Source organism: Zalophus californianus, chromosome X (assembly GCF_009762305.2).
Source record: "Zalophus californianus isolate mZalCal1 chromosome X, mZalCal1.pri.v2, whole genome shotgun sequence".
Taxonomy (NCBI): Eukaryota; Metazoa; Chordata; class Mammalia; order Carnivora; family Otariidae; genus Zalophus; species Zalophus californianus.
The window spans coordinates 25767823-26915240 of NC_045612.1; the positions used below are offsets into that span (position 1 = coordinate 25767823).

The following is a 1147418-nucleotide window of genomic DNA, read 5'->3' on the forward strand; positions in this document are numbered from 1 at the left end:
ACCATGTACAATTCTCTCATCCCTAAGGGATCTTGAAGAATGCTGAGCCCTTTGTTGCTGTCCCTTCTACCCCCGGAGGTGCTGGCTCCTCTTGCCTACCACAGGAACTTTTTCCATATCGCACACCTGCCAATATGCTAGCTGCAGATGCTCCCACAGGAACTGCTCTTATTAGAGCCACTTCTTCTGATTCTGCTTTTGCTAGTGGAAGTGGAAGGAGATAAATGATAAGTGGTATATTAATTGTGGAAATGGGAATGGGAGTTTGAAGGCACTGCTCCTGTGAAGGTCTAGTAGCAGGTATGAAGTGAAGAAATGGGTGAGAATGTGGAGTAGAGGAGGATATTGCTATGATCCTCCATTTTCTCCATACAGAATTTTGCCTCTCCCACTTTGGAGATCCCACAGAATCCAAAAGGCTTCTTCCTACATCCTCTGCACTCTCCTGTTCAGAGAAATACCCATATCACTCTTCCATCACCACCACCTGCCTAAGTGCCTGTAAGGCAGCAATACTAGGTCCACCCCTTCCATCAGTCATGGTAGTAGCTGCTACAAGGCCTGATTCTTTCTCCTCTTTCTCCGGCACCATTTGAACTCTTTCTCTATTGCACCAGCACTAAATTTAGACCCAGCAGGAAAAATATCTGTACATGCTCATCTTTCCAAATGCACAGGAGACATTAGGATCTACAGGATATCATAGTATCTCCTCTCTTCCCCCTCCAAATAGTTAAGTGTTTGTTCCCCCTGACAACCCTCTTTTATTCATGTATTCCTATCCCAGGTAACCAAGGCCTTCACTGTTAGTCATGTCTCTGAGAGAAGAGAAATTTCCAGTATGACAGGATCATTTTTGTTGTCCACCCCCTCATCTCACTATACCCATACCAAGAAGGTGTCCAGATCTTTGTTCCCCCCTTATACCAGGGGAGATTTATGCTGCCAGCCTGTATTTGGTTTTCTATAATCCTGATCATTTTTTTCTATTTTTTAATTTAAATTCAATTAACATATAGTGTATTATTAGTTTCAGAGGTAGAGGTCAGTGATTCATCAGTCTTACATAATACCCAGTGCTCATTATATCACGTGTCCTCCTTAATGTCCATCACCCAATTACCCCATCTTCCCCCTGCCCCAACCACCCTCAGTTTGCTTCCTAAGATTAAGAGTCTCCTATGGTTTGTCTTCCTCTCTCATTATCTTGACCCAATTTTGCTAAGGGAGAGAGGAATGACTTAGAGAACAGAGTGAATGAAGGGAGAATACTGTTTATGATACCTAAGCACTCCTTATTCCCTGCCAGAACCCCAGGGAGAAGGTAGGGCCCCAGAGGGGAATGGCTGCCTGGTGCATGTAGGGAAATGGACCCTAGGCATTAGGGCTTCCAGCATTGGCAGATGCCTCCAAACCCCACTGGCCCTGGAAAATTAAATATGCCCACCTTCAAGGGACCATCTGGACTTGGTCAGTAAGGGTAGCATGGAATGAAGGCCCCACAAAAACCTCTCCCCCTCCCATTCTTGGGTAATTCTCATTATGAGAGGGGCCCTCTCATAATGAACAAGACTGCACTTTCCTTCACCTCACTGGGATAGAAGGAAGACGCAGATTTAAGCTGCCACCTCGGACCAACCTGCCCCAACATATTACACAGAAGACACAGCAGGCAAGTGCACACTCTTATTACTAAATAGGATCAGAAAAACCCTGGCAGAGATTGAGCTTGGTGAGCTGGGCACATCTGATGGGGGAAACTACAACATCTTTTGCTCAGACTGAGGCTGATCTACCTTCCCACCCCCTGGGCTCCACCCTGGCTCCCTCCTTACTTGTAGCAGCTGCCTCAGAAGAGCAGAGAGCCTTGAGAAGAGTACACCAAGCAGAAGAGAAGGGGACCAGGGACATCCTCAAGAGTGCTTGTCCCAGTCCAGTATTATTTTTAATCCAATCCAAGAGAAGAATGATGTCTGCTCTTGGAATCTATCTTGTTCTTCATCCACTCTTGACTGGAAGGGGGCTTGGGATGAAGGTAGCCAAGACTGAGGGTTCAAATGTGTAGCCAACACTCCCTTAAGTATTGTCTTTAAGTCACCCAGTAGTCTTTCAGGCAACCAGGAAAATAGGTTTTCCCTCTCAAAGGAAGAAACCAGACTTTCAGAAATGTCCTGCCTTTACTTTGTGATGCTACTTTCCCAATCTTTGCCACTGTTCATTTGTTTCACCTAGGAGCAATGAGATGAGCAGTCTGGTAAATCTTCTCATGAAAGTCTCTGATGTTGCTCCCAGAACTGCAAAAATATCTATGTTATTTCAATTGGGTTTACCCAAAGACCATATTATACACAAGTCAAAGAAGTCACTTCTGATCTCAAAGTAGGCTCTCTCTTATCATCTAAGCAAACTCACCAAAAAGTTGTGATGTGTGCACTAAATATGAACATATGGCTCTAGGTCCTAACATACATTAGGTAATCAATAAGTACTTGTTTAATGAATTAAATGTAATCCATCAAATTTGCTATCATAGAATTTAACACTGCAACACCCCCCAACTCCTCCAAATTAATCCCAACAGAGAAATTACATTCTAAAAAAATTGTTTTGCCCTCCCTGCCCCGCTACTGAGTGCCAGAGCATCTCTTCTTCCCTGACTTCCTCTCACTCTTCTCAGTTCCAGCCAATGGGGGGATCTCAACGAGGTGCAAGTCAGCTGGAATCAAGGTGTGATTTCTTTAGACTCTTGGGAAATCTAATGGGACGGGTTCAGCTTTTTCAGCAACAAACAAGTTCTGTGAGGCTCAGAGACACAAAAACAGGCCCTCATCTATAAAACTTAAACAAGAAGCAAACATGAACACTGTCATTTACAAAGGAACAATAGCATTTTGAAGGAAGAGCGGTGCTCCTAAAATTCAATATAGTTAAAACTCAAAAAACACATGGTTGTTCCTAGCCAGCAACATAACATTCTCAGGAAAAGGAGGTTAATAAGAAAACAGAAAAGAGTGAAAAAAGGAAAAGGCTTCTTGACTTCAGCCTCTCCAGGGTGTCAACCAATCAGCCTCAGCTATCCAGAATCCACCACCTGTGAACTTAAATGCAATTAAGAGAAATCCCCTATTTAAAATGTGTGATGCTCAAAAAGTAGTCTATCCTTGTTAAAATAAATATATAAAATAAAAACATAGATACATCTATGCTTGTGTGTGTTTGTAATCAGAATGATAAAAAGTGATTATTGGGTAATGGGATAATGGACGATTTTATTTAATTTTCTGTACCATAATTTTGGTTTTCAAATTTTCTGTGAAGTAAATGAGCTACTTTTTTATCAGAAGGGGGTCTTATGAAATTGGTTTTTCTTTGGAGTGTTTCCATTCTTACTTACCTTCCTAAAATTAGTGAGTTTGTCCTGGGTCCCGGCCTCTACTCTCACCTGCCACACAGACTTTCTTGCATTTATAGCAGGACTTGCACCATGAAAAATTCATGGCTTTACACCATGGGCAGTCCCAATTCTTGGGACTGCATACTGAGGCAGGCTTCCCCTGTTTTGGGAATCCGAGGCTTTTTTCCCTTTTGGTTGCTTGGCCTTCTGCCCCGGAGGTTGCTGTTTCTTAGGGCTTTTTCTCACACCACTGCTCTTGCTGCTTCCCAGTGGGGATGTCCCCAGGGGCCTCTCTGGATTTTCTTGGCTGTGGCTCTTGCTGTTCTCCAGGGGGTACTTCTCCTGGGGCATCAGTGGACATTCCTTCTGGCTGGAGCGTCTGTCTCCCAGGGGCGCTGTCCCCTGAGGTCTCTCCAGATCTTTCTGGCTGTGGCTCCCTATGTCCTCCAGGGAAGTCATTCCCTGGGGACACACAGGACCTTCCTCTTGGCTGTGGCTTCTGCTGTTCCCCAGGGGACATCCCCCCTGGAGGGTCTCAGAATATTCCTCCTGGTCACAGCACCTCTGGTCACACAGTGGTGCCATCTGCTCCTGGGCCCCCACTGCAGCCCATGTGCCAGGTGGGTAGACCCCCAGAGGTGGTATCTAAGGAGGGACTGCTGCTGCTGGTGCGTCTGCTTCCACAACTACTGCGTGTGGTGCAAGTGTCGAGTATGGGAATCCTATTGGGAATGATGCAGAGAATGGGAATGGATGTGACACCTGCACTGGCCGACAGGGTTGCAGGGCCCAGCAGTTTGGAGGTGCCTGCACATAAAGCACAGCTGCTGGAGCTGCCACTGGAGCCGCCCAGCTGGAGCTGCTGCTGAAGCTGCCATCTGGGCCTCTGAACGGTGCATGGGCTGTGCCCCTGTAGCCATCATCTTGCCCTGCTCATCCACATCGTCTGGCCATGCAGTGGCCCCATGCTGTTCTGCTCCCGACTCAGACGTGACCTCCTGAGGAGGTCGGTCAGCCCGGGCCGACTTCTCTGCCTGGAGCAGTCCCCCGCGCAACACATTTCTCTCATCCAACACCTGCTGCAGAGCAGCCCACGAGCATTGAAGCTGCGCAGCCACCTCCTTGCGCTCCCCACGCAGCCGCTGCAGCTCAGAGGCCAGGGCCCAGGAAGCCGTCTCGCGCGCCTTCACCTGCTCCTGCAGCCGCCGGAGGCGGTGCGCCTGCTGCTCCCGCTGCCTCACAGCCACACGCACGCTCAAGGCCAGCGCGCTCCAGGCACAGGCTCTCTTAATGGTGCGCGGCACCTGAGGGTCGGCCACGACGGTCTGAAGCTGGTCCTCCACCTCATTCCAGGGCCGTGAGCGGAAGGCCACGTAGAAATCTGGGCCGCCGCCGTTCATGAGGACTTCATTGTTGATGAACCTGATCACCTCCGTGTGGCGGAACCCGCTGGCGTGGTCCCCAAAGTCAACCGCCATGGCTGCTGCGGCCTAGTTAACCGACCGCCTCACAGGCGATGATACGGCCCCTGCTGCCACCAGTAAAGTCCACCGCTCACCTCCCCACTCAGTCCTACTAAAGTCCCTTTCCAGTCCGGCCCTCCTCCTTGGCTTCTTTTCTCCGTCACTCCCAAGTTTTTCCAAAAAAAAGAAGAAAGAAGGAAGGAAGGAAGGAAGGAAGGAAGGAAGGAAGGAAGGAAGGAAGGAAGGAAGGAAGGAAGGAAGGAAAGAAAGAAAGAAGAAAAAAGAAAGAAGGAAAGAAAGGAAAGAAAGGAAAGAAAGAAAGAAAGAAGAAAAAGGAAAAGAAAGAAAAGCAGATTCTCTCACCACACCAACCCCCAGTGCACGAAAGGCGACGATGGCTTGATGCGTCACAGACAAGAGCTCTGAGCCACGCATGCCACCACAAGGTGTGCTGGGACTCACCTCCTGGGCCAAGCACTGCCTGGAAGGCGAACCAGGTGGATGGCTTCGCTGGGTAGTACAATGAGCCCAAACAGGGACGGGGCACATCAGATTCCTTGGAGATAATAATAGTTGTCACTCATGCACGTAAGGTCACACACTCTCAGTCAAAAAGAAAGGGTAGGTCAGAGAAGGTCAGAGAACTTCTGGGGGAGGGAGGGAAGAGAGTCGAGGTGGAGGCTGGGGTTGCAGGACCCCATGTTTGGGGAGATAAATAGGGTGCAAGCCAGGGGTCTATCAAAACCTAGAAAAGGGGCAGGACAATGTTGAGAGTGAAGGCTGTGGTAGTGCTACTGCTGTGGGAAAGGGAACGAAGCTGCACGTTGGGGCAGCAGTGGGAACCAGGTGAAGAAGAGCAGGAATATACCACCCCCAAAATATGCCACTTGGGCACATTACTTTGAGTTGAAGTTACTTAAGAAACAGCTGATATAAGCAGGACACTTTAACCCTCCTTTGTGCCCCTGAAAGGAAGAAATAAATCACCCATGTGAAGTGAACCCACTCTATACCCAAAGAGTAAAAGGCACCTTTACCACCAGAAATAGGTAAGGAATTTAGGGCTGAGAAGGCTACATAAAATACCATATTATTTCTTCTCTAATTTACAACCCCAAACCCAAACCTCTTTGTTTTGTCAATTCTTTACCTTTTTTTTTTTTTTTTTTTGTCTTGAAGTTATAAAAGCTGCCTGCTTTGGTCACTTTTTTGAGTCTTATATTTATATGGGATTCCTGTATGTATGAAATTAAATTTGTTTTTCTCCTGTAAATTTGTCTTATGTTAATTTAATTATTAGACCAGCCAAAGAACCTAGAAGGGAAGAAGGCAAAAGTTTCCCACCTCTACAGTTTTGGCACCTGACCTGGAACCCTCCACTAGATATTGTTCAGTCTTGGGCTGCTGCAGCTAAGAGATCCTGGGATCTGAAAAGAGTCCACAGAAGGTAAGAATTCTTACCACATAAGTCTCCTGGATCTCTGCTCACAGGGTCTGGTGGAAATGAGTGAGAGGCCTTTTGTTTTTCTAAATTGAGTTAGCAGGAGAATATATTTGTGTGATCAAGTTCCTTGGATATAGTGACTCTGATAAATATTTATTATGAGTACTCTTGTTTTCTTTTTTTTTTAAGATTTTATTTATTTATTTGACAGAGAGAGAGAGCGAGCACAAGCAGGGGGGTGCAGGCAGCAGAAGGAGAGGGAGAAGCAGGCTCCCCACTGAGCAGAGAGCCCGATGCGGGGCTCAATCCCAGGACCCCGGGATTACGGCCTGAGCCAAAGGCAGACACAACTGACTGAGCCACCTAGGCGCCCCTAGTACTCTTGTTTTTTATTGATTTTTTTCCTCCCAGAGATGGTCACTATTTTCTTTTGTCTCTGTCCTTTGTGTCATTTGTCATAAGGAGGGAAACCATAGGGTAGAATGCTTCACAAACTGGTGAGTTCACAGTTCTCACCAGACTGGCATCTGTTTAGACAAACTTGGCTGTGGATCCTTTATGTAAAAACCAGATGAGGTTTTCTTTTCATCTTGTTCTGTCCTGAGAGTATGGCATTGTGACCAGTGAGAATATTCTCTCTGGTTTCTGCCAGCCAGAAGGTACAAGTACTGGCTTGCATCTGGTAGCCAGCCAAATGGGCTGGGAATCCCAACATATGAAGTCACAGGCAACATTCTGTTTGTCCAACTGTACCAGCTGTCAGGGGAGTTTGTCATAAGTTGTCCCAGTTCATAAGGGGCCTTTGTTGTCTAAACCAATGTTGTCTTGTTAGTGCTGGAAAAGTATAATTATAATAGCACCTGCTCAGTGGCACAGATTAGTGGGTCTGTGACTGGAGGCATCTCACATTCTCATGAGAAACTGGAGACACCATTTTTACTAGTGGTGACAACAAAGGTTTTTGTTTTCTTAGGCTAACTCTGGGAGTGAACCCTCTGGATCTTGTGAGCACTGCATCTTTTGCACTCTTTTGGGATGCCTCTGATGTTCATGGTTAAGCTATAAAAAGTCTTACTGGTTTGAGTCTCTATTGAGATTAATATAAGATCCTACTTGTCAATGCCAAACAATAAATCCTTTGAATTAGAAAACCTTCTATATTTGAAAAAAAATTAAAGAGCTCTCAACCTAAACAACTGCCTTGTTGGTATCTATGGAAATACCAAATTAGAAAGTGGATACAGAGGAGTATAATTACTAGCTTTAGAGATTCCCTTAACAAGATTAAAGAACAGAAATTAGACTTAGAACGAAAGTTAAAGTCCACATCCAACATAAATTCCTCTTTTTAAAATCCAGCTCTGTCACTAAATTATACACCTGAATCTAATATTACGCTGTATGTTAACTAACTGGAAACTTAAAAAAATAAAATAATAAAATCCAACCCTGCCTCCTCAGCAAATTCCTTTAGCTCCTAAAACTTCTCCAGCTTCCCCAGAAAATCCCTTAAACATCCAGCTGCCTGTTTTAATCTCCCTTTCCCTACAAGATTTACCACAAGCACTCTGGCCTGATCTCCAGGTCTAGGGTACACATGTTACTCATGCTGGAAGCCAGGAAGTGAATTTAGCAGAAGCACAAAGCTAGGTGGTAGGATTAACTTTGCCCTGTCCCTTACTTACAATTCCTCCTGCTCTCCAGAGCTCTGTAATCCAGCTCATTTGTATTTCCGTTGGGTGCAGTGGAACAAATCATATTTAAATAGGAAAGAACAGATTGGATTTCTGTTGACAGATCCAAAGGTCAGAAAAGTTTTCCTCTTTTGCAATGGATTAGGCCAAGAAAGAAAGGGATGAAATAAGGTAAGAAGCAACAGTGAGAAATATAGGTATGGTCCAGTCATCTTGGGAAAGCGTCTCCTTCAGCTGTCATCTGCTTCAATTCCTAGAAATCTTTATTTTTAGGTCATCAGTTGATGTGCAGATCTAGTCAGGATTTGGTGCTTTCTGTAGAGGTGACACATGGATCCAAGGGTCTATTCTTTGGAGTTTGGCAGCACAAGGGTTGGTTAACAGTACTTAATAAGGGTCTTTCTAACAGGGTTGAAGAGAGTCTTTCTGTAGATGTCTTTTCCAATAGATGAAATCTCTGTATTGCAAGGTATGATGCTTAAGATCTTTATCTTCCAGGAACACACTGTGGAAAGATTGTTCTACTAAAGCATGGTTATTTCCAACAGAAGCAATTAGGCCTTTGCAATATTTAAGCATATCTCCTTTCACCATTTATGGATTGAAAGAAGCAGGAGCCAAGTACATGGGCCATCCTGTGAGAGTTTATGAGTTCCAAAAGGGGTTGACCTGAAATTTAGAACCACTAATGGCAGTGCTTTTGGCCAGGGTATTTGAAGGATCTCTACAAATTTTGCCTAATAATGCTGTTAGTGCATTCAGTTAGCCCTGAGGATTGAAGGCAGTAAGCAGAGTAGGAGTGTTGAACACTGGCCAAACAGCACAGACCTGTTAAAGTGAGTTCCCTGGTCACTATAGGGTTCAAGGGGGATTCCCCAGGTAGGTATGATCTTTTCTGGTAGGATTTTAGCCACAAAAGTAGCAGTCCAATAAGAAAACATATAAGCTAAGGGGAAGGGGAAGCTAAATAAAATCCATCTGCCAAATCTTGAATGGTCCATTGGGCAATTTGAAGGGTCCAGGAGCAGTTGCAGACAGCTTTTCCTGAATTACATTTCAGGCAGGTGGGACAAGCGAAGTAGGCACTCTGTGACCTTATTAATATTTAGCCATTAGTATTGGCTTATAAAGGTTTTTGTTTTATTAGTAGACTAATGATTCATTGCATGTGTACTAGTCAGTAATGGGAACTTTAGAGTCTCTGGCAGCACTGGATTATTATATGGCCCAACCCAGAGTTTTCTTTTTGTATTGAACCAACACTTAGTAGATTTCCAATATTGTTTTATCCTTTCCTGGGGCCAATTGTTGGACATCTCTAGTCAATTTTTCAGGATTATTATTTGGGAGAACATACATCCCTTTGGACCAAGACAGAGGTTTAGTTGTTTCTTCCTTTGAGAGCAGAATACTTTGCAGAAATAATCAAGGTGACAAAGCCATTAGCCTCAAGGGAATCAAGTTTGGAATGTGCAGGGACCTTGATACTGGCAAAAGTGTCTGCAAGAGTATGGCATCTAATTATTTCTGGATATAAAGGCCATTTTTAATTTTGTCCCCGCTGGAAGTGAGGAAGCCTTGCTGTTTCCATAACATTCTAAAGTCATGAGCTATTCCAACATACCTACTGTTAGTATAAATATTTGCGGTTTTGCCCTTGGCTTAAAGTGCAGGTCTGATCAAGAATATACAATTCAGTCTGTTGGGACAATTTAACCAAGGGCAAAGGTGTTGCCTCAATGACTTCAAAAGGAGTTGCAATAGCATACCGAGCATTATATTTATCATTTTCACCTTTTAAATAAGAACCATCAGTAAACCACAGAGAGTTAATGTTATACAAAGCAGTTTTCCATAAGTCATCATGGGGAGTCAGGAGGTGATCTGTGAGAGTCAGTCATGAGGAATATTGCCCATAGAGAAGGGAAGATAGGTGGCAGGGTTAAGATTATTACAGTGAGAAAAAGAGAATTTGGAATCCAATTTGGACAGTAGCCAGCTCGCCTGGGAAAACCTTGTAATTAGCACTTAGTTTTGGGAAGTTCAGGATGCCATGAAGCCTATTTGGATCTAAATACAACCCTTGTTCTGAAATCAGGTGCCACAAATATTGAACCTGAGTCTGAGCAAATTGCAGTTTCTCCTTAGAGATTCTATGTCCCTTTAAGGCCAAAAGTTTTAACAGGTAGATGTTGCCTTCCTGCAAAGAGGCCTGAGAAGGGGAGGAGAGAAGCAAGTGGTCTACATATTATAATAAAGTAGAGCTTCCAGATAGCTTTATATCATCTAAATCCACTTTTAAGATTTGAGAGTAGGAAGGATTTTTAGTAAAACCCTGGGGCATTACTATCTAGGTACACTGCTTTCCTTCCCAAGTAAAGGCAAAGAATTATTTATTGACTGGCCTTATCCACAGGGAAATCAATCACTGAAAAATCTGATGGAGGAAATAAGATATTGAAACATCATATGATTTACCTGGTTGACTATTTTGGTTGCTATCAAATTCTAGAATCATCTCCCCCTTTCAGGAGAAAAATTCCAGCATGATATTTCTCCAAGGAATCTCAGCCTAATAAATGAACAGGGGTGGAAGGACTAAGAAGAAAAGTATGAGTATCTCTTAGATGGCCTAAATGAAAGAGAATAGGTTTATAGATAGAAACCTGTTTATGTTTATTAAATATCCTCACTCTTTGAACTATTTCAGCACTTTGACATAAGGGGCTCTTTAATAACAGTAGGGTCAAGCACCAAGAGGGTAGCTCCAGTGTTGATAAGAATTCTCTAAGCCTGGTAAGAGGAAGGATTGGGAAAAGCCCTGTAGTTCCTCAGAATTGTATACCTGGGCATTTGGAGAGCATTGGAAAGGCTGGTTTAAGGGCTGAACGCACCTGGAATGCTTACACTTGGAACAATTTTTCTTCCAGTGTCTTGTTTTTTTGCAATAGTGGCAGAGGCCAGGAGGTGTTTGGTTTTGTTTAGGGGCTTCCACTTGTTAGATCTGGAAGTCAAGGATTTTACTGGTCTTCCTCTTATTTGAATCCTCTAGGGTATAGGTGAGCTGATTTGCTAAAAACTGAATCTGGAGTAAATAGTTTCCCATTCCATCCTACTCCTTTTAACTACAAGAGAAAGATCCCAGTTCAGCTCTTTAATGAACACAGAGTTGAAGGCTACCTGAGTGGATTCAGCATCCATAAGGAGGCCAGAATTTTCCTTAAAAATGATTTGGAGGTGACTGCAATAGTTTTGCACAGGTTCACTGGGTTCCTGAATGGTAGCAATTGCCCAGTCTGATCATATAAAAAAAGGCAATGGGTTGGCCTCTCATTTAAAGTTCTAGAGATTTGTTCGGGATCATCCCACTTAGCTGTTTCCATCCAATGTTGGGCTAGGCCTTCACCAACAAGCATGTGAGCTAGCTGGTACAAAGCTGAGGAACGTGTTTGGTAAGTCTGGATGACTATATTAAATTCCTTGGCAAATTTATGGGGATCTTGAATAACTCCAGGAAAATCTTTGACTATGGCTTGTAGTTCAACCTTAGTCCAGGGGATGTGGGAAATTAGGGACTTAGCATTAAGACCCTCAGAAGGTCTAATTTTAAAGATATAGTTTCTAATGGGTTCAGAAGAGGAAGGAGCAAGGAGAAGTTCAGAGAAAAAGGGAAGTTCATTGAGAGAATTAGAATAAGGAAGTAGAAGGTAAAAGGAGGTACGTATGGGGAGAAAGAGACCTACCTGTGAAGCTTTTTTGTCTTCTTTCAGTTGTTCACCTGTTAATTTAGAAATGGTAATTTGTGAAGAGGTGATTTTAGAGTCCTGAATACACTTGGGAGCCTCAAGATACCAATTGAAATAGGGGTCCCATTCAGTTTCTTTTATTTCAGAGCTGTGGTTCTAAGAAAAGCAAGTTTGGGGAGATCAAAAGCACCCCATAATAGCCATTGAAGTTCTAAATTATTTTTGGTTAAATTGATCCAATTAGTTAAAAATGCACATGAGGGGGGACCATAGTTTTTTTTTAAGATTTATTCATTTATTTTAGAGAGGGAGAAAGAGCAGGACAGAGGGGCAGAGGGAGAGGGAAATAAAATCTTAAGCAGTCTCTGCACTAAGCACAGAGCCTGACTCAGGGCTCAATCTCATGACCCTGAAATCACGATCTGAGCCAAAACCAAGAGTCGGACACTTAACTGACTGTGCCACCCAGAAGACCCAGGACCATAGTTTTTAAACATAAAACTGGCTGGGGTAATAGAAGGATGTCCCTCCTGAGAGAATTTAGCAGATGGGGACCCCATTACTCAAAACCAAAGGATCAGGAAACAGAAGAGTACTGAGCAAGAAGGACAATGCCTTCATAAATACAACAAAAACAAAAACAGATCCTGAGTAAAGTCAGAGGAGCTGAACCAAAAGGAGGAAGTTCATATCCAAGAGGAGACTTACTTAACTGAAAGGAAGAAGATGACTCACGGAAGCAGAGAGCACAAGGGGCTCAAGTGGGTACTTCACATGGTTCCAGAGGTCATTAGTTTCTAATGGGTTTGTCTCCTTTGGGTCCCTTACTGGTCACCATGGTCACCAGAGGGCACGTATTGAATGGAGCACTGGGTGTTATATGCAAACAATGAATCATGGAACACTACATCAAAAACTAATGATGTAATGTATGGTGATTAACATAATATAATAAAATTAAATTTAAAAAAAAGAAAACAAAAGATCCAGCTATTTTACCAGCAATTTAGTGTATTCAGGAATAGCAGAAGAATTGCAATTCAGGACAAGCAAACTATGGCAAACCATTGGAAAGTCTGGACAATAGAGGAGAGAAGCTAGCTTTTATAGAAGAAAGGAAGAAGCTGGGAGGGGCTGTTTTGCTGAGTTCACATTGGCTGGGCTGTTGCTGGTCAAAGAGAAATTCTTCCTCCTGCTGGAGTATGGAAAGTAAGCTTCTTTCTCTTGGGGGAATGTGAGGTATGATGCTCTAGAAATAATTCCAAGTCCACCTAATTTACCAACCCCAAATCTCCCCTCTTCATCTCAACATGTGTAGATATTATCAAAGATTAGGACTTTAGAAACAGAACTGTCCTGTACTTAAGAAAAAGATAGAAAATTTTAAGTAGGAATTACCCTAAAATTCTGATAATAGAGAAATGTACCACAAAACTCCTAGGAGAAAACATACATTTTTTTCTCCATCCCTTGAAGATGTAAATCTTAACATGTCTTTGAAATGTAAACACCCTAGGAGATAAAACACTGCCCACAATCACCTGAGACTGAAGAAAAAAGGGAAGAAAGAAGCCTTCTAATACACAAACTTCTTTAAAGGCTCCTTGGCCCAAACACTAGTCCACAGCCTTCATAAGATAATTTATCAAAGACAAATGGAAATCTTGAGTCTTCTCCACAAATATTAGTAAAAACATTTAGCCATCTGAGCAGGTACACAATTTACTCCAATTGCAGAAACACAATTTGAATCCAACTGTTATTTATAAACTAGTGAGTTCTGTATTACTGTACCTGATTCATGACCAAAATTTTAGAATGAAAGTTATAAGGTCTCTGTATGTTTATGTAAGTCTATAAATGTGTGTCATGTATATGTGATATTTTCTTACATCAAGATGGTATTGTCAAAATTAATTTTTTAAAGGCTCCACTTAATTGGCTTAAAGAAAAATAAATGCTTATCAAAATAAATATTTCTAGGCTCTCAGAAATATATTTGAAACTAACTGAAATGTTTTTCAAGTTCACATGATTTGGAATAATCTTCAGTAAATAAAAACTAGTATAATTTTATTGGTTTAATTTAAAAAAGAATGTCTTCAGAGTTATCAGTATTAAATATAATGCAGACATACAACATTTATTCTACCTGGGCTTATTAGTCAAATAAGCTCATGTTATCTCTATTACAAAATTTTTCAGCAAAAATAGTAACTTAAGATGATGGCTAGCTGCTTTAAAGTCTCATGAAATTTTCATGAACAATCTAAATATGATTATTTAAAACAAGTGATTTAAATAGATGTAAATGAGGTAAAAGTTTATAAGTAAAGTTTTCAAAAATAATTATATTGTATAATATGTCTACTTTATTTAAGTCCTTTCCAAATTCTTTTTTGGTAACTTTAAACCTTAAAGTTTGGATAAATTAGGTTAAATGATGGAAATTCATTGACTAGATCATTTCAAAATGAGATAAAATACTGAAACATTAGTTACTAAACATAGGTTTAACCCCTTTTGGCTTCTTATTACGGATAAACTAAAGATATTTGGATCTGTCAGTAAACATGTCCAGTGCCACATTGAAAGATTGTGCTATAAAAAAAAGATATGCTTCTAGAAATCATGAAAAATATTCATAAATTTGCCAATCTAAAGAATGTTGGTATAACAGATAGTTCACAATTGCTCACTTGTCAGCTTTTACTAGAAATTATTTCTTTTTTAATTTATTTTTTATTATGTTATGTTAATCACCATATATTACATCATTAGTTTTTGATGTAGTGTTCCATGATTCATTGTTTGCGTATAACACCCAGTGCTCCATTCATACGTGCCCTCTTTAATACCCATCAACAGGCTAACCCATCCCCCCAATGCCCTCCCCTCTAAAACCATCAGTTTGTTTCTCAGAGTCCATAGTCTCTCATGGTTCATCTCCCCCTCCGATTTCCCCCACTTTCATTCTTCCCTTCCTGCTATCCTCTTCTTTTTTTTTTTAACATATAATGTATTATTTGTTTCAGAGGTACAGGTCTGTGATTCAACAGTCTTACACAATTCACAGCACTCACCCTAGCACATACCCTCCCCAATGTCTATCACCCAGCCACCCCATCCCTCCCACCCCCCACCACTCCAGCAAACCTCAGTTTGTTTCCTGAGATTAAGAATTCCTCATATCAGTGAGGTCATATAATACATGTCTTTCTCTGATGGGCTTATTTCGCTCAGCATAATACCCTCCAGTTCCATCCGTGTTGTTGCAAATGGTAAGATTTCATTCCTTCTGATGGCTGCATAATATTCCATTGTGCATATATACCACATCTTCTTTATCCACTCATCTGTCGATGGACTTCTTGGCTCTTTCCATAGTTTGGCTATTGTGGACATTGCTGCTATAAACATCGGGGTGCACGTACCACTTCGGATCCCTACATTTTTCTCCGTGGGGTCAATACCCAGTAGTGAAATTCCTGGGTCGTATGGTGGTAGCTCTATTTTCAACTGTTTGAGGAACCTCCATACTGTTTTCCAGAGTGGCTGCACCAGCTTGCATTCCCACCAACAGTGTAGGAGGGTTCCCCTTTCTCTGCACCCCTGCCAAAATCTGTCGTTTCCTGACTTGTTAATTTTAGCCATTCTGACTGGTGTGAGGTGGTATCTCATTGAGGTTTTGATTTGGATTACCCTGATGTCGAGCAATGTTGAGCACTTTTTCATGTATCTGTTGGCAATTTGGATGTCTTCTCTGGAAAAATGTCTGTTCATGTCTTCTGCCCATTTCTTGATTGGATCATTTGTTCTTTTGGGTGTTGAGTTTGATAAGTTCTTTATAGATTTTGGATACTAGCCCTTTATCTGATATGTCATTTGCAAATATCTTCTCCCATTCTGTCAAATGTCTTTTGGTTTTGTTGACTGTTTCCTTTGCTCTGCAAAAACTTTTTATCTTGATGAAGTCCCAAAAGTTCATTTTTGCCCTTGCTTGCCTTGCCTTTGGCGATATGTCTAGGGAGAAGTTGCTGTGGCTGAGGTTGAAGAGGTTGCTGCCTGTGTTCTCCTTTAGGATGTTGATGGACTCCTGTCTCACATTTAGGTCTTTCAACCGTTCTGAGTCTATTTTTGTGTGTGGTGTAATGAAATGGTCCAGTTCCATTCTTCTGCATGTGGCTGTCCAATTTTCCCAACACCATTTGTTGAAGAGACTGTCTTTTTTCCACTGGACATTCTCTCCTGCTTTGTGGAAGTTTAGTTGACCATAAAGTTGAGGGTCCATTTCTGGGCTCTCTCTCTGTTCCATTGATCTGTGTGTCTGTGTTTTTGCCAGTACCATACTGTCTTGATGATTACAGCTTTGTAATAGAGTTTGATGTCCAGAATTGTGATGCCACCAGCTTTGCTTTTCTTTTTCAACATTCCTCTGGCAATTTGGGGTCTTTTCTGGTTCCATACAAGTTTTAGGATTATTGGTTCCATTTTTTTGAAAAAAGTAGATGGTATGTGATAGGGATTGCATTGAATGTGTAGATTGCTCTAGGTATCATTGACATCTTCACAATATTTGTTCTTCCAATCCATGAGCATGGAACGTTTTTCCATTTCTTTGTGTCTCCCTCAATTTCTTTCATGAGTATTCTATAGTTTTCTGAGTACAGATTCTTTGCCTCTTTGGTTAGATTTATACCTAGGTATCTTATGGTTTTGGGTGCAATTGTAAATGGGATCGACTCATTAATTTATCTTTCTTGTGTCTTGTTGTTGGTGTATAGGAATGCCACTGATTTCTGTGCATTGATTTTATATCCTGCCACTTTACTGAATTCCTGTATCAGTTCTAGCAGTTTTGGGGTGGAGTCTTTTTGGTTTACCACATAAAGTATCATATCATCTAAAAAAGAGTGAGAGTTTGACTTCTTCTTTGCCAATTTGGATGCCTTTTATTTCTTTTTGTTGTCTGATAGCTGTGGCTAGGACTTCTAATACTATGTTGAATAGCAGTGGTGAGAGTGGACATCCCTGCCGTGTTCCTGACCTTAGGGGGAAAAGCTCTCAGTTTTTCCCAATTGAGAATGATATTCGTTGTAGGTTTTTCATAGATGGCTTTTATGATATTGAGGTATGTACGCTCTATCCCTATACTCTGAAGACTTTTGATCAAGAAAGGATGCTGTACTTTGTCAAATGCTTTTTCTGCATCTATTGAGAGGATCATGTGGTTCTTGTTCTTTCTTTTATTAATGTACTGTATCACATTGATTGATTTGTGGATGTTGAACCAACCTTGCAGCCCAGGGATAAATCCCACTTGGTCGTGGTGAATAATCCTTTTAATGTACTGTTGGATCCTATTGGCTAGTATTTTGGTGAGAATTTTTGCATCCATGTTCATCAAGGATATTGGTCTATAATTCTCCTTTTTGATGTGGTCTTTGGTTTGGGGATGAAGGTAATGGTGGCCTCATAAAATGAGTTTGGAAGTTTTCCTTCCATTTCTATTTTTTGGAACAGTTTCAGAAGAATAAGTATTAATTCTTCTATAAAGGTTTGGTAGAATTCCCTTGGGAAGCCATCTGGCACTCGGCTCTTGTTTGTTGGGAAATTTTTGATTACTGCTTCAATTTCCTTAGTGGTTATGGGTCTGTTCATGTTTTCTATTTCTTCCTGGTTCAGTTTTGATAGTTTATACATCTCTATGATGGATCCATTTCTTCCAGATTATGTAATTTGCTGCCATATAGTTGCTCATAATATGTTCTTATAATTGTTTGTATTTCTTTGGTGTTGGTTGTGATCTCTCCTCTTTCATTCATGATTTTATTAATTTGGGTCCTTTCTCCTTCTTTTTAATAAGTCTGGCCAGGGGTTTATCAATCTTGTTCATTCTTTCAAAGAACCAGCCCCTAGTTTCGTTGATCTGTTCTACTGTTCTTTTGGTTTCTATTTCATTGATTTCTGCTCTGATCTTTATTATTTCTCTTCTCCTGCTGGGTTTAGGCTTTATTAGCTGTTCTTTCTCCAGCTCCTTTAGGTGTAGGGTTAAGTTGTGTATTTGAGACCTTTCTTGTTCCTTGAGAAAGACTTGTATTGCTATATACTTGCCTCTTAGGACCACCTTTGGTGCATCCCAAAGATTTTGAACACTTGTGTTTTCATTTTCATTTGTTTCCATGAATTTTTTTAATTCCTCTTTAATTTCCTGGTTGACCCATTCATTCTTTAGTAGGATGCTATTTAGCCTCCAGGTATTTGAGTTCTTTCTGACTTTCCTCTTGTGATTGAGTTCTAGTTTCAAAGCACTGTGGTCCGAAAATATGCAGGGAATGATCTTAATCTTTTGATACTGGTTGAGAACTGATTTGTGACCCAGGATGTGATCTCTTCTGGAGAATGTTCCATGGGCACTAGAGAAGAATGTGTATTCTATTGCTTTGGGATGGAATGTTCTGAATATATCTGTGAAGTCCATTTGGTCAGTGTGTCATTTAAAGTCTTTATTTCCTTGTTGATCTTTTGCTTAGATGATCTGTCCATTTCAGTGAGGGAGGTGTTAAAGTCCCCCACTATTATTGTATTGTTGTTGATGTGTTCCTTTGCTATGGTTATTAATTGGCTTATATAATTGGCTGCTCCCATGTTATGGGGCATAGATATTTACAATTATTAGATCTTATTGGATAGACCCTTTAAGTAGGATACAGTGTCCTTCCTCATCTCTTATTGTAGTCTTTGGTTTACAATCTAATTTGTCTGATACAAGAATTGCCACCCCAGCTTTCTTTTGGTGTCCATCAGCATGGTAAATTGTTTTCCACCCCCTCACTTTCAATCTGGGTGTCTTTGGGTCTAAAATGAGTCTCTAGCAGACAGCATATCGATGGGTCTTGTTTTTTTATGCAATCTGATAGCCTGTGTCTTTTGATTGGGGCATTTAGCCCATTTATATTCAGGGTAACTAGTGACAGATATGAATCTAGTGCCATTGTATTGCCTGTAAGGGGACTGTTAGTATATATTGTCTGTGTTCCTTTCTGGTCTATGTTACTTTTAGGCTCTCTTTGCTTTGAGGACACCTTTCAGTATTTCTTGTAGGGCTGGTTTCGTGTTTGCAAATTCCTTTAGTTTTTGTTTGTACTGGAAGCTTTTTATCTCTCCTTCTATTTTCAGTGACAGACTAGCTGGATATAGTATTCTTGGCTGCATATTTTTCTCGTTTAGTGCTCTGAATATGTCATGCCAGTCCTTTCTGGCCTGCCAGGTCTCTGTGGATAGGTGTGTTGCCAATCTAATGTTTCTACCATTGTAGGTTACAGACCTCTTCTCCCGAGCTGCTTTCAGGATTTTCTCTTTGTCTCTGAGACTCCTAAGTTTTACTATTAGATGTCGGGGTGTTGACCTATTTTTATTGATTTTGTGGAGGGTTCTCTGTGCCTCCTGGATTTTGATGCCTGTGTCCTTCCCCAAATTACAGAAGCTCTCTGCCATAATTTGCTTCAATATACCTTCTGCCCCTCTCTCTCTTTTTTCTTCTTCTGGGATCCCAATTATTCTAATATTGTTTCGTCTTATGGTATCACTTATCTCTTGAATTCTGCCCTCATGATCCAGTAGTTGTTTATCTCTGTTTTTCTCAACTCCTTTACTTTCCATCATTTGGTCTTCTATATCACTAATTCTCTCTTCTGCCTCATTTATCCTAGCAGTTAGAGCCTCCATTTTTTATTGCACCTCATTAATAGCCTTTTCGATTTCGACTTGGTTAGATTTTAGTTCTTTTATTTCTCCAGAAAGGGCTTCTCTAATATCTTTCATGCTTTTTTCAAGCCCAGCTAGTATCTTTAAAATCATCATTCTGAACTCTAGTTCCAACATCTTACTAATGTCCATATTGATTAGGTCCCTGGCAGTCGGTACTCCCTCCTGTTCTTTTTTTTTTTTGAGGTGTTTTTTTCTGTCTTGTCATTTTGTCCAGAGGAGAATAGATGAATGAGAGAACAAAATGCTAACAGGGTAACAACGACCTCAGAAAAATATACACTAAACAAATCAGAAGAGACCTGAAACCGGGGGAAAAGAAAGGGAAAGAAAGAAAAAAGAATAAAAAAGAAAAAGAAAAAGATAAAAATAAACAAACAAACCAACGAATAAACAAACAAAAAAACAGAATATGATCAAAAATGATCAGGCTGGTGCATAGATCAGTGCCACATCCTAGATTTGGGCATATTTCGGTCTGTTATAAGAAATTGCCTCCCAAAATTTTAAAGAAAGAAAGACTTATATATGAACAAAAATAAGGGTAAATACAATGAAGGGATGGAATATGACTGTAAAGATAAAAATTGTAAAAGATTTTATTAAAGGAATTGATAAGATAAGAAGATGGTTCAAAAAAGAAAGAAGAGAAATTTAAAAAAAAAAGAAAAGAAAAAGGGAGAGAATGTGATCAGGCAGTAGAGTAGAACAAAGCCATACACTAGAGACTTAGGGTGTATTTTGGCCTGTTAGAAGAAACTGTATCCCAAAATTTTAAAGAGAGAACAACTTATATATATATATATATATATATATATATATATATATATATATATATATATATATATATATACCAAAAATACAGTTAACTACTATGAAGGATAGAATATGACTCTAAAAATGAAAAATAAAAAAGATTTTTAAAAAGGGGATTGATAAGATGTTGGTTGAAACAGGGAAAAAGAAAAAGAAAAAGAAAGTTAAAAAAATTAACTTTGAAAGCCTAAAGAATCATGGGAAATAAGCCATGAATTCTATGTGCAGTATTCCCCTAGTGCTGGAGTTCTGCTGTTCTCATTGATTGGTAAATTTGGTCTTGGCTGGCGGTTCTTGCTGATCTTCTGGGGGAGGGGCCTGTTGCCGTGGTTCTGAAATGTCTTTGCTGGAGGCGGAAGTGGCCCGCCCTTGTCAGGTCCAGGCTAAGTAATCTGCCTGAGTTTGCTCTTGGGAGCTTTTGTTCCCTGCAAGCTTTCTGTACAGCTTTGGAGGATGAGAGTGAAAATAGCGGCCTCCCAATCTCCGCCCCAGAGGAGCCGAGAACTCAGGGCCCTACTCCTCAGTGCGCCCCGAGAGAAAAGCAGTCAATCACTCCCGTCTCCCCGGTCTCCACCTGCACTCCATGCTCATCTGGCCTGTACCCGATCATTTCTATCTCTGGCACATGACCCCGTTTGGAGTCTCCAAACCCAGCAGATTCTTGTGGTGTACTCCCGCACCATTCTCCTGAGGGAGGAAGGGGAGTCTCCCCGGATCTGCCACTTGTTGGGTCCCTGCTGGAAGAGCAGTGGCCTGACTGTGCCACGGATCACCATTTATGGCAACCCCGAGCTGAGAGCCCACTCCTCAGTTCCATCTCTGCAGCCGGCTTCCCTGTTCTGATACCTGGGAGCTCTGCTGCACTCAGGCAGCCCTGGTCTTTCTGTGACCCCGAGGGTCCCGAGACCACACTGTCCCAGCAAGGGTTCCACCCCCCGCTTAGCTACTGGAGCGACGTCTCTCAGTGGAGCAGACTTCTAAAAGTTCTGATTTTGTGCTCCACTGCTCTATCACTTGCCAGTAGCAGTTGACAGAAGCCCCCTCCCCTGCCATCTATTTTCCTGAATATCGCCTCAGATTCACTTCTCTGCACATCCTACCTTCCAGAAAGTGGTCAATTTTCTGTTCAGAGAGTTGCTGCTATTCTTTTCTTCGATCTCCTGTTGAGTTCGTGGGTGTTCAGAATGGTTTGATCCCTATCTAGCTGAATTCCTGGGACCAGACAAAATTTAGGTCTCCTACTCCTCTGCCATCTTGCTCCTCCTCTCAACCTAGAAATTAAAGTTTCTAAGGGTTAACAATTGTAATTAATTTAATAATTAGTTAAGTAATGAGTTAATTTAATAAGTGTACTTAAAACTCCCAGAAATAGTAAGGGAAACATCTCTATGCAAAAAAGTAGGATATGTTTTTGACTAAGAAACTGTATGAGGTATGGAGATGTGTTTTGTTAAAGGAAAAGTAGTAATTTTGTGTAAAGTAGAAAATCTGGTTATTTCTGAATATCAAGGAGAATAAAGAACAAACTAAATGGGTATAGAAAGTTGAGAAGGGAGAAGGAAAAACATCTTTCCTTGTGTAGTCAAGCAGGCTAAAATTGAATACATTTATTTAAGGGCTTTAAAAAATAAGTTTTAATAAAAATTGTATACTTATGCTTATGTAAAACTAAAACTTAATATTCTTTCATCTGCTAAAAGGACAAAATTTTCTTAGACTACTGACCTGCCCCTGATAAGAGATTATGAAAGGTTTTTCTTTACCTTTTAAGTAATCTGATTAGAAAACAAAGATTCTGTGTTTTATTAAAATAATTTACTGTGTTTCATGCTGTCTTCATCAGTTCTTTCATTATTTAAAACAATCTTCTCAGTGTTAAAAGAGCTAAGTTTTGCTTACAACTATGTAACCTTTTGTATCTGCCTTTAAATTGTCACTTTGGTTAAATGTCTTGTTTCACAGTAATCTGTGATCCTATCTATTTAAGTATTTTAAAACCTTTAAATATTTTTTTAAAGGTTTTATTTATTTATTTGACAGAGAGAGAGAGAGCACAAGTAGGGAGAGGGAGAAACAGGCTCCCTGTGAAGCAGAGAGCTGGATGTGGGGCTTGATCCCAGGACCTTGTGATCAAGACCCGAGCCAAAGGCAGACACTTAACTGACTGAGCCACCCAGGCACCCCAAAACCTTTTAATATTTTTGATAAACTTCCCCGAAATCAAATTCTAAATGAAGTTAATGTAGGAAAGATATTAGGGTTTGAAGCTGACGGCCAAGAAAGAATTCTTGAGATGTCTTTGGTGCAAAAAGTTAATTTTATTAAAGCAAAAGGGGACAGAACCCGTGGGCAGAAAGAGCAGCACTGGGATCATGCGGAATGGCCCATTATATACTTTTAAGTTGGGAAGGGGTAGGGATAGCAAAAGTTTCTAAGGAATTTTGGAAGCAAGTTTTCCAGGACCTTGAGGGGGCTAGCTATTGTTGGGAAAAGGTTATTTATTACCATCTAATAAAACCTTAGTCATGAGACCCTTCAGATGTATATCATTAGGCCATATGCTGGGGGATGATTGCCAACACATATCTTAGGGGGTTTAGAGATAAAGGAAATTTCTAAAGGAAATTTTATATGTTAAAGTAGGCTTACAAGATCTTGGAGTGGGGGGTGGGGCGGGTTCAGGCTAGGATTGCCTTTTGCCCTTAGCAAAATTTCAACATGGAGGCAGTTGAGTCCCTAGAAGAAGGTCACTCTGACTGTTTCAAGGACTTGTCAATGGGCTGTAGGTAATAAGAAAATTTAATAATTTTTCTTCTGCCTTTGGTCCCCACATCAAAGTCATTTTGATTGGAACGAACTTGGAGATTTCCAAAGCGTCCATGGAACATCTTAAAGTTTTGTTCTCTCTCCTTCTAGTAAAAGAGATGTTAAACATTAGTGTTGTGTATGTTAAATTACATGGGAAGCATTGTCAAATAAGACATGAAATTTAACCTTCTTAGGTTATATTCGTATGGATATGGGTTTTTAATGGAAGTGTTACAGAAATTGTATAAGATTCCTAAAACTGATATGTAGCATTATCAGTCATAATTCCAATTATTAATATTCCATATTAAAATGTGTGTAACAGAAATAACCAAATTTCCTTGTCAATTTCATTATACTGAACTCTTATCAGACTTTTAATCATGGCCATTTTAAGTTCTTTACCATTTATACACAGTTGCTGTTTAACTTTGATGCTTTTGCAAAAATGTACCTGCAAAAGTATTTCATCTTCAAGGAGACCCATGAAAGGTACTCTAACAAGTACATGTTTGATAACTTTCAGACCATACCACTAAACCGAGTAAGAATTTACAGATCTCTCATGAAGAACATAACAGCTTCATTAAACTGCTAATAAAAGATCAAGACAAAAAGAATTAATTATATGGGACTGAATGAACTGATGAAGATGATTATATAATTTAAATGACTTTTTGAAACATTTTTGGTTATTTAATGTTTTGTTTTTCTAGATTTAAGGAAGCTATTTTCTCTTTTCTCTTAAACTATGAGCAGTTTGGTAAAGTATACCTTTGTGAACAAAGATAAAACAATTATTTTTTTTCCTTACCTGATCTCACCAGAATTCATAAACTCCTAGTTGAGTATTCTTATTTTTGTGGTAGTATAGTTACTTGCATAGTTCTGTAAGAATCTGTTCTTCTTGTAACATAATTGGAAACATTGGTAATATGACCAAGGCTTGACTGGAATGTCATATTTTAAAAAGATGTACATAGACTCAGATATGACCAGAAGGCTTTAAGGAACCAAGGTTGTCTTTCAGGAGAAAATAAAGCCCCTTGGAAAAACAGCCTAGTAACTTGTTCACAAGGTTCTGGACAAACTTACCAGGTGAGTAAGGAGTTTCTTCATGCAGACTCAGGAATCTTAGGATATTTTGGGAACCTCAATAAGAGAGGAACTAATCCAAATGTGTAGGTATTGCAGGTCAAGTCTGATGTTGAGCCCTTGGCTTGGCTTCCTAGGCTCAAGAAGCTTTTAAAAGTTAAATCTGAGGGTTTTTTATGAAAAGTTCCAGTGAAACAGACTTAAAAGAGCCTATATGGTTAATCACTATTCTTGCTGTACTTATGAAAATAATCAGGCCAAGTTTAATGAAACTAGACTTATTTTACAAACAAATTAGTCTTACTTTGATTATCTCTGAGAGAAATGGAGGTGACTGTAGAGAAAAAATTTATTTCAGTAAAATCTATAACACACTCTTGTGGATATCAGATTCTATTCTTATTCATTGTCTTTGAGGTTTTATCTACCTATAAACTGGACTAGACTATCCTGAATTTTTCCAGTTTTCTCCAATATTTGATCACAACTCTCCAAACTAACATTTCTAGTTTTTCTCCCACCTTTCTGACTTGAAATGATTGAGAACTAAAACTGCCCTTTTCCTGAAGCCATGCAAAATAAAACTGGACAACTTGATATAAACTTCAGAGAAATTATACCAGTTCATGTATGGACAATCTTCATGTCTGTTTGTCTGGGCCACTCAGAAAGATCACCAGAGACATTCAAACTGCAAACTAGGAAAATATGTAAAGATTTCCACTGCTTGCCTCCCTTCACTCCATCAAAATATGCTTTGAGCTAGACATCTAGAATTTTTTTGACTGGCTGCCCTCAGGACTCAGACTGCCTCCTGAAATGAAACACAGTTGTTTAACTGAACTGACCAATTTTCAAGACTAAAAGACTAGTTCAGTTAAATGGAGTGATCTACCAACTCAACTTCTGATTTGTGAAATTTCTTGCAAGTTTCAAGGGCAGGATTAAAGAAGACCAGAATATGCCACCCCAAAATATGCCATTTTGGAATATTGATTATTTTGAAATAAAGTTACTTAAGAAAAAGCTGGAACAAAAAGGACACTGTAATCCTTTGTCTCCCTGAAAGGAGGAAATAAATCTCCCATGTGAAAGGTACCCTTCCTGAAACAGAAGGGTAGAAGGCATCCTTATCACCAGAAATAAAGAATTTAGGGCTGAGAAGGTTGTATAAACAAACTTTGTTACTTCTTCACTAATTTACTACTCCCAAAATAAACCTTCTTGTATCAATTCCTCACATATTTATTGTTTCTTTATTTAAAAGGTATAAAAGCTGGCTGCTATGGGCACTTCTTTGAGTCTCATATTTTTATGGCGTTCCAGGATATATGAAATTAAATTTTTCTCCTATTAGCCTATCTTATGTCAATTTAACTATTAGGCCAGCCACAAACCTAGAAGTAAAGAAGGGAAAAAGTTTCTACCCCTACACAGGCTCAGTTGTGTACCCTATACATGAGTAAAGGGAGAACCTGACAGCTATGGGAGATTACAAGGCTCAAGCCACTGGGGAAGGTTGGTGAAAGGCACTAGAAAGAGAACCACTGTGATAGTTGAGTGGATAAGGAGGAAAGGGAAGCCAGCCCAAGATGTTCTGGAAAAATAGGGAACTATCAAGGGCAGGAGGTTATAGTGAGGATGACTGACCTGATTCTGTGAACAAGAAGGAAAGACATTTCTGATTTAAGCATTCCAAACTGGAGTATTCTGATGGATGATAAGACAATGTTTATGAATATGTATGGGAAAAGTGAACTGTGAATGTTGAATCTCAGATGTTCCTGGGGGCTTCCAGAGGACACCACAAGCCATGTAGAGTGGTTTACAATTATGGAGTGGAGGAAAGGGAGCTGCCCTTTGCTCAGCTCCTTCTCTTACCTCTCAATTGCCAAAATGTCCTTGAGCTTCCTGCATAGTTCCTGCCTCACTTCCTCTCACAATAAACATTAAAGTTTGTCTTCTCAACATTAAAGTTAACTCCTTCACCTATGATTTAGATCCCAGCCTCTCCTATCTCTTCAGGAAGTTCAGTCCAGTCATGGTCTCTCCACTCTTTACTCTATTTCAGCCTCTTCCTCTCTACTTGCTCCTTCCGCATCATGGAATGAGTATGTTCAAGCTTTTTCTATGCTGTATAATGTTCTTGTCTACATTTCCTGTACCTTAATTTCCACCCATAAAACTACATTAAGTATTCTAAGGGCACCACCAGTAACTCTCTCTCCTCTCTTAATCCAAGTTTCTTCTAACTTGAAATGTCTGTGGCCTTTGACTATGTTGACCACTCCCTTTTTGAAATTCATCCTCCCTTTTCTTCTAGAACACCAAACTCTCTCAATTTTTCTCCTCTCTTTATGGCTGCTCCTTCTTAGTTTCCTTTTGCTGCCTGCTACATTTCCATTCATTCCTAAATACTGGCATGTCCCTGAGTCTTGTCTTCAGACCCCCTTTTTTTTTCCAGGCACTTCCCTCATTTCAGATACTCTTTCTCTCTGATCCTGTCTATTCTCGTGTTCTCAACTACCATTATTAATTGTGAAAGAGTCACACAACTTTCAAGTCCTTCTCTGTGTCCTACTAAGCTTCAGGTTCACCTAAACAACAACTTCCTAGAAAGCTTTACCTGGGCACCTTATTCTCTACAAGTCCTAAAGTCATCAACACTACTTTGGATGAATGAATTGCCAACTTTCTTAACATTTCTAAGGATCTGCTTCCTCAAAGAGTTGCTGCAAAGGTGAAATAAGAATATATATAGAGATATGTATTCATATATATATTCTTATATATATGTATATGTATTCATATATATGTAATTGTCCCTTTCAATAGATCATCCTCATTAGTATTAAAGAAGTCTTCATGCAGAAGGTGGGACTTTATCTGGAAAGTGTGATTTGGACAACAGGTAGAATTTAGATGAAGATAGTGAGGGGGGAAACGAACCTGAAATTGACAAAAGATATTTCTATTTTATTTACTAATGAACTGCTTGGCCAAGATTTGTTCCAGGTCACCCTGTTCTGCCATATCCAGTTGAATTATATTGCTCAATTCATATGACAACTGCCTCTTGTGCTTTCATTCTACTATGTTTTTAGAAGCTGTCATCTGGTCCCCCACCTACCTGCCTTCTACATTTCAGCTATTTCCATGGATGCTCTTTGCTAGAGCTACACATCTAATACCACCAAGGAGGCACCATGTGTGTACTGGCATTTGTGATATTTGCATGATCTATGTTGCCTTCTGAGTGCTGAAGGCATCATCTGCCTCTGATCAGAAACAAAACATATTCTGTATATACAAGTTAAAACAGTAGGGTTGTTGAAGCATTAAGACTACACTTGGAATATACAGAAAAATTAAAATTCATATTAAGGGGATAATTATGAGGGTAAATGATTTTGTATATAATAATCATCTCTTCTTAAGCCAGCAACAGAAAAATAAAAAGAAAATGGACAATTCTGGCATGACCTTAAAATATCAAAAAGCCACATTTGATGTGTTTATCTAGTTCTTTATATAGATAACCAGATAGACAACGTATTTCCCCCCAAATAAAAACTTTTTCATGCTTGGACCAGTTCAACTTGCCAAGCATTGAGTAAATATATAAGTAGCAGCACTGTTTTTACTAGCTACATAAAAAAATCATTCACGTGTAAGAGGAGCAATTATCATTATTACCAGCTCTAATTTTCAAATTGGCACTAATCATTGTTGCATATTAAGTAAAGGTAGAAGTGATTCCATTTAAACTAAAAGTAAAGTTGTTCACTGATGATATTTTCAACAGTCATTTGCATATTTATGTTATAAACAATAATAATGGTGCCAATAAAAAGTTTCTCTTCTGGGCTTTTTATACAGTAATAAATAATAGATAACTTTTTAGTACTTACTATGTGCTACATGCTTTGCATACTTCATGTGCTTTATTTTATGCAATCAGCATCACAACCATGTAAGTTAAAAAACAGTATTACCTCCATTTTTTAAATAAGTAAATTGGGGCTTAAGAAAGCTAAATAACTTTTGCAAGAGCCCACAGCTAGTGTGTGGGGAAGCCAGAATTAATACCTTGATTGTTTCAGCACAAAACCCATGCTCCTAATGTTACACATACTGCCTGCAATGACATATTTCTCCAGAACTCTGAGACCCAAACTAATAAAATCAATGTACGATATATGTGATAATACATGTGCAAAAGTCATATTAAAAAAGAAAATTTATTTCACTCCACAAAGAAGAACAAAGCTTGCCTATAACCTATTAGTTAGCCCAAAAGCATTTTTTAAATGAGTCAAATGAAGAGGAATGAACAATTTGAAACATAGGAAAGCAGGAATCAGAAAGTACACATTGGAATGTCCATCAAAACCTGTCCAATGTAAAAGGTTTTCTAACCAATGGATAGTAACATTCCAGCCCCCTTGTCAGTCTATCACTGTAGTGGAGACAGAGGCATCAGACCACAAAACTTCAATGACAAAATTCTATGAAAATCATCCAACTAATTCCAGTTGTTTTCCTTACATGTTCATCAATCATCTGATAATATTTGGACTTCCAGTATAAGTCTGGAGGAAAGTCCATGATCATCAACCTATGTGTGCAATCTGCTTGACAGTTATGCTTATCACTGTAAACAAATAAACCAGCACTAAGATTTTAGACATTGATCCCTTTTGAATTAAACTAGTGTGTAAATAAGTCTCTGAGAAATTGGTAACATTTGGTTACCTAACCAAATTAAGCATCTGATCTACAGAACTGCAAAGCATATCCTGGAATGGGGTGTCCCCACAAAGTTATATCCATCCTAGGTGACAACTCTATGTCATGACTCATGCAGCCACAGGCTCACTTGATGTAAACTGATCAAGATAATCACTATAATTTCAGGGAGAATCATATATATGGAACCATTTTTAAGGTTTTTCATGTCTGAAATCCCTAGGAAACAATTGAAATTACAAATAGTTGTGTCCAATATGACAACATAGGAAGACCCAGAACTTACCTCCTTTCACAGACACTGTGAACTGATGGCTGATTGAACAGCTTCTGCACAACAAGTAATAGAGGTACCACATGGAGAAAAGTAACAAAAAGAGAGACACAGTAATGATTAGAAACCCAGCCCCCAAGGCAATGACCTCTACTAGGAAAGGATATCACTGATGGACTTGCATGCAGACTCTTCCAACCTGGGGCACCAGAAAAAAACAAAGCAAAACAGCGATTTAAAAAGCAACTAGACTGTAACTGAAGGAAATCCATTTACTAACCCTAGAGTGTGTGCAAACAGTTGGGGAGCTACTAGAACTCTCTAAGGTCAAAGGTGCAGGCAAATACCATTCTTTATGTTCTCCCTTCACCTTGACAGCACAGATAGGAGCTGGGACCACTCTGGCTCTACTGGGGACACCACTGTGAGCCCCAAGTCTTTAGCTCATAGCAGTTCCAGCTGTCTCACCTAAGGTGGCCTTCTACCATGCCCACTCCAGCCCACCCCAGCTCCGACAGTCCCGAGATGTCCCCAGTGTAACATGCCCCAGGACCCCCAAGTCCCATGCACAGCCCAGCTGTCCCATCAGGACTACCCCAGCACAACATGTACCAGGACACCCTTGGTCCATGCCCACTCTAACTTTAGCCATTCTGCCAGGTGACCTGGGTGCAGCACAGTTCAGGACATGCCCAGCCCACTCCCACTCCAGCTTCAGTCATTTCACCAGGGCTGCCCCAGTGTGGTATGCCCCAGGATAACCCCCCTACCCCACATCTCATGCCTGCTCCAGTTCCAGCCAACCAGTTAAAGTCACCAGCACATGCAATCTAACACAAAAGATGTTCTTACACAAGTCCATTCCTTCAAAACCAAGAGAGGTAGCTGTTCTGCTTAGTTTATAGAAACAAACACAGAAAGTCAAACAAAATGAGGTGACAGAAAAATATGTTCCAACAAAAGAAAAAAATGAAACCCCAGAAAAAAAACCCTAATGAAATGGGGATAAGTAATTTACCCCATAAAGAGGTCAATGTAATGATAAACATAGAGCAACACAGTGAGAAACTTAACAAAGAGAAAATATAATAAAGACCAAACAGAAGTCACAGAGTTGGAGAATAGAATAACTGAACTGAGGGTAGCTGGAGGGGAGGTGGTTGAGGGGAAGGGATAATTGGGTTATGGGCATTAAGGAGAGCATCTGATGTAATGAGCACTGGGTGTTAAATGCAACTGATGAATCACTAAATTCTACCTCTGAAACTAATTTAAAAAAAAAAGAATAACTGAACTGAAAAATACAGTAGAGAGAATCACCAGCTCATTGGATGATACAGAAGAATGAATCAGTGATCTGGAAGGTGGAGTAGTGGAAATCACACAAAACAGCAAAAAGAAAAAAAAAAGAATTTTAAAAAATGAGAATGGACCTTTAGGACAACATCAAGCACACTAACATTTGTGTTATAGATGTCCCAGAAAGAAAAGAGAAAGAGAAATGAGCAGAGAACATATTTGAAGTAATAATGGCTGAAAATTTCCCTACCCTGGGAAAAGAAACAGATGTCCAGGTCCGGAAAGCACAGAGAGTCCCAAACAAGATGAGCACAAAGAAATCCACACAAAGACATATTGTAACTAAAGTTAAAGATAAAGAGATGATCTTAAAGGCAGCAAGAGAAAAACAAATAGTCACATACAAGGGAAACCCCATAAGACTATCAGCTGATTTTTCAGCAAAAACTTTGCAGGTCAGAAAGGAGTGGCAGGATATATTCAAAGTGCTTGAAGAGAAAAACTTACAACCAAGAATACTCTACCTGGCAAGATTATCATTCACAATTGGAAGAAAAATAGAGTTTCCCAGACAAGCAAAAGAGTTCGTCACCACTATGCTGACATTACAAGAAATGCTAACGGGTTTTCTTTTAAGGGTAAAAGTAAGGCCACAACTAGAAGTGAGAGAATATATGAAAGAAAAAAAATCTCACTGGTAAAGGCAAAGATAATAAAGGCAGTAAATCAGCCACTTTAAAAGTTAGTATGAAGGCAAAAAGGCAAAAATAGTGAAATCAACTCGAACTTCAATAAGTAGTTAAGGGAAATGCAAAATAAAAAGATGTAAAATAAGGTGTCAAAAACATAAAGCATGGTGGGATGATGAGTAAAAATGTAGTGCTAAAGCATGTAATGCTTTTAAATGTAAAACAATGCATCTGAACTTAGGCAACTATCAGCTTAAAATAGACTGCTATTTATATAGATCAATATATGTGAACCTTGGAGTAAACTTAAACTAAAATTCCACAGTAGATACACAAAAATAAAGAGAAAGGAACCCGAACATAACATTAAATAAAACCATCAAGCCAAAAAGAAAGGAAGAAAGGGATAGAGAATTACAATAGAGAAAGAAAGGGATAGAGAATTACAAAAACAACCAGAAAACAATCATCAAAAAGGCAATAAGTACATGCCTATCAGTAATCACTTTAAGAGTAAATGGAATAAATACTCTAATCAAAAACCATGAGGTCAGTGAATGGATAAAAAAAAAAGTCCTATTTATATGCTGCCTATAAGAGACTCACTTCAGATCTCAAGATACACATATACTGAAAGGAAGGGTATGGAAAAAGATATTCCACACAAATGGAAACAAAAAGAAAGCTGGTGTAGCAATAATCATATCAGACAAGATAGACTTTAAAAAAAGACTATAAGAAAAGACAAAGAAAGACATTACATCATGATAAAGGCATCAATCCAAAAAGAAGATATAACATTCATAAATATTTATGCACACAACATAGGAACACCTAAATATATAAAGCAAATATTAATAGACATAAAGGGATAAATTGACAGTAATATAATAGCAGTAGAAAATTTTAATATCTCACTAACATCAATGCATAGATGATCCAGAGAGGAAATCAATAAGGAAATATTGGCCTTAAATGACACATTAGACCCAATAGCCAAACTATGGAAAGAGCCAAGATGTCCATCAACAGATGAATGGATAAAGAAGATGTGGTATATATGCACAATGGAATATTATACAGCCATCAAAAAATGAAATCTTGCCATTTGCAATGATGTGCATGGAACTGGAGGGTATTATGCTAAGCGAAATAAACCAATCAGAGAAAGACAAGTATCATATGATCTCACTGATATGAGGAATTCTTAATCTCAGGAAACAAACTGAGGGTTGCTGGAGTGGTGGGGGATGAGAGGGATGGGGTGGCTGGATGATAGACATTGGGGAGGGTATGTGCTATGGTGAGCGCTGCGAATTGTGTAAGACTGATAAATCACAGACCTGTACCTCTGAAACAAATAATACATTATATGTTAGGGAAAAAAAAGATAGTAGGAAGGGAAAAATAAGGGGGGTAAATCGGAGGGGGAGATGAACCATGAGAGACTATGGACTCTGAGAAACAAACTGAGGGTTTTGGAGGGGAAAGGGTGGGGGGATGGGTTAGCCCGGTGATGGGTATCAAGGAGGGCATGTATTGAATGGAGCACTGGGTGTTATATGTAAACAATGAATCATGGAACACTACATAAAAACTAATGATGTAATGTATGATGACTAACATAACATAATAAAATAAAATTTTTAAAAAATGACACATTAGACCAGAGTGATTTAATAGATATAGATAGAACATTTCATTTTAAAACTACAAAATACACATTCTTTTCAAGTGCACATGGAACATTCTCCAGGATAGATCACATGTTAAATCACAAAACAAGTCTCAGTAAACTCAAGAATATTGAAATCACTTCAAAGCTTCACTCAAGCATTTTTTCTGACCACAATAGTATGAAACTGGAAATCAGTTACAAGAAAAAAACTGGAAAAACACAAACACATGGAGACTAAACAACATGCTACTAAGCAACCAATGAGCCAATGAACAAATTTGAGGAAATTAAAAAGTACCTTGAGACAAATGAAAATGCAAACACAACTTCTGAAAGTCTATGGGACACAGCAATAGCAGTTTTAAGAGGGAAGTTTATAGTAATATAGGTCTACCTCAAGAAACAGGAAGAATCCCCCCCAATACAATCTAACTGTATACCCAAAAGAACTATAAAAAAAACAAAGACCAAAGTTAGTAGAAGGAAGAGAATAATAAAGATCAAGCAGAAATAAATGAAATCAAGACTTTAAAAAATAGAAAAGATCAATGAAAATAAAAGCTGGTTTTTTGAAAACATAAAATCAAAAAAACCTCTCACCAGACTTATGAAGAAAAAAGAGGACCCAAATAAATAAAATCAGAAATGAAAGGGAAGTTACAACCAATACCACAGAAATACAAAAGATCTTAAGAGACTACTGCAGACAATTATCTGCCAACATATTGGGCAACATAGAAGTGGATAAATTCCTAGAAAGACACAACCTTCCAAGACTGAATCATGAAGAAAAAGAAAATCTGAATAGGCTGATCACAAGCAATGAAATTGAATTAGTAATTTTCAAACTCCCAAAAAATCTAAAGTCCAGGACCAGATAGCTACATAGATGAATTATACCATTTAATGAAGGGTTAATACCTATACTTTTCAAACTATTTCAAAAAAATTGAAGAGGAAGGAATGCTTCCAAACTCATTTTATGAGACTAGCATTACCCTGATAACAAAACCAGATGAAAACACTACAAAAAAGAAAATTATAGGTCAATATTCCTGATGAACACAGAATATTAGTAAACCAAATCCAACAATACATTAAAAGGATCATACGGCATGATCAAGTAGAACTTATTCCATGGATTCAAGGCTGGTTCAATATCCACAAATCAATCAACATTATATACCACATTAACAAAAGAAAGGATAAAATCATATGATCAGCTCAATAGAGGCAAAAAAAAGCATTAGAAAATTCAACATCTTTTCATGATAAAAATTGTCAACAAAGTGGATATGGAGGGAACATATCTCAACATAATAATAGCCATATATGACAAACCTAGAGTTAGCATGATACTCCATGGTGAAAAGTACAAAGCTTTTCCTCTGAGATCAGAAACAAGACAAGGATGTCCACTCTCATCATTTTTATTCAACATATTATCGGAAGTCTTAGCCACAGCAATTAGGCAAGAAAAGGAAATAAAAGGCATCCAAAAATGGAAAGAAAGTTAAACCGTCACTATTTGCAGATGACATGATACTATATATAGAAAACCCTAAGACTCGACCAAAAACTATTAGAATAATGAATTAAGTAAAGTTGCAGGATATAAAATTAACATAAAGAAATTGGTTGCATTTTATACACTAATGAGCTATCAAAAAGAGAAACTAAGAAAAAAATCCCATGTACAATTTACATTAAAAAAATAAAATACCTAGGAATAAATTTAACCAAGGAGGTGAAAGACCTGTATTCTGAAAACATAAGACACTGATGAAAGAAATTCAGGATAACACAAATAAATGGAAAGATACACCACATTCACAGACTGGAAGAATTAATATTGTTAAAATGACCATACTACCCAAAGCAATCTAAAATTCAATACAATCCCTATCAAAATACCAGTGACGTTTTTCACAGAACTAGAACAAATCCTAAAATGTGTATGGAACCACAAAAGATCCTGAATAGCCAAAGCAATCTTGAGAAAGAATAACAAAGCAGAAGGCATCACACTCCCAGATTTCAAACTTTTCTACAAGCTATAGTAATAAACACAGCATGATACAGGCAGAAAAATAGACATATAAATCAATGATACAGAATATAGATGTCAGAATTAAACTTACATTTATGTGGTCAATCTATGAGAAAGGCGACAAGAATATAAGAATATAAAATGTGGAAGACAATCTTTTCAATAAATGGTGTTGGAAAAACTGGACAACTTGCAAAAGAATGAAACTAGACCACTTTCTTCTTCATACACAAAAATAACTTCACAATAGGTTAAAGACTTGAATGTCGGACCTGAAACCATGAAGTTCCTAAAAGAAAATATAAGCAGGAAGCTCTTTGATATTGGTCTTAGCAATATTTTTTTGGACCAGTTTCTTCAGACAAGGGCAACAAAAGCTAAAATAAACAAATGGGATTACATCAAACTAAAAAGCTTTTGCACAGAAAAAAAAATCAAAGCGGAAAAGCAACCTACTGAATGGGAGAAGCTTTTGCAAATGATATATCCAATAAGGAGTTAATATCCAAAATATAGAGAGAACTTATACAACTTAATATAAAAAACACAAATAACCTAGATAGACATTTTTCCAAAGAAGACATACAGCTAGTCAACAGATATATGAAAAGATGCTCAACATCACTAATCATCAGGAGAATGCCAATCAAAACCACAATGAGGTATTACCCCATACCTGTAAGATTGTCTATTATCAAAAAGACACAAAATAATAAATGTTGGCAAGGATTTGGAGAAATGGGAGCCTTGGTAGAGTTGGTGGGAATTAAAATTGGTGCTGCCACTGTGGAAAACAGTATGGATGTTCCTCAAAAAATTAAAAAATAGAACTACCATATGATTCAGCAATTCCACCTCTGGGTATTCATCTGAAGAAAATGAAAACACCAATCCAAAGAGATATATGCACCCCTATATTTATTGAAGCATTATTTACAATAGCCAAGATATGGAAGCAACCTAAGTATCCACTGATAGATGAATGAATAAAGAAGATGTATGTGTGTGTGTTTGTGTGTGTGTGTGTGTGTATACACACACACACATATATATATATCACTCAGCCATAAAAAGGAATGAAATCTTGCCACTTGTGACGATATGAATGGACCTAGAGGGTATCATGCTAAGTTAAATAACTCAGACAGAGAAAAGCAAATACTGTATGATTTTGCTTATATGTGAAATCTTAACAAAAAAATGAACATACAATAAAGAAATAGACCCATAGATACAGGAAACAAACTGGTGGTTACCAGATGGGGTAGAGGTTGGGAGGCAGGTGAAATAGGCAAAGGGAATTAAGAAGTACAAAATTCCAGTTATAAAACAAGTAAGTCATGGGGATGTAATGTACAGTGTAGGGAATATAGTCAATAATATTGTAAATAACTTTGTATAGTGACATGGTAACTAGACTTCTCATGGGGATCATTTCATAATATAGAAAAATATTAAATCACTATGATGTATACCTAAAACTAATAGGATACTGTGTGTCAATTATACTTCAATTTAAAAATTAACTAAAATGTAAAAGAAATTACAAATAGTACCATTTATTTAAAAAATGTTTAATTATATGTTATAGTAACTGCCAAAATTCCACTAAAGCAACACTCTTCCCTGATGTTCTACTTCAAATATTGGCCTTCTATAGCTAATGAGAATTAGCAATTAATTTTAGATGGCTCTAATAGGATACTATTGCTTTTGATCCACCTATTTAGGTAAGCATTTTTCATATTTATAGTGGCAAGCTTAGTGTATTATATTTTCTAGAAAAATTATTTATTACTCTACTCCTGTGGTCTTGCTTCTGTTGTTTTCTTCTCAATATTCTTTGTCAGAGAGTTTAAAATATTGCATTACCTTTCTAAGATTGCATTTTAATTTGACAGGAAAATTAGGATACAGTCATATTTTCCCATCCCTGCTCTTATAGTTGTATGTCAAATAAAGCCATGAGTGATAGTAATCCATTTGGTATCAATCCAGACAACATTACAAATGGTCCAATGGATGAGAGTTATGATAAAAACATAAGAAATGCCTTTTATATGTATCCATTTCACAGGTTAATGATGCCACCACAAACAACCTTCCTTTTATTAATAAATACCATGGATCTTCAAGTCACAAAATTATCTAAAAATTTTAATTTTTTTCAATCTGTATTATGTCTTAGAAGTTAGAAATTCTAGTGCTCTTTTCCCTGTTCTATATATATAAAAAAGAAGGAAACATCCTTCTATTAATCCTAAATATTGCCTTCTTAGCTTCTCACTAAATGCTCAATTTCCTGCATTCTGGGCCCTATAACCCACCACTGTATCATAACTGATTTTGTTAAGGTCACAAATAGCTTCCTAATTGTAAGATCCAAGGGAGATTTTTTAACTTTACTTTACTGAACCTCTTTACTGTACTTAGTAATGACAATAACTCCTTCTTCCCTGAAGTTTCTCACTCTAGTGAATTAATTTAACTACCCTCTAGTGTAGTTAATTTAGTATATATCCAGCCATTTTTTTCTTTCATGGTTTCCTATTCTTGCATTTTCTCAGTAAATATTGATGTTTCCCAGAGTCTGTATTATTTCTCTTATCTTCTCACTTTACATTTTTCCACAGATGATAAAATTAAAGCTCAAGTGTTCAAATATTGCCTATCTATTGCCTATGTACTCATAACTCCTACATCTATATCTCTAAACTAAATCACTCATTCAGGCTTAAGACTTGTACTAAACTGCATGCTAAATGTCTTACAGAAATCTCAACACCACAATTGAATTCATCTCTAAGTTCCATAGTACATATTCTTCCTCTATAATTATTTGGCATCTGTTATCATCTACTAAATCATGAAAACCAGAAATTTTAAAGTCATCTGGACTCCTTTCTCTCCTTCCCTCCCCCTATATCCAATTGGTGACTATGTCCTCCTTAATATTCCTTGGGTCTGTCATCACTTTAACATCCACACTACCTTTACCCAAGGCAACCATCCTCATTTGCCTAGACTAATACAATGGCTTCCTAACTGTTCTCCCAACCTCTTATATATTCCCCTTCAAATTTATCTACCAAAAAAGTTCCAGGCCAAACTACTTAAAATTACATATTTTACATATTACATTATATTACATATAAGCACCATGTTTAAAAACCATTCAATGACTATATTTCTTATACAGTAATATCCAAACTCCTAAATATGTTATTTAAGCTTTTCATAATTGTCCCTATTGGCCTTGTTAATCTCATTTTTCATCCATTTCTCTAGCAAATGCTACATTCAACCAATGCTGAACTGTTTGTCATCCTTCACACATCTTCTTGTTTCTCATGCATTTCCTTTGTCTTTTTTATTTAAATTCAATTAGCCAACATATAGAACATAATTAGTTTCAGATATAGAGTTCAGTAATTCATCAGTTGCATATAACACCCAGTTGCCCCATCCCCCCACCCACCATCCCTCCAGCAACCCTCAGTTTCTTTCCCAAAGAGTCTCTCATGGTTTGTCTCCCTCTCTGATTTCTTCCCATTCCATTTTCCCCTCCCTTCCTGTATGATCCTCTGCCCTGTTTCTTCTATTCTTCATATGAGTGAAACTATATGATAATTGTCTTTGTCTGATTGACTTATTTTGCTCAGCATAATACCCTCCAGTTCCATCCATGTGGATGTAAATGGTAAGATTTCATCCTTTCTGATGTCTAATATTCCATTGTGTATGTATACCACATCTGCTTTATCCATTCATCTGTCAATGGACATCTTGGTTCTTTCCATAGTTTGGCTATTGTGGACGTTGCTGCTATAAACATTCGAATGCAGGTACCCCCTTGGATCACTACACTTGTATCTTTGGGGTAAATACCTAATAGTGTAATTGCTAGTTCATAGGGTAGCTCTATTTTTAACTTCTTGAACTTCCATACTGTTTTCCAGAGTGGCTGTACCAGGATGCATTCCCACCAACAGGGTAAGAGGGTTCCCCTTTTTCTGCATCCTCACCAACATCTGTTGCTTCCTGACTTGTTAATTTTAGCCATTCTGACTGGAGTGAGGTGGTATCTCATTGTGATTTTGATTTGTATTTCTCTGATGCCAAGTTATGTGAAGCATTTTTTCATGTGTCTGTTGGCCATTTGTATGTCTTCTTTGGAAAAAATGTCTGTTCATGTCTTCTGCCCATTTCTTGACTGGATTATTTGGTTTTGGGTGTTGAGTTTGATAAGATGTTTATAGATCTTGGATACCAGCCCTTTATCTGATATGTCATTTGGAAATATTTTCTCCCATTATGAAAGTTGCCTTTTAATTTTGTTGATTGTTTCCTTCACTGAGCAGAAGCTTTTATCTTGATGAAGTCCCAATAGTTCATTTTTATTTTTGTTTACCTTGCCTTTAGAGATGTGTCTTGGAAGAAGTTGCTGTGGCCAAGGTTAAAGAGTTACTGCCTGTGTTCTCCTCTAGGATTTTGATGGATTCCTGTCTCACTTTTGGGTCTTTCATCCATTTTGAGTTTATCTTTGTGTATGGTATAAGAAAATGGTTCAGTTTCATTCTTCTACATGTGGCTGTCCAATTTTCCCAGCACCATTTATTGAAAAGACTGTCTTTTTTCCATTGGATATTCTTTCCTGCTTTGTCAAAGATAAGTTGACTGTAGAGTTGAGGGTCCATTTCTGGGTTTTCTATTCTGTTTCATTGATCTATGTGTCTGTTTTTGTGCCAATACTATACTGTCTTAGTGATTACAGCTTTGTAATAGAGCTTGAAATCTGGAATTGCAATGACCCCAGCTTTGGGTTTCTTTTTCAACATTCCTCTGGCTATTTGGGGTCTTTTTCTGGTCCATACAAATTTTAGGTTTATTTGTTCCAGCTCTGTGAAAAAGTGTTGATAGTATTTTGTTAGGGACTGCATTGAATGTGTTGATTGCTCTGGGTAGCATAGCCATTTTTTTTTAAAGATTTTATTTATTTATTTGACACACAGAGAGAAAGAGAGCCAGAGAGACAAGTGGGGGAAAGAGCAGAGGGAGAGGGAGAAGCAGACTCCCCACTGAGCAAGGAGCCTGATGCGGGGCTCAATCCCAGGACCCTGAGATCACGACCTGAGCCGAAGGCAGCCGCTTAACTGATTGAACCACCCAGGCGCCCCTAGCATAGCTGTTTTTAACAGTATTTATTCTCCCAGTCCATGAGCATGGAATACTTTTCCATTTCTTTGTGTCTTCCTCAATTTCTTTCTTAAGTGTTCTATAGTTTTTAGAGTACAAATCCTTTACCTCTTTGGTTAGGTTTATTCCTAGGTAACTTATGGTATTTGGTGCAATTGTAAATGGGATCAATTCCTTAATTTCTCTTTCTTCCATCTCATTGTTAGTGTATAGAAATGCAAGATTTCTGTGAATTGATTTTTATATACTGCCACGTTGCTGAATTCCTTTGTTTCTGCTGTCAAGAATTTTCTGCCTATTTCCAAACACTCTTCACCTGGTTGACTTCTAATCATATTTTAGTATTCAAAATAGGTATTACCTTATCCAGAAAGCATTCCCTGACATCCCCACCTTGGGCTTTTTCCTACTATCCTATAAACTACTTTATTTTATTCATCTTTTTATCTCTATCATCTAACACAGTACCTGTTATACAGTGCATGTCTATTGAATAAAGGGATCCAAAAGGTAACTCCTAACTATTAAATATGGAGATTTAATGAACATCTCTAAACTTATCCTTTCCCTTACAATGCATAACCTTCAGCTTTCATCTTCTTAGACTAAAGAAACCTACTCTTTATACTCTACTCTTAAAGATTTTGCTTGTCAATCATCCTGATTACTTGTTACTTGTATTTAGAAATTTTCCAGTTCAAACATATCTTCTGGATGTGGGGGTAAATCTTTAAATTTCATACAAAGTAGAATATTGTATTTTTATGTTTAATATCTACCATGATTATGCTCATTATTTTCTTGAACTTTTGGTGACAGCAGCATACTAAATTGATGCCTTTAGGACATTCATGCTTTCAGCAAATATTTAATAAATGTCTGTTTTGTGCTAGGAGCTGATGATTCACCACAACAAAAAATAGCAAATAAAAACAAGGTCCCTACTCTCATGCAGTTTGCATCTTGTTTTGAGGATAGGAGAAGCCAACACAGACAACAAACAAATAAATAAGGAATGAATAATAAAATATGCATAGCAAGTGCTATAAAGAAAATAAAATGGGTAGATGTGATAAAGCACCCTTGGGTGCCCAGAGAGGCTACTTTAAGCACACTCACGGCTCTTGTCTATAGATGTAAATGGTAAACTAGGATCCCGTTAGCCTGTGAATATAATTTGGGTTATTCCCTTCAAATGCATGCTGTGTACCACACTCTCATCAGTGTCCTGCTCACTCACCTTTAAAAGTCATACCTACTTTCTTTAATCAGTATGACACATCTTCCAATTCATTTGCGTCAGGGAAATGTTAAAAGTGATTCCACAGAGTCCGTGGTTGAATTCACCTGCTCACTTTACAGAAAGTTAGAATGATTTTACAGAGAATGACTTTTTCTGTTTTACAACCTCCAACTTAGCATTTCACTACCTAAAAGACTATAATGTTAACTGCAAATTTGCCAAATGTATTGTAGACTTACTCTTCCACATAATTTTATTCGACAAACATTTAGCAAACATTATATTATAAATTCATGAAAAACAAGATTAGTCTCAGCACTTATCCCTGTGAGACATCCCAGTTTCCACTTGTTACCCAGAGAAGTACATGGCTGGTATCAGTATGTCTACCCAGAGAAGTACATGGCTAACATAATACCAGTACATGGCTAATGTAAGTATTGAGCTCATGTGCTCAGTAACCCCCTTCAAAGTGATAAAACTTTTGTTTCTTTGTGGAAAAATACCCCTCCAAAACCCAACTGCTAGTGTTGGTGATAGAAATAAAGAGAAAGAGAAAATGAGAAGATCTAAGAAAGTGATGGTTCTCCACCAGCAAAATAGAACTTTTACATGGGAAATTAGAGTGATTATAGTGGTATTTGCAATATTGAGAAATTCCGAAAGTCTCTGGATATGTCTTCTGTGAACATTAAAAGTCTACAGTAGTATTTTCTAAAATTGCCTGATCATCAGAATCACAAGGATCACATGCAAAAGATACAGATTACCAGGCTCCTTTCTCTGGATATTATGATTCATGAAGTAAACTGAGGGCGAGGAATCTGTATTTTTAACAATTGTACCAGGTGACTGGGATATACTGGTCTATATTACTTTCCTAATAGGATGAAGAACTTGTGAAAATGGATTGTAGAGGTTTTCACAAATAATAGGTGCTTAATAAGTGTTTTCATCCTCTCTATTTCTTCCTTATTTTTATGCCCTTCTATGAAATTGTGATATTTAAGGAGGTTTATATATCTCACTTCTAGAGCTCTGCTTCCTATGTGAAATGGGAGTCAAGTTCTTACATATTATTATGGTAATCTCCCACATTATTACCATATAATCCCAACACTTTTATTCACCCAAATACCATATTACCAACATGTCAAGCCTTCTTGGTAGCTGAACTTTATTTAAGCTTTTTTTTTTTTTATTCAGAGAGAGAGAGAGTGAGTACAAGCAGGGGGAGTGGCAGGCAGAGGGAGAAGCAGGCTCCCTACTGAGCAAGGAGGCTGATGTGGGATTCAATCCCAGGACCTTAAGATCATGACCTGAGCTGAAGGCAGCCGCTTAACCACCTGAGCCACCCAAGCATTCCTAAGCTTTGTGTTTAGGCCATTTGTCAGTATTATTCTACATTCGTCATGTTTTCCATTTAAGTGGCTTTCAATTCTCAATATTTTTCTTAGGCTTAAAATAAGGATGATTTTATCCAATTTGTCATGCTTTAGGAAGAACAGATTGTATTACTATGACAGTATTTTAATCAGGACCATCATAGAACTAATTAGGGGAAAAGGTAAAATTTGAAGTTTTCTTAATTCTTAGTCCAATACTCTTTCCATCACACTTCACTGCCTCTCAGTATGCACTAATGTAAACAATTATAAATGCTCATTTCAGAACAATAAACAAATTGTTGGCTATTACTTATCCTAGAACATCTTTATTCTGCTGAATCTATAAACCATTTGTACGCAAACTGAATAATATTTGGAGTAAATGTTAATTTAATTCTTGAATTATCAAATAGAATTATTGGCATCATTATTAATTTCTAGCCCTTTTACCCTTTTACATAGCAGAACTAGATATGTCAGGTTTCACTGTGAAGGGAAAAAACATTCTAAGATGCATTCACTTCTGTTGACCTAAGTTTCTCAGAAATGATATTATTAGGAAATCTTCCAGTAACACATAGATTTTTAAATGTGCTGCATCACCTAATATGACAGAAGTTTATGGGCTAATTATAAGTTATCTTTGAACTTATATTTTTCCTTATATTGTTAGTTTCTCATCCATATGTCCTGTTTTCCCAAACTAGATGATTAGCTCTCAGAGAGCAGAAACTATATGGTAAATCTTTTTTACCCAGAATGTAGTAAATTGTCATTAAGTGCATGCTATTTGGTTGATCATTTTCTCAGAGTATCACAAGGCACAACAGGACCTCCTGGAAGCATCTAACTGATTTGGACCCCTTATTAAAACTAGGTGAATGATTAAACCATAGTTTTCACAAACTGGCAGCCCTCAAGCTGAACCTAGTCTTCATGGAATAGTTGTCAGCAGATTTTTAAAACAATCTCAATAGTTCTACATCCACACCTCTCTGACATTTGTTATATGCCTGTCATAAAGTGGCCACTAATGCCATTCTCCTCATGAAAATCTCTAGAGAAAAAGACTTTAAATATATAAATCATTACTCAAATAATCAAGAGTTTGCTTGGTAACCAACTCAAACTTCTCTACTTTTATTTTCTTGCCTCTTTTCCACTTGTCAGTTATCAGACTAAACAAAATCTTTCACATAATAAATTTTATATTGAAAGACTGTGACCAAGTTACCCCTTAGCCATCCATTCTCAAGGAGAAATAAACCTAATTCATTTCACTTATTTTTACAAATCTATTTTTTAAATCTTTCATTCTATCTCACTGATTCCAAACTTACCCTCTCCTATCCCTGCCACCACCAGGGATTAGAGCCAAATGTAAACAGACCATGTTAATTCCCTTACTTTAAACCATTTCTGGCTTCCTGTTGACTAGAAGATGCATTTGAATCCCATTACCATGGCCTACAGGCCCTGAGTATCCAACTTCTATCAAATTCTTCCACATAAATTCTTGCTGCTTCCTGTTTTGCATTCTATGCTTCAGCAACTTTATACTTGTGTTTCTCACTGTTTACTTATATGCCTTTGCTCCAAATGCCCTCCCTACTTGGAGTACCCTTCCCAAGTCATCTCCACCAATTTCTTACTCATTCTTTAAGGTTCCAGCTTCCCACTGTTATTCCCATTCTCCACTGATTTCCACAGTGAGGTGTGCAACACCTGAGGGGGTACACAGATGATGTATTGGAGGTGGAAAATACTAGAACTTTCATGTGTATGTAGCCTTATCTCATCTTTTTATTGTTGACATTTTTGTGGTATCTGTAATAAAAATATTTATAAAATATACACATGTACATCTAAACTAACATACCCATACATGCATAGAGGCTAAATATTTTTATGAATGAAATACATTGCTAGTAAAATTTTAAGTCTACTGCTTTCCTCTTTTCACTTTTGATGATTTCTCTAAATGACAGTGTCCACTCCTATAGCATCAATTAACATGTAAATAATGATGATTCCCACATCTATATTGTGAGCCCAAACTTCACTTCTAACCTTCACATTTAAATTTCCAACCAGCTACTGAATATTTCCAAATAGGTGTTCTGGAGTTATTTCAAAATCAATCTGTCTTAAGTTCAAACTAACTTTTTGTTCCTTCCTTATTTCCCCAATCTGTTGTTCCTCAGTTTTCTACTTTTGTTAACTACAAAATTTTCTGGGTGAGAAACCTGGAAGCCTTTCTTGACTCCTCCTTCATTTCTTGCAAATACATTTTCTAATTTATACCCCCATGATGATATCTTTATTTCAAGCCTTCAATTTTATTACAACTGAACTGTTGGAAGCCTCCTAACTAGTTTCTCTACCTCCAGTTTTATTTCCCTTCAGTTCCTCCTTCAGCCTACTGTCAGAGGCAATCCTTATGGATTGCAAATGAGATTATGTCATTTTTCCTTCTTAAGACTTTGTCAGCCACCACTGACTTCTCAATAAAATGCATGATCTCTTAGCATGGCCTGGCAGGCATAGAAGGCCCTTAATGACGATGGGGCTTTGGCTGTCTCTCCAAAGTCATTTTTTCACCCTCTCACAAGATATAGATAAGGGCTTGCTGTTTTCCAAGTGTGCCATGCTCTCTCATTGCTCAGTGCATTTACTTAATCATTTGTTTTGTCTAGAATGCCCTTCCCTTAGAGTCCCTTGCAAAACTCAATTCATATGGCCAATTCAATTCAATTGAATTCAAATTCAAATTTCTCCTCTAGGAATTCTTTGCTGATAACAATTCCTTCCAAGATTGGTTTTGTCCATCAACTGTTAACAAAGAAACAATTAATTGTTAACAAAGAAACAATTATTAATTGCTAATTAACAATTAATCTTGTTAATCTTAGGTGCTTCCAAAACTCCAGGTGCACAGTTCTATTATGTGTAGAGTGTGAATAAAGATTATTTTTGAATGAATGAGTGGTTTGAAGCTATTTTCTGAAAAATCTCCACATTACCCATATATGATTAAAAATTCAAAGGAAAAAGTTTATTTTTATTAGATCTGAACTAGTTCAGAAAATGGTGGAAAGATGACCTCTTCAATATAACAGATTCTGAGAAATTTAGAGCTATAAGGGAACTATAGCAGCTGATTAGTCTCACTCCCATTTTACTGGTGAGAAAACTAAGACTCAGAGTTTTCATACTTGTTTAAGCTATATAAGAAATAAGCAGCAAAGCTGGAAATTAAAACAATCTCTCCTGTCTCTCTTTTCAGTGTGTATTTTCCTAACTACACTAGAAGTTCTTAACACTTTTTGTGCCATAGATCCCTATGACAATCTGGTAAAGCTTATGAACCTCTTCTCAAAACAATATTTTTAAATAAATAAAATATATAGGACTACAAAGAAACTAAATATATTGAAATAAAATTATCAAACTTTTTTGAAAATTGCGATACAGTAAAACAAATGTTCATTAAAGCATTAAGTAATAAGATCTATTGACAGGTTTAACAATTATTCTAATTTTGAAGTAGTGATGACCATAATTGATGTTTTGAGATAGCTGCAAGAACTATAATGTGACTTCTATTGATGAAAAAGTCCTAGCTATTGCTAATACAACTGTGCAGGGTTTTTGTTTGTTTTTTAACCTACATTGATCGTTGAAGGAAGTGCTAATCTTCAGTAACAAAGTAGTAGAAATAAAGAAGTAATAATTTTCTGATGAACATTCATGGACCAGACACTTGAAACTACACAAGATAAAAATGTATAGATCTAAACACACATACATACACACATATGCACACACATGCACATGGGTATAAATCTAGAGAAATCTGAATAGGATCAGTATATTGCAAGATGTTTGCCATTGGGAGAAATTAGATAAAGGATACATAGAACCTCCCTATATTTTACAAATACATGTGTATCTACAATTACCTTAACAAAAATCTGAGTTAAAATATTCAAACTCCAAGAACCCTTACACTATCAAAATCTTGTTGAAGTATTCCCCAAAGTGTTCTTGAAGATGTGTTCTAAGGCATATGAAAAGGGACTGAGAATTCAAGAAACATTTTTTTAAAAGCTCTAACTCAAATTTGTCTAAGAATATTTGCACCCCCCCAAAAAACTTATCTTTGTGGAATACTTAGTATCTCAAGTGGACTTGCATTCCACAAACTCCAATTTGAAAAGTGCTGCCTTCTTCATCACAGGATCATGTCATCCCTTATCACAACAGCCCATGGAAAGCATTCAAGATAACATTTGAATTAGAATATTGCAGCAGACTGTTACCACTCTTCTTTCATCATTGTTTTTGAGCAACATGGTTTACTTTGGGGTGGTGCCTGTTTGGAAGGATAAGGCAACCAGGTGGAAGGGCTATGTGGGTGTACTATAACACTTTCACACTCATTATTTTCCTTTTCAATTCAGTGAGCTGTACTGAGTTGAAAACAAATCTGTCAACAACCAAAGCGAAAGAAAAAATAAAAATGTTCAGAGCAAAAGAAGAATCAATTTAAGGGAACATAGCAAAAAATAAAAAATAAAAATATACTCACCATAAGATATGTACAGAATTCTCTTCACAGACTTATATACATAAATTCACATTTGAAGAAATTAAGGCATGGTCTTTTGCATTTTCTTAGAGAAGGTACTCCTAGGTTGAGTTTTGTTCAGCGTATCAGTCCTTCTGAACTTTTTTCCCCCAAGATTTCTGAGGGATTACTACTTTGGAATGACTGTAAGTTGCATTCAACTTAATGTAGTACAGTAGTAAAAAAAGCACTCAGCTTGGAAACATGCAATGAGGATTTTAACACAACTATGCCAGTCACTGTGTGACTGTAGGGCAGTCATTTTGCCTCCCTTGAGCTTCTATATGTGCTTTGTTGCCTATATTGACAAGTGAAAGAGAATAAAGTTTAGACTAGCTGATCTCAAAGGAACCTTTTAGCTATATAGAAGAATTCTTGTCCTTGATCTCCTATACAAAACATGTATTATGATCAAATTGAAAGTATAAGTGCTGACATTTAATGAATATTACTATGCAATAACTATTTTCTGTGCTTTACATACATTATTTATTTTTTATTATTTATTTATTTATTATATTACTTGAATCCTCACTAAACCCTGTGAGATAAATATTACTATTATTCCTGTTTTATAGATGAAAAAAACTGAGACATAGAGAGGCCAAGTAACTTGCCCAATGTCATGCAGCTAATGAGTGGAAAAGCAGGAATTTGAACTTAGGTAGTCTGACCTCAGAAACCCTGAGTTTAGCCAAGGTATTGAAGGGGAGCAGAATTTGCCACCCCAAAATATGGCTCTTTGGCATAAGGATTATTTCAAGCTGGTTATTTTTTTAATTGAAGTATACTCAACGTACAATGTTTTATTAGTTTCAGTTATACAACACAGTGATTTGACAATTGTATACATTACTCAATGCTTAACATGATAAGTATAGTCACCATCTGTCATCATACAACATTATTACATTATTGACTATATTCTCTATGCTATACTTCCAAATTACACAAGCTGGTTATTTTTAAGAAACAGCAGACAACAGGAGAAGCTTTGAAAACTGAGTGGAAGTGGGCGCCTGGGTGGCTCAGTCATTAAGTGTCTCCCTTCGGCTCAGGTCATGATCCCAGAGACCTGGGATCGAGCCCCACATCAGGCTCCCTGCTCAACGGGAAGCCTGCGTCTCTCTCTCCCATTCCCCGTACTTGTGTTCCAGCTCTATCTCTCTCTCTCTGTCAAATAAATAAATAAAATCTTTAAAAAAAATCTTAAGAAAACTGAGTAAAAGTTACCCTTTTGTAAGGGACATTTACATTTATAAGGGAAAAAAATCTCCATTTGTAAGGGTGTCTCTCTTCTGTGAAAGATGACTCTAAATTTCTAGATATACTTATCAATGGAGAAGACAATGACCTAAATCTGCATAACACTTGTTTATTGTGCGTTTCCTGATAGCCTCCTATAACTGGCCCTCCCACCCTCCAACACCTTCTTTTGTCTGCAGATAGAGATGGTATTTAAAGTGATAGCTTGGGGACGCCTGGGTGGCTCAGTTGGTTAAGCATCTGCTTTCAGCTCAGGTCATGATCCCAGGGTCCTGGAATTGAGTCCTGCATTGGGCTCCTTGCTTAGCAGGGAGCCTTCTTCTCCCTCTGCCTGCTGCTCCCCCTGCTTGTGCTTTCTCCCTCTCCCTCTGACAAATAAATAAATAAAATATTTAAAAATAAATAAATAAAAAATAAAGTGATAGCTTGGGCCATTTGGGGGTGTTTCTCAGTTTTTCTGGGTATCTTCCAGGCATATAGGAGATATGCATCCTATTAAACTTTTTTCTGTCTTTTAGAATAGGGGGTCTCAGCCAAGAACCTTAGAAGGCTAAAGGGAAAATTATTTTCCTTCCCTAAAGTATGAAAGAAAACTGAAGAAATATATACACATGCAGAGAGAAGATGGACCAAAAAAAAAAAAAAAAAGAAAGAAAGAAAATGCTCTAATCATCCAATTTCAGTAGTTGCGTACTTCATATGTATGTCAAGACCTTAAGTGGTATTACACATATAGAACAATGTGAAGCACTCCGGAAGCTGTTTTGCTGTTCTGAAAGTTATCCAATAAAAAAAAGACACTACTAAAGAATAAAACTTTAGTTGCCCCAAATCCTTATTCCCTGGACTTATTTCTGCTCTCAAAAAATAGATCAATGTGTTGTTGCAACAGCTTATGGATAAAATGTTTTTCTTTTGGTACATTCTTTTTGGCACATATAAAATAAAGTGTGTGTACTTTGCAGATAAAGAATGCTAGCCTGTATGCACAGAAGAAATCTTAATAGTTTCCAATTTATCAATGAACAGTTGTATAACAAAAAATTTGGTTGGCCATTGTCCTTAGTACCTGGGAAGTAACTTCTAAATTCTTGGAATTTCCCAAGTGATAAGAGTATCTTTGTTATTCATAGTAGGCTGTGATAGATTATGCTAATAAGGTGACTAATGGTGAGCTCCTATATAGTTTAAACCGACTGAGATGACCTAGGTCAGGAGATGGCCAAGACAGAAAAACCAACTATGTGATTAGATGTTTAAGGCTTTAAGTCCTGTGACCTCTGGGGAGGGAAGGGAGGCTGAAGGTTGAGCACCATCACATAGCCGGTGATTCAATTAATCATGCCGATATAATGAAATTGCAGTAAACAGTCTGGACACTGAAGCTTAGGTGAGCTTCCTTGGTTAACAATACTCTGTGTATACTGTTACATATAAATGTGCCAGGAAGATGATGCATCTTGACTCCACTGGGAAAGGACACTAGAAGCTTCATATTTGGCAGCCTCCCAGACATTGCCATCTACATCTCTGCTTTTGGCTGGCCTTGAGTTTTACACTTTTTGCTATTATAAAACTATAATTGTAAGTGGCACTTTCTTGAGTTTTGTGAGTCATTTTAGTGAATTTATTGAACTTGATGGAGGTAGTGGGAAGTCCTGAAATTATGGCCAGTTGATCAGAACTTCTCATGCCTGTGGACCCCCAAACAGGTGGCTGATGTCTGAAGTGAGGACAGTCTGAGGAGGATTGTGCCTTTAACTTATGAAGTTTGAAGTTTGACCTAATTCCCAATAGTTAGCGTCAAGACTCATTGCAATGATCTAGTAAAAACTTAGAGTATAATATCAGAAATATTTAAAAGAAGCTGACCACTGGAAATTTCTATAATGCATCAGGATTATACAAACAACTCTTCATATAATATACTTAAAAATTTTTTCAATAGCGTAAATCATAACAATGTTGAACTCTAAAATAATACTTTTATAGTTAGTCATTAAACCAAACTCATAATCTATGAACTCATGCATTTCAGTGCACTCAAAGCTAAATTTCTTGGTGTAAACCAAGACATTCACTATTTCTTTTTCTTTACTAAATGTCAGCATTGGGCAGGTAATTTTCAAGCAAAATTTTATTTTTCTTTCACTGAGTCTAAATCCAAACTTTAATCTTTCAACTCTATCCTTCAAACTCACCTTTCAGTGACATCAACATGGTTAGAAAAGTCTTATTGCATAATACGAAGGTAATATTGATGAATTTTCAGTAACATCACAGTTCTATGACTATGTCCAGTGATATGGAAACTTGTTATGAATACAAAAGAAAGGCATTTTGTTTGCTGACTATAATGGATTAATTTATATCCAGGTTAAAGAAAACACATCTCATTAAGTGAAAAAAAGCTAGGGTGAAATAAGGAATGTAGTAAATAAGGAATTAATTGAACTCATCCCCAACATTTGGAGGGTGGGTCAATTGGTTTAGTATTTCTGAAGGAAACTGTGACTGTCCAAACTGATTTTCTAAGTGAAGGACTATTGACCATTACTGCTTAGTTCAGTTTTCCAATCCTCATGACAAAGAGCAGTTTTAGACCCAATGCTTCATTTTATCTTTTCAATAAGTGCTTATTGATTACTCTTTATGTACCCAGCACTATGTTAGGCACAAAGAAAATAGAGATTAAAAAAACTCATTTCCTGCCCTAAGGAGCTCTTGTCCAATGGGAAAAACAATCAAGGGAGCAATGTGGTAAATTCTGTACGTTATACCAGTCTATTGGAGCAGAGCAGAAGGAGCACTTATCTCTTGCTGGAAGTATCAGAAAAGGTTTCACAGAGGAGATGGATTGCTTGGGCCAAGACTTCAAGCTGTAGTTTGAAAATAAATCAAGGCAAGGAAGGGGAGTTGTAGACATAGAATAGAGACCTGGAGGCAGGGTGACTACATATCCTGCTTTTGTCAGGACTGAGAGGACACAGTGCTAAAACCAAGAAAGTCCAAGGCAAACCAAGATGAGTTGGTCATATTTTAAGGAAATTGTATTCCTTTAGTAGGTGAGGACCAACATTTTTAAAAAGAAAAAAATGCATTGCAAGGTTCAGTATTATTTAATGACATGTTTGTTTCAGGAATGTGGGGTGTGTGTGTGTGTGTGTGTGTGTGTGCGTGCACATGTGCATAAGTAAAACCCAAATCCAGGAATTTTTTTCAGATTTTTTTTCAATAATTTTTAAACACTTTTGAACAACTACCTGTTCAGAGAATAAGCAGGGACCTATTTTCCCAAGTGAGCACATCTTGCAAGCAAGATAAGCTTTTTGTGCATAAAATCCATGTAGTAAAGAAGCTCTGATCCCAGAGGGGGCCCCACACTTGATTTAATGTTCTGCTGTCACAATAATGAAATTCTGAATACTTTTGTGTGTACATGGAGTACAGGCATGAGGAAAGGAGATATGCCCAGTGGCAGCATGCACACTACCACCACATAAGCACTGATCTTGGCTGCCTGAGACCCACTTGCTAGCTTAGGGTAGTCTGGGGCTCTTCAGGGCCCTGAAGAAGTGACTAGGCCCAAGACCAAGGCCCAGATAGGGAGCTATATTGGTGGCAGCAGCAGTAGAAGTAGCAGTGATGGTGACAGTGGCTGTGGTCTGGGGAAAAGAAAGGGTTCCTCAAGGGGGCAATACTGGACCTGCAGTGGGAGGTCAGCTTGCCCATCCATCCTGGTATACTGTCCTTATAGCATCTGCACAAACATTAAATCCCTCAGTAGGAAGTGCAAGTGTGCAGGCAGTAACTTTGTCAGTGAATTATTACAAAGTAAAAGCATATAATGGACATTGCAATAAAACATACCAAGGAATTATTAGAATTCTTTAAAGAGTTTGGAATTTCTGGATTTGAAAATAGCTGCAACATTGCAAAGCAAATATCTACAGGCTTAGTAACAGAAATTAAATTTAAAGAACATTATTTTCATTTGAAGCATTACACAAATCAATTATTAAAAGGGGAAAATTTTTTAAATTATTTTCCTCATAATTGAAGATAAAGCAATAGAATGCATAAACAGGCATTTTGAATTAGATACAAATCACGAGGTAGAGTTAAGATAGCAGAGTAGCAGGAGGACCTTATGCTTCCCTTGTCCCTCGAACACTAGATAATTATCAAATCATTCTGAACACCCAGGAAATCGATCTAAGGATTAAGAGTAAAAACTGCACAACTAGAGGGAGAAAAGAGGCCACCCCACGGAAGGCAGGAGGTGCAGTGATATGATTTGGGGGAAAAAAGAATCATGGGTGCAACAGAGGTGAGGGAACCCTGATCATGGAAAGAGGAGAGAGAGAAAAAGAAAGAGAGAGAGAGATAAAGCAGCATACAGGGGATTGCACAAGAAAGACAGTTCCCCAAAACCATTGACTGGGAAAACAAGAGGGGCTGATTATCACAAGTTTTTACAAGCAGTGGAGCTGAAAGTCTGAAGTTTTAGAAGTCCATGCCATTGCCAGGGTCGAGCCTGGTGGGTGTAGTGCAATTCCCGTGGAGAAGAAGGACAGAGGCCCAGAATGGACAGGGTGCTCTGAGGATCCCCTGGATCACACTCCGAGAGAAAACTCCCCTTCTTGGGGTGTATATGGGAGAGGTGGCACTACCTCTCAGGGGACAAAAGAACCAGTAAGCACCACTGAGCTGTCCCATTCATTAGCAGATGACCAGAAATGCCTGCTGAGGGCAGCTAAACTGGATGCTGGCTTTTTGTTATGCCTTAACATAATCCAAGCTCCTGCATAGTTGTGGGACTGCTTTTCTGCGATGAACTGGTACCAGTCACAGTGTGGTGAGATACCCCCAGAGAATGAGTACAGGTTGGAGCCACACCAAGTCCCTAAAATTTGGAGTTTTGAAACCCAGCTTCATACCTGAGATAAAAACACAGGAGCACTGCATGACCACCAAGCAGGTGGTCAGTATGGACACAGACAGGATGAAGGCAGGGATCTGACAGAAGCCTGGGACAAATGAGACGAGATTGTTCAATCTTCTGTGAGGGCTTCCTGAACAGCAGCAGGTGTGAACTCCCTTCTCCAGGAAGAGAGCAAGTCAACACCATTTTTCACCCTTCCCATTAGCATGACCAGACTTCAGTGAGGAGCACAGTGCACACAGAGGATGTTTGAGTCACATACAAGTGGCCCCACCCACCTGCACTCTGCAGGTGCCTTTTTTAATATAGCAAGTGTGATTAAGAGCCAGAGCAGCAGCAGGCCCCTCCACCAGAAGACCAGCACAAATCCCCTGCATACATCAGGTCTACTTACCATAAAGTGCTGCAAAGCTTTAGTTCTAATGGAAATAGAACCAGACACAGAATATCCTAACATAAAAAAGACAAAGAGACCTAGACAAAATGCCAAGACAGAGGAATTCATCCCAAAAAAGGGAACAAGAAGAGGTCATAGCCAAAGAGCAATCAAAATAGATATAGGTAATATGCTTGAACCAAAATTTAAAACAACAATCATAAGGATACTAGCTGGGATTGAGAAAAGCATAGAAGAAACCAGAGAGACACTTACTATAGAAATAAAAGGCCTAAAATTTAGTCAGGCCAAAATAAAAATTCTAAAACTGAGATGCAAAACTGACTGTATGTAATGAGAACAAGGACGGAAGAAGTATAGGAATGAATAAGTAATAAAGAAGATAAAACTATGGAAAATAATGAAACTGAAAAGAAGCGAGAAAGAAAAAATATTTGGATCACGAATGTAGATTTAGGGAATTCAGCAACTCCATAAAGCATAATAACATTCATATCATAGGAGTCCCAGAAGAAGAAGAGAGGAAAAAGGAGACAGAAGGTTTATTTCAGCAAATTATACTTGAAAACTTCCCTAATCAAGGGAAAGAAGCAGACATCCATAATCCAGAAAGCACAGAGAACTCACATCAATATCAACAAAAGCAGGCCAAAACCAGGTAAAATTTGCAAAATACAGAGATAAAGAATCCTGAAAGCAACTAGGAAAAGAAATCCCTAACCTACAAGAGAAGACAAATCAGGTTAGCTGCAGATCTATCCACAGAAACCTGGCAGGCCAGAAGAAAGTGATGATGATGTATTCAATATGCTGAATGGGAAAAATATATAGCCAAGAATACTTTATCTAGGAAGGCTGTCATTTAGAATAGAAGAGAGATAAAGAGTTTCCTAAACAACAAAAACTAAAGGAGTTTGTGACCACTAAACCAGCCCTACAAGAAATATTAAAGGGGACTCTTTGAGTGGTAAAGAAAGATCAAAAGTAACAAAGACTAGAAAGGAACAGAAAAAATCTCCAGAGATAACAACTTACAGGTAATACAATGACACTAAATTCATATCTATCAATAACCACACTGAATGTAAATGGACTAAGTGCTTTAATCAAAAGATATAAGGTAACAGAATGGATAAAAAAAAAACAAGGCACATCTATATGCTGCTTACAAAAAACTCAGTTTAGAACTAAAGACACATCCAGATTGAAATTGAGGGGACACAGAACCATCTATCATGCTAAAGGACATCAAAAGAAACCCAGAGTAGCCACACTTATATCAGAAAAACTAGATTTTAAACCAGCAACTGTAACAAGAGATGAATAAGGCCACTATATCAAAATCAAGGGGTTTTTCCAATAAGATCTAATAATTGTAAATATTTATGCTTAGGAGCAACCAAATATATAAATCAATTAAGAACAAACATAAAGAAACACATTGATAACAATACAATAATAGTAGGGGACATTAACACCCCACCGACAGTAATGGGCAGATCATCTAAGCAGAAAATCAACAAGGAAACAATGGCTTTGAATGACACACTGGACCAGATGGACTTAACAGATATATTCAGAACATTTCATCCTAAAACAGCAGAATATACATTCTTTTCAAGTGCACATAGGACATTCTTCACAATAAATCACATACTGGTCACAAGTCAGGCCCCAACAAATACAAAAAAGATTGAGATAATGCCATGCATATTTTCAGACCACAACGTTATGAAACTTGAAGTCAACCATATGAAAATATTTAGAAAGATCACGAATACATGGAGGTTAAAGTACATCCTACTGAAGAATGAATGGGTTAACGAGGAAATTAAAGAAGAAATTTAAAAAATACATGGAAGCAAATGAAAATGAAAACACGACAGTCCAGATCCTTTGGGATGCAGCAAAGACAGTCATAAGACGGAAGTATATAGCAATAGAGGCCTATCTCAAGAAGCAAGAAAAGTCTTAAATACACACTCTAACCTTACACCTAAAAGAGCTAGGAAAGAAACAGTAAATAAAGCCTAAAACCAGAAGAAGGGAAATAATAAAGATTAGAACAGAAATGAATGATATGAACATACCTACATGATAAACAAACAAAAAAACCCAGTAGAATAGATCAATGAAACTAGGTGCTTGCTCTTTGAAAGAATTAATAAAATTGATAAACCAAGAGCCAGACTTATCAAAAAGAAAAGAGAAAAGACCCAAATAAAATCAGCAATGAGAGAGGAGAGATCACAACCAACACCACATAAATACAAACAATTATAAGAATATTATGAAAAATTATATGCCAACAAATTGGGCAATCTGGAAGAAATGGATAAATTCCTAGAAACATACAAACTATCAAAACTGAAACAGGAAGAAATGGAAAATTTGAACAGTCCCATAACCAGCAAAGAAATTGAAACAGTAATCAAAACTCTTCCAACCAACAAAAGTCCAGGGCAAATTGGCTTCCCAAGGGAATTCTACCAGACATTTAAAGAAGAGTTAATACCTCTTCTTCCCAAACTGTTTCCAAAAATAGAAATGGAAGGAAAATTTCCAAACTCATTCTACAAGACCTGTATTACCTTGATTCCAAAACCAAAGACCCCACTGAAAAGAATTATAGGCCAATATCCCTGATGAATATGGATGCACAAATTCTCAGTAAAATAGTGGTGAATCAAGTGGGATTTATCCCTACAAGACTACAAGCATGGTTCGATATGCACAAATTAATCAGTGTCATACACCACATTAATAAAAGAAAGGATAAGAACCATATGATCCTCTCAATGGATGCAGAAAAAGCATTTGACAAAGTACAGCATCCATTCTTGATAAAAACTGTCAACAAAGTAGGGATAAAGAGAACACACCTCAACATCATAAAGGCCATGTAAGAAAGACCCACAGCTAATATCATCTTCAATGGGGAGAAATTGAGTTTTTCCTCTATAGTCAGGAACAATACAGGAATGTTCACTCGCACCATTGTCGTTTAACATAGTCCTGGAAGTCTTATTCTTAACAATCAGACAACAAAAAGAAGTAAAATCATCTAAGTTGGCAAAGAAAAATTCAAACTTTCATTATTCACAGAAGACATGATATCCGATGTAGAAAACCCAAAAGACTCAACCAAAAAATTGCTAGAACTGATACACAAATTCAACAAAGTTGCAGGATGTACATTAATGTACAGAAATTTTTTGCATATCTATACACCAAAAATGAAGCAGCAGAAAGAGAAACCAAGGAATTAACCCCATTTACAATTGCACCAAAAACCCATTAGATACCTAGGAATAAACCTAACCAAAGAGATAAAGGATCTGTACTCTGAAAACCATAGAACACTTGTGAAAGAAATTGAAGATGACACAAAGAAATGGAAAAATATTCCATGCTCATGTATTGGAAGAACAAATATTGTTAAAATGTCTATACTACCCAAAGCAATCTATATATTTAATGTAATCCCTATTAAAACACCACCAGCATTTTTCACAGAACTAGAACAAACAATCCCAATATTTGTATAAAACCACAAAATATCCCAAACAGCCAAAGCAATCTTGAAAAAAAAAAAGCAAAGCTGGAGTCATCACAATTCCAGACTTCAAGCTATAAAGCTGTAGTCATCAAGACAGTATGGTACTGGCACAAAAATAGACATATAGATCAATGGGAAATAATAGCAAACCCAGAAATGAACTTACAAGTATATGGCCAACTTATCTTTAACAAACCAGGAAAGAATATCCAATGGGAAAAAGACAGTCTCTTCAACAAATGGCGTTGGGAAACCTGGACAAGCAAAAGAATGAAACTGGACCACTTTCTTACACCATACACAAAAATAAATTCAAAATGGATGAAAGACCTAAATGTGAGACAGGAATCCACCAGAATCCTAGAAGAGAATAGAGGCTGCAACCTCTTTGACCTCAGCTGTAGCACTTCTTACTAGACACATCTCTAGAGGCAGGGGAAACAATAGCAAAAATGAACTATCGGGATTTCATCAAGATAAAGATTCTGAACAGCAAAGGAAACCATCAACAAAACTAAAAGGCAACCTATGAATGGGAGAAGATATTTGCAAATGACATATCAGTTAAAGGCTGGTATCCAACATCTACAAAGAACTTATCAAACTCAACACCCAAAAAACAAATAATCCAGTTAAGAAATGGGCAGAAGACATGAATAGACATTTTTCCAAAGATGACACCAAGATGGTCAATAGACACATAAAAGATATTCAACCTCAGTCATCATCAGGGAAATACAAATAAAAACTACTATGAGATTCCACTCACATGGTCAGAATGGCTAAAATTAAAAACACAGGAAATGACAGATGTTGGCAAGGATGTGGAGAAAGGGGAACACTCTTACACTGTTGGTGGGAATGCGAACTGGTGCAGCCACTGAGGAAAACAGTATGGAGGTTCCACAAAAAGTTAAAAATAGAACCATCCTATGACCCAGCAATTGCACTACTAGGTATTTACTCGAAGGATACAAAAATACTGTTTTGAAGGGACACATCCACCCTGATGTTTATAGCAGCATTATCAACTATAGCAAAATTATGGAAAGAGTCAAATTTCCATAGACTGATGAACTGATAAAGAAAATGTGGTGTATATATATACAATAGAATATTACTCAGCCATCTAAAAGAATGAAATCTTGCCATTTCCAATGATGTGGATAGAGTTAGAATGTATTATGCTATGCAAAACAAGTCAGTCAGAGAAAGACAAATACCATATGATTTCACTCATATGTGGAATTTAAGAAAAAAAACAGATGAACATAGGGGAAGGGGGAAGAAAAGAGAGGGAGGGAAACCATTAGAATCTCTTAACTGTAGAGAACAAACTGAGGGTTGATGGAGGGGAAGTGGGCAGGGGATGGGCTAAATGGGTGATGAGTAATAAGGAAGACACTTGTGTTGAGCCCTGGGTGTTATATGTAAGTGATGAATCACTAAATTCTACTCCTGAAACCAATATTACACTATATGTTAACTAATTTGAATAAATAATAATTTGAAAAAAATAGTTACAAATTATGAAAACGCTTTCAGTTTCTTCAACAACCTTAGCGAGTTACAGAAAATGTCAGGAACTATTAAAATGCCATGATATAAATTTACATTTAAAATTAAATTCAGACTTACATGAAACTGATTTGTATGAAGAGTTAAATCTTTTTAGAAAAATTGTTCTGCAAAAAAAATATCATTTTAAATGTGCTAAAATGTGTATTTAGAACTAATTTATTAAAAATTATCCCAATGTTGTCATTGCCTAGATAATACTCATAACAGTTGCATCATGAGAAAGATCCTTCTCAGATTTAAAAATTAGTGAAACTCATTTGCAATTTTCCATTTGCCAAGAGCAACTGGGAAAATAAAGTGGCTGAAAGTATATATTTTAATGCTCTTAATGACCTAATAAATGAATTTACAGGAAAGTGAGCCAGAGAAATATTTTGATGGATCAGGATATCACATTAATAAAATATTATCATTTATTGTATTATATGAAATAATGATACAAAAAATTTTTTTTCTGCAATTTGCAAGGTTATGCTATCAATCATGTGTTGCTATTGCCCCATTACAGTTTTTTTAAAAACATTTTTTAATTTAAATTCAATTAATTAACATATAATGTATTATTGGTTTCAAAGGTACAGGCCTGTGTTTCATCAGTCTTATATAAAACCCAGTGCTCATTACATCACATGCCCTCCTTAATGTCCATCACCCAGTTACATCATCTCTCCACTCTCTCCCTTCCAGCAACCCTCAGTTTGTTTCCTATGATTAAGAGTCTCCTGTGATTTGTTTCCCTCTCTGGTTTCATCTTGTTTTATTTTTTCCTCGCTTCCCCTATGATCCTCTGCTTTGTTACTTAAATTCCACATATCAGTGAGATCATATGATAATTGTCTTTCTCTGATTGACTTATTTCACTTAGCAAAATACCCTCTGGTTCCATCCACGTGATTGCAGATGGCAAGATTTATTTTTTGATGGCTGCATAATATTCCATTATATATATATATATATATATATATGTATATGTATATATATATATGTATATGTATATGTATATTCATCTGTCAGTGCACATCTGGGCTTTTTCCATAGCTTGGCTATTGTGGACATTGCTGATATAAACATTAGGGTGCAGGTGCCCCTTCAGATCACTACATTTGTATCTTTGAGGTAAATACCCAGTAGTGCAATTACTGGGTATTAGGGTAGCTCTATTTTAAGGAAAAATGTTTCATAGTTTAGTACCTTTACACTTTTTTCTTGCTTTTGAATAAGGGACCCCACATTTTCATTTGCACTAAACCCAGCAAATTGTGTAGCCCACATTTATTACAAGTATTACCATAGATAAGGAGAAACAAAGAGAATCTTCTCCAAATATATTTTTATTTTAATAAATACTACAGTAAACAAATGAAGCTATGGTATTATAGAAATTATTGCTTTTGTCTACTCAAGATATTTTCCCCGCCCTGTTTCTTGTAAAATGAGTGAACGTGTGACCCAGGCTGAAACCATTATGGTAACCCAATTGTATGACCCCAGTGATTGGCACAGGATGAACATGTCATCCTTTCATGCAAGCAAAGGCCTTCCTTAGGATTTTTCAGTTGTAGGTAGTGGTGAAATGTCTCTCTTACCTCTAGTCAAGGAACTGTGAAGATATCAAAAAATTACGAGGATATGACTCTAGAGGTGTCAGAAGCTATTTTTTCTGTCAAGTATAGAAGCCTGGTAAGAAGAAACTAATTCTTCAAGAAGCCAAAGGGAGAAAGGGACAGGAAAAAAAAAAAGACCCATAGCACTGCGACCCTATTTTATATATCTGAGATTCCTAGAGCTGTCCTGTCCTTGTAGTTTGTTTTTTTCTTTCTTTCTGGATTCAGAGAATTATCCTATATACTTTCAATACATTCATTTTCCTCCTAAGCTAGTTGGAGTTAGATTTCTATCTCTTGCAACCAAAATAAACCTGACTAGTAGATGGATGACAACGTTAAATAATCAAAAGTATAATGCTAATCTTTGTAAAGTATTTGTAGTGTGTAAAATACATACAGTAACTCATTTGACCATATCAATTCTGTGAGCAAGGTAAGATAAGTATTATTATAGGTGTGTCTTCCATACATTAGATGGAAAACTTCATAAAGAAAAAAATGTATCTTTTTTCAAATTTTGTAACTACTGAGAAGCCAAGTATATTTTAGAAATAATAAAACTGAGATTTGGGTGATACTATTGACCCAAGTTTACACAGTGGTAAGTGGCTGCTCAACTACTGGTTCCCCTTGACATCCAGTATTTTCTATTTTATGATTGGCTCTGTATTTGGCATTGGAGACACAAAGGTGAACAAGATCCTAGTCCCTACTCTCAAAGAACTCAGAGTCTGGTGCAATGGTTCACAAAGAAGTACTCCTTATTTCTTGGTATGTTCTTTTCCATTTTGTTGAAATGATGAGTCTGGTGGTAGGTTTGTACTAACTACATTTACCAAAAGGTTTCATAGTACATGTGATATATATATATATATATATATATATACACATATATATGTATATATATATGTAATCATATTTTCATTTTTATCAAATGGTAAGATAATTTCCTGGATAAAAATGACCTCCCTCCGTGGGAAATCTGCTACATCCAGTACAGTACTAAAACCTGGCATGTGATGGACACTTAATTAACTCTCTGTATTGTTGCACTCCCCACCCCCACCTCCATTTAGTCTTATTTAGAGGTGGTATATTAGGGTACTTAAAAGATTGGGATTTTGAGGGATGCCTGGGTGGTTCAGTCTCTTAAGCATCTGCCTTTGGCTCAGATCATGATGCCAGGGCCCATGTGGAGCCCTTTGTGGAGCCCCATGTGGAGCCTTGTACCAGGCTCCAACTCAGGGAATCTGCTTCTCCTTCTTCCTCCCCCCATCCGCCAGCTCATGCTCTCTCTCTCTTTCTCTCTCTCTCACACACATAAATAAATAAAATCTTTTTTAAAAAAAAGATTGGGATCTTGAGACAAAAAGGATTTGGTCAAGTTTCTGTTCTGCTACTTATGAGCTTTATTACTACTAGAAAGTTTCATAATTTTTTTGCGCTTTACTTTCCTTATCTGTAGCATGGGGATAACAGTACTCATCTCACAGGATTTGGTGTAAGGACTAAATATAGTGTTGCAATATAAAGCACTTAGCCTATATTTTGCAGTGTAATAAATTTTAAATTTTGGGTTTTTCCTAATCCAAAGTTGAAACACAGTACAAGAAATACCAGCAAGTGATTAAATAATCAAAACAGTGTGATCTGTAATAAATAAAAGGCATGAACAATGCTATAGTAGTGCACCGTCATAATTAAATAAATGAGAAAGGTGTACAGACAGCATTTTTTGTGACTTTACCACTTAGTATCCTTAATTATGTTTTGACATTACTATTGATATCACAACCACATTATTTGCAAGCACCTAGTTTATGAAACTTGCATGGTTCATATATTATCAAAATTAAAATAAATTACAAAGTAAACTGTTAATTCTATAGTTGAGCTTAATAAGGAACACCCACTGAAATCTCCTTTTTCTTCCCTATTTACCGTCTTTTGAGGATAACACTATCCAAATTTCTTTTGGGGATTAATATTATTTAAGTCTGAACGTGAATTTAGAAGTATTCAATGGATTAATCTAAGTATCTTGTTAATTTGTAGTAATTGCCTGAACTTTTTTCTATTCTAGTTTTTAGGAGATTTGAATAACAAAGTAACATGCATTGATTAAATTTCTAAATTGACAAAGGCTATTAATTTGGGAAGCATACATTTTATGCAAAATATGTTGTCACACATCCTACTTATGTCAGTGTAGGATGAGCCAGTATGGCGATCAAGATGCATACCTATCAGATACCAGCTTCAGCCCTATGATATTTTTTTTTTTTTTTGGAGAGAAAGAATTGCTTTCAGATACTCTTCATAAACATTTTGAATAGTTGTTCAGTTATAGTGCATTTATTTAATGTCTGCAAATACTGTATATATTTTGGTTTGCCAAAGACTTCTTTTGTTTCATAACATTTCTTTAGAATAAATCAGGGGTCTGCAAACTGCAGCCCATTGACCAAATCCAGCCTGCAATCTATTTTGTGAATAAAGGTTTTTTGGAACACATCCACCCACTCCCAAATGTTTATGTATTGGCTGCTTCTTTGGCTTTATAATGACAACAGAGTTGTGACAGAGACAGGAGGGCCCTTTACAGAAAATGTTTGCTGACCTCTGGTTGAAATAATTCAAACCATTACATCATTTCTCTAATATCATGAATCTGTCCCTTTCCGCTGGAAGCTTCACTAAGCCAAATTTGACTTGGGGGCTCCTTTTTTTTCATTTTTTATTGTTATGTTAATCACCATACATTACATCATTAGTTTTTGATGTAGTGTTCCATGATTCATTGTTTGTGCATAATACCCAGTGCTCCACGCAGAATGTGCCCTCTTTAATACCCATCACCAGGCTAACCCATCCCCCCACCCCCCTCCCCTCTAGAACCCTCAGTTTGTTTTTCAGAGTCCATCGTCTCTCATGGTTCGTCTCCTTGGGGGCTCCTTTCAACTATGGTAGCATAGTTTCACTTTTTTTTTTCTCAGCCAAATTTGTTTAGATTTAGTATAGACCCATTGGTCACATCTAATAGCCGTATATTCATTCCATGCCTAACTGTTCTATTTGAGGTTTCCTATACTTCTTTTAAACAATTTTAGGAGTCTCCTTTTAATCCTTACTATTCTAAACTTCTCATACATGACAATTATGATCATCCCACGAAGAAGGAAGTCCTCTCTCATTGCTTGACTCTGATATATGATAAAATCCTACTTCTCATACCGATGGGTGCTCTTCTCTAGCTCTTTTTCCTCTCACTCTCTGTGAATGTTCTCCTTGGCCCTCTTCTAGTTTCATGCTATGTATATTCATAAAAAATTTCATTTATTCTCATCGTTTTAATCACATATATGACTGTTGACTCCAAAAAAGACCAGTAACAAAAATCTGTTGGTCAAACAAAGGTGAATATATTACTTGCTGTAATAAGGGGAAATACTACTTTGACAGGGTTTTAGTAGTATCTTAGAAGAGGAAAGTCAAAGGCAGATGTATATAAAGTTTGAGGGCTTGATTTAAGGTACCTCTTTCAAAGCAGGGATCTGATTAGAACTGGACAAAATTTGTGATATAGATTTTTAAATGTATGGATTGGTGAATACAGCAAGGCAAGAGTTTTAAAGTAAGTCTTGTTGATAATCATTTGATAAACTGAGCAATTTTCCCACTGAGTGATCTGAGGATGGGTATATTTACCCTGATGAGTAACCTCTCATCTTGAGAAGAGCAGCTACTTGAGCCAGCTTACTGTTTAGATAGATAACTTCTCAGAAAGTTCCTGAAACAAAGTTATTTGCAACTTTATCTTTTTAGGCAAGAATTTCCCAGAATAGTAAAATTAATACTAACATCCTTACTTTTGATCCTTTTAAACAGTATGCCTGCAGGCAATTTGTTTTCACTTCTATTCCAGTAACTATCAAACATCATCTACAAAATGGTCCATTTACTCTGGTTCCCAACTATACGAGCTCTTATTCCTAGTTTCCTTTCTTTTTCACCTATTTCACCCATCTCCCCACCCTCTGCCCTCTGGCAACCACCGGTTTATTCTCTCATAATTGTTTTATTCTTTTGTATTTGAGTCTGTTTTGAGGGGGTGGAGTTGTTCATTTGTTTTGTTTTTTAGATTTCACATATAAGTGAAATCATATGGTATTTCTTTTTCATCTGACTTATTTTACTTAGCACAATACCCTCTAAATCCAGCCATGTTGTCACAAATGGCAAGATCTCATTCTTTTCTTATAACTAAGCAATATTCCATTGTGTGTGTGTGTGTGTGTGTGTGTGCGTGTGTGTGTATCAAAACTTTTTATCCATTCATCTATCAATGAACATTGCATTGCTTCCATATTTTGGCTACTGCAAATAATACTGCAATAAACATGGGGTAATATATCTTTTTCAAATTAGTGTTTTCATTTTCTTTGGGTAAATACTAGTAGTGGGATTACTAAATCATATGGCATTTTTATTTTTCATTTTTTAAAGAAAAAAAATACTCCATACTGTTTTCCACAGTAGTTGTACCAATTAACATTCCCACTAACAGTGCATAAGGGTTCCTTTTTTCTCCACATCTTCACCAACACTTGTTATTTCATGTCTTTTTGATTCTAGACATTCTGACTGGTGCAAGGTGATATCTCATCATGGTTTTGATTTGCATTTCTCTAATAATGAGTGATCTTTTCATATGTCTATTGGCTATCTGTATGTCTTCTTTGGAAAAATGTCTGTTCATGTCTTCTACCTATTCTTAATTGGATAATTTGTTTTTGGGGTGTTAAGTTTGATCATTTCTTTATGTGTTTTGGAAACTAACCCTTTATTGGATATGTCATTTGCAAATATCTTCTCCCATTCCATAGGTTACCTCTTAATTTTGTTGATTGTTTTCTTTACTGAGCAGAAGTTTTTATATTTTGATGAAGTCCCAATAGTTTGTTTTTTCTCTTGTTTTCATTGCCTCAGGAGACCTATCTAGAAAAAAAGTTGCTCCAGCCAATGTCAGAGAAGTTACTATCTATGTTCTCTTCTGGGATTTTTATGGTTTCATAAAAAAATGGTCCTTAATTTAGGTCCTTAATCCATTTTTAGTTTATTTTTCTGTGTGTGGTACAAGAAAGTGGTCCAGTTTCATTCTTTTGAATGTTGTTGTCCAGTTTTCCCAACACCATTTGTTGAGGAGACTGTCTTTTTCCCATTACATATTCTTTCTTTGTTTGTTGAAGATTAATTGACCATATAATTGTAGATTTATTTCTGGGCTCTCTATTCTGTTCTATTGATCTGTGTATGTTTTTGTGCCAGTAACATACTGTTTTGATTACCATAGCTTTGTATTTTATCTTGAAATCTGGGATTGTGATACCTCCAGTTTTGTTATTTTTTTCTCAAGATTGCTTTGTCAATTCAGGGTCTTTTATGGTTCCATGGAAATGTTAGGATTATTTGTTCTAGTTCTGTGAAAAATACTATCAGCATTTTAATAGGGACTACATTGAATCTGCAGATTTCTTTGGACAGTATGGACATTTTAATAATATTAATTCTTCCAATCCATGAACATGTTATATCTTTCCATTTGTTTGTGTTGCCTTCCATTTCTTTAATCAGTGTCTTATAGTTTTCAGAGTACAGGGCTTTCTTTTTTAAAGAAATATTTATTTCTTTCTTTCACAGAGAGATAGAGCATGAGAGAGAAAGATCACATGCAGGGGGGAGGGGTAGAGGGAGAAGCAGGCTCACCACTGAGCAGGGAGCCTAATGAGGGACTTCATCCCAGGACCATGGGATCATGACCTGAGCCAAAGGCAGATGCTTAACCAACTGAGCTACCCAGGCACCGGAGTACAAGGCTTTCACTTCTTTAGTTGAATTTATTCCTAGGTATTTTATGATTTTTGGTGCAATTGTAAATGGGATTATTTTCTTAATTTCTCTTTCTGCTACTTCATTATTAGCATATATAAATGCAACCAATTTCTGTATAATTTTGTATCCTGCAACTTTATTGAATCCATTTATTAGTTCTAATAGTTTTTCTGGTGGGGTCTTTTGGGTTTTCTAAAAATAGTATCATGTCATTTATGTCATCTGTAAATAGTGACAGTTTTACTTCTTCCTTACCAATTGCAATTCTTTTTATTTATTTTTAATTGTTTTATTTATTTTTTTGTCTGATGGCTGCAGCTAAGACTTCCAGTATTATGTTGAATAAAAGTGGTAAGAGTGGATATCCTTGTTGTTCTTGATCTTAAAGGAAAAGCTTTCAGTTTTTCACCATTGAATATAGTGTTAGTTGTGTTTTTTTTCATATAGGGCCTTTCTTATGTTAAAGTAAGTAAGTCCCTCTAAATACACTTTGTAGACAGTTTTTACCATAAATGGATGTTGAATTTTGTTAAATATTTTTTTCTGAATCTAATTAAATGATTATTCTTTTATCATTCATATGGTTAATGGGATGTATCACATTGATTGATTTGAGGGTATTGAACCTTCTTGCATCCCTGGAATAAATCCCACTTGATTTATTTTGTTGAGAATTTTTGCATCTATGTTCATTAGATATAGTGGTCTATAGTTTTCTTTTTTTGTAGTGTCTGTCTGGTTTTGGTATCAGGGTAATGCTGGCCTCATAGAACATATTTGGCAGTTTTCTTTCTTTTTCTATTTTTTGGAATATTTTGAGAAGAATAGGTGTTAACTCTTCTTTAAATGTTATTTAAAAAGTCATTAATAAGACAAAATACATTTATTTATAGTACTGTACCTTAAACAATCCACATAGAAATGGACCCACACAGTTCAGACCTGTTTCTCAAGGGTCAACTGCATAAGGAAAATCTCCATTTGCAAGGGTGTTTCCCTCTCTATAACAGGAAGAAAATAGATTTAATCTCTAGAAACTCTTAGCAATGACCTCAGTCTGTATAACAATTATACCTTTATTTACTCTGCTTTTCCTGATAACCCTCTATAACTGGATTCCCCATCTCCAAACATTTTATTTTGTCTTTAGCTGGAGATGGTGGCAGCTCAGGTTGTTTCAGGGACTTACTCAGTTTTCCTGTGTATCTTCCACTTATACATGAGGTATACATGCTATTAAACCTCTATTTCTATTTCTCCTTAATATTTTATTACATGGGGGGCTCAGCCAAGAGCTAAGAAGGGTAGCAGGGAAATTATTTTTCCTTCCCTACAACTTTCAGCATTCAACTAATCATTATGTACTACCTACTTTATGAATCTCTTTGATGAAATTCTACAAAAAGTGATGACACTGGCCTAAAGAAGAAGTAGTTGTGCAGAGTTACATAGCATGAGACCAGAAGATGGCCAAGGAGAACATTCACAGAGAGTGAGAAGAGAAATATGAGCTAGGGAATGCTATGGAGAGGTAGGAGAAATAAGATATTACTGTGTGTCAGAGCCAGGGAATGAGAAAAGACTTCTTTTGTGGTGGGGCAATCATAATTGTCATGAATGAAAGGTTTAAGATAATAAGAATTAAAAAGAGAGTAAGTATTTAGATTAAACCATGTAAGAGTTAATTTTTAGCTTGAGGTTTAGGATTATACAACTTCCAGAATTGCAATATAGAAAGAAAAGGTTAAATTACAAGACAAATGATGGGAGAGAGAGATCTGGAAACCATTGGTAAAAATGAAAGTAAAATTTACAATGCTATGAAATATCTTAATTCAAATCTACAACCAATTAGAAGTTAGAGGTCCATATCATTCAATTTCAGATGCAATCAGTGTTGAATAATATTTAGGTTAATAACCAAATACCCCAAGTAGGAAGTAGAATGAGTATTAGTTGAATTGAAATAATAAACCTTCACCATATTTGGGAAGCATTCAGGAGTAAAGGCAATGTGTTGTTGCTCTGTCTTAACTTACTCCAGAGGATAGAAACTATAGAAACTAGCAAGCTAACAGAGCTTCACTCAACAACATCAAATCTTTTCCTCCCACTGTCATTCTGATCATTGATAGTTTGATATTTGGGGAAATGTTGATTCCAGTTACATTTCGGCAATGAATTCCCCATTGTAACAAATAGACCTAAGCTATTTCAGCAATTCTGTGAATGTCAGGTTCTTCTGGTACATATCAGCAGCCTCTAGTGATTAGAATAAATGGAGGAGGATCAAACTCAACACCCAAAAACCAAAAACTCCAGTCAAGAAATAGACAGAAGACATGAACAGACATTTCTCCAAAGAGGACATACAAATGGCCAACAGACAGATGAAAAAATGTTCAACATCACTCGAAATCAGGGAAATCCAAATCAAAACCACAATGAGATACCCCCTCACATGGTCAGAATGACTAAAATTAACAAATCAATAAACAACAGATGTTGGCAAGGATGTGGAGAAAGGGGAACCCTCTTACACTGTTGATGGGAATGCAAACTGGTATAGCCACTCTGGAAAGTAGTATGGAGGTTCTTCAAAAGGTTAAAAATAGAGCTACCCTACAACCCAGCAATTTCACTATTAGGTATTTATCCAAAGGATACAAACATAGTGATTTGAAGGGGCATCTGAACCCCAATGTTTATAGCACATCCACAATAGCCAAACTATGTAAAGAGCTCAGATGTCCATCGACAGATGAATAGATAAAAAAGAGGTGGTAGATATACACAATGGAATATTACTCAGCCATCGAAAAGAATTAAATCTTGCCATTTGCAATGACGTGGATGGAACTAGAAGGTATGCTAAGTGAAATAAGTCAGTCAGAGAAAAACAAATACCATATGATTTCACTCATATGTGGAATTTAAGAAACAAAACAGATGAACATAGGGGAAGGGAAGGAAAAATAAAATAAGATGATAATAGAGAGGGAGGCAAACCAGTAAGAAATGCTGAACTCTAGGAAACAAACTGAGGGTTACTGGAGGGGAGGTAGGTGGGGGAAAGGGGTAATTGGGTGATGGACATTAAGAAGGGCACTTGATGTAATGAGCACTGGGTATTATATGCAACTGATGAATCACTAAATTCTACCCTGGTAATTAGTAATACAGTATATGTTAACTAAATTGAATTTAAATAAAGAATTTTAAAAAAAGAAAAGAAATGGAAGCTACCTATCCTCAACCCTGAATCCTGCTACCAGGAGAAAGCAATTCTCAGACCAAATTCCACCTAAGGTACTAATATTTCTTGGCAACACATTTATCAATTTTTAAAAAGTTCTTTTCTCTGTCTCAGATCTACCTTGCATGAAAGGCTCACTCTGAAACAAATGCAGTTACATTCTTCCACCCTAAATGGCAGGATGTGGAAGCCTTGTAGTCGTAGCAAGTGGTAAAATTTTCAAGGAAGAGCAGATACAAGGTCAATAAGCTACAGATGTGAAGCACTGTGCCCAGAACATAGTTTTGGGCTTGCCAATTTTCATCTCATTCATATAAAGGAGGTTAGTCTTCTTGCACTATTCCTAACCAATCAAATATCTTAGTACTGATATGTTTTTTAATCAAAATTATTTTTAACATTTCTTGTACAAATCAATCCTAAGGTGATGGTTTCATTTAAGATACTTCACCTGTTAATTAGCTAGCCTCCAAGTGTTGCTTTAGATAAAGACACTTCATATGGTAATTAGTCCCCCCTAGGAATTTAATTAGAATTACTTTTTTTCTCTTGCTCATCACACTGCTTATACAGTCCTATTTTAAAGTAAACACTCAGACAATATAACTCAGCAACTCCTGCAGTCCTATATATGTATAAGCATCAACAAAGCCCTTCCCACCCTCCATAACCTCGTTGCCAGAATGTGGGAGAACTACCTTTTATAGAGAAGTGGGATAAACCCAGCTTTACTCTCGGCTCTGCTCTTAATGTATAATTGAGTATTTATGTCCATTGTCCCCACTACAATTCTAAGTACAGTACTATTATCTTTTTCTCTGAATTACCACAGCACTTTTGGATCTCTTATAAGATCCTTAAGGCAAGGTCCACTCTGTCTTGATTACTGCTCTATTCATGGCTCATAGAAAAGTTTCTGATGAATGAATGTATCAATGAATGAACACATTAATGAATAAGCTGAGTGATCCCAGACTATTACTGAATCACCCTGAGCCTCTGAAGTTTCCTTATATAGAGAAAAGGAATAGTAATAGTACTTACTTTATACTACTAATTTGATATCTTTAATTCAAGTGCACTTTACATAATGTTACCATATTAATTTTCTTGAAACACTATTTTATACAACACTACACTGGCTGCACTTACCACAATACTGTGCATAATTATCTCTTTTCTTGTCTGATTTTCCCATTGGATTGTGAACCTGTTGAAGGCTGAGACTTCACATTTTAAATTGTATCCCTAGATCTAACACTGTGAAAAGCACATAGGAAGTCTCGATTAAAGTTTGTTGAATGACTAAATCTGCCTGAGCCATTGAGCTTTTTTTAAAACGAAACTAAGCACAATTGCTCTCAAATATCAGAGTACCAAATTTAACGTTATTCTTATTTCCAAAGTTTGCCCACTCTGAAGATTTCCACTCTATTATTAAATTGTATCATGTTAGAAGTCAGCTTTTCATATGAAATGAATTCCTCAGAGTAAGTTAACTGAGTCAGTTGATTTGTGGCTATGTGTACAAAGGCAAATGAAATAGAAAGTTGAGTAATTGTTCTGTCAATTTAGTCAATATTGACAGCCATTCTAAAGTACCCACACAGTTTACTTTTTACTTAAACAGTACAAATAATTGTCTCAAATTTAAAAGAATGACCCTGAAAATCTGTTCCCCACATAACATAAAACTGGTTTCTGTGAGATGGAAAATTAGAACTCATACAAAGATACTCTGAGGCAGAGGGTTGGAAACGGTCTCTTCTGCACTGACTCTCAGAAGTGACGCAGAGAGCCGCTGGAGAAAAAAAGCCCCAAAAAACTGATTCCCACTGAGCCCATCCCCCGCCACAGGGGGGCAGGGCAACTCTGCCCAAACAGGGTAGCCTAAGTAACAGCACAGCAGGCCCCTCCCGCAGAAGACAGGCTGGGAAAAAAAGAGGCCAGCAACCCTAAGGGCCCAAGAAAACAGGTGCATCTTGCTTGGGTTCTGGTCAATAATTTGGACTCTATACATTCCCTCAAATACCCATCAACAGAATGACTAGGAGGAGGAACCCCCAAAATAAAAAAGACTCAGAGATTATGACTTATGCTGTAGATTTACAAATGGATGCAGATATAACCAAGATGTCAGAGATGGAATTCAGGCTAGCAATTGTGAAGACAATAGCTAGAATGGAGAAATCAATTAATGGCAACATAAAGTCTCTAAGGGCAGAAATGAAAGCTGAATTGGCAGAACTAAAAAATGCTATCAATGAGATCCAATCTAATCTAGATAATCTAACAGCTAAGGTAAGTGAGGCAGAAGAATGAATAAGCGACCTGGAAGACAATATAATAGATAAAAAGGGAAAAGAGGAGGCCAGGGAAAAACAACACAGAATCCATGAAAATGGAATCAGAGAAATAAGTGACACCATGAAGCATTCCAATGTCAGAATAATTGGAATCCCAGAGGAAGTGGAGAGAGAGAGAGGACTAGAAGATGTATTTGAGCAAATCATAGCTGAGAACTTCCCTAACTGGTGAATGAAACAAACATTTGCGTCCTAGAAGCAGAGAGGACCCCTCCCAAGATCAAGGAAAATAGGTCAACACTCCAGCATGTAATAGTAAAACTCGCAAATCAGAACCAAGGAAACCATCTTAAGGGCAGTTAGGGGGAAGAGATTCCTTACATACAGAGGGAGGAACATCAGAATAACGTCAGACCTATCCACAGAGACCTGGCAAGCCGGAAAGGCCTGGCAAGACATATTCAGGGTACTAAACGAGAAGAACATGCAGCCAAGAATACTTTATCTGGCAAGGCTGTCACTTAGAATGGATGGAGAGATGCAGAGCTTCCAAGACCGGCAGAAACTGAAAGAATATGTGACCACTAAGCGGCCCTGCAAGAAATATTAAGGGGGGTTCTGTAAAAGGAGAAAGACCCCAAAAGTGATATAGAACAGAAACTTACAGGGACAATCTATAAAAACAACGCCTTCACAGGCAACATGATGACAATTAATTCATATCTTTCAATAATCACTCTCAACATCAATGGCCTAAATGCTTCCATAAAATGGCACAGGGCTGAAGATTGGATAAAAAGACAGGACCCATCCATATGCTGCTTACAAGAGACTCATTTTGAACCTAAAGATACATCCAGACTGAAAGTGAAGGGATGGAGATCCATCTTCCATGCCAGCGGACCTCAAAAGAAAGCTGGGGTAACAATTCTTATATCAGAGAAATTAGATTTTAAACTAAAGTCTGTAGTTAGAGACACAGAAGGACACTATATTATTCTTAAAAGGCCTATTCAAGAAGAAGATCTAACAATTGTAAATATCTATGCCCCCAACATCAGAGCAACCATCTACATAAGCCAACTGTTAACCAAAATAAAGACTCATATTGATAACAGTACATTAATTGTAGGAGACCTCAATACTCCACTCTCAGCAATGGACACATCATCTAAGCAGAAAATCAACAAGGAAACAAGAGCTTTGAATGATACACTGGACCAGATGGACCTCATAGATATATACAGAACATTCCACCCTAAAACAACAGAATATTCATTCTTCTCGAGCGCACATGGAACTTTCTCCAGAATAGACCACATACTGGGTCACAAATCAGGTCTCAACAGATACCAAAAGACTGAGATTATTTCCTGCATATTCTCAAAACACAATGCTTTAAAACTGGAACTCAGTCACAAGATAATTTTGGCAGAAATTCAAAAACTTGGAAGCTAAAGACCACTCTGCTCAAGAATGTTAGGGTCAACCAGGAAATCAAAGAAGAACCTAAACAATTCATGGATATCAATGAGAACGAAAACACATCGGTCTAAAACCTATGGGATACTGCAAAGGTGGTCCTACGGGGGAAATACATAGCCATCCAAGCCTCACTCAAAAAAATAGAAAAATCCCAAATTCACCAACTAACTCCACACCTTAAAGAATTAGAGAAAAAGCAACAAATGATGCCTAAGCCACTCATTAGAAGAGAAATAATTAAAATTAGAGCAGAGATCAATGAATTAGAAACCGGAAACACAGTAGATCAGATCAATGAAACTAGAAGCTGGTTCCTTGAAAGAATTAATAAGATCGATAAACCACTGGCCAGACTTATGCAAAAGAAAAGAGAAAGGACCCAAATTAATAAAATTATGAATGAAAGGGGAGAGCTCATGACTAACACCAAGGAAATAGAAACAATTATTAGAAATTATTATCAACAACTATATGCCAATAAACTGAGCAATCTGGATGAAATGGAAGCCTTCCTGGAAACCTATAAGCTGCTAAGACTGAAACAGGAAGAAATTGACAACCTGAATAGGCCAAGAACCAGCAACGAGATTGAAGCAGTGATCAAAAACCTCCCAAAAAACAAGAGTTCTGATGCATTCCCTGGGGAATTCTACCAAAAATTCAAAGAAGAAATCATACCTATTCTCCTGAAGCTGATTCAAAAAATAGAAACAGAAGGAAAACTTCCAAACTCATTCTATGAGGCCAGCATTACCTTAATCCCCAAACCAGGCAAAGACCCCATCAAAAAGGAGAATTTCAGACCGATATCGTGATGAATATGCATTCCAAAATCCTCAACAATATCCTAGCTAATAGGATCCAACAATACATTAAAAGGATCATCCACCACAACCAAATGGGATTTATCCCTGGGATGCAAGGGTGGTTCAACATTCGAAAATCAATCAATGTGATAGAAGACATTAATAAAAGGAGGGAGAAGAACCATATGATCCTCTCAATTGATGCAGAAAAAGCATTTGACAAAATACAACATCCTTTCCTGATTAAAACTCTTCAGAGTATAGGGATAGAGGGAACGTTCCTCAAGTTCATAAAATCCATCTATGAAAAACCCACAGCGAATATCATCCTCAATGGGGAAAAGCTGAGAGCCTTTCCCTTAAGATCAGGAACACGTCAAGGATGCCTACTCTTGCCACTATTGTTCAAAATAGTACTAGAAGTCCTAGCAACAGCAATCAGACAACAAAAAGAAATAAAATGTATTCAAATTGGCAAAGAAGAAGTCAAACTGTCTATCTTCACAGATGACATGATACTTTATGTGGAAAACCCAAAAGACTCCACCCCCAAATTACTAGAACTCATACAGCAATTCAGTAATGTGGCAGGATACAAAATCAATGCACAGAAATCAGTTGCTTTCTTATACACTAACAACGTAACTGTAGAAAGAGAAATTAGAGAAATGATTCCATTTACAATAGCACCAAAAACCATAAGATACCTCGGAATAAACCTAACCAAAGAGGTAAAGGATCTATACTGTAGGAACTACAGAACACTCATGAAAGAAGTTGAAGAAGACACAAAAAGATGGAAAAATATTCCATGCTCATGAATGGGAAGAATAAACATTGTTAAAATGTCTATGCTACCCAGAGTAATCTATACCTTCAATGCCATCCCAATCAAAATTCCAATGACATTTTTCAAAGTGCTGGAACAAACAATCCTAAAATTTGTATGGAATCAGAAAAGACCCCGAATCACCAAGGAAATGTTGAAAAAGAAAAACAAAGCTGGGGACATCACGTTGCCCGATTTCAAGCTATATTACAAAGCTGTGATCACCAAGATAGCATGATACTGGCGCAAAAACAGACATATAGACCAATGGAACAGAATAGAGAACCCAGATGTGGGCCCTCAACTCTATGGTCAAATAATCTTTGACAAAGGAGGAAAAAACATGCAATGGAAAAAAGACAGTCTCTTCAATAAATGGTGCTGGGAAAATTGGACAGCCATATGCAGAACAATGAAACTCAACCATTCTCTAACACCACACACAAAGATAAACTCAAAATGGATGAAAGACCTCAATGTGAGACAGGAATCCATCAAAATCCTAGAGGAGAGCATAGGCAATAACCTCTTTGAAATCGGCCACAGCAACTTCTTTCAAGATAAATCTCCAAAAGCTAGTGAGACAAAAGCAAAAATGAACTTTTGGGACTTCATCAAGATAAAAAGCTTCTGCACAGCAAAGGAAACGGTCAACAAAACAAAGAGGTAACCCACAGAATGGGAGAAGATATTTGCAAATGACACTACAGTTAACGGGCTGGTATCCAAGATCTATAAAGAACTTCTCAAGCTCAACACCCAAAAACCAAATAATCCAGTTCAAAAAATGGGCAGAAGATATGAAAAGTCACTTCTCTGAAGAAGACATACAAATGGCTAACAGACACATGAAAAATGTTCATCATCATTAGCCATCAGGGAAATTCAAATCAAAACCACCACACTGAGATACCACCTTACACCAGTCAGAATGGCAAAAATGGACAGGGAAAGAAACAACAAATGTTGGAGAGGTTGTGGAGAAAGGGAAACCCTCTTACACTGTTGGTAGGAATGCAAGTTGGTACAGCCACTTTGGAAAACAGTGTGGAGGTGCCTCAAAAAGTTAAAAATAGAGCTACCCTATGACACAGCAATTGCACTCCTGGGTATTTACCCCAAAGACACAGACGTAATGAAAAGAAGGGCCATATGCACCCCAATGTTCATAGCAGCAATGTCTGCAATAGCCAAACTGCAGAAAGAGCTGAGATGCTTTTCAACAGATGAATGGATAAAGAAGATGTGGTCCATACATACAATGAAATATTAGCCATCAGAAAGGATGAATACCCAACTTTTACTCAACATGGATGGGACTGGAGGAGATTATGCTAAGTGAAATAAATCAAGCAGAGAAAGTCAATTATCATATGGTTTCACTTATTTGTGGAACATCAGGGATAGCATGGAGGACATCAGGAGAAGGAAGGGAAAAATGAAAGGGGGGAAATCGGAGGGGGAGACGAACCATGAGAGACTATGGACTCTGAGAAACAAACAGGATTTTAGAGGGGAGGGAGGAGGGGGATTGGTTAGCCCGGTGATGGGTATTAAGGAGGGCACATACTGCATGGAGCACTGGGTGTTATACGAAAACAATGGATCTTGCATCAGTACATCAAAAACTAATGATGTATTGTATGATGACTAACATAACATAATAAAATTAAAAAAAAACCTGAAATTTAAATTCCACTGGGATAATCTCAAGTTCCTTCTGCAACAGTACTGCCCAGGCCCAGCAGTCTCACAAATATACTCTTCCCCCCTCTTCATTGAGTTTCCTGTCAAGTCTTCAAATCCTACAGCCCTAGCTGACCCTGGGCCAAAACCACCCAACTAACCTGCTCCCTGATCCTTGACTAACAGAAATGACAAGATAATAAATGTTTATTGTTTAAAAGCTCTAAGTTTTATGGCAATCTGTTATACAATGGTAGACAGCCAGCATGCAGATAAAGGAAATATTATTGGATGCAAATGGGCAGATTTCTGTAAAGTAGATCTTTAAGAAAAAGCACAACATTTAAAAATGTTATTCTCTGAGCTGCTGGCTGGCTCAGTCAGCAGATCATGCAACTCCTGATCTTGGGGTTGTGAATTTGGGCCCCATGTTGGTTGTGGAGATTAATTAAAAATAAAATCTTCAAAAGAAGAAAGAAAGAAAGAAGAAAGAAAGAAAGGAAGAAAGGAAGAAAGGAAGAAAGGAAGAAAGGAAGAAAGGAAGAAAGGAAGAAAGAAAAGAAAGAAAGAAAGAAAGAAAGAAAGAAAGAAAGAAAGAAAGAAAGAAAGAAAGAAAGAAAGAAAGAAAGAAAGAAAGAAAGAAAGAAAGAAATTAAAAATAAAATAAAAATTTTATTCTCATTTTAAATCATTATTATGACCAAATCGGAACTGACATCTAGTCTCCCATAATGTAATTCTGTGGAGTCATTAAATGAATCAACAAAACTAGCTTTGAAATGACAATTTTGTGCCTGATGCATGTGCCAGTGTGGTATATCTATGTGTGTTTGTATACACTATAATAATTATAATATTGAAACAGTCTCACTAAATTTTCTCTGTGGAATATTGTTAGTGCCACACACAATGCCTGGCACAAATTATGAACACATTTTATGATGTTACATTGAATTTAGTGGAAGTTGATAATAATGCTGACACTTATCAAGAATTTAAAAATTTGTATTTTATGCTTGCTGGGGAGAAACATGGCATAGGTCAGTGATTCTCAAATTTCTATATACAGCAGAATCTATTAAAAAGCTTGTTTAGAATTCGTATTATCAAAAAAAAAAAAAAAAAGAATTCATAGTCTCAAACCCCAGGCCCAGGGATTTGTTTTGATATGTTGGAGGGAGCCACATGATTTGTATTTTTAACAAGAACCTTTAGGTGATTCTGATATAGATGGTCAGTATGTAATATTGTATCTTGGACATGTACTTAAGTGTAGCTCAGATGTTAGCAAAGTCCCCTTTAATATCCAAACAAAATGCCTCAAGCTCCCATATTCACTACTGTGGAAATTTGTTACCATACCCCAGCCTCCAATATTTCCAATGGTTTCTTAAATATAATACCAAAAACACAGAAAACCAAAGAAAAAATAGACAAATTGGGCTTCACCAAATTTAAAAATGTTTGAGAAAATGAAAAGACAACCCACAAAATAGGACACAGATTTGCAAATCATATATTTGATAAGGGTCTAGAATCCAGAATTCTTACAAATCAACAACAGAGAGACAAATACCCCAATTTAAAATGGGCAAAAGATCTGAATAGACATTTCTCCAAAGAAGATATACTAAGTGGTCAATAAGCACATGAAATAATATTCAACATCATTAGTCATAAGGGAAATGCAAACCAAAACCACAATATCACTTCACACCCACTAAGATGGCTATAATCAAAAAGATAGACAAAAACAAGTGTTGGTGAGGAAGTAAAGAAATTGGAATCCTCATATAGTGCTGGTAGTAATGTAAAATGGTACATACACTTTGCAAAACAGTTTCAGGTTTTCCCAATAATTTAAACATAGAAGTACTATATGACCCAGAAATTCCACTCCTGGAGCATACATGAAATAATTGAAAACAGATGTTCAAACAAAAACTTGTAAACAAATGTCCATAACAGCACTCACAATAGCCAAAAGGTGGAAACAACCCAAATGTCCATCAACAGGTAAGTGGATAAACACAAGGTGGTATATCCATACAATGGAACATTATTCAGTCATGAAAACAAATGAAGTAATGATTGATGCTACATCATGAATTGAAACATTATACTAAATGAAAGAATCCAGACACAGACACCTCTACATTGTGGGATTCCAGTCCAGAATAGGAGAATTTATAGCAGCAGAAAGTAGATTTGTAGCAGGGGTTGGGGGATATGGGAATGAGGAGAGACTACTAATGGATATAGAGTTCTTCCTTGGAGTGATGAAAATGTTCTGGAATTACATAATGGTGATCAATGCATAATTTTGTGAGTACAGTAAAAAAACACTGAATTGTACACTTTAAAATAATAATTTTTATAATATGTGAATTATATCCCAATAAAACTTTTTATTTAAAACTTTTCTTTTAGGGGCCCCTGGGTGGCTCACTTGGTTAAGTGTCTGTCTTCAGCTCAGGTCATGATCCCAGGATTCTCGGATCAAGCCCCGTGTTGGGCTCCCTGCTCAGTGAGGAGCCTGATTCTCTCTCTCCCTCTCTCTCTGCCTGCTGCTCTGCCTACTTGAGCTCTCTCTCTCTTTCTGTCAAATAAATAAATAAAATCTTTTTTAAAAACTTTTCATTTAATAAAGTTCCATTTTAGTTGGGCATTCCACATGAAAATTAATAAAACATTTCAAGGATTGAAATGAGTATTTTACACCATAAGGCACATCATTGCAGTTATGTTTTGAGAGAAAGCATTTGCTAATATGAGAGTTAGTAACAAAGCTTTCTCCTTCCACATTTTATCAGGTATCATTTAGTTGGGAACAAAAATATTTGACCAGCAGTGATATAAATAGCAATATTTAATTATGTTTCATAACTAGAAATCTGGAATCAATCTGTCTCAGAGCTGGTTATGGACTTCAGTGATATCACAGTACTACTTCTAGGTTGATATCACTTCAATTCACTTGGCCATTCTGTTGTAATCAAAAGATTGTTGCCACAGCTCCAAATACCACATCCTTACACCAATATCTGAAAAATGGCAAAAGGCAAAAAGGAATTTTTTCTTACTCAGTTCTCACCTTTTTTTTAGAGATAATAACTTTTCTCAGGAAACCCCCATCAGACTTCTTTTACTTGCAAGAATTAGGTAACATGCCTACACCTCGACCAATCACCAGCAAGCAAAGGGTAACTTAAAAAACCATGATTCATTCCCTGGGGCTGGGAATGAATTTAGGGTTCTGAGTTGGCAAATAAGTGGAAAATGCCTGCCATAAGGCAGGCAAAATACTTTGCCACATTATCATTGGTCTCAGAAGGGCACAATAATTTTTTAAAGATTTTTTATTTATTGAGACACAGAGATATAGAGAGAGAGAGCATGAGCAGAGGGAGAGGCAGAGGGTGAGGGAGAAGCAGGATCCCTGCTGAGCCAGGAGCCTGATGTGGGGTTTGATCCCAGGACCCCGGGATCATGACCCGGGCCAAAGGCAGATGCTTAACCATCTGAGCCACCCAGGGACCCCAGAAGGGTACAATAATTCTTAATAACTCTGAATATATTACTGACTTCCTGCCACTTTACAAGAAATTCCATGTTGTCCGAGAAAAAAAAACAAAACACAGTTTCTAGAGATTAAATCCTATTCTCTTCCTGTTATAGAGAGGGAGACACCCTTGCAAATGGAGATTTTCCTTATGCAGTTGACCCTTGAGAAACAGGTTTGAACTGTGTGGATCCATTTATATGTGGATTGTTTAAAGTATAGTACTATAAATGTATTTTGCCTTCCTAATGACTTTCTTAATAACATTTAAAGAAGAGTTAACACCTATTCTTTTCAAAATTTCCAAAAAATAGAAAATATGTTCTATGAGGCCAGCATTACCCTGATACAAAACACATACAAAGTTGCTCTACACAGAGGACCCAAGTGTCTGAGGAATAAAACTGATTTCTTTCCATAAAAATGCCTATACTGATTTTCCCTGATTTTTCTAATTTTTATTGATCTCTCCTTCCTATGATTTCCTTCAACATGAATAACCTCTACCAAGGGGTAAATCCAAATGTTGCGGGAACTGAACTTATATACAATTTGAGGAACTAGCTTTAAGAAAATTAAGTTCAAAAGTGAACATTTGTTTAGAACTAGGAAATAAATCACAACATATTACACCTTTCAGGTGACTGACAAATACCACAAACATTGCAAAAATCAAGAAAAATAACACAGTTTATTACTTATTTGCCTGACATATTCATTTTTTGGATGCATAGTCTTGATCATATCTTCATATGACTAATATTTTATAAATTTTATTTCCTAGAGAGGGAGTAGAAATTTGGTCTTTCTTTTACACAGTTGATCCAACTTGGTGGCTTTTCTACTATTATTAATAAATATGCATAAAGCATGTGACTTCATACAGATGTATTCACTGTTTATAATAATGCTATAGATTAAGTGCCCTATAACCAGAAATTGTGATGAATTATATTTCATATAATTTCCATCAAAAATGAAAAGAGACATATTATCCTTTTATAATCAAATTATCAAGAATATTCCTGATAGGAAAGAACATTTGACTAGACTCTGGTGAAAACTAAATATTCTGCTAATAATTTTATATATTTAATGTTGGGAAGACTTGCTTATCCTTTATTTCCTTCATATTTCCGGTGCCAGGAGCTACAGGTCATTTTCATACCACAACACACCTCCAACTTTGCATCTTTATGTTGTAGGCACAGGAGGTGATAGGAGTATTCCTGCAAGCCAGTCTTATCCTGGGGCAGCCAGTAATAACGATAAATAAAAGTAACTGTGAACCACATAGATAAATCCTCCTAAAGCCAAACTAAATACTTTCCAACTCAACTTCCCCTTAGCCAGATCCTTAATGTGCCTGCAGCTACTCCAATCCCAATCTATACAAGGCAAAGGAGGGTGGGGAAAAAAGGTGAAACGTGGGAATGGCTTTGGAACTGGGTAATGGGCAGAGACTCAAAGAATTTTGACATGCATGCTAGAAAAAGCCTAGACTGCACTGAAGAGACTATTGGTAGAAATATGGACATTAAGGGCAGTTCTAGCGAGGACTCAGAAGGAAAAGAGGAGAGCTGTACATAACACTTCTATAATCTTAGAGATATACATATAGCATCATGAACAGAATGTTGGTAGAAATGTGAATGGTGAATGTTAAAGGTACTTCTATTGAATCAGGTAGAAATGAGGAACATGCTATTGGAAACTCAAGGAAAGGTGATCCTTGTTATAGAATGGTAAAGAACTTGGACAAATTGTATTCTAGTGTTTTGTGGAAAGTATAATTTGTAAGTGATGAACTTGGATATTTAGCTGAGGAGATTCATACACAAAGTGTTGAAGGCCTGGCTTGGTTTCTTCTTGATACTTACAGTAAGTTGTGAGAAAAGGGAGAAAATTTGAAGAAAAGATTATTAAGCAAAAAGGAACCCAAATCTGAAGATTTAGAAAATTCTCAGCCTATCCATATTGCAAAAAATGAGAAAGCATGTTATGAAGAAAACATCAAGGGTATGGCAGAACAGCTATTTGCTAAAGAGATTATACTGTATTACTTAAGGATTCAATCAATCAACCATTTCAGAAGGAAGTGGATATTGAGATGGAGTTATACCAGTAGAAATGCTGCCAGCTTGGCCTGAAGGGGGCTGGGATGGGATGAAATGAAAGAAGGCTGTCAGATTTCTGGGATTCTGCAGGATGGTCCAATAGAGCTATCTGCCTGCAAATGAGTTTTATCTTTCAAGTAAAGGGAAGAATTACCCTGAAAGCCGTTCAGAGGTCAGCAGGGCTGCTACTGCTATCGTGGGCACAGGGAGCACAAGCCTGGGGACAGAGCCTTCTCCTCCTCCGTTCCAGAGGAGCCGGGCAAACACCCAGAACTGAGGAGGCAAAGCTACCTCCCAGAGCCAAGGGAGTGTGACTGCCACACCGCTGGACCAGGAGGTAGAGCATCAAAGCCAAAGAAGATCATTCTTGAGCCTTAAAATCTAATGGCATTTACCTGCTAGGTTTTGGACTTGATGGTAACCCATAATCCTTTTCTTGTTTTCAATTTCTTCCTTTTGGAATGGGAATGTCTATTCTATCCTTGTCCCATTGATGTATTCTGGAAGCAGATAACTTTTCTGGTTTCATAGGCTCACAGTTGGAGAGGACTTAGCCTCAGAATGCATGAAACTTGGAGTTTCACCCGTATCTGATTTAGATGAGATTTAGATAAGACTTTGGAATTAGAGTCGATGTTGGAATAGGTTAAGACTTTTGTGGCTGTTGGGATGGGGTGAGTCTAATTTGTATGCGGTAAGGACATGAATTTGGGGGGCTAGGGGGCAGAGTATTATGGACTGAATTGTGTCTCCCCTAAATTCCTATGTTGAAGTCCTAACCCCCCAGTAGCTGAGAATGTGACTGTATTTGGAGATAAAGTCTTAAAGAAGTTATTAAATAAAAATGAAGTTATATGGTTGGTATATATGATTGGTATCTTTATAAAAAGAAGAGATTAGGACAAAGACACATACTATATGAAAACACAGGAAGAAGATGGCTATCTACAAGTGGAGAGGCCTCAGAAGAAACCAAACCTGCTGTCAGCTTGATCTCAGACTTCTATCTTCCAGAATTGTGAGAAAATAAATTTCTGTGGTTTAAGTCATCAGTCTGTGGTACTTTGTTATGGCAACCCTAGCAAACTATCCCCCTAAGGCCTTGCAAAGGACCCATTCCAATAAGGGTCTCTGAAGCTGAAGTTTTATTAACTTTATCATATACAATCTCTGTACCTCACAATTTATCACTTAATTTCACTCTATCTTATATTATTCATTAACTATTCTATCCAGTGCTCGCTTCGGCAGCACATATACATTAACTATTCTATCCAATTCTATTGTAAATGCCTCGAGGACACTGACAGTTTTCTGAGTTTTCAATATCCACCCTATGCTTGTCTTGCCCCTCTTATGTCCCAAGATAAGACTGAACACAGGAGACACTTAACAATTAACTTTTATTGATTTACTCATCACACCTACATGTAATCTCACCTGGAGTTCTTAAAGGATTATTGAAGAGAGAGCATTTACCATCTCCCTAAGATTAACTTCTTCTCTGAAGTTATGGTAATTGTAGTACAGATTTTTCACATAATACTTTTGTTAAAAGCCAGTGTAATTTTAGTATACCGGTAAATACTATCATAGGCTGAAATTATGATATATAAAATGCTAAATACCAGGTATCTATTAATAACTAAAAATAAGAAAACTAATTTATATCTAGGACACAAATAAATGTCATAAAAAGAGAACTTCGGTAAGTGGCCAGATGAGGGTGGAGAATCATTAGCTTCATGTTTGTTGAAGCCACGGCCTACTCAAATTAATAAATTGTTAATACAGTTTCCCAAGAGTGTTATGTCCCTCTCCACCCCTCTTGGAATCATAATCTGAAAAGTGTCTTTATATATTCAAAATCCTAGTTTCATTTTTTCATATTTTACAATTCTGATGAATGCATGTAAATAAAAATTGAATTTAGAAAGTAAACTAATGCCTGTTTAAATCTAAAAGGAACTACAAACATCCTAAATTCTGTCCATTTGTAATATATTGCTCCAAATTCTGTTCTCGTTATTGATGGACTCTTAAAATTGGTTTGATTTCTATTTGCTCTTCTTAAAAATTACTGTTAATTTAATTATTTTCCTGATTAATAATGTAATAGGCTTTACTCTCATAATTCATTAAAAGAAAACACCCAGGGCTAGAAAACACAATTATTATTATTTTCATAATGATTTACTTGGTTCTACTGATTGTTTCCTAGGTGTTGTCTTGAAAATGGAGTTTAGGATATTTAAATCCATACTCAAACTTCTGACTTTTCAAGGCAATCCCCAGACAGACTTTCTTATCAATTAATCAATAAAATCCCACAACTGAGGAAGCAGTCCTTCTCTTCTTAAATGGAACCTTTGTTTTACCTGTCAAATGTATGGAAAAATACTAGATGTGGCCCTGGTGAAAGAGTAATAAAACCCCAGCAGGTCTCATCCAGGAGGAGGAATAAAAAATTAAATAGGTCTTATATTATCTAAGGTTTCACAATGTAAGGAAAAATTATAACTAAATATTATAATGTAAGAAAAAAGCTGTTAAACTGGATTTTCAAAAATCATAAAGTAGAATGAAATGTACAATGAAGATATTTTAGTCAAGAGGAAGCAGAATATTTAAAGCTATCTGTGTAAACTTTACAGTCATGGGTCAATGTTTTGTATGTAATAAAATATCAGAGTTCGTGGGCATCTTGACAAAATGGTTATAGTACTACATGTTGCTTGCTTATTTAACCTACAACATATAACTGTTGATGGTTTCAGCTAATAACCCTATAAAGTAAAAAGTCTTGCTTCTCTTTAACCTCCATACTGAAAGCTAAAAATGTGTTTTATAAAAGGCTTCTGTCTTGATTATCAACACCATTATATAAAAGGGTAGGTAATGAATGTATTTTCTAAGTTGGGTTCCATGATATGAAGTGCTGAAATAATAAATCATACTTCCATTGACTCATAAGACAAATAAAATAGATAGATATTCTAATTGTCCAACCATAGTTTGGTTATTGACTAGCGTTCCATTAATTAAATATGCATTCTGACTTTAAAAATAATTAATGCTTATTATAGAAAATTGAGAAAACAGAAACATTTAAAACTAATACTCTATACACAGCTGTATCTCATTTTTTCTCATACATTGCATATCTTATGCATTTTCCCATGTACTTTATAATTCTTTGTAAACATCATTTTCAGAGTTTTATTTTAATGGTAACTTACAATAATGGGCTAAATAAAAGGTTACACTTAAAAATATATTAGACATATTTAAAACTAAATATACTCTGTCAAGAAAGAATATATGTAAGCAGAGACTGTTATTTGTTGTTTATTGGACAATACTACATTTTTTAAGAATTATCTTTTTTAGTGGTTCATTTACTTGCTTTCTCATTTAAAAATGAATAACCACGTCTGAATAAATATGTCTAAAACACATAAAGAAAACATGTCATTAATACTTCCTCACAAGAACTTTTAATTTGGACTTCCCCTAATTGATAATTGTAGCTTCTGGTTAAATTGATGTAAACATACATTAATTCAAATACTCAGCCACATAACTTTTTAGCACCCTAAATTATGTCTTCCTTAATTAAGGAATTCATTAAGCTAAGGTTTAAGGTAGTATATATTCTCAGTATTTCCTTGAACTTAGGTCAGTCACTTGGTTAGGCAACATCTATTCTGAGATTTTCCAGACCATTTTTTTAAATGTTATTAAAAGACTGTAACAAATTAGTGAACAGTCTGCCCATGAACCTGTCCAAAGTCTTTACCAATAATTAAGAAAAACATTCTACTTTGCTCTTGTTGTGGTTTCCTTAGAATAGAGAATAGTCAGAATCTTGAGATTATTTTTAACAAATCCATTTCTAAAGAAAGAGAAAGAACAGGTGGCTTAAAGAAAGAATTTTAACTTATGAAAGTGACTAAATCTTTCTAAATCCATAAATAGTATCCAGTCCTCCAGTTGTTCAATTCTTAAAATTTAAGTGCTTTTGGCTATAAAAATATTGCATCTAATAATTTTGAAGTATGCTTTCAGTAATGCATTTTTTATTTAAAAATGTCTTAACACTGAGAATGTCATCGTGAATTATGGAACTTTTCTATATTTAATTTTATTTGGTGCCATGGGCTATGAGGAAAAGATTTTAGTGAACTAAGGGCTAATAATAACTTCACTTTAACCTTAATTATTTTTCTTTATTTCTTTGTTCTTTTTTTATTAGCTAATCATAATTGAGTGCCCTTTAAATCAGGACACCAATGACACTTTGTTTCCAATTAACAGTAAAAACCTTCTTTGATCCTTTGACTTTTTTATGAGATGAATTTATATTTTCCAGACTAACATGCATGACAACATAATTCTCTATACTCATTAATACTCAACTTTGCTGCTTTAATGAGAGAAACCAGGAGAAATGTAATGTCATCTGCTTATCTGAAGCATTAGTAACTTTTGCTAATATAAAGAGCTCAGGTCATGATCCTGGGGCCCTGGGATCAAGCCTTCATCCATCAGGTTCCCTGCTCAGCGGGGAGCCTGCTAGCCTGCTTCTCCCTCTCCCTCTGCCCTTCCCCTTAGCCCATGCTCTCTCTCTTTCTCAAAATAAATTGATCATATATAACATGGCAACATATTTAAGTTGATATATAGAGCTGCCTATGCCAGGATTTCTGAAAGTGTGACACACTTGGTCATGTGTATCAGATTCATCTGTGGTACTTGTTTAAAATGCAGAATCCTGGATCCCTGTCCCAAACTAATTGAATCAAAATCTCTGGGAGTGGGAGCCATATTATATGAATTTTCAACAAGCTCCCTAAATGATGTGAAAGTACACTAAAGTTTGATAATCTCTATCCTAGAAGTAATAGCTCATCTCAACAATGAGGTACTGTTTATTTTCACAATAAACATAAGAACCATAATAGAGGATGCAGTTGCATGGCAAAGCTCAAAATTAAGGACTCAATTGTCCCTAAAGAACACAGCACTGAGGGTAAACACCGCCCATTATGCCTCTTGTAACTTTGATCAGTGCATCTTGAATGTGGTTGATTCTCAGAATTTCCTGGCAAGATTTTAAAAGCACAGATTCTAAGGCTCCACATTTCACCTACTGAATCAGAATCTCTGGGGACAGGATCTGGGAATCTAATTTTTTAAACTCCAGGAGATTTTGATGATCAACTACGTTTAGAAACCACTGGTCTAGACTACATGGTAGGTCAAGTGTTTCATTCTGAACTAGTTTTCCTCTCTACCTAGAAGCTCATCTTTCTAGGCCACTGAATCTGCCATAGAATGAAACTGGTATTTTTTTGTTTTGTTTTGTTTTTTGGGAAATTGATGAAAATGCTGGTCACTATGACATCTTGTGGAATCTAGTTCATGGGCGCAGCAATGTATCATTAGCTCTACTGACACTGATTTCTGCTAACTGCATTGTGCAAATAAACTGTGGCCCATTGGTTTGACTAAACATTAACAGCAAATATGAGTGAGCTACTGTGAGTAGCTTATATGTGCATAAAACAAAAGGATTGAAAATTTAAAACTAATTTGATTAAATTTATTTCCCACCCAATTGAAAGTTAGGATTGAATCTCATGAACCTTAATTATAATAAAATGTTCTATGATTCTTTTTCTTGATAAATGAAATTATATGAAAACTGGCAATTCCTTCAAATTAGGGAAATACAAAAATGGTTACACAAGAAGACTTTTAGTAAATATGCTTAACCACTGTCTGGTTCTTTACAGTTTTGTTTCTATCTTTTTTTTTTTTTTAAGTAGGCTCCACACCCAGTGTGGAGCCCAACATGGGGCTTGAACTCATGACCTTGAGCTGAGGGGTGCCTGGGTTGCTCAGTTGGTTAGATGTCCACCTTCTGCTCAGGTCATGATCCCAGGGTCCTGGGATTGAGGCTCATGTCAGGCTCTCTGCTCAGCAGGGAGTCTACTTCTTCCTCTGTCCCTCCCCCCGTTCATACACTTGCTCTCTCAAATAAATAAATTTTAAAAATTATTTAAAAAAAAAGAAGACCTGAGCTGAGACCAAGAGTCAGACCCTTAACCAAATGAACCACCCAGGTACCCCTTTACAGTTTTCAAAAATCTTTCACATGCATTGTTTTATTTGACCCTCAGAGAAATTGGGTGAGATAGGGATGTCTACTATTAGCTTTCCCATTTTACAGATGTGCAAGTTAAGTTCTAGATATTAAGTCCTTTATGTGTAAAGTCCCCTAGAGCTAGTACAATCATAGAACCTGGCCCAGAAACCAAGTCTTCTATCTCTTAATGTTTTCCCCCACTATATGATGCTACCTCCTTTATTAAACCCCACTCAAGGAGGCAAAAACTGGACAGATAGCTATTTTCTCTTTTAGGGAAGAAAAATATGTCTTTAATTGTAGTTTTTTTCTGAATTCCTCCTTCACTGAATGCTGCCTTATTAGAACAAACCCCTTGCAGATAACTCAGTCACCTAAGCTACAAATCAAAGTATGTAGAAGTTCCACACTGGTGCATTCATAGTATTAAAAAGACAATAACCTTTATTGATAAACAGAGTTTCAAACCACTAATACATTACTTCATAAAAACATAAAAACAAAGAATGCTGTGCAATACTCCAGATATTCCCATTAATGGGCAGCTAACAAAAAGAAAGCAAACCATCATGACTGTATTTGCACACAATTATAAGGAGGAAAAATATCAGCAATTAGATAGCTATTTTAAGGATAAAAGAAGATTGTAAAGATGTTATTAAATAAGGACCCGAAAAGGTAGGTCATACTGGCCTCATCAAGACATTATCAGGTTACTGACAAAAACAAATAAACAAAAAAAATGGGGGCATTTTGAAAAAGAACCTATGTCAGAACAATGATGTAGAATGAAAGTAATTTGTTTTTACTTCTGAAGATAGCCCTTTATACTGACTGCTTTGTGACAATTTTCAGTGACAGTGAATACTCAAATACAGATCAACCTTTCAAGCCCAACAGGAAACCTCTTGATATCATGTGAAGTAGCACATTGGTAAGAATTAAAAAAGTTTGTTTGATTCAAATCAAGGACTTGTACTGGACCTTAAAAAAAATCATTTTAGGTGCTAAAGAACAAGCCCTTTACCTCATCCTGTAACAGTCATCTCTTAGCTCACTAGAGGTTTCAAAATAGAGGAGTCAGATCTTAACAAAAAAAGTATAAAAGGTTTTTGGAACCTTATCAGCAAACGTTTTCTTGATCAAATCTTACTTTATCCAAACCAGAGTTTTGTAGAGTATTTATGTGTGCCTAGAGGGTAATAAGTACTCTAAACACAATGAATAAAATAAAATATATCTGGCCATATTCTCTCCTGTGCCTAAGTCTCTCCCTGGAAAGTGAGCAGGGTGGTTAAGGAGGTGCATTAATGTTTTTAGGCTACTTACTGCATAACTGCAAGAAGGGGTTAGAACCTTAGTGGGCTCCCTAAGCCTCTAACTAACTCCTAAAAAGAGACTTACTGGGAATATTAACCTCCAAATTACATAAAAAGCTTGATCGAGTGCTGAAGGTACAAGGGAAATATTATTGTAGATATGGAGGGGATAGAGTCAGCATGACATATCTTACCTAGCTGGAAAAAAATGCTCCAGAAACTGCAGTGGGCCATGTTTCCCAAAGGAAAAAACAAGAGTTAAGCTACCCAGAATAAATGGGTGTTTTTATTTTCTCACACAGGAAGAATTATTTAATAGCCCAGATAAGTGTGGTTCTCCATTGCTGTCATATGATTATATAAAGAAAAATAAAATATAATAAGGATACTAAATACTGATCTGGGCAGGTGTGTGTGTGCACACAAGTGTGTGTTTGTTTATGCTTAAGGGAGAAGTATTCTCCTAATCATATAGATATAGATAGATACACACATACACGTATCCTCCTAGATCAGTATTTGGTATCCAGTATTTGGTATTCTTGTATTTTATAGTTTCTTATGTTCTTTTATATTTATGGTATAGTCATCTAATTGTTTTAAATGGAAATATGTTTTTTAAGTGACTTTTATTGTTGTTCTTTTGCTTTTTCTTATTGAAACAGCAAAATGTCTTCCATTTAGAAAATCAAGCAGGGAAAAGAAAAATAATAACTCCCCAAAGCCTGCAACTTAGATACAACCACTATTAACATTTAGTGTCCTTCCATTCAATTTTTCAGTATAAATAGAAATATTTTATGCTAAAAATGCAAGTTCTGGGGCACCTGGGTGGCTCAGTAGGTTAAGCTTCAGACTCTTGGTTTTGGCTCAGGTTGTGATCTCATGGGTCATGAGATCAAGCCCCGTGTCTGGCTCAGCACAGAGTCTGCTGGAGATTCTTTCCCTCTGCCCTCTCCCTATTCTCTTTCTCTCTCTTTCTCTGTCTCTCTCTCTCTCTCAAATAAATAAGCCTTTTTAAAAAATGCAAGTCTTGATACTGAGTAATTGATAATTAAATCATTTCCTTCTACCTTGTTAAATCAAATAGCTTTATATGTTAGCCCTCCCTCACATACAAAGATCGTATCTCGTCTTTGACTTATATGGAAATCTGTTCATAAATGTTGAAGTGAACACTCACATATTTATCATCCTATTATTTTAAATCTAGAGTGTGTATTTAATCTGACATTCAAAGGTTTCTAAAATTTTATCAATTAATAGATGGATGATTTCTAAGAGAGAGCCATCTTATCTGAAATATGATAGTGCTTATCATAGTGTCTTTCAAAAGAGTTAGGATTCAGTGTTTGCCCTGGACTGAACTTTGAATTAGAATTTTATTGTCTATCTTTTAAAAATTGAGTCTTTATTTTAAAAAGGGAAAAGAAGGAAGGAAGGAAAGAAGGAAGGGGAGAGCAGTATTTTTTATTTACTTCTAACATGAAGAAATCCTTATTATTTAAAATTTATAATAATATCTATGTGGTAAAACATACCCTAACTGATTTAGTACATAAAAAGATTGTGGAAGGAGCGCCTGGGTGGCTCAGTCGGTTAAGCGTCTGCCTTTGGCTCAGGTCGTGATCCCGGGGTCCTGGGATCGAGCCCCACATTGGGCTCCCTGTTCAGCGGGAAGCCTGCTTCTCCCTCTCCCACTCCCCCTGCTTGTGTTCCCTCTCTCGCTGCCTCTCTCTCTGTCAAATTAAAAAAAAAAAATCTCAAAAAGATTGTGGGAACTAGGCATGACACATCAAAGCAGTGGGGCATCTGACTAAAATTTGAAAAAGATATACCTGAGTGGAAATGACTAAATATTTTAAATTCAAAGTAGAAAAATAACTAAGGAATTGGTACGCAGTGGGAAAAAATACACTAAAAGCATCGGTATGCATGCATTAATATTTTTTTATTTACTAGGTAAAAAAATAAATTCTATGGAATCTATTCTTCCACTGAGGCATGAAGATATTATATAGGGTAGTAACAAATGAATCAATGAAAGAGTAAGCCATTTAGCATTTTGCAATTCTCTTTATTCATTCATCGCATTTCCCACATGAATATGCCACAAACCTCAGAACCAGAATCTACAAAATTACAACCTACAGTAACACTTCCAGAAAAGTGCTATGTGCTAGGACTTTGTGTAGCAAATATGTTTATCTTTGAGATTTGGGAATATTTAAAATGCATTATGCTTATAAAGTATCCTATTTGAGATACCTACATTGAAAATACTGTTTTAAGACAATACTTGCACTACACTTTACTTTCTTCAGCTATAGGCCACACTCTTCCCCATAGAATTTGGTAGAGTTTTTCCTGGCAAAGAATTTCTCACTGCCTTCATATTTCAGATACTGGTTTACAGGAAATTCATACACCCTAGGAAAGTTCTGGGAAAGGGTAGTACACATTTTGTTCAAACCTTTTTTTAATTAAATATGTGTACATAATATATAGGAAGTTAATTGTGTTGCATATATAACACTGCTCCAAGTTGCAAGGTGTTTCAGGGATATGGAGTGCAGCTAACGAAAACATTTATAAAATAAAAAATGTCAGAACTTATCCAGATTCTATTTTGGAGTCTTTGCATAGGGAAGCAAATGAAAACATTTAGATAAATCAATAGTCACAAATTCTAACACTGTTTCACCATGTGTCAGTAACACAAAATAAGAGATCTTTAGAAACTCCCGATGTAGATAAAACTCAGCAATACAGAATCAGGAAGATCGGAAGAGGTTAGGGTGCCTAAACCCAGGCTCCTAAAAAAAAAAAAATGTATATATACTTGTCTCAGATAGATTTTGCGCTATCATTCTCATCAGAAGGATTAACACCTCATTCACCTGGAAATCCCTAATTCAGAATTTCTGATGATCAAAATGGATTTAGAACTGAAGTTTGCCATGGTAATGGTTGCAAAAGAAAGATTTTATGGAATTAAGGGTTTGAGTCAGATAGCAAAACAAATGTTCAATTTGATAAGCGAGCACACTTTTCAAACCCTCTTTAAAAATCACTTTAACTGTTTTTATTTCCCTCATCATAACAGCACTAATGGAAAACTTGGGAAAAAATACAAAAGCAGAAAGAGAAAAACTCAAAATTCCCAATAATCCAGTAAGTCAGAGATACCCACAACTAATATTTTAGATAGCAGAGGTTAGCAAACTTTTCCGTAAAGGTCTAGATAATATATATTTTAGTTTTTGTGAGCCCCATAAGTTTTCTGTCACTTTTTTGTTTTGTTTCATTTTGTTTTTCACAACCCTTTTAAAATGTAAAAACCATTCTTAGCTCAAAGGTCACACAAAAACAAATCCTAGACTGGACTTGGCCCATGGGCTATAGTTCTCCAATCCCTTTTTAGTGTATATCACTGTCATTTCTTTTTTAAAGATTATTATTTTCTATATAAAATATCTTAAATAGTAAAAAATAACATATTATTAATATTTTTACATTACGATTTTCAGTATTAAACTTTGCTATATTTTAATTCTTCCTTCAAAAAAACTCAATATTACAGATACATCTAAAGTTTCACTCCCTTCCCTACAACCAACTTCTAGAGGTTTCATTATTCTGAAATTGTGTATATATTATTCCTGCACTTGATTTTCAGGCTTTTGATATTTATATATGTACTCATAATATTTTTGTGTGATTTTTGAATTTACATAAAATAATGTTATCAGATGTGCCTTGTGTTTTACATTCAACATTACGTTTTTGAAATGTCTCCAAGTGTTTTCCTCCTACTTAAGTCCCCTTGATAATGTTATGTGCATATGTGTAAGTTATTATAAGTCAGTTTAACCTATTTTAGAGAGTTTGTATTTGGCAGTGCTCTGTTAACAATTAGTCTGTATTACTGAATGCGTTAACCTCACACCTTACATATCATAATTTAGAGCTGAGGGGACTCAGAGACTATCTAGTCCAAATCCCTCATACTGCAAATGAGTAAACAAACCCAATGAGAATAACTAGCATGTCCAAGATCACACAGTAAGTTCGTATCATATTCAGAACTAGAACATGGTTTTCGTGTTTGTCAGTTTGTAAAATTAATAAAGCTTTTAAAACTCATGTGCTCCCGGGCCATACTAATCTTGCATCATAATCAAGGCACAATAACAATAACGAAGTATTTCTCTGGCCTTGCTAGCACTTGTAGAATTGCTGGAACTCCTGCTCCCTTCAACTTGTCCCAATTCAGTGAGTCCCTGAAGAACATACCACATGAATTTGAACATGTGCATTGCTTGATTATTACATGGTTTCAACCATGTTCCTTTCAGATACCCTCCAGATCATAATCCTCTAGGAGGTAATCTTGAATATGTTCTGCCATTTTCTTTCTCTGGTTCCTACGTGCCATTACAAGTGTTCAAATGAATAATATCCTCTTTGTTTTCTTCTTTATGCCCTCTGCAGACTGGTGTGGTAGTTGTCCAGCGTGCTGTGCACATTTTGTATTCTAATAGTGACCACAAATGAAGAACATGTCTATCACATTACTTGCTCTAAGTCCTACAGAGATTTAGTGAAACAGAATTTTAAGAATTTATTGCAGCTCTTCTCCTTAGGACTCTGTAGAAGAATATGAGGACTAGACAATGGGACAAATAAAAGTGACAAAATCACTCTGCCCATGTGAAACTGTGGTCCCTTGAACAAGGCTTATTTGCTCCAATTTTCTTTGTGCTAATAATGAGCCCCATCCCCACTCCCAATCCAGGATGCTTCCTGATGCTTCATGAAAACAGTTTCCTTACAAATCAATTCCACCAACCCTTCAGATAATGCCCAGAGAGTGCAGCTCCTAGGATGATCAGTTTATTTCTCAAACTAAGATTTCTTGATATACTACATTTAAAGAAAAATTTTTTTACATTTTAAAATTATATGAAAAAAATAAATAAAATTATATGAAAGAATTTTTTATTAATTTATTCCAGCCTTCCCTATATCCTTTTTATTCTGGTATTAAAGATTTATAAGAGCACATTACCTCTAATGCAAACACTACATACTTTTTTGTCCCTCCAGCTTTTTTGAGATGTAATTGACATATGACATAGTATAAGTTTAAGGTGTACAATGTGATGATTTAATATATGTAAATTTGGTGAAATATTTACCACAATAAGGTTAGTTAACATATCTTTCACTTCAATTAATTGCCATTTTGTTGTTGCTGTTGTTGTTATGGTAAGAACATTAAAGCTTTACCTCCATAGCAACTTTCAAGTATATCAATACAGTATTAACTATAGTCACCATGATACACATTAAATCCCTGGAATTTATTCATCTTATACTTGGAAATATGTGCCCTTTGACCAGCATCTCCCCATTTCCCCCACCCAACAGCCTCTGGCAATCACCATTTTGCTCTCTTTTTCTATGAGTTCTGTGTTTTTAGTTCCACATATAAGATCATACAGTATTTGTCTTTCTCTGACTTATTTCACTTAGCATAATGCCATCAAGACCCATCCATGTTGTTGCAAATGGCAGGGTTTCCTTATTTTTTATGGCTGAATAATATTCAATTATATACATACATAACATATATAATATATAATGTAATATATATATATATATATATATCATGTTTTCTTTATCCATCCATCCATCAGTGAACACTCAGGTTGTTTCCATGTAGGTTATTATGATAATGCTGCAATGAACATGAAAGTGCTGATATCTCTCCAACACAGTGATTTCATTTCCTTCAGATATATATCCAGAAGTAGAATTTCAAATCATATGGTAGTTATATTTTTAGCTTTTTGAGGAAACTAAAATGATGTGTTCCATAGTGGCTGTACGAATTTACATTCCTACCATCAGCAAGTACTATATTCTTAATCCATAGGAAACACCATGTGAGATTTCAGTATTCAACTACTATTACTATGAAGGAAAATTTAACTATTTATTGTTAATTTTTTTTCCTTCTTTTCTTAATAATTAGTCAGGGTTAATGTAGTAGGCATATTAATGGTCCACATCTTAATACCTGGAACCTGTGTATATGCTACCTTACACGGCATGAGAGACTGCAGATTTGATTAAGGGTAAGAACCTTGAGATGGAAGATTATCCTGGATTATCTAGGTAGGCCCAGTGTAATCACAAGCGTCCTTAAAACTATAGAGTCTTTGCAGGATATAGTGAGAAGGAGATATGACTATTGAAGAACTGTCAGCTAGATGTGACATTGCTTATTTTAAAGATGGAAAAGGAGCCATGAGCCAAAGAATGCAAGCAACTTCCAGAAGTTGGAAAAGGCAAGGAAATGAATTCTCACCTAGAGTTTCCAAAAAGGAATGTAGTCCTGCTGATACCTTGAGCTTATCCCAGTGAGATCTGTGTTGGACTTCTGATCCATATAAGATAACAAATTTATATTGTTTAAGCCACTACACAAACTTGCTATGACATCTGTTATAGCAACAACAGTGAACCAATCCAGTTAACCATCCATTTACAGACTATGTTTATTTATTACCTGTTTTGTTCCCAAAAGGCTAAAGTAGCATAGAAGGATGCATACCATAAAACAAAGCAGTATGAATTAAATATAGGCACAAAAGAGGTAAAAGACTAATTAAGAATAGCAACACAAAATGAAACCTAAGAACGAGGTTAATACAAAAACACATACCATAAATACATGTATTACAGATGAGCTCTAGCTTTCTAGTTGCCAATGCAAAGACGGAAATCCTATCAGTTCCATAATTCAAGCTATCATAGTATTCATTTTATAACAATGGACCATATGCTCAAAAGTTCAATTTCACTAGAAACTTGGATCAGATGAGAAGTTTTCCTGAGAGAGTTTATAATATATTATGCAATGATAGTGTCCCCACCAAACTCCATATAATAGACACAAGTCTGACTATGCTAAATTATACCATTAGTGCTATATTTTGATGAATACAATTTGGCCTACAATTTGCCCAAATCAATGTAACAATGATGTAAGTTACAAATCTTCACAAACTTTCTTTCTAATACTTGAATCAATTGGAATTCTAGTGCCTAAAATCAAGGAATTTTAGGTCTCAATGACCTTGATTATCATCTTGTTTGACTCCACACCTCTACAGAGATATAGGATGGGGAGTCTCATATCTAGAATCACACCACAAATTACTGTCAGAGTTAGGAATAGAATACAGGTGTTTCCACGTTTGTTGGTTCCTCCCAAATCCCTCTGTAAACTTCTTTAAAAGACAAGGTACAGTTTCTTCAAAATGAAGGCATAGCTTCCTTGTTTTGACATATTCTGCATCATAATTCCAAAGGGTACATTTTCCTCCTCTAATCCAAGCACCACATTCTTGATACATAGACAACTCACAGATATTACCTTTGGCTCTTTCAAAACTGGCAGAATTAACCGGTTAATGTATTCTGTTCTTTTAGTAGACTTAGTTTCTTTCAATAGCTAGAGTCCTTTCTTCTCCACAGAACAGAATTTCATTCACTCTGTATACTCTTAAAAGTAGAAAATTGAGTGTACTGCAGGTCGAAGAAACTCTTAGTAGAGGGGAAAAAAGAAAGATGGGTCAACACTAAAGAAACATTAGCTACTTATAATTCATTGAGAAAAATGCCTTTTAGGTCAGAATCAGTGTTGCTTCATTTAGTCACACAGTTCTGTCTCAAATCTTCCTGGTAAAATAGTGGCAGTAACAGCTTCAACCAGAATTCAGAACGATCTTTTGATCTTATCTCATGCATTATCTCCCATCTGAATACATAGATCCTTTTAAAAACAACAAGAGCTTAACACATGGTAGAGAGAAATGAGTGACAGAACAATAAAAAATTTAAAGGACTGCTATTAATTTATATTACTGGATGTCATGGCTTTGTTTTGATTATGGTATTTGATGGATAAAAATTTATCATTTCTATTGAATATTTAAATTCTGGTTGTACATAGTCTATTTCAATACTGTAATCCATTGAGATCTTTAAATGCTGGAAATTGATAAATGAAAGTTAGGTATCAGTTATTATCTTTTAAAATATGGAACTACATTTTCATACTTAGGGCATTTCTATTCTTTCTAACTAAAACAATGTGTTCCATTGTTTAACATTCTAAAATCAGAAATATTACATCAGCCATGCAGATAAAACACTAGACTTTATAATAAAATTTAAGGGTGCCTGGGTGGCTCAGTTGGTTAAACAACTGCCTTCGGCTCAGGTCATGATCCTGGAGTCCCGGGATCGAGTCCCGCATCAGGCTCCCTGCTCGGCGGGGAGTCTGCTTCTCCCTCTGACCCTCCCCCCTCTCATGTGCTCTCTCTCTCTCCCATTCTCTCTCTCTCAAATAAATAAATAAATAAAAATCTTATAATGAAATTTAAAAAAAAGAAGTAGTTACCAAAGAGCTGTAGGGATGAATGCACACAGAAGGGGCAGAATATGCCAGATCAGAACTGACAGATTACTAAGAATAAAATTGAGCAATAGCAATAAGACAATATTCTTTTTCAATAGTCTTTTCAAGTCATATTTGTACTTATAGACTCTGACATGTTTTACATATATACTTAGTCAATTTCTAAGCATGTGTCAAATACCAAAAAACATAGAAACTAGAGTCCAATTTAGGGTGAGGTGACTGCCACAAACCACATCAAATAAACCCTTGGAAGAGTAGGACACTTGGCAAAGTTTACAGATACCCCAGCCACAATGTCTTTTCAGAAGGAAAAAACACCTGTGGATTCTCTCTAGCTACCTTGCCTGGGCCCAAACAACTAGACTTCTGGAGGATATCCTATCTTGTTTCTTAAGAAATAACTAAAGTGCTCTTCCATTGTCTTTAGTTTCTTGGCCAAAGGTCCTCAGGAGGTCATCTTACCTTCTGCACTTAACAAATGTAAAACATGAGAAGAGTCAAAAGCAACATATACTCTTATGCAAAGTAAATAGCACAATGCTTACAGGCTGCGTAGTAAAGAACTTCCATTTAAAACTCTAGTCTTGAAACTGATATATAAGACAGTGCTCAGAAATACTCTGCCTTGTACACTGCTTCCTACTTTCAAATAATGTTAAGGAATTAAGTTTGAAACTTGCCTGGCCCCAAATCCTTGACTAGCCTTAGAAAATCTGAATATTTCTTATTATGGAACTTCTCATTTCCACTGATTGTGGAAACATCTGGTCTATTTCAACACAAAAGCCTAGAGGTGAAAATGACAACGATTTATTTTTTCTTGCCTCATTCCTAGAATAATCCGTTATTTCATAGTTTTACAAACCATGTATATTATGGTCTATCTCTTCCTGTTTGGGCCCAAACAACTAGACTTTATGCCCTGCTGGCATTGTGCCTAGTAGAAGTGGTAAAAAAAAAGCAATGTCATTTTTTCTTTCCAATTAATAAGAAGGTAACAATTTATTTTTAGGAGCACAGAAAATAGAGTTTAGGAGCACAGTTATTTAAGTTGTGAATAATACCAAGAAAAAAAAGCATTAGCTGGAAAAGCCTAAGAAATTAGGATGGAGATATATTAAATCATGCAGATGAAAGAAATTTTAGTCAGACATATTAATTATTCAAAACATAGTTTTGTGTTCTTAAGAGAAATTCATGCCTGAGAAGGAAAAGTTGATATGGTAAAATATTATGGTAATGTTTAATTGTAAATATTATATTACTAAATACTCTTACTAGTGGACTTTCTATCTCTTTTTTTTAAAGATTTTATTTTATTTATTTGAGAGAGAGAGTGAGAGAGAGAGCACAAGAGGGGGTAGGGTCAGAGGGAGGAGCAGACTCCCCGCTGAGCGGGGAGCCCGATGTGGGACTCGATCCCGGGACTCCGGGATCGTGACCTGAGCCGAAGGCAGTCGCCTAACCAACTGAGCCACTTTCTATCTCTTAATCTGGACTAGTTAGCCACCTAATGTAAACTAGAGCACAGATTGCCAATTTGTTCCTTTTTATAAGATGTTTGGTAACCAGAAAGAAAATCTCTTTTCCCTTGTCACAGGCTACACCACTTCATAGCCACTGAGCAAATGCATGTACACAGGGGAGTGTGGAGGGCTCAAAACATAGTGTCCTCTTGTCTAGGAGAGAAACAACACTTCTCTTAACAAATGGGCCACAAATGCCATCTCCATATACACAATATGGCATGTATTGTCTTTGAATTGTATTCATGACTTTGAGATTGCCAGAACCCTTACCATCTTTATTCTTCCTACCCTCTCCTCTTCTACATAGAGTATATATTCATTTAGCTCCGAATTCTCAATTCCTGATATCACAGAAGGTGTTAATCTTTCCTCTAAGGGTCAGAATGAGTTCTGGTAAATCATAAAACTGATGTTCTGGGAAGAATTGTTGTAATTGCTGTTCTAACAGAGTTCTTTGTGTCTTTGTATCTATGGAGGGAAGGAAAATCTTTCCCTTTACTAATTGTCTTTCCTTCTCCTTAGAGTGCCAATTTCATTTAGTAGAACTATTTCAAAACTGTTCTTTAGAAAGTGATTTCTGTCATTCTTTATAATATCTAATTCTTATGGGACTCATTTTATAGTCCAGCTTTCTATCTGTATGATACACAAACAACATTTTCTCTTCTCCATTTTCACATCTACTTTTGCTTTAATCTCCATCCCTTTATCAATTGTTACCTTTAGGTCTATCAGAAAATCACTTTAAATTTGATAAATAAAAACTTATTTTAAAAAGTGTTCGGTTCTCAGAGCTAGGAGAATACCAAGAAAGTGACTGACAGAACCCACCCAACATGGCCTTGAGGCACCTTAGCCCTAATAAACCAGTAGAGCCCCCAGCTCAACATTTTAGTTGAGTTTACCATCAGAATCAATTATCTCTTTAGCTCCTCTGCAGCTGCTCAGGTTCATGGAGCAGTCTGCTCAGGTTGCCATAACACAATACCACAGATTGGATGGCTTATACAACAGAAATATATTTTCTTACACTCTAGAGGATGGAAGTCCAAGATTAAGGTGTCAGCAGGGTTGATTCCTGCTGAGAGTTCTCTTCCTGGCTTGTAGGAGACCACCTTCTTGCTGTATCGTCATATGGCCTTTTCTCTGCATAGAGAGAGAAAGATATTCAGTGTCTATCCCCCTTCTTAAAAGACCACCAGTCCTATCAGATTAGGGTCCCATCCTTATGACCTCACTTAACCATAATTACCTCCTTGAAGGCCTATAGCCAAATATAGTCACAATGGGGTTTAAGGCTTCAAAATGGGAATTTTAAGGAGATAAATTTCAGTCCATAACAGTACTATTCTACTCTATCCTTGAATCTCATCCCTCCCCCTCTCCACAGTATTCAGTTCTCATCCCTCCCTCTCTCCACAGTATAACTTACTGTGACATGATTTTTGAGTGATTGTATTTGACTTTTCATCTTGTTGTCTTGGTATGCCTAGCTCCTGGCTCCTTTGCCTCCATGGTTCAGGTACCACTTCTGTAGATCGGATTGTGTAGTTAGACTATTCAGTGACTTGCCTCCCCAGGAATTTCCTTAGTAGAGAGATTTTTCTAAGAAATGATAGACTGATTTTCATTTAATGCTAATGTCCTAGTTGAATTCCCTTAGAGATTAGTGAACTTCACCCATTATCTATTTCCCACACACCTACCCACTCCCACACAGACACATGGTCTGCTCCTCCCTGTCCTGGCCACAGTCAATTGCTGTAACACTAAACTCGAGTAAGTAAGCCCTGCCATGTCCTGCCTGACTTTTTTGAATCCCACATAAACATCAAACAAACCATATACCTTACAGTTCCATTTATTTATTTGTTTTTAATAATAATCAAAGTCTCACTGCCATTCAGTGGTGACCCATAAAAATTACAAGTTCAGGTTTTTGGAAAGATGAAGTTATTTTTTTAAGATTTTATTTATTTATTTTTGGGAGAGAGAGAGAGAGAGAATGAGCAAGCACAAGTGGGGGGGAGGGGCAGAGGGAGAAGCAGACTCTCCGTTGAGCAGGGTGCCTGATGTGGGACTTGATCCCAGGACCCTGGGATCACGACCTGAGCTGAAGGCAGACACTTAACCAACTGAGCCACCCAGGTGCCCAGGACAAAGTTATTTTTAACATTGAAACCAAATGTGACAAGCTGAAGTCAATCACTGACAACACTATCATGAAATTTATTTAAATTAATTCTTTTTTATGTCTTTTATTAAATTTTAATATATCATCGTGCCGCTTTCCATCAATTATATTTTCTTTAAATTGAGCCATATATACATCAGCTGATACATCTCCACACTCTAAACTTATATAACAAAATAAGTGTCCCCATGGTTTTGTGATATAGTTTCTCCCATAATAGTTTTTGGATTCTTTTCACTATCAAGTTTTATGGAAATTCCAAGTAAATGGCTTAGATTCTTGAGAGTGGGGTAGGTAAAGGAGAAAAAGTATTTCTAGTGGGAAAAAGACTCCTCTGAAGAACTTTGTACACTAGTGAATCCCAAAGAGAGAATTGAAATTGATGTCTCTGGGGCAAAACAGCTCATATAGCCATAGGCAAAATTCTACCTACCTATCTGAACACATCTAGCTGATGAGAGACTATGTTGCCTGAGATTCTTCTGTATTCCCAAATGTGCTTAACTTAGATTTCTATAGCCTTTGTGCTTTCAGTGGAAATGCTCCAGGAAGAATTGCAGTGATTTAAAAATAGATACATGCCATACTTTTCTTTCCATATTTCAGGGCAATTGACTGCCTATTATTTCAGAAGTTTGAATTCCAAAATATCTTAAACCTGCACTGAAAATAAACAAACAAAAATCTATGAGTTCTGTGCGTTCATTGTTAATGTACAGCTCTTGAAACCCAGAATTTCATGTGTCTGTCACAAAATCTAGAAAAAACATTGGTGTTTGATGCTTCAGTGTCTAAATGACTGCCTAATGCTGAATGATGAATAAAATTTATCTTCAGAATTATTGTTTCTTTATAACTCATTATTTCTTTAAATGAAAAGATTTTCAAAATATGTATACATTACAAGAAGATTGCTATGCCAAACCATTTTGTACGGATTTTTTTTCTTTTTAATGTTTTCCACATTGATTACAAAAATAATGTATACTCAATTTGTAAACTTTGTAAAAATGTATAAAGAAAGAGAAATGGTTTTTTCATAACCTACTATCTTGAGATGATCACATAGTTGAAATGTATTACATGATTTTTGTATTATTTTAATTAAGATTATACTATAAGTATTTTCTTATATTATTAAAAAGGTTTTTAATATAATATTAAATGGCTATGTAATATTCTACCATATAGACATTCCATATTTTTTTCTTATTAGAGAGAGAGAGAGAGGAGCAGAAGGAGAGGGAAAGAGAGAATCTTAAGCAGGCTCCCAGCCCAGCATGGAGCCCAATACAGGGCTCGATCTCATTACCCTGAGATCATGACCTGAGCCCAAATCAAGAGTCAGACACTTAACCGACTCAGCCACTCAGGTGCCCCAACATTCCATAAATTTTTAAACATTCCTCTAATGTGGTGGATTTAGGTTGCTTTTAATTTCTCATTTTTATAAACAATAATATGATAAACATCTTGATACTTAAATTTCTGTACAGTTTCTTCATTATTTCCTCAGGTTAAATTTCTAAATGTGGAACAATTGGATGGATAAAAATTATTTTTAAAAATCAAGACAACTTGGTGGGGGGGCGCCTGGGTGGCTTAATCAGTTGGGCATCTGCCTTTGGCTCAGGTCATGATCTCGAGGTTCTGGGATTGAGCCCCGCGTTGGGCTCCCTGTTCAGCAGGGAGTCTGCCCTTCTGCCTGTTTGTGCCTCTCTCTCAAATAAATAAATAAAATCTTAAAAAAAAACTCAAGACAACTTGGGGCTCCTGGGTGGCTCAGTCAGTTAAGCATCTGCCTTCAGCTCAGGTTATGATCCCAAGGAAGGTCCTGGGATGGAGCCCTACATCAGGCTCCCTGCTCAGCGGGAGTCTGCTTTTCTCTCACTCATGAAAACACATTAAAATTCTGAAAATTAAAAAGCAAAACTTAATTTTGCTCATAAGTAAATTTCAATGAGAATGTCTTTGTTTGTTTCAAATAGAAGTTTAAAATTTAGATGACAACACATGCAGTTTGAGCCACCAAATGACTTTTGATGGTCACAAGTGCTGAAAACTCTGACTCACACAATTATGTATAATAACACATTAAATCACTCAGCTTTGTCAGATGAAAGTGAACGTGTCAAAAGAGCCTCAGAATTCTCCAAGATTCTTCCAATTAATGTCCTAGTATGTCTTTTGTTCTCCAATGAATAAAGCTATCTTTTGTCAGAATTTACTTTGTTGATGAGGTCCATTTTACTAAGGGAGCATTTATAAATCGATGCTTCAACTTCAACACCTTCTGAGAAGGAACTTTAAAAGAAGCCAGGAATGGTTTTAGGTATGCTCTAATTTCTGCCTGTAGAAAAGTTGATCAAGAGTAGCATAGACATTTTAACAATCTTTGTTCTTCTGATCCATGAGCATGGAATGTTTTTCCATCTTTTTGTGTCTTCTTCAATTTCTTTCATGAGTGTTCTGTAGTTCCTAGAGTATAGATCCTTTACTTCTTTGGTTAGGTTTATTCCGTTGTCTTATGGTTTTTGGTGACACAGATGTAGTGAAAAGAAGGGCCATATGCACCCCAGTGTTCATAGCAGCAATGTCCACAATAGCCAAACTGTGGAAAGAGCTGAGGTGCCATTCCACAGATGAATGGATAAAGAAGATGTGGTCCATATATACAATGGAATATTACTCAGCCATCAGAAAGGATGAATACTCAACTTTTACATCCACATGGATGGGACTGGAGGAGATTATGCTAAGTGAAATAAGTCAAGCAGAGAAAGTCAATTATCATATGGTGTCACTTATTTGTGGAACATAAGGAATAGCATGGAGGACATAAGGAGAAGGAAGGGAAAAATGGGGGGGGCAATTGGAGGGAGAGATGAACCATGCGAGACTATGGACTCTGAGAACAAACTGAGGGTTCTAGAGGGGAGGGGGTGGGGGGGTGGGCTAGCCCAGTGATGGGTATTAAGGAGGGCACATACTGCATGGAGCACTGGGTGTTATATGAAAACAATGAATCGTGGAACACTACATCAAAAACTGACTAACAAAACATAATAAAATTAAATTAAAAAAAAAGTTGATGAAGCTTTTCTACCCAGCAGAAGGAGTTTCCCCAAGTTTACAAAGTTTGAAGATTTGCCTGTTTGTAATCCCCTCTTACAGAATAGCAAGCTTGGCAAAAAAAAAAAAAAAAAAAAAAGCAACACTAAGACTTGTAAATTTTTTTTCCATGGCAACCATAATGGCAATTGCAGGACCTTGAATGAGATTTCTCTTAATCCTATGGTCAAAAATCATCAAATAAGCCAAACTATCATTCTATAACTGAGAAATAAATAAACAAACAAAGAAGTAAATAAATAAATTTAATTTCTTCACATATTTCAACCAAGCATGTTAGGACTTGTTTTTTAGGAAACTAGCAAAATCCTATGTAGTAAAAATTTCAAATTCTGTTTGCATTTCTCCACAAAGCCTCTTGAGAAAAAAAAAGTGATTTAAGGTTTAGGCTTTCAGGAAGTTGACAAATTCTACAATACCATAGGTCTAGCAAAAAAAAAAAAAAAAAGACAGAAGGAGGAAAATCTCATAAGGCTAGTCTATGGGGGCACCACAAAAATGCCAATTTAGCCTATACATGACCATGGATATAGAGTCTGGACTTGCTGTAGAGTGAATGTTTGTCCCCCTCCAAAATTCCTATGTTGAAATCTAATCTCAAATGTGATGGTATTTGGAGGTGGGGCCACTGGGAGCTGATTAGGTCATGAGAGCAGACCCCTCCTGAATGGGATTAGTGCCCTTATAAAAGACACTCCAGAGATCTTCCTTGCCGCTTCTGCCATGTGAGGGAGCAGTGAGATGTCCATCTATGAACCAGGTAGCAGGCTGTCACCAGACACCAAACCTTACTAGACACAGAATCTGCCTGCACCTTGATCCTGGAATTCCCAGCCTCTAGAGTTGTGAGAAATAAATTTCTGTTGCTTATAAACCACCAAGTCTATAGTATTCTGGAAAACCTGATGTATGGTCAAGGCTTGCAGATATTCCAGCTATATAAAAGACTACCAAGATATTTTTTCCCCTATTGAAGTTTTGCTTGGCAAATAACTTTTCATTTTAAAGACATCAACAACATTTGAGTCTCTAAAATGGGCTCCTAAAACAGGGATTCTTTTATGGCATTAGAATGCTTATAACATAAAAATACCAGATGCAGTCTACACTGAGAGATGTGAGTGGTGCTATCCAGTTCCAGTTCTTACTGGAAGCAAACATTTTAGCTGCCTATTTCTTCATGTCATATTTTGAAATATTAGGAGAAAAATTATCAATTACAGAGTTCATGGATTTGACAGAAACACTGCCTGTATTTTCTTTATTTTCTCTAACTCACAACCCAGTTCAGCCTTTTTCAGAGCACATGGCTTTACCAAATCCCACGAAGTATATGTGGCTTCTTTTGGCTGGCAGAAAGTACTAGAAAAGCTTTTGTGTTGAAGCAAATTCAAGTCTTGGTTATTTCCTTGTCTTTTCAAATTGAGCTATCTTTTAAAAAATCTACACTGTTGGTTTCAAGTTTCCACAGACAAAATTTTTGATATATAGGAAACATGGCTTTGAGTCACATCATATTCAGTAATGAAAGTGAAACCAAAGCATACCTTAAGTATTGTAATACGTTATTTTAACTATTTTAGCATTTTCCAACTTAGGCTTAGGGAGATGTAAACAACAATATGTCCTTTATTGTAAACTAAGTTTTCTTTAATTTGAACCAATGTTAAATTATTTGAGAAGTCAGAGCATTGTAATATTACCTAATAGTGACATTTCATTCCACCCCACAGTTAATAACAAAATTTGGTTAAATATTTCAACACAATTTTAAAAATTAAGGGAAAAAAATATGTACCCACACATACAAGTACTCATATCTATAGACACACACATATTTTATACCATGTCACACTTAGTAAGATTATTTGAAAACAATTTTTTCACACAGTTTCCAAAGTAATGGGGAAAACATTGAAGTTATATAGATATATTTACACATATATGTTTCTATATGCACATGTGTATATATTTATGTGTGTGCATATGCATACAATTTGTCCTGTTAACAATTAACAATAACTGCTATACATCTTTTTCTTTAATTTTATTTTATTATGTTATGTTAGTCACCATACAATAGATCAGTAGTTTTTGATGTAGTGATCCACAATTCATTGTTTTTGTGTAACACCCAGTGCTCCATGCAGTATGTGCCCTCCTTAATACCCATCACCGGGCTAACCCCCCTCCCCTCTAGAACCCTCAGTTTGTTTCTCAGAGTCCATAGTCTCGCATGGTTCATCTCTCCCTCCAATTCCCCCCCTTCGCTTTTCCCTTCCTTCTCCTTATGTCCTCCATGCTATTCCTTATGTTCCACAAACAAGTGACACCATATGATAATTGACTTTCTCTGCTTGACTTATTTCCCTTAGCATTATCTCCTCCAGTCCCATCCATGTGGATATAAAAGTTGAGTATTCATCCTTTCTGATGGCTGAGTAATATTCCATTGTATATATGGACCACATCTTCTTTATCCATTCATCTGTAGAAGGGCATCTCGGCTCTTTCCACAGTTTGGCTATTGTGGATATTGCTGCTATGAACATTGGGGTGCTTATGGCCCTTCTTTTCACTACATCTGTGTCTTTGGGGTAAATACCCAGGAGTGCAATTGCTGGGTCATAGGGTAGCTCTATTTTTAATTTTTTGAGGAACCTCCACAGTGTTTTCCAAAGTGGCTGTACCAACTTGTATTCCCACCAACAGTGTAAGAGGGTTCCCCTTTCTCTACAACCTCTCCAACATTTGTTGTTTCTTACTTTGTCAATTTTTGTCATTCTAAATGGTGTAAGGTGGTATCTCAGTGTGGTTTTGATTTGAATTTCCCTGATGGCTAATGATGATGAACATTTTTTCATATGTCTGTTAGCCATTTGTTTATCTTCTTCGGAGAAGTGTCTGTTCATGTCTTCTGCCCATTTTTGATTTCATTATTTGTTTTTTGGGTGTTGAGTTTGAGAAATTCTTTATAGATCTTGGATACCAGCCCTTTACTGTAGTGTCATTTGCAAATATCTAACTACTATACATCTTAATAGCTTCTGTGAGCATGAGTATATAACAGAGATCACGGAATATGGGTATTCATAATGAGGACTTAGTCTCACTACTTAAATGGAGTTATACTCAGTAGACTATAAATTCAGAGAATGAGTAATCCTTTCTACAAATATTTCCATCAAAAATAAAGTGATTTTCAAAAGGTACAGATGTGCTCCTTCAGTTTTTATTGGCTGGAACTGTGTTACTTTAAAAGTGTCACTGTTTTTGTATTCTATCATGTCCAGCAATGAAAGAAAATCAATGTATACTTGACATTGTCATGTTTTCTCACATTGGAAGTTTTCTAACTTAAGCTAGGTTCATTGTACACAAAAGCAATCATCCATGATTATAATAGCCGGATACATTTTCCCTTATTCTGAATAAGGGAAATAATTCTAGATGTCATAATGTGACAATAATAAGGATCATATACTGATGGTGCTCGTTTAGCATGCCATGCCACCTATATTAATCAGAATAGGGTAGGTTGTTGTTGCAGTAACAAACAACCATATTTTAATAGCCTAACACAGAAAATGTGTAGCTCTCATTCCCACAAAATCCAGTATGGATCAGGGCAACTCTCCAGGATAGTTTTCCTCCATGTCGTGGTAATTCCTACAATAATTTGACTAGCCTCCTGCAATAATTTGACTCAACCATTTTAACAGAGATTTCCACAAGTGCCACAGAAAAGAAGTGAGAGCTGGAGAATTGCTCACTATATCGTAAATGTTTCAGTCCAGAAGTCACATGTACCATTGTCTGCTTAGCCATTTGACCAGAAATGGGAACATGACCCCACCTACACATGAGGGATCTGGGAAGTATAGTCTTACAATTAGAGGAACAGGACTGGATATTGGTGAGTATTAATAATGTCCACTGTACCATTCTAGACTACCTTAGAATGAAGCAATACCTTAATAATATTCTTCAAAGAAGTAGGAAGAAAACCAAAGACACTATAAGGATCTTTTGGACCCTAGTTAAAGACTCTTGATTTACTTTCTAAAAGTTAGAAATCCAACTTTCACTCAACTTATTCTAGTAAGAAGCAGAATTATTTAATAGATTTAACTTGAATTTTGTGCTCAATTCTCAACTCCACCATTTACTAACCACATGAGCATGTGTTCTTAGACAAATGATTTAATATCTTTAATCCCTGATTTTCTCATCCTTGGAAGGAGGATGATAATGCCCAGCTTCCATGGTACTTTTGAAGAGTAAGTGAGATAATATGGAAAATGAACTAGCACTGCCTCTGGCACATACCAGATTCTTAATAAATACTAATTCCTTTCTCTATCTCCTCTTCCTTCTTCCCTTCATCTTTCTAAATATTTGCATTTTGCAAAGAAAAGAAAGAGCTTTTGTGGTTATGAGATTGAATTCTGAAAATACAGAGTTTGCATCTTAGCTGTCACTCACTAGTGTGTAATCTTGGAAAATTGCTTAAGTCTCTGAGTTTCAATGTCCTCATCTATAAAATAAGGGTCAATATAGTACCTACCTCATAGAATTTTTAGAAGGACTGAATTATATAGTGTACATAGAATATTTAACAGATTTCTCAATAAATGTTAACAATCATTATTATTATCATTATCATTATTAACAATGAAGGGTACAGATTTATGTCAGAAGTTTGGCCTGTTTAAACCAAGCTATAGAAAATGTATTATAAATAGTTACTCAAAATATAACATATAGACCAGCAGAAATGGCATAATTTAGGAGTTTTTTAGAAATGTAGACTCTCAGGCCCTGCTCCAACTTTACAAAATCAGAATCTATAGTTTAAAAAGATTCTCAGGTGATTCTTGCACACAGTGAAGTTTGAGAAGCACCTCCCTAATATATGGAGTGGCTGAGTGTTTTCATGTGATGTGCATATTATCAGAGTGGTGACAAATAGGACATCCAGGAAGATAGCACAATGTTTTGAAAGGGACATTTGATTGGGAATCAGAAAATCAACATTTAAATTCCAACTCCTCCACTGACAAGATGATTGACCTTATGCAAATCATTCAATTCATTCTAGTTTTTTTTTCCTCATTTACAAAATGAAAGATTTAAACTCTACTTGTGGTTCTTAACCAGGAAGGCATACCAGAATTAATAGAGGAGTTACTACAAAATATCTGACAAGCCTGGGATACATGAAGATTCTGATTCATTAGGTCTATCTTGCATCAAAACGAGGGGCAGCTGCTTTTATTATGGAAATCTCCAGAGGTGGGAGGAGTAGTAATTGGAGAACATTTGTAAGACAGCCTCAGAAAAGAGCAGAGAGTAGGAACCTGGAAGCCAATATGTATCATGCAACAGACTTTAACAAGTACTCTGGTACAGGACAAAATCCCATGAATAGGGCAGGCTGAAGAGCTACTATGCTCAATGTTCTTGTGGGAATAAAAGAAATGATATGGGGAAAGTGATGAGCATAGAACCTGGCACAGAATAGATTCTAAATAAACTCCTTTTCTTTCCTATTTCCCTCCTTAAGGAAACTCCTAATTCATTTCAGAGGAATCTAACCAATTTCCACATGGCACACCCTACTCCAACCCTTTTAGGTACAACAAACTGGATATTCTTAAAAACAAAACCACCTAGTAAGTAATTTGGGCAAATAAAACAGAACAATAAACTTAATGTCTCACTTTATTAAACAATAGACTACGCCTCCAGACTAGTCATATAATTTGAGGGAGCCAGTGCAAAATGAAAATGTAGGGACTCATTTTTTTAAAAGTATTAAGAATTTCAAGGCAGTGACAGCAGAACATTAAATCAAATGTAGGTCCCTTCTGCACACTGGGGCCTGTGTGAATGCACAGGTCAGATGCCTTGCAAGACTAAAGGAACCCTGGACTTGAAGTCTGAAGGCCTGGAAAATATGCTAGATTGGCAACTTTCTTGCTGGTTGATCTGAATCTTTGGGCCTTAATTTCCATATCTGTAAAAGCAGCTCTGATATTTTATGGCTCCATGGAAGGCCTTGGAATTTCCTGGAAAATAGGTTGCTTAATTTTTTTATTTCTTTGAGTAATGTTTAAATGGCATTGAGCCCATGAAACCAATTCATTCAGGATTTTGTTTCCCCCTCTGACCTGTCTTTTATGTAATTTATGTTACTCATCGGTCACTACAGGGCTAATATATTTAATAAAAAATACTTTTTTCCAATATCTGAGTGTGAAGAGTCCAGATTTTCAGAGAAAAGGGATTATTGGGAATAGCCATGAAAGCAGTGGCAGTCTCTAGTGCTCCACTGGAAGAAAGCTACAGATTTGTATGGAAAAATAGTAAAGATAAACACCAAGGTCTAATGATAATATGCATGCATTATTTGGACTCCTCTCAATTATCTGAAATATTTGGTCTTACTAATAGCTTTGTTCCCATTATATTCAGTTCGCCATAGAGTAAAACAATGACTACTTCAAAAATACAAGGCTACTTGAATGTTCATCCTCCTCCTTGTTATCAAGACTTTCATTTCATATACTAGTCAAAGAGGAGAATTTGGAAAAGCACCAAGGAGACAGAAGCTTAGCACATGTGACCAAGATTAACTCAAAATTACTAGAAGGGAGACAGGAAAAAAAAAAGTTAATCCATACCCCCTTGCAAGGCATTTTTTAAAAAATGAGCAAAAAGCTTGATTAAAAAAAAACCTCCAAGTCAAAAAGACTATTTGAACAAAAGCAACACTTAACAAGATGAAACAGAATACCCCAGGCAGAACAAAAATGGTATCCACTGGAAAGCTAACGTTCCCCAAAGAAGGAAACTCCCCAGAAATTCAGAGCAAAGATAAAGGCATAAAGGATCAAAGTGCACATTAAGAATATTAAATTCTACTAAATGAACAAAGTGCTTGATTCATAAACAAGCACAGTAAGGAAGCTCTCTACTGAGTATTGTATTCTGCCAGAAAATGTAGGCAATGAGTACATTCAAACAGGCATGCATGGCCATGCAGAGATCAACACCTTACCATAACATTGTCTTTGGTGTTCATGGCATGGGACCACATTATGAATGAAATAGTCTCACAATGGGGTTGCTATGGACTCAGTTGTGTCCCCCTCCACAAATTCATCTGTTAAAGCCCTAATCCCCGATGTGATGGTATTTGGAGGCGGGGCCTTTGGAGGCTATTAGGTTTAGATGACATCATGAGGATGGAGCCCCCAAGATGTTACTGTAAGACCAGACTTCTTTTTCTCTCTGCCTTGTGAAGGAACAGCAAGAAGGTGCCATGGGCAAGCTGGAAGAAGGTTATCACCAGATACCTATACTACCAGCACCTTGATGGTGGGATTCCCAGCCTGCAGAACTGTGAGAAATAAATGTTTGTGGTTTAACCCACCCAGTCTATGGTAGTTGTTATAGCAGCCTGAGGTGATGAAGCCAAGGGTTCTTTCCATACTCTCAGAAGTAACATTTACCCTCTACTCTGTGAAATCAGGAAACATCTAGAGAGAGCTAACCTAATCTGCTTTGTATTGTTTTTAGAAGTTTTGCTGAATATCATTACATTTTATGTTTGCTTCAATTTATGAAATGTTTATTGACTACCTAGTATTTAAACAAATTCTTGGCATTGTATTAATGATTAAGAGTGAAGGAAATTGTTATCTGCACCCAGGCTGTCTGTATTTCAAAAACCAACATTGGAGAATGCAAACCATTCATCTCAAAAGAATGATTTCCTAATGGTGGGATTGCTCACACTGAAAAGCAATAGGTAGGCACATGGGAGGCTTTTCGCCAAACTTGTAAAATCATCTTGGGTAAGTAGGCACTTTCTCTGCCTGTGGAAAGGGTGATGTCCAGTTCTTTAACCTGTGACATCTTTAAACCACAATATACACAGCTTATGGTATGGTATAGTGGTTGTTTAGTTCATTCATTCATTCATTCATTCTTTCATTTATGTAGTCATTCATTTGAGAAATAAGAGCCATACACTGTGTTACACACTGGAAATACAATGGTAAACAACATTGATATAGTCCTTTGCCTTTGAATTAATTTTTTATTATTGCTGTTATTTTTAAAGTTTGTATAAATTCTAATTAGTTAACACATAATGTAATATTAGTTTCAGGAGTAGAATTTAGTGATTCATCACTTACATATAACACCCAGTGTTCATCACAACAAGTGCCCTCCTTAATGCCCATCACCCATTTATAACCCATCTCCCATCCACCTCCCTCCATCAACCCTCAGTTTGTTCTCTATTGTTAAGAGTCTCTCTTATGGATTGCCTCCCTCTTTTTTTTTTCTTTCCCTTAATGTTCATCTGTTTTGTTTCCTAAGTTCCACATATGAGTGAAATCATAGGGTATTTGTCTTTCTCTGATTTACCTCAATTAGCATAATACCCTCTAGTTCCATCCACGTTGTTGCAAATGGCAAGATTTCATTCTTTTTGATGGCTGAGTAATATCCATTGATTATATATACAACATCTTCTATAGCCATTCATCAGTTGATGGACATCTGGGCTCTTTCCATAATTTGCCTATTGTGATAATGCTGCTATAAACATCAGGGTGCATGTGCCCCTTCAAATCAGTATTTTAATATCCTTTGAGTAAGTACCTAGTCGTGTATTTGCTGGGTCATAAGCTAGTTTTATTTTTAACTTTCTGAGGAACTTCCATAATCTTTCCTAGAGTAGCTGCACCAGTTTGCATTCCCACCAATAGTGTAAGAGTGTTCCCATTCTCTGCACCCTTGCCAACATCTGTTGTTTCCTGTGTTTTTTATTTTAGCAGTTCTGACGGGTATGAAGTGGTATCTCATGGTAGTTTTTTTTTTTTTTTTCCTCATGGTAGTTTTTATCTGTATTTCCCTGATGATGAGTGAGGTTGAGCATCTTTTCACATGTCTTTTATCCACCTGAATGTCTTCTTTGGAAAAATGTCTATTCATATCTTCTGTCCATTTCTTAACTGGATTATTTGTTTTTTGGGTGTTGAATTTGATAAGTTCTTTACCGATTTTTGGATATGAACACTTTATCAGATTTGTCATTTAGTTTTGTTGATTGTTTCCTTCACTGAGAAGCTTTTTATCTTGATGATGTCCCAATAGTTCATTTTTACTATTGTTTCCCTCACCTCCAGAGACGTGTCTAGTAAGAAGTTGCTATAGCCAAGGTCAAAGGGGTTGCTGCCTGTGTTCTCTAGGATTTTGATGGTTTCCTGGTCTTTCATCCATTTTGAATTTGCTTTTGTGTATGGTGTAAGAAAGTGGTCCAGTTTCATTCTTCTGCATGTTGCTGTCCAGGTTTCCCCGCACCATTTGTTGAACAGACTATCTTCTTTCCACTGGACATTCTTTCCTGCTTTGTCAAGGATTAGTTGATCATAGAGTTGTGGGTCCATTTCTGGGTTTTCTATTCTGTTCCATTGATTTATGTGTCTGTTTTTGTACCGGTACCATACTGTCTTGATGATTACAGCTTTGTAATAGAGCTTGAAGTCAGGAATTGTGATGCCTCCAGCTTTGTTTTTCTTTTTCCAGATTGCTTTGGCTATTCAGGGTCTTTTGTGGTTCCATACAAATATTAGGATTGTTTGTGCTAGCTCTGGGAAAAATGCTGGTGGTATTTTGATAGGGATTGCATTAAATGTGTAGACTGCTTTGGGTAATGCAGACATTTTAACAATACTTTTTCTTCCAATCCATGAGCATAGGATGTTTTTCCATTTATTTATGTCATCTTCCATTACTTTCATCAGAGTTTTATAGGTTTCAGAATACATCTTTTACCTCTTTGGTTAGGTTTATTCCTAGGTATCTTACAGATTTTGGTGCAATTGTAAATGGGATTGATTCCTTTGGTTTCTCTTTCTGCTACTTCATTTTTGGTGTATAGATGTGCAACAAATTTCTGTACATTGATTTTATATCCTGCAACTTTACTGAATTTGTGTATCTGTTCCAGCAATTTTTTGGTGGGGTCTTTTTTGTTTTCAACATGGAGTATCATGTTGTCTGCAAATAGTGAAATTTTGACTTTTTCCTTGACAATTTGGATGTCTTTTATTTCTTTTTGTTGTCTGATTGCTGACTAGGACTTCCAGTACTATGTTAAATAACAATGGTAAGAGTGGACATCCCTGTACTGAGGAAAAGCTCTTAGTTTTTTCCCCACTGAGGATGACATTAGCTCTGGCTCTTTCTTAGATGATCTTTATGATGTTGAGGTATGTTCCCTCTATCCCTACTTTGTTGAGGATTTTTATCAAAAATGGATGCTGTACTTTGTCAAATGCTTTTTCTACATCCTTTGAGAGGATAATACGGTTCTTATCCTTTTATTAATGTGGTGTATCATGATTTATTTGCAAATATTGAACCACACTTGCAGCCCAAGAATAAATCCCACTTGATCATGGTGAATGGTTCTTTTAGTGTACTGTCAGATTCAATTTGCTATTATTTCGTTGAGAATTTTTACTTCATTTTGTTCATCAGGGCCATTGGCCTGTAATTCTCCATTTTAGCAGGGTCTCTGTGTGGTTTTGGAACCAAGGCAATGCTGGCCTTGTAGAAAGAGTTTAGAAGTTTTCCTTCCATTTCTATTTTTTGGAACAGTTTGAGATGAATAGGCATTAACACTTCTTTAAATGTTTGGTAGAATTCCCCTGGGAAGCCATCTGGCCCTGGACTTTTGTTGGTTGGGAGAGTTTTGATTACTATTTCAATTTCTTTGCTGGTTATGGGGCTGTTCAAATTTTCTATTTCTTCCTGTTTCAGTGTTTGTAGTTTATATGTTTCTAAGAATTTATCCATTTCTTCCAGATTGCCCAATTTGTTGGCATATAATTTTTCATAATATTCTCTTATAATTGTTTGTATTTATGTGGTGTTGGTTGTGATCTCTCCTCTCTCATTGGTGATTTTATTTGGGTCCTTTCTCTTTTCTTTTTGGTAAGTCTGGCTCTTGGTTTATCAATTTTATTAATTCTTTCAAAGAACAAGTGCCTAGTTTCATTGATCTACTGGGTTTTTTTTGTTTGTTTATCATGTAGGTATGTTCATATCATTCATTTCTGTTCTAATCTTTATTACTTCCCTTCTTCTTCTGGTTTTTGGCTTTATTTGCTGTTCCTTTTCTAGATCCTTTAGGTGTAAGTTTAGATTGTGTATTTGAGACTTTTCTTGCTTCTTGAGGTAGACCTCTATTGCTATATACTTCCATCTTATGACTGCCTTTGCTGCATCCCAGAGGTTCTGGACTGTCGTGTTTTCATTTTCATTTGTTTCCATGTATTTTTTAAATTTCTTCTTTAATTTCCTGGTTAACCTAGTCATTCTTCAGTAGGATGTCCTTTAACCCTAATATATTTGTGGTCTTTCTAAATATTTTCATATGGTTGACTCTAAGTTTCATAGCACTGTGGTCTGAAAATATGCATGGCATGATCTCAATCTTTTTGTATTTGTTGAGGCCTGATTTGTGGCCCAGTATGTGATCTACTGTGAAGAATGTCCCATGTGCACTAAAAGGAATGTGTATTCTACTGCTTTAAGATGAAATGTTCTGAATATATCTGTTAAGTCCATCTGGTCCAGTGTGTCATTCAAGCCATTGTTTCCTTGTTGATTTTCTGCTTAGATGATCTGCCCATTGCTGTCAGTGGGGTGTTAATGTCTCCTACTGTTATTGTATTATTATCAAGAATTTCTTTACATTTGTTATTAGTTGTTTTATATATTTGGGTGCCCCAGAGTTGGTGGCATAGATATTTACAATTGTTAGACATTCTTGTTGGATAGACCCCTTTATTATGATATAGTGCCTTTCATCATCTCTTGTTACAGTCTTTGGTTTAAAATCTAGTTTGTCCAGGGGCACCTGGATGGCTCAGTTGGTTAAGGGTCTGACTCTTGATCTTGGCTCAGGTCATGATCTCACGGTTGCAAGATCAAGCCCTACATCGGGCTCCATGCTGGGAGTGGAGCCTGCTTAAGACTCTCTCTCCCTCCCTGACCTCTACAAAAAATAAATAAATAAAATAAAATAAAATCTAATTTGTCTGATGTAAGTATGTCTACTCTGGCTTTCTTTGACATCCATTGTATGATCAATGGTTCTCCATCACCTCACTTTCAATCCACAGATTCCTTTAAGCCTATAATGAGTCTCTTGTAGGCAGCATATAGATGGGTCTTTTTTTTTTTTTTTATCCATTCTGATACTCTATGTTTTTTGATTGGAGCATTTAGTCCATTTACATTCAGAGTGATTATTGATAAATATGAATTTTGTGCCCTTGAATTACCTGTAAAGTCATTGTTTCTGGAGATTTTCTCTGTTCCTTTCTAATTTTTGTCACTTTTGATCTTTCTTTCCCACTCAAAGTTGTCCCCTTTAATATTTCTTGCAGTGTTGGTTTCATGGTCACGTGTTCCTTTAGTTTTTGTTTGTCTGGGAAACTTTCTATCTCTCTTCTATTCTGAGTGACAGCCTTGCTGGGTAGAGTATTCTTGGCTACATAATTTTCACATTCAGCACATTGAATATGTTATGCCACTCACTTCTGGCCTGCCAAGTTTCTGTGAATAGATCTGCTGCTAACCTTATTTGTCTTGCCTTATAAGTTAAGGATTTCTTTTCCCTTTCTGCTTTTAGTATTTTTTCTTTCTCTCTGTATTTTGCAAATTTTATTACAGTATGTCTTGGTGTGGGCCTACTTTTGTTGATTTTGATGGAAGTTTTCTGTGCCTCCTGGATTTGGATGTCTGTTTCCTTCCCCAAATTAGGGATGTTTTCAGCTATAATTTGCTCAAATAAACCCTCTGCCCCTTTTTCCCTCTCTTCTTCTTCTGGAACTCTATGATATGAATGCTATTATGCTTTATGGAGTTGCTAAGTTCTCTAAATCTACATTCATGATCTAATATTTTTCTTTCCCTCTTCTTTTCAACCTCATTATTCTCCATAATTTTATCTTCAAATCATGTATTTATTCCTCAGTTTCTTCTGTTCTTGTGGTCATTATATCCAGTTCGTTTTGCACGTTGGTTAAAGCATTTTTTATTTCAGCCCGACTAATTTTTAGGTCTTTTATCTCTGTGGTAAGGGACTCCTTGGTGTCTTCTATACTTTTCTCAAGCCCAGCTAGTATCCTTATGATTGTTCTTTTAAATTCTGGATCAGGCACATTGCTCATATCTGTCGATTAAAGCGCTGGGCATGACCTTTCCTTGTTCTTTCTTTTGGGATCAATTATCCATTTTGGCATTTTGTCTAGGTTTCTGTGCTCTTCTGTGTGTTAGGAAAGCCTATTATGTTTCCTGCTCCTGAGAGTAATGGCTTTATTAAGAAGAGGCCATATTCTTTCCAGGGCCTGGTGCTTCAGGAAGTGTTTCTGGTGGTATGCCATGTGCACTCTGCTGCTGTGTTTTGGCTGCTCTTTCCCTCAGGTCAGTCCTCTGCAGAGTTTCTCCTTGCCTGCAGTGGGGAGTGTTTTGACCTTGTGGTGTGTGGTGAGTTTTACTAGGTGTGCTCTGCTCTGCTTGTTAAAAGAAGTCAGATCCTATTTCCCCTAGGCCTGAAACTTTGCAGCACTCTATCATCAGTAGACTTGGTGCATACTGGGGGGTAGAGGTGGTATGCTGGTCTTCTGGGAGAAGGGCTCACTATTCTGGTTCTCAGGCATACTTGTCCTAGTAAAGAAGCACCTGCAGAATGCAGGGAGTCAGGGCTTGGTGTAAGTGGCTGAGGACCCCACTGTTGGCTCTGCTATGTCTACTGAAGATGGTCTGTGTCAATGGGCAGGGGAGAAAAATGGCGGCAGCTCTATCCCTCATCCCAGAGAGGGGAGTTTGCTCCCACTGCTGTTTGGGAAGTCCTCACAGAAGAACAATCTCCCCCTTTATGTGTCCCAGGCATCCCTCAGATGCCTGCATTCACCTTGTCTGTGTCTGGGCTGTCTGCCTATCCTGTAGCACAGTGCACCTGTGTTTTATCTCAGGCATGTGGCTGAGTTTTAAAAGTCCAAACTTTAGGGATCCAGCCTGGTGCAGACCCTCACTGGTCCTCTGGGGCAAGGTCTCACTGTGCTGGAGCAGATGCTGGTTTGTCCCAGAGGGGTAGTTGCATCAGCGCATCAGGGCTTGGAGTTTAGAATAAAATGCAGCAAAAAGCCACTGTCCAGGTTAGCTGCCTTCAGCAGGTGTCTGCCCCTGTGCTAAGGAATGAGGTAGCACTATGGTGTCCACCAGCTCTCTTGTCCCCTGAGAGACAAGGCCACCTCTCCCAGATGCACTTCAAGAAGAGGGACAGTCTCCCATTGCATCCCAAGGCATCCTCAGATCATGCTGTCTACTCCCAGCCCTAAGCACCCCCTCATCACAGGAGCACCATGGCACCTGCTAGGCTCCACACTTACCACAGCCTGGACTTCTAAAACTCCAGTGTTTGAGCTCCACTGGTTGTCAAAACTCAAACCCTTCTTGTTTTCCCAGTCAATGGTTTTGGTGAAGTGTTTTCTTTTGCCATCCCCTACATGCTGCTCTCTCTCTCTCTCCTTTCTTTGTGACTAGGGCTCCCTCCCCTCTGCAGCACCCATGATCCTTTTCTCCCTTAAATCACATTTCCACATCTCCTACCTTCCACAATGTGACATCTTGTCTCCCTCTAGTTGTGCAGTTTGTTCTCTCAGTCCTCAGATCAATGTCTTGGGTATTCAAAATGATCTGATATTTATCAACCTGTGTTTGAGGGACAAGGAAAGCATAGGGTCCTCCTGCTACTCCACCAACTAACATGAATTTCTAAGATATTACTTGGAACACACAGCAATGGCTATTTCTGTCTGCATATATATTATAGGCAAAGGTATTTTTATAGCCTGGTTGTAAAATAATTTAAATCACAGTGGAGACATGCTTAGTTTTCTTGTGAAGAGGAAGAATTAATGAAAAAAAATCTACAAGGATGTATTGTGAATTAGAAAGCAATCTTCTGCAATGAATTACTTTTTGAATGAGCAACTTTGGAGAATGTTCACATCAATATGGTTTATTGGGTTCTGTGAATTTGGAAAAGAAAGTTGACTAGAATATGTTAGAAAAATGAGGGCAGTACTTCCCCATTTTTGATAAACTTTAAAATACAATTCTCTTTACTTAAAGATGAACAAAGGGACAGGTATTTTTCAGGTCATTCAGCATTTAAACAGATCAATCTCACTAAAAATCATTGAGGTTCAACATATTAAATCTTAAAGCAAGGATATTGTTGAATACAGAGTTTACAGTAACAGATCTGAAGAAACACATTAAGACTACTCCTTTGACATATCACTTTTAGTAGATGCCCTTTACAGAAGACCACTTAACTCTGCCCATTTAACAATCCATTCCTTGCCTTCTGTTTTTGAAAGTGCATTGATGTTTGCCCTTCTTATTTCTATAAGCAGTGTCATAAAGCTTAATTTCAATCACAAGTTTCAGCAGATCAGAAAATATGTACCCTTCCATTCTTGTGATGAAAAGAAATATATTTTTCTAGCAGAGAAAGGGGTAATGAGGGCAAGATTTAGTGTTCATGATTATGAGTGATTTCTTGGTTAATCAACTTAACTATTTTTAAAACGTGTTTTTGGCTATATGTTGCAGACATAATTAATGATGGTATAAAGCATATTTTTGTGTTTCTGTTAATTTTAGATAAAATTTTATCATTGGTTAATTAGCATTAACAAAATGAGTGTTATTCATTTAACCAAAATTTATATCGATTTCAAGCATAATGACATCTTTTGTTTTATTTAAATAATATAAATGGGTCATTCTAGGTTCGCCTAAGTGGCTCAGTCGGTTGGGTATCTAACTCTTGATTTCGGCTCAGGTCATGATCTCAGGGTTGTGAGATTGAGTCCCACATGGGGCTCCACACTCAACAGGGGTCTGCTTGAGATTCTCTCTCTCCTTCTGCCCCTTCCCCCCAAGTGCACATGCTCTCTCTCAAAAAATAAATAAATCTTTAAAATAAATAAATGTATCATTCCCACCCCCCCAACAACCACAGGTCTATTCTCTGTACTTAAGAGTCTAGTTTTTTGGGGTCTCTCTTTTTCTAAGACATACAAATGGCTAACAGACACATGAAAAAATGTTCAACATCATTAGCCATCAGGGAAATTCAAATCAAAACCACATTGAGATACCACCTTACACCAGTTAGAATGACAACAATTAACAAGGCAGGAAATAACAGATGCTGGAGAGGATGTGGAGAAAGGGGACCCTCTTACACTGTTGATGGGAATGCAAGCTGGTACAACCACTGTGGAAAACAGTATGGAGTTTCCTCAAAAAGTTAAAAATAGAGCTACCCTATGACCCAGCAATTGTACTGTTGGGTATTTACCCCAAAGATATAGATGTAGTGAAAAGAAGGGCCATATGCACCCCAATGTTCATAGCAGCAATGTCTGCAATAGCCAAACCATGGAAGGAGCCAAGATGCCCTTCAACAGACAAATGGATAAAGAAGATGTGGTCCATATATACAATAGAATATTACTCAGCCATCAGAAAGGATGAATACCCACCATTTGCATTGACATGGATGGAACTGGAGGGGATTATGCTAAGTGAAATAAGTCAAGCAGAGAAAGACAGTTATATGGTTTCACTTATTTGTGGAACATAAGGAATAGCATGGAGGACATTAGGGGAAGGAAGGGAAAACTGAAGGGGGGGAAATCAGAGAGGGAGACGAACCATGAGAGACTATGGACTCTGGAAAACAATATGAGGGTTTCAGAGGGGAGGGGTGGGGGAGGGGGTGGCCCAATGATGGGTATTGGGGAAGGCATGTGTTGTAAATAGCACTGGGTGTTATACACAAATAATGAATTACTGAAGACTATATCAAAAACTAATGATGTACTGTATGGTGACTAACACAACATAAAAAAATTAAAAATAAATTAAAAATAAAACAAAATAAAATAAAGGTATCATTCTTTTATCAATGTTCATTATCTTTCATACCATTTATTTTTCTTTTTCAGTACAAACTGAAAATGTACTTAAGGAATGAACAAATTCAAATTAAAGTTGTACACCCTTTGTATTAGTTTCTTACAGCTGCTGTAACAAATTACTACAAACTTGGTGACTTAAGACAACACACATTTGTTCTCTTATGTTTTGGGAGACTAGAATTGTGAAAACAGTTCTGCTGGACCTAAATGAAGGTGCTGGCAGATCCATGCTCCTTCCAGAGGCTCTAGGGGACAATCTATTCATTGCCTTTTCTGGTTTCTGATAGTTGCCCATATTCCTTGGCTTATAGCCACATAACTCCAATCTCTCCTTCTACAGTCACAATGCCTTCTCCTCTCCTGTGTGTCAAATTTTCCTCTGCCTCCCTCTTATAATGATACACAAGATTACACTTAGGCTGTACCCAAATAATCCAGGATAGTCTCCCCATCTCAATATTCTTAATGGAAGCATGCCTTCAACGTCCTTTTTTTTTGATATCATATAAGGAACATTCATAGGTTCCAGGGGTTAAGACATGGATATCTTTTGGGGACCATCATTCAGCCAAACTCCTCCTGAAATACATTCAGGGCCGTATTATGACTTCCACGGGCCATCGACGCTTTTGCCTTTGTGGTCCCTTCCTCCAAAAAGAAATTAAAAATTATATTTTACTGCATGATATAAAGATAAATATTTATATATTCATTGTTATTATTAATATATATGCATTATTATTATATTCATTTTTTTCTTCTGATGTCAAAAGAAATTAAAATGAAAACTTTGCTGTGGACCTCTAAAAGTGTCATGGGCCCTAGGCACTATACCTAATGGAAAAGTCAGCACTGTATATAGACAACACATAAGGTCTCTGGATCTCAGCAGCTGATAAAATGTTAAAAGTACACAAGCTCAGGAAAGATTTTTAATATATACATAGATTTCTTAATTGCACTTGGGTATTCAAAATTCACAGGATTTCTGCTCCAGTTTAGATAGGTGCTCCATTTTCTAAGTTCTATCATTTTTCTATCATGTAATCTTTGAAAAAGGAAAGAAAATATTTTTAAGAAGGTCTATTTCTTCCATACCTCACTGACAGAAAAATAATGTGGATGATCTTTTAAAAAGTGATAAAAAATGGTTTCATTCTATGTCATCTCACTACAGATTCTGCATATAACAATACACAGATCACTGTGTATGTTTTCTTTTAAATTTTTAAAGGTTGACTATAAGAGAGAAATAACACTAATAACATTGAACTAAGTCACACAGCTTCAATGTGACCTGGTTGGATGTCACCCAATTTACGCCTTGTCCAAATTAGTTTTCTCAACAATAATGTTGTTCTACTGTCAAATGGTTCATAATTGTAAACACAGTTCATTTGTGGTTTGCAGAAATACATTTCCTTTGGCAATATAGGAAGAGTGAGAAATCATACAAATTTTTATTTTCAGTGTGTAATGAAAGATTATGTTAATCAAAGAAATCACAGCTTGGGTACCTAACAGCAAATCAAAGTTTGTTTTTTTCTCCTTTAGTAGGAAAATGCTATTATTATTGTGCACTGCTTTTCAACTGGGAATTCAATAACCGTATATTTTCTAATATGCAAACTTTGTTTCAGAAACTCAGTTCATTAATTTTATTTATTTTATTTTTTGGAGAGGGAGAGGGATAGGCAGAGGAAGAAGGATTGAAAGAATTCCAAGCAGGCTCCATGCCCAGTGTGAGCCTGACACTGGGCTGGATCCCACAACCCTGAGATCATGACCTGAGCTGAAATCAAGAGTCGGATGCTTAACTGGGCTACCCAGGTGCCCCCAGTTCATTAGTTTTAATAAACTCTTCTGATTTCATGATGCAACAGATATTTTATATTACATATTATTACCTCCAGGACAGTTTTAGCTACATCTAAAGTAAAATGTGCTGTCGCTATATCTATTCACTGCTTTCTTTGGGAGAACAGAATGAGTAATTATATATGAAAAGAATAAATGAGGGGCACCTGGGTGGCTCAGTCGGTTAAGTGTCTGACTGTTGATTTCAGCTCAGGTCATGATCTCAGGGTCGTGAGATCAAGCCCCCACCCAGCTCCATGCTGGGCATGGAACTTGCTTAAGATTCTCTCTCTCCCTTTCCGTCTGTCCCTCCCTTTGTGTGTGCATTCTCTTTCTCTCACTCTCTCTCTCTAAAAAAAAAAAAAAAAAACAACAGTTTGATACCCTTGTGGATAAAGCTATTACTTTTACTTTGCTATGAAGTAACAGACTTAAACAGTAACCCCAGTCAGTTTCAAAAATATAGGGAAGATGCAAAGAGGATTTGGACAGAGAAATTTAATAAGTCATAACAAATCTGTTGTTTCTAATGAAAGGGAAACCAATCAAAGACCATGTCCTACTGAGGAGGGGATAGTAGTGCCACATTATATTCAAAGAACAACATTAAAACATAAAGGAGCTATAGGCTTTCATTGAAAGCACTGTGTGCTCTGCATTGCTGTTTTAAAGATGGAGGTATCTCTATTACTACATGATGCCAGGGGTAAAATAATAATAATAATACATGTATGGACATTTATAAAAAATACTCTTTGGCTCATTCCCCCACACACACTGGCCAAATTCACAAATCACCATAGAATCTAGGAATTGGAAATAATTCCACTTGTAAGAGTTTCCAAGCACAGTTTATGAGCAGTGCCGTTTCCCCCTATGCTACACCTGGTAGGTAGACACGCAGTCTCTGCATAACCCTGCCAGTAATGAGCAGTAATGAGCAGCATGAAAAGTAGTCCATTATTGTACAGTAATAGTTTTGAGATTTTGTTGTTTTACCAGGCTGTCTGTACTTCCATTTATTAGGCCTAGTTGGCTTTTTGAAAAGGACAGAATTAGACTTAATCTGTTCTCCACCTGACACTATTTTAAGGTAGCAATTATGTTCTTTCTCTTCTTTTGGCTAATCACTGCAGATTCTGTTAACCATTCTTCATATAGAATATTTTCATAGAATGAACACGCAACTCTTAATTTACTACCTAATTTATTATGGGCCAAAGATCACACAATGAACCTTGTAAGTTATATGTAAGAAAGAGACCTGTTTCCTATCTGCAGCTTCCCCTTAATTCTGAAGTTATTATCTATTCTTTTCCTGAAACAAAGTTCATTAGAAAAACACCTTCCTCTGATATTTCACTATGCCTGTTCTTAAGCAATCTAAAAAGAAAATGTCTTTACCAAAATTGTTGCTTGATGCAGAGGCATTTGAATTTGTTGTATGTGATCATGTATCCATGCAGTTAAAAGGCTTTCCTCCTCATGTGTCAGCGTAGCACGCTTTCTTTTGATTGTTGATTAGCTTGGCCTTGTGCGTACCCTGTCAGTTTTATCCACATACTGGCATTAGTCACAGTCCTTAGGATGTCATAAGCATGTATTTTTGTTTTCATTGTGTGAATATTGGTCAAGTCCAGGTGGGGAGAAGGCTTGAAAGTTAAGCATTCTAACGTTAAGGATAGCCTGTATTTTACCCTCTTCCATCTCTCTCATATACACATTAACACTGAAACAACCTGAGGCCAACATTCTATTCAGAAACCTGAAGCCATTTAATCTTGTCTTCAGTTTTTTCATCACATATGGGCTCTCAAACTCTCAAGCCTCTATTGCCTTGAACTTCCTCCTTCCTCCCAGTCTTCCAATGGGATTAAGTTTCCCTTCTCCATCCTTCCAAATCTTCCTCCTTTACAGTGCTTTCCACTATCCCAATCTGTTTCATGATAAACAACCTACCTCTTCTTCACTTCATGAAGCAAAACCTTTGCTCTCTCTCAAGGACAAGGAAGCTTCCTCCAAGAAATCCCCTGGAGGGAAAGCTACTCGTCACCATGCTTTGGGTTAGTGGAGAAAAGCGGGTGTTCCCAGGAATAAGTACTAGCTAGCTCTCCTTTACTGCTTTCAAAACTTTATTTCTCCACCCTCCTATTAAAATATCTTGCCCTTCAAGATGGCCTTACCATTATCTAACCCACTTCACTTCTGTAATCTACAGATTTCCCAGTCAGTTTTCTACTATTTAGTTCTTAGAACCCCAATCAGGTTATAGATGTTTTCTCTGGAATAGAAAATAGTTATATCTGAAACCTAGGATGAAATAAACAAAAATTTATAAGACCAAGGTCAGAGTCTATTGCCACCTGCTTCTGCCTCTCCTCATATCTAGAGTATATTCACTCACTGTCTTCATTTCTGTTTCTTTGCCTTCGTTTGGCAAACTCTCATAGACCACATTTGGCCTTTTGCCCTACCACTGCAAGTGAACTGTTCTCACCAAGGTTCTCAGTGTCTCCTGGTTGACAAATCCAGTGGATACATTTATTTGACATACAAGTCAAAGACTGTAGGCCATTCTTAAATGATCTTTTACTTTGGCTCCCATGACACTACTGTTCTCTAGGTTTTCCTCCTATCTCTTGTACCTCTCTCTGACCATCCCTTACATGTTGATGTTCCTCCAAATTCTGTCCTAGGATCTCTTCTGGTTTTTACTGTATACCCCCTCTTTTGGAAACAGAATCTCTTTCTTTTTATCTTGCCCCCTTTACCAACACTACCCTGATTCTGGACTTGTCTACTTCTGTCTTGTCCTTCAAGTTTCAGCCCTAGAATTCTTTCTTCTGACAGGCCTTCCTAGATTCATTTCCTTTCTAACTCTTAGAACCTGCCACACTTCTTGTTTTTAGAATATGTATCCATTAAATCTTACCTTTATTTTTTCTTAACTTTTTAAAAAAGATCTTATTTATTTGAGAGAGAGAGCACATGGGCAGAGGGGCATAGGGAGAGGGAGAAGCAGGCTCCTATTGAGCAGGGAGCCCAACTCAGGGCTTGATCCCAGGTCCCAGGACCCTAGGATCATGACCTGAGCTAAAGGCAGACGCTTAACTGACTGAGCCACCCAGGCGCCCCTGTCTTAACTTTTTTTTTTTAAGATTTTTTAAAATTTATTCATTTGAGAGAGTGAGAGAGAGCACCAGTGGTGGGGAGCAGAGACAGAGGGAGAAGCAGACTCCCAGCTGAGCAGGGAGTCTAACGTGGGGCTTGATCCCAGGACCACGGGATCAGGACCTGAGCTGAAGGCAGATGCTTAACTGACTGAGCCACCCAGGTCTCATTAAGGCCTACAGTATATTGTCTGTGGTTTGTTTCTTGTTTATTAAAGGTTTAAAAGGGGTCATCCTCGCTGAATGCTTCTGTTGCTAAGATTTCCTCAATCAGTTCTATGTTGTTAGTAAATATAAAGTTCAAAGCAATATTTCCTGTTTAGTGCTTTCTCCTTCTTTCCGTGTGAGGTACTAAATTGTCATCAACATTAAGACAAGAATGTATAAATGTTTCTACTTTTAGAAAAAATAATTCTAAAATATGTATATAGGTGAAGTTCTTATCCCTACGATGTCTTGCCCATGTAAGAATTGAGGTATTTTAAAACAGATATTTACCATACTCTTACTATTTGGGTAGTGTATATATGCTTTTAAAATCACATTATTTTTTGTCCTTCTTTAATCTTATAGAAAGTTCTTACCACATTCTATACTAAGAGTCTTGGATTTTCATGTGGGTGCCCATTTTGATGAATGGTCATTCCACAATCCTTATTTTTTATTCCCATCAATTATAGTCTAATTATGAATCACATTTATGGTTAGCAGCATTCTAAGATGGCCTTGAAGATTCCCTCCCTTTGGTATACAGAACTTGTATAAGCCTTTTAAATACGATTACACCTATGAATATGATGAGATATCACTCCTGTGAGTAGGTTACTAATCAGTTTTCAATTTGTTTTTTTTAAAGATTTTATTTATTTATTTCAGAGAGAGAGAGAGTGCATAAGAGAGAGAGGGAGAGAGAGAGCACGAGTCAGGAAGAAGGGCAGAGGGAAAGGGAGAAGAGAGAGCTGAGCAGGGAGCCTGATGCGGGGCTCAATTCCAGGACCCTGGGATCATGACCTGAGCTGAAGGCAGACCCTCAACTGACTAAGCCACCCAGGCACCCCCAGTTTTGACTTTGAATTAATCAAAAGATAGTGGGCCTGGTATAATCAGATAAGCTCTTTATTTATTTATTTTTAAAGATTTTATTTATTTATTTGACAGAGAGAGACACAGCGAGAGAAGGAATACAAGCAGGGAGAGTGGGAGAAGGAGAAGCAGGCTTCTCGCTGAGCAGGGAGCCCAAGGCGGGGCTCGATCCCAGGACCCTGGGATCATGACCTGAGCCAAAGGCAGACGCCTAATGACTGAGCCACCCAGGTGCCCCCAGGTGAGCTCTTTAAAAGAAGTGTCAGACACTTCTGTTGACCTACAAGAAAGCAAGCATCCATGTTGTGAATTGCCTATGAAGATCACATGACAAGGAAATGTGGCAGCCTTGAGAGGCTAAAAGAGGTCCCCAGCCAAAAACCATTAAGAAAATGGGGACTTCAGGCATACAACTGAAGGAACTAAATTCCACCAATAGCCAGTGAGTTTTATTTCAGTCCCCAGGAAATTCACTTTCTATACTCTTCTGAGCTTCCCACTACTACAGTTTAACAGTATCTTCCAAATTTCCCTGGAGATAAGAACCACATAGGTGCTTGATAATAACAAACAAACAAAAAAAAAACTCCCACAAATTCCCAAGCCCCACCCACACTCACTGAATCTTCAGGAGGAGAGGCTTGATTATCTGTTTTTGTTTTGTTTTGTTTTTTATTGAGAGAGAGAGAATGGTAGAGAGAGAGCATGAGAGGGAAGAAGGTCAGAGGGAGAAGCAGACTCCTCGCTGAGCAGGGAGCCCGATGCGGGACTCGATCCTGGGACTCCAGGATCGTGACCTGAGCCGAAGGCAGTCGCTTAACCAACTGAGCCACCCAGGCGCCCTCGATTATCTGTTTTACAAATAATTCCTTCTAGTAAATCTTATCCAGGAAATATGGAAAATGCTGGTTTATACCATGGTCCAGAAAATCAGTTTATCTTGACACCAGCTATGGAACCACCTGATAAACCACTGTATCCTTTTAATGCTTCCAAAATCATGATGTTCAACTGGAAAAAAATGAAAATTGCACCTGTGTCCCCACCCCCTCCATTTCCTACCCTGAATTGAAAAATTACTGGAGATTTATGATTGTTTACTTCTGGTAATAACATATTTTCCAATGTTTCATACTATATTTGGATCTCCTCCTCTTCATCCTATTGGTGAGGAAAGTATTCCCAACTTTATAGGGATGGCTGAACATACAACATCCAACACTGGACAGATGTAACTAACAGCAGTTTATTAATCACATATACTCACAGTCTATGGGAGGAGGACACCATATGCTACGCAGAGCCACATAAAATGCGGTGGGGATTTTACTCAGGAACCCAGTGAAGAACCAGGAGCTGTAAGAAACAGGCTTTGTAGTATCAGGAAGGTGGGGGTGATTCCTGGTGCGCTCAGGAGGATATGATTGATTTGTTTGAATAATTCCACAGGCTAATGGAGAACTGAAATGTGCTACTCAGGGATAAGCAGGAACCATGCCTGGTTTCCTTGATAAGGATGGTTGTTAGACTAGGAGACTTTATCCGTGGGAGCAGAGTGAGGAGGAAAACTTGTGCTATTTGAGAACCTCCTGGTTTCATCAGATACCCAGGCAGCACATAATTTGGGGCCTTAATTTTAGGCTTACACCACACTCTAGCTCTGAGGAACAGTGGCAGGCAAGACCCTCAGTATATCCTAAATATGTGTACTTGGAAGATAGTTTATGCCCCTTTAGCCATGCTGGAGTGAATCTTTAATGTATATTTACATGTAGTCATTTTTTGTTTGTAATGTTTATAACAATAAAAAATCATGTTTCTGGATTCCCACTGAATGCATGTCATGCATTTATTTCCTGTTAAAATATCAAATTTTCCAAATTATTAATGGAGGAGAGTTATTAAACTATGTTATCATGTAGTTAGTTTAAGTCTGCTTTCAAAGTAATCCATTTCAATTTTACTTAAAATATCTTACAGAATGGAAACACTGAGAAAAACATAATGCTTTAAATCAAATAAATTTGTGACTTCTTCTTACTTCTTGGAGATTGTTAAAAGACATATTTGTCCAAATAGAGTTATCCCTGGCTCCAACTTCAGAAACAAAGAGCAGAAAACCCTTAGGGCTAGTGTTTCATTCTTCTAATAAGAAAAAAGTAGACAATTCTTTTTATACGAAAAAAAATTTAGTCATAAATTTTCTTTTTATTTTCTATATCACTTGGAAAGCTTTTTCAAACTGGACATATATACCCTCTTCTTTTCCTCCCTTTCTGTTCCACCATGTGATGTTGCCCCTGTGTTTCCTCCCCTATACACAGCTTACAAAGAAGAAAAATAAAGCTGTATCTGTCTGAACTCAGGGGAGACCATTATTATTTGGATATGTATTCCTATCCATAGTACCTTTACTGACTGGCTGGGAGTAATGATCATAATTGCAATAAAAACAACTAAACGAAAAAACCCTAACTCTAGCAAGCTAAACTTGCAAACTCAACTTATGCAGTAATCACAAACATCACGTGTGTCAATGTAATAGTTGCAAATGTGAAACATGATCTAGTTTAAACAATAATTAATCAGATACGGGCAATGGTTCAGAAATGTACTGCTTCTATTTTAAAGATGTTAAAATTTATTACTGTATTAGCTTTGTGTTTTTAAAAATTTTTGGACACTGGGTGTAGGCCCGGAGGAATTTTGAAAATCAAAACTGACAATACATATTTAACTATCATAAACCACTCAGCAATTATGCTTAGCTGCTATAGTCTCATCCAATAACTCCACAATCTAGGAACTTCTGTGCATATTGAGATTCCTATGGAAGTTATAGCATTAATGAAATTGAGTTTTAAATTTCCCTGGGCTCAACATAGACATTAAGAATATAAATGTAAATTAACAGAGAAGAACTAGCAGCTATGAATACTAACACTCAAATCACATTCATTTTCATTTAAATTTTACACAGACATCAGGGAAACAATTTCTCCTCCTTCCCTCCAAAGAAATTATATTAATAATTTTGGCAGCCTTCCTGTGAAGGAACAATGTGCAACATCTTTACATTACTTAGAAAACAGGCATATTGAAAACTAGCAGTTGATAGATCATGTTTGCTTTGCTTGTGGGGCAATTTTAGACACTGAACCTAAATAGGCTACTCCTGAGTTTAAGGAGATTCTAAGGTTTAAATGTATGTGTTTACTATACTTACTAATCAATAACTGGTTAATGATATATAGTAAGTACTACCAAGCATAATAAAAGGAAGTATAACTTAAATAGTTAAAACAAAAAAATTGTGCGTAATGATATAACTAGTAACTCCTCCCCCATTTTCCTAGAAGATTCTGCCATGACCAGAGGGTTGTGTGTCTTTTACATAGCTTGACTTGTCCTTCTTTCTTCCTCTTTTCTGTCAGACTTGATGAACAAAAAGAAAGGGGGAAAGAGTAACAAACTACTAACTGTTTAGTGGTTGCTTTACTTGGCATTTGGTAAAGGAATGAGACTCCTGTAGGTGGAAAGACAAGTATAAGTACAAGAAGAGTGAGAGAGGAAAGAGAACACCTTACTGGAGAGATGTCAAAACATACTATAAAACAATATTAATATAGCATGATATTAGTTCAGAGAAAGTCATTCAAATCATTGGAATAGAATTGAGAACTTTAAAAAAAAGATGTATAAAAGTATGTTAATTTAATTTATAATAAAATTGATTGAAGATCGTTCACATATAATGTTATATTAGTTTCGGATGCAAAACATAGTGATTTGACAATTTTATACATTATGCAGTGCTCACCATGTTAAGTGTAGTTACCATCTGTCACCATACAATGTTTTTACAATATGATTTATAGTGAACTTTAGATAACTTAGAAAAAGATGGACATGTTATAAAAGGTTTTGGGACAAATGGCCAATCAAATTGAGAAGAAAAAAATAGGCTGTACCCTTAATAGGAACCATCAACAAAAATAAACTTTAGAGTTATGATTTTTAAAACGTATCAAAGATAATAGAATAAAAGAATGTATACTTTTTAAACGGTACATGGTAAAGTCTTTTTAAGCAAAATGCAAAACTCAGACTCCACGAAGGAAACAACTGACAGACTTGGCAAAATCAAGTGATAGACTGAGAGAAGATATCAGCAATATATATAACAAAAGAGTGATATCTAGAATACATCAGAATTCCAACAAATCCATGAGAAAAAGAAAATAATCTGTTACAAAAATCAGAAAATGACTAAAGAAACTTTAAAAACAAAAACCATATTAAAAAGTTCTACCTTACAAGTGATCAAGCAAATGTATATTAAAACATCTGCGAGATATTTTTGTCCATCAAATTTAAAATGGTTGATGATGACAGGGCACCTGGGCAGGGCAGTCGGTTAAGCTTCTGACTCGGTTTCAGCTCAGGTCGTGATCTCAGGGTCGTGAGATCTAGCCCTATGTTGGGCTCCAGGCTCCATGCTCAACAGTATCTGCTTGAGATTCTCTCTCTCTTTCTTCCTGCACCCCTCCTACTCATTCTCTCTCTCAAATAAATAAATATATCTTTAAAAAATAAATAAATAAAATAGATGATGATGTGCAATGTTGTTGAATGTAAGGGAAATGGACACTTTCAGACACTCCTGCTAAAGCCTGTTTGAAGGGATTTTTGGCAATATCAGTCTTTAATCCATTAAATCCACTCTAAGAATCTCATCTAAGGAATTTCTCAAAGAATTACACAAAGATTTATAAAGAAAAAAAGAGAATGAATTCATGAATGTTTATTGCAGCATTATTTGTAAAAGGAAATAATTGGAAATAACCTGGGTGTCCATCAGTAGAAAATGGTTAAATAAACTATAGTTCATCCACAAAATGGAATACTATGCAGCTGTTTAAAAAATGAGGTAGAGGGGCACCTGGATGGCTCAGTCAGTTAAGTGTCTGCCTTCAGCTCAGGTCATGATCCCAGGGTCCTGAGATTGAGCTCCACGTTGGGGTCCCTACTGAGTGGGGAGCGGGCTTCTCTCTCTCCCTCTGCCGTCCCCCTGCTTGTGCTCTCTCTCTCTCTCTCAAATAAATAAATAAAATCATTTTTAAAAAATGAGGTAGGGGCGCCTGGGTGGTTCAGTTGGTTAAGCGACTGCCTTCAGCTCAGGTCATGATCCCAGGGTCCTGGGATTGAGCCCCACATTGGGCTCCCTGCTCAGTGGGAAGTCTGCTTCTCCCTCTCCCACTCCCCCTGCTTGTGTTCCGTCTTTCACTGTGTCTCTCTCTGTCAAATAAATAAATAAAATCTTTAATAAATAAATAAATAAATAAAATGAGGTAGATCTACAGGTACTGACCTTGCTATATTTTTAAGTAGAAAAAGCAAGTTTCAGAATCCTGCATATAATATGATCTAATTAAGTAAGGGAAATGCATATAGCATATTTATATACATAATTGTGTAGAACTAGGACTAAAGAAATGCATACCAAATTGCTGACAGTGTGAAAGTAAGAGCAAGACTAAGGAGAGCTATAGCAGAGTGGTTAAGAGCATAGACTCTGGGGTCACAGAATTTAGTGACTCTGCTACTTATTAGCTATGTGACCTTGGCAAGTTTCTTAACTTCTCTGTGCCTCAGTTTCCTTCTCTACAAAATGGTGGTGTTATTACTGCTTAGCTCGAAGACTTGTTGTGAGGATTAAATGAGGCAATGTAAGTAAAGCATTCCAGACAAAGCCTGGCACATGGTATAAGCTTACTGTGTAAGAGTTTGCTATTTTTTTAAGAGGGAGAGAGAGAGAGTGGGGAGGAGGGGCAGAGGGAGAGGGAGAGAGAGAATCTCAAGCAGACTCCATGAGGAACACTGAGCCTGACGTGGGGCTCAATCCCACGACACTGAGATCATGACCTAAGCCAAAATCAAGAGTCAGATGCTTAAGCGACCAGCCACCCAGGTGCCCCAAGAGTTTGCTATTATTATATTCCTTAAATATTTTGCAGGGAGAATGCATTCATGGATTTCATATGTAGCAAAAAAGAAACAAGAAAGAGAAACTAAAATGAGAATGGGACAGAAATGTTTCTAAATGAAGAAGAAAAAAGGAAAAAATTATATCATCTACACTGTCATTTTAAGTACACCACAACCCAAATTTGTAATAAGTCATATCTTAAATTGTGCCTATGGTCCAAAGAAAAGCTTGACCACAATATTTTGCAGCTCCCCTAAAAGATGAACAGTCTAGGGGCGCCTGGGTGGCTGAGTTAATTAAGCGTCTGCCTTCAGCTCAGGTCGTGATCTCAGGGTCCTGGGATCGAGCCCCACATCGGGCTCCTTGCTTGGTGGGAAGTCTGCTTCTCCCTTTCCCTCTGCCTCTCCCCTCTGCTCGTGCTCTCACTTGCTCTCTCACTCTCTCTCTCTCAATAAAATCTAAAAAAAAAAAAAAAAGATGAACAGTCTATTTCTCTGGTTCCGATTTTCTTTGAAAGATAGAATACAGCAGAAGTAACATTGTATGTGTTCTGAAACCCAGGCTTTTCCAGGCCTTGTAGCTTCTATCTTTGCCAACGTCGCGGAATGCTGCCCTGACACCAGCATATAAGGCAGCTGGTGTAGCCCTCCTGGAGGATGAGAGACCGCATGGAAAAGAAGGAACACCTGAAGCACCCAGATGACACCCAGCGCCTATTGCCAGATGCATGAGTGGGGCCACCTCCTACCTTTCAGCCCAGATAACCTTCCAGCTGAATGAAGCTGCATGAATGTGCCGAGGAAAAACCAGGAGAGAACATGTGTAGTTAATCCATAAAATCATGAAAAATGATAAACTGCTGTTGTTTTAAGCCACTAAGTTTTAAGGCTTTTTAGGGCTTAAGTTTCATTGTCATACAACAATAGTTAACTGATACAGAGGATATGAGATCTGATGGAGAAAGGCCACATGGAAAGAGAGACCCAGATGCCTTAGTAGTTCCAACCACCCTAGCTGAGTCATTAGACATGGGAGTGAGGCCATGTGGGATGAACCCAGTCTTAGGGGACCTGTCAACTGAATGCAGCTACTTGAGTGATCCCTGACAAGACCAGCAGAAAAAAATTCCCATCTAATTCACAAAATTGTGAAAAATGGTAAAATGTTTTAAGCTATGAACTTTTGGGGTAATTTGTAGATAATTGGTACCACATCCAAGAAGCCTAATTTACTAAATACATAGGAAGAATCTCTTTTAATTGAGTCCCATGTTGGGCTCTGGGCTGGGCATGAAGCTTGCTTGGGATTCTTTTTCTCCCTCTCCCTCTGCCCCTCCCAGCCCCCCATCCCTGTTTGCATGCTCTCTCTCTCTCTAAAAAAAAAAAAAAAAAAGAAAGGAAAAATCTATTTTAAACACAATATTACCTCTTAGGCATTCCCATGGCATGGACTAAGTAAAGATGGTACTAAATCAAGGCACCATATTTTAAGAAAATTTCCTGTATAAGGTAGGAAGCTTGAATTCTAATTAAACTTGATCAATAGAACATATTACTTTTTCTCTTAATTCTTCTCATTATTTTAATCCTTTGTTTTAGTTATAAAGTTGCTAAATTCAAAACTTTTCCTCAGTTCTTTCTTTTAAAAAAAAGATTTTATTTATTTATTGGAGGGGGGAGTGAACCAGCGGGGGGGGGGAGGGGCAGAGGGAGAGGGAGAAGCAGGCTCTCTGCTGAGCAGGGAGCCCGATGACAACGTGGGACTCCATCCCATGAACCCAGGACCCTGAGTTCATGACCTGAGCTGAAGGCAGACACTTAATCAACTGAGCCACCCAGGTGCCCCTGCCAGTTATTTCTAAAGGACCTACTATATATAACCAAGATATGTAGAAGGACATGCTCCTGCCCTCAAAGAAATAAAAGGACAACGGGAGAAATAGGTGTCTAAATAAATAACTGTAATACAAAGGAGAATGGGATAAGGACAAGAGAGGACAAGTGCTTTAGCAACTCAAAGGAAAGAGCATTTCAGGATGGAAGTTCAGAGAGCACTTCTCGAAAAAAAGGAGTAATGGATAAGAGTCTGATAAATATGAATAGACAGCTAGAAATGGAGAAGAAAAGCCCTCCTGGGCAGATGTAGGAGTGTTTTAAACTAATTTTTAGCCTTTATTCACAATAGTATTTGAAAGAAAGGATTGACTGTCCCACTATAACCAAGCGTCCCTCTGATGGCCTATGGAATAAACTATACACACTCTTAAGACAGAGATGTAGTAGCCTGAAGCATCTAGAAATTCAACCAAGATGTCAGGTATCCTAGAAAATTGATGAATCTACTTTGTGGTGATAGGTGAGTCTTGCCTCTGCTCATCCTGTGATTGGAATTCCTTTGGTGATGAAAGAAAGTGTCCTAGAGGAGGCTGCCTTATTAAAATGATTATTACTGAAAAAGTATGTTTATAGCGTATCTTGAGATAAATTGAATCATACCTTTAAAATGAAAGGCAAGAGTAGGTATAAGACTTATAAGGAAGATTAGTTATATTTTTATATTTTAATAATAGCTTTCTGATCACAAATTATTATGTATTTATTATAGAAAATAAAATACAAAATATAAAAAAGAAAATTAAAACCACTAACAAGCCCATGAATCACTATTAACATTATAATTTATTTTTCCTGGTGCTTTCACCATGCATCTATTTGTCAATATTTTAGTTTTAGTCAATTCATGGAAACACGAAATTATATGCTTTTGTAATCTCCCATTTTCCTGTTTAAAAATATGTTGGCGATCAGTTCAGTTTTAAACAAGTTGAATTTGGAGTAATTATGAGATAATAAGAAAGAGATATTCAGCAAACTGTTAGAGATGGATTCCAGGAGGAATGTTGGGACAAGACTATGATCTGGAAGTTATCAAACTAGAAGTAATTACTGAAACCTGGAAATGGGATGAGATCATCCATACCTTTTCCAAGTGTGAGTTACTGGGTTAAGAAAGGAACTGATTTGCTTGGAATAGAATAGATAATTTCAAAATACATCACAAAGCAGTTCTAAGTGATCATTCTGGATTGCAATATAAAAATCAATTTCTTATTGTGAATCTAAGGATTGAGACTTTAGAAAGAGTAAAAGACACTGATAAGAAGGAAAGCACAGCCAGTTTTTAGAAAAGAAGATCAATGGTTGGCATTGGTCTCTGGACCCTTTTACTAAACTCTTCAAAATTTTTGAAGACTCCAAAATGCTATTGTCTTTGTGGGTTATCTCCATTGATATTTATGTAGCAGAAGTTAAAACACACAGGAATTAAATAGTTATGTATCGATGCACTTAAAGTAATAGTAATAAACTCAATACATGTTAACATAAATAAAATTTTTATGAAAAAGTACTACATTTTCCCAAAGAATTTTTGAGAAGAGTTACAGTGTTATCTTTAATTCCTGGCTTAAGAGAACACAGCTAAATTCTCCTGCTTTTGCATTCAATTAATTGATGTACATTTGTAAGAGAATGTGAATGAAAGGCAAACAATATCTTCGTATTATTATGAAAATAATTTTGGCTACACAGATACCCTAAAATTCTCTAAGGAAATCCCAGGGTCTCTGGATCACAGAAAGGTCAAGAAGAATAAGGATATAAAAAGGTTTATAATTTGAGTGTCAGCAAATACGAAGACTTGATTGAGATCCACTGAACTGTAAATCAAATCATATCACATCTTCCTGGACTTCCCACTATCCTTAGGGCAAAATTGAAAATCTTTATCAAGGTCCTTAAACCCTTGTGTGATTTTGCTCTTTTCTGCCTGTCCCACCTCATCTTATGTCACTCCTCCTCCCCACCTCCCTTCCACTTCTTTTTATTTTTTAAGATTGATTGATTGATTTGAAAGAGAGAGAGAAAGACAGAGAGAACAAGCAGGGTGGGGGGCAGAGGGAGAGAGAATCTCAAGCAGACTCTCCACTGAGCACCGACCCTAATCCCATGATGTTGAGATTATGACCAGGGCCAAAATCAGGAGTCTGGAGTTTAACTGACTGAGCCAGACAAGGGCCCCTCCTTCCACTTCTTACACTCACTATACTCCAGAGGCCCAGGCTGTCCTTGCATTCCTTGACGTTGCCAAGATATTTCTCACATCAAATACTGTAGATCCTTTTCTCTGTGCCTGGAATGCTAACCACTACACATTCTCTAGGCCTCTGATTAGTAGCCACTTCCTCAGGGAAGCCTATCTAACCACTCCAACCTCAATCTAAATTACATCTTCTCTGCTGCTGCCTTGTCAATAGTGTTCTTTTCCTTCAGAGCATTCATCAGTTTAGAACTAAGTATCTCATTGTGGGATCGGTTATGTCAGTCTCCTACCAGTGGACCATAATCTACGCAAAAACAGGAACAAGTGTGTTTTGTTTACCACTCTGTTCCCCAGTATTTAGCACTGAATGGGCACATACTAGGTATTCTATAAATCTTTGCTTAATCAAAGTATGAATGAGAGAATGAAGACATATTTGGGAGCCTGTTTCCTTAGTCTGAAAAGAAATTATTCATGTTTATTGTGTTGCATGGAAAATAATAACATTCTAGTTCCCAATTTTCATATAAAATATGAAATCTGTTTCATTTAAAATCTGTTTATGATAGACTATCCTAATAATTGTTAGCATCTAATAGCAATTGTTAATATATGTGGCTATAAAAGTCTTCTATGGCTGTTATTAAGCATGCGTTTTAGAAGCACTAAATGCTTTAGTTATTTCAATACAAATTAATAGTTACCTGTAAGTCAATCATGATAATAATTCACTTAAAAGGTTATTATGATAAGGTCACAAAGTTAGAGAGAAGTTCAAGTGCATTTAAATGCCAACAGAACAATCCTAATTGTTCTATACTCTTTTCTTTTCAAATTCTCTTTCTGGAGTGTAATTTCATCTCTCAAACAGAAATCATGGTACATTTTGAAATCAATATTTCCCCTTTTCAACAACTGTGATAGTTAAAAAGTGCCAAAAAGTAATGTTCTTATAGGTAAAAAGTGCCAAAAAGTAATATTCTTAAAAGTATTTCCAATAAGCAGACAAACACTAGCATAAAGCCAGTTTTCAAATCTGCAAGGGAAGGCACTACGTTATCTTTATGAGGGTAGCAATTATTGTTATTGCCATATTTTTATGCATATGTATATCAAATATAAGTGAATTTCATATAAATTAAAGACTGAGGTGTCATTCTTTTCATTGTCTGTAATTTTAAATTTAACAATTATTTGACTCCATTATAGCAATAATGCAAATTAATTGCTACTGTACCCTATTGAGAAGTATTGGTTTTGAAGGTTATGATTAATCTGTATTAGGGATACATTTTATTTTGAGAGTAAGGTGCAGCAACACTGATGGAGCCTTTCCAATGAGGGATATTCTGTATGAATGTACACTTCTGTGAGCAAGGCTTGCTATGTGGAATACAAAGTGACTCGCTGAAGCCCAAAGGGGAAAAAAAGTATTTTGCTTCTTCTTGGAACTCTAGTCAGAAAAATGGATCTTCCGGATTTATTTGGATACCAAATAGAAATAGGTAAAGAGGAGACTTTGATTGGCTTGTCAGTTGTTCTCTTGAGGCTTACTTGGGTGTGTGAAAAAATAACGTGCCTGACTCTGTTCTGAACAGATGGATGCAGAATCCTGGCCACCAACTGTTCATATCCAGGCTCAAGTGAACTTCCTCCAATGTGGCCACTCTCCCTAGAGGGGCCCACAACCAGCCAGAAATGGGCACGCCCTAGCAGCAAGCTGGTGATTGCAATTTTACAGCTCTGTTTATGGAAAGTGTTTGGGTATAAAATCATTAAGCTACCTCTGCTGCTTCCAATCATTGTAGCCAAAAGTTAAGGTGCCAGCACCATTCATAATCTCTGGTAGCTGATCTCTGGATGACATTGTTATCAGTTGCAATAGGAAATAATGGTGCACCACAGTATGTATTGAAAGTGTGCCTTTGAAAACATCTTCCCATTAGACAAGCAACCAAACAAAACTCCTTCATTTCAGATAGTTCACAATGATTTTCTTTATGTAATTGTTATTGACTTTAGTCTTCTAATATTATTGTACTTACCCTCTTACTTATGAGGGTACTTAGAAACAAGATTGAAATAAGTGATATTCTCCATTATGCATTATTTGCAGAGAGTGAAACCTATGGATTAAACAAATACATTTAAAAAAATCAAGGCCAGAACATCTAAATATTGTTCTCTAGTACTGAATTGTTCTAGGTACATGGTAATGGCCACTCAATATACGCTTGTCCATTAGTGAATTGTTCACAAACCTTTGAACATCTCTTAGCTTATGTCTCAATTCCTTTGCCTATTCCCAGTGTGCTGGCACAGTTCCTGGAACATAGTAGATGCTCCATAATCATTTGCTGGATTGAATTTATATAATTACATTAGTCCTGGGAATAAATGCATAAAGGTGTATACGTACATGTGTGTGGTCTTTGTTGATGAAAAGGCATAGCTCTTTTAAAATTCCTAGCAAATTATTTGGATAATATCATCTAGGCAACTGGGTAACTGTCCTGTACAGACTGCATGCTCCATTACAATTGGTTATATTTTCCTTCACATTGGGCATTCTGAAACTGGCAATTTAGTGTGCCTTCTTCCTGATATCCACATTTGAAATAGAAATTCTTGCTCCCATGAGCAAAACAACTTGAAAATTCTGCAACTTCCTGCCACTTAAATGTGTCTAGGGAATCCTTAAAGTTGAATAAATGCTTTAGGAAATCTACCTACAGTATCAGGTTGTGGACTTCCAGAAGCAGTAAATCAGTTCTTTGGAAAGGAAGAAAAGTTGACAGAGCCCTCTGTACTTTGGAATTAGAAATGGAAACAATGTTTTTGAAGGAACTAAAGGGAGGCAGCTGCAGAACAAATGAATTAAGGACTCCAGGGAGCTGTGGAAGACCGGTAAGAAAAATGAGAGGAAAGAATGTGAGAGAAAATACAAAGAGGAGACAGCAGAGGAGAGAATTAAAAAAAAATGATTAAAAGGACTGTCGAATTAAAAGGACTTGTCGAGAGAAACAAACTGAATTTCCTTTTATGAAATCCCTAGTTAATTAACTGCCCTTTCTTTCCTGGGTCTTCCAAAAGAGTAACAAAAGAGACAGCAAGTGTGAGAGTGAGATGATCCTAGTTTTAAATCCTACATTCTATTTCCATGGCTGTTATGGTTTGTCCACCTCTGATTCTGTCAGAATTTCCTTTTCATTTATGAGTTTTTTCCTTAATCATTGGTTACAGAATTTCCTTAGACTTGGAGTGTTTTGAGTCACTGGAGAAGTGACTGGCCAGATGTTTCTTTTTCCTCCTTCTAGAACTCTTAGCTGGGAATTGGAGGTATCCTGAAAGTCTTTCCCTTCCACAGTTCAGGATTCTGGTAGTTCCTAACGAAGAATCTTTCTTTTATTTAGGATTTTTATATATGTTTTATACGTATACATGTTTTTGTTTTTTACAGAGGAGGGTAGTGGGTTTTAGGAAGGTTCGTTTACATATTCGGGGCAAGACAGGTTTTACAGCCATGCCTTCTCCCGTTGCTTTTTCAACAGCCCAAGAGAGAGATGGTTCTGGAAGCAGTTGCTATCCCCCCAGAGTCGAGTTGTCATCGTTTGTTTCTTTGTTGGCAGAGAGGTGGGGTGGGGGTGGGGTGATGAACGGCAGGGATCCAAAGGATTCCTGCCCAAAGCTGAAGGCGGTGTTGGAAAAGGGACGAAGGGAAAAAACAGCTCTTGATTCCCAGATTCTTTCCCCGAGTGTTCAGCTCGGTATATTTTATTTCCTCTCCTCGGTAGTGTGCCGGGCTTACAATGCACCCTCTTTGCAAATACCTGTATTAAAACCCAGGAGGATGGGAACACACGGTTCCGAGATCTCCCCCTGGCGTCACCCTATACTACCTCTCTTTCGGAAACCGAACCCGGTCCCCCCTTCTCAGGAGCGCAGAGACCCCACAGCCCGGAAGCTGTCCTCGCGCAGCTGCCACCACCCAGAGTGGAGAACAGCTGGAAGCTTTGGTGCGCGCCCACCGCGCCGCGAGCAACTCTTCCCGGTAATTAGCGCCAGCCAAGGCTCCAAATGTGCCTTATTGCAACCCCTAGCGGGCTCTCAACTCGCAATAGCTTCTCGCTTTCCAGTCCCTGCTCTTGTGGAGAAAAATTACAAACGTGAGTGCACACATACACATTCACACACGCCCTTCTTTCTTCACTCAAGAAAACCATCAGTAAACGTCTTTCTCCCAAAGAAGGTTCGACTCTGCCCGCTGTCTTTTCTTTACCTAAAGGTTATCATTACCCGCGAACACACGCGGGGCTCTCTTTGCTGCTCTGCGCGCCCCCTACCTGCCTACGGCGGGGGTGGCGCTGGGGGCGGGGGGAAGGGGTCTGGGAGTACGCAAGACTCCTGTTTCTCCAGTTAGTGCAGCTCCCCTGGCTCGGCATTTGGTATCTCCCACGGTCTCGCTCTCGCTGGGAAGCCGGGAAGAAGGCGACTGTGGGCGTCGCCGCCGCCCTTCCCGGAACCGGAGCCAAACTCCAATAGGGCGCCAACGCCTCCCTCTTAAGCCTCACATCTGGCCCAGCCATGCAGATGTTGGCGGCCGGAGAGTTCCTCCACGCGAGGCACCCCAAGTCCTGAGCATGCCCAGTAGGACTACTAAGGCTCCCGAAGCGAGTTTCTGGACATGTAGATTCCGCTTTTCCGCTTTTTAGAGGAAGCTGAAGAGGGTGGGAAAGGAGGGATCCAGGGCTTGGGGCAGCGCGCCGGGTTCGCCCGGGTACGTGCCCCTCCTGCCCGGCGGGATGAGGGGCGGAGCCGGTTGAGGAGTCCAGGGACCAGGGCGGCCTGGCAGGGCAGGAGCTGGACCGCTGCCCCCCCTCCCCCGGCCCCCAGAGGACTTTGTCAGTGCTGAGCTGACGCGCCGCCAGGAGGCTGCGGGTGGCCGGCCTTGGCGCGCTGGGGTCACACTGTCAGCTGGTGGCAGTCAGCGGTGCTTTCACACAGACGGACGCGAGAGAGCTTGCGGGTCACTTACGCACGGCACTCACGGGCTTGGCTTTTCTGGAAGGCGGGGGAGAGGGGAAAAGGAGGAACCCAAACAATTTCTCTCGCTCGCCCGCTTTCTTTTTCTTTTTTTTTGCCGAAGTTATACTGGCAAGAGACTTCACATTCTAAGTCAGTGCTGAGGCTTTACACAGCGCAGCAGTGATCACGCTCCTTTGTGTGTGTGTGTGCGTGTGTGTGTGTGTGTGTGTGTGTGTGGTATGTACGCGCGTTTGTGTATGTCATGACTATGAAACACTGTCCCAGGTTGATCTTGGGGATGATAAACACTCCTCCGAAACACCTACCTCACCTAACCGTCAGGGGTAAAAAAAAAAAAAAAAAAAAAAAAAAAGCTAGTCATGAGAGTCCCCTGGCCAGGAACTCATTGTGGTACAAAATCTAAATTTTGTTGATCCATATTTCTTTCCCCTGCTCCCATCTCCAGCTTTTTCCTTCTTTCTCTCCATCTTCTAATACCCTGATCTTTCTCATCTCGACTTCCTTTCCTCTGCCCGTTACCTGCTCCCTCAGCCCTCCTCCTCCTCCTCCTGCTCCTCCTTCCTCCCCCCATCTCAGCTGCGGCTAAAACCTGGAGTCTTGGGGAAAAGGGAAAAAAAAAAAAAAAAAAAAAAAAAAAAAACCTCGGCTGTAGAGCTGTCAAACCGGGCATGCTCAGTAGACAGGGCAGGTTTTTTGGTCTCGAGTAGCGGAGAAACATTTTTTGCACCACCGTTACCAGCCTTAGAGCGCGGCGGCGGCGGCCACGGCAACATCAGCACAGCCATCAGCCGTGCAGACGCCCCGCACCCGGGAGCGCGGCCGGCTCCAGCTTAGCCCGGAGTTCACCTCCGAGTGCCCCGGGGGCTGAGCTCACCCCTTCTGCTTGCACACACACGCACACTCTCTTTCACGGACACACAGGCGTATACACACTCTCTCACACACACACGACCCTGGGCGCAAGCACCCTCCTGGCAAGGATCGTCCGCTGGCGCAGCAATAGCCAGGTTCGGTCCCTGCCTCCGGCGGCTGCCGGCTGGAAGCACCGCCGCCGCCAGCCAGAGGAGAGCGATGCGGGGGCCCAAGCGGCAGCTCGAACAGTAATGTGGATTTACAGTCGTTTCCCGCAGGAACCGGCTGAGACGCCTGAAGTCTCGGGCACCGGCGGCGCCCGGCGGGGCTGAGCACCTGGCGAGGGGGCGGGGAACCGCACCTGGGGACGCCACCGAAACTTGCGCCTGGACTAGGTAGGTGCGTTTCTCCCGGCCCTCATCTCCTTCCCTCTGGCTCGCGCCCCCCCCCCCCCCAAGGACTCGGGCGAACTTCGCCCCGAGGCTGCAGGCGACGGATGGCGGCTCTGGGCTGTGAACCGCGGGCTGCGTCCGCTCTGGGAGTCCTGCCCGAGGTGGCAGAACCTTCGCTCCTTCTTCTCTGGGTCTCCGCCGGACCCGGGGCTCTGGACCACCCGGGCGAGGTGGGAGGTCGGCCTCGTTCGCAGTTCAAGCTTCCAGTGGGCCCTGGGGGCGCTCCTTCGGGGGCTCGCTGGGCTTCAGAGGCGACACTTTTGCCAACCAACTCCTTCGGTTGTAAAAGGGGGGCCCTCGCCTCGGCTCTCGCGCAGAGCCGGGGCGCTCTAACAAGTGGACCTGGACGCTGGGAAAGGGGGGGCTCGGTCCGAGAAGAGACAGGGGCGCCTCTCCTCTCCCTCCCACCTGGAGCGTTCGCCCCGGGCTAGGCCACTTGGGTCCCGCTAGTGCCCTCTTTCCGAGAGAAGATGTCCAGGGGCTAGGACGCACTTTAGTACCTGTTTGCTTCTGAATTTCTCTTTGAACCTTACTCGGGGAGCCCAGATTTGGGGCGGGGAGAACGCTAGAACCTTCTTCTAACCTACGCCGTTTGGGACCCCACCCGATGCGTCCTCCCTATACCCCAATCTTTGTCAAAAGAGACAGTCATTACGCAGTAGTCGGTGTTCTGGGAGCCGTCGGTTTTGGGTTAAACCACGCGCTCAGCTGCGCGGGTTTGTGTGGGGTTTTTTTGCGTTTCATCCTGAGACGTGGTCCCGGGAATCTAGTAGCGGCCAGTACATCTGCGGAGCGCCAAGTACCCTCTAGGCATCCCTGGAGAAAGGTAACCTCACTTTCTTCCACTCCACAACGGGCAGATTGACAATTCAGTTTTAGGATGCTTTTCCTAGAGGTGGAGAAGGGAGACTGTTAGCGCGACTTGGTGAGTGGATGTGTTTGCAGTCAGGAGTGTATTTAAACATTTCAGCAAACCCAGTGCAGCCAGTTGTTTACAATTGCGGAGACAGACGATCTCACTCCACTAGTAGATGTTGTCTCGACATCTATTTCGCCACCAGGAGAGTAGGGGCGGGGGCGAGGGCTGCTTTGCAGCTCGTGCTTGCCGTCGGCAGCTTCGGGTTTAGCAGATCTGCATCACTGCTACTGGCGATTTGCTAATATGTACAGAAAAACTCCACATTTTCAATATGAAGCCGTTGGTCAGGAGCCGCCTGAACTTTCCCGGTTTTTCCCCCCCCTGTGAATGTTAATCCCGAGTTGTATTTGAGGTGGCCCAAAGAAATACGAAAAGAAGTTTCTGATGCTATGGAAGGGCAATTAGTAGCCCTTACTACAATTAGTAGTAAACCCCTTCGGTTTTAGAAACCAAAAGGAAACGAAATACCTCAGTGGACTCTTAATAGGTACTGTTTGATTAACATTTAATTGATCGCCTTTGTGGTAAGGGTCACAAATAGCTTCCTTGAATTTTAGATTGTTGTTCTATGATTACAACTAACAAACCAGGTACACTATACTATGAGAATCAGTCCCTAATCTTAACCTGTTTGGGGAATACATGGCAAATGTCTGCTCTATTATCTTTTGGCTGAAATATCCTGGTTCATCTCCTTAGTCCAGAGACTTTCAGTTTGGAGCCTAGGGTACTTAAGTGCTGCCAAGAATGAGTACAGTCTAAGAAGGAAAGGGTTTTTTTTATTATTATTAAAAGGAGATCCACAGCTTTACGTTGTGCTCCATGATTACCCTGCATTTGCTTGTTTGCTCAACACCCCCTCTTTGCTTTTCATATGTGCAATGTGGGGGAAAATGAATTTTTATAAGACAGAGTATGCCCCTTAAAGTAAATATCTGGAAAAACAGAATCCTAGTTTTGCCATTTTGGTCGAAGTTTATAAGACTTTTTTGGGTGATGTGTTAACTAATTTACTATTGTGAAGGTTTTTTTTTTTTTAAAGGTAGTTCAAAGCTTTCAAGTATGCCCAAGTAATGTTGGAAGCTTTTAATGATAATAAAAGTCACAAAATACATTTGAAGAGGGGTTCAGCTAATTTCCAAAATGAATCCATGCTTTAAATGTTAGTTCAAAGTTCTCAGATTGTCCCCCAGAATGTTTTTGATAAACAGGTGTCTCTGGAAAACAACTCTACAAAGAGATTTTTACATTTGCATAATAAAACTAACAGAATCTAGTCTGTAGAACAATGCCAGACACAGTAGAAAAATGAATATTTTTAACACATGAATTAGTATTTACCATTAGTTCTAGGTCCCAGTTATGAACATAATATGTAATGAGGCTGAAGGAAAGAAGACTTTGTAGAATCATTGTGCTGTAAGGGTGATTAAGCGAGACTCCAAATACTCAAACATACAGGAGTGTTAAAAAGTAAAATCAGGTTATATGTAATTACGGTCTCATTCAAAGGCCTAATTCAGAGTCCAAGTCCAAATACCCTAGAAGTCTCATTGTTCCAATTCAGCTATCATACGTGTAAATAACACTGACATAATCATAGTTTCCTTTATAGTCATTGTACCTTTCTGATGCTTTTAATACAAAGATTCTTGCTGAAGCAGAACAGCTCAGTATTTGTTTATTCTGTACAATATTACTTTAAATCATCAAACTGCAAAATATTCTTTTGACACATTGCCTCTGAACTTTATTTTCCATGACAATCTTAAAAACTTGGAAGTGTTAAGAGGGTTCAGTATTAATTAACATAAATTTTTTTCTATTCTGATAGAGATAGCCATTAGAATCCATGTAATTTTTGCTTGAAGCTTGCTTTTCCCAAATGTCCATTAGTTTCAGTTTTTAGTTATCAAGTGCTTAATGTAGATTATAGTTAATAAATCCCCTAAGGTTTCCCAAACTATTTATTTATTTATTTATTTACCCACTTACTGACTGACTTGAGGTCAAAAGAAGACCAGTACTTTGCATACTCATAATTTTTAATGAAAACAAATTTTTTATAGTACTCACACATTTTTTCTCTCCCTCACTCATGTACACACACACACACACACGCACACACAATCTCTAAAGAATGCCATGCATCATACATAAAACATGTATAATAATTTTATTAAAATTCTATATATTTTTTAAAATTCCTGTCACTTTACCCTCAAAAGTAGTAATCCATGCACACTTAAAAAGAAAAGAAGCTTCCCTTCATTTATCATTTGGAATAAAGGTTTGAACTGGATTACTAACAGAACTACAGGCAAATTAAATGATGAAGAATATTGTAAGAAAGAGTATTTAGCAATTCTGATCAACAGCATATATCCATAGCTGGGAATGTAGGTGCTGATTATAAAAAATTAAGAAGAATCAAATTTCAGAACTGTTTCCATATACACTAAGTGTTTTAAATCATCTGCAGTTTCTGTGTATTAGGTTAAACCGCTATTTTGAATGTAGATTACTATTATTTTTCCTTCCCCTAAAAGGTGAAACATTCTGAATTCTGGCTTAATATATTATTTCTATTTCCTTCTGTTATCCTGGCTTAATATATTATTTCTATTTCTGTTTTCCATTGATTTTTTTTTAGAACTGAGGAAAGTAAATATCAAATAGAACCAGCTAGGACCGTGCTTAGTTTGAGCAGGTGAATGCTAGAAAAGGTTTCACACAGCTTTTGATTATTCCTAATAACCTTGATGGTCCAACCATAGGTTCTCTTCAGTATATGGTATTCTGTTATGACAGTTATATGATGTATAGAGATTTTGTAGTTTGCTAGATGCATGGTGGTGCAATTTAGCAAGACCAACAAAATTGCTCACATTTGGAATCCATGAAAAATAAGGCTGAGGAAATTGGAATTTGATGGCATAAACTGAAAATTATTGTATAACAATATTTATATCAATTGGACTGCTAACATTTTTGTGTATAATCAAAGCAAACTAGTTTTAATTGGAGATAGTAAATGTTTTTACAGTTGATTTTGGATCCCTAATATTTAAAAAATAATAATTTAGAGTTTGATAAATAAAGCCTGTTAAATTCTTATGTAACTTTAGGACTCATTTCTAGACCTGGAATTATAATCTTGGATAATTTACAATTTTTTTTAAAAAATCTGACTTTTACTTCCTGTCCAAGCTCTCTACTTTAGGTAAACAATAGCATATGGTGAAACATGCATATATGCCAACTAACCACTACCTCTTGGATGATGTTTTCAATGTGATGTAATGATTCTGAAATATTGGGTTCTCCATTCCCACCCTACTCTAACTGTGTGAGTGGAGAAGTTAATTGGAAAATGGACATAGGAAAATGTGTTAAATAATCTCTTTTTATACTGGTAGCTCACCCCCTGTGAAGCTCTTATTCTGAGCCTTCATACTTGTGTTTATGGTAGGTATGTGCCAAGATTAGTATTTTTTTTCTGGGTGCTTATAACATGTCTCTATGGCTCTATCTCAAATATGTGAGTGAAAAGTTCCGTCAAACATCCAGCTGTTTGGGGTGATGCAAACAAACATCTGGTTGGTTGAGAGAATTTTTTACTCAGTCCCTGAATGTTTGGAGTCATTTAACAGGCTGATGAATCTTAATATCTATGCCAAAAAAAGAAAGCAAAAATAAAATGAAACACTTCAAAATAACGTAGAGTACCTTAAACACTTTCGGAGTACTATAAAATACACAATGAACTATATGCCATCCTGAATCTACAGCCTTCTATGAAATGTGTAAGATATTGCTTGCATCCCTTAACAATTACAAAAACAGAAACACACTGGCCTTTTCAACAAGCCAGGAAATTAAAAACTTTAACTTCAATTCTACCTCCCCCCTACGCCCCCGCTACTGATTCATCAGTTTAAAGAAATCAACTTAAAGAGTTTGATATGTTGGCTTCTTACAATTTTCTGCACCTCATTTTCCACCGATTCTTCCACTGCCATGGAAACTAGACGGGACAGACAGCTGGGAGTCACTAATTCAGGGTGGGAACCTGCTTGTTAATTTAATTTCATGCCAGCCTGTTGGTCCCTGAAAGTAACCGTAAAAGGCTGGGGAATTGAATTTGTGAGCAATAAATGATTAAGCAGAACAAAAATCAGTGCCATCTCTATCATTTTCCTGAAAATCTTACTGCTTACCCTGTTTGTCCCCTACTCAAGCAGTTCTTTCAAACTAATCACAGAAATAGAGGCTTGATTCGTGCATTCCTGTTGGTATTTATGTGTGCTACAGAGCGTTTTTGTTCTATGATATTCATAGCTGTAAAATAGTTTCATAATAGCTATTATATTGAAAAAATATGTTCTTTCAAATTATGATTTTGTAGACTTTGAAGAAGCCTAGTTAGCGATCATAGTAAAGTTAAATATAAATGATGCTTGAATTTTCCAGTAGTATTGGTTATTTTTCCTTTCCAAATATAAAAACAATTTTATTAAAATATCTATGCCCCATTTTTTTATTACAGAGACCAAATGGATTTGAAAACATTTATTTGAAATCTGTAAAACACTCATTTTACCCGTCACCATAAAGCATACTGATTGTTTTAATTTTAATTGACTAAGTTGTCCGTTGATAAGTAGTCAGCAATGAGGAAATTGCCTTTTAATGTTTCTCGTATTCTGTGGTAACATTTTTGTGGCTGATTATCACTTACAAAATTGAATTTTGGAATCACAAACTCTAATATGAGCTGAATTGCAATCCATGTTAAGCCTTTTGCAATATTATCAGCTATGGGTCCTGATAAACTAATATTTTTCCTGTGAATTTATGGCTGTAAACAAATTTCTATATTATGGCTAAGAAAGAGTGATTCCCAAAAAGGATTTTGGTGATGAAAAAAGAAGGAAGATCTATATTTATATGTCACCAGGTATTTTGACTAGAATTTCAAAATATAAATATCCCAGACAGAATTATTAATGATAGAATAGAGTAGTGATTTAAAAATGTAGGAAAAATAATATTTACATTTTTACAGTTTAGGGAATATTGATGATATTGATATCCATTTGTGAGGTATTGAATTGCATATATTTTGTTAATTGGTTTATTTTTGTTACTTAAGCTATATTGGTATGATATGAAAATATCTGAGTAAAACATGAAAAATTCAGTCAATCATCATTGTCGAAGATGTAGATTTCCTAGTATCTGTCTGTGTCCTTCTTCTGTATCATGTCCATTTGTTCTGGCCTTTCAGCAGATGCTTGGCGTTTGGATGTACAATGTAAAATAGCAGTCATCTGGATGGTTCCAAATATCTGATCAATGAATTTTGGCTATTCATCCAAATAATGATCTGGTGTTATAACCTCAGTTTCCCTTTTGAAATTACTGTATATTTACTTTTCAGTTATTTTCCTATTTAGATGTAAGGTACTGTGAATATTCAAGATGCTGATGCAGTTGTATATATAAAACTTGGAGTAGAATCCCTATATGGTTATATCAAAGGAAATCCATTTTCATTTTAATGTTTGGAATCATAGTTAAATGTTTTTAGTTGCCTGTATGAATGAGGATTTTTAAAGCAGCCAAAGTAAAAGTACCTTACATACTTCAGGGAAAATCTGATCATTGGCTAAGGTCAAGGAGAAAATTTCCCAGTTGCATGGGTTTGTATAATTGGTGGATTCTAAGTGTTTATATTACTTCTCATGGCTCTATCTGGTTTAGACACCTGTCAAAGAGAAGGTGCCAGATTAGATGGTCAGTTGGTTTATTAGATATTATAATCTCTGTGTCCCAGCTGTATATAGGCATTTTAAGAAAACTCTTCAGTTGTTCAGAGAAATTAGAAAAAGATTCTGCAGATGGCCTATCTCAATAATCCAGGTTTTTTCAGGTACATTTAAAATTAAATGTCCTAAGAGATGATTAATTCTGGGAAGTTATTGATAATGAACTCATCTTATGCTACACATCCTTTGCACCTATGATGATGCCTTATTAAATGTGTCTCAATCTTGCTAATTACCACCTGTGTTTAAATATAGAGGTGTATAAATACACTACAACCACAGGGTGACTGGAAGCCTTCTAAATCTGAAATGTTCCTAGCTAACTCAATTCCTATCAACAACGCATTTCTGATCAAAGTTTCGAATTTATACTCTGTGCATTACCTCCCTTTAGCATTAATGATTTTCTTTTTTAAAAGCTGCTCTGCTTAATTGCAAGCTTTTGAGTGATATTGATGTGTGATCTCCTGCTCTATTAACTATCCCCAAAATATGTTTGTGTTTATATGTGTGGGGATGGAATTTTTTTCCAAAAGAATATTTATTAAAAAGTATATGTACATTTTTGACATGAATTTCACAAGCATCATTTACAGAAACATACATCATTTATTTGCTTAATCTATGCTTGAAATGAATATATCTTTGTGACTGTGACTCATTATATGTTTAGAGCTTTAAGCAATGTAGGGAAGCATTGACATTATTACTATGCAAGTCAAATAAGAGACTCCTTTTGGAAAGATAGTATTAATTTCACTAATGAGATCTAGTGACCTCTAAAGAAGGCTGTGCAGTTGATTGGCCAATTGATACCTATAGCTTAGATTTGAAGAAGACTCTTGTGCTTTGAAATAACAATAAAATCATTCTCATTTCTTACTCCTTCCCTTTCTCTTTTCTTTCTTTCTAAGAATTGAGGTAGTGTATAGGTTTATGACAAAGGAAGCTCTGGGATACTCACTAAAGTATTGGCAGCGATTAATTTTTTTATTCTTTTTCTAAATCTGACTATTTCTTTATGTGTATCCTAGAGAATTCTAAGTGTAATGGGAAATATTATTCTTTGTATTGTTTTTGGCTCATACATTCTCTCAATGATCTTAGGTAGAAGCTAAAATAATACACTGATTTCCTGGGTTTTTATTCTTTATTACAGATATAAGCTGTGCACATATCCATATGTTGTTGGTGCATTTGTGATTTATCTTTCATGTTTAGTGTAATAAAATGTCAACACTTAGGTGTGACACCATTTATTTTTGGTTTCAAACCCATGAAGTGTTAACACAAGGGTGCTACATTTTTTTTCATTGTTTTGTTCTTTTCCCGTATTTGAGATATTGCCTTAATGAAGCATTGGACAACTTGTGAAAGTGAGGTAATTTTAATGTAAACAATTAGAATTTAGTGCAACGGAAATATTTTAAGGGTAATTCAACAGAGAATAGAGAAAATTTTAGCAATATATTTCTGTAAAACATGGAATAAAACATGTTTGAGAAAATGTGTAAAACAAGAATAGATGTAATGAGAGAATACTAGTCCCAGATATTTAGCAAAATACCTGGGACTTCTTTGTTGTTGAAAAGGCAGAAAAAGAATCAACTTTACACAGACTTCTGGGGCAATGTGTGTTGAAGTCTCAAGTCTTTTCCACGAAGACTTTCTAGGTCTCATGGACTGTTCTCTTCTTTTCCTGAAGACTTCAGTATTACACAGGTTTGATTATACATCATAAAACAATCTTCATGAAGAAAAAACATTGTTAATTTCTTCATTCATTCACCAAAACTTTTTAAAAATACCTCTGTTTACCCAGTGATACAAGGACACCTTTAAAGCTTAGATTCTAATGGAGGAGACAGACCTATGTGCATATTGTTATCATGTAACAGATGCTCTAGAAGAGGAATAATTAGAATGTTCTGGAAGCTCAAAGGTAGATATAGTTTTATAAATGTGTCATTTGAATTGGCTTTTTTTAAAAGATTTTATTTATTTGACAGAGAGATAGAGAGAGCAGGAACACAAGTGGGGGGGTGGGAGAGGGAGAAGCAGGCTTCCCCCCTGAGCAGGGAGCCCAATGTGGGGCTCAATCCCAGGACCCTGGGATCATGACCTGAGCGGAAGGCAGATGCTTAACGACTGGGCCACCCAGGCACTCCTTGAATTGGCTTTTAAAGAACAGCTGAGAATTTTTTAGTCAAGAGAATATGGGGAAACACATTTCACATGGGAAGGGATTGTGAAAGGGCCCAAGGCTAAATTAGCAAGGGAGAATACCAACCCAGGATAGTAGAGTTTCATTTTATTTCCTATCCAGGTGGGGGAATGGAGGTCAGGGCTAATGTCTTGTTTTATATCTATGTGCCTGACACACAGAAGGTGCTTAGTATATATTTGTGGGGTAAATGAATGTATTAAGATTTTCCTGTACAGAGAGATATACTGGAGAATGGTCGTTTTTCTGCCATTTATCCAAAATCAGGCAATGTACTATGTTGTAGCAGAGTCTCTGAAATTAGATGAGGGGCTTTAAAGTGGGGGGGGGGGTCACAAATTTTGGGTTTTAGAAAGACGACAGCTGTATAAAGAATGGATTGAAGTGGATTAAGAGTAGTAACAGTGAGACAATGAGAGACTGTGTTGCAACTCTGAGCAATTATGAGGATATGACCGAAGGCAGTGATAGTAAAGATGGGCGGTGGGGAATTCGAGAGCCACTCATAAGGTAGCCTACTGGGACTTGGAAAGTAAAAACATTTAGAGGGTGAGGGAGAGGGAGGAGTGACTTGGTGACTTTGGCTTGGGAAATTAGGTAATACCATTGAGCAATATAGGGAACATAGAAGAAAAAGTCAGTTTTGGTGAGGATAATGAGGTCAGGTTTGAATTTATTTAAGGTAAGACACCATCTTGACGCCCAGATGGAGATGGTTTGTAACAGATGGAAATTACAGATCTGAAGATGAGGTCTGGAGGTAGATACTTGTGTGTCGTTGGTCAGTGTAGTAGTTGAAATCATAGGAATAGGAAGGGGAGTTCACCTAGGGAGAGCATATAGAGTAAGAAGAGAAGCAAGGATGAAATCTTGAGAAACACTCAACTTAAGAGGTTGGTGAAATAAGAGAAACCTTCAAGAGAAAGGAAGTCAGATTAAGGTCAGAGAGGTAAGAGGCAAACCAGAAAATAGTGAAATAGAAGTTAAGGGAGGAAAGGATTTTATAAATGCCATCTAGACAAATGCATGAAAAGATTATTCACACAAGGAAATAAAAATGGCCAATAAATGTGAAAAAGTTCATTCTCCAATAATCTAAATGCAAATTACAAACAAAAACAAGGGGTTTTTTTGTTGGTTTTGTAAGATAATGCTCAGTGCACTTGCTCAAGTACCATACCTTAGAGTCCTTGATTCATCTTTTTTCACACCTGACATCTAATCAATGAACAAATGCTGTTGACTATACCTTCAGACTATATCCTGTCTGAAACATTTTGTCTTCTTTCATCATTAACACCTTAGACCAAACCACCATCGTCTCTCACCTAGAATACTGAAATAGCCTCCTAATTATGCCCCTATATACATTTTTGCCCCTCTATAATTTCCCACATAGCAGCTGGGATGATCCTTTTATTTGTTTTTTTAAAAGATTTTATTTATTTATTTGAGAGAGAGAGTGAGCAAGAGAGAGAGCGAGAGCAAGCATGGGGTGGGGGGAGAGGGAGAGGGAGAAGTAGGCTCCCCCTGTTCCCAGGAGCCCTGGAGCCTGGGAGCCCCCGATGCAGGGCTTGATCCCAGGACCCTGGGATCATGACCTGAGCCAAAGGCAGATGCTTAACCGACTGAGCCACCCAGGTGCCCCCAGGGTGATCCTTTTAAAACGTAAATAAGATCTTGTGATTTTCCTGCTCTTTGCCCTCCAATGGCTGCCTTCTTCTCATGCTTAAAATAAAATTTAAAAAATAATTTCAAAGTCTTTACCATGGCCTACAAGGCCCTACATGATTTGGTCTCTATTGGGCCTCGCATCTTACTATTTTCCCTACCAAACCTTGTCATAACATTCTAGCTACACTGTCCTCCATTTTGTTCCTTAAACATGCCATGCATTTTTGTTTCTCAGGGCCTTTGCACTTGCCATTTCCACTGCCTGAAATGAATTTTCTCCAAGATTTCTATAAGCTTACTTTCCTGCTTCATTGAGATCTTTGATCAAACATTAATCATAGAGGCCTTCCTTGGCCATCCTATGTAATGAGTCCTGTCATGATTCTTCATTTTCTATGCTTTTATACGCTTCTATTTTTCCTCATATTTCTCATCACTACCTGGTATCACACTGTACTTTTGTTTATTTATAACTTGTCAAATCTACTAGCATATTAGCTCTATGAGGGCATGGACTTTGTGTCTGTTTCCTTCACTACTGCATCCATATCACCTGGCACAGTGCCTGGTACATAGTAGGTATTTAGTAAGTACTGGTTGAATAAATGCATGAATATAAGGACATGATGAAATGTTTGTTGGTCTAGATTTGGCAGTTTGAAGCAAAAGCCTTAAAAATGCTCAGAGCCGGGCGCCTGAGTGGCTCAGATGGTTAAGCGTCTGCCTTCGGCTCAGGTCATGATCCCAGGGTCCTGGGATCGAGTCCCACATCGGGCTCCCTGCTCCTTGGGAGCCTGCTTCTCCCTCTGCTTCTCTCTCTCTCTCATGAATAAATAAATAAAATCTTTAAAAAAAAAAAAAAAAAAAAAATGCTCAGAGCCGTTTGACCCAATAATTCTACTTCTGGGAATTTTTCCTAAAGAAATAATGCAAAGTGCAGAAAAAGCTTTATTTGCAAAGATTTTTACCAGAAATTATTTGTAATAGTGGAAAAAATGAAGGAAACTAAATGTTCAACAAGGGACTTGCTAAGTGATTTATGGTACATCTAGACAATGTAATACTTTATGGCCATTAAAGATGATGTTTACAAATATTTTATGATAAAAGGAAAATGTTTATGTTATGCTATCAAGTGATAAAGCAGTATTCAAAATTAAATTTACCCACTATGTAAGAAAGAAAAAAAAAAAGACTGGAAAACCATGCACAAAGTGCTAAAAGTGGTTATGTCTGTTTGGGGGAGGTGGGTATTAGGTGATTTTTTTTCCTTTATACCTTCAGTATTTCCCAGATTTTCTACAGTAGGTCTGTATAACTTTCATTGCAGAAAAATACATTTATGGATGTCCGGGTGGTTCAGTCGGTTAAGTGTCTGCCTTCAGCTCAGGTCATGATCCCAGGGTCCTCCATGAGCCCAGGGTCCTGGGATCGAGTCCACATCCGGCTCCCTGCTCAGAGGGGAGCCTGCTTCCCCCTCTGCCTGCCGCTCCCCCTGCTTGTGCTCTCTCTCTGACAAATAAATAAAACCTTTTTAAAAAGAAAAGTACATTTACAAAACAAAGAGGAAACAAAAAACACAAAAATAAATATTGCACCTTAGAAGTGAGGTTTAGGTAATAAATAACAAAGAGGGTAAACCTGTTCTCCTTGAGAGATGGTGTTAGAGGGAGAGAAATATACCAGTTGTAATTGGGACCAACTGTTCTCTGGCTGCTTTGTTTTGAAGAGATATACAGACAGGGAAAATAATTGAAATCCACTGATCCAATCTAGTCTTTAGTCATTGAAGAACCAAGGAGGGCTGAGTTTACTCTGTCAGGATTTGAACAGGATGTTCAAGGGAGATTAGGCAAGTTAAGACTTCTTCATATTGCTGTGGAGAGCACTAGCAATTTGCTTCATGTAAAACAGGAGTGATTACTCACTATATTTCTTCATGTCATGTAGTAAAAACAATTAAGTGAAGTTAGACTATAGATTGCTTGGCTATTCAGCCACAGTCACCTCTAATGGAAAAGAAGAAAAATAGCATTGACAAGTTTTGGCAGGTCTCATCATTAGAAATGCCCATATTGCCAGAAAAAAAAGCTGCAGCCAATAATGTAAACCTAGAAGTTCTCTAGGGCCTGAGGAAGAAAGTGACAATACAGAGTGTTGCAGCATTAATTGTCTGAGAGTACTGATCATTGTAATGGGGGAAACCGTCTCTGTTATTAACACAATTATTTTCTACAAGGTCTTTGAGTAAACGTCCCATTAGAAAAATAGCATTAGGGCTTTCAGAGTGTGTGTAGCAATATGTAAAGATATACTCATTAGTAAAATAAAGTGTGACCTATATGCAGCCCAAAGTCCCTTGAAAATAGAAAGTGTTAATAAGTTGTTATAGTTATAATTAGTATATAATTGAGTAATTATTGAAAACAAGTAAAAAATGGCCCATTTCCTAAACAAATAGGAATTACACTTTTTAAATGCATCTGAGAAAGATATCTATCCATACACACATATATGCACATTTTGATTATGCATATCCATGTATATATATATATATGTATGTATTTTTTTAACCAGACTCTTAGACCATTCTTCTGTTCGTTCACCTTCAATTTATGCATTTCATCTCCACAGCCAATCTCAGATTATGGTTTCATTGAAGGATGTAGAATATTATTCTCTATGTAGGACCAAACAAGAGTCAGTGGCACTAATTAAAGTGTGGGTTAGATGTACTCTTAATGAGATGTTCAGATTTGGCTTTAGGACTCTGCTTGCAGGCTCTAGCTTATCTCCAAAACCAATAGTCAGTAGTGTGACATGCATTTCTAACATTTGTGGCTTCTGCTGTTTTTGCCTCTGGTGTGCATTATTTGGTTGCATTCAGTGATGGTCCTGTCAAACATTCTAACTTTTTTTTTCCTAAAGGGTACCTAGCCCACATGCAGTATTAAGACAGTCAGCAATTTCTTTTTTGGAAATGAATTCTTGAGTGAAATAAAGAGGTGAAAGTGGAGGGAGTGGTACATGTTTGAACTGGTAAGTGATGGCAAATAACCTGGGGTATCTCATATAGATCCATGTATGAACTGGCCTTCTCTAGTCATAAATGGGAAGGATATCTTCCTAAAGCCTCCAGTTTGAAGGCAGTTGAGAAGTGAGCAGAGAAGAACTAAATCATTTAAAAGCCCTCTTGCTTCCCAGTTCTCTGTGTATCTCACCAAGGCAAAATGCTGCATATAGGGCAGTTTATTTTTTAAAGCATTTTTTGCTAACCTCCTTACAGAATCAGCCTGATGGGTATGAAGCCAATTTCTACAGACTTGCTCTGGTATATGTGGCAGAAGAGCCAGAAATACTTTTTTGTAGTCTAGATCTAAGTACTTTCTGAAATGTCTTCCCTTGAAAGATTCTAACTTAGCACTATTATGGAACCACATGAACGCTTAAGCAGAACTATGCCTTTCTTGAGCAACATTAACAGTGATAAAAAATGCACATTAGGCAGTTAGATTGCAACTAATCAAGAGCACTACTTCAGTCTATTATGAATGATTTATATATAGCATATTGGATATGGAGATCATTAGTAATAATATAATACTCTATTATTATCATTACAAGGTCACATTGATGATCTTTGTCAAAGGTGACAATAATGTTATTGACCTACATTTAAAAAAATTTTTAAATTGTTTGCCCTTATTACTGAGATTTTGCCTCAATATAAAAAGAATAAGTTTTGGGATTACTTGATTTATAAATTGGGGCCGTAAGGTTAATTGAGTGCCAATCATAAAATATTGGAATACTAAAGTTTAAAGTTTTTGTTTTCCTTTTCCTTTTGTTTTAATTCACCACACTGCCTTTTCTAAAATGGATTTTTGAAGCTTTTTTTTTAAATTTAAAGTCCAATTAGTTAACATGCAATGTAATATTAGTTTCAGGTATACACTATAGTGATTCAACACTTCCATACAACACCCGGTGCTCATCACAAGTGCCCTCCTTCACTCCCACCCCATATTTCCTCCATCCCCCCACCCACCTAAAATGGCTTTTTGTAGAATTTAAAACATAGCTATTTTATGTACGAGTAATATTTGTTCATTATAGAAAAATTAGAAAATATAGACACAGAAAGATGAAAATCATATATATTTTACATACATATATGTCTTTTTAAAAGCTGGACTCATGTAAGTACTTTATAATGTGCTTTTTTTCATTTATCAATATATTGTTAACATTTCTGTTTCAATAAAATATGTATACACACATACACACATGTGTGTATATGTAGAGAAACATGTATCTCTCAAGTTGGGTGAAATAGTAGGGATTATTATAGGACATATTTTCTGCCCTACTGCCCAGTACCAAGTGTGACCCACGGAGACATATAGTTAATTTTATAACTGTCATGAAGGAAGTCATGTGGGACATTGGAAAAATGACTGAGCTGAAAGTGATGGGACCTGGATTCTAGTCCTGGCTCTGCCACTAACCACACATGTGACTCCGTGCAAAGCCATTTAACCTCTCAGCCTGTTTCCTCAGGGTTGTTTTGAGGATTAAATGAAATGTGTATATGAATGTTTCTGGTAAACTATAAAGGACTATTTTACTATAAGAAATTTAAATTACCATAAATTATTTACATTGGTGAAAACTTGAAATTGTGGGTATTTCGTCTCAAAATGAGTGGTATATTGAGCAATAATTGAATATTGTTAAGTTGGGACAGTCTTTATGGGTGAGAATTCCATAGCCCTCTAGGTATACTCATTGTTAATTAAATTCTTTATTAGCAACATAGTTAATATGATTGAAGTTTCAAGCAGACCTTTTAAGAGACTGACCCCATTATTCCTTGTGAATTGCAAAATGAAGTCTTACATTCACAACACCCATGCTTCCTCCCACTCCAACCCCTCATGTGTCTCTTCCTTTCCCTCATAGAAGGACTGCTTTGGACCTGCTTGTACATATGTTTGAAGGATAATTTGGCCTAATTTGTTTACAGGAATTACAAGGGTGACCTTTATTCAGCTGTCTCCTTTTTGATTCCCATAACTTCTGGATCTATCAAGGTATGTGCATTCTACACTGAAATTTACTTGGGGAATTGAACACTTTGTTGTATAATGTGAAAGGAACGGAATGTTTCACTGCTATAATCAGTTATATTCATTGAGTATCATGTAAATTAAATGCATTATTTTAAACCTTTAAAAACCTATTTGGCCATGGTATAGATAAGTTTGTGTCTGTATGCCATAATTGTTAGAGAGTCTTTGCAAAATCAAATATGCAAGCTGTCCTACATATTTGAATGATCCTGTGACCTTTTCTATATACAGCTGCTAAAACCAAGAGACTCCTTGACTAATGGGAATATCTGCAAAGTACAAGGGAACAGCAGTGGCCAATGAGGATGTTTGTAGAACCATTTAGTAGTTCTTACTGATTGAAAATAAGCATGGCATTTCTCCGTATCAATGGAAAAAATTTCATTCAGAGAATTTTACTGACAAAATAAATATTTGCCTCCTAAAATGAATGTTTTAATTTTTTAGGAAAGTCTCAAGTAAAATATCTGTATTGACATGGTATTGCATTCATTTATTTACCCTTCCATCCTTCCTTTCATCCATCCCTCTACCTGTCTATACACTCAGTAAATATTTATTGCACAACTACTGGGCAAAAGTTATTGTGACTTTTCTTTTGGTAAATGTGCCAAAGTAGATAGAATTCGCCTGGAATACTGATAAAGCAATTGCTCCTCTATTCAGTCCACTGGTAGATGGAATATGCGAGAAAATGTGGCAAGGTGGGGAGACTTTTAGATTAATCAAAATCTACAGTTACCTGAAAGACTTCCCTCATTGGCTTTCGTTCTTATTAAAAATATTGGTCAATATTCAGTACTTAGTAAGAAATAAAGAATATTAATTTTTTTCCTTTGGTACCTATATTTGGTAGTGCTACACATTATTATTCAAATATGAATTCTCATCCCAACTTGTAAAAAAGTCAAAAGGATGATCTGAATTTGTGATAAGTCTTTGGAATCACTTGATACTTTGTCTAAAGTATGTAAAACAATGAGATTACATAAAAAATGAAATCCTTAAAGTCTTGGAATTTGCATTGTCAATTGAAAAATACAGTACAAACCTTACGTTAAGGTTTTTTTTTTTAATTGGGTTCCAGTTAATTGAGATTAATCTGTAATGGGAATTTTAAATGGATTTGTCCGTTTTTACTATGCATGTAGTTCCATTTGCCATTCTTCTTGAGGTACTGCCTTTAGGGAATACTATTGTCAAAAATTTTGATCACTATAGGAAAAAAATGTATCAGAAAATAAAATGACAGAATTAAAAAAGAAACTCACTGAGGAAGGAAGTTGAGATTTTTGCATTTTGTATCATTTGTGAAAATAATGCTCTTAATTTGGGAATTGTGAGTCTGCCAGTTGTGTAATATTAACTGAGAGGTATTTTTTCATACTTATAAAGGCTTAAGTGTGTGAAAAATGATAGTCTTCCTAACCTTAGGTGAATGACTAGATCAGAATGGAGGAAAAATGCCTAAAAGGCCAAAAGAATGCACACTTACAAAAATAATTGGCACTAAATATTTAAAAGGTTCAGAGAGCAGCCAGTTTTCCTCCCTTAGAGAGACAACATGGTATACTAGAAAAGCCTTTGCCCATTAATCAGGAAATCTAGGCTCTGCTCCCGGTCTTATACTGCTGATATGGTCCTCCTTGGGTCACTTTTCCACTCTGAGCCTTGGTTTTCTCATATCTGTAATAAAAACTTTGGATAGCTCTAACTTTCTTCCTCCTCAGTCTATGATTTTGGGAAAGTTAAGGACCCTTCTCAAGTGTGCAAAAACACATACCAGCTCTTAAAAAGATGGCTGCTTGTTTAAGTGTTTTAGTGCATCCGTAATAGGGCATTTATGTTTTATGTTAAAGTAACTGTGGCTCCCAACACCACTGCCCCCCCACCATCACATACACACCAGTACTGGCATTATAATAAATAGAGTCAAGTAGAATTTTAGTTAGTAGTCCTTTTTTCCTCCTTGATAAACATGCTTAACTTTGGGATACTGATGTGTTGCCCCTAAGTCTCTTGAAATTCAGCAAAACTTTATGTTTTCTCCTTCTTGCAAGGTGGTCATTCAAGGTCAGGCATCTTTCTGTAACTTGGAACCAGCCAAGTGCATAACCCGATGAGTTCAGACTCCAGTGCTTTCAATCTGGCACCCTTCATGAGCATTGAGCTCATAGTAAAGCCCTTAAAAGATATTCTTCTTCATCTGCATATCACAGCAGTAACAACCTAGGCATAGGACAGTGCCTGGGAGCAAATAACCACTTGGAGTTAATGATCTGAGGGGCAGCTGAAGGACCATTGACTCTTCCTAGTCAGCTCTTCATCCCTATAAAATGCCTGTTCCTGAGATGGCAAGCCTTCAATAATTTTTCTGTCTCACATCAGATGGAGTAGTGGCCATAAATAATAGCGTTTACTACATAGTAATGAGATGTGGTGATGCAATAAAATATCAACAATTCTAGTACCATACAAAGATGGCTATTCTGATCAAACCAAAAGAAAGAGTGGTAAATAAAGTTCATGAATCATAATATTTTAGAAGTGACTTTCCCTTTATTGATTTGAAATGAAATATAAGAATTCATATGGTTTAGGGGAGCAGTTCCCTTTTCTTTTTTGCTCCTTATTCCACTGATGAATGATCCATAGTCGAAATAATTAAAAAACACCTCTGACATCTATTTTAAATGGATTTTTAAAATAGTGTATGTTCAGCTTCCCTTTCCTTTTTTGGCACTAGATTCAGCTTTCGAGATATGTATAGCTTTGAACTAAGTAACAAATACAATTCTACAAATGTTTTTTTTCCCCCCAGAAGAAGCATCTTTCACTTATTTATTACTGTGACAAACAAAAATTTCTACAGTGTGCCAAGCATGGTACTAGGTGCTGGGGAAACAAAAACCGATAAGGGTCATAGTCCCCAACCACAAGCTCATGGTAGAGAGGTGAGGCCTGACTTATACACAGAAAAATAAAATAATTGCTTGTAGGTATGGAATGCATATGAATTTATTTGTTCATGGCATTCGTATTATATATTTTAATTAAAAATATTCACATATCAGAACCTACTCAATAGGGCAGTGAGATATATAATCTCAAATAGCTCCCGACTCAGAAAGTCTTTAAGAATCACTGGTCATGGTAGGCAGAATGGCCCCCCAAAGATGTCCATGTCCTAATCCCTGGAACCTGTGAATCGGTTGCATCACATGACAAAGGGGAATGAAGACTGCAGATAGAATTAAGGTTGCCATTCAGCTGACCTCAAAATAGGAAGATTATCCTGGTTAACTGGGTGAACTCATTGTAATCACAAGGGGCCTTAAAAGTGTAAGAGGGAGGCAGAAGTGCGAACCAGAGAGAGGGCAGCTTGAGAAGATGTCGGCCGACATTGCTGGCTTTGAAGACAGTGGCCACAAGGTAAGGAATGGGGGTGACCTCTTGAAGCTGGAAAGGATAAGGAAAAGGATTATCCCCCACAGCCTCTAGAAGGGAATGTAGCCCTGCAAGCACTTTCACTGTAGTCCATCAAGACCCATTTCAGACTTCTGACTTCCAGAACTGTAAGATAAATCTGGATTATTTTATACCACCAAGTCTGTGGTAGTTTATTATAGTGGCAATAGAAAACTAGTACACTGAGGTTTATTCAATACAGAAAATCTGCAGCAGAGTCTCTAGTCAGCAGTCATGATTGCTAAAAAGCATAGTTTATTCTGATCAGGGAATATTTGTCTAGTGACCATTTTTTTTCCTGGATATGCATTATCAGGACCCACCTTTAGAAGTATAACCATTTTGAGATCCCTAAAATCCCACTGACTGTCTCAAGGAGAATATAGCCTTCCTTCTCTCTCCTTCTATGGACCACTTAAGTCCCTTTATTTCATCCCCTTGTCCCTCATCCCTCTGCCTTGATGTCTAGGATGCAAGGTTTGTGGATAGGTGACAAGTAGAAAATTACCTTTCTTTCATGGAACACCTACAGCAGCAAGAAAGATATAGGCACTACTATCCTAATAAATTATCCCGACATGGGTTTTGTGACAAGCATAAAGTTGGGAATTGAATATAGTATGGAACAGGAGTCTCAAGCTAGTGGCCTACTTCTCAGGATCAGTCTTCAGATATGTTTTGTTTGCAACCCAGAACTCTTCTTTTCCTCTCTCTCCTCCTCCCTTCCTTTTTTTTTTAATGTTTATATCTTGAGTGTACCCTCTTCTGTTCCCTAATGTCTGCCACCTCCTTTCGTCTTATTTCTTGCTTACCTAACTCATGTGTTATGAGCCTGGGCCTTATGCTGTAGAGGTTAAGTACATATGCTTTGGGGTTTAAGTAGATAAGGTGATCCAATTCTGCCACATATTTGCTGTACAACTTGGGCAAGTAGATTAAATATAATCTTTCTAAAGTTTAGTCTCTTCATCTTTAAAATGGGGGTTATAACACTTATCATGATGAGCATTGAGTCATGTATAGAATTGTTGTATCATTATATTGTACACCCGAAACTAAAACACCACTGTATGCTAATTATGCTTAAATTAAATAAAATAAAATGAGGATAATAATTATACCTTATACCGCATAAACTTGTGAGGTTTAAGATGGCACTTTGCACGATGATTGCCTATAACATAGTACATGCTCATAAAGATCAGCTATCACTCTCACTACTGTTACTGCCACTGTGAGAGCATGAAGAGAAGCTAATCAATTGCATCTAATAGAGGGATGAGAAGCAGACATTTGAAAAGGCTTCATGTAGAAGGTGATGCTAGTAATGTTGGAGCCATCCTAAAAGTGTTGACTGATAGGAGATAGGGAAGAGCAATTTGGCATTATCTGGTGAACAAATGGCAAGGATGGGCAGATGTTCTAAGCAAAAGAAGCAGGGGCAAAGAAACATCCAATAGTCCTTGTCCCTTGGAGGAGCTGCATTCTTTCTATATAGGTAAAGGGTGATGTGGAAGGTAAGCATGAGAAAAGATGAGGTTGGAGAGGTAGGCTGGGGATAGATCAAGAGGGACTTCTATGTCCCAAGGAGTATCTCCTTTCTCTTGTTGGTCAGTGGTTTTGTAAAGCTACTTGTGAAATTTGAAGTTTGGTCTACTACCTACTGAGCCTCTGTCTTGCATGAGAGCAATGCTGGAAACAAATTCACTTAGGAACACAGTTTAAAAACCGTTTCTATAGGCATGAAGGAACTAGGGAAGGACACTAATAATCACATTTGTGATATGAAGGGTTCACTCAGATGATAGTATAAAGGATGGCTTGGAGGATGCAATATTGAAGGCCAGGGAACAAATTAAGAGACTGTTGCCATAGGCCAGATAAGAGATGATGAGGGCCAGGTGGCAGTTGACAGTGGGAATAATCATAAAGGGATAGATTTGAACAATGATTCTCAAACTTGAATGTATATCAGAATCACTTGGAGGGCTTGTTAAGTTGCAAATTGCTAGACCTTTCCCCTGAGTTTCTGTTTCAGTCGGTCTGGGGTGGGGCCCAAGAATTTGCATTTCTTTTTTTCCCAAGATTTTATTTATTTATTTATTGAGAGAGAGAGCACGAGTAGAGGGGACAGGCAGAGGGAGAGGGAGAAAGAATCCCAAGCAGACTCCTCTCTGAGCACAGAGCCCGACGTGGGGCTCTATCCCAGAACCCCAAGATCATGACCTAAGCCAGGATCAAGAGTTGAACACTTAACTGACTGAGCCCCCCAGGTGCTTGAAGAATTTGCATTTCTAACAAGTTTCCAGGGGTTGCTGATGCCACTGGTCCAGGGATTACACTTTGAGAACCATGAGATTTGACATATGCTAATAGGCATGGGTCACTCATTAGATATAAGAAGTGAGAGAAAAGTTTCTGGCTTGGGAGACTGGGTAGATGGTAATACCTCTCAGTATTACTAAGATCAAGTTGAAACTGAGTTGAAAAAAATTTTTCATGACCCTAGGGTCAGCTAAAAATCTTTAAACATGATTTCTAATCAGACCCTGGGCCCTTTTCTGGATATCTTGACTCTGTTCTTTTGTAACGGTTTCTCCCACCTCACTCCACCCCTACTCCTACCCCAACTCCATTCATTTGCTTTGGTGCCATTTACCTTCAGGGAGTAAAAGTACAGGTTTTGGCCTTGGTGGGGGGAAATGGGGGGCGTAGGTGAGGATAATAATTTCCATTTTATACCTGTTGAGTTTGAGGAGTATATGAAACATTTAAATGAGAGAATCTCAAAAAAAATAACAAGCTTTAGTTTTTGTTTGTTCTTAATTTAAGAAAAGTTTATCTCCTTATTTCAGTTTGGTCATCATCTTCTTATTATGCAAAATCGGAATAGTCAAGATACAGGTCCAGATGTAGTTAGATTGGGCTTTTGGTGTATGTGCAGTCAATCCTTTAAGGATTTCTGAGTGTTAAATTTTCTCATAGCTGACAATCATCCTTTTTATAGTATAGATCAGTGAATCCCAAACATGTTCATTTTAAAATTCCCCTTGAACATTCCAGTGACCTAGCTTTCTCTACTGCTTCACCAAAAAGAAAAATCAAAGTATGGCAGAATATCCGTGCTGTTAAGTAGGGGAGAGTAAGAGAGTATCATGTAGGTTGCCCGTTTTTCCTTTATTTTCTTTCCTTTTTTTGTGTGTGGCCTATTTCAGTAATGGTCAGATTTTATACCAAAGCTATAAGCCATCTCTCTAAGTTTGAGAGTAGACAAAGATCTTACAACAGGATAAAATATCCTACATGCAATGGTGAGATGAGGAATAAAACAGGGCCTATTAGATTTTAGAGGAGCAGAAGTGGATACTAAGCAAGAAGAATTAAACAGATAGACTTGATTTTGTTGCAAGGGGGCAGTTGTACAGGTAAGCTGAACTTTTCTGGCATATGGTATATCCTTACAGATTAGATGATGGATTGATAGATCAATAGACTGACAGATCAATAATCGATACATTGATAGATCGATGGATAGATATGGATACTCCATTAACTTGTCAGCTTATACTTCCATGAAACTGTAGAATCATCCTTAATGTGTGGGCAGAAATGTGATACGATGGTCAATTATAGCCATTTACTGCCATAAACTTCCTTGAAAAGATACATTTAACTGTGCCATCATTCTCTTTTGGAGTCTACTCATCTTAGTGACTGATTACATACTTGTATTTTGTGGGTAGGACAACCATTCATACACCTCCATGTGCAAGACCCATAATGAACCTTAACTTGTAGATTGCATTCATTTTCTTCTGGCATTTAGCTCTGATCTTTTAAAGAAAATGGAAGCATTGCTCAGTTGGTACTTATTCCTCTACCTCAGGGGGGGAAAAAACAGAAAAACAACCATAAAACTGAAAACAAGGCTGTAGGCTTTTGCTAAGTGTTTATAGATAAGCCATAATTGGAAATGCATACATATTTGCCGACAAGAAGTCCCACATTAGATGTTTAGGAAATGGGTTCAGAGTTAATAGAAATGGCTCTTGTGGTTTCTGAAAATCTCTCTGAGCAGATGTTCTTTAGGGGTGTTATTTCAGCCCCATGATATTCCTACCCTGACAGCTGAATGCAGCAGAAGTGTCTTTTGGGTGAGGCAAAGTCCAGCCCTCCATTTCACCTTAGTAAATTTGAAATCACTATTTCTTCAGCTTAACACACTTCCAAAGTATATTGAGAATCACTTTATATTCTTTTTTTCAAAAGCTAAAGAAAAATAAAAAAAAAAACAATGACAAAAATTCTGAAATAAGTACAAAGCAGTAATGTACTCCCATGCCGTGTGGCACATTATCTGAAGTAGCCAGGGTCTTTTCTATAGGATAGACATTGAATTGGTGACCTTCACATATTGTCCTATTTTTGCTAGATGTCTGACAAATGTCAGATGAAACTATTCAACTTACATGATTTTAAATGGCTGTTTGCCAAGAACACACCAGCTACCTATTTTATCGCAGACTTATATATACTACTGCATGCGAACCTCAATTTTGAAAGCTAAATTTTAACTGACATGGCTGGCTATCACCTGGTGTGATAGATGACTGATTTTGTTCTCCTCTTATTTGCAACATTCTCACCTGGTTAAATCGGATGGGTATAATTCATTGTGTATGATGTAAAGCTTTAATGATAAATTAACATAAACAGTACAAGTTTTCAGTGCCCTTTTTAGTTTTATTTAATTTTACACCCTGCTTTGTTCAAAAGCACCTTGATTGATGCTTGAATATTTTGTATACTGTGTATGAACACAAAATAAAAGATGCACTTATGGGCATGCCCTGATCCAAGCTTACACCTACATACTGTATGATGTGAGTACCATCTATGAGTACTAATTTGCACCAAGTTTATAGCTTTAATCACAAGCGAGCACACAACGTTACTATTCATTTTACTGTTCACAATAGTGTGAGGAGGCAGAGGAAGGAGCTCAAAGAAGATTGGTAATTCTAAGAAAGGTTGATTTCCAGTTAAGTACATTTTCGTAAGTCATTTTGTCATTTGGTAAACACACAATGATTATTCCTTCAGACAGATGAAATATTCATTAGGAGGAGAAGTGAGGAAATCACATTACTATTAAAGTAGCAAGGGAGTGGGAGACCTGTCAAGAACATTCTGACCCCAGAAAAAAGAAATCAGAATTGCCACAGAGAGGGACCACAGAATGCAAACTTTTTAAAAGGTTATTTCCATAAAGTCTGAGGAAATCTTGGCCTCCATTAAGATTTTTGTCCCGAGAGCCTAAACTGTAAGTATGGTATCTGCTTTGTCTGCAGAATAAAAAAGGAGATCTTTGCTTAATCATTATCCTGGGAGCTGAACATCCTGCTACATTTGAATAAAAATGCCTACTTCATTACTGATGGGAACAGAGAGTTCCGTGTACCAAATGATTTACAGTAGAGCTTACTGACAAGGGCTACCTTTTAAATGAACAGGCTGTTTAAAGAATACTAGTTGTTAATGTGTTTACTATGGGGGGGGAATCGGAGGGGGAGGCGAACCATGAGAGACTATGGACTCTGAGAAACAAACTGAGGGTTCTAGAGGGGAGGGAGGTGGGGGGATGGGCTAGCCTGGCGATGGGTATTAAGGAGGGCACGTTCTGCATGGAGCACTGGGTGTTATATGCAAACAATGAATCATGGAACACTACATCAAAAACTAATGATGTAATGTATGGTGATTAACATAACATAATAATAAAAAAAAGGGAGTCATGCTGACAATAATGCCCACAAATTCTAAGAAATTTACCAAATGAATGCTGTCTTTTAAAAAGCAGTTCTATTATACCTTTAGGTAAAATGGGAAAGGATGACGTAGAAAATAGAACTCTGATGTGTCGACAGTATCATCAGTTTTTTTCCTCTAGTGAAATCTCTTAAAAATGATGAGAAACATAGAGTTATGAAATAGCTGAGCTGCAGAGGACCTTGAGAAATCATTTGCTCTAGGCTTCTGCTTTCAAGAATATGAATGTCTACACAAAGGGTAAGGGAGTCATGTCGTCAGGCCTGAGTGTAGAACTCTTTATTTTAGCAAATATATATAGCATTTATGTGTCAGGCACTGTTCTTAAGTGCTTCATAAATAATAACTGGACAAATCTGTCACAGCACTGATTTTTCCCTCCTTTCTTTTTCTTTCTCCTTATTTTTTCTCTCTATATCTTTTCCTGTTCCCTTTTGCCACTACTTGTTTCTTAGTTTTGCCACTGGCCCTCCTTAGCACTGCTCCAGGCTTGTCAGGGCCCTTCAGTATACTGAGACTACTGAAGTCTAGTGTAAGCCTTTTTTTTCTCATTGCTTTTAAGAATGTCGTAGAATTTAAATTAGATTTCTTATTGAAATCAAAATAGATTATTTTACCATTTTGCCTTCATCTCTGACTTGTCATTTTATCATGGAAGGAAATAAAACTGGCCTAGAAAAAATTTGATATCCGCATAGCATTGATAGTTATTTCTGGTGTTTTACGATCATTTATGTTTTTTTTTTTAATGATAATACTTTTGGATAAGACTAGAATTCGAATGGGGATTGCATATAGACCATTCCTCAAATAATAATTTCCCATTTAAAATTTCCAGTTTACCAAACCACATGAGGATCTTCTCTTTTTTTTCCTCATTCTTGACATTTGGCAAAAGAAGGTGAATATGCTTTCTTCGCTTTATATTTTCTCTTCTCATTCTTGAGTTTGTGTTTTTTATTTTATAAATGTTGAAGGTCTTTATAAATGACTTCTCACCTTGTTCTTTCACTTTTCTGTCTAGGACAGATAATCCCATGTGACTGACATACTTATATTTTAAATAACAATAGAAAATTTGGTTTTTAGCTTCCTTTTTAAAAAAATTATACAGTTTTCTATGTGTTGCTAATTGACATGTGCATGTATATGGGAGAGAGATCTAGCAAGTTATGAACAATTGCTTTATGCCAAGAACTGTTCTATTCATTTTAAACCTGTTATCTCACTTAATCCCCATGATAACTTTATGAAGCCTGTTCTATTATCATCTCCAATTGTGAAGTTTAGAAGACTGAGGCCAGGAGAGGTTAAGTAATTTGGCTAAGGTCACTAAGTGGCATGGCCATTATTCAAATAAGGCTTGGGCTACTATTTTCTTATATCTCTATTTGTTATTAAATCCATTAAAAGAGGAATCCTGTTTTATTTTTACTCTGACTTGTTTTTATTGTTTGGGTGCCCCAATTTAGGAATTCCTAAGTTAAAGCATCTGAATCTTGGACTGGACATTTGGATATGGCAGCAGAATTACAGACACCCGCACAGAGAGTGTTCTTATTATGGAATACTTCAACTAAAGGACCCTAACATGACCCCTCTAAAGAATGATTCTAGTATGTATAGTTGAAAATATAATCTTGAAATGTTTGCAGTAGCCGGGGCGCCTGGGTGGCTCAGTGGGTTAAGTGTCTGACTCTTCATTTTGGCTCAGGGCATGATCTCAGGTTTGTGAGATTAAGCCCGGTGTCAGGGGGGTGCTGGGTGTAGAGCCTGCCTCAGATTCTCTCTCTCTCTCTCTCCCTCTCCCTCTGCTCCCCCCAAAATGTTTGCAGTAGCCAAGATTGATCAATCAATCAATAGATAAGGTAAATCAGAGAAACCTGATTTTCTGGTATCCCCTCATCCTGTGCCTATCCATATTGCCATTCTGAGAAGAACTTATCTTCTCTTTGTCTGATATCAATGTTGTTCATTTCCTATGAATCTTCCTTGAGAAAATAAACTGGAGATTTCTTCCTGGATTATTTTCTGTTTTCTATATTCAAACTGTGTATATATTTAAGATCCATTACTTGTTTTCCTCCCTCTACCTTTTCATACTTGGGGATTTCATCTACATTTATAACTTTAACTGGTATTTCTTACATAAATCAAGTTTAAAACCTATTTCTTTCACTATAGTCCCATACCTCCAACTTCTTGCCACATGTGTATCCTTGGATATTCTGCTGATGTCTGAAATTCATCATGTTTCTAAAGGTAAGCACATCTTCTTTTCAAGGTTGGATCCCCTGTTCACCTTCTCAGTTTCTGTCAGTGATACCATCATTTTTCCAGCTACTCAGGCTTAAAACCTTGAGTTTTCCTTGCTCTCTTCTTGTACTATGCATTCCATATATAATCTGTCATTATGTCCGTTCAGTGCTTCATAATGTCTTTCACGTCCCTCCTTTTTTTTTCTTTTTTTGGTATCACTGCTATGAGCTTTACCTCTAGTTTAGACAGTTTAATATCTTGCTCATTAATTCCGTCCTAAAGCTTAGTGTATTTCCTTGCCCACAGCAGGAACTTGGTGTATTTTGGTCTGTGATTGATTGAGGAGCAGGTTACCTCCTACTTCGAGCAGCAATGAGCGAATCACTTTTGGAACCAGATTTTTTGGAGTCCATCTTTTCCTGCATGTGTGTAGTATCCCTTTTGTAGCCAGGTGTATATATTTTATTAGGGTTGATATTATATATATGTCTTTCATGAGCTACTAGGAGGGAAAGGACTTAAATTGATCCTGAATTAATGACTTCCAATGTTTAGAAGGACAATCAGTGCATTTTATCCATTGAGACTGAGATAATAAGCTTCATGATGATGTAGGCTGGATAATCTTTATTTACTGCTAGATCCCAGCACCTAGCTCTGTACATAGCATGGAGTAGGTATTTCTAAATATGTGTTGGATGAATTAATATATAAATGCAATGATGGTGATAACTATGTTGTCCCAAAACAGGAGAACAAAAGTCTCCTGATGACTTGTCTCATTTCCTCTAATATATTAGACTGAGGGGATTATACCCAACATACTGAGATTTTTCCCCATAGTCCTATATTTAAGACAATAATTGAATCTTTAAGTAAAATTTATGTCCACGCTAAATTATGCTTCTTGTGGGATATCATGGCATGATTCTACTTGGGCACCACAAATTATATTGATAGGGTGAAATGTGTTTTCATGTCTGTTTGTAAAATGTGGAATACTATTGAATTACTTTAAGTGTCATGTTTGAGATGAGTTTAGGCTGGTTTCTTTGCATTTGACACATTTCAGTCTGTCATCCTGTCCTTAGAGATGTTGGAAATTAAATGGGGATACTTAAATAATTTAATTTATCAGTTTGCTTACAGCTGTGTGGTTTATCAAGCCAGATGTCGGTAGCCTCACTTTCTTGCAGCTCAGATGCTTCCAGACATAAATTAAAATTGTTACTGCATGTCGGGGATTAGCATGTAAAAAAGAAAGAAACTTCTTTCAGATATCCAGTCTCAACGTAGTCTCTGCTGGGCATTGCCTTTTTTTTTTTTTTAGTCATTGGCTAATTTTGAAAAAAAAGAAGGAAAGAGTATAAGCCATTCATAAAACAAGCTCAATTATATTTCTAGGGAAATCCAGTTCCCTGTGAAGATGATGACATAACTCACTTCTTTATAACACAAAGTCTATAATAGAAATGTCATTCTAGTTTCACACCTCCCCCTCCCCAGAAGCCATTTTCTGTTGTTATTTAAATGCAATAGATTTACTAAAGTTTTTATGGCTATATTGTCAACATTTCTAGTTTCTCTTTTAAAAATTGGTCTAGACAATGTTTTAGCAGGGTGTTTCTCCTAGCAAGCAAGTAAGCATCTGAGTGCATCTCCCCCCACACAAATAGAAAATAGTCTCTGTATAATTTAAAGGAGGTGTTGTAGGAGATGACTCCAGCTGATAGGAACAATGAAGGATCTCTCCCAACTCTGCCCGCATTCACTGTGGAACCTTGGGTAAGTCAGTTGGTCTATCTAGGTTTACATCTTCTTATATAAATGAGGAGTTAGGGCTGAATCATCTCTGTTTCCTCACATGCTCTAGAATTCTTTAAGATGTTTTTAAGTCTCAGGCAGACTTTATTTCAACTCTTTTTGCATTATTAAATTCTTTCCATCTTTTAAGACCCATGAAATATTCCAAGCTGCATGACTCTTAAGTTGACTTTCCCATTTTTTGAATTCCTACAACATTTATATAGTCAGAATGCAGAGTTTTGCATGTTTGGATAGTCATACTCTCTTTTCTTGTGCATTAAAATGATCTCCACAACTACCAAGGGTCTTGAATATAGGAACAATGTCTTATACTTCTCTTTCCTTCATTAAATCTATTACATTATGGATTACATAAAATTATTAAATGATTTAGATGAAATGTGAATTGCTTATCACCTGGATTGAAAGAATTTCGAGTGTGAACAAAGAGAGACTCTTTTCATGAAATTCTGATCCATTTGGTAGCTAAAAAAGAGTATAGAGGCCTCCTGTGAAATTATTGCCCTAAAGCCCTTGTACTGAAGTAATATTCCAGTCAAAAAGAATTTTTTCTGGGTCTTTAGATCTGGGGAATCCATTTGTGAGAAACAAGTCCCCATTTGGCAGGAAAGAGCTATTTTGGTCATTTTTCTTTTCTGGACCTCTAATATCAATTTTCTAATCCAATCCAGCCAACATAAATTGAGCACACACTATGTGTCATGTACTGTGATATACACTGTGATAGGACAGGATTTTTGCCCTTGAAGTGTTCACAGTGTAGAAGTTGGGGTGTAATTAACACAAAAAGAAACAAACAAAACCCCCTACCGTATAATATAATAAGAAGAGTAATTGAGGTACATATGAAGTGATAATGGAACAAGAGACCAGGAAGCTTCTAACTGTATCTCATGTTTTATGTCTAGGAATGTACTACAGAAAGATGACATTTATTTGGGGTTTAGAAAATGACCAGGAACTTGGCTGTTAGGAAAGGTAGGAAAGCGAATCTAAGGTGGATATATTAAACTAAGTAAAAGCATAAAGGCATGCAATCTATGGTGCGTCTGAGGGAACATCTGGTATGGCTAAATTACCGGATGTTTAGGGAGAACATCTCAGAAGAAAGGACTGGAGTAGCAGGCCAGCTTCCTGGCTTATTACTGATTATCCAGGTTCATTTAATTCCCTAGAGGATATATATCCTTGAGCATTTTCTAAAAGTGATGAAGGCCATGGGGTGGAGGGAGACAGTATACAAGAGGAACTTGTTCCTTTCTGCCAGCAATTTTTCAGAGTCAACTTCTTCAATTGTCCTATGTATTCAAGACTGTAGGTTTTTTGTTTTGTTTGGTTTTGTTTTTTTTTTTTTTTGCTGTTTCTCTTGCATGCATATTAGGAATGATGAGATTGTCTTAATTCATTTTAGGACTAATTAAAATAGAAAAAACCCCGAGTAAGCATCTGAAATTGAAATCTTACAACTCATACATAGCAGTAGGCAGCAACACAGACAGCTGACACTACATTGCACCCAGCCTTCAATATAGGAAACTTCTTTAAAAAAAAAAAAGATTTTATTTATTTATTTGACAGAGAGAGACACAGCGAGAGAGGGAACACAAGCAGGGGGAGTGGGAGAGGGAGAAACAGGCTTCCCGCTGAGCAGGGAGCCCAACGTGGGGCTCCATCCCAGGACCCTGGAACCATGACCTGACCTGAAAGCAGACGCTTAACGACTGAGCCACCCAGGCACACCCCCTTCGATATAAGAAACTTCTTGAGCAAGTTTGGAATGCGGACCTTGCTTTCTTGTGTAACTTTTTCAAGTCTTAGTGGTCGCTGCTGTTCCCTCAGGCAACCAGGGAATTTGTGTTTACCTTCTTCCTTTGTGTCTACTCCCTGGAAAACATAAAGCCAATCCAGAAAAGGATCTGACAAACTTAGTAATTTGGCACCCTGAGCCACTTAAGGCCCTGTGGGATGGTCTCCCAGTGCTGTTTGCATTTTCACAAGGGGAGAAAGGCCTTGCTGAAAAGAGGCTTTAGAATTTCCTGGTAGCTACTACCTCAGCATTGAGAACAAGTCACTGATAACACTTCATGGCCCTTTATCTTGTCCAATAATATTAAGCTACTTGAAGTCTGATATTTCTCGCAACTGAAATGAGAATATAGAGCTAGATTTTTATAATAAAAATGGAATGAAGGATTGGATTCTCCAGGCTATTTCTCCCATTTACTGTTTCCCTTTAAAATAGTGAATAAACAATATTTTAGCTAGAGAGAAGAAGAGAGTGAGAACAAAAGAAAATAAAAATATCAAAAGAAGAAATGACTTTTCTGGCTTCTCTTACATATTGCTGAGTTTAAGAAACTGATTTTTGACTGGCAAGGAGAGTGTTAAGGTTTTGAATAGAAACATAGCTATTAAAAGAACTGTATTTTACATGAGCAAATTAGCATGGGCTCAGAGTGTTTAGTTTTGAGATAAAACTAAATCTATTAAAAATTGAGCGCCTGGGTGGCTCAGTTGGTTAAGCTACTGCCTTTGGCTCAGGTCGTGATCCCGGAGTCCTGGAATCGAGTCCTGTATCGGGCTCCCTGCTTGTCAGGGACTCTGCTTCTCCCTCTGACCCTACCCTTCTTGTGCTCTCTCTCTCAAATAAATAAATAAAATAAAATCTTTAAAAAAAAACTAAATCTATTAAAAATTATCTGAGGGTCAGATTATTTCTCTGTTCCTTTAAAAGCAAAGTCATAGGCTGACTGAGAAGCAAATTAAGAAAGAGGAAAATAATTCTGATTTATACCAGCCATGTGTGGCCACCATAACCAGTTTGTTAGTCAGTTCATTGTAATTAGATTTCTGAATTATTTTTTCATCCTACATTATTGCCATCTTTAAAAGGAATGTGGTCATTTTTCAAGCTTCTCGCATTGATAAGTAGGTACACAAATTCCACTGTTTTTCATGTGTGTCTAATTTTTGCCACTCTGCTGAAAAATATGTGACAAAACAGAAGTCAGTATATTGCGTTTTACTTCCTCAGTAGAAAACAGTTTCAGCAGGAGATACAGTATAATACCTAGTGCTCACAAGTAGAAACTATTTATTTCAGCCAGCCACTATGTCTGTGGTGTACTTGGCTGGGCACTAAGCACTGAGAGAGAAGCAAAGCAAAAGATGCATCTTCTTCCCTCAAAGTGCTTATCCTCTAGGATGAGAAATATGATCTGTACAAATGCAGGGTATATTGATTTCCTATGGCTCTGTAACAAATGATCACAAACTGAGGGGCTTAAAACAATACTAATTATCTCAATCTCCGTAAGTCAGAAGTCTGAGCATGACTTCGAAGATTTCTCTGCTCAGAGTCTCACAAGGCTCCAGTCAAGGTGTCAAGGTGTTGGCTGAGCTTGTTCTCATCTGGAGGCTAGACTGGGGAAAGATCCATTTTCAACTCCCTTAGGTTGTTGGCAGAATTAATTTCTTTGCCCCTGTAGAGTTCAGGGCAGTTTGGTTCTTCAAAGCCAGCCATGGTAGGAAAGAGAGTCTCTGCCGCTTCAAATCTCTAACTTCAGAGGTGGCCTTAACCCTCTTTACAAAAGAGCCCTCTTGACTATATCAGACCAACCCAAGATAATCTCTCTTTTGATTAAGCTAAGACCAACTGATATAGGGGCCCTAATTACACCTGAAAAAATCCCTTTGCCTTTTCTGTATCTTATTGATTAGAGAAGCAAGTGATAGACTGGGAGAGGGAATTGCATAAGAGTGTGACTTACTGGATGTTACCCTAAGATGTGTTGGCCACATACAGCAAACACTAAATATAAGCATTAACAACAAAAGTACCTTGGTAAAGACAACAAATCTAAGTGGAAAGTATGCACAGGGACTGAGGGGACAGAGAAAAAGGGTGATCCCTGCTTAGGGGTAGCTCATTTATTCAGCAGAAGTTTACTCTGCACTTACCATGTACCAGGCCTTGTGTTAAGCTCTGAGACTGAAGTAAATACTGAATGGCAAGTACCTTAGGTTATTCTTGAAGACCTACAAGTTTAATTCTAGAAGATTCCAGAATCCTATTAGATGTATTTATCTGAAAAAAGAGATACTAAAGAAATAGATGATAATAAATATGTTTACTTATAGCCATGGGTTCCTTATATCTTGCTGTGGAGGTGCAATACAGACACACGCACACAGGCATACACACACATATACACAGAGGGTAGAAAATTGTAATGATCAAGCCAGGTTTGAAGATCTCACTATTGAGTCAATTCGGGTAATGCACCTGGTGAGCAAAGAAGCTTCTCATATCAGTCAGTGCATTTAACATATTAGAGTTTATTTGAATCTTTTTTCTATTTATTACCTTATTGGATCTGAACACCAGCCCTATCACATACACAAAGCAAAGTCACACTCCCACTTTACCGAGGAATTCCTTAGATTAGATAAGCAGGACAGTGGAAAACAAAGGCCAATCCAGGGTTTTCTATATGATACTTATGACTTGACAGCAAGGAAGTAGGATGGAGGAAAAAAAAAATATAGAAAACAAAAGTAGCCAGCTTCTCCTGTTCTAACTTGTAATGTGAGATTTCCCTTCTTATTCTGTGTTCAGTGAACCCCTTTTTTTTTTGCCTTGTTTGTTTTTAAGCCCCAAATCATAAGCCTGGAGTTCTTTATGGAGTCAGAGTATTTATACTCAGGAATTTATGAAAATAAAAGTCATTGTCCCTGAAAAGTACCCTTGGACTCACCTAGAGGGACCACTTCCTAGGAATAGGCTCTACTGACAGTCCAAACAAGCTTACCATTTTCACAATGACTGTAATGATGTGAACATTGGCCCATTGGGAATGAGAATGAAATCACCAAATCATTTCATATAGGCTGTTGTACAACTGATAATTATGATAATAAATTTCAGGATGCTGCTATCTGCTTGTTCAAATCCACTTTGGGATGTTTGCAGTTCACCCAATTTTACCGCAGATTTTGTGTTCTTACTACTATTCAGGCTACTTTAAGCCAAATGTTTAGTCAGTTTTTCATTTTGTATCCTTACTGTCTACATTCAGGCTTTACATAGTGTACTCTAGAGATACTGCTTGGTGACCTAAAGCTGCTACATCCTGTCAATGGGAGAGTGTGTTGCGCACTAAATGCTGAGAAGAATGGGCATTTGCTTCCTATAGGTATCTCATAAGTTAATTGCAAAGGGCCTCTTAGGACTCCATTGCAATATTTGTTGTCTGCAGGTGAAACGAAGATTAAACAACAATATCATATCTGACTGAAGCTAACAACCTCAAACCAAACTAGTTGTGGGGATTTGATTATAGCAAAATGGAATTTAGGATTCCATAGTCATTTAAATACTCCCTAATATGCAATTTTATCTGTCTTCAATTATTTGTATCTCATTTCGCAGACACATGAAGATATATCAACCCTCACATCCAACCATTGTTGGTAGCCTGTTTCTCCAAAAATCTCTTTAGAAGATTAAATGTAAAGTTTTCTACTATCTCAATATTTAATATGTTATAGCATAAACATAGTGAACCTTTCATTTTTACACTATAAGTACATTAGACTAGTAATTTCAGTCCTTGAATTTTAATTGCTGACTTTGTTACTAACTAGCTGTGTGACATTGAGAAAGTCACATTACTTCTCTAGGTCTTGGTTTTCTAGTTTATTTGCCAAGGCTATGGTGATGAAAAATCAAGATAGTGTACACAAAAAATACTGTAAAGAAAACAAAGTGCAGTGGACAGAGTAGTTATTAATAATAACAGCAAACGTTGGTAACTTGGTTGGCACTGCTATTTAAATTCATCATATCATAAAACTTGTGTAAATGATGTTCACTCCCTCATGTGCATATGGGCATTCTTAAAGTAGCTTTGTTTCATTTGAGCTTCAATGCTGTTTTTCTAATGAAGTTATGATGTTTTACAGTTATCAGGTGTAAATGAAAAGGGCCAAGTTTTTCAAAGATCCCTAACAATATCTTTTTTTACATAAGACATTATGTGTTATTAGAGTCTACTCCCTAATAAGTAGCATACAAAATGAGAAATAGATATTGATTTGTTCTGCCTGCAATGCTATTATGCATCCATTTGCATTTTTGAAACATGCTCTATCTCAATATATATCACATGTGCAAAACTTGAGTGCCATCAGCACCAAATCATTTGAGTTATTCTTTACTAAAATTATTTTTTCCTCTAATGGCAAAAATTATGGCTCTTGAAACACTCAGAAAGTAACTCAAGCCAACCATGATGGCTTAAAAATGTGATTACTTTATTAGTTTATGGCAGTGATAAAATATATGGCATACAAGGAGAAGACAAAATGTTTTCCAAAAGAAGTGTCCATGTAATTTTCACTACCTGAGTTCTCTGTTGAAGCAAAGGTAAGGAGTTAGTATAGTGCACTTCCTGAATTGTGGGCCTAGTGGTGCCAGTCTTTAAAAAGTTGAACAGAAAAGGAGCTCAGTTTTTGTCTTCCTACTGTCATTAAAAACATCTCTGCTTCTCTTCCCCCTACCTGTACCCATAGGAGCATCACCACATCAAGGAACATTACCTGTCATTGTGTGCCTTTATGATGCAGGTGCCCCAGTTTTTCTTTTCCACTCTTTATTTCATGTAGTGTAGTAAAGTAATAGGCTTCCTATGGCGAGGACAGCTTATAAATGAAATAATGCCTCAGATCTACATTCACATTTCTCTATGTTAGTGTCTAATGATTTTGTTTTGAGCCATGGGTATATTGGCTATTAATAGAGCCAGAGAATATGGCAAAAATCCAGCTTCCTCCACATTTCTATTTAATATGCAAAACCAATCCTTCTCCATCCTGTTCTTTCCCGCCTTCTCCTCCTGTGTCTCTTCCATCCTCATAATGGTGTTAAGAATTGGTATAATTTCATTAACTAGAGGTTATGCAAATTAATATAGAAGGTTTCTTTTGATGGCCTAGATAATGTGAATGAGAATCACTTTCTCACTGTAAACTAATCTGTAATGACAGACATTCAATGTCATTTGTGTCACTGACAGCTTTTTATGCTAGCTTTAGCAACCCTTGTCCTCCTGAATCAAGTTTGTTTTCTAGTCATAAATATGATATTCAGTCATGAATACCTTTTTGGTAGAAGTTGAATGGAGAAGGTGGTGGTATTAGAAGGAAGCCATACTCCCTTTCCAGAAACTTCCTATACTTAGGCACAATGCAGGTTGACCCCACTCTATTATGTCTTCAGTGATAGAACAGTGCCTACAACTATGGCATACTTATATAAATTAACATTGATTTAGTGAAGAATGAAAGGCACACAGGAAAGGAGCTTTTCCCTCTTATTTACTTAGTTGAAGTATAATTCGAAAGGTTGTTATCACACCTTAGGTGCATTCTTAGCCCAATGGAAGAAGTCGGTGAAGCAAGTTTACAAGTGTTCATAGAGTGTCTGCTATGTGCTAGGTACTCTGTTAGGTACTCTGCCAGGTATAAAGCAATAATTTGACATTTCAAGTGTTCACTTTATGTTCTTTAGATTTTAAGTGCAATACAAATTGAGAGAAGAGAAACTCAGTGCAGACTGTAGTACTTATGGATGCTATTGTAGAGGAACTGAGGAAAATCTACAATCTGGAGAGATTGAGGAATGAAAATATTCCATTTGGGCAGAATGACATAATCAAAGGCTCAGCCTTTATTTCATAGGCAAGATAAAATTATTTGAGGATTTTAAGGAGGGATGTGACATGATAAAATGGTATTATGGGAGGGATAGAAAGTGGCTTGAGTGGTAGGGGTTTGTCATTTAGAAGGATATCACAGTAAGCTATGTCTGTACATAAACAGCCAGTTTCAGGCTTTGTGTACACGTGACTGAAATCAGTCAAAGAACTAGTTGTTTTGAAATTTACTGACTTGGAACTGTTGTGAAAACAACCAGTTTGATTGAATTCAGTTGTTTCTCTCCAAATCAGCTCATTATTATAGAGGCACTATGTGTTAATTACACTCAGAAAAAAATCACTTACACTTGTTGTTTCATGGCTTACAGGCAAACCAGCTTGTAGATTACCTAAAAATTTGGCTTTTCAGCTGGAAGTTTCAGTGTTGTGTCGATACAGCCTTTTAAGAGTTGCATAGATATTGGCAGGCAGTACTAAGATATGTTAGAATTACTAGGTGTTAGGAAACAGATTTAAGTTATCACCCATAGCAAAATAAATCTTTGAGCAAAGAAGTGACAAAAATCCATATGGTATACTTATTAAATTATTTTCAGTGGTATAGAATTTACTAACTTTAAAATTTACAGAAGGGAGGATGGAGGAGAAAAAAAGGGACCAAAAGGCACTTTATTTTATATATAATATTTAAAATAACACATAATGAAGAATATGCTATTGTTAGGAAATGGGCTTTTCTGAAAAGAAGGAACTCATTTGTCAAGACTATATTCCAAAGGGTTAGTAACAGGCTAAACATTAAGCAGAGGTCATGAATATTTTTTAAACACTTATTTTCTCATATCTGAATGTCATTTCAAACTTAACTTTTCCTGAAGGAACACCAACTGCTCTATCCTTAATGATGTCCTGGGGCATCTTTATTTTTGCTTCTCATAGCCAACCTAAAATATAATAGCTATATCAGTATCTCTAGAACATTAGCTACTGAGGCTTTCTAGGTAGCTATTATGATGGCATTGTCAATGCCAAGTAAGTCACCCGGTTGTGACAACCTGTGGCCAGGGTTACTCACTGGCTAAATGACACCCACCCTAGGGAATGTAGGGCAGTATGAAGCTTCTTTGAGAAAGGAAGCACTTTTCTGTGGCACTTCTTGCACAACAACCACATACTGCCATTACTGATTTGTTTCCTGCTTCCGATTTATAGCTGTATCAGTAATACAACATCCAGAGAGACCAGAGGCAGGGATATCATTTAAGAGGCCATTGGTACAGCCTAAGAAAGTGGTAATCTAAATTAAAATAGTGGCAGTGGGAGTAGTAAGAGATTGACATATGGTAGAGGCATTATGACAGTTGAATTTTCAAACTTTGGTAACTCTGGGAAGATGGAATGTTAAGAGTGAGATGGAAGGTCAGAATCATCCCAAAGTTACAATTTTGAGCAACTGGGAGTATGTGGGTACTGTTAAGTGAAATGGGGCATTCAGGAGGTAGAGTAGGTTTGTGATGAGGAAAGAGATTCCATTCTGGATATGTTCTCTTTGAGGTGCCCAAGAGGATGATAGTCAATTGATTGTTGGGATTGTGAAATTGGGGCTTAGATAAGAGAGTGGGGCTGGAGATGCAGGTAAGGGAATCATCAGTTTATTCAGAATTTAGGTGTTAATTGAAGGTGTGGCAATGGATACAATTGCCCAGGAGAGAACATAGAGAGCAAACAAACAAAACAAAATGGACTGAGGGAAAGACTTGAGGTGTGGAGAGAGGAAGAGTAGCCAATGAAAGAGTTAGTGAAGGAGCAGTCAGAGAGATAAAATGAAAACCAGGATAATGTAGTGTTTTGGAGCCTAAAGGAAAAGAGGGAATCAAAAGGTGTGAGGGTGGTCAGCACTATGAAATGTTGCAGAAAAGTTGAAGAGGCTGAAGGTTGAAAAAAGGCACTTGGCACACTGGTGATCTTTATTTAAGGGGTAATTTCAGTGGAGTGGAAAGAGCAGATACCAGGTTGCAATGAGTTAGTAAGGAAGTGGAAGAAGGAAATAGATGCTAGGTCACACATTGTCAGTGATAGGAACTATTGTGATAAAGTCAAAAAAATATGACTTAAGTTTATGGATTTCAATTCTGACAGTGCACAAGGGCTTCATTAGGTGGTATCCCCAGTTCATTTGCTTATCCCCCATGAATCCAGGGTAGCACTGTGAAATTCTGTCAATAGCTAATAGAGTTTTCACAGCCAAAACAGGGAGCAACAGAGGCGAAGTCAAAGAAGTCATCCTCTTACTTATTCCTTTTCTCAGTTCCTCAGGGTCTCATAGTACCTGGCACAGAGTAGGCTCTGAATTAACTGTTAGTTGAATGGAATTGAATCCTTTGAGAATCTCTCTCTTGACACACTGATTGCCTTAGGGAAAAACAACCAAATAAAAGCTTTTCCACTGGCCAGGGTCCATACATGCTACCATGTCTTTTGGGAAAGGAGAAGTTGACATTTTAATTCTTCAGTGCCAGCGTTTGGTACTGGGCTTATGGTAAAATGTCCCCAGTTTCTTTGTTTTTCAAAGCAATTTTAATAACTAGGAACATCATGTTTATTAGCAAATGATCTTAACAGAAAGTCCCTCACCTTGATAAACATGCACATACACACACTGCCTCAAAGTCTGTTGTAAAATGAAGGATTTTCTGTGTGGAACTAAGAATGATTTAGTTTTTTTTTTTCATTAAACATTTGTCATGATGTCACAGACAGAACATTGCTGACATTCTTTCATCTGATTGGTTTATCATTCTGACTTAAGCATCTGCATCAAATCTCCTTAGCCTAGTATGACTAGAACTCCTGTTAAGATACAAATTCTAAACATTTGTAGTACATAAATTTCCTACCATCAGTGTTTTTGCATGTTTTTGTATAATATTAAGATTTTTCATATCAGGTTTTATATACAAGGAAGAACTTTCTGAGAGACCTGTTGAACACTGAAAAGTGATGGAGAGAAAAAGAAAAACTAAGGAAATTACTCTCTAAAAGTCTACTAATGATTTAAATAAGTATCTCTCTCATAATGGGGTGTTGATGTTTATGGTCAGACAAGGTTGACGGCCATGGTAATAGGACTTCATAAGGACTTTGCTAACTCCTAATTTGAAATGATTATTTAGTCACCTCGAGTTGTTTTGGATTAAGATGGAGTATAAACAGATAAATTTTATTACTTAGGATGCTCCTGACTACAACTTGAAAAAAAAAAAAAAACACAACTTGGAGTGACTTTAACAATAGAGATTTATTATCTCACATAACAAAAACTCTTAAGGTAGAGTTGGTCACTTCTGTGGCCTAAAGACATCATTTTATGTCTTGCTCCTCCATCAAAAGTATGTAAGGTACCTTGTTCTTCCTAATAGCAATATGGCTGCAACAGTGTCAGGCATCACATCCTCACACAATGCAGAAAGGGGCAGAAAAAAAGAATCATTTGTTTCTGTAACTCTTTAGTGCTGAGAAATCTTTCTCACCCTTTTACACCAAGAAACCTTTCCCTCACACTGCATTGGCCAAAATTGGGTCACATGACTCTTCCTTAGCCAAAGAGAATGGAATTATCATAATCTACTTACATTAATCAAGACTGACACTCTGTGACTGAGTCTGGGTTTGGGTCTGGGCCTGCAGTTTCAGCTGGAACTAGGGCTAGCACTGTGGATATAGACTTCTTAGAACAGCTCTATGGAGATCCGACTCACATACAAAAAAAACTCATATATTTAATGTGTACAATTCAGTGGCTTTTGGTCTGTTCACAGAACTGGGCAATCATCACCACAGCCAACTTCAGAACATGTTCATCACCCCTAAAAGAAATCCCATACCATTTATGTAGTTATACTCTATATTCCCTTTGTCCCTAGCCCCCATCAGCCACTAATCTACTTTCTGTCTATATGGATTTGCCTATTCTGGATATTTCATATAAATGGAATCATACATTATGTGGCCTATTATGACAGGCTCCTTTCACTTAGCAAAACATTTTCAAATTCATTCATGTTGTAGCATGGATCAGCACTTCCTTCCTTTTTATGGCTTTAGAGTATTCTCTTTTATGGATACAGCACATTTTGTTTATATGTATATGAGCTGATGGACATTTGGGTTGTTTCTACCTTTTGACTATCATGAAAATGATGCTATGAACATTCGTTTACAAGTATTTGTGTGAACATATGTTTTTACTTCTTTTACATATATACCTAGTAGTGGAATTGCTAGGTCATATAATAACCCTGTGCTTAACTTTTTGAGGAACTGCCAAACTCTCTCCCACAATGGTTGAATGATTTGTTCCAATTTCTCCACATTCTCTACAATACTTGTAATTATATCTTTTTTATTATAATTATCCTAGTGGGTATGAAGTGGCATTTCATTGTAATTTTGTAGTCTTTCTTGAAGCATATGGACAAGTGGAAGAGAAAGGATGCCTGAACAAATCTGGGATCATATTAGTATAAAAGGAGAGAGAATTGGCTGTTATAGGACAATAACAGATTCTGATCACAAATAAATAAAAAATGGTTCTTATTTAAACGATTTCAATAGCCATATCCATTTTACTTCAACTTTACTTTTGCTATATGTTTTTGACTCAGAATTTCTCAGTTACTGACCAGAGAAAGCAAATATATCTGGGTATAATCATCAATTCTATAATTAAAATATGGCATGAAAAATATAACTCTTCAAATTCGTTTGGGCTGATGTATTAATTACCCCGGCAGATGATATGGATGATACAATAGATGATCAGTGTTATAGCATCAGTTCTCAGAAGACCATACTATTTGTCAGGCCCATTTATCCCTGGGCTAGAAGTTGGGTTTGGTGAAAAATGACAAAGAGTACATTTTTCTTCAGAAACATGATTATGCACATAAGAAGATTTATTTGGGAGATGGGTGTGTGAGTCCTGTAAATCCACAGGCCAAAGTTCTATTCAGTCTGAGAATTTCAAGGGGGCTGGCAAAAGAAGTTAAAGGCCTCAAAACCAAAAGAGAGTCTGCAGCTTCTTTCTTATGATTAGCAATCATGTGACCATAGTGTTTTGTGTGGACCTCCCAGGTCATTGTACCCAGTATCTTTTTTGACTGAATTCAGTTTCCTACTGGTTAGTTGTGCTCATATTGGATTTCAAAATCTTACCTCTTCATGTGCTCATGAACTATTTCTGCCTTTGCTCTCCCACACACAGCTTGGGTCTCTGGAAGCTGACTCTAACTCTCCTTTTTGAGTGATCAAATACTGCTATTTACTTATCCAACAACCATTTCCTCTTCCTTCATTGTTAACATAATATCAATATTTTTTCCAGGTATGCTCATCACACTTGATATTTTATAAATTAAAGAGAACTTAGAAGTCATTTAGTCATTTTCTTACTGTGGGAACTGCATTCAAGTCCATACCCTCCAGTTGGGCCTGGCACCTCAACCACTAACCTCCATTAGTACTGATAGCCACAAACATACAGTGATTCCTAGATATGGGTCTGAGCTTCGGTGATTTTGCCAACAAATACCATATGGGCCCTTGTTCTGTCTTGGGAACCTATTAAGTCAGAATCTTTAGGAGTGGAACCCCAAACTGGTACTTTACAGGCTCCTAAGAATGATTAAAATATGCATCTACTTCTGAGAGCTGCTGACTAGTGTAACTTCCCCAAAAATTGCTTTAAGAAGTATGGATGTCAATGCCATAAAGGGTTGTACTTGGGTACTACCCTCAGTTTTTCTGGTTGTTGTCATGTAGACAACCATGACCATTTATCCCTGCTCTGAAATGCTCCTTGGTACCTCTATAAAGACCATCTTGACTGGGAAGGACCATAATTGATTCAATTTGGTATTTTCCATGATTTTTAAAAATATATTTATTATCTGTGTCAAGATGTAGGTAAGAGCACATCCAAAAAATATTTCTTCCTCTCCATAAATTTGATGGAGAGGATTTATTTTTGGTTTAGGGATGTGTGTCTTAGAAAGTTTGATTTCTTTACATTGGTGTCATGTATGCTATATACATTTGGCTTAAAAGATGGGTTTTAGGAATCCTGAGGCACACTGACTCTTCTGCTCTTTTACCCTTTGTCATCTTGTGAGTTTGTTCAAATGATGACACTTTTTCCCCTGATTTAGTGGGATTATTGCTCAGATATGTGTTCAAGTGAAGTGTTCCAGGGAACCTATTTAGGCATTTCCAGGTTTTCTTCCATGAATTATATCTAAATTAACTCTGAGTAACATATGATTGTATTTTTATACCTCGGTTTTGGACTCCTTTCACTTTAGATGTGCATTCCAAACACGACCATTGGTGTTGAATTCATAATGCAAAGCTGTTTGGAAATCATGGCATGTCAGTTTGTTCACACCAAATAGACTTGTTGGGAGGTGAGCCGTACTCGGAAATTGCTCCCAGAGAAACCAATCATCATCAAGTTTTATTACATGTGCATGGTGTAAAGTGCTTCAAAATCTATAAAAGCAACAAAAAACCTGGTATCAGTCGATGGATACAAAAGCATATGTAATATATGTGTCTATTTGCAAACAGCCTTGTGCTGAGCACTTGGATTGTGACCTGATACTGACATTTATATTTGTAAGCTGTATTGTATATTGGGGTGATTGCTATAACAAGCTAGTTAAACAGGAGCAGAAAATTGTCCCAGAGCTTCTAATATAAGGCAAACAGCCTATGTCTACATGTATGACTATGGAATCATTTTCTAAGTGATTAAGTAAAAAATGATCAGCTAGACCAGCGGTTCTCAACTCTGGCTGCATATTAGGATCACCTAGGGAGATTTGAAAAAAAAAATAATGACACCCGGCCTCGCACAGATTCTGACTTAATTGGTCTGGAGTGGGGCCCAGGTGTCAGTATTTTTTAAGCCCCTCCAGGTGATTCTAACGTGCAACCAAAGTTGAGAATTCCTGGACTTGACTATATGCCTTGTGAGGATAGACCAGTGCCTAACACGTAGCAGTTCAATAAATATTTGTTTCATGCAAAGTTACCAGCAGTAGAGTTGGTAGAAAGCTAAATATTTAGATTCAGTTTTTCTGACATTCAAATAGCAACATTTGCTGAATGTTTAGAGTCATCGGAGAGCTGTGGATGTTTACAAAGAATGTGATCTCACAAAAGCCCTCATTAGGAGGGTTTCTTAACTAACGGCCCATAATGCCTGTGTCTGGCCTAAGATACAAGTGTTAAGAAAAAAATGCACAGGTCCTGACCTCAAGGCCCTGACCTCAAGGTAATCTGCAAAAACTCTACTAATTTCCTATGTTCTCCTTTCTGTGTGGTCTCCTTCCTACTCTTAACTCCCTTAAGAAATGTGGACAAATACTACCGTCAGGTGGGTCTGCTTTTTCTTTTCATTATAATATGAAGAGGAAGATGAAAATATGTTGAATAAACAGAGCAAGAGACCCCTGTAGAAGTTTCAAGATCGTTTCCAAGTCTGTTAGTGCAGTCAAGTCCGGGTTAAACCCATGCTGTACTTTCTACTTTGAGATGTAGTTTACTCTTAATTGAATCTCAAACTTTTCCAAACAAACATTTCAAGCTAGTTTCCATCTCTTACTCTTTGTCATAACTTAGATGACTTCAGAGTCTTAAGCCAAACACCAGGGTTATGACTCCAATTTAAATATGTAAATTTAAGAAATGTAATACCAGTGCCCTTTCTTTTTAGTGTAGATTGGCTCCAAACACTGGCATAGCTGGGATTCAATAATTACTTTGGCCTATAGTAAATCTAGTTGGCTAGTGAATCAGGTAACATTTAACTAATTGTATTTTCTTTTAATTCCATGTTTGCAATTGAGTTATGTATGAAGCAGTAAAAATATCCCACTATTCTTTGAAAATGGTATTATATTTTATCACACGGTGTCTTAGGCATACTAATGTTTAAGAAGATGATGTGAGGATTAAACTGCAGCTTTCGTTTATGAACAACATACCTCTCCACAGTAGTGGACACAACATACATGTGAAAATGACAGCTGATCTATTAAGTGTGGGGACTGATGTTTTGTGTAAAAGATTTCTGTGTCACTGCTGGGAGACGTGCATGTGCATTATTCATCTCTGCTCAGGCACTACATTCAAATCCTTTCCGAGAGTGTTCCCTTTTGAAGCACTTTCATGCTGAATTGCTATCTCTGAATTTGTACCGTACGTTTAACACCCAATTTGACTTTTCACAGAATCACAGTAGCCAAGTAGGGTAGAAACCAAGGGTCAAATAGAGCTTAATCTGAAAATCCCAGCTTTATGTAGATACAGTTGGTATAAGAGGACTCCGGTGAGGAAGTGCTCTTCGAAAATGAAAGCTCTACAAATGTTAGGTGGGATTATTGTACTCAAGTATGCTTGGTATGAAAACCCCCTCGGTTTTGCTGATTAGACTTTCACTAATTACCCATCAAGAAAAAGGGGAAAAAAAAGAAATAACTTTCAATCTGTTTTAGTAGTCTCACCTGAGGAATTTAACCAGTTAGGCTTTTTTTTAACACTCAGGAGATTAATTCAGTTTATATCTAAAAGAGGAAAAGACCTTTTTCTTCAAAGACTGACTAGTGTAGAAAGGCCTATAATTAATGCAGTAAGTGATATTATGGAAATTGCGTTTGAATAGAGTCCCCCTCCCCCTCAGTCATTCACCCCAAGGGCATTCTAACAGTTGAAACTCAGGGAGAAAATTCTGCTTGTTTTACCTTGTGTGTCTTAAAACAGAACACTTGGTGGCAGTCCTCCTTAAGTGCCAAATTTCCTTGATTTAGCTCTTTCTTGGGGGAAACAAAAGAGTTTCCCTCAAGCTTTTCTTGGGCTCCTGACAGATTCTTTTCTCCTTTATGTGGTAACTGAATTACTAAGACATTTCCTCCAGTGAGGAAACAGCAGTTGTGGGAGTCTAGCCTTATGATTGCTTTTTCATTTGAGACTCAGCTTGCTTAGGAAGGAATTGTTTTCTTGGGGTTTTAAGACACACCTCCATTCTTTGTATTATCACTGATTTAATTGCTCTCTCTGCCTTCTCCCTTCTTCCTTCTCTCTTTTTTGAAGCAGCTCTTTCAGCAAGTGTGACTTGGATTTAGGCTTGTCCTGTCGTCCTTTTCAATAGCATCTACCAGCCTCTTGACCACACAACACATCTTGTATCCAGAAGGTATTCTTGGGTGGAAATAATGTTGGTCTTCTTCACAATATCATAGTTAGCACAAACTGTGGTTCTGTATGTTCCTAGAACTGTATGGCTGTCGCTCTCAGAAATTTCCTTATGGAACAATGGCTCCTAAATTATACTGCAAAGCTTTCTCTAAAGATCATGAAAGGAGAATCTAAATGCACGTGTTATTTTTGACAAATGAACAAAACCCATCATTTTTCTATAATTCATGTCCTTTCCTTTCATTGCAATTAAGTAGTATTCCATACGTGTGACTTTTTTTCTCTTTAACCACCCACATCTGCACTATGTGGGGAGGAAAAATAATTTTTCCTGTACTCTTTTAGGTTCTTGGCTGAGATACTCCTTTGCTAAAAGACAGATTAGCAGGAGAAAAACAAGCAGAAGGTTAATAACATGTTTACTTCCTGTATGTGTGGGAGGTACCCAGGAAAACTGAGTTACTCCCAGAAATGGTCCAAGCCAACACCTTAAAAATTATCTCTAGCTAAAGAGAAAAGATGTTGGGGGGTGGTGAGGAGCCAGTTATGGGAAGCTATCAGGAAAAGCACAGTAAACAAGGGTAAGGTTGTTATACAGTTCTAAGTCATTGCCTTCTCCACTGATTTAGAAGATTTAGAATCATCTTTCTCTTCTTGGTACAGAGAGGGAGACACCCTTACAAATGGAGATTTCCCTTACAAATCTAAAAGTCTCTTATAAAAGGCTAAACTCTACTCAGTTTTCAGAGCTTTTCGTATGTCAGCTGTTTCTTAAAAATAATCAGCCTAAAATAATCTTTATGGCAAAGAGGCATATTTTGGGGTGGTATAGTCTGCTTCCCTTCAATTGGTCAAATCATCTTTTGCCTTCTTTATTTTTTAAAGACTTATTTATTTATTTGAAAGAAAGCCAGAGAGCACATGCACGAGGTTTGGGGGTGCAAAAGGAGAGGGAGAGAGAAACTCAAGCAGACTCCATGCTGAGTGCAGAGCCTGACCCAGGGCTTGATCTCACAATCCTGAGCTCAAACCTGAGCCAAAACCAAGAGTTGATCACTTTAATATCTTCTGATATGTTTTGTACAGTGCTTGGACATGAGAGCCAAGATGATATTCTGTATGACAAAGTTCAGTCTCTGTTAGCTAAGGTTGTTGTGAGGTTTCTGTATATTCACTTCATCCAGGGTTTCTCCACAAAGGCACTATTGGCATTTGGGGTTGGGTAATTTTTTGTTGTCAGGGAATTGTCCTGCACATTGTAGGATGTTTAGCAGCATCCCTGGCCTCTACCCACTACGTGCCAGTAGCATACCCCTCCCAACAGTGACAGAAATATCTCCAGATATTGTCAAATGTCTCCACAGTGGGGTGAAATTGGGACAAAATTGCCCCCAGTTGAGAAGTCCTGGGTTAGAATATCTGGCGTCTGGCCTTTCATTAAAAAGGTACAATCAGTTATGAATATAAACTGTATATATAGTGCCAGTTATACTATGTGTTTGTATCACCCTCATGACCTTCAATATATTTCCTATATTTGGAGAGTTAAAAATAGCCTCATCTGTTTTCTATGATTGTGACATGATTATCCAAGTAATTTATAATATCCTTCCCTAAGCCCCATTTTCAAGCGTTTTCTCTTACAAAGCAATAATCCATAATATACCACAAACAGTTCATCTGTGTCATTTCTGCATTGGTCTCTGATCTGTGTGTTATGCTGACTTCCCATTATTTTTAAAGCAGTGATGCTAAAACTATTTTGGATAAATACTTTCATTGCTTTGTAATTTTGCTGGAAAGATTAAAGACACTTTATTTTAATATTTGGGGGGGATTTCTTTTTTACTAAGGATTTTTAGCCTGCACTGCTTAAGATACCATGTTCTAGTGATTTATTTTTTAAGTTTACCGTTTCAACATAACTGCTGCTATAAGCCTGAGATGCATCATACATTTTCAGGACCTGTCGGCCCACTAGAATTTCCATTTTTCCCCAGAAATTCCTAGGAATTTTATACAGACAGATTTCCTATTTAAAGATAACTTTGATTTTGTATAAACCTCACTGTGCCATTTAAGTAATAAATATTGGTGCATGAACTGGTTTGACTTTCTGCTGAGAACTGCTAAAAGCCTTTTAATAGAAAACAATAGGGAATGTCAAATATTGAATCACGATCTCACTGAAGCAATTTTTCTTAGAAAGACTTTCATCACACAGAAGTTTTATCCTTGCTCAAATTTTGCCAGAAATTATGTCTGGTTAAAATCTATTGTGATGCTTTGTGCAGCTTGTTTACCCATGTTTTTATGAATAAAAAGCATGCTTTTAATATGCTGCTACATTTTAACTTAATTTTTATCTATAGATATATTTATTTTTTTAAGATTTTATTTACTTATTTGACAGAGAGAGACACAGTGAGAGAGGGAACACAAGCAGGAGGAGTGGGAGAGGGAGAAGCAGGCTTCCTGAGGAGCAGGGATCCCGACGCGGGGCTCGATCCCAGGACCCTGGGATCATGACCTGAGCTGAAGGCAGATGCTTAACACTGAGCCACCCAGGTGCCCCTATAGATATAGTTAGAGACAAAATGAGATTATGACTTCATTTTAGGTTAGGCATTCACTAGGAGATGTGGTATAATAGCCACATGCATGTTTAATAGTGTGTGACTGGTTGCTTGGAAGCAAATAATCTAGGATTCCCCCGGATGAACTACTTATTTTCACTCTGTCTTCTTTCCAGTCTTTGCCCTCTAACCCAGGTCAGCTGTCTCACAACAGAGACCATGTGAAAGGAATGTAGATTTGGCAAAGTTGTCACCACTATAGAAAATTAGCAGTAGCTATAAACTACTAGGTTTATTTATTTTGGTATTTTTCAACTACAATATGCTCTCTGTGCATCCTCACTTAATTTTTATAACTCCTATAGATCTATTTAGAACAGTTGAGAAGGGGAAATAAAAGTGAAAACCAAACAATAACTCAGATTACCCATTCTGGCCTCATGTAAACACAGTCTTCATGTGGGAAATGTGAAAAGTCTCTTTCCACAGCTAACCACCATTTTAGACATTTCCTTATCTCCCTTTCTCCCTCCCTCTTTGCCTTCCTTCCATTTCTTAATAGAAACGTTTAGCTGGTGATGGTCTTCATTATTCATGCTACAAACATGTGTTCAATGCTGAAATAATAGTCTCAGTAAGCTAAAAAAATAAGAATGTTGCCCGTGTTGGACCATAGAGGAGGTGGGTCCTAAGCCACCTAAAAGATGTAAGTTGTGGATAGATTGCATTTTATATTCCCTCATTGCATACTTCTACCCTAATTTAGTGCCTCACCTATGGAAGGTACTTAATTTTATTTTTTTCTTTGATCAGGGTATCCTTACGGCCAAAGTAAAAAGTGATCCTGTTTTCTTCTACTTTTAGTTTCTTCGAAGATCATAGTTATTTCCTTTTCCAAGAAGGGGGACAGAAGATGCTTTATATAGCATTACTGTATGATATCTTAAATATGCTCAATTCCGGGTACTTGAAGTATTAGAATTATCCTTTGTTGCATGGAAGTTATTTTTTCTTAATAAATATATTGGTTAATTCATTTACTGCCTACAGATTAATTGAGCACTAAATATTTACCATACTCTGTGCTAGGTTCTGAAGATATAAGTAGATGTCATTCTTGTCCTCAGGAACTAACAATCTGGTTGATGAGAAGAGGACACAAATAACCACGGTTCTGGTGGGAAAAGGGCTATAATATAGATATGTACAGTGTGCTGTGGCAAATAGAGGATGTTAATTTCATTAATGGAGACCGAGTGGGCTATAGAGGGAGATGGTAACAATTGAGCTGGTCTTAAAAATTGATGGGAGTTTACCAGTTAAAGAAGGAAGAGTGTATGCTGAGGGCAGGGTGGAGTGGTATCCATTCCATGCTACTAGAGGAGCATGAGCTAAGGCATGGAAGCGTATGACTTATTTGACATGTATATCATGTGTTCCAGGGTGGCTGGAGCATAACTTGCTTTGGGACAACTTAAAGTACGTAATACTAGAAAGATAGAACCTTGAATGCCAATTATGAATTTATACTTTATTTTGTAGGCAGAGAGAGCCATTAAAGTGTCTTTAAAAAGTTTTTTTTAAGATTTTATTTGTCAGAGAGAGAGGGAGAGAGCACAAGCAGGGGGAGCAGCAGGCAGAGGGAGAGGGAGAAGCAGACTCCCCACTGAGCAGGGAGCCAAATGTGGGGTTCCATCTCAGGACCCTGGGATCATGACCTGAGCTGAACGCAGGTGCTTAACCAACTGAGCCACCCAAGTGTCCCTTTAAAGTGTTTTAAGCTGGATTCTGACATGATCTGGTTTCCATTTTGTGGAAAGAATTTTGGTAACAATATTGAGGGTGAATTAGAGGGAGAGGATATAGGATGTGAAGGAACCAGTTAGGACTTTACTACAATTATCCAGGTGTGAGAGATGAGTGCTGGAATTAGGACAGGGCAGTGTAAAGGGAAAGGAAGAAATATTTTGCGGGTGTAATAGACAGAACTTAGTAACCAATTGTATATGGGGCATAAGGAACAATAGAGAAGAATGACTGCAAGTCTTCGGCTACCACCTAGGGGAATGCCAGAAGAGAAGGAGGGGCAGATTTGACTAGGAAAAGTGATGTGGGACGTATCTGTTATAAGATTACTGTAGAACATTAGGCATTCTGAACTATGAAACTGGAGTTCAAGAGAGAATTCAGAACCAGAGACATAGATTTGAGCATCATCAGTATATATGGGAAAGTTAAAACCATGATCTGTGAAATTGCTCAGTGTGAGCATGTAGAATGAAAATAGGGAAAAAGACATAACTCAGGGGGAAGACTGGTTTTAAGAAGCTGGAAGAGAAAGAGAAGCAAAGGGACCAAGTAATTGGGCTAGAGATGTAGTAGTTAGACTAGAGGAGAACTAGCATATAGTACTTGTTGAGGAACTCAAAGACAAGAATGAGAACAGAAAGGATGAGAAGAGAGCAATTAAAAAACAGGGAAAGACTGAGAGAGATATTGAGAGATGGAGAGAGATTGAGAAAGTAATTCCATGTTGGAGAGAGAGCAAGAGAATAAACAAGAGAGAAAAAGATTGAAAAAGAGTGAATGAGATAGAGACAGATACTTAGAGTTAGAGATAAATTTTGAGAGGGAAAATAATAGAGCAGAATTTCAGAAGAGGCAGTATAAGGGAGGTGGAGGTTAAAAGCACAAATGAGGGAAGATTATTAGAAAATTAGGAGGACATTTCTTCCTTTGGTGCAGATGAGAAAGGAATAAGAATAGATGAAAATGCATTTGGAAGGAATAGGTAAAGCAAGTTGAGAGTTCAGACCCTGATGACTTTTGACTTCTCTAAGAATAAGAGAAAATGCCTTCCATGACCAAGAGAGCGAGTTGGCCTGAGTGAAGTAGGGCAGAGTAAAAGCATCAGTGCTAAATTTTTAAGGACCAACTGCTGTAAAACAAACAAACCTTCACGGATCTGTAGTGGAACCAATCAGCAAGAAGATGTAGGTTTTTCTCTTGCTCTCAGCTGTTAGCAGGAAGGGAGAAACAAAACGAATGAGGGCTGGATGCAGGGTTGTGAACAGTGCTTCAGATGTGGTAGTGGGGTGTAGGGGATCTGTGATCACTGATGAGGGTCAGGTAGGCAGGTGAGGGTAGTCACGAAGGGACTGATGGACTGGGAACTTGGACACAATGTGACTGGAGGTTTCATTGAGATTAAAGAACAGATTTAGTGGGAGTGAAGAAGTGTATTTTAAGCCTAATTATAAGGTTAGAGTCTTGCAGATTTAAATAGTCTATTCTGGCTCAACTAATTTTTATAACTAAAAGTAATGTTGGGTAAAACATGAAAAGAATCTTTAAACTCCCATGAAGCATGTGCCTGTGATTAGAGCTGTGAAAGCTCATAGGAGTAAGACCAGAAAAACTGAAGCTGGAAATGAAATGCTCTGTGTTTGTGTGTGTGTGTGTGTGTGTGTGCGTGCACACACGCACACCCGCCCATGTGTCTCGTGTTTGTGTGTGTGTGTGTGTGTATGAGCTTAGGCATGAAGATACATGAGTTGTTTGACATGTGTGCTAGAGCATAAGTTGCGTTGGGACAAATTAAAGTGTATAATACTAGAAAAATATACACACATTTATACACATTGTTATACATATATTAATATTATTCTATATAGTATACATCTTATATATCTACATATATTTTTTTCTTTCATCCTATTTGAAACAAGAAAAGCTGAAAAAATTTGATGAATCTCTGTTTAAGCAAAAAGGGAAGGATTGCACCTGAGAGGGGCTAATGGAAATTATTAGGGTCTATGATAAGATTCTTGGTAGGTGGGCTTAGAATTCAAAGTGACTTTAATATATTGAAGAAATGATTAGAAATCAGCCAAATTCAATGAGGGCATGTTATGGAGTAACATGGGAGGCAAAGAAAGAAAGAAACAAAGAAACAAATAAACAAACAAACAAACAAACAAAAAAGAAAAAACATGGATGAAGAAGGCCTGGCCTGCTAACCAAAAACCATTTAACTTTTTTGTATGCCTCACTAAATATGTGTTGCATTACCTTAAAAGATGACTAAGTTTTCCCTGTGAATAGGAAAAAACTGCCAATTAATTCTACCCTTCACTCTGTGTCCTGATTCTATCTCTCTCTACCAAAATTCTCTCCACAGAATGGGAACCGATCATGCCAGAATCCTGCTTAAAACACTTTTAATGGCTCTTTGCCTATAAAATAAAGTCTAAAATCCCCTATCCAGTTGGTCCCTACTTATGGTTGGTTCTACATCAGAAATACCTTCTTGAGTTGATCTTTATACCTCTGTGTTGACATATTGACCTTGTGTTTGCCCAAAATTCACATAGATTGCCTGGTAAATTTTACTGATTATGCCAATTAAAAGGTAACACACTGGGTATAAAAGCTCTTTCTGAAAAGGGACAATGTTCTAGTTAGTTCTCCTATGATAATGTCCTTAATCAATATGTTTTCTATGATTAAGAAAGTTAGGAAGCAACTTGTAAAGATTTAACTTGGTCCTATGCCAGTGAACTCAAGCTGGATCAAACCAAACTTGAGTTCTCAGCTCTAAGAGGGCATTTGTTCTGTGTTTTCAGCTTGATTTCCCTCAGTTGAAGTGAAATGGATGAAGAATTTTAATTTGTCTTTTTGTCTTTTTTGCATTCAAACATAAAAAGTCATTGGGTGTTAGTTGAAATTTTATGAAGTGACAGTCTTGTTAATAAAGATAAATGAGATGGCTTGTTTTATTAATATTAATGTTGCACATAATGTAGCTTTGCTAAATAAATATAGGGTTATAATTTGTAAAATTTGCAAACTAGGAATCTATAGCAATTGTAGAGCTTAAGACCAAATTGTAATTTTCAGGTGCATTTCAGTAGTTGGTAAATTTAAAAAAATTGAAGTCACTTGGATTTGTTTGAAATATTTGGGAGGCAACCCGGTTATAGCCTTCATGATTTCCAGTATTTGCAATGTTGTCTTCATTATCATATAACAGTGAGGACTAATGCAAAGCATAAAGTGATCTGGTAATTGAGAAGCAGAATCTTCCATGGTCTACATGGTGAATCCCATCACTATAAACTCCATGGGGGAGCCATGTAGTTTGGCTGCAGTGAAATGCATGTAGTCTCAAAGAAGCAATCAGGCCCACTTTTCCTATGGGCAATGGGGATTAAATTAATAGTTGGGGGAGGGATGGAAAAAGGAAAAGGAGAAAGCCTTAGACATGTCTTTATTTCACTCACTCATTCATTCATTCATTAAATATTTATGAGTACCTATTATGTGCTAGGTTCTATGCTAGGTACTGTGAATAAGGCAGATAAAGTCCTTGGTCCTATGGATATTTATCACTTTACTTCTCAGATGTGGTACTCATGTGCTCCTGGGGAACATGTTGTAAGTTGTTTGGAGAATTTGGCTGAGTCTTTCAGGTCCAAGTCTTAACTTACTTAAAATGATTAAAATGATGTTGAGGTAGAGAGAAGAGAGGGGAACTGTACCTAAACAGGGCTGATGTGGAGAGTTCAGTTCTCTCCTCACCTCTTTCCCTCTTGACTGCCTTTCTCACTTTCACAATGGATTAGCAAATGGGATGTGTTCTATAGGCAGTACAAGACTCCATTTCGAGTTTTTCATGATCATTTTGGAAAGTGACAGGAATTAGGAGGCTACTCTTGGCAGGACAGGAGGTGGGGGTGACATTTATTCTGAACCATTTTTTTCTCTTTAGCTTTATGGTGTAACTGTATGATTTCAAGTGTCACTGTATTACTCAGTGCTTAAATTTCATAATATCAGAATAAGCATTAAAGTATAAGAGAGGAACAATGTAAAAATTGAGTTACATCTTTAGATTTACTAGAAGGTTCGTTTTCCTAATGTATACTTATAAATGACTCAGGATCACTGACATTGCTAATGAATTGGACCAAATGTTATCATCAGAATGATCCTCAGACTTTGTGTACATTTGGACTTAGTAATACACCATTCTGTACTTCACAGGGAACAAAAACATTTCAAAACCAATATGTTTGGGGGAATTTAGTTACTGCTTGCTTTCTTAAATAAAATGATTTGCATTATGACTCAAAATTACTCTGTGTCAGTGAGACATTAGAAATATCTATGAAAAATAAAAATCTAGAAATTATCCAAACATTTCTAAAACATCCAGCTGTTTATTTTCATGGTCTAGGAAAATTAACCTCTAGATTGACTATTTCTCCCAAAATCCAGAAATAATATTTTAAATAATGTAAAGGGAGAAGAAGTAAATGCTATGTTAGTCTCTTTCCCAAGAAGAATTGTGGCTTTTTTTTCTATTTTTTTTCTTCATGGGATCATCATGGTATTGGAAAAATTCTTGTTTCACAATCTAAACTTATGTGCCTATGCTTTGTGTAGGAAACAGTTAAATTTCTCTTTGACAGAATTTCTAATTTTTTAATACCCCATTGTTAGTATGTAGGGCTTTTGGCGATAGGTACTTTAAAGGAAAGTTACAAAGGGTTGCAATACTTTTACCTAGCAGCTAACATTAGTTTCCATGGCTGAAGACATGTAAGCTATTGTCAGTCTTGACAGTATGGAAATAAGATCAGCTTTGCTCAAGAAAGTTTTCATTTGGGTTAATAATATTAGAGTAGAATCCCAGCTGCGTCTACATCAGGAAATCTTTTATGCTCTGATATCATTACACATTCAAGAATAACAACCGTTCCTTTAAATAAAATTAAAGGGATTCAATTTGAGGCTGAATAAAAATATATTGGAAAACTGTATATAGTGGAGATATATACTCTTGCTCTGTTGAGAACCCATTTATCTCTGACTCTGAGACTAATCATATTATTAATAGTCATACACACTCTGGGCAACTTGGAAAACAATCAGTTTCTTCAGTTCCAGAAGGACTCTCTCAGATATCTTCTCTTGCCTGAAAAACCCTCAGTTTGACTCCATCTCTTTATGAGATTATTATTTCTCTACATTTTTTGCTTTTGCTTGTGTATCTACCCCATGATGATGCTTCATACTTGAATTGTCTTTATTGTTCATATTCTTTTATCTCATTTTTTCTCCTTGGTGGAACCTGTCAAGTATTACTGATCAACAGATGTTCCCTCGGTGTGCCAGTTCAAGGCCCTACATTTTGTTTCCAAAGAATCTTGCATACCGCTGATCTGGTGAATCCAAACCCCCACTGCTCTTTCCTTTGGATAAGTTTGTTCATGACTGTATAAGCAGTATACACCTATACCAATATACTTAAGATCAATTGTATTTTCAGGTGGCAGTTCAGATCCATGTTAGAAAGACCTGAAGCTGTATGGTTATAGCCATACTAGAATGAGGTGTCTAATAATGTGGATGTCAGACTCTAGAATTGCAGTCCAGATTTGATGTCCATGCCAAGGCAAAGAGGCTATGTTGTACAGCAGTGGGGTTTTACAGCTTTTTTTCTTAAAGAAGTACAACCATCTTTTTAAGTAAAATCCTATGTAGAACCTCAGTACCTATAATTAAGAAAATGAAGCTGCCCAGATTAGAGAAAGAACTGAGGCCCTCTCTCTCATCTTCTCTGCTTTCTGCTTGGCCTCCTCATCATCCTATACCATGACCCTCAAAGAATTTCTTTGGAGACCTAAGGCTCGGAGGAATGAGACTGAAGACCACTAGAGTAATAATAAAGTGTTTTTCTTAAATCGTTGATCATTGACTTTGAAATGTTCTTTTTAAAATTTTTTACATTCCGAAATTGGAGTGTTGGCTATTTTGTAAAGTCATATCAGTTCACATAAAAATAATTAGTCCTACCATCCAACTGGAATCAGGAAGAATTAAAAACCTGCCCATCTTTACCATCTTATCAAAAGGTTAAGTAAACATAAAAATTAATGAAGTTTCAAGGGATTTGAAAGCTAGTTTCCACACCTGGCCCCCCATATCGACTGCACTAACAAGAGGGGAACTAATATTTGTTGAGCATCTACTACCTGCCAAGTGCCCTATCATGTGTATTATATTCTCTTTCCCACAACAACCCTGGGAGATAGAAATTATTCCTATTTTATAACCAATGAAAATTTGGCTCGTAGAGATTTAAAAAACTAAGGTCACAGGTCACACAGCTAGGAAGTGGAGAACCTGGATTTTGAACCATAATCTGGCTAGCTTAAATGCTCATTCCCTTTCCCCAATATTAGGCTACCTTCCCAATTATACAATGAGGGGAAGCAGGAAGATCATGAAAAGTAAATGCAAGAGAGTTCTGAAAATCTGTGTAGAGATGCCTTTGACCACAAATGCAGTCTTTTTCATTTACTACCCATGTACTACTGTGTTTGTACCTCTTCTGTTTATTTGTAATATATTTAGTATATTCTTCCTTCTAAACCCATCTTCTCCCATGCCTCTCTCCTCCTTTCTCCTTTCCCTTCTCTCTTCACTGCCACCTTTATAGTCGCAGTCTTTTTTTTTTAACTAAGAGGTTTTTAAATTTATTTTATTTTTTAAACATTTATCTATTTATTAGAGAGGCAGGGGAAGAAGGGCGGAGGGTGATGGAGAGGGGAGAAGCAGACTCCCCCCTGAGCATGGAGCCTGATGGGGGGCTCAGTGCAGGGTTCAGCATGGGGCTCGAGATCATGACCTGAGCTGAAACTGAAAGTTGGCCACTTAACCAACTGAGCCACCCAGGCACCCCTACAGTTGCACAGTCTTAAGGGGGCTGGATCCTCCTCTTTTCTAGTCAAGGTTCTTTTGGTTGCAAAAAATGGAAACTCCCTTATGATAAAGTGGGAAGGTTATCAAAAGAATATAGAGATCTCACAGAATGCAATGGCAGGGTATGGCTATTATATTAAAAGTTAAGTGGTTCTTTCCACCTCTCTGTGAGTGCATACTTTTTCTTATGTCTGCTTCTTTCTCATGGCTTCTCTCTGAGCATCTACTTTCTTCCCACACAGCTCTGCTTCCCTTAATTGACTTCCTATTTTCAGTCTTCTTGAGCATTTCTCAATATGGATGTCCAGGCCCTAATTCTGCATGAGCTTTCAGACGTAGTACCTGGATCTTTCATCTACATCTCTAGGCCTAAGTTTCTGATGGTATAGGATTGGCTTGGCCCAACTCAAGATAGAAACCTTTTTGTATTAGGTGTTCTACTCTGGTCCAATTGGCTGAATTGGTATGGCAGGGCACAGGTTCAAATATGGTTCCTTCAGTAGAGGCTATAAGTAGGGTCTGAACTCCAAGACATGTCAAGTATCCTTTCCTTTACACTGGACTTTGCTTCCAAGTGTACTTTCCTCCCTGTTCCCTAATTACTCTAGACTAGGAGAGGAGAGACCCCTGTGACTAGCAAGATGTTCTCCTACAAAAGAGGTCAGATTGTTCAATTTAGGACTTATAGTGGGAAATATGTTCAACTCAATAAGGCCTGGGCATCCCGTAGTGTAGCAGAAGGCTCAGAAACCTTTGTAGGAAAATAAATGGAAAAAAATTTTTCCTGGGTGTTTGTTTTTGCATGGAGTCAATCCTTACAAAACTACTTTTCAAATTAGAATGAACAACATGAGAAGCCTTTACCATTGGACACAGTTGCTTTAGACATGGGTGAAAGAGATGAGTGTCATCCACTTTGTCTAAAGTTTTGTTACTTGGGTAAAGAGTAGGCAACATGTTTCTATGAATAAGATGTATTGGATGCTTTGTTTGTGATGGGTTTGTCCATACTTGAAAGAGAAGTATCTGTGATGCTGCTGCCATTTAATTCCTGATAATATATTACAAAATCATTCAAAGAACATTCTCAAATTACAAGGCAGTCCTTTTATACTGTGTGTGTGTGTGTGTGTGTGTGTGTGTGTGTGTGTGTGTGTGTGTGTGTGTTGAGGATGGAGATTTGCAGTGTGAGCTGGGAGTAATGCTTGTGTTATAAGCTAATGAGGTTATATCAAACTTTGGCTCTAGGAGTTACAATTTGAGTAGATGATAAGAGTCCTGATATATAAAGACTTGGTTAAGATAATTCTAGGGTGTGTGAGTCTAGTCTTGATGTATCATGTTGTGAGGTTGCAACTCTAATTGTCCAAAAAGCCTAAAAAGGTTTTTTTTTCTTTTTTGATACTCCTTAGGCATCTTTCATTATGAAAATTTAACCATGGAAGTGTTAAAATGCAAAGTTCAACTGAGTAAATTTCAAAGATCTTATTGGCTTTATTCAGTGGTTCATGGATTGGGCAGCATCCCATCTAGCAGATAGAAAGGAGCTCTGAGAAAGTGTACAAAATGAAAGACATATATAAAATAGGCAGAAGGGAGCAGGGCAAGGAAGTTATACCAGCAGAAAGTGGATTGGTTGTGGCAGGGATCTATCAGGTAGATTACCTGACTAGTGCTGACCACGTAATTCCAGATTGACTGGTTTAAGATTCCATTCCTGAGAGAGGCTGAAGCTGTTCTTAGGTATTAAGTCTCTGTTTGGTGATGTGGGGCTTAGCATGAGTGACTCCACTTTGAGCCTCTTGTCTCTCTTTTAATAGATGTAAAGAAGATGGTTATAATCAATACGTTCTCAAACCCGGAAACATATCACTTTCAGACTTGAGGGGTTTTTTCCTGAAAAAGCTTTGCTTCTAGATACCCCCTCTTGCCTTCCCCACAGTGTCAGCTGGTTTAATGGTGCCTACCGTGCGCTAGACACTCTGTGGTTGTTCAAGATTTTCTACCTCAGGACCTTCCTATATATGATGATTACCCTAAACTTCATGGATGATGACTTCACACTTCAGGGAGGCCCTCCCCAACCATCCCAACCAACCAACTATCTAAAACAGACCTCCTCATCCCCTCTCTTCTCTCACTTTATACTCTGTTTTATTTTCTACATTTTATTTATCACAATCCGCAATTATTTTATTTGTTTTATGCTTTCTTGAATGTCTTCCCCACCAGACTGTAAGCTCTGAGAGGGTGAGGACTATATATATGTCAGTCACCATTGGTATCCCCACTGCTTTCTACAGTGCCTAGCACATAAAAGGTGCTCAATAAGTATTTGAGGGATAGATGAATGAAGAAAGCATTAGAACACTATCATCCATGATTACAAATGATCCACCTAAGCCACTGTTTCATTTTAGAAAACATTTAGGAAACCTATTGTCACAGTGGTTGTGTCTCTTATGTTCAGCTGGTTAGCGTTAGTGTTATCCACGGAGAACGGGATGAGGGATTTGAGCAAATCCTACTACATGGAAAGTCCCCATACATAACTTTCAAAAACAATATTTATCAAAGTTTAATATACATATAGAAAAGCACCCTTATTATAAGTGTTCAGGCTGATGAGTTTTTCATACACTGAACATACATGTGTAGCCAACGTGCAGATCAAGAACCAAAATATCTTTGATAACCTGGATGCTCCCCTCATGCCTGCTTCCAGTCACTATTCCTTCAAGGTTAACTACCTTCTAACAGTATACCTTAGTTTTGCCCATTGTTACTTTATATAAATGGAATCACAGTTTGGACTCCTTTCAATATTATGTTTGTGAGGTTCATCCATCAGCCATACTGTTGCATGTCTACCAATGTTTTTAAACAAGTGGAAATGAATCCCAAGACACCATGAGAGGTCAAGGTAAAGGGAGAAGGAAGTTAGTCATTTAGAATGAAGACTGAAGATTTATGTGCTGAAGCAAGCCATGTTCTATTAAATTCATTTTGCCTTCTTTGCTTCCTCTAGCCTTGCTTCCCAAATCTTAAACATGTAGCTTACAAATATCTGCCCTTGGGAAAAATACTTACTGATCCACTGAAAATCCATCTCTGCTACAGCAAAAAAATAAAAATAAAAAAAAATCTTTTGAGCTCATGCTTTCTCTCGGAGGTGTGTCGGTAATATCATTTCTTTATATGAGGGGCAGCATTTAGTCATTGATTCTTAATGCATATGTCCTGAAGGTGTTTATTAAACTGAGTTTAGGGACATTGTTCTCTACATCTCAGTGCAGGAGGTTATAAGAAGACCTACAGAGGGAGGGGTGATGGAAAACCTGATTAAGTTTCTGGACTTTACACAGGGACAGATAAAAATAGGATACTCTGTGTGATTTAAAATTGGCAAGGACAGGCCTTCAGTATGAGGAAATTTCTTTGAGTTATTAATCATGAATTATATGTTTTTGTGACAGTGAAAGGTAGAAGCTTTAATTAAGCACACCTTAATAAACTTCCCTTAGAAAATCTCCTTTTAAAAATAAATGTGGCATCAGATAATCTATGGAAGATGTGGAGTAACTCTTCTAGAGTCCTATATAATGAGGAAGCACTCCCTGACAGAGAAGGTTGCCAAGCACTTGCACAAATTACTAAGGAAGGCTGGGGAATGGATGGCCATCTGTTCAGCATGGTTCTCATGCAAGTGTGCCTGGAGCCAGGGGGTTGGTTGACATGATCTTAGAAGGAAAAGACCTTTCGTTTTTCATTTGATAATTATCAGGGTTCTTCAAGCCTAAAAAATCCCTTAAAACTTAAGGGATGAAGTAAGTGTTCCTTTGGTTCATGTAGTGTGTCTGTCTCTCTCTCAAGCATTTTCAGATTTAATGCCAGAGATGATTTGGAGGCAAAAGACACCGTTTATATTACTCCTTCCACTCTTAGTACCGCACATTAAAAAAAAGAAAAAAATATTGTGCAATATTGTGCTGTTGCTTGGGTAAAGAGCTATTATTTACTGTTCCTCCATTTTAAAATGTTGTTACTGCTTTTTCAAGTGGTCAAAATGACACTTTTAAAACCCACAGTTTTGTGTGACCTGCATATTGAACCAGCCCAGACACCACTTGAAAGGTCTTTGCAGGCTGCTATGGCTCCATACACAATAATAATCAATACCACTTAGACTACTTTTTGGGTACATACAAGGTGCCAGGAACTGGTTGGCACTTTACGTATATTATCTCATTTAATTTCTCAGTGATCCGGCAAGGTGGGTATCATTATCACTCCACCTATAAATGAGGGAAATATTTTTTGGCCAAGTCCAAGAACTAGCCCTCAGTCACATAGCTAGTTTTTTTCAACCATTGAATTACGCACTCCCATCTGTCTGACTGCAAGGCCCACATTTCTTTTCTATATTATGCTTTCCTAATACTTTGAGAACCTGGCCTATTTAAAATAAGACTGAAACACAACTTCTGATTTGGATATATTTTCAGGTTCAACTGATTTGTTTCCTAGTCATTTTTAACATATTGGTGAGATTGGGCTTTAGAATCAGATAGTCCTACATTTAACCCTGCCTTTTCCACTTGTCACTTACGTGACCTGTAGCATGTGACCCTTCAGGTTCCTCTTCTGTGAACTAGATCAAATAATAGAATCAACCTCATAAAACTGTTTTAAGGATTAAAGAATATGATGCAAGTGAAAGCATACATCAAAATAATAAAGAGCACATAGTAAATGTTCAAGAAATATTAATAACAAAGATGCTAGGAATGGTTTTTGAACTCATAGGACCTTGACAGTCTCTCTTGTCCTGTTCAATATTTAACTTGGTTGCCTCCTTCAGAAGCCTTTCCTATTTCATTAGGGCCAGAAAATGTTTCCTACCATTCAGAGTTTAGGTTTACCAATTAAATGGAGGCTGTCAACAAAAGAATCTTGATTTTCAAACTTAGATTTTTTAGCAGCCTGACTTCCCATCCTTAAGGTCCAAAGAATAACCACAAGAATATAAACTAGCTTCAATCAAATGAATCATATGTGTCCTAGAATCTCAAATCTTTAAAATATTGTAACAGCAGAATTCTTCCCCGTTTACCTAGCCTTGTGGCTGTCCTATATGCCAAACCAAAGATTGGGTCACATGGTCTTACAGAGATTTTTTTTTCAGATTTATAATCTGATTTATAGGATAAGATCTATGGAGGTCTTTACTTATACATTAAATTATATGCATTATACACAAAATTAAATGCATTTACTTACACATTTTATGAATCACTTTTAGGAATTCCAGAGTTGAACTCTCCCAAAGATCAGGGACATGTGCCACTCCACATCCTTCTTTTGAGTAAAAGCCTATCAGCAGGGTTTTTTTAATATCCTTGAAAAGCACCTAGGTAGAAGGTAATTAACATCTATTGCAATGTTAATAACTTCATTCCAGAATTTTCGTTGGTTTCTGTTGTATAGCTTCACTGTAAAGCTCTTATTAATGCAATGATAAACTTACAGAAACACATGCTTTATTTAATTTTTGGTGTCGGTAAAAGTGATGCATATTCAGAGGGGGGGAAAGTTAATTAGCCCCAGGGTTTGATAGACATCATTTAGTAGTCGTCCAGTTAATCTAAAATCCTACATATAACCAATTACCACTGTAATGAGAACTTTAATTTTTAAATTTCCTATCCAATTTCTTTCAATCATTGCTGCAAAACATTTGAAAGCCAACAATGCAGAAGTTGCTTTATAGGCCTGTGTTAGAAATGGTCAGATCCCCAGAGAGCTAAAATACAGTTCGCAGATGTGGAATGATCTTCTTTTCACTCTGAGCATTATATAATTTAGACTTTGAAAAAAAAGTTGTACAAAGGAAGAAACCAAGCAACTTTTAGTGATAAAAACACTGTGCAACCATGTTCGTAGAATATCCACCCAAGGCCATTTTTCCTCCTGATCTTTCGAAAGAAACTGTACTATCTGAACTGAATCTCAATAAAGCATGTTGAAAGCACTGGGTGTAAGATTTCTTGTTGAATTCTGCAGGTCTCTGTGTGGCTTTTGCTGTTCAGGGCCTTTTCTGCTTCTTTTCTCCTCTCCACTTTCCTCTTCTACCTCTTCTTAAAGAGATTGCCCTATAAGCTAAGGGTGATTCATTTCTACTAGTGGTGAAAGGCATTTTCATCCACTACTCTGAGGTTGTATTAATCTGCTAGGTCTTCATAAATTTCATTGTGAAGGGACTTAATTTGTTTCCATTATGAGAACTTTTCAGTACATTCAGTTATCATAATCAAAAAGCACTTAACTGCATGTGTGCTATGCCAAGAGAATTACAGTGACACATTTTCTGCCCTCTGAGTGTTCAAGTTTAAGAGTAAGTGCCAGGTTTTGTGGATCACTATGCAGAAGGACAAGATGATGCACGATCTTGGTGAGCAAACTTGGGCTCAGGTTGTCAGGCCAAACCACAGGATCTTTGTCACAACTGGGAATTTCAGGGGAGCTGGGGAGTGATATGAGAAGTCTGGCCATGATAGGGACATAAATAGAAGCCTGGTTAGTTTGTGTAGATTGGAGAACTGCATCCAGAGGATCAAGCGCAGCAAGAGGGTGCAGGCAGAAGTGGAGTCCAAGCATGTGAGCAAGTTGGTCAGGATTCCTGTCAGGCAAGAAGAAACAGGTGATAGAGTTTTAGCCCAGATTCAAAACAGATAGGCATGTCCATTTAGTAATACAGCCATGTGGGAATCTGTTTTCCTTCCCTTGCCCAGGTTTTAAACATTTCTGATGTATTTGGTTGAGGAATACTGGTTTCGGCTGCTTCCTCAGGTGAGGCAGGCTGCTACAGACGATGGGTATGGCAATACAGACTGGGATCCTGGAGTGGGCTCTTGTAATTTTACCTTTGTGACTATATTAATATGAATAAACATTCATTTGAAGGTCAAATGATATCTGGTGTCTCAGGGTTGCAGTATATCTGGACTTCTTAAGATTCTTTCTTGGCAGTGAAATACACAATATAAGCTGACTCCCATCAAAGCAGCTTTTAACATTTAGAACTGAGGAAACCAATTGACATCTGAATAGAACTTTTTTCCCCCTTCCCTCTCTTAGTCCGTAAGGGCAATAGACTTCCCAGAAAGAGATCATAGATTGTAGTAAATTCCAGGTGATCAGTCAGTCTGTTCAGTGGCAAGTACCAAATTAGTCCGTTTTTTTTATTCAATTTTTATTTATTTTTAATTTTTCTTGAGGAAAGGTAGCCACCCCTTTAGCTGCGGGATTTTACCTTGACCTCTAGTCATCATTTAGTTTGATGCACATAGGCCATTACACTGATTTCAGCTCGGACAATGATACTACTTTTACATAGTGTCACTGTGATTTAATAAACGGATACTAATGCCCTTTGTGGAATAAAGACAAACATAAGGCCTTGGATGAGTGAGAAGAGAAGAGGCAAGGACGTTAAGGGATGCTTAACAAGCTGTTAATTACTCTTGATGGCATTATGCCACCGTGCATGTATTAAGGACAATGTTGATGCCTGGAGCATTGAGCCACAGAGTATCACTTGGATCCGTGAGGGCAGGGATGAGGTAGTGGGGGAGACCATTCTAAAGAACTCTGGGGCAATCAGTTCAAGAAAGTTAGGGCTCCACTTGAGTTTGACAATAAGTTCTCAGTGATACCTGAAGAATTAAACTGTCTCCTGGGTTCCTAAGAAAAAGAAAGGGAGAAATGGGAGAGAAATGCACCCACTATTTGTGCATTTGATCTTCATAATGACATTATCAGTAAGATATTTATTATCATCTTTGTTTTACAGTTGAATAACCTGAAGCTCAGAGAAGTTAAGTAACTCACTTAAGCATTGTGGTTAAGAATTGGGGCTCTGGAGGCAGAGGAAGCTGAGTTTGAATTTTGGCTTCCACTAATTTGTAGCAGTAAGAACTTGGGACAGATAAACTTTTTGTGCTTTGGTGTCACCATCTATGAAAGAAAGATAATAATAGTACTTATAATCAAAGGAGTTTTGTGGGTATTTAATGGCAAAATGTGTATAAATCATTTAGCACTGTCCTATGTTCCTAGTAAGTGCTCAAAAATGCTATCTATTTATAGTCCTCCTCCTCATCATCATCATTACCACCATCACCACCACCACCTAAACATGTCAGGCCCCAAAGCTCATGCTATTTCTGGAACATCATAGTGTCTCCAAGTGCCAGTAAGAGTGGTGGTAAGAAGGGCCAGGGAAAGTTAATATGTATAAGTAGAAAATGAAAAGATAAGGCAGTGAGGGGAAAAAAGGAAGGGCAAAATTTAAAAAGGATAAAAGGAACTCTATAATAAGAGGTATCGTCAGTAGAAGGCCACTGCTAGCAATTTTCTCAGATGCCACACGCAGTGTGGTCTACACTAGAACGACTCTTCCTTTCTGAACCCCTAAGGTCACTAGATTGTAAAGAAAAAACCTCATATGATCAATCGATCAATGAGCTTGATCGACAGGCCTTCATTACGCTCTGTTTCAAAATACATCTAATAGATCTGGTCCTCACCCTAACTCAGAGGAGGTTAAAAACTAATTCTAAAGCCATGCACATGCAATGAAAAATAATGGTCAATACATGTTTATCTGTCTTTAATAACTGAATTGAGGCAGTTCCATGACCTGTGGGATACAAGAAATGATTCTTAATTAATTAATTAAATATATTGAATTCCCAAAGCCGTGGATTATCAGTGTGCCAAAATTACTTAAATTGTGCAAAAACTGTATGAAACTATTATGGAACACTTGAACTCAATTGCAAATCATTGCATGAACTTTGATATTGCTTCATATGAATGTTCATTGCAGCAGCACTCAACAAAGTAACCAACTATGTGCAGCCCTTGGAAGAAGAATAACTCTACCATGTCTAGATGTATAGGAAAGCTAACTTGTAAGCCAGATGGAGCTAAATTAGCCTGATGAATTCATCTTCCCTGTGATTGATGGTTTGACCTTTGTTTTATTATAAAAGTGAGAATAAATAGGATCTTTTTTACTTGTTCCTCTAGTAATTGATCACCATTTGTACTAATTCATTCTCAGGTTCTACCCCATTTTCTAAGGGGGAGCCAGATGCCTTCCACCTGAGAAATTCCTGGTTCTAAGCTTGAGTTACTTTCATGAGTATTGAAGTTCAACACACAAAACTGTGGGATGATAGCTGATGAAGATTTAACCCCTTTTGGCCAGGTGGGACTTTTAAGTTCTGGGTAGAAATTTCCCACATTCTGAGATTTGGACTTTTGACCGATAGTGGGGCAGCTGATAATTTAATCAAAGCAGTGTTCCCTTTATACACTAGGTGGTAGGAGCTCTTTAATATAAATGTGAGGGAGTGCTATAAAAGTACGTTTAGACCAATGCATCACTAAACCTGTCATTTTATAGAAAGAATGCATGAAAATGTGAACCCATGAAATAATAAGACAGAACCTATGAAGACAGAAATCCTTTGTGTTAAGCATGGCAGTCTAGGTTTTAATAATAGTAAAACAAGATTATTGTTCCTTTACATAATGCCATTTTTAAGAAATTCCAGTAGTAAATTAAACAAAATGGAGTGAATTAGTAAAATAATTTATTCTTGTTTTGCTGTTTGAAAGCTTACTTTCTGTAGATCTCTGTTAAAATGCCATTTTATTAGTGGGGACTTAACTACACTAGCATTCCCTAATCCCTGGATGTTGCTTTGTTTTCTCCACAACACCTGTTGCATTCTGACATACTTCATATTTTACTTGCTTATTTATTGTATGTCTACCTAACCCCTCTCCCCGGAATAAAAGCTTTATGGACAGGGACTTTGTTTCATTCACTATTGCATTCCTAGTATCCAGAACAGTGGCTGGTACATAATGGGCATTCAGTGCATGTTTATTGAATGAATGGATGAATGACCATAAACAAATGAAGGTAAAGTCTCAATAACTTGAAAGTTGAACTTAAAATTATCTTTTTAGAAAAGATAAATTCAATTAAGGTATGATCAAAGTAAACATTTTATAGTATACACGTTCTAATTTTATTTTTCTATAATCATAAAAACATAACACTCGATGGTATCTAAAGTAATTAATTTTTAAGTAATTATGCCAAATCTGTTAGCTGTTCTCATATCATTAATCAAAATAATGAACCTTGTTATTGATAACATTATGATTTCCTGGCATTTTACTCTTTGATTTCAGTTTTTATTTGTGTTTTGAGCAGTTGTGTAGTATCTTAGGAAAAAAGGATAAAAAGGTGATAACATTAGACAACTGAATTTGTAGCATGTGTGTGTTATTAGTTTTTAAATATTCAAGCTGCCTCTGCAAGTATACCTTTAAAATTTTGCTTGTGTTGTGGTAAAGAGAATCTTATACTGAGCATTTGAAGACTTGGTTTGAGTTTTCTTGGCTTTGCTACTTATCAGCAAGATGACTTTGGCAAAGCACTGAATATTTCCAAGCCTCAAATCCCTTATATTTAAACTTGATTTAAAAATTTTTACCCTGCCTTTTCATAGGATTATTGAGATATATCCAAAATTCTCTGTGAAATGTGAAGTCCTATTCAACTATAAGGAGTTATATGATGCTAATAAATAATTTCATTTGTCAAATGATTTTGCCTTTAGACTTAGAGGTTGCTTTTTTTAAAACAAAATGTGCAGTATTCTCAGTGTGATTCCTTAGAATGAAATAAAATTGAGTTGAGGAATATGTCAGTGTTAGGAACAAAAAAGATGTTTGCAGACCAGGCATACTTTGCTAAGGAAGTGGTCACCAGTGCCAGCTTCTTCAGAGAGGGGTAAAGAAAAGTGAAAGTTAAAAAGCCATTGGACTTGTCTTTGAGAGATCAGTGGTTTCAGTATTGTGGCACTGGAAACTAAATTTCAGAGAATCAAAGAAAAAGCGGAAATAGAGAAGTAAATATGAAACACTTTATTATGTGGTTTGATGGCATACGAAATCTGGGACTTGCTGATGAGCCTGGAACAACTTTGGCACTGGATGATTGAGATGGAGAGGGAGCTTCTAAGCCAGCAGGCAGCAGGGTAGTCTGGAGTGAGAAGTCAAGTCACTATTTTCTGAAATGCCATATGTGTGATGGTGAACCTCTCTAAGGCTCGGTGGGGAAGGAAAATAGCCCGGAGAGGAGCTAAAGTCAGAGGCCTAAGAAACTGGGTCTGTGGTCCAAACAGAAAGAAATAAGGTAATTAGCCAAGAAGCTATGGAAACTTAGGTGGATTCTTGGAATGTAGCTGGTGGCATCATAAAGTTTTAAGATCCACAGCATGTGGTAAGCTGTTGCTTTTATGTGAACCTACTGTATTTTGCATGTGTATGGGTATTTCTTTTCAAATTGCTGAACCAGGGGAGGTGGGCAGCAGGGATGAAGAGAAGTTTCAGTTTTGTCCAGTCTTGATTATAGAAATTGTTTTTCTAGTGGCAAAGGGCTAGGATACATGATAACAATAACCTTTGAAAAGTATCCCAGGTTTCCTGTTGAATATTCAGCATAGACGGACCTTACTTAAGTTTCTCTTCCATAGGACAGAATCTCTCAAGTACTTTGTTTCTGATACCCTCATGTAGGACTTTGGATATGCTCAGGCTGCCATAACAAAATATCATAAACTGGGTGACTTATACAACAGAAATTTATTTTCTCATAGTCCTGGAGGCTAGAAATTCAAGATCAAGTTCTGGCCAATTCAGTTTCTGGTAAGAACTCTCTTGACTTGCCTTTTCACTGTGTCCTCACTTGACCTCTTCACCCTGTGCATGTGGAGAAAGCTAGCTCTCTGGTGTGTCTTCTTATAAGGACACCAGTCCTATCGGATCAGACCCCACTTTTAAGACCTCATTTAACCTTAATTACTTCCTTAGTGGCTTCATCTCCAAATACAGCCACACCGGAGGTTAGGGCTTCTACATAAAAATTTGGGGGAGGGGTCACAAACATTCAGTCCATAACAAACCCCAACACCATCCTATAGTAAAGTTTATAATAACTGACTTTTTTGTCAGTTAAAAACTGAACACTTTTTTGGGTATGCCAGGTACTGTGATAGGTACTTTAAATAAATAATCTCATTGTAGTTGTCAAATATTTTGGTGATTTATCACTTATTTGGTATTCATATCACCATCCCATGAGGGTCAGTAAGAGGAGCTCTTTTCCTTGTAATCATTTAAGATCCAGGCTCTTTCCATCTTGTGGCTCTGGTCTCCTCTCAGTCCTAGGAGTCTACTCATTTAGCCAGTGGATGATTAAAGAGAGTCAGTATTGCATAAGGGAGGTTTTTACGGCCCATGCCTGAAAGTGGCACATGACCAATTAAACATTAGCAAGAATTCAATCACATGGTTAAACCTAACAGCTAAGAAATACAGTCTTCTTGTGTGTTGAGGAAGGGGTGAACAAAGAAATACTAATATTGGTGAGCTGTAGTAGTCTCTAGCACTCTCACTGAATCTTCACAGTAATGCAACGAGATAGGTACCATCATTGTCCTGATTTAACCCATGAAGAAAGGGTGAGTAGTTTCCTCAAAGTAACACAACTAGTTATTTGGAGTTGACCTCAGTGTAGCTTCAGAGGTTTGCTTTTAGCCACCTGTGTTGTCCTTTGTGAACTCAGGATAAGAGTATTATTTTATTACTGTAGTGAACGTTTGACACTTTTGAACCATCCCTCAAAGAGGTTTTAGTAAAACACTTATGTTTGGGTAAGTAATAGAGCAAATACTTTGTTTAGTTTTACTTTGTTTTGTTGCTAAAGGAAAGAAGGAAACAAGAAAGAAAAGAAAGGAAATGAAGGAAGGAGGGAGGGAGAACAAACAAAAATCACAAGTCTTTTGCGGAGATGTTGGATGCTCTTTGATTATATTTAATCTTATGTGTACTTGTTAATACTAGCTTATTCACCAGGGATACTTTTAATGTGTTTAGGGTATGATTGTGATATCAAAGTACATGGGGTCCTTGTCCCCACATAACTACCTCTTCACAAAGGAGGTTGTACTGTCCAGAGAGACTGTGTAGACTCAATTTAGAATTTGAATCCATTTGTCCACATTGAGCACAAGTTGAAAGGTCAAGGACTAGGATACTGCTTCCCATAGAGCTAGGGAATTCCTGAAGTGGCGGTGGGGAGGGATAGGAGATTCCCTCTTTCCTTTTATCTAAGTGAATAAAGTGCTGAACATAAATTACAGTAGGCTGCCACTTGTTTTTTGGGTCTGGGTTGACCATATAGCCACCTGGATTTGGCTTCCCTTCCACTGTACTACATTAAATGGTGCACTGGTTGCTTTGCAATATTCAACAAACATCTATTTTTTTCCCCTACTCTTCTATTGTAGTTGAGAGTTCATTTTCTTTTGATAGAGTACAATGCTATCCTAATTCTAGATAAGTTGCACTAACAAACTATAGAATATGAAATTCTAAGCTTTTGAAAGTTATTTTCCTACCATTCAGATGGTATGTTTCCTAAAATGCCAACATATCTCAAAGACAATTTAATTCAGCCTTCTTGAAGCACAAGAAGGAAGTATTTTTCTAGCAAAGCTGTTCTCCTACCATATTAAATGAAATTCTTCAATACAGTAATAGTCCTGGTAGCTTTTGAAGGTGGAAGGAGATAAACTGTTTAGACAGAGTGTGAAAAAGCTTAAATGCTTCCTTCCTATATTAAGGAGAGTAGCACTCTGGGATGGTTTCATCTTAAAATAAATTTGTGTTCTGTGGTTGTCGGTAAAGGGATAGGGAAGTACAGTGGACTGACCTGTTCCATTATTAGCAGCCAAGACTATTGCCTGTGCATATATATGTGGTCAAATGAGAGTTCATATACAATGATATTCCAACATTAGGCTTTCATCCTGTGCTGTTGATAGTAACAATAATATAGATCAGGCCTAGTTTACCAGTTCTGAAACACCCTATAATCTGAGAAAGCATTGAAATCAGACTTGTAGAACTGAATTAGAGATGTATGGGTATTAAAATACTCCATCCAACCCATTTCCACATGTACCATCTGTTGTTTCCAGATGTACTGCTTCCTAGAGGCGGTATTCATGGGCATGGTATTATAACAGCAACAAATCGGCATTCCTAGTTCTGGGACTTAATTCCCAGAAATACAAGTTTTCATTGGCTGCACTTCAGGGAATTAGACTCCTCCGTGGCTAGGGACATGCCATTACAACCATGGTAACGGAAATAGACCAATTCAGAGCTTATAAGGCATCAGGGAGCCTTCAAGTTGGGAGCACTACAAAGTTTCTCTTATGTGCCTGTAACTCAAGGTAAGTTGGGCAATGCTATTAATGCTTCCCCCTTTGGTGATTAGATATGCCTAGCTCATTGTAGATAAGGTGTTGGAGGTATCTCTTCTATGTTAAGTTTGATAAGGGAAGTCATAAAATGCTCCAAAGGCTCTAGAGTATATGTTTAAAGCCTCATACATAGTCCAGCACCTTAATCTGGTGCTGTCTGTAAAGCAATGGGCTATCACCTCCCTCAAGACCACTGCTTGCCTCATTAATACCACTGGAACAAATTATCACTTCACAGCCCAGAAATCTTCTATAGCAGTTGTGGTGATTGATGTAACAAGGCTAAAAAATAATGATGAAATGCATGTTCCAGAAGACAGATTCAAATGGCAGGAGCTTCAAAGGCAATTAAATGTGACACAGAAGGAGTCTTCCTGGAATAAAGTATTTTCAAATAAATGGTAAGATAAGTGTGATAATCTCCTAGACTCACATTACACATAAATTAGTTTGCTATGAATAATTATTTCTGAAGGCTTGGTGTGCATTGAAGTAAAAGTTTAGAAACAGCCAGTGTGAACCATTTAAAAAATAATTTTTTTTTTTTTTGGTTTAAGGTGGGCCAAAAAACAATGCTTTGGGGCTGGCCTCTATGCTTATGATGGGATTTATTTATTTGTGGCCATAGGATTTGAATGACATCTTTTGATATGCTTTAAAATTTCCTGTTGGTTGGAAAGTAAAGAATCTGACTATAGATGTCAAGTTTAACTGCCTTCCTCCAAAGTGAGTCAAACGGTTCTCATGATGTATTGATTCTATACCACTAAGTTACTAACTAAGCTGTGGGAGGAACCTGCCTACTCAAGAGAGTGCAGCTGTACATTAGATGGGTGCATCAAGGTCGCCGTGAAGGGGAAATTTAAGACATGGAAGTAACTAGAACAGCTGTGCAGTGTTCAAGTGCTCTGGCATCTAAAGCCTTGCAAAAGGTACACCTCAAACTGTCATTTTGGGTCTGTAAGTGCTACTCTCTTGTTTTCTTGAAATTCGAACATAGGACGGGTAAGAGAAGTATTGGCTTAGATGTAGCAAGAGGATTTTACAGGGTTTCTCGATTGAAAGGTTAGTTAATCGTAAGACTAGATTTCTAGAGAGTTTTAAGAATAAATTTTAAATAGTAGTTTTTAAAAATAATGTTTGAATTACGTGTAAAATGATCTGAGGCTGTATTGGATATTTGTTTAAAGTTATTTCCTCACTAATCTATTATTAGCTAAACCTGATGAGGGCATTTGTTGATTTCTTGGTAGGATCAAAGGAACACATTTATTTAGGGTAGAATATGTATCAATCTCACCCTGGATTATCCAGATATGAGTCAATGCAATCCAACAACCATTTACTGCATGTTAATAATCAGTTTGACTTTTTTTTTTATAGTATCTTGGCCGCCCTTTTCAGTAACATGACCGAATGATTCAGAAATTTGTTTCTAATTGTACAGACCATCATTTACAGTTACTTACTCTGAAGGGTTTGAAGTGTCCTTTTAAAATACAAGTTAAGGACTATTTTGACCTAGTTCTTAAAACATGTAATGCTTTTATGCCAGGACACTGGTTAATATGTAGACCACAGTTAGAAATATTCACCAACTGTCAAAAGAGGCTGAGAAGTTATTTCCACTCTAAGATGTCTGCAATTCACTAGTTAGACAAAGAGACACATACATGAATCAAGTGACTTGTATTTTTTTTTAATGGGCTTTAAAAAATTGTATTAACCTCTTAAAAACCTTGAGTTTGGACTTGGGAAATTCTGCCTTTTACTTACCTGGCTTGTTAATTGGTTGTATATACTGAAAATACATACTTATGGATCATGGATGGCAGAAAACACATATGACTAATATGACAGCTGCTTGAAATAGAAAAAGCAATAAAATGACTTTGTACTTTTATGGCACATTTATAGACTGGTAATAAAGCTCCTTCCTAATCTCATTCTCTCATCACAGCACCCAAGTGATTTGTGTAATTATTATTTTATCTATCTTTTTAAACAATGGAAAAGCCAGAAGATGAACCTAATGACCCAGTATTCATTTTTTATTGTTACCATCCTTCAACTACATGCACACATAGTCATTTTTAAGAAAACCCTGTGGTTTTTTTTTTTGGTCCTATCCAAAAAGTATGTCACTAAATTTTCATATCTTGTGACAACTAGCAAATAATAGCTAGAGTGGGTTTTTTTGTTGTTTTTTTCTTTACACTGTGATTTTAAACAACATTGAGACTTGGTGGCTTATATGGGGTAGTTGAATTAAAGCACATAGATAAGCCTTTTTAACTGAATACTTGGAACCACCCAATTCCAAATTTGTCATGTAATATTTTAAGAAAGGAAATATATTTACATGCACTGAGTGTCTGCTCTGGGCCAAACACTGTCATATATGTAAACTTATTTAACAGAAACTTCCCAACAACATTGCGCGGTAGTTATTTTTAACCCTATTTTTATGGAGGAAGAAACCCAACCTCAGAGATGTTCTGTAGCTTCTCCAGTGACACACCAGCTACTCAGTGGCAGAGCCAATATTCAAATGTGCATCTGCCTCGTTCTAACTACTACATTATACAGCTTTTAAATAAATGTGGAGAATATGTTTGATAATAATGGCTAAATCGAAATACATTGGAGTAAATCTGTGTAATACTGTTCATCAAGGTAAAATTGTGTGTCTAGTTTATTAAATTGCTTTATCCGAGACACTAGAATAAATTAAATACATGAGTGGTATCAGAATTTATAGAATTATGTGTATTGGATTAATGCTGTTTTATAAATTATAATGGTTTACATCTCAGGACAGTCTACACAATATTTAATGGAAAAAATAAAGTTATTTGCACCCACACATTCATAAAATTATGGTTTTTTAAAGCTAGAATTTCTATTTTCATATATAAAATAAGCCAATTATTGAAATTGAAAAATGATATTACTTCAGATTTGAACTATCTATTGCTTGGTGTGAGGACTGCTAAAGATATTCTGGTACAAATTACTATTTAAAAAGAGGGCTTAAATTAAATACATTCAGCTGTATAATATACTTTTTTCTTTAGGGTATAATATAATCAATTATTTCACTGTGATTTAACATTGACATATATCTGTGAAGAAAAAAACCTAATTACTATGAAAAACAATTATATGATTCTACATGTGTAGAAATTTTGCAGTATAATTGCATTCCAGTTATTTTTTCTACTAATCATTTATGAGTATTTAAGGCTTTTAATTTTTTTCACTTTCAATCTAAATGATACTTTCTTTTGCAGAATTACAGAAATAATAAGTTCACCCTAAAAATGACTCTATTATTTATTAGAAATAGTTACTATACCAGAAAGTATGGCAAAATAAATTCCTATTTCTTCACCAAATCAAGTGCTCAGTACCTATGATAACCTTTTGAGTCCATATGACCTTGTAGTTCTGTACCCTCTGTGAGCCCGTTGGTTTCTTGTCTACAGAATGGAATAATAACTACTTCTCTGGGTTGCTATGATAATTACATGATATAACATATGAAAAGGGTAGTGAATAGTGCCTGGTGATGAGTAGCTATCAAATTGCTATTAAATCAATTAATGTATTGTGCATATAATTCAGCATTTTGAAATATGATTTAGGAACATCTTATAATCTGATGTAGAAATTGATTTTAAAAATGAATTCAATCTCAATTACAGTGCAGCTACTTATCGGATCCCTTTGATAGATTCCCCAATATTGATCAAAATTATATAAACCTCTTAAGAGCGTGCCTCCTTTGCCACATCCTACCTTACACCCTTCCTTTTGTGTTACACTAATTTCTCTCTCAAAGCAGAGCATTTTGATATAGCTGTGTTTGACATGACCCTTTTGAGAGGCATATTGACATAACCACATCCAAATAATCCTATCAAATATAAAATCAGTTTTTTCTTCTTCTAAGGATTGTTTATCTTATGACACATTTCTGAACCTAGTTCTGTCTCTACCTCCCAGACAGCATGATTCCTTCTCTTCCTGCTTTACTCATATTTGAATTGATTTTTTTTATTAAATGTATTGCTTTTATAGTCATAAAAACCATAACTATTTTAAAAATTCATACAATCAAGTTAATCTCCAAGGGAGAGGTGATTTTGTCCCCCAAAACCATTATTATGAAAGAGTGCTACCTCATAATTTATGAGCACCATTGTGGAGATTGTCAAAGGAATTGTTCTCATAGCTCATCCCCAGTGTCATACGGGGTTAGCAAAATCAAGAAACCTACCAAAAACAAGCAACCACTTAAAATATATTTTCTGTAGGAAAACAGGACAAATTCCACAATTATAGTGCTGTCTGTATATCACTAGAGATTAAAAGCATGACTGTTGTAACTTAAAGAGATCAGATAATTTGACCATTCAGCTAACAAAATGAATTACGACAGATACTCTTGTGAGAAAAGCATATGTTAATAAACATGGGGCTCCTAGTTTTATATCGTGTGGATGCCAGGTGGTGCCTAACCCCAGCCTCACCCTTTATCCCATTTCTGAGCTTGTTGTCATCTCACATACTGCTTGGTTTAAAACAATCCGAATATTTAAACACTTTATTGTTTAAACCTTGTTACATTATCAAAGTATCAGGTACCTCTTCTTTTCTTTTCTGTATACTTGTCTCCTCTCTCTACCAAAACACCAAGTGGTAGATAGTTGTGCTACAGGACAGAATTTTATGTCTGTATGTGTGCACATTGGTGGACAAGGATGGAGTGGAGAATGATGTATGCAGTTGGTATAAGAGGCTGGGCATTATCTTCCTTGATTTTTCATTTTGATTCCCTGCTTTGATGTCATGAGACAAGTAAAAATTCTACAGTTGTATAACAAAAGGATTTTAAGATATTTCTAAATAGTAAAGAATATCTATTTGAAAAATGGGCTTTCAAACTAAAAATTAATCCCTATTCAAAGATGTCTCAGAAAATGCAGTAGAAAGACCAGAACATCTGCAAAAGATACAGTTTACTCATGCCATTATGGGAAAGATGTGACAGATTTGAAGAGATATTTGTGTTAAAAAATAGGCTCTATTTTTGCAAATAACCTAACTGACTATAGATCAATAGTAATAGACAAAGATTTGAGTGAGTAGATTGATGATAGAAAGCATCAATATGGAACAAGCTGGTGATATACTTTATAAGGCAGTGTTGGCCGTTGCATATCCTATACAACAGACATATGTTAAAATATTGTCAATAATTATGCATTTATTGAGCATCCATGAGCAATGTGTTTTTATAATATAATGGATGCAGACATTTTAATTCCTCCCTGTAGATGGCTTTCACTCTAGAGGGGACCATATGATATGTTGACATACAACTGATTGTAAAGAAAAATAGTCTTAAATATTGCTTAGACAGATACTTAAATATTGTTAGTGCATAGATCTGATATAATCTAGGTTAATCCAGAAAAGTTCTCTGAACCAAGTGAAACTTAAGATCAAATTTCTAGGAAAGGGTTTGGTTACTTTGTCTTATTTTTAAATCAGAGGTATTGAAGATTGCTCAAGGAACCCTGTGATTTATATTATTTTCTAAGTCTAGAAAGGAAGAGTTCTGTCACAAGAAAAAGTCCATGAAGAAAGACTGACAGAGGCTTTGGTTGGATATGGTACATGCTGATTTTCTGGTAGCAGATTGTCATCAACTGGTATGCTATAATGACTATTACACACCACTCACACAATTAGAAGATAGCAACCATTCATTTCCATTTTGATCATCTTCATTTTTTTCTAGGATATTTGTAGCTTATAAAATAGGATAACCTGATTAAATTTAGTCCCTTGAATCACAAGGAATTCTAGATTATTTCCTTTTTAATTCTGGGAGAACTTAAGCCATCTGTTGCCTTGAAGCAGAGAGATTTAGTAATCAGGCACAGCAGTAAGAAGATATTTGTCTAGGGATGCTATTAATTAACAAACTTGGAAAGCATTCTGCATTTCTTACCTTAAAGTCAAAGTACCCCTAACAAGTATATTGGACAATTAGATGAGAAAACCTGTCTTGGGTCAGATGCTCTTTATGTTCTGCTTTGGATAGTGCAGAAGAAAATATGAATAGAATGTGTTGGATCCAGTACCATGGGGGGAAAAAAGCAGCAAATAACAAGAATTATTAATTGTGAGATCCCAAATAAGAAAATCCCAATATTTCTAACCTTATGATATTTATGATTATTATGATAATCTATTACAATATTTTTATGTAATCTTTTTCACTTAAAAGTAAGTCTCCTGATGTTCCTTCTAATTAACTCCTAAATTTAAATTGGAAAATTTGAGCAACAAATTTCTAGGGAACTAGAAAACATGTTTTTTGTTTCTGTTTAAATCAACTTTATTTAAGTGTAATTACCATACAATAAAATGTACCCTAATTTTAGTGCGTACATTGATGAGTTTTGACAAATACATACAGATATACCCATAGAATCACCACCACTACTCAAGACTTAGGATGTTTTCATCACCACTTAAGATTGATCCTCTTTTGCCCCTTTCTAGTCAATTCTCCCTGTCCCCAGTCTCAGAGAATCACTGATCTGCTTTCTGTCACTATAAATTAGATTTGTCTTTTCCAGAATTTGATATTAGTGGTATCATACACTATTTTGTTTATGACTTCTTTCCACTTTGAAGGAGGGTTTGTTGTTTGTTTTTTTTCCATCTTTATTAAGATATAATTGACAAATAATTGTTTACATTTAAGGTGTGCAACTTGATGTTTTGATATATAGATATATTGTGAAATAATTGCCACAAGCTGCTTATCATATCCATCACCTCATATAGTCACCGTTTTATTTTATTTTTTGTGGTGAGAAAACTTAAGATCTACCCTCTAAGCAAATTTCAAGTATAAAATACAATATTTTTAACTATATTCACATTACTGTCCACTAGGTTTCTGGAATTTATTCATCTTTTATAACTGAAACTTTGTACCCTGTGACCAATATTACCCATTTCCTCTTTCCCCTAGCTTCTGTTCAACCACCATTCCACTTTCTGCTTCCATGAGTTTGACTATTTGAGATTCCACATGTAAAAGTGAGATTATTCAGTATTTATCTATTTGTGTCTGGCTTATTTCACCTAGCTGAAGCTCCTCCAGATTCATCCATCTTGTTGCAAATGGCAGGAATTTCTTCTGTTTTTTTAAGGCAGAATGACATTCCATTATGTGTGTGTGTACGTATACATACATATATACTCATTTTCTTTATCCATTCATCTATCAACAAACACTTAGATTGTTTCCATATCTTGAAATAATGTTAATAATGCTGCAATGAATGTGGGAGTGCAGATATCTCTTTGTGATTCTGATTTCTTTACTTTGGATTTATACTCAGAAGTGGGATTACTGGATCATAAGGTAGTTCTGTTTTTACTATTTTGAAGAGCCCCCATACTATTTTCCATAATGGCTGCACCAATTTACATTCCCACCAGCAGTACACAAGGGTTCCCTTTTTTCCACATCCTCTCCAGCACTTGTTATCTCCTGTCTTTTTGATAATAGCCATCCTAACAGATGTGAGGTGATATCTCCTTATAGTTTTCCTGATGACTAGTGATGTTGAGCACCTTTTCATACCTGTTGGCCATTTTTATGTCTTTGGAGACATTCAGGTCCTTTTCCCATTTTTCAGTCAGGTTGTTTTGTGTGTTTGGTTTGGTTTGGTTTTGGTTTTGGCTTTTTGCTATTGAGTTGTGTGAGTTCCTCATATATTTTGGATTAACTCTTTATTGGATAGATGGTTTGCACATATTTTCTCCCATCCCATAGTTTGCCTTTTCATTTTGTTGCACTTAAGTCCTCACATGCCTCCAGGGTACATAAGTAAGTTGAGAATATTCAATCTAGACTTTAAGCAGACCTGTGTTTGAATCCCAGCTCTTCCATTGACTATCATTTTACTTTTGGCAAGTTATTTAACCACCCTAAATCATTGCTTCCTCAATTCAGAGTTAATGAGAGTGCTTTATGGATATGATTATTGCTAGGATTGAATGAGATAATGTATGTAAAGTGCTTTTTACCACAGTGACTGCCACATAGAAGGTTCCCACAAACGTTGGTCCTTTTCTTCTTTTCTTTGGTCCCCCTAGCAATTAGCTTTATTCTCCAGTAAACTTTTATACCTCCTGTCCTTCCCCAGTCCAAACTATCCTATATACTACAATCATAGCAATCTCCTAAAAATAACTTATAGATCTTGCTGTGCCCTGCCAGTCTCCAATGGCACCCTATTACCTACCTACTGGCTAAAGTTTTAACTTCTTAGCCCAATATTCAAGGCCCTCCACAGTCTGACCCTAGCTATTTCCTCCCTATTGCTCTACATGAACTTTTTACTCAAGCTCAATTAGTAGACACTATTGTTTCTCTAATAGGTTGGAGGACTTGTTTAAGGATAGGGAGGTTTGGTATTGTGGGGAAGGCTGATGGGGGGATGATGGAGGTGCTGATAGCATTTCAGACAGAGGAGGGTAGGATCAGAGAAAACAACATTTGTTTTTCCCTCTATTTCCCTTGCATTAAAATAGCCTTCCATGAAATAGCTCCAGATTATCTTAGTTAGGAGTGTTTCTTTAAAAGACCCATGACTCTGCAAGATACCCTAGAAATGAAGACTATAGTGACCTTTTCCTCAATGAGTTTATCACAAATAGAGGAAGTAGACATGAAAACAAATAATTTTTAAAATTGTAGTGATGGGATACTGCTTTTCTAGGTGTATGTATGTGTGTGTATGTCTATTCTGTGAAAACATAGAGGGAAGAATAACAAATTGATACAGGTAATCATTCATTAAGAAGGTAACATTTGAGTGTGAACTTGAGGTATGTAAAATTTCAAGGTGAACATTGAGCATTGAGTAATGCTAAGACAGGGAGGACATTTGAGACATAGGGAACAGAAGATGCAGAAGGATAGAGATGTGAAAGAGTTTGACGTGTTCAGGGAAACAAAGTCTAATGAGGCTTCAGCATGAGACTGGGGTGGGGAGGAGTGGAAAACAATGAGAAATGAGGCTCTGGGGTTAGATTGGAGCCAGTTTGTGGACTACATTACAACAATAACCAAATTATAATTTATTGAACACCTACTGTGTGCTAGGCACTGTGTAAAATCCTGTATATTAATTGCCTTTTTAAAAGATTTCTATCAACCATATGAGGTATAAGAAATATTGTTATCCCCATTTTATAGATAAGGAAACTGAAACAGAAATTAAGTGATTGTCCAAGGTCACCGATTGGAAATGGCAGAGCCAGGACTCAAACCTATGTCCGTGTGACCACAGAATCCACAAACAGGAACAAATAAGGTAATGATGGTAGTGACGTGTATATAGAGCAGAGGGTGTAGACTCCGAGGCATCCTCTTAGGTAGAAAGTGTTAGTGTGGCTTGGTGATAGATTTGGTGTTGAGGGATGAAGTAGAGTGAAGCATGGAGAATGACTCTAAGGTTTCTAACTTGGGGACATATGGTTTGGGGGATATGGTAAACCCATTAGCAGGGATGAGGAATTTAGGAGGGAGAGGAGTGATAGGGGGCATTATGACTTCATAAACTTCAAGATCTTCCAGTGGACTGAAGGTAGTCACTAGACAGTTTTAAATACACATCGAGAGGCCAGGACTGGACATAATAGATCTGGAACCATCAGGATAATGGCAATAATAGGAGATTTAATCATGGATAAAATTTCTCAGGGGGAGTGTGTAAAGGTTAAAAAAGAAGAGCACCAAGGATGGAATGCCTCCTTCCTTTGAATTTTTTTTAAACATTTTCCTTGCTAAAATAGCATAAGCTTCCTAGTGTTATGTAGGAGGATTTTGTTTTTGTTGTTTTGTTTTGTTTTGTTTTAACCTTTCTGATGTCTTTTGGACTATCAGCTATTTGAGAAGGGAAACCTCCCTGGTTAATTTCTACAAGCTAACTGCTAACCAGCGTTTAGCAGAGATTCTTGTGCATAGTGTGAATTCATTATATTGGATTGTCCTGGAACATGGGATGGTGTTACGGGTGGGCCTCTGAGAAACCAGGAAAGAGGGATTTTTGGGGCTGTCAACTAGGAGCCAGAGAGAGAGCCATGCAGGGGGAGCAGCAGTGGCAAGAAGTTATCTACTGCTACTGTCTTACCAAGGCTTGGGCTATTTCCCTCATTCAAAGGTGGAAGTATTCTCAGGTATGGCATTTGATAGAACTTAGTGGAGGCAGAGGAAGTCCTTCACCTAGAGCTTTCACATTCTAAAGAAAATTTCCCGATTGTAGTAAATGACAAACCGAATTTTTATTTATTTTCAAATTTAAGAATAATGCATCACAATGCAACTGTTTAAATGAACTATTCTCTGATTATTCTGGGATTGTAGAAGACACAGGGCACCAAATAAAGCCGACAATTGTTATTTCATTGTTGCTAAAAGACAAAATCGATACTTGATTACTCTGAATTAGTATATCCAGCCATGCAGATCTTTAACCTCAGATTAACTAAATGTAAAACCATGACCCAACCTACAACATAACATTTAGAAATAGAGAATTAACTGATGCAGAGCTTATTTATAAAGTGTGGAGTTGCATTGATGCCAAGCTAGTTTTCTATCAGACTGTCTAAAATAGTTGCAGAATTATAGCCAGCAGAATTTTTACTAATTGGCCTTTCTGTGATCCTTCCCCTTTTCCCTATCTTTACTCTCCATTTTGTAACACAGCTCACAAAGATCTTCCTACCCCCAGTGGTACTTTTGCATCATAGTAAAGGTTGTTCCTTTTGTTCATATTCCAAATAGTTTTACAAATTGCCATTTCTCATGTCTCGAAATATTCATTAAATCATTCAAAATGTAGCAGTTATGCATTGCACACCTGCTGTGTGTCAGGTAGTATAGTGGCATACTAGGCCTTGGAGCTGTTGTGGCTAGGAAAACTGTCAAGGCGCGTATCTGTACATCGCCAGAACTGGGGGAGCAGGTTGGAAAAGGACTCCGCCTGAAAGGAAAGGCAACACGAATCTCCCTGGAGTAGATAAATGCAGTTGTTTGCAGCAGCCGTCCAGTGACGCGCGTGAAGGTGCAGTTGTTGAGATGGGGGTGTGTCTAAATGGCAGACAGGGAAATGTCCCCCGGAAGGCATCCATCTCAAAGGGAATTCATGGGAGATACCCTGCAGTATCACTAATTTCAGCCTGTGCTTCAGGAGATGTCACAGTGATGGAAACTTTTTCTGTCTGAGGAAATTTTGAAATAGGTGAGTTAGAGATCTGTGATTTCTCCATGTGTTCAAGGGACAGAGACTATGTGCAGTGGCTTTCAATCCTTAGAAAAGCAGTGTCTAATTTAGTGTAGAATGTTTTGGGTTCCACCACAGTGAACGTAAAACTATGTACTGAACTCTCTAGTTCCCCTTTCTTAGATTCTGTGTGCCCCAAATTGCCTTTGTATTGCCAAAAATAACTTCATCTATTTGTCCTGTGCTCACAAATGTGGCCACATGTGCAATCTTAATTCAAACTAAGGCCCATTGGGAAATGCCCCTAGGAAAATATCAATCTTCACATAAAATGTAGGGAAATGAACAAATGTGGTGAATGTCTTGGAAATTGAGCCAACAGGATTATTTTTATAGATTTGGTGTGGAAGATAAATAATATAGCTTCTTTATCATTGCTACTGACAGAGAAATTGAATTAGTTAAGATTAGTCTATAGTTGTTGCTAGAAAGCAACTATTACTTCTTTAAACACATTGTTGTGTTTGGGTCTTCAACAACTAAAATAAAAACTTTCAGAAAGGCTTTTCCTTTTCTTTTTTTTCTTTCTAGTTATTTGATCCTTGAGGTAGCTGTAGATTAAGTCATCCAATTATGAATATTCTGTTTGCTGATATTAAGTACTGGGTTAGTAATGTAAAACTTTTTTTAATGTGAGGAAATTGGTTGTTTCCTTTAGTAGGTCAGGAGATATGGTTGGGGATGGAGGGAGTTGGACCTTCAAATGGAAGAAGACACTCTTACTAATGAAGAGGAGACTCCAGCTATACAGTGACAGATGGATCTAAGGAGGTCCGAAACTTTGTGAAGGACATTTGACAATATATTAAATGAAAAGATGGAGTTAGAGATAGATCTCAGTTTTCCTAGGTTTTTATAATCAGTGATGTGCTACATGTGAATCCCCCACCTTTCACAGAGTTGTTCATCTTAAGGAAAAGTTTTGGAAATAATTGGGAAAGAGGAATTGAACTCAGATTTGTACACCTCCTACAGTGTGCCAGGAACTGTGGTGAGATTTTTCTGAATGTTATCGCATCCATTTTCCACAAAAACATTGGGAAGAAGTATTAAGCCCTTTTCACAGATGAAAGGATGCCCAACCTTAAAAAGGAAGTAACTTACTCAAAGGACAAAGCTGGTAATTGCCAGATTCAAGATTCAAACTCAGGTGACTCCACAGCCTACTTTTTCTTTGCACTGCAGACTTAATGGTGACATGAATAAACTGCCTTTGTTAAAACTGCCAATTTATTTATATTTTTAAAATGTGTGTCATAACCAAGCTTCTGACTCTAGTTAAATTTTAATTTTACATTAAGCAAGCAAGGCTGACCTCCCTAATTGTGGAAATCAGATGGTTGAGTTATGGAAAGATGTTTCAGTGAACCACTTTATATGGTACCTCATTTTGCTGTCAGGTTTAGGAGAGCAATCCCCCTTAATTAATATCATGGTTGGGGGCTATTTGATTATTTTCTGCTTTCTGTCAAAATCTAAAGGGTTATAATGAAAACAGAGCCCTAAAAATGTGAACAAAATCACACTTTGGGTCAAAGAGAACTCCAAACACTACCCAGCTTGGGAGCCAAGGTACCTGGTTATGTACCACGCTACCATTAAGACCTATGGTGTTAGCTCCAAATGAGAACAAAATGGGACTAGAAATGTTTACAGCTTTCATGATGAATTTCTAATATTGAAACCAAATTAACTCAGGGTACCATTTTATAGTATCTATGTCAAAAAGAAAATTACTAGAGCTGGGAGAATTTAGGAAAAGCCAATAAGAACTGAAAAATCTTTATAATTGGATTTTTAAAATTAAGAGTACATAAATTCAACATAAACACCTACCTTTGCATTATAGTTGTAAAATTTTTGATTACAAAGGAAAATACATTTTAATGTCAAGTCTGCTACCTCAGTGAGAATAATTGAGAGTCAAAATGTGGGATTTAAAAATAATTTCAAATTACAATTATTTTTATCATGGACATTTGTTAATATGTTTCTTATACTTCAGCAGGATTTATTTCAGCAGAATTTTCCTTACTATTTTGGCTTGAGTTTCCATCTCCAGGACATAATCTTGCAAGATCACCTCTCACACTTATCTCTTGGTGGCTGGATACTGAGACACAGGACATTATGAACTTGATCTGACAACTTAATAAGATGTAATAAGACCTGAAATAGGGGCAGTGCCCTCTCAACTGAGAAGTTCTGGATAGGCACAGAATCTTTTCAAGGATATGTCTAACTAAATTCCATTTAAGACTTCCCTTTAAAGCATTAAATGTCTTTTCCTGTTTCAAACTAGAATGTGATCAGTTGGAATATTGGCGAGGAACAGGTCATTAGCGAAAACTCCAATGAAGACAATTGGCTTTGGGTTTGATTTTCCTGTTTTTGTGGTTAGCTTAGCACCAGATGGTGCCCTAGTGAGTTCTGTATAAATAATACAATCATAGGGTTGAGTGATTCTCTACCAGTCACGGACTCAAGCAGAAAATAGCACTTGTCTTTCCACACAAGCCCATGTAGATTCTTTTATTGCTGAATTGTTCTTATGAAGCTCTAACCTTAAATTGTTGTTATTGTTGGTGGGTTTTTTTTCTATTTCTTTATTGGGCAAGCAAGCAGCCAAATCCTCACTGTGACCCAGAGGGAAAGGCTACTGATTTGAGGCTCTTTAGCTCATATATCCATCCATGGCAGAAAGGAGGAGAGGCAAAGAAGCAAAATCTCTGTACTCCCTCTGTTGTTCCTGAAAGGGAAGCGTGGCCCGAACACTCCCTTGACAGTTGGTGCACATTAGGGGGTAATGGAACTGGCTTTGCTTACAGAAGCCCTGTGGCAACCCCTTACAGGCTTTCAAGGTCCAGCTCAATTGCCAACTTCAGCCCATGATGCTCAGTGATCTTTCCTCTTTCTCTGAGTTTATATGACAGTTATGGTTTGCACCTCAAGATCTAGCTCTTCATTATGTACTGTTTGGTATTATACTTGCCCTGCACCTCTGCCTTTGGATGTAAGTCTTGTCTCACCTATGGGATTCTAAGCTCAAATCTACTTTCTTACAATCTGAACTACTTAAGACAGAATTGGGCATTTAATAACTGTTGTTGACTGATAACACATGTGTGGGTCACAGCTCCCATACATTGGAGCACAGTTTTAATGGTTAGTACCCCATTCAGGGAACAGAGTTCATTCATTATGGCACAAAGGATTCTAGTTTCTTAAGAGAGATAAAGAAAAAATGAAAAGCCTCCCCCGTTCTTCCTTTTCTCTTTATTGTCCAGAAAATTTGACCCATATAGTAGCAAACCACAGAAGAGGTGATGAAGCACATTAGGGGAAAATAAGCAGAATCACTAAGAACCTTTTTTCTTTTGAAAGCTTCCTGTATTTTAACTTTGGAAGCACAAATAACCATATAATGTATCCAGCCTTCACATAGACCTGCAATAAAATTGACCCATTCAAGTGTCTTTCTGAGCAAGTTTGGGGCACCATTTCCAAGTGATTGTTACTTCCTATGTATTAGATGTTTTGTGTGACCTCACATAAAGTCATTAGGCTATTCAGATCAGGCTATTTAAGCCAGTAATTTATTAAATATATTCAAATGACTCATTTCATATATTTTCCAAAATATTTTATGGTGTGCAGCAGAGTTCTCAAAGTGTGTCCTGTGGAATATTAGTATTCCATGAGTTATAAATAGATGCTCCTTGAAAACAAATTGGTTGTTTGGTTGTTAAGAGAAATGTTACATTCTCTATTTGCCTCTTGGAGCATCACATTGCATATTAAAGGCCTCAAGGAGTCCTGCAGCAAAAAGATTTGTTTAATTTGTTTAACTTGGCATTTAGCAAACGTATTTGACCTTAAGAATAGAAATAATATTTAGTGAGTATTCTGTGTCAGGTATACATTAGGTTACCAAATTTTTGCAATAAGACTCTAAATTAGGTATTATTATCTATATTTAGAGATGGGGAACTTAGGTTCCACTATGTTTTTTTAAAAAAGATTTTATTTATTTGAGAGATAGCATGAGAGAGAAAGAGATCATGAGTAGGGGAGAGGGGTAGAGGGAAAATCAGGCTCCCCACTGAGCAGGGAACCTGATGCAGGGCTCTATCCCAGGACCCTGGGATCATGAGCTGAGCTGAAGGCAGACACTTAACTGACAGAGCCACCCAGGCACCCAGGTTCCACTATGTTAAAGGGTTTGTTCCATGTCATACAGTGACAGAATCTCATATAGAGAGTTCTCACATTGACTCTGTCACCAATTTTGAACAAGTATGTCAATCTTAATTTCCTTATCTGTGAGTCACATTAAAATAATAATATTGGTTTGGGGCGCCTGGGTGGCTCAGTTGGTTAAAGGACTGCCTTCGGCTCAGGTCATGATCCTGGAGTCATGGGATCGAGTCCCACATCGGGCTCCCTGCTCAGCGGGGAGTCTGCTTCTCCCTCTGACCCTCCCCCTTCTCATGTGCTCTCTCTCTCTTATTCTCTCTCTCTTGAATAAATAAATAAAATCTTTAAAAAAATAAAAAATAAAATAATAATATTGCTTTGAAGATGAAAGGAGTTGAATTTATATTACCATATTTTGAAGAAAAAAGCACCACACAAGTAGCATTTGTACCTTACAAAAATAGAAGGAGGAGGAAGAGGGCAACAATTAGTCTCAGGAAACAACATGTTCACTCATAATGTATAATGCTAACTGCTAGACTTTTAAGAGCAAAAGCAAACAAACAAACAAAATAGTTGTAGCTGCCCTGAGTGCTCACCAGAACACATACATTGTCATTTGTAAGTACTGTGTATTTCAGGTTTAGTCAGACTCTCGGACTCCTAGATTGATCAAATTGGGTAGTATGGCATTAAGGCCCCCAGTGGCCCTGTTGAGAAATATTAAGACTAGAAATACGTTATGAATAGATATTGCGGCTTTGATCCTTAACTGCAACTTTCCTTGCTTCTATGGCTATAAGCCAGAAGCTGAGCTTCTTTCAATTTATTTTTGTGTCATTCATTAAAGAGGCATTACATAAACCACTTGTGGTTCTGCCTCTTCACTCTACCAGGTCCACCAGATGGTATCTGATTCTTAGGATTCCGTTGTCTCAACTTGTCAAATTCACCATATGAAGCAAACCCATTTGTGCTTGCCCCTTGCAAGCTTAGTTTTGAGTGATTTTGATGTAGATACATTTTCCCCTTGATTTTTTAGTCTTTATAACATTGTTCTATGGGTAAATCCATAAAGAAATAAATAACACAGTATTTAATGTAATACACAGTTCCATTTCTCTCTAAACTTATTCTACTTACTAACCTGAATGTGGCAATGGGTCTATGACAAAGAGGAAGAAGACTACTAATTAGACGTCCACTTTGCCAAATTGGATACTGATTTCCTCGTTACCTAAGTTGAACCGAATCCCGTTTTCAGTCTAGAAGTAATTACCAAGGCAGTGCACAACTGAACTGGGGCAGACTTCATTTTGCATTCTGCCTCCCTGAACTATCATTAGCTGATATCATAAATATTGATATATAGTATAATACTCCACCAAGTTTATTAAAAGAATAATTTAGAAGTCCATAGTGGTTTTATCATCCAGGGTTCTACCATTCTCAAAAGTGTGATGAGTGTTTCCGTGGTTTTCCTACATTTTGTATTTATGAGTTGTTTATGGCTCTGACATTATTTTATGCCAGAATTCATTAACCTTTAAAAAGTTTCTGATATGCTTAGGCACTCTTGTCACCTCTGGTTTCTAGACACACAGAATGCATCCTAAAAAGAGGAGGTAGAACTGATGGCATTCAGATTCACTGGAAGCTGCTTTCTTCAGCCACTTGGTCTCTGAGGTGTATGCTGCATGTACTGGAGAGGGCAGAACTGCCTTTGATGTGATGACATGACAGTTCCTTTGTTAGAGCCCCAAATTACAAGCTTCATTCTCCGAGAACTGTGATTTCTGGAAAGGTGCACATCCATATCTTTACTGCAAAGAACAGAAGAGAAATAATACCACTCTTTAAAGAATGGTTTCAAAATATTAAAAAGGGTAATTACCACGGAATCTCTGCATAGCCTTAACGAGCTCGTATTCTAACGAAATTCAAAGCATTGCTCTGAAGGCAACTCCATGAGCAAGTGAATGCTACTGTCTAGGGTCTGCTCAATACAGCTTATGGGACTGAAAGGGAGGGACAGTAAAAAACAAACGGACACACATAAAAACAAACACCTCTTCCACTTCTTTCTAAACCCCCTGGTCTTTATGCAGCTCAACAGATGAAGCAAGTATCAGAAGTACTTCCTAACACGTGTTAAACAGCGAGCCTTCTGCTGCTAAGCAGTGACTTAGGAAGGACTGAGGCTGAAGTTAGGTCTTTTTTTTTTTACATTGATTCTGGCCTGAAATAAATGTTCGTGTCCTTGAAATAATTTGCTGGTGGTGGTTTGTTCATTATTTTCTTTATATATTAAATAGAAAGTCCTTTGGTCTCCTTCAAGTTCTGGATGGGCTAATTAGCCATTTTGTAAACCAATATAGTACAGTATTTCATCTGGATAAATTAATTTACAGTCTTGCATTGAAATGTAATTAAAATGTTGTTGCAACTAGTTTTTAGTCCCTAATCAGCAATTGCTGTTACTCTGTACATGAATTGGATGGTAAATTTCATTACCTTGTTTTCCTGGGCAAAAGATAGTGTCTAATCAGAGTCTCTGATCCACAGAGCTGCAGAACAAACCCTTGACTTGAGCTTGCTAAGCAAAAGTTGTTTATGCCCTGTTTTAAAGATATAGGGATGAAGATGCTCCTTTTTGTTCTGATAATGTATTTTTCATTTCCTTGACGTTGTCTATATGCTTGATAATACCTGCCTTATGAACTTGAAAAAAAGGCTATTTTTTACTACAGTTTAAGCCAATATTCACTTATTTTGTTCTTCCTTCATAAATGCCAAGTACAAGTGCAATCAGTTCATCAGTTCGTCTGCCAATGCTATTGAAAAGTAAATTTCGACATTGAAGCTTATCCATTCACTCCATTTATTCTATCACTCAACAAACATTTATGTGTGACTACACTGTTCAAGGTAGTCTGCTAAATAGACCTTATGGTGTTTTTTCTTTTTGCAAACATAACAAAACAATTTAAGTTTAAAATTTGACAGTAGTCAAATTAAAATTTTAAAATATCAGATTTTTAGCAGAATGAGGCCAAATTGGTGACAGTATTTATCAGTAAGCATATTGTATCTTCACAACTTTAATACTTAGTACCTAATTATGTAAAGAGCAAAGTATTTGCTGAATTGGTGACTTTTTTGGAAATTTAAATTGCTTGACTAGTAGCCCTTTAAGAAAACACTGACAGACTTTTCTATAATGGTCTGTGCAATCATGTGATTCCACATTGCTAAGCTTTTTTTCTTGGGAAGGCACATTACCTCAGGATCAAAATAAGAAATACTGTACTATGTGTTACAAACCTCAATTTTAACACATTTAGTAAATTCAGTTTAATGAATTAAAAATCAGTGGGGCTTTTGGGTTGCAGAAGATTATTTAGAATTTTTGGTAACACCTTAGGTGAGAGTTTTTAAAATGCCAGTGTTGCTTTTCAACATTGCTTGAATTTGTAGAAATGAGGTTTTGTGATTGTTTCTACAAACACACACACACACACACACACACACACACACACACACACACCAATTGATACCACAGTTGAAAAAAGAAGGTTGGGTCTACGGGCACCTGGCTGGCTTAGTCAGTGGAGCATGTGACTCTTGATCTTGGGGTTGTGAGTTCAAGTCCCACATTGGGTGTAGAGATTACTTAAAAATAAATTCTTTTATTTTAAAAAGAAGGTTGGATCTAGTCAGAACTAGTAGACACAACATAGTTAATGAATCCATTTGTCTAATTCAAAGTATACCTTCCCGATTGGTAGGGATAGGCCAGCAAATTATCCTGAAAGGGGTAAATTCAGAGCAGAAAACAGCCTCTCACTGAAAGGTGTTCTCAGGCTTCAGATCACAACTCTCACTCAGTACCAGAAACCCAGTCTTCAGTACGTAGGTCCAGATGCATAGCCAGCTTTCTAACATGAGGGTAGTAGGGTGGTGGTGGTTGGTGAGTGTGGAGGCTAGCCACGCCTGGAGCTCAGGGCTGCACTTTTCTGTGGTGGCTGAGCACACAAAACAGGACACCACTCTTTGACCAGCTTCTCTGTGTCCTGCCAGCCTCTTGTTTTCAAATTGCTATCTCTAACATCTTTTCACCAAAGATTTAATCATCCTTCTGCCAATATTTTATCATTAAAATAATTGAAAAAACAGCCCCCATGAAGCATGTGCTTGCTGGAGGGATTTTTTTTTCCCATCACTCTGCTGTTCTGGGAGTTATCTAGAGAAGTTGCCCTCACTAGATAGATGCTCTACTCCAGGTGTCATAGGCCATTAGGGCTATTTATTAGGTTCAGTTAATCAAGTAGCATAGACTCCCAAGGGTAGGAGGAAACCTTATGATCACTGAGGCCAGTATTCCTCTGATGTTTGGATCTCCTCTTTTAAAGAGTCTCACAACAAAATAAGTCAATCAGAGAAAGACATGTATCATATGACCTCACTGATATGAGGAATTCTTAATCTCAGGATACAAACTGAGGGTTGCTGGAGTGGTGGGGGGTGGGAGGGACGGGGTGGCTGGGTGATAGACATTGGGGAGGGTATGTGCTATGGTGAGCACTATGAATTGTGTGAGACTGTCGAATCACAGACCTGTACCTCTGAAACAAATAATATATCGTATGCTAAAAAAAAAAGAGAGAAGATAGCAGGAGGGGAAGAATGAAGGGGGGGAAATCAGAGGGGGAGACGAACCATGAGAGACTATGGACTCTGAAAAACAAACTGAGGGTTCTAGAGGGGAGAGGGGTGGGGGGATGGGTTAGCCTGGTGATGGGTATTAAAGAGGGCACGTAGTGCATGGAGCACTGGGTGTTATACGCAAACAATGAATCATGGAACACTACGTCAAAAACTAATGATGTAATGTATGGTGATTAACATAACATAATTAAAAAAAATCTGTTAAACAGTCTCACAAGTAACTGCCTCCTGAGATAGCTTTATTCAGTGTTTCTACAGGAGTGTTTTCTTTAATGCCAGTCCCAAGAGGTACTTTACAAAAAGAAGTGCTCCATAGTCAGATAAGTTTGAGAAGCAATAGTTACTTACCATGTAGGTTCTGAGTATATTCCTACAGAAAATAGACTTTTTAAAATTAACCTGGAGTTTCCCTCAGCTGATTTTGTCATGAAACCTCTTTCTCCCACATAACACGTTTTAATATCCCATTCCACAGAAAACTCTTCAGTATATGTCTTTTCAGATAATACATATTTATTAAAACAACTTAAAATTGTACTATTTGGACTCCTATCAAGTTGACCTTTGACTCCTTGAGTCTTCTTCTTAATACAAATTGCTGTTTAGCCACATCTTCTTCATGTTTTACTGTGCTTGCTTTTTGTTTTTTTTTTTAAGATTTTATTTATTTATTTGAGAGAGAGAGAGAGCATGAGAGGGGAGAGGTCAGAGGGAGAAGCAGACTCCCCACTGAGCATGGAGCCCGATGTGGGACTTGATCCTGGAACTCCGGGATCATGACCTGAGCCGAAGGCAGTCGCTTAACCAACTGAGCCACCCAGGCGTCCCACTGTGCTTGCTATTTGAACTCAGGTGTTGGTCTTCTTTTTTTGACATTTCATCTTATTGAATCGAGCTCACTACTCCAGCTTCCCTTTTAGGATCCCAGTTATGTCACACTGCATGTTCATCAACACTCAGATCTGTGCCATCCACTGATGTCAGGATCATACCCTCTACATCTTTATTCAGTTTGTTGATTAGAAATGATAAACAGGACTGGGCAAGGTTGAGATCATTCCATAAACCATCACCCTGTGGTTCTGATCAGTAATTTCCCTAATTAGCAAAAAATCCTTCAGAAGAGAGGTTCCTCCTTTTTATAATTTTTTTATTATGTTAGTCATCATTAGTTTTTGATGTAGTGGTCCGTGATTCATTGTTTGCATATAATACTGAGTGCTCATCACAACACGTGCCCTCCTTAGTACCCATCACTGGGCTCACCCATCCCCCTACCCACCTCCCCTCTAAAACCCTCAGTTTGATTCCCGGAGTCCATAGTCTCTCATGATTTGTCTCCCCCTCTGATTTCACCCCCTTCACTTTTCCCTTCCTTCTCCTAATGTCCTCCATGCTATTCCTTATGTTCCACAAATAAGTGACACCATATGATGATTGACTGTCTCTGCTTGACTTATTTCACTTAGCATAATCTCCTCCAGTCCCATCCCTGTTGATATGAAAGTTGGGTATTCATCCTTTCTGATGGCTGAGTAATAGTCCCTTGTATATATGGACCACATCTTCTTTATCCATTCATCTGTTGAAGGGCATCTCGGCTCTTTCCACGGTTTGGCTATTGTGGACATTGCTACTATGAACTTTGGGGTGCATATGGCCCTTCTTTTCACTACATCTGTGTCTTTGGGGTAAATACACAATAGTGCAATTGCTGGGTCATAGGATAGAAGAGAGGTTCCTAATAGCTGGTGCCTCTAGTCTTTGCCGTTTGTAAACCTATTTTCTCCTACGTGTAGCTCCTTGAATTTTTTCCGATGCAAAACTGGTAATAATTTTGTTTCTAAATATAGTGGCTCATTAACTCTTCATAAAATTGATGAAACCTCTTTTGAAGAGGTAATTTTGATCAAAATCCCACTTTATATTTTGCAGAAAATATTTTTGGGATGCCTTATAACACCCGTGGTGTCTTTCTGGTGCCTTAATAATTTAGTTTGTGTGGTTTTTGGTATATCTGTATTGTAATTTCTATCTGGAGGAATAGTCTCTTGAAATTGTATACACTAATTAGTGTAGTTTGTAAAATAATGGATACTCTTCAATGTGTGGGAGGTAAGGCTTTCAAATGCACCATTTTAATATAATTGCTGTTTAAACATCATTTCACTTAAAAGACATGTGTTCATTAATTTTTCTTATAACTGCATGTTTGGGGTGATCTATTGTTAATTAATCTCCACACAAAGCAGAAAAAATCCAATGTATTTCCTAAACTTTCCCCAAACATCGTATTTTCCCCCGACACATCCTATTTTTAACATAGTTTATTTGTACTTATGTGCGTATATTTGCAAAGGTTTAGTCCCAACTCTTTATTTCCACTAAATAGATTCCTGGAGAAAAATTTTTACTTTGCAAATCACTGGGGTAGCATTACTGAGATTTTGAATTTGCTTTTTTATATCAGAGCATCATTAGATTTTCATTGTTAAGGTCAATTTAGAAAGGAGTATGTCAGAGTCGGAGAAAAGTCAAGTTCTGAGACTGTAAAGACATGAGTTCATAATGCCACTTTCTAGCTGAGATGCCCTAAATAAGTTACTTAGTGTGTCTACACCTCAGTCCCTCATTTGTAAAATGGAGATGAGGATGATGATGGATTACATACCTCACAGGATTGCTTTGAAGATTACAGGAGGAACATTCAGATAAAGCACTTATTACATTGCCTCACACACACTGAGAAATGGATAAATGATTATCAATCTCTTAAGTTTCATCTATAAGCAAAACCTTTAAAATGTCCAGGAAAAGTTGGCATGTTGTACGTAAAACTTTTATTTGCATAGAGCTCTGGCAATCAAAATGGTTGTATTTCTCAAAAGTCTTCAAGTCTCATGATGACTATGGGCTATGGGTTACATTATCTGACTCATAGTCGTACAACATAGCAGTATATTTGGAATTCAGACTGTTCCAGACAATCTGTTTTATATAGCCACCATCCAGTAGGACCCAAGACATATCTCTGTCATGGCACTTAGCAGAGTGCACTGAAATGTAGATTGTAAGTAGGATAACAGGGTCTACTGCCCTTGCATGGCTCAGACAGGGCCCAGGCAGTCTGAAGGGAGAACAAAAAAAATAGACCCTTTACATTGCACATCTGACTATTCTAAATTGTTAAAGTGGAAATAGGCCTCTTTAAGATCATTTAGGTTTAGGACGTGGTTCTGGATATTTTATTTCTCTATCAAAGCCAGCTAATTTGATTAAAATTCTATTTTTCATTTCTTAGGAACAGCCTAAATTACAAAAATAGAGCAGGTGGTACTGTGGCTTGGAGTAAAATGTCTTTGGGTGGAGTACACCACTATGTAATATTAAAAGAGCAATGAGATTTAATGACCACCAATCCCATGTAAAGACCCAGAAGAAGAGGCCAATCAGCAGCCCAAGTTCTCTGGAGAGAAGGACCCAGAGAACAAATCTAATGATTTGTTAGATATCTAGATGATATCAGGCAGTCAGCAGGGTCTCAAGGATGCTTGGGCAATTTCTTTTTTGTGCGAGGATGCCCTACTGAGGGGACATGAGTTTGGTCTGAAATCATAGCCTGCACTCCACTCACTGTGGGCCCTTTGTAATTCTACCTGAACATGGCACCTTGGTGGAATTCTTCCAGCCAGAGGGGGTGTTTTGTTCTATTTTGCACAGAGGTACCTCACAAAGAGTACAGACCTGACAACCAGTCACCACTCAGCCTTTGTTTCTATTCCTATATGCCTTCTGACTGTACCTTGAAGGGACAAAACCCTTTCATACAGAATTGTCATATGGTAGGGGCTGAGAAGGCATCACCTGGTCCCTCTCAGAACAATACTCTTGGTTCCTGTGATATTGTGATTATTAATAAAAATATATATTTAGTCATTCAGGTGACCAGGGCTTTCAAATGCAGCATTTTAATGTAATTGCTGTTTAAACATCATTTCATTTAAAAGACATGTATTCATTAATTTTTCTTATAACTACATGTCTGGGGTGGTCCCTTGTTAATCAATCTCCACACAAAGCAAAAAAAAAAAAAAAGAAAGAAAGAAAAAATCCAATTATTTCACAAACTTGTCCCAAACATCCTATTTTTAATGTAGCTTATTTATATTTATGTGAGTATATTTGCAAAAGTTTAGCCCCAACTATATTTCCACTAAATTGAATCTTATAACTTTTCAGATAACCAGAAATATATTTCTCATCTATTTGGTTTTCATCCTCGATTTCCCTAGCTCACAGCTCCCAAAATCCTTGGAATTTCCTCAATATTGAGAGTGATAATGGTGTCTTTTGTATGTTAATGAATGACCTTCAGAAAACCCTAAGGGTGGTGTCTGGTTGCCAGGGGAACCTACTATGTGATTAGAGGGTTGAAACTTTCAGTACCCCCACCCCCAACCTCCAGAAAGGGGAAAGGGGCTTAAGGCTGAATCAATTGCCAGTGGCCAATGATTTAATCAATTGTGACTATGTATGGAGTCCTCCATAAAAACCCAAAAGGACAGGGTTCAGAGAGCTTCCAGGTTGGTACATGAGTGAAGGTTCTAGGAGAGTAGTGCGCCTGGAGGACTTGGAAGCTCCTCACCCTTTTCCCTTCCCCTGCCCCATGCATCTCTTCTGTCTGGCTGTTCCTGAGTTATATCCTTTTATGATAAACCAATGATCTAGTAAGGAAAATGTTTCTCTTGAGTTCTGTGAGGCACTCTAGCAAATTAACTGAACCTGAGGAGGAGGTCTTGGGAACCTCTAATTTATAGCCAGTTGGTCAGAAGTATAGGTATAACAACCTGGGCTTGTGAATGGTGTCTGAAGGGTGGGGGGGGCAGTCCTATGGGACTGAGCCCTCGACCTGTGGAATCTGATGCTATCTCTGGATAGATAGCGTCGGGATTGAGCTGAATTATAGGACACTGAGCTGGTGTCCCTAGAATTGCTTGTTGGTGTGCAGATGTCCCCACCCTGCCCCAGGTTGGGAATTGAACCTCGCAATAGCAGAAGAGTTCCACAATATCTCTGGAAACAATACAAGGATCCACTTAGTGATATAATAGAAAGAACTGAGACTTTGTAGTAAGAAATAAGAAAGCCCAGGATTTTAATCCTAATTTCAACACTTACTGGCTCTGTGACCTTGATGAAGTTAATGAAAAATATGGGATATACATCATCAGATTGACTCTGTAATATTTTAAATGGTCACATATGCTGTGGATTTTCTTAGATTTGAATGAAACTTGGTTTATGAGCAGAAAGAAATGAATGACTTTTGAGACTAAGAAATGACTCTTCACTATTTTAAAGCAAAATAGTCATCCTGCCTACAATATTTACCCGAGGTAAAAATCTCCTCTGGTCCTTGTGGACTGATAGAATATATGTATGATTCTTAAAATTGTGTGAATTCTCAAATCAGAGAACCATCTCTACTCTAATGAATGCCTCTAGGATTTAGAGGAAGTGACTCTTCTTCCTGTAATCTGGCCCACTTGGGTTTGAGCTGTAGAGGGGAAATGCCCCACACCACTACAGCTTGAAATTTGAGAGCAGCAAACCAGATCACAGAAGTCAGTCATTGTAATAATCCACTTTGCCAGCCTTACAAGTATTTCAGAAATTGCTATGTGGCTTACAAGAATCCTATTCTGCTAACAAAGTTTTTTTTCTTTAATTTCCCAAGTAAAAAGCTCTATGGTGAAGGGCTCATTGCATATAGAATACACTTCTCAGCAATAATATTCCAAGGTTGTTATATACACAGGCATGGGAAAAACCAGCCGGAGGTTCTAGGTAGCTTTCATTGATAGAATTTGCAGTGTATATAGATTCTGCAATTGCTACTCAGGAATAAGTTGTTTAGCAGGAATCCTGTAGTGTAACCTAAGAAATACATAAATACAAAATTAAACTCCAGTAATACCCTTATAACTCTTACTAGTTCCAGTAATATGGGAAGAAGTTCTCCAGAAAATGATTTCCTTTCATATAAATACTTTGAGTGAACAACACTGAATCGTAGAGAATATTCTGTGTATTGTTTACTGGTCACTTTTATAATTTGATCTGTGGTTCACATATTTAATTCTGTTCCATATCTATACCTTGTTATTTTCTGGTGGTACTTGGGCCAGAATCCACATTAATTTTTGGTTTCTCAGGTCCACAAATTCCTATTTCTCTAGAGCACTTTATTTTCATATTACACATAGAATTAAGCTCTATCTAAAAATTGGTTTTTCTAGCATCTGTGTTCCTTGAAATCACATCTGCTGTTGGATTTCACTTTCCTGAATAATATTGTCTTTCATTTGACTCCTTTTAATGTGTTTTTGGTTTTTTATTCTTGCTTTCATTGACTACATTTTTGGGAGAAATGTTAAATTAGTTCTGCAACTCTCTTTGGCTTCTATAAAGTCTCCAAAGCTTTAACAGCAGAGTGGTATCGGGAAAAATAATGATCTTATAATGCATAAAACTCTTAATCAAGTTTAATATGACCTTTCCTTTTCCTTTTCTTGATTGAATAGCTTCCTTCTGTTGGGATCCTTAGATTGACAAGCTAGTTAAGCAAGAAATGTGTTTGTTTGGTAGATTGTTTGAGTTGTCACATTCTAGAGAGTTTTGCTTTGATGTGTGCTTTGATTAAAAGAAATTTATATACAAGAGAGTGGGGCATAATTTTGGCAGTTGGTAGGGACTACTGGGAAATTTTTTTTCTACTTTCATGTGGATATCTTTCTATTCAAAATATCACATTGGCAGATACTGGTGTAAATCTACTCCTAGCAAAAAAAAAAAAAAAAAAAGTTTTAACCATCCATTTTCTTAATTACCACAAAATCATCCACTTCTCCCCTAAAAATATTCTTCATGGTTTAAATTATAGCTCCACAGCAGATGCAAAGGAAACACTTTCTCTTCTGTATTATTTTGGTTTAGATGTTTGGTTCCCTAGCTTATAGATTGGATCTCATGAAACTCTATTGTGAATGAACATTGGACTACCCCTTCTGATCCCTAAATGGCCTTCTTGAAGGCAGGTTTCTGGCTACCTGTCATTGTAGGCCCCCATGGATCAATTCTCCTGACACCCTGGTGTCATTTGCTTGACCCACTCAACCTACCTGGTCTCCTCTTAGTTGACTGTACTACAGTTTAAAGTTTCCAAACTTCACTGAGCCCTCAGTATTTCTTTTATAAGACAATCTTTTTATCCCTCCACAGTAAACTTCTTTTTCCATTCCACTCAATAACTGTCTTCTAACCATGTCTTCCTCCCTCCCAGTAGATGATTAGGCCTAATTTCACCAAGAAACTATAGGTTATCAAACATGAGCCCCCTCAACTTTCCTCATCTCTGTCTTCAAAATATTGTCAAGCATCTTTTTCTCTTTCCCTCTTATTTTTGAGTAACAAGCCTGTTTTGCCAATATTTTTTCATCTGTCCTTTCACTTTCTACTTTCTTGCTGCAAATCCTATAATTCAGGCTGTCATCATTTGTCATCTTCTAACTATCATTGTCTCCAGTCCTGTCCCCCAACCTGCCAATCCAGTCTCCACAGTATAGCAAAAGTGATTTTCTATTCTAATCACGTCACTCCCTTGTTTCCAATTCTTCATTGCCTTAAGTTAAAATCTAAAATATTTAACACAGTGAGCAAAGTCCTTCCTAATCTGTCTCATTATAATCCCACTTTCCATCATTCCCTTTGCTGCAGTCATGGTCACTGCTTCCTGAACATACCATGTAATTTTATATCTTTGTGCTTTGCCATGCAGCTATCTCTGTTCCCTTTACCTAGAATGTCCATGTGAAGTCTTTCCCAGTTCACCCGCAAGGCAGCATTAATTCCTGTATATTTCCATGGTCCTCTTTGCATACTTTATTACAGTGTCTCCACATAGCCTTGCAATTATATGTTTATGTGCCTTTCTATCCTGAATCGCCTGGTGAGCTTTGTGTCTTAATCATCTTTTTTTTTATTCAAGTTTCTAGCATGGTGCCTGACATGCAGTGGGCACTCCACAAGTTGTTGAATGAGTGAAAAAAAAGAATGACAAGTAAGTAGCACAGGTTTAATTTTGGATAGTTAAGCATAACTTGAAGCCTCAAACTCCAGACACTTGAAAAGATGGAGGCATTCCAACAAAATTGGAAAAATTCAAAGAGGATGATGACATGGATAGTGGTGGCAGAGATAATTACTGAATCTAAAACCATACACTTGCCAAAACTTTTGTGTGGTAGTGGGAGCTTAGGGGGGAGGCAGGGATAGACCAAGAAGTAGGGAGGCAAATGAGTGGTTGACAATGATAGGTCCCTTCTCCATCCCAAAGCCTTGCCACACATACCCTTATGTATTTTATCTGGCTCTTCTCATGATCCTCTTACACAAATATGGGAAGTCAGTATTTTCCATTTTTCTCCAGTACTTTCTCAAAGGGATCTTGACTGCATTCCTGAATGTCCTTCCTTATGCTTCTCCACGGCAGAAACATCAAAGGGAAGATGATTCAACTTACTCCCTTCTTAAAACTACTACCATCTTCACACTCCTCCCATTTGGCTTTATCCCAGACAGCATGCCAAATATTTTTATATAGTTCTGTCTGTAAAGGCTCTAAATAGATTTATTTGTGCATTAAGGGTCATGACATAAGTTTAAATTATGAGCTTCTAAACCAAATTTGTTGAAAGATTGCCCCATTTATTCATTTATTCATTAATTCAACCATGAGATTATGAGTGCCTACTGTGTGCCAAACCACAGAGTACTCAGGAAAATGTTCATCATGCTTTCCAGGGATGGTATAGTCTCATATACTAATTGGAATGGTGTACTCCTTCTGCTTTGTAAAAATTTTTGTTTAATTATTTGAGAGAGAGAAAGAGAGCACAAGCGGGGGGAGGAGCAGAGGGGGAGGGAAAGGGAGAGAGAGAATCTCTCAAGCATACTCCCGCTTTGCATTCAGCACAGAGTCCTGCACAGGGCTATCTGTCAACCCCAAGATCATGACCTGATCCGAAACCAAATGTCCCTGGCTCAACCTGCTGAACCTCCCAGGTGCCCCTCCTGCTTTTTAATTTTTAAGTAGTTTTTTGGAGTTTAATTACTAGTCATGTATAAGGATAATGTATAACTCTATAATCATGTATAACTCTTACACCCAACATCTTTTTTTTAGTTTTATTTTATTTTATTATGTTATGTTAGTCACCATACAATACATCATTAGTTTTTGATGTAGTGATCCACGATTCATTGTTTGCGTATAACACCCAGTGCTCCATGCAGTACGTGCCCTCCTTAATACCCATCACTGGCCTAACCCATCCCCCACCCCCTCCCCTCTAAAACCCTCAGTTTGTTTCTCGGAGTCTATAGTCTCTCATGGTTCATCTCCCCCTCCAATTCCCCCCTTTTCATTTTTCCCTTCCTTCTCCTAATGTCCTCCATGCTATTCCTTATGTTCCACAAATAAGTGAAACCATATGATAATTGACTTTCTCTGCTTAACTTATTTCACTTAGCATAATCTCCTCCAGTCCCATCCATGTGGATGCGAAAGTTGGGTATTCATCCTTTCTGATGGCTGAGTAATATTCCATTGTATATATGGACCACATCTTCTTTATCCATTCATCTGTTGAAGGGCATTTCAGCTCATTCCACAGTTTGGCTGTTGCAGACATTGCTGCTATGAACATTGGGGTGCCCTTCTTTTCACTCTATCTGTGTTTTGGGGGTAAATATCCAGTAGTGCAATTGCTGGGTCATAGGGTAGCTCTATTTTTAATTTTTTGAGGCACCTCCACACTGTTTTCCAACGTGGCTGTACCAACTTGCATTTCCACCAACCGTATAAGAGGGTTCCCCTTTGTCCACAACCTCTCCGACATTTGTTGTTTCTTGCCTTGTCCATTTTTGCCATTCTGACTGGTATAAGGTGGTATCTCAGTGTGGTTTTGATTTGAATTTCCCTGATGGCTAATGATGATGAACATTTTTTCATGTGTCTGTTAGCCATTTGTATGTCTTCTTTGGAGAAGTGTCTGTTCATGTCTTCTGCCCGTTTTTTGACTTGATTATTTGTTTTTTGGGTGTTGAGTTTGAGCAGTTCTTTATAGATCTTGGAAATCAGCACTTTGTTTGTAGTGTCATTTGCAAATATCTCCTCCCATTCTGTGGGTTGCCTCTTTGTTTTGTTGACTGTTTCCTTTGCTGTGCAGAAGCTTTTTATCTTGATGAAGTCCCAAAAGTTCATTTTTGCTTTTGCTTCACTAGCCTTTGGAGATGTATCTTGAAAGAAGTTGCTGTGGCCGATGTCGAAGAGGTTACTGCCTATGTTCTCCTCTAGGATTTTGAAGGATTCCTGTCTCACATTGAGGTCTTTCATCCATTTTGAGTTTATCTTTGTGTATGGTGTCAGAGAATGGTTGAGTTACACCCAACAATCTTAAAACAATCTGATTGCAGATGATTCCAGGAAAATTTTGACAAAACAGGTTCTTAAAGATAATTGGTTTTACCATTCAGTTTGGTAATACCTTAACAGAGGGTTCTTTAACTGTGATGTTGACCTTGAAAATTAATGAACCTTCTCTGGAGATCTTTATAAGAGATCAACATCCCTTTAAAATGTTATAGACAGTCATAAACTTGTATCTGCTGATTTTCTGAGGTCCTTTGAACCCTAAGATCCTGTGATTAGAATCCATGCTTGATATCACAAATTCTAGTACAAACTTCTCTTCAGCTCTCTGATCTCATTTTTAACATTCTATTTAGAAAAATATACTAAAGTTAAGCAGTCTTTGGGCTAATTTCGAAAACAGTCAGTCCTCTTTAGATGGGGAAAGAACTATTATATCAATATTTTCCTGTATATAGATATTTTTGAAGTTATGATTTGGCATGTGATATATCATTTCTTATTGTAATGACTTGTGACATTGACATTTAGATTAAGTGGATTTGATATTAGGAAAAGCTTGACTAGTGTCATTGTTATACCCATTTTCCTTCAAGAGGTTAATTTTTCCTCTTTCTTCATTATATTCCTGCAATTTTTCTGACCTCTTTGTTGTTTTTTAAAATAATCTTTAAAAAATTAATAAACTATTCTTAGAACATTTTTAAGTTTACAAAAAAATTAAGCAGATAGTACAGAAATTTGCTATTACTACACCCCCCCAACTCCCTCCAGCACAGATTTTTCCCTTATTAACATCTGGCATTATTATGGTACATTTGTTACAATTAATTAACTGATAATTGATTCATTATTACTAACTAAAGTCCATCATTTATTTAGATTTCCTTACTTTTTACCTGTCCCTTTTCTGTTCCAGGATCCCATCCAGGTTACCACATTACAGTGAATTGTAATGTCTCTCTAGGCTCTTCTTAGCTGTGACAGTTTCTCAGACCTTTTTTGTGGGGGGTGACTTTGGCAGTTCTGAGTATAGATCAGGTATTATGTAAAATGACCTTCTTCTGGAATGTGTCTTAATGTTTTTTTTTCATGATTAGACTGAGGTTATGGATTTTTGGGAGGAAGGCCAGAAGCAAATAAAATACCACTTTCTTCACAAAATATCAAGGATACATATTATCAACAAGATTTACTGTTGATATTGGCCTTGGACTGCCTGACTGAGTGTTTGTTAGGCTTCACTGTAAATTTATTCTTTTTCTCTCTTTCTATAGTGTACTCTTTGTAAGGAAATCATCATGTGCAGCCCACACTTAATGAGTGGGAATTAGACTCCACCTCCTTGAAGGCAGAATATCTACATTACATTATTTGGAATACTGCACAGGCTATTTGTCTCTTCTCCCCCATTTATATTTATTCAATCATTCATTTATATCCATATGGACTCATGGATATTGATTTTATACTTTGAGTTATAATCCAGTCCTATAGTTTGTTGCTCATATTGTTCCAATTTTGGCCATTCGGGTATCTTTCACTTGGTTCTTGTGTCCCTTTAACATATCCCCATTAATGTAGGGTATTTTTTCTAGCATTTACTTAGTGTTTGGAACAGCAAGATACTCCTTTTTTTATTTCAATTTTATTTTGCATATTTGCTTCTTTGCTTTTAATATCAGTGATCATTGTAGACACTGTTAGAAGACCACAGATGACCAGAAAAACCTGATTAATGGCTTAGAAAAGTAGGGTGACTTCATGCCTTTATTAGTCTTTTATCTATGACTTCAGATTGTAGTTAACAAGAACTCTTCTTGTGCTTTATATTGATTTTTCCCCAAATTTAACTGAACTCTATATTAGAAAACTGGAATTGTGAATGACTTTCATAGATTTGTAAAACCTTGGTGGGATTTTAGATTCACTGAATCAACCTTTGTCTTTTGAAGAAAGTAGTTGATATGTTTGTGCCCAGACATCATAGGTATTAGTTACAATTCTATATAAAATATTGAAAATATGATATATTGTTTGTATAATTGAAAAGCCATGTAGATTATGTCTGGATAGTAACTTAAAGGGAGACAGTGGACACTGAATATGATAAATAAGATGATGATTTTAAGAAAAAAACATATCAGTTTACATTTATTGCCTGTGTATACAGATATTGTCACTTATACATGAGTGACATTACAGGTGTTCATGATACTACAATCGTGTCTTGTAAGGCCTGTCAGCATTTTCATAATAAACCTACTTTTCAAGGGCATATAACATCTCTAAAATTTCATTTAGGATTTAAATTTGCCAAACACAATTGCAGACTATGAATTTTTTTTTGGAAAATTTAATCAGAATCATTGTTTTTGCCCCAGTGCTTTGACCTGCGTGATAACTACTTTCTTCCTTCTTGTGTCATGATAAATGGTTTCTCTCTCATCTGAGAATGATGACTGTTGAATGAGAACATTGCCTTAAATTCTCTGAGTTTGATGGGTAGTGCATAATATCACAACTCTTTGATTCTATAGCAGGCAACTTCCAGGAGAGAATATGTTTTCTAAATGGCAATAAGTGTTTCTGCTTTTTTTTAATGGCCTATTAATGTAGTCCCTATGGGTTGTGCTGTACTTCTCTGTTGATGTATCAGCAATAACCAGTTAGAAATTATACTTATGAAAAAGGAGTTTATTGGCAATACTTAAATATCTTCAAATTCTAAGAACAATTTTAAGAAGAAAAATATGAGGCCTATATTTTCTTCAAAACTACCAAATTTCTGGAGAAACAAATTAAGATTTGAATAAATGGAGAGATATACCATGTTCTTGGCTAGGATGTCTGAATATTTAAAATATATAAGTTTTCCCAACTGGTTTATAGGTTTACAGGTACAGGAAATTCAAAATTAATTTATAGGTTTCATATAAATTCAACAAAAATTTCTGTTCACTTTTTAGACAATGATTCTGAAGTTTATTTTTGAAGAATAATCAGATTTTAATAGTTAAAATATGTTTTAAAAACATCAGTAAGAGATACTAAAATGTGTCAGTTAAAGTAATTACTAATGTGATAAGGTTGTATGAATGGAGAGGTGATAAAAATGAACCAGATATCCTTGAAAAAATAATATTTTATTATAAAAAAGCATTATAAGCAATGGGAAAAAGAATTATTCAATAAATAATTCTTAGAAAATTGGCTATCTGGGAGGTGAGGTGATTTACCATAAAATCTCAAGTTAGAATTTCACTTCCCACTATAAGCCTAAATACATTTTTGAAACATTTAAGAGTTAAATGTTTTAAGCATTTTAAGATAACAAAGTTGACTATTCAGCTGATTTTATGATGAGAAGAAATCACAGAAGAAAGGATTATGGATTTAAATCTCTAACAACCAATATTTTTTCTTAAAAAACATAATTAAAGAATGAAAAGGCAAATCAAAATTCTAGAAAATAATATGTGCAATGTACATAATGATGGCCTAATATCTGTAATATGTAAATATCTCTTATAAATCAATAAGAAAAGGGCACATGGGTGGTGCAGTTGGTTAAGCATCAGACTCCTGGTTTTGGCTCAGGTCATGATCTCAGAGATCTCAGAGATCTAGCCCAGCATTGGACTCAGTACTCAGTGCAGAGTCTGCTTAAGACTCTCTCTCCCTCTGCCCCCTGCTCCAGTGTGCACTCTCTCTCTCAAATAAATAAAATCTTAAAAAAAAATAAGATAAAGATGAACACTCCTGTAGGAAAATGGCAGAAATGTGACTAGGAAATGAAAAGAAGTAGACAATAAACATTTGGAAAATGCAAGTAGAAATTAAAGCAGATTCTTTTTCTGCCCATTATATTCACAGAGATCAGAAATAATATTAAGTTCTTGTGAATGTGCTGTGAGACAGGCATTCTTGTAGGCTTCTAGAGGAGTGTAAATTAGTATAATCTTTCTGGAAAACAAATGGCAACATATACAAAGAGCCTTAAAAAACTATCAAGTTCTGGGGCTCAGTCAGTTAAACATCTGCTTTCTGCTCAGGTCATGATCTCAGGGTCCTGGGATCAAGTCGTCAGGCATTGGGCTCCCTGCTCAGTGGGGAGTCTGCTTCTCCCTCTGCCCCTCCCCCTGCTCGTGTGCGCTCTCCCTGTGTCTCTCTCTCTCTCTCTCTCTCTCTCTCTCTCGCAAAAATAAATAAATAAATAAAATTTTCCAAAAAAAAAAAAAAACTATCAGGTTTTAACCCAGGAATCTTGTATCTAGCAAACAACCAAGAGAAGATAATCTGGATATGGACAAATATATGCAGGGATAATCATTTTATCATTATTACTAATGATGAACGACTGGAACAAATCTAAATACTAACAAGATGGAAGGAAACATTAAATTATGGTACATGTATTAGAGTAATGTATAGGCATTTACAATCATGTTATGTACATGATTTGAGTTGTCATTTGAGTAGGTAACTTTTTTATCCTGTACATTTCATTTCTGAACCTGATCAAATTTAAAGGTTGCTATTTGAATCAAGGAAATTTTTACAGCATTTCCAAAACTCCAGAAAATTGCTATTCACTGGTTTACATGTTGGATCTTTTGGCCTGGGTCAGGATGAAGCTCTTTTGCTCTTTCGTGGGTATCAAATTACACTTTAGATTTGCTTAGATGACATAACTCTGAAAAGACCTCAGAACCTATGTCCCAGTAAAGAACTCAGGTTTTCTTCCCCAGTAGGCATGTCAAAAGGTTGACCATTCACTTTTTTACAACTGTCTTCTCTTTACTGCTAGGTCATTTCTCTCTCCTTGTTCACCCATATTTCTACCTGTTCCTGTGCTGTCTCTCTACTATGATGGGGGGATGTACCATGTAGGTCCCTCAAACAACCCTCTGCTGTTCAAAATGACTGTGTTTTGGGTTAAGACACTTACTCCATCATAAAACAGAATGATGAGCATGAGATATGGGGTCACACAGACCCCAGCTCTGCTACCAGTTAGTGGACTTTGGGCGAATGACTTAACCTCTCTAAGGCTTAGTTGTTATGGATTAAAAGATAAAATGTACATAAAATGAATTGGTTCATTGAGATACAGTAGGCAATTAAATTGGTAGTTATTGTTATTACTATTATGTATTAGGGACTGCAGGAGACCATTGAATTTCTAAAGAAAATACTGATGCTTTAGGAAAACTTTATTATTATTAGCAGCTAATGCTACCAAAAGGACAGAGTATCAGCTGAACTGCCATTCTAAATTATAAAGGAAAGAAATAGCTCTCAGGAAATGTTCTAAGCAAGTGGCACTTAGAGACCATGCCTCATCTATCTCTCTATCCCCAGCACCTAGCACAGTTCCCAGTAGGTAGTAGTGCTCAGTAAGGATTTGTTGAATAGAGATGGATGGAAGGATGGCTGACTGGCTGGCTGGCTGAGGTGTGACAAATACAAAGCCCCTGGTAGCCAGGGAGTAATGTCAAGAAACCTAATGCATGTGTATCTGGTGAAGAGAGATATGGAGGAAGAGAAGGGAGGGCTGAGACAAAGGGAGATGGAAGGGTATGAAAAGATACCTCTCAGTGCCTTTTGGTATCTTTTAAAATACAAGAATTTTGTATCTTCTAAAATACAAGGGTTTGGGGGGGCTTTCAGAAAGGTTGGTACTGTCATGGATTACACACACACACACACCCCTTAATTATAGGAAGTCCTATCAGGATTTTCAGTGGATTTTTCCACAATCATGACCAGGCTAGAGAAGCCCAGGTAGGACATGTTCAGTCTCAGGGGGTAGAGGACTAGGGACTGATAGATATGGTGTTAATCAGACTTGACCGGTGAGGATAACCAAATAGACTCCAGACCCCAGGAATTCAGGAATAAAAATGGGACTGCAAAGGAGGATTAAGCATTCACTGGGATTTGAGTATGACAATTATTTATGCTTTGTAAGTAGACCAAGAAGTAGATGCATTTGTTCATTGGGAAACTGAATCTTTGTGAAAAGCCCCCAAGAGATGTTGGGCTTTATGAAAGAGGAAAAGTACACATACTCAGTTGGTTTGAAAAGAGAACAGAATGAGGAGGATTTCAAAGACAAAGGTGGTGTTCACCACCATTCCTTCAGTCAACAAACATTCTTGGCAAGCTTATCCTGTGCCAGATAATGTTGTAAGCACCAGGGATGCAATAGTAAGATCTGCCAAGTTCCTGCTTTCATGGAACTTGCCTTCTAATGGGAAGACAAACAGGTAAGTGAACTGATACAAATATAATGTGTTAGGTGGGGATAAATTTATAAGGAAAAGAAACCAAGACAAGTGCCTAAAGAATAGTGTAGTGCAGCTGAAGTGTTATTTTAACTGATGGTCAAGGGTCTTCTCTCTGAGGAAGGGACACTTGACCAGAGACAGAAAGGAAGTGCTGGAGCCAGCCATATAAAACCTAGCAGGGGAGTGGAGCGGCATTCCAAACAGATTGGTTAATAAGTGAATATGCCCTGAGGTAGTATCAAGCTTGGAGTATTAGAAGAACAGAAAGCAAGCCAGTAAGGTTAGAGTTTAGTGATATGAGGGAGACAGGGGCAGTTTGTTATAGGGCCCTATAGGCCATGGTGGAAAATTCATTTTATTCTGAGTTTGACTGAAAGCCATTGGAGGCTTTTGAGCAGTGGAGTTAGGTGATCTGATTTATGTTTTAGAAAGATTACACTGGTTGCTGGGTAGAAAGAAATTTTAGGGAGGCAAGAATTGAAACAATGAGGGCGCCTGGGTGGCTCAGTTGGTTAAGCGACTGCCTTCGGCTCAGGTCATGATCCTGGAGTCCCGGGATCGAGTCCTGCATCGGGCTCCCTGCTTGGTGGGGAGTCTGCTTCTCCCTCTGACCCTCTTCCTTCTCGTGCTTTCTATCTCTCATTCTCTCTCTCTCTCAAATAAATAAATAAAATCTTTTAAAAAAAAAGAATTGAAACAATGAGACTAATTCAAAAGTTTTGTCATAGTCTGGGTGCAGGCTGATGGTGGTGTGGCCAAGAATGGGAGTGGTGAAGGTGGTGAGGCATGACTAGATTCAGAAGATATTTTGAAGTTAGACCTGGTATAACTTGATAATATCCCACCTGGCTGTGGGACAGGAGGAAGAAATTTTCTTGGTCCAAGCTTCTAGCTGGACTAAGAATTAAATTGAGACAGATCAACAGGAGAAAATCAAAAGTTCATTTCATACATAGTGGGAATCCACACAAACAGGAAATTTCAAGACAGGCAACATGAGACATATGACATTCTGAGCTAGAGGGGTAGGTTTCTGAGGATACAAAGGGGAGGAAGACCATTAGCTGGAAAGTGAGAGATGTTTGGAAAACAAAAGTTGCCATGTTATGCAGATGAGTTTCTTAGGTAAAGAGGAATCTCTGTCCATAGCTCTCTTCCTGGTACAGGCTCTCCTTTCCAATGTAAGTCTGGGCAGTTGAGGGAGGAGTTAAGAGCTTTTCCTGAATCTGCTGGGGTTTGATTGCTTATTAATGCACAGTAATCTTCATGCCAAAGTGGCCCATCTTGGGGTGGCCTGCCCTTGGCCCTTACAGTTTGGAAAGAGGAACCAGGTTTTTGGTCTGAGTAACTGGGTAAGTAGTAATAGCATTTATAGAGGTGGGGTTATAAGGGAAGGGAAAGTTGGGGAGGGAAATCAAGGGACAGATTTTGAACATGTTAAATTTGCGATGCCTATACTGTAACCAAGTGGTGATTAGGAGTATGCAGTTGGATTCATGAGTATGAAGTTCAGGATGTGATCAGGATTGAAGTTTTAATCTGAAGAGTGGATATGTACTATTTAAACTGTGGGACTAGATGAGATAATCTAGGGGATGAGTGTAAATAGAGAAGAGATCCAACAAATATGCATTCCATAGAAATTGTCCTCACCAAGATTTATTCCGTCAACAGATATTTCTGAGTGCTTCTTATATGTTAGGCACTGTTCTAAGCTCTGGGGATATAGGGGAGAACCAGACAGCTAAAGCTACGGTCCTTAGAGATCTTAGAATGAAAAGCTACGTGGCTAAAAAGAGGATCAGGACAAAAATGTTGCCCAGAAAGATAGATTGAAACATTGAGCTTTACAAAGAATAAAACAAACCTAACAACTGTTAAATCAGAGTGCTCCAGTTAAGCCAGAAGACAGAGAAAATGAGTATTCAGGATATGTGTGGGGGATCGGGGAGCAGGAGAGGATCAGAGTCAGGGACACCCTCAGCAGTAGGTTAAATATCTCTGGAGAACATAGAGGTAGAGCCGAAGCCTTGGATAGAAATTTTTGAGCCTATTGGGAAAATGTCTTTCACACAGAGTAGATGTGGATTGGAAGTACATTCACATTGTGGCAGAAAAGACACCCTGGAGTCACAAGTAGAGAAAAGATCAGAAAAGACAGTAAGTGGTTATGAGCTCTGGTTCCAAAGTCAGACAGACATGGCTTTATATTTGCCACCTTTAGCTATGTGACTTAGGTGACATACTCTTTCTGAGTCCCAGTTTTCCCATCTGCGAAACAGGGAAGAAAAGTACCGAACTCATATGCTAGGTGTGAGGATTAAAATGATGATGGATGGAAAATACCTAATAAGATGCTTTGTTGTAATAAACACTGAATAAATGTTAGCTTATAATAATACTGATTCTGATGATAATAAAGTTTGACAGTCTTCTATAGCTGGGCTAGTATTGATCTCCATCAGGCTGGTATTTCCTCCCAACAAACTGAGGACAGAAATGGGGTTCATGAGGCTCATAGGTAAGCCATGTGGATGCTTGGTAAATATGCCCGTTTTTATACTTTTGTGAATATTTGTTCTCAATTTTACATCTCATCCTCTCTAGAGCAGTGCTTCTTAAACTTGAATGTACGCAGGAATCACCAGGGGATCTTGCTAACAATGCAGATCCTCATTCAGTAGGTCTGGGGTTCTAGGAGCTTCCATGTGATGCTGATGCTGGTGCTGCTTTCAATAAACCAAAGTCGGAGTAGCATTGAGCTAGGAAACTTATCTGGGCTCTAGACCTCATAGCAGAGCTGGGGCAATCAATGATCTGAGTCGCAAAGAAGTGAGGCATGCCAGCCATGATTACACCTGCTTCTCATCTCGGCCTCAAGTGGTTCTCTTATGTTAACACCAGTGTAAAGAGAGGATTTGGGGGTGGCAAATGGAGTTATAAAAACATGAATGCTGCACGTGATCCCTTACAGCCTCCATGTTGCCCTGAAACAGATGTGAGTGCACAGCTGTCTACTACAAAGAGAGCTTCTGAAGAAAGTCTCCATGGAACAATATATCTTACTTTTATCATTCTCCTCTTTATGATGTTTTCTTTTCTCAATCCCATGAAAGATCACATAATGGGATTTTACTATAGCCTGTTTGAATGAATAGGACAATGGAGAAATAATGTCAAGAAAGTGTTCCCACAACTAAGAGTTTATGTGAGAAATGTTTGTGGCAGAACATAAGCAACCATTAGAAATGAAATTTGAGCAAGATGAAAAATAATTCAATATAAATTGCATATTGTTTATCAGAAATACTTGTAGTATACAGAAAGATTTTCATTATGATTATTGAGATAAAAATGTGGCTTTCAAATACGTTGTTCCAATATGACCAGCATATTTTATTGCAAAAATGGTCCTTCCTCAAGAAAGGCCTCTGATAAATAGAGATTGAAATAGTGTATTCAGATGCTACTGAATATCCTCAGATATCTTGCTTTTCAGCAAGTAAACCAGAAATTGTTGGTGATAGTGTTCCTGGTTTGTTGGCCTTTTTAATGTGATCCACCCTTTTAATGAATGAAACATTGAGTTTTATTCTGTTAAAAGGCATTTATTATCTTTGTATATTGTTCAGTCTTTCTTTGTTGTTTACGATCATTTAGTTTTTTATTTTTAACTCACAGTCCTTTATTTTTTTCTGTACCTAATTGATTGGTATGAGAGGCGGTATAGTGAGGTGTTTAAGAGCATGGGCCTTAGGAAAGATTTGAATCCTGCCTGGCACTTATTATCGGTGTGACTTTGGAGAACTAACTTAAGCTCCTGGTATTAGTTTTTTCATCTGTAAAATGGGAATAATAATAGCCCTTAATTTATGGAATTGTTGTGGGTAATATGTGAGTTAATATATTTAAAACAGCTGAAACTAATGACCAGCGTTTCTGTGAACCCTTACCAAGCATTCAAAATATTTTGGATGATGTTACTAATGACGTTACACGATAAACCATTTCACGACAATGCTCATGTTTTATCTCCTCAGCTGGACTACAAACACATTTCAAGTAGGGAGGCAATATCTTTTATTTTCTGTTTATTTCCTTCAGTACATTATTATTTCTGTACGCTTGCCATCATCACTATAGATTTGGTTTGCAGATGCAGCTAACAAGAAGTGCATTATAAATTAAAAAATGGAAAGAGCAATTAAGAAACACTGCCATCCATAAGCAGTGGGTAATGAGGTGGGGTAAATGGAAAGCACATATTTTCTCACTAATAATTAATACTAATTATAACAAAACTATTTATCAAGTACCCATTTTACTCTGTTTAGACACTTTATGTCATCTCTTTTGTTCTTCGCAATAATTCTATGAATTGGAACACTGAAACTCATAGAGGGTTAGTAACAAGTTTCAGGTTATTCAATCAGGATTCAAACTGATTACTCTCTAATTGCAAATACTTTGTTGGCTCATCTCTTTTTTAACAATCTGAAATGTGATTCTTGGTTAAAACAGCTGAATTGAGTTCACAGGACAGTTCTGCTTCTCACTAACCATGTGACAACTTGGAATTCAGAACCCATGCTTGTACAGAAAGACTCTAAATCTAAATCTAAAGCTCCTTTGTAAAAGGCTTCATCCTCTGCCACTTCCCTGCCAGGCTGCTGCTCCTGTCTCTAGAACCACATGAGTTGATCATTTCCTCCAAAGTCCCTAGTTACTGCCAACCCAAGGCTGCACATCATCCGTGATCATGCCCCAGGATTTGTCCTCCTTTTCTTCATTGGTATAAGTTATGATAATGCATTTCTGATTTTCCATTCAGTGAGAATAATCCAAATATGAAAACATTGTATTTCTCCATCTGTTTCAACACTTGGGCTATCACATTTTAATTAGTAAGTACTACTCTGAGGCAGTTGTGCAGAACAGAAAGCGAATGATCAATATTGCTGGTTCAAGACTAGATGTACTATAATGAGCATCTTGGACATAAACAGGATTACTTTGGTTGATTTATAGTCTTGGTATCAGCAGATTATTAAACCATTGATAATCTCCTAGTTCTGCTTTGCCTGGGGTCAATAGTTTCAAGGGATTTTCCCTTCTCTCCTGATCACTTCTGTTCCTTAATGGGAGTGCGTGATGATGGGTGGAGGAGTTAGTCCAATGGTAAGGGTAGAGATGGTGGTAGATCAGAGACTAGGAGAACTGTGAATGTATTTTTTATTCCCAAGAGTCCTTAATATGAGAATATATTTTGCTTTATATTGATTCTGCCACCTGAATAATATGTATCTTTAAAGTTTTGATTACAGATCCTTCATCATTTTCTTTTCTCCCAATTTGAGTATCATTTGCAAACTAGGAAATGTTTGCAATATCCTCATCCAAATAATTACATTCATATAAAAAATCTGTTAATGAAACATTAGAGCTAAGGGCTTAATTGCTGAAAAATCAACTCTCAGAGCTAGAAAATTCAGTTTAGGTTCCATGGCAACAAGATCTATTATTAACTGTATAAATGTTATCTAATAACATTTTGAAATTAACATGCTAGTTTAGGTACTTGCAGGACTATACATAAGGTAAGGTGCTGTTTAAAAATAAAATAGTCTGTTTAAATAGTTTCTCTGGATGAAAATTATAGAAAACTTCCCATTCCTTCCAATTATTTTATTCCTTATCAAATTTTATGCTTGTTTCTCTATCAGTTAATGAGAAAATGCCTCATTTCTTTTGAAATATGACAGCATTTAATGTCCATGAGTCATATTTCTGTCTCACTTTTTTCTAAAGAAAAATCTAGTTGAAAAGGAAAATGCAAACACAAACTTAATGAAGTAGGAAAGCTGCTATAGGATGTCTCCTGAGGAGGGAATCTAGGAGAACAGATTGTCCTTTGAAAGAAAGAGTTCTAGACATGAGAAAATATTTGTGAAATGTTTAAGCGTGATAAGGGTGACAAAGGCATCTGAAGTTGAGAAAAAGATATTACATACTTATTTGCTACAAGAAGGTGAAAAACAGCCCAGGCTAATAAAAATGAGCGTAGGAAGGTGGCAAGAGTTTTTAGAATAAGCACATCATTAATATCAAGGCAAAAATGATTGAAAGTTGAAACTACTGAACGTATGAGAACTTGCAGTAAGCATATTGAAAGATTCAGGAGTAGGAAGCTCTGCTGGGATTTTCTTATTCAGACAATGCCCATGCTACAGGTGGCAAAACAGGGGCCAGGGCCAGGCTGCAATTTTCCCAATGGCACACAGTACAATAGTAGCAGCCTCCGCACACAGAAAAATGCCAGGCTCCACCCTCCAGAGAGAAAACTTACAGTATGAGAGAATCCTTCGTGATGATGGTATTCAAACACTGGAAGAAGCATTTATTTGAAACCTGCTCATTATTCATCACTGTGTTGGTTAACACAGGGGATCTAAGCCAAAAGGACATGGTATTTGCCCATGAGAAGCTTTTTATCAATTTGGGAAGACAAGATCTAACATATTTACATTAAGATCTAGAGAACAAGTCCAAGTTCAGGTAAAACATAAGAATCTAAAAAGCATGGTACAAACTATATACGTGTTGGCTGGAGCCGTTAATTCTAGGTAAAGGTAGATAGTTCTGGGGTGAGGTGACTCTAAAATATGATGGAGCTTTGGCTGCTCATGCTATATTGAAAAGATGGAAAATTTACCTTAAGAGGAGTAGATATTTAGGTTAATAATAAGGAATAACTTTCATAAATTAAAAAATATAAGGTCTTTTTATAGTACTTTTTGGGACAGAGAAGTCAAATGAATTATAATACACTTTTTGCTCTTCTTCATGTTATGGTTTAGTGTTAGATACAAAGTATTTTTTTAACTTCATTTATTTAAGTATTCTCTACACTCAACATGGGGCTGGAACTCACAACCCCAAGATCAAGAGTCACACGCTCCTCCAACTGAGCCAGCCAGACGACCCAGATACAAGGTATTTTTGAGGTGTAAGATATAAATAAGGAAGTTGATTAAGTACTAAAGGAAAATAAACAAGAAATCAAGTAAGCATTATAGAACGCTCTCAGAGAAGGGGGACTCTGAGGATTAGTGACAACATGGTGATATGGAAATACTGTAAGCTATGGAGTCATATAGATTGGGTTCCAATGCAGGCTTTGATGCTTATCAGGTGTGTGGCTTTGCTGAGCCTCTGTTTTCTTTATCTGTAAAACTAGGGATGTAATACCTAACTTGTAAGGATCCTGTTAAGATTGTCAATAATGGATGCAAGGGTATGGGGTTTCTTTTCATGGTAGTGGAAATTTTAAAAAATTGATTGTGGTGATGGTTACACAACACTGAATATACTAAAATCCACTGAATTGTATACTTGAAATAGGTGAATTGTAAGATATATATAACTGTAAGATATGTATATATATCATGTACATGCTATCAAAAAAAGTTAAACATAAATTTACCCTATGATTGAACAATTCTACTCCTGGATATATATACAAGAATAATAAAAACATATATATACACACAAAAACTTATATTTTAATGTTCATAACAATATTTTATTCCTAATAGCCAAAAAGCAGAGACAAGACCCAAATGTCCATCAACTGGTAATGGATTAGGAAAATGTAATATAGCCATACAGTGGATAAATTATTCAGCCCTAAAAAGGAATGAAGCTCTGACACATGCTACAACATGGATGAATATCAAAAACATTATGCTAAGTGAAAGAATCCAGAGGTAAAAGACCACATATTGTATGATTCCATTCATACATAATTTTCTGAAAAGGCAAATCTATAGAGACAGATAATAAATTAGTAGTTGCCAGGGACTAGAAGTGGGAATGGGGAGTGACTGCAGATGGGCACAAAGAGACACTTCTGAGGTGATGTAAATATTCCAAAATTGGTTTGTGGTGGTGATTGCACAACTCAGTAAGTTAACTAAAAATCACTGATTTGTACATCCTAAATAGGTGTGTTTTATGGTGTGTAGATTATATCTCAGCAAAACTGTAACAGATTCAAAGTGTCAAGTAATATATGCTCAATAAATGGTAGCTTTTATCATTGTTGAAGCACTCAGGAAAGGCCTTCTAAAGGAAGGGGACCTTTAATAATGGGTGATAGGTAGGGTTGGCTGGAGGATGGGGAAGGGAAGAAGGAAGGAGAGGGAAATAGTAATGAGCAGGAGCCTGAGTGAGAAACAGGCCTGGTGTAATTAGTGTTGCTTTAGATCTGACTAGAGGATGGAGTTTATTTGAGGCAATATTGGTAGTTAAGGAACTGCTGGAATCAGACCTGAGACTGAAAAAGGACTGGTGGCAGGCACATGGCTGACACATAACATTGATGAGTAGGTAGAAATGATGATTAGGTAGAGGCCCCAGGTGATAGAGATAGTTTTATCAGTGGGCAGTTGCCGATCCAAAACCTTTAGAGGCTGAGTTAGGAAGAGCTCAGGTGATAGGATGTGATCTGTGTGGGGTAGTGTGGTGTGGTGGGGTATGACAGGTGCCTAAGCAGTTACTTATATGGGATCAGTTTTGTGTCTGAACAAGTAAGTTAGAAGGGGCAGCCCAGAGTGACTGGCTTGGCAGCGCGTCAAGTAAAGATAGTGTTGTGGAGACCTGTAGGTAAAGAAAAAAATGGTGATCCAGCTGGCTGTCTTTTCTCTGGCTGCTCGTGGAATCATGTAAGCACTGACTAAGTTGCCTTCCAGTCTTATGAGTGATTTAAGTAAGCAGCCCTGTCAACATTATGCCCTCCAGCTTTGCAACACGTTCAGTGAGGTCGCTGGGGGAGAACTCTGAATGTCTTCTTGAAGTTGTCTAGAATTTTAAAGATTTCCCAACCAACTTGAAGCAAATTCTTGCAGTGCTTAATCTAAGTGATGTGATAAGATCATGACCTTTTCAGAAATGCCTTTGATGTCAATCCTAATTCTGCTAAATTTTACCTGACAGGGTAAGAATGAAACATTATAAAGCCAGTTTGTCAAGCATTTCAGTAATCTGTTGTGGCAATAATCTGCTACAACTCAGGTCTGCAGTGATGGGGCCTGGTGAGTGATGTTCTTTGACTTAGAAGGAACTTATTAAGTGTTTGGCTGTTGATTAATGAAGTAAAAATGCACTAGGTAGACCTTGAAGTGATAAACTGAACAGGAACCTTGGCAGCCATTAGTCCCACCTGCCCACTATCCATACTGTGATTTATTTTGAAAATGATGACTGCTCGTTTTCTTACCCACACACCTACAGTGACTCAGAAAACCAGTGTGGACAATCAACAGATACAGAAATGAAAAATATTACAGGTGGCTCATTCTGAGTTTTAATTGTCATTATAAAAGTGGAAAAAAAATGTACCCGTGAAGGAGTAGAGTTGTGAAAGCAGATTTTTCCTCAAATGGCCTTTCTGATGTGTAAATTAAAAAATTACGCTATCATTTTTGATAATATAAACATAAAAGAGCAAAGAAATTGAAATCGAATTTTTGTTTTTTCAGGTATATTTTATGATTGGCCATAACCGCAGAGTAATTATGTTATATATTTTTAGTTGATCATTTATTAAGGTTTATAATGCTTTTCATCTCTTCTTCATCGATGTATCCCGTTTTCCCAGAGACCATAGGCACTGTAGTTCACAAACTGAAGAAATGGGATTATTTCTGTCTTTGTTTCTTTTCTTAATATTTTCGTGAGCCATCAGCTTTCTTTCTGTTAAAATTTCCCTCCATGTCCACATAGATAATATCGAGTGCTTTAGAGGATTGGCAACATATAGCAAACTAATTTTCCTGCCCTCTGCCTTGTGCCTCAGTGTGATGCCCCAGGTTTGATCTGAAATATTTGATACTTAATATAGACTAGTAGCTCATGAATCCCTATTGAGGCTTGTTTACCAGGATTAACTTTTTTTTGTTGTTGTCCAGGTTAGACTTTAGCTTGTCATTCCAGACTGTAGTCTTTGAAGCTTCTTTTTAGAGATATCTGTCAATGTGATCATAAGGCAAATAACCAAAAACCTCCTCCTTTATCATAAAAAGACCTTACATAGCACTATGAATGTAACATAACATTCAGAAAGTTCAAAACCAAGTGAGCTAAAAAACCAAAGTAACATGAAAGAGTTCATCAGATCTGGAAAGTTTGCCAGTGTTGCCTTGCAGTTTCTTTCCCGGACTTCTAAAGGTCTTTTGTTCGTTACAGCCCCTCAAAGCTTTGAATACTACAGCCCCAAAACTTGCTTCATGACATTCCCTGTGTGGGCAGTTCATTAGCAAGAATTATGATTTCTTAAAAATGAAGTCAGAAGTTCTTAGTCTGGTAACACAAAGCAACTCTTCATGTCTTGGTGTCCAACAAGTAGTCGTATAAATTACAAGTAATAGATGGGAATTCCTGCATGGCTGCCACTGATATAGATAAATCTATGCCATATTACTCCTGCTTTTATTGTCTCTTAAAACATCATCAGATTGATTTTAGAGTAGCAAGGATATAAAATAAATATACAAGATACCTTTCCAATAAAAGAGCAGAAAACCAGCCTTCTTTGTGCCTGAGAATTGTAGTGTCAAAATGGAATGACATTTCTGAGGAACTACTTGTTTCAGCACAAAAAATGTATATCTGTCTCCTACTTGACTCTAAAAAATACAGAGCCAGTTTGTTGTAGAAGAAAAATCACAGGACCAGGAGAGAGAAATACCAGCGTTTTAGTCCCGCTTCTCACTAACAAGCTGTATGACCTTTAACAAGTCACTAAAGTTCTCTGCACCTTAGTTTCCACCTCTGTAAAATTATATGGTTAAATTAGATGACCTTCAAGATTCCTTTTGGTTTAAATATCTTATAGTCTAAGATGATGAATGCACGTAATACCATATGTACCATATTTGTAATTATGTACCTTATTTGTATGAACTGACAGCAATATATGACTGCAGAGGTAGCAACTTTTTTTAAAAAGATTTTATTTATTTATGAGAGAGAGAGAGAGAGAGAGAGAGAGAAGGAGTGCAGGGAAGAGCAGAGAGAGAGGGGCAAGCAGACTCCCTGCTGAGCACAGAGTGCGATGTGGGGCTCAGTCTCAGGACCCTGAGATCATGACCTGAGCTGAAACCAAGAGTCGGATGTTTAACGGACTGAGCCACCCAGCTGCTCCCAGAGCTACTAACTTTGTGAAGATAAAAAGAGAGAATGTAGGGTGCCTGGGTAGCTCAGTCAGATAAGTGTCTGCCTTTGGCTCGAGTCATCATTCCAGGGTCCTGGGATTGAGCCCTGCTTGGGCTTCCTGCTCAGTGGAGAGCCTGCTTCTCCCTCTCCCTCTCCCTCTCCCCCCAACTTGTGTTCTATCTCTCGCTCTCTATCTCAAATAAATTAATAAGAGCTTTAAAAAAAAAAAACAAAAGACAAAAGAGAGAAAGTGACTACTGATGGTCATAATAATATAACTAAATAAAAGAGGGTGCCTGGGTGGCTCAGTTGGTTGGGCGACTGCCTTCGGCTCAGGTCGTGATCCTGGAGTCCCAGGATCGAGTCCCACATCGGGCTCCCTGCTCAGCGGGGGGGCGGCATCTGCTTCTCCCTCTGACCCTCTTTCCTCTCGTGCTCTATATCTCTCATTCTCTCTCTCTCAAATAAATAAAATCTTAAAAAACAAACAACAAAAAAAAGAGAGAGAATGTGACTACTGATGGTAATAATAATATAACTAAATAATAATAATAACTAAAACTTCAGTATTATTAATTCAGTCAACAAATAATCATTGAACTACTAGGTGCCATGTCAAGAGGTAGGTGTAAAGGTAAAATGAAATATTCCCTTTCCTTTCACATATAATAGTGAAGGGCATGGTTCTCTAATATAAAACAAAGTTTTGATTAACTGGATGCTTAGGGAAGGGGATGCTAATTGAGGCTTTTAAAAAATTAAATAGCACAGCTATCTTTTATTTCAGTCTTTGTGGTTGGAACATTTTATAAAACTGTAGTCCATTTTACTACTTTAATAAGTACAGTTTAGTGAACATAATTGAATTTTACTTTAGAATTTGGAATTTTTTTTTAGGGCCTCAAGTTCATCATTCTGAAATTAGTTCTTATTTTACGAGAAAAGTAGGAGATTTTAATTAATTTATATTGGGCCAGACCACTTCTTGGGAGTCAAGTTTGTTTTTCTTTAAGATATCTGCTTGCCTAGTCACCATGTTTCTTTTTCTCATAAAAGTTGAATATAGAACATGAAATAAAATGCTTCATTAGTTGGACTTCAGTTAATTAAGGTTTTACTGTACATAAAATTCTAATTAGTAGCATAGGGATCTGGTTGCTTTTTTGGGGAGTAGTATGCTCAGTTTTCAGTGCCACATTTGGTTAGGAACATGGGCTGAATACATGATGGTGTCCAGAAGAAATCAACCGGAAAGGTGAAGGTAATTGACATATAACATTGTGTAAGTTTAAGGTGTATTATGCAAAACGGATAAAGGAAGTTAAAGTATGTGGAGTGAAGAAAAAAAAAGCAGATGTATCTATGTCTATATAAAGAGCTTTCTTGTGAAAGAGTGAGTAGAATCTCTTTTGGAAGGGATCTGAAAGGTTGTCTAGTTGCATACTTCCTCCTCTCTCTCTCTCTCTCTCTATATATATATATATATGTATATACATATGTGTATGTATGTGTATATATATATATATATATATATATGGATAATATAATGCTTTAATCCCTTCTACAGCATTGCATTAGGTGACTGAGAACATCTGGAGAACTTGAGAAGCAGTCTATTCCACCCATGACTGCCCCCTTTAGCTCTTCTTCATACTGAGCTCAAGCACGTACAACCACTGGTTTGAGCCATACAAAGTACATCTAATTCCTTTCCATACCATAACCCCTCAGATATTTGAAAAACAGTTAAGCATGTCCTCTGATTGGGTCTCATTTTTATTCCCCTGAATCTTAACAAGTAGACCTCACTCTCCAGAAGGTGGAGCTAGCACCAAAAACACTCCCCTGCTTAAAACCTGGTGTTGGCTCTGTTACCTACAAGACGCTATACAAGTTCCTTGTTATGGCATTTAAGGCTCTGCCCACCTTTGGCTTTAATTCTTATTATTTCTCCCATTGCAGGCTATACTCCAACCTCCCTGGGCCTTTTGCTGTTTCTTGAACAAGTTATTTTGTCTCCATTCATACCTTTGCTGATGAATGCTTTCTTTCTTCTGAAATAGCCTTCTTTCTTTCTGGAACCAGTGAACTTATTATAAGAACTTGTTCAAGGAAGGCCCAGGTCAAATGTCCTCTCTTTTGTCAAATCTTCATACACTCGTCTTCATACCCACTTCTTTCCCTCAGAAAACTGATCCCTAATACGTTCTTATACTCCTAACCCATGCCTCTTTTAAATCTTTTGTATCATTTTATCATTTGCCCAGCTAGAATGTGAACTTTTGAGGTTAAATACCGTGTCTTGTTCATATTTCTTTCCCCTAGATTAACATATTTGGAAAAAAATAATGTATAAATGATATGTAAACTTCATTCATCAATTTCATGGGATGTTACCCAATTTTACCTTTCTGAAATGTGATTCATTCAATCCATAAATTCATTTGTTAGATTTCCATCATATGCCTTTCTTAGCCTTTGTCTTTCCAGGCTGAAGATGCCTATAATACTTTTTGTTCCCTATTCCATTCATTTTTTTCTGGATCTTTTTCATATCTGTCATGGAGCAGAACACTGAACAGGCCTAATCGGGGTTGGTGGGGAGGCATTTTGGCAATTGATAGCATAATCATCCTGGGTGAAAATCCTGAATACTGTTAGACTACCATTACCATTCTTTTCACTCTAGCTTGCCTCCCCCAGGACAGCTCCTCATTTTCACTGAATCACATAGCAGTTGTGATCATTTCCAAGTCAGTGGCATATTATTAGTTTGTCTTTCTTTGCTCAGTAACACAAATCAGAGAGTGTCTTTTTTTAAATGATGTGCATTTTAGTGTATGGTACTAGAATGTTAGTTCTTACTCTTCCCTTGCACATACATCTTCCAAAGCACTGCAGGTCAATTCTGAGTCAACTTTTCACAGAAAAGTACAGGATACTTTAAAACCAACTTTTACTTTCTAAAAAATGGAGACAAAGGTTGAGGAGGAAAAGTATAAAGTATTGAATGGGAGGCCTGAAGTCAGTTTCTTTAGGTAAAAGTTTGAAAGCAAAAACAACCTCCTTCTGAAACAAAAACCACACAGAATGAGAAACAACCACCTAGAGAAACCATTTCAAACTCTAGCAGTATTAAGAAAGCTGTGGCCTGCTATGTAGCACAGACATGATAGATGTTTTCCTGCCTCACCAATAGTCTTTGAATAAGCATACCTTTTGATGACTGACCAAACTTTAGTTACTGAAAGCCTAGGTAAGTAATATAGTAGATCAAGTGGAACCCAAGAAGTAAGGAACAGCAATAAATGCTTTCTAAAACAGAGGGGAACGATAAGGAAGACTTTGATTAGATAAACTACATGTTTCCCCCTCCCTGTGAACAAATAGCATTTCTTCCCTGAGAGTCTCTGGCAAAATGTCCCTTACTTGGAAGGCTCCAATGTAATAAACTGAAATCTATTTGAACACCCATGTTATTTTGGGAATAAGTGTTCTATAATGCTTGGGAAGCTACTCATGTCACAGGATTTTTGATGAGATTGGATTTTTCCCCAGACCCTTTGACTTGGAGTCTAAGGAAAATTAACCCTTTGGGGGTGTTGAGGCAAGAATGATCTGTTAACATTTGCTGTGCATTTCTGCAAACCAATGTACTGTTATGGTGAGAAGTGAACAGTGATTCTCTGACCTGCTGTTTCTATTTCTGAGACAAATTATATTTGGAAGTCACTGAAAATGAAATACTTATGCCTTAAATCCTACATCTATAAATACTATATGTTTGGGCCTTTCACTTTTTCCTATGCCAGGTATTTCTGCCTTTTAAATAAATGACATATTTAGACTCTTGAATCAAAAGCTAGAAGGCGCCATTCTAATTTGAAGAAATTCTGCTTGAGGAAATTTCATAGCAGGAAGTCCCAGGCTCACTCCTCTTCTGTGGTCTGATAGGGCTTCTGACCTTCTCTCCCAAGCATTTAATTTTGGCTACGAGTTCCTTTTTGGCTTGATCTGGCATTTGCTATGCTAGGAGGCAGCTCTTTAAAGAAGGATTGTGTGAGATTCTACCACATTGAACTAATGTTTTAAAATTGGACCTAAGTTTAAACAAACCAACCAAATACCAAACAAGAGAACATCTAAAGCAATTAGAACTGGAAATAAAAGTATGTTTGCCTGGGGTGCCTGGGTGGCTCAGTTGGTTAAGCGACTGCCTTCGGCTCAGGTCGTGATCCCGGAGTCCTGGGATGGAGTCCCACATCAGGCTCCCAGCTCCACGGGGAGTCTGCTTCTCCCTCTGACCCTTTCCCCTCTCATGCTGTTTCTCTCTCTCTCTCTCTCTCTCTCAAATAAATAAAATCTTTAAAAAAAATATGTTTGCCCGAATCACCAAACTTAAAGTTCTTTGCATTGTCTGGACTGAATATATATGTAGCATGGCAATATTTCATTCAGTTTAATTCACTAAGTCAAATAATGACTTCTTTTCATGTTTTTTTATTGACTTTGAAAAAAACCTAAAGTATTCTTTAAAAATTAACACAATTGAGATAGAATTATAGTATATTTTCAATCTGAAAGTGATTTTAGAGACCATTTAATCTGACTGCCTTCTTTCTCAGATTATAAAATTGTGGGGAAAAAATCGAAGAAAATGGACTAATGCAGGTTTTATATAATCTTGGTATTCTCTCAGTTCAGTGATCATTCCAATACTGCAAAATGTTCCCTCTGCAGTCAACTCACTGGGGATTGCAACTTGAAGAGAACAATAATGAAGGACGATAAAAAACTGCCACTAATTTTTTACTTCCCTTTATTAGCATAAGTAGCTAGGCTCTGAATCAGGTTTATTGCAGGAGGGACTCTGGGCTAGAAGCCAGTAGGAGATGGAACTGGGGAAGGTAGTCACAGACCGTCTGAGTTTCAGAGAAAAGTTGACCCCCCAAAAATTTATCCATGGAATACCCATAATCCTGTAGCAACCCTGTGTTCCTTAGTTCCCAGCTCCCTACTAGTTTGCCCTCTTTAAGGCACAGACTCAGGCTTAGAAGAATCCTTATATGTAAGTCATCTATTCCTGTTTTGTGTCCTTTGCACAACTTCCTTGTCAACTGGCCATTAAACACATGCAGGAATGATACATCTTCATGACATTCAACTATCCTAGTCTTTCTCTTCTCCACACACTCTATTTGGTCTGTGGCCTTTTTAAGAGAAGGGGCCCATAGTTGAATACAGCACTCTACTTATAGTCCCAAATCACATTAAAAAATGGTATCTTTTTTCTTTCAAGGGTCTACATTTCCATTTACACAGCCTATGCTCATGTCAACCACATCATCCTGCCAACTCACCATGCTTACAGTCAACTAAAATCTCTTAGTCTGTATACATATGCTATTTTAAAGCTAATTCACCCACGATGTACTTAATGTAGTAGAGAGATTTTTTAATGCAAATGTAGGATTTTATATATCTGTCTATGAAATTATAATATGTTATATTTGGCTCATAGTTACATCCTGGCATGAATTTGGGGCATCCTGATTGTATCATTCAACAGGTTAGCTATTCTGACTAGTTCTGTGTCCTCTAAAAATGACTTCACCTCTGGAATGGATAAAAATGTTAAATAAGATGAGGGAAGGGAGATAACTTGAGACAAATAAACCAAATGAAACCTTGGGATGGTTGTTCATTCATTTATGTATCAACTTAATTGCACCATCATATATTGTTTAAACTCATCCAATAGTGTATCACAAAAGACTTTGCAAAGTGCTTTGTTGAACATGAAACACTTAAATCTACCCATTTCCTTGTCTTATCAATTTAGTCAGACTGCTCAAAAGGAAAGTGAAGTTAGCCTGTCAAGATATATTCAGAGTATGCCTCTGCTGACCACAGTACTAGCTGCGTTCTACTCTCAGTGCTAAGTCCATACTCTCAGAAATCTTTCACGAGGGCCAAGAAACATAAGTGTTTTTAATACTACCTCCTCATGAATCCTGGGCTTCAATTTATTCTTACTAATGATTCTGTTATTCTTTCTAGTCAAAAAATAAATCTCTTTGACAGAAAAGACAGATGCAAAATAGGGGTTATCTACTTACTGATTTTAGGATTTGTTTGACAAGTATCATCATTACACAACTGACTCTAGAGGGTTCATATTCACTCATTTTTAATCTTGCCCTAGATGTACATATAAAAGCCTCCACTCCTGCATTTTTTGGTCTCTACATCTTTCACAAGTTGTATTAGTTTTAGCTCAATCAGACCCTATTCTTGATCCTGTGTTATTATTTATGTCTTTTAGCATCATAGTTTTAAAAAAATCTGTCAAAAAGTTCCCAACTGTGGCCATATCTTAATCTTATGTAAATTCCCCCTTTGTTTCCAGCCAATATTACTAGGTTAATGATGATGGAAGGTTATGAAGATGTCAGTGACAACAACAGTATTATAAGAGCTAATCGCTATTAAGCACTTACTATGTGTCAGGCACTCTTCTGTCTTCATCCATTCAGGCTATTCTAACAAATTACCAAAGACTGGGTGGCTTCTAAATAACAGAAATATATCTCTCACAGTTCTGGAGGCCAGGAAGTCCAAAATTAAGGTATCAGCAAATTCAGGTTCTGGTGAGGCCCTGCTTCACGTGGTGGTGAAAGGGGCAAGAGGGCTCTCTGGGGTCTCTTTAATATGTGCACTGGTCCCATTCAGGAGGGCTCCACCCTCAGAACCTAGTCACCTTCCAAAGGCGCCCCACCTCCCAACATTGCCACATTGGAGGTTAGGATTTCAACAAAGGAGTTTTGGGAAAACACATTCAGTCCATAACATACTCAGAGTGCTTTTCTGATGTTAACTCTTAATCTTTACACCAACCCTTTGAGATAGATTGTGTAGATCAATATCTCCATTTCACATATGAGTATATGAAGGCATGGAGAGGTTAAACTAGTTCACTCCAAATCCCATGGTGAATAAGTCTCAGAGCTGAAAGCCCTGCATTCTGATTTCATAGCATGGGATCCAAACCCTTACTCTATTGCTTGAGAACACAGGTCAGACACTGAAAGGTTGAATCGTTAGGGGAGTCATGATGCAGTCTCAGAACATCTTCTAGGCAAAATTGTGGCTTATTTTATATACTAATACCATATTCGTTTTTGGCATGCCCCATCTCTTCTGCACATTTAACTACCTTTACTGTTTCTTGTTGCCAACCTCTGAGTTTCCTCTACTTGTAAGCTATCCTTAGCTCTTCAGCTAAAGTCCTTTGTTACCCATGTACTGTAGCCAGGCACACTGTTAAACCTGGAGTGTATGTGAAATCTTTGTGGGATTAAATTAAGTGGCAAACTTCGGAATTCATTGTTGAAAAATGAGTTGTGTTCTCCTAGAGGAGGTATGTGAGCACATACGCATTCAGGAGCTCGAATGCTTTCCCAAATAAACTGTGAGCAGTGAGGGTAAACACGATACCTGGTATATAGAAGAACTCAGTGACTGTCTACTAAATGAATAAATGAATGAGGCAGAGAGAATTTCCCTGGATGAAGATCAATATCAGTTGTCCCCATGCCTTATTTCTACAAAATATATACTCTTTTGAACCATTAACTAATTGATGCAGTGTGCTAGTCACAGTAATTATGCCAGCAGTTTACAATACTATTTCATTACAAGTTCAATTAAAAACATGAGTGTGGATCTGTATGGGAGGAGTGTGTGTGTGTGTGTGTGTGTGTGTGTGTGTGTGTGTGTGTGTGTGTGTGTGTAATTTCCAAAGAGAGATAAGGATATGATGGCTTTTTGTTTGGGTAAACAAATCAACTCCTGTTGTCTTTCAGCTAGGTGAATAGAGTTTATTATCTTAGGATCTGGGTAAATCTTGAGGTGCAAATTGACTCAGACCTATTCAAATTTAATATCAGACTTTAGACAAATCCTTTCATAACAAAAAATAAATGGAGAACATATGATGGCTTAGGTCTTTTATATATAATTATATGGTTCCCAGAGGGGAGTTATAATTGAATTATAAGCTGCCTCATGAGTATTCTAGCTGGTGTTTAGAGAACCGCGAAGCAGAGCTGAGCAATTTTTTTTCACCAGCTAGAATGTGAACAAGACACCCTATAATTCAATTATAACTAGCCTCCAGGAACCATATAATTATATTATAAAGTAGTTTGGGCAAACTGGGAAACTGAATGTTTTTCAACACATTGTATATGTTTAAATGATAATGTGATAATTTTACTTTACCTCTTAACTTTCCTAATCACACAAGTATGGGGAAACTTTTTGTGACCTTATTCCCATGTACTTTTCACAACTTTCTGAATAAATTATCATCCTAGGAAGTCCTTAGTTTATTTTCCCTTGATTTTAGGACTATCTGTACATACCTAGGCATCACTTAAACTCTTTGGCCTTCAGTTATTTCAACTATAAATGATAAGATTTCATTTGGATGACATGTAAAATGCTTTCTAACACTAACACTTCCTGAGTCTTGTATTAGTCTGGATTATTCAGAGAAGGAAAACCAAGAGGAGGATCGATCTATCTATCTATCTATCTATCTATCTATCTATCTATGATGTGTGTGTATATGTGTGTGTATATATACATATATACATATATTTGTATATATAGGATGTATATCATCTATCTATCTATCTATCTATAAATATAGAGAGATTTATTTTAAGGAATTGGCTCACATGATTTTGGGGACTGGCAAACCCCAAATCTGCAGGGTAAACTGGCAGCCTGGAGACTTCGGGAAGAGGTAGTGTTGCAGCCTGAGTCTGAAGGCAGTCTGGAAGCAGAATACCTTGTCTCCCAGGGAATCTCATTCTTTTCTCTTAAGGCTTTCAACTGACTGGATGAGGCCTACTCATATTATGGAAGGTAATCTGCTTTACTCAAAGTCTGCTGATTTAAATGTTAATCATATCCAAAAAAATTACTTTCACAACAACATCTAGGCCGGTGTTTTACCAATACATGAGTACCATGGCCTAGCCAAGTTTACACATAAAATGAACCATTGCAAGTCTGTATAACAAGAGAATTTGTACTATTCAGGGTCTGCTTCTCTAGATTGTAGATTATCTTTTGGGGACATAAATGTAAATTCGGAAGGTCAAACTTTAGCTCTGAATGTTTGGTACAGTTCAACATTGTCATGGGTACAGTATATGAAGAAAGCAGATGTTTTTATTTGTAGCAAACTCATCCTAAGAAATATTCTTTCAGGAAGGGAAAATGACATGTTTAAATCTATTTCCTATTGAAGACTTTCTCAGAATTTCCATTCTGTAAATAACTGATGGAACAGTAACTCTCCATAGAAAACCCACTGTATCCACTTTTCCACCATCTTACCATCTTCTGGAGGTTTCCTCTGAGCAACTAATAGTTGTGGTGGCTGTATTACTTTTTAAAATTTGGACTAGTTTTTTGGGGTGCCTGGGTGGCTCAGTTGGTTGAGCAGACATCTGCCTTCGGCTTGGGTCATGGTCTCAGGGTCCTGGGATCGAGCCCCGCATCGGGCTCCCTGCTCAGTGCAGAGCCTGCTTCTCCCTCTCCCTCTCCCCCTGCTTGTTCTCTCTCTCTCTCTGTCAATTAAATAAATAAAAAATCTTTTTAAAAAATTAAAAAAATTTGGACTAGTTTTTATTAAAAAGTAATGCATACACATGAATGTACATGTACATGAATGCTCATTGCAGCACTATTCAGCCCAGATGTCCATCAACTGGTGAATGAATAAACAAAATGTGGTATATACATACAGTGGAATGTTATTCGGCCATAAAAGTGAATGGAGTTCTGATTCATGTTACAGTAATGATGAACATTGACAACATTATCCTAAGTGCAGTAAGACAATCACAAAAGGCCATATACTATATGATTCCATTTATATGAAGTATCATGAATAGGTAAATCCGCAGAATAGAAAGTAGACTGGCAACTCTCAGGGACTGAGGGCAAGAGTGGGAAATGGGGAGTGACCACTAATGGGTACAGGGTTTCTTTTTGAGATGATGAAAATGCTTTAAAATCAATTGTGATGATTGCACAACTCTGACTAGACTCAAAACCATTGAATTATACACATTAAATAGTTAACTTGTATGGTATGTGAAGTGTATCAGTAAGGCTGTCAAAAAGTAAAATACACATGGGAGAAGATTCAGACAACATTGAAGACTATATGTTGGAATGTTAAAGTCTCTCACTTGTACCCCAATCTGTATTCATCCCCCACTCCTTACCAGTAACCACGGTTAATGTGTGTTCCAAACACTGTTTTGTCCCTTGATTTTTCACTCAGTGATGTTTTAAAACTTTCTGTATCAGATATATATATATCTTTGACATTCTTTTGAACAGCTGTCTAATACTCTTTCATGTGGATGCATCAGAATCTATTTAAACATTTCCCTTCTGAGGAATTCCTAGTTCTTTCCAGTGCTTGTGACAATGCTGTGTAGACATTCTTCCATATCTGTTCACAAGACAGTGCACAAATACATCTGTAGGATAAATTCTAACACAGGAAATTTTTGAGTCAAAAGGAATTGCATTTTAGATTTTGATAGGTATTGATTGCTACATTGCCCTGTACAATAGCTGGACCAATTTAGTCCCATTGACAGTGCTTGAGAGTGCTTGTTCCTCCAAATTAACACTAGATATTATCAAACTCGTTAATCTTTTTCAATATGATGATGGGTAAAAAAAAATTTCTCATGTCAGTTGTGAACAAAGTCGAACATCTTCTATCTTCTATATATTTTTTCCTTTGAATTTTCTGTGTATTGTTCACATTTCTATTGGGTTATTGGGTTTTTTTTATTATTGATTTGGAAGAGCTCTCAAACATTAAGGAAATTAGTCCCTTGTCTGTCATAAATGCTGCCAAGATTCCACACTTTTTCATTTGTCTTTATCTTGTGTTTATGGCATTTTTTGGATGGATACTTAAAGTGTTCTTTTTGTTGGTTTCAAATAGATTAGAATGTACAATGGAAAATATAGTACAAACTGAAATCACACTTTTATGTGACTTATTTTTTTTAATCAGGCCATGAAGTCCCTTCCGGAGGAAACCCCGAAGTTACCAGTGGTGTCAGTACTCTACTTTACAGAACTTTATCCTCACGGATATCAGATATCCCTTAATTCTCATCCTGAAGTTTGCTTTTAGATAAGGGTATTTTTTTGTTGTTTATTTTTTAATTGGTCACAGCTTGATCAATAAAAACATGGTAACATTGAACAGATTTCAGATCTTTTTTCCTTTGCCAGGGCTTTCTCACTTCACTCAATACAACAGCTGCCACAGTGCTTACATTATTTGCTAATTTAACTCCATTACTCCTTTCCCATATACCACATCAGAGTCTTTACAACATGCGATTTTAACACAGAGACAAAAAGACACATAAAATGGTTTAAAGTAAAAAATGCCATTAAAGATATGAAAGACCTGACAATAGGGTATTAACTATTAGGACTGCTTTCCTTTTCTCTTCCCTTCCAACCTCCTTCCCTCTCTTCTCTCCCTCATTTCTATTTTAGTTTTTTCATTTTTTGTTTCCTTCCTTTCTTCCTTCTTTCTTCCTTCCTACCTCCCTCCTTTGTTATAAAAGCAATACACTCTCACAGTACAACACGTGCGTATAGACAGATACAGACATAGAGCTATCATTATAAACGGGGTGTATAAAGTAAAACCTCCCTCACTCCCCCACCTCAACTTGCCATTTACATGCCCCAGAAAGTACAAGTTTTTTTAATGTGTTGGCTTTTGAAATTTTCTATGGGAATACAAATGGGTGTGCATGCGTGTGCATGTGTGTGTGTGTCAGTGCACACGTGCAATTTAATATATTATCTTGCAAGAATATATGCATACAAATGAGTGTGATTCCCATGGAAATAATCATCTCAGGCTATACACTGATTCCATGGCTATCACTGCTAAAAATTTCCTTAGAGTTTCTTTCTGGCTATTACTTTTAGACCCTGGGAATTATCATAAAATGTTCTTACTTGTTGGGGCACCTGGGTAGCACAGTTGGTTAAGCGTCTGACTCTTGATTTCAGCTGAGGTCATGATCTCAGGTTCGTGAGATGGAGCCCCACCACGGACTCTGTGCTCAGGGGAGTCTGAGATTCTCTCTCCCTCTGCCCACCCCCCCACCACGCTTGCTCACACACTCTTTCTCTCTCTCAAGTAAATCTTTAAAAAATGGAATTTGTTTTCTTTGAAGGTAGATTTCATTTTTGGGGAACAACCAAATGCTATTTGGAGTCAGGTCTTTTCAATGTAGGTATTTTAAATATCTAGTATGACCTTTGATCAAAAACTCTAGAGTAGTAAAGCTGAGTTTTTAAAGCAGCTTATAAACAAACACTAAAGATAATCATCAATGAAGAATTCCAAAAATGTTTTGAATAATGACAACATTGTATGTTTATGGCATCACAAGGTGACAGAATCAGTGAAGGGGCCAAGGTTCATTTGGCTGTATGAATTTTGCTGTTCTGATTTTTGGATGTCAGAGTTCTGCTTACAAAATTTGCCTTAGTTCCCCTCCTTAAGAGCCTAAGGAGCCTCATTCTAGGTCAGCAGTTTGGTACATCCTGAACAAGACTTCGCTTCTGACAGTAGCCCTGAGGGGTATAATGACAATCTCAGAGGCGAGGTGAGAGCTCCCTGGATATTTTTGGTGGTCTTTACTAACCCATTGTATAATGGCTCTTTCTCTCTTTTTTTAAGATTTTATTTATTTGAGAGAGAGAGAGAGAGAGAGAGAGAGAGTGAGAGCACAAACAGGGCAGAGGAAAAGGGAGAAGCAGACTCCCTGCCCAGCAGGGAACCCAACACCGGGCTCAATCCCAGGACCCTGAGATCATGACCTGAGCCAAATGCGAACGCTTAACGAACTGAATGACTCTTTCTTTCCAAAAAAAAAAAATATATATATATATATATTTAAAAAATGTTTGATTACTGTCTTTCAGGAACAGATATGTTGTTTGAGTTCAGCTGAATTCATTTATTATCTCTTAAGCAAGGTAGACATTCTTATGACATTCTCTATCTTTTATAATGAGACACTTTTTTTTTAACTTTTTAAAAGCTGTCACTTAATGAAATCATCATCATGCTCTAATGTTCAAGAAGTCCTTGCTTAAGGACAGCTTGTATTTTCATTGGCTTTGATGGCCAGTATGGTAGCTTAGAACTTAAACTAATGAAGTATATAATAATGGTCTATAGTAATCTGACCTAGTTTGGGTAAGAATTGTGGCACAAATGATTTTTGATTGAAGTATAGTTGACACAATGTTACATTAGTTTCAGGTATACAACACAGGATTAGATAAACAAATGACTTTCTTTTTCATTCTGTAACATGTGTAAATGCTAAATGCAACAAAACTAGGAAAAGCATTGCACTGTGATTATAAAGAGGATTTGTGGTACTAAGTGTGGGACATGAAAGAAAGTAATTATAAAAGCCATTCATGAGAAGTGAGTCTTGGTTTCTAAGTATGATAGGGTAGACAGGAGGAGGCCAGTGATTTGGACTCTTAAGAGTCCTGATTTTCAAAAGGAACAACAGTGCTCTAGATTAACTGCATATTTCCTTCAACATTTTTTTCAGATTAAGTGTGAAATGGCAACACTTTGTTGATTAACTATTTTAAATATATAACTGTTCAAGTTTACAATGAAGCCCTTTATCAGGCAGCCCCAGTTCTTGTTAAATAAGGACAGCCATATTCCTATTCATCGGTTTGTCCCTTTTTGAAATGTGGCTTGTCACTGCAACTGAATGGGTAAAAATGTGGGTGAAAGTGTCTTCAAAAGGTTTTATTGAATTTATGTTGACACAATGTCATTCCTTTATTTCAAGAGCATGTGTTGAATACCCACTATGTGCTAGTCACTGTGATACTGGGAATATATAAACCAAGAAGATAGCATCTTCCCTTGAGGAACTCATAGGCTGAGGTTAGAGGTTGGAATAGGAGTAGATCTAAGGTTAGAGGTTGGAATAGGAGTAGATCTGATAATCAGGACAATAAAGTATAAAAGGTGCTGGGAAAGAAGTATGTTTATGGTGTTGATTGACTATACTAAAGGCTTTCTCAATCTTCTCTTCCATTATAAAAGTAAGTAAAAGGCAAACCTGAATTCAAATTTCAGCCCTGTCACTTGACTAGCTGCAAAACCTGGTACAAGTTCTCCAAATTCCGTGAGCCTATATTTTCTCTTTGTCTAACTGAGATAATACTAATAATTACCTTACAGAATTTGGGCGAGCTTTTTAATTTATATATATAGTATGACTAGTCTTTTGTAAACAGTCACTAAATGGCAGCTAGGATCATGAGTATTTATACATAATTTGCTTATATGGATTGCATGATGTGTGACTGAAGTTTTTTCCTTTTCAGAAACAAGATTTTTCCAATTTAAAAAGTGACAAACGTTAGAAAACAAAATGACTGTATTTCCCCAATGCCTTACAAATATTTGTAGATCACACCAAACATGCTTTTATGGTTACACATTTTGTATCTGTCCAGCATGACATGCATATTATGCTTGCCTTAACACAATAATTTCATTTGTCACTCAATTTCTTTCTCACACATTTTTCCCCATATTTCCCTTGTAGGGGTCATGCCAAGAAAGGCTGTGCACAGAAGAATGTTAGCCTCCCTTCCCCCACATGTCTCCTTTCTATTCTCTGCTTTCTTGTCAAATTGAAGACTTAAAATTGGACTTACTTTAGGACATAAAAAGCCAGCACTGAATAAAGAAACAAAAATACTTGACCATGACTTATGGCAGAAACTTACATGTGCTGTTTTCTTCTCTCTGTCCTTTATGTTGCTGGTTTCAGGCTTTTTCCACTTAATGTTGAAATATTCAGTCACTGGGGAAAAAATCAGCCAAATTGGATCACCATTTATAGATGGATTTTTTTGTTTGTTTTTTAAAGATTTTATTTACTTATTTGAGAGAGAGAATGAGAGAGAGAGAGCACATGAGAAGGGGGAGGGGCAGAGGGAGAAGCAGACTCCCTGCTGAGCAGGGAGCCCGATGCGGGACTCGATCCCAGGACTCCAGGATCATGACCTGAGCTGAAGGCAGTTACTTAACCAACTGAGCCACCCAGGTGCCCCAAGACAGATTTTTTTTAACTGACTGCACTTCTGGAGCTTTTTGACATTATGATATGTTGTTGCAGACTTAAATGTATCTTTCAAACAAGAGATAATACTTGTTTTCGAGCAAGAGTGTCAACTTAATCACTTTTTTTTGGTTAACTGACTATTAAGCTTAAATTCATTTTTAGTTTATTACTAGTTAAAAGCCCAATAAGTAATTTTACTTCCTTAGTAAATTCAATAAAAACATGGAGAGCACATTGCATATGTGTAAATTAAGAACTACATGCCAGCTATTGTGGTACATACTGAAGAAGCTGATAAGATGTTACCTCCTTCCTCCATCTTGGAGAAGGGTCACAGTATAAACAGAAACTTACTATAGAAATCTGATGTGTGCTATGATAGAAATATGAACAGATGATAGGGTAATTACCTTTCATTCACTTAAGTTTTTCTTGAGCACCTATTATATGTCAGTTACTATGGAAAGCATTAGGTATTTAGCAGTGAAATAGACCTAGTCTCTGCCTTTATGGAATCTAAAGTTGAGACAGATAAGAAATAGCTGTAAAATTAAAATTGTGATAAGTGGAAAGGGTAATTGTCAAATGCTATGAGAAAATATATCAGGGGCCTTAATCCCAGTCTGGTGGGGAGGGAGGTCTTCTTTAAGTGACATTTAAGTTGAAAGTTGAAGGAAGGGCAGTAGTGACCATTGCAAAGAAAGTGGGACAAGAATTTGTTGCATTAGAATAGTAGTTCTCAAGTAGGGGTGATTTTGCTTCCCCTCCCAGGAGACATTTGCATATTCCTGGAGACATATTTGATTGTCACAACTTGGGAGGAGGTGCTATTAGCATCTAGTGGGCAAAGGCCAGGGATGCTGCTAAACATCTTACAATGCACAGGCACCCTCCGCCAATATAGAATTATCCAGCCCCAAATGTCAATAGTGCTGAAGTTGAGAAACGCTGAATTAGATCCTGGAAGAAGAGAGAAAGATCAGTTTACTTGGGAAAAGTACAGAAATAATACAAAAGAAACCAGAGTTTAGTTCACCAAACTTCATTGACACTCATTGTGTACGAGGTGTGGGGGTAGGAGACATCATTCCTATTCTTAATGGGCTTACTCTAGTAGGGAAAAACCTAGGTAAACTCTAGAAATAATACAAGTGATAGAAATAATCATACTGTACTAAGGAAGCATTGAGAAGGGATACCTGTCATATCTGGAAAAGGTCAGGAAAAACTTCCCCACAGATAGGATACCTGAATAGATTTTAAATTGTGAGTAGGAATTAATCTTTCTGAAATTCTGGAATCATTGATGGAAGAAAGTTGGAAATGGACTGTAGAAAGTTAGAAATGGACTAGGGAAATGAAGACTTGGGAACACAAGACAAAGGTATGACATTCCATATCTAGCAAGCAGGCTCGTGGTGGTGGGCCCTGGAACAAAAGTACAAATGGGGACTCAGACCTGCAGCCTGACCCCCTTCACTGTCATCCCTATTTCTGCACAGACCATTTGGGCAAGGAACTGTAGGGTACAACATGGTAGGGATGGAGGGGGATGGCAGGCTTGGTGTGGGCATGGCTCCCTGGCTCTGCAAAATGCCCCTTCTGTGAGCAGGGGAGTGTCTAGGTAAGAGCCAAATCAGGGTCTTCTAATGTGGAGTCCAGGGCAGGGGTGTCAGTAGCCCCAATCCAGAAAGTGGAGGTTAGGGGTTTGGAGTCCAGTGAGTAGTTAAAAGGGCACAGAGAACACAAGATTAGTTTTTTTGTTTGTTTGTTTTTCAACACAAGATTAGTTTTAGGTAATGGATATACTCTGGATTTAGGATAGCTTCAGGATAGTAAACATGAGACACTCCTAGCAGGGACATCTTATTCCTGAGACTCCAACCTCTGAAACACTTGTCTCAACCAGAAACTTCTTGTATTATCTCCTGCTAGTGAAGGAACCAATGTAAAAGTTTAAGCACATAAGAGGGTATTTCTTCAAGTTAATTCAAAATTTGAGTTAGTATCTAATGTTCATCCTTCTTAAATGTTCTTTTTTTTTTGCTGTACAGGATTATAGCTAGAGATTTAGTTGATTTTATCTTGGCCCTTGGGCTTAGGCTGTGACTAAATTCTGGTATTAGTTTAATTACCTCATTGTAGAACTATGAGATTTTTAAAGCAAAAGAGGTCCTTAGAACTCATATAGTCTGATGGGCTTCAAGATTTTATGTGTTATTTTTTTAAGCATCAGAAACTGGTGGTTTCTGAGTGGTTAAGAGGATGGATAGTGGTTAAGAGGATGGATAGTAGAGCCAGCCTTCCTGGGTTCAAATTCTGCATCTTTTATTTACTAACTTCCAGAACATGGGCAAGTTACTTTCTCTTTGTCTCCGTTCTCTTCTGAAAAATCACAGTCATGTGAAGATTAAATCAGCTAATGCATAAAAAGTATTTAGAACACTGCTTGGCACAAAGAACGTATCATTTAAATACTTAATACTTTTCCAAAAAGTAATTTTTATCAAATCCAAACTTTTACAGCAGGCAAAAGAAGAGCTGCTCTGGTTGAAGCCACATAGGAAAGCTAGTCAAAGAATATGGATATTTTTACATGTTGGCTCTCATATCCACCAACTGCGAAGACCGTGGGCACCTTCCCCAAAGAGGGCTTTGTCAGCCATAGATTAGATACCTGATTTTGGAGTCATCACTTAACTTCATTTAATCTCAGTTAAGTTAGAGTATAGTAAATTAGAATATAGTAAATTTTCAATCAATATTAGCTATTTTTTCTTCCCTAAGATTTTCACAGTCATCTTCTACTGTTTTTTTTTTAAATAATAGTCTTAGTAACTGTTATGTCAACATACTACCTTAAAATTTTCTTAATTAAATTTTGTGCCACTTTTGGAAAATATGTAAGGAGGAACAACCATTATCTCTGCTTCTGTTTTTTGTTAGCAAAGCCCGAAACATTTGTCTTCTGCTCTTAAAAGTATTTGGTGCTGGTGAGTAGGGACGTGGGAGTTAATATTATCTGTTTAATTTGAGGGATCTGTCCATTGGATTGCAGTTTTTTTTATATTTTAATAATATTAATCTTCATGTACATAATGAACTAAATGTTCCTTTCACATTATTATTATTATTGTGTCTTTAAAGGAGATGAGGCGTCTGGTTGCTTCCTTTGATTTGGTGTTGTTAGATATTTGGCTGTTGTGGTGTAGGAGTTGAGCTTGCTCCTGCAAGAAGGCAAACAAAGTTTTGGTGACTTGGGTTGGGCTCTCTCCAGTATAAAGTGTCTTCAATTAAAATCAAATGCATTAAATTTGTCTGCTGCATCCAATTACTCTGGTAATTGAAAAGGACAGCATTCCAGTTTAATTATGTGTTCTCATTTCTGCATTTCTTCTAATTTATGGAACTATAAAAAGTAAAGCAATGCAAAAAACAACCATTTGAAGAGCCATTTGGTACTGTTCCTCTTTGACCTTGTCCATTTGAGATTTCCAGATTTTCTGTGATTTTGGTCTCTCTCCCTAAGCATGGTTTGTTAGCTTCACTGGTTATTTTCAACAGCACATTAAATGTCCGCTGGGACCCTGTTTTCTGGCTGACATTTGATATTGTTTCTGCTGTCACTTTTAAGATTCTGTACTTCTCCAGCTGTTGGGTTCTGGAGTAATCTGCCTGTGTTGCTTACATCAGAATTGTTTAGAAATTACAAGGAAACATGAATGGGGATGTGATTGCATCAGTATTTCTAGTGAGCACTTTACTTCCTGTAGTTAGTAAATAATAATAATAATCATTATCATCATCATCATCATCATCATCATCAAAAGAGTAAGGCCAAGGAGGGGGAAGAGGAAGACACCATCAAGAAAGTGAAATGACACCCCATAAAATGGGAGAAAATGCTTGTAAACCATATATCTCATAAGGGACTTGTATCCAGAATATATGAGGAACTCATAAGTCCATAATATAAAAATAAATAACCCAATTAAAAAATGGGTGGACATCAGCAAGGTGGTGGAATGGAAGGTATCAACATGCATGTGCTGCCCCCCTCAGCAATAATGATATGATAGCCATCCAAAGACATAAATGCCTTTCTTAGAGCTTTGAACTCCAGGTAGGAGATTGTGAAACCCCAGTGGAGCACAAGACTGAGGAGGGCCATTTTGAGAAGTTAGGCCTCTGCCCAGGTGGCAGATTTCCCAACCATGGTCCCTAGAAACAGCTCTGTCTCCTTATAGACTCAGCAATAGCCCTCTTTGGATTTGGTCCTGCCAGGAGCACCATTTGCCAAAGAACCTGGCAGGAGTCATGCATGCCCGTGCCCCAGATAACAGGCCTGTTGAACTCAGTCCTGGCTGTGGACCATGAAGTGACTGTGACCAGGCTCTGGCCCCTCTTATCCTCCAGTTCTTCCTGCCCAGGAATTGGGCAGGAGATGTGCCTGACTGTGCCTCTGAAACAGTCCTTCCAACGTTGGTCCTACTGCAGATCCTGAAATGGCCCTGTAACTCAGTCAGTCCCTCTCAGCCATAGATGGGCAGCACTCCTGCCTACCCATGGGACCAGGTGGGACACAAACCCATCCATGTCCCTGAAGCAACATCAGTCCAACTGCAGATCCTGAACTGGCCCTGTGACTCAGCTCAAGCCCTTCTCAGCCATGAGCTAGGAACACCCCTGCCCATCCAGGAACATGCTGAGAAATCTGCGTGTCTGTTCCTGTGGAGCCCACCAACCTTGGTTCAACTATGGACCTTGAAGCAGCTATAACCTGGCTCTAGCGCTTTGCAGTTGTGGTTCAGGAATGGTTCTCTTTCCCAGGGACCTGGAGGGAGCTTTGCCTGTCTGTATCCCCTGAGGTGGGACTGCTGACATCTGTCCAACTACAGATCCTTAAGCCACTCTGTGACACAACTTCTCCCTACACAGCCACATTCTGTGGGCAGTCCCACCCACTCAGGAACCTGATGGGAAGCATTTCAGTCTGTGCCCCTGGAGGCCAGCCTATAATCCGTGGTCCCAACTGTGGACCATGAACTAGCCCTGTTCCTGGGATCCAGCCCCTCTTGGCTGTGGTCCAGGGCCAATCCCACCTGCTCAGGGATCTGCCCCACCGACCTGTTAGGAGTTTTCCCAGGGACCTGGAGGGAGCCACACTGTTTGCATACCTGGTAACAGGCCCACCATCTGCAAACACTGAAGAGAACCTTTGTCACATTTCTAGCCCTACTGGCCAAGGTCCTGGAGTCAGTCCCATCCACCCAGGGATCAGACAGAATCCACCCCCCCCTGAGACTAGGGTGACAGGCCTGCCAACCACATATTCCACTGTGGACCCAATAGCAGCCACACAGTCTAACTCTTAATAGCTTGCCCCCAATCCCAGAGACAATACCATTAGACTAGGGACTCTTTAGGAGATGGATATTACCAGCCGTAACCACTCTTTAAAGACTGGAAGAGGTATTTGCTCCTTCAAACACACCAACACCAATGCAAAGCTACACATATCATGAAGAACCAGGCAAACATGATACCACCAAAGGAAATTAATAAAGATTCAGTAACCAACCCCAAAGAAGTGGAGATCTGTGAATTGCCTGACATTCAGATAATCCTCCTAAAGAAACTATGAGATTCAAGAGAAGACAGACTAACAACTAAAAAAAAAAAAAATCAGAAAAACTATAAATTAGAATATGTTTAATAAAGAAACAAACCATAAAAAAGCAGAACAAAAATCCTGGAGCTGAAGAATACAATGACAGAACAGAAAAATTCAATGGCTTCAGCAGCAGACTTGAAGGAAGAATCACCAAACTCCAAGAGAGGCCACTTGAAATTAGCCAGTTAAAGGAACAAAAAGGAGAATGAATGAAAATCCACACTTATATGGTCAACTAAGTTTTGACAAAGATACCTTGAGGAAAGGATAAATGGTGTTGGGAAAACTGGATATCCACATGCAAAAGAATGAAATTGGACCCTTAATACCTGATACACAAAAATTAACTTGAAATGGATTAAAGACTTAAATACAAGACCTGAAACCATAAAACTTCTTGAAGAAATATAGGGAAAAAACTTCTTGATATTGCTCTTAGCAATGACTTTTTGAATATATAATGTTTTGGGATATGATACCAAAAGCATAGGTAATGCTTTGGGATATGATACCAAAAGCAAAGGCAACAAAAGAAAAAATAAACATGTGGGACTACATCAAAACTAAGAAGCTTTTTATAGCAAAGGTAACAATTGACAGAATTCAAAGGCAACCCAGGGAATGGGAGAAAATATCTGCAAATTGTATATCTGATGAAGGGTTAATATCTAAAACATATAAGCATTTCCTACAATTAAATAGCAAAAATCCCCCAAATAACCCAATTTCTAAAATGGGCAAAGGACCTGAATGGACATTTTTCCAAGACACACAAATGGCCAATAGTATGAAAAGGTATTCAACATCAGTAATCATCGGGGAAATGCAAATCAAAACAACAGTGAGATACCACTTCACACCTGTTAGGATGGCTATTATCAAATAGACAAGAGATACCAATTATTAACAAAAGTGTGGAGAAAAGTGTTGGTGGGAATGTAAATTGGTGTAGCCATTATGGAAAACACTATGGAGTTTTCTCAAAAAATTTAAAATAAAACTATAATATCCAGCAATCCCACTTCTGGATATTTATCTGAAGAAAATGAAAACACAAATTCAAAAAGACATACGCATCCTCATGCTCATTGTAGCATTATTTACAGTTGCTAAGACACAAAAACTACCCAGGTGACCTCCAATGGATGACTGGACAAGGAAAATATGGTATATGTATATACACAACAGAATATTTTTCAGCCATAAAAAAGAATGAAATCTTGTTATTTGCAACACCATGGATGGATTTTGAGGGCATTATGCTAAGTGAAATAAGTTAGACAAAGGAAGACACCTACTGTATGATCTCATTTAGATGGAGGTGAAGGGTAGGGGGTGGGCAAAATGGGTGAAGGGGTCAAAAGGCGCATACTTCCAGTTAAAAAAGTAGTCATGGAGATATAATGCACATCATTACTGAAATTAATAACACTGCATTGAATATTTGAAAGTTGCTAAGAGAATAAATTGTAAAAGTTTTCATCACAAGAAAATAAATTTTCATAACTACATATGGTGATGGATGTTAACTAGACCTGTGGTGATCGTTTTGCAATATATACAGATAGTGAATCATGTTGCACATCTGAAACTAATATGTTGGATGTCATTTACCTCAGTAAAAATACATAATAAAATATAAGTAGATATTTTCCTTCATAATTTAAAAGAGATGCTTTCATTTACTTTTATATTCAATGATGAATATTTAAAATGATTTTATTCTACACACATATCTTGGACAACAAGATCTTCTGTAACGAGATGGAATGATGGGTAGGAAGGTACACAGGAGTTTTGATGAAAAAAAAACCCAAACAACACACCCGAAAAATATGTCCAGTTTAGTATTTATAGCAGCATTATTCGTAATAACCAAAAAGTAGAAATCTACAAATGTTCATCATGTGATGAATGGATAAGCAAAATGTAAAATATCATTACAAGGGAATATTATTCATCCATAAAAAAGAACGAAGTTCTGATCCCTGCTACAACATGGATAAACCTTGAAAACATGATGCCAAGTGAAAAAGCCATACACAAAAAGCCACATATTATATGATTCCATTTATATTAAATGCCCTGCATAGCCCAATCCATAGATTAGTAGTTGCCACTGGGGGGAGAGGGGAACTGGGAGTGACTGTTAATGAGTATGGGGTTTCTTTTCACAATGATGGAAATACTTTGGATTTAGATAGTAGTGATGGTTTCACAATTGTGTGGTTATACTAAAAACCATTGAATTATACACTTTAAAAGGGTGAATTCTATAATATGTGAGTTAGATCCAATAAAGCTATTATTTTTTTTTTTAAGGAGGAGAATAATGGCCAACACCAGGCACTTATTAGATTCTAGGCATTAAGCTAAGTACTTTTCCACCCATGGTCATATTTAATGTTCACAACAGCTGTATATGCATAGGTACTATATTATTTCCTCCATTTTACAGATGTGAAAATTGAAACTTAGTAATATTACTCAAGTTACTTTGTAATTTGCCCAAGGTTCCAGAGTCTAAAAACCCAAGACTGGAATTTAGAATCTAGATAGCCATCCTCTACTCTTTGAGTTATACATGTTCTTCCTGCCTACATTTTTTTGGGGAGAGAGAGAGCACGTAGCAGTGGTGGGGAGCAGAGGGAGAGAAACTCAAGCAGACTCCGTGCTCAGCGAGGAGCCCAGTGCAGGGCTTGATCTAAAGACCCTCAGCCGAATGAGCAACCCAGGCACCCCTCTTCCTATATTTTTTATATTAGCTTTCTGATATTAACATTCCATGTAATTTGCCAATGTAAATGAACTACCCATTCAGATTTTTTTTAGTATATTTGCAGTTATATGCAACCATCACAATAGTCAATTTTAGGACTTTCTTATTATAAACAACCCCTCTTTCCCAGCCCTAGGCAACACTAGTCTGTCACTGTGGTGACAGATTGATAATGACACCTATAGCCACTTGCATCATTGTGCTATCTATTAAAATTGTGTTAGTCAATTATGAGAATTATGAGGTGGTAGGATTCCTTTAAAAAATGGCTTGGAAACCTCCATTGTTAGGAGGAAGAATAACAATATAATACTCCTGAAGGCAAAGGAGAGACATTACAGGTGTTGATTTGCCTGTTTCTGGAATTCTGTGAATTGTTTTACTGAAGAGCTGGGTCTGCTCAATAAATAAATAAATAAGTAAGTAAAATAAAAAGAAGAAGAAAAAATCTTGATTGATAAAAGCATATTTTGCTTCTGAGAGAGAATGCAGAAATTGTCAGGAACTTTCTTTGCCTTTGAAATTGGCACCATGCCCTTTAGCTAAATGGTTTTGCTAAGTGGCTTTGCTAGAAACCTTTCCTACCCTCCTTATCCTGAAGCTACTGCTTTTCTTCCTGACCCTCTTGACTTCAGTTCGAGTATATGTCTTCGAGTTAACAAGTAATCTGGGGGAGTGTCAAAAGGTAACTAGCATCCCCTGGGTTACAATTAACCTAAAAATTAAAAGGTGGAGTTTAAAATCCTCATTAAGTATAACAAAAACATAAAAGGGAGTTTCTGAATTGGAGTTGGATTTAGAAAGTCACCCTCAAATTAATGAAACTGACTGTACTTGACTATGAACCAGGCTAGGTATTTGAGAGAGGATATATATTTGAGAAAGGATATATAGTATAGTTTAGTGGCAATTAGTGGTTTAGGCAAAAGGAGTAGAAAAAAAAATCTAGGAGGTTTTTTTCTGTGATCCTACTCACAGTGTAAATGCTAATGCCCTTCAGTTTTAATTGCCACTAATTTCTGAAATATGTAAGTGTTATATTATTTGATTTAAAAATTAAATTCTCATTTAACCTGGCCGGATATTTGGCAACATCATGTTTCCCTAAGAAATTTTGTTGATTTATTTTTAAAGGTAGCATAATAAAAACAGCTGGTGTCTCTAGAAATGATTGATAGTGAATTCTTACGGCTTACTAATAAATTCTAATTAATATGTATTATTCATAATGGATGCCCATATCTTAACTGTAAGCTAAAAGTGGGAAACAACATTTTAGTTCTTACTATATAAACCTTAAGTACCCATTTTGTGCTTGATATATTCAAAGCATGGTGAATGCTTAAAATATTTAATAATTCAGATATGCCAATGTTGATTTTTAAATACTTCTAAAAATTGGTTCTAAAAGCAATGAGGTTTTGGGTAGCTCAGTTGGTTAAGTGTCCAGCTCTTGGTTTCAGCTCAGGTCAGGATTTCTGGGTCGTGAGATGGAGCCCCACATTGGGCTCCACACTTTGCGTGGAGTCTGCTTGACTCTCTCTCTCCCTCTCCCTTTGCCTCTCCCCACTGCTCGTGCGCTCTCTCTCTAAAATAAATAAATAAAATCTTTAAAAAAAAAGCAATAAGGTTCTTACTCTAAAATAGCATTTAGAATCCCATTTTATGGAAATCAGTTTGTGATCTCTAGAAGCAGAAGTGTATAAATATTGTAATCATCTGCTGAACAGAAAACAATGGGGAAGGATTAAAACACATCACTGCTTTTATGGAATATTCAAAACTGAATTCCACTGCCGTACATGCCCTTTCTTCACACATTTCTATTAAATGGTCCTTCAGTAGTAATAAGCCTCATTTACTTATTTAAATGTATTCCTCTTCCCCCATCCCCTAACGCGAACACACACACACACACACACACACACACACACACACACACACACACACACGAGCAAATATACTGTGGGTTCCATTGTATTAAACTTCTCAAGTTGCTTGGCTTTTAGGGAAGTTCATTTGGGGACATGGAAAGATTTAGAAGTGAAATGAAGATGACCCCAACTGACCCAAAGTCAGCAGGACATGTCCCTTGAGTTTAGAAATGCATATGGCCTTGCCAGATTCTTTGTAACCGGTGACATACATTTCTGCAGCAGTTGGTTGGGATTAAGCTTTCCTCTGTATCCATGGTACAGAGAAAAGATAAGGGCCCATTTGAAGATGAAACCCCCATCTTTGTCTCATTAGTGCTGGGCATTAACCAATGGATATGGAATTATAAAGAAGAGAACAAGGAACAAAGGGCAACTAGGAATTTTTTGGCTGACAGAGAAATAGTGTAGGTACCTAGGGCATTTTCTTCTTCGTTATGAATGTCTCTGAAAGCTTACACACTTGAGTTCTTTGGAGAGCCATTTAAGATCTCTCATGTGTAAGGTTACTACTGGATTCAAACAGATTGTGGGTTTCTTGGCTGAGGTCAGAGAAAGATTTTTAGTTGGTGTGAGTACATGAGCAAGCTTGACTCTTTTAAAATACATGCTGTGTACAGATAAAAATCATACCTAAAAAGGGTAGTGCTTTGTACTTATTTCCTTCATCTTTCAATACATCTGTAAAAAGTGAACAGATTTGGTTATTTAGTAGACATCATCTCAATTTAGTTCATATCACCAGAAATGAATTGGCAATATTTAGAATTTGCTTTTTCTGTTTTTATTACTAATCTTTCAATATTTTGTTTTTTCCAAACTACCTCCACATCAGGAGTGCAGTGTAGGAATTTGTTGCTCTGCTTCTTCAAGAGGGAAGAAAAAAGGTTCTTCAAGAGAAAAAAAAATTCTAGTGTTTGTAAATGAAAATGGTATATTAATGCATATGGAGGGGGTCTTTTAATTAAAATTAAATTGAAATTAATAGGTGAAACTGTTTTTGGCTTCAGCTGAATGAGCCATTGATGTGCTTTAAACTCTTCCAATAAACAAATAATTTTGTTGGGGAGAAAGAAATTTCTTATGCCCTTCAGAGTCCTTCTAGCTGGACTAAGAATCAAATTGACATGAGATAGGTTAAGAGGATAAACTCAAATTTAATTTTTTATGTAAGGGAATCTATATAGGTATGAAATTCCATACACTGTCAGGCAATATGAAGCTCATGTGACATCCTAGGCTAAGGAGAGGGGTAGGGGTCAGGGGCTACAAAGAGGAGGAAAACCTTTAACAGTAGGGTGAGAGGAGGTGTTTGGAAAACAAAAGGTTACTCTGTTATGCAAATAAGTTTTTTAGGTAAAGAGGAATCTGTTAATATTTCTCTTAATGGTACAGGCTCTTCTTTCCACTGTAACTTTAGGCACTTGGGGAAGAAGCAGAGATTTTCCTGAATCTACTGGGTTTTGATTGCTTTTAACTCAAAATAATTTTCATGCCAAAGTGGCCCATCTTGAGGCAGCTTGCCTTTGGCCCCTACGATTTGATGGTAGAAGATCTGGAGCTGACTGGTGACAATAATTTACTATCTTATCTGTTGGGAAGTGACTATTTTCTACTTGCACTGAATTCACAATGATGGTCAGAATTTCTATTGAGAGGGTTATGCTCATGAACTCAGTAAACTGGTTTTCTTCCCATATTTTATTTGGTTAGTTTATGCAGGTCATTTTCATGATTACTACCTGGCATAATGATTAAGAAATGTGGCTTTTCTGAATCCTGAATGTGGATTTCATAATGTCCCTGGTATTTAATATTGATCAGCTAAAGCCACAAGTAGTAAGGCACCCAGGAAGAAATGAAAAATGAAAAACAAACACTGTTCCAACTTTCTCCATGGATATATACATAGGAATGGAATGTCTTAATCTAGAATCTAGTTTACTTACAACCAGCCACAAAACAAAAACTCTCCCTAGCTTTGGGATTAAGTTGAATATCATAACTTTTAGGTATATTTCAGAAAGTAATTAAAAAACCCCTAATCATTAAGAAATGAATCACTAATAGAACACTAGCACTAGTGTTAATGTAATAAAAAAAATCATCATATCTTTTAATAAATTTGAAATTATTCACCAAGTTACAAGATGTCTTAGTATGCTTAAGCTTCCATTCCCCAGATGGTTTTTTTTTTCCATTTAATAGAGAAGAAAATCCTTGTATAAGGAGTTGGATTTAATGGAAAGATGTGAATATTTTCTAGGCTGATAATACACTACAACCTAGAATTTATATAGTCTCTGTGGTGGTCAGTGATGAAAACTTAGGTTAAAGAGATGTATTTCTGTTTTAATTTAGGTTTATTGAGGAAGGTTCCATATGGTATGATTTTATAATTTTTATGTTTTTTATTATTTTTTATTTTATAATTTTTAAGTCTGTAATTTGATAGGCACCTACTCATCTCTAAAGATGAAAGTCAAAAACCTGTTCCTAAGCTTTCTACCCAAATGTGGTTTTCTTATCTGTAATACCTTAATTTGTAGAATGTGCTGACCAACCTGTTGTTTAACTCTAGGTCTGAATCTTACATTTGACCCCTGTCATCCCTCCAGATATGTTTCAAGTGTCAGCGTCTAGTCAGGGTTTTGAACTTTGTTACTTAGTGATAGCCTCTTATAATTGGTCAGTCACATTTCTTTTAACAGGCCCACTTGATATATAGTATAAAAGAAGAGGGATTTCCCAGCAGTGCCCTCTCCAAGATATCTCTGTATTTTTCTTTTCTTTTTTCCCCAAATAGCTCCCACCTACCCCACTATGGTGCCTGAAATTCCCTCTTTAGAGTTAAGGCATTATTGCCCTAGGAGTCCCAGACTAACTTGCAGTTACCTGTAGTGGCATATTTTGATTTATCCGGGTCATTTTCAGATTTCTCATTTGAGAGTAGAGTCCTAAAGGGAAGGTTAAGTTGTAGCTTGGCTCAGGGGTGAGAGGAACAAATCTGAATATCATACAATTGTCCATTCTGCTATTAAGTCAGAAGACTGTAAAATTACTGGTGTTACCTACTAAGATAAACAAGGGGAGAGATACAGAAATAGGAAAAGAGGACTTAGAAGGAAAAGCAGATCTACAAAGACCAACATTATCTTCTTTGCCCAAGCCTGATTCAAAAGTCTAGAGGTAACTCAGCTCATTACTGGCCTTCACTTCAAGGTATATTGATGGTTTTAAACTTAAACTGTATCTAATTCTGTGATGAAGAGATATCAATGAACAACCTCAGCTTTCAAGTATTTTTTTTCTCTAAGAACACTGAAGTCATACTTAAAGCTGTTGAACAGAAAGTGCCCATTAATTGAAGTGTGGGGTATGTCCAGATATAAGAGGTTTTTTTTATCTTGTGAAAAGTGCAATAATAATGTAATCTTTAAAATTCATTAAAGACACACATTCTACTTGACCTGCTATATTTATGTAGGCTTTGCCAGCATTTACCCATGTGGTTATATCCTCTTCAATTTTTTTCTTCTACTTTGCCTCCCTTTTTCCTCCTTACTACTTACACATGCTTCCTTCAGCTCTTCTGGACATTGCCAAGCTAAAGTAATATATAATCCCCTAAGTGGTACCATTGAGTGGTACCATTTGAGGGATGTCTTGCTTGCTAAAGAGTATCTTCTGCTCTGTCCTGCACTGGTGCCTGAAATTTCCAACATTTTGGTTATGGTTTGTGGCTAAAGCACTAGCCCCCCCACCCAAAAAAAAAAAAAAAAAAAAACACAAAAAACTCCGTAAGGATAGTGTATATGTCCAAATCAAGTACATTCACATTTATTCCTTAGAAGGCAGAGAGAAGATAAAATGTTCCATTTACTTAGGACTTTCGTAACCTAGCACGTTAAAGTCAGGAAGGATCTTTGAGGTCACCTCCAGTTTTTAATTAAAGTTGGATTTTTTGGTTTCCTTTATGTTTTGTTTTAGAATCCTTTCATTCAATGAGATTTGATAATAATAGTTCAATGAGTAAAATAGATGAATAAGAGAACATTAGGGCTCACCTCCTCTGCTCATTATCAGTTTTTTTTTAAATGATTTTGTTTATTTATTTGACAGAGAGAGACACAGCGAGAAGGAACACAAGCAGGGGGAGTGAGAGAGGGAGAAGCAGGCTTCCCGCGGAGCAGGGAGCCCGATGCGGGGCCCGATGAGGGGCTCGATCCCAGGACCCTGGGATCATGACCCGAGCAGAAGGCAGATGCTTAACAACTGAGCCACCCAGGTGCCCCTGCTCATTATCAGTTTTATGTAAGCTTAGTGGTTCTATGGAGTTTAAAATGAACCCAGTCCCAGAGACATTCTGTGGAGACAGTGTTACTAGAAACCAAATCTTCTGATTCCTAATCTAAGGCTCTTTCCATCCATTGAACAAGTCCCAGTAATTACTTTATTCTTTAAATCACCCAAATTTCTTCTACTCCGTGGAAACATTCTTAATTAACATGCTACATAATAATATTGCAGTAGTACTAAAGAGAGAAATGACAGCTGTAGGGAAAATAATCCCAAGGGGAAGGAAGAAGGGTGATTCTGAAACAAATCTTACTGGCAGGGTCTACAGTGTCTAAGAGAATCTCTGAAATACATAGCTGACTATGGAGATTGGGTAAGGGTGTTGTATTATTGGTATTTTTATTGCTTTAATGACTCCCCAGTTGACATTAAGGCAATATCCAAGTAAAGTGGCCTTTAATAGAAAGCGGAAGGAACTGTAGGTCCAATTCTCCCAACTCCAGAAGATTACTTTCTAAAAACAAATAACAATATCTGGTGGAAACCAGTTTACTGAGGTCATGAGCCTAAATTTTATTGCATAGCTCCAAATGATGAATAGTGTCAATTTTTTTCCTTCACGTCAGACTTTTAACATGAAAGAAAGGAATTTTATATATGGCAAAAATAGATGTAATCAGTGAATACAAGTAGATAGTTATTGGGCAGTGAAACACTGGATCCAAATAGAATCGTATTAATCAGGATATGCTGTACTAATTAAGATGACAGTGGATATCATAACCTACATCTAGTGATGTCTTAAAAGATTGTAATTGATGAGATTTGCCCATATTAAGCATATGAATGGTTTTTTGCAATGGATGGACCTTAGCAATTTTCCAGTTTGTGGGAACTGCAATCTGAGTGTTACAGAGGTGCTGACCAGGACACAGAGAAATAAATATCACATCCTGACATTTTACAGTCCTAACTTCCATAGAGTTCCACTTGTTTGGTTTTTGTTGTCTTAAGTTTCTAGAGCTCTTCAGAGATACTTCTCTTTCTGGAAGACGTACAGGCAGGTGACGATATATGTTTTGTTGGGGCCTGAGGTTTATATAATTTGGGGTCCCCTCTTTAAAAAAAGAATACAAGATCACAAATGCAAAATTTGGTACGAAAGTGAATATTTAGAAGGCCTATGCAAGTGAGGTGCCCTGAGGCTTAAGCTTCAAGGTAAATCCACTTGTGCATGCAGAACACACCACTAAATAATTTAGTAGTTGATCAGTGAAGGAGAGGGAAATTTTTCAAAGGCCACAACTCTTTGATATTGGAAGGGTTTTTGATATGTTAATGACATGTATAAATACAAGTGACAAGATTGCAATCATTTGGTCAAAGAAAGACAGAATTATAATGCACAGTTTGATAAGATGAGATCTAAATTGGATCAATTAAACTTTGATGGTGCTGAGACAATCTGGTATGTCTTTATGCAGTGCATCTTGAGGAATTTAGTTACAATTATTTTAAATCACTGATAGTACATTTTATACCAATAAAATAGGAATTACCAAGAAATACATTCAATCTGATCAAGGTTAATAAGAAAAGGCTCAACATTTTCATAAATGCCCTCTTAAACAGATGTTCTTGTGTAACATGTAAAATGAAATCTAGGATTAAAGTAATGATTCATTTTTTAATTTGTGATATAAACTGCAGTTTAATCTAGAATCACTATATTTTTAGGCATCTGATTCTATTGTATGGGTTGTTCACTAAATAATAACATCTAGTTATCTTCAGCCTCTCTAAGAAGCTTTGTGCACATATTTTTTTAATGAGGTTTAGGTTTAACTATGTTTTTTAATTCACTGGAAGCTTAATTTAAGATTTATCTATATAATTATTAGCAGGAAAATTAGAATATATACTGATGGTTACTAGTGGTGGATGAACATGATTGACTCATGCTTTTGGGACCAGCCATATAGGCTAGGGAAGCATTTGGCTCCCTGAATGGTACCATTTGAAGATGGTACCACAAGATCTACTTGCAAGAATGTCTCTCTCTGTATCCTGCAATGGTACCTGAAATTCTCACCATTTTGATTATGATTTGGGGTTAAAATGCTGGCCTGAAAACACAAATCATCAGAAAAATTAAACTTGCCAGATGAAAAAAAACTCACCTGATATCTATTCATGTCAAATATAAAACTAGGAAGAGCTTGGCTATAAATACAGTAAATGGTGTATAGTCCAGAGGAAGATAATGAGTGTTATTGAAATATATTCATAGGTACACAACTTGAATTTAGGGATAGTGTAAGTGTGACAAATTGGCTCATTGCTGAAGAGACCTTAGTTCTACTCCTTCCTGACCTGGTTATTAGGTATGACTTCAGGAGTCATTTGAATGCTGTAAGTTGTCCCTCACTGTAACATGTAGTAATTGGTCCTCTCCAGTGACAAAAATTCCTTTTATTTAAATACATGTCGAGAATCAACTTTTTTTTAGCTTGGTGTTCTGGAATACTAATACAGAATTCTTTAAATTGAGGTCGATAAGCCACTTGCCACTGACGATCCTAGCAGTTATCATTTGCTGATGTTCTACCAAATTCATATTCGCTTTTTCCCTTTTCTACTATTGACTTTTGGTGTTGAGGCCTCGGTCAATTATAATGGTTTTATGAGATGAAAAAATAAGTTGAAAAGGACAATTTTATAGGCTGATTTTATTTTGTTTATTTTTTGTAAGATTTATTTATTTATTAGAGAGAGTGTGTGTGTGTGCACTCTTACAGACACAGTGGGGAGGAGCAGAGAATCTCAAGGAGATTCTGTGCTAAGCACGGAGCCAGACCCAGGGCTCAATCCCAAGACCCCAAGACCACGACCAGAGCCGAAACCAAGAGTCAGACAGCTACCCGAGGGCGCCATGCAGGTGCTCCTAAAGGCTGATTTTAAATACTAACTTGAAAATTGCTGGCTGTAGACATGTAGTCACAATTCAAAACAGGTGTGAATGTCCATGTGACCACGATATCTATTGCATATAGTTGGATATGGCCCTCAGAGGAAACCACAGCAGAGTATCAGTTTAAATAGCAGAGTGTGCCATTTGCTCATAATAGTCGTCATAAACAACAGAGTGATTTTATAAAGCAAATACATTATGTAGCACTACTTACGGATCAGGCACTGTTTTGAGCTGTAATATTTACTGATTTAATCTTTACACTATTATTATCTCCATTTTATAGATGATCAAATTGAGACACAGAGATGCTAAGTAAACCTGCCTAAGCTTACAGAGCTTGGAGTGGCAGATGGGAGGATTGAACTGTCTGACTCCAGAGTCATACTGAGTAAAGTAGGTATAGTAAGGAACACAAAAATGTCAAAGGGCATAGAAACATGTCTGTAAGTAGCCAAGCAAAACTATTTCACACCTAGAAAAATATATTCTAAAGCACATATAGTTATTAGGAGCCACTTACAGCAATAATCTGCAAGAGTGGCTAACATGAGACAAAGAGGAAATGGCTGGAGAGATGTGAAAAATGGGACCACGAGGCTCTGTTTTTTTACTGACTCTGTCTTGCTGCCTTTGTATAATGCTTACACCTCTTGCAGAAGTACACCCATGAATGCGGCATTCCACAGGCCAATTTGAAACAGATAAAGTTTTTTGCCACTTGATTCTGTTGGAATGCCACGTGGAATGCAGGGTACCTTATTTAAAAAGCCTGGGAAAATGTAGTGCACACTACTGAGAACATTCTAAGAGCCTAGAGAGACTAATTTATGAGGAAAGATTAAAAGGATTAATTATATACAGCTTGGCTAAGTAATGACTAATGATGAACATGAAAACTGTCTATTTGTATCTGAAGAACAAACACGCCAAGGAGAGAAGGGATTTACTTCGTTAGGCACAAATAATGAAACTAGAAACATGGGTTGAAATTACAGAAATGATAATTTTGTCACAATAGTATATGAAACTTCTTGACAGGTGGTATCTACCAGTCTGTAAAATAGATTCAGGAAATAAAGCAAAAAAAAGGGGCCCAGTATGATCTTTAAGAATATCAGCAGGGTTTTCAGGAAGGTGCCATGATGTATATTAAGAAGTATAGTCTAGGTCAAATCCTCTGGTCTTACAGGATGATGACTCTTAGAGTTGGGAAGGTCACTTCCCATCCTCCTCATAACAGTGTTCTAGTGCAAATTAAGGCTGTTATGTTTTACTCAATTTGCCCAGTGGCGTGTCCAGTGGTTTTTGTGCCTGGTTCTCAGGATAGGTGTTGCAACATGAAGAGAGGGGACGCCAGTGAGAACCAAAACCTGTTCTCCTGTGGGAGGAAATGTTTCAAGCAGACACCAGGTGCCAGAGCCCAAGAGAGTACATTATAAATTGGGCATTTTATTTAACATAGTAGGTGTTAATTCATTATTTACAAAATGAACAAATGGATCGATGAACAAACCTTACTGAATTGGAGTATCCTTATCTATAAAATATAGTTAGCAAAAAGTACATACCCGTTAGCCAAATTAAAGAAATGAACTAATGTATGTGAAGCCTGACAAAAAGCATATATTCAGTAAATGGTGGCTATCATCCTCTGATGCTCAGTGAACTGGTATAGAGTGATACTTAAGATCTTCCCTTAACTCTTCCCTGCCCTTGTACCCCTGATTATGCCTACCGTGTCAGGAGGGTGTTGACAGGGGTCATAGTACTTAAACTCCTTGGAGGAAGTCAGGACTACAAAATGAGCCACCACTGAAGCGTTCACCTTTGGATTCAAATTAAGTCATTCTGCCCAGAGTGGAAGCCTGATGGTGCCGCTGAAAAGAAAAATAAATTGTCATGTCTCCAGTGTTGTTCTGGTAAAAGAAATTAAGATTATTTTATACCATAGGTTGCGCTAGTGTTTTCCTATCCTTTTGATTCTTTGTCACTAGAAATCACCCATGTTAAATAAGCTGAAAGTCCCAAATGGCCAATGGAATATTCTCAGAAACAATGTCATTTTGGTGAGTAATGCACTACAGGTATCTCCTGCTTTTTGAAAGTTCCTGTTACACCACTTCGTTTTTGTGAATGACCTGCATGAGTACCTGTTTTCACTAACTGAAAGAAATACGGAGAGGATTTTTGCTTTTGTGGAAAAAGGCAAAAAGCAAAAACAGCATTCAGCATTGGTTTTGCAGCTAGCTGTTATAAAGGCAGCCTGCACCTTGAGCAGTGAGAACAGCCCCGCCAACCTCCTTCCCCAGGAACTATTCTGAGCATCTCAGCCTCAAGCCACCATAGCTTTGAACTGTGTCTGTGAACATCTGTGCTTTATCTGGATTTATTTTGTGTATCCTTTAGCAAGATGTATCCTAAGGTATCAGAAAAGTGGAAGAGAGCTTATTTTTCAGGTCTGGGAATGCTCAAAAATTTTTCCATATAAATTAATGGTAATTGCTTCTTCATGTTACACCATTTGGCTTATGAAAGGTTTCATAGGAATGTTCTTTCAGATAGCGAGGGAATCCCATACATTTCAATACAAATGTATTATGTCCTAACCTCTCCCCAACACCCGGTACTATAGCTGAAATCTATGTAGTCTTTGTCTTTATGTTTCTCTTTTACAATTCTTTGTACATTTTGACACCTTAACTCAACAAGCATTTCAAACTTAAATGTGTTTTTAATTCTCAGATGTTTAAAATCAACACAAGTATGTTGCAAAACCACGATGCTTTATTTAGGGTGAAAAATCATTCTTTTTAAAGATACAGTGGTTGAGCTTTCAACAAATGCATCCTTAAAATGAATATAACAAAAGCAACACCAGGCATAAATTATATTCAAAGATAAATCAGGTGGAAATAGAAAATTTTGACTAAGTGCCAACTGCTACATAATGTTGCTAAGACTTAAAGAATACATTTACATTTACTTAGTGAAGACTAAAGGCATCTCTGTATGCGAAATGTCAATTAATAAGGACCTGCCGTTTTAGAGTGAGCATGCATTTTTAATTGTTTCTGTGGAATTTTAATAATGATTCAATTGTCCTTGTAACCCGATTACTAGCCCTCAGTCTCTAGAGTTGACTGAGAGGTGATACCATAATATAGTTTCTGCAATATTTTTTTATAAACTTATCCATTGAGAGTGACATGCTATTGTTCCTAATGGAGCGCCATAATGGGAGGACAGCACACCTTCTCTGTTCACAAGGGATAGGCCCTGGGACCTTCTTGACTCCCTATATCCTCAAATATCACTCTTGCATATAATTTCCTTCATAAAATGCAGTAAAGTATAACTGGAAAATTTAACATACCCTTTTCAGACCATTAATGATTCTATAAATACAAGACTAAAGTTCATTTACAAAGCCATCCTCCAAGAACTAGCACTTTCTTTTCACTGCCAGTATTAGCACTAGCACTTGTTTTTCTTTTCAGGTCCATTTTTCACATAGAAATACAGTTACCTTTTCTCATTATAGTAGAATTGCTGCATATACCCCAATACATACAGAAGGGCATAGAGTTTTGGATACCGGGCAGTTGGCCAGCTCACTCACTAGCTATAGTATACAGGCCTCTCAACACCAAAGATCCAGATTCATGTGTCAGCAACATTACAGTTAACTACAGGTCATGGACCCATGGAGTCACTTCATGAAGAGTTGAAATTGCAAATGTTAAATCCATAAATTCCAGGGATCTACTATATTTACCAGCTTAATGAGCTTGGAACTTTTTTTCACTGGCTATAGCAGAGTATCAAAAGCATCTGAGTCTTAATCGTGCTATTATCAACCCTACAAAGAAATCTAGAAAAATGTTTTATGTCATAGGTTAGGTGTTGGACGCCAACACTGGCCTTTATGCTGCTACCCATGCTTAGTTTTTGGTACTCCCAAATGTAAGATACCATTTCTAGCAAATTTCATTTATTTTACTATTAAGAATGTAGAGAGCATTCTATTTGTCTGAAAATTAGGTGCTAAATAGGAGTATGTATAAGCACTTACGACCTGCAATATCCAAACACTGTGCTGGCCAAGAGAGTGAATAAAAACATTAACATGGACGCTTTCATTGGGTGGTTACTCATCTTGTGTGTCATTGGGTAATCCCTTTACACTCATTATCTCATTATTCCTAATGATGAGCCTATGAGGAATTTTCTTTGCCCTTAAGGAGTCTGTAATCTATTTGAAGTGATTAGTCAGAAATATTGCATCTGAATGATTCCTTAGGGTGGCCTGACAGGTATGAGGGGTTTTACCCCCAAAATATATTAGAAGTCCAACATCCAATTTTCCAAGTCAACTGCTTTTTTTCTCCCCCACAAGCCAACTAATCTAGAATTTCTGTTAATTCAAGTAGGTATCTCTGAAGTATATACACCTTGTATATCTAATTTTTTAAAGATTTTATTTATTTGAGATAGAGTGAGAGAGAGCATGAGTGGGGGGGCAGAGGGAGAGGGAGTATATCTAATTTTTAAGAATTTATTGAGAATATTAATAGTAAGACATTATAGTGAACACTTAGTCTTCATTGGACCAATCTGCTTTTGTGCTTTTTATTCCAAAAATTTCCATTGCATATAACAGGATCTTTACTTCCTATTAAAATAGATTCTACAGCCTATTGGACTTGTGGTAGTTTGTGAGACACTATAATTCTGTCCGTGATCTTTGATCAAAATATCAATTTTTTCCATGAGAGTTGCAGGCATGAGACAGTTCCAACATTGTTCCTTTAGAGCAGGCTCAACTTACTGAGTTAGAATTTGTTGATCAGTGCAGATTGACGCCAACTTTTGCAAATGACAAGTTTTGGTCTCCCGCCTGCTCTGGTGTAGAGTTAACTAAGAAGAGTGTAACAGAGAAAATCCTGCAAAACCAAACAGATTGCAGAAGTCTAGCATCTCGGATGGTATGTAGATTTGTTGCTTTTCCTGGAGGGCTCTTCTTATCTGTGAAGCAATAAAGGCAGATAAATAAAGTCTCCTGAGTAATATATTGTCTAGGGAGTTAAGAGCTCTGGCTTCTAGTCCAGGCCTTGACACAGACTTTGTGCCTTCTAGCAAGTTACTTTATTTCTGGGGACCACAGTTTCTGCAGCTATAAAATGGGATGATCATCTCACAGTGCTGTTGTAAGGGTAAATGCAAAAAAAAAAAAAGTGTTCCTTTCAGAAGAAAGGCACAATGTACATTCAAAGTAGTGTTCTTAAATATGCATGTATGTGGTTTTTCATTGTTGACATGTATAATGAAAACTATTTGTCATTTTATTTAACTGTTGCAGCCCAACAAGAGGTACAGATGAATAAAATTTGGTTATGAACAAAGGAAGAATCTTGTGTAGATGAGCTGAGTAAATTTTTCTTCTGCAATGTATGCAGTTTATGATTGTTATAGTCAGGAAGAGGATATGAAAAAAGAAAGCAAATCTGCAGTTATTCAGCACCAATCTGTATAAGGTAAAATGTTCTATAGCAAACCCATGGTTCAAGAGAAGGAATTGAGGCTTCCGATGTTTTACCAACCCTTTGTTCCCTGTCTCTTACTACTTATTGCCAGAGGCTGCTTTTTCCACTCCAAAAACTTCATAGCTGGCCCTGAGGAGGCTTAGCAGGCTCTATTGTCACAGCTTTGTCTTCTTTATTGATTTTGAAATGCAGTGAGGATGACATGATTATCTGTAGAACTATCCCTCCCCTGGATGACATAATATACATTGAGTTTTAGGGTTTTCAAAAAATATATTTCAAGTCAGTAAGTCTTTACCTAGTACCTACCATGTACCCAGACTAGTATTAGATACTGTGAGCCACTGATGGAAAATAACCAACGTAGTCTTGACACCAAATAGTTTATGTGCTGAGATATAACATTTTTATGCATGACATTCATACCATCTTCCCTTTGAACCAGTAAGCTCACTGAGGCCATGAGCCTTGTCTGGTTCATTTGGGGGCCTTCCATAGTCACTTTTTGGGAGAGAGAATCCTTCATACTATGGGACAGCCCCACACCATTGCATGACAAATATCCCTGGTTTCTCTAACTAAATGCCAGTAGCATCTCTCTGTCACTGTAGCAACCAAAAGCACCCCTCCACACACACATTTTCAAACTTGGGGCATCTGTCCCCCCAGTTGAGAGTCACTTTTTATAGTTTCATAGATATTACTTATACATGATAAGAGCTCTGTTAATATTTTCTGGAGGGATGAATTCATGAAACGTAACAATTGGAGAAGAATACAGCAGAGCATAAAATCACATGCAAGAAGCTTTGGAACAGTAAACTTGTATATTAGGGCTCTGGGAAGTGAGACTCTATTATGTTGGCCATATGAATTATCTTGGGCTGTGTCTTAAAGCATAGGTAGGCCTTCAAAACTGGGAAAGCAACAGCCCCTGTAAATAAGAGTCACAAAATTAAATAAGCACAGTTGTTGAAAGGAGCTGTGCTGATTGGGTTGGAAGATTGTTCGGGGGGATAGTATAAGGAATGTTTGGATATGTAGGAGTGGAGCAGACTGTAGACAGCTGAAAAGTCTGGACTTGATCCTGTAACCAACAGTTTGCTCCCAAAGGCTTTTGTACAAGGCTATAAGATGGAAGTCTTATTTTATGAAGATGAATTTCGTTATTTAGATGTGAGTTGGATTTAAGAAAGCCCATACTGGAGACTGGTGACAAGTTAGGAAGTTATTGCCATAATCTAGTAGGAGAATATGTAGTTTATTCTTTTTTGTTTGTTTGTTTTCCCATCCACATTTTTCTTATATTGTTTCTTCATCTTTTTTAGGTAGTGGAATATTATTTTGAAACCAAAACTCATTAATGTTTTCTTTCACTTCTCCTTACCCTTCCAGTACCAATGGAACATATTCTGTACTTTTGTAATTTTAAAACATCTGCTTAGTTTTATCTTCTAGCCCTGATTTTACAATTTTTAAAAAAAAGATTTTATTTATTTATTTGACAGAGACAGCGAGAAAGGGAACACAAGCAGGGGGAGTGGTAGAGGGAGAAGCAGGCTTCCCGCTGAGCAGGGCGTCTGATGTGGGGCTCGATCCCAGGACCCTGGGATCATGACCTGAGCCGAAGGCAGATGCTTAGCAACTGAGCCACCCAGGCGCCCCCTGATTTTACCAATTTTAAAAACCTGAAACTTAAAGTACTAGAAGATGGAAACAAGAAGCAACTCAGTGATCTATCTGCTCTGCTCCTAGGAGAAATGGGAGAATAAGAGGAAACCTTTAAATCTGGAGGTTCTTCAATATCAATGGATGAAGTTCACAGAGTAGCAATGCTTTCTAGTTTCTGAAAAGAAAAACTTGATGAATTTGATTTTATTAACTCATGTTTTTCTTTGCAGATTCTTTTATTTATTTGTCAATAGTTTAAAATTTCAGTTGGAATTGGGTTAGAAGAGGGGAATGATGTATGTCCTTCTCAAATCAATTATTTACTTAAGATAGCCAGAAAAGGGGCAATATAGTTAGTATAGCAATACAATATGGCAATAATCCATTAATTTGTATTAATTCATAAAAATGATTCAAATTAATATACTAATACAAGTTTCCTAGGTTGGTTATTTAAACCTTTAAAGGAATACATTTCCAAAACATATTTTTACTCAAGCATCCATTTATATACAAGCAATCAATACACTAGTTTCAAATTATTTTTATCTACTCATTAAATGTCTTAAGAGACCATTACTAGTAACACTTAGGAGTTAGCAAGAATCATGGTTTGCAAATGAAAGTGATGAAACTATTGCATTAATTAAAGTATTTTAGAATTTAGACCTTTTAAAAAAATTCACAGTTTTCTCACACCCCCAAGATTTTATTCTCTGTATAATATATGTGTTAACATATAACATTAAGCAAAACAACTGTTAAACTTAGGTAGAGATAAATGAACTTTAGGCATCTGTCATATATAGTTTGAAAGAGCATTCTGGGGAATAGAACAGATAATATTGAACATTTTTTCATGAACAGATAGTTAAGAAAGTATGGAATATAATAAAATCTTAGATGATATAGGAAGCTATTCTGGTGACTCAAAACTAGGGAAAGTAGAGTTGTGGCTTTTTACCTTGATAATTAAATTTCCTTTGACATCTTTTTTTGAACTGAGTTATTTTGGTAGGCCAACAAAGAACAGCTAGAGTAGATACATATATGGGGCAAAGAAAACAATAGTTAAGAATGAGAAATGTATTTTTCCCATAAGAGTCCAACTGGGCTTCCTGGGTTTCCAAACGTTAACCTTCTTTTTGAGTTTTTCAGGATTTAAGTTTGATGCTTAGCCAATGGTGATTCTGTGATTTGGAAAAAAAAGGCCTCATGCTGCCTGTGAACTCTTTCAAACATTAATTTGATTAACCAAATGATATGTGACATAATTATATTTAAAATGCCTTAAAGTACATATTAGTTAAAAAGTAGAAGATACACTGCAGATAGTCACTGATCAACTTCAATCACTTAGAGAATACAAATAACACAGGTTGCATCCTCAGGCAGATCTCTTTCTTTCAGTTGTGCCAGTAAGTGGACCAAAATGATCATCTCCAATTTTATTCTAAATATCTACCATGGCCAAAGTCCCCCTGCTTGGTAAACTTGGTCCTAAATTCTGATCATTGCCTGACCATGATGAACTGGGTGGAACCATGTGTCAAGTGCAAGGACCCTTTTTGCCATAGCCATGGGCAGGCACCAGGGATGTGGAGCACGGCCTGTAGTGAACTTGAGCCTGTGTTCCCTAAGAGAGGATTCATTGGGGTTTCTTACTGCACTAGCTGTATGAGTTCCAAAAAATAAATAAGTAAATAAATAAAAAGAGGAGAGCAGTGTAATATATTATACCTTCAAGGTTTACTAAGTTATCTTAAGCATAGGAGGAGCATATGGACTTTGTAAGCAGACCACACTAAATTCCAATCCTAGGTTTGATAAACATGTGCTTTGTCATGTGACCACAGGCAAGTTGCCATATCACTCTGAGTCTGGGTTCCTCATCTGTAAAATGGCCAAAAGCATGCCTACTACCTGCTAGGATGTTTTGACTTTAAAGTGAGGTGAGGCATGAGAAGAGATGGGGTATCTTCTTCTTTCTTTCCAATGAAAGAGTTGGTATCATATAAACTGGTTCCAATATAAACTGGTTCCAAGCAAGAGGGATTAATACCTGTTGAAGTTTAGCCTGAGGATAAATAAGAACTATTCTTTTTTTTTTTTTTTTAATAAAAACTGTTCTTAACATCTGGCTTATGAATAAATTTAAGGAAAATCAAGTAGGACAGATCAGGATAAAAGTAAGACTTCAAGGGACTGGAGACAGAGAGCTCTCCAGAAGAAGGATAAAAGAACTACCTGTAAGTTCAGTGTTGAGCCGTCTGAAGACCTACCCGAAGCCAAGTGCCTTCATTAGTCAGTGTGCATTGAGGCGGAATCAGCAGTGCCCAGGGTATCCACAGAGCAGAAATGCAGACGATTTCATGGCCAACATGTATGAAAAGGAAGACTATGCCAGGAAAACAAGATGTGTGATGTCTTTTATCTAAAGCCGACAGGCTACAAAGCCTTTTTGCATCCATTAAGTCAATTAATTCTCACCACAAATCTATGAGGTAGGCATGACAGTTATTTCTATCTCTCTCTTTAAAACTTCTTTTTCATAGACTAGTATAGAAACAGGTTTTGGAGAAGCAGGAAAAGAAGAGGATAAAAGGATCAAGCCAGGCCCACCCCTAACATTTACCAGGCCTCAGAGTATGAGTACATATATATGGAGTTTGGCTAACCATATCAATGAAAATTTAAAAGCTATATTTTAAACTGACATACTTTTAAATAAAATATATTTGACAAATATACCTTTTTAGTGACCTAGAGGGCCAGGTTCAAATTTAAAACACTTGGACACCTCTAAGTGTCCTAACATACACACAGTTGACATCCCAGCCAATGTATAAACTCCAACCACATCTTGCAAACAGCTACTCTTGACCCTGTTGGACTGGGGGATGTGTACAGAGAAGTCACGTCTGCCTTTAGGGGTAAGGACTTGGGGAAGAAACCCTTACAAATCTTGGAAATGGGTTCCAGATCTTTGGGTGGGGAATTTCAGGATCTTGGGCACCAGAGTGTGGTCTCTGCCTCTGTTCCCTCCTCCCCCTCCCTCTCTCCTTCTCCCTCTATCATCTATCTGTAAAATTTTAGGTAATTATTGTGTAAGATATTTGACTTCTAAAGCCAAATGTCATTAAAACAACCTAGCAACAATTTGTAAGACATTTTGGAATTTTCCCGCAGCTCACAATTTTTAGGCTTCTTTGCTTTCTCTTCTAAATACTGCAATTTGGGGGGGACGGTGTAGCATTAAGTTGCATTAATATATATTTATATCAGTTTCTCTGACCATTAAATCATTTGCTGTTTTATAGAACTTAGTATTTTTGGAGTTAATATTTGGAAATCTTTAGTGGCATGTGAAGTCAACATAGCTGTTAAATGCCAACTTTAATTCCTCAATATGAAACTTTTCATTCTGCTTCAGTTTATCTTGGGTTTTCAATGCCAGGCTGATGGCTGATTCCTAAACTGGAGAGAAGTTTTTAGGAACATTGGATGAAATAGTTTTTATTCTCCTCTATTTTTTTTTTATTAATGATGAAATATGTTGAATGTACAGGGATTTCATATAGCGGATCCTCATATGCCTATTACTCTGACTCAGCTTAAATCTAATATGTTACCATATTTTCTTTAGATTTATCTTCAGGAATTAAAACATTACAGACAAAATTAAAACTTATTTACCGCCCACCCCATCTTCCCTTCTCCTCAAATACAGCTCTTAGATGTAACCAGTATCCTGAATTTGATATCTATCATTCCTATATATACTTTGGGTTTTTTTTACAGTATTCATATAGGTTTCTATTAAATACATATCCTTCTTCAATGTTCTTTTGTCTCTTGTTTCTGTGATTTAACTATGCTGTTATGTGAGGTGCTGTTTCATTTTGTTAATTTATATTAGATGTGGTCTATTAGATGAATATACTAATCCTTCTCTGGTAATGGACACTTAGACTGTTTCCCAAATTTAATTTTACAAACTGTGCTGCCAGTAAACATTTTGTGAGTACTTTTTGTGTGTATGTGTGAAAGAGTATGTTAGAGTATACACCTAGAAGTGGAATTTCTGAGTCAAAGGACATGAATATTCTCAATATCCTCCTTTACTAGATGTTGCCAAATTGCTCTCCAAAGTGCACGAGAGAGACTCCCACCATCAGTACATGAAATTGCTAATTGTCTATATATTTATCACATTTGTTCTTGTTAAATTTTTGCCAGTCTGCATACATATGAGTCCTCACTGATTTAATTTATGTGCCACTGATTGATTGTGAGGCACAGGGCTTTTTCATTTACATTCAGGTTTACTTGTCTGAGAATGGCCTGGTGATATCATTTGTTCACTCTTCTGCTTTTTGTTTAGTTGTAGTTTTATAAAAAAAATAAATCCTGAATACTAATCTCTGTAGTTCTGATCTTTGCAGTTGTCTCCAAGTTTGTGACCTGTGGTTTCAATTTGCTTCTTGTGTCTTTGATTGATTGGCATTGCATCAAATTTATAGGTTAATTTGAGTACAATTCATATTTTTATGATATTGAGTCTTCCAATTCATGAACATATTTTATTTCTCCATTTGTTATAATCTTTTATGTCCTTCAGTAATTTTTGCAGCTTACTCTATAAAGGTTTTGCTCAGCTTCTGTTAGTTTTATTCTCAGGTTCTTTTTAGCTTTGGTTAATACTATAAATAAGATCTTAATTCTTTTTCTATTGAATTATCTAATTGGTTATTACTTGTATAGGGGTTTGCTATTGATTTTAATATATCAATTTTGTTTCCAGAAGCCTTGCCAAAATTTCTTGTTATTTCTGATAGTTTGTACTTACTCTTGGATTTTTCTGTGTAGACAGTTCTGTCATTTGCAAATAATAGTTTTATCTTATCCTTTCCATTTTTATACCTGCTTTATTTTCCTTGTTTAATTGTATTGTCTAGGACCTTCATTAAAATGTTAAATAGAAGTGGTGAGAATGGGTATCTTTGTCCTGACTTTTATGAGAATACTTATGTTTAAGTTAAAAGATAATCTTCCAAGAAGTCAAGGAACTACTGATGTATTCCTAATTTGCCATATAAAAATAGGTTTTTAAACATGAAAAATGCTGATTTTTGTTAAATGCTATTTCTGCATCTATTCAGGTCACATATGTGTTTGTTGTTTTATTTTGTTAATTTGGTTAATTACACTGATTAATTCTTCCAGTGTTGAACCAGCCCTTTATTTCTTGGATAAACTCAGTTTGGCCATGATATATTCTCTTTTTTACACATTCCTGGATTTGATTCACTGTTTTTTTAAGGGATTTTGCATGAGTAAGATTAGTCTGGAATTCTCCTTTCTCAAATTTCCCTTGTCAGATTTTTGTGTTGTGGTTATACAGGCCACAGTGAATGAGTTGGACAGCATTTGCTCTAAAATAGTTGTTTATATACAGAAGTTATGTATTTCTTGAAAGTCTGATAAATTTTGCTTTTGAAATTGTGTGAGCCTGTTGTATCTTGAAGTGGGAGACTTTTGATTACACATTCCATTTGTTTAACAGTTATTGTTTCATTTTCGTTTTTAATTTTTTAGGTCCTCCTTAGACTGTTTTGGTTTTTTATATTTTCCTAGAAAATAGTCTTATCTAATTTTTCTGTTTATCAGTTTTGCCAAAGGTTTGTTTATTTCATAAGTTTTTTTAAATGATCCAGCTTTCCACTTTTTTGTTCCTTTCTCTGCTTTCTATTTTCTATTGTAATAATTCCAGTGCTTATTTTTATTTTCCTTCCTTTTAACTTTCTCTAAGTTCAGTCTGATGTTATTTTTCTAACTTCTTGAAATATTTTACTCACTTTTTTTTTCAGCTTTCTGGTTAGTTAGTAAAGGCATTGAATGCTGTCTGTTCACCTCATTGTGTACCTTTAGGTGCCTCCCACAAATGTTGCTATGTAGTACTTTTGCTGTCTCTAATTTCTAAATACATATATTTTGAATTTCTATTGTGATTTCATTTTTAACTCATTTAATATTTAACAGTGCTTTTAAAGTTTCCATACATCTAGGGGCTGAGGACTGTCATTTTAGTGTTGATTTCTTAGTGCAAATCGTTGTGTTTTAGGGCTCTCGCTAATTCTGTCCTTGGGGCAGTGAGTACTTAGCTCAGGGCTGGAGTGTGAGCCTGTGCCTTGTTCTTTTCCCTCTAGGTAAGCCGTTGATTATAAGTCTATAACCCTGTTCAGGAAGCCTTTGCTATTCACCTTGCCTGCCTCAGAGTACTTATCCCTGACACCCCTCTGGAACTGAAGTCTTGGGTAGCATTACATACTTCTGGGCTCAGAACCTAGCACATCATTTGTTTCACACTGCTTTGCAGTTTCTCTTCTGTTCCCAGTCCAAGGAGATGTTAATCTTGTCTTTGAACACAGCTATGGTTCTTCGTCTTTTTTTTTTTTACTTTTCTCTTTTTATGAATAATCTATCATTTCTATGTATTTAGAGTAGAGGTATTTTGACTTTCAGTATCTTTCATAGTGTTAAAGCATTTACTCGTCTGTAAAGATGAAGAACTGACATAACATCCTCACTTCCCACTTCTCACCATCCAATTACACTATATGTACTTAGGGTCTAAATTTTTTATTTTGACTAAGCACCTCTCTTCATACAATTTTGAAAATTTCTCTTTGCTTTATGGTCATGCAGAACAATACTTTTATAGGAACATTGCTCTTTTTTTTTGGATCCTTCAGAAGTGATAATTCCTAAATAAAATAACACTTTTGCATTGTGTTGAATATTCTCAATGTAACTTTTTAAAAGTCTTAAATTTTCATATAAAACTGAAGGTTGTGTTGCCTGTTGAGAACCAGCTCTCTCGAGTAACAGGGAATCATAAGGCCAAACAGAATTGATTGGGAATTGGCAGGACTCTGCATTCTCAGGGCTTATCAGGAGATTGAGTGGAAGCTAATCACTTCACTGCAAAAATAGCTAGAAATGTAAAGCTTCCTCTTGCACTTGGTAAAGCATATTGATAGTACTTAGATGATAATAATAAAGCTAACTAAGTGCATTATTCCAAGTATACTTGGATGGATAGTAAGAATATAGGTCTTGGTTTAAGGGAGGTATTAAAGAATGTATGTCCTCTATCAGCAGTGTTCATGACTGAGAGTAGGGGCTACATGCTTTAAAACAATTTTTAATAATTTTTTTAAGTCAGCTCTGTCCCCAGTGTGGGGCTTGAACTCATGCCCCTGAGATCAAGAGTCACATGCTCTACTGACTGAGCCAGCCAGGTGCCCCAAGTGGCTACATGTTTTATACAGAGCTAGCCAGGAGCATTATTTATACCATGACCCACCCACTGAATTTTTTTAGATCCTTATTCATGAGGCACAAGCTACTCAGTAAAATTGTACGCATGTCATCATCTGTCATCATCCAACGTTACTCTTCTGGAGCATTATCCTCTCCAGGATGATGAACGACCATAAGACTCTGGTCAATCTTCTAAATACAATGTCAGTACATGTTCAGGTCTAAAATTTAGCCAAATAGGGAATTCCACAGCCTGATGCTTGTGGCTTTCAGAACTGATGTGACCCAAAGCTTAGTAGACCACCTTGTTCTTTGAATACTGTAAATTATTTCTATTCTTTCAGTATGTAGAATATGTGATTTATAATAATTCTACATTAAAATGGATGATAACTGAACACAAGAAAGAAAGAAAGGTTATAAAATTAAGTTGTGTTGCTTGGGGATTCCATATATACACACTTAATGTATATATACACACATATATATACACATTTAATGTAGACCTACGTTTCTCAAATATAGAAATCAGTTGTACTTTAATTCATACCTCAGAGGAATAAATGGTCTGTTTTAGTAGGAACTGCCTTTCTCTAAATTAATTAGGCCCCTTGATGTTTGGGATGCTAAACAGAAATTTTTTAAAATAATTTTGTAGTCATGGAAATTCTCTTAAAAAGTTTCATTATATATCATATTTGAGACTGGAGCTTTTAGAGCACTGGGCTATTATTCGAGTTCCCAAAACCAAGGATCAAACTCTGTTTACAGTAATAATTTTACTACTTGGTCCTCACATCACAATGCTAGCTGAATCTCTGAGGAGTTAACTTAAAAGTAGATCATATATTTTATACATTTTGATCTGGAAGGTTTCATGTTGTTTTCAGCCTAATTTTATTGAATCCTGAGTACCATTTCTATTTGTGTCTTATTTCTCTTGTAGTTTTAGTTTCTTTGAAAAATCTATATGGGTCTTTCAGCTATTGGGTGTAGAGTCACTACACTCTAAAGCAAGGCCTTTTTTCTTGTGGAGAAACTTATATGACCTGTGGGGGTGAAGCACATATTAATAATATCTGAATGTTGGGGGGGGCCTTGCTGTTTTACACAAGGAGTTAGCAACATTTGTTTCTTGCCAACTAGGCACTCAACAAATAATATGCTGAGTGAACGAATGGCCATAAATTCTTCTAGAACTTGCTACAACTTCTTTAACTTTTTAGTGCCATATCTGTCATTATCAAAGGTAAAAAGGAAAATATTTTCTGCCATGTACAAGTGTCAAGGGACAACTCAGCAGGGGTTGGCAAATTAAGACCCTCAGCCAAATATAGCCTGCCTCCTGTTTTTGTATGATATATGAGCTAAAAATTATTTTTACATTTTTGAATGGTTCAAACAGAAAATCAAAAGAAGGATAATATTTTGTGACATGTGAAAATTATATGAAATTCCAGTTTCTGTGCCCACAAACAAAGCTTTATTGAAACATAGCGATGTTCATTTATTTACATATTGCTTTTGCACTATAAGGGATGAGCTGTGTATTTAAGGCAGATTCTATATAAACTGCAAAGCCTAAAAAATTTACTGTCTGGCTCTTTAAAGAAAAAAAACAAAACAAAACAAAACTGTTCGCCAACCCCTGACTTAGAGGATTGATGAAATGGTTTCCATAAAGAAATCCACTAGGGGAAAAACAGCACAAAAGTGTTACGACTATTTCATTTCTAAATCTGTTGCTATTATTTCTGAGCTGTTTGCTTGCAGGCCTTATAATGGTAACAGGTGCTAATGCACAAGAATAGAACAATAACTCCTACCATAATTGTCCACGTTCATAGAAAACTGCAGGTATAGCTGCAGCCAGATGTTTAAAGAATGGGAACTGAAATGAAAATGTGGAAGTCTTTACTGGGGGAAAAAAAGGATAAATGATATAGGAATTGTACCTAAGACCTGCTAAGAAGCACAGGCAAAAGAATTAGTCTTTAATTCAGGTGTATAATCGCTGGGATGGATTTTTAATTGACAACCTCACAGAAATTTTATAAGACCATAAAATGGTTTTCTCTTCTAAGGCAAAAACCTTAATTTTCGTGAAGTTTACATAACATTAACCCGTTCAGGTGAAGTTATGTTTGATTTTATTAATAATGAGTCATTTAGAAAAATCTGGCAGTTTATTTACAATTCTAATATAAAGCCTTGGTGAGATGTTTATATCCCTATGGGGTAAGTGTATAGGGTTTTAATTCAGTGGCAGCAGGAGGAAAAAGAATGAGGTATCAAATTTGGAATAATATAAGGAAAATTGAGCAAATTTTAGGACTACAGCCATATTTTAGGGCTAAAAGCTTACAACAGGCTATCTTAAAACAGTACAAATGGAAGTGAAGTTTAACTAATGAAGTTCATTTAATTAATGTAGACAATAAAACCAGATATTTCACTCCTCGAATGGGATTACATTTTGGCAGTTATCTAGTTAATTTGATTCATGGGGATTTGTAAATTAGATCATTCAGAGTCTGTAGTGAAATGGTGATTTGAATGCAGCCCAGTGGTCTCTAGAGAAATAATCAATTCTTTGGAATTCATCTGAAGAATTAAGTTTTATCCTAATTACTCACCTGGAGAATTAACTTGAATTTTCAATCATTTGACTTGGTAAAAAATAAACCTGGGCCTTCCATTTAGAAAAATGCTCCATGGAACAACTTTTGAAAAATTTGAGTCCAGTAACGACAGGCCCAAAGCCTACGTTCTTGATCAATAAATAAATAAATAAATAAATAAATAAATAAATAAATTATATTGCTTCATGGAGTTAGATCTATTCACTTGTTTATTTAATAAATATTTATGAAATCCTGTATACCAAGAACTTGTGTAACCACTGGGAATACAGAAGTAAACATGTGGATGAGACAAATAGGTTCTCTGCCTTCTTGGAGCTCATGTTCTTGTCAGGCAAGAAAGATAACTGTTTTTTTTTTTTAATTTTCTTATTGTTATGTTAATCACCATATATTACCTCCTTAGTTTTTGGTGCAGTGTTCCATGATTCATTGTTTGTTCATAACACCCAGTGCTCCATGCAGAACGTGCCCTCCTCAATACCCATCACCAGGCTAACCCATCCCCCTACCCCCCTCCCCTCTAGAACCCTCAGTTTGTTTTTCAGAGTCCATCATCTCTCATGGTTCGTCTCCCCTCTGACATACTCCCCTTTTCTTCCTCTCCTGTTATCTTCTTCTTTTTCTTTTTCTTAAAATATGTTGTGTTATTTGTTTCAGAAGTACAGATCTGTGATTCAACAGTCTTGCACAATTCACAGCGCTCACCGTAGCACATACCCTCCCCAATGTCTATCACCCAGCCACCCCATCCCTCCCACCCCCAACCACTCCAGTAACACTCAGTTTCTTTCCTGAGGTTAAGAATTCCTCATATCAGTGAGGTCATGTGATACATGTCTTTCTCTGATTGACTTATTTCACTCAGCATAACACCCTCCAGTTCCATCCACGTCGTTGCAAATGGCAAGATCTCATTCCTTTTGATGGCTGCATAATATTCCATTGTGTATATATACCACATCTTCTTTATCCATTCATCTGTCGATGGGCATCTTGGCTCTTTCCACAGTTTGGCTATGGTGGACATTGCTGCTATAAACATTGGGGTACACGTACCCCTTCGGGTCCCTACATTTGTAGAGAGATAACTATGTTTAAAAAGATAATTTCAAAGGTAAGGTAGTTCGGTCGAGACTGAGATAGAGACTGAGATAGGAGGCAGTACTCTAGTGGGTGTGGTCAGGGAAGTCCTCCCCTAGGAGGAAGTTTGGAGCCAAAACCTGAATGGCAAGAAGGACCCAGTCAGGGGGAATAGAGAAGATCCACCCAAAGATGTGAAAATAACCTAAGTGTGGAGGCAGATTTCATTCTGTAGAGTATTTGGTTTCATTCAACAGTGAAGCCCAACCCATCTTTTTTTTTTCCTTTTTAATGAATACTAATGAAATACCTTTGAAGGATGATTATGACATGGACTTACTACTATCATTCGTTTTGTTATACTTAACATTTTATAACTCAGAAGTTAAATGTTTTTATGCACATCATTCCAGTGTGAGCCTCATGTGGTGTGGGTACTAACAATCACCCTATTTCATAGAAAAGAAGACTTGGGGTACAGGAAGTTCAAGTAGCTTACTCAAAGCCACTCAGATGAGAGTTTCTTGATTGTGGAGGTAGGGCCTTGAAGCCAGACTTTTTGTTCCAAATTCCCAAATTGCTCATTTTATTACACCATTTCCACCTTAAGCTACACTTGTAATCATGAGAGTCTGAGTACTAACTAATATCCACAGCAGACAACATATTTCTGTCTGATAAAGATTGCTACTATGCGTTACTTTAAGAAAAGTGATCAGAACAAAATTTTCCATCTGGAGCTTCATGATGGCTTATGATCAAAATAAAGGATATGATTGATTTTATATACCATCACATATAGTATATAATGTGATATATCACATTTTGGCTCCCTTTTTTCAAAATAACTCAACCTGGGTAAATAACATTGTTACGGGTTTATTTTTAAAAGGAGAATTGTTCTTTGGACATCAAATCAGTCATAGTGTAAATTTGCAATCTGGTGGGGATTGGTTTGGTTTATTTTTTGTTCTGTTTTTGTTTTTGAGCTGCCCTGACACTAATGCTAAAATGCCCATCTGCTCTGGTCGGGCTTGTGGGGGTATTCATTGACTTGATGTCCATAGTAAAGTAGTGTACATCGTCTTATGTGCAAAACACATTTGGCTAAGGTTGACAGGATTTTCATTTTCCATTCACAGATGTAAAGCATTTTCAATATAACACAAGCCTCAGCATAACAAAGTCAGCAATTTATGAGAGGCACACACCTCTGCTTACCTTTCATTTGTGAAAGGCTGATGGGAAACATCTCTACTGCTTGTTCAATCTGTTAATTGTATGTTTTCATCCAAGCTGAACTGACAAGCTGAGATCTGTCCACTCATTAGTCTGTAGGGATGTGCTTGTCAATAAACTGCTTTACATGTGACCTATAACTCAAGTAATTCTTAATAAAACAACATTCGAAAGGTTATCTACACTTTACCATTACATTTGTGGCACACTCTAAAGAATAGGATATAAACTTCAAAGATTGCAGTTTCGTCATCCCTAAGGTTTAGAATTTAGTTAATTTGAGATTGGTTACCATGAATTTTGAGGAAGGAATTAGGAAATTTACCACTGAAAATATTATGCTTTTAATTTTTAAATTACTCAAACTTTTACAAGGAATTGGGAGAAGTTTGGATAAGTAACATAGTGAGTTTCAGACATTTTTCTCCCCAAATAAGACCTGAAAAAATTGTTTCAAAATCCAAAGTGTAGAATCTTTGAACTAGAAGCATAGTGGACTATGAGCCCCTTGAGAGGAGTATCGCAACTGCTTAGCTCTGCGTCTAGTGTATAAAAGGTGTTTAGTAAACAATTGGTGAATAAATCACCAGTCTAACTTACTAATTATACTATTTTTGAATCTGAGGCCCAAAGAAGTGAAATGACTTTTACATGGTCACACAGCAGTTTAATGGTAGAAGAGGAGAGAGAACTCTGGTCTCTTGAATTCCAGTGTGCTCACCACTCTTTCATCTATGATACTATGTTTCTTCTAGTTTATTTACTTTGTTTCCTCAATCCTAATTTCCAGTGACTTATATTGAGTAGGTGAATGGCTATGTAGGCTAAGTCCCAATATAAGGCTGCACTCTCAAAACAGAAAGCTTAGATACTCGATCAAAGCATATGTATGGAGCTTGTAAGGGTAATAATGATTCCTCCATAAAGGGGTCAGTTTTTATTTGCTGTGCCTACCATAGGTTGAATCTCAGCAGTGACAGCTGAAACTAATGTGCAGCACAGGTTTTTCTCATTAAAGAGGTGTTGGGCAACATTGGGAGCAAGAACAGTTTCTGAATAAATGATCAAGTTGAATTGCTTGCTCTGATATATTACATATATGCTCCTATGATATATTGCATAATCCTTTGGGAAGTGTTATCTTATTGATGCGCCGGAGGGAAGGTTTCACTAAGCATTGCCAGATAAAACACAAGATGCCCAGCTGAATTTCAACTTCAGATAAACAATTAATATTTCTTTTTCATATAAAAGTATCCCAAATGGGATTTATTTGCTAAATCTGGCAATCTGAGATTATCAGTCATGCAAAAACACCCAAGGATGTCTCTATTTGCTTTTTGACAGCCTGCTCTTCATTGCTTGGTTTTAATAGTTGTAGTGATTGCTTTGCTCACCATCCTATTTACAGTGTGTTTAGTAAATCTTCAGAACATTACTTCGGGCCAGTTCCTAGAGTGCTGGCGATTTACATGACCTGTTAACAGATTAGCTATCCAGGCATAATGGAAACCCTTCCCCAGAGCCCTGTGCGAGCTGGGGCAAAACCCCGGAAACTATTTTGTAACCTACGTAAACACATACCCCCTTTTAAGAAATATAAAAATGTGTCTCCCTGAACTCCACTGAGAATATTTTCTATAGATTCTTTTAGAAACTATTTTATGTTTTCTATTTTACAAATATAAAATATTATGATAGCAAGTAGGCTTTTTCAAATTACACTCCATATAACATTGCTCTAGAGATTTTGAAATCCACCTCTAGAGAACAAGGCCCCCAGTAGAGAATCAATGCTCTCTGTGAGAGGGTAAAACCAATCAGTGAAAAGTCAAGTATTCTCTCAAGCTCTACTCAAAATTTTTGGGGTGCTTGGGTGGCTCAGTTGGTTGAGTGACTGCCTTCAGCTCAGGTCATGATCCTGGAGCCCCAGGATCAAGCCCTGCATCAGGCTCCCCGTTCAGCGGGGAGTCTGCTTCTCCCTCTGACCCACTCCCCTCTCATGCTCTCTCTCTCTCTCAAATAAATAAAATCTTTAAAAAAAAATCTAAAAAAATTTGTTTTGTTTTATTTTTTGCTAAGTCAGTGTTACTCAAAGAGTAACTTCAACAAAGGTTAAATAATAATTATGTAATTATTCTAGTGTGTATTAGAAAATAATGGTTTCCATTCTGTTATAGAGATAGAAAGCTTCAGTTTGGAAACCACTGGTCCATATAAAAGCAAAGAAATAGTTTGTCTTTTGTTTGTTTTTTTGTTTGTTTGAATAGTTTGTCTTTTAAAAAATTCTATTACCTTCCAGTTTCTCCTCCTATATTGATCAGCTGTTTGGGCCTTTTGTAGGTAAGCAGAAGACTGCTGCAGTTAAAGATGGCAAGCCACGTACATACCTGAAAAGCCTTTTATTGTTAACACCTGTAACATTATAATACTTTGCATTTGTTCTCACTTTTCAACACAGGGATACAAATGATATTATTCCCATTTTGCAGATGAAGAGACTAAAACTCTGACTGAAGACATGCCTGGTTAAACTATTGATCGGATCATAATCTATATTATAAACCATAGCTTGTTTTTATTTCTATTAAATTAGTTTTAAAAATTACATTATTGCACATTTCTGTGCTTCAAGTGTCTATTGATATATGAGCTATTAGATTTAAAGGAGGAAGTTTTTATGAGAAGATTAGTATCTAGGCAATTATAACACTAGGAAAGAAGCTTAGAGCCATGTATTAATTCTCCTCATAGATGTTTGTTTTATTTTCACCCAAATGATAGGTTTAGCATCATGCAAAGATATATGTAATAGTAGTGTTTTGTATTGTCTCATTCACTTGTGGGTTAAGTTTGCTGAGCTGCTCTAGCAGTCCCAGGGTTCACACACTTAATCTGGTTAGGCTGTTGCCTGCCGATTAACTAGGACTTACTGATTTTTTTCAAGTTGGAGAGCACTGTGACTCAGAAATCTTTACCCTCTGATTTAATCAACCTAAAATAAATACCAAACTTAAACTGATTTCTGAGTTTATCACATAATATCACTCAAGCGCGGACCATCATTTATCATTGTGGCATATCCTGGCCTGCTAAATAAAGGAAAACACAAATTACCTAGTGCAATTTTTTGGTGGAAAGGTATGAAAACACCATTTTGTTAATTAATTAGACATCTAATATTAGTTCTTCATGCTAACAAAAGTCAGAAATGAATAATCAGGATCTTTAGTGGTTTCTGTAATATGAATTATGTATTTTAAGGTTATTTCAGATTAAAGTATTAAGCACTGATTACTATTAAAATTAAATACTAAGATATCAGGCTTAAAGTGCGTAGTCTGTCTTATAACAAAATTTCTACAGCATTAAAATTTAGATAAAATGTCTAAAATCCTACCCTAAAGCAGTCATTATATAGTTACTCTTCATTTATGATTGCCCGCCCTCATTTTCCTAGACGTTTTGATTTTTGAGACAGTCAGTTTCGTCTTTTCTGTTTATCATCATAGAACATTAAAAGTTATCAGCCTCTTTAGAGAGGAGGACAGTGGGGTGTAGGAAGATTAAGTAACTTCATAAAGGACTTTTCTAAAACTTTCCTCAGCCAGCACTAGACAGGAATTGTAAATATTGAACATTTTGGGGCTCTGTTTTCCTGATGAAAAAAATCATTCATGAAAATGTGAAATATTGCTTGTTAACTAAGTAGCCAATCTACACAGTGCCCAACTTTTAGGTACTTTGAAGATATCTGGTTGATTATTTTCACTGGTAAATCAGATGCTTGACAATTGTGTTGACCTAGCCATCTTCTATATATTTACATAAAGCTAAAATACCATATTAGTCAATCAGCTAGATACTATATGACCTCAACTAATATCCATGAATTGTTTTGATCTCATGCACACCCATCTTAGGTCTTGTGCTATATCAGTGTTTTTGTGTTTCCTTCCTTTATTTGATTTTTGGGATAACAAAGTACATTTCACATTAAATATAGTTCTCATGTGATTTAGAGTGTTTTCTTACAAATCCAATTATTATACTATTCTGTGAATATCGAAGTCACTTCCAATTGACTATAATGAGATTATCAAGATATATATCAAAGATAATACTTTAATTAAAGTATCATCTAAAAAACTAGCTCTGGGTATGATGATATGATTAAATTGTTACAATTATATGATGATTTTATTTTAAAGTACAGTTGTAAATATATTAAATTTGAAAATTTAATGCTTAAAAATTGTAAGGAGCCAATTCATTTCTACATAGGTAGTCTTATTTTAATATTTGAAAGTGGACAGGAAACTGTTCTTACTTTCTATCACTGGAATGTGAGATCATTTTTCTTCTAAAGTTTTCATGAACACGTACAATAAACCTTAGATTCTATTAGCGGAACATTTATCAAAATACGTTTTCTAGAGATGCTCCTTAAACAACACATGCACATGTACACACACAGCAGCAGCAGCAACAACAATCAAGTTTATCATTTAATATGATGGAGAGATGCTGCATACTTAATATGCTTTTATCTTAGAGATTCCCAACGTATCTTAGTTTACTAGAAACTCCAAAAAGTTCTGCAATGAAGAAACCTGTTTATTTAACCCAGTGTTTCCTAAACTCATTTGACCATAGAATTACTTTTGTGGATGTGTATAATAATTATTAGCTCCTGAAGAATGGATATTATGGGGAACATACTTTGGCTAATGCTGGCCTCGTCTAATTTCTTTCATTATTCTTTTGGACTAAATTTTGAACAGCAACTTAGTTTCCTGGAAAGAGCGTAGAGCTAAGAGGCGGGAAACTTTTCATTACCATATTCCTAGCACCTAGCACAATTTCTGAAAAGGGACACGTCTCCTCTGTTGTTACAAGCTTGCTGTAGTATCTGGGACTAGTCTTTGAATATTTGATTCTTAAATATTTTTGTCTTAAAAAAAGAAAGATCACTTGCCCTATATACTTAATAGATGTTCAGAAAATAATGAAAATTAAAATAATTTGAAAGTAAAAGTACAATATAAAAAGGTTATGTTCTTTTTTATGCAGAAATATTCAGGGGAGAAAATATCATGATATCTGGAATTTACTTAAAATACTCCAGCTAAAAAAAATAAATGAAGCATGTTTAGCAAATAGGTGATAGGTACGTGGGTGTTTATTATATATTATCTATTTTTATATATGTTTCAAAATTTTCAGAATAAAAAGTCTTAAAAATTCAAAAAATGGTATGCTCTTTGTACACAAAGCTGCAATTACTAATTCAGACATGTTTGCATGATTTTATAGAATGAAGTATAAGATTGCAGAGAAGCATGCCTATTTTGTCATCTTGTTCTCCCTGTAACCGAGGGCAGACATTTGTTGAACTGTCAAGTCTGGTTAGGGTGGTCACATCAGATTTTTCCAACTGACTGAAATTAGATTTGAACTTAAAATCTTATACTCATTATGATCATGCTCTAGCACAGTAATTCCCAAAGTGTGTTCCTTGAACCAGCAGTGTGGACAAAGCCTGGGAACATGCTGGAAACTCAAATCCACAGGTCCTATCCCAGACTTAACTGAATCAGAAGCGCTGGGGGTGGAGTCTAGAGATCTGTGTTGTAACAAGCCCCCCCCCCCCAGTGATTCTGATGCATGCTCAGGTTTTAAAATTACTACCGTAACCTATTGTGTTGATCTATATAGACTGAAGTGCAATATGAAAACTCCATTTTTATCATTGGCATTGTGTGAATTCTCTCTTAACTCTAAACAGAAAAAAGTTAACAGGGATTATGTCATGGGTTGACTTAATATGCTGCTTCTCTATCTTTAGGGCACTGTTTACACAGGTTGAGTAGATTGAGTGAGGAGCTAGGAATGTGTCTACCATTTTAATTACCTGAGAGCCTTGCTGCATGCCACAGTGTCCCATCCACACAAGGCATGCTTATGGGATGAGAACCTTTCATTCTGCAGGTATATTTAGACCCATCATTCAAGTTGTTGTTGATGGCTTATTATCTTGGTTTTGTGACAAGGATATTATCTAGCAGGGTCTGCTTATCTGTGGATAGTAGATAGCAGCCTATCTCCATCCCTGCAGCATATATAAAAGCACACAAGTTACTGGATCCTAGAGTTTGGGCTCAGTTGCTATTTAACTATGAACTGGTCACTGAAGTGGAAACATTACTTTCAGTTTTGGTAAAAAGCAAAAGGGACCCATAGTCATCAGGCTGAGGCTTCCAGAAGTTATAAAGTGGTCCAAACTGTTCTCCTTGAGGCTTTCTGGTAGAGGTGGCTAACGTTTTATATCTTGAAAATAAAATTCTAGGTCAGGCGTCTTCAGAGGAATTTGTAGAGCTTTGCATTCCACTATTAACTTGTTGAATTAGAGAGGAGGATAATTATTTCGATATGGGGGAAATTGATGAGGAAATGGAAATTTGGGAACTTTTCTCTAATTGTGTAGTTGGCATGATATATGTATTCTAAATGCAAAGCAATGTAACCCTCTTTTCTTACAGTTTTTAATAAGGAAGCCCATTTTGTTGGTCATATTTCACTTTTTATGGTAACACTTGGCAAAAGTTCTTCCCTAATGTTCATGGAAACTAAAGGACTCAGGCATAGCACCACAGGAAATTTCCTGAAACCGTCTCCTTACTTTTGTTGCCCCATCAAAAAATTGCAGAAGCTTTTGGCTTCATAGAGACCATGGCCATTTCTAATCATGACAGCGGCAGTGTGAGATTTACTGGCACTTTCTTGCTGGCAAATTGAGGGCATGTTCTCACTTTGTACACTGAATTAGAATTGCAATAGGTTTTACCATTTACAGTGTTTCCTTCTCTGCCTACTTTTAATTTATTCAATTCTAGAGCAATGAGGACTGTGAAAAATTTCCAGTCCCATTTAACAAATCTCTTGGGTCAGTCAGGAGTTAAGTCAATTTATGAAGAAGTGAGTTATGGAAACCAGAGTGTCTTTTAATTAGTCAATAGAATTACTTGGGCTTGTAAAGGAAGGACCCAATTTTTTTGGTCTTTATCTTGCAGTTACTACAATAGAGTCTAGTAAGAAGGAAAAAATGAGGGAGTAAGTCTTATGGAAGTGGTCCATTTTCTTCTTTTGCTTGATTTTCATCTAAATCTGTAGGAAATGTTTTTAACCAAAACCCATTTGGAAAGGAATTAATATTGTGAGTCAAATGTACAGCAATAAATATTGAAGCCATTTTTTAGCTTTATTGAGATATAATTGACAAATAACACTGTATGTATGTAAGGTGTACATTTGATTTGGTACACACTGGAAATTGATTACCACAATCAAGCTAATTAACACATCTATCACCTTACATAGTTACCTTTATTGTGTGTGGTGAGAATACTTAAGATTTACTCTTAGCAAATTTCAAGTACACAATAGAGTATTGTTAACAGTCATCACCATACTGTACATTTACATCTCCAGAATTTATTTATCTTGTAACTGAAAGTTTGTATTCTTTGACCAACATCTCCCCCATTTCCCTCAACCCCCAGCCCCTAGCCACCACCATTCTTTTGATACTGGGGACTCTGGCAGGAAACCAGGCTTTTAGTCTAGGACAGGTTAAAGGCAAGTTTTTGATTTATGGTGCTCAGGAGAGTCAGGGGTACCAAGACACTTTTGTGCTTTGGCTTAAGCAGGAAAGGACCCTCAGTCACTCAGGAGAAGAGCAAGTGACTTAGAGGACAGGTCTGACTGACAGCCTTTATGTACATAATTCAAGAACTATTTTGTTGGCCCTAGAAGGCATTCTCCATTTATAGAATTAAAAGAAATTCACCAAGTTCCAAACTTGATTGAACAAATATTGAGCACTTTGCTCTCTGAAGGAGACAATGTATAGCAATTATAATATAAAGTAATAAGTTTAATGGTAGTGCAAGAATAGGGTGCTATAGGAGCCCTATGTAATTTGTGAGAAGCGCTATGTAATTTAAGCCCTTGTTCATTCATCAAAGGAATATTTACTGGATACCTACTATGTTCCAGGCACTAGGTGCTGAGAATGCAGTGGTGAATTAAAAAGATTTAGCTCCTGCCTTCCAGCGGCATATAGTATAGGAGGGAAGAAAATTAAACAGCTATATTCCACAGGTGTGATCAATTTAGTCATTCCAGGGTCATAGATACTTTCATGATAGGCAATGGAACCTCATCTTTTGACCTGAAGTGTGTGTGTGTGTGTGTGTGTGTGTGTGTGTGTGTGTGTGTAAAATCTCTCTAGACAGAGATATAAGTAAAGGTAGAGGTAGGGGTAGAAATAGATATATGCACATGAAGTTAGGGTAAGTAATACTTATTGCCATAACAACTCTCAAATCACAGTGGTTAAACATAATGAAAGTTATTATTTTTTTTCTTTTGCTTACTTCATAGTCCAGTGTGCATTGGTGGGATAGGAGTTTAGGGATTCCACCCTATACACCCATGTCTCTCATTTTGGTACATAGCCTTTTCCTGCAGTGCATCCTTGTATGGACATATCTTAACACCCTAACTAGGTTTCTAGCCTCCTTTAGAATCTTACCTCTTAGTTTCCCGTGCCTATCATATGCTTGTTGAAGATAATTTTCTAGAGATGTGTAAATTATTAAATAATGGAGTGGATTCAAAGTCAGTTGAATCATAGATGGTGAAAGCAGGGAAAATAACTTGGAGATCATTTAGCTCCAACTACCTCATTTTACAGATGAGGAAAGTGAGCTCTACAAAACAGTTCTGAGACTATTCATTTCTCTCAGTGAGTCTCACCTGACATAGTCAGCCAAGTCGAAGCCCTATGTTCTATGGAAAGCGTATCGTGAAACCAGAGGGGGTGATAAAATATAGTTAACTATGGTGTGCCCTGCTTCCCATTACTTTGCAAGGCAGGCTAGAGGGGTGTTTTAGCTAGCACACAGTTTCTAGTCCTTGGACCCCCCTTGTCATCCCATAAATTTATAGGTATAAGGATTCTTTTAAACATATAGCAGAATTTGAAAAGAACTGAAGTTAGACGAAAAAATAATGAAAACAAGGTCATCATATATGTACTTACAGGATGACTGAAGTACACTCTTAGGATACTGGGCATGCCCTTGGCAGGCTTGTTGTAGGCAAAAATCCCTCTGGAATTTAATCAAGATTCTAGTTTGAATTGAAATAAGTTGGGGATGGGGAAGTGAGCTCATTCAACTACAGTAAATTTAATTCCAGAGAAGTCAGTTTTTGGTTGTGATGAGAAGTCTTTGGAAGCAGCAAAAACTAAAACAGGAGCCTCAATCCCAGAGTCAGCTGCTGGAGATGAATTTGGGAAGTGTTTTAGTTCAGAATATACAGGCATGCTTCATTTTATTGTGCTCCACAGATACTGAAAGTTCATGACAACCCTACACTGAGCAAATCTACAGGCGCCATTTTCCCCACACCATTTGCCTACTTTGTGTCTCTGTGTCACATTTTGGTACTTCTTGCAATATTTCAAACTTTTTCATTATTTTTTAAAGGTTTTATTTATCTTTTTGAGAGAGAAAGAGAGTGAGCAAGCATGTGGGTATGAGCAGAGGGGGAGGGAGAGGGACAAGCAGACTGTGCTGAGTGCAGAATCTGTCCTGGGGCTCTATCACAGGACCCTGAGATCATGACCTGAGCTGAAACAAAGAGTCAGATGGATGCTCAACTGACTGAGCCACCCAGGTGCCCCCAAACTTTTTCATTATTATTATATTTGTTTCAGTGATCTCTGATCAGTGATCCTTGATGTTACTATTGTTAACTGTTTTGGGGGTGCATGAACCATGCCCATATAAGACATTAAACTTAATTGATAAATGTTCTGTGTTCTGACTGCTATGCCTATGGGTTGTTGCCCTGCCTTTCTCCCTCTCCTGGGGCCTCTCTGTTCCCTGAGGCACAACAATATTGAAATTAGGCCAATTAACAACTCTACAGTGACCTCTGTTTAAGTGAAAGGAAGAGTCCCAGGTCTCTCACTTTAAAACAAAAGCTAAGTCATTAAGCTTAGTGAGGAAGGTGTGTTGAAAGCCAAGACAGGCTGAAAGCTAGCCTCTTGTGCCAAACAGCTAAGTTGTGAAGGAAAAGGAAAGTTCTTGAAGGAAATTAAAAGTGCTACTTCAGTGAACACACAAATGATAAGAAAGCAAAACAGCCTTATTGCTGATACGGAGAAAGTTTGAGTGGTCTGGATAGTAGATCAAACCAGCCACGACATTCCCTGAAGCCAAAGCCTGATCCAGAGCAAGGCCTTAACTCCTTTCAACTCTGTGAAGGCTGAGAGAGGCGAGGAAGCTGCAAAAGAAAAGTTGGAAGCTGGCAGTGGTTGTTTCATGAGGTGTAAGGAAAGAAGCCATCCCCATAACAAAGAATGCAAAGGGGAAGCAGCAAGTTCTGATGTAGAAGCTGCAGCAAGTCATCCAGGAGATCTGGCTAAGATCATCAGTGAAGGTGGCTACACTAAACAGCAGATTTTCAATGTAGACAAAACAGCCTTCTGTTGGAAGAAGATGCCATCTAGGACTTCAATAGCTAGAGAGGAAAAGTCAGTGCCTGCCTCCAAAGCTTCAAAGGACAGGCTGACACTTGTTAGAAGCAAATGCAGGTGGTGACTTTAAATTGAAGCCAGTGCTCTTTGACCATTCTGAAAATTCTAGTGCCCTTAAGAATTATGCTACATCTACTCTGTGCTCTATAAATGGAACAACAAAGCCTGGATGACAGCACAGCTGTTTACAACACAGTTAATTGAATATTGTAAGATGCACTGCTCAGAAAAAAAATTCTTCCACAATATAACTGCTCATTGACAATGCACCTGGTCACCCAAGAGCTCTGATGGAGATGGACAATGAGATTCATGTTGTTTTCATGCCTCCTAACACAATGTCCATTTTGTAGCTCATGGATCAGAGAGGAATTTTAACTATCAAGTCTCATTTAAGAAATACATTTCCTAACGCTCTAGCTGCCATAGTGATTCCTCTGATGGATCTGGGCAAAGTAAATTGAAAACCTTCTGGAAGGGATTCACCATTCTAGATACCATGATTCATGGGAAGTGGTCAAACTATCAACACGAACAGGAGTTTGGAAGATGTTGATTCCAACCCTCAGGGGTAACTTTGAAGTGTTGGAGACTTCAGTGGAGGAAGTCACTGCAGATGGCATGGAAATAGCAAGAGAACTAGAATTAGAAGTGGAGCCTGAAGATAGGACTGAATTGCTACAATCTCATGACAAAACTTGAACTGATGAGGAGTTGCTTCTTATGGATGAACAAAGAAAGTGGTTTCTTGAGATGGAATCTACTCCAGGCGAAGATGCCAGGAAGATTATTGAAATGACAACCAAGGATTCTGAATATTACATCAACTTAGTTGATAAAGCAGCATCCGGGTTTGAGAGGATTGGCTCCAATTTTGAAAGTTCTACTGTGGGTAAAATGCAACCAAACAGCATTGCGTGCTACAGAGAAATCATTCATGAAAGGAAGTGTCAACGGATGAAGCAAACTTCACTATTGTCTCATTTTAAGAAATTACCACCACCCCAATTTTCAGGAACCACCACATTGATCAGTCAGCAGTCATCAACCACGAGGCAAGACCCTCTATCGGCAAAAAGATTATGACTCACTGAAAGCTCAGATGATGGTTAGCATTTTTTAGCAATAAAGTATTTTTTAATTAAAGTACATACATTGTTTTTTTAGACATAATGTTATTGCATACTTAATAGACTACATTATAGTGTAAACATAACTTTTATATGCACTGGGAAGCCAGAAAATTCATTTGACTTGCTTTATTGTGAAATTTGCTTTATTGTGGTGGTCTGGAACCGAACCCTCAATATCTCCAAAGTATGCCTGTATCCCTCAAGGGGCTGGGCTTGCTGGGCAGAAAAAAAAAAAACAAAAAAACAAAAAAACAGAACATTTGGTTGCAACAAATATAACATGTACATGGTCATTTCTCATTTTATGTGCAAAAGCAGACTCAAATAGTGTTTAGAATTTTTCATACAGTTTATTACTTGGTTTTAAAAAAAACAAAGAGGGGTGACTGGGTGGCTCAGTTAGTTAAGCACCGTACTCTTGATTTCAGCTCAGGTCATGATCTCAGGGTCGTGAGATCGAGTCCAGTGTCGGGCTCCACGCTGAGTGGGGACCCTGCTTGTGATTCTCTCTGTCCCTCTCCCTGTGCCCCTCCTCCCATGCTCACGCTCTTTCTCTCTCTCTAAAAAAAATAAAAAGACTTATTATTTTGATATTAAGGCAAACAACTTCTGTTCACGCCAGAATCTCACCTGAGTACATTAACATATCTCTTCTCATATTTGTAACATTTGCGTTTTGGGAATATGATGTTTTTAAAAGAATTCTGGAAATATAAATCCCACAAAACAAAGTAACTTTCCTTTGTTCATTTACTAGTCTTTGTATCCTGACATAAACAAGAAGCCCCAGTGTTCAGAGACTTCTGTTATTCTCAACCATGAATTTCAGATGAACTTTCAAGTTTCAACATCTTCCTTGCTCTAGGTCAGATAGTGTTTTCAATTATTAAAACCATAATCTTGAAGACAAGCATAATTTTTGTAGCTTACTTGTAAATTTGTAATTTTAATGACTTAGTTTATGCTGAACATGAATAATGAACTATCACCTATTAAACCTGGAGAGCAACAGAAGTTACTAATATGATTTACAATATGCTGCAAAATGAGATTCATTATTATCTTGCATTTTTAGATTTGCAGTAGAGTAGTGTAAACACGTACTTGCTTTAATTAAGGAAAGAGCAAGTGTTTTTTTTATGGCTGTATTTTATATAGAAAATAGTTATCCAAGAACCAGAAAGCTGGTACTTGGTAAAAAGAATTCTCTGCATTTACTGAATTCTACCAGAAAATCTGTTCATCCTTTTGAAAGACAATAAGGCATGTCTAAAAGCTTATCTACACGTTCCTGATGGCTCCTTTCAGTTCTTGCCAGCTCACCCTGTCTTTAAAGCAAGGTCAGTGGGGAGGGCCTTTACTCAGGGGAGAGAGAATTTGAAGTATCCATGTTACTTTTCTTTTCTTTTCTTTTCTTAAATTACCTTTGTAGAAGAAGACATTTATTAGTGGGCCTTGACAGATTTTTGAGACTTACAGAATCACAGGTGGAGGGATAATAGGCTAACTTTAGATCATGTTCAGACTTCTCAACTAGCATTACTTCAGCAACCCCCTCCCCACAGCCCCGTAAACCTGGCCCACCATTCTGTGTCTGTCTCTTTCTGCTAACATTAACATCGGCTTCTGTTGATGTTTTGTTTAAAAATGGGTTTTAGAAGGCTGCTATTTCATACGGAGTTGAGTCTTTTTCGAGTCCACTTTTATTAGCTAGTCAAGTTCTATTCCTCTGTCCTCCATGGAAGATCGTTTCCCTTGCTTGTTGAAATTTAACCAGCTGGTCAAGCCCAGGTTTTCCTTACTGCTCTCCATGAAGTCCTTGTCAACTAATCTAGTTAATGATCATCTCCACACAATTTGAATACCCCTCGTACTTCCAATGTATCTGTGCTTGGATATCTCATATGGCAGCAATGTTCTTCTCTATGGATCTTACATAAAATGTGTGATGTAAAATGTATAACCTCTTAATACAAACAAGATTTACATTTTTATATGAACGCACATACTAGAAACAGAGTTTCTACAATTAAGTTTTCTTCTAGGGAAGATATTACTGAGTTTAGAGATGCTGCTACTGCTCCCAAATTTTGGCCAGGGGGTGCTTTCAGAGAAAAATTCCATCTCATTTCTTCATGTTACATTGTGTTCTTGACCCCAAATGAAATAATCTAGCTTGATAACTCATTTCATTTGACAGACTTCCTTCCAACTTATTGTTTTAGATACTTCTAAAATTTAAATTGAACCTCAAAGATAGAGTATTTCCACTAGGGAATAGGATGAGTGTGTTTCAGGTTTAGAACACAATCAGTAAAGAAGAGTTCCAGAAATGTTTGGAGCAGTGTAAGTAAATGTGGGCCTCCCCAAGGTGACTATTTTGAACAAGACAGCTCTCATTTGTTTGTATAAATCCTGGTCTTTTGTTAAAAATAAATCCATGATTGCTCTGTTCTCAGGAGGCATATACTAAAGTGTGTGTCTAAGTCTTACTGCCTCAACCAGAAGGTAACCTCATGCTTCAGTGAGGCATTTCACCTCAGGAAATTTACCTAAGTTCTGTGTCTCACTTTTCCTCTAAGTCACGTGGTTATAATAAGGCCTGTCTCATAGGACGCTATGAAGACAAAATGAGAATACATAGAAAGCAGTTACACATCAAGCCTGTCATGCAGTAAATACTCAGTATATGTCAGCTGCTATTGTTATTATTATTATTGGTTCTTTGGAAATCCTTGTTTACATATACTCTCTTTTTTCAAATCCTGTGGTCGGATTTTATATTTTGGACCTTAGTCATGTTATATTAAGTCACCATTTACAGCACTCCTGCTAAAATATCTGTTTCTGAATTTACTCCTTTTCTTGAGACCTCTTAGTGGCTTCCTATTTACCTCTGTTCCAACATCAAACCCCTTGAAGCCAGTTTCCATGCTTAAAGCCTATTATCCTCATTGAAGTCAGAGACTAGACTTCTTTATGGTATCTAGTTCATGTAAATTATGTTAATAAATAACGATAATACCATAATGAGCTACACTGAAGGACTAGAAGACCTGAAAGGCACTTAGGAGAAAAAACTGGTAGGAAATCTATTTTTTTTTTCTAAAATTAAACTCTCCAGTTTGAGGCCACATGGTGATTGGCCATAATGCAGGATCACATGTGAAGCAATTGAAAAACTCACCTCTTCTAAAATGAACATGGACAACTGATGCTGTTAATAAACAAACTCAGGGATCACTGCCTTGACCTTGTACACAGATGAAAACAGAGTGGTTTAGGAGATGGAGGCTTTCCACGGTGGTTTAAAAAATGGTCAGAGGTTGTTCTACTTGAACAACCTTACTATCCATGTTGAAAATGGGACAAGGGAGCAATCAGATCTAAAGTAGAAAATTACAGCCCAATTTGTGTTCAGGTCTCCTCTGTGTCTCCTTTTGGTGTCCAGAGCCACTGCCTCACACCCTGCACTAAATGTACCAGAGAATGTGAGACTTTGGCATTTGACAGAGCACATTGTCAAAGTTCTTATCGTTCCCTTGACCTAAATTAATGGAAGCATTCATGACGAGAGCACACCAGTAATGTTAAAGCACATTAAACTCAGACCTTTTGTCTCTGCAGAATAATGTTCTGTTTTGAGATTTCTCATTACACAAAGTAATGAAACTGCCAAATCACTATGTACATCTGTGTTTGTTGATACTTGACATTTGGTTTTAAAGTGAGATTTAAGAGGACCCTTATTTAATCTGGGTTGGACTCTCCTATGATCCAATTTATTTGCTGCCATTTGGATTTCATTTCAATGTTGAGCATCCAGTTGCCCCAACATAAAATTAAAAGGCCCTCTTCCTTTAATTAATTATACTTACCACATTCAGCACCATTATTCAGCTCATTCACCTTGAAGAGTTGGAACTAACCCTATGGCAGGGCCATAGACGAATGGCACTCTCAGCTAAAGCTGAGCTTTGGAAAGGTTTTGGAAAACAGTTGTAATTGCTGTTGGCTCACATTCAAACTCCTTAATCTAGCATTTGAGGCCTTCCATAATCTGGCCTCAATTTGCTTCATCCTTTCATAAAATCCCTTGCACAGTCCTTGTGTAAGGTAGCTGCTTAATAAATCAGTTATGTTCTTCCTTCTCCCCAGCTTTCCTTGTTATACTTTAGTCAAACTGGTATCTTCCTGTTTCTCTGCTTTTCAAACCACCCATCCTTTAGAGTCCACTGAAATCCCACCGTTTCTTAAAAGTTTTCCTTAAAGTATAGTCTCCATTGTTCTTTCTCTTGTTTTTTTAATTTCTTTGGGGCTAGGTGCTCAATGCTGGTGGCTAGTTGATGAATGTTTCACATAGGTAGATCTTTTCGACAAGATTATAATGACTAAGTGGGTGCAAGGATTGCATCTCGTTCACTTGTCTGTCCTCTAAAGTGCCCAGCACAGTGCTAAGCTTATAAACAATACTTACTTAATGATCTATGATGGAGTAATGGATTGGCCTGCTGTACCTTTTAATTGTTTATCTGATGAGTATATATATTGCTTCCATTGAGTATACATTGCCTATGAGGGGGATTATGAGAAGTTAGAATTTCATGGTGAATGACATATGGGGTTGAATTTCATTTGAAAGTGCAATTATATTATTCTGAAAGGATAAAAGTGGGGTTTTTTTGTTTATTTTGTTTTTGTTGTTGTTGTTGTTATTTGCATTTTAGCTGTAATGGAATCAGTAAATCCCCTCCTGATTTAACATGGAATCTGTTGGTAAGCGGCTGTTAGGTTTCTAATCCTGAAATGCAGAAAATAAAATTGGACATTCAACTGGAATATCTATTTTTAGGAGTGCTTTATTAGACATATGTTTTCATAGGGACTACTCAGAACCCAACTACATCTGTAAGATAGTTGCTAACATAGGGCAGCCTGAATAAATTAGGTTTTTGTGTCACTAAAATATTTTCAGGGACTTAAGAGTATTTGCAAAAAGCTAGGTCAAAAAGTTAATATGGAGACGGATTAAAGAATTTGCAAGATCAGGCACCTATTAGATGATTATAGGACTTCAGGATTATAATGTGGATTTTCTAAAGAATATGCATAATTCTCAGATTCTACTATTAAAAGTCCACTTACTAGTTTAAAATAAAAACCTTCTATAGGTAGTTTCTCCAGAAAAGCATTTCATACATTTTCTTTATTATTTCATTTAGCTTTAGAAGCATAAAAATACAGATATTTCAGCTTATGTGTTTTTTTTTTTCTTTTTAAGGAAGAACAGTGTTCTGGTTTTTTTTTTCCTTTCAAATAAGTAACAACTCTGTCTGTGAAAGGTTGTTTGTGATGTTTCTACAAAAACATTAGGCATTTTAAAGAAAAATGAAATTCAGAAACTCAGGTCAGCAAATTGGAAGTATTAGGGAAAAATTTTTCAAAAAGAATTTAAATACTGGTACCAGTACTACATGTTTTCCTTTTGTGGTTAATGCTCAAATGCTTCCTTTTAAAATTCACATATATACTATTTTGCTGATAATAACAACACTCTGTACTCCCCTTCTTTAAAGCATGTGATTTATTGTTCTAGCAGAGGGACTGAGTTGCTGATGCATTCATACACTCCCCTTAGTGAAAAATGCCATGCATATGTTTAGCAGCTGACAGAAGTGAGGGGTTTAGGATGTTGCCAAGAAATAGAAAACCACTAAATGTCCCAATCCTGTATTGTTGGCCTAAATAGAAGCATCACTGTGCCATGAAGAGTTCTGAACTTGGACTTAGGAAACAAGTGTTCTAACTCGATGAGTTTCTGGAAATTCATGCATTAATTCATTAAATTAATATTTATTGAGCTAAGGACAAAGCACTGGGCTAGGTATTGGGGCTATAAGAGAGTAAAATAGGCAAGATCCCTGCCCTGATGAAACTTACAGCCTAAAGACGGACATTATTAAAATAATCATACCTATAAACTGTTAAACTGTACCTGTGATAAGTATGTGGAAAGAAAGAATGCTATATAGGTGCATATAATAGGGGAACTTAAGTCGGAAGGTGAAAACAGACTTCCCTGAGGAAGTGTGTTAAATGGTAAAGAGAAATGGTTTAATGCCTGAAGTCACAAACTGGGCAAAGGTAGGGAGGGAAGATCATTTCAGACACAGGAAAAGCATGTGCAAAGGCCCAGTGGTGTGAGGAGGTTTGGCAAATTGAAAGGACTGAAAGCAAGTTAGAGTGGTTAGAGCGAAGGGAGTGAGGATGCAGGTAGTATAAGATGAGGCTGCAGAGGTCAGCAGAAGCTAGGTAGTATAGGGCCTTTTAGGTCATATTAAAGAGTTTGCTATTTATCCTAAGATCAATGGGAGGCCTCTGAAGTGTTTAGGCAGAGATAAGATGTGCTCAGATGTGCATTTTGAAAACATCACTGACTAGGGCATGAGGAGCAAATCGGAATGGGGCCAGAGGAAAAGCAGGGAGACCACTTAGGGAGGCTGTTGCAATAGTCCAGGGGAATGATGATGGCAGCTTGGACTGGGGTGGTGGCAGTGGAGAGAAGTGGAAAAATTCAACAGGGCAGATATAAAATTGGAAGAGCTTAGACTGATTCTAGGGATGATGAAGAGGAGGCTGTCCAGGAAGACTTGTAGATTTAAGGCTTGTATAACTTGGTAGATGGTATGTCATTCCTTGAAATGAGGAACACTACAGAAGAACTGTGATTGGTTTTGGGGAACCAGTAGGGTAACAAAAACCATGCATTTTTTTATCAGATATATCGAGTTTGAGTCATTTAATCTGTTTGGGCCTCAATTTTCTAATCTATAAGATAAGGGCAATGAATCATTGAGGTCTCCTTTGCAGAGGTCGGCAAAATTTTTTCTGTAAAGGGCCAGAGAGTATGTTTGGTTTTGTGGAACTTGCTGTCTCTGTTGCAACCACTCCACTCAGCTCTTGTACCTGGATTAAAGTTACCAGCATAACAGTCCTTAGGCCATGTGAACACAAACCTGCCAACTGATTTGATCAGCTGCAGTAAATAATCAGTCAATTCAATGATGAACTGATGGTATCATGATTTAATGAGTCAATTCAGTAAAATTAGGAAATGTGGTAGACTTGAACAGATCTAACGGTATGTGTGTATTATAAATTTAACAGACCCTGCTGTGTGACAATCAGGCGAGTATGGATTACCCACCAATGCAAAAACTAAGCAAAGCAAATCAGAACAATCATCGTGAAATCGGGGATAAACTAGGCACTTACACTCTGGGTAGAAGTTATGCTTTTGCTGATATTGCTTCCTGTTCCAGTCATGGGTGTTGCCACTGCCTCTGTCTTGGAGCCTCAGTGTAGCTAGTGGGGACAGCCTAGCAATGGAGATGTTGTGTGAGTGTGTGTATGTGTGTGTGTGTGCGCACACACCCACACGTGCACAAGCGCAAATGCACACACACACGCACACACTTAGGAAATACTGTATTGTAATCTGCTTTTTTAACTTAATGAATGTTTTGGAAATTTGTTAATTTTATAAACCTTTTGTTCCAAATATGCTTATTCTTAACTTTGTGGACTGTCTCTATTTCTCATTTGACTTTGTCCTAGGCACCCAATATTTTTCTGAAACAGTGTCCTCTCATTCTCAATTGGTATATATTTTGTCCATTGGCACAGCTCAATAAACATTTGTGTAGGAGGGATAGAAGTATCATATAATGTACTCTTAAGGTTCAGTAATTTTAGGTTTTGAATAATATACTATTGTTGATGAAATGTTTTTCTGCTTCTCACCATTAATAAGGATGATCAAGGGTTAACCATGTTTGAACATGACTTATACACTAGGTATGCAAAATGAGGCCTCTGAGTATATGGACTATGGCAATTGGGTGAATAATGGACTATCTCAGGAAAAAGTGAAAATTTTAATCGAATCATACCCATAATTCATCCTTATGAAACACTAGTTCATTTCCATTCTTTACAGCTTGTTATGAATGAATATAAGAAAGCTAAGCCTAAAGCCAAAGATATTTTTCATAAAATTCTTTCAATTTGAGACAGGTAGGTTGACATTTCCATGATTTATTTAATGAGATACTTTCTCTTTCATGCTATATTATTGTTATTTAATATTTATTGAATGCTCTACACTGAGATGGTTGGAGGGGGAAAAGAAGGGTGTTTGTCAAGTCTTAGTTTACACCAATAATGAGCAAAAGTTTTGCTGTAGCACTGAGTCAAAGCCACTAGCTCTACCCATCATGACTAGAATGTGACCAGCAATAAGGTAGCCCAAACTAAAGTGACCAAAATCTGAAAGCCAGGCAGACGGAGAGGGGCTAGACAGAGCATTGCAAAGATCCAGGAAGGCCTTGGTGGTAGGGAATAAACCAAAGGAAGTCTAGACATGTAGGTAATTATCCTCAGGGAATATGAGTGATAAAATAAAATATCTAATAAGCAGGTTGAACATACATCAGAGAAGGCCAAAAGCAGATGTTTAGTACTCTGCTAGTCACTAAATGTCAGTCTTGGCTCTACTGGAAAATGAAGGGACCTGAGATTTGCAGCCAAGTTTCCATTCCACAGAAGGACTGGAGTGAAGGCACGGCCTACACCTGGGGGAACTGTAGTTTTAGGCAAGGGAGTTACAGTGAAGCAAGGCAAAACATGTGGTTCCTGGAACTAGGATCAAAGATGGGTCTTAATTATAATGGAGCAATTCTGAAATACCAAGAGTTCACAGGGTGAGAGCAAGTCCAGCAGCAAAGCTGGTTTGATGCCAGACATTTGAGTCACCTAGAGCTTTTTTTTTTTTTTTTAATTCTTCCACTTGTTTAATTCACAGTTACTCCCAGATTCAGGGATGGGGAGGGAATGGGGAGCCTTGAACGTTAACATGAGGTCTTAGTGACACTGGCTCCTTATATGAGGAGAATATGGGGTCAAGACACATATATACTATCATTGTCAGATTCGAATGATAAATGGTATAAATTCCCTTTTTTCATCAATCATATGACTGAAAATTATGGTAGAAATAGTCACAAGAACCACTTTGCTACATAAATTTGAATTCTCTCTCTCTTAAACACACACACATACACACACTCTTTCACATGCACTTTCATAAATCTGTCCATCCACAAGAAGAAAATGGAGCTGGCCTTAAGTGTACATAGCCTTCCCTATGGGGAGATGTGCTCTCTCCCAAACGTAGCCATCTCTTGCCTTGACTGACCTGAAATCCCTCTACTGCCCACTCCTTTGGGAAGAAAAAAAGGTGGTCGCTGCATGGTTGCTTTGAAGGAAATATATTCCAGACATTTCAGGGAAGACATAGAAAGGGATTAAGAAGTGGTGCTTTGTCCGGGGATCGTCTGGTACAAAATCCCTCAGTAGGGGTGAAACAATCTTTGCCTCTCTCCCACCTCACCTTTCATACCTTCTCCCCAATATGTCAAGTCTATCAAATTATGTTCAAACTCTTCAGCCCCAAAATAAAAGTCCCAGTCATATAGCTTCAATCTACCTTTTTAGCCTTATCACTCCCTCCTCTCCTATACTTTAGACAAACGAACCTACTCAGTATTCTGTGAATGACATCAGCATCTTCCCACCACCATGCATGGGCTCATACACTTCCCTCTGCCTAGAAACCTTTCTGTGGGATTCCACGTTTGCCTCTTGCAACCACCTACATTCTATGTATCTACATCACGGTTCTTCCACGTAACTGTGTGACTGTGAGCAAGTTATTTCACCTTCTCCAAACCTTGGTTTCCACACATAGAAATTGAAAAGAATAGCCCCTTCCTTGAAAGGGGATTGTGAGAATTGAATGAGATAATGAATAAAAAGCACATAGCACAGTGCCTGATACATAGATGTTCGCTCATTCTCTCACTTGCTCACACTCTTCTTCTCCCCCCTTTCTATATATGTTTTATGATTGTATCTTATACCCTCTATCTTTCACGAAATCCCTGCTTGATTTTTTAAAAGATTTTATTTATTTATTTGAGAGAGAGAGAAAGAAAACACAGGCAAGTGAGGGGAGGAACAGAGGGGGAGAGAGAGACTCTTAACCAGATACCACGCTGAGCTCAGAGCCCAACCTATTTCAACATTCATTTTCATTTCTAGAAATTCTTTTATAGTTCACTATCACTCAGTGATAATAGATAATTGTGATATTGTGATGTATAAAAGAAATATATATTTGGTCTTTGTCCACTGTTACTGGCACAAGGCTCCTAAAACCCTTGGAATTTCCTAAGTTGCTGAGAGCAATAAAATTGTCTCTGGTTCTGTTAATGAGGTGACTTTTGGACCATATCCAAGTATGGGGCTGATTGCCACTGGAGCCAACCATGTGACGGGAGAGTTGGAACTTTCAGTCCCACCCCCTGATCTTCAGGGAAGGGGAGGGGGCTGGAGATTCAGTTAAAATGCAAATGGCTGGGGAGCCTGGGTGGCTCAGTCATTAAGCACCTGCCTTCAGCTCAGGTCATGATTCCGGGGTCCTAGGGTCGAGCCCCGCATCGGGCTCCCTGCTCCACGGGGAGCCTGCTTCTCCCTCTCCCACTCCCCCTGCTTGTATTCCCTTTGTCCTGTCTCTCTGTCAAATAAATCAATAAAATCTTTAAAAAAAATAAAAAGATTGGGTTCAGAGAACTTTCGGTTTGGTGAACATGTGGAGATTTGGGGAGAGTGGCACACCTGGAGAAGGCATGGAAGCTCTGCTCCGTTTCCCACATACCTTTAAGATGCATCTCTTCCATCTGGCTGTTCCTGAGTTATACTCTTTATAATAAACCAGTGATCTAGTAAGTAAAATGTTTCTCTGAGTTCTGTGAGCTGCTCTAACAAATTAATTGAACTTGAGGAAGGGGTTGTTGGAACCTTGTCAATCAGGAAGAAGTCTAGGTAACAACCTGGACTTCAAGTGGTGTCTAAAGTGGGAATGGGACTGAACCTTTCACCTGTGGACTCTCATGCCATCGCTGGGTAGATAGTGTCAGAATTGCTTTGGTGTCCTAAGAATTGTTTCCTGGCGTGGGGAACTCTCCCTGCTACATGGGAATTGATACCAGAATCAATTTAATAATCGTGATAGCAGCAACCACTTTTTTGAGCCCTTATTTCATGCCAGGCACTATATTAAGTACTTCACATGCATTATCACATTCAGTCCCTACCACAGTTCTGTGGGGGAGGCACATTTCCTCTCTCTCCAGGCACCAAATTCTCTGTGTTTATGGGGAAGGTTAAAAATGAATTTATTCTTGTCTGTAGCCTCAGTGACTAGCATTGTGGCTGTCATGTTATAGGTACTCAGTGGAAGATTACTGGTTGAGTGAGTGAATGCTGTTTCCTTGCTGCTCAAAGCTTCTTCCAACCATGATGTGTTACCTAGGCTTGAACACCTGAGCTCATTCCTAGCTCCACCCACATTAAATTGTATCTTTCCAACATTAGATACCCTCAGGGTTTTTATTTCTGCTGGACAGTTGATAAATTAATTCTGATAGGATGATAGCAGCAGATAATTACTGTGAGTATGTTAATGTGTCACCCCTCCTACATAGCTTATTTGCATTTTAATGGAGCAATTCTGGAGATAATCCCTTAAAGCAAAGGAATGAATCTTGAGGGTGAGAAAGCCAGATTCAGTGCCAAGCTGCAGTTGTGGGGGTGGGGAGAAAGGTGGTGATGTACATATTTCAGAAGTGACACCATATAGATAGCTGCCTGCTTCACCTCTGTGTTGTGCCAGCTTTGCTGGATAATTTTTAAAAGCCAGAATTATGATCTATTGCTGTCTTTCCTTAATTTTATATTAGATTTGTTGATTCTCTAGAGCAAAACCTCAAAGCCCTTTTGGGCAAAGACAAATGGCTAAGCCTAATAAGATGCATGGTGCTGTGAAATTAGATTAATTAACTAGGATTTGAGTCGAAGTTGTTTTCAAGATAAAATTTGTCCAAAATGTATTCGTGTGAAATGTTCGTTTGCAATGCCTACAGTAAGCCACATTGAATGTAATTTTTCTCTTGATACTGGGAAGGGGAGCATGTAGTCAGCCATCAAAAAAGAGGAGAAAAAAATATCTCACTCTATACCTTTCTCTTATCCCAAAGGTCTGTTTAACTCACCATGTATATTCTATTTTGGTCAATTATATCCCTAAGAGGTCTATAAGAAGTACATTACCACAGATTTTTTTTTTAAGTTTTAGTAATTTCACCTAAAACATATGCACATAGTCAGCTTTTATACATACATAAATGATTCATTTTGAGGTTGATGGAGATAGATTATTTTCAAATAACAAGATAATGTCATTTACCACAGAGGATTAATGAAATCTCTGCCAAATGGCTTACTGACCTAGTGTAAATGTTTAAGGTGCCCATTTATTCCCAGGTATCCCATGATGTTGGGTTTTAAACTTTTTTTTCTATAGAAGACTTCTTTTAGAAACTGCTTCCATTTGGTTTATTGATCTATTTCCCTTTTCTTACAACAATACTGTACTTTCTGGATTACTGTCATTTTGTAATTAGTTTTAAAATCAAGTAGCGTAATTCCTTCAACATTGTTCTTGTTCAGGATTATTTTGGCTATTCTGAATCCTGTGTTTTTCTACGTGAATTTTAGAATCAGCTTGTCAGTTTCTGCCAAAGAAAGCCCTCTGTTACTTTGATTGGGAAGTTTGGGGAAAATCAACATCTTACTGATATGTATCCACAAACATATTTCTCCTTTTATTTATAGCTTGTTTAATTTCTCTCAGTAATGTTTCATAGTTTTAAGCATAGAGGTCTTGCACATTTTTGTTAAATTTTTTTCTTAAATATTTTGTGTTTTTTGATGCTACAGTAATTGGCATTTTAATTTTAATTTTCTAGTTGTTGCTAGTATATAGAAATACAACAGATTTTCATACAGTGATCACGAATCCTGTGACCTTCATAAATTCACTTACTAGTTTCTAGTAGCTAATTTGTAAGCACCTTAGGATTCTCTGTGTAGACAGTCATGTCATTTACAAATTTAGTTTTATTTCCTTCTTTAAAATCTGAATCCTTTTTATTTCTTTTGCTTACCTTATTGTGTGGGCTGGGTTCTCTAGTACAATATTGGCTAGAAGTGGTAAAACCAGACATATTTTCCTTGTTCCTGATCCTAGGAGAAAAATTTTTAGTCTTTCACTATTAAGTATGATGTTAACTATTTTTTTATTATAGATGCACTTTATAGGTTGAAGTTCCTTTTTATTCATAGTTTGCTAAAAGCATTTTTAAATCATTAATGGGTATTAAGTTTTGTCAAATATTTTTCTGCACTCATTAAGGTGATCATATGAATTTTATCTTTTATTCTTTCAATAGCCTAACATTGGTTAATACTTGAATATTGTACCAACCTTGCATCCCTGGGATAAATCTTATGTAGTATGATTTATTATCACTCTTCATATATTGCTTAATTTCATTTGATAATTTTGTGTTCATGATTTTGTGTTTATGTTTATAATGCATAATGTATACTTTTTTTTCTTGTAAGGTACTTGTCAATTCTGTGTATCAGAATTATACTGGCCTAGTAAAATGAGTTGGTAATATTTCCTCTTCTGTTTTCTGAAATAGCTTGTTTAAGATGGTCATTTTTTATTTTTAAAATGTTTGACAAAATTCACCAGTAAAACTATCTGTGTCAAAAGTTCTTTTTTGGAATTGGTTTAAAAACTACAAGTTCAGGGGCGCCTGGGTGGCACGGTCTGTTGAAAGTCTGACTCTTCGTTTCAGCCCAGGTCTTGATTTCAAGGCTGTAATCTCAGGGTCATGAGATCGAGCCCTGTGTTGGGCTCTGAGATCAGTGCAAGGCCTGCTTGGGAGACTCTCTCTCCCTCTCCCACTGCCCACCCCCCCCGCCACGCTCTTTCTCTCTCTCTCAAATAAATAAATAAATCTTAAAAAAAAAAACGCAGAAAACTACAAGTTCAATGTCCTTGATAGATATGGGGATAATTAGGTTTTCTATAGCTTTTGGGGTAAGTTTTGCCAGTTTTTAAAGGAATTTGCCCATGTCATCTGTGATATTGAATTTATTGCTATAAAGTTGTCCCAAAAATTCCCTTCTTCTCTTTAATGTCTATAGGATCTGTAGTGATGTCCCCACCTTTCATTTTGATTTGTACTCCACCTTATTTGGTGGTGGTTAGAAATAGTTCAATCCCAGGTAATGTATAATTACAAATGTCCTTCTTTAGCCAATGCTTCTTAATCTCTAGGCACTTGTTTCTTTTTCTTCCATAATCCACCACCCACTCTTCCCAAACTACTGTATTAACCCAGAAAATCCATTTTATTTTTCTGTATAAACTACTGCTAGTTTATTCCAGAGAATTTTTAATCAATAAGAAACAATAGATGATCTTGAGCCAATCAAACCTGATTCCAAAAATAGCTACTATCTTTGAACGTTGATAACCTATAGTAGTTTTCAGATTGTTTGAAGAACAGTAAAAATCTGGTGTTAGTGTAAATGCTTTAATTAATCACCCAGAGGTCATGTTCTAGAGGTGTTCTTCTAAAATCCTAGGATGTGAAACATAAAAGTAGTTAGGAAACAAAACAGATGAACATAGGGGAAAAGAAAGAGAGGCAAACCATAAAACAGACTCTTAACTATAGAGAACAAACTGAGGGTTGCTGGAAGGGAGGTGGGTGGGGGGATGGGTTAAATAAGTGATGGGGATTAAGGAGGGCACTTGTAATGAGCACTGGGTATTATATGTAAGTGATAAATCACTAAATTGAACTCCTGAAACTTAATATTGCACTATATGTTAACTAACTGGAATTTAAATAAAAACTTAAAACAAAGAAGTAGTTAGGGAGTATAAAATCTTAGCTGAAAATTAGGTAAGTGTCTTTGAAGACAGACTCATTCCATCTTTTAAAATTAAAAGGTAGGTGAAGGGGATTAAGAGGCACAAACTCCCAGTTATAAAATAAATAAGTCATAGAGATGGAAAGTATAGCATAGGGAATATAGTCAATAACGTAGTAATGTTGTATGGTAACAGATGGTGACTACATCCACTACGTTATTGTGGTGAGCACTGAGTAATGTATAGAATTGTCAGATTACTGCATTGTACACCTAAAGCTAATATAATATTGTATGTCAACTGTACTTCAATATTAAAAAAAGAAAAAAGATACACACCCATAATGCAGAGCATGTGGACAATATATATTATCCATAGTTCCAGCATCATAACTGCTGTCACTTTTATGCATTTTCATTTGGTCTTTTTTAGGTGTTTCTGTTTGGTCTTTTTATTCACTGATTTGTTTTAGTTATAAACAATAAAGTATATTTATTTTTCCTTCACTTAACATTATATCATAAGCATGTTTTCAAGTCTCTACATAGTTTTCTTTGCCTTCACTTTTAATGATGGTATAAGAATAAATCAGGTGGCTATACAAAAACACAATATTTTCCTACTTTGACCTGTTGGATTTTTTGCCCAGTATTTTGATTCTCTAAACACTACTAAAATTGAATTATCTTCACATATATAACTTTTCCTAATATTTTGCATTTTTTAATTAAAATAGTTGCATAGAGGTGAGATTATTATCAGGTGTTAAATAAGAAAGCCACAGGAGGTTTTTTTTTTTAATTTGTTAACTACAGAGACTTTGTGATCATGAACTTCTTATTGGATTTCCTTACATGTTGAAGATGATGACTAATATTGTTATCATGGGATCTCAACTTGGCATACTAAAAACAATTCTTGAATGCAAAAAGTAAGGCATAATGTAGCAGAAACATAGGAACACTTTAACCCTTTCAAGATTATGTATTTATTGGGAACCCAGGTCTAGGGGAAGGATGTGGTGGGGAGGGGTATGCAGTTAATCCCACTGAAGAGTCAGAAGACATGTAGCAGCTTAAAAGTCCCACTGCTGAGAGATCTGAGACCCATTCACTGGGAAGGCCCTTGTTTCATAGAAAAGCTGTTTAAATATTCTCTGTAACAATTCAAAGCTGCAAACAATATGATTGCTTCTGACATTGTTGGGCATTATATTGCCTCGTATTCAGAGAGAAGCATGGAAGTACTTCATATGAGATTGCCTCAAAGACAGTTTTGTTCGATCAAGTAAACCCTAGGACAGCGGCCTCCATGCTTGCAAAAGTCAAGGAAGCTTTCAAATTCTTTCTCAGCATAAGGTTTAAGTAGTATATGAAAGTGACAATGCCATTTCATTTCTTAATTAAGAGGAGAAAGATCACCCTGACCATCATGCGCAGAAAGATTCACGAAAAAATTCAGAAGTATATGCTATGGATACCATTAGGTTAGCCATTCCCAAAGAAATTTCACACCTTAGTATTTCATTTTCACTGACTGAAAGAGAATCAGGGCAAGGGGAATATCAGAAAGACAATATGAAAGAACTTCTTATTTAACATATATCTGATTTTGAGTAGAGCTATTGTTAGTATTATTATTTAAAATATAATAGTGATCACCTCTCCTTGTATTTTCCCCTATGTGTCAGCTTGTATACCACTCTTTCTAACTTACATGTTGACTGGTGGTTAGAGACTGTATAATTTTAACTATCAGATACCCACCCCCCCAGCACTGTAGCTCAGTACACTGGATGTGCCACATTTAATTTTCAATGCTTTTTTTAAAATGATGTTTGAGTTGTGATGTTGTATAGAAATGTCAGGGCTACTGACTGTCAACCTCATTATGCTGTGCTCCAGTGACTGCTTCCCAAACATTCATTACATTACACAGAGACCATGTCTACTGTTTTTAGGTTTTTTTCCCCTTAAACTATGAACTTTAAATGGTTTTAAAAATTAAATGCAGCTAATTAGTGTTTATAATATTTTCTTAATTAAACACAATGAGAAGTCTAGGCTACGTTTTATATGAAACACTCACAGCATTGCCAAAAGATAGCCCACACCCAGTTCATTTTCTGTGACAAGTAGTTCATAAATGATTACGACTCATGCCACATTTGTCAACCTATGTGTATTCTGATGTCAAGATACCTTAGAGATATAAATGACTACTTATCTCTAAGCATAGTGGATGTCACCCATGTGTTAGTCACACTTGCTCATGAGTAAATGCTTTAAGGTGACACTGCATCAAAGAAAGTTATAGTGGGCCTAGAGGTTGATTCAGAGATGTGTGCCTTGATGGTAGTGTTTTTATAAATTGAGCATGATTGAAGAAGCAGATGCCCTGCTTAATCAAATAATATGAATTGTACCACTTCCAAGGAATAAGAATTTAGTAAACTATATTAAATGTAAAATGATAATGAATGGAGTAAAGTCATTTTTTGAATATTTAGAAGGCATTTCCAGTTTATGCTGTTCTTCAGGGTCATCATTAGAATTATCTTTTATGGTACTGGCAGAAGCCCCAATCGATAGAGTTTTCTTGCTGACAGAATGCCAGAACACAGAGTGTTGACTGTAATTCACATGCTTTGTTGAAGACAAAAGGATCAGAGTCATTTACTGTGGGCATTTTTAACCTTAGATTTTTGAAACAAACACCAAATGAGACTCAGTGAAAAAAAAATCTAGAAAGACCAATTCTTTTTCAGTAATTTGAGGCCAGTAGCTTTTCCACGACTTGTATAACATTGACAGAGGGGGAAAATAGCCCTAGCTTTGTATCATGGAATCCTATTAGAAGAATTTTATATAAGCACATGGATACTACAATTCACAGGAAATCCCAAATCTTAACTTACTCAACAGTGTTCATTCATATGTTGAAGCAACCCATAATATAACATGGAGTCCGTCTGAGGCTGTGAAGGGGAAGAAATTTATCATTATTAGTTTCTATCTGGGGATGCTCAATTCTTCTCACTTAATATTAAATCTACAGAAGACATTCCATGAGGATTTAGGCTAGTCCTTTCTCTGCCTTGAGGCTCAAACAATCAGGTCCTGCTAGAATTCAGCCCTATAAAATCGGTTGTTGCTGGGGTACTTTGACTTAAGAAACACAAGGAAAGCACTTCCCAGTGACAAGATATCTTCCTCAGTGGTCTACTCTGGGGCCTAAATATCAAAACTAAAAATTAATACCTTTAGTGAAAGATGGGGAATTTCCAAATAACCTCTGTAAATTTTAACTTCTTCTGGGAGGGATAACCTATTTAGTTCTGATTAGTCATTAATCACTTTGAATAAGTTGTTGGCGGGTAGACATCTGGCAAAGACCTGAGAGAAAAGGATATATAGACATATCAAGTAACCTTTGATGAAGGAGAGGAAAGAGGGATAGATTTGGAGTAGGGATGAAGGGAAAGTGCTACAGGAGGGTCTTTTATTCAGTCTAGGAGCAGCAAAAAGCCACTGGGATTCTGAAGAAGTGAGGGGAAGGGATTTTTTCCTGTGCCTGTGTATGCGCACAAGCACACCCACACTGACATGCTAGAGAGAGAAGGCAGTGATTTTAGAGAAAAACTACCTACTGATTGTAATCTATGGGAATTGGTAAGTAATTATTGAAGAGCATTGTTATTCTTTAATTTTTATTATTGGAAATGCCTTCCTTTTCTTGATGTGATTTTATTTGTCTGTCAAATCTTCATATCACTCTTGTGTACACTGTCCCTTTGTCAAGATTTCCTGCCATTTTAAGTAATCTGATTCAGTGAGGACCTATTATGGTTGTTCAAGTTTTGGTTGGTGACTTTCTCAAACAAATCTATTTATTCATGATTCATGAAATGAGATGTATCCATATATGTGTGTATTTCAGACAGTATGTTAGGCATTTTATTTGCTTCTGAGATACACAGAACTAAGTAAGCTATTAAATCTCTCTCAGCCTCTGTTTCCTCACTTATGATAGGAAAGATAAGATGATGATGATACTAATGACAATACTGATGGCAGCCAACGATGAGGAAGTGGGTGCTTATTGTGTGCCCCACACAAGAATAGGAACTTCACATGTATTATTTTAAAATAGTTTGTGATATTCTTTTCATTATATTAGAATGTGTTCATTTTAAGAAAACACAAGACAATAAAAGAAAACAATAAAAGTTTGCCTTTAGCGCCATCATCTGATAATCAACCTAAGAATTCTACCATCTAACCATTGCTGATACCTTGATGATGTATATATTTTCAAATTTGTTGCTACAAAATACATCCAACATAGTTTTCTTAATTCTCACATCAACATTGCAAAGTAGATATTGTTATTCTAATTTTATAGCTGAGCAAACATGAAATTAAGTAAATGGAAAAGCTGGTAATAGAACCCAGGTCTGTCTGACTCAAAAGCTTGCTTCAATATGCTACTTCTCATTTTTCTGTAATAGAGGTATTCAAGGATGCCTACGCCTCCCTTTGGCCATCCAAACATCTGCACTTGCAAAGAACTCCAAAATATTTTATTTCTTCCCTTATACAAACTACCTTCCCAGTAAGCAGTCATCTGCATGTAAGACAAGGTTTACCAAATGAGAAAGATTGACCATACCAGTTGGAGGACCAAGTCATCCAAAATGACAGTGATGACCCTGGTCTCACCTAGTGAATGCCTCCATTTAAACATAAGGTCTTCTTTCTAAATTGGTATTTTCCCTGAGAGTTTTTATTGAAGTAGTAACAAAGGTTCTTGTAGCAGATAAAGTAAAAATTTCCTGTTCTTAAAAATCTACAGACATGTCTCCTTCAAACACCCTGTGGTGCCCTGCTCTGCTCTCTAGCATCTCCCTTCCCTGGTAGAGAAGAAACAGACTCACTTGCAACAAGGATTAGATCCTTTGCACCCCAAACTAGGGTCTACTTGGGGATTTTACAACCCTCCCAAGGCACAAAGATATTATTCTGTATTGGAGTGCTTAGCTGATTCTGTCCTGTAAAGGCATACCTAGTTTTATTGTGCTTTGCTTTGTTGTGCTTTGTAGATATTGTGGGTTTGTTTTTTATTTATTTATTTTTTTTACAAATCGAAGGTTTGTGGCAACGCTTTGTCAAGGAGTCTATCAGGTGCCATTTTTCCAACAGCATTTGCTTACTTTTTGTCTCTGTGTCACATTTTGGTAATTCTCGCAGTATTTCAAACTTTTTCATTATTAATGTATTTGGTTTTTTTTAAGATTTTATTTATTTGACAGAAAAAGAGAGACAGCGAGAGAAGGAACACAAGCAGGGAGAGTGGGAGAGGGAGAAGTAGGTTTCCCGCGGAGTAGGAAGCCTGATGCGGGGCTCAATCCCAGGACCCTGGGATCATGACCTGAGCCAAAGGCAGATGCTTAACTAGCCACCCAGGTGCCCCATTATTAATGATCTGTGATCAGCGATTATGACTTGCTGAAAGCTCAGATGATGATTAGCATTTTTTTGCAATATTCTTAAGAAAAATATGTACATAATGCTATTGACATAATGTTATTGCACATTTAATAGACTCCAGGATTGTGTCAGCATAACTTTTATATGCTCTGGGAAACCAAAAAATTCATTTGATTCATTTTACTATGATATTTGCTTTATTGTGGTGGTCTGGGACTGAACCTTCAGTATCTGCAAAGTATACCTGTACTTTTAGTATACTTAGCTGCTTCCTGGATTAACTTTCATTTTCTTTTTTCTTCTTGGGGGGTTATTTTTTACTCTCTGAAATTATAAATCCTTGATCTCCAGCCCAGGGATAAACCTAAGACCCAATTGTATCCCCACTTTCCCTGGCTGATGGGGAATCCAGATGACAATCTAGAGTCATTCGCTACAGTGGATAATCTGGATTGTTTGTACCCACAAATGGGTCAAGCATATTGCATTCAATGTTCCATCAAGTCATGCCAAGTCCATGCTCTCATGGGGTTAGATTTCAAAAGAAAGGGCTAGGAGGTTGTGCATTTCCTGGCATGGGGTATACCTCTTAGTGAAATGAAGACACTTTGCAGACCAAAAGCTGGCATGAAACATACTTTTGATTTCATCAGCAAGCATGCCATATGTCACAAAATTCTCCTGCTTCCTCCCTGTTATTTCATCTGAGTGCCTCTTTCCTGCACATGGATCTCAGTTGCAGTTAAGTAAAATGGATAGTACAGTTAATTGATGTAACTAACTTGAATTCAATTGGCCTGAGTTAGTTATTTGCTAAATTAATAGTATTCTGAGTTGGATAGTCTTTATGGGAGGCAACAAGTTATAGTGAAAAGAGTACCAGACTAGGAGTCATGGGTTCTCATCCAGTGTTCTCATCCAGCATTTGCTACTGCCTCATCAGGTTTTGCAAAAATTTGAGGCTCTGTTTTCTTATCTGAAAGTGAGAATAATAATGTCTTCCTGGTGTGCTATGTCAGAGGGGTGTAAGCATGTAAACTGTAATATTTTATATGAAATTTAGAAGGTTGAAAATGTCTGAAATGCTTTGCAATGTGTGAGATACTATTAATATGTACCTTCTAATGAAGGGACAGATAGCTACACATCTAGATGGGCATGGATAGGAAGAGCAGAAAGGAAAGTAAAAATTTCAAGTTCTCCACATAAAACTTGTCATTCCTATTTTTCTGATGGAAAAGTAATACATCCTCAATGTAGAGAATAGGGAAAATAAAGAAATAAAAGTTATTTATAATCACACAACACGGAGATAATTGCCATTAGTTATTTTGATGTATTTCCTTTCAGTTTTTCAATTTTTTTCAAATAATTGGTAATAAACCTCTATGATGAGTCCTGTTTTTCTGATTAAAAATCAATAGAAGTTAATTATAGAGAATTTAATAGAAAGTTAAAGTTCTATGTAATCACCCCCTCTTCCCATGAAATTAGTTTTAACAACATTTCATTATTTATTTCAGTTTTGTATCTTATTTTTTCATTTAACATCATATTCTAGTGTTTTCACAAATCATTATATTCTCCAAAACTATTTTAGCTTTTTATTATCTAAAATTTTAAACATAAACTGAAGTAGAGAGCATAATTGAATGAACCCAACACTTAGCTATCACATAACTTCAGTAATTTTCTTTTTTTTTTAAGATTTTTTATTTATTAGAGAGAGAGAGAGAGAGCACGAGCTGGGGGGAGGGACAGAAGGAGAGGGAGAAGCAGACTCCCTGCTGAGCAGGGAACCTGATGTGGGACTGGATCCCAGGACCCTGGGATCATGACCTGAGCCAAGGGCAGACGGTTAACCGACTGAGCCACCCAGGCACCCTTATTTCCAACTCATGGACAATCTTGCTTCATCTAAACCCCAACCAATTCCCTCTCTTACCTTCCTAGATTTTTTGAAGTAAGCCCAAGATATCCTATAATTTCATCCATAAGATGTCAGTATTTGATTATGAGATATGAAGACTCTAATTTAACTATAATACCCTATTGCACCTTAAAAATAAACAGTAAATCTTTAGTGTCATTAGATAGGCTGTACATGTCCAAATTTCCCAGACTATTTCATAAATGTATATATAGTTTTTTTCATTTGTTTGCTCAGATGAGACTACTAATAAGAGGTACATATTACCGGGGCACCTGGGTGGCTCAGTCAGTTAAGCAGCTGGCCCTTGATTTCGGCTCAGGTCATGATCTCAGGGTCCTAGGATCGAGCCCCGCATCGGGCTCCATGCTCAACAGGGAGTCTGCTTGAGGTTCTCTCTCTACCTCTCTTTCTGCCTCTCCCCACGCCTTCTTGTTCTCTGTCTCTCTCTAAAATAAATAAATACATATTTTATAAAAGGGGGTACATGTTACAATTTATAGCTATATCTCTTAAGTCTCTTTTAATCCCTACATTTCCCTTTCCTCTTTTGGTTTTTTTTCTCTTGCAATTTATTTGTTGAAGAAACTGGGTAATTTTTTCCTGTAGAGTTTCGCATGCTCTTGATTTCTCTCTTTGTATCCCTGTTACATTACTTGATATGTTTCTCTGTCTCTAATATTTTTTATAAACAGGATATTAGATCTAGAATAGAAATATAATGCAAGACATATTTTTTTTAATTCTGGAGAGTCACATTAAAAAAGAAAAAAACGAATAGGTGAAATTAATTTTATTAATATATTTTACTTAACCCAGTATATCCTAATATTATAGTTCATTTATTTGACTGAGAGAGAGAGCGAGCACAAGCAGGGGGAGCTGCAGGCAGAGGGAGAAGGAGAAGCAGGTTCCCTGCTGAACAGGGAGCCCGATGCAGGACTCGATCCCAGGACCCTGGGACCATGACCTGAGCCGAAGGCAGATGCTTAACTGACAGAGCCACCCAGGTGCCCCGAATATATAATCAATATAAAATTATTAATGAGACCTTTTACATTGTTTTTCTTGTATTAAGTCTTTGAAGTATTAAGCAAACCCCCGCAAATCCCTAATATATAGGATTTCTATAAAGTCTGCCATTATATGATCACTAGTGGGCAGGATTTCTGGCTATAGACTGTGAGGATCTACAAATCCACTTCCTAAAAAACAACTATAAACCAGAAAGCTTGACAAGTTGACAAAAACAGCCCTTTAAGTACTCTGGAAATCAACCAAAGACCTATAACAATCTAAGAAGCACTTATACTTGAATAAACTATTGGACTTTGGGTAACAAAAGTGGAAATCTCTGGTGTTTTGGCCTGGGGCTGCTCATGCTCTACCACCCCCTCTCCCAAAGACTGGTTAGTGCCCGTTTGCACTACCATGGTTGAAGATGGGTCACTTGATGTGAACAGGTGCATGACTCCCACGTCCAGTGACAGTGTTTGTAGAAGTGACAGTCTTGGTGGGGTTTGGCCTGTGTGGAGGGCCAAGGTTCTGCTAACCTGAATAGTGAAAAGTATATTCCTGTCTGAGACTATGCATGTGTGCAGCAGACAGTGAAGATTTGAGAGGGCTCAAGCTAACCACATGTACAGGACAGATACAGAAAGGCCCAATGGAAAATAAAAGTTGTGGCAAACTTGAAAATGATGTGAACTTTAAATGTGCTCCCTTTCCCACACACAGATCCATTGTAGAAGATAAAACACTTACAGGCTTGAGGTGGTTAAGCACCCCCTCTGTGCATCATTGACCACAGAGTTACAGGGACACAGAGTTCACCCTTAGGAAAGCAGGCTTAAAAAAAGAATATAACAGGGCACCTGGGTGGCTCAGTTGGTTAAGCTCAGGACCTTCAGCTTAGATCATGATCCTGGAGTCCTGGGATAGAGACCCGCATCGAGCTCTCTGCTCAGCAGGGAATCTGCTTCTCCCTCTCCCTCTGCCGCTTCCCCTGCTTGTGCTCTCTCTCTCTCTCTCTCAAATAAATAAATAATTTTTTTAAAAAAGGCAGTAACTTAAAAAAATAATATAACAAAAATGTAACCAAATAAATCAGCAGGCACACATCATTGGGCAACGTGTTTCACAGATTTAGCCCAGGCAGGTTACTCAAATAAAAAATGAAAAAAATCAGCAACAATAACTTTCAGGGGAAAAATCAGAATCCAGAGTTGCTCTAATATATTATCCATCCAGAATGCCCAGTTTTCAACAGAAAGTTATGAAATATGCAAAAATAGGAGAACATGACCTATTCTCAGTGAAAAGAAAAAAAAAATCCGTCCTATAAACTCTGAGTGTCTCCAGATGTTGCAATTAGCAGACACATCTTCAAAGCAGCCATTATAAGTATATTCAAAGAAGTAAAGGAAAGTGTAAAGACTTAATGGAAAGTATGACAAAAATGAACAAACTAGTGATTTTCAAGAAGGAAGTAGAAATTATAAAAAGAACCACATGGAAATTTTATGATTGAAAAATACAGTAATTGAAATGACAAATTCACTAGAGGGACTCAATAGCAGATTTAAGATGGCAAAACAAACAGTTAACTCAAAGACCGGTCTGTACAAATTGTCCAATCTGAAGAATAGACAGCAAACAGATAAAAGTAAAATGAACAGAGATACTTGAGGCAACATCAAGAATACCAGCATATTCATAATATTAATCCCAGTAGGAGAGGTGAAAAAGCAAGAGCCGGAACATTCTTAACAAAGATATTCACAAATTTAACACAACGTGTCAAAAGGATTATATTTGGAAATGAACTGGACATGAAATACTAATATGTGCTAAAGCATGAGTGAATGAGAGCCACACGCAAAAGGCCACATATCGTATGGTTTCATTTACAGAAAATGTCCAGAATAGGCAAATGTATAGAGACAGAAAGTGTATTAGTAGTTTCCAAGGGCTGGAGGGAGGTTGAATTGGGAGTGACTGCTTCATGGATGTGGGCATTATTTTTAGGGTGATGGAAATGTTTTAAAACTGGATGGTAGTGATAGTTTCACAACTCTATAAATGTACCCCCACATCATTGAATTTTATACTTAAAATGATTGATATGTATGTTATATAAATTATACCTCAATTAACCTGTTTAAAAAAGAAATAGTAAACCAACAATAAAAACAAAACAAAAAGATCAGTAACATTGACAACTCCCTGAGTAATATTTCTCCAAACAATAGATAACCTAGCATTGATACATTTACAGTTGCAAAAGTCAGTAATTAATAATTACAACTATACAAGTTGTTTTACAGTTTACATGGTGCTTTCATATGTATTATTGGACTCATCTGCCAGCACTCTTAAGAAGGAAGGGCAGTTAGCCTTAATATTATGCAGAAGGAAAAGAGGTTAGCTCATTTATCCAGTGTCATACAGTCAATGACACAAGATGGGCCCAAACTCAGACTTCCTGACTCCAAGTTCAGTACCCTTCCTAGTACATTATGCCAAACTGACTCTCTGTGGTGGCAATCCAATTGTAATTACATTGTATTACTCCCTGTAGGTGAATATGGAAAATTAGATTTTAAAAGAGGGAATCACAAAGGTTAAAATTACAGTTTAATCCGTGCTCTGTTCTTACTGAGTATTTGTTGATAAGGGGGCTGAGAAAGTCTAGTAAAGTTCTTGCCTGTGACCTGGCATGGTGTAGAGATCTGTATCAAACTGATCACACATGACCCAGCAATACCAAGTCAATTCTTGCTCTCTCATCTGGAGTGTCTAGTAAATGCAAAATGTGGTAGGCAGGGGAATTGTGTTGCACACTGACACCTTTTAAGTAAAAGGACCAGAATCTGTGACCCTCATATAGCAAAGAGATTAAGAGTATAGACTCTTGAGCTGGAATTTTTGGATTTGACGTCTATCTCCACTAGCTGTGTGATCTGAGCAAAATTACTTAACCTTTTTCTGCCTGTTTTTTTTTCCTACAAAGTAAGGAAACCATATCTCATTATGAAATTTTTGAGGATTAAAAGCGATCATGGATATAAATTGCTTTAAAAAGTGTCTGGATCTTTTTTCTAGTCCTTTTAATAAGCATTATTATTTAAGCAATCTGACAACTTAAACTTCTACTAGAGCCTTTCCTCTGGTACTTGTTTTTGTTTTTTAAAACTGTCAATCATATTATTTTCATGGGCTACCATAACAGCCTTGTGAAATTCATAGGATTAATGATATTAGGTATTTTCCCACTTTATAGTAAGAAAATGGTGCCACACTACTTTGTCATAGCGCTGGGTGTAGAACCTACATTTCCAGGCTCCTTCTAATATAGGCTGCTGCCTTTGGCATACTATAGTCCCCCGTTATCCCCGGTTTCACTTTCTGTGGTTTCAGTTACACAGGGTGAACTGAGGTTTGGAAGCAGATGATCCTCCTTCTGAACATATCTCAGAAAGTCAATAGTAGCCTAACGCTGTCCCAAGGCCTATGCCATTCCCTTCACTTCATCTCCTCACGTAGGCACTTTATCATCTCCCATCTTTACAAGAAGGGTGAGTGCACTACAATGAGATATTTTGAGAGAGAGAGAGAAAGAGACCACATCCCCCTTTTATTATATTGTTATAATTGTTCTACTTTATTAGTGGTTATTGTTGTTAGTCTCTCATTGTGCCTAATTTAGACTTTAAATGAAACTTTATCATAGGTATGTATGTATAAGAAAAAACACAGTCTATACAGGGTTTGGTACTATCCCTGGTTTCAGGCATTCACTGGGGATCTTGAAATGTATACCCTGCAGAACAGGTGGGACTATTGTAGTTAACATTTGCCTAGAAGAGAAAATACTTGGTGCAAACCCCCACAATCATTATTAACCCCTGCATCCACCTCTATAATTAAGTTGCTAAAGGGTCTATATCTTCGTAGAGTATGTAATGTTAATTTGATTAGCTCCACTTCCATCTACTATTTAACATAATTGAAAATGAGGTTCAAGTTAGTAAGCAGTGAAAATGCTTCTGCTTCCAATTGTTAAAAGTGAAATTTGAGAGAGTTACTGAAAATGTACAAATTTCACTGAACTAATGCAGAATATGGATGGCAATAGAGAGCTGTGATTAATAATTGCTATCTGCAAGCTATGGGGGAGAGTGACATCTCTGGTTGTTCAATACCATATTTAAAGCCTATTACTTCTCAAGATACTATATTAAATTTGATGCTACATTTTAGACAAGTATGTTAATGCTAAAATTACCACAAAATTTACAAAATCCCAATGGATTTCATTGTAAGAAAAATGAATTGAATATCATTGTTTACTTGGTGAAATCAGCTATTGTTCTTCTCCAAAGAGTAAAAAAAAGCTTTTATACATTGAGTTACCTTCAATTTTCTTGAAGATTATTCCTGTATTAAGTGTTTAGCTGATTTACATAACCCACCACAAAGGATATTGAAAAGTTATAAGAAAGATAATTTGAAATTACTTTAGGAAGTTGTTGGAGTTCCAAAAGAGATGGTGTGATGGAGGTAGATGTCACTGCAATTCAGATGTAGTATTATTTTCAAATTACTAAGGTTTAGAGGTGAGCATAGTAGTTAAAAAATTAAAATTAATTATTTAATTAATTTTAAAAAATCTCTGCCTCAACTGGAAATAGCAACTAGAGATTCTGGGCCCTCATTTGGCATGCATTAAGCTGTTGCCATTTATCTATTGAAATACTCAACATGGGCACCTGAGTGGCTCAGTCTTTTAAGTGTTTAACTCTTGACTTCGGCTCAGGTTATGCTGTAAGGGTTGTGAGATTGAGGCCCACGTCGGACTCTGCACTGGGCATGGAGCCTGCTTAAGAGTCTCTCCTCCTCCCCCTCTCTCCCCCCCTCCCTCAAACAAAAGCCAAAACAAAACAAAACAAAAAAGAAATACTCAAAAAATCTTCAAAATCATGATATTTATAGTTTCAGTCCCCCAGAACTTTGTCCACACTCATGTGTGTTTGTGTGTGTGTGGTGTATGGGAAAGTTATGGAATCCAGATTCTCTAAGCAGAATAGAGAATACTAAATGAGAGAAAATATCCCAAATGACTGGTCTAGAGTTCTGGATTTTGATTTTTCTTTTAAAACTATTTTCCAAATTGGAGTTTATTTGTAGAATCTGGTGACAGCACCAATTTTTCCATTCATAATTCTCTCTCTCCACTTGTCTCAAGTGATCTAGCGTCAGTGTCCATAAAAATGTCCAAAAATAAAGATACAAGTAGCCAGAAAAAAACAGCATCTACAGAGAGAGATGTGAGATTAATTAATCATCACTCTTTAGTTGTGGAATTAAGAGGCTTCCATTTTTCTCTTTCAAAATGGCCTAAAGAGTCTGCCCACGCACCATGAGGACATCCATTGCAGCTGTTCTCACAACTGAGTCAAATCCGTTTTGGAGGACTATTTTTCCAGGAGGGACCTCTCGGCCTTCCATTGTAAGATTTAAAAATTGCTAGTAGAACAGTTAGCTTAAACAAGCATATGTGAACCAATGCAGTAAACAGAATTTCATTTCAACTCTTGAGTGTTATCTCTTTGATATAATAGGGTATGTATGTAGCACAAAAGCAGTCGACTTTGAAAGTCATCCTTTCCTGGATGAGAAGCCCCATATGCAGTACATAAAATTCTCAGCCTATCTCCTGAAAAATGCTGATTTATTTCTCTTTTTATTTACTAAAATATTATGGTTGTGTCCATGAAACAGACACCAAAATAACTGGCCAATTCCACAACAAAATGGAACTAGGCTTTAGGCTTTATTTACCTATCTGGCCTCTCATCACATACAAATAGATGGGTTTTTATATATATTGTATATATATAGCTATATGTAAAGATATATATAGTCAAACTACAATTATTTTGTGAATAACTAAATGGAGTCAATCAAACAGCTGCCAAGCAATTAGATACTAACAAATTGTTTTCAGAAAAACTCTTGGTTTTACTAAGTTTATCATAATTTTCTAAAACAACTGCTTTATGTCCAGCTAGTGATCATGTTTTCCTTTTAGTATAAAGTTCAGTCATCTAAAAAGGACCCAAAAAAGGGCAAACAACAAACTATGAAAGATAGTTTCAGCAAGTGTTATGGATAAAGGGTTAATTTATTTGTTATATACTACCAATATAGTTTAATTGCAAAAAAAAAACCACACTCAGGTCCCCAGTAGGTAAATGCACAAAAGCCATAAATAGTTCATAAGAGAGGCAATAGACCTAGCAAACACATGCCAAAAAAATTACTCAGCCTTACTAATAATCCAGGAACTTCAAACTAAAAGAAGATACCTTTAATTTACTTATTTCAAATAGACATTAAAAAATAATACTCAAGGTTGGCAAGGGTACAATGAGAGGAGAGTGTTCCCACACATTGCTAATGGCAGTGTAAATCATTACAATCCCCCAAAGCCACAAATATGTTCAAACCTTTTGGCTTATTTATTCAACTTCTTGGAATTTACCCTAAGGAAATAATAAAAAATATTGAAGACGTGCATGTTATCTTCAAATGACTCCAGTTAGAATATTTATAAATGGGGAGAGATAATGTAAAGACCCAACAATAGGGGAATGGGTAAGCAAATTATAGTACATCCACTTTACATTGCTATTAAAAATGACAGTTACATGGGCGCCTGGGTGTCTCAGTCACTGAGCGTCTGCCTTTGGCTCAGGTCATGATCCCAGGGTCCTGGGATCCAGCCCCGCATCAGGCTCCCTGCTCGGCAGGGAGTCTGCTTCTCCCTCTCCCACTCCCCCTGCTTGTGTTCCCTCTCTCTCTGTGTCTCTCTCTGTCAAATAAATAAAATCTTTTTTAAAAAATGATGGTTACAGAAATTTTGTAGAAAAATGCAAAAATATCTAGACTGAAGGAAGCAACATGTAAAAATGCATTTGTGTATTATGACTGGAAGGAAATGGACCAGAATGACAGCAGTCACTCAGAAGCTTGTAGGATAAATGGGGCCGATTTCTCTCTCAACCTTGGAAAAAGTCAAGCGATTATCTTGCTTTTACAGCTTTGTTTGTTCCCCACAACAATTCACTATTTAAGTGTTCCCTTAAGAAGAACAAAGGAAGGTGGGAGGAGAATCAGCCAAAAGTTCAATGTTCCATTTAAGGGCTTCCTAAGTTCAGTCTTTTCTTTTTATTTAATTGAAGTGTTATTGACATACAATATTATATTAGTTTCAGGTGTACAATATAGTGATTTGACATTTATATACATTATGCAGTGTTTACCATGTTAAGTGTAGTTACCATCTGTCACCATACAATGTTATTACAATATGATTGACTATATCCCCTATGCTGTACTTTATATCCCCATGACATATTTATTTTATAACTGGAAGCTTGTACTTCTTAATCCCCTTCCCCTATTTCACCTATCTTCCCATTCCCCTTCCCTCTGGCAACCACCAGTTCTCTGTATTTGTGAGTCTGTTTCTGTTTTGTTTTGCCTGTTTTGTTTTTTAGATTCCACATATAAGTGAATTCATATGGCATTTGTCTTTTTTGGTCTGACTTATTTCACTTAGTATAATACCCTCTAGTTCCATCCATGTCGTCATGAATAACAAGATTTTATTCTTTTTATGGCTGATTTATTTGAGAGAGAGAGAGAGAGAGAGAGTGAGTGAGAGTGTGTGTGTGTGTGTGTGTGTGTGTGTGTGTGTGTGCACGCATGGGCACTCATGCTTGCTTCCATGTCTTGGCTATTGTAGATAATGCTGCAATAAACAGAGGAGCCTATATCTTTTTGAATTAGTGTTTTTGTTTTCTTTGGGTAAATACCCAGAAGCATGATTACTGGATCATACTATATTTCTGTTGTTAGTTTTTTTGAGGAACCTCCATGCTGTTTTCCATAGTGGCTGTACCAATTTACATTCTCCTCAACAATGCGTGTGCTCCCCTTTCTCCACATCTTCACCAACATCTTTTATTAGTCTGGTGTTTTGTGAATGAGTCAACCTGCATTAATGTAAAAGGTCCTCACTGAAGAAAAATTATTACAATAATCCCAAGAAGTACTATCCCCCTTTGCTAGCTATTCTCCAGTTGCTAGGTGGCCTCACTTCCTCTGTCTGCTGTGTTCTGAAAAAGGCCTGTTCTCCTAGAGCGATGTCCAATATACTCTTTACTTTTTTTCTGGAGTAGAGTATGTCTTTTTGGTGAAGGCTGCAACCCATAAACAGTTGCTATGAGTAGGACAGGCCTGTTTTCCATTTTGAGAGGGTGTATATATGATTAATAATAATAAATGGGAAGAAAATAACAGGATAGAGGAACAGGAAGGGAAGTTATCCCCAGTGCATATACACAGATCAATGGATTCAAAAGTAATATTTTAGTTAAACTACCCTATAATAGATTGGAATGTGTGTGAAGGGTTGGGAAGAGGGAAAGAAAAGGAACAGAAGAGAGAGGAGGAGAGAGGGACTGGTAAATAATGTAGACTTGACTTAGAATAAACCCACCATTTTTTCTATTTTTTTTAACTTTATTTAAATTCCAGTTAGTTAACATAGAGTATAATATTAGTTTTGGGTATACAAATATAGCGATTCAACAACTCCATACATCACCCAGTGCTTGTCACAACAAATGCACTCCTTAATGGGTCCCCTCTTTCTCCCATCTCCCCACCCGCACTTCTTTGGTAACCATCAGTTTGTTCTCTATATTTAAGAATCTGTTTCTTGGGGCGCCTGGGTGGCTCAGTCAGTTAAGCATCTGCCTTCAGCTCAGGTCATGGTCTCAGAGTTGTGGGATCGAGCCCCAAGTTGGGCTCTGTGCTCAGCAGAGTCTGCTTGAGGTTTTTTCCCTCTCCCTCTGCTCCTCCCTTGCTTTCTCTCTCTCTCAAATAAATAAAATCTTAAAAAAAAAGAGAATTTGTTTTACTGGTTTATCTCTTTCTTCATTTGCTCATTTGTTTTGTTTCTTAAATTCTACATAAGAGTGAAATCAAATGGACTTGGTCTTTCTCTGACTGACTGATTTCACTTAGCATAAACCCACCAATTTTTTGATCAATCAATCTAAGCTTCCCTTCAATTTCATATACAATCATGAGATTTTAGAGCTAGAAGAGCTCTTTGAGATAATCTAATCTCCTTGTTACATTTAGAAAAACTAGAGGCCCTAAGAGAGGGGAGGTGATATACCTTAGGCCACTGTGCCAAGTATCTTCTGAATGACAATGTGGAGTAGTGATTAAGAGTGTGGCCTTTGGAGCAGATTGTATGAATTGAAATCTCGGTTCTACAATTTACTAGTTATGTGACCTTGGTCTAGTCACTTAACTGCTCTGTTCCTTGATTTTCTTTATCTATAAAATGTACCTACTTCATCAGACACAATGAGAATTAAAGGAGTTAATGTGTGAAAAGCACTTAGAACAGTGTCTGGTGGGCCGACCCGCCACCTGAGTTAGCTACTACTGTTGTTAAGTTGCTGATTCTGCCATTCCAAGGCCAATGATTTTCACATACCAAGTTGTCTCTTCATAGCCTTATGGTGACTAAAGAAATAAACATATGCCTCCCTAGGTCTTTTCCAAAGTCACCTTGGAGTTTATCTTAGTAGCAAAAAGCAAGTTGAAAACAGGTAAACCACGGGTAGTGACATTTGAAGTTATACTGTGTGACCTATCTGAATGTATCTTCTGCAGTAGAGAAGACAATTGACTTTGATTTTCATGGTTTCATAATAGCAGCATGTATTTTACCCACATAGTTCCTTTTTGTAAAGTTTATCATTATCAAAATAATAGAGAAATAAGAAAAACTGCTTTGCTGTGAATAGCATTATGTGTACATTTGGTTTTTCTATGAGTTGACAGTGTGATCGTCATGTCTAAATAACATTTGCTTACCAGTGGACCTCCAGGATACCATGATGGGCACTGAATGAATAAGTCAATAAAGCAAATATGAGCCTGTCTTTAACCTTAGAGTATTTAGAACAGCATCTTCTCAGAATTATTGTGCTTTCAAACTTTGTGAGGCTTAAAGTATTAGTCATTCTCTTAGTGTTGTCCTATTTTTTTTATTTCCAAAAAGTGAACCATTTGTGAGTGAAGCCAAGCTCTGCTTAACAGGACTTTGGTAAATATCACAGTTTCCTAGCTCTAGGCACAGAGCTATGCGTCTCCAAATCATGTGCCTAAAGAGAGCTGGAATGTGTCTTCTGCTATCTGGGTCCACTGACACAAACATTAAGACAGGAAGTTGTGGTTGAGGGTCAGGGAGCAGGGAAGGATTATTTTCTCTTGGTTTATATCAATTTGTTTTAAAGGAAGATTGCTTCCAAGAACCCTCAATAACCTTGAATAGATGTGACATTAGTAGCTGATTCATAGCTGTGAATAGCTGTGATTAGAACTTCAAGAACAGTTCAAAATGGCTATAGGAATATTCCTCTCCCTCTCTCTCCCTTCCCCCCGCCACAGGAGTTTTCATGTTGCAAATAAACATACTGAGGGGAAAGAGAATGTCTGCATTTTCATACATAAAAATAAGGGTGATTTTAACATCATAAATCAGTTGCCAGAACACAACATTAGGCATTAGAAGTGAGATGTTTTTCATTTTTAAATTTAACTTGTTAGGTTTGAATGGTGTTAAGATAAGTGTAAATTCATAACTGAGACTTAAGAAGGAATGCTATTTTGACCATACCTCTGCTATGTTAATCCCAATCAGACTGAACCAAACTTGACTGAAAGAGCAAGTGAGAGATGGGAGAGAAAATAAAAAATATATATGTCTATATTGTAACAGAAAGCATTTTATTAAATTATTTTTAATTATAAGGTCCTTGATTGATATTTTTGGGGTTTTTTTAAAGATTTTATTTATTTATTTGACACAGATAGAGAAACAGTGCGAGAGGGAACACAAGCAGGGGGAGTGTGAGAGGGAGAAGCAGTCTTCCTCCTGAGCAGGGAGCCTGATACAGGGCAGGCTCGCTCGATCCCGGGACTCTGAGATCATGACCTGAGCAGAAGGCAGACGCTTGATGACTGAGCCACCCAGGCACCCCTCTTGATTGATACTTTTGCATCATCAGTGTCCTTATGTGAAAAATAGCTTTCCACCCCTACTTGGTAAACTTTCATTCTCTAATGAACAAAAACTATATGTACTGGCTGAAATGAAACTAGATTAATTGTATTGATGCCTCCTTTTCTGGGTGGAAGTCCAGTTCTCTGCTGCAAAGATACATTTCTGGAAGTCTGCTATTGATATGTTTCTCAGTTTGCACTATTTGTAGCAAAGTCGGGGTCTAAAATCCAGCCAGCTGTCCATCTTATGAAGCACATGGTATGGGAAGCTAAGGAGAAAGAGATTAAAATTGGCCATATCACATAGATGCTCAGTAGATTTTCAGTGGTTGTGGTGATGGCATTGGTGATGAGCAAACAAGCTGAATCAAGTACAGCCTTTTCCAATATCCTCATCCTTGGTGCTTAAACATTGCTTTGTCTTTCTTTATGAGTCCTTTCATTCTGCTTGGTAGCAGAGTTGTTTATCACTAGCATTGGACTGTGAATTCTTGGGGGTGGAGACAATGACCTTGGGGGGTGGAGACAATGACCTATTCATTTCCCCATTCTCTCTAGCCCCTCTTGTGAAAACTGGGCAACAGTGTATTCAGTTCATTAAGCAGGTATTGATCAAGAGTCTACTACATGCCAGACATTGTGCTTGTTTGGGGGATATAACAATGAATAGAAAAGATAAAAACACTTCATGGAGCTTACATTTTTATGGGGAGAGACAGATGACAGACAATAAACATATAAGCAAAATATATAGTATGTCATTTGGTGGTAAGTGCTATGAAAGACAGGAAGGAGGATGAGACGTGACCTTTTTTTGGTGGTTTACAACAGGACATTGCAAAGGCCCTGAGGTGGAAACATGACTGATTTTCAGAAATTGCGAGAAGGTTGGTACACCTAAAGTGCATGAGATAGGTGGAAATATGGGGGGATGAGATTAGAGAGGTTAAGGTAGAGAGGTGAACCTTGTAGGGACCTTGTTGGTCATTGTACGGATTTTGGCTTTTATTTTGAAGGAAATGAGACACCATTGCTGCTTCGGAGCAAAGGAGAGACATGACATGACTTAGATTTTAAAAGCTTCATTCTGGCTGTAGTGTGGGGAATGTGCTATAATGAGAGCAGTGGTGGAAGCAGCACGTCAGTTAGGCTGTTGGAATAATCCAGGTGGGGGATGATGGCTTGAACCAGTGAGGTGGGAGTGGGGAAGTGGAGAGCTGTCATCAGATTCTGGATATATTTCAAAGGTAGCACCAACAGAATTTACTGATGGATTACATGTGAAAGACAGGAATCAATGTGTGTGGCCTGAGCAAATGGAAGAATGGAGCTGCCACTTACCAAGATGGGGGAGACCATGAGAGGAGCAGGTTTGGGAAGCCATGGGAATTGGGACATTGGTTTTGAACATAGTAAGTTTGAGAAGCCAGGTAGAGATATTGAGTGGGCAGCAGGATATTCACGTCTGTGGCTCAGGGGAGAGATTATGCTGGAGCTATAAATTGGGGAGTGTATAGACAGCGTGTCTCATGAGATGGCATGAGATTAGATTGTTGCCAAATCATCAGTGTATGTTCACTTACAATATTCAATTTGCTTTCTCTCCAACTATGCTCATCTCTTGTATTAAGTCGTACCAAACTGCTGTTTCCGTAGACCATTTATGGAATTTGTAGGTTAGGTGTTAAATAGTTTCTACTGTGTGTGTGCCTAAAGTAGTGTTAAGTGGTATGGGGGCTGTAAAGAAGCATAAGATTCAGATTCTGCCTTCAAGGTCCTTAACATTCGGTTAGGGAAGTAACAATTCGATTCATGAAACTGTTCCTACTACAAAGGATTAGGTACCATTGAATGCCTATCAGTCAATACATAAACTTTATTGAGTGATTTCTGTATTCTGTATGTTTGCTATTCATACGATAGGAATTCCAAAAAGTGAGATTATGCACATGATTTAGGAACCACTATCCAGATGTCTGTAGATTTCTTTGAAAATACCTGTGGCGAAGAGCTTAAGAAAAATAAAGGAATCCATTTCACTGCAAAATAAAATCATAAAGTTATTTAGGTTTGAACTAGGTTTTTTAACATTGCACAAAAAAGGACCAAGTTGCAAAGTTGCAGCATTTGATGCAAATAATGACAAAATAATGTAAGGAATGAAAATAAGTACATTTTTACAGGGCTTTAAGCTTTTCGGAGGACTTGGATATCTCAAATAGCATTTGATGTTCTCAAACATGTCTGTGGTAAGGCAGATAATGCCTCTCCTTGTCCTAAGAGCCTTAGTGACTTCGAGCTCAGCATTCTGTGGGGGAAAGCAGGGTTCTTTCAGTGATTTATCATGAAGTTTTAAAATTTCTATTTCTAAACCCAATTTAGATCCTGCTGTTCCTATACCAGTATACTCACCAGAAGTGTTGTTTACATCCTCTCGGAACTATGAAGAACAAAAATTTACCGCCACCTAACTCATTAAAAATTCTCTGCAAGCCTGAGGCTCAAAAGCCAAAATATGGACACAAAGAGCTCAGTCCCCCTCAAGGACACTTTATTTCATGAGCCTCCCTCACTCAGAATTCTTCTCTCCTTCAAACCCCGTTCTTAAATGCAGTATTAAACCAGAGGCAAGACTGTGTTTTTGCTAAATGTAGTTCTCTTACCAGTTTTCATTTCAAATGTGGGATGTGCTAGGTTAGCATTTGTACTCCTGGCCACTTTCAAATCTTAGAATGTTTTTTAATCTAACCACTGATATTATCATTAAGAACACGCACACACCTTAGAAAACGTTGTCCTTTATTTGCATTCCAATACAAATATTTTTGAAGACTGTCTCTCTTCTACCTCAAGTATTTTCTGATGCTGCAACCTCCAGTTTAATCCTAAATGCTTGCCAGTGTGTGCATGTAACACAGTGTTATTATTGCCTCAGGCTAGCTTCATGTCATCTAGTTTGTCTTTTGCTTCACTCCTTTGATAGTATTATCAGAACCAATTGTGAATCTGCCAGATGCGTTTCCTCTCAAAAGGACAAATCTAAGAAGGCTGTGTTTTTCCCTCTCTTCCAGGACTGCTTACATTAAAGGAGTTCCTCTTCCTTGTTTCATTGAATTGAGCTTGCTTAATCAGACATGGAGCAAACGGACTGCAAACCCTACCAGCCTCTCTCAAAAGTCAAGCATGAAATGGATCTAGCTTATACCAGTTCTTCTGATGAAAGTGAAGATGGACGAAAACCAAGACAGTCGTACAACTCCAGAGAAACTCTGCATGAGTACAACCAAGAACTGAGGATGAATTACAATAGCCAGAGCAGGAAGAGGAAAGAAGTGGAGAAATCTACTCAAGGTGTGTTTTTACTGGATTTTTAAAACTAATATTATTTCTCAGTAGAGAATGCTTGTGTGTGTAAACTTAGGTTTCAAAAACAAATTTGCTGATGTTAACTGGTTAATAATGTGCACTGCTTAAATACGCTTAGTGAATCTGTTCATATGCCAATCCAGCTGAGGTTGTAGGTTACATGTGCTTTTTACAGATTATGCATGAATTTAGATGCAACAATCCTCTTATCAGAGCATTGAAAATTTGTCTAATCCTACAAATAGCCATTTACAGACTGAAGGATAAATAATTTATAGTAAGATGAAAAGTAAACAGCTAAGTGCTTTTCAAGCCATTGCCTATGTGGGATGAAATTCTCAAATAAATATTTGGCTTCTAAAAGAGCTTTAGAAAGGTTAGTGGAGACCACCAAACAAGGTCTGGAAAGTCTGTCATCAGAATGTGGACACTTCGTGCAACTCAGTCCTGGGGGAAAATAAGAATTCGTTGGAACCCTTCCTACCATGGCTGTAATGTAGAGCAGATCCTTTGGACAGCCTTGGTTTCTCAATTATGGATTGACAAGACAGTGTTTAATACATAGAAAACAGGTAGATAGAAATATGATTGCCTTATTCTTTTCGATTGATAGTTAAGCAGTGGTAGATACTCAACTACACAGAAGAAAAGATACTGACTAGTACAGGTTAATATATTCTTTTAAAGAGTACATCAATGCTGAAATGAAAAAAAAATATGATTTGATTATCTAGATCAGTGGTTCTAACCTTAGGGGCCCTGAAGCAGCAACAGCAGCATCACCCATAGGACTTGCTAGTGATGCAGATTCTCAGGCTCCACCCCAGACCTACTGAATCAGAAACCCTCGGGGGGACCCAGCAATCTGTAGTTTAACAAGCCCTCCAGGGGATTCTGATGGCAACTCAAGTTTGAGGACCACTATTCTACCCTTTTTTTAAAAGATTTTATTTATTTATTTATGTATTTATTTATTTAAGAGAGAGGTCACAAGCAGAGGAAGCAGCAGAGAGAGAGGGAGAAGCAGGCTCCCCACTGAGCAGGGAGCCCCACGTGGGGCTCCATCCCAGGACTCCGGGATCATGACCTAAGCTGAAGGCAGGCACTTAACTGACTGAGCCACCCAGGTGCCCCTGCTCCATCCCTTTGAAATCACTTTTACTCAGAGAGCCTCAAATATCACTTCTAGTTGGGTGACTTCTAAATATTTATCTTCAGCTCCATCATTTTCCCCAAATTTAGCCCTACATTTTCAGTTACCTGCTAGACATTTTCGAAGGAATGGACACCTCCACTGGCAGCTCTAAATCGATAGATCTAAAATGGCAGCAATCATCTTAACATCTCTAATTGCACTCCTTTTCTTTCTGTCACAAGATCTGTTCATGAAGCTCCCATTCTCCCCAGCCCTCCATGTACACTTTCTGTACCTAATCAGTTGCCCCTTCCAGCAGATTTAACTTCTACTTGTCTCAAATCCATCTTCTTTCCATTAGGATTATCACTGCTCTCATTTTCTTTTACCTCAACTGTTTTTGCTTCCTAACTGATCTCCTTGGACCTCACCTCATCCCTTCAGGCCTTCAGCCATGCTGCCTCCTTTCTGTTGGAATGCCCTTCTCTGCCATCTCCATTTCACCATATTTAACTGTCTTCAAGGCCTGGTCTCCCAGCATCTTCGCCACAGAGCCTTTGTTGTACTGTCACCCCCTTTGTACCCATTTCTGATTTTTATTATTTTGGTGTATACTTTTCTAGATTGTACACTCAGTGAAGATGGGGATCATGATTTATTTACTGATCTCTATTTTTCTATAATATTTGCATATAATCTGTGTTCTATAGTTTTTAATTTAAGGAATAAGTTGCTATCAAGCAAAACATAAGTACTTATCATGAATTGAAAACTGCTTTTGAAATACTAAATTGGCACAGGTTATTTTTTTTTTTTAAGAGTAAGTCCATGCTGAGATGAAAAAAAAATCATTTGATTATCTAGATCAGTGGTTGCCAGAGTGTGAGGCCTAGACTAGCAGCAACAGCATCACCCATGAACTTGTTAGAAGTGCAAATTCTTGGGCATTGCCCTGGACCATGTAAAACAGAGTTATTATAAATGAAAACTACTGTATCCTAATTAGTATTAATATTAGTATCTTACATTAGAGAAATTTTAAATTGAGCCAAAGATTTTATATATTCATACTAACATTTAAATATACTTTAAATGTTTATGATACTAACTATTGACACATTTTTTACCTCTTATCATTATTGGTAAAAGTTTTGTATCTGTCTTTTCAAGTAATTCATTTTAATCTTTCCTATTTGTTCTGCTAATGACTGTGTATTTGTTATAAAATAATTTTATTCATCTATTTTTGGCTCTTTTATGCTTTGAGAAATGTGTAGTTCCCATTAGAATATTTTTCTATACGTTTGTCTTTACAGAATATGAACTTACAATTGTGAGTTGTGGGTTATGGGAATGAAGTGTAGAGTGCTTGACCTCATATGTTGTGAGTTTAAATAAGAATGCACTTCTAGGGATGCCTGGGTGGCTCAGTCGGTTAAGCGGCTGCCTTCGGCCCAGGTCATGATCCCAGGGTCCTGGGATCTAGTCCCACATTGGGCTCCTTGCTCAGCAGGGAGCCTGCTTCTCCCTTTCTCTCCCTCTGCTTGTGCTCTCTCTGTCAAATAAATAAAATCTTAAAAAAAAAAATTAAAAAAAAAAAAGAATGCACTTCTAGGGGCACCTGGGTGGCTCAGTCGTTAAGCGTCTGCCTTCTCTGCCTTCAGCTCAGGTCATGATCCCAGGGTCCTGGGATCGAGCCCCGCATTGGACTCTCTGCTCTGTGGGAAGCCTGCTTCTCCCTCTCCCACTCCCCCTGCTTGTGTTCCCTCTCTCACTCTCTCTCTGTCAAATGGATAAATAAAATCTTTAAAAAAAAAAGAATGCACTTCTAGTGACAGTTTGTTCTAACAAGCAATTTTGTACTGAGTCAGTGTAAAGAGCCTAGCCAGCCTCATATTTCGTCTCTGCATTGTGATCAAAATGAATTTTGAGAATATGGAAGTTTATCTTCTATGATGCCATCCTAACTTTTTTCAATGACCTATTAGTACTCGATAAGCTTTTACTTAGCCCTCACGATGTGTCAAGCCCTGAGTCAGTGCTAGGGATGGAGATGACTCAGTTTCTGCTTGTAGAAAATTCATAGTGTGGTGGAGAAAATAGATATCAAGCAAATCATCGCAATTGAACGTACTAAGTACTTTTATAGATAAATAAAGGGAATATGGAAATACACAGGGAATTGGGGTCCATAGAAAGGTAATATTTGATCTAGGTCTTAAAATTTGAATACAATCTTACTTGGAAAAGGACATTCCAAGAGGATAGATTAGCAGGCACAAAAGCATAAAGCTGTGAAAAGGCCTGGGATGGTGAAAATTTCAGTATGGCTAAGAGTAAGGTACATTGGAGCTGGATCACAAAAAGTATTGCATGACCAATTTAGGAGTTCTTTTTTTCCTTTATGCATTAAAAACCACAGCTTTTAAGTAATGGAGAATTTCATGTTGAATATGATTTTTAGGATGAGAAGTATAGAAGAACATTGTAGATATACAAGCAGCAGTATAACAGATTGATTGCAGGTGGGAAAAATTGGATGCAGGGAGACAATCTAGGAAGCTACTGAACTAGGCCAGGCTAAGAATGGCAATGATGGTATAAACTCTGGCTGTATCAGAAGAGGTAAAGAGACATAGTGCAGAGATATCAGTGTGGAGGAATTGATAGGAGTTGGTAATTGATTAGTTGTTGAGGTTGAAAGAGATAACAGAGTCAAGGATGCCTCAATTTCAAGTTTGGGACACTGGGAGGATTATGCTGCATTTACTAAGAGAAGGAAAATAGGAGGAAGGGTGGGTTTGGAAGGGAAGAGAATGAATTTATTTCTGGACACGTTACGTGTAAGATGCTTGGGTGACATCCAGGTGAATTTTCCTATCAGGCACTTGGAAATGCATGTCTAGAGTTCAGGAACGATCTGGACTGTTGATATAAGTAGATTTGAGTTCATCAGTATCTTACAGCTAATGCCTGGGGTTGGATGATATTACCCAGGGAGAATGTGTAGAGTGAGACTAGAAAAAGGCCAAGGACAAAAACCTGAATCTATCATCTGTGAACTTACATAAATACATTTTCAACCTATTTAAATTTTTAGCTAGCACCATCCTTTGGTGCACTGACTTATATATACTCAAGTATGAAAATCCAGGAGGTGAAAGTCCAGAAACTTGGGATCTTATCGGTCACTGACTCGCTGATCTTAATGACATCTAGGAGGGAAAATAAGTACCTCTTTGGGGGAGAAATGAATTATCCCTCATTAGGTAAAACCATGGACCCAATTATCTTTTTTGGTGAGGTCTGGCATCTACTTTGTTGTTTTATTCCATGTATTACTACCTATGAGCAAAAGAAAATATTAATAATTTTCACATATTTATATGAGTGGTAGTACTTTGCATTAACCTAGCTAAACTTGAGCCTGACTCATTATTTTTAAAGAATAAAATTCTCAGAAAATCATTGAGTTTTAAGTCAGGAAAGAAGAAAGCAAATATAATCGGGCACCTGCCATAGTGGCAGACACTCTGCTAGATGCCTTTCAGGCTTACTAGCCGTGCTGCCTTAAGCAAGTTACTTCGGCTCTCTCAGCCTGTTTTTCATCTGCAGAATTCATCATCATCATCAACACCATAATCACAATGATAAAAATAAAAGTAATAATAAAAATAAATCTTGATGAGTACCTGCTCTATTTTGGGACTCTGCTAGGTGCTCTACATTTGCTCCTCAAACACCTTATGAAGTATGACATATTATTTCCAGTTTACAGATAAGGTAACTGAGGGTGGCGAGAAATAACTGGTCAGTTTCTGCAGCTAAAAACTGGTAAGAGTTGGACTGGAAATCAAGTCCTTGGCTCTAAAGTTCCCATCAGTCACTACACTAAACTACTCCCATACCTACCTCATGAGGTTATGATAAGTATCAATTGTGATCATACATGTGAAAATGTTTAGGAGCTCAATAAATGTTAATTTCCCTTCATTTCCTTCCCTGACAACTTGCCAGCCTCTTTTTGTTTCAGTCACCAAGGGTTTACAAAGAGATTTAACAAGCTTTTCATTCTGATGATCTTTGGAAAAGGGCAGATGATGTGCTATCTAATTTATAATGAAATATTCCTGAATCTGTTTGTTTCATTTTTGGGGGAAGCTATTGTGCCATCCAATTCAGGGCTTGCTTTGGGGAAATAGTAATAAGAGGAAATGCTTGATCCCATCTGAAAATATCTTTAAATTTTTACTTTTATTTGCCAAGAAAGCAGCACCCACTCCCCAGGTACACACAGAGTGCTGGATTCTAAAACTGATTTTCTTATCTTCGAAAAGCTTTCGAATTAAGGGGTGGACACTAATCTAATATTATTCACAGTTCTTTACTAACAGGATAAATGAGCCCAGGCAAACTTATTTTGGATGATTTTTGGCAGGTCTGATAGCAGGGGTAGATCTCCTGGAGGTACAGAGGCTAGCAGTTTTTCCCAAGTAGCCTCAGTTCCAAGGGAGGCATCAATCAACTAAAAAAATTAGTATAAGCCAAATGAAAATACAAATATATGAATGTATGAACCAAGGATAATAATTTTAGTTATGAGAAATACCCTATAATTTTTATAATAGAAAAGATTAGTTTTGAATGTAGCCATTTTACCGATCAGTAATTATGAATGTGAAGTCACCCATGCATGAAAAGGAGGTACGGGGAGGACCTGTTACAAATCCCACAAGTTTACAGACTTCTGAGATACTACAGCCGACACAAACATTTTCTCTCTGCTTTCTTGACCTGCTCTTTTGTGGCTTCTCTTTCTCCTAATGTGGTTTTTGTTTGGTTGGTTTTTTTCCTCTTACAACCTAAGCTTAAATCTCACATTATCGCCATCTGGTGGAAAAAATTTAGAACTGCCGATTTGTATTTACCAAGATTACATGGAAACAAACCTCGTCATCCATGCATCCATGCATCCATCTGTCCATCTATCCATTTTTTTCATTTACTCCTCAAGCGTTCATTTAGTGTCAACTACGTTTCAGGTACTTTGGTAGATGGATGAGGTTCATCTTGAAGTAAATGGACACAAGTGACTATTATTTACCCCCTCCTTGCCCTAGGCTAATATTGCCACTTCATTCCACAGAAGCTGCTTAAACACCACTGCCACTTGTGGGTTCAAGGAACAGACAAAAGCCCAAATTTGAGAAGCACATTTCTCGATTCTTATTTCAAGCACTTAGCAGTAGTATAAACTATTATTTGCTTAACATCTAAAGATTTTCGGTAACAGTTCCTATGAAAATCTTAAAAGAACTTTTAATCTCAGGATCTGTATTTACATGGTAAACATCACAGATGGCAGGTATAATAGAAGGTGGCAAGGCCTGTAAAATGAAAATTTTACCAGCATTTGATCATCTGTAATGAATTTAGTGCTGTGAGTATGTTGTTCCTCTAGCTGTCACAAGTTTCCAGCATAAAAATCTACAGCTGCCCAGAATGAACCTAGACTCTGAGAGAAAACTAAGTTATTTAGCAGTACCTCCAGTTGGTTCATGTCTTTTAGTATCATTTGGTCATGAAAACCTATTCGATAAACATTTACTTACACAGTGTCTAAATGTGTGATGGAATGTCCATGGCATTTGCGCCACTGCTCCCTCTAACCTGCCCCTGGCACACGGCCCTGATCAAATCATGGTGTTCTTTCTTGTTGAGCCCAGCAACAACCTCACATTCCCGTCAACACAGCATTCCATGCAAGCGTTGTCAATCAGTTGTCAACTGTAATTGAGATGAACCTCCTTGAGATGAAACATTGAGATGAAACCTAATCCTTATCAGTGCTCTGCTTGGCTGTGCCAAGTTTTGTGTTAAACTCTCAAGATTAATAGATGAATAAGAAACCGTTTCGAAGAATTCAGAGTATGGTGGGAAGGCAAATATAAACCAGCAACAGTGATGCAAGGTGACTGGTGTTACAATAGTGCTATATGTGAAGTACCATGGGAGTCTAGAAGCTAGAACCACATCCTTGGCTTGGAGATGATGACAATGGTTATAAGAGAAAAATCTAATGTTTATTAAGCACCAGGCACCAAATAAGGCACTTTAGATGGATTATGTTATTCAGTCGTCCTAATGATGCTATGAGGTTGGAATCATTATCCCTGTTTGCAGATGAGGAAAGCGAGGCACAGAGATGCTAAGTAACTTGCCTAATATTACAGAGGTAGTAAGTAATAAGAATGGGATTGAAACCCAGATGGTCTGACATTAGAGCCCACTGCCATAACTACCACACACAGATAGACAGCTCAAAATTCAGATCTCACTTTTGAGGAAATGAAGTCACTGTGTGTGTGTGTGTGTGTGTGTGTGTGTGTGTGTGGTGTGTGTGTGGTGTGTGTTTGGAGTCATCTATAAATAGATGGTTCTGGAAGCAGTGAGAGTGGAAGAGATAATCCAGGAAGAATACGTACAGTTCAAAATAAAGAGAGCCAAATGTGATACCCTGAGGAACAATTGCATTTAAAATAGTGGGCCGAAGAAAAGAGGTGGTCTTCAGATGTCAGAGAAAGATCAAAAGGAAGGGGTATCACATAAGCCAAGGGAGGGGACTTTCCAGCAGAAGATGTGACTAATATTCTCAAACACTTCAGAATCAACAAGTAGAATGAAAGTTGACAAAAGGCAGTAAAACAGGCTGTTTAGAAGGTCATTGCTGACTTTAGACCAGATTCTCCACCTTGGCTGGCATTAAAATCACCTGGGGAGTTTATGAATCCCAGTGCTAAGACTGGTCCTTAGACCAATTAAACCAGAATTTCCACAGATGAGACCCAGGCATTTAAAGAAATTCCTCAGGAGATTCCAGTGTGCATCCAAGGCAGGGATTCACTTCCTTGGAGCAAACAATTTCAGTAATCTTAGAGAAAGATCCCAGATCATAAGGATTTGAGGAGCGAATGCAATTGAATGTGATGACTGGAATAAGGCTCTATTGGAGAATGTTTTAGGATCTCAGGTGGAGGGAAAGGTTTTGAAAGGATTCAGTGCCTCCTCTGAGACAGGAAGTAAGTTCTGAAGTGGAGTGGCAAGAGTTGAATGAAGTTCTATGCTGTAATGATCTCAGTTTTCTTGGATGGGGATAAGGGTTATCTGCTGAAAGTGTGGATCGAGTCAGGAGTTTCAGATGAGTAACAAGAGAGGTTTTTGACAAATACATCTGGAAGTCCGGAGAGGTGGGAGTGAAGATGGAGATGTGAGGAAAGAAAGAAAGAGAGAGAGAGAGAGAGAGAGAGAGAGAGAGAGAGAGAGAGAGAGAGAAAGAAATATTGTTTTTTATTTAGTCCTTACCATAACTCTTTAGAGAGAGAGAGAGAGAGAGAGAGAGAGAGAGAGAGAGAGAGAGAGAAAGAAATATTGTTTTTTATTTAGTCCTTACCATAACTCTTTGATGTAGAGATAATCGTCATGACCCTTCAATTATAGTAAATAGATGTACAATATAAATCTACGATTTTTTCGGACTAAAGCCTATATTCTTTTCACAACACTGGTAGGTATGGCTCTAGTCAGTGATGTCCACACTGTGCAATGAATATTCATTCTCACTTGGAAAAATGGTTTCCAAACAGTATTGAGTGCCATACTGAAGTTGGAAATTCTATATTTTTGGGATGCCACTCTATGACAGATTTAAGGGAGATAGGATGTATACCTGATGAGTTGAAGTTTCTTCTTCTAAGGAAAAGGGAATTCCAGACTCTCTGTATTGTTACCAGTGATCTTTCTGAAACACAAATCAGATCAACCCATTCTTCTGAATATCCTGTAGTGTCTCCCAGTGCTCAGAGTAATGGTTTTTCACAGCAAGGGGTACCAGAGGAGACACTACCAAATGCTTTAAGAATCTGATCAAAGCTCTGAATCTTCCGTTCAGAAGAAAATGAAGATATTGTATATCTGCCATACATTTCAAGGAGTTCAGGAAGCCCTTGAAGTCCTTTTGCATCCATAGATCATGAGTTAGGATTCTCTGCTAAGGGAATTTCATCTCTACTTAGTTAATGCAACTTAAATCTTCCAAGATTTAGCGCTAAAAGGAGCTACAAAGGAGAAGCTGTTGGGGGTGGGAGCCAGCCAAGTAGTAAACTCAGCCCCTGAATTTCACCTTCCCTTGGCATTATGTCACCTTGATTTACTACCATCATCATTAACTAGGAAGGTTTCCACCCAGTGCTAAATCCACAGATGGTCTGGATTTTGTTTCTAACAAGGGAGGCAATCTTTCCTTTTATCGACATTTATACAACACACCCTGACACACAAATGATATTTTTAAGTTATGCTGATGTGTACAGAGATATATTGTACAGGTAAGTTAGAAATGTGATTTTGGAGAATGGAAGGGAGCCAGAAAGGTGGAAAAATGGAGGAAGGGTATTTACAGTGGTGAGTATAGAGCTTACACCTGCAAGCATCCTTCTGAACATCATCATTTCTGTAAAGCTCCCCTTTTCCTCTTTATCAGTTAGCTCCGAGTATGGGTAGCCATAGTCACATACAATTTGCCACTTCCTAAATACCAATTCATTACCAAATGGGTAGTATTCACCTAGTAGAACTAAATTTGATGGAAAGACTTGTCACTATAGATTCTTAAACTAATTTTATGAAACAGTACACAGTTACCACTAACTACATACATATTACACGAGTGCGGTTTTACCTTTGATTGTCTCGCTCTTGCTGTTGAACATTCTTTATCCAGGCATAGGCAGGTCAGTTTCTCTATTCTTTTGCCTTGATGCTTCTGAGGCGACGTAGCCTTTTGCTCTCAGTCTGAAAATATCTGTTGCCTCTGCACATCCATTTCATTTCTGCTGTCTGTCCCTGAGCCCACTTTGCCTAATACTATGTTTAACCCTCTAATGCTGCTTCTTACATCTCTGTTAAAGCCTACACTATAGTAGGGAGAATGATAACAGTGTTCTCTTCTTAACTCTTTGCTCAGTGGAATTGTGTACTTTCCTTTGAGGATCTGCATAATTTCAGAAGGAAAGGACTGGCTTCCTGGCAAGGTGTCACATAGATGGGCCATGCCCTGGGAAACAAAGCAACTCTCCTCTTTCAGATACATAATTTGGTTCCTCTCTGTGAATTGCTTCAGCTCCAGGGCAGGATCAAAGGGGATAGATAACCCTGGGATTGTGGTGACTGGGGACCAAAAAAAAAGCTTTGTTCTTTTCCTTTTAACTCTTTACGGCCCATATACCAAATGGTTAACACAAAGGCCAGACAAGGGTCGTCAGATAATTTAAATGACAAACGGGAGAGGCGAGATGGCTGAGGCCCAGAGGCTATTGAAGATTCTGTTCAATAGATAACAGGGAAACTGAGGCATCTTGGAGGGTTTCAGTTCAGAGAGCTGATTGGGACTATGTCCGTGTTCCATGCTGATTCTCTTTTATTACAAAGATTTGAGCAAGACTTAGAATTGGCATTTCCAGATGTAGCTTTTTATTCATGTGAACAGTCAAAAGCAGTTTTAAGTATCTGCAGAGGCATGACGCTGAGGTATGCCCCCATGTCCTGTCAGGAAACTGTCCTGTCAGAAAACTGTTACTCTGGGTTTTTTTGGTCATCTGTGAGGCAGAACTAGCTCCATATACAAATAAGTTCTATTTATTTTCAGCACTTTTCTTTCTCATTATAATTCTGAAAGGGTCTAGAGGTGACAGAAGATAAATCTTGAATCCCCTGGAACCTTGGAAATATTCTCATTTGAAGCCGTTGTATGAAAAGCTGAGGATTCTGCTGCCCTGTCAGTCTAAACTGAACCATATGCAGGGCTATTTTGGTGCCAGTCGTTCCTGTAACACATGAAGTAGTTAATTTTATGACTCTTGAGTCCTTAACTGTTTGAGCAAATGACCCTTTGTGTCTTTTATGTCACGTAAGAAAGCAGTTAGAAATGAGCTCAAAGGCAAGAAAAAATTAATAAGGACACGCCCAAACCTTTCATAGAATTTAAAGGTTTGAGTTAAGATTCATTTCTCCAGCTTCAGCTGAGACATTTACAAGGCTTCACTAGTAAAGTCCAATTATGTCTCCTCATTAATGGTTCAAGCCCAGAGTTTCAAGAACACTTTTAAAAAAATTACCACATTGACATACAACCAGGCTAAATGCTAACATGTCTTAAATGAATCAATAAATATGGTCCCAAATCACCTTCACTAATTGGAAGAAAAGTAATCTGTGGTTTTGAAAAATGGGAGAGTCACAAGAAATGCAGAATTGTATAGTATGCTTTATATGTGTACATATTCATGTTTATGTCATATGTTTGGTGCTGATCATCGTTTATATATAATATGTAATTCGTCATTTTATACTTATAGGTATAACTTGTAATTACATAGGATTTAAAGAAACAATGAGGTGGATCAGTATTCAATTCAGTTGCTCTTTTTTCTATTAATTGCGATTTCTTTTTTTTCTTTTTTTTTTAAGCAAGACATAGTTGTATATAATAACGGAGAGGCAAGACAGAAAGAAAGCTATACGGAGCAGCATCTAAAATTGAGATGCGGACACTTCTGCCTCCTCTTCTGTAGCTTCTCACCCCAAATGCTCGAAGCCCCATGTATGCTCGCAAGTGTTAGTGGCTGGCAAGCTCTGTGTTTCTCAGTTGCTTCCCTCAGACTACCTTTTGCATAGATAGCAATAAAGCTGATTTCTGAAGCATCCTTGCTGTAGCACGCAGCCAGGGCCATCGGTCAGCATGTTCTTTGCAGTCTGCACTATGATGGGCAGGGCCAGTGTGTCTGGTCTATGGATCGTGGAACATCTCTGATCAATTTGATTTAAAAATACAGTTGGGCTGGCTATGCCATCTTTCTGCCATCACGCTTTGGGGATTAACTTTAGAGCCTGGAACGATATTTGGCACATAATAGGTGTTCAATGAATATTTATTGAACAAGTGAATTTACTAAATGTATAGCACTTAGCATTCTCTGTTACGTTAAATTTGTAAGAGGCTCAAATTTGAATATTGACCACCTTGATTGCTGTATATCTTTTTCACTTTTCAGGGAAATGTATTTGATAAGTTTAGTGTATGATGTTTTGTCTGAATGGTTTGTAGTCCTTGCCATACCATAAAAAACAAGCTTAGATAAAATGGTTATGCAATTGAAGTGTAAGTTCAAAACCTTTTGCAGTTAACAATTAGTCCAAAATTCATTGACAGAAAGCTTTCTAAAATGTATGAGTGCCCTTTTTTTTCCATGCTGTAGTTTGTAGAGTTGAATTTAGATGTGGAATTGGTTTAAGACTTCATGTGTATGCAGGAGGGTATTATTCTGATCAGTTACTTCCACTGTGATTGTACTAGACTTTAGATGTAGAAGCCATTGAATAGGGGCCTCAGTGTAGAAATAAAGAACCTGAAAGCTTGGAGATGGGTTTGTATTGTTGATATTTGTCTCATTCTTATCAGTGCCCACTGCCCGTGGTGAGGGGAAAGGGAGGTACTCCAATTAAATGAGGGGCCCTGTTATTTAGATTTTTATTAACTGTTATATTGCACTAATAAGATGATCTAAAATACATATTTGCAAAAAATGTATATTTGCAACTCTTATTGGCACATATGTACATATTATGGGATTGAAATTTACATTTTAATATAAAGTTTGGAGCCTATGTCATTAGAATTCTGCCTTCATAAGAACACCGTGAAGGGCTGTCCTCCTGGGATTTGTAATCTGGCGTGAAGTCCAGATTCAGCAAGAGTGCCATCAGAAAGTTACCTTTGCAACATACTAGACTGACTCTCATAAATCATTCTCTTGGTAAAACACTTGAACTTTTGCTAAAATAATGCTTAAAAAAAAAACAGAAGCTGTAAAAAGAACACAATTAAGCAGTTTTTATTACTCAGGCTCGGAACCAAAGTTCAAAGCACTTAAAATTGAATCACAAGTCTGCCAAGGACCTTCAGAGGACATGCCTTCAGGCAGGACCACACTAAGCTTACCCCTCTGCAAATTACATCAAATTTGATTTTATTCCAGACCTATCACCAAGCTTTGGTGAGACTATGGTATGTTGATTTTTCCCTCGCTGTGTTAGCATAGCGATTCTAATTTTTCCTCTATATACTTTTAAGTCTCACCGGAGACTCCGTAATCAATGTTTTCCAGAGGAAGCTTTCAATAGTATTTGTTGATCGTTGATTTTGAAGGCATCAGGAAATTTCTACCTTTTTCTGGTGTTTGACAGTGTTTACTGCTAAGTGTGTTTTACCAAAATTCCATAGGTAGCACTTGAAGCCCTTTTCACCTTGTCCTGTTTTTGGAGCTCATGGAGTATAACCAGAGATCATTAACCAGTAACCGGGCACTTTCACACAGTGAGGCATTTTGCACATTGTGGGCCACACATTTAACAAATATTTATAAATTGAATTAAAAAGTTGAGTATCACTGGGGCATCTGCGTGGTGCAGTCAGTTAAGTGCCCAACTCTTGGTTTCAGCTCAGGTCATGATCTCAAGGTTGTAAGATCGAGCCCTGTGTAGTGCTCCTCACTCAGCACAGAGTCTGCTTAAGACTCTCTCTTTCCTTCTGCCTCTCCCCCCCCAAATTAATAAATAAATCTTAAAAATAACAGGTTGAGTATCATTGTTTTGATGTATTTGTTGATGAATTATTCAGGGTGGTATAATAGAAAGAATACTGACCTAATAGCAATTGGAGTTCAAATTGCTCTTTTGCTTAATACCTAGCACAGTGTTATCACACAGTAAGTGCTTAGTAAATATTTCCTGGAAGAATGAATGGATTGAGTTGGATGAATGAAGTCTTGGGCACCTGCCTCGAACATGACTGTCCTCTGAGGCCACTGTTTCTGTGGCACTACTCTGGCTATCCCACCCTCCGCAAACGTCTGTCCCCACTGCAGCACTAGACACTCCCCACCCTCATGCTAAATCCCAACAAACCTCAAAAAAAAAAAAAAAAAAAACTTGCTCTTTTGTGGTGCATGCGACACAGCCATGCCACTTTACTACTCTTACGGGTATGGTCCTCCATTTCTTTCATGGTTTTGGACCCGATAAAATTCTACCAGTTGAGTCCAAACATCGGTATAACCCTGGGTTCCTTTGTACCAGCTTCCATTTGTGGCTAAAGCATTGTAACAAACTTGCTTTTCCCTTCTCTTCATCTGGCTAGGTCCTTCTCAGTCTTTCAGTCTCCATCTAGACACTGCCTGGTCTGGAACACCTCCCTTGATTCTGTGCAGTCTTGATTGGATGCCCTTCCCATGTGCTCCTACAACACTCTGCACATACTCCTACCATAGCACCCATTGTCCTTACTTGTAATTGACAACAGTCAGTTGTTTCCTTGTTTGTTTCTCCAACTAAACTGTAAACTTCTTGAGGGCAGGGACTGTGTCATTTTTGTTCTTATAAACTCTGCCACATAGTAAGTGCTCAAACAATATTTTGTTTTCTTTTAATAAGATGAGTTTTTACCGGGCTTTTCTTCCTCTTATGTAAAATGAAGCTAATAGTGCTTTACAGTGGTATAGAGGATCAATTGAGATTGTATACATAAATCATTCTGAAAACTGCCAGGACACAAATATTATTCCCAATTGTCAAACCCTTTCATAGTGCCTTCACCTCACAGAATGCCAATTACAGCTATTTTCAGAGAGTGATTTCTTGCCCATTCTTAGGATCTGGGAAATTGTGTCACTGGAAATAACATGAAAATGAATGAAGTGGAACTTTGTGCATGGGAATAAGGGAGCATGCTATGTCCACATTAGCTAGTCTGATTTCATTGAAGATTCTAAGTTCCCGTGCACTTTGTCTTATAGCTTAACTATGGAGAGGACCAATAGTGGAAACAGGCTTAACAAACTTTTTAGCCCTATCATCGTGACTATAGTTTGTAAGACCTTCAACTGAACTGCTGTGAAACACAGAGAATGGGCTTAGGTTCAATTCTTCTCCAGAATGTCTCAGCTAAAAATGATATGATTAATGCCAGATAATAAAAATTTTAAATCCTGAAAGATTATTGATGAAAATCAAATCCCTGACATCCATCTTTTTCAGTATTGTAGTCATGCACATTAACTAATTGGATTAGAAGAATCTTAGTCTGCCCTAATCTGCCAAAAGCATAGTAGCTTTTGTTATACTGTAGGTCTGAAAACTCTATCCAAAGTAGATTAGCATTAGAACATGTACTCTCTCTAATACTTGTTGATGGCCTTGACCTCAAGGTTGGGGTTTTCGTGACCCTTCAACAGCAGATGAGTCTTATCCTGTCAGATCCTTCATCACCTTCTATTGACTTTGCCACAAACCCATTTGAAAGGTTTTGTGATCCAATCTCATTCCAGTTACTGTCATTGCATACCCATATTTATTCAGAATTCTGTACATACTAATGGGTCTTTTATGTTGGGAATGCTCGAGAACTGTTAAAAAAATTGAACAAATTCATCTGTTCACTTTCCTTCGTTGGTAGACTATAGGTGATACATGCTATTGATGTTGTAGCTTGAATAAATGGAAACATTGCTGTTTAGTTTATTATCCTGATGGCTGTCCTAACTAAGCACCCACTGGATTATCTTGCAATTTAGTCTACTCAGAGAATGGGAGAGTTTCTAATCTTCTAGGGTATTTTTTTTTCTTCCTTGAAAGGTTATGATAACTAGAATTGGTAGCTCATAAAAAGCCCAAATCAATATTGCCATTGACTTAATCCACATAAGAGGCTTAACTTCATAGGTGACTTCTGAACAGCTGGAACAAAACAAAAATCAGTCTCTGGTGAGTTCCCAAGTTTAAAATAAAGTTGAAAGCTGTTGCAGAAAAATGCTTCTAGACTAACAAAGACAGCAGGGTGGGACCTTGTAAACAATTATATTTCAGCAAATAAATCCTCATGCTTTCCCATTTTCAATAAGAGCTAATATTTATTATGTGTCAGATACTGTGCTAAGCATGATCTCATTTAACCTTTAAAACAACCTGATGACATTTAGATACATTTATAATCCCTAGTTTATAGGTGATAAAATTGAGACTTAACAGAAAAAGGTTTAACTTTTCTAAGATGACACATCTAGTAAGTAGCCCAGTTGACACTTGAACATATGTGTTCTAGACACCAAAGGTCGTGCTCTTAATTGATGCACGATATATATTAAATGACATCCATCAGATATAGTAGTTGATGTTCAAATGGGTCTATAATAGAAGATGATCCTCCCTACCTACCATAGAAATATCTGGATGATTTTCCTAAGTATAGGAAAATACCCTGAGCTTTCTGCACTTTAATGTCAGGAATTCACTGTGATTAGCATCAGACATCAGACCAATAACATTTGCGAGGTGACCATGCATCACTAAAGTATATATTGTGGCCATGGGACTGTGTGTGTGTGTGTGTGTGTGTGTGTGTGTGTGTGTGTGTGTGTGTATTTTGTCAGGATTTTGTCAGGATAGCTGTCAGGATGAAGATCAAATTCTTGACCATACTCTTTCTAACATTATGTACTAACTACCTACATTAACTGAACCAGAGGTAATTTACTCATTTACTCATTGATAACCAATTTATTCCAAGGCCTTTAGTTTAACAGCCTTTCTTGTTTTGAAATTTATACCATCTGACTTTTGTTTTCTCCTTCCTTCTACCTAATTAAAGTGGTGCACCAGGGCACCTGGGTGGCTCAGTTGGTTAAGTGTCTGACTCTTGATTTTGGCTCAGGTCATGATCTCAGGGTCCTGTGATCGAGCCCCACTTCGGGCTCCGTGCTTAGCGGGGAGACTGAGATTCTCTCTCTCCTTCTCCCTCTGCTACCCCACCCTGCTTGTGCTCTCTTTCTGTTTCTCTCTCAAAAAAATAATAATAAAAATAAAGTGGTCTATTAATCTTCAGTCAGTTTATTGACAGGCATTTTCCAGGGTCTTATTGTTGCATCATGGTTTTCTTCATTTCATTCTCTACTAATATGTACAAGAAAGCCAACATTTAGGTTAACAATTTTTCTACTATCTAAGCCTTAGAGTTCATTGACATTCTTAGCAAATACCCTTGTCAAGATTACCAAGGCCTCCACATTGCTAAATTCAGTGGTCTTTTCTTAGTTCCCATCTTGACCTTTCAGTAGCATTAGACTTGGTTGATCACTCCTTCTTCTTCTCTTGATTTTCAGAATAATCATATTTTTCTGAGTCTCCTCCTGTGCCATGGACCAGTCCTTCTGAGTCATCCTACGATCCTCCTCATTTTCCCAACCGTGAAACATTGAAGGCCCTGAGAACCTCTTCTCTTACCTTTGACACAATTTTTCTCTCAGTCATATCATCCTGTCTTGTGTTGTTAATACCATTTATATGACCAAAACATTTTCAACTCCAGTTTGGACCTCTCCCGTAAAATACAGATTAATATATTCAGTTGGCTATTTTTCATCTCCATTTAAATGGCTGATATGTATCTCAAACTTAACATATCTGTACCAAATACAGATATGTTCTCCACCTCACATTCTCTCATCCCACCTTTTTATTCCAGCTGTTGCTGTAGCTACCAGTTGTGTGCATGTGTACGCTACCAGTACCTCTTCTCAGCTGCACGAGATAGCTCTCATTTTCTGCCTGTTCTGTTACTTTTGTGTGGAATGCCTGTAGCAGCCACTCAACCATTCTGAAGCAGGTGCAAAGCTGGAAGTGTGAGAGAGTTAATATACCATGGACAACTGCTTGACCTATAAGAGAAAGCCAGTCGTGAATGCCTCCCACCCCTGAGTTCAAGCAATCCTTCAGGCATTTTATAAGCTCCTCAGAGGGTCCCCAGTAAGATTAAGCTTCAGTTGCCCATAGCTATGACCAGCTCAAAAACTCACCCTTGGATTGACTTCCTTTACTTCTCTATTTCACTTTTACTGGACCTCCATTCCTGTTATGGAATCACTTCCAAAAATTCAGTCTCTGCACACAGTCCCTTGTTTCAGCTTCTGCTTCTTAGGAAACCTGACTGAGAAAATATTCAAAAGAAAACTCCTGATTCTTCCTCCAAAACTTGCTTCTCCTTTAATCTTCTCCATTTTAGATGACAACTCTTCTTTCCAAGTCCTCTTATCAGAAACCTTGGTGTGATCTCTCACCTCATCCATTTTATCAACAAACCTTGTCATCTCTACCTTCAAAATATATTCAGAGTCTGACTAATTCTTCCCACTTCCTCCGCTACTACACTGGTCCAGGCCACTATCATTTCTCATACTGATTTTTGCAGTAGTCTTCTAACCTATCCCCCTGCTTCTGCCCTTGCACCCCTACAGTTTATTCTCAATATAGTAGCTAGAATGATACTTTTTTTAGAGAGGGAGAGAGAGAGAGAAAGAGAAAGAGGGGAGGGGCAGAGGGGGAGGGAGAGAGAGAATCCCAAGGAGGCTCCATGCTCAGCATGGAGCCCAACGTTGGGGGGCTCAATCTCACAACCCTGAGATCATGACCTGAGCTAGAATCAAGAGCCAGACACTTAACCAACTGAACCACCTAGGCGCCCCTAGGATGATACCTTTTTTTAAAGATTTATTTACTTATTTGATAAAGAGAGAGCATGAGCAGGGAGAGGGGCAGAGGGAGAGGGAGAGAGAGAGAGAACACTCAAGCAGACTCTCCACTGAGTGCAGAGCCCGACTTGGGGCTTGATCCCAGGACCCTGAGATCATGATCTGAGCCAAAATCAAGAGTCAGATGCTCAACTGACTAGGCTGCCCAGGCACCCCTAGAATGATACTTTTAAAAGTGGGTGATGGGCATTAAGGAAGGCATGTGGTATGATGAGCACTGGGTGTTATACACAACTGATAAATTATTGAATACTACATCTGAAACTAATGATGTACTATATGTTGGCTAATTGAATTTAAATAAATAAAAAAGGAGGGGGAAAAAACCCCTAAGACAGATTATGCCCACCACCTCTCCCCAGTCAGAACCTGCAATGGCTCCCTATCTTACTCAGGATACAGGAGTCTACATAATGTGGTCTTCATTTATATTTGTGAGCTTATCCCCTACTAGTGACTCCTTCATTCTCTTGCTAAAACCACATTGCTTCTATGTTTCTCAAACAGTACACGCATATTTCTGTCCCAGGGCCTTTGCAATTGCTATTCTGTCTGCCCAGGATATTCTTCCCCTTGAAATCTACCAGGCTTGTTTTCTCACCTGATTCAGGCTCTTTACTCAAATGTCACTTTCTCAATGAGCTATTGAAAATTATGATCCTTCTCCCCAAACTTTTTTTTTTTGCTTTTTTTCTTCTATAGTACTTATCACTTAGATGACTATAAAACTTATTGTGCACACTGAGACTTTTTTTTTTTTTAGAGAGAGAGAGAGAGGGAATGAGTAGGGCAGTAGAGGGGCAAAGGGAGAGGGAGAGAGAGAATCATAAGCAGGCTCCATGCCCAGTGCTGAGCCCAACGTGAGGCTCTATCTCACTACCCTGTGATTATGACCTGAGCCAAACCAGGAGTCGGACGCTTAACCAACTGAGCCACCCAGGTGCCCCCCAAACTGAGATGTTTTTGAGCATGAAAGAGTGCACTAAGAATAATCACACTAGGACCACAGATAAAAACCAGGACTGTCTGAGACAATGGAGACATTATGGTCATCATACTTAATACCATTCAACATATTGTCTTCCTTACTTTTATTTATATTTTATATATTTATGTATACTTACTATATGTATTATATATACTTACTATACTATAATGTTCATGTATTTATACTTATTAGTATTTTTTTGTTTTACTCATTTATTTTCTGTCTTCCCCATGAGAATTAAGTTCTATGAGAGCAGGAAGTTTTGTCCATTTTGTTCTTTGCTGCATCCCAATACTTAGAACAGTGCCTAGAACATATTAGGCATCTGATAAATGTTTATTGAATTAATGCAAACCCACTAGAATAGTGTCTGGCACATAATTAGCTCTCAATGAATATTAGTTATTGTTATGAATACTTACTATCATCAGATAGAAGTGATTGTTTTTAGTTCTGAGAATGGTGCTTCTTGGGTGGCATTATTCTATTTTATTTACTCCTCAGTAATATTTTCATGTGCTACTTGTATAGAGATGCTTGCAGCTGCCAAATAATTTTTTTTGAAATTGTCTTCTCTCCTCCAGTTTTTTGACTTAAGATACCTAGTATTTTGGTGACTTAGGATAGTTTGTGATTCATGACATAACTGGTGAATTGTTCTTTTCTACATCAGCTAGATAAAAAAATTAGCTGGTAAAACCTTGCATGAAGTTTGTGTTTTAATACATTGGATTAACGTATTTAAAGTCCAATTGTGAACATTTTTTTTAAAATGCTTGAACTTCTAATTGTAATAACAAGTAGCACATCTCTTGTATACTTTATCCAGTTGGAGAGTATGGCTAAAAATATCTTAGAAGAGTGATTTTGAGTTCTTTCAGTAGAATTCTAGAAATGCAAATTCAGATAATTGTAATGATCAATCATTTACTGGTATGTTAATTTCTTAATGCATTCAATTTATCAGCAGCAGGTTTTTCCTAATTCTAAAGAAGCAACGCTTAATTCTCTTTTTACTGATTAATTGTAGAGAATTATACTTCTGGCAGTTGACAAAGGGACTTACATGGCTTGCTTCAATACCATTCAAGACATAGGTAAATAATGAAGGTAAACAATTCATGAGAAGTGGAAACATAATTAACAGCAGTCTTATGAATGTTTGTCTCCTCTTGTAAAATCCTGGTAAGCTATGGCTTGAGCTTCCAGTTTTCTTTGGATGAGAAGTACTTGTAGCTAATCAATGTATAATCCCAAATGCTCCTTAAACATTTAAAAATTGACAGTAGCCAATTAGATAATTCAATTGGACAAGTATTTATGGAGCAGTTACTACTCAAAGAATTTCCTTTTGGTCACAGACACAAATTAAATACAGCAGCATCGCTTTGTAAAGCTGATGTTTGGAAGCATAACTGGTAGCTTTTTTATTTTGGCTTTTGTCTTACTGAGCCTTTATATTTCAAGGCATAGGCTTTTCTCTACAGTACGTCTGTGGCCTTATAATCATGGGCTGTGTTATAACAGGATTGTGCTTTATTGAGATAGAATGGATGCATTGAAAGTTCACATGATAAGTTCTTTTATTTTAATACCGAATTCCATGCTGAGAAGCCTTGTCTTCCAAACTTTTGTGCAGATAGTGTCCCTTATTCCCATTTGCCCCCTTTTCTATTGCCTCTACTATATTGTCTACTAGAAAGATCACATCACTGGGTCAAGACTTATTCTTTCAATTTTGCTTCATTCACTCACTGAATGACCTTAGGTCTTCTTTTAACTGCCTTTACTAGTATATTAATAGTCACCTGGGGTCTTGTGGCACAGTTAATCAAAGTCCTAAAAATAATTTGAAATGTGCAGCCCTCCCTTCTGCCTCTGGAGAGAATCTTTGAACCAAAGAAGAAAAGTAAAATGGAAAGGGAGATTTGCTAAGATAATCAACAATATCTCTGTGTGATGATTTCTTTTTTGGCACTGGCCTGTCTGATCCTTCTTAGTCTCCTAAAACTGAAATACTCATTTCTGAGATTCTTCTTTATAATTCTTCATTTGAAGAACAGACCTTAGAAAATGACAAGACTGACATCTATTTGAAATAAAAATAATAAAACTGGTGATATTTCTTTATGATGCCTATGTTGAGGTACAAGAGTACAGAAACGACTTCCAATATATGCTAATCATATAATATAGGGCTTGATCTGCATGTAGATATGGCTCAAAAGAAGTGATTGAACTCCAGCAATATCTAAGTTGTAATAAGAAGTCAGGTAAGAATTTAATTCTCCTCTAAATTACATTGTCATCTCTTTTTCTCCACTGTTTTTTACCTCTCTGTTCAGTGCCATTACCAGTATTTAGTGACTTCTTGTTAATAGACTTGTACTTTATTTAGTTAATTACAGCCTTATCAATATAAGGTACATTTTGAACTATTTAGTGAGCCCAGTGTGTGGGGGGAGGGTAGTATTTTCGAGACGGACTTTGGTGTTTTTTAAGTACACACCTTTACACTGGGGAGGAGTTCATAATTTTTGTGATTTCTTTTGGCAATGTGGTGGATACATTAGAAGAGTAAAAGACACATCGAAAATTTACCAGTTAGGAAAACATTGCAAAATTCAAAGAGAAAGAAATGATGAGGGGCCTAACTTGGGCACTGAATGTTTGAATAAAGACAAGGAGACCTACATGAGACAAATTAGAATTGGCAGGATTTAGTGGCTGTTGGGATGTGGGTGATGAAGGAAAGAAGGGAGTGAAGGTTTCCATCTTTGGTAAGTTAGTGAAGAAGGTTTCTAGCAATCAAGGTAGGGAAGCTAGAAATGTGGAATTTTAGAAAAAAAAATATTCTCCTCTAGACATAACTTTGCAGGGGCATAGGTTGTCAAGGTAAAAAATACCTAATATTAAGTTAGATATGTAAACTTGGATATTGGTGCTAGAAAATGGATTTGGGAGTTGTTGATGCAAAACTGATATGTGAGATTGGATGTGATCACATAGGAAGAGCATGTGTAGTGTAGAACATAGAAAAAAGAAGGTAAGGGGAAAAATCATGGTGCACACCAACATTTAACATTGGCAGGAAAAGGAGTCCAGAAAACCTGCTGAGTAGTTAAGAGAACTAGATGGAGAATCAAGACAAAGTCAAGAAAGAAGGAAAGAATCTAGAAAGAGGGGATAACAATATCATATATAAAGAAAGGTCTAGTAAAGACTCTGAAATCTTTACCAGATTTGGCAATTAGGTGTCAATTGCTGACATCTAAGAGAGTTTTTAATGTAATAATGGAGGCAGAAGACAGATTCCAGTGGGCTGAGGAATGAGTGGAAAGAAGTGAAGATGTTAAGTATAGACTTTTAATATTCTTGACTGAGAAGGGATGGGATAACCAAGGACAGGGGCAACAGGTTCTGGGAAAGAATTTTTGTTGTCTTATTTGTTTTATGGATAGAAAATAAATTGCATATGTAAGTTGGCTTAGCCCTGTACTTCCCATAGTAGCAATGAATAAAGTATGAATGGATGAATGCTTGTAGAATGAGGGAAGTAGACTGATGAAGAAAGAAAATTTTAAATGATAAGAAAAAGAGGTAGTATCTGATGGGGCAAGGCCCTGGAAAAAGCCTAAAGGGCTATGATCCAGAATACAGATGGAAGGTTTAGTCTCTGCAACATGAGAGAAGGAGGGATAATTGAAGGTGTTCATGGTGTCTCATAACATAGCTCTAATGAATCAAATATTATCAGTAGAGTCTCAAAATCTTTTTAGTGGTCTTTATATTTAAGCTTCATTTTCTTTTATGTACACAGTGAGAAATACAGCCAGCAAAGCCTCGGGAGCGTCTCCTACAGTCCTAGCCACCCTGATAGAGAAGAATTCTGTTCTGTAGGCTTCAGTTCTAAAATACTGAGAAGGACTCTGATTATCCCTGCTTGGTCCAGTGGCCCACTCCTGGATCCATCAGTCACGACCAGGAGTGGGATCTGTAAAATGTACCTTGATGGATAAAACTCAGGTCAGGTTTTGACACATGAACTGATTAACTCTGGCAATTCATTGCACCAGTCCACCCGTATTTATTGAGTGCTTATAGTGTGCCAGCTTTTGTTGTAGCTGTCGGTGACATAGTGGTGAAAACACAGACATGGTTCTTAGCTTGGGGAGGTTATGCTTCAGTAAAGGGAGATGGATAATAAATAAACAAAATGTTTCTGGTTATTGATATAGTCTCTGAAGAAAGTAAAATAGGTTTATAATAGAGAGTAACTGGTGGTGGAGTCTACTGCAGGGAAATCTGAATGGCCGACACCTAGATCACAAGAAGAAGCCAGCTATTTGAAGAGTCTAGTGAAGAGCATTTAGGCAGAGGGAAGAAGGAGTGCAAAAGCCCTGAGTAGGGAATGAACTTGGCATATTTAATCAATAGAAAGAAGGTCACTGTGGCTGGATCTTCATGAGTAAAGGGGATAGTAGTGTGAGATGAGGTCAGAGAAGTGGGCAAGATCCAGATCACCATAGGACCTTGTAGGCCACAATAAGAAATGTCGTGTGGGGTTGGTCCAGTTAAACCAAATGGCAATTCTTGTAACCATTTGGATGGAGGACAGTATTCCTAGGAAAGGGATACTAAGCACAGTAACATGAGTTTCTCTATCAGCCCATGTGCAGAAACAGTGGAAAACAAGGTAAAACCTCTTCCAGAATTGACAGGACGGGTCAAGTGGAAAGATGAAGGGGAAGGGAAAGGTAGTGTTGCTGAGAGACTAGTTGAAATGACTGATCCTGGATTCATGATCACCATAGGAAAGGGCTGAAGTTAGGAGGGGGCTGTCATGGACTTTGTCAAAGCTGAAGAGTAGATTTTATGGCCACGAGAAAATCCAATAGGTAGAAGTGTAGGACATCATTTTCAGAGTGAGACCTCCTAGTCAAAGGTGTTATAATGCCCTTTCTCATTCAGGTGAGTATTTGTTTTTATATATTGAATTATATTCAGCCCAAGTCCGTGAATACCTAGTTTCCAGAAACTTGCTGATATGGGTTCAAACTACCCTCTCCCCCCCCCGTTTTAAATTGTGATCTTTTCCATTATTAAACATTGGCTTTTTTCCCAGGGATGGCACTGAAAAAGAAAATCAATGACATATCTAGCCAGCCGCCTTGGACTGAATGGGCATTCAAATAGACATCAAGGGCCAAGTACAGATGGTGATTTATTGTGCATACAACTTCTACAGAATGCCTTCATTTGAGCATTGATGTATATACAATTACTTACCAGAATGCTGCAGTTTTACAATTTAGCCAGGAATCTGTGGAGAGATTATGTTCACTAAGAAATCCACAAATGTAGCTTCCATATTTTTCAGTAATTCTACAAACTCTCAGTAGTCTTCTGCATGAAGAAAAGAGATTTCAGAAATAGTCCTTCCATTTTACCATATTTCTCACTATTTGCCAGCCCCATGCACTTCCCATTTTGGAACCAATTCAGATTTATTAAACGAAATTTCCCTCTTGACATGTAAGTAGATGGAGTTGCTAGAGGCAAATCATTTACTGTGGCTATTGTGAAACCCAAAATTGCAGTAGTCATCTACACATATCACAGCCTTGCTCATTGTAAAGATCGGTTTTAGGCAGTGTTTATGTGATACTGAAACAACCAATTGAAAGTTGAACGATTTAAGTAAACCAGATACTTGACATCTCACAGGGAGAAAAAAAAAAAACAATGAGGGCACGCCTAAATTCCTTTTTCTTATTGAAAATGGGTTGAATTACCAGTATGTCCTTATAATTTGAACCTCAGTTGAAATCATAAAGGTATTATTACCTTTAGGAGGATAACTTCCAAATTTTGTTTTTTCTCTCTCATTGCTGTGCTATTTTGGGGATGGCAGTCCAAACATTTTTATAATATGGAGAATGGGTTGTTTATAACCAGAATTAAATTATGATTTTCTTTGCACGAACATATATGGAGTTATAGCACAATGTATTTTCTTTAATATTTTGGCTAGGTTTCAGTGAAAAAAATGTTAATCATTTTAATAGAAACACTTCAGACAACTCTTTAATGCAAACAATACATGGTCAAGATTAATAGAAGCTATAAATAAAAAGAAGCTGTAATAGTATTGATAAAAATCAGCTCAGCAAATGAAAATAAGGAAGTTCAATAACAAATAATTTATTGCAATGACATAGCCCATTGAGTTGTTATATGAGGCAATATGAGGAATAGCCCTTCGAATTATTTATGTCCTTTATAGTACAATCAGCATCTTGGATGGTAAGCTACCAGAAGGGATAAACAAACTTACTACGTATGGTGCTGAACCTAGTACCACCCCCAGATTGAATGTGAATATGCATTTGATGCTGCATGATGGTGCTTCTCCTAATGTGACTGTGCCCATCATTACTGACTAACTTTCCAGTTCTCATTAGTATCTTTTTATCTGTATTTCCTCTGTCCTTTCTCAGGGATTTTCTCCATTTGAATCTTAGGTGAGTTTCATAATGGAAAAGCTCATGGTCTGTGTCTTTTAATTCAGGGAGAAGCACTGACATGAGCATCATGTATTTGCTGAGCATTGCAATAGGCACTCTTGGAGCAATAAAAATAAAATAAAATCTATGGATGCTATTTTCCATGTATAGAGTCTAGACAGGAAGGATAAAAATATACCTGTGGAGGAGTTTAAAGGCATGTAAATATAACTTGCCAGAATACAAAAACAAATAATAAAAGTTCCATTTTATTTTTAATTGGATCCATCCATTTATGATAACAATAATTCTATAGATAGATAATCATTGTTTTATTGATTCCATACTACTATATGATTTGTATATTTTGTATACTATATGATTGTATATATGATTGTATAATGAGTCAATAAATTGGTGAGTGTTTTCAGCGGCTGTTGCCAGTTTTTATGGTGAGGTGTCATGGATAAGTGCTAAATAGTTATAGAACGTGTTAAGAGTTGTGACTTGCCACTAAAGATCTATTTATTAAGAGCGCCTCTCCCCCATGATTAACCATATTTTGGTTTTGCGCCAAAGACAGCGTCATCATTATTAGCACTCTCAGTCAGTATCTATTATGCATCTGCTTTGTATTACATTCCAGAAATATATAGAGAAGCAGAATACCAATTAGGTGCTAGGCACTGTACTATGTGCCACAAGAAACAAACATAGACTCTGCCTTCATTGAACTTATTATGGTCTACTAGGGGAAAGAGACAGGACACAGTGCTGTGAAGGTAACCAACAGGTATATTGTTCGAAGATAACAGGATAAGGCTAGGGGTCTACTTAATATGTTCAGGGAAGGCATATCTGAAGAAACCATCTTTAAACTGAGGTAAGAAGGATAAGAAAAAACCAAGTATGTTAGGAACCAGGGACAGAGCCCTCCAAGCTGGGGGAACAGCATATGCAAAGTCTTTAATGTGTGAAAGAGTTCAGTATGTTTCAGTAACTTTAAAGAGACCAGTGTGTTTGTAGTGCAGAGAGGAAGAGGGAGGGTGGTACTTGATGAGGCTTGGCAGATAGGAAGAGACCTAGACCTAGGGCTCTGTAGACCATGCTAAAGATTTTAGTCTTTCTCTTAAGGGTAATGAATGGGGAGATACTGATGAGTTTTAATCAGGGGTAGGAGTAGGCTTTACGTATTTAAAAGATAACTTTGCAGGGGCGCCTGGGTAGCTCATTTGGTTAACCGTCTGCCTTTGGCTCAGGTCATGATCTCGGGGTCCTGGGATCCAGCCCCGCGTCGGGCTCCCTGCTCAGCAGGGAGTCTGCATCTCCCTCTCCCTTGGTCCTTCCCCCCTGCTCGTGCTCTCTCTCTCTCTCCCTTTCTCTCAAATAAATTTTAAAAAATCCTTAAAAATTAAAAAAATAAAAGATAACTTTGGGGGCGCCTGGGTGACTCAGTCAGTTAAGCAATGGACTTTCGGTTTCAGCTCAGGTCATGATCTCCGGGTCTTGAGATGGAGCCCTGTGTTGGGCTCCCTGCTTAGCAGGCAGTCTGCTTCTCTCCCTCTCCCTCTGTGCCTCCCCCTCCCCCTTTCTCTAAAATAAATAAATAAATCTTAAAAAAATGACTTTGGCTGTTGTTTGGATAATGAATGGGGAATATGAAAAAGAATAGGAGAGATCAATTGCAAAGTTATTGCAGAGGTCCATGCAAGAGGTGCAGCTAGAGGGAAGTGGACTAAATCTAGATATATTTGGAGACAAAACCTATGAGACTTGCTGTTCTGGGTTATATTTGAGTGAGGAGGGAGGGGGAAGAATCAAGAATGAATCAGGTTTCTGGCTGGAGTGACTAATGTGGGGAAGACTAAGAAACAAATGGGTTTTAGGCTATAAATCAAAAATTCTGTTTCAAACATTTTCATTTTGAGAATAGAAATCAGTAGTTTCATTTACCAGCCAATGATGTATCAATTTCAGAAGTTTCTACCATAAAAATAATTGATGAGTGGTTTGACAGTCATACTTTAATTAATTCAGCAAACGTGTTGAGTCTCTGCGGTGTGGCAGGTATTGTGCGAAGCACTAGGAATAACAAAATAATCATAGTCACTGCTGGTAAGGAGTTTATTATAACCTACTGAGGAGACTGAAAAAACCTGGATAACTTAAAATCCAGTGTGATAAGAACAGTAAGAGGAACATCTAACTCAAATAGGAGGTTGGAAGGCTCAGGGAAGGATTCCTGGAAGATAAGACATCTGAGTTCAGTTCAAAAGTAATACCTAGACTAGCCAGGCACAGAGGAGCAAAAGGCGTTCCAGACTATCTTGATTAGAAAAAAAAATAGTATCTATAATGGACTTAAGATAAATCTGAAAAGGAACATTTTCATATTTTTCTGACCACAGAGTATTTTTATTGCTGTGCAGTATGATAATCAAATATGTCCATAATGTCAGAATTATAGAAGTGAAAGAGCTATTAGAAATCATCTAGTACAGATGATCCATGACTTACGATGGCTTAACTTACGATATTTTGCCTTTAAGATGGCGTGAAAGCAATATGCATTCAGTAGAGACCGTGCTTGGAATTTTGAATTTTTGATTTTTTCCCAGTGATATGCAGTCCGATACACTCTCATGATGCTGGGCAGTGGCAGCCACAGTTGCCAATCAGCCACGAGATCATGAGGGTCAACAGGTGATACACTCACAACCATTCTGCACCCAAGCCATCATTTTGTTTTTCACTTCTGGTGCAGTATTTGATAAATTACACGAGATAGTCAACACTTCAGGATAAACTAGGCTTTGTGTTGGATGAATTTGCCCAACTATAGGCTAACGTAAGTGTTCTGAGCAGGTTTAAGTTAAGCTAGGCTAAGCTATGATGTTTGGCAGGCTAGGTATATTAAAGGCATTTTTTCTTGACTTACAGTATTTTCAATTTAAGATGGTTTTATTGGTATGTGACCCCATTGTAAGTCAAGGAAGATCTGTATAGGCACCTAGTTTTACAGATGGGGAGTTAGACTCAGAGAGAAGTGACCTCTCCAAATAATTCCACTGTTACTTTTTTGTTTTCGAATACATAAGTAAACTGTGAATGCACAGTCTAAGATTATTTTGTATTTATCTTTAAATAAAATATTTTTTTGAGAGAGAGAGAGAGAGAAAGAGAGAGCACGAGCAGTGGGGAGGGGCAGAGGGAGAAGCAGACTCCCCCAGAGCAGGGAGCCTGACACAGGCCTCGATCTCAAGACCCTGAGGTCAGGACCTGAGCTGAAGGCAGACACTTAACCGATTGAGCCACCCAGGTGCCCCTGTGAATGCACAGTCTAGATGGTGCCCCAAAGCATTAATTTAATCTTCTGAATTGCCTGCCTCTTATAAGAGAGTATTTTATTCCCAGAGAGATTGAGTCACACCATGATTCTGCTGTTATTATTCCCCCCCAATTCACAATGTAATAACGTGAGGTAGTCCTTCAGTAAGTGGTATCTGCAGGGGCGCCTGGGTGGCTCAGTCAGTTAAGTGTCTGACTCTTGATTTCGGCTCAGGTTATGACCTCAGGGTCCTGGGATGGAGCCCCCCATGGGGCTCCATGCTCAGTAGGAAGTCCGCTTCAGGTTCTCTCTCTCCCTCTGCCTCTGCCCCTTCCCCCACCTTCTCTCTCTCTCTCTCTCTCTCTCTCTCTCTCTCTCTAAAATAAATAAATCTTTAAAAAAAATAAGTGGTATCTGCAGTTCAACAGACTATTTAACATTATAAGGCAACATTTAGTGTATAATCCTTCAAAAGAATAGTTGTGGTCGCGTTTTCTTATCTCCTAAACCATTTATAACTTTCCATTTTCTTCCGCTGGACATACCAGTGTTTTAGGGCAAAGATGAAAGAGCTGAATATTCAAAGTTCACTTATATTTGGTTGTCTCATAGCTCTCTGCTCCTGTCTTTGCCAGACTGACTCTCTCTTCAGCTACACCACTGATTTCCTACCTGTTCTGCCACTGTTATTTCTAGTATTGTGCACGGTAGAAAAAGCAGCTCCTCACAAACCATATACACCAGTGTCCCCTTATCTGCAGTTTCGTTTTCCATGGTTTCAGTTACCTGTCATCAACTGTGGTCAAGAAGCAGGTGATCCTCCTGCCAAACCATTAGAAGGTCAGTAGTAGCCTGGCCTACATCATTCCCTACATCTCTACATCTCTTCAGCTAGGCATTTGTCATCTCGCATCATTACAAAAAGAAGGGTGAGTAAGGACAATAAGATATTTTGAGAGAAAGTGAAAAAGAGAGAGAGGGAGGGAGACCACATGCACTTAAATTTTATTACAGTGTATTGTTATAATTGTTCTATTTTCTTATTGTTCTTTACTGTGCCTAATTTACAAATTAAACTTTATCGTAGGTATTTATGTGTAGGAAAAACAATATATATAGGGTTTGGTACTATCTGCAGTTTCAGGCCTCCATTGGGGTCTTGGAATGTATCCCCCATGGATAAGGGGGTCTACTGTAGTCAGTGAGCAAAAAGAATACAAAAGCAGAGAACAACAGCATTTCCCTTTCCTTCCCCTCCCTGCAATGACAAATACGGTAAATGAGCTGAAACCTTTAGCAAAGAGAGCAAATTATGCCACAGTAATAGCAGTGCCTTCAAAATCAAAGGAAAGAATTGTATAGTAGAGCTTCACTTAGACAAGTTAAAAAGAAGCTCATCTGAAATGTTTGAATATATTAGTAAGAATCACAATTTTATTACTCTCAAATACAGTCACACGCTCTTATGTAATGCAAGTCCACGCAATTTCTTCAAGGGATGATTTTGGCAATATCTGAGAAAAACAAAAGGGAAATCACCTTAAATCTCCATCAATAAGGACTGGTTAAAAAATCCTTTCTTCCATGTAATGTAATACAATGCAGCCATTAAATAGTATGTAGGCAGATACATCTCCAAGATGCATATTGTTAAAGAAAATAAAATATAGAATTGTCTATGTCAAAAACTTTCATAGTTCATTTGAAATATATTATACATACACACATATATGCAAATACACACACATTACACTTTGATCCACGTAGATAAAGGCATACACGTACGCAAACACGTGTGTGTGTGTGCATAGAAGATACACAAATATTCTTAATTGTTACCTCTAGTAGCACTTAGGAAGAGTCATAGAAGGAGGTATCACTTTTCATGTTATACTTTTTATACTTTTAGAAATGTTTACCATGTGCAAGTATTCTTTTTTTATAAAAAAATGTATGAGATAATGTGAAAATATTACTGTGAGAAATATATTGTGCAAAATAGTATACATAGTGCTGTGGAGCTATTTAAAAATTATGGAGTAAAATATGCCACGGTGATTTCAAAATGCAGAGGAACTTAAATTGGGTAAATACAGTGTGGCCAATTAGAGATTCTTTGGTGTCCTTTTTTAAGGAGCAGATAAGAGTGATTACCAATTATTGGAATGTAAATGCATGTCTTTAAAATGCTTTGTAAAAGCTTGTTTTAAATAGCTTAAGCTTTTCCTCTCTAAATTTTAATTTTGCAATTAATTTCGTTTACATGCATTTTTCACTAATAGTAAATTTCTAACAAAGCCTTTTGGAATTTTAACAAATTCTGGATTTGTAGAACATTAATGAGGATTTTAAACACCTTTTCAATATCAACAGTAGATAATATCTCATCCCTCTTTTAAAATACTCTTTGAAATACTGAAGTAAATATTGTCTATAAGTTGAGAAATCACTCAAGATTGTTCTTAGCACCTTCATGAGTCTTTAGATTTATTTATCCTCTTTGAAGTCATGGACATGTTCTGTTGGGTGAACCAAATGCTCACAACTTTGGGTTGTTGAAAGAGGATTTTCACAGCTGGTGGATTGTGTGTTCCTTTCTCTCTTTGGCTATTGGGTTTGGACTTTTCACTGCTTATTAACACCTTCATGAAAGTGCAGCTGACTGAAAAGAAAAAAAAAATGGTGAGGTACAGACTGGTTAATAATGCTGCCCCCAGGGTAAAAATCTCCGAGGAGGACTGCATGAAAACCAGAGGCTAATTTTCTGTCATACTACCACATAGATAATCAAGAGTTGGAACTAGGAGTTGGAGGATTTGGTTTTAAAATTACTCTTGGGATTATTTTTAAATAGAATTTATGATTGATTTGAAGGTGAATTCACCAAGTGTAGTGACTTTATTATGGAGCCCATACAGAGGCACCTCTTGGGATTTTTTTTTACTCCAGCACTGATTGTGATCTTAAACCTAAGTATGCAGAGATGCCCGAAATTTAATTAAAGTAAAAAATTTTTAAATTTATTTTTCTGTTTGGAATTATATGCAAGTTTAGGGAAAAACCCACCTGAATTGTGATGATTTATTTCACTTTAATCTCTAGGGACTTTCATTTCCATATTAATAAGAATACCTACACTGATTCTTATGCTCCAGAGTAAACATAGTAACTGTGACTCATGCTGAAGGTCATATTTGGAATCTCATATTTCCCTCGAGTTTTAGTTACACACATTCTTTCTGGGATTCTTTCTTGCATTTGCAAATCCTATCCATCCCACAAGGCCTAACTCAAGTCTCCTTTTTTTGATAAAGTCTTCTTCCTGACTTCAGCATATATTGCTCACTGCCTTCTGCGAACCCTTACGGTTTTTACTGTCTGACATTCACAGTCTTGCAGTTGACTATTTACTGGCTTAAGCATTGGTTGTAAAATCCTGTCTCCCCAATGAAATAGTAAGTTTGTAAGGGTCAGGACTGCAAATACTTTTAATTGTATTGATGTAAAGGGCTTTTGAATTTCTTACAATACCTAACGTAGAGTACCTAGTAGGTGCCCAGAAATACTGGCTTTTTGTAGTCCATTTTTGGGCTGTAAACAAGTTACACTTAAAATTCCTTCTATCTCACTATTGCCACTGCCTCAATTAGTTCCATCCCTTACTATATCATTTTTTTTATAAGGCAGGACAAAATATTGCCCCTGATATTGAACTCTAGTTTGGCTTATCTGCTGGCAGCAGGCTTTCCCGTAGCGCATTGTGAGCGTTTACAAAGCTAGTATAGCTAATCTGTTACAGAGCTATCTTGCCCTTTTGGTCTGATTTATTTTCATGGGGCTGCAATATTCTCTGGATGACTGTGGAAGCTCAGAATTCAACTTTTGCAAGCATCAGTGACCAGGTAGTAACTCTGTGGAACCAGAAATTACGACGTGTTCACAAGTGACCATCTACACTTAAAGGCCAAGCACTTCCTGTGGTGATGAAGGGCCTTGGGCAAGAGTGAGAGGAAGGGGGGCACGGTGATGCATTTTCTCTCCCCTTTACCTTTATCTACACTACCAGTCCCAGCAGGCGTCATGCTACCTGAGATCCAACACCTTTGAAGTAATATTTTAATATAGCACGTAATAATTTCTCTCTTTTCTCCAGCGTAGGCCATAGAAAATATTTGCCTCCCTCCTCTGCTTGGCTCTTTAAGGAATTGCCTTCTATCTGCCAGAAAATGAACTTGAGAGACTATGAAATTTGAGAGACTTCCATGGAATCTTCTGTGGCGACTCTGCAGTCATTCCTGCCAAGGAAATAACTCCAGAGGAATCAGGGACAATGTTTAAGGCTCGCAAGAGGCATCCTCGCCTGCTCTTAGGCGTTTTCTGCTGTTTCAGCCTTGTGGTTCCTTTCCCTGAAAAGAACAGGTGTGCCTGACAGCAGGTGTGTTTGTTCTACTTTTCCTATGGCAGCTGTCACTCCCCAGGTAACTCCCTTCTCCAGGTGGTGAATTCTTACAGCCCGTCATCTTCTTTCCTGGCTACCATTACTTTAAAAAAAGGCTTGGCTGTCAGTCCTCCTTCATTGGACTTTAGATGCTGTCGAAATGTTATTGTCATTGATATTTTTGCTTTTGTATTTTAGGTTGATTTTTTTTTAAAGGGAAAATATGTCTTCAGATGGATTCCATTTACAATTCAGACAAACTTAACATTTTCCTTTCAAAAGCCTCCATGAACGTCTGCCGCCCTTTTTTGACTTGGATTTGAGTTTTGAAGGCTTCTTCTGTGATGGCTTTGGCTTTCTCCATTTTTGCATTTTCCAGTAGATCTTGGGGTCCGTCCTCAATCAAGGCACCTGCTGCTGGGACTGCCAGTCACCACATGCTTGGCTTTCATCCTTCCTTGTTTCTATTCATAGCCTGTACTTCTCGTAACTCTAAAGGACTATTTGATGCCCCCACATTGTTTAATATCTACATGATTAAAGCAGCTGAGAGAATTAGCACATGTCCTAAGCCTAAGGAAGAATCCAGTCCAGGAAAAACTGTAGGCCCAGATCATTTTTAATAAGCTCTGCTGCTCAGATTTACCTATATTCCTCTGTTGGGCTCCCTTGGGCATTTTGTAGTTAGTTGAGGGTTACCTTTAAAAGGATACTTTCAGGCATGTTTCAGCTCTTAGTATAATAACATTTATTGAGCTCTCACGGTGTATAGGACCCTTACAGTGGTTCCATGGTGAGATACAAAAGAAGTCAGCATACCTTTCTAATACTTAAGGAATCAAGTGTTCTGGAACTTAAGATGGACTGACAGAGACAAAATGCACACAGATAAAAGACTTAGGTGCTTTTTGAAGGCATCAGATGAGTAAGTGAGACATAAGTACCAATTGGGTATGGGAGGGGCGTATAAAATGAATATGTTGTCACAATTGGAAGGAGGTAGGCATCTTTAGTGAGAGCCTCAGAGGAATGAATGGTGTGTGAGAACTTTTCTCTGAGGGTTCTCAGGGACTTCAACAAAGGAGTGAACAATGCAGAAAACAAGCTTGTCTTCCCATAGAGTTATATGACAATAATCATAGTAACTGTTGCTATTTGTTGAATTTTTACTCTCTGTCAATGTAAAATGAGTGGAAGAATAAGGGAACAAGAAAGTATAAGCTTTAAAGAAGTACATTCTTTTTATTTTTTATTTTTTTAAGTAGGCGCCACACCCAGCACGGAGCCCAATGTGGGGCTTAAACTCATGACCCTAAGATCAAGACCTGAGCTGAGATCAGGAGTCAGACAGTGAACCCACTCAGCCACCCAGGCGCCCCTAAAGAAATACATTCTTGAAGTGTCAAGTGTATGACCATGGGTTTAAGTCTAGCTAGGGAAGTGGGTAAAGTGGGTATGTGTGAGTTTGTGTGTGTGTGTGTGTGTGAGAGAGAGACAGGGAAAAAGAGAGATGGGGAGGGACAGAGAAGACAGAAATAGAGAAACTTGGAGAATACGGCTAGGTCTGGGAACTAGAGGTTACAGTGTATAGTAGGTCCACCCTTATCCATGGTTTTGCTTTCCATGGTTTCAGTTAACTGCGGTCAACTACGGCCCAGAAAAATGTACTCCTTCTGACGAAATCATCAGAAGGTCAGTAGTAGCCTAACAGTATGTCACAGTGCCTACATCTTTCCCCTCATGTCATTTCATCACAGAGGCATTTTATCATCTCACATCCTCATTATAAGAAGGGTAAATACAATACAATATTTTGAGAGAGCATATTCACGCAACTTTTGTTATATTATTATAATTGTTCTTCTTCATTTTTACTCGTTGTTAATCTCTAACTGTGCCTAATTTATAAACTAAACTCTATCACAGGTATGTATGTACAATAAAACACATAGTTATATAGGGTTCAGTACTATGTTTTCAGGCACCCACTGGGGGTCTTGGAATGTATCCACCATGGATAAGGGGGAAACACTCTAGGTGAATAGTAAGTTAAGTGAGGAAAGGAGTGCAATAAGAGAGAGCTTGTGTTCAAAGAGAAGGATTCATAGTTCTAGATCTGGAATTAAATTCTCTACCTTCTGAATGGATTTTTCAGTGAAACCTTGGACTTATTTTGCTCGTGCATAATAAAATAGAACATTTAAATTTGAAAGTGGAGTTTTCACAGAAAATAAAGTGCTTCTTTAATGTGCTAAATTCTTGACTTCTAGAGTATGGCCAATTTTTCCACATATTTGTAATCCATGGTAATTCTAGGGCATAGCCTATTGGCAATTAGAATGCCGAGGCCATGTCAGAAAACTAAGTAGGTAGAGATTTACAGTGAATTATTTAAGAGACTCACATCATCACATTAGCACATGGCTTAGCTGTATTATGACAGTGGAAAACCTGGCATAAGAGCCTTCTAGAGCACCAAGTAATATGCCTGAGGTCCCTTTCCTGCAGGCGAATTCTCTAGTGGCAGTTATCACAATTTATGCCAGAGGCTTATTTTTATGCAGACATAATCTCTGGCAGAAATTTCACAGCCTCTGTTGACAGAACTGACAACGTATATAGGCCCAGGCTACTAGACAACACCAGCAATCAGTTAGTAGCAAACAAATATTAATTATGTCTTGAACATGTGCCTAGCACCAAGCCAGAAACAAGGGGGATATAAAAAAAAGAAGAGTCATACACAAACCCCTCAAATACTTAACAGTCTAGTTTGAGCAACAGGGCTGACAACTTAAAGAAACTAAAATAGTGACAAGGCTATATTTAATCAAATGCCATGTTAGAGGGTGGTGAGTATTTTAGGATGTTAGAAAAGGGAGAGGTCAATTAGAGCAATAGATTAGGGAAATCTTCATTAAGGAATTGGAAATGGTCCCATAACTCAAAAGGTAGGTAGAATTTAAAGAGACAGAGTGAAAACAAAACAAAACAAAACCAAACAGGAGATCTGTTTACCTTGATAATAAGTCAAAAGAAGGAAGAGAAGAAACCTGGTATTTTCATACCTTCTTCTCGAGGAGATAAGCATGATTGGCTTGGAAGACATGTCTGAGATCAGTACAAAATAAGTTAGGTAGGGCCATATTATCAAAGGACCTTGACAACCAGGTCAAATATTTTGAATTCAATATACTGAGAAATGAAGACCATTGATTGTTGTAGGGTGGGAATATAGAATGATCATTAAGGGAGCCTTTTAAGAAGATGAACATGATACTGATATACAGGACGGTTTAGAGAAGGTAGGGAATGGTATTCAAATGTTACCATAGCTATAGAAGATATTTGACTTCAGTCTCACTTTTCAAAGAAGTAATGCAGGCCATTCCCAACCAAGTCTTAGATTCCATTGTTAGAGAGACTATGCACTTGCCTCAGTGGAGAAAATCTCTAGCTGTCAGTTTTGATTCAGTTTCTACAAATGTTCTTTTAGGAATTACCATTATTTTTTATTAGAAAAACCTCTCAGATTTTCTCCATCTGAAACTGATGGAATAGTTTGGCAACCTCTATTGTAGGAAAAGTGGGGCATATAAAAAGGTGGTGTTTTCTTTTGGGAGAAACAATGTGTTTTAAAAGGAAATGATAAGCAAACCAGAATAATTTAGGTGGGTGACCTAAAACCCAGAATGTAGCTGAAAAGAGAAGGGCAACTAAGTGCCATCACAAATAACGAAAAGCTAGAATAAGAAGATGGGCAATGCAGAGAACTCAGGATATGAACCAGATTTTACCAGAACTATACATTAAGTGTTGAGACAATTCCTTACTTCAGTTTTGATTCATATACTTGGGTATTTCCCTGTCCAACTTTGTAAGTATAAACCTGGTTAGATTTATATCATCATCAAAGGAAAACTGGTTGCTAGATTTGAAAGAAGGAAATGTTTTTCTTTAAAAGAAAATTTGGAGGTGAGGACACAGGGCAGCTACTTCTCCAATGAAAACCTTTTTAAAGATAATTGATATCAAGAGTGGGTTAATTAAATGACACTGTAAGGAAAAAGAAAGTCAAGTATATCTTTACTTATTTGTCTTTTGCCTTCCTCAGTTCTTTCCCTAGAGCATGATCTCTTTTCTTTAGAACAATGGTTCTCAACCCTGGCTGTACATTAGGATATCTATGGGAACTTTCAAAAAGTCTGCTGCTAAGACTTTAGATTAATTCAAGTTTGGGATCAATCCAAAGCTTTCCAAGGGATTCTTATTGGTAGCCAGAGTTGAGAAACACTATATTAGATTAGCACCAGCATCTTTCCCTCCTCCCTCCTTTATATAGTCCTTTAAGGCATAACACTTTTTGCAAGAGACATATATTTTAACAAAACTAAAAACTAATGTTACATTTAAGACTGAAAACTTAATGTTTTCATTAATTTTTCAGTCTTCAGGGCAGATCCTTGGTTTGTTCACTTTTATATCATTCACTGGGCTTTGATCAGTAAAGTTTATTATATTAATATTAGGGGGAGGTATAAGTAGTAACCAGGATTAGAAGTAGGACCTAGGACAAGTGAGTTTCTATGTAAGGGGTTAGGGGAAAGGAGAATCCAGAGTGTAGGATACAGTAGTGGTGGCTGTAGCGGGAAAGTCTTGGCTAGGTCCTGTGGATATAAAAATCAACTTTAGAGCTATAGTCTATTGCTAGATCTTTTAGCTATTTGTAATGTGACTTTAGGTAAGTTGCTTATTACTAGACGTCTCTGATCTTTGTAAAGTGAGGAAAATAGTTCCAGCCCCATCTGCTTTACAAGGTTGATGGGAGATTCAATTGAAATTTATAGTTATGAGTGTTCATTTGAGAGTATTTTTAAATATAATATGCTAGATATATGTAAAATTGTTATTACAATTCATAAAGCCAGTGAATAGACTTTTTGTCAGGATGAAAAGCCTAGAAGAATGAAAAAGAACACTATAAGGGCCTTTAACCCTCAAATCCAGTAGGAGTGTGAGGAAGAGATTGCCTTTGAAAGCCTTCATCTGTCAAAGGTTGCATTTTCATAAACCTGAAAGATTATATTCATGGTGAACATTGCATAATTTTGGCAGACTTCAGTAATACAATGGAAATAATCCTGGAGAAGAAACTTGATAGGAATTCAAGTTCCAGATACAGTATTAACTGTCTTTATGAACTTGGACAATAGACACATACATGTACTTGGATTTGTTCATTTGTTAAAGGGAAGGAATCAAGGCATTACCATTTGTTGAAATCATATGTATACATATGAGCTATGTGTGTGTATATATATATATATATATATATATATATACACACACACATATGATTTCATGTAAATATATGAAATCAGCATATATTTATTAAATACTTATTATGTATCAGGAAATATTTTTAGGGCTGTGAATAGAGCAGTAAAAAAACCTCACAAAAACAAATATTCCCTACTGTCATGAAACTTATTTTCTAGTAGGAGTTGGTCATAATATAATTCCAGGTACCAAGAATTGTTGTTGAAAAATAATAAAGCAGGGTAGGGACACAGAGTAATGAATTAAGACCAAAAGAGTGGATGTTTTCTATGTGTCAAGATCCACTGTAGGTACTTCCCATGTGTTAATTTCATGGAATCTTTGCAAGTATCCTATGCAAGAAATATTATTTTCTTCATTTTGAGGAGAAGGAAACTAAGGCTCAGAGAACTTAAGAAACTTGCCCAAGGTTATATAGTGGCTGCATAATAACGTTAGGCTTGGAACTCAAATCCTGAGTTTAAATCCCATGGTCTTTCTACTACATGTGGCCAGCCCTTATGTAATTTAGTCTATGTTCCTATATTCCTTTCTGCAAAGTAAGAATATTGGACTTTATCAGAAATTTAAATCTGGTGTGCCATGCATTATATATGTCTTATGTGTTTGAAGAGAGTAAGATTTTTAAAAGTGAATTACTTATCAATATTTAAAAGTAAGAGATTTCATATACAATTATTGATTTCCAAATTGTCTTAAAGCGTGGGAAACCTGGCACCCCAGACCTCCATTCTCTCATGTCAATACCAGCTGAAGCTGAGCAGTCACACTTCTTTTAGACAGAACAGGTACTCTGGTTCTCCATGGTCCTCACCAATCCATGAGGCCATCCCTGACCCACTCCACTCATTTATATTACCTACCTGGGCCATGCAGGTATTTAAATTTGCAACTCACTAGACCACATAGCATGAAAAGCCCCCTCCAATTTCAAAGTTATGATCCAATGCTGAAAATTCAGTCTTAACCTTTGTATTTTCCTTTTAGCTTTTAACTATTCGTTTAACAGCCTTAGCTATATTTCAGTGAGTTTTCTTCTTTTGTTTGTTCTTTGCTTTGCTTATTTTTTATGGTTTAGCAACCATGTAAATGATCATCAAAACTGCACACTAACTCTTTTATTTTTCCATTTTAAAATATGATCCAGTGAGTCTTTATGCAGGAAAAAAACGTGAAAAATGCTAAACATGTTAAAAGCCTCAAGTATGCATATAAAATATAAACAGCATGATTAACAAGTAATTCATAATGGTAGTTAAATTCTGCCAATGTGGAAGCATGCAAGCCAGTTTAGAAGTCCATGTTTTAGTTATGTCTATAATTCACTATAGCCTTTAAAATCCAAATAATTCATTAAGCTAATATTGGCTAGGAGTGAAAATCCAGTGATAATACTGAAGGGGGTGCAGGAAAAGATCTCTTTCATGAAAAGCATTCAAAGTATAATTATTCTTAAGCACAGCATTATTAAAATGTATTTCTATAATATAAAAGTTTTTATTAGTATTCTGTGATATAAGGTGCACCATTGCAGCATTATGTTAAGTTCTTTCTCTGTATTTGTAAGTTTTATAGCATTTCTTTTATAGTGGTAAACAATGGGATCTCTGCTAGGCTTAGAGTGAATTACAGTTGTTTAATGCTGTGGGTACAAGTTGTTTTGTCAGCTCACAGGCCTAATTGTCTGTCTGTGTGGTTGTCCTCGAGCTGCCCTGAGGCACAGTGGCCTCTACGGCCAGGATATCCAGCTTGTTTGGTGGTTCATACTCTGTAGTTACTTGTTTGAATTCACACAGGTGGAGTAGGAGCCCACTTATATAGTGCTAGGTGATGGGTGACATGGAGTCCCCTTCCCTCGTCCCAGCCTCAAATGGCTCCCTATATAGCTTAACACAGTGCCTGGGATTCCCAGCCTTGAAAAGTCATTTCTTTGGGTAGAGTTATCGTTCCCTTCTGGAAAGCAGAACCACTTGGAAGAGGTTAAGCCATTGTCCCAAATACAAGTGGTAATGGCTTCATTAACAGCATGAAATTGTTCGTTGGTTGGCATGCCAACGTGTCATGGACTGTAGAGTCAAGTCTCTGGGGGAACAGGATACAGAACAGGAAACTCTGGGGGGGGGTTGAAATATTTGCATCTAAATAGAAGGTATTCACCAGGAAGGTCATGCCTGAGATGAAGCTTTTTGGTAGAGAGCCTTGAATAGTACATACTTGGTTAGGGGGAAAGAGGTGGAGATAAAGGAAAAGGATAGTAAAAATGGGGAAGTAAAAATAAGGTTAAATTTCACCTACTTCCTGCCACTCCCTCCCTGGGTTTAACCCTCATATTACTGTTGATTATAAATTAAAAAGATGGTAAACCTTTAATTAGTATGCATGCTTGAAGAATGGGGCACTATAACTGAAAGCTTTTGTTAATTTAGATTGAAATATACTGTAAAATAAAGATACCAAGGAAGTTGCAAATTGCTGTGAAGGGGCAGATAAGAGAGCAAAAGCCAATTTAAAAATTAAATAAGAAAATGGAAAGAAGAATAAATAACAAAGAAGAATATTGATGTCCTTATTTAATTTTTTAATTGACTTTTTCACATTATCCGTCTACCTCTCCACCCCCAGTAATTTGGAAACATACTGTTATCTACATTTTACAATATTGTATTAGTTTTCTATTGCTGTAGTAAATTACCACAAACTTAGTGGCTTAAAACAACACGAATTTGTTATCTTACAGCTCTGGAAGTCTCTTTTATTTCCTCTTTTGCTCACTCTTCTACTTCTAATGCCCCTTGTGATTATATTAGATGCATTCAGATAATCCCAAATAGGTCAGATGATTAACAACCTCAATTCCATTCATGATCTTAATTCCGCTTTGCCATGGAACCTAACATATTCACAGGTTCTGGGGATTAAGACATGGACATCTTTGGGAGGCCATCACATATTCTGCCTACCACAAATATAATAAACATAAATTATTACACTATGATTAAGACATTATATTTGTCACAATAATATAAATGGGTTGACATTATTCCCAGACAAAAACGCAGATTTACAAATTTTAGAAAAGTACACCTTAAAGAGAGAAATATTAAACAAAATGATGAAAATGTTTCAAAACAAAGGAATGGACAAAGATATGCATGAAATTCTCAATAGAGAATAGAGTGAGAATGCCAATATCGGATAAAGTGACATTTAAGGCCAAAACATTAAAATAGAACCTACATGTATTCATTCATTCAACAAATAAAACTTACTGTGTGTAACTATTTGGAATAATACATGAAGCATTTAATAAAACTACAATGACAGTTGTAGAATAGAACTCTCAGAATTTGAAAAATAAGTAGGCAAAAAAGTAACAAGACAATAGATTTTTTCCTCCAAGTTTTTATTTAAATTCCAGCTAGTTAAAATAGAGTGCAATATTAGTTTCAGGTGTAGAATTTAGTGATTCATCACTTCCATATAACACCTTGTGCCAAGACAATAGATTTGAATATATAGTTAAGAAGCTTGATCTAATATTTTGACAAATACTTAGAATTATATACTCTAATGCAAAAGAATACACATTCATATCTTTTGCTCTGGACCATTTACAAAAATTGATCCAGTACTTTGCACCCCCCACACACATTAATAAATTCCCAAGTGGAGAACTGATAAGTCACATTATCTGATGAGAATGTCATAAAGTTAGAAATCAACAATAAAAATACGACACAAAGTAAACAAAAAAAAATCTTGGAACCAGGGTGCTGGGGTGGCTCAGTCGGTTGAGTGTCTGTCCAACTCTCAGTTTCGGTTCAGGTCAAGATCTCGTGGGTTGTGGAATCAAACCTCGAGTAGGCCTCTGTGCTCAGCAGGGAGTTTACTTGGAGATTCTCGCCCTCTGCCCTTCCCCCCTCTCAAATAATGAATTAAAAAAAAAATCTTGGAAACATAAATTACCTTTTAAAAAAGATTTTATTTATTTATTTGAGAGAGAGAGAGAGAGAAAGAGAGAGGGAAAGAATCTCAAGTGGACTTAGCACTGAGCACAGAGCCTGAAGCGGGGCTTGATCTCACAACCCTGAGATCATGACCTGAGCCAAAACCAAGAGTCAGACGCTCAACTGACTGAGCCACCCGGGCACCCGCATAAAATACTTATGTAAATAGTTTTTTGGATCAAAGAAGGAAGCTAACAAATTTAAAATTATTTTAAAATAAACAAAAATGAGATAACTTCATAAAAAGCCTAGAGATGTGGCTAAGAACAACACAAAGGAAGACTTACGGCATTAAAGGAGTTTAAAGAAATATTGAAAAAAATCATCCAACTCAGGGAAACAGAAAAAGAAAAAATACATGTATCACATGAAAGTAGGCAGACAAAACTAATAAAGATGTTAGTCAAAACTAATTACAGAATTTAAATATGGACTTAAAGCCAAAAGTTGGTCCCCCAGAAAGATGTATAGAAGAGGAGTTCTTGGTTCTACACTTAAACATATACTAATAAAGTTCCTGAACTCCAAGGATAAAGAAAATCTTGCAGGCTTCCTGGCAGAAAGATGTTGTTATCTACAAAGAAAAACAATAGTAAGAGTGCTGTTGGTTTTCTCATCCATATCATGGAAGCTAGAAGATAATGGAATAGCATCTAGAAATTTCCAAGAGAAAAGGACTACAATCCAAGCATCTTACCACCCAATCAGGAAATTGTTCACCTGTTTTGAGTCAAAGAAAGATGTTTGAGGACATGCAAGAATTCAGAAAGCATATCACTCTCATACACCACTGAAAAAAGTTTGAGAAAAAACTCAAACCAAACAATAAATGAATCAGAACCAAGACCTCAAGATGACAGAAGATAAATAAGAGGGGAAATAACGATAAGCAATGAACCTGGGTCTCTGGAAAAATAATTAAATGAAAATGCAGATGCTTAGTACAAAGTTCCAAACTAGAATTCTTTAAATAGAAAGAATATTTTATAATGGAAATGTAATAATACTCCAAAATGGAGTGTCCAAAAGAATTATAATGCAATATATGTATGTATGTGGATATATATATAATATACATATATAATTTTAAATTGTCAAGTAGCCAGCATTTTAAAAATTAAAAAATAGAGGAAACTAATTTAATAATATATTTTCTTTAACTCAGTATATCTAAAATATTATTTCATTGTGTAATCAATATAAAAATTATTGAGATTTTTTACTTTTTTTCATGTTAAGTCTTTTTTTTCTTAAGATTTTATTTATTTCACAGAGAGAGATAGCAAGAGCAGGAACAAAGCAGGGGGAGTGGGAGAGAGAGAAGCAGGCTTCCCACTGAGCAGGGAGCCCAATGCGGGCACGATCCCAGAACCCTGGGAGCATGACCTGAGCCGAAGGCAGACGCTTAACGACTGAGCCACCCAGGTGCCCCTTATGTTAAGTCTTAAAGTCTTAAAAATCTCACATGTATTTTATACTTGTAGTGCATCCCAATTGGAACTAGTCACATTTGAAGTGCTCAGTAGTCACGTGTGGCTAGTGGCTACCATGGTGGACAATGGAAACCCATAACTCAAAATACTAAGCCATCTCAGCAGAAACAAAGGACTTAGGGGTGAGAAGAAGGGGAGAAAATCTCATGAGGTCAGGAAGATAGGGGAGAAGGATGTTGAATGCAATATTGTTTGTAGGGTTAACAGTAACAAGAACTTGGATGTCTAACAACAGGACATTTATTAAATAATTAATGGCACATTCATAATATCAAATATTCTCAGATAATGAGCGAACAAGTTAGAGCATAGCCTATCCTCAAGGAAAATCCATGTTATGTCTTGAAGTAAAATGAAGAAGTGTAGTATAATGCATAAGATATCCCATTTTCATAAAAATAAGTCTCTTTATGTGTGTCTATATATTTGTGTATATTTTTATGTAAGGAAAGATTCTCACTCTACAATGAGTATCAGTTGCCTTAATGGGAGTGAGGAGGCAGAGAAGGAGTTATTAATTCATAATTGTCTTTATGAACATCTGTATTGTTCGAATTGTTATAATGAGGGATTTGGGGGACAATTTTTAAACCATCTTACATAGTATGAACAAGAGTTAGAAAGAAAGAGAAATAAACAACAATAGCTCTTGGTGAGTGAACAGGACTTCGATGGAGTCAGATAAAGCCTGAGTTGAGAGCATTATTAAGTCATTAACAAAAGGAGTGTGGGATTAACGAACAATAGAAGTGAAGTATTCTAAAAAATAATTCTGTTATATAGAAGGCCATTCCTAAGTCCAGCATGAATCTATGGCCTTACCACCTTGAACATGCCCGATCTCATCTAAGTCAAGCATGAGACCCAGAACCCATAAAGGAAAAAAAACCTGACAGATTTGACAACATAAAAATTGAACACCCATAAACAATATTAAGAGAGAAGCAATGGGCTGAGAGAGAACACTTAGGACATATAAAATGCAGTGATATAGCACCTTCTATATACAAATGAAAGAATAGCATATTACCAATAAACATATGAAAACACATTCAAGTCAAAGGAATATAAATATATATAAATAAAATACAAATAAAAATGAAATCACATTTTCACCTTCTAATTTGACAAAAGGAACAGAAAGATGTTTGATGGCATCTACTGTTGGCAAGGACATAAGGAAGCTGGCACTTGGTGGGAATGTGAATTAGAACAATCTCTTGCAGCATTATTTGGCAGAATCCAACAAAGCTTAAAAGGCACATCCACTGTGACCTAACAATCAGACTTTCAGGAATTTATCTTACAAAAGAATAACAAGAATGCTGTATAAGGATGGTTGTTGAACTTTGCTTGTAATAGTAAATACTTGGAAACAAGCTAAATGTGTGGGCCTGGTTAAATAAATTATGATGTCTTCAGACAGTAGAATTCCTTACAGTATTAAATATTATATGTAATATATCCCATCCAGTTCATACTTGTGTGTTTTTGTGTGTTTTCAACATTTTTCAAATAATACATAAAAACAATAAAAATACAATACAATTTCAGTCTATATAATGCTTAGAGAATGAGGAATTCAAGTTAATCCATATTTTTGGTTGATTCAGAATTAACCATAATTACATTTATAGAGCCACAATTCAAACCTAGGTCTCTCTGGCACCAAGTTTTTTCACTACAGAAAAACCCCTGGTAGCCTCCCTTATTGTTTAAATACCTAAAATGAAATTGTACATTTTTTATTCACTTCTTCTTCCTCATAGTGGAAGTCTACCTGGAAAATGTCATTTGGTTGAAAATTTTGGTCTGTTGAGTTCTAACAGTTAATGTTTTATGTATTTACCCCCACCCCCCACCCAGTATAAGAAATAGATCATCACCACTACCTTTTTGGCTCCCCTGTGTGATCCTTCCAGATCTCAACTCTCGCCCCTTCTCCTCTACTAGGTAATCATTTATCATTCACTTACTTTTCTTTAGAGTTTTACCATGTACATATACATCCCTAAATAATATATTATTTAGTTTTGCATGTTATCAAACCTTTATAAATGTAGTCATATGTATTTTTCTGGGACTTGCTTTTTTTGTACTCGGTATTACATTAGTGACATTCATCTGTGTTAATGTGTATAGATCTACTTCATTTATTTCCAAGGTTATATATTATTTCTTTGTATGACTATACCACAATTTCTCTGTCATGTAATCTTCCATTGAAGAATTTCATGGGACAGCCTTAAGTAAATTACAATATCATGGATGCCATTAACTACTGAGTACCTGCAAGCATAGCCTCTGTTATCTGTCTGCTCAGTTTAGTAGTAGAGGAAACAGAAAAACTGAAGAACTACTACAAGGCATTTAAATAATAAGTATAAAACTAAAAGTCTAAATAGAAGACTGGAAGTATTGGGAAGGGCCAGATTAACTGGCTAGAGCAAAGCTTTGAAAAGAGAGGATTTAAACTGAGCCTGTAAAAAATTATTAGAACTTTCAACAAGTAGATATAGAGAGGTTGAAATTTCTATGCAAAATAATCACTTAAGCACAAAAGTGGGAATGTAAGGTTAATATTCAAATAATGAATAGCATGAGTGTGGCTGGAGTGTAGGTTTTTGAAGGTCTGGCTTACCCAGGTTAGTCAGGAACATAATTTAGAATCAGACAGATCTGTGATCAAATTCTAGCTCCATTTTTTTTTATTGGCCGTGTTACTTAACTTGACAGGCGACTTGACCCTATTCTCTCATCTGTAAAATAAAATTAATAATGCCTACCTCTCTGAGTCATTGTAATGATTATACCTCTAAATGGGAAATATATACAAAGCTCTTAGTGCAGTATCTGGCACAAAATAGGCACTTACTGAATGTCAGTTCCCTTCTTTCCTTGAAATTGACTTGAATAAGGCCTCTTACACTTTAAGGAATTGAATGGATAGGCAACAGAGAGCAAATTTTTCTTGGAATTTCTCTTCAGTCTCAGAGACCCATCATGACACTTTGCTTCTGTTGGGAAACCAGCTGCTCTCTGACTCAACTTTTTAGCATTTTCATTGAATTGTTCTTTTTCTAATTTGTATATACAAATATCAATTCCCATACTTTCAGAGACAGCCCAAACTAGGATATGAAACTCAGGCCAAGGAGTCTGGATAGAAAGAAGGAAGAATGTAGACAAGGTTTCTGTTTGGTTAACCTGAGTTGAAAAACCAGCATTAAGAATAGGTTTTGATAGTAGGAAGGGAAAAATGAAGGGGAGGAAATCGGAGGGGGAGACAAACCATGAGAGACTATGGACTCTGAGAAACAAACTGAGGGTTCTAGAGGGGAGGGGGTGGGAGGATGGGTTAGCCCGGTGATGGGTATTAAGGAGGGCACGTTCTGCATGGAGCACTGGGTGTTATACGCAAACAATGAATCATGGAACACTACATCAATCATAAATAAATAAATAAAAAGATATATACAAGCAAAAAAAAAAAAAAGGAAAAAAATAGGTTTTGAAATTGAGTCCAAATCCAATGAGCTAGGTGTTTCCTTTCTATTTCATTACTGGAGGCAGAGCTGATGTCAGAGTGTGGAGACCTTTGAGCCTATACATTACCTGGCTAACGTGGAAGAGCACTGAGCAAGTCATGGCCAAGCAACTTTTATTTGATGAGGGTGAGAAAGCCAGACAAGCCAATGAATATACTAGGAAGAAGCAGAGTGTGCATGAGTTAAACAGGTGTGTCCGGAGTTGAATCATATCAGCAAAATAGAGACTGACCAATCAGCAAGGGCAAGCACATAACCAGGGCATATTGGAGTTAAAGATTAAAAATCTGTAAGAGGAATATATCACAATTCAATTAAATAGATAGTTATCAAGCACTGATTATGGACCAGGCTATTCTCTTAGTCCTGGGGATATACAGGTGATATACCAAAGGACAATTTAAAATCCAAGTCAAAAACCAAGAAGTCTGTGTGGGATTAAGGAATGGGGTACAAACATCCATTAGCAGAGACTTGACCATGAAGGTATTTTTCAAATCCAACTCTAGGCTATTTCCTCTGATTTGTTTAGTAGTCAGGACTGATTGCAATAATGGAAACCCAACTCCAACTAGTTTAACAGGAATAAAATATTTTTGGCTCATATAACCAATCAACAAGATGGACATGGTCTTAGGAAAGCTGGAACACAGGTTGGAACCATGGACTTGAATACTGTCAAGATTCCTTAAGCCTAGTGCATGTCAGCTTCATTATGTACAAGATGGAAATCTGGTTGCTGCTGACTACTCTGGACTATCAACCTTACAGCCTGCCTAGCTGACTAAAAGGGAAAGAATCCTCCTCTGTCTACTTGCAGTAAACATTTAAAACATAAAGAAAACCCGAGGATAGATCTGAATTGGCCTGGCCTATGTCCTACACCAATGTCTGGATCAATCTCTGTGGACAGGGAGGGTGTGGGGTACTGGCCTAGACTGATCGGATGTCATCCTTTGAAAATCACTGTGGCTAATACTTCAGTCCAAAGGTAGGAGCTTCTTTTGAGATCAAAAGTCTAGAATGGGAATAAAGAAACGATCTCTTTAAATTAGTAAGATTACAGTATAGACCTGGCCACTGAGGGAATCACTGTGAACCAGTCATTCAGATATGTGTCAGTTCCACTGGGCAGGAACACAGATGGTCTAAAGATATTCAGGTAGGGATAGGTATTTGGAAACACTAGGCTGAAATGGAAAATACATGAACAATTGTGATAGTAGCAGGTAGGGAGAGGCAGTTCTGAACCAGCTGAAAGCCTTCAGTTATTCTCTGTTGCCTATAGAATACATTCTAAAATACTTACTAGTTAAGGTCCTTCACAATCTTCCTTTCCAATATTATCTTCCTTTTCACCCTCTATATGAGTTCTCTGATCCAGCCAGAGTAGTGGATCCACTGAGCAAAGAACCCTGTGCTGAAGTTACCCTCAGTCCCCATTTCTATCTGTGTGCTTAGGCCGCTGTCTTTACTGAGAATGCTTTCCCAATGCACTCCTTTATTCACCAAACATATATTGATGCTTCTATGTTTTAAAAAGTTGTTTGGGATACTGGCTAGGATGATCAAGAGAGACATGGTCCCTGCCTTCAAGGAATTTACATTCTGACAGTGTTGGACAATCATTACATAACTATATAAATAATCCTAAAATTAAAATTATGATAAGTGCTATGGAGGAAAAAAAAAAGACCTAGTCTCATCTGGAGGGCTAAGGATTGAGCTAAAATCAGACAGATAAGAAGGAATTAACCAGGTAAAGATATGGGAGGGGGCAGGAAGGAAAAGGGAGGGAACCATGTGTACAAATGTCGTGAGGTGAAAAGGAGGATGCCACATTTGAAATACTAGAAGAAGTACAGTGTTGCTCGAGCAAGGGAGTAAGAGGCCAGAGTAGGAGGAGATAGGGAGCCAGATCATCTAGGACTTTGTTTGGCATATTAAGGATTTTGGTATTTTTCCTAAATATAGGTGGAAAATATTTTAAGGGCATGATGTGATTAGTTTTATCACACCTTTGGTGGCTATGCAGAGACTAAATTAGAGGGGGACAGGATTAGAAGCAAGGAGACCACTTAGGTTATTGCAGTCATCTAGGCCAGAGATTACTGCAAGTGGAAAAGGGAAGAACTAGATAGATTCAAGGTATAATTATGAGTTAAAAATGGTAGGATTTGGTGTGTTGAATATGCGCAGGTGAATCCTAGGTTTCTGGCTTGTGCAAATGAGTGGATGATGGTTGCATTCACTGAAAGGTGATGCCAAGAAGAGGATCAGATTTGGAGACAATGATAATCATATTAGTTTTGGACCTTTTCTTCTATTTGAGGTGCTTTTCACACATCTAAGTTAGATGGCAGATGAACAGTTGGATAGAAAAGTCTGGATCACAGTATCAGAGTCTAAACTCTTCCCTCTGCTCATTCAAACCCTACCCATTCATTAAATCCTAGCTTAATCTACCGCCACCAGGAGATGTCACTGAGCTAGTTTTCCCATTCTGAGCTTCCCCTACTGGTGCTTATTGCCTGGACTACTCCTTAGGCTCCAGTTATATACTGTGCCGTGTGTTTGTGAATCTGTCTTGTTTCCATAATTAGAAATTTGGTTTTTTTTTTTTAAGTAGGCTCCACGTCCAGTGTGGAGCCCAACGCAGGGCTTGAACTCACGATGCTGAGATCAAGAGTCAGACGCTTAACCAACTAAGCCACCCAGGCGCCCCAGAAATTTAGCTTTTTGAAATTTGGGACCATGTTAGATTAGGCTATCCCTCACTACCACCACCAGTTATACATGGAGTAAGAGTTCATTTTACCCATAACAAAGTGAATGCATATCCTTTCTGCCAGTAAGTAGTAGTTAGAAACAAAATGTGTTAAATACCGATGACTGGGATTTGAATTTTGACTTCACTTCTCACTAGCAGTGGTGGCCATAGTCAAGTGGCTTAACTGCTTCAGAGTCCCAGTTTCCTTAGTAGCTGATATAGAATAATATTAATACCTGCCTCTAAGAGTTACTGTGAGGATTAAATGCATAATGTATGGGAAGTATGCAGCATAGTTTATGTCACATAGTAAGCATTAGAATAATAACTATTATCATATTATTATTATTATTGTAGGGATCAGAAGGTACCATAATTTACTATGATATCCAGCAGCTAGGGAAAGGTGACAAATGAGTGAAAACAAATTTTGGTAAAACACATGCCTGCTGTGCCATGCTTATTTCTATAGTAGGAGTTCTTGTCATTCTCTAGTTCTGAGATCAGCCATCAATTTGTCTTCTTTATCTCTGGCTGGACTTTGGCCTCTGGTTTTAGAGACATTCTAGTGGAGCCAGTTTGTTTCTTGTGTTTTACAAAGCATAAATTGGAGTGTGGCTGAAAATCACAACGTAGGAGTTGTGTGCACATGTGGATATATTACATACACTGGTACTATTCATCATTTTTACTAAGAAGACCCATTTCTCATGGTGTGGGACACGTATTGGTCATTATGTTACTGACAAGTAAGAAGAAATCATTCATTTTCGAGGAGAGAAGCATATTAACTCCTCAAACTAGTAAGGGGTACTTTTAGTAAATTGCTTCATCCGGTTGCTTTAATTGTGCCCTTGTCACCCCACACGAATATATCTGAACACTAAGTAGCTTTCTGTCACCTTGCTAAAAGAAGTAGGATATTTCTTTTTTAAACATGAAAAGCCTTGGGAGAGGGTGTGGACTTTTTTTCTTTATTTGCATTAAATAAATATTTATTTATGGAATCACACTGGGAAGTATATAGTAGATGTAAGTTGCTACTTCTACTTATAAAAATCCAGTATATCTTTTAAATAACTAGTAGCAGTAAGAACAAAACTTACAATAAATGTTCTTCCAACTTTTATATACCTTACCTATGAGTCCGATTTTATACTTATTCTACTAACTCTTATTGTTAAGGGCTTTTTTTATTGAAATGTGGCCTTGGAATCTAGTGGTATTTTTAATATACTGGTAGATAATATGTATTTCAATTTCATATGTGAATAATTAGAATTCAAAATGGACTTTCCAGTTAGTTTTCTTTTCACACCTCTCCTAAGGCCCATTTGAATTTTATGTAGGTTAAGAAATAAAACTGATTTCCTAGATGAATGAATGTTATCTTTCTATAATTTTAGCCTAATGCTAAAATTAACTGTTCAGAAATGGACTATTTTAAATAACCCTGCCCAGACTTGAAATTCTTAGAGCAAATATTATTTGGCATTTATGTAGGATACCCTATTCAGAATGGACTTTTATTTATTGATTATATATCATGAAGCAAAACAGTGATATGCTTATAATTTTATAGATTAAATTGTGGAGTAATTCAATTTTTCTTTTCCTCCCTCCTAGCAAGACCCAGTCACTGAAGGCTGCCCTCCCCCTCCTCCCCCACCCTCAAGATTATTTTCAGCTCCCAAGTATTTAGCCAGAAATCTTCTGGGAAGCAAAGTGAATGCATACACATATCTAAGGGCCAAATACAGCATATTTTAGCATAGCTTCCCAGGGTCCTCAACTTCCCTAGTGGAGGATGCACAGGAGACATCATTTTCACATAGTAAATTTCACTTGTTACAAGAAACTAAATTCCTGGGTATTACTGCTTTCATATACTCAAGCTTTAAGGGAGGCTGTGGCAGGACCCTGAATTAATACCCAGATGAAATACACAGATAATAATACACAAATTAATATACAGATGAAAATCTGTGTGATTCTGGTGCTGAGTTTGCTCTGACCTCCATTATTACAAATTTATTTCAACTAGAATATGAGCTCCATGATGGGAGGGATCTTTGTTTTGTTCATTGCTTTTTCTCTGGTACTTGAAACAGTGCCTGCCACATTATAAATGTATATAAGCTCATAAATATTTGCTTAAAAGATGAGTTTCTTTTTATTCCGGATTAAAACTCAGAGCTCTAGAATTTCGACTGCTTTGTAGATTTCAGAAAAATTCTTAAAATTTGGTTGTGTGTAGATGAATGATTCTGGAGTCCTTACATATAGGAACAGTAAGCAGCAGGGGATATAATTTGAAACAAGTAAGGCCCAGTTCCTTAGCCTGGCATATAAGACCCTTTGCAAATTGGCTCCTCTACCCATATACCTGTAGTGTAGACACAGGGAATTATTTGCTATTCTTTGAATTCACCATTCCCTTGCATGTATCTTTCCCTTTTAACACAGAGCTTCTCTCTGCCAGAAATGTTTTTACCACCTTTTTAAGACGGTGAAAGGCATATTTACCACCAGAGGCATATTCATTCTTTAAGATGCAGTGCAAAGTATCATCTGTTCTCCGAAGACATTCTCATCTTCTGGGCTGGATGAATCCCTCACTTCCCTTGGAATCCATCATCCTTTATGTACAAATCTGTCATGGCACTTACCTCCTTGTCTTGTCATCATTTCGATGTGTGCCCTAGATTGTCAGTCCTTCCAAGGCAGAGAATAGGTCTTCTTTTTCCCCTTTTTCTCATCTGCCTGGATCCTACCTAATGCATATCACACAGTAGGTGCTTAATAAGTGCTAATTGAGTCACTTCTAAACTGAGTGTGTGAAAAGTAAGGGTGGAAGTATTTTATTAAAAATGATACTATGTGGAGAGGAGGAGCAAGATGGCGGAGGAGTAGACCTAAATTCCGTCTGGTCCCAGGAATTCAGCTGGATAGGGATCAAACCATTCTGAACACCTACGAACTCAACAGGAGATCGAAGAAAAGAATAGCAGCAACTCTGAACAGAAAAGCGACCACTTTCTGGAAGGTAGGACTTGCGGAGAAGTGAATCCGAGGCGATATTCGGGAGGATAGACAGCGGGGGAGGGGGCCTCCGTCAGCCGCTTCTGGCAAGTGATAGAGCAGCAGAGCACAAAATCGGAACTTTTAGAAGTTGGCTCCGCTCAGGGATGTCGCTCCAGTGGCTAAGGAGGGGTGGAACCCTCACAGGACAGTGTGGTCTCAGGACCCTCGGGGTCACAGAAAGACCGGGGGTGCCTGAGTGCAGCAGAGCTCCCCGGTATCGGAGCAGGGAAGCCGGCTGCAGAGATGGAGCTGAGGCGCGGGCTCTCAGCTCGGGGTTGCCATAAACTGTGATCCGTGGCCCAGTCGGGCCACTGCTCCTCCAGCAGGGACCCAACAAGCAGCAGAGCGGGGGAGACCCCTTCCTCCCCTGGGAGGAGCGGCGCAGGAGTGCACCGCAGGGATCTGCTGGGTTTGGAGACTCCACACAGGGTCGGGTGCCAGAGATAGAAACGCTCGGTCACAGGCCGGGTGAGCACAGAGTGCAGCCAGAGACTGGGGAGACAGGAGTGATTGACTGCTTTTCTCTGGGGGTACACTGAGAAGGGGGGGCCCCTGAGTTCTCGGCTCCTCCGGGGCGGAGATTGGGAGGCCACCATTTTCACTCTCGTCCTCAAAAGCTGTACGGAAAGCTTGCAGGGAACAAAAGCTCCCAAGAGCAAACCCAGGCAGATTACTTAGCCCGGCCCCCCGCAAGAGTGGGGCAATTCCACCTCCGGCAAAGACATTTGGGAACCACGGCAACAGGCCCCTCCCCCAGAAGATCAGCAAGAACTGCCAGCCAAGACCACGTTTACCAATCAGTGAGAACGGCAGAACTCCAGCGCTAGGGGAATACTGCACATAGAATTCATGGCTTTTCCCCCCCGATTCTTTACTCTTTCAAAGTTAATTTTTTTCTTTTCTTTTTTTTCTTTTTCTTTTTTTAAATTTTTCTTTTTCCCTTTTTCAACCAACATCTTATCAATCCCTTTTTTAAAAATCTTTTTTATTTTTCATTTTTAGAGTCATATTCTATCCCTTCATAGTAGTTAACCTTATTTTTGGTGTATATATATAAGTTGTTCTCCATTAAAAATTTTTAAGATATGGTTTCTTCTAACAGACCAAAATATACCCTAAATCTCTAGTGTATGGCTTTGTTCTAGTCTCCTGCCTGATTACATTTTCTCCCTTTTTTTTTAATTTCTCTTCTCTTTTTTCAACCAACTTCTTATCTTACCAATTCCTTTTATAAAATCTTTTATAATTTTCATCTTTACAGTCATATTCCATCCCTTCATCGTATTTACCCTTATTTTTGTTTATATATAAGCTTTTCTTTCTTTAAAGTCTTGGGAGGCAGTTTCTTAGACCAAAATACGCCCAAAATCTAGTGTGGGGCATTGATCTGTTCACCAGCCTGATCATATTTGATCATATTCTTTTTTTTTTAATCTTTTTCTTTTTTTCCTTTTTTTTTTCTTTCCCTTTCTTTTCCCCTTGTTTCAGGTCTCTTCTGATTTGTTTAGTGTATATTTTTCTGGGGTCGTTGTTACCCTGTTAGCATTTTGTTCTCTCATTCATCTATTCTCCTCTGGACAAAATGACAAGATGGAAAAAATCACCTCAAAAAAAAGAACAAGAGGCAGTACTGACTGCCAGGGACCTAATCAATACGGACATTAGTAAGATGTTGGAACTAGAGTTCAGAATGACAATTATGAAAATACTAGCTGGGCTTGAGAAAAGCATGGAAGATATTAGAGAAACCCTTTCTGGAGAAATAAAAGAACAAAAATCTAACCAAGTCGAAATCAAAAAGGCTATTCATGAGGTGCAATCAAAAATGGGAGCACTAACTGCTAGGATAAATGAGGCAGAAGAGAGAATCAGCGATATAGAAGACCAAATGATGGAAAATAAAGAAGCTGAGAAAAAGAGATAAACAACTACTGGATCACGAGGGCAGAATTCAAGACATAAGAGATACCATAAGACAAAACAACATTAGAATAATTGGGATCCCAGAAGAAGAAGAAAGAGAGGGGCAGAAGGTATATTGGAGCAAATTATAGCAGAGAACTTCCCTAATTTGGGGAAGGACACAGGTATCAAAATCCAGGAGGCACAGAGAACCCCCGTCAAAAACAATAAAAATAGGTCAACACCCTAACATAATAGTAAAACTTATGAGTCTCAGAGACAAAGAGAAAATCCTGAAAGCAGCTCGGGAGAAGAGATCTGTAATGTACAATGGTAGAAACATTAGATTGGCAACAGAGCTATCCACAGAGACCTGGCAGGCCAGAAAGGACTGGCGTGATGTATTCAGAGCACTAAATGAGAAAAATATGCAGCCGATAATACTATGTCCAGCTAGGCTGTCATTGAAAATAGAAGGAGAGATAAAAAGCTTCCAGGACAAACAAAAACTAAAGGAATTTTCAAACACGATGCAAGCCCTACAAGAAATATTGAAAGGGGTCCTCTAAGCAAAGAGAGAGACTAAAAGTAACACAGACCAGAAAGGAACACAGACAATATACAGTAATAGTCACCTTACAGGCAATACAATGGCACTAAATTCATATCTTTCAATAGTTACCCTGAATGTAAATGTGCTAAGTGCCCCCAATCAAAAGACACAGGGTATCAAATTGGATAAAAAAACAAGACCCATCGATATGCTGTCTGCAAGAGACTCATTTTAGACCCAAAGACACCCCCAGATTGAAAGTGAGGGGGGTGGAAAACCATTTACCATGCTAATGGACACCAAAAGAAAGCTGGGGTGGCAATCCTTATATCAGACAAATTAGATTTTAAACCAAAGACTATAATAAGAGATGAGGAAGGACACTATATCCTACTTAAAGGGTCTATCCAACAAGAAGATCTAACAATTGTAAATATGCCCCAATATGGGAGCAGCCAATTATATAAGGTAATTAATAACAAAATCAAAAAACACATCGACAACAATACAATAACAGTAGGGGACTTTAACACTCCCCTCATTGAAATGGACAGATTAAGCAAAAGATCAAGAAGGAAATAAAGGCTTTAAATGACACACTGGACCTGATGGACTTCACAGATATATTCAGAACATTTCATCCCAAAGCAATAGAATACACATTCTTCTCTAGTACCCATGGAACATTCTCCAGAATAGATCACATCCTGGGTCACAAATCAGGTCTCAACTGGTACAAAAAGATTGGGATCATTCCCTGCATATTTTCGGACCACAATGCTTTGAAACTAGAATTCAATCACAAGAGGAAAGTTGGAAAGAACTCAACTACATGGAGGCTAAAGAGCATCCTACTAATGAAGGAATGGGTCTACCAGGAAATTAAAGAAGAATTTAAAAAATTCACGGAAACAAGTGAAAATGAAAACACAACTGTTCAAAATCTGGGATGCAGCAAAGGCGGTGTAAAAGGAAAGTATATAGCAATACAAGCCTTTCTCAAGAAACAAGAATGGTCTCAAATACACAACCTAACCCTACACCTAAAGGAGCTGGAGAAAGGACAGCAAATAAAGCTTAAACCCAGCAGGAGAAGAGAAATAATAAAGATCAGAGCAGAAATCAATGAAATAGAAACCAAAAGAACAGTAGAACAGATCAACGAAACTAGGAGCTGGTTCTTTGAAAGAATTAATAAGATTGATAAACCCCTCGCCAGACTTATCAAAAACAAAAAAGAAAGGACCCAAATAAATAAAATCATGAATGAAAGAGGAGAGATCACAACCAACACCAAAGAAATACAAACAATTATAAGAACATATTATGAGCAACTATATGCCAGCAAATTAGATAATCTGGAAGAAATGGATGCATTCCTAGAGATGTATAAACTGCCAAAACTGAACCAGGAAGAAATAGAAAACCTGAACAGATCTATAACCACTAAGGAAATTGAAGCAGTAATCAAAAATCTCCCAACAAACAAAAGCCCAGGGCCAGATGGCTTCCCAGGGGAATTCTACCAAACATTTAAAGAAGAATTTATACCTATTCTTCTGAAACTGTTCCAAAAAATAGAAATGGAAGGAAAACTTCCAAACTCGTTTTATGAGGTCACCATTACCTTGATTCCCAAACCAGACAAAGACCCCATCAAAAAGGAGAATTACAGACCAATATCCTTGGTGAACATGGATGCAAAAATTCTCACCAAAATACTAGCCAATAGGATCCAACAGTACATTAAAAGGATTATTCACCACGACCAAGTGGGATTTATCCCTGGGCTGCAAGTTTGGTTCAACATCCGCAAATCAACCAATGCGATACAATACATTAATAAAAGAAAGAACAAGAACCATATGATCCTCTCCATAGATGCAGAAAAAGCATTTGACAAAGTACAGCATCCTTTCTTGATCAAAACTCTTCAAAGTATAGGGATAGAGGGTACATACATACCTCAATATCATAAAAGCCATCTATGAAAAACCCACAGTGAATATCATTCTCAATGGGGAAAAACTGAGAGCTTTCCCCCTAAGGTCGGGAACATGGCAGGGATGTCCACTATTGCCACTGTTATTCAACATAGTACTAGAAGTCCTAGCCACAGCAATCAGACAACAAAAAGAAATAACGTATATCCGAATCAGCAAAGAAGTAGTCAAACTCTCACTCTTTGCAGATGATATGATACATTATGTAGACTCCACCCCAAAACTGCTAGAACTCTTACAGGAATTCAATAAAGTGGCAGGATATAAAATCAATGCACAGAAATCAGTGGCATTCCTATACACCAACAACAAGGCAGAGGACAGAGAAATTATGGAGTCGATCCCATTTACAACTGCACCCAAAACCATAAGATATCTAGGAATAAATCTAACCAAAGAAGCAAAGGATCTGTGCTCAGAAAACTATAAAATACTCATGAAAGAGATTGAGGAAGACACAAAGAAATGGGAAAACATTCCATGCTCATGGATCAGAAGAACAAATATTGTGAAGATGTCAATGCTACCTAGAGCAATCTACACATTTAAGGCAATCCCTATCAAAATTCTTTTTCAAAGAAATGGAACAAATAATCCTAAAATTTCTATGGAACCAGAAAAGACCCCGAATAGCCAGAGGAATGTTGAAAAAGAAAAGCAAAGCTGGAGGCATCACAATTCCAGACTTCAAGCTCTATTACAAAGCTCTAATCATCAAGACAGTATGGTACTGGCACAAAAACAGATGCATAGATCAATGGAACAGAATAGAGAGCCCAGAAATGGACCCTCAACTCTATGGTCAACTAGTCTTCGACAAAGCAGGAAAGAATATCCAATGGAAAAAAGACAGTCTCTTCAGGAAATGGTGTTGGGAAAATTGGACAGCCACATGTAGAAGAATGAAACTGGACCATTTCCTTACACCACACACAAAAATAGACTCCAAATGGTTGAAAGACCTAAATGTGAGACAGGAATCCACCAAAATCGTAAAGGAGAACACAGGCAGCAACCTCTTTGACCTCAGCCGCAGCAACTTCTTCCTGGAAACATTGCCAAAGGCAAGGGAAGCAAGGGCAAAAATGAACTATTGGGACTTCATCAAGATAAAAAGCTCTTGCACCGCAAAAGAAACAGTCAACAAAACCAAAAGACAACTGACAGAATGGGAGAAGATATTTGCAAATGTCATATCAGATAAAGGGCTAGTATCTATAAAGAACTTATCAAACTCAACACCCAAAGAACAAATAATCCAATCAAGAAATGAGCAGAAGACATGAACAGACATTTTTCCAAAGAAGACATCCAAATGGCCAACAGACACATGAAAAAGTGCTTAACATCACTCGACGTCAGAGAAATCCGAATCAGAACCTCAATGAGATACCACCTCACACCAGTCAGAATGGCTAAAATTAACAAGTCAGGAAATGACAGATGTTGGTGGGGATGCAGAGAAAGGGGAACCCTCCTACACTGTTGGTGGGAATGCAAGCTGGTGCAGCCACTCTGGAAAACAGTATGGAGGTTCCTCAAAAAGTTGAAAATAGAGCTAACCATACAACCCAGCAATTGCACTACTGGGTATTTACCACAAAGATACAAATATAGGGATCCGAAGGGGTATGTGCACCCCGATTTTTATAGCAGCAATGTCCACAATAGCCAAACTATGGAAAAAGCCAAGATGTCTATCGACAGATGAATGGATAAAGAAGAAGTGGTATATATATACAATGGAATATTATGCAGCCATCAAAAGGAATGAAATCTTGCTATTTGCAACGACATGGATAGAACTGGAGGGTATTATGCTGAGCGAAATAAGTGAATCAGAGAAAGACATGTATCATATGACCTCACTGATATGAGGAATTCTTAATCTCAGGAAATAAACTGAGGGTTGCTGGAGTGGTGGGGGGTGGGAGGAATTGGGTGGCTGGGTGATAGACACTGGGGTGGGTATGTGCTATGGTGAGTGCTGTGAATTGTATAAGACTGTTGAGTCACAGACCTGTACCTCTGAAATAAATAATACATTATATGCTAAAAAAAAGAAGATAGTAGGAAGGGTTAAATGAAGGGGGGCAGTCGGAGGGGGAGATGAACCATGAGAGACTATGGACTCTGAGAAACAAACTGAGGGTTCTAGAGGGGAGGGGGTTGGGGGATGGGTTAGCCTGGTAATGGGTATTAAGGAGGGCATGTTCTGTGTGGAGCACTGGGTGTTATGCACAAACAATGAATCATGGAACACTATATCAAGAACTAATGATGTAATGTATGGTGATTAACATAACATAATAAGATTTAAAAAAATGATACTATGTAGGATCTCTGGGTGGCTCAGTCGGTTGAGCGTCTGCCTTTGACTTGGGTATGATCCCGGAGTCCCACGATCAAGTCCCTCATCAGGCTCCCTGCTCATCAGGGAATCTGCTTCTCCCTCTGCCACTCACCCTGCTCTCATGCTCTCTCACTCTCTCTCTCAAATAAATGAATAAAATCTTTTTAAAAAATGATACTGTGTAATTTGGCATGGGTTTGGAAAGAGCAAGTATACTAAACCTAGCTTAGATTTATCAGATTTGCTAGCACAGGACTGCGCTTTGAGGCAGCAGCTGAAAAAAAGGAACATTTGAAAAAGAAAGAGACAATAAATAAATGGTGGGAGGGGTCTAGATAAGGAAGTGAAAGTATGGAAATTAAAATATTGGATGCTGGGTATGGAATGGGAGAGGCTAAAGGACAAATAAATGGACAGAAGGAACTGACTTACCTTAGAATCATGTGTAGGACAAACCTTGGAACTAGTGAAAGCCAGTAACTGTGTCCAAAGTGAATGTCCAGCCAAACAGATGTTTTGTCAATGTAACATCACATCTCTGTTTGGCTGGGTTTTTTTGGAGTACTTCGTCCTCCAAGATGATTTGGGGATTGAGTGGAGACAACTGTTCAGGCATTGTGTAGACTCATATTGCATCGGTCTTGTATACCATTAATGTCCTTGAGCAGTCCTCATAGATTGTTTGACCTGCAAATCTTTCTAAAATCTGTAAAATGAGCATGATTGTATTCATGTATATAAATTGTCCATTGTTTCTTAAGTGCCTGAAATGTTCATTTTCTTGTTCAGGTTAACTGTTTTGAGCAGTGTGAATAAGGAATTGGGCCGTATAAGTTTCCAATTCAAAAGCACTAATGCTATTGTTGCTGTTTGTATTTGCTTTCTAGCTTTAAGAGGTTTTGAAAGACGCATTTTGTGGAACTCGCCTGCAGTATTAGCACTAAATGATAGCTAAAGAGATGCATGCTTTTATCTAATTTCATACCTCCTTGATAAATTTAAAATAAACTCTTCCTCAACATTTAATCAGAAACTGTAGAATATTTTCAACTCAGTCTTTCTCTGAATGCTGTGATACATGTAAAATTCTTTGTGTAGATCACAGATTTAGGCTCAGTCTGTTTAGCCTGAGATGATAATGCTACCTTGTAAACAGGAAATGCCCCCAATTTTGATCTGATTGTCTCCTCTGGCTGGGGGATAATGTGCTGAATTAATACTCCAACACACAGTTCCCAATGAATAATATTCATCTCATCTTTGTTAATGTTAAATAATTTCAAAATTCTCCTCAAGGCAGCTGCTGTGAGCTAGGGAGCTAAACACAGGAGAGGCCAACGTTTTCTTTTATTTGTCCACCTGTAGACACAGATGTTGTTTGTGTTGTCTGGAAACACAGAATGTGCTCTAAAATATCACTGTTATTTTCAGTGAGTCAAAGTGACATGATGCTGGTGAAGTGAATCCATAAGAATTAGTGCCAAGTGGAATAATACTTCAAAAGGAGGTATAAAAATACATTAAATTCATACAAGAACAATGAGCTAATATATGCACAGTTTAAGGGTCTGTTTTTTTATACTGTCAGTGACAAAGGAAATGACCATTGTCTCCTAGCTTCCATATCCCTCAAAGTATTTTGGCGGCTGGCTGTGAAAATCCAGATGGAAACAGCAGTGAGCTGAATGAGACCTGGGAGGCGAGAAGCAGGAAGTTCTTGCACCAGCCACACACACATTGCACAAATGAGAACTAGACTGTGAATTTGAATGTGCTACTTATAACTTCATATGCTGTATAAGGTGATTAGGATTCTGTTAAAATTGTTCTGAGTTCACTTTTCCAGTTGGTATCTGTGTGGACTTGGACTTTACTTAATCTTTCTTTGAGCCTCAGTTGCTTTTTTTTTTTTTTAAATAGGGATAATAATAACCTTTCTTGGGGTGCCTGGGTGGCACAGTTGGTTAAGTGACTAACTCCTGGATTCGGCTCAGGTCATGATCTCAGGGTCGTGTGATTGAGCCCCACACTGGGCTCCGCACTCAGTGCGGAGTCTGCTTGAGATTCTCTCTCTCCCTCTGTGCCCCCCGCCACTTGCTTTCTCTCTCTCTCTCAAATAAATAAATCTTCAAAACATAATTGCCTTTCTCACAAGGCATACTTTGAGGATTAAATCAAATAATGTATGTTTCGGGGCCTGGCACATAGAAGATACTAAATTCTTGTTTGGATGTACTTTCTCTCTCTTTTTTTTTTAATGTGTAAAACTGCATGTTCCTTGGTAGCCTGACCTCCATCCACTTGTGCCCTAGAACTGGACAATGTGTGCTTTGAAATTAGAACTAGTAATCCAAGTGGTTTAGTCTAAAACCTTGTATTTTGTCAGTTATGAGTGAATTTACTGGTAATTGAGGTAGATTAATTTCCCAGTTTCCACAGTAAATAGAGAATGACCTTTCTTTCTAAGTATAAGTTTGTACTGGTAGGACTATAATGTAATCACACTCTCAAAAATAATTCTATCATTTCAGATCAACTGTACTTCAGAACGAGGTCAATAGTGGCCCAGAATACTAGAGTGTTTGACTACTATGCTACTGTCTCTATATAATAACACATGCAGCCATTGACTGTGTGTGTGTGTGTGTGTGTATGCTACTAAAGAGCTTTTGTAGAAATTAGTGGTAAACAAAGGGAACATCACTAACCTCTCATTGTTGAGAGGTAGATTTTGAGAGTTTAAAGAGTAGGGCTACATTTGCACTTAGTTAACCAGAACCTCTCATATTAGTCTTCTTTAAAACAAATGACATGCTTTTGGTCAGAATGATTAGCCAGGATCATGAGAGAAATCTGTAGCTATAGAATAAAACAAAGGCAAGTAGCTTGCTAGGTAGGAATGGCAAATGTGTGTCACTGGTATGGAGACTACCTGCTTTGTCATGGTACTTTATTGCTCAGTCCAGATTGGCCCAGGAATCCTTCCTGCCACATTAGGATCAAACCTAATTTGTTGATCATGTGTACATCAGCTTATAATGATCTAAGCATTTTGGAATTTCAGTGTCCAGAATTGAAGCCCTTGTGATTCCACTGGGGTGAAGGCAAAAGGGCAGACAAGAGGAATTCATCTGTCATTTCCCTCATTCGTGGCAGTTTCTGAACACAGATTGATATTTTAGTATTATCAATCACGTTACTTTGTTCCATTGTTCCCAGTGTTCAACTGGGACATTTAAATTAAGCAAGCAGAAAACATTCTTGTTTCCTACTTCTATGTTCTAAAAACTTGTTTATCAAGGTATGATATACCATAAACTGTGCATATTTGTAGTGTGCAATTTGGCAAATTTTGATAACTGTATAGACCCATGAAAATATCACGACCATCATTATAGTGAACATATCTATCACCTCCCAAAGCTTCCTCTTGCCCCTTTATAATGCTTTTCTCTCTACCACTCTCCATCTACCCCACTCCCAGGCACCCACTGATCTGCTTTCTGTCACTAGAGATTAGTTTGCATTTTACACAAATGGTTTACATATCATGGCTCAACTTACGATCTTTCCATTTATGATGGTGTGAATGCAATATGCATTCAATAGAAACGGTACTTGGAATTTTGAATTTCGATCTTTTCCCAGACTACTGATACAGGATACAAAACTCTCTCATGATCATGAGCCAGAGCTCCCAGGCAGCTGTGCAATCATGAGGGTCAACAAGTAGTACACTGACAACCATTCTGCACCCATACAACCATTCTGTTTTTCACTTTTGGTACAGTACTCAATAAATTACATGAGATATTCAGTACTTTACTATAAAATAGACTTTGTGTGAGATGATTTCGCCCAACTGTAGGCTCCTGTAAGTGTTCTGAGCACACTGAAGTTAGGCTAGGCTAAGCTATGATGTTCATTCGGTTAGGTGTATTACATGCATTTTTGACTTCCAGTATTTTCAACTCATGATGGGTTTATCAGAATGTGCTCAGTGCCCATGGATTATGAGATTTTTTTCACTCTGGCTGTTGAGAACCGGGACTGTTTCCAGCCCTTTTTAAGATTCAAAGTTGTTTCCTTTAATCCTTTCAGGTGGTTCATTGTCCAGTCTCAGGTGGTTTTCTTCCAGGCCTGTGCCATTCAGGACTCCAGTGACTAACGGGGGCTTGGAGTGGGGGAGCTCTGCAGGTCTCTGGAGTTCTCTTTCTATGCAGCTCTCCTGTTTGGTACTCTGTACTGCAAACTCTAGCTGTCTTGGCTTTCCTGGACTACCAGGTCCATCTCCTCAACTTAGAGAAGCTGCTGGGATCCACCTATGTTCTCCCTTCCTGTTTTGAGGCCTGGAAACTCTTTGCAGACAGTAAACTGAGGCAACCATAGGGCTCATCTCATGCATTTCCCTTATCTCAGGAATCACTCTCCTTTGTTTGCCAACGTCTAAAACACGGTCATTTCCTATATTTTATCAGGTTTTTGTTGTTATTGTTTCAGGTAGGAGAATAAATTTGGTCCCCCAATAAATTTGGTTCTATCTTGACTAGAAGTCAAGAATTTAATGTTTTAAGGCTTTAAATTCTCTAGAATTTAGCATTTTCCCATAAATAGAATTCATATTCAGAAGTCCATGATGAGTGTCCTAAGAGTTCTTTCCATAACCTTTGCCCATTTGGAGAGTTTCTTCTTTTATATTCCTGAAAAACACATTTCATGAAAACAGTCTTTTCGAGGAGCCACCTACTCACTCCAGGACACTCTCCAGATCTGCCAAGATGGTAATTTCTATCTGGTAAATGGGATGAAACTGATGGATGAGAAGGATGAAAGAAGTTACCATCCAAGCTAGCTGAAAGATCGTCTTTACCAAGGCTTTTAGACTGGTTCTAAGAAGCTTCCCAGTTCTATACCCTGGGGTATATTTTGAAGAATTTTAATAGGGAGTCATTTCCCAATTCATTAAGCCAAACAATATAGTGAGGGCAGCTTCCTTTGTGATACCATTTCAGTCAGAAGACAATAGAGAGAATGTGTTCTCCATTAGTCTGATATTGCTATAAATTGTTTTTCCTGAATCCACAGCCAGTGGGCTGCTGTCTCTCTCTTCTTGGCAAATTTGTGGAGCATCTATCATTTGAAATGCATAGCTGATTTACCAAAATAGCAATTTTTCAATTTGCATCAGTAGGCATTGTTTTATGGTAAGCAAAACTATCTCATATGCATTGGAATTGTATTCACAAATTTAATCCTTTCAAGAGTGCTTCCCTATTAACTACTGATTTTAAAACTTCGGTATTTAATTATCAATCCTTGACTAGAATTATTCTAGGGCCTGAGGGGATGACAAAACTATGTTGTATTTATGTAGTCCTTAATAAATCATACAACGCTTTGTGGAAATGATCTTATTTGATTTTGAAAGATACTAAAAGTTTAGAAAACACCATAGGATCTGGAGGTCTGATTTAGCAGGTAATACAGATGATACACATGTAGGGAAAAAGAAATATACAGTCAGGTATAAAAATATATAGTAAAGATTAGAAATGCGGTGGATGAGGGTAAGATTACTGGGAGAGGGGAGGGGAAAGTTGGAGAATTCTTTGTGAAGGTACCGACCCAAGGCTGGATATTAGGAATCAGATTAGTGAAAAACCAGAGCGGGGGGAGGTACTGCAGGAGGTCAGCACAATATGTCCAGAGATACAGAGGCAAAGGAAATCGGGGCACTTTGAAAGATGGTAAGGAGAACCCCCTAAAAAAGCAGAATGTAGTTTATTCGGTAGTTTTTTGTTGTTGTTGTTTTTTAAATAAACAATGACTCCTGTGCACAGTTCTATCTTGGTATCTTTACTCATTCATCACAAAATAAATGCTTACAGATTAGTGTAGAATGTTACAGAAGTCACATTGTTTGCTTTTCTAAGTATGCTTTGAAGCACTCACAAGTGTTTTTTGTGGTTCCTTAACTCTTTAGCTCACTCATCTCGCTTCTGTAAGTGGACTTGTGCCGCAGATTAATGCCATTTAAAATTCACATGCACACACACATTAAACAAACAGCTTCACATGCTTCGTGAACATAATCAAAATGCAAAAGTATACCTGGAAGACCACAGTGGTCAATAAGAATTCAGGCTCCAAAGTGTTATGAACAGTCAGAAAATTGGAACAACAAAGGTAAGAAATGAGAAATTTTTAGGGCCATTGAGCACCATGCATTTTCAGTATTCAGTAGCCCTGAAAATTTCTCATTTAGGCCGGGAAGTTTCTGTCTCATTCGAAATGTTGAAATAAAGGGAACATGCACAGGCTCTCATTGATCTAAATTTCTTTTGAAGTCCAGGACCTCCCACCATCTTTTCTAGTCCCTGATTATTTTTCCAGACTCTTGTTGCGAAGGCAGTAGAGCAAGCCTCACATTTTTCATTGTGGGGGAAGCTGCCGTGTATTAGTGTCAGAGCAAGTTCGCCCATCTTCTGTGAGTACACTCTAACTGGGCCCTGCACTGACGTGAATATTGGTTCAAGAACATAGGCAGAAGTTGTTGCTTTCCATATCAAATGTCCTGCCTTCTCAGATTGCTGAAGGATGTTCTCCTATCTCTCTAAAGATGATTGGAGTCCCTTTGGATTTCTTCCAGGTTCCTACCTCATCTCCCTTCCTTTTGACTTTCTGTTACAATTCTGTATCCTTCTCTAGTTTGAGCCATTTTTAAAGATTTCCAACTTGATGTGCTCCTGAGAGCATCCTTTTTGGCATTAACATCGTCTGTTAACTGTTTTCTGGGTTGGCTCCTAGCCAGTATTGGTCACAAAGCATGAACATTTCTACTTCAGGCTTTTAACTCTGCCCAGATTTTTTGCTGTGCTTGTCACTGTACTGACAGATGGAGAAATCTTGAAAATTAAATAAGGCATAATTGGTAGGTCCTGAGTACTGAGATAATGGGTACATTTGAAACCGTGAGGGGGGAGATTAGGCTTAGGAAGCTTTGCTGTTTTCTTTAAGTCCTCTGATAACCACAGGCTCCAGATGTACATGTGGGAGCGCTCTGTCTTTCTCTGCTGTGCCCCAGAAAAGACTGATAAGCCCTCAGCAGAAAAATAAAGGTCATGTCTGGGTGGTGTGCCTTTATTACTTTGTTGTCATTTGTACCTTTAACAAAGCTCTCTGTGGAACTTGCCAAAGGACATGACATGGTCCTATTAACTCACTCTGCTCAGTGCCTAGTACAGTACTGTGCATGCGATAAAGCTTTTTCATGAAGTAAGTGAGGAAGAAATTAAATTGGGCTAATTTTCCAAGACTAAGAGAAATCAGAGAAGTCTATTTTGTTTTGTTTTCTTGACTTGAAATTGAGTGGGTGTTCAGTGGAGCTGTATTTAAGTAAACTTACATGAACTGATTGACAATTTTGATAGGATTTTATTTTCAAACCCACTACACTGAGAAACACAAAGTGGTACCCAGTAGTGAAAATTATTTGTGTCCTTTCTGGCGTTGCTCACTTCTTGCCCTTCCTTCCTTCCTTCCTTCCTTCACTCCTTCTTTCCTTCCTTCCTTCCTTCTCTTATTTAAGATTATAATAACTCATTATATTTTTCCCTAGAGCCAGTAATGAATTATTAGTGATACTATTTAATTGTGTGACTTTTTATTCATTATGCTATAGAGTACTGTTTGCAATAGCCATGTTTATAAACTGACAATTTTATATTTGATAAATAATTATTTACTCACTTGATTTTTTTTACATTATGTATTTTACATACTCTATCACTAATCTTGCAACTCACAGTGGATACCTAAGCTGTATCAGGACTTTAATATTGCAAGACTCGTAATCATGACACAAGATCTTATTTAGGTAACATGTATAATTATCCTTCACAATAGAACTGTGAATAATACCTTGATTTATAAAACCACTAATTCTTTCCCCATTTGTAAATATTAACCCTTCCACATTTTGCCATAACAGGGTCAAGTTATAATTACAGAATTTTAGAACAAGGGAGTTACCCAGAGATTGATTTCCAGGTGGACCTGAATATTTTACAAGTGAGGAAACTAGGGCCCCAAGATGTTAAGTGACTTATCCAAAAACAACATGGCTAATTAAAAACACCTGCTTTTGCGTCGTCCATAAGGCTTCTTATGAGTCACAGTAATTAAAGCTAATAATTTTATCCCCTTCCCTCTTCCTTACTTTGGAAATGGACTACACTCTTTAGAAATTATATCACAAATCACTCACATCATGGGTAAGATTAATCATGCTTTTTGACCTCCAATTATTTATTTGGAGTGTGATGCCTTAAAGCTCCCTTTCTAGAAGAAGTTTGGATGGGTGGAATTTTAAGGAAAATAAAGTCTTGAGCTTATCAAACTCAAAAATGGCATTTCTAGAAAAATGCTGGTATAGATAACTATGACTTTCCCTTTCACATTTTGATAAATGGCTTCTCCAGGCTGAACACCTGAAGATCAATCCCTAGATTCAGAGAAAAAATTCAGTAGTTCATTTTACTGGGCACTTCATAGCATTTTAAAAAATATATTCATTTATTAGCATTAATAGTGGCTTAAAGTGAGCCTTTGTGCCAGATCCGCTCAACTTAGTCTCATGATCCCCCAACTACAGAATGTTCCCTTTGATGCTGAAAGTTCATCAGTGATCAGCATCATTCTTTGTTTCCCTCCTAAATTAGCTTTCAACTGTTATATTCCCAGGAAAAACGTGCTCCCTAGAGAATCACTGAGAAATCATGCATCAGTTAGCCTTGATGGCTTGTTGGCTTAGACAAAAGGCAAGACAGCATTTTGACTACATTTTCATTCATGTTACATGCACTTTCTTCCACGAGGAGGAAAAGAGTAGGGCCTGCTTCTAACTCGAGACCTGTGGCCCCATCTATGAAAATCGACTGATTCTTCAGTCTCCTCACTGTCCTATTTCTTGGTGGTATAAAATCCACTAAAAAAAATTGATAGAGGTATAATTCAAGTACAGTAAACTACACACACTTAAAGTGTACAACTGATAAACTTCAGCATGCATACACATGTGAAACTACTGTCACAATCAAGAGAACAAACATGTAGATCATCCCAAATGTTTCCTTGTGCGCCTTTGTCCTATACTTCCCCCTCACTCTCTCCCTCGGGCAACTGCTAATCTATTCTTTGTCACTGTAGATGGGTTTGCATTTTCTAGAATTTTATTGAAAGGGAAACATACATATAGACATGCTGTTTGTCTTCTTTCCCACAGCATAATTATTTTGAGGTCCATGCATCTTGCCATGTATCAATAGTTCATTCATTTTTAGGACTGAGTAGTATTCTATACATCCTGTGTGTATAGATCTACCACAGGTAGTTTATCCTTTCAGCTTTTTTTTTTTAAGATTTTATTTATTTATTTGAGAAAGATAGCAAGAGAGAGAGAGAGCAGGAGCAGAGGGGAAAGGGAGAAGCAGTCTCCCAGCTGAGCAGGGAGCCTGATGTGGGGCTTGATCCCAGGACGCTGGGATCATGACCTGAGCTGAAGGCAGATGCTTAACAAACTGAGCCACCGAGGCGCCCCTCCTTTCAGTTCTTTATGGACACTTGGGTTGTATCTTCTTTTTAGCTATTGTAAATAAAGCTTATGAACAATCTTGTATATAATTTTGTTTGGACAAAAGTTTTCATTTCTTTAGGATAGGTATCCAGGAGTGCATTGCTCTCCTGTTAAGGATTGCTTTACCTTTTCAGGAAACTGGCAAATCGCTTGCCAAAGTGGTTGTACCATTTTACTTTCTCACTAGTAGTGTATATGGTTGCTCCACATCCTTGTCAACACTTGGTGTGGTCAGAAGTTTTTTAGCCATTATGGTTAGGACTGTAGTGGTATCTCATTGCAGTTTTAGTTTACATTTGCCCAATGACTAATGATGTGGAGCATCTTTTCAATTGCTTATTGGTTATCTGTATACCTTTTTTTGTGAGGCATTTATTCAAATCTTTTGCCCCCTTTAAAAATTGGATTTCAACTGCATTGATTTGCTCAGATTTTGTCTCTTACAAGACTGCAAAATAGGTTTTCCTTGTAATAAAATTTAAATACATGTTTGTGAAGCCCCAAGTACTTCATTCACTTGGCGACATCTGTATCTGTTTATTCCTGAATTGTAATTTCTCATGGTACCAGTCTATCCATTTAAATCTTAGATATCCTAAGATTGTACTTTCATTTCTCTTATGGTTAGCTTTTTGGTTAAGAGTAGACCTATAATAAATCCAATTGAACTTCATCTTCTCTAGGGAATATGTAGTATTTTAGGTAACAAGGCTAAAAACAACCGCTTAAGGTGCATTGTAAGTGCTTTATAGAAAAAACATCCTATGGGAATTTTGAACACCACTAAGACTTTTGTGTATTTAAGGAAATAATTCACGGTGGTAATGTTGATTTCAAGAAAGGGAAGTGTTCACATCACTTACTGTAAGTAAGGGAAACTTTTTCTTTTCTTTCTCTCCTTTTATTTTTTTTAGACATTAAAAAGCAACTGATAGCTTACTTGGATTGTTACTTTTTCTAATTATGTATCACCAAGGGAAGTGTACTTTTATCTGGTTGTATTTAATTAGAGAATTTGTGGTTTAATCTTTGTATTCAGATCAGACTATGGTTCCAATAGAAATCTTATGTAATTTTTTGATCATATTACACCACATTTCCTTAGAAGGGAACAAATCCATGTTCAGATTTCTTTTTGAATGGGAAATAAATCTCTTTAATGAAAAGGCATTCTTCTTACACTTGCCAGTGATCTTTATTTTTTAACCGTATCTAGTATTTTATTATACAGAATGTGAAATTGGCTGTGTATTTATTTTTATTTGCTCATCCTTTTCCAGTGAATGTCTTTACCATGACTCAGATGCTCATATTGTAATCTTTGGAAAATAACATCTCAGTGCCATTGTATGAGTGAAAATAAATGCAAGTCTGTGCTTGTGAAAGTAAATTTCCTAATTAGTGCCCTGAATCCATGGAAAATAAATGGGGACACTTCATAGCAATTCAATTCAAATGCTTTCTTTCTTGCATCTCCAAATAGAATCACAGCTGGTTGCTGCAGAATCCTTGGTAATGCCCCAGTAAGGTTGCTCTCTCACTTCACCCCCTTTCCTGGCTCCCACTGACTTCAGGAAATATCCAGGGATGGAGTTTTCAAGGTGCAGTCCCAGGCTTTATTTGGGAACTTGTTAGAAATGCAGATTCTCCAGCCTTCCTCCAGACCTGCTGAATCAGAAACTGAAACTGGAGGGCAGGCACAGCAATCTGTGTTTTAAACAAGCCTTCCAGGTGATTCTGAAGCATCCTGAAGTTTGGGAAGCATTGGTCTAGGGGAGGGAAGGAAGTTGTGAATGCAGGCCTATATAAAATTCCTTTCCTGCAGCTTCAAGCTGACAGGTTCACGATCAGGTTGCTGTAGCAACAATTGCACAGTAGGATTGGATAATGAAACACTGTGAAATTAAGAGGCATGAATATTAATTGGTCAAAATATTCTAGATCACTAAGATTTATACTGGGCAAAATGGATTTTTACTTTTAGCCTTATGTTAAGGAGAAGCACAGTTTCCTGAGGTTATATGTTTGACAGGTGGGAACCATGCCTATTTTTAAAACATTACTCCTTTGGAATTTAGACAAATTTTTGTAGAAAAACAGAATTACTCTTAGAGACATGCAGCACAGAAATCATCAGTAATGTGCTTAGCGGTGACTTATAACCCTGAAAAAAATTAATTTATAATTGAATTATCCTAATACATTATAGTAGCCTTCTCTGCCCACAGTATCTGTTTCGTAGAGCACAGTGCTGAGCACCTAATGGCTATTAAATAAGCATTAAGATTTGATTCATTAAACCCTTTTTTGGCAATTATATGTTACAAAAACAGCTATTTTTAAAACACATATTCATATTCTGCACTCTTCTTTCTAGTGTATGGTCTATCTAAATTCTAGCACTTTCTGTATTCAAAGAATTAAATTCATTTTAGGGTTTGCATTTTATTGATATGTGCTAAGGATTAGATGCACTCAGTTAAGCTTCTTCCTGGCCAAATGACATACCCTGTCTCTGATGTCAGTCTGAGAAAATCCTATATAGTGTAAAACATCCCTGGATTACCTTATCTAAGTATTACATGGACATTTCAGATGATATATCTTGGCATGTGGTCATTTTTCATTAACTTATTAGGGACTGTTAAAGCATCTTTTCCCCTTTTTGACACCTTGCCATAATTGAATGCAAAATTGACTGTAAGACTGAATGCCTGATATTCATGCAGTAAGTGGATGGGGTTTCGCCGGTGTCTAGCGGAAACCATGCCCAGATGGGTGTTTTAGGAAAAAGGGATCTGTTGCTACCTGACATGGGCAGTAGATAAATGATACCCACTCTCTGGACCTTATTTTCCTCAACTGTAAAAAGAGGGGATTCATTACAGCATCTCTAAGATCCTAAGCATTATAGAGATCTAAGACTTGGGGGAAAGGGTGGGGGGAATCCCAACCGTGAAGCCCTGCTGAGGTGTAATACACAATTGAATATTTTTTATGTATTTTTTGAAAGAATGAATGAAACAGAATAATTAGCCTCAGGTAGGCCTCAAACTCCTTTGGAGACAATGGGAAATAATGACATTTAGCACTCATAGTTTCAGCGGTCAGGCTAATGTGTTTTGGGAAACATACTTTAGGGAAGTGTGTTTAAATATGTAATGTTTTTCCCCAGATTTTTCACATTGAATTTTTTATTCTTAACCTTAATGTGTATGAAATACTTAGGAAAGCCAATAATTTTAGTATTTTAAGCATAGATGTGCTCTACAGATCATATATATTCTTCCTAGAAGAGAAATATCTTTTAAAGGACAGCTTTCTACACTCTATACTCCTCTGTACTCACTTATTTCATTACATTTTGTGTAACCTAAAATTGTAGCTATAAAGCTATTTTGGGCATGCTTTTTCCAGAGCCTTGTAAGAATCAACAGGAGCATAATTTTAAGACACAGAAGTGCAAAATAAGCACAGAATCCTAGCTACCATAAATAAAAAGGCCAGAATTCTAAGTTTGCAAAAACACGTAATTATTAGCAAGGGGGGAGGAGGGGAATAAAGACAAAAAGTAGAACTTTATTGGTCTTTCTTCCTATTTCTTAACTTTTTCTCTGAACTTCGTTTCTTCTCAGAGATGGAATTCTGTGAAACTCCTCACACTCTGTGCTCTGGCTACCAGACAGACATGCACAGTGTTTCTCGGCATGGCTACCAGCTAGAAATGGGCTCTGATGTGGACACGGAGACGGAAGGTGCGGCCTCACCTGACCACGCTCTGAGAATGTGGATACGGGGGATGAAATCAGAACACAGTTCCTGTTTGTCCAGCCGGGCAAACTCTGCACTGTCTTTGACGGACACAGACCATGAAAGGAAGTCGGATGGGGAGAATGGTAATAGAACTATCTATACTGTTTAAGTAAAACCCAGAGAAAATGCAGTTTTTAGCCTTTGATTTGTTTTTCTTCCCTATGTCTGCTTATCTTCCATGTACTGTGCAGCTTAGAAATGCAGGTTAGTGGGTTCCCATGGACAAGGTATGTACCCAAGTATCTGACAAATAAACACATTTATTTATAATGATAGATAAAATGCTTTTTATTTCTGGTGATCCGCCAAGGGGAATAATCTCATGTCGTCAGCGATACTGTGCATGTCGTATTTATTACTCACCTTTTATTTTCATCTTTATTTTCCAGTGTACTACTAGTGGTGTTTATTATAGAAAGTACTCATTTCATGTATTTTGGCTTTATATCAATATATGAACAATGAGATGAATGACTGTATAGCAAGCATGTTCTGTATGTGCTTTCTATTTTAATTCAGATTAACCTGTCAAGTGTACAGACAGATTCAAATTAACCAGGTTAGACTGACACAATTAAAAAAAACCCCAGAAGGTAAATTAACTTCAGCCATTTGCCAGACAGTAAGTAATAATACAGTATCATTAAATTGTAATTATATATTCTTTTCTTACAACTTTTAGAAACAGAAAAGTCTTGTCTTTTTCATTTGTTGGGAAGAGGTTTATTTATTTTACTTCTGTTCCTCTGTCCCTACTCTTACGGAATCCTTTCATAAAAAGCACATTAATACTTATTAAACACATTAATCTGGGCTCTTCATCATTTTGTTTGTCTAAACTTCATAGGGCACCATTACCGTGACCACAGGCCTGTTCTGTTAGCAGTGACTAATTAGTATTTTCTCAGGTGGCAGAGAGGTAACCAACCGTCCTATACCTACAGCTTTCTCTATTCTGTCCTCCTCTGCCTGGTTCAGCCCATAGGGGACACTGACCACAATGATACAATCAGGAATGACCATTTGCCCACTAGTTAAAATATCATTTCCTTAATGATAGACCATAACATTTTGTAATATCACCAAGTATCCTTGGGGTCTTGATTTTGTTTTAGTTTATTTTCATGTATGTATGTATGTATATACTGCTGGCTTTGGCCAAGAGCGAGGAGGGGGATTACAGAAATGAGAAGGGAACATAGATGATCTATGAATGCATAGTCATGTAAGTGAAAGAGCATTAGGATGGAAGTTATGAGACCTTGGACTGGTCTCTAAAGTTTTCTGGGCTTCAGCTGTGAAACAGAAAAACCAATGACCAAATTTATGTGAAAAGGGGTGTTAGATGATCTCCTGCATCACCGAGACTTCTTGTTGTCCTTCATGTCACTCCTGACATATGAAGTTATATAGCCAGTTCACTGCATCGAAACATTAAAATAAAAGAAATTTCTCCATGGATTTCCACCGTTCTTCCACTTCCGTAAGACCCTAGGTGTATGGGGTTTCTTTTGAGGTAATGAAGTAATTCTGGAATTATATATTGGTGATGGTTACAGAACTCTGTGAAAGTACTAAAAACTACTGAATTATACATTTTAAGAAGGTGAACATTATGATATGTGAATCATATTTCATTGAATCTGTTACTGAAAAAATACTACCGGATGAAGGATATGGGCTAAAGATTGAAGAATCCCAGCTGAGTTGGGTAAGGATTAATTCGTAAAATGTTTGATATTACAGGTTTTAAATTCTCTCCTGTTTGTTGTGACATGGAGGCTCCAGCTGGGTCTACTCAAGGTAAGTGTTTCCAAATATTTGACCACTGATTATTTTTGCCTCATCCCATCCCTGACACCCACCCCACAAAGTGGAACCCTGTCCCCCTGACAAACAACACACAGGGCTGGTTATTTAACCTGTCAAAGATTAGTTCATTGGCTGCTTATTGGTTTGCTTTCCTCTGGAAAACTTCGTGTGTGTATGTTGGTAGTGAAGAGGAGGTGAGGCAGGAGCTGGGGACAAGGACAAGACAAGATCTAAGGTGGGATAGGGAAACATTATTTAGCATGGAGGTGAAGATTTTAAATCAAGTTGAGTTGGGTTTGGCCTCATGATTTCCTACATTATCTATGATTTTTTGCTTGGCTTTAGTCATTAATTTAATCCAGATATTGTCATAACTTTACAACACCTAGCAAATGGCTTTGGTCTTTTCCTTCAGATGCTCCGGCTTGGGTTTAGAATCCCACTATATCCATGTCATCAATTATAAATAACACCTTCAATGAAAGAAATGTTGTTCATCCCTCCCTGTAAACCTCTATTTATACTGTATCAGTTTTTCAGTGAGGGGATATTGGTGTCCTTTTTACTTTTGTCTTCATTGCGCCCATTAGGTTTTGCCTCTTTTTGCGAGGCATACTGAAAGCAATATTTATAAATGATTTTGATGAAATCAAAATCAGATCTTCACATCTGACCACAGGGCAGTGACTCAAAATTGGAAGGTGGCCAGGGGAAGAGATCAGAGGAAAGATATATCAGAATGAGCTTTATCAAAATGCACATTATCCTCCCCTACCCCACCATGAGAACTGCTTACTGGGTGAGCCACTATATTGTATTACTGAGTCTTATTCCTTGGATGTATTAGGGACTTTCAAGAATGAAACTATTCAGTTTCATTTGGCCCGCAGTCTAATCAACTATCTATCTACCTTGATCATGAAATACTATTTACTGAGACAGGGTTGGAAGATGCAAGAGTAAAGGACACGCATCCTATCTTTTCCTTGTAGGTTTATTTTCCTTATGGTTTGTTTTAGGAACTGGATAGGGTATCACAAAATTGGGCTGGGCTGCCAAGGAAAACCAATGATCCAGTCTGCTAAAAACTTATCCTTACTGCAAGACTCTATTGGCCCAATATGTACCTCCAAGAATGATGTCAACTTTTGAGAGGCAGTGGAGCATAGTGATTATAAGTTTGGACTGTGGAGCCAGACAACCTAAGTTTAAATCCCAGCTGTGTGACCTTGGGAAAGTCATATGAAGTTTCTGTGCCTGAATTTCATCATCTGTAAAATAAGGATAATGTTAATGTCTACCATGAGGGTTTTGTGACGATTTAATAAATTAATGTATATAAAGATTTAGAATAGTATTTGTAACACATAAGTACAATTTGAATGTTCACTATTATTATTGATCAGCACTTCACATTTCCAAACACACTTTTGGTATCTTTATCTGGTATCATCCTCACGATCACTCTGCGAAGTAGATTCTCTTATTATCCAGATTTTACATAGGAGGAAGAGTTAAAACAGAAATTCAGAAACCAGCTAATGAACTGCAACTGATTATTTTCCAAATAGCCATTCCTTTCCTTCCTTAACTCACATATAATGTGAACTTAAACAACTTTTCCCTTCTCGGTGAGAGTTCTATACATCTTACTCTGACTCCTACTACTAATTTTCAATAAAGAGTATACAGTTTAGAGTCTTAATTTATGACCTATAGTATGATTTCACCAATTTGATTCTATAAATTTTCAATCAGTGATAACCAGGCTTGAGCAGTCTTCAACATTTCCCTAGGTTCTCACAGAGAAGTTTTGAGTTAAGATGAGAGTATAAATGCTTTTTCTAAAAGCATATTAATTTGAAGAAATAGTTATTTTCAATGAATTGAACTTGATGTTTGTGTGCAAATGTTGCTATTTATTTCCCATTGATCTCATCCATTCATGGAAGGAGGCCTACCAGGGCATCTTTTTCATTAATCTGACTTTGTATATACTATATTTTAAAAGAGTAAAATGGCATAAAATTTTTAAGATTTATATATTTTACTGTCTCAGACTCCATGCCATCCCATCCCTGTGCCTCAGTTAGTGCCAGTGACACTTTCTTTTAGTTCTGTCTTCCTATACATTCTGATTTTGAGATGATTGATGAGGCAATAGGCACAATATCATAGACCAGCTCAGGATGATTTAAGCCTCACTCCTGTAAATGTGGGAGAAAAGTGGAGATAGGGGAAATTGTTAATTTGGTTGAGTTATTCAACTGAGAAAGATTCTGAACATGATTTCAAGGATGCTTTCAATTCTGTCCATCCTAGATTATGACTTGGATTTCCTACTTACATTTCCAAAATCATGTCTAGAAGGACTTGTTTCTTTCATTTCATTAATTGGTTAAGCTTTTCAAAATATTTATTTTTTCTCATTTTCATAAACTCTGTTTGGTTACCCTTAATTGAATTTAAGTCTCCGACATGCTATAACCTATGAAGGATTAAAATAAATAACCATCCATTTTAGCACTGAAACGCTTGGACTGAGCTGCCTGAAGCACAGGGGACGGGAGGGAGAACATTGGGTAACAGAAGGGAATCCAGATTTCTTAGCTTTCATAGGGCAATCAGAACACTAATGGAGTTTTGTTTCCATCCCCTCAAATTTGTCCTAAGTAAACCCTTTGTTGTCTATTGATGCTTAATGATCTGTTTAGGAAAAATGCAGACTTACTCAAGTTAGCTTCATCCTGAAGCCTGTGAGCAGGACACATTGATATCAACCATACCTCTTCATTCATTTTACCCCTTCACCATTCCCATTTCACCTTACTACCAACATTGCTCTGAGGAAAAAAATAAAACTGAGAGGCAATATATTTTTGTAGCTCTTCTCCGATCTTACAAGGATAGAAATGCTGGTGGGTCAAACCTCTGGTCCTCTAATACACAACTCTGCCTCTGACAGGCAATCCAATGGGTATTTCTTAGAAGGATTCAGCAGTCCTACTTGAGGCTCAACCTCAGCGATTAGGGTACCCCTCATAATTACATCTGAATCTACCCCAGACTGGCAGAAAAAAACGATATGGGCGGCTAAATTTGGGTAATCAATTTCCAAGAATAGGTTTTTCACATATGGCCTAAATGCAATAGTTGGATTATAAAAAGTAAAAATGAAATTGCGTATCAAGAAGCTAAACGGAGAGAAACAGAGAAAAAGCATTCTGAACCTGTAACTAATAAAGTATACAGATGGTCCCCGACTTACGATGGTTTGACTCACATGCTTTTGACTTTATGGTGTGAGAAAGTAATACTCATTCAGTATTAACTCTACTTTGAATTTGAATTTTGATCTTTGCCCGGAGTAGCGATATGCAGTATAATCCTCTCCTGATGCTGGGCAGTGGCAGGCACAGCCCCCAGTCAGCCACGTGATCACAAAGGGTAAACAGCCAATACACTTACACCCATTATGCACCCATACAACCATTCTGTTTTTTTTTCACTTTCAGTACAGTAGTCAATAAATTACATGAGTTATTAAACACTTTATTATAAAATAGGCTTTGTTTGAGATGATTCTGCCGAACAGTAGGCTAATGTGAGTGTTCTGAGCAAGTTTAAGGTAGGCTAAGCTATGGTGTTCAGAAGGTCAGGTGTATTACATGCATTTTCAATTTATAGTATTTTCAACTTACGATGGGTTTATCAGGCCATAACCTCATTGTAAGTCGAGGAAGATTTGTAAATTGTGAAGGAATTATTTATAGCTATATTCTTGTTTATAGTGATATTTCTGTACAAGCCATATTTATTGAGTGCTTACTTGCTGCTAAGCTCTGTACTGGAGACTGGGGATATATAAAAGATGACCAGTATACAATCCCCAATCTCAAAGAACATATAGTCTAGTGGGGGGATGGATGTCCTATTAGTTAGGGTTATTCATTATTATTTATTACTGTTATTGCAGGGAACAGAAACCAACTTGAGATAGCTTACACAAAAAAACACATTTATTTAAAAGGGCATGAGAATGCTTCATGGGACCAGGACAAGAGAGTGGCTAGACAGCAGGAAGGAATTAAGATCAGAAGAATTGCCTGGACTTTGCCTCTTGCTTCTGAATCCAGTTCCCTCGGTCCTGCCTCTGCAGGTTGACTTTTCTCAATCTCCATTTTCAAGACACACCCGAAACCTCATACAATTCCTCAGTTTATATTTCTTCTGTTCAGAAAAGAGGTTGAAATTAACCTATATTTTTCAGTGCCATTTCTAAATTCCAAGGAGACAGAATAATTTTCCCAGCTTAAGTCAGATATCTAACACTGGTTCCATCAGCTACACCCAGAGAGTGAGGTCAGTAATACAAATGTTGCTTTGTGGGAACCCAGCCACTGGGTTCTTGGAGCAATTCTCAATGCAGGACAGTCAGAGCCAAGTGGGCACATACACCCAAAGAGTTCTACTAGAAAGGAGAAGGAGCTAATTTTAATATAATCCAGTTAGTACTGTGATAAAGATATGTGCAGCTTGCTATGAGAACGCAAGTGATCTCAAACCATTTATTACAATAAAAATGGTTATATTAATGCAATCTAAATAAACTGTGCTCTCTATAGAGTGTGTGGTTAAGAACATGGTCTATGGTATAAGGTAGACCTAGGTTTGTGCCCTGGTTCATCCATTTACCTGCTGTGTGTCCTTGAATAGGTACCTAAAACTCTCCAAGCCTCAGTTTCCTTGTCTGTCAAGTGGAGATATTACCTATGCGGTTTTTGTGTGTGTGAGGATTAAATTGAGAAAATGAATATATTGCTCTTCACAATATACCTGTCATATGTTAAACGCACAGTCAGTGTTAATTGGGGTGGTTTTCTATCATTCAGCAAGAAGGTATTATGCACATATTGTGGGGTGGGTGCTACTAGGTGAAGGCTCTCTTGGCAAGCATTAGCCAGACCTACCATGTGACTTCTGAAACATCCATTGTCCCAGGAAACTCTAGCCTAGCAGGGTCCAGCCTATTTGCTCCTCATTTCCATCTGGGTAAAATGCCATGCACTTGTCTTACCTTCAATAATACGTCATTTCAGTAGCCAACAATCTTGTTCTGCCAAGTATAGAAGACTATAAGCAGAGATTCAATGAAGTACTTCAGACCTGGCTGAAGGTACACTTGTACCATTGTTTTCCTGTTGTCACTGTAGTAGTCCCTTAAGGTAGAGCTGGGATTTCAACTACCCAGAAGCCCTGTTGATTTCCACGATTGTTGGGCAGCTGAGCTCCCTATATGCTTCTCAGGAACTTTACAGGTGAGGGATTATCTGATATAATCCCATAATAGCCAAAAAATCCATTAGCACTGCTCCCTGTTGTTTCTGTACTGCATACCACAGAAACCTGGTAACGTACCATGTGCTACCAATAAACACCATACCATCACAGCCATGCATATGGTGTTCTCAGACCCTAAATTGCTTCATCGGAACAGCAGGAGTTGTGAAAAAATAGCTAGCCTAACACCTGGGTTTCTTGAATGACATGTAATAGTTATACCCAAATGAGGAGTCATTCCTTCTGATATTTGACCATGTGGGGCCATTCATGTACATTTAATGGAGGGAATTTGTTTGTTTGTTTTACATTTCTTTCTTTGCTTTTTTGTTTTCCCCTGGTTATGTAAGTTATACAGGACACTTCCATAGCAGTGATAACAGTTCCTCGGGAACCATCTGAATGTCAAAGGAAGTATGTGAAACAATGCAATGACTTGGTAATAGCTTTGGCAGGAGCCCTGCCATATAACTGACATCCTAATGGCTCTGTTGGACCCATTAGGCATGTATAAGACAGTGCAGTTGACTTTGTAATGGCTCCTTTGGAGATGTTACACGATCAGAGGAAGTGTGTAAGTCATTGAGATTACTTTATGTGTGCATGAGACACTTCTGTGGTGACTGTGATACTCTTACAATTGGAAACAATTTTGATGTTACTGAAATTCAAGCCATTATAAAGTTAGATATAACAAGCTCATATTTTCTTTTTTGTAGGTTATTTTAACTGTATTTTTTGTAGTTTTGAAGTTATATCAGCTGATGGTTTAAAAATTAAAACAGTAAAAACAGGTTTAAAGTGAAAAATCCTTCTCCTTCTTACACTTCAGGTGCCACTCTTGAGAGGTAGTCAGTGTTAACAGTGTATTATGTATCATTCCCCAAATGTCCTGTGCATGTACAAATGGGAGAACATACTATAGAAAGTCTAATAATTTCTTCTAATTAATATTCTATATTGGACATTCTCTGATATTTGTAATATATAGATCTGTCTCTCTCTTTTTAATGGTTGTGTAGTCTGTTTCTGTATCATTTTTTTATTTAGTCAGTTCCCTTATTTGTGGACATGTAGATTTCCAACGCTTTGTTATTAAAAACAGTGCTGCACTTAACATCTTTGTACACATCTTTTTGCACACCTATTGGATAATTTCATAGAAGTAGAAATGATGGGTCAAGGATATGTACATTGAGCATTTTTTATAGATATTACTAAATTTCCCCTTTAAACAGCCAATTTATCTTCCTACTAATGCACCTGTTTTCCCATATCCTTATCAACACTGACGATGATGAAAAAGATTTTTTTTAATTTTTATTATTATTATTTTTTAAAGATTTTATTTATTTGACAGAGACACACAGAGAGAGAGAACACAGCAGGGGGAGTGGGAGAGGGAGAAGCAGGCTTACCGCCGAGCAGGGAGCCAGATGTGGGGCTCGATCCCAGGACCCTGGGACCATGACCTGAGCCGAAGGCAGATGCTTAACGACTGAGCTACCCAGGTGCCCTGAAAAAGACTTCTAATACCCAATCTGCTAGATGAAATATGGTATCTTTTTGTGCTATTACTTTGCATTTTATTTATGAGGGATCTTGGGCATCTTTTTATATGTTAATAGACCATTTGCATTTCTTTGGTTCTGAATTGTCTCTTGACATCGTTCACCCATTTTTCTATTTGAATTTTTATATTTCTTACTATTTTTCAAGAACACTTCATATATTAAGGTTAAAAATCCTTGGTGTCACATATTATGCATGTTTCTTAGTTTGTCATTTGCCTTTTGAAATAGATTCACAGGATGTCTGTGTGTGTGTGTGTGTGTGTGTGTGTGTGTGTGTAGATGTAGAGCTTTATTTTTTTAAGTGGTCAAATTCAATCATCTGTACTTTGTGACTTGTGGAAGTATATGTAGAAAGATGGATAGATGATAGGCAGATATATAGTTATCAACAACATTATAATGTCCCCAATTCTAAAAGCAAACTGCTTGAAAATTTATTTTAACTTTGAACTAGAATCTAAGTATCTACATACAAATAATAAATCTAAATGTCTGGTATGTATACGTGTGGTATGCATCATGGATATATTTACATGAAATCAAACTTGAATGTAAAAGAAGTTAAATATAGTATGAACAATGTAGACATTAAAATAAAATAGAATTATTTATTAGTCTTTGTAATTGATCTTGATATATTGTTTAACCACTTACTTCTTTAGTACATTAAATAATATGAAAGAAGCCAAAATGAATTAATGTGCTTACAGAATTAGCTTATCAATAGATTTTTAAAATTTTTTGAGTAGGCTCAAAGCCCAAAGTGGGTCTTGAACTCACGAAACTGAGATCAAGACCTGAGCTGATATCAAGAGTTGGGCACTTAACCAACTGAGCCACCCAGGTGCCCCAATAGATTTTTTTAAGAGGTTAGAAAATGTAACAAAAAATATGGTTCAGCATATACTCACTAGGAATAAATGACAGTACAGACGTACCTTGTTTTATTGTGCTTCACAGATAATGTGTTTGGTACAAATTGAAGGTTTGTGGCAACTCTACTTTGAGCAAGTCTGTCGGCACCATTTTTTCCAGCAGCATTGCTTACTTTGTAACTCTGTGCCACATTTTGGTGCAAAATTTCAGACTTTTTGATTATTATTATTATATTGGTGATAGTGATCTGTAATCAGCGACCTTTGATGTTACTATTGTAATTGTTTGGGGGCACCACAAACCATGCCCATATAAGATGGTGAAATTAATCGATAAATGTTGTGTCTTCTCACTGCTCCACCAACTGGCCAGTCCTCCATCTCTCTCCCTCTCTTCCAGCCACCCTATTCCCAAGACACAACAGTACTGAAATTAGCACAATTAAAAACATACAACAGCCTCTAAGTGTTCAAATGATAGGAAGATTATCACGTTTCTCATTTAAATCAAAAGCAAGAAATGATTAAACTTAGTGAACAAGGCATATTGAAAGCCAAGATAGGCTGAAAGCTAAGCCTATTATGCCAAACAGTTAGCCAAGTTGTGAATATAAAGGAAAAGTTCTTGAAAGAAATTAAAAGTGCTACTCCAGTGAACACATAAATGATAAGAAAGCAAAACAGCCCTATAGCTGATAGGGAGAAAGTTTTAATGGTCTAGATAGACGATCAAACCAGCCACAACATTCCCTTAAGCCAAAGTCTAATGCAGAGCAAGGCCCTAACTCTCTTCAATTCTATGAAGGCTGAGAGAAGTGAGGAAGCTGAAGAAAAAAAGTTTGGAGCTAGCAAAAGTTGGTTCTTGAGGTAAGAAAAGAAGCCATCTCCATAGCATAAGAGTGCAAGAGGAAGCAGCCAGGACTGATGGAGAAGCTGCAGCAAGTCATCCAGAAGATCTGACTAAAATCATCAATGAAGACGGCTACATTAAACAGCAGATATTCAATGTAGACAAAACAACCTTCTATTGCAAGAAGATGCCATCTAGGACTTTCATAGCTAGAGAGAAGTCAGTGCCTACCTTCAGAGCTTCAAAGAACAGGCTAACTCTTATTAGATCTGAATTCAGCTTGTGACTTTAAGTTGAAGCCAATGCTCCTTGTTAACTCTACCTAATTTTTGGTAGAGTTATTAACATTTATATAACATATAACATATATTAACATTTCTAGTATTTCACAATTATAAAAATGTTAGAATAGACATCTTTGTGATCAAAGCTATGGTCTGGTTCTACTTCCTTACAGATTTCTACAGAGAAAATAACTGGGTTCAATAATGTTTACATTAAGGCCCATGATAACATATTATGAAATTATTTCTGAATTCATAGCCCCCCATTAGCAAAGCATGAAAACAGCAGTTTCATTGCTCTCTCACTTACATTCAGTGATTTACTTTTAAATATTTCTTGCCAATTTTTCAAAAGGTAAAAAAATGAAACTATGTATTTAAAATTACATGGCCCTTATTGATTCTGGAATTGAACCTTTTATCATCTCCTTTTTTTCTAATGACATTTCCTCATTTGTTAGTTGAACTGATTTTTCCAATTATATATTATTTAAAATCTAGAACTAATGAATAAATCTGAAAGTCATTTCATGGGGGGACAATAAAATACATAATCAAGGAAAAGGGAGAAGATAAAAAAATAAGCCTGTCATAATAACTCAGAAAAAGAGGAAATTGAACAATTCCTAGGAAACTACTTTGTGCTCCTCTTTGAAGATACACTTGAAAATCTGGGTGGAGTGGATGATTTTATAGGAAAAATATAAATGCCCAAAACTGGCCTTAGGAGATAGAGAAAATCAAAATTTTCTGATTTATATGATAGAAACAAAATTACCAAAGAACTACCCAAACCAAAAAAAGTAGCAGAATTAGTTTCATAGGCAAAACCTGCCAATCTTTTAAGGAATGTATCATTTCAATGCTCCTTAAATATTTCCAGAGCATAACAAAAGTGAAAGCTTCCAAAATCTTTGAAAATTTTTTGGAAGCAAGAAAAGCTTTGAGATCTAAAGCAGAAAAAGAAATCCCAAAATATAGCTACAAACCAATTATACTTATGAATATTGATGCAAGCTTCTTAAATAAAATACTGACAAAGTCCAGCAATGGAGTAAAAGAATAATACACTATAACTGAGTACAGTTCACTAGGAATGCAAGGATGGTTCACTATTAAGAAATCTGTTACTCTAATTTACTCTATGAATAGATAAACCATATGAAAAATTGCTTAGATGCTAAAAAGGCATTTAATAAAATCGAGAGTTGTATTTATTTTTTTAAAGATTTTATTTATTTATTTGTCAGAGAGAGAGACAGAAAATAAGTACACAAGCAGGGGGAGCAGCAGGCTCCCCACTGAGCAAGGACCCCGATGTGGGACTTGTTCCCAGGGTCCTGGGATCATGACCTGAGCTGAAGGCAGATGCTTTAACCAACTGAGCTACCCAGGCATCCCCAGAGTTGTATTTAATAAACACATACTATTTACTCTCTGCAGACACTGTTCTAAGTATTTTACAGATATTAATGAGTTTAATTCTCACAACAACTCCATGACTTAGGTAGTAATAATATCTGCATTTCCATATGTAGAAATTGAGGCATAATGAAGATAAGTGAAGTCATTTTGCTAGTAAGTGGCAAAGCCAGGCTTCAAACCCAGGCAGTCTGATTCTAAACCCTTGCATTCAACCACTCTACTATACTGCTGCTCATCAATTTTTGATAGAGATTCTTATTTAAATATACCTATATATTTATATAAATCTAATTTCTTAGATATAATTCTATTATATATGCTATTATAATTAATTATTACATTATAATGATATATTATGTAATTAAAATTATATGCTGCATTATAATTACAAACAATTATAATAGCATATATGATATGATTATATATAATTACACGTAAATAAACATAATTATTTATAATTAAAAATATATATAATTCTGTAGCATGATGTCATGTTAAATCATTAAACCCAATTTTATTTTAAGTGAGGAAGCACTAGAAGGATTTCCATTTGAGTCAAGAGCAAAACGAGGATGTTCACTTTCACCAACTACTTTAGACAAGTTATGAAGGTTGCAACTGTCACCATTATTCATATATACAATGGAATATTACTCAGCCATCAGAAAGGATGAATACCCAACTTTTACATCCACATGGATGGGACTGGAGGAGATCTTGCTAAGTGAAATAAGTCAAGCAGAGAAAGTCAATTATCATATGGTTTCACTTATTTCTGGAACCTAAGGAATAGCATGGAGGACATTAGGAGAAGGAAGCAAAAAATGAGGGGGGGGAATCGGAGGGAGAGATGAACCATGAGAGACAATGGACTCTGAGAAACAAGCCGAGGGTTTTAGAGGGGAGGGGAGAGGGTGGATGGATTAGCCCAGTGATGGGTATTAAGGAGGACATGTACTGAAGGGAGCACTTGGTGTTATACGAAAACAATGGATCATGGAACACGACATCAAAAACTAATGATGTAATGTATGGTGACTAACATAACATAATAATAAAAAAAGAAAACAGAAATATGAGGAATAAAATTAGAAGCAATGAAGTAAATTATTTGCAGATAACATAATGTATGTTTACAAAAATCCAAGAAAAGCAAACAATAAATTAATACAAACAATAAAAATTCAAATTAATAGTTTTTCTCTGTATAAACCACAACCAATTAGAAAATATAGTTGAATAAATTATTAGTTTAACTTACAATGCAATGGTGACAATCAAAATACCTAGGAACTAACAAGTAAAAAGTACACACATGCACACACACATGCACACATACGCTGCAATGCTATTGAGGAACATAGAAGGATACATATATAAATGGAAAGCTATGCCCTGTCCTTGGATGGTAAGTCTCAGCATCATAAAATTCTCCCCAAATTAATCTGTAATTCTAACATGCCTTCAATAGAAGTATTGGCCTTGTAAAAACACTGACTTACTGGCTCTGATGTTCAAATGGAAAAAAAAAAAAACCCAAACATGTGAGAACACTTTGAAAATACTTGGGAAAAAAACATAATGTTGTGATAGTAAGTTTGCTAGTTATTAAAATGTATTTAAGTTCATTTTAATTATACTAGTGTAGTGCTAGTATATGAATAAACAAAGTGTTAGAATGGAAGAGGAAACCCAGAAATTGACCCAAATATAGATGGTGGGGAGATGAACCATGAGAAACTATGGACTCTGAGAAACAAACTGAGGGTTCTAGAGGGGAGGGGGGTAGGGGGATGGGTTAGCCTGGTGATGGGTATTAAAGAGGGCACGTACTGAATGGAGCACTGGGTGTTATACGCAAACAATGAATCATGGAACACTACATCAAAAACTAATGATGTAATGTATGGTGATTAACATAACATAATAAAAAAAAGAAAAAAGGTGTCAGGACAATTAGGTAGCTATCTACAAAACAATAATATTGATTCTCTACCTCACTCCCTACACCAAAATAAATTTTAGATGAATTAAAATTTAAATATGCAAGTAATTACTAGAAGGAAATATGGGAGAATTTTTTTCCTGACCTTGGAGTAGAGGAAGCTTTTCTAGATATAGGACATGAAAACAAGCTGTAAACAAAAATGTTGCCATGTTTTATTTGTAGCATCCAGAGACAAAGGGTTAATTTCCTCTTATGTAAAAAGTACTTACAGTCAATAAGAAAAAAGCCCCAACAATACAATGAAAAACAATTGATATAGAGTCCATAGAAAAGGAAATGAGAATGGTTCTTGAAACATATGAAAAATGTTAACCTCACTCCTAAAAGAAATGCATAATAGAACCATAACTTATCATTTATCACCTCTCACATTGGTAATAATAACCAATTAGTAATATGCTTTGTTGATAAATGTGTATGAAATATTGATTATAGGAATATAAATAGAGTCTCTATGAAAGGAAATTTGACGAAATCTAGCAAAAAGTCTACCTCCTTTTACTCAGTGGTTTTACTTTGCAGAATTTATCCTATAGATATTGGATGAGTATGCAGTGATATGTGTGAGGATGTTTACAGTAGCATTGTTCAAAATACAAAAAAATTGAGGATATCGATGAAAATGTTCATCAGTAGGGGGCTCCTTGAGTAATTTATGGTACAGTCATGCCGTGGAATATTCTTCAGCCTTATAAAGAAGGAGATATACATGATGGGAAGAGAAGTAGAATGGTTTAGGAAGAATTGCATAGGGCCATTTCAACTCTATTGACACAATATTTGTTATTTATTTATTTATTTATAACATTTTATTTCTTTTTTTATTAAATTTTTTATTGTTATGTTAGTCGCCATACATTACATCATTAGTTTTTGATGTAGTGTTCCATGATTCATTGTTTGTGCATAACACCCAGTGCTCCACACACAATGTGCCCTCTTTAATACCCATCACCAGGCTAACCCATCCCCCACCCTCCTCCCCTCTAGAACCCTCAGTTTGTTTTTTAGAGTCCATCGTCTCTCAAGGTTCGTCACCCCCTCCGACTTACTCCCCTTCATTCTTCCCCTCCTGCTATCTTCTTTTTCTTTTTTCTTAACATACGTTGCATTATTTGTTTCAGAAGTACAGATCTGTGATTCAACAGTCTTGCACAATTCACAGCGCTCACCATAGCACATATAACATTTTATTTCTTAAACTAAGTAGTAGGGGTACATGGGTGTTTAAAGGATTGTTCTTTGTACACTTTTCTAGATATTTGAAATATTTTTAATAAATTTAACATGAACAAAATGAGACAACTCTGTGTGTATTGAAGGAGAATAATCTTCAACATATATCATTAAACAAAAGCCACAGGGTTTGAGTCATTGTGTATACTAGTGGCTTTTGTGTTTGTGACTCAGAGTAAGAAATACTTTTTATATTGTGACCCAGTTCATAATGAATGTATAAATAAAAATAAAAATTAGCAACAAAAATTTCACAAGATAATACCTACCCTTACTATGAACAACACACTCTGACATTTTTTATTCCATTTTATTTCATGTCTTTTGTAGTGTTAATTGTGATCAAGTAAATTTATTTCATAACCCATTAATAGGTCACAACCTCCAACTTAAAAACTGATGTCTAGTACACACTACACTTGATATATAGTTTTTAATGGAGCTGCATATATATATATATATATATATATATATATATATATGCTTGTATATACATAGAATTTCCTGGGAGTACTCACAATAAATGGATAATTCTGATTACATTTATGGAGGGGAACTAAGTGACTATGAGGCAGGGGCTGGAGAGAGATTTGTTTTCCTACACGTTCTTTTGTACCTTTAGAACTTTGTACTATGTGTTATTAGAATTTTTAATTTCATGTAATTAAAAACTAAATAAAATGAAAATGATATCAGAGAGGAATGAATCCAACTCACTTGCTTTCTAGACTATATTTTAAAATAACTAATAATTGCCACTTACAGAACTCTTTCCAATGTTTTAAAAGAAATTAAAAAAAAAAAAACCTCCTTCCCTATAAGCATAGGATTATAAAATATTCCCTTTATGGCAATCCCCAGATTTAGCTCTTGATTTATTTCTTTAACACAGCCTTTTTTGGTGTGTGTTCTTTCTAAAAACAAAGTGAGAAATCTATTAGACTTTGGTGTGTGTTCTTTCTAAAAACAAAGTGAGAAATCTATTAGAGGGTAATATTTTGGTCTTTACATTACTATTAAGTCACCTGCTCTTTCTGATTGTCAACATGAAATTAGAGCTCTATATGTGGAAGAGACGTACTCTGGTTTTTTTGAAAAAGCTGTGTTTGGAGATCAAGTTTCTGTCTTACACAGGAAGCAAGGCATGGAAGCATTGTTATCCAGTGGACCAGCAGTTTTGTTTCAAAGTTGTTGGGCAAAAGTAACAGTTCCAAAACAAAAAGACAGCTGCAAATTCCAAACCTTTCATGTAATATATACCATGCTATTTTCCTTTGAAATCAAAAACATGTATTTGCCATTTAACAATTTCTACAGTGTACACATAATTGTGTTTCCATGAACGAATGGCTATTATGCTAAGTGGTTGATTTTAAATAGCATTTCCTTATTCACCAAAGTCCGTATTTTTGACATTTTGTTTTCAATTTTATTTTTATTTTTCTATTAGTTTCAGAGGTAGAATTTAGTGATTCATCAGTTGCCTATAACACCCAGTGCTCATTCCATCAAGTACAATCCTTCGTGCCTATCACCCAGTTATCCATTCCCCCAGCCACCTCCCCTCCAGCAACCCTCAGTTTGTTCCCTAGAGTTGGGTCTCTTATGGTGTGCATCCCTCTCTTATGGCCACCATCATCTGAAAATTTGCACTTAAAGAATTCCCATTCATTTTGATGTTTGTAAGTGTAAAACTAGTTTATTTAAGATAACTCGTCCTTTATTTTCATTGTTCCTTGGCAAGTTTATATTTGCTGAAATAATTCTGCAGCCAGATTGATTGTGTGGCCTGCACAAGTCTTCTGTGCAAACGTTTAATAACTTTTACTGTGAGAAAACTGGCAGTCTTGTGAAAACTTTATCTTCAACCCGTGCTTCATAACCTGGGTTACCACTGCTAAACAAGGACCAAAACAAAATAAGTATGAAACTGGGGAGTATCCTACTCCCTGCCAAATTTGTGAGTTCTCTCTGCTTTCTTCACATGGCTTCTTGGGCTACCATGCTCTTCATTTTACTCTTACTTCGGTGGTCCCTTCTCTATCTTACTTGCTGATTCTTCCTCTTCTCTCTGACCTTTTAATGTTGTAGAAGACCCAGGGTTCAGTCTTTGTCCTACAATCTTCATTTACACTCACTCACTCAGTGATCTCAGACCGTTCTTGAGGCTTAAAACACTATCAAATACACTGATGAGTTCCAAATTCATATCTCAGCCAAGACTTCTCTTCCAACATCCAACTTAAACTACCTACTTGATAATTTCACTTTGCTATCTAATGCGCATCTTAAATTTTACTTGTCCAAAACTGAACTCCTAATCTTCCCTCTACCCCAGTCTTGCTCCACTTGCAGACTTGCCTATCCCAGTTGATGGAAACTCCATCCTGCCGCTTGCTTGGGACCAAAATCTTGGAGTCATCCTGAGAGCTCTCTTGCTCTCATACCTTAAATCTACTCCATCAGCAAACACTGTTCCTTTACTACTAACTCCAGTGTTACCACCTTCATCCAAGCCACCATCATCTGTCCTCTGGGTTATTCAGCAGCCTCTAACAGTTCTCTCTGCTTCCCAGAGTGATCCTTTTAAAATGGAAGTCGACTCTGCTAAAACTATTGCAAGGGCTTCTCATTTCAGAGTAAAATATTTACAGTGGTCTAAAATGCCCTCCATGATCTAGCTTTCTCTCTTATCTCGCTTCCTTCTACATTTCCCATTGCTAGCTGTGTTCTAGCCACACTGGCATCTTTGTCAGTCTCCAAAAAATGAAACCAGAACAAAACCCTAACAGCACACATCTGCCTTAAGGACTTTGTTCTAGCTGATTCTTATGCTGGGAACTCTCTTCCTCCAGGTATCACATATTTAACTCTCACATATCCTCAAACCTTTGTTCAGCTGTCTCCTCCTCAGTGGGACCTAATCTGACCCATAACTATAGAATAGTGCAACATTCACCCCCAACCCTAAAGTCCCAGTACCTTTTACCTGGCTCTACCTTTTCTTTTCTTTTCTTTTCTTTTTTGTAGCATATATCATCTTCTATATAATTTACCTAGGTATCGTGATTATTGTTTATTCTGTTTCCCCCATCAGAATTGTAAGTTCCACAAGGGCTGGGATCCTTGTCTGTTTTGTTCACTGAACTCTTTAAAGCTCATAGAATAGTTCTCCACGGTTAGTAGGTATTCATCAAATGTTTCTGAATGATTAAACAAAGATATGTAATTCTTGGTGTATACATTTTGGCTGTGCCTTTACACAGAACTGAATAACCATTTTTAATTTATTTGAACTATTATTTTTTTGCACAGTGGAATTTTTAGGGCTTTGTCTATATGTGTAAACCAATTTGGTTTCTGAATGAGTTGGTCAATCAGCTCAATAAAGTCAGTAGTTTTGAAACTCCTACATTAATAGTTGAATCAGTCAGACCTATTTTCTGGTTTCCTAAATTCATTTAGTTTCAGTTTGTGATAGCCATACTGGCTTTTATAGGTAGAATATTCAAATGAATTTGTGCATGGAAAAATAGCTGCAACTGATATGCCAAATCAATGCATCTAGACATAACCATATTCAATCTCAATTAGACTACAAGTCAAATGAGTATTGTAGGAGAACTTTATAGTCAGCATAGTTGGTTTTAAGGCTAAGAAATAAATACCAATTGATGGAGTGTCCATAAACAAATAAATAAATAAAGTACATACATGTTTCTTTTTGAGTGATTTATGAAAAAAAACAAGTCAATCAAAATTTTCAAGTTGGTTGATTCCTTTAAGACATTGCCTAAATTGATATGTTGTCTGACTGAATTGCCTGGTCATTCCGGTGGAAACTATTGAACCTTTTGTTTATGAAGACACAACCATCTTTTAGCAAATAATGCATCAATTGATTTTTTAAAAAGCATTCCAATTAGAATTGATCAATCGACCCAGTCAAAATTGTCAAGAAATATGAGTCTATAGGACAGTCAAGTCTAAAGTAAAACTAGGATAAGAAAGTATAAGATGTTAAAGTAAGATGTTGCTAATCCCATGTTATGTCAGTGTTTTGAGGAAATGTCTGTAAAAGTTGAAAATGAGTGGGAAATAGAAGCTCAAACATTTTAGCTTTGAATGAGTCATAATACCATCAACTCATGACATTTTCACCGGTCCTCCTATTCTTACTTGTGTCAAAACAATGCCACAGCTGATATTGAGGGACCTCAGGAAGGCAAAACAAGACAGACTAGAACAGAACCACCACAAAAAAAGAAAGGAAAGAAAGGAAACAGGTAATAGTAACTCCATGAATTAAGTACTCGATATATTTTTTGATTTGCCCTCAACATATGGGCAGAAATTATTTTAACCTTTGGCTGCTTTTGTTTTAGTCCTGGACCTATAGGATACCTTCTGTTGATTCGTGTGACTTGTGTGGGGAGCAATAAAGATTTGGAAAGGAATTTTATCTTTTCCCTCAAGTATGATTTTGTCCCTAAGGTCTGTCATATGTACATCAAGCTGATACTGTCATTTTTCTCAGCTTCAGCCACAAGGTTTATCAAGATGTTTCTGTTTTACTTCTGGTTTCTAAGCAGCTGCCTAGAACTAGAGTCCTTTGGAACTTTTTTTTTTTATCACATTCTCCTAAGAACCATAATTTTATAAAAAGAAATTAGCCCAAGGTAAATCTCAGCAGGAAAGTGGTTTTCTCTGATAATAGTTTGCCTCCAACATAGATGCTGGTCTTTACTCACAGGAACTAGAGAGAATAATTTGGACATTTTTTCTTGTACCTTATACCTTGGGCCTGTGAGACTTAAAGAAATATCTTGCTTTCTAAGAAGTTAGTTTTCAGTTGTTCCAGATTGAATTAGTATAAATAAAATAGAAAGAAGAGCCCTAGCAAATCAATACTGCATTGGTAGTAAACTGGAAAATACTGACAAATTATCCTTTTAGGCCTTAGTGAGGTTTAATCTAAACATCGTTTTCTCCTGACAGTATGAGAGAGAAGAGGGTAATTTATTACACAGTCCTGATATGGATGAGAAAAGACTGCTGCTTGTTCTTCACTGTTCTGGCTCTTTCCCTCTCCATGCCAGTTCAATTTTTGTTTTGCTCCAGAAAATCATTCTCCTAATATGTTTATAGGTCTTGTAACTTGAATGTATAGTGCTGCTGCCTTATCATGGTACATTGAAGTACTTGCTAGCTTGTATAAGGATGTAGAATTTTTTACTGCTCTGTTGGAGACTCAGGTTTCTGTTATTACATTCATGAAGCATTTTCCTAAAGCATTGTATGCAAATCATTTCCTAGTTTTACCTGCTGCATAAGATAAAGTAATCTTAGAAAATCTGGTCACATTATAATCCAAATAATTACCATTCCCCAAATTTATGATTTTCATAACTGGTTATTTTTGCTTTTTGCATTTATTTAAGGTGGGCCCTATTTCTAGTGCAATTAAAACCTACTACCCATTAGCAGGAAAGAGGAAATTTGTGGGGTTTTTTTTAAGTATTTATTTATTTATTTATTTATTTATTAAAGATTTTTATTTATTTATTGAGAGAGAGAGAGAATGGTAGAGAGAGAGCATGAGAGGGAAGAAGGTCAGAGGGAGAGGCAGACTCCCTGCTGAGCAGGGAGCCCCTTGCAGGACTCAATCCTGGGACTCCAGGATCATGACCTGAGCTGAAGGCAGTCGCTTAACCAACTGAGCCACCCAGACACCCAGAAATTTGTGGTTTTTGAAGGAAAAAATAGTGTTCTTTCTTTCTAATTTCTTACAGTATTTAATTGTTTCATCATGTAACTCTTACTCTCTGTGATAGGTGTGAAGTACAAATATGCAAAATGTGTGGCAGAAAAATTAGGTCAGCAATTTGTTCGTCTTTTTCTGTTAAATAAATTAGTCGTGTTAAATGTCACATTTTCCAACATGGATATGATAAAATAACATTTTTAATTAACCCAAGAGGGATATGGATGTAAGAAAACCAAGTACTTTCTCGAGGCAGGATCATTTCTCAAAGTACTGCATTATGAACAATATTTAAATTACTGGTTATATTTATCCCACATATTTTCCACAACTTAAAGTCTTATTATATTAACATTACACCTCAATGGTTATTATGAGAGCACTAAAGAAATGAACCTCAAACTTTTTACACATTTTGGGGACTGAATATACATTTAAATAGTAGTAAATGCTTTCCTACATAATGTGCGCCATACCAAATTAAAGCCTTCATATGTTTAATTACTCATCTAGACTCCAGAAATATTTAAATTCCCATTTGCCTCTAGCCAAAAAATTAAACAATTAAGTTAGAAATGGTGAACTTATTTACAAAAGGAGGAATTCTAGTAAGAAACTCAGTTAAATTTAGTTTTGTTGGTTCAGAAGGGAAATAAATTTCTTCTAGAAAACATTTTCTAAATGTATTATGGATATATGATTGGACTATCAAATATAAATGTTGCAATCTCAATCTACCATAGACCAAGCCATTGTGACAAGATCTCCGTTATATAATTAGCAGCATGCTGCATATGCCAGTGAATAAAAAAGAGAAAAGGATCATTTTGGTGCCTTAAACATAATTAACTACAACGTTTGAATTTGCTTTATTTCAGATATTGTCTGAAACATTATTACCATTTTGTGAGAATTTTTAAATTATTAAACATTTAAAAATATCCTTTGGTAGCATGGCACCCATTATAGGAGAGATTTGGGGTGTGGGGGGGAGATATGATTAAAAATAAATGTGGTCACAGGCCTTCTACTTAGCAGCTTGCTTCCTTAGACCTAATGGTGCTGATAAAAGTAATTCTGATGGCATTATTAGCCTATCTTTATACTACTAGGCCAATTGACCAGAATAAAATCAATATTTTTTTCCAATTGTCAGGACAGCCAATCACCACAGGTTTGATTGGATCACAGCGTGGTCAATCCAATTCATTAGTTAAGATTACTGAAATAAACCACACTTGGAAAAACTCAAATGCAGGTTCATGGGCAAGTGCCAAGTAGTGGAACAGTTCTATAAGAGCAAGCTCATCAAATGATTTCTGCAAGTCGTTATGTCCAGAATTGACTCCATGAATAAAGCCATTTGAAGGGTCTGGAAGAAAGAAGTAGAAAAAAAAACTGCTTTTTAAAATTTAAAGTGAAGGGGCGCTTGGGTGGCTCAGATGGTTAAACGTCTGCCTTTGGCTCAGGTCGTGATCCCAGGGTCCTGGGATCAAGCCCCATATCGGGGTTCCTGCCTGGCGGGGAACCTGCTTCTCCCTCTCCCTCAACTGTTCCCCCTGCTTGTGCTCTCTCGCTCTCTCTGTCAAATAAATAAATAAAATCTTTTTAAAAATAATATAAAATTTAAAGTGAAAAGATCTGTTAACATTTATTAAAGTCTGTTCAACACTAGAATTTATTTATTCAAGTAAGCATTTGTCAAGCACCCACTGTGTGCAAAGGACTGGGAACCCAGAAAGGAACAATTAGACATTTTCCCTGATCTTGAGAAGTTCACCGTCATTTGGCAGGATTGGGGAATAAACAAACAGATAAATAATTATGGTGTGATGTAGTAAGTTTTATAAGAAAGATGTATACTAAATGCATACAATGAAAGCATAAAGAATGAAATAACAAACTGGGGGAGTCTGGGAATGCTTCACATAGAAGGTGATATTTGAGGTATGAATACAACCCTCCCAAGCAGAAAAGAAAAGGAAGGACATTTCAGGCAGAGGAAAAAAAATGTGCATGAACACAGAGGCATTAAGGGGCATGGCATATTCTAGAAATGGCAAGAAATTGAATCTGGTTATGTGATAGCATGCTAACAGAGATGGATAAAATATGATACATGAAGATAATTTGGGATCAGTTTGCAAGAGCCTCATAAGCTATGCTGAAGAGTTTAGATATTTTTTTCCTGAAAATGTGGAGCCACCAATTTCATTGTCAATGTGATAAGATTTGTACTTTAGAAAAGACAACTCATGTAATTACAGAATAAGGATTGGAAATCATTCACTAATTCAACAATTTATTGAACACTTACTATTTGTTCAGCGAGTGGTGGAGATAAAAAGCCCCTACCTAGAAAACTCAGACTGATAGAAAAACAGATACACAAACAATGAAAATTCAATATAATATGTCCTGTGTTATAACTGTGCCCCAAATACAATTAGAACATAGAGGAAAGAGTGCCTAAGTTATCCAGAGGAAGTCAGATAAAGTATGTGACAGTTGAGTTAAGACTTAAAGGATAAGTAGAAATTTGTCACCTGGGCAGAAAAGAAAGACATTTTGGCATTAAGGAAAATGTAGAGGTAACTCACATTTTTTAAATGGCAGAGTAAAGACCCTGCTCTTTCTCTTCTCTGAAATTACTCAGATACAACAAAGAGAATGGGAAAAAGGAATAACTTTATGTCTGAACTACATGAATGAATAAATGCTGCCAAGTGCAGTAATGATCAAGGAGTGTAGGAAGATGTCTAGCTAGGGAGGACTAGTTTTCAGACAAAGCAGAGCATACTTCCCCATATAATCAGCTCACATCATGCAATAAACCAACAATCCTTTATTTAGAAAAAGGGGAATAGGATCTAGAGACTGTTGGTGGAAGCTTCCATGGGCCAAAGGGAGTTCAAGTCTTAACCAAGAAGCACATACATAAATCATCTTCGCAGTAATCATTTTGAGGAATGATAGAGGAGAGAGATTGAATTTTGAGTAGCCCTACAGCTTCCAATTTTCATTGACTGGAAATAAATAAAAGCAAAAACATCTCTGTCTGTCTGTGTCTTTGTCTCTTTCTCTGTCTCTCTCTGTGTCTCTGTCTCTGTCTCCCTCTCTCTCTCTCTCTCTCTCTCTCTCTCTCTCTCTCTCTCTCTCTCTCTCACACACACACACACACACACACACACACCATGTCCAAAGGAGCTTCACTCTAATCCAGGGAGAATTCCTGTTAGTCAGGAACAATGCATTTGACTGTCTCCTACACGAACCTACTACTAATAGGTGGTCTAGGAAGAACTAACCTCATTCAAAGATGAGTGGTACTCCAAATGGAATGAGAGCATACTCTATACAAAGGAACTACAAGAAAAATAAAGAAATAAGTAGGAAAAACAAACGGCAGATAAGTACTCACCAGAGAAATGTTGTCCCCAAGCAGTAAAAAGTAGGAGCAAAACATATTGCCATCGAAAGACACAGTATATAAATTAGAGAGCTCAAAGGAGAGTGATAAAGTTATAATGAAACAACATAAAGGAATAAAATATGAAACAGAGCTAAGAAAAACAAAGGAGAAAAAAATTAGTCATGAAAATGAAGCAAACGTTGGAGGCAGCACAAAGAACAGATACTGCCCAAGATACAGTAAGACACATGAATAACAGAACAAAGAGAAGCAAGGAAAATTAATGGAGTAAACAATTAGCTTTAAAGAAATAGAAAATCTATATAAGATGGGCACAGGAGATCCAATTGAAGAATCTAAGTGCAAAGGTTATTCCGAAAAAGAGAACCAAACAGAAGAAACAAAAAAATATGCAAAGATATAATTCAAGAAACATTCTAGAAATTAAATAAGACTTGAATTTATAGGTTGAAAAGCATAACGTATCCCAGGAAAAGGGTTGAAAGGTTGATCAACATTGAGACACACCCAGGTAAAATAACTGGACTTCAAGAATCTTATGCACATCCAGGCAGAACAATTAAGTATATAGAAGGCTGCCCTGAGACTACTTGACAATAACCTTTAGCATTAAGAGACCATGAATCAGTGCCTACAAAGTCCTCAGGGTAAAAAATAGAACTCATTAAACGTGAGGCAAGCAAGGTGCCTAGGGCACAAAATTTAAGGTAGCACTCAATCTCGGGTGCCAACACTACACTTACACAAAAGAGTGAGTGCCTTTTTAAATTCTGTGCCCTAGGAGCCTCACTTGCCTCTTCCTGTTACCAGCCCTTGGATACTGGCTACAAAAATACAGGATATTTTAGAAATATAAATATATATATATAGAGAGAGAAAAAGAATATTTTATAAATTTATAACTACAAAGATAACTATTAGTAGGACCAGTAAAACTAAAAGTAGAATACAAAACTTCCACATTATCAGAAGAAATGTGCATACATAATATATACAACAGAGAAAATATACATCATGTCAATTAAAAGAAAAGAAGCAATAAAATATATAGAAAAATAAAATATGACATAAAGCAAAAAAACCATATTAATAATTGTTAATGGGCAGAGACAGTTTTTCCTCAATACCTGTTTTACCCTTCTTACTTAATAATGAACCCACAAATGTCAGCTGGGTTTCTGGCCACCAGAATAGACAAAGTTCAATCTTCCAGACCAATCTACATCTAGATTTGGTCATGTGACTAGCCAACGGAATATCAGAAGAAAGGATATGTACAACTTCTGGGAAATAGTTTTAAAGATAACGGTCTCTCCTTCTCCTCTTTTCTCCCTTCCATTGGCTGAAATACTTATGTTATGAATGGTGGTATCACAGTCATTAGGGGCCACAGAGGGAAACTATGTGTTGAGGATGGCAGCACAATAAAATGGAAAGAAACTTAGTAATGATTTAATGACTATGACGCTGCCATATCAACCCTAAACTACCAATCCATATATTTTCATGAGAGAGAAATAAACTTCTACCTTGTTTAAGAGAGAGTTTTCTTTTACTTAGGGTTGAACTTAATCCTAATTAATCTACTCAAGCACTACAAGAAGGAAATTCTCAGAATGCATCACAAAGCATACCAGGCATGTAGTAGGCTGAATTCTAAGATGACCACTATGATCTCCACTCTGATGTTACTCCTGTAATTAGGTTGGTTACATGGCAAAAGCGATTTTGTGAATGTAATTAAGGTTAGTAATCAGTTGACTTTAAGATTGAGAGATTGCTTGGGTGGGTCTAACCTAACTGTATGAGTCCTTTAAAAGGATAGAGTAGCTGGTAGCAGAAAGGAAAGTCAGAGAGATTTGCAGAGTGAGAGGGATTCGATGTGAAGCAGGTTCTCTGTTGCTGTCTCTGAAGCCATGGGACAAAGACTTGAGACTGGACTCTGGGAGCTGAGAGTAGTACCTGGTGGCAGAGAGCAATAAAAGTGGGGGACCTCAGTCCTACACCCACAAGAAACTGAATTCTGCCAACAGAAGTGAGCCGAAATGAGGCCCCTGAGCTCCAGGAGAGAATGCCTACACCTTGGTTTCAGCCTTTTAGTTTCCTTTGTCCTATTGTCTCCATTTTGCAGACCTTCAACCATAAAGCCATCTTGCCTTTTCTAATTGTCTCTCTTTTTTTTTTTTTTTTGCAGTCTCTGAAGCCTAAAGCTTTATATCTTATATCTACAAGGCTTTATGCATTGTACCTTTGGAATTCCAGCCATATCCCTTACCAGTCTTTTTAACATGACCACCAACCTAGTCCAGGCCTTTATCACTTTGTGACTGAATGACTCTAACAACATCATAGTGAACTTCCCCAACACACATTCTCTCCCTCTCCCATCCCATGGCCTATCCCATATTAAACTCATGCTGTTTAACTCTACTTTTTATCACATTTCTTTATTCTAAAATCTTTGACTTCCCAAATTCTCTTATAGGACATTTAAGCTTCCCTTTCTGGCATTTAAAATAATTCATAATCTGACTCCTCGTAATCTCTCCAGCTTAATCTCTCCAATGTGAAAATTCTATTATAGTCATGTCTCTCACTTCTAGACTTCACTTAGGTTGTTCTGCTAGGAATAGGATGGAATCTTTTCTTTACTTGGTCATATCTTCTCCCTTCTTCAAAGTGTATCTCATATATGGAGTCATCAGGAGTCTCTTGCTATGTATTCCAGTCCACACTGACTTCCTTTTCTTAACTCCTGCAGTACTCATCTTTTGTACTATCTCTAATTGTTTTAACTCTTTGCTATCTATACTTTCATTGTTCTTTTTATGTGCATGTATACATTTATTTTCCTATCTCCCTAGCTGGTCTATAAGTTTCTTGAGAACAAGAGAATGCCTTGTATTTCTTTTTTCAGTCCCACTGTACTTAGCACAGTGCTTTGTCTAATGTGAACATGCAGTCTAAATTGTTATTCATTGGTTTCAGGCAGTGAAGCTAGTTAGTAATGTATTTGTTAGTCAAAAGGACCTGTATTGTTGCCTCTTTGAATCAGACAATAACTGCCTCATCTGCCTGTTCTGTAAATACATATCCTTAGTTCTTTGCTAACCTAAATATATTATATAAGTCATACTTTTGGGTCCCTACTTTGGTTTTTTTTTCCCTATTCCCCACTTGCTTCCATACTGATTTGATTGGAAACTGAGAGTGGCACCTTCGATTTTGCTGTGTTAATTTTTTTTAAACTTTTTATTTATTTATTCATGAGAGACAGAGAGAGAGAGAGAGAGAGAGGCAGAGGGAGAAGCAGGCTCCCAAGGAGCAGGGAGCCTGATGCAGGACTCGATCCCAGGACCCTGGGATCATGACCTGAGCCGAAGGCAGATGCTTAACCATCTGAGCCACCCAGGTGCCCTTGCTGTGTTAATTTTAATACATTTCTGCAATCATTCTACATTCTGTATTACTAGGTGGTAGTGGTTTTGCACTTGAACTGAAATGATAAAGTGATAGGCAGGTATTGAAGGGTACTGTCACAGGATGGATATACTTTTCCAAATAAACTATGCTTTTTCTTACGGTTTTTAGGAAGATTCATTCTCCTCACAACCTATGCATTTTGTATTTTTCTTTATAGTGTTTTCAGAACCTGTGCACACACACACACCTGAGTATATATATCACTTAGTACACTTTGAGAGCGACATGACCCAACTCAATCTGGCCTAAGGACAAGATGAATGTTTAACTACAGGTGTATATTGGCTTCAGGTATGGCTTGATCAGGGCTCAATTTATGTCACCAAATCCAATTTATCTCTATCTGTTGGTTCAGGTCTACTCTCTAGTTGTTAGCTACATTGTCAGTCTATGTAACAGTGGCAGAAACTCATCTAGTGGGGGAAGAAAACTTTCCTTTTTCCCAGAAACCTTAGGAAGTGTCTAAGTCCTTCTTATTCCCTTTGGTTTGGTCATTTGCCTCGCGTTGAACCAATCACCGTGGCCTGAGGAATAGATTGGCTGATTTTTTAGGCCCATTGAAGGCCTACCTGTGGAGCTGAGAATGGAGTCAACCTCACTCCTTGAAACATGAGAGTTGGAGAAGGATAGTTTATTTAAAAAAAAAAACTTAAAATACAATTTTATTTTTTAAAGAATGTTGAAAAATACTGACTAGCAAAAACAATAGCTCACCACCATAGTCTAGACTAGTGGTTGTTTTTTTTCTGACCTGTGTTTACTACTCAGATTGCTTCTGAGCCTCTTGTTTTTGAAAAAAATACTGTTCTGCTTTTTTTAAACAACTTTATTGAGATATAGTTCACTTGCCATGCAATTTAGTGCTCTTCTGTACATTAACAGCTATTTGCAAATATAACCACAGTCAATTTTAGAACAATTTCATCACCTCGAAAAGAAACCCCCTTATCCTTTAGCAATCACCCCACCACTTCCATATCTCCCAGCTCTAAAAATCCACTAATCTTCTTGCTGTCTCTATAGATTTGCCTGTTCTAGACATTTCACACAAAAGGAATCATATACTATTTGGCATTTTGTGTCTGGCTTCTTTCACTTTGTATGTTTTCAAAGTTCATCCACAGCATAACATACATCAGCATTTCATACTTTTTAATTGCCAAATAATGGTTCATTGTAGGGGTATGACACATTTTGTTTATCCATCCACCAGTTGATGGACATTTGGGTTGTTTTCACTTTTGCCCTTCTGTTTTCATAGAGAGTTTTCTTTTTTATTTATGTTTCTATTGTTCATCTTGCTGATTTTTAAAACCATTTTAGAGATTCATATGCCTCTATATATCATTTTTCCCAGTTGAGAGTTATTTGTTCTCCTGAGACTCAGATAAATCTGGTTTTCTCTCAGATGCTAATAATCTTCTGGTCATATCTGTGGTCATGAGTAAAGCTTTTCTCTACTCTCTGTGAGATGCAGAGGTAGCTCCTAAAGCAGTAACTTTCAAACTTTTTTGGCAGTGATCCAAATAAGAAATTCATTTTTCATTGCAACCCAGTAAACACATAATACATGTATATATATTAAAGTTTCACAACACAGTTTATAAAACACTACATACGATGTACTATGATATCTTATTCTATTCTGTTCTAGTCTATCCTACCCTACTTTACCCTATCCTACCATATTCTTTTCTCTTGTTTTCAGTGTACCTTTCACGACCCATACATTACTTTCACAACCCACTAATGATTTGCTACCTGAAGTTTCAAAAACACGAACCAGAAAGATCCTTTCTCATCTTTCTGAGGTGATGGTTAAAAAATGATCTTTTATTTTCTGATACCCATCAAACATTGATGGATAATAGAAAACCCCTATGCTGACACCTCTGTTCTCAACCTACTGACCTTGAGAAGCAAAAGAGTAATTATTGGCATAATTTATTATGCTGGGGACAGCTAGAGTAACTATGCTATGTATATTATCCTCTTCTCTTAGGAATTAACTACCCTGTTATGACCCATAATATTTTTTTGTACCAAGAATCTAATATTTACCATTTAAATGCTTTACCACGACAAACTCTTTATGGGCCTTCCTGTCTGTACTTTAAAAGATGCCTTAAGGTGACAAAATGTCTCTGGAGTGACAAGTCCAAAGGAAGCAGAAGCAAAATGCTCCCTGTGGAAACTAGAATAACCTGAAAGACTGTTCAGGCTCATTTCTCATATAACCTGCTTTACTAAATTTGGCTTTAACAGTTTAGCTTCTAGAAGGAAGGGTAATTGCCAGTCAGAATGGAAATGGCAGTGAGTAAAATTTGTCTCTAGGACACAATATGATAATATATAATAGCGACCTATTTTTTAAAAATACTATAAGTCCCCCCGACCTTACATTATGCTACTCATGCTTCCTAAATGAAAGGACACTCTTACTCTTCCTATGATGTCTTTATTGCTGACTTTACTCCCTTCCCCACTCACACCTCCCCCCAAACACATATAAGATGGAAAACTCCTCCAAAGTACCTCCTACCTCCTATGCACACATCTTCCTTTCCCCTTGTCTTTATTTTCCATGCTCCCAGAGCCTTTTCCACCTTGAACTTGTGACTACCCTTTCCAAAAGACCCCAAAATGTAAAATTGACAGGAAACACAATCTGGGTTAGAGGGAGGGGCAGAAACTTCAACTTCTTTTTTTTTTCCTCTTTACTTGTCACCATGATCCTTCAGAGAACTTAATTTTTGATTGCAAAATTAAAATCAAGAGGTAACCACACACAGTGAAGGACTCCAGGAATCCCAAAAAGCAAGAGAGTAAAGATATTCAATCTCTCCAGCTTGTTACACATTCCTCATTTTCCTTAATCAAACTCTTACCTTTTTTAAATCTATATTTCCAGCATGGTTCATCATAACAGCTCCATCAAGCATTCAATTTTAGTCCTTTTTTGTATGGAGTTATTTCCGTGGATGGAGAATTGCACGCCAAACAGCACATTTAAGTCATGCCCACTAATGGTTAGGAAAGATGGTTTTGTATATATACTTTACAAATGGCAGATAATGTCCCAACCAGGTAAGAAAAGACAGAAAAGTCATAGGTGAAAGTTTAGTATATGTTTCTATGATGAAGGCTTATCCTGACTTCAGTTAAGAACTCTGACTCATAAAGGTAAATACAAGAAGGTCTGGATACCAGTTATCAAATGTAAAATATATGAAAGTCTCACAGATGTATAAAATAGCAAATACACCTTCATTTATTCGTGGGCAATAATGACTTCAATTAAGCCAGAACATCTCAAAATAACAATAATGAAAATTACACAGGTTAGAAGACTATAAAGTGGACTTGAATAAATGGTTTCATTTTTCCTTAGAGATGTTGGTTATTATTCAGTCTTCAAGTATAAAATATTCTTTACATGTCTATTTGCAAAAAAGATCATTTTTAACCCAATTCAATTTTACATTTTTCTATTATCCTACCAGGCAGGGTTCAATGCAGTATAGTTGGACTTGTGTTATCTTTTATTGAATAAATTTATCCTACTTGTCCAGAGTTAATGCATTTTTCTACTTTGAAAGTCATTATTTAAACTTAAATGTGTTTTCCATTATTTTGCCTAACAACAGTTTAGAGAATCTATTTCATTGAAGTATGGCATTAGATTTTGAGATTCTTTCCCCAAATAGTATTTACAAAACATATTTTCTGTTGTTCTATTATGAGAGTTTTTTTATAATTGACATTTAAAGTTTTTTGGACCATGAGAATACTACTACATATAGTAGATTTATACTCCTCCTTATTTTTGTTTTGCATGGAAAAATCTCCTCTTTTGACCGAAAAAAATATCCTCTTAATGATAGAGAACAAACTGAGGGTTGATGGAGGGAGGTGGGTGGGGGATGGGCTAGATGGGTGATGGATATTAAGGAAGGCACTTGTGATGAGCACTGGCTGTTGTATGTAAGGGATGAATCACTGACTTCTACTCCAAAAACCAATATTGCACTGTATGGTAACTACCTAAAATTTTAATTAAAAAAAAATTTCATGAAGGGATGTTAAAAAAAAAAAAAGAAAAAATATCCACCTGAAATAATCTGCCTCTATTTTTTGGCGGAGAACCCATCTGAAACCCTAACTTCATAGTTCCTGACCTTCTTCCAGCCAATGTTCATTGCCTCCACTCTGCTTCATCAAGTCACTTCCACCTCTTCACTCCAACTAAAGCACCTCTGGTGTATCATTAAGAGCTCTAGGTCCCTTGCTCCTCTCTAGCTTCCTATCTACTCTTCAGTCCTTTTAATGCTTTCATTCTTACTAATCCTTAAACTTTTTAGCCATGAACTAATTGACATCCTTGTGTCTCACCATCTCACCAGTCCTCAACCTTGGATCATTCTCACTTGATGTTTTCTTTCTTCCTCCCATTATGCTTCTCATTGCCAAAGACAATCATACCTGATTGATGGGTGCCACTGCAAATTCATACTATCCAGCTTTAGCCAAGCCCTGAAGACTACCCCATCTTTATTTTTGTGCCAGAGTCAGCTCCCTTTCTAAGAATGCCATTCTTACTGTTCTAATGAATGCCATTTTCTCTGGACTACTTACTTTTCCCACACTCTGTCAGGCAACAGAAAATGTTGCTTCCTACCTCAGAGAGAAAATAGAGGCCATCAGTCATGTTCCCTCCAACTTCCTACCACCCTACCTTCAACATACCTATATTTATACTCAGTCTTATAAGAAGTTTCATGGTCAGAAGTAGCCATCCCCCTTTTCAATGCCAACTCTGATTGTGTGTCTTCAATGCCATATGTTCCTCACTTCCTCTGGAGCTGAAACTGTTAGTTCTCTCTCACTTGCATTATTAATGTCTCCATTGTCTTGTAAATACTTCCTCCTTTACCATTCAGTCCTCAGTCTTCCTGGATTGGTCCTTAATTTTTTCAGGTCTTTACTTAAATATGACCTACTCTGGGAGTGTTTACCTGACTACATTATCTAAAATTACAACTTCAGAGACCTTACCCATGCATATGCTCCCTATCCCCTTCTCTGTTTTAATTTTCCCTTTAGCTCTTGACACCATCTAATATACTTTAAGTTATTCATCTTATTTCACTGCTTTTCCCACTAGAAGATAAACTCCACAGGGCAGGGATTTTTGCTTGAATTCTTATTAGCTATAATAATGTTTGGCACATAATAGGAATGGGATAAGTAATTAAAGAATAAAATGAATAAACAAACTAATTTGACTTCTCTTTCCACTACTCTATTACAGTCATGAAGATCATCACTGACATTTTGACCAGATCTTCATACTAGTTCTCATCCTACTTGAACTTTCAGTAGAAGTTAGTACTGTTGTCCACTTGTTCCCTTGGGAAAAATGATTTCTCCAGGTTCTCCAAAGTTTTTAGACGCCTTCACAGATACCTCTTTATCCTTCCACCCTTTAAAATTGTCAATGTTCCCCAAAGATCTGTCCTTGGACCTTATCTATTTTATGCTCTTTTTTTCTGAGAAATACCTTTCATATCCATGTCTTTAAACACCACCAGTGGCTTCCCAGTCTACATTTCTAGTCCTCCACTTTGCTCCAAAACTATTTCTGACTCCTATTGGGCATCTATAAGATGGTCCACATGGTCTTCAAACTCAGTACAACCAACATCAGTTCCTCACCTTCTCTTCTTCATGAATGCCTTGTTTTAATGAATGCCATCAACATCTGTCCAGTCTCCCAAAGTATGTACATTTTGAATTTATTCTAGCCTCCTTCTTCTTCCCTACTTCCAATTCCGCTCCACGTTCTAACAACTGTACTTCCTTTATCCCATGTCCAACACTTCGGGCTTGGTTCAAGCCTTATAATTTTTCATGTGATGTAACAAATTGATTTTTTTTTTAACCTTCAGGCCTGCCTTTATCCAATTCAGCTTTTACACTATCACCAGAAATACCTTTGTCAGTGCATATTTTCCCATGCTAGTCTCCTCTTGAACCATTCAGTGACCATCCATTAAACTGTGAGAGAAGCTCTTGTATTCCATAAAGTCAAGCCTCAACCTACCTCTCCAACCTCTGAAATTCTACAAGCCTATTCATATATTCCCTTTTCTTTCAAGTACACCAAGCAGTTTCACAACTCTACACATATAGTTCCTTTTACCTACAGTGATACTTTCTTCCCCCTAAATCTGGCCAACTGCTAAGCAATAGTCAAAAGCCAGGCCAAAAAAAACAAAAACAAAAGCCAGGTCAGGGGACACCTGGGTGGCTCAGTCGGTTAAGTGTCTGACTCTTGATTTCGGCTCAGGTCATGATCTCGGGGTCATGAGATCGAGCCCTGTGTTAGTCTCCATGCTGGGTGTAGAGCCTGCCTAAGATTCTCTCTCTCTCTCTCTCTCTCTCTCTCTCTCTCTCTCTCAAATAAATAAATAAATAAAATCTTTAAAAAGAAAAAAAAGCCAGGTCAGCTGCCAGTTCCTCTGTAAACCTTGTCCAAATCTCACAAAGAAAGTTACCTTGCTCTCTGATCTTCTAGCATTCTATACCCTACATCTCTATTAAAAACATGTTTACATTGTGTTTTAGAAATTTGTTTAGCCTTTTGTCTCTCACTGGATTGTGAGCCTCCAGCTCCCAAGTAATTAGGATGGTCTAGCTGAGGAGATAAAATATAGACTTAAAAGATTAAATAGTGTTAAGTTATGATATGATGATCATCATGTGAGGAAAAGAGGCTAAGGGCAGAAAAATAGAAGCAATCAGGATTGGTTTGGGAGGCCTGCACAGAGGAAGTAGATTTTGAAGATTGAATGGATTTTGGACAAATCAAGAGGCAAAGACCCAGTACTTCACTTGAGGATTATGCTCTGAGCCAATCTGAGAAGATTGGACTAGAACAAAAAGGTGAAGGAGAAGAGTAATGAAATACATACTGGACAGGGAGATTTGAACCTCATTGTGGGTTGTCTGAATGTCATGAATTTATTATTGCGTAGTGTATGTATTCATAGGCACATGCATGCCACTTAGATACAAGACATACATTTATCTGTCATTGGTTGTTTTCCTTCCCATTCTCATTCCGGGTCTGAACCAAAAGTTTTCTGAAGTCCTCAGAGAATCTGATTATCCTCTTGCATTATCCTATTTATTCAAAGCTGTCCTCCTGGAGTCTACTCTGTTCATTTTGATCAGTCTCTGATCTCAGGGGCCAAATTATACATCATACTGATTAGGGAAGGAAAGCAGAAAGGAGAAGGTCCTAAATGGGATAAAATGTGGATCACAGAGATCGTTTGCTTGATGTGGCAACAATTTTCATCTGATAAGGTGAAGAGGCAGTAAAAGCAGCAGTGCATATGGTTCTGCATTTTGAACAGCAAATTGTAGCCATAGCATTAAATGTCCCTCTTACTCTCCGGTTGTCTCTTTATTCAGAAGTCTAAGTTAATTAAACTTGGCTCTCCTAGTGTTTGAATGCCAATTCTAAATGCCTGCGGTGAGAAAATCACAACCTATAAAATCAGTCAGAATGCACATTCTAGAAGAGTCATCACAACTGATAGTGATATTTCCTAACATCCTTCTGTCCTAGCATTCCTGCTTTTTGTTCTCTACTGTTTTTTCTAGTTATTATCTGTTGAGATTAGTGGTTTGCCCTTTGCTTTCTGGCATGGCACATTGTACAAATGCTTTGTGGTGGGACTTTAATTTTTCATGATGACACTCTCCTGCCTTTGCCCATGGGAAAAATAAAATTGAGTCATTCTTCCTCTGGCCTTCTTCAACTACATATCCTGTCAGGATGATGTTTATCTCAACTTGCCTATTGATGATTACATTGATTGTATCGTATTCTAGTATGCAGCTCTGTTCTTCTGGCTTTTTAGTTTTGTAGGGTTTGCTTCCTTTGAAAGGATGCCCATGTGAACTTAAAAAGCCACCGATCTCCTGATACTAAGGAACGGAACTTTGCTTGGGTTATCAGCCACTACTGGGTTGAGCCACTGCTGTATTAGGTGTAACTCAAAGAGGAAATTATGTGACTGGCAGAAGACATAAAGCTGTGTAATAATGAGCCACATTGTAGCCAGGCTCTCTTGTAATAACTCCTGGGTTTTTATTTTAAGTCACTGCAAATGAGTGCAGGAAAATGTAACAGATTTGGGGGAAGACAAGTAGGATTAGACTTACTACTTTCCACAGGGACAGCTAGACTACCAACTTCTTTTAATCACTGGTTTTTAAAGGATTTTCTGAAAGTGGAGTGGGTTTTTAAATATTGGATCATTTGTTGATTTTTTTATTCTTTTTTATGTCCTGTTAAACACAGGTTTGGGGTATGAATCTTGACTTAGCTACCTACTAGATACCTACACCTTGGGCCAAATTTGTAACCTCTTAAAGCTACAACATCCTTATCTATGGCCACTTCACAGGAGTAATGTGAGGACTTTGTAAGATAAGAGATGTAAATGCATAGGATAGTGCCTAACAAACAAAGTGATTTATAAAGCTCAAGTGTATACATTTGTCAGTGATTAAGCAGGAGGGAGTTGGTAGACAAAATAGTTGATTGAGCAGATTCTTTTGTCTTTCACTGGTTAGTTTGGCATCAGACAGATTGTAGAACAAAGTAATTGTATTAGTTTTCTATTGCTGTGTAACAAATGAGCACAAATCTAAGGACTTAAAACAACAGTCATTGTCTCATAGTTGTTTTGAGTCAGGAATCTGGGCACACCCACTGGATCCTCTGTTCAGGGTCTCACCAGGATGAAATCACAATGTTATCTGGGACTGAGGTCGCATCTGAGGATCCTCTTCTGAGCTTATGTCGTTGTTGGCAGAATTTAATTCCTGTGGTTTAGGACCAAATTTCCCATTTTCTTGCTGGCTGTCAGCCAGGGGTCACTGTCAGCTACTAGGCTACTTTGTAGTCCCTTGCCTCATGACCCCTTCCATAGGCCCACTCACAGCATGGCAGCTTCTTCAGAGTCAGCATCTGGCAGAGAGAAAGAGGGAGAGCGAGGGAGAGAGAGAGAAATGCTCTTTAGCTGGTAAAATGGGTCTTATATGTATAAACAATAATATAATTAGGGGAGTAGTAGTTCATCACCTTTGCTATATTCTATTGGTTAGAAGCAAGTCACAGGCCATGAACATGGGGACACTCTAGGGTCTATGGGCCACGGTATTCAAAGAAATAATAGATAATTCCCTGGCCCAAAACCTAAGAGAAATAATGGGTGCATCCCTGAATAATCTGCTTGGTGAGAAATAATATCAAATACTTTTCATTTGTTTTTCCTGAGTGTATGACTTTTGAAACTAATGTTTTGGAGATTATTGCAGTAGCATTTTCCTTAAAAATATATCAGTTACACAATTATATGCTTATTGTAAAATGAAGTAAACCACACAAAAGTATAAAACTGAAAAGTCCTTTATTCTTGACCCCCACCCTGTCCCAAACCATTCCCCTACCCAGAGGTACTCAATGATAATAGTTTGGTGGGTATCCTTTTGTAATTTTGTAAAACCTACATCATAGCGGGGCACCTGGGTGGCTCAGTCAGTTGAGTGTCTGACTCTTGGTTTCGGCTCAGGTCATGTTCTCGCGGTTGTGAGATTGAGCCCCATGTCGGGCTCTGCGCTGAGCGGGGTGTGTGCTTGGGATTCTTTCTCTCCTTCTCCCTCTGCCCCTACCCTGCTCGCATTCTCTCTCTCTCTCTCTCTCTCTCTCTCTCTCAAATAAATAAATCTTTAAGAAAAAAAGACCTACATGGGATCATGCTATATGTGTTCTATGGCCTGCTTTTCCTGTTTTCTAACACTGTGCGTTGGAGAGCTTTCTATGTCAGTATAGAAAGATCTGCCTCTGTGACTTGATATTCCTTTATATGCATGGACAATTAGGTCATTTCCAATTTTTTCTTTTATGAACAACACCACAGTGAATTCCATGTACATATGTATTTGTGTACCTGTAGAATTGTCCTGTAGGAACAGACTCCCTAGAAGTGGAATTGGTGAGTCAAAGAATAAACACATTTAATATTTTGATAGAAAATAAATGAGAGAATCTAACATTTATATACCGCTAAAATGTCCCCCAAAAGACTATATACGTTTACAATCCTACCAACAGTGTGTATGTGAGAGTGCCCATTCTTCTTCACTGAATGGTCTTTTCCAAAATCAGCAATGTGTGGCTTTAAGCAACTCGATATGAAGAGCAATAGAAGTCGGTGAGCAGGGGGATGAGTAGGAGTTGAGAAAACACTAGAAGCCGCGGGCAAGGGCAGTGCCCATTTGGTGGCCATAGAAAACTTAGGTAGAGTAATAGTTTTGAAAATGACTTCCAAGGCTGTATTAAATCAAGAGATGCTGTCTCTCGTGGCATATAAAATTAGAGTACTCATTCTAATCCAGCCCACATTATGTCCACATACCTACCATGTATGGAAAGGGAAGGGGAGGGAAAAAGAGTGAGAATGGCTCATTTAGTGAGTGAACATTTGGGGAGTATAAAAAATGCCATGGAATGTTGGTAATGCATGTTATTAACTCAACAGCTCTAAGAGTCCTTCTTCAAAGCTATTTCCAAATCACCTATGATTACATGATTAGAGACCTCTTAAAACAAGTAAAATAGTTCTGTAAACTAGGTTATCTATCAGAGTACTAAAAAGCCTGCTGAGAGCTATCATGTAAAAGTGTCACAATGCGTACCCCCCAAAAAAGAAGTACAATTGCCTTGATAATATATAATAATGCAGGGAGATATATTGTAGGATAATATTGCTGGGGCTACATGGAGATTTTTTTAATCTGCTTATTACAAAGCCTACTCAGAATCTCAAGGCTCATTCCAAACCACTGTGGTTGGTTGAGACCTGCATTTCTTGTTCAGTCTTCTGAAAGTAAATATGAATGCCACAGAAAGATTCAATTTTATCCAATTTCTGACAGCTACATTCTGATAACTACTCCCATTTAGTTTTTCTGTATTGAATGAGAATATATATAGGAGGAATACAACAAGCGAATAAACCTTCTTTGTCCGTGCTTTCTGCTTTGCATGTGTACACTTTGGGTTAATAATGTCTACAATTTGTGGCTTGACCATGCAAAGTGGTAATCTTGGTTTAATCCAATTGGTTTAATCACCCTGAATTACACAGCCAATACAGAAGTTATACTACACTGCCAATGCTGAAAGGTACTGATTAACAGGGCAGCATTGGCAAATAGTGTTTTGAAAGATTTGAAGATATTTTGTGTGCAATAATTTTTAAAGAAATAATTAAACAAGATTTATACCATTTCTTAAGTTTAGAAATAAGTGATTATTTCAAATATATCCTAACTTCCAAAAATATATTATGGTAAAACCCTTGTTTTGTACTATGTGCTAAAAAAGAAAAACCGTCAATGTGTTTAGGAAAATGCCACTTACCATATCCAGCTCTTGATTGATGATAGATGTCAGCATATTAAAGACTTTGAGAAATCCTATAAAAGAGAAACCTGTAGAGACGTGTTTAACACAAAGTTCCCAAAGTTTATTTGTATTGAGAACTTTCTTCTCATACAACACTCACTAATATTCCCATATGTTAGGAAATGCTGATTTAATAGATATTACTAGTATTAGCATAATTTAGCTGTAAACTATTTATTTCAACATTTAGCATGCTAGTTTCTAGTCCTTCCTTTTGATTCATTTGATGAAAATTTTACTTCCCTTGGGTGCCTGGGTGGCTCAGATGGTTAAGCGTCTGCCTTCAGCTCAGGTCATGATCCCAGAGTCCTGGGATCGAGTCCCGCATCGGGCTCCCTGCTCCTTGGGAGCCTGCTTCTCCCTCTGCCTCTCTCTCTGTCTCTCTCTCTCTGTCTCTCATGAATAAATAAATAAAATCTTTAAAAAAAAAAGAAAATTTTACTTCCCTTTATAAATACAAGTACATCTTAAAATATTAAGGTGATATATTTGGCTAGCAAATTGATGGCGGCTTTTGTTTATAAAACTCATCATAAAAGGCTTATTAATTAAGATTTTTGAATTATCCATGCAATGGGGAAGAAGCTGATTCTGGATAACCACACCCCTCATTTCAAAAGATTATTTGACTCATGTTTAGTAAAAAATGCAGCCCTCAGAAGATGGTATTTGATAAGCCCTCATCTTTGAATTAATTTATTTTTCCTGTTATCATTGTAGATTTTGCTTGTGAAAGATAATCTAAGGGCATCTCAGGAATTAGATAAAGGAGTGCTGGGTCACCTTCATCCAAACGATGAACTGATAACTGTGATTGAAAATTGTAGTCAACTTAAAACAAAACAAAATAAAAAGGAAATTACTGTCAAATGGAAGTGTAGCTTTGGAAGCTGAACCCTTATAAATTGTATTGACAGGGGACCTGCACCTGAGCCACAGTGAATCACTTCACTTGGATTATATTTAATGGCAATTGGAAATATCCTTGTTCCTTATGCTTTTATTGTATGGCACTTTTTTTTTTTTGGTGGTTCATCTCAGAAAGTCAAGTTTATTGGGAAATAAATTTTCAGTGTTTCATATGTTGTCTTTAAAGAAACAGTGGTCACCACCTGCCGCTTGACACCCACTGATGTTGTTTTTCTTCCCAATCAAAAGAAGCAGGTCAGCAATTTCCTAGCAGGACGGAAGTAATAAAGGTTACTTTTTTCCCTGCGCTATATCATGGGCAAGGCTTACACATAGTATGATTTGGGCGTATTTCTTCCTAACTTCCCGCCAACTACCTCACTCCCCACAAGAAGAAACAACTGCTTACATAATTGTCAAGAGACTGGGAATTCCATATTATCCTCTCCTTTGGGTCTAAATAAATTATGTATTTTCTGTGAAGGCTACATTTTGACTAAGTGAGTTCTTTGTACAAAACTTTTACCACATCAAAGCATTTGTGTAACTGGAACATTCTCTTCCCCTCCCTCCTCCACAGGTCCACTCACCCATCTTCTTCCCTGCCTACCAGATTTCTGTGCATCTTTTAGATTTCAACTTAGGTGCCACTTTCTCCAGGACACTTCCCTACCCACTCACATACACACCTAATCACACCCTGTAATTTCCCCACCTTGTCAAATAAAAATAAGAGTGTTAAGACCCAGGGGTTTAAAAATAAGACAAAATGAAATTTTTAATTTTTAGACTAATTCAATGTGTTTCTTTTATTTTTAATACCCCTCCACGGAGTCAGTGGTTCTCCAGCTGTAATGGGCCTACTAGCCTGTAGTGCTTATTATACATGTCAATTTCTAGACTCAGCCCCAGAGATTTTGTATTACGTGGCCTGTGATGGGCCCATGAATCTGCAGTTTTAACAAGCTGCATAGGTGGGTCCAGTGCAGGTGGTCATGGACCTCATTTTGAAAAACAGTGGGAAGTCAGAAGTGATAGAGAGACTGCAATATAAATTTATTAAAATAAGCACCATCTGCATCAAGCCAATTGTGGAGACTTCCCTAAAAATACAGCACCAAATGGCAGACAGTGTATTTTCAAGGGACCAAGTGAGGAACATATTTTACCTCCAGCACAACGTTTATTCATGTTTGCCAAAGTTCCACAGTCAGTGACATATAATTTTTCAACATGAACTATTACTTCTGTGGCAGGGCCTGTGCTTAAAAGCCTTAGCTATCATTAGCTATCAGAGCACATATAGTCTTTTACTGGAAGCACTCAAAACATAGTACAAAATGATCACCCCTCCTTCTCCATCACCACCACCCCATTCAACCACATAGTTCATCACAACTCAGAGACTACTGCTCAGAGCACCAAAGGGAATGTTGCAGAAGGAGAATTTTCTCTTAATGATCCAATGTAGATTATAGACTGTAGCCCATGAATTCATAAGAACTGGGGAATAATGTGGGTCATGATGTGCCTATTTGCCTGGCAACAGATTCTAGAATTGAGTAATTGGATACCTTGGACATGATAACCTGGACTACACCCTTACAGTATTTTGTGTGCTGTAAATAGTAAAGTATTTCTATATCTGTATGCCCTTGAAAATTGCTTTTGACTTGACTGGAAGATCCAGTGCCATACACTAGGTGCAGCAGGAAAGGAGAGGCTTTGCCTATGTCAAAGTAAAGATTCCACAGAACCCTGAACTAGAGGAAAATAAGCCCATCCCATAAACTATGCATCTAGAGAGCAAGGTAAGGAAAGCCACTTGTGCATAATGTGGCTCCCCTGTGAACAGAACAAGGAAGGTGGAAAGTTGATAAAGTTCTTGATTCCACTCTGGCTGCTAATGGTAATGAATCATTGAATGCATTTGTTCTTTGCATTTCTGTGGCATCCGGGAGGAGAGGAAAGAAAAACATAAAACCCCAAGGAAGTTAAACAAGAACACAAAATGAAGAAAACACACTACAGAAGCTAGGTATTTCAGTGAATGGTGCTACAAGCCTCAAGTGGTGCTGCTTGGAGGTAGGAAAACCCAGCTGAGATCTGCGTCATGACTTACGTGGATTTATAACGAAGAAACAGAATCATGTGTGGACCCCTCCTCTAAAACAAAACTAATTTTTGCTGAAAGAAAAATGCAAAGGTTTTCCGAATTTCCTCGCAAAGTTCTGCTGCAGTATTTTATAAACTCTGTGAAAAATAAATTGGTTGGTTTCCACTCAGGTTCATGCATTGTTCAAATTAGCTGAAGAACCATTAAGAAGGGTTCCGAGGTGGGGAGCTCTGAAGTGGGGGAGGTTGTTATGGGGGTAAGAGAAGTGGAGAGGCAACAGGAACTGGTTGTAGTTAGTTAATATGCTCCTAGACTCTGAATGAAGTGGCAAACGGCACATTCATTAGACTCCCAGGTACTGAAGGTGTTGCAAATAACAGTAAGAACAAGGGGTTCCAGATGAATAGAATGTTGGCCAAAACTGCTCAGGAATTCATGAAAACAGCATAGGTCTAGAAAAGCAGAAGATAATTCATCTTGGATAAAAACACTATCTCATCATGCATGAGAGTAAAAGCATGCTTCATGGAAATAAGTTTTATTTGTTTATTATAGATAATAGAAACACTTGGCTATGCAATCCTACTATGGCTAGTATGCCAATAGTAAGACCTAGTATATGATCACTTCTTGCTACTGCTTGCATTTGAGCTTGAACACCCTGCATGACAGGATTTGAGGCTTCCACTACTACGAGTATGTTCATGCTTTTTTTAAATTTTTTAAGGCTTATTTATTTATTTTAGAGAGAGAAAGAGAAGTGTGAGCAGGGGAAGGGGCAGAAGGAGAGGGAGAGAGGCAGACTCCCTGCTGAGTGCAGAGCCTGAGGATGTGGGGTTTTATCCCATGACCCTGAGATCATGACCTGAGCTGAGACTAAAACACTCAACTGACTGAGCCAACCAGGCACCCCTGAGTATGTTCATGCTTGATGAAAAGACCCAAGGTTTGACAGAAGAGGTGAGAGTGTGCAGGAAATGGTGTTGTTTGATCTAAGGTAACCTGAATAGAATGACTGGCAGTAATGGTGTCAAAGAATTCTGTGCAGTTTAATGGACTCAAGGAAAAAAAAAAATTTTGGTTTCTTTTTTCAGGAACATAGTCCCCTTGTATTCTGATCTTCAGACTAGAAATCCTTGGTAATTAGTTTGACCATAAAGTCAGGGTCCTATGGACCAAATTGTATCCCTCAAAATTCCTATGTTGAAGCCCTAACCCCCAATGTCATGGTATTTGGAGATGAGACCTGTGGGAGGTAACTTGGTTTAGATGAGGTCGTAAGGGTGGGGCCCTCATGATGGGATTAGTGCCCTTGTAAGAGGAGACACAGAGAGTTTGCTCTCCCTCTCTTATGTGAGGACACAGCAAGAAGGTGGCCATTTGCAAGCCAGGAAGAGAGCCTTCACCAGAACTCAACACTCTTATCTTAGATTTCCAATTTCCAGAACTGTGAGAAAAAAATTCCTATTGGTAAGCCACCCAGTATATGGTATTTTGTTAGGGTAGCCTGAGCTGACTAAGGTACAGTGTGGTTGTCATTCAACTTCTAACTTGGTTTCTTTCTCAGGTAGCCATCAGCAAAGGAATATGCTGCTCATGAGCAAAGAATGGGTGATATTTGTACATCAGCCTTAATTATCTCAAACCCATGAGATTATTCCATTTTCACAGTCATTCAGCAGAACCCTGAGAAATTCTGTCTGGCCTAGGGTTTTTTTTTTTTTCTTTTTCGTTCATTTGTTTATTGATCACAAATATTCATCAAGCACATACTCCATATCAGAAGGTACTGTAGGCATTGGGTCAAAGTACTATGGAGCTCTAAGCAGCAGACTTCGAGCATGGAAATCCCAAGGGGTGATGAAGAGATATCAGAAGAAACATGGAAAACTGAGGGAGAGGGAAGGTAAACACCTATGCCATGATTTTATCTACACCCAGCTCTGATAACACGACAAGTAAGAGATTAAATGCTGCGAATTTTGGACTATTTCTGGGAACCAAATTGAGTTTCTAGAGGCCAACTGTTCAATGGCAAATATAACTCACTATTGAAAAACAGACCACAAATAAGCCAACTTAGAGCGATTATACACGAAAAACAAAGTTATTCAGCATGTTCTTGATAGGTCCTGGAGGCTTTATTTACAGATCTTCCAGAGTTTATGTAATCCCCAGCAGGCCCTCTGTTTCCATCAAAATGGTGCTGGCATTATTTGTCTTCCCATTCAGTAAGTGGACCACGGTTTGAGAGCATCTGAGGTAATAAAGACATAGTAGGTCTTGACCACAGGTAAAAGGACCAGTAGGTAGCATGTTGATTCCATGTTTGTCAAATCCTCTCTAAATTCATTCCCTGTTTTTCATCATTCTCAGAAAGAGGCAGCCAGATTACTCACCTGCTAGCCAAGGTGGGTCACAACCTGTGCTCTACACATGGAGCTTTTGAGAAGCCACAGGTTACCAGGAATGATGCAGAAGCAATTGTTCATGATTGGTACTCCTCTGGGCTGAGTTTTGTCCATTCTTTTCTACTAATGGGGAACACATGTTGTGTACCAAGGAAGTCGTTTTGCCTTTGCAGGAGTCCTTGCTTTCATTTACAGAATACAAGCCCCTTAAATGTCGTAGCTGGGTTTAGTTTTAATTTAAACTCTACTGCTTATCTGTTTTCCTTTTTCTTTCTTAAACCAAAAGGACAGAAGATGGTGTGTTTATTTAAGTGTATATTTTCCACTGAGGTAGAAAGGCATAGGGGAAATACTTTTACCACCCAACTGAGGGTACTGTTTAGAGACAGCTAACTATTTTCTGAGTATTTTTGTTGCTTGTCATTGTACCAGAAGTATCCAGTTACATGGAAAGGTTTTATTCTTCTAAGCCCTCAGGTGTAAACTCTCTAGAAGTAATTTTAGGCATAGGAATATGTTATCCATGAGACTATGGCCCTATTTTGATCAACAAAAAAGGAGTAAATCGCCTTGAAATAAGCACAGTGAATCACATTCTAACTTCATTTCTGTTCTGTTAGAGAAATTGAACTGAAATATAAATGTAAAATGGTGTATTAACTTTGCTGTAACATATTAATGTCTAAGTGTGTGTGTGTGTGTGTGTGTGTGTGTGTGTGTGTGTGTGTGTGTGTGTAAATACCTGGAGAGAGAGAGGTCTTCAGGCTCATCTTTCCTTTTCTTTTCTTTCTTTCTTTTTTTTTTTTCAGAATCTATTAGTATTGAGCATGTAGAGCTTTACTTTTGAGGTGGTCAGATAGGCAGTTCAGTACTGATTACGATTAGCAAATATTTTAAGCAGGATCCAATTCATTGAAGGAAAACAGATCAGCAGCTTTTTGGAACATAAGACATTTCAGAGATGTTGTGCTATGTGTGTTGGCAGGTTTGTGTGGTTTTAAAACTATAGGCAGTCCCTTCTCTCTTTTGCACATTTCTCTGCAAACATGCACTGGAGGAGTTAATCTTAAATTGTTTTGAAAATTTATCACCTAACATAATGTGTATACATAAAGATACCCGAGCAGTCATTCTGTGAGTTAAATAAATGTCTGAATTTTTTCCATGCTTCTACTGTCTTTATTACTAAGTCTCATTATAAAATGAATAGCTAAGTCTCAGAGTTAGGTAACGATTAGTCTTGAAATTTAATAAATACTGTATAATCATATTATGCTCTCAAAATATTTGGTATGAACCAGATCAGTCTTGAGACTCTCCCAAGAGCGTTTAGTTGATGGGAGAGCCATAAAGGTGGCTTTTGCCTGTAAGGGAATCTCATGTCATACGTTCAGTGACATCATTATCATAAGGTTATTGTGTAGCACTTTGCATTTATCTAATGATGGGCATCCGAGAAAAGAAGTACATTTTAAAAGTAGTGTCTGGTGGTCGATATTATTATCTTCTTTTGAAAGATGGAAGAACAGAGGTCCAGAGAGGTCAAGCTACATGTCCAACTTATAAGAAGTCATTGCCAGAGATTGAATTCTCAAGGCTCCAATCCTGTACTCTATCCACTCCTGTCACTCAGCTGTGAGGCCATCAAGGATTTACTATAAGCAGAACTAAAAACAGCAGGACCTCCTCCACTTATGATGTACCAAAGAGATAAGGTCCAATCACTTGACAGAATGGATCGAGGCTGATTGCATCTGAAGGACATGGGCCAGGTGATTTAAAAGGACTTTTTTTTTTTCTGTCCATGCCTAAAATGACCATTGAAGTACTTCACTTAGAAAAGATGTTATAAAGATAATGTTTCATTAATTTCCCTCTTCTGAATATGGTACCCTTTTTTGACTAGTTGATAAACGTTCTCATTGGCTGAACAGAGCTGATGCTATTGCTTCTGTCTAATCAGCAACTTTGTTTCACCCTTTTGTACACTGAGTCACTCCATTTTCTGTCCCTAATCTTTTCTCTACAAACACATACACTGACTTTATTTTTTCTCCTTAGCCTTTTCAACATACCAAAAAAGTACAGAAAATGTAACATTTATGTGCCCACAACCAATATTACACCTGTATCTATAGCTTGCCACATTTGTTTCATAGTGCTTTTTTGTTAAAGAAACAAAGTGTTGAACACCTATGTAAAGTTCCACCCCATCCTTTCCTTCTCATAGTTAGCCACTCTCCTGAAATTGAATTTGGTTCATATCATTTCATGTATGTTTTCATAATTTTACTATATATGTAAGTACCCATCACTAATACTTATAAAACTGTTTTGCCCCTAAGATTTGCATAAATATTGTACATGTTTCACAAATGGATTTTTTTCAGACAGTTTTTATTTTGGGGATTTGTCCATGTTGATAAAGATAGATTTGGATAATTAACTGCTGTGCAATATTCCATTTTGTGAATAAACCACAGTTAAACTATCCATTTCCTCTGCTGATGGACATTGAAATAAACTATTTTTTTTTTACCATTATGATTGGGGCTTCAACGAACTTCCTTACGCTTATCTCCTAGAATTCACATATAAAAGTTTTCTAAGATAGATACCTAGAGGTGGAAGTGGGTTTTCATCTTCAAATTTACTAGGTAGTTTAGGGTTACCTTCCAAAGTAATTTCATCTGCTTTCACTCCTATCAGAGATACATAGCTATTCCTGTTTCCTCCTATCCTCACTAAAACTTGCTACTATTAGACATACTAATTTTTTTCAGTCTAATGGATGAAATAGAATCTCATTATTGGTGGAGTTGAGTATCTTTTCATAGTTATTGGTCGTTGGTTTCTTCCTCTGTGAATTGTCTCATTTTGTCTTTTCCTGGTTTTCTTTTGAGCAGTTAATGTTTTTCTTATTGACTTGTAGGAATTCTTTATATATTCTGGATACTGATCCATTTTCAGTTTATATACATTGGAAATATCTCCTCTTGGTCTGTGGCTTGTCTTCTCACTTTGTTTAGGGCTTCTAATCTTTTCCAACCTTCTTCTTTTATTTCAGTTTTCAAATGGAAAACAAATAAATGATAGGAAACTTAGATTCATATCCTATTAATCCTATTATTAGACAAAGATATCTTCTGTAAGTACAATTCTTTTGGTCTTTCTTCTGAACTCAGTAAAAATCTAGCACAAATTCCATAAAAAGATCATTGCATCTTTATGATTACAGAGCAAAATAAGATTAATTTTGGATTGTACTGATGTGGTGCACATTTATTTCTTTTCTTCTTGGTCTTTCTGCTTCAGCACAAAAGCTAATTGGTTATACATTTACCAGGCCCACCTGTCCAGTTGAAGGAAGTATCTCTCTATCTAGCTAGAGAACTGCTCTTCCTCACAAGTTATATGGGCTGGTATGCCTGGGGGACATGGCTGAAGTCTCTCAGCTCATGTTTTATCCTGTTTGATTTCATTTTCTTTAAGTGTGAGCAATGTATCTTTTGTTTGTGAATAAGATTAGGGAGCATGTTTTTCCAGTACACATCTGTAAAATAAAAAATGTTTGGCAGTGCATTTTTGTTTTTTTTACATCTAACTAGATAGCAGTTAACGTCCATTTCCACAATGTTGCAAAATTATTTGTACCTGTTGTCTTCCTCTCTAACCTATAATTAAAATAATGCTGTGTTTAAATTTTTTTTCCATTGTCATCATCCTTATGAGTTTCAGCAATTCCTTTTTGTTAAGCCATAGATCCAGTAGATGTTTTAGATAGGGAAGAGGCCATGACACATTCACTCACATGTGATTGTTTAAGGTTCCTCGATGGATGTAATATGATATGTTTAGAGGCAGTGTGTATATGGCTTGAACATAACCCATTTTACACCTCACCGATTTTTACCAAGCAGAGAACATGTCTGCCTTTGTTTGCTACACTGATAGAGCCATGTTCACCTCTTTAGACATAATTGCCTTCAAGTAGAGGAAGTTGTTTTTTCCAATTCTATTTTATAGAAGTCTGCCACTGAACAAACTGATCAAGACATGAGAGAATAAAATCTGTGTGTCATAGTTGAATGGCAAAACCTAAGCCTCAAACCCAAATCTAGATTATACCAAGTTGAGGCAGGTGAGCAGCTCAGGAACATAACCTGATTAGCATCACAAGTCATGGGATTAATAAACTGGCATCTCTAGAGGAAGGGTACAAATTGAGATAGAGATCAAGGATCCAAAACAAATACTGTGAGAGTGACAAAGAACAAAATTCAGAAAGCCAAAGCAATAGGAGTAAAGCAAGGATAATGTAATAGCAAACTAGGAGCTACTGTACAGACTCTGTTTTCTTAAGCAAGCCATTTTATCTCTCTGAACCTCAATTTCATCATCTTTAAACATGAGGATTTGATTATTGACAAGGACTCTTCCAGCTTTAGCATGTTTTAATTCCAATTCTAGGATGTAAGAAAACACAGAGGACTAATGTTAATCCAGATACCAGACAAGTGTCTATGTTTATGAGAGGGGCATATCAACAGGCAGGCAAATAAGATGGTGGTGTAGAATATTTAGGCGGACATACTGCATTTTGAATCTTTATAAATTTTCTAGAGCTTGAATATACTAGGGGTACAAGGAAAATATCTTCCTTCTAAAAAAGGATTAAGACTTTATTATGCTTATATAGTGAGAAAAGTAATGGTCAGACTGATAAAGAACAATCTAGAGAAGAGTGGGAGAAGGAGGGGAAAGGTAGGAGGAAAATAGAAAATTTTGGAGGTAAGGGTTATAAGAGAGCTGGAAGAGAGGCTCAGACACTAGCAATGGAAGAGAGCTGAATAGGACCTGGAGACCAAAGACAAATGGTACTTTAAAGGGAGGGAGTGCTTATTTTCCTGCATAATCACAAATATATTTGTCATTCATGCATGTATGTACTCTTCTTTTTTTATATTTAATTTTATTATGTTATGTTAGTCCCCATACAGTACATCATTAGTTCTTGATGTAGTGTTCCATGATTCATTGTTTGCGTATAACACCCAGTGCTCCAGGCAATACGTGCCTTCCTTAATACCCACCATCAGGCTAACCCATTTCTACAGAAACTACCGATGTGGCCATAGGAAGTGATACGACATATTTTAGACAACAGTTCTTAGTATGACAGTATATTGAACACACTTTAACGGCATGACATGGAATTGTAATTTTAAAATGTTCATTTTCTCAGCCCCTAAGCCAATATCGCTAAGCCACCTGTGGTCCATGGAAAATTATTTTATTGGCAAAGATATCGTGTGCCTTTCAGGAGTCCACACTCTATATTTTAAACACGGTTTTGCTCCTGCAAACACATCCTTGTGCATGCCACAGCTGTGCCTCTCTCCTGTGTCCTTGAAGTAACTTTTCACAAGCGGGTAAGTAAGATGATTCCCCTAAGGAGTGATATTCCAATGATCATTTCTCACTTGTGGATCCCCATTTTTGCTGTTACTTCTTTAATTTTAATAATTCTCATTATTCATTACCTTGAATCATTTATGAAGGTAACTCTATGTAAACTCTTAGTGACCAGACCAACTGAAAACAAATCAGTGACCTCTTAGAAGCTAATGTGGCGAATGTGTCCTATTGTTTCCCATAGGATGGGAAATATTAACACTTAGGGTAAGAGGTTAATAAAAACTTGAGTCAAATGTTGTAATGAATTCATTCATAGAGCAGAAATGTATTTTAACATTTTGTAATATATATAAAACATTTATAAATATCAACTAATGTATATTTAATGAACATAGGAAGGATTCTACTGCCTAATATCCAAACATTATATTTCACAGTTATGATCTGCTCACTGGGCAACATTTCACAGATGAGAGGTCATGGCTGTGAAAACAATTTTTAGAAGCATAGGCCCCAAATGTACATTTTATAGCATTTTAGCAAATCAGATTACTGTATTTACCCATGATCATCTCTGTCCCTTAATTTTGAGAAAGAAGTAGACTTTATTGTCATTTTAGTCAGAAGATATTTACTGAGCACTTCCTGTGTGCTGTGGAGTCTGAAAGGACACACAGGAATTCACTAGATCACAAAATGGGACTGACCTTTTCAGGCAGTGGGAATCCCATGTGCAAAAAAGCCAGAGCCATGAGAACATGGAATTACTGGAGAAACTAAGGCTAGCATGATTTACCCAGAGCAAAAGGTACCTGTAAGAAAGTGAGGTGAGAGAGGTGAACTTTACCAGCAGCCTTCTGTGGCATGTGTGGGATTTGGGCTTCATTCTAAAAGCCGTGGGGAGCATGTAAGTGACATGACTGTATTTGCATTTCAGAAAGCTAAATCTAACAGCAGCTTGAAATAAAGACTGAGAGAGGGATGGTTAAATCTGGACACAAGGAAACCAATTAAGAGGTTATATCATTGATCCAAATGAGAAAGAATGGTTGGGACTAAAGTTGTGGAAGAGGAAACAAAGCCACCGAAGAAGTAACATGGAGGGAGTGAGCCTGGGCTGTGGAGTCTGTCAGAAATAACTTTTAATTCCTGTGATAGTATTTACTATCTCTGTGGCTTTTTGTGTTTTTTCTTTTGTTTTGTTTTTTAAGATTTTATTTATTTATTTGACAGAGAGAGTCACAGCGAGAGAGGGAACACAAGCAGGGGGAGTGGCAGAGGGAGAAGCAGGCTTCCTGCGGAGCAGGGAGCCCGATGCGGGGCTCGATCCCAGGACCCTGGCTGGGATCATGACCCGAGCCAAAGGCAGACGCGTAACGACTGAGCCACCCTCTCTGTGGCTTTTTGAAGGTTATTGACTTCTTTGAGATTACAGTGATGTGGCACAGTGCCTGGTGTGAGTGCTCAGTAAGTGGCTAATATTATTTTACCATTTGGATGGTGTGGTCTACAGGACTTGGTGACCAGTTGTATGTAAGGGTTGAGAGAAAGAACACAATCTATAATGGCCCCCAAATTTTCCCTTCAGATAAAATTGTCAGTGGCAGGCAAAGCCCTGAGAAGTTGAAGAGTGGCATAAAGGGCTGTTTTTCAATAATAAGAGAAAACCTGTGCATTCCTATGTGTACATTTATATTTGGGGATGTGGTTTCAAAATAGAAACAGTGGCTGGTGGCTGTGGGGCAGAGAACTGGAGAGAAAAAGAAAAGCTAAGCAAGACAGATGAGACATCCAGAGGTAAAGAAGTTAGTCTTCATAGCGTTTAACTGAAAGCTAATGGATGGTTTTAAGGAGGCAAGTAATGTAGTAAAAATATGAGGAAACATTGTGAGTCTTAGAATCATAGAATTCTAGAGCTGAAATGGATTATAGAGTTCATCCAGTTCAATTGCCAAACCTATGCCTCCAAGAACCAGCTAAGCACATAAGCATTTCTGCACAAAAGCTACCTGTGCTTCATCCAATTCAATATCTTCTGGGCAGCCTTTTTGGAAAGGATGATGGTGATTTTTCCATAAAATGCTTCTCTAGACCTAGGGGGACCATTTGGTAACCACTCATAGATCTAGCATTGAAAAGTGTAGGTAAAAAACCTCTTGAGCTGATTCAGCCTATGTTTAGAAGTTCATATTTCTCTCTTATAAACCTACAAATTTAACCTATAATATGTACCTTCCCTTTTAGCTGTTGGCTCCTGATAATTTCCACCTATCAGTACAGGGCATATAATTTCTATTGGACTTTCTTTCAGCTATTTAATTTTTTTGCTATTTGCCATAAAGAAGATGTGCTTTGATGGCCAAAATGCATGTAACCAAGTTTTGGGTTTTTTTTTTTCCTATTACATCTGATAATGACAAATAATAATAACAATAATAAACAGTAACAACAATGTGTTTGTGACATATTTCATATCCACCAGGCACTGTTTTAAGTGCTTTACATATATGGATTCCTGTAATTCTTATATGTGATAGACGCCCTTATATTCCCATTTTACAAGAGAGGAAACCAAAACCAGAGAGCTTAAGTAGTTTGTCCAAGGTCACACAACTAGTAAATTGCAGAGCCTGTATTCAAACACAGGTAGTGGCAGTCTGACTCCAGAACTCAGGCTCTTAACCCCTCATTGTACTGGCCAATAAATATGTTTTGCTGGCTAAGAAACAGATGCTATATTGAACATTATACAGCAGTGGTCTCTTTAGGTATAATTAATTATAACTCCCTTAAGAGTATTTATTTCTCTCATTTTGCCTCTCCTAAAATCTTCATCCAGGCACTTATTTCTGTTTTGACAATTGCCTTAAGATGCATATGTTTGCATTTGTTCTCATTTTGTTTAAGTTCCTGATTATGAATATATGCCCAGGGCAATAGCAAGGGTTACACAAAAAATAAAGGGAGAGGGGATGGATGGATGGATAAATAAATAAATAAGACCTCCCCCCACTTCTTGGATCTCAAGGGGCTCTAGGATGTGATAAAGCAAAACACTGTTAAAAATTCATACAAGTAACTTGTGTTGTATATTATGCATGGCAACTAAACTTTTTAGTGTCTTGGCAAAGCCCTGGGGCAGTAGAGAGGTATCTCAGAGCAGAGAAAGTGCATTTGAAATGGTAATGAGAAGTGAACCGTGTGACAAAGTGCTAGTCCGTAAAATATTTCTCTGAGACAAACATATATTTTGGAGAGGGTGGAAAGTCATTGACTGCTGCCGTACCATGACCTAGTTTAATATTTTCATTTTTGCCCCTACACTATGCTTAGATGACTTTAGAGAGGGCACAATTTTCAGAGTACAATCAATACCAATCCTTTGGAAGCTTGATGCTAACATGTTGTGTTGTTAGTTCTCAGGATGGCAACATGGGGTTTCCTTGTTTTAAGCCAGCAGCAGATCCTATATTAAAGTACTTCCAAGGTTTAGAATCCTTGAAATACTACTCTGTTTTACAGAAAATTCCAAAGTTCTTCTTCATCATGACTTAATAGACAGTAAACTTGCTTTTTCTCTGGACCGTTGAATAAACAGTGAATGAATTCCTTATATAACACATTTTTGTTGGTACAAAGTTCATTTAAAGTCTCAGCCTTCTGGTTGCTGATGAATAAAATATGATAATGAGAAAGAAGCAGCTTCCAAGTTTGCAAGAGTCATTGAGTACCATTTCTCATCACACACACATCGGCTTCAGTATTCCATACAGCCTGTGGGATCCCAGTACAATGTGCTGCCTTAAATAAGCTGAAAATTCCAGATGCTCTAGGTTTTTGTTCAGAAACTTTGGGGTAGGAGATTAGGAAAGAGAGGCTGTCTGGGGAAGCTCTCAGTCCCTGCCCCTAAGAAGAAATTTAAGGGAGGAGGGGAGGTAGGCTGCAGTGGGTTTTGAAAACCACAGACACTATCTCCAGAGAATGAGCACTCAGAGCACAGAGGATAAAGTTGTGTAAATGTTGTGTTTAGAACAAGGAAAAAAGGCAAGGGGCACACAAATCTTCAAAAACTTGTCCTTTGCTAAGGCAAAGACAAGTATGGGCTGGCCCCGCACTAAATCATCATAGCCTGTTACCCTCGGGAGCTCCAAAAGAAAACACCAAAAACTTGGAACACAAACAAGCAAAATCAGGATTGAGCTCCAGTGGCTTTTGACATATATGTGATGCTCTTTGGTTCCTTTGAGAAGGCTTCTGGAGTTCAGTATCCTGACTTTGTAACAAGCCTTGTGTGTGTCTAAGAAGAGGAAGTGGTCATGAATAGGCTCGACAGCCTGTTTAGAAAGTGCCGTGAATTTTTTCTTCCATTATTCAAGGACCATAGTCTTTCCGCAGTCTGGAAACAGATGAGGTCACATGACCGTCAATACTCAGACTTCTCCCTGGCATCCCCATAAACACTCACAGGTGTTCCTGCAATTTGCAGGATCACAGCTTCTCACTACCTGAGTCTTTCCAATGATTTCTGGGCTCACCACTCCCCCGCCGGCCCCAAGTATCTCGCATGCTCAAAACCAGTCCTTTCACAGTTTTCTGCTCTGGCCTTCCTATGGCCATTGCCACAGCTAATGGTATACTCTTTACATAGACCGTTTCCCTTTCAGCGCTCACCCTGAAAGTGAGGTGTTGCCTACCCCTTCAGTGTACCTCACTGCATCACCTGGGCCATACTCTGTTCTGTGTAGAAAGGAGCAAACTGCCCCTGTCCCCTCTTCTGTGTCCATTTTTGTCACCTGGCCCCAGAAGCAGCACTACGGATGCTCAGTCCCTCATGAACACAGTTCCTTTGGTTTTTGTCTGTAGCCCTTATTAGTAACAGACAGGTTCGTGGAGCCAGACCGAGAAAACATACTATGTCAGACCATCGTGGGTTCTCTTTCTCTGGCCCCCAGATATAGCCCTCACCACAGATTTCCACAGGACACCTGTACCCAAAGATGTCCCCCGACCCATCCAAATAGCCAATGCATTAAACTCCCCTGGGAGTTATTATATACCCCATACTCACTCTCAGTTTATGCTGAGCCTGGACCACCCAACTACCTAACGGGGAATTCCCAGTGCTTGGAGGCTTACTATATTTGAGGTACTGGGGCCAAATGCCTTTTTCCAGGTTTTAAGTGCTATCTGAAGAAACACTAGGAATGAGTATTTAAGAGAAGGTTTGGGGGTTTTGTTTCTTTTTTTCTTTAGAGGTGCGGTAGAGGTAGGTGGTAGAGGTAGATACTGTTTGTGATGAATATTGCCCACAGACTGTAACATAATAAACTATGTAACAGCTACCATACCACTTCGGGGCCAGACAGGCCCAACTTTTAAGTTCAGGGAGGGAGAACACTTAGAGGAAACAGTAACGATGTCCAACTGAAAGATTTTCCCCTTCCTTTTGAATTTCTCACCCACTAGCTTTTGTTGCCTTGGACCTTTTTAAAGTAGAGGCCACTCGTCTTGTATATTATGCCCCTGAGACTAGGAATATGCTGGTTTGAAGAATGTAATGTCTTAGAGGACACAGACTGTGTCTCCTGTGTATCTTTCCATCATCTGGCATGCGTGTACTCTCAATGAATATTAAACAAAAAGGTGTGACCCTCTTAACCATAAGAGATGATACCTCGTTTTGAGAGGATGTGCCCCTGGGAATAAAGAATGCTTCCTTCATTTTCCATGGCTGTCAAACTGGCATCTTTCATCAACACTAAATTTCCTTTTAAGTAGTGGAATGCCTTACACAGTTTTAACAGGAAATCTCTCAGCACCTCTAGCTATTTGTTGAAAAGAAAACAACTCTTTTTTTTTTTTCCAGATACATCTTACAGAAAACCATTTCCCAAATAAAATACAAAAACGTAGTATCATATTTAGAGGGAAAGAAATAAGCCCCTGAATCATAGTGCCAGTTTCATGTTTTCCTTAATGTTGCAAAGGTGATTATTTTTGCCATAATCTTCTTCTGGCTGTTAGCCCAGGATGGCAAGCTGCATAGTGCCTTGTTAAATAAAAGAGAGGGGAGACTTTCTTGAGGCCATTTTTTCAGAGGATTTGTACATATGTATTTGGGAAGAGTGTGGATAGAATTCTCAGGACAAAAATTTCCCATCGACTACTTTCATAATAATTCATGAAAAAATGGAAGTCTATCACTTGTTATTAATTCAAGCCCAGGAAATATGCTCTTATCATCAGTATTGTTTCCAAACAACACATAAGTATCATGGCATTTTCCAAACCACCAAATAGCTTACACTCATGGTGCATTCTGTGGCTCCTTCCCTTCCTTCCTCCCATCCTTCCTCCCATCCTTCCTCCCTTCCTTCCTCCCTTCCTTCCTCCCATCCTTCCTCCCATCCTTCCTCCCAGCCTTCCTCCCATCCTTCCTCCCTTCCTTCCTCCCTTCCTTCTTTGCTTTCTTGCTTTCTTTTATTTTTATTTGGGAGTCTGTGTTGGTTCAAAAAGGAGAGGAGTGGGAACATAAAGAATGGGTTATTGCCTTGCCTCAGCCTCCGTGATAATCATTCTTTATATTTTGGAGGTCTATTCAAATGTGTACAGTTCAAAAAAAAAAAAAAAACAGTTTGTTTGAAAAGGGGCTAATTGGCATGAACTGCCGTTGCTGTCATGTGAAGTCCTGCCGACAAGGCTGAGGTTGGCAGAGAAACAAATAAAAGCAACTGATAAATGTCAGAAGTGAGTTGTAGTAAAATATACTGTTTGTTTAATGTTGATAAAAGGACAGGTGGAAAGTACATCAAATCCTCTTCTCAGAGAGTTCTCAACTCATAAATTGCAAATACTCACGAGAAATTAAATTTATGTCTTATTTAGTCATGGCTAAAACAATACAATAGCAAGTGTCCTAGGAGTAGAGCATATAGCAGGCCCCGCTACTATTCTGTGTTTGCTTCTACCAGATCCAAGAATTATGAAAAGTTATTTTTCAAAAAGATGATAATTCTCGCATATCCTTTAGCCCTTGTAATATCAGAGCAGAGGGACACTGACATTCCAGAAAATAACCCTAGGGTAAGATAACTTATTGTTTGAAATCAAAATATTGTTGGAAAAAATGTGTGTAAATGGTTGTTAATCAAAGCCTGTTTTTAAATCGACTTGATTTCTATTCAAATTTCCGAGATCTATTACCTTCCACTCTGATTACTCTTAAATTGGCCATGACTCTTAATGTTTTATCATAAGTTTTAATTTCCTGCTCTCTTTATGTCATCTGACAATACTAGCACTAGAGCTCTTTCTATTTTAAAGGTCACCTTCTTTTGAAATACACACATATAAGGAAAAGGATGGACTTGTGATGTGAATAATAACTTACCTGTTTTTGCTTGTTCTTTGAGTCTATGTTAACTATATTGACTTTTCCAAAAGAAGGCAGATCTGTGAACAGCTAACTCACAGCAAAAATATTTTAAATTACATGTTAATTTCTTTTACTGCAGTCATATGAAGTTCTGACTCAGCATTACAACCATGCTCTTCTTGGGGTAATAAGGGCACACGTGCTGCTTATCTGATTGACACTTCTTTCAGAAGCAGGAGATAGTTTTATTGACTTTAGTGTAAATCCCATAGTCAGGGCTTCCTTCATCTAAAAAATAATAATGTGAACCTTGGCTGTTGGGAAGGTCACAGACTTTGGATCTGAGCCAAAGATCTGTTTTATCTGGTGCTCCCAAGCAAAATTTTCATATAAGAACTCATCAGATTCACTTCACAGCAAAATAAATGCATTTTTACTCCATCCCAGGTGTAGGGTGAGAGGCGCCTATGTTGTAGGGAGCTGCTTGGGCAGTATTTACACTTCAGTATTGAGTCCCTGTAAACTCAGCTAGAAAAGCAAAAGTCATCCAGGTGGGTTTGATAAACATCAGAAAAACCCACCTGAAAGTTTGAGCAAATTCACTTCTTTTGCTTTGCTTTACTCTCGTAAAGAATCTGTGATTTGGAGAGAAGTGACACGTTTTTGTTGTTGGAAACATTTGTCATTGTTATTGTTTGAGATACTTACACTAATGTAAGAAACAACCAAGGGATGTGGCAGTGGGCAAACAATGTGACCTTCACAGATACGGATGTCACCAAGAAAACTTAGAATCCAAACTTTTGATGTCAAGTGACTTTTTAAATTTTTATTTTTTTTCTGACTTTTGAGGAAATAGTCATTGTAGAAAATTCGGAATGCACAGAGCAGTAAATCTTGAAAGTATAGAAAAGTACAAAAATGCAAGGGGAAAATTGTTTATTCTCCTACAAACCAGAAGGAACAACTATCAACATTATGGCTTATCTTCTTGCAGGTTTTTCATTTTTTATTTAATGTGAATAATATTATTTATGTAGTGTTATATCTTGTCTTTTGTTTAACACCAGTCACGTGTAAGTTATAATACCTGTAAATGACTTTTTGGGAAATCATTTTAATGGCTCTATTGTGTTCCATAATTTACTTAAATATTCCCCTGATGCTGGATATTTAGAGTGCCCTTAATTTTTAAGCATTCTAAATAATTCTACATTGACTACTTTTTTGCTTGCATCTTTGCCTGCATTTCAGATTATCTCCCTAGGAGAGCTTCCAGCAATAAAATAATAGGTCAAACAGAATGAACATTTTTAAGATTTCTATTATGGTTTCAAATTCATTTCCAGAAAACCTTAGCTCATTTGTGTTACAACCAAAAGTGTTTGAAAGGATCCCTCTTATTACTCGTTTTCCCAGCCCTGAGTTTTAATATTTTTTTAATCTTTGCTAATTTTGATACAGGGTGGTTTTGTGTTTTAATTATCATTTCTGCCTTTGATTAATTTTCAAACTAATGTAAATTTGTTGACAGACCTGAAGGCCAGATCCTGCACCGCCTCCTCAGGAGATGAGATGTTTTATTTACAGTAAGAATTGCCTGTTGAGTATTGATGCATATTTGAAGTGATATAAAAAGTATATCGTGCACACATATTTTATATCAGTTAAATGCAAAGAATAGTTAATTGGGGATTAGAAAAGTGCAAAAGGAAAAACACTTGTATAATTAATGCTTGATTCTTTCTTCTGTTCTTTCTTTGTTCATTCATTTTTTTCATTTGAAGAGTTTATTTGAGCAAAAATCTGTTGGAAGGAGGCAGTGCCCAACTGGGAGTGGTTAGGAGTCCTCCCCTTTTTGAAATTTTTAATCATGGATATTATAACCCATAGACTTAAAAGTAAAAAGGTGCAGCAATAGAAAACCCGATTTGTTTGCATCTTTTTGGATTGATATTTTCTGCCCAGTTTTCTACCTAAAAAAGGAGATAAAGCTAGCTCATGTATGAAAAACTCTTCATTTTCCACTTGTAGAATATAATTCAATCCAAAATCCATCTATAGGATAATAATTTCCTTACTTCCCTGTGTCTCATCACCATCCTCTTTCATCATTTTTACTTCAGTGGAAGTAACGTGTGTAATGGGGAAGAAATCTCTGCCCTTCTATTAAATTTTACTTTTTGTAAGGCAAACATTAGGATGTGAGCTTAGTTTACTTCTAGAAAGCCTCAAGTAGGAAAAACTGCTGCCCTTAAGAAGAACAGAACTCTGACCGTAGTGTATGTAAGGTCAGAAGTACTATTGCACATTACTGATAGTGCACATTAAATGGGTTGTATTTTTAAATTTCGAAGTTATATTCTCCTGTTGTTTTCTTTTGCTATTGCTGTTGTTTTATCCGGGCCTGATAAAAACAACCTGGCCATGGTTTCCAGCATGGACTTTGAAGCTGAACAAACTCTTTTCATTTCAGGCTGCCTGTGCTAAGGCCTGTATGTGGCTCTCCCTCTTATACCCACTGGTTTGGTTCTGCCTTCCGTCAGGTGGCTGTTAACCACACTTCGTGTTATGTCTTTTGTGGCTCTACGGGAAGTGCATGAAAAATATGTGTACAGTGGATATACCATCTACAGAAAAGGGATGCTGACAGGTACAGAGAGCCTCAGGTCTAAATCATTTGCCTCATTTACCTTCAATCAGCTGAGCTAAAGAAGCATCAATTTTCTCTTGAAAATTTTTGACTAAAAGGCAAATTCCTCTAAATATCTTATTAAAATATTGATAACTGTTTTTATCCCTACATTTTGTGCAATTAGGTATGAATGAAATAAATATGAAGGAATGAAGAGACAAAAAGATAGGGGGGAGGTCCTGTAATGGAGATCTGATTAAATAAATTAGGATATTTCTCTAGAGTAGAACCATTGTGCAGCATTAACCATAATGCTTTGGAAGACTAATGACATGAGACATTTTTCATGATATGTTAAGTAGAAAAAAGCTGATTATAAAACAGTGTCTATGTAATGATCATAATTTCTCAGAAAACATAATTATATATGTTTTAAATTAGCCAGAAAAATGTCCACTAAATTGTTTATGATGGTTCCCCCTGGGTGATGATTGTATGAAACCTATAATAGTTTTGTAAGTTTAAAATATTATTTTCAGGGAAAGGAAGAAAAATAAACTCTATAAGGATAGTATATGTACATACTAGTCTTTTGGGCTCACAGATTTTTTAAAAAACTATTTTTTAGTGTTTCACACTTTTGTCTTTTAATTTTCCCCTTTGCCAGCACAAGGAATTAAGAAATGTTATTGAGTAATGACATATCAAAGTACCAAGAAGAAAAAAAAATTGTTAAAGCAAAGTTTCTTTTGCTCAAATCTTCTTATTTTACATTGATTTAGAATGGTAGGGGAAAAATAATAAATAATAAATTTCAACCCAAGATTTCCTGCACAAATTGGCAAGCATATTTATTTGTTTCTAAATCATTTCTTTATAAATTGCAGGTAAATTTCCATTTTTACCAATAGCTATTGCCCTTTAGTACCAAACCTAATATATAGGTCTCTGCCATATTATAAAAATGATGGTGAAATGTGAAGACAAGCAAAAGAAAACCAGCATAATGTAACAGTGTAGGTTTTAGGCTCAAAATGGTTCTTGGTTTATTCAGTCCTTGACTCTACTAAGCCTTTGGCAAAGGACAAAAGTTGTTACAAAGGAACACTTTCCCACAATCCGGTTAGGATGCAGACATGAGTATAAACTCTTTATGGTTAACTACCATGCATTACTTTCCTATTCCTTCATTGGTGCAATGAAATGCTGGAAAAAGAAGGCAGCGTAAGACATTAGCAGGGTTATAGGTAAAAGTTGTTTTAGGGTCAACTTGTTACCGATTCTGGAATGTAGATTCTTTTCTGCTTCTGTTGCCCATGATAAATGTGTAGTTGCTCTGGGCTCATTCAGCTACAACAGAAGATTATAGAAAAACAGTATGAAGCTCAAATGTTTCAGTCCTTCATTCAGTCAGTAAACACTTCTTGAGAAAGTACAGTGCTGACACTCTAGAGGTTACACAGGAGAATAAGATAGGAACTCATTCCCATGAAGCTTGTTCTGGTAGAAGAGATAACCATACACAAACAGAACTTACTTTATGTGTTTAGAAAATGAGAAGTCCTATGAGAAAGGAACAAAGAAGGTTATGTTCATCTGGTGGAAGCTTGGAGGTAAATCAGGAAAGGATTTGTGGAGAAGTTGCATTTCAGTTATGACCTAAAGTACAGGGAGCACTTTGGCACAAGTAGATGGATGCAGTGGACACATGTAATAATAATAAGACCTTTAGGGACGCCTGGGTGGCTCAGTTGGTTAAGCGACTGCCTTCAGCTCAGGTCATGATCCTGGGGTCCTGGGATCGAGTCCCACATCGGGCTCCCTGCTCAGTGGGGAGTCTGCTTCTCCCTCTCCTGCTCCCCCTGCTTGTGCACTCTCTCTCTATGTCAAATTAAAAAATAAATAAAATCTTTAAAAAAATAAGCCCTTTAGGGGCGCCAGGGTGGCTCAGTCAGTTAAGCTGCTGCCTTCAGCTCAGGTCATGATCCCAGGGTCCTGGGATCGAGACCCGCATTGGGCTCCCTGCTCAGCGGAGAGCCTGCTTCTCCCTCTCCCTCTGCCTGCCACTCTGCCTACTTGTGCTCTCTCTCCACCTCTCTGTCAAAAAACAAAAACCTTAAAAAAATTTTTAAAAAAATAAGCCCTTTAAACAGTTTCTGGTGTATAATAAGGATTAGTTCCATTTGCTAAGGTAAAAGGCTTAGTTGCTGTAACAAAATGACCCAACAACAACAACAAAATATTGTACTTTCATGGAACAGCCTTAACAGTCCCGGGTGGATGAGCAGACACCTTGGCTGTACACAGTCATGCAGGGACCCGGATTCCTCACTTCATGTTATTCCATCATGCCCTAGGGCCATTGTTATCATCTGGGTGGTTGAAACAGCTCCTACCACCTCCTAATTCCAGCAGGTAGGAAGGGGAAAGAGTGGAGGAAACACTTGCAATGGGTTAAGGTTTCCACTGGTGAGCAAAGTCACCTAGCTAAACTGGGGCCAGAAAATGTGGTCTCTAGCTAAGTGGTCATGTGATTTCTATAATTCTGTTACCAAGGAAGAAAGGGAAAACAGATTTTGGTGGATAGCTGTTATTACTACTGCACAGTACTGACCATCACCATGCCATCAACGTACCCTAGTAATCTGAGGTATCTAGTCCATCTCCCTCAGCAGTGCATTTTCTACTATACAAGTGGCTTAAGCCCAACATATTCTTGTCACCATTCCTATGGAATAGAATCCAAACCATTCCCAAGGCCTAGCTCAAGCTCTCACTGAGTAAACTTCCCTCCCTGCTTAAATAAAGCTTGTATCTTTGCCCCTAAGTATCCCAGGCTGTGAAGAAATGGGTTATAGAGTAACAAAACCAGTGCATCCACCTGCACTGAATTTCCTGTGTTTTTGATTAATGCATTTCACAGTACAGTGGCAAGGGAAAATTGATTGAAATGTTTTATTCTATACTAAATTCTTCCCTTTTGCCTTTTAAAAAAACATTTACTGAAAAAAATCTTCAGGTTCATTTTGAAATTTCAAATAATAGTTCTCTTTTTGTGAAATATTTTGCAGTAAATTAAATGGGTAATAATGAATGCTGTGGGGAGTTTTTAGCTTTCATAATATATACTTTTCTAACTGTTCTATTTTTCATGGTCATCTTGGATAAGAAGAGGCACATCATCTTATTTAAGCTTGGGAATTATACCAAATGCGGATTTTGAGTGCTGTGCAGAAATGTCTATTTTTAATCAACATTTCATTCTATATCCTGTCAACATAGTGATTTATTTGTGACTCAGAAATGGCAGGACAAGCCACCTGTCTGTAGTGATCACTTGTCTCATGGAACCTTAATTGTAATGCTAATTCAGTCTTGGAGTTAGACAGTCAACTAAATGATAAGTACAAGATATTGATAAATGACAAGTAAGGAAAACATTTAGTAAGTCATTGGTAAATCTGTTTTATCTTATTGTGTTGAGAAATATGAAAATTAGGAGAAAGAAATAAGAGCATATTTATGAAATTTTATAAAGTAACTACTGTATCCCAGATATTGTTCTAGATGTTGTAGAGGGTTATATAAATAGGAAGAGTGAACTCAGCCTTTGGTTGATCTTTGCCTCTACTGAATAGAAGGCAACAGATATTTTCAAAAGGGGAAGTGATACTGACAAGGCAGTTTATCAAGTATAGGTTACATCAGAAGACAAAAACTGGCCTGTAGGGCAGGAGATGTGGCTTTCAGGATATTAACCAACTGGATATGTGACCCTCAGAAGGTTTCTCCTTCTCTCTAGTCCATAGTTTCCCCACCTGCTATATGAGGGGTTTGTATTAAATAGACTATGATCCCAAAGAGATTATGTGATTGACTTATGTAGCTATATAATATAAAGGGTCTACTTATATTGAGAGAATGCAGAACATTGAGGGAAAACAATACAAGTGTGAGAAGTTCACATTCCCTGTGATGATGATGTTTAATGGACAAAGATTATATAAGATTTTCAAGTGATTACTTTCAATGACCTTCAAGGACCCTTCTAACGCTGGGGCTTCATGATTATTGGTAGGCAAAAAGTGAGATCTCTTTTATTCTCTTGAAAACCCCTAGAAGATCTAAATTAGGTATTATTTTCACATTTATATCTGTACTCATCAGATGAATTGGAGAGAATACAAATGGAATGAATAAAAAATGAAGGTCTATGTGTCTTTGTAGGGATGGGGGAGGTTTCTTTGACTTTGGTTAAGATAAAAAACTTTAATTTACATAACCATAAGGAAAACATGAAAATAATGTATAACTTACTGAAAAGTATAAGTAAAAGCCAAGTCAAGAAAGAGAAATATGTTGTCTGATACAGGGAAGAATTGGAATGAAAATGATAGGCTGCATGTCAGAAAAGTGGAATCGGGACAGAACACTAGGACAAAAAATCCATTGACTGATATATGAAAAAAGAAAGGGGCTGGAATATTGTAAATTCAGATGGCCCAGTATCATTTAGATTAATTAAAAACAAACTTGGAGCTTGAGAATTTCATGATGCTTGTGCATGAGAGAGGGCTAAGGTTAGCAATAACTTTAAAAAGTGAAGTTTCTTACAATTATAGAGGCCAGAAACATTTCCCCCCTACTCTCTCAAGCATTATGTTTTCTTGCCTGTTTCCTGAAGGAAGAGTCTGTATTGGTAAAGTTTCAGTGATACCACTCTGTAATAAAGGAAGAATTATAGCTTAAGGCTCTAGGTGTGAAATCATTGAGACCACATTATGTAGTGTCAATTCTAGATTCTAGTCCACACTGCCAGTGATGCGGATGACAGACACATCAATGACTTTTGCCAAATTACTAAACCTATCTATAAAAGTTTACTCATATAACCAAAGGGACTACCATCTCATTATAGTTGGATATCTTAAGAGTTAAATAGGGGGGAAATCACTTTGAGATTTTAAGGTGCTATAAAAATTCACCAATTTCCTGTACCTTCTTTGCTGTCCTATTTTACTTTTTAAGTAAGCTCTATGCCCAACATGGGGCTTGAACTCACAACCCTGAGATCAAGAGTCACATACTCTACCAACCGAGCGAGCCAGGTGACCCATATTTTTTTTAAGTGACTTGGTTCATAAGACTGTGTAATGAAAATATTTTGAAGTTTAGGATTGGTTGAAGCACCTGGAAGTTTTAAAATTCAGATGAATTTCTCTGATTATCTTCATGTAAGACCTTTTGCTGTTAATAATAAGAATAATCCATAGCCTGACTAATCTAAGAGTAGCCACTGAAATTTGTGGTTGGACTGTTTGGACTGTTTAAAATTTGTTGGATTATATTAAATTTATAGTCTCCCCAGAATCATGTCATCATTACCTTATTTTGTCTGGAACTGGCCAGGGTGCATACCCTTGTAATAACCTTACTCTGGGATTACTGTACTTGCTCTTAGGCAAATTGCTTAGTTCTTCTTTAGTGTTTAAAGTATTGTCACACAACCTGACAGCTTTCTGCAGTGGACTGACCTGAGCCAATTACATCATGTGGAAGTTTTACTTTTGTTTTTCATAAATAATGGTAGCTTCTGATGAGGTCTCCAGATGATTGAGGGTTACTCTCCAAAACCTCACTATTAGAGTATAATAAAAGCAACTCTCAAATCAAATGTTGCCATACACACATTTATTATTGAAACCTTTATTAGCAATTCAGCATATAAAAACAGTTCATTCAACCTGTTCTGTAAGCTCAAAGAAATTCCAGTTCACTATCCCTACAAATGCTCTAGAGATTCAGAGACAACTTCCCTAAGAGAGATCTGAAATAGTGTATGGGCTAATCCTGTCATATAATAAGTGTTCCTAAAAGTAAGAAGGTGTAGGTAACCAGGGTATTAAATTTAGAGATCGTGTATTGTTGTTTTGTTGCTCTGTTGAGAAATGACAATGGTGAGAGTGAGGGCGATGATAGAAAGATTAACTGTAAAAGTAGCAAACACATTACTGTATCATATTTTCATCCCCAAAAGACAAATTTCACAAGGGCAGGAACTTTGTTTATTTACCGTTCACTCTATCTTCAGCACTGAGAATTGTGCCTGGACCATAGTAGGCGTTTTGTAAGTTTTTGTTGAATGAACCAATGAACAACAGTAACAGCAAACAATTTGAGTAACTGATGGGTCAGGCACTGTTCTAAGCTCTTTCCATGCATTATTACATTTACTCACCACATAAACCTGAGAAAAGCAAATTAAATAGAGTAAAACTTTTACTGATATAAATGTTCAGAAAATGAAGTATATTAATTAATTGAATTTTCTGGTTAACAGAGCATTACATGTCAATTCCTTTTTTATTTTAACCCTTTTAATTGCAAAATTAAAAAAAAAATCGGTGACTTTCCTGCCTCAGTAAATTGAATCTAGAGGACATTCTTGAATTTTTGGTGAGCTGATTGAAGAGTTTCTCAGGGCCCAGGAGAAGCTCCAAGCATGTCTTGTTTTATGCAGAATCATAAATGGAGAAAGTATAATACATTGGATTAAATGCATACATAATTTCATAACATTCTCTAGAAGCTATTTTTTCTTTTTTCTCTCTTGGAGGTGTGGGTGGAATTGTGTGGGTAAAGCTTTACTATAATCTTGTTTTTCTCTGCTGGTTCTCTCATTCACTCTTACATACATCCTGGAGAGGCGGTAGAGCATGGTGGAGGAAGCAGAGGTGTTGGAGTATGAGAAGACTATTACAATCCTAGCTCTGTCATTTAACTGCTTTGTGATTGAGGCAAGTTTCTTAACATCTCAGAACCTTGTTTCCTCTTCTACAAAATAAGTTTGTTGTGAAGATTGAATAAGATAGTGTATACTAAGCTCCTCTCACATAGCTGCTGCTGCTTCTGTGATAATCTCATGCAATCTGAAGGCAACTTCAAAAACAACTTGCTTTAGAAACACATAAAGCACAGGTAAGAGACTATTCTTTGAAAATTGGTAAATCTTGTATGCAATGTATCAAATGATTAATTAGAAAAGTACTTTTCCATTTAGAACTAATGACAGTGATAAAATACTAATCCCAAATAACTAAGATAATTTTAAAAGTTTTACAGCAAATGGTCCATTTAATAAATCCAGTATAGTAAAATGTATTAATTCTGAAACTATAATTATTTATGATTATGAGTGCAGTGGCTAAGCTACATGCCATTGCTTTGTTTAAGTTGTGAATTGATAAGCAAATTCAGACTTTTGAAGTAAGGTGGCAGAAAGCAGAAAATACTTGAGAGAAACCAAAGTATTTTCAAACACTTTATAAGCACTCATTTACATATAAATAACTGATATGCAAATTGTGAGTCATTCTTCTATATTTCCAAAAGCAGGTGCCTACGGATATTTCTTTAGCCTATATTGAACTATTATATGTACTTTAAGTATGGTGTATGTACACATAAACACATATATACATACATGCATATATTAAGCATTTAAAAATGTATTAATGAATTATAACTGACATATAATATTATATGACTTTCAGGTGTACAACATAAGGATTCAACAATTCTATACACTACTCAATTCTTACCATGATAAATGTAGTCTCCATCTGTCACCATACAATGTTATTGCAATATTATTAACTATATTACATATGCTATACTTTTCATCTTCATGACTTATTTATTTTATAACTGGAAGTTTGTACCTCTTAATCCCCTTCATCTATTTCACCTATCCCCCCACCCACCTCCCTCTGACAACTTCTGCATTTAAGAATCTGTTTGTATTTTTGTTTGTTTATTCATTTGCTTTGCTTTTAATATTCCACATATAAGTGAAATCATATGGTATTTGTCTTTTTCTGTCTGACCTATCATACTTTCTAGGCCCATCCATGCTGTCATAAATGGCAATATCTCATCCTTTTTTATGGCTACATAATATTCATGTGTGTGTGTGTGTGTGTGTGTGTGTGTGTGTATGTGTGTACCACATCTTCTTTAGCCATTGATCTATCAATGGCTCTTCCATATCTTGGCTATTTTAAGTAATGCTGCAATAAACATATGGGCATATGGGTGCATATGTCTTTTCAAATTAGTGTTTTTGTTTTCTTTGTATTTCTTTCTTCTACCCATCAGGGTCTTCCAGCTGGACTAAGAATTAAATTTCCATGAGACAGATTAATAGAAAAAAAAGCAAAGTTTTATTACCAACACACAGAGGCCCAATAATGAAATTGAAACTTAAGGAAATGACCAAGGCAGACAGTTTTTATACATTTTAGACAAAGAGACAATAAATTTGTGAAGAATTGACAGGATAAAGAAAATAGATGTTTGAGAGTATTAATTAGTAAGGAATTCTAAGTGGAATTTCTGCTGAGGTAGTAGATTAGTAAAAGAGTAGTAACAAGGTTTGTTTCTACAGCTTCCTCAGTTCCTACATGCCTATCTCTGATAATAAGGATGTCTTTGTCTTTTTAATTCTTAGTACAGGAAGGGTATTTTTCATATGGGAGATTTGTTTCCTGCTTTCAGTGGGACAGAGATGGTATGAGTGCCCTTGCATTTACTCATTCTTAAGTAACTTTTATTTAAAATAATCATGGGGCACCTGGGTGGCTTAGTGGGTTAAGTGTCCGACTCTTGATTTTAGCTCAGGTCATGATTTCAGGTTCATGAGATGGAGCCCCAAATCAGGCTCTGCACTGGGTGTGGAGCCTGCTTAAGATTCTCTCTCCCTCTTCCTTTGCCCCTCCCCCCTCAAAAGTTAAATAAAATAAAAAGTAAAATAATCAGTATGTCAAAGTGGCACACTTTGGGGCAGCTTGCCTTTGATCCCTACAGGGTAAATACCCAGTAATGGAATTACTGGATTGTATGGTATTTCTATGTTTAATTTTTTGAAGAACCTCCATATTGTTTTCCACAGTGGTTGTGCCAATTTACATTCCCAGCAACAGTGCATGAGGGTTTCCTTTTCCCCACATCCTCACCAACAACTGTTGTTCCTGTTTTTTGATACTGGCCGTTCTGACTGGTATGAGGTGGTATCTCATTATGGTTTTTATTTACATTTTCCTGATGATGAGTGATGTTGAGCATCTTTTCATGTGTCTGTTGGCTATGTGGATGTCTTCTTTGGAAAAACATCTATTCAGGTCCTCTGTCCATTTTTTAATTGTACTGTTTGGCTGTTTTTGGTATTGAGTTGTAGAAGTTCTTTATGTATTTTGGATTTGGATTTTTAATGAACTGTAATTCTTAAGAGTTTTTTACAAAGTGGTCTGAAAGAGAGTTTACATATTTTGTTGTATTTTATCAACACCGGCTTTATCATGTCCTTTCTTTCTTGTGATACTGATGTAATTACCATTTTATGCCCAAAGATTGATTTTATCTTTATGACAGCTGTATGATTTTCATCTTTGTAATCATCTCTTGATATATTCACAAATAGAATAATTTCCAAAACATTCAGAAAGAAACAGAAGGATGTTGAGTTCGTTTTCAAAAGTCAGGCACAATTCTTTTTCATTAACATAGCTTTACAATATTTTAAGATACTTTTACTGTAAATTTTCAAAAGTATGTAACTCCTAAGTAAACCAGTTTTCTTTAAAATTTGAAACATACCATTTTTCATACAGAGGAATCCTTCTCACAGCTATTTTACTTCCTTTTGTTTCATACCAGTGTTTTCACTCTGTCTACTGCTCAAATAACTCTCTGCCAAGTCTCTTCAGATTGTTGCATTGAACAATTCTGTTTCATTGAACAATTCACATTGTCTTAAATCAGTTTTATTTCCCTAAGTACAGTATTTAGATAAAATTTTCTTTATTCACCTAAAGTACTTCTTTTTTAATTAACAGAGAATCTTTTATTATTGAAAATTACCTCTAAAGTATAAAATGCAGTGTACATACTGATGGTATTTTAAAGAAAAAAATCTATTTAGCTTCTGACCATAATTTTTCTGGCAACTATTTCAGAAGACAATAGTCATTTAAAATTTAATATTGTCTGGTGTTTTGCAAATTCCCAGTTAGAACATTATAATTTACTGTATAATGAAATCACTGTTGGAATAAAAAATCTCTGGCTTTTAGCAGAGTAACTCAGTTGTGTCTTGGTTTCAGGAAAGTTTCTTTAATGCATTGTTTCGTGCCACCAAATTGAAAATTGTCTTTATGAACATTGATGAACGCTATAAGTTACATTATTTTGTTTTATTTATTTATTTGCAGCTGGGCTACAGCATATAATTTGATGGAGGATAAGTAGAGTCTTTTATTTTATGCACATGGCCTCCTTGGATTGGATAAATAAGCCTTTCTAAAACCCTGAGCTGATTCTGACAGACCCAAGATATTGACGTGGTAGCCTGCCAGCCATCTACAGTCATGCATAGCCTCTTGAACTCCTCATTAGGAAATAATGAGGAGATGGTCCTAAATACATCCAATTGATTATGCATTACTACTGATGATTACGTTCCCTTTCAGTACTGGTTAGGTCAACTCTAGTGTTTTAATTAATAGTTTGTAGCATTTGCTGATGGAAACATTAGATATATGCCATCAAGACAGAAATAACTTTTTTGCTTGATTTAGTGAAAGTGTTAAATCCTGGTAAGACTTGGTTACCACAATATTAGCATTAGAGTTTACTTGCAGGGTCAGCTCACACCCATGGGATTCAGTTAAATAAATTGGTCAGGAACTGGAGTCATTTCTGGCCGCCGGTGCCAATTACATGCTGCCTATCCTCCATTCTTTCTCATGCCTGCTTGTGTCGGCCCTACTATATCAGTCAAGGTCTTATCAGGAAGACAAATGAAGATTAAAACAGAGAGATTTAATATTGGAACTTGGTTGCACAGGTCATGAAGGAACTGAAAAGCTGAATATGGGACATTGAGGCCACCCAAGTAGAAGCAACAGCGGGAAGCGTGGATCTGAGGGCAAACAGACCCAAAACAAGCACAGCTGTGGTGGGCTTTGGGGAAGAAAATGAGAACGGAACAAAAATTTGAAAATAACTTTGAAACTCTGGAGGAGTGAATAAGCTATGTGAATAATAATAATAATGATAACAACAATAATTTTATTAGTGGTGATGATGATAATGTTCATGCTAATAGCAGCTAACACTGTGGAGCACTATGTGTTGGGCATTGTTCCAAGCACGTTAAACATTAGGTCTATTTTATCCAACAATATTCTGATGAGTTATGCACTATGCTTATCTCCATTGTATGGGTGAGACTGAGGTACAGAAAGGTCATTTAGCTTGTCCAAGGTCACATAGCCAAGACCCAGGCAGCCTGACTCCAGAAATGGGGCTCTCTACAACTACTGTCCAAAAATACGCTATGCTGTTTCTCTCATGGCCATTCCATTCTCCATAGCCATCTACACAGTTGACCGGGTCTTAAGTTCATTTGATGGCACTATACCAACTCTGGTTAAAAAAAAAAATGACAAAACCTTTTGCATGAGATGCAGCTTTAATTAAAACATGTCCTTTTTAGTAACAGGTAACACATGCATGGAGTACAAATGCAATGGTATTTTTGAACCAAATGAAATCGCTGCTTTTCTATGTCAAAAACAGTTCAGTACTGGCAATTTCTTATAGTTAGACCTAATGCAGAGAGGGTATCCAGTAAAGATAAATATCTCCCTCCCTCAACCCCCACCCCCAGTTTCTCTGAAATCAACCACTCCGCCCAGTTTCTTAGGTATCTTTTCAGTGATATTATGAAAATATACAATCACATGCAGTTATGTTTCCTCTTTGAGCCCAAATAGAAGCACACTATACTTGCTGCTCCAAACCTTGTGTTTTGTCATTTATCAGAGTATCTTAAAGATCATTATTTTAAAGCAGCTGCTGAGTTTCCAGTTGCACCAATGTACTATAAGGCATTTACCAATACTGCTTTGAGTTAGTGTCATTTAAGCTAGTTTTATTTATTTGCTATTACAAAAACACTAGTTTTATTTTACACATGTAAAGTACTAGAAGTAACAGTTTTTATCCCAAATTATCTGGGTATTTTTAATTTTGATAAATATTGACAATATTTGTCAGATGGTCAAATTGCCATCAATAGAAGCTGGACTAATTTGAATTTACATTAACAATGTATGAGAATGCCTATTTCCTCAAACACTTGCAAACACAGGGTATGATCAAATACCTTGAATTCTGCCCTCTGATAGACTCAAAATCCAATATTACTGTATTTTCATTTTGCATTTCTCTTATTATGAAAGAAAAGGAATTTTTCATGTTTAAGAGCCATTAACATTTCACTTTCTATAAGCTATTCATATTGTTTGCCACATTGGATTGTTAGTTTTTTATTATTGATTTGTAGGTACTTTTTGTATATTAAGGAAATTATTTATTTGGGACTTGATTTATGAATACTTTTTCTAGTTTGTTGTTTGTCTTTTATCATTTTAATGGCATGTGTATGTTTATGTGTGTGTAATTTTTTTTTAAGATTTTATTTATTTATTTGACAGAGAGAGACAGGGAGAGAGGGAACACAAGCAGGGGGAGTGGGAGAGGGAGAAGCAGGCTTCCAGCTGTTCAGGGAGCCCGATGTGGGGCTCGATCCCAGGACCCCGGGATCATGACCTGAGCCGAAGGCAGACGCCTAACGACTGAGCCACCCAGGTGCCCCAAGTGTGTAACTGTTTTTGAAAATGTTCTATATGCTTTAAAAAATACCCTTAGGGGCAAAAGCAGACTATACCTCCTATTCAAGAAATCTAAAGGAAAGAAACTATGTTATTAAGAGTTTCAAAATTGGCTGGCTCGGGGTGCCTGGCTGGCTCAGTCAGAGGAGCAGGCAACTTGACCTTGGCAACTCAAACCCTCATGAGTTTGAGCCCCACTTTGGGTGTAGAGATTAAAATAAATGAACTTTAAAAAAAAAATGGCTGGCTCATCTTGGAGAGAATTGGGAAATTTCTAGTGGTTTGTTTTATTTTAATCAAAACTATTATATCCTTTATTTCAAAATTTCTATCCTGGATTTTTAATTCAAAAATGATTATGTATAGGAGTGCCTAGGTGGCTCTGTCGGTTGAACAACAAACTCTTGGTCATGATCTCAGAGTCCTGGGATCGAGCCCCATGTTGGGCTCTGTGCTCAGCTGAGAGTCTGCTTAGGATTCTCTTTCCCTCTCCCTCTTCCCCTCCCCCCACTGGAGCTCGCTTGCATGCACGTGCATATATTCTCTCTCTCTCTCTCAAATAAATAAATAAATCTAAAAAATGATTACATATAAGCTTTCATTGCATGCTTGGGAAACTGTCAGATAAAATGTATAGGAACATTTTTTCTTGATACCACAGTGTATTCATATGAAAGTAAAAATAGAATAAGATGAAACAAGAAAGGCTTTCAGCATTTTTCTGTTGTGATCCTTGTTTCTGATTTGTGGAAACAAATTGGAAGTCTTTCTCCAAAATGATTTATAAAAACTTTGAAATTTTATGATATTGATGCTATCATTAATTCTACTGACGAAGTCATGACATTAGGTAAATATTACAGTCATGTGTATCTATATGACTGTAAAATAAAACCTTAATATTTAGCAATGCTTGAGACCACCTGTTTCTTTTCACTCTTGCCAAACATGACTATTTAAAAAAATCATTGATAATGATACATTATATGCTATCTTGTTTTAGCTGCTTTTAATTTTTGAAATATTATCTTGAACCTTTATTATTATATCCTAAGCCTATATGATAACTGTTAACAAATGATTTAAATGTCAATTAGTTATTAGCACAAACAATTTCCTTTTCTAAAGCTTTTTCTTAGTGCCATGCTAAATTTCGGTCTGGTTTACATCCCTGATGTCACAAATATCTCCTAACCATTCATTCCTTTATACATTCAATATAGTAACCAACATGATTTTATTGAGCACTTCATATATAGGCACTGTGTTAAGGGCTGGAGATACAGCACCACGGAGGAGCTTATGTTCTGGCTCCTTTAGTGAAGTTGCCTTCTTTATCATCATCACACTCCACCTCTGCTATGTAGTTCTGACTCTATTCCTCTCTCTCACCCCCATTTTTTTTTTATTATGTTCAGTTAGCCACTGTATAATACATCTCTCACCTCTTTTTACTCTATCAGCCTCTGAAAACCTACTCCTTTTACCATGTAACTCATTTCATTTGAATTTCTACCTCATCAAATCCAAACTCTTCTTTCAGGCTTTCAAAGTTAGAAATATCATCTGTTGTTTCCTTTTGTATCTATGATGCTATTTTCCATGACTCCCCACATCCTTGCTTTTGTACTAATCTCCACTGCACAGCACACTTCAGAATCACTCTTCTCATTACTCATGTTTTTCTTCTTACCTTATCTGTTTTCTCCATCCTTAAAGGCTAGCATGTAGCTGAGTGAGAAATGCATACAGTGTCATATCTGGATTCCTGTCCCAGATCTTACCAGTTCTTAAAAACTATGTAACCTTGAGCAAGTTAAATGACATGAGGCAGCTAGCATATTTCCTGGCACAAGGAAGATACTAAATTTTCTTTCCCCACCCTCAGTCCACATGGTTTTCCATGGAGACTTCTCTAAATATACACTCTCTCCTCTGGACTGCAAATACTCCCTATGTCACACAAACCAATACTATCTTGTGGTGGTGGTGTTTGTCATTCTTTTCTCCCTAACTAGATTATAAACATCTTTAAGTGAAACTTTACTCCTTGTGTATCCATTACCCCCCTCCCCAAAGTACCCATTATAATGCTAAAGATACCAGGTTCTCAGTAAATAATTGGTGGTTGGTTTGTCTATATTTGAAAACAGGATAGCAGTGTCAAACTTTCTTCTATTGATAAAATAGAATTCTAGGTACACATATAGTTTGAGGACCTAGTATTTCTTTTTTCATTTTGTCATAATCCCTGCCGACGTCTTACAGATGATTGGATACAAAAATTTAACAAGAACCATTTTATGACTCACAAAAATCTTTGTTGTTAGAAGTCACTTTTCAATACCTCTTAATTGGTATTAGGATTGTAAGGGGAAATGGAATCAGACTGTAGTGATTTAAAGTATCACAGGATAGAGGAACCAGGAAATCAACATATTTAATTATAGATTTTGAATGACTTCAGAGGAAACTCAGTTTTTTTCAAGGGATTAAGCCAGGAACTGGGCCCTTATTACAGGAGGCCACTTGGGTCTCCATTTAGCTAGTTTCTGGCACATTCATTGACAGGAATAATTTAATGATTGTGAATAATCACCAAGTGTAGGAAATAAGGTCCTCTTTGAATCATAAAGCTTTTAAACATGAAAAATATTATGCATTTGTTTGAGAATGGTGAAATGTGTGAACTAATTTTATATTGTCCTCCCAATTATGAATGTGTTATTTCTGGCAAGCCAGTCTCTTTAAAATTGCATATGCTTAGTTCTTTGCCAGGGAGGTGAGAGAAAACCATTGTCAGCCTCTTTATACCCAGCTGGGGCCAGGTGTTGTTCATTAACATGTAAATAGTGCAATTACTGCCAATTAAGATTTTTAAAAACATTAAAGTCTATGGGAACACAGTTATATCACCTATAAAATTTTAAAAAATATATGCATCTTAGTGCTTTACGTTCCTACAAGGTATATAATATTACTTGTACTCTTAATTACGCAGTGCAAGTTGCTATTTCTTTGCAGGGTGTCACTGTATGTGGTTAGAATGGAAAGTAACAGTACATTGATTGAGTTAATGATTATAGCCAAATATTGAGATTTTGTTATGGGTTATATTGATTGTCAGGTTATAGTGTTTCATCCTTAAAATATACTTATTGAACTCCTACTGTGTATAAGAACCTGTGTTGGGTGCAAAGTATTCAGAGATGAACACGGGAGACATGGCCTCTGCCCCAGGGAGCTTATGGTCTAGTTGGGCTCCACACAGAAACACACAATAAGCATACAAATAAACACACAAATAGGTCAATATTGTTATAAGCACTCATTTAAAATGAGAGGGTGCCATCAGAAAACATGATGGGGTATAGCAGAGATAGAGATTTGGGTGGAGCTAGGAATCTCTCTGTGAATAAGCAACATTTTAACTGAAACCCAAAGGAAGAGCAGGTGATATCCTAGTGAAAGGAATGGGGAAGGGGGCATGGATGCAAGAGAGAACAGTGCTTAGGACCCACTTCAAGATAGTGATTGCCTCTGTGGGGGTGGGGAGGGAGCAGAGTAGAATTTAGGAGAGGTAAGAATGGGACTTCAAGAGCTAACTATAATGTTTTCATTCTTTACTAAGAGACATGAAGCAACTATGATAAAAGGTTAATGTTTGTTAATTTCCCATGGTGGATTTATGGATGTTTGTTATATTACTCTCAGTACTTTGCTATGTGATTAAAATATTTGATCACTGAAAGAAAAAAAGCAAATGAGAAGCAAGAACATGGAGTTGAAAATGTTTTTCAGTAGCGTAAACTGGGCTTAATTTGTTAGAAGACAGACTTAAAACTTTCAATATATCATTGCCTAAATCTAGTCTTTAGAAAAGTACTCTTTATTTTACTTGAGGGTATTCAAAATCCTTAGCTGCTCCTGACACTTAATAGCAAACCCTATTATCCAGTGATGACATAAATGCTATGATATCAAGAGATGTAATATGACAACAGATACATCCTTTTGCTGCACCCTACTTTAAGTTGCAGTAATTTGTTTTTACAGTAATAAGGCCACTTGGGGCTAAAACAGTGGGACTTAAAAAGACACCTACACAGCTAACTTTTCCAGGTAACCAAATCCCTTTATTAAGAACAACTAAATAAGCCCATCCCACATCAAATGCTAGTATCACTGAACTAGGTTAGTTATCATGTTAACACTTTAATTATGTTTCCAGGGAAAAATAAGTCATGCCACCCTCTCTGAAAACTGCAATCAAGTAAATAAGGGGCCCTTGAAAGAAAGTTTTTGAATTGCAGTATTTTAAACCCTCTGCTTTATCAAGGTGATTTTAAACCTGGATTGACAAATCTCTAGGAATACCTGGTGACTGGAAAGTCAGGAAGAAAAAGGATCCTATAAATTATCTTGGGCAGCGCCCAAAAGCTAGGTGATATGGAAAACCACCCAGAGAATCATCCACAAGAGGTTGCCCTTGTTTTTCTATTCTCCTGGCTGAAGACAGGGAGCCAGACCCATCCAGTTCAGTCACATTAGCACTAAATTTCAGTTCAACAAATATTTGAATCATTAGCATATACAAGGCACTTCATGGGCTACAAAATTGAGTAAGATACAACCTGAATACACAAAGAGTTTGCTGTCTGCATGTGGAGATGAAATATAAATTCTAGTCTGTTTTGGAGTAGGAATAATAATGGGAGTGGGGGACATGATAAGGTGGCTGGGGATAGGAAATGACTATATTTCTTTCAACTCCTAGATAAAATGATTCAAATTAGACTGATGCCCTTATTCTTAACACATTCTCATAGAGACAAACTAGTGGAAATTGAGAAATATTCATTGTAATTAAATGGCTGTTTTAAATACCAAGGGGAAATTAGTTATATATAATTATCTTTCATAATCCAGGAAGCCTTTTTTTCTGTAAAAAAAGTCCAATTATAACAATGAATGTCAAGGTCCCTTAAGTGTAAATCTTACAGTTGATTCTTAAATAGCTAAGGTTGTATTTAGCACTCCAGAAAATACAGGTTGGTACGTTATATAGAAATTTTATTCTGTCTTATAAACTCTATCCTTCTTATATTTAGTATAATAATGAGCTTGCCCCAGCAGAGCACAATACTCTTGGAATCTAATGTTCAACGCTGGTCCCAAGATGGTGGTACTCAAGGTACTTGTTTTAGAAAGAAGAAAACAGAAATATTATCCTGTGTTCTAAAGTTGAGAAGTCCTGATTTTATAAATTGACTTGGATAGAAAAATGCATAAAATATGTGAAGGTCAGAGGGGTCTCTTATCTGTTCCAAAATAGTGATCCCTGGTGGAAAAGCAATGTAGTACCTATTGCCACGTGTTGAAAAATGAAAATGTGTTATACCACCGTTAATAAGCAGGACCTGCTGAACTGAATAAGCACAGATGTACTTCAAATTAATATTTAATCCAATACCAAAAGCACTTAAAGGAGTTAGGGATATGAGTTCCTTGTAAGAAATGCCTTCTTTCGCACAGAGAGCAATTATGGAACCACAAGATAACACAAATAAGATTGTCATATTCTCCTTAGGCTTAAATAGTAAGTCTGGAGGTAAAAGTATTGTTGGCTCTTTTTTGAATTTTCTAAATATTTTTTTAAAAAGAAAAAGAATTATTTTTGAATGGCATGGCATGGGTCAAAAGTAAAGCTAATAAAGTGACTTTGATTGAGAGACTATCTCAGTCCTTGAGAGTAGATGAGAATGACTTTAAATTAACATCATTAGAATATTATTAGAATAAAATAGAACCAGGTAACCCTTATTAATCTTTAAAAAGAAAGTGCCTACAATTAAGTTACAATTCCTATTCCTTCCTATTGCTTTTTGAGGGCATCTTTAAAAGCAAATCCCCAAAAGAAGTTTGAGTCCAGAGCCATCTCATAACTTTTATTTTAAACTCGCTTTTTTCCAACTTTTGGTCTGGGAAGGATTTTAGAGTGACATTACATGCTGAGTATTCAGAAACTATCATCTAGGTTAAAGTGACATTTCATTTCCTAAGTTTGTTTTTTTTTAATTATCTCTAAAACAAATGACTGAAACTACTAATTCAATAGGTTTAAAGCAAAGACATTTTACAAGTATAATAAGTATCAGCTGGAACCACTGTATGACAAAAAAGAAAAAGCAATATTACACTTAACTGTCATGTTTCACTCTAAAATGTTAACTCCTTCTGAAGGATAGTTAGCTGTTATATGATCAAAACAGTATGTAGATGTTGTATTGAGGTGATTATTTTTAGGTGATGGGTTAGGCTTATACATTATGACAACTAGAAGCTATCTACATCTTTTAGTTTGAGAGGAGATAAAAAACATTCCTTCCCAATTTTTCACTCAACAAATATTGAAATGTACTAATTTATCCATTCAGTATATGTTTGTTGAGCACCTATTATAGCCAGATGCTAGAGATAGAACACTGAACAATGATGCTTATGGAGCTTATATTCCAGTGGGGCAAAGAGGGAAATCAAATAAAGAAAAAATATTGAATTAATGTTATAAGCACTATGAAGGAAATATACAAGATGTGATGAGGCAAGGGCAGAGGGTGGGGACAATTTTTCAAACATAGGCAAAGGACTTGTGGTGGGAAAAGATGACCCCATCTAGGGACAACAAGAAGACCAATGTGCCAAAAATGGGGCAGACCAGGGAAGAACAGCTCAACAGGAAACTCTAAACAGCAGCCAGGTCACAGAAGGCCTTGGAGGCCAAGATAATGAGACTGAATGTGTTCCTAAATGTAGGAGAAAGCCACTGGAGGGATTTAATAAGCAAGGGAGCAGAATTTCCATTTGTTCTTTAAAGTTTACTCTAGGCCTGATTATCGAACAAGAAATAGATAAAGTGGGTAAGATTGGAAGTGGGGAACCAGGAAGGAGACCATTGCAGTTATTCGGGTGAGAGATGATGGTAGCTTGGAATAGGGAACAAAGAGAGGTGGGGAGATGTGAGATATATTTCTGAGGGAAGCCAATGGTGATGAATTGGATGTAGGAGGTAGGCAAGAAGGAGAAATCTGAGATGATTCCATTTTGTTGCTTGAGCAGTTGGACACCTTGTGGTGTCACCTAGGTAACATGAGGAAAGGAGTGTGGTGAGAGTGAGGGAATCAAGAGTTGAATTTTAAGCATATTAAATGCAGGTCTATGAGATATTCAAAGTATATACTGAATTTCAGTTGGATGTACAAATCTAGACTCCAGAACTCTGGAGTTAGTCTTCAGCTAACTGGGAGGAGTCAGCACACAGCGGCATTTGCAGTTTTCATAGCTCTTGATAGTCCCTGGACACTTACTCCTTTTATTCTGGACTGTATGCAAAATATCAGCACTGCCTCCATGGTAATTCATCCTACTTGATGTTCTCTTGTGACCTTGACTCGAGAGAATGTGCCACAGGATGAATGAGTTTTGTTAGGATACAGAGGGTTAAAAAAAAAAAACTGGATTGTATAGTTTTATTTAAGAATGCAGATTTGGGTGGAATTTCAACAGTCAAACGGGAGGAGCCACTTGGGAAGAAAAGAGGCAGCTGTAAAGGAAATAGGGTTTAAGGAAAGAGGGAAGAAAGGCCTCCTTTTTGTGTTATTTCATGACTTTGTATAGGACCGAAACTACTACTAAACATTTATCTGTAAATTATTCTGAGTTCCTTTTTACTAATAAAGATTGCAAACTTTAGTGAGCACTTACTATACACCCGGTACCATTCTAAGTACATGAACTAATTCATTTAGTTCTCTCCAGAAGCTGTGGGGTATTTGTTATTTGACCACTTTTACAGATTAGGGAACAGACATGGAGAGGTTCAGGAATGCCTAAATTAATGGCATTAGGTGCATTAAGTAATTAATGGCATTAATGGGCATTAAGTGATGTGCTGGGATTTGAACTTTGGTAGTCAGTTTCAGAACTCCTGGTCTCACCACTACCCCATACCTTTAAGTTTGCATGTAATATAAAGTGTGATTGAAAAATGGCATTTTTGTCTCTCTAATAACTTTCGAATGCCATTGACATCTTAATATTTATTATTTTTTATTCTGTAAGCTTCACATGTTTTACAGCATGGAAAATAATTGTGATGATGGTTCTGGAACATTAAGATATCTGCTTCTCGGTCTACATATTCTGTGATTTTTATTTTATTTTTGTTTTCGTCTCATATTTCTTAGCTCTTGCCCTTTAAAAACAGTGACAAGAGCAGTATTTACTGGTCATTACAGAAACCACTACCCAATTCTGCAACACTGTTATATTGACCATGATTTATTGATGAAAGCTGCCATCTCAAACTCTTCATCCATATTTCCTCCCATGGGGAGAAGACTATAAAATTATATCCTTGCCTGGCACAGTTAATTCCAGAAACTTCTCTCTAACTGCTGTTGCGGTGAACAACTTCAGCAGCTGTTCCAGATCCAGAGCTATTTTACCCCATAGAGAAAAATTAAGTATGCTAATTGGCTAACCTATGTATTATAATATTTATTTATTTAATGATAGTTATAAGTTAGTTTAGCCATATGTTAAAGCACATGTTTAGAAACCAGCCTATTTTCAAACTAACATTTAGGAAGTGCTCAAGTATCAAGAAAAGCTTGATTGACTGTAATTTATAAACAAAACAAAAATGATGTTTTACCGAGTTTAAAATAATATTAATGACTTGCCATTTTTTAACCTCAAAATACTTCAAACTCATTGAAACTTTGTTATAATCAATTGATTTTCAACTTACTAACTTGAAAGCATTTTGCCTTTTTAAAACAATTTTTTTAAAAATCCTAAAGAAACCTTTTTTTCCCCTTGATGCCTGAGTCCCATCTGTCATTATGCATATGGGCTTGCCCTTTTACTTTTACAAATGGTCTATTTCTCTTTTGACAAATATGTTCAGATTTTCATGGAAAATATGAAACAATGCTTTGCTCTTATTCTGTGGCTGAGAAATGGCATAAACTTATGATTCTAAAGTGTTGATTACTGAGAAACTTATAGATGGATCTTTCCAAAAAGAACCAAAAAATGTTTCTCTCTTCTGATTATGGTCAACTGTATTCCAGTTGAAGGTGGGTTCAGAGGTAATTCCTGTGTCACTGGCATGTTTTTCTAATGCACTGACCAAGGTATAGGCACAAATGACCTACAGTTAATGGAAGCTTACAGGCTATAAAGACTCTGGAAATCCGCCTACAGAGTGCCTAGCATACAATTTTTATTTGGTGTTTAGTAGGAAAAGAAAATGCAAATTCTTTCAAAGAAAAAAAATGTATCAGGAAAAGTGTTGGGGAAAGGAGGGAGTATGGGATTGGGTGGGGGGTATAAATTAGATTACTTGAGTTATTGAAATGATTCAGGGAGGCAAGTTTCTAGAACTCCCAGTTTCCCTCTGAGATAATTCAGTCCTCCCAAAGATAGGTCAGGTGTTTCCCAGAGAGAGGAAATATTGTACTATATGAAAGAAATAAAATCCTTGCCTGGATCCATCCTTCATAGAGAGGTTAACATCTCCCTGAAGGCTCTCTATCACCTCTGGAGACAGTGTGGTGTGTCTGGGGAGTGTATCTTTCAAACACATACACACACAATCTCTCTCTCAACACACACACACACACATACACACACAAACCACTAAAATAAGAGAAATAATGACTCTACTTATTGCCAGCTTCTGACTGAAATGTGCCAATTCCATTGCTCTCATAATGGAGAAATTAATATATCCTGTCAAGACCACATGATATGAATAGTGAAATGCTGTGAAGTGACTGCATGTAGAAGAGTCGGGAAATCCACTTTGATCTACATTTTTGATGTTTGATAATTGCACTTATTATCAGGTCCTTTATGCTCTTTTTCTTTGACATGAGATCCATTATCAGTGACAGCATGAGTGTGAGTATGGGTTTGATTTGAAAGACTACTTAAGATGAGGTAATGGAAAAGATTTTTTTTTTTGGTCCATGCATATTAAGAGAATGGAAGAAAATTAAGTTTCTTCATACAATACCTCACTTGAATTATTTCTCTTTTCTGTGTAGTATTGTTTCGGCACCTTATGAAGTTACTTCTTTTTTAAGAATTTGTTCCCTAATGAAATATTTTGTATATACATAGACTGCTATTTGCTTTGATGTTTTCATTCTACAAGAAAGCATTCAGTGAACAGTTTAAAGAAACGCTGGTCACAAAGAGTTGGACAGGTCTCATAGCCAACCTTTGCTTCTTGAGAAATCATTATAAGTAGAATGCATAGGCATATGTGGATAGGAAAGGACTAGAAACAGAACACAAACTCCTATTTATAGCAAGACAGATAATTGGTAAATTCATTATTTAGGATTTTTTCTGTATCTGTTAATTTATTTTAAATAACACTAGTTACCTTGATGCAAGTCATTATTGGTAATTAATATGTGATAATGTATTTGAACGTTTCTGCTTGCCTAAATTTCACAACAAGGGCCAAGGCTAATTTAGCACTTTAATGCAGAATTTTACACATTAACAAATTAGTATTCATCACAGTGAAGCCTAAGTAAAATGCTGATTCATTCATTTACTTATTATTATCTCTGTTATAGGCATTACCTACTGGTTGGTCTTTTGCTGTCAATATGTATAATATGATATAAACAGTACATAGTTGTATAGTAAAATTATAAAATTCTTTCAACCAAAATTAAATGCTATTCTTATACTTCTGTTTATGTAGGGACTGAAAAATTTTCTCTTCTTCCCTCCTAGGTTCTTCCTTTGATCCAATAATTAAATTGATATAATAAGACAGATTAACGAGAAAAACAAAAAGAAATTTACTAACATGTATACCTCCTGCATCATTGGGAGAGACCCAGGAAAACTCAGTAACTCCCCTAATGGCCCAAGCTAACACTTTAAATACCATCTCCAGCTAATGACAAAAATGTTCTGGGTAGTGGGGAGCCAGTTATGGGAGGCTATCAGGAAAGGCACAGTAAACAAGGGTATGATTGTTATGTAGACTTAAGTCATTGCCTTCTCCAAAAGGGTTTGTAGAGATTGAGTCATCCCCCTCTTTCTGGTACAGCAAAGGAGACACCCTTACAAATGGGAATTTCCCTTATAATAAATGTAAATGTTTCTTACAAAAGGGTAACTTCTACTTGGTTTTTAGACCTTCTCTGGTGTCCACCTTTTTTGTTTAAATAACCAGCTCAAAATAATCTTCATGCAAAAGAAGCATATTTTGGGGTGGCAAGTTCTGTTCTCCTTAAAGCTTATTTTTTCCATCCAATTTCACAAAATAGTAGAAAAGCTTACATCATTATCAGAACTCCTTTGGCTTCACACAGCCAAAACCCAATGCTGTTGTTTGAATATGTTCTCTAGGGACAAAAGGGAACCTGTTGGGAATTGATGACCCTCCAATACCTTTTTGATAGAGGTTGACCCTGGTACTAAACAATAAATATCAGTCTACATTAAGAGTTATCACTAAAGGCAGGGTCTGAAGTCAAAGGATTAAAAGAAAATTACTAAATTGGAAAGGAGCCAAAAGCAAACTTGATCTAAAATCTGCCTATAGCCAATAACATCAAGACAAGATTTATTAAAAGGGTAACCTTTCGCTAAGTTTGTAAAATTCTTTCACTGAATTAATTCCATGTGGTGAAAGTACACACAAAATGTTTGTAGAGAGACATTAATTGTTGGTAAGATTACGCTTCCCAGACATTTTCACAGAATATTAACTTTGATGCTTGATCAATATTTTAGCTGATGACCTCAGATATTTCAGTTCCAACTAATATGCATCTGCTTTTGTATAGGAGTGTTAACAATTAGCACTGTAATGAAATGCTGTATAATACTTTGAAATTGAGAGTTGTGTTGGGTGGGCAGTAACATTTTCATTTAAATGATAGAGTAGTGTATTGAATGAAATTACTAATGTTTTCATGAACACTAAGGGGAAGGTATATAATCTCTGCGATTATGTAACTTTTAACCTCTTTTGACTTATGACTTCGGTGTCACATTTTCATATTGAGTTATGTTATTTATAAAAGCATAGAAAGTAGTCACTCTCTCATATATTTGCATTGAGTTGTTAGGCCATGTTCATTCTTTTGCTTTGTCTTTTTGGCTTGCTTTCTCCATTATCATGGATAGAGTAAAGAAAAATTCAACTGAGTAAATTTGAAGATCTAATTGGCTTTATTAAGCAATTCCTGAATTGGGCAGCATCCCATCTAGCAAATAGAAAGGAGTTCCAAAGAGTTGTACAAAATGGAAGGTTTTTATAGGAAGGAGGGTGAAGGAAGGAAGTTACTAGCAAAAGAAAGAATTGTTTCAGGAAAAGTCACTTTCTCTAAGAGGGGAAAAGCAGGGGTTCTTATGCAGATGACCTCATCTTCCTTTGGGGGATGAAGAGGACCCATGTGACAGATTATCTCATTGGTGTTGAACTGAAAATTTCTGACCGGCTGGTTAAAACCACATTTCTGGAAGAGATTGAAACTGCAATTAGATTTAATATTAAGCCCCAGTTTGGTGACTTGGCTTAGCATAAGTGACACCATTTGGGGCTTATGGTTTTCTTTTTGACAATTGAAAGGAGAAGGGCAGACATTCTGAAATAATTTGCTTTGTCCATATAAACAGTGGCTCAGATGAAAAATTAGCAAGTTGTCAGACCATAATATTGCATTCCATATTAAAACTCAATTACAGGAGCATCAAACTTCCATTGAGTTTTCATTTCTACTTTGTAATGTGTGTGTGTGTGTGTGTGTGTGTGTGTGTGTGTGTGTGTGTGTGTGTGTCTTTTAAGCTCTTTCATTTGGATAAAGTTAACTTCCAGAAATCTTCAATTTGTGGGTAGAGTTCACTTAAGAATTTCATGAGTGTTTGAGAAAATAATTTGAATGTTGACTGATGGTCCACTAAATCCTTTGAAGTTGACCACACAGTTCTCCCACATACCATAAACCTAAATCGGTGTGGGTAGGTATGAAATGAGGTAATCTACAGAAAAAAATATTTATTTTCTAAAAGGACTTATTACAAATTCATTTTACATCATGTGGTTAAAATATAATTTTAACAGATAACCCATTATGTACATTTGCCAGAGCATGTATGTTGTCTATGGAAGAGATATATCTGAACACACAATGGTAGAAGCAGATACCCTTTATTAATTTGTCTTCCTGTACAAATATCAACTGCTTCCCACTTTGAAAATGTGAGTTAAGACAGAGAACACAGTGCAGCTTTTTTCCTGCTTCCAAATAAGACAGTAGCATAGTGAATATTATGCTTTACATTTAACATTCTTACAATGTACATTTTCTAGCTTTACCTGGAAATGCCCCAATACATTTGTATATATGTAGATTATTTTTATATTCAAGAGTAATATTATTCCGTTACACTGATAATAAAATATATGATCCACATATAGTTCCTACTTGAGACAAATGTATTTCCAGTATGAAGCTATTATAAGATGTTCCAAATAGTCATGGACTATTCAAAACTAGAGTAAACACTATTAAAAAACAAAATTCAACTGAGTAAATTTGAAGATCTAATTGGTTTTATTCAATGATTCATGAATCAAGCAGCATCTCATTGAGCAAGTAGGAAAGAGCTCTGAAGAGCTATAAAAAAAATGAGAGATTTTTACAGGCAGAAGCTGGCAGGGACAGGGAAAGAGTGGATTACCACTCTACTGCTGACCAGAAAATCCCAGACTGATAGTTAAGATTACATTCATAATCTAAGATTATGGTTAAGATTACATTCCTGGGGGAGGTTGAAACTGCATTTAGGTTGGGTATTAATTTTCAGTTTGGTGACATGGGGCTTAGCACAGGTAACTCCGTTTTGGGCCTGTCGTTTCTTTTTTAACAATTCTCCCCTTTTGATGAGACTCTCAGCTTAACTGAGAGATGTAATCAAAATTTAAGACATTAGTGCCACTATCAGGTACCACTCTGTAGTTCTCACAGCTTTTATTGATCTTCTGTGTGATATTCACAAGTCATAATGGTTTTTGCTGAATCTCTGCGGTAGTCATAGGTCACGACTTCAGGCTCATAATTTTTAAGTCAATCACTCCTTTCATTTCTTTTCTGAGATTCCAGTTTTAGGGAGATCACTTACTTGGTGGTTAGCAGCTGCAGACATGCATTTAAAGCTTTTGAGAGGATACAATGCACCAGGGAGATTATTGTGATTATTATAAGTAGAATAATTATCAATGTCTGGAGTACCATTTGGAGCCATAGTCCCCAAGATCCAAACCAATCAAAATCAAATAAGTCAAAGAAAAACCCTGCAAAGGACTCACCTTCTTAAGCCAAATGGCTTGTTCAGCAATCTATAAATGAGTTTCAACTTCCCCAGAAGTGTTAATCCAGGGGCAGCAGGTGGTATTGGCCACAGCACAAACACTTTCTTACTCAGCTAAAAGGTAATCAAAGACTGTCCTATTATCAAGAATAATTTTGACCAGGGAATCTAAAGATTTTTGTTGGGAAGCTATTGTTTTAGTACTGGATTCTGCAATATTTTGAAGAGTTAAGGAGAGGTTCCTGATTATATTTGCATTTAAATTTACTCCAAACTGGGAGAGTTGGACCTGCCAATGAAGCAGATCCTGATTCATAAATGCTTCCTGGTAGTTCCCATTTAAATCTGTGGCTCAAGACTAGAAAGGTGACCACCATGGAGGCCAGTAAAATTTCAAGGGTCTGTAGAGTATGCTGGCTGTTTTTATCCAGGCTATCCTTACCTTGTGTCTCTTTCTTTGCATATAGCCTGAACATGAGGGTCCCCAGGTTTGGGTTTGTTAACCAAAGACAGGGAAACAGACCAGGGGGTCTCTAACATCATGGACAGATTGAAGTTCTTGATGACAAATCCAGCAGTCTGAAAGGTTACCTCACTTAACAATTACATGAGAGACAGTTGATGGCATTATCTTTCTAGACCAATGCCAGAGTAAAGGAAGGAAAGAGAAGAAGAAAGAGTTGCATGTTTAAGTGAAGTACACAAAGTCTTGACCCAGTGTTTTGGGAAAAGCAGTCTACCTTGATGTCAGCTACTTCTCTTCCTAGTCAGTTTGATTTAGAGGTCTCCAACATTTGCACAGGACCAGATTTCAAGTAAAGCTTTTTTTCAGCTTTAAGATGTGTATCCAAGGTTCAAGTCCCTGAAGTTTGGCTGCCATCTGGTGGTGAGGAGGACCTGGTCTAGTCCCTTCCAAGCAGATTCAAGGGCAGTCTTTGTTCTTAGTGATTCCAAATCAAAGTATAGAAGAAAAATTGGAAACATTAATTTGGAGAATGGTAGCCAGATATTTGAGGAAATTAGAATTCAGGATCTAGTCCAATTTATAGGTATACACCTCAAAGACAAGTAACATGATTAGGTTTTAGTATTTACAAAGGTACAGACATAATTTTTCTTTTTCCCAAGTATGATCACAGTAAAACGAATTTGTTTGCTTTGGACTTGGCCCCATTATTTACCTAAGTGCAGCAAGGATAGTAACTCACCATATAAGCTCTGTTTTAAGACTACTTTGTTGGAACCTTATAAGCAAGATACCAGATCTATTTTTCCAAGGGACTCTATTGGCTCTGTAAAGTCAACCTCAGTTCCTTAAAACTGGTTATATCTGAGTCTATGCCAATCTCTCAAATATGATATTCCAGTCAAACCTTTGGTGATGTAACCAGTGTTTCTACTTGTGTCCTGTTAACAAGGAGAACAGATTCTTGCTGGATGTAGATAAATAATTATTTTTCCATGAAAAGAATACTCAAGAGTCCAAATTATGGGGGGATCAGGTAGAGAGAAAAAACTAAATGTTTCATTATTGTTTACAAAGGTATACTTTACCAAATTGTTGTAAGTTATAGAGAAGTGAAGAGAAAAAGTTTCCTCAAATCTGGAAAAACAAAACATTAAGGAATCACCATTGTTTTAAAGAAGTCATTAAAATTATAGGAGCACCTGGGTGGCTCAGTCGGTTAGGTGTCTGACTCTTGATTTTGGCTCAGGTCATGATCTCAGGATCCTGGGATCGAGCCCCATGTCAGGCTCTACACTCAGTGGGGAGTCTGCTTGAGGATGCTCTCTCTCTCTCTCCCTCTGACCCTCCCCCTGCTTGCACACTCACTCTCTCCAAAATAAATAAATCAATCTTTAAAAATATTATAATCCTCCCTCTCAGTTTATTCAGTCCCATGTTACTAATTCTTGTTCTGCTTGAATCCAGTTTTTCCATTAGTTCTGGAAATTCTTACCCAGTTTAGTTTTATGATCTTAAAGTTATCAGAACCCAGTACATGTCAAAAGTCTTTTTCTTGAATCTCCTTGAAGATGAAGTCTTTTGTAGGAACACTTTTACAATGCATTAGAGTAGTAAAACAATAACTGTCTGTAAATAAAAAAAGACTTAAAAATGCCCATTGTTAAAAATATGATGAGAGTTTATTGTAATGGAATTGACAAGGATATTTGTTTTTTTCTATAACATACATTTTAAGATAATAACTGGAATTATGACTGACATCACATATGAGATTTTTAGGAATTTTATACAATTTCTGGAACACTTATATTAATAACATATGCATACAAGGATATACATAGAGGCTTAGCATTACTTATTTGACAATGTTTCCCATGTAATTTAACATGTCAGATACACCTAATTATTTTAACATCTTCCTTTTTATAAGAAGAGAGAACAAATCAATTGAGATGTTCTAGGATACCTCTGAAAAATCCCAAAGTTAGTTCAAGGTCAAAAACACTTCGTTTAGCATTTGATTGGGGGAAGTTTGTCAAAAATATTAAAAGGTTTTAAAACACTTAGTCAAATAGGATCATAGCTCACTGTGAAACAGCACTTAATTATTCCTTTAACCATGGTGACAGTTAAAGACTTTGTAGGCAAATACAGAAAGTTATATGGTTGTAAAATTTTGTTATTAAGAGTAGATCAATAATCTAAGAAAACTTGTCCTTTTAGCACATGAAAGAAAATTAAGAATTAGCTTTATGTAAGTATACTATTGATACTAAAGCTTATTTTTAAAAACCCTTATTACAAATTTATTCAATCTTATCCAGCTTGACCATACATTAAATTCCTTAACCAAGTTTTTTTTTTTTTACAAACTTTCTACAATTTCATTCTTTGTTTTTCCACTTTCACATTCTGAAATAACCAACCTTTCTTTAGGCCAAAATTACTTTCTTTTCCCTCAGAAAAAAATGCATTTCAATTCCTCATACCTTCTTTTACTGAAAACACATACCCTAATTTTATCATATATGGGAATGTTTCCCTTATTATTTCTAGTAGTTTTGGTTGCATATATTACAATTCTTAATCCTTAAAAACCTTAATTTCTAGTGAAAATAAGTAAATCATTGCAAACTGTCTTTCACATTAACATTCTGTAGTTTGGCCAATTTATAAATATTTTTAATAATTTTTAGAAGCATACACTTTCTCATAGTAAATTTTTCAGTGTGGCACAAATCATGTTCACTAGTAGATGCAAATATCTTTAATTCCTCTGTAAAAGGAAGCAAAAAGTAGATCACCTGTATTCAGTAATTTACATTTTGGTATTTTATCTTATTTGGAAATGTTCTGTATATTCAGTGACTTTAGCTCATCATTTAACTTAGCAAAACTTTAAGGTTTTAGGTTACCAGAGATTTGGGGAAACTATTTAAAAGGTTTTTATTATACTTACATCTACTTAATTTACTTGTTTTTGACAATTATGTTTATATTACCTACAAAAACTTTCTTAGACATTAAATGTCGGTCATCTTCCTAAGTTATTTATCTGGCTGACAAGTTTTGTGACTGGTAACATGAACCTATTCGATTAGTAAACCAAGGTAGAATGAAAGTTTTATATTTAATGCTGACAACTCTAAAGACTTGCCAATTTTAATTAAACTAACAAATTTTAAATTGGCTTTAATACCAAATATTTTCCCACATCACATGAACCTGAAATTCATTTGGTTGAGTTTCTAATATATAAGCACTTATTTTTCTTTAAGCCAATTAAATAGAACTCTTTAGCCAATTAATTTTGGCAATAACATCTGGAGGTAGAAAAATGCCACACAAGTACAAGACACACATATATAGACACACATGAACATATAGACAGAGAAGAGACCTTATAGCTTTCATTCTAAACTTTTAACCCTGAGATGGGTAAAGACATTTTTGTGGATAAGACATTTAAGTTGTTTATTATTATTATTTTTTATCATTCACCTAAGCTTCAAGTAACCTTTCCTTCTGATAAGAATTACCTCCCTGAAGTTAATACTTTATAGAGATGCCCTAGATTTGTATCTCAAAGGCACAGGGATAGAATGTCAAGTTCCTCCAAGAGGACTTTGTTTCCTGAGGCCACAATTTGTACAATACTTACAAGGCTTTTGAAATAAATAGAGGAAGTTTTAGGATTGGTAAAAAGCAATGGGTGGACTTTGAACTGCCTCAAGAGCTGTATAGTTAGTTTCTTTTTTTTTTCTTTTTTTATTATGTTATGTTAATCACCATACATTACATCATTGGTTTTTGATGTAGTGTTCCATGATTCATTGTTTGCGTATAACACCTAGTGCTCCATTCAGTATGTGCCCTCTTTAATACCCATCACCAGGCTAACCCATCCCCCCACCCCCCTCCCCTCGAGAACCCTCAGTTTGTTTCTCAGAGTCCATATTCCCTCATGGTTTATCTCCCCCTCTGATGTCCCCCCCTTCATTCTTCCATTCCTGCTATCTTCTTCTTTTTTTAACATATAATGTATTATTTGTTTCAGAGGTACAGGTCTGTGATTCAACAGTCTTAGAGCTGTATAGTTAGTTTTACAAAGATCTTTGGGACGCCTGGGTGGCTTAGTCATTAAGCATCTGCCTTCAGCTCAGGTCATGATCCCAGGGTCCTGGGATTGAGCCCCGCATCAGGCTCCCTGCTCCACGGGAAGCCTGCTTCTCCCTCTCCCACTCCCCCTGCTTGTGTTCCCTCCTTGCTGTGTCTCTCTGTGTCAAATAAATAAATGAATAAATGAATAAATAAATAAATAAATAAATAAATAAATAAATAAAATAAAAAGATCTTTAAGACAAGGACAGTTGCTCTCAATTCCTCAAAGAATTGGGTTGCAGCCTAAATGACATCATAGGTTCATCTACCCGTCCAACTACATTGTCCTAAATTTACCATTTTTTTTAAGGGTGAAGATTTCCAACTAAAGTGGAAATCAAAAGATTGGTATGGTTTGGATTTAGAGCTGTTTGTTTTAGTAAATCCTTCCAGAGATGCTTTAGAAAGCTTTATCCCCCCCTCTGGGTACGTAGTTTTATTTCAACTTAGGAATGAAGACCTAAAAAAATCCTATCAGGCTCTAAATACCAGCTACCAATTTGTGACCACAGAGCTACTTAAAAATTCTTTAAAATATCTTGTCAGTTTTCAGCTGGGACAAATAGTAAATATTTCTGGCAGAATTAAATAACCCCCTAGACTTAAGAGGCATTCCCAAAAAGGGTACAAAAGATGTTTTACTTTCCTCTCTTTATCGGGTACTACAGACAGAGATTTGGGAAAGCTGACTCTGGTAAGAATACTCACCCTTAGATGGCTTCTGCCAGTTTTTCCAGGGTCCCATTTGCAGGCTTCAAGTGGGGTTTAAAGTAGAGGGTGTATCTTCGGTATCTAACAGAATTTGACAAGGTTTTTCACTACCTTTCATTTTATTTTCCCCTTAGCTATTTAAGAAAATAATGTAAGAGTTGACCAGAAAATCTCTTGAGTCTCTTCATCAGCTCTGGGAGGGTCTCATATGGGAACCATCCTTCAAAGGTAGATATGGTGGGTGTAAGGCCACTAATGTAGCAAATTTTGTTTATGATTGCATAGCCTTTTCAGAGTGGAAGGATAATTCAGGATTACTAGAATGAGTACTCAAATAAAGGAGGATAGAGGGAAGCAAAAGAAGTTATGTTAGTCTTAGAGTCATTTGTTTTAGGTATCTCTTATGTCCTTAATTATTAGTCTTTTGCATTGACTCTTTTAATGAAGCTATTTTGGAATTCTTGAAGCCTTTTGAAATCTTCTGCATACCAATTAAAGTAAGTGTCCCATTCCCATTTGTTTTATTCAGAAACCCTTACTTTCTTTTTTTTTTAATTTTTAATTGTTATGTTAATCACCATACATTACATCACTAGTTTTTGATGTAGTGTTCCATGATTCATTGTTTGCGTATAACACCCAGTGCTCCATTCAATACATGCCCTCTTTAATACCCATCACTGAGCTAACCAATCCCCCCTCCCCTCTCCCCTCTAAATCCCTGTTTGTTTCTCAGAGTCCATAGTCTCTCATGGTTCGTCTCCCCCTCCGATTTCCTCCCCTTCATTCTTCCCCTCCTGCTATCTTCTTTTTTTTTTTCTTAACATATATTGCATTATTTGTTTCAGAGGTACAGGTCTGTGATTCAACAGTCTTGCACAATTCACAGCGCTCACCATAGCACATACCCTCCCCAATGTCTATCACCCAGCCACTCCATCCCTCCCATGCCCCCACTCCAGCAACCCTCAGTTTGCAGAAACCCTTACTTTCAAATGCGTCTAACTGGAACACTTCCAATAGTGGCCATTGTAATTGTACATTGTTTTGAGTAGGATTTTGCCATTTTTGTAGATATTTATAGCTTCCAGGACCAAGTTCTTAGACATAAAATAAGCAGATGTGCCAGAAGGGGGCATGCTTAACCCTTTGGAACTTAAAGATCCTATTTTAAAATCTATCATCTATCTATCTATCTATCTATCTATCTATCTATCTATCTATCATCTATTTTGGGGTCTCTCAGAGCTAAACTAGTACCAAAAAAGGCTATGTTGCTGAGTCAAGAATTGTGTGATGTTTTATAGTGTGCCTTGTTGCAGGGAAGTTTTCTTGAGGTTGGCAAGTGCCCTAGTGTCAATCGAACCCATTCCATGGCCAGCTTATCTTAATATTGGAGTCTGAGTTATGTGGGCAACATTATAACAACTTTTGCATGCTCAATCCATGCCTGCCAATTTTGCAACTTTTTTTGCTTCCAGGATTTCCATTAGCAATAGCCTTTACTTAAATTTTTGTTTAACCAAGGCCTTGTACTAGACCCATTCCAGCTTATATCTGACCCATTCTGTTTCTGGGTCCAGTTCAGTTCTTAAGTCAGATCTCGTCCAATTCCAGCCAGGAACCATCAACAGTTCCCATCATGGAATCTGGGGATTGGGAAAAGGATTGAAACAGCAGAGCTCAACAAATAAGGACTATGGACTGTAGGCGCCACATAAATGGGGAACTGTGAAGTGCCACTAACAGTTCCCATATTGATCTTGTGACAGAATCAAATGCTGGGGTTTACAGTCAATTTGGGAACTGGAACACCAATTATATCAGGAGCTAGACACGAAGAAAGAACTCAGAACTGAGAGGAACTTATTTATAGCCCTCAGAAATGGCGAGAAAGACAGAGAACTCAAAGAGTTTGTGGGGTACCATGCCTCTGTTTGTCATTGTCCCCGAATGCCATCAGAAGTCTACTTTGGATCTCACTCTGGGTTCACTTTGGTTTTTGCCACCAAATCTGTTTAAAAATTTTTTGAAGATCTAGTTTGGAATTATTCAGTGCACAATTCACAGCACTCACCATAGCACATACCCTCCATGAATTGGGCAGCATCCCATCTAGCAGATAGAAAGGAGCTCTGAAGAGCTATTAAAAATGGGAATTTGATAGGCAGAAGGGAGCAGGGACAAGGAAAAAGCAGATTGCCTCACCCCTGCTGACCAGGAAATTCCAGACTGACCAGTTAAGATTACATTGCTGGGGAAGTTTGAAACTGTAATGAGGTTAGGTATTAAGTTTTGGTTTGGTGACTTGGGGCTTAGCACAAGTGACTCCATTTTTAGTCTGTTGCTTCTTTTTTAACACTATTGAATAAAGCACAGTTTTTGGGAATAATCTGAAATTTCACCTATGTGGATTTTAATTACAGAGAATGACAAGATAGAATTATTATCTAGAAATACTGTATTGCAAATCTGGGCCTCTTGGGGATATAACTATCATGTTCCACTACTTTGTACTTCAAATCCATTCTATTTTTTAAGATATTATTTACTTATTTATTTTAAAGAGAGAGAGAGTACGTGTGAGCAGGAGGTAGGCAGAGGGGGATGGAAAGGGAGAGAATCTCAAGCCAACTCCACACTGACCATGGACACCCTCAAGGCTTGATCTCATAACCCTGAGATCATGACCTGAGTCAAAACCAAGAGTATGTTGCTTAACCAACTGAGCCACCCAGGCACCCCACGTCCATTCTATTTTTTACAGCATCAAGAGTTATTTGATCATCAGGGGTCTGCCTTGCCTTAACCAAACCCTTATAAAAGGCTGATATATAAAACCAGTAGGTCAACTAATTAATTTAAAATATGAAACATAGCTTTCAAGCTGTTTAAAATATTTTTGTCAGTGGTCTGAGCATTAATTTCCTGTTGGGAAACTACATGGGAAGTCAAAAGATAACCAGGTTTCTAAACAACAATGGATATGAGAAAGAAAAAAATTTGTTTAGAAGATCAAATTCTTGGGGCACCTGGTGGGTCAGTTGATTGAGTGTCTGACTCTTGGTTTTGGCCCAGGTTATGATCTCGGGGTCCTGGGATAGAGCCCCGAGTCAGGCTTTGTGTTCAGCTTAAGATTATGTCTGCTTTGTGTCTGCTTAAGATTCTCTCTCCTTCTCCCTTTGCCCCTCCCCACCTCAAATAAATAAATAATCTTAAAAAAAAGAAGATCAAATGCTTAATATCCTGCTATAAGATATATGATAGTCTAATACCAGATACTTAGGTTCTTGAATCAGGGGACTCCCTTAATTTGGCAAAAGGGGTAAGGGAGGGACAATGATAAATTCTATAATTCCCCTTTTCTATCTCGTGTTTCTGATAGCACATTCTTTCTTCAGATAAACTACTATAACTCTCAGCATGTCAATTTAATCTCATCTGGCTATTCCTGAAATAATTGACCACTCAGTCATGGATTATTGTTTAGGATGGATTTCTTTTACAAATAATTGATCTCATTCATTACATTTTTGTCCGAATTCCCTTCTCGATTTATGGCGTTTACTTTTAAATTTGGGAAGGTACCTTATTTTCATGTGCATATTGCTTCCAATTCTCAGCCTTGAACCATTGCCACATCCAGGACCTCATCAATAGGTGAATAACCAAAGAATAGAAATATATGTAGCTATGTAATGAAGATTCTTAATTGCAAGTAACAGAAACATAAACAAAACCATGAGAAACTGAACTTATTGTAAGAATATAAGATTATATCAGAAAACCCAAGGACAGAAATCATTATAAGGCCTTATGAGGGACTAGGACCAGGAATTAGAAAGAAGTCAGTAACTCCCATGGTCTCAATCTCTCCATGTATTTATCTCTGCCCATTTGTTTTCTTCTCTCTGTAGATGACCTTTGTTTGTTTATTTCTGTACATGGCTGGAAAGGGCCACACCCCTGATTTTTAATAGACATGACATCTCAATTTAAAAATCTGACAGAGACTGACTAAGGCTCTGTTCCAATTCTAAAATCCTGAAAGAGATAATCCAATTAGTAAATCTTGGATTGGAGGCACACTGCCAGAACATTTAACTGTCAAAATATTAGGGGAAGAATTACATAAGTGCCATGGGGGCCTTATTTCTGTGAGTGTTGGACAGTTTTTAGAAAAAGGAGAAGGTGAACTAAGCAAATACCCACAGATTGATTGTTATATGTGAAGAGGCTAATGAGAATTAGGTATTTCTTTGACTTGGATTTCCTTACCTTTTATTTCAAATATTGTGATTTTCACTTTAGACTTCCATTTGTCTTTTCATGTTTTCTTTTTCTCTGGTGAGATTTTCTTTCTATTTATTATGACCATATCTTTCTTCATATCTATGAACATAGTTACAATAAATACTTTGAAATACCTTGTCTGCCAATTCCAACATCTGTATTATCTTGGAGTGAGTCTCGGTAACATTGTCTCTTCTCTTGAGAATGGGTCACATTTTTGTATTCTATCATATATTGAATAATTTTGGTTTGTATCTTGGACATTGTGATTGTTACATTGTGGAGACTCTGGATTCTATTATATTCCTCTAAAGAATATTGATTTTTTTTTCTTTTTATTTTAGCAAGCAGCTCAATTGTTTTGACTCAAACAGCAAACTCTGCCTCTTGGGTTGCAACTCCAATCTCAATTCAGTTCTATTATTCTTAATTGGAGTCTGCCTCACACATGGGTGCTTTCAGGCTCAGCTGGAGATTTAGGCAGAGTTTATGCTCAGTGTGGGCTTCAACCTTTCCAGCTCCTCTTGGGGATTCCCTGTCGAATCTCCTGTGGCTGTAATTGCCTAAACTCCGTCCTCTGGTTTTCTGAGAAAATTCTGAGAATTTTCTGTCAAGGTTTTTGTTACTTTGTGTAGCTTGGATAGCTTTCTACTTTCAGGTCCAAAGAAATCCCACAAAAACTTGAAACTCACTCATGACTTCTCATCTTCCAAGTGTTGATTCTCCTCCAGAATTTACTTGCTTTTGCTTACACTCCAGTGCCTATAGGTCATTGATATTTGTATTGGATTTTGTCCCAGTGGTTGTTATCTGCAAGGGGGAAGGGTATGGCAGAAGTTTATTCAACTATATTCTTCACTTATTAGACAAATCCCACTGCTCTTTGTATGATACATTAAATTTTTTTGTTTTTAAATGAAAGTCACACAAGCTTACTGTAAAAAAAAACAATGTAATAAAAATAGCATGTATATAATGCTTAATATGTGCTAGGCCCTGTTCTAAGTACTTTATGTATAATAGCTAGTTCATGAAATCAAGTACTGTAAAATTATATAAAGTACATTTAAAAGTTCTATTTCTCCTGGGGCACCTGGGTGGCTCAGTTGGTTGAGCCTCTGACTCTTAGTTCTGGCTCAGGTCATGATCTCCGTGCTGAGCAGGGAGTCTTCTTGAGGATTCCCTCCCTCTGCCCCCCCCATACACACACACTGGTATGCTCGATCTCTCTCTCTCGAATAAATAAATCTTTAAAAAATTTCTACCTCCTCATCATTCTATTCCCTGAGAGATGAGTGTCCTTCCTGATATTTTTTACAGAAATGAGATTATACTGTATATCATTTTTTCTATGATACGCTTTTTTCACACAATATATCCTGGGTATCTTCCCAAGTCATTTTAAATCTTGAATTATCTAAAATAAATTGGCTATCACAACAACAGTTACTACTACTGCAACCTATACACACAAACACGCATACGCTTACAGGCTGTGTACTTTCATAAAGAAAGTTGCATGGTCATTTTTATGAATGAATTTTTATGGTTAGGGTAGCTTTACCTAACTAATTTCTTTTCCTCCTCCTTGAGGTGGTTAAACCATGCTCATGCCCAGTGTCAGGGTATCGAGATCTAGACTGTACTCTGTAGTTAACTGTACTTTACAATTAATTAACTGTCCTTATTTTATTCCACATAATTATTATGAGCATAAAAATGAAATAACATATATATACATGAAAAATACTTTAAAAAGCTTAACTTGCTATATGAATCCAAATAATACCAATTCAACCTATATTTCTTGAGTGACTACTGCATATAAGAGTCAATGCTAATTGCTGGGGGTTATAAGAATGAATGAGATACAATCCCTGTCCTCAAGATGATACAATCCAGTTTTGAAAATGGGCATATGAATACAGTTAAACTATGTATCAATTTAGAAATACAGTTAATGCTATGATACAGATTTTTTAAATGTGTTATAGGAGTGGCAATGGGAGGGCAATTGATTCTGACAGAGAGGATCAGAGAAGATGTCTCAGAGATGATAAAATGTGAGTTGGACTATGAATGATAAAAAGAATTTTAGGTATGGGACAGAAGAAAGAATGGATTCTAAGATGAAGGAACAGCATAGGTGCAAGCATTAAAGTATTTTTTTTTTTTCTTAGAATGCCAAGAAATTTATTGTGGTTGAAGCAAAGGGTATGGAATATGACCATGGGATAGTGGGAGGTAAGGATTAAAAATAGAATGAGACCAGTAGAGTGATTCACATTTAGATTATGAAAGACCTTATACCTGTCATTCTAAGGATCTGCATAGAGTATGATAGCTAATGGATGGATTTTGACCAGAGGAATAGCATTGTACAGTAGGAAAGACGATGCCACCTTCTGTTATAAACTAGCCTAAAAACGTACAATGGCTCAAAAATAGCTATTTCTTGTTCACCTAAATTCAACTTGAGAATTCTTGACTGCTAGGCAGTTCTCCAAGATTTCACCCAGGTCCCAGGCTCTTTCCATCCTATGGCTCCACTGTCTTTTACACATGGCTTGAAAAGTTGCCATTGTTTGTGTACATTAAACTAGGGGAAGGGAGAAGAGCAAAAATGGGAGTTTTTTATGGACCAGACCTGAGAGTGTGGTACTCAAAACTTCTATTTTCTAGACTCAGTCATATGTCTAGACCTAGCAAGAAAGCCTGGAAAATATGTTTAGGAAGTATATTCTGGTTGCAGTGTTGATGGATTCAGGTAGGGCTACTAAAGGCAGGAAGAACAGATAAGAGGTTGTTGTAATAGTTCAAGTGAGACATAGTGAGACCCCTAAGGCATTTGCTGCAGGGGTAAAAGGGATACATTGCAGAGGTAGGATTTGGTGACTGAGATTTTGGGGATGGGGAGGTTGTTGACACAATCAACTAAATGAACAGTAAATTTCTCTATTTCATACTGATAATGCTTATCCAAAAGTAGAAAGTTGCTTTCTTAAACTCATAATTATTGAGCACTTAATTGATCAAACCCTTTACTGAGAACTATAGTAAAATAAGAAGAAATATTTTATAAAGCCCTTTTGCTCAAGGAGTTTTTAATCTTTAATAACACCCAAAGAACAACTTGAGAATTTTATATATATCCACAACACAAATTAATTCACCACAACCTGAACCCAGAGTGCTAGAGATATTCAGGAGGGGAGTTGTGATCCGGAGTACATGGGATCAGATTTTATTTCTTCATTTAACAAGTTATGTATTAAGTGTATGGTGTGCTTGATAATTGTATTCTCTGGCTCATAAAAGGTCAATTAATATCTGTTGAATGAAATATTAGCTGTTTAATTAGACAAATAAAGCACAACCCTTGCTTTTGAGGGACTTATTGGAAATAAGTAATAGGATCAATAGAATTAACATACAGGTAAACAAACTAGTGTGATAAAGTGTAACAAGTGCAATGATAGAATGGTCTAGTTAGGGCACAAGGAAACTGTTTAGGAAGATGTTTATAAAGGAGGAAGCCCTTGAACTTGTCTTGGAATAAGAGGACACAAACCAAAGATGAAAGGTGGAGGAAGAAAGGTCTTTTCAATGCAAAGAGAAAGAAATGGCAAGTGAGTGGGTGAGATGTGTAGTGTTCCCTGAGGGTAAGGACTAGGTTATGTTAATATCTCTTGCCTACCATAGTACTTAACCCTTTGCAGGTGCTGAGAAATGTTGGATTCTATCCCTAGGACTATTCTCATAGTCCTTTCTAGTGTGTCTAGTTTACTTCTCTCCAACTTCAGACATTTAACTAATTAACAGAGGTGGTAAAATAATGATTTTTCCATCAGTAGTTGAAAGCTCTGCTTGTCCCTGCTGGGGAACTCACTTTGCATTCCCCTAAGGCTACAAAGTCATTTGCAGGTGTATGTGGTTGCTTTAAATCACAATTGCAAACCTTCACTGATAGAAGCCATCTGAGTCCCAATTTCTGTTCAAGTGAGATGCCTAACTGAAATAATAGTATCACCAAATACCATCTTGAATTGAAAATCAGATTGAGGCAACAAATAAAGTTTTGTGTGATGTGAATCACCAGTGGTTTGAGTATCTCTTCTGGAGCAGAACTGTATTTCTTAAAAGCTAACAACCATATTTTCTTAGTGAAATTTACTATTTGAAATGTTTAAGTACACTTTGGTCCTTGAAGGGTAATAATTTTAACCTGAAATATTTCAGAATAAGATAATAATTTAAGAAATGAACACTTGGGCAGAGTTTGAAAATATAATTTTATTTCATTGGAATTTTTGTATTTATCATTTGTATATTTATGCATAAATAAGTATCTATTATAATTTAGACTCTGTAGTTTAATTTTCCATGAACTCAATCCCTAATCCACACTGATAATCTTTTAAAACTAGGGATATCTAATCCTCTTCGGTGTTTTCCTGCTAATAAATACCTTACATTACAATATATGGGTAGGGTGAATATTTGAGGCGGGACAGACTCAAGTTTAGTTTCCAGGTTTGCCACTTACTAACAGGGTGGCCTTTCTGAGACTTTATTTCTTCATCTGTGTCTTAATCCATCTGGGGTACTGTAACAGAATACCATAGACTGGGTGGCTTACAAACAACAAAAGAACAAACACTTTTTCTCAGTTTTGGAGGCTGGGAAGCCAAGATCAAGGTGCCAGCAGATCCAGTGTTTGGTGAGAACCCCCTTCCTTGGTTCATATAGGCTGTCTTTCCGGTGTGTTTCCTCATGGTGGATAGGATGAGAGAACTCTCTGGAGTCTTTTTTAAGGGCACTAATTCCATTATGAGGGCTGTATTCTTTTTTTTTTAAGATTTTATTTATTTTATTTGAGAGAGAGAGAGAGAGCAAGAGAGGGAACAGAAGCAGGGGGAGTGGGAGAGGGAGAAGCAGGCTTCCCACTGAGCAGGGAGCTCGATTCGGGCTCCATCCCAGGACCCTGGGATCATGACCTGAGCCAAAGGTAGACACTTCACTGACTGAGCCACCCAGGTGCCCCAAGGGCTGTATCCTTAAAGCCTAATCACCTCCTTAATACTATCACACTGGAGACTAGGTTTTAACTGACGAATTTTAGATGGATACAAACATTCCGTCTATGGCAGTCTGTGAAATGTGAATAGTAACAACTACCTTCTTGTAGGATTTTTGTGAGAATTAGAGATTATATTGTGGAAATTACCAAGTATGAGGTCTTTAAAGATTGGAAACTTCTACTGCCACCAGTGGTGTTGGCAGCATCTTTCAAGTAAAGTCATACTTCCTGGGGGAGAGGGGGCAGGGAATTGTGTTTGGAACTGTTCTCTGCATATTACAATTTGAAAACTTCTTCCCTTTGCACCAATATTATGTGCAACTCCAATGTATATGAAAAGTAAAAGTGAAAACAAGGACCCCAAAGCTCCAACCTCCAACCTCCATCCTAGTCCCTAAGACATGTTCCTGAAACACAGTGAAAACCATTCCTTCAGTGGAACACATTTAAAAGTACTGCGGAAACATAAAACATGACATTGAAAACAATAACAAGATGGCTAGGAAAGCACTCTATGAGTTTCTTGGAGATCCCTATATGATCTAAATATTTATTCTATGGTCACTATGATAAAATCATTGCAGTAGAGATATGTGAGAAAAGTGTGCACTATGCCTACTGACCTATCATTTTTTTAAATTCCAGTATAGCTAACATACCATGTTGTATTAGTTTCAGGTGTATAACATAGTGATTCAACAATTCTATACATTACTCGGTGCTCATCATGATAAGTGTGCTCTGAATCCCCTTCACCTATTTCACCCATCCCCTCCACCAACCTTCCCTCTGTAACCACCACTTTGTTCTCTATAGTTGAGAGTCTGTTTTTTGTTTTATCTCTTTTTTTTCCTTTGATCATTTGTTTTGTTTCTTAAATTCCACATATGAGTGAAATTATATGGATATTTATCTTTCTCTGACTATTTCACTTTAGCATTTCAAGATCCATCCATGTTGTTGCAAATAGCAAGATTTCATTTTTTTTAAAGATTTATTTATTTGAGAAAGAGGGGAAGGGAGGGGTAGAGGAAGACAGAGAGAATCTCTGGCAGACTCCCCACTAAGTGGAGCCTGACACAGGGCTTGATCTCACGACCCTGAGATCATGACCTGAAGCAAAATCAAGAGTCGGTTGCTTAACCAACTGAGCCACCCAGGCACCTCTCATTCTTTTTTTATGACTGAGTAATATTTCATTGTATATATATACCACATCTTCTTTATCCATTCATCTATCAATGAACACTTGGGTTGCTTTCATAATTTACCTATTGTAAATAATGCTGCAATAAACATAGGGGTGCTTACATATTTTCAAATTAGTGTTTTCATATTCTTTAAGTAAATACACAGTAATGGAATTGCTGGATCATAGGGTAATTCTATTTTTAATTTTTTGAGGAACCTCCATATTGTTTTCCAACAATGGCTACATCAGTTTGCATCCCTACCAACAGTGTACCAGGTTTTTTTCTTTTCTCCACATCCTTTCCAACACTTGTTGTTTCTTGTGTTTTTTATTTTTATTATTCTGACAGGTGTGAGGTGATATCTCATTACGGTTTTGATTTGCATTTCCCTGATGAGTGATGTTGAGCAATCTTTTCATGTGTCTGTAGGCCATCTGTGTGACTTTTTTGGAGAATTGTGTTTTCATGTCTTCTGCCCATTTTTTAATTGGATTATTTGGGTTTTTTGGTGTTTCTGACCTATCATTTTAAAAAGAGACCAATAGAAATGGATGTCCTTTGACTAGAGAAGTATAAACTTTTCATGGTTTCCTATCTTTGCTGAAGTTTTGCAGATGAGGTTAGATACAATAATTATTAGAGAAAGGGACTAATTCCCTCAGAGAATGCAAAGCCACAACTAGACCAAATAACTTTAAAACGTGAATAAGAACAACAACCCTTCCTCAAGATACTTTGTTACAATCCATTTGAAAATTACCGTAAAATATTGGTTGTTAGAATAAGACTGTTTATAGCCATCTTCCAGAAAGGTGTTTTAATAAGTCTGTAGGTTTTCAGTATCCTCAGTGATCCATAGTGTCCCCAATATGAATGGCACACCCTGGAATGGAGCACTCTTGTGTAGTGTGAAATGAATATCATTATACAGTGACCCTGATGGTATCCATATTTTTAAATGAAGATGAATTGTTTGGGTAATTAAAAATGGCAACTAATTAAAAATACAATTTTCACTCAATTTTTTCACAGACTCTTTAGGAAATGAGTTCAAGTAATGCAGTAAAGCCACATAGATTCTCGAATTTCAAGGGCTTCTCTGTAGGAAGATAAAATAACAGAAATTCAGCTGTCAACAAAATTATAAGCAGATTAGGTGCTATCTATGAATTTAAATGTAAAATTTGTAATAATCTTCCTGGAGGTGATTGAGTTGAATATAATTTACTCACATTGACAAATGAAATTCCTTCTTTCACTTTTTTTATGGTTTTAAATATATTGGAAATATAAATGCATCCCCTTGACTCTTAAGCTGAATTTCTGAATTTCTGAATTTCAGAATATTGAAAAACCAAGGCAACATTTATTTCAGTCCTCAAAAGCAAATTTTTAACGAAAGTCCCACTTACTCGAACAAAAACATTTTGCAGTTGAAGAGAATGATTAAATAATCCTGGTAGTAAAACTCTGTTTTGTGAAATGAATCCACTGGGTAATGAAAACCAAGCCAATATAACAGGGGTCAGCAAACTATGGCCCCTGGGCCAAATCTGGCCCACCGCCTGTTTTCATAAATGAAGTTTTATTGGAACAGAGCCACATATTCATTTACATATTGTCTATGGTTCCTTAGGTGCTAGACAGTAGAGTTGAATAATGAGACAGAGACCATATGACCAGCAAAGGCTAAAATATTTAGTATCTGGTCCTTCACAGAAAAAGTTTACAGACTCATACAATATTAAATTGTTTCAGTTAAATATTAAATTATAATTTAATATTAAAATATATTAAAATATCTCAATATTAAATTACATAGAATTATAATTTAATACTAAAGTATTTTAGTATTAAATTACATGGAATTTCAATATTTAATTATATGGTTGTATGAGCAAATTCATAAATATAAGAAAGAATATTCCACACCACTTTACTTTAAATGTTAATTGTTATCAGGAAAGGTATTGGAAATTAAACTGAATACTTTAAGCTCCCTGTTGTGCAGCTGTAGTGAACCCAGACATAAGATCACTGAAAGGCATCAAGCACCAACATGATATCAAGCTATCCCATAGAGGGAGCTGTTGTGATAGTCATAATTTGAGGGAGCTATGGAAGGTTCATCATCAAGAAGACTGGGGAAAGCACTAATGGGAGGGATGGTTCTCAGACTTTATTTGCAGAACCCTTTCTTCAAACAAAATTTCAAGGGGAAGGAATCCCAAGATATGAAAAAAAGGTGAAGGTGACGATGAAGCTGGGGAGGATGACCTCTAAAGTTCTGCTTGAATGGATCCCTCTCTCTCTGTTTTTCTCCTCTGTGCAGAGGAGCTTTGTATTTTCAAATTAGCAGCGTATCACTGAAAATGAATCAGAAAGCTTACTGAAAGAAATGGAGTATTTGTATGTCCATCCTATCTAATTTCCAGCATGTCCTGATACGTTTCTTATGCTCTGTTGCCATCTCCCCCTTATTTTGTCTTTTATTTTCCTGTTATGAAATATTTGTGACAAATAAAAAAAGTTGAGTTTAATATTTACTCATCAAATTTTGTAAAACTTTAACTCAATAAATGTGCACATAAACAGGGAAGTATTTTTGGTATGCTGTTCAGCCAGTAGTCATAGAAAAGTTTATTACTTCTTTGAAGGAAATAGTACTTTTTACATTCTGTTGTTTGGCTAAACCAGTACTCTCACAACAGTCAATAATAGCTATAATGGATATAACTTATTGAGTACTAACCATGTGCCAGGTACTATTCTCAATACTTCCTGTGGATTAATGCATTAATCTTTACGAAATTCCTAGGACATAGAATCTATTATTATATTCACTTTACATTGAAGAAACTAAAGCACAAAGTAGTTAGTAACTTACTCAGGCCTCCCCAGCTAGTGAGTAGCAGAACTGGGATTAAGGCTTTGAACTCAGTCTGACTATAGCCTTCTCTCTTTCATTCTCTCATAATCATTGCTTTTAAATTTTTATCTTTTACTGTCCTCTATTGAATTGATTTTATTTTATTCTTTTTCTCCCTCTACTAGCAATTATTCATTTTAGTTCTAGTACATTAGAAGATTACTTTAAATTTTTATCATCTTTATTTGGCTTGAAGTCTAAAATTAATAAGTTTCTCTGCCCTCTTCCTAAACAATAAATGGAGCTTAGAATGCTTTCATATGGAACATCCTCTCTTCACTTACATCTAATTATTATCAATTATTTTGGTTCCATTTTTTCTTAACACACAAAATTATAATATTTTCCACATTCGGTGCTCATTTAGATTTACCCATGTATTTATCAATTACTTTACTCACCATTCCTTTTTACAGGTCAGTCCTTCCTTTTAGATTCAGTTTTATGCGTACTTAAGTGCATCCTCTCATAGTTCTTTCATCAAGAGTCTGTTGGTGGTAAATTCTCCATCCTTGTAGAAAATTGTCTTCATTTCACCCTCAGTGTTGACTAACAAATTCGCTAGATGTGGAATGCAATATTGACATTTTTCTCTAAGCATTTTGAAAATATTGCCCCATGAACTGTCAGAACCCTTCCTGATACAAGGAATATACCAAGAATATTCAAAATAACAGCACAAATGACAACGATATGTATTTTTCTCTCATAACATGCAATCCAGACCTAGGCAGAACCAGGGTTGATCAGTTGAGCAGCTCAATATATCAGAGCTCTGGATCAGCTTCTCTCTGACTCTTTTGGCTTTTATGTGACAGTTGCTAAATGGCTAACAGCTCCAAAATCATGTCCTAATGATGACAATTATCCAAAGTCTTGAAAAAAGAACAGATTTTTCCTTACATATCTCTCTGTATATATCAGATAGAATAATCTTTGTCAGAAACCTCTTTCAGACTTCATCTCATCCAGAACTGGGTGACATGCCCACCTTCTAATCTAGTCACTGGCAAAGGTGAATGTAATATTCTAGTTGTTTGAACTAGTAATGGCCCTCAGGGTGGGGCACATCTTTCATACCTGGACAACTAAGGGTTCTGTTAGCAATGTGAAAGAGGTTAATGGCTATTGGATAGGCAATCAACAGTGCTTGCCACACATTATCTTACAGCTCCTGTGCTATAATTGAGAAATTTGCTGTCAGTCTAATTAATTATAGTTTCATTATAGGTAATCTCTTTCTATTTAGCATTTTAAGTCTCTCTTTCTCTTTGATGTTTTGCTAATTCACATCATTCAGGAAGCAGGTGCCAAGATGGGATTAGATGGGCAAGTTTTCTGGAAGACTCTTTGAAGGATAAAAGAGAGGGAACAGGAGAAGACAGGGAGGATCTTCAGGTTCTGACATCTATGGGGGAGAGAAAAATGAGGAGAAGTTTCAGACTACTATGTGGATCCAAGAAAGTTTTGGCCAGGCTGGTGGAGAGTCCTAGAACCAAAATTACCATTAAAACACTTCCCCATCTTACAGGAATGGACTATATTACTACCCAAACCATGTTCAGCCATTGGGTGGAAGTAGACCATAGTCTGGCCTTAAGGTGGACCTAGTACTGGATTCAGAAAGGCAGGGATTGGGGCTGTTGGTCAACTATGCACCCGTAACAGGTCCAGGTGGTGTATTTTCATGGCTGCCTCAGATGTTCTTAATGTGTGGATTTAATTTATTTATCCTGCTTGGGAGTTGTGTTCCCTGAATCTGAGAATTTTCTCACAATCTCATTTTTGATTCTTTATAATCAATCTTAGAAAATTCTGTCATTATCATTTCTTCCTATTTTCTTTATTTTCTGCTTCTAGAATTTTTATTAGATATGTATTGTGTTATGTCATTCTACCTTCCATGACCCTTACCCCATCTTTTAGATTTTTCACCTCTTCACTTGTCTACACTACATTCTGTGTAATTTCTTCAGATATGCATTCAAATTCATTAGTTCTTGCTTTATTTGTGCCTTACTTGCAATTTAAGTTGCTCTTTGTGTTTTATTTTCCATTGAGTTTTGCATTTTGATTTTATATTTTTAAGTTTTAGAATTCTTATTCTTTTTAAAGTCTACATGATCTTTTTTTTTTACAAATAGTGTTCTATTATTATGTTTACATTCTGTTTGGCCATTTTAAATATGCTTTTTTATGGTCTCTAAACAATGGCACTATTACCTGATATTCTCAGGGATCTAATCTTATAGTTTGTTGAGTGTATCGGCTTTTGTTTAAAGTGGACTATTTCCTCATATAATTTTTAACTTTGGATTGTCATCTTGTTTGCTGTTGCCTCCACCAAGGCGTCCAGATACTTCCATACTAATGTCTCATATTGGTAGTTGCTAAACCACACAGAAAGTGTAAACTCAACCCTAATTCATTGCATGATCTATGTCCATACTTACGAATTCTCAGGAATGACTTTTTTATTGTTTTTACCCAGAGCCCAATCCAGAACAGACAGGATTCTTTTTTGTCCTCTTGTGCCAATGGGCAGATTTTTTTCTAGTATACCCTTTTCTCAAGTGTCACATTCTGAAGGTCCATATATAGGCAACATAGGCAGGTCTCAGTTGCAACTTCCTGCCTTGGGATAACTCAAATCCTTTTGTCTTGCTTCTTTCACCTTAGCCTTAAAAGCCCATGTTCTTTTATCACCCACTTACAAAGGAGCTGCTGTGTCAAATTCTGGGCATGCCATTCTTATTTAGAATTCCCACCTTGGTTTTGGCTTCTGGGTTTTTTTTGTTTAACTTCTGAGTGCCATTCTTCAGTTAAAAAGATGAATGATATATTCACCTAGCATTTTTAGGTGCTTTGTAGTGTAAAATGTTTTAGGTTTTCTAGTCTACCATCATTTCCAGAAGCTGAATTCTTTGTTCCTACTCTATACTGTCTCTCTCTAGGTTGATTTCCAAGCATCAAACTTTGCTTGCCATCAGTATACCTTTTCTTTATAGTTTAAGAAATCATGATATTAGAAAAAAATCTTGGTATCTCTGACTTCAGAGAAAACTGTAGTGCTTCTGGGGGGCAGCTACAAGAGGTCACAGATATGCTAGGCATCGAGATGCTGGAAAATGTTTTGACCAAGCTTACCATTGTGTCACTGGAAGAAAAGCAGATGTCTTTTTTAAGGAGTACTAGAAAGTCAGTTGCTTTTTTTTTTTTTTTTAGCATAGGCCATTGTTTCAAGGAATTCGCTCTAAATGTTAACCTGTTTTCTATCATCTCCTAAGAAACGGTGAGGAAATAACCTTCTGTGACCCAGCTGGTTAGTTGTGCAGGTTATAAAGTTTTATTTTGTCAATAAAGAGTTACTTTTCTTTTTCATTTTTTTTAAAGGGGGGGTTGGCAGAGGGAGAGGGAGAGAATCTCAAGTGGACTCAGCACAGAGCTGGACATGGGGGCTTAATCCCACAATGCTGAGATCATGACCTGAGTTGAAATCAGGAATTGGACGTTTAACCGACTGAGCCACCCAGGTGCCCCAAGAGTTACTTTTCTTAAGAAGGTTTGTGTTCTTGAGTCCTGTAAAACTGGATGAAAGGCAGTCAGCTGCTAGATTATTATCACAGATCCAAGGTCCCATCTAGTGGCAAATGTTCATGTAAACTCGTGTCCCTATAATTCGCAAAAATAAAAATAAGTTCATTTTTTATGTAATTGACAGAGAATGACATAGATCAAGCTTTCCAACATCAACTTTTTGGTCAAAATATTCTTTACAGTACATTGTAATATTCTTTTAGAGCTTCTATAAAGGAGATTTCAAATGGCTATCTACCAAATAGCTATTCTAAATTAGAGATTTGCTTTTAAAAGTGTTTACATTTAAGAGACAATTTTTGAGTTAATTTAATATAACAAAGTCTCATAATTTTAAAACTTATTTTCATATTGACAGAGCTAAGCTGAAACTTACCCTGAGATATGCCATCGAAAGGGTACTATGAAGATTGTAGACAGTTTGTTTCACCTGCTTAAGAACATAAACTATTTTACACATGTTAAAAGCAATAATAAGAATACAATTGGCATGGGGCGCCTGGGTGGCTCAGTCCTTAAGCGTCTGCCTTCAGCTCTGGTCATGATCCCAGAGTCCTGGGATGGAGCCCCGCACTGGGCTCCCTGCTCAGCGGGAAGCCTGCTTCTCCCTCTCCCTCTGCCCCTGCTTGTGTTCCCTCTCTTTCTGTGTCTTTCTCTGTCAAATAAATAAATAAATAAATCTTAAAAAAAAGAATACAATCGGCATTTTTATTGTTTTTGTTTACATTGGTGACCATAAGGTCTTCTATAGGACATGAGTAGTAGTAACATTCATGCAGTGCACTTGAAGGTAATTATCACACGCTTATATTTTAAATATGATTTGGATTTTACAATTAATAAAATCTGACTTTCTGAATTAGGCTGAATTAATAGAGTTTAAAAATATTTCTAGTCATTATCTTAAATGTAAATATTTTATATGCTGAGGGAAAGCACAGTTTTCTTTCTCTTAAGCTGTTTCCTTTAAGGAATCTGCATTTTCATGACTCACACCTTTGGATTCCATTTTAACTTACAATTCCAAATTGAGCTGTTCGTGTCTCTTCTCTATTTCAAGCAATTTTTTGCCCCATTCATTTTGAAGATGTGGTCAGAGACAGGGGGTGAGTGGATAATATTCAATCCAAACAACATGACTACACATAATTTAAAGCATTCACTGCATTTTAAACTGACATTTAAGGATTGCTCTGGACTAATTTATCCTGCCCTCTTCAGCCTACATATTTCTTCTGTGCATAATTCCTTCTTGAAGTTAATGGGAATTTGGCATGTGGCAGGAGTACATGTTTCATGAAATGGGAATCTGGGACCTGTCATTTAATAAGAAATCTGCTTCTACCTTAATTGGCCTGTCTCCCTATTGTCTTTCACTATGCAGTCGCAACATAGGCAGGCCTTCCATTCCAAAGTGAAATGCAACTATTTTAAAATGCAAGGTACATGTGGATTACCATGAGCAAGAAGCAAGTAGTATGCTCTATTTAGACTGAAGATGGAAGGATTTTGAAATGTTATGCTTACCAGACATAACATAAAAGTAAAAATTTCTATGTGCTACCTTATGACCATTTTCATTATAGCGTATATTTTTTTATTTTATTATGTTATGTTAATCACCATACGTTAGTTTTTGATGTAGTGTTCCATGATTCATTGTTTGCGTATAACACCCAGTGCTCCGTTCAGTACGTGCCTTCTTTAATACCCATCACCAGGCTAACCCATCCCCCCAGCCTTCTCCCCTCTAGAACCCTCAGTTTGTTTCTCAGAGTCCATAGTCTCTCATGGTTCATCTCCCCCTCGGATTTCCCCCCCTTCATTTTCCTGTCCTGCTATCTTCTTCTTTTTTTTTTTTAACATATAATGTATTATTTATTTCAGAGGTACAGGTCTGTGATTCAACCGTCTGACACAATTCACAATAGCATGTATTTTTACTTACCCATACCAGTAAATCCTGGAAAACATCTTAATTATACAATGAGCTTTAGGACTAGGGCTTTAAATCAAAGAGAAAGTAATGGGTTTTTTTAAGTTGTTCTTCAGTACTATGCACACTACACTGGAGTTTAGCCTTCACCTTAATACCTACATTTTCTACATTTCCATTATACAGATAAATACTTCTCATAGGTAAAGTGAAATAATTTTTATCATCTAAAACATTTTCAAATGGTTGTTAATAATTTGATAAACACATTGACTAAACTATAGTATCCATGCAAGGGAATACTATGCAGCTTAAAAGAAAAAATGACAAGGAAGATTTCTATGCTGTGTGATGTGAAGCAATCATAAGATGTATTTTTAAGTGAAAAAAACCAAGGTGTAAAAACGTGTATGTGGTATACTATATTTTGCATATGGAAAGGGGGCAAATAATAGTATATATTCATATGTTGTATATTGGCAAGAAAAATACTGGAAAGATGAATAAGAAACTAGGTAAAAAATGGTTACTTACAAGGGTTGGAGGAGGAATGGGGTGGAGGGGGAAAGAAGAGAAAATGAAGCTTTTCAGTGTGTATCTCTATATACAGGTTTGGGATTTTTTAAATTTTTATTTAAATTCATTTAGTTAACATATAGGGTATTATTGTTTTCAGGGGCTGAATTTAGTGATTCATCAGTTGCATATAACACCCAGTGCTCATTACACCAAGTGCCCTCCTTAATGCCCACCACCCAATTACCCCATCTCTCTACCTACCTCCCCTCCAGCAACCCTCAGTTCGTTTCCTAGAGTTCAGTGTCTCTTAGGGTTTGCCTTGCCTCCCTCTCAATTTTCATCTTATTTTATTTTTCCTGGTTTGTTTTTAGTTTTGAAGTGTGAATTTAATGGAATACAGAGAAAAGGAATTTACCGATACATAAAAGACTGTTTTACCCTCTGATTCCCCGAGAATACATAAGTTCACATGGTGGACCTAGATTTTTCTCTTGAGTCTACTATTAACTAACTATATGACCTTAAGCAAATCCCTTAACTCGTGTGGACTTCAATACTGTAAAATAAGGAAGTTAAAATAGACAGTCACCAAGGCCCTTTCCAGTTCTAACATTCCATTACATGAACTGGGTGACCGCATAGTATGGGCATATATAAGTCAACGTTTTATTTTAATTCTAGTATAGTTAGCATACAGTGTTATATTAGTTTCAAGTGTACAATATAGTGATTCAATTAAGTCAGCTTCTTAAGGACTAGAATTTTATCTGATTGATAAGAGTATTTATTGCTACTCTAGGGCTTTCTGTTTTGGCTAATTGTTTTCTCCAAATAAAATAATAGTTAAAATGGGTTTTCTTACTCAGGCAGTAGGTGCACATTAGATATAAATTACCCGTTGAAAACCTGTATTTACTGCTGTGCTAAAGAGAATTTCCTTATCTTTGGGCAAAAACTTTATACAAATATTTTAAAGATATCATAAGTGTACTAAAACAGATGAACTTAAAACTAAGTTTAATTGCTAATCAGTATTTTGATAAGCTTCTGAGTCTTTATTAAATATGTGTTCCTGTTTGATATCCATTCTGTTTAAGCTTCAATTATTTAATTACAGGTCTTGATATGAAACTAATCATGCATATATCTATACGAAGCTTGCATACTGACAGGATAAAATCATTAAATAGTCATTACTGTAAACTGACGTTGGCCTGAAATTTTTGCAGTTAACGGGGGAGTTGATGCTTGATGAACAATCCAATTAAAACTGGCAACAAAAGACCTAAAATGTCAGCCAAATTGCTTTTTAATAGTCAATGCAGCCGTCACAAAACATAAACATTAAAGTCCCCATAGAAGCATAAAGCTTCATGGTGAAACAATTCTAGAAAATGAATAATAATTACAGCATCTTGAGGATTCTTTTAATAGATGTGCACTCATTAAAAATATTTTGTTGGTTAGAATCAGATGACGAAGTATGTTTTCCTGAATACTTCCTTATATTTGTTATTGTCATGGCTTTATTTTATACTAGGTAAGTATAATTTCTATTATTATCAAAAAAAGTTATTTAAAAAGGATTTTAATAACCTCGAAGACAAGGTTCTGAAAAGAAGAAGAAAAATATACATGACCAGCTAACATCTCAAAATATAAAACAACAACGATTCCTAAGTTACCCTAAAGTTTAAATGAAAAGGCAGGGAAGCCAATTGTGATCTCCACAAGTAACCTGAAAGCAATTGCTAACATTTAGACTCTTGAGGCTCTGAGTGTGCAATACTGGACATGTGAATGGATTAATCGCCAAGATGTTTCCTACTATCCAGCAGTTTGATCTTTAGTTGAAGATACAAATTCAGATATTTTCCTGAACTTTTTACCTTTGGTTTAAATGTTTCACACATGGAGGCCAAGGGGTTAGAATGCTATGAAAGATTGTCTTGTATTTTAAGAATAATCCAACTTCACGGGCGCCTGGGTGGCTCAGTTGGTTAAGCGACTGCCTTCAGCTCAGGTCATGATCCTGGAGTCCCGGGATCGAGTCCCACATCGGGCTCCCTGCTCAGCAGGGAGTCTGCTTCTCCCTCTGACCCTCTTCCCTCTCGTGCTCTCTATCTCTCATTCTCTCTCTCTCAAATAAATAAATAAAAATCTTAAAAAAATATTAAAAATAAAAAAGAATAATCCAACTTCACCCTCTGCCATTACTGCCATGTTTTTTCAAAAACAAAGAAAGAAGTTGTGAGGTTTTTGTCTTTGTGGAATTATAGCACAGGAGAAAACATCAAGTAGCTCCTCTGGGAAATGTTCAAAACATCACAGTTTTCATAATATATTCATTTATTTTCCCAATAAACATTTGCTGAACACTTCTTATGTGTCAACTGAGTGTTGACCACTCTGGGAATCTGGAGATGAGTAAGATTTGGATACCTTCCTAAGCTTCCTATTTAATTGAAGGTTGAACATGTAAATAGTCAACTGTAATACAAGGAAGAACTGTGTGAAGAATTCAAACCGAGAAAATAAAAAAAAATACTTCTCTCCCAGATTCACATGTGAGCCTACCGTACATTTTTTGAAAATATTTTGTAGCATAGATATACTCAGTAGAGCACTCAAACAGATGGTGTCCTAATACATTTATGTATTAGAATAACTGTCAATTAAATATTGCCTTCCTCTACAATCATAGTATAATTTTATGTGTTATGAAGGGTAAATTGATGTTCTTACTTCTCCAGCTGTGGTTCCTCTATTTTATCTGTTGAGGAAGTTAGTGGTGTGTTTTCAGAACGACAATTAAAAAAAAAATCTCTCAAAGGAGTGATATAGACACATTGGGACTTCAAACTCTATTAGCTGAAACAGTGAGGAGAAAACCTATAGGAATATAAATGAAACTTTAATGGCACCATATCACAAAATATTAAAATGACCCAACTATCAATAAAAAATTCCTTATCTGTTATTTTTTTCTTAATACAGTGATGACTAAAATATGGAGGGAAAATTTTAACACGTAGGCTGTATCTCTAAACCATCATCTCAGCCTATGGGAAAATAAAAATGCCTTGGTCTGTATCATGCACATAATCAGATAAAAGGATGTCAGCAATTTGATTAAGTGTTGGCTTCAGCAGACCAAATCAGCCAGCTCTTTTGCTAATGTATGGACCACAGAATAATAAATATAAAGATAATTTTCCACACCTAAAGTAGTCTTTTAATATTCACATATTTAAAAAAAATGCAGCTTTCAGTGTGAAAAAGAGTAGATAGATACATACCTACATAGACATTCTTGTGACCTCATGTGTATTGCTTTCTGTATGTTTTGCATTTGTCAATGTCCATTCAAACTAAAAAATATGTCGCACATATTTAGCAAAGAATTGGGTGCCTATTATTACCGAGGCATTGTGTTGGACACTGTGGATGCAAAGATGAGCAAGATAGAGACTTCAGTCTCAAGCACCTCACTGCCTAGGTAAGGAAGCTTACACAAAGAAATAATTCTAATGTTGTGAGATTTCTGATAACTGTAATAAAGTATGTGAGAACACAGAAAAAGAAATGGATAAAGCCATCACAGAGGGGATAACATTGCCTAGAAGATTTGTGTTTGCCTAGAAGACTTGGGTTCATCCTTTAAGACCCAGCTTCACTGAGGAAGGTGGGAGTCAATGGCATCTAAGCAAAAAGCACGTACAATGCCTTAGAGACATGGAAGTGCATGGCCTATGTGAAGCAGAGGGATGGGAAATAAAGCTGCCGCCATTTATATGCCCCACTAAGAATTTCATACTCTATCTTATTGGCAATGAATAACCACTGCATTAATTGTAATTAAGAGAACAGCTGTGGCTTCACTCATTCTGATTATTCATTGATAATATATAAATTAAATAAGTTGTTAATAAATTCCAGAAATATCAGATATTCTTTTTTTTATAAGAATCCAATGCTTAACTTTCAAGGTGTTATCTATAGTCAGTGTTTTCTACATTCCCCTGATATATTTAAGTCAGGTAAAGATTTTCTAAGATGATTTATTTATAAAGCAGGATTAGCATTTTCCCCCATAAAAACAGAATAAAACCAGTATTGTGCCTATATAGAAGCCCTAAATTTTTAAATATAATATTCAAGTAGAACTCTTAAAAGAGGTCAAACAATGAAGTTACCCTACATAATTCATAACTAACTCAAGGATGGCCAGAAAATATATTTTTAGTATCCCAATTATTTTAATGTTAAAACCAATAACATGGAGATTTGGTCATTATAAATTACTTTTGAGCAAGTTAATAATTTAGTAGACGACCATGGTATGTAGATCAATGACTTCCCATTTATTTTTCTCACCATTTCACAGTTAGAAATACATTTTACATCATAATAGACAAAACTGAAACAAAAGTTTCATGAAATAATTCTTACCTTTACAAAATAAATTCTTAACTTCACTGAAAAGTGAAATCATAGAGCTGATGCTCCATGATGTATTCTATTCGATTTCATTTTTTAGATGCTAGTCAAAATCAGTTTCATGACCCATCATTTGGTCATAGCCAGAAGTTTGAAAAACATTGTTATAAATAGAATAGTTCAAAGACTTGGGTTCTTTTTCTAGTTTCTCTTCACCACTTACCATCTCTGTGACCTTGGTAATGTCTTCTGACTTCTCCACTTCTTGATATACAAAGTGAGGATGATGCCTTTGTGTCTATCTCGCAGACTCCTGTTATAAGGAGCAAATGAGATATTTCAAAGTGCTTTGCAAACCATAAAACGCTATATAGGTATAGAGAAGTGATATCCATAAAATGAAACTATACTTCATTGTTATGTATTTCATGTGACTGGTGAACCTTTTAATTTTTCAAATTCATTCCTGAAAAATAATTTCCTTGAGGGTATCTAGTCACACCAGATATATCTGAAAATAAGGTTGACAAAGTGTTTCCCGTTCTGACTAAGAGATAGCAGTGACACTAGTTCAAGTACAGTTTACATTTTTGGCCTCTCAGAAGAGAACCTGAAACAGATCACCACCCTTTAAACTGGGAAGATGCTTGTTAAAATAATGGGAGGAACGCATGGCTTCATATTGTGTAATTTGCTTATATGACACATCTTTTATGATACATGGTGCCGCTGCTAAAGTTAGCCTTTGGCAAAGATATGTCATAAACACGTTTGCAGAGTTCTAATAGGAAGAAATCTATAACAGTGAAGAGGGAGACAGGCAAGCCATTCATTTGAAAAAGCAATGTTTAGTAAAATATTTTTATGAACTGCCTGTGTTCAGTTCTTGCCTCACCAAAAATGACCTGAAATTTAATATAATTTGATGATCAGTTGTCCAGTTTACTCCATTCTTCCAGCAAGCATTTATTGAGCACTGACTGTGTGTCACACTGCAGGTGCTATAGGAGTCATGAAAAAGAAGGAGTCATGAAAAAGAAGAAGCCATGGGCACTGCCTTTCAAAGAATTTCTGTTCTGTTAGGCAAGGTAAAACAAGTATTTAGATACGAGGCACAATGTTAAGCTGTTTTGGTTGTGTGAAGAAGCGACTTGCTCAGACTAGCTCAGGTGATAAGGATTTATCGTAAACGTGCCTCTCCAAAGATTGAAAATGAATCCAGCTCTAGAAACCTCAGCCGTACAAGTTTGTGAATCTTCAGCCTAGGGTTCTGCTTTTCATATGATGCAGTGACTGGCCTCATGTCTGCTATTTTATGTGACCATCTACTTCTCTTCCTGCCACCACGTAGCTTCATATGTCTTAGGAGGTGCCGAGAGCATAAGAGGAATACAGTGCTGTAGGAGATCAGAAGAGAAAAATATTGCTTCTTTATTTAGATTTCAAGGAGTGCTTAATTTTTGAAAGGAATAGCATTGGTATTGGACCTCAGAGAAACAGTGAGATGTAGACAGAGTGTGGGATGAAAAGGCATTCAGAGTGGAAAGTCAAGTATGAAAATAAAGATTCAATGATGGAAAGCACCAGTTGTGTCTTTTGAACAGCCAATGTTGCAATTTGGCTGGAGAAAATGAAATATAGAAAGGTAAACTGGGGCAAAATCATGCCCTTTTAACCTCCCAAATGTATAGTTTTAAACTTTGTAATTGAATTCTAATTTAATCAACATATATGTACATATTAAACATATCATAACATACAATATCATATATTATATAATAACATTTAACACAGAATTTTTTTAATTTAATTTAATTTAATTTTGTTATGTTATGTTAGTCACCATACAGTACATCATCAGTTTTGTTTGTTTGTTTCTGTTTGTTTTTTTTATTTTTTTATTATGTTATGTTAATCACCATACATTACATCATTAGTTTTTGATGTAGTGTTCCATGATTCATTGTTTGCATATAACACCCAGTGCTATGTAACAATTATGATACTGATATTATGTATGCATTATATATACGTATAATTAATTTTGCAATTTCAGAAACAGTTCAAACAAAGCATTCTTCCGAAATATCTTCCAGTGGCCTTTGCTTTGGTTTATTTTACATAACTGGAACACATTTGTCACTCCATTGACAAGATTATCTAGTGAGGTGCATGGCATTAGGCATCACATGGATTGATAGCATAAGAAATTTCCTGTCTTTAGAATTCATCGTTTAGTTGAGGGACAAGACAAAGAAGCACAAACAGACATAAAGGTCCCAGAGGCAGATGCCTCTGTCACTGACTGCTTACATCATCCCTAACCACTGTACACAGGTACTACAGTCCAACCCCCTTGTTAACTTTCTTGCCCTCGTATCTTTTCTCGGGTCCCTTACTCCCCAATCTGCCCTACAGCAGCATGAAGAGACACCTAAATGGTTCTCAAATCGAAGTAACTAGTCCTCGGTTTAAAGGCCACCCTCATAGACATCTGACTACGTTCATTCCTCTCCAAGGTGGCAGACTTGTTTGTCATTGGAAAATACTGTCTTGAGGATCTCAGAGTCTTAATAAAAGGCAGAAGAGCAAAAAGGAATCACTGATAAACTTTGATTGCTTTTGATAAAATAACATGGATAAGAGCTTAAAACATAAATTCCTTGATAAATGTTGGGCCAAAGCTTAACCAAACTCTGCAAATAACAGTTATGTGTTAAGTAGTCAAGATGCCAGCAAAAGACTTTTTTTTCTTACTAATTCTCCAGGAAACAGGCTAACTAATCCAAGGTGACATAATTACAGTAAGACTCAACAAAGCCTCAGTCTGATCCAGGATAGAAAGGTATCTTCTTGCTTCTTTTGAATGCCCTCCAGAAAGAGAAGGCCACATCCAAAATATTCCAAACTAATTCCAAACCCAAGAGATATCTCTGTGCCTATTACCTGATTCAACTACTGATATAGCAGTTATAATTTTGTAAAGCACACATAGAAATGACTCTAGAAAGACATGTCTTCACATGAAACCTGGAATATCTGTGGAATGATTCTATGTAGATTAATGATGTGGCAGTTAGTAGTGGCAGCTCTGCTGAGAATAGCAGGCAGCCTTCTAGGGAGACAGAGAACTTCATGTCTCATTATTTTTTTCAACTGACTCTAAGCTTTTTGAAGCTGTGTGTGTGTGTGTGTGTGTGTTTGCATGATAATGAAATTAAGCTTTTTTATGCAATCTAAAGATTTAACATGTAATTTTGCTTTATTGAACTTCTTTCCAGAATCCTGGATTAAAAATATTTACAAGGTAGGAAAGCAAGATACTGCTAGTTCAGTATAGAACATTATAATAGATTCGTGGTGGAAAATAATTTGATATACTAAGAAAATAGTTCTAAAAATAAATAGACTCAGCGCCTGAAAAATGTAACTAAAGCTAGGGTCAGGTAATGTGCTTTAATTGTATACATGTCTGTCCTCCATGCCCTGGCCCCCACCCCACCCCACTGAGCTTCTGAGAGCAGGGACATTCACTTTCACCATTATTCTTGGGTATAAAACATGCCTAACACTTAATAAGTACTCTATACAAGCTTATTTAGAGAATAACCAGTTTAGGGTTGGGAAGGTAGTACATTAGCATTAGCGGGCCTATTGTTTTCTGTCCCATCTCTCATTCCATTGTTTGCCTCTGCCACCTTGCCATTCCCACACATTGTTCACTAAGCCGTCAACAAACTGATCTCTTTCAATTGGGCCTTTTCCCATACCTTTGCTGTGAAACCTTATAGACTAGTCTGTTCTCTCTTTTTTAACTCTGCCACCATTCATTATTCCCTGCCCTTTCAGTCAGTTGTGTTTATATGTATGTGCTTCACCTTACCCCCCTATCAGTTGTATGACCTTCTTCTCTGATGACCACCATTGTTTCTTGTGAGTTTTCAGGTTAATACATATGTTCGAGGAAGGGGAAAGAGGGTTGAATGGCAGATCGATGTCTGCAATCTTTGCAATGAGGTTAGTCAATAAAGAGTACACACAAATGTGTTTTTTGCTCTTCTTAGTCCACACTGTAGTTTATTTTCTGAAAGACATATGATGCTGACCATTTGGTATAAAGGTAGAAAGCGGTTATGACAGCAAGTAAAGGCATCCTCATCACAAGTGCTACCCTTGCTAGACCATGTGATCGTGGGCAAGTAACAAATTTTCCATGCTTCATTTTCCTTGTCTTAAATTTTAACGTATTTATGGATTGTACTAGTAACTATATCCTCACAATAGCTTACAACATCTTATAATGGGAATGGTATATTAACAGAATGATATTTGTACCTCTCTGAGAACTGAGAGTAATTAAATACAGTAGAAAACCATTTATTCAGAATGTCTAAGACCTGATCTGCTCTAGATTAATTATTATCAGTGTTTAGATATTTTAATTCCAAATGAGAAGATAATTGTTAAAGGAATGCTAGTTCATAAAGTGTGCCATTTAGTGTGGTATGTAAAGCATAGTGAGAAAAAAGTTTAAAATCATCCATGTGTGAGAAAGTACAAAACATAATATGGAATGTAAGATATGATAGAAAATAAACCAGTTTTTAAAACACATGTCTTAGGAAATACTTATTTACTGGTAATATAGTATCCCGATCAACTGAAGCATAGGTTGGTGCTAGGTACTAAATTGTGTCTCCCCCAAATTCATATTGTTGAAGCCCTAACCCCCAGTGTGATGGGATTTGGAGATGGGCCTTTGGGTGATAATTAGGTTTAGATGAGGTCATGAGGGCAGAGCCCTCGTAATGTGATTAGTACTCTTATAAAAAGAGACATCAGAGAGCTTGTTCCTTCACTCTCTCCCTGTCACGTGAGGATACAGTGAAAAGGTGAACGCTGCAAGTGAGGAAGAAAGACTTCACCAGAAACCAACCGTGCTGGCCCCTTGATCTGGGGCTTCTCGCCTCTAGAACTGTGAGAAAAAAATTTTGTTGTTGTTTCAGCCACTCAGTCTATATGGCATTCTGTTATGGAAACCTGATCTAATAAAGATAGTTTGCTATGTGTCATTTTATTACCTCCAGATTTTGGTGAGTAGTAAGTAAATTTTTTTCTTTTATCATCATTTAATAAAGCCTCAAATTTCCAAATGCAATCACTTTTCTCTTCTCAGTGTGTAAATTAAAGAATAGGCTGTATGTGTTAACAGAATTCAGTGCATTAAAACTATGCTTACCCATTAAAGCATAAATGACCAAGAACATCATAATTCTTTTACTACCAGCAAGATTCATGATGATAATCATGTAATCATCTAATTTGCCCACCCTCTTCATAATGCTTGGATTTGGCTACACATTGATGTCACTAACCTACATTATCACACTATCAGTCACCATATGAGGTAAAATAAAGATGCAATTAGTGAAGGAATGGATGACTTTCCTATTGTGGCAAAAGAACACATAACATAAAATTTGCCATTATAACCACTTTTAAGTGTGCAATGGAACTATATACACATTGTTGTGCAAGAGCTCTCTAGAAATTTTCCATCTCACAAAACCAAAACTCCTTCCCACTGAATAACAGTTCCCCAATTTCCCCTTCCCTCAGCCCCTGATCATTTACCTCCTAAGAGTTTGATTATATACCTCACATAAGTAGAACTACATGGTATTTTTGTGACTGGCTTATTTCATATGTAATATCCTCAAGGTTCAATCCATGTTGCAGCATTTGACAGGACTTTCTTATTTATTAAGGCTGAATAATGTTCCATAGTATGTATATACCATGTTTTCCTTTTCGGTTCATCCATCATTGGACATTTACATTGCTTCCAACTTGGGCTAGTGTGACTAATTCTTCCATGAACATGGATGTGCAAATATATCTTCAAGGTCCTGTTTTCAGTTACTTTGGATATATACCCAGAATTGGGATTGCCAGTTATATGGTAATTCTATTTTCTAATGTTTTTGAAGAATCTTTATACTTGTTTTCCATAGGATCTGCAACATTTTACATTTCTACCAGCGATGCACAAAGTTCCGATTTCTCTGCATCCTCACCAAGTCTTATTTTCTGGGTTGTTTTTTTTATAGTGGCCATCCTAATAATATGTGTCAGGAATATGTCATTGTGGTTTTGATTTGCATTTTCATGAGGATGTTGATGCATCTTTTCAATATGCTTATTGGTATTTTGTGTATCTTCTTTGGAGAAATGTCACCTCAAGTCCTTTGCCTACTTTTTAAATCAGGTTATCTTTTGTTATTGTTGAGTTTTAAGAGTTCTTTATATATTCTAGATAGAAACCCCTCATCAGATATATTGTTTGAAAATATTTTCTCCCATTCTGTAGTTCGCCTTTCCACTCTGTGCCTTGTTTCCTTTGCTGCATGTATTGAGTAATCATTTAAAAAGTTATTTTAGAAAATCACTGTTGTTCAGATAGACACTTGTATTCATTATATTCCTGTATAAAGAAACTTCTGTTGCAGTGTTTAGATCATTGGGGGTTGTTTTCGTTTGTTTGTTTTTACATTTTCAGGTCTTTCAAATGGAGGTGTTATATAAATTACATTGGAATGTTTGTGTTATGAACAATTTAGTAATTGGTGCAAAACAAGTTACAAAAATCTATAAAATGTAAAATAACATTTAATTCACTTTAAAAGAAAAGAGATGTAATACCCCTAGGGATTTTAGACTTCAGATTTTGGCATATCCATGAAGTATTACACTATGGATTTATATAATAGAGCCAACCATTAGAGCTGTTTTTTTGAGGAACACTTGTAGTAGCTACTTGGACTATCATAACCTTAGCCATCCTTGTCATTATCCATTGCTGTAACTAGCATGTCTTTATAAAAGGAAAACCCCCATCCATGACTCATAGTTTCAGGAAATCCATGTTATTTTAATAACATTTATTTGAAACCAGTTTGATAATCTCTGTGAGTAGACAGATGGTCAGCATGAATGCAAATTGTATAAAATGAGAATTTATTTTATAGCCATAGTATTTCTTTAGTAAATATGGTTAGGTTTTAATGTGCAGATAGAAAAATAGTGTAAATAAATTGCTCAGTTGTCTTTTTAAAGAAAGCCCATTAAGCAATCTCTTCTAATATTTTCAGGATCAACTTGGGATAAAATGATATACCAACTAAGTTAAAGACTATTAATAAGTATCACATAAATTTATATAAGTACTACTGAAATGAGGATATTTGCTACCGAGAATTAAAAGGAAGCATTTAACGACACATGCATGAGCATATTGAATTGCATTTACAAATAAAGTAACCCATTACATGGATGTTATTATAAGTTGTTACATAGCTGATTCAGCCCCAGAATTTTATCTTCAGTGTTTGTAATAAATAGGGTTGACAAGTGTGATAGAAGCACTGTTGGTGTGGTTTGCTTTGAATCCCAGGAGAGACAGCTGAGTGGCAGCAAACAGTCAATTCAATGCCATAGGACCCAAGGCACTGGGCTAAGTTCTTCACTTCTTCATCTCTAAAATGGGCACAATGTATGACCTTAAAACATCACATTTTCTTCCAAAAAGTAGAAAATATTCATCTCCTTAGAATATTTTCAAAATCCCACTTTCTTAATATTTTTCAGATAGTCCAGTTTCATAGCATACTAATTATGTGAGCAAGAAGGTACAGTAACAGAATAGAGAGATCCAAGAATAGTAACACTAAGAAGCAGTAAATGAAGCTGATAATATGTTCACAATGAGTGTGTATCAGCAAATGTTTTGTTTCCGTGGCACCAATACAATTGATTAAAACTCTTCTAAGTCAGTTATTTCTTTTGGATTATAAAAAGTCCCTAATCTGATATGGTGTGTTTTAATGACAAATCCATGGCCATAGTCTCTGTAACAAGACATTGTGTAAATGATTTCAGTCAGAAGGTCAGAAGAGGTCTTAACATCTGAGTAGCCTTTCCCCATCTTGGACCTGCTACTCCTAAAAGAGAAAAAGGATGTGTTTTCCTTTTCATCTTACTTCACAGGTACATATCTTAACAAGACATAGAAAAAGAACTACAGTAGTTCCTCTTTATCTGCAGTTTTAGCCAGCCTTGTCAATCACGGTCCAGAAGCAGATGATCTTCTTTCTGACATATTGTCAGGAGGTCAGTAGTAGTCTAATGCTACGTCACAATGCCCACATCACTCACCTCACTACCTCTCATCACACAGGCATTTTATCAGCTCACGTCATCACACGATGAAGAGTGAGTACAGTACAATAAGATATTTTGAGAGAGACCACATTCCCGTAATTTTTATTATAGTATACTGTTATAATTGCTCTGTTTTATGGTTATTGTTGTTAATCTCTTACTGTGTCTAATTTATAACCTAAGTTTTATCATAGGCATGTATGTATAGGAAAAACATAGTATATATAGGGTTCAGTACTACCCATGGTTTCAGGCATCCATCGGGGGTCTTGGAATGTATCCTCCATGAGTAAGGGGCGGGGGGAATACTGTAGGAGCAGGAACAGCACTGAATTCTTTGAAAGACAGCTGTCTTCTAATCTAAATTCATGAGAACAATTATGATAATGATTATATTGGTAACTAATATTAACTGAGTTTATAACATCTACCAGGCAATCTGCTAAGTACTTAGCATACAACCCTGGTCTGATATCCATGCTCTTTACATATACTATACTAGAGTATCATTAATATGCAATGCTTTAATAAATATATTTGGATATAGTATAAGGCAAGTCATCTACCACAAATTAGGTTGACACATAGTTACATAATTGTTCAAATATCATTAGCTTATAATGTGGATGTTGATCCTAGTGCCAATATGACAAAGTTCCTGTGTATTTATTTAACATGAATGCTATGCCTATGGAACACCATACTTCTAAGTAGCAGACATCATTTGTTCAGTGACATTTTGGTATATACTATTTTAATATGTCTCTGAATATTCCTGACACTTTATCCAGCTATCTATGCTCCTTCCCTCGTGGGATTTTATGTACTTTAAGGGAATTCTTTGAAAGGCAGTTTTGCTTGCAGCTTTGCCCAGTGAATAAAGTATCAGATAATATTTGTGAAGGTCTTTGAGAGATGCAGATGAAAGGTGCTTCCTAAATACAAAGCACTAATGTTGTATTCATGAAAATGGTTTTTCTTCATATCCTTTGCTTGAATGTTAAAGTCCCAAGGTGTTACTGCAATAAGTACTTTAGAAATGCATGTATACCCCCAAATCATTTAGTATAGGGGAAAATGCAAGTGAATGCACTCAGAGCACTTAAATAAAAATCATGAAATAGAGTCTGTTATCTGAAGCAAAAGGGACTGAGAGCATAATAAGAAAGCTAATCAATAGGAAGGGTTTGTTGTGGCTTGGAGGAACAGGAAAGGAGTCAACTGTTCTTATATTGACTCATGACTTCAATAATAGCTTCTTAGAACCTTTTTGAAGAAAATAAGAAACGTGTGAAAATTGTAAAATGTTTTTTAACTATAATGGAGATGTTTTAAATAATCAAATATGTTAGAATCAGATAGGTTTTCTCATAAGTTACTTACTAGATGGTACCTGAATTTTAGAAATTTTGCTGAGTTCAATAATTAATCATTCATTTAATAATATTACTTGGTGGTTACTATGTGCCAGACACTCTCTAGTAAGTGCTTTATACACATGACATCATTTAACTCTCACAAAAACATTAAGAGATATACAGATAAGGAAACAGAGGTTTGAAAAGGTTTGATTGCTCACTATCAAACTGATAGTACATAGCGGAGCTGTTATTTAAACGCAGACTGATCTGATCCTAATGTCTGTAACTTAACTACTGTGTCATTTGGAAATGTCACGATGTACTCGCAGATTTCAACAAGTCACACAGAGATGAGTTCCTCTAAACAAGTAAATTGGTAGTCGAGAAAATACTCTACTTGACTCATGTTATTGAATATAAACAACTGAAACCAAGACACTCTTCTCTTTATCTTCTACTTCTGAGTACAACGTGTTCCATAACAATTAGATTTAATCCCTTCTCTACTTTGGCTTCTCCATCATTTTTTTTGGAAAGTTACAAGTGATAATAATATATCTCTATACCTTGACCTGCAACTGACTTTTAATGACCACTGCTAGAAGGCCTCATGGTAGACTATGGCCAGACTTGCCCAAGGAAGTCCTGTAAGGGAGAGTACGTGGGCAACACCTAGGCCCTGTATTGTGTGTACACATAAGGGAAAATTTGCCCTAGTGCTGCCATGGCAAGAATTTGGAGATTGAGGAGCTGGACATGAAGCCTGCATGATAGGACTTCTTGAGTAACAGAATTATGCTTTACATAAGCTGTTTCCAAATGCTAATGAGGCTGGGAGTACAAAAGACCACAGTCTCATAGTAATATGTTCTTTCACCCTGTTAGACACCTCACTCTGTGCAGGCTACCAGCACGACCAAATCAAGGCTTGCCTTTGTGGAGTACAAGGAATGCAGAATGGAGCCATGTATACACATGCCTGCATTCTCATTTTATTTGTGTCCTTTGCAGTGCTTATTTGCAGTTGGTGAGTAAATCAAAGTGAAAGCAAACTCGAATCAAGTCCAGGTTGTCATCACACCCATCAAAGAACCCAGATCGCACTCTTCAGTTGGGTCTGGTGTAGACCCCAAGTATTAATACACAGGAACGAGCTTCCATGCACTCGTTCACTGATTTCAAGCACTACAAGAGGTCTCTTTGAAAACTGCTTCTTAAAAGCATGTGTGTTTAATCCTCTGTCCCTCTCAGCAGGTCTTTTATCATACATAAAATGTTCTCCCTGAGAATCATTTGAAACAAGTTATTTAAATGACCTTAACTAAGAATTAGGTTGCTTAAGATACTTTGTTAAAGAGTTATCAGTCACTACCTATGAAATATTTTCTTAATTTCTGGGATTACCATTTATATTTATTATTATAGTCTCATTCATAGTTTCTTCAACATATGTTCTCATTTTTTCTTCTGTTTATGCCGGCTGACTGTCTTCCCCTTGAGACAAGCTTATTTTTTTAGTTTTCCTAAGGCATCTATACATGGTGGGGTGGGGAGGAACCTGTCTGAATCCACCACTTGTTCAATCTACTCTAACATTATATTAGTAGATTCCACTAATTTGCTCATTTTGATGGACATTTTACTTGATTCACTAGCAAACACGTCTCTATCAATATATCAGTATATTTCCTAATTGAGCTGCCTTCTCATGACTTCATTAGCCATCTTCCAGTTAATGAAGTCTCAAGTGCAATCTATACGTAATTTGAGGCTACATGTGAAAAGACATAATTACAAAAGAATTTGTCAGGTAACTTTTTTGTATTCTGGGTGATGTTCCTCCAGAATCTTGCATTTTGTTTGGGGAACCATAAAGACCTAGTTAAATTGGAGGGAGTCCAGGGAGATAAGCAGTAATGTAATTGAGGGAATGAATCAGATTTTGAAGGAAAAATCAAATGAGTTAAATATGCATAGCTTAGCATAAGCAAAGTTTATAAGGCAGGCTTAGTAATATATCTTAATGTTGGCACCTCTCCAACAAACAAATCTATTTAGCCATCTCACTAAAATAACATGTGGAAAAACAAGAAAATGAAAATTTGTAATAAGGAGGGAATTAATCAATGAACATTTTAGGCAGATAGCTTCAGATACAAGCTGTGCCCACACAATGCCAAAACAACTGGTAAGAATGGGAGGAATTCAATCAAATAATATATTTGACATCATAAAACATTCTCTCACACGGTAGTTGTTGTAATTGTTTTTTTTTAATAAAATAAACTTCATTGAATTCCAGCTAAAACTTTGAATGTATTCCAATTAATTAAATTCACGAATAAACAAAATTTTAAACTTGTATTGACTAAAATTATGGGCTCAGTGTTTGGGAGATATAAAGATGATTCAGACCTAGATCCTGATATAAGACAAGGAGATGCATAGCTTGATTGCAAGCTGGGAAATAAAACTTACTCTCTCTTTTCTACATAGCTATCACGTCCCAGTTCATACCTCTTAGGAGACTCCCTCAATAACCCAAAGATCAGGCAAAAAGTCTGATGGCAGCCAGTAGTATTCTACCATCAGCCATCAAGATCACAATTCTCAATTTTTTTGGCTCCAACATATTTGAATAACATGTACATGTGTATAACACTCCTGTGAGAATACCAAGATTTTTGTTCCCAATCCCCACCCTGCCCCATTTTCTTTTTCTTTGGTTGGGGGGGAGGAATAAACAAATTTTTCATCATCCCCATGGTATGCATATAATCATTTTACCAGGAAGTGGGTGTAGGAACTAGTGATTAAAATGGTTTGGGGGGGGTGCCTGGGTGGCTCAGTCAGTGAAGCGTCTGCCTTCAGCTCAGGTCATGATCCCGGGGTCCTGGGATGGAGCCCCACATTGGGCTCCCTGCTCAGCGGGGAGCCTGCTTCTCACTCTCCTGCTGCCTGCACCTCCCCCTGCTTGTACTCACACTCTCTCTCTCTCTGTCAAATAAAAAAATAAATAAAATCTTTAAAAAAATAATAAAATAAAATAAAATGGTTTATGGGATCACAGTTGATGGCCAAACTCTGGTATGTTTGGATCCTAGAGCTGAGAGCTGCTGAACTCGGTCAAAACATGGGTGAAATGTGAGAATTGTCTGGTCTTGTGGATACTGCTGTAACAGGGCTGTCTCTCCCCCACTGCCCCAGGTGTGGGCTATGTACCTGTTCATTCCCCAGGTACAGATGCTAGAACTCATCTCTACCACCTCACTGGGTGTCCACAGGTCTCCTTTGTTCCTAAAGTTGTGCTGGGGGAGAAGAACTACAGGGTGTGTGGAACCTTTCTCACCAAATAGCCAGACAGTATTGCTTAGATGATGGTATTAATAATCAGTACTTTTTCTTCAGTCTTTATTTGAAATAGTTTGGGATGGTGGGGCTAAAACCTCCCCAAGCTTTCCCTAGTCCTCCGTGCTTTGTTTTTATCTTGTAGGATTGTTTTGTCTTTTATATCTTGTTTTTTATTACTCTTAATGTAGCTTGCCCTCATTATTTAACATATGGTAGTATGGAAAGATTTTTCTTTGAGAATTAGACACAGTCATAATGTTTTCTTGATTTGTGTTCCAAACATTCAGAGTTTCATTTTCATAAATAACATTAAAATGATTTTCATCCATTGCTTTTTGAATAAATACAGGGTGACCATTTGTAATAGTCTAATAAAAAAAAAAACCAAAGCTCTCAAAGTGAAAACTTTGTAAAATTCCAGAATATCTGTTATTAGCTAATTTATTAAATGATTCACTGTCAATTAATTCATAACCCTCCATTACCTACTTGCAAATAAATAATGAACTTGGGGATTGAAAATAATTGAAATACCTACATATGACTTTAGTTTGAGGATAAAGTAAATATGAACTTTTAAGGATCATTACTTTTTTATATTTTCTTTTTGATATACTTCACTGCCTAATAATGGAAGCCACAGCATCATTGTCAGCATAAGATAAATCAGGGCAATTATCTATTTCTTGTTTCCTGGTACATAATGGATAATAGAGTTTCCTTCAAGACCACAGTGAAAAAGGCTTTGGCCAACCACTAATTTCAATTGTTAATTAATACCATATATTAATATTTAGAATTTGACATTTAAAAATCCAAATCGTACTGTAAAGTAGAGCTCTTTACCATTCTATTTAGAAAAATGAATAGGTAACAAATGCATTGACTTCACTTTTCCTTTTTTTGTAACATTGCCAAACTGCTCTGAAAATATAAGCAAAGATGTATCCATCCTGTATTTTCACAACCAAGAAAATTAGGTAGTTTGAACATTTACTTCAATAATTTAAGGAAAACAACATTTAGCCACAGTCTTTTCTTTTTTTTTCCCCCTTGATTGTGAAGTCCTAGTTTATTTGTCTTAATCTATGTCAGAGAGTTGATTGAGTTAACAAACCAGCCACTTATTGGCAGAAATATTGACTATTATTCGTAAGATTGGCTAATTGCACTATGTAAAGCCAATACAGTGCACAGCACAGTTGGATTCCCCCTATAACAGGAAGAAATGGGTCGGGGGAGGGCTGCCTTGTAGATATTTGACCCGTTGTTATGCTTGTACAACACACAGGAGAACAGGAAAAGAAATTAATGAGACCTAGAAAATAGGAAGTTTAAACTTGCTGGTGGTAGACCAGCACATCCTTTGAAGATAAGCATCAGTTTATGGAGAGACTGAAGTGTAAATACGAGTTTCAGCACAAACATGTCAAAGGATTGTAGGTGCTTCAGTGTTGACCTTTATTTCCAGTGGTTGTAACAAAGGTCAACCTGACAAAAATTAATAGGGCGTACTCTCTTACTTGCTGTCTTGGTAAGAAAACCAAAGTCCTCAAAGGATATGCTTGATATGCTTTACAGTCTCAAAGATAGTACGTAGCATCGCAGGGTTCTGGAACCATGCATAGTTCAGTCATCTAGAACCAGACTGAAACCATGTAAACTGGAAAACATTATTTATTGTTGGCCTTCCTCCAGATCTTCTGTGACTCTTCTCCTGCCGTCACGTGCTTTAAATGCCAATTCTCTGTTTCTCTCTCCTGCTGTCCTTTTCTCTTATCTGTGTCTCGCTCAGACACATGCCCATACATACACACAACTATCTATTAAACATTAGCTATTTAATAGACTTTATTTACATTCTCAATCTAATGGTTTATTTAACTAATGAATCTGCTTTTATTGAAGGCTGCAAGTACATTAATATTAAAGCCATATTATTTGAGCCAGGAAAGTGATAAGGTGTACCTATTTACTCAATTTTCTTCTGAAAACCAATTTTCTTACCTTAATACTCTTTGAGCCTCTAATAATAATTATAAGGTTGAGAACAGAAACATCCACAGCCAGATACACTTAAGACTAATTTGGTGATCACCAAGCACTATCAAGTTAATGGATATTAGCCATAACATGCGAATTTAAAAACCACCTCCTCACAGGTTGTGAAAGCTCCTTGTGGCAAGTAAAGTACTATAAAGTAGCAATATACATTTAGAATTAGTAGTAATCGTTAATATTAATAATAAACCTCTCCTTTTTATTTTAAACCATTTTCTTTTTATCCCCTCTCCTGCCTAGGAGGGAGAACAGCTCAGAAAAGCAACCCAGGGAACCAAAGGCTTATAATTGGCCTCGGGAGACTTGACTTAAGTAGTTATGGCAATAACCCTTTGTGCCCTGATGTTCTTTGCTCATGTAGATTACCAAGGCCTTCATAAGCATTAATTAATATTACCTCATAAGAGTTCAGAGAGGCTGTTAAATACTAATACTAGCCCATAATCCTTCATCAAAAATCTTTGGGGTCCTTTTGTTTCAAAATTTAGAATTTTCCAGATTTTACACAGGTAATGCCATGCATATATTGTATGGGGTGTGGGCCAGCATCCTTTAATAATATATCAATATTTCTGCAGCTAAATGTATAAAAATTCTCTAAATGAAATAAAGACCATAAATACCCTTATTTCAGTTTAGATCAGGTTTTGCTACCAAATGAATGAGAAAAAAAAAAAACTCGGTTTTCAGGAATTTCTTGATTCCAGAGCTGCAGATGAGGTATTGTCCCGCCATCTTCTCTTTGGCCAATGAGTTAATGAAACACAGACTTAAGGCCAGGAAGGGCAGACATGTTTTCTGACTCCCTGTGACCTTTTTCTACAGCTCTGAGAATATAGGTGCTCCTCTTGGTAACATACACTGCATAGTAACTTTGGGGAAAAAAACAGATTTTGGAGGTTATTGTCCTAGTATCAGTACAGAAAAGTTTGATTGGTTAAGTACATGGATCTGGGGAAAACTAGGCATGTGTCTACTTTGGTTACATTTTTCAGAAAGGAATTATCCATTAGCATTGCTGTATTAATGACAGTATTTATTTTTAACACTTAACAGAAAATTATTTTGCTTGTACAGTCAGTTCTGCTACAACGCTTGTTTTGAAAATATCAATTTGTTCTCATGCTTTTGGTATCTTTGAGAACAATTTGAACATAAGACAAATTTCATGTCTGCATACATGTGATTCCATCTGTTAAAAATACTAGGGGAAGGCAGAAAACTGCGCCCAGCAGAATGAACCATGTAGGAATATACAAAATACACATGTGCATATACCTGAAACATCCACCAGCTGTCTTAGTTCACCGCCCTGTGTTAGGAAGCTTGCCCATCCACATCTGGGGTTAGATCTTTCTGTGTGACTCGGACAACCCTCCTTCCATCACTCCACAGTAACTCATAAGTTGCAACCCATCTGACACTCACTTTCACAAGCAAACTTCAGGTCTTGTGCCCCAAACCCCCTTTCCCCATTAAGTCCTTTTCCAGTGCGTGATTTTGCATAGGGCAGTGAATGTTAGAAATGCAACTGTCGCCTTATAGCCCAATGGACTGTGTTAATGAAGCATAAGGGGCACAACACCCTAATGGACCCTTCAATAAATTCCCACACAGTGTTTCTGAGTAGAGGTATTCTAATTTCTGGTGAAAAGTTTCTCGAGCTAAAAAAAGACAAAACAAAAAACCCAACTAGGCATGACCACTTTCTTTTCCCGCTTCCGTTTTGGAGACAATGGCAATGTTGTTCCTGAAGGCATATACCTCTGTTAACAGTTCTGCCTCTCCTAAAATGCCCTAGATATACAATCTGGAGGAATTTTCCTCCCCTGGAGATTTTTATTACCAAGTTATTTTAAGACCTCAAACCTGAAACTGGATCCTACCCAAGTATATTATGTGAATTAGACCTTCCATCTGAAATCTTAATTTACTTTCATAAAACTTTATAAGTATGTCCAGATATCCACATTTGCATAATCACTACACCCCCCGCCTTCCCTTACGTCTCTCTCTTGGGCACAGAAATGCATGGCTGCCAGATACATTTGGAAGTGAATGCATGTGACTCTTCACCCCTTGGAACTGGTGTTCTAGAGCTCCTGACACTGAACCCTAATGTATTTTTCATTAGTGTTTAATGTTGGGAAATCCCATTTCATGGAGCCCAGGGATTAAATTACTTCATTTGGAAGAGATCAAGTGCATTCCACATCTTTTTCCTGAGGTGAAAAAAAGAATGAAGCTGAGATCATTTGCATTTCATAAGGGCTTAAGGTCTGGATGTATTCCACTCAATTCAACAATCCAATATTGTAAAAGCTTTTAAAGACAATATTAACAAGTAGGGAAACCTGGCATATTTAAAATGTGAAAATAAAAATATATAATAAAATAGATATAAATCAACACACACACACACACACACACACACACAATCAAAATAACTATACAGAGCAGTTCTACCTGCAGCAGAAATGATATAATGTTACAATAATACCATGATTGTACTTTTCAATGAAGTAGAATTTTTATCATTTTCATAATAAGGAAGTTGCAAAGATTTTGAGGAAATCCAAAAAGCAATAAATCCAGATGATAATGAGTGATTCTTCTTTTGAACAATTGTACTGAATAGACACTTTCTGTCTTTTGAACAACTATACTGACACAAACACCTACTGATTAAGCTAATAGATGTCACATGTCATTTGGAGGTGTTCTGGACACAACACCTAAACTAGATTCCTTTTCTTCTTCTAACTCTGGACTCCCACCCTTTGTTTCCCTTGCTTGCATCATTAAGTTCGTGGATTTAGGTGGCAAGTCTGTAGAGCGTGTCACTGCTGCTCTTTTCATGTCTTAGAGGGACGTGATTTTAAGCACCTTTTTGGGGTATCATTGTCCTTCCCCATGGCTGTGGGAGAGATTTCACTAGGACCTCCAAGGGGGAAACCTACTGCTTTGTGAACTGTCAAATAGATACCCAGTGACCACATCAGAATGAAAGAGCCCAGGGGACGCTGAGAGTGGTTCTCTAGGTCCCATGGGGGAGTGAAATAAAAGCTCTTAGGGATTTTACTCTGTACCTAGCACTGTGCTCATGTGACATGCAAGAAAATAGAATATGATCTTGCTCTAAGAAATATACAGTCCATTTTGATAGATAAGACAAAAACATGGGATAACAAGGGAATACTATAATATTACAAACTCAGGGGCCAAAGTTATGATAAAAATAGTAAATGGTAAAGTCAGAGAAGACAGTCATATTTATTTTCCAAAATAGCATATGGAAAAAAAAGTGCTGGGCTGGCTGGGAATCATCAGACATAGGCAGACAAATTCATACAAGTTGAATGACTTTGAACAAGTCACTCTACCTCTCTGAGTCTTGGGTTTCTCGTCTGTAAAATGGAGAGGGGAGGAAGGAGAGCTGAACTAGGTGATCCCTATGGTCATTTCCAGTCTGAAAGTTTCATCCTTCTACTGCATTTAATAAATGAGTAGTCACTGACGTGTGACATATGTCCAAGAACATTTAATTAAATCTAATTGCTAAGAGAAAGATTATCTCCATTTTACAAATGAAGAGTTAATGTTTCCAAATGGCAGAGGCAGAATTCAAACCCAGGTTTGCCGTTACCCCCAAATTCTATGCTCTTTCCACGATGCTGCACTGCATACTATTACACCAAACCACCTTCCTTTTCGACGCTTAAAGAGATAAGAGCTAAGGAGGGAAGCAGACATATAAACAAATAACCACAATGGAAGTGAAAAATCCAGAAGATGTGGAGGATTCTGTGTCTCTAAATCTTAAGGAGGTAAAGAGAGCTTGTATTACAAAGGTCTACAATGTAGTGAGTGGAGCATTGGCCAGAGAGTCAGGAGATGCGGGTTCTAGTTTGGGCCCTGCCCAGTGTCCCTGGCAAGCTGTTCTCTGGACATCAGTTTTCTCATCTGCAAAATGAAAGGATTTTCAAGGTCTTTTGGGTTCCAGCATTGGGTGCTTTACTGAGTCCAAAGATGGAAAGCATGCTTCTAGTTATGGTTATGAATATGAGCCCTGAGGTTTAAAAAAATTAATGAGATGTTAAGTGCTTGTGATGATATTTTTAGTGGATATGGGACTTGGGCTGGGCCTGGAATAATGGGTTGATTTCGAAAATTCATGAAGCATTTTAGTTCCTTTTAAATATCCAAGGGTAGCTGATTATCTAAAGGAATATTTTGTATTAAAATGAATGATCACTACTCCTTTCCCTATCTATCTTTTGTACAACTTCCTTTTTCATATAGCAACTTTATTTAAAGGGAGAGCCATCTATAGGAGAAAATATAGCCAAGAATTTGTCATGCTCTTGGGGCACCGGTATCATTTGAAAATATGAAAACCATGCCAGTGTCTTCGAAATTCAAGTTGGAGGTAGAGGGATGGAAAGAAGTTATTTTTTTCCCTGTGATCAGCCACTGCAAAGTGAGTCTCAGCACAAACCAGCTGAGCCCTTTTGCTAGGCATGGAAAGCCTCTGGCATTTTTCTGCTTTTTAACTCTCAGTCATTTGGGAGGTGGGACAAAGCCATGCTGTCTACAAAGTTTATCCAGAACGTGCTGGTGTTACAAGAGATCACTTGACATCTATTATGTTTCTCCTGTGGAAGAGAGGTGGCTATCAGCTACAATAGTGATTCCTTTTCAAAGGGGTTTAATTGGGGCATTTCTCATGGGCCAAATTCTAACTCGCTGTCTATACATGTGCCTGCCAGGAAAACAGTGGAAAAACACCAAACAATAGCGACAACAGAAGTCTGAGGACCGCTGTCCCAGGCTGCCCCCACAGCAAACAGGCAGAGAAAAAAATGGTTTCCCTTCCACCAAAGCTGCCGCTAATATGGTAGAGCTCCTACAAAGGTGTGGCGGGTGGGGGAGGGGCGCAGACTGTGTGTTGCATGGCCATGGAAATATATATAATAACCTGAACAAACTCCTTTTCCAAGCAGCACTCTTAGTTGGGGGCGGGGCGGGGGGCGGTGCTGGCAAAGAGATAAGTTTTGCGCAGTTGAATTCCATACTCAGGGAGCTGTTTTTCTGGAGTATGGATTTGCTCCTGTGTAGGCAGGCTAGCATCCTTTCCTGAGGTAAGCCAGAAGGTGGCCTTATACTTTTATTTGAAGTGTCGAATGATTTTTCTTGCAACAAATTTGTGCCTTTCACTGGTATTTTCCGAATTGAGATTTTTGCAACTGATGGAAATCTGCTCACTTCTGTTCTGTAACTTAGTGTCTTGTTTATGATTTATTTGTTCGGTAGCAGAAACTATGACAAATTGTGTGATGCAGCCTCATTTACTTTTTAGCTGCTATAGCCCTGAAGAATTTACATGTAAATGCAACTGTGAATGTTTTACATTTCATAAGCGTGCTGCACATGTTTTTGTAAGTTAAGTGACATTTTTACAGATAGACTGAACTTAAAGCTCTGCCCCGACCCCACAGGTTATATTCTTCTGAAATCCTCAGTCTGACAAGCTGTGTTTTCCTGACTGCCAAGTGGGAGAGTAAGTCTCTATTTGGTGTTTTTCTTCTCTCCTCTTTAGACATGCAGAGCAGCCCACACAACCAGTTCACCTTCAGACCCCTCCCACCACCGCCGCCGCCTCCGCATGCGTGCACCTGTGCCAGGAAACCACCCCCTGCAGCCGACTCTCTTCAGAGGAGATCAATGACTACCCGCAGCCAGCCTAGCCCAGCTGCTCCTGCTCCCCCAACCAGTACACAGGATTCGGTTCATCTGCATAACAGCTGGGTCTTGAATAGCAACATACCATTGGAGACCAGGTACTTGAGCTATTATTGATCCCAATAACTTAAATATTGGCAGAGGATGAGTCCACCAAGTTCAGAAACTCATTTCACCGTAGACATCTGCAGAGACGCATGAATGCACACGGAGATGCACACCCAGATGCCTGGGCAGAAGGCAGACCCCTCTGCGGGCACAGGAACGCACACAGGCTCACACATCTAGACTCGGGCACACTCACTGACACAGACCAAAGCAGATTCACGTGGAAAGATGAAACCACAGATGCATAAACACCCCACAGGCAGCCACCCACCAAAGCATATGAAACGAAGCAATTATCTAAACTATCAACGTGTCCTCCGTGTAAAAGGCACTCACCCCTTGTTTTAGGAAACTGCAACATTACGGGAAAATCCAAACACAATTGGAGGAACAGTGACAATTTGGATTTTATTGTAAGATTCTTTCAAAAAGTAAGTTGCCTTCAAACATTTTTAAAAAGGATTTGCTTCATAGATCGGAGGTCCGTGTGTACTTTTAAAAAAAACTCAATTCTGCCTCTAGGGTGCTGTTTGGTCTTTTGACAAAAAAGTTTGCCTCTATTTTTCTGGCACTTCACATATTTAGGTTTTAAGATTCACTCTTTAAATCTTTTTCATGGGATTAAAGTTACAGTTCTAGGTCTCTGGGTCATAATAGACTTTAGCACTAGAGGCGATTAAATGAGAAATTATTCATCATTTCTAGACACTCCCTCTTAAATTAAAAATTACAACTTCCTATTAACATAGACATTACCTAATAAAACATATGGTTTTGTTATCTTTTAAATTCAAGGACTTCCCCTTGCCTTCTATATGCCTTAGATCTACTACCAAAGCTTTTTCTGAACACATTTGTATGCAAACAATGGGTATAATATATCACTTGATAAGCAATGTGTGCTGTCAACTCTGATCAATTTCCATCCCAATATCTGGGAATTGGAATGGAAAGGGGAGGACTAATAAATGCACATTATAAGACTGCTTGTTTTTTTCATAGCAGATTAAGTTATATGCCAGCCATGGCATCAGTGTATATGTCACCACCAACAAACTGAGAGCATTATGGCTCAAATCCAGGAAACTCTATATCATCCATCACTACTAGATTAAATAGATTCATAAACTGATATTTCTGTTATCTCCCAAGAGAAAATATAGCAGTCAGTTCTGATGGTGAAGATAACCCAATTAGAACTGTACCAGTGATAGTGTTTGTGTATCGTTTCTTTTTTTTTTTTAATGAAAGAGGGAGGTGACTGAGGTGAGAGTAGCAGAGAACAATGTGTATCTTCAAGGAGTTTTTGCGAATGTTGGTGATTTACTCACTCCTTTTTAAAATTTATTTACTCAAAAAAATTATTTACTCACTCTTTTAATTCTTTTGTGGGGCTTGGTGATAGAGAGCTAAGGAAACAGTGGGGCAATCTGGTTATCTAGTGATCATGACAAGCAAAACACACTCCTTCCCTCTAAGAAGCCCAATAACAGAAAATCTGGAAGGAGGGTGGGGAATGGGGCTCAGGCAAAAGGAAGGAGAAAACTATTCTTATTTGAAGTGTACATCTAGGTGTGTTTGTACAAACTGCACCCACGGACCTTCTGTATCCATGCAAGGAATGTATTAATTGGTCTCAGCTTCGTAAGACGCAGAGAAGAATGTAAGTTTTCATGTGAGATTGTGCGGAGAGTACCTTTTTAGTACGTTTGGGAATATATTCAGTATCACAAAGATGAATTTTTTTAATATTTTATTTATTTATTTGACAGAGAGAGAGAGACAGCGAGAGAAGGAACACAGCAGGGGGAGTGGGAGAGGGAGAAGCAGGCTTCCCGCGGAGCAGGGAGCCCGATGCAGGGCTCGAACCCAGGACCCTGGGATCATGACCTGAGCCAAAGGCAGATGCTTAACGACTGAGCCACCCAGGCGCCCCACAAAGATGAATTTTTTAAAAACCTAGAAACCTCGTCAGCTTGATAAGCTAGGATTTCCCAAATATATATCCTTTGAAATGTTTGCTTCACATGTATTCAGTAAAAGGTAACTCTGGGGGCGTCCTGGCACATCGTCATGAGCCTCAGCTTCCTCATCTGTAAAAGTGAATGTGGAAATACCTGTCTCAACACGTTGTACAGATGATCGAGCTAGTGTGGCAGAAAGTGCCTCATACATTGCAAAGCGTTATACAACTCAAAGGTAATACTGCTATAAAAGATAAAAATTTAAAAAAATACTATTATCCTTACTAAGTGGTCACCTGCCTCTGCTTAAATAGCTCCAAAATAGGTGATTGATTTATCCCGAAGCCATTCTATTCCATCTCAAGCAACTACCAGAGGATTCTTATTGAACCCAAATCTCCCACCTCTTAACTCTGCCCATTTCTCCCAGATCTGCTTATGTGATCTCACAGAATAAATAAAATCCCTCACACACCTGACAGCCCTTCAATCTTCCTGATCCTGTTCTTCTTTGACCTGCATGTTTCCCCAGTTCCTTCCCCGTTTCCTCACATCAGCTGGTTTCAAATCCTCCATCCTGGTCTCTTTCTTTAGAACACAGTTCTAAACTACTGACTGCACTGCTCTTGAAGTGTCTTAGCCAAGGCTGAATGCAGGTGGGGGGTTTTATTAGGCTCCCTGGTCGCAGGGAGTAGAGTTCATTCAGGTTGCCTCAAATAACTGAGAACATCTTTTCAAGATAAAGTAGTCCCCCCCACCCCCGCTTATTGGTGGTTTTGCTTTCTGTAGTTTCAATTACCCGCTGTCAACTGTGGTCTAGAAACAGATGATCGTCCTTCTGACTTATCATCAGAAGGTCAGTAGTAGCCTGATCCTGTGTCACAAGGCCTAGGTCATTCCCCCACTTTATCTCATCAGATAGGCATTTTATCATCCCCCATCATCACAAGAAGAAGGGTGAGTACATACGGTAAGGTATCTTGAGAAAGAGACCACATTCACGTAACATTTACTATAATATATTGTTATAATTGTTCTATTTTACAATCAGTTATTGTTGTTAGTCTCTTACTGTGCCTGATTTATAAATTAAACTTTATCATAGTTATGTATAGGAAAACATAGTATATATAGCGTTTAGTACTATTCCTGGTTTCAGGTATCCACTGGGGATTTTGGAATGTGTCTCCCTCAGATAAGGGGAGACAACTGTATTCTCTCAGTAAGGTGAGGCCGGAGGAGAGAAAGGGCCATGTGATTAAAAAAAAAAAAAAAAAAAAAAAACAAGCCTACCCTTCAGCAAGAGTTGGGAACAGAGCTGATGTACCTTAGATGGAACTCTCAGCAATCACCATGATTGACTCATTCCAAAATCTGTGCTATGACTGACAATTGGTTGTCTCCTTTGTTCTTTTTTTTAAAGATTTTATTTATTTGTGAGAGAGAGAGCACAATCAGGGAGGTGGGGGCAGAGGGAGAGGGAGAAGCAGGCTCCCCAGTGAACAGGGAGACCAATGTAGGGCTTGATCCCTGGGATCATGACCTGAGCAGAAGGCAGATGCTTAACCAACTGAGCCACCCAGGCGCCCGCGTCTCCTTTGTTCTGACTAAATATTTCCATTAATGTTGTCTACTCCAATATAAGCTTTTTTGGTGGCTACATAACACTACTGATATACATTGAGAACACTTAGTAACTGAACTTTTAAAACGTCTTAAGTTCTGAGGCTAAGCCACCTTTCTTTTATTCTAAAATTATATAGTTGGAGACTTTTTTTAAAGATTTTAGTTATTTGACAGAGAGAATGAGAGGGAGAGAGTGACAAGCTTGGTGAGGGGCAGAGGGAGAAGCAGCCTCTCCCCTGAGCAGGGAGCCTGACACGGGGCTCGATCCCGGGACTCCAGGATCATGACCTGAGCAGAAGGCAGACGCTTAACCAACTGAGCCACCCAGGCACCCCTGTAGTTGGAGGTTTTTAACTCTGTGTTTGGGATGGGGGGTACGGGTGGAAATATGTTTAGAGCCTTGATTTGGCTTAATTTGATTTCACCTTGTTAACCTGTGGAGATGTAGTTGAATTTCAAATTCTGCTATACAAAGTATTTGCATTGCATTGCTCCCATAACTACGTCACCTGTACTTTTGTTAGCTATGCTCTCCTCATTTCTTTTTTTTATTATTATTTGTAAGTCATTAATAAAAATGCTATGTAGGACAAGATCAAGGCTGGAGCTCTGTGGCACGCCACTAGAATCCTTCCTGTGGGTTGACACTTGTCCATCAGGCAACATTCTTTTACTAGAATACCACCCACGTTTCTCCATCTTGTTTGCAGGCATATCATGAGAGACCTTGTCAAATGCCTTGCTGATACCCAGATACAGTATGCCTACATTTTTACTGATCTGCCAATCCTATAGCCATGTAAAAATAGGTGAAATGAGATTTGTTTAACATGACTGGTTCTTAGAGAATTTGTGCTGCCTTCTCATGGTTACTATCTTTTTTTAAAAGTGCTTACAAATCATCCGTTTAGTAACATGTTCTAGAATTGTGCAGTCAACATAATATCCCTTGTTCTAGTCTAAGGATCCCATGTACTTCCAGTTCCTTTTAAAAACCAAAACCAGTATGCTGTCTCCACTCCTCTGACACATATCACCACACCGCGGTCCTGAAACTTTAGCAACTATGAAATCTGTGAGACTTGTCACCACTCTGGGACAGAATTTTAATTCATTTAGAACAGTTGAGTGCCTTCTTATGAATGCTTTGACTATCTTAGGCTTCAATTTCTGGTTACAGATGTTTACTTTACCCTTTTCCGTCTCTGTTCATTCTTTTCCACAATGAAAGTGAGTCATTGAGAAGGCCTCCCTGATCTCGGTTATCCAATAGCATTGCATGAGTTGTACATCTATCCTATCCATGATCTTCTTGTTCTAAACCTGTATCTAAAAAAAAATTTATGTCGTCTTCAGCAGGTTTTTTTTCAAGTTTCAGGCTCATTTGGGGTATAAACCTTCTTGGCATTATTTTTATCACACCCTCTTAAATTTATTTATCCTTGATTTTCATCTCTTTCTTTTGTTCCGTGTTCCTTAGAAATGTAAACTGAATGGAAAGCACCCAGTATAGGCATGCTGGCTGGTTTCAGTAGGCAACAAACCTTTCCAACTCTTAATCCATCTCCTTGTTTTTTAAATGTCTCAGGGCATGAAATCACACCATCTTCACTTTAGAGAACTGCTTTCCTAAAGTCTAGGATTTTGCTTCATAATGTACTTATGGACTCTAAGCTACAATGGTTGTTTTCTCAAAAGGTTCCTATCACCTTAACTGGCCAGTTTCTCCTTTCTAGTCGGTGAGAAAAGCCAGTCTTATTTTCTCTACCTTTTCAGAAGTAGAGTTTCAACAAGGGAGGTTAAAGACCTTTCATATATTTGCCTTTAGTTAAATGATACATCTAGCAGATGTCTTTGGAGGTTAAATCACTCATGTTCGCTACACTTTACTCTTAGGACACTTTTGCGATCTATGTTGGAAATGAGCATCCATTTCTTCCACTTGGGCAAGAGGCTTATTGGAGATTCCCTGATCCACCATCTATTAGCTGTATGAATTAACACTGCCAAGCCTCAGTCTTCTCATCTGGAAAATAAGGATGATAGTAGCAACATATTCATAAGGCTGTTGTGAGGATTAAAGGAATTAATATCTGCAATGTATTTAGAGCAGCCAGGCACATAGTAAGCACTTTGGTGAATGTTAAAATAATAATAACAACAGTAATACACAAGAAACAACTCTACTTCTGTCCCTATTTTTGTCTTCATCTAATTAAAGATGTTTCTACCCTTATGTTCATGCTTTCCCCAGGTAAACACAACACCATTTCGCTTCCTCTCTTAGTATACTTTTAAATAGAACATACTCTTTTGCCACTGTCTTCATCCAGTTGGGCTGCTGTAACAAAAACGCCATAGACTGGGTTTTTTAAACAGTAAGCATTTATTTCTCACAGTTCTGGAGGCTGGAAACTCTGAGATCAAGGCACTGGCAAATCTGGCATCTGGTGAGAGCCCACTTCCTAGTTCGTAGACAACTATCTTCTGTGTCCTCACATGGCAGAAAAAGCAAGGGAGCTCCCTGGGGTTTTCCATTCATAAGGTCCCATTAGAGAGATCTCTACCCTCATGACCTAACCACCTCCTAAAGGCTCCACCTCCAAATACCAACACACTGGAGATTAAGTTTCAACATGTGGGTCTTGGGGGGATACATTCAATTCTAGCAACCACCAAATTCCAAACATTAGAATCATTCCCTCCCTTAGGTTGTGATGGCCCATGTCCATGAGGCTTTGTAAGACTGCCCTGTGATAGATCTTCAGAACAGCTTTCAAATTGTTACCTGCCTTGTGTCATTCATAGAAATAATTCCCGCACTACCCAGTATATTCAGAATTATGTCCTGCCCTGAGCCCTCCCTTATTCAGAGATTAGCCTTTCCAGCTCCACCTCTAAGACTTTTCTTGGATTATCTTTTTTTGTGGTGGGGTGAGAGGAGCGTTTTTTGCAACTGGGAAAGATGAGCACATCGCCAAGATGGAGATGGAGAGTCTGGGTGATATGCATAAGCGTATGTGCTCAATTAACGCTGGACTAAGCTACTTCGTATAGTTGTGACTTGGGACACATTACTTAACTTCCATGGGCCTCAGTTCCCCATCTGTTCTGTGGAGAAAATGACAGATCATCCCTTGTGTGGTTGTTTTGAGAGCTGTGTAAGATAATCCCTGTAAAATGTCTGCTCAGAGCTGGGCACATAGAAAATGTACAATAAACAGTATTTTCAATATAAGAGCATGGCACTGACATGCTGGCAAAGAGAAGAATTCAGAGTTATGACAGTTCCAAGGTCAGAAGTAGCAAACCCTGGTCGGATTTTGAACCCAGGCTGTAGGGCCAGGGTCTTTACATTCAACCACTTTCTGTAGTAAAGAAGGCAAAGTGAAATAAATAACAATACCATAGTGCTTTATTAAATTTGAGTAATTCCAAGGTAGGAACACTTGGAGGTGGTAGATCTAACCCTGAGGAAGTGTTGAGGTAGGAAAATAGGAAAGTAGAAATTTTCCTGAGAAAATGGCCTGAAAGTAATTTACTACTAATAATAAATAAAATTAATAATAAAATCATGAGGCAGCAGTAGGTAAAAAATGGAGGAAAAGGCATTCTGGGAAGAGTGTATTACACTCAAAGGCATGCATGGTGACCAGTCATCCATTCAGTAATATTAGGCATTATCCTTTCTATTCTTCCCCTCCCTCTTTCTCCATTTGCCATTTATTTTTTTTTGAAGATTTAATTAATTATTTGAAAGAGAGAGTGCTCATGTGCAAGTACAAGTGGGGGGAGGGGCAAAGGAAGAATACCTCAAGTAGACTCCCCGCTGAGCGCAGAGCCTAACTGCAGGGCTCCACCCCACAACCCTGAGATCATGACCTGAGCCAAAAATACGCGTCAGACCCTTAACTGACTGAGCTACCCAGGCACCCCCTCCATTTGCCATTTAAACCCTTTACTAGGTTTTCTGGTTTGAGAACCAATATATTCCTTTTAATACTAATAAGAGATAATCATTCTGGAACCAAAGTCCATACTTTTTAAGCTATGATCCAGAAATCAAAATTTCATTCTGAAATTCCTGCTGTTAAATTGCCATATTCTCCTTCCTTATCCGGACACTCATCCTTGGATGTTCTTCAGTTTGCAGATCTTTTATTCTGGTTCTTCTCCAGAAAGTCTCTCTTCCCCTGCCTGTGGGATGAGCCTCAATCCCAAAGCGGTTCTATACCTTTAGTGGTACAGTGTTGTGCCTTCCTCATGAAAGTTGGAAGAGCAGTTAAGAGTTTTGATTGTAGAAACCAACAGATGTGGGTTTGAGTTTCAATTCTGCTCCTTATTACCTGTCTATATTTGGGCAAATTATTGCACCTTTCTGAACCTTAGTTTCCTGACCTTAAACCTGAGTTAATAACACTCATTTTCATAAGGTTGTGACAAGGATTATTTTAGACCTCACATGTGATTTGCACTCATTTTAGTTTCCTCCCTCTTTCTGTTCTTCCTCTGCGGCATATTCCTCCTTTCTCCATTCCTTTGGCACTGGCTTTTGTTCCATTCTAGCTTCTCAGAATTCCGACTTAGCCACTTTCCTTTCTGTATTGCTCTCTCTATTCTGTCCACACATTCTGTATATGAGTAGATTGCTCTGCCTTTAACACAAGGTTAAATGGAGTAGTACTCATTTCTATCAGGAACTCAAACATAACCCATTCCCCACAGAAAACTGGGACAGTTCTCTTAGCTTCTTGACCTCTTCATCCAGATTTACTTTGAAATGGAATTATGGTCATTTTTGGAAAATTGTTTCCCTTATTTACTCTCTTCACTGTTCCTCAATTCAAACTCCTAACTCAAGGTTTACTTGATACTCTACTCATGGGGAATTTTTGGCCAAGTATTGGCTCTAGACCTTAACTTGAACCAGCCCTCAGAAATGAAGACAGACATTAACCATGATCTATTCACCGTAATGAGCCCTACTTAAAGATTTTGCTGTGATATTTAATACTATTGAGGACTTGGATTTGATATTAACATAACTGCTTCAACTCACAAAGACAAATTGGAATTGTGTGGGGGAGTCATGCCTGGCCAGAAGAGGGGGTAGCAAGTATTTTCATTGACTTTTAGCATATTTTGACAGATGGCTGTAGCTTGGTATGAGGCTAACTGCCCTTGCTGACTTTAGGCCAGTGTGAGAGTCAACAGGGTTATTCTGACAAAAGAAGAGCCAGGGCCATTGATGGAGGAGATGTTGGCAAAGAATGGAAAGAGAAATGAAATCTATATGACCCATGTTCGTGACCAGACTTCTAGAGCTAGTGTCTATCTTGGGGAAATAAGAAGAAATACTCATTAGTAGTGATGGCAGTAATTTAAGTCTCTATGGAATAATACTCTAAATATTAACCCATAAGTGTAAGTTCTCCAGTGGTAGTTATATTTCTTTGTTACATAGTACTGCTAAAATACACCTAACATTTATAAGTAGGATTTTTTCTTTAGTACATTTGCAATGGAAAAATAGATTTAGAGACAAAATTTTTTTCTTTCAATAATGACTAGAGGAAAAAAAAAGCTCAGAATGTACATATTCAGTGCTTAGATCCAACAATATCTCATGCTTTAATCCTTTAACAGCACTGGGGTTAGCAAAATCTATCTTCAGCCACAGATTTAAAGATTCTTTTTAAGACAGGAAAGACTTCGTAGAACTAATCTATGCCCTGTAAATCCTGTTTACTACAGATGAGCAGGAATCAACCAAGCTTTTCAGCCTACACCAAATGATGGATATGGAATATGTTGAATTTACATGAAGGAGAATTCTGGAGCCTTAAAAATATATTTTACATATTGAGAGTAAAAATAGATCTATAATAGTCTATTGTGCTTAGGCAGTGAAGAGCAGTATTTTGGAGATTATCATGATACAGTCTCTAATCACTGGTGGTTTTGATTTGACTATTTTTAGTTTCACTTTCAAAGTATAAGCCATAGGCAAACATAATGTGTTTCATTTTATAAGGAAAGGAAATTTCACCATAGGTGAGATGAAATCTGGTGTTAATATGGAGAAGATTTTTTTTTTTAGCAATTCAAATGTGAATCTAAACAGATGTTTTAGGGGAATTTTAAAAAATGAGTTGATTGGTGAAATATGTGAGTGTAGCAAACCAAAATTAAATTTTATTCTTTTAAAGATTTTATTTATTTATTTGAGAGAGAAAGAGGCAGAGGGAGAGGGAGAAGCAGTCTGCCCAATGAGCAGGGAGTCTGATGCAGGGCTTGATCCCAGGACCCTAGGATCATGACGGGAGCCAAAGGCAGATGCCCAACCAGCTGAGCCACCCAGGTGCCCCGAAAATTAAATTTTAGAGGAATCTCTGTACCAAACTTTTTGCCTCCCATCCATCTATATACTTACCTATCCTGGGTTGTATATTTAAAGTAGAAATATCTGGTTTTGATCAAGAGAGAAACTAGTTCTTAACTTCATTGACTACAAAGTTACTTATCCAGTTAATCGTAATAAATATTTTCATTGTCATGTCAAGTTAATAGACACTTGTCTATTTCACTAGAAGTATGAAATGTATTTGAATTAGCAAGGAATGATTTTCCTGTCAGTTATTCTCCTTATTTTCTACAGAGGTGTGTGTGTGTGTGTGTGTGTGTGTATCAAAGACATTCTACTAAACATCTCCTTTTGGGAGAATCCAGCTGGTTCTTTATTAATTCCACAACATAAAAATGTTTGTAGCTTTAAAAGCAAAAGATAAGATCAGGTTAAGTCTTGAGGTCTTTGAAATGTCTCTGTAAGAATTGTGAAAGTGTGGTACTGACTATTCCGTTTAAAGAACAAGAAAACTCAAAAAGATTTGCCCCCTTTGATGAACAGATAAGCAAATAAACAGTAACATCTGCTTCTCCATTCTGTTAATCTTTTTTGGTGTGATATCTGAGGATATAAGAATGTATATAATGTGAATATTTTAAATGAAAAACAGTTCAGTATAAATACTATGATAAATTAATTCTAGCATAAATAAGTTTTTGCAAATTTTGACAAATATTTGTTGAGTGCCCACCATGGATCAACCAGTGTCCTAGTTGCTGGGGCTACAACAGAGAACAAAACAGACAAAATCTCTGCCTTTATGGAGCTTACATTTTAGTGGGGGAGCCAGTCTTTATCCTCGAATTTAACTATATCGAGGCTAATAATATTGCAGGACTAGGGGTCTATAGATGTAGTATGGGAGAAGGAGGAGAGGAATCAAAGATACCTCTTAGAAGCCTTTTTTTACCTACCTTCACTTCCCTATAGCACCTTTTATAGACTTTTCCCTTATCTGTGGGCTAGCATTCTGTGCATATGTCTATAAAGACCTTATTCCATTGTATATTTATACTCTCCAAATATTTTATTTACTTGTCTTTACTCTCTGTTGCAACTTGAGTGAAAGACTATGTCTTCTTTTTTTGCTTTGATTCCTCAATGCTTAGCTCATATTGTTTAACAAAATTTTTGTAAGGTATATGGACAGACAGAGTAACTGAGCAGGGAATTACAGATGGAGTAGATTCCTGAAATCAGAAATAGTATTTGGTAGAAGCAGACAATGAATTTTGTTTGGGAAATATTGAAACATCCATGTGGGACATCCATATTGGAAATGCTCAATATCCAATAAATAGTTGAAAATAAGGATCTGGGTCCCAGGAGAGAAAGAAAGAGAAAGTTTTTCTCCTATCACCTACCAAATGCTTGCTATGTGCTGAACATTGCGTCAAGCCATTATCACATTTATTCTTAACTTATATTTTTTTAAAAACTGAGGCTTAGAGAAGTTGAACAATATGTTGCAAGGGCAGTAGTTAGTATGTAATGGAGCTAGTTCACTCCTGTGTCTGTCTGATTCCAGAGCTCATGATTGACATGAATAATGAAGAATTTCATAAGTCGACATAATAATTGAATTTCCATGAATGATGGAGGAAATACTGAAAAACCTAGACAGAGTTTAGTGCAAGAAGAAGACCATAAACCAAACCATCAGAACACTTACATCTTAGGAGTTCATGAAGGAAAACAAGCCAGCATAGGTGATTGAGGAGTAATCATGAGAGAGAAGACACAACAGAAAAATTTCAAGATCATCATCACGGTTTTCAGATGCTTCAGAGGAGTCAACTAGAATATGGATGAGAAGAAACCGTTCATTCTGTCAACTACAGACTTGTTGACTTTGAAGCAGCCGGTTTCAGTAGAGTGATGAGATTTAAGCTAGACTGAAGTGGGTTGGAAGAATAGGTAAGTGGTAAGAAAATGGAAGTGGAAGGTAAACTACTCTTCTGAAATAAAATAGTAGATTGAGAGGAAGCTGAATTAGAACAAAACTTTCATATAAATTGGAAGGAGGAAAAAACAGAGGGGGGACTCCATTTAGTGTGGATGTAGACAGTAGTTACTAGGAGAGCAGCGTAGTTGACAGAAAGAAACCAACAGACCAAGCTGGAGATCAAGTTTCCTTACTGATAACAGATACAGAAACTTGCAGGAATGGGCACATAATGCCGAAGACCACCTCATGACCCCGCACAGTGGTACAGACTTCCCAGGTTGCTAGGTTTCAACAAGGGCATACAGCTGATGATGTCACCACCTCTGGGGAATCATAAATTCCTTAGGAGGAAAAAGTTTGCTTTTCCTATTCTTATACTAGAGCATGGCATTATACCCTTGCACCCTTATTTAAAGTTGGCTCAAATATAAGTCTTATTTCCAAAGGCAAGCAGCTAAGATTGGCCAACCCAAGATTAGAATTTAGACTTCCTGTCTCCATCTGGCACACACAAAACACTAGGCAGTCCCCTGTTGCTGATGAAGATACTTAATAGTGACATATGTACACACAGGGCTTTCATTGACATTATAAAAGCTAACTTACGATTATTTCCAACTCAACTATCAAAATATCAAGTATAACATAAAAACACAGATACCATTGATTTTTTCCTTTTGTGGCATAATATTACCCTCCCAAGTAAACTGACTTTCTTCTGGAAGAAAATATTCACAATCTGCTATTTCCCCTACCTTTCGACTAAAATAACTGTTCTTCTTTAAAATCTATAACAGTCTTATTCTTCCACATTTTGTCACTTACTATACTGAATAGTATTTTATGGTAACATGACTGGTTGCTTTTTAGTAGATGTACTTGCAACTAAATGCTTTTTCTTATTTGCTATCTTCAAAAGACTCAGACTTTAGACAATATATATTGTATATATGTGTGTGTATGTCTGTGTGCAAATGTGGTCATATGTGCTTATGTATGTGTGTAGGTATAAGTTTCTGTTGTTCAGAGTCCTTTCGCTGGTTATTTCATTTTAAACTCTAAACAACCCTGGGAAGGCAGGCATAACAAATAATGCCCAATTTAAAAATAAGGAAACTAAGTTGTGGGAAATTTTACTAATGTGTCCATGTGGCAGTTTAGAGCAAGAGTTGGAACTAAAATTCAAGTCTCCATGCAGCCAAGCCGGTATTCTTTGCACTCCAACAGTTTGTCTCTGGAATGTAAAGAATCCCAAGTTATCCCTTTTTGTCTTTCAGTGAATATTTATAGTTCAGCTAAATTTCCCCGCCTGGAGACGTAATCTACATTTTATTCTATTTATATTAAAATCTTGATGAGCCTAAATGCCCAGAAAACTGGGGGTTCTAGTTAATTGGATTTGGTAGATAGCTTAAGGTTAAATAGAACTTTTAAAAAATTGCCATTCTTGTTGAAAATCATTCTTAAATATGAATCTACTTTCCGTTTTAATCCAAATGATCCTAATTTAATCTATTATAATTGAAAATCTTACGTTAAGTCAGGGTTGTCATTCTGAACATGATTTTTTATTGTACAGCACTTTGGATGTAGAAAATATTGTAGAGTGAACAAAATGTCTCATGGTCCCATGATATCCTTTGTGAATTTTGGTTGGCCTCTCGTGAGTAGTTAAAAAAACGCTGGATTTAGAATTGAAAATCTTGAGTCCAAGTCCATTTCTGCCACTAAATAGTTGTGTGACCTTGATAATGTCTCTTTCTTCCTCTCCAACCTCATTTTGCACAACAGTCAGGTGAGGGAATAAAGCTAAATGGTATTTGATGTCCTTTAGGCCTTTACTTTCTCTGTTTTTCCGTAGCTTGCCTTCTTGTCATTTGCTCCTCCACTGAAACAATCCTGCTCAGGTTAGCTTTCCAGTTAGTTGGATTCTAATGAATTGCAAGATTACAGATTCTAAGTGAGGTCCCCTAACAAGTCAGATAAATTGAAGTTAAGCAGTCATGATTCCTTCAAAAATTCCAGTAGCCAAGAGGAAATGAGGAAGACACTGTGCATCCCTGTCTGTCAGGGGGTAATGGTAATGGCAAACAAACATAGTTAGGAAATCAATCATAGGCCAGTACAAGACTAGTCTGTGAACATGTTTTACTGATACACATAGGTGCTCAATAAAAGTTTATTAAATACATGAATTTAAGAACAAAACCCTTTATAAAGACAGGATTCAAGATATAACACCTTATAAAGAAGTCTACCTTGCCTTGGGTCATATTGTGAAGCCCCCGATGTTTCAATATTTTCTTTCAATTTGTCATTATCTGTCTAATTAAGAAATAAATATAACTTTATTTTATGTTTCTTATTCAAAGATAAAAATACAACCTGGATTGGGTTTAAGTTCCAACCAGCCATTACTATACTCATCCTGTGAATCCATGATGATATTTTTTTCTGAGTACTAACAATGATGCAGAGAGAAAATAAGTTTAGATTCAATATTATATTTGCCAAATAGTGATGTATATTTAGAGGTCAGAGAAGTGAGTGAAATCATTATACTCTTGAAGTTGACCTGACCTTGTTTATCTCCTTGTGCTGTCCCTGAATAATTAAAGCAAACCAATGGGTTTCTTCTTTGCACTCTTGAATCCACGCTGCAGGGACAAGGGAAAGAATATTTCCCTGGAAGGAAGGCCTGGTTTCCACAGATTCTCCTGTGTTCAAGTGGAATTATAGTTTCTGAGCTTTAGAGCATGGCAGAAAGCTAAATTTGACTGTTTCTTAGGTGACCTAACCTGAGGGGGGTTAATGTTGTTTCAATTGCTATGATTATTGTATATTCTGCATGTTTTAATCAGTATTTCAGGATTTGGATTTATGTCTTGTGACAGTTCTTGAGAGGTACAATTTGAACAGCAATTTTAAAAATTGAAAGTAGAAAATGTTTTCTATTTTCCATATCTTACAAAGATTTCCTTGTTTGGTCAGCAGGGGTAAAGTTGGAGGTAATTATGAGTGACTTGTATGTGCTCTCTGGCCCCAAGGTTCAGGGTATTTGTTTGGATAATAGACCAATCCCAAGTGCACATAGCCTCAAGGGAGGAACAGCTGTGAGCTTGGGAGGACGATATGATCATGAGTGACTGGCAAGAAAATCTTTTTCCTGAGAGTCTTATAAAGAATGACAGATTCCTTCCCATAGGGATGCTGAATACTTCAAAACTGCATGCTCCAATCAGAGGAATAGTTTTAGACCTTTTCTCAACCTCACTGTGGCATTTCAGGCTGTATGATTCTTTGTTGTGGGGGCTGTCCCATGCATAATAGAATGTTTATCAGCATCCCTAGGCTCTTACCCACTAGATGCCAAGAGCACCCTCCCCCAATCGTGACAACCAACCACGTCTCCAGACAATGCCAAATGTCCCTTGTGGGCCAATTCATCCCCAATTGAGAAACGCCATTTTAGACTAATGGTGAGGCAAAATCTTTTGTTTCCTTCCTACTCACTTTACTCAACCCCTCTTCAGATTCTAGCAGTTTCTTTTGTTCCCTTCCCATCTTCCCTCTTCATATTCCTTTCTTCCGAAGGCTTTGTTAGTGGGTTTAGATAATTCTCAGGTTTATAGTATAATTTGTGTTGGAAACCACTGCTATAAGTTGAATGTTTGGATCTCCCTAAAATGCGTATATTGAAAACCAAGATGATGGTATTAGGTGGGGCCTCTGGGAGGTGATTAGGTCCTGAGGGTAGAGCCCTCATGAATGGGGTTAGTGCCCTCATGAAAGAGACCTCTGATTGCTCCCTAACCCCTCCCGCCCACTAGATTCCCACAGCAGACTGGGGAACAGTCTGTAACCCAGAAAAGGCCCTTCACCAGAATCCTACTGTGCTGGCACCCTAATCTTGGACTTCCAGCTTCCAGAACTGTAATTTCTGTTGTTTATAAACCAACTGAAGTTGATGGTATTTTGTTATAGCAGCTCTAGTGGACTAAGACAACCGCTAAACTAAATCCATTTAGCTCTAAGATCTCCCCACCCCCATCAATTGGTTTCCTTTTCATATAGTGGTAACTCCTTATATAATTTTATCCCCAATTTACTTGTCATATCCTGCATTTCTATGTGAGAGTCTTAAGCAAGAGGAATGTATTTTTGACACATTGAATGTGTATCAGTTTGTATATATACTTAATTGGTCTGTTTTCTGGGAATACAAAAAGCTGGGGAAAAAGCAGCATATCACTGCTGACTATTTGAATCAGATCTAGACAAAGGAGCCCCGGGTGACCTCCAAAGCCACTAACAAATGATCCTCTACCCTGGCATATATAGCCATATCTATCTATCTATCTATCTATCTATCTATCAAATTTCCTTTCTTGTTCTATTCCTTTTTCTTCTGCACTCTTCATTTTCCCTTTGTTCACTCTTTGTTCTCTCTCTCCTGAGTTTACTTTAGATCTACACTACTCTTGGGCATTTCATAGCTCTTCTGATATTGTTCTGTGCTGAAAAGCTTACAGGGCCACAGGAGCCTGAAAGAAAATGGCACATTTGGGAAACCACACATGAGAGGAGGACCAGAGCTTAGGGGGTATTGGAGACAATGGCAGTGGGGAGGTGGGGAGGCCTGTGGAGACCAGATCATGCAGGACCTTATAAAGTAGTACACCTTCATTCCCAAAATAGGAAAAACACAAAAAAGAAAAGTAACTACAAATTCCGCTACCCAAAGATAGTTAGTGTTAAGATTTCCGTGCTTTCTTCTAGATCAGATCTCTGTAGAGTAGGAATTTAGAGTTGGAGTTGTTTTCATTTTTGTGTGGGAGGGGACAGCACCCCGCTGTGCTTGTACTGGGTATATGATTTCTGTTTTTTTTCCCTCAACATGGAAAATTGTTTATTGCCTTAGAAATTATTTGGTTAATGGAAACAGAAATGCTTTAAAACTAAATCAAGTAAAGAGGAGGTTTTAAAAAATGATACAGGATAATCTCCCAGGGAAACAAAAGGACAGTGAGTCCAGCCATGCCTAAAGAGAGATAGAATTCTCTTCATTGTCCTTTTGCTTTCTGGAGCCACATGATGTCTCATTACTGTTTCTTTCTGCACATATTCTCTCTTCTCAGGCTTCATTTTAGATGGGATTTGTTTATCTGTTCCCTTGTCATGTTGTAACTCCAGCTCTGGCTCAACATGACCTTGCGTCTTGACTTCCTTAGATGACTGGGTTTCTGTGTCTAGATTTCTGAGAGAGGGAGAGAATACGATTGTCTCCAAGGTTGGCTATACAATTCTGTTGCAGTTAACTCTGGCTACAAGCAATGTGGGGTGGGATTGGGACAGTCATGGATAAGTGTGCTCTGTCCAGGCTCTGCTGAGAGACAATGATCAGCCTAATATGCTTATGTGGTTGAAATTCTTAATATGACATCATAATATTCCATGGAACGAATGTACTAAGCTCCTTCCATATTTGAGTCTGGTCTGTCAGTGGATGAGTAAGGAGACTGAGGATCCTGGGTGGGAAAGTTCTAGGTGAGAAGAGTGGAAGTATCAGACATCACCTTTGCTCACACTTCGCATGAGCCAGAACTCACATGACCATACCTAATGGAAACTGTTGCTGGGAAATGTAGTCCGTGTGTCCAGGAAATAAGGAGAACATGGATCCTGGTGAGGAACAGATAGCTTCTGCCTCGGGCCACTTCTTTGATTTTGAGGTTGATATTTCACAAGACAGCCTTGCCTTTTGTCAGTCTGTCCCTCAGAAAAATGTTAGACTGGATAGGTTAGATGACTGATTTGAGTGACATTTCTTACTTTATGGCATTATAAAGCATTTTTGCCTTTACTGTACATGTATGAGAAAGACTTACAAACCATTGAAAGTTAATGTAAGGCAAATGTTGATCAACACCCTTCAAAAGGTGCATTAGAATGATAATCTGTATTTTCAACCTGAAGAGCTTAGTGGGAAATGCTTATGTTCTCTCCTTATTATACTCCTTTGAAATACTCTTTCTTTAAAATCAGGTGTCCTTGCTAATAGATTACAATTCAATTAAAATAAATCATACAGAAACGTATGCCATGTCGACTGGCTCATAAAATAAATGAGGAAAATGCATATCTATAGAAAATGAAGATGAATAAAAAAGTAATCAAGGCATAGAATACTCTACCCACTACCCACTTCTCTAAAAAGAAAAATAAATAAATAAGCCAAGTAACCAGTGAAACCAATTCTACAAAACCAGCAGGTTGCTCTGATAAGTAAAATTGGGAATAGACTTTGAGTTTTTGTAAAGAGAAAAATAATTTAAATTTTTTCCAAAATCAAGAATCTTTTTTAAATCCTAGGAAATTTGGGGTCTGGTTTAATTTAAAACATGTACCCATAAATTTTGCCTTGGTCACATGTCTATTCCCATTTAAAATGGTCCCTGTTGGGAGATGAACTACTGAAAACTCTGGAGTGACATTCCACTATTCCTTCATGGAAATGATGTATACAATCATAAGAAGATTGAAAATCTCACCCACCAATAGCTTTTTAAGTTTTTTTGAGTTTGAAGAGAGATTACAGCTTTCACAGCATACCTTAGGAACTAAATTACTATTAAGTACAAAGAAAATGAAAAATTGGTAAGCTTACTTATCTGGGTAAATAATTTTTATGTATTGGCCTGAGCCTTTTCATACAGGAACATTTACATTAATAGAAAATATTAATTTGATATTTACCCCTCAACTGGTGTAGGGTTTTTTAATAAAAATTTTTTAAATTAAAGTTACATCTACAGAGCATGGATCTAACTTGGAAAACGAGAATGAGAGTGTGTCTTAAAGGGCATTATTATAAAGTAGAGGATGATTATTTATTTTAATTTATTTTGGGGTCTACTAAAGCAACTTGATCAAACAGAATATGTAATATTTTCTTTCTCCAGCCTTTATATATCTATGTCAGAACACCTAGCTCCAACTTACCTCTGAATATCCTGTTACAGAAATCTTTAATTTATATAGGAAAGTCCAATACACTATTACATAAAAGATGTTCTGATGTCTCTCATATTCTAAAAAGGGAGACATGACAGTTAGCTCACTGTGTACCCTCCTGATATCATTTTGTCATTTCTGTAATTTTAAGACTTGAAACAAATATTTCCATAAAAACACCTTTAGTGGAATACTAAACTTATATATATTCACTTTGAGGAGAAAATGCCAAATGATCATGTGAATTAAGATTTTGTTACATTAGTGATTAACATTATGAGTGATATCAGTGATGTCATGAGTTAATATGTGCACAGTGGTTAAGTAAATGGGTTTTATTGTTCATGCATGAATTTAAAAATATTTATTGAGCACCTACTGTTTGTTAGGCACCATTCTAGATGCAGAGGATACAGCAGTGAATAAGACAGACATTCCTACTGTCATGTAGCTTACGTCTAGTAATCAACAAAACTGAAGTAGATTCCCACCTCTGTCACTTACCAGCTGTGTGACCTTGGGAAATTTATTTAACTTTAATAGCGGGATTCTCAGCCTCCTAAGCTGTAAAATATGCATAATATCACCTTCCTTTATAGGGTTATTGTGAGGATTCAGTGAGAAAGAAGCACAAAGTATTTTAGCAGAGTGCCTAGCACATAGATGTGGTTTAGTGTATGGTCGTTGCTGTTGCCATTATTATTAGCAGCAATTATTTTTAATTATTAGTATTTTTTATTAATAATTCTTTCACTACCCAAATGTCTTACAAAAAGAGATGAAATATGAATCAACTATTTCTTTGATTTGTTCCTTTTAGATTATGTGAAAACAAAATGAAAGCTTATAGTTGTCCCTTTACATTCAACAAACCAAGAGATATTTGCTCACAAGTGAAATTTATCTTAGGGTTCCCAAGCCTCATTCATTTTGCACAGTGAATCAAGAGGCTTTTAGAAGAAGCAAAAGCGTCATACAAATCAATATATATTCATTGAGTACCTTTGAAGTATGAGACAACACACATAGAAATTAAGACTTAGTCCTGCTCTCAAGGAATATACAATACAGGCAGGATGGATATTCTGATTAAAAGAAGAGTGGGAATAATAGTCACAAAAAGATTTTTAAAAGAACTCTCCTGTTAGCTACTAACTACCCCACTTGCAAAATTACAATATCAGTCTAGACCATAGAGCATTACCATTCAAGGATAAACTGTAGAACTAATGCTTAAACCTAGAAAAATTAAGGCTTAGATAGGTATCCTGAAACTCTTTAAAAAGAAAAAGAATCTTAAAAATTATAAACAATGTGGAGAGGGTATAGATTTTTTTTATAAACACTTAGTATGTAATGTTTGGAGGGGATATATGGGCAGGGGTGGCTTAAAATTTGGAAGAAAGAACCTTTGAGCAAATAAAATTAAACCCTCCCTTATGTAACTGTTAGGAGAGAAATACAATTTGTTACCCCAGGAGGTTGTCCAAGCTGGTAATTCCATTGAGGCTCAAGAAGAGTTTGGATAAATACTCTTTGGGGGAGTATTTATCCTAAAAAGGAGCATCAGGAATGGGCTACAAAAGACAAACTAGAGATGTTGAGGTTGATAATCTTGACTAGTAACCATACTTTTCTGCAAAATAACACTAGGTGTTCTTGTCAGAGAAGAAAATGGGGCTGACCCAGCATGGCATGTTTTAAAATTTTTCTCATGTTTTTGGAGGCATAAGAATAAATACCTATGAATAGACATTTCTCCAACGGTGATATAAAAATATCCAACAAGCCTATGAAAAGATACTTAGCATCACCAGTCATCAGAGGAATGCAAACCAAAACCACAATGAGATGTCACTTCACACCCATTAGGATGGCTACCATCAAAAAAAAAAAATAGAAAGTAACAGGTGTTAGCAAAGATGTAGAGAAAATGGAGCCCCTCTGCACTATTAGTGGGATTGTAAAATGGTGCAACCGCTATGGAAAATGGTATGGCGATCCCTCAAAAAATTACAAATAGAGGTGTTGTATGATCCAACAAACCCACTTTTGGGCATATACTCAAAAGAATTGAAAAAGGATCTAAGGACATATTTGCACACCCATGTTCGTAGCAGCATTATTCACAAGAGCAAAAAGCAGAAGCAGCCCAAATGTGCATGGATAGATGAACGAGTGAAGAAAATGTGGTATATACATGTAACAGAATATTATTCAGCCTTGAAAAGGAAGGATATCCTGTCCTTTGCTACACATGAGGTACCTTCAGGACATTATGCTAAGCGAAATAAAACTACAAAAAGACAAATACTGTATGATTCCACATATATGAAGTATTTAAACTAGTCCAATTCGTAAAAAGAGAAAGCAAAGTGGTGGTTCCCAGGGGCTAAGGGAAGGGGGAAAAGGAAATTGTTTAATGGGTATAGAATTTCATATTTACAAGATAAAAATTTCTGGAGATCTGTTTCACAACAGTGTGAATAAATGCTACTGAACTGTACCCTTAAAAATAGTTAGGATGGGGGCATCTTGTTGGCTCAGTCGGTAGAACATGCAACTCTTGATCTCAAAGTTGTGTGTTCAAGCCCCACAGTGGGCGTGGAACGCACTTAAAATACAAAATAAAAATAAATAGGATGATAAGTTTTATATTTTGTAGTTTTTTATCGCAATAAAAATGCATTTAATAATTTTCTTAAAACGAGAAAATGTCTAAATGCCACAATTCTATCTGAATGTGATTTGGCCGTAATAACTTGACTCAAGGCTTTTTCATTGCAGTCTTCTGTTTTATTTTATTTTCTTAAATCACCCTCAGCTGTGAACTGGAAATAAGTTGAATTCCTTCTTCTGGTTATAAAAATGAGTCAAATGCTTATAGCTAAGGGAATACAGGTTTAGATATTCGTCTCATAAGCATGTTTAGAAGATGTAAAAGAAAAACTTCATTGGATATTTATGCATCTGTTTTTAGAAAGCTGTAGATTTCTGTCTATTTCCTATAGAATTTTAAGTGCCACATTAAATCACATTATTTAGTGCTAACAGATACCCTCAGAATTATGTAGCATGAGGGGTTTGAGAAGAGAGAGTACATTTTCCCCTTTTTTATAGATGATTTTAAAATCCTTACAGGAGCATTTATTGTATTCCCACTTACCACCACTGGGTCTCATCAGTCTTGAAGATATTTTTTTTCAATTTCCTTATATGCCCATTTCCTTTTGGCAATATCTTACTTTTCCTTTTTAAATTTGAGCTTGAATATTAAAACAGATGCAAAGGAGAGTACTACTTACACATAAACTCTTGAACTGCATTTTTATCATTTGCTCTGTGCAAAAAACCCAATTGTATGAAATTGATAGCAACATTTTAGTATATCTTCAGGTCCCCAGGGAAAAGCAATGTGCTTAGACAGATGATTTGATTTTATGAGCACATAGCTGAAGTCTAGTGCTGCGCATTTGTCTTTATGCTCCTACTTTTTTCAGGAACTATGAAAACACATTTAGGCAGTAGTTTCACTTTCCAACAATGGACTGCAAAGCCTTTGACAATACATAGCATTTGCAGCGCTGTTTTTCATGATCCACATCAAAGTATAGATCACTTGAGCATAGAATCTTAATCTCAGCTTGTTAATAGGAAAACAGGAACCTTAGTATATGAACTCATTTTATTATCTACCCTCACTGAGGACTGTGATTTGGATTCCACTCAAATATGAATTAGTTTAAATGTTGCTCTGCTGCGACTGCTGAATTTATTCATTATGCTGTAATATTTTACTTATGAAACTGCATTTGGAAATCCTTTAGTGTATATCACGATGAAATTACAGTGCTCAGGGATATTGATTATTGCTTGTAATTGCCATCATAATAGCCAACAATTCTGTCTTTGTCTTTATTCTCCCCCTTAATGATATACCAAACCAAATCAATATCCAACATATGGGGCCACTTACATTGTTTTGAAAATCCGATTGTTCTCCTTCATAAATATGCAAAGGATTGAAGATTTTATCTCCAATCACTGGGCAAAAAGCACCCCATACTGCTGGGTTTCCCTTTTATCCCACAGGAACATATCAGGGTGTCCCTGTCAGGACTGGTTATACCTAAGTGACATTTTGTCACACCCAGAGTAACCGCCAGGTGGTGCTAAGGAGATGGGGAGGCTGCTCTACTCTGCCGTCTGTAAAGCGCTATATGTCTTGCTCACTAGTAAATTAGATAGCTGGGGGGGCAGGGAAACATAGGCTGGGAGCGCTAACCAGATGGTAAAGAAGAAATTCACCTCCTTATAAATGGAAGAGACCGTTTCAGGGACTAAAGAGGAAGTACCTGGGTGGCTCAGTTGGTTAAGCATCTGCCTTTGGCTCAGATCATGATCCTAGGATCCCGGGATCAAGCCCCATGTCAGGCTCCCTGCTCAGTGGAGAGCCTGCTTCTCCATCTCCCCCCTGCTTGTGTTCCCTCACTCTCTCTCTCTCTCTCTCTCTCTCTCTCTCTCTCTCTCTCAAATAAATAAATAAATAAATAAATAAATAGGAAGTATAATTAAATGGAAGGAGCATAATGCTGCAAGTCACTCTTTTGGTATATTTATCCTTATTTCTGCTATATACTCTTTCTCCATTCTGGGGATACGCCAGGTACTTTTAGAAGCAGCAATAACTCCCTTGCCTCCTTAACAACTAAAGGGTAGCTTCATTGTAATGCTTCCCCATTCATCCAAAATAGTTAAGATGGTCTTTAAAACTTACTATAAGAACATGTGACATTCAGAACAGACAAGTATTATGTAGCACTGTTTGAAGGGATTATATTTGTTTAGCCTGGATCAGTTAATGCAGGAGCTTAGAACCTGGTGGTAGTTCGGTGAAGACTGGTTGGCAGGTCGCCTAGGGCAGAGGAAATACATTCTTTTGGAAGTCCCTGATTCCAAGTTCATTTATACCATTAAGTACCTATGTTACTTTTAGGGAGTCCATTTCATTTTTCTGGGCCTCAGTTTCCCTAACTGCAAAATCAGGGTTTTGGACAATTAGATGATTACTGAGATCTCTTCTTCCAACTCTGTGATTCTTTAGCCATCATTTTCATGTTCGTCATTGTTCCCAAGGGAAACAGGGTAATTGTGGCTCAGTTCAGTATTACCCACATGCTTCTTCTGTGCCCTAACAGGTCTGCATTCAAATCTTAATGTATCCACGACCTGCCTCATCCTAGCAGAGTGCACCGTAATGTCGTGGTTTAGAGCAATGGCTCTGGAGCCTGCCTGCTTGTGTTTGAAACTCAGCTTCACCACTTACTAGCTGTGGGGACCATGGACAACTTGACCTCTCTGTGCATTGGTTTTCTCATCTGTAAATGGAAATATTTATTTTAATGGGGTTGTTGTGAAGATTAAATGATATAAGAGTTTATTAATTACTTAGAACAGTGCCCGGCACAAGTGAGCACTTATCATTATTATGATAACTACCATTACCACCACTTTATTCCTGCTAAAAACCTCTTTTGGTCTCTGTTTCATCATCTGTAAGATTAGAATAATAGTTTAAACCTCACAGATGTATGAGGATCAAAATATTGCACATAAAGTGCCTGGTGCCTAGACTTTCTAGGTGCTCAATAAATCATGTTCACATAAACAGAACCAACTATGCATATGGTTGGTGTTAAACAGTGCATTTTTTCCATTCACCCCACCTCCCTTCTTTTTGATACTTGTTACAAAGGCAATACAAACTCAAGGCAGAAAACTTCAAAAAAATACCCAAAGGTAACACAACTTACTATTTTTACATGAGCATATATATTTTTTTATTTTAAAAATTGTATCTTGGGGCACCTGGGTGGCTCAGTCAGTTATGCATCTGCCTTTGGCTCAGGTCATGATCTCAGGGTCCTGGAATCAAGTCCCGCATTGGGCTCTCTGCTCAACGGGGAGTCTGCTTCTCCCTTTCCCTCTGTGCACATGCTCTCTCTCTTTCAAATAAATAAATGAAATCTTTAAAAAAAATTGTATCCTATTGCCCATACTGTTTTGAAGCCTACCTTTCTTCACTTGGTGATATCTTTAAACACTTCTTAGTGAATAGATCTTCTTTTACAGTACAATTTGTAATGGTTGTAGAGTATTCTACTATGTGTTGTAAAATAATGTACTTAATGAAGTACCTATTATTGAGCACTTGGGTGTTTATTTTGTGCTATTACAAGTAACACTGCAATGAATGACTTGTTCTATACATTGTCAGACACATAATTTCCTAAGGATAAATTCCTGTAAGCATAATTATTTGGCAAAGAATATGCATATTTAAAGTCTTCTGATACTAATGACAAGTCGTCCTCCAGAAAGGCCTGTGAATGTGTACTACTCTCAGCAGTCCTGCCCTTTAAATAACCTTTACCCTCATGATACTAATGCAAAATTCTCTAATGTGGAGATTTTTCATTAACTGGCAGATTAAACAGTTGTTTTTTCCTCTAAACATCTATGCTTTTGTTCTTTAAAAGTGGAAGTTGGAAATCAGACTTAAAATGGTCTTAATGATTTATACGTTTGGTCCTATGTGACAAGGTGATGTTGGCTTTCTATTTAGCGGAGGGGTTTCATGTTGTAGTACATTAAAATGTAGCACCAGAATGTGTTCTACTTAGCAGTGCATTTTACTGCTCCAGGCAGCACAGAGAGAGGTTAAGATTAAGGATTTTGGAGCCAGAGTGACCTGGATTCCTATTCTGGCTCTGTCATTCATGTACTAGGAGGATGTAGGCAAGTTTTTTTAAACCTCTTTAGGCCTCCATTTCCTTAAATGCACAATGAGGATAATAATATAGCCTATTTCATATGAGCAAAGACTAGCTGAGATTATGTGTTTAACACAATGCATGGCACATAGCACTCAGTAAGTGTAAAGTATATGCACCAAAACATACTTTAATGTATTTGTTTTTGGCAGCTCCTTCCATGTCCATAAATCAGTACTGTTTATGAAATATCCATATTGCAGTAGTCATGAGCAGTCAGTAATCATCCTATAGTAATTCAGACATGACAGTAGCGTGAAGTTCTAGAACAGGCAAAACTAATCCATGGTAGAAAAAATGCTAAATAGTGGTTACCTGGGGGAAGTAGAGTAGGGATTTACTTAGAAAGGCAGGAGGAAGCTTCCTGGGGTGATGGGAATGTTCTGTATCTTGTTAAGGGTTTATGTTACACAGATGATTGCATTTGTCAAATCTGAGCAAATGTATACTTAAAATTTGTGCATTTCATCATGTATACTTTTTTTATTGAAACATACATATAACATTATGTAAATTTCAAGTGTACAGCATGTTGATTTGATACATTTATATATTGCAACATGATTGCCATTGTAGCATTAGTTAACACCTTTATGATGTCACATAATTATCATTTCTTCTTTGTGGTGGGAATAATTAAAATCTCTATTAGCGAGCTTGATGATGATAATACAATACAGTTGTCTATAATGTACATTAGATCTTCAGGACTTACTTCTCTACTAGTTGCAAGTTTATACCCTTAAACATCTTTCCTATTCTCTGACCTCTCAGCCCCTGGTTACCACCTTTCTGTTCTCTGTTTTTATGGGTTCTTGGATGGACCTTGAGGACATTATGCTAAGTGAGATAAGTCAGAAAGAGAAAGACAAATACAGTATGATACCACTTATATGTGGAATCTAAAAGAGTTCAACTCATATAAATTTTACATTTAAAAATCTGTAAAAAAATATTGAACTCTAGATAATATGCAAGTTAAAAGGGAAGGGAAGTATACTGATGTGTGCAATTTACTTTGAAATGCTTGAAAACTAAGATGGACTGATGGATGAAGACAGGAATGGAGAGATGGATAAATATGTGATAAAGTTAATATAGTCGTATGTTATCTGTAGCATCTACTTGGTAAGTATATGTGTGTTTGCATAAAATCCTTTCAACTTGGCTGTATGTTTGACAATTTTTATAATAGAATATTGCTTGAAAATATGTCTGTGAAAGCTAATCACTAACTAAATATACTGGTTTCTAGACCATTCAGATTTCAAAAATGCCTGATGATACTTCTCATTTGTTTTTGAATCAACTCTTGAGTATCATATTTAATGAAAAGGAGCAGGATAACGAGTAACATCAAACGTGAATGTCAACACTTAAGAGTCTGAGAAATTCACTAGCCAGCAAGTCAGGGAACAGAGGATCTCTTTCTGCCTCCTAAAGGTCTAAATGAGAAAACAAAAGGAGACCACCAGAGGCAATTTGGAATTAAGTCTTAGGTATATGAAAATTTTGAGACTCTGCCAGTTTTCCTGAGCTCTGTCAGTGTGATTGTTGGAAATGAGTGGAGTTTGTGTTTTTGTAACAATTGGCTTTGTTTTTTTTTATTTAAATTCAATTAGCCAGGCTAGTTAGGCTTTGGTTTTTATAGCTCTACTGTCTGTTTCCTTTTTGCAGGCATTTCCTGTTTAAACATGGGTCTGGTTCCTCGGCTATCTTCAGTGCGGCCAGTCAGAACTACCCGCTGACGTCCAATACTGTGTACTCGCCCCCTCCCAGGCCACTTCCTCGAAGCACCTTTTCCAGACCTGCCTTTACCTTTAACAAACCTTACAGGTGCTGCAACTGGAAGTGCACGGCCTTGAGCGCCACTGCAATCACAGTGACTTTGGCCTTGTTGCTAGCCTACGTGATTGGTAAGCCCTTTTTTCCATGCCTGTTTTCTTCTTAATCAAAGTCTTTTTTTTGTCAACAATTCTATTTTTTTATTTTATTATGTTATGTTAGTCACCATACAATACATCATTAGTTTTTGATGTGGTGTTGTTTTGCTTGTGGTGGAGGTTGGGGGAGGGGAAGATTCTCTCTTAACTCTGGGACCTAAAATTTGAACCAAGGCTTAGTATTATAAATAACAAATGGATTTCTAATCAAGGGGTTTTTTTTGTTTTTTGTTTTTTTGCACTTCCTACCCTTAAATACTGCTGAGGAGAGTAAGGAATGCTCTTTGAGAAGAAATATTTATACTAACACAGTCTTATTGATTGCAATTACTGTAGTTAACCATTTTCCCTTCAATTAAAAGGTTGTTATGGTTTTCTCACTAGAAGTCATAAGTACCAATCTACAATAGCTTCTTAAATTATAGTTAAACAATGATACTGCTACCAGATTTTCAGGTAGCAATTTCATTAAAGTGGTAGTTATTTATAAGGAAGCTATCAGAAAATCCAGTGTATAATTTCTCCCCAAGAATTAGGTTTTACACTGGGATTTAAAAAATAATGTATTCTTATTTTTCAGCTGTGGAATTATATGGATACTATGGGGAGGTAAAGGAGAAAACAGTTGTGAAGCACTCTTTCAACACGTTTAAGAAAAATATTGTTCTAGAGTCACTCTGATTAAAGTCACCCTCACTTGATAGCAAATTGTATTGATTTTTCTGGATGGCATTTTATTTTGACTGAACATTAATTTCCTTGCTTGAGTGGTTCTGCAGTCTAAAATGTAAATTAACTTAAGAAACGTGTACTTAGTGGAAGCACTATTCCTAGAATGAATGGAATATCATGGTAGGAAAAAAAATTCTATCCAGGTATGGCACTAGTAACTTCTTTTCAGGTTTAACCCTGTTTCATAATTGAAGCAGAATTACCCATGAGGATACAATGAATATGATTCTGAGAAGGAGATTAAAACGGATTTAGACTTTCTTATAATTATAAATAATAAGGGAAGTTTGGTGTATTCTGATTTATTCAAAATGTGAACAATAAGAAATTTCCCATAACTGGTTTTATGGGAGTCATAGAACAGGGGCTGCTGAGTTAATAGATTTATTTTGTAGGGAAGTCACTGATAATGTCAACAGTATAGGATCATAGCCTATATTGATGTTCATAATTATCTCTTTTATATGTTTATCGTACAATCTGAATACACTTGAACAATGCTTCTATTAAATGTGGATAACATTACCTACAATATCAAAAATGTGTCTTTTATCTCAGACATTTTAGGATAACCCAACATGTATGTTTATTTGGTTTGTAATAACCTGTAATGATAAATAATGCTGAAGGAATGAAGGTAGGGGATGAGAAAGTACTGTAATACAAACACAGTTTTAATATGAATCATTCAAAACAGGGAGTAATTCGAGAAGTTTAAATACATTAGAGGCCCTTTTAAATGTTCTTGTTCAATTATGAGACAAACTCTTATCTTATGGGTTATCTTCTATTAACTGTTACTATGTAGAGAGATAATGTTTTAGATATAAGACTTAACCCCTGGTATAAACAAATCCAGATAACAGCAAGCTCTTTATTAATAGGTTTAGATGGTGTCCAAGCCTATATCCATTTAAATTTATTATAATGGCCACTCTGGTATCAAAACTTGTATTATATACTCTGAGACTTGTTTATTTAGTTTATATATTTATTCATTTCATAAGTGAAAATAGAACATTTCAGTCATTTCAAAGTCTGCCCTTTTATAAGGTGAACAATAGAATATGATTTCGACATGACAGTAAGGTAATATAGTGCGGTCATTATGAACATGGATTTTCAGACCTCTGCCCCTTATTAGGCATGGTACCTTGGGCAAATTATTTAACCTTTAAAGGCCTCCATTTCCTCATCTGTTAAATGGGCCTAAAACAGTACCTATAACATCGAGTTGTTATGAGAATTAAATGAGTTAATATAACTAAAGAACTTGGAATAGTACCCAAAAAATAGTAAGTATACTATAAATGTTAAATATTATTATTGTTGTTATCATCATTCTCCTTATAACTGTTATTCACTATTAAAACTCAGTGGTTCTCAGAATTAACCATTTTGTTCACGGCTGTATCCGAGCACCAAGATCAGTGCCTGGCACATAACAATCCTATCAGGAAACTTTGTTGACAAAAATGACTAAAGCTAAGCATTTTACTCGTTAGCTCATTTAATTCTCACAACAATCCTTAAGGGCAGGTCTCAGTATTATATGTGGTATAGAAATGAGTAAACTGAGGCACAGCAAAGAGAAGAGGTCCCATAAGGGTCATATTGAGATTAAGAGGTCGCATCCCTGAGAAGTGGGGATCCTGAGCTTTAAGCCAGAGTGGACTGACTCCAGAGCCCATGCTCTTCAGCACTAGGTCTTGCTGCCCCTCTAACACTCCAGTAAACTCTGCAGCTCACGGACTCCTTGGTTTACTAAATAAATCCACCAGACAATTTTTTTCTTACTAAATTACAAAATAAATTACATTTACCAGGTCATCTACTGCAACCGTGTGTGCAGCTAAGCTGTGTTGATTGGTGAGAGATATCCACTGAAATCATTTATTGTGTGATTTTTTTAGATGTAGAAATATCAGGCTAAATGCTGTAGCACAGTGGGTTGAAATGGGTTCAAAATGAGAGGTTAATGGCTAACACCGTAACTTTTTCCCAAGTTCTGTCATGAACTGAACATTGTGTGACTTTGGATAAGCCCGTTAAAATCCCTTCCTCAATTTACCCCATCTGTGCTGTATTGCTAACCACCTCAGGAGGGTAGAATAAGAATTCATCAGTAGGCATGTGGGTGAAAGATGTCACATAAGAACTGTAACATACAAGATGATTTTCAAATGGCTTGCTGCGGTTGAAGTAAAAAAGTATTACATTTCAAAATATGAAACTGTTTCACTCTCCACTCTTGCTGAGTCTGTAAGAGTCATCGTTTTTTTTTTTCCAACCCCCCTTTGCAGTTGCTGTATAACCCAAGTAAGATCTTACACTGAAACTATTTATTTACTGCTTCTGTTTCCCGTGCAAATTCCTTTCTGCTCTTTCATTTTCCTCTCTGAGCCATTATACATAACCTTTAGATACTAATGGTTGTGTGCTGTGCTGCCCTCAGTGCACTGGGGGAAATCACATCGATATCAATGGGACATCAGTAGACGTTCTGTGCATTACAGCTCTGTAAGTGGTCATTGGAAAACTGTGGAAATTCAGCACGTGAAAAGACAGAGCTAGGTCGTTCAGGCAACCAGCCCCATCCCCACCATGTCTTTTGGGTCAGCAAGAGAGTAATTCCTTTAAATAAGTTTTGAGGCCATAAAATTTGGTGAAGAGAGGCATGGAAAGATACTGATTATGTAAAGACATCATGGAATGGCTATTGTCATCCCTTCCCCATAAATCTGTACTATTTTCCATGTGAATCAAAAAATATGTCCTTATGCTTCATCCTCTCTGATGTTTTGGCATCAGTGATGTATCAGTGCCAGTCAGAAGCACATTTGCTTGAATTTACAAATAAGCCATATGAAGTAGTAGTCAGGAAGACAGACGACCATATGCAAGGCATCGAGAGAAGGCGAGGCTAAGGTACTTCATCAGTGGTTGTGAAGGGCATAAATGCAGCTTCTCTTGTAATCTTTGATGTTTTGATCAAGTTTCTCCACAGTCAGCACTTTCTATAAGAGGCAGTAGAAACTCACAGGAGTACATTGTGCCTGGGGTCAAATGGGCTGCTGTGCTGAATGAGTTGGAGGAGAGTAGGGATTTCTGGCTCTCAAAACCAATACCATCAGTTAATGACATGGATGTTCCTTTTCCTTCGCCATGAAATTAGAAGCGATTCATACCACCCTCAGGGTATGTAGGGAGTGTCCAAACTCTATAGATGAAATAATTTAAGTCCACAATTCTTGCCATGACATGCTATATAGCCCACATGTGGAATCTTGACCAGAATGGGTATTAATACAGAATTAGGGGAGAGAGAATATTGAGCCCAGTACTCTGATCAAAAGTTTAGAGATGAAACTATTCAAGAGGGCAAAGGGCTTACTTCACTTTGCTCTCTGCACCAAAATTGATAACATTGATTTAGCATTTTCTTGTGCCTCCTTTACCCTGATCCAAATTGCCCTGCTTTCTGAGGCCGTTACTACAGCGGAGTAAGAAATGCTGGAGGAGATAGAATGAGAGGAATGGAATGTGTTCATTTTGCCTTCTTCACAAAGAAAGTGTAACTACCTCACAATACAGTGAAGAAATAAAACCGAATACGGCAAATTTTGATTTCAGAAAATTCAACAACTTAGATTTTCTTTTAATGTAAAGAATAGAAACGGAGGGTTTTCCCCCATTAAATCTCAATACACAATGCCCGTTGACACAGTTTACTAAATGTAGATAAACATGTTTAGCAAAAGCCATCTCAGTCACTTTCTAGCAATTTCATTAATGCCTCTGTGCCTCAGTTGCCTAGTCTATAAAATGGGAATGTTGATAATACCTTCCCCATGGATTTTCTTTTTAATTAAATGAAATGAAGCATGTAAAACGTCTAGGACATTGCTTAGCAGGTCTAAATCAAGATTAATGATTATTATCAGTGAAACAGAATTATTATTAGGATTATTAATTTGAGCCAAGGTAAGCATAATGAGCATATAATTTATCCTAACATGAACTACTTTTATTTCCCTTCTTGCCAAAGTCATCTAAAACAATTTTTTCAGAGCTGGAATGTCTGTTTCACAAGAATCATCTAATGGGTTTGTTGTTTCCTTCTGCCTAACCTAAAATATTTGTAACCTTACATTTATTTTAGCAATTTTCCTTTTCCTTGGTGTTTTGACCCTTCAAATGGTTTTGTATTTCTATCTGGAGGCCATATCTGTGTTGAAACACATTTTCCTTAAAAGACGTTAGAGCTTATAACAATCAAGAAATGACTCAGCATAAAATGCTAAAAAGCATTTTACTTTATCCTTATAGATTATTATCAGTCCTTTTGGTGTCCTGTTTAATACTTTACTTCTTCCAGTTCACTCTCCTGAACCCATTCATGATAACGACAACAGTTTCTGCATTAGCATTGGCTTTGCCTCCTACCCATGAATCTACTAACTTTCTAGCAATCTCTCTAAGAAGGGATCTGGGAAATGGTGGTATAACTTCAGTCTAATTATAAATCTTCCATCCATGCATTTATCAGAACTCTTCTGATTTTTTAAAAAAATATATTTTCATCTGACACCCCCTTTTGGTGTAATATGTCCCATAAGTTTTACCCCACTATGTTAAGTGGCACTCTTACCTGTCATAAATAAAAGTATAAATTCAATCCAAATCAAACATACTAAAATGACAGGAAGAACCTGTATCACCTACAACTAACTTGCAGAACTGCAGTTAGCACATATTGCTCAAAATGAAGGCATTTTAATGAAAGGCAAATATTTTACTTTTTTTTTTTCTTGGAACTCTAGCATGCTGTGGATTTAAAACATAGAGTAAGAGAGATAATTTCTTGGGTGAATGAGTAGTGAGTACTAAACATATGTCTTGCATCAAGAGATTATTTGTTTAAAAGGGGGGGGGAGCACCTGGCTGGCTCAGCATGTGGAACATGAAACTATTGATCTCGGGGTTGTAGGTTCGAGACCCACAATGGGTGTAGAGATTACTTAAAAATAAAATCTTAAAAAAAGAGATTATTTTGTTGTCTCAAGGCGAGGCAGTCACCCTACTAAGTACTTCCTATACAGCACTTTCTTAGCCTAGGCAGAGAAATTAAAATGAGGCATTGTGAAATAGATAAAGATCCACCAGAAGGCATAATAAAAGTGGACTGGACAGCATGTTAGTAATTTTGGAGCTTTACATGCTTAAGAAATTTTAGAATAGCAAGAGTCAATCTTTCAAATTCTGAAAAAAAAAATCTCTCTCAAGAAACCTCTGATTTCAAAGTAAATAATGTGAACTCTATTGCATAAAGGAAATTTCATTCTTGTTTAACTTACTTTCTCCTCATCCAAATTATATATATATATATATAATACATATATATTATATGTTAGGGGAATATTTTTAGACCCACATTGCATAAGTTGTTAAGCTATACTTACTCTGAAGTGAGTAAGAATATACTAAATTAGAGCAATGGCTTTGAAACAGATGGCAGGTTAACCCATTTTAAACTTCAGAAATATGGCTGAATTCTCATATAGAACAGCCAGAGTGTGGAAGGCCAATCTCAGCAACAGAATATCTGATTCATCACAGTCAAAACTAAGAGGTGGCATCTTATAAGGTGGAGATGCGTTCTTTTGGGGCTTAGCAATATTCACGTTACAGAGAGGTGAAAAAGTACAATATGTTTTGTTAAATATAAGTATATTGGAAAACCCAAGAAAGCACAAATGGAAGACATGGGAGAGTGGCAGGAAATGAAGGTAGTAAGCAGGAGCAGATTACAAAAGGCATTTTAAGCCATGTTAAAGAGCTTGTAATTTATTCTGAGAGCAAATGGGGTGTTTTTATGGTTTTTCATGAAAGCAGGAAAATTATTTGCTCAGATTTACATTTAGAAAAATCACCTGATGGCAATGTGGAAGTTGAAATTGGCAGGCAGGACGATGGGGGTTGTGAAATTGAAGAATTGAAAGGATGAAGACAAATTAGGAGACTATCATAGTAATCCGGGTGAGTGAGAGTGAGAGCATAAACTTCTGGGACTGGAGAAGGAGAAGATGGAGTCAAGAAGTATTTAGAGGATAAAACACACTTGACTTAGTGACTGTTTAGATGAGGCAGGAGAGAGAAGAGTTGTTTGGCTTACAGACTGGGTAGGTGGTGATGCTCTTAGCCATGATAGCATGTTAGAAGAAAGAGGTTTAAGGGTGAAAATAGACACCCAGGTCAAGATACCTCATACATTGTTAGATAGCTGGTACTGAATGTTTAGAGGTGTCTACCCATGAGAACACCAAAATCATGGGATTAGAACAAGCAAAACAGTGTGAAGGCTAGAACTAAGGTGAACACTAATATTCAAGAAGGCCAAGCACAAAAGGATCTGGTAGGCAGACTGGGAAGGAGCAACTAAAGAGGTTGGAGAAAAACTTAAATGGTGGTGATAGAACAGAAGTCCTCAGTGTGTGGTCTGGGGACCACTAGGGACCCCAAGACTGGTTTGAGGGTCCACAGAGTAAAACTGTGTTCATAACAGCATGAAGACATTATTTACCTGAGCCATTTTTGTGGTTTTGTAAAATACACTTATTTATCACAAGATAAATATTTGTAAAAAGTTATCAGTCAGTTTCTAATACAGTCAGTATTGATTAGATATAACCTACATCAACTAAGTCTCTTTGGTGTGCTGAGTAACTTTTAAGAGCATAAAGAGGTTCTGAGACTAAAATGTAAAGGGCTGAGGTAGGGAAACCAAACACCTAATGTTTCAAGAAGAGCAATTAAATGAAATAAGGGCTAGTTATTGTTTGCACCAAGGTAGAAGCTGGCAGGTGAAGTGCAGCAAGAGGACAAAGGGATAAGGAAATTACAGTTTTTGAAGTGATCAGCCAAAGGATCAAACTTCGTAGGCAGGAAGAGAGGAGATGGAAGCTAACGCCGTGCTAAACAAGATGTTGGTCCAAATGTCTAGACACCTTGATGATATATGGCTGTGAGTAAGTTTAATAGCTAAAATGAGATGATCGGAGGGTAGTGCATCAGAATTTTAGATTTCTGACTCACAAAAATGTGCAAAAAATGTGAATTCCCTTATATATTTTAGACCAAGTCAAGAAACATATATGAGGAACTCCTTCCAGATGAAATTTGCTCAGGGAAGACTAGATTCTTGGCTAGGTATAATCTCACAAGGTCCCTGGTCAGACTCATAAGCCCACCAAAGTATGGATAATGTTTAAATAAGAGCTCTGCATTATGTTGGATCCCCCAAGATAGGCAAGTCCATATGGAATTCCAGATCACAGTATGGCTCCTCAAGAGCTCCTTCCTTGGGGTTTCTATTGATCTTTTTATGGGATAATAATGAACAAATTAAGAGGGTCCAAGATGACCCACCATAATTTTCTGCTGATAAAAACCTCATCATAGAATTGCCAATCTAGTGAAATGTAGGCCTTATATAACACATTATAGTTAACTTCTAGAGTAACTGCTTACCGTGAGAGTTTCTAAGGAAGGGCCTCACAAATGTCTTATCATCAGGTTGAACTGGCAATAGGAAATCCTTAAATAGAAGAAAAGACATGGGATATGTGCTTTGTAAAAAACAAAAAAGCAACTCTTGATTCCATTTCTTTTATATTAAATGAGTTTCGTCTCCTAATTAAATTTGTAGGAAACCGAAGGCTATCATAATGTGCATGGAACACCAGAAGAGCTTGCTGAGCTCTTAGCTAAACTAGTGGCTGTGGCCAGAACTGAATGCAAATGTGATTTTGACAGCAAGCAATATGTACTGTTCTACCACCTAGTACAGAAGTGGCAGATTTTGCTTTTTGATATTCAAAGATTTCACCAAATCAGCCAGCCCCATTGTTTACGTTGTAGACAACCTTGTTTCAACTTTAGTTCAGTTTTGGCCTTTGTTCACTGAAGGAAGCATCTAGATTCCCTTTGATCTTGAATTTTATCGTAATTAGACATAAATATTAAATATGGCACACAATGATCCTGCATAGTGTCCTTTGTGTATACCATATCTCCAGATACTTTGCAGAATTAACTAATAAAATTATGGAGTTAGATGAAAATAATATTAGAGATGGTAAATACAAGATTTTGGATTTTACTCATAACAAACAACCAAGCTAATACCAGTTGTACAGTGCATGAAAGAGATATCAGCTGTCAAGAAATTAAGAACAAGTATACTGTGCTGTGAAAGAAAGTGGAAATTTTTGAAATGGAGTCATTTTGTTAAAGATCATTTGCTGCCTCCAGACACAGAATCCAAATGAATCCAAATCCTCTGAAGTTATCAGATCATTAAGTGGTTTCCCCACCAGCTCGTAGAGAGCTGAGATATTTTTACTATCTTTGACCTTGGTGGTAAATCTAACCTCAGTCAGTCCATAAGTAGTTGAAGGGTCAGATGGATTTTGAACCGAAGTGAACTATTTGGTTTTTTTGGAGGTTAAAATCTTTATGCCAGTGGGAAAATGTGGTAAAGCACTGCACATGCTCAGTGCAACTCCAGGCTATAATGCTCAAGGATTATCATAGAGGTCATTGCAGAGATGGCACTAGTTAAGATTTACCAACATAGAAGGCTGTGGGAGTATTTGAAAGCCAGCTGGTACAAATAGAACCTTTCTTTGTCTGCCTAAAACACAGCCTGCTCAAGATTGAACAAAACCCAAACAAGCAATTTAGTATCTTTGGTTTCTGTTCCTGACTGCTGTATATTTTTAGTTTAATTTCCCTAACCAAATACTGCCCTTGGATTAGCTGGCATTACTCTCCTTGATGATAAGCACCAATCTAGTTTTTTAAATCAGTGAAGTATAAAATGTAGAGATAAGAACCCATTAGCGGGAGGGGCAGAGAAATTAAATTTTAAAAATAAGAGATTCAATGGGCAATCAAGAGTAAATACATAAATATACTTCCCCCCAAAATGATAAAATGAGTTTATGGAATCCAGTAATAGGTATGTCTTTTGACCCAAACAAAACAGACTTAATTATTAGTATACATAGTCGACTGGTGAATGTAGTCCTATTTTTATAGGAAATTACAGTGCATGTGTCTTTTGTGACTTCAGTAGGTAGAAAAGAAACAAAAATATTTAGATTTCTCAGTGACTATCTCAGAAGCATTCCTGCTAATGAGGCCAAGGTCATGAGCTCAGTCACTTTTTCCATCTTTTAGCTCTGTTCTGTTTCATTGCCAAAGCCTACATTCTCAATCTCCTGTTTTGTTCCATCCCCCAAATCAGGAATCTAGTTTTGCCTCTACTCCCTAATAAAACCTGACCTCAGAAATGAATCTGATGAACTACACAGGTTTTTCTTGGACACATAGAATTTGTTAAACGTTGTCAACTAATTTAAAAACTTGTCTAAAGAAAGATTTTACGTAAAATCTCTGGTTTACATAAAATTTCTAGTCTCTCTTGAAAAATAGAAATTTCTGGCATACTGAAGCCTGCATTCACCCATTTGCCCACGCATTTATTGAGTAGCTATGTGCCAGGCACTATTCTAGTCTTTTGTGTGGCAAAAAATGACAATCATTGACTAGAGCTAAATAGGGACTCCTCCAAGAGGACCATGAACTCTCCAGTACATCAGAATACCCATCCTTCCCTCTTCAGTCTTTCATATTACCTGCCTTCCTTCCAGGCAGGTATTTAAGCTTGCAACCCGTATAATAAGATAATTCACACTGAAGTAAGAATGGCTGTGACAAAGAAAATATATTATATCTCCCTAAGATTTATTTGCATTTTAACAGAGAAGACAGAGTTGGAAGCCAAGAATGGCAAATATCTGATATTAATGTCATCACTTCCCTATCCCAGAACCATAGAAGATACAAGTAATCAAATGCAACATATGTTCTTTCCTGCTGAGTCTAGATTGTGTAGTCAGAGTTTACTCAGAAGTTGAAATATATTTGCCATCACTACTTTGACTAAAGAAATGAGATAATCATTATGAATTTATTATCATTAGAGGTTCAGGAGGAAGAATTATGTAGGGCCAGAAAACACACCTGAAAACACAACACAATCACAACACAATTAGTAAATCTGCCCTGTTCACAGCTACACATGATAGCCCTGAGCGTGGCCAACTATCTCATATGTACGTAGAATTGAACATAAAGAACACTGGGCAGGTAAAATTATAACACATCCGCACTATTTAGAGATTCATTTCAAATGAATGTCCTATCAGTACTGGATACACAATGTCCAAGTCTATCTACATATATATTCTATAACTATAAGAATAGATATTAATAAATGAGTTCTGAGTTTCTGTAGAATAATACTGATCCCTTAAATCTAATTCTATCTACCTCGTCCTCCAAAAAGAAATGCAAATCAACAAATAGAGCAAATAAAACCACCCATGAGCCAGTTCAATAGCATATGTAGGAGATTGAGAATTCTACACACTTCAAATTACACATAAGGAGAGAAATAAACACCTAAAAGAAGCAGAACTAGCTCTATAGCCCCTACCAGAGCCCAGAGTCAGACAAAGGCTAAATAGAGAAAAAGATAGGAGAGCTGAAGCTTAGCGGTGGCAGAATTAATAAAATAAAATTCCCATTAACAAGATGTCCCACTTTTGGTAGACAGCTACTGAGAACAGATCTCAGACCTGGCATTTGAGAACACTGGCTACTGAAAATAAAAATGTGGAATGTGCTTTAAAGCATAGAGAACTAGAGTTGGTAACTTGGCAACCACAACTTCCGAAGGCATAGGGCAACTGACTTGGAAAGAATGTCCCTTGAAGCCTTGATGGTGAAAGGAAAGAAGGAAGCAAGAGGTAGAATTTCAGGATCCTGCAGAAATAAAAGTGAGTCACAAAATTAAGGGTTATACCAAACCCCCTATCCAAAAAGCACTGTTGATTTTTAAAACTGCATTTTATCAAAGGTCAAAAATTATAAGGGAAATGGTATCTTATTATAAAATAAAATTTATCAAAACAAAAAAAATAAAATTGCACTTTAATACAAACTAAGAAACATAGTAACCTGGTAAATCACCCAAACTCCTGACTCCTATAGGCATACTACTGTTATTGCTGACCTAGGAAAATATTTCAGAATGAACATAAAAAGGCAGACAATATACACACAAGGTTTTCTATAAGAAGAAAAAATAAGAATCCTGTCAGCTGACAAAGAACCTCTCCAAATAACCACCCCAAAGCAGAAGAAAATGGCAACAAAATACATTAATTTTCAGTATCCTTAAACAGATATTTGAAGATATGAAAAAAACACTCAAATGATAAATTTTAAAACTCAGAACAGAAATGTGCAAAAGGAAGATGCAAAATCAGAGTTGACTGAACTCGGGAAATAAATTTCAGAAAAAGACAAAAATCATCTTGAAAAAGAAGACTATATGGAATGGTGACCAAGAGAGAAAAGATCTGAAAATATCATGAGATGCAATGATGGAAGGCACTAGAATAGTGACGACTGTGACATAGAAAGTGATTGTTACAGGAGACATATAACTGTCATTCCCAATGAAGAAAAACTAAACAATGAAAGAGAACTAATATTTAAAACTATAATCAAAGAACACTTTTGAGAAATAAAAAGACCTGACTGCAAATATTTAATGGAAAAACCAAAAGTACCCAGGCAATCTGATTCAAAACAGCCAACACCAAGTCTTATCTTAGGAAAAATAAGTAGCCTTTAATGATAAAAAATAATAATCTCCTGGGCCTTGGAGCAGGATAAGTCATTTACAGAGGAGAGAAAGAAAGAAAAGTCAGGTTTGGCATCCGACATCTTGACAACAGACAAAGCAAAGTAAGAACAGAGCAACGTTTTCAAATAACTCAAAAAAGGGAGTATGGGCCAAGGATTCTATTCAAACACGTAGTCTTTAATTAGTAACGGTATAGAAAAACAGTTGTAAACAGGCCAGAATTTCGGGAATCCTGTACTCACCAGCCATACTAGATTTGGAGTCAGCAAACCTTTTCTGTGAAGGATCAAGCAGTAAATACTTCAAGCTCTGCAGGCCCTAACCGTGTCTTGTCACAGTATTCAACTTAGCACCAGAAGCAGCCATAGACACGATGTCAATGAATGAGTGTGACAGCATTCCAATAAAATTCTGTGGATAACTGAAATTTGAATTTGATGAAATTTTCACATATCCTGAAATACTGGTATCCTTTCAGTCTTTTTTTCAACTATTAAAAATGTAAAAGCCATTCTTAGCTTGCGGGCCATACGGAAAGAAGCAGTGTGCCAGATTAGACTAAGGGTTCAAGTTTGTTGATTTATGATTTAGAGAACAAGCACTGTCCAACTGAGATGATGAGGAATCTTTGGCAAAAGGACTGATGGTGAAAATTAGATCTATTTAATTGTGGATTTAAGATTATAACAAAGGTGGGGACAAAGATGGAAAAATGGTATGGAAAAATAATATGTAAATGTTACCTGTTTTGATAAAGTAATAGAATTCAGCTAAAACAGAGGAGAAAAGAAAAGGGAAAAGTCAAATAAGCTCATTGTTTGTCACATAGAGGGTCAAGATGCAATTTCAAGCTGTCAAACCACATGGTAGGTCAAGCAAGCACAGGGGAATAAGGGCATTATAAAAGGTAATAGCATAAAGGTAATCAATAGAACAAAAATATAAACCTTCTTAAATACCAAAAGAAAAATTTAAAAACCAAGGAAAACAAACGACATGAAGAAATACTATAAAATTAACGTAATACTGTGACATATAAATGATATGGTACAGTTGTGTCATATCAATAAATGTAAATGGGTTTAACTCACGTATTACAAGGAAATGATTTTCAAAATAGATCACAAAGCAAAACCTAATTCTCTGCTGTTTACAAGAGACACACCTGAAATCAAAGGAGTCAGAAATGGCTAAAAATTAAAGAATTTACCAGGTAAATGGAAGCAGTAAGAAAGCAAGTCTTATAATCTTCATTTCAGGCGAAGTAGAACTCAAGCCAAAAACCATAAAATGCAACAGAGAACATACACTATGAAATGCCATGACTATCTCTGCATAAATAACCCAATAACTGATTTTATAAAGCAGAAACCACAAGAGATGCAAGGAGAAATAAACAAAAAGAACTGGTAATAGGAAATTTTCTCCTACCACTCTCAGGTCACATGGACAGAAACTTAGTAAGTATAAAGAAGACAAAAAAAAAGCAAAATCTTATGGCTATGTATTGAACTTAACATCCTGACAGGGAATATACCTTATTCACAAGCACGCACAGAACATTCACAGAATTTGATCTTATATTAGGTCCCAATAGGAACCTCAGTGAGTTTCATAAAATAAAAATAATACAGACATTCCCAGATCACAGTGAAATGAAACTAGAAATTAATAAGAAAATTTTAAAAACAGAAAAGCTTATTCACCTGGAAATTTTTTTAATTAAAAAAAACTTGTGTAAATGGGGAAATACAACCGAAAATTACAAAATTTCTAAGAAATATTGATGAACACACCACGTGTCAAAATGTATGGGATACAATTAAACCATTTATGAGGAAAATTTGTATCCGTAAAAATGAAAATAAAGCTTAAAAAGCAATAAAATTGAAAGCACAAGAAAGGAAATAATAAAGATAAAGCACAAATTAATGGGGTAGAAAACAGCAAAATAATAGAAAAATAAAGTGTTGTTAAAAATCAATAGGCAGACCACAAGCCACCTTAAATCAAGATAGAGAATATAGTCCGTGATACTGTAACAGCGTTGTATGGTGACAGATGGGAGCTAGACTTGGGGTAAGCATGACATAAGGATGTAGAGGCCTCACTATGTTGAACACCTAAAACTAATGTAATGTTGTGCCCACTCTACTCAAAAATTTTTTTCTAAAAAAGAAGTGGGGGAAAACATACAAAATAAGAAATGAGAGGAATTTCATTAAAACAGAGGAAAGTTAAAAAAAAAATTGGTAAGCGGCTTAAAAAAAACAATAAAATAAGAGGCACCTGGCTGGCTCAGTCAGTAGAACGTGTGACTCTTGCTCTCAGGGTTGTGAGTTCAAGCCCCATGTTGGGCATGGAGCCTACTTAAAAATAAAATAAAATGTTAAAAAAAAAAAGGTAAGTGGCTCCTCTGCCTGGATCTCCTTCACAGGGTTTGTGTAGGATTCGGTAGACCCACCAGCAATGTGCAAATGTGCCCACGTCCCTGTGGACCTACCAGCCCAGTGTGTTGCAAGCTTGTGAAACTTTGTCAGTGAGATAGGTTAGAAAGGGTTATCTCAGTGGAGTTTTATTTTATATCATGAATAAAGCTGAACATCTTTTCATATGTTTAAAGATCTTTTTGTGAACTGTATACAGTTCATGTCTTTTGTCCATTTTTCTATTGGGTTTGGTTTTTCTTTTTTTTTTTTTGTCCTCTTTGACTCAAATTTTAAGAGTTCTTTATGTATTAGGAAGATTCATCCTTTTGAATACATAACTGTACACCCTCAGAAGGACATATTCTAGGACAAAAACTTTTAATTTTACTTAGTAGGTTTCGTTCTGGTAGTGGTCTTGATGTAGAAATTCTAATACTATTTTGTGTGTCTTGTACGATAAGCAATTGAGTAAACATTGATGTTATTGAGAACAGAGTTCACTGTGAAAAAGGAAATAAAAATGTGTAATGGGGGAAGGGAAGAACTCTGTGATATTGGATTAGTATTAGGGATGTAAATATGAACTCATTCTTTTAAAAATATACAGATATACAGATATATATGTGGGGGGGTATACATATGTGTGTATATACATACACACATGTTAGCAAAGCAGGTAATAAAATATTAAAGTTTTGTTCAATGTGTACATATCCCCGCTTTGTCCCCTTAAAAGACTTAAAAACAATGACACCTCAGTAGTAATGAGCGTATTTTATGCCCAAACTGAGGTTTCTAAATACATTTTCTATTTAAAACTTTTTGCAGAAATAGCTGTTTCTAGGTGTGTGGCAGAGAAAGTAAGGGCAAAGTAAGCCTGAAACATATCGTGGTCAAAAGCAAGACGTGTCAAAATGACACAGAAACTAATTTGAAGGGGCTCCCACTGGCCAAATTTGAGCTTCAAAAAGAATGATGATGGTAATGGATTCAACATTGAACAACAACAAAAGAATCTGTGAGTCTCTAGTAATACTTAAAAATAAGTGGGCACATAATTTCTAGAAATGGACATGATTTGTACTTTAACTCATAAAAGTCCCTTTACTCATAGTCATAATATCTTTCAAATTAGGTATTGTTATTTTCCATTTACATATGAGAGAACTGATGCTCCGAGAGGTCTAGCAGTTTGTCCCAAACCACACAGTGAGTTCGTGGGAGAGCCATCAGTCTTCAGGTCTAACTTTTCAAAAAGAGCCTGTGCCCTCACTTATACAAATGGCATCTAAAAATGAGCTCATATAATAGATACAGTTGTATAATTTCCTTCATGAATATATTTATTATTTAATATTTTTATACAACATTATTTTTTTTAAAGATTTTATTTATTTATTTGAGAGAGAGAATGAGATAGAGAGAGCACGAGAGGGAAGAGGGTCAGAGGGAGAAGCAGACCCCCTGCTGAGCAGGGAGCCCGATGCGGGACTCGATCCCGGGACTCCAGGATCATGACCTGAGCCGAAGGCAGTCGCTTAACCAACTGAGCCACCCAGGCGCCCTTATACAACATTATTTTAATGACAACATTATCTATTATATAGATTATAGTTATTGATTTAATCAATCCCTATTTGCTGGACATTTAAATACTTTCCAATTTCTTAATAATATATGCAACATCATGTTGAATATGGTTATTTTCAAATCCATTCAGATCCTTTTCTTAGTTTAAATTTTTTAAACATGGAATTGCTGGATCAAAATGTTTAAAAACATTTCCAACACCTTAGATATACATTACCACTCTGTCCAAATATTTTGCAACAATTTATACTCCTAGCAGCAGTATGCAAGAGTGCTCATTTCCCTGAACCCTTGAAAACTTCTGATATCATCATTTATTTAAAAAAAAAAAGGAAAGTAAAAAAAAAAAAGCCATTTTGATTGGCAAGGTTATATTTCAGTGTTTTAGCTTACATTTTTAAATTACCACTAGGGTTGAACATTTTAAAATGTCACTGCTAACTTGCATTTCTTCTTTTGTGAATTGCCTATTGATGTTTTTTGCCCATGTTTCTACTAGAGTGTTCAGCTGATGTTTATTGATTTATCAAAATTTTCATATATTAAAGATTTTTAACATAAACTGCATATCTTAACAATGAATAAAGAAAGAATCAAAATTACAATTTTAAACCATGAGGGAAAAGTAAAAACTGAGAGACTGCTATATTCTCTTCCCACATCTCCTGATATCCTGGCAAGACATTTCAGGAAATAGTAAGAAAAATTTTAGACCTATTTTCAGGGGTTATATGAGGCTCAGTAAGCTTCCCACAGTCTACATTTCCTTTAAAACAAAACTTGAATCTATTTCAAAGATAGAAAATAAGGCTTTGGGCAACAAAGTGATCAGGTTTAACACAAATGCTAAAAAGGTTGGGATAAAAAAAAAAGAGAGAAGAGATTGTAAAACCGATAGAAAAAACATTGCATATATATGACTTCAGTTACATATGACCTACTAATCCAATAAAATAGTGTCCATATAAAAAGATAATTCTGATGTTCACATATTTTGAATTGATGGAGGGTGGTTATAGAGCTTCTTGTTCTTTTCTATGCACTTACCTAAGATGGATAGACAAAATTAATTTCAATAATCACTGTGTGGGCAAAGAGCAGAGTTTTCCTCTATGCAAAAGCAACTGATTGGCATAAAAATTTAACCTATAACTTTGGCCTCATTAGCCCAGTATTGCACCTAAATTACTACAGTACTAAATGTCGTTGGATGGGAGAAATGGATCCCATCTTCTCTTGGTCCTGAATAAGAGGGAAGCTAGTCTCTGTGTGTCCTGGGGCAAGCACTTCCTCTCTTTAAACTTTAGTTTCCTCTTCTGTAAAATGAGGAGACTGAACCAAATGGTTGATCTGTGGTCTCTCCTTTTCTGAAATAAGATTTTAATTTTAGAACACTTTTTCGATTCACAGAAAAAATGCAAAGATAGTACAGAGAATTCCCATATACTCCTCATCTGGTTTCTCCTATTAACTTCCTGTATATCACCATGGCACATTTGTCACAACTAAGAAACCAACATTGCTAATTGCTCTTCATTGAACTTGACACTAGATCTGGATTTTACCAGTTCTACCCCAATGTCCTTTTTCTGTTCCAGGATCCCATCCAGGACAGGATATTACAGTCAGTGTCGTGTTTCCCTAGCCTCCTCTGGTATGTGACAGGCTCCTGTCCTAGATGACCTTAACAGATTTGAGTAGCACTGGTCAGCTTTTTTGCAGATTGGCCCTCGATTTCAGTGGTGCTGATATTCTCGTGTTGAGACAGGGGTTACGGAGGAAGACTACAGAAGGGCCATTATCATCACATGGTATCAGGGATACATGCTGATGAGGTTAAACTTGGTCACGTGGCTGAGTTAGTGCTTGTCAGGTTTCTCCACATAAAGTTACTTCCTCCCTCTTTTCCAAACTCTACTAGTCTGTGGTCTTGTTGAACTCTAACATATCATGATTTTATTATGTTCCAGACAGATCCCCTTCCCTGCACAGATCAATTTACTGGAGTTGATCCATCACCCAGGAATGCATACTTCACTGGGTAGCTCAGCTGAAAATTTCCTTGGGACCCATTTCATACAAAACACAGCTCTGTGAGAACACTCAGTTATGTTTCATAAAATGAGACTCTAACCACCTTCTGCTAATCTTTGTAGAAAGTACACTCTACTTAAAGTAGAGTGATGACAACTTTACAATTCTTAAGGATGCTCTCATTTCTGGAAACCTTTTACAAAGGGAACCCAAAATCTACATCTTCCAAACCTCAGTGATCATGATGATGGAGGAAAGGAAATGAGCAACTTTGGGGAATGTTGGTGGGGAAAGGAGAGAAATGAATGTCTGTTCTAAATTAAGTCCAGGGTTTGGAATTAGGAAATTTCATGAGTTTTTGTTTTGTTTTGTTTTCATTTTATTCTGCTGTGCAGTGGTGTAAGGATGGCTGCTGAAGTTCTCTTAGAGACCTCAGTCCCTCTACATCGTTCTCACCAGAAAAAGGCAAACCTCTTCTAGGGCAGGAAAGCAGAGGGTGCAGTGGGCAAATGACCTGCCTTTCTCTACTTCCAAGATGGTCTTGGAAAGGCTAGCTTGAGGGGAGAATTAACCAGGCGTAATAATAATGACTAACTTTTATTGAGCATTTATTATGTGCCAGGCATTTTTCTGGGTACCTTACATGTACTGACCTACCTATGAGGTCCTCACAAGAACCCTATGGGGAAGGGCCTATTATCATGAGAATTTAATGATAAGAATACTGAGACAAGGGGATTAAGTAACTTGCCCAAGGTCAGTCTGCCAACTGTAGCAGAGCTGGGATTTGAAACAAGACACCTTCCCTCCAGAGTCCTTTCCCTTAACTGCCACATGACAACTGCCTCCCTTTAGACAGTCTATAAGCTCCAGGAGGGCAAGGGTTTTTCTAACCAAGCAGTTACTGTTGTATTCTCAGAACTTGTGCCAGTGTGTAATACATGGTAATCAGCCGACAAATAATTATTGCATGAAAGGAAGGGAAGCCTTGAAGATCCTGGTAATGAATCAAGCCCAAACATCGGTGATTTTTCCAGAAGTCCACTGTTCTGATGCCACCTCAGGAAACCCAGAACAAACTGGGCCATTATAATCTCTTCCACTTTATTCTCTGTTTTCTCCCCCATCTGATCAAATCGTGTAAGGCAGGTTTAGTTTTCTACCACTCATCTGTCTTCCATCTTCTCGTTTATATCTCCTGACTCCCCAACCTCATACAAGCCCTGCTCTTTAATGCTAACTGTGAATAATCAGGTAATGGAAATTTGAGTCTTAAAATCTCAACATCTAAAACTTTGCAGAAGAACACATACCATGTATCTGTGGCTATGATGACATGATGAAAAATCAGAAAAGTGAATTTTAAAGCATCACCTACCATGGGTTGATGACATAAACAATGAATATATTTCCATTTTTATAATTTAAATACATACAGGGTTGGGGCACCTGGGTGGCTCAGTCAGTTAAGTGTCTGCCTTCGGCTCAGGTCATGATCCCAGGGTCCTGGGATCGAGCCCCGCATCGGGCTCCCTGCTCAGCGGGGAGTCTGCTTCTCCCTCTCACTCTACCTGTCGCTCTGCCTACTTGTACTCTCTGTCTGTCAAATAAATAAATAAAATCTTTTTTAAAAATACAGGGCAAATGGTAAGAGGAGGAGAGAGCTTTGGTATAGGTCTATTTCTCATTCTCCATATGCACCAGTTTTATCTGGATCTTTTAAAAGAATATGGATATTATTACAAATAAGTACTCAAGCCAGCCATCAATAATGATGAAGTAATAGGCAATAATTTGGACCATAGTGCAAGGGAGAATTTGCTGAGCAGAAAATGAAGTAAAATGGAAAGAAAAAGAAAATTTTAAAGAAGAATGAAGAAGTGCTGATTCATGGCTACATGGATATTTTTGCTGCATTATTCACTAAATGATTCTTTTTGAAAAGAATTTATCCTGTCATTATGCCTCTGATTCCTCCTGACTCCACAAAGCAAATAATAATACAAAAATAAGTAAGACTTGAGTTATGGAGAACACTTATTTGTGCTGTGACTTGAGCTGAAAACACTAAATAATTGTGTCTGTCTGATAAGGAATACACAGATGGGCCTGTTATGCAACTGCAAATGGAGATCATATATTACACCTGTGATAAGGTACCCAAACAGACATGTTATTTATAAATATTGCTTCAGCCTGGGAATAGAAAATATAAAATACATAGTAAATGAAAGTTTTAAGATAATATAATATAGAAGTGGGATATTCAAATGATTTATTACCTTGATAGGATCTTCTCTAGCCGCGATCCTGGATATAAAACTAGGACCGTACTAAAGCCAAAAAGGAAAAAAAAAATGTCTGCGGCAATACAGAATAATTCATTTCATTTAGGAAAGGAAAGGTAGGTGTTCAAACATGTGGCTCAACAAGAAAGGTGTCCTTGGTGTCTCTGGTTTAACACCTCAATCTTTACTTCATTTGGCATTGAATTTTACTGTTTTACCATGGCAAACTTGCAAAATGAGGTATGTAAACTGGATCAAGGAAGATGACTTTTTTTTTTTTTTTGCTTCATTTGTTTAGTGAAGTCCTTTCTTTCAAAGGAAGTCTTACCCAGCCCCAACAGGACAGCTTTTCAGGCTTTCAAAAATGTTTGAGAGGGATCTCAAAGCCATATTGACTCCATTCAAATTACTTTGAAAAGGAAATGTTAAGTATGCTTTATCTATGTCCATGAGGTAGTACAAGCACAAATAATATTTTTAGTAGAAAATGTGTACGTATAACCCTAGGAAAAAAAGAGAGAAAACGTGAATGAAACCTGCCAAAGCAAAAGTAAGGTGCCATAAACAAACATGCATTGCTTACTTTATTTAGTTCTTGAAAAATGCTTCTCTGAAAATGAATGGTTTTCCATCTTGCATGTAATCTGGTTATTACCTGGATAAAACCAAGATCTGAAGGTAATTTATCAAAGGGCTATAGTTCACTCATATACCAATTTGATGTTTAATATAATGAAAATGGAATTTATTTTAAGATAGAAAGGTAACCTGGTTTCTGTAATGTTAGCAGTCACTGCATTTAATTCAAGTAGCATTTATTTCTGCAGTGATGTTCCTTATTGTGGAAGCATCTAGCTTCACACGATGTCCACTGAACTATTGGTCTTGTGAGATGGCTTCCCATAGGAGTCAACTTGAAAGCCTGAAGTAATCAGAGGTCACCATCTGGGCAACGTACTTGGCATATTTTTCGGGAAGGGAACTGTTCAACATACAAGTAGATCTGTAGCCCTGACAAGCTTTAGAAGTAAAGTGCAAAAGCAGTAGCACTCCCTAGCCTGAAGGAACATGAAGCAAGATATGTGAGGGAACCAGTGGGGGAAAAATGGCTGACAGAAAGGAAAAACAAATTATCTTGGAAAATATCACATGCTTTTATCTTGGCATGATTTGAAACTTACAACATCATCTATTATGGGCAGGATTTTGTTTGTGAGACAGATTTCAAACTTTCTAAATAGGTTTATTTGGTAGAATTAGAAAGTAACACCAAAAAATTCTTGCAACAGATAGATACACCATCCTTAGCTGAATATGTGTACATTTCGAGATACAAGATGAATTCCTTAAAAGCAAACTTAAAGTGCAGTTTCAAGGTTTACTTGTGTATTTAGAATCAAAGCCCAATTTATCTTGTTATTAAATGGGTTTTAATATTATCTAGAAGAGAGTGGACACAAAATACCAAAAGATACAGAATAATATGAGAGGTTTCATATGTCCTGACAATACCATTATAAAGGTATTACAATAGATTTAACTGCCAAAAGAGAGTTCTTCCAACCACCCAAACTTTTCTTGTTCAGATATTTTGAGGATAATTTTTGAGACCAGTAGATTTCAAACTATGTCTTTGGAGTTTTGGGACAACTCTTTTGGACCCCCAATCCCTTTCAATCAAGAGTTCTGTTTTGTATGTTTCGGTGTTATTCCTATTTAATTGCTGAATTGCTCTGCTGCTTTAAGTTGTTCTGAAAAGCTTTATTTTAGACAGAAAATTGTAACACAAGAGAATGAACAAAACAATGCATCTATTCATTCAGCTTTAAAAAAAAAAAAAGGTTTGTTCATGGGACACCTAGGTGGTGCAATTGGTAAAGCGTCCATCTCTTGGTTTCAGCTCAGGTCCTGATCTCACCATCCTGAGATCAAGCCCCCAGTCAGGCTGCTCAGAGTCTGCTTGAGATTCTCTCTCTCCCCCTCCCTCTGCCCCTCCTCACCATGCACTCTCTCTCCTCTCCTCTCCAAAATAAATAAATAAATCTTTAAAAAAAATAAAAAAGTTTTGTTGAGCACTAGTATTTTTTTATTATATAACAATACATGAATACATTATCATTGTAAAAGATTCTAACGTTACTATGAAAATGTTGAAGTTCCAGCTCCCCACTCTAAAGATCAATGGTTTGGGGTATAATCCTTCCAGTTCTCTTAGTATGAGTTTACATATAAAGAGATACATTTTTTTTTACTTAAATAGAATCATCGGATATGCATTGCTCTGCAATGTTTTTTATACAAACCTTAGAGATCTTTTCATGTGAATACATGTAGGTCAACCAGGTGTGCTGATGTTTAACAACCAGCTCTCTGTGCAAAACAAATGATTTGCACGGTTTGCTGGTCCTGGAGTGTTTATAAACCCACCATGGGTGATTTCAACTACCAACGTGAAGTCACTGCAGGTGGAATTGGGAAGACATGTGCACAGTTGGCTCTTGTAAACCAGTATAAGCTGGCTATAGCACACCACTGAATCAGTTCTTTTTTCTTTTTAGGCTTTTTATTTTGAAATAAATTTAGACTTACAGAAAAGTGGGTAGATGTAGCTCTGAGTTTCTGTGTACCTGTCACTCAGCTGCCAATATTAACATCTTGCATAACCATAGTACAATTATTAAAAGTAAGAGATTAACATTGGTATGATGCTATTAACTCAGAGTTTAATACTGATTTCTCCAGTTTTTCCTTTTTTTTTTTTTTTCTGTTCCAGGATCCTATCTAGGATCCCACACTGCATTTAATTGTCATGTCTCCTTAGCTTCCTCCAATCTGACAGTCTCTTGAGATCAGTCCTTTTAATTCTTACATAAGATTTCATAGTATGGGTATAGCACTCTCTGAGATGGCTATATTGCTGGTTCTACTTTTTCACTATATTAGCAAAGCCATTATGTTAACAATGCTGAGGTGCATTTCCTTGTACATACCCCTTCATGCACATATGTGATTATTTCTTTAGTAGATTCCTGGAAGTTGAATTCCTTGGCCAAGGAACATTCCCAATTTAAATTTTGATCGCTATCACAAAATTGCTTTCTAAAGCTCCTTTACCACTCTATAGTCCCACCAGCGGTATATAAGTAGAGTAACTCCTGACTACGAGGCACCAAGTTTGGTACCACAGATAGAAAAATTAAGAAGACATGGACCCTGCCCTTTGAATACTTTCATAATAATGGGTCAGACATATCAATAGATACCTTCAATATAACGTGAAAAGTCCTATGATAGGGTGCTAAAAGAGAAACATCCTATCTCTTTGTGAAATGTTCTAGAGAGGCAAGATCAGCACTGGCCAATACAAATACAAAGCAAACCACATATGTAATTTAAAATTTCATAGTAGCCACGTTCAAAATGTGAAAAGAAACAGTTGGGATTAATTAAATTTTTTATTTAATTGAATATATATCTAAAATATTGTCATTTCAAGATGTAGTTAATATAAAAATATATCATTGGATATATTCTATTTTTTCTTTCATACCAAGTCTTCAACTCTGACTAGCCGCACTTCAGTTGCTTGGTAGACACATGTGGCAAGTGGCCACCATGTTGGACAGTACAGACCTAGGTCATTAAGCACCCATTTCCTACTTCTACTTCTGAAGCATTCCTATAGTCTCTCTCAGAGGGGAATATTTTTGCCCTTTGAAGGGAAATGGAACGAGGGAGGAGCATCAGTTATAGATATTAATAGATACCATCAGTCTTACTTAAGAGGAAAAGACCAACATCCGAACAGAGTGCAGAGAAGTAACTGCAAAGAGACTTGGAGCTTTCAGCCTAGAGAAATGTGCAAGTTAAGAAGAGCTTATTCTCCTAAAGTTAGCTTGCCTTGATATCCAAGGTGCTTGATTGAGTTTGGCGATTAGGCATGGTGAGATACTCCATTTGTTACCTTTCTAATACATTTATAATTTCAGAGCGTAGCTTTGTTCAGTTGGATAAACCAAGACGGATAATAATCATAAAATGTACAGGACTCAACTCTAAGGAATATTTGTTAGGAGAGCATTAGGGACTGCCATTCTTAATAAACTGAAAAGACATTATTCCTAGAATATCTGAATAGGCATACACATTCTTTCTGTCCATTGAATTTCAGTGAAGTGTGGCAATATGGGACTGGTACTCCTGGAGAGATCTGGGTCATGTCAGTCTTTACTCATTGAGGATGTATATTTTTATATATGTCTTTCGGAAAAATAACTTTGACTTTGGGGCCAGGAGTACTTATATTAGACCTACTATAACCAGCATTGCTCATTTGGAGCTGTTATGTTCCAGTATGCGTGATTTTAGTTTTATTACTGTCCCTCTTTTTTTGTCTTTTATTTATTTATTTAATTTTATTAACATATAATGTATTATTTGTTTCGGGGGTACAGGTCTGTGATTCATCAGTCTTACACAATTCACAGCGCTCACCATACCACATACCCTCCCCAATGTCCATTACCCAGCCACCCCATCCCTCCCACCCCCCTCCACTCCAGCAACCCTCAGTTTGTTTCCTGAGTTTTGTTACTTTCTATTCACTTGTAAGGTTTGTGAGTGACCAGTTTGTGAAGTTGGTTAGAGCATAGAGGTAGCACAATCATGGGTACAATCCTTCAGTTTAAAAATTTTCCTACCACTCTTCTTCCTGACTGAGTTCCACTCATACTGGGCTCCTTAGTGTTCCTCCCCTCACACATTCCACACAAGACTTAAGGGTTTTGTGTAATTGCTATTCCTTCCTCCTGGAAGGTTCTTCAACTAAATATTCATATGGCTTCACTTCATTCAAAACTTGGTTCAAATATTACCTCCTCTGAGAAGCCTTCCCTGACTAGTCTTACTTATTTTTCTTCTTCAGAGCACTTATAACTCCTGACATTATTTCATTTATTTGCTTCTTTGTTTCCACACAGCTCTATTAATTATAGCATATATTTATTCATTATCTGCATGTCTTAACCCACCACCCTCTCATATGAGTTCTGGGAAGGTAGAGAATTTTTTTTTTTAAATTTAATTCACTGCTATAAACTTAGAAAAACAGTGCCTGGTACAAGTAGGCACTCAAAAATATTTGTTGAGGGGCGCCTGGGTGGCTCAGCCATTAAGCATCTTTCTTTGGCTCAGGTCATGGTCCCAGGGTCCTAGGATCAAGCCCCATATTGGGCTCCCTGCTCAGCGGGAAGCCTGCTTCTCCCTCTCCCACTCCCCCTGCTTGTGTTCCTTCTCTCGCTGTGTCTCTCTCTGTCAAATAAATAAATAAAATCTTTAAAAAATATATTTGTTGAGTCAATCTATGAATATAATTTAATACTGTCTGTTCATTACCAGCTATACCCTTAATCCTAGCAGTTGGCTTATAATGTTTATACTTGGGTTTGGGGGACTTGCCTCAAAATATGGCTATAAATACATAGCATAGATTTGGATGGGGATCCACTAGAAGCTAAGGACTCTGTATCTTCACCCTGCGTCCAAGGCTCGTACGCAATCAGTGTGTCCTAGTGAGGCTATGTTTGTTGTTTATTTCCGATTGCCTATTGGTCAGCGAGTACTATGGTGTCCTGGCTGTTAAATATTTTTGTTGCCTGTGCCTGTATTCCCAGTGTTCCCAACGTGCCCAGCGTATACTTTGAAGATATTTGTTGAATGAATTAATAAATACATCCCCATGGAAAGTACTGATATAGCTTTCTAGTGATGTATTGGTATGTCCCAAAGGTCAACATAATTTAATTTTATTGGTCTTAATATGAACAAAATATTATTTATTTCTAATAGAACTCAAAGACTGGAGTTATTTAATTACCTTAGTCTACCCTGCACATACTTTTTGAGTTACTTTCTCTAATCAGCAGAGGGAGGTTCGGTTTGGAGGAGAGGAAAGACCATGTAGTCTTGCTTTGGTCTACAGCAAGTAAGTTAACTTGCATTATGTACTCATATAAATATACATTATAAATAGCTTATTGCCTGGAAAAGATAAACTCAAAAAATTACAAGCTTCACCACCCTCAAAGGGTGTTCTACTAAATGTGCCCACACCTCTTTATCCGTCTTGATTGGCTGGAAGCAGTCCAATTCATTTGATGGTGAAAAAATAATCCTTGCCTTATTATTGTGAAGTGATTCTCAGCACATCCATCTTTTTCTGTCATTTTTGAGTGCCCTCAGGAAACTGGCTTAACTTAAAGTGTATAAAATATCCCCCTTGATCTTCAAAATGAAAACTACTATGCCTTTTGTTCCTTATGGCCAATCTAATTTCACAAAAGTAACTGAACCAAGGGAATTCAACACATTTTTAATATGGCTTCTAACATCCATCATATTCACATTATTTGGGGAACAGAGTAGACCAAATTTTCTAAAAAAAAGAAAAAAAAACTAATAAGCCTCTTTAAATGGAGTATGTTAAACCAACCATACTTTGAGTCCTTTGCCATACTGTACCTGACTCAGAACCACTATCATTTGAGTTTCAGTGGTTTCCAATAATTGCAAGAGAAATTCATTAGGCAGCACTGGCCCTAATCCAAAGAAAAGGGTAGAAACCAATTAAATGCTTCAAAGTTTTAAGGATAAATTAGGAGGTAGATGTTAGAAATCTCTAGCTCCAACTAAAAGTGGATGAATGATTTTTAAATAGGCTATCTGGCTAGCTTTCCTGTTCTCGGTTGCAAATCCATATACTGTATATGAGTATTAGACGTACAAATTAGCCCTTTTCACTCTGCCTAGGAACATAAAGGAAAATGTTAGATGGATTATGAACAGATCCACTTTTTTCTTCCTTTCGGTCAGATTTGGTTGATGTTTAAAATTGCAATGAGAAAACAGATAAAAGGATTTCCACAGCTTCTGTCCTAGTTACTGTTTTCTTCCAACATTATCTGCCCTCGGTGACCTCATTCACTCTCACAATGTCAGCTGTTGCCTCTGTGCATATATGATTCCCCAGTCTCATTCTAGCCTTAATACTTCACCAGAACTTCAAACCTCCAAAGCTCCTGGGTTGAGCATGACTATCTGGATAGCCCATTGGTGGGTGGAACCCAGCACCTCCAAAGATGAATTCATTATATTTCTCCCATCACCACACCCTGCCCCAAACCAACTAGTCATCAGCCAACAACTAGTTCAACTAGTCATCATTCAACAAACGCATCTCCAGCACCAGTTATCTGTAGCTAGTGCTGGGCTAAGTACAGAATCCCTTAACTCTATTAATCGTTCCCCTATGGTTTCAGTTACTCAGGCTCAAAACCTAACCCTTGAATTCCTCCCTTTCCCTCATTTTTTTTTCTATTCTTGCCCCCAGCACATTCACATGTGTGCATGAGCATGCAGGTGCATACACATGCATGCGCACACACAACTAGTTGCCAAACCCTGAGACGACATTTATGCAATTTCTCTTTAAGGAATCTCCTTCTTTGCATTCCCACTATCACTGCCCATTATTTCTCACCTAGCCTATTGCAGTGCCATCCCAATTTGTGTTCTTGCCAAATCTTTAGTCCTCCATTTCATCTTTCTCTACACTAGTACTGGATTTATCTTTCCACAAAGGGTGCTCTGATGATATCATTTCTTTACCTAGAAACCATCAGTGCTCCCCATTGCTATCAAATTAATCTTCCTAAAGAAAACTGATCATAACACTCATTTGCTCAGAAAATAGCAATGCCTCCCTACTGCCTAATAAACTGAATCCAAATATCTAAGTGTGGCATTCAACGTCCTCCACAATATGGCCCTAATCCTCCCTTTGAGCCTTAACTTCCACTACCATTTATACCTAACTATACTCCAGCCAACCCCAGCAATTTCCTTTGCCTCAAATGCATGCTGTGCTTTGCAATGTCATATTTTGTTCAGCCTGCCCCCTCACCCTACCCATTGCCATCACCTGTCAAAGCCCTACACATTTTTTGAGGTTCATCTCTAATCCTACCTCATTAAAACATCGCTAATCAGCCAAGCCAATTTTAATCTGTTGTTCTTTAAACCACTTTTTTTAGGTTTTTATTTTAATGTCAGTTAGTTAACATACAGTGTAATATTAGTTTCAGGTGTTCAATTTAGTGATGCAACACTTCCACACAGTACCCTGTGATCATCACAAGTGCCCTCCTTAATCCCCATCACCTGTTTGGAACCCCCCACTTCCTCTCTGGTAACCATCAGTTTGTTCTCTTGAGTTTAGAGTCTGTTTCTTGGTTTACCTCCCTTTTTCCCCTTTGCTCATTTATTTTATTTCTTAAATTCCATGTACAAGTGAAATCATATGGTATTTGCTTTCTCTGACTTATTTGCTCAGCATTATACTCTCTAGCTCTATCCATGTCTTTGTGAATGGCAATATTTCATTCTTTTTTATGGCTAAGTAATATTCCATGATGTGTGTGTGTGTATATATATATATATATATATGTATCTATATATCACATCTCCTTTATCCATTCATCAGTCGATGGACACTTGGGCTATTTCCATAATTTGGCTATTGTTGATAATGCTGTTTTAAACATGGGGTTGCATGTATCCCTTTGAATTAGTGTTTTTGTATTCTTTGGGTAAATAACCCAGTACTGCAATTGTTGGATTGTAGGGTTCTAGTTTTAACTTGCTGAGGAAACTCCATGCTGTTTTCCAGAGTGGCTTCCCCAGTTTGCATTCCCACCAACGGTGTGAGAGGGTTCCCCTTTCTCCACATCCCCGCCAACACCTGTTGTTTCTTCTGTTGTTGATTTTAGCCATGCTGACAGGTGTGAGGTGATATTTTATTCCTGGGTTGCAAGGGTGGTTCAATATTCACAAATCAATCCAACATGATACACCACATTAATAAAAGGATAAGAACCATATAACCATTTCATTAGATGCAGAAAAAGCATCTGACAAAGTACAACCTCCATTCATGATAAAAACCCTTAACAAAGTAGGTTTAGAGGGAACATGCCTCAACCTAATAAAGGCCATATATGGAAACCCACAGCTAATATCATCCTCAGTGAGGAGAAACAGAGCTTTTCCTCTACAGTCAGGAAGAAGACAAGGATGTCCACTCTCACCACTATTATTTAACATAGTACTACTGAAAGTTCTAGCCACACCAATCAGAAAATAAACCACTTCTTTTATTTTTAAAAAGTATTTTGTAAGCATTATTTTATTTGAAACTAGAGAATAAATTATTTATTTTAAAACAAAAATTCCTCTTCCCCCAGATGGCAAACATCATCGTCCATGTTCATTATAAAAAATATTGACAATACATAAATCCTAAAGAAGAAAATTAAAATCCTCCATAAGCCCCCATGTTGTGAACATGTTGCGATATATCCTCCCAGCCCTTTCTCTTTCCAGACATCAACATGTCTACACACACACACACACACACACACATTATAGATCATACTATTCATACTGTTAATGGCCTGATGTTTTTCATTTGATGCATCATAATTATTCCCATGCCAGTTCATAGTCTTCTGTAACATGATTTAATAACATTGTAATCTTGTATTATTTATAATATCATCAGTTATTTCATTAATCTCCTTTTGATGAATATTTAGATTGATCATAACTTTCTACTAGTTTTTAAATGTTACAATGAATAGCCTTGTAGTTTGTACACATTCATAATTAACTCATAGATATGAAATTGTGGGCTAAAAGGGTAAGCCAAATTTTAAGGGTTTTTTGATAAATGGTGCCACATTACTCTCCGCAATGGTGGGTTGGTTTTTTTTAATACTCTCATGAAGAGTATATGAGAATGCCCATTGCACTCTGATCAACACAGCTATTTTTAACCCTCTGATAGCAATTGAACCTGTATTGTGTCAATTATTCTGCATTATATTATAGTTATTTTGTACCTGTATTACTTCCAACTCCTACCCTGATAAGCATCTATATTTTAACAACTGCAACAGCTATCATAGGACCTTATGCATACTAGGCACTCAGGAAACTGGCTTAGCAAAGGCCTCCCATGTTATCGCGATAGCCTGTCCACCATTACTCTGCAGTTTCCATATACAAAGTAGAGTTCCACGACCAAGGGAAACGGGAAAGGAAGGGATAACAGTGTTGAGGAGCAGTGTCTAATACCATTGTGGTTGTCTCACTAATGCCCCAACATCTATCACTGGGATAGCTATAGCCTCAACATTTTAACAATAGCTACTTAGAAAAGTAGTTACATGTATGATGTAGGTATAAACTCCAAGAAGCTGCTTGGCCTAACTAAAAGAAATCTGGTCATGGCATTTTTAGGTGGAAAGGGACAGCTGGTTTAGAGACCTTCTCAGCAAGTCTGGAATAGGTTCATGTATGGCTTGTTTTCTTGCAGCAGTACATTTGTTCGGCCTGACTTGGCAGTTGCAACCAGTTGAAGGACAGCTCTATGAAAATGGAGTTAGCAAAGGGAACAGAGGGACCGAATCCATGGATACTACTTACTCTCCAATTGGAGGAAAAGTTTCCGATAAATCAGAGAAAAAAGGTACAGTGATCAAAATGATTGATTTATTGATTATTGATTACTTTTCTTCTAATTTGGTCATTAGAACCAAAGCTGGGATGGTTTCACTTCACATTAAATTTCATGATCACTCGAAAGAAGTACTCTCCGTGGACAGAATAAATACATGTAAATGTCTTATGAAAGCAAATTTTCCTTTCTCTAGTGCCTTGAGTATAAACCAATTAAACTTTTCAAATATGTAGGCAATTTTGAAAATAGATAAATATTTACAGGATGGAGGTTTCAATACAATGGAAATTGCATTTCGCATATAACTACCCTGAAGCAACATGGGATTTTGATTAAGTTCTCTGTGTCCAAGCCCAGCATTTATATATAACATTTTACAAAGGGTATATGGAAATTTCTTCTGTTTAGAATAAGAAAAAGCCTTTTATGCTTAATATAAGGGTGAATGTTTATGTCAAAGTGGGGGAACATGAGTTTTTTTCTAGTTGGGGAACATGAATTCTTCACAGTTGGAGAAAAGAAAAAAGTACTCTGAGTACTGAATTGTTAAATTTAACTAACATAAGCTTGAGATACCTGACTTATTTACAATAAATGTCACATACCAGCACTCCCAACATCTTATTCACTTTGAGTGATCTTAGTCTCAATATACAAGTATTGAAAATAGCTGAAAGTTTCTATTATGATTTCTCTTGAAATAGGAGTCAGCACACAGGGCCTCAAACAATGTAAAATTTCAGGATGTCAGTTCCAAAAGCAGAAATTAGAAACAGAACATAGAGCCAGCACAATCCTAAATATTTTTAGGAGATCACATACAAACAGATGAATGAATGAATGAATGACCCAAAGAAACCCTACCCTCAAGAAACTTAACATTTTATAGGGGTGATAAGACAGTCTTATTTTGGCTGATGAGTTACAAACAAAATTATTTGGTTTTGTAGTTGCTTGAGTCACTAATCTTCACTTGTGTTTTTAGTGTCTTTTGGGGGTTATTTGTAGGGTTTGCTGTTTTGTTTTTGTTTGTCTTTGAAAATGTAATTCTCCTTTGGTCTACACTTCAGTGAAAATTCATGCTTAGGTTTCAGGAAAACATTATGATTTGTCCCAGTTTTTGATTCACGGTGCAGCTTGCTTTACGTCCCCGTTTAGAAATACTGTCTTGAGCCTGGGCTGACCTTTCCCAGCAATTCCATTTTTGCTGCTGAGAGGGGCTGAGGGTCAGAGATGACAGAGGAAAGGGTCTGAGTACACTTGGACTCAAGGCTTCTCTCCTTTATCTTCTTTCCTACTCTTTGATTCCTTTACATGTGCAAGTGCAAGGGCCACCATTTGGTGCCTAGGGGGTTTCTTGCCATTCACACTTGAAATCATGAGCAATCTGTTTGTGGAAAATGAAACACACAGGACAGAAGGTCATCACATAGTTGTTACCAGAGCGTACTCATTTGTTTACTCTAATTCAGACATCTCTAATTCCCTTCCACAAAGTACAGTTGACCCTTGAACACCATGGGCTTGAATTGCCCAGGTCCTCTTCTCTACAGATTTTTTTCAATAAATACAGCACAGGACTGGAAATGTATTTTCTCCTCCTTATGATTTTCTTAATACCATTTCTTTCCTCTAACTTACTTTATTGTAGGAAAACAGTATATATAACATGTAACATAAGAAATCTGTGTCAATCAACTGTTTATGTTATTGGTAAAGCTTCTGGCCTAACAGTCAACTATTAGTAGTTGAGTTTTGGGGGAGTCATAAGTTATACAAGGATTATTTGACTGCATGGGGTTGAGAGGGAGGGGATGGATGCCCTTAACCCCAATGTTGTCCAAGGGTTAGCTGGAGTTTGCTGATGATGACTGAAATTTATTGCATAATTAACCATGTGCCAAGAATAGCTCTGGACATTTCACATGTATTATATCATGAAGGTAACATTATAGACCTCATTTTCCAAAAAAAAAAAAAAAAAAAAACAGAGACACAAAGAGGTTAAGTAACTTGCCCAAGGTCACAGAGCTAGAAACTGGTGGTCTGATTTTGGAGCCTTATCTCCACCCTGTACTGAAATCCACACACAAAACGTATATGAAAACCACAAAAGACACTTTACCCAATGAAAGGAAAGCCCCAGAGTCTATTCATGATGGCTTTTAGAGAAATGCTATCCAGCTATATTTTAATGTGTTGTAATGAGTTTCATAAATGAAAAACTGTTATTAAATTTCTGTTCAATTATAACAAACAGGCCAAACCGATTTCAATTCAATACTTTATTAAGAAACATTAAGGGTTGGTGCCATATATAGCAAGTTGTTATCTTAAACTGACTTTCTGTGGCAGTCTGAACCAAACCTTAACTGTAACTGCACATCATGGTTCTGCTGTATTAGGTCTTTACTGCGTATCACTCAGTGAGTGAAAACATAGCTCCTGTTTTAAAATGCCATGTGTATACTAAACCAAACCTTGCGGAAGATGTAATATACCTAGAAGGATATTTTCAACCGGTCAGCTGTATTCTGTTATGATTTTCTAGACATCACACACCCCATAAATACAGTTGTAGAAGCTTGTCTTAATGATGCTATGTGCATTAAAATATAAAACTAAAAACCAGATAATCCTTTTTTACACTGTTTTCCTCACTCTCCTGGAGGGCTGGGCATTGTAGTGCTGTGGTTAAGATCCTGGACTCTGGAGTCAGACAGATCTGGCTTTGAACACTGACTGTGTCATTTCCTGGCTCTCCAACCTCAGGCAATGAATTGGTACAACCTTGCTGAACTAATACCTTCATCTGCAACACAAAGATGATAATAATAGTACCTGTCTCATAAGTTGGTTGTGAGGAACAAGTGAGATAATAGTTGTAAAACTCAGTGCGAGGCACATGGTTAAATTTAGCCGTAATTATTATTGGACCAAATGATCAGAAAATTACCTTGAGTTTATTGACATCCCATTAGGTACTGTAGATCCCGCTTCAAACTGCTATCAGCTTTTCCACAATTGATGGCCTTCTTGGGATTTAGATGTTTTCTCTTTTTAAAGTTTGAGCTCTCTTTACTGAACAATTTAACATCTATTATTTTGTAATCACCATCACCTTCATCGTCAAAGTGATGGATAAATAGAATGGCACTGTAAAAAAAATCAGATTCTTCTGGAATTGGTTCCCCATTAACAGTAGTTATATATATCTGCTTCTCCTTAGGAGATTAAAGAATTTTCTCGCAACTTAGTTTTCCAAAGAAAGAAAACCGAATAATTGATTATAGACATTTAGCATGCTAAATTTTATTTCTGAAATGTACTTGAATAATTTGAATTTAATTTCAAAAAGCAGACATAAGTCACAATCACATATTGGAATCTATCAGGAAAGCCAGCTGTTGGTTGTTCCGTAAACATTTATAGAATTGAAAGCATTATACTAAAACAGCCCCTACTACCTTAGAAGCTTACCAACTAGTCATAACCCTTTTCTTTAATAAATATTATGTAACAACTACTTTAAACAGAGCAGAGAAGAGAATAAAGTAAAAGAGAATAAAGTAAAAGTAGTCCCAGACCTGAGTCACATAACATCCATAAACGGAACTAAAAATAATTACAATATAATTTATCAACTAATATGGAATGTTAAAATCTTAAACATTATCAAATCCAGTGTCTTTTTTTAAAGATGAAGAAACTGAGGGCCAGAAGGGTCAAGAACACAGAGAGAGATCTGAACTAGATCAGAGGACATTTGATGGCACCTCTTCTGTTTTCTCATCTATTATTGAAATAATGTAACAGAGACTAAACATATGAATTGCTAAAGACATTTTCTAAGGAAGTATCAAGGACAAAAACTGAATAGGTAGGGAAATTGATTTTATTCAGGCTATTGCAATAGGGAAAGCATTCTAGATCGGAAGATCAGAGTGTCTGAGCAAAGTGGATTTTGCCTTAGACTTTTCTAGGAGGAGTGGATAAGGAACGTGTGGGATGATTTACAGTTGGGATTATCTTGTACTCAGGGGAAGTCTCAGTCAGTCAGCTGAGCAGGAAATGTCTATGTCTGCATCTGGCTAGTTAAAGGAGAACAAATAGTTCTAATCTCAGCTAATTATTTATGAGACAAAGAACAAGCAATTGGAGGGTCTGTATCTGGTCTTTCATTAGGCTCCAGCAAAAGGGGAAGAGTCCGTCTTTGGCCTTGTTATAGGCCAACAAAGGAGTCTTCTGCATTTCTTATGGGAGCATGAGAAAGGGTAGACAGAGCACCATGTCTAGGAAGTCAGAGGGGAGAGGGTTTTTAATGGGGTTATTTTTGTGTTTTGCTTGTTGGCTTTGCAGTAAAGCCAATTCCTAAAACATAAAAGAGTGAGAGGGTTTTGGAAGACAAAAAGTTGGGAAGGTTTCTTAATCAGCAGTTTTCCAGGAGCATAGGGCTCAGGTAAAGTCCAACATTGTCAGCCGTTATCTGAATAAGGAAGTTTATCAGGTAGTCGAAGGTACTGAATTCCTGCAGTTTGGATGCCAAAATAGAGCACGGGAACAAAAAGGGGGGGATGGGGACACAGAGCTAAAGGATACTCAAGTCAGCTTTTATCTCCTTTATAATTTTTGCAAAAGTCTGGGCTTGGGGGAAAGCGGCATTTCTCTTAAATTCATTCTAGAAGATCGGTCTCCACAAAGCTGAAGGGGGAAAAAAAGGTATTTTCTAGTTCAATGTCTGCTGAATATATGACCATAGAAACAACATATAGCTGATTGATATGACACAGCATACAACCTGTCATGAAGATGCTTTAGCCCAGACCAAGCAATGACTAGAGCTTCACCTCTCTGGGCTCCAGTTTCTTATCTGAAAAAGGAGGGAGTTGGCTTTGTTCAGGCTGAAAAATAATTTTTCCTCTGATCTTCTAGGTTCTTGGCTGAGGCACCCACCTACCCCTGCTGAATTAAAAAAAAAAAAAAAAAACAGATTAACAGGAAGGAGAAAAACAAGTTTAATAACATGTACGCACCCTGCATACACAGGAGAGACCCAGGAAAGCGGAGTAACTCCTGGAATGGCCCAGGCCACCACCTTAAATACCACCTCCAGCTAAAGACAGATGTTGAGGGTGGGGAGAGCCAGTTATAGGAGGCTGTCAGGCAAAGCACAGTGAGCTAGAGTATGGCTGGTAGGCAGATTTAAGTCCTCTCCTTCTCCATTGATGAGTTTCTAGAGATTTAGGCACATCTTCCGGGTACAGAGAGGTTGACACCCTTACACATGTTGATTTCCCTTATAAATGTAAATGTCCCCTTACAAAAGGGGAACCTCTACATGGTTTTTCTCTGTCTGCTGTTTCTTCAAGATGATCCTTCTGCCAAAGAATCATATTGTGAGGTGCAAATTCTGCTCTCCTCCAGCTTTAAAACTTTTAGGGAGTGGAAGAAGGATAGTGGGCAGGGAAACACATTTTGCAATTTATATCTTACCCAGAAAGCACAAATGAAAAACAGATAAAAGCCACATCTCTCCAGATAAAATGGGAGGGGGGTCAGATTCCTGCCACACTTACCCCTGCCTTCCCCTTTCCTTTCTTTGCCCTCCATTCTCCTCCCAGCTGCTAAAGCTTTGACAAACAAGGGGTGATACTCCATGGGACTGGCTTATCTCTAAGGACCCCTCCAGCTGTGTACATTATGAGTCACTGAATTCGAATTCTGCAGTTAAGGAAGAACAATTAGCCATTCCAAATAAAAGTGGACCTGTTTTTGCAAAAGGCATGTACACTCCTGGAAAATGGTTGAAATGTCTGTCTGTAAAATGTGTAAGCCACTTTGCCATCTAAATTACTTGCAGAGAATTCTGTTGTAATTCAAATAATTAATTCCCAGTTTCCTGCCTTATAAGTTTGGATTTTTGACATGTATGTAACAATAACAGTATGCACTTAGGGAGCATTTACAATTTCAAAATACTTTAATGTCTTTTATTCACATAACAGTTTTATGCTGTAGCAGCTATTGTTACCCTTGTTTTACACTTGAAAAGGAAAACACAAGAAGGTTAAGAGACTTGGCTTGCCTAATGACCATAGCTACAGGCACAGCTGAAAGGAGGATCTAGTCTTTCCTTAGCGTTAGCTCAAGACCCTTCTTTGAGCCTCTTCTTTCTTCTTTTAAAACTTCTTTTCTCAAGGCCAGTTGTTTAAGTAACAGCTGTCTTGATTAAAAATCTGCATTCATATGGTCAAATGTATATCTTTTCCGTAAGAGTATTTTGCAAATCTTATATTTCCCTCCAAAGACCTGAGTTCAGCAAGACTCTCTCTCCTCCTCAAAGCAGAACACACACACCTTGGGAATGGAAAGTTAACAGCCCAAATGTACCTTTCATGAACTTTCATTGTAGATGTAGCTAGAGAGGTGTGTGTGTGTGTGTGTGTGTGTGTGTGTTGCTTGTTTTTTGGCCTTGTTGTTGAGGTGTTTTGTTTTATCTGCGGCATATTTGTTATATTGGAGGCAATTTATTCAATGACAATTGCAGACCATAAATAAAAGCTTGAATTTCGGATTTACTTGTAGTTTCACTGACCTTTACTTCACAGACCCAGCCAGTAGGTAAAGATTCATTTTGTGGTACAAAAGTAAAGAACTGCACCAACCCCACCCAGGTAATCACTGTGCGTTCAGATGGAACATAGTCCTGCAGTATAATTCTGTGGTTCTTCAATATTGGTTCATAGGACATGTGGATATTAAAATGCACTCAGCTGCCCTTTGAGTCAACCCATAGTTTCAGTATCTTTTACTTAAAGGATATTAGAGCCCAGGACATTGTGGTAGAATTGGGAATAATTCATATAAGCACAACAAACCACATGAATAAAGTAGTAGTAATGCACTAACAAAGACAACAATGTTGGGAGCATAACATTATTATTTTTAAAGATTGATGGCAAATTACAGTAAATGTTTCCTATAATGCTATATAGATGTTTCTCTAATACATGGTTTCAGGGGGCCCAGCTAGAGTGTTGCAGCTTGTTTTCCACTATATTAAATCACTTTATCAATATACTTCAGTTTTAACAAAAGCTTTTCTAAAGCATACTGGAGACCTGACTTCTAAAACAGATTTATGGAAAGGGTTCACTATGCTAAAAGGCAAACTTATTTACGGTATAAAAAATTCATGTTAAATGTTCTTGGTCATATATGTTTAATGTTTCCTTCTTGTTTCATTTTAATCCTCATTTTACTTTTTTTTGTTTATTTAACTAAATAACAGCTTTCCTGTGGAATGTATCTACCTCGTGGTCCCTCTAGCCTAATAGTATACATCTGACAGGGGCACTAAGTGGTATGCTATGGAATGGCATATTGATCCTCCTGGAATAGTCCTTCTAAAGCTAGGGGATCTTCCCAGAATATCTTTATACTGTCATAGTTTTTTAAATTTTTTTAAAATTTTATTTATTGGAGAGAGAGAGGCAGAGATAGCAAGAGAGAGCATGAGCAGGGAGGAGAGGGAGATGCAGGCTCCCCAATGAGCAGGGAGCCCAACATGGGGCTCGATCCCAAGACCCCAGGATCACAACCTGAGCCAAAGGTAGACGCTTAACTAACTGAGCCATCCAGGTGCCCCTACCATCATAGTTTTTTGAGAGAAACAGTGCATTGTAGAAATTTACCAGCCATGTGTGTTCCTAATTCTGCTGAGCATCTGTTTATATCTTTCTGCCTATATTATTTTTGGAGGAAGTTCAAACATTTACTAGCTTTTGCATGAAGTCAAAGGTGATTCTAGTATGTAAAATTTGTTTTTGAAAACAAAATCTTAGAGTTCCTGGATTTAATGCACAAGTCTGCATTTCCCTTTGCATAAATTTGGCGATCCCGTAGATAATAATCACATACCCTTTCTTGGCCTTCACCTTTCTAATACCATGAGCCTTTGGTTTTACTTCTGAACTCTTCTTGTAACTGTATTTTCCCTTAGTCATTTTACTTGCCTTTTCCTGTGCCCATTATATATCCCACCAAAGGTATCTTGACCAGAACTGTACATAGATACCATATTCCCATTACCAGTGGCTCAGAGAGCAGGAAGAATAAAAGCAAAAAGTTAGACTGTAGGAGAAATGATTCTTGACTACCCCAACCTCTCCATGAAAATAATAGCAAGGGAAGAAAAATGAAATCTTCGTATTTACAAGCATAGAAGTTCATGATTTTTAGTGCTATGTGAGTCAAGATGCTACTTTAACTGTACTAAGTACTATGGAACGCTCACAAATGAAGCAGAAGACATAGCTTTTGCCCTTGAGAAGCATCCTGTTCAACAGGAGAGCTGGAGGAAACACACATACATGCACACACAATGCAAAATAACACGCAACCAACTGGTGTACAGAAACAGAAATAGGATGGTTAGGTTATTAAGGGGATTAAAAGACAAAAGATGAAAAGATGATTGTTTATCACAGAAGTAGTTTGAGCTGGGCCTTGAGAAACCAGAAAAATCAATCCAAGTTGACCTTAAAGAGCACATATTTAGGAGAATGGACTAATAGAGTAGTGGGGGGAAATGCAGATGGTAATAGCCTAAGTGGTAAATGGATAATGAAGCAATAGAGGCAGCAGATGGAGACAGCTTGGCAAGGAAAGGAAGGAGATAAATAGTATGATAACTAGATGAAAGGGCAGTTGGGTCATTTTAGTTTTTTAGGTTTTGTTTTTTTTTTAAGAGAGACTTGTGCTTATTTGAAGACAAAGAATAAGAAACCAGTAGAAAGGGAGACATTGAGGATGCCAGTAAGAAAAGAGGGAGTGAAGGGACCAAAGTCCGGACAGGAGAAAAGATGAGGGAGGAGCTTCAGAGAGAAACTGGGACACGGAATTTTATGGCACACTGAGTATGAGAGAGGCATTTTGATATTACGGAAATGAGAGAGGTAGGAGCTCCAAAAGAGGACCCAGTAAGTGTTCCGTAGATGCTACTACCTATTCCAATTTCATATTACTATTGTTGTTATTATTGGTTTTTTAAAAGATTTTATTTATTTATTTGAGACAGAGAGAGAGTGTGAGCGAGAGAGAGCATGAGCGGGGGTGAGCAGCAGAGACAGAGGGAGAAGCAGACTCCTCGCTGAGCAGGGAACCCGATGTGGGGCTCAGTCCCAGGACCCTGGGATCATGACCTGAGCCAAAGGCAGATGCTTCACCAACTGAGCCACCCAGGAGCCCCAGTATTATTATTACTATGTGTAGTGAGTCTTGCTTGTGAGAAGAAGTTTTAATTTGATATTATTGAAGATTTTCCAGGTTCCTTAAAGATAGAAATTGAAGGTGATAGCAAATACAACAACCCATGAGAACTGGTGCCTCTGCAGGCTGCTGCTTTTTCCTGGAACAAGAAGTGGTATAACCCCCTTATGACTCTCAACTATGGGGTAGGTGGGTCATAATGTAATTGCCTTTATTAAATGCCCAGTAAGTAGACATCAAGATTTTAGACAGCCATGACTGCCCTGTCCTCTGGGAACTTACATTCTAAGATACAAAAGGGGGTGCTGGATAAATTGAGCCATGACCAGCCCTCCTGCCACCATTCCAAAGTCCAGAAGGATGTGATGATGATAATCTACATATAACTAATGTCTAACATTTTATAAAAATATAGAAAATAAGGCACCCCTACTGTGTGCTACCAATTACATGTTCCAAAATACTGACCAGGAGACAGTTCAGCTTCTAGGTAGATGACCATCTAAAACCACTTGGAAACACATCAAAACTCTTATGACAGGTCATGATAGTTTGTGTGTGTGTGTGTGTGTGCAGGCTCTGCATGCCAATTTAGAGCTTAGAACCATATCTTTTGGAACAGCTTTGTTAATTTACATACTATATAATTCACCAATTTAAAGTGTACAATTTGGCAATTCTTGGCATATTCAGAGTTGTGTAGCCATCATCACTATTTAATTCTAGAATATTTTCATTACACCGAAAAGAAACCTTATAGGCATTGGCAGTTACCCCATATCCCTACTTCTCCCCAGCCCCTGGCAACCACTAATCTATTTCCTGTCTTTATAGATTTGCCTATGTGTACATTTTATATAAATGGAATCATATAATGTGTATTCTTTTGTATCTGGCTTCTTTCAGTTAACATAATGTTTTCAGAGTTTGTCCATGTTGTGGCATGTATGGATACTTCATTCCTTTTTATGGTTGAATAATATTCCACTGTGTGAGTATACCATATTTTGTTTATCCACTCATCAATTGATGGACCTTTTGTGGATTTTCACTTTTTTTGGCTATTATAAATAATGCTGCTATAAGCATTCATGTACAAGTTTTTGTGAGAACACCTGTTTTCAGTTTTTTTGAAAGGCCAGGGGCAAAAGGGTGCCAATTTCTCCACATTTGTCAACACTTGTTATTGTCTATCATTCTTATTTTAGCTCTCCTAGCAGGTATGAAGTGGTATCTCATTGTGGTTTTAACTTGCATGTCCTTGATGACTAATGATGTTGAGCCTCTTTTCCTGTGTTATTGGCCATTTGTATTTCTTCTTTGGAGAAATGTCTATTCGGATCCTTTGCCCATTTTTCAATTGGTTTGTTTGTATTTTTATTGGTGAGTTTGTAAGTCTTCTTAATGTATTCTAGATACAAGCTTCTTTTCCAATATATGATTTGCAAATATTTTCTCCCATTCTGTAGGCAGTCTCTTTACTTTCTTGATGGTGTCCTTTGAGGCACAAAAGTTTAATTTTGACAAAGTCAGATATATCTATTTTTTCTTTTGTTGTATGTGCTTTTGATATCATATCTAAGAAACTCTTGCCAAACTCCAGGTCACAAAGATTTATGCCTGTGTGTTCATCTGAGAATTTTATAGGTTTAGTTCTTAAATGTAGATATTTGGTCCATTTTGAGTTAATTTTTGTATATGGTATGAGGGATTGGTTCAACTTCGCTCTTTTGTTTGTGGGTATCTACTTGTCCACCACCACTAGTTGAATTTCTTTCCCTCATTGAATTGTCTTGGTGCCCTTGCTGAAGTTTGGCTGACCACAAATGTGATGTTTTATTCCTTAACTCCCAATTCTACTCCATTGATCTATCTATGGTAATACCAGTACAATTACTGTAGCTTTGTAATAAGTTTTGAAATCAGGAAGTGTGAGGCCTCCAGTGTTTTCCATTTTTTTTTAAGACTGCTTTAGTTATTATGGATTCCTTGAATTTCCAGATGAATTTTAGCTCAGCTTGTGTATTTCTGGAAAATAGGAGTTAGAATTTTGATAGGGATTGCATTGAATCTGCAGATCAGTTTAGGAAGTATTGCCATTTTAATAATAGTAAATCTTGTAATCCGTGAATATGGACGTTTCCATTTATTTAGGCCTTCTTTAATTTCTTTCAGTGATGTTTTGTATTTCTCAGTGTACAAGTCTTGTAACTTTTTTAAAAAAGATTTATTTATTTTAGAGGGAGAGAAAGTGTGCAAGCCAGCATGAGCTGGGGGCAGGGAGGGGCAGAGGGAGAAGGAAAGAATCTTCAAGCAGACTCCCCACTGAACATGGAGCCCAATCTGGGGCTCCATCCCAGGACCCTGAGATCATGACCTGAGCTGAAACCAAAACTTGGACACTCACACAACTTACCACTCAGGCACCCTAACTTGCAGCTTTTTTTGTTAAATTTATCCCTAAGTTTTTTTATTCTTTTTGATGATATTATAAGTGGAAATCATTTCTTTAATTCCCTTTTTTGACTTTTCATTGCATGGTCCATATTTATTCATTAACCTTTGAATATGTTTGTTTTTTTTTTTTTTTTGCTAGTGGCAATATTATATTCTTTTAAGGAAATCTTTTATACCATGTTGACCCATGACTCTGAGTCAATGTTTAAATATGCAAAAATGTGATGATAAATTTGAGTTTTATATCGATTCAAGTTTTCACCAAAGAAATTCAGAGACTGACTACTTCATGTACCATTGGTAATAATCCACAGACTGAGATTCTACAAACATAATTTGTGTTTTACTGTGTGAGATTGTATATCAAGTCAGGAGAGCCTGAAATTTGGAAACTAATGTTTGTGAATACTATTTAGTGGTCATTATAACACACCAGAAGAACTGTGAAATTTAAAAAAAAAATTTAGGAAAGTGGAAATCCTTATGACAGAACTTAAATACTTCTAAAAATCAGAGAATTGAGTCTTTTAAACAATAATATGTTCAACAAACAGATATACAGGGTCAAAATGCAATTCAAAATTAGTCTTTTAATTAATGGTGAGATTTTAACAAGACCATTTCACTTCTGTCTGAGACGTATATAATACTAGATGAGCTACTGTACTGGAATCTGAGGTGTTTCAGTGTCTGGACATAATTGTTTACACTTACACTTACACACACTAATGTATTTCTCAAGTGTAATATTTGCTAATGGACTTTTCCACACAATCACCTATCTATTATCAGTGTCAGGAAGGCAGGGGTATTTTATTTCTAAACATATTTTATTCACAGTTAATTTCCAAAGGTCTCTGTGTGGAGATGTTTCAGTTCTTCCTCCCACTAAACCTTGTACTGAAATGTCAAAGTAAATGATCAACATTCTTAAGAAAATCATCAAAATTACCATTTTATTAATTCATCCAAACAATATTTACCAAGTGCCTACTATGTACAAGGTTCATTCTTCCTTTTCTTTCTCCTGCATACTCCTGGGTTATAGAACTGAAATAAAAAGCATGTGTAATACACAATCTGGAAGATCTCTCCGTGAAGAACTGAGAGTTGAATACATATTTTTCTTCAACAGTTCATGTAAAGAAAATTATACATGGCTACTTAGATGGGAAGGGTAGGATAGGTTCTCACTGTCCCCTTTATATCTCTTGGCAGCTTTTGATCACAGGGATTAGGGGTTCATTTTACCTCCCCATTTTTTCCAAGCACTGATACTCTAAATTTCATAATGATCTGTTAACTGTGAAACAATCATTATGTTTGAAGGAACACAAGGAAGATGGTACTTAAGCCATGAGACACACACTAGGACTAATCCAGGTGAAAGACCACACCGAAGGTATTTGTTAATATCTTTTGAGGATTTTGAACGTGCTGTAGGATGATGTGAAGGGCAAAGTCATGTTTCTTTTTCATCCCTTTGGACAATCCCTTCAGTTAATAAAGCCGGTTATCTTCTTAGCTTAGATACATTTTATGGAACTTGCAAATCCCTTAAAAGACTGCTAAGACTGCTGTTACAGACAATACCACAGCCTTTAACCTGGTCATTGTTACACGAGGACCTGATATTAGAATCTTTTTAATGACTGCATGTCAGTATCTTCTACACATGTTTCACTGAGTTTTGTGCAGGATCATTAAATCCAGTCTAGCTACATTAGTAGAAAAAATAAATACATGTATATGTCCAGCCTAGAGTTACTTACCCCTGTCTTACAAGGACAATGTTGTTAATAATTATGGTCTTAGTATTCAGGTATGTGTCTGAGTCTAGAGATTATGAATCCTTGGTTTAGTCGATACAGCCACTGCGCACAGTGTCTGTCACCAACTCCAGGCCTCTGTATTTACCTTCCAGGTAGCTTGACCTTTTCCTTTTGAACTAAACAACCGTCAGTTAGCTTGCCATCCTTCCACACGGCCTATCTGCCATAGGTTTTTACCACTCAGCAGTTGATGCCTGTGTTGCAAGCCATAAAGAGAGTGTTTAGCTCAAACTAAATTGGGGGATATTGGTGGGACTGTGATAACAACAGTACTGCACAGTTTGATCGGATCCGGGGCTGTCTGCTCTTCCTCTTACATTTCTGCAAGGGAGTCTCCACTACTGGAGAACACACTCTTCCTGGACCTTCCAATAGGGCTGTAACGGTCTGAGTGATTAAATGACAATTAAACATTCATGTTACAGAATCCGGACCTTCGTGCTGTATTTGAGCCCTGCTGCTGACACTTTGCAAGTGAGGGCTCAGAGTCCATGTTAAGTTTGGACAAAATGATTCCACTTCCTTATCCTGGCGCAGAATGTCTTCCTGAAATCACATTCCGTATAGTTTTTCTTCAGGTCATTTTCTTCTCTTTAGTTTTCCCCTTTGAGCTACATTAAGAAAAAAATGAAATAGTAAATTAACTAAGAGCCACTACATTGTAACCCGTAACAAATTTTGAGAGAAGATAAAATGGAGCAGGGTATTTAGTGATGTAGATTGCTAGCAGGGAGACATCCCCCTTTCTGATGCACTCAGCACTAAAGGTTAGAGGCTGAGAAATTTTCCATCTGCAAGCTGTGAGAATTTCTCTTTAATACCAAATTGCAGCAACTCGCTTGCTAGGCTATTTTTATTTAAATTATAGTCCACATGTTCATTCATGTTGTCATGTCTCTTCATCTATCTTGTTTTAACTGTGATGCAGGCTCCCAGAGGGTAAGACCATCTTTTAAAATCTTTTTTCTAAATCACTTAGTATAGATGCTTCAGATATTTACTAATGCTAGTAACCAGGAAGCTCCAACAACACAACTTCACAAGTTTCTTTTGATTTAGTGAATAACATTTAAGTAGCCTCATTATGCAGTATATGATGCTATAAAGTGCAGAAGGAAGACATGGTGTAGCATTTGGTAAGGCTCGTATATAAAGGTTAATGTCCATCAGCCAGTTTTGCCCTGATTTTTTAAAATGACAGTGTCTGCATTCATTAAAGGCTGTTTGTAACCCCTTTAAAATAGTGTTTGTTGAACCTAATTTTAAATTATTTTCTATTTATAATAGTGTTTGAACAACCAAATGATGCATTTTAAGAAGTGATAAGAGCCCCTGATGAGGATGGCGATTGAACAAACTGAACATTAAGTTGAGAACGGAAGTATCCGCATAAACACGGTCTGTTAATTGTCCTCTCTTTGAAGACATCTGTCAGCTCTAGGACCCTAAGAGTTAAATGCATAATCAACCCTTTGGGGACAAGACCGTTCTGTCTCACATGGGAAAAAGTAACTTTCAGCAAAAAATAAGGTCCTCAGTTGGTCATTTATCATCTCAAAGGGCATATTTTATTATAAATGTCAATTCCACAAAATTATGTGTCCTGTAATACATAATTATGTTCAAAATTGCATTTGAAATCTATTATTAACAGTTAACAGTGAACATTCTTAAAATAGTTATTACTCTTAGCCTTAACACAAAAAGCAATAATGGAGGTATTTTAGGGAGTTAAAAGCTAGAAGGCATTGGCCTCTGAATAAAGCCACTGCAGGTGTGTTTCTTAATGGGCTGTTAATTTTATAGCAAGTGAACACAAAGGACAGAGACCATGTGTGTTTTTAAACTGTGTTTGGTGTGGAGAAAGAGTTGATGGCTGAAAAATATAAAGGCAGTATGAAATGAGACCAAATTGAATTTTCCCATTTGAAGTGTGATCCTTGTGGTTAAAACCAAGGCAAAATGATTCTCGCCCCTCCTCTTCTATCCCTTCCCTCCCCGCCACCACTTAAGAGAATTCCACAGAAACATATAATAAACTAGCACATCAGAAATAATTAGAAAATATGGTGATAAATAATAAAGATGTGCTTGTCCAAACTCGACATCCTCTCACACTAACCGGCTCCTTCCAAGTTTCTTGTTTTTGCTACTGGTATTGTCTGAGTCACCCGAACTCAACGAACATGGGGCCAGTTTTGACCCTTCCTTAGCCTCCATACCTAGCATCCCAGTGTCCTAAAAACCTTGCTTTTCAATACGTAGGCTGTGGACCATGCAACATGGGCATTACTTGGGAACTTGTGAGAAATATCCGACCTCAGACCTACTGAATCATAATTTGCATGTTAGCAAGACGTCCTTCCTTAAGCACATTCAAGTTTGAGAAGCACTGCACTAGAATCTTCCTTTACATTGTCTTCTTTCTTCTTTTTTTTTCTTCCTGAGAAAATAACTTTTATTATTATAAATCAGTCTCTTTATATTTTAAATATATTTTTTTTTTAATTTTTTATTGTTATGTTAATCACCATATATTACATCATTAGTTTTTGGTGCAGTGTTCCATGATTCATTGTTTGTTCATAACACCCAGTGCTCCATGCAGAACGTGCCCTCCTCAATACCCATCACCAGGCTAACCCATCCCCCTACCCCATATATCTTTTGTAAAATATATGTCTTCAGATTTTACTTTTTAATTCAGTGATGACTCTTGCCTTTTAACATAAACATTTAGTTCATTGCTCTTTATTTTATTATAATTTATCTTCCATCTTCTTCACGTTTTCTAATTGATCCATCCAGCCTGTGCCTTCCCTTTCTTGCTTTAGTTTAGATAAATTATTTTTATCTCAGTATTATTTTCTCTATGCTAGCTTGAAAAATAGATTTTTATTTTTTAGTATTTATGCTTGAAAGTACAGGATTTTTAAAATTTATAATAATCTGAAGTTCATTGATATTTGTATCATTCTTTAGGATAACCCAGTTTTATACTTCCTCAATAATATGTGATTTTTTTTAACTTTATTGAGAAAAAATTGACAAGTACAATTGTATATATTTAAAGTATACAACGTGCTGATTTCATATACCTATACAATGTAGAAATGATTAAAAAGGTCAAGATAATTAACACATCCATCACCTCACATAGTTAACATTTTCGTATGGTAAGAATGCTTAAGATCTACTCTCAACAACATTCAAGTATATAATACTGTATTATTAACTATAGTCACCTTGCTCTACATTAGATTGTCAGAGCTCCGCTTATAACTAAAAATTTGTACCCTTTGACCTACATCACCTCATTTCCCCCTCCCTCCAGCCCTGGCAGCCAATCTAGTTTCTGTTTCCATGAAATTGGCTTTTATTCTTTTATGGATTCCACACATAAGCGATATCATGCAGCATTTGTCTTTCTCTCTCTGGCTTAGTTTACTTAGCATAGTGCCCTCCAGATTCATCCATGTTGTTGCAAATGGCAGAATTTCCTTTTTTTTAGCAGCTGAATAATATTTCATTGCCTGTGTGTGTACATATATATACACACAATGGAGTATTTTATATATATGTATTGTATATTGTGTGTATATATATAATATACACATCACATTCTCTTTATCCACTCTTCCATTAAAGGATATTTAGGTTCTTTCCATATCTTGGCTATTGTGAGTATTGCTGCGGTGAATGTGGTGTGGATATCCCTTCAGGATTTTGATTTCAGTTCCTTTGGATATATACCCAGAGTGGGATTGCTGGATCATATGGTAGTTCTATTTTTTGAGGACCCACCATACTGTTTTCCAAAACAACTGTACCATTTTGCATACCCAACAGTGTGTAAGGGCATAATAGTTCCCTTTTCTCCACATCCTTACAACATTTGTTATTTCTTATCTTTTTGATAATAGCCAACCTAACAGGGTATGAGGTGATAGCTCATTATGGGTTTGATTTGCATTTCCCCCAGTGATTAGAGATGTTGAGCACCTTTTCATATACCTATTGGCCATTAGTATGTCTTTTTTGAAAAAATGTTCAAGTCCTTTGCCCATTTTTAAATTGGACTATTTGCTTTTTTACTATTGAGTTGTATGAATTCTTTATATATTCTGGATATTCAATCCTTATCAGGTATATGGTTTGCAAATAATTTTCTCCCATTCTGTAGGTTGCCTTTTCAATTTATTGATTGTTTCTTTTGCTGTGCAGAGCCCTCTAGTTTGATGTAGTCCCACTTGTTTATTTTACAGTTGACTGGAATGGACTTATCCCATGTGAACTGTTGAGCCCACTGTAAATTTAGATCTTTATGTCATTACACCTGAATTATTGCTCCATAATTCTCTATCATCTCTGTTTCCCTGCTCTAAATCATTCTACCTTCCACCTCAAGATTAGTCTTTCTAATGTATCCAAATATTTCCCCTCTTCTTAAAAACCTTTAATGGCTTTCCATCCTTGATAAACCCTCAGGACTGGCACTCTAGGCCCTATGATGCCATCCTTTCCCTCTAGCCCTATCTCCAACTGCTCCTCTCTGTAGGCACATACTCTACACCATAGCTTTAGAAGTTTCTCTCCTCTTTGTTTTGGTACAGAGTTCCTTCCCTGTGGAACATTCTCAACAGCTCTGTTGAAATCTTCTCCCCCCTTTAAGGCCCCTCTTCAGTACTACTTCCCATAAATACGCTTTTCTCGTTCATTCACTCATTGAATAAATATGTATGGAGCATAGACTGTTTGCTTACATTCTTCTAGTTACTGGGTATAAAGCAAGGAACAAAACAGCCACAGCTTCATGGAGCTTATATTCTACTGGGAGAAAATAGGCAATAGACAAGTAAAACATGTGGTTCCTTAGGGGGTGATAAGTACTAAGAAGAAAAATAAAGGATGTTAAAAGGCATAGAGACAGCTAAGAATGAGGAGTATCCTCCAACCAAATGCCCTTTACTCCTTTGAATACCCAGAGCACTTATTTTCCTTTACAACATGGTTACTTGTACATGTATCCTGTTTCCTCTCATGTATTCAAAGCTCCTTGAGCGCAAGAACTGCATCTTGTTCATCGCTGTATCTCCTGTAGCTACCCAGACCACGCTCACTAAATAGTGGTTAAAATGAATCAAATGATGGAAATAAATGCAATAGTAGTTCAAGACAAGGAAGAGACTGGTACAGTGGTTGGTTGGGGAAGTATCCTTGGAAGATATTTGATTTGGGTAAAGCCTTGAAATACAGGTAGGGTAGGGAGGAAAAAAGAGCTTAGGAAGTCATTTTGATGTATTTGTGCTGAAAAACTAAAAACCACTGCTTTATACGTTAAGATTAATATCATGTGCAATTTTCTTTACCTTTAAAACCAGTGTTTCAGAAGGGACGGGCGATAGACACTGGAGAAGTTGACATTGGTGCACAGGTCATGCAGACCATTCCGCCCGGCTTATTCTGGCGTTTCCAGATTACTATCCACCATCCTATATACCTGAAATTCAATATTTCTTTAGCCAAGGACTCTCTGCTGGGAATTTATGGCAGAAGAAACATTCCACCTACACACACGCAGGTATTTAATGTTATAGGTATTTCTTGACCCTTTTAGAGGGCGGTGGGATGAATAGTTCAGGGTTTGTGACTTGCAAGGTATGTGGGGGTCAAATGTAAAGGCAGACGATGTTTGTAATGGGCAAATATCCAAAATAATTACACTCAAATGAATGAAAAGGAAATGACATTGAGAAATAAGCAATAACATTTAGCAGAACAAATTCAGAAAAGAAAGTTTAGGAAAATACTCTTGAAACTTGAATTCTGTTTCCTGGAACAGGATTATTGTGTGCTTTCCCCACCCCCTCATCTTACTTAGCTTTTGGGCCCACACCCCGCCTTAGCTGGCTCCATATGGCCTTGACCCCTTGTCCCACTGAAGAATGCAAAGCAATAAAGGAAATTAGTCCAAAAGAGAGGTTTTATCTTATAGGTAGAAAATTTTTCTTGTTATTGTTAATAATAACTTAAATATGTAAAACCTCTATGGTTTACAAAGCCCTTCTATAAATATTAGCCACCTGACTTGTCTCATTTTTTTTCCTTATCTCTTCCTTGCATGAACCGATTTGGGGTCCTCTTCCATCTAAGAAGTAGTAGCATAAGGAATCATAACCATCAGGGGATTGCTTTTTTTTCAACAGATATGACTGTAATCCAAACCTTACCTTCTGGATGGGAATTCAAATGTGACTCTTAAAAAAAATGTCCAAGGAAATGTGTGCTATGTGCTTGTCCACCGATTAAGGGAAAAGAGGGGGTTCTTTGAATATTTAAATATGCTACCACAAAGGTAGTAAATTATGATGAACGTTCTCAAATTTTTGACTGTTTACTTGTTTTAAGAACTGTAAAACTCTTGAATTTGTAGAGAAGATCATGGTCACATTTTTGAGGGGAATGTGTGGTTCCAAATATCTTTTATCTGATACTTTAGTAAAATATCAAGATTCTCTTGCCTAATACTAAATAAGATTTTTTTCCTATTTCTTGATTTACTTCTTTTTAGACAATTATTTTTAATATTCCAAAACTGAAAGGTTTATGGCATTTATAAATATAGTGGGTTTTTTTTTTCAGAATCAGTAATATACTTTTGTTTTTAAGTATACTTAAGAAGGAATAACTTCTTCTTTCACTTTGCCTCCCTCAGAGAAGTATGAAGTATGAAATAGGGCAATTGAAGTTAAAGTTGTTCGTTAGTCTAGAAGTAAAAGTAGTGGCTCATATTTGTGTGTGTATTTGTTCCAGTTTGATTTTGTAAAATTGATGGATGGAAAACAACTGGTCAAGCAGGACTCTAAGGGCTCTGATGATACCCAACACTCCCCTCGGAACCTGATCTTAACCTCACTGCAGGAGACCGGTTTCATAGAGTATATGGACCAAGGACCTTGGTATCTGGCATTTTACAATGATGGAAAAAAGATGGAGCAAGTATTCGTGTTAACCACAGCAATCGGTAAGCTGCCTTGACAATTATTTTGAATTAACAGCAGAGTTCTAGAAAGAGATCAGTGGTTAAAGTGATACAGATGTTGTTTAAACTCATTGCTCGTTCTGCCTTAAAGTCCTTATTCAAGATAGGTCACTATGAGAAAGGCTTATATTGTTATCATTAATGTTGTTTAAATGCTGATTAAGATTTTTTTAATGCTCCATTATTTGCTGCTATTGTAGGATAGTTGCCATGTACCTTTTTTTGTTTTCAAAAGGAATAATCACCTGGATAATCATATTACCAGGGCTGCATTGATGAACAACTTCAAGGAAGTAGGGAGTAAGCAAGAGAATCTCTGTTAATTTAAAAGCTATTAGAAAAGAAAAGGCAGTGTAAGACTGTTGAATCACAGACCTGTTCCTCTGAAACAAATAATACACTATATGTTAAAAAAAAAAAAAGAAGATAGTAGGAAGGGAAAAATGAAGGGAGGAGAAATCAGAGGGGGAGACGAACCATGAGAGACTGGACTCTGAGAAACAAACTGAGGGTTCTAGAGGGGAGGGGGTGGGGGGATGGGTTAGCCTGGTGATGGGTATTAAAGAGGGCACGTATTGAATGGAGCACTGGGTGTTATATGCAAACAATGAATCATGGAACACTGCATCAAAAACTAACGATGTAATGTATGGTGATTAACATAACATAATAAAAAAAAGGAAAAGAAAAGGCAGATAAATGCCTCTTGAAGTGGAAAAACTAGCATCAGTCCAGTTCTTCTTTAGCACAGCTGGTTCTAGAACCGTTGTGCCTTCAAAATACAACCTAAGAGTATTTAGAGAAGAGTCTTAGGGACAATAACTTGGGTCACTCAGAGCCCTTTCTTGTAGAATTTTTAGCCCTGAGGGGAAACCTTTCATAGATACAGTATTTTATTGTGTGAATTTTCCTAAAACACATGTCTTTTAAAAGAAGGGAAAATATTTTACAGCTGTCAGTTTTCTATACAACTTTCACCACTTTATCCTTTAGCTAACCTGTTCAACCATATGTTTGGAAAGATGTGTTGACTGTTAATAGATATACCATCTGCTCTTTGTAACAATCATGTTCTATTTTTACTTGATGCTGAAGACCTTGAGTCAGTAGAAAATGGTATTCCAGCCATAAGAGTATCAAAAACTTTCCTCTAAAGTAATCAGAAAGGCTATAAAAATGCACTGATGATTTTTTCCCCTGGAGAAAAACTCCACTGATTTTACATCCTCAAAAGACAACATTATTTGTTAAATTAGAAAAAAAGTATTTTAAGTCATGACACTATTTTGCAACGTTCACAGACTCAATGGAGCAGATTTAATAGATCTAGCTTTCATGATATTTTTCTGTCAAGGCCCAGTTTTGATAATGCAGATGCCAATGAGTTATGAGAGGTTGAGTTTCTCCTCAGACATCAAGCAGTTAGAAGATCTAAAATATTTGTGAAGATGTTCTCACTTCCTGTTATCCTTACCACTAAGTTCAAGTTAAAACACTAACCCAACTATTAACCTTTCAAAAATCAATAGACCCAGAAACATGCTTGAAGTTTTTTTTTCCCTCCCTTACTTCCTCCCAAAAAGAAGCTAACCTTTGAGATAGAATTCTTATTATCCAGATACCAAGCTGTCAGTATCATATGCAACAAAGTATTTGCTTTTTCCTTATGCTAGTCAGGTTTTTTTTAACTTCTCCTGAAGCAACAGAAACACTTCTCCTGCAATTCCACTTAAAGAGAATCCAAGTAAATTTCTGGAAAAAAAAAATCAAAGGTATTAAGTTATTTACTCTAAATTCTCCCCATTAATTTTTTTATGTTTTTTTATAATTTATCCTAATTATAGTAAAAAGAGGCTAATATATTTGATTAAGCAATTTAAGCTTAGTATGAATTTAACTATGCTAAAATGCTGTTCATTCTCTTTAATGATAATGTTAGAATCAGTTGATTGATCTTAACTATATTTGGTCTGCTACTAATAAGGGTCAAGATAGTATTAACAACCAACATTTATTGAATGACTAATATATGTTAGCCGCTAGCCTATGTTAATATATATTATTTTCCAGTAGTATAGACAGAGTTGCCAATATCCCCTAATCTCAACCAACCTGCTCTGTAACATGACAATATATACCATTTATGGAGTGCCATTCTGCCCCCAAGCATGGTACCAGACACTTTACATTCAGTTATCTTGTTTGATTCTCATCACAACCCTGATAGCATAGGTGTAGTGATATTTATGTAATAAATAAGGAAATGGAGGCTTGGAATGAGTAAATAATCTGATAGACTCTCACAGCCAGCAAGTGGCAAAATTGAGATTTGAGACACCCAGTATGTCTGATTTCAAAGCCCATGCCCTTTATACCAAAATTATTCCATCAGACTATTCATTACCTTTAGTTCCTCCCATAACAAAACCTGCCAGAAACAAAACCCCTCATCAGTGCAGATGCAGATACCAAGGGGCTTTAGACTCTGGAAGAACAGAGTTTTATGCATAGAACTTTAAAATCCTTCACAAGTCTAATGAACTATGGTCAAGGAAGTGATTCTGAAGTAAGATTAAAAAGACAGAAGGCAAAATTTCACGGAGGCCAATGTAAATAGAAAAACACATTCTTTTTCACCTCTGGTTACTGACGTGCTCCTGCTATAACCATCCTCCTCCCAGTGTATCTGGTGGAGGTGGCAGCTTCCAGAACCTCCCTATATTGCCTTCTCTTCTCGCTTGTATTGCTGGTGTTAAGCTCCGTGCAGCAGTGTGGGCCCAGGGACAGATCTTAGATAAGTCAATAAGATGGAGGGATTTTTATTTATTTTGATAGTGAACTTTATTAAACATTTTTTCTACAATAGCTACATTTCCACAGGGCTGCTTCCATAAAGTTGTCAATAGGAGCTGGTGTGAAATTAAATTCAACTATATTTACCTTCGGAAGCGTCCTCTAGGGCCTCCTATTAACCATCCAGGGCAGGGGAAATCCAAATGTAGATCTAAAAAGTGCCACTATTGCTTGGTACAAGAAAGATGGATTAAGTAGAAAATAGAGAAATGGTTGTTCCATCTTTGAATGAAAAAAACCTCTTTGTGCCTTTTTATAATGACCATTTAAATAAATTAATGATTTTATGAAAATAACTAATGTTTTAATAAGTTAAAAATGGGTAGCTCTTTGTCAAATGCTCCATTCCTGCCAGATCAATTGTAGTTCAGCAAATGCCACATATAAATTTCTTTTCCAGTTCAGTTTTCAAACACAAGGATCAAAGAACAGATTATCATAAACCTGCAAAGAGCCATCTGATGTATTCACACGGGGGGGGTGGGGGGCGGGGGGGGAGAAGAAAAATCTCCTCTGCGTGATAATAGGGTGGCTCTCCACACAGCCACTGGATTCATTCTCAGCTTTCTAAGCATTCCCCAAATAAACTAGATACCACCTTCTTCCTCTTGCTTTTATTCTACCCAAGGTGGAACTCCAAGTCTAGATCAGAAGTTGTCTAACTATGGAAGTACTATCTGAAGTGTTGGTTCACGATGCTTTAAGGCGGTGAGCATCTGCAGGGTCACCTGAGGTTTTTGTTAGAATGTGGATCACTAGGCTGCATCCTTCAGATGCAGTATATCTGGAATGAAGCCTAGGCATCTGCATTTTAAGTGCCTCCGGTGATCCTCCTGATACTGGTGGTCAAAAGGCCACAATTGAGAAATGCTATTTCCCGACCCTCATTATAAATTCCCATAGTTGAGTAGAAGATGCCAAGACCACTTCCTAGAATATCTCCTTCTAATTGGAAATAGCTTATGCAAGTGAAACTAGACCAAGTAGATAATTTGGATTGAAAAGGAAAAACTGGTACATATGAGAAGTATGAGTTTAATGGGCCAGAGCATAAAACTCTGAATCCAAGAATGCTAAGTATGGAAAATTTCCAGAAGGAGTAATGAGAAGATGATTTAAAAAAGAAAACTGAAAGAAGAAAGCACACATACCATAATAGTTCATGGACTTGGAATTTGATTTTATTATACTCAATACAATTTTAAACTAGAAATAATTTTTGTCATTGTCAGAGCCTGACTTTTGTATAACTTCATACCTTTTCAGCCAAGTTACTTACCACAAGACTTATCAAAGTTCTGTCTCACTGCACATCTTTGTGTCACCAGAACTACCTGTGGGCACCTTCAAAGCCTTCTCGATTCCCCTGAAACCTATTCTTCTCTAAGAATGGATTGAAGGGAAATTAGTGGCAGAGAACTGATAAGCATTTACAGTCAAGAAAGCATTTCTCAACAAAATACTGAGGTTCTAATGCTTTTAGTGGTGTTGAATTTAATATGAACACTTACTTTAAAAGCCTTCCATTGTCACTTATTAATGAAAATGAAATACTGATTATCATATTTAAGCTGTCAAGATGGTAGATTAAACATTTTAAGATGCTAGAGAAGAAATTTTTTATTTGTTACAACCTAAATTTGAAAAATAAACAGTAGACTGAGTCTTTTGGGTTGCAATTTTAAGCCCATTTTGCTTTTGATAAATGTCCTATAATCCTAGGACATTTTTAGCTTTGCCGTGAATGTCTCGTAAGAATACAAGTCATCCAGACCCTTTATGCACTTTAGAGATGAGGTTGGTTTTTAGTTTCACTCCTGAATAGCCAATTCAGCCATTCCAGGGCCCTTTTAATAATTTGGTACTGCATGTGACATCTTACAAAAATCTCTGGCATCTGATTTTAAATAGTAAGTGCTCCAAGACAGCACAGGGCAAGATTGTTACAAGCCCAGAGTTCTTACAATTAAAAAAAAATTAAGGACACTACAGCCTGGAAGTTTGCTCATTTTTTTCCTTTTTCTCTCTATTCCTAGAAATAATGGATGACTGTTCAACCAATTGCAATGGAAATGGAGAGTGTATCTCGGGCCATTGTCATTGTTTTCCAGGATTCCTTGGGCCTGACTGTGCGAGAGGTAATGTTGCTCTGTTATTCCAGTTGGCTTAGGGAAATACATGTTATTTGAGAACTCAGGATCAGTAGCAATAGGAGGAGGAGGAGAAGGGGCAGTAGTAGCGACGACAAGAGCAGCAGTATCCACCCCATCGCCACCACCACCACAACCAAAGTTGAGCACTTACCCTGCCAGACAGTGTTCTAAACACTCTGTTACCTCTTCGGATTCATACTTCCTGCGATAGCCCAGTGAGGTAGAGCTACTGTTATCCCAGTTTATTGGGCAAAGAAGCATCCTCGAAGAGGTGAACTAGTCAGGGTTACCTGACAGGTAGAATTTGTACCTAGTCGTCTGTAACTGCTTATACACACACCCATGTAAACTCAAAGGGACAGGCAGTCTCCGAACCAGTAAGTAGGCTTTAAAATTAAATACTGGCAAGTCAGAAGTTGAACTTGGCAAACTTCACTGTTTTCTAGACTTGCCCATAGTTTAATTCTTAAAAAGCTTTAGGTAAAGTCACACCGTGTTTCCCCATAGGCTTACTGTTATTACCGTAGAGATGCTTTCTGCTCTTTTTTGGTATATTCTCACAGTTCTCAGTCTGCTAATGCTTTAATCTCAGGTTTCCCAAGCACTCAGTTTCTTTAGATTAAATTCTGCTCAGCTGAGAATTCTATAGCACTTGCTGCTTCCCAGGAGCATGACAGATTTTGCAAATATGGGAATTAGGAATAAAGATGATGGCTGGTATTAAAAATTGAATAAGACAAAAGATGCAGGCCCTGCCCTCAAGGAGCCCATAGTTTTAATAGGGAGCCAACAATGACAAAGCAGAGTAAGTATTCTAATAAAGGTCTGCACGCGGTGGCATGGGAGTAAACATCTGTCCAGCATAAATCTATTTAAATGTACGACTTTTTAAAGATAGCATTTTATAATATGAATAACTCCCCTATTTATCAGTTTTTACATTTTTCTGGTTTTCTTTCTCAAAGTAGCATACATCTGTTTGAGGAAGAAAAGCCATTAGAGAAAAAAACCTAGCTTGAAATGATGATAATAATAATAATAATAATAGTTGTTTAAAAGTATGGTGGGATCAAAAGCAAATACTTGGCATAAATTTATATTTTTATCACTTATGCTTACTCCACTCCCATAAAAGGAAAATTCTATTTGTAATCACAAACAAGTACCTATTTAATAAAGGCTAAGACAGAAATAGTACAAATTTTTGCCTGAAATATTATACAAGAATCAACAGAGAATTGCCCCTTTGGAGATTTTAAAAGCATTCTGAGAACACTACAAGTTCATTTGCCAACCTTCAGATTCGTGCCCTGTGCTGTGTGGCGGGAATGGAGAATACGAGAAAGGACACTGTGTCTGCCGAAATGGCTGGAAGGGGCCAGAGTGCGACGTTCCAGAAGAGCAGTGCATTGACCCAACATGCTTCGGTCACGGCACCTGCATCATGGGAGTCTGCATCTGTGTGCCAGGCTACAAAGGAGAAATATGCGAAGAAGGTCAGAGCCCCATTTTCATCTCTTGCTTCAGGCTTTTCTCTCTCTGAACTGTCCAAGTGTCATTGTGTGCTTCTAGTAGAGAGGCAAGTCGTCTTTGCAAGCAGTAAATGTTCAATATGTCTTTAGTACAAGGAGCAGAGGGCTGGAGTCAGGGGAGTTCATGTCTCTTCTGACAGTCTCTAATATTAACACAAGACTCTGTCTGTGACACTCTCAGAGTGGTAAGGGAAAATGGTGCTTCCCCCCTCATTTCTAACACTGTTTTATAACTTGGGAATTTCCATGTTGATGATATTAGGTGTTCATTCATATACTTTCGTTATTACACAGTACATTAGGCTACATCTTACTTTAAAGCACATGATAAAAATAATAATATATGCACATTTGGAACCATTTCGTTGAATGTTTTCCTTGGGAGCGATTTGTAATTACCATTATTATCATTGCTTTATATTATTTATTTTTACATACCTCATGCTGAAACTTGACCTCCGTGCCTAAGGAAGCCAACTTACCATTAATGAGTGTCAAGGCAGTGCCTTTATATTACAATTCACCCCAAAGGAAACTTTATGCACACACGCACAAACATCGTTTGAAATGGCAATAGTTTTCTCATTTAAAGAGACACATTGGAAAATAAGTTTACTAGTAATCAGACCTTTTTCATGCCACATTCCTCAAATAAGACTGATTTCAGAAATAATATTAAACCATTACCATGGGAGATAGTCTCATCACAAATGTTGTTCAGGAAAGAGGCTGCTGAAAATGCACTATAATTGCTTTTTAAAGATGGCTCATTAAGACTATTACACAGCATTCTAAAGGGTTTAATCTCATTCTGCTCCAAGAGTTTAGCTTTCCATCTCCCGCTAGCAATGGTAGACTTTTGGTGTGAAGACTGTATCTGTTCCAGTGCATGGCCCTGGGCCTAGAAAGGGCACCAGAGTACTTCTGGAAATTGTTTTTATGGTGATCCAACCACAATCATTATATTTAAGCTGTAAATTCGGAGGTTATGTGGACATATGCATGTTCACCAAAACGTGCTGTGTCTCACATCTACAGTTGGCCATGAAAATGTTTGACCTAATTAATTTAGAGCCTTCTAATTAAAATTTGGGAGCAGCTGAAAAACGGCTTAGCTTACATTTGCCTTCTAGGGATCACTAAGAAAATCTGTAGAATAACCAAGATAGCAAGGAAGAATGCTCATCATTTTTAACAGTGTGAACTTGTCAAATACAGTAGAAAAGAATGTTTAAGTCAGACGTCACAGACTGGAAACTCACAGGCTGAATTGGGCTTATGGATGCATTTTGTTTTGTTCACACAGTGGTGATGGTGGTAATGTTTTTGTTGTTGTTGTTTTTAATGCAGTCTACTTGCCAAAATTTAAAAATAGAGAAGTGTCCTGTAAAAACCTCTCTTTTGGGTCTCTTGAACAACTGGAAAATCTGATAACCCTGGGGCCATGTTCCTACGTGGTGATGATCACCTGGAACCAAGAAGCAGCACTTTTTATAAACTGGATACTTCTCCCAGGTCACTCCCAACACACTGGCTTCTTCTATCCCGTTCATCTCAATCATGTAGGCTGCCTGCTGGCCCATTCAGCCCTATGACTTCGTACCTCTGATTTAAGCGACTTACATACTCATTGAAAGTGGCCTTTTAATAAAATAAACTATACTGAGTTAAATCTTATTTTACTTGTTAAAGTTGTGTTTTAATATAATAAAATAGCCTCCTTTTAAAACATTATTCCGTACTTTTAGACTTTCCCTCTCACTCCAAATAATGAACGAAATCAAACTAGATGTACCTTTTAGTATTTATTTGCTGATTAGCTCAGGTAGTAAGGCATTGTGCTGATGACCTTGAGATTTAGGGTTAATTATAATGGCAATAGCACTAATTATAATAATGCTTAGTTAGGCTTACCCTGTTCCATGACTGTAGGCCACACCCAAGACAAGAGCAGTCTTGCAAATGAAGGTGGGTTTTTATCCGTCTGTCTCCATGGCTGGAAAAGTTGTTCAAAGCATACATCCTCATTATGGGGAGTTATTTTAGTCTCATCTTATTTGTATTGGGAGAGTAGAATTTTGGAAATCAACCTTGTTGTTTCCCATGGAATGGTCACTCAGTTAAAAACACAAAACTATTTTCCCCAAGGCAAACACAGGGATCTACTCCTAAGAGTTTATACCTTTGTTAGAACATGTCCAAATATTTCCAAACTCACAGAATCAGAGACAAATAGAAGTACATCTGTGATATTCTAAAACATTGAAAACTATGTCACAGCATCCTGATGGAAGGAGAAGGCATAAAAAAAACTTTAATAATTTTTCAAATTAAGTTTACAAATGTTACATTTTCAGTGCTTCCAAGAAATTAGTGAAAGATTATAATAAATTCATAATATTGTATGATTTCACGTAACAGTGGTCAGCTCACTTATACTTAGTAATCTAAGCTTAAAAAAGACATGTACGTTTTAATATTTTATATATTTATAAACATTTTTATATTTGTAGACATATTTTTATATGTAGTATATTTTATATATTTATTTATTTTATATTCTCTGTGTAATTATTATGTATACCTTCTCTAGTCACATCAACTGAAAGCCATTTCTCAGAGCTATGATTCCAATCTCAAAAAAGACAAGGAAGGACTCCCCAAAAATTCTTGGGCTTTTTTGCAAAGCTGAAGAATTCCTATCGAAGGCCCACAGTGGGGCACCCACCCATTTGTGTGGGAGTACTGCACACTGCTCACAGTTTTATACAACAGATGTGTGGTTTCCTTCGTCTTCTAATTTTACAAACTTTATGATACCCTCCCATATTTTTAAGTGTTAATAATCTTCTGGTTTGAATCCAGGCTTTGCATGAGACATTTTATTACCTAATTAAATCAGTATTAAAGACATAGTAGGAAATCAGTGTGCGTATCTCAGTTTCACTATACTAAGGTACACAGGCCACACCTGTTCACTTTTAACCTTTTTCCTCCTTTTTGGTGCCTTCAGAGGACTGCTTAGACCCGATGTGTTCCAGCCATGGCATCTGTGTAAAAGGAGAATGTCACTGTTCTACTGGTTGGGGAGGAGTCAACTGTGAAACCCCACTTCCTATATGTCAAGAGCAGTGCTCAGGACATGGAACTTTTCTTCTGGACACTGGAGTGTGCAGCTGTGATCCCAAGTGGACAGGATCTGACTGCTCAACAGGTACATTGGAGTTACCTCTTTCTCCTGCTTCCTCCACTCCCAAATCCTCACTGGTCTTTGCCTTAAGGGTGGTACTTCTCAAAGTCTGATCTGAATGCCTTCATGGTCATAAGGGGCTTCCAAGTATTTCCTAGGTTAGTATTTGACTGGGTTTTCGTAAGCAACATACTACTGGGCTTGTAATTATATCTTTTGTTGCTGTCAGTCTGGACTTGAACCTCTGCCCTCATTCTGCATTCTCCTGCAGTCATTTCACCCTTTCCCATGTCTCCTAGTGTCGGTTCTCTATAGGTTATTTCAAATCAGTATCCGCCCCCCCCAAACTCAAATAATCCTTCATTTCCAGTCATCTGCTGGGTATTTCCGCTGGGTGTTCCATCACTTAAAAATGGAACTTAGCTCAGGAACTCTATTTATACCTTGCCATATTGCCGCCCAATTACTATTCCCACAACTTGGCTTTCCTTTTCCTATTCCCTACCTTAAAATCAGTGATAGATCTCCACTGTCTAGAGATAAAGTTCAAATATCCTCGCCTGTTATGAAAAGCCCACCAGAAACTATTCCAAAGCCCTGTTTCTAGTCTGTCTTCTACTTCTGCTTCCTGCATAAATCCCTCCTTCTGCAAAAGGACTCATAGGCTCTGCTCACTCCCAGTACATCACACGTTCACACTTTTCTCTATGCCCTTTCCTCAGCATGGAGTGCTGGTACCTTTCCACCTCTGAAAATCCAACCCATCCACCAAGATCAACTACAGTTTTAGCTATTCTATAAAACCCCTCCTGATCACATCAAGAGGATCCTCTGAAATCCTACCATACTCATTGCTAGAGTAAAATCGGCATTGTGATGTAGCCATTTGCATACATGATTTGTTTTTCCACCACCTAAACTAAAAATAATGGGTCATTCTTTATACTTTTTTTCTTATCCTTAGGCCATGTGCTCATTAAATGAGTAGAATTAATAAATAAGAACTCCTACAGAACCTCTGCTTATGAATTTTGTTGAGGATATAAAATGCCATGTGCTAAACAGGAAAGATTAGAAGCTCTGTGAGACTTCTTATACCACTGAATTCGTTTATGAACCAAAAAGTCTGCAGTCTTATGCTGTAAAGAAACAAGAAAATCCCTCTGTTAAGAGCATTAATTCAGTTTAATTTTGTTGCCTCACGTAGAAATAATATGGGAGAGAGGATTGCATTTTACAGTTTCAGAAATGTATAAAATGATAAAGACAATGTAATAATAACTAAAATGTGGACCTTAAAAATTATTCATTTATTTACTGAGCAGATGTATGTGTGCCTGCTATGTGCTTGGCATGGTGCTTGGTGCTGGGGATATTGTGGCAAACAAGATGGATGTGGTTCTTGCAGAAGAGAAGCTTATAGTCTAGTGGAAGAGACACATAGAATAAGCTAGAAGATGGTTAGAGATAGAAGGTAGCTGGGTATTGTGGCTCTAACCTGATTACTGATTTATTTGCTAAATGTTATTGAACCCCTTCCAGCCTTTCATGTGTCAGATATAGTACGTCTAGAGCTTCAAGTTTAAAACAAGAATGTTAACATCTGTATCATTACTAAAGCACACACTCACATAATTATTCTGTAATAGGCACTATTCTAAGTGTTGTACATATATTTTTTAATCTTCATAATAACCCTGTGAGGTAAGTCCTATAATTGTGCCCACTTTACAAATGAGGAACCTGAGGGGCACCCAGGTGGCTCAATCATTAAGTGTCTGCCTTCGGCTCAGGTCATGATCCCAGGGTCCTGGGATCGAGCCCCACATCGGGCTCCCAGCTCAGTGGGAAGACTGCTTCTCCCTCTCTCACTCCCCCTGCTTGTGTTCCTGCTCTCGCTGTGTCTCTCTCTCTGTCAAATAAATAAATAAAATCTTAAAAAAAAATGAGGAAGCGAGACACAGAGAGGTTAAATAACATGTCCAAAGTCAACTGTATAATAGGTATCAGAGTCTAAACTTGGACTAAGGTATTCTGGCTTCATATTCCATACATTTAACCATTGCACTGTACTATCCTCTCCCCTAGTAGCCCATCACCTAATTCACCATATAAAAGAGGTCTTATCATTGGACTATGTGCAGGGTCAGGTGCCGCAGGGCACAAAGAGGGAGCCGTGGGGTATTTCCATGAGAAGAGGCCCTATAGTCAGGCAAGGCTTTGAAGAAGTCAGCACTTGAATCAACATTAGAAAAATGTACATGTTTATCATGTGGAAAAGAGGGGCAAGAACATTCCAGGCAGAAGGAGTAACTTAAAGAAATAGAGATGTGAATTCAAATGACACAATTGAGGATTTGCAAGTCTTTGGGTAGAGCTGCAGCCTAGGAGTCCAGAGGAGACATGGGCAGGAGCTGGAACATGGGGAGTTTTATTTGCACAACATGTTAAGGGATTTGCATTTCCCCTTGACACAATAAGAAGCCACTGAGTGGCTTATAATAAGCTGCATGTTGGATAGACCACTCTGACAGCAACTGAGAGGACTGATTGAGATACATGATGTGGGGACATAAGGGACAAGTGCAGTGTGATTATTAGAGTAGCCCAGAAGTGGAGTGCTGGGGAGGGCCTGGGCTAAAACTGCAGCTGTGAGAATAGTGAGGTGGAGACAGACCAGAGAGCAGTTACCATGGCAGATGAGGGACAGAGAGGAGCCAGGGATAAGTATCCTGGGTGGCTAGGTAAAAGGAAGCACCACCAGCTGAGACCAAAAAAGCCCTGGCAGAAAAACAGGTGTGGGCAGAGACAGGACCTGTTGAGGTCAGTTGTGGATGTGCTGAGTTAGAGGTGTCTGCAGAAGACCCGGGTGGGGATGTCCAGTGAGGGATTGATAGTCAAGAATGGAACTAATGGGAGAATCCTGAACTGGACACAAGTATTTGTGATATAGTTCAGACCTTAGGAATGCACATTATTGTTCAAGAAGATGCAGAAAATGTGAATGAAGAAAGACTCTAGAGAACACCAATATGTAATATCTTTACCATAAGAAGGCTCTTAACATTTAGTCAAAAACTTGCCTCTTTATATATGACTTAAACATTTATTGATTAAATAGTGATTCTGTATCATACCTTTTCTCCCTAAGGCCACTCACATCCATATGTGTCCTTCCTGATGCCTCAGAATTGGACAAAACCTTTGGCAATATACCAGTCACCAGTTGTGCAAATTCAAATATTTGTATTGCCAACAAATCAACATGAAATTCACTGTGCTGAGAGTTTCTCTTTCCCCAGTTCACCCCTTCCACCTAATACACAAAGACATGCACCAATCCTGTCAGCAGAAATCACTCAGAAGGAGAAGAAAGGGCTGATTATTAACATGCCTCTACGCTTGCCCCTCCCCCCTTCCAGATGAACTACCCTAAACCCTACCCCGCTCCTCCCTCACCTCAAATCACCCTTACCCACCCAAACAAATCAAATGATCAGGAAAAGTGGTAGTCCATATAAGATTAGGTGTGGAAGAAAGTGTAGAGATACCTGCTTCAGTGTTTCATAGATGTGGTGGTTTCTAGTCCCTCTGCCTCAGCATCTCTAGAGATTCTAATGCTTGGAGGCACAGAGACATTAAATGGTTTGCCCATAGGTGAAAGCCGAACAATGGTCTAACTTCCTCACTTAATTGTTCATTTGCCAAACATTTATTGGGCCCCTATTATTTCCCTGTCAGCATGTGAGGTGATGAAACATATCCATAGCTGGGGAGACAATTGTGAACAAAGATTTAAAATGTCTCTCACTAAGTGCTCTAAAAGAGAGAGAAATGCAATGCGCAAGGTGTATTTTGCATTACCTGAAGGTCTAAGAAGTGCTTACAAAAGACTTCACAGATCATGAAGGGGCCTGTATACCACACGTAGGAGTTTGGACTTGAGCCTGAGGACAATGGGAAAGCCATTGAAGGGGTTTAAAGAGGTTAATTTGATGACCATGTTTGTATTTTGTTTTATTTTTTTAAAGATTTTATTTATTTATTCGAGAGGGAGAGCGAGAAAGAGAGCATGAGTGGGGGGAGAGGCAGAGGGAGAGGGAGAAGCAGACTCCCCTCTGAGCAGGGAGCTTGATGTGGGGCTCCGTCCCAGGACCCCGAGATCATGACCTGAGCTGAAGGCAGACGCTTAACCGACTGAGTCACCCAGGCGCCCCGACCATGTTTGTATTTTCAAACAATAACTCTGAAGGTAGTTCGGAGAATATATTAAAAAGTGATGAAAACTTGATATAAGGGAATTTAAGCACAGATAGAGGCGAAAGGATGGATATGAGAGAAGCTAGGAAACAGGACTTGGTTACTGGAAACATGTAAGGGGAGGCAGGAATTTTCACTAACTCTGTGATGTCTACAGTGGGAGACTGGATGAATGGTTACACTGCTAACAGAGAAGTGAATTATCTATGAAACAAGTTTTCATCGGGCACCTACTATGTGCCATGTGCTGGGATCTTGGGATCCATCAGTGAGGAGAACAAAGATTCCTGCGCTACTGGGGCTTGCCATCTGGCAGGGTGAGACAAGCAGTAAACGATGAACAGTGGAGGCGCCCTGCTGGCTCAGTCAGAAGAACATGTGACTCTTGATCTCAGGGTTGTGAGTTCGAGCCCCACGTGGGATGGAGAGATTACTTAAATAAACAAGACTAGAAAAAAAACCAACAATGAACGTGGTTCAAGTTTTTGAAACATGAGGAACCTGAGGGCCAGAGAGGTTAAATAACTCATCTAAGACCCAACAGCCTAGCTGGTTGCAAATCTGCAAATAGAAACCAGTTCTGCTGATTTCATTCCATGTCTGGCATTCTTTTCAGCCCTCCATCCTCACCCCTGCCAAAGGAAGAAGGAAGAGTTAGATAAGAGCTGGGACTCCAGGGAATAGATGAGCTTACAGAAAAGGGAAAGTTCAAGGAGATGAAGGGCATCAAATATCAAGTGCACAAATGATACATTTTTGTCCAGAGATCCTGGATGAAAGCCACATTCATCCATTCTGGACCCAATAGAAAAAGAACACTTAGAAGCATCTCTTGCTCAAAGAAGCAAAAGGGTGGATAGGTATGACCTAAAACTCAGCAGCCTCTCACGCAAAAGCCTTCCTAATAAAACTACCAAATTGAAAAATAGGGGAAGGAAATGCCTTCCGAATCTCTAGTGTCACAGTAGGAATAGTCCTTCTGTGATTTTTAAGCTCCATAAAGGTTGTTCCCACAGAGCATATTTAACCATCAAGATGATCTCACTGTGCAGACTTTTAATTGAGTGTGCTCAGTACAGGAAGCAATTTAACATCTGATTCTTATAATGGATCATGTCATTTCAAAGGTGGATATGCTCTTTGCCATTGATCATTTTCTTCCTCTAAGCACATGAAGCTTAGCTGTTAGCATGTTAACTGGGCTGCTCTGATACCAAGAGGACTGCAGTGAACGCTTTACTAATGATTTTCAGTCTGTTTTGCAGGTACATTGAGTGTTGTTAGCAGCACTGAACTGATACTTGATACTTGATACAGGTTTCTCTCACCTGAGGGTCTCATGGTACTTCACAAAGGTTAACTCATTAGTCTTTTAAAAAACCTCAAGAGGAATACATTCGAAGCTTGTTGTAACATGGTTGAGATTTGGGTATACCCCAGGTCAAATCACGCTCCCTTAAAATGGAACTCCTTGCCATGAAATCTCAGTAATACATTTAACCTATGCTAAAGATATTGGCCCTAACCTCTACTATTGTCATTTTAAAATGCACCTACTATATTTCTTTCACAAAATCTGGCTTCTCCTGGTCACATAGTCTTTGAGGGGGAACATAAAAGCAGAGTTCAGAGCTTTGTAATCCTCTCTCCCTGATGAAACTTCCTCTGAACCACCCCATATATTGTTACTCATAGATAAGTGGCTGCAAAATTCATAGAAGGTAAGCATTCACGTAGAGAGGACAACTCTTGCTCTTCTCTACTGTGATCCTCTCTCATTATACTGTATCTTAGAAGTAGATTAATCAGCTAAAGAGAGATGGAACATTCAGCCCTGAGGTATTTCTGAACATTCTATTTGCTATATGGCAGAAACCATATGAGGTACTATCATTGTGTACCCCATCCGAGGGGTACACATCTTCAGGAACTGAAGGTCCCATAAGGCTTTGTTGTAAGGATATTTGTTTTCAGGCTAGCCTATGACATGTGGCCATCTTGTCCATCAGAGAGATGACAGTATATGTGTGTGTGTGTGTGTATTCACAGCTCAATGACCTTGAATGACTCGCTTAACTTCTTGGAGTCTCAGCTGCCTCATTTGTGAAATGGTAGGTTAGCCAAATGGCTCTTGAGGCCCCTTCTAACATTGAGATCTATGATTCTTGATCCTGTATATTGAGCTTTTGACACTGATTATGAATGGTTCATGGATACAGTCCATAAACTCTTAACTCCATATTGTTTATGGTGAGAAAATATTAATTAAATAGTTTTGTTTTCATTATAAAGACATCCATGCTTTGATATATAGACCATGTTGTTTGAGAATTTACCTCTATTTATAGAGGTACACATACACACACACATATGTGTGTATATATATATATATCTTCATTATAACAATGTCTCATTATGTTTTTAAGTGTTGCCTAATGGATGGTGATATGCATCTACTAATAAAACAGATAATTAGAGGAGGAAGTTGTAAGAGGCTCATATAATTATTTTTGCCAGGGAAACTTTCCTTGATTATACAAGTACCATATGCTTTAAAATCATTATTAGTTTTCCCCTTTATTGAAAGTGTCAATAATCAAAAGATTTTCATCTGACTATACATGTCTACCACATACAATGTATCACTTTCTTGCAATTTCCAGGTATTGATCAGATCATTTGAAATGATTAGTGTGTACACTGTATTTTTCCTACAGACATTACAGGAACAGCAGGGTCATAAATGCCATTTGATAAAGAAGCTTTGTTCAAAATGTAATGCACATGCTATGGGCACAACTATGTAGCCATTCATCGTGCCAGTGAAGAGAAAAATCTACTCATATATAAAACAGCTAGACTTTAGCATCTTCAGTAGAAAAGAGATAATTAATGTAACCAGATAGGAGCCTAGCATTACAGGTGCTTTTCCCTATTCGGTTTTGGACACACACCTGAATTTCTTAGGAACAATAGCTAAGCTCTCAGAAGAAATGTTTCTGTTAGTTAGCAAACAACGTTAGCATATCATAATGCTACAAATTCCCTGTACTTAAAGAAAAGCTCAAATGTAGACAGCTAGCCACTGAAACATGATTGGAGGTTTTATAGTGCTTTTTAGCCTCCAAGGACAAAAAGCTTGTGACTAATCCCTATATAGGCTTCATTAACTTGCTATTCAAAGGATGACAATCTCTGATCAAATTTATTTTAAAGTAAATCTTTTTCTATTCTGTAAAAGAATAAAGAATAAACCTTCAGGTGGCTCTGATTTGATTGATTTAATCAAAAAAGAACCCTGCTTGATACAGTGGATACACTATTAACACTACAGTGAGGTCAAAACATTGACTTTAGATTATTGAATCAGTAAGTGAAGTTCATTGGTGGCACTAGAAATACAACCCAAAACCATCCTTAGGAGAATTACAAGTCAAATTAAGTGTGTAAGACTAAATCCACAGGTATATCTTTGGGAGGTAGGTAGGAAGTGGAAAAAATCACACTATTTTCATGATTTCCTAGCAACACGTCCCACTCTGAGATGGTTTTTCACCCCCTAAGCTTTTTTTTTGTCTCAAGTGAAAATAAAATGGAACCCCAAAATATTCTCCTATTCAAAATCCCTTATCTTTATAAAAGAGAATTCGTTTAATGACCATTAGATTGTATATGTATAGTCAGGTGATTCAAAGCACATCAAATATCAAATGTTTTCAAAATACGTCCTTTTACATTTTGTTCTGAGACAATGAAAACCACACCTGTAATGCCAGCATTAGCAGGCAGCCATGCAAAATCCCGTGGAACTTTTGACAATTTGACAAGTTTGAACGGAGAGGTAAATTTGCAACTGCCTCTCTGTAAATCCGAGCTAACTAGCGACTGTTCTAGGACATTAAAGCTTTAAAATTGTTTTTCAAACCGGAGACATATATTTAAATAAGGTGGCAATTGTGAGGCAAGAAAATGTAAGTAAGCATGAGTGTGAGGAGGTGTGCTTATTTACATGGTTAAAGTACAGTTCCTGTTAGGAATTCATTTGTACACATCAATAGCAGCATCTCAAGAAAACAGGGAAATTTTGTATTTCACTTGAAATGCATTCCTCTCATTCACTCAAACTCTTATTCTGAATCCTGGGTTCATTTGCTATTTGGCATTTTTCTCGGTTGTTATTTACCTACATGAAGTGAACACAGACCCAGCAAAGGGTCTATTTAAAAGGTGTATTTGGCCCTAGAGGTGAGATCCTATAGGGAGCTGGGTGCCCACCTGCACAGAGTGATCTGCTGCCTGGCAGTCCTCTGCCAGGGCCAAAGGAGGTGGAAAGGTGTTATAGTGGAGACGGCTGTGAGAGATTAAGGGAAGCCAGAATGCAGTTGTGCAAAACTGGTGGCCAGGACATGAAGAACGGATCAAAATACATCCCAATTCCATATGTCAAAATCAGATGATTGGAGATTCTGAAGAGCGTCCCATATATCTTCCCCCACCAATAAATGGACTGATACCTTCATTCCTAAAACACAAATATCCTACACTTATTTGATGGTTTTAATTTTTTCTCCAAATGCTTATATACTCATTTTCTTCATTTCAACATTATGGACATAATATGGGGTCATTATTCGATGTTGGATTGCACATTGATCTGTGATGATACAAAATGACTTCAAAATACCTGAAGGACTATTCCAGATCTTCTGAGTCATTGGAGAGAAGGAGAAGAGGGATGGGAAGGACAGAGATTAGTCCTTCATGAAAGAGTAAGGACAATACATTTTCACATTAGGTGGGGTGCATAGAAATTCTGAATGGGGTCTTGCATCTGCTATAAAAAATTTGACCAAATTCCCAGTAACCTAGCAAAAGGGTTTCTGGTACTCTCATACTGTCCAGGTGTAAGTAGAGTAAGAAATAGTGTCATTTTATAGTTGAAGGAACTAATTTGCTTTGAGACACAGGACAACTTACTTTATTTTGTATGCTTCAGAGTTGAGGCTGACAATAGAATTCACAGCCCAATGCTTTGTCCTAAAGATCACTGTGGATTATTTTTTTTTTTAAATCTTGCTTGTGATTTGCTGAGTTTCTTGAATGTAAAGACCTTGTCTTTCATTAATCATAGAAAGTGTTTTAGTCATTATTTCTGTAAGTCTTGTTTCCCACATTCTCTATTACCTCCTTTTGGAAGTTCCATTAGACCACCCCACTCTGGCTTCTATGTCATTTACTTCTTTTTCCTATTTTCCATGTCTTTGTTTCTTTGTTATATAGATAATTTCTTCAAATTTGTCTTCTAGCTCACTAAATATCTCTTCAGCTCTGTTTATTATGATGTCTACCCCTTCCACTGAATTTTTAATTTCAGTGATTACTTTTTATTTCTAAAATTTTAACTTGGTTTTTTTTTCAAATATTCCTCATTGATTTTTGATAATTTCTTACTCTTTAATCCTGTTTCTGGTTACTCCCTTTTCTTTCAACATATGAAACAAGAGTTATTTTATATGCTGAGAAGTGTACCATGTCAAGTTTTGTGGGTCTGGGTCTATGGTTTGTTGTTTCTATCAATTCTTGCGTATGATGGCTTGCTTTCTTGTTTCTATTATGTTTTATTGTGTGTTCAAATATGTTGAAATTCTAAGTCCCGTGCAAAACAAGTATTCCTCTGGGGAGGATTTACGTTTGTTTCTGTCAGGAACCCATCTCCTACAGATCAAGGTAATTTATTTTTTAAGATTTTATTTACTTATTTGACAGCAAGAGCAGGAACAGAAGCAGGGGAGTGGGAGAGGGAGAAGCAGGCTTCCCGCCAAGCAGGGAGCCCGATGTGGGACTCCATCCCAGGACCCTGGGATCATGACCTGAGCCGAAGGCAGATGCTTAACGACTGAGCCACCCAGGCGCCCCAGATCAGGGTAATTTAAATTAAAAATCTCAGGTCACAGTTTTTTTGACCATACAGATAGTATAAATTCAGGCCCACGCCCTCATGAAACTTTTGACTAGTGGCCATGAAATCTAGGAGGAAGCTTGTTACTTAATATCTTCAGACCTAAGCCTGAGACAGATCATTTTCTTCTAGTGTGTCTTTGCAAGCACATTGTCTTCTAGATGGGTTTCAAATATGGGTTTCAAACCAGCATCAGTCCAAAGTTTAGCTAATAATCTGTTCCCCACTCTGGACCCTCACCAAAACTCAACATACAGCAGATGCCTCTGGTGTCCTGGCAGAGCTGACTTTCAGTGTAATCTTAGGCAAATCAGCCACTCTGGGTCTCAATTTACACATCTGCAAAATGTGTTTTTCGGCTAAGTGCACATTTTATTCTATTTTTTAGTAATTTCCATTTTTTTACTTTAAATGGAGAAAAAAAATTTTAAGTTCCAGTTAAATCAAGAATTCTTTCTGCTGAAGTATGGGTAAACACATTAGAGTCCAACAAACTTAAAAGAGTTCATTCCATGCTAACGAAATGGTTCAGTTAATGTATATTAGAAGAACATTCTGAGAAGTATTGTTCAAAAGATATTTCTGAAAACATAGCAGTCAAATCAACAGCAAAGTCAAGAATAAACAGTTTCAACAATCAAAGAGTTTCCCACACTTCTCTGCTAGGTCCATTTATTTTAAAATTTTATTCTGCATGTCAAGCATCGAGCATTTAAAGTACTCTAAATACACTGCCTACTTTCTTTTCCAACACGCTCCTCTTTGTTCATTTATTTGTTGACAGACTTACTGGCATAATCATGGAATGTTTTTGCTAGATCAGATCTTAGAGAATACTTAGTCCTGCCCCCTCCTTTTATAGAAAAGAAAACTGAGGCCCAGAAAGTTCAAATGAGTTGTGCTGGGTCATGCAGCTAAATTAGGCCCATGGTTAATATGAGAGACAAGTCTTGGGATTTCCGGTTTAGACCTTTTGTTCAATTTACCATTCAGAGAAGCCTGTTCAAATCCAGATATCACCTTTCCATTGTCAGCACTTGCACTGAATATCTAGAAAATTGGCAATGTGCATATATAGGGCAGCATCCCAGCATCTCTTCTTGACTGTCAGAAAATTATGAAAATTCTCAGAGTTTCAGGACAGAAAAAATTCAGACAGAAATGAACTCAAATCCCAGCTCAGCTTCTAAGTTACTGTGAGACCTCAAGTAAGTTACTTGGTTTTTCTGAGCTTCTCCTGTAAAATGGGGAAATAATTCTTATTCTGTAGGGTAGTTATAAGGGTTAAATGAGATAATATATGTGAAACACCTAATGTAGTGCTTCTCCCATCATAGACATTAAATTATAATAATAAATGGTAGCTATTATTGTCATTATATTTCAATTCTCATTGTAAAGACACATTTCAAAGACAAATCTTTTGTAAGTAGAAGATAAATCAGTAGCTGTCTCAAGGAAATTCATTTTCAGATACTGTAAAGCTGAATTAGTATAAAAGAGTATGGAAATTCTCTCTACTCCAAAATCATTGCATGCTTTTGTTCCTACCTAAATGGTGGTGTTTCCTCTGTTTGTAGGATAGATGTTTTACTGAAAAGTTGGCTAAAAAATAGTTGTTCTGTCTTTTCACTCCCTTTACTTTAAGTTCTGCTATTCATTATAAAATCACAGTCAAGGAAAATTTATATTCCTGGTATGTCAGATAAGATTAGAGTTCAGCAACAGGAAATACCTCCTTCAAAAAAAAGAGTGGCTTAAACAAGATATAAGTGTGATTTTCTCTCACACAAAAGAAATCTAGAGGTAAGCACCCCAAAGCTTGTGTGATGACTCCAGAAAGAAAGCTTCTTTTCACTCCCACCTCTACTATCCCCAGGATGGACCCTTATTCTCATAGTATGCAATGGCAGCCAGTTTTCCAGCTACCACATCTTTGTTCCAGGTACTAGAACCCAGACTAGGGAGTGGGGAGAGGCCTTGTCCTCTCTCTCTTTTTTTTAAAGATTTTATTTATTTATTTATTTATTTGACACAGAGAGTACAAGCAGGGGGAGGGGCAGAGGGAGAGGGACAAGCAGACTCCCCACTGAGCGTGGGGCTCCACGTGGGGCTCGATCCCAGGATCTTCATGGCCTGAGCTGAAGTCAGATGCTTACCTGAGCCACCCAGGCACCTCTGTCCCCTCTCTTTAAAGGAGACTTCATTGAAGCAACTGCTGGAAACATTCATTTATATCTCATTAACCAGTAACTAAGCCAAATGACCACACCTGGATGCAAAGGAAGCTGAGGACTGTGATTTTATTTAAGAAAGCTATGTGCACAAGTAAATAACATCAAATTTCACTGTAGCTTTCTAGCTCCTGACCAGCACAACAGAGCAACATGAGCAGTTCTGTGATTCACTGAGTCCCCAACAGAAAGACAAAGCCATGGCTCAACAGAAATAAAACTTTTCTTTGTATTAAGAGCAGTGAAATACTTCACCTATGGATTTTCTTCAAGATTTGTTATGGAAAATGAATTAAAGTATCTCCTCATTAGTTTTTATATTTACTTCATGTTGAGGGTGCCTGGGTGGCTTAGTCGGTTAAGCATCTGCCTTCAGCTCAGGTCGTGATCCCAGGTCCTGAGATTAAGTCCCACATCAGGCTCCCTGCCTAACGGGGAGTCTGCTTCTCCCTCTACACCCAACCCCCCGCTCATGATCTCTCTCTCTCTCTCACTCTCAAAGAAATAAATAATAAATAAAATCTTTATATTTACTTCATGTTGAAATGATAATACTTTGGTTATATTGGGTTAAATAAATATAAAAATTATTATTATTTATTTAAAAGAATTTCACCTGTATTTTTAAACATTTTAGTGTAGCTACTAGAAAATTTAAAATTTTTCATGTGACTTGCATTGGAGGCTCACATTCTATTTCTATTGGACAGCACTACTCTAGCATATGGCAGTATTAAGTTTAGCCTACAAAATATAACCAAATGTATCTTCCAAATTAAACTGATCCTATTCTGATACCAAGGTACCTGAACAAATAAACTTATAGTATAAGATTGTTGGCAAAGTTAGTTATGTAGAGGTTTACCAAAAATGATGATTTTGGTTTTAGTATAATTGACGAAGAATCCTTCTTGGCAATAGTAAGACAACAATGGTAACCATTACTAAACCCACCTCTAATGTATGACAATAAAACTATAATAAGGAAGCATAAAAGAATGCTTATATCTATATTTCCTAAGACAGGAGAAGCAATGATTCATTAATAGAGTTCTATGAAATATGATAAAGAATACAAATGTGGGACAATAGTAGAATAATTAAATGCCTAATGATAACCTACTTCTTGTGTAGAACATGAGCCCGTGAAACCCAGGCTTTCAATCTCTCAAGAAGGAAACCAACATATTTTCCAGATAAAATATCTAATAAAGTAGTAGGTTTATAACTTGGATGGAGTAAAGAGGTTTTATGTAATCAAATGAATTAGAACACTCTGGGCCCAGTCAGAAAACCTATAGAGATAATAAACAAACTGGCAGAGATTATAGAGTTTGTTATTCAGAGTGATTCTTGGATGGTTCTTAGGCCATGAAATCTTCCTCAGATGTTTTATTTAGTTTGATTGTTTACAAAATCATGTGTGCTATATTAAGGAGAATTACTAGGATGGAGTTAGGTTCCTCAGGGTCACCAGGTTATCAGGCACCAAGGCATCTGAGCTGCCATGACCTTGTCGTCCATATTCGTACCTTGCATAACTGCCACAGAGCCTGGTCTCTTTATGGGGTGGAACAACCGAACTCAGATCTTTCCATAAGGTCATATTAAATCTGAGTTTTTACTTAGCAATAAGCTTTTCATAAACAGAACTTGACTTTGATAAAAATCTAAATCACTTCTTTTTATTTATGAAGGTCACCATATTAACTTGGCCAGAGTTATTTGTTTTTCTTTAACATTCTTGTCAAACCAGATACCAGGACAGTAGAGACAGAATATCCATTTTAATTATCATCAATCCATTCATAATAGGAGCTGACCTTCACTTGAGGCACATGAGGGAAGGGTTGAAATGGTCCTTGGGAATCAGTGGACTGATAAATTGCAAAAGCCTCTCTCAGTCCACCTCAGCCCTCTCGGCCTCCTTACATTGTTAGTCCACAACCTAATGCAAACAAACTCCTGAACAGCCATACCAAGGGTTAAAATAGTGAAGAAATTATTAATTTCTTACTTTTTCACGATATCCATCTTAAGCATCACAGTGAGAAAAGAGAAGCTAATCCTAGTCATGAATCCTATACAGCAAATAAAAATCTGTAACATTGGCCTCCAGGCTAGATACAAAGTTTCTTGTAGATTTATCCCACATCTTACCCTTCAATACCAGCAGGTTTGGTGCATAAATACATTTTTTATGTGTGAGGAAATTTCCTTTTGGGTTAATACATCTCTCTCTCAAAATATATCTCTCTCTAGAAGATTAGTTCATGGCGAAGCAAACCACATAGTCCCTGAAGACTTCTGGTAGAAAGCAATAGGTTCCACCACCATCCTAGAATTCAGCTCCTGAGATATGATTTAACTCTACCATAAGGAGCAGAGAACGGATAAAAGTTTAAAGATGATTTTAAAAGGATCATATATCTAGGCAAACTGTGTGCACCTTGACAGGAGATATACAAGGGTAAAGGCAAATTATTTCCAGATTGCCAAAGAACTGAATCAAAGAGAAGATAGTCCAGTTACATAAGTCAGATAGTCAATAACAGTTCACCCTACCTCTGCCAAGTTTCACAGTTAATTGTTTCTTAGCTAAGTGGAGAGGAAAAGAGGCAAAACTCTCAGATATGGGAAGATATCTGTGTTAAAAACAGGTCTCATGAAATGCTAAAACCAACCCAAAAAGGCGATGCAACAACAGGGTCTCTACCTATGGAATTCCAGCCCGGGATGTTCCAGGAAAATTTTAGTCATCAAAGAAACCATTGGTGACATTAAGGAATCTATTTTATACAAATAAATACACCTGATGTAATTAAATAGTAAATCATCTGCTGAAGTATCTACCACCATTGGACTAGCTCACCCTAATCTAGCAGACAAAACCTCTGGCTGCAATTTGCAAACCCCTATTTCTAAGAATGTATTAGGCATACCTTTTCTGGCCCAGATAACCTGTACCATGGTGGAGCTAACTGATGACTATAATGATGAGTATGGTAAAAATGATGATGTTACATTTATTGAGCTCTTACTATATACCTGCTTTACACATATTATCCATTTAATCTTCATGACAAGTCAGTACTTCCAAAATATTTTCTATATAGCTGTTTTCTGCAAGATGTTATAGACCAAAAAAAAAAGTCTGTGGTGAAAAAATAAAAGGAGAAATACTACATGTGTTAAAAGCTCCCTCTTGGAAATTCACAAAGTACATTCTCATATTACAGATTCTAAAAAAATCCTTGCATAAGGAAAGCTGTCTACCAGAGCTTCCCCCAAAATTTTTATCAGGAAACTCAGGTTTTGCTTAACATTTCTTCATATCCTATGGAGCTAACAGTGTTCTTTGGAACATACTTTGGGAAAAGTTGCTATAAAATGGTATTGCCATTTTATAGATAAGGAAATGCAAACTTAGAGAAATTCAGCAGATCCATCTATTCCCAAAACCCATACTCACCATGAACTATAATAACTCAGATAATCACTATCATGGTATTCTCTGTTATGTTCAAGGTGGTTTATGTATATTGTCTCTCACCCTTGTAACAATCTTGCAGGAAAAGCACTGTGATCCCCATTTTATAAATTAGATCCAATGACTTACCCAAACCCTGCCAAACAAAGAAGCTTATCCAGGATTGTTAGCAGGGATGTAGAGTTGGCTGGTTCTGGTCATGTGGTCTTAAGCAAATTACCTAACTTCTTGAAGCTTCAATGTCCACATCTGTAAAATGGGTAGAATACCTCTGGCACAAAACAATTATTCAGTAAACTGTATTACACAGTCAGTAATAAGTTTAATCAAGCCAATAGACTGTAAAATAAATACATAGTGAGGCTTAACATGAGAAGTATAGTTCATGAATTTATTCATTGCCTCTAAGGTAGATAAGAAATTGATATCAGTCAAGTTTTTAGGCATCATTAGAGAGGGCAATTGAGGGCTAGAAAGTAGCAGGCAGCCAAGTAAACCCCGTGCCCTGTGAGGGAAGATAGAAATTCTGTAAAAGTCATACTTTCAGATTCAATCAAAAAGGTTCAGCACAGTGTAGAGAAAAGAGTAGTTTGGAGTCAGACAGATCTGAATGTGATGCCACCTTCCCCCTAATTGGCCACATGACCTTAAGCAGCTCATTTAAGCTCTCTGAGCCACAATAGCCACCTGAAAAGATGGAATTAGCACTGCCTTGCAAGGTTGCAGTGAAGATTAAATGAGACAATGTACAGAAAGATTCTAGCACTGAACCTGGCATTCATTACATGGTAGCTTTGGCCCCTAGGGCTTTGACTTCTCCCTTCTAGAGCAGCATGCTTTAACCCACAAAAGGGAAATGTCTCAATGAATGGGCATTGGCCTGGTCCCAGAAATGAATGTGCCTGGTGCCCTCTAAAACTTTAAGGGTGGTCTGGGGTGGAAACTGATATTAATTACAGTCTTTTAAACTATTAATCCCAAAGTGTCTTTAATCGCCACAAGAGTGACATGTGTCACTGTGAAAGAGGAATCCTGAGAGAATAAAGTAATCAAAAAAATTTAAAAAGCAATGGGGAAGGAAGATTTCCCAACTTTGGCAGCTGATTTACATCTATTAAGCTGATATAACCAGGTGCAAAAAAATCCTTGGGCAAAATTTGAATATCGCTATTTTTCCCCCTGAAAATTTCAAGCAAGATATAAATTGTGTGCATGTTTATGCAAATATCTTATAGATGTGTTATAGATACAGTTGGGGAGGGCATTTCCCCCATTCTATGCAGAAGCTAGTGAAATAATTCTGGAGTATGCTCTAATGACTGCCTAAATAAAAGTGCATGTAGCATTTAATCTCCAAGCATGCACTTAAACCAGAAAGTCACACACTTGCACAGTCAAACACAATATCACATGCAAGTTACACAAATGTACAAACATGCATACACCTACACAGTCATGCACACGTGTACACTCATGCACATAAACAATCCTTACAGGTACACACACATATACTCAGATTCTTGCACACTCACAGTCTCCCATACACAAAGCATGCACTCAACCACATGCTTGCTGACTCATGCACACCTATGCACACTTGCACACGTTCACATACTCACATGTTGCTGTTCTTACACACATACACACCAAAAGTTTGTATCCATTTAGAAAGTATAGCGTCATTAGTTTGAATAAGAAGAAAATTATTCCATAATAATACCCTCCCATAATAATATCCTACTTGAAGCTTATTGTGTATGCCCATTTAACATTTAAGATTTTATTTACTTAAGTTATATTCTGCATCAGAGACCGTAGAGAATTTGAAAGGCTATAAATTGTATTCAGGCCTTTTTAAAAGTTAACTCTCTCTCATTCTGTCTCCAAATACAGAACATCTTTAAAACTGAAATGCTTGGGGAAAAAATGTAAAATTTTGTAATAGTTGTAAATTGGTATGTGCACTGTAGAGTAATTTAAAATCATTAGAATGATGCATTTTTTAAAGTAAGTGCCTCACAAGAAAATGAGTGAAGCAATATCACAGTATATTAATGGAGCTCAAGACATCTTAAATTGATTTTGAAATTAAACATCAAAAACTGCAACTTGAAAAAAATAATTAGGGTAAACCATTATATAGCAATCAAAAAAAAACCTCTTGAAATTTAGGAAATTGCAGATTAAGGGTGTCAGTCATCCTGATTTGGCAAGGGCAAGGATTGTCAATGAACAGAAAACATATGCCTACTTAAAATATTCCTGAAAACTGAACTGTGCCCAAGGTTTGCTACTCTCTTTTGGTTTCTGATGTTGGGCTTTCTTTTGCTTGTATTACATATCAGCATGAGAGTTTCGTTCAGCAGTGGGCTTGCAAACCTTTTATCAGTGGAAGATTTGACCCTGTGAGCTTTTTGCAAAGGAAGCTGGTGACACTAAACTGGAGGAAAGGGTCAGGCTATTCATCTTCTCTTTTCCCACCCCTAAAATTAGATTGAACTGTACGAAATTGCTGATACTCCATCTATAAAGACATTTTCATGTGACTCAACCTAATATTTTCAATATAACCAGATCTGGGAGGAAAAGTTGTAATTATCTGGGAAATGGCCTCCTTGTTCAAATCCCAGAAGGTAGAGTGAAAATAAAAGTGACCTAAAAATCATTTCTGAGGCATGTAGCTAGTTATTTAATTACTATTAGCTCATTCATTGAAAAAATGGGAATAAAACCAACCTGTCACATGTAACTCAAAAGTTAGTAGAAGAAAATTAAACAGCCAGTATATTTTTAAATAGTGCAGATTATGGTACAAATAAGCTGAAGTGCATCCTCACTTGCCTGGCTCTTTCTCTTATTCAGACTATTCTCAGGTGTAAGCTAGCTTCCACAGAGGCTTTCTCCATTTTTCGTATCAGGGCAGAATACTTATCAATTTGAAATATCTCCATACCGAAAGTATTTATCTTCAGCCACCCCTGCAGGAGAGGATTTAAATCTTTTTCAACATTATGTGGATTTCTCTATTATATAAACTGAACCCAGTCTCTGCTAATACAGGTGCCTGTCGTTTTACTCTATTTCCTTCTTCTTCTCCTATCTCCTTGGGTTTCTGATGACTTTTTGTCAAATGGAGTAATAAGATGCAACCTGCCCCCTCCTTCTAGATACTCCTTCTATTATTTATTCTTCATGGACATACTGGTGATATTTTGTACTTAGATTGTGAACTTAATCACTTCTAATAATTATTTCTATAAGACAAGTGGAATGATTTCAGGCCTGGAAAGAACTTTACTCAGGTTCTCTGTAAGGCAACAGGCAAAATTAAGCACGTACTATGCACTGGATCCTATGTTTTATGGGACCAGGACATACAAACAAAATGGTAATCCAGACAGACAGCATTTCTAGACAGAAATTTGGCAAGTGTGCAGTGCTATTCACAGTAATTACTCAAAATAAGAAGAAATCAGCACAACTTAAATGTGCAGTAGGATCTGAATGGATAAATAAATTAGGATGCATTTTGGGATATTATATTGCCATTGAATTGTTTACAAAGAATTTTTCATTTATATTAGAAAGTTTTAAGATGTAGGAAGTCCAAAAGCAAGCTAAAAAAAAAAAATGTGTATCTAGGGGCACCTGGCTCTCTCATTTAAGTGTCTGACTCTTGATTTTGGCTCAGGTTATGATCTGTGAGACTGAGTTGAGCCCCGTGTTGGGCTCTATGCTGGGTATGGAACCCGCTTAAGATTCTTTCTCTTCCAGGGCCCCTGGTGGCTCAGTCAGTTAAGCGGCTGCCTTCAGCTCAGGTCATGATCCCAGGGTCCTGGGATCGAGCTCCACATTGGGCTCTCTGCTCAGTGGGGAGCCTGCTTCTCCCTCTCCCTTTCCCTGCTGCTCCCCCAGTTTGTGCATGCTCACACGTGTGCACTCTCTCTGTCAAATAAATAAAATCTTAAAAAAAAAAAGATTCTTTCTCTCTCTCTCCCTCTGCCCCAAGCCCCTCTAAAAGAAATGTGTGTCTAATATCTAAACAAAGTACCTAAAGTACATAATAGAAGGAAAGATGCCAAAATATTGTCAGTGCTTTTTGCTAGCTTGAAGGATACTTTTCCCTTCTTTATTTCTCTCTGTATTAGGGACTCAGGGACTTGGGATTATAGAAAGCAACATAATTTAAAATCCTGGCAAAAAGATCCTTGAGGACAAGTTAAGGCCCTTATTCACTCAGAGAAGAATTCCTAAAAGACTTCAAGTACTTGAAAAGTTTTTCAGACAGGGCATGGTGACCAAGTCTTCTCCAAAACAATTAAAAAAAAAAAGAATAAAGACATACATAAAATATAGCAAGAGAAGTCAGGTTTTGGCTATACTGCAGTTTCAGTAGGGGAGGGGATAGTTTAAAAATCAGAATTGCTTATGATAACAAACCATGGCATTTTCTTTTTAGGAAGTATGAACAGCAATTTTTCATCTGTTTATTAAGATTCAAGAACAATTCAGGCACTCTCCTGAAGGTAGAAGCGTTAACTGATTGCATTCTTGAAGTTACGTTAATCCCTTTGCCCTCAGAGCACTTGGTACATCTCTGGCCTCTCAACATCATATCCTTTACTATGGGCCATTCTGAAAATCTGTTCAGACCTGTCTTGATAGTCTTTAGGAAATCAAATGGAAAAGATCCTCGATTCACTAGTAACCAGAGTAATATAATTCAAAAAGCGATTTCTTTTCTCACTCCTCATATTGGCATCTTGGTCAAGAGTGTAGGGAAACAAGTATTCTCTTGCTCTGTTTGTTGGTGTGTTAATTGGTACAACCTTTTTGTCAGTATCTGTCAAATTTAAAATACACAGAGCCTTCATCCCAGTAATTCCATTTTGAAGAAATACCCTAGAGAAATGCTGGTACGTGTGTACAAAGAGACATTGCTGATAATAGAAAAAGGTTTAGAAACCATCCAAATATCTGTTTGTAAAGGATTGAAGTATAGAACATCCAGACTACGGTATGCTATATAACAAAGGAACGAGTTCATTCTAAATAGATTTCACAGTATGTCTTGAAACTATTTCCCAGTTCATGAAAAATATATACAGTATTATACCATTTGGGTTAAAAATATACCTACAGAACAGTCATGTATCTATATACATCTATGTTAATTTCATGCATAGAAAGATGTCCAGAAAGAATTTTTAGCAAAGAGTTATTGGTGGCTACCCTCTTAAGAAGGCACTATGACTGGTTGTTCAAGATAGATGATTGTTTAATCTGCAGGCAGAAGTTTTACAATGAGAATGTATTCCCTTAATTAAAGACAAAGGTAAGTAAAAATTAGGAAACAGGTATATAATATAGAAATGAAGACAAGTACTTAAAATAGATGTTTGTGGCATCTGACAAGGACAAAAACTGGGAAAATTAGGCTAGAAAGGATGGTGGCAACATGGGTTTTAGATAGAAAACATGGAAAAAATCATGTTTATAAAAGCAAAAAAAATCTTAAGATAAATAACACAAAATGTGCAGAACTGTAAAGAGAACTATAAAACTCTACTGAGTAATGAGTGAAGACTTGCCCTACTAGGTTTCAAAATGTTATAAAATGTAAGTAAATAAAACAAGTTGGTACCGATGCTTGAAAGGACACATCATGGAACAGGATAGAGTCTAGAAAGCAACTGAGTACACATAAGAATTTGGAGTATGATACATCAGTAAGGATAAGATAGATAAACCAATAAATTCCAAAATGTTAGGTCCCAGACCAAATGGCCTGAAGGTCTGACCACACCTCTCTGAATAAGTAGGAAAATGATGGGTGGAATGAGAAAGTCACAGAATTCCCCAGAGCAGAAGTGGGTTTGAATGCTACTGGTTTAAATGTACTCATTTTTCATAGTTTTTAGGTTCTCTAATTTTTTTCCTGGGGCACCTGCCTGGCTTGGTCAGTGGACCGTGTGCCTCTTAATCTCGGGGTTGTGAGTTCAAGCCCCATGTTGGGTGTAGAGTTTACTTAAAAATAAAATCTTGCAAAAGAGAAAAGATTTTACTTTCCTGTGATGATGCAGGAACGGGGAGGGGAAGTTCAGAAGGACCAATATGTTTGTGAATGGAATCCAGGTATTATTTCCCCTTGATATTTAACTCTCGCTTTCATTTCATTAACAGCCTCTCACCTCTTCTGGAGAACCTATAAAGAAGGTCGTCTTATCCAGGAATCTCAGTATTTCTTACAGACTCTAAAAGAACTCTGGGAGATGCTGGGGGTGGGGAACTAACTGGCGAAATAGTTTCCTTTCTGGGAAAAAAAATTTTTAAAAATCGTCGTCATAACAGGAAGAAAAGCTTAATTCATGCCGCTGAGGAATTTAAAGTAAAAATCATAGGGCAGCAAGATGGAAACCCCTAGGTTTTTGGAACCAGTCCAAGCTGAACCAGAAGGGCCTAATGCAGTCATTCATTGATTTGAGAGATAGGATATGTCAAAGGTATTAGAGTTACAACGAGGCAACCTACAAGGCAAAGGCTAGCCTGCCAATCTTTACTTGATCGTTTGCTGCTTGATATTACTGGCAAGAGGGTCAGAAATATTACCTCTTCCCTGCCCCCTTTCCTCTTTGTGTTATATCTAGTCAATTCTCAATTCCCCTCTGCTTCAGCTCCAGTCACCTCAAAAATAAACCTTCTCCGGAAAGCTTACCTTTACTACACATATATCATTGTCCTTGGGCTTGGCACTGTTCAATCTAGTCAGGTGTGAAAATTAGGGAGGGATGATTAGAAATCCCTTAGTATCCTTTTGTCTCAAGCCACCCTTGTTATTCTTATTAGTGACACCTATTCAGTGACACCTCTCAAGGCATATGGCAAGATACTAAGCCCCTTAGTTTCTACTTAAAAGAAAGAAACCTAATTAACAACATCAGTAGTAATGACACTCAAAACTTTGGTGTGATCACAAAAAAGTCTAAAAATTGTAAAAACAGCCTAAGATTAATGACCAAACTTCATATACTGGGGAGTCTCTGAGGACTCTTCTAAAAACCACTTTTCCTTGTTAGATTTTATTTTCTTAGCACCAGAGCCACAAGGGGGGGGCGGTTCTCAATATGGTAGAGTCTCCCTTCTTCAGATAGAAACATCTTGGGCAAGTAGTTTTCTCCTTTTTTGAATTCCTACATAAGATCTTCCACCAATTCATTCTGTGGATGTTTACCATATACTCTTTGCCAGGCACTGTGCTTACATGATGCAGATGCAATGGTGAAAGAGTCCAAACTGAATCCCTCCCTTCATAGAACTCACACTTCAGGTGGGTTCATAGAAATCATGTGTTCCATTTCTATTTACAGCCCCCTCATGAAGAATAAGGAAGAATAAGGACTCTTCCCCTGTTAAATATGTTTCTTAAAGCTCTACAAGGGGAGAGACTCTGCAGCATTATTTCTTAAACTTCAGTGTGCATCAGAAATAACCCAGAGTGCTTATTGAGCATACAGATTTCTGCTCCCCTCCCTGAAATTCTAATATGGGAAGTCTGGGATGGGAATCAGGTATCAGCATGTTTAACAAGTTTTCCAGATGATTGCGATGCAGGTGACTACAAGGATAACACATTGAGAACACTGCCTCCACCCTTGTTTATAGCTAATTAGTAATTCACCGATTTCAATTTAAGGCAATTAACTTTTTTTCAGTCTTTTCTTGACGCAGGAACAGATGCTCAGCATCTTCTTCATATAAGAAGTCTAGACACAGCCCAGAATTGATCATTTTTGTGGTTGATTTGGGGCTTTTGGCCATGTTAATAGCCAGTTGCTATGCCATCAATCAGAACAGAAATGTGGTCGTTTCAACCATTAAGATGGCCAACCAAATAGCTGAGCTGATGATGCCATGGTAACATTTAGACATGTCCAAAGTCTGGCAAGTCACAGCAAAGACAGTTTTTTAATTCTTTCCTAATCATGGTGACAAAAATTAAAGAAAAATACTCTAAGTAATTTTCATTGAAGAGATTTAATTTCATGATCCACCAATGGCTGGTTCAGATCCGAGTGTTGGCAACTAATGACTGTAGGAAACGTTTGTGTCCTCACCCCTAAAGGAACGTAACAATACCAACTTATTTGAAGATGAAATGACATAACATATAAAAATGCTTATTACATGGCTCTGGTTGGTGTTCAGTAAATCTCTTTTTCCTACCCAATGACCCAGACCTCGTAGAAGTTAATCTATATTAAAAGGTCATTAAGCAGTTGTGATTGTAGTATATATGACCCTATTACAAACCAAAATACAAAGAGAGACTAAGAGAAAACACTGAGGCAATTCATGAATTATCATTCTTTTTTCAATTTATTTCCTAGAAGTTGTTAGTTTTATGTAAGAGGCTTTGGCTGAAAATAATGCTACCTTACCTTTGTGTGGCATTGGACTTCTCGAAGCTCTTTCCCCGTCATTATTTTACTTGATACTCAAAATAACCTTCTGAGGAAATGGAATTATTACCATTTGACAAATGAGGAAACCAAGGCCCAGAGAAAATAAGTGATTTGCCCACATCCACCCAGTTCATGGAGTGCCTAAAGTAAATACTGTTTCTTGAGTGAATGCAGTTCTTCCTTTATAAGCTATTTAATAACTGAGATCATGCTTGAGTGTCAATGAAGTATGCTTGAAGTTCAACAGCCTTCCGACTCACAGTTTGAAGCCAAGACACTTGCATGCAGAAACCCCTCTGATCTAGGCATAAAATGTTACCTTAACCAACGTTTACTCAGCTGCTTTGCTTGTCCTTCTATGCCCAGAGCTACACATTTTTTAAAAAGCATAAATCTTTGTATTATCATCAAAACACATTGCTTTCTTCTTCCTTTTGTGGAAAAAGCAGGACTTCAGAATGCTGTAGAGAAGATGGGTTACTGCCTGACATTAAATCTTGGGCCTATTCCTAGCAAAGAGACCCTATTTTGCTCTTGGAAATACCTTTATCATAACTTCCCAGATAGGGGCATTTTGCCCAGTGCACTAAGTAAACCAGGACACACACAAAAGAAACATACCTGCTCCATGCCCAGATTTTATAGATTTAGATCTTGAACCATTTGGCTTTGACCATCCCACACCTCAATTCTTGTTTTTTTTTCTTTCAACTTCTTTAATTATGATGTTTAAACCCCTTCTATATGTGTACCTTCTGCAAAATCCCCTCCAGCTTGAGGCTTTCTCAATTCCCCCCAGTCTCTATCTTTGGTTCTGCCTTGTAGTTAATTGTTCAGTACTTCTAGACTGCTATCTAGGTAACCTCCCTTCTAGCTTAAATAGACTCTGGCTCCTTTCCTCCCATGTGCTAGCCCATGCATGGCCAACCCCATGTCAGTCCAGTCTTGTTTTATGTACATGACCTAGAAGTAGAAGAATTGGAGATTGTTTTCATGGTCCAGCAAGCATAGCATGGAGCTTCTTGGAAGGCAGATATATTAACTTCTTCGGTGCAATGATCTGTACTGTGGCTAATTTTTTAGATTACCTTGAGGTTCCACACACCAGGCTGTCAAGAAAGAATCTTATATGAGGACTGCAGTCTTTACAATTATCATAGGGGCAAACAGGGCCACCCCTAACATTTGTGCCAACATTTATGGAGCTTAGGACAGGAATACAAATGGAAACCACCGGCCTGTGTCCAGACCCTCTTCTCTTCCCAGCCCCAACTCTGTTCCACACCATGAGGGGCATCATACAGATGTACCTGACCGTACCAGCCAAGCTCTATCCACATACCATGCTCTTCCACCCCCAGGAAACAACTGTCCTTTGGCCATCTCTCCAGGCTAGGAGCTGCATATATAGGCAACACATTCCATACCAGGCAGAGTGCCACATAGCACATCCATACTGGGCAGAGTCCCACATACCTCACATAGTCCCACATGGCTCAGGCCATAAACAGGGCATCTCAGGCTCCCAGGGAGTGCTCTAAAGGGGGTTGGAGATGCATATTGCAGGTGGGCCTCTACCACTGGCCTGGTGAACTTCTTGCCCAAGGAGAGGAGTATGGCTGCAGGTTGGCCACATGGGGCCATTTAAAATGGGCTCAAAGGAGACCCTAGCTACACAGGTCTAAGAGTGAAATAACATAGTATCTTGGAGTTTTTAGTACTAAGGCCCAACCATCTAGTGCTATAGAAAATACACTGGGGAAAAGATTCTTGTGATATTATCAGGTGAGATATTATCAGGCAGTGAAAGAAATGAAACTGAGGAGGAGATGGGCAGATTTAAAGGTTACAAGAATAATTTGAAACATGAAAGACTTTATGACCACCTGACCTATGGTATAGTTGGATCTCCCGTTCCCCACTGTCTCTTCATTCTGTGCCTAGATTCTATCTGAATTTTCAAGGATACTTTTGTTTAATGGTTTGTTGAAACTAGGGTACCACTCAGTTCTTCCTTGTCTTATTTTCAGAATAAGGTTGGCATATACAGACATTAAAATCAAGTACACTGGGATCAGCAGGTGTCTCTTTCCTGGATTTTCTCAACTCATTTCTTGCCCTGGTAATTTCTTTTTTTTTTTTCTCATAAAGCCTCAGGCCTGGGCAGCAAGGAAAGTTTAAGGTGATGTACATGACTTGAGACATTATGATAATGGATCAGAAAGTGCTTTGTAAAGGGTAAAGTTCTATACAAATGTCAGCTGTTGATCATCTCAGCAGGCAGCATCTTTCAGTAGCAGCCTTATTTCAAATAATACCTCTCGCACAACACCAAAAGAGAACTTGGAGCTAGGGTGTTCAGTCAGCTTTATAGAACATAGAAGGTAAAGGAAGGTAACATCCAGTCAATAGGATAGAATATGGATTTTCTTTTCTTTTCTTTCCTACTCTGGAAAGAAAATGCATTAGTGGGCTAGTAAATTGATTTACTAACCTCTAGTATGATCAGCTGGCATGATCAGCCGCATAGGTATTATATGTGAAAAGTCTGTGCATTCATATGTGAACACAAAATTGATGTGGGAATGTGCTTTGGTAGGCAGGTAGGTAGGTAGATAATAGATGGAAAAATAGCTGGTTGAGTAGTGGAATAGATGGACAGTAGGGAGAGGCAGGAAGGGAGAACGGGAAGGAACCAAGAACACTCAGATGACAGCTCCTCTTCTCTCTACCTTCCCAACTTGGGGGACATATAGGCCTGGAACAAAAATACCTTTATTGTGTGTATCATTTTGTAATCAGGTGTCATTTCAAGTGCATAACACGATAGGAAATCTCTTCTCTCTTGGGGATTTGCTGTTGGGTGAAAAACGCTGGCATGCTTTTTAATCACCACAGTTGGGGATAGATGACACTGCTAGAAGGAGGAGAATTCAGGGTTTAATTCCTAGAAAAACATTGTCACATATGTTTGCAGTACAGAATATTGATTCAGTCTTGTAGATGTCAATGTTTTTATTCTACCTAACCTACCTGAAGGCTTCTCCTCTTGGTCAGGGCAACTTTTCGCAGTATAGATTCTTAATTGGGAGTAATTATGAGAATGGATGTGGTGAAGTGTGTCTAGCTTGAAAAAGCTCCCCCCAGGTGGTTGTGCCCCCCCAGCACACATATGCACACCTTGACATCACTGTTCTACCCATTTTTATTCTATGCCTAAACAAGCATCCCCGAAATATATATACACTTTGATTTTTCTGTCTTGATTAAAAACTGTTCTTCATAAAAACTAGTGATACCGAATGGCCTTTCTCATATTCAAAACAATCATTTTCCTTCCAGCCACAATTCAATAAAAGAATTTTTGTTTTCTGAACAAATCATATTTTAAAATTCAACAAGGATGAAAACTTACAGGCATATTATATTAAAACATTTACTCTTGCATGCAAGGCAAGTTGCTTAGTGGTAAGAGGCAGCTGTGGAGCTCACAATGAATCTAAAAATGTGTACCTCCTTTAGAAATTAGTTTCTAAACCATGCTGTGCACTTGAGACTTAGCATTCATTATGGGTAACATTGTGTGCACCTAATACATTGTGACATTTAAAGTCACAATATTCCTGAGGATTTTCTGTATCACAGTGGGAGAACCAAAATCTAGTGAGTAGAACAAGAGACAAAGACTAGATCATTCTGTGATCTGTTCTCAATCTAGTTTCTATTTTATCTCATGACCCTGAAAGAGATTATTGGCCTTATTATCTTTAATATAAAGATACTCTGTTTGTCTGCTTTCTGTGTATATTGGGGCAGTGATTTTTAATTGTGTTCACTAAATCCTGAAGTTCCTTAAATGTGCCTTAGTATCTTCCAAAGAAGCAAGGGGAAGTGAAGTTGGTTTTGATCTCTTCACCATTTTGTGTCTGTTCTCTTATATAAACAGGGGTTCTAAGTAAGATTTCACATAAACAAAGGGTGTTGTGGGAGACATATTTGTGTTCACCACGAATTCTGATTGTTTTCTCCTATGCGGCCCAGGGCCCCTTTGCAGTTTCATGGGACCATATGATTCTTCGTGTTCTTTTATCCTGCTTTGGAAGAGCATAAAAGCCTTGTAGTGATGGTAGTGTTTTATTTTTTTTTATTATGTTATGTTAATCACCATACATTACATCATTAGTTTTTGATGTAGTGATTCATGATTGATTATTTGCGTGTAATACCCAGTGCTCCATGCAGAACGTGCCCTCTTTAATACCCATCACCAGGCTAACCCATCCCCCCACCGTCCTCCCCTCTAGAACCCTCAGTTTGTTTCTCAGAGTCCATAGTCTCTCATGGTTCATCTCCCCCTCCGATTTCCCCCCCTCATTCTTCCCCTCCTGCTATCTTCTTCTTCTTCTTTTTTTTTTTTAACATATAATGTATTATTTGTTTCAGAGGTACAGGTCTGTGATTCAACAGTCTTGCACAGTTCACAGCGCTCACCGTAGCACATACCCTCCCCAATATCTATCCCCCAGCCACCCCATCCCTCCCACCCCCCACCACTCCAGCAACCCTCAGTTTGTTTCCTGAGATTAAGAATTCCTCATATCAGTGAGGTCATATGACACATGTCTTTCTCTGATTGACTTATTTCGCTCCGCATAACACTCTCCAGTTCCATCCACGTCGTTGCAAATGGGAAGATTTCATTCCTTTTGATGGCTAAAGAAGATGTGGTATATATATACAATGGAATATTATGCAGCTCTCAAAAGGATGGTAGTGTTTTAAATGGTGATCAGAGCATCGCTTTCTGAATTACATTCCATATGTAGCATGAATGAGACGTGAGCTTCTGTTGTTTCAAGCCACTGAGATCTGGGGGCTCATTTGTTACCTAATCTAACCTATACTGACTAGTGCAAATGTCTTTTCAAGGCCACTGCCATAATAGAAAGAGTAAAATGCCAGGAGTCCTATCTAGTTCCAACTCTGCTACTAGCCAGTCATGTGGCTTCAGTCAAGCTAGCTCATTTCTTAAGCCTCAGTTTCCTCTTGTTTAAAAAGGTAGAAATAAGTAAGCTGCATGCTTCACAGAATGTTTAGGAGATGTGAAAGAGTACTTATTTGATTATCACATTATTTTATAAACTATAATCAGTGTAAATGTTTGCAAATCAATATAATGCTGAAAATTTCTTGAAAGCGGAGGACAAAAGACCAAATTCCTAAATGTTTTCTCCCAAGTGCCTAAGTACCTCCCTGGTAGAAAATATCTCATGTGAAGGCAGTAGCATCCCTTTTACAAGTGACTAGTATTCATAAATCTGGCTGATTCATTTTACTAAGGATCCACCAAGAAATAATATTTCCTGTTGAGATTTGACTGCACACAGGAAGAAATGCAAGACACGTTATAATCAAAGAATTTAGGTGTCAGTGAACTTTACAAAGCTTGTTAAAGACCAAAAAACTAAGGTAGAATTCATAGCTTTTCCGTATTATAGCACTTGATTACTATAAAATCAATTCCAAAGGCAGCAAAATTTGGACATTTGAAATGCATGTTCCTCTTACAGTGACTTCATATGTTCAAGTCAAGTAAAGAGTGAATACCTGTTACCTAAACTGTACAAATTTGTATGCCATGGATGGTATTTTCCTTCATTTCAGAGCTATTAGCTCCTATTATTGCACTAGAGGCAGAATCGTGATATTTTGAGCTTATATACTGTCAGCTTTCTGAAGGGGTTTAGATGGACATTAAGGAGGGAATGTGATGTAATGAGCACTGGGTGTTATATAAGACTGATGAAGCACTGACCTCTACCTCTGAAACTAATAATACATTATGGATTAATTAATTGAATTTAAATAAAAAATTTTTTAATTTTTTTAAAATTTTGAAAAATGAAGGAGTTTAGAGCAATATAATCAAACTGCTGTAGGATTTTGAACAAATCATTCTGGGCCTCTGTTTCCCAATTACCAAAACAAAAATAGCTATCTATCTCTTCTCTAGAGGGGTGGTTATGTGCCTGTTAACTTGGGCTAGTGAATTAGAAAGCATTGTGAGCAATTGTGAGAAAGCCCCCACTTAGAAATTGATTATAGGCAATATCAATTATTATCTTCTGATCACCCACAGAGAACACAACATGGCACTCACCAGCATTATCTTTATTCCCTAGACTGCCCTTGAGGGATTCCTTGGTAAAAATCTATATGTGAATTTTTAATACCCTCCTCATATGGTGACTGCATATTTACAGCCATAGCCATACATTTTCTGTCCCTTCATGCTTCCTCGGCTTTAGGCATCAATCTTATATTCAAGGGTCATAATCCTTAGGGACAATGTTGCTCTTTCCTGTACTCTAGCTAAATTAGTTCTCCCAGTCTCAACACTTTGTCCTCCTGCACCATAGGTTTCCACGACACTTAACTCCAGTGAGGGCAACCAAGGGTTACATGAGAGGAGACAGAGGCAAGTCTGGGTTATATCTTTTGATGAATTTCATTTCCCCACTCCAAGTCCACTAGCAATGATGAAACACAGTTCCTTTGGTATTGCCACAGTTTCAATTAAGCATGTTAAAAGTCTTGTTGGCTGCAGTTTGAACCCCTGGCAACACTTGTCTGACAATTTCACTTGTAGCATGCCCTGCTCAAAACCAAATGCTTTAGATACATGTGAGAGAAGAAATAACAGCACTGGTTCAAGAATCTGCAAATCCATCTCCTCTAAAAGCTTAATTTTTTAAAAAGCTGATCTTGGCTTGGGAGACTTTTATTTCTTCAATGACTATGTCAGTCTAATTTTCCACCCTATCAGATTAGGCTTTTATTCATTTATTGTAAACGATTTCCCACAATATCCTTATTTGATCTGCCAAGTTGTACGATCTATGGGCCTTAGGGGGAAAGGGGGAAATGGGGAAGGCAACTTCTACTATTCAGAAACCCCTCGTGTGTTGGCCACAGCATAATTGCATTTCTGCTTTACACCTATATCATGGTTGGGTAAACAAAGTTATACCCAATGGTGAATGAGTAATCCTTTTCAGTAGTATCAATTTCCAGAGCTTTGGCCCCATGAAATGAAATATCTGTTAGTATGTTTACCATTACCAGTCCAACTCATAAGATTGTATTGATTAGATTTTTGCACTGCAAAAATACCATTTTAAACCAGAGTGAAATCAATATGGGTGTGTATTTTTTATATACAAATTGGATTTAGCTCAAAAAGAATATTCTTCGTTGGAGCAGAAATAAATCTGGAAAGAAAATCTGATAAAGCATCCTAAAAAAAAAAAAAAAAAGTTTACCCTTCCTGGTGCTTTAGTCCTTTCCCCTGACTATTAATCTGAGCTCAGTCCTTGCTGTCTGAGCGGAGATTTCTTTTCTGCTTAAAGCAGATCAATGTTTGCACAAATTAGGACTTGAGATATCATCAGCGTGCAAATGCCTTCTTTAGATTTAAATGACACAATAGCGGTCCATTCAGCTCTTTGGGAAGCAGCACATACTGAAGTACAAAACAGCCAGTGAGGCTCCCGATGGCAGTGCGCTTACTGTAAAGCACAGAAGCTCTTTTTCTTGGAGCACTTAACGCTTCAGAAACATCCCACCAGATGGGGTAGGATTATTTCCAGAAAGCAATTAAGGCAGTTACTGGAGCGATGGTAAGGCATCACTGTGAGTAAGCAAATAGCAAAGTTGCAACCCCTCAACTTGTACTAGTTTTCATTTGATCTGGTTAAAGCTGAAGTTCAGAGATAATGAATATGGCTTTGGAAAGCTGAAGAGTGATGTCTATTAACTCTGAATGTGGACTTCCCATGCATGAGGAAGACTGTAGCTTATTCCCAAAATAATTTTATAAGCACTCAACTAAAACTAAAGACAGTGTTCCCCGGTTCCCTTATAATACTGACAAGAGCACATTTCTAATAAAAACCCAGAGCACCTGTCCCTGGGCTCCTCTCCCAGGAAGTGCTCATGAATGTTAGTTGACTGACACTTTTCACTGTGTCACCTGATGGACACATAACACTTCATCTTCCCCATACCTGCCACTCCCATAGTCTTCCCATCGCAGGAAATGAAATTCCATTCTTTCAAAACCATCGAGGTCATCATTATCCCTCACATCCACATCCAGTCGACTCATCAGCAAATCTTAATTGGTTCCATGCTCAAAATGTATACAGAAGCTGGCCACTTCTCACCACCTACACAGCTCCTTCCTGGTCCCAGGCCACCATCTTCTGTTGCCTGGATAATTGCAATGGCCTCCTAACTGGTCTCCCTGTGTCCACCTTATCCCCCTAAAGAATGATCATTTGTAAATCAGATCATGTCATTCTTCTGCTGAGAACCTTCCATTGTCTTCCTATTTCGCTCAGAGTGAAAGCTGACTTTCCTGCCCATGGTCTACAAGGCCCTCCGCAGTCTGTTCCCGCCCACTCCCATGACCACTTCCCCACCATCTACTACTACTCTCTTCCCCTTTCATCCACTCTGCTCCAACTACATATTTTGGATTCTGGCCTTCTTACTGTTCCTCAACACTCTGGGCCTGGTCTCACTTCAGGACCTTCCTACTTGGTGTTCCTTTTGTCTTTCCGCCAGTATGAGGCTCTCTCACTCACTTCAGGTATCTGTTCAACTGATACAATGTTAATAATTGATACATTATTAGAGAAATCACCCTATGTAAAATGGCAACTCCTCACCCTCCATCTCTCTGGATCAGTCAAACACTGTTTTAATTTTCATCATAGCAGTTATCACCACCTGAAATATCCCGTACTCATTTATTTATTATCTGGCACACCCACACTCCCTCCCCCACACATACACATCAGTATAAGCTCCACAAGGTAGAAATTATCTGTTTTGATCTCTGCTGTATCTCCAGTGCCTGGAACAGTAGTACCTGGCACATCATAAGTTCCCAACCAATTATTTGTTGTCCAGTAAATCTAGCAAAGTACCAAACTGCCCACCACTGTGTCTCATTCCCTGTTGCTTCCTTCTTCCTTCTCCTCCACCTCTTCCCCTTCTCTTCTCTTCTTCATCACATCTATGACTCATTGAGAACATGTTGCTGGGTCCTGTTGCAGATATTATTCTATCTCTTTTAATTATGACAAGAGCTCTATAAGGTATATATTACCCTCATGTTAAAAAACAAAGAAATTAAAGCCCAAAAAGTAATTTGCTTAAGATGACTCAATAATATATCAGAGCTATGATCTAAACCCTAGTCTTTCTGATTCCAAAACTCATGCTCATTCTGTTTGAGTGACTTCTTCAGCTTATCTTCTGGTCCTCTTTTTCCCTCTGCTCTTCTCCCTGTAGCAACTGGAACATTAATAAAATCACCAAACCGGTGGTTCTAAAATATTAGAATGCATGAAAATTACCTAGAATATTGTTAAAAGGCAAATTCCGCACCCCCCCCCACATTTTGATTCAGTAGATCTAGAGTGAGGCCCAAGAATCTACATATTTCACTGGATCCCCAGCAGGTGACTTGTGGGCCATACTTTGCTAAAGCCATATAATCCAAACACACGAGGTTTAGGGTGACGATTACATAGTCTTGCTGCAACGGTGCCATAGAAATTATTTTTCAGAAGAAAAGCATCACTTTGCTTCATTTAGAAACTTGGAGGAAGTCGAATTGTCATTTCATTACTGAAAATAACTTGGAGTGGTTTATAAGTTCCAGGCTTTAATATACATTGCCACAATAAGAATTCAACTTTTCAAGTCAGAAGTAACACAAGATGAGAAAAAAATCTGCTTGGTTTGATATATGATGACAAAAATATATATGCTAATTAAAAGCCTCTCACTTAATAGGAACTATGCATTTATTAATGATGCATGACATTGGCATTCCAGTGGAACAGTAGATCATGTTCCATATTATCCAATGCAGTGTATTACAGTAAATACCCCAAGGATTAATAATGTTTCATTATGGGAAAATCAAGTTTAAAATCATTGTTAGGTTACTGGACAAGTGACATCAGTCCTCAGAGGCTGGAAATACAGACAACACTGAGCAAAGCAAACATTACCAAAGATGAAATTGGCAAAGCCAAAACCAGAAGGGTATTTGTAAGTGTTATCTAGCTGTGCTGTCAATATTGGAAAAAGATACTAGAGATTCAAAAATGGAATTTGCTCCCAAAGTTCACCAACAATTCTCTTGCCTCTTGACTCCATATAGAACAGAAGGTCTCATAGATCACATCTGGAGTTATTTGAGGAATAGACCAATGGAGAAAAAAGTTGTTTTATGTGTGATTTTTAAGGTAAAATTTTCTGTTGGACCTAAGAAAGGACAAAGCTGTTCTTAGACACATAAAACCACCTGGTCAAAAGTAGTAAAATTCACCTCTTTTATTATCTTTACTGAAAGAAAAGCCCATCTAGTATGGTGAAAAGTGGTATTGAACTTGAGAGAACACTTTGAAAACTCGTACTCTAGATATTAAAGGCCAATTTTCCAAAATGCGGCCTCCTTTTTGGTTGAACTCAAATTGGATTTTTTCAAGAAAATTAGGAGTCTGACACTTTGACTTCATAAGGTTTCCTGGGGCTCTGTTCTCAGGACTTCTTTTTTTTCTGTGAACTCCATGTAGGGGAAACCTACCATCTGTCCTAAATGGGTTATCCTATTTGTCCTGGGTCTAGAGGTGTCCTTCAGAAATAGAAAGAACATAAAGGGGATGGACAGGAAGGGAAATAATATGTGCCAGTTGGTGTACTAAACACTTTCATAAATATCATCAAATTCAAGCGGCCCCTTTTAAGTAGATGTTTTTATCTCATTTGACAGATTTGGAAGCTAAGGTTAAATTAAAGTATTTCCCCAAGTCCACATGGCTAGTAGATGGCAGATCCAGGATTCCAATCTAAGTGTGTCAATCGTGAAAGCTCATGCTATTTCTATGTATCAAGATTATGTTAGTGTATTAAGTTGCCGAAGTGTTTTTCATATTTACACCATATTTTCAATGTTCCTATAAGTTAGGGTGGGTGATTGCATACTCCTTTTTGCAAAGGAAGACAAAGACTCAACCCAAACCATACATCCAGGTTCACGTGGCTAATTAGCATATCTGGGGCTCCCAGTTGGGTCTCTCGATTCTACCTCACACATCAATGACTTTGTATTTAAAGATGAGTTTCTGCCCCAACAACTTCAAACTGATAATCTGAGGTGTTTTTATTTAAAAAAGTGAAGAACTGTATCCCTTGAAGGAATGGAAATTTTGGGAAAAAGCAATGTGATTCTGCTTGAGGAAGCCAATGCTTTTAAGGCATCTCCTACATAGAGAAATATTAAAAATATGGGATTGAACCTACTACACATTAGTACTCTTTTATATCATTGTTAGCTTCTGAAATAAAAATATAATTAAGAGATAATGTCAAGGGAATAGAAGGTTGTCTAAGTAGAAGAATTTCCTATGACAGCTCTGCAATCCAAATGTCAAGGCAGAGCAAAGTGCCTCCATTTTTGAGGAGGAGCTACTGATTTTGAGATGGCACCATATTACTGTCTTTTTTCCATTATGCTGAATAATTTATGTAGATTAAATAAATTTACAACAGAAGTTAGTGCAAAGGTGTGAGAATAACTGAGGAATGTAGTCAAATTAAAGGGTGAAATGTTATTGTGATAATGTAATGATTTTATTAAAGTGTCATTTGCATGTATTATAGAGCAAATAGCTTAAATGAAAAAAAATTGGACATTTTTATTAGAATCACATCCCAATTTAATGCTGGCTGGGGTAAGTATGATATAGAAGTTAGCATTTTTCTGCTTTACTCACCTCTGGTCTCTCAAAGTAAGTAATGGAATATCTTGATAAAGCTTCCATTTTATTGTGATGTACGCTTATACTTATTATATAGCAATGAACTATCTGGATTTAGGCTGTACTTTAAGACAATTCCCTTTATTGTCTAGCCAATCAGACTTGCTTAGGATATAAACTCCTACCAACTGATGTAGGTCATCCAAACTACTGTTGAATTCAGTCCTGTGTAGGGATTAAAAGTATGGGGTCTAGAGTCAGACTGTGGGTTCAAATTCCTGCTGTATTGCCTCATAGCTATATATGACCTTAGGCAAATTGCTAAGCCTCAAATCCCTGCCTCTATAGAGTAGGGTTAATAATGGTACCTCCATCATAAAGCTGTTGTGAGGACTAAGGAAAAGAATTCATTTAAATCACTTAGCACAATGCCTAGCATCTAAAATTCCCAGTAAATGTTAGCAATGGCTGTTACTGTCATTATCATTAGTATTGCTTAGTGCCAGGGATCTGTAGGTTGAGAATACACTATGTGTTCTTGATAACTACAGTGGGATCACTATTTGTTTAAATAACAAAAGAAATATATTCTCTCACAGTTCTGGAGTTTAGAAACCTACAATAAAAGTATCAACAGAGAAGCACTCCTCGCCTCCTCCAGCTTCTGGGGACTTTCAGTCTCCATCTCTATGTGGCCATTTCCTCTTCTCTTCTCCTTTTCAGTCTCTTGTAAGGACATTTGTCATTGGATTTAGAGCCACCATGTTAATCCAGGATGATCTCATCTCCAGATCCTTAATTACATCTGCGAAGGCCCTTTTTCAAGATAAGGTCACATTCACAGGTTCCAGGGGTTACGACAAGGGCATATCATTTCAACCCTCCACACTCAGTAAAACATCTTTAGTTTCATTTCCTCTGTCTTATCACCTCTTAGATTGATACATCCAGGAAGAGGGTTTGTCTTCCTCTTTTTGGGCTGCAGTAGCAAAATCCCACAGACTGGGTAGCTTACAAACAGCAGATATTTCTTTCTTACGTTTCTGGAGGCTGAGAAGTCCACAAAAAGACACTGGCAGATTCAGTGTCTGGTGAGGGACCTGCTTTCTGGTTCATAGACTGTGTCTTCTCTCTGCGTCCTCAAATAGCAGAAGGAACAAGCTAGCCCTCTAAGTCCTCTTTCAGGACCCTAATCCCATACAGGCAGGCTCCACCCTCATAACCTAATCACCTCCCAAAGATGCTACCTCCAAATACCATCACATTGGGGATTAGGGTTTTAACATATGAATTTGAGGGGCACACAGTCAATCTATATAGCTGGGTTGTGTCATTTTATCTCAGACTTTACCATGTCAAAGACATGATCTCTCCTTTATACATAGCACCCTCATTCTGCCTAGGATTCCCCCCCCACCACCCCACCCCACTCTTCTTTACCCAGAGCAGTACCTCAGACTCGACTTATTTTTTCCCTTTAACTTCCCAATAATTTTATTATCATTTATTTTTTTAAAAGATGTATTTATTTATTTATTTATTTGAGAGTGGGGAGGGGTAGAGGTAGAGAGAATCCAGAAGCAGGCTCCCTGCTGAGCACAGAGCCTGACGCAGGGCTCAATCCCAGGACCCTGAGATCATGTCCTGAGCTGAAACCAAGAATGGAACCCTTACCCAACTGAGCACCCAGGTGCCTCTATTATCATTTATTTTAACAATGTTTTGTTAGTGCATTCTCCTAAAAATCTGGTAAGAAAAATAATAGAGGTATTATAATTAAAATCTGTGAGAAAACTGACACACTGGCCGAGTTCTTTTCACTAGACCAGTCAGTGGTTTTGAACTCCATTTTTTGGCAATAGACTCTTCCAGTTAAATCTTCTCCAATTAAAACCCCAATAAATAAAACATAACATTGGAGTTGCTCATGTGGACAGGGAGGTATCTGAATTATAATGGGATAATACCTTAGTTGTTAAGATTTCAGGCACTGTGAGCCATCTATCCCTTGACTCCAGAATCAATATATTTAACCCATTTCTAATGATGCTGAACAGATAGGACCTTCTCAACCTAAAATCTGTAATTATGTGCTAGCTCTTTAAAGTTCTGATTAATGATTCCGAGTGATAAGCAAACTAGAGAACATTATTGTGATTTGTTGAGAAGAGTAAGATTTTCAGGTTGGAGAATATTCAACTTTGGATTTATTCTGACACCTCAGAAGTTTACTAAGTTATAGTCTCAGTGGTTTTTTTTCATCACTAAAAGGTTACTGAATTTCTCTCTCTCTCTCTCTCTGTGTGTGTGTGTGTGTGTGTGTGTGTGTGTGTTCATTTAAGGGAGAATAGAGGAGAACTTATATTTCCCTAGTTCTAATACAAATGGTCTGTCATTCCAATTTCTCTTGCAAATACCTTAAAATCCCCTGCTCCACTGGGCCTTCCTGGCAAAACTCAAACAATGAATGATGACAGTTGTTACCCTTTTTCCTGTCTGTACCCAGCAACCAAACTCTCTTGAAGAAAAATTGTAGTTTGGGTAGATTGGTACCAAGAAAAATTCCTGGTCACCAGTCTCTCCTGGGCCCTCAACACTGCCCAACAATATTACCATGTTCTTCAGGTTACCTCATTCTGTCATCCCCATAATTAGTTTTTTCAGAATTTCTCTACTTTTCTCAAACTTCCAACTTCCCCACTGTCCATCCATTCTTAATGGATGGCCTTGCCTCTTGCTTCATGGAAAAAATAACCATCACATGAGAACTCCCTCAGTTTTCTAGCATCAGATCTGAAAAAAATCAGATTGTGTCTGCGCCCATGCGCTCTTTCCTCCTCCTGCTGTAAGGCAGGAAGTGTCCTGTCAAAGGTCAGTCCTTCCACTTGACCTCTAGATCCCACCCCTCTTCCGCTTTCTCTCACATGTAAGTTTAACTCCAAACTATCTACTAGATCTTTCTCGAGAGCTCTTAAACACAATCTTGTCTCTCTCACTTGAAAAAAAAATTTTTTAAATCTCACATTCTCGACTACCTAATCATCTCTTGCCCCCTTTAATGATTCAGCTTCATTTCTCCACTTTCTTACCTTCCATTCATCTTTTCTTTTCACTTTGAAACCATCACGAGCTTACAGAAAAGTTTAAGTACAATAGAAAGAATTTTCCCCTGAAACATTGAAGAATAAGTTGTTGACCCATTTCCCATAAATCCTTTATTGCATATTTCCTAAAAAGAAGGGTATTTTTCTTTTTTTTTTAAAGATTTTATTTACTTATTATAGAGTGAGAGAGAGAGGGCGCATGCACGAGCGGGGGGAGGGAGGGGCAGAGGGAGAGGGACAAGCAGACTTCCCACTGAGCAAGGAACCCAACACAGAACTCAATCCCAGGACCCTGAGATCATGACCTGAGCCAAAGGCAGGTGCTTAACCGAATGAGCCACCCAGGCACCCCTGTATTTTTCTACATAACCACAAGACACAAACTAAAATCAGGAAATTAACATTCATACATTACTATCATCTAATGCTCAGAAGCCATTCATGTTTTACAGTTATCCCAATAATGTCCCTTATAGCAAAAGAATCTGGCTCAAAATCAAGCATTGCATTTTAGATGTCATGGCCCTTCATTCTCCCTTAGCTTGGAACAGTGCCTCAGTCTTTCTTTGACTTTCATGACTGAGGTTCGTGAAGATTGTACACCACTTATTTTGGAGAATGATTCTCAATTTTAGGTTTTCTGATAAGTAGATTTAGGTTATGCATCATAGACAAGAAAACAACAGAATTAATGCTGTGTTCTTCTCATTGTATCTCATCAGATGGTGTTCATTATTGATTTGTCTCACTACTGGTGAAATTAACTTTGAACGCTTAATGAAGATGGTATCTGCAAGGCTTTTCTCCACTGTATTCTCTCTCTCTCCACTTGTAATTAACAAATCTTGGGGCGGGAAGGTACTTTGAAGCTATGTAAATATTCTGTTACTCCTCAAACTTTCAATTTATTCATTCGTTTATTTATATCTGTGTGAACTCATGCTTTCCCAATAACTCAGATTATATTTGTTACTATTTCTGTTTGATACTCAGATTCTTTTGTTTGGGCCAGTGATAGCCCCTTCAAACTGGCTTTTGTGTCCTTTTGACATGTCATCATCATTCTTTGAGAACTTCCTTACTTTCTGGCACAGTAAGATGTTCCAGTCTCATTTAGTACTTTTCCTGTTCTATCCCTGGAATCAGGCTTTCTCCAAGGAGCCTGATTCCTTTTGGTGTAATGGTATTTAGAAGTCAAGTTCTGTGTGTTTGTTGCTATTAGGATGTTGCTATTCACAGGCCCTCACAGTGAACAGGGCTAGGGAATATACACATACATTTACATGCATAATGTACTCATTTATATCTATATTAACTGATCTATCTATAGAAAATAATAGGTTTCTATTAATATCTCCAGTTCCACTCCAACACCACAGTGTTCATTCTAGTTTTCATACTTATAACTCTCTTCTCTGACAGAGCTTTTTAATTTCCTTATCCTTAATACATGTACCCTAGTCACTCATCAGTCAATTCCATTTGGCTTCTACCCCTCATCACTCCACCAAAACCTGTCAACAAGTTATCCATGATCATTGTTTCACTAAATATGTTGAACACCTTTTAAATCTTCATCTTACTAGACTTTCAGTAGCACTTGGCAGAGCTAACTGCTCCATATATATATAGAAAACTCTTCAGTCAATTTCTTTGATACTACATGTTTCTGATTTTCTTCTTATATCTATGGCATATCACTTTCACTCTCTTTTGCTGGATCTTTCACTTCTACTTGACTTTTAAATGTTAACGTTCATCAGTCTTTGGCCCCACTCATTTCTCATCTTAGGCTACATGCACTCCCTTGGCTTTAGTTACCAATTTTATTAGTGACTCACAAATTTTGTCTCTAGCCCTGACTTCTCTTAACTCCAGACCAAGAGATCCATCCATCTGCCACCTGACATCTTTACTTGGATTCCTCAGCGGCACCTCAGGTTAACATGTCTAAAGCTGAACTCATGATCTTCCCCCTTAAACCTGCTCTTCCTTCGTTATTCCATATATGGATAAAAATAGCATAACTACCCACACAGTTGTCCATGCCAAACCTCGACACCACTCGTAGCACCTCCATATCCTTTGCCCCTCTCTTATCTAATCAGTCACCAAGTCTTGTTGCTTCTACCTCTTAAAAATATTTTGAATACATCCATTTCTCTCTGTCTTCATTGCATTCACTCTAGCCCTAGCAACCATTCTCTCTCACCTGGAATCCCGTAATAGCCACCTAAATGATCTTGAATCTCTTCTTCCTTCCCCCCCATTCTCTATATTGCATCAAAGAGAACTTTTAAACACACATCTGATTTTTTCACTCTCTTACTACCTTTTAATATTTTTCCATTTCTACTACAATAAAGTCCAAAATTTTTAGTAAAGTTTAAAAGGTCCTGAATTCTCTGACCTCTATTTCTCCAGGCTCATCTCATACCATTCTATTCCTCTTTTTTTCTGTGCTTCAGACACATATCCATTTCATCGCCCTTATCACCACACACATAAACCCGCACATCCTATCGGTTTCAATGTAAATACCAATGCCTGAATGAGATCAGAAACTTGACACCCTCGAATTAAATTAGGTCACCCTGTTATATTCTCTCATTGCACTTTGTATTGTCCCTCCATAGTAGTTATCACATTTCATAGCTACATAGTTCTTTGAATATTCATGTAGTAGATTTTATGCTCATGAAGGCAGAAGCCATATCTGTTTTATTTCCACCAGTTAGCACAATGTTTAACTCACAGTGCGCAGTCAGCAAATATGAGATGGATGAATAGCTGAAAAGTTTAAAGGAAGTAAAATAGGAAGGAATGCTAATCCTCACAATGACAAATATTTGGGTAAAAGATAAACATTTCAGTCAAACATTTAGATATATCCAAATGGTCACATACTTTAGGTGTATATACATATAAACAATTATTTTTCTCTTTTAAGTCAGGCATAAGAGCCAATCTGATTGGGTGACTTCTAATCATTTCACTTTGTGTCATTCAGAAACCACTTTGATTTGGAAACCTTTTTTTTTTTTTAACTCAGTTGCTCAAAAATGAAACTGGATTGTATCCTGGACACAGCAGGAAGGTAATTTAAAGAACCCATGAACATTGTTGAAATTATCATGCAAACTTATTAAATGCAATGTATATTTAAATTGAAAAAACTTTCTTTATTAAACCTAGATAGATGAATTTTTACAGCTTCCAGCACTAAAATATATTAGATTTGAGAGTCAGGTTAGATTAATTTCTAATCTTTATGGAAATCATTTTTATTAAAAAGTGGAAAGTTAAGAATTTGACAGTTACAGGGCTTGGATAACTCTAAAAGGGTCATCATTTAAATATGCAGGGAAAGTAAAATCAGAGTGGTTTCATGATAAAGATGATTTGTTTATTTTATATGCTCATTTTTAAAACCTGTTTTAATATTTAGGCTTGTTAAGTAAAATCTGAAATGTGGTTGAATATATTAAAACCTAAATAAAACTTTTGACTTCCATTTCTGTTTATAAGAGCCAACCAAATAAATCTCAGCCTGGACTTAGATGCTAAAATGAAAAAGATTAAGGAGATATTTTCACTTATAATGTAAGTGATCAAAATATTTAACTTTTATTTGAGAATACATTCTATAATTTTCAAGTTAGCCAGTATTTTCTACTTTTATCAAAGAATATTTCACATAATTGTAATTTAATAGCTGATCATTTCCATTTCATACTGTTTCAATTTAAAGGACACTTTGTGTGTTGGGGTTGATTCACTCAGAGGTGCATAAAAACGTTATTTTCCCCAGGAAATGGCTGACAAGAGAGTGGGAGGAAGCTGCCTCTCTCCTTTGAATTTGGATTGCTCTTGGTGCTCTTAAAAGTTGGAAACCAAATGTCAGAGGAATACAACAATTTCCTTCTCCAAAAGAGCAAGGGCATTTGTCTAGTATGTTTATTAGCAGTTTGCAAGTGGCTGGGAGGTGGTAACTGATGAGAACTGACTTTTGAAGTCTTCGCAAAAGTTAACTATCCTCACAATCTAGGCCTTTCAAACCAATGATTGTATAGAACGATGTCTTCACTAAATGAAGATAAGAATGAAAAATAGAGATTCACGTATTTACTTTTGAGTATCCATCAGAGAAATTTAGAAAAGGAGTTTACCAAGCACATATGAGAAAAGGCCATCCTGTTCATAGCCACTAATTTCATCTTATTGCATTGATTTAGTGGTATTCTCAGCCAAATGCCTAAGAATTAACACTGTCCCTTTTCCTGCCTTCTTTTTGTATTCACAACAGCACCTAGCATGGAGCTTTCAATGTGTAGCTTAGTAAATATCTATCATTCTGCATCTTTCGCCAGCATTTTAAATTCAACAAATCCAAAACCAAACACAACTCCCATCCCAATCTATCACTATCTTTTCCAGACCTCCTGATTTCCCACAATGGTGCCAATGTTTTCCTAATCACCCAGCCTGAAAATTGCAGTCAGACACTTTTATGTTTATCAGTAATTTATTTATTCAACATATATTAAGGTCTTATCATGCCCTGAGCTCTATGTGGCACTTAATAAATGTTTACTAAATGAATTAATGAAATAATTCCACATGTATTTATTGAGTGCTTCTCATGTGTTGAGGAATATAAGAGAGAAAAAAGATTGAGACCCAGATGCTGCCTTCATCACCTTATAATAGGGTAGAGAGAATAATACATATGTATAAAAAGCTACAGTAACAGATTAGATGCAGTAACAGCTTTAAGAGATGTGTAAACAAAGCTCTGTAGGAGCACAAAAGAAGGTAATACCATCCCTGCCTTGGAGCATCATGGACAGTGGCCTGTTACCTGAAGAAATTGTCATTCAAGCTGCAAGTTGAAGGATCATCTGGGAAGATAGAGGTGGTAGGCTGTGTGAGAGGGAAGGAAGAAGAATAGGAACACGTGATGTAGCTCCAGATGCATGAAAAAGGATTCAGGACAGGGCTGGTGGTCAAATTTGTCTGGAGCAAAAGATGCAGAGAGCGAAATAACGAAAGCTTAAGTGAGAAAGGTAACAATTGCGGTTTGGTTGGGAAGAGTTTAGGTTTCTAGGCTAAGGATTTTGGACATTAGTGTGCTTTGAGAAACTGAAATATTTTTACATACAATGTGTGACCAGAGCTGTGCTTTGTCCAGAGAAGAGAAACCAAGATGTTAAAAGTGAACAAACCATGGAATGGCTTGTAATATGTAATATGATGAATACTTGAAGAACTCAGGGATGTTTAGAGGAGGAACAACTTTGAGATCAAATAGCTATTTTTGATTATCCAAGAGACTGGCCAGTGGAAAAGAGAGTATGTCAATTTTTGGTAGATCAAAAGGGCAGAAATAAAACAAATTGGTGAAAGAAGAAGACAGCAGATTTCAGTTCAAATCAACAAATTACTTTCTAATATGGCTGAATAAAAATAGAATTGGAATTGACTGGTTTTGTGAAGCAATAGCTAAACTTTGGGGAAAATATCCGAAAAGTAGGAGGCTTGTATGTCAAAGTGAGGGGTTGAACCAAATGAATTTTACACTTCTCCCAATTCCTAAGATTCTAGCTTATAGTTGGTTGTGGGATGTTTAAAGAGAGAACAGAGCTTTGGAGAAACCAATAGCAAGACTTCTGTGAGACTCAAGACACAAGATGATAAAGGCCCTGGTATGTGTATTGGAAACAGACATAATCATATTGGCTAACACTTACATAGCATTTATTATATACCCAGTACTGTTGTAAGCACTTTAAACATACTGACTCACTTGAACCTTAAACCCCCATTTTATAGATCGGAAACCAAAGCACAGAAAGATTTAGTGACTTGCCCACAGTTGCATAGTTAATCCATGGCTGAGCTAGCATTCCAGCCCAAGAAATCGGGCTTCAGAGTTCAGACTCCTAACTACCATGCTATACTGCCTCTCCAGAGAGAGAGAAATAGAACTGGAATTGAAAACAGAAGAAAGGGACACCTGGGTGGCTCAGTCGGTTAAGTGGCTGCCTTCAGCTCAGGTCACGATCCCAGGGTCCTGGGATCGAGTCCCACATTGGGCTCCCTGCTCAGCAGGAAGCCTGCTTCTCCCTCTGCCTGCTGCTCCCCCTGCTTGTGCTCTCTCTGACAAGTAAATAAATAAATAAAAATCTTAAAAAAAAAAAAAAAGAAAGAAAGAAAACAGAGGCAAGACCTGGCTAGCACATAAGGGAGAAAGAAGATGAAAACATGCTAAGGTTCCTAGTTTGGAAAACCAGGAACATTATCATGGTATTAACAAAAATAGTGAATCAGGGTAAGAAACTGGATTATGAGTAGAAATTAAACGGTAGGTTATACACATATTGAGTTTATGGTGCTGGTGGACTAGCCAGGGAGAACTATGTAGCATGATATTTGTGAAATTGAAAGTAAGTCAAGGACTTTAGACTTTGTCTAAATACAGCTAAATTAATATACTACCTACATATAGCTTTCCTGCAGTATAGTGCAACCTCACTGGAAAGTTGGTATTGTGGGACCAGGATAGACATGAAGTCAACTTCTTTATTCCATTATTAATCCTTAGAAGAGTGGATATGGCAGCTTTTAGGACACATATAAAACATTTCTCTTAGAGTTCAAATGACACTAATCACCATAGAACCTTTTAAACATTTTAGTGATGGCCATAGAGTAAAATTATAAATTTAAAAAAAACCAATGTATTAAGTGGCACTAACCTTTGTATTCAGATGATGTATAAGGACATTTATACGTCTTTGTCTTCCTCATGCAGAGGATTTTGTTGACTCTGGATTCTTTACATTCCCTTTCTCCTTGTCATATTTATTTATAGGGGTAAAAATAAACTGTAGGTACATGGTCTGCTGGACAATGATGGCAGCTTTGTAAATATGTATGCAGCCCTTCCCAGGTCTTTGACAGAAAGCTGCTTTCCATGCCTCTGGAATGCCTTGAATGCTCCTTCTGCATGAAGGATGCAGGAGCCTACCACAGTTGCACAGGTGGCCTTATAACTACTAGCATTGTCTCTCTGGTGGACTGCAATTAGACTTCATTTCATAAAGCCAGAGAGCCCTTCACAAGAGTGCTGAATGGGGAAAAAACCCAACTCTCTAAGCCCTTTCAAATTCAGAATAAATTGGTCCATCTGCATGAAGTGTCCTTCCACCAGACAGCTTTGGCTTCACCATTGAAGTATGCTTTCCCATGTGATTGGGGGCTTGGATGTGTCTCTGAAGATCTCTCGGTCCATTGTTGGTAGAGCTTCAGGAACATGGACCTTTCTATGCTAAACTGGGAGTCTTACTGCCTTAGCAAAACGCCATGCAGGAGTTTTAGATGTGCATCAAGGGAATAAATGAAATTCATTCGGAGGACAAAAGAGGTAATGCCCAAAATTCTTTCAAGAAGGGAAAACAGGTCTAATATCAGTCAGAGAAAGGAGAGAAAATTCTCCCTAGTGCAATTTTAACATTCTGTCAAATTGTGCCAAAGAGTGCAAAACTTTATAAAGAACAGCTTTCTAACTCTCCAATAAATACTTCTTAAGCAGACATTCTGTAATAATTGTCCCAATAGTTGTTGTATATAGTTTCATAAGTGAGAACACTGTTTTATTGAGGCCAGTGATGTGAGTTTGGTACCCTGATGAGCCAGTTGGACCTACCCTTTTAGGTGGTCACAGACTGCAAATAGGTAGCAAAGATGATAAGAAAGTCTTAGGAAAAAGATGTGGATAGAGCACACAAGCTTTCCCACAGCTGAACACTCAGTCCAGAGCACATGGCCTACTACTAATGTTCCCAAAGTTCTTATTTTCTCCTTAAGGGTAATGTTTTACCCTGACAACCTGGTACCTACTGGGTCAAGTGAAAAGCATTTGTGAGACAAAGTATCTAGATTTCAACATTCTTTGGCAACTGGGAATACTATAGGATAGGCGAGTGCTTTGGGTTCATAATCAAAAGACTGAGACACAGTCTTACATTCCATAGCCATGGATGAGTAGAGGTTCACTCCAGCCTCAATGCTTCCAGCCTCTGATCACTGAGATAGGCAAAATATGACCTCTAGACTTACAAGAGAATATTTTATTTGGCCAAAAAGGAAACAGGATTTATTCTAGGGAAAAGAGTCTAGATATTGAAAAAAAGGCCAGCTATTTTATTGAATTCAAAAGTTGTAAGCCAGGCATGATTTCTTTGCCTTATCAGCATTTTCAGATTTACCAAAGAACAGTTCACCATTTAATAAAGGAAATCCAGAGCCATGTGGTAACCATAATCTATGAAACATTAAGCTGGAAGTCAATTCTACTCTTGATCTTCGAATACCAGATTCTTTCACATTTTTGTTCTTATCTATCAAGAATTTGAGAATCATCTCAAGATTTTTATAGGCTGGAGTGTGTTATTGTTGTTGTTGTTTTTACTGCTGCTTGTATGTTGCTATTTGTACAGAACGAGCTAGCTGACATTTTGTAATCTCTTCTTCAATCAGATTCTTGTTTGAATGTAAGATAGTGTTAAGATTACTAACATATATTGAAGCCCATTGTAATGCTGGGGCTGAAGGACAAGTGTCATGTGTATGTGCTAGGTTTTCTGTAACTAAAGAAACGTTCACTATTACACATCAAACACAAAAAAAATGTAATCTGTAGCCCAAGATAAAACCAAGTCTTTGTCATAGCAAGGTACTTGTAAAGATCACATGGACGTGCTATTGAATTTACTCTGCAATAAAATAAATGCACTATCAACTAATATTTTTCCAATTGCTTTTCAGAGAAATAGAGACCAAAGAGGTGTGTGTGCACGTGTGTGTGCATGCCTGCATTCGTGAGCATGTGTTCTATTAAGAGTTATTTATACTAGTCCCTCTCTCAAGTAGAATGTCTACCCCTGAGGAATGAAAGGAGCTGAAAGCTGTAAAATAAAAATGATTCAAATATTTGAAAAAACAATACCAAGTACACAAACTTTTGTTCTTGATAATATTTCTTTTTTGTGGTTGATTCACTGCTAGATTTTAGTGAAGAACCTGGTATACACCGTAAAAACTTTTAAGCCCTTAAGCTGTGTGACTTTGCACTGCCCACACTTACCAAGTCAACTTACTTTTTTTCCCCTTACTCTTATTTCCCATGTTGATGACACAAGACAGTGAGACAATCTTCTTAATTTCCCCCAAAAAACATTGTATTATAATCTAACAAAGAGAAAGGTTTCTATCTATTCAGAATCATTCATTCCCAATTCTTGATTTTCCTTATGCTCCCAGCCTGATTTCCTTTGATCTTTAACTGATTCTATGAGATGCTGGACAAGGAGACACATAATAATTTCTTAATTTTTATGAATTTTTATATCAAAGGTGTCCTTTCTTTGTTTAGAATGTCACACTGTATTATTGAAAATATTACATAAGTGTATAAAATGTATATTTTAGAACCTGTAGATGTCCAGGTTTAATATTTTGGGGTCCCCAATATTATCATTGTCTAATATTGGGTACAGCCAAAGTGCGAAGAATAACAGAATTTACTTTACTGGGAACTTTTGTCTAAAAAGTAAATCTCAGACAAATGGTTCTGAGGGAGGCTGTGAAGGATTTACTGTTTAATCAAATTGTTCTTTGTCAGCATGCAACAAAGAAGTGCTCCAGTTGTATCCTCATCCAATTTATACAAGTGTTGTTCATTGTCGACATGCATAAAGAAACTTATTAAAAATGAAATGTCTCAATAGGACTTTAAAGTGTCTGCCTGTATTTTTCATGTTCTTTTCCAATACATTTGCACAGAAGAATGTTTATATTTTAGCATTCTTTTGTCATATTTTGTAGCCTGTAATGTTAATGTATTTTCAACCAGATAGAAAATATTACACATAGAATAGAACTACTCATGAGACAAATATGTTAGAGCAAATATTATTTCTATCATGTTTATAAATTATACAATTGCCAGCATCTGTTTTCTGTTAGTCCTTGTCCCACGCCTACCCCACTGCTGATTAGAAAAAGATTGGGATTGAAATACATCTTCGAATTGGTCCAGAAACTCCATTTGGAACTGGATGCAATTGCAGGGATGTTGATGCAGTTCAAAATGAGGAATGCTTATTGTTTAAGATCTGCTTCTCCATTTGTAGTAATTTATTTCTTAGAGGATTCCTGCACTCATGAGGATATTGCTTCCCACCTGGATACTTGCGGTGCTGAAACTATAAATCAGATTAGTGGTTGTGGCTTATATCCATGGAGGGCTTTGTGTTGAGGAGTGCAAGAGTTAGGGTAAGTCATATCTCCACTTATTTATTCAATAGAGCAGTCCCTAAAGAAAGTTGTTTCTCACTGATTCTTTATATTCTTTTGTAAATTATTATTAAATATTTCAGGGGTATAAAATAACATAATGAACAGCTGTAAACCCACAACTTCGCTTTAAAAATTAACAAATACAAATGAAGTCCCTGTGTGTCCTTTTGTGGTCCCATTCCTCTTTCTTCCCTGCAGGGGAAATGACAGTCCTAAATTTAATCATCCTTGTACATATTCTTACACTTTTACAAATACATGCATACCTATAAAAATAAGTTTTCTCCAGGTGTTTAAATTTCATATGAATAATTTGCTTTCTTCTTTCATCATTATGTTTAAAATGTTTATCCATATTGAGGCATGTACTTCTACTCCATTCAGATTAGCTTCTGTGTTTTTTACACTGTAGGAAGGGAGCAAAATTTATCCATTTTCCGATTGATACACATTTAGGTTAGGACACACACACACACATCAATGAATTTGTTTCTTCAAAATGTTCTTGGGTATTCTTAGTCTTTTCTGTTCCATATAGATTTTAGGATCAGGTTTTCAAACTCTATGAAAAATGTTGTTGGGATATTGACTGAAATTACATTGAACTTACAGAACTGATAAAGGAAAATTGACATCCTAGGGATATTGAGGCTTGTGGGCCATGAGCACAAGATATCTCTTCATTGATTGAATCTTTGTATATCTTCTTCAATTCAAAAAGTTTAAACATCTTTTTTTGTATTTTATTTTACTTTTTTAAGTTTTTATTTTAATGCCAATTAGTTAACATACAGTGTTGTATTAGTTTCAGGCGTATAATATATTCAGCAATTCCATACAACACCCAGTGCTCATCACAAATACACTCCTTAATCCCCATCACCTATTTCTCCCAATTCCCCCGCCCCCTCCCCTCTGGTAACCATCAATTTGTTCTCTACAGTTAAGAGTCTGTTTCTTTGTCTCTCTCTCTCTCTCTTTTTTCCCCTTTGCTTGTTTGTTTTGTTTCTTAAAGTCCACATATGAATGAAATCATATGGTATTTGTCTTTCTCTGACTTATTTCACTTAGCACAATACTCTCTAGCTCTATCCATGTCATTGCAAATGGCAAGATTTCATTCTTTTTCATAGCTAAATAATATTCCATTGTGTGCGTGTGTGCACACGCGCACATGTGTGTGTGCGTGTGTGTGTGTACCACATCTTCTTTATCCATTCATCAATCAGTGGTCATGTGGGCTGCTTCCATATCTTGGCTAGTGTAAATAATGCCACTATAAACATAGGAGTACATGTATCCCTTTGAATTAATGTTTTTGTATTCTTTGGGTAAATATGCAGTAGTATGATTGCTGGATAGTAGGCTAGCTGTATTTTTAACTTTTTGAGGAACCTTCATACTGTTTTCCATAGTAGCTGTGCTAGTTTGCATTCCCACCAACAGGGCAAGAGGGTTTCCCTTTCTCTACATCTTCACCAACACCTGTTGTTTCTTGTGTTGTTGATTTTAGCCATTCTGACAATTGTGAGGTGATATTTTATTTTTGGGTTGCAAGAGTCCAACAGATTTCTGTATGGTGGTTTTCTATCCTGGAACTTTGCTGAAATCGTGTATCAGTTCTAGCAATTTTTTGGTGGAGTCTTTTGGGTTTTCTTATGTAGAGTATCATGTCATCTGCAAATAGTGAAAGTTTTACTTCTTCCTTGCCAATTTGGGTGCCTTTTATTTCTTTTTGTTGTCTGCTGTGGCTAGGACTTCCAGTAGTTTGTTAAGTAAGTTAGAGTGGTTAGAGTGGACATCCCTGTCTTGTTCCTGACCTTAGGGGAAAAGCTCTCAGTTTTTTCCCACTGAGGACAATGTTAGCTCTGCGTTTTTCATATATGGTCTCTACTATGTTGAGGTATGTTTCCTCGAAACCTACTTTCTTGTGGTTTTTTATCATGAGTGGATGTTGTACTTTATCAAATGCTTTTTCTGCATCTATTGAAATGATCATATGGTTCTTATCCTTTCTCTTATTGATGTGCTGTATCACATTGGTTGATTTGTGAATATTGAACCACCCTTGCAACCCAGTAATAAATCTCACTTGATCATGGTGAATGATTTTTTTAATGTATTGTTGAATTTGGTTTGCAAATATCTTGTTGAGGATTTTTGCATCTATGTTTATCATGGATATTGGCCTACAGGTCTCTTTTTTGTGATGTCTTTATCTGGTTTTGGTATCAGGATAATGCTGGCCTCATAGAGTATATTTGGAAGTTTTCCTTCCTTTTCTATTTTTTGGAATAGTTTGAGAAGTGTAGGTGTTAACTCTTCTTTAAATGTTTGGTAGAATTCACCTGTGAAGCCATCTGGCCCTGGACTTTTGTTTGTTGGGAGTTTTTTGATTACTGATACAATATCTTTGCTGGTTATCAGTTTGTTCAAATTCTCTATTTCTTCTTGATTCAGTTTTTGTAGTTCATATATTTCTAGGAATTTATCCATTTTTTCTAGGTTGTCCAATTAGTTGGCATACAGTTTTTTGTACTGTACAATTCTCTTACAATTGTACTTTTGTGATACTAGTTGTTATTTCCCCTTTCTCGTTTGTGATTTTATTTATGTGAGTCCTTTCTCTTTTTTTCTTGATAAGTCTGGCTAGGGTTTATCAATTTTATTAGTTTGTTCAAAGAACCAGTTCCTGGTTTCATAGATCTGTTCTACTGTTTTGTTTTTTTTTTTAGTTTTTATATCATTTATTTCTGCTCTAATTTTTATTTATCTCCTTCCTTCTGCCGGTTTTAGCTTACTTTTCTAGCTTCTTTAGGTGTAAGGTTAGGTTGTGTATTTGAGATTTTTCTTGCTTTTTGAGGTAGGCTATTTTGCTATAAACTTCCCTTTTAGAACCATTTTTGCTGCTTCCCAAAGGTTTCAGACGGTTATGTGTTCAATTTCATTAGTTTCCATGTACTTCTTTATTTCTTCTTTTATTTCCTGGTTGACCCATTCATTGTTTAGTAGCATGTTATTTAACCTCCATGTATTTGTGGTCTTTCCAGATTTTTTTTTCTTGTGGCTGACTTCTAGTTTCATAGCATTGTAATCAGAACAAATGCGTGGTATATGACTTCAATCTTCTTGAATTTGTTGAGGCTGGTTTTGTGGGCTAATATGTGATCTATTCTGGAGACTGTTCCATGTGCACTTGAAAAGAATGTGTATTCTGCTCTTTTGGGATGGAATGTTCTGAATATATTTATTAAGTCCATCTGTGCCTATCATTCAAAGCCATTGTTTCCTTGTTGATTTTCTGCTTAGAAGTTTTGTCCATTAATATAGGTGGGGTGTTTAAAGTCCCCTACTATTATTGTATTATTATTGATTAGTTCCTTTATGTTCATTACTAACTGTTTTATGTATTTGGGTGCTCCTATCTTGGGTGCATATACGTTTACAACTGTTGTATCTTCTTTTTGGATTATCCCCTTTATTATTATATAATGTCCTTCTTTGACTCTTGTTAAAGTCTTTGTTTGAAAGTCTGTTTTGTCTGATATAAATATTGCTACTCTCACTTTCTTTTGACATCCATTTGCATGATAAATGTTTCTCCATCTCCACACTTTTAATCTGCAGGTGTCTTTATATCTAAAATGAGTCTTCTAGGCGGCATATAGATGGATCTTTTTTTATCCATTCCATCACCCTGTGTATTTTGATTGGAGGGTTTAGTCCATTTACGTTCAAAATAATTTTTTAAAGATTTTTATTTACTTATTTGAGATAGAGTGAGAGAGAGAGAGAGAGAGAAAGTGCACAAGCCAGGGGGAGAGGCAGAGGAAGAGGGAGAAGCAAACCCCTTGCTGGGTAGGAAGCCCAATGCGGGGCTCTATCCAAGGACCCTGGGATCATGACCTGAGCCAAAGTCGGATGCTTAACCAACTGAGCCACCCAGGTGCCCCTTAAAGTAATTATTGATAGATATGTATTTACTGGCATTTTATTACTTGTTTTGTGGTTGTTTCTGAAGATTTTCTCTGATCCTTTCTTGTCTTTCTCTCTTTCATGTTTTGCTGGTTTTCTTTAGTGATGTATCTGGATTTATTTCTCTTTCTTCTTTGTATGTTTATTAGTGGTTTTTGATATTTGGTTACCATTAGGTTTGTATACAACCTTGTATACATACAGCAGTCTGCATTAAGTTGATGGTCATTTAAGTTTGAACCCAGTCTTCTCTCCTCCCCATGTTTTAGGTATGTGTTATGTTTTATAACCTTTTTGTGAGTTCCTTGACTGATTTTTTACAGAAATATTCATTTTCACTCATTTTGTGTTGTCTACCTTTATACTATCACTTTGGTCTCTCCTTTCCACTCAAAGAGTCCCCTTTAGTATTTCTTGCAGGGCTGATTTACTGTTTATGAATTCCTTTAGTTTTTGTTTGTCTAGTAAACTCTTTATCTCTCCTTCTATTCTGAATGATTGCTGCATAGAATATTCTTGGCTCTGGATTTTTCCCATTCAGCACATTGACTATATGATGCCACTTTCCTCTGACTTGCTAAGTTTCTGTTGAGAAATCTTCTGCTAGCCTTATGGGTTTTCCCTTGTAAGTTACTGACTTCTTTTGTCTGGGTGCTTTTAAGATTTTTTCTTTATCACTATTTTTGCAAATTTAATTATAATATGTCTTGGTGTGGGTCTGCTTTTGTTGATTTTGATGGGAGTTTTCTGTGCTTCCTGGATCTGGATATCTGGTTCCTTCCCCAGATTAAGGAGGTTTTCAGCTATTATTTCTTCAAATAAATTTCCTGCCCTCTCTTCTCTCTTCTTCTTCTAGGACTCCTACAATAAGAATGCTATTATGTTTTGATGGAGTCACTGGTTTCCCCAAGTCTATTCTCATTTTATGTAATTATTTTTCTCTCTTTTGTTCAGCTTGATTACTTTCCATTACTCTGTCTTCTAGGTCACTAATTCATTCCTCTATTTCTTCCACCCTGCTGCATTCCATCAGGTGTGTTTCTCAGTTCATTTATTGAGCTTGTTACCTCTACTATGTGTTAAGGTCGCACTCGTGTCTTCATCCTTTCTCAAGTCCAATGAGTATCCTTATGATCATTGCTTTAAATTCTCTATCAGACGTGTTACATATATCTGTTTCACTAAATCTCTGGCTGTGGCCTTGTCCTGCTCTTTCATTTGGGATAAATATCTCTGTCTTCTCATTTTATTTGACTCTGTGTCTGTTTCTGTGTGTTAAGAAAGTCAGCTATGTTTTCTGCTCTTGAAAGTAGTGACTTTATGAAGAGGAGGTCCTGGAGTGCCCTGCAGTGCAGCATCCCCTGTTTACCAGAACGTGATACTTCAGGAGAGTATCCTATGTGTGTTGCTTAGGCCCTGTTGTTGTGCCCAAGTCACTTTTCCTTTCAGTGCACTCATCTGCCCTGACTCTCTGGCTGTTGTGGGCTATGCTTACTCTCTGTGGTGCTACTGGGACCCAGGCAAGCCAGCTCTGAGTGGGGATGCCCCCTGGGGAGCTTGGGAGCAGGTTGGTGATGTTAGCAAAATTTGCATTGGGCCACTAGTACTATGCCAGATCCCCTAAAATGCTGCAGGGCTAGGGGCTGTGTGCCAGGGTGGCAGAGGGCACAGTGCAATGGCTGGGCGTGACATGAGGCAGCAGCTATGCACCTGGCATGTGAGCATGGTGTACATGGGTACCTGGGCATATATGGCTGGGCGCTGCCCTGCAGCTGCACTGGGTGCTCACTCAGCTCTAATGAAATTTGCCCTGAGCCAATGCTACCAGTGTCTGTGCTGCCCCACCTCCCAGAGGTGACCCTGTTTATGCTGGGTTATGGGAGAGGAAAATGGCACCTGCCAACTCCCTCATTTTCAATGAAGGCCCCCAACACTCTGAAATCAGTTTGAATAGATCTGTCTCCCATTTGCCTCTGACAATGTGTAAACTGCCATTTTTATGTTGCCTCTTTGCACAGCCTGCTGTCTCTTTAAGGGCAGTGACCCAGCTATTACTCACCCTCATGGCTCACCCAGTGCTGAGTCTGCTGACTTAAAGTTCCAGGCTCCCAAGTCCCACTGGTTATACAAACTCGGTTTTCTAAGCCAAATGTTAAGAAGATTAGTCTTCCCCATGTGAAATCCCTAGTGTGAGGGCCTGTTTCTCTGCCCTTTCCTCCCCATGCAGCTCCATCCCTCCTGCGGGCAGCCTCCCTCCACCTTTCTGACCTTCCAACCTTTCAGATGCAACTTCTTCTCTATATTTAGTTATGGTGTTTGTTCCGCCAGTCTTCGAATCACTTTCTGGTTTATTGACTTGGATGTGGATGATATCTAGTTGTAAACAGTTCAATGAGTTCAGGGTCTTCATACTCTGCTGTCTTCCCAAGCTCCTAAAAAAGTTCTAAAAATCTTACATAAAAGAACGTTGAACTTTTTTTGCTAGATTTATTATTGTGAGATTTTTTAAGTGCGTATTCTAATTTGGCTTCCATATATAAACATGATGTTGATCTTTTTTTCTGTTGATCTTGTATCCAGCAACTTTGCTGTCCTCTTCTATTTCTCATAGTTTACCTATACATTCCATTTTTGTCTCTTCCTTTTCAGGTATTACATATTATATATTTTTGGTTGCCTTATCACACTAGCCAACATCTCTAGTACAACATTGAATTAGAAGCATTAATTGTAGTACTTCTGACTTTAAGAGGACTATCTCTATTATTTTATTACTAGGTGTGATGATTACTTTAGGATTTTGGTAAATCATTTTTATAATATCCAGTAAGTCCCCTTCTAGTCCTGTTTTGCTGAAAGATTCTATCATGAGTAGGAACTGAATTTTATATAATGTTCTTTCTGTATTTAAGATAATTTTTCTTTAATCCATTATGAAATGAACTTAAAGTGAAGTGGATTAATTCAATGATGAATTACATAACTACATTTTCACAAGTTAAACCATTGTAGCGTTCATGCCTACTTGGTTGTAATTTCCTTTTTTTAAAAGATTGTATTTATTTATTTGAGAGGGAGAAAAAGAGAGTGTGTGCACAAGGTGGGGGAGGGGCAGTGGGAGAGGGAGAAGCAGACTCCCAACTGAGCATGGAGCCTGACTTGGGGCTCCATCCCAAGACCCTGAGATCATGACCTGAGCCAAGGTCAGATGCTTAACCAACTGAGCCACCAAGGCGCCCTGGTTATAATTTCTGTATTTGTGTATATGTATGTGCATGTGTGCTGGTTTGCTTTCCAGATCTTTTATTGGAGATTTTTGCAGCCATGTTTATAAGTGAGATTGGCCTATAGAAAAGTCCCTTTTTTTCTTTTCCTATTTTGGAACTAGATTATCGTAGTCTCGCAAAATCATTCAGGAAGGCTTCTCTCTTTTCCTTTTGTCTGGTATAGCTTAAAGTATAAAATTATCTGTTTTATATTTTAATCTTTGATGTTCATTTGTATCATTTCTTTTCTTATTTTCCTTGCTCTCTCTTACCAGAGGGTTCTTTACTTTATTATTCATGTCAAAGGCACAGATTTTGGTTTTGTTGATCTTCTCTAGTCCTTCATTGTTTCTGGTTTCATTAACTTCTGCTCTTACCTTTTTTTTGTTTGTTTGTTTCCTTCCTTCTACTTATATACAGTCTTTTTTCTAACTTTATGAGTTGGACACTTTGTTCATTAATTTTCAGTTGTTCTTTTCTATTAAATATATGTAAGGCTGTAAATTTCCTTTAAGTAACTGTCTAAGCTGTATCACACAAGTTTTTATAAATAGTATTTTCATTGTTATTCAGTTCCTGATTTCCAATATAATTTTTATGTCATCCATGAATTATTATGAAGTGTGTTTTTAAAGAACACTTTTCTGTGGTGTTTTTTGTTTGTTTGTTTGTTTTTGCTTTTTGCTCATTGATTTCTAATTTTAGTGCATTTTGCTGAAACATTGTGATCTGTAGGATGTAAAATATTTGCCGTTTATTGAGCCTTGCCTTGGGAACTACTATTTGTCAGTTTTATAGGTATTCTCTATGTGCTTGAAAAGAATATATATCATATAGCCCATATATGTCCAGTATATTAAAGTTGTTAACTGTACTATTCAAATTTTCTACTTCCTCACTAATTTTTTATCTTCTTATTAGTGATGTGAAATTTTCATCTTGTCTTATTATCAGTCTATCAGCTTTTGCTTTATCTATATGGAAGTTATATTTCCTTATTCAGTCTGGATTTTTACATCTCCCTGATGAATTATTCCTTTTACCATTACATAATGACTCTCTTTATCCATAATAATGCTTTATACCTTGAAATCTATTTTGTCTGATAATGTTATAGCTACACCAAACTTCTCTTGGATGGCACTTTTCTAGAATGCTTTTTCCTTTTATTACCAAATTTATATTAGTATATTTCAGCACATCTCTTATTAACAGAAAGAACATAACTAGATTTTCTTTTCCGCTGAGTTCCAGAGTCTCTCTCTTTTAAATTTCAAGTTCAGTTTGTTTTTATTTACTGGGGTTACTGACATGTTTGGATTTACAGCCCAGAATCTTCTTTTGTGTCTCCTATTTATAATATTTATTTTTTCTTTGTCTTTCCCCCTTTTCTGCTTTTTCTTTGATTGAGTTATCTTCACTCTTTTTCAACCTTGCAAGTTGTAAATTTCTGTATATTTCTGTTCTTTTGGTCATACAACTGATTTCTTAACATTTTATTAAAATATAACACATTTACAGAAAAGTACAAAAGTCGTAAGTGTACAGCTTAGTGAATTATCTAAGTATAAAACACCTGTTAACTGCCACCCAAGTCAAAATGTAGGATACTGTACCCAGAAGTCTCCTTTGTGGCCCTCCCCAATTATTACCTCCTCCTTCCTTCCTCCCCAACATAACTATCCTGCCTTCTAATATCTGCCTGCTTTCCAAAAATTGTATTAATGGAATCTTACAGTATGTATGATTTTGCAACTCATATCTTTCACTCAACATTATTTTTGGAGGAATTCATCTATATTATGGCACATAGCTGTAGATCATCCATTTTCATTTTGACATACTATTTGTTTTTGCAAATTACCTACCACAATTATATCTTCTATTGTTGATGCATATTTAAAGCATTTCCATTTTTTGGCTAGCACATATAATTCTATGAACACTTTTATACATATCCTTCAATGAACATTTGCTTGTTTGCACTTCTGTTGAGTATATACTAAGAAGTGGAATTGCTGAACCACAAGGTACACATATATCAAACTTTAGCAGATAATGTCAAAGAGTTTTCCAAAGTGGTTGTACCAATTTATATAGTCACCTGTAGTATATGAGACTTTTTATTACTTCACATTGTCACCAACACTTATTACTGTCAGTCTTATAGATTTTAACCATTCTTGTGGGTGTGCAATGGTATTTCATTGTTATGTTATTTTGTATCTCCCTGATAAGTGATGATGCTAAGCATGTTTCCATATGGTTTTGTAGACTTGGATATCATCTTTTATAAAGTACCTCTTCAGATCTCTTGCCCATTTTTCTTTTTTTTTAAAGATTTATTTACCTGTGAGAGAGAGAGACAGACAGACAGACAAAGACAGAAAGAGACAGAGTGGAGGGAGGGGCAGAGGGAGAGGGAAAGGTGGAGAATCTCAAGCAGATTCTGTGCTGAGCACAGAGCCCGATATGGGGCTCAGTCTTACGACTCTGAGATCAGGACCTGAGCCAAAACCAAGAGTCAGATGCTTAATCAGCTGAGCCACCCAGGCATCCCAAGATCTCTTGCCCATTCTTCTATTGAATTATGTATCTTATTATTGATTTGAAGAAATTCTTTGTATACTCTGGATACAAGCTCTTTTCCATTTATGTGCTGTGAATATATTCTACCACTTATAGCATGTTTTTTCTTTGCTTTTTGATTTGAAGACAATCTAATTATGATACAACCCAATGTATTATTTTTTGCCCTTATGGTTAGCATTTGTGTGTACTGTTTAAGAGATTTTTTTTAGCCTGAGATCATGAAATCTTTTTCTTACGTTGTGTTCTAGAAGTTTTGATAGTTTATGTTCACTACATTGTATGTGGAATTAATTTTATATATAGGGTGACAGTTTTTCTTCTAGTGGATATTCCGTTGCCCAGAACCACTTAAAACAGCAGCTATCTCACAGTTGCCTGCAGTGCCTTCTTAACCATAAATCAAGTATCCTTATAAGTTTTAAGACTCTATTCACTCTCATTGGTCTATTTGCCATTGTGTTAATACCCACTGTCGAAATTAACATAACTTTACAGTAAGTCTTGCTGTTGGCTAGAGTACATCTTCTCACTTTATTCTGCTTCTTTCTTTAGCTGGTTAATATTTACACACATGCACAAACACACACACACATACAAAAACTGCCAAGGTATTGATTGAGGTTGCATTGAATCTACAGAATAATTTGGGGAAAATTGACATCTGTAATTTTGTTTTTCAGGTAATGAGTTTGGCATAGCTTTCCATTTATCCATGTCTTCTCTAATTTTTCTCATAAAGCTTTATAGTTTTCATCATAAGTCTTGCAAATATTTTTTTAAGTTTATTACTAGGTGTATGATGTTTTGATGATGTTATACATGGTTTAAATATTTCTCGTTGTTGATATAAAGAGAACTTTTTATATATTAGCCTAATATCTAGAGAACTTGCTAAATTCACATATTCTAATGATTTATCTATATAGAGTCTTTTTATAGTGTGTATATGCACAATCATACTATCTTTGAATAATGATGGTATTATTTATTCCTTTTCAATATAAATTTTTTTCTTTTTCTTATATCATTGCACTGGCTAGGACCTCTAAAATTATGGTGTATAGAAGTGATGATCATAGGCATCTTTTCTCAGTTCTCAAAAATAGAAAAACTATTTCAACATCTCACTATTAAATATGATGTTTGCTGTAGGGTTTTTTGTAGCTAATCTTTATCAGATTAATGTTCTTCTTAGTTTTAGTTTGCTATAAGCCTTTATCATGAATAGATGTTTAGTATTTTACTAAGAACTTATATATATTTAGATGATCATATGATTTTTTTCTTTTATTCCATATATGTGATGAATTACATTGATTGATTTTCAGATATAAACATAATCATGTATTCCTAGAATAAGCACAAATTGGTCATTACATTATTTCATGTTATGTAATGGTAGATTTGTTGTTTATGTTTTGTTTAAGATTTTTGCATTCATATTCATGAGTGAAATTGACCTGTATTTTTTCCTATAATATTCTTGTCAGGATTTTATATCAAGGTTATGCTGGCCTCATAACTCACACTGTGGTGTTTCCTCTTTTTCTATTCTTTGAAAAAGATTATTCAGGATGTGGTTTTTCTTCCTTAAAAGTTTGGCATATTTACAAGTGAAGTCGTCTAAGACTGTGATTTTCTTTTTGGGAATATTTTTCATTTGTGGATTTAGGTTCTTTATAGAAACCATTCAGTTTCCTTTTATGTGTATGTGTTCATTATTGTAAATTGTGTTTACTAGGAATTTGTCCATTTCATTGAAATTTTCAAATGTATTGACAAAAAGTTGTTTGTAATGTTCTTTTATGATGTTTTATGTATGTACATTCAATAGCAATGTCATCTTTTTCATTAAATATATTAGTTATTTGGATATTCTGTATTTTCTTCTTCATCAGTTCCCATCAGAAGTTTATCAGTTTTATTGGGCTATGCAAATTGTCAAGCATTGGCTTTCTTGATTCTTTCTATCATATGTTTGTTCCTATTTAATTAATTTCAGCTTTTATAATTATTATTTTCTTTCTTCTACCCTTTTTGAGTTTACTTTGCTTTTCTTTTTTCTAATTTCTTGGAATGGATGCATGTGTCATTGTTTTTAGCTGGTTTTCCTTTATACCTTATAAGTTTTCCTATATACATGGATTTAGTTATACCAGTTTTGATACGTTCACTGTATTTTTATTCATTTAAAGTATTTTCTACTTTCCATGATGATTTTCTTTTTGTCCCATAGCTTTTTAGAGGTAGATTTTGTAACTTCCAAACTTATATGGATTTTATAGTTACCTTTTGTTTATCTTTGTATTTCAAGTTTAAGTCCACAGTAAGCAGACAACATGCTATAAATAATTTCAATACTTGAGATACATTGAGACTTGCTTTATAGCCCAGCATATGGTCAATATTTGTAAATGTTCCATGTGAACTTGAAAATTATGTGCATTTTGTATTATTTATTATAGTTCTCTATATGTGTCAATTAGATCAAATTTGATAATCATGTTACTCAAGTATTTCATATCCTTTCTGATTTGTTGTCTGCTTGTTCTATCATCAGTTAATGAGAAAGGGGGGCATAAAGTCTCTATGTTGTAAATTTGTCTTTTTCTCTTTTGTTCCTTCAATTTTGCTTCATATATTTGGCTTGATATTTTCTTCAGTATTAGACATTTCTTAGCTATTATGTAGTCAAATATTTTTCTTTCAGCACCCGTGAGACTGACAAAAGCTCTACCCAGCTTCTGAGTCTTCTAGCTGGCTGTTAGAGGCAAAGCATCCATAAATGTCAAAAATCAACTCTCTGGGTTTTCTTTTTCTCTTAGAATGTGGCCCAGTAACTCTTTACTCTTTGGTGAACTCCAGTAATGTCCAACAATTTTTAAATATATTTTGTCTAAATTTTCCAGTTTCCATCAGGACAGAATAGTAAAAATTACTGAGGTCACAATTACTAGAAACAATTCCACCTTTAAATTTTTATATGCATATTTGACACAATATCTTACTTAACTCCTGAAAAGTTTTAGAAATATTTCATTCAGGACACTCTATTGCACATATTATTATTAGGTAGTATTTTGTTTAATATTGTTTTCTAACTCCCAGATTTATTACTATTAATGATATTATTATTATCATTATAGTTAATGCTTCCTTGCCATCTCTCTGGGCTAGTGGATAGAGTTTATTAGTCCCCATCTCACTAAGACTGCATCCCTTCAAGGGTCCTTACTTTCTGCAGGGATTTCAGTCTAACTCCCTATCTTAATGGGCCAAAAATCTCATCCCTTTTTCCTCTGTGGACATAGATACCCAAGCCCCTAGTCATTACTGGGTATGATAACCACTCAGAGCTGCCAGAAGGTTGACTTATATGCTTATTTCTTTGGCTGTTAGCATCATCTTTGCTTCTGGCATTTGATAATTCTGTTTCTTGTGAGCCAAGACATGCAATTTTAAAAATTATTACATTATATTCAACAGTTCTAAGGTTTATATTGGGGTGCTTTAAGGATAAGCTAGTCTGCCATTTTGCTGATACTGTTCATCTAGTCCTGTTACTTTTCAGGAAATCACCAGAATGATGGAAATATTTTTCTGTGCCTAAATTTTATAGTTGTATAAAGCAATATACACAAAAATTTGCCTCTGATTGTTTCTGTTAGCTCTGACTTGATTGACTTTGACCCGTTTAGCTCCCTGATCTTAGAAAGGCCCTTTCAGTTCAGCCTTGGGGAAGGCTATTAAGGGAGCATAATTATAACCTCAGATTCATGACAAGAACAGAAATTAGAAATCCAGATTATCAATTATAGATTCAGAACCAAGATATAGAGAGTAGGTGTTATTTCAAGATCAACCTACTTGAACTACCATTTATTAGGCAAAGCCCCCCTTTTTTGTATTTTCTTGGTTCTATACTTTTCTTACTATCTGTTGACCCCACACACAGTTTTCCATTCACTCTTCTGCCCATTCAAATCTGACTTTACAACTGCTACCTTATCAATACAGCTATTGCTAAAGCCACCAACAATTTCTGTATTGATAAATTCAATGGACACTTCTCCGCCCAAATCTCACTTGACCTCTCAGTAATGTTATACTGCTAGCTACTCTCTTCTTCTTGAAAAATGGTCTTCTTCTGGAGTTAGTTAGACCACAATCTCCTGGATTTCCTCCTATCACTCACTGCCTCTCCTTCCCAGTCTCCTTTTGATGGTTCCTCCTTTTTTAGTTTTGTTTTGTTTTGTTTTGTTTTTTTAAGTAATCTCTACACTGAACGTGAGGCTCAAACTCAGGACTCTGAGATTAAGAGTCACATGCTCTTCTGACTGAGCCAGTCAGGTACCCCAATGCTTCCTGTTTTTAATACCTCGTCTTTAAATAATGGGATACCTCAGGGCTTATTCCAAGGGTTGTCTATCCTCTCTCCTTAGGGATGTCATCTAGCCTCATGCCTTTAAATACCACCTATGTGCTAATGATTGCCAATTTCGCATCTCCAGCCCTGGCCTGTTAAATTCATTTGGCTGTCTACACATTATCTCAAGGTTAATGTTTGATCTTCTACCCTTATTCTTCCCTTAGCCTTTCCCATTTCATTAATGGCAGCAGTATCCACCCACTTGTTTAAGCCAAAACTCTCATTTTTCCCCTTCCTTCATATCCAGTCTTGAGGAACTCCTATTGGTTCTACCTCCAAAACATGTCTCAGATCTGTCCAGTGATCCTGTGAGATATAAGTATTATTACTTCCGTTGTGTAGTTACACAAGCAGAAATTAAGAGAGCATGTTAGTAATTTTCCTAAGGGTACACAGCTTTTATGCAGAGGAATCCTTATTTCATATCCACTGTTCTTTCTATCATACCTTGACCCACAGAGAATACTTGTGAATGAATTAGTGAACAAATTGATTTAGATAGTAATAAAATCTATACCCATGGCTTTATCAGAAGAATATTCTCACCCACTGAAAAATAACTCTGCTATCTGTACAGTAGAAACTTTTGTTACATAGAAAGAGCCTTGTTACAGGTAATACAGGGTAATACTGATATCATCACATGTCAATACTTCTAAATATATAAAACCAGTTTCAAAATTTGAGATTATGAAACATAGATGACTTGGCTCCAGAACACTCTGTTTCTTTCAAGAGTATATGGCCAATTGTACCCAAAACCTATTGCATTATTCCTTTTGTGTTCTTTCTATAGGCTTTTATCCCCCATTTCTTCCTCCAGCAAGGGTATTCAGTCAAGAAAAAGGTTTGCCAAACTTTTACTTTAGCTTCTCTACTGTCATAACCTTATTAATATTCAGCATGTCTCAACAAAAAGTCAAGGGGACAGAGGAGAGAACCTCGGCAGAGCCAGTATACAACTTGATTATATTGGCCAAATAATGAATGACATTTCAAGATAAGACTGTATTTTAATCAACCAGGATTCATTTTAAATGCCTAGAGCAAATGCAGATATTGTTTGTATGTTCAGGGAAACCAGTTGATTACCATAATTGGCAGCTTTACCTTTTGCATATTATAAATTTTATTAGAAAGCTATCTTTCCAATTGTAGAACCTCTCTTCCTGAATGAAGTTAGAGCACCATTTTACTATGTGTGTGTGTTTTCCCCAATGATTGCTTACAGCATCATAAAATCCTTATAACATTATTTGTGATCTTAATGAACTTTTAGTGAAACTCACTTGACATTTGTTTGGCACTGACTTCATTTCTAAGCCTTGAATGCCATTATCATTTTATGGACTTTTCAAAATCAATTTGACTTAAGGTTTATTTTATACTTAGAGACTTAACTATCTTTTTTATAGAGTTCCTTGCAAATTCACTGAAATGCTAGAGGTCTTTGTGACATTTGGTTTATATATTTAAAATATAAATATAGAGTGGGATTTTTGGTAATTCTAATGTCTTTTGGAAAGAATAGACTCTGGTTTTAATAAAATATGTAAATATATCTTCTTTGAATTTCCCACAGAGCTCTGTACCATGGAGTGTGGTAGCCATGGAGTCTGCTCAAAAGGAATTTGCCAGTGTGAAGAAGGCTGGGTAGGACCAACATGTGAAGAACGCTCCTGTCATTCTCACTGTGCCGAGCATGGCCAGTGCAAAGATGGAAAATGTGAGTGTAGCCCTGGATGGGAGGGCGACCACTGCACAATTGGTAAGTACCGCCATACTTTGAACAAAGTACATTGGATTAATTGAAGAAGAAAAAGCATGTTAGTGATCAATCACCAGGCTTTTCATAGAATCTGAGGTTGGAGGAGAGAAAAGGGCGAAGGGTTAGCCATAAGTTTGAAAGTTTGGTTAACTGGCAGTATTCCTCTTTTGTTGATAGTATCTTCTTTCTTGTGTCATTTCTTTGCTCATTACTTCAGTATTCCTTATATTTTCTGTTTTCTGGTGCATTGAGTTACCCAAATGAAAGATGATACATTGGAATAAAGTGTCATTAGTTAATAAGAGAAGTGCTTTTGTTGTGAACATAACATTCACTGCCCATTTTTCCTTTTGAAAAGTATAGGTTGTTTCACTTGAAAGCACTTAGAGGCAATTTCATTAAACGGGACTACTTTAACAGAGGCCATTCGATATCATTAGGAGCTGTCTTTAAAGTATATGAGGAAGGCACTCCTGACCTACCATCAATAGAACATCTGTGTTGAATTGTTTATCGGGTAGTATAAAGAGTTCGTAACTGAGGCATCTACCCTCTCCCACCCCTTGTCACGACTTTCACTAATTTTGAGGATGCTGCCTGGGAGAACCATCTGTGGGTATGAGAAAGCCTATGTAATAAATCTATCATGTGGTCTTCACACTATAAAAAACAGTAATAATAACTAGAGTTTCAATTTTAAAATACTTTTATTCTTCTGAAAAAAAAAAATCCAAGTCCTTGACACATACATGTATCTGCCACAAAGGCCTCCTTCATGTATAGATGGACAAGTACAAATCTCATTGTTCAGCTAAGGAAAGCAGGTCACAGAGTGTTTCTGTGGCATTCCATGAGCACACAGACATCCCATGCAGAACAAAGGCAAGCGTGGGCCTCTGGATACCCAATTCATTGTTTGTGGGCTTTTTTCCCCCCACCAGACTGTACGACCGCTCTCATTTTTAGGTAAAAGTATTTTGTTATAACAGTCAGGACCTGCCAAAGTAATGTATACTATATATAACATATATAACATAAAATCTTAATAAACTGCATTACTACTCTACTAAAGGTACGGTAAGTCTTGTTCTGTGACTGTGGAAAATACTTAAGATTCATTAAAAAGGTGGTGAGGGGTGAGACTCCGATGCAGTGGCTGTAATTACATTCCCGCACTACAGTAAGTTTATTGCCTTCACATAAGAGGATTTAAATATTGTGATGATTATGGGAGGTGGTTACTCCAGAACTCCCTTCTAAAGATATTACTAGTAAGAAGTTCAAGCGAGTGCTCTTTCACGAAAGTTATTACTGAAATGTAAAAACGCAGTTCTTATACTTTTAATGAAATATGACACTTTTTTAGGAAACCTAATAGAGTTTCTTGCACAAAAGCCATTAATATCTTTCCCACAGAAAATATTATTCCTGAACTACACAGGCCCATGTACCAACTTGTGAGCTGTCGGCATTTCGGCAGCTCACAGTTTGCTGTTCTCCTCCCAGGCAACAGATGGTAGACCATTAGTACATGTTGGATAACTGTGGTCTCCCAGAAATTCATTCAATCACTCTTTTCCCCTTCTTTTAGCTCACTACTTAGATGCTGTCCGAGGTAAGATTCTTCTCACTCATTTTATAACAGAAAAATATTGTAAATGGAAAATACGCATGTGGGAAAGGAAGGGTGGGTGGGGTGTGTGTGTGTGTGTGTTTTGGGTTTGTGTTTTTACTTCCAGCAGGCTTCCTTAAGTGTGATATTGTCAGGTTCATGATAATAAATGGTCTGACTAAAAAATAATTTGTTTTTCCAGCATCAAAGAGTCATTTTTTTTGCCATAGTATATAATGGATTGACAAGCAGTTTTAAGAACTGTTTTTCTTTGTCTTTCTATGGAATTGTGTGTGTGTGTGTGTGTGTGTGTGTGTGTGCATGTGTCTGTATGTATAACAGAGGCAGGTAATTATTAAATGAACTAGGTTTGGATAGACAGCTGAACATTTTCTTTAACATAACAATATGGCTCTAAGTCCATGTGCAGTATCCTTTCAAGGGCAGAAGATTTCTTCCCTTATAAGTAACCCATCGTGCATCCCCCCAAGGGTCTGCCTTTGATAGAGACAATAAGGGTTTTTCTGTCAGATATCCTGGTGCCTTCTTTACCTCAACCTCAGAAGGTTGACTATGTTCCAAGTTATCCCTGATTTCTCTGTATCCATTGTATATCTATGATAATGGAACTAGATGAATGGAGCTAGATAAATTCTTTCTTAAACCTATATATATATTCATCCTGTACCACTTCTTGAGGAATATATATATATATTTACATATAATATATATAATGAGAGAGAGTCTTCATATTTTCTAACAGCCATCTGTCATTTTATTTTAAAGTTGTTTCTTCGCCTGGTCTGTTGATAGTTACTTAGAAAACCATTTGGAAGGAACATTGGATTATGTCTACAGATTTTTGAAAAATTATTTTGCTCTTTATACTTCTGGGATTTTCTTTCAAAGACAGCAAATGAAAAAAAAATATTGATTGAATTCTCTCCAGTAAAATGCAGATCTGGTCTTGTGCTGCTACTGGGAAAATTCCAGAAGCTATATGCTATTATTGCCATCCCTGTTCATCTGTCCACTGAACACTTGGCACATACACAGATGCCCTTTGGAATGGCCTAACTCTGAACTATTAGTAGAAAGAGTAGGGCAGCCCAGAGAAATTAAAAGTCTAAATAGACACCATTGTTAGTGTTTGCGGTTTATCAATGGGTAGAAGTCATTTAAGCACAACAATTTCCTCTTGACTCTATCCAGTCATTCTCTAGAATTCTGAAAGTCTCAATTTGGCACGCATTAATTCCATTAACATTTGTTGAGCACCTACTACAGGCTTAATATTATTATGCTAGCTTCTATGCGAGATACCAGATAAATAAAAAATTTAATCCTTAGCCCTCTGATCAATGATAATCTTAAAGAAAAAAGCCAAATAAACATAAAGCAACTGCAGCACATTTCTAAGTCATTTATATGGACAAATTTTTAATGGCATGGTCTGAACTGTGTACCAACATACTGAAGTCCTGAAACAGTGACTCACAAGGGAAAAATCAGTACAAACTGGAAGTAGTTAGGGGAAGTTTCTTTTCATAGAAACTGCTGTCCTTTCCCAGCTTATTGGCCACAACTAGATACAATATCATCCATCCAGTTTTGATTGAGCTGAGAAGATTCATTTTTTCAAAGAGAAACAAAAAAACATTTTTTTGTCCCCATCGTAGTTTTCATCTTACCTACACCAGAGGTTGGGAATCGGGGCTAGCATTAATAATGCTTAATTGGCTCTCTAAGGAAAAGCACAGCCGAGTTAGGGATAACAAGTTCCCTGGGAAGGTCTTTAAGCAAGCAAGTTCCTTTTCCATTTATTCAACACCTCATCTGAGGGGAGCCCAAGCGATTAGATGCTTTCCTATAGGTAGATACATCATTGTTGGCCAATCCCATTCTGATGTCTCCATGATTGTTATTCTCTGCTGTCTTTACAGATGGCTGCCCGGGGCTCTGCTTTGGAAATGGGAGATGTACCCTGGATCAAAATGGTTGGCACTGTGTGTGTCAGGTGGGTTGGAGTGGGACAGGCTGCAATGTTGTCATGGAAATGCTTTGTGGAGATAACTTGGACAATGATGGAGGTGAGTTATTTACAAAATGTCAGTATGAGAAAGGAATAGCCCAGCACAGTGATGACCAATTTGGCCAAGAGTGAAAATTGGGAACCCTTCGTATAAGCGATATTGAGCTATATAAGGCCATACTACTTTTTAAATCATGGTTTATTGAATATTTACTACCATCAGACAATATTACAAATTCTGCATGCATTATTATATCTCATTTAATTCTCACAATACCATGAGGTATGGGCACTACTTTTCCTACTTCTAGATGGAAAAGCTAATGCTTGGAGTGGGGATAGTATGTGACTTTTCCAAGGTCACACAACTAGAGAGTCATAGAACCCTGGTTCCAGTTCAGGTCTATATGACATCAGAGTCTGTTTTCTTAACGATTACAACCTCTCCGCCTCCCGTATCTGTGGCATTTATTATACCATTTATTATATACATGTACCCCTGTTCAAACTGTCAGATGCTTACACTATACACACTGTGAAATCATTTTCTTCATTCTTATTTAGAGCAACCTTTTGTGTCTCTACCTTTTAGTAATGCTTTGTATCGTTCAAAGGACACAGCATCAAGACAATTCACAGTAGAATTTTTATATTTAATTCAAGAGTTGCCCATGATGTTTTCAAAAGCCATATTGGCTCCAAGGCCTCAGGGTAACCTAACCACTCCTTTTTTAGTCAAACAAACCAAAGTGTCTAATATATTGTTCAATCAGGCCTCAAAACAGCTCAGATCACCTCTGAATGAACCTAAAACAACAAATCCTCCCTTTCTTCTTTCTTTCGACTCAAGGAAACATGAAGTTAATAAAAAAGTTTTCTTTCTAATCTTGTATATTAGCTTAAGATGAAGTAGGTCATTAAATTTGATTCCTCTGGTTTCTATATCTGCTTAGACAATTATACACTTTGTCATTTGAATCCAAACATGAGGCTTAAATCAATAAGGTAGCAATCCTAGTTTGAGGATTGCTGGATGTAAGAGTTTCCCCCTTTACTGGTTCTGGCCAGCAGTTTACCTCAAAAGTGACAAGACTTTATGAACTTTAAGTGGAAGCAACTTTGTGATTCGGTGCACAGGGCTTTGAAGTTAAACTTTCTGGCTGCTATGTACTTACTGGCTGCTGTATGATTTGGGAAAAGGTTCTTGATATCTCTGTGTTTCAATTTCCTTATTTCTGAAGTGGGATTGATAATAATATTAACTCTCTCATAGGGTTATTGTAAATATGAAATGAGACAGTTCATGTGAACTCCTTAAAAGATGATAAACTGTCCCCCTCTTCCCCTTCACATGCATAGAACACATACACATACAGTAGACATAGGATAACAGCCCATTTTTGGAAGAGACTGTTTACTACCTATCTAAATTGAAAAGTTTTGGGGAAGAGAGGAAAAAAATAAAACAAGACGAAACCAGAGAGGGGGACAAACCATAAGAGACTCTTAATCATAGGAAACAAACTGACAGTTGCTGGAGGGGAAAGGGGTGGAGAGATGGGGTAACTGGGTAATGGGCATTAAGGAGGGCATGTGATGTAATGAGCACTGGGTGTGATATAAGACTGATGAATCACAGGCCTATACCTCTGAAACAACTAATACATTATATGTTAATTTTTTAATTGAATTTAAATTTAAAAAATATATTTAAGAAAATAATAAAAATAAATAATGTTGAATGAGAAAAAAAATTGAAAAATTTTTTTATTTGGGAAGCCAGAGTGAGATTTTCAATTAAATGGTGCACTGATCAATTATTTCCTGGACTCTTATGGCCCTTCAAGATTCATCTTCACTTTACTTTCCCATGAAATCTCTGATATAATGTAATATAATATAATCACTAGTAAGATTAGCATACTTGTATTTAGGATTTACTATGTACAAGGCACAGTGCTGAGTCCTTTATGTGAATTATTTCATTTAATCCCCATGAGGCAGGAACTACTATTAATATACTACTTCACAAATTAGGAAGCCAAGGCACAGAGAAGTTAAATGAGTTGCTCAAGATCATATAACAAAGAAATGATAAAACCAGGGTATAAACCTTAGTGGTCTGCCTCATTCCAAAAAGGATTTGAGGTCATAATAGAGATTTCTCAGTTGATATATTGAGTAAAAGGTTTATGCTCAGAAAATACTTTAACAACCTCTATGATTATAATTTCTAACTCAGGGTTAAGCCAAAATAAGTTTCCTGCCTTAATAAAGTACAACTTGATAAAAATAATTGAATATTTAATTATCAAGCATTTTTATGGCCTCAAGGTCACCTTGAGGCAGCCAAAAATGTTTAATGAATGGATCAATTAAATATTAATGAATTAATGGATTATCAATTCTTAATATCTGTGGTATATAGAGACACAAAAGGTATAGAAGATTTTGCTAAATATGTATTGACCTCTGAACATTCCTTTAAAACTGTGTATCTATGTGGAATTCAAAAATCAACAACCCTGATTTGAGTTCACTGTATTTTTATGATTGTTTCTTTAGGGAGTAGCAGGGGAAGCCTCCTGGAGACTTCCAATTACCATTTTTTCCTTTAGTAGGATTAAAATGATATTGATGATAAATATACATCTGGTTCTACCCTGAGATGGAAAGATGGATTAAATAACCTCTGAAAGCCCCATGACTGAGGTTTTGGACAATAATTTGATTCCTATGCTGTTTAAATATTATCCCTAAGAATACATTAAATGTCCTTCATTTGGTGGTTTCAGCTTTCCAGCTATCCAGAATGACTGGATTCATTTAGTTGAATATGACTAATGATTAATATTTGCATACTTGTTTGTGCGTGTGTGTGTGTGTGTGTGCGTGTGTGCTTTAATTAAATCAGCGCCAATTGAACCTTTTGGGGGGGAAAATGGCCCTCATTTTTAAAATGTAATCCTTAGGAAATCTTCCCAATCAAAAAAAATCACTTTCAAGCAATTTCTTCAAGTAGCTGCTACCTGATTGCTCCATATTATAGCTGATCCTTAAAGAATGGCTGGATTTTTTTGCATTCTAATCAGCTTTGAATACTCATTAGTATAGCTGCTGTTTCCTGCAGCTTTGACTTTAGTTACACTCTGATTCAATGCATTGTGACTCTTAGTAGCTAATTGGGCTGTATTGAATATGTGGGTGACACAGCTGGTCTAGGAACTACCTAAAAGCTCCTTGAACAGTAAGAACAGAACAGAGAACAAATAACCTTTGGATTTTTTCTTAACATGCAAAACAAGGAAAGCTATCTTAAGCATTGTGTATATAAGAACTCATTACCATAGAAATTATGAACTTATCAAATGCCTCGACCTCATTTCCTTTTAGTCCAAAAGCACCTACCATGTGCACAACCCTGTGCTTGGAGGAGGAGACTTAATATTAATGTGAATGATGACCACAGTTTCATGTGTTAATCGTGTGTACCGATTTGGGGTTTAGAAAATGTGATCACCTATGTTACATGCACATATGAATTGACAGAAGAAAAAAAGTTTAGACATTACACCAGCTGAATCAGAATAGCTAAAACAAATAGAACAAGCTCAAACTATCAGACATTAAAGAATATTTTAAAGCTATGATAATTAAAACAAAGTGGTACCAATGGAAGAACAGACAGATCAGAACAAGCGAATAAAAGCTCTGTCACACACACCAGTACAAATAAAAATTTAGTGGATTATCAGTAGGGAAAAGAAGCATTATGAAATAAATGGTGCTGAGACAACTACTAAGAAAAAAAAAAACCTTAGGTTTTCAATTTCTAGCATATTCCAAAAAAATAAGATAAATAAAAACACTCCAGCTGATTAATGAGTTAAAGGTAAGAAAACCTCAAACACAGTTAGAAGAAAATATAGGTGACAGATCTCAAGACAGGAAAGGACTTCTTAGACATAAAAGCAAGGAAAGAAACCACAATAGGAAAAATAATGATAAATAGGACTTCATAAAAATTTCAAAATTCTTTCTCTTGTTCAGCTAAGTTTATAGGCCATCCAACATCTAAACATTTGGAGATATCAAAATCTGCACTGTCTGATATGGTGGCTACTAATCACATGACTATTTCAATTTAACTTAAATAACATTTAAAAATCTGTTTCTTGGGGCGCCTGAGTGGCTCAGTCAGTTAAGTGTCCAACTCTTGGTTTCAGCTCAAGTCATGATCTCAGGGTCATGAGATCAAGCCCCACGTCCAGTTCAGTGCTCAGTGGGGAGTCTGCTTGAGATCCTCTCTCCCTCTCCCTCTGCCCCTCCCCCCACACTTGCTCGCTTTCTCTCTCTCCCTCCCTCCCTCTCTCTCTCTAAAATAAATCTTTAAAAATTCTGTTTCTTGGGATGCCTGGGTGCCTCAGCCGGTTAAGTGTCTGCCTTCGGCTCAGGTCATGATCCTAGGGTCCTGGGATCGAGTCCCGCATCAGGCTCCTTGCTCAGTGGGGAGCCTGCTTCTGCCTCTGCCTGGCACTCTCCCTGCTTGTACTCACTCTCTTTCTCTGATTAAAAAACAAAATAAAATAAGTAAAATAAAAATTCAGTTTCTCAGCTGCACAAGGCACATCTCAAGGGCTCAATAGCCACATGAGCCTAGTGACTACTTATTAGCACAGATCTAGAGCAATTCCCATCATCGGGAAGAAATTTTATTGGATGGTGCTGATCTGAAGGTTTGACCCCAAGTGTGCATCTTTCAGCCAGACATTTCATATGGAGTGTACCCAATTTTCCATTCATTTATTACTACTTTGTGCCAAGTATTGTGCTTGGCTTTAGGGAGCAAATGACAAGACAAGTTTCTGCCTTCATGGAACTTATGGTATAGGAAGGGAGACAGATATTAAATAAGAAACGACATAAACAGCTACATATTTACAACTGTAAAGAGTGCTGTAAAAATTTTTAGAATGCTATAAACATGTATAGGGGGATCTAGCCAAGTCTACATGGTAAGGGAGGCCTCACCTGAGTCAGGAGCAGAATGCTCCAGGCCAAGGAAACAGCATGTACAAAGGCCCTGCAGTGGAAGTGCACTAGGCTCTTCTAGGAAGTGAAAGGCAAGTCATTGTGGCTGGAATACGACCCAAGGAGAGATTCGTAAATGAGAATATGAAGGTAGGCATTAGCCAGATCATACAGAACAGTGTGATAAGTTATCAAACAAAGATTACATTTTATTCACTCTAGTTATAGAGGAAGGCAAGTGGTTTCTGATACTGTGGAATGATTGTCAAGGGGGTTAAAAAGATGTGGAATAAGAGTGTTTAATCAAAGCAACCCTTTTTCCCCTGACCTTTTAAGTATTTCTCACATGCTTTCCAAGCTTCTCTTATACAAACTCTTCCAGTGGTCTATATTTATATTCATTGGTAAAATCAATAAGTTAATTGCCTAAAAGAGAATGATCTTCCAGGAATCATTCTTCATAACAAGTCACCATTCATTAAAAACAATAGCTATTTGCAAGCCTGTTTTATGATATAGTGTTTCTAGATCTAGAAATCAGCACCATGGGTGAATTATGAACACATAAGCTCATGGATCAATAAGCCTCATGTTTTGAATGTCACCAGTATGCTGCAGTGTTTAATAAATAGGAAAATTAAATAGAAGGAGCAATGAATTGGTAACATTTGCTCTGTTTAAGGGCCAGACACCCTCTCCATGTTTACTTTTAAGATTTGGCTGGGGCAAAAGACCTAGCATCACAAAGCATAGTCCTAATTATTCTTTTCTGACCATAGCCCCCTCGTTTCCAAACAACCCATTTATTAAAGGATCATCACTTAGTTATGAGCGTTTAAAGTGCCAAGTGATGCCAGATACAAAATCTTCCAGGTACAAAATTGGAAAATCTACACTCTGTAACTCACCTAAGCACTCTATGACTAGATCTGTCACATTATCTATCAACAAAGGCTAGTCATACTTGACATCTGCCTACCTTGCTGTGGTGAAAATGAATGAGCTAGTGTTTGAGATATAGCAATTTAAAGAGGGCAATAAAAGTGTGGTATCAATGAAGAATCTGTTTATAACTTATGTTTGCTTGATGCATTAGTTGAACATTTATTAATCTCTAGGTAAATTTACAAATGTCATAGAAATAGGACTTTTAGGACATCCATTTATTCATTCAATACATAGGCTAACTTTGAGCCCGGCGCTGTTCTAATGCAGAAATAGCAATGAACAAAAAAAGACTACATCCTTGCTTCCATGGAGCTTACATTCTAATCATGAGAGGCAGTCAATAAACCAAAATTTGAAAAGAAATAGTATGATAGAAGACGCTAAGTGTGATGGAGAATTTTTTTTTAAAGCGGGGAAAAGGATACGAGTGTGGGACAGGGGTGCAGGTTTAAATAAGGTGGTCAGAGAAAGCCTCCCTGAAAAGGTGGCTTTTGGACTTAAAGGAAGTGAGGGATGAGCCATGTTGATATTGGAGTAAAGAACATTCCAGGCATAGGAATAATGGGGAAGGGGATTACAGGATAATAGGAGGTAAGGTCAGAGAGGTGAGAGAGAGAGACAGTGAAAAGCCAGACTGTGGGGAAGTCAAGTCATTGCCAGGACACAGGCTTCTACTCTGAGTGATTTGAGAAGCCATTGATGGCAGCCGGGGACCAGAGGACATGAACATTAGTGGCATATAAACAATTTACTTTCCTGACCCAGAAGAAGTCAATTGTATGAGGTGATAGCAATAACAGTGATTTGAGCAGGTCAAATCCTGAGTGCACTTGAGCCTCTCCCTTTTTCTTCTTACTAATATAGCAAAATGCTGGGGTGAAAGTCAGCCTGGATAGATGAAAAATCAAATGAGTTATAGACTATTTCCCAAGGAAATACGGTCCTGTTACCTTCCATGCATGTAAGAGCAACAACTAAGCTAATGGGAGTGCCTGGTAAGGGGCCTGCATTAGTAAAAATGTATGAGTGATTTATAATTAGCCCATTTTTATGGGTTTCTAAAATGCCTGAGAAGATTTTGTTTAACTGAGTCTTTGGAATGATCAGCCCTTCAATTTCTTTTTCACTATTAATTTGCTTGGCAGCCCCTCTATTCTCTAGATGCTGAAAAGGTTAAGCTTCCATCCAGCCCCTGTCCAAATGATAACAAATTGTGAATTTGTGAAATTCAATGAATAAAGATTTACTGTAGCATTAGTGTCTATTTAGAGCCACACAGGACCCTACCTATCTGACAACCTAACCAAGCAGAGTTCACAAAATGAACACATTCCAACAAACTGAATATGCTACATGGCAGTTAATTGCCCTCTGGCCGGTGATAAAGCACCGTCAATAGAAATGGGTCTGAACATTGTTAGCTGCCACTGCACACCATTGGCATCTATCCTTAGGAATCTATCCCTAGACTCTTCGCAGTCTGTACAGCATAGAACTTGGTTGATGGCAAACTCTTTATGATTATTATAGCATGTGATCCTTTCAACAGTTCTGTGGGGTAGGCAATTTTATAATCCCCGTCTTGTAGGTGAGAAGTTGAGAATCCAAGAGATGAAATGATTTGTCCAGGATCATTTAGACTGTGAGTGGTGAAGTAAGATGAGAATTGTAGTCTGCTTTTTTGACCTTAACCACTCTGTGTGTGCTCTAAATCCCTACATTAGTCAGGTACTTGGAAGCCCCGGTCATACTAGTAATACCGTTTAGATGCTGCTGCTGACCACGTGATTTGTAGTCAGAACACAGGGAGTTGATATGACTCTCACATTTCTCCCAACTGGGCAACCACATTTGGCCTCCCCTCCTTTATGTGTAAATGAAGATGAGAATGTCTACCTAAGAAGGTTGTTGTAGGGATTAGTTGAAATCGTAGATGTGGAAGTACCTCGGGCCACACCTGGCATATTAACTGATTATACATGTTTCCGAATCCTTTTGGATACTCTATCATGAACTAGCTGTCCGTCTCTCTCAAGGTGGTAATATGAATGTTGTCCCTAAAAGGAGATATATTTACGGATTCATTTTAAGGATAAGAATAGTGTGGGTTTTCCGTCTATTATTCATATTCCTTGTCCGATCGTTCTTTCATCCACGGGCATCCATCTAGTAAGTAAAAGTTTAATAGTAAATTACTGGAACATATACGAAAGCCACCAGTGTCCTTGATCTTTATCAGCCCCACTTGAGCCTACTGGCATCGCCCCTAACTGGTTGGCAAAGCTGGGATCAGTGCATGCTGTGTTTAGTCTTTCAAGATAATTTAACCTCCTTCTCTTTTGGCTTTTATTTTTATTCCTTGTAAAAAGGAACAGGCCCGAAAAGTAAAATCAGTGAACGTTTGATCTGTTCCTATCTGATACCCTGAACCTTGCTGTCAGGAGGGTGTCACAGCTGCCACTTTAGAACAATAAAAGAACTGGTAATAGTCCCCCCCAAAAAAGAAAGAAAGAAACCCACACATGCAGTGTGACTGTCATTTGCACTTCTTTGTAACAGTCTAGACATACTGTATGGAGTGTTAGCCAATGTGATAATTGGTAAGTAGATCTTTGCCCATGGATTGGGCTTACCTATGAATTCTAATTTGGGGGTTGCATACCATTATTGGGCTGCCTGCCTGTAGCCTTTCTCGATTCAACAGAAGTCTCACTGTTCTCTCAGAAAACAGAGGTCTTAGAGGGTCAGCACTCTATAATAGGCAATTATTAAATATGAAGCTTTAGCTCGGAATTTATAGCCCCTGACTGGATGAGAATGTGAGTCCCAGTTTTGAATTGGCTCTGTGTTTGGTTTCAGAATTCAGTTTTGAAAGCCATTTGGCGTTTCTATTTATTTAAAATCGACTTCTTTTCAAAACTAAGTTCAAATTGTGTAGCTGACAGGTTGAAACCTGCGAGTGCCCGATCCGATGATCACTAATCCATTTGTTACCAACTGAAAGATAAAGGTGACTGCCCATTTGAAAAAGCGGTTTTTCCTTGTGCAGTGTATTATGCACCAATTCCAGACATCAGAGAACTCTTTTAAACAGCCTGATATTTTTGGCAGCTTTGCAGTGCATCCAGATGTTTGATTAGCTGAGTAAAGAGATAATGTGCTAATAGGAGACTGACAACAACATATTGGAGAGGTGGTGGTGGCATCTAAAATCTATAGAAAATCTGTTAATATGATTTGCTGAATGAGGGGAGAAAGGAGAGCAGAAAGGGACTTCTTACTGGAACACATCCACACTTAAAAGTTGGTCATCGGTGAAAAAGAAAAAGGTCTACAGAGAAGTAGAAATCAGGGCAAAATGCACTGAACAAACCGGGAATGCAAGAAAGCAGCAAACTGCATTTTAGATCAAAGTAGTGTCTATGGCACAGGGAATTTGAACGGACCTCATGTGGGGAAAAATATTTCTTGGGTGCCCTAGGGCAGCTGTTCAAACGTCTTCTCTCTGGGTGTTCCTGGCTTTCATTGCCCCCGAGCTGTAGTATGCCCCCTCTGGCTCCCCGGGAGCAGCGCATCAGGGAGAGGGAGCAAGCGAAAGAGCGGCAGGAAGCCAGGGCTGGTAACTTGCTGCAAGCGGCCCTAAGGAGCAGGTGAGCCATCTGAACCTCCCTATTCCACAGCCAGCCAAGAAGATTAGCATCTTTATATTTACTCTTGTTAAACATCTAAATTAGAGCCACTTGTCTGCTCTAAGGACCTTGGAAGGACTTTAATTTTTTTTTTTTTTTTTTTTTGCTTATTGGGTGTGGAATGGAGTGTCCATATGCTCAGTTAATCACTCCCATTCCTTCTTTTTGCACGTAGACTCCTATCACACTTACTGCACTTTTAACTAGTGTAAGAGTCAGCTGTTTATACGCCTATTTCTCCTACTCAGCTCCGAGCTCCCAAAAACAGGAAAAGTATCTTCTCTCTTTACTTCCCCAGTCACCTAACACAGTGTTTTGCGCCTACTAGATTCTCAACGTAACCCCTTCTCTTGCAACCCCTGTGCCCTTCGTCAATTCCTCTACCAAAGAATGAAACCTGTATGCGATTGTTTTTTATTGGTACAACCATGGAGTCAGGAGTCTAGAGTAAACAGTGAAGGCCTAGGAAATGAAAGAGAGCAACTTGTCACATTCATATACCTGAGATTTATTAGTACTTTCATCAAATAACTGCTGTTAGGAACAAGTAAGCTCTAGTTGCCTTTTCAAATTCCAAAAAAAAAAAGGTTCTGAAACATTAGTGTGCTTCAGAATCATCCAGAATCACCCAGATTAAATCTGCAAAATCCTGGGCTCAAAAAAATTCTGATTTAGTAGGTGGGGCTCAAGAATATGCATATTTCATAAGCTCCCCAGATAAATGACTGCACATTTGAGAATCACTGCCCCGCTCCAGACACTTTCTCACTGTGAGAATATCAACCTGTTTTGAGAATCACCACTAGACAAGAATATTCAATGTTTTAAAAAAATGCAAACAAATTCAGGTTGGCTAGCATTTGTTAATTGTGTGCTCATAAATGTACATGGTGTGAGAAATTCAAAAGAATTAGAAGAATCATTGCTATTCTGGAGGAATGGTCTTGCTGAGGGAGAAGGAAACTTCTAAAGAGAGTGATACTTCATGAATTCTCTATCCAAATGTAAACAATGTGGTATGGCCCATAAATGCTCAAGAATTCAGGGAAGAAAGATTTGTGAGCAAAATAGTTTGTGCCATCTAAACTCAGAGTAAGTTTTCGTGAGAAACATATGAATTTAATAGATTCTAAATTCAAAACATGGATGGTTACCTTCATCTGTATTCTAGGTTTTTCTCCATTTGTGTGTATTTTAAACAATGTTGTTTCTCTTAAAGCTAAATTTCAAAAAAAAATGATTTTTTTTTCCAGATGGTTTGACGGACTGTGTGGACCCTGATTGTTGTCAACAAAGCAACTGTTATGTAAGTCCTCTCTGTCAGGGCTCACCAGATCCTCTTGACCTCATTCAGCAAAGCCAACCCCTCTTCTCTCAGCACACCTCAAGACTCTTCTATGATCGAATCAAATTCCTCATTGGCAAGGACAGTACTCACGTCATTACTCCAGAGATCTCATTTGACAGCAGGTATATATGTATTTATTTTATTTCTTAATAAACAGTGGTCATGTTTTTCTTAACTGTGAAAGGAAGATACCTTCTAAAGATCAGGCTACTTTCCATTCCACACAGTACATATCGATTTCTTTTTTAGGCTTCTCTGGAATACGTAAGACCTTACTGATTAGTTAAGAGAGAGAAGTCATTTCTTGAGATTCTTTATCATAAAGGATAAATGTGTGTGTGTGTGTGTGTTGTGTGTGTGTGTGTGTGTGTGTGTGTGTGTACAGTTGACCCTTGAACAAGTTTGAATTGCATAGATCCACTTATATGTGGACTTTTTATAGTACAGTACTGTAAATGTATTTTCCTTATGATTGTCTTGATAACATTTTTTTCTCTAGCTTACTTTATTGTAACAATATAGTATACAATACATATAACATACAAAATATGCATTAATCAGCTGTTTCTGTTATCAGTACGGCTTCCGGTCAACAGTAAGCTATTAGTAGTTAAGTTTTTGAGGAGTCAAAAGTCATATGTGGATTTTCAACTGCATGGGGGGTTGGCACCTCTAACTCCTGTGTTGTTCAAGGGTCAACTGTGTATACACACACACACACACACACACACACACACACACACACACACACACAATGTGTATTACTTGTAGTAAAGTATAGGTGGGGCTTTAAATGACAAAAACAATTGAAGTATAATTTGCAAATTTATTATTTAGCTTCTGGATTGATCTCTTGAAAACCCTTGAATTTCAAAAGCTAAATTTGAATTTTATTCTGTGATGTAAAATGTTTCTATATGAAAGAGTTGGGTGAATTTGACATCCTAATGTGAAATGCAAGACTTGTGAAAATCTGTCTTCTAGGGGCGCCTGGGTGGTTCAGTCGGTTAAGTGTCTGACTCTTGATTTCAGCTCAGGTCATGATCTCGGGGTCATGGGACCCAGCTCTCTGTGGGGTTCCATACTCAGCGCAGAGTCTGTGTGGCATTCTCTCTCTCCCTCTACCCCTCCTCCCACTCACACTCACTCTCGCTCTCTCACTCTCTAAAATAAATAAATAAAATTTTTAAAAAAAGAAAGTTTGTCTTCTAGGAAAGCTCAAATGCATGAATTGTCACTAAAGACCTAAGACCAAAGCCCAACGCAGTAGGTAAATAAATTTTTAAAATTAACTTTCTTATTTGAAGTGTAATCACATGAATTTGCTCATTGTTATTCTCTGCTTCATCTTCAGCAATGATATATTTTACTAATTAGCACTAGACATAAATAAGTCACTGAAGTCAACATTTCTAGTCTCTTAAAAATGTCCTCCTTTGCTCATTCCACAAGCAGATGTTTCACTACTTTCCAGACTATTACAAATGGGAATTCAAAAATCATGCAGAGTATCTCCAGGAGCCCCTGTCTACATCCCACCCACTTTGTTGCATGCTGGTGGGTGTGATCAGTCCCCAAGAGAAAACTCAGTCAAGAGTTTATATTAATATGAGTGACAATCTAAGAAAATGACAACTCCATCTGGACCTATACAAAGTACAAAAGGAAAAAAAAAAAAAACATGTGCGTGGAAATGTAAAACATTCAGCATCCTTTCCACAGATTGTATACAAGAACTGATACTGAAACTTAAGACTTCCTCATTGTTTTTTTATTATTGGGCTGTTGTGACCTTTTAGGTGTCTGACAGAACCCAAAACCCAAATGCCAACGCGTCACAAGAAAGGCCTGTTCTGCCAGGGGATCTAGTCGAAGTTTGAGTTCTCCCAAGAGACTCAGTTATCCCCATTCTGAAGTGTTTCTCCCAGCCCAGTAACAACTCTGGGGTAACTTTCGGGGGGGCGCTGCAGTCAAAGTCATTATTTAGATGGTGGAGGCTTAGGGATTGTACAGCAGAGAAACAAAAGGAACAAAATGCAGCCATTACCCCCATTCTCCTAATGAAGGTAGAGGGAAGTCATCACTCTGCAGCTTTGTCCATGCTCAGGGAAAGTGAGTCTAAACAACAACAAGAAGAAATAAGTGGAAGAAATAACAACCTCCATGACATGGAGGTCTGTTAAATGACTCCACAAACTCAAGGGAGAAGGTCAGGAGCCGAGAGAGGCAGGAGACAAGTCGTTGTGATCCAGAGCAGGACCAGGATGTCCTCCGAGCCATAAACTTTGCAAAGCCAAGACAGACAGGCACCCCTGCGGTTCAGCTTCAGGCTTCAGCCATATTTGCGAGCCCTGGCAGAGCGAACAAACCGATTACCTGTTGTGGCTAAGGCCCTTCTTCTTCTCCTGGTTTGATTGAGTTGTCCTCATTCTTTTGTAAAATGCTCCAAGTTATCATTTGGCTCTGTATGTCACAATGGAATTCAGAACGACGGGTCCCCTTCATCCAGTGGTCTCAGCTATTAGAGACCTATCGAGTCTGTCAGAAAAGGTGCAGGCCTTTTCCAAGGGATAGAGTTGAGGACAAGCGATCTCACTCCACCTTCCCTAAAAGATCAGCACATGCAGTGTCACTCTGGGTAAAATCAATCTGACTCCAATCCCATATATAAAGAATAATAGTTACAAGCTCTTACATCTAAAATAGTACCTTTTCATTTGCAAAGCCCTCAAACATGCCTCATTGCATTTTATCCTCATAGTATCCCTGTGAAGTGGCGATTTGTATTAGCACATTTTCTGTATGAGGAAACAGGCCCAGAGAGGTCAAGTAACTTGCCCAACATCACACAGCCACCAAGTTTGTAGCGTAGCAACTCTGGTAACATTTCTCTTACACCACAGCCACCCCATTTCAGCTTGTCCTTAAATAAACCTGGCGACTTGGCTCTAATTTCTGCTGAAGAAGTTGCATCTGGGTCAACACAAGGAAAAAAAAAAAAAAAACAAAGTGAAGTTTAAAAATCCAGCTCCATTTAATGCATTTCAGTGGCATTTTTGCAAACTACAAACCAGTGTTAATGAACTTCCTGTTGGTAGAAGAACACAATTGAATGCCGGGTAAAAATGGGCCCTTTGCTAGATGTAAATTGTTCTCAAGCATTTATTATGTGTCAGGTCTCTTACTGAGCTCCTCCCTGGGCTATCTCATTTAATCCTTACCAAAACTCTATGTGGCAGACACTGTCGTTATGCCTACTTTCCAGGTGAGGAAACCAGAACCGGGTGCCAAGTAGGGGACTTGCCCACGGTCACAACCCACAAGTGTCAGAGCCAGGATTTGAACCCAGACAGACTGGTACTGAGAGCCTGACCTCTGAACCACCATGCCGAGCCCCTTTGGCTATTTAGAAGGCTAGGCTAGCTAACCCTGAAAAGACTTACGGCCCTTAGATATCCCTGTCTGTGACAGATCTAGAACATTGCTGTGCTAAAATCAGGTGACCCACTCTGCCTTTCTGCTTTTGTCACATAATTGAGAGCTAGTCGGATAAGCAGATGAAGAGAACATTGTCAAGGGGCTCATTTGCCTGCTGGCAAAATGTGACCCCACAGATGACTCTCTGCTGAGTGTTGCCACCACCAGAAGCCTTTAGTGCTAAAGACAGTGGCACGCAGGTGACTTAATTGTTGCAAGGACACACAGAGGTTAAATATCTGTTCATCCTTGTGCATCCAAGTGAGACTAGCTTTTGTTGTCATAAGCGTGCTACACCGGCACATGAGAGCCCATGAAATGTGTACCTCCTGTGCCCCATGAGAGCATAATGTCACTGTGAGCATGTAACCTGCGCACTGTCACATCTCTAGCAAGCCCACCTCAGCTACTGGTTTTTTCCCAAATACGTTTTACCCAGTAGCCTGAGTTTCTTTCATTTTTTCAATCTGCTCCAAACATGACTACAAAGTAAACCACATATTATACATGCCCTGTATGACTTATTACTTTTTAATAATGTAAATAGGTGAACAGCAGCATTATTGATCTTCAGTGTCTAAGCATTTAATCACTATTAATAATGTAAAAGGTTTTTATAAATATGTAAAAACAAGAGTACATTAAACTAAACGACAGCAGTAATTTGCAAAGCCAGACATTTCACTCGCCATCACTAATGGAGAAGTGCATTTAAAAAACCAGATCCTACCAGGGTGAGTGCAACGGCTGACAGCAAGGTCTGGCCCATGAGAGGCTGACCCCACATCAATCCATGTCAGGCATCGACATCGGAGGTTGCTTCATATCAGCCCACAGATGTAGTTTGTTCGGCCCAATATTTAGAAATTAGAAGATCTCCCATAAAAATTGGAATGTATAGAAGGAATACATTCCTTCTTTAGAAAATGTACAATGCTTCACATCTCTGCACCCACAGGCATGGCGTAAGAGGTGTGGAGTGGAGGGCCACTGCCTGTCTGGATGGGCTATGACGTGGCTTTCTAGCTCCCCCTTCACTGGTTCCCTTACACCTGGCTCACTTCCCTCCCTTTCACTGGCATGCCTGGCCCTGCTTGGTATTTGGGGTTGTCACCCCTGGACTACACAGCTTCTATAGTCTTCCTTGGAAAGACCTCAAGTGTTTGGTTTTTCCTTTCTAATCTCTTTCCCTCAGGGTCCTCACAAATCTAATCTTATCATTTTACTTAATTTGGGGCCTTAACTATCTTGGTTTAAAAAGAGAAAAAAGATGACTGGTCATGAACTGGAAATCACGTTAATGCAATGATATTTCCACCCTTAATTCACTAGGGTACCTGTGTTTACCTTGGGAAGAGTTGGCATCCACTCTGCCTCACACCTTAGGCTCCCTTGAGGTTGTGGATTTTATCCTAGGGTATCACATCTCATCAATCATGACATCAGCTAATTCAGGGCCCGCCATAGGAGAAGCAAAATGTCCACTTTTAGGACAAGAGTGTGTCTGTTGAGAGGCATCTGACTATTGTGTTTATCACTTAGGAAAGTTTTAAGACCAATTTAAAGATCTAAAAATTTGCAACAACGCTGCTGGGTGCAGCTTATGGCAGCTTCTTTTGCCCACTCCAGTTAGAATGCCTACCCTTAATTGAAAAGTTCTAGAGTGGTGACCAGACTTAATATAGCATTAAGCACATAACAGCACTGTTAACAGGCTCCAAAGTGAAGAGGTTAAACACAGTGGTAGGTTTCTTCTAGTTTCTATGAAGTTGCTATATTTCAATTTCTTGCTCTACTCTGGGATATACACAGTATTAGCTCTGGATTGTCCTAATTGCTAAGTCTTAAGTTCTGTGAGGACAAGGACCAAGTCTGATGTGTTCCTTGTTTTGATTATCTGTTGCTGCGTAGAAAACTACTCCAAAACATAATGGATTAAAATAAATTTTATTATTATATTTCATGATTCTGCGGGTCAGAAATTCACACAGAGCATGGCCAGAATGGCTTGTCTGTTTTCCATGATGGTTGGGCTCTCAGGTAGGATATCTTAAATAGGTGGGGGCTGGAAGAGCTGGACAGCAGCTGGGACTCTCTCTTTCTCCATACAGCCTTTCTACTTGGGCTTACTACTGGCATGGCAGTCAGCCTCGTACATGGTAGCTCAGGGCTCCAAGAGGGAGCATTCCAAGAGACAAAAAATGGAGGATGCCAGTCTCGTAAGGCCCATGTCCAGAAATTTTAATAGTGTCACTTAACATTACATACAGTTAGTTGTATCAGTCACAGAGCTCGCCCAGATTCAAAGTCGGGGACATAGATCCCCCCTCTTGATGAAAGAAGTATCAAAGAATTTGTGGCCATTTAATCTACCATACCACTGTACCCCCAGATTCTAACACAGCACCTAGCAAAAAGCAAGTCAAGGATGAGCGAGTGACTTAGTTGTGGTAATATGGAAGTGTTCTTCTCATATTTGCTCATAAAGAACGCATTTTTGTTGCCTAGAACACATAGATGATATTAGGACCTCAAATAAGTCAATTCCCAAATGTAGAACCAGCCTAAAGGTAAGATTACTGTTCTCCAAATAGCACAGGAACAAATTCATAAAAGATGAAGTGATTATCTAGCAGTAGCAAAGTAATTACTTTTTTTTTTTACCTTATGAGACATTCCACCACTGTCAGAGCCTGCCCATAATTGACATCATTTATAACTTTGTATAAGCATCAATAATCCTCTCTGCCTTCAATGGGCTAGATAATCAAAATTTAGAACCAAGGAAAAATTAGAAAATAAGGAACAATATCAAGAAGCCTGTGTGAAGGCTGCTGTTAACTGGCTCACTTGGGTATGTGTCATTATTCCATCTCATAAGAAAAACAAAGACAAGTGCCCGGAACAAATTGAGGTACTCCAGTGCCTTGAGTGTGGCATTCTTGGCAAACTCTACTGACACAAGCCTTCCCCCTCCTTTACTACACCCCACTCAATATTAAAACCTTGATTCATGCTCCTGATTATTCATGATACCTGCTAACAGCCATAATTACTTATCATAACTTGTTTAATAAAACATACTTTTCTGTACTGAGTTGAGCTGGGAATTTATACCATTTGAAATCCTGTGAATGGCAAAATGAGTTATTGAATCAAGAGTCAGGTTAAGGGGGGAAGTTGCAGGAAGATGGGTCATTGCTACAGAAACGGCAGATCATGAATGGAGACTAGGACTTAAGAATAACCATACTTGAGAGGAAACTAATTACTGGTTTTTAAAATTTGTATTTTATTGAACTATTAGTATTTCCAGAGTAACCAAGGACTTTAAATTTTTCTAGAAGAGATACCAAATTCCTCTGCCATCCCTAATGTAGTATAATATCCTGATGTCAGCTCATGTTTTAAAAAGTGATGAGGATATGTATTCACTCATTTATTCAACAGGTATTTCTTGAGTACCCACTGTGTGCCAGGAACTGTGTGAATGAAAGGAAACGAAAGGAACAGCATCCCTTTATGCACAGAACTCCCCTCATAATCTAATGGTAGAGGCAGTCAAACATCAAGTAAATGCATAAATAATTAAATTAATTATAATTTGCAATAAGTTCTGCAGATTATGAAACATCAGGTTTTTGAGGGAGCTTGGAGTTCATCAACTCTGGGGTCTCAAATTCAACTACTTTGAACCTAAGTGGATGTAAGACAAGAGGTATTCTAGCAAATGAGACAAAGTCATTAAACAATGACAGAAGTGAGACTGACCTGGAAGTTTTCAGCTGTAGCTCAGAGATGGGACTAATTAACTCAGGTGAGCATGAAGAGGTGCTAAACTTGACACAAACAGGAGACTATTGATGATTTGCAAGAAAAACACAAAGCTTATTTGTACCGTGAGCAGTGTAACTATTTGCAAGAAGTTCCGTCCTTTGAAAGGTGGGGCTGTAAGTAATTTTTTTCTACAATTTAAAATGTTTGTATTAAACAGATGAATTCAATGGGAAAAAAACCAATCATCAAACAAATTCTCATTTACCACAATGAAAAAATTCCCATTAACAATACTTGGGCATCATTTATAATGATGGATCCTACAGTTTCTTTCAAAATAATCCACATTGAGGAAGATTAATCATTTCACTCTTGAGATCGATGAACATCACAATGTTTACTTGGTTCAATTATCCCATGTGGTGACGGGCACTGTCCTAGGCTCTGGGCTAGAGCAGACAAGGGGCCTTCCCCATACAGTCTTAGTGAGGAAGAATGATAATGAAAAAAGGTACACGTCAGGTAGGTATAAGTACTTTCAAGTGACACAAAGAAAGGTTAAGGACAGAGAGTGACCATTTTAGACCAAGTGGTCCAGGAAAGCCTCTCTGGGGAAATGACACTCGAGCAGAGACCTTGGACCCTTAAGCAACAGATTGTCACACAAGCCAGGGCCTGACGGAGACTTGTAGGGGCCCACTAATCAAGATTCTGTGACATTATATGAAAAGATAAAACAAACCTTTCTCAAGGAATTACTACACACTGGTTACTGTACTAGGTTTTCTTGATAAGGTGATGGGGTGCCTCTCCTCTAGGAGAACATTGAAAACATTTGAATACCTCAGACAAACTGAATAGCCTCTAGAAAGAGAAATCAGCAACAGCCCTAGACTGTTTAGTCATGAAAAAAAATAACGGATCTTCATCAATTACTGTTGAACCCAAAAGGAATTAAATATATAGAAACACTTGCTGATTTGGAATTAGGAAAAAGAAGAGGCAAGAAAATCTTACATTTTAGAATATTTATTAAGGAAATCCAATGTTATTACAGGATTCAAGCATTCATGGAAGTAACACACAGATGAGTCTACACACAGGTCACCCCCAGGAGGTCTGTAACATTATCATTTGTAATTTGGCTGATGGTACAAATTTGAATCTGTATGTTTTGTGTTTAACTTTCTCATGAATCTGTTGGTTAAGGATCTCCAAGTCTATTTGCTAATGGCAGGTTTTTGTGTAGTTTTAATCTAGGAACATGAAAAAACATTATACCAGATACACAACTAGGGGTTGATAAACACACAATGCAACAATCACTGAATAAATTGAATACATTAAGGACTGGGGGAAGCTCTTTCTACGGCATCAGCATCCACAAATCTCTCCCTTGTTCACCTTTCTTTCTGAAGGGAGGCACTGCACATGATCTGCCCACATTTGCAAAAGGAGTCCCAGGTGTGGTTTGGCTCCATCACAATTCCCTGTGATTCTGTGTGTCTTACCATGTTGCTCGTCCTGAGCAACCTCCTTTGCTTATCACTTCTCAGTTGTTGTCCTAAGTGGGAAGGAAGATCATTGCTACTTGCTAATAAAGCACTTTGATCTCATTTATATGAAAGGTGTTACTCATGTGAAGACGGGATCTTCTGATTTTTCAGACAACTCTTTTGTCTGATGCTAAAGTTTAGGAAATGCATTACAAAAATTACAAAGTGCTGAAGGTTCCAAGATTTATAGTGCTGACTAGCTCCTGAAATCAGCAGTCAACACCTAAAGGTACCAAAAAGAAAGGACGTGTGATTTTCACTTCCTTGCAAATGTTCTTGGGCAACGAAGAATAAAAAGAAATCAGAGCACAGATCTTCAAAAGGCTGTTCAGTTGATTATCTGTGGTATTTTGAAACTCAGATGCTCTGAGATGCTTAATAACTGTGATCAGTGATACCAGGAGCTGTCAATCTACAGCTTATCTCAGTATGGATAGGTATTTTCTAATATTTTATCCATCTTACTGCTCCATTAAGAAATTCAAGAGGCTCAAATCCTTATTACTTACTTCTTAGCCATACTATTTGCTTGCTGTGTCTCTAGCCCGTTCTAGCATCTCAATTTGTCCCGAGAGAGGGCAGAGTAAATGCAAGTTTGGGGAGGAGTGAATGACAGGGGTTAGCTCATCTCCTCTGCACACCCTGCACATAGAAAGTACTCAGCAGTTCATCAGTGTCCACAGGAACTGATGTCCTATGGATAACAAAAGCACCGTCCTTGTAGGTGAGTTCCAACTTTCTTTTCCTTTGTAGCCGCATTTTAAGAAAGATCTGCGGTATAGTTCAGGGCCCTTAGAATCCAGGTCAAAGGGCCTCCACCACCTTCTAGCTGTGTTATCTTGAGCAAGTTTTGAGTGTGTGTGTGTGTTTTAACCTCTCTGGATCTGTTTCCTTATTTTTAAAACAGGGCTAATGGTTGTACCTACCCAGGGTGATATCGATATTAAATGAAATAAGAAAAGTGCTCAGTGTAGTAACTGACCCATAAGTGCTTCATAAATATTTTATTGATACAAATTTGTCTATATATTTGTATACATTATATATATTTAATAAATACCAGGGTACATAAGAGAATGTAATTAGAAAGATACAATTCAAAAGACAATCATTTTACTGGGTTATTTTATTGTCATGGCACCTTTGTGAGGTGGCTGGAACTAGGACAGAGAAAAGTCAGCGCGGGCAACTAGTGAGCCAGACCTCGAACTGCTGTGGGTGGAGCTAAGGCCCCAAGTTTTCCTCTGTGGAAGGGAGAGTAATCCCGGGCCAGGCTATAACCAACTAGACAGACTTCCCCTATATTTAATGACTAGCCATTATTTGAAGGGCAGCTTCGCAGAGAAGTGACATGAAAGGTTAATGAGGTTAATAAAACCCCATAGAGCTGATTACAAAGAAACCATTTGAGTAATGTGTAAAACCGTCCAAAAAAAAACCCAAACCGAACCAAACCAAATAAAAACAAACTTGGGACTGTTTGAGAGTTGCAAGGGCTTACAGGACAAATATTTCAGGATTCAAATTCTGGACAAAAATAATCATGCGTCTAAATGAAACAATCTGGCACTTACGTGGTCCTGAAAATGTGACTGTGTCCTCAGTTTTCTTATTGCTTCAAAACACTTGATCTTTTTCCCATTACCTTGGGGATCTCAGGCATCCAAAGCAAGCCTGCTTTTGACAAGCAATTACCAGGGCAGATGGGAAAATAGCCACCGTCCTCAGGGTGAGTGCCCCCATTTTGTTTTACTTGAAACATCACTAGCCATGAGGAAAATAATTCTGCTTAAAAAGCTATCTGCATTTTCAATAGCACCACCTTTCCCAGAGTCCTAGAATGTTGATGGGTAATGCTTCCAGCTGCTTTTAATGTTACCCATTTAGTGGGTATTATTTATTTGGGTTAGTGACCAACTGAGTGGGATTAAATCAACCTGCTCTATTTAAGTAAAAACTAATGAGATTTTATTGGGTTTGCATATGAACGTTCACTGCATTCACACTTTCAGAACATGAAATCGGGTTTATGCTATAACATTAAATGTTTTCGTGGTGCTGTACCAGCTTAGCTAACATATATCAAAAACCCAGCATGTGTTGTGTGGAAACCCCCCAAATATCTGAATATTAGAAACCCTCAAATGTATTTAAATTATGAAATACCACATCGTAATTATATGGTAATATATAAAGGAATAATGGAGTTAGTGTCCATAAATTAAGCATTTGAGGAGGACTATTCATTCATTCTTCCCAAACACAGGGGTACTATTTAATTCCCTGAAGTAGTCAATTATCAAACAAAACTCTCATGATGAGAAAGTCACAATGCACAATCCAGAATGCTGGCTTCTAATAAATGAACTCTAAGACATCTGTCGTGCAGCAACCTCAAAGTCGCCTCTGAAACCTTTGAAGCAGTGTCATGAGGGTAGGTTGCAAGTATCTTATATCTTCATATAAAAATATTTGAGTTGGAATTCTGTATAGCTTTCTCGAGCAGGCACCGTGTACACCGGGCACTGGGGAGGACACAGAGAGGAAAATCACAGTCTTTGCCCTGGAGTAGACGATCTAATAGAAAAGACAGACACATATATAACTCTCATCCAAGACAGGCTAGAACAAGTGTGATAACATGCATCTGAGCACTGTCTAAGGAGAATAATAAGGATGGAGGAAAAATTGACACTTATTTGAGACAAGTATCAGGTTAAAACATTGTTTCATTTTATAATCTCTGGATTTGGAAGGGACCCTACAGTTCATCTTGTCCTCCAACCACCACTTTGTCATGATAGTTTCAACCTGACTCCCCAAACTACAATTTGGCAGACTCTTTTCCAGAGGTTTATATGGAGGAGTTACAAATTCATGCCTCACGGATTTATTTCATAACCACGCAATTGTGAACCAGTTAGTGACTCGCCTGCCTTTGTGCAGTTTATGTCCCATGCCTCCCTCTTGGGGAGTTCATACCTCTTAACTGGCTGACCGTGTTCTGGTCTTGCTTTCACTAAAACAGTGGTTCTCAAAGTTCAGTCTTTAGACTGGCAGCATCAGCATCCCCTGGGAACTTGCTAGGAATGCACATTCTTAGGGCCCCATTCCAGACCTGTGAATCGGAAGCCCCCCCGGGGGGGGGCAGCCCACTGTTTCACCAAGCACTCCAGGTGATTCTGGTGTGTGATCAAGTCTGAGAACCACTGATCTGTATGCAAGAAAGATTACCAGGAAGGACTGAGGACCAGGATCACAGTCCCCAGATGACACTCCTTTATAAAGAGAAGCTCCTGTACTCATTGCATGATGGCAGCGGATAAGCTGCTTTAGCCCAAGTGATACCATCTACAGCTGTGGAACTTTACAGTCTAATAAGCCTGCAGAGATGTCAGGAGAACCATTGAACCACACCTATGTGCAGCAGGTTTCTGTCCCTTGGAGACTTGAACCAAATAAGAACTCCTGGAGGAATTTACAGGGCAGGATTCCAGCACTAGAGAGCAGCGCATTCTCGTGGCTTCTCGCAGCCCAGTCCTTCTCAATGCTATCTCTTGACCAGAGCTGTCAGCTCTGGAAAGGATTTCATCTGTTCTATGGAGAAAACAACGTAACCTGCCCAACTGTTGCTAGATCCCCTGCTGGCCAGGACCTTGATTTTGAATGTTACCCTTCAAAGGATGCTTATGCTCCTGTTAACAACAAAAGCAGAGTTGTAACTTCCCCACCCTGGGCCTCATTTTCCTTGCGAAAGATTTTAATCAGAAACACAATGCAGTAAATTACGTCTTCTTTCAGCAATTTAGTTTTCAGTGTTGTTTTTCAAACCAACTCTTGTGCTTGAGGTTAATGTTTTTGCCTGAGGTGGTGAATGAATATTGGAAATTTGACACTGAAGACAAAAGACAACAAACAAGAAAAGAGGAGAATGGAACCAAGAGTTTATTGGAGGCTAGGGATAATTAGACTATGCCATGAAAATAGCAAATACAGAATGAATTAGACCTTTTGCATCAGAAGGTTCTAACAAGCAGCTTGTTAGTTAAATAAGGCTCTGGGTAAAGTGTATTCTGACTCGCATTTCCCAGGATGCCCTGCTTTTCAGACCAAGCTCCAAACACCTACAGGATTCAGCATTTAGTTAAAGGGAGAAGCAGTTCCTTTGGGGTTGCTGCTTCAGCATAGTGACAACAAGTAGACAGCTTGGCAGGCTGTATTCTCCAGAGAACGGGAAAAGAAACACTTGTGAGTGGTGATCTATCCCCATACGTGTTTCTAAAGTCACGTTGGTCATGTCTGTCTGAGTTCAAGTTATCTTGCTCTACCCCAGAACAGCAGGGAGACATTCTTGTTTTTAAAGATTCAAGGAAGGAAAGCATTCCAGCCACATCTGTGAATCAAAGGAGAGTGAGCCCCAAGCAAAGATAGAAAGCATACAGTACCTGCCATTGAGAGTACACGAACACACACACACAACCAACACCCAAGACAGTCACACTGGGCGCACAAATGCGCAGGGCCAGCTTTATGACCATCCAGAGAGTAGCCTCTATTAGCTCGTTTGGAAGACTCAGAAGAGTTCTGTATACTTAATGGGAAAAAGTTTCAGAAAAAGACAGGTCCTTGAAGGATTAGGACTCAGGTTGAGGGTAGTTTGATGTGGCAAAAAATTTAAGAATTCAAGATGTTTCCCCAAGATGGGCCAAGGACAGGCCAGGTATGAATACTTCCTTTAGGTGGTGATTTGGAGACTCCAGAGACTCTCTGGGCAAGGAAACTGGGAGGCATCACAATGGGAATGATGAAAAGCACAGAATGTAGGATTGTGGCACTACCAAAGACAGACCTCCGCCATATCCAGCTCACTCCTTCAACAAGGACCTAAGCTAGGAAAAATATGAATTATACAGGCTGCCTTGGATATGAGAAGCACAATGCAAACAGATGATGTAAAAGGGGGAGAGACTACATTTTAGTGTCCGTGTGACTCAGGAAAAATAAAGTAGATACAAGGCTACCATAATTGAATTCAGAAGCCAGGAGTGCACAAAATAGCAGTTGAGCTAAGCAAAGTGGCACAGTACACCATACTTGTAGGAGTATATATGAAGGCTCCCTAAGGGCCATCTGGAGCAGGAGTACCCTGGGGGAAGCAAGTAGACTCAAGAGCTTTCTTTCTGAAGTGGAGAGTTTGCCTGGGAAGATGTTTTCCCTAGATTTCTGCATGCAGTGCCAATCAAGATTACTGCTAATTAAAAAAGAATACTTTAATACTGTCCTGAAATTTAGACAACTTCCACTGACACAGGATGACTGATGTTGGTCAAAGATTACAGTAAGTACTAGTAATCCAGGAATGAAAGGAGCTGAGAGTTATTCTTGTGAAAAATAGATGACACGGAGTGTGTAAATAATGGGAGCAAATGCAGCAAGATACAGGGAATCTTAGAACATTTAAGCCCTAATACATTACAAAGAGAGCTCAATGCTGATAAATGTAGAATAATAAGTTTTATGGGGCTTTATCATATGCTACAATTTGGTGTGCATCATAAAATATGAGAAACAAAAAATAGGGTAGTTGAAAGACAAGTCTGTGCATTATTTATGAATGATGAAGAGTGAAATGAATGAGAAGAACAGGTAGACAATGTCTTGAATAATGATGACTTTGATGAGTCGTTACCACACAAATCTGTGTGCTTCATAAAATATGAGGAATATTAAAGAGCAGAAGAGTCAAAAAACAAGTCTACTCAGAATGAGATACAGAATGAAGGAAGAGAGGAATACAAGAGAAATGCACAGAATAATGATGACTTTTATGAGACTTTCACTCACCAGCCTGGATCCTTCATAAATATAAACTGTATAGAAAATAAAAGAGCAGCAAAGAGAAGAGACAGGTCTGTGTCTGTCATAAAATATAAGCAAATAATGCCAACTAGGCTTGACAAAATAAAAACAAAAATAATTGAGCCTAGTATAGCTGTGGGAAGATACAATGTCTAGAGTAATATGAACAAATAAAATGAGTAAGTGTGGAATTGTCCTGCCAAAAGGGAATCAGCGACCACCTAGCTAGGCTTTATTGTTGCAAAGGCCACCTTGTTAACTGGTAGAACCTTGGTAAGTTTGTGAAGTTACCCCATGCCCCCACAAAAAGCAGTCAGCTCTTAGGGCCCAGGAAGCCATGTTTAACTGATTTTCCTGTGCCTCTTCTCAGCCCTTCTAGCTCCAATCACTAAATAGTTTGGAGGAGATTTTCTCAGCTTGCTTCTACTTCTTCTATACCCTGCTTGTCAAATTTTGTTTTATAAAGACCTTCAAAAGGTTACTGTATAAAACTAGAAACATCCTTTCATTTTCTTTTTTTTTATAAATTAAGCATTATTTTATTTTTTTTTAAGATTTTATTTATTTGAGAGGGAGAGAATGAGAGATAGACAGCGCGAGAGGGAAGAGGGTGAGAGGGAGAAGCAGACTCCCCGCCGAGCAGGGAGCCCGATGCGGGACTCGATCCCGGGACTCCAGGATCATGCCCTGAGCCAAAGGCAGTCGCTTAACCGACTGAGCCACCCAGGCGCCCAACATCCTTTCATTTTCATTTCTTGTTACATTGGACTTAGAACCTGGGACCAGATCTGTCAGGATTAGTTCAAAATCCAGAACTCATTGACTTTCAAATAAATGTCTTCTCTATTAGAACAAATGGGATTTCAAAATCTCAAACTTTCAAAATCTCCCCAAAAGAGACTGGGAGAATCAGACAAGGTAAAGCAAGTGCCAATATGCCAATTTGCATACCATTTGGAACCATAATTTATAGAACTCATAAAATGTACAGCTCATTGGAAAGAAGAAAGCCACTGATCTATGTCAAAATTAGAGATGTTGGTCTGAGAGCTCAATACAACAATAGCAATAGTTATACTAGCTTACTTTTGGGTAGTACTTAATGGCTTGTAGTTTGTTTTGGGGGAAGGCCTTAGGTAATGCAGGTTAAATCCTATTAGCAAAACTTACATCCAATTCCTCTGTGTGTGATAGAACTTAGTGGGGAGTTTATTGGCTATAACATATAAAACAAACTTTGGCTGGTACCTGTCTTTTGATTTTTTTCAATTTTTTTTTCTCTCTCTCAAATGATCTTTGTAGCCATGAGCCTTTAGATATGTTGCCTCAACTTGCTAATTCTGTTTGAAGAAGTTATCATGCTAGGGTGAAATTATCATGGTTACTTTGGAAAGTCATGTTTTCCTAAATAACATGGCCCTCTTTAATCCAAGATTAAGATTCCCTGATCTACTGAATCCTGCTTGGTGAAAAAATGACATTAACTCGCTAGGAAAAAAAAAAAATCACTGAACTTGCTCAACCTTCCTCAACACTACCAGCTCCAGGTATAAAATGCACATTCTTGAGCTCAGGGCTGCCAAAACTAGGATTGGACTCCCCCCTCCCCAAGTGGTTAAAAAACTCACCCCCAACCCCTGCTGCCCCCAATAATGGCAGACCAGTGAAAAATCTTTGATCGGAATTTGCTTCTGGGCCCTCTTCTTAACTGTCAAGCTCCTGAAATTTGTTACAACTTGGTCAGGCTAGAGCTGAAAGTGTACACATTTTAGTGGACTATGTCTGGGAGACAGCCCTGTTTAGGGACTAGTTTAATAGAATCCCATTTTTTGGCAAGGATGGAACTCCTTTGTTTAAAGGGAAAATCACCTGAAATATTTTATTTCAATTAGGCAAGAGAAACAATACCATAGCCAAGGACCATGTCTCTTGCAGATTAACTCTTAAAATTTATCCAAGTAAGTTGGCTTTTTTTTTTAAATTGTTTTTCCAGAAAAGGCAATTTGGCAATATGTATCAAGAGCCTTAAAAATGTTCACACCTATGTATGTAAATGCATAGAAAATGCACACAACAAAATGATGTTGCTGATTACCTCTGAGGAGAAGACCCAACAACTGGGAGAGGGAGGTGGTGAGCAGAGACTTTAGTCATATGTACTATATATTTATGTATTAACTAATGTAATGAATTTTAATTTTAATAAGAGAAAAATATTCTTCCACAACTAGGACCATCTCCCCAGGAAATAATAAGATACTCAATTCTGGAAAAGTTAAGGAACTACAAAGTGTCCTAAAATAAGGAATGGATTAAATTTAAGGAATGCTGTTTGAAGGCTATATTGTATAAACACAAAGGAATTTCTGATTACATTGGACAATGTTAATTATATACTGTTAAAAATATGAGGATGCAGATCTGTACTGAGTATAATCCCAATTTTGATGGGTAAAAAAGATATACATGCCATCCTCAAAATGTTATTAGTAGTTACTACTGGGTTGGTGAAATTATTGTTTGTTATACTTTACTGTGTTTTCCAAAGTGTCTCCATCTTGGCTTCTGGAATCCAGTTTCAACATGCTTTTATATTTGCCTTTGATCTTGTGTTGCAGGCGTGCTTGTGTGATTCGAGGCCAAGTGGTGGCCGTAGATGGAACCCCTCTAGTAGGGGTGAATGTTAGTTTCTTGCACCACAGTGATTATGGGTTTACCATCAGCCGGCAAGATGGAAGGTACGTCAGTATTGCTTCTAATCATTGCGGGGGCCAAATACTGACTTCTAGCTATGAGTCAAACCAGGGCTTAGACGATACAGTCTTTGTAAGCCCATCTTCCTTCTAGCTGTATTTTGAAAAGTCATTGGTGATATTTATTTCCTCTGTTCCCCAACTAAATCAAATCAAATTTCTCTTCTAACCATGCACTATTACTCAAGTCTTCTCAAGGCCCTGGCCATGTGGAAAGTTTCCTAGCCTTCATCCAATTCCATTTATCAATCTGGCTTCAAAATTCAGTGTGATGATGCAGATCAAAAAGAGGGAGCCATGGAGCACTTAGGCTGTTCTTCCATGGCAGCGTCAAAATATTTCAGAAATGAAGATGTCCAAAAGGTTTCTTCCAAAAACACAGATTTCAGCCTCATTAAGATATTTATTTTTAATGTGTCCTCCCTAGGCCTATTTTACTAATGGCTGCACCTGATTGACAAGCATGGTCAGCCTAACCAATTCCCTTCGGTGTCTATATAACTGTAGTGATTTAACCTCAACACCAACCACCAGGCTACTCTCTAAGGGCTTCTCAGGTTCTCTGAGACCCGAGAAGCAAGACCACTAAGTAAAATCTTTTCATCCCAGAAAAGGATTTGCTCACAAAAACATTTCTGTTTCTCATTTAGGTAGACATTTTGTCTATCATTTAGATAGACTTTTGTTCAGAGTATTTGAGTCAATAGGCCCATGTGTCCGGCTTAAGGGTATACCTATTTATGACTCTCAGGAGCATTGTAATAATGGCCTTGAGGTGCCCTAGTCTCCAGATGGCTACCCTTAAAATGAACTACTCGTGACAAGCTGCTTCAGGAGTCACATAAAGAGATGTTGGCTTGGAACTCTTATCACAGTGTGAGAGACCATCTTCTTTCAAGAACCTACAATCAAACCTTATTAATTCTAACATCTTCAGAATTGTTAAGTATTCAACCTGGGCTATGCTGAATTTATTTTTTTCAACTGCCCATCAAGAAAATGCTTATAAAAATTGGTTAAAGAAGCTAATAAGGAAAAGTTTTAACATACTTAAGAAAAACAAACCATTTCTAAGACTTCAGTAAATCCTATGAATGATTTGTATGTAAATTATATTGCTAATTCTTAACTAGCCATCTATTTATTAGAACAAACTCAGCAAAACTAGTCTGGGTACAGATAGTCTGAATACACACACACACACACACACACACACACACACATCCATTGCATATATATGTATATATGCAATAAAAAGTACATTTCCTTTCAAAAAGTCCATAATTGGAGCTCTCTACCAATTCAAAAGGACCTTTCTCCCAATTAGATTGAATGATACAATTTTGGTAGTTCCCTCACCAGTAACTGGTACACAGAAGTGGCCTCTCCCTTGCCAGCATGTTCAACCATGTGCCAGAAATTGAGAAATGGATTATTTCTTTAAACAGAATATGCCCTCAGAGACATTTGACCTCTCTTGGAGAACTCATGGGCCTTTAGGGATTTTTTAGCATGTGTAGAAAGGTTTCAGGGAATTATTTGGTATTTACAAAAGAGCTTAAAAGAAACAAGGCTTAAAAAACCTAAAAATTTCTATTTCCAGTTTACCAAAAACATTAAAGAGGAACAATTTTTGTCGTCATTTTTGTGTTTTTTGTTTTAAGTAAAATGCCATAACCCTCATCTGCTGAGCTCTCTGTGAGAACTAGGTTTATGTAGATGACAAATAAAGCCAGAATCCCCTCTGGCAATAACTCTCCCCTCATGCTCCACAAAGGGTGTAAGCATTCAAAATCTGTGCCCCAAATGCCAAGCAGACTGTCCCACTGTCATGTCCTGGACATAAAGTGACAGTGTGATGGGAGTTTCCATTTATATGTCTCTGCTTCTTGCTCCCTCAGACTGAGTAAGTACATTTCAAAAGCAGAGTATCATAAGGAAACTATACCTGAGAGCAAAAGGATTCTAGAAAGGCTGAGATTAGCATTTAAATACCCAGTAGACAGAGTGTGATAGGTGAGATGCTGTAAGGGGCCCTCTGTCTCCAAATCTCAGTCCAACCTGTCTGCCCCCCTTGCCTGTAATTCCCACCAATGGCATCACTGCTTTGAGTTAAGCTGTTGACTCTAAAAGTCCCAGTTAAATGCAAATATGTTATGTGGGATGTAGAACTAATTACCCCCATTATCATCCATTTGAACAAGTTAATTGACAACTTTCCCTAGAGAACCAGGAAAAGTCTAGGTCATGGGACCAAAGTGATGTATAAAAAGCAGGAGGAAGGATGGCAGTGGAAGAAGGAGCCCTCTAAAAGTAAGAAGACATGAGGCATGCAGATTGGGAGAGGCCAAAGTAGCAGAATAGAAGAAAAAGGCAATTCTAAAGGAAAATGAATATGTATGAATATCTACTGTATGCCAGGCATTTTCATAAGTGTTGATCTGTGTCATCCTCACAACAGCTTTATGAGATAGGAAGGATTATTATCATCTTCCCCATTTCGCAGAGGAGAAAACGTATCCAAATTAACACAGCTAATAAGGGTCAAGCCCAGAATTTGAACCCAAGTAATCTGGCTCATATCTTCTATGATTAGCCACCTTCAACTTAGATTATATAACAGGTGCTCAGGAAAGTTTTGAAAGAGAACTTTTTATATTATAGTTCAGCTAGTGATAAGCACAATAGGTGAAGTGCTGACCTTCTTAGAAGATTCTTGAGAAGCATTAAAGGTCTCAGGAACTTTGTTTGGAAGACTTTAGAAAATGAAACAGGGAATTCACTCTGATTCCCCTCAAGAGTTTGTGGATTTATGGATACCGTAAGGCAGAAATAAGCATTTTGCATTGGCCTCAATAGTCTTCCATCTGTGGTTAGGACTGGTCTGACTTATTATGGATTGACAAGTCTCCAGACAAATAGGTCCTCCCCCTTGGGTATTTTGTACTCACTATCATATGACTTGATAACCTGTTCTTAATGACCTATGCCAATGGAGATCATTTGTGGTGGGGAAAATCCCAAAGAATTAATGATCCAGGGAACATGCAATTTGGCATTGGAATGATTAGATAGAATTTTGACCACAGAGCCACCTTCCACCTCTGTGGCAATTAATGAGTCAGTCTGAATGTGTTTACTGTATATACCAGCTAGATGGGAAGAGGAAAAATCAGTCAGGTTTCTCCAGAGAAACGGAACCTGTGTGTGTATATGTGTGTACATACATATGTATAAATGTATACATGAGAGAGAGAAAGAGAGATTTCAAGAACTGGCTTACGTGATTGTGGGGTTGGCAAGTTCAAACCTGTAGAGACTGGTAAACTGCAATCTCTTGGGAAGGAGTTGATGCTACCTCTGCAGTATTGAAACAGAATTCCTTCTTCCTCAGAGAAACTTCAGTTTTGCTCTTAAGGTCTTTCAACTAATTGCATGAGGCCCTCCCACATTATCAAGGGTAATCTCCTTTACTTAAGGTCAACTAAGTGTAGATATTAACCACATCTACAGAATGCCTCCACAGCAACACCTGGATTAGTATCTGAATAACTGGGTACTATAGCCCCACCACATTGACAGATAAAAGTAAACCATCACAGGAAACCTAGGGGAAGTTCCCAGAAGAATTTAAAAATCAGTATCTGCTTATGGAGATAATCAAAAGCTGGCCTACAGTTCATTTGGACTACAAGAGGATACATCTGTAAATGTAATAAAGCCAAGGATCAGATTTGAGAAGAAAGTTAACATTTGTTGAGTCCTTGACCCTTAAGTCTCTCTCTTATTTACTCATTAGCAGTAGCAGCTGAGTGATAGATCATATTAGCCCCATTTTACTAATGAGAAAACAGAAATTCATGGAGGTTAAATAACTAGCCCAAAGACACAAAGTTAACATGGCAGAGCTGGGATTCAAACCCAGGTGTGTATGAAGCCAAAACCCCATTCTTTCTACAAAACAAGATGCCTGCCCTGTCTGCTTAATCTTTCTAGAAGTAGAGAATAATTCCCAGGTACGTGTTTTTGTGTGGATAGTTTTATTTGTGTGTGTGTGTGCATTTGTTTTTGTTTTCAAATAAATAAGCACTTCAGTTTTAAAGAGGCAAGAGCCAAGGTTTGGGCAAAGCAAACTTGCCCAAGGACATGGAGGTAAATCAACATAGAATGTGAACTAGAGGAAAGGTCTCTTGACAAGTAGGATTTTCCCCACCATACTTGCCTTAAACTGCTTCTGTATTAAAATGAATTCAGCCTGCCTTAAATCATAAGCCATTTGGGTTTTTTTTATTTCAAACCTAGATTATTTTCTATAACCATTGTAGTTCTTCAAACTCTCTTTTTGGAAACTGCCTTATCATTACAGCCACTTGACTGAAAAAGTAACAATAAAGATACAGTATTAGCCATCCTTTGTTACTGCCCATTTATCTTTATCTGGAAGATTTCGGCAACAAGACATGATTGGCAATGTTATAACAAATACAATAAATGTCATATGAAGGGAGTGGTGAGATATCCATAATTAAGTCTGATTCCCTATTAGGGCATTCTATCATTAAAAAAGTGTTTTACAAAGATCTCTTTTGATGCAGGGAATTGCTTGCATCTCTCGCCTGTGAATTTAAGTTGCTCTGAATATTAAGGAGCATCATATTGCCCTTTATCCATTTTTATGATATAATAGTAATAATTTATCATTATCTTACTTTTACATAGTATTTTATGCTTTTTGAATGCTTTCAAGTACATTATCTCAAAGACATCATTATGATTACAAGAGAAGTAAGGTAGAATCAGTTAAGTGCAGAATGAACTGAAATCTGAGTCTGTTATGCTCCAATGCAAGCATAATGTCAGATACCACATCAAGTGATGGACAGAATTGGCTTACAGGAGAGGTAGTCTTGCTTTGTCAGACATATGGAAGGTGTTGTCAGCAGAGATGGATAGGGTCCATTACAGGCTATCTTACAAAAGGAAACCAAGAGGCATTCTAGACAGAACCAGAAATCCTAAATGTAGACTTCAAGTAGAATCAGGAGCCAAAGTGAGCAGGCAGATGTGGAGGGTTCAGGCATGGTATTGTTCAAGCAAATTTCACTGAACAGCTTTCCTCTGCTGCTATCTTTCTCCAAATGCCATCTCAAAGACACCACCGGATCTCTGACACTATGTTTGTGACTCCGAACAAGATAGTTAACCTTTTGGCTCTTTACTTTTCTTGAGTTACATTATAGTAATTTTTTTGTGGATGAATAATGTATTATATTAAAGACGCTGCTGAATATTATGTGATAAGATATGGCTTTGCAGAAATACATGCAGTGATTTTGTTTAAGATAGTATTAAAATTGGTTTACAAATTTGGGGTGAATATCAACTGGTGATGGGGAGTTTTTTCTCAAAAGTCTACTGGCTAGTGAAAAGAAGTCATCCATATATTTAGCTAGAGGGACTTTATAAAACAGAAATACGAATGGATAGAGTTGAGTCCTAAAGGAAAGAAAGTGCACTAAAATTACCTATTTTTTTAATTTGAACTTTATTTTGGTTGTTCATTTGGTTGAAACTGTCTTATATTTTTCCTTCTCAGCTTTGACCTCGTAGCCATTGGCGGTATTTCCGTCATCTTAATTTTTGACCGATCACCTTTCCTGTCTGAGAAGAGGACACTCTGGTTACCTTGGAATCAGTTCATTGTGGTAGAGAAAGTAACCATGCAGCGAGTTGTGTCAGACCCACCATCCTGCGACATCTCCAACTTTATCAGCCCAAACCCTATTGTGCTTCCTTCACCACTCACATCATTTGGAGGGTCCTGTCCAGAGAGGGGAACTATTGTTCCTGAGCTGCAGGTGGGTACATTGGCCTTTGGATGTATAAAATCATAGTATCATGGAGTGGTCCATGGCATATAATGGCTGGATTCTTTTTCCTGGTATTTCTGCCAGCCACATAATGGGCTGCCCTTCACTTATCAAGAGAAGCCTTCAAATGTAATCTCTCTGGCACACATTTGCAAAGTGATTGGCCAGGGCTATAGGGTGCTATCTATGGCCACAGAACAAAGCAAGATGAACTAGCTATCATGAGAATTAAGCCCCAAACCTTGACCTAATGAACACTGTGCTCTAAAGAGCAAAGCTAGCTAGCTAGCTCAATAGTGGTAACAGTATAATCAATGAGGTGGGACCATCTGTGGTTCTGAAATTAAAGCTCTTTGAGAAATCTAGTTTCCTTCCATTGTCTAGTTTGTATCCATTGTCATTGTTCTTCAACATCATGACAACGCCTCTTGTCTAGCTGTGTTTGGCAAAGGTAGTTTTCAAGTGTATGGGTTTTGTTTAAAGCTTTGCTTTTGAGTGTTCAAGCTTTATATGTCAGAGGGAGACATATTTTTGAACCTTGGTATTTTATAGTTCCTGAGAATTTTTCTTTATTGAGCCTTCAATATTTTAATTTCAATATTAAGCCATTTAAACATCTATAGTATAATTTCCTCATCACATTATAGAACGATTTTAATGATAGTTAAATGCAGAAGCTACCAAAATGGACCCAAGTCACACAGATTCAGAATTCAAGAAGTATACTCGAGAGGAAGTAAATGGACATTCTGAGACTGAATTGCTTTTTCTTCCATCACAACATTCCCAGTAGCTGTTAGCAATGCCCGGAGGATATCACCTGTGAAAGACTCACAAAAAAATAGTGCCCTGCTGGAAAAGGAGTCCGAGTTGCCCCTCCTGTCTTTTCCATTGGTTTTCCTTAGAAAGGAAGAAAAAACAAGACCATATTTAATGAGTGCATTGAACTGATACACCAGTCTCTGTATACTTGTCATTAGGAAGTACGGGTTTATTTCAGCACCGAAGTTTTCAAACTGCTCTAGGAGTGCATGTTTCCATAGGGAAATAAAATACTAAGGTGGTAAGTGTCCCGCTGGCCTTCACTAATGTACTTCTGCCACCACCTAAGGAGACAAAGCCATTGGACAGCTCAGGTATCAACTAGCTAATGTAGAGGAAGGAAAATCAGGCAAAGAATAGACAAAAGCACTTTGTGTCCCCAGAAAAAGAATGACCAGAAATCCTGGATAATATGAGATACCATGTGTCTAACAACCTGTCCTACTATGTGCACTTGTTCAGAAAAGGGACAAGGGACAAGGTTCTGAGCTAAAAATGAGTGAGGACACAAAAATATCCACACTATTCATGTCACCTTAAAAGTATTGAATAGGCTTTTTCTTCGGCTGAGTTTTGAAAATTGAAAGTCATGGAACACAAGATTCGGTTTTAGTGACCACTTTTGATGGTTTAACTCCATATTTGCAAATAAACAAATAAGTAATAGCAATTAATTAAGGAAGCCAAGTGGTAGTAGTTTCATTCTGGGACCAATGTTTAGTATAAAATGTGCACAGGAGTTAATGGGAGTTATTTGCTTCTCAGTCTACAGGTGTCAACTTGGAAAAACTTATTCCCAGCTATTGGTATATTGAAACACAGAGAAATATGTAAGCAAAATTTGATTAAAAAATTGACCCTCGAGGTCATTCCCAAGGTCCAAAGAAGACAAATTTGATTGCATCAGTAAGGATTAATTCTAGGGAAACCATAATCTCTGTCATAAAATATCACTTTGCTGAGCCTGTTTCTGGAGTCCTTCTTCCTAGAGAGCCTGGCCTGAATAAGGATTACAGCAGTGGTTTTGTGATATACGACTTAACACACCAAACAAGATTTTGTGTATGTATATATAAGAAAAAGACCCCTCAGTGGAGCCCAGAGCACTGAAAGGCTTGACATCCAGCAGTGTGATCTTTTCCAACTCCTACTAAGCAATTTTTGGAAGACTGTTGAAAAACGAAAACTGTTCTTTTCACAGTCTTTCCTGGCAGGGAAAAAAGGAGCTCAGTCCTCAGGGTTAGTTGGATGTCTTGTCCCCATGCGGATTCAGTGCAAAATTCAAAACCTATGGCCACACACCCTCACCAAGATTCTTGCCTGGACGTCCACAGGATCCCTTTAACCTCTCTCCTTTGGTGTGTCTTTAAGACAAGAAAGCATGCAGTGTCCTCCTCTACCCATGACCACCAATAGAGCCCATCTGGCTTTTTGTCTTTCAGGTTGTACAGGAGGAGATCCCCATTCCTTCCAGCTTTGTGAGGCTGAGTTACCTGAGCAGCCGCACCCCTGGGTATAAAACCCTGCTCCGGATCCTTCTGACACATTCGACCATTCCTATGGGAATGATAAAAGTACACCTCACAGTAGCTGTGGAAGGGCGACTCACGCAGAAGTGGTTTCCTGCTGCAATTAATCTCATCTACACATTTGCTTGGAACAAGACCGACATCTATGGACAGAAGGTTTGGGGCCTGGCAGAGGCTTTGGGTATGTTGAACTAATTCTATGTAAATAGCAGCATTATATTCACCGAACAGAAAATACTAGTTGCATACTAATTGGTATGTGAAATAATTATGTACCAAAACATTATGGTTTTCTTTTATTTAAAGGATCTAAGGCATTTTTTCATTCAAATTCCTCTCTTTGGACCTATTAGAATTCCCTTTTGACAGATCTTTGCTTCAAAACTAGTTTAGTTCTCCTCTCAGGATGGCTGCATAGCAGCGGCGTCCCACACTATCTGACTTGTAACTGTCTCCAGAGCTGAATATTGCCTTCTAACTGTGACCTTTGGTGTGTCGTTCTTTAGGCCATGTTTTTGGGTTTGACATTTAGACTGTCATTTCCACTTAGAAACTACAAAATTTTAACTTATAGGCATCTCCACTTATTATCTCTTCTGTCTAAGATAGTTAGACTCCATTAACTTGTTACTTCAGTAGGTTAAATGCAAAAAAAAAAATCATCGCACCTTCCTAGTCCTATTGATTTTCTGTTATTTCAAGACTCTAAAACCTAGAATCTTAGAGATAGTAGGGACCTTTGGAGGTCCTTTGGGCCTGTGGTTCTCAGATATTTAATTCGGTCAGACAAATGACATTTAAAAAATTAGACTGAAACAGATTTGCCAGCTTTTTATTTTGCCGAGCAAGAATATCTTAAAAAGAAAGGGGAAAAAAAAAAAAAAACCCTGCTACCATCTACTACTCGCCTACCACTACCATAATTTCATCAAGGAGAGGGATATCTTAACATCAGAAAAAGGAATAGTCTGTCTTAAAAAAAAAAATGACAGTAAGCAATCTAGTACTGATGCTCAGAGAGAGACAGACAGATGGACAGCAATGTCTTTTTTTCCCTCTCACCCTGTAGAAGACAGTGAAAACTTCCTAACGGACCTGACACAGGTGTGTGGAGTCACAGCTGGGAGCCATTGATTCTTCTGCCTTCAGGCACTATCTCACGGAAACCATCCTTGGACAGAGGAGAAGACTATTTTTAAAGTTGTCCAGAGGAGATGTTTTCATATTCTCCCTTGGAAGTGTCTATCATGGAATAACTCCCGTGTAACTGACATATATCTTTTAGACTTTGGTGTGTCAGTTTCCTCCCTTTCTTTCCAGAGGAAAACTAATAGAGGGGGGGAAACAAAGACTGGTGACTTTTCTTTGCCCAAGAGATCCTCATATATTTAAATAATTAACTCATCTCGGTTGGACTTTATTAGAAGGCAAGAAACATAGAGTGGTTCAGATTTCCTCAGTTAGTGAGGAGTTATTGTAAAGACATGGGAAAGTAAGAAAGAACAGGAGAAGGCATCAGCAAACTGCAGCCTTGCTGAAGACACATGGTCGTTCTAGGAAGCCAGTGTCTGCTCTGTTAACTTAGCAACAGTTCCAGTTTTCCCCTCTGCAGCCAGAGGCCACTACCGTCCTCCATGGTGACTCGGCTACACAGATGCCTGAACTCATCCCTTTTCCCATATTAACTACCCTCCCTTTCTCTCAGCTCTTCAAACCCCACAGTCTGGTGACTTGCTCTGTACCGTGCATCCAGATTCCTCTTAGAATATCAGATTGTGTCAGCCATAGGGTAAACACCCTAAGCCGAGCTCTACCATTAGGCTAACTACCATCTAGGTTGTTGGCCAGCCTATGGACTCCTGCTTGATCCCCATTTCAGTGAGTGTAGTGGTTAAGAGAACAACGCTGGAGCCAGACTCCCTCCATGGAGTCAAATCATCACTTGTCTACTTACTAGCTATGAAACACTGGGTTCATGAGTTAATCTCCAGGTGCCATAGTTTCTCCATCTATAAAATGGGTATCATAAAGAGAATGCTACTCATAGGTTATTACAATAGGAGGATTAAATGAGGTAAATAATGTAAAGTGCTTCACACACAGTAAGCACTCAACAGATGTTCAGCACTGGTAGTGTTTTTGCAGTTCTGCTGGTGGCCAGAATATTGGGATCACAAGGTATAAAGCATGGAGCCTACGCAGGAATTTGTTGTCTCAGCTTCTCTAAGTAGGGAACTAGGTATAGCAGGCAAGCACTCAGTTATTCTCCATTTTCCCTCCTTACCACACACACACACACACACACACACACACACACACACACACAAATGCACACACACGCACATTCTCTCCTCTGCCTTTCTCTGGGCTATGAGAGGCTGGCTTCTAGGGACCTCATTGCCTGCACTCGTTCACTGTCTGGCCTCCCATTTGATGTGGTCAATGGGTGGCACCATCTGGGGACTGCAGGGTGGAAGGAGAAGGAGGTCAGGGTATTGACCCCTCTCCCTCCCTCATTACAGTTCTGGCAACAACTACATTAGAAGATGGCAGCTCCTGTCCGATAGCCCCTCCTCCACACCCCCAAGCTCTCTGGTCTGTATCATCATTCCCTCCCTTTGGCCCTGAGAACCCAGGAGGCTTCTCAGTGTTGCCAGACCCTGAGTGGGTCACCAGCCCTTGTCAATTCCCTTCACCCTGCTTGTGCTACTGTAAATAGCCGCTTCATCTGACTCTCTGCGTGAACACTTGAGTGTGATGTGTGATTCCTGCTGAGACCTTGACTGGTGCACACTCATACCTCATGTTCTCTCCGGGATATTATCCTAAAGCCTTTGCTTCCCTAGGATAACCCAAAATTCCTCTAACTTTTCTCCATAGGGCTTTGTTTTCCAATTCCTTATTACCCTCCACAGAACCCCTGCTGGCTCATTGACTTTTTTGCTTGTTTGTTTTTACTTTTTTCTTAAGTTGTGACACTTAGCAGTTTACCCAGTACTCTTATGAAGAGCTGACCAAGACAATGTCTAGCAGCCATTTCTTGCCAGGGTTCACATAAATGGAATTCAACCTTACTTTTTTAAGTAGTGGCTTTATTGAAATATAATTCACATACCACAGAGTTCACCCATTTAAAGTGTGCAACTGGGTGATTTTTAGTATTTTCACAGTGTTGTACAACTATTAGCAATATCTAATTCCAGAACATTCTCAGCATCACCCCACAAAGTAGCACCTCACCCACACTAGCGGTCACTCTCCACTCCTCCCTCCCCTCCAGGCCCTGACAATCACCAATCACCTTTCTGTCTTTATGGATCTACCTCTTCTGAATATTTCAAACAAATAGAATCATCCAATATGCAGTCTTTCATATCTGGCTTCCTTCTCTTGGCATAATGTTTCCAAAGTTCATCCATGTCAAAGCATGTATCAGTGTTTCATTCCTTTCTATGGAATGGACTGAAGAATATTCTGTTGCATGGATACCACATTTTGTTTGTTCATTCATCAACTGATGGCCATTTGGGATGCTTTACACCTTTTGGATATCATGACTGGTGCTGCTATGAACATTCATATACAAGTATTTCTTTGAATATCTGTTTTCAGTTCTCGGGGGAATATACCTAGGAATAGAACTGTTAGATCATATGGTAATTCTGTGTTTGACTTGTTGAGAAACACCAAACTGCTTTCCATGGTGTCTGCACCATTTTATCAACCTTACTTTATGCATAAAATGTGTTACTTCTCTTTCTTTTAAATACCTCCAGTGCTAAAGATTCTAAAATTTTCTTCTTGGGGCACCTGGGTGGCTCAGTCGTTAAGCATCTCCCTTCGGCTCAGGTCGTGATCCCAGGGTCCTGGGATGTAGCCCCACATCAGGCTCTCTGCTCAGCAGGAAACCTGCTTCTCCCTCTCCCACTCCCCCTGCTTGTGTTCCCTCTCTGGCTGTCTCTCTGTCAAATAAATAAATAAAATCTTTAAAAAAAATTAAAAAAATAAAATTTTCTTCTTTGTTGTAGTTAAGCACTCTTAATGACTTAGCCTCTAATATGCCCATGGATTATTGAATAAACAACTAAAACATAAAGAAAAGCAAAGACTTTCTAGTATACACACCAGTGGTGAAGCCTCCATTCCTACTGTTTGCCGATGGGTATTGGTTTACTTTCTATTTTTACAATCATATTCCTGGTCAAAACTTCCTGAAGCATTCTAACTATAAAATGGCCTTAATTAAAATGCTAAAATATATGTTGTTAGTTCATTTTTAAGGCTAATTAACAGTAACAAAAACAAAAGAAAATTGATCTACCCAGAAATATCCAAAGAGAGAGGGGAAAAAAGTATTACTCACGGTATTTTATGTGCACTTAAAGGACATATATTTTTTTAGGGTAGAGAAAGAACACTGGCGAAGATCTCAAACAAAATAGCCAAAATAATTTCAAGCATAGTGCCTAAAATGGAATATGGATTATTTACCTTATAGGAAATGTCCTTGATAATCTTGGTTAAAGCAATTTTTTATTTACTACCTAGTCTCCATTTCCATATACATGGAGACTAAGAGAATTTCTTGACAGTGGTAAAACTTTACAGCAGGTGGTAGAATGAAGTCGGAGAATCTAACTCCCTGCAGATGGACTGTGAGCACCTTATGAACACAACAGGCGATAAATAGTGGAGACAAAGGGATCAAGGATGTGGCCACCGAGCTCATACCTTAATAGAGATGACTGAATCTAAACAAATAAGAAAGAAAAGATTTAGTTGTACTCCTGCCCATATTTTATAATCGCTTAACTAATGTGAGAAGAAACAGACTACATTTTGCCCCAGATATTAATAATGGTGCTATATATGTCACTTCTCAGATTTGCTTCAGATTCAGAGGTCTTAGTATAGTCTTGTGGCAGGCCGAATAATGACCACCACTCCCCAAAAATGTTCATCCCTGGAATCTGTGAATGTATTCTTTTACATGGCAAAAGAGAATTAAGGTTACAAATGGAATTAAGGTTGCTGATCACCTGACCTTGAGATGGGACAATTATCCTGGATTATCCAGGTGGGACTGATGTCATCACAAGTGTCCTTAAAAGTGAAAGATGGAGTCAGAAGGGGAGGTCAGAGTTAGAGGAAGGTGTAACTGTAGAAAAAAGGCACAGCAGGGTCAAATATTGCTGGCCTTGAAGATGGGGGAAGGGAGCCAAGAAACAAGGATGTTGGTGGCCTCTAGAAGCTGGAAAAGGCAAGGAAATGGATTCTCCGTTAGAGCCTCCGGGAGGAATGCAGCCTGCTGACACCTTGATTTTAGCTCAGTGAGACCCATTTCAGACTTCTTACCTCCTTAACTATAAGATGATAAATCTGTCTCATTTGAAGCCTTTGTGTTTGTCGTAATTTGTTACAACAGTAATAGGAAACAAACCTTGACCAATATTCCTACAGTCCCAGTTATAGCAAGGATTTGGGTTCAAATTATGGCTGGAAAGTTCTCCCACTCTTATTTCCTTTTCATGCCAGTTAAATATAAACCTCTGTCCCAACCGTTTCTGGGTGATGGAGAAAGAGGAGATCAGCTTTAAACAAGCTGAATTTGAAGTAATGGTGAATATCTAAATTGAAATGCCCACTTAGTTTGAAATGTGGGACTCTTGTTTCCCATGTAGCTCAGCTGTGGGGAATTGGTGGCATCCTTAAGGGCTAGGGTGTCTCAAAAGAAGAATAGAGGGTTGAGGGACAGCCACAGTGAGAAAGGAGTGCTTGAGATCCTAGAGTATCCCACCATTTTTTTTTTTTTTTTTTGCAATGCAACAGATTTCACAAGTGGAAGGACAATACCAGAGTGAATAAATTATCAACAGAGATAGTGTGAACTACTTCCCTGGCAAAGTATCAGTGGCAACTGATAAGATTGATTAATCCAAGTACACTATTGATCAAGTGGAAGAAGAGTAAAATCACTCCCAGGGTTGCGGTACAATACCCAGAATCACTAGTTCATCCGGCTTAAAGATTTTGTTGTCTGATACACAGACAAGACTCCCCTGCTAAAAAACTCCATCTGTGCATTTGAAATAATTTAGCCCTAGTACTTGATTCTCTAACTCTAAATAAGGTGTGATGTCTGGAAATCATTGTATATTATTTAGTTTCTTTCCCAACTCTGCCGCGTGCAAAACAATGTTAAAAAAATCATTATTGTTAGGTTCACAGTGCTATTAAAATTCTAGAGACAGCTTATTTAATTTGACAAACTGGCTTGTTCAGGGGCTCTGATCTGCATCCATTATATGAATTTTGTCAAAATAATTCCCTATGTCCGCCTGGGTCCGCATACATTATCAATATGTAATAATGCATTCTGCCCGGTCTTCATTTTAATTAAATTAAATCACAGCGGTTTGGAGTCCTAGAAGTTCAGGAAATCAGCCATCGCCTTTAGTAGCACTGCTATAAACAATTCTATTTTTTTCAAGGTTATTGGCAACAACAATTGCATAATTATTTAGTACAGTAGTTTGGCAAGAAAGAGTGGTGTTGCAGAGAGAACTAGACTTCCTAAAGGTTCACGGTGCATAAGAGTCTGTCTAAATTGTGTTAGAGAGAAACAAGGGAACATTAATAGTAATAGGTGCTAAGCTACGGTTGCTTTGTGCACACAAAACATCCCTGAGAATGATGCTTTAGTGTTCATAAATTTCCCTTCAGTAAAACCTGCGCAGGCTGGGCAACCACAAAAATCACAGCCACTGAATATTTTAATAATAAATGGGTAGTGCTTTACAATTTGCAAAGTACTCTCACGTACATTATCTCATTTTAATCCTTTTAACATTCCTGCCTGGTAGGCATAGGGCGGTGTATATGATCTTCGTTCTGCAGAGGGGGAAACTGAGGTTCAGAGAGCATGTGACTTGCGTAAAGCCCTCTACAGAACAGGGATTCACACTCGGATCTCCGGGTCCTGAGTTCTGCATGCCTTTCCCTGCTGCCTCTCTTCGCTAAATTGACCAACCCACCTTAGTGAGCACCCAATTCAATGCCCCAGTGGCTTTCTGTCAAAGAAGCTAGCAGAGATAATAATCTTTCATCATTTCTCTCCACTCATGAATTCATAATCGTTAACTGAGAGCAGGGCTATTTTATCCATTCAGCTTTATAGGCATAACACCAACGATATGAGTTTTTCAAGGACCTGTGAGAATGTTTGCAACCTGAAAAATAAGTATATTGGCACCAAAATATGAAAAGAAAGCCAGAAAATCAGCACTAATAAATGTTTAAATAAATGTCTACAAAATGAAGCATTATGTCAGCTTATCAAGTGCTTCTCAATTTTCACACTTGCCTATGAAATATGTTTAATGCAGGGTATGGGTTGTGGGTTGTATCCATTTTAATATGTTTGACAGGATGTGAGATAGGACCCCCAGAAGTAAGAGTGCCTGGAGCTTACCAGGATTTTTAAATGACCCTGATATCCTGGTAAGCAATGGTCCATGCCCATTTCAAACTGCTGGTCATACCCATTAGTAGATTATGAAATCTGTTTGGTGAGTCAACTAGTATTTTTTTAATGGAATAAAATGGAATGGAATGGCATAGAACAAAAGTGAACAGAATAGAAAATATCAGAATGTAAAGCTATTAGGAGAGCATTGTTTTGGAAAACTTGGCTTCAATTATACGTGTGTGTGTGTGTGTGTGTGTGTGTGTGTGTGTCTCCCTATGTGTATGCTGGGTCACAAATGACTTTCAGGCATAAGAATTTGAAAGCCATTGGTAAGATGACATACTCAAGAGACAGAAAACTTAAATGATTTTCCAAATCATATGTCCTATTTTCCAAGTCAGCATTTATGATTGTTTTGCCTTCCAGTTCCCTCTCCCAACCCATACTGGAGCAGGATACAGCTATCTCTCCAAGATTGGGTGACCATCTAATTTATCATTCAAACCAAGATACTTTTGAGAATAAATGGGGATGCTGTTCATAATTACATCACGACAACAACATAACTGGGTGCTATTTTTGGCCAAGCAGAATACAGGATACTTCTCCTTCAAGGCTAGGCCCGGCCTCCCTCCAATCCTTATCTCTTTAATTCAGAGCAAATGAAACATCATTTATTTAGCACTTCTGAACTGTGGGTCTTGCCCTTTATAGCTGTGATTGAACATAGCTGGAAGAAGCACTTGCTTATGAGTCAGTGGGTTTAGCTCTGGTTCTGCCATTTACTAGCCAGATGAACTTGAACTAGTCACTCTACCTCTCTGTCATCTCATCTATCAAGTGGGAGTAAATATATCTGCCTCATAGGTTTTTGTGAGTCTTCAAATTAGATAATATACCAAAAAATGTATTTAACTGTTGTATGTTATACAAATGTAAGGTGAAATTATTTTTGTGATAGTTATTAAAGAGGCCGTGGATGAAAGTTCCAAAAGATAGGTAACCCGTTAGGGTCTGGCCTCTCTCAAATGACAAATTATCCTACCCTGGGTAATATCCCACTGTATCTGCAGTGCTCAGTGGATCACCTGAATGGCACATAGAGCATCTCAGTAAAGGTTTGCCAAGTCATTAAATAACAGCCTCCTTCTTTCCTAAAACGTCTCCCAAGAAAAATGCCTAAGTACTGCTAGAGGATAGTAATCTTTTGTCTTAATTCGCACTGGGAGGGGGTAGGGGTTGTTCTTCATTTGTTTTTGATAGAGAGAAACCCACCCTCTAGCCACCCTAACCTTTTTTAAATCTCCCAGAAATACCAAGCCTCAAGGCCTTGCACACATGCTGCTCTCTCTAGAATGCTCTTCCTTATACTTCATAAGATAAACCCCCTTCTGCATAAAGAGGGTTTTCCTTGTTTCTCCATTCCACCTTAAATTCTCTTGTTACACTCGCTACTAATACACTTCATTTTCCCATCATAACATTTATCACTCTGTATGTGTGTGTGTGTGTGTGTGTGTGTGTGTGTGTGTGTGTGGTTTTTGTTTTATATTTTGTCCTCCCACTAGAATGTGAGCTTCATGTGTCGTGGGGGAGGGAGGCAGTGGGGGGGGGGGACATTCTGTCTTGTTCTGTGTTTTTCATCCTCATATCTCTAGTTCCTAACAACAAGAGATACCCATTAAATACTGCATATTTGTTTAATGAACAAACAAATGAACAAGGGCAGAGGCTAAAGCGAACCCCTTAGCCTTGCCTATGTAATGGAATGACGTGCCTCAAAGGGAGAGGAGAGCTGTGTCCAGGTACACGAAGGCACTCACAAATTGAGTGTGAGCCAGAACATCGTCCTACCTTCATGGCACCTAGGTCATCCACGTTCCGGGTTCACTTCTACACAGCAAGGCTCGAACAGAGCAGCCAGGGGAAGAAAAATCTCGTTATATTAGATTTTAGTGTACAGGACCTCTTGTGTGGCTACCTCACTGCTGGATGCTTTTTACTTTTCCTACTGTCCTTTTTCTTCATCCAACTACCTCACTTAGAGCGCTGTCATGTCTAAACCTTATTTTTGTAAACTGCTAGGGTATCGATCCCAAGTATTACCAAATCAAATCTAGTGATTCGTTAAAAAAAATAATACATTATAACCAAAGAGTTTTTTAAAAAGATTTATTTGCCGGGGGTGGGGTGGTGTGCAGCAGAGGCAGAGGGAGAGAATCTCAAGCAGATTCCCCACTGAGCATGGAGCCTGACGACCCTGAGATCATGACCTGAGCCAAAATCAAGAGTCAGACAACCGACTGAGCCACCCAGGCACCCTGAATAGAATTTATTTTAGGATCACAAAGATTGTTCAACATTAGGAAGCCTATTGCTATAATTCACCACCTTAATAGATTAAAAAAGAAAACTATGTGAATATTTCCATAAGTGCTAAAGAGGCACTTGATAAAAATTCATCACCTGATTCTGACACTCCTGGTGAGCCAGGAATGATAGATAAATCAACAAAACATTTCAGGCCACTGGGCAATGTGTCAAACTGAGGAACCTCTGGGGTCATCCTATCCTATGATAAATCACCAGAGCATAGGAAAAGGTAGAAGTTCTAAGAGCACATACCTGTTCTCAGTAGATAGCACTGCATCTCTATAGTCTTGGTTTACCGTCGCCATGGTCTTCATTTGGTTCCTTCCGTCTCTTGTCTTTGGTAGTTACTGTTGTTGTTTTCCATTAATCTATTTTAAAAGAATGGGAAATGTTTGTTGTTCTATTTAATGATTCTTTTTGGATAAGGAAGTTTTTATCTTGTTGTTAGTTACCTTTTAAATGTCATGAAATTATTTTTAGATGTTCCTTGAATTCATGAAGTAACATGTCAGTTTCTCACACTATCAGACTACTTTTAATTATGTATTGCCTTCATAAATGCAGCCATTATGGTTTCTTTTTTTTTAAGATTTTATTTATTTATTTGAGAGAGAGAGAATGAGAGATAGAGAGCACGAGAGGGAAGAGGGTCAGAGGGAGAAGCAGACTCCCCGCTGAGCAGGGAGCCCAATGTGGGACTCGATCCCGGGACTCCGGGATCATGACCTGAGCCCAAGGCAGTCGCTTAACCGACTGAGCCACCCAGGCGCCCAACCATTATGGTTTCTGAAGCCTTAGCCTGAAGCTGTTGAAAATGATCTGCTTAATCTTGTCATATTTTGCACATTAGCTTCCTTGCATAACATCTTTACTTCGGCTATTTATTGTCAGTCTCCTATACCAGCCCTTATAGATGAATGTCACAGGCACTGAATTGGATGTCAGGGGCACCGTGGCCCTCAGCTTCTTGTAGTACACATTATACAAATGTTGCTGCTTGGAGAAGTAGAATGAGCATTCAGTTCTTTTGCCCAATGTCCAATGACTTTGGGGGAGCAAGCTGCTCTCTTTCTTTATAAAGCAGTATAATAAAGTCTCCTTCATAAGCCAGTGTCAATATTTGCAAGATGACTAACAGTCAAGTCAAAGGTACAATCCTGTGACCAGAGGACAGAGCCCTCTGCAAATGTAACAGTCCTATCTTGACCATCAATGACTCGGTGAAGAAACATCCCATTAATACCTCTGTGTGGAGGTGAGGGAGAAAACACAAGAAGACAGAAATCCAGACAGAATTAAGGGTGTCACGAGGGAGGCAGTCACATCATTTAGAACACGCATTCGGCTATATTAATGGATCTTTTCTCACCTGCTTTCCCAATATATACATTCCAGTATGGGACCACTATACCAGCTCCTGGGAAGTATAGTCCGGGACCCCCAGCTTCCCCACCTGTCTCAGCCCATTGCCAGACCAGTGTGTCTTCCACAGCTCCTCTGAAATGTTGATGAATAATGATTTTTCCTTCCTATTACACTCTTCTTCCTCATCCCCACTCCAGAGCACCAGATGCTGATTCTGTGGCCTGCACCATGCTGTGTTGATGATCAGATGTGATAGGCAACAGGCCGCCCTGGGAAATGGTGGTGGTCCGTTCTGCTCATAGCTGAGACTCAGCTGTCACAGTACCAGGCAAAGTGTAATGTCAGGGCTCAGCATTTTCATTGCCAGCCCCTGAACAGCCCCTCTCCCCCCTATATTTAATTATATGAAGAGAAGTTTAGGATTGGTAGCTTCTGTATTGGCTAGTTTCCAGTGCATTTGGAGAGTAGCTCAGCTCTGTGGGGTGAAACGTCTGCTTTCTCCTAAACTGACTGCAAATTCTAGGATTATGCCAAAGTGGGCTGCTGTCAGAAAGAAACCTTGCCTTGTTGCTCTGAGCAAGAAGCCACATGCAAAAATACCCCAACACACAGCCATTCTCATTAAAGCTAGTTGAAATTTTGGACAAGTCTTAAGTATAAATTATAAATTTATTAGCTCATAGAGCTTTCTCCCAAGAAAGTAAACCTAATAAAAATTAGAGGGAACTTATTAAGTGGCTGCCTTGTTGCTATTTGCCATCACTAGGGGAAAAAAGTAGTATCATTGTGGGGTTTGCAGCCAATGCACTTTTTTGTTGTGGAATAGAGAGCAATTGAGAGAGCAGATATGAGGTGAAAAGAGTATGTCTCATTACCATTGCAGTGAGAACTCTTTAATTGATACTTTATATAAGCCTTTCCTGCCACAGAGTTAGGAGGATCTTTAACTGTTACTGAGAGGGAAAAATCCGGCTCCAAACCACCATTGGAGGTCACCAGGTCACACTACTTATTTGCAAAACTGCATCATCACCTTCCGGGGAAAGGATTCTGGGGGAGCTCACCAGCCTTACAATGTACAAAAAGCAGATCCTGACAATGGTAGGGAAAGAGATGATGGCTTTCAGGGAACTTGTAATTGTTGCTGTGATTATTTATTAATCAAGACTTTTAAACGTTTGCAAGAGAAGCAGAAACCATGTGATTCAACATATCAACATGGCCTAAGTATGCTTTCTCACCACCTGATTTTGCCAACATGAGATCCCGTCCTCTCTTCGGCTTTTGGGTTTAATCCCCAACCAGAATCGATCAAACACAACCTTGAAAGAATGCACTTTGGAAAGACAGAGTGTTAGAGCTCAAGGGGTGCTATGAAAATTATCTAGTGCAAGTCTTTGATCTGAGATCTCTATTTGGATTTCAGGAGGTCAGTGAACCCCTTAGAATTGTATATAAAATTTTGTGTGTGTCTGCATTTTTCTTTTTTTTTAAGATTTTATCTATTTATTTGAGAGAGAAGGAGAGAGAGAGCACGAGCAGGGGAGGGGCAGAGGGAGTTGGAGTGGGAGAAGCAGACTCCCCACTGAGCAGGGAAGCCTGACTCGGGGCTCGGGCTCAATTCCAGGACCCTGGGATCATGACCTGAGCCACCCAGGCGCCCCTCATCTGCATCTTTCTAGGAAGAAATCTAGGAGGAAGATTCTTAACTTTCATCAAATTCATAATAAAAGTTTCCCTGACCCAAGAGTGTCTAAAAATCATCAATTCTAGTCCATCCTCCCCTGCCCTGGCTTTCTTACCAGAGAAGAACATGATTCTCAGAGAGGCAGAATAATTCACCTGACACCAAACAGCTAGTTAATGGTGGACCCAAAAGTTGAAGTGTTTTGTGACTCTAGCTCTAAAACCAGCTCTTTCTACTCTACCAGAGTTGTTTAGCAAGCACTGGGGGCTATGATAAGATATCCAGGAGATTATTGACAGCAATGATTTGTGCTATGACTGTAACCCAACTTAGAATACCTTTGAGATCCTTTTCCTTCACTGAAATTCTTTGTTTCTATCCACCTTAATAGAGAACAGCATTGACACAGGATGATCCAGAGCTAATTTCCATTTAGAAATTATTTCCATTTTATGATTAGTCTTTCCTGCTCCCCATTGATCTCCCTTGCTAATAATGCTTGGTTAGGGCTAATAATAAAATGAGTTTGCATTCCATGAGTCTTCGCCATCTGATGGCAGGGTAGAAGGGCATCCCCATCAGGACCAGCTACATAATTTGCAGGGCCCAGTGTTAAATGAAAATACAGAACCTTGTGTTAAAAAATTATTAAGGATTTCAAGGCAGTGGCAGCAGAGCACTGAACAAAGTATGGGACCCTTCAAAGCATGGGCCCCTGCACGACTGCACAGGTCACACAGCCAGTGAAGATGGCCCTATAAGATCCCTATTAAAGCTTTGGTAGAGCACGGGACAAAAAGAAGCCAACCTATGATTTAAAATTGGCCACAGATGATCCGCAATGCTAGAGAGTTGTATATTCATAATCATAAGGACTTTGTGGCTTATCTGTGCATATGCTCATATACACACATGCACATATAAATCAGTTTGACTAAAATTACCATCATTTCCCTTCACCCAATGCCAAAACCCAAAACTAGTTTGCTTTAATTTTTCATCTTAGGACCTCTTGTTCTGGCATTGTTTAAGCACACATTTTCATTACCAGTTTTCATAACCAAATGACAAAAGGAGGAATGAGTTCTCCAGGGGCATCTAAAGAGTCAGGTGGAGACAGAAACTGGAAAAGCAATAGCCAACTACTAGCTAGGGATATTTGAAGCTGCCAGAAAGGGGGAAAACAGCTTCGGGGTATGCAGTGTAATGAGTCAATACTCTCAGGCTTAGAACATTATGAGGACAGAAAGCATTTTGAATTCAAGAATCAGAAATCTGGGGTTCCGACAGGTAAGCAGGTTTACCAACTGAGAAAATGGCTGGGATTTGGTGTACTTGAGTTAGACATATTTCAGGAGAGCAGAGGCACCCATGCTACCTCGTTTCCTACTTCTGTTTTAGTGGCATTCCAGGGTTCCAAGTTTAATGCACAACATCTGTGCTTCATAAGAGTTGAGGCCAAATGTTGGATGATATCCCCTTGGTTAGCTCTATGCAGAAACCAAAATCTAATGTGCACAAGGTGGAATTTACACTTGCTGTGCTTTAAGCAAACTCAGACTTCTTGGCAAACTAACGGCCAGTTAGCACAAAAGAAAATATAAATTGGGCAAATCGATTTGTATTAGTCTCATGTGTAGTCAGTTGTTGTATAAGTGACCCAAGTACTCCGAAACCAGCTTCCTAAATGCATTTTGCCCTCTAGAGAGAGAAGAAACCAGCCCTCCCTGTGCCTCTCTCAGAAAAGTAAAGAAGGATATAGCAGCATAGCTTAAGCCTTCAGAGAGCTTGTTTCTTCAGTTTTACAACACAGCCTCCAACCCCAAAGCCCAAAGCTTAATATCCGTAAACGTATGGTATGTACCAAATGACAGCACGCATGCACTCACTTATCTGAGTCCGTATCCAGTACGCACACGCTGACTGATGATCGCTTTGGATGCTGGTGCTCTACTCTACCGTGTGAGGTGAAAGGCACTTTGCAGTCAAATTTCAACCCACATCAGAATTCGATAGCAAATGCAATATCCACAGAAGTATCAATGAGTGTAAAAATGAAGGAAACATTTTAAAATGCTCTAATGTGTTATTAACTCTTTGTTTGCAGTATCTGTGGGATATGAATATGAAACATGCCCTGACTTTATTCTCTGGGAGAAAAGGACAGTCATCTTACAAGGCTTTGAGATGGATGCTTCTAACCTAGGAGGCTGGTCATTGAATAAGCATCATATTTTGAATCCTCAAAGTGGTAAGCAGCTTTTCATTTTATTTTATTTTCAAAGGATGTACAATTTTTCCTTTTACTGTTTTAAAGATTTCTGTTTATTTATTTTAGAGAGAGGGGGTAAGCATGGAGCCCACCCTTGGTCTTGATCACATGACCTTAAGATCATGACCTGGGCAGAAATCCAGAGTCGGACACTTAACCGACTGAGCCACCCAGACACCCCACAGTGGAATTTTTTTAAATTGTGATAAAAGATGCATAACAAAGTTTACCACTTTGACCATTTCTAAGTGTACAATTCAGTGGCATTAAGTACATTCACAATGTTGTGTGACCATCACCATTGTCTATTTCCAGAATGTTTCCATCATCCCAAAGAGAAAATCTGTACCCATTAAACAGTAACTCCCCATTCCTCCTCCCCCAGCTCCTATTCTACTTTCTATCTCTATGAATTTGCCTAGCTTAGGTATCTCATGTAAAGAGAAAGATGTATATGTTTTTAAGGCTTTTCATACATACTGCCAAGTTTCCCTCAAGAATAATAGTCCATTTCATGGTCAAGAGTGCCCATTTCTTTGCACTTAAGAAGCTTTTAAAATATTTGTTAATACTGTTTTCTTAATGCAATATATATACACACATACATAGTGCTATATATATGTATTACACATATGCAACACATATTTGATGCGGAAAACTTGGAAAAGTACAAGGAAAAAATTATTTATAAGTCCACCACCTAGAGATGGCCATATTAGTATATTTCTTTTCAAATACAACAATCTGATTTCAAATTAGCACTAGTATAGTGAGACCTCTTCATCACAAAGTTCTGTGAAACTGGGTTTTAAGAATCATCTATCATCATTGCTCTATCCCAAGTATTTAATCAATGTATCTGACACTAACCAACTTTTAAAAAGTAGAATATAATGTTTTATATAATCTAAGACTCCATCAATTATGCCATTATTTTATGGAAAATGCTGCCAATTAAACTATAACATGCACTGATTGTGAGATACATACTTATTTCAGAGATGTTAAAAATGTGAAGCAAAATGTGCACCTTGGCATTGATGAATCATCCATGTGTTACAGTTTTCAAAAGGCTTTGGTGACCTCTGTCACCTTTTAAATACAACAACCCTGCAGTATGGCATTAATCTCATTTAAAAGATCAAGAATCGGAGGTTTACAAAGTCATGTGACTTTCCCCAGTGTTGCACAGTTCATAAGTGGCTAGAGCCCTGTGCTCTTTCTCTCCAACACAGTTATTTGTCCACATAGATGTCCGTAGATCCAGTGAGAAGCTAGGAACTGAATCAAGGAACAGTAACAGGTAAAAAAGAAGAGGTAGGAGGAAGACAGGAGAAGAAGTGAAAGAATCTAGGGAAAGAAGGCAGTCCTGGACTTCACTTAGTTTTAAGTCTCCTAAGTCCTGGACTTAGGAAAAGAGGAAAAGGCAGAGAATCAGGACACGGTCATCTTCAATCTTTGCCTTCTTCGAGCCACTCTTCCTGTTGTCACTTTCTCCTGGTTTGTAATTTACACATTAACTAAATCAGGAGAGGGAACCACAGGTGGCTCTTGAGCCCATGTGGCTCTCAGACAAACTGACCTCACTACCCTGGTTAGAAATGCTTCATCCAAGTTCCTCCACCTCGTTTTGCATACTACTGGGGAGTCGGTCATTGGTGTTCCCATCCAGCTTTCATTTGAACATCTACTGGGAAGTTTTCATTGCAAAATCACATTCCTTTTCATCCAAAGAGGCAGATTCTGAGCAACCTTTAGTAGAACATGGACTTTGGGTTATTTCTCCAGGACTGGGGATGCGAATGTCTTGAGAAAGTTACACTCTTCCATCCAGCCTTCTTTGTCTGCATCTGACCTTTATGAGACAGCTGGCTAAGGTCAGGTTATCTTGTAAGGCCATGAACTAACCAAGGCTAAGAGAGATCCATTTTATGATCACACCTATGATCTTACTTTGATTGCACCATCGTTGAGTCAGCTGAGTCAGCCAACCACATGGGCTGGGAAATTTTGATTGGCAAAGCTAACCAGGTTTGCTTCAACCATGACATGACACCACCTACCACAGTCCCAGGGTGGGACCCCAAAGGTAAATGAGTCCATTGCCATATGCCTTCATTATCCTTCCTTCTCCTCTTTCAAGGAACATTCTAAATTCCATTTCAAATTGTTTGTTTTTTTAAGAGCAAAGATTCAGGCACAGATATAAAATGTCAACTTTTTTCTGTTGTCAAAAGGAGAATCACAGTTTTAAAAGTACAAAAACGAAAGGGCAGATGCCACTTATTAAATTATGAGGTTTTTTGTTTTGATTTGAAAGAGTTTGACATTTTAAGCAGCCGTTTCTTTTCCACTCACTTTTATTGGCTTGTATGGATTGTCTCTTTCAAATGCCTGTCATTGACATTAAGCACAAAGTGGGAAATGACCTCAATCGAACCAGCCCCCAGCTGTGTGCTCCCAACCCTGTGTCCTCTTACCATTTGCTTCACACAGGCTTAGAAATTCAGAGCAGAGGGGAGCCATTGAGGAAGTTGGCTTTGGGGCCCCCCCTGATTTCCACAGATGTGTTCTCTCCACCCCTACTTCGCCAGTAATCAGTTTTTAGGCAATAGGTACTGAGTTCTTTCTGAGAATCTTTTTAACACCTTTTTTGAGGTATAATTTATACACCATACAACTCACCCACTTTAAATGTACACTTAAATGATTTTTAGTAAATTGTAGAGTTGTGCACCCTGCACCACAACAGTTTTAGAATATTGTTGTTGCCCCAAAAAGATCCCTTGTGCTCACCCCAAGCCCCACCAAATCTGCTCTGTCTCTTTCTGAGAATTTTATTCTGAGAAAGAAACCTTATTTTAGATAGTTTTTTTTTTAAAGGAACATTTGTTCATTGTATCATCTCATTTGTAGGCACGTTGTATTTCTAACCAAGAACTTGTCACACTTGCCAGGAAACAGATCTGAAGCCAGCTCTGACACTGCCTTTCAGCCTGACCTTGGACACGAACACCTCTCTTGGGATGTTTTCGAAGTCTAAATCCCACCCACAAAGGCAGTTTTAGAAGCAAGAATGATAAGTGTGAAGGAGCAGCTTTGAGAAGACCAATTTAGAAAGCAATGCTCTTTCCCCCTCAGGTCAGACAGTCTTTTCTGACTGATTAAGGCAAGAGCGACCAGCTTTCCAAATTCCCCCACTCTGCTTCTTTCTGGAAAAAGCCTAACTCTTTAGGCATCCTGCTTTTTTGATCTGAGACAGATGGCAGATTAGAAACAAGAATCTATCTTCCCCCAATTTCCTCTCACTGGTTAAAAAGATACCTGTAATTAGATTGGATGTCTGCTGCCATTCACTTCTTCAGTTTTTCTTGGGTTCCAAAATCATTATGCAGTGGGTAGTTTCTAGAAGGCAGTGTTTTCAGACCATTTGTCATTTTAGTTGCAGCAATTATATTTACCTGAAAATTAACCATTGGTTGCAGAGAACTGTTTCCAAATATTATGCCTGATATATGTAGATGTTTCTACTTTCTGAGATAAAAAAAAAACACCAGGAACTTGTGTTTTTCAATATTATTCCTTCAAAATACATCTTCTTAGTGATTACAGGGAGTACATATCTTTACCTTTTAAGATAAATCAGTTCTTTAAAATTATGAGGAATAAAAATGTGTACATGAATCATCTATTACAGAGGTAAGCTATTTGTTATATTATATCTTTGTATCAAACATATCTCCTAGTGCATCCTTCCAGTTGAGTGTTAAAAAATTATTAGAGAAAACAATCCAGGGTACAAATTGGGTATCGTCATCTGTCTGAAATGGATAAAGAATTTCTTTTAACTTAGCCTCCAAAATAGGGCAGTAGTTTGTCGACAAATGGTTTTACTGGGAGGGGAAGTAAATTTCCATTGATCACACTGGCATATCTCCCAGTTTGTGTTTATATCCTCTCAGTCAAGTCCTAAGAGAAATATGTATTGTGTCCCTCGTTGTTCATAAGTCTGAAAAATGGTTTCTTCTTTGAAATCAGCATAAAGCACCACCCACTGGCTTCCAAGGGGAATTTTTATTTCAAACTTACTTATAAGCTTCAAAAGAAGTTCTGAGCAAGGTAGCAAGAGGGTATAAGTAGTGCGTTTAAAAGTATGCTTAACTTATTATACAACAGACCTGGCTTTTTGACAGAGAAAAAGAAAACTTAGGGGAGAAAATGTGCAGTAGGCCCCATTTGGTGGGGTTTCTTTGTTGACTGTCAACAAGACACCCAATCCTTAGGAGGAAGTTGGCCTTCATATAAATAATGTGCATTGTCCTAGGATCATTTGATTCTGTTTTCAATATGAGCATGTGTGGCAGAATAAACTGGAAGGGAGGCAGCAACAATTGATAATTGATAAGTGATTGAAAAAGATTTCCAGGAACAGAAACAAAATATCTTCAAAGCAACCTTTTGCAGAATTGGTGTTAAATCATTGTTGCTAGATGGTATGCCCCAGTTCTATGTAATGGAAGGTTAAACAGATTCTTCAAACAACAAAAACACCCTTCAAAATGATCTATTTTTCCAGGGCAATACAAAAGGGGTTTGTCCATTTTTGTTTTGATTGCTTCAGCTTTAAACAGGAATGGTAATTTCAGTACACGGGCACTTTAGTACCTTGCATGAAAGCAAGACATCAATTGTTGAGATGTAATCAAAGTACATTGCCTTATGTTTTATTTCCTTTAATCATTCTTCTTCTTTGATGGAGTGCTGGGCTTTCTAATAGAAAAGGGGAGTTTTAGAATTGCGGGCTTAGAAGAATGGTTTAGAATAGCCATCTTTAGTTTTTAAATTGCCAGGAGCCTGGTAATAACATGTCATTTTGAAGGTAATTGTTAACTATACCGTTATATTGATATAAAAAAGATGGAGATCTACCTGTGAAAATAGATGTTAATAGCAAATCTGGTATTTCCAAGCCAATAATTGGACATATTTTTGAATGATATACCCTATAATGCATTGCTGAAATATAGACATGCTAAACAGTTGGCTTCCTCATTTGTTCGAGAACGTATCATAGTCTCATTGGTAGGATATTCAGTTAGTGATCATCAGGAGGTTTCTTTTTTTTTTTAACTTTTTATTATTATGTTAATCACCATACGTTACATCATTAGTTCTTGATGTAGTGTTCCATAATTCATTGTTTCTGCATAACACCCAGTGCTCCATGCAGACTGTGCCCTCTTTAACACCAATCACCAGGTTAACCCATCACCCCACCCTCCTCCCCTCTAGAACCCTCAGTTTGTTTTTCAGAGTCCATCATCTCTCATGGTTCATCTCCCCCTCCGACTTACTCCCCTTCATTCTTCCCCTCCTGCTATCTTCTTCTTTTTCTTTTTTCTTAACATATGTTGCATTATTTGTTTCAGAAGTACAGATCTGTGATTCAACAGTCTTGCACAATTCACAGCGCTCACCATAGCACATAGCCTACCCAATGTCTATCACCCAGCCACCCCATCCCTCCCACCCCCCACCACTCCAGCAACCCTCAGTTTGTTTCCTGAGATTAAGAATTCCTCATATCAGTGAGGTCATATGATACATGTCTTTCTCTGATTGACTTATTTCACTCAGCATAACACCCTCCAGTTCCATCCACGTGGTTGCAAATGGCAAGATCTCATTCCTTTTGATGGCTGCATAATATTCCATTGTGTATATATACCACTTCTTCTTCATCCATTCATCCGTCGATGGACATCTTGGCTCTTTCCACAGTTTGGCTATTGTGGACATTGCTGCTATAAACATTGGGGTGCACGTACCCCTTCGGATCCCTACATTTGTATCTTTGTGGTAAATACCCAGTAGTGCAATTGCTGGATTGTATGGTAGCTCTATTTTCAACTGTTTGAGGAACCTCCATACTGTTTTCCAGAGTGGTTGCACCAGCTTGCATTCCCACCAACAGTGTAGGAGGGTTCCCCTTTCTCCACATCCTCTCCAACATCTGTCGTTTCCTAACTTGTTAATTTTAGCCATTCTGACTGGTGTGAGGTAGTATCTCATTGAGGTTTTCATGTGGATTTCCCTGATGCCGAGCGATTTTCAGCACTTTTTCATGTGTCTATTGGCCATTTGGATGTCTTCTTTGGAAAAATGTCTGTTCATGTTTTCTGCCCATTTCTTGATTGGATTATTTGTTCTATGGGTGTTGACTTTGATAAGTTCTTTATAGATTTTGGATACTAGTCCTTTATCTGATATGTCATTTGCAAATATTTTCTCCCATTCTGTCGGTTGTCTTTTGGTTTTGTGGACTGTTTCTTTTGCTATGCAAAAGCTTTTTATCTTGATGAAATCCCAATAGTTCATTTTTGCCCTGGCTTCCCGTGCCTTTGGCGATGTTTCTAGGAAGAAGTTGCTGCGGCTGAGGTCGAAGAGGTTGCTGCCTGTGTTCTCCTTTAGGATTTTGATGGACTCCTGTCTCATGTTTAGGTCTTTCAACCATCTGGAGTCTATTTTTGTGTGTGGTGTAAGGAAATGGTCCAGTTTCATTCTTCTGCATGTGGCTGTCCAATTTTCCCAACACCATTTGTTGAAGAGACTGTCTTTTTTCCATTGGACATTCTTTCCTGCTTTGTCAAAGATGAGTTGACCATACAGTTGAGGGTCCATTTCTGGGCTCTCTATTCTGTTCCATTGATCTATGTGTCTGTTTTTGTGCCAGTACCATACTGTCTTGATGATGACAGCTTTGTAATAGAGCTGGAAGTCCGGAATTGTGATGCCGCCAGCTTTGCTTTTCTTTTTCAATATTCCTCTGGCTATTCGGGGTCTCTTCTGGTTCCATACAAATTTTAGGATTATTTGTTCCATTTCTTTGAAAAAAGTGGATGGTATTTTGATGGGGATTGCATTGAATATGTAGATTGCTCTAGGTAGCATTGACATTTTCACAATGTTTGTTCTTCCAATCCATGAGCATGGAACGTTTTTCCATTTCTTTGTGTCTTCTTCAATTTCTTTCATGAGTATTTTATAGTTTTCTGAGTACAGATCCTTTGCCTCTTTGGTTAAATTTATTCCTAGGTATCTTATGGTTTTGGGTGCAATTGTAAATGGGATCGACTCCTTGATTTGTCTTTCTTCTGTCTTGTTGTTGGTGTATAGGAATGCCACTGATTTCTGTGCATTGATTTTATAGCCTGCTACTTGACTGAATTCCTGTATGAGTTCTAGCAGTTTTGGGGTGGAGTCTTTTGGGTTTTCCACATACAGTATCATATCATCTGCAAAGAGTGAGAGTTTGACTTCCTCTTTGCCGATTTGGATGCCTTTGATTTCTTTTTGTTGTCTGATTGCTGTGGCTAGGACTTCTAATACTATGTTGAATAGCAGTGGTGATAGTGGACATCTCTGCCGCGTTCCTGACCTTAGGGGAAAAGCTCTCAGCTTTTCCCCATTGAGAATGATATTCGCTGTAGGTTTTTCGTAGATGGCTTTTATGATATTGAGGTATGTACCCTCTATCCCTATACTCTGAAGAGTTTTGATCAAGAAAGGATGCTGTACTTTGTCAAATGCTTTTTCTGTATCTATTGAGAGGATCATATGATTCTTGTTCTTTCTTTTGTTAATGTATTGTATCACATTGATTGATTTGCGGATATTGAACCAGCCTTGCAGCCCAGGGATAAATCCCACTTGGTCATGGTGAATAATCCTTTTAATGTACTGTTGGATCCTATTGGCTAGTATTTTGGTGAGAATTTTTACATCCATGTTCATCAAGGATATTCGTCTGTAATTCTCCTTTTTGATGGGGTCTTTGTCTGCTTTGGGGGATCAAGGTAATGGTGGCCTCATAAAATGAGTTTGGAAGTTTTCCTTCCTTTTCTATTTTTTGGAACAGTTTCAGGAGAATAGGTATTAATTCTTCTTTAATGTCTGATAGAATGCCCCTGAGAAGCCATCTGGCCCTGGGCTTTTGTTTCTTGGGAGATTTTTGATGACTGCTTCAATTTCCTTAGTGGTTATAGGTCTGTTCAGGTTTTCTATTTCTTCCTGGTTCAGTTTTGGTAGTTGATACATCTCTAGGAATGCACCCATTTCTTCCAGGTTATCTAATTTGCTGGCATAGAGTTGCTCATAATATGTTCTTATAATTGTTTGTATTTCTTTGGTGTTGGTTGTGATCTCTCCTCTTTCATTCATGATTTTGTTGATTTGGGTCATTTTTCTTTTCTTTTTGATCAGTCTGGCCAGGGGTTTATCAATCTTGTTAATTCTTTCAAAGAACCAGCTCCTAGTTTCGTTGATCTGTTCTACTGTTCTTTTGGTTTCTATTTCATTGATTTCTGCTCTGATCTTTATTATTTCTCTTCTCCTGCTGGGTTTAGGCTTTATTTGCTGTTCTTTCTCCAGCTCCCTTAGGTGTAGGGTTAGGTTGTGTATTTGAGACCTTTCTTGTTTCTTGAGAAAGGCTTGTATTGCTATATACTTTCCTCTCAGGACTCTTTGCTGTATCCCAAAGATTTTGAACAGTTGTGTTTTCATTTTCATTGGTTTCCATGAATTTTTTTAATTCTTCTTTAATTTCCTGGTTGACCCATTCATTCTTTAGTAGGATGCTCTTTAGCCTCCATGTATTTGAGTTCTTTCCGACTTTCCTCTTGTGATTGAGTTCTAGTTTCAAAGCATTGTGGTCTGAAAACATGCAGGAATGATTCCAATCTTTTGGTACTGGTTGAGACCTGATTTGTGACCTAGGATGTGATCAATTCTGGAGAATGTTCCATGGGCACTAGAGAAGAATGTGTATTCCGTTGCTTTGGGATGGAATGTTCTGAATATGTCTGTGAAGTCCATTTGGTCCAGTGTTTCATTTAAAGTCTTTATTTCCTTGTTGATCTTTTGCTTAGATGATCTGTCCATTTCAGTCAGGGGGGTGTTAAAGTCCCCCACTATTATTGTATTGTTGTCAATGTGTTTCTTCGCTTTTGTTATTAATTGCCTTATATAATTGGCTGCTCACGTTAGGGGCATAGATATTTACAATTGTTAGATCTTCTTGTTGGATAGACCCTTGAAGTAGGATATAGTGTCCTTCCTCATCTCTTATTACAGTCTTTGTTTTAAAATCTAATTTGTCTGATATAAGGATTGCCACCCCAGCTTTCTTTTGGTGTCCATTAGCATGGTAAATGGTTTTCCACCCCCTCACTTTCAATCTGGGGGTGTCTTTGGGTCTAAAATGAGTCTCTTGCAGACAGCATATGGATGGGTCTTGTTTTTTAATCCAATCTGATAGCCTGTGTCTTTTGATTGGGGCATTGAGCCCATTTACATTCAGGGTAACTATTGAAAGGTATGAATTTAGTGCCATTGTAGTGCCTGTAAGGTGACTGTTACTGTATATTTTCTCTGTTCCTTTCTGATCTATGCTGCTTTTAGGCTCTCTCTTTGCTTAGAGGACCCCTTTAAATATTTCTTGGAGGGCTGGTTTCATGTTTGCAAATTCCTTTAGTTTTTGTTTGTCCTGGAAGCTTTTTATCTCTCCTTCAATTTTCAGTGAGAGCCTAGCTGGATATAATATTCTTGGCTGCATATTTTTCTCGTTTAGTGCTCTGAAGATCTCATGCCAGTCCTTTCTGGCCTGCCAGGTCTCTGTGGATAGGTCTGTTGCCAATCTAATATTTCTACCATTGTAGGTTACATATCGCTTCTCCTGAGCTGCTTTCAGGATTTTCTCTTTGTCTCTGAGACTCGTAAGTTTTCCTATTAGATGTCGGGGTGTTGACCTATTTTTATTGATTTTGAGAGGGGTTCTCTGTGCCTCCTGGATTTTGATGCCTGTTTCCTTCCTCACATTAGGGAAGTTCTCTGCTATTATTTGCTCCAATATACCTTCTGCCCCTCTCTCTCTTTCTTCTTCTTCTGGGATTCCAATTGTTCTAATGTTGTTTCGTCTTATCATATCGCTTATCTCTCGAATTCTGCCCTTGTGATCCTGTAGTTGTTTCTCTCTCTTTTTCTCAGCCTCTTTATTTTCTATCATTTGGTCTTCTATATCGCTGATTCTCTCTTCTGCCTCATTTATCCTAGCAGTTAGTGCCCCCATTTTTTATTGCACCGCATTAATAGCCTTTTTGATTTTGACTTGATTAGATTTTAGTTCTTTTATTTCTCCAGAAAGCGTTTCTCTAATAACTTCCATGCTTTTTTCAAGCCCAGCTAGTATCTTTAAAGTCATGATTCTGAACTCTAGGTCTAACATCATACTAATGTCCATATTGAGTAGGTCCCTGGCTGACAGTACTATCTCTTGTTCTTTTTGCTGAGGTGATTTTTTTCATCTTGTCATTTTGTCCAGAGGAGAATAGAAAAATGAGAGAACAAAATGCTAACAGGTTGACTACGTCCCCAGCAAATATACTCTATACAAATCAGAAAAGACCTGAAACCAGGGGAAAAGAAAGGGAAAGAAAGAAAAAAGAAAGAGAAAAGAAAGAAAAAAAAAAGATAAAGATAAAAACAAAAACAGAACAATAAAAAAAAAGAATATGATCAAATATGATCAGGCTAGTGCATAGATCAGTGACACACACTAGATTTTGGGCGTATTTTGGTCTGTTAGAAAAAAGTGCCTCCTAAACTTTTAAAGAAAGTTTTAAAGAAAGTCTTTTAAAGAAAGACTTATATATGTACAAAATAAGGGTTGATACAATGAAGGGATGGAAGATGACTGTAAAGATGAAAATTATAAAAGATTTTATAAGTGGAATTGATAAGAAGTTGTTTGAAAAAAGAAAGAAGATTTTAAAAAAAAGAGAGAGAAAAAAGGGAGAGAATGTGATCAGGCAGGAGACTAGAACAAAGCCATACACTAGTGATTTAGGGTATATTTTGATCTGTTAGAAGAAACTGTATCTCAAAATTTTAAAGAGAGAACAACTTATATATATATATATATATATATATATATATATATATATATGCCAAAAATAAGGGTAACTACTATGAAGGGATAAAATATGACTCTAAAAATGAAAAATAAAAAATGTTTTTTTTAAAAAAAAGATTGCTAAGATGTTGGTTGAAAAGGGGAAAAAGAAAAATTAAAAAAACAGTTAAAAAAATTAACTTTGAAAAACTAATGAATCATGGTAAAAAAAAAGCCATGAATTCTATGTGCAGTATTCCCCTAGTGCTGGAGTTCTCCCGTTCTCCTTGATCGGTAAACTTGGTCTTGGCTTGCTGGCTGTTCTGCTGATCTTCTGGGGGAGGGGCCTGTTGCCGTGGTTCCCAAATGTCTTTGCTGGAGGCGGAATTGCCCCACCCTTGTCTGTCCGGGCTAAGCAAGCTGCTCGGGTTTGCTCTCCGGAGCTTTTGTTCTCTTCAAGCTCTGGTACAGCCTTGGAGGACCAGGGTGAAAATGGTGGCCTCCCAATCTCCACCCGGAGGAGCTGAGAACTCGGGGCCCTGCTCCTCAGTGCGCCCCCAGAGAAAAGCAGTCACTCCAGTGTCCCTGGTCTCCGGCCGCACTGCGTGCTCACCCGGCCTGTGACCGAATGTTTCTATGTCTGGCACCCGACCCCGTGTGGAGTCTCCAAACCCAGCAGATCCCTGCGGTGCACTCCCACGCCGCTCCTCCCCAGGGGAGGAAGGGGAGTCTCCCCGGATCTGCCGCTTGTTGGGTCCCTGCTGGAAGAGCAGTGGCCCGACTGGGCCGCGGATCACAGTTTATGGCAACCCCGAGCTGAGAGCCCGCGCCTCGGCTCTGTCTCTGCAGCCGGCTTCCCCGCTCCGATACCCGGGAGCTCTGTCGCGCTCAGGCACCCCCGGTCTTTCTGTGACCCCGAGGGTCCTGAGACCACACTGTCCCGCGAGGGTTCCACCCCCCCGCTTAGCCACTGGAGCGACGTCCCTCCGCGGAGCCGACTTTTAAAAGGTCCGATTTTGTGCTCCGCGGCTCTATCACTTGCCAGAAGAGGCCGACGGAGGCCCCCTCCCCCGCCGTCTAGCCTCCCGAATATCGCCTCGGATTCACTTCTCTGTACGTCCTACCTTCCAGTAAGTGGTCGCTTCTCTGTTCAGAGAGTTGTTGCTACTCTCTTCTTCAGTCTCCTGCTGAGTTCGTAGGTGTTCAGAATGGTTTGATCCCTATTCAGCTGAATTCCTGAGACCAGATGAAATCCAGGTCTCCTACTCCTCCGCCATCTTGCTCCACCTCCATCAGGAGGTTTCTTTTCGATGATGTTGTGTGACCGTCATCCCAGTTCTCATTCACTTCCTCCCAATTCATTTAAACTGTAGTGTTGATCACACTGCAATTAAGTGTTTTTTTGCGAAATGAAATTCAGTCCTATTAATCTTACTTAATTAACTGTTCAAAATCTTACAAATTTTTTTACTGCCTAATAAAGTTATTAATAAAATTAATAAGAAAGTAGTGATCCTCGAAATATCTCACAGTTCTGCCATTAAAGACCAATTTGTTGGGGCATAAACTCATAGCTGCTCCTGCAGATCATATGTTGAAAAAATAGCCAGAAATCACCTTGGGAGGGAGAATCAAAATACCTAGACTTGAAATCCGAAGGCTGTATGATGTATGGGATTTGTTTCCTGGAAAGCCCCTTCCAAGTTCATATTTGGTGTTACAGTATTGTGCATGTTTTACCCTCTTACTTATTTTTGCCAACAGTGTTCCCATTTCAAAGTGATCAGTGGTGCTTATTGTAGGACTATGGGACCAAAAGTTGGAAGAAAACTGAGGAAGATATTTCAGGAAATGTTTAGGGAGAGTAACAGGCAATCCAAGGAGTTAGATAGCAGGGGTCATGGGAAAAAAAGAAAACTCTGCAAGATTCATTCATTTGCTGTCAGTGACTTCCGTCTGACACGTTGGCATGTCTTCTCACAATGCGGATGTTTTACCTGCCCAGGCTGATTGTGAGCAGACTGGAGTACAGTAGTCCTTGTTCCTGGGATTTCCTGCCCAGGTTCAGCAGGTTTGCGCTGGGATTTGGACAAGGCCACTACAAGAGATTCAAAGCCTATTTTAAACATTTACTGAGCTCTTACAATGACTTGGCCACAGTGACTGGCACTAAAATGCAGAAAAGAGTAAGACAGAGGGTCTGCCTTCATGGAGCCCATGTTCTAATGGGAAAAATAGAGAAGTAATAAAAACTGTATCATACAACATAGTCGGTGTTATAACAGAGCTATGGAAAACAAACCGTGGGCACAAAGAAGAGGGAGTAACTCATTCTGCCAGGACCAGAGCACTAGGGAAAAATTGAGCTGAGCTTTGAAGGATAGGTAAGAGTTCCCCAAGCAGACAAGATGAGGAGGGCCTTCAGGACAAAGGGAAGGGCATATACAAAAGCAGAATGGAATGGAAGAATGTGAAGGGAATTGTAAATAGTTCACTATTGCTGGAACTCAAGATACAAATAAGAGGATGATGAGAGTAGGCAACGGTCAAGTCATGAAGGACTTTGAATGCCTTAATAATAGGGAATGTGCCCCTTATCCTACAGAGGATATGGAGGTGTTGAAAGATTCTAGCCACACACTAAAACAATCTCAATGGCAAGAGTTGAGGGGGTGGTCTGGAGCTAGGTATGCATGGAGACCGGGAGCCCAAGATGTGAAGAAACACTGAACTAAAGCAGTAGTGATAGGAATGGAGGTGACAAAACTGGTTCAACATATTTTAGGAGAGAGACTCCAAGTGGGTTTCATAATGAATTAGGCGTAGGGAATGAGGACAAGAAGAGCCGTGACCATGCCCACATTTCCAACTTGGGTGAATACACGTGCGGTGATACCACTGCTAAGATGAGTAGGCAGCACAGGAGGAAGAGCAGGGTTTGGTAGGGGGAGCAGAAAAATAATGAGTTCCCTTTTACACCTGTTGAGTTTGAGGGGCCTGTGAGGCATCCAAGTGGAGCGATCGAGCAGGAAATTGCAGGGCAGGTGCCAACTCTGGACAGGAGAAAGTTTCAGCATATAAAGATATGAATTAAAACTGTGAGAATGGATGAGATTGCCCAAAGAGAATGACTGCACAGTATTTTCCAGCATTGTCATAAGTCAGTGTCTCTATTTCCTGCACTGATGATAGTGAGATATGGTCCAAAAGAGTGGAAAATTCAAGTTCCTTTCTTATATCTTTGAAGTACATTCTAGCAGTATGATTTTTTTTTATTTTCACAGAAGTAGATTACCTTCCTGATGGTGTTTTGCTAAGGTTAATATTAAAATTGACTGATATTTCCTTTTCAGGAACCAGTCAGTTGCATAGTGAGGGTAATTTGAAGTCAGACAACTGTGTGCTGGGCATCAGGAGAAAGTCAGCCAGAGATGAAAAATTAGCCACTGATGATTCACAGAGCCCAGAGTGAACAGGAGATCATTAGAAGTTATTCATCAAATGCTTTATTGAGGCATTTAGAATCAGCACGAAAGGGCCTGGATGTATTAACCCATATCACACGTAGACAAACTGAGGCCAGGTGTTATGCTACTCTTCATGGCGGCTATGCAGTTAAACAAAACTGTGGGCGGTGTGCTTCACTCTTGGGTTCTTTGATGCCAGGCCAAAGCTCAATGCTACTTTGAGCAATGAGAGAGAGATTAAAGTGTTGCTGAGAATATTGTGTGGTAATTGTTTTTTTAATTCTCTTTTTCTTTCTTGAATCTAGGAATCATACATAAAGGGAATGGAGAAAATATGTTCATTTCCCAGCAGCCCCCAGTCATATCAACCATAATGGGTAATGGACACCAACGGAGCGTAGCCTGTACCAACTGCAATGGCCCAGCTCACAACAACAAACTCTTTGCTCCTGTTGCCTTAGCTTCTGGCCCTGATGGTAGTGTGTATGTTGGCGACTTTAATTTTGTAAGACGAATATTTCCCTCAGGAAACTCCGTTAGTATTTTGGAATTAAGGTAAGTCTCCCCTAATCTCTGTTTGCTTAGCAGATAAGGAAAAAGCAAGAATGCAATAACACAAAGTGAAAGACATTGCCAGAAAGAGCAGAAAGTGCAGTTGCCCATATTCTAGCCCTGAGCTGAGATGCAAGAATAGGGACAAAGGACATAGGTCAGCATGCCCACTCCTTTGGAGACCCAGGAAGTGTTGACATCCCTGTATGTGTGGCCTTCCTTGTGGGCATTGCCATCACTGACATGGATCTCAGTACTTCCAAGTACTCAGGTAAGTCACTCAACCTCTGCTGTTCATGACGAAGATGATTAAAAATATCTATTTCATTCTAGCAGGTAGAGGTAATGCCAGATCCAAAAGGCTACATTTTCTAAGTTCTCCAGGTTCAATCTTTTGAATGGTCACTGCATAAAAAAGAAAATGGAAGTCTGTGTTTGTGTGCCCTGATAAGGAAGGAAGAACTTGTGGGTTTTTTTGTTTGTTTTTGTTTTTTACACTTAAAAGCTCTATTCCATTGGGGGAAAAAAAGATTAAAGCATTCATCGTTAGACTTTCTCACTCTGTTCTAGAAATTTTCTTGAGAGTACAAAGGATTTTGACACCTTTTGAAAGAAATTCATACCTTCTGGTATTCCATGTTCTAAAGTTACACAAAGATTACAACTAAATAGACTATGTCTTAATCAGATTTATTTCTCCTTTTCTGAGGCTACAAGATACAAATATATGCCCTCTGGAGTCCTAGAAAAGGGAAGCATCCCCTCCCACTCCAGTGAGGATAGACAGACCTGTCTACTCTCTCCTGGGTAAATAAATGGATAGAGTCTTCCCTCCAGTTGGTTATGACAGCTTTATCCCTGACCCATACCTGGGGAACTTTAGGCTGAAAGTTTCTCTCTGTTCCAGAGATTTTGATGCCATCCTATAAACTAGTCCATAAAACAGTTGTTGCCTCAGGCATCACCTCATTGTCCTGAAAGATAGTGACCAAAAAAAAAAAAAAAAAATAGTGACTGGGAGAACAGAGACATTGATGGAGCAACTTCTATGTACAAAGCACCATGAAGGCCAATCAAAACATATGAGAAGTCTTGGGTCATTTCTATTTAACATTATGTTCACACAAGCATGGAAATTTGAATACATGAGGACATTTCTTGAAATTTTTCAGATTCTCGTGCTTGCTCTGGAATCTAACTCCTTTTTCTCAGACTGAGTTAGTCCTTCACACCTAGTTGGGGACATCTTCCAGTCCCAAGCCCCCATCCATTTTTCACATTAATTCATTCCAATTTTAATACGTTTCTTAATTATAATTACAAACACTGTCATAGAAAAGAAAGCTGTTAAATCCCTTGACTGATAAAAAAAAATAGACTGTAACATTAAGATTTTATAAAGGTAAAGTACATCTAGAGAGTCTAGAGAAGTACTAAGTCATAGCACCCTGCCCTAATCAAATGTTCATATACCTTAGGATGTCACACCTCATGGAGACTTGTCATTTCCAGCAGTATATCTCTTTGGGCACCTACTTACTGGAAAGTCAATGAAGAAGGCCAAGATGGTTGTATGCCCAGATTTAGAAATGATTTATACAACATTCAACATTCTTTTCAAAATCCTAGGGATGCTCCATCTACACGATGCCAAACATTGATGGAGCACTGCACAATTCATTCACCATCTGAATGTTTCTAGCCATGCTGATATTAGCTATCACGTAGACAGAGACCTCGCTAACCCCATCAAGCCTATATAGCTAGCCCTCTGTATCTAACTCCTCAAAGGAAAACCCGTAAGTTTAGCTAGAAAAACAAATACTAAGACTAATAATATTACTATAAAGAAAACCCAGCTAAGTTTAGTCCTTTCCTTTGTGATTTAAATGCAAATTTACCTAAGGTGGAACAATTCTCATTCACTGATGAGATTCTCCTTTGCTCAGGGATCCTTAACAGTTCACAAATTTGCATTTTGGTCCAAAATACCTTATGACCTTCAACACAAAGTCATTCGAAGAATACAAGAGCATAACTTGGGCCCCAATTGCAAAGTGATTTTCTTGGTATAAAGAAAAATCCATTTCTGGAAGTGTGAAGTATTGTCCAATCCCTCTATTCAGTCTTACTCCATGGTACTGTTCTCTCACATTGTCACAGCTCTTCAAACACATAGGCAAGCACACGCCTTGAGCTCACACACCCTGGTTCTCTCACTTAGCCTGAATCTCTCTAGCCAGCTCTTCTGAGCTCATATCCTTTAGAGCAGTTCTTCTTAACTTCTTTTTTTTTTTAATTCTCAGGAGGGATTGAATCTAAGGAGGGCTGTGGGCCCCCTCCCCAGAAAAAGAAAAAAACACGTTCACACAAAATTGTACGTGTGTTTTCAGGGGTCCCGTATTTCCCCTCTCTCCCTGCATGTCCCCGCCTGCCAGGAACTTACCCCTTTCATAGACTCATGGTTACGATTCCCTGGATTCGTCTCAAACAGAAAAAAAATAGTTCTCTCTTGCCTTACGTTCAAGGAGGAAAAAAATAGTTTTCCCTTGTCTACTCTAACACTCCTGTGCTTGGCCATCAGAGAAATAAACTGATTGAGTTTACATGATCATTTTGACCTAATTGATAGGTAACTCCCTATTTTCCTATAGTCAAAACCATCAAACTAGTTTATGTTAGCAAACGTTATCTGTCATATTTACTCAGACACTAATAATAGTTCTTATTAGATTCACCTAAATACAGTGTCTGGCTTGATCAGTAACCTATACTGTGTACATTGCATCTTTGGCATATGATTGGTGAATTTATATATTTGCTTTATAACTTCCAGATTTAAACTTCCTGGGGAGAAATAAGTTGATATAATAAGTCTTTGCTATGTTAAGAACCATAATGTTCAATGGATTCTATTGCATATAGATAGAAACTTCATTTTGTACCAGTTTTTTTTTTTTTGGTTAAAATCAGTTGATTTAATTGCTGCTGCCACCCTCCCCCCTCCCAGTGTGTATTAGTCATTTTACTTGGTTGAGTCATCTGTTTCCTTGGAAACACGGACTAATATAGTCATTATGTTATTGGCTGCATTTAAAGCTGTGAATGGAAGAGCAATGTTGTCAATAGGTTATTACAGAAAGGGATAGAGAACATTCCAGATCTTGACCCTCTGTCAGGGTTATTCATTATATAACTTAACCACTCTGTTCTCTACTTCTCTGTCTATAAAATTGACTTCAAGTTAATATTTGAGCAATCTTCTTACATGTCTTACATAGTTTAACTTGTTTTAAGATCCACAGATGCATAGTTCTCAGCCCAAAGTTTGATGACATTTTGTTTGCTCTGACATAAAGCTTGCTCCTACTGGATGCCCTTCTAGATTTCCTTCTCTTCCATTCTCTTGTTTCGTAGTGGGCCACGTTGAAAAATTCCAAGTTCCCCTTGACATTTCAAAGATTGGAAGACATAGATTTTTCCTTCCTCGGCTCTGCTGGTCCAAACTGTCCCTAATTGAATTTCTTTCATCTGACCTCAGAAATAATTTCATTTTCATTGGTTGACAATCATTTATTTCCTCTAGCTGGCCCCACCATTGGCTGAATGGGGAGGGTAAGGAAAAATCAGTTCTGTCATTATCATTAGCAATATAGCAAGAACAACAATATCATTTCTTGTTATTTAAAGTATAGTGTACCCTTTTGCCCGTTGACTGCAGATTTCATCTACACATACACATCTTAGTGCTTCCTTCCAGTGGGAAACTGAGGTAAGATAATAAAGAAGGGAAGATTATAAGATCATTATATAAGTAATTAGACCTAAGGGAATCTCAAAAATACATTCTCCAAAGAATTTTATAAAGATACATTCATTTCTATGTGAGATAGTTTAAGTCTAGTTATCCCTGTGGATTTACTTCTCATGTTAAAATTTCATACACACACAAATTTCAGGAACACAAAAGTGACATCACAGATTTGTGAGCTTAGTGTTAGAAAAGTCCATGGAGGTATCTGGTGCAACATGGCACCCACTACATGCCTGACATTTGATCACATCTACTTTGTTTGATCCTTTTCAGTTAACAGAAAACTTAAATACCCCTTTAAACAGCCCATTGCATCTTTGGAGTGCTCTCTTAGAAAATTCTTGCCTACACTGAACTGAAATCTACCTTCATAAACCATCCACTCAGTAGCGGCCGATGTTAAGCTCTGCAGCAGCACAGCAATCACTCCCCTCTTGTACCTGACACGTTTCCATGTGTGTGAAGACAGACATAATAGGTTCCTGAGCTTCCTCTTCTTCAGTCTGAACATCCCCAAGTCCTTCAACTATTTCTCATCAACGATGACTTCATTTCTTTTTCCTTGAATTATGGCCTCAGGGCCATGGTTCAGTTTTCTGAAACTAACAGGAATAATTTTATAGATAAAAATAGGAGGCACCATGTCAAGTGCTTTGCAAAAATTCAAATATGAATATCCCCCTTGCTTCCCTCTCATCTTCTAATTTCACAAAACTATTAGAAAACTTATTAAGCATGATTGGAAATGACTTATTCTTTATAAAGACCTCATCTGTGATTGTCCAAGATGCTGATATTCTCCAGATCTTTATTTTGTCCTTCCTTTAAAATGAAAGAAAGACGAAAATAAGAGCCTGGCAAATGCTTTTTGGTACCTTGAGTAATTTGGACTTGACAAATGTCAATATGACATAAAAATGTCTCTTGAGATTCTACTGTTTCTTTTACAGTGACTGGTTAATATTTCCTCCATCGTTCTCAGGACTTGACTCCTGTCACTGACTAGGGATCAAGTAGAACTGGAATAGCACCCACTTAGGGGCAGTTAGCATGCCAAGGGGCAGGGGAAATTGTACAGCTGTCTGCTGAAGGAACAAATGGAGCCCGAACTTTGAGAGCTCGGAAAATACCTGAGAAATGACCAAGAACTATCCTTTTGTCAGCAGCACTGGAGCAACAAATGGAGAAACACTCCATGTAGATGAAATAGGTGGTGACCTTGCCAGGGTGAGCTCATATATTAGTGGTAGCACTCAACAGCTCCCTCCACCTGATCCAGAAACATCTTCACTGGCCTTCCACAGTGCCCAAATTACCGCTCTAAGAACTGCGTTCCTTTGAGTTGAGACATCGCATCTCTAAGAGTCCCCAACACAGGAACCTCTGTTAGAATGACCTGTCAAGCTAAAATCATCATTGGCCCTTGGGCATGGATTCATTTGTTGGATTGTCTTCCGAGGAACCTGCCAGCTGAAAGCAGGGCCCTAAACCACAAGACAGGTAGAAGCGAGAAGGGCAAAGGACAGAGCCAGAGCGTGAGGGAGGATAGGCTTAGGTGATGGTTGCTGGAGTTAGAAGCTCTAAGAAGTCAGTGAATGGCAGAAGTGGGAACTCAGTCTTCAAAGGAAGAATGTCACAGAAAGATGAGTAGGGAGGGAAGCCTGCTTTGGGACATCAAATGTTTCTGGCTAAGCATAAGGAAAGATGCTGAGAACAGCATGTGAAACAAGTAAAGTGCTACAGCCACCACAGAGCAGGCCAGGCTACCTCACGAGGCCAGGTCACAAGGCAGCAACTCCACAGTCGGCGTAGTCTCTCCTTCTCCATCCCCCACCTCACAAAAGTAGAAAAGGAATGGGTCGAACATGATGCTAAGTGAAAGAAGCCAAACACAAAAGGGCACATAGTCTATGAGTCCATTTATATGAACCACCCAGAATAGGCAAATCCATAGAGACAGAAAGCAGATTCGTCACTGCCTGGGCCTGGGGCAGGTCGGGAATAGGGACTGACTGCTAATGGGTATGGGCTTTCTTCCTGAGATGATGAAAATGTTCTGGAATTGGATGATGGCGATGGTGGCACAACTCTCTGAGTGTACTAGAAACTGCTGAATTGTACTTTTTGGAAGGGTGAATTTTATGGTATGTGAATTATATCTCAATAAATTTTTTTAATTAAAAAAAGAATAGATGGCCCTTTTAATCATCTAGATCCTGAGAAAATCCATGATCAACTTAAAGACCCTACCATGGGGGAGCATTTCTTGCTCGAAAACGATTTGCAGTTCCGCTCCTTTCTCCTCCTGAATCATGGCCAGCTTCAAGTTAGTCGGTTGCCAGGTGGCAGTACATACTGATGGGCCCATGCACTTGTGAAGAGCTCACACTGGCACCTCAGTGGGTAGTCAGTTGCTAGCTAGACAGCGAACTGACTTTGGTGGTGGCTCAATCCTAAATCCTTAACTAAAAGTAAATCTGAGACAGAACAAGGTCACACACTGGAAATAAATTCCGTCATTTTCACTTCCTCCTTCTGAGATGTTAATGAGAGAAGCTGCTCTGCATAATATGGGACATCTTTCCAAATTCACAGTGACATTATTGGCAGGATCAGAAGCAGCTGCAAGAAAGTCAAACCACTCTCCTCCCCACCCTTTGCCGTCACCATTTCAAAACCCTTTGTAGCCACACAAATGGTTCTGTACCATGAGGATCTGTTGTGGATGAAGCCATGTTTTAATGAGGTCCTTCTAGTACTTTCACAACTAAATTTCCTTTGGGAAATGATTAGAGTCAGCCTGGAGCACACTCACCTGCTAATTTAGAGGCCACAAAATCAAGCAAGTGTCTGGTGATAAAGAAACTCAAAGAGGTCCAAATGCCCAAGGCCAGGTTTCTAATCAGAGCTCCCAGCCTTACCTTATGACCTTTTGTGTCAACCCACAGGATGCCTACCCTTTTGAGGAGGGCCAGGGAAAGAGAAAAGTCAGTGGATCCTGACCTGTGACCCAACTACTAAAATCCCAGAAAGATTTTCTTTAAAACGAGTTGAATCAGTAGGAGCAGATAGCTTCAGATGAAATCATTTTGTATCGTCTCTTCTTCCCTGACATTCTGAAGAATAAGAACATTTTCTAGTTTAGATAAAAAGATGGGTTACCTTCATGTTTTTTTAAATGACATAAAGGGCCAGGTTTAAAAGGATTTTCAAATTAAAATGACTGTATTTCACAGATGATTATAGCCTTTTAATTCTGGGCAGATTTGACCCAAAGTCAGGCCAGTATACAAATTGCGTCCCCAATGTGAGAAGCCTCATCCCAGGTCCCAGAGTACCCTGTGCCAAGAGACTTACCAAAGAAGGGCCCTCAAAGTGTTCTGCTTCTTCTGACCTGACGGATCTGTTTTGCTGATCCCAGTTGCCCCTTTAGAGCACAGATCATTGGAAGACACAAGGTTCTAGTAGTTGATGTACATGATGTTTTACTGAGGTTATTTTGATGCAGCAGTTTTGATACCAGGGATGTTCTACCATGGTCTAAGAGAAAACCTTTATACTTTTCATTAAGTTTTTTAATATTGCTAAGTAATGTGCTACTGTACACAAAAGATGTCTCTATCTTATCTCTGAGATCATATAAGTGGCTTTGGGCTAGATTTGGGATGTGCACTGCACACAAGGCTTGATTTTACATTTTGGTAAAGTGGCTTTCAAAACAGTCTGGAATAGTCAGAACCTCTGCAGTGGCTACTTCTTCAAAGCCTCGCCCAGTGGTTCTTAAACCTTATTCTGTATCAGAATCGCCAGCTGAGTTTGTTAAAAATCAAATTCCCGGGCCCCTCTTCCACCTCGAGCTTCTGATTCAGTATGAGTGGGGAGAACTCCAGGAAACTGCACATGGGGCAGGAACCCAGGTGGTTCTGATGAAGATGGTCCAGAGAGAAAAAACTGCCTTCAAGCTCTGCCCACCCACCAGGCAGGATATTCAATCACCCTGACACCATCTTAGGAGGAGAAGCCAGGAGGGATCGGGTCCACTTTGGCTTGTACGGCTGACGAAACGTTCCCCATGGAGTCTCTAATAGCCACAGACAGAGTTAGAACTAGGTGGGTCTGGTTGGATTTGGCATGTTGAATGATACTGATGACTCTCTATTTGTTTTTACTTGCCACTCGTGGATAACCTTGTGCACTCTAGAAACAGAGATACCAGACATAGGTAAGCAAACCACATGGGCAGCTACCTAATGCCCCTTCTTGCCTAATAGGCCACCTCCTAATAATGGGCTAACAGGGAGATTTTACTTTTTAAATAAGGTGAAAGGAATGATGTGAAAGCACATTTAGAAGTTAGGATTCAGGTAAGGGTCTGACAAAAGAAGAGAGCTCCACTAAGTGGGAATTTGCTGGAGGATCAGACTATATTGAAAAGAAAACAAAATAAGTGAGACCTGGCAGTTTAGTACTTCCTGGGAAAACAAAGCCTTAAGTCTCATTATGTTTTCCTTAGGTGATATCACAAATGAGTCTGTAAGTTCAAATAGATTCAATGTTTTCAAGCTGCAATAGAAAGAGAGGTAATACAACAATCTTCCCAGATCCAGAAATAGAGTTGATGAGTGTATTAAGAGACAGTGACCACGATGACCTTCTTGAATAAGATTTTTCCTCTTTCCCTTTGTGTGACCTCATGGTTTCTATTTCTTCCCACCAAAAAGAAATAATAGAAAAACTTTAAACCAACCATTTACCGACAATGGCACAGAGCTCTGAAATTAATCATAATGAGCATTTCTATTCAATTTGTTTATGAATTACACTTGTCAAAACTGTTCTAAATTACCTGAAATTGCAAAGGAGAAAATTGAATTTGTTCACTTCCGAATGCCAATTGTCATCAAAATGACACTGATAGGGTTTTTAATTTGGATTTCGTTTGGGAGATGCCACTTCCTAAATGCCAGTGCACAAAATCAGCATCGCTACTTTGGCATAACTGATTCCTTAAACAAATGAAGTTGGTTGTCAAATTGCTTACTGGTTAAGTGTTGCACAGTATTAATTATAAGCATTAATTGCCCATTTAACAATCTATATGATTTTAACTAGCATGAATGAAGTGATCTTTGCTAAGTTGAAGGGCATTGTTCGAATGTAAAGCTAACCAGAAGGTGACAATAAGTCTAACACTGAAGTTATAAAAGAAATCTTCTCATATCTCAAATTGCAATATGCATGTGGACACAAGGGATTAGAACAAATTGAAATGTAGTCCAGCGGTTTTCTTTCTCGGATATGGCATGTTTTTAAAAAGTAGAAAGAAACCAATCTCCAAAGAGCTGAAGTGCACTTGGGAAATGGCATGAAATGGCAAGAAATTACATATCAGTATAGGAGACCTTCCTGACTGTTAGCTGTCAAGAAAATAACATTAATCAGATTTGAATTTTGTGTGTTGGGCTATTCCATTTTCTAAAGGCCAGCGCACAAAATTTTAGAACAGCCTAGCTGAGCAAAATAGGATATGTTGCTCAGTTAGAAGAAGGCAGGAACACCAATTCTTTTCTTTTTCTTTTTTCTTTTTTCTTTTTTTTTTTTTGCCACCTTCAGAACTAAAGTATTCGGAAGGTACTTTGTACACACAGTCACATATGATATAATCTAGTCTCTGTCAGGGCATAGGCTTGTTAGTGACCCTGGGCAAGCCCTCTGTGTGTCTGGGTTTCCCCAGCTGAGATTTGAGGAGAATGATAATTTTAACTTCCCTCACAGGCACATTGGGGATATTCAATAATAAATGAATGTAATGCATTCCAAAGTGCTTTTCTGTGAATAACATTTCTCTTGGAAAAATAGCCTATGGACTTTTCCTAAACAAAACATGATTAATCTGGCTCAGTTGAAACTTCCACCAACTGGCTACCAAAATACTGAAGGTTGTTTCAGGGAAGGGTTGTGACCCCCTTTTTATTCTAGAAAGATCTAAGGGCACTGGAGAAATTCTATCCTGAAGGCAGAAATTCAACTAAATATGTAAAAACTTTTACTCAAACCCCTATTTAAGCAGTCTTTGCTACAGAGATGTCTTGTCTGATATGACTGCCAAATCAATTCTGGAGTCTGTTGGGGCCCTTTACAGTTTATTTACAGCAGCTGTCATGGTGGTTCCAGGGTTGAAGATGTCCCTGGAATCTACTGAATTCTCTTATTTGATGAAGTGAAGGTAAGTAGAAAAAAATCAAGTATTCCAATTGGATCTGATTTTTTTCCAATTAAAACTATAAACTGGGTGTCAAATCAGTATCTGCTAACCTTTACTATCATTAACATACACAGATATACTTAGAGGGCAAATATAATTACAAATACAATCAGAAACATACCAGTCTTTAGGGGCAACTTAATTATTCTGATGACCCTCTCCCTGCCATTTTACTGGGCTAGGTAGCCAAGACCTGAACACTTCTGTGTATTTGTTAGTTTCATGTCCTATAGTTTAGTTAAGCAGGAACTGAACATTGACCCTGTTAGACACTCCATTGGCACTGAAGATAGAGAGATAAGTATGGTTCCTGCCTGCAAAGAGCTTAGAGTGTACTTGGAGAGATGTGAAAAAAATAGTACTTACACCCAGCACTCACATCTTGGTTTCCAATACCATTCTCCAACATAAGGAACCAGGGGTCTTTAGCAAAATGATTCATTCCAGTACTGGGGCAGGGACTATAAAAGATGAGCCTGGAGCATCTTGTAGTGCCAAAAAGTAGAGAAGGGCTAAAACCAAACAAAAAACAAAAACTCCACACTGGTGGATGGACGTCAAAACTTCTCACAAGCCAACAGGAGAGTTCCCAGTGGCTAATGCCGAAACAGTTTGAGCAACAAAATAAAGTAGCATTGGGTTTTAATATAAAAAATAAAACAAATATCCATGAGTCCCTACTGCTATAAATGAATGCCTGAATTCATAAATAAATGGAAGAGAAGAGATAGTGCTCTTATACAGAAGATTTCCAAATTGTCTATGTAGACACTCTACCCTCAAGGAGGTGGATTATAACTCCCTACTCCTCAAGCATTGCCTTCACAGAGTATCTTTATACTGGAGAAACGTGACAAACTCTACCTCAGACAGGTGATCAAGGTCAACATCAATAGTGATAAGTCATGTTGATTATTATGTACCCTTGATTTGATTTGATGATAATGGCACTTTACCCCTGTGGTCTTCCCTTCCAAAAACCTATAACCCCTGTCTAATGGGAGAAAAAAAAATTAGACACATTCCAGTAGACAGTATCCTACAAAATACCTGACCAATACTCCTTAAAACTGTTAAGGTCATCAGAAACAAGGAAAGTCTGAGAAACTGTCATAGCCCAGAGGAGCCTAAGGAGACATGATGACTAAATATAATTTGGTATCCTAGAAGGAGTCCTGGAATAGGAAAAGGACATTAGGTAAAAACTAAGGAAATCTGAATAAAGTATGGACTTCAGTTTATCTTTAAAAAAAACTGCTAATACGATATGACAGGTACTGGTAGGTCACATGTACCTCCTCTCTGCTCATATCTTTCCTCCTCTACTTCTTTTGTCACACTTGACAGTCATAGCCAGAGATAAACAAGGTTGCTTTCCTCCAAGGTCGCATGGTCTACTGGGAGATACAAATTTAAAAAAAAAATCAATACGATATGTAATCCCCAAAACAGAGGTAAATGCAGTGCAGATAACTCAGACTGGAGATTTAGGGAAGGCTTTCTTCAGGAGATGATGCCTGAGTAAAGCCTTAAAAGGCATGTGAGAATTTACTAAGTGAAGAAAGGTTTGTCTACCATACCAAGGAATGTTAAAAAGGTTTTAGGGTTTTTAAAGATGGAGATCCAACCTTAGGATCAAGCAAAATATCCCCCAAACCAATATTACTCCAGCAATTGTAAAAATGGAATTAGGAAGAATCAAAATGAATGAATGAGCTCAGCCATGTACACAGATAAAAATATCACAAGAGATCCCATGCGAATATGTAATTGAAGAGTTTCAGGAATACCAAAATCCAACCAAGGTAACTTTAACATCACCTTTAAAAGGTACAGTTGATTGTGATTATAACCCCCAAAAAAGGTCATATATAATCAGTTCTATTATGTCCCGAAAGAAGACAAAATGGATTAGAAAAGTGTGGTGGTCAGCTAAAAAAAGGAAGCTTGGAGAGGAAAAGTTTGACAATGCATCTCCAGCACAGCCCTCCGTACGCAACACGTCTTTCAATTTACAACAGGAGCCTGGAGGCTGGCAGGGCCCCCAGTGTGGTAGGAATCCTGGAAGAGAAGAAATAAGGTTCTGAAGGATGGGAAGGCAGGAAGAGAAGAACTTCTGTTGGGGATTTTTTGAGTTTGAGGTGACTGTGAGCCATCCAGGCAGGCATCTAGTAGGTAATTGGAGAACCGGGTATGAAAGGTATTGAAAAAAATTATTTCCCGGGATTTTCTCTCTTCTGCTTCTTTCTCTGCCCCCCAAATGGTATTGAAACGTCAGCTTCATTTCAGGTTAGCAGTACACACTGACTTTTTTTTATACCCAGACCCCTTACCAGAAAACCAAACTAGTATCCATCTCCTCAGTACATGAGAAAGAAGATACATTTATTTTGTTTCGTCTCTTAAGAGAATTTTCCATTTGTGACAAAAGGCAGACCCCAGGGGATGCATATTGAACAAACTTCTTTGAATAACTTTACTTTTCTCTTCCTTAGCACAAGTCCTGCTCACAAATACTATCTGGCTATGAACCCTGTGTCTGAATCACTTTATCTATCAGACACCAACACTCGAAAAGTCTACAGGTTGAAATCTCTTGTGGAAACAAAAGATCTGTCCAAGAATTTTGAAGTGGTGGCAGGAACAGGTGATCAGTGCCTTCCCTTTGACCAGAGTCACTGTGGAGATGGCGGGAGAGCATCAGAAGCTTCACTGAACAGCCCTCGAGGTAAAAAAAAAAAAAAACATCCTTTAGTCATCTAAAGATTTCATTTGACTTCAGAAAATCCTAAGACTGTTGCCATACTGTGTAGTCCATCTATCTCAATATTGCATCCGACACACATTATCTCTGAAGTCCATCCCAGAAGAGATAGGCATGGTCAGGGCTAATTTCTAGGTAATATGCCTTCATATAGTCAAAAGTGTTATTAAAATTCAAAATGCTTCTTTTCCTTTCTGCCTAGGATGATGAATTCCAGTTTTGGGTATTGGGGTATTTTTGTGTTTGGGGGGGGGTTTGTTGGTTTGTTTTCTGCCTTCTGTGGGAACGTGGCCTTACTTCGTCTGTCCTAAATTTACTCCTCAGTCTTCAAGAGCCAATCCTCAATTCTGTTGCTTAGGATTTGTGAATAAATCTGTGTTCTTTCAATCAGCTTCATGATTTTGTAGACTTGGGATCATATTCCCATCTTAGGCCACTAAGCAGAAGGACAGTCAACTTTAAATCTGTTATCATATATTTATTGTCCACTCTATCTCCTTAATTATTTAATCATTACTCTCTGTTCCTTCTCCATGATGGGGTGGGTGTGGGTGTGTGTGTGTGTGTGTGTGTGTGTGTGTGTGTGTGTGAAACACTTTTACTTTAGTAGGTTTTATGAACTATTCATTTGGTGGGTTTTAAGAGGCCAATGCGGTCTTTTTAAACTATTACACAGATAAAACACATTGGTTACAGAAAAATTAGAAAAAAGAGAGTGAAAAAAATATTTTTAATTCAAGTCACCCATAATCCTACTACATATGGAAAACGGCTATTAATATTTTGGCATATATCCTTCTAGACTTTTTTCTATGCATATCATATATGTTATTTTCTAATAATGGAATCATAGTATAGAATGCTGTTCTATAATCTGCTTTTCACACTTAATATATTATGAACATTTTTCCATGCCAAAAAATATAGTGAGGTCAATGTGTTTCATTTGTTAGATGGTCATTTATTATTTCAAATATTAAGAGGTTACTCTTTAGCTATTTGACATTTGCCATATGGGGATTAAATTCCAACTATAATCAGAGTTTAAAGCCTTCCCTTTCTTCAAGGACATATTCAAATCCTATGTCTTTGGTAAAGCCCCTCTGGCTAACCCCAGCCCATTAAATCTGAATTTCTCTAACAGGGTCTACACCACCCAGTTACTACTAGATTATATTTTGCCTTCTTTTACTTTCGAATTCTTTCATGAATAGGAAGTTTTTTATCACTGAGGCAAGCTACTTGAGCTGAGAAACTATATCTAATATTTCTTTCAAATCTTCCCCACCTCCCCAGCAATATCTTGTACAGTGTGGGATCCACTATACATACTTGTCATGTAATTGGTTAAGTAACTCTTATCTATATCAAGTATTCTTAAAAGGAATTTCAATCGTGCTTAAAAAATATGGCCTTTTCTCCCCTAAAGGAATATAAGCCCCCCAAGTATCATGGTAAAGTGTTTTAAGATGTTTCTTCTCTTGTGCCAGCTCTTATTCCTTACACATAGTAGGTTCACAATAAATATTTGATGAGTGAATGCGTAACTCAAGTGCAACATATAATCAACTCATCTTTCAAGGAAATGTATCAGGCTAGGTCCCACCTTTAACACAGGTTTAAAACTCTTGCAGGTATTATAAGGATTTCTGCATAAGAAATAGGGAGGAATCAAGCTTGTATTGTGCCTGAAATTGACATCCTCCTGAGTTGCTACTCATCTCACCTACCACATTCAACCTGCCATGTAAAGGATGAATGTCTCAGCTTTTCCAAATAGAGCAAATAATTGGTTCTCCGCAGCTTTTTTTTCTTTTTTCTTTTGCTTGGAAAGCAGCAATAATAGAGTCCTGATGAACAGGATTTACATGAACTCTTAAAGCATCAGTAATGAGAGTGCCAAAATTTATATATCTATTAAAGTTAATATTAAACTAAGTTTTTCTTCTTGTCATGGGTAGTAGTACATTTTCCTTTGGCTTGATTTACTCATATTTCTATCCAGGAGTGGCCTTTATAATAATCCAGTACACTTTATTCATCCCAAAGCGGGCAGGGACCCTAAGAACATCTGGCCGAGGCTTCGGAGAGCTGAATGTCTAATCCAGCCAAGACAGCTTTCACATAGCATACTGAAGCTGATGTTGACAACATCTGCTCTGATCCAGTGAGTGAACGAGGATGTTTAAAGGAGGGGAACATGTGACTCACACTCAGTATCCACCACATCTTCTTCAACCATGTTAACAGTATTTGAAGACCCTGTTAGAGATTTTCAAAATCACTCAGATGGCAGAACTTGTGTCCAGACATCCATTGCTCTTGAGATTGCTGGTCAGAACACTTAGATACCTCACTAGGGCACCTATCTCCATGCTGAATATAGAGAGCACTCACCCTTGGCAGTGAATCAGAAGTGAGATTCTCATTATATAGGATGCTGCAGGGCAATTTCATAGACTTCTGTAGAAGAAGGAAAAATCATGCAAGAAGTCATTTAAAACACAGACAGTGTGCAAATTGAGGGGAGAGTATTGCTAATTGCTAATGATGTCTTTGAGGTTCTCCTGCAGGTTCTTTATCTCTCAAGAAAGTCCAATTGGTTTGTGTTTTGGCTTTTTTTGTTTGTTTGTTTGTTTGCTTGCTTTACAACTATCATGCACATCAGCTCCTTCTTCCTTCCACCCTAGAAGGACAACAAATGTTTAACGGATTTCTTTAAGGAGAGGTTTGATTTTTCTCTTCACCTAGAATCTAATAAAGAAAAGCTGTAGATCAGTAGAAAATGGAAATGTACATCTAGGGAGTACAATTTCTAGGTTAGGAAAAAGAGCTTGCTCTAAGACTTTAACAAGCAACATATTGCAATTATAGGCAGGCTCTCCAACATGTCCTTAATTATGCAAGGTAAGTCAAATAAATGTTAATCTGCAAGACAGCTCATTTATTTTCTGAATCTCTTCTAAAAATAGGATGAAATGAAATTTGCTTTTGAGATCATTCGTCCTAAAGTCGGAATAAATTACCAAATGGGATTAAAAACCAGTCAGCAGAAGGTAAAAGGTCAGAAGCCATGGGATTTTTTCTTTTTCTTTTCTTTTTTTGAGAAATGGCAGCAAATTGTGATGAATGTGAGGTTAGGGAACCTAGACTTTCTTGTTCAGTCCATGTAGTTAGTGTTTTTCTGGATGACCCTGTGTAAGTCACTGAACCTTGCTGTGGTTTCATTTCCTGGAACACTAAAATAGACTTCATGGTGCCATTGACTAGTTTTGTTACACTGGACTAGTCATTTAAACACGGGATCCTGAGATGTATCAGTTGTCAACCTGAGGGTGTGGGATGATCTCCCTCCCAGCTCTAGTATATTACAACAACCATAGCTATAACTTAGTCTGCGCTCCATGCTTTCCAATACAGTACATCTAATCTTCACAAGGATGCACAAGGTCAATTGCATTTCCCCCAGTTCTATAGATGAGGAAACAGAGACTCAGACAGGTTAAGAAATTTACCCAAGTTCGCACAGGTTCCAGATAACACTGGAATTCAAAACCGTGATGGGGAAAAAAAAAAAAAAAAAAGGCCTGTGATGCTTTCACTATACCTCATGGCCTGTCTTTCAGCTAAAATCCGTGATCTCTGTTGGTTTCTCTGGAAGGGTAGGAAATATTGGAAAATGCTCTTTATTTTTATTTGCAAGATATACGACTTTTAGTTGAGTTTCTTTTTCCCATTAAAACTATTTTTCTGAGGTTTCTGACCCAGCAGTGTACTCATAGTAGACAACACAGCATTTACATAGTCTCTAAATGTAATTATTCAAATAAATCTTCAGGAAACCTTGTCACATCTCTTTGGAAGATTCTGCAGTTAAGAACTTCACCAACTTTTTCTTAAGGGATGCAGGCAGAAAACCTTAACTTGATTAAATTTCTTTATTACAACTGATAACTACACATTTTGTTTAAAGGGGAAATGGAAGTCTCCCTGAGTAGAATTTCATATAAGATAGCCCCTGGATGCATCTCCTGGGAATAAGTCTTTATCTGATCCAGTTTTATGCACTTTGAGTTGAATCCCAATAAAGAGAAACATTTGCCATTTCACTCATCAATACTTCAATGTAATGGGGCAAGGAAAAAAGTTTAGCAAAGAGGCTGATGGCATACTAATCCCTGGCATTGTATATGAGTTTGAATTGACTTTGAAAGATGCTTTTAAAACATGCATGGATGATGTAGTTGAAACTTGGGTTCCATTTATTATTTTTACTGCAACTTTCCTTAATTCTACAGAGAACTCAAACTAATGAGTCATGTAATAGATGACCAAGTACTTAAGCAGAATGTGAAATGGTACTAGGTGGGAATATAAAATAAAATTTGTGACAAGCTGAATACATTTATTTTTTTTTAAGTAGATACAGAGGGTGAAGGAGTGACTGGACAAGATGAAATTAATCAATGACTTAATTTGGTTCTCTTGGACCTCACCAAGGATTATATCTGTTTCGATGTGCCTCTTTAAGCAAACTGACCTGAGAACTCAGCAGGACTTGGGCAATATCCAGATGAGTGCAAACAGCTCCTGAGCTATTCCCTAGCAGGGAAATGATCCTTAAATCTTGACAGCTACCAGAAGTGTTTTTAGGGTATTCGTGACACTAATCATACCGGAATCACTTTAACTTTACTAACAATTAAGAAATCTGGGTAAGATAAAATCTAGATAAAATAATCTGGTTTTTGTCCCTACCCAGATATATCTGAGTTAGATCCTAAAGCTCTCCTGACTCCCCGGGCATCTACATGCTATTCTGAAAGGCTAAATTTGGGGCTCATGGAAAGATGAGCGGTGACATCTTGCTGATGTCATCAGTGTCTAAGGGAGAGAGTATAGTGCACTAACAGGTACGAGAATGTTCCTTTGGTTCTCCTGTGCAATGGAGAGCAGTAAGGTTTTTCCTCGATTCCTTTAGTACATGATCCATCACAGTGGCATAACCGTTTGGACTGACACTAGGGCCAGGGCTCACCAAAATTACAGGCAAGCCACAACCTGAGTAAAATGAGCAGTACATTCAGGGAACTGCAAATAAATCAGTATTGTTGAAGTAAAAATATCCAAGGGTAATAGGAAGAGCAGGGGCAGGAACAGGAAGTTTGGATTTTATCCTATAGGCTAAGGAGTTGAAGTGAGAGAGTGACATAATCCTCCAATGCATGCATGTTTGATAAACTGTTTTGGAGACAGGGTAGTGCACACGAAGGAGTGAGGCTGGGGCAAAGAAATCATAGGGAGTACTGATATTTATAGGGCAGGAAATGGAAGGGAATCTAATGAAGGAGACAGAGAAGAAACCTTCATAAGAAAAGAAAGTGAACAAAGAGAGCTTGGTATCCAGGAAAGCGAAGGAATCATTTGTTTCAAGAAGGTGTGGAAAACAATATGAAATGTCACACATTTGTAGCCATTGGATTAGGCAATGAGGAGTTCATTGCTGACCCTGATATTGGTGATTTGAATAGCAGTAGGGATGGAAGCCCAATTTTAGTAATTTAATGAGCCAATAAGAGGAGAGAAAATAAATACTTGTAAAGAAGATCGCTCTTCTGAGAAGTTTAGGTGTGAGAGATACAGTAATTAGTGAGAGGACAAGTCGCTCAGGGAAGACTTCATCTGTAGGAGATATGGTATTAGGTTATAGGTAAATGAAAAGATACAGAAGACAGAAAATAAATGATGAAACCGGGTCTGGAGGAAACTGGGAGGGAGTAGGCCTTGAAAGGGAGGGGAGATTGAGCAACCATCCCAAGATGATGGTAGGTGTAGTGATGAAGGTAAGTCTGTAGGTGGAAGGAACTAGAAGGTTGATGGTACTCCATTCTGATAGCTTCGGTGTTCTCTAAGAATTGATCTATTCTGCTAAAAGTGAGGAAGTAAGGTTAGGAAGGATTTGGGAGAGCCAGTTAGTGAAGAAGGATTTCTAGGTAGGATCAACATTCTGCCACCCAGGGCCAAATTCCCAGCTCAGCTTCAAGGCATCTTCCATGAGAACTTTCCTCCCACAACCTTGTCCTAGAATCAGAGGTGCCTTGAGAAAAATGTGTTTGACCAAGCCTTAAAATTCAGGCAAAATAATTGTTTTTTATTGCTCAGTGATCCCATGCTATGTCCACTTCTGGAGATTTCTTTCCTAAACTATGTTTTTGATCTCTCAGTTTATGGCAGCTATACCAGAGGACTTAGTGCCTCTGATGCAACCAGAATGAGAGCTTAATGTGTTCCCCGCAGTTGTTCCAATGCATCTGCCTATGATGGTCAAAAGATTTTGACCTTATATTATGTCAGTAGCTGGAACTTGAGAACTTTCTATCTATTCTGTCAGAATCCTAAAGCCATCAAACTGTTGGTGTGGAGAAGTCAGACAAAAGAAAGGCACATACATTTAGCCTTGGCTAATTGGTCCAGGAAACATCAATAGGTAATACAGAGACACCTGTATTAAGTTCATTTAAGTTTTATAAAGCTACAAGTGCATTATTAAATGACTTTTTCTTCTGCATTTATTTTAATTTTCATGCATGCATAATATTCTAGCAAACACAGAGATCATATTTTAGAGGCCAAATACCATGAGAAAGAAGTTCCCAGGTTCTGGAGTCAAACAGAACTGGATGCATATCCCAGATTCACCATTCATCAAATGTGTGACCTTGAATAAGTCACCTAAATTCCCTGAGCTGCGGCTTCCTCATCTGTGAAGTTAGAATACTAGCTAATAGTGCCTACACAGCAGTGTTCTATAATAGATGTAAAGTGCCTTGTAAAGTGCACTGCCCAGCATGTAGTGTGGACATGTTAAATGTCACCTGCCATTATGATCAGGCTTGCTGTTTTATTGTTAGTAACAATACTACTTATAATAGTAACCCAACCATGGAATAAGTTACAAAAGTCATTCCCTTAGCAGGCCACCGTTTCGCCATTAAGTTCACTCCATAAGGGAAAGCACAACCTGAATTCCTCATTAAAACACTTTATGGGGGCCTTGAGGACATGGAGCACAGGATGGACGTGTTTGGATAGATGAGATCACCCAAGGGGGCCAAGCCAAGGTGGGAGCTACTCTAGGTAGCATGGGGAAATGTGATGCTAGGTATCTAGTGGAATGGAGGCAAAGTGGGGAGAGACGAGGGAGTAAGAGTAATACACTTCTCCTCTGTAGCATTGTCTAAAATGAAGCATAGACCCCTGCATATCAAGACAAAGAGTATGGAATTATGATTCTTCCTCTTTTTACTTAGATCACTAGCCAAGACAACTTTTCCTTCCTTATCACAGCTCCTCAGTGTCACATCCTTCTTATCTTTCCACTGAAGAATCACCTCAGCCGATAAAAAGAAGAACCCTCTCCCCACCAAACAAAAATGAGAGATCACACACAAACAGACTGCAAATCACTGAAATCATATTTTGAGTGGTGTATTATGGTAACCTATAAATAACTAATTGCATAAAATTGCTTTAGTAGTTTCTAGATGGCAGCTTTAATTAAAAGCACCAGAGACATTTAGAAGTTTAGAAATGGATGGCATGTAATTTGCCCTTTTACCAACCATAAAATGGTAATTAAGGAATTTGATTCACTTCTTCCTATTAAAAGTTTTATGAGAATAGCAAGTTCCTTCTAAATACAGTTTCTCTTCAGCAGAAAGTAGTATGTTTGCTTTATCAGTCTTCTCCAGCAGGGTAAGATGTTTTAATGTACAAATTCTGCAGAAGTTAATTAGGAAATTTCTTTCCATGCAAAATGTTTGTTTTTAAGGTTCTAAAACATGAAACTGTATTAGAGCTAACCCTTTGATCAGGGCCCCATAATGCTCTACCATCCATACAAGATGACCCAATAATTTCAAGTTTACCAAATGCATGGAGCTCCCATCCAAATGCATGGAGCTATCAAATCAAAGAAAAGAGGAGGTCATTTCCTGGTGAGTCCTGCATGCTTTGCTGATTCTTAAAGGAATCTGAAACCTACAGTGCATTGACTTCCCAGGGAATCCAGAACATTCACTCCACAACAGGGAAGTCATCAGAAGATGTTTTTAGCTTCATTGACCCTCCAGCAATATTGGGTGAATTAGCAGGTGTCCAATGTAAAACTCAAACAACACGCAGCAAACCCAGATGCCTTTGGAAATCCATGATTTTAACATCATACGCTAAAACACAGCTGGAAATGGAGCCAGGAAGCCCATTTTTATTTTATAATTGATCGATTGCATTTTTTTGGCCACTTCAGCCCAAATAGTATAGATGGCACCACACAGAGCATTTAGACCAGAGTTTTGAAGGCACTAATGACTTAAGTTATATGCACATAAGAAAGACAGCTGCTAGGGTTAGTTTTTTTAAGTCAAGCAGATTCTCTAAAGTTGTCTAAGTTGGATGGATCTATGCAGCAAACCCGATAAAGTAGGACAAGTTTGACATGTCTCCTCTTCATTCCCTCGTTCAGTGATTCTCCTGGATAACTGAGCCCTTGTCCCAGCCCTCAACCCGTCACCCCTATGTAGAAATGCACCCTATTCTCTTCCCACCCCCTCATCAGAACTGGGCAGCCACAGTGGTATACTAAAAGGGGATGGGACAGTGAAAGGACTATTGCATCAGTGACATTGTTTAGAATTTCCCGAGAATGGTAATAGTAAACACAGACCTGCTGTTCACCCATTTTATTATTGTTTTTACTATTTGTACTGAAAATTCACTCCCCTTACTGTCAGCACCCGGGACAGACCACTCCTATCATCCCCAAAACTTGGCATGCCCTTGCAGGTATAAGGAAAATACCTGCAAAATAGTATTCAGTGGAAAGCTCAGAATACAAACTATAGAAACTGTGGGCTGCTACTCCTGTAAGGGTGCAGGGGTACTGTGTATGTCCAGAGAAAAAGTGCAAATGGAAGTTTATCCAGGGGCACCTGGGTGGCTCAGTCAGTTAAGCGTTCGGCTCTTGGTTTCGGCTCAGGTCATGATCTCATGGATTGTGGGGTTGAGACCCGCATAGGATCCACACTCAGCGGGGCGTCTGCTTCAGATTCTTTCTCCCTTTCCCTCCACTCCTCCCTGCTTGAGTTCTCTCTCTCTCTCTTTCTCTCTCTCAAATAAATAAATAGGTAAATATTTTAAAAAGGAAGTTTATCAAAACATTAGCAGTGATAATTGCTGCCTAAGGAATATTGAGTGATTTTATTTTCTCAGTTTTCTGAGCATTTATTATTTTTATAATTCAACAAAAGACAAAACACGATATTTTAAAATATACACACATATACACTGTCCTGTCCTATGGCCAGTCTCTGAGGACTCAGGTTTCTTTGCTTCTATAGACAACCGCTCTCCGGCAGGGGTGTCCTAGTATTGATGGCTGACAGTGGGTTACTCTGATCTGAGCAGGTTACTGGAGACCTGCTGAAAGGGGTAATACCGTAAGTCAAGGAAGAAACCTAAATGGAAGTCTTTGAAGGCATCCTGGCAGGCCAGTAGTAAAAGATATTTTAATTACATTTATTATTTTTTAAGAAAAAGTATAAAAATACAAATTAAAATGGTCTCACCATCTAGCTAAGTCCTGTTGATATTGAAACATAAAAATAGAAAAGTAATATGTAAATATGGTTTGAAAGTTTGAACTCTCTAAAAAGGTACAAAAAGCAGATTCCAGAAATCTTCGCCACAAACACACACAACCCAGTCCCTCATTTTAAAAGTATCCAGTGTTAACAGTTTCTTGTGATTCCTTTGAGACTTCTATATATTTTTCCCCTTACGTGAAAGGAATCATACCATATGGATTACACTTCACCCTGCTTCTTTCGTTTAATAAAATATCTTGAAGACCTTTCCATAAAAGCACGTACATACCTACCTCTTTGTTTTTAAGAGCTGTACAACATGACAGCATATGGCTATACCATAACTGATTGAGCCATTTGCTTCTTGATGGAAATGTTGTTGCTTTTTTTTTATTATTTCTTACCACTAAAGTGCTGTGCTGAACAACCTAGTTCATAGATACTGGAGCACTTTTGTAAATACATACATAGAGTTAATTTTTAGCAGTAGTAGATATTACCAAATTGTCCTCCCAAAAGATTGAGCACATTTACACCAACAGTGTGTAAACGTGCCCATTTTGCCGTACCCTTAGCTGCTCTGAGTATCCTTAAACTTTTTCCTGTAGGCCCATCTGATCAGTGGGAAATGGGGTCTTGTACCCTGTAGCTTTAATTTGAATTTCTTTAATTGTAAATGAAGCTGAGTGTCATCTCCTGTCTATTGTGACCATTTGTATTTCTTTCTCAGTAAACTCACTCTGCCAGTTTTGCTACTGAGCTGTTGATCTTTGTGTTTTGTCAGCTAGAAAGGCATCCCTTTGTCCCTCATATGTGTTGCAGGTATCTGCCAAGTTTGTAATTTCTCCTTTTTTAACCAGATAGAAGTTTTCTAACTCTATGTGGTCATATTTAGCAATATATTTCCTTCAGTTCTCTAAGGTTTGTGGCTTCCCAGAAAAGCCTTCCTGTAGTAAAGGTATTTTTAAGGCAGATGGACAGTCCTTTCAGTAACCCCTGAATCATACTGTGTCTTTCTCCTTTGGGCCCCGTGAAATTTGGAAGACTCAGGAAGCGTTTAGAGTAGCTTAAAACGAGAGACTTTGTAGTCTCAGGGAGATAAAATGGAGTTCAAATGTATTACTAACATCTTCAAGACACTGTTTTCTCATCTGTAAAATGGAATGGTGCTCCTACCTTCCTTACAGAGCTCTAGAGGATGAAATGACACGCTATGGGCTCTGCCAGTTCCTGGCACAGATTAAGTACTGAATAAAGTAGGACGAGGAGATTGAGGAGACGTAGATAAGTTTTAAAACTAATAGCTGTTATTAACTGGATTGATTTCAAGACTGCAGCCAATAATCATTTTGGTTTCAAAATTGTTTGGCTATATTCAAATTATTTTCTGTCAAACTTCATTGATGGTATAGTCACAGCCCTAACTTAATTCTGTTTGCTTGGAAAATATATTGTCCAACTGAAGGGGGGAAATTGCAACCATGTATTTAAAATACTTGGAGAGAGGTACTGGGAAAAGCTCCACTGAAGGAAACGCTGTGGAAAGTCACAAGTGCATATGTGCATATGGAGACGTGCTAGGATGTCACTACAGTAAAAAATGGAAAGAGCCTAATAGTCCATCAGTGGAGGCTTAGTCACATGATGGAATATTGTATAACAGTAAAAATAAATTAACTACATCTACATATAAAAAACATTAATGGTCACAAAACATAAGGTTGCACAAATAAAAGAAAACTGCAAAAGAAATACGTGGTATAATGCCATTAGCCTATGATAATGGTAAAATATATATAAAACATAAAATTTACCATTTTAGCTATTTTCAAGTGAACAATTCTTTTTTTCTTAAAGATTTTATTTATTTTTTGGAGAGACAGAGAGAGAAAGAGCATGAGCGGGGGGGAAGGGCAGAGGCAGAGGGAAAAGCAGACACCTCTCTGAGCAGGGAGCCCAATGCGGGGCTCGATCCCAGGACCCTGAGATCATGACCTGAGCTGAAGCCTGTCGCTCAACTGACTGAGCCACCCAGGTGCCTCTAAGTGAATAGTTCTGCAGGGTATGGTTACCTCTCGGGAGAGAAGGGAAAAGGTAGTAGGGATAAGGACATGGGGTTTTGGCTGTATTCATAACATTTTCTTTTGATTTTATTCCGAGCCATGTGAAGTGAATGTTAACATCTGTTAAATTTGGGTGGTAGATGCAAGGCAGCGTGTAATGCTATTTTCTGAGTTGTCTACCATTTGAAATATTTCATAATTTTAAAAAAATTTAAGTCAAAAGCAGGGATCAGAAAGCAACTTGCAAATTTATACCTGACAATTCCATTTTTAAAAGTGATTTGTTTGTTTGTTTGAAATAAGGCTTTCACGCATACAGAGATGATATTCAAAATATTTAACAACCTGTCAGGCACAAGTCCCGATGTATCAAAACACACACCCACTTTGGCCCTGGGGTAGAATCATTAAGGCCTCCTACCGTGGCCAGCGTACATCCGTTCTTTTCCATACTGATTGGATTTGAGGCTGTAGAGCTTTACCAACACCTCTAGTGTGTGTCCATATGTGGGGTTCCCTTAATAGCTGACCGTGAACTTCCTCAATATTAAAGAGTCTCAATAGAAAGATTCCGCTTTATTGTTGCCCAAAGAAAGTCACTATTTCCTTGGGAGTGAGTCCTGGCCCATTTAAAGTTTCTCCCTGAGGAATCAAAGGCTTAATAACTCAAATGTAAGGTTATCTTCAAGCCCCAAATATCAAAGCCTGGCCAGGAAGCCCCAGTGTTATTTGCTCTATTTTTCTTCCAGTTTCATTTACTAGCAATTCCATTTGGTTTTTCAAAAAGCTTGTTAGACTGTGTAATAGGCTTTTAGGGAAAGGATGGTAGGTAGGTGCCTGATTTTACCAGTATTTACTCAGGAAAGAAAGCTGATTACAGCGGTAGTTACTCTTAGAGCTCAGGAATCATTCCTCATTTTGGAAGGCATCTCTAACCCAAGGAAATTGAAGCCATAGTAATAGATTGATAGGTCTGCTTTGCCCCTCCCCAAGCCAAAACCCATCAGAATGGCTTCTGCCAAGGTTACCTGCTTGGGTTTCTATAATCTTTTCCCTGTGTTCTCTTAAAGTAAAATCAGAACTGTCTCTCAAGGGCACCTTCCCACCTTTCTCCCGTGGTAAAACTGAGGGCATTTCTGGGGAGAGTGGTCTGAAGAGGGACTACTTTTAAATCTCCTGATTTTAGCGTGTTAGGCTTGAAATTTTATGAAAAACCACAGATCAACACAGCACCTTCAAGACCTCTGTTGTGGTTTTTTTGTTCTGTTTTGTTACTAATGCTGGTATTTTCTTTTCCAAGTATATCTGGTCTAGTTTTAACAGCATGACTTTATTAAAATTATCTACTTGAATGTTAAAAAAAAAAATTGTCCATTAACAGAAAACCAAAACTGCTGCCTTCTGAATTGGCCCTAAATTGATACCTTCCTAGTTCCTGGAAATGCTAGAGATTTTTGAATTAGGGAAAATGAAAAAATGGTATCTGCCTGTATTTTTAAATGCCTCCATTTCCTTGTGTTTTAGCTCCTTTCTTAGACTCACTATTACTAATTCAGACTGGCTATTATTAATTTTTTTCCTAGTTGCTCAAATTGTTCCCTTTCTACCATAGATCTTAGTCATTTATTCCATAAACCTAGAAAGTACTCCTGTGTGGCAGGAGCACGCAGCTAAATGCTATCACCAAACACTGCAGTGATCTCTTGTGACAACAAAGACCTCCTGGTTATCAAACAGGTATCCAGAAATGCCATCATCTTAATTAATACTTTCAGCATATTTAACTGGTATCGATAAGACACCAGTGTCAGCAACCCACTATACTACTTAGAAGACTCCCGCTGGATTTAGCTACTCGGTTGGACCCACATCATGCTCCCAGTAGATCTTGTTAGAAAAAGAACCATGTTCACTGAGCTCCACCATTTTGTTAAGCTTTTCAAGCAGCAAATAATCTGGTCTTCCTGGGAAATTTTGGAAATTATGAGTGGACTAAAAAGACATGGTCCCTGCCCATGAGTGGAATATGATTTGGTTGAGGAGAAAAGAGAGGAATCCTTAGAGAAGACTATAAACTAGCATTAGGTCATGGGATATAAACTGTAAACACTCCAAGGGTTCAGAGAATGGATAGCTGATTGGCATTTGGAGGAAAAGGGAGAGAAAAATGAGAAGGGGGAAGATGTGGAAGAAAAGAAAGGAATCTAAAAAAGAGCTGGACATGTGGGGAAAGAGAACTGGAAACTAGATTCTAACCTCTATTCCTGATAGGTTAGGTTAAGTGAACTCAAAACAGAATAAGATCAAAGAACAAGGCAAAGAAGAGAAAGTAGGGCAGTGGAGAGCAAAAAGCCAACGCTAAATGGGAAATGAATAACTCAGCTCTTCCTATGAAGATGAGGATGGTCCTGAAATGGATTTGTTAAAATGGCCTGAACTTGTATCTCAAGTGCGTTCTTGAGTCCAGTCAAAACACCTTGTGCTCTTAGTTATGGGCCAGATTTTAGATTTGCAACCTAACAACACTATCCCTGTTGTGATCCTCATTCCTACCACTGGGACTGGTGAACACACATATCTTCTACTAGGCTCAGAAGATTTCTACCATCAGAACTCTCCATGCACAGGGAACATAGCACAGGCAAATAATGTAGTGATGGCAAAGGGAAAGGTATGTTTTAGAGCCATTACATAGACCACTTTGACTGGAAAAGTAACACAGGACCCTGTACAGACCCCCCATCATCGTCAGCGTGGCAGAGATGCTGACAGAATTCCACATTGTGTTCCTGACCTCTAAGTCAATCCATGCTGAAGCAGGTACTCATGTAGCAGATAACCCCCAGCATGATTCCAGAAGGCTAACAGTTAATCAAAAACGTAAATATGAACATCACTTGTGTTAACCTTTCAGAAAGATTTCACAGACAGAATAGATGTTATTTTATTTGATCTTTACAGTAATGCCCTGACATGGGCAGCTCAGCTTTTAGTCTCACCCATAGACAAAGGCAGACACCTGAGCACTGGGAGATTGTGAAATGTTTTGAAAGTCAGTCAGTCTCAACTGGATCACCCAGCTTCTACCCCCGGACTCTTCCTCCTCCTCCCATCTCTCCCACGAACATGTCTAGGTGGTTGAATTTAGAGAAAAGAGGTGGGGATGGCCATTGGAGACCCCAATCTCAGTCAAGACAAGGATAGGGAAATCACCAGCCCCCCCGTAAACAAGGTACCCCAGTAGTTTTCAATACCTTTCAAGAAAACCTTATGCCTGCAGTTCGTCAAATTTATACATGAGGATGTGGAAAAGAAAAAAGGAGTTGTTTGTCTCCTCAGGCAACTGCTTTGACTATTTTTTTTCTTTTACTCGGCTGTCATATTTGTGTGTGTGTGTGTGTATGTGTGTGTTGTAATCGTATATTGATTGAGCCCAAATCAGCCGTCCTAAACGTCTCTTAAACTCTCATTTAAGAGGTTCAAAAATTATGTTCATGCAGTATTTGTTACCCTGCCTTACCTTTTGCCAATGACTGTCTACCACTTCTGACTTTGTGAACTTCTCTTCCAGCATCAGCTTCATTAGTCAAGATGTACAGATGTTGGAAGAATTTTAAATGGGCCTTCTGTGTTGTTTTTGAATGGGTACTACATGCAAATAATTATCCTACAGAAATTTTAATTCTTCTTGAGTTAGCCCACTTTTGTGAATAGTAAGCACTGTCAGGCTTAATTCCTCATATCCTGCTTTTATTGAGTATTCAGGCCAAGGTATTCTACTTAGTTTGCTTTTTTATTAGAACCTCTTGGTCATTCACATACCTTGAGAGAGACTCATTTTCCCTAGAGTGTAACAACTGCAATTAGTTTTTGCTAGTCCATGGGCAATAAATGAACTTTCCCTCCTCAGGCTAATTGTTCACATAATGTTTTAGCGAGGCGGTTTGTTTCCTTAGGATGACAGAGGCATTTCTTCAAAATATATCTGAGTAGTGTCCCAGATATGGTTGCTTGATGTTTGAAGAATTTTTTAAGGGGGGGAGGGAATATAAAATATTCAGCTTGCATTTGGTAAACCTCATTTATCTTAGCCCATATGTACTGAGTCCCCTTAAATCTCAGCCTGCAGGCATCTTTTAAACAAGAACTCTAGCACAAAGATAAAATAAGAGATGTGCATTTCAACTTGAACTAGAACCATCTATTTACCCCAATCTGTCTTACACACACACACACACACACACACACCTACATCTTTAAAACAAGGAAAAATAATTCATACCATTACTAGTATCTGGTATCACTTTTAAATATTGAGACACCACCACCACCCCTGGCCCAGGATCTCCCTGAGCCAATTGCATAGCATGGAGCCTCATTTATTTGGTTCTCTGGATGAAAATTTTAGCCATCTCATAAAAGCTTGAAGGTTTTTATACCAACCACTCAATAGTGCAGTATTTCCCCTAAGCTAACAAAATTGTTTTCAACCACTACCTTGTCTATGGTGAATCTAACATAGGGCAACTCTGCTACTGACAAGGGTTACATGATGCTTCATGGACTGAAGTTGTATACTATGTCTGTCCAACATGAAGAAACCTAAAATGTTCAATCAGGGCCTATGTGGAAATGTTTGTTCATGATTCTAGGCTTAGAAAAGTCACTTTCAGAATGATACCAATGACTGAGCAATTGGGACACCACTTAGCACCACTTCATCCTTTTCAAAGTGCTTCCATTCCATTGGCTCTTGTGAGTTTCACACCATTTTACCCTGTATAGTAGGTAGGATCTGGGTTAGGAAATCAAGACACTGAGTAGTTAAATGCCTTCCTCGAAGTCCTACAGCTGATCTGTAACAGAAGTCAGCCTGAAACCCAGATCCCCTGATGTGACCCTGGAGCCAGCGTTCTCTCTGCTTTTCCTTATGTGAAAGCAAAGAAGTGAAGGACATTAAGGCAAAATCTTGAGGTATTTCTGTTTTCTTAGTACTCCTGAGATGGTAAGATTGGAAGACATCACAAGATCATAACACGGAGCTGTTAACAGAGCAAAGTGGATTTGGGGGAGTCTGAGCTATTCATTGTAGCTAGCTACATGGATCAAATTTATTTGCAGATCATTGGATTGATGGTTCTTAGTCTATTTGCTTTTGGCTACTAAAAGCAACCGCTCCCCCCACCCACCCATACTCTAATCATCACTAATTGATAGGGGACTGTACTCCTCTTAAAGGTCTTAAGAGAGAGAAAGTATCATTACCTCCTTTCTAAACTCACTGTTAGAGAAATTCACGTGCCGCTCTTGACCTCATGGCAGGCTTTACTTGATTTAAGTTAGGTGCATTTCAATGTACAGACAGTCCCCAAGTTACGGTTTTTTGACTTCACTGTGGTGCAGAAGCAATACGCATTCAGTAGAAACCATACTTTGAATTTTGAATTTTGATATTTTCCCAGGCTATCGAGATGCACTACAGGGCACCTGGGTGGCTCAGTTGGTTAAGCGACTGCCTTCAGCTCAGGTCATGATCCTGAAGTCCTGGGATCGAGTCCCACATCGGACTCCCTGCTCGGCGGGGAGTCTGCTTCTCCCTCTGACCCTCCCCCCTCTCATGCTTTCTCTGTCTCATTCTTTCTCTCTCAAATAAATAAATAAAATCTTTAAAAAAAAAAAGATGCAGTACAATATCTCAGGATGCCGGGTGGCAGCAGCAAGCCGCACCTCCTGTCCACATGATCACGAGCAAAACACAACCATTCTATTTTTCACTTTCCATACAGTATTTGATAAATTGTAGGAGATATTCAACACTTCATGTTAAAATAAGCTTTGTGTTAGATGATTTTGCCCAACCGTAGGCTAACATAAGTATTCTGAGCACATTTAAGGTAGGCTACGTTGAGCTATGATGTTCAGTAGGGAAGGTGATTAAATGATTTTAGACTTAATGATATTTTCAGCTTACAATGAGTTTATCAGGACGTAACCCTATCATAAATTGAGGGAAATCTGTAAATGTGTGACAATTAAGTCTATAATTCAGCAAGTTTTATTGAACATCTGTGCCCGGGTCTACTGGATTTGTTGAGATACAAAAGTAAAGCATAATAAAATCCAGTTTTTGCCCTCAAGGAGTTATTGCCTAGACAGAGCATGATTGGAGAAGTCACATTAAAAAAAATAAAATAAAAAAACCAGCTTCTATTGGTTAGCAAACAGAGAGACCAGAATGAACTGGAGTTTGCAGGTAAGGCTTTCCGGGAAAGAAATATCTTGTAGAAGCCTTAAAAGGTGAATAGGGTTTGAGTTGGTAAATGTAATAGTCAGGCCAAGCTAATTATATGGAAAAAGAAAAGAAAAGAAAAAAAAAAACACATGCATTCTCAATGGCTTAACAAAACAGTACTTTGTTTCTTGCTCACATCACAGTCCAAATGGGTTGCCCTGGGGGGGTGGGAGAAAATTCAAGTGGTAATGCAGGGAACCAGGCTCTTCTATCTAGTAACTAGCTACTCAGTCCCTCTGTATCTGGCTAGCCTGCGTGGGAAGAGGGTGATCCATGGAAGAGCTCAACAGAGGTTTTGTTAGGGGCCAAGCCTAGAAGTAGCATACATCACTTCTGCCCATACCTAACTACAGAGGAAGTTGGAAAACGTAACCCAGCTCTATTCTCAGAAATAAAAATAGATAAGGTGACCTGAATACATAGCATTGTCTCTGCCATACTAAATGGAGAGGGCTTTCTGAAGGAAGGCTGGGGAAGAGAAAGGTGGCAGAGCAAAAACAGAGTTGAGTTCAGCTGGGACACCTCATTTTCTGGTTTGATTGGACTGAATTTGATGAATTTGACACAAATTTTTGAGCTTTGATCTTGGTGGGGACAAAAGAGGCTGCATTCTTAGCAAGTATTATATTGTCAGCCATCCAGATTATTTCATTTTCCAGTGATAAGAATCACAACTACATTTGATTATCTTTGTAAAACCAAAGTCTAATACCAAGACAATTTTTGATAGACTTTAGTTTTTAGAGCAATTTTAGGTTCGCAGAAAAATTGAACAGAATCTTCATACACTGAAACTCCACTGTATGTTGCTCTAATGGTAGATACATGCCAGTGTACATTTGTCCAGGCCCATACAATGTCCAACACCAAGAGTGAAAGCTAACGTAAACTGGGGACTTTGGGGTGATAATGATGTGTCAATGTAGGTTCATCAACTGTAACAAATGTACCACTCTGGTGGGGGATGTTGATAGCGGGGGAGGCTATGCATCTCTGGGGGCAGGGGATATATGGGACATCTCCGTAGCAAGACATAACTTTTAACAGCAGGTGCTGCTACACTGTTTATTAGATTCACTCCAAGTTCGTGGATCTTCTCTGCCCACAGCAGCCTCTTCACTGACAATATATTCCTCCTGATTATACTCTAGCAAACATCATAAATCGGCAACTTGAGGAATAAATCCAGTTCAAAAATATAATTTGTTTGGCCCATATCTATTTATTTAAGGAAAAAAAAAGATTGAATGCATTTGGGTGGCACGTGCTCTCTTTTGTTAACCTCAGTTTTCCCTAGAACCTATATAATCCAACAGCTGGCACCAACTTACAAACTTATGTCACCTGCCTGACCCCTGACAACATAGGAGTCTGTAACCTTTGTTGCTGGGGACTCCTTTTTATGTGGTAGGTCATACGGTAATAGTCAAGTTATCAAAATCACCATCACATGGAAATTCTGAGTACTTTCTCAAAACTGGCCAGCTTTGTGGGGGTGAAGCCACGGAATATCTTTGAAGGATAATTCTGAAGAAGTCCAAGAGATCTACAGGAATATAAGAACTCTTAACAATCTTTTGAGAGGGGTATTAGTCACACTGACAATTTAACAAAAGCAATGGACCATCTCCCCATACACAAAATACTTTGCAAATAATTTCATGGAGTTTCTGAACCCTCTGAAACCAGTCTATGCACCACTCCTGTGGTAAAGTGATAGCCCCATTTAGGCTGCATGGAAGAGGGCTTAAGAGAACGGGCATTGAACTGAGACAAACGAGCTAAATCTAGAATTTTCTAGGTAGGTAACCTGGAGTTAGTCACTCAACCTCTGAACTTGTATTTCACCGTCTGAAAAATGACAATAATACCTATTCCACAAAGCTGCTATGAGGATTAAATGAGAAAATGGATGTAGAGAATCCAGCAGTAGGCCTAGAATCTCCTAGTAGTCCCAGCAAATGAAAATGGTTATTATTAAGTGATATTAGTCAGCCTTCGTGGGTTTTCAGTGGCGTTTACCTGGATTTCACACTAGGCTCATCAGGAATTCGACACAGCCATTCGGATTTTGCTTACGTGTCACTTACTCTGAGAAATCACTTGTGACCTTCATCTGCCCAGCCCGCTCCCCAAGGTTGCTCCCACGGCATCCTGGACTTGATCTAAACTAGTGCTTATCTTGAGGCACCGTAATTGCCTGGGCATTGGTTCCTCTCCCCCACCAGTTTCTGAGCTCTGTTTTATACTACTCTGCTGTACTCCCAAGTGCCGAGCACTGTACCTGACATATAACAGATACAAAAATAAATCTAATAATAAATCAGGAGAAAGAGCTTCCCCAGTAAGCTTTTAGAAAAATAGTGGTTGCAATGAATCATGGAACACTACATCAAAAACTAATGATGTAATGTATGGTGATTAACATAACATAATAATAATAAAAAAAGAAAGAAAAATAGTGGTTGGTTGGTGGAGGTAGGTGAGCCCTTCATTCACACTGCCTTGCCCTGAAGGTTAAAGCTTTGAGAGGATCAGGACGAGCTGAAGAGAAGACAAAAGCTAAAAACTGCCCTTTCTTTCACTCAGATTTCTTGGTTAACTAGTCCAAATATCTATTGCTCTTTATGATATCTCTGAAGCCCTTTAAAAAGTACCTTCTGAGCCGTGAAAGGACTTTCCAGTCAGTAGAATATTCATTTGAATGTTTGTCGTTTTTATTTAAATTCTTTGGAAATTGACCTTTACTGTTTAGGATATACTATAACTTTTTTATTAAACAATATCTGATTGAATAAGTCACACATTCACTAGTCATGTAATAGTGAGGTTTTTAGAGTCTCTTACTGAAGATATCCTGTTCTCATTGTTAAGGACACAGTGAAATCATTTCAGCTGATCATTAAGCTCTGCCTCCTTCCAACCCAGTGACACACAGATATTTGTAATTCCTCCAAGTTCTACAAGCTCCATTTAGGGGCTGCCTAGCAAGAGAACTTAACAGGCTTACTGTGCAAAAGTAACTTGACCCTTTCTGATCCCAGTGGGTAATTAAGTGGACAGTAATCAGATCAGCTGGAGAACGGACTTTTCTGCCCCTTGGAGAATTTCCATATAGACCAACATATGATACCAATTTTCAGAGAAATGGATTGCACATAAACAAAGCAAAATATTTTAATCTCTCTCTGATTTAAAGGGCACTTTATGATCAACAGCTAATGTCGGTTATACAATTCAGCACTCTCAGTATTGGAGATTGAGCTGACGCCATATTGTGCTTAGGACATTTTCTGAAAGCTTATTTTAACCATTTATCTCTGTATCATAAAATTAAAGAGCACATTGTGGCAGGGGAAAAAAAACAGTATTTCAGTTTTCTGGTTGCTAGGGCTCTAGATGGAGAGAATTTTATGACTACTTTCCAAAGCCTATATTCTGAAAGAAGGTTCATTTTTAATATAGAAATAATAAAAATGTAGGTGGCCTCAACAGCTGTAATTTTTATAAATTAAATACAAAGATGCCTTCTGCCAACATTTGAAATTGGCATTCCACACGGCCAAATACTCTGATCTGTGCTGTTACCTAATTTGAGACTTGAGCCACTATTTCCGGGCTATTAACCTCCACATCTGGACTTGCAGCGACCTCACATCAGGAAATCCCTGCCTGCTCCAGTATCGATCAGCAGTGTCCTCTTCCCCAACAGGTGATACATTTATTAGTAACTGTCCAGGCTGCCCCAGCTTTAGGCAATTGTCTTCTGCAGAGTTATAGTACTTATTCATTGGAGGAAAATAAGACAAGGGAAGAAGTCAAATAATTTCACCTATAATTTGCCGCTGTTTCATACAGAGCTATGCTTCACAGAGAAAAGAGGGCCTGCAGTTCAGATATTATATAATGTCCCCTACTTTGCATAAGATGTGGTGAATAATTTTTTTTACAAGATGCACTTTATTTATGAGCAGGTCTTTCCATAGAAAGAGCTTGTTAGGGCTTAATGCTGATGAATGGAGACAGCACCATTCACACTTCCAGGTTATGGTCTGTCAGTGCTTTCATTATATGCACTAATTTACAAGGATTTATTTATTTTCTCGCAAATGTAAAAATGTGCTCCAAGCTAAACATGCTGTCTGGGCGTCTGAGCCCAGTGTTTTCCTTACTGGAGGTGGGGTGGTGTGGGGGCTCAAGCTGTCTGTGTTGTTCTTCCTACCTCCCCCCACCACCCACTGCCTAACCTTGTGGCAACATCGGAGACCTATATATTCTTGCTTGCTCTAAAAATGAATACTGGTTAAAATTTTAAACCCTGGAAGTGGTCTTCTCAATGCAATTTAACTCCTTTCTTAGCCATTGTGTTTTAAGTGGTAATGAAAATGCTGTCAGGAAGCACATCAACAGATGTGGCCATTGGAACAAATTATGCCCACAGCATTAGGTACCAAATTTTGGAAATCTGGGTACAATAATATCAAAACACGAAAGTCAGTTGCGTCTGCAGATCTCGCTAGCCCCAGATGGTTTTATGTGCTCTGAAATCACTCACATCCCCATCCCTGAAAGATAAAGCTTAAAATACACGGGGCATGTGCCACCTTCTCCCACTCAGCCTAACAAACGGTAATACATCATGCTGACTGCATCATCGACATCCTTGGGCTACGACAATACTCATTATGGGAGGGGAGACCACCCCCTCCCAAGTAATGGCAAAAAGAATTCTCCTTTTCCTGCCTGGGATTTTCAATTTGGTTTTTAACCTCACTGAAAACTAAATACCCCTCAAACCTCACCAGTGAAGAGTTTGTAAAACTAGTTGTTTGGGGAATCTGTGTGTGTGTGTATGTTGGTTGGTTGGTTGGTTGGTTGGCTGGGGAAGGAAAATGAAAGGAAATGAAAATATGTACATATAAAACATACCTAGATGCACTAATAAAACATCTATCACACAGCCCCTCAAAGACCTTTCTACTATTTCTTTTTCAACTCCAAACATAAGTATAACCCCATCAAATTTAATTAAAGAGTCTCAGGAAAAACAGAGTCTTTTGCAATTTGGACCGTGATCAAAGAAATTGCTACACAAATATATGAAAGGAGAATATCCTACAACTCGTCAGCCAAATAAGCCCTGAAGGCCAACAGTGAGGATTTAATAAGCCTCTTCTGTGGAAATCAGTGGACGTGAACAGAGAACAGTTCACACTGTTCAGAAGTAAACAAAAATTAAAAGTGGAAAAACCATGTAAAGTCCAGGATTATCCTCCCTGGATCGGAACAGACTTCACCCTCTGATGGGGATGAGGAATGCAGTTGTCAAAGGAACAGAATTGTCCTCCCTGGTGTCCACACAAAGATGGAAGGACCCCCCCCAAATACACTTGTTTCAGGAGGAATACATTTATTTCTCTATACCTTTTGTGAACCTGTTCCAATTTTCAAGGAATACATTTATTTCTCTACACCTTTTGTGAATCTGTTCCAATTTTCAAGGGATTGGAAGCTCTAAATTTACTGCCTCCTCCTTACAGCAACACTTGCAGGGTATTCCTCTTAGTTTCTGTGCCTCTGGATTCTTTGTCCTTTGGCCTTCACAGGACTTGGCACAATGACATTCAGTATGTATTTGGTAAATACTTCATGATTTCAAACACTTCAAGCTAAGCTACTCTCAGCCTTTCCCTCTCCAGACCTGAGTCTTGATCTATCAAGCCTTTCTTGATAGTGGCTCAAATTTCAAATTAGGTAACAGCAAAGATCAGAGTATTTGGCCATGCAAAATGCCAAGAGATCAAGATCAACTCCTCAAGAGGAGTCCATCCTCTTGTGACAAGCAAATTTTAAATTTCACACTCACTGATATTTAATACAGAGGTCATAGAAGGTAATCATAGGCCTGCCACAAAGCAGACCAAATAGTAGGCATTCGAGAAATTGATTTTGCCAAAACAAACAAACAAACAAAAAAAAAACGTAAAGCAGAGGTACCCCTTGGTTCATCCTCAGCCCAAATGTCCTAGAGATGTAAGAAATGCTCGTGTGCTGCCATCCTTTGACTTGCTCAATCTTAAAAGTCTTTTTAAAAACCTCCTTAAAGGTCCTTCTGTATCTGCAAATGAAAAAGGGACTTATCAACATGAACTTTCCCTTGTCTGGACATGCTGGTTTCCTTGGAGAGCCCTCCAAAACATAGATGAATTTAGCGGTATTCAGGGAAAGTTAAAATGAATCTGTAACTTGTATAGATATTAAGGATTAATACTTCATGAGGAACATCAGGATTAATCAAAGTACACCATAAAGCCAAGTCTTAATATTAACCTCCTGCCAATGAATTAGTTCATCTGAAAGTAGTCTATTAAGTTGGGTTTATAAACACTCTTTACCAGGAAAATGACTGTGTGTGTGAATGTGTGTGCGCACACGCCAAAAGGACATGCTTGTTATCACAGATGTTCCGAACTTTAATATCCACTGGATAAAGGAGAGGTAGGAAAAGACTAAATTGTAGACTAGTTTTAAAGTAATGCCATGTGGTTATTTTCAAGAGCACTATCAAAAGCACCAAGGGAAGCAGGAGTTGAGCCATATGTTCTTTATATGTGTCTGACACTTTTAAATGTATTATTTCATATGATATTTATAACAACCTAGGCAAAGAGTAACCAACTCATCCCAGTTTGTCCAGAACTGTCCCAGTTTTAAAAACTGAACCCAGCCTCAGTCCCAAACTAAGACGGTTGGTCACCTTAGCTTAGGTAAAGCTACAGTAAACAATGTTCTGAGACCCAGTTTCCAGCGTGGGTGGGGGATCCCCCCCATGCCACTAGCAAGCAGTTCTCCCATACCAGCTGTGTGTCCTACAGTTTCACTCAATTCTGACACAATCGACCCAGAGAAAGGGTCAGATCCCATAGGTTAAGGGCTCAGTCCCACAAAACGGCCCCCCACACACATGTGCTTCTGGCCAACCAGAAGAAGGAGGTTCCAACAACCCCTTCCTTGGGTTCAATTAATGAGCTAAAGCAGCTCACAGAATTCAGAGAAACCTTTCACTTACTAGATCACTGGTTTATCATAAAAGGCTATAAGTCAGAAACAGCCAGATGAAAGATCCGCATAGGGTAAGGTATGTGAGAGAGGGTATGGAGTTTTCTTGCCTTCTCCAGGCACACTGCTTTCCCCAAATCTCCATGTGTTCGCCAACCTGGAAGCTCTCCAAAGCCTGTCCTTTTGGGTTTTTAGTAGAGGCTTTATTACATAGGTATGATTGATTAAACCATTAGCCATTGGTGATTGAACTCAGTCTCCAGGCCCTCTCCCCTTCACAGACGTCTGGGGGCGGGACTCAGAGTTCCAACCCTCTATTCATGATGGTTCTCCTGGCAACCAACCCATCTTTAGAAGCAGTCCAAAAACCACCTCATTAGCATAACAAAAGACACCTTTATCTCTCTTGCCCCTTTGGAAATTTCCAGAGTTTTAGCAGCTCTGTGCTAAAATCAGGGACGAAGGCCAAATATATATTTCTTATAAATCACAATATCACAAGCAGATAATCTTTTCCATATTTTACCGAAGAGGAGGCTACAATTTAGACGAATGACTCAAAATCACACAGGAGATGTAAATGATGTGTTCAGTATTAGAACCCAAGCCTTCTAACTGCTATTATATATTTTCCAAAACACCAGGCTGTAATTAACACAATGTGTAAAAGCTACTGTGAGAATTTTATTGGCTTTCATTTTTTTCTAGAAGTTTAACCATTCCCTTTGTGACACCATCATTTTGCTCTCCAAACTCCTCTGAATAGGTAATACAGAGGAAAAAACTCAGTCCAGTTTATCAGAATTATTGCAAAGTCTCTGTGGGCTGAGTGTGAATTGATGACAATAACTTTAATGCTTTCCAGGTCAGTTATTTCTAATGCAACTATGAAAATAAGTGGCGGCCTGCGCATCTACAGCCTAAAAGGAATGTCACATACCCTGCCTCTTCTGCCTTTTCCCATTTATCTTAAAGAGGATTTTTTTTCTGTTTGTGGGACTAAGCAAGTATTGGGGGGGTGGCAGTGTAAAGCTAGACAACCCAAAATGGTTAGACCTGGCTTTATTTCCTCACATTACATTTTATCATTTCTTCTCAATACACAAAGAAGTGAATGTGTGTCCGAACAGACCTCTCCCATTACTGTCCTGTCTGTGCTGAGCAAAATTGAATCCATATGTCTTTAAAATGCTTTTCCATTTCTATGGCTTCTTTCAAACTACGGATCTTGGTGCAAGTGTGGCCCACTAGACTACTAATGCTCATTTGCTCTTTCCCAACAGGCATCACAGTTGATAGGCATGGATTCATTTACTTCGTGGATGGGACCATGATTCGGAGAATTGATGAGAAAGCGGTGATCACAACTGTAATCGGCTCAAACGGTCTGACTTCCACACAGCCACTGAGCTGTGACTCGGGAATGGACATCACTCAGGTAGGTTTTCAAGCTGGTTTTCAAGCACTATCACCATTTGGCATCATGGAAATGGATAACAATTTTCTCATGCAGAAATTAGGTAGAAAGGAAGCCTGGTGTATCTTTTATAACACCAGATAGCAGAAGTTTCTCCTTCTGTAAGTTCCTTTTATCCTCCTCAGAAAAACTCCCTTGGGAGTAATGCTAGGTGGAATGTTGGCATAAGAATAAGAATGAAGGCTTTCAAAGTTAAATCAATTGGAGAGTAAGGCCAGTCTTTTGTGGAATATTTTCCAAGATACATAATTTTATTATTTTTAAATAATACAGTGACTCACATTCGGAAAAGCACTGATGACCAAAGTCCTTGGAAATCTTTTGTAATGTATATGTAAGCATGACTTGTTATTCATGTGTATGTAAACAGCTATCTTTAGGGCATTTGAAAGTCTTAGGTAGAGGCAATGCTCCCTCTGAGATCTAGTTTACATTTGTTTAGGAAAGCTCTTTGTCAGAACAAAAGGGAAAGTGCAGCGTAACTTTCACCTGAGTCAAAAATTCTGATTTTACCACATTTGTACAAAATCAGGATTCCACACGTAGAGAGATTAGAGAGCATACAGCACAATTCCAGCACCCTGTGGGTGTCTTCCCTAGTCTGCGGACACGAAGAGATTGGTATTTAGAATGAGAGAAATAGACTATAGACAGGCCTCAAAGGGATTTTCGTGCTCTTATCGTCCATGAATCTGTGACTTTGGTGAAGTAGATTATTAGATCCTCTTTTCAAATGAATTAGAGTAGAAGTTGAGAATTTTAGGAGTAGTTAGTGAGTGTATCAGACAGGGTGGTTTTGACTGCAAATAATGAAACATGTACCTAAAAAATAGTTTCAACAATAAAGTCTCCTGATGTCACATGGTGAGGTGATCAGAGGTGGGAAAAATGCCCGCAGATTTCCTTCTTGTGTCACACGGACAGGAATCAAGCGCTCTTGCCTCCACCAGTCACTGGTGGAGTCCCCTTAAAGTCCCCTTAAAAGGGGAAATGGGGATCACCAAAATGGATTCAGACCCTCTGGAACAGGGTCACCTTCCCAAAGCATATTGCTACCTAATTCTTGAACCAAAATCGGGCTTCTCTTGGCAAGGAATGGAGGGTTGCTGCATGGGTGGGCCTCCGGCAATATCCTCCATGGTCAGGACATTCCTGCTGCTTCATTCTCTGTACCACCTAGAACCTAGGATCACAGGGGAACTTAAGTGAACACATCATGCGGAAACCTTGCTATAGTCGTTAGCTCTAGTCTCCACTCCCATCCCTGTCCAACATATGCATGGCTATAAAACACTAGAAATGTGCCTATTTGGGGAGTTTCTTCTTCTCTATGTGCCCCTACCACACTCTAGAGAGGCAGAAAGTAGTCAGATAGAGTCAACTACAAAAATAAAAGGGGAATTGGAAGGCCTGGAAAACTGGCCCAATGAATGAGCCATTCTTCAGAGAGATTTGAGTGAATCAGGCTATCAAGTCGTAGAGCAGCCTAACTTTCCATGATGCAAAATCCGCAGAAGGCAAGGAAAAGGAGCATTATTTATGGCAGTAAGGAAGGGTGTGAATGTGTTTCTATGGAGGAGGGGGACGAAAAAGAGAAGATGCACATATATGATTCACTTGTGGGATATTTTTAACTTAAAATAGGACACTTAGTATTGCAATCAGTCAAGTCTAAACAACTTCTCTGATTCTGTGTGGAAAAGTTATGCTCAAAAGAGAATTCTTTGTCTAAATAGAGCAAACATGATCCTCATCACCAGGAGAAGGGTTCTTTCTCACATGGTAGTTGCTAGCCATAATTGCCACAATAAAAGCTACCTCATCCCTTTCAGGCTGGGATGTAGAGTGTAGCCCATTGAAAAGGAGCCCTAGTAACCAAGAGATATAATTTCCCTATGGCATTTCATTCCAAGCCTCAGTTTCCCCGATGCCCTCCCTTCTCTTTATTTTACACAACATCGGCTTTAGAAAAACAGTAGTTTTGGGGCACTTGGGTGGCTCAGTCAGTCAAGTATCTGACTACGGCTCAGGTCATAGTCTCAGGGTCCTGGGATGGAGCCCCACATCTGGCTCCATGCTGACTGGGGAGGCTGCTTGTCCTTCTCACTCTGCCCCTCCCGCTGCTCCTGCTGTCTCTCTCTCAAATAAATAAATTAAATCTCTTAAAAAGAAAAACAGTAGTTTTGGGGGGTGGATGGGGAGTTGAATGGGGCAGGGTGGGTGGTGGGTATTAGAAATTAGCAAGGCTGACTGGGAGAGAAAGCAGGCTTCGTGTCCAAATTATTTGGCAGTTTTCTTTGCTGCTGTCCATTATTTCCTGTTCTGTGTTTAAAGCACCCTAAAGAGTAATAGAATTTTTCCTCTTAGGCTGGCACAAAACAATGAGTCTGTAATGATCTCTACCTCAGTGACCAGATTATGACCCTCCACCTTTATTAGGGGCTTGCTTCTCATGGTCCCATTCCCTTAGTCTGGAATTATCTCTGGGCTCCAAATCCCATTCTCCATCCTTCTCACAGCTCACCTCCTGCAGGGGATGCTTCCCTGATGGTTCTAATTCTCACTGTTGTTTCATTCTCTTACAAAAATTTAGTATCACTGCATTTAAGAATGTAATCTGTTCTCTTGCCAAACTGTACCCAACTAGTCTACCAAGGTAGACTGTATGTTCTTTGGGTATGCATAGTAAGTGCTCAGCAGGCACAGTTAACACGTATGCCAATACCAAAAGATTAGTGCAAAGAATATGAAAAAGTAGTGAGAGATGAAGCTAGAGGTAAATGGGGATGACAAGGTGAAGTTTTATCCAGTGGACAATGGGGAGCCAATAATAACATTAAGCAGAGAAGTACTTTTTAAAAAGATCATTCTAGCTATTGCATAGAGAATTGAGTGGAGGGAAATGGTGTTACAGGCAGGGAGACCACTTCAGAGGCCGTTAAAGTAACACAGGTGTGATGGGGACAAAACATATATATAAATGATCCAGCACCTTGTCAAACGACTTCTGTAAAAATTAAATTGCTTTCCAATGTTTTTTGGATGTCCAGATGATGTTTCTTTGGGGTACAACTCTGATGACACTGACCACAAAGCTGCTCAGCTTTATGCGGGTTACAGAGGCAAGCAATGATAATGGCCAGCAGTATGGATCAAGAAACCTAGACAGATTAGTGAAATATTGGTACTAAAATCAAAGAACTTGTTGACCGGACTTAATTTCAGAATTAAGGAAGTCCAGGTATGATGGTACCATTCTCTGAGATGAGGAATACAGGAAGAGGAGAAGCAGGTTTGGGGATGGGGGTTGAGTGATGGGCTCAGCTCAAGACATATTGACTTTGAGGTGCCAAGGCAAGTAAATACATCTTGCAGGCAACTGGAAATAGGTCTAAAGCTCAAGGCCTGAAATGGAAGTTAGATTTGGGATTATCAGTCCACACATGGTAACGGCAAATAGGGTGGTGGATGAGATCTTCCAGGGAGAGTACATAGCATCAGAAAAAAAGAGAGAGAGAGAGAAGGCTTAAGAGCAGACTCCAAGGATATCAATACTCAAGAGAAGGCTGAGGAGTGGGAGACCACAAAGGAGACCAGAGGGAGAAACCTAACAGGTAGGAGGAAAACCAGGAATGTGGGCAGTCAAAAAGCCAAGGGAAAGAAGCTTTTCAAAAGGAAGGGAATGGTTAGTATCAACTGCTGCTTTAGAGGTCACATAAAAGAAGCTGGGTTTTGTGTTGTTTTTTTTTTTAAGAAGCCATTTGGTTTGACAGCATTCGTGACTTTGATAGGAGTGCCTGTGGTAGAGTGCTAATTAATTGGAGTAGGATTGCAGTGGTAGAGTGGGAGGTGAGGAAATGGGGAAAGTGAAAATAGATCACTTTTTTGAGATGCTGGGCTGAGAAGGGGAGGCTCTGGCATTAAAGCAGACCAGCCCCCAGGTGTGTGCAAATCAGCACCCAGATGTGGCACAGGTGGACAAAAGGTGGCGAACGCCGAGTGAATTCAGCTGGGTGAGCACATAGAGTGTCTACTGGGAGGAAGCCAGTGTGTGGCACAGCTGCCCAGATGCTCAGCCTCGATGGCCAGGGTTTCCCCTGTCTGTTTAGACAGCTGTGGCAGATTGGGGCCCTGTGTTTTCCAGGACTGTACTTAAGAACATGGGCTGTCTTCAGCTAGAAGGAAGGAAGCTGAGTCGGGAGCTTCGTAACACCTTCCAAGAGCAAAGCCCCCGTTGTTTCTAGTTCTTACAGTGATCCAGCTAAGCTTACACAGTGCTCAGTTTCATATTTCAGTAAATCAAAATATATTGATGGGTGAGGGTGGAGACAAATGTCTAAATGAGAGCACACAGTGTCTGCTGACAGAAACAGACATGAGAGAAAACAGAGGCCTTGCAGCATGAAGATTTGAATCAGATCTTATGAGGAGCTTACTGATTCTCAGACTGTGTGGCAGCATCATACATTATCAAAAGACCTTATAGAGTCTCCACTTTTTTAAACTTTTAAAACAAATGTTGGATAGCAACAATCTATAACTGCTTGAAATACAAGCCTCTCTGGACTCAGGAAGAGGAACCAACAGTTTTCTCCAGGTCCTTCCAACCCTGAAGTTTGCTCTACAGAAATGTAACCCCATTCCTAAAGTTCCTTGTTACTTTCCCGGCATTTCAAAACCAAAAGGTCCCCAGCAAGGGAAGGCCCATCCATGGTAGCATAGTACCTTTGGAAGCTGAGAAGTGATATGGAAGACATTCTTCTTTCTCTTCCTTGCTTTTGTCTTCTGCACTTTTCTGAGGCAAACCTGAACCCTGGGAAGAATGAATCCTTGATAGTCTGCCTTAAGCTTCAGTAGATCATGATGTCCTCCCTATAGTAATTCTAACAGTAACTGCTACCATTTATTGAGAGCCTACTATGTGCCAGGAACTATGCTAAGCATCTTATTTAGACTGTTCCATTTTATCTCCACAACCCAACCACCCTTGAGAGGTACGTATAATTATCTCTAGCTATAGAGGAGAAAGCTGGTAGTCAGGAGGATTGTGTGTCATGTGGTGACCACAGAGTTATGAAGGGATACAGCCAAGATTCAAGCACAAGCTTTCTGACCCCCAGTGTGCATTTTTCCAACTTCTACATTTTCAGTGACAATTGGAGATGACCAAATATCATTGTAGTTAGTGGGTGACAAATGCTGTTTGGTTGAAAAATATGCTGTTTATTCACAGAATGTGTGTTTAGTGGCACTTAGGAAATAGTTTAATAAAACCTAATCATCTCAAGAAATGAAATTTGCTTTGACAATAAAATCAGCCATTTGTTCAAAATCAATACCTTTTTTTTGATTTACTGAAATGTGAAACTGAATTCTCGGTATAAACTCTGAAGCATAACTGCCCTTTGTAAGTACTGCTATAAACAACTAGCCCTTTCATTTCAGGAGATGAGTTGATTATGAAGAGATTGGGCTCTTTATTTCCATTGCTGCTTTTGAATCATCCTGCTCTGGTAACTCACTTCCATCTCATGCCTGACTAGAATGGAACTAGGAGTTAGACCAAGTCTCTTGGTGTTGACAGCAAATTTGAGAGCTGGCTTACTCCTTGGAGCCAGCCTAATGCTCTCCCAAAATCAGCCCAATAGCAGATATACAAGAACATGGACCTTCTGTGTGCACAGGCAATGCAGTTGACCCACTGTCCATAAGACACATACTTTCAGGTGTTTGTCTAGAGTATCCAATATAGAACCAGTTCTTTATAAATGCTTGTTGGATCATCTGTATACTCCCCAGTGGTTCCCAAAAACACCCCGTTGTCAAATGGACCTAACAGGTGGAGGGAAGCATCATCCATGGTTATGAAGGAAGGACAGTAACTGTTTCTTTGAAGGAGCAAACTTTGGCCCCATGCATTTAATCTGTTCAGCTAGTCTACTAGGAATCCTACTCTTCTTCCCAATCATTTGATGCTGGACTTTCCTCCAGAATATTCTCACCATGTAGTAACCAACCTCTCTTCAAATGTCTCTTGTGACAGAAAACTCGCTACCTCTTCCAGGCAACTCATTCCATCTTTGAATGTTCCTGACTGATAGAAAGCTCTTCTGGGAGACCTTTAACTTTAACTTTTAGTATTCCTCTAACTTTCACCATCTAGTCTTACCACAACTCTTGAAGCCCTGTGTTATTAATCTAATCTGTTTTATATGCAATAAATATATTAGTGAACCAAGGACTATACTGCACACTTTCATATATGTTATCTTATTTATCCTCATGACAGTCCTTCAAGGTAAGTATTTTGTTTCCCTATTTTTAATAAATGCGAAAAACAAGGTTCAAAGAAGTTGAGTAACTTGGTCAAGTTCACACAACCAGTAAGTGACAGAGTTGAATTTTTTTTTTTTTTTAACAACATTAAGGAAGCTTTATTTCCATCTCTCTAATATGGCCGGCTTGTCCAGAGTGGAAATTTAAACCTGGCCCACCTGATGCCCAAGTCCACATTCTTTTCACCAAACTGCTATATAAAACTGCCTCGTACACATGACAGCCTCCTCAATCTATGTGAACAACTCTCTCAGGCCTCCTAAGTCACATCCCCGATTCATTGAACTGCCCCTCACTTGGCATGGTTTTGAGTTCTTTTGCCATTCCCCTCACTCTTCTCTGAACATGTTCCCATTTATTAATATTAATGTTTCCAGAAGTGAATCAAATAATCCAGATGTGCTCTAACTCAGAGGTAGAATGGGGACTATCACAACCCTCTTTCTATATTCTCTGTTTCGGTTCATTTTGCCTGGTGGTTTTCAAAAGGACTTTTGCCAAAGAACATTTGCTTCAAATGAAATAAGTCCCCATTTATAAAACTGATGCAAACAACAGACCCAAACAAGAAGTAAAATCCCAGAACCTTCCCTATTCAGGCCCACTTCTACCCAATGGTAGTTCACATGGCGACCCCAAGACGACATTTTTGCAAAATGCTAAAGAAATAAAGAGGACAGATTAAGAAACCACAGCTAAAGTTAAATTGGACTTTGGGGCACTTTTGATCTATGATGTGATTACAGAGAGCTAAAAATTCACATGTCTCTCATCCCCATCTCCTCATCTTATACTTGTACAGTTGGATATTTGCATCATAGTGCAGGATCTTACATGCATCTATATTCAATTCCATCTCATTAGATTCAGTCCATATCTTGGTATTCTTCTACCATTATCCAGTATCTTCACTATCCTTCCCAGCCTTGTGTCACCTATGGATTTGATGAATGCCTTCTATGTCCTCATCCATGATAATATTGATGAATAGATAGGCCAAGATGAAATTGTAGCACCACTGAACTAGTTATCTGTTAGATTGTAAACCCATCTGTTTGAACTATCACCTATGGGTTGCAATTCATAGTGGAGCAGGAAATCAATATATTGGCCTATGACCAGCTTTAAGAAGAAAAGAAATGGAACACAAAACCTTAGAGTGCATCATGTGCATTAAGGGTGAGTAAGTATTGTTTCATGAAATTTTATTTCAATTGTAGATCCTAGATAATGGTGTAAAATATAGTTCTTACTGAGGGTCACAGTCAAAACAAGTTTGAAAGCCACTACCTTCACCTATATTTTCTTCAACTTATCCACAAAGAAACCTTATCAGGCAGGTAACTCTGTTTAAAAGAGGAAAAAAATCCCTTGACATAATTTGTTTCCATTCATGGTATCCATAAACCCCACTTTCCTATCTAAGAACTAAAAAACAATGGTTTAATAACACATACATTTTTTCCAAATTGACATCAGGTTTCCTCCATGCAATTTGTGAGGCACATCTTCTGATTCTTCTTGAAGTCAGAACTATGTTTACCTACCTCTAATCTTCCAGCACATCTTCTACTGCCCACTATTTCTCAACAATCACAAAAAAAAAATTTGTTCTAAAAACCCATTTGCAAGTTCTCTCTAAGAGGTCATTCTTCCCGGCCAGGAAACTTGAACTCAGTTTAAAGAAGTTAGGTGCTGTGTTGCAGGCCCTTCAACTCATCGTGGACTCCAGTAACTTTGAGTCAGTGTTCTTTGTGGTCATTCTCCTTAACAGAGAAAACAAAACTTTCCCCTCTCCCTTCCCTCAGCAGCATTACACCACCTGTCCCAGGCAGTGGACCTCTGCCTTCCCTGCTTCTCTTCCGCTTTCTACATAATTGAAAAAGCCATTTTCTAGTGTCCTTAGATTTTTTTGCAAGCTTCAGATAAACTAACCACAACTGGATAGAAGGGGAACTAGAAAGCTTCTTTCTCAAAATCTACATGTCAATTCAACTTTATACAAGTGGAGTTAGCATTTTCTGTTGTTTTGGAAAATACATATATAATAACATCCAGGCATGAAAAGTTATGGTAATCAGGGGAGAAAAAAGGAAAAAAAAAAAAACAAAAATAGTAGTTTTAGAACAGAAAAGACACCTTCTTTTCCCTTCTTCAACTCTTGCCTGATGTTTCTCATTGTCTCTGCTTCTCTTTCTTGCCAACCCTTTCATGTCTACAGAATGTCCTCCATCACCCTGAGTGATACAGATGATATTGAAACTCAAGTTCTTCAGGGGTTACCTGCCTGTTCTTTGTGCACTTCCATCACTCTCCCATGTGCACACTGAAAGGAAACAGAATTAGATCTTTCAAATGAAGGCCATTATAAGTAAAAATCCCTGCAGGGACAGACTTCTAAATTTTGTGAAGCTCTGTAGGGAATCAAGAAAATCTGAATTATAATAAGTTTGCTTGAATAAAGGGATCTCCCAGGGGAGAAAAAAAAAGAAAGTTTATTTTAAGAGTTCTTGCCACCAGAGATGAAAATCTCACCACCTCCATCCCCACCACACCCTCCCAATGCTTCAGTGACTATGGGACCTGTCTCATGTCAAAGCAAAGCAGAGGTCAGTGACCACACTCCAGATAACCCAGACAGAAGGATATGTGGTAGGATTCTGGAAGGAGGGAGTTGCTGGCAAACAGCAGGACAGAGATGATGAAAGAAATTTATCTGAGATTTCTGTAAACACCTCCGTCAGGGGCCAGCAAAACCGCTGGACAACAGGCCCAGCTAGGGAGGAGTAAAAGAAAGGGGGCAAAAGGGATAAGAGATTAAGAATGGAGAATGGCTCAAACAGCAGACTGACAAGGCCCAGGGAGTAGTAAAGTGAAACCAAAGAAGCTATGTGGTAGCCCTTGTACCATCTGTTTACTTTATCCTGTTTGGTCATAGTTAGTTTGACCAACTGAAGCACCCGTTTCTATAGTGACCAGCAACTAATGGATTGGATGGCATTAAAACTCGTACCAGGATAGACAAAATCCGGTGTGTCCGCTCAACAGAATATTACACAGCCTCAAACAAGGCAATCTGGTCACCTACTACAACACAGATGAACCTCGAGGACAAAGTGAAATAAGCCAGTGCCCAAAAGGGAACTAGTTCATGATTCCGCTCATAGGAAGGAACCAAAGTGGCCAAATCACAGCAATAGAAAGTAGAAAGGTGATTGCCAAAGGAAGGGGGGAGAGGGAGTTTCAGTGTTGCAAGATGAAAAAGTTCTAAAGATCTGTTGCAAACAATATGAATACATGTAACACTACTGAACTGTACATTTAAAAATGGTCGAGATGATAAATTTAACCTTATGTGGGTTTTCCACAACAATAATAAAAAATTCATACACACCAAACCTCCATGGATTTTCCCATTTTCTTTCTCTGTTCTCATGCCTGGACAACATCAGTTGTGCAGTAATCTACCTACTCAGCAATTGGTTGTCGCAGCAGTCCAAATGTAAGCATCCTAAATCAGCAATGTTCTGCTCTATTCATTTGAGCCACATTCTCTCAGTCAATCCCCATCAGTCACAGCCAGTCCCTCCTGCTGATCCGAAGGCTCCTACTATAAATGTAGAAGTGAGAGTGGGGGTAGTGCTAGTCTCTACAAGGTAAAGAGGGAGCTCAGTCTACATCAACCATGGCAGGAAGGCACTGCTAACATAGCCACACTTTTCTCAAAGACCTCAATCTATCAGTAACTTTAAATGTGAAAGTATTTAAAATAGAAAGCAATGACTACTAAAAATGAGCAAACTTCCTAACTTCTTCACACAGACGTGTTTTTAAGCTTAGAACATTTTCTTTTCTTCCGGATCACTGGGGCATAACTAAAGTTTTTTAATCACCTATTTCCCTTTGATCAAGGCAACATGTCTAGTAGAAAGAACATAGACAATCCTGAGTGTGAGTCCAGATTCTGCCATTTATTAGCATGTGACCTCAGGCAAGTTCCTTATGGTCTCCCAGTCTGAGCTTCCTCAACAGCAAGAAGTGGGATAAAAACGCACATTGTCTCCTAAGGCTGTCGTGGTAGTTAAACAAGAAACCAAAAATGAAAGAACTTTGGTTTTGGAAAGGCACTCACAACTGTAAATTTTGAGTGTTGACCAGAACTGAAGAGAGAGAGAGAGAGAGGGCACATGGCATTACACGTAACCTTGGCTTTTATGTGTTCATCTGCCATACTAGTTAGGTGGGCAGCATATGGAAAAGAAAATGGCACAAACCTCGATATATGTAGTAATCAAATTATGCCATCACAGAGCTTGAGATGGCAATTAATGTTGTTCACATTTGATAGAGGCACCAAGAACCATTGAAAAAAAAATCTTCCTTAAGAGTCCCTAGTGGCTGTCCACATTACTCACCTGTAAATGAGTGATCCATTAGAGTTTATGCCTGAAATTACATAATAATGCTAAATAAACACTACCTTTTGTTGCCATTTCTATATTCCAGGAAAAGAACATCTATTTTAGAATTATTTATCCTGTCCTCCTCTGAAACATGGCAATATAGAAAAAAATAAATCATTTTTGTCTACTTGTTGACCCAAAAGAGATTTCTCTATAATTTCAGATTCAACACTACCCTTGGAAAACAAACACTAGAATTTTAGAGCTGGGTAATTATTCCTCCTTATGAAGGCTAATTCAATAAATGACCCAATTGTTAAGTGTCCTTTCTTTCTTTCATGTGAAAGCACTTGGAAAAGTATGAGCCGCTTTACAAATATAAGGGATGATGTAAGATGTTAATTGGCATCTTCAGGAAATATTTTCTGTTGATTCATCATGCACTTGCTAAAATTGGAGGACACAAGAACAAAATAAGTCTGCAAGGTGGTTATTCTGATTTGGTAATATCTGTGGTTGTCAGTCTAGAATTTAAATGCATTCCTGGATAATGTAATTTATTGCTCATTCAGTTCAAACCTACTCTCCTCACTCTGTCAAATGCAGAACACTTTCTGGAATTGCAAAGGAGAGCCTAACTTTTCTCTAAGCCTTTCACAGAGAGTGCAAGAGACAAAATCAGGCCTCCAGGGTAGACTCTCTTTCATAGTTCTACCAATATAAAAAGTCAGTAAAGCATAGTGGTTGGGAACACAGGCTTACCTGGGTTTGAATCCCAGATCCACCACTTGCTAGGTGTGTGCCCTTGGGAAAAATTCTTTATCTGTAAATGGCGATGATGATGTCATATTCCTCAATAGGGAAGTTGTGGGGATTAAATGAGATAGTATATGTATAAATCACTTGGCAAAGCGCCTGGCTCATAAGTGCTCAGTTAACGAGTGCTAGTTAGTAGCAGTAGTCTTTGACCTCCCTCCACAGAACGGAAAATTGAACTGATCATTTACAAAGCCAAGATCAAAAGGACCAAGAAGTTTGGAACGGCTACAGAAATTGTGTAATCTTCCCTTCTGTCCTTTGTATATGTATACAAATGTATACAGGTGCACATTTTGCAAAGAGGCATGCGTGTACCTGTAGATGAGTTTGATGGGCTATAACCACTAATGTGCTCCAGACACTGGTCTTAGCCTGCTGTAACCTTCAGAGTGCTTCATCTGCCTAATGCTGATGTGGCACAAATCTAGATCACTTATAGGATGTTCACTATAGTCATTGAACGGTGCCCCAAATCCTTAATTTTCTATCTACTTTTGAGAAGTGTCATGCCAACTGTGGATCCAAGGCTGGAATGTAGTGTGAGTTTCATATGTCTATGATTTTGATATGTATAGATTTTAGATCATCTTCCATCTCTTTAAAATCAAAAGGTAAAAGAGCAGCTCATTCTGTAGGTGGCCTGAAGCCATCCTAGGTAGGTCAATTTCACACACAAAAAATAAATATGACAGTAGATAAGTAAGGAGACAGAGTTTATCTAGGTCAATATGGAGAATATGACTCTCCCAAGACAAACCAAGAGGCTCCCAGCTACGTGGGAAATCAAAAGGAAAGTAGTTATAAGGCTGACGTATTCCTAGGAAAAAAGCAGTATCCTAGGATTTTTGAAGCAAGTTTAGTGTATGAGTGGCTTTGTCTATTCAGTGACCCTTCTGTTTTATAAAGATTTTCAGGTTCCAAGCATGTCAATCAGTTTTTAAAGATTCTAATACGTAAAAACCCAAATTTAACAAAATAATCAACTGGGAAAAGCATTGCAATAAGATGATGCACAGAGTTCCTTTAAATATCATTTTCCTTCTCCAAATTCATTTCAACCCTTTTTTTTAAGATTTTATTTATTTATTTGACACAGAGAGAGAGAGAGACAGCAAGAGAGGGAAGTGGGGGAGGGAGAAGCAGGCTTCCCACTGAGCAGGGAGACCGATGCAGGGCTCCATCCCAGGACCCTGGGATCATGACCTGAGCCAAAGGCAGACACTTAACGACTAAGCCACCCAGGCACCCTCAACTCTTTTTTTTAACTGCATTTTTCAGGCCTGCACCTCTAAGGAAAAATCACAATCAGGGAATAATAACCTATTATCAAAGATACTTGCATTGCTCCCTCCAAAGTGACATCTCGGGTTGTTTATATAAGAAGTGGAGAACAGCAGGCCAATGTCTTCAACTCCAGCATATCCAAATTCTGCTGAAATGTCTGCACACAAGCAAATAGCCAGAGTTGTCAGGAGCCTTAAAATAAAAGTCAAGTACCGTACTCAATGCTATATCGAAAACATAATTTATCACATAAATAAAACTCCCTCAGCAGTGTCCTCTTTCCACACAAAGGACAATGGCACGTTAGCTCTTATTAAAACTATTAAGCACCAGAGGAAAAGCATCTTCAAAGTTCAGGGAGAGTCACAAAATGCAAAGCTTGCAAACTACTTTTGAACCACTCAGTCTTCCACGCATTTTGTTCGGCAGGCGCCATGACCCGAAATAAACCTGAAAGTCTCTAAGATACAGAAATATCTGGTTGGTAAATTCAGTGGTTAGCATCTAGGGCTTATACAGCCAACATCCTGGGCTAAGTCCTAACATAAGCCAATTGGCCTAACTTTATTTCAGACCATACCTTTGAACGTAGCCCCACTCTCTATTAACTATGGGAAGGGAAAGTATATGAATCGGTGCCAACCCATCTTTGTTAAATGGAAACACAATTCAGAGAAAGTTCTGTTGGTTGTCATCAGGAGTGTCATCTTTCCATGCAAAAGTTAGTATTTTCGGAAAAGTGAACACAGGGACATATAAAACATTTGCCAGGAGGCACCACCTGTTGAGAAGTGTTTATCTTGAGATACATAAGAAGGGGATTCTGAAGGAGCAATCCCAATGTCTGACAAGGAAACTAGCAAGAGGGAATATAAAAAAGATATTTAGTAGTAAATGTATTTTACTTATAAGCAAATGTTATTATTTATAAGTAAACTCTAAGCACATAGGAAATGTAGTCACAGGCCAACCTTCTAAACCATTTAGTACAGAGTTCTGCCTCCAAAAAAGGCATGTGGGAGAGTGGTATGATCCATCATGAAATCTTCCTCAAAGGGCACCTGGGTGGCTCAGTCGGTTAAGCGTCTGCCTTCGGCTCAGGTCATGATCCCAGGGTCCTGGGATGGAGCCATTCGTCGGGCTCCCTGCTCGGCGCAGAGCCTGCTTCTCCCTCTGCCTGCCGCTCCCCTGCTTGTGCTCTCTCTCTCTCTGTCTAATAAATAAATAAAATTTAAAAAAAGAAATCTTCCTCAAAAATCACAAGAGTGGGAAGTTTCTAGAGAATAATGACAGCAATGTGACAGTTCCAGAGAGTCAGAGAAGCTCTGGTTAAAGCCAATCACAACCAACTCCCTAGAGTCCAAGCACAGTGGATTTACTTTTTATGCCTATTTTCCGGACAAGGCAGCTTCACCGGCCAGTAGATAATGCAGAGGATGCTAGTGACTAATAACTTCTCTGGTTCTTCCCCAGTTCTTATTCACCTTTACTAGTTTTCTATCACCACTGGCTTACTATGGGTATTGTTCTTCCTCTGTCTTTGTAAGAGGCTTCATGCTGCGAATATCAATCAAAATCCAGTCAGAAAAACAGAAATCACATTGGTTTTTTTAACAGAGAGAATTTAATATCAGGAAGGGGCTGCACTAGTTTTAGGGGGTTGAAAAAAAAAAGCTTGAGGGGCACCTAGGTGGCTCAGTCGGTGAAACGTCTGCCTTTGACTCAGGTCATGATCTCAGGGTCCTGGGATGGAGCCCCCCATCAGGCTCCCTGCTCAGTGGGGGGCCTGCTTTTTTCTCTCCCTCTGCTGCTTGCCCCCCTGCTCATGCTTGCTCGCTTGCTGTCTCTCAAATAAATAAATAAATAAATAATCTTTCAAAAAGAAAAAAGTTGAAATAATATCTGCAGATATCAGCTACCATCTCTAGGACTAAGGAAACAAAGGAAAGAGGTTGGAGTTGTGAGAACCTAAAAAGATGGAGGATTTGCTCTATCGAGGTGGGACCCGCTCCTCTGAGAAGGGGATGCCAGCCAGCTGCTTCTGGTGCCTCTGAGGTGGCATGACGAGACTGATTCTCAGAGTCCGGAGAAGAGCTGGAAAGTAGAGTCAGCTACTGCACCGGGCTGAAGAGCTGCTCTTGCAGCCATGCTGACTCTAAGGGAAAGCAAGCAGAATCACTGTATTTCCCAGACTGGCAGGACCTATCAGCAATGTAGCTGGCAAAAGAGAAATGCAGTTAGCAGAGGCCCAACCTCAGCATCACAAAGCAGCGTCCGAAGGGGTGAGTTTGGAGCTGTGAGACAGTAGCTTAATAATGAGCACACTGTGCAATGAGGTGTTAGATTTCCATGTCATTGTTGTTGCCGGAGTCATTCAGATATGCTTACAGTTTGGATGAAACATTAATTGGAGTGGACTGTTTGCCACAGAGGATTTCATCATTCCTGAATCCATAAGAAGGTGTTATGGGGAAACCTCAACCAGAGCCGCTTGACGCGTTTTCAAGGATGATTCTGACTCCCCTCTTGTTGAAGCTCGGGTACTCAATATTCATCACCATTTTTTGCTTTTGTTCAGGCTCAAGTCTGTAGCCTGCCTGCTTCCTTAAATGATTCTGTACACATGGTAAGTGGTCAGGTGGCCAGTCTCCAGAGTTCTGGAAGCATGAAGCCTGAGCTGGGCCATCTGTTGAGTGCGTGCTGTTTTGTATCACACACAGGGAAGTGGTGGGCAAAACCCAGAAGCACACTGGAGGCCTAATGAAAATAGGACCAGTTAAATCTTTCCTCTAAATGTTCATTAGGCCATCTGCTCTTATTAGTATCCTTATCATTTGGAAACATTACAGAGTTAAGATAAGAGAGACAATCTGTGGAATGCTGGCCTACCTTGAAATGAACTTTTGAGTAGAGCCATCATGAGTTGTGATATTTCTCTTCCCATTCAGAACCCTGCCCACTTACATCTTAACATCTCCAAGGTGCAATTTTTTAATAGTTCCTTCTTGAATATTATACCAGAAAGAAGGCTTAGCAATAGCTACAGAAATGAAAACATAATCTTGGAGTGGCTGATCAATGAAATCAGACCATTTCATAAAAGCTGTGCAGTCATACTTCTGGCCTGTAAATTGCTTTAGATGCCAAAGGGAATTGGAAGCTTGGTCTATTCTTTCAAGCCAATACTATAATATTAACAACGTGCAACACACAAGTTTCTGCAACTTATCAGCAGGAAGAAACTGCAGAATGACTCCAGGAACTTCTTCTAAGTCTTTGGCTCCTTTGCAGGCAAAGCCTTGGCTCTCAGGAGGACAAGAGCCCCACCCCATGGTGGTCCTCTCTTGCCTGAATTCACTCAGAATTTATAGCCTCATCACCTGCCCCCACAATTGATTTCATGATGCCTTGGACCGTTCCCTAGTTGTCTTGCCTTCTGTGTGTGTTCTCCCACAGTACTGAATATACAGTAGGTATCTCATAAATACATGGAAAAGGAAAAGGAAACAGAGACTCAAAAGGGAAAAACAGTAAAGCTTTCATGTGCCTCTCCCCACCCACGGAAGTGCTAAAAGGGTTAAGTTCTTTGACTCTAATGATAAAACCCAATATACAGAGAGATACAAATAGTAAATCGGCAAGTAGCGTCATGTACAATATGTTCTTCTTACAATAACAATCAAATTTACAAACAAATTAGCTGTGGAGTCTGAAGGACATTCTGTAGTTCTCACACTGGGCCTTCATCTCCTGCTGATAGATGACTTCGACTGTAAATTGAAAACTGGAAGTGGTTAAACATTCTGTATTCACAAGTGCCATTTCCAAAATTGAGGCTTCAGAGAGGAGATGCAAGAAAGGGTCGACGGAAACTCGGAGCAATTATGCCTGTTATTAAGATGAGGTAGTGGCAATTACGCAGCAGACTCAGAGAGAGTGTGTACGTGCTGATTGCTCGGAGGGAGCCTGTAAGAACAAACTTTTATAGCACCCATCAGGCCTTGGGTCTCTAGAGGAAGTACAGATTTTCTGCCACTCTGTCAGTGTGCTTTTGGACAGAGCTTATGGCCCCAGGAACCATCTTGGAAGGGATACATGCTTGTTTTCTTAATGAGCTTGAATGAAACTCATATAACAGAATGGCTTCATTTGCTGTTTCTTTCCTCTAGAATAACCATTCTCAAGCTTCTGGGCATCAGGACCCCTTTGCACTCCTAAAACTTGTCAGGGACCTCAGAGAACTTTTCTGTATGTGGGTTTTATCTATTAATATTTGCCTTATTAGAAATTAAAATGGTGGGAGTGCTTGGCTGGCTCACTGAGTCGGTAGAGCATGCGACTCTTGATCTCGGGGTTGTGAGTTCGAGACCCATGTTGGGTGTAGAGATTACTTAAAAATAAAATCTTTTAAAAAAAGAAATTAGAACTGTGAATTTTTTTTGAACCCAAAGATATGCTAGCCACAGGTACCCTCTGGAAAACTCCACTCACTGTACACTCATGAGAAAGTATAAAAGGCAAATAGTATTATTAAAAAAAAATAGTTTGACTTCACAGACCTCCTTGAAAGAGTCCCAAGGATCCCCAAAGTACACAGACCAAAATGGGAATACCATATGTCCTCAATTCTAAGACCCCATGGATCATAAGACATAGCATCAATTTGACAACTTGGGGTGGTAGGGGAGAAATGCTCCATTAAATGTATGCAGTGATTAATAAGACACATTCTCACTTCAGAGAAGTTAAAATACGGAGGAAATAGGAAATGTACCTCTTAAGATTGAGGAAATATGGCAATTTCCACTAACCTCCATGGGTCTCTGGAAACCCAGATTTATTAACTCAAACATGTTGATGAAAAATAATTTTCCTTACAGCCTATTTGCATTTCATAATTTTTTAAATGCTTTCATGAACTGAAACTGTTACATTCAATGAGGCACTAATGTTTTCATTCAATAAACATTTGCCAACTGTAATACCAGATACTGGGAATACAAAAACGAATGGGACCTCATCCTGGCCCTTGAGGCTCACAAACCTAGTACAAGACATAGGAAGGCAAACATATTTATAGTATAATAAAGAAGCATTGGATCCGCATGAGTCATGAAGCTGGAAGCAGCTCGAAGTACCTAAAGATGGAGCACTGGGTATTCAAGAATGCTTGAGGTTAATCACTAAGTTTAAGCAATTAGTCATCCTCCTAAAAAGGGCTGCCCTAGTGGACTTGGCCATATGTGTCAGTCACTTTCAGACATTAATTTATTTCAATTTAATTTAATTTTGCAAACACTGGTGATCTATCCAGGGACATAGAACTAGAAATCTGTTAGAACCATTTGACCGTAATGGTAGAGTCAGTAACACTGGTCAAGAACAAAACCTAACAGAACATTTTCTTCATGGTGATTAGATTAAGCTGAGAATAACAGAAACCCCACCCCCAACATAACAGTGACACAAGCACAACCTCAGCCAGACTAGAGGTATAGTGCAGGACTAGGATGGCAGCTCCATGAGATCATCTGAGACCCAGGCTTCTGTATTTCTGCCCTCCCATCCTAGCACATAGCTTCCATTTTCATGGACCTCATGGTCTAAGACATCTGCCAAAAATCTCAACAAATATATTCATATTACAGAATGCAATGGTCCCTTCCAATTGGGTCAGCTCTCCTTACATAGCCATTGAAAGCATCAATTTAAAACTGTGGATACTTAAAAAAGGGGTGGGGAGTGTGCGCCTGGGTGACTCAGTCAGTTAAGCATCCGACTCTGGATTTGGGCTCCGGTTAGAGTCATGAGATCAAGCCCCATGTCTGGCTCCACACTGGGCATGGAGTCTGCTTAAGATTCTCTCTCTCCCTCTCTGCCCCTCCCCTGCCTCTCTCTCTCTCTCTCTCTCTCTCTCTAAAAAAATAATAATAATAATTAAATAAATAAAAGTGCGGATACATCCACAATTCCTCTTACATCTTATTGCCTTGAACTTTATCATACAGCTACAGAGAATTGCAAATAAGGTGGAACATTTTCTATTGTAGACAGCAGTGTTCCCAGATTTTTTTTAAAAATGGGCATTTACTACTAAGGAAGAAAGAGGAAATGGATGATAGGGCAGGCCTAGAACTAGTAGTCTCTGCCACAGGCATCATAGTAACCATAAACCACCAAGTTTATGGTTACCAAACCAAAACATTTTGTTTTGACCCTGATACTGTCTGAGCTTCTTCAAATTTATAAAAGCCATCTAGAAAAAGTTTGGTTTTCTGCAGTTGGAAAGCAAAATGACACCTTTCAGAATGATGGCCCCTATTGATCTTGCTTTTAAAAAGTGGAAATTATTAGCAGATGAAATACACCAGGACTGCCTTGAAGCTTTTTGTTGTTTGTTTTGCTTTGCTTTGTTCCCCCACTACCAAAATGTTTTAAGAACATCAGAGTAGATGCAATTTTAATCCGTAAGCTCTGCAGCAGAATGATTCTAAAGATCAGTCCAACTGTAACTCTTGATTAGATTGATCCTGACTATTCATCTGTAATGAATAACGTGACTTAAATGTCCGTTATTCTGATTGGGCAGCCATGAAGACAGACCATGCTGATGCATTTGGCCAAAGGTTGAGAGGTTCCTCAAACTCTCCAGCTGCTATTCAGAGAAACACAAGAATGTGGGTCTGAGAAAATTGGAAATAATTTGCCAGTTGACAAGTCCATGTAATCCTGGTGTATTTCATCTTCTAATAATTTCCACTTTTTTAAAAGTAAGATCAATAAGAGCCGTCACTCTCAAAGATGTCAGCATGCTTTCCAACTGCAGAAAACCAAACTTGGTCCAGACGGCTTTTTCCCTCTTTTATAAATTTGAAGAAGCTCAGACAGTATCAGTGTCAAGAAATGAGAAGGCCATTTGAAAACTGACAAAAAGTGATGCTAACAGTCTGGAGTTGTCAGCTCTTAGAAGCATGGGGAAATCTAACGTGGAGTTGGCAGAACACCTGGCAGAGAGCGCTCAGTCCCGTCACTGTATCTTCCCCAGGGCTGGCATACTACAGAAGAGATAATCATACATTTCCTGGAAATTCCTACTGAAGAGGCCTCAGAGATCAAAATCAAACAGAGTCGTTTTTCAAATGAGCCATAAGGCTGAAAATGTAAAGGACAGAGATTAGAAGTGTCATGTTTGGGATGGGGAGACAGGGCCTTTTGGGAAACAACTGGTTTCTGCAGCACAAACTTTGGGAAAGGAAGTTATGAGCACTTGGTGGCAATTGTAAAGCATAGTAACAGTCATGATATATGTTTCTGAGGCTCTTCCACAGAAGTCAATTTCTTGAAATGGATGAAATGAAACGGAAATAGTCTACTACTCTATGTCACTAGCAACCCCTTGTAGATACCAGAAAATAAAGGAAATGAAGTCAGCAAAAGACTGTAAACTCTGTGAGGGCAGTACCCAGTCTGTCCTGGTTAGACTGGCTCCCTAGTGCCTAGCATAGTGCCTAAAATAGATACTTATTAGTAGAAGAAAGGAAAATAAAGTAGCATGCTGTATGCTTGGAATTGTACCAAGAAGCCTGTCACAAATAACTGGGGAATCCAAGGAATAAGCGAAAATATTAACTGTGAATTGGCTGACATGTATGTGAAATAATATACCCCTATATAAGCCAAATTTCTTAGAAGACACATAGCATAGAAGGATCCTTAAGAAATGAAATCAATGAACAGGGGGAAAATGGCTGGTGACATAGAAGCCAGGGGATCTTTGAAAGACCATGGCTACTATATGATTGCACTCCAAAGTTCATGAGATAACCAAAGAGGAGGACATTGCAGTAGTCAGGCAGGGGCCAGAAGAAATTCAGGCATGTTCTATGATAAAAAAAAAAATAGCTGGCCTCTATAGAGCTCTTTCTATGTACCAGGTGCTATGCTAAGTGCTTTATGTAGATTTTTTCAATTCCTAAATTAAATGTTTGAGAGAAAATATTATTACTGTACCCAATTTCTAGATGAGGAAACTGAGGCTCAGACAGGTTAACTGATTTGCTCCAACATTTGACTTGTCTGGAGACATTCTTGGTTGTGACAGTTCAGGGGGAGGTGCCACTGACATCTAGTGAACAAAAACCAGAGACATTGCTGAACATCTCACGATGCACAGGACAGCCCCCACAAACAAGAATGATCTGGCCCCAAATGACAATCATGCCTCAGTGGAGAAATTTAAGCCTCATCCCTGGAAAACATGTAAACGCCCTTTATTACCACTATATACCTTACTTCGACTTTATGCCCTAGTAACCCAGACCCATGTTATTTCCCCCACTCCCATGGGGTTTCATGTTCCTGTTTTCATTCACTCTTTTCCCTCTGCTGAAATCACTTCTCCCCCTTTGCTTCGTCTCTTCCCTTGATACCTTAGCTTCATCCTTCAAGATGAAGCTGACATTTCTCTTCTAGGGGTTATTGCCCCAAACTCCCTCCCCTGCATCCCCATGTCACTCTGGGCATGCGTCTGTCATGGCACTTGACCACATTATATTGAAATGAGTGATTTCTGGATCTGCCTTCCCCCACTTGACTGTGCGCTAATCAAGGGCAGGGACCTGTTTTCTTTCCCTTGATAACAGTGCGCGGCACAGAGTAGGCAACCACAGTGCATTAAACCAAAAGATGACAAGTGACAGAGACAAAGACAAATCACTCAACTTCTAATAAGCTTTGATCTTCTCAGCCAAAGAGAACAACCCTTAGATGGATTCAAGTGAGGTAAAGGGGAAGCCAGAGCTGGTGAGGAGAACGTGAAGAAATATATCCACTCTTCTAGCTGCAGAATCAGATGGCATAGGGGCTAAGAGCACATATCCAAAAATGGGGATATCAATTGTTTCTTTCTCAAGTGTTTGCTCTAAGCATATAAAGTAATAATCCAGGCAAAGAGCCTGACACACAGGAAACACTCAATAAACAGTAGTTACTTTTATTAAAGGTTCAGATGGAATTTTATAGGTGTTTTTGATTAGGATCCTCTCAAAGGAAGGGGAAGCACCTATTTATACTTTAAAAGTAAGTCAATTTGAAGAAAAATATTAAGTCAATAACAGTGCAAGTGGTGGATGGGCAGGGCAAAATTTATAAAGACATTCTGTTGACAACTGAAGTCTGGCAAACAGAACTAAAAGGGCACTGCATTGAATGGTACATGGACTAGATCTCTTCTAGCTCTGAAGGTCCATGACTTTGAAATCATTATGGATGTTCATCCCGTTTACCATCCCTTCCTCTGTCCAGGCGCTGTGATGAGCACCGAGTCTCACTATCTCATTTAATCCACGCAGTAACTCTAACAGAGACACTGTTGCTAGCCTCTTTCCCTTGTGGCAGATGAGGAAACCAGACACTCATAGAGGGTACCTCACCTGCCTATGGTGACACACACAGTACAGGAAGGAACCAGCCTTCACACAGTTAGAAAGAGCCCAAGTATACAAATTATGGTCTGTGTCCACAGTGTGGGATTAAGCTGATGATTGAGGAATTTTCTAGTTTAGTCTAACTGAGGGCTCATCTGTAAATACTGCATTTACACATGGATTTTCCCCTATAGGACTCTGCTGCTTTATGTACTATTAGCTTTGGTCAAAAGTAGCTGGATCTTTAAACCAGCCACGGGACTGGCTGACCTGAGAGTCAAGTCCTTCAAGGCACATTTTCAAATAGCAGAGGACGACATAGTGCTGTCAAGGCTTGACATCCAGACCAAGAGCTCCTTTCTGCTCAGGATTATTTCTCAGGGCATGTTGTTGGGAGATGGGCACATTCCCCCAGCTGGCGGCTACACCAATGACCTTTCATGCCAGTTTAGCATAAATATATTTTGACATTTCAAACAAATTAATGTATTTTTACAAGGTGGGGCAACCACCACAAATTAGGCCAAATGGTTTGCCTGTAGGCCAGGTCACCAGGCAGAGATTCCAGAACTTCCCCGCTGTTCATTCTCTTTCTGCTCCCACCTCCAAAGGAAATGTTTCTTTGTCCCCAGAAACCACGTGGACAAATGCCAGCAGCCCGCAGGGATTAACCTTAGCCCTACCTTGGTAATTTAGAATTCTAGGGTCTCTGCAGCTAACAGATGCTAATTTTGAATCAGCTCAAGGACTCCGTTCCATACGTTATGTTGTGTGTTATGGAAATGCCTCGGTAGTAAATACAGTGTTTCTATTGTGTGGCTATAAAGCACCAGTTCCTTGAAAAAATTACCTGGAAATGGGAGTATTTAGCATGAGAAGGATATAAAAGGAACTGACAACCTAAGGGAGGTGAAAAGGTCCAGGTTCCGAAAAGGCAGACCTTGGATTACTAAGTAGCCACACATCTTTCATTCGAGCAGATTTCATAGACAAGCTGCCCAGCCAAATCAAATGGGAATTAAAGGGATTCTGTGTAGCTAGTATAGAAAGTGTTTCAGAAGCACAAAGGCCACTTTAGTCACAGGAAACTGCCAGAGGGTGACTTATTTGATGGAAAAGAAAACAAACAGACACAAGAGCTGGTGTATTTTTGAGGCAATATTAAATCTAATAAACATGACACCAATAGTATTGACTTAAATCGGGTTGGGCGAGTTGGAGAATTTAACAGCTTATCTTCCAACCACCAGCCTTTCTCTTAGAGGCAGCCTTGACAGCCGAGAACAGAGTCCAAAACATGTCCTTCTGTGACTCCTGCCAGGTGTGTGCCGTCCCCGGCCTCTGCCCTGGCCTCAGCTCTCAGACTGGAGATAATTAGAACGTCATTTCTGCCAGCTTTGTTTTTTCTGGGTCACTGACTTCAGACTTGACCAAAATAGGAGTGCTGTACTGAAATAAATTCATTTCCTCTTCCTCAGCCAGCCCCAGGTTATTTCCTGGGGGACCGTGCTCCGCGGGACCAGCACACACAGCTGCTGTATGGGAGCGATAGTGTATATGGAGGTCCAGAGCAAGGGCACATGGCGGAGGAGGCAGCGCCCTCCACAGCAGCAGCCTCTCCCTCTCGCTCCCCCTCTCCCTCTCCCTCTCGGTGGCAGGGTGCTGACAGGCACAGGCCTCAGACAGACGTGCTGAGGAACACATCACAGCAAACTGCTCTGGGAGCTGTTAAAGCTGGTGTTTAATGTTTATCCAATGGCCTCAGTCTGAAAGGCTCTGTAGAACATGCATAACACAGCTCGGCTTTATACTCCATTAGCATTCAGATTCCTAGCTGCCCAGAGGCATATGGTGCTGACCAGGGAAGGCCAGTCTCTGTGGAGGTCGAGGGCACGCAGAGACACGGGGGCGGAATGAGGTTGCTGGGTGTCTGGAAGAGACACTCAGAAAGAGGGACGGAGAGCCCCAAGTGGTACAGGGGGAAGGCCAAAGACCACATTTGTCCCCCTTACAACATCACCAGTTGCCCTCCATTAAGAGGCAAAATGAGAGGGAAGGCCTGTCTCACACTGGCCTTTGTCCACTTCATTACTGACTGAGTGTAAGGCCTCTTCCAGCCGGGGATGGAGTGGGCCTCCCAGCACAGTGGCAGTCCAGATCTTGTTTTCAGTCTTTCAGATTCAGTAAGAAAAACAAAAGCTTCCTTGGCCTTTCACTCAAGGCAAGAAGAGTAGCCCCATTCCTGTTTCTATTTTGGCCAGGAATGGGCCAGATTTCTCCACCTTTGTCCAACCCAAGGGAAGAGCAATAAAGTATAGAGTAAGTGAGTGGTGGGACACAGAGTACATGGAACACAGTTCTCTGAGAAGTGCCCAGTGATAAAATGGCTGTTGAAGAGATGTCAAGGCAGGTACTGGGCTGACCACTGTGTCCAGGAAGGAATGAGAGTGGAGCTGTGTTTCGTTGGCCTGTGTGTCCCAAGCGCCTAGCCCAGCATCTGGCCCAAGATACAACACACACACCCCAATCCTTTTGCTTCTAACTTCCCTTAACATGTCTTAAATCCACCTTCATCTCTCTATCCCCACTGCTACCATCCTAATTCAAGCACTATCATCCCCCACCTGGACCACTGCATGAGTCTCCTAACTGCGACCTGCCTCTTCTCCCACCTCCTTTTCTTTTCTTTTCTTTTTTTCCCCCACCTCCTTTTCTAGTATCATCTCAACAGCAGTGTGATTCCTCTAGAACCCAGATATGTCACAGTCCTACTTAAAGCTCTTCAGTGGCTTCTCACAGCCATCAGAATAAAGGTGCACATTCACATCCCTCCATTACCTGGTGTATTAGTGGGCTCGGACTTCTGTAACAAAATACCACAGGGGCACCTGGGTGGCACAGTCCATTGTGCATATGACTCTTGGTTTCAGCTCAGGTCATGGGATCGGATCCTGCATCGGGCTCCCCACTCAGCGTGGAGTCTGCTTGAGATTCTCTCTCCCTCTCCCTCTGCCCCCCCCACTCCTGCTCACTGTCTCCCTGTAAAATAAATAAATAAATCTTTTTTAAAAAATACCATAGACTGGATGGTTTTAACAAGAGAAATTTATTTTCTCACAGTTCTGGAGGCCATAAGCTCAAGATCAAGGTGTTGGCAGCTTTGGTTTCTCCTGAGGTCTCTTTCCTTGGCTTGCAGATGGCCATCCTCTTACCATGTCCCCACGTGGGCTTTTTCTCTATGCATACACATTCCTGGCGTCTCTTTGGTGTCTCTTCCTCTTCTTATAAGGACACCAGTCCTGCTGTATTAGATCCCCACCCTCATGATTTCTTTTAATTTTAATTACCTCTTTAAAGGCTCTGTTGCCAAATACAGTCACATTGGGGGGTTGCCTGAATTTTGGGGGGACACAATTCAATCCATAATACCTAGCCACTGACTACTTCCTGATTCTTATTGCTTACTACTCCCATATACTCAGCATATATTAGCCTTACTGAATTGCTTGTAGTAACCTGGATAATCCACACCATTTCTAAACTCTGGACCTTTACCCATGCTGTTCCCTCTCCCTGGGATTGCTTCCAACGCTGCTCCCACCTCACCCTCTGCCATTTTCACCCCATTTCTCTCCTACTGGTCATTTCAGGTAGTACCATCTCTGAGAATAACCTGCCTTGTGATTCCTAATGTGGGTGAAGTGCCCTTATACTCTCTCTGCTGCTTCCTTCTCATAACATGGAGAATAATTGCCTAATGGCCCTTCCAAGGACTCCACTAAACCATGAGTCATTTGAGGGCAGAGGCTGTGTCATAGCATTCTTTTGAATCCCCAAAGCCTAACACAAGGCTTAGCCCAAAGAAGGTACTCAGCAAATATTCAGTGAAAGAACAAATCAACCCATTTGCGAGAAAAGGGAAATGTGGAGTGAGCCAGGTCAAGCTAGGTGGCCGTGCATTGCAACTTAGGATTCCACATCACCGGCTAATAAACGGTGCCTGAGTGCTCCACAAGGTGGATGCTAGGTCTGTGCTAATGGAAGGTCCTGTCCCCAAAGGTTGCTGTTACAGTAAAATCGAGTTTCTCTGGCACTGTGTTTTCCGGAAGCCTCTATGACTTTGCTCTTCCATGTATCTACAGGACAGTGAGAGAGATCTGTATGTCATAGTGACACAGAAGCCCTAGAGCATTGATCCTCAAACTTGAGTGTGCATCAGAAGATGCTGGAAGGCTTATTAAAACACAGATGACTGGGTCTCACCCCCAGAGTTTCTGATTCAGTAGGTCTAGGTTGGGGTCTGAGAATTTGTATTTCTAACAAGTTCCCCGGTGTTGTTGTTGCTGCTGGTCTGGAGACCACACTCTGAAAAACACTGCTCTAGGGGATCCTTCTGGAAGTATTGAAAATGAATTTTCATTATGTTGGAAATGGTATAAATGATAAATATGTTTCACAGAACATTTGATCAACCATCCTCCCCCAACTTTGCCAGACAACACCAACGTTGCTGAAATTCCTGAGACGGGGGAACCAATAAGCTGATTTTTCTTTCAAGGTAAAACTGCCCCTGGAAAGATATTGTAACCTAATGGTGTGTGTTCTGCTCTTTTTGCAGGTGCGATTAGAGTGGCCAACAGACCTTGCAGTCAATCCCATGGACAATTCATTGTATGTCTTGGATAACAACATCGTGCTGCAAATTTCTGAGAACAGGCGTGTGCGGATCATCGCAGGGCGCCCCATTCACTGCCAGGTGCCAGGCATCGATCATTTCTTGGTCAGCAAGGTGGCAATTCACTCCACTCTGGAGTCAGCCAGGGCCATCAGCGTCTCCCACAGCGGGCTGCTCTTCATAGCTGAAACAGACGAGAGGAAAGTAAACCGCATTCAGCAAGTCACCACCAACGGAGAGATCTCCATCATAGCTGGTGCCCCTACTGACTGTGACTGCAAAATTGATCCCAACTGTGACTGTTTTTCAGGTATGACCTTTTTAGCAATTCACCAGCTCCCTCTCTCTGTTTCCAAAAGAAAAACACACAACAGAAAGGCCAAAAGGAAAACTAAAGTGTTATTTCTGAACATTAGTGTGAGCGAGTGGAGAAAGCGATGGGTTGGGGCCACATAGCCTAGTATCTGGTCATTGCTCTGCAACCAACTGACCGAGTGACCCTGGGAAAGCCACAAAACCTCCTCATGACTCACCTCATCTGTTAGAGATGTCACTTGTCTCAGTTATATCACCTTGCTGTACTGAGGATAAGCTACAATGACAAAAGTTTGATACTCTTAAGTTAAAATCTCTATATGAATGTAAGATCATGACACTATTTGTACTTTGGAGAAAAGGAAACACAGTAAAATCTGCATATGCTGATTTAGCTAAGGAAAAAATTACTTCCCTTAAGTGACTGGTTTCCAAATTAATAGGCCTTGCTATTTGAAACCCAAAGAGGGGTGCCTGGATGGCTCAGTCTGTTAAGCGTCCAACTCTTGATCTCAGCTCAGGTCTTGATCTCAGGGTCATGGATCCTACTTTAAAAAAAAAAAATCTGAAACCCAAAGAGACTAGAGCAGACTGCTTTGAAGATACATGGGCAAAATAAAATCCCACTGTGGAGGGTTCTCAGGACATCAGCGTACTACTTAGACTGTTTAAAAAATGACCAAAATTTTCGGGTGCCTTGGTTGGCTCAGTTGGTTAAGCATCTGCCTTCGGCTCAGGTCATGATCCCAGGGTCCTAGGATCGAGCCCCGCGTCGGGCTCCTCAGTGGAAAGCCTGCTTCTCCCTCTTCCTTTGCCGCTCCCCCTGCTTGTTCTCTCTCTCTCTCTCTCTCGATCTGTGTCAAATAAATAAATAAAATCTTTAAAAAATATATATTAGGAAATGTCCAAAATTTTCTTCCTAGCCAATAGTGCCCTTTATTTCTAACTGAAATACATATATATATACACACACACACACATATGAGTCTTTTCCCCAAAACATGGATTAGATACTCCAGATAGCAAACACTCCTCTAGATACATTTATTGCTGGGATGTGGAAATCCCTCCATGCTACCTGCAGTCCTATTAAACTGCTCATCTGGGCCCAAATGATTCTCTTAACCTTGCCTTTTCTTGGGCCAGAGGAATCACGAATGAGCAACTTGGTCGATACGACTTTTGATCAATATTTCCAGTGTTTTCCTGGACAATTAGTTTTATACTTATTTTGCTAATTTATGTCTTTCATTCAAGGCAAATCTAATGTTTATTCCAGTTATCAAATTTGATGTTCTGAATCATTGTTGCACTTACAGACTTAGTGTACTTTGACAATGTGACAATGGGAATTAGCCAAAGGGAGGTCCTCTAGGCACAGTAGAATTGGAAAGTCCTGAGGTAGGTAGGTAGGTCCACAAGGACTGACAGACATAAATCTCATGGATTTCCAGCCCACATTTTGTGTGGTTTCCATTATTTGCTGTTTTTGTATCTTGTGATACAATAGATACTGAACAGCAGGATTGATGATTTCACAAAACTGGTGTTAACTGAGATAATTGCATCTCACTGTTCATCTTCACTACTTACTGATTCAAGAATTCTGAATAAGTTTCAAATTTGTCAAGGGAGGGGCATGCAGAGAATAATGGTTCACTGACTGCTTTCAAATGATTCTTTTCTTTTAAAGATTTTATTTTTAAGTAATCTCTATACCCAACGTGGGGCTCGAACCCACAGCCCAAGATCAAGAGTCACATGCTCCACTGACCAAGCCAGCCAGGTGCTCCTAATATGATTCTTGATGCACAGTGATTTCTGTATATGGTTATGTTCTTATAAATGCTTGTGATGACAATTATTAAAATCGTGGTCTTTCTCTCACAGGTGATGGTGGTTATGCCAAAGATGCAAAAATGAAAGCCCCTTCCTCCTTAGCAGTGTCACCTGATGGTACCCTATATGTCGCAGACCTTGGGAATGTTCGAATTCGTACCATTAGCAGGAACCAAGCCCACCTGAATGACATGAACATTTATGAGATTGCTTCACCTGCTGACCAGGAGCTCTACCAGTTCACTGTCAATGGAACCCACCTGCACACCTTGAACTTGATAACACGGGACTATGTATATAATTTCACCTACAATGCCGAAGGTGACTTAGGTGCAGTTACCAGCAGCAATGGCAACTCTGTGCACATTCGCCGTGACGCAGGCGGGATGCCCCTTTGGCTTGTGGTGCCTGGCGGGCAGGTGTACTGGCTGACCATAAGCAGCAATGGAGTCCTGAAAAGAGTGTCAGCCCAAGGCTATAATCTGGCCTTGATGACCTATCCAGGAAACACGGGGCTTTTGGCTACCAAAAGTAATGAAAATGGATGGACAACTGTTTACGAGTAAGTTTCTCAACATAGGCTTTGTTAGGCTTTTATTTGAAACTGTATTATAGTAGGAAAATGGCTTAGTAATTGCTGGGTGTTGCATGCTATTTTCTCCTAAGAACCACAATAAAAAAATAAAAAGTCAAGGAGAAAATTTTACCTAACTCCTAGGGTTCAAACCCATTTCTCCAAAGCAGTTTTGCAGAGCATAATAATAAAAACATAGACTGAATGAAGAATCAGGTGTGGCACGGCAGGAGACAGGAATGAGCTAGAAGCCCAAGTACTCAAGAAATTTACAGCATAGCTGGAAAACAAGGTAAATTTTCATTTAAATAACTAAGAAATAGTTCTAAAGCAACAAGGAAGCAGTGTGGTTTAACTCGTATTTATTGATCCCTGTGGGGTTTAATGAATGAATAAATAAATGTGTGCCCAGCCCAGCCCAACTCAGTATAAGTTGCTGTGGGAGGTAATAGAAGTTAGAATATAAAAAGTGGGCCCTGGCAAGCGAGTGTGAACAGGAGAGGCTGCATGCCATTGGCTGCTTTGGTGAAATGTGAAGCCAGACGCTCCTGTACAGGCGTGGGCTTCCTCAGTTTCCCGGCACAAGTCAAAGAATCTGGCACAGACTGGCATTCACAGACTGGATCTGTAATGACTTTGTTTAGCTGGGAATTAACACAGGGTGTGTCTGACAGCAAGCTACTAGGAAGTGTCATGACATGGAAAGAGACCATTGTCCTTGCCTTTCCAAGCATGGACAACCTTGTTTGCAGGTCAACTCATTTAGAAAGCTACCCTGCCAACACTTGGCAAGCATCTTTTCCACGAAAGGGAATTGCTGAATTTTTAACCAGTGTACTGAGTAAAGATAATCTATGGAATCTGAACCCAGAGTCTGAGATGGCATTAAAGTTGAAAAGTGTGACGAGAGGAAATGTTAAGTATGAGGGGTTCCCAGTGTGACTATTCTGTAAGGATGCAGAGAATATGAAGAGGATATGTCCAATCCCATGAAAGCCTCCTGAGGAAAGGGACAAAACAATTGGCCTTCACATTTTGGATCATTTCCCAAAGAAATGCCACTTATACAAAAAAGCTGGACATCTATTTTAGTTGCACTTAGAAATATGTATTCAGTTGTTTCTGTTGCAAGTCTTACTCTATTGTTTGAAAAATTTCTCTTACATCTTAATAAGAGTAATAAAAGCCACTGTTCACTGAAGCTTTACTATGTACCAAGTAGTAGGCTAAATGATTTACGTACATTATTTTATTAGATCCCCAAAATAACAACATGGGGTAGATGCTCCTGGTATGCCATTTTATGGATGAGGAAACTGAGGCACAGAATGGTTAACTTGTCCTGATTCACACAGATGTCCAGGTTTCAAACTCCCAACAGTCTGACTCAAACCCCCAATATTTAAAGATACTACCCTAAAGAAAGATAAACTTTCTAATGAATCTTTTTCAAAAATTCAGGCAAGATCACACCACAGCTGAAATTAGACAACTATTTTGAAAGCTAGTGGTTGGCTTCAGTCAAGCCACAAGAAATGGCAGAAGTATTAACTAGTTTTCAAAATAGCCAGTTCAACCATTCATTCCTTTAGTCATCAATTCATTACACTGTATACTTTACATATATACAATTTATTTGTCAACTATACTTCAGTAAAGCTAGAGGGGAAAAAAACAAAAACTAGTTCATTTATTTTTCAACATATATTTACTGAGCACCTACTCTGTGCCAGGGAGTACAGCTGTGAACAAAACAGATAAAAATTCCTACCTTCAGGGCACCTGACTGGCTCAGTCAGTAGAGCATGACACTCTTGATTCAGGGTCATGAGTTCAAGCCCCACGTTGGGTGTGGAGCCTACTTAAAATTTAAAAAAAAATTTTTGTTTAAATCTCTACCTTCATAGAGTTTACATTATACTGGTGGGAGACAAGTAAAATGTACAGAACTTCAGATGGTGATAAGTTCTGTGGAAAAATAAAGCAGGGTAAGGGAGATCAAGAGTGTGAGGCAAAAGGGGTTTTTCTTTTGGGTGCATGGTCGGAGAAGGCCTTATTAAGAAGGTGACATTTGAGTAAATACCTGTAGGAGGTGAGGAAGTAAGCCATATGGATATCTATGGGGAGGGAAGAGAGAGAACATTCCAGGCAGAGTGAACAGCAAGTGCAAAGGCCCTGCAGCAGGAGGCAACCTGACGTGTTCAAGGAATACTAAGGCAGCCACTGTGGCTGGAATGGAGTAAGAATAGTGAGAAGATAAAATCAATGAAGTGGCCAGGGCTACTTCACGTAGGGCCTTGTAGTCCTCCGTAAAGACTTTGACTTTTACCCTGAAGTAAGATGTAGAACCACTGGAGAGTTTTAAGTAAAGGAATGACAGAATCTGACTTACGTTTTTTTAAAAATCAGCCTGTATTGAAGACATCCAACTATGGTGGAAAGAGGGGAGCCCAATGGTGAAGAGGGGAGAGGTTTGCAATACTCCAGGCAGAAGATGGTGACTTAGACCAGGGAGTGTGGGCAGTGATAAGTGGTAAAATTCTAAGTATATTTTGACGGTTGATCTATCAGGACTTACGGATAGTTTGGATATGAAGTGAAGAGAAAGAGGGTTAGAGACAATGCCAAAGGTTTTCGCCTGAGCAACTGGATGATACACTTTCTATTTATCAACACAAGGAAGACTGCACAAGGAGTGCATTACACTGGGTAGGAGATCGGGAGTTCAGTTCTGGATATAATCAGTTTAGTTAGACTTCCAAGTGAAAACCAGCAAGAGACCAAGAAGAACAGTCTAATGAAGTAGGAAGAAAAGAAGGAGAGTAGGATATCCTGGGAACCAAGTAAAACAGGAAGGAGTGATCAGCTGTGTCAGATATTCCTGGTAAGTGAAGTAAGACAAGGACTGAGAATTGGCCATTCAGTCTAGCACCGTGGACATCATTGTTTACCTTAAGAAGAGTGAATGTTGTGGCACCATGGGGGACAAAAGCCTGAGCAGAGCTGGTTTCAAAGAGAATGGATATACACATGTTCATAGCAGTGTTGCTCATAATGGCCAAGAAGTTTGAAGAACCAACGTCCATCAGGACATGAATAGGCAAACAAAATGGGGTACTGCCATACCATGGAATATTATTCATCCATAAAAAGGAATGAAGTTCTGACACATGCTACAACATGGATGAACCCCAGATACATTATGCTAAGTAAAAGAAGCCAGTCACAAAGGACAAATATTGTATAGTTCCATTTATATGAAATGTCCACAAAAGGCAAATTCATAAAGGCAGAGAGTAGGTGGGTGGTTGCCTGGGGCTGAGAGGGACTAGAGATTGGCTGTTAATGAGGGTGGGGTTTATTTTGGGGGTGATGGAATGTTCTAGAAGTGATAGCAATGACTGCACTCATGGTGATGCACTGAAAGCCACTGAATTGTATACTTTGAAATGGTGACTTTTATGGTATATGAATTATATCTCAATAATAATAATAAAGGGCACCTGGGTGGCTCAGTCGGTTAAGCATCTGCCTTTGGCTCAGGTCATGATCCCGGGGTCCTGAGATTGAGCCCCACATTAGGCTCTCTGCTCAGTGGGGAACCTACTTCTCCTTCTGCCTGATGCTCCCCCTGCTTGTGCTCTCTCTCTCAGTCTGTCAAATAAATAAATAAAATCTTTAAAAAAAAAACCTTTAAGAAATAATAATATAAAAGAAAGTGACCGAGAGGAGAGAGATTAGAGACAGTGAGTAAAGAATTCTTAAGAGTGCAACCACTGTGGAAAACAGTATGGAGGTTCCTCCAAAACTTAAAAATAGAACTACCCTATGATCCAGGAATCACACTACTGAGTATTTACCCAAAGGATACAAAAACAATAATTCAGAGGGATATAGCAGCATTGTTTACAATAGCTGCTATATGGAAACAGCCCAAGTATCAAGTATCCATCAATGGATGAATAAAGAAGATACACACACGCGCGTGCGCACACACACACACACACACACACACACACACACACACACAATGGACTATTACCCATCAAAAAGAATGAAATCTTGCCATTTGCAACTACATGTATGGAGCTAGAGAGTATAACGCTAAGCAAAATAAGTCAATTAGAGAAAGACAAATACCACAGGCTCTCATTCATATGTGGAACTTAAGAAACAAAACAAATGGGCAAAGGTTTAAAAAAAAAGAGAGAGAGAGAGAAGCCAAGAAATAAACTCTTAACTGTAGAGAACAGACTGATGGTTCCCAGAGGGGAGGTGGGTGGGGGGATGGGTGAAATAGTGGATGGAGATTAAAGACTACACTTATTATGATGAAAAATAAAATAAAATTATTAAAAACTGCCTTCCAGAAAAGAAGAGAAGGTTGTGGGATTGCAAGAGTGACCGTGGGAAGTCTGGAAAGCGAGATTTTCCCCTCCGGTAGCAGGAAAAGGAAGAGAAAGGGAGGCTAAATAGTCATTTCTTCCTTCTCCCTCCTTAGCTCCAGCCAGGATTAATGCTGAAACCCTCCTGACCAAAAATCATCTGTGGAAAGTCCCCCTTCCTCCTGAAGCACTCCATTCTGGTGCCGAGCAGCAGCCCCCAGTGAGACACTGCCCCTGTCCCTTCTTACCTGCACAGAAAAGAATGAGCAATTTCCCAACCTATATAATGTAATTAATCCTGCTTACGGTCCTCTTTGTACAAAATCGGACTTCTTTCCCTTTTATCCCCCAATGTGTTAGCCAGTTCTGAACACTCCTTCGAGTTTTCCTTTGTCCTTCTGAAGCTGGGGAACACAGAACTGGACCTACTACTCTGGTCCGGGTCAGAGCCCTGCAGTTCTCTGAGGTGAGGAGGCTGCCTTCTGTGGCCAAAGGGGACAAATTGTTTGCCAAGGTGGAAATAGAAATTCTGTTCTGAGTTGAGAGACAGAGAAACAGAAGCAAAATTTGGCAGGATGGAGGATGGCCACGTACAGGTAGCTAAGCCAGTAATCCATTCATCTTTTGATTATCTGTGGCGATGGAGAGGAGAAATGACACAGATGACCCTGAAAAGTGGATCATCCAAATGGGATTTTTAAATGCTTCTTGTGCAGTGGTAGTATGTGGGCTTGTATTGTGTAATGTGATGTTGTTTAAATAGTTCATTGATTTTCATAATTCCGTTTGACTTGGACCAGGATCAAAATTGCACACCCCAAGTATTAGTACTTGATGCTTGACTGCCCCTGAGCGTCCTGAATGTCAGGGGAAAGCTGACCACAGAGAAATGGCTAACAGAGAGGTGACTGTCAAGGCAGGAATACCAACCAAATGAGCCAAGGGTTTTGGCCCAAGGGGGCTGGCAGGTTCCTAATTGCAATGACCCTACAGCAGTGGGGGCCCAAGGGAAGGGCCCAGCAACTCACACAGCAGGCAAGCCTTCTTTTCCCAGGAGGCTGCGAGAGTAGCCAGGATGCCCTTGCTTGTTTCCCAAGCATTGCCCTGGCAAAGGCTTCTGCTATACTAAACTGGAGAAGTCCCAGGCTGAAGCCAAAGCGTCAGTGTGTCTCTGCTCCTGGTCCAGGCTGAGCGGGTGGTTCCGCAGGCCCTTGCCCTTTGTGGAAGCCGTCCACCGGAAGAAGACTGCACATTTATGTGATTTCTTGATCCCTGGTCTTCTGTATTCTCTCTTTCTGGACTTTGTTAGCACATACCTCACCGCCCCCCTCAAAAAAGCCATCCACTGACAAGTTGGAAAACCCTCATAATAGCACTGAGTGCCCTCTAGGCTATTTTATAAATTTTCAGTTTTATGGAAGATGGGTAATGGGGGATTCTCCCTCCTCCCTGTTAAGATTAGAAGTAGAGGGAGGGGCAAGGTAAATAAGCCATGTCTCTGGGTGGGATATTTGCCTGGGCATAGGACATGGTTCCCATGTAAGAACTGGTTATATAATCTGTCCAAACACATCAAAATATTTCCAGAGTTTTCTAGGATCTCAGAGTAGAGAGGGAACTAAGGCACCATGTGGTCCAGCCCCCTACCTCCAGGCAGGCAAAGGATTTCAGTTAAGCAAGAACAGAGAATTGTCAACACTCTCGACACCTCTACTCCATCACCTCTCCATGTGTGTGCTTTATGCCCTTGATAAGGATCAAGAATGAGCAGACAGAAGGTCATGGGTCATGCTGGGGACAACTGCAATAGAGACAGGAAGTGAACAGAAGGAACAGAGGCTACTGGCAGAAAAAGCTTCCAGGGGCTGGTAGGGAAGCTTAGCTGCAGAGCACAGGACATGTACGGGAGCTGAACCTGGCCTCCCAACACCACCATCGCTGGCTCTGTCTTTTCTCTCAGTACACTGGCTCTTGGATCCACCCATCTCTTCCATTTCCACTGGTATCATCTTATTTCACTCACGCAACAAGTAGGCGTAGTGAGAATCTACTCTGTGCCAGACACCGAGAATACAGGCATGAATGAGACATGGGCGCCCTCCCTCTATGGATAAGAGTTTACAACCTAGTAAGGAAGACTAGTCCCAAAGATAGGCAATCACAGTACATTGAATAAAGGCAAGAAGCCCCCATCTTCTTACACAAATGAAGGCTGCAGCCTTCCTACAGGTCCCCCTGCTCCACATATCCCCTTCCAAGATTTGCTGCCCCCAAGGTACTGCTCTCATCGTACTGTTCTCTCCTTGCAAAGTCTTCTGTGGCTCTCCATTCTCCACTGCCTCTCTGCTTTCCTCCAGAGCCCGGTACCCCAGGTCCCCTATGCTCTGCTTGCAACATGCCTCTCAATCTTATCACCCACTACCGTCCTAGAGGAACCTTGTGCCCCAGCAACCCAGTTCTTCTCATGGACATCCCATCCACCTGTATACTTTTCTTCATGCCATCATCTCCTCTCTACCCCCATCTCTACCTATCCAGGGATTGAACTCTACCTACCTTCCAGAATTCAAATACCACCTCCTTCTCCTCCTTATTTTCTGCTCAGCCCAGCTGGAAATGACTTCTGCCCGCTCTGAGCTTTGACAGCTTGTTTACGGAAGCATGTGGCAATATTCTGGCATTAGAATGACTTGTGTGAATGTCTTATCTGCCCCACCAGACTTTGCATTTCATTCGGCACTGTATCTCCGGTACCTAGCACAAGACTCATACTTATTGAATAAAGGACAAGTAGAGATAGAAGGGCATTATGGACATGGAGCCAAATCAAAGGAAGCCAAATGAAGTTATTGGTGAGGAAGGGGAATCCAGTATTTCCTACAGAATGCTTATTAGGTTGGTCAGGTTTCTGGCATGAGAGGGTAAAGGGGGTCTGTTTCCCTTTAAAAAATAAGTAATGAGTTTTCCTTCTATAATCATTAATATTTTCTTAAAAGGAAAGGGGGTGAACTTCTTGTTTTTAGTCTGCATGGTTTAGCCCTAGCTTAAATTATCCTCAAGGGAAAAGGGCAGACTATCCCTTATGAGAAAATATCAGCCCACATATATTTTTAATAATGTATAAATATGACCCTACCCCAACTAAACTATATGCTCCTCAAGGACAAGAATGAATTCTGAACTTCCTTTATAAATGTTTTCCTTGTTCCAATGGGGCATGTCTGCATGCACACGCACGCACACAGACACACACACACACACACACGTACATAGCGTTTTGAGGTGCTGAGCAAAACAATAGTTATACTCAATATTTCACTGATTGGTGTCCTGTGAGACCCTCATAGTGGAATTCTGTAAAATCAGGACAGGAAGGGACAATCTGATGGCAAATCTCCTCTAACCAGACCCGCTTCTAATGACTATTAAGACAACAGTCATCACCCGATCACACAATTCACCTGCCAGAATTTGCAGACCTGGTTAAACAAGTGCTACCCCCGGCCCCAGGAAGGAGGGGCTTGCCACCTTGTTGTGGCCTGAGGGGATCAGTTGCAGCATATTGGCTTGTACTCTGCACCAAAGGATGCAGGCACCAAAGGAAAACACAGCATAAGAGGTTTTGATTAAACTTGTATCTTTGACATTCAGTCTGGAAACATGCATTCCCCTGTGATGGAGAGAAAAAACTCAAGCAAGCCATAGGAAATCAAAGGCTCCCTTTATTTCTTAGCCACTTTTGAGCAGTCTTTCCAAAGTTGTGGGAATTATCCACTAATGAGTACTTTGGCCTGTCGCTTCTTCCTTTGGAAATGATCCCACAAAAGAGAGGTGGGCCTATATGTTTAGACCTAGGGCCATACAAAGGACAGAGACACCACACTGAAGATACCACCAAACGTGATTGCTATGGCTGACTGGCAGAACTGTGGTCTGTGAGTGTGTTGGGTAAAGTGCTTTGGGGATATTTTTTTGTTTTTCTTTTCCCTTTGCTTCTATTGAGATATAATTGACACATAGCACTGTAGAAGTTTAAGGTGTACAGCTTAATTACTTGACTTATATAATAAGACTGAGAAATGACCAAAACAATCTAAGTTAACTCCGTCATCTCATAGATACAAAAATAGAGAGAGAAAAATGGCTTATTCCTTCTGATGAAAACTTTTGTGCCTTTTAACTACCTTCCTTCAACTCCCCCACCCACCCCACACCCCACCTCTGGTAACCACAAATCTGATCTTTTCTGAGTTTGGTATGTGTGGGGGTTTTTTGTTTGTTTTAGATCCTACAAGTGAGATCATACACTATTTGTCATCGTCTGACATATTTCACTTAGCATTATGCCCTCCAGGTAGGGTGCTTTGTTTAGGATAGAGTTAAAGTCAAATACACACTTTCAAAAAGGATGCATGTCCAGCCACAGAAAGGAAATCAGGCAGTATAACTTTTCAGCTACCCAGCAACTGGGCAGGGCTCTGGAAAATTCTACCTGATCCCCAACACCATTGCCTCCCTCATCAGAAAAGGATCAGGCAGCTACCTCCCAGCTAGATCTATCCAGGTAATTACAATCTTATCCAGGACTATTAATCTTTCCTCCCCAAATGTACCCCTGTCAATTTGGGAAGTGGGGATGGGAACAGAATATGTAGGAACATGGCTGTGCCCTTGGGAATCAGCTTTGAGACGTATAATCGCAAACAGCACCAGCGACTGAGCTTAAAAGGTGTTTGGAGGAGGGGGGTTTAGGAAAGCAGATTTATCCACAGGCCACTGCTAAGTTTCATTGGAATTTTTGGCCCTTGTACCTCTGCTCATGGATGCCTCAAACGGCATCCGATCTTGTGATCTTGCCCTGAGCAGTGGCCAGAACCACTGCCTTCACCTTTAGATGAAATCTTGCTTTAAAACAAGAGGCCCTGTGACTGAGAAAGAAAGCAACGGCCCCCAAGCTGGAAAGCCCATTGGGAACTTGCATGCCTAGAATCTTAGGTCAGATTTCCTGAGGAATGACGATGAGTGACCTTGCCAAGTTTTAAGGAACCCACTTAGAAACCAGGAAAGGTAATCCAGTGAGGCTGATTTGCTGTCGATGGATGTGAAACAGAGAGGAACTGTCTACAGAATCTAGGCTGTTGGGACCCCATTCTCCCCCATGAGGAAGGCAGCTTCCTTCTATCTGCTGCCTGGAAACACTTGGGAAAATTAAAGGTAGACATTGTTTTCCTCTCCTGGAAGTAAGACCGGGCAGACAAGGTCAAGGCTGTGCTGGGCCTGCCAACCTTTTGCAGCGAGAGCCCCAGAGCAGGCCATGGGCAAAGGGGTTGAGCAGGGGCCAGGATTCCACCATTAACCCCAAGCGCAAACAGCACCCTTCAGCCTTTTCGTGATAATGAGGCCTGGGCTGCGTAGTAGCAACACACCAGCAACCATTTTGACGAACATCCACTTAAACCAAGGATGCCTCCAATTAAACAATTGGGCTTGTGATATCAACTGACCTATTTGATTGTTTCCATTTGCATACGTGACTGTTTAAACTGATAGCACGTGTGCGTGCGTGCACACGCTCATATACACATTGCACCGAACTTGAGGTGGCATTGTGTATAGCCCCAAGTTCAGTTCTGTCTGACGAAATAAGGTCCAGCCCCTTTTCCCAAGCCTACCAAAGGCTGGTCTAGGTTTTAAAATTTGAGCAGCTATCCAGGCTGAGTTCTTTAAAACCTAGTGAACTAACACTAAATCACTATGCCATTTTGCGTAATTGTCGGGGGAGAAAATAGTAGAGCCAGACTTCGCCATTGTGTCCAGGCTCTATTCTGCTCACTTCGGGTAAAAAGAATATAATTGTTTAACATTTTAAAAGCAAATAAAAGTGCTTAAATATTTTGTAATTTGCAACTTGAAAAGAAAACAGTAATGGGTTTTCCAAGTGCATGTCTTTACTTTTAATGAAGTGTTTATTTTTCATGGTTCTATTGGCAATAAAAGAACAGCTCCACATCAAAAGCCTTCAGGGAAGCAGTTTCCATTTGGAGGACAGTGAGATTGCCAATCATTCTGATTTTTTTTTTTAAAGTAAACTCACTAGACTATATTTCCAGATATAGGTTATTGCCTATTATCCCAGGTAATTATTTTTTTGTCTCTTACTCATATAGGCAAATTACAGTGCATTATGTGTTATACTCTAAAAAGATTTTTTTAAAAAAATTAACTGACACTGAGATCAGGGGGCTCCAGAATGTTTTAATGAACATGTTTCCATTATCCTCTCTGCTTGTTCATTTTGTTGGAAGAATGATTCATTCATCTCAAATTTGGCAACTTAAACAGCAGCAAATATAATTTTCCTATCACAGTGCAAAATCAGTTTATTGCCCTTCCGGACGGCGGGGGCCGATTGTGCCTCCTTTTCCTTTGCCAACAGCACCCTCTGCTGGCTTTTGTTATCCACATCCAGTGGGATCGACCCAAATTGCAAACGGAGGCCTCCCTGCAACATTACACACAGCAGGACATGATTCATAAATCAGTTTTCCACCCTGGTGATTCATTACTAGATATATTTTTTCTGTAAAACAGCACAGCTCAAGGAAGTCATCAGGAATTCAGAAGCTGCAAGAAATACCTTCGTTTGATTAATCATCCCTCTGACCTTTTTCTTCTTATTGAACAAGGTTAATAATACTTGTTATCACTCAAAGTTAAACTGTATTAGCTGCCAAGTGATTTTTATTTGCAAAGGCCTGTTATCACTGCCAAGAGGCTTCAAAGTTGGGATTGGTTGCATTCCTCAGGTATGACCCCGAGGGACATCTGACCAATGCAACGTTTCCCACTGGAGAGGTCAGCAGTTTCCACAGTGACCTGGAGAAGCTGACAAAAGTGGAACTAGATACTTCCAACCGTGAAAATGTCCTCATGTCAACCAACTTGACAGCAACTAGTACCATATATATTTTAAAACAAGGTAAGGATACTTCCCACTTCACCTGACTATAAAGGCACCTTTCTTAACCTACCATCAAACCTCTGCACACCGTTAACAAATAGAATTCACTTCTGGCTGAGAAGATGGCTTCTTCTCCTTATTTTCCAGCTATGGAGGCTGAAACCCAAATAAAATCACCCCATCCACAAAGTTCACATACCAACATTGGGCCACATCTCTGTGGGAGCTGTGAGGTTCAATCCCTGCCAAATCTGCTCTCCCTTCAAGTCATTTCCCAGCACCCACCTTTTGTAAAGCTCTTTTAAGCCCTGATTGGGTTATATGAAAGAAATGAAGTCTGTGCCCCATCTGAGATTAGCAATCTAAATCAATGCTGACGTGGGTGAATAAAAAGGATGACTTGGGATACACACCAAGGAAGAATATAAGTGAAACGAGAGAATTAAAATCTCATTCTAGTCAGAGAGAAAAGTAAGAATGGAAGAAAAAGGAAGGAAGGGGGGAGAAGGGAAAGAAGGAAGGAAGGAAGGAGGGAGGGAGAGAGAGAGAGAGAGAGAAGAAAACAAAGGAAGGAAGGGAGGGACCAAGGGAGGGAGAACGGTTGCATTTGGAAAGAATGTCTCCGAAGCTAGAGGGACACGGACACAGAGAAATTTTCTCTCTGCCCAGTCATTAAGGACTGATTCTCTTGTTGGGTTGTAGGGCCAGACACAGAACTGCCCAGAGTTCAGGTTCACTCTAACAGGATCGGTAGCACCCTTTGTCAGTGTAACCATTTTGCAGGGTGCGGCAGCCGTGCCCGCGTCCCCAGGCAGTCAGGATGCCGAGGTGACCTGCATCCTCTTCTCCTATCTCCCAGCATAGCAAACCGAGGAGGCCAACCCACCAAGTCAGAGAAGCATTTTGTGAGGGAGTTCTTTAAAAATGAAAAAGACAAGCCAAAAACAGCCTGCAGTATTAGACAGGAATCTTTTATCCAAGGAACAAGATAGCCCAGCTATGAGAGTAACAAGACCCAAATGGACAGAGAGCGTATGTGCCTGTGAGCGTGGCCGGCTAGCCCAGAAGGCAGTTAGGTCCACAGCGACCCACCTGCTCATCCTTCCCCACACTTGCCTCCCGCCGAATCTAAACTTGTCTCTCCTCTGCTTCCTGCACTTCCCTTTCTTCCCCCTCCCTCCTTTGCTCTTCTGCCTACAGAAAATACCCAGAGTACCTATCGGGTGAGTCCGGACGGCTCCCTCCGCGTGACCTTTGCCAGCGGGATGGAGATCAGCCTCAGCTCAGAGCCCCACATCTTGGCCGGGGCAGTCAACCCCACCCTGGGCAAATGCAACATCTCCCTGCCCGGAGAGCACAATGCAAACCTCATCGAGTGGCGGCAGCGCAAGGAGCAAAACAAAGGCAACATTTCAGCTTTTGAAAGGAGACTGAGGGTAAGGCTTGACCAGATGCAAGATATAGAACTTCTGTTTTATGTTCGAAAACCGCAGAGCTGCCCTAATCTGAAGTCCCATTGCAACAAAGCTTTTCTAGGTGACTGACTAGCTTATATGATGTACTAATTCAAGAGAGGGTGCTAATGGCTGATAATGGTTCAGTATCCTTAAATGAACATTCTAATAGGAGCTTTCTTTGTCATTAGCCAGCTAAAGTGCTCTAATAGTAGCAATTTCAGGCACCCAGAAAGTCTGGGTGGAGAAATGTGTTTAGTCAGGAGGCCCTCCAGAATCCCTCACAGCATACCTGGGAGATGGTTATCAGGTTCACTACCTTGACCCAGCTCCCTGCTTTGGGGATAGTTTATACTTCGTGTGGAAAGAACAGGCAGGCACACACACAAGGATGCGAGACATAAGGCAACTTTCGGACAAAGCCAAGTTAAAAGGAAAAAATCAGTGAATAATATCATTGCCGTGAATACATTACTAAGGGCCAAAGGGGTAAAGGACCAGTACTGAGATTGGACTAGTGGTGCTCAGAGAAGAGCTGCCTGGAGGAAATTAAAGGTTTGTCCGGGGCAGGGGGCGGGGGGGGGGGTGGTTTCTAAGTCCTTACCAAGCACAATTCACTGCAGCTAGCCAGAGATCCCTGTCAAACCTGCCTTTCTGCAGCACACAAAGCCTACAACCACCACAGCACTGTGTCTACCTGTTCCTTCTTAAGCATTAACCAATGTTCGGATGATGTGACCAACTTTCCAAATATAGTAACATTCAGTATCACCCCCAGAGCAACTGCCAGCCCGAGGGAAACAATCACTCACAATTGAGGCCAGGCCTGCTTCAAGCACCTGTGTCACGCTGGGATACCTGGAATGCTTGCATTTTCTTCACTAACAGTACAAATTCGCTCACAGTGAAAATGTGGTAACCTTTAGGCTGTGGAAATACAACGCCAGACAACCACCCAGTTCCAGCAAGAAACAGTCCAACCAGTCCAAAGGCATGATATGGACAAAATAATGCACGACAGTACTCTTTTTCAATCACTTGTATTGGTGACCCATAGAAACAGACTTCGGTGGTCTTTGTAATGCCACTAAAGTTGTCTACATGCACAAGTCAATTTGCATGTTTTGATTCTATCGCCAGTCTCTATCAGAATATTTACCACTGATGTGCTACTGAATTGAGAAGTAAAACCAGTGCACATAATCACACACACACCTCTCTCTGTGGGAAGCAGTGAAGGTTTCTGTCCGAATTCTAGAAATGGTATCTCCTGGGTAGAGCTCTAGATGGGGAAGTTAGTCGACCTGGCTTAAGAAATGGCTTTATTGGGGCACCTGGGTGGCTCAGTCAGTTAAGCGTCTGACTCTTGATCTTGGCTCAGATTTCGATCTCAGGGTTGTGAGTTCAAGCCCCTCACTGGGCTCCATTCTGGGTATGGAGCCTACTTAATTAAAAAAAGAAAGAAAGAAAACAAATGCCTTTATTTTCTTCACCTGTGAAATGAAAATGTCATTCTAGAGCAAAGTAAGAACCATCTACACATGGCTTATCAACCTCATGGATTCATCATAGAATAATTGTATCAAATAAATGATCTCTTAGTGCCTCCTCCAGTTTATAGCCTCAATAAAACATTATGAACCATATCATACACTATGTGCCTTTGGGTTTTCCCATTCTTTAGGATAACCCATCCTGTGCTATGTGACTTTGGGGTTTTCCACTTTCTAAGATAACCCACCATTTTCTCCCCTCCATGTGCACAGATAATGGAGAAATTCTAAACTCTAGTTTACACCTCATATCCCAAAGTGTTCTTAATGTTGAAAAGCTAAAGGTCATAAAACATTTGGGGGCTCTTTAGTGTAAGGAGTGAAGTGTTATTTAGTTGATTCTATTTATAATTGACCCATTTCCCTTCCTGTGGTATAGTTGAGCAGATCTGTGGAACTGCTTATAAGGGTAACAAATTCAGGACTTTCTCTTCTATGTGACTTCCAGGGCACTTCCTGAGGTCCTGCGACAGAATGGAGCCCCTTCTCAGCTGAGTGGTGTTACCATGCATGTCCCTAGAAACCTAACAGCAATCCTCTACATGTTTAGTGCCTTAGAGTTAACAAAATGCTTTCATAGCCAGGATTTTATTTGATCACCACAACCATCAACTGTTGTTATTCCCAATTTACAGATAAGGAGACTAAGGCCCAGAGAGGTTAAGTGATTTGCCCAAAGTCAAACAGCTATTAAGGATCAGAGCCAGCACTAAAATGCAGGTCTTCGCCTAGCGCAGCACTCTTTCCACTACATCATGCTGTGCTGCCTTGTTCCTTAAAATAATTAATCTATAAATCATTGCCCCACTCAGTGGAGCCACCTTGGCAGGGCCTGACTCCTCATTTCAATGCTGACAAAAAGAGACAAATAATCGACTCTAATGTACTGGCACATGTGGGTGGTACAGGACAACTGGCTGGCCTCCAGGCAGGGAAAGTGTGGAAGAGGCCAGAGAAGGGAAGCTGTTTAACTGGCTGATTCTTACCTTCTCTCCCCATCCTCATGCATTTTTGTTTACACTGCTGCCTCAGTTCCCCCAGATTAAGCAAATCCAATTTAATGGAAGGAATATGCTCCCCTAACGTAGGTGTGAATCCAGTTTTGACAAGGCAAAATTCTCTTTCCCTGCTGAGTTTATTATTTCAGAGATGGTGCCCCTTCATTTCTGGTAGCTTTTCAAGGGGCAAGCAGATAGCACAAGATGTAACGTTCTCTCTTTCTGGGCCAGATAGACAGTGATCCATTTGTAAGCATTCATGTAAAGAATAAGCCTCTCGGGTGTCCTCAAGTACCTCAAGGCCTTGGACTGAATCATTTATTTCTCCTGGTGGGGCAGCCATTCCAGAGCAAGTACAAGTGGGTGTACCAGAGCTCTTGAGACAGAATCCCAGGTCCAGATAGTCACAGAACATAGAAACCCCGGCTGTACAGTAGGAAATAGGACTCCTCTTTGAAAAACCAAACAAAGGTGTGATTGTCATTTTTAAGTGTGCTTGGACAGCAGGTCATAAAACACTAATTGTTCAGGCACAAAAATGACAGGTTCATTTATAGGCCCATTGGGTAACATGATGGGCATTCCAAAAAGCTACTGATCACATCCACCCTAGACCTTCTAGCTCAAAGAGAACACAGAAAAGGATAGACTTCTCTTGGAGATAAAGCAACAAGCGTTGCTCTTCTTCAGTGACTGGTGGGTTTTTTGCATACAAAGTCAGGGTCCCCTTCAAGGTGAACAAGGCAGACTGCTGAAAAACGTGATATCCTGCTCAGCCTGGGCAAGCAAGGGATTTGTTACCTCTGGGCCATCCTGCACCAGCTCCATTAAGTGAAACAAATCACACTAACATCCTGAGATTTCCTCTATTTTAAAAATCCATTTCCCCCCAACCTGAGGTGTGTTTGAATCATCTTCCTTGCAAAGTACTTTTACAACCAGTCCGTGTATCTGATCTGCTGCATCAGCCTGTCCCCATAAATACATTTCCCTTTACAATGGAGAAATTAGAGATTAGATCACAATGGAAGCCATTGTAAATGAATTGGACATTCACCCACAGCAAACCAGTTTAGGAACTTCACCTGGCTTGCACCTCGCCACCTCCACGGATAATAACGCCGTTCTAGGAGACGCAGCCCAGTGCTGGATCCCAGAGCTCTTCACAAGATTTCACAGACTGTGATGTGAGGTTACAGCAAAACCCCTGCCCTGCAGCCTCCTTTATGAAAAGAAAAAAAAAGAGTCCAGGAAGCTTAGCACTTCAAACCAAAGTAATAAAATCAAGTAAGATGATTATGTGGTTACAAGCAAAATGAAGCAAAGACTAATCTAAAACCCTCACCATTGATTTTTGTCCCCTCGCCACTCAAAGATAACTGAGAACGGGGTAGATTGGTTTTTCAGTGCAACATGTTCATACGTGATCGGCGCTCTGAAAGGGCAAACAAGCCCAGATGCAACACAGGGTCCCAGGCTGACAAATGATGGGGAATTTGGGAGGCAGCCAACAGGGTTCCAGCATCTCCCTCCGTTCTCAGAAAATGCCTTTGCTGACAGGGCACACAGCTGCAGGCTGCTCAGAGTTGGAGTTCACATTTGCTTCATGCTATTTTAACTTCCTTCTCCCCAGGTTTGCTGGAGGGATTTATTTTGTGAAAATTTAGATAAGGAGGCTGCTTGCAGATAGATGAATCTATTCTAAAAATATATCTATGGTTCTCAGTCCCAAGTAACAGTGTGTCTACCCCTAAGGAGTCACCAGGAGACAGGAGATTTCAGGCAACTGGGCAGAGTTGATTTTTGGGGGTCAGGGCATTCTTGGGGCCTTCAAATCATAGAAACTCGTTTATTTGTTAATCTTGTCTCAGCCCCGCTAAGATAACTAGGAAGAAAGTATTATTTCACATACTATTCCACATGCATATAAACATTAATGATTTGGTACAAAAAACCTCAAGTGTCTATTGTATGGTTTCGCAAATGAATTCACCAACAGGAAAGTATTTAAACAAGAGTAAATCAATATAATGCAAAAAGCATCTGAGTTAAATGATATGGCAGAAGTCAGGTGAGCAGAATGAACAAGATTTTGAGGAAGAACTGGTATGCCCATAATTTGGCACCACTTTTCCCATCTATGAAATGAGGGATATGGGCTGTGCAATCTCTATCATTAGTAGCATTTTCACAACTGATCGTAATTAAGCAGCTAACATTCAGAGGTCTTACTATGTGTAATGCCATATATTAACTCATTTAGTACTCATAACACTTTATCAGGTGGGTACTATTATTATCATTTTCATTGTACAGATTAAGAAACGGGCACAGAGACAGGGCACCTGGGTGGCTCAGTTAGTTAAGCATCCGACTCTTGGTTTCAGCTCAGGTCTTGATCTCAGGGTGGTGAGGTCAAGCCCCATGTCAATCCCTGCACTGGACTTGGCCCTAGGTGTGGAGCCTACTTAAGATTCTCTCTCTCTCTCCCTCTGCAACCCCCTCTCTCTCTAAAAGGAAGGAAGGAAAGAAGGAAGGAAGAGGCACAGTGAGGTCACACACAGCTAGTATGTGGTGATAGCAGGATTTGAACCCAGGCAGGTCAACTCAATAGCCCATGTCCCAAGATCCCTACTGGCACTAAGATTTTGTGGGCTGGCAAGGTAAGGAGAGTGTCTTGGGAGTAAAAAAAGAAAAAAAAGGTAAAAGGAAATTCCAGATGGGGTAGTAGCAGCTGATGCTAACACATGCCCTGTTCATTTATAGGCAAATCTGTGAAATAAAAGCAAGCCTAAGTATGGTTTTGATCGTCAGCCTAACAATTATCAACAAAGATTAAAATCTGTAGCATTGTACTGATTGATTTCTAATTAAGTACTAATTACCTTAAAACCAGTGAGTGTAGAGTAGCATGTACTAATTTAAAATCGGCTGTGACTTTTCTATCCATTCTCATAAATTCATGGAAATTAAATACAGTGCATCTCCCAAACTGTGATGTGATTATTTGGCCCATGTCACTTATTCACCTTCCGACTTCTTCAGCAAAAGTTAACAGGTTGATTCAGTTGCACTGTGAGCTGAAATGCTAGATAGCATCCTTGAAAATTCAGCCTTCTCTTCTTTGTTGAAGAAATCATGGGGCTCCTGGGTGGCTCAGTCAGTTAGGTGGCCAGCTCTTGATTTCAGCTCTGGTCATGATCTCAGGGTCCTGAGATCGAGCCCCAAGTCAGCCTCCACGCTCAGCGGGGAGTCTGCTTGAGGATTTTCTCTCTCCCTCTGTCCCTCCCCCCCACCCCCGCTCATGTACAAGCACTCTCTCTCTGTCTAAAATAAATAAATCTTTAAAAAAAAAAGAAATCAACTGCCATAATCATAACTTCCTTAGAGTCCAATACATTTTGTGTATGTGTCTTTATAGATATAATTATATATTTATATAATATATAATATAATAATAAGATATATAAAATATGTTCAGTTGAACCATAGCAAATTGCCCTTTTTGTAGGCCAAAAACAGTCAAATATCAGCAAGCAACTTAATATCTCTTTATCCTACTAATTGAATGAGTCTTCAATTGGAAGGTTTGAAAGGACTTTCTCTTAAGCAATTAAAACACAAATTCTAGGAAGGAGCAAGAAAAGGCTCTGAGTGGAGACAAAAGACACTTTTCTTTGGAGCTTCTGCCTGTACCCACCCTTTCCAACCACTTTGATTTCTGCCGGAAACACTACCCAAGGCTCCCTAGGGCACTCCACTTCCCTCTTTCCTTTCTGGTCCAAGTATGATCAAAAAGCAAGCCCTTCTCCTTACTTCTCCTTAGCAAAGCTGAAAAAAAATATATAAGGAAAACCAAAGGATGAATTAAAGTATAACTTCTTCCCCTATGGAAAATTTTTACCAAGTCCAGGTTTCTTACCCCCAACATACGGCTGTTGTCAAACTCAGAGGTCTCGTTCAATGTGCAACCTGTCCAAAGAGACCCCTTTTAACTTGGGGCTATTACCAAATTTCATCCCTTTCTTTGCCCCCACTTTTCCAGCACAAGAATTGGTGCAGACTGTTTGGAGGAAGAGTGTGTTGGGGAGAAAAACAATTTCTTTCTACCCTTCTAAGTTCTTTGGCTGGTGTAATAAACTGACATAAAACAGATTAAGAGGAGAAAAACAAGCATAAGTTGAATAACATGTATACCTCCTATGTACATGAGAGACCCAGGAAAACTGAGTAGATCCCCAAATAGCTAAAGCCAATACCTTAAGTAACATCCCCAGCTAAAGACAAAAGATGCTGGAGGTGGAGAGTCAGTTATGGGAGGTTACCAGGAAAGTGACAATAAACAAGGATGCGGTTGTTGTGCACTTTTAAATCCTCACCTTCTCCATTGCTAAAAGTTTCTACAGATTTAGTCATTCCCCACTTTCTGGTACAGAGAAACACCTTTACAAATGGAAATTCCCCTTCTAAATGCAAATGGGTAACTTAACAGTTTTTTAAGAGCTTCTCCTGAGGCTGTTTCTTAAAAATAATCAGCCTAACATAATCCTTATGCCAAAGAGGCATATTTTGGGGTGACAAATTCTGCCCCCATGCAAGTGGAAATAAAAATGGATGGCCCACACTTAGGTCAAAGGCGATTATTGTCTTTCAGGCAAACTAGTGTTTGTATGAACGTGGAGCTTTCCCAACCTTGCTTATGACCCCAACAATCATAGGCAATCAGCTTTAGCTTGGATTCCTCCACAATGGCTGGAGCATATAAGCACTCACGGATGGCGATGGGAGAGCCCACCTGGGCAAGCATACTCCTTCCAAGCCTCCTCACACATAGTTTCCACAGGAGACTCAGGGGGACTCTGTGGCATCTTCTATTCCTTCACCCCCTTTCAGCTCTGAGCCGAATGTTACAGTACCTTCTCTTTTGGGTTGCTGGACCCAGTGCCAATGTGGGAGCTGGAGTTCCCCACAGCAACCAGCAATTCTGGGGACACCAGCTGGCTGTCCTACAATTCAGTTCAATTCTGACCCTATTTACCAAGAAATAGCATCCGATTCCGTGGGTTACAGATTCAGTCCTACAAAACTGCCTCCTGCCTGCTACTTCAGATGCCAGTCACCAAGTACAAGTTGTTACCAGTGCCTCTGATGGACTGGCTATCAATCAGAGGTTCCCACAACCCTTTTCTTGGGTTTGATTAATTTGCTAGAGCAGCTCACAGAACTGAGAAACATTTTGCTTATGAAATTACCAATTTATTATAAAAGGATATAACCCGGGAAGAACCGGATGGAAGGATGCAGAAGGTGGGGTATGGGGAAAGGGTGCGGAGTTTCTGTGCTCTCCGGATGCTCCACTCTCCCAGCGTCTCCACTTGTTCACCAACCCCGAAGCTCTCTGGCCTGTCCTTGGGTTTTTACAGAGGTTTCATTACTTAGGAATGATTGATTCAATCATTGGCCATTGGCAATTGATTCAACCTCCAGCCACTCCACCCTTCTCCAGAGGTTTGGAGGGACGTACTCAAAGTTCTAACCCTCTAATCATGTGGTTGGTTTCCCCGGCAACCAGCCCCCATTCTTAGGTTACTTGAGAGGCTTCCAAAAGTCACCTCGTTAACATAACAAAAGGCAGCTTTATCACTCTTATCACAGGAGATTCCAAGGGTTTCAGGAGCTCTGTGCATGGAACAGGGTCCAAGACCAAATATACATTTCTTATAAATCACAATATCACACCTTCCAAACCTTTGATAATAGTTTTTCCACAGCATCTGAGTTTCAGAGTACTTTATTTTGAAAAAGAGAAGCATGGTTGCCGACGTATTGACAAGCACAGAAAGAACATTAGGCTGTCTTCCTCTGCTTGCTTTGTACCACTTAACAGTGATCTGATCCCTGCTTGTATAACTGTAATGACTTTATTAAGAAATATGTTCTTGAGTAGTAAACTTAATCTATCAGACAAATAAAACCACAAATTTAGTTGAACTGGAAATCACTTGTTACTTTGGCTCTTTAACTATCATTATAACATAAATTGTAACAGTTACAACCGTCTCTGGGAGTACATGGATATTTTACAGCTATTGTAAATGAGCGTTATTACAGTTGGAGATATGTGGCTATAAAACCACAGGAAAGGTAGTTGAGGAAAGAACACCTGGTTACATATCGGTTTCCAAGCCCTGCGTATCAAAAGACAGAAAACATGTGCTTCACTATCACTTTTTAGGTAATAACAGCAGGTTGCTGTATATTTATGCACTACAATACTGCACACATTGGCTACAGATGGTTTAAAGAGTCCTGATTCCTAATCTGTGTGTGTCTCTTTCCCCGAATTAAACTACCTCTGAGACTAACAGCATTTCCTTTCAAATAATTTAAGTACCTAATCTCTAGTCTGCTGGATAGATTTCATGTCATGGAACATTTGATAGGTCCTTTTTTTTTTTTCCCAGAAGCTCAAAATTAAGGGCAAATATTATTAGCCCCAGCTGGCTGATGAAGAAACTGAACCAAAAGAGATTTTTTTTTTAAAGCAAAGTGCCATACCCCAATAGAAAAATGAAAAAAAAAAAACCTCATGAGTAGACAATTCATAGAGGACGTACATGTCGCCAATAGACATTCAAAAAGGTTCAGCCTCACTAGTTAGCAAATAAATGCAAATTTAAACTACAGTAACATACCATTTTCCCACTCTGATATTGAGAAAAATTTACTAACAATGCCAACACTTACTTGATGCTGGTAAGGATGGAATAAGATGGGCTCCCCCACTACTACTTAAAGGAAGTATAAATTTGTAGAAGCTTCATGCACTATAAAGTAATGATTCATGTTGCATCAGGAGTCTTTGATATATTCTTATCACTTCACCTGGTAATTTCACTTCTTGCGTTCTGTATTAAGGAAATACTCATTTACAAAAATGTTCAGCAAAATATGAAATATGAAAGAATAATAGAAAATAAAAACTCTAACTTCCAACAATAGGAGAAAGGATAAATAATTATCATGTAAGAAGATACTATACAACCATTAAAATCCACATGTTAAGAATATATAATAATACGAGGAATGCTCAAGATAAAACATTAGCTAAAAGTAGGACACAGGACTTTTAAGTACAATCCTAGTTGTATTTTTTGAGTGTATAAACAGATTATGCATAAAAGAGAGATAAATGGAATGCAGCCAAATATTAGCAGTGATTAGCATTGGAGGGTGAGATTACAGGTAATTATTTTCTTTTTGTATTTCTTTATTTTCCAATTTTTCTACAACGAAAAAACATCACTTTTATGATGGAGAGTGGTGTTTGAGGAAACTATTTTGAAAACCAAAGTGAGCAAGGGAAGACTGGACTTTGAAATGAGAACGTGGGTTTTCTAGGTTCTTCCTTTCTAGGTTCTTTGGTTGGTCTAATAAAATTTACATGAGACAGATTAATGAGAGAAAAAGAAATTTAATTTTGTATTTATGGAAGCTCCACAAAAACACAAGAGGCTCAAAGACAGTCAAGGCAATATGAGGCTTAGATACCATCCTGAACTAAGGAACGGGAGAGGGGCCTGGGGCTTCAAAGGAGAGGAGGGTAATTCACAGGACAAGAATAAGAGCAGACGTTTGGTAATTGGATGTTTGTTCTGCCATACAGATAAGTCATTCAAATACAAAGTAATCTCCGGTAATAGCTCTCTTCCCGAGCCAGGCCCCCTATCTAAATTCTTTTAGGTAGTTAAGGAAGAGGTGAAAGTTTTTCTTGAGCCTGCTGGGTCTTGATTGACCTCAGCTCAAAATAATACACATGCATACAAGGTGGCATGTTTTGGGTGGCATATCCTGCTCCCCTTCACAGTTATCTAGCTACTAAGACAAAAAAATTCTGTTTGGATCTTATATGTGGAATCTTAAAAAAAACAAAAAACAAAACCGGAACTCAGACACAGAGAACAGATTGGTGGTTTGGGGGCAGGGGTTAGGGGGCAGGGAGGGAAATGGGTGATGGTGGTCAAAAGTGTAAACTTCCAGTTATGAAATAAAGAAGTCCTGGGGATGTAATGAGCAGCATGGTGACTATAGTTAATAATACTGTATCGTATATTTGAAAGTTGCTGAGAGAGTAGATCTTAAAATTTCTCATCACAAGAAAAAAATTTGTAACTATGTGTGGTGATGGATGTTAACTAGACTTACTGTGGTGATCATTCCACAATATATACAAATACTGAATCATTATGTTGTACACCTGAAACTCATATAATGTTCTATGTCAATTATATCTCAATTTTAAAAATAAAAATAAAAAACCTTAAAAAATCTCTTTCTGAATGGAGATTTTAAAATTGGACTCTTGAGACCCCTAGAGGTTTTACGATTGGGTTTCAGAGCCCCCTTGAGATTTCATTTATAATCTACATGTATGTGTTTATGTGCATTTTCCTGGGGACACAGTGTGTATGTAGCTTTCAGATATTTAAAAGGATCCTTGACCACAAAAATTAAAAATGAACATAAAGTTTAGTTGAGTAGCGAGTGAATCTGTGTAGTTCAACTCTGATTAATGTAGTCAAGCCCTAATGTTGGTTTTTTTCTCCCTTCCTCATTAGCCAGATATTTAACATTCTGTTCTGGATCATGTTGACAATTCCTACAGATATAGATCTAGTACACCAAACTACAATCACCTTGGAATCTGACACACGGACCCATTCAAAAGCCTAACCTAAATGAGAAAAGTAATCATTATATTTTTAAAATAACAATTACCAATATTATTTTTACATTTCGCAGTACCTGTATATGTAATCTTATTTAATTCTTAGCACAACTGTGTGGTAGGAACTGGTAATATCACTCCCATTTCACAGTTAAGAAAACTAAGCCTCCGATAGAAGAAATGACTGGTACACAGACAAGCAGCTAATGAAATGGCTCCTGATTCCCGGGCCACTGCTGTTGACATTTCTCAAAGTCTCTCCTTTTTTGTTTGGAGGAGAGCAGAATTTGCCACCCTAAAATATGCCTTTTTGGCATAAAGATTATTTTAGGCTGATTCCCCCCCGCCCCCCGAGAGTGCCCGCATGTATGCGCATGCGCAGTTGGGGGGCAGAGGGGGCGGGAGAATCCGCACCAAGCTCCACGCTCAGCCTCGGGAGCCCGGTAAGGAGCTTGATCCCACCAGCCGGAGATCATGACCCCAAGATCAGGACCTGAGCCAAAACCAAAAGCGGGCCGCTCAGCCGACTGAGCCACGCAGGCGCCCCTGGGCTGATTTTAAGAAACAGCCGACTCAGAAGCTCCGAAAACTGAGTGGAAGTTACCCTCTTGTAAGAGGCATCTATGTTTGTAAGGGAAATCTCCATTTGTAAGGGTGTCTTCCTCTCTGTACCAGGAAAAAGAGGATGGCTCTAAGTCTCTGGAAACTCTCATCAGTGGGAAAGGCGAGGATCTAAATCTGCATAAAAACCATACCCGGTTACTATGCTTTGCCTGAAAACCGCCCATAACTGGCCTTCCCTCCTCCCCACCCCCAACATCTTCTTTTGTCTTTAGCTCCGGGTGGATTTAAGGTGGTGGCTTCATGATTGTGAATGCACTTGATGAGAGGAACCAAAGCAGTGCTTAAAATAGGTCTCATATCTGTTTTGCAGGCCCATAACCGAAACCTGCTCTCCATAGATTTTGATCATATAACTCGCACGGGAAAGATCTACGATGACCACCGGAAATTCACCCTTCGAATTCTTTATGACCAGACTGGGCGACCTATTCTGTGGTCTCCCGTAAGCCGATATAATGAAGTGAACATCACATATTCACCTTCGGGTTTGGTGACGTTTATTCAAAGAGGGACGTGGAATGAAAAAATGGAATATGACCAGAGCGGAAAAATAATTTCAAGAACTTGGGCTGATGGGAAAATTTGGAGCTATACCTACTTAGAAAAGGTAAGTTTGTAGGGAGAATAAACTAGTTCTGAGTTTCTGCACGAGAATATTGAAAATGGCCCTAATTACCAATCTTGGTGAGGAGACCTACAGGAGAAAAGTCTGTTCTGGCTGTTCTGCTCTGTAGAAGTAACAACAACAACAAAATGTATCTATAAGGATACGCTGTTTTTCTGCTAAAAACTTTCCCCAACCCCACACTCTGCCAGGTACTCTTTCAAACTGAACTCAGGATAATGGCTTAGCTTTCTCCTCATTTGAGCATATTTGTTCAAGCTCTTGAAAAGGTATCCTTATTATTATGAAAGCTCATACTGAGGTAAAATAGGTCGAAAATTATAAAATTGTGTGTTAATGTATCTCAGCTCTGGAGAAGAACCTCTTAGAGGATAAAGAATTCTAATTTTGTTGGGATAATCAGTGAAGTTTTAGTAAGTATACATTTGAGGACTAATTTTCACAAGTAATCAGTCTGAGCAAATGGTAGCAGTGGGGCCTCATTGGTAATCGTCCTTTGTGTGTACAGTGAGTTTCCAGCAGCACCCGTAATGGGAGCTCATGGGCTCCTGTCTGGTGGAAATAGACAAGGATTTTAATCCCACCCCCGGAACCATTTGTCAAACAGCCCCCACACGGCAAAATGGTTTCTGGCCAGATCAGTAGCAGAGAGCAGTAAGAGAGAGTGATTTCCCTCCGCCATCTCAATTTCTGATGTCCTAAGATGGCGTCTCTTATTTCCCAAATCTGTCCATTCAACTGAATTCATCAGTCCTGAATTAATTTCTGGGAATACTGAAAAAATGCTTTCCCTTGAGGATTCAAGGGTAATCAGTGCAAGTTAACCCCTAGAAGTTCTTACAGAAGTCATAGAAGCTCATAGCTCACATGACAGAATTTCACTATTTGCACCCAATAATGTCAGGCCTTTCTGATACACTCCCCAAAGTTTTTTGGGGGGAAATATGCCAGTGGTTGTATGTCATTATAAAACTATAATATTACTTCCCAGAGGCAGTTGCTGGGGAACGTGACAAGTTGGAAATGCCTAGGAGATAAAGCAGAATTCCACTTGGGAGCCAGGGCAAAGAAGAGAGTCTTCTGCTATATCCACCCTTTGTCTGCTGAAGAAATAGGTCAAATCTATAATCTACACTCTACACTAGGAACATCTGAATCTTACAGAGTGGGTCTTTCCTCTTGAATTTTGGTAATAAGAATCATTTGCAAAATCCTATGGCTCATGTTCACAAAGTACTAAACTTGCAAAATTCCCTGAATCCAAATATTTGGTGGTATGTTTACAGGGGCAATGCATGTAATGATGACCTTCATATGAAAAAAAGATACCACTGATTATTAGCTCATAGGCTGATTTGTTTTTCAAGGAATGAGGATGGGTTTGCACTGACCCTTCCACAGGTCATACATGTGGCCAGTGAAGTAGCCAATACTCCCTAGGAGTTACATGGGTTTGAACTCATAAACCAAATTCATTAGCACCATAATTTGGCCACTGAGCTATTAACTGCCTGTAAACAGTTGCATCTGAGTCTCTAAGACTTTTCCTTTAGGCTGCCTATACAATAGCAAAAGAGCCTATTGAAAACTTACATTTTAGCCCTTCATGCAGCTTCTGTGACACCAATGAAGCAATTTTATTGCTTCTCTTTTCTGAATTAGCTGAGCAAAGAATCATGTGAAGGAAACTTCCCCTAAGTTCTCTTTGCTACAGAAACTGAGTTGGCAATCTCTTTAAAAACAAGAAAAAGTCTATGAGCCAGTGCCTGCAGCGGACAGAAATAAGACCTGACTGATGTATCATGTATCAAGAGTAGCCCTAGGGACTTCCAGAGACTAGTTTACTGACCAGTGAGACAAGCTGAATCACTTGTGCCTTTTAGTTGACTTTTGTCCCTTTCTTGAGTTCACACTTAATTTGTTCTCTAATTAAAAAGTTGCCCCGGGGCTCCTGGTTGGCTCAGTCAGTTAAGCATCAGACTCAATCTCAGCTCCGGTCTTGATCTCAGGGTCATAAGTTCAAGCTCCATGTTGGGCTCCACACTGGATGTGGAGCCTACATTAAAAAAAATAATAATAAATAAGGGTAGCCCTTGACTTAAACAATCGTATTATGCAAAACTCAGAAACTGCAAAGCACACAACTATGAAATGGTTCTTTACTTTCCAAAAATCATTTATCATGAGATTGATTTTATTAACGTTATAATTACCAGTAATAATAACTAATTCACTGAATAGATATGATGATTAAATGAAATAACTGAACATAAAGCACCCAGAGCATCTAATCATAAAATAAGATAGTTTCGTTCCATTTACATAGTGCATTATAGCATTTATTTTCCAGTCACTAACAAATGCTACTTACTTACCACTACTTGAAGGGAAATTAAAACAAGAAAGAACAGAAGGAAGGAAAGGAGGAAGGGAAATGAAGGAAGGAGAAAAGAAGAAAATTAAAGCATTTTTGAAATTGTGATTCTAGAAAATAAAAAGGGAAAGAATGTTGAATTTACCAAAATCCAATGTACATGTAACTTTTGCAGTGAGGTGATGAGGTTCTGTATCTTCCTGTGCTCTTTTGAGTCCTCTCTTTAACATGGCCTTTGCTGGCACAATCTTTCACTATGTCTGGGGCAGAGCAAAGACAAAGAGACTGGCTCCTCTAGTATATTTTAAAGTAAGAATTCTCAAGCTTGAAAATGTATACCTCATTTTATGCTTCAAAATGCCTCTGTAAATTTGCTTGCCATCCCTATACCATAATATATTAAAAAGCAACAGCAAATCTTTCACCCTAATGCGCAGAAATTTTGTAGAAATCGTGTGACTTCCTCTAGAGCAAGTGCAAGTTGCGTGTTATCATTTTCATGCACAATGGTCTGTAGCCATTAGGAGAAAAATAATTATTTGGGTAATAGCTGTGGTTGCTTAAATGATCTCTTCTCTATTAAAAAATCAATTATTGTTTCTTAAATTTTCTCTATGTGGTCATTAATTCTCTATCTTGATTTATGAGACTTCTCTGAGTTAATTATATTTTGAAGACTTGTGGGGCTAAAATTTTGTATTACAGTAAATGTAAATCTTTCAGTTTCCTAAAATCGTTCTTAAGGACTTCATTTTAAAAATGCATTTAAAGATATTTTATAATCATTTAATAAGATGCTTTAGTCTGATACATTGACACAAAATTGCCTCTTTGGGGCTGAAATTTTCAAAAGCTGCCTGCCTAAAGGGATACAATGCACCGTTGCCTTGAGCTTCCAGGTGGCCCCACACTGCCATCTGGTGGTTACTCGAGTGTTTTAACTTTTCAAATTTCTACCATTGCTCACTTCTATTCTTGTTCAAATGAATATACATGCTTGCTCTTTTTTTCTTCCTTACAATGATCTCTTTTAGGATCGCACAACCCATTAAAAAATACAAAGTCTCCAACTCTATTGTTTGGACTCAGAAGAAATGGCCCTTTTTCCTGCTGTAGCATCACTGTGGGCGCTGGATGGACTCATAAGCATTATTTTTTAACAAACTGGTAATAATGCCCACCCAAAGTGAAAAAGCAGCCAAGTGAGAGCTAAATGGCATTCTGGCAACACAACAGTTACATTCACGAGCTTTCTAATCACGTCATCCACATCCTTGCCATTGGCAGAAAGCTTTTAAAACAGACCAGGGAGCTTGTGAGACCGTACTGCATCAGCAGCACCTAGGACAGAGTCGGGCAGTGGTTTTTTTACTGCAGCGCGATGGATGAGACAGGGGAGAGAACACAAAGGCAATGTGCTATACATGTTTGGCAAGGCATGCACAGCGACTGGAAAAGGCATGACCCAGGCAGGCTGGTACTAGATAATGTGTGGGAGCCATATGGTGATTGTCCCTGGCCCGCATCACAGGTGACAGATGTCATTTGTTCGTGGCAAACTGACAGAAGAGACTGGAAAGGAGCTGAGAAATCTGACTTTGAGCATAGAGCTAATGCAAAGGCATTTTTCACCAGCTCCCCCCAGGTTCTGTTGGTTCTGCTTGGTCAAGGAGGTGGTTCTCCCTTCATGTCCTCATGCCAAGTCTCCTGCCTCTGTTCAGTGGAGGTTTCGGAGGTGCAGGTTGTCCCCAGGTGATAAGGTGACAGGCTTTCCGCATGCAGCTTGCCGCTTGGTGGGAAAAAAACAAAAAGGAGGAACAAACGAGCGAATAACTGCAGACTTTGACTTCACAGTACTGACATGTGATTCAGAATCAATAATTCTCAGAAGGGCAGGGGGGATATGCAGTTCCAAGAAATAGATTTAATACTAGAATATACTTTCATATTTAGAAGAGGGAAGTGCACATTATATATGCTTCTGTAATTCATATTCATAAATATTTATGTAATTTATGTTTAGAAAATGAAAAGATACCTATTGTTTTCATAACACAAACTTCAGAAAATAAGCTCAACTAAATCCTTTTGCTTCAGAAGGTAATTCTCAAGAAGGGAGGGATAAAGCTTCCTTAGAGAGTTATATCAGAGTCTCCAGGGGTGAGCGTTTTTTATTTTTAGTAAAAGATGAGATTTAAATGCTTTTCAATTAGAAATAGGATTGAGTCCCCTGTAAAACAGTGTTCCTTTTATGTTTGTATTTGAGGTTAAAATAAGGTAAACCAGTATCAGTGAAATACCTAATCACATGCAAGGCATTATACCTCAACAAATAATTATTTCTGAAATACAGATCAGTTTGGAGGAAAGGGGTTACATATCCAGAGGATTCTTCACTTTTTAATGGCATGTTCCCCTAATATAGTTTAAAACATGAATTGCTTGTCAACTATACTCAATTTTTTTTAAAATGTCAACTGTAGGGGCTCCTGGCTGGCTCAGTTGATAGAACGTGCAACTCTCAATCTCGAGGTTGTGAGTTCGAGCCCCATGTTGGGTATGGAAATTACTTAAAAATAAAATCTTTAAAAAATGTCAACTATACTCAAAAAAATAAATAAAACACAAATTGCAAAGAAATAATTATAATATTTTATATACAAACTTTAGAGGAAGACTTTATGACTACGTGCAGTCAATAAATACTTTTTGGTGACTGTAACTCAGTATGTGGCATGCCTTCCCCTCCATTTACCTTCCTCTAATCCATCTCCACATGGATGCGACTCCACAAACAGTAACCCTTTTCGAACACTGACTTGGTTGTTTCTCCCAGCTCTGCAAGACCCTGTCCTTCAACTTGGCTCTCAGTGGTTCCCTGTTGCCAGCATGTTTAAGTTCAGCTTCCTTAGCATGGCTTAGAAAGCCCAGCATGATCTGGACCCAGCCTACCTAACTGGCCTCATCTCTTGCCATTCACCACCCCGCCCCCAACACGCATGCTCTGGCCACACAAGATTCCTCTCATTCTCTGAAAAGCCACATTCTCTTTCTTATCCAGACCCTCACAATGCTGTGTCCTCTGTCAGGAGCACTATCTCCCTCCCCGGCTCCCCCCACCTCCCTGCCTTCAAACCTGGCCAAGCCCTAGTCATTCTTGAGGTCTCAACTTGGATGTTGCTTTCTCCAGGCAGCCTTTCCTGACCTCTTAAGTCTGGTTTAGCTATTCTTGCTCTGCTCCCATAAGCACCCTGTCCTTCCTCTGTCATAACACACTGCACACTGTATTGTAATTGCTTGGTTGCTTGTCTTTCTTCTCCATAGACACCATTGCTGCCCACTACTATATCCACTAGGGTCCACCTCAGCGCCTGGCACATAGCAAGTGCTGGATAAATCTGTGCTGAATGGATGAATGTGTTTCTTTAATCTCCTTTAATCTCCTCAGCTTCAGTGGTACGTATTATGCTATTTTTTGCCTTTGTCTCGTTTCAGTCTGTGATGCTTCTCTTACATAGCCAGCGGCGCTACATCTTTGAGTACGACCAGTCGGATTGTCTGCTCTCAGTCACCATGCCAAGTATGGTGCGCCACAGCCTACAAACCGTGCTTTCAGTGGGCTACTACCGGAACATCTACACCCCGCCAGACAGTAGCACTTCTTTTATTCAAGACTATAGTCGGGACGGCCGACTGCTGCAGACCCTGCATCTGGGAACAGGGCGCAGAGTTTTATACAAATACACCAAGCAAGCCAGGCTGTCTGAGGTTCTCTATGATACCACTCAGGTCACGTTAACATATGAAGAGTCTTCTGGAGTCATTAAGACAATACACCTGATGCACGATGGCTTCATTTGCACGATCAGATATAGGCAAACAGGTTTGTTGTGAAAGGGTGGCAATGCGTACATCCATATCGGTCAGTATTTTCTTATGACATTTTTGCTGGCCATAGTGTGAAATAGAAGCATTGACCTGTAGACATCCAATCCCATAAACGTTCACCTTGGTCATTAAATTATCTTCCATTGAAAATTAAAAACCTGTTATAGACTGCATGAAAGCTGATTCCTTAAAAACCTACCGTGCATTTCTGTCTCTGTCTCAGCTCTCAGAAAAGCTGAGACCTAAGAACCTGATCCAACTGTGTGCTCCTTCCTAACTCATTACCAGATCTTCCCAGAGATGCAGCTGCAAGAGTTGAGCCTCCCTGAAACGAGCTCAAGCCCCATGTAACCTCTATAAGCCTCAGAGGATGGCAAAATATGTTCAAAAGTCAGGACTTTTGAATATATTTCATCCTTTGGGCTTAGCTTATAAAATGCCCACAGTTACCTTAATGCTGGATTTTGTCAACACCTGACCTGCTGACTTTGGAGCACAGGTTAAACGAATTAAAAGTACTTTTGTCAGTGATTATAACAAGAAAGCATGTTGATAATATCAGTTTCATCACTCCAAGCCACTGGATGGCTTACTTAAATAGTTCCTGTAATTAAATTACTCTATAACTATAGGGTACAGTATTTTTTTTCGTACTTACTGACCACAACTCTGAGAGTGTGTGTCTATGAGATGATATTCCCCGGGCGTGAAGTATCAGAGGTCAATCTCTAATATCTTATTTTGAATGTAAAAGCATCACTACTAAAGACCCTGACCCTAGATCCTTCTGATTGCTCAACATTACCCATCTAGCTCTGTTCTCATTGCTTTTATTTTGATTCCTCAGGACCTCTTATTGGACGCCAGATCTTCAGATTCAGTGAAGAAGGGCTGGTGAATGCTCGGTTTGACTACAGCTACAACAACTTCCGAGTCACCAGCATGCAAGCTGTGATCAACGAAACCCCTTTGCCCATAGATCTGTACCGATATGTTGATGTTTCCGGTAGAACAGAGCAGTTTGGAAAATTCAGTGTCATTAATTACGATTTAAATCAGGTCATAACCACTACGGTGATGAAGCACACCAAGATCTTCAGTGCCAACGGACAAGTTATTGAAGTCCAATATGAAATCCTAAAGGCCATTGCCTACTGGATGACTATTCAATATGATAATATGGGGCGTATGGTAATATGTGATATAAGAGTGGGAGTAGATGCCAACATAACAAGATACTTCTATGAATACGATGCTGATGGGCAACTTCAGACTGTTTCTGTAAATGACAAAACCCAGTGGCGTTATAGTTATGATCTGAATGGAAACATCAACCTCTTAAGCCATGGAAATAGTGCTCGTCTTACTCCTCTCCGATATGACCTCCGAGACCGCATCACCAGACTAGGAGAAATTCAGTATAAAATGGATGAAGATGGCTTTCTGAGGCAGAGGGGAAATGACATATTTGAATATAATTCTAATGGTCTGCTGCAGAAAGCCTACAATAAGGCTGCTGGCTGGACTGTGCAGTATTACTATGATGGGCTTGGGCGACGTGTCGCCAGTAAGTCCAGCCTAGGGCAGCACCTTCAGTTCTTTTATGCGGACCTGGCCAACCCCATAAGAGTTACTCATTTGTACAACCACACGAGCTCAGAGATTACATCCCTGTATTATGATCTCCAAGGTCACCTTATTGCCATGGAGCTAAGCAGTGGTGAAGAATATTATGTAGCTTGTGATAATACAGGCACCCCACTGGCTGTGTTCAGCAGTCGAGGTCAGGTGATAAAAGAGATATTGTACACGCCTTATGGAGATGTCTATCATGACACTTACCCTGACTTTCAGGTCGTCATTGGTTTCCATGGAGGACTCTATGATTTGCTTACTAAATTAGTGCACCTGGGGCAAAGGGATTATGATGTTGTTGCTGGCAGGTGGACAACGCCTAATCATCACATATGGAAACAGTTGAACCTCCTTCCTAAACCATTCAACCTCTACTCCTTTGAAAATAACTACCCAGTTGGCAAAATTCAAGATGTTGCAAAGTATACCACAGGTATAAAACTTTAAACTTGCAATAACTCCATGGTGTTTATCACATAATCTCAGTGCCTCTGTAAATATGCTTCCTCTTCCTGCCAGTTAACCCACAAGTTATTGTGTAGTCACTCTCTTCCTTAGTCTTCTAGAGGAGCACAACTGTGCAAGGGGCATAAAACATGATGCTTCTGCATCCCAGGACACGTTTTCTTTCCTTTTAAGCTTTCTGTTTGTAGAAACAGCAGAAACTCCTCTGCTCAGCAGGGAGTCTGCTTCCTCCCTCCCTCTTTCCCTGCTTGTGCTCACTCTCTCTCTCTCAAATAAATAACATCCTTTTTTAAAAAAGCTTATACAAATAATTTCACAAAGGAAAAATTCAGGATTATGTTCCATCAGATAAATCTAATATTACAGTCTGTGTGGCCTCAGTACCATTACCACATTAAGAGTTTCAGTGCTGTAAACTGAACCTATCTCTGTGATTATCCATGAATCAAAAGGTATCCCTGTAGAGAGAGGATCCTATGTTTTAGAGCAGGTGACAGAAGGGGGAGTTTTATCCCTAACTTCCCATTGGCTGAACATTTTGAAGGCAGGAGAGGTATCATTCAAGCTTTCCACAAAGGTTGTAAAGTATGGGCTTCATCATTTTTTTTTCTTTTATATTTTGTGCCTCACAGACATTGGAAGTTGGTTGGAGCTGTTTGGTTTCCAGTTACACAATGTTCTACCTGGATTTCCCAAACCAGAATTAGAAAATTTGGAATTAACTTATGAGCTTCTACAGCTTCAGACAAAAACTCAAGAGTGGGATCCTGGAAAGGTTTGTAAAAATTTTACCATCTCTATTTATCTGAAAAAACAGACGAGCATCCAACACCATGAAATGGCATTAACATATATTTGCTTACTTATTTTTGAGTTATCTTGAATATTGACTGAAATGTCCACAGTTAATGAGGAGGTAGAAAAAAAGCTTCCATGAGGAAAGGATCAGGGAATTGGAGCTTTTAGAAAAGACAAGACTAACGTGGGATTTGATGACCTGCTGCAGTGGACAAACAGGAGGAACTAAACTTTTAAAATTCTGGAACGGACTGGGCGCCTGGGTGGCTCAGTTGGTTAAGCGACTGCCTTCGGCTCAGGTCATGATCCTGGAGTCCCGGGATCGAGTCCCACATCGGGCTCCCTGCTCAGTGGGGAGGCTGCTTCTCCCTCTGACCCTCTCCCCTCTCATGCTCTCTCTCACTTTCTCTCTCTCTCAAATAAATAAATAAAATCTTTAAAAAAAAAATTCTGGAACGGACTGCCAAGGGCAATTATGGATTCTATATAGAGAAAACTGTTAACTGACAGACATAAAAACTTGAGATGTCCAACAGCAAAATAATTTAGGGTGTACTGCATTAAAAACATGGGAAGAATAGAATTAAATTATTCTGACAAAGAAAAAGTAGTAAGAGCAATGAAGTAAAAATAATAAACACTATAGGGATAGAGTCTCTGGGAAAATAGGAATACCAAACTACTCTCAGTTCAGCAGATAATTTCATCAAGAGTATGAGGTACAAATGAAAACAAGAAGTAACTTTTTCTTTCAATTGAAAGAAATGGAGGACCCTCTCTTTGCAAAAAAAAAAAAAATTACTTCAAAATAAAACTGAAATTTGGATGGGAGGGCTTGAAATTTAAGTGTAAAAAATTAGAGGCACCTGGGTGGCTTAGTTGGTTAAGCATCTGCCTTCAGCTCAGGTCATGATCCTGGGGTCCTGGGATCAAGGCCCACGTCAGGCCCCCTGCCCAGCAGGGAGTCTGCTTTGCTTCTCCCTTCCCTCTGCCCCTCGCACCCCCCCCCCCCCGCTCATGCTCGCTCTCTCTCTCTCTCTCTCTCAAATAAATAAAATCTTTTTAAAAAATTATAAGGGAAAGGCAAATCTCAATAGGTACTATAGGCTCATACTGTTTTGTAAATACATATAATATATAAAAATAATTTTGTAATTAAAAAGTAACAGTCCTTTTTATAATTAAAAGTCCTTTAAAAAAGTTAATCAAAATGTTGAAATTGCTGAAACTTTGTTGTGGATACTTGGAGGTTCATTATTCTCTTCTCTTTATTTCCTAGTATGTTTGAAAATGCCCATAATAAAAAGGGGTTTTTTTAAGTCCACGTAAGAAGGTCAGTGAACTTCTTGCTGATTTGCTGTAGTTATGTAGAAGGTTATAATCTGTTTAAAAGCAAGAATAAGGCCTTAAACCCTCTTTGCTCCTCACTGTGGCTAATGTATCACACCACATACAGTAACAAACAGCTAGTGAGTATTAGTTAAATTGGTGAAGTTGAAATGTCTTTGTTTCGGGGGAGCTGGGCCCACTTATCTGAGATTCTATGATACCAAATTTGAACACACTTCCTTATGTTTAACTCACCAAGACCTCAAGAAGTATGTGCCAGGTGACCAAGTAACCTGTTAGTCTTGTCTTTACCAAATCGCTGATGAAGAGATTCCAAATTTGGCTTGTTGTAAAATCACTCACCAACACGGTAAAGCAAGAAGGTGCTTTTCACAATCACCAAGCATTTGCACTGTGCCTTTCTTCTTTCCTAGACTATTCTGGGTATTCAGTGTGAGCTCCAGAAACAGCTCAGGAATTTCATTTCCTTGGACCAGCTTCCTATGACTCCCCGATACAATGATGGTCGGTGCCTTGAAGGAGGGAAGCAACCAAGGTTTGCGGCTGTTCCTTCTGTTTTTGGAAAAGGTATAAAATTCGCCATCAAGGATGGCATAGTAACAGCTGATATTATAGGAGTAGCGAATGAAGATAGCAGGCGGCTTGCTGCCATTCTCAATAATGCTCATTACCTGGAAAACCTACATTTTACCATAGAGGGGAGGGACACTCACTACTTCATTAAGCTTGGGTCTCTGGAGGAAGACCTGGTGCTCATCGGTAACACTGGGGGGAGGCGGATTCTAGAGAATGGTGTCAATGTCACTGTGTCCCAGATGACTTCCGTGTTGAATGGGAGGACTAGACGGTTTGCAGATATCCAGCTCCAGCACGGGGCTCTGTGCTTCAACATCCGGTATGGGACAACTGTCGAAGAGGAAAAGAATCACGTGTTGGAGATTGCCAGACAACGTGCTGTTGCCCAGGCCTGGACTAAGGAACAAAGAAGACTGCAAGAAGGGGAGGAGGGTATTCGAGCATGGACAGAGGGAGAAAAGCAGCAACTTTTGAGCACTGGGAGGGTACAAGGTTATGATGGGTATTTTGTTTTGTCTGTTGAGCAGTATTTAGAACTTTCTGACAGTGCCAACAATATTCACTTTATGAGACAGAGCGAAATAGGCAGGAGGTAACAAAAAAAATCTCTGCCTTTGCGTCACCAAAGACTGCCTGTTTTTAAAACATAAAATGGTTTATTGTATTGGTTTTCTAGATCAGAACTCTGTATATGTAAATATGGAGGGAAAACATATCCAACTGCCTTTCAATGTGACGGAAGATGGTATTTTAATATTGTTTGTTTAAACTCTTTAAGAAATGACAGAGATTTTTAGTTCTTGTGTGGCAGTATTCAAAATAACACAAGTAAAACAGCTAAAAAAAAAAGTTTTCAGAAAGCACCACTTTAAATTTGTCAAGTCATGCATATGTTCAAATATAAAGGACCCAAGGTTCTCTATCTCTATTGTGACACGAAATTTCACGTTTAACTGTTGGCAGAACTTGTGGGCTATTTGAAAATGTGGTGCAATAGTATTCTGAACCTTGCTTTTTGAAAGACTGCCAGCCTTTTCACATTTCCCAGATCTGTTATAGGAAACTTACAAACAAGCGTAAAATGTCTTCAGCCACCATCTCCCAGAGTCAGGACCCATTCGCCCTTCCTCCCTGATTATTCCTCCTTGCTTGTTAAAGTAAATACCATGTTGTTGTGCTGTGTTTTGGCGTGTGGTGGCTGGGTTCTGCCTACCACGCCTCCCTGTGGCTGTGGTAACCGGACTGAATTACCACTATTTGCTTGTGTGTACATGATACCAAGGCAGCTGGCCAGTGTAACTTCTCCCACAACCTGTTTTGACTACTTTTTTTTTTTAATCAAATTGTAAGCATAGCTTTTATTAACCTGGGTAGGAATTTCTCATTTATATATAGGGTGTGTTTTTGGTCATAGTTTCACCTTAGTGATTCTGTATTGATACGCTAATCCAGTGGTTTTGTGCACACGAAAAGTAATTTACTACAAATGATTCTGGTGCAAAAAAATAAAAGAGACTTTAGCGGGCATATGTGCCTGGAATACCGATAAATACGTTCACTACTACTGCAGAAATTCACAAGAGCCAAAATCTTTATAAAAACAGACCTAGTACTAAGACAAAAGGAAAGTACTAAAGGGAAGACCAAACCAAACATTACAGTAGTTGCTGCCACATTGACTCATCCCACTTAGATTTATCTTTCAAATGTACAATTCTGTATTGAACATCTCCCAGCCACAGTCAGGAAATTTAATTAAACGAACCTTTCCTATCTAAAACATTTCAACTCATTATAGAGAGGCAGACTGTTTTTTTACTAAAATAATTTATACGGTTAGTTATTTTAGTTCTCTGTCTTTACCCATTTACTTTGATTTAATCATCTGTCCTGCCTGGGAAAATAACTATTTTCCAGGAAGGGTTATTTTGTTCCATGATCAGTTAAACTTTGGAAAAAGATCAGGATTAGTGGTAATATCAGCTGCAGTTTCTCAATCTTTATGAATCCTGTAGTAAAAAGAAGTCCCTTGGTGAGCTGCGAGTTTTGAGCCCGGTGACAAAGAGACAGTTTGTAAAAACACTGTGTAATTGTAAGTTACCACAAATGAAAATACATGACAGCACAATGTGGCCTGTTGAAAATTCCCCTGAGCCAGCTTCAGCACCTTTCATCACTGGGTCTGCACATTCGCTATGTCTGAAGAAGAATTTATGATGGAATGTTACAGTTTGGATTCTTTCCAGCTACAACCTAAATGCAGTGTGGGGTCATTGCCTTGCTTTGTGATGACAGTCTTCTTTGAAGATATGCAAAGTCAGAATTCAGGCTCCCATTAAGGTTTTTAAAGAGTCTGATTCCTTACTCCACAAAGTGGAAGGACAGAAAGGCAAGGACCTGCAGACAGCAGGGGAGGGTGGATCCAAACATTTCATTTTCAAAAACTTCACATTGGGATTACCACATTCTTACGCATGTATTCCACGAGAAAGACAGAGAGAGAGAGAATTCATGATGAACTCCTCTCTCTTTTTAACTGAAAGCACACCAGCTCAAGAGATTACTGATAGAGACTACAATCATATTACTGTGTTGTTTTTTTTCCCCCTGAATCAGGCCTGTGTTAGTGGTACAATATTTATTCAGGACGGGATTCTAAAATTATGAACAAACTTGTTGAAAATTTGAATACCTCCACACCAGCCTAAAAATGGACCTTAAGTTCCTAGAAACTCTGAAGTTCTTTTAAATCAATGGAAAAATAATTTGCGAACTGTATATAGAGAGTGCATTCATAAATGTGATGATGTATTTTATCACTAATCCAAGATGTCAATATTAGAGTCTATTTTGCTTATATTTTAAGCGATTATTATACTTTTTTGCAATTCACTATTGATGTATCATTTTCAAACTGCTTTAAATATCCATTAGGAACAAATATTTGAAGCTTTTACTTAATAGTGATTACCTTGAACTGTGCATTTCTAGTTTGTAATACATATTTATTTAGTTTGTGCCTTTAGTTTCTTAAAGTTGTATTATATTCAGGAAATGCACTTTTTATCACTTATAGCTGTGGCTTTAATACTGCCTTGAACTATTATTATTCTCTTTACCACTTCCAAAGTTGTTGGGAGGAAAGAGAAAAAAACCCAAAAGGTTAGCACCAATGAACAGTAAATCTAAGAGAAACATTTTGGCATTTCTTAATAAGAACGTGGAGATATTGGGAACATCGTTCAGCTGAATACAAGGAATGCCTTCATAGATTTGCAATTCTGAAGTTTAACTTAATGAAAGAACAATTTGTTTGCATTTCCTGATGAAAGTAAATGTATCTTTAAGAGAAATATTTGAATTTCTCATACCCAGAGCACAGGCAGCTGACACTGCATAACCACACACCATTCAAGTCCGTTCGACTGAGAGCCCGCTAGTTGGGGCTCTCATGAAGAACATTCTGGGCTGGAGGCAGGGAATACTCTGTGGTGGTTTCTTTTTCCTAGTTAGGCCCATTTTACTTGTGCTGTTTTGTTTTACTTTGTTTCGTTTTGTTTTTACTCTTGCACTACAGTCTAGAGATCCAAATGAACTGCAAAGTTTGCAGTTTAACAGGCATTTAATTACATTTATTTTTAGTTGTCATTCTAATCATTATTGATTAGAAGCATGACTCCTGAAGGAAAGGGAAATAAAGCCCAATTCATCCTAATTTCTAGCAAAACACTCACCATATAAATAGGTATATGTTTTATTTTTAACCCAGCAAAATACTGTATAAATTAAGCGTGTCCTTTACTGTCAATTTATCTATCTAGAAGATCTATAATATATAGACTATATATATAATATAATATATATACAACATAGCCAAATGTATAAAAACTTGACAATGTATAATTTGGAATTCACAAGCTAACTACATAGAGAGGTATAAAATTGAATGATAATTTTTCTAAGATTTTTCTTTTTCATAACTGTTGACACAGTTTCAAGCATTCTATCATGTTGTTCCTACTCTTTTTTTTTTCTTTCCTTTTTTTAAAATCTGTTTTTAACCAGACCAGGCCCCACTGTAATATCACCTGAGAGAGTCAGGGTGAAGTTTTTACATTTATAAAGATACGTTCCTGTAAGGGCAATTGTAATGGAAGCAAAAGTATAGCAATTAAGTATTGAAAGACACTTTGGGAGAGACTGGAGTGTATTCTAGCTTGTGGAAAGACAGAAGGCCACAGATTGGATGCGACATTCTTGTTTTCTTGGAGGAACTCACATACACATAGCTGACCTGACTAGTATTTCAGATCTCAGACTGCTCTTCCACAGCCTTCTGTAAGGTTCTTTATTCTGCAAAGGAAAAAACAAAAACAAAAACACAAAAAAACCACAAAAAAAACAAAAAAGACAAAAAAACACAAAAAACACAAAAAACAAAAAAGCAAAACAAAAAAAAACAGAAAACAACAAACAACAAAAAAGAATTCAACCACAAGATAGTGACTGTTAGTTCAGTGTGTCCTTCACGTGAAAGCTATTAAGGACCAAACCTACTACTGTGTGTAAGAAGAAATTACTTCCTAAACAGTAACTGAAAATAGTTAGTTAAACTTGCTGTGGATGTTGTCTTGGCAGTTGTCATCTTACATTATTTGTCAAAGGAAATGTGTTTGGCAGTTAAAAATCTTTCCTTAGATTTAGTGGTGGACTTTAACCTCTTAAATGTTAGTATATCAGATTGTGTCCTTGAAAAATATTTTACTTGTATGAATCATGACAATGTCTGAATCTTTACTCTTCTTCTGGCAAAAGCATTGGTAAGCAAGAAGGTGAAAAAGAGAAGTGTAGCCTTTACATCGGAAAAATATTCTTTTTAGCTGCTTACTTTCTCACGGACAGTAAAGATGTTTACAGTGTATGCCAAGATTTTCAGTTTCTATATAACAACAGTTAGAGGTTCTAATCATACTGAAAATTGTGTTATAATGGCCTGAGCCATGTTGCTAGGAAACAATAGGTTCCAATTTTGTATTCCTGCTCTCACTCCTGTGCTGAAAAGTGACTGGATACTGTACAGGTTCATGTTCTCTGGCTGCAGTTAAATGGTCTTTTGCATTTTGCTCTGGCTTTCAGGCCAGAAGCATGCATTTTTCTACAAGAGCATCACAACAACATGCTGTAAATACTTAAAGTTCAACATTATGTGTCGATATTTGAAAGAAAAAAGTACTTTGAATATTTCATTTTTAAAAAATAAAATTGCAAATGAACACTGCGTCCCGTTTCATTCATGCGCCAAACTGCGTTCTCGAGTCTGTCTGGTCACCTGACAAGTGAAAAGTAGCTCCCTAACAGGGAACAATAGAACTGCATCATCTTGAAAATGAAGGTGCAGAAACCAAAAAGGCACTAATCCTAAGCAGATGTCTCTTCATTTTTATTTTTCGTACAAATAGGATCTCTGACACAAATGACCATTTAATAAAAAAAGAAGAGTAGCTGTTGCAAGTGTAAACGCCTCTAGGCTATTACTTTAAAAAGGTTTCTTTCTCTTGTTGATGCCTTTCTGAGCAATGGAAAGAAAATGAAGAATTGCAAAACGGGTGGGGGAAAGCTAGGAGAGCAGAACACACAGATGCATTGGCAAAAAAGCGAATGGGGGAGAAAGGCAGTCAGGAAACACTAAAAAACAACAGCTCGCACGTCCCAGGCAGTTCCAATGGCCATTTGGCACTTATTTTTCACGAGAACATATTTACAAGTGACGCTGGGAAAGCAGGCCAATAGAGCTTGCAAAATTCAACTTGATAGTAATGGGGCACCCATAGTCCAAACAACCTGTTTCTGAAACTTGCTTGGAATCCTGGAATTTACATCACCCTTAAATGCCCTGCTGCCTTTATATTCAGTGATATATCCAGTAGTCTCCCCTTATCTGCGGTTTCACTTTTCAGGGTTTCAGCTACCCGCAGTCCCGCAGTCAACCACCCGCAGGTGTCAGAAGGTCAAGAGTAGCCTAACACTGTCACAATGCATGTGTCATTCCTCACACTTCCTCTCATCACATAGGCATTTTATCAGCTCACATCATCGCGATAAGGGTGAGTGCAGTACAGTAAGCTATTTTGAGAAAGAAACCACATTTTGTAGCCTTTACTATGATATATTGTTATAATTGTTCTATTTTCTTACTACTTATTGTTGTTAATCTCTTGCTGTGCCTAATTTATAAATTAAACTTTATCACAGATACGTACATATAAGAAAAAACATAGTATATATAAGATTTGGTACTATCCATGGGCTTGGACATCCATGGGGGTCTTGGAATTGTATCCACCTCAGGTGAAGGGGCCCTACTGGGACACAGATATAGTGAAAAGATTCGTGGAGCAGAAGACAATCCCGATTGTTCCAACACAACCAGTCAGCAAAAAGCGACGGGGTCATGGGTGGGAGGGCGGAAATATTAGTATCACCTAGTCATTTTTTTAAAATACCCATCCTACCCCACCCTCAGTGTGCAAAAAGAGGCAAGAGCTCCTACATAGAATCATTAAACGAGAGAAGAGATTTCTCCATATTCCCTCCCTATTCACCCTCATTATTAGAGATCTTTGAATATCAGTGCTACTTAAATTTTTTGCAATATTACTTCCTCAAATTTATATAATTCTAGTACCTCAATAATCCTGGGAGGTGAGCAAGATTTCATTGTTCCTACTTGGCAAATGCAGTAATAGTAACAGACTGACTTACCTAAGGTCACACGGATAATCTGACAAAGCTGAAAGAATTCAAATCTCAAATGTTATGTTGATGGGCTCTCTCCAGTCAATCGGTTTTGTTGTATCTTTCTACATAAAAATATTCATTTAAGAGGCCAACGGCCTAATGATGGAAATTCTACCTTTTGCAACAAGTTTGGCCAATGACCCCAAATGATGAACTTTTCCAAAGTGGGTAGTTTAACTTCACCCCTCGCTGCAAACTCTAAATTAATGGTATCCCATTTACTACAAGGACAAACATAGGCAACAATGTTGGATTTATAGCTCTCTAACAGAAAGACTAGGTATCTTGCAACCTTGAAATGCTCAAGGGCAAATCTGGATTTAATTATTAATAGACTCTGGATTCTGAACTCAATAAAGTGAATCAAAGAAAACGAGCTGATGTCTAAACCTTCTAAACAGACTTTAAAGCTATTTTTCACATTTTTAATTCTCGATCTGCTCTACCACAAATATCTTCAATCCAGCTCCCCATTTACACTAGAAGTCTTAATCAGAGGCATCCTCTGTAGACTTATTCTACCTATGTACTACCACAAGGCTTACTTGCTTGTAATAGCCAAACTGACAATTACCTAAGCTTGTCTCCCTTACTGACCTTATCTCTTAAGAACAAACTCGGAGGAAATGAATGAGTGATAAACTGTCATGTTCTTGTGGGCTTGCTGACACACTTTCTTTTTCTGAAGAAAGGTGTACACTTGGAAATATATGTGCATTTTTCTATCTTGACTCAGCATCTTACAGGTATATGTTAGCATGGCAATATTTTAGATATGGCAAGAATATGACCTTTCTGTAAAGCCGCAAGCTATTATGTACTGGGAAATGGCAAGAATGCTTATGCTGGGAGAGAAAAAGTGAAAAAAACTTTATGAGTAAAAGGCCAGCAAAAGAAGACAGTGGGTAGGCACATCAACTGGAAAGTTTGACAGTAGCAGACCCAGAAAAAAGCACTTACCTTTTTCAGGGAATCTGTCCAATAAGATAAGATGGCTTTCATCAATGCTTTAATATATTCATAACACCTATCTCTGAATATTTTTAAAAAATATTTTAAGACAAATTAGGTAAATAAAGCTTTCAAATATTTTATTGAAATATGAAAGACCATTAATGATTCAAAAAAGCTTTTTCAAAAAAACTCTGGTAAAGAAACATGCAAACATAATTCATGTATTTAGGATTATTCCAGAATGAACAAGCTAGAGAGAGTGAAAATTAGTTACACCTATTAAAATTTAAACCCAAGCTACAAAAAAGGAAAAATTATCTAAACATACGCATTTTGTTTTGAAAGTTAGCTTTCCGAATTCCTTTACAAGTTAATGATGCCTTTATTTCTAGAAATGGTAAATGGCCCAGCTCCACATCGGCACTCCCACTGCGTCCACGTTAAATGCTCAGACATCAGATCTTGCCAGTGCACGGAGAGTAGCTCTGTCTCTTGGCAGTTCATCAAGCTCACCCCCACTCGGGTACAACTCAGAATTCCAATTTATTAGTTTATAACAGAACTTAGCATTTTCCTATGGACCACGGACCAGAGTATTTGTCTTGACTCATTCTGCCTCTAACAACAGATCCACCTACACAGTGGGAACCTCACTTAGCATGTGCTTATCACCTTTTATTGACATCTTTCGCTCTTTTTCTGTTACGTTTTTTTTAATTGTTACTGTTTTCTTGTCCAACTAGAGAGGGAGCTGCCTGAGCACAGGGGCTGGGTATTTTTACTCCTCTACCCCAGTGCCTACTGTGTTTGTTGAGTGAGTGAGCTCTAGGAGCCCCGAAACAACTTGATATATAATCAAATCACAAAAGTCATGAAAATGTACATGTGAGAAAAAATATAAATATCTGTCACTGTGTAAAATCTTGGCTCTCACTTAGGTTGCCGTCACTTGGAACTGTTAAAAAACAACACAACCGTTAAGGTTTTCAGGGCTCCCATAGGGCTACCTAATAGGGAGATCGCTTGTAAACCAGCTACTCAGGAGCACAGCTGCTGAAGTTTCCTTTCAAAATAAGGTTTTACATGGAGTACCAACAACTGGGGTAGAGGCAGGTGAAAAATCCTGTAATATCAAATGTAATCAATGTTTAGAGCATATTTTAAATTACGGGATTTTTAAACTCCAGATTGGTCTGTGGATTCTGCTATCCAACATCAGAACACAAGGCGAAAAGGTTGCTTTTAGAATTAAACAGAAATTCTTCTCTCTTTATCCAGTACTTGTTTTAACACACAGTGCGCAACTTCATAAATCCCCAAAGACCCTACACCACCATAGCCAGTGGAGAGCGTAATACCTAATTAGAACCACACATGACAAAGATGAGGGACACGAATCGGCTTCCTGCCATCTAATCAAGCAAGACATTTTAAAATCAGTAGCTGTCAAATAATATTTCACTAAAAAATGGTGCTTTTGAGAAAAAAACTGAGGATTATTTTTATTTATATTTGGCAAGAATTAACATTAATCTTTTCTAAAGTACCATTATGTTTTAAATCGTTTCCCATTTGTAAATAAAACTGAAAATAACCTCATTTCAAAGCGCCTCATTACCGGCAAAGTCCATTTCAGCTTTTACATCATGCTAGACTTCCACTACGGGACTATGATGGTTTTAGAAATACATTTGTAGCTCACTGAACTGTATTATCTACAATATATAATAAGACTTAGCATATATTTAAATTATAGAAAATAAAGTACAAGGTATTTGATTTTTCTTCATGGTGCTTTCAGGAAGACATCAGGCTCTTCTCTTCTCCCTAAAGAAAAATAATCACGAAAATCAAGAAAAGATAAACTTACAAGCTATTAAAATTACAGATTAACTCAAATTTATAATCATAAAATTTCCAACGGCATAAAGCTCACAAAGATATAACCCGGTGATACAGCTCAAGCAACCGGTACTTAAAACTGAGTTATAAAGAAGGGAATACGGAGCAGAAAGGAACAGTTTGTAATTGTAATGTGTAATTTGTAAATTGGAGTTCTATTTATATCTCTATTATAAAGGCTAACTACTCATTAATTTAATTCAGCACTTAAGTCTAATTGTCAGTTTATGCCTGAGCCTGGGTCCCTGTCAAAAAGGGACATAACAACTCATTTTTCTAATCATAAATATTTATTGTTTCAATCAAGGCATAGCCTCTCACTCCAAACAAGTGATTAACCCCTTTCAGTAGATGAATAGACAATCACGTAGCTGCAGACATTGACCAGTATTCTGTCGTCAGCTTGATACATAACACTAAAATAGCTTCGCTCAGGAGATGGGACAACGTGTGCCTGTAGCATAATAGCGTGTACTAATTTAGTTTCCTTCGCTCCAATAAAATGTCATTAATTCAAGCACCACAAATTCAGAAATGAGGATCACATGGGCCACGCTAACATTAGCCTTTCCCTCTCTGAAGGGAAAGAAAGTATCGTTTACTAAGCAAAGGTGAAGGACAGCCCAGGTGTTGTCAGAACTATCCCATCCCTCAAACGTTTTGTGTCTAAGTTAGTGAAGTGAAATGGTACTTCGGTGTTGACAAAAGGGACACGGTGGAGAACAAGACGGGAAAAGAGGGGTTTAAATGTTGTGGGCTAATCGAATTCTTTATATTTTCCTGGAGTTGTATTAAAACTTTACAGTGGAGCCTATTGAAATCACAGCCTGTGAAGAGTCCCCCCTCGCTCGATTGGCTGGCAACACCTACCTCCCCACTGCGTGTTGCTTACGGAACTTCCCATAACTTTGTATTTATGAAAATGTTGACTCATAACCCCGAGCTGCCAAGCCCTGTCGAAAATTAACAGTGAACCATACCTGTAGCACCTTGTGCACTTCTAACTGAGCACTTCTTCTCAACTGGATACTGCAGAGGTATTACAATACCTTGATCTGGCTTCTGAAATGCTGAAATGAGATTTTTTATTTTCCGGAAAAATCTTTTATGAACCCCAGGTGCTGTCTGGAAAATAAAAGGCCAAGCAAATTATTCACCTACCTCCAAATGATACAAATAGGCCTACAAAATGTGTGAGGGAGGCTTAGATCGGTAACATTTGTATAACTTGTTCAAATATTTGAAAACATAAGGAAGAAGGAAAAACAACATTTCTAGAAGAGCTTACTTTGGTTGGCTGAATTTCCCTGCAAGAGGAGCTAATGAGCTGTCATTTCAGTTCTCCCAAGGGTGGTATTAGTTTGTACAAGCTCCTGCCCTTCCTGCCTGCTACCCATCACACATCCCGAGCCTCTAAGGGTATACAGGCCATTACCCACAATGAATGCACCAACAGAGAAGATGCAGTTAAACACAGAAAAAACACATATCGTACAGGTCATTAATAAAAAGCCTGAAAAACCAAACCCAACAACAACAACCCAGCCTCCCAGTCATCATTCCACAATAAAAATGCTACACAGGAAATTAAAAATTGACCGTTACGATACACACAACACATCGCTAGTTAGTCCCCAGACTCTCACCTCACCATACGTCCTGCCTCATCCTTCATATTGAATTTTTTCCTCCTCGGAAAACTTCCCTATCCTCCCCAAAATTGCTCTCTGCCAACACCTCACCATGACAAGATTTTCTCTATGACACGAAAATGAAAGACTATATAAGGTCACCTTTATTTATTTGTTTGTTTGCTTTTGAAGAGATCATTATTTGCAAGTGACTATTAAAATGTATTCCTTTCCTGACATCAATTCTCTTGCAAAGGCACTGCTGAAAATAACAATTTCCTGCAAAAGCTTATGAGCCCAGCTTTAGGCATCAGCTCAAAACTGTCATTTTACATAAAATAAAATAGTATTGCTATAAGCAACTGAACAATGACTAGGGTTTTTTTTGAAAGCTGTTTTTCAGCTATTCCATCTGGAAGATTCTTGAGGTGGGAGCTGTTTGTTTGTTAGCATTTAATGAGAAAACATGAAGGCTGGCGAGCAAACTTCAGCCAACTAGACGAAAAGCTGAAGACAGCACGCTGTCCATAGTAACTCACAGTCATTTCCTACATTGGGGCAAGTAATTTTTTTTTTTTTGAAAGCCCTGAAAAAGTTCCTTTTAGCTTTAAATTAGTGTCTACTCAGAGGCTCACAGAGTCCGGAGCCTCAGTAGATGTAGAACACACTCTCTCTCTCTCAGCTCCACCCCTATGGTCAAAACACCTTCCCAGAACTGGGGGCACCTGGGTGGCACAGTCTGTTGAACGGCGGACTCTTGGTTTCGGCTCAGGTCAGCATCTCAGGGCCATGGGATTGAGCCCAGCGTCGATCCCTGCACTGGGCTCTGTGCTCAGCAGCGAGTCTGCTTAGATTCTCTCTCTCTCCCCCTCTACCTCTGCCCCTCCCCACCCCCCTCTAAAATAAAGAAATAAATCTTAAAACAAAACAAAACAAAACACCTTCCCAGAACTCGACTTGAGACCTCATCCAAAATACCATGGCCATTCTTACAGGGCTCCAAACAGTTCTTTGTCTCCAAGATAGAATCTCTAAATGGCATGGGCAGGTCATAGGCACAAAATACCTCCTTATATCTTCCTCACAGTACTTTTTCAGTTCCAGGCACTTTCCCATCATTTGCCTCCACTATTTCCTCACAAATTGGCAGTGATTTGCTGATTTGCTTATTCCCATTTGACAGATAAGAAAATGGAAATACAGAGGTGCCTATGTGGCTCAGTCAGTTGAGCGACCGACTCTGGATCTCAGCTCAGGTCTTGATCTTAGGGCTGTGAGTTCAAGCTCCACACTGGGCTCCATGCTGGGCGTGAAGCCTACTTAAAATGAAAAAAAGAAAAAGAAATGGAAATACAAAGGGATAATTCAGCTTGCCCAAGCTCACACAGATAATCAGAAGCAGAACTGGCTCTAGATCCCAGCACCCAGTCTTTTTGTTTTTCGGGCCAATACCCACAATGAGTTCACCAACAGAGAGGGTAAGACCAAACAGTTTCTAGAGAAGTTAGAGTCACCAACCAGAAGAGAAACTGTACACTCCCCCAGTGTGGAAAGACTTCAAACCACACATCTTTTTAGCTGTTCTTGTGGCTTGTAAAACCATTTATCAACAGAAACATCTTTTTTATGGGGACTTACATGCAGTTAACACTTGATTATCCACACTAACAGAAAGGAATAATAGCACTGGATGTACAATCTGAACATGGGATGCAATGTTTCGCTGGCAAATGACTATCCTAATTTACAGTGTTTTGCTTAGGTTAATAAGTAAAGTTATTTAGCATCTACTGATCTACTGACGATCAAATATCCAGAAAAGCCCAAAGGCACTGAAGTCCACAGGGGGAGCTTAGAACTTACTTTTTTTAAGATTTTATTTATTTATTTGAGATAGAGTGAGAGCGAGAGCATGAGAGCGCAAGCAGGGGGAGCGGGAGAGGAAGAGGGAGAAGCAGGCTCTTCACTGAGGAGCCCGATACAGGGCTCGATCCCAGGACCCTGGGATCATGACCTGAGCCGAAGGCAGACGCTTAACCAACTGAGCCACCCAGGCACCCTAGTACATTTTTTTTTTTTTACAATATACTGATGACAATGCACATATTAATAAATGATAGTTGACTGTGTATAGAATTCTCTAAATTCACAATTTAGCAAAATCTTAGCCTGAGTCTCATGAGATAAGTTAATACGCTAGGCAATGATAAAACCTAAAAGTCTAACTAAAAGTAGATATTCACATAATATTTGTCTTTCATAACTCGGGGGATCCAGAGTTAAAATTTCATTCCACTCTTTGAAACAAATCTCAGACTTACTTAGATTTCTAGCACAATCTTTGCACAGAGGATGGAGTGTTACTGCCATGATTTTTCCTGCAGTGTGGCAAACTAAAGCACTGTTCCAAAAAGCAGTATAAATATCTGTCATTTAACCAATTTTGAAAATACATTTACCATAAGAATTGTACCACTGACAACTCCCATTCTGTCACTGAACTCAGCTATTGTTCAAATTTGCACATTTCCCATACTGCCATCTCTTAGTTATCCATGGAAACATGTTTTGGATCACAGCTGGTCTTCAATATGCTCTGGAGAAATTTCTTCCAGTCAGGTGATATGAGCTCTGAGAACACACACTAGTTTAATATTCCCTTAGCAAAAACATAACTAAGAAAGCAAATTTAGTAGATAGAAAAAATGCAATATGCATTTCAAAAATAAATCTAAGGCATTTTTTAAAAACTGTTTTCCCTTTGGAGAAAACATGCCAATCTTCTGCTCTCTTGGTGCAGATAATTACAATATTATTGTATAAATGGGGTCAGACCAGACAACAGGATGAAAGGACATTTATGTTCAATAAGCCCTTTCTTCCTTAACATGATTACAAGCATGTAACAATCCTATGATGTTATACTTGAAATAGAAGAAAACAAATTTAAAGACAAGATTAGCTAATCCCTAATAATTTAAGACCCTTTCCATAAAGAATATTCTTCAGCAGCCGAAGGCTACTTCTCTAGGGAGAAGGGCTATTTCTAATCAAAGTATATACAAATATATATGTATATATCACACACAACTATTCTTCGTGATAAATGAAATTTAATTTCTTATTCAATCATCTCTGCAGTGCTGCAGAGAATTTTAAAATATAAACGGGTGTAAATCGTTTTGATTAGAAATGTTACTGCTTTGCCTCTAATTGGTAACACAGTATTAATTATCTGTGATAATTATAAAGTAATTATTAATTATAATTAATTATTATTAATGAATTATTTATTTATGATATAAAGCAACAACATGTTTGAAAACTTGCCCTAATTCATCTCTGTAGTTTAAAACATTCATAGTCTGCAACTTGGGCTTTCTAGTTTACTGATGAATTTGTAAAGGTTAGAGCTATTTTAATTTTTTTTAAGCCTAGACTAGAATTTCTTAAGCGCATAGACTGAATTATTAACAGAGGTTGATATTTGCATTTATGTTTTCAAACAGCTCATAATAAAGTGCTTTCATTATAAAGACAGGCTGTTTTTAAAGACTCAGAAATCTGAGAAAGCATTTGAGGTCAAAGATTTCAGTTGTAGAGACCTCTACATTGGTAAGATGTGATATCCTACCCTGGTACATGGAAATAAATTCATTCTGTGGGCATTACCTGCAACGGCACAGTGACTTTCAAATGTTTTCAAAGCCATCATAGCCCATTTTTCTAATGAAATCCTATCCGAGCCCCAGCTGATAAGCAAAACAAAGGTGAACCTTTTGGATCAAAGATGAATTGGGCACCCAAAAGCATACCCACTTTTGTCCCCCTCTCCCTCTGCCCCCGACCCCCCGCCACCCCATGGCATCCATTTGGAAGAACCTTAGAATTTTGCAGAGTGTACTTTTAAAACCACTGCAGTGTTCCCTCTAATTTTATTCTGCCTACCCTTGTCTTTCCCACATGGCCCAGCTAGGAGTCTTGCCTCCACACAAAGAGCAATCTTGATTACTAATCCTTGGAAAATCTTCCCTTCTTTGAACTCCTATGCTAGATAACATAGCAATTGACTACATACAATCATATTGTCCAGCAGTTTGGGTGAGTTCACATTTTTGAGGGCTTACTATGTACCAGGTCCTGTAGCTAAGAGCTTTCTTTTATATGCATTATCCCATTTAATCTTCAAAATAAACCCTATGAACAAGGCGCTATTTTTAGGCTCATTTTACAGATGAAGAAATTTGTCCAGAGAAAAGTTAAGTAACCTGCCCAAGTTCACAGACCTGTCAGGGAGGAGGGGGGACCAGACCTGGAAACCAGATCTACTTGACGACAAACTCAGCTCTCAAATCGCTCTTGAATTCATGTTGTATCTCCTCAGGGGTATTAGATAGAGGCTCTTAGAAAACAGGAGTCATGTTGTTTAATCCACCATAGAACCAATGCTCATATTGGTATCATTTGGTAAATAATTGCTTATTTAACCATAATACAAATTTTGTATATGCTTTCTAAAATTTTGCATAGGCACTAAAAGTTTGACAAAATCCTTCAACTTTTTTATATTTTCCCCAAAGTGAGACCATTCTATACAATGGTGGCTGAACAGAACTGGGACAAAAATTCTTTAAAGCCTTCTTAAGACCCATGAACAATTTTGTGTTGGAGCTTTAGTGATTTGAATCTGATGAATATTTGGGGAAAGTAGGATTTGACAACTCTTTTATAAAGCCAGCCTAAATATCAAACACCTCCCTGATATCCCCAGAAGCGAAAAATAAATAAAAGAGCTATACCTCAGCACTCCAAGAACCTGTTTCTGTCTGGGACACTCGGTATGTATAAATGTAACCTTGATACCTGTGAAAGAATAAACTTCAATTACTGAAACATTCCGAAAGAACAACAGATGCTCTAAATTTGATCTTAACTAGTCCACATAAATGTTACATATATTGGGACACACATATATGGGCACCATTGCATTCATAGGAAGAAAAACCTGGGGGATCTAACTTGCTTGCATATTATCACAGTCTTTAGAGAGCCTTCTTTATCTTTTCCCTTTTTTAAAATATGGGAGCTCACACTCCTAAGGATTTGTCTAGTTGAGAGACTGGACAGAAAGAAACTAGAGACGTGTTGTAATTAGTAAAAATCATGGATTATTAAATAGACTGAAGAAAGTGTAGTCATTTTTTTTAAAGATTTTATTTATTTGTCAGACAGAGAGAGAGCGCACACACAAGCAGGGGGAGTGGCAGGCAGAGAGGGAAGCAGGCTCCCCGCTGAGCAGGGAGCCCATTGCGGGGCTCGATCCCAGGACCCTGGGATCACGACCTGAGCGGAAGGCAGACGCTTAACCGACTGAGCCACCCAGGCGTCCCCAAAGTGTGGTCATATTACTTTTAGGTACATGTAGAACCTTTAGGTGAAAAATATTTTACTGGGATAAGGTACTATCAGGTCCACTTAATAGAAATAACAATATTAATTCTAAATATAATAAATATAATACTATATTTCTATAATATTACTATTATGGTTACTTTACAGCATAATATAGTAAGAATAGAAATTTGAATTAAAAAAATTCCTGGGGCACCTGGGTGGTTCAGTTGGTTAAGCATCCAACTCTTGGTTTCAGTTTAGGTCATGATCCTGGGGTCATGGGATCAAGTCCCGTGCCTGGCTCTGCACTCAGCACAGAATGTGCTTGTCCCTCTCCCTCTGTTCCTCCCCCCGCTTGCTCTCTCTCTCTCTTGCTCTCGCTCTCTCTCTTGCTCTCTCAAAAATAAATAAAATTTTTCAAAAAGACTCCTGCTAAAGTATTTGAAAGCAGCTTGTCCTTTGGGGTAAACATTCTCCGCCATCACTAAGTATGTAAGCATACTGTACAACCATAATTGATGCCAAGAGTTTTAGATGCTGTATTAGTTTGCTTTGGCTGCCACAGCAAAATACCACAGGGCAGGTGGCTTAAACAAAAGAAATTTATTTTCTCACAGTTCTGGAGGCTGGAAGTCCAAGATCAAGGTGCCAGTAACATAGCTTTCATTCTGAGGCCTCTTCTCTTGGCTGGTAGGCAGCCACCGTCTTGCTGTGAGCTCACATGACCTCTTCCTTGTGTGTGCATGGAGAGAGACTCTCTTCTTCTTATAAGCCTACCCATCCTATTGGATTAGAGCCCCACCCTTACGGCCTCATTTAACCTTAACTATATTCCAAAGGCCCATCTCCAAATGCAGCCGCAATGTGGGTTAGGACTTCAACATAGGAATTTGATGGGGACACAATTCAGTCCATAGCACATGCATTATTATCTCTTTTGGACCCCACGACAATCCTATGAGCTTTATATTGTAAAATTAATCTTATAGATGAGGAAACTGAGACTTTGAGAAGCTAAGTAATGAGAACCACACTAGAGATCAAGCAACAAAGATGGGATTTGAATCAGGCCTGTTTAACTCTAGAGCCCTAGCTCTTGGTCCCCATACTATAATGGATGTAGATTATAATCTGCCTAAGAAACTTCTACTTCATAGAAAAGCAGGGTAAACTTTGTTCTGAATTATTTCAAATTATGAATAGGAATATGGATCAGATTCTCTGGATCAACACAGTTTTATTTTAGACATTTTCTGATTGTTATTCTTAGGCACAAGTTTAGGTCAGTAGAAATCTTTGGTTAGAATACATGCTAAACTTTGGTAAAAACCAATGTATTTAAACTTTAAAGAACAGATGATTCTAAAGCATTCCAAACAGAGGGTCATCCTCAAGTAATTGACCTCACTTACCATCAATTCCCTTTAGAACTAAAAGTCTTTAAATATGTGGAGTAGGGGCACCTGGGTTCCTCAGTCAGTTGGGCATCCAACTCTTGGTTTCAGTTCATGTCATGATCTTGGGGTCGTGGGATTGAGCCCTGCGTTGGGCTCTGCGTTCAGCGGGGAGTCTGCTGGAGATTCTCTCTCTCCCTCTCTCTCTCCCTCTCCTTCTGCCCGTGCCCCCGCTGGCATGCGTGTGCAAGCGCTCTCTCTCTCTCAAATAAATAAATAAATCTTTTTTAAAATGTGCATTAAATTACTGTATCTTTAATCAGTATCCATCAGTACTGATTACCTAAAGGACAAAAAAAATACATCTAAAACACTATGATCAGGTTCATTCAATTTGTGAAACCAAAAAAATTCAATTTAATTGCTCATGTGATTATAGGAAATGTTTCATTTTTGTTATGAAGGTTTCCCAGCATATTTAGATCATACATAAAATAGCTTGATATATGCATATATAATATGCTAAATAAATATATAATATTACATTGTTAAAGTCTTATTTTTTTAAGCAACAAAATCTACCTCAGAGCCCACTGATTACAGTAAGTACTCTACAGGGAACAAGGCGAGGGCTTTGATTTCCATTTTTCACCATGGGAACTCGAACCCTAAGGCTTTAAGTGATTTTCTTAGAGTCACATAGCAAAATGGAGATAGAAGCAGAGAAATAGCATAGGTCCTTCGTTCCAATTTCCCTCTGGGAAGCGATTAATGGCAGCAATTCAGTATCATTAAAGGTGATGTGGAAATGCATTATTTAAAATCTCAGCTACGAAGCAAGCAAAATCGTAAGCAACCAGTTTTCACTTTCTAAAACAGCGAGTCTCTAAAAATACAAAGAATCTATCTCCCTACTATCATTCAGCCTCATTTAGTCAAAATAAATGAGTCTGTTTTGAAAATTGTTTCCTAACGAATCTGATCTTATCTCACTTTCAGTTAAGCAGCAGGAACCTGAGTACCACTTCAAAAGCCCTTACCTCCTTCAGTCTCTGAACAACCTGGTGTCAGTGGCTCCTAAAACTTCTTGTGATTAACCCATCTAATATTAACAATTTCCTACTCCCCCGCCCCTCAGATTTCTGAATGAGCAGAATCGCTTCACCCCTCAAATAAACCAGGAGTTCATCTCTTCCACTTTCAAGTCACTGAAGTCACTGACCAAGAATCCCCTCTACTCAATTCTCGTTACCCTATGGTCATGGATGCAAGAGATCCAAAAAGGGGCCGTCCAAATTACATTGCCAGGGTAATAACATCAGCATCACCCGGAAACTTGTTAGAAATGCAGGGTCTCAGGCCTTGCCCCAGAACCACTGAATCAGAATCAGCATTTTAACAAGATCTCCAGGTGATTTGTAAGGAACATTACAGTTACAGGTGGACTGAAATGCAAAGAGAATGCCCACACCTTATTGGGATTCTTGATGGCAATTTCTGCAAAGTCAAGCTGGGTTCTTCCACTCACCTAGGGCACTTCTGTGCCACCTTCTCCGTAGTCACTCAGTCTCTGTTTTCGGAATTAAGAGTACACTTATCGTAAGGAGCACTGAGTAATGTATAGAACTGTTGAATCATTATACTGTACACCTGAAACTAATCTAACACTGCATGTTAACTATACTTCAGTAAAAACGTTTTTAAGGAAAAAAATAAATACAAGCTGAAGTTTTTTCAATTGTTTCAGTCTTCATTGAGCAGTGTTTCTGAACCATGCACTTCCTCTTCTCAAACAAAATTTCATGTTTTGTTTTCTGTAGCTTGAGTTATGAAATAATAATTTGAAAATATAAAATTCAACTAAATTTTGAATATGTTTTTTCAGACTACACATAGTCTCTCCCCATCCACTGAAAAGCCACTGTTCTAGGAAATAAATTGGAAATAGAGTTGTAAAAAGAGCTATAATACCATGCATATTTTTGACCTAATGAATGACCTTGCTTATCTTCTTTACACTCCAAGGAATCAAAGGACAAAGCAATTTCATAAAGAGTTTCATAGTAGTTCTATTTTAAGAATGGGAAAAAAGAGAATTAACCTAAGTACCCCCAAATAAGGTATGTTATTCAAAATAAGAAAATGGTAGCAGAAAGAACCATTCACAATTATACCGAAGTGCAAAGGTATTAGAGTCCTCTTATGTTTTCCAAAAATGTTAAATTAAGCACATGGGTTATGTTAATATAAAATATGGTGCGTGAAAGGAGTGGACACATGGAGACATCACTCCGATTACAACTATTCAGAACCATATCTGTATGTATACAAAGTAGAAGCAAATTTAAACTAATGTAAATGCATCCCCATATATTAATTTTTCTTATAAAGTTACATAAGTGACTACTAACATTTTTTTAAAGAAAAAGAAGCAAAATTACAATTTGGTGCTTTACAAATCTAGTCTAAGTCACAAACCAGAAAAATATAATTTATGTTTAAAAACTCTTGCATCCCTTTTAGGATTATCTTTTCTCTGACTCCTTCCATTAATACAGACAAACCAAGAATGCTCTGTAATTTTAAAATTCCTTCCTCCACCAAATCTTTTGTCAGACTTGTTGATTGGCCTGGAATTTAAAATTTATCATGAAAAAAATCCAGAAAATGAATAATTAGTAGTAAACAGTCGAGGCTTTTTATTGCTATTGTTGTTATTGTTATTGACACTAATTTTAACTAATATTTTGCATTTTAATGAGTACAAAGCATGTGTTGATTAGGGCCCTGCTAATATTAAAATTTGCCTTCATTTTTTTCAAAAACTGTCCCAATCCTTAAAAAAATGCTCTGGTTAGAAATGAATGAGAAGAAAGCAACCTGATTTATTTCTTATTTTCTCAAGGGGTCAGTGTTAGGGACAGATCTTGGTTTAGAACTAACAAAACCACATCAATTCTTTCTTTATACCACTTCAAGGACTACACAAAAGAAAAAGTTTAGTTACATCTGATTCTTCGTGACACTGCAAATAAAGCATGCTAGTGCCCATACGGTCTATGTCTATACAAACCAATGCTATGCGCAAAATTCTGGGCACAATTAAAATGTGACTGATTTTTTAACAAATATTTCAGAACTTTTAAACCCAGAAGAATGGTATCTTATACAAAGCCATCATTATTGAGACTATACTCTGAGTAAAAAGATATCTGAATTTCCTATGGCACAATCTTCCCTTTTTCAGACTGAACTTGAATTTACAAAACTGATATATCAAGTCATTCAGCTTCAAGTCTGATAGGAAAACTATGTAAAACCAGTTTTGATGAGTCATGACAATAAATATAATCTCTTCTTCCCCTGAACTGCCACAGCACATTTTATTTATGTAGTCCTATGATGCTCTGTATTGCAATTATTTGTAGATTTTTATTTATATTAACTATATCTACTACACGTTAGCTTTATAAACATTAACTCATGTAATAATCCTCTGAGGATTACTAACCCTATGAGGGAAATATGATTCTTATCATCATTTCCCTTTTCACAGATAAGGAACCTGAGATACAGAAAGTTTAAGTAACTTGCCCGAGATAAAATAGCTAGTTTAGGGTCAAGTTTAAAAGATTAACCCAGACTTCCCCTTCACTTAGGCAAATGACATCCTCAGGTTAATCTTGCAACTTTAATTTCACGTTGTCAACCAGAATCAGCACTTGATTTACTGGTGTGTGAATTGTACATTTGGTGGTTTATGTGATGCAACTTTAATCCGAGGCTGGCTTTCAGGCTTGCTCTGCCATTAATGGATTGTACTCAGAAAATCCAAAATAATTCTGGTGACCTAAAGTATCATGAAGACAAATGCAGCACCAACACATATATCCAATTGTAATAAAAAACTAAGTGTAAACTAAGTCATAATTTCTCATTCTTTTGAGTTCTTGGCTACAATGTTCCCCTCTATTACAACTGATAAACTGGAATTTTACTTCATCACTGCTCCTTCCCCCATTTCTCCAGTTCAGTGGTTTGATAGGCACTTTATTCCCAGTCATCCCTTAAATCTCAAAGGACAAAAAGATAGTTATCCTTTTATCTAAAGACATATATGTCAAATGACTTCACTATGTGTCCTTGCAGCTAAAGAATGTAACAGCATTTCAGCTTCTAAATCTTCCATCAAATAGGTAACAAAGTCAGAGATGTACAGAAGGACGCTAATTATGGAAATTAACTATTTCTGCAAACTAATTATTTTAAATATTTTAAATTGGTTTTCCTCCTCTCACCATCAAACTACCCCAGTGGGCAAGGAGGACTTTCCCAATGGCTGTCTACATTGAGGGTGAGAAGGGGAGAAATGTCAGAGTTCAAGTGTAACTTAGTGAGAAGAAACTTAATATACATAGAAAACCAAAAAGAATAAACTAAACTACACTAAAATAAAATGAAATAAAACTATTTGCACTAATAAGAGCATTTAGTACACAGGATGAATACAAGAAAAATGTTAAATCGGTAGCTTTCTTAAGCAATAGAAAATTATGGTAGAAAAAGAAAATTCCATTTTCAATAGAAACAAAAAAAATTGACACATACATTCATACAATGACTAGAAATAAACTTAACAAAAAATGTGCAATGCCTATAAGGAAGAAAACTACAAAGCTTTATTGATGGATGTAAATTTTAAAAATTAATAAATGGAGAGATGTATCAGGTTTTTTGATGGGAAGACTACATTCTTTAAAGATGGCAATTATTCCTTAAATTTATTATTGAGTTTAATGTAGTCCCAATGGGACTTTTTTTTTAACTTAACAAAATTATTCTACATTTTATCTCAAAGAACCAATAAGTAAGAAGAGCAAATAATTGGGGTGCCTGGCTGGCTCAGTTGGTGGAGCGTGCAACTTTTGATATTGGGGTTGTGAGTTCGAGCCTCATGTTGGGTATGGAGATTACTTAAAAATAAAATCTTTGAGGGGCGCCTGGGTGGCTCAGTCGTTAAGCGTCTGCCTTCGGCTCAGGTCATGATCCCAGGGTCCTGGGATTGAGCCTCACATCAGGCTCCCTGCTAAGAGGTGAGCCTGCTTCTCCCTCTCCCATTCCCCCTGCTTGTGTTCCCTCTCTCACTGTGTCTCTCTCTCTGTCAAATAAATAAATAAAATCTTTAAAAATAAAATAAAATCTTTGGGGAAAAAAAGAAAAATAATTATTTAAATGTATTAAACATTACCATACTACAGTGCTAGTAATACAAAAATAAATAGATCAGGCGAGCCAAATAGATGGGAAATAATAACTGCTATATGTTAGAGTTTAATATATGGTAAAGTAGGCTAGAAAATCAACGGGGAATAGAAGTTCTATTGATAAATTATATTAGGACAATTGTTAGCTACTTTGAAACAAAATCAAATTAGATCTTTTCTCCACATCAAAATGAAATCCCAAGTGGAATTAAAGAGTTAAATGTAAACTAACCAAACCATAAATTGAAAACAAAAACTGAAGTGAAGTGGTATGACATCTCTGCAGGTGAAAGAACTTTCTAAGCTGGGAAGCAAAGGAAGAAATTAAGCACAAAGAAAATGAGCGACAGATTTAACTACTAAAAATGTTAATTTTTTGTGTATCAGAGAAAAGTAATGGCAAACACCAAACTGAGAAAAGATACTTGCAACAGATGAAGGATTAGTATATAAAAATTCATAATGTGTTAAGAAAAACAGTAAGATCCAAATGGTTAAATAGCAAAGCACGCAAAGAGCCAATTTATGAACAAGGAAGTACAATAGCTTACCAATCATATAAAAGACATTCACTAATCAAAGAAATATGGAATAAAGAGTGAGACACCAAATTTCAAGGAGAATTTTTGTTAACAATATACCCATTTCTAGGGAGGGCATAGTGAAATGGATACTCTCATGCACTACTGATGAACATATATGTAAACTGGCATAACCATTTAGGAAAAATATTTGATGATCATGTATATATCAAGAATCCTAAGCTGTTAATGTTTTCTGACCTGGAAATTGCATATCTTGAAATTCATTATAAGGAAGTAATCATAAATACAAGGAAATCTTTATGGACTAAAATATGAATCATGATAACATTTGTAACAGCAAAGAAAAATGGAATGATTCAAATGTCTAAAAATGATGACTGGTTAAAGAAAATATAGTACAATCACTGTCTGAACTACCATGCAGCCATTAAAAATGATGTCTTAAAATATATATGAATGGGTTTTTTTCATGTTAAGTGGAAAATGCAGTAGAATACGATATTGTAAGAGCACTTGTGTGTTTAGAAAGCAATTTATTTTACTAAAATATGGAAGAAAATTCCCTTAATTTTCAACAATAATTGTCTTTAGGTTTTAAAACTATAGATGATTTCCCTCATTTCCATTATTTACACTTTTCAAGTTTTCTATAAGAATAGGCATTAGGAACTATTTTTAATAGATTCATTATACAAAAATCTGCATTTATGTATTGAAAATAACTGAAAGGAAAACTCACTTTAAAGGAAGGTGAGAAATTCTGTAAATGGAAAATTTCTTTAGTGCTTTATGAGATTCAATTTTCCAAAACTGAACAGAGGAAAAGGCCATATCTAAAGGCCATGATTGGGGGCTCAGAACCAGGGAAAGGAGCAAGCATAGTTTGAAAATAGAGTTTAAAATAAAGTTTGAAAGGCACACATAATGTATTATTTCTGCCATAAAATTACAGAAACTAAAGCTCAACCAAACCTCCTTGGACAATGGGAGAAAACGAGAGATAGAATGAGAAACTATTCTGAGTGAATTCTATAATCAATTCACGTTTGTTAGCTATATCTTGTTCGCGTGTATACGACACCATTTACATTGTTATTTCTACTGCATATCATGAGCACACAAGTTTTGGTTTGAAATGAGTATGTTGTTTATTTCAAAATAAAATTTGATTTTTGTTACTACAGCATAGTACTAAAATGGGGGCATGAAATTTTTATGTTTATCAAAAGGGACCCTTGGCTCAAAAAGAGTAAGAAACTCTCATAAAAGACAATGTATCCTTGTGTCTTTCCTCTGTAGCACAGCCTGGCAATCATGATCTAAGACTTTGAGGCCCCAGTGTGCCCATCAAAACACAAGCTAGGAGACTCCCAGTTTGCCTACCAAATTCCACGACTTCATAAGGAGGTTTGCATGGAGAGCTGAGAGTCATAAAAACTGCATTTATGCAAGATTCACTTTGGGTAAAAACTTACATGTTTGACAATTTCCCACTCTGCCTAAGTTAATTCCTTATGTGGTCCTGGCCTACATAGGCAAAAGGCAAAATGTTGTCCTTTTCTTTTGCATATTTTTCCAATAGCGATCTTATGCAAAAGGTAGGCACACCTTACGATTCCTATTTAACAGGTATGAAAATCAAGACCCAGAGAAGCTGAATGACCTCCCCAGAGTCTACACCCTGGCCTGATTATCAGTCCAAATCTCTGTGCGGGAAAGAAGGGTATTTGCCTTGGCAATCCATTTGCTAATTCAAAAATATTTATTGAGTGCCTATTATGTACCTCATAACGTGCCTCATAATGGCTATTATGTGCTAGATTGTGTTCCTGGTGCAGAAGACAATGTCCCTGCCTTCGGTGAGTTTCCATTTTTGCTGAAGAAAACAGCAATACATAAGTAAACAAGCAGATGTCAGCTAGTTTAAAGCTCCTTGAAGAAAAATAAAGTCATAGAGTATAACAGGCATAGGGAGAAGCTACTTAATTTAGATAGGGTGGTCAAAGTGGTCTCTGAGGCACGAGGCAGAAGTAACAAAGTGTAAAGTGTAAAGATCCGAGGAGGAGAGCGCACAGTTGGCAGGTTTGAGAAAAAACAAAGGGGCCAACATGGCTGAGTCTTTAGGTGCATCTTGCCACACACTGTCTCATCTTAGTCCCCTGCCCAGGCTTCTTTTTTAACCTCTATGTTAAGGGGCTCATTACCTCCTTTGTCAGCTTCTCTAAAGAAGCCCCTTTCACTTGCCCACTCATTCTTCCACATTCTTTTGATAAGAAAAGAGCCGCAGAATACTAGATGGCTTTCACCGACCTTCCCCAGTTTCCAATTGGGAAAAACAATAATGTAAGCAAATCATAAGGGTCTGAACCCAAGACTAGTATCAAAAAGACAATAAATAACAAGTGTCGGCAAGGATGTGGAGAAAAGCAAACCTTTCCGCACTTCTGGTAAGAATGTAAATTGGTGTGACTACTATGGAAAACAGTATGGAGTTTCCTCAAAAAAACTGGAATAGAAATACCATGATCCAGTAATTCCACTACTGGGTATTTACCCAAAGAAAACAAAAACACTAATTCAAAAAAGCATATGCACCCCTATGTTTATTGCAACATTATTTACAATAGGCAAGATATGGAAGCAACCCAAGTGTCCATCAGCAGATGAATGGATAAAGAAGATGTGGTATAATATATACAATGGAATATTAGCCATAAAAAGAATGAAATCTTGCCATTTACAATGACATGGATGGAACTAAAGAGTATAATGCTAAGTGAAATAAGTCAGAGAAAGTCAAATACCATATGATTTCACTTATATGCAGAATCTAAAAAATAAAACAAACAAAAATACTCTTAAATACAGAGAACAAACTGGTGGTCACCAAAGGGGAGAGGGACGGGGGGGGGATGGGCAAAATAGGTGAAGAGGATTAAGAGGTACAAATTTCTAGTGATAAAATAAATAAGTCATAGATATGAAAAGTATTACATAGTGGACACAGTCAACAATACTGTAATAACTTTGTATGGTGACAGATGATGACCACACTTATCGTGCTGAGCATTTTGGAATGCATAGAATTATCAAATCACTATGTTGTACAACTAAAACCAATATAACATTGTATGTCAACTGTACTTCAAAAAGAAAAAAAAAAGATGTGAGCCCAAGAGATTCAACTGCTTCCACATTTTCTCTTGAAGCCTTTATAGTAAGTGTATTTAGCATGGCCTGAGAGTTGTCACCAACATGGCTTGACCGTGTAAAAAGAAAAAAACAATAAATAATGAAAATCATCTAATAATGGCCTCAGTATGATCTTCTTCACTGACCCAGAAAGTATTTCACAATCTTGCAGTGTATCATTAGGTATCAAAATTACTACCAAGCATTTTCCTTCATTTTGTTTCTGACTAGAACCTACTACATAGTGCAGGTGTTTCACGTGTAACAAAAAGTGATCAAGCTAGGTCCTTCCTTAGAAATGCCCCGAGAGTACTGAGAGAACTCGACAGAAGACAGATACAATAATAACAATAGCTTACATTTACTGAGCATTTATGATGTGTCCAGTCCAGTGTTAAATTCTTTACCTGCATTATCGCATTTGCCCCTCACTCTCCTATGAGGTAGGTCTCATTATTATACCCATTTTATGGACAAGAAAACTGAAGGACCGAGAGGTTAACTTGCCAAGGTCACAAGTCTACCATCAGACTGGCACAGGATGAGGTCTCAGATCTCCTGATCCTGGAGCCCTGGAGCAAAGGTGAAGGTGCATCTGATTCAAAATGGGCGTTAGACTAAGGCATGCCTAGGTAAAGGGCAAAGCTGAATCATAACAGGGGTGTTTTCCCTTCATGCCCTTTACCACTACTGTCAGTCCTAGCTTTTTATCAAGAAGGGTCCTACTTCTCAAGTATCATATGACCTCACTGATATGAGGAATTTTTAACCTCAGGAAACAAACTGAGGGTTGCTGGAGTGGTGGGGGGTGGGAGGGATGGGGTGGCTGGGTGATAGACATTGGGGAGGGTGTGTGCTATGGTGAGCGCTGTGAAGTGTGCAAGACTGTTGAATCACAGACCTGTACCTCTGAAACAAATAATACATTATATGTTAAAAAAAAAAAAGAGTAGGAGGGGAAGAATGAAGGGGAGTAAGTCGGAGGGGGAGATGAACCATGAGAGAGGATGGACTCCGAGAAACGAACTGAGGGTTCTAGAGGGGAGGAGGGTGGGGGGATGGGTTAGCCTGGTGATGGGTATTAAAGAGGGCACGTTCTGCGTGGAGCACCGGGTGTTATGCACAAACAATGAATCATGGAACACTACATCAAGAACTAATGATGTGAGCGCCTGGGTGGCTCAGATGGTTAAGCGTCTGCCTTCGGCTCAGGTCATGATCCCAGGGTCCTGGGATCGAGTCCCGCATCGGGCTCGTGCTCAGTGGGGAGCCTGCTTCTCCCTCTGCTTCTCTCTCTCTCTCTCTCTCTCTCTCTCTCTCTCTCTCTGTCTCTCATGAATAAATAAATAAAATCTTTAAAAAAAAAAGATCTACCACCAATCTTTAAAAAAAAAAACTAATGATGTAACGTATGGTGACTCACATAATAAAATAAAATTAAAAAAAAAGAAGGCTCCTACTTCTGAAACTCCCAGCCCCCGCACACAGCTCCTCCAAAAGAAGCACAAAGTAAGCAGATCCAGAGAGGCAGTCTTACTTCCAAATATCCCCCTCTCAGCACCCCGACCTAACTGGCATTGCATTCTTAAAGTAATGGATTCCGTTTCTCAGTCTTCCTCCTTTCCCAGAATGCGATGATTTCCCTCGGGAGGACACCTCCAATTCCATTTAAAGAGATCTGGAAAGGCACACATGCCTTTCATTTTCTCAGGAGTTGGTGGCCCCAATTTTGGCCAGTCCACCATCCCAGGGCTCCACCTCGCTGGCCTCCACTAGAGGTCAAAACGGGAGCTGGGGAGCCTGGATCTTACTCAGAGCAAAGGTAGATTCTAGGCCTCGTCTCCCCACCCCGAAGGGCATTCTCCGCAGCTGCCACAAAAGGCCCCGGGGAGAGACTTCTGGAGCGGGAAGGCCCTGGGAGTGAAACCCCCATGAAGGGCCTACCCCGAAGTTCGGTCCGCGACGCCCCTAGGCTGGACCTGAGGAAGGCCTTGTGGCAGTCGCAGGAGCAGTGTTGGAGGCCCCGACGTCGCCCGCCGCCGCCCGCAGCCCCAGCCCGTGCGGTGCAGTCGACGGGCCCGGTGCCCGCGGCCACCGCAACGTACTCACAGCACACACAGGCAGTACACGCCCGGGACGCTCTCGCTGTCTCTCAGCAAATAGCTGCCATCCAGCCCCGTGGCCAGCAGAAGCTTCTCGCCCGTCTCCCGGCTGATTTTGCCGTGGTACACAGCCACCGCGTCCATGGCCTGGTGGACTCGTGGGCCGCTGAGGCGTGGACCAGTGGAAGGCAGATGCCCCTGCTGCGGCAACCGAGCCCCGAGCCAGCCACCTGACTCCCAGTTCAGCCAGATGTGCAGAAAAAGAGAGAGGAGCACCCGAACAACAGGATGTTGTCTATCTGCCTTCAAACCTCCTTCTCACACTTCAATTAAAACCAGCTCAGCAATTTAGAAGCTTGGTTATTGCCACAAGGTTCAATCCCCCTCCCTGCCCCCACCCTCCACACCCCACCCCCCAACACAGGGTTCAGAGGGGGAGGGGAGGCCAACTGGAAGAAGGCCCTTGCAAGAGCTGGGTTGTACTACCAAGGCCGACCCGGGCCCACAGACAGGAATGCTTGCTAAGGCTTCCGTTCTTGCAGGTTTCCCAGGGGCCGCCAGGGATGACTTAGCTTAATTAGTCCCCAGACGGGTTGATGATAGATGCAAGGTGTATACGGCCTTGGTGTGGGGCAGAAACGTGCTGACAGAGAATGAAAGAACCAGAAGCTCTGAGACCAAAACACAGAAACTACCAGTACTATCAGTGTGCAGGCACTCCTGAGCAGAACCAGGAGGCTCCTACACAATCAGAAAGTCGGTTAGAAACCAACACGGGCCAAGTCTCCTTCTCTACTCTTCCTAGTCATCTTGAGCAATCCTGATCCTGAGCAAATACTTTTCCTACTTTCTTGGCCAAAGATCCTGGAGTGCTGATTGAGGAACAAAAATCAATCTATGTTGGGGACAACTGGGTGGCTCAGTCGGTTAGCGTCTCCCTTCCACTAGGGTCATGATCCTGGAGTCCTAGGATCAAGCCCTGCATCAGGCTCCTGCTCCTGCTCGCTCTCACTTGCTCGCTCTCTCTCTCTCAAATAAATAAATAAAACCTTTTAAAAAAATCCATCTATGTCCAAAGATGTTCCAGATTTTTTGTTTGTTTGATGAGCCTTAGATGAGAGAATGAATCATTTCATTGGTGCTTTGTCTTTATGTGGACTTGTATACACCCTTTTATGTACAGGGCCCACCTATCTGCATTTGGGGCATAAAACTTGTTTTAAATCATATCGCAAGTGTTGATAATTTTATCCTCTGTTGTTAATAGAGCATGTTTTTTCTTCAGTTGATGCTAAACTATCATTAATTTTTAAAGCCTTTCAACTTTCATTGCCTACTCTGAAATAAAGCATTGCTTCTATTTTAAAATATGCTGCTAAGTAATATTCCCCTCAAACTTCCCCCCTTTTTACTGGAATAAGACTTTGTTTCATGCTTGAAGCTGGGCGGTCTCCTACATTGTGCCTTTCGATTATGTTAAATACTTGTAAAACAGGATTTTACATAACTGAAGTCATGTGTCCATTGTATCTCTTCCACAACTTCAGCACCTAGTTCCACGAGAGCACAGCAAGGCTGGGAGCTCAAGGCTGGGGGAACAATTTCTAAATCCCCACATGCCCAGAGCAGCCTTGTGCCAAAGCCAGATACGTGTTTGCCACCCGCTGGGGTTGAGAATGGTCCTCTCAGATTTCAATGGCAGCTAGTAGTGACTCACTTTTTTTTTTTTAAGTAAACTCTACCCCCGACATGGGGCTCAAACTCAGGACCCGAGATCAAGAGTCACATGCTCTACCGACTGAGCCCGCCAGGCGCCCCGTGACTCTCCTTCACTGAAGCATGCCCAGCCTTAGACTCTATCAACCTTAGTAGATGAAGTGTAAACATAAGCCTCCTACAACACTGAGAATAAACAAAGAAAATAAAACAGCATTCAAGAGGATATTCGGGGATAGCTCTGGGGAACTGAGCCAAGATTGTCTCATCATCTTTCTACCTCACTTGTTTATGGTCAAGTCCACCTCTCACCCTTTGGGTCAAGGAATTTCAGACAAGAAAGGGGAAGGTCGGGTAGGGGGTCCAGGCCCTCATTCACACCCTATAGACAATAGCCCACCTGTGAGGTGAACTGTGAGAACAGTATGTCATGTAGGTAAAAATAAAACCTAAGTTTTGTTTGGTTTTATGGTTGTTGGGTTTTTTGTGTGTTTTTTGTTTTTTTGTCTCTGAACAACCCTGAACAAATCATCCACAAACTTAGGAACGGAGCAACCTGGATCTGACAGTAAAAGTGTACCATGCATTCTTCTTTTCATTCTCTGTTTGGTTCTGTGTTGCTAACATAGCACACCTGTCAAAGCAGCCAGGTACGATGGGGTTCAGCACAACTAAACGCATGTAAAAAAAGAACAGATCAATTATAAGATAATAGTCCAACCCTCACACCCAGCATGTCATTGTCATCTCACAAGCAAGCTGACAGCTGGGCCAGCCCACTACTGCAGCGTTGATGAAAAATACCGACATCTTCACTCTGGGGCTACACGAGTACTGAACCTGACTTTTTAGCAAATTCAGAACTTTGCGCCGAGCTTGAAGTATGGAGAAAGAGGATTCAAAATGGCTCTCTTCCTTCTCTCTCTTGCCATACCCACAAGAGAGGAAAGGGGAAAAACAAGAGAGGGGAGCAATGGACATAGTGGAGGCACCAGCAGAGAAAGAGTTAAGAAGAATGGGCCCCAAATACAGGTATAATCCACTCAGAAGCAGAATTATCTGATGAATCCCTTATTGCCTATCTCCTGCACTAAGAACATAGGGTCCTTGATGGCAGGAATTAGTGTACTTTACTCACCACCCCTGTATCTTCCATCTGGCACATTTTATTTTTTTATTTTTTTCATCTGTTTTTATTTTTTATTTTTGATTAAACTCTATGCCCAACATGGGGTTTGAACTCCAAACCCCGAGATCAAGAGTCGCACACTCTATGGACTGAGCCAGCCAGGCACCCCCATCTAGCACATTTTAGATGCTTAAATATATTTGTTGTGTGAGTGAATGAATGAAATTAGTGCTCTAAAGAAAATAAGAGAAAAAATGCATGCACACACACACACACACACACACACACACACACACACACACACACTTGGTTGTACATGCCTCTGGCCTACCTTTTGGAAGAGCAAAATAAATTGGAAGGAGTATTAATCCAGCAATTATGAGGGTCAAATTATACTCCATGTTTTACCACGAAATTGCTTTCTCTTTCTGAGCCTTACTTTTTCCCTATGTCAAATGGACTTGAACCAGATGGCCCCTAAAGCCACTTCCAGCTTTAACACTCTGTGCTTTAAACAAAAGCCAAGAGTACTTTCCAGAGAAACAGGGGAAATGGACTGAGCTCATTTGTGTGCAAGAAGCAAGAGCTGTTTCCTCAGATCTCACCCAATAGAGGAAAGATTTTTGTTCTTGTTGTTTTCTAAACGACCTAAGAAATAAAAATCATGAGGTGGAGGAAGAGAGCTTCATAGTTTAAAGCAAACAACAACCTTTTAAAACATAGATGCCATTTAAGTCAAATATAAAAGCATTGACAAACTGTCAGCCAAGGTTGAAAATGTCTTCTTATCTAGACTTGTCACCTCCTGAGGTCTCTGAGAGGTGACAGAATTTTGCATGTGGATGCCCTGTCTGAGGTGCTAATTGTCTTCATTTCAAATGCCCTAGGCTTTTCTCCAACCCAGGTAGATTAAAAGGGTGATGCCAAGGGTGGTCAGTTTTATAGAGTGGATCTGACATTTCAAAATCTTTTTCTCTAACCTTTCAAAACTAACTTTGTTCTTCAACTAGCTCATCTATAGGTGTGAATTCTCCTGTGGCAGTGTTATGATTTGACACCTATGGTGAGTTTACACATTCTCTCGGCACTTACTAAAATTCACTTCCTTTACAAAAATGAGAAAAAGAAAAAAAATGTCTTGAAAAGAGCACCTCCTTTTGATAATATCTGGGTTTATCTATGAGGCTAATTTTTCTAATGCCCTTTTGTTCTGTAAGCGAGAAGCCAGAGACAGGTTTGTGTGTGCTTAAGGCTACTTTAAATATGTTTACTCTTTCAACCAACATCATGGGCATCTACTGTATGACAGACACTGTAGCAGGTACTGGGGTTGGAGAGAAGAGCTGTGACTGAGGAAAGGATGGGCTTCTAGGGAAACAGTAGTGGGACATCTAACTCAGCTTATGTTCTAAACCTGCACAACCTACTCGAGACAGCAAGTTCTTGATCTTTCTGTCTGCTCCGTACGGTTCCCTGTACTTGTCCTAGTTTTACCTCCTTCATGGCTTAGAGGACACTTCCTAATTCAAACTGAAACTATTGCCTGGTACTGAGCTTTTGTTCTTGGAATCATAGCTAAGATTTGCTAACCACATACTACATTCTAAGCATTCCTGCTAAGCATTTTGCATGTATTATCTCGTTTATTTGTATCAACAACCCTATGAAACAAATTATTATTATTATTAATTATTATTACCATTTTTACCAATGGGGAAGCCAAAAGTCAGAGTCTAGGTAGTCTGTTCAATGCAGCACAACTGGTCAGTGTCCCGCCTGGGAATAAATACAGGCTGTGACCTCAGAGCCTGTGCGTTTCACCAATATCCTCTTCTGTCTCCCAACCTTAATTCTGAGGTCACTGCACTGAATTGGTTGGGCTTCCATCTCCTATCTAGCAACTACTGTAATTTGGACTTCTAGAATATTCTTCATATACTTCTCAAGTGTCAACTGTTCTCATGCCCTGACTTGTAGTGTGTTTCTGTCTATCTCTGTGCTTTATGAGATCAGGTACACTGTGTTAGCCTGGGCCCCATTGATTAGCATGTCTTGGAAGCTCTTACAGAGTCAAGATCTATTCACCCAGGCTTATAGGTCTGGAATCTGAATCATCAGCTTATCCATCTAAAGTAATAGAACACTGAATCACTGTATTGTACACCTGAAACTAATATAGCACTGTATGTTAACTTTACTGGAATTAAAATACAAACTTAAAAAAAAGGTGAACAGAACACTATGTGGTCTGGGCGTCTTCTGTCCTGGGTGGGCCTGGATGCACCTACCAGGTCTTATTGCCCAGTTTTTCTCCTTCTTCTTTTATTCAACCAAATGAAGGCCACTCTTGGCCAGTTTTTCCTTACCTTTCCCAGTGAAGATAAAACGAAATAACATACATGATGTGATTGGAACCTACGATGAATTCCTCTTGGCACATCCAGGTCTTAACACAGTACCTGACCTAAGTTAGCGCCTTTGTTTCCCCTCTCTCTCCCTCTGCAGAGAGTGTGGCTTCTTATTTACTTCAAGAAGTCTACCATTTCTGACACTGCCTCCTTTCACATTCATTGTTTACCAACGTCTATCCTGTGGTCTGCCTCATTTTGGTTTATAGAAACAAGTCTTCACATCCCACACCTTGGCACCTGACAACATGTCGCCCTTCTGATTTCATCAACCCAGTTGCCTTTGGATCATTACTGAACCTTCTCTCTACCGCCTTTCATCTTGGGTGGGGGCACTCTGGGTATGAAAGCAGTGCAAAAAATATCATTTCATTGTTAAGGAGGCTCCAGCTTTCTTTCTAAAAAATTCTTGGAAGTTCAAAAACAGAGAGCTTAAACTAAAAGATTAAAGTCCAAGAGACTGTTATTTTGTCTATACATCTTTTTTTTTTTTTTGCCTGAACATTGTTTTAAGAAACCTCTGATGTTTTGAAATAGGGATGGCCACTTTGATCTATACACCACGAACACCAAAATTTGGCAAAGGAACAGAACGAAATGGACTATATAAATGTTTCCCTGAGCAGTTTTGTAGATACAAAGGAAATATTATAACCCAGGAAACAAAACAGCTAATGGTGGATTTCTGAATGCATTTTGTAGTTACAGATGTGACATTGGCATCGTTTTTCTTTTCCTTCTCAGGAATAAATATTTCATGAAAAAATGCTAGAAACATCGATCTGTGGGGAGTTCAGTAGTATGAGTCTTTTACAAAGCAGGTCATATATGTTCTGAAGTTTCAAAACTGTCTAGACAATATCAGGAATTGTAGTGGTAAAGGTATGAAATTTTCAATCCTTGCTCAGTCTTTTTCTTTCCTGAAGCCAATATGGTCACTGAAATTATCAAAGTAAATATATATCAAGCAAAAAATAAATGAGATTAAATATCCTAAAACTTTTAATTACAGACAAAACCCTCAGAGAGCTCTTTGTCATCACTTTATAAACACTGGGGTAAGGTTAAATGCTGCCTACCACAAAAGTAATCACAGGTTTTTTTGCCTTGTGCACCATTGTTTTTGTAAGGTAGTATAGAATGAAGAAAGCAAAGAGCTGGAGAATGTCACAAGTAAAGCTGTAATATTATTTCAAAGCAAAACAAAGTTAACTTTCTCAACAACTTTTTCTGTTGACTGGGGGCACAGTTTGAAACCATCTGGCTACCGTGGAAGCTTTGCAACCCCAAATACATACTGAACGTGTATTTTTTTAAATCCTTTAACACTTACTGGTATTTAACATGTATTAAAACTACTAGTTCTCTACAGAAATTGTTCCTAATTTGCGTCCTCAAAGTTCATAGAAGTTGAAGAAGGTGGTAATGATGGATTCTAAGGTATTGTCGCTATTACAAAGAGCCTAGTAAAATGGTCCATTTGCCTGTGATTAGGCTGCATGTAATAAAAATAGTGATAATAATAGTCACTAAATCCCCACAAAAATCCTAAACTTGAATGACAAATGACTGCTTTTAGGTGGAAGTACATCAAGTTTGTGTGAGGGAACCTTAGAGATATACATGCTTTCTTAATTTTAAATAAGAAAATAATCACGTATTATATAATGCTGTTTGATATACAGAAACTTTTTGAAAACTGACATCTCCAGGCCAGAAAGTATGGTTGAATAATTGATGAAAAGGCTGATGACTACTGTTTGGTGTATGTTTGTCGTATTTCTTTTAACAGAACAGGAGATTATAGAGGACAATAGTAATGACTTCCACGTTGTCTAACATGGTGCGTGGCACATCAAAAACCTTCTCTATATGCATGCTCTTTGCTTGATCTATAAAGTATTAAAAAGCTAGGGATTCCTACTGGCATTCTTCCCTCTAAAACTGACACCAGGAAGAGTATATGATCCTTTTTTACAATTGCTTTATGCTCCAGAGAAGTTGGGCTAGATGTGCCAGGATCTGACCTACTGGGAGGATTCTTAGGCCCATTGAATAGAGTGCTTCCGGCGTGAACCAAATAGGAAGTTGTACTCAAGGAACTGTACTAGGTCCCTTGGGGGTACAGATACTCAGTGTGGCAGCGCTTCCTATGCCTGTTTCATCATGGTATTGAACACTTGTCTTACGTGCCAAAGAACAAGCACTGTCAATGAGAAAATTCTGTTCAACTGCAACCTCATAAGGTCACAGGCCAGGATTGTTTCAGGATCCTTAAGGTTATGTGAGGCTTAGTTCCAGTGGATGCACTCACTCCATCGTGAGCTAGAAGTGAGAGAAACACTCACAGGCGTTACGCACAGTGCCCGCACCACATAATAAGAATCTGCTATCGTTCAGTGTTGAGACTTTACAAAGCACATGATAAGGAAATTATGTATTTCTTTGCCACTCTGTCATAGATTTAGTGCCATGACTTAGAAAACATCAATTCTATTCCCCATTTTGCAACACAAATGTGAAGCTTTTGAAGTCTCCTTTCCCCCCTCCTTCCTCGCTGAAAAGTATGCATGCATGTATATTAGGCTGTTATAGCTGGTACCTTATCCACTTAAAACCAACCCTGAGTTATTCAGACAGACTTCCGAGAAGCAGTCAAGATGGGCTCTATCTTAACAGTATTGAACTCGGCTATATATAAACTTTTCATAAGGCCAGTCTGCTGAATCGAATACAAATCGCTTCCACTGCCTAAATTACCACCAGCACCTTCTTGGTTCTGCAGTCTAGAGATAGTAAGTGGTCCTATTCACTGGCAGCCAAGCTGGGCACTTGTCACAAAGCTTGAGAAATTCTTAAAGAGCAGCATGACCATGACCACCGGACTGTTACTATGCCTCCAAGTCTCTCCATTACAGTCCTGTCGCTGGATTTAGGCATTGATGACCCATGTGACATGCAAATGTATTACTCAGTAAGGGTACAAGTTTAAGGTACAGTAACATAATGGAAAGAGCAGAGGCATTGGAGCCTGTACAATTTCATTTTGAAGCCATGCTTCACCAATTCCCAACTTTGGGTATTGAGTTACCCTACCTGTAAAATGGGGGTAATCGTATTCACTTTGAAGAACTACTGATACGGGTACCTATTCATACCTTACAGTCACCAAAAAGGGTAATGCGCTTAGAGCACCTGGCACACGGTAAGCACTCAATGGTAGCTCTTGCCATCATTAACAATGCCTTGTACTCATTACCACAGCACCAAGAGCAGAATCCTGGGGGATAGGGAAGGGAAGAACCCATTTGTTGGGGGCTCAGAGAAGTTCAGCAACTTGCTGAAGGTCACACAGCTAGTGAATAACAGCACAAGTATCCAAACTCAGGTCTCTCTAATTCCAAAGCCCAGGTTCTTGTCTCAGAAACCACTACCATTTCTTGTGTGTACCCGGCCCAGAAAACAGGTAGTGATTTGACAGCCTTAATGATTCAGGTTGTTTTGGAAGTTGTCAACCCAGAAAGACTGTAATAATAATAATAAGCTATATAAAAGCTATGCACAGGGTGAGTCTGCTTTCATGCAGACCTAGAGGCATGCCAACAAACAGCAGAGCCCATTTGAAACCATAAATAAAGCAACCATAGTGAGATCTAGTGACGGACTAGTACATCGAGGTGGATTATGTTGGAAAATTCCCAAGTCCCATCTGTGTATCATCTTCCCAAAATTCCAGGGAGCTATCGGCACACATAGGAGTATCACAAAACCAGCCCCTGACCCAGAAAACCTAGCTTTAGGCCGATGTCCCTGATGGTCCTCTTCGTCCCCAGTGCTCCTCTCTAGTAAGCAAGGCCTCCCAGTTACCGGGACTGAGGAGAGAGAGAAAGCCGGTGGGGTAAGGTCAGTTCTCTGCCCCATCCCCTGTCCCTACACCAGGCAGGCAGCCAGGTTCCACCCCTCCCCTTTGCCTCAGGGAACATTTGTCTTACTAACAGGCCGTCTAAACCTGGCTGTTTCCCAGAACGCTGAGCACCTTCATGAGATTATGCATAGGAGGGAGGGGACCGTGCATTGCAGGGCAGAAATGCAGAAGGGAAATTTCTGCTGGGACTCTGGGAGACAGGGCCTCAGGGAAATGGCTTCTTGGTGCACATAGGGAGGCTGGACACCAGGCATCCGGGTTCCCAGCCTAGACAGAAGCCCCGTCCCCACCTCACCTCTCGTGCCCCATGGGCCTAAGAGCAGGGGAGGTGCCCACCTTCAAGGGACCGTGTGGACTCAGACAGTGAGGGGAGCAGGGACAGTCACAGTGGATTGAAGGCCCCATAGAAGCTCCTCCCCCTCCCCATCTTGGGTAACTTGCTGGAAGAGGAGAGGCCCTATGAGGGCCTCTATTCAGTGAATGAGCTCGAACTTTCCTTCACCTCGGTGGGATGGTGGGAAGATGTGGGTTTAAACTGCCGCCCTGGAGCAAACCTGCCCCGAGATGCACACCACACAGAAGACACAGCAGGCAAGTGCACACTCTTTATTACTAGAATCAGGAAACCTCTGACAGAGGCTGAGCTTGGTGAGCTGGGATTTCATGGGGGAACTCGAGAACACCTTTCGTTCAGACTGGAGACCATCTAACTTCCCAGCCCCTGGGCTCCACCTGTCTCGGGGGAGCAGAGAGCCTGCAGAGAACACACCAAATGGGAGGGAAGGGGCCCGGGGCATTCTCAAAAGGGCTTCTCTCAGTCCAGTTCTCTTTTTAATCCAGTTAGTCTTCCCAAGAGAAGCACCATCCACAGCATGGTGTTCGCCCTTGGAATCCATTTTGTTCTTCATCCATCTTGACTGGAAAGGAGCTTGGGATGGTGGTGATCCAAAGCTGAGGGCTCGAGGGTGTAGCCAACACTCTCTCAAGTACTGTCTTTCTTTAAGTCACCCAGCGATCATTCAGGCAACCAGGAAGATAGCTGTTCCTCTCAAAGTAAGAAATCAACAGAGTATCAGAAAAGTCCCACCTGCACTTTCATGAAGCCACTTTCCTGATCTCTGCCACTGCTCATTTGTCTCACCTGTGAACAGTGAGATGAGCAATTCAGTGACTCAAATTCTTTCATGAAAGTCCCTGATGTTACTCCCAGAACTGCAAAAATATCTGGATGTGGGGCACCTGGGTGGCTCAGTGGGTTAAGCACCTGCCTTCGGCTCAGGTCATGATCCCAGGGTCCTGGGATTGAGTCCCACATCGGGTTCCCTGCTCAGCGGGGAGTCTGCTTCTCCTTCTGCCCCTCTCCCCGCTTGTGCTCGCTCGCTCAAAAATAAATAAATAACATCTTTAAATATATATATATATATTTGGATGTCATTTCAGTTGGGTTTACCAGAAAATCATGCTGTATGCCAGGCAAAGACATCCTCCTGATATACTTTGCATCCCAAATTAGGCTCTCTCCTGTTATCTAACCAAACTCACCAAATCAAGTTATAATGTGTGCACCAGATATTAACATATAAGTCTAGCTCTTAACACATACTAGACAATAACTATTTGTTTAACGATTAAATGTAATCCATCAAATTTACTATCATCTATAGAATTTAATACTGCAACACCCCCCCAACTCTCCCAAATTAATCCCAACAGAGAAATTACATTCGAACAAAATTGTTTTGCCCTCCCTGCCCCCCTACTGAGTGCCAGAGCATCTCTTCTTCCCTGACTTCCTCTCACTCTTCTCAGTTCCAGCCAATGGGGGGTCTCAACGAGGTGCGGGTCAGCTGGAGTCAAGGTGTGATTTCTTTAGACTCTTGGGAAATCTTCTAATGGGACGGGTTCAGCTTCTTCAGCAACAAACAAGTTCTGTGGGGCTCAGAGACACAAAAACAGGCCCCCACCTATAAAACTTAAAAACAAGAAACAAACATGAACACTGTAGTTTACAAAGGAACAATAGCATTTTGAAGGAAGAGCAGTGCTCCTGAAATTCAATATAGTTATAACTCAAAGACCATATGGCTATTCCCAAAGACATGGCATATTCGAGAAAAGGAGGTTAATAAGAAACCAGAAAGGAGTGTGTATTTACGTATGTAGTACCCACAATGATAAAAAGTTGTTAGTTTCGGTAATGGAATAATGGATTGTTTTATTTAACTTTCTCTACAATAATTTTGGTTTTCACAATTTCTGTGAAGTAAATAAGTTACTTTTTTGATCAGAAGAGGGACTTGGGAAATTGGTTTTCCTTTGGAGTGTTTTCATTCTTACTTACCTTCCTAAAATTAGTGAGTTTGTCCTGGGTCCCGGCCTCTACTCTCACCTGCCACACAGACTTTCTTGCATTTATAGCAGGACTTGCGCCATGAAAAATTCATGGCTTTACACCATGGGCAGTCCCAATCCTTGGGACTGCATCTTGAGACAAATTTCTCCTGGTGCTTGGAATCCAAAGCTTTTTTCCCTTTTGGTTGCTTGGCCTTCTGCCCCAGAGGCTGCTGTATCTTTGGGTTTTCCCTCATAATTTGGCTCCAGCCATCCCCCAGGGGGGGCACCTGGGGCCTCTGTGGACCTTCTTCCTGGCTGTCGCTTCTGCTGCCCCCCAGGGGACCAGTCCCCTGGGGTCTCTCCAGATCCCCTTCCTGGCTTTGGCTACTGTTATCCCCCAGAGGGGCCATCCCTTGGGGTCTTTCTGGACCTTCTTCCTTGTTGTGGTTCCCACTGGCCCCCAGGGATACCATCTCCTGGGCCCCCTCTGGATCTTCTTCCTTGTTGTTGCTCCTACTGGCACCAAGGGGGGCCATCCTTTGGGGTTTTTTTGGACCTTCTTCCTTGCTGTGGCTCCCGCTGGCCCCCAGGGGTACCACCTCCTGGGGCTCCCCTGGATCTTCTTCCTGGCTATTGCTCCTGCTGGCACCAAGGGGGGCCATCCCTTGGGGTCTTTTTGGATTTTCTTCCTGGATGTGGCTCCCACTGGCCCCCAGGGGTACCACCTCCTGGGGCCCCCCTACATCTTCTTCCTGGCTATTGCTCCTGCTGGCACCAAGGGGGGCCATCCCTTGGGGTCTTTTTGGATTTTCTTCCTGGATGTGGCTCTCACTGACCCCCAGGGGAACCACTTCCTGGGACCTCTCGGCATCTTCTTCCTGGCTATTGCTCCTGCTGGCACCAAGGGGGGCCATCCCTTGGGGTCTTTTTGGAAATTCTTCCTGGCTGTGGCTCTCACTGGCCCTCAGGGTAACCACCTCCTGGAATCTCTCTGAATCTTCCTGGCTGAGGCTCCAGCTCTCCCCAGGGGGGACCATCCCCTGGGGCCTCTCTAAACCTTCTTTCTGACTCCGGCCCCAGCTATCCCCAGAGAGGACCATCCCCTGGGCTTTCTCTGGACCTTCTTTCTGGCTGAGGCTCCAGCTCTCCCCAAGGGGGACCATCCCCTGGACCTTCTCTGGACCTTTCTGGATCTGGCTCCAGCTGTCCCCAAGGGAGACCATCCCCTGGGGTGTCCCTTGATCTGCTCCCTGGCTGAGGTCCAAGCTGTCCCCAAGAGGAACCATCCCCTGGGCCGTCTTTGGACCTTTTTCTTGGCTGTGGCTCCAGCTATCCCCAAAGGGGACCATTCCCTGAGGCTTCCCTAGACCTTCCTGGCTAAGGTTTCTGATATTCCCCAGGGGGACTGTATTCTGGAGGATCTCAGGACCTCCCTCCTGGCTGTAACTCCTTTGGTCCCACGGTGGGGCCCCCTCCTCCCGGAAGCCCACTGCAGCACATGGACCAGGTGGGCAGCTCCCCAGAGGAACCATCTGAAGTGGGACTACTGCAGCTTCTGCATCCATGACTACTGCTGGTGGCAGAGCTGGCAAGAAAGGGATTCCTACTGGGAGTGGTGCTTGGAATGGAAGTGAGTATGGCACCGGCGCTGGCAGAGGGGGTTGTATGGCCTGAGCCCAGGGACTTGGGGGACCTGGCATGTAAAGAACAGCTGCCGGGGCTGGCACCTGGGCCTCGAGATACAACCTACCAGGAAACCCCATAGCAACCACATCTCTCTGCTGCTCAGCATTCAGGGGCCAGGCTATAGTCCCATGCTGCTCGGCTCGAGGCCTAGGCAGTATTTCATGGGCCAGCGGGATGATATGGGCCGACCTATCCACGTGGAGCAGCCGCCCGCGAAGCACATCACACTCGATCAGCGCCTGCTGCAGGGCGACCTGCGTGAAGCGCAACTGCGTGGCCACTTCCTCTCGATCCCCACGCAGCCGCTGCAGCTCGGAGGCCAGGGCCCAGGCAGCCGTCTCGCGCTCCTCCACCTGCTCCTGCAGCCGCCGGAGGCGGTGCGCCTGCTGCTCCCGCTGCCTCGCAGCCACACGCACGCTCAAGGCCAGCGCGCTCCAGGCACAGGCTCTCTTAATGGTGCGCGGCACCTGAGGGTCGGCCACGACGGTCTGAAGCTGGTCCTCCACCTCATTCCAGGGCCGTGAGCGGAAGGCCACGTAGAAATCTGGGCCGCCGCCGTTCATGAGGACTTCGTTGTTGATGAACCTGATCACCTCCGTGTGGCGGAACCCGCTGGCGTGGTCCCCAAAGTCAACCGCCATGGCTGCTGCGGCCTAGTTAACCGACCGCCTCACAGGCGATGATACGGCCCCTGCTGCCACCAGTAAAGTCCACCGCTCACCTCCCCACTCAGTCCCACTAAAGTCTCTTTCCAGTGCGGCCCTCCTCCTCAGCCTCTTTCCTCTCTACCTTGCTTTCCTCACAAAGAGTAAAGCAGATTCCCTCACCACACCAACCCCTACCAGGCGAGGGTGTTACACGTCACAGAGACGACCTCTGAGTCACCCCGCAAGGCCTGCTGGGATCCACCTCCCTCTGCAGAGTGCCCCGAGCAGGGCGAATAGGCTGGATGGCTGCACTGGGTACTTCAGTGAGCCTATGGAAGAATTTGTTTCTAAGAACTTCAGAAGGACAATCAACACCCACCCAATACCTAGTTGGGTGATAGAGTTGCGTAGGTGGGTGCAGTTCTGCTCTTATCTCAGTTCTGCCTCCCATAACTCTTAGGTACTACTTCAGTCCTTCAGTACAGTCACACTGTCTATACACTTCCCTTGTCATCCTGAACAAATGAACTTGGAGTCCCTGTCATCAAGAAAATTCAGTGATTGAGCCATGAATGCCCTGAACTCTCCTTACAAATTCACTCTCATGTTTACTTGATCAGCTATTCTCAGAGGGTGTCTCTCTTCTTCTTTTAGAGTAAATGTTCCTCTCATAATCTGGGTTTTCCCTATAAGAAATGCTGAAGAAGTGCTTTAAGCTTCACTAAACAATAACTGGAATCTACACGAAGAAATAAAGCACACGCTAAAGGTAACTACAGAGATGAATACAAAAAATAGTATTCATGCATTTTGCAATTCCTCTTTTTTCAATATATGATTTAAAGGATGACTACATAAAATAATACAAGTCTGTCTTCATTGGTATACAAGGTATAAAGATGTGATTTGTGGCAGTAACAATGTAAACTGTATAGAATGAAAGGTTTTGTATACCATTTGAAATTAAGTTTGTATTAATCTAAAATATACTGTTATACATTAACATGTTAACTGTAACCCCCAGAACAAACACTAAGACAATAACTAAAAGATATGCTGAGAAGGAAATAGAAATTGTTACAAAAAAGGAATCAATGAAACATAAAAGAAGGCAGTAGTAGAGGAATTGGGGTGGAGGGAGATATAAGACATTTTTTTCTTTAAAATTTATTTATTTGAGAGAGAGAGTGAGTTGGAGGGGCAGCAGGAGAGGGAGAGAGAGAATCTCAAGCAGACTCCCCGCTGAGCACAGAGTCAGCCATGGAGCTCGATCTCCTGAACCTGAGATCATGACCTCAGCCGAAATCAAGAATCAGACCCTTAACTGAATGTGCCAGCCAGGCACCCCAATATAAGACATTTTAGAAAACAAATGGCAAAATGCCAAAGTCCTTCCTTATCAGTAATTATATTAAATGTAAAAAGATTACAATTAACAGGCAGAAATGGACAGAATAGATAATTTTTTAAAAAGCATGATCCAAATATATGTTGTCCCTGAGAGATTCATTTTAAATTCAAAGATGCACACTGGTTAAAAGTAAAAGGATGGAAAAGGCTATTCCATGCCAACAGTAACCAACTAAGAGCTAGAGTTGCTCTCCAAATATCAGACAAAGATTTAAGAACAAAATTGTTAAAATATAAAAAAGGATAGATCATATAATGTTTAAAAAAGTTCAATCCCCCAGATGGGATTTTTCTCAGGAAAACAGAAGTGGCTCAATAAATGAAAATCAATCAATATAATACACCACATTACTAGGATGAATGGAAAAACCCATGTGATCATCTAACAGATAAAAAAAAAATCCAAAAAAGTGCAACACACTTTCATTAGAAAAATATCTCAAAAAGCAAAACAGAAAGAAACTTCCTCAACCTGAAACAGGCATTTATGAAAACCCAACAGCTAACATTATACTCAAGGGTGAAAGACTCAAATGTCCCCCACTAAGATCAGGAGCAGACAAGAATGCTACTTTCACCACTGCTGCTCAACATTGTCCTAGAACTTCTAGCTAGAGCAATTAGTCAAGAAAAGGAATAAAAGACATCCAAATTGGAAAGGCGTGATCCTATACATAAAAATTCCCAAAGAATCCACAAGAAAGTTACTAAAACTAATAAACTCAGCAAAGTAGTAACATACAGGATCAACATGTAAAAATTAGTGGTATTTCTGTATACTGGCAATCCCATTTCCAGAAAATGAAGAAAATAAGTCCATTTTCAATAGCATCAAAAGACTAAAACACTTAGAAATACATTTAACTCTGAAACAAATAATACATTATATGTTAAAAAAAGAAGAAGAAGATAGTAGGAAGGGAAAAATGAAGGGGAGAAATTGGAGGGGGAGACAAACCATGAGAGACGATGGACTCTGAAACAAACTGAGGGTTCTAGAGGAGAGGGGGTGGGGGGATGGGTTAGCCTGGTGATGGATATTAAAGAGGGCACATATTGAATGGAGCACTGGGTGTTATATGCAAACAATGAATCATGGAACACGACATCAAAAACTAATAATGTAATGTATGGTGATTAACATAACATAATAAAATAAAAGTAAAAAAAAAAAGAAATACATTTAACCAAAGAGGTACAAGACTTACACACTGAAAATTACAAAACATTGTTGAAAGTAGTAAAAGAAACCTAATAAGTAGAAAGACATCTTGTACTCATGAATTGGAAGATATTATTAAGATGGCAACACTCTCCAAAGTGATCCACAGATTCTATGAAATCCCCATTAAAACCCCAGTAGTAGGGCACCTGGGTGGCTCAGTCGGTTAAGAGTCTGCTTTCAGGTCAGGTCATGATCTCAGGGTCCTGAGATTGAGTCCCACATCGGGCTCCTTGCTCAGTGGGAAGTCTGCTTCTCCCTCTCCCTCTGCCTGCCGCCCCCCTCCCACCACTTGTTTTCTCAGTCAAATAAATAAATAAAATCCTTAATAAAAAAAGTAGCCTTTTTCTTTTTGCAGAAATGTAAAAGCTGATCTCAAAATAACAGGGGCAAGGGACTCTAATAATAGCCAAGATAATCTTTAAAAAGAAAAATAAAGTTGGAGAATTCACACTACCTGATTTCAAAACTTATTACACAAGGTTAGAGGATCAAAACAGAGTGGTACTAGCATAAAGACAAGCAGATCAATGCAATAGAATTGAGAGTCCAGAAATAAACCCATGCATCTATGCAATCGATTTTTCACAAGGTGCCAAAACCATTCAATGGGGAGGCAATAGTCTCCAACAAACTGTTCTGATATAACTGGATATCCACATGTAAAAGAATGAAGGTAGACTATTACCTCAGCCCATATACAAAAATTAACTCAGTTTTTGTTTGTTGTGTTTGTTGTTGCTGCTTGTTTAAGGTTGTTGCTTTAGTTACTTTTCTAAATGATTTTTGTAAAGTTTCTAATTTTTTTATCATATATGGCCACTGAAGTCTGTGTTCCATTAGCTCAGTGGTCAGCTAGTGTATTGACAGAGTATCTATAAACACCTGAAGCCCCCAAATATTTTTTTCAGAAGCTTAAAAGCTCCCCACTCTTGGAAATTTGCCTCTGTGTTGGGACACCTCTTCAATGCTTAGCCCGGCTGTTTACAACACTGCTTTCAACTTTACTTCCTGCTTGTGCAGAACCTGAAGGTCAGTGGGAGGTGAAAGTTTGGGATTGTCTCCGAGGATTAGGCCTTTTCTGAGCATGAATCCAGTCTTGGGCACATGCTCTTAAAAGCCCTCATTTCCAGGATGCCTGCGTAGCTCAGTTGGTTAAGCACTGGACTCTTGATTTCGACTCAGGTCATGATCAGGGTCGTGAGATGGAATTCTGCATTGGGCTCTGTGCTCAGCGTGGAGTCTGTTTGTCCCTCTCTGCTCCTCCTCCCCCCTCCCGCCTCAAATAAGTAAATAAATAAAATCTTTAAAAAAAAAAAGCCCTCATTTCCCCCACACGCCTCCTTTCCCACTCTCTTCCCAGCCTTTTTGATCCGTCTCTTGTTTGTCCTGACTCTTAGCCCTTTCCCCAGGTTGCTATGGCCAATTCTTTTAAGTGCTTTCTGGCAAATGCCATCTGGAAAGCTACCCCAGACCTGGAAACACTCTGTGTTGGGCAAAACAAAGGCAAGCCCTTGTACACCAGTCCTTCAGGGAGTCACCAGACAGATGGAAATACACAACCACAGTTCTTTGAGAATAAGGTCTGTATTGGTCCCACAGGTACTTGGCAAGCTGCATTAGGTGCTCCACCTGCTGTCTTCATGGCCACCTCCAATCTGGTATGTGGAGCAGGGTAAGTAGATCATTCAAAACATCAGAAAACAAAATTTAAAAAAATAAAACATCAGAAAACTCTCTTGCTGCAATGCACCTGCTTCTTTTATTAAGCTTTGCCCTGGTTGTTGTAAATTTTCAATTAGACTCCAGAGTTCTGTAAAAGTTGATTCTGACAGTTTTTGCTAGCTCACTGATGGAGGGATGGAGCCCTGGGGTTTCCTATTCTGTCTTTTTTTTTTTTTTTTTTTTTTGGTGTAAAGAAAGGTGTCATAGCCAAAAAACCATGAATATTCCAAATAAGATTAATTTCATCTCCTTGTCATCTCTCATTCATCTTTGTGGCTCAGCCATCACCTTCCTTCAGGAAGACTTTCCTGACCACTCCACAACCAATACCATAATTAGTTTTTTTTTTATTCTTCTTTCTCATCAACTAGACTTAGTCCCTTGAGAACAAAGACTGTATATTTTCATTTCTGGATCCCTAGCATTTAACACAGTTCCAGATACATGCTAGTGCTTATAAATGCCAAAGGGAAGGGACAATGGAATAATGAAAGATGGGGGAAAGGAAAGAAAGGGAGAAAAACAGAAACTATTCCATGATTCTTATAATCCTGGTTAAAATTCACACTGAAACCTCTAAGGCAATATCCTTGTCATGGTTTCAATCCAAAGAAAAGTAATTTTTTTTGAAGAGACACACACATCCCAAAAGGAAACAAATTCACCATATCCACACCGATGTGTCTATCTTTTTGGGAAGCGCTTTCATACTATGTTAAACTTCATAACAACTTCAAACTATTCCTAAATTAATGCAACATTTCATAAATGCCCAGATGTTTTAAAATTATTATTATGAAATTTAAGATATTTTTGCCTTCAAGACCTTTGTGTAATCAATTTCCATTGTATTAAACAAGAAGGTGATAGGGGCACCTGGGTGGCTCAGTTGGTTAAGCAACTGCCTTCGGCTCAGGTCATGATCCTGGAGTCCCAGAATCGAGTCCCGCATCGGGCTCCCTGCTCGGCGAGGGGCCTGCTTCTCCCTCTAACCCTCCCCGCTCTCATGTACTCTCTCTCTCTCTCATTCTCACTCTCTCAAAATAAATAAATAAATAAATCTTAAAAAAAAAACAAGAAGGTGATATACAATGGCCTATAAAGTGAGATTTTACAAGTAACCTGACTGAGTTATCATTCTTGATGAAGCAATGATAATATCACAAATACCACCACCCTTTACTTTGCAGGTGTGCAAGTTTGCAAAGTGTGAATATATGTTTACAAGAGAGCAGAACAATTCAATTGCATAAATTAATCAATCTGAGAAACCACATTAAAAACATAGCTAATTTTTACATGATTTTCAGTAAGTTCATATACTTTCAATTTTAGTATAACCTCTGTCACAAAGGCTTCATAACAACTTTAAATGATAATCATTGATGATAAAGGAAGGAAAATAACATTTTAACATTCATCATTTTAGTATGTATCTACGCTTGTGCAGATTTAATCTCCCAAGAATCAAAGGTGGTAAATAGAATAGAGAAAAAAATATACAGTAAATATAAGCTATATATGCTGAGTACTGAGGAACAATTTTATACTGTTTTAGGAAAATTTACACCTTTTATTACATTTGCTTTCTTTTCTGGTGCTTTGCACTCACAGTGACCTCTGCAATATAGCTGCCCAGCAGCTGCCAAAAGAAAAAAGAGGAGGCACCTGGGCAGTTAATCTCAGAAATACTAGTCACATTCCCTGAAATTTTTTCCCCGGACGTGAGCAAAATGCACCAGTAGGAAACCATAGTAGATAATCAACACAGTGTGAGCATAGCTGAACACAATGTCACATTGTAAGTAAATATAACTTACAATCAATTTCATCTAACCCGTATTGACAACACACACAGTTATTATTGCGCATATGGTAAAATTAGCCATGAAGAGTAAGCAGATCTCATAAATTCTTTTTATGCAGACAAACGATTTTTGTATTTCCTTTCTCCTTGTTCGTTCTCAAGTATCTGTAAGTAACATCACCACTGAACATTTTCACTGGAGTCATTCACAACTTTAAGTCTTGCCACCCCAACTTTCACCTCAAACACACTCATACGCACAATCTCGTACATCTGCTCACATTCTGGGGTGCCCTGCAGAACTCAAGGAAGTGGAGACTCTGGGGCCTTGAGCTCCAGCAGACTAACTAGCTGGCAAGTCATGCTTGGATCACCACACTTGGAGGGGAGGGCAAGGACAGATGAGTCATCAGCCAAGTGTCTTGGTGTGAAACAAAGAAGAATGGACTCTCTTAATCCCCTAGGACCTGAAAGACTGAAAGTTGGGGCAGAAGGTAGGGGCTGAAGCAGAAGGGGAGGAACCAGTTGGGTTGCAGATCTGTGAGCAGCTGTTTCTTTCAGGTCAAGCATAGACTGACTAGTACAGAAAAACTGGGGACACAGCCTTTGAGAAAAATCACTGGGCTAGAGTTGGAGGAAATGGATAGAACCTTTTGCCCCAACCGTTCTTACAAATAGCTTACCAATAGGGCCACCTCCAACATGCATTTATATCATTAATATAAATGCATGTATACTACAGTATAAAATGGCTACTGTTCTGGTTTTGATCTGATGGCAAGGAGGAGACTTTTGAGGGTACTGGGTACCTAAAGGTCAATAGGTGATAGATGATGATCGAATAAACAGGAAGAGGTAAGGTCTTCTGTTTTTCACCAGCGAGGGTGGTATGGATGAGCCCAACCCCATACCATCCCACAGCTTCTTTTGAAATACGACTTAAGGTATTCCTTTTCCACAACCTTTGTTAGCCTTGCTCAGTGGATTACATTTTGCTATTAGAAAGGAATGGGCAACAGGGAGAGCTAGTAGGACTTTATCCAAATCTTCCTAACTTGAAAAGGACAGGCCTGTAAAGTCACTGATAGAAGAAATCAGTTATCCTTCCAGACTTGCCTCAAGGCTGAGAAGAGAGGATGGTGACTTCTTGACAAATTCTGCCAATGCCTGGCTTCCACACCCCACTGCTGTCCTGTTTGTCACAAGGCGGTGACAAGGAAGAGAACTGACCTCTCTCTGGAGGTGTCACCCTGTTCTCTGGAAATCTGGGACTAGAGTTTAGAAGAATCCAGATCATACAGGGCCTTATGCCAGGTAAGGGCACTCATTACCCATCACCCTAATAAGCACACTCATACAAACCTTGCAGGGGAGACAGACCCTGTACCCATCAGAGCAGCAACTGAGAAGGCAATATTTCCGCCCTGTTCTCTCTGCCCAAGGGCACACTCAGTACTGTGCTGTCACCAGAGATGTGAGAAGGAGAGGAAGAAAGTTTCCTCTGTCCAAGGTTCTTCTGGCTGGACTAAGAATTAAGTTGACATGAGACAGATTAATAGGAGAAAAAAACCAAAGTTTCATTACCTGCACATGGAGGCCCAATAATGAAATTGAGACCCAAAGAATTGAGACCCAAAGAAATGACCAGGGCAGGCAAGTTTTATACATTTTTGACAAAAAGACAATAAATTTGTGAGGAATTGACAGGACAAAGAAAACTTGTATTTGGGAGCTTCAGTTAGTAACGAATCTTAAACAGAATTTGGGCTGAGGTAGTAAATTAGTAAAAAGTAACAAGGTTTATTTATACAGACTTCTTGGCTCTAGATTCCCTCTCTCTGGTGATAAAAATGTCTATCTCCTGGTGTAGGGAGGGGAACTTTCCCATGAGAGATTTATTTCCCATTTTCAGGGAGACAGAGGAGGTTCTGAGTGTGCTTCTTTCATAGGCTGTTTTTTAAGTAAACTTGAGTCAAAATAATCAATATGTCATTGTGGTACATCTTGGGGCAGCCAACTTGCATTTTCCACTTTCTATGATGTTTTCTAGATCTTCCCATGTTAATAACTGTAAACTAGCTCATTCATTTTAATGGTTTAGGAGTCTCCTGATATACATCTATGAGTATGTGCTTTGAAGTAGAATTTTCCCCATGCATACATCTCCAGCTTATTATATATTGCTAAATTGTTCTTCAGAATGGTCTTACTTACCAGTTTGCATTTCAGTCTCATTACAAGTACAGAATTTCTGCATTCCAGAACTTACTGAACAGAGTCATCTTAAATATAATAGCACAGTGGAAACAATCGATGCTTAAGATAGGAAAGATAGTGGTTCCCAAGCCTAAATATCCATCAGGATCACCCAATAGACTTATAGAATGCATATTTCCAGGACTGGCCCCAGACCAAATGCTCCCTGGGTGATCCTGATGAAGTTGATCTGTGAACAAGAATTTGTAGACCACTGGTCTCAGCTACTTTCTGATCATATACTCTTCCAGATTCTTTTCATCTTTAACCTACATGTTAGATTACTAGAAAGCAACACACATGGCTGCACTGGCTGCTCCCCTTTATACGTTACCGTAAACTATGTGCTTGGCTTTTACAAGGGCTAGCATAGAAGAACCATATAAGATTGAGAGGGAGGAGTGTGTGCCTGGCTGGCTCAGTCGGAGGAGTGTGCGACTCTTGATCTCGGGGTCATGAGTTTGAGCCCCACATTGGGTTATAGAGATTGCTTAAGTAAATAAACCTTAAAAAAAAGGAATTGGGAGGGAGGAGGGTTGAAATTATGTAATTCTTTTTCATTCTGCTGTATTCTGTGTTAAGATCCCTAATTAAGAAAAAATAATCTTGGGATGCCTGGGTGGCTCAGGTTGTTAAGGGTCTGCCTTCAGCTCAGGTCATGATCCCGGGGTCCCGGGATTGAGTCCTACATCGGGCTCCTTCCTCAGCGGGGACCCCGCTTCTTCTTCTGCCTGCCTCCCCCCTGCTTGAGCGCTCACATTCTCTCTCTCTCTGACAAATAAATGAAATCTTAAAAAAAAATAGTCTTGTTTTAGCTGCCCCAAATTAACTAACAGCAGCCAGACAAGGAGAGGGGAACAACCTTACACTGTAAACTTTTAAAAGAGAGAACCAAGGAAAAAAAAATTCTGGTGCTCCCAAACCTACTTCGCTTCCTATAGTTAGTACTGAAGAAAGGAGTGTTTACAAAAACCTTACAGCTTCTACCAATTTTCTTCGATTTATAAAGACATGGCCTACAAGGGTGAGTAGGAATAAAATTGCTTCATTTTTCTTGAGTCAGTTTTAATAAGTCATATTTTTCTAGGAATTTTCCAACTTGATCTAAATTTGCCCATTTGGTTATTTATAATATACTCTAATGTCTGCAGCATATGTAGTGATGTATCATTTTTCATTTCTGACATTGATTATTTAGATCGTTTTTTATTTTCTTGATCAGTCTTGCTAGAGATTTGTCAATTTTATCAGTCTTTTTGAAGGAGCAACTTTGGTGTTATTGGTCCACTTTTGTATTATTATTATTTTTTAAAGATTTTATTTATTTATTTGACAGAGAGAGAGATAGCAGATAGCAAGAGCAGGAACACAAGCAGGGGGAGTGGGAGGGAGAAGCAGGCTTCCTGCTGAGGAGAGAGCCCGATGAGGGGCTCAATCCCAGGACCCCGAGATCATGACCCAAGCCGAAGGCAGATGCTTAACAACTGAGCTACCCAGGCGCCCTTTGTATTATTATTTTTTATTCTATTTCATTAATTTCTGTTCTTACTGACAATGTTAAACATCTGAACCCTGTACTCCCACCCATTTGTGGACCACTTTGCCCTCAGGTATCCCAAGAGTAGACCCACCTCTACTTTTCCTCAATGCCTCAGATAAGATCTATTTCCATCCTTCCTCATGACTCCTATAAGATTTACCCACAATTCCCTTGTTTACCTGCCTCTATAAAACCTCAGACCCTCTTCCTTTTCTTAGAGACATTCCTCATTAAGGGACACTTACCTGATTGCAATAGCATGAATAAAATCATCTCCTTAATTGTCTAGTATATTTTGTCTTTCACATCACCCTTATTGTTTTCTTCCTTCTACAATCTTTGGGCTAATTTTTTTTAATGTAATGAATTCTTTAAATTTCAATCTTCCTTCTTTTTAATATAGATATTTAAGACTAACTCTCCTTCCAAAAAAAAAAAGACAAACTTTCCTTCCAGGTACCAATTTAGCTGTATCTCATAAGTTTTGATAGGATATAGATAGATAGATGGTAGATAGATAGATAGATGATAGATAGATGATAGATAGATAGATGATAGATAGATAGATAGATGATAGATAGAGAGATGATAGATGGTAGATGATAGATAGATAGATAGATGATAGATAGATAGATGATAGATGATAGATGATAGATAGAGAAAGTTGTATGATATATATAGTTGTGATATATATATATATTAGTTGTGAAGTTCAAAGTATCTCCTAATTTCCATTATTTCCATTATGATATCTTCTTTGACCCAAGGATTATTTCAAAATCTATTTCTTAATTTCCCAAATATGGGGATTTTCTAGATATATTTCTATTATTGATATCTAATTTAGTTGCATCAAGGTTGGAAACTACATTGTTTATGATTTCAATTATTTGAAATGTGTTAGGAGCATCATTATGGCCCAGCTCATGATTATATTTGATAAATGTTTCCATGTATACTTAAAAACAATTTTTTCTGCAGTTTTTGATATAGTACTCCAGATATTTCATTAGCTTAAATTTGTTCATTGTACAATGTGAACAAAATAAATAAAATAACATTAAATTATAACTCAGAAAATAAAATAAATATGCATGAGTCCATACTGATATAAATAAATGATTGAGGGGCACCTGGGTGGCTCAGTCAGTTAAGCATCTGCCTTCAGTTCAGGTCATGATCTCAGGGTCCTGGGATCGAGCCCCACATCGGGTTCCCTGCTCAGTGAAGAGTCTGCTTCTCCCTCTCCTTCTGCCCCTCCCCCTACTCATGCACGTTCCCTCTCTTAAATAAATAAATAAAAATCTTAAAAAATGATTGAATAAATATATAAATGGGGGAGAAGGGACAATCACCCATGCAAAAGATTTTGAAATAAATTACGTAGATATTCCACCCTAAAGGAGGGAGAGCATAATTCCCCACCCCTTGAGCGTGGGCTTTGACTTAATGGCTCAATTCCAAAGAACAGAGTGTGGAAAGGGGAAAATAGTAACTTCCCAGTGAAAAACCCTGGCAGACACTAACTTAACCAAGCAATCAGAATTAATATCAACAGAGATAAAACATATTGAAATCACATACCCTTTGGTATGATGCAATGAGATGGGTACTTCATTCTATGGTATTCTTTCCAAAAACCCATAACCCCAGGGAAATTGAGATTTCAATCACGAGAAAACATCACATCAAACAAACCCAAATTGAGGGACATTCTACAAAATACCTGACGATTTAAAATTAGCAAGGTGATGGAATACACAGAAAGACTGACAAATTGTTACATATTGGAGGAGAATACTAGGGGGTCATGACAAATAAATGCACTGTGTTATTCAAGATTGGATATTGTAAACAAAAGAGGACATTTGTGGGAAACTTGGTGAAATCTGAATAAGTTCTGCATATTAATTAACAGTAAATGTACCAATGTTAATTTCTTACTTTTTACAAATGTACTGTGGTTAGTTAAGAAGTTCATATGAAAGGTACCTTGGTGAAGAGGATATGAGAACTCTCTCTCTTATCTTTACAAATTTTTTATATGTTTAAAGTTATTCCAGAATTAAAATTTTACTAAAAACACATTATTGATTGTGTTGTCCAAATTATATTTATACATATATATACACATGCACAGAAAGAGAGAAAGAGGTTTTTTTCTGCCTGTATTGTCAATTATTTCGAGAAGTATGTTGAAATCTACCACTATGATTGTGGGTTTGATTCTCCTTGTAGTACTCTCAATATTTGCTTTTAAATTTTGAAGCTATGTTATTGGGAACATAAGCATATTTAATTGTTATATCTCTTGGTGAATTGAAACATTTATTTGTATGAAGATTCCCTTTTCATCTCTAGTAATGATTTTTACTTTAAATTCTATATTGTCTGTTAATAATAGTGAGTTTCCATTCTCTTTACCATTTTCCCTTCATTTCTGACCTGGTAATTCCTTACCAGATTGTCAGTCTTCAATGCTTGTGGGTGTGTAAATTACTGCAATCCCTTCAGAAAACTATCTGGCAGTATCTTCTAAAGCTTAATACTAGCCTACCCTCTGACCCAGTAATTCTATTGCTAGATACATACCCAAGATAACTGAGTACATATGTTCTTCCAAATACATGCACAAGAATAGCAGGTTTATTTATAATAGCCAGAAACTAGAAACAAGTCAAATATTTATCAATGGTAGAATGAATAAATAAATTGTGGTATGTTCCACCAACAGTGTAAGAGGGTTCCCCTTTCTCTGCATCCGCGCCAACATCTGTTGTTTCCTGAGTTGTTGATTTTAGCCATTCTGACTGGTGTGAAGTGGTATCTCATTGTGGTTTTGATTTGTATTTCCCTGATGCCAAGTGATGTTAAGCATTTTTTCATGTCTGTTAGCCATTTGTATGTCTTCTTTGGAGAAATGTCTGTTCATGTCTTCTGCCCATTTCTTAACCAGATTTTTTGTTTTTTTGAGTGTTGAGTTTGATAAGTTCTTTACAGATTTTGTATACTAGCCCTTTATCTGATATGTCATTGCAAATATCTTCTCCCATTCCATAGGTTGCCTTTTAGTTTTGTTGATTATTTCCTTTGCTGTGCAAAAGTTTTTTATCCTGATGAAATCCCAATAGTTCTTTTTGGCCTTTGTTTCCCTTGTCTTTGAAGACATGTCTAGCAAGGACTTGCTGTAGCCAAGTTCAAAGACGTTGCTGCCTGTGTTCTCTCCTAGGATCTTGATGATTTCTTGTCTCACATTTAGGTTTTTCAGCCATTTTGAATTTATTTTGTGTATGGTGTAAGAAAGTGGTCCAGTTTCATTCTTCTGCATGTGGTTGTCCAATTTTCCCAACACCATTTGTTGAAGACACTGTCCTTTTTCCACTGGATATTCTTTCCTGCTTTGTCAAAGTTTAGTTGACCATAGAGTTGAGGGTCCATTTCTGGACTCTCTATTCTGTTCCATTGATCTATGTGTCTGTTTTTGTGCCAGTACCATACTGTCTTGATGATTACAGCATTATAATCGAGCTTGAAGTCCAGAATTGTGATGCCTCCAGCTTTGCTTTTCTTTTTCAACATTGCTTTGGCTATTCAGGGTCTTTTCTGGTTCCATACAAATTTTAAGATTGTTTGTTCCAGCTCTGTGAAAAATGCTGGTGGTATTTTGATAAGGATTGCATTGAATGTGTAGATTGCTTTGGGTAGCATAGACATTTTAACAATATTCTTCCAATCCATGAGCATGGAATGTTTTTCCATTTCTCTGTATCTTCCTCAATTTTTGTCATAAGTGTTTTATAGTTTTCTGGTACAGCCTCTCTGGAATCAGTATGGAGGTTCCTCAAAAAGCTAAAAATAGAATGACCCTATGACTCAGCAATTACACTACTAGGTATTTATCCAAAGGATGCAAAAATAGTGATTCAAAGGAGCATATGCACCCTGATGTTTATAGCAGCAATGTCCACAATAGCCAAACTATGGAAAGAGCCCAGATGTCCATCGACAGATGAATGGATAAAGAAGAGGTGGTATACACACACACACACACACACACACACACACACACACACACACACACTGGAATATTACTCAGCCATCAAAAAGAATGAAATCTTGCCATTTGCAACAATGTGGATGGAACTAGAGGGTATTATGCTAAGCAAAATAAGTCAGAGAAAGGCAAATACCATATGATTTCACTCATATGTGATATTTAAGAAAGAAAACGTGAACATAGGGGAAGGGAAGGAAAAATAAAATAAGAAAAACAGAGAGGGAGGCAAACTATAAGAGACTCTTAAGTATGGAGAACAAACTGAGGGTTGCTGGAGGGGAAGTAGGCGGGGAGATGGGGTAACTGGGTAATGGGTATTCAGGAGGGCACTTGTTGTAATGAGCACTGGGTGTTATATGCAACTGATAAATCACTAAATTTTACCCCTGAAACTAAAAATACACTATATGTTAACTAAATTGAATTTAAATAGGGGCACCTGGGTGGCTCAGTCGGCCAAGGGTCTGCTTTGGGCTCAGGTCGTGATCCCACAGTCCTGGGATCGAGCCTCACATTGGGCTCCCTGCTCAGCAGGGGAATTTGCTTCTCCCTCTCCTTCTGCCGCTCCCCCTACTTGTGCCCTCTCTCTCTCTCTCAAATAAATAAATAAAATAGTAAAAAAATAAATTGAATTTAAATGCAGTATGTTCATACAATGGAATATGAGCAGTAGCAGTAAAAAAGAACAATCTGCCACACACAAAAACATGGTTGAAGGCACCTCGGTGGCTTAGTCAGTTAGGCGTCCAGCTCTTAGTTTCAGCTCAGGTCATGATCTCAGAGTCCTGGGATCAAGCCCCGTGTCAGGCTCCATGCTCAGTGGGGAGTCAGCTTGAGGATTCTCTCCCTCTTCCTCTGCCCCTCCCCCTGCTCTCTCTCTCTGTCTCTCTAAAATAAATTTAAAAATCTTTTTAAGAAAATGGTTGAGTTTCGCATACATAATGTTGAACAAAAGAAGCCAGAAATAAGAGTACTTTCATATAAATGTGATCATTTCTATGAAGTTCAAGAACAGGCCAAATTCACTTAGGATAATTTGGTGAAAAATGGCTACAAGCTTTTTTGCAGCTCCCGCCATCAGGAGGTAGTGTTTATATCTGCACCCCTGGAATCTGGGATGGCCTTGTGACTTGCTTTGACCCAAAGAATGCAGTGGAGGTGACATTGTACAATTTCTGGGCAATTTCCTGTTGCCTTCTTGCTGCCCTGAGATGTCCATGTAAAGCAGCCCAGTCTAACCTCTTAGAGGATTCAATACCCATATGGGTGCTACAAACTACGTTGTCAGTCCTGCCACCATCCTGTTCATTCTTCTCTACTCAGCACCAGGGCCAGACCTCCAGACCAGCCTCTCTAAATTGCGGTGACTTTATTTCATGAGTCCAGTGATCCTTTCCTGGCATTAGGCCTTTAAGAGGGCTACTCTTCTCTACCCTGAGAGATGCTCCTAACTCCAAGTCTCAGGACAGAGAGGTTAGACATGTAATTCTGTTCCCTCCTTGGATTTCTGCTCTAGACGTCTATAAATCTGGCATGAACATCTTCATAACTGACATGGCCTCTTGAAGACATAATGCAGGGTGCCCCTCGGACTGCCTGTGTGGAGAGTGACTGACAGGTCATCTCTCCGAAGAGGAAAAAACATAATTATCTCAGAACACCCTTCTACATACAGAACACTAGTGCCTGGGGATATTGATAAGTGTTACAAGAAAGAGGAGTGATGGGGCACCTGGGTGGCTCAGTCGTTAGGCATCTGCCTTCGGCTCAGGTCATGATCCCAGGGTCCTGGGATCAAGCCCCTCATCAGGCTCCCTGCTCAGTGGGAAGCCTGCTTCTCCCTCTCCCTCTCCCTCTGCCCCTGCTTGTGTTCCCTCTCTTTGTGTGTCTCTGGCAAAAAAATTAATAAAATATTTTTTAAAAAAAAGAAAGAGGAGTGATGTAGCTAAGGATCTTTGTCAAACTGAGTTTAAAAAATTAAATTGCTTTTTTTTTCCTGAGGGATTTCTTAGCTTAATGTGCTAAAGGACATTGACTCTCCAAGGTGGGGGCTGAAGAATAGCTAAAGTATATAGTACTTCACAAACCTATGTGACAAGGGACTGCTTTTCTCCTAGGGATCTTGCTGGACTAATTTTCCACAGAGAGTCCTGAGAACTGTTCTCCTAAACCAGTGAAGCCCCTACCAAGCTGAACCTTTAGTTTATCTCTTTTTCCCTTGAAATGTAACCATACAAGCAAGTGAACACCTAGGTGAGGAGACTTCCTTTATCTGATTCTTCGCTTCCTCTGCCCCGCTGCTCACATACATGCTCTATGCAGAAAGACAGGAGCCTAGGGAGGACTATTCAAATCCATTCTTACTGGGTGGGACGATGATGGTGATTACGATGTTGACAGCTAACATTTATCAAGCACTTGCTCTGTGCCAATGCACTGTCCAAAGCCCTTGTCACATATCATTTTATTTAATACCACAGCTACTTTAAAAATACCCAGCATTTATAATGCAAGGATCCTCAATTTACAGTTGATAAATGTCAGTGGACACAGCTGATGGTAAACTGGACATTTTTTGTCACAAGGTAGCAGCATTTACAGTGGCACATCTCCACCCAAGAGATTATAGAATTCCTGTTATATGCATAAAACAAACAAACCAAAAAAAAAAAAAAAAAAACAAAACAAAACCTTTCTAAACCAACAATGAACTATTGACAGTTTGACTGTAAACGTGTTGGGGATGAAGTTGAAATACCTGGCACGTTTTCCCGTTCAAATATACATCAGCAAGTGACTGATGATACTGCTATTCAAGAAAACTAAGATTTGTTCTAGAAGCTGGGAACTGATTACTCCAGGGGGCTCTAAAGCAAATGCTGGGGGAAATATGCTCTCAGCCTTTGAAGTTATTCTCAGGTCATAAAATATTTCTGTAAACACATGTAGAGGATGTTCAACTAATGGAATACTGAACACAAAAAGGGAGTTCACCTTTTTTTTATCTTCTATATAAAAAAGTAATAGTAAAAGCCAATATGATGGCTCTCACTCCCACAACAAATTGCTTTGGAAATCAAATTTCTTCAGGTCTCTTTAGCCTGTGGATACTAGAGGTCCTATTAAACAGAATCACCAAATTTTGCTGGTTCTTCCCTTCAGGGTACCTAACACTCCAGTTTCTTTGATTAAGGGCCCTCCAGAGTGAATATCACCTGTGAGCCCAAATGACTCTAACCAGCGTCTAATCAGCTACCAAGTGGTTTCTGCTACTCTGTTACCACATCCCCTGCCCACCCTCTCTGCTGGGCACCATGGCATCAGCCAGACACCACTGCCCTCCCCCAGGCATCTTCTGCCATTACCTACTGAAAGAGGACTTCAACTACCTCCATTTTGACCTTTAACTTTCTAATTGATTTAAGTTCTTTCCGACTTCTCTCAACTCAGGCCAAAGACCCCGTGGGCAAAGCATCCTGGGATGGGAACTGAAACTCCCCCCTCAAGCAATAAGGACCGCCCTGAGCCAGCAAGACCCCGCGGGACCGACCCCAAGACAATGATCGACCTGGCCTTTCCTGCCCACCTGCGTGTACCCACCGACCTTTGTCCCACATTTTCCTTATAGGGACCTGGAAGGATTTTCAACACTTTGGAGACCATCTCTGAGACGTTAGTCCACTGTCTTCCTGGTGCTGGCCTCTCTGTTTCACCACCACTTGTTTCTCTGCCTTTGGATTTTGCAATGGCCAAGCCTGGTTTGTTTAGGACCCCTGGAGCCCTGGTTACACCACCAGGCTCCTCTGAAATCTCACTGAGGCTGAAGCCCTGGAATCTAGAGATGTCAGCTCTGTAGGGTGCTCGGAGGACAAATGGGGGAGGAGGCTGCTTGTGCACTAGAATCTTTTTTCAGTGGAAGGAGGAAGAGTGGGTGGTATAAGTGAACTAAAGCCTCCTCGTTCTTCTTAGGAGCATGCAGATAGCACTTTCATCGTAACTACTGAATAGGAGCAGAATTTGCCACCCCAAAATATGCCTCTTTGGCATAAGGGTTATTTTCGCCTGGTTATTTTTAAGAAACAGCAGACACAGGAGAAGCTGGGTGAATGGAGTAGAAGTTACCCTTTTGTGAGGGAAATTTACATTTATAAAGGAAATCTTTCTTTGTAAGAATGTCTCCCTCTCTGTACCAGGGAGAGGGGGGTTACTCAATCTCTAGAAACTCTTATCAGGGGAGACAGCAAGGACTTAAATCTGCATAACAACCTTACCTTCATTTACTGTGATCTTTCCCGGTAACCCCCCAAAACTGGTCTCTCCAACAACCCCCAACATCTCCTTTTGTCTTTAGCTAGTGATGGCATTTAAAATGTTGGCTTGGGCCATCTAGGGGAGTTAATCAATATTCCTGGACATGTGTCATGTGTACAAGAGGTATACATATTTTTAAACTTATGTTTGTTTTTCTCCTGTTAATCTGCCTTTATTACAGTGGGGTGTCAGCCAGGAACCTAGAAGGGTTATTTTTCCACCCCTACACTACTCAGTCTCACATGTAAATGGACAGGGACACAGATGTGAGTGATTCTTTTTTTCCTTAAACAGGAGTTCCTGACCTTTCTGTGTGCCATGCACACGTTTGGCAGTCTGTTGAACTCTGTGAACCCTTTCTCAGAATAAGGTTCTTAAATGTATCAAATAAAATGCATTAGATTACAAAGGGAACCAAGTACATTGAAATAGTTTGATAACTACTTTTAGCACTAATTTTATATGGTAATGCAGCTGCTTTTTATTGACAAATTAAATAAATGATCTAGCAGCAAGTCTAACACCACAATAATTCAAAGAAGTGCATGAGTAAATAATATTTTGAGACATCTGAATAAAATTACAATGTGATATAAAAATATCTGTGATCCTGCTACTACCATTGGGGTTTGTTGCCTATGTTCATAATTGGGAGAAATGCTAAATTTCCAAAGATGTAACCTTCCAAGTTCACAGACCCCCATGAATTCTATTTGTGAACCCCAAGGTAAGAATCACCGCCTTGGGGCACCTGGCTTGTTCAGTTGGTAGAGCATGCCACTCTTGATCTCGGGGTCATGAGTTCAAACCCCACATTGGGCACAGAACTTACAAAAGAAAAAAAATCACTGCCTTAGAATAAGTTCTCTTTAAAGAGTCTGAAGGGAAGGAAAAATTCTTCTCTACCCTCAAGGTCTTCCACCTGGAATAAGAATTCAATTAACATGAGACAGATTAACAGGAGAAAAAAACAAAAGTTTTATTACATGTGCACAGAGGCCCAATTATGAAATTAAGACCTAAAGAAATGACCAAGGCAGACAGTTTTTATCCTTTCTAGATAATGAGATCATACATCTGTGAGGAATTGGCAGGACAAAGAAAACTGTGGAAGCTTCAGTTAGTAAGGAATTCTAAACAGAATTTGGGCTGGGGTAGTAAATTAGTAAAAAATAACAAGGGTTCTTTATACAGCCTTCTTGGCTCTAAATTTCCCATTTCTGGTGATAAGGATGTCTCTCCCTCCTGGTACAGGAAGGTTACCTTTCACATAAGATATTTATTTCCTGCTTTCAGGGGGACAGAGGAGGTTCTGAGTGTCTTTCTTACACAGGCTGTCTCTGAATGTTGTCAGGTGAACTGGGGAGACCCTGGGCCCTGGGGCCTCTCATCCCAAAGATGTCGCCAAAGGTTCTCGGTTTTGTAACAAGAAAGAATTCAAGGATGGACACAACACAGTGGACAAGCAACACAACTGGGAAAGTTTATTAAGGCAAAAGTACATTCCTGTGATGGGAAAGCAGGCAAGCTCAAGAGAGAGCTGTGAGCCCTAGGGTTTAGGTTTCTATCTTTTATTGACAGTTGTTCACTAGAGGGTGGAATATTCATTACTCCAGGCAGGGATTTCTTGGAAGCAGGGTTTCGTGCCTTTTCTTCCTTATTTGTCAGGGGTTTCCTGTCATGGCACCTGCCATCTTGGGCCCGACTGGTTTGATTTGGCTTCTTGTGGAGTGCTGCCAGGACAGGCCTCCGACTTTCTCCATACCTGGCCATGACTTCCTCTTTGCTGGCCTCCAGGTATCCTGTTAGAACCTAACTGTCTCTAACATTAAGTAACTTTTATTTAAAGTAATCAATATGCCAAAGTGGTCCATCTTGGGGCTGCCTGCCTTGGCCCCTACAAGTCCTTACAGGGCCCCGTACTAAAAGACTTACAGCTGCCCATCCCTGCAGCTCATGGCATAAGCCCAGACAAATTCAAATCCCAGCCAGGACTCAAGCTAGGAACCCTACTCTGTTTAGACAAAGTGTTTTTTAAAATAGATGAGTCTAATATTAGGATATTTCTAGATAATCAAAAGATCTCGTTGACTCAATTTTAACCTGGCATTGCTTCCCAGTCCCCACAGTCCCCACCAATTCACCCACCACACTGTGACAAGAGTGATCTTTTTAAAATGCAAATATGATCATGTGCCTCCCCTGCTTAAAATACTAGGCTCTTCTGGCCCTGTCACTTTCAGAAAAAAAAGATATTTCATAAGCAGATTCCTAAATGTTACTTCACCCCACCCCCCTTATCCAGCTGTGGTTGTACTACAATGATTCAGAATCACTGAACTACATGTACTTACCCATATACACCTACTTTTGTACATACTGTTCCCTTTTCCTGGAATGTCCTCCCACCCCATCCTTACCTAGCAAATTCCTTCTTGGTGTTTAAAAGCCAACTCAAGCACTAACTCCTCTGAGAGAAGGTGTCAGGCCTTTCCTGGCCTCCCTGGGAAGAGTTTATTACTTTCTCCTATGTGCTACCACGCACTGAACCTTGACTATACATATAGTGTGGCACTTATATAAACTAGTTTATTGAATGAGCTAGACACAGTAGGGTGTAAGCAGAAAGCAATATTATTCTTTCACACTACTGCTTCACACCACAAGCTCTGTGGAATCATTTTTCCCCATCCCTGCATGAAATCTCAGACAGAGCTCATACCTTTTTCAGTCACTCTCAGATATTAAAAAATAGTTGTGTTTTTTAGGCATTAAAAATGCCAGTCCAGTGTAATATATTGCAGCTTTAATCCATCACCTATTTCCAAGTTTCTCCCCTCCCTCAGTTCCGCCAGGAAACTTGTAATGGGGAAAGGGTAGGGAGTGTGGTTGGCTTCCTCCCTCATCCATTTTCTCTTCTATCCCTCCTCCCCCAGTCACTGTGTTGCCTCAAGCCCTGCCTCTAGGGTTGACGGACAGGGAAGGACTAGAAGGAAGAACCAGAACAAGCTTTCCTTTACTCGTTCTGTTTTCACCTGGCATTGGAGGGTGCTGCAGATGTCCAAAGCTGATACTTTCTCTGGAGAGTTACCTGGAACTCCCCTGTCCCTGGGCTTCTCTCACCTGCAGTTCCCTTGACTTGGGCAACACCTACTCTGGCTGGCCTCTTTCAACACCTCTGTCCCTGGCTTCTATGAATCCCTTCTTCTGTTGGGGTCACTTCATACCTCTGAGATATCTTCCTAGAGGATATCCCTTATAAGATTACCCAACTCTAAATTCCTACCATGGTGGCTCCTTCTGGCCCCTGGGAAACAGACAGCTGCTTGCCCATATGTTGGTAGAAGTACAGCTCCCTGCAAATGCAATGTTCTCTCTTTCCGCTGTTGTCACAGGCTGCTTTAGCCACAGTCTCTCTCACCTAAGACTTGTTTTCAGATGTAAGTCAATTGCCAATCCCTGCAAATGTCAATCTCCAGGGGATACACGTCAAGCCCTTGGAGTGGTTCTCCTGTAGTCCCATTTTCACTCAAGTGAGTGGGAAGTGTCTCCGTCACTCTCCCATGAGCAGAAGAAACTCCAAGGCATTCTCACAACTCTCTTCAAAACCATTCTCTCTACCACTTTCCTCTCAATCAATCCCCTAACTTCTCTTTACATACCTTCAGGGTAAGTAATAGCCTAAGGGGTGACAGATCATATTTTGGAAGTCATCCTTTAGCAAATTCTATAAAGAATATGGGACTCCTTTGTTTTTAGCTTCGCATTCTCATCGAAAACTGAAACAGGAAAAGTCCCATTTTAATATCTGTTGCATAGGACGGCATCCATTACTACACTATGAGCTTCTTGACACCAGGAAATAAGTTTCACTCATTTTTCCATCATTAGCACCTAACATAGTACCTGGGACAGGAAAAGTGCTCAAAACTATTCGTTGACTCCAGTTCAAGATGTTGGACTGGTACATCCTCACAATCCCTCCTAGAATCCATTAAAATAAAAGTACAGCAGTATGTAAAGGAATAAACCTCTAACGGGAAAAAGAATGAGATAAAGGTGAAGGAATTGCCAATAAAAAAGATCCCAACACACTTCTGGGAGAAGGAAAGTGGATGTGAGCAAGTTGGCAGGTGAAACAGATGGATGAAACCATAGTCTAGAATATGTTATGAGGAAGCTACAGAGGAAAAGGAAGCCAGCCTTCCTGGCAGAACCCTGGAGATACTCTGGGCTCTGAGTCAGTAAGTACAGAAGGGAGCAAAAATGAGAGGTGGAGATTTAAACTGGGGAATTAATTGAAGATTTGTAAGACAGAACAGCTGCATCAGTCTCCACCACCATATTCCTCCCCAAATCCTTTGCCCAGAGTAACAGTCACTGGCATTTGCCAATAAGCAAAAAACAAATTTTTTTAAAAAAATTAGAGGGCTTTTAACTGAAAAAAAAATGAATGCCATGGAAAAAGTTAAGCCTTTTAGTTTGGATATTGGCTTCTCAGAGGATTACCATTTCTCCGTGGGCATTTAGAGAGCCCATTGCCAGACAGCCAATTTCCAGCCTACCTGCCCTAAAACAAACCCTGACAAGCAACCAGTCCATCCTGCCCTGCATCATAAAGACTTCCCTGTCAGAATTCCCAGTCAGCCATTAGAGGAAAGAACTACCCGGAAAACAGACCTCCTTTATACAGAAAATAGATCTGCTTTCCAAAACAGCAAAGAGAAAACTCACACCAGCTACTCAGTAATTTTTATTTTTTAAAATTTTTTTTAAAAGATTTTATTTATTTATTTATTTGTCAGAGAGAGAGAGAGAACACAAGCAAGGGGAGCAGCAGGCAGAGGGAGAAGCAGGCTCCCCACTGAGCAAGGAGCCTGATGCGGGACTCGATCCCAGGATCCTGGGATCACAACCGAGCCAAAGGCAGAAGCTTAACCAACTGAGCCAAACAGGTGTCCCAGTAATTTTTCTTTAAAAACAAATGGACAGGATAGTGGCATCACCAAAAATGGCAAACTATAGTGCTCCATAGGGAACTATAGTACTCCATCCCTCCACAAAAGCAACTAATGAGCTGGCAAAAACAGAATCAACTTTTGCAGAACTCTGGAATCTACTCAAAAACATAAAACTTCCACGGAAGGCTTGGCGAAGACAAAAGTGGCTGCTATGTGGTAAGAGATAGATGTAACATTTTAAATTGCCTGCCTATCATCCTCCAATCTCCAGATTGGCAGTGGCTCTGAGGATGGCAGCCCACGCTACTAGAGCAGATTGCTAGTAACGGAGGGAGCAACAGAACTTACTCTCAAAGATTTGTGGCTATCCATTTCTACCTGTCTGGTGGCCCCCTAAAGAACAGACACAAGGACTTGCCTTTGTTTCACATGACTCAGTGCATTCTCAGGACCGGAACAACTGTTTAGGCAGCATTTACCAAAAACATTTAAAGGCACAAATATTGCCACAGTGGACTGTGGCAAGGGACAACAGTTAGGACAAGTAATAGGAAGGCCAAGACATATGGAAAGGAAGGGGTTATAAACAGAGCTGTGTGTGGGTATAATGGATTTTTTAAAGCTCCCAAATATTCCAGGGAATTGCAAAAGCCACACACATACCCAGTCCTGAATGCATGCACAGAAAATATTATTGAAGACCTTAAGCTTTCACTTCTGACTCACCTCCGGGCTCTGCATAAGCATGAAATGAAGACTGAGGCAGAATTGTAAACAATGTGGCTAAGCTTTAAAGGAGTGCCCAAGACAAAGCCAATGTATCAAGAACGGCAAAGGATATTTTTTTTCTTTCTCTGGCCTCAGGCACTTAAGGAAACTCTGTCAAAAGACTAGCTGACCCATAGACATCATTGGCCACACACAACAAAGAATAGAGTTCTTACAAAAATTGTTTAGAAAAATCACTTAACAAACAACTATAATTCAAAACTTAAGTAGTAACAAAAACCTGGGTGGGGGGAGGGGAGGGAGGATCTGATCTCTACATGTGCCATGTTAATATTCAAAATGTTTTCAACAAAAAATTTCAAGGCATGAAAAGAAATAAGAAAGTATGGCCCATTCTCAGGAAAAGATAAAATCAACAGAAATTGTCCTGAGGAAGCCCAGATTTGGACATACTAAACAAAGACTTCAAATCAAGTATCTTAAATGTGCTCAAAAAGCAAAAGAAAACCATGGAAAGAGAAATAAAGGAAACCAAGAGAACACTGTATTATCAAATAGTGAATATCCAATAAAGCAAAAAAAATTATGAAAAATAAACAAAATAGAAATTCTGGAACTTAAAGGTACAATAAGTAAAACAAAAACTTCACTAGAGCAGTTCAACAGATTTCAATAAGCAGAAGAACAAATGAGAGAACTTGTTTTTTTTTAATTTTTATTGTTATGTTAATCACCATATATTACATCATTTGTTTTGGTGTAGTGTTCCATGACTCATTGTTTGTTCATAACACCCAGTGCTCCATGCAGAATGTGCCCTCTTTAATACCCATCACCAGGCTAACCCATCCCCCTACCCTCCTCCCCCTCTAGAAACCTCAGTTTGTTTTTCAGAGTCCATCATCTCTCCTGGTTCGTCTCCCCCTCTGACTTACTCCCCTTCATTCTTCCTCTCCTGCTATCTTCTTTTTCTTTTTTCTTAAAATATGTTGCGTTATTTGTTTCAGAAGTACAGATCTGTGATTCAACAGTCTTGCACAATTCACAGCGCTCACCGTAGCACATACCCTCCCCAATGTCTATCACCCAGCCACCCCATCACTCCCACCCCCCACCACTCCAGCAACCCTCAGTTTGTTCCTGAGATGAAGAATTCCTCATATCAGTGAGGTCATATGATACATGTCTTTCTCTGATTGACTTATTTCACTAAGCATAACACCCTCCAGTTCCATCCACGTCGTTGCAAATGGCAAGATCTCATTCCTTTTGATGGCTGCATAATATTCCATTGTGTATATATACCACTTCTTCTTTATCCATTCATCTGTCGATGGACATCTTGGCTCTTTCCACAGTTTGGCTATTGTGGACATTGCTGCTATAAACATTGGGGTGCACGTACCCCTTCGGGTCCCTACATTTGTATCTTTGGGGTAAATACCCAGTAGTGCAATTGCTGGATCGTAGGGTAGCTCTAATTTCAACTGTTTGAGGAACCTCCATACTGTTTTCCAGAGTGGTTGCACCAGCTTGCATTCCCACCAACAGTGTAGGAGGGTTCCCCTTTCTCCACATCCCCGCCAACATCTGTCGTTCCCTGACTTAATTTTAGCCATTCTGACTGGTGTGAGGTGGTATCTCATTGAGGTTTTGATCTGGATTTCCCTGATGCCGAGCGATGTTGAGCACTTTTTCATGTGCCTATTGGCCATTTGGACGTCTTCTTTGGAAAAATGTCTGTTCATGTTTTCTGCCCATTTCTTGATTGGATTATTTGTTCTTTGGGTGTTGACTTTGATAAGTTCTTTATAGATTTTGGATACTAGCCCTTTATCTGATATGTCATTTGCAAATATTTTCTCCCATTCTGTCGGTTGTCTTTTGGTTTTGTGGACTGTTTCTCTTGCTGTGCAAAAGCTTTTTATCTTGATGAAATCCCAATAGTTCATTTTTGCCCTGGCTTCCTGTGCCTTTGGCGATGTTTCTAGGAAGAAGTTGCTGCGGCTGAGGTCGAAGAGGTTGCTACCTATGTTCTCCTTTAGGATTTTGATGGACTCCTGTCTCACGTTTAGGTCTTTCAACCATTTGGAGTCTATTTTTGTGTGTGGTGTAAGGAAATGGTCCGGTTTCATTCTTCTGCATGTGGCTGTCCAATTTTCCCAACACCATTCGTTGAAGAGACTGTCTTTTTTCCATTGGACATTCTTTCCTGCTTTGTCAAAGATAAGTTGACCATAGAGTTGAGGGTCCATTTCTGGGCTCTCGATTCTGTTCCATTGATCTATGGGTCTGTTTTTGTGCAAGTACCATACTGTCTTGATGATGACAGCTTTGTAATAGAGCTGGAAGTACGGAATTGTGATGCCACCAGCTTTGCTTTTCTTTTTCAATATTCCTCTGGCTATTCGGGGTCTCTTCTGGTTCCATACAAATTTTAGGATTATTTGTTCCATTTCTTTGAAAAAAGTGGATGGTATTTTGATGGGGATTGCATTGAATGTGTAGATTGCTCTAGGTAGCATTGACATCTTCACAATGTTGGTTCTCCCAATCCATGAGCATGGAACATTTTTCCATTTCTTTGTGTCTTCTTCAATTTCTTTCATGAGTATTTTATAGTTTTCTGAGTACAGATCCTTTGCCTCTTTGGTTAAATTTATTCCTAGGTATCTTATGGTTTTGGGTGCAATTGTGAATGGGATCGACTCCTTGATTTGTCTCTCTTCTGTCTTGTTGTTGGTGTATAGGAATGCCACTGATTTCTGTGCGTTGATTTTATAGCCTGCTACTTGACTGAATTCCTGTATGAGTTCTAGCAGTTTTGGGGTGGAGTCTTTTGGGTTTTCCACATACAGTATCATATCATCTGCAAAGAGTGAGAGTTTGACTTCCTCTTTGCCGATTTGGATGCCTTTGATTTCTTTTTGTTGTCTGATTGCTGTGGCTAGGACTTCTAATACTATGTTGAATAGCAGTGGTGAGAGTGGACATCCCTGCCGCGTTCCTGACCTTAGGGGAAAAGCTCTCAGCTTTTCCCCATTGAGAATGATATTCGCTGTAGGTTTTTCGTAGATGGCTTTTATGATATTGAGGTATGTACCCTCTATCCCTATACTCTGAAGAGTTTTGATCAAGAAAGGATGCTGTACTTTGTCAAATGCTTTTTCTGCATCTCTTGAGAGGATCATATGATTCTTGTTCTTTCTTTTGTTAATGTATTGTATCACGTTGATTGAATTGCGGATGTTGAACCAGCCTTGCAGCCCAGGGATAAATCCCACTTGGTCGTGGTGAATAATCCTTTTAATGTACTGTTGGATCCTATTGGCTAGGATTTTGGTGAGAATTTTTGCATCCATGTTCATCAAGGATATTGGTCTGTAATTCTCCTTTTTGATGGGGTCTTTGTCTGGTTTTGGGATCAAGGTAATGGTGGCCTCATAAAATGAATTTGGAAGTTTTCCTTCCATTTCTATTCTTTGGAACAGTTTCAGGAGAATAGGTATTAATTCTTCTTTAAATGTCTGATAGAATTCCCCTGGGAAGCCATCTGGCCCTGGGCTTTTGTTTCTTGGGAGATTTTTGATGACTGCTTCAATTTCCTTAGTGGTTATAGGTCTGTTCAGGTTTTCTATTTCTTCCTGGTTCAGTTTTGGTAGTTGATACATCTCTAGGAATGCACCCATTTCTTCCAGGTTATCTAATTTGCTGGCATAGAGTTGCTCATAATATGTTCTTATAATTGTTTGTATTTCTTTGGTGTTGGTTGTGATCTCTCCTCTTTCATTCATGATTTTGTTGATTTGGGTCATTTCTCTTTTCTTTTTGATCAGTCTGGCCAGGGGTTTATCAATCTTGTTAATTCTTTCAAAGAACCAGCTCCTAGTTTCGTTGATCTGTTCTACTGTTCTTTTGGTTTCTATTTCATTGATTTCTGCTCTGATCTTTATTATTTCTCTTCTCCTGCTGGGTTTAGGCTTTATTTGCTGTTCTTTCTCCAGCTCCTTTAGGTGTAGGGTTAGGTTGTGTATTTGAGACCTTTCCTGTTTCTTGAGAAAGGCTTGTATTGCTATATACTTTCCTCTCAGGACTGTCTTTGCTGTATCCCAAAGATTTTGGACAGTTCTGTTTTCATTTTCATTGGTTTCCATGAATTTTTTTAATTCTTCTTTAATTTCCTGGTTGACCCATTCATTCTTTAGTAGGATGCTCTTTAGCCTCCATGTATTTGAGTTCTTTCCGATTTTCCTCTTGTGATTGAGTTCTAGTTTCAAAGCATTGTGTTCTGAAAATATGCAGGGAATGATTCCAATCTTTTGGTACCGGTTGAGACCTGATTTGTGACCTAGGATGTGATCAATTCTGGAGAATGTTCCATGGGCACTAGAGAAGAATGTGTACTCCGTTGCTTTGGGATGGAATGTTCTGAATATGTCTGTGAAGTCCATTTGGTCCAGTGTGTCATTTAAAGTCTTTATTTCCTTGTTGATCTTTTGCTTAGATGATCTGTCCATTTCAGTCAGGGGGGTGTTAAAGTCCCCCACTATTATTGTATTGTTGTCAATGTGTTTCTTCGCTTTTGTTATTAATTGCCTTATATAATTGGCTGCTCCCATGTTCGGGGCATAGATATTTACAATTGTTAGATCTTCTTGTTGGATAGACCCTTTAAGTAGGATATAGTGTCCTTCCTCATCTCTTATTACAGTCTTTGTTTTAAAATCTAGTTTGTCTGATATAAGGATTGCCACCCCAGCTTTCTTTTGGTGTCCATTAGCATGGTAAATGGTCTTCCACCCCCTCACTTTCAATCTGGGAGTGTCTTTGGGTGTAAAATGAGTCTCTTGCAGACAGCATATTGATGGGTCTTGTTTTTTAATCCAATCTGATAGCCTGTGTCTTTTGATTGGGGCATTGAGCCCATTTACATTCAGGGTAACTATTGAAAGGTATGAATTTAGTGCCATTGTAGTGCCTGTAAGGTGACTGTTACTGTATGTTGTCTGTGTTCCTTTCTGATCTTTGCTGCTTTTAGGCTCTCTCTTTGCTTAGAGGACCCCTTTCAATATTTCTTGGAGGGCTGGTTTCGTGTTTGCAAATTCCTTTAGTTTTTGTTTGTTCTGGAAGCTTTTTATCTCTCCTTCTATTTTCAATGACAGCCTAGCTGGATATAGTATTCTTGGCTGCATATTTTTCTCGTTTAGTGCTCTGAAGATATCTTGCCAGTCCTTTCTGGCCTGCCAGGTCTCTGTGGATAGGTCTGTTGCCAATCTAATATTTTTATCATTGTAGGTTACATATCTCTTCTCCCAAGCTGCTTTCAGGATTTTCTCTTTGTCTCTGAGACTCGTAAGGTTTACTATTAGATGTCGGGGTGTTGACCTATTATTATTAATTTTGAGAGGGGTTCTCTGTGCCTCCTGGATTTTGATGCCTGTTTCCTTCCTCACATTAGGGAAGTTCTCTGCTATTATTTGCTCCAATATACCTTCTGCCCCTCTCTCTCTTTCTTCTTCTTCTGGGATCCCAATTATTCTAATGTTGTTTCGTCTTATCGTATCACTTATCTCTCGAATTCTGCCCTCGTGATCCTGTAGTTGTTTCTCCCTCTTTTTCTCAGCCTCTTTATTTTCCATCATTTGGTCTTCTATATCACTGATTCTCTCTTCTGCCTCATTTATCCTAGCAGTTAGTGCCCCCATTTTTGATTGCACCTCATCAATAGCCTTTTTGATTTCGACTTGGTTAGATTTTAGTTCTTTTATTTCTCCAGAAAGGGTTTCTCTAATAACTTCCACGCTTTTTTCAAGCCCAGCTAGTATCTTTAAAGTCATGATTCTGAACTCTAGGTCCAACATCGTACTAATGTCCGTATTGAGTAGGTCCCTGGCTGATGGTACTACCTCTTGTTCTTTTTGCTGAGGTGATTTTTTCATCTTGTCATTTTGTCCAGAGGAGAATGGATGAATGAGAGAACAAAATGCTAACAGGTTTACAACGTCCCCAGCAAATATACTGTATACAAATCAGAAAAGACCTGAAACCAGGGGAAAAGAAAGGGAAAGAAAGAAAAAAGAAAGAGGAAAAAAAAAAGAAAAAAAAAGAAAAAAACAAAAACAGAACAATACAAGAAAAGCAGAATGTGATAAATATGATCAGGCTAGTGCATAGATCAGTGCCACACACTAGATTTTGGGCGTATTTTGGTCTGTTAGAAAAAAGTGCCTCCTAAAATTTTAAAGGAAGAAAGACATATATGTACAAAATAAGGGTTGATACAATGAAGGGATAGAAGATGACTGTAAAGATGAAAATTATAAAAGATTTTATAAAAGGACTTGATAAGATAAGAAGTTGTTTGAAAAAAGAAAGATTTAAAAAAAAAGAAAGAAAAAAGGGAGAGAATGTGATCAGGCAGGAGACTAGAACAGAGCCATACACTAGTGATTTAGGGTATATTTTGATCTGTTAGAAGAAACTGTATCTCAAAATTTTAAAGAGAGAACAACTTATATATATATATATGCCAAAAATAAGGGTAACTACTATGAAGGGATAAAATATGACTCTAAAAATGAAAAATAAAAAATGTTTTTTTTTTTTAAAAAGAGATTGATAAGATGTTGGTTGAAAAAGCGAAAAAGAAAAAAAAACAGTTAACAAAAATTAACTTTGATGAACTAATGAATCATGGTAAAAAAAAAAGCCATGAATTCTATGTGCAGTATTCCCCTAGCGCTGGAGTTCTCCCATTCTCCTTGATCGGTAAACTTGGTGTTGGCTTGCTGGCTGTTCGTGCTGATCTTCTGGGGGAGTGGCCAGTTGCTGTGGTTTCCAAATGTCTTTGCCGGAGGCTGAATTGCCCCGCCCTTGTCGGTCCGGGCTAAGCAAGTTGCTCGGGTTTGATCTCAGGGGCTTTTGTTCCCTGCAAGCTCTCCCTACAGCCTTGGAGGACCAGGGCAAAAATGGTGGCCTCCCAATCTCCACCCGGAGGAGCTGAGAACTCGGGGCCCCGTTCCTCAGTGCGCCCACAGAGAAAAGCAGTCACTCCCTTGTCCCCGGTCTCCGGCCGTTCTCCATGCTCACCCGGCCTGTGACCGAGCGTTGCTATCTCTGGCACCCGACCCTGTGTGGAGTCTCCAAACCCAGCAGATCCCTGCGGTGCGTTCCTGCACCACTCCTCCCCGGGAAGGAAGGGGAGTCTCCCCGGATCTGCCGCCTGTTGGATCCCTGCTGGAGGAGCAGTGGCCCGACTGGGCCGCCGATCACAGTTTATGGCCACCCCGAGCTGAGAGCCCACGCCTCAGCTCCGTCTCTGCAGCCGGCTTCCCCGCTCTGATACCTGGGAGCTCTGGTGCACTCAGGCTCCCCCGGTCTTTCTGTGACCCCAAGGGTCCTGAGACCACACTGTCCCGGGAGGATTCCACCCCCTGCTTAGCCACTGCAGCGACGTCCATCAGCGGAGCCGACTTCTAACAGTTCAGATTTTGTGCTCCGCGACTCTATCACTTGCCAGAAGCGGCCGGCGGAGGCCCCTCCCCCGCCGTCTATCCTCCCGAATATCGCCTCGGATTCACTTCTCCACACGTCCTACCTTCCAGTAAGTGGTCGCTTCTCTGTTCAGATAGTTGTTGCTACTCTCCTCTTTGATCTCCTGTTGTGTTCGTAGGTGTTCAGAATGGTTTGATCCCTATTCAGCTGAATTCCTGAGACCAGACGAAATCTAGGTCTCCTACTCCTCCGCCATCTTGCTCCGCCCCGAGAGAACTTGTTTTAAAAAAGATTTTACTTATTTGGTAGAGAGACAAAGAGAGAGACAGAACAAGCAGGGAGGAGGGGCAGAGGGCAAGGGAGAAGCAGACTCCCCGCTGAGCAGGGAACCCAATGTGGGGCTCGATCCCAGGACCCTGGGATCATGATCTGAGCCGAAGGCAGACACTTAACCAACTGAGCCACCCAGACACCCCCAAATGAGAGAACTTGAAGATAAATGAATTGAAATGATCCAGTCTGAGGAGCAGAAAGAAAAGGAATGAAGAAAAATGAATACAGCTTAAGGGGCATGTAGGATACCATCAAATATACCAACATAGGTATAACAAGAGTCCCATAAAAAGAGAAGAGAGATAAATGAGCAGAAAGAATATTTGAAGAAATAATGGCCCCAATATTCCCAAATTAGGGATGCCTAGCTGGCTCAGTCAGTGAAGCATGCAACGCTTGATCTCAGGGTCATGGGTTCAATTCCCATGTTCAGTTTAGAGCTTACTTAAAAAAAATTTTTTTAAACTCCCAAATTAGATGAAATACTTGAATCTAAACATCCAAGAAACTCAACAAACACTAAGCAGGATAAACTCAAAAGAGACCCACACTGGGTGCCTGGGTGGCTCAGTTGGTTAAGCGACTGCCTTCGGCTCAGGTCATGATCCTGGAGTCCTGGGATCGAGTCCCGCATCGGGCTCCCTGCTCAGCAGGGAGTCTGCTTCTCCCTCTGACCCTCCTCCCTCTCGTGCTATCTCTCATTCTCTCTCTCTCAAATAAAAATAAATAAAATCTTAAAAAAAGATTAAAAAAAACTTAAAAAAAAAAAAGAGACCCACACTAAAACATATAGTCAAATTGTTGAAAGACACACAAAAAGAGAATCATGAATCAGAAAATAGAAGTGATTCATCATGTACAAGGTAAGATCAACAGCCAATTTCTCTTCAGAAACTATGGAGACCAGAAGGCAGTGCTATAAAATATTTAGAGTGCTGAAAGAGGAAAAACTTGTCAATCAAGAATTCTATATTTGGCAAAACGATCCTTCAAAAATGAAGTCAAAATTAGGATATTCACAGATAAACAAAAGCTGAAGGAGTTCATTGATAGTATATCTGCCTTACAAGAAATACTAAAAACTGTCTTGCAGGCTGAAATGAAAGCACACTAGACAGTAACTTGAAGCCCTATAAAGAAATAAAGAACACCAGTAAATGTTCTTTACATGTAGAGGTAAATATAAAATCTAATACTTTGAGTGTTCAAGTCCTCTTTTTTCCTATATGATTTAAAACATAAAAACTACTAGAACTCATAAATGAATTAAGGATACAAAACCAACGTACAGAAATCTGTTGCATTCCTATACACAAATAATGCAGCAGTAGAAAGTGAAATTAAGAAAACAATCCCATTTACAATTATACCAAAACCAATAAAATATCTACAAATAAACTTAACCAAAGAGGTAAAAGACTTGTACTCTGAAAACTATAAAACACTGATGAAAGAAATTAAAGATGACACAAAGAAATGGAAAGACATTCCATGCTCATGTGTTAGAAGAACAAATATTGTTAAAACGTCTATACTACCCAAAGCAATCTGCCCATTTAACGTAATCCTTATCAAAATACCAACAGCATTTTTCACAGAACTAGAACAAACAATCCTAAAATTTATATGGCCACAAAAGACCTAGAATAACCAAAGCAATCTGGAAAAACAGAAACAAAACTGGAGGTATCACAATTCCAGATTTCAAGTTATATTACAAAACAATAGTAATTAAAATAGTATGGTACTAGCATGAAAACTGACACATAGATCAATGGAATAGAACAGAAAACCCAGAAATAAACCCACAATTATATAGCCAATTAATCTTTGACAAAGCAGGAAAGAATATCCAATGGGAAAAAGACAGTCTCTTTAACAAATGGTTTTGGGAAAACTGGAGAGCAACATGCAGAAGAATGAAACTGGACCACTTTCTTACAACATACATAAAAATAAACTGAAAATGGATGAAAGACCTAAATGTGAGACTTGAAACCATAAAAATCCTTGAAGAGAGCACAGACAGTACCGCTGTAACATTTTTCTAGATAAATCTCCTTAGGCAAGGGAAATAAAAGCCAATATAAACTACTGAGACTAGCTCAAAATAAAAAGTTTCTGCACACTGAAGGAAACAATCAACAAAACTAAAAGGCATCCTACTGAATGGGAGGAGATACTTGCAAATCACATATCCCAAAAGGGTTAGTATCCAAACTACATAAAGAACTGATACAACTCAATAACCCCCAAAACAAATAATCCCATTTAAAAATGGGCAGAAGACATTAACAGACATTTCTACAAAGAAAACATCCAGATGGCCAACAGACCCATGAAAAGATGCTCAACATCACTGATCATCAGGGAAATGCAAATCAAAACCACAGTGAGATATCACCTCATACCTGTCAGAATGGTTAAAATCAGCAACACAAGAAACAACAGGTGTTGGTGAGGATGTGGAGAAAAAGGAATTCTGTTGCACTGTTGGTGAGAATGCAAACTGGTGCAGCCATTTTGGAAAATCATACAGAGGTTCCTTAAAAAATTAAAAATAGAACTATCCTATGATCCAGGGATTGCCCTACATGGTATTTACCCCAAAAATATGAAAACACTAATTCAAAGAGAAACATGCATCCCTATGTTTATAGATAGCATCATTTACAATAGCCAAGATATGGAAGCAGCCCACGTGTCCACTGATAGATGAGTGGATATACACTCATTTTGTATATATAAAAAATGGAATATTATTTGTCCATAAAAAAGGTTGAACTCTTGCCATTTGCAACAACATGGTTGGAGTTAGAGAGTGTAATGCTAAGCAAAATAAGTCAAAGACAAATGCCACATGATTTCATTCACATGTGGAATTTAAGAAATAAAGCAAATGAGCAAAGGGAAAATAAAGAAAGAGAGAGGGACACCTGGGTGGCTCAGTCAGTTAAGTGTCTGCATTCAGCTCAGTGCATGATCCCAGGGTCCTGGATCGAGTCCCACACAGGGTTCCCTGCTCAGTGAGGAGCCTGCTTCTCCCTCTGCCTGCTGCTTCCCCTGCTTGTGCTCTCTCTCTCTCTCTCTCTGACAAATAAATAAATAAAATCTTTAAAAAAAAATAAGAAAGAGTGAGAGAGACAAATCAGGGAAGAGACTCTTAACTATAGAGAACAAACTGATGGTTACCAGAGGGGAGGTGGGTGTGAAGATGGGGGAAATAGGGGATGGAAATTAAAGAGTATACTTATGATGATGAAAAATAAAAAAGAATAAAAGACAAAATGCGTAAAACAATTATAAATCTTGTTAATGTGCACACCATGTATAAGATGTAATGTGTTACAATATCAACATAAAGGGAGGACAGAACTATATAAGATCAGTTTTATGTACAATTTTTGAATTTTTTTTTAGAGAGTGTGCATATGCAAGTGTGGTGGGGAGAGGCAGAAGGAGAGGGAAGGAGAGAATCTTAAGCAGGCTCCACGTCCAGCACAGAGCCTGATGCAGGGCTCAGTCTCATGACCCTGAGATCATGACCTGAGCCAAAATCAAGAGTCAGACACTTAATGGATTGAGCCACCCGGGCACCCCATGTATACAATTTTTGTATACAATTGAAGCCAAGTTAGTATTAATTCACGCTGGTTTGTTATGCATTTAACATGTAACCACTAAGAAAATATCTAAAAAATATACAGAAAAAAATGAGAAAGGAATCAAAATGGTAGACTAAAAAATCAATTAAACACAAAAGAAAGCAGTAGTGGAGGAAGTAGGGAGCAAAAAAGATATAAGACATAGAGAAAACAAGTAATAAAATGGCAGAAGTCCTTCCTATTCAATAATTTCATTAAACATAAAAGAATTAAACTCAGCAATTAAAAAACAGAAATTGGCAGAATGGATAAAAAAACACTGTCCAGCAATATGCAGTCTATAAAAGACTTAATTTATATCCAAAGATACAATTGATTTGAAATTGAAAGGTTGGGGAAAGATATCCCATGCAAATAGCAACCAAGAGAGCTGGGGTGGCTATACAAATATCAGACAAAATAGTCTTTAAGTCAAAATTTTTTATGAGACAAAGAAGTACTGTATACATTGATAAAAGAGTCAATCCATCAGGAAGATAATAACAATTATAAACATAGATACATCTAACATCTGAGCCCCAAAGTATATGAAGCACTGACAGAAATTGACCAGAATGGAGAACTAGTGCTACAATGATAGTTGAAATCTTCAATACACCTTTCAATTATAGATAGAACAAGTAAACAAAAGATCAATAAGAAAAGAGAGGGCAACACTATAAACTAACTAGACCTAATAGATGCATACAGAACATTCCATGCAAAAAGAGAAGAATATATAGTCTTCTCAGGTACACATGGAATATTCTCCCAGATAATATGTGGCCATATGTTAGGCCACAAAATAAGTCACAGTAAATTTGAAAACATTTAAATCATACAAAATATCTTCTCTGACTACAATGAAATGAACCTAGAAATTACTAACAGAAAGAACATGGGAAAATGTACACAGATGTGGAAATTAAAAAATATACCCTCAAATAATCCATGTGACAGAGAAGAAATCTCGAGAAAAATTAGAAAATATTTTAAGATGAATGAAGATGAAAAAACAACATACCACAACTCATGAAATGCAATGAAAGGAGTGTTCAGTGGGAAATTTATATATGTAAATAGCTACATTAAATAAGAAGGAAGATCTCCAGGTGCCTAGGTGGCTCAGTTAGTTAAGTGTCTGCCTTTGGCTCAGGTCATGATCTCAGGGTCCTGGGATCAAGTCTCACATTGGGCTCCTTGCTCAGCAGGGAGCCTGCTTCTCCCTCTGCCTGCTGCTCCCCCTGCTTTTGCTCTCTCTCTCTCTCTCTCAAATAAATAAATAAAATCTTTTTTTTTTCAAGAAAAGGAAGATCTCAAATTAAAAACCAAGTTTTCCACCTTAAGGAATAAGGAAAAACAGAACAAACTAACCCCAAAGCTAGCAAATCGAAGAAAATAATACATTTTACAGCAGATATAAATGAAATAGAGAATATAAAAACAATGGAATAAATCAGTGAAATCAGAAGTTGGTTCTTTGAAAAGATCGACAAAATGGATAAACCTGGAGTGCCTGGGTGGCACAGTTGGTTGGGTGTCTGACCCTTGGTTTTGGCTTGGGTCATGATGTCATCATCATGGGATCAAGCCCCACATCATGCTCCACACTCAGCACGGAGTCTGCTTGTGATTCTCTTTCCCTCTCCCTCTGCCCCCCACTTCTCTCTCTCTCTCAAATAAATCTTTTTTTAAAAAATGGATAAAACTTTAGCTAGACTACAGAAAAAGAGAGAAGATGGAAATTACTAAAATCAGAAGTAAAAGTAGGAACATGGCTTCCAACCATACAGAAAAGATGCTCAACATCAGTGGTCATTAGGGAAATGCAAATCAAAACCATGAGATACCACTTCACACCCAGAAGGATGGCTACAATCAAAAAGCGAAAATAGAAAGTTGTAGGAAAGATGTACAGAAATTAGCACCCTCACACATTTCTGATGGGAATGAAAATTGTGCAGCCAGTATAGAAAACAGTTTGGTAATTGCTCAGTGATGTTAAACATAGAATGACTCTGTGACCCAGCAATTCCCCTTCTAGGAATATACACCCCAAAAATGGGAAACATATGTTCACACAGAAACTTATAACAAATCTTCATAGCAGCATTATTCATAATAGCCAAAAAGTGGAAACAACTTAAATGTCCATCAACTGATCAATGGATCAACAAGATGTGGAATAACCATACAATGGAATATTGTTCAACCATAAATAGAAATGAAGTCATGATACACACTACAACACGGATGAACTTTGGAATCAAATACTGAAAGAAAGAAGCCCGATACATAAGTCCCCATATTATATGATTCCAGTTATATGAAGTATCTGGAATAGGCAAATCCATAGAGATAGAAAACAGATCAGTATTTGCCTGAGGCTTGGGGGAGGGGGAATGGGTAGTTACTGGTTAATGGTATAAGTTTTCCTTTTGGAAAACAAAAATGTTCTAGGACTAGATAGGAGCGATAGTTGCACAACATTGCAAATGTACTAAATATCAATGGATTATATAATCAAATGGTAAATTTTATGTCAAGTGTATTCTTACCATAATTTAAAAATTGGGCAACATAACCAACTGATCAAAACTAATATTACCATGGGGATGCCTGGGTGGCTCTGTCATTAAGCGTCTGCCTTCGGCTCAGGTCATGATCCCAGGGTTCTGGGATCGAGCCCTGCATCAGGTTCCCTGCTCGGCGGGAAGCCCGCTTCTCCCTCTCCCACTCCCCCTGCTTGTGTTCCCTCTCTCACTGTGTCTCTCTCTGTCAAATAAATAAAATCTTTAAAAAAAAACTAATATTACCATGGATACAATATAGAAATGAAAATAAAGTAGATATCCACAACCATTTGATGAACTGCACAAACACAAGTTTGAATAAAAGAAGCCAGACACAAAAGAATACATTCTGTATGATTTCATTTATATAAAGTCCAAGAAGAAGCAAGATAACTTCAGTGCTAGAAGTCAGGACAGTGCTTATTCTGGAGGAAGATGAGGAGTGGGAATTGGGAAGAGATATGATAGAAACATTTGGAATGCTAGTAATGTTTTATTTTTTGATTTGGTGGTGGTTACTTTGGTATGTTAATTTTGTGATAAATTTATAATCATCTTACTTCTTTTCTGTGTGCTATATTTTAATCAGTTTTCAATTGAAAAAAACTAACATTACTAATAATGGGACAAAACATCATGTGCCCCCTGTTATAATGCACTAAGGACACATCATTTCTATGTTACATCCACCAAAAAAATGCATAACCTGAATTTAATCATAAGGAAATTTCAGACAAACCAAAATTGAGAGAAACTCTGTAAAATACCTGGATGATACTCTTTAAAAATGTCAGGTTACCCTCAAAAAATTAAAAATAGAACTATCATATGATCCAGCAATTCCATTTCAGGGCATTTATCCAAAGGAAAGTAAAACACTAACTTGAGGGGCACCTGGGTGGCTCAGTCAGTTAAGCATCTGACTCTGTTTCAGCTCAAGTCATGATCTCATGGGTCATGGGATTGAGCCCTGCATCGGGCTCTGCTCAGTGGGGAGTCTGCTTGAAAATTCTCTCCCTCTGCCCCTCCCCCCACTCACTTTCTCTCATCTCTCTAAAATAAATAAATCTTTTTTAAAAACCACTAACCTGAAAAGATATATGCACCTTATGTTTATTGCAACATTATTTACACTAGCTAAGATAGGGAAGCACCCTAAGTGTCCATCAATGAATGGGTAAAAACGTGGTATGTACACACACACACACACACACACACACACTGGAATATTACTCAGGCATACAAAAGAAGGAAATCTTACCATTTGGGACAACAAAGATGGACCTTGAGGGTATTATGCTAAGTGAAATAACTCAGAGAAAGATAAATACCATATGATCTCACTTATATGAGGAATAGAAGAAAAAAAAAATCCCAAACTCATAGATACAGAGAAATAAATTGGTAGTTGTCAGAGGCTAGGGGTTGGGGGGGTAGGTGAAATGGGTGAAGGAAGTCAAAAGGTACAAAGTGATCATTGCACAATATATACAAATACCAAATCATTATGTTGTACACCTGAAACTCATGTAATGTTGTATGTCAATTATATCTCAACCAAAAAAAAATATCAGATCAGGGGACGCCTGGGTGGCTCGGTTGGTTAAGCATCTGCCTTCGGCTCAGGTCATGATCCCAAGTCCTGGGATCGAGTCCCACATCGGGCTCCCTGCTCAGCAGAGGACCTGCTTCTCCCTCTCCCATTCCCCCTGCTTGTGCTCTCTCTCTCTCTCTCTCTGGCAAAATAAATAAATAAAATCTTTAAAAAAAAAAGTATCAGATCATAAAAGGCACAAAAAGACTGAGGAACTGTCACAGATTAAAGGAGACTAAGGAGACTTGACAACTAAATACTTCATGTGCTCCTGGATTGTATCCTGGACCTGGAAAATGACATTAGTGAGCAATTGATAAAATTTGAATGAATTATGTTGATGAGATAATTTTATCAATATTAATTTCCTGATTTTGATAATTATACTATTGGTATGCAAGACATTTACATGTATACAAGAATTCTTTGTACTATTGTTACATTTTTTAAGTCAGAAATTATTTCAAAAAGAAGAGTTTTAAAATTTTTAAATTAAACAATCTGGAAAACAACCAAGAATGATAGGAATCTAGGCTTCTTTTATCTTGTTGCCTCATCTTCTCCTGGGTGTTTATCTCATACCTGTTCCTGGAACATGGACGCATGAGATGGTGCACCAACTTGGAACAGTGTGCAATCTGGAACTTCCAGGTATCACTTGCACTTATAGCCCATCGGCCAGAATTTAGTTATATAATCACAGCTACCTGCAAGGAGGGCCATGCAATATCTTTATTTGCCCATCTAAAAATTAGGGGGCTTATTACTGTTTTGGAAATGGAGAACAGAAATTGAAGGGCAACTAGCTGTCTTGGTCAGGGCCTGACCAGAAAATAGTGCATTTCTCTCTTGAGAGTAGGAGAGGAAAGTTTAGTATTATGGCTGTGCAGCAGGCCTTGAGAACAACCAGTCTAGATTTGAGCAGAAAAACAGACATGGCAGGAAAAAATGTGGTCTCAATTTAATAAATGGCAGCCTCCCTGGTGGTCTAGTGGTTAGGATTCGGCGCTCTCAATTTAATAAATGGCGTAATGAAAAATTTGGAAAAAAATCAGTTATTACAAAGTTAAATAGAATTAAAATAAAGTTGCAATGCCAGTTTCTCGGTGTGATTGAAGGTGACTTTTATGCAAAAAAAAGCTATTATTAAATGGGTTTAATTTCAGCTGATTAAAGTTAGAAATTTTAAAACAGGTTTCTCTTGATTTTTCATTTCAATTTACAAAGGTATTCTATTTATTAATCAGTCCAATTTATAACTTAATTAACTAAATTCCCTTAAACATTTAAACTGCATTTTCAAATATATTTTTCTTTTTAAATGCTTTAAATGCCCATAGCAAGCTCTAGATAATTAAACAAGTTAATTAAATAGTACTTAAACAATTCTAGTAAATATAATAAATGAAATGTATAAATATGGGTGAAACTTAAGTCTGCATAAATGTTCTAATACATAACTTCCTCAATTTACAATGGGGTTTGGGTCTTAAACCAGTCATAAGTTGAAAGTATTGTAAGTTGAAATGCATGTAATACATGTAACCTACTAAACATAGTTTAGCCTAGCCTACCTTATACGCTCTAACACGTACAGTAGCCTACAGTTGGGCAAAATCATCTAACACAAAGCTTATCTTATAATAAGGTATTGAACATCATGTAATTTACCAAATACTGTACCGAAAGTGAAAAACAGAATGATGGCTTGGGTGCAGAATGGTTGCCAGGGTATCCGTTGTTGTCCCTCATGATCACATGATTGACTGGCAGCTGCAGCTTGCTGCCACTGCCCAGCATCACGAGAGTATAATACTGCACATCACTAGCCCAGGAAAAGATCAAAATTCAAATCCAGAAGTACAGTCACTACTGAATGCATATCACTTTTGTACCATCATAAAGTGGAAAAATCTTGAATAAATTCTAAGAGAAAATAAAGTTAGTAATTGTGAATGAGCTACTAAAGCATTTGATGGGATGGAGAGGAAAGGAACACAACTTGCAACCTAGCAATACCATTTCTAGTTTATAAAAAAAACTCTAGACAATCTCTTGCATATGCACATAAGGAGACCAGTTTAAGAATCTTCATTGCTGGAGTACCCGGGTGGCTCAGTTGGTTAAGCATCTGTCTTTGGCTCAGGTTAGGATCCCAGGGTCATGGAATCAAGCCTGGTCAGCAGGGAGTCTGCTTCTCCCTCTTCCTCTGCTCCTCTCCCCTCATATGCTCTCTTGCTCTCTCTCTCTCTTGCTCTCACTCTTAGTCTTGCTCTCCCCCTCAAATAAATAAATGAAATCTTAAAAAAAATTCATTGCTGTACTTCTTATAATAACAAAATTTAAGAGCCACCTAAATGACCATCAGCAGGAGAACGAGTGAATAAATTATGATACATTCATTCAATTGAATACCACAGAGAAGTTATTGTGAATGAACTAGAGCTACATGTATCAACATGGAAAATTTCACAAAAAACATTGAGCAAAACAAGCAAGTTGCAAAATAATAAATACGAGATACTGCTGCTTGTGTAATTTTAAAAAGGAAAAGCAATACTAATATCATTTATGGATATATGTACATTAAAAGTATATATCTGGGGACACCTGGGTGGCACAGTCAGTTAAGCACCCAACTCTTAGTTTTGGATCTTGGTCATGATCTCAGGGTCATGAGATCGAGCCCCATACATGTCCAGCATGGAACCTGCTTAAGATTCTCTCTCTCCCTCTCCCTCTGCCCTTCCCCCCCTTCTAAAATAAATAAATCTTTTTTAAAAGTATATATATATATATATACATATATATATATATGCATGGAAATGTTAAATACCAAGTTTAGGATAGCGGTTATCACTGGGGAGAGAAGGAGGGAGGGCAATGAGACCTTGGAAGGGTATAGGAGAGGCTTCAACTGTATTTTTTTAAAAAATCAAAACAAACAAAATTCAATGTTTGTTGAATAAATTCATAAATGTGCACATCAAATATACTGATATTTGGTATATTTTCAGTTTTATCTTGAGGTTTAAATTCACAAGGATTTCATGGCTAATTATTCAGGCTAGCTAACATAAGAGCAGTAATAAATTCAGTCACTGTCCTATTTACACATCAAAGTTTCTAGCCTGAATATCCAGGAATGGCAAACAGGCATTTCTCCTACTAGTAAGGTTTCCAAACACAATTAATTAATTAGGATATATGATTTGCATCATATAGACCCATAAAAGCTATAACCAAATAGTGAGTAATGTCTTCAGGAGCTACTACCTTAAATGAGGAAGCAAGTATTGCTAGGGTCACATCTGTTCTGCATGCACTGCACACTGGTGGTTTGTTTATGGTGACAATGGATGATAAATGATAACGGTGATAGGCATGTAGAAGAAATCCAAGCTAAAGACAATGGAAGTGAGTGGAACAGAAAGACAACTTACTCTTAAACAAAAGCTAACTGTAATCAAAAGCTGGATTGGCTCAGTGATGTCTATGTTTTATAACTAAACATTTATCATTATTTTTTAAATTCTACTTAAAATTCCTTATAGGAAACAACCCCAAAACATCCAGGAAAACAGATAGACAACAGGAAAATAGATAAACAAATTGCTGTATATTTATAAAATGAAATACTACATGTCAGTAAAAAGAATAAACTATTGATATGCAAAAGAACATGAATGAATCTCAAAAACATTATGCCCAGTAAAAGAATCCAGACATAAAAGAGGACATACTGTTTGATTCCATTTAAATGAAGTTCTATAACAGGCAAAACTAAACTAGAGCGTAGCGTAAATTAGAGCAGCAGCTGTGGGCCAGGAAGGATTTACTAGAAAGTTGCAAGGAAATGTTATTCATTTTGATTGGGGTAGTGGTTACACCAGTGTATAGATTTGTTAAAAACAACAACAAAACCATGTCACTGACCTATACATTTAAACCAGATGCATTTTATTGTATGCAAATAATACTTCAAAAAAGCTGATTATTAAAAATCCCTACAGGAAAAGTAGCATTGTAATTATGACTCTGAAAACTCTCTAGTGCAGAGATCACAAACTGGCAGTCCACAGATGTGTTTTGTTTGGACTCAACTATTTTTTAACTGAATTAGTTGCCAACATTTGGAAATTGACATTAAAGTGTTTTTTTTTTTTTTAATGTCCAGCTTCCCCTGAAAAACCTTGACATCTTGCAATATTAAGCCAGCATTTCTGCATGGCCATAATTTGCTGGGGTACTGTCCACATTATACAAAGCATGTATTCATTCTCCACCATTCCCACCAGTGGACATTGTCTTATATCAGGCCAATTTCATTCAGTCTATATTATCTGCCTAGTGCCTGTGCACATTTAAGTTAGATACCTCTGCTCTAGTCCCACTCTACTTCCATTTTCCCATTGGAAAACTTGTTTTGTGCAATGAGACTTTTTTTTATAACATGAGGTTTCTCAGGAATGGAACTATTAAGTTATGGCCAAACAAATTACTACAAGAAATAAAAACAAGGAAATTGAAGAGAAGGAAATAGGAATAGGGAAACTGGTGAGTTTATTTGTACACATAGTGAATTTGAAGTGTTAAAAGGATGCCCCAGTGAAAAGATTTGATAGCCAGTTGGAAACTCAAAACTGGGGTTCAGGAGTGGTCAAGCCCAGACATAGGGATTTGAAGTCCAAATTGAAGTAACATTTCTTGAGCACCTACTATGTAATAGTTATTGTACCAGGAACTTTCACGGACATCATCTGCATAGTTCAAGACACAGAAGTGAATTCAATTACTAAGGATGTACACAGAAAAGAGCAAAGGCTGAAGACAGAATCTGATGGAAGGAATCTTCAAATGTAAAGGATTTTAGAAAAGATGAGAATTGAGGGAACATTAGACAGAAGTGGTTAGAGATGGAAAAGCAAGAAAAAGTAGAGAATGTGAAGATATCAACAGTGTCAATTATTACAGAGAGACCAAGGAAATTGAAAAACAAGGAAAAGTCATTTGGGCAATTAAAAAGTCGCTGGTGAGAACAGACTTAAATGGTTTCCACAGAGTACTGGGAATGAAGGTAAGATTCAAGAGGTTAAGGAGTAAAGGGGTGGTTAATAAATAGGAGAAGCAAGTGAGAGGATAATGGAACATAAAGGAAGAAACAATGCTAATATCTAAAGTCCATCACCAAAGTTCTCTGGGTTAAAGAATAGGTCATTTCCACATCCATCTTCTTACATCTCTGCTCCAAGGAGCTGGGGACAGAACGAAGAGAAAATATAGACCCTGTCCCTACTGTCTTAGAGCTCAGGGTCAAGTGAAATGGTACCAGGGAACAGTTACTTTGAAGGTGGGATAAAACAGAAATGCAAAGCAAAAGGTTAAGAAAAGAAAAAGAAGAAAAAAGAAGTCAAAAGGACAGTTATAAGATTAAAAAAACAAGGATAAAAATAGAAACCTTCCCAGGTATTTTTTTAAAGTAACCATAATCCTTATTCCAAGCTGATAAAGATAGCACATGTGCACACACATACACACACACACAAACATAAGACCAATTTTATTTATGAGTATATGTAAAAAACTTGCATATAAAGTACCAGCAAAGTGAATTCAACAGCATATAAAAATAATAATATGAATAATATGAAATACAGTTGATTTGAAGAATATAAAGATAGTTCAATATAATTAAACCTAACCACATTATTCATCACATTAGAGCAGCAAAGGAAGAAAATATTGTGTTTATAAACACAAATGGCAAAAAATACTTTTGATTAAATTCAATTTTAAAAAAACAGAAGGAAAAAGTCTCTTAATAAACTTGAAATAGAAGGTTGTTTCTTCATTAAGATAAAAAAATGTTACTTAATCCAGGGAAATTTATAGCAATACAGGCCTACCTCAAGAAGAAAGAAAAAATCTCAACTATACAACCTAACCTTACACCTAAAGGAGCTAAAAAAAAAAAGAACAACAAACCAAACCTAAAACCAGCAGAAGAGAGGAAATAATAAAGACTAGAGCAGAAATAACTGATATAGAAGCTAAAAAAACAGTAAAACAGATCAATGAAACCAGGAGCTGGCTCTCTGAAAATAATCAAGAAAACTAATAAGCTTCTAGCCAGACTTATCAAGAAAAAAAGAGAAAGGACTCAAGTAAATAAAATCACAAATGAGAGAGGAGAAATAACAACCAACACCACAGAAATACAATTATAAGAGAATATTATGAAAAACTATATGCCAACAAATTGGACAACCTAGAGGAAATGGATAAATTCCTAGAAACATATAACCTCCACAAACTGAATCAGGAAGAAATAGAAAACTTGAATAGACTGATTACCAGCAAAGAAATTGAATCAGTACTCAAAAAACTTCCAACAAACAAAAGGCCAGGACCAGATGGCTTCACAGGTGAATTTTACCAAACATTTAGAGAAGAGTTAATACCTATTCTTCTCAAACTATTCCAAAAAACACAAGACAAAGGAAAACTTCCAAATTCATTCTATGAAGCAGCATTACCCTGATATCAAAACCAGATAAAGACACCACACAAAAAAAGGAGAACTACGGGCCAATATCTCTGATGAACATAAATGGAAAGATCCTCAACAAATTATTGGCAAACCAAATCCAACAATACATTAAAAAAATCATTCGCCATGATCAAGTGGGACTTATTCCTGAGTTGCAAGTTTGTTTCAATATTCACAAATCCATCAACATGATACATCACATCAATAAGAGAAAGGATAAGAACCATATGATCATTTCAATAGATGCAAAAAAAAAAGCATTTCACAAAGTACAACATCCACTCATGATAAAATCCCTCAACAAAGTAGGTTTAGAGAGAACATACCTCAACATAATAAAGGTCATGTATGTAAAATCCACAGCTAACCTCATATTCAATGGGGAAAAACTGAGAGCCTTTCCCTTAAGGTCAGGAACAAGACAAGAATATCCACACTCACCATTTAATTCAACATAGTACTGGAAGTACTAGCCACAGCAGACAACAAAAAGATATAAAAGGCATCCAAATCAGTAAGGAAGAAGTCAAACTTTCACTATTTGCAGATGACACGATCCTATATATTGAAAACCCTAAAGACTCCACCAAGAAACTACTAGAACTGATAAACAAATTCAATAAAGTTGCAGGATACAAAATCAATGTACAGACATCTGTTACATTTCTATACACCAATAATGAAGCAGCAGAAAGTGAAAGTAAGAAAACAATCCCATTTACAATTAATAATTGATTATTTATCCCCAAATAATAAGATACCTAGGAATAAATCTAACCAAAGAGGTGAAAGACTTGTACTCTGAAAATTATAAAACACTGCTGAAAGAAATTAAAGACAACACAAAGAAATGACAAGACATTCCATGCTCATGGATTAGAAGAACAAATATTGTTAAAATGTCCACACTACCCAAAGCAATCTACACATTTAGTGCAATCCTTGTCAAAATACCAACAGCATTTTTCACAGAAATAGAACATGCAACTCTAAAATTTGTACGGAACCACAAAAGACCCCAAATAGTCAAAGCAATCTTGAAAAACAAAAGCAAAGCTGGAGGCATCACAATTCCAGACCTCAAGTTATATTACAAAGTTGTAGTAATCAAAACAGTATGGTACTCAGAGGGGAGCTGGGTGGCAGGATGGGTGAAATAGGTGATGAGGATTAAGGAGAGTACTTGTTATGATGAGCACCAGGTGATTAAAATAAAAACATTCAATAAATAAACTTTCAATAAATAAATAAATAAAACACCAAAAAAAGTTTCTTAATCCAAATGCCAATATCTTACTTAAGGATAAACACTAGAAGCATTAAAGTGAGAGCTAAAACAAGAATTCCTCTACAATCAGCATTATGGACATTTTCTAGAAATGCTATCAATAAAATATGAAAAATTAATTAGAATTATAACTATTAGAAAGGATACACAATTATAATTCTTATTAATTATATGTTTGTCTTCTTAGAAATGCCAAAATAATCAGTCAACTGAAAATCTAAGAGAGTAAATGGCTGTATACAAAAAATAAATAAACAAAATCAACAGCCTTCCCAGATAACAGCAATAACTTATGAGAAAATATATTATATGAAATAATTAGAAATAATCTAAGAAGTACATAAGACCTCTTCAAAGAAAACTCCATGAATAAACAGAGATAAAAAAAAAGTAGAACAAATGGAGAGGTGTACAAAGTGCCTGGATCATAAGCATAAGGCTGATCATCATAAAGATGTTGGTTCTTCCCTAAGTTATATCTGTAAAACAATTTCAATCAAATTGATAGAGGAGAAATTATTTTATTGGAAAAACAAAATAAAGTAACATTTTTTCAAAGTTTATACCAAAATGAATTCCAAATATATTCAAGAGTTAATTTCCTTTAAAAAAAAAACCTATAAGAATATTTAAGGTAGATTATATATATGTCAGTCTACTATCAGGTTGATAAAGAACTTTTCCAGCATAAAAGCAATGGGGAAATAAAAGGAAAGTATTGATAGTTAAATACATAATTAAAGCCTGTAATGTCATAAAAAAGATAATAAAATGCAAAAAGGAAAAATTTCAACAAATATGATGGCTAAAGTGTTCATAGGCAAAGGACTCTTAATGAGCAAAGGACATAAACAGATAAGCCACAAAATAAGATATACAAATGGTCACTCGGGGTCCTGGGATTGAGTCCTGCTTCGGGCCCTCTGCTCAGTGGGAGCCCGCTTCTCCCTCTGCCTGCCCCCACACCCGCTTGTGTTCTGACAAATAAATAAATAAAATCTTTAAAAAAATAATATTCAGGCTTATAATCAAAGAACTAATCAGATTATTATTATTCTTTTTTCTCTCAAACTGGCAAATGTTAAAAAAAAAAGGAGGAAAAAGGTAATAATGCTGACAAGAGTTTTACAAAATAGTCTATCTCATACACTGCTGGTTGGAGTATAACATGGTATAACTTCTATAAAACAACTTATCAATATGTATCAAGAACCTTTCAAATTGTTTCTGTTCTTTTACCCAAAAATTCCTTTTCCAAGAATCTGTCTTAAGGAAATGATCATATAAATGGACAGATAGTAGATATTTATGTTTAAATTAGGATGAATTTATAATTCTTCCTCCAAACTAGGCTATTTTTGAGAGTTAAATAAGGCATTGTTAATAATTATTCCAGGACAACAGATATTAACAGGGATAGTCCCAAGCAAATTGGGTCATAGGGTCATAAATACTTTAAAGCCAGTGACTGCTGCATTAGTAGCTTAAAATGTACAAAGAAAGGGCAAAGGTTAAGTAATAGTGCATCCATATGATAGACTAATTAAAATTAGCTAATTAAAAATCATGTTTCAAAATGTATTTAAATATAATGTGTGTATTTTTAAATTAGGATAATAAACGATATCTAGTATGATTCAAAGTGCCTAGGGGCGCCTGGCTGGCTCAGTGGGTAGAGCATGTGACTCTTGGCCTTGGGATTGTGAGTTCTAGCCATTGGGTGTAGAGATTACTTAAAAAAAAAAAAGTAGTTTAGTTTAGTTCCTTGGGGCGCCTGGCTGGCTCAGTCTGAAGTGTGTGTGTGGCTCTTGGTCTTGGGGTCATGAGTCCAAGCCCCACATTGAGGGTAGAGATTACTTAAATAAATAAAAACTTTTTTAAAAAAGTGGCTAAACACCTTATTGGCGTAGAATGTATACATTCCTTGATTGCCTGTACAACATCTAACCCCCCTTGTCCCCTTCCTAAGGAAGGATCCCCATTTCCCTCCCTCCTTTTGGCGATGTCTGTCCTTGGATGGGCAGGTATAAATGAAATTTTTTTTTAAAGATTTTATTTATTTAATTGACAGAGAGAGACAGAGAGAGAGGGAACAGGGGCAGGGGGAGTGGGAGAGGGAGAAGCAGGCTTCCCGCCGAGCGGGGAGCCCGATGCGGGGCTCGATCCCAGGACCCTGGGACCATGACCGGAGCTGAAGGCAGTTGCTTAACCAACTGAGCCACCCAGGCGCCCCTGGATGGGCACGTATAAAGCCGAAGGCAAGAGCCCACAGCAGACAGCTGGCCACAGTTTTCAGTTCCTATTGGTCCAGAGGAGAACTTAAGACTTTTATTCGAAGCTTGCTGTGAGTCCCCAGAAGCTATGCTCCTTTTCCCCTCAAGATCTGAACCACGAGGGAAGCTGACACCTTAAAGAGAGCAGCCAAGAGATTTTTCAGAGAAATTTAACTGGAATCTGATCACACAATGCTAGAAGCCTTCATTACGTCTAGACTTTTCAATTAACAGGAACCAAAAAGTTTATTTTTTCAAGCCAGTTCTCTGTGGTGTTTCTGTTACTTGCAACCCAAAATCCAAAGTGATATAGATATATTACAGTGGTCTTCAACCTGAACTGTACATTAAACTCACCTAGAGAGCGTCTAAAAATGCCTATGCCTAGATCTTGCACCCAGAGATTGATTCAAATGTTCCGGGTGTGGGATCCTGGCACTGGTATTTTTTTTAAAACCTGCCTCTGGTGATTTAATATGCAGTGAAGGTCAAAGACTATGAATATATTATACAATATACATGTTAGGTATATATAAAAGTTTGAAGAAAAGTACATCAAAAAGTTAAGAACGATAATTCCTGGGTATTGAGACTGCAGATCCCAGGATCCTAGGATTGAGACCCACCTCGGGCTCCCTGCAGCTCATGGGCTCTCTCTCTCGCTCACTCTATCTCTCAAATAAATAAATAAAATCTTAAAAAAATAAGAATATACGATCCATGTGTGCCATCTCTGTGGGCAGGTTTTACCTATAGTATTTGTATACATAAATGTTTAATGTAACAGGATTTTTATTATATGCAATTGTCATAGCAAGTAATAATTCTCTTTACATCTAATTCCAAAACACAAATGTTTTTATTAATATCTAATTTATTCCAGTGTTTATTTGTAAAATAGAAATTTGTTTAGAGAATATAGAAACTCCATATGCATATTATAGATCTACAAATAACTTACACAATGTATATTTTATAAATCTAGATTTATTCATATTTTTATAAATATGATTTATCATATTATAAACAGAATCTGTTTATAAAGTATTAATTTTGTAAATTTAAATATATTTCACAATACAGATATCATATAGCTTATTTATAGAATAAATTTCTGAATATAATTTCTAAAATAAATTATTTTACAAATGGTTGCTAGAAGAGGGAGAAAGGAGGTATTTTGAGGCATTTCTTTCTGGATCCCGGTTTCCCATTTTGATCTCCAGAAATCAAAGGAAAGTTTCGATCACTAAGGAAAGAAGAGCTTCCTCGTTGTATAGGCTTCAGTGAAGGGCACGCCTGATAAGCTCACAGCTGTTTTAAAGCCATTGGAACTAGGTTCACTGTAGGGACTCACTAAATGCCAGGTGAGTGGGGAACTGAGGTACCTGTTACTACATTTAACTGCTCTGTTCCTTCCACACTGTCTAATAGTTGAGCCTCTTTCACTTTGCAGTAACAAAGCAGTACCAGCACACAAAAGCAGGCTCGTATATCATCACTTCTCTGCGGTTTTGAAGCTCATTAAAAAATATATTGTCCAAATGATCTAGCAATTATTTTTGTGCTGCATCCATGCAGTGAGACATATTCTGATAGCATGTCAACAAAGTGGCAGGCCCTGTGAGGGATACTTGGGAATTATTTAAACCATTCTGTTCAGTTGGCTGGAGTTTTTTCTTATAAGTTCGGGGTTTTTTTTAATTTGACCATCAACAGTTGCTATTTCTGAAGGCTCCTCCTGGTTCATCAGACCATGTCACCGGCACAGCTGCTTGACTTACTGTGTATTTATTCCGTATAGTCAACAATTATCAAGTGATTTCAATGGGAGGTATGGGGAAGGACACCTAGGGTAAAGCCCTGCTTCATTCCGCTTCCAATTCTAATTTAAACTGGCAGGTATTTTTACCAACTCTGATTCTTAGAGAATTGTCTCTTTTCTTTTTCAAGGAATTTAAAATATCCATAAAACTTCAGAAGCTAATATAACAAATACATGTATTTTCACCATACAGAACTGAGGATTGTTAATATTGTCATCAGTGCTTCAAGGTTTTACACACACACACACACACACACACACACACACACACGAACAGAATGTTGCACTGCAGCCAGCTCTCATTTATTCTAAAAAGCTGTTTGTTATATTTTGGGGAATTTTGAAAGCTGATTGCTAAACCTTTGGTAGCTTGAAATTGGCCAGGGTGAGAGTATCATTCCATGGAAATCCACCAAGGTTGTAAATGAGGGGTTTTTTTAATGCCTGGAGAACTAGTTGTTAAACAGTTGTCACACTACTACTCATGTGTATAAAGGAAAAAAGCTTATAGGTAAATTTAGCTCACTTGGACCCACACTCGCAATCCCATTACCCTTCCCCCTCCTCAGAGGCAATCACCATCATAAATTTGGTGTGCGTTATTCCAGAATATAGTCTATACTTTAAATGTATTCACATGCATCCATGAACAACAGAGTATAGTTTTGGTGTATTTTATTTTTTTGTAGGTTTTTTTTATTTTTTTAATTAACATATAATGTATTATTTGTTTCAGGGGTACAGGTCTGTGATTCATCAGTCTCACACAACTCAGAGCACTCACCATAGCACATACCCTCCCCAATGTCCATCACCCAGCCCCCCATCCCTCCCACCCCCCACCACTCCAGCTACCCTCAGTCTGTTTCCTGAGATTAAGAGTTTCTTATAGTTTGTTTCCCTCACTGGTTTCGTCTTGTTTCATTTTTCTCTCCCTTCCCCTATGATCCTCTGTCTTGTTTCCGAAATTCTTCATATCAGTGAGATCATATGATACATGAACTAGAGGGTATTATGCTAAGGAAAGTAAGTCAATCAGAGTTTTGGTGTATTTTAAAATGTGCTGGGGCTGGGGCACTTGGGTGGCTCATTTATTAAGCATCTGCTATCAGCTCAGGTCATGATCCCAGGGTCCTAGGATAGAGCCTGGCATCGGACTCCCTGCTCTGCGGGGAGCCTGCTTCTCCCTCTCCCACTCCCCCTGCTTGTGTTCTCTCTCTCGCTCGCTATCTCTCTCTCTGTGTCAAATAAATAAATATTTTTTTAAATGTGCTGGGGCGCCTGAGGGGCTCACTCGGTGAAGCGTCTGCCTAAGGCTCAGGTCATGATCCTGGGGTCCTGGGATGGAGCCCCACATCAGGCTCCTTGCTCGGCAGGGAGTCTGCTTCTCTCTCTGCCCCTCCCCCTGCTTGTGCATGCTCTCTGTCTCTCGCTCTCTCTCAAATAAAGTCTTTTTTAAAATGTACATATACTGCAACTTGCATTTTTCACTTGACATTTTGTTGCAAATGGATGTCGATCATTCTTTGTATCTACTATTTAGAAGTCTATCATCTGAACATACCTTACCTTATCCATACATGCTTCTGTTAGTGGACACCTAGGTTGTTTCCAATGTTTTGCCATTAGAAACAATGTTAAAATGAATGGTCCTTGTCTATATGTACACAAGTTTCTCTGGGTTTATATGCAGAAGTATAATTTGCTGGGTTGTATGCATGGTGTCAAGTTTACTAGATATTGCCAAATTCCTCTCTCAAGTGTGCAAAACCAGCTTACACTCCTATTTAACAGGAGTGAATGAGAATTCTCTTTGCTCTACATTCTAGCCAACATTTGGTACTGTCAGACCTTCAATTTTTGTCAGTCTGATGGGTGTAAAATGACATCTCATCGTGATTAATTTTTGTTTCCTTGGCTACTAGTGTGGCTGCGCATTTTTTTCTCCTATTTATTCTACTTTGTGTTTCCTACTCTATAAATTCCCTTTCCTTTGCCCATTTTTCTTTTGGGTTGCTTGCCTTTTTCTTCTTGATTTATAGGAGTTCTCAATACACTCTGGATACTAATACTTGTCTTTTCACTTCGTTTACGGTAAGTTTTTGTTTTTCTGTTTTTTGTTTTTTTGGTGTTGGACTGGGTGAGAGGCAGGTACATTTAGTCTCTGTGGGCTTTTTCAGGATGTAGTCTGGGGGCCTGGTGGTCAGAGGACATGTTTCACTTTCCCAGGGTGATAGCTAACCCAAAAGACATATAGTTTCTAAGGCCACACGTTCTGGCTGGCAGTAGGTCTACAAACTAGAGACTTACTATCTGCTCCAGCCAAACTTAAGTGTTTTTTTTTTTCCAATTGCTCCTTATTTTTCTTCCCTCCAGGCCTTTTCACACGCTGTGGGATGCTCCACAGTCCCCTGTGTGGGCCCCCAGAACACCTTCTACTTTCTTTCAATTAGCACTTCCACACTGCACTGAAGCAACCCGTTAGCTTATCTGTGTCCTCCACTAGACAGTGAACGCTGTGTGGGAAGAGAAGGGTTTCTTTTCTTCCTTTGTAGCGCCAGCACCTTGCAGAAGTCTATCAAGTCATTGCTAAAAAGAAATTTGTTGGATGAATGAGTGAGTGAGTACAGTTAAGACAGGCCGCCATAGGGAGGGTCAGAGACTGTTTCATTTATTCACCCAACACCAAACCTCTAGCACTTGCCAGGGACCTGCTAGTGAAATGGACGCTCCCCTCACCAAGCTCACAACCAGTTGGAGAAGATAGACTCATGCCTGCCAAGCACAGTCCACTGACCTAAGTGTCTTGATGGAGAGAAGCAGAGTGGCGTGAACATGCAGAGGAGGCACACGTATCCCAGCCAGCGAGTGGGAAGGAGTTTGGAAAAATATCTCTCTTGAAGATGGAGATAAGCCAAGAAGAGATGATTATTTAATAATCAGCCCCTTAATTAAAGCATAAATGAAATCCTCCCCAGCAATCCCAGGGGCTGCTATTTGGCTTTCTTAGAGTATGTCAATAAATGAGTTTGACCACGTGTTCTTTTTCCTGGGTTCAGGTTACAGCAGTACCTACCAGTGAATCCCCAGCATCTGTGCCCAGCCATGCACCTCAGCTTTGCCCCTTGGATAACGGAAGAAACACAAGGGTCACCCACTTCCCATCCCCTACTCACTCTAATTCACTCCTTCTAGCTACAAAATGCCTCCCATCTCCACCTTTATTCTCATTCTCACCCCAAACCTGGACCCTCCACCAACCCTCTGCAGCCCCTTCCTGCCACCAGGCTGAAATAAACACAGTTGCCCCACTACAGTCTGTTCCCATTCAGTGTTTCCTTAGTGTCAAGTATGTACTAGGCACTGGCTATGCCCTGAGAACAGAAGAATGAGTAGGAGCCAGCCATCAAGAATCTCAAGGAAGAGATTTCCAAGCAGAGAAAAGAGCTAGTACCAAATCCTCATGGTGAGATAAAGTCTGGAATGCTCTAGAAACTGACAGAAAGCCAGAGAGACAAGAGCATAAGAAGTGAAGGTAGAAGAGTACAAGATGAAGCTATAGAGGTGGGCAGGAGAAAGCCACTGGAAGGCTTAAAGTAAGGAAATGATAGGTTTTCTACTAGTTTTTTTTTAACTTCTATGGCATCTGCCAGTTCTCACCATAAAGGTGAAGTTGAATAAAGTGTGTAGTCCAGCCCTTGAGGAGGATCTGTACCCTTAAGGAGGGTCTGTGCACAGTCGGGGATTTCCAGGAGAAGTCCACAGAAAACAAAGTTCTGGGGTATTGTCAAAGGAGGACTGCAGTCCAAGGAAAGCAGTGCAAGAAAGCACAAGACTGGGCCGAGTGAGGAACAGGCTGCTCAAGCTCTATAACCATCCCTCTCTGGTCCTGGTTCACCAGCTCTTCCTGAATCACATTGCCAAGCTTTTTCCAGTCTCTAGCCCCAGAGTAATCAGCATCCAGCCAAAGGGCCAGACTGGGCCAAAATGATGTACACTGGAGCAAGCACAGGTTTATTTGTGAGTTGCTGTCTGGGACTCAGGTACATGCACCTGCACGAGAACACTCTTCACTCCCAGGGCAAGGGACAGCCTGCACATCTCGAGTTAGGAGGCGTTTCAATGGAGTATTACATCGTTGACACAGCGTAACAGCCTCCTGGGTCCCTTTTCTATTATTCAAACATCTGTTTCCTCTCTTCTCCCCTTGCCTCCTTCTGGGGTCCAGGAGCCCTCTTTTGCACATGGTTCCTTTCCTGAAAAATCATTCTTACTTATTTTCCTGGAACTAGAGAAGAGTTGGAAAGTCTGACCCTTTCCCTTCCGGGCTCTGCCTCTCAACTGTTAAGGCCTCTGACACCACAAAGGTGTTAGAAACAGTGGGAGCTTCTCTTCTCTCAGGGACAAGAAACCCTGTCAGAATTTGGCTTTTGATTCTACTGTGCTCACAGTGCCTGCTGTCTGCTTGAACACAGGCTCCTTGCTCAGGGCTGGATTTCCTGATGTCTGGTCTGTTTAGAGCATAGGTCACTGGTGGCCATGTTTTGTAGCCAGCTGAACTCTCCAGACTAGGACGGGCCCAGAAGCAAAGTGGAACGCCCCAGATTGAACAACCCAAAGAACCAATCCTCTTCTCAAAAGGAGCCAGTGTAGGGGCGCCTGGGTGGCTCAGTCGGTTAAGCGTCTGCCTTCAGCTCAGGTCATGATCTCAGGGTCCTGGGATCAAGTCCCGCATCGGGCTCCCTGCTCGGCGGGAAGCCTGCTTCTCCCTCTCCTCCTGCTCATGCTCTCTCTTGCTAGCTATCTGTCAGTCTCGCTCTCTCAAATAAATAAATAAAATCGTAAAAAAAAAAAAAAAGAGCCAGTGCTTTGCTGTGAGGAAATGTGCCAGAAAACTCTCTGAGACCTCCTCCTCAGAACTGTAAAAAGACAAAACCAATTGCTGGGGGTTTATTCCTAACAGACATCCATCACTGGAATAACAAAGCTCATGCTACTTACAAATGAAATGTGATGTTCAATTCAAACAATAAAAGATGTTTATCTATATTCAATTTAGATCTCCTTACATAGATGGAATTGTATTTCAGCAGGCGATTTTTTTTAAGTCTGTACAAAGCTCCCTCCAACTCTTTCCGGATCTGATATGAAGCCAATACTTTTCAATACTGCTTGGGAAAAACAAAGAAAGAGGAAACCTGAGGGACAGCAGTGGGTCAAGTATGCATTTGTGTGTGATTCTATATACCTAAAATTCTACCTCACCTCTCCCTCTAACCACTCAATCTGCTGGGAAGACAGATGGCACCGGAAGGAGAAAAACATAACTCCATCCCCAAAGCATAAAGCACCCATTTGCCTCTTTCTTACTTATATAAAATAACTTGGTCTAATACTAATGGAAATGCTACCTGTACCCCAAAGCCTTCTTTTTTCCATAAACAGCTGAAAAGCCACCTAAATTCCCAGCATAAAATTTGAGATCATGCAAAACAGGTTTCATTGCAAAGCCCCTTCGATGCGGGGAAACAAAGGCAAAAGAAATAATTAAATACTACTTACAGCCCATTGACAAGTCCTTGAAACTGGTAGAATGACCTTCCTCTGGGAGCTCAGCTGCCTCCATGTTGACACTTTGCTAAGGGCAAAAGGCAATATTAGCCTGACCCACCAGGATCCTGTGAGTCTACCTTAAACATATAAAAATTCCTGGGGTGCCTGGGTGGCTCAGTCAGTTAAGCATCTTACTTTGGCTCAGGTCATAATCTTGGGGTCCTGGGATTGAGCTCCATGTCGGGCTCCCCACTCAGCAGGGAGTCTGCTTGTCCCTCTGCCCCTCCCCCCACTCATCCTCTCTGAAATAAATAAAATCTTTAAAAAAAAACATAAAAATTCCTTTGGAAGCTCCCTTTATCTCTACCTCTCCCCAAGATACATGTTAGGAATCATCCTCCAAGAATATGGCCTGCTGATATACATCTGAAGGGTCTCACGATTGAGTTTTTACTAAACAGTATTAATGACCTTTTCCTAACAACAGCTAGCCCCCTCAGGATCCTGGAAACCTTGTTTCCAAAGTACCTTGGAGGTTTGTTCTGTCCCTAACCCCCTCCCAACTTGCAAGTATATAATGGACCACTCCTCACGACCCCAGGGCAGCTCCTTCTGCCCACGGGTCCTGTCCCGGTGCTTTAATAAAACCACCTTTTTGCACCAAAGACGTCTCAAGAATTCTTTCTTGGCCATCGGCTCCAAACCCCAACATTTTTCTACATCACCTTCAACTCATTTTTCTCTTCACAGGCACATTTCTTCATGTCCCTCTATATACCCACACGTTCTCATAGTTCCCACTATGAAATGTGTCATGAAAGAGAAAAGTTATCAAGATTGTATCTTTTTTCAGCTTTATCGAGGTATAATTGACAAATAAAATTGTAAGATATTTAAAGTAGGCATTGTGATGATTTGATATATGGGTACATTGTGAAAGGATTTCTCTCATCTAGTTAATTAACATATCCATCACTAATATTTAAATATATATGTATATACACACACATTATACCTATATAAACATTTGATTATTCTACTCTCAGCAAATTTCAATTATACTATACAATGTTATCAACTATAGTCACCATGTTATACACTAGATTCTCAGACCTTACTCATCTTATAGCTGAAAGTTTGTCCCCTTTCCCAACCTCTCCCTCTTTCCCCCAGTCCCCAGTCCCTGGCCACCAACCACTTTTCTACTCTGTTCCTATAAATTTGGCATTTTTTTTAGATTCCACATATAATGATACATGCAGTATTTGTCATAATTCCCTCTAAGAAACATATCCTGAAAGAGAAAAGTTGTCAAGATTGTATTATGAAGGACTGGAGAGGGACAACTAAGTTTTAACCTTGAGCTACTTGGGTCTTTCACTTGCTTCCAAGTCCCTTCCAAATCCTCACTAAAAGAGACACAACTCATTTCTTTGAAAACCCCTCCCAGGCCCAGGGCACTGAAGCACTTCCTCATTTGACTAGTCACTTCCTCATGCCAGCTAGTCCCACATGATTGTAACACCGGGTGTCATCGCTCAGGTCCTACCTTCAGCTGGCCTTGAAGGTGAACCTTCTTCGTGTACCATGGCCAGAGGCATGACAGCTTTTGATAAAAACCTGAGAACTAAGAATAGATTCTAACTCACCCAGTGAAAGAAGAGGAGGCATCCCTGGCAGAGCCTAAATTAACCCCTGTCTTTATAAGGTGGGGGGGGAGATAGGACAATCCAATAGGAGAGGAAGATGCCTGCCTGTGGAGACCTGAAACTAATAATTGCCATCATTTAGAGGCTCCTGGGTGGCTCAGTCAGTTAAGCATCTGACTCTTGATTTAGGCTCAGGTCATGATCTCAGGGTTGTGAGATCAAGCCCCATGTCGGGCAATCCTGTGAAAGAAATTGTGCTTTTAGCCCCCCATTTTACAGATGAGGAAACTGAGGAACCAAAACATTAAATAATTCACTCAGGTCACACACAGCTCATTTAGTGAGGCAAGAACCATGCTTTCCCAGTCTTTGAGCACTCCTCCAAGACCTGCTGCCCAGACCAAAGAGCTCCAAAAGTCCCCAGTGATCACTAGTTACAGTTAACTTTGATTAATGCAGGAGAGGATGGGAGACTAGGGCCCCATCTGCTTTCCATGCCTTCCCCCATGGCCCCAACGAAGCTCCTCAGAACCCTCAGCACTCCACGAAACACAGGGGTCTTTTTAAAGATTTTATTTATTTATTTGAGAGAGAATGAGCAGAGGAAGAGGGTCAGAGGGAGAAGGAGAAGCAGACTCCCCGCTGAGCAGGGAGCCCAACACGGGGCTCAATCCCACAAACCTGAGATCATGACCTGAGCCAAAAGCAGATACTTAACCAACTGAGCCATCCAGGCACCCTGAAACAGTTTTAAAAACTGGACAATTCTACTTCCTCCATTCTGCTCCCTTCTCCCTTGGTTGAGCCCTTTTGGGTCTGTTTAGCCTCTCTTATTTATTAAGTTGAAATTCATATAACATGAAATTAAACATTTCAAAGTGAACAATTCAGTGGCATTGAGTACATTCACAGTGTTGTGCAACTACATTCTCTATCTAGTTCCAAACCATGTCCATCACTCCAAAAGGAAACTCCATACCCATTAAGCAGTACCCCCATCTCCCCAGCCCCTGGCAACCACCAAGCTGCATTCTGTCCCTATGGATTTATCTATTCTGGATATTTCATATAAATGGAATATACAATATGTGGCTTTGTGTCTGGCTTGTTTTCACATAGCATGTTTTTGAGATTTATCCACATTCTAACATGTATTACTACTTCATTCCTTTTTAAGGATGAATACTATTTCATGGTATGGATGTATCACATTTTGTTTATCCATTCATCCATTAATGGACTTTGGGGCTGGCTTCCCTTCTTCAGTCTCCTCTTCTTGCAGTCATAAAAGTCTTTGGATCCCATCTGTCAAAGCAAGTGTAGCAGAACCATGCAATCTGTAAAAAACTAGAGTCAACTTACAGGAACTCTGGACCTGAACCTGTACCATGTTTTAAACCAGTGGTTTCTCAAGTAGGGGCAATTTCACCACATACCCTCTGCCACCCTGGGGACATTTGGCAATGTCTGGCAGTATTTTTGGTTGCCACAACTGAGGGTGTGCTAGTATATAGTGGGTAGAGGCCAGAAATGCGTTTAAACATTCTACAGTTCAAAGGACAAAACCCACAGTAAAGAATTGTCTGGCCCAAGGGGGAAAAGAAAGAATGAATGAAAAAGATTTTTTTTTAAAAAAAGGAATTATCTGGCCCAAGATGTTAATAATGACAAGGTTGAGAAACTCTTTCAATTTAATCTGAGATCAGCTGACTTGCCAGACGTTCCAGAGAGATTGGATAGAATGGACAACTGTTCATAGATCCGATCACTTTGCCTCTCTTGAAACTGCAGTTATGTATAAAACATTCATGGATTTGACATACATGTACTGAGCACCTATTTATCAGACTCTGGCTTGTCTCAAAGTATTCACAACCCAAGTTTCATATAAAACCATCCATTTATATATCTTCTACATGAGATGTCATAAAGCTAACAAATTTGCTTCCCAGGGATGTGAGGTTTTTGATGCTAGCTCTTTAAATTGTGGAAATACTATGAAACTAGTTACTACTACATCTGTAGTATATCGTGTTAGTACCATTTCAACACAATAAACCATCCTATTTAATTTGGCATCCCTCAACTTACGCATTCACACTTCTGTGGCTTAGTGACCCAGGCCTCAGCCAATTGTGTGAGGTTTCACAATGGGCTTTATAAACCTTAAATTTCATCTTTTTAGACTGATTCTTTCATTTCTTTAAAAAAAATAGAAAAGTCATGTTCTTTCTTGCCTTCTCTTATGCTTGTCCTGGTAGCTGACTTGTGTTTTGAGTTTTTGTTTGTTTGTTTAATGACAAAAGGGAGAAATTCAATGGCAAGGAAGAAGGCATTATATGAAAACCTCCAGTGTAGGGGCACCTGGCTGGCTCAGTCGGTAGAGCACATGACTCTTGATCTTGGGTTTGTGAGTTAGAACCCCACATTGCGGGGGTAGATTAGTTAAAAATAAAATCTTAAAAAAAAGAAACTTAAACTGTTAACACAGGACATGTCAAAACTGCCTCTCCACTCTCCACCCACCATGCAAGACAAGTATGTAAATGGGTCCCCAGGAAATGCAAAACGGCAACACCTACCGCCCCCCTTTTGCCTATAGCCCATACACATTGGTTTATGATTAGGAGGAAATCTTGATTGTCTAGGGCTACACTCTACGTGTTGTGGTGAAGCAGGTAGTTGGTCCTATTGAGATTTATTTTGCTGCTGCCATGGGAGATTAAAAATTAAATCATAATATTAAATATTTTCATAAAGGTTAGGTAGGCATGTTTGATTTCTTTATTGCTCTATTGAATGTCAGAGGCTAGAGCATTCACAGAGGACCGACAGTGAAGAATGATGGTATTTATGAAACAAATGTCATTAGGTTTACCTTTGAAGAAGATGCATTCTTGACTTTACCTAGAAAGTTATGCACAAATTAATTCCTATGATAAGCTAATTTCCCCCCCACTAAGATTGTTGGTATCAACTAACAGATTCTAGATTGTCTACTTGAAAAACTTTCACAACAAAATATATCTAAAACAATGAATAAGCTGGGCATATATATAGGCAGGGACACATAACCTCAGGAGGCTCTTGAAGAGCTCTGGCTGGCTCACACAGCTGAGGATAGCCACGCAGCCCTCAGCAAGACAATGAAATTGTTCTTCAGGGCTCAAATCTCAAGTTTCTGTGTTCCTTTCTTCCACCCCACCCCCCCAGAGGGAAAGGTAAAAGTCAGTCAGTACAGAACCTGGCCCAGTGATAGAGCCAAACCATTCAGCAAGGCTGGTCACATGAGGTGAAGGTGGACATTCTAAGAAGACGTCATTCCACTAGAGAGTGTGGAGCCTCACAATGAAAGCAAATTAAGGGGAGAGTATGTGTATGCATGTCTTTATGATAGGACTTCTCAGTATCTTTAATATCCTAAGATGCACTGTGACAGTCTAAGAAAGAAGATAGTTTATTCTGCAAACATTATTTGACCATTTATCAAAGTATATTCATATCCTGTGGGACCCTATGGTTTCATGGAACGTGGTTTAGAAAATGTTGCCACAGGTACGTATATTCAGAAGTCAGCAAGGCATCTGATAAAGCTCCTATAATATCCTTGTGAATAATACAGAGTAATGAGAACTGGATTAAAAACCCTCTTGTAGGACTGTCAGATAAAGTCCAGGATACCAAATACTGCATGGGACATACGTAGATTAAAAAGTTATTCATTTTTTATATGAAATTCAAAATTCAAATTTAACTAGGCATCCTGGGATTTTTGTCAGTTTCAGTGAAATCTGGCAACCCTACACTCCTGATGAGGTTCATGAGCCTCCTGACAAATGTTTTGTTTTGTTTTTTTTTTGTCTTCACAAGATACATTTCATTCTTTCTTTTTTTTTTCTTAAGTAGGCTCCACGCCTAGCATGGAGCTCAATGTGGGGCTTGAACTCAAGACCCTGAGATCAAGACCTGAGCTGAGATCAAGAGTCAGACGCTTAATCAACTGAGCCACCCAGGTGCCCTGGTGCATTTCATTCTTAACCAGCAACCCATTGTTCTACTACCATGAGTCACAGTCCAAATTCTTCTCAACATTATGAATGTGGTCAACTGTTAATTTCCATTCTCTGCCTAAGTCATCCCTTTTATTATATGAAAGAAAATAAAATGTTACCTGTACTCCAAGCCCTTCAAGTTTTACATCCAACTTTAGAATCACTAAAGAGCCAGTTCAGTCTCTTTTGAGGATATCATTTATTCCCACACGAAACTGCAGATGTGGATAGAGGTCAATGAGCTCAGCAAAACTTGGCTGAATCTGCTTCAAGGCTGTACACTCCAAGAAGGAACATTGTGGCAGTCCTGCACTGCCCTCTGTCCTCCTCATTCATTTATTAAACACAGCTCCCAACCACCTAGAATGTGCCAGGCCCTGTGCTAAGCATTGGGTATATACAACAGCTGAAAAAGACAGACATGGTCCCTGCCTGCATAGAGGTTACATTCTAGTGGGGAGATAAAAAAATAAAAAATAAACAAGTAAATAAACTACGTTATCTCACATAGTGGTGAGTTGCTATGAAAGACATCAGAGGAATGGGACACAGACAGTGAGTAGGCTGGGGGGATGCTGGCTACATTATTAGGTGGGATGGTCAAGGTAGCTTTCTCTAAAGAAGTACTATATAAGCTGAAGAATGAAGAACTACAAGTTCAACATGCCAAGAGCTAAGGGAGGAGCAATCCAGGCAGAACACGGGCCACAAAACAGGCCTAGAATCAGAAACAGCACCACTGCTGGCATGGCCTAATAAAGAGTCCCCTAACCCCCAAGATGTCAATTCTCACCCCTTTGCTCTCTTTCCACTGAAGGACAGCAACCTCAAAGGCTGAAGTGAAGGAAAGAGTACCAAAAATAGGTCCTGAAGGAACAGAAAAGCAAATGGCATTTGACCTCTACTGCCATTTAATACAAGAGAGAAAACACAGAGGCAATGGCTGGAAAACAGTACTTTTATCATATACAGCCTTTATTTTCAAGGAAGTTCTGGAAGTTCTCACTTCAAACCTACTGTGATCTTTCAGATTGCCTCTCCCTGGCTTGCTCCTTGGGGAAAATATGCAGCAGTGTTTTTTGGACTCAGCGCACAAACCAGATGATTTGGCTCTGAGGAGTGGAATAATAATGATTCTTAAATCATTTGGGGAACTTCCCTCCCTAGACTGGGTAGCAAAAACAGCAACAGCGATTAGTCCTCAAATTGCTTTTTAGCTCATCTTGGGTTTGAGCTTTTCAGATTTATTTTAAAAAGACTCCCAAATTACCTGCTTTCTGAGGTAACAGAATGATCAACTGTTTTCTCATAGCTTGGTGTGGTTTACTATGAAGTTGCTAAAAGTGAAGGCGGCGGCCAACTGAAAACTTGAGTGTCAAATACCACAAGTAAGAGATGCAGACTGACTAATGTAGGTTGTTTCAGAGCGGTATTTACAAAATTTAACACAGTGAATGTAGGCCAGATATGGAAAAGATAAACTAAGACTCTGCATGTTAATTATGTATGAAAAATGCATAAAGTTACTTTAGCTTTCAGATAAGAGGAAAAGGTGTTATGACTGCCAAAAGGTGCTTTTAGGGAAGTTTTGAATAGAAAAGGACAGATTGGGGGCTCTTCAGAAGCCTGGCTGGGTGTTTTCCAAGAACCCTTTTGGGGCAACAGCAACTTAGTGAATTTCCCATTGTCTGACCTACAGCCTTATGATCCCAGGAGCCTTACTTTGTAAGTGTACCCAGAGTAAACTCAACTTCCAAAAGTCTCTCCACTGTTCATTCAACAGTGTTCAGTAAGAGCCTTCTATGTGTTCTAGGCCCTAAGATGTAATGGTGAGCAATACAGATCTTGTGAGCAACAAAACCCTTCTGATGGGTACATGCTTTCTTCAATTAGGTCAGTATACTTACAATCTAAATGCCTCTGATTTCACTGGTCCATGACGTCACACAACTTTTTAGCAACCAAATCTGAGCATTTGCCCTACTGAACTGCAGAAGATCCAGTCTTTTACCAAATTCCCCTCCCTGAAAATTTTTGAGAGTCCCTAAAAGGATACTTACACATTCCTTAGACCCATCCTAGTTACCCAGTACAGCAGGTATTCAGCAAATGATTATTATATGAGTGAATGAACTATGACAATCCCTTATATTTAGGTTTACAAAGCACTTCATGGTTCTCTCACCTTAATTAATCACTTAATATGCACACTGTAGAATATGTGACACTATGGGGGATAACTCTCCCTGACTTCAAGTGGCTCAAGGCTCATCCATGGAAAACAAATACATATATATGACAACGAAGAATCCAAATGAGCAATATGGCTAGTGAGAATTGCAGAAGAACTCAACAGGGCATTTAGTAGCTAAGCAATGGTAATAGGAAATCCTAACATAGCAAAAGGAAAAGATGAATTGGGAGTTGTTCATCGTGGTTAGAGCCCAATGGTAGGATCCATTTGGCTGGAGCAGAAGGCATAGAAGGAAACAGATTTGGATAGGTCAGATGGAGCCAGGACTTCAGTGCCAGGTTCAGGATGGGGATTAAGGAATACACTTGTCATGATGAGCACTGGGTGATGTATGGAAATGTTTAATCACCCTATTGTAAACCTGAAACTAATATAACACTGTATGTTAACTATACTGAAATTAAAATTAAAAAAGAAGTTTGGGCTTCAGTGGCAAACGGGGAAGAGTCATTTTTGATTGGTGCTTATGCAGAGAGAAGCATAATGATATTGCTAGCATGGTCTTGTTAGGGGATGAAGGAAAGGACAGTCAACATTTCAAACTTCACTGATAAAGAGAAAAGTGAGACCACTGATGGAAATGGGAAGATGAAACATTTCAACATATGAAAAGAGTTATTGCAACAAGATTTGAGGTTAGAAAAAAAATCAGAATGTCTTTCCAAAATAAGTTATGTTAGCAGGGAGAAGGAAATAAATTGGTTGAAAGTATCTAATGTCAGGTTGCAACTGGATGCCTAATAACCTTGTTATTAGGTCTTTCCCACTAATTATGTTCAGTTCAACAAATACTAACTGAGCACCTAGTATATACTTATGTGTCTGGCACTGTGGGTATAGGAAAGAAGCACAGAGCACCTAGCACAATCCCAACCATCAGGAGGTAACAATCTGGTAAATAATGTTGTCATTACTGAGTACCTGCCAAATGTTAGATTCCCTGCCAAATGCTTTCCATGAATTTCCATGAATTTAATCCTCTCAACCACCCTGAGAGGTAAGTATTACTGTCTTCATTTTGTGGATCAAGAAAATGAGATTCAAAAAAGATTAACAAAAAAATGCTAAAATCACTTGCCATGGGTTACAGGGTCAGCAAGCAATCAGTGGAACCAGGATTCAAATTAAGATCTGTGTGACGTCTTTGTGTTTAACTACTACCCCATTATCCAGGGCTTACCTGCATAACATAATTAAGGAACAATACCAGATAAAACACTCAGCACTTCTCATTCCTCTTTGTGGTCTTGTGTGCTTTGTGTGACTGAAGGCAGGTTCATAAGGGCAATGAAATGTGCTGTAGAGTAGTACCTTGAGATAATCTTTTTCGAGAACTAAAGGTGGGTCAAGCGGGAAAGAGAGTGCACAAAATTTCAATCCCTCCAAACTAGGATTCATTTCTCCCTCTCTGATTATTGACCTACAGTCATTCTCCAGTGCCTTTCCAGCTCTACTCCTTCACCTTGACCTATCTTTAGACCTCCTAGGTGTAGCTTTTCAGTGGTCTACTTTGAGCCAAGGATAGAACATATAATACTCATAAAAGGGCACAAGTAGCCCCTTACCTAAATATCCGTTCTCTCAGCCAGGCTCTTGATGACACCTGGGGCAGATAATTCAAGGTCATATTCACTATCAAGCATCAGAAGCAAGTAAGTAGTCTAGTTCAGTGGCCTCCAATTTTTTTTTTAAAGATTTATTTATCTTAGAGACAGAGAGAGAGAGTGCAAGCAAGGGGAGAGGCAGAAGGAGAGAACCTCAAGCAGACTCCCCACTGAGCGGGGAGCCCAACAACATGGGGCTCCTTCCCACAGCCCTGAGATCATGACCTGAGCCGAAACCAAGAGTTGGACCCTTACCCAACTGAGTCACCCAGGCGGCCCAGCTTCCAAATTTTTAACCCAACCAGTTAAAAAAACCGAAAAGCACATACTCCAAATAAAAGTAAATCTAAATTCATTTAAAAATTATACATGCAGGGTGACTGGGTGGCTCAGTCGTTAAGCGTCTGCCATCGGCTCAGGTCATGATCCCAGGATCCTGGGATGGAGCCCCACATTGGCCTCCCTGCTCCACGGGAAGCCTGCTTCCCCCTCCAACTCCCCTGCTTGTGTTCTCTCTCTCACTGTGTCTCTATCTATCAAATAAATAAATTTTTAAATAAATAAATAAAAATAAAAATTATACATGCATACAACTATACTAATATATTTTGCTTACATTGTGATATAAACATACAAAAACATGAATCTTAGAAGATAAGATGAAATCAACAGTATTTAAAATAAGACTATTTTTTTATTAGTGGCACAAAAATAATTTTGTCCTCACTTAAAAGAATTATTCAGCATAATTTTTTAATGAGAATAATAGGACTTAACATGGTTCCTTAATTTTTAAATCTTATGATACATCCATCTGAAGGACTGGTTTTAAATGTAGGTAATTTCGATACTAGGTTTTAATGGATTATCTTGGTTGAAAAAACAGGTGACAAAGACTCATAGATCCAAACAGAAGTATATCATTGTCTGTGCTTAATATATCATCAAGAATGTGTTTTTTAAAATTTCATACTCCAATCATTCAAAGGTTTTGTTGTAATTTGTCTGGTAAATCCCTTATATTTCCCAATGTCAATTAGTAATGCCTGCAAACTAATCAGCAGGTGGATGGCTTAATAGTTTGAACAAATAGGTTCAACTTTTACTAAAAGTCTTCATTTGAAAAAGTTTTAAAGAGGTTAGAGATTTTTTTCCAATTTTTAAAAATTATGCAGATAGCAGAAGTTTTTCCTAAGTGACAAAGCAACAAAAATCATATTAAAGATAAAAACATTTTTCAGTGTCCATTTTTTAAGTATTTTAACTCATTGAAAGTTTTTATTTTAATTCCAGCTAGTTAACATACAGTATCCATTTCTAAAATACGTTTCTTTAAAACAGTACTTTTCACTCATTAAAATTAACCTTGAAGGGATAGATTCTTTTTTTTAAACTAATCTTCTGGGTATCATATTATTGCCAATTACTTAGCAAGTAAAAGTCAGCAAACTTGGAATACTCAATCTTCATTTAAAAGAAAAAAAAGGTATCTTTAAATTCAACAACTTTTAAAATCTTTTCCTCAAGATAACTAGTGAACCCAGGTGCCTGGGTGGCTCAGTTGGTTAAGCGACTGCCTTCGGCTCAGGTCATGATCCTGGAGTCCCGGGATCGAGTCCCGCATCGGGCTCCCTGCTCGGCGGGGAGCCTGCTTCTCCCTCTGACCCTCTTCCCTCTCGTGCTATCTCTCATTCTCTCTCTCTCAAATAAATAAATCTTTACAAAAAAAAAAAGATAACTAGTGAACCCTCTGGGTGGTACAAAAGATTTCCATGGTCACTCTCCTTACAGAGTATTCCAAAAAATTATATTATTTGAGGGGCACCTGGGTGGCTCAGTCAGTTGAGCGTCTGCCTTCGGCTCCGGCCCTGATCCCAGCGTCCTGGGATCGAGCCCCACATCGGGATCCCCGCTCCGCGGGAGACCCGCTTCTCCCTCTCTCACTCCCCCTGCTTGTATTCCCTCTCTCACTGTTTCTCTCTCTGTGTCAAATAAATAAATAAAAATCTCAAAAAAAAATTCTATTATTTGAGATATAAGCCATTACCTTCCCCCTGCATAGGTAAACCACAGTATGTTGCAATATACTAAAAGCAAAACAAGTGAGGCCACTACTGAGAACCACTAGGAATTGTGAAACACTCATTCTTTCTTCATGATGGTAATGGACATATGTGACACATCTAACCCAGAGATCCAAATGAGTAGGCAGTGTCAATCGACATATTAAACATTAGTAAGGCTTAATTTCTTTCTTTCTTTTTTTAGAAGTTTGTGTTATTTCTTTGTTTTAAAGATTTTATTTGTTTATTTATTTGTCAGAGAGAGAGAGCACAAGCAGGGGGAGTGGCAGGCAGAGGGAGAGGGAGAAGCAGGCTCCCTGCTGAGCAAGGAAGGAACCCAATGTGGGACTCGATTCCAGGACCCCAGGATCATGACCCGAGCTGAAGGCAGACGCTTAACCAACTGAGCCACCCAGGCATCCCTCTTTCTTTTTTAGATAAAAAATATATATATAAATTGTAATGTTTTCCCCACACCCAAATAGACCATCTTGCACACCCCTTGCGGGTCTATACATCTTTGGAGACCACTGGTCTAGGTTACTGATTAAGTGCAAGCCATGAACTCCAAAGCCAAATGAGTAGGTGTGTAGTAGGGAGAGCATTAAGAGTTCAGAAGTTCCCACAGTGTGTCAACCAAGGGAAGGCCATCCTAGGTCTGCTCAGAAGTGGGCTGAAGGAGTAGCTAAGACACAATAGGATCAGTAGTTAAACTTAACACTATTTAGTGCTTAAAACAATATTTTCAATTCCATACTAAAAGACATACTTGGGAAAGTAATAGACTTATTTCTGAGAAAAGCTAATAAGCAAAAAAATTTCATATAGAATACAACACACCTAAAACATCTTAGTAATTGCTAGCAACTACTAATGCGTTCTGTAGACTTAAAGCAGTCTCTTACTTCCTACAGGCCTAACCTGTTTACTTATGAGGTAAATACAGTCTCATCTCCACTTTCCACATGAGGAAATGGAGGCCCAGAGGGAAGACTTCACTTGCCCAAGGGTGCACACCCACAGAGTGGCAAAGCCAGGCTTAGGATCCAAGAGTTCCTGCTCTTCTTTCGGCACTCAGCAGTGCCGTCCTGAGACCAGCAGCTCAATTCGGAAACAAAACCACTGAATCCCACCTTCAGGAACTCCTCTATTCACCCCGGGTCCTGGCCTTGGAATCTTAAACCAAATGCCCTATCCTGGCTCCCTGACTTCTCAGACACTAATAAATCCCCTGAAAATGTACACTTTGCTGTCTGCGATCCTCAATCCTCCAAGGACAAGGAGCAACTCTGGAAATGTACTTAGTACAACGTGGTGTGTTTTCAGCCGCAGCATGTGCTTATGCTTTTTCCTCCTACCAGACCATAAAGGGCTACAAAGTGGCCTACGGTCCATGCATCCGGGGTATGCAATGGTTCCTCTTAGTTACTCTCCCAAGAGCCCCTAGGACGGGGGAAGCAATGCACAGAGTAGGAACTACTGCAAAATTTTATCAACTATGACATATGTGGATAGAATAAAGGTGAAAATATTAAAATTCCTTTGATTTTAGCACTTTGAAACTTAATGTAGCATCCTTCATAGAACTAATTTGCTCTTCAAGGCAGCTTATTAATGGAAAAGAGAAATGGAATATTCCTAAGGGAATAATCTCAGTACAGATGAAGGTCAGCTAGTCTTTCCTTTAGAAAGTGTTAATATCTCAGCATGGCACAAAGTAGCATGGCACACATTTAGCATATTTACCCGCATCATTTTCATATCTACGTATGTATGTATACATATGTGTAGATTCATATATATGCATGTGTATGTATATGTATATATGTATATGCATGTAAATATGTATATACACACACAAATATATATATTGGAAAAATAATGTGGGGAAAACCAGAGTAACTGTAATGATTAGAGAAGCTATAGAGCATCACAGAACAATATGGGTTAAACTAACAGTGCAAACCTGAGCAAATTAACTCTCTGTGTCAGTTTCCTAATCTTTAAAATGGCAAAATAATAATTTCTACCCCCATTGGATTATCAGGAGGATAAAATAATTAATACTTGTAAAATCCTTAGCACACTGCCTGGTAATTAGTAAGCACTCAATAAATGTTGGCTTTTTTAAAAAAAATGATGCTAAGCTATTATTATCATCATTATCCTAAGAGCAAGAAGCCTAAAAACTTGAAACACCGGGGTGGCTCAGTTGGTTAAATGTCTGCCTTTGACTCTGGTCATGATCCCAGGGTCCTGGGATGGAGCCCCACATCAGGCTTCCTGTTCAGCTGGGAGTCTGCTTCTTCCTCTCCCTCTGCCCCCCTCAACCCCGCTCATGCTTGCTCTCTCTCTCAAATAAATAAATTCTTAAGAAAGAAACCTAAAAACTCATTTCTTCCGGAGTGAATTGACAAAAGCCCACATTGTCACTACAAAAGTTATTTCACCTAGAGAAGACTTGAAGAGTGTGGTCCAATAGTCTATGAAGGGGGGCACCTGGGTGGCTCAGGCGTTAAGTGTCTGCTTTCGGCTCAGGTCATGATCCCAGGGTGCTGGGCTCAAGCCCCGCATCGGGCTCCCTGCTCTGCGGGAAGCCTGCTTCTCCCTCTCCCACTCCCCCTGCTTGTGTTCCCTCTCTCGCTGTGCTCTCTCTCTGTCAAATAAATAAATAAAATCTTTAAAAAAAAAAGAAATAAGAAAGTTTCTTGACTTCTCAGGAAATGGAACAGGCTACTGCAGAAGCTGGTGTGGTCCCCATCACTAGATACCAACCAAAACTTACAAAACACCCAGTTTGTCCAGCAGAAAGCAGGTCTCAGGTCCTAAGTATTCTATTTATGAATCTCTAATACATCATATGCCCACCAGCTGTAATGGGAAGTTTCCATTATCAATCTCCAGGGAAACCATACCGGAACCCCGGCTTCTGCCTTTGACAAAGCTAATTCACATGGCCGCAACGGTAGCACTCTGCCCCAGCACCATAAAGATCATGATCCCCAGGTACACCTTCCCAGCACCATTATCACTTTCACCTTTAAATGTCATCTGAAGAGATTAATGGGCACATTAAATTTTCCACCTGCGAATGAGCAAATCCAATTTTTTTCAGATGACTCAAGCTGAGAAATAATCTGAATTTTCCATCCAACATTGAATTCAGAAAAGCCAACACCCACACCCACATGGGGTTTGGGTTTTGTTAATTTTCTTTACACCAAACCAATCTGAAAAGTACATTTCTTTCTGAACACAAAAAGCCCAGTTGTAGAATTATCAAAGTGAGATGGGATTGTGACATAAAATTAACTGTTTTATGTCAAAGAGGTATCAATGAACATGCCATTAGTTCTGGCCCTAGATTTTGAGTTTTGTGGCACTCCTTCTCTGTAGGTCCAATGCTCCTTCTATATTCTGGGGGTTAGATAAGCCTCTGGACTGATCTTACTTCTACATTTTAAATAGTGGAATCCAACACTTATTGAGACCCTACCCATCCTCACAGCTTCTTAGAATACATTTCCCTCAATTTCAAAAGAAGGAAGAGCTGTATGTGTTTTCCCAACTTAGTGAGAGATTGGACAGATTGCTAAAAATAGCTTGGAAAAGGGACCCAAGAGGCAATTTTGTTTTTTTGAGAAGGTCAGTTTTCAGGATGCAACACAGGACCATACCTAGGGTGCAGAGTATAGAGAACACAATCAGGAAGTTTTGCTTATCATTTCACTTCATTTGCTTGCAAAGGGTGGTCCTTCTTGCTCTCATCACACACACTAGACAGTTCTGCTTCTAACCTAAATATCTGGGTTATTTCTAGAGAAGTGACAAATTCTCTAACGGCTAATCTCTCCATTCATGTCCTGGGCTTCACACTCCTGACTTTGCCCCCACTTTCTATGGGGACTAGCTACAGAGTGTTTAAGAAAGCCCTTTGAGATGTTCAGGCCAAGGATGCCTCAGAGGATCATATGCTTGATTGATCCTTAGTAAATCTCTGTGGTCAACCTACACATTGAGTAATATGAGAGAGAAGCTTAACACCTTGGAGAATAAACCACGGCAGACACCAAACATACAACCAATGAGCGGATATGCATATGTGCACTAAATACTGCCATTCTAATCTATATGGGGCCAGCTCTGTGCAAACACATGAATCCCGGCATGCACACACAGATGAATGGATACACAGACACACACATACACACACAACCCTACCCTATCCCATGGGTCCTATGCTTCCCTGCAGTACTGCCAGGCTAATGAGATAAACTGTTTCACAGCAAGGCTCTGATAACTATTTCCAGCTTAATGTGTTTGTGTCCTTCCCCACCCAGCTCCTTATATTTTAAAGATAGGCTCCAGAACACATAATATTTTGTTTCTTTTTCTAAGGAAAGTCCAGCCCTTAGGGCCTGCCTGTAGGAGAAGAATTTGGCAAAGGAAGATCCTTTCCCCACACCCTACAAATCACGAGGCTTGGGCAAATGCCTACTCCCTCGACATAAAGCTGGCTCCAAGTCTAAACACACACATATGGTGTCCAGCTGCCTCTCAGTTCAGAGTCAGAGACTTGGCCTTCCTCTTGTCTTCCCCAACCTACATTCCATCACCTCCTCATAGATCACTGATGGGAGCCATATGTTCAGAGTTTACATGTACTGTATTCACAACGGAAAAATCTAGTCAGACTTCTGCAACAGATATCTGGATGTCAACTTTGTTACATTTCTCTGGACATAGAGCAAAGCCATTTGGCAGTCATATGTCTCCCCACATCTTATAAGAAGTAAAATAATAATTTTTTGTACTTAGGTAGACTTCCTTGACTGTAGATTCTAAAGACTTTCGTAAATATAATCACAAGCATGTGATTTCCTTTCATCTGTTTAGGTTAATATATCACTTTCAGAGGTGAAACTTAACTCTTTACATTTCTAAATACATTCCAATCTGTCCTCACACAGAAAAATATATACACATATAAGTAGTGTGTCATTCGGTTGCAGAAGCCTATATTCTAGCCCAGACAGATGCTTCCCCATCTCCTGCTCTGTGCCAATTTTTTTTTTTTTTTGAGGGAGAGAATGAGATAGAGAGAGCATGAGAGGGGAGAGGGCCAGAGGGAGAAGCAGACTCCCTGCTGAGCAGGGAGCCCGATGTGGGACTCGATCCCGGGACTCCAGGATCATGACCTGAGCCGAAGGCAGTCGCTTAACCAACTGAGCCACCCAGGCGCCCTGCTCTGTGCCAATTTAGCACTTGCTTGTACAGTTTCTTATATGGTCCTCTAATTGCTTCCGATGTATTAAGCCAATCTTGGCAACCATATTGTAACATCCTTGAAGCCCCTCCTCACATAGCCCACAGAACCTACCAGAGTAGGGAGCATACAGTAAGAACATTAAAGTGAATGGGTGAACCAAATTAATCTTCTTAATCTATTCTCTAACTATTGGGGAGGACATTTTAAAATAAAATCAAGGCATATGGGTGGGAGGAGAGTGTGATAGCGTGAGGGAGTTTTCTGGGGAGATGATTACATGAATCTATACATGTGTTAAAATTTATAGAACTATACACTTCCCCAAAACTTGATTCAAATTTCAAAACTTTAAAAAAAAATTAATCAAAGCAAAGATGTGAATAAATTTCTTTACCTACTATTTTTTCACTAATCTTAAAACTTACTCTAACCCTTGTTTCCTATCCAGAATTGAGTAAAATGTTTCTTTCCAATCACCCTGAATTTCTTAGAGTCAAGTTCCCCAAAACACAGTTCAGAAATCTGGGACAATCATCACATAGTTTTCAGATACCTCTGCTCTTGGATAAAAGTTATCTTCTGAATCATGCCAGATGTCACAATATCCAAGCAGATCTAAGAAAACTGGAGGTCTAAGAAGTCTCTTAAAATGACAGAGCATGGACTAGAAACTATTCCAAACCCAGTGCTTGTTCACTGTACCATGGAGGTCAAATAATCTAGGATTCTTTTATGTATATGTTTATAGCTTTCCTCATACCACCAAGGATTTGAGACAACTTAGAATAGTATATACAATAAACTACATAGAGAAATGGTATTAACTACAAATCAAGACCAGGAAAAAAAAAAAAAAAGCAACAAAGCCAGAGGGAAGAATAAGACAAACATATTCAAGCCAGGGAGTCCTACATGGTTTATAAAGTTGGAGCTGCAAATTTGGCACTGAACCATCCTGGCAGCCAAAGCAAATGATCACGTGATCATTTACCAGATTTGTATTGTCCATGAGGAATAAAAGCATACCAGTTCCTCAGGATAAACAAAGTTTTTCCTAGTACTTAGTTCTAAAATTTCTCATGGGGGGATGTCATATAGAGGACACTGAACAATAAAATGAATGAAGTCTTCAACAACAGCCTTATAATATACTTAATTAGTTCTGCAGGATTCTAAAAAACAACCTGTAAAAAATGTTCCTGGGTCAAACCGGTTGTGACTTAAGCATATTAACTGCCCTACTCTGAGACTGTTTCTCCATCTGTAAAAATTAGGTGTTGGACTAGTTGACCTCTTAATTCCCTACCACCACCAACATTCTTTGACCCTGTGACTTAATAAATTGTTTTTCCACCAACAATGTGATTCTTGCCAATCTGTTTTCATCGTGTGTATGTATGCTGGATATATCTCCAGTGGTCTAGGGCATTCAGTTTCTCTCTGCATCCTCAAACAAAGCCAACCTCAAATGTAGACATAACCAACAGTTTGCAATTGGCTATAGTTATTTATGATAAAAAAAAGGGTTATCGGGAGGCTGTGAGGAGCCCCTCAAAAAATCAAAAACAATAAAACATTCTCTACAGGCCTTGATGCCAGAAAGTGTGCTATTCCTTGGCCAAAGAGTAGGAGAAAGGAAGGAAAAAAATGTATTGACTATCCACTATGTGCTAGATACTTTTACATGGATTTTATCTCATGTATTATTTACAAGAAACCTATTGTTAGGTATTATTATCCCCATTAAGAGACAGGCTTGTGAAAGACACAAATGTAGTGATCCGAAGGGGCACGTACACCGCAATGTTTATAGCAGCAATGTCCACAATAACCAAACTGTGGAAAGAGACTAGATGTCCATCAACAGATGAATGGATAAAGAAGATGTGGTGTATATGTATATGTGTGTGTGTGTGTATACGCACACACACACACAATGGAATATTATGCAGCCATCAAAAAAAGAGATCTTGCCATTTGCAACAACGTGGATAGAACTAGAATGTATTATGCTAAGTGAAATAAGTCAATCAGAGAAAGACAAGTATCATATGATCTCATTGATATGAGGAATTTGAGAAACAAGACAGAGGCTCATAGGGGAAGGGAGGGAAAAATGAAACAAGATGAAACCAGAGAGGGAGACAAACCATAAGAGACTCCTAATCTCAGGAAACAAACTGAGGGTTGCTGGAGTGGAGGGGGGGGGGGTGGGGGGGGTGGCTGAGTGATGGACACTGGGGAGGGTATATACTATGGTGAGCGCTGTGAATTGTGTAAGACTGATGAATCACAGACCTGTACCCCTGAAACAAATAATACATTACATGTTAGAAAAAAAAAAAAAGAAACAGGCTTGTGGTGGATTTGTCTTCTGTCAACTTAACTAAGCTGGAACTAGGATCTCTAGAATCCTCTTCTCTATTCCAAATAGTTCAGATTTAGCATGGGCCATGAGAGATTTTTCATGAAATGTGAGAGGTAGAAGTGAAGTAATGGCCATCATTTTCTTATACCCGGATGGTAGGTACAGGGCACCAGGTGCTACTGCAACTTAGGCATTGTCTAAAAAACATCCTGGATCTTGTTTTTGGCCTTTTGGCAGTGTCTGAACCCCCAGCAACCACTAAGCTTCCTCCTTCAGCTGCTCTGAATTTGGGGGCAACACACATAGGCCACAACTCCTCTCTTCCCATGAGATCTCCTCCTCCAGCTTCTCTGACTCAGGGGCCAGGTGTGTGTTTAGCTCCATAATGAAGTATACCACCTTCTCCTGCAGGACTCTCCCATCTTTGAAATTGGAGGTTTAGAGGTTGTGAGAGATTGACATGGAGTCCAGCTTATCTAGTGTGACCTTGCTTTCTCCTAATTCACGTTCATCTCTCCTGACTATATGTCCTGTTGACTTCAAGCCCAGCATCAGATGCAGAAGCAGCAGGCTGATGTGAACTGTTTCATCAGTTCCCACAATTGTATAAGGTCAAATCCCCAAAATAAATCCTTTGTTCTATATACTCCTAATGGTTCTGCTCCTCTAACTCAACACTGACTGATACAAGGTTCAACGAAGTAAAATCATGTGCCCAAGGTCACAAAGCTGGGAGCAGAGTTATAAATTAAAATAGGTTTATCTGACTCCAAAGACCATTCTTAATTGCTTAGGTAAGGAATTTGCTGTTACCTAAGCTCTGATGAGAACTAGCACTAACTTTCCCAGGGAGATAGTAAGCAATTGTACTCACAACTCCAAGGCCCCTTCTTTTATTTCTTGCCATAGAATTTATCATCATTTAACATACTATATATGCATTGAACTACTATATTTTGTTCATTGTCAGTCCACTAAAATATGATCTCCATGAGGGCAAAAATGTGTGTTTCTTTGGTTCATTGATATATCTCGTACCTAGAAAAAAAATTTTGCACATACCAGATGCTCAATAAATACGTGTGGTAGAATGAATGGAACTGTCACACCAGCCAACAGGGACAGCAATTTGAGGTAGTAAGAAACACTAAAAGAACCCAAATTTAATCAAGAAAAAAAATTATCATAAATTTTATGAGTATCAATCTCTCTTAAAACAAAAGTTAATGGTCAGAACAAAGCATGTTAATAGTGTCCAGAACTTATCTACATAATGACAAACCACCACTCATGACACAAAAACCTAAACAAATGTATTGTCCATGATAACTTGCTGTCTCTGGCACTAGCTCTCCTGTACAATATAGCTACATTTGTAAATATCCCTACCTGAAAGTCAGTCATTGTTGACTTCTGGCCTTTATCTCCTTGGGAAACAACACCTAGAGGAGGGTAGGAAGAAGCACAGATACCAAAGTATAGACTGTCATAGCTACAGGTACTTCAAAAATAATCTTTCATTTTATAGATGAGGGAACAGAAGCCCAGAGAGAAATGACTTACCTAAGGTCACACAGCTAGATCTGGATCTGGGTCTCCTGCTATCTAGAATCAAATCTCTACTGTGACCTCTCTAAGCAGTAAAAGAAGAATAGTATCTACCTCAGAATTGACAAGAGAATTAAATGAAATAATCCATGAAAAACATTTAACACAGTGCCTGGCACACAGTAAACACATAAGTGACCTCTTCATGCCAGACACACACACATATACCACACACACACCCCACACACACCATAACCCATCAATATAAATCTTTCCTCTTTTCTCTTCCTTCGTCTACATATACACACAACTCACACTGTCTAAATAAGCTTTTCTCCTTATTTTAACTATCCTTTGTAATGACGATACTGGAACCACTCTAAGAATCTAAGGAACCCCAATAAAAATGCAAACTTCAGAAACAGGGACACTTATTTGCTGAACAAACAGATTCATAGCTGGGTTTCTTTAGCTAGCATGTTCCACTGGCACATTTAAAATTGGAACTGTTTACCAAAAGTGCATTTACTGACTACTACTTCAGGATGAGGAGCAATGGCAGAGTTCCAGGCACACCTGCATTCATTTCAAACCATCTGGAAAATTCCTGACATCCTCATTTCCCCCAGTGTAAGTTTGATGGTCCCCATGTTGTTGTCTGCCCTCCAAAAGTTGATGAAAAGGAAGTCACTTTTCAGGGGGGAGTTCTACTCTGAAAAAAACTTTAGTAGAATCCCTACCAAATATAGCATTTTGCTAGGAGATTCCTGAAGGCACAAATAAATTAATTGAAGAATAAAGGAATGACTGGCAGTAGAATTTGGGGGGAATACACTGCCAGCTGTTTCCTCACATATCATTCTGTAGATAACTACATCTTCTGCCACTTTTTAAAGTTAACTCTGTTGGGGTTACCTTGAAGATGTTGCTAGAAAGCTAAATATGCTCTCCACAGTCAGTGAAGTCTGTCCAGAAAACCATGGTGAGAACAGATACCTATCTTATACTTTAAGGTCAAGACTAAATTCATGTTCCTAACTATTTCCAGTCATTAATCACTAGTAGTCTGTCCTAAAAGACTGTCCTTCTCCACATCTATCAAACGTCAGTGCTTTTCATCTTGTGTTTGCTCCTAGGGTCTTGACAGACAAGGGGAACTCAAATTCTGAGCAGGTAGTGAAACAAAAGCAAAAATGAACTTTTGGGACTTCATCAAGATAAAAAGCTTCTGCACAGCAAAGGAAACAGTCAACAAAACAAAGAGGCAACCCACAGAATGGGAGAAGATATTTGCAAATGACACTACAGATAAAGGGCTGGTATCCAAGATCTATAAAGAACTTCTCAAACTCAATACCCAAGAAACAAATAATCAAGTCAAAAAATGGGCAGAAGATATGAACAGACACTTCTCTGAAGAAGACCTACAAATGGCTAACAGACATGAAAAAATGTTCCTCATCATTAGCCATCAGGGAAATTCAAATCAAAACCACATTGAGATACCACCTTACACTAGTTAGAATGGCAAAAATGGACAGGGAAAGAAACAACAAATGTTGGAGAGGTTGTGGAGAAAGGGGAACCCTCTTACACTGTTGGTGGGAATGCAAGTTGGTACAGCCGCTTTGGAAAACAGTGTGGACGTTCCTCAGAAATTTAAAAATAGAGCTACCCTATGACCCAGCAATTGCACTCCTGGGTATTTACCCCAAAGACACAGATACAGTGAAAAGAGGGGCCATATGCACCCCAATGTTCATAGCAGCAATGTCTGCAATAGCCAAACTGTGGAAAGAGCCGAGATGCCCTTCAAATGATGAACGGATAAAGCCATCAGAAAGGATGAATACCCAACTTTCGCATCAACATGGATGGGACTGGAGGAGATTATGCTAAGTGAGATAAGTCAAGCAGAGAAAGTCAATTATCATATGGTTTCACTCATTTGTGGAACATCAGGAATAGCATGGAGGACATAAGGAGAAGGAAGGGAAAAATGAAGGGGGGGAATTGGAGGGAGAGATGAACCATGAGAGACTATGGACGCTGAGAAACAAACAGGGTTTTAGAGGGGAGGGAGGAGGGGGAATTGGTTAGCCCCACGATGGGTATTAAGGAGGGCATGTACTGCATGGAGCATTGGGTGTTATCCGAAAACAATGGATCTTGGATCACCACATCAAAAACTAATGATGTACTGTATGGTGACTAACATAACATAATAAAATTTAAAAAAAAAATCTGAGCAGGTACTGCTGCACTCCAGTGGCAGGGCAGAAGGAAAAAACAAAGTGAGGCTCAAGTCCAATTCCTGGTCAATCCCATGATCAGACAAGCACTAAAGCCATCACTAGATCCTCCCAGACACCCCCAACAGAGACCACTGCTGCTATTTTCCATAACTGTCTTTGGACTCAAGACTTGCCATGTGATGAGCATCTAAGAGAAACAATGGCAGGTAATCAAGCCCACCAACCGCATTCTACCTATGGACCAGCCTTCAATCATTAAGAACAGTTGGTGTTCAGAAATTTCTTTTAAGAGCATTCTTCACATGACAAAAAAAAAAAAAATACCATAAGATAGATGCTTTTGGTCATAATACATAAGAGATGCAGAGTTTCAAAGAGCTGGGTTGGAATCCAAGTTCTATCACTTTCTAGCTGAGCATCCTTAAATAAATAATTTAATCTCCCTAAATTTCAGTTTATCTATAGCATGGAGATAATTACACTACTACTTCACGGGACTGTTGTATTAAACAACATAATATAGTGTTACAATGTCTACCTTTTACTTTGTAATACTTTAGCAGAGACAGTGTGATATTAGTTATGTGACAGTGGGTTTCAGCTTTACTTCTAGGGTCAGTCACTTGCCCTCATCAGGATACACAGATGGGGGCAGGGAGCCAGAGTTATGCCAGACAGGGTCACATTCCAGAAGTGATGGCCACAAGTGCTTCTGTTACCTATATCTCAGACACAGAACCATCTATACTTTGCTAATTAGCTTAATAAATGTCAAAAATTGGCTTTCATTGATGAAAAATAGTAGCCTGTTAATTTGCATGATAAATATTAAAAATGGGCTATAACTGGTTAAAAAAATATTTTAGAGACACTCCCACCTTTGCATGAATAGGGTATAAAAATCTAGGGAATCCTGTAGCCTGTCTGTACCCTTAGAGAAAGACTTCAGAATTAATACCCAAAGAGTCCTATTCCAGCCATTGCTTAAAAATTTCTCTTCATTGTCTAATGTCTACTATAAGGCACAAAAATCCTGCTTGTAAGAGGGATGTCACTAGAAACTAGAGGGCTCCTCCATAAAAGTAACGAATAACTTCATAAAAACTGCCCAAATCAACTTTTTGAAGAACCTTGAATATAAAGTAAAGAACTGACAATAACCAGGGGAAGACTTGAAGAAGGAAGAGGCTGTTTCATAGTAAGAGAACACTGTGTTATTCTAAATTGCCCCACCACCAGCCCTACCCTACAGATTGGCAGTGGCTGTGCAAACCACACCCTGCCCCCTTGACATAGATTGCTAGTGCCAAGGGGAGCGATATGGACCTTATTCTCAAAATATAGGGTCTTAACCCATCTGGCATTTCCTTCTCAAGTACCAGAGCAAAAGCTACCCTTTGTTTTCCCCAACTTAGAGTTCCCAGTGCTAGGGCAGTATCCCGGGCAAAAGCACTCAAAAAGGCACAGGTACTGGCTGTAGCAGTCTGGGAAAAGGAACAACACTTGGGACAAGCTAAAGACCAAGAAGCCTGGAAAGGAAGAGATTCGAAAAAGATCTACATGTGGAAATAAGGGCTTTTAAAAGCTCCTGTGCATATCAGGGAATCCAGGAATGCACACACATGGCCCTTTGTGGGATGCATATTCAGAAGAAGGCTGAGAAGACCCTAAGCTTTAACCTCTGGCTAGCCTTCAGGCTCTGCACAAGTAGGAAATAAAGACTAAGAGTTGTAAATGGCTAAGCACTGAAGGACTACCTCAACCCAGAACCAATCTGCAAAGACCAGGAAAGTAGTCCTTTTTCTTTCTTTATTTTCTCTTCTTTTTATCTTTTGTTGGCTGTAGGCATTTAATGTAACTCTGTCAAAATGCCAGCTGACCACTAAGCTAACAGAACAGAGACTTTAGGAGCCACAGATAAAGAATAGAGATTTTACAAAAATAGTTTAGAAAAGCCCACAACAGCCCACAACAGCAACAAATTCTGGGAAGGGTGAAGAATCTGATTTCTAGAATTGCCACATTGTAATATTCAAAATACCCAGTTTTCAACAACAAAAAATTACCAGGAATGCAAAGATACAAGAAAGTATGATCCATCTGTAGAGAAAAAAATTAATTGAAACTACTCCTTAGGAAGCCCAGGTGTTGGACTTAGTAGACAAAGACTTTAAGTGAACTATCAAATATGTTCAAAACCTAAAGGAAACCACAGACAAAGAACTAAAGGAAACAAGTAGAACACTGTCTCAACAAATAGAGAATATCAATGAAGGGATAGAAATTATAGAAGAAAAGAGAAGCTGTAATGAAAACTTTATTAGTGGGGTTTAGCAATTGATTGAGGAAGCAGAAGAATCTGCAGAAGAAAAGATCAGCAAATTTAAAGAAGATCAGTTGAGATTATTCAGAGGAGAAAATAGAGAAAAGCATGAAGAAAACTAAATAGAACCTAAGAGACTTGTGTGGCACTATCCAATGTGTGCCAATGTATGCATAGATTCCTAGAGGAAGAGGAGAGACATAGAAGCACAAAAAAATATTGGAAGAAGTATTGGCCAAACACTTCCCAATTGGATGAAAATACGAATCTGCACATCCAACAAGCACAACAAAACCCAGTCATAATAAATCCAAAGATCTCTGCACCAAGACACAATCGTCAAATTGTCAAAAGACAAAAAAAGAGCTAAAAAGGAGCAATTTTTATTTTAAGATTTTATTTATTTATCTGAGAGAGAGAGAGCACACACATAAGCAGGGGTAGGGGTAGAGGAAGTGGGAGCAGACTCCCTGCTGAGCAGAGAGCCTGATGCTGGGCTTGATCCCAGGATGCTGGGATCAGGACCTGAGCCAAAGGCAGATGCTTAACCAACTGAGCCACCCAGGCACCCCAGGAGCAATTTTTTAATACTTTTTTTAAAGAATTTTTAAGTAATCTCTACACTCAATATGGGACTTGAACCCATGACCCCAAGATCAAGAGTTGCATGTGCTACCAACTGAGCCAGCCAGGCACCTGGGAGCAGTATTTTTTTGTACTATTGAAACTTAATTAGTATTAATTCAAACTTGATTAGTATAAAGTTAAGATGTTAACTGTAATCTCCAGGGTAACCACTAAGGTAAAATAATTTAAAAACACAGGAAAAAAACTGAGAAGGGAATCAAAATCATATACTATAAAAAAATCAATTAATCATAAAAGAAGGCAGTAATGGAGGAATCGAGGAACAAAAAAGGTCTACCTCAACGTCCAAAGGAGAAAAAAAAAACAATGAAAAAAATGGGCAAAGGATCCAAATAGACATTGTCCCAAAGAAGATATACAAATGGCCAACGAGCACATGAGAAGATGCTCAACATCATTCAACATTAGGGAAATGCAATTAAAACCACAATGAGATACCACTTCATACCCACTAGGGTGGCTATATGTCCAGAGACAGAGGAATGGATAAAGAAGATGTGGTGTATATATATATATATATATATATATATATATATATATATGCACATATACAAACACACAATGGAATATTACTCAGCCATCAAAAAGAATGAAATCTTGCCATTTGCAACAATGTGGATACAACTAGAGAGTATTGTGCTAAATGAAATTAGTCATTCAGAGAAAGACAAATACCATATGATTTCACTCATGTGGAATTTAAGAAACAAAACAGATGAACATAGGGGAAGGGAAGAAAAAATAAAATAAGATAAAAACAGAGAGGGAGGCAAACCATAAAAGACTCTTAAATATGGAGAATAAGCTAAGGGTTGCTGGAGGGGTGGTGAGTATTAAGGAGGGCACTTGTAATGAGCACTGGGTGTTATATGCAAGTGATGAATCACTAAATTCTACCCCTGAAACCAATAATACATGATATGTTAACTAACTTGAATTTAAATAAATTCTTGAAAGAAAAAAAAGAGAAAGAAAAAGAAAATAGCAAGTGTTGGCAAAGATGTGGAGAAATAGGAACCCCCATATATTGCTGGTGGGCATGTAAAATGTTGCAGTTCAGTGGAAAGTAGTTTGGTAGTTCCTCAAAAGTGAAACAGAATTACTATCTGACCCAAAAAATTCCACTTCTAGGTATATACCCCAAAGAACTGAAAACAGGTACTCGATCAAATATGTGCACATGAATGTTCACAGAAGCACAATTCATAATAGTCAAATGTAGAAACAACTCAAAAGGTCATCAATGGATAAAATATGTGGTATATCTATACAGTAGAATATCACTCAGCCATAAAAAGGAATGACATATTGAGCCATGCTACCTTGAACCTTGGATGAACCTTGAAACATTACACTAAGAAGCCAGACACAAAACATCACATATTGTATGATTCCACTCATAGGAATCTTCCAGAATAGGTATATCCATAGAGAGTGTAAGTAGATTAGTGGATTCCAGGTGCTGGAAGAGTGGGTAGGGGAGAAAATGAGTGGGGAATGACTGCTTCATGGGTATAGGGTTCTCTTTGAGTGTGATGAAATGTTCTGGAAATAGAGTGGAGATGCTTTTACAATATTGTAAACACACTAAATGCCACCAAATTGTACACTTTAAAATGATTAATGGTTCATTTTATATGAACTCTACCTCAATAAACAGAACAATTTTTTTTTTTTTAATTCTGCTTCCGAAATGTGGTGGTGCCTTCCTCCTGTGAGCCTTCTAGGCATGTTGTGGTCAAAACCTTTTGAACGACAGATTGTTGAGACATAATCAAGTTTACAGTACAGGTTGTATGAACTGTTTTGTCACTGCCATTAATGAATGTTCATTTAATAAACGTTGATGTTAGTCCAAGACTTGCTTTCATTGTAACCCGCTAGGGATATTGTGAAAAAGTAAATAACCGTCACACAACTCAAACTCATACTTCTTTGCCAGCTACCATTATCTCCGAATAAATAAACATAGATAAAATCAAATCGATTAAGACCAGTTTATAATACATGGTATGTGTTCAAAGAATGTTAATTGTTATTAAATTTCAAAATGAATTAAATTCATTAACATATGCAAGCTCATTAACATACATAAGAACAGTAGAAAGGGAGGGGCTGATTAAGAGAATCTCCAAATACATCACATATGTATCACCAGACAAAGTAAAATCACATGGAATACAACTTTCAGAAGCGCACTACCATCACCACACACGCAGAACTACAAACACTGCCGGGAAAATGGTTGGGAAGCCATCAAATACCTTTAGGCAATAATATAAGGCTTATGCTTCATCATAAAAGCAAATTTACCAATTCCCACTGGTTAAAGAATGCTCTCTTGAAACCAGATTGCATTTAAATTCCATTTAAAATAATACATCCTTACATTTGTGAAGGCTTTTCACTTTCCTAAGCATGCTCACATCACTAATCATCTTATTCTTTCCACACCAATGTGGCATAGGTAAGGAAGGCAATATTCCTATTTTACAGACGTGGAAACTGAGGCGCCATGCAAGGGAGTAACTTGGCTAAAAGTACACACAGATTAAGGTCTTCTAAGTCTCTGCCCAAGGCTTTTTTTCAAGTGCATTTCCAATTATATAGATTCAGGTTCAAATGTGTTTCAGGCAAGGAGAGTATCACAATTGAGACAAAGAACCAAACAATTAAACCAAAGAAACCAAAACAGTGTGAAGCCACAGAGCAAAATAAATGATACATTTTTCTCCATTTTTCACACTTTTCTTCATCCCCATTTGCAAAATTGCCTTGCAACAACTTTGGTAGCATTCAGAGAGAACAGCCAAGTAGAGATTCAAATGAGAAATCATACCGCCAGCACTACACAGTCACCCCACCCTACCGGAAGCCAAAGCCATTGGCCTTTACCAATGTGATGAACAGGCCACTGAATGCAAGCCCAGAACTACAGAAAGTCAGGCTTCCACCTTGCCCCAAGAGTCAAAAGATTAGAAACTGGTATGGAGAGCACTTCTATCCAAGTAAGTTCACCTGCAACTCTGCTCCAGAAATCAAGCATGGAAGCTGCTGACTGGAATGGAGTTAGCAAAAAGGAAGTAACTCTGCATGGATGTCCCATCTCTTTAAGGTGCAGACAGTTCCCTCCTCCCAGCTCCTATAGTGCTTTTAGCTTGTGCTACTTAAATACTTACAACATTGGCAAGCGTCTGTGCAATACTTTCTACATTGGCTCAGTGTACAATAAGATTCAGAAGGGCACAAGAGAGAAAAAATGGCAAGTACAGTGCCCGCACTTAAAAGAGCCTTACTGTCAAGTTGGGGAGAAAAGAGACCTATATTCATGAAACAATCAGGCCAGAGTAGAGGGCATTAGATAATAAATGGCTAAGTTATGTAGTAAAAGAAGAGGCAACATAAAAGGTCAGAAAAGAGGCAGGGAGAAAAGGAACTTTTTTAAATCCTAATTAATCACCCTACGAGTTAGAAACTAATATTATTCCCACTTTACAGATGAGAAAACCAAAACTCAGAAAGGTTATGCAAAAAAAAAAAAGAAAAAGAAAAGAAAAGAAAAAAGAAAAAGAAGAGAAAAAAGAAAGAAGAGAAAGAAAGAAAAAAAGAAAGGTTACATAAATTGCCAAAAAAACAGGTGGTAAGTGGTGGAGTCAGGAATTCAACAAAGATCTGTCTGAATCCAAGGGATTTGGGATGAGCAGAGAACACCTCCTGGAGGAACTAGGGCCTGAACCAGGCCTTAAAAGAGGAGATGGGCTTGAAATTTGAAGGACCTTGAAAACAGGCAAAAAATTGATAACCATCAAAAGGCATCCTGTGGAGTCACATAATGAAGGCAGTATGTTAGTAATATGAGTCTAAGGCGATATGCAGAATGACCTAAGAGAGTGAGAGACCAGAGTCGGGAAACAAGCTGTGAGCCATTATAGGACGTAAGCATGCACTGCTGTAGGACAGCCTAGACCAGGACAGAAAGGGATACAGTGAGGTAGAATTAAAATATCTCAGGAAAAAAAAAACAAAAAACAAAAAACACCAGGGTGAGGTGACTTTAAAAGTAGGGGTTAAAGGAGCTGTATAAAAAAAGATCCCAAGAATTTGAGCCTGAAATACCCGGAGAATGCTGGTACCACGTGATGGAAATGTCATCAGGAAGGGAAGCAGGCTGAACACTTGGTTTGGAACAAACTGAGATTGAGGTATGGACAAAAAAAAAAAAAAAAATCCAAGTAGAGATGCCAGGAGACAGTTGAAGAAAGAGGTCAGGAGCTCAGATAAGGTCAGAGCCAGAAGAGGCAGTCTCCACATAGAAGTGTTAGTTGAAGTCATGAGTGTTGATTAGTTACTGTGGCAGGCATTGTGATTTGCCTACCAAAAAGCTATTCCTCATTTCTTCCTTGCTTACAGAATCCTAATTTTTTCCTAGAGCAGACCCTCATGTTCTTAAGGAAGGCCAGGACCTCTCATGCTCCAGAGGGAGAAATTAGAAGGACTGGTGTAGGCCAGCAGTTCTCAACCTCGGTTGCATAGAGGAATCAACGGGGGAACTTTAAAGACATTGATGCCTGGGTCCCACAGTCAGAGATTCTGATTTAATTGCTCTAGGATATGCCTGGGCATGGACTTTTTAAAAGACGTCCAGGTGATTCTCACGTGCAGACAAAACTGAGATCCTCTGGTCCAAGCCAATCATGGTAGTTTCATTCCCCTCCTCAGTAACTGATTTAGGTAATCTTAGCCACTGGATCCTGAACGGAAGTTGGGAGGGGGCATGGAAAGTAGCGTTTTCTTATTCATAAATGCACTGCAGGAAACCAATTTGCAGTTCTAAAAGTAATATGCTAAAGATAGCAGGCAAAGAGATAGAAAACACCTGGGTTCTTAATGTCCTTCTTGAGCCACTGAACTGGACCAATTCTGGATCCCCCTACCTTTAGATATCTTGTTATAAGAAATAATATTTGTCCTTATTATTTAAATCATCTTGGGTTTTCCATTACTTGCAGCTGAAAGCATCCCAACTGGAAACACATATAGATGTCTCTGCCAAGGATTTCCATAAAAATATTTCATATACACTTCAGATATGAAGTATTCATTAATTTTATTCATTGATTGCCTGTCTCCCTCCCTAGTTTTTGAGTTCCCAGAAGACAAGGATTGTGTCTAATACATTTCTGTATCCCCAGAGCACAATATAAGTCTTCAAACATGGGGGGGCCCCTAGTGGCTCAGTCAATTAATCACCTGCCTTCATCTTGGGTCATAATCTCAGGGTCCTGGGATCAAGCCCTGCATCGGGCTCCTTGGTCCCCTGGGAGTCTGCTTCTCCCTCTCACTCTCCCTCTGTTCTCTCTCTCTCAAATAAGTAAATAAAATCTTTTAAAAAATAATTCTCCAAACATGAATAAATATTTAAACATTAAAAAAATGTTTGATGGATGAATGAAAGCATACATAAAGAATAGGAGAGTGTCAATGACTGTGTCTTCAAGAGAATCCACACTTAGGATGAAGAAAAGAGGAAACCAGGAAATACAAGAGAGATGTGGTCCAAGGGGTAGAAGAAAAACTAGCATAAGACTGGGTCACAGAAGCCAAACTATTAAAACATTTAATAAGCTAAGGTAGTGTCAGTGGGAACAAGAAAAAAAAATAGGAGTGAAGAAAAGGCTATTGAGGTTTGGTGAGAAAAAGATACCTGGGAACTTCTGCTATGTATTTTCCCAAGCAGACCCAAGCCCTCAGGAGGAATTATTTCTCAACAATCTAAGTTATCCTCTGCAATGGAATCTCTGGCATAATCAGGTGCTTAAGCTGAAATTACTATTCTTAGTCAACACAGCATTAATGGAATCTCAGTAACTGTCTTCAGTTTGGTTTCTGGTGATGTCATCGGCTTTGCAGACCCCCATACCCAACAGAAACTAGTTCAAAGTCAAGAGTTATTACCATCATCCATGAAACAAGGTTGAAATATCCTTAGAGAAAGAAGATATCACGTTTTCTCTGCAGGAAAGTGAAGAACTTTGGGTGTCAATTTCTTCAAACACAGCAAAGTACCTGTCACAAATACATTGGGTGATATGAAAAGGTCAACTGCTTGCAGCCTTACTTTCCTGCTCACTAGTCGACAGGGGGTTTCCCAGGGTGGCAACACTCTCATTTAAGATACTCTGGAGCCCTAATTTCCATTTCAAATGATAGGTTATCTCTACTTTTGATTAAACAAGTAAGTTTAACCCGTTGACATGGGCTTCTTCTGCATGATTTTGGTGTCTGAGAATGATGTTTCTGGGAAGGAGTCTGGGGGAAAGTCCCCTTCTTCAGTACACAAGCCCTTTCTCTCCTTCCAGCTGGGAGCTTTTGCCACTGCCCAAGTAGAAAGCAATCGATCTTGTAGGTAATAAGCACCCTCTGAGAACTCTGTGAGTCTATAGGAGCCCATTCTAACCTCTAAAAATTTAGCTGAGAAAGGTCCAGAGCTCCCCAAACCCAATGAAGTTTGACCTCAGCATATCTCAGAATAGTAGGATGGTATGAGCATGTTTAATAGCACAGTCCAGTGTTTCCCATTGTTCCCTGTGGTAGGTAAAATAATGACACCCCCCCCAAAGATGTCCACATCCTAATCCCCAAAATCTAGGGGCTGTTACATCACATAACCAAAAGGACTTTGCAGATATGATTAAGTTAAATAGCTTGAGAAAAAAAGATTACCCTGGATCATCTGCACGGGTCCAGTGTAATCACAAGAGTCTTTGTAAGAGTGAGGCAGGAGCATCAGAGTCAGAAGGGGTGATGACAGTAGTGGGGAGAAGGGGAGGAAAAAGTGTCTAGAGATGCTAGCTGCTGGTCTAGAAGATGGAGGAGGAATATGGATGATCTCTAGAAGCTAAAAAAAAAAAAAAGAAAAAGAAAAAGAAAAAAAAAGGCAAGGAGACAGATCCTCCCCTAGAGGAGGAACATGGCCCTGTTGACGCCTTGATTTTAGGACTTCTGAGCTATGAAACTAAGATAATATTTGGGTTGTTTTAAGCCACTGAATTTATGCTAATTTGCTCAGCAACAATAGGAAACGAATACACTTGCCATCATGACTTCTTCTGAATAATACAAGTAAGTGGTCAGATAAATTTACAGTCTTTATCCTTCTTTTGGAAATTCATGGGGCACATTGCTTAGTTCACTAAAGGCTCTGAGCAGTCCTATGGAAAAGAAACCTATTTAAGTTTAACTCAGTGTTGAAAAAAATGTTTAGCTGCAACCATTAATTATCATATGGCAGAACAATGTTTCTTTCTCACCGGTTTGAGGCAACGCTGCTGATAACTGATTGCAAGGTAACTTGACTGAAGCTGAAGATAGACGTGTTAACCAAAGAAGCGGCTAGTGTTGAGATCTAGACGGCAGTGAGTCAAAGAACAAGAAACTCTCAATATCTTGCTCAACTGGCCCAGGAAAGCTCATTCTCACATACAAGTATGAATATTTAGTCCCTGCTCTCTGCTCTATCTCTAGGGCGGGGCTATCATAGGTGGATGGCAGATGCCATTAAGATAATCCCAGAATGGAATGAATAAACCACGGGACTAAAATGCAGAGCATAGGGAATAGACAATGGTATTGTAATAGTGTTGTATGGTGACAGAGTAGCTCTGCTTGTGGTGAACCCGGCATAACATACAGAGATTTGAATCACTATGTTGTACACCTGAAACTAATGTAATATTGAGTCAACTATACTCAAAATTATTTTAAAGATAATCCAAGGAGTTCTCCTAGTTCTCATTCCTTGCTCCCCAAACAACTTTCTTCTATTACTAACCTTCCCTTTCGAGTCTGGCCTTACCAGCTGACATGCTAACTCCAGTCTGATGAACAATTTTCTGTACCCCTGGAAAATGAATAAAATGGAACTCTGGCTTTGTATCTCAATCCCTTGTGTTTTAGATTTGGTTAGCATGAGTCCATCTCCATGAGCTAACTGACCCCTAAGTATCTCTGAAAAACTGTCTCTGGGCCTAACTAGTAACTGACTAAATTGCCGGATAGACAAACTTTCTTACTGACACCTCTACCCTGCCTCATTCCTCCAACTGCCACATCCTCTCAGAGGCAATTTCCTTCTCTGTAACAGCTCTGTCACCATGCCTAGGAAAAGGTCACTAAAATTGTGTTCAGTTGACTGAGCAGTTGACTGCAGGAGGAGGTCAAGCTGTATTGCATAGGAGCAGAAAAGGGTTACCTGGGCAGAGAACAGGGGACGACCTGGGACAGATGTGAAGATCCTCCCTTTGGACCGATACAATGAGTATAAATGAAGCTACCACATCCACAACCCATACTGATAGGAGGAGGTCAGAGCAGAGATAACAAATAGTACCATGTGCCAGTTGTTATCACTTGGTAGGAGCCAGGTGGAATGAGGAGTTAAGGTTTTGCAGACCGCTATTGTCTTCCCAGTGCTTCATTTCTAGGACTTTTCCCTTTCCTTCCTCTATCTACCTGGTATCAGTGGGAACTCCATGTTCCTGCAATGTGACTTGCTGCCCTCTGTCCATAGTTTTATAAATCCCTCTTTTATAAGTTACATTTGGTTAGCAAAAGTTGATCCCCAAGAGACTGAGTCCAGGACTGGACACCTAACCCAAACTGAACTAATAAATTCCCTCCAATAGGATTTATTTAATTAAGAGAGAGATCAGTTTCACTCTCTGGATGGTCAGTTTCATCGCATGTGAAACTTGGGTGGTATTAGACACTGTATTTTCCTCCATATGATCTAGAAAGAGAAACCTGATCTAATGGAAGAAAGAAGAATGAAACACAGATACAAAGAGGTACAGTAACAAGTGGTAGAGAATCCAGGTAGGACTTATCCCAGGGTCCCAGTTCATTTCTGAAGATCACTTACATTCAGGAACCAGGGTTTTGTGAGATACCCCTGAATCCATACCAAAAAAAAAAATCTTTTTGTTTACTCTGGAAAATTGGGATAATATCTCCACCTTCTATGGTTGAATTAAAAGAGTCTGTAAAGAAGCACCTGGGTGGCTCAGTCGGTTAGGTATCTGCCTTCAGCTCGGGTCATGATCCCAGGGTCCAGGGGTTGAGCCCTGCATCAGGCTCCCTGCTCAGTGAGGGGTCTGCTTCTGCCTCTGCCCCTCCCTTCCACTCGTGTTCTTTCTTTCACTCTCTTTATCTCTCAAATAAATAAAATCTTTAAAAAAGAGTCTGTAAAAAATTGTAAATTTATAAAGCCTTTAGAACACTACCTGGCATATAGTAAGTACTACATAAAGATTAAAAAGTGTTTTTTGTCACTTGCAACCAAGAAGGCCCTAATTAATAATCGGCGGGTACAAAGAGCACCCCCAGGATCAATGGGAAAGAAGGCTGTGATCAAATAACAGTGAGACCATGAGAGCAGCACCATATATATAATGCATAAGAAGTACATTGACTTCACCAACTCAAAGTACAAATTTGCATTGCTTTTAATGTTTAGATTACCATGACTGAGTTTTTATATGCCCATATTGACAGGAAATTCAGCCTCTATCTTGAGGTTCCTTAGAATACAGGGTATCTGGGGCACATGGGTGGCTGTCAATTAAGCATCTGATTCTTGATTTCAGCTCAGGTCATGATCAGAGTCATGAGATGGAACCCCAAGTTGGGCTCTGTGCTCAGCATGGAGTCTCCTTGTCCCTCTCCCTCTGCTCCTCCCCCGACTTGTACTCTCTTTCTCCTTCTCTCAAATAAATAATAAAATCTTTTTTTGTTTTTTAAAGTTTGTATTTATTTTTTAATTCAAGTACAATTAACATACAGTATTATATTAGTTTCAGGTGTACAATATAGTGATTCAACAAGTCTATACATTACTCAGTGCTCATCGTGATAAGGGTACTCTTAATCACCTTCACCTAGTTCACCCAAGCCCTCACCCATCTCCCCTCTGGTAAGCATCAGTTTGCTCTCTATATTTAAGAGCCTGGTTTTTAGGGGGGTTTTTTGTTTGTCTCTTTTTTAAAATTTGTTCATTTGCTTTGTTTCTTAAATTCCACATATAAGTGAAATCGTATGGTATTTTATGTTTCTCTGACTAGCTTATTTTACTTAGCATTATACCCTCTAGATCCATCCATGTTGTTGCAAATGACACGATCCCATTCTTTTCTATGGCTGAGTAATATTCCATCATATATATATATATATATATATATATATATACCACACCTTCTTTTCTATTGATGGACACCAGGGTTGCTTCTATAACCTGGCTATTGTAAATAATGCTGTGATAAACATAGGGGTACATGTACTTTTTTGAATTAGTGTTTGTTTTCTTTGGGTAAATACCCAGTGTGGAATTACTGAATCATATGGTAATTCCATTTTTAATGTTTTGAGGAACCTCCATACTGTTTAATGAGATACTACCTTACACCTGTCACAATGACTAAAATAAAAAACACAAGAAACAATAGGTGTTGTGGAGGATGTAGAAGAAAAGGGAGCTTATTCACTGTTGGTAGGAATACAAACTGATAGAGCCACTATGGAAAATAATAAAATCTTAAAAAAAAAAAAAGAATACAGGGTATCAAGTACACTCTGAGACCACTATACAGACTTGACTGCTGGGCTGGATTATGTCCCACAAGGGCAATGGAACATACTTGCCCCAGACAAATGTTTCAAGAAAAAATAGACCCAGGCTCTTCCAACTCTTTCATGCACAATGTATCTTTGCTTGTAGCACGAAGTTGCCCCCAAGAGGGGCTGTGTTGAGGCAGATTCTGTATCAGCAGATTAAAAGCAGCGTCTCCTAATCCCTTGCACCACAGACCTCTAGTGCCCAGGCCAGCCACTTGATCCTGTCTCCTACTCTCAGAGTGCTTTTTATCTCAGGAGTTTTGTTGCCCTTTCCCAATTTCTAGAATGGGCCAGGACCACACTAGTCCAACCCAACATGTTACAATAACTTTGGGCCTTGAATAGAAAGGGTCAGGATCTCAGTCAGATATTCAGGACCTCATCCCAGTCTCAAAGACAAGTTCTGGTACTCCTTATGCAAATTCCCCTCATTCCCCCCTGACGGCTGTCAGTGTCCTGTCACTGGGCATATTCTGCTTTACATTTTTATAACTAAAGGGCCATTTTCATGACTTGCCGAGAAGAAAGGAAGAAAGCCTCAAAGGAAATCAAGGTCTTCACTAAAAACTGCCAGTAACCCCCAAATAATAGCTTCCCTGCTGAAGAAATGGGTGGAGTCCTTCTTCACTGGGACCCACAACACAGATTTGCCATCCCTGGTTCAAGAATGGAAAGACAGTGGCATCTAGAAGGAAGGCAGAGTAGTTCAAGTTGAAGGAAGTTCAAACGAGGCTAGAAGCAACAAATCCACACCACAATTTTGCTTATCACTAACCTAAGGCAGTCAAGGGGGATTATTATTTCTAGGGATTTCACCCTAGCAAGCTGAGAGCCTCACAGATGAATACCCGCTCCTTGAAGGAGCACCTGAAGGGAGCCGACAGACCCCACTGCAAGAAGTCAGGAAAGCTTTCCGCCTGTTCATTATCAATTTGGCAACAAGAGCTTCATTCCCAATGGATCTATTTATTGAGGTTGAGCCAGAGCAGTGGATCTCAATTGTGTGGTCCCCAGACGAGCAGCAGCATCACCTGGGAACTTGTAGAAATGCAAATTTTCAGGCACCTCCCCAGACTTGCTGAATCAGAAACTCTGGGGGTGGGGACCAGCCATCTGTGTCTTAATCACCTCCAGGTGATCCTGATAAAGGCTCAAATGTGATTACCACTGGCCTAGATCTATTTTAATCAACAAGCTCTGTGCTTTGTGCTGGGGTGGGGTTGCCAGATAAAACACGGAACCCAAGTTAAATTTGAATTTCAGATAAACAACGCTAATTTTAATGTAAGTATGTCCAAACTATTGCATGTGATATATTATTCATTTTTATGTATTTATAAAAGCATTCGTTGTTTATCTGGAATTCAAATTAGCTAGGCAAAAAAGAAAAAATAACTGGGAATCCCTTATTTTTATTTGCTAAATCTGGTGACTCTAGGTGGGGGAGGAGACCCCAGAGAGGATGATGGCAGCACTATCCTAGCACTTAAGGGGGACAGAATTTGCTACCCCATACTATGCCTCTTTGGCTTAAGGATTCTTTTAGGCTAATTATTTTCAAGAAATACAGACTCAGGGAAAGCTCTGAAAATTGAGAAGTTCCCCTTTTGTAAGAGACATTTACATTTATAAGAGAAATCTCCATCTGTAAGGGTGTCCCCCTCTCAGTGGAGGAAGAGAAGGAGGACTCTAAACCTCTAGAAATTTATCAACGGAGGGGGCGAGGACATAGACCTGCATAACAACCATACTCTGGTTTACTATGCTTTTCATGATAGCCTCCCATTAACTGGCTCCCCCCACCCCCAACATCTTTTGTCTTTTGCCAGAGATATTTAAGGTGCTGGCTTGAGCCATTGCTGGGAGTTACTCAGTTTTCCTGGGTCTCTCCCATGTATACAGAAAGTATACATGCTATTAAACATGTTTGTTTTCTCCTGTTAATCTTTTTATTACAGGGGGTCTCAATCAAGAATCTAGAAGGGTAGAGGGAAAATAATTTTTCCCAGATCATTTGGGCGTGCAAAGCTTTGACATAGAAAACAATCAAAAAGAGCATGTACTTGAGAGTGTAAAACTTAGATCTCAGGGGAATTCTAAGCAAAAGCAGAGCACTAGGGTTAGGGTGGTGGGCTTGTAGGATAAACCAGAACAGAATGTAGGAATTAGATTTGAGTTCACAGTTTAGACTCCAGGGGTCTTAGCTGCTGCAGTTTCTGGCAATGAGACTTGATTGTTTTGCTTTCTTCGCTCTCAGACCAAACCCCTGCCTTGTAGCCGTAAGTCACATTTGTGTGAATTAGAAAGAGGTGCTCTTTCCTTGGGTCACCTGGGTGTAGAACTTGGAGCGTGGATCCCGGGCTGGAATTCAGGCCCCACTGACCCTCTCAGCTAGGCAAAAGCTATACAATGCTTTGTGGCAACTCTTGAGCCTACTGCCCCCAGGACAGGTCTGCTTATCTGTGGGCTAACTTGGACCCCTTCCAATTGTTTACACTTGTCTGCTTTGTTTCAGGGTCTTGGCCATCAAAGAGGGGGGCCCCTACCCCGCATCACCCAAGGCTCGGTTTTCTAAAGCCATGTTTGTCAAAAGCATCCGAGTGCAAATTCCTTTGTTCATAATGGTGGCAATTCAAGTTGAATTGTGCATGAAATTGTCTTGCTAAAGAAGCAGCTTTCTCTATATAAAAGGCGGCAAGAGAAATTGAAGGATCTGATTAGTTAATAAGAATTCTGAGTAGTCAAATTCCAAATTAGCATAAAACAATTTCTTGTTCAGAGCACGTGCAGCGCCAGACTAAAAGAATTCTTTTCTTCCTTTTTTGTTAAAGCGTTTTGTTCTAAAATAGTATAATCACAATAAGACATTCCAATGTGTGAATTATAGTATATTAAGTCATGACTAATTGCATTGATTTGCATTTTGGGTTTTTTAACATCTGTGTGGTAATTATCCTAATCCAATTTGTTATGCAGAATACAATCAATGTTATGTATGTTAGTGTTTAGAGCCCCTGACACAATTTCCTGTAATAAAACAGAATGAAATACAAAGGTAGCTCAGGTGGAAAGACAGACACATCTTTTATAGATATCAAACTCCCTTTCTTGATCTCCCAAATTAGCTGGAGCTGGGGGCCAGTGGATCAAGCAAATTTAATTAGCATCTTAAAAGGAGGCCCAAGAAAAGAGAGAGAGAGAGAGAGAGAGCACGCGCAAGTGTGCTGAGGTCCTGAGAAAGAGCCAGAGCAGGCTGTATTAAACCTTCAGGAAGACTTTTTTCAAACAGGCTGTGGCTTTCACAAGCTGCCAGAAATAATGTCCTGACCTCACCTGATAATGAGGCAATGGGACCATGTTCTGCTGACACAGTGCTATTTCAGTAAGGGTTGCATCTTACCTGAGGGTCCTGGTTTAGCTTTAAATCTTTCATTTTTTCTGTCCTTTTAGGAAAATGAAAGGACTCTGCCTAATATCCCCCAGAAAGTCCTAAGAATCTGGGGCATAGACAAAGTATCTGAGCCGCTTTTAGGCACAAAGAAAGCAGCTCTGTGTAATTTGTAGGGATCCTAGACAGTCTCACCTCCACACACACACGCACGCACGCACGAAACTTTGCTGCCCTCCCACCCCACCCCCACTGCCCGATATCTGAATCTCCTACTTTGGGGACATCCAATCCTTTAACTTCTGGATTTGTCCCCTTTCAAAAGACACCAGTCTGCCTCATCAAAAATATAAACCTTAGAAAGCGGTACCTAGTCTGGAACATGCTACTTTTGATCTCGGGGTTGTAAGTTCAAGCCCTACGTCAGAGGTATAGTTTACTTAAATTTTAGGGGCGCCGGCTGGCTCAGTCAGTAGAGCACGTGACTCTTGGTCTCAGGGTGGTGAGTTCAAGCCCCACGTTGGGTGTGCAGCCTGATGTGGGAAACAGCAAAAGAAAAATTTCCTTACTACTTACAGCCCATTCACAAGTCCTTGAAACTAGCAGAGTGACCTTCCTCTAGGAGATCAGCTGCTTGATGTTAACATTTTTCTAAGGACGAAAGGCGATTTTAGCCCGAACCTCAGGATCCTATAAGTCTACTTTAACATAAAAGTTCCTTTGGAAACTTCCTTTATCTCTACCGCCACCCCAAGATATATGTTGGCAGTCATTCCCCAAGGATAGAACCCACTGATATACATCTGAAAGGTCTCATGACTAAGGTTTTATTAGGCAGTAATAAATGACCTTTTCCTAACAAGGCCTCCTCAAGGTCCTGGAAACCTTGCTTCCAAAATTCCTTAGAGACTTACACTCTCCCTACCCCCCTCCCAACTTGCAAGTAGATAATGGACCACTCCTCATGACCCCGGTGCAGCTCTTTCTGCCCACGGGTCCTGTCCCGGTGCTTTAATAAAACCACCTTTTCATGCCAAAGACGTCTCAAGAATTCTTTCTTGGCCCTCGGCTTCGAACCCTAACATCTTTCCTACATCAGAGACTACTTAAAAATTTTGTAAGTTAAAAAAAAAAGCCCAAAAAGCCAAGGTCATAAGGGTGAGGTCAAATATTACAAACAATATTCATTTACTTTGCCATTTTGCCGAGTACACAAGTCCTAGCATCTCCAGGGGTGGAAGGAACCCATGTCTATGGAAAAAGGGAGCAAAGTAGATATTGGATCCCCTCCCCCAACAACCAGTTCTCCTTCCCTTTCTCCCTCTTGGTCAATCCATAGTGTAAACCTGTGGGTCCCTGACCTGGCTGATAATGAGAGTCACCAGGAGAGCTTGTTAAACATATGCTCATCAATTCAGATTTAGTAGGTATGGGACAGGGCCCAGGCATAGGTATTTTTCAAGCTGCTCCCAGGGAAATTTTAGTGGATAGCTTCATTGGGCAACCATTGGCATCAGCTCAGGTTTCCCATCAGCTGTGCCTACCTGGGCAAATGGAGGTTAGTGGTGCAGCAAATGGCAGACATAATGGGCAAAACTGGGCCTCAGCCAATTAAGCCTGAAAAAGACGCCCTCTTCCACTGAAATTTAGTCAGGCTCTTCTAAGCCCTCGTTTCAACTAGGCCCTGACCTTGGCCTGTCTTTAGCAAAGAACCCTGCTAAGTCAGTTTAGCAAAAATCCCCCCCACCAGAGACATCTGATCACACTTGATATCTGATCAAGTTCCCCATTCCCCCCAGCCCTGATTTTTTTAAGATTTTGAGAGAGAGAGGGAGAGAGGGAGAAAGAGAGAGAACAAGTTGGGGGAGGGGCAGAGGGAGGAACAGACTCCTTGCTGAGTGGGGAGCCCAGGCTCCATGTGGGGCTCGATCCCAGGCAGCCCCTTAACCACTGAGCCCCCCAGGCATCCCCCAGCCCTGATTCCTAAATCCTTGGCTTGCCTTTAGCAAAAATCCTGTTATGCCAGTTTAGCAAAAATTCCCTCAGCCTGGATGTCTGTCTTAGCTTGGGCTGCTATAACAAACTACCATAGATTGGATGGCTTCAACAACATTCATTTCCTACAGTTCTGGAGACTGGCACATCCAAGATCAAGAAGTTGGTAGGCTCAGTCCCTGGTGAGAATCCTTATCCCGGCTGGCTGCTAGCCACCTTCCCACTGCGTCATCATAAAGGGGAGAAGGGGAGAGAGAAAATGCTGGTCTCTCTTCCTCTTTTCATAGGAACAATAATCCCATCATGGGGGCTCACCCTTATGACCTCATCTAAATAATCACCTCCCAAAAGCCCCATCTCCAAATACCAACATATGAATGGGGGAGCAGTTACAAACATTCACTCCAAAACATCTAATCAAATTTCTCTGAGGAATTTTGCGTCCACTGACCCCCTCACTCTGCTAATTGGCTAATAATCCCCACTTGTCCTTGTTATGTTAGGAGTTGAGTTCAGTCTCTCTCTCTCCCCTATTGCAATAGTCTTGAAGAAAGTCTTCTTTACCATTTTAACAGGTGTCAGAATAATTTTTCTTTAACAGGCCCTTAAGGGGAAAAACCTGCCTCCACCAGTCACCAGGGCTCCATTTAGCCAGCTACTCTCTAGTTAGTCAAGACCTGCTTCAGCCCATTAAACAGGACCCCAGTGGCTCCAAGCAGATGCCTAATATATAAGCAGGAAAAGACTCTGCTAAGGATTGGCAGTTCTTGACGGGAATTTGTTGGCAGTACCTGTGAACAAAGGTGTGAAATTCCCATCATTCAAACAAGCATTTACTGAGCATTTACTCTAGGTCTTGCCCTGTGCTAGGAACTGGGGAATAAGACTAGGCCCCTTTGCTCTCAAAGCTCACACAAAAGCAGGGAAGGCAGACAGGTAAACAGACAATTACAACACACTTGAAGGCTGTGACCAGCTTATTGTAACCATATGCTGGAAGGTGAGGAGCCAGCAATTGTGATTAATTGGCACAAAGTCTTCCTTGGATCACATTTCTGAAATGATCCCTTCACCTTGTTTACCTCGGCAGAGCTGTTCCTGCCTCCTGCTTGTCCAACAACATCCCTGAGCAAATCTTTTTCCAAGAGATGCCTTCTAACCCCCAGCACACTGACCCTATCATGGCTAACCTCTGTCTACAAGATAAAGCCCAAACTTGTTAAGCTGCCATTTAAAGCACTCTGTGGTCCTCAAAGGATGGCTTTATCCCCATGAGCACTGTCAGTCAGCAAGACATGCTGGACATTATCTCATAAAGTTAGAAGACAGGGTAGTGCAGAACATTCCCTTTATTCCTATGTCCACACTGGCATCACTGAACCTTGGTCAGTGGCAAAATAATGCTGGCGGGGCTTTCTGACTCCAGAAAAACAAGAGGGACCGAGCTCCGACCGGGGGAAGCCGAAGAACAAATGTGAGGCAGAGGAGAGCCCATGAAGTACATCATGCCAACTATGATGCTTTCCCTTCCCAGAAACCAAACTTCTCTGCCATCTCCCAAAGGCCCAACAAGAGACAGCAGGATGAGCTACTAGAAGCTTCGAGAAGCAGAAGGGTAGCCAGATATGTGGGATTTCAGTCAGGTTCCACTGAAACACCACCTTGCAAAGAAACCTTGAGGCTTCTCTCAGCCTCCATCTTCTGACCATTAAAATGGAGATGATACTGCCATCCCCTCCTCCTCAGAGACCACAGGAGACCAAAGACTTGACAATGCTCTGTAAACTGTAGGCAGCCATTCTGGTATGAGGGTTTGTTAGTGCTATCTGATGGGCCCTGCAGGTCATGTTGAGAAGATTTTCTAGCAATACACATGAGGGCAACAGTTTGCTTCCAGGAATAGGAACAAGGAGAGAGGACAACTTTGACTCAGACAGAGGCTCTCCAAGTCACCTCTCCCCCAGGGCCTGGGTGCTTCGTGGGATAAAAAGCCTCTGACACCACCTTCCCCCCCCATCAGTGTGGCAGCAAAGCACCTGCTGTATTGATCACAGATGCCAAGACCTAACCACACATCCTCACTCAGTGGCCTCCCCTTTCTTTTTAAAAGCTTATCAGTATTATTCTTGAAATCCTGGTCCTGGCATGCCCTGAGAATTCTCCATTTATGGGAGGCAGTGTGCCGATAAAGGACTATTTGAGAGTCCTTCCTTCCTGAATCTGAACCTACAGAAGGGGCCACAGGCTAACGAGAGGACTAAGTGAAGTGTGTCTGGCATGTCTACAACTTTTCAACAAACTACTCCCTGCCCATCAAAATGTCCTCACCCACGCTCATCTCAGTCCCCTGGGGGGAGAATGGGCAACACTGACCCCCTGATGTGACATATGGGCCAATAAGTAAACAACACACTCACTCTGAAGGGGAGAAGGCATCACAGACTCCCTGCAAGTTCCAGAGGGAAATTTATTTTAGGGGTGGCCGGGAGAGAGCCTTGTCAATTTCCCTATAGACAGCCATCTGCTAGTAAGGAGGACCCTACTTTGTTAGGCCTCTGAAAACCCACAAAGCTCTCCTTTGGTAATCACTGTCAATCACTTGGCAGCTGGCCCCAGCCCCGGGGAATTTTGTGGGAATGCCTATAAATCAGTGTAGCAGAAGAGAACTGCTGCAGAGTTCTATTCTGTGGTTCTTGTTTGGAAGCTTCTTTATTTTTTTTCTCCTCCTGTAAACAACATATCAGACTTATACGGTAAGGGCCAAGGTCCGGAGACAGAAGTAGCAAGGGGCTAAAAGCCAAATACCCCCTTGACATCTTTTCTTTCCCCGCCATGACTTGGGGCTTCCAGAAGTGGTCTGCCACGACCTAACACTAAGTCCAGAGCAGAGTCTGCGGCTCTTTGAAAATCAAAGCATCAGTAGGAGCCCGAGGTCAGGTGGGACTGGGGGAGGTGGGGGTGGGTGGTGGCTAGCAGAAGACGCTTAGGTCAGAGTTTAAAGCCAGGTTTAGAAAGGGCTGAAAATGTTATCCTGTTCACCAATCAAGTAAAAAGGGGAATGGACAGAAAATTGGAGACCAAAATAAATGGAGACCAACCCAGGAACACAGGGAGATGTACTCAGATTGTCCTCTGAGATGGCCATACCATCTCAACGTCTTTTAACCTATTAAATGCACAGAATCTAACCCAGTGATATACAATATAACTCTCTGTAAGGATGGAAATGTTCTATAAATGCACCATCCCATATGGTAGCCACTAGCCACACATGACTATTAAGCCCTTGAAATGTGGCTGGTATGACTGAGAAACTTAATTTTTAATTTCATTTAATTTTAATTTATTTAAATTTAAATAGCCACATGTGGGATTTCAGTCAGGATTTCAGCTAGTGGCTACCATATGGACCAGCACAGGCCTTAGAGTTACCACACTGTCTGGGTTCAAATCCTAGCTCTGCCTCTTGTTGGCTGGGAGACTGGAAAATTACTTAACCTCTCTGTGGCTCAGTTTATTCATCTGCGAAATGGGAATATTAAGGGTTCTCACAGAACTGTTGTGAGAATTATATGAGTGAATGTGTGGAAAGTGATTAGAGAGTGTCTAGTGTACAATAAGGGCTATAATTTTTTTCCAATTGGAGACACTCCATAGAACACAGTCCCTCAGCCACTGTGAGAGTGGCTGGAGAAAGACCCTTTACTGCTAGAGAGATAGCAAGTGGAAGTCTTGCACTCTTTCTAAACCAGACTTTAACAAGAGCCACAATTCAAATCATTGCCCTCCTCGTGAAATGCCAAGAACATTGTGTATGTGGTGAGGTGCAAGAGGCAGTGCTCAACCCTAGTCACTGTCTGGATCTAGTTCCTCCTCACAGGCACACAGACTACTCCTTGTCGTTCCAAGCACATCCAGTTACAGGTATGTGAGAATTCTGGCAGACGTTATCATCCTCAGTAGTGGGAGAGACAGGGAGGTGCAGCCATAGAGACCTGAATTTGAACCTCAGCCTAGCCATTAACTTACACGGTGAGATCAGGTCAAGAACTTGCCTTCTGTGAGCCTCAGTTTCTCCATCTATAAAATGGGGGTATATTAATTCCTGTCTTCCAAGATTGGTGTGATGATTGAAGAAAATAATATAAACAAAGCCCTAGATTAGCCAAAACACAGATCTTCTAGATTTGACTAGCACAGTGCCTGGTAGCTGCTATTTTTATCCATACCTGTATGTTGAATGAGAACCAATCCAAAGTAAATAGGTAAGTGAAGTTATTTCACAATCCATCATCAACAACTCTCTCAGCTCAGCTGGAGATAAGGAAGTCTACTTCCTACTGCCTTCCTATTGCCCAGAGAAGTGGACATCAATTGTAAAGCCTGGACTAAAACCCAGTCCTACTGCCTCCTAGCCCCAGGCCAGGCAGCACCACGGAGTCCCTTCAAAGGGCCTGCGGACTGCTAATTTCTGATGGGGTTATAGAGTGTTTTTTTTCCTCAATCACTCTCAATGTAGAAAACAGAAGTTTAAGTTACTTCATTAGAACCACTCACACATAACTGGGTACATTTACATATTAAGCAGGCAACTGAGACTCTAATCTTTCTATTTCATGTACAGCTGTAATCATTACTCAGCATCAGAATGCTTGTTAAATACCCAGGGTACTATAGAGAACTCTCAAACCTTTGCTAAGTACAGGTGACAATTTGAAAGTGCTCCCATTCACAAGCTGGATGCAATCTCCCCTCAGCATCCCCTGCACCCTGGTGACCATGTGTGCAGGTGCCCCCTGAGCTCATTCTAATCACCTGAAGCATAGACAGAGAGATAGGACTACAGGTCTCTTGGATCCCTGACGTTTAGTGTGTCTGATTAGGTAACTATTACATACAGGGAACGGGTTCCTGTTGTTTTGTGCATTGTGTTGTTGGTTTGGAAGTGAAGCAGAGAAGGGAGACAGAAAATTTCACAGCTCTGAGTGGCAGAGGGACTATTTGAGAGTCCAGCGCCATCTGCAGTTGTCAATAGTGTGGCTTAGCCAAGCAGAGGAAGGCAAAGGGAATGCCTCAGAAAAATTTGCCCTTCTTATAACACTGGTGCCTCAGACCAACTCTAAATTCAGCCTCTCTACTTGAAAAATAACTCCAATTCAAAATTCAATAAGTACCAAACAAGACGAAGAGATTATAAGAAAACTACAGCCCAATATCCCTCATAAACATAGACAAAAAAAAAATCCTCAGCAAAATATCAGCAAATCGAATTCAGCAACACATAAAAAGGATAATACCTCATGACTAAGTAAGGTTTATCCCAAGAATGTAAGAGTAGTTAAACATTTGAAAATCAATCAGTATAATTTATCATATCAAGAGGATGAAAAATAAAAACCATATATCAATTCATGCAGAAAAGGCATTTGACAAAAATCCAGATCCACTCATTATAAAAACTTTCAGGAAACCAGAAACAGAAGGGAACATTCTCAACCTGATAAGTGGCATCTACAAAAACACTATACCTAACATCACACTTAATGGTAAAAGACTGGACGCTTTCCTCCTAATATCAGAAACAGGACAAAGATATCTGCTCTTGCCACTTCTATTCAACATGGCATTGAAGGTTCTAGCTAGGGCAGTTAAGCAAGAATAAAGAAATAAAAGACACAAAGATTGAAAAGGAAATAAAAGACACAAAGATTGAAAAGGAAAAAATAAGACCATATTTATTTACAGACATCATGATCATCTACCTAGAGAATCCCACAGAGTGTACCAAAAACTTCCTAGAACTCATAAGAGTATAGCAATATTATAGGACACAGTGTCAATATACAAAAATCAATTGTATATCAGTTGAAAAGATTTATTTATTTATTTATTTATTTGAGAGAGAGTGAGAGAGAGAGTGTGTGCGCATGTGAGTGGGGGAGGGGCAGAGGGAAAGGGAGAGAGAATCCCCAGCAGACTCCCTGTTGAGTGTGGAGCCCAACAACAGGCTTGATCTCAGGACCCTGAGATCATGACCTGAGGCAAAATCAAGAGTCAGACACTTAACCAACTGAACCACCCAGGCACCCTGAAAATTGAAATTTAACAAACAACAGGACAATTTACAACAGCATAATAAAAATGAAATACTTAGGGGGATAAATCTAACAAAATACGTGCAAGATTTGTATGCTGAAAACTACAAAACACTGATGAAATAGATTAAAAGAGACCTAAATAAATGGAGAGGTATACCACGTTCATGGATCAGAAGACTCAATAGAGTTAAGAAGTCCATTCTCCCCAAATTAGTCTATAGATCCAACACAATCTCAGTCAAAATCCCAGCTGGCTTCTTTGTAGGAATTGACAAGCTGATTCTAAAATTTTTATAGAAAAGCAAATGATATAAAAGAGCCAAAACTATATTTTAAAAGAACAAATTTGGAGGACCTACACTATCTGATTTCAAGAGTATGAATCTATAGTAAACAAAGCAGTATGGTATTGGCATAAGGCTGTCTATATAGATCAATAGAACAGAATAGAAAACCTATAAGTAATCCCACACATGTATGGTCAGTTGATTTTTTGACAAAAAGGCAAAGACAATAGAGATAGGGTTGTCTTTTTTTTTTTAAAGTTTTTATTTATTTGACAGAGAGAGAGAGAGCACAAGCAGGGGAAGCAGCAGAGGGAGAGAGAAACAGGCTCTCTACTGAGCAGGGAGCCCAATGCAGGACTCAATCCCAGGACCCTGGGATCATGACCTGAGCCGAAGGCAGATGCTTAACCAACTGAACCACCCAGATGCCCCAGGATTGTCTTTTCAACAAATGGTAGTGGGACAATTTGACTTCTGTATGAAAAAAAAAAAAAAGAACTTCGACCCTTACCTTATATCATATATGAAAATTAACTCAAAATGGATCATAGATATAAATGTAAAAGCTGAAATATAAAACTCTTAGAATAAAACATAAGAGAAAACTCCATGACCTCTGGTTAGGCAAAGATTTCTTTGATATGACCAAAGATATATATACACAATGGAATATTACTCAGCTGTCAAAAAGAATGAACTCTTGCCATTCACAATGCCATGGGTAGAGCTACAGTGTATTATGCTAAGCAAAATAAGTTAGTTGGAGAAAGACAAATACCATATGCTTTCACTCATATGTGGAATGTAAGAAACAATACAGATGAACATATGGGAGGGGAAAAAAGGGAGGGGGAAACAAACCATAAGAGACTCTTAAAGATAGAGAACAAACTGAGGGTTGATGGAGGGAAGTGGGTGGGTGATGGGCTAGATGGGTGATGGGTATTAAGGAAGGCACTTGTCATGTTGAGCACTGGGTGTTGTATGTAAATGATGAATCACTGAATTCTCCTGAAATTAATTTTGCACTGTAGGTTAACTAACTAGAATTTATTTTTTAAAAGATTTTATTTGTCAGAGAGAGAGCACAAGCAGGGGGAGTGGCAGGCAGAGAGAGAAGCAGGCTCTCCGCTGAGCAGGGAGCCTGATGTGGGACTCTATCCCAGGACCCTGGGATCATAACCTGAGCTGAAGGCGGACGCTTAACCAACTGAGCCACGCAGGTGCCTCTAACTATCCAGAATTTAAATAAAATTTGAAGAAAAAAAATGACCAAAGAAAGAAAACAATAAATGATAAAAGTCACAGATTGAGGTTCATCAAATTTCTGCTCTTTGAAAGACAGGGTATTTATATTTATTTAAGAGAGAGAGAGAGCATGGGGGGGGGAGGGTCAGAGGGAGAAGCAGACTCCCTGCTGAGCAGGGAGCCCAATGCGGGACTTGATCCTGGGACTCCAGGATCAATACTGAGCTGAAGGCAGTCACTTAACCAACTGAGCCACCCAGGTGCCCTAAATAAATAAATCTTTAAAAAAAAAGAGAGGGAAAGGGTTAGAAAATGAAAAGGTAAGCCACAGACTGGGAGAAAATATTTGCAAAACACATATCTGATAGGACATGTATCCAAACTCTGTAAGTCAAAACTCAACCATAAGAAAACAAACAACTCAACTAAAAATTTGGCAAGGGGCGCCTGGGTGGCTCAGTCGTTAAGCGTCCGCCTTCGGCTCAGGTCATGATCCCAGGGTCCTGGGATCGAGCCCCGCATCGGGCTCCATGCTCCACAGGGAGCCTGCTTCTCCCTCTCCCACTCCCCCTGCTTGTGTTCCCTCTCTCACTGTGTCTCTCTCTGTCAAATAAATAAATAAAATCTTTAAAAAAATTAAAAATAAATAAAAATAAATAAAAAAATAAAAATAAAAATTGGGCAAAATATTTGCATAGACACTTAACCAAAGAAGATATCTAGGTGGCAAATGAGCACACTGGAGGGGAGCAAATTATGTGACCTCAAAATATGTTACTTTGTCAGGTGGATTATTTTGATCTGAAGGCAATCAAGACCTAGCAGATTCAAGAAAAATTTTTCCTTCTCCCTTTACTATCTAAAAGAATTTAGACATGGGCCTGGCTCAGAGAGAGAGAGAGCTATTACCAGAGATAATTTTTATCTGAATGACCTAGCTGTATGGCAGGACAAACATTTAATAACCAAACATCTGCTCTTCTTATTGTCCTGTGAATTACCCTCTTCCCCTTTGAGGCCCCAGGCATCTATCCCATCTCTTAGCTCAAGATGGCACATAAGCCTCAATTGCCTGTCTTTGAGCCTCTTGTGTCTTTGTCAGGCTCCTGTACATATGAAATTAAATTTGTTTTTCTCCTGTTAATCTGTCTTATGTCAATTTAATTATTAGACCAGCCAAAGAACTTAAAAAGGTAGAAGGAAAATTTCTCCTCCCCAACAACATGAAAGGACACTCAACATTATTAGTCGTTAGGAAAATGCAAAGTCAAACCATAAATACACATCTATTAGAATCCTAAAATTAAAAAAAGTTGACCTTATGCAAGCATTAGCAAAGAAGCAGAGCAACTAGAACTGTTATGCATTGCTGGTGGGAATTCAAAATGGTACAGCCATTTTGGAAACAGTTTGGCAGATTCTTTTTTAATAAAGTTAGGTATACATTTACCCTACGAGCCAGCAACCCAACTCATAGGTATTTACCCAAGAGAAATTAAAATATATGTTCATGTAAAAACTGTACATAAGTATTCATAGCCACTTTATTAATTATCACTCAGAGCTGGAAACAACCCAAGTGTCTATCAACTGGTAAATGTACAAATTATAGTATATCCATACAATGGACTATTGTGAGGCAATTAAAAAGGGATGAACTAAAACGCAGATGAATCTCAAAAGCATTATGCTAAATAAAAGATGTCCAACCCAAAAGCCTATATATTGTATGATTCCATTTATATAACCTTCAGGAAAAATCAAAACTGTGGGAATAGAAAATAGATCAGTGGTTGTTAGAGGTTGGATATGGGGGAAAGAACTGACTGCAGAGGGGCACAAAAGAACTTTTTGGGGTAATGAAAATATTCCATATCTTGATTGTGTTTGTGGTGACACAACAACATACATTTGTTGAAATTCCCATTGATCTGTTTACTTGAAAAAGGAGAATTTTACAGTATGAACATTATACCTCAATAAACCTGACTTAAAAAAAAACAGGAATCATACTAGGGAGCCTGTGGTAGAGAAGAGATCTACCAGGCTTGCTTCCTTAGCCTTCTAGCTGAATCCAATGAGAGTTCATCTGCTCAACACACAGCAAAACAATAAAAACAAACATTTTTGTTTGTTTTTTGTGGTGAAGAAAGATAGATGATTCATTGGTGTGGCATCACCCAGGAGAATGGAGACCTAATGCTTAAAAATCCTGAGCTCCCCAGTGGCTTGCAAATGAGGGCTTTTAAGGGCAAAATTTGGGGCAGGGGTCTTCTGAGAAGATGGACGCGGTTGACTGGAGGCCCATGAGATCCTGCTAGCAGGTGCTCTGGTGCCACTTCCTAAGACTTAGAATCTGAACAATATCTTTAATTTTTATGTTAGAGATTTCATTAGGTACATCTGGTGATTAAATCTCTAGGGTAGTGCTGATTTAACTACTTGTCCTCCAGGTTCCTTTGAATGATAAACAAGCATTCCTACCTCCTGAACCTAGGCCTATGTGCTCCTTGGGCAGTCCAGCTGTGCCTGGAGGTGATGTGTTCATTTCTCCATCTGAGCTGGTAAGATGGATGCTGACTTCAGCTTGTGTTCCCCACCGAAGGGTATGCGTGCTTAGGGGGAGTGTGTTGCATTCAGGAAGGACCTCCCTCATTGCCCTGCTTGCCAGTAGCAGTTGGGCAAATACAGTTGAGGGAAGAATGGGGGAAGGGAGGAGAGTTAGCACTGCACAGTAGTTTATGGCACAGGTTTGGGGGTGTTTTTGTGTGTAAGTTTTTAATTTTAATTCCAGTATAGTTAACATACAGTGTTACATTAGTTTTAAGGCACAGGTTTTGACATCAGACCAATGTGAGTTCAAATCCTAGCTTTGCAATACCCAAGTTACGCAACCTTGGCTAACCAACTTAATGTCCCTGAGCCTCAGTCCCCTCATTTCTAAGACGGGAGCACTAATACTCAGTTATTTCCCAGCCTGCCTGCGAAGCTCTCATACACAAACACAAGTGGAAGTGCCTGGCACACAGCTATGAGAGATAACATAAGAAGTAATGTGTCTGAAAGTGCTTGATAAATGATAACCATTCTTATTCCTAATCAAAAGATCGTGTGGGGTAGTAGAAGGAGAGCAGCCTGGCTGGTAGGAAAGATGCGTGGGAGGCGTTGGTGCCTCCCACCTGAACCGCATTCAACTCTCCACTTGTGGGCATTACCCATTCAGTGGGTGACCCACATTCCGGAATTTCCAGGACAGCCACAGTTCCAGTCCATCCCTTGAGGGGATCACATGTCAGTGTTGGGAAAATGGGGGGACTGTAGTTAGAGAATATATTCCAAGCCTCTCCCACACCCACCCTCTTCATTTCTCTCCTCTCCTTCCCATCAGTGGGGATTTGCTCAGACTTCTTTCATATGAAATCAAACAGAACTAGAAGGTAAATCTCCCGGGTGGGGGAATAAAAAAGGCAACAAAAAACCCACCAGCTCTGTACAATACATTTGAACGCCAAACAGAAATGGTTGCGAGATCACCGTTATCTATGCTCCAGTTATCTGCGACACCCCTCCCTTTCCCCGCCTCAGCCTCGCCGCCTCATCCCTACTCTCGCCCTCCCTCCTCCTCTCCCCTCTCTTCCCCTCTCTGGAGGGGGCTAGGGTTGAAAAAACATTTGTCTCCCAGCTGATCAACTGGGACTGAGAGGAAGGCAGATGAATTATTTCGGTTCAGCCGCAAGTGCGAGCGTGGGTTTTTCCGGCGCTCCCCCCGCCCCTTTTTTAATTAATGAACAATCTGGCCCATTGCCGCTCCCGTAGGTATGCAAAATAGCTTCTTCATTTGAAATCCCTGTTGTTGAATGTACTCCGTGGGGCACAATCACATTGCCGCCCCCTGTTTTGCATAAGAAACCGCTGTTTCCAAGATAAGAATCTTTTCATTTAGCCGTCATGAGCTCATCCTTTTTCCTGTGCATTGTGGCTCCAGCGCCTTTGAGTCAATACCCAAACAATGGCCGCCTGCGCCGGCTCGGGCACCCTCCTGCCCCCGGCCCCGGAAGACACAGAAGCCTGCTGCCTCCGGAACCCTGCCTAGGCAGGCAACCCAAGTTCTTTTCAGGCCTCAGATGTCAAGAGGGCAAGAAATAAGAAGATCCGAGACCTCTGAAAATCTGCCGCTGGCTTTAAAGCCGACCCTGGGAAAGAAAGAAACCCTGAATGACATGGGGTGTGTGACAGCGGGGGGGGGGGGGGGGGGGGCGGACAGGCGGTACCCTTAGGATCATGAACTTAAACAGCCTGGGAAATCTACGGACAGGGAGTGAGGCACCCACAATGTGCAGAGCTGCTCGGCCACTCCCCCTCTGTCCCTGATCATCAGACTGCATCCTGTCCCTGCCCTTTGGTTTGGAACAGCCACGCCCACCGCACAAACCACACAAAGGCTCTGCACGCCAATCAGAAAGTGGAAGGAGCCTCAGATTCTGTGGAATCCAAACACTGTCCTCTTTCTGCGTGTAGGTAAACCGAGGCCCAGGGAGGGGGAGCGAGTGGCTTGATAACACTCAGTTCACTGAAGAGGAGGGTGCTAAAAGTCCAGCCGCATGCCATTTATTCCACCACACATGACTGCCTCTGGAGGGAATCAATAACATTTGTGTACAAAGCGCTGAGGAAAGAGACAAGATAGGAGATTAAATGAGATCACGGTAAACTACAAAGCCTATACAAACAGTAGGGGTTTTATTGTTAGCCTCCTCATTTGTAGGAGATATTTTCAAAAGATCCAGGAGAATAGCAAAATTTAACCTTTACCACTGTGAAAGGATTCTGCAGAAAGCAGTGAGTTTCCAGACAAAATGTATGTAGTCACTTTACCTCCGGGAACGGGGCTACATGGTTGCGTCAACTCCGCACTCATTATTTCCCGGTTGGGGAGAGGAAATAATGCAACAAAGAAGCTTTAGTCAAACCATAGATAAGTACCGCGTATCCAGAAGGAGGCCAGATGCACTGAGGCCCACAAGAAATGGGGAAGACAAAGGCCATGCCTTTAGAGAGGTTACAGGCTGGTTGATAGGATGTTTTGTCTCTGCAATTTGATCATAAACCCCTTCAGGGCAAAGCCCGTGTATCCTTGGTAACTTCCGGCAGAGAAAAGCTCACAGTAGGAGTCTGGTCTGTCTTTGCTGATTGGCTGGTTGACTGGGGTAGACAATACCTCCCGCACTGACTCTGAAGTGTTCCCAGCATTGCTTTTTCTCCATGTTTGATACAGAGGAACCTTTATTACATTTCAAACAAATAGTTCCCCTGGGGCCCTGAGAAAGCACCAGTGAGTCCCAGTATGTTTAGCCCTCGGTGGTCCTCAAGATGAGAGGGAGGCATTTTCCTCCCAGGCACCAAAAAAAATAATATTTCAATGCCACTGATGATATTACTGAGTAAAAAAAGCACAGCATGAAAATCGGGACAGATTTCCCTCACCGGCCCATCAGTTTTAAGGATCAGACATCTCACATCCTAGATCTAAAAGGAGTGATAGAGCAGAAGGCAGGGGACTTGGGTTCACATCCTAACTTGGCCCCTCATTAGTTGTGAGATTCTGGCAAGTCACCTCTCTTCCCTGAGCCCCAATCTGCTCATCTGTAAAATGAGGCACTGACTAGACCATTTTCCTAAACTGAGTGTTGGAAGTCTAAATCTTTTCAAATATGGGGATTTGGGGGAGTGGGGGTGAGTCCCTGGTGGTGAAAAGACAAGGACCGGTAATACATTCAGACAAAGGAATATTATTCAGTGCCCCCTCAAAATGAGCTAGGAAACCATGAAAAGATGTGGAGGAATTTTAAATGCATATTAAACTGATAAGAACAGATACTACTAAGTGAAAGAAGCCAATCTGAAAAGGCTGTGTGCCATAGGATTCCAACTATATCACATTCTGGACAAGGCAAAACTATGGAGACAGTAAAAAGATCAGTGGTTCACAGGTGTATGTGTTGGGGAAACAGATGAATAGGCAGAAAACAGGATTCTTAGGGCAGCAAAAATACTCTGTATGAGTATTTGTCCAACATAAACTATGGACTCTGGGTGATGATGTGTCAATGTAGAGTCATTGGTTATAACAAACGAACCACTCTGGTTGGGGGATGTTGATAGTGGAGGAAGTTATACATGTGTGGGAACAGGGAGTATGTAAGAAATCTCTGTATCTTCCTCTCAGTTGTGTTGTAAACCTAAAACTACTCTATTTAATAAAATCCTTAAAAGAAAAACACAAGAACCACTAGACTGGATGACTGTTTCTAGTTATAATATATCATGATTCTATGCAGTCCAATTTTTGTTCATGGGATCTGCTTTAAAAGGAACCAGGGTGTTTGCTATTTGAAAGAACGCCACTTCCAGTTAAATCTGGCAAATTGAACACATGCACTTAGCTCCTTCCTGAGACCCCACAAAAAAAGACAGTAAAGGAATGAAAAGGCCAAACACCATGAGGACAAAGGAAACAGAAAGAGAGGCTACAAGAGACAAGACAGCACACCCCCGTCCACCCCCCACAAAATGTGGAAACTAGAAAATGGATAAACGAGTAGTAACTGACTTAGTGGCCTAGAGAAAGCTGAAACCAAAGGAAGCTGTTTGGACTGCAAACCCCAAAAGGCTCAGGAACTAAAGGTACCAGGTATCCCTGAAGTGGGAGTTTTGGTATGGACTTGAAGTCAAGATGATTGATTGAACATTTTTAAAAGGAACAGTGAGTCCCCAGATCCCTTCCTCCATGCTAGCAAAAGATAGGACACTTAAACCAAGCAAAGCTGAGGGCCCACTGAGATGCCATGCTGAAAACAAGGATTAAATTGAAGTCTGCATTCTGAACATTGAGACCTCAGACCTCCAGTCCCTTCCCTTGGCTCAGTTCCCAAAATACTGACAGCCAGGTTTACACACTCCAAGCAAGAGATTGGAAGATTCTGCTCTAGGAAACTGACTGAACCCAGAGAAATAAAAGATATGATACTGGAGAAGTAGGCAGGGTGTCAAATGTGGGGTCCTGTAGGGTTTGGGGGTTTTAACTGAAGGACCAGAAAGTCCTCCAAGGGTTTTAAGTAGGGGAAAAGCAAGATCAAGTTTACGTTTTTAAAAGATGATTAAAAAGGAACTAGTGTGGATGTTCACAGACAGAGGACTCTGAACCATGTATTGGCCAGGTCTGATCATGTTAAAACACAATTGCTTACCTTCCCTTTTCATCTTCCCTTCCAAGCTTAGAGGAGTAAGTGGCAGTGAAGGGGGCTGCAACACAGAGACACATCAGTGGTATTCCTGCTGGTGCCGGAAGATGTAGAGTGCTATGGAGGGGGACAGGAGGTGCTATATGGAAGGATGTCAGTAGCATGCCCACTGGCACCCAAGGACATGGGAGGGTAAGAAGAGGAGAGCTGCACAGAGACACATTGGAGGTGTGTCTCTTGGTGCCCAAAGACACGGGGTGCTGAAGCACTGTAAGATGCCACATGGAAGAGCATTGGCAATGTGCCTGCTGATGTTGGAGAATGCAGAGTGCTGGTGGTAAGGTGCAGGGGTGGCTCATGTGGTTCAAAAATTGGTTACATTAACTGAGCAAATAAGTGAGGATTATAATAAGCGCCAGGTTACTCACCGTTGGAGAAGATACCAAAAACATGGAAAGGAGGGGCGCCTGGGTGGCTCAGTTGGTTAAGTGACTGCCTTCGGCTCAGGTCATGATCTTGGAGTCCCGGGATCGAGTCCCGCATCGGGCTCCCTGCTCAGCAGGGGGTCTGCTTCTCCTTCTAACCCTCTTCCCTCTCATGCTCTCTATCTCTCATTCTCTCTCTCTCAATAAATAAATAAAGTCTTTAAAAAAATTAAAAAAAACATGGAAAGGAGCAAGTCCAGACTGAACCCCAAGATTCTGAGTTGAAATTGGAGGTTTTGATATGAACCCATGTTTTTTAAACATATATACTCAGAGAAATGGAGAAATAGTTATAGGGGTGTGTGTGTGTGTTGTAGGCCCTCTTACGGACTAGCTCTGAGAGGTAGTCAAGAGGACCTAGAAGCCATGACAACCCACTGGCAATGAGCACACCAAGGGTCCAAATCATGGTTTTTTATAGACCACCCTCCACTAGAGGAAGTGTTCAAAGAATAATGGGATGCCAAAAGAACACAGATACCACCTTGAAAGGGATTCCCAATGGTCAAATCTGGGACAAATTGAGCATCAGAATAAATAATGATAATAATTGATTACAACCAATTATATAAAATAGGAATCCGTGGGCACCTGGGTGGCTCAGTTGGTTAAGCGACTGCCTTCGGCTCAGGTCATGATCCTGGAGTCCCGGGATCGAGTCCCGCATCGGGCTCCCTGCTCGGCGAGGAGCCTGCTTCTCCCTCTGACCCTCTCCCCTCTCATGTACTCTCTCTCTCATTCTCGCTCTCTCAAATAAATAAAATCTAAAAAAATAATAATAATAAAATTAAAAAAAATAAATAAAATAGGAATCCATGAGCCCATATTGATATAAACGAATGAATAACTAAATGGGGGGATGGGCAGACTGTATTTTACAAAGATACCCACCACAATATTATTCTGTGCTACATGCTGTTTTTACAATAAGATGTTAACAATGTAATTTTCCCACTGAGGGGGAGGACTATGTCCCTTCCCCTTGAACTTGGGTGGATACTTGTGACCCCTTCAACCACAGAGTACAATGAAAGTGAAGCTATGTGACTTCTGAGATAGTATCAGAAAAGGGCCATGCATTTCCACCTCACTCTCTCAGGATGCCTGCTATTGAATCTCAACCTCAGTCCTAGAATGGAATCAAGCAGCCGCATGGAGAGGCCTCATATAGGGTGTGTGGCTGACAGCCCTAGCTGAGGTCCCAGCCAAAAGCCAGTACCAACTTGTTACCCATGTGAGCGAACCACCTTGGAAGTGGGTCCTCCAGCCCCAGCTGATACATCACCTTGCCCAGATGCAGATTCATAAACAAGATAAATGTTGTTTTAACCCACGAAGTTTAAGAATAGTTTGATACACAGCAAGAGATAGCTGGAGCAGGGAGGAATCCCTTCTCTTCCTTATAGGAGAATGCCACCTGATAAATGTAGGCAGACCAATGGAAAGAGAAAATCACTCTGGGCACCATGATAGTAGTGGGTGATTCAGGAGGCTAAGGGTGGTGGCTGGAGGATTGATGAGGAACAGGACGTTGGCATCATCTGGGAATATCTCCCCACAAAATACTAATTAATTACAAAGAAAAAGCATGGTGTCTTTAGGGTGGAGAAATCTGCAGACACCAATATGACCAGGTGATCAAGGTTGACATTACCCATGAGAGGACGTGTTGGCATCATGTGCCCTCGATGTGAGGTACCGAGAAGAGCATAGCATCATTTCTGGGATATTCCTGTCGAAAGAATGTGGCCTGAGTCGAGTCCTGAGGAGACACATGTGGGTCACCCTACAAAGTGTAAAACCAGCAGTTTCTAAAACTGCCGAGGATGTGAAAGATCGAGAAAGACTACAGAACTATCTCAGATTGGAGGAGCCTGAAGAGCTTAAACAACCGCATGCATGCAACCCATGTCCCTGGACGGAATCCTGGACGGGAAAGGGAAAGGAGACCTCGTTGGGACAGTCAGCACAATTTTAATGAGATCTGGGGCCTGATGACAGAGAACAAGTGCAGCAAACTGTTAACAGGAAACTAGGTGGAAGGGATATGGATGTTCTCTGTGCCACACTTGGCTTTTCTCTAAGTTTGAAAATATTTCAAAATACACTATTTTTCAAAACCCCACAGTTGCTTATATTACCAAACCATTTCAGATCAAAGTCTCCTTGCTTAATTTCAACCACTCAACCAAGTCTATTCTTCAAGGCAAAGAGGTAAAGATATAGCATGCCTAACCCCAAACCACAGGTATGCAAATCACATTGCCAACCAGGCCCTGATTCATACTAATTCATCAACATTTCCATGCCCAGTACTGCATCAGCTCTCTCAAGTCCAACCAAGAAGGCAGGGTTGCGGCCTGTACTTCTAATGCTGCAGGTGCTCATTGCACAAAACAGCCCCGCCCCTGATGTGATGCAACAGAGAGGTAGTCCTTTGTGTAATAGTCTGTCATCTGTGAGTCTTTGGCAAAACTGTAACATCTGTCTTCAATATCCTTCTAATTCATTTTCTGCTTCATTCTTCCTTTTGCCGCCTCATTCTCTACTCCTGATGCCCTGATGGGTAGAGGGGGAATTTTGAGTCTTCCCCCCTAAAGTATCCTGCCCCTCAGCATGTGAGTTTTACCATAGGGATATCCAAATAGTAACTATATGAAAGAAATCAAACAATACGAGTAATTAAAGAATACAAATTAGATCACAATGTGGTAGGCTTATTTTAAATTAGTGCCAATCTTTATGCAGCATGATGGTAATATATATTGATGATCATGAAAATATTCCTGCCTTGTGTCATGCATTTTGATATAATTATCCTACTTTTAGAACGTTTTGAGAAAGATTATTCAAAAGATAAAGAGTGTTGGGGCACCTGGATGGCTCAGTCAGTTGAGCTTCTTCCTTCGGCTCAGGTCATGATCCTAGGGTCCTGGGATTGAGCCCTGCATTGGGCTTCCCGCTCAGCAGGGAGTCTGCTTCGCCCTCTCCCTCTGCAACTCCTCCTGCTTGTGCTTTCTCACTTTCTGTCAAATAAATAAATAAAATCTAAAAAAAAAAGATAGTGTTATTTACAGTATTGAAGAGATGCACATAATATAAATGTGAGCTATTCATACATTCTTTCAACAAATATTTACTGAGAACCTACTATGAACCAAGTATATATAATAGAACAGAGTAATGTTTTTTTTTAAAGATTTTATTTATTTATTTGAGAGAGAGAATGAGATAGAGAGAGAGCATGAGAGGGGAAAGGGTCAGAGGGAGAAGCAGACTCCCCGCTGAGCAGGGAGCCCGATGCGGGACCCGATCCCGGGACTCCAGGATCATGACCTGAGCCGAAGGCAGTCACTTAACCAACTGAGCCACCCAGGCGCCCAGAACAGAGTAATGTTTAAGTTTTACAGTAAATTGACAAAATGAAATGTTACACAACTGTTAAATGACTGAGTAGAAATACTCACAGGAAAGTGTTTATGAAATTATGTAAACTGGAATATGCAATTTTATAGACACTATGTATGAACTGTAAGTTATAATAAATCCAGAAATGTCATTAGATGCTTAGGTATCTCATTTAAATACTCACAGAAACTCTAGTATTATTGCCCCCGTGGTACAGATAAGGAAACTGAGGCTCATGGGGATTATGAAAATACAATATCAGAATGTTAGTTCCGCAAGCTAATGTTCTGCCTTGTTTACTGCTGTATCCCCAGCATCTAGAACAGTACCTTACATATAGCAGACAATCATTAAGTAATTCTTGACTGCCAGAAGTGACCGAACCATGATTTGGTCCCAGTGCCCCTATCTGAGAAAATATCTTCATTCAAATAAGGTAGACCCACCAGGACTATGGGGGAATGGGTTCTAAAATGGGTTTGGGTGGCTTCAGAGTTCTTCCCTGTGTTGTGAGGGCCTTCCAGTCTTTCCTCTCCTTTCCTTTCTCTTTTACTGCCTGCCCTCTGGTGGAGGTTCTAAAGAGTAGCAGGAGTCAAGGAAGAAGGCCACGGTCACGACAGACAGATTACCTATGTCTTACCTGTATGTGATTAACATCCAGTTTTGTCAGTTTCTCCGTGGTATGGAAACAGCTGCACAGATTTTCACCAAATTTGGAGGCTGTATTTGAGGTGGTGTGACTGAGAACACATTATACTGACAAAATTAACTTTGGGCACTCTATAGGGCACCTCGGTTATTATTTTTCCTTTCATGTTGAGTTTCGTGGCCCATCATTTTCAACATATGTATGAGTTAAGAAATTTACACTTTATGAATTGTGCTTAACTGTCGTGGATGAAGAAGACAGTCAAAAATTTCACTGATTTTTTAATGAATAAATGCATTATTTTTCAAAATTATTAATTTTTATTTTTCCTTGTCTCTGAACACAAATGCCACAAAATTTATCTCACAGGTTTTAAATAAATATTAGTTTCACATCACCAAGAACATTGTTAAGTAAGAATTTTTCCAAGGCACACCCATGTGAGGGCCAGTTGGAAGGATAGGCTCTTTCAAGGGCAAATGAACATGAACATGCAATGAGAAGAATGTTTGGTGGAAGATCAAGAGACTGATGGTCTTTCACTGGCAGTTGAAACCAAAGTCCAGTTCAAAGAGACATTTGGCTGTGGGTCAGGAGATATGTGAGCTATGAATTCAGATGCTTCTGCAAGAGAAAATAGTGCTTTTAAATTTGAGCTCCAAATCAATGACGCCAAAGAATCTACACCAGTTCTCCGTCTGGAATCTGAAAGGAGAGCCTAAATGTTCCAACGAAAAGGTCATGTTGGAGCCAATTACCAAGCCCCTGAAATTGCTAAAATCATTATTAATGGAAAAGCATCCACAACTCCAAGATCTTTAAGATAATATCAGAGCTTAAACTGTATATTTCAACAACGTGCATTAGAGAGGAATCCGTATTTAACTCCGCCAAACCACTTGTTCCCTCAAACTACCCCTTCATCTTTTAAATGCCTGAAATACCGAGTATCTTACCCACCCCCCATGGCTATTAATAAATCACAAGCACAGATGACTCAAATAATTGGCGTTGTTCTGTGATGGGGCTGCTTCTCATATGGGCAACACCATGTAATGTGTTCCTGAGTGATTAGCGACAGGGATCTACTCAAATGTGCTCCAGAATATAACACTATGTATGACCTCTAAAGAAACTTGTTACAAAGTTGAAAATTATTACAACCCTGAACTAATTATTTCCATTAGAGAAAATTATTACAATTCCAACATTCATGTTTTTATTGTTTCTATTAAACTTTATTTAATGATAGTTAATTATTCTCTTACTTCCTAGAGTCTCATTTTTTCCAGGCATTTATAATCAAGGCCTGTAGTGTTAACCTCCAGTTTTCTTTCTTATTGACGAAAAGAGACCAGCCTATAAAGCACTTAGAAACCTCCCCAGTGACTAGCACAGGGCTCAGCAAATAGTAAAGACTTAATAAATATTTGCTGAATGAATGAATAACCTTTATATGAGCTGGTGTTTGTTTTTGTTTTTTTTTTTTTTGGTTGTAAATAATAAAATTCAATTCTTGCTAACTTGGGAAAAAGAGGAATTATTTGAAGGATACAGGGGAGCAAAAAGGTTTAAGAAAAGCCTGGAGAACCCAATATTCAGAAACCAGGCATCAAGGACAAGGAGGTGCCGAGCAAGAACTGCTTGATGCTTCATCTACTCTTTTTATCATTCCACTGGTGAATTGAATTCAAGAGGAGGCTTCTAATTGACCTAGATTTGGTCCACATCACTACTCCTGAGCTAGGAGAGGATAAGGTGTCTTAATATTCTTGCCAGTCTTTAGCTAGTATATAAACAGAGAATTTCACAAAATGAAGTTGGGGTGCTGTTGCCAACGGAAGGTAGAATGGTTGTAGGAAAGGAAGGAAGGAAGGAGAAAGGAATGGAGTCTTTTTTCTAAGAGCTACATAAGGTTAGGAAGAAAGTACTTAGTATAAAAAATTACTAAGTAATATTTTATTTTATTTTTTAAGATTTATTTATTTATTTTGAGAGAGAGAGCAAGGGGAGGAGCAGAGGGAGAGAATCCCAAGCAGACTCCCTGCTGAGCACAGAGCCTAATGAGGGGATCCACCGCACGACCCTGAGATCATGACCTGAACCAAAATCAAAAGTCAGATGCCCAACTGAATGAGCCACCCAGGCACCCCAAAAAGCCACTAAGTAATATTTTAAACTATTGCCTTAGAGGTTGGGCTCCTGGGACTCCCCACAGGGCACAAGTTGTAGACTCCAGAACACAGAAATTACTTTCAAGGGAGTATTAAAGTGAGAGGGCCTTTGCTATTCACTATTAATCTAATGCCAAAAACTGAGAGGAGGTCTAGTTTGTTCAGAAGAGTTGATAAAGTATAAAAACTGGGCAGGTAACAATGATGCTCACCATGTGCATTCTCAGTAGAGATGCAGAGTAGACAAGAGGCTGCCATCTGAAAGATGCAGTCATAGTCTGTGATTTACTTAATGATCTGTATTTAGCAACACTAACTACTCTTGGGCTTCAACTTACTCATCAACAAAATGGGGTTAATAACCTTTGCTTCACCCACTGTATTAGGGTGCTCCAGAGAAACAGAATAGAGCCAATAGGATGTGTGTGTGTGTGTAGAGAGAGAGAGATTTTTATTATAAGAAATTGGCTCACATGATTATGGAAGCTAAGAAGTCCTGAGATCTACAGTTGGCCAACTAGATATTCAAGAGAGTCAAAGGTATAGTTTCAGTCTGAATGTCACTAAGCTTAAAACCCAGAAAGAGCCAATGTTTCAGTTTGAATTCAAAGGCAGGAAAAAACAGGTGTCCCAGCCCAAAGGCAGTCAGGCAGGAGAAGCTCCATCTTACTTACAGGAAAGTCAACCTTTTCGTGCTATAACAAGCCTTCAACTGATTGGGTGAGGCCCACCCACATTAGGGTGGGCAATTAGTTTCTGTTTGTTTGGAGAACCCTGACTAATACAAATTTTAGTACTGAGAAAAAGAGTGCCTGTAGCAACTAACTAAAAATGTGGAAATGATGTTGAACCTGGGTAATAGGCAAAGACTGAAGGAGTTTTGAGTTACAGGCTAGAAAAAGCCTAGATTGCCATAAAGGGACTGATGGTAGAAATATGAATGTTAGAGGTGATTCTGGTGAGAGCTCAGTAAGAAAAGAGGAGAGCTGTAGACAAAGCCTCCATCTTCTTAGAGAATATATAAATAACAATGAACAGAATGTTGGTAGAAATATCAATATTAAAGTCCACCGTATTGAGGTCTGAGAAATGAGGAGCAGGCTATTGGAAATGGGAAGAAAGGTGCCTCCTGTTATAAAGCAGCGAAGAATTTGTCTGAATTGTGCTCTAGTGCTTTGTAAGAGATAGAACTTTTGAACAATGAAATTGGGTATTTAACTGATGAAATTTCTAAACAAAATGTTGGAGGAGTGGCCTGGGTCTTCCTGACTGCTTATAGAAAAATGCAAGAGGAGAGAGAAATTGAAGGAGTTGTTAAGCAAAAAGGAAGCAGAACTTGAAGATTTGGAAAATACTCACCCTTTCCATAAGGCAAAAAATGGGAAAGCATGTTCTGAAGAGAACATAGTGTGGCTTGTTATGGGATTAATAAGCAGAAACGTTGCCTGTTCTCACTGAAGTTGGGGCTAGAGGCCACAAAATGAAGAAAGGCTGTTGAACTTCTTGGATTCTACAGGAAGATGCCCTAGCGCTATCCATCTGTACATTGTGTTATCCTTCAAGAAAAGGAAAGGACTCTGAAGATGATTCAAAGATCATCGGGGGCCACCATTCCCACCCAGGACACAAAATTGATTCCTCCTTGGTTTTAGAGGGTGGGCCCACCTCTAAAGTTTCAAGAGACCAGGCTGCCACAACCTAAAGCCCCAGAGACAGCACTACCCAGCAGAGCCTTGACGGTGAGACCCCCACCTGCAGAGCCACAGGGACTGGAACACCACTTAGCAGAACTTCAGGGGCAAGAGCACAGCCTAGGAACATGGGGACAACACTGCAGGCCCCAGCTGCTCCAGAAGGCAGGGCATCAAGCCAAAGAGGATTATTCTTAAGACTTAAAGCCTAATGGAATTTGCCTCGCTAGGGTTTTGTTTTGTTTTTTCCATAGTTTCAAGTTTTTGTTTAAATTGCAGTTAGTTAACATACAGTGGAATATTAGTTTTAGGGGTTGAATTTAGTGATTCATTACTTACATACAACACCCAGTGTTCATCACAAGTGTCCTCCTTAATACCCATCCCCCATCTAGCCCATCCCCCACCCACCTTCCCTCCAGCAACCCTCAGTTTGTTCACTATAGTTAAGAGTCTGTTTTATGCTTTGCCTCTATTTTATTCCCCCATGTTCATTTGTTTTATTTCTTAAGTTCCACATATGAGTGAAATCATATGGTATTTGCCTTTCTCTGACATATTTCCCTCAACATAATAGACATGTCACTCTTCTTTTATTTAAATTCAGTTAATTAACATGTAGTGTATTATTACTTTCAGAGGTAGGGTTCAGCGATTCATCAGTCTTATATAATGCCCAGTGCTCATCACATCACATGCCCTCCTTAATGCCCAACACCCAGTTACCTCATCTCCCCACCCACCTTCCCTCCAGCAACCCTCAGTTTGTTTCCTGTGATTAATAGTCTGTTATGGTTTGTCTTCCTCTCTACTTTCATCTTGTTTCATCTTTTCCTCCCTTCCCCAAGCTCCTCTGTTTTGTTTCTTAAATTCCACATATGAGTGAGATCATATAATTGTCTTCCTCTGATTGACTTATTTTGCTTAGCATAATACCCTCTAGTTCCATCCAGATTGTTTGCAAATGGCAAGATTTCATTTTTTTAACGGCTGATTAATATTCCATTGTATAAATATATATATACCACATCTTCTTTATCCATTCATCTGCCAATGGACATCTGGGCTCTTTCCATAGTTTGGCTATTGTGGACATTGCTGCTATAAACATTGGGTTGCAGGTACCCCTTTGGATCACTATATTCGTATCTTTGGGGTAAATACCCAGTAGTGCAATTCCTGGGTCGCAGGGTAGCTCTATTTTCAACTTTTTGAGGAACCTCCATACTGTTTTCCAGATTGACTGCAGCAGCTTGCATTCCCACCAACAGTGCAGGAGGGTTCCCCTTTCTCCGCATCCTCACCAACATCTGTCATTTCCTGACTTGTTAATTTTAGCCATTCTGACTGGTGTGAGGTGGTATCTCATTGAGGTTTTTTTTTTTTTTTTAAAGATTTTATTTATTTATTTGAGAGAGAGAGAGAATGAGAGATAGAAAGCACGAGAGGGAAGAGGGTCAGAGGGAGAAGCAGACTCCCTGCTGAGCAGGGAGCCCGATGCGGGACTCGATCCCGGGACTCCAGGATCATGACCTGAGCCGAAGGCAGTCGCTTAACCAACTGAGCCACCCAGGCGCCCTCTCATTGAGGTTTTGATTTGTATTTCCCTGATGCTGAGTGATGTTGAGGATTTTTTTCATGTGTCTGTTGGCCATTTGGATGTCTTCTTTGGAGAAATGTCTGTTTATATCTTCTTCCCATTTCTTGACTGGATTATTTGGTCTTTGGGTGTTGAGTTTGATAAGTTCTTCATATATTTTGGATACTAGCCCTTTATCTGATAAGACATTTACAAATAACTTCTATTCTGTAGGTTGTCTTTTGGTTTTGTTGACTGTTTCCTTTGCTGTGCAAAAACTTTTATCTTGATGAAGTCCCAATAGTTCACTTTTGCCTTTGTTTCCCTTGCCTTTGGAGATGTGTCTAGCAAGAATTTGCTGCAGCCGAGGTCAAAAAGGTTGCTGCCTGTGTTCTCCTCTAGGATTTTGATGGATTCCTGTCTCACATTTAGGTCTTTCATACGTTTTGAGTCTATTTTTTTAAGATTTTATTTATTCACTTGAGAGATCAAGAGAGCACGATACGGGGGAGGGGGAGTAGGAGAGGGAGAAGCAGACTTCCACTGAGCAGGGATCCCGATGCTGGGCTCGGTCCCAGGACCCTGGGATCATGACCTAAGCCTAAGGTAGATGCTAAACCGACTGGGCCACCCAGGTGGCCCATTTTGAGTCTATTTTTTTGTATGGTGTAAGGAAATGGTCTGGCTTCATTCTTCTACATGTGGCTGTCCAATTTTCCCAGCACCATTTGTTGAAGAGACTGTCTTTTTTCCATTGGACATTCTTTCCTGCTTTGTCAGAGATTAGTTGACCATAGAGTTGAGGGTCCTTTTCTGGGTTCTCTATTGTGTTCCATTGATCCATGAGTCTGTTTTTGTGCCAGTACCATACTGTCTTGATGATTACAGCTTTGTAACATAGCTTGAAGTCCAGAATTGTGATGCCACCAGCTTTGGTTTTCTTTTTTTTTTTTTTTTCATTCCTTTGGTTATTCAGAGTCTTTTCTGGTTCCATACAAATTTCAGGATTATTTGTTCCAGCTTTTTGAAAAATGTTGATGGTATTTTTGATAGGGATTGCATTGAATGTATAGATTGCTCTAGGTAGCATAGACATTTTAACAATATTTGTTCTTAGGACGCCTGGGTGGCTCAGTGGGTCAAGCATCTGCCTTCGGCTCAGGTCATGATCCTAGGACCCTGGGATTGAGTCCCCCATCAGGCTCCTTGCTCAGCGGGGAAACTGCTTCTCCCTCTGCCTGCCACTCCCCCTGCTTGTGCTCTTGCTCTTGCTCTCTCTCGCTGACAAATAAATAAAATCTTAAAAAAAACACCAATATTTGTTCTTCCAATCTATGAGAATGGAACGTTTTTCCATTTCTTTGTGTCTTCCTCAATTTCTTTCATGAGTGTTCTATATTTTCTGAGTACAGATCCTTTGCCTCTTTGGTTAGGTTTATTCCTAGGTATCTTATGGTTTTTTGGTGCAATTATAGATGGGATCGATTCCTTAATTTCTCTTCTTAGACATATCACTCTTTGTTTCCTTCTGATTTCTTCCTTTTGGAATAGGAATATCTATCCTATGCCTGTCCCACCATTGTATTCTGGAAGCAGATAACTTGTCTGGTTTCTCGGGTTCAAGCTGGAGAAGACTTATCCTCAGGATGAATCATATCTCAAGTCTTGCCCATATCTGATTTAGATGAAATTTAGATGAAACTTTGGACTTTAAACTTTAGAGTTTAGAGTTGATGCTAGAATAAGCTAAGACTTTGAGGCTGTTGGGGTGAAATGAATGTGTTTTGCATGTGAGAAGGACATGCATTTGGGGGAACCAGGAGTGGAATACTATAGACTGAATGTTTGTGTTCTCCAAATTCCTATGTTGAAGCCTAACCCCCAGTGTGGCTGTATGTCCAGATAGAGTCTCTAAGGAAGTAACTAAGGTTAAATAAGGTCATAAGGATGGGGCTTTGATCTGATAGGATTAGTGTCCTTATGAGAAGAGGCACCAGGGTCTCTCCTTCCCCACCCTTCTCTTTCTCTCACTCTCTCCATGCACACACATCAAGGAAAGGCCATGTGAGCACACAGAGAGAAGGTGGCCATCTGCAAGCCAGAGGAAGAGTCCACATCAGCCACCAAACCTACTGGCACCTTGATCTTGGATGTCCAGTCTCCATAACTGTGATAAAACAAACTTCTGTACTTTAAACCACTAAGTCTGTGGTATTTTGTTTTGGCAGCCCAAGCGAGCAAATACGTCCACCATAAAAAACTGTTGAGACAATCAAATAACTTAAGAGATACAGAAGTGCCTTGTGGGGAGAAATAGTTAAAATAACTACATAGGTATAAATATTATTTTTGTGTGCCTATAATTCAAATAGACTGCACTGACCATCAATTGTTACATAGGAATATCTGAAAGACCTAAGTGTGAAAGACTACTACATTTTCAATGTTATTATCAAAATATGTACAGGGAACATTTCAAATTCGTGGGGAAAGCATGAATTATTCAGTGAATTGTATGGAGCCATTTGGAAAAAAATTAAGTTAAACTCCCGCTTGATGCCAAACATATAAAAATTCCAGACTCTTCTAAAACCTACATTTTAAAAAAATTGTTCAACAGCATTGGGGGAAATGTTGAAAACATTTTTATAATTTGGGAATAGAAAATATCTTAAGTTTCAAATTCAGAAGCCATAATGGAAAGGATTAGCAATCATACTAATGGAGTATAGTCAGAAGAAAGGCAGGCAAGGGGGTCCCCATCCTAAGAAGAAACTACCCATAAAAGGAAAAAGACCCCATCCTGTTATTCTACACCACCCTGGAAGGAACCCTCCATCCTTTCCCTCCTGAACAACTACCTGATAGGTAGCTGAGTGTGTGGACAAAAACCTGACTGGGTGACAGGGATATGGAGGATTAATCAGATTAAAACAGCCTGCCAACAATCTCATAAAAAATACCCCTAGATTTAGAAACTCCAACGGCAACCCTCTCGGGTGCCCTCCCTCTTTGGGAGCTTTGTACCTATCACCCAATAAACTTTGCTTTGCTGCCCACCACTCTTCATCTGGTCTACCTCTTCATTCTTCAAAGCAGCATGATCAAGAACAGCAGGCACTAAAGGAAAAGAAAACCTGAAACAATACTATGTAAAATTTTTCAAATTCTGTACAGCAAAAAACAACACAAAGTTAATGGATGAGCAACAGACTGGGAGAAAATATTTGCCGCATAAAAACAAAGGGTTAATAGCCACCAAATATAAAGAGTTTCCACAAATTAATATAACACCAATTATACAATAGAAATATAACCAAAGAATATAAACAGGCAATTCTTTTTGTTAAAGGGTTTTTAACACATTCACAATGTTGTGCAACCATCACCACTACATACATTTCAGAACATTTCATTATCCCCAAAAGTAACCCATACATATTAAGCAGTCATTCCTTCCTCCCTTAAGCCACTGGTAACCATTAATCTACATTCTACATAAATCTACAATCTACATAAATCAATAAATTTACCTATTCTGCACATTTCATGTAAATGGAATCATATAATATGTGACTTCATGTGTCTAGCTACTTTCACTTAGTATAATATTTTTAAGGTTCATTCACATTGTGTCATGTATCAGTACATCATTCATATTTATGACTGAATAATATTTCATGGCGTGGATATACCACATTTGTTTTATCCACTCATAACTTGATGGACATTTAGGTTGTTTCCACTTTACAGGTACCATGAATAATGCTGCTATTTGTGTACAGGTTTTTATGTGAACATATGTTACTAATTCTCTTAAGTGTATATTTACCTAGGAATGGAATTGCTGGGTCATATGGCAATTCTATGTTTAATTTACTGAGAAGCTGACAAACTGTTTTCAAGAGCAGCTGCACCATTTTACATTCCCACCAGCAATGTTTGAGGGTTCCTAATTCTCCGCATCCTTGCTACATCTTGTTATTCTCAGTTGTTGTTTATTATAGCCATCCTAGTGGATATGAAATAGTATCTCATTATGGTTTTGATTTCCATTCTCCCAGTAACTAATGATGTTTAGCATCTGTTCATGTGCTTACCGGCCATTTGTATATATTCTTTGGAAAATGTCTATTCCTTTGCCCATTTTAATTGGATTGTTTTTCTTTTTGTTGAGTTGCAAGAGTTTTTATATAGTCTGGATATTAGACCCTTATCAGATGTATATTTCCCAAATATTTTCTCTCATCCTATGGGTTTTCTTTTCACTTTATTGATTGTATCCATTGAAGCACAAAAGTTTTTAATCTTTGTGAAGTCCAGTTTCTCTATTTTTTTCTTTTGTTGCTTGTGCTTTTGGTATCATATTTAAATAGTCATTGTCCAATTCAAGGTCAAAAAGATTTATACCTATGTTTCTTTCTAAAAGTTTTATAGCTCTTACATTCAGTTCTTCGATATATTTTAAGTTAATTTTTGTATATGATATAAGGTATGGGTCCAACTTCATGCTTTTGTGTGTGGATGTCCAATTGTCCCAGCACCATTTATTGAAGACTATTTATTTCCCATTGAATGATCGTGGTGCCCTTGTCAAAAATCAATTGACCATAATGTATGGGTTTATTTCTGGATTCTCAATCCTATGCTTTTGATCTCTATGTGTATACTTATGCCAGTACCACATTGCTATGGTTACTATAGCTTTGTATTAAGTTTTGAAATCAGAAAATGTAAGTCCTCCAAAATTATTCTTCTTTTTCAAGGTTGTTTCCACTATTTGGGGTCCCTTGTAATTCCATATGAATTTTAAGATTGATTTCTCTATTTCTGCAAAATAAATGCCATTGGGATTCTGATAGAGATTGCATTGAATCTGTAGGTCACTCTGGGTAGCACTGCTATCCTAACAGTATTAAATTTTTCAATCCATAAACACAGGATATCTTTCCATTAGGTCTTCTTTAATTTCTTTCAGCAACCTCTTTTATTTCCAGTATGTCTTAAACCTCCTTGGTTAAATTTATTCCTAAGTATATAATACAATTGTTCTCTTAATTTCATTTTCAGATTGTTCATTGCTTGTACATAGAAGTAAAGTTGATTTTTTTTTTAATCTCTTAAGTAGGCCTCATGCTGCATGCAAGGGTGAATTCACAACCCTAAGATCAAGACCTGAGCTGAGATCAAGAGTTGGACGCTTGTCCCAAATTTGAGAGACATTACCAATTGCATGCTAAAAGTTATACCACCAATAACATGTGAGTGCCTGTTTTCTTACACATTGTTGTCAATACTAGATATTCTCAATCTTTTTGTTTTTTGCTAACTGACAGACCAAGGAAAAAAAATCTCATTTTAATCAGTACTTCACTAATAACTAGTGAGGTGACAGGCATCTATTTTTCATCTTTTTAAAAAGATTTTATTTATTTATTTTAGAGAGAGAAAGAGAGAGAGCAAGGAACACACAAGTTGGGAAGGGAGAGGGACAAGCAGACTCCGCACTGATCACAGAGCCCAATGCCGGGCTTGATCCCACGACTCTGAGATCATGACCTGAGTCAAAATCAGAATAAGCATTTATTATTATCAATGATATCATGATATTATTATCACTGATTGAGCCACCCAGGTGTCACAGTAAAGTTGATTGTTTTTTTTTTTTTTTTTGAGAGAGAGAGCAAGAGAGAGCAGGGTGGGAGAGGGGCAGAGGGAGAGGGAAAGAGAATCTTAAGCAGGTTCCATGCCCAGCATGGAGTCTAACTCAGGGCTCGATCTCACAAAGCTGAGATCATGACCTGGGCTGAAATCAAGAATGGGATGCTTAACCAACTGAGCCACCCAGGTGCCCCTATAAAGTTAATTTTTGTATGTTGATCCTATACTCTGCAAATTTGCTGAAATTTATTAGTTCTAACAATTATTTTATGGATTCTTCAAAGTTACCACATAAAAGATCATGTCATCTACAAATAAAAATAGTTTTACTTATTCCTGTCCAATTTGAATGACTTTTTTCTTGCTTAATTGCTCTGGCTAGAGCTTCCAGTACAATACTGAATAGCAGTGGAGAAAGCAAATCCTTGTCTTCTGCCTGATCTTAGGGGGCAGGTTTTCAGTCTTTCACTATTGAGTATGAGGTTAGCTATAGGTTTTTCATTGATGCTTTTTCTAAAAAGATTTTATTTATTTATTTGACAGAGAGAGAGAGAGGGAGCACAAGCAGGGGGAGCAGAAGAGGGAGAGGGAGAAGCAGGCTCTCCACCCAGCAGGGATCCCGATTCAGGCCTCGATCCCAGGACCCTGGGATCATGACCTGAGCCGAAGGCAGATGCTCAACCCACTGAGTCACCCAGGCACCCCTCACTGATGCTTTTTATCATATTGAGAAAGGTCCTTTTTATTCCTTGTTTTCTGAGTGTTTTTCTCATGAAAGGACGTTGGATTTTGTCAAATGGTTTTACTGCATCAATTGAGATGAGTTTGTGGGGTTTTATCCTTCATTCTATTAATATAAAAATATTAATTAAGGAATATTCTCCAATATGGTCTATTACACTGTATAATTTTTATATGTTAAAACCACCCTTGCATCTCTTGCATAAATCCCACATGTTCATGGTGTATAATCCTTTTAATATGCTACAGGATTCAGTTTGCTAATATTTTGTTGATGATTTTTGTATCTATATTCCTACAAGATATTGGTCTGTATTCTTTTTTTCTGGAGCGTCTTTGTCTGGCTTTGGTATCAGAATAATACTAGCTTCATTGAAGGAGTCAGGAAGTGTTCCCTACTGTTTTATATTTTGAAGAGTTTGAGAAGGGTTGTTTCTTCTTCAGTGACCTTTCTGAACTAATTTTGTAAGGTTTATATTCCTGGTGGCCACTGAATTCCTCATTCCATACACTTAGTGGTCAGCTAGTGATTTAACAGAGAATTCTTTAAATGCCTGGAATAACAACAACAAAACCCCCAATCACTAAGTCTTTGTTAAGGGGCTCTGTGTGTAATGTGGTATGCCATCAACACTTAACATAGTTAACAAGTCTACCGGAGCCTTCATTACCTGCTTGCACAGAGACTGGAGGTGAGCCATACGTGAGAGCTTATAGCCTTCTCAAGACTTTCCTGAGCATGTGCCCTGTCTTGGGCATACACGTGACTTTCTAGATTCCCAGGAATATATAGGAGCTTTTCAAAGGCCTTTTCCGCAAAAGCAACTCCTTTTCCAGACTCTCCTCCAAAGCTTTTCAGTTTTCCATTGTTTACCCTACTGTTATCTCTTGCTCCAGGCAGCAGCAGCTAAAACATTTGTCTTCCAATATTTTCAGCAAACAGCCCCACCTCAGCTCTGAGGGAGTTCCAAATTAGGTAAAATAAAAGTAAACCCTTTGAGCTAATCCTCCAGGGGGATATCAGACAGGTCAAAAAATTAACCACAATTTGGGCGCCTCTTTAAAAAAAAAAAAAATCAACCACAATTCTTCGAGAATAAAGTCTATTCTATTCCCTTCAGTACTGTGTGATTATACCAGGAATGTGGCCTGTTGTCTGCAAGGCCTCTGCCAAACTTGGGAATGGGGAGCAGTACCAGGATAAGTTTAAATGCTGCAAAGCTCTATTACTGAGATTCAGATATAGTTTTTTTTTTTCTTTTTCAAAATTTTATTTAAATTCTAGTTAATAAAGAGTGTAATATTGGTTTCATAGATATAGTTTCTTGATTAAGCACTTCCCTTGTTGTAAGCATTTGATTAATTTCCAGAGTTCTGAAAAATTTGTCCTGACAGTTTTTACCAGTTTATTCATTGCTTTTGTGGAGGGATGGACTTTTGGAGTTCCCTATTCTGCCATTTCACTGATGTTGCAGGCAATTCTTTTTTGTTTTAAGATTTTATTTTACTTCATTAAGTAATCTCTATACCCAATGTGGAGCTTGAACTTACAACCTTGAGATCAAGAGTCACATGCTCTACCAGCTGAGCCAACCATGGGCACCCAGGCAATTCTTAAGATGAAAAATAGATGTGGGGCCCCTGGGTGGTTCAGTTGGTTGAGTGTCCAACTCTTGATCTCGACTCAGGTCATGATCGCAGAGTCGTGGGATCAAGCCCTGTATTGGGCTCTGCAATCAGTGCGGAGTCTGCTTGTCCCTCTCCCTCCCCGACTTGTGTGCTCCTTGCTCTCTCTCTCTTTCTCTCTCTCTAAAATAAATAAATAAAATCTTTTTTAAAAAGATGAAAAATAGGTGACTGTCACCTCACTAGTTATTAGTGAAGCACTGATTAAAATGAGATTTTTTTTTTCTTGGTCCGTCAGTTAACAAAAAACAAAAAGATTGAGAATATCTAGTATTGACAACAATGTGTAAGAAAATAGGCACTCACATACTATTGGTGGTATAACTTTTAGCACGCATTTGGTAATGTTTCTCAAATTTTTCAACGTGCATTCCTTTCGACCCAGTAATTCCACTCCAAGGAATTTAACTTATGGACACACACACATATAAAATATATTTACAGGGGGGTACCTGGGTGGCTCAGGTCATGATCCCAGGGTCCTGGGATCGAGCCCCGCATCGGGCTCCCTGCTCAGCGGGAAGCCTGCTTCTCCCTCTCCCACTCCCCCTGCTTGTGTTCCCTCTCTCCCTATGTCTCTCTCTGTCAAATAAATAAATAAATAAATAAAATCTCTTTTAAAAAGATACATTTACAGGGATAGTTTTTGCACAATGTAAGTAAAATTCTGAAGACAAACAGGGGTGCCCAATAGGGGAGTTGTTAAGTAAATTATGGCACCAAAAAACCCTGCAATATACACCCTGTGGTAACAGAAATTCCATCCTAACATCATTGGCAATTGGCTTCTTCCCCTGCCCAAGTCTTGAATGGGGAGGACTAATGTTCTTAGCTTGTAGGGCTAGCAAGGGAAGAAGTTTGGGATTTGGAGGGGAAAATAAAATCAGACAGCAAAACTGCAGGCAGCCATGGAGAGGGAAGGAAGGAGCTGGAGGTCAATTCCTTGTCTCCAGTATTCCTCTGGTTCAATCCCCTCAGATTCAGTCCATGAAAGCAAATGACAAACCAAGATGCATAGTATGACTCCATTTACAAAAGTGTGAATGTGTGTGAATTGCATACATGTATATATATGTATGTATGTAAGTGTATATTTTTTTAAGATTTTATTTATTTATTTGACAAAGAGAGACACAGGGAGAGAGGGAACACAAGCAGGGGGAGTGGGAGAGGGAGAAGCAGGCTCCCCACCGAGCAGGGAGCCCGATGTGGGGCTCGATCCCAGGACCCCGGGATCCTGACCCGAGCCAAAGGCAGACGCTTAACGACTGAGCCACCCAGGCGCCCCTGTAAGTGTATTTTTAAAAGAACTAGATGGAAACATACAAGCTAATAACCATAGCTACCTCTAGGAAGAGAAAGGCGGAATGGGGAAGGAATAAAGAGGTCTCACATTTTACTGTATGTAACTCTATGTTATTTGAACCTTTAGAATAGGAGTGAAATCATCTCACTAAAAGAAAACTACCTAAATCGAAACCTTGTTTAAGATGAGTAATTAAAGCCAATTGGGAAGGGGAATCAGTAGTAGTCCCATTTCTCTAGCAACAACAAGCATAGTTAGAGAATGCCAGGGCCCCAAGTGAACTTATAGATTGCAATCTCAAGAGATGAGAGTTGCCCACGTTGACATAGTGAGTTAGTGACAGTTACTCGTATAACCCAGGTCTCCTTAATGCAATAGGAAAACTGGGTTCCCGAACCAGAGAGAAAACCTGAAATGACAGTGGGAATCAATGAACCACTCAATGTGAGAAATGTGCTAGAGGTCAGTTGCAGCTCATGGTACTCTCCATCTCAGTGAATGTGGAAAAAAAGACCAGAGGCTTATTACAGACCACAGAATATATTGAGTTAGAGGTGTTCAGAAAGAGGCTGTGGCTGCTTTGCCTTCTATGAGGCCTCTAGTGCTGGTACCTGTCACTTAGAATTCCCCAGAAAGCTGTTTGACAATCATAAGAGGAAATTAAGTATTTTATCCTTATCTGTAGAGTCCTTGACTTTAAAAGAGTCCCGTGCCGTGTTTAGCACTTAGCAGCAGCAGTAATAAGCTGTTCTCACTCTTTAAGGTATACTTTTTCACTAATTGTTTTACGTGGAGAAGCTAGGAGAGAGGTAGCAGAATCCAATTCTGGCTAATCTGAGTAAAAAAAGAATTTACTGGAATGGTATGGTCAGTGGTGCCCTGGTAAATGTTTAACGACCAGCCCTTCAGAACAGCAACAACAACAACAAAAATCTGATTTGTAGTGTTTACTTATTCCCATCAAATAAATACTTCTAACCATGGCCTATTGTAAGCTACCAGTGTGACATCATCCGGCTCACAAAATTCCTGAAAAGTTAACAATGGCCCTCAGAGCTGATAGGGAGAAGTTCACAGGATGGAGAGGAAGCAGGCGGTACCAGTCTCCATGGCAAGAACTGCTCAAAGATATTGTCAGGTCACCACCACATTAGCCTCTCTACGCAGTTCTCCATATTGCTTCAACCACTTGTCATAGGTGTTATGACTTCTAAGGAAGTCACCTCAATATCCACAAACTATGCAATCCAAAATTAATGCCCGTGACCACACTGCTACATCTCAAAATACCCTTAGCTATGGGTCCTAGTTCCTACCCACACACTCCAACTTGCAAGGTTTCTTCCTGCTGGCCCCTAAACTACACAAAATGGGTTTGTACTTAGTTTGGGGCAATGGCTGAATTCACGGCTTCTTACTTCTTTGTCTTTTAAAAACCCTTCATTATGAAAAATTCATACACACGTACAGAGGTAGAAAATATAGGGCAAGGAACCCACATTCTCAATAATCATCAACTCATAGCCAATTTTGTTCCATCTATATTCCCATTTTTCCCCCCTAAGGAAGAAAATCTTCACAAAGATTAGAAGACAGTTAAGACAGTCATTTGGAGGGCGCCTGGGTGGCTCAGTCGGTTAAGCATCTGCCTTTGGCTCAGGTCATGGTCCCAGGGTCCTGGGATTGAGTCCCACATTGGGCTCCTTGCTCCTTGGGAGCCTGCTTCTCCTCCCACTTCTGCTCCCCCAGCTTGTGCTCTCTCTCTCTCTGTCAAATAAGTAAATAAAATCTTTTTTTTTTGAGATTTTATTTATTTTTGACAGAGAGAGTGCACAAGCAGGGGAAGCAGCAGGCAGAGGGAGAGGGAGAAACAGGCTCCCTGCTCAGCAGAGAGCCCAATGCAGGGCTCGATCCCAGGACCCTGGGACCATGACTCAAGCCGAAGGCAGATGCTTAACCATCTGAGCCACCCAGGTGCCCCATAAATAAAATCTTTAAAAAAAATTTTTTTTAAAGACAGTTATTTGGAATTGGAATAACCTAGTAAAATAATTAATAGGTACAATTTTAAGAGTAACTATGGGTTAGGTGCTTTACATAAATTATCTCATCAGATCTTCACAACAGCTCTGCTAGATTGGCATTATTACCTGCTTTTCAGATGAGGAAATTGAGGCCAGGAAAAGCTGAAAACTCAGCCAAAGTCCAAAAGTCCAAAATCCAAAACTTGGTCAAAGTCCAAAAGTTGAAAACTCAGCAGAGTCATGATGTAAACTTGGAAGGATATAAACTATTTTGTACCCAAAGTGTTAAGTAACAAAGTACCAAAGTAGTTGCCTCTGGATAGTGGAATCATTGGTCTTTATTCTCTTCTTTTTAGCTCATTTTTCCTTATTTCTCTATAATTAACATTCCTGGGTAGCCTATCAGTGCAAATATGCCAATGGGGGCTTGGAATTTTTTCTCCACAGGCTCAACTGGTTTGCTGCCGATGCATCCCCCTAAAGCAGCTTCAAGAAGACCCAGTTAGGCAAGCTTCTAGACTTTGTGGTGTCTGTGAGGCTTGGGGTAGAAGTGAGCCCAACAGTTATCGTGGAGCAATTGCTGCCATGTTCCCAAATATGGTCTGAGCTCACTAGGCTGCATTCAGATAAATGATGCATCCCAGCCAAAGAAGTAATCACCCCCCACTCTCTGCACCAGTTTGTGTGCACGATTGAACCCAATTTGACTGCATCCAGAAGACTGACCAGGAGAATCATTAGTATAAAACCATGTTAATGAGTCAGTTACTACATACCTATTTTTTAATTTTTTTAAATTTTATTTATTTATTTGACAGAGAGAGAGATAACCAGAGAGGGAACACAAGCAGGGGGAGCGGGAGAGGGAGAAGCAGCTTCCCACAGAGCAGGGAGCCCGATGCGGGGCTCGATCCCAGGACCCTGGGATCATGACCTGAGCCAAAGGCAGACACTTAACGACTGAGCCACCCAGGCACCCCACTACATACCTATTTTGTGCCAGACCTGAAGATACAGTTCCTGCCCTCAAAAGGATGACTCCAGTGAACCATGGAACAGCTGAGGGAACTGGGAAGTATGTTTAGCCTGAAAAAGAGATAGCTCCAAGGTAGAGGGGATGGAAGAAGTCAAGTAGAGTCGCTTGTTTTAAATTCTTGAAAGGAATGTTGTATAGAAGAGAAATTGATTTGTTGTATAGAAGAGAAATTGAATAATTCATACCCTGAGAATGTGGCAAACACTGTCCACAGAACAGCACTGTGAAGGGCTATAATAGGGAATTTGCTAGGCTTCCTGTGATGGGATAGAAATAATTGCAGAAAAGTGAACTTCTGGATTGAGCAGAAGATACCGGGGACCAGCTAAGCTGGCAAGCATGTGGTGAACAGCTCACCTTTGTCCACCCAGCATCTGCTTCCCCCGCACTTCTTATGATCCTCTTGTACTGCCAATCACTAGCCCCCACCTCCTTAAACACAAGGGTGGGTGGGTGACCCAAGAACCTGAGCTCAGGGCTGACTCAGCAGCAAAAGTGACCTGAGGAAGAGTCTCAGAGTACTGACTACAACCCCTGACTTCCCTCTGGCCTGTGGTCAGGGTAGATCCTTAGAGCCTGGGACAGAGCTAAGGTTGTAGCTAAGGGACTGGATGATCCCTTAGTAAATGGTCCCAACTGGGGGAGTGCATGAGTCAGGGTTTAATTCAAGAAGCAGAGCCACTAGGAGTGGCATTAACTTCTAGGAACTTCTATATATATGTTATATGGATTTGTTACAGAGATTTGACATTACAGGCATACCTCATCTTATTGTGCTTCACTTTATTGTGCTTTGCAGCTATTGTTTTTCTTTTACAAATTAAAAGTTTGTGGCAACCCTGCATGGAGCAATCTATTGGTGCCATTTTTCCAACAGCATTTGCTCACTTCATGTCTCTGTGTCACATTTTGGTAATTCTTGGAATATTTCAAAGTTTTTCATTATTATTTTATTTATTGTGGTGACTTACAAAAAGCTCAGATGATGGTTAGCATTTTCTAGCAATCAAGTATTTTTAAATTAAGGTATGTACGGGTGCCTGGGTGGCTCAGTTGGTTAAGTGACTGCCTTCGGCCCAGGTCATGATCCTGGAGTCCCCGGATCGAGTCCTGCATTGGACTCCCTGCTCAGTGGGGCATCTGCTTCTCCCTCTGACCCTACCCTCTCTTGTACACTCTCTCTCTCACTCTCTCTCAAATAAATAAATAAAATCTTTTTAAAATTTTTAATTAATTGATTAACTAAGGTATGTACATTGTTTTCTGAGACATAATGCTATTACACACTTATCAGATTACAGTATAGTATAAACATAACTTTTATATACATTGGGAAACCAAAAAATTTAGTTGACTCTCTTCACTGTGATACTTTGCTTTTTCAGTAGTCTGGAACTGAGCCTGCAATATCTCTGAGTTGTGCCTATGTGGAATTGTGAGAGCTGGGGGTGGAGGGTGCCTGGGTGGCTCAGTCAGTTAAGAGTCTGACTCTTGGTCTCGGCTCAGGTGTTGATCTCAGGGTCATGAGTTCAGGCCCTGCACTGGGTTCAATGCTGGCCGTGGGGCCTACTTAAAAAAAAAGAAAAGACTTGTGGGAGCTGGTAAATTAGTCTTGGGGTCTCCATAAGGCTGTTGTCTTTGTGTCTGATATTATAGCTTGAAGTCCACAGGGCAGGCTGTTGGCAAGGGAAGGTAAGCATATGGTGCAGAAGAACAAAGATACTCTGCAACCCACAAGCACAAGCTGGAGCCCACAAGGATAAGACCAAAACTCATGTCAGTTCTTATTGCCTCTGACTTTGGTAATATAGGTGTCCTGCCAGCCACACACACCTGTCCTGGGACTTGGAGAAGCTGAAGAGAGATCCAGGAGCAGGTGGAGTCATTGCAGGCCCAGCCATTGCCTCATGGGAATAAAGTGATTCAACAGATCAGCAACATGTATGAGCTACAAAATGGCTGCTGCTTCATTTCCACCTTTCAAATCTCACACAAGAATCTCTCCTGTGGCTCACCCTAATGGGAAATAGACAGGAAAGGAAATTCTGGGGAATGTAGTTCAGCCTAGCCAAGTTAACTGCTTAGAGAGGACAGAGGTAGAGGCTAGCAACCAGGAACAGCATGACGGGTAGACAAAAGCCTAATAGAAGTTATAGGAATAATTTTCAAACAACCTGAGTTATCTAATAATTGTAATCCTAAGTCATACATCATAAACCAGGAAGCTCCTCAGCTCTGGATGTGTTCAGGCAGAGGCTTAGGGCCAGACTGTGGAAGGTCTTAAATACCAGTGAGGATCCACACTGTGTTTTTAGAACAGTCACTCCGGTAGATGAATTGGAAGAGGCGAGACTGAAGAAATGGAGACTCACTAGAAAGCTTCTTCAGGAACATGGGGTAAAGGTAATGGGAATGGGACTGAGGGCCATAGTGGTGGAGGAGGCATGGGAAGAATGAATTTGGGAGACAGGTGGAGGGAAACTGGAGAGAACTTAGCAGCTGATTTGAGCTGGGACGGGGTATTCATTTCCCGTGGTGTCTGTAACAAACTTTTAGTTGCTGAAAACAACAGCAATTGAGTCTCTTACAGTTCTGGAGGCCAGAAGTCCGAAATGAATCTTATGGGACAAAAATCAAGGTATTGGTAGGGCTGGTTCTTTCCGGAGATTCCAGAGGAGACTCTGTTCCTTGTCTCTTTCAGCTTCTGCTGGCTGCTGGTCTTCCTTGCGTTGTGGCTATATCACCCCAATCTCTGCCTCCACGGTCACGATGCCTTCTCCTCTCCCATGTCAAATCTCCCTCATCCTCTCTCTTAAGGACACTTATGATTGTATCAGACTCACCCACATAATCGAAGATAATCTTCCTATTTCAAGATTCTTTTTTTTTCCAATCAAGAAACAAAGTTCATAAACATTTGATTGCTAATTCTCTCAACTTTCTTGTGAGGACAGCTAACAACTTACTCATGTTACAGACAGTCATCCAAGGGCTCCATCCCTTCACGGAATAGAAAAGAATATCAATACTTTTTTTTAAAATATCAGGCTTGATTAATATTTTTAAAGAAAAAGGTTATTTTGGGGCACCTGGCTGGCTCAGTTGGAAGAGCATGTGACTCTTGATTTCAGGATCATGAGTTTGAGCCCCATTTTGATTGTAGAGATTACTTAAATAAACTTTTTTAAAAATTCTAAAAATAAGATTCTTTCAAAAATCACTTATAAAACACATTCACTACCTATACTTGAAGATATTCATATATATATATATATACGGGGCTCAGTTAAGCATCTGCCTTCGGCTCAGGTCATGATCCCAGGGTCCTGGGATTAAGCCCCATGTTGGGGGAGCCTGCTTCTCCCTCTCCCTCTGCCTGCCACTCTCCCTGCTTGTGTTCTCTCTCTCTGTCAAATAAAATCTTTAAAATATATATATTCAATCAAAACTTGATCAAAGGGGCGCCTGGGTGGCTCAGTCGCTGAGCGTCTGCCTTCTGCTCAGGTCATGATCCCAGGGTCCTGGGATCGAGCCCCGCATCGAGCCCCGCATTGGGCTCCCTGCTCTGCAGGAGTCTGCTTCTCCCTCTCCCACTCCCCCTGCTTGTGTTCCCTCTCTCGCTGTGTCTCTCTCTGTCAAATAAATAAAATCTTAAAAAAAAAAACTTGATCAAAGTTCAAAAAAATAGGCTGCTCATTAGGGAAGGAAGTTTTTTTCCTTTTTAAGTTATTTTTTTATTCAACTAAAATTAACATACAGTGTTATATTAGTTTCAGATGTACAATATGATTCAATAATTCTATACATTACTCGGTGCTCATCACAATAAATGTACTTAATCCCCTTTACCTATTTCACCCATTCTGTCACCCTCCTCCCCTCTGGCAACCACCAGTTTGTTCTCTATATTGAAGTCTGTTTTTTGTTTCTTTTTTCTTTGTTCATTTGTTTTGTTTCTTAAATTCCACATATGAGCAAAATCATACAGTATTTGTCTTTCCCTGACTGACTTACTTCACTTGGCATTATACCCTCTACATTCATCCATGTTGTTGCAAATAGATTTCATTCTTTTTTATGTCTAATATTCCACTGTGTATCTATACCATTATTTATCTTTGGGGTATATACCTAGTAGTACAATTGCTGGGTCATTGCACCAACAGTGCAAAGTGTTCCCTTTTCTCTACATCCTCACTGACACTTGTTATTTCTCGTGTTTTTTATTTTAGTCATTCTGACAGGTACGAGGTGATATCTCATTGTGGTTTTGCTTTGCATTTATTTCCCTGATGATTAGTGATGTTGAGTGTTTTTCATGTGTCCGTTGGCTGTCTGTATGTCTTTTTGGAAAAATGTCTGTTCATGTCTTCTGCCCATTTTTAATGGATTTTTTTTTTTTTTTGGTGTTGAGTTATCCTATTTCAATATTCTTTTTTTTTCTATTTCAATCTTCTTAATCACATCTGCAAAGTCCCTTTGCCATACAAGGTAACACCCACACATTATAGGGATTTGGATGTGGATATCTTGTGGGGAGCCATTATTTGCCTATCACAGATAGCAAAAAGATAGAAGGCAGCTATAATTCAGGCTTCAAATTTGCTGGCTCAGACCATGATAGAAAAACTAACCAAAGTAAGACTATCAACAAGAAGAGGAAAAAAGAAGAGAAAACATTTTGGGGAAGAAGAGTTTACTTTGGGATATGTTACCTATGATACAAGAGGTTGGTAGGCCATCCATATGTAGAGGCCCGCAAGAAACTTGGAATATCAGAGTTTGAAGCTTTGGAAAAGTATCCAGGCTGAAGATAAAGATTTGAGAGCATCTACAGAGATATGGTAGAGGAAGAGTTTAAGCTCTTTGAAAGTAGAGATTAGATGTTTTCAGTTCTATCCTCAGTGACTAGCATGATGTCTGGTTCACAGTTGATGCTCAACAAGTGTTTGCTGAATGAACAGATGAAAGTAAGATCCCAGAGGAGAACAGCAGGGTGGGGTAGAGTGTATGGAGGAGTGGAGTTTGGGTGGGAGGAGAAAGTTTCCTTCTCTGAAGCAAGAGGTAATAAAAGAGAGAAAAGGCGTTTACACAAAATAATTCTGAAATGAATAGGATATGTGGCAAGATCTCACTTTGGACAATTCTGGTATCATCAAAATGGAAGGTGAAGTCATCAGTGAGGAATGTTACTGAGAGCGAGATTGAGATTTGTGGAAAGTAAACCATAAAATATCAGAACTGAAAAGGACCTTGTAGAAGCCCATAGCCCTCATTTTACAGATAGGAAAACTGAGGATTCAAGAAAGGAACACATTTGCTCAGGTTACCAAAGCAAATAGAGTTTGGTTCAATTCATGCAACATATATTTATTGAATGTTGACACTATCCCAGGCAGATGCTATGCTAGGTGATGGAAGTACAGTGAAAAACAAGGCAGGCATAGGACCTGACCTCACTGAGTTTTTAGTGCAGTGGCAAAGACACAGAAGTAAGCAGGGTCATAAGTACTATGGTGGGAGGAGGTTAAATTGCTGAGGGAGAGCATAGAGGAGGAAGCATGTGAGGTAACAAGAAATGAATAGCAAGATTGGTGAGCTGATATTCCAGCCCAGCTGAGGGCAGACAGTGACTTGGCTGTTCACCCAGGTACCAGCTTCATGACCTAAGTGGTATTTATAATTCCAGGGAGAAGAAAAGAAGGCAACTCCTAGGACCTTGACTCTGGTTCCAACATTCCTTTGTACTTGGCTCTTTTCCTCATGTTCCCCAGACAGGCCAGACCATGGGAGGAGCACTTCAATAAATTGAGTGATCAACGGGTAGATTAAATCCTATAAATTTGAACACACTAACAAATAGGAGAAAAACTCAGAAGTTTAGCTCTACTTTTCCAAGGGTGCCCAGGATTGAAAAAGCTGACAGAGCAGGGATTAGTTGCCTAAAGAAAGTGAGGTTTGCAATGAGATTTCAAGTTCACAACCGGGGAGATTAACAAAGAGGGCAGCCTAGTTTGTTTCACTACTTTAATGTGCCATCACATCTCTCTTAAGACCAGTTGTGCTAGGAGCCAATAATAGCTTAAGGCAATTATGTTTTGGCAAAGAACACATTTTTTTAAAAGATTTTATTTATTTATTCATAAGAGACAGAGAGAGAAAGAGAGAGAGAGAGGCAGAGGAAGAAGCAGGCTCCCTGCTGAGCAGGGAGCCCGATGCAGGACTCGATCCCACGACCCTGGGATCATGACCCGAGCCGAAGGCAGAAGCTCAACCATCTGAGCCACCCAGGTGCCTGGCAAGGAACACATTTAAAGTGTACAAAAATATATATACCACTTCTCTAGCTTGAGGTAAAACAGTTACATTTCTATTAGTTTTCTAATTAAATGATCCCTAGTCCCTCAGTTTACCCATCATTAGAATATGCTTCTTCACTCTCTAGGGTGCCTCCTCTTGCAAGGGTCCTATGAATCTCAGGGGTGCATCCTCATTTCAAAGGGTCAGTACTGGCTTCTGTCGCCTTGAGGAAAGAAAGCTGGAAGCCCACTCAGTCCACCTAGGAAATGTTTTCTTCAGCTGTTGTCCCTGTTACTAAAACACAGCATTGCTAGGAGTCCAGCAGTCTAACCCCATCCTGGGTGCCATGGTGGTTGAGGCATGTGCTGGCACAGAAGTTTCTCTAGGTATTGGGGGTAGTAACAGAAGGACTGTTATACTCAGCTGTGGGCAGGTCATGCCACCCTTAGGCCTCAGCCTCAAAGCCTGGCCAACCTGGGTAGGGGCAAGCCTCCATCTGCACTCAGATGAAGAAACCAAAATGCCCTGGAAGCCTTTCTCTTGAGGACATGAGTATAGTTTCCCAAAGAAGAGGGTGGGAATGCCAGAGGGGCTACAGAACAAATACTGGGGGGACTTTAGAGAGAGAGGTTGAGAGACAACGAGCAAGAGTGCCAGTGAGACATCCCTCTTCTGAAGGCCTAAAATGGCGAGACTTCCTGCCATCTCCTTGTGGAATTCTAGTGAAAGATTTCATAGATAAAGCTTTCCAACCCATGGGCCCTGACACACTGAGGTGTGGTCAGTGGATTAGAAGTGGGCACGGATTATTTATCTTTTCAGTGTTTGGGGCAATCAGGTAGGGCTTAGGGAAGCCAGAGCCCCCAGGCCAGTTGTCACCAGCTGCTGGAGGCTGAGGTGGGTTTTTCTGCTTTTTTTTCTTAAAGATTTTATTTCTTTATTTGACAGAGAGAGACAGCGAGAGAGGGAACACGAGCAGGGGGAGCCGGAGACGGAGAAGCAGGCTTCCCGCGGAGCAGGGAGCCCGATGTGGGGCTCGATCCCAGGACCCTGGGATCATGACCTGAGCCGAAGGCAGATGCTTAACCAACTGAGCCACCCAGGCGCCCCTGCTTTTTTTTTTTTTTTTTTTTTTCAAAAGACAGACCCTGTAGATCCGAATCTGGAATCTGCCCTACAGTCTTCACACTCGCTGCTCCATTGCTTCATGATGAGCAGACCAAGGAGGTGCTCCACCACCAGGACATCAATTTGAAGGAGACAAGGGGAGAGAATGGGGAGGGGAACTGCTGGGGTAGGGGGTGCAGCTCCAAGGAACAGACTCAAATTCACACCTTCACACTTCACACTTAGCATCTGTTTGCTGTGTCCCTTCAGTTGCACCCAACTTAGCCATGTGGTGACTACATGTAAGTTCTGCAAATTGTAGCATCATCGTGATTTCAAAACCCTGTGCTTGACATAAAAAAGTTCGACTGGATTTGAAATCCATTTGTGTCATCAAAAGATATTTCATCATAGTATTTATCAATAAGGGAAGATGACTCTAAATATACTTCAACTCTTGCAAATTTTGGAATGATTGTAAAGCAAGGTTTAAATTGTCTTTTTTTTTTAAATGAGGTTTTCAGAGTTCTTTTTTTTTAAGATTTTCATTTATTTATTGAGAGAGAGAGAATGGTAGAGAGAGAGCATGAGAGGGAAGAAGGTCAGAGGGAGAAGCAGACTCCCTGCTGAGCAGGGAGCCCGATGCGGGACTCGATCCCGGGACTCTAGGATCATGACCTGAGCTGAAGGCAGTCGCTCAACCAACTGAGCCACCCAGGCACCCAAATTGTCTCTTTTTAAAAAACAATTTTTTAAAGTAAACTCTACACCCAATGTGGGGCTCAACCCTGAGATATAGAATCACATGGTCTACCAACTGAGCCAGCAGGGTGCCCCCAGGTTTAAATCATCTTTACTGTCTACTTGTGGAAACAAAGTTTCTTATCAATGGAGACCATGAGGAATTCAAAGAGTCATCACCAAAATCCTGATAGGGAATGTGTATAATTACTTCAAGCACAACACCTAATATAAAAAGTTATATTGAAGTGGGGGGTGCCTAAGGTGGCTCAGTCAGTTAAGCATCCAACTCTTGATTTTGGCTCAGGTCAGGGTTGTGAGATGGAGCCCTGCATCTGGTTCACACGCTGGGTGTGGAGCCTGCTTAAGATTCTCCCTCTGCATCTCTCTCTCTAAAAAAAAAAAAAAAAGTTATATGGAAGGAAGCTCATGTTTTTCATGAAACATTTTTGAAAATATTTTATGTATGTTTGACACACATATTTAATATCTTCTTTTTTAAGATTTTATTTATTTGACAGAGAGAGAGAGAGAGATCACAAGCAGGGGGAGAGGCAGAGGGAGAGGGAGAAGCAGGCTCCTCGCTGAGCAGGGAGCCTGACGCCAGACTTGATCCCCGGACCCTGGGATCATGACCTGAGCCGAAGGCAGACGCTTAACCGACTGAGCCACCCAGGTGCCCCACATTTAATATCTTCTTTAACATTTTGTATTTATTTTTTCTTATAATTATATGACATGAAAAATAATGGATGTTCTAAGTCTCATACACATACCCTCTATTTTCCGCCAGGTGTCATACAGATGTTACCACGTTCCATTTGTGTCATGATATAAAAGGGCTGGGAAAGCACATTAAGATAAGAAGAAAAAGAGTTGCTTAAACCACTTTACTAATCAAGACTTACTTATTTGTAAGTGGCTCAACGACAATGAGTTTAAGCTGAATAAGCAGTGCGGGTGGAAGAGCACCTTTACTGACCCAAGAACCAGAAATGTATCAACGGCAGAGAAGGAACTGGCCACAGTGATGACTGGGTGAAGGAACGCAAATACCATTAGCTTGCTCTCACTATCTCTAGAGCTCCCTTTCTCTATTTCTCATTGCTGCTTCTCTTGGAATGTTTCCTTTTCTGTCGGATTTTCTACATGAGGCAGGGAAGAAGGCTTTAAACAGATCGGGGCTTCTGTCTGGTATTAGTATAAAAATTCTTGGGAATGATTCTGATTAGCCCACTTTGGGTCAGGTGGCCACCCCTTGATCAAGGGTACAGGGCCTGTTAGTAGAATAGTCGCTGAGGAATTCATGACTCTTGATAGCCTCAAATTTTTGTTTCCCAAAATCTGCATTGTAGTTCTGTGTATCTCCAGTCTGGAAGAGACAAGATTAGAGGGTTTTTGGAAAAGAATGGTATCACCTTCCAGATTACCTTCCAGGATTCCAGTTGTCGCGGGGCGGACGGGGCACAAGTCCTTCCCAGGTTGATTATTAGGTAAAGCCACCAAATAGTCTTAGAGGGATACTACAGATGGTCAGTTGGCTCCTCTAGCATGACAGACTTTAAGATTAACATCCCTGATTTCTCCTCTATATGGAAGCAAGGCCCATGCTACACCAGGGTGTATCAATCAGGATGGGCTAGGATCTGCTGGAATAACAATCCTTAAATCTCAGTGGCTTAAAATAACAAATATTTATATCTCATTCACGCTTCATGTCTTCCATGAGTTGGCAGGGGTCTCTGCTCATTATGATCACTCATGGACCCAGCTTGAAGGAAAGAGAATGCTCCAGAGAGTCTACCATTGGTAACTAAGTTCTCCGGTTTAAAAGTGACATATCACTACTACTGTCTTATCAGCTTGGGCTGCTATAACAAAATACCATAGACTGTGTGTCTTAACAGAAATTTATTTCTCACTGGGAAGTCCAAGACCAAGGTGCTAGCCAAATTGGTTCCTGGTAAGAGCCCTCTTCCTGGCTTATACATGGGTATCTCTTGTATCCTTACATGGCAGAGAGAGCATCTCTCTTGTGTCTCTTATTTTCTTCCTCCCTTTCCCCCTCCCCCTCCCCTTCCCCCCCTTCTGCTGCTGCTGGGGCTGCTTTGGTTATTCTTTATTTCACTCTTTATTATTTTTGTGTGTCTCTTCCTGTAAGGGCACTCCCATTCCTGAGTGCTCTTACCTTCATGACCTAATTACCTCCCAGAGACCCCACCTCCAAATACTATCACATGGCCTTCAGTATATGAATTTTGAGGGCACAGAAGCATTCAGTCTATAGCAACTACTCACACATCACAGGCCCCACCCAACCTCAAAGAGGCCTGGAAGTGAAATCCCACCATGTACCTAAGGAGAACCAGAAAAACATGGTTAATAGCACTAATGTTTACAACATCGGTTTATAACTGGAGAATGGGTGGTTGAGGCCTACAAAAATGACATAGATAGGTGACCTCTCAGCGTTATTATACCTGATCTCAGAAGAATGCAATATGAAAAATGCAAATTATTAAACCAGATCAAATGTGGGTTACATATTCAGAGAGCATGAAGGACACAAAAGGATTCAGCTTAGAATCTCTCTAGGACATCTAAATGTTTATTTACAGATCATTTAATAAAGAATTCTGTAACTCTCGAGTTGAACCTTAGGTTAACTCTTTGCACACACGTTTGAATTTTTACTGTATATTGTGTTGCCTATCTCAATGTTTCTGACACAGCATATAAACTGATCCACAGGTTCTCCGGGGTGAGTCCTAAAGGGTGTCTTGTTAGTCAAACCCAAGAAGAAGACTAAAAGGCACAGTGAAATAAAAATTGTGACATCAATTATGCAGAATAAGAAACTCACAGGGGTAGGACAAGAGTAATCTCTTCCCCCATATAAAAGCTCCCCTTTTTCTTTTCAGAAGTGGCTGGTGGGATTTTCCAAGGAGACTCAGCAGTTGACATGTTTACACATTAAAATGAATAACAAAGACCTGGGAAGACACTTTATTCCCACAGCAAAGTTGTTCCAACGATAACCCAGTATTAACATATGGCAACGCCTTCACTCAAGAGGACACCCCACACCTCTGTACAACAAGGACAAAAGCACACTTCTAGTCTGGTTATCTTTGCCAATGAACCTCAAAATCATCAGCAACCAATGCACAGCCAAACTTTGCCACCTCTGGCTAGGTGAACCAAACAAAACATTCAATCTCCCTGTGCACAAACTTTCAATCAGCCCCTGGGGATGTTGCTTATTTAAGCACTGGGCCAGCAAAGTTGGAGGCCTTCAAAAGTGGTAGAAAACTTAGCATCAGTCCTCATGGACTTGACATTCCACTTGAAAGAGACAGACCTGATATTAAGAAAAGTTGAGAAGTAAAGAAAGAAGAAAGAAAGAAAGAAGAAAGAAAGAAGAAAGAAAGAAAGAAAGAAAGAAAGAAAGAAAGAAAGAAAGAAAGAAAGAAAGAAAGAAAGAAAGAAAGAAAGAAAGAAAGAAAGAAAGAAAAAGAAAGAAAGAAAGAAAGAAAGAAAGAAAGAAAGAGAGAGAAAGAAAGAAAGAAGAGAAAAGTTAAGTTGTAATTGCAGGCATGAAAAAATAGCCTTCAGCTACACAAGCAATACTATTAATTCACCAGAACAGGAGCACCACCACTACCCTACTGCCCCATCCTCTAACCCCTTGAACTTGGCTGCTTTGCCCCAAATGTATCTGGAAGATTTACATTGCATGCCTGGAGCAAATCAAATAAGAAAATTGGTAGGAGCTCCTTCCCAGGAAAAACCAGCAAAATCACTGAAGGCTGAGGCACCAGTAGAATCCTGACACCAATAGATACAGAATGTCTGACATTCATTCATTCCCTTACTTAGTCATTCATTTGCAAATATTTATGAACATCCATTAATTGCTAAGCTGCGTGCTAGGCATTGGACAAGACGAACAGTGAGAGACTATGGACTCCGAGAAACAAACTGAGGGTTCTAGAGGGGAGGGGGGTGGGGGGATGGGTTAGCTCGGTGATGGGTATTAAGGAGGGCACATACTGCATGGAGCACTGGGTGTTATACACAAACAATGAATCATGGAACACTACATCAAAAACTAATGATGTAATGTATGGTGATTAACATAACATAATAAAATTAAATTAAATTAAAAAAATAAAATCTATTTTGTCTGATAAAAAAAAAAGATGGACATGGTCCCTGCCCTTATAGAGCTCACATCCTTGTGAGGGAGACTAGTACAGTTGACCTTGGACAACCTGGGGCTTAGGGGCACCAACGCCCTGTGTAATCAAAACTCTACAAATAAATTTCACTCCCCAGAAACGTAGCTACTAATAGTCTACTGTTGACCAAAAGCCTTACTGATAACATAAACAGTTGATTAATACATATTTTGTATGTTATGTGTATGATATACTGTATTCTTACAATAAAGCTGCAGAAGAGAAAATGTTAGCAAGAAAATCTTAAGGAAGAGAAAATACACTTACAGTACTCCTCCTGTAGTTACCAAAAAAAAAAAAATCCACACATAAGTAGATCCGCACAGTTCAAACCTATGTTGTTCAAAGGTCAACTGCAAACTGTTAATTATGCAGCTATAACAGGGGAATACAGAGACCCGTGGGGGTACCAAGGAGGGGTCCTCAGCACAACTTAGGTGACTCAAGGAGAGATTCCGGTGACATCTAAGCTAAAGCCTGATAAAGAGGTGGAGAAAGAGAGTTCTAGGCAGAGTGAAAGTTAGGTGCATAAGCACGGAGGTAAAAGACTCAAGTGGAGACCTAGAAAAAGACTGCAGAGCAGCGTCTTAGAGTACAGGAGAAGAACGGGAGACCGACAGGAAGTAAAGCTAGAAAAATAATCAAGGTACAGGTATGGCAAACCATGGGATCAGAATTTGGACTTTATCCTAAGGGCAGTAGAGTTTTAAGAGGGAGCAGAGCGGCCTGAACAGATTTGCATTAGAGAGATGGGTCTGGTTGCAAAGAGAAGGAATGGTAGGAGGGCAAGAGAACAAAAAAGGGAGCTCGGTTAGAGGGCATCACTTGGGAGCTTTTTAGAAACGCAGACTCTCCAGCCCCACCCCAGACCTACTGAAGGCAAATCTGCACTTTAGCAAGCTCCCCGGCGCTCTGTATGCACATTAAAGTCTGAGAAGCTCTGCTCTAGGAGGCATATAAATTTCTCAACCTGGGCTCTCTATAAACACTGCCTGTGAGGCACTTTGTCCCCGTCTCTCAAATGAAGCTGTTTATTTGCAATAAACAAAACTTGGTAAGGCAAAATCACTTTCACATATGAACTTATTATAGACATTACAGAAAAGAGACACAGGCCGTGGAATCACACAAAATTTGTGTGCCTTACTAAGAAGAAGACAGAGATGCATTTTTTTTAGAAGTTTTATTTATTTAAGTAATCACTACACCCAACATGGGGCTCGAATTCATGACCCCGAGATCAAGAATTGCATGCTCTTCCGACTGAGCCAGTCAGGCGCCCTCAGAGATGCATTTTGATGAAGAAATCAGCCCCTATGATAGAATTACATGTCACGTGATCTGTTAAAGAAAGTTACAGTCTCAGCGAAGTGGCAGACCCTTAATCTTCCACTAGACAAATTTTGTGACTCCACTTAAATTCATGTGATCCACACCCCTTACAGATAGCCTTTTGAAGTGTCTTAACTATAATATTTCATAACCCTCATCTCCCTACTAAGATTTTAAGAGTTTCTTCCCATGACTGCTGGAGCTCTTCCAGAGAACCTTGAGAGGATGTTCAGCTAAGAATGAATTTTACCAATTTGTTTAATTCCATCAAAGCATGGTTATAAAACTTAATAGATACTATTTGTATTAGGGTCCTCCCCAGAGACAGTGTGTTGGAGGGAGGGGGTGTATGTGTGTGTGTACAGGGAGAGAGAGAGAGAGAAAGATTTCTTTTAAGGAATTGGCTTACATGATTTTGGGGGCCAACAAATTTGAAAACTGTAGGGCTGGCTGACAGTTTGGAAATTGAGGTAAGAGTTGTTGCAGTCTTGAGTCTGAACTCTATAGGGCAGCCCAAAAGGCTGGAAACTCAGGCAAAATTTCTATGTTATAGTCTTGAGGTGGAATTCACTTCTTCAGGAAACTTCAGTCTTTGCTCTTATGGCCTTCAACTGATTGGATGAGGCCCACCCATATTATACAGTGTAATCTGCTTTACTTAAAGTCAACTGGTTGTAAATGTTGATCCATCTAAAAAACATCTTCATAGCAACATCTAGACTTGGGTTTGACCAAACAACCAGGTACCATAGTCTAGCCTAGTTAACACATAAAATTAACCATCAAACAGCTTTTCATTTCACTAGTTTGTGGTGGCGGTCTGTGAGAACCCAAAAGAATGGAGTGTTATTCTACATGTACTTTTTTCAGGCGTGCGAGTGACTTTTTCTAAAGACTCCTTTAGAGGATTCTTTCTCCCCACAGTGTGCCACAGCCGTACATTTGGGGCTTGTACACCGTGGCTAAGAACCGTACATTTTTCAATTTATTTTTTATGACCCATAACTTGCAAGATGGGAAGAACCTCAGGCATGCACCTCTGTGGTAGCAACTTATAATGTTCATTAATGTCTGGTTCCCCTCTCCTTCCTTTTTTTTCCTTTTTTTTTAGTTTTATGTATTTATTTTTTAGTGATCTCTACACCCAACATGGGGCTTGAACTCATAACCCCAAGATCAAGTGTTGCACACTCTTCCAACTAAGCCAGCCAGGTGCCCCAGTTCTCCTCTCCTTCCAAACACACAGGGAATTCTCCATCCATCATGAAGTTGGTGAGGGCCATGTGGCAAGTTTGGCCAGTGGGCTGCAAGCAGAAGTGGCATGTATCATTTCTGGAATGGAGTATTTATTTGCTTGTGCAAGATCTTCAGACTCTCTTTCTTCCCATGCCACATCAATCAAATTTAAAACAAACATATGTTTAAGACAATGCAATTATCAAATGGTGCAGCCCTCATCTGCTTGGATGGTATAATTGCCATATAGAGATGCAGTTGTTCTAGAAAGTTCCTCAGACCCACATTGGATATGAGGGACAAATAAATCTTTGCTGCCGTAAGGCACTACTTTGTTACTATTTGTTACTATATCATAACTGGTATATCCTCAACTAATTGTCCCTACAAACTTGGAAGGACTGGAGGAGGCAGGTAGCCAGCTTTAACCAAATCATCCATTCTTCTCCTCTACCTAAGATCTCCCTCCCTTCATCCTTTTCTTTATTCTTTTTTTTTCAAGATTTTTATTCATTTATTTGAGAGAGAGAGCGCAAGCAGGGGGAGGGGCAGAGGAAGAGGGAGAGAATCTTAAGCAGACTCTGCTGAGCATCCCACCACCCTGAGACCATGACCTGAGCCAAAACCAAGAGTCGCAACCCAGGTGCCCCCATTCTTTTTTCTGATGCACTCTCCATTATACACAGTCTCACTCCGTTTCCCATCTACACCCAATATACAAACTTCCTTGTGTTACAACAAATTGTTTTAAAATGCAGTATTTTAAGATGCCTCTTTGAAACAGCCCGTACTTCTATCAAATATTAAATGAAAACTTGCTGAACAAGAAGCACTAATTTTCAAATTAAAAAACCAATTAAGTCCCTTCATGTACTACCCTCTTCCTTACTCATAAAATTCAGTGTCTCTTTGATGTGTTAAAACAGCTCAGCTTGGGGCTCTCAGTGAGTCAAAACAGACCAAGAAATGTAAAGCAGCACAGCTGACTCCATTGTATTGAGGGCCATCAACCAAAATGGTTGCATTTCTGGCATGTACTGGTAGAATGGAAAAAGCATCACTGGAATAAAATATTGCCACAGAGGTGCCTGTTTTTATAAGCACATATGTTGGCAAGACCTATTTAGCTGCAGGCAGCTTTTATGAAGGGCAGCATTGTAGGTCATCAGCCTTGTTCCATTTAAACTATCCAAGGTTGAGAAGGGGAAAGATGGAGGAAGGAATCTGCTGGAATCTGCCTGTTATAATGGAAAGTTAACAACGTGCCTAGGATGAATTGTGAGGCCTAGGAATGTTTTAAAAATAATGGTGGATAAAAGTTGAGATAGCTGTTATTTAAAGAATACGAGCACAGAACTTGAGAAGTGGAAATGTGAACTCGTCTTTAGTTCAAGCTGCTTCTTTTGAGGGAGAGAGGCTGGGGAGAACCCTTGAATGGGCCCTTCAGTTCCAAACATGACAAGTAAGAAATGCTTTGTTCTTGAAGGAAACTATGAAGGAACCCGAATGAAGATATTTTTAGACTGATAAACTGAGTTCCGTTTGATGATATAAATGGTTGTGAAGATTGTTGGGTGTTGCTGAACTAGAGTCAGCTTATGTTTCTGTAGACTTTTTTCTTCTTTTTGCCCTGGGGACCTATCCTTGGCCTTATGATTACCGCTTATTCTTATGGAAATATGTCTTCTCCTGTTTGAGTGATCACACACAGATGAGGCATTAAGCCTGAAAGGACATACAGGAAGGGACTTCACTTTATTTTTTTTTTTTCATGGGCATAGTTTTTTTTTTTTTAAGGGACTTCACTTTAAGCAAAAGAGATAGAAAATAAAATGGGTCTGAATTAAATACCAGCTTCCTAATTCTGGTAATTGAGGGCTAGATTATTTGGACAACTTTCCTACTGAAAACAAATGAAAAAGCTGGAGAAAAAATAAAAATCATCATTGTAAAAGCATAAAAGACGCAACGTGTGACAGTACGGAATCACGGGGCCAAAATTAAAAGGGAAATATTCACCAGGGAGATGAATAAGAACAAAAGCAACTTTTTCTCTGAGGGTTTTTGACAGTCCCCCCAATTTTTGAATTTCCATTTCGAAAACTCACAGAACAAGTGGCAGTGAGGCAGAAGTCAAAGCCCACACTTGCCCACAATAAGTCAGGACCCCAGAGTGCAACACCCTCGGGGGAAAGGGGGAGCCAGAATTGGAACAGTCCTGGGCGCCTGGGTGGCTCAGTTGGTTGGGCGACTGCCTTCGGCTCAGGTCATGATCCTGGAGTCCCGGGATCGAGTCCCGCATCGGGCTCCCTGCTCGGCGGGGAGTCTGCTTCTCCCTCTGACCCTCCCCCCACCATGTGCTTTCTCTCTCTCTCATTCTCTCTTTCTCAAATAAATAAGTAAAATCTTAAAAAAAAAAATGAATTTCCATTTCGAAAACTCACAGAACAAGTGGCAGCGAGGCAAAAGTCAAAGCCCACACTTGCCCACAATAAGTCAGGACCCCAGAGTGCAACACCCTCGGGGGGGGGGGGGGGGGGGGGGGAAGGGGGAGCCAGAATTGGGGACAGTCCTGGGCGACTGGGTGGCTCAGATGGTTAAGCGTCTGCCTTTGGCTCAGGTCATGATCCCAGGGTCCTGGGATCGAGTCCCGTGTCGGGCTTCCTGCTCCTTGGGAGCCTGCTTCTCCCTCTGCCTCTCTCTCTCTGTCTGTCTTTCATGAATAAATAAATAAAATCTTTAAAAAAAAAAAAGAATTGGGACAGTCCTTACGTGAGATTACAGCCTAAATCCGATTCTCTGGGTTATTCAGAGAACCTCAAGTCTTCAACTAAACTTAAAAACGGTGCCGTATTGCTGGTGCCCCAAGTGCCTGACAGAAACAAATACATATCCTCTTTGGAGGAAGATACTTTATCCTTGATCTCAAATTATTCTTACAAAAAAATTGAAGTACAACGAGGAACACGCAAAGATGACCAAGCACACAAGGAAATTAGACTCCAAGAGCAAGAACCAGTAGAAATGACCAACAAAATCAAAACTGCATTTTTTTTTAAGATTTTATTTTTTTGACAGAGAGAGACAGCAAGATAGGGAACATAAGCAGGGGGAGTGGGAGAGGGAGATCATGACCTGAGCCGAAGGCAGACGCTCAAGGACTGAGCCACCCAGGTGCCACTCAATACTGCATTTTAAATAGAGAAATCATCAATGAAATATGCAATTTCTAAAAATATTATTGTTGTTCTTGTTTGTATAAGTTTTTTGTATGTTATTTACCTGGATTCACTAATTGTTAACATTTAAAAGAATGATAACAAAAATTCTAATTATCAAATCTTGTGGGATTTCCCCACCAACAAAATTATTTTTTTAAGATTTTATTTATTTATTCAAGAGAGAGAGAAATAGAGAGAGGGAGAGCAAGAGCAAGGGGGAGAAGGAGAAGCAGGCTCCCCACTGAGCATGGAGCCTGATTCCAGGACCCTGGGATCATGACCTGAGCCAAAGGCAGATGCTTAACCAACTAAGCCACCAGACGCCCCTCCACCAACAAAATTAAACGGCTGTTGGTATTATGCCTTATTTGCTTTATGTCTTTATTTATATTTTTAATGTTTTCTTTGTAAGAAATAAAATATTACACATATATCCCTTTACCTCCTTTCCTTCCTTAAGATAACTTCTATTCTGACATTGGTGTATGTCTTTCCCATGTATGATTTGTACTTTTACTACAAATAAATGTACTCATAAACAATAAATAACTCTATAATATCATTTTTCTAACTTGTAAAAAATATTGCTTACAGAATTTTTTTTAGCTTTAAATATTAGGATGAACCACATTAAATGCCAATATTGATCATTATTTTCTTAAAAAATATTATTTTATATACCCCAAATACTTCATATATACATATGAAAGGCTGAAAATCAATGAATTAAAACAAAAAACAAAGTGCAGAAGAAAACAAAAACAAGTAGAGCCTAATGACATGGAAACCATAAATAAAGTAGAAAAAAATCAACAAATCCAAAGTTTTTTGAAAAGACTTATTAATAAAATTGGCAAACTTTTGGTGAGATTGTTTAAGAAAAAAGAAAAAGATATAAATAACAAAGATAGGATCAGAGACAAAAAGCAGATTTCATGCATATGTTAGACATTTTTAAAAAAATAAATGACAAAAATTACTGAACCTGACTTAAGAAGAAATAAAAAACCTGACCAGATCTATAACAAGAGACTGAATCAGTAATCAAATAGAAAAGCACAGGACCAGATGTCTATACTGGCGATTTCTACCAAACATTTAAAAAATAATTAACACTGGGGCACCTGGGTGGCTCAGTAGGTTAATCGTTGGACTCCTGGTTTCAGCTTAGGTCATGACGTCCGGGTCCTGAGATCAAGCTCCATGTCGGGCTCCCCGCTCAGTGCGAAGTCTGCTTGTCCTTCTCCTTCCCCCTGCTTGAGTGCACTCTTGTCTCTCAAATAAACAAGTAAAATCTTTAAAACATAATAATAATTAACACTAGGGGCGCCTGGCTGGCTGAGTTGGTAGACTGTGCGACTCTTGATCTGGGGGTTATGGGTTCGAGCCCCATCTTGGGTGCAGAGATTACTTGAAAATAAAGTCTTTAAAAAAATAATAATTAACACTAACCCTTCTCAAACTCTTCCAAAAAGCAGAAGTGGAGAAAATACTTCCTAACCCATTCCTGAAGCTAGCATTACCCTGACACCAAAGCTGGACAAAGATATAACAAGAAAGAAAAGCTACAGACCAATATCCTTTATGAATATAGATGCAAAAATCCTCCAGAGAAATACTCGCAAACCAAATTCTGCAGCATATTAAGAGTATTATAAACCATGCTCAAGTGGGATTTATCCCACAAGTGCCAGGGTAGTTCAACATAAGAAAATCAGTCAGTGTAGTAATACTCCACATTAATAGAATAATGGAAAAAATCCACATGATCATCTCAATTGATGCAGAAAAAGCATTAGACAAAATTTAACACCCTTTCAGGATAAAACATTCAGGAAACTAGGAATAGAAGAGAATTTTCTCAACCTGATAAAAGGCATTTATGAAAAATCTATAGCTGACATCATATTCAATGGTGAAAGACTGAAAGCTTTCCTCCCAAGTTCCTAAGTTCAAGGATGTCTTTTTCTTCACTGCTATTCAACATCGTACTGGATATTCTAGCCAGGTCAATTAGACAAGAAAAAGAAATAAAAGACATCCAAATTGGAAAGGAAGAACTGCAATTTATTCACAGATGACATGATCCCATAAACAGAATATTATGAAGAGTCCAGAAAAATCTACTTAAGCTAATAAATGAATGCAGCAAATTTGTAGAATACAAGATCAACATACAAAAATCAATTGTATTTCTATACACTAGCAATGAACAATCCAAAAAGGGAATTGAGGAAATATTTGCATTTACCATAACATCCAAAAGAATAAAATACCTAAGAATAAATTAAACCAAGGAGATCAAAGAGTTGTGTACTGAAAACTACAAAACATCAGTATGCAGGAAGAAATGAGAGGGATTGAGTCCCAGCCAGAATCCAGAAACTATTAGACCCTCAGATCTTAGCACACCAGCTTTACATTTCTTTTTCAATAGCTACAAAGATCTACCCCTATATCTTTTCAGGTATTGTTTTAGGATTCACCAGAAAAGGAGGTTCACAAATAAACATATTTCAAAGGGTTAATATATATTTGAAAAGCAGTTTCAAGTCTACATTTTGGAAAACAGGGGCAGCCAAAATAAAGAAGGTAAAATATTAATCAGATATACACATTTGAGAAGAAAGAGAGTTAGTCTTTGTCCAGAGAAACAAAGATGAAAGAAATAAGACGTTTAACAATTTTTAGTTGAATTTTTTAACATTTATAATACATAGTTACTTTGATTATGGAGAGACTGATTAGGTTAACAACCTCCATTGGCCATTTTCCTAATTCTGATGTTGAGCTTTTTTTATTGATTCAAAAGAGCTCTTTATATATTAAGTAAATTTGCCATTTATCATAAATGTAAATATTTTTTCCACAGCTCATTGTTTTTATTTTCAATATTCATGTGCTATTAGGAAACTATACATTTTTATGTAGTCAGATTTCTCAATCTTTCTGTGATTTCTGAGTTTAGGATCATACTTTAAAATATCTTCCCCACCTTAAGATTATTGAAATGTGTACAGGGGGCAGGGGGTTGAAACTGGTTGGCTTAGTCAGTAGAGCAGAGCATACGACTCTTGATCTCAGGGTTGTGAGTTCAAGCCACACATTTCGTGTAGGGGTTACTTTAAAAAAAAAAATCATTTCCAAAAAATAAAAAGATGTAATTCTATTTAAAAAGAGAAAGAAATGTTTACCAATATTTTCTCCTAATATTTTCGCTTTAACAGTTAAATCTTTGCTCCATTTTGAATTTGTCTGGTTTAAGGAATGAGGTAGGGATCAAGTTATTTTTGGGGACAAAGGGAGAGACTCAAGCTTTATTTTTTTTCCCCAAAAGACTAACCAATTGTTCCAGCATCATTTCCTCATCCTTTCTGTATTGGTTTGAAATGTTACTTTTATCATATAATTAATTTCCAAAGAGATTTGGGTCTGTTTCTGAACTTTCTGTTCTGTCTACTCATCTGAAATGGAGTTCTATTTTTCCACTTACCATTTTATTTCTGCTTACTGCTCTGAGTGTCCCTTTCCTGATACCAAGGTATCTCTACAATCAAGCCAGAAAACAACTTAGTAAGTATGAAATGGGAATCAAAAGAAATACATAGTGTGGGGACAATTTCATCGAGGCCATGTGTACTACCTCTACCCAATAAGAGAGAATGCCTCTCTAATAATCAATGGTATACAAAGCCCTTTGTGATCTAGCTCTTGTCTCTTTCCAACATCATCTCTGGCCACTTTCCATCCTCTCCTCCCCTTACCATTTGGTTAGGTGTTCCTAAAACATCTTGGCATTTCATATATTCTTGCCTTGCACCTACTGTTCCTTTTGCCCGGAAGCCCTTCTTTTCCTTGTCTACCCGGTGAATTCCTATCCAATCCTTTAAAACCCAGCCACACTGTAAATTGTCTGTCACTCCTCCTACCTCACGATGCTTTTCTCTGAAAAGAGTCAGAAGCTCTCTTATTCATATTTGTATTTCTAATACCTAAAACAACAAGTACACAGATGTTCCGCTGTATTTGTTGAATGAAAAGCTTAATTCAAATCATGCTGCGGTTTCAATTGTGAAAAGTGTTCTTATGCTATATTTGGATGGTTGACATTCAGTAGTTCTTCAGAAAACAAGTTTACCCTAACCAATATATCATCCCTTCCCTCCCTATCCCACTGGCCTAGTGCACTTTACTGAACTGGGCAAGGGTGAAGATGGGGACAAAATTGGGGAAAGTGGGGAGAGGAAAATGAGTAGTATCCTTAAAACAGCAGAACCAGGGGCACCTGGGTGGCTCACTCAGTTAATCGTCAGACTCTTGATTTCAGCTCAGGTCATTATCTCAGGGTTGCCAGATCCAGCCCCGCATCCAGCCCACATGGAGCCCTGCATTGAGCCTGCATCAGGCTCCCTGCTCAGCAGGGAGTCTGCTTGACATTCTTTCCCTCTGCCCCTCCCTGGCTCACACGTGTGCTCTCTCTAAAATAAATAAATAAATCTTTGAAAAAAACCCAGCAGAACCATATTAGACACAGTGGAGGGTAATAGGATTCTATTTCCATATGCATTTGCCTGAATTCATTGCTTGTGTAAAACAAGGCATACCGGAAAAGCAGCAGGGTATCGATACTATAATAGAATATTCAAATTATAATAATGGAATTAGTCAGATATGGTACTGCTTTGATTGGACAAATATTAATAAATAATTGAACTGTTTTCTTACACTGATAGGCACTCTATGGTGTAGTTTTTATTTTTTATTTTTTTAAGATTTTATTTATTTGACAGAGAGAGACACAGCGAGAGAGGGAACACAAGCAGGGGGAGTGGGAGAGGGAGAAGCAGGCTTCCCGCCGAGCAGGGAACCCGATGCGGGGCTCGATCCCAGGACCCTGGGATCATGACCTGAGCTGAAGGCAGCCGCTCAACCGACTGAGCCACCCAGGCGTCCCTATGGTATAGTTTTTAAACTGCAGTTTCTCTTATAAAATAATTCTCATTTGGGTCCAAAGAAACCTTTATTTGCATGAGCTACATTTCTAAAAACTAAAAATTTTAGTACCAAATGTGAGCCTTAAAGTGTTTTCAAAATTTTACTAAAAACATGGCTGACACGGAAAAGTACTTAGGCATTCAAATCCCTTTTCTCCAGAGACCAGTCATTTTAATTTGTTTTATAAACACAGTCCTTGGAGTCAATTGTATTATAAATGACACAGCTTGGCTTGAATTCTGTCAAATTGTTCTCCAAGTTCTTGGTGCAATTTTTTAATCTCTGTTTTTCACTTAAAAATTTTTCCTCTTGATTTCCCAGCATGCTTTCCACCATTTCCAACCACTGTCTAATTTTATGGAAACAAAAAGGGTGAGGTTGTTACCAGATGATGAGGACGCATGCAGCTGATTTGTGTTATAACCAGCAACAAAAACTCCATAATTCCTTTTGTTCCCCTTAAACATATTTCTTAGAAGTGGAATATATAGATTTTTCTTAAAACCTGGTATATTTACTTTGTATGATCTTTTCTGATGGCATTTTCCCAGAATAATGGAGAAAAAAGGAAGGCTTATCTGGATAAATTGCTTTGAACAAAGTCAACCCGGGAAATCTAGCCACTGAGTTATTTTCACCCTCTGACGATTTGTTTGGAGCAGTTGAGGAGGGATGAGCCGTAGCTTTGTATATTTCACTTTGGCAGAGCCTTTGGGTCCACACCTCGGGTCTTAGCAACAGACATCAATCAGCAGGTGGCTAGGATGTCATGGAAAAGAGGGGAAGCAATGTGACATGGTAGAGGTAAACCTATGACAGGGTGTTCATCGTCTGTTTTTATTTTCTATCTCCGTCTTTTAAAATGTGTTGTGTTTATACTGTCACAGAATAAATAGAATCATGATTTCTATTTTACCAGCCCTCCTCCACCCAACAGCTTTTCTATGGGTAATCGGATCTCATTAAACTGAAAGACATTCATGCTAATCCCTGATGTCATCACCATATCTTACAACAAATACTACTGAATACCATCTACGTGTCAGGTTTGGTTAATAATATCCAAAGGACCTATAAGCAAGGACTCTAATAGGAGATTTACTGGCATCAGGTCGGCCAGAGAGCTATTTTGGGCGGAAAAAGAGGCTACACAGATGACTGGCTCTTCTGGTGGAGATAGGGTCTTGAGCTCCTGTTTTCTTTAGTCTATTCCCTAATCCTGATCCTTCAGTCAACTGAAGATTTATTTGCAGGATTTTACAAGAACAAGGAAAGTCAGTATGAGTATAAAACCTTCATAGGAGTTTAAAGTGAAAACGGAACATCTAATCTTTGCCATTAAGATTTTTATGGTAGCTTTAAGGAATTCGGAAGTTTCTCTTTTCTTTTTCTTTTTTTTAAAGATTTTATTTATTTATTTGTCAGAGAGACAGAGCACAAAGAGAGGGAGCATCAGGCAGAGGGAAAAGCAGGCTTCCCGCCGGGCAGGGAGCCCGATGCGGGGCTCCATCCCAGCACCCCAGGATCATGACCTGAAGGCAGACGCTTCACCGACTGAGCCACCCAGGCGTCCCCAGGAACTGAAGTTTCTAAGGCCATGTTCAGGACTCTTGGCAACAACCTGGACTAAGTGAGGGAATTTCCAGTGGCCTCTCACCATGTCGTTCTACACCTCATCATTCACTTCCACAGCCCCCCACAGGGTCAATCACCCATACTCTGTAGTCACAAGCTTTTCTGATTTTTCATCTAAGTTTACCAGTCTCTAAACCAATCATGCTAAGTTATTAATGCTCGATCATAAAGATTCCAAAGTGCAACTGCACTCACATAGTGTACTCTAGAAGACATACACTTTTACAAAAGGAATTCGTGGGGCAATGTCCACAAAAATGGCCAGGAGAGATGCAATGGTGTATTTTGGCCCACCCATGGGTGGGTCAGGCTCTGGAGGCTTAATTAGATCACTGGTGTACAAATTTCTTCGAGCAACTTCCTTGTTGAGACACAGTAATTGGACTTTTATCCATAGGCCCTTCCATAGTCCCTCCTGTCTTCATCCTATATAAAGTAAAATGAACACCAGTATGCATTTGCACCATTAGTAAATTGGGTGTTAAATAAAAAGATAAACAGTAAATTTTCATTATGGACATAAACTCAGGTAGAACTCAACATCCATACTACTTGATATTTAATATTATACTTTCTTGTACTGTGGATTTATTTTCTCATAGACCCCTCTCCGTAACTCAAATGAGGACACGAGGCCCTATATGATAATTTGTGCCCATGGTACTTAGCCAAACCCATGCACACAGTAAATATTCAATATTCTTTGAGGAATTGAAGCAACACCTGATGCTTGACCCTAAGAGAATGTTCAATGTCACATGGTTTGTGTACTTGTATGTGTTTCATACAACGATCAGAGCTCCTTTTTCTTCTCTGTTATGGTTACCACCATTTCTTAGAGTAAATAACCTTCGAGGTGTCTACACAGCTCACAGTACTTTTTGCTTCTCTCAGCACTACTTTTCTACGGATGTGGATAGGAAGTCATGTCTACACTGTGCGACGCTGCCCCCATGATGGCAGTTGATTAGATGAGGGGGTAGTGCCTGCCAAAAAGTTAGCCAATCAGGTTCTTTCTCCTGGGAATTTTCCCTGGGGCCTAGAGTCAGCCAGGCAGTCTCTGCAGAGAAGCCAAGAACGTCCTTCTGCAAAGACAGAAAGCAAAGATGAGACACCCAAAGAGAGTATGCGTTCTGGGCTCCTGTGCTGATTTTCTGGTCCCTGGGTCCGGTCTAGCTTCTTGAGGTCCAGCTACATTCCTGCCTGCCTACAGATACTATGAGACCTCCACCATTTCCTTTTTGTAAATGATCATTTGTGTATTTTTGCTGAAGCTGGCTTGAGATACAGTTTACTACTTTATTTTTTTTTTATGTTGTCATGTTTTAAGCAGAATCAGACATTAAGTGGCATAAAACACTCCATCTATCTCTTTGCCGTTCCCAATCTCATAAATTCAAAACTCAAATGTGACACAGTTTTAAGAATTATTTTGACCAGCCTCCCCAATCCCAAAGGAGATTAAAAAGTAATCATGTAAAAAAGCTAAGGTCAAGGTGTCTTAATATCACAGCTAATGGCTAACCACAGCTTCTGTCCCATCCTGCAAGTTGCTGAGCTTGACTCAGTGTCAAATGAGTGGTTAGTGACTGTCCCTCAAGGTAAACCATGCTCTGGGGACACACCAGGCACTTTGAGTGGGGGTAGCTAGCTTTTCCAGGTTGGGTACAATGTTTGGCTCTTAAAAGCAAGACAAAGAATTTACAAACAGAATGTTCTGTGATTCGGCACCCTTGGGATTAAGCCCTGAGATTTCAGAGCATTCTCAAGAACATCTGTCCCAGATGTTCTGGAGGGAGATTTGTGGGTTGAGAGTAAGCTGTTTAATTTCTGCGTGTGCTGTGGGCACCAGCACATTGCCCACTCTGATTTTTATTCTGACGCCCTGAAAGATAGCCCGTCTATCCAGTGGGGCTTTCAGTACTTAACAACAAGCAGCCTGGCGCAGGCACGTGCCATCAGCAGAACGGATGCTGATGCAAACAACCTGTAAGACTGCTCGGGGCGCAGGCTGCGGGGCATCATCTCTGTCCAAGGAGCACGCACACCTCACAAGCGCAGCACAACACCTGCTCACGGCCCTAATCTGCCCCGTCCGCCTCTTCTCCTGCAGAAGCTGCTTCTAAAGCCGCAAGGGCTTCGGCCACGGCCGCATCCTCAACCTCCATGTCCCACTGCTGTCTCCGGTGGAGCCATGCATCCTCCCAGCCAGTTCTCGAATCAACCACGGGCATGGCCTGAGCAGCATCCTCTTCTTTAAAGTAGACACTGAGGACCTCTGTCGCCACGGCCTCGTTTAACGAACCCCAGCTTCTCTTCAAGGGGAAGGGCATGTTCAAACCATGCTCCCCCACCTTAGGGTGAATTCCCGCCAAGGCCTCCTCCTCAGTCTGGCTCTTGGAAAGACCATCCTTTTCTTCCTGATCAGCTTTGTCTACAGCTGAGCCCCGAAGGGGAGGGTAATCCGGGGCTGGTATGTGGCGGTCACGGTCTTGTACTTGCAAGGCAGGACCTTCTGGCCTGGAAGCAGCTGGGAAACCCCCATTTCGGACGACCTGGGTCTCTTGTGAGGCCAGCAGCACACTGTCCTGTTTTATGGGGTCCCCTCCTTCCGGGAAGGGTTGAGTGAAGGGGGGTGCTGTTCGCGATCAGGAGCCCCTATCACCGCAGTGGGGCACATGATCCCCAGTGGGCTGCGGGGTGGCCACGGGGTCAATGCCGTTGATGGCACTGCCAGCCCTGTCCTCACAGTGTTCCCCGGCTGTGTCCCCCTGAGGGGGCGGTCCTGGAGGAGATCAGTGGGGCTCCTGCCCACCACAGGCTCTGCCTCTGCTGGCCGTCCTCTTCAGGCCCTTGCTCTGCAGCTCGCTTTTATGCACCAGGACTTGGCCACTCTGTTTGCCTTTCAATTTACCGTCACCTTCATCCACCTTGCAGCTGTTCTCGCCCTTGACCTAGCCAGGGGAGGGCACTTGAACTGGATCAAAGAGATACCTTTGTATCATTTTACAGCACCTGCACCCCATCTGGATTATTTTTTGTTACCATTTGTTGTGGAGATTGTCCATCAGGTTTCTCTCGAAGTTTACCTTCTCTTCCTGGGGTGGGACAGAGGCGGCGGCGGTGGGACGCTGCACCGAGAAACACTAGTGGCTCCTACAGTTGACTATTCTAAACCAAAATCTTACCTAATCCACTTTCCAGTATCCGAAGTCTACCAGAGAGGAGTGAAGCTACCAGACTGGTTGGCTGATACAACTTGCACACCGGGAGTTGTCGAGCAAGCTAGGTGATGGGATGGCCTGGGACTCGTTACACATGTAGTAACAATTCAGAAATCCCAAGAGTTGTGATCTAAGGCCCAGCCATCATGTGCAGACCCAGGGGACATGAAGAATGCCTAGTATCTTTACCAAGGCATGCCTTTGTATTATGTGGCTAAAAAAAAAAGTGGATGCGGTGAATAATAATTTTTGAAGCTATTTAATTTTTCTAAATGCAGAATGTGGGGGTGCCCAGGTGGCTCAGTCGGTTATGAATCTGCCTTTGGGGGTGCCTGGGTGGCTCAGTCGTTAAGCATCTGCCTTTGGCTCAGGTCATGATCCCAGGGTCCTGAGATCGAGCCCCACATTGGGCTCCCTGCTCTGCGGGAAGCCTGCTTCTCCCTCTCCAGCTCCCCCTGCTTGTGTTCCCTCTCTCGCTGTGTCTCTCTCTGTCAAATAAATAAATAAAATCTTTAAAAAAAAAGGGGGGGGGGCGCCTGGGTGGCTCAGTCGTTGGGCATCTGCCTTCGGCTCAGGCCCTGATCTCATGGTCCTGGGATTAAGCCCCACGTCGGGCTCCTTGCTTGGCAGGAAGCCTGCTTCTCTCCCTCTCCCACTCCTCCTGCTTGTGTTCCCTTTCTCGCTGTGTCTCTGTCAAATAAATAAATAAAAATCTTTGAAAATAAATAAATAAATAAAAATTAAAAAAAAAAAGAATCTGCCTTCGGCTTAGGTCCTGTTCCCAGGGTCCTGGGATCAAGCACCCCATCGGGCTCCCTGCTTAGTGGGGGAGTCTACTTCTCCCTCTCCCTCTACCTCTGCCCCTGCTTGTGTACTCTCTCTCACTCACTCCCTCAAATAAATAAATAAAAATAAATAAATGCAGAATTTGACACAATAAGACAACATGCTAAGAAGAAAAACAAATGGAGCCATCTCACTCAAAAACTAGGGTTTAACTGCAGCTCATGTCTATAGGGAAGAAGGGAAGAAATACATCTGGTTTCCCATAACTCTAACCAAAGGTGGCAACTATTAATTCCATGTGAACTGAACATTGACTAATGCCTAAAGGATAACCTATGTTAGAGAAGGAGCTTGTACTAAACCAACCATTACTATTTCATTATAATACACATATTCCTATTGAGATACTTTCCTCACAACTTATACTAAGTACTCTGATGCAAGTCTGTCCGCCTACTTCTTTTCACTGGTTGTGTTCCATTACCTTACTTTCTGCCCCATGTCTGAAGCAGTCCTTAGGCCCTTCTAATCTGATACTCTCTATTGGGTCTGCCTTGCCCCGACGGCAACACCTCTCTACCAAAACCAATATCTTACTTTCAAATTAAAGTTCTTGGGGTGCCTGGGTGGCTCAGGCAGTTAAGCATCTGCCTTCGGCTCAGGTCATGATCCCAGAGTCTTGGGATTGAGCCCCGCATCGGACTCCCTGCTCAGTGGGGAGCCTGCTTCTCCCCCTTCTCCCTGATCATGCTCTCTCTTGCCATCTCTGTCTCTTGTCTCTCTCTCAAATAAATAAATAAAATCGTTAAAAAAAATTAAAGTTCTTGGGGCACCTGGGTGGCTCAGTTGTTAATTGTCTGACTTCAGCTCGGGTCATGATCCCCGGGTCCTGGGATCAAGTCCCGCATCGGGCTCCCTGCTCAGCAGGAGGCCTGCTTCTCCCTCTCCCACTCCCCTGCTTATGTTCCCTCTCTCGCTGTGTCTCTCTCTGTCAAATAAATAAATAAAATCTTTTTTTAAGAAAACTAAAGCTCCTTTTTTACCCCCAGCTTTAGTTATTTTAAAATATTTTTGGAGTAATTTTAGATTTACATGAAATTTACAAAGATAGTGCAGAAAGTTCCCATATATTTCTTCCCCATGTTCCCCAATGCCAACCATGTTATATAACCATGGTATATTTGTCAAAAACAAGAGGGGCACCTGGGTGGTTCAGTTGGTAAAGCATGGGACTCTTGATTTCGGCTGGGGTTATGATCTCAGGGTATTGAGATCAAACCCTGCATTGGGCTCCACGCTGGGTGTGGAGCCTGTCTGGGATTCTCCCTCTCCCTCTCCCTCTCCCTCTGCCCCACCCCACCACTTGCTTGTTCTCTCTCTCTCTCAAAAAAAAATAAAAATTAAAAAACCAAGAAACCAACATCGATATATTACTATTGACTAAACTCCAGGCTAAGATTTCACCAGTTTTTCCACTAGTGTTTTTTTTTAAGATTTTATTTATTTATTTGACAGACAGAGACATAGCTAGAGAGGGAACACAAGCAGGGAGAGTGGGAGAGGGAGAAGCAGACTTCCCACAGAGCAGGGAGCCCGATGCAGGGCTCGATCCCAGGACCCTGGGATCATGACCTGAGCCGAAGGCAGCCGCTTAATGACTGAGCCACCCAGGTGCCCCTCCACTAGTGTTTTTTTGGTTTTTTGTTTTTAATGTTCCAGGATCCAAACCAGGATATTGCATTGCATTTAGCAGGCCTTCCTTTTAATCTTCAATAGACAACCTATCAGGGGAAACCTATCTCTTGGTCAGGACACCCTTTGAGTCTCACTTTTTACCAAACCATAAAGGCATCAAACTGGAACGTCCGCCTAATTAGTATGTTTGCTGGTTTCAGAGAATATAGTCATTCCACTGGTTCTTCTTCCTCTCCACTCCTGAGACCCTGCCTCAGCAAATTTCTCCAACATTTAATGTGGCTTCTTCCATCAAAGAGTGTTTTCTTTAAAACATACAATTTTCACACCCATACCTAGGAGAAATTAGAAACAACGAGTAGTTTCCAAGAAGCATTCAAATGATGCTCTACCTCTATAGCTTTCTCTAAAGAAAACCACAGTCCTCTTTAGTTCTTCTCAAAACTCATCTCCTGGTCAAGTTCTTCTATCTTTTTCCCTGGTATCTCTTCCCCACTACAGGTGCACTCTCCACTTACTTATCCACCCTATTCGTCTTAAAAGGACAAATAGAAGAGATTTATGCCTCTTGGGGCAGGGGTGGGGTGTCAGTGAACACACATGATGCTATGTGGAAATAAAGCAGAATGAAGCAGGAGTTTATGATGTTCCTCTGTGTGCTGCTATGGATTATAATCATGCCAGTGCTTTACCAGGTCACATTATCCAGGCAAGTTCTAGAGCAGGGAAATAAGTAAGCATCAACTGTAGGGATGTATTTGGCCAAAATCTATCAGATATGGCCTCACCCTTTTAAAGGCCAAATGTCTGCCTCAACATCATTTCTGCCATCACAGAACGTGCGCAGGATGTAATCATGTATGTTACCATCATATATAATCAGTATCAAAGTGTCAGTAATATGAGCAAAGAATATCACTTAGATTTATTTTTAATATCTGAACATTTATTTTCAAATATACGTAAGCATTGTAGATGTCAGTTGGACTGAAAAATCTCACTGTGTTCTTTATATGTTGAAATCTTCCAGTCATTTGACATATAAATACATATTTATTATAGCAGGAGTAAAATGATATGACTCTTAATGATGATTATGAAAGCTTTTAATTTTATGTACAAACGTAATTATTAGGAACTTACAGTTAAATTGGGAAATAAAGTCAATACAAATATTAAGAAAACATGCAGTAGGGTGCCTGGCTGTAGACTTTTTTTTTTAAGATTTATTATTTATTTTAGAGAGGGGGAGAGAGAGAGCGAACAGGGGGAAGGGCAGAGGGAGAGAGAGAATTCTGAAGTAGTCTCCCCACTGAGCATGCAGCCAGGTGCTGCAGGGCTCTGTCCCAGGACCCTGAGATCAGTCAGATGCTTAACTGACTGAGCCACCCAGGAGCCCCAAGCATGCAACTGTTGATCTCAGAGTTGTTAGTTTGGGCCCCACATTGGGTGTGGAGTCTACTTTTTAAAAAATGCCATGACCAAATACATTTAAGAGCAAAAGTTTCTTATTTAAATGTAAGATAAAAATAAAAATTACATAGAATCCTAACCTTTGTAAAATGTTTTGTATTAATATCCAAAACAATAAACAAAATAGCCTTTAAGAACTGTATTTAATTTTTAATTATTAATTACAATAAGGCTATGTGTGTTTTAAGAAAAAGTCTTATTTGAAAATCTTTCCAGGGTGCCTGGGTAGCTCAGTCAGTTAAGCGTCTGACTTTTCATTCAGGTCATGATCTCTGGGTCTTGAGATAGAGCCCTGCATGGGGCTCAGTGCTGGGTGTGGAGTCCGCTTCAGATTCTCTCTCTCCCTCTCCCTTTGCCCCTTCTCCCCACTGCTCATGCTCTGAAAATAAATAAATAATAAATAAAAATAAAAATGAAAATCTTTCCATAGTTTATGAGGATGAAATAAAACCTAAATGTCAACTTTTCCATCTTAAAATTTCTTCTCTTTTTACCTTTTTTTTAAATTAACATATAACGTATTATTTGTTTCAGGGGTACAGGTCTGTAATTCATCAGGCTTACACAATTCACAGCGCTCACCATAGCATATACCCTCCCCAGTGTCCATCACCCAGCCTCCCCATCCCTCCCACCCCCCACCACTCCAGCAACCCTCAGTTTATTTCCTGAGATTAAGATTTCTTATGGTTTGTCTCCCTCTCTGGTTTCGTCTTGTTTCATTTTTCCCTCCCTTCCCCTATGATCCTCTGTCTTGTTTCTCAAATTCCACATATAAGTGAGATCATATGATAATTGTCTCTCTCTGGTTGACTTATTTCGCTTAGCATAATACCCTCTAGTTCCATCCACATAGTTGCAAATGGCAAGATTTCAATTTTTTGATGGCTGCATAATATTCCTGTGTGTGTGTGTGTGTGTGTGTGTGTGTGTGTGTGTGTGTGTGTGTGTGTACACACCACATCTTCTTTATCCATTATCCATTGATGGACATCTAGGCTCTTTCCAATGTTTGGCTATTGTGGACATTGCTGCTATAAACACTGGGGTTCAGGTGCCCCTTTGGATCATTATATTTGTATCTTTAGGGTAAATACCCAATAGTGCAATTGCTGGGTCATAGGGTAGCTCTATTTTCAACTTTTGAGGAACCTCCATACTGTTCTCCAGAGTGGTTGCACCAGCTTGCACTCCCACCAACAGTGTAGGAGGGTTCCCCTTTCTCCGCATCCTTGCCAACATTTGTTGTTTCCTGACTTGTTAATTTTAGCCATTCTGACTGGTGTGCAGGGGTATTTCATTGAGGTTTTGATTTGGATTTCCCTCATGCCGAGTGATGTTGAGCACTTTTTCATGTGTCTGTTGGCCATTTGGATGTCTTCTTTGGAAAAATGTCTGTTCATGTCTTCTGCCATTTCTTGACTGGATTATTTGTTCTTTGGGTGTTGAGTTTGATAAGTTCTTTATGGATTTTGGATACTAGCCTTTTATCTGATATGTCATTTGCAAATATCTTCTCCCATTCTGTTGGTTGTCTTTTGGTTTTGTTGACTGCTTCCTTTGCTGTGCAGAAGCTTTTTTATCTTGACAAAGTCCCAACAGTTCATTTTTGTCCTTGCTTCCCTTGCCTTTCGCGATGTTTCCAGGAAGAAGTTGCTGCGGCTGAGGTCGAAGAGGTTGCTGCCTGTGTTCTCCTCAAGGATTTTGATGGATTCCTGTCTCACATTTAGGTCTCTCATCCATTTTGAGTCTATTTTTGTGTGTGGTGTAAGGAAATGGTCCAGTTTCATTCTTCTGTGTGTGGCTGTCCAATTTTCCCAACACCATTTGTTGAAGAGACTGTCTTTTTTCCATTGGACATTCTTTCCCGCTTTGTTGAAGATTAGTTGACCATAGAGTTGAGGGTCCATTTCTGGGCCCACCTTAAAATTTCATAAGAAAGAAAAACTCCAAAATCATGTACATCTATGATAAATCATGCTCCATGTAATTATAATAATAAAGATTGTAATGACTAAGAGGAAGAAAGTCTTAGAGACAAGTGAGATAGCCAAAGCTCGTTTGAGTCTCACCAAACAAACTTTAAAACAGACTTTACAGAAATGTTTTAAAGAACTTCCTTATTATTTTAGGTGTATGGAGTTAAAAAACCTAAAAATTTGTTGCAGTGATGCTTATAGACTGCCAACCACTCTCAGTAGTCGAAATTGAAGGAGTTTTGAGAGTTGCTCAAGCTATGACTCCCAACTACAAAATTCCTTCTAGAAATTAAATGATGGGAAAATGTTTATGGGAATTATATTCTACTGTGCACAAAATTATTAGTGATACTAGAAGATTTGCTAATTTTTTATTTTGTGCATTGTACACGTGGACATGCAGAAACAGCCAGAAATCTTTTTTTTACTTTAGAAATCACAATGGATTAATACTTTTGTTTTACTTGCTTACAGTATCAGTTAGCTATTGCTATATAAAAACAGCTATCCAGGGATGCCTGGGTGGCTCAGTCGGTTAAGCATCTACCTTCGGCTCGGGTCATGATCCCAGGGTCCTGGGATCCAGCCCCGCATCGGGCTCCCTGATCAGCGGGAAGCCTGCTTCTCCCTCTGCCTGCTGCTCCCCCTGCTTGAGTGCTCTCTCTCTCTCTGACAAATAAATAAAATATTTATAAATAAATAAATAAAAATGGCTATCCAAAAACTTAATGGCTTAATTAACAACCATTTATTTGGCTCACAATTCTTCAGGTTGGCAATTTAGTCTGGTTTCAGCTGGGCTTCTTAATGTGTCTATGGGCAGCTGTGTGTCAGCTAGGTAAATTTGCTTCTGGGGGTTGACTGGATGTATACATGCAATTAATACTAAGATATAGGTGAAAATTCATAGATAAGTTTAAAATTTTGAGTCAATTGCATTGCTCCATTGTCACATTTCTAGATCCATAGTTAAAAGGCAAATTTTTCACAAATTATTTTATAAAACAGCAAGGGCTCATTTCTGTTCCTGCTAAGATGTAGAAACACATTCCATTCTGTCTTCCTCACTGCATGCTGCTGTAAAACCTGGATAGAATGCGTGGAGCAGCTATTTGAGGATTCTATAAACTAAGTGGTAGCAGACATCTTGGAAAAGAGGACAAAAATTCAAAGTAGCAACAAATTGGCGCCCCTAAGGCACCCATGGTGGCAGGGCAGCAGCACCAACAGCATCAGCAGCAGGCACCTACAGGGCCTAAAACTCTGAGGGAGGGAACCTTCCTTTTCAGGAAAATGTAGGACCAAGAGGGTAGAGCACACCACCATTGCTTTTTTTTCTCTTGCCTTCCAAACATGAGCACAGTTACAAGAAGTACATGGCAGAACAGGGAACTAAAGTCTCAGCTTTCTAGCCAAAGGACTGAATAGGGAAGCCTCAGGAATCTGAAAGTACCAGAGAGATGGCCGAGAGTGAAGAGCTCAGGAAAATGGCTCTGTAAAGTAGTTCATGAACTCCTTATAGAACTGTACACCAAAAAAAGTCAATTCTACTGTATGTTAGATTGAGAAATAGAATAAAAATAAGATACATACAATTTAAAATAAAAATTAACCAAAAGAAAAAACACCCACCAAGGGCATACAAGTTATCAGAAATAAAAACATAAATGAGGGCAACAATCTTAAAACTGCATCTGAAAATATGATCTCAAGGTCATGAAATCAAACCTTGTGTGGGCCTCTGTGCTCAGTGAGAAGTCTGCTTAGGACTCTCTCTCCCTCTCCCTCTGCCCCTCCCTACCCCTGCTCTCTCTAAATATAAATAAATAAATCTTTAAAAAATATTTGAACTAAATTAAAATGAAGGCACAATTATCAAACCTTGTGGGATGCAGTCAAAACAGTGGTTAGAGGGAAAATTACAGCATTGAATGCATATATTAGAAAAGAAGAAAGATTTAAAGTGAATAACCTAAACTTCCACTTTAAGAAACTAGAAAAAGAAAAGCAAATTAGGTCCAAAGTAAGCAGAAGACAAGAAATAATAAGAATTAGAGCAGAAAGGTGCCTGGGTGGCTCAGTCGTTAAGCATCTGCCTTCGGCTCAGGTCATGATCCCAGGGTCCTGGGATAGAGCCCCACATCAGGCTCCCTGCTCCGCAGGAAGCCTGCTTCTCCCTCTCCCACTCTCCCTGCTTGTGTTCCCTCTCTCGCTGTGTCTCTCTCTGTCAAATAAATAAATAAAATCTTAAAAAAAAAAGAATTAGAGCAGATATATGGAATTTAAGAAACAAATGAGCAAAGGGAAAAAGAGAGACAAAGCAAGAAACAGACTTTTAATTATTCATAAAGAACAAACTGATGGTTACCAGAGGGGAGGTGGGTTGGGGGATGGGTGAAATAGGTTGTGGGGATTAAGGAGTGCACTTGTGATGAGCACTTGTACGGAAGTGTTGAATCACTCTATTGTACGCCTGAAACTAATATAACACTGTATGTTAACTAACTGGAATTAAAATGAAAACTTAAAAAGAATTAGAACAGAAATCAATGAAATTGAAAAAAGGAAATCAATAGAGAAAATCACTGAAACCAAAAGCTTGTTCTCTGAAAAGATCAATGAAAGTGATAGCCTCTAGGCAGGCTAAGGAAAAAATGAAAAAAGACAAATTACTAATACAGGCATACCTTGCTTGATTATGCTTTGCTTCACTGTACTTCACATTGTTTTTTACACATTGAAGGTTTGTGGCAACACTGCGTTGAGCAAGTCTATTAGTGCCATTTTTTTAAAGATTTTATTTATTTATTCATGAGAGACAGAGGGAGAGAGAGAGAGAGAGAAGCAGAGGGAGAAGCAGGCTCCCAAGGAGCAGGAAGCCCGATGCAGGACTCGATCCCAGGACCCTGGGATCATGACCTGAGCCGAAGGCAGACGCTTAACCATCTGAGCCACCCAGGCACCCAATTGGTGCCATTTTTGTAATAGCATTTGCTCACTTTGTGTCTCTGTGTCACATTTTAGAAATTCTCACAATATTTCAAACCTTTTCATTATTATTTTATTTGTTATAATGATCTATGATCAGTGATTATGACTTTACTGAATTTTCAGATGAGGGTTAGCATTTTTTTAGCAATCAAGTATTTTTAAATTAAGGTATAGATATTGTTTTTTCAGACATAATGCTACTGCATACTTCCTAGACTACAGTATAGTGTAAATGTAACTTTTATATGCACTGGGAAACCAAAAAATTCACTTGACTCACTTTATTGAAATATTTGCTTTATTGTGGTGGTCTGGAACTGAACCCTCAATATCTCCAAGGTATGCTTGTATCTGGAATAAATGAAGAGACATCACTACAGATCCCATAGACATTAAAAGGATAATAATGGCATACTATCAATAACTCTGACCACAAATCTGATAACCTAGATGAAATGGACCAGTTCCTTGAAAGATACAATCTGCCAAAACTCACACAAGAAGAAATAGAGAATCTGAATAGGCCTATATCTATCAATGAAATTGAACCAATAATTAATAACCTTTCAAAAGAAAGCAACAGTCCCAGATGAATTTTACCAAACATTTAAGGAAGAAATTATGCTAATTCTCCACAATCTCTTTTGGAAGTTAGAAGCAGAGGTAATACTTCCTAACTCATTCTATAAGGCCAGCATACCCTAATACCAAAATCAGATAAAAGACATTATAAGAAAACTACAGACTAGTATCTCTCCTGAGCATAGATGCAAAAATCCTCAACAAAATATTAGCAAATTTAATCTAATAATGTATAAAAAGAATTATACACCACAACCAAGTGGGATTTATCCCAGGTATGTAAAGCTAGTTCAACATTTGAAAACTGATTATTTAATTCATCACATCAACAGGCTAAAGAAGAAAAATGTCATGATCATATCAACAGATGCAGAAAAAGCATGTGACAAAATCCAAAACCCATTTATGATAAAAAAAAAAAACTCTCAGTGAACTAATAGAGAGGAACTTTCTCAACTTAAGAAATAATATCTACAAATAACCAATAGCTAATATCATACTTAATGGTGAGAAGCTCAAAGCTTTCCCACTAAGAACATCAACAAGGCACAATGTCCCTTCTCACCCCTGCTTTTTAAAATCATACTGGAAGTCCTAGAAAATGCAATAAGACAAGAAAAGGAAAAAAAAGAAAAAAAAAGGAAAAAAAAGTATACAGATTGTGAACGAAGAAATAAAATTGTCTTTGGTTGCAGATGATATACTCGTCTATGTAGAAAATCCAAATGAATAGACAGAAAAAGAACTGGAACTAATAAGAAATGATACAATTCAATTGCTTTCTTATATACCTACCAGCAATGAATAAATGGAATATGACATAAAAAATGCAATATCATTTACATTAGCACACCAAAAAATGAAAAACTAAGGTATAAATCTAACAGTATGTGTATGTAGGAGTGCTGACAACACTGACTCCATCTTTGGGCCCTCAATCTTGTTTGTGCCCCTGCAATTACCTCCCTGGAGGCAACGTGTTCCAGGACCCTTCCAGGTTAACATATGTCCTGACTAGAATGTGAGAAGGCTTGTTCTGATCTACCCGAAAGTGTGGCACAGATGACATCACTTTAGATAATTACCCTGTGACCTCACCACAGTGCCCTTTGCTCTATAAAAGCTATGGATTAAGGTTTGGACTGTGTGGAGAATAGCTGTATAGTACCTGGATTGTTGGTCTGCCCAATCCCCCCTGCTAATACGTTACCCTGACTAGAACTCTGTATAAACCATATGGAGTGGCTTGCATCATTTTTCGGTCTCAAAGTGCCTTCTCAGTCTGGAGAATACTTTACTGTCCCTCATCCACCTTCTAACATATATACAAGATACATATGAGGAAAACTACAAAAATCTGATTAAAACTACAAAAGAACTAAATAAATGGGAAGATATGCCATGTTCACAGATAGGAAGACTCATTATTACCAAGATGTCAGTTCTTCCCAACCTGATCTATAGATTCAATGTAATCCAAATTAAAATCCTAGCAAGTTATTTTGTGGCTATCAACAAAATTGATTCTACAGTTTACATGAAGAAGCAAAAGACCCAGAATTGTCAACACAGTACTGAAGGAGAAGAACAAAGTTGGAGGACTAACCTTACCCGACTTCCAGACTTATTATAAAGTCACAGCAATCAAGACAGTGTGGTATTGGTGAAAGAATAGACAAATAGATCAATGGAATAGAATAGAGAGCCCAAAAATAGATCCACATAAATATAATCAGCTGGTCTTTGACAAGGGAGCAAAAGCAATACAATGGAGCAAAAATAATCTTTTCAACAAATGGTGCTGAAACAAATGGACATCCATGGGCAAAAAATAAATAAATCTAGATATAGACCTTATACCTTTCAAAAAATTAGCTCAAAGTGGATCACAGATCTAAATGTAGAATGTAAAACTATAAAACTCCTATAATGTAACATAGGAGAAAATCTAAGATGACCTTGGATTTGAAGATGACTTTTTAGATACAACACTACATTAAAGGTACAATCTGTGAAAGGTAGGATTAATAGGCTGGACTTCATTAAAATTAAATTTTTCTTCTCTGCAAAAGACACTTTGAAAGGAATGAAAAGACAAGCCACAGGCTGCGAAAAATATTTACAAAAGACATATCTGATAAAGGACTATTATCCAAAACATAAGACCTCTTAATACTCAACAATGAGAAGATAACCCGAATAAAAAAATGGGCCAAAGAGGGGCGCCTGGGTGGCTCAAGTTGGTTAAGTGTCTGACTTCAGCTCAGGTTATGATCTCAGGGTCCTGGGATCAAGCCCCACGAGCCCCACAAGCCCCACATCAAGCCCTGTGTCAAGCCCCACATCAGGCTCCGCGCTTAGCAAGAGTCTGCTTGTCCCTCTCCCTCTGCCTACCCCTGCTCATGCTCATGCTTGCACTCTATCTCTCTCAGATAAGTAAATAAAATCTTTTTAAAAAATGGGCCAAACACCTTAACAAACACCTCACCAAAGAAGATATACAGATGGTAAATAAACATTTGAAAAAATGCTCCACATCATGTGTCATCAGGGTAATGTAAGTTAAAATAACAATGAGATACCACTACACATCTATTTGTAGGCCAAAATCCAGAGCACCAACGATACCAAATGCTGATGAACATATGGAGCAACAGGAAATCTTATTCATTGCTGGATGGGAATGCAATGAAGCCACTTTACACAGTTTGGTGGTTTCTTACAAAATTAAGTACACGCTTATCATACAATTCAGCAAATCATGCTCCTTGGTACTTACCCAAAGGAGACAAATACTTTCGCCCACACAAAAACCTCCACATACATTTTTATAGCAGCTTTATTCATAATTGTCAAAACTTGGAAGCAACCAAGATATCCTTTAGTAGATGAATAAATAAATAAACTGGTATATCTAGACAATGGAATACTATTTAGCACTAAAAAATGAGCTATCAAAATTAACAAGTCAGGAAACAACAAGTGTTGGTGAGGATGCAGAGAAAGGGGAACTCTCTTACACTGTTGGTGGGAATGCAAGCTGGTATAGCCACTGGAAAACAGTATGGAGGTTCCTCAAAAAGTTGAAAATAGAGCTACCCTATGACCCAGCAATTGCACTACTAAGTATATACCCCAAAGATACAAATGTAGTGATCTGAAGGGGCACCTGCACCCCAATGTTTGTAGCAGCAATGTCCACAAAAGCCAAACTATGGAAAGAGCCAAGATATCCATCGACAGATGAATACATAAAGAAGAGGTGGTATATATATAATATGGAATATTATTCAGCCATCAAAAAATGAAATCTTGCCTTTTGCAGTGATGTGGATGGAACTAGAGGGTATTAAGCTAGGTGAAATAAGTCAATCAAAGACAATTATCATGATTTCACTCATACATGGAATTTAAGAAACAAAACAGAGGAGCATAGAGGAAGGGAGGGAAACATAAAACAAGATGTAATCAGAGAGGGAGGCAAACCCTAAGAGACCTTAAACTCTAGGAAACAAACTGACGGTTGCTGGAGGGGATGGGGATGGGGGTGGGGTAACAGGGTGATGGGCATTAAGGGGGGACACATGATGTAATAAGTACTGGGTGTTATATACAACTGATGAATCACTGAACTCTACCTCTGAAACTAATAATGTACTATATGTTAATTAATTGAAATTAAATTAAAAAATGAGCTATCGTGCCATGAAAAGACGTGGAGGAATCTCAAATGCATATTACTAAGTGAAAACAGCCCATCTGAAAAGACTACGCAGTGTATGTTTCCAACTACATGACATTCTGGAAAAAACAAAACTATGGAGGCAGTAAAAAGTTCAGTGATTGCGGGGCTCCTGGGTGGCTCAGTTGGTTGGGCATCTGATTCTTGATTTGGGCTCAGGTCATGATCTAGGGGTTCTGGGATCAAGCCCCATGTCGGACTCCACACTTGGAGGGGAGTCGGCTTGGGGATTCTCTCTCTCTCTCTCCCTTTGCCCCTCCCCCAGCTCGCACTCTTTCTCTCTCTCTTTCTCAAATAAATAAATAAATCTTAAGAAAAAGTTCAGTGATTGTCATGGGTTGGGGGTAAGGGAAAGGGATGAATAGGAAGAGCACAGAGGATTTTTAGGGCAATGATGCTACTCTTTATGATAGTATATTGATGAATACATGTCATTATACATTTGTCCAAAGCCACAGAATGTACAACAGCAATAGTGAACTCTAATGTAAACTACAGACTTTGGATGATAATGATATACTGACATAGGTTCTTTGACTGTAATAAATGTACCACTATGGTGCAGGGTGTGGATAACGGGGGACACTATGCATATGAAGGGACAGGAGGTATATGGGAAATCTCTGTACTGTCCACTCAGTTTTGTTATGAACCTAAAGCTGCTCTAAAAACCATAGTCTACTTTAAAAATATTCAGAAAGCATTTTCTTCAAGCAGCACACAAAACTGACAGTGCTGAGAAATGTGTGTTTCTGCAATGTAATATTAAAATTTTAAATGTGAAAAAAAATTTTGATGTGAAAACCTCATTGCTTAACAGAAATCTTAATACTTTTTCAATAGGATTTTGGATTTATTCTTATATTCCAGAACTTTTGTCTATGATAGTGTTATTTAGTTTTGGCCTTGGCTTCAGGTAAATATTGATTTTTACACTTGGTCATTTAGCATTTTGCTTAAATGTATATCCAGTGCACCTCTAGTCACCAATTAAACAAGAACATCAGAATCACAAATTTTCTGATTCGTCCAACAGGCATGTGTTCTGGCTCTTCCTCAATTCTAGGTGTATCTTCATAACTTAATATCAGTTTGAAATAAGAAGATAGATGCTTTATCTACTCCCACATGCAGGTTTTATTATCACAGACTACGAGTGACAATAATAAAGAGAGGTTTCAAACCAATCCCTCGAAAATCAAAGTCACCATTTTTGGTAGACATTCCTCAACATTTACCAAGTTCAGCACTAATAATCCTATTCAGCAAGTCACTTCATTTGGTTACCTAGGCATACATTTTACAACTAGTTTCTCTTTGGTGGCTGGTTCATTGGGAATTGTTCAAAGCTAAATCTTTCCTGAGATTCATTTTCATGACTGAGATTTGGTTACTGCTTTAATAAGTTTTTTCCAACCGAAAATTACTATAGTGATGCTCTCTAGTTTAGAATTTGGGGGTCTGGTTCATCTATGTGCTAAAGCAGATCACAACTTACTTCTCAAGAGTTTTACTGGCTTTGATAGTGAGTATTCCCTTGGCCTGTGCAAAAGGGCAGTGGCTTTCTATTCCAGGATGGGTTCTTCTTTGGCTTATCTTTCACTTGGGTTGACTTTTTAAAACACATAGCTCTACACTTTGGCAAACAGAATAGTTGTGCTCTAAGGACTTGTCAGACAGCATACCCTCAAACCCACAGTTGGTCAACTTATCAAAAGCTCAGCTGAGAGAAATCAAATTTATGGGGGATTGCCTGAAGACTATGAAGTCTATCCATTTCTCTAGTCTAAAATTTATCCCTGGGGGCATCTGGCTGGCTCAGTCAGTACAGCATGTGACTCTTGATCTCAGGGTCATCTGAGTTCAAGCCCCACACTGGGCATGGAGCCTACTTTTAAAAAATAAAAAATAATAACTAACTAAATAAAATTTATCCCTGGATAAAAGTGTATCCCTGAAGACAAGAAAACTGTATCCTTGGACTGAATTTATTTGGCCCTACATAACTGCTTTTTAAAAATTGAGATATAATTTGCATACCAAAAAAAATCACCTATTTAAAATGTATACTCTATATTCAGAGTTGTGCAATAGGCACCACAATTATCCTTTGAAACATTTTCATCACCACCCCCCAAAGAAAATCCCATGTCCATTAGCTATCACACAGCCTTTCCCCTTTCCATCACCCTCATCCACTGGAAACCATTAATTTCTTGTCTGTCTCCTCTCATAGATTTGCCTTTTTTGAACAGTTCATAAATGTAATTATTCCAGATATGGTCCTTTGTGACTGGAGTGTTCACTATACATAATATTTTCAAGGCCCATCCATGTTGTAGCGTGTATTGGTACTTCATTCCTTTTTTATGGATGAATAATATTCCATCCATGGATATACATCTTATTCATTCATCTGATTCATTTGTTCAACTGATGGACATTTGGGTTACTTCCACATTTTGGTAATTGTGAATGATGCTGCTGTGGAATTGCTTTTAATGAGTTGCATTTTAGCATTACACTAATAGCCTGCACTAAGGAATAGCCTAGGAAATATAAGAGAAATGGGAAGTTTTCCTTACTGTTCTTCCTTCCATTGCTCAGGATCCTATGTATGAGATTCATAAGAGTTGGGCTTAATCTGAAAAACTGGTTTTGTTTTATGTGCTTAGGGATATTGTGAATCCTGTAATCATTTTTTTTAACTTTGGCATTCACCTTTAGAAAGCTTGGAAACAAATTTATGCCCCACTCCTAGCAGGTATACAGGCCCTCACTCCTGACTGATTTTTTACTTTTAATTATCTTTTGTCCTGATTACTTGCTTATTTTTATATTGTTGTATTGTCCTATTTTGAACAAAATGGGGTATAAAAATTAGGGGCCATTTAGCCTGCTCAAAAGTCATGGCTGAACAGAAACAAGGCTTTGAATATTGAGAGAAAGCAAAGCAGAAGTCAGTTGGGCAAAAGAGGGCCATACACGCTCCCTCTTAAATTTCAATAACTGCCTTCAAGGCTGAGGCATAAAATTATGTTACCAAGACACAAAAAAATCCTTTTGCCTTTATCCACATTTTCCAAAATGAACTCCTAGAAATATTAGAGGTCTTCAGTTAAATATTTTTTACCAAACAATGGAGATTTATACTACCTATGGAAACTCATTTGTTATTTTTATTTTTTGCATATAGGAGTTCTGTGTACTGTTTCATTTCATGAAATAGCCCTTCTGAAATGTTGGAAAACCCCTGGGAGTGAGGAAAATTAGAGACAGGTAGTCAAAACACTTGGGTTTGCCGTTAACCTGGTTTGTTGGTCCTTGGGTATAGCTTTCATCTGTGTAGAATGAAGTGAGTTGGATTAGAAATTCCTGAGGTTCCTTCCAATTCTGCCATTCTATGATAAGTCACAAAAATTAAATAGCTTTCTGAATGCAGCCACACTACCAATTATTTAACAAGGCAAAAATCTTATTTAAACAGATTGTGCTGATTTAAGTGAGGATTTCTGCCATAGGGGAAGTGAGTAAGCCCACAGTGGTGTTCTTCTTGCTGTTGTTGGCTAAGCTCTTTAATTACAACTGTACATACTTTTTAAAAAAAAGATTTTACTTATTTATTTCAGAAAGAGAGCACAAAAGGCGGGGGTGGGGGGTGCAGAAGAAATCTCAAGCAGACTCTATGCTGAGCATGGAGCCTGACATGGAGCTTGATCCCATGACCCTGAGATTATGACCCAAGCAGAAACCAAGAGTCGGCTGCTTAACCAACTGAGCCACCCATGTGCTCCACAACTGTACATACTTTTTAAACAAGGTTAAATTAAGTTGTTTTCCAAAAGCATATACTGTCTGTGTACAATCAGTTAGCTACCTCGGAGTCTATTTATTTGGCACTTAGGAACAGGTTGTTAGCATTCCTTGTTTCCATAGACCACATCTTTCTTTCTTAGAAGCTAGGGATAAGTGATTCTTTTCTCTCTTCCTCTCTCCTCATTCCTTCCTTTTCAGCATTTTGCTCTGGAGATTTTCAAACACAAAAGAAAGTTTTCCAGAGTGAACATTCATATACCCACCACCTGAAGTCTACAACTAATATTTTAACTACACAAACCCATTCATCTATCCATCTCATCCATGAATTGATCCTATTTTTTTTAAGGTTTTATTTATTTATTTGTCAGAGAGAGAGAAAGAGAGCACAAGCAGGGGGAGCAGCAGACAGAGGGAGAAGCAGGCTCCCCGCCGAGCAAGGAGCCCGATGTGGGACCTGATCCCAGGGTGCTGGGATTGTGACCTGAGCCGAAGGCAGACCCGTAACCGACTGAGCCACCCAGGCATCCCGAATTGATCCTAGTTTTGATGCATTTTGAAATGAGTTAAAGATAGCAATATATTTCACACCTAAACACTGCAGTATAAATATTAACCAGAATTATAATATGTTTATGGTTTTTTTTTAAAGATTTTATTTATTTATTTGACAGAGAGAGACACAGCGAGAGAGGGAACACAAGCAGGGGGAGTGGGAGAGGAAGAAGCAGGCTTCTCATGGAGCAGGGAGCCCAATGCAGGGCTCGATCCCAGGACCCTAGGATCATGACCTGAGCCAAAGGCAGACGCTTAACAACTGAGCCACCCAGGCACCCCTGTTTATGGTTTTTGTTATTAGGTAAAATATAAATAATATGAAATGCACAAATCTTAATTCTAAAGGTTTGAGTTACACAGGACAAAGCTTGTGACACTTTCCAGTCAGTTCTGGCTTCTACACACCAGAGGCAACCAACTGTTAGGATTTTTTCCACTATTCCTTTTTATTGATGAGTCATATTCCATTGTATAAATATACCATGGTTTACTTATCTATTCTCCTGCTGATGGAACTCGGGCTATTTCCAGTTTGGGGCTATTATCAATAAAGCTGCTGTGAACATGCTTGTACAAGTCTTCTTACAGACACATGCTTTTACTTCTCTTGGGTGAGTAGCCAAGAGTGGAATTGCTGGATCACAGGGCATGTGTATGTTTAGTTTCCTAAGAAATGGCCCGACCTCTATCCAAAACAAAATATTAGAGTTTCACTTGTTCCACATCCCTGCCAATATTTTGTGTCATCAGCCTTTTTGATTTTAGCCATTCTGGTAGGTGTGTAGTGGTATCTCATTGTTATTTTAATTTGCATTTCCCTCATGATGAGTAGTATAGAACACGTTTCTCATGGGTTTATTTTCTGCCTACCTATCTTCCATTGCAAAGTGTGTGTTCCAATCTTTTGCTCATTTTTATAGGTATTTATTTATTTCATTGAGTTGTCAGGGTTTGTCTTTTTTTTTTAAGTATCTCTATGCCCAACATGGGGCTTGAACTCACAACCCTGAGATTAAGAGTTGTGTATGCTCTACTGACTGAGCCAGCCAGGCACCCCTGGAGTTTTTTATTTATCCTGGGTACCAGTCTTTTCTCAGATATATGTTTTGTGAATACTTTCCCCCAGTCTATGGCTTGCCTATATATTTTCTTAATGGTGTCATTTCATTAGCAGAAGTTTTAAATTTTGAGAGCCTATTTTATCAATTTTTTCTCTGATAGATATTGTTATCTATGCCTTAAGAAAACTTTGCCTACTGCCAAATCATGAAAATATTCCTCCTATGTTTTCTTATAGAAGCTTTAGATCTGTAATCAATCACAGATTGATTTTGTGCATAGTGTAAGATAGGGGTTGAGGTTCATTTTTTTTCCATATGGTCATCCAGTTGTTCCAACACCATCTTATCCAGGAAGGAATCAGAACATAAAATTAAGATACAGAAATCAATAGCCTTCATATATGCAAGAAATAATCAGAGAAGATAATGGTAGAGAAAAATTCCATTCAAATCGTAATAATGAAGATAAAGTACTTAGAAAGAGACCTAATAAGAAATGTGCCAGTCCTCTGTGAGGGAAATTTTAAACACTCCTGAAAGACACAAAGTAGAGTTGAACAAATGGAAAGACAGTCCCTGTTTTTTATTTTTAAGATTCTATTTATTTATTTGTCAGAGAGAGAGAGCAGGGGGAGCAGCAGGCAGAGGGAGAGGGAGAAGCAGGCTCCCTGCTGAGCAGGGAGCCCGATGCGGGGCTCGATCCCAGGACCCTGGGATCATGACCTGAGCCTAAGGTACACACTTAACCAACTGAGCCACCCAGGCATCCTGATAGTCACTGTTCTTGAATAGAACAACTTATCATCATAAAAATACCAGTTATTCTCAAGTTAGTTTTTAAATTTAACACAAGCCCAATAAAAAACAAAAAAAAAATTTTATATAGAGCTAGACAAATTGATACTATCTATAGGGGAAAATAAACATGCAACGATAGCTAGGAAAACACTGAAAAGGGATGTTAAAGCACAGTATAAAGCCTTTACAAATAAAACAACATGGTACTGCTCACAGAAATAGACAAACAGACTGGTGAAAAAGAATAGCAAGTCCAGAAATACAAACCAAGTACACAGAGAAACTTAGTGTATGATAAAAGTGGCATCTAAAATCACTAGGGAAAAATAAAATAAAATCGCTAGGGCAAAGACGAACTTTTAATAGACAGTGCAGGATAGCCATTTGGAGAAAGATAAAATTAAAGTCATACCTCACACCACACACAAGAATAAATCTCAAATGGATCAGAGAGCTGAATAAATACATTGAACCATATAAGTCCTAAAAGAAAATTTTGCTGAATTCATATATATGCTGGGTGTAGGGAATGGTTTAAACTATGACTGAAAATCCAGATGCAATAAAAGATTGATACATTTGACCACATATAAATTTTAAAAACTTTTGCACGGCAAAAAAATCAATGTCATAAGCAAAGTCAAAGACAAATGACAAGAGTGCCTGGCTGGCTCAGTTGATAGAGCATGCCACTCTTGATCTCAGGGTCATGTGTTCAAGCCCCACGTTGGGCATAGAGCTTACTTAAAAAAAAAAAAGATGACAAACTGGGAGAAAATATTTGCAACACATATCCTAGATGAAGGGCAAATAACTCTAAAATCTAAAGAACTCTTCAAAATTAAGTGGGAGCGCCTGGGTGGCTCAGTCGTTAAGCATCTGCCTTCGGCTCAGGTCATGATCCCAGGGTCCTGGGATCCAGCCCCGCATCCGGCTCCCTGCTCAGCGGGAAGCCTGCTTCTCCCTCTCCCCTACTTGTGTTCCCTCTCTTGCCATGTCTCTCTCTGTTAAATAAATAAATAAAAGAAAAAAGAAAAAATAAATAAAAGAAAATTAAGTGGAAAACACAAACAAACCTGATAAAACATAAGCAAAAGACATAAACAGACAATTCACAAAAAAGATGTAAAAAGGGCCCTTAAACAATAAAAATGTTCAACTTTACTTAAATAATAGAAATGCAAATTGATGAGGCACCTGGGTGGCTCAGTTGGTTAGGGTTCCAACGCTTGATTTTGGCTCAGGACATAATCTTTGGGTCATGGGATCCAGCCCCGGGTGGGGCTCTGCGCTCAGCAGGGCATCTGCATGGGATTTGTTCCCTCTCCCTCTGCCCCTCCCCCCACTTGTGTGCACGCACTCTTTCTAAAACAAATTTTTTAAAAAAAGAAATGCAAATTGAAACTACACTGAGATACCATTTCTCAGCTATCAGATTGTCAAAATCCAAAAAGTAAGACAAAATGGTTGGTGAGGCTGTGGAGAAATAGGCACTCATACATTCAGTACCATATGCTGGTGGGAATGAAAATTGATACAAACCTTAGGGAATTCAGCAATATTTAACCTAAATACACAGGCATTTACCATTTTATTTATTTTAAAGCTTTTTTAAAAAAGATTTTATTTATTTATTTGACAGAGAGAGCAAGAGAACACAAGCAGGGGGAGCAGCAGAGGGAGAGGGAGAAGCAGACTCCCTGCTGAGCAGGGAGCCCGATGAGGGGCTCAATCCCAGGACCCTGGGATCATGACCTGAGCTGAAGGCAGACGCTTAACCGACTGAGCCACCCAGGTGCCCCGCATTTACCATTTTAACCAGTAGCATTTTAACTGCTAGGAATTTACTCTGAAGATACACCTTCAATAGTACAAAAATACATATACACATGGTTATTCATTGTACCATTTTTTTTGAGTGCAAAACAATACCCATACATAGGAAGGTGGTTAAACTATAGTATACCCACACAATGGAGTATTATGTAACCACAAGAAAGAATGAGTATCTATAAATGATTTGGAGTGATTTCTAGGAAATACTGTGGGGTTTTGTCTCTTTTTTAAAATTCCAGTATAGTTCACATACAGTGGAACTATTGTTAAGTAAAAAAAAAAAAAAGAATGCAAAGGAGTAATAAAGAAGGGAAAATAAGAAAATACCCATGTATCTGCTTATTTTGTAAAAGGAAACACAAGAACTACAAACCAGAAACTAAAAAGACTGGTTATCTACAGGGGATGAGTGGGAACAAGATGGAAAGAATGGTGGATGAGAATGGGATAGAAGAAATCAGGGGTCGGAGTGAGACTTCTTTAAATATATATTTTTGTATAGCTTTGGCTTTTGTAATCATGCTAATGTTTCACATATTCAAAAATGAATAAAATCAATGAGGATTGAGGAGGACCCCAAGAAGCAAATGAACCTAACTATATGTCAAATGAGTAACATTTGTGGTGGCAGTAGCGAGGGAGGAGGGTGACACAGAACATACATACAGATAGATATAGAAGTATGCATATGTATGTGTATACAGACAGGTATTTCCCAACTCTGTCATCCTAAGATGGCCTCTAGAGGCAATCACAACCCAGTAGCAATGAACACATGTAGATCCCATATCCTGATTTCTAAAGACCATTCTCCAATAAAAGGAACTGGGGCTCCTTGGAGAAATAGCTGATTCCAAGGCTGAGCAGGGAAAAAACAAGGAGCCTGGAATATCTTGTGGTACCAAAAAGTAATGAAACAATCAAAGAATTATGAGAACATATCAAAAGATAAATAAAAACTTGAAAAAAGAAAAAAAAAGAACAGGGGCGCCTGAGTGGTGCAGTCAGTTGGGCTTCCGACTCTTGGTTTCAGCTTGGGTCGTGATCTCGGGGTCCTGGCACTGAGCTCTGCCACAGGCTCCACGCTCAGCGCAGAGTCTGCTTGAGATTCTCTCTGCCTCTCCCTCTGCCCCTCTCCCTTGTGCTCTCTCTCTCTCTCTAAAATAAATGAATAAATCTTAAAAGAAAGAAAAAGAACATATCAAAAGACACAGGAGCCAGCTTGAAAGGACTCCCATTAGCCAAATCTGGGACAAATTGATCGATGAAATAAAAAGTGCTATTAATGAATTATAACCATAGATTAAAACAAATATTGCTGAGTCAATACTGATATAAGTAAATAGTAATAATTAAGGCAAGAAAGTTGATGAGTTACAGAATATTTACATAGACTCAAACTCTCTCCCCACAAAGTACTTATTAAATACAAGGCAAAAATATAGCAACTTCAAAGTGAAGAAACCCAGCATCATCTCAACCAAGTAATCAAAGTTAAAATCACCAGTACAGGGACAAATCAACATCATGTGCCTCCTGATATGATGCACTGAGAACACAACATTATTTCTGTAGTATTCCTGCTAAAAGTTGGTAAGCCTGAATCTATCTAATCATGAGGAAATATTAGACAAGCCAAAACTGAGGGATATGCCATAAAATGACTGGCCTGTACTCTTCAAAAATGTCCATGTTATAAAAGACAAAGACTAGCGATATTTCTGGATTAATAGAGACTAAAGAGACATGACAATTAAATGCAATATGTCATCATGAATTATTTCCTGGACCAGATATTTTTCTTCTCTTGGTATAAAGAACATTAGTTGGACATTAGGAAAATTTTAAATAAAGTCTGCAGATTAAATAATAGTAGTGTGTCAATGTTAGTTTCCTGATTTTGTTATTTGTTCTGTGGTTATGTAAGTGAATATCCTTGTATTTTAGGAAATATATATTTTAGAGCTAACAGAGCATCGTGTCTGCAACATTATTAAACTTTTCAGAAAAAAATGTGTGTACATTGAAAGAGAATGATAAAATATGGTAAAATGTTAACACTTAAAAATATGGATACAGGGTATACAAGACTTCTTTGTACTAATTCTTGCAACCTTTCTGTAAGTCTGACATTTTCAAAATAAAACATTTAATATATAAAACCCAGACAAAAAAACTGTAAATATTGGACTCTAGCAAGTGATATGCCTCCTGAACAAAATAGTTGTAAAAAATGACAGAACTTCCCACTGTCAGCCCAGATAACCACAGAGAAGAGGAGCGACACCTTAACCTAGATCCGCTACCCTGGACTGCAGAAGGGCAGAGAAAAGCCTCTCTTATGTAAGCAACTATATATAAGCCATTGTCAGGTCTTGTAAGAGCAGCGTATTCTATATCAACTAATACAGATCAGTTATCTGAAAGAGGGATGCTTCCAAACAAAATAAACTATTTGTCATTGCCCAATTCAGAGGTGGCCATGGATAATGGACCAAAAAAAAAAAACCTGACAGAGGGCGGATAAGGAAGACAAAAGATGAGGAAATCTTATCCAGAGAGCAGAACCAGAATCTGACCAAAGGACTTCCACTGCCAAGGCAGGAAGTCTTCACAATTTCTGTCTAGCTGGTTTCCTATGGACCAAGTGACTGCTACATTTCTCATCCTTCTCTTTGCTGAATGTGAGTCATTGTAGTCATTCTGGCATGCTTCACAATTCTAAACTGGGTGTCAGAGGATATCTGTATTTGGACCTGATGGAGAAGACTGATCATAACCCAGAGAAACTGGACTTGGAGCTACATGTAGTAACTGGGATAGGACTTCAGGTTGTTTCCCTTGAGGGAGGGGACAAGTATGTCCTAAGAATGGCAGGATGGATATACATGGATGGCAAAAGGGGAAAGACTGAGGCAGAGACTGCCAGTGGTCTGCCAAAATCCATTCTTCCCTTTGCCCTGGGCATATGAGTAAGCTACGTTTCCCAGACCCCCTGCAAAGTTAGGTGTGGCCATATAACTAACGAATGTGAACAAAAGTGATAGATACCACTTCCAGGCCTGGCCCATGAAAACCTCCCACATGCACTCCTCCACGATCTTTCCCCACCCCCTCTGGGCTAGAATGGTGATGACCAAACAACCTTGGAAGATATGTGTTAAAGATGGCAGAGTTGCTTTCCATTAGCCAGTGTCTCTCAACAACTATATAGAGAAAAGGCACCTACCAATTTGGAAGAGCCATCCTGAATTGTTACCAGACGGAGAAATAAATAAATGTGTTAAGTCACTGAATTGCTATTAAGTCTCCTCTTACAACAGCTTAGCCTTCTGCATAGGGAGGCCCTGAGGCTCTCAAAGCAGACAATTCTTAATAAAAGGACTTTGAAGGTGCTAAAATCCTAAGAACATGTTGGATAAACCTTTAAACGCTACGGAAGGGCTGGTTAAAATGTGTCTACACTTACACTGAGACTTGGTACAAAGGACACTGGTCCCAAGAGATTTAGAGTCAGAAAACGTGAATCTGACCCAAACAGGTTTTGGCAAGCATGAAATTGAGGGCCATGCTCTGCTCCAAGCTTAATTTTAACACCCCATCCAATCTTCTCTCAACTTACTACCAAAACCTTTTGCAAAGGAGGGGGAGATGATGAAATTGGTTGTTCCACTAACACAAAGCCAGGAAATCACAGGGAAATTTCCATGTGGCACAAGCCAGACTCTGACAGCTATGGAGGGTTAGGGACTAAATATAGCAGTTACAAGTTCAATTACTCTTGTGCAGGCTTTGGGAAAGCTCCATGGGAACACCCCTCTGTCGGTTGCCTTGTGATGGCAGCCAAAAAAAGGCATCCCCAGAACTCCACCAAAAGGGCACAACATTCAACCTGCCATCAGTGTGTTAGCCTGGGGCAGAGGTAAAGGCTGTGCCTTGGAGGAAACTAGTTCTATAGATAGGTTAGAGATAATAATACTGGTAAGAAAATTTGGCAAAATGCAGGTCACTGGGACACAGAAGTTTCAATGGAGTGGCAGGAATGAAGGCCGGATTGGAGTGTACACAAAAGACGATGGGAGGAGGAATCCAAACAGCAAAGGGAGAGAAAGAGAGCAGTGGCTAGAGGGAGGGGTTTAGTCAAGGGAATGTTTTTTCCCCCCTAGTTTTGAAGATGAAAGATGTTTTTATGTTGCCAGGAATGATCCAGTTGAGGGGAAAATTTATAATGCAGGGGAGGCAAGAGGGGAATCTGGTGTCTCAAATACAGGGACAGCTTATCCACCTACCAAAAAGAAATGTAGTATAATATACTACAGAGGAAAGTAGGTGGGTACATTTACTAGCACAAAGATGAAAGGGGGGTGGTTAAAAGCATGGACCGTGAAGTCAACCTGGGTTCAAATCTAGGCTCCATCACTTATGAGTTATGTGCCCTTAGGCAAGTTGATTTAACATGTGCATCAGTGTCTTCATCTGTAAAACATGTATACTATCAACTATAAATTCAGAGCAAGAATTATCAGTGAAGTACCTTGAAGTGTTCGGCACACAGTAAACACCCAACAAGTACTGGCTATTTCTTCAAAATTACTTATAATTTTGCTACAAGTACTGTAAAATTATTTAAAAATTAGCTTGCCAAAGATTCATTAAACTTCTCATGCCTAAGATGGCAGAGAGTAAATAAGATAAATTCAAAAATAAGTAAACTTAGTTTTTTTTTTTTTTTTGAGAGCGAGCGAGCGCACAGAGAGGGCATGGAGGGGCAGAAGAGGAAGAGAGAGAGAGAGAGAATCTTAAGCAGGCTCCACACCCAGCACTGAGCACAATGCAGGGCTCAACCTCACCACCTGAGCCGAAATGAAGTCAGATGCTTAACCAAAAGAGCCACCCAGGTACCCTGTTGACCTTTCAAGTTTGCACTATCAGCCCCAAAACTGACTTCAACTGAGCAACCTACTTTTCAAGAATTTACAACTTATCTTTAATACATCCACACAACTGATGAACTGTAGGAAAAGTACTATATTTCCCAATGGTAGAATAAGGCCAATGTGACTCAAACATCCGTTTTAGTAAACAAATCTATTTATCTTGCCCCACCCACCCTAAATATACTTAACAGTTCTTACATCCATGACAGTCGTTTATGCTGTGGCCTTTGCCTGGAATTCTCAGCCTTGGTCACGCCATCCCCTTTCACCTAGCCCACCTCTCAGCTTTTAAAATTCAACTCAAGTAGTAGCTTTATTCCTAAAAGCCAAAAGGTGGAAACAATCCAGATGTCCATCAACTACTGAACAGATAAAATTGTGGACACATACAACATGGATAAATCTCAAAAATATAAGACTTTCCACAAAAATACATATTGTGTAATTCCATTCATATCAAGTTCTAGAATGACCAAATTTGATCTATGGTGGAAAGAAAACAATTGTTGCCTCCAGAAGGGGTGGAAGCAGGAATTGATTGGTAAGGACCATAGAGGAACTTTCTGGATTGATGGTAATGTTATCTTTGATAGGGATTTGGGTTAAACAGCTGTTAAGCATTTGTTAAAACTCGGCAAATATATACTCACAGTATTTCATCACGTATGAATTTTACACCAAAATAAAAAATGGTAAACAAATATTAAACTCCTATGATAGGCATGCTAAATAAATGGTGGACCCATGTTTGCAATTTACTTTGAAATAAATTTTGTTCAGGGCGCCTGGGTGGCTCAGTTGGTTAAGCGACTGCCTTCGGCTCAGGTCATGATCCTGGAGTCCCGGGATTGAGTCCCACATCGGGCTCCCTGCTCAGCGGGGAGTCTGCTTCTCCCTCTGACCCTCTTTCCTCTCGTGCTCTCTGTCTCTCATTCTAAGTAAAATCTTTAAAAAAAAAAAAAGAAAGAAATTTTGTTCAAGTGGGCTCCACACCCAGTGTGAAGCTCAACACAGGGCTTAAACTCACAACCCTGAGATCAAGACCTGAGCTGAAATCAAGAGTTGGGACACTTGACTGAGCCACCCAGGCGCCCCTACTTTGAAATAAATTTTAAAAAATGAGACGTATTAGTAGTTGGACATGTGGTAAAGCAAGTTCACTGTAAAATTCAGCATTGCTGTGTGAAAACCTGCATAATAAAATGTCGGGGGAAAGAAACCTGAAGTGACGGCCTTATAGGAAGACTCCTCCCAGAGCACACCCACAGTTAGTGCCCTCCTCTGGGGTCCCAGAACACGCAATAAAAACATTGAACGTACTTCATTTTATTAGTTTTGCGTCTGCATCCCAACCCCCCAGAACTGTAAACAACTTGACAACAAAGTCTGTCTTACTGGTCTTTGATTAGCAACACAGGGCCAGGTAAACAGTAGACAGTAAGATTTGCTGAAGTGGTATTTAGTGAACTTTATCACCTAGTTTCCTCATAACCGAAGGCCTTGTACTTCATTGGCTCATTTTCTTTGGCTGAGTCATTACAGCTACCAGAATAATCTGACCTGGAATTCAACGCATGCGAATCCTCGTAAGTCCCCTTTGAGGCAGGATATTGAAGACCTCTCTTCTGGGTTATCCTCCTCTTCTATCCCAGTCTCTTTAAAAACTTCCCAGTCACTTTAAGAAAACTATCAGCTGTAACTATTCATGGGCTCAGGGCTCAGACTTAATTTATACTCTCTACAGAAGCCAACTGGGTAGCATATGAAGGACAATGTTGCTTCACACCACTCAGTTCTATAGCCAGCTGGACTCCTTCAAGATGCCCCATTTCCTCACCATGGCACAATGAATAATGTGCCATTCTATCTTTATGCAATTATCTATGTTATCCTTATGTATCAAAGAGTTTCAATCGCTCTTGGGACTTACTGCAGCCAGATTGCCTGGACTTAAATGCCAGCTCCCATCACTTACTAGCCATATATCCCTTGCCCAAGGGATTTTAACTTCTCTGTGCTTCATTTTCCTCACTGCCTCCTGATTTAGAAAAAGGTGGCGGGGGGATGATAACAACTTGTATCACCTCCTGTCATGACGATTAATAAGTTACTGCATGTAAGCCACTTAAAACAGTGCCCCAGCTATTAGCTACCATTTAATATGCTTACTTCTTAATCACCAATGACAGAAGACTGGTCTTATATGATCTACAAACTAGACTAACCAATGTGCTAGTGTTACAATGATATGAAGCCTTTTCTAAGAGTACAATGCAAATCTTTTTTTTTTTTTTTTAAGATTTTATTTGACAGAGAAAGAGTACAAATAGAGTGGCAGGCAGAGGGAGAGGGACAGGGAGAAGCAGGCTCTCCGCTGAGCAGGGAGCCGGATGCGGGGCTTAATCCCAGGACCCTGGGATCATGACCTGACCCGAAGGCAGATGCCTAACCGACAGCCACCCAGGCACCCTTACAAGGCAAATCTTGACATGTTGAAGATAACAGTTTTTTTTTTTTTCAAGTCAATTAGAAAGTTCTTTTTCAAAAGTTGGCTTTCACTTATCTCCAAGCATGAGCCCCTTTGTCTAAGGGAGGTTTTACACACACACACACACACACACAC

At 38.3% G+C, this 1147418-nt stretch overlaps 3 protein-coding genes and 1 pseudogene across 5 annotated transcripts; 1 reads left to right on the forward strand and 3 right to left on the reverse strand.

The window, feature by feature from the left end:
• Window positions 1-144645: 144645 nt before the first annotated feature.
• On the forward strand, window positions 144646-916218 carry TENM1 (teneurin transmembrane protein 1). 3 transcript variants are annotated; one of them, XM_027608817.2, is made up of 34 exons: window positions 144646-145125; window positions 160857-160923; window positions 367115-367394; window positions 441820-442080; window positions 443744-443800; window positions 579563-579803; window positions 607282-607520; window positions 638835-638987; window positions 657919-658118; window positions 659351-659561; window positions 664469-664570; window positions 665887-666081; window positions 669131-669331; window positions 734863-735048; window positions 736640-736663; window positions 738604-738750; window positions 749614-749830; window positions 766996-767115; window positions 772727-772988; window positions 775265-775532; window positions 790352-790495; window positions 805237-805486; window positions 813499-813519; window positions 818058-818290; window positions 844668-844822; window positions 871747-872113; window positions 874009-874519; window positions 885723-885895; window positions 887078-887313; window positions 899545-899841; window positions 905729-906116; window positions 906969-908189; window positions 908854-908996; window positions 910783-916218. In XM_027608817.2, exons 3-34 carry the CDS (start codon window positions 367178-367180, stop codon window positions 911539-911541), a joined length of 8199 nt encoding a protein of 2732 aa, XP_027464618.1. In that variant the 5' UTR covers window positions 144646-145125; window positions 160857-160923; window positions 367115-367177; the 3' UTR covers window positions 911542-916218. The 3 variants fall into 3 exon arrangements, with proteins under 3 accessions (XP_027464618.1, XP_027464620.1, XP_027464619.1); XM_027608818.2 differs by lacking the exon at window positions 144646-145125 and adding an exon at window positions 145942-146008; XM_027608819.2 differs by lacking the exon at window positions 160857-160923.
• A 2601-nt stretch (window positions 916219-918819) lies between these two features.
• Window positions 918820-940437, reverse strand: SH2D1A (SH2 domain containing 1A). The gene is made up of 4 exons (XM_027609562.1): window positions 940129-940437; window positions 927030-927093; window positions 921580-921724; window positions 918820-920524 (listed from the first exon to the last, which is right to left on the reverse strand). The coding sequence occupies exons 1-4, from the start codon at window positions 940263-940265 to the stop codon at window positions 920484-920486; spliced, it is 387 nt and encodes a 128-aa protein (XP_027465363.1). The 5' UTR covers window positions 940266-940437; the 3' UTR covers window positions 918820-920483.
• A 9604-nt stretch (window positions 940438-950041) lies between these two features.
• Window positions 950042-954107, reverse strand: TEX13D (TEX13 family member D). Its single transcript, XM_027607629.1, has 2 exons — window positions 951641-954107; window positions 950042-951263 (listed from the first exon to the last, which is right to left on the reverse strand). The coding sequence occupies exon 1, from the start codon at window positions 953958-953960 to the stop codon at window positions 951651-951653; it is 2310 nt and encodes a 769-aa protein (XP_027463430.1). The 5' UTR covers window positions 953961-954107; the 3' UTR covers window positions 950042-951263; window positions 951641-951650.
• A 163291-nt stretch (window positions 954108-1117398) lies between these two features.
• On the reverse strand, window positions 1117399-1118343 carry LOC113930254 (annotated as a pseudogene).
• Window positions 1118344-1147418: the final 29075 nt, after the last annotated feature.

Excerpts from the sequence above, each read along its gene's own strand:
- TENM1 (XM_027608817.2), top strand. The coding sequence starts at position 367,178 with ATGGAGCAAACGGACTGCAAACCCTACCAGCCTCTCTCAAAAGTCAAG. Across the intron at positions 367,395-441,819 it reads AGTGGAGAAATCTACTCAAG|AGATGGAATTCTGTGAAACT; the intron begins GTGTGTTTTTAC and ends GTTTCTTCTCAG. Across the intron at positions 442,081-443,743 it reads GAAGTCGGATGGGGAGAATG|GTTTTAAATTCTCTCCTGTT; the intron begins GTAATAGAACTA and ends TTGATATTACAG.
- SH2D1A (XM_027609562.1), bottom strand. The coding sequence starts at position 940,265 with ATGGACGCGGTGGCTGTGTACCACGGCAAAATCAGCCGGGAGACGGGC. Across the intron at positions 921,725-927,029 it reads CAGGTTCTTGGAGTGCTGAG|ACAGCACCTGGGGTTCATAA; the intron begins GTATAGCTCTTT and ends TTTATTTTCCAG. Across the intron at positions 920,525-921,579 it reads AAGTGCACAAGGTGCTACAG|GGAGAAGAGAAGAGCCTGAT; the intron begins GTATGGTTCACT and ends ATTTTTCTTTAG.
- TEX13D (XM_027607629.1), bottom strand. The coding sequence starts at position 953,960 with ATGGCGGTTGACTTTGGGGACCACGCCAGCGGGTTCCGCCACACGGAG.